The sequence below is a fragment of the Leptodactylus fuscus genome, chromosome 4, assembly GCF_031893055.1.
Source record: "Leptodactylus fuscus isolate aLepFus1 chromosome 4, aLepFus1.hap2, whole genome shotgun sequence".
Lineage (NCBI taxonomy): Eukaryota > Metazoa > Chordata > Amphibia > Anura > Leptodactylidae > Leptodactylus > Leptodactylus fuscus.
In genome coordinates, this window is record NC_134268.1 from 192,611,447 (window position 1) to 193,740,124 (window position 1,128,678).

The following is a 1,128,678-nucleotide window of genomic DNA, read 5'->3' on the forward strand; positions in this document are numbered from 1 at the left end:
CCATTGCATACGCTCACATTGAGGCTGGGGCCCCAGTTTTGCCACAGTAGAAACTCTGCAGTGTTTATCAGCCCATACCAAGTGGATGGGATTCTGGCTAAACCCATCCATGCACTGCAGAAAATAATCTGCAACGGAAATGCTGTAATTTGAAAAACACTTGCAAATCGCAGCAAGTCAATTACACCTACGAAAACGCCGGTGGTTTCCGAATAGGTATAATGGAAGAAGAAAGTCCGCAGAGGAAAACTCTGCTGACTTTCTGTGAAAAGAGCAATGCGTTTCCACCACAGTGCTTTCTGACTGTGCCTGCTATGTGGGGCCTTAGTCTAAGGCAGAGGTTCTCAAACGTATTTCATCTACTGCTCACTTTGAGAATCCATTATGTTCTAGCGCCCCCTAAAATTTTTAACTTTACCACATCTTAAAAATCCCAATCGCAATCATTACTCTAATTATAGCGGCCATATGAGTCTTACCCTGTTTCTGAGTTCAAACTTACATTTTAAATGAGACTGTTCTAATGAGAGCAATAAAACGCAACGTTATAAATAAGATTAAAAAATGTTTTATTCAAATGAAAACAAACATTTCAATTTAAATTTTAAAACTAATCGAATGTGAAGGAGGAATCTGATGATTTTTAACAAGTTTCTTAATATTAGCCTCTAATTTCCTCAAAAACAGCAGTAAGTCACCACATTCAGTAACACGTAGAGATGAGCGACTACTATTCGAAACGGCTACATGTACACGAAAATGGCACATAGATGATTTTCGTGTGCTGTCCATGCCTGCACGGATCCATTCATTTCATTGCTGAGCTTGGGTTGCAAAACGAACAGGAATAGGACCAGCCTGAGTTTTGTCCCAGGGGTCACAGCCCCCTATATTGTCCCGTGATAATATACAGGTGTGTATGGGCCCAAAGAAAATAATGAGTCAGTGGGCTAGCTGCTAAAACATGGCCGGTACACCAAAGAAGCACATTGAACCTGAGATAGATGGGTAAATGGGAAATGATAAGGCAGGGTTCACCTCCCACCCACCCCCCAAAAAAGGACACCTATCATAACAGACACTAACTGATGCTAATGTGTCTGTTTTTTTAGCTAGTCCATTTAATCAATCAATTAAAAAATTGACTTTTTAGCATCATTCCCACCAGCGTCTGCTGTCGGCCCAGGGGTTTCCATCCTAATCTTGGGGAAACTGCATAGGGGACGGCTTGCCGGTGGTCAGTTTTCATTGGAATGGGTTCTTAAAGCAAACCACCGATGTCTGTATGCAGCCCCTGCACTTGTTTTTTTTGCATGGACACAAAGATGGGCATGCAGGACTTTGTGTCCGTCCAAAAAAACGGTTTCCCCGCAGAGAGACTGCATATGGACACTGGTGGTTTTGCTTTAAAACCCATTCAAATGAATAGGTTTTAAAACTGACCGCCGGGAAGCCGTCCCCTATCCAGTTTCTCCAGGGATTATGACAGAATCCCCTGGGCAGACAGCAGACGCTGGTATGAATGCCTCCTTAGTGCCCGTTATGCCCTGTTTACATCTGCTTTTGTATTCTGTCCGGGGAGAGTCCGCATGGAGACCCCACAAACGGAATACAAACGCAATTGCAAGCGCTGTGCTGTAAAGGCTCATGCACCCCATAGACTATAATGGTATCCGTGCTCTTTTACGTCACAGCTCTTGCATTCCGTTCGGGGATCTCCCACTGAAATGAATGGAAATGTTAAGGGATTTCTGACGGTTCAGCTAGCGTCCGTTGCGAAAATGTTATAGCGGACAATATTGACGGTCACCAATGCTAGTGTGAACGCCCCCTAACTATAGTGTAAAAACCATGCACTGTACTCCAGCATTGTTTGCTGTCCCAAGACATTGGCCATTATGGCGCCATGTAATGCCATGCTACCACTGCAGGTGATGGGGGGGTCCCCTTTATACTTGGTCCTCTATGACAAGGTCACCTCACTCCCCTCAGTATACACTGCCACCCCCAGTATATAACTATATACCCCCATGTCACAGCCTCTCCTTCCACCACCACTGCTCTAGACCTTTCCAGAAAATTCTTCTCTTATCACCGGGGGCAACAGCGAGACCGGAAGTGACGTTCTACCAAAACTCGCGTTAGTAACGCACACTTCCGGTGCTGGGTTGTTAACTGCGTCTGAGGCAGCAGACACCGGCGAGCCGAGCGTGAGGTGATCAGTGCGGGCGGAGGTGAGGAGCTGGGCCGGGTGTGGGCTGGATGGCACCGGGGGATAGGTGGGCAGGTGGCCGCTCCGGGGCGCTGTGTTATCACCGTCAGGCCCTGGCTTATACGGAGCCGTCATAGCAGACAGGAGGGGGGCGTCAGAAGAAAGGCGAGGGGGCTGCGCAGAGCAGGCAGTGAGGAGGGGGCTGTGTGCACTCTATACAGGCAGCATAGGACTACAAGGCCCAGCATGCCTAGGGCCTCAGCATGTGATTGTTAGTCTGTAGGCTGCCTGGCTGATGCTGCTTGTACATACTGATATACCTTATACTAATATACTGTATAACAATCTTCTATCTCGTATTGTGCTTTGTTGCTGTGTCCATTGTATGTTATGTCATGTGACCCCTATGGCCAATCGCAGGCGCTGCGCTGGTGCGTTATCTGTAATGTCCTCACGTCTGGACGCTTTGGTCACGGATGGATATTTATTAATCCCTTGTATAGACGCCTTGTCCGTCGCTGGCAGCTGTTATCCTGCGGCCCATGTGATCCACCATTAGAGACTTGTCTGATTTTTATTAATTAATTTAGTATACGTTCCAGTTTTCTGACATACGTGCGTGTGAAATTCTCCTTTATCTGCTTTATCTTGCATAGCTGTGCTGTCTAGAGACAGTCTCGCCTACAGATAAGGCTCTGTTCACATATGTTTGACAGATTACGTTGCAATAACATGACACTGTATGGCACGCTATGTTTCTAGTAACATGGCGGAAAGCAACAGCCCCGTTTTATAAGTCGATGAGGTTTGTTTGCCGTCATTATCATAGTAATGTATCACATGGACTAAACGTGTTGTCGGTGTCATGTGACTTCACGGTATATCTCATGAGTAATACTTTATTTAGGAGCAGAGATTAGTGTCCATCCATATGGGGCAGATAGCTTATGGATTTTTTTTTTTTGTTCCTTTCCATATGTTTCTGTGCTCTATGGAGCAACTAGAGCAGAGTTTTATTCAGGTGATCCTAAGGCGTTGTGCACATAAGCATAGTGTGTTCACTGTCTGCATAGCATCAGTATATCATCTATAATCTAAGGTTCGCAGAGAGACTTGTATGACCCTCCCCAAATGCAGACAAGAATACAACATGCATTGTAGTTTGCAGTCCTGGTATAGGCTACGGACACACAGCTGAAAAATCATGTGTACAGGCCCATCCAATGTTTTTTATTTTTATCTGCCATTGTGGATAAGAAGTCTGGCCATGTGCATGAGGCCTAACCTATCTTTCTGCAGGCTGGGTTGATATAGTGGGTTCTCATGACAGATGGAGAAGTGTGTAGCCAAAATTGACCTGTGACGCAGGGATTGTGCCAACTGTGCAAGCAATCCCCTATTTACAGATTAGGAGAGAACGTGCAGTTTAGGGGGTCCGACCAGTTGGGATAAGGAGAGCCGGGTCTTCTGTTTTGAACAGAATAGTGGTCAGGCAGTCGTGCATCTTCTGTTCATTCCAATGGGAGCACTGGACATGTGCAAGGTATTGTATGTGGGTGGGGGATAACTTGCTGAGATGGCACAGCTCCTTTGAGGCTGAGGCCTCACGTTGCAAAAACCCAGCCTTTTGTTTTGTGTGGATTTTGCTGCGTTTTTTTTTTTTTTAGCCAAAGCCAAGAATGGTTACAATAATGGGGCAACACGGTGGCTCAGTGGTTAGTACTTCAGCCTTGCAGCGCTGAAGTCCTGCGTTCGAATCCTGCCAGGAACAACATCTGCACGGAGTTTGTTTTCCCCATGTTTGCATGGATTTCCTCCCATTCTACAAAGACATACTGATAGGCAAAAAGAGTGGCTACAATAAGAATGGGGAAATATATAAGAAGTTCTTATACTTCTGCTCAATCCAGTCCTGACTTTGGCTCAAAAAACGCAGCAAAATCTACAACAAAACAGTTTTTCTGAAACGTGGGGCCTACAGTCAGTTTGGGCTGCAGATTTATCTCTTTTCAAAAGTGTGAAGTGTGTGTTTTCATAGTGTGAATTGTACTGCAACAAATCTGTCTGTAATTTGTGCAGACTTTGCATGCGATTTGTAGTATAAAACAGCATGGACATAGCTATAAAGTAATAGTATTTGGAGTAGCCTCATGTTTGTCAGTGTATATTGGTCACTGGTGATGGGGCTGTAGCGGTTTTATCGTTGTTATCGTTTGAGCGGTCACTGTAAAAAGACGATACTTCAGAATTCAGACAAAGGCTGGTCTTACACGACTGTATTGAATGTACGGTCTGCAAGCTGCTGATCGGCAACATAGACTCCGCAGATGTCCGTGTCCTGCTGCACTCGCCCTTAGAGTTCTATTGGCGAGTCCGTGCAGTGCCGCAATTCACGGCCATTACGGACTTGTTGGTCTATAAATTGCAGACCACGGTTGCGGCCCGGCCACACCACGGATAAAATATCTGGTGGTGTAAGAGGCCTCATTGAATATAATGTGTCCACAATTGAAAACCCTCAGTTGCGGACTTACATTACGGCCGTGTAAGACCAGTCTTAAAAGTAAGGTGTTGTGGTTGTTCTTGAGTTATAGGTTATCCATGTTCCAATAAAGTCAGGGTAAAATAAATGTTGTCTTTGTAGTCTGGTCATAACATTCTTCTTCCATTGCTTCTTATTGGTTAGCAGGGTAAGGCCTGGTTTCTGCGTTCGGCCTTCTCTTCCCCTCTCTGCAAGAAGAAATTTTCTCTCCGCATTTTTCGTGTGGGAGCCACACAGACTCCATTCAAGTCTATGGGGTCTGCCGGTTTCCTTAAGGTAACAACTTTTTTCTTTTTGTGGATAGGTTTTCATTCGGGGGGTCTCTAAGCGAACTCCTCAAATGGAAACCCGAACACAGATGTGAGCAGGGCCTGAGTATGTGCTCACTATCACACAGCATTGCTGCCAGCTGTTTCTCAGATCTCTGCAATGGATTTGCTACAATCGGATGCAAGCTGATGCCATATGTTTTACATGCAACTTAATCTAGTTAAGCCTGCTGTTTGTAGTGGACAGAGTAGCAATGTCTACCTAGTTTCCTAGTTTTTATGTCTGACAGAAAAGAAATCAATGGATTTTTGTATGTAATCACTGGGTGTGTGCGTTTTCTCAGAAGTGTAGCCTATTGTGCTATTATATCCCTTAAGCTGGAATCACACGTTTAGATTCGTGGTATTTTCCTTGAAGCCTTTTTTTCATTAAGCTGTTTATTTTATTTGTGGCGTCCCTGCAAACCACAGACAAAAGCTGTTGGCCTATATTCACACGAACAGCGTAATCGTATGTGTGATGGCTTATTAAAAAAACTTTTTTCCTCCAGACGTCACAAAGACCCATAGACTAGAAAACGTCTCGGTAGTGGAATAAATGGGCTTGCATCCGGTGTGGGGCTTAAACCGACATCATGTTAGCAGACATGTGAATAAGCACTTAAAGGGATTGTCCGGGCAAAACATGTTTAAATCAGCTGGGGAGGGGCAGTGAAAAAAAATGCATATGCTCTTATCCCTGCTGCCCCAGTGTCCTCCTTTGCCTCCCGTTTCTTCTTCTCCGGTTGGTCTCTTCCAGAGTTGTGCTGAAGCCACTGATTGGCCTCAGACAGAGGACTGGTGATGTCGGAGATAGTGACGTTGGGCCCTTCACTGATTGGCCTTGGATATCATGTGACCGCTGAGACCAGTCATTGACTTCAGCACAACTCTGGATGACACCTGCAGGAGAACACTGGAGCAACGGGACAGGTGAATACGTTGTTTTGTTTTTTGTTTTGTTTTTTTTTTTCTTGCCCGCAGCTGATTTAAACATTAATAGGGTCGTCCATTTTCGCCCGGATAACTTTCCTGATCATTGGAACTAACTTTCATGTACAGAAATTTGTGTAACTAAATCTACTATGTGCACAAATCTGCATTCTTTTGTGTACTGTGATGGTGGGGAAAAAAAGGCTTTCCGTTTCAAAATGTGCTTTATTGTGCAATAGATTTTGTGTGTGTATGGTGGCTACATGGTTTTTGATGTCTTCATCGATAACTTATACCATATGTGTTATTGCTTGTGATCTTTGTTCTGTGCTTAGACCTTGACAGTGACCCACTTACTGCTGCAAAAAAAGTGAAGTTTTCCAAAATGTTTTCTCCAGTAAAGTCAGAAAAAGCATGTGTTTGTGGGTGGAGTACACCCCTCCTATACCAGTCGACTCAAAACTGAGTTGCCTTCATAGTTTGGTCGCTTCTGTTAGCCAAACTACAAATGTGTGACCTCTGCTCTCCATCAGGTCAGAAAAAGTAAACTTGGACTCTGGGACCCCTGTTCTTGTGATTATTGGGGTCACTACAGTTTGACTCTGCATCAGCAGATGCAGGGATGTAGCTGTGATGTGGGGGTAGTGATCCGCGGCAGTAGAATTTACTACTGATCTTTAACCCTAAGGCGCCCGCAGATGGCTCCTATCCTACTGTTCTAAATAGTGCAAGGGGCCCTATTACAGACTTTGCATCGGTGCCTAGGTGCTTCAGGTTTCCCCTTTTGATCAGATGTTTACCTGATGTTCCTGTGATACCCCCTGCCAATTATAATACGGATGGGCAGGGCTTTGTGTGTAGATACTGCATAGAGGAGCTCAGAGAAATAAAGGCTGAAATTCATGAAATCTGTCTGCCAAAAATGAAAGGTCTGCTGTGGTTGGTTGCTAAGGCAGATGCTGTATGCTTATGCTGTAGTTTTTATACACCTCTGCTTGGTTTTCTCCCTTTGGTATGACTTTTTATTTGTACTCTTATAACCTTCCCGGGTAATGGCTGTATTGGATGGCCACAATATTCTGTATATCCACAACAGCACAGCAAGTTGTGCGCTTTATGGCAGTTGAAATGACTGGGAGTGAGTTGACATAGAAATGTCATGGATTATTACAGTCTCCAGTGATGGATTACAGCCCCCTCCACCAGGCACCGGGGTTTGGCAGAGAAGCCGCATTCATTGTGTTGTGTACAGTGTTGCTATCATGACGTGTCTAGGCCGCCAGCAGTACAGTACAAGTGTCACTATTGCAAAGTGTGTGTGTGTATATATATGTATATATATATATATATATATATATATATATATATATATATATATATATATAAATTTTTTTATTATATTTAGCAGAAGGACCCGGCTTCGCACAGGAATATTTCATTTATTTGTGTAGTGGTCCTATAAGACTAGGTTTGTTACTATGGAAACCTGGTGTAAAGCTGTGTGTATGTGAAGACTGAAGAACTTGAAAGTTTCCATTGGTCCGTAAGCATCATGTGTATCTCAGTTTGGATATCGGTGTTAAAACTGCAATCAGTTGTTATGGAAACCTGGAGTAAAGGTGTGTGCATGTGGAGACTAAGCGCCTGCGAGCTTCTATTGGCTGATAAGGGACATGTGACCGTGTGTATGGCATTTAGAATGAGTGAAAGACTTGCAGGCTTGTATTGGCTAATGCAGTTCATTGTTTGGGATTACTGTATTTCAGGAACGGTACGTTCTAGAGAGCTGAGATCTGGTCTAAAACCTTCCCGGTCACTTAATGTACCTGTGTGCCAATTTTGATGATCGGTCCAGTCATTTGGTCACACATAAAGGACAGACAGACTCATAAATATGTATATTCTATTCTACACATACACAAACATTTCCTGTCATGCCTCTGGCTCCTTCAATGGCAAATGTTGGGGAGAAAGAAGGATCAGGCAGGTGGATTTCAATATGCCTGATCTTTTATGCTGATGGGAGATAAGCCACCCCTAGAGTTATTTTCCTCTCCACACCCAGAATACATACTAGCCAAGCAGTGCCCAGAGGGCATTGGTATAAGGGGGTGGTTGGGAGGAATTTGGCTGAATGCTATCTAATGTGCATGGTCAGCCTTCTATTAACCTCCTAGTTAGAATAGCTGCAGACTGGAAACAAAAATGGTGCCTATGGGTGGAAATACCTCTAATAGACTGTGAAGTGTCACATATGGACTGAGGAATGCCTGGTTATGTGGTATTTGGTTTCCTCATGGTATCCTGCTGAGTTTTCCTTCACACTTGGATACTATTAGTCTCATTGTTTAGTTGTCTGGTGCATTTCCAGTATTTCTGTATCTTATTACGTGTGGCCAGTGATGGGCATTCCTTATTTCTCCTTGGCTTCTGTATGTTGTGTGTGGGTTACATGACGGGATCTGTTATTTCCTTGCACCAGAGGAGGGGAGGCTGCAGTCAGCTGTTTCCCTGCATACTCTGCATACAAGTTGGCATAGGGCGCAGTAGGGGACAAGCAGATGGTAAGAAGGGGTTTATAGCATGTTTCCAGATTACCGCTGTCATTGGATTCAGTGATCTGTACCACTTTACTGCTCCATGGAAGATTTTCATTCCTTTCTAGTTTGCAGTGTGTACCGTTTGTAGGTTTACTTTGGGCACACGTGAAGCTATTAGCTGTAATTTATGTATATCATTGCTGACATGCCTGACATAGCGGCAGTGACTATAATCTGTCTTATCACTGCCATCATCATCCACTATCCTGCAGGACGTCTGCTATTGTAGACAATGGAGAAGCTGGCCATGCAGAGTTCTGTCAGCCAAAGTCGCAGGTATCTGATATGAGATATTAATGGAGATGTTCAGTGCAGGCATGTATCACACTGTTTTATTTCAGCACCCTCAGTGCCATAAGCCTATATAGGTGCTCAAAAATGGCTTAGTCCTTTCTCCACATAGAGAACACATGCACCCTCAGCCAAACAGAGTAGTGTCTTGTTGGTGAGGAACCTCCACCAGTCACGAGAACGTTTCCTTGTCCCTATTTGAGTGGATTGGTTGTTGTGTATTTCTATCTACTATTCAGTCTCTAGCAGAGGACAGCACTTGTCCATCTCTGACTGTCCCATTGAGCAACTGTGTGTGTGTAGGGGGGTGTACATGGGACCCCTGTTCTGTGCGGTCGTACTCTTTTTCATCTATATTGTGAATAGTGACCGTACTGGATGTCAAGTTGCTACCTTGAAAACCCTCTTTATGGTGTAAACTACCTTTTTACTTGGTGCTGCTGTGTTTTGGCTGTTGTCAGTTCATTGATGTGGATCAGATCTCGTTCTCTCTTTTTCGATACAAACAATTGTAACGCTGGGAGAAGAGGAAAAGCAACAGCAACCTGCAGATGATGCTGTATGTAATCACACGGGCGCTGACTTATTGGGCCTTCTGTGCCAGTTTTGTGTCATAAGATGTGAAAAGTTGCTGGTTTTGGCACACAGCTCTACTGACGTGGCATATAGTATACTAGTCCTAATGACCTGCCAAGCTTAATAAATCCACTCTCTAGGATATGTATGTCATAGATGGGCGTATATTCCCCCCCCCCCGATTGTTTTGATACTATTACTAGATCCCCAGTGCCCAACACTATCCCTGTGCAATGTCTCCATGTATAACGCCCCAGAGGAGCATAGTGTAGGAGCAGATGAAGCCTCTCACAATGGTTTCCTTGTATATGCTTACTGCTTTGCCTCTTTGAGCAGGCAGAACTCTGTTTGCCTTTCTTTTGTAAGAGTTTGACAGTGTTGCTGTATTATAAGGAACACCTGATCAGGGCTTAAAGGGGTGTCCTGACTGGATTTACTTCTCCCTGGGCCTATAATTCCAGTGGCGCCAGCTCTGTTTGTCCCAGTTGACTTCTACAGCCAATCACAGGTAGCAGTGGTCCCCAAAATAGGTCCAGACGCCAACTCAATCTCCCTTGGGCCAGAAAGTGATACTGAAGTCTCACCATGATGTGTCATGACTTGCTCCAATGGTGCGAATCATGATGGTATCTCAAAAACTCAGGGCGAGGCTTCAGCATCACTTCCTGGACTTTGGAAAGTCTCATATGGTCAACTCTGGTGACACTCCCTTTAAATAGTACATGCATAATAAAAAATAAATAATAAAATAAAAATTATATATTTAATCTGAGGTTTCTGGGAACATTGCTAGACCATGATGTGCTATGGGTTTATTGGTCAGGGGAGACCAACTTTTCAGTCCTCCTTGTCATGGAGGTGCCATGAGATTGGTAACCCTTAGTCTAAGGTCTTTGTCTGACAATAGCTTGTGTTGTGTATGGCGGAGTCCTCAGGAGGGTTGTGTTTATCTCTTCACTTATTGTCTGGTCTCTATGGAACTGCTTGGTATTCTCCTCTTTAATAGAGGGATGGGTGTGTTTTTTTTTTTTTTTTTTTTTTTTTTTTCTTTGTGCGTTTATATCAGGCCACACATTAGATATCTTTTTCAGCTAACTATAAATCTTGAGACCCCTGTACATATGCATACTTGGCCAAACGTGTATGTACTGAATGTGGAGAGGTAGGAAGCTGCTGCCTATACCTTTTTGGCGATGGTTTATCTCTTTGAGAACCAGACATATTAATATTCATCTTCCCGAAACTTTCTCTTAAACAACATCTGCAGTCAGAGGAAAGCCAGAAGACCCCCATATGTATTAGAATGACTATACCTACATGGTGGTCTTTCCCTAAGGAGTGACAATATCCCCTTAACCTGGTTTGAAACCTCTCACCTCTGCCAAGTTAGTCTTCTCATCGCCGGGCTGAAGAGATCCAATAAGATCGAAACAGCTGTCCTCTGCTGAGAGACTGACTTGGTAAAATCCCACATCATTGCAGCAAAGGCCTCTGGGAAGGTTGGGCATGATGTTAAAGGGAGCGCCCCCTAGTAGGCTGCATGACTGAGACAGATTTGCATATTCTTCCCATGATCCCTCACAGTGGAGCGCAAATGACTTGATAAGTCTCCATAAGTCTTAACCTAGCCGTATACATTAGAATTATGTGAACTGGCTTTAGACAATAACCCTTGGTACCAGGTAATGACAAGGTGGCCATAGACATAACCTAAATGTCAGCTGAACCTGATTCCTTTGGCTGGCCTGGCTGACCATGTGATGTTTATGGTGGTGTCAGAGGGTTTTGTTTCCTACAATTCATTTATTTGCCAATTTAGGGCATCTCCTCTCTGAGTAGTGGGTGCCTTCATCTGTCCTCTGCTGGGTTGTGTGGTTTTCTATGAATCTCATACAATGTGTTCTTTTCTCCATGTAGTAGAGGCCTTGTAAATGTTATCTTAGCAATCCGCAGACCATATCTAGATGTGGAGAATTTATAAGCCCATATTAAGGCATTGTAATATCTGACAAGCATGTGAAGGAGCTTGTGTGCACCATACAAATATCAAGTGTGCTCAACTTGCATTTTAGATTAACTTTTGTTAAGTTGTTAATATAAAAAAAAAAAATGCAGTACAGCTTCTGCTGTATCCTCAGTGGAGAAAAATTAGGCGTGATGTAAATTTTACTGTGGATTTTTGAGCCAAAGCCAGGAGTGGATTTAGCAGCAGGTACAAGTGTAGGCTTTCTATATAGTTCCTATTCCATTTGCAACCATTCTTGGCTTTGGCTTATTCCTGCGTTTCCACAATGTGGGTCTTCAGTCTTAAGGGCTTTTCTGGGACCTACATTAGAGTCATTAGAGGATCCACAGATCATCTGTTTGTGTCATGTTCATTGGTTACCATTGTGCTCTGTCAGTACAGAAGAGGCTGCAGCATTTACTCCAATGCAACCTCTTGACCCCCGGGGAGCCATGTGTCTGACCCATGCCGATCTTTAATTGATGACCTATCCTGAAAATAGGCTCAAACAAGTACTCTGTCTGTGTTCAGTGTTGGTCCCCATTCTGCTTGAACACTGCGGAGAGAAGTCCTTTTCTCAGCATTTTTCAGACAGAATCTTGTCGTACCCCATTACACTCTATGGGGTCTGAAGATTTCCATGGGTAACTGTGTTTTAAGCAGATTGGGTTTACGGTTTTCATGTCCCAAGCGGATCCGAAAAACAGAAACCTGAACGCTAGTGTGACGCGTAAGGCTCCACGTTGCAGAGAAGCTGCTTTTCTTGTTGCAGACTTTGCTGTGGTTTTTTGTGTCAAAGCCAAAATTGGCTTTAAGTGTAATGGTAAATAAATAGGAAGCTCTTGTACTTCTTCTTTCGTTCAACCCCCTCCTGGCTTTTCACTTCGAAAATCCCCCTGCAAGGATCTGTGTGATCATGGCCACCGGATCGGTGAATATGGCAGTTCTGTCATTTGGAATAACCCTGTCTGTCCAATCCATCAGATTTGTATTACAAATTGCTTTATCATTCTTGCATCAGTCTGCTTGGGTATGTAAGCTTTTAAGAGCGTCAAGCCTTGTGTATGGTAATGGTAAAGATTACGAGACTGTATCTTGGGGCATTTGCAGATTTCCATCACATTCTTAGCAATGCCCAGAGGATAAGCTGCCTTATGAGTCTTCTCCCTGCTGGTTCCCAGGAAGAGCAGACTCCTATCGTATGTGGACACCACACCTAGAACCCTAGAAATGACTGTACCGGAGTATGACACTTCCTGTGATATAGGGCAGCGTATATATAGTTAGGGCTTCATTGTCTTGCAGGTATATATGACTTCATGATCCTGCAAGCTTTGCTTTCAAACCAGTTCCACGACTTGCATTAATGTTACTGCTGCTATAAAATCTTTGGCACTGTTTAATATGTATCTATTAAACGAACGTATTAATGAGTTCCAGTCCTATATAAGGCGGAGTAGTTACACTATGCACACTTATCAGGTCTGTACGCAGCGCCCCTGTCCTATTCTGGTGTCAGGAGGAAGGGCTGCTTTTTGTCACTTTGTGGAGATTGTGGTAATTTATGACATTTGTCTGTCATCTGACTCCCGTTGTCAGCTTCTAGAAATACACATGACCTCTCGTAGCGTCAATACAAGAAGGAAGTGTCTGCATAATGGTGGAATCCATGTTACTTTTGGGATGGTGTCTCTTCTCCCCCCCCCCCCCATCCTTTTGGTGACCTATCCACAAGTATGTGATCCTGGAGTCTGACAACTGGACATTGCACTTATCTGTTCTAGAATCTTCTGGGTGGCTAATGGATAGGTGGCACATACAGGTGTCAGGAGCAGCGCTGCAGTTCACTGTGACCAACACTATACAGAGGATGGGGCTATTGCGCCACTCCTAATATTTGGATAGGACCAGTGCTGCGTGCGCCATTTTGTTCATTAGCAGTTTTCAGCACCTTGAGCATGCTGGTCTATGCGGGGTCTCTGTGTTTGGATCCCTACAGATTACATACTGATAACCCAGGGGTAGGGAACCTTTGGCTCTCCAGCTGCTGTGAAACTACAACTCCCAACATGCTCCTTTCACTTCCATGGGAGTTCCAAGAACAGCAGAGCAAGTATGCATGCTGGGAGTTGTAGTTTTGCAACAGCTGGAGAGCCGTACGTTCCCTACCCCTGTATAACCTAACCTGAAAATGCGATTTGGGGCTGGAAAACCCTTTTAGGCTAAGCCCCCACTCTACAGAAAAGCTGTTTTTTGTTTTTTTTTCCTGTTGTAGATGGGGAGTGGGGAACAATATTTGGGGCCCCCACTCATCTTTTGTTTGAGTTGCAGCTCACTGTTCACCTGTATGCCATCTACTTGGTAGCAGAAGTCCAGGATATTACTGCTTTGTCCCATTCAAATGAACAGGACCAGGCTACTCCATCCTGTAACACTGCTGGGTAGGTGGGCCGATGTCTGAAGGAGCCGCAGCACTCTGGGAAGTGGGGTCCTGAGACCACCATTGAGCTGGGATTAATTAAGGATTAATAGTCTGGGCTTCTAAACCCCCTTTAAGCCTCTTTCAGTACAATTTACCTGGGTGGGGGGGATCTCTCTAAGTGGATGTGGTTATTGAATCCTCCTTTGATGGGAGAGGAAATCTCTTCATAACCAGGCGCTGCATTTTGCTCTCCCTACTATTCAGAGCAGCGCTCTATATAAATAGCACGTGTGGGTGTGCGGGAGAGCTGGAATTCTCATAACATGACCTTCAGCTCTCCGTGCACATCTCTTGTGCAGCGCGGCGAGTGCACGGCCGCCATATGACTTTCTGCTGTCTGCCTTCACACGTTCTATTCATTATGTTCTCCTGGCTGGGTCTGAGCCGCATGTCTTGTAAGGCTTACCTTTGTCCGCAGCCAGGGATGCAGAGTGTGACTGGCATGTCTTCAGTATGTGCGACCAGCTTATGTACGTGCGGCCAGGATCAGGCCGAGGTCTCTTCTGCATTTTCAGAATGCATTCACTTAGTGGGTTTGACTTGTAATATTCTGCTCCACTTTTTCCAGGCCTTTTGCAGTTCTATTGACGACTGCCCTTACCGTAGTGTCTCCTGCATTATTAGCAAGTGCCCATGTGTACTGTGGACTTCCAACTAACATCTGCTCATAGCATATTTATTTATTTTTTTTTCTTGCTAAAAACCAGAGTGAATCTAACAATTGCCAAATATATAAAGGGAAGGCTAAAACATATTTTTGGTTATAAACTGTGAGTGTGGGAATTAAAGCATTTGTCCAACTCCTAATTTTAATATTTGTCATCGACGCCTGTTGCTCTCTGGGCATCAAAAAAATATTTTGTCCTGGCCATCTAATCTTTCCATTGCCTTGTTCTATGGCCGTGACGTGAACCCTCATACCCTCTTCAATTGTATGTTGGGGTTTCCTGGTGAGTGGGGAAGCCACCTGTCCTGTGCATAGGGAATAAGTATCCATATCAGGATACAAGAGGGAGTTTTATGTCAAGTAGAAATGCAGCCATGTTATTAAATGTCTCAACGTTTCTAACAATGAATTGCCAAAATTTGCCCCAATTTTTTAAGGGCTACTTTACATACTACTTAAGGCTAGGTTCACACCAGCGCTTGAAGTCTGTTCGTGGATTCCGTTCCCCTTTCCGCTTGAAAAATGTGGAGAGGAAAAGCAGAAACCTGGCGGACCCCATTATAGTTTGTGGGTAACTTTAGATTAGTTTTCCATTCGGGAGGGTTTCTTTTTACATCCTAGTGATGCACCTTTTACAAAAACCTTGTGAAATGTCTTCCAGATCTCTGTAAATCCTTTAATTCCCTTCTCTCTGTATTTGGCGTCTCCTGTAGCCTTATCTGATGTCCTCTGGATGTCTATTGGATGCTTCCTTGGTATACTTCATTAGTGAAGGCAAACACTGCTATGTTTGCACCTCTTTCCATAACCTCTATTTAGCAGTGTTAGCGCCCTGTTTTGGTGGGAGTCAGAAGTGACCGATTCTAGTGATAAAAGGTCTTAGTCTTTGGCGGCTTTCAGCACATGTTTATGCCAAATGTTGTGATATTTCAAATTTTTACACCACTCTCTAATTCTTAAGTTGTTAGGAAGGCGGGCATGGTTTGTACTCCAGATTTATCAAGTGAGCCTTCTTATATAGTGAAAAATGTCACAATCCCACTCCAGCTAATGGGCGCAGTAACTTTTCAGGAACCAAGTGTGAGACTTGTAGATGTGCCAAGTTTATCAAACATGGTGCAACAATTGGTGCAAATTCCAGCAATGCAGAGTCAGATTTACTGATACTGTCTAAAAGCTAGAGAGCGCAAATTAAAGGGATTGTCCAGGATAAACTGATAATTAACCCCTAAACCAAACACTCTGCCCCACAGCAGGGAGCCTTCCTGTGGGATGGATCCTCCCTGTCTTCTAGCAGTAAATGGAATAGGTTAGCATGGGAGGCGGGGGTAGTAATGGGCAGGATTGATAGACAGTGAGGGTGGGAGGGGCTTGTAATGGGTAGGATAGACATAGTGAGGATGAGAGGGACTAGGCTTGTGATACAGGCAGTGTGGGAGGGGCTTGTAATGGGTGGGATCTGGACATAGTGAGGGTGGTAGGGGCTAGGCTTAGTGATGCAGGGTGGGTGGAGCTATGCTAGTGAGACGGAGGGTTTTTGTATCTGAGTGAGAGAGGAGCAGGGTGAGCTGAGTGAGTGGGAGTTGATGCAGCAGCTGCACAGCAGAAAGATAAAAGCACATAATCAAAGGGATAGAATGCAGCAGCAACCAGAGACACCAGAAATGACCCTAAATACTGCTAAAGGTATATGGGTGTACTTATTAACCGTTCAATAGCGCTTTCAGATTTTTTTTTTTTTTTAATTAATTCTGCCCGGAAAACTCCTTTAACTTACACTGCACCAGATTTATCAAGGTGGTTGATGCTGTTTGGTCCAAGTTTCCTTTCCAGAGTGGCCACGCCCCTTTAACACAAGGCCATGCAGTCTTCAGCTTACGCAGTAGATAAGATGGCTAAAGACATGGGTGTCAAAGTCCAACCTCTAATCCTAAAGTGTTGATTCTGGGAAAAACAGAATGAGGGGTTAAGTGCCTATGGTCAGAGATGGCTCTGATAGGTGACACTGCTGCTGGGTCTCTTTGGTGTAAGATCTGGCACCGCGTGAATATTGCACCTGCTCACCAACCCCATGTATACCGTATTTTCCGGACTATAAGGCGCACATAAAAACCTACGATTTCCTCAGAAATCGTAAGTGCGCCTTATAGTCCGGTGCGCCTTATATATGGATGGAAGCGGCAGCAAAGTCTGCGTGCCGCTTCCATACATACATAAAAGGCACCGTAAGGGTGCATTCACACTACGGAACGCCGGCGTGTATCACAGCCGTACACGCCGGTGTGACAGCAGGGCTGCCGGACACTTCCCATTCATTTCTATGGGAGCCGGCATGCGAGCGCTCCCCATAGAAATGAATGGACTGCTTTTTTCCATTCATTTCTATGGGGAGCGCTCGCATGCCGGCTCCCATAGAAATGAATGGGAAGTGTCCGGCAGCCCTGCTGTAACGCCGGTGTGTACGGCTGTGATACACGCCGGCGTTCCGTAGTGTGAATGCACCCTTAAAAGTTATATTAAACACCCCCCCCCCCCAAATAAAACCCTGAAACAGAATGTGAAACTTACCGACCGGTGCAGGGTGGGCGGGCGGGCATTCAGGCCTCCTCTTCCTCCGATGTCCTGACCACTTCCTCCGGTGCTCGCTAACTGATAATGGCCTGGGCGCCTGCGCAATATCATAATGCTTCTACTACGGCTACTGCGCATGCGCCCAGGCCATTATCAGTTCGCGAGCGCCGGAGGAGGAGGACGGAACATCGGAGGAAGAGGAGGCCTGAATGCCCGCCCGCCTTGCACCGTTCGGTAAGTTTCACATTCTGTTTCAGGGTTTTATGTTAAAACGGGGGGGTTAGTTTAATGTAACTTTTACGGTTGGGCTCTATCAGCATGATTTTGCTGATAGAGCCCCTTAACTCCTCGCCTGCCGAGCGCTTCCAATAGAAGCGGCTGGCACGCGGGGGGTTAAGCGGCCGCTGGCAAAGTCTGGGTGCCGCCGCTTTCAATAACATATAATGCGCACCGGACTGCGCCTTATAGTCCGGTGCGCCTTATATATGAACCGAGACGGACTATAAGGCGCTCATGGGCAATGCGCCTTATAGTCCAGTGCGCCTTATAGTCTGTAAAATACGGTAAATGAAGTTGCCACGTCCACTGTACATCTAGCAGACATTGGCAACTGCAAGGAAGTCTTATGTAGGAATCCGCACATTCACTATATATATATATATATATATATATATATATATATATATATATATATATATATATAATGTAATATGAAATTTATGTACTAAATGCCAGAATGACTCCATTTTTTTTAAAGGGGGCCCTTGTATTCATTTTCTTGAGGAGATCAGGGCCCTCTGATCTCTTGGATTTAGGCATTTCCTTTGGCGCTCTCTGGCATGTAAACGTAACTGTGTTTCTACTTCTGGCCGGCAGCCGCGTTCTCCTGGTGTTGGTTGGAAGAGATTGGCACATATCGCACACAGCGGGTCACAGGATGACTTAATGAAATCCCTCAGCACTGCTGTGAGCGAGCACTTCTAAAAATACCATTCCTGGACTCTAGCAAGAAGAGTCAGCTGACATTTTTGTTGTTCCTCGGGGCACCCCCCTATGGCTCTCACTTACTCCTTTTGTACACTGTATTTTATTTAATACTAAACTTACATGTTCTCTTTACTGAACGTCTCTTCTTCCTTTCCAGGTATACTACTCCTATGCACCAATGTGTTTGCTCGCTCTTTGTAGTTACTCTTTTTTTGGAATATACAAAGTGTTAACTTATTTTTTTTTTTATTCTGTTCTCAGGCTTATTCCGCGTAAATCATGGTTGACTATTACCAAGTGTTGGGAGTCCACAGGAATGCCTCTCCAGAGGATATTAAAAAAGCGTGAGTAGTTTTCGACAATTTCATTAGCAAACAATGGGACAGATTTATTGACACCTTCTTACATTCAGAGAGCTTAGAACTAGACTAGGTGCACCGTTCTCATCACAGCGGCTTGTGCTGGATAATTGTCGTATCTCTAGATGGTGTCTAATTTTATACCACCTCTATATGGATCACTGTGTTCCACTTTAACTTCTTTAGGCTGCTGACTTGCTGAATGAGGCACAGTACGTGTCTGAAATATTTGATCTAATGACAATATTTATGCTGCTTAATTGCTATATATACAGTATGTGTGTGTGTGTGTGTGTATATATATATATATATATATATATATATATATATATATATATATATAAAAAACTTTTTGTGTATAACATATTGCTAGACAGTTGTTTGCCTTGGCTGCTTACACAGTCTGATACCCTCCCCCGTACAGTTTCACTCATTGTCGTCAGCACATCCTTGTTTACACAGGGCCATGTGTTGCCAACAGTTGAGCATCCTCTATTCGTTTATCTGTAGAGAGAGAGCCTGTTTAGGTGCATGCTGGAAGGAGCAGTGTGTGTGTGTTTGGGATTTTTTTCCCCCCCTCTTTTTGTATGTCATTTATTGATTTTCTACTTGTCATTATCCATGTGATTTTGCAAAAACTGTGTTTCTGGTAACAAGTCTACAAGTGCTAATCAGTAAATATAATTGCAAATGTCGCAGCCCATCCTGGCGTGCAGATGGGGCTGCATAATGTGGCGGCACCCTGGCACAAGCCTATTATCTGGATTGAGGTTTCAGTATTCTTTTTTTTTTTTTTTTTTAAATGTAGATTGTGAGCCCCATATAGAGCTCACAATGTACATTTTCCCCTATCAGTATGTCTTTGGAATATGGGATGGAAATCCATGCAAACACCGGGAGAACATACAAACTCCTTGCAGATGGTTTTCTGCCCTTGGCAGGATTTGAACACCAGGACTCCAGTGCTGCAAGGCTGCAGTGCTAACCACTGAGCCACCGTGTGGCCCCAGGTTTCAGTATTCTTGACCTTTACTCCCTGGACAAGCCATCACCAGATTTGGCTTCCGGTACCATGCTATTTGGTACTTTATGCTGATGACTCCCAATTATACACATCTTCCTGTGACATCACCCTGCACTAATACAGAACACCAGAGACTGTCTCTCTGCTGTCTCAAATATCATGTCCTTGCTCTATCTGAAAGTGAATCTGTCTAAGACAGAACTACTACTGTTTCCACCATCTAATAGATCTGTCCCTGATATATCCATTGCGGTCTCAGGCTTTACTACAAGTCCTCGGGGTTGTGTTTGACTCAGACCTTTCCTTCACTCCTCATATTGAATCACTCGCACGCTCATGTCACCTCCACCTCAAAAACCTCTCCAGAGTACGCCCTTTCCTTACCAGAGATACACTAAAGACACTTGCTGTCTCTGATTCATTCTCGCCTTGACTACTGTAACTCCTTACTAATCGGTCTTCCCCTCACTAAACTCTCCCCTCTACAATCTATTCTGAATGCAGCGGCCAGGCTCATCTATCAGGCTAGACGCTACAGCGAGGCCTCCGGTCTGTGCCAGTCACTACATTGGCTGCCTATTCATTATAGAATAAAATATAAAGTTATTACCCTCATCCACAAGGCTCTCCATAATGCTGCACCTCCATACATTTCCTCCCTCATCTCTGTCTACCGCCCAACCCGTGTACTCCGTTCACTCAATGACCTAACACTTACATCCTCTATTATCAGAACCTCCCACGCTCGTATACAAGACTTCTCCTGAGCTGCACCACTTCTCTGGAATGCTCTACCCCGGACAATCAGATTAACTCCCAATTTCTACAGTTTCAAACGCAAACTAAAGACCCATCTTATCAGACAGGCCTATCACAATGTCTAACGTAAACCCTTCCGTACTGTAATTAGAATCCCTAAAATGAACCCTTCTCTGTTCCCGCTCCCACATTACCCCACACGATGTGATGCAGTTTCAGGCTAACTGTATATGTCCAGGCACCATCTGTACATTAAAGGACACGACTGGTGACTTTCTCATACGGCTTTGTTTGTGTAATGACAATAACCTATATTACAAAATTGTCTGACCTCTGTATGTCGGCGCTATTTAAATAAAATGTAGTATCACCATTAGTGCCCCTAAATGTCTGGTCAGTCTGAGCCTGCATGGTAAGAAAGTCAACTGACAGATGTGGTGTATAGTGAGAGGTATTTGTTTTTTTTTGTTTTTAATGAATTTTCTGATTATGTCTTCACTTCTAGGTATCGTAGATTAGCCCTCAAGTGGCATCCTGATAAAAATCCTGATAATAAAGATGAAGCTGAGAGGAAGTTTAAAGAAGTTGCAGAGGCTTATGAAGTCTTATCAGATGGTAAAGATCTTTATCTATGAGTGCCCATGTATAGCCAGGCTGCTGCGTTATCAATGCTTGTAGACATGTAATAGTCACTATACCTTTTCAGCAAAGTTTCTATAAATCGACAGGTATTAGAAACTTTGTAAATATCTCTTACTAGAGAATAATTGGTTTGATTCACTTATCAGACTTTCTCCCTTTCCTTCTAAAGTGAATTTTATCTGGAAACCACTCCTGACGAAGTATAGGTCATAGAGTGGGGTAAGGGTGGCACATACAGACACTGCTTCCCTATTCCAAGTACTTTTTTATTCCACAGTAATACAAGCAATACTTCTCTGGATATGTCCTATACAAGCCATATCATTTTTTTTTTTTTTTTTTTTTTGTGCATTAAAGATTTTTATTGCATTTTCTCCAATATGTCACAGAAGGCTCCAGGACCTCATTGCACATATTTTAATTTGAGCTTTCGTTCACCTTGTAGTATCAGCAGGCCCATGTACTTTTAGGTTGCTGGACAGCTTACCCTTCTGTGCGGTTCTAGAGCCATGTATGACTACCCCATGATCCACTGTATTGGCACTTATTTCTGGAGCGTTAATTTTATTTTATTTTTTTTTTCCACTGAAGCCAAGAAGAGAGATGTCTATGATAAATTTGGAAAAGAAGGGTTAACAGGAGGAGGTGGGGGTAAGTACAGTGCATTCTCTCTTTTGTGAAATACAGGCTTGAAATTAGTGTTGGGGTAGATTCACACAGATTTAGAAAAAGTGTGTGTGTATGTATATATATATGTATATATATATATATATATATATATATATATATATATATATATATATATATATAATGTATAAATCTATCTATCTATATCTCAGCAAGCAGGAAAAAAAAAAGCCCTAACAGTTACTGCATTATTCTGTACGGTCAGAACCTGACATTGGACCTGTGCTCGACTAATTTCTTGTCTTATTGTTCCTTTAGGTGGAAGTCACTTTGACCATCCATTTGAGTACGGCTTCACGTTCAGAAGCCCCGATGACGTCTTTAGGGAATTCTTTGGAGGAAGAGATCCGTTTTCATTTGACTTTTTTGGTAAGGTCCCTGTTTTGCAGGTTTTGTGTGTTAACCTTGGCTTGTTGCTCTTGGATACACACTAATAGGATAACCTTTGTGTTTTAGAAAGACTCTGTAAGGAAATAAAGCCTTAAGTGTAAAGAATGACATTAAGTCCTCAATGGCAGATTACTGAAATCTCAACATCTATAGCCATAGGCTTGTCTTAGAAGAAGCTGCTGTAACCCTTAACAGTATTGCATCTGCCCATCAGAGCAGCGGCTGATGTTTACAGCACCTCCCTATGATGTCTCATTGAAAGGGGGGTGGGGTGCTTAGGGACACCCCCTCTCCCCCTCCTTATGATCAGTTGAGAGATTACTATTTGACAATTGTGTTAGCTGGTTAATGCACAGATCAAAAAATGAGTAACTTCTCAGGGCAGAGCTGTAGAAGTGTTGATGCTTCATGTTTTACAACAATTCATTTTACTTTTCTCTTCCTCTAGATGACCCTTTTGATGACTTCTTTGGTAACAGAAGAGGCCATAGAGGAAGCCGAAGGCCCGGAGGTTCTTTCTTCTCTGCCTTTGGAGGCTTCCCTAGTTTTGGTGCTGGATTTTCTTCCTTTGATTCAGGTAGTTGACTTGGTTTTTGTTCTTTCCCTTTTATATAATGGATTCAATGACGATCCTTCCGCCTACTTCCTGTTTTTACTCTTACATATAGGAAAAGAGAAGCAACACATGCCTTCATTGTAGTCTGTAACATTTAACCAAGTAGCCTTTCTGTTCAAATAGGTATACATAGAGACTTGTAATTCAACCATATGCTTTGGGACCAGTTTGGATTTGGACTGTCTCTTTTAGACTAGATAGTCTTAGTCTTACCAGATTTATCACACTATCTGATACTGGACGATAGACTAGACAGTATAAAGGGGTGCCAGAATTGAGTTTACACCAGGAAGTTTGAGAGAAGCCTCTGCTCTGTCACTTTCTGTATTCTTTGTTTGAAGGGCAAAGCTTTCTTCTTGCTACTTATCACTGCCCCGACTCATTAACTGATATAGAATGTGAAAGTAAAAAGATTTCATATAGAGAATTAGCTGATGTTGTAAGTTTTGGGGATACACTCAAAGTATGTAAGATTTTAGATGTATTTCTCCAAATATGGTTGACCTCCTCTTAGGCCATATGCATCTTATCCCTACATGTACTTAGTAGAGGCAAACAGGTAGAAGAGTTGCGTTCCTTCTGCTCAATAGTGAGCTGCAAAATCACCCAGGAATCTCCTCAAAATCTTGGGGAAAATTGCAAAACCCGATCCGGTTGATGTACTTTATTTGCGTGAGATGCCTTTAGACTGGGGCTGCATCCAACTGGGCTCGCCGGTCGTGTGATGTATCAGCACAGCAGTAATATCACTGATACTGCACATGGGGCCGCTGCAGCCAGTGACTGTCCATAGTGGTCACAGAAGCGTTGCCACCTCTGTTCTGACTGAGGACATGAAGTCTGAACAGCGTGCCAGGGTAGGAGAGTATGGCAGCTTTATTTTCCACCAGTTGGTATCTGGTTAACCTGGAAGCCCCTCTAAGCATCGGCTATAGCAGCCTAAGATTAATGGCAAATTGATCACGGTTTTCCAGGACAGACAGGAAACTCAGACCTGTAAATGACTACTTTGGTTGTCGTATACATTCAACTGTGCTTCTAAACACTATATGGTAAATAATCTCATACATGCCACCCCTATCATTTCAGCAGTGACCTATTGTCCTTTTCCACACTAAATATTTTGGAGAGAAAAATAAGACATGGGACGCCCATCCTATTATTGTCGTTTGATCTTGCGCTTAAGTAAAATCTACATAATTGAACACTAGGTTCTCACTGTATGTATTGATCACTAGCTACTTCATGGTAATCTCTGTATAGTGGGTCCCTATTCTACTGGCAACCACCAGGGGGAGCGATCCAGCGGCCCAGCAAGCAAGCCCCCTCCCCCATCCAACAGTCACAACACCACAGTAATGGAAAAAAAAATGTTACCTGCATCTTACACGTATAGGCACCTGCATGCATTCTGTCATTGAAGTGTAGCTTTTTCCTTGTTTGTGGTTATGTAAAATATGCAAGTGTCTGTACAGGAAGGAGCCTAGCAAAGTGTCTTCCTTCTGCACGCGCACACAAGGAAGTAGTACTTTTCCATCTAGGTGTTATTTATAAACTGAAATTCTGTTTGTTTTAATATGTTACCATGGTCTAAGTAGATGTGTATATACATAGATACAGTAGATGAGATGTTCTCATTTTATTTATTTTTTTATTTTTTTGTGAAAAAACAGGTTTTACTTCATCCTTTGGGTCTCTTGGCCATGGTGGTTTCACTTCCTTCTCCTCTTCATCGTTTGGCGGTTCTGGAATGGGCAACTTCAAATCTGTATCAACTTCGACCAAAATGATAAATGGCAGGAAAATTACAACTAAGAGGTAGGTTCTGTGAAGTACTGCTGCTTTACTTGCCTGTAACGCTGTCCCACAGTCTCTAAAGTGTCAGACTGTCCACCCTGACGTGCAATGTTTAGGTCATACACACATCGTGCCCATGTGGATGTAATGTCTTGGATCAGCCAGGTGGTCAGTATGAATGTATAGCGACCCTGTCAAGAACTTCTCGAGACAGCTCGACCTGATAGCTGAATTAAACCAAATAAATATCAGCCTGTGACAATAAATTGAACAAGTGTGGCTGTACACAAAAGCAGCTGTCAGAGTCTTGGCGGTGGCTTATCTCCCTTCTGTTGAAATCCTACGGCCTGATCCTTAGACCTCATGCACACAACTATATAAAGGCCAAGGCTTTTCTGTGTGGTGGGGGTCCGGTGTGCTGTATGGTTTTGGTCACTATAGAGCAGGTCGTATTCTCGTCTGACATTGGACTGGAGCAGAATAGAAATCCGCCCCATATGTCATTGGTAGGGTTATATTTTATATATGAGGGTTTTCTAGAATTTCATACTCATAACCTGTCAAGAGTAAGCTGCTATTGGACGGGAAGCCAGAAATCTGGTAACGGATGGGCGGCGAATGCAGCACTTCTTCTATACAAGTAATGGAAGCAGCACTACATTTCACTGAAGCCTGTCCCATCCTCCCAATAACAGCTTCTGGCATCTGGAGACCGCTGGAACAGATGATCTGTGTGGGGTCCTGATGTTGGGCTCTGACAAATCATACTGATGGCTTTTCCTGAGGCTAGGTTGTCTGTGTGAAAATTTGATTTGGGACAGGAAAACCTCTTTAATAACCTCATAACTCACCCGCTGTTATCATTTCCATCAGGTTCCCTACTGGTGTTTCACCACCGCTTAGCCAGTCCTTGGTTGCACCAGACTCCACTACTAGTGTGAGAATGTGTCATCAATAGGGATTATGTCCGAGGGGCTTCTAAACCTCCGTTTACGTTCAGATTTTTGACCCATCAGACTGATCCTACAGATATTGAAATTTGGTCTGAGTTGGCCATTTATACACTAACCTTTGTTGTTGGGTTTAGTCCAATTCCCATCTGTTAGGATCTTCTTAAAACAACACGTTCCTGTTTCCTATAATGGAGTTATCTGTCAGATAACTCTTCAGATGCTGTTTACAGGCGGCATTTGTGATGCGTAGAAAATATTTTATACAGATCATCGCATCACAGGAGTAAAGTGAAGGAACAGTTAGATCAGGGGTGTTGTACATCCTAGTGTGTCGTCACATTGTGACGGGCCTGTTTTTATGGCTTGTACTACTAGTGGCAGTAGGGCGGCCCTTGGAATAAATTCCACTAGCAAAAACTATAACTTCATAGATGAATGTATCCTCAGGGTGCACGATCTACTTCCAGACTCTTAGAACTGTGGAGTAACAAAATGCAAAGAATGGATCAGCATCTCGCTGAGTATATTAAAATATAACTTCTAATCCATATCTCAAAGAATAAAAAAAAAAAAAAAACTAGAAAAAGGGGTGAAAAACAAAAAAACCAACACGTTTCGAGACAATGCATCTTAGTCATAGCGTGCTCTGTTCCATATAGATCATGTGACCCTAGTATAAGAGAAAACGTGTCTTCATTCATACTTTTCCTAAGTAATTTTCATAACTCTCCATTGGCTCTTACTAGTCATGTGACTGCTTCTTTCTAGTACCTTTAACACATACAGTATACACTTATTGGTGGTTTTCTATCACGTGACCATATGCCAATGGACGATGAGGTTCATTCAGTTTTCACTTCAATAGTCTTCATAGTATTTCCTGATTGGCTCTTTTCAGTCACCGAGATGCCGATCCATTCTTTGCATGTTGCAAATGGATGACTCCGCGTGCCGTCCTACTTATTTTGCCCGGCCCCATAGACTTGAACGGATGAGACCAGGACTGTCATGGGTCCGAGTAAATAACGGACAGTACTGAAGTAAACAGTTTCTACCCTTGAGCCTTGTATATATCTTGTGATGTCTGTCTTGCAGGATTGTTGAGAATGGACAGGAACGCGTTGAAGTCGAAGAAGACGGTCAGTTAAAGTCCTTAACAATAAATGGTAAGGAGCAGCTGCTACGCTTGGATAACAAGTAAATTCAACGCACGCATGTATCAGAAATATTAACCTAAACAAGCACCATTTGTGGATTCAGGAGCATTTTTTTGAAGAAATCTAAAGAACTTGTCTGTACGTATTCTAAGACATAACTAAAAGAAGCTCGTGGAGAGTTTCTGGTATTTGTCATAGACTCTCAGTTCAAATTTGGGACCACGTTCATAGGACCATACACTTTCTTTTGTTTTTTTTGTTTTTTTTATTATATATTTTGTTCTTTGTCTTAATATCGTACCTTTCTGTATGCACTTTTAAGCGTTTCCCTTTACATTGCCAGCGGGGGGGGTCATGTTAGCCTAGTTCTTTTATAGACCTTCCCGGTAGCAGAAGGGGTTAAACGAGAAGTGAGCCGTGATATTTCATTAGTGGTTGAACGACTCGTTCACTAACCGCATGACTTGTTTTACTCCATTTTGTTTAAAAATGTGAACCAAGTGTTAGCTGTTCCGACCTGCTATTAATCCAACTTTCCCAGCCAAACATGAATATACTGTACGGACTCCCGTCATCACTTAGAGGATGCCAAATGACGGCGGATATCCAGTTTCTGTATTTCCAGGTTTGTTTTCTATCCGTGCATGAGTGCTGACAGTCCGGCACGTCTTTTTCTCTGAAAAGCTGTCGTGTAAACTTCGCCGAGCAAGAGAAAACACTTTTTTATTTTGTCATTTGCTAAAAGTTGGATTTGAATAAATGCTGATGTTTGTAGTGCATTCTTTTATTCTTGGTGCTTGTAGCATTCTTGTGTCTGTGGGTAATTTTGGTCACGCTTACAACAATTTTATTTTTTATTTTTTTTGCTCCTCGCACAGTCAAGCCAGCACGTCTCCCTCACTTCAGCGTTATCAATAAAATTTCAGGGAATTTTCTTCCGAAACTAAATTCCCAGCTGCACTCTTTACCACTCGCTTTGCTTCTCCTGTGTGAACTTTTTGATACCACACTACTTAGAACCACAAAATGGAAAAATCTTGTTTGCAATGAAACAGGGAGTTCGTTTTTTAATTTTGAGAACAGGAACGTTTGATCCCGTGTCCCCTGTTTTAAATGGAGCATGCATGCTGCTTCAAACTCTATGGGATTGCCGAAAGTGACCTTGAGAGGTGTACTTGGTTATCACCAGCAGTCCCATACAGTCTGAATGTAGTGGCAGTACGCATGCTTGACTGACTCTCTGTTTAGGTGGGGGTGTGGGATCCCTGTGCTTTTGATCAGTAGAGGTCCCCAACTGATCAGACTCGTCACCTATCCACATATGAGATGCAATATTGGAAACACTCCCTTACCTATACCAGGAGTCTGCAACCTTCGGCACTCCAGCTGCTGAGAACCTACATCTCTCAACATGCTCCATTCACTTCCATGGCAGTTCCAAGAACAACAGAGTAAATATGCATGCTGGGAGTTGTAGTTTTACAACAGCTGGAGAGCCGAAGGTTGCCGACCCCTGACCTATACCATGGAAAGAAACTTCAGTGTGTGCATCACAGGTAAGGAAGGCTCTGTTCACATCACTACTACTGTCAAACATGTTCAGCGCACTGCCTCACATATAGACATACGTTGCACATAACTCCCGTTGCAAAGACTATGTATACAGGGAGGTATATGTCTTTAGTGACAGTCTTACTTAGACTACACACTTCTGTACAGCAACATAAAAAAAGGTTACAGGTACTCTGGCCTGCCGGGGGTCTAAATTTTGGAATCCAACGTATATGTTTGCAGTACATACCAGGAGCCTCACATGTGATGTGAACAGAGCTATTGCATACATGTTTCTAAAAAATATGATTGGGGAAGGAGTTTTATCATTTTCGAAAAATTGCAACCAAGATTTTTTTTCCATGTACCCTGCTTGGTTAGACCAACTCTTCTGCATATCACCTCACGTACAGCTGTGCAGTCACGACACTAATACCTAGCTTTAGATGGGACTTTATAAGGAATCCTGCTCAGAGACTCAAGAAACCAGTAATGTGTGAACTAAACAAAAAAATCCCTAATATTTATATATATTATTCACAGTTGTTCAAAAACATCAACTTTGTCAACTAAAAGTGTGTTAAAATAGTTTTACTGGTTTCTTAAGAAATAAGGGTATAGATGTAAAAACTGTTTTAGAGGAACACTAAAGCAAAAAAAAATGTACAAAAATTCTGCTGCACTTCCTCCAATCTTCATTTTTTTTTTTATTTATTTTTTTTTTTTTCCTGACCCTACTTATCTCTGCCATAGTTGAAACTGAGAAATATGTAAAGAAATCTTCTTTATGTACCAAAAGCTTGGCCATACCAACCCCTGTCACACTGTCATGTGACAAGCTGCAAGACAACTGGCTGAATGCTAGACCTTTGGATTCTGGCTAGTGCTGACCCTGATCAGAACCACCACCTGACCTCTGGATTGCTCCTCTTGAGGTTTCACAGGTATGCCTGTGCTATGTGGGCTGATGTAGCTGATATCTGTACTGATATAGTCTACCAGCCCCATATCACAGGTAATGTGAAAACTCGAGGAAGGAGTAGACTGAGTGACTGGAGGTTTGGGTATTAGTTCTGATCAGGCTACCTGGGCCGGGGTCTGGCATCAAAAACCCCCTGGTGCCTAGAAGTAGAATAAAACTCCCTAGACAGCTCCCTTTAAGCAGTTTTCCTTGGCTATACTCTATCGAAAGATGGAGTAGACCAGAAGGAGACTATCCCCCGTCTTCAGATTCTGTTTGTCAGCCTGCAGTCTTTTCTGCATGATCCTTGCATAAACAGCGGGGGCAGCTATATTTTAATTTAGCACATTTTTAGCTTTAGTGTTCCTTTAGCTCTCTGACGACAGTCAGTATCTGCACTTGCATTTTCTGTGTCAGTGTATACTTTCACCATAATGCAGGGTTATAACCCAGCATGTAGTATACAAGTTTCAGCAGACCTCTTAGAAATGCACTGCACTGTTCTTTGGTTCTTATTGCACACGGTTTGCCATATGCATGGTTTATTACATTGGTTTCACACAGAGCACAATGATCACATCTAAGTGATAATATATCAACTTGGCTACATGTGTTGCATATCACATTACAGTATCTTTTAACATGTCCCGCCTCCACTGGTTATATCAATGCCCCTGGAATCTGTGGGAACTGCCTGTGATTTAACACTTAGGGCCCCTTCACATGGAGTTTACTCTCCGTGTATTCTGTACATTTTACACGTGTAAAAATACACGTTAAAATGTAGTTAGCCATTGAGATCAATGGCATGTTCGTATAACGCGTCTTTTTGCATGCGCCATTGAACTCCATGGCTAACTACACGTATTTTTACATGTGTAAAATGAGCGGAGCGTAAACTCCGTGTGAAGGGGCCTTTATGGGTGTTTCTCTAGGATATTCAGGGTACTTGTCTGTGACATCACTGGGGTTCCCTGCTGCCATACTAACCGCTACCACTATGCCTAATATAGGACCAGAAGGGGTGATGCACTAAATGTTGTTATTTAAATATGTTCAACCCATAATACAGTGTAGTGTTTTTTAGGTTGTGTTTTTTGTTAACTTTTTTTTTTTTTTTTTTATGGAGGTAGCTTCACCCATTAGATGGTTCCCCAGCGTGCCATTGAAGGCCAAAATGGGAGCGTTCTTTGCCTTTCAATGAGCTACCGAAGGCCTGGTTCACATCTGCGTTCAGTATTCTGGTCCCCGAACGAAATACCAAACACAAACATGAACCCGGCCTTAGCCAGATAGCTGACACTTAAAAGTCTCCATTTAAAGCACTTCCCACCTTAAGGGATATGTTCACATTGCATACGTTTGGCAATGGGATTGTGTGTGGAAAGTCTGCTGTGAAACCAACATAGTGTGTGGATAAGATATTAATAGCTCTCATTTAATGATGTAAAAATCTACAGCAGAAATTGACCTGTGGTGCGGATTACCTTTACAAATTTCTCGCTTTTCATATGGTGTAATCTGTGTGGATAGGCCCTGAAGGGGGGTTTGCACACTAATGTTTACCCCATATCCATACAGGATCAGTGTCTGACAGCAGGGACCCTAGAGATCTCTAGGACAGGGGGCTTAGACCCCATTGTGTGAATGGAGCGGTGGTGCTCGTGCTAACCCTGCTCCAGTCACTTCTGTTGGTCTAACAGCAGATCTGTGAGTCCTGTGAATATATGCGTACACGGACTGAGGGTCAGGGGTCCAGCGGTCGGCCCCCAGCAATCGGACACACATTCTATATCCCAGTGTAAAGGCTTTATATCACTTTAGTAATAGGCTATTCACGTCTTTGCATGGTTTTGTTGCACACTTTCACTCTGCCCTAAAGCTTCTAACACTGACTTGCCGTGGGTACTGCCATCCTCGTTACTAACCTACAACTTTACTTCTGACTGTTACGAGGGAGCTTTATCAAAGGTTCTGCAAGGGTTAAGTGGAGCAGTTGTCACATTCCTGTTCTTTTTCATCGGCCTCGGACAGCTGCTCTGCTCTTAGCTCATTTTGATAAATCTCACTCAATGCTTTTTTCCTTTTTTTTTTTTTTTTTTTTTTTTTGCTTAAAGCAAATGGTACCAAGCAATGATTAACCCTTCACAGTATATATTTATTCAGCATTCAGTTATTATTGTTGCGGTGCATTTCATACTTGAATTGTTTAATCCATTCTTTTGGTCTGTCATAGGAACAGAAGACCAGATTAAACAAAGACTGATCCGTTCTACGGCCGACAACAACAGATCCCGAGGGAACTCATTGACTGTAATGGTGTCTGTCGGGTTTCTGTTGTTCAGGACTTTTTCATTTACAATTTTAGAAGGACTCATGTAGTTGTAGTCAGACCTCTAGCTTTGTCGCAGGTAATAGGCAGATTTATTTATTTTTGTGCTTCATCCATATATTGGCGACTTGGTTAGGAGCCTCCATTACAGACACTGTTAGGCTAAGGCCCTATGGGCCGTATCCGCAGCACTAAAGCGCTGCGTGATTGCATTGCAGTTCTTTCCGCAGCGCTTTTAAGAGAAAGTTCATGGTTTTCCTTTGCGGACTTTCTCTTAACATTATATGTACGGGAACGCCGCTGGAGTTTCCATAGATATAATTGACATGCTGCGATTTGCAAAGCCGCAATGGCGTTGCAAATCGCAGCGTGTCCGGGCTGCGATCTTTTCCACAAAGTGGGGATGGGATTCGCATGAATTCCATCCACTTTGCCTGCACTGTACAAAGCCGTGATTTTTCCTGCAGCGTCTCCGCTGTGGGCAAATCGCGGCGTTTACGTCCTGTGGGGCCCCGGCTTTAAAAAAAAAAAAAAAAAAAAAAAAAAAAAAGCCCAGTCACAATGGCACAACATGCTGCCAGACCCATTGACTAAAACCATTGAAGCCAGTGCCCAACGGCTGTACATGGGACTGAGTGTTCTGATACTATTGTGTTACATGAGCGTTGATCAGCTTTAGGCTGAGTTCACACTGAGTTTTTTGGTCAGGAAACTGACTCAAATTTCTCCTCCGAAAAACGCCTCACTATACAGTCCTGTGGTGAGACGTTTTTAGGAGGAGGAATTTGAGTAAGTTTCCTGACCAAAAAACTCAGTGTGAACTCAGCCTTAGGGAGCCTTCACACGGAGTAAACGCGTGTGTATTTTTGCAAAATACATGTGTAAAAATAAGACTCCCATTGACTTCAATGACTTTTTACAGGCGTATTTTTACACGTGTAAAAAATATCATTGAAGTCAATGGGAGCCTTATTTTTACACGTGTATTTTGCAAAAATACACGCGTTTACACTCCATGTGAAGGCTCCCTTATACAGCTGATCAGTCGGAGGGCCTGCTCTAAATAGCTTAAGCCCTTGAAATCTCAGACCCGATGGCAAACACACTAGGAGTTTGACTAGCATCTTACCAACTAAAGTGCACCCTGCACCTGTCAGGGACTTTATAAAGTCTTAATAAATTTCCCCCATGGGGAACTGAATTTGGAAGCAGAGAGCACTCCTCTCCCTGTAGTGGCCAGGCCAGGTTACTGCAATGGAGGGGATGCTAAGACTCCTTAGTACAATGATAGTACATCAATATCAGAACTTGGAAAACCCTTTGTTTCAAAGCAGAAAATCAAAAAATTCAGCTTTTAAAGGGATGTTCCAAAACATTTTTTTTAAAAATGTTACACTGCTGGTAGCGGGCCTATAATATAACAAACAAGTACTTCCCGCTCACCTTGCACTAACAGCATATCAGCCAGGGGCCCTGTATACAGAAGACCTGAGCTCCCAGCCCTGGAAACAGGTTTATATTTATAGGCCCATTGTCTCTGAAAACTCCTTTGTCTGTGGAGAGACATTGATGGTATCTTGTTAGAACCTATTCATTTCTAGATTGCCGTCACCCCCATCCCCAGAAGTGACGGCTACACTGAGAGCTCTTATTCCCTTCACGTTCTCCAGAGGCCATTGACTATATGGGAATGATCACACACAAACTACTTTGCAGCGGATTGTCCACAGACAATTCATTGAAAGGGATAGACGTCTGCAGCGTAAATTGAGAGCGTTTCTAATCCGCAATATCTGCTGCACGTTTTACGCAGATGACACCGCTTTAAGCCTTGTCCACTTTGCCTTTATTGTGAACCCTGCAGGTTTTCCACAAGCTGGACAATACGCAGCAGGTTCATCCCATGTGGCATTCCCTAATAGACAGACTATGGGACTAACATGATGTCCGTGTCCTCCCATAACTAGTGCTTTAAGTTTATCTGTCAATAGATGGTTAGTATTTGCTTGTGAACCATTTGCGTGGATTTTGACCCTTTTATCAGCTTATTTTTCTTCTTTCTCTTTCGAATTCTCAAAGATTACCCACTTACTACCCAGACCAAGATATGCTACTATGCAACTAAGCAAAGGCTTGGCACTCCCAGATCAGTGGGTTGTGACCTTTCTCCCATTATACTGCAGACACATCTCCTAACATAACTAAATGGAACTTGTGGCTTTTGGATAGGACTAAATTATTCTTTTTTTTTTTTTCTTTTTTTTTTTAATGACAAAATTAAGGTGCCCCATACACTTTAGATAACTTAGTTGAGTACTTACTCTGTTATTTATTCAGACATTTATTCCTCCTGACTGGGCTAAGTGTCCATGTTTTCCCAGTGGAAGGATGGGAAGAAGCAGCTGTCAGATTCCTTCCCTGTGGAAGTAAAGGATCCAGAACCCACAGTGCCCTAACGTTTCTTCTGACTTCTCCAGTTGTTGTCCCGTTAAAATGAGTAGGATTGACTGACTCACGCCTAATGTGTATGGCCATAATGTGTTGTCCATTTTATAACCAGTCCTTAAAGGGTTTGTCCAGGGATTGCTATTTTGCTTACATGTTCAAGGGCTTTTCTTTTCATGCAGGACCTGGGGTTTTCCGGGCTGGATCCAACCCCAGGTCACAAGATCCAGCACCCGACCCCTGGGTGACTCTCCTCTTCTCCCAGTTTCAGAGGGAGCTACCTGTACTGATGGGGTTGGCAGACAATAGTAAACTAGCTTTCATAGCACATGTAGCGAGTGGTGTAAATGGGAGAGGAGGCAAGAGCCAGAGCAGCCTGGGTGCTGGTTCTGATCACATGACCTGGGATCCAACCCCCAGGTCCTACATAAAAAAACAAGGCAAACCCAAACCATATAAGTAAAATCAAACTCCCCAGACAACAATCCCTTTAAAGAATGTCTTGCTGTCTTTTAGGAAAATCTTAAAGGGAACCCGTCTTTAGCTTTTGGGCGCCTAATGCAGCAGCACATCCTTCTCCTGTTGGAGTTTAGGGTCCCATCCTTGGCTCCATTCAGGAGTCTGATAGCGGAGTGTCTATGAGAGTTGTGAGAAAACGTGCTAATAGTGCTGGGATGTGCTTTGTCCTGTGTTTCTAATGAACGAGTGGTCTTACTTGGTTAGCTGCCACATACTTATAGCGGCAACATTACTAATAAGTGCCGTACCTCAGTGGTATCATTGAAGACATGCAGTGTCCACAGTCCTGCTCAATGTGGGATGTACAGGTAGCTGCAATGTTGTCAAGAGACTTTGAAAACGGAGCAGCGCTCGTATTCAGCAGCACAATATAGAGGTAAGTCATTTTTCTGTTAATATTGAGATGCCCACTGATCCTTATGGGTTAATTCTGCCATCGCTTTCCCACTGTCTTTGCATTGAATGTAAAAACCCATAAAGTCCTCCTACCTTTAGGCTCTGTTCCTGTCTGCATTGTGGTTTCTGTTTGTAATGAGTAAGCATGTAGCTTTGTCATATTTTCCAAAATACGTCATCTCAATTTTAGATACAAGATGTTACAGGGTTAGGTTGGGTTGAACACAATGCTGAGTTCCCAGTGTGGTGGTTTTTTGTGGTCATCAATTGAAGATGTGAGCCCGCTGTGGATCCGATGTGTGAAGCAGTAGTGGCGCTCCACTTTTCGTGGACCAATGATGTCACATTTATCAGTCCTATAGCCCCCTCTCAAGTGAGTCGGGCTGAGCTGCAATACCAAGCACAGCCACTATACAGTTATTATTATTGGTTATTGATATAGCACCAATAATTCCATGGTCCTTTACATTTGGGGGTTACATACGGTACACACAATATACAAATATAATACTATCAATGACTGGCACAGTGGGATAGAGGGCCCTGGCCGCGAGGGCTTACAATCTATCAGCGTTGTGCTTGGTAAGTACTGAAGAGGCTCCAGCACTCGCCCACATGCCGCGGCCTCTTCGGTGGGGGACCCTTAAGGATAGGTCATCAATATGTAAGTCCTAGAAAGCCCCTTTACCACTTACCTAATGGATGTTTTGTTATATATAGTCCAGTCACCTACTAAGGGCCAGGTGTACAATAGCTATATACATTTAGTTTTTATGTAGTATGACATTTCACTGGAAGTGCCTTGTACTTACAGAGCTCTTCATGCTGGATGTAAAGTGTTACAGGACACAGTGCACACTAGGTTAGGGCCTCTCTGTTGCCTTTATTTGGCAATACTAAACGTCCCTCTTGGTCTCTTAAATGTCAGCAATTGCAACACACACTAAGGCATGTAATGTGCACAGCGGCGGTAGAAAACACATGGGCTGTGCATGTTGCCTGTTATAAGCAGAATTTCAGGGTATTAGAGGGAAGGGGGCAGGCGAGGTAGCTTATCGGCCTTGTTATGCAGCTCTCAAGGAGGGGCACATGGAATCTGTAGACCTCTCTAGCCTTACAAGTATAAGCACACGCTGCCAAAATCTGATAGCAACATATGGCTACGGTCAGACACTGTGTGGATTTTGTCCAGGTTTAAGCCTCTTGTTGACGACGGTGTGAAAGGTCAGAATGCTATCTGGATTTCTCCCGGATATCACACTGACCCACTCATTTCTATTGGCCCCATACACATGACCATGAGTTGCATGGTCCTGTTAGCGGGCTGACAGACTGGGCCGCAAAATACAGAACAGGTCCTATTGCTGTCTGATTTTGCAGCCATGTTTCTACAACTACTATTCACTGAATGAATTAGACCACATGGGCGGTACATGGATGTCATCCGTGTGCTCCCCGTGCACTGGCTTTTACGTTCATTCACAGCCAGCAGTAAGGTCGAGTTCAACCAGGCTTAGGGTAAGTTCACACAGTTTTCTGGTCAGGATTTTGAGGCTGTATCCGCCTTACAAAGACGGCTCCCATTAAAATCAATGGGAGACGGTCAATTCCAGCTCCAAAAAGAAGCTAGATGCCCATTCTTTCAGGCGGATTCGCCTCGCAACATCCACCTGAAGTCACTCCCGACTAGGCCCATTCATTTGGGCCTAATCCATATTTTGGATCGGAACCTGAGGCGGCCTCCGCCAAAATAACCCGTGTGAACTTACCCTTAGGGTGAGGATTCCATAACAAAATCTGGAGAGCGCCCCCAGTGATTCTGCTGGCAATATTTTGAGTCCTTGGGCTATGTTCACACAATTGTGGAGAGTAACGTCTGTGAAAACCAGATGAAGTGTTCCGGGTTTTGAATCTTTCTGAGACTCCTTTCACAGAATCTTGATAGACTTCAGTCTGCTGAGGGATGTGTGAAATGTGCTATCAAAAATATGGACTAAGAACAGACACAAATCAAAGGGGGGGATTTATTAACCTATCTTTGTCAGGATTGTGGCATAGACGGGTGTAATTGTGACGCACGTGGCCTTTTCATGTGCCAAAAATGTGCTGCATCATGCTGAGAGAGGGGTGACTCAGCCCGAAATATTTACTGGAACTTGTGCCAGAAAAATGCTATAGACTTCTGGTGCATAGGAGTGCCTCTAAAAAAATTTTAAGAGGTCTGAGCCGGTTAGGGTCTTTAGGAAAGGCCAGTTTTCATAAATTTCCTCGGATGGGTCCTAAAAATTGGCTGTGACCTATTTGATGAAAAATGTTCCAAGTATTCCGCCTGTGGAACTTGCAGCAGAAAACTAAAGGCCGTTTCTTGGGTTATTGCTTTGTGTCTGCAGACTTTTTTTTTTTTTTTTTGGCATGGTCGAGCGTGCATGTCCAGACTCTCCTGATAGGGGAGGGGTCTGGTGCTCTGCTCCGAAGTTCTGTGCTCTGGCAAAGGAACACAACTTCCCATTGAAGTCAATAGGGGACAGGTGATACTTGCACGTCATCCAAGTGACATCTTAGTGCTTTCCACCTTCCCCTTGGCGTGGAACAATGGGTGGAAGACATGACAGTTTTACCATGTCAGAATCAGCATGAAAAATAACACAATGAACATAAAAGGGTTTCCAAGATTAGGGAATCACAGCTGTGTGTTTTTGTTTTTTAAATAAAACTGCGTCACCCCTAGATTTCTCCGATATTACAGCTGAGACCCATTGAAGTGAATAGGGTGGAGCTGCAATAGCAAACATTATAAACTAGGGTCAGGAAACGGCAAACGGTAGGAAGATGGTTCATTCCTTGGAGTGTTTTCCGCAGTAATTATTTCTGATCTCATCAGCTGCAGATTGATCTTATCCGGTATGTCCTTGTATAGAATGAACCTATAAAGGTTGTATTAGTAGATTGTAATGATGTATTCCACACGGCTGTAATTCTCAAAAGGACACTTAAAGGGATTTTTAGGTCTTTTAAATGATCTCACACCCAGACCCCATACAGATCAGCTGTTCTGGAAGCCTCCAGGCAACAAAAGCAAGTGTCAGGGATGGGGAGAGCGTGTAGAAGTAATAAGAGCATCACTGCAGCCCTGTCTGCTGTATAACGGGGGTTCTGGGGAATTGCCTATTACTTGACTGTACTCCCCATCCACTGCGGCAGCATCTGGAGTCTGCCAGAATTTCTGATCTGTCTGTGGTCAGGATATCGACACCCCCACACATTATATACTGAAGATTTCTGGATAGTGAGCAGATCCGATTTGTGTATGGCAAAATAAAAAAAATCAGTGCGTTGTAGCCCCTTTGATCTGGAACTAGTTGCAAGGTCTAACCCAACCCCCAGCACCCTAACCCCCAGCTCCCCTGATAGTGTCCAGCGTCCTAAGGGTTATATGAAGCGGAGCCCGTTGCCTTGTTCCTTAAGCTCTACTAAACTGTGATATTAGCAGAGGAGAACAAACGGAGGAACAGTTTTGTTAAAATGTCCCCGAATAAAAGTTAAGAACATGAAATAATCCTCGGTGTCTAAATCTGTTGTCGTTCAGTCTTTGTGACTCGAAAAAAAAGGTGCAAATGAATATTCTTTTCAGTGTAAGCCCTCGCTGCCTTGTTAATGGAGACTCTTTCATTTACTCGTTCAGTATGTGGGCTGCTTAGAAAAATTAATTGGAAGTTTTGAAAGGTCTCGGCGACTTTTTTTTTTGCAAAATGTAGGCGTTGAAAGAACAAATAGTGTGCTGCTAGCTTAAAAATATCATCCCCCTCTGTATACTGTTTACATTGAGCTTTATGGCTTGTCACTGCACATTCTGAAGGCTTGTGGGGGTCTTGGGTTTTTATTTAAAGAAATAGGACAATCATTTGTAGAGCAGAGAAATTAAACAAAAAAGATTAACGCCGGTAGAATTGTTGTATGATGGACACCAATGGCACCTGACGGATCCTATTGACCATCTATTCTATCCTAAGGATAGATCATCATTTTAGAACCTACCTATTGCATAAGCGGCTTCCCCAGATTTGGTGGAACCAAGATGGATGTTTTTGTTCTTGGCGACATAAGCCACTGCCTTGAGCAGACTTCCCCTGGCTCCTTATTCAGATCACATAGACTGAATGGCACCAAGTAGTGTTTAGTCCAGGGGTCCTCAAACTGCGGTCCGCGGGCCACATGCGGCCTGCCAAGCACTTCTGTCTGGCTCCGCCGACATCGCTGGCAGGCGTGCATTTATAATGAAGCTCCTGGGGAGCTCGGGCCAGGCCATGGAGCGCACTTCACTTTACCTATTGGAGGGCACCGCTCCCGATGTCTGTGCGACCTGCTCTGCCTTCGGCCCACTGTTTAAAAAGTTTGAGGACCCCATTAGTCACTATATCGGATCCTTGTCTTCACCCGTGGTAAGGTTCTCCACTAATAGGTTTCTCTCATTCTCTTACAAACCCTACAGTCCATGGGTGATGCCAGTGATTCCAGCAGACATGACACATTGCACAGTTTGCCTAGTCTGTATTGTCCCTTAATGCCTAGTATTCTGATACAATGGGGCAGACGTATTGTGCTCGGCAGTTGTCCTCCTGTCCTACATTGGCTATACATGGCTTTGCAGACCGCATATTGTCGATCACTGCTTCGCTTACGTTTAACAGAAATGTTTCACTTTCCAGAATGTGACATAAAATGGGGTGACTACATGTAAGTGACCTTTCAGTGATTCCTCGTCCTACATCTGGAATGTTATAAACTTCATGTTGCGACAGTCTCTTTCTCTGCATTCCAAACATTGCTTTTTCATGAGAACAGCTGCTTTTGGCTCAAGCAGATTTTATCAAATATAGAGAAATGTTTTGCAACTGGAAAGCATAAAATGTCCCATTACATCAACAGAAGTAACTCACATTACCAAGTTAAGAATTTGTTTACTAGAGAATTGCCACTTAAGGCCGGGGCCCCACGGGACGTAAACGCCGCGATTTGCCCACAGCAGAGACGCTGCAGGAAAAATCGCGGCGTTGTACGGTGCAGGCAAAGTGGAAGGGATTCATGTGAATCCCATCCCCACTTTGCGGAAAAGATTGCAGAGCGGACACGCTGCGATTTGCAAAGCCGTTGCGGCTTTGCAAATCGCAGCATGTCAATTATATCTACGGAGACGCCAGCGGCTTCCCCGTAGATATACTGTTAAGTCTGTTAAGGAAAACTTTGCCTGCCTAAGAAGCGCTGCCTAAAGAACTGCAATGCGTTCACTCAGCTGTTCTTCCCGCAGTCCATGACTGTGTGCTTTGTCAGTGGGTTAGCCATGTTTATAACAGCTAGTAAACTGACCCATTATTTTCTTATAACCCCATATTCATTCCTATGTATTATAACAGGTCTATGTAGGGGGCCGTGTGCCTGGCTGCAAAACTCAGGACGGGTCCTATACCTACCTGTTTTGGGTGTGTAGAGGACCTGGATGGTACGCAGATAACATCCATGTGCTGTTTACACACAGACCCGTAGAGGAATATGTTCGTGTGCACAGAGCATTGATTTGAGGTTTTCCTCATCGCCCTTTGAGGAGGCCACACTTTTGAGATTTTTTGAGCCCCAAGTCAAGAATTCCTTCGAAAAGAATGGGAAATGTAATGGATGCGCACTGGCACTACATTCATAAGTAGGTTTTAGGGGACTTTGTTCCTTCTTTTTCCTGTGGATGGAGGATAATTGTCCTTAAAGCATAACGAACATTGAAGAACATGCATTTTGTAATGTACTTTAGCAACAAAGTTTGTCTCCTTTCTATGAAATCCTACATCTCTTTATTCTTCCCCTGGTTTCTATATTGAGAGCTGTTCCTGCCTCTTACTGAATGTTACAGTCTATGGAATACGGGGCTGTGTAACATGTACAGAAAACAAGGGGAGGGTCACTTCAAACATGTATATCTCGGACAGTATAAAATGTCCAAATTTGCTTTTGGTGTCATATGGAAGGGGAGATTCTCTACTTTCATATGACACTAAGTAAAATACATTCGGGATTGGGATTTTTATATCATATGTATTATACAGTTGCCTATAAATATCCTTTGCCCAACTTTGTTTTCAACCAGTGATATCTCTGGAGATAATTTAGATAACACTGCAGCCACTTTCTTGTGACATCAAAGCAAGTTTGAGATATACACCTGAGATATATACACTTGAAATGACCCTCCCCTTATTTTCTCTACGTATTACACAGCCCCATACTCCTGTACTCTATACTAAGTTACGTCCAGTGAGAGGCAGGAACAGATCAGAATACTGAAGCAAGTGGAAGGCCGGGTTCAGACGGGGTTTTTTGGGCCGGATTTTGACGCGGAATCCATGCCAGAATACAGCTCAAAAAACCGCCTCCCATTGAAATCAATGGGAACCGTCATTTCCTTGTTCCGCGAGTGGTTTGTTCCAGCTCGCAGAAAAAAGAAGCGACATGCCCTTTCTTCAGGCGGATTCTGCGGCTGATTCCGCCTCGCGACACTCCCTCTCGACTAGGTCCATTCATTTGGGGCTAATCCGGAGCGAAATGCTGCGACTGGATGCCTGAGCACTGTTTGCACTGCACCGGCATCCAGTTGCGGCTAGCCGTTTTTCGGATTGGATTCTGAGTCCGCCACCGTGTCATAATCAGGTCCAAAAAACTCCTGTGTGAACCCGGCCGAACAGTGAAAAAAAAATGTGGGATTTCACAGAAAGAATTTCTTAATAAAATATATTACAAAACTTATTAATGACAGAAATACTGCCAGAAAATCAAAAGTTGTCTGAAAGTTTAGTTACTCTTTAAGGTACAACCCCTTTAATTGCCAACATTAAATAACTTACAGTATGGTCAGCCATTTTATTTTAAAGCTGGAGAGAGTAGCTTTTTTTTTTTCTTTTTTTGTTCCACCTAAAACTGTTCCCTGTTCTGACTCCACCACTGTGGTTATACCTCTTCTGCATTAAACCATGTATGTTACTGTTGACCAACAAAATAGGTCCTGTATTTCCTTGCACGAGCCTGTGCGTATATACGGTAGACCTGCACTATTAAGGCCCTTGCACACGATGTAACGCGGCGACGGTGCTCATTCTGACACGTAAAACACGTGTCAGTCAGCGCTTCAAAACAGAATCCCATTGACTTCAATGGGTTCCATTTAACGCACGCAACTCATTGAAATCAATGGGTTAAAAAGCCTCCTATTGATTTCAATATGTAGCGCGCCTAAGACAGAACCCATTGACGTCAATGGGATTCTGTTTTGAAGCTCTGACTTTAACACGTGTTTTATGTGTCAGAATGAGCGGCGCGTTACATCGTGTGCACGGGCCCTCACGGTTCTTTGTTGAATTAAAATGGCACGTTGGACACACTCAACATCATCGTCCCCCCGTAGAGAGTACCACTTGGCTCCTAGGGAAGGACATGATGGGATTCAGTCTTATTATAAGACTGTTTTGGTGAGTGAGGCCTGGTAACCATTGTACAAACCGTGCAAGGGAATGGTTCTGATTTTCGTGGCCCACCCTATATACAACATAGCTGCAAACTACAACCTTTTCTAATAATCTCTGTACTATTGACTTTTTACCCTACAAGGACAATGTATTCCACATGCCACAGATTCTTCATGTGTCTTCTGTAAGTGGCTGTGACATTACTGTGGGTAAATCTATTGTCATAGTGGTTTTAAGGCTCCCGATAAATCATGCGATTGTTCCTTTTAGCTCTAACATGCAGTTCCCTATATATATTTTGTTTAATGGTTTCCTAGGCAGTGGCCAACATTTTTCCCATACAAAGCTTAGAGGCAAATGGTCTGTTTTATATTCACTATATATTATGATGACATTTACGGAGCAGCGACTCTGTATACTGAGGCTGATGAAAAGAACTTTCACTGAGCGTGAAGGCAAAACGGAGAAATTTGGAGTCTTGGATCCGGAGCACAGTCACAATAAACCTCGCGGAGCCGTGAATTTTTTAAGCTGTGTTTCTATGTCCCCATATCACTCCATTGAATGGGCAGATTTATTAATAACTGTTACATTCGGACAACTTGGAACTACATTAGATGTGTCCGAATGATGGAGGCCGAGGAATCTGGGGCAACTTTAGACACTTTTATCTAACCTTATGCCACCACTCGGTTGGCTTACTTAAAGGGGTTATCTGGTGTCTACTACTGATGGCCTACCCAATGTTAGCTCTGCAAAGGTCCGACACCCAGGACCCCTGCAGATCGGATGTACGGAGTTCAAGTGCTGCTCACTTGCCGTACAAACCGTAGTGGTGGATTTAGGAACTGTACCTCGGAATATATCGACTTCAGCATTACCTAAACCCACTGCTACAGTTTGTATCATGAGTGAGTATTGCGGCTCCCAGAATGTAAACAATACCGGTAGTCGCGGTTTCTCCATACAGCTGATCTGCTGGGTTCCCAGGTGTCGGACCCATGCATATCTAATATTAATGGTCAATCCTAAGGATAATGGAAACAGATAACCCCTATAAGATATGTGCCAACATTTTAATGGTATGTGGCACATCTTAAACCATGTCTCTGCATGACCGCTTACGACGCTCTACTATCCATGTGCAAGGCAACAAGGGGTTGTCTCTGGCCCCTGTATAATATGACTATACTATACTATATATATAGTATGACTGAAGTTCAGCTCCCATTGACGTCAGGCCGTAAAAAAAAAATTCCTGGCCAACCCCTTTAAACATGCCCTTAGTGGGGTGAGGCTTGTGGTTTGGTCTGGCTTCGGGAGACGTTTGTAGGAAAGCAACAGAAAGATTGAAGTTCTCGTTCACTGAAGTTGCAAATTATTTTATAGGAACTGTGTAAACAAATATGGCCGCTCGTAAAAATCATATTGAGGAAACATTCTAGAGGAAATTTTTACATAATACTGTGTCTCATACTGTGCCGCCACTTTTATAACCGTACTATGGGATTTATGAGAACTTTATGACCTCACTAGTAAATTGTAGTTCTCCATATATCTGCCGCATATGAACTGAACTGGTTTGCATGGCCAAGGTGGAGCCGCACGGTTTTCCAGGAAGCTGTTTGTAGTTTTGCATCTAACACTTTTGTATTGCTAGCGCAACATGTCAGAGCTCCTTCAAGGTGCCATATTAACTTGTTCTAGGGCGACCAACCTGAGATCATAATTGTATGTAGAAGTAGTCATTCTGGAACCTCCAAAATGTCTACTGAAAATAAGCAGAAAAGTAAGACTAGGTTCACATTCACCTGAATGAAATAAACCCTATCTGCTTAGAAAGTGGCTACACATGGACACCCACGGACCCCATAGATTATAATGGGGTCCACCAGGACTTTCAGGACTTTTCTCTCCACCGATTTTAAGCGGAACCTGGGACGGAGTCTTGTATGGAGACTTGAACCTAGCTTATGCATTAATGTGGGAAATAGAGATGAGCGGGTACTATTCGAAACGACTGTTTCGAATAGCACGCACCCATAGGAATGAATGGAAGCGGCCGGCACGCCGACTTTGCCGGCAGCCGGCCGCTTAACCCCCTGCGTGCCGGCTGCGTCCATTCATTCCTATGGGTGCGTGCTATTCGAAACGGGAGTTTCGAATAGTACTCGCTCATCTCTAGTGGGAAAGATGTACCGGAGTTCTCTGTCCTTTCCCGTTGTCCAATGGAGTAACTCCTGGCACAACTGGGTACCAGAACTACACTCTGCAAAACCAGGAAAACTATAGACTTCTCCAAAAGAAAGATGGTTCTATGAAGGAATCTATGGTTTGAAGCCTATAGAAAAAAAATTTTAAATCTTAGACCCCTCCATTAAAGAGGTCTCAAAAACCCAATGACATCCATCATCTGATCGGCACTGTTACCCGGAGCATTTTGGTCATTTTTCTCCAAATCTGTTCGGCTATTCCAAAGATATAAGCCCTTTTTAATGTTGACGCAAATTAGGGTACATTGGCCAAGTGGGCAGTAACACTGGATTCTCTCTGTGCTGTATGTAATGCAGCGTTACGGCCCACTTGGCTAGTACACCCTAATTTACATCAATACTAAAAGGGCTTATATCTTTAGAATCGCTGAACAGATTTAGATAAACAGAATACGAAATTGTTCTGGGTGACCGCGCCGATCAGATGATGGATGACATTGTGCTTTTCTGATTCAGTGACAGGTCCTCTAAGCTTTTACATACCTATGGCTGCATTGATAAATCTGCTTTTATAACGTCCCTGTTCTCTTATATATCACATAGTCTTGTCAGAGACTCAGAAGAATTACTGGCATGGGGCCCAGGATAATGCAAAGGAAGAAACAAATCGCCAGTCACCTTCTTCAGATTCCTCAGTGAATAATTCTGCATTGCTCCTTATACATATGCCTGTGCTCAGGACTCCATTGACTTCAGCTTAGACTGGAATATTCAGCCGATGTCCTCGGACACCTGGCTTGCTCTGGTGTTAGTGTATCAGTGTAATGCAGTTATAGCAGGCGGGTACATGCTGTATGAATACTGATCTGGCCGTGTCCCCTCCTAATCAGGGGAACATTGTGTTCTGTGCCATGGATCCACAACTAGTCATCTGTTTAGAAGGTACTAGAAATGGAAAGTGCTCTGAGGACCCCGGGCACAGATCCCTGTATGCCGGCCATGTGCTCTAATCCTCAACACATTAGGCGTCAATACTAAGTGATTATAATGTATTAAGACACATGAAACCATTATACGTTTCAGGTAATATATTAGCCACAATTCCAGGCTTTGGATAGGTCTGAGTATGCGGGGTGCTGTTGTTAACCACGTCATTTGCAACTTAAACCCTGGGCCATTTTCCCTGGTTCATGACGATACACTTTTTTTATTTTTGTTTTTTCTGGTATATCTGGCTCTGAAGGCTATAATAACTTTTTTTTTCATTTGGGTTGGTCAAATTATTTTTGCGTCTTTTTGTGGTGACCCATTGGAATCTGTTCTTACCCCTCGTTCACATCTGCGTTTGGTAATCCGTTCGAGGCGTCCGCATGTGGACCTCCCAAATAGACTACTGAACGCATTGGCAAGCGGTGAGCAGTGAAAGCACACAGACCCCATAGACTGTTATGCATGGTGTCTGCACAGAACATGTGGCCGGAAAATAGATCGTGATCTACTTTCATGTCTGTGTGATTCATGTGGGCAGCGCACGGACCCCATTACAGTCTATGGAGTCCGTGGGCTTTCGCTGCACACCACTTGCCAATGCGTTCAGTAGTCCATTCAGGAGGTCCCCATGGGGACTCTTCGAATGGATTACCAAACTCAGATCTGAACGAGGGGTTACATCATGTGATGTGACAGTCGGCTCCCTGCAACTATATTATCCATACAGCTCCTACCGGTATTTCCTTGTAGATATAGGGCTCATTCACATGGTTCATTTGAGGAAGACTTTCACCTTAATCTTTATGTACTATCATGGTTTCTATCATACACCACTATCATACATGTATCATTATAATAGAAATCATGATCGTAATTAAGGGTTAAATTCCTCTAGTATTCACTATATATATATAATATGTATATATCCTTTTTTTATTATTCCTAAATGGTATGCAGTAGATGTAACTTCAGAAAAATGCCGAACAGGATCCAGAGCAAATATCACAGTCCTCCTCTTAATGCAGACATAGCAAAACATGATCATAGGCATGTGCAGTGTTCACACAAGGATACCGTAGATTTTTATTATTAATTTTAACAATAAGCTTACAAAAAAATCTTTAAAGGACTGTAAGACTGTTTTCATCTTATAAGGAGAGAAGAGGGGCTGCATTGCTGATTCATTGCTTCCACGCCTTCAGTCTTTTCCAGCATGGCAACCACCTGTGCAGGGAAGCGTTAGTATTGCTCCACTTATAGGGGTTTTCCCATCAAAGCGAATTATCCTCTCTCTATAGGATCGGGGATAACATACAGATTGCTGGAGGTCTCAGCAGGTCTGTTCCATAGATGCAGATGGAAGGTGCAGATTGTGTCATAAAGAAACTGAAAAATGTGAGCCTAGCAATATCTGTACAGTACTGTAAGCACTGGTTATATATATACATAAATACAGTTATACATATAAAACATTCATTGTAGTCTCAATTCACTTTTTAACAAACTTTTCATGCAAATAACCCCAATTTAAGGCTTTGTTCACATCTGTATTTCAACTTCTGCTATAAGTTCAAGCAATGTCATAGTGTTCACTTTGTCTTATCGCAGGCACCATCTTTATATATTATAGTCTATGGGGTCCGTGTGCTTTCACTGCACACCGCTTGCAAATGCTTTTGGTAGTCTGTCTTGGGGGGTCCCCATGTGGACTCCCCCGAACGGATTACCGATGCAGATGTGAACAAGGCCTTACATTGTGGTCTGTGGAGCTCTATCATTTCAAACTTTTACCCTGGACATATGTTGTAGTGTTTTCTTATTACAATTGCAGATATACACGATCACTAATATTCAATATAAAAATGCACAGAGGACTAACTAATAAGCTTTAGCAAATTTTCCTGATTAAAACTTTCACTGCTTATCTATCTCATATCTACCAGCCACTCACATGCTAGCTGTCCAGAGTCTGTGCAGGTCAGTTACAGAATTACTATATATCACTTATATCAGATATCAGAGAGGGGAGATATTAGAAGACATGGCTGCAAACAAATGAAAGCAAGTTTAGCAAGGAAACAGTGACTGTAAGGCTGTTTTAAGTAAACTGATGTTTTCAGGTCCCAATACAGTGTGCCCTTGTGAGCCCAGATGGGCCTCAGCAATCTGCCTCGGTTGCTTACACCAACCCTGGATTGGACTCGATACTGATCTGCAAGTTTTTCCTTATCCATAACTTGCTATGAAGCACAAACCCCCCCCCCCCCAAAAAAAAAACATTAGTAGATGGGGCCAGCTGCAGTTCCCTGCACAGCCAGATGGCCAGGGCTGCCGATGTGCTAGGAAGAAAAACTATAAAGGGACTCAGTGCGACACCTTCATTCCAAGAACTGGTTGATGAAAATCGGCCACAAAACACTGAACAAAATACATAGCAATCTGGTTTCATACATAGTGGACGTCTTCATTTTGGAAATGACATGCTGCAGATTTTCCACAGATTTTTACAGCGTAATAAACCTTGTGAAATGGATAGGATTGTATGACATGCGTGTAACACACCCTAATCTTACAGCCAACATGACTAACTGGCCTACTTTCTGTTATATATGACAGTCTGTATGTCGGAGTTAAGCTGGTTACACATGATAGATAAATGATGACAATCCTGCCATTTTCATTGGGACTGGGCAGCCATCTATAGAGTATGGGATCACCTCTACTCTTACCTTATTGCAAATCTTGGGGAGAAAGGGATCAGACACAATTTCAATATGTTTGATCTTTTTTGTTCTCTTCCTGTTTTTTTTCCCTTTTAAAACACATGCACACTTGGCGAAACCAAGCATGTGTATGTGATAGCTGTCAGATATGTTAGCATTCAGTTGACATCTATTTAAAGGGAACTTTTCAGGTCGATTTGGAACAAGTACACGATGGCTTTAATGTGCCCAGGATCCGGCGCATTCGCACTGAAACTGCTCTGTTCTGCTGGGCTTCACTGAAGGACTGTGGAAACCTTGGGAGTATGTGTGTGTGTGTGTGTGTGTGTGTGTGTGTGTGTGTGTTATGGGCAGAACACTAAACCCCCTGTCTAATAGGACTTGTGGTTGCTTTATTGTCGCAAATTGACCTGACAAGTTCCCTTTAGGGTGCATTCACACTACTGATACGCTGCCTGATTCTGAACGTTAAAACACGGTCAGAATCAGCGCGTATAAAGCAGATCCCATTCATTTCAATGGGAGCCGGCATACGAGCGCTCCCCATTGAAATGAATGGGCTGCTTTTTTCACTACGAGCGCTCCCATTGAAGTGAATGGGAAGCGCTCACGTGTACGGCTCGCCGTGTGAAGGGGCCCGGCGCTCGGTTCAGTCCGAGCCGTACACGCGAGCGCTTCCCATTCACTTCAATGGGAGCGCTCGTAGAGTAAAAAGCAGCCCATTCACTTCAATGGGGAGCGCTCGTATGCCGGCTCCCATTGAAATGAATGGGATGTGCTTTATACGTGCTGATTCTGAGCGTGTTTTAACGTTCAGAATCAGGCAGCGTATCAGTAGTGTGAAGGGGCCCATAATGTGTATTGCCAACCTTATAAGAAATGGCTCACTTCAGACATTGATAGACCATGAAATTACCACATTAATTCGGTCATCATCTGAAATCTATGAGGTCTATGGCTGACTTAAGTTCACACGGGATATTTTGGTCAGGATTTAGAGGCCGTATCCACCTCAAAATCCTGACCAAAAAGACGGCTCCCGTTGAAATCAATGGGAGACGGTCAGTTCTTTTTTTCCCGTAGCGGTTTCTTCCGGCTCCCGGAAAAAAAAGAAGTGACGTGCTTATTCTTCAGGTGGCGTGGCCTTGCGATTCCGTCTGAAGACCCTCCCTCCTCCTGACAAGGCCCCTTCATTTGGGCCTAATCCGGAACAGAGTGCGCAACTGGATGCCAGTGCACTGCACAGCCATCCTGTCACAGCTACCTGTTTTTTGGTCCAGAACCTGAAGCGGAGGCCGCCTCAGGTTCCGGACCAAAAAAATCCTACGTGAACTTACCCTACCAGGGCTTCTACAGTCAGGTATCTCCACTTTAGCCCTCAAATATCCTGGACAGGCCATGTTTGCAGGAGTATCTTAATATTAGAGGGGTGTTATCCTCATTGTCGGTGCTTCAAGCATCGTCACAAATGTTCTCTCTATGGCGTATCCTCAGATCCTGACGTGTTATGCGCACTTATGTGAATACATATTGCTAGCTGTAACGTCTATGGAGGATATCCTGAGCCGAGCACGGCGTTGGGTGTTCTGAGCAGTGGGTATCTTATGTTTTTATACTGACTCGATTGCTAAATGTCATGGAGGTCCTATTCATACGCCGCACCACGCTAGAAGAGCATCGTGTTTACTAAAGGTATTATGGGATTATATTTGATAGTGTCAGACGGAAGACTGGATGATAGCGGCGAACAAAATATTTACCAAGCCGACGTGTACAAATAAAGGGGTTAAACGCCAGTGTGGGCGTATCTCCTCATCCTCGCTGCTGGCGCTCGCTGTAATTGTAGAGTCTACCTTTCATGTTTCCATGGCAACTAAGAACCCGAATCCTGAAGGCCTAGACCTAAAGATAGACGTACGTGCAAAGATCAAGAAATTTACTGTAATCATTTACTAAACGGACGACTAATTGGCTGTACGGCGAGCAGGATTTCTGCGGCGTGTCCTGGAGGTCTGTAAGACATTGTGGCGGTATCTGTATGATGAAATCTATAAGGCATCATACTGTATCATAATGACTCTGGGTCTACTCACCTTCAGGTGCTGAGATGTCATTGGGGTTACAAGTCGTCTTACAAGTCGCGTCTCGCACTTACCAGACCGTCCTGTTCTTGATAAGACGATTCCAAGCACAAGTACAGTAACTTCTGCAGACTAATCCCAGTGGACATATATATACTGGTTTATTCACCTGGCATATGCAGCCTGTACAGACAACATAGGGGCTGGTTTATTAAGTCTGGCATTGCATATCCTGGTCTTCTTAAAGGTCCCCGACTGGCGCAAGATTACAACATAAACAGCAATACATTCAGATGACACTCAAAGTCACAATACAGAATTAGAAAGATATTAAATATTTTATTTTTATATCTTGGTCGCTCCTTGGTCTTCTGTTAGAAAAATTGGGGCCATTCGATAAACAAATGTAGCAGAGTTAACCCGAACTTCTGCAATTGGTTAAACTGCTGCAGCGTGATATCTTATCCTAGAAGGCGGCAAAAACAATAAGGAGTCAATAAAAAATGACTTTTCAACGGTTTTTGTTGTTCCCTGTGCAGTCACACGTCAAAGCTTGTTCATAAGTGGAATATTCCCCGATTCTGTTCTGCGATCTGCTTTTCATAACAAGGTTACTACATGTCCATATCGATGCATGTACTGTATATGGTTCAAACCCCGACCTTTCTCAATAGCGTGATACTGACTATTGTGAGAAATGAAACTATTGCAAATCTTTCCCCGGTAGTTTGCAACTTCCTTGACCCCCGGGGCATTGCTTCTTGGATTACCCGTGCTTTGAACACTTTCTAGATGTCATGGGATATTTTATTACATTACAAGGAAATCTTTGACTCAGTGAAACCTGTGATATCTTGCTTGTAGTTTAATAATTCATAGGAATTATATGGAATCTTATATAACGTATGGGACTCAAGTGCAATGACCAGTCTTATAGTAATTGGTTTTATTGCATGTCTTCAGAATCTGTAGCTTCAGCATTAAAGGACGGGTATAGTGTGAAAGCTGTCTCAATGCTACATAAAGCTTCCATACTTGGGTGGATTGGGACTCCTGGGACTTCTCCTTCTCAGCAGGAGCTGGCTGATCTACAGCGCTGATGGACACATCTGACAGATCTGCATTACCGATCATCCATATCTGCCAGTGGACAATAGAATCTGTCATTCGTGAGCGAATGTACGTGCCAAGTTCACCCCCTGACAATGGCATCTTCCATCTTATCCGAATTATCTAGGAAATGACTATTAGGAGGCCATGCAGACTTGTCTACAAGTCAACTCTACAGCTTTATGGCTTCTATGCATAAAACTAATGCCAAGACTCAACCTAAACCTCTGCATTAACGTTAGAAGTGAATTGAGTATGCTGGAAGTTGTAGTTCCACAACAGCTGGAGTGACTAATGTTGCTTAAAGAGGACCTTTCATCAGATTGGGCACAGGTAGTTCTATATATTGCTGGAAAGCTGACAGTGCGCTGAATTCAGTGTACTATCGGCTTTCCCGATCTGTGCCCGGTGTAAAGCGCTATCGGTCCCGGGACCTTCGCGCTTTACAGTCAGAAGGGCGTTTCTGACAGTTAGCCAGGGATGCCCTTCTGCCCAGCAGCGCCTATCGCGCTGTACTGTGGAGCGAGGAGGAACGCCCCCTCCCTCTCCTGCTAATACTCGTCTATGGACAAACACTGTGAGCAGAGGGAGGGGGCGTTCCTCAGGGTCGGACTGGGGTGTCTAGGGCCCACCAGTGGAATTGTTTTTAGGGGCCCATCATCAGGACCCCTGCAGACCAGCGATACCGAGACAGGGCAGCTAAAGGTAATACCATCTCGGGAGCCATGCTGCTCACCTGCCATACAATGTTCAACAACATACTACCTAAACCTACTGCTACACTCTGTATGGAAAGTGATCAGCATGGCTCCTAGAAATGTTACCATTACCTGTAGCCACACTGTCCTGGAAGAGCTGATATGCAGAGGTCCTGGCTGTTGTATCATCACGGATGTAATATTGATGGCCTATCTTAAGGACAGACCATCAATATTATAACAATGGATAAATCCTTTTAAAGATTTGTCCAGGAATTGGATCAACCCATGTGCTGGGCGGGAGGTGTAAAATAAAAAATAAATAAATAGAAAGCGCATTCACCTGTCCCCATTGCTCCATTGTCCGCCGCCAGTGTCCATTTAGTCTCATGCCGGCACCTCCTTGCTGGGAGTCCTGCACCTCATGGGACCACTGACACCAATTAGATACAGGATTTCCAGAAATAAGGCCATGAGACTGAACAGACACAGGCAGGAGGATAATGGGGCGCTGGGGACAAAAGCTCAATGAAAAACACTGCGTCTCACTGTTGTGCCTAATCCGTAAACAGGACCTTTAACCATTTGGGGCACATGAGGTTTAATACACCGCTAGAAAGCCGACAGTGTGCTGAATTCAGTGCAGCTTTCACGTTCTGTGACGTTCTTCTGACAGTGAAGAGTTACAGTACCGGGACCGATAGGTCTTCACCGGGGGCACAGAACAGGAAAGCTGCACTGAATTCAGCGCACTGTCAGCTTTCTAGCGGTATATAAAACCGCAAGTGTCCCAGGAGGTGAGAGCTCCTCTTTAACATCTCAATATACTGTACATCACACTATAAGGATAAGGCCTAACACAGCGTCCCGCAGCAAAAAAGCTCTGCAGGAAAAAACCCCGGCGGCAACGCATCAGTTTTTCCTGCAGCGCTTTTTGCAGAAACTCCACAGAGGTTTCCTTTGAGGACTCTCTGCTTCCATTATACCTATAGGGACACCGCCGGTGTTTCTGTAGGTATAGTGCTGCGATTTCCAAAAACTGCAAGTTACCTACAAATTCATACATTTATATTCATATATAAACACACACACACACACACACATATATATATATAATTAGCATATAGACATTTATATACATTCATATACCATATATACTAACATATATACATACACTCACACATTATTATAGCATACTGTATATACACACACATACCTGTATACAAACATACAGTCCTCACACAGTATACAAGACACATACTTTAACCCTTAAGTACTATCATGGTGTCTATCATAATGATATGTGTATGGTAGTGGTGTATGATAGACACCATGATAGGACTTAAGGGTTAAACAAATGTACACATATACATATTAATTATTACAGTTTACCCCCCAAAAAAGAAAAAAATATACTTTATACTCACGTTTGTGGATTATTGCAGCAGCAGACTCCTCTGTCCCCACACGGTCCGATGTAAGAGATGACTCACTGCTGGGAGGGGGAAGTCCCGGCTTGCAGAGAGAGCACTTCTAAATATTGCAAGAGAGAGAGCTGCTGCCCCTGGTGTGCTCCCGAGTCCCGATGTATACTTTCCCTATATTAATAGGGAACATATACCACTGGCAGGAGGCCCCTCTGTGTAGTAGTGTCGGGGCCCTGGGAAACTGCCGGCAGCCGGCCATCTTTAGTAATTACAACGCTGCCGGCAGCCTGGGGCCCCGAGCTGACTGACAGTCAAGGCTCGGGGGCCGGGGCCCACCGGGGGATTCCCCGGTTCCCCGGCGGGCCAGTCTGACCCTGGCGTTCCTCCCCGCTCACACTATACAGCGCGATAGGCACTGCTGGGCAGAAGGGCGTCTCTGGCTAACTGTCAGAAACGCCCTTCTGACACTAAAGCGCTACGGTCCCGGGACCAATAGTGCTTTATACCGGGCACAGATCGGGAAAGCCGATAGTGCGCTGAATTCAGCGCACTGTCAGCTTTCCAGCAATATATAGAACTGCCTGTGCCCAATCTGATGAAAGGTCCTCTTTAAAGGGATTCTGCTACTGCAGTCTTGTCTATGAGCATGTTATAGAGCAGGAGGAGCTGAGCAGAATGATGTATAACTTTCTGGGTAAATTTCAGTATAGGTTGTAGTCCATTCATTTTAATTGATGCTCTTAGGAGTCCAATGGGCGGTCCTATCAGTGACTGACTGCCTTCTTTGTCCCTTTATATCCTCATCCTGGGCTTAGGAGTCCAATGGGCGGTCCTATAAGTGTCTTACAGCTATCACTGTATGCAGCCTTACACAAGGAAGGTTGGCACTCACTTGTAGGACCACCCAATGGGCTCCTAAGCAGAGGGAGACTAGCAGTTAAAATGAATACAACTTATGGTAAATCTTTTCCCCGCTATGAAACTATATATCAATCTGCTCAGCTCTTCCTGCTCTATAACAACCTCTGACACTACAACCTCCAGCATGCACTGTTCACTTTTGTGCTAGTTTGGAGAACAGCCGAGCAAGTGTTTATACTGGGAGTTGTAGTTTCACAACAGCGGGAGTGCTGTAGGGTGCTGACCCCTGTCCTATATGAGGTTCAGTTGAATAGAGGATGGAGGAAACCTTGGCAGATACTACGAAAGTATCATAAGATTAGATTTCTTTATTGAAGCAGTAAATTACTGTTATATGAACCATTGTTTGTAAAGCTATCCATGGGTGGATTCATTTATGGCGCCACTATTGTGAAGCCGCTGCACGCTCTCGTCTTTACCCTGGGTGGTACTCATTGGAAGGGCATGGTGTCCTAGTGATTCATCAGCAATAATGTGATAGCGCTGCCATATATGACTCTGTTCACATGATTTTTCTTCTCTTTGTTTCAATATATATTGATAATCAGAATTACTGAAAATGAAATGGAATTTAGGCCTTGTTCACATCTGCGTTGGTAATCCATCTGAGGAAGTCCTCATGGTGACCCCTGCCCCCCACCTTCCCCGAACAGACTACCAAACACATTGGCAAGCGGTGAGCAGTGAGAGCACACGGACCCCATAGACTATAATGGGGTTCATGTGCTTTCCGCACGGTCTCCGCATGAGTCATGCAGACAGGAAAGCAGATTGTGAACTACTTTTCTGTCTGCATATTCCATGCGGAAAGCACACGGACCCCATTATAGTCTATGTGCTTTCACTGCACACCGCTTGCCAATGCGTTCGGTAGTCCGTTTGGAGAGGGGTCCACATGCGGACTTCCCCAAATGGATTACCAACGCAAATGTGAATGAATCCTTATGGATGTGAATTTATATGGTCATTGTGCCCCCTCCTCAATACCATATGTGCTAAATGTAATGCAGTTTCCAAGGGAGAGGTCATATTTCGTGTTGTCGCAAGTAAGTATGGGATTGAATGGCACATATACAAACCTGGGACTGGGCCGCCAGTGAATGGGGTTGTCAATACTTTCTTACCTGATATTATATATTATATCAAGATGACCAGGAGATGACATCACCATCTAAATCAGTCTTTGGAGCAGATGACATATAATAGGTCTATCACATATTGGGCCTTTTTCACATTATTTGGCTCTGGTGGGCACAAGATACCCTAACTTGTACAAAACACATGCAGTTGAGTACGTATAGGGTGTGATTTTGTTGAGCCTCTAAATCTTTAGCATTTCTTCTATAGATTTGGTTTAGCTGTTCTTTTATATACTTGATGTTTATATTGTTTTATTATTCTATGATGTGGATCAAATGAGAACCTTTAAAGGGGTTATACGATGAAACGTACTTATCCTCCATCCATAGAATAGAGGGTAAATTGCTGATCTCTGGGGGTCCAACTGCTGAGACTTCCACCAATCCTGAGACTGGTCAAACCCCTGGTGGATGCAATCACTTTTCTCCTCCCATTCACCTCATTGGGAGTTCCAGAAATTGCTGAACCCCTGCATCCTCAAGGGGTGCCTTCACAATTGGGGAAACCACTCCCTGTTCTCAAGGGTCTGACAGCAAAGACTCCAACTGATATATCTCAAGGCATAACCCCTTTAAAGAGATTGCCTCTCAAGAACAACATACCAACAGGAAAAAGTGATGCCTGATTACTAGAGGTCCGACCCTTTGCTCAGATCCCTGTTCTCATGATCGGTGGGGATCCAAGCAGACTCCAATGACCTCCAGCGATCCGACTCACATGTAATACTGGGAGAAGATCCTTCATTGGTTTCCATCTTCCTGCCATTATGACACAACATTTAGATGGGATATAAGCGTTTACCTCTTTCTTTTTTTTGTTGTCTCTCAATAGGTGTGGCAGATGAACTGGCCCTTGCAGAAGAATCTCGACGTCGGGGACAGAACGCTTTGCCGTCAAGCAGTAGGACGACTTCCAGATCTCACCGACCTTCTGCCCTTTCCAGACATGGTCACAACTACATAAGTGATGAGGAGGAGGACGATAGGCTGCGAGGCTCAAACCTTATTGGGGATTCTCACCTTTATTCTTCAGGTGTGAAGCCAGAGAACTGGGAGGGGGCTACACATGATAATGTGAAGATCAGCCAGTCCAGTAAATGCACTACATTGCCAGAGAAAAGGGTCAAACGCTGCTGCATTGTGCTGTAACCAAAATGGCTTTCCATGTCTGCAAATAATAAGGTTAAAGAAGGATTTTGCAGCAGTCATAAATATAGGTTATTATTCAAGTATTCCCATAGAAATAGTCAGAAATATCGTCCCGTTATCTACACTGTCTCCTTATGAACATTTTTAAATTTTTAGTAGTAAATTTGGTCTAAATATAATCGTATTTGGCCAATTACCTGTATACAGTAGGCAGAAACGTGAATGATCATATCCTGACAGCCTGCAGCCACCACTAGAGGGAGCTTACTGTGTCACTGTTGAGTTCTCTTTATAACAGTATATGTAAGGGTCAGTGTACACAGAGTTTTTTGGCGCTGATTTTGACGCTGTATCCGCCTCAAAATAGCGTTCTATTGGGAGGCTTTTTTTGGAGGCTTATTTTTGAGGTGCATTCAGCGTCAAAAAGGGGTTTTTAAGCTTCCTTTAAGTGGTAGTTGTAATAAGTCAGCATGTTCTCCTTCCATCCTATATCCGTGCAGTGCATTTTACACGATTTATGGATCAGTGAAAAAAGTACAAATGGATTTTCTCTGGACCCATATACATGAATGAACAAGCTCAGACCGTAAATCAGAAATTTGACCTGGGTTATGGCTCCCATTCATACCCGTGAAAATCACAATCATGTACATGGGGAAACAGAAATTAAAAAGTCAGTGTGCTAGCCAGAAATATGGTCAAATTCTGCTATAAAAAAACATCAAGAGATCAACAACTGAAAATTTTTAACCCATTTAGATGAAAAAAAAAATCAAAAGTAAAACCGTATTTAAGGTTGCACATTCCCTTTAAAGGGAGCCTGCCAATTGATCATGCAGCCTGTTATAGAGCAGCAGGATCTGAGCACATGAATCTTTGTTACATAATATATTGACTGAAATCCCTGCTTTCTCTGCTAAGGAGTCAGATGGGCGGTCCTTATCCGTGCCAGACAGCCATCTCTGAATGCTCGGTCATATGTAAAGGCTGTCGGCCGTAAAGTGAGACCGCCCACTGGACTCCTAAGAATAGAATGCAGAACTTACAAGCAAGAAGTTAACATTTTGCTGAATCTTTCCCTGCTATAGATCAGTGTGCTCCGCTCCCCCTGCTCTATAAGATGCTGTCTGCTTGTTACATAGTATTAGTGCAGGTTTACATTAGGTATATTACTATACTCATTCACCATAGCACTAATACCACAACACACAAACAACAACACAAAAATGCCAAGCTGTGTTTAGTACAGACTATTGTATTACACTGACTTCCTGCAACATAGTTGTCGGTTCCTTGCATAGTAAAGGCTCCGTTTCTAGATCACACGTTTGTTAAGAAGACTTAAGACTATTAAGTATATCCTGGATTTCTTACCATGACATGCAGCTTCGGAATAGCACAATGTTGCTCCGTCAGTTACAAGTCTTTGGCTTCCTTGTAGCAAAGTGGAATTTGCATGTTCTTCTTCCACTTGGATTTAATATATTCTTTTCTGATAGAAATGATTCCTAAACCCCTTCTTGGAGCCGCACAGTCCAGTGTAATCCTCTCTTTTCGGTTAGGACGGTTCTTCCGATGTAGCTGTAGCAATTGTAAAGTCTACAGGAGCGTGACAGTATAAGACGTTGTATTCTCCGTCACAGCGGCAGGCGATCCTTCAGGCTGCATTGTGCTTAAACTTTTGCCCCCATAGCTCCAGGTGCAGAGGACAGATCTATACATGATAGAGCTGTGAGATCATATAACATGCCTGTCTCCTATAGCCTTGAAGGGCTTTTCCCATGAACACGACTAGATTTATATTTGCGGTCAATGAAGAGTCAGAATTTAAAATGAAATACAATTTTAAAGATTTCCTCTGACAGTCTTAGTGGTGACTGTCTGTTGTCTTGATCAGTTGCCAATGGACACGACCATGAGTGCAGGAACTTTCTATGGTCAGAAACCCAGCCATGATTTCCTTATATCTTCTCATACATGTAGCGTCCCTGGCTGATGACCTGTCCACAATAAGGAGATCACGGCTGGGGTGCTGACAAATACCAGGCCATAGAAAGTTCCTGCATTGATGGGCTTATCCATTGGCATTTAGTTGGAAAGAAAAGACTGTCATTACTAAGATAGTTAGAGAAAATCTGTAAAATTTGTTATATTTGGACAACTTTAATTGCCTGCAAATTTAAAGCTAGTCATGTTCATGGGAGAGCCCCTTTAAGGGGACAGGATGTATATAAGTATGATGCCTGTATATGTATTGCTTGGATATATAATTACATAACAGACATACTAACTGGGTGCCCCCATTACTAGCTGCGGTGCCCCCATTTATCCTAAATACAATAATACCACCTGCATGTCCTACTGTAATCCACTGATGTCTGAAAACACTATGGAAGTGGAAGACTATCATATCCTATATCGTATACCGTCATCCTATACACATGGTAAAGGGGATTATAGTTCCTTTATGTAAATGGAAGCATTTTTCCTTTCCCTCAGCAGTCTTTGATTTATTCTATCTATATTTTTTTGTATTTCTCTCAATCACTTTTGCTCTCCATTCACACTTGTTACTTGTTACCTTGCTGCTAGTGTTCTATATGATATAGAGGGGGGTCTATGACCACCACAATAGTAATGTATAGAATCGCCCATAAAATAGTGGGAAAAAAAGAAGAAGCTTTAAAAAATATATAATTAAAAAAAAAATAAAGTAAATAAAAGTTGTAAATCCCTCCTTTCCCTACAATACATATAAAAGTACAAAATGACTGTGAGACACATACACATTAGGTATCCCTGTGTCTGACAGTGCCCGGTCTACTGAATATAGGGGATCTGCAGTGCTCCTGTTCCATCGGGAAGGGGTTAATAGGAGCACTGCAGATACCCTATATTCAGCCAGACTGAATTCCAAGTGGGGGAAGAAAAACTCAGTCCTCAAGCTCAGGGAAGGGGCAGAGAGACAACCAAAACACCCCCTCCCCTTTCCCAGCAACTACTGCACCCAAAAACTCCGGCCATTTTAATTTTTGAAATTTTCCAGTAGCTGCTGCATTTCTCCCCCTAGGCTTATACTCGAGTCAATAAGTTTTCCCAGTTTTTTGTGCTAAAATTAGGGGGGTCGGCTTATACTTGAGTATATACGGTAAATCCATTGGGTGAGATGTCTTGACTTCTAACGCTAGGTTCACACTAGCATCCCAGATTTCTCCGTCAATTTTAGTATAAAATTGTCAAAAAATCCGGCAGACCCCATAGACTATAATGGGTGTCCACCTGGTTTCTACCAAAAACGGCGTAGAGGAAAGTCCTCCTTGCAGGACTTTTCTCTCTCATGATTTTTAGCAGGATAGGAGACAGAGTCTCGTATGGAGAATTGAACGCTAGTGTGAATGTTCAGGATCCGATAAGAGCCATCAGAAAGCTAGCTGCAGAGGATGAACAGTTGAAAATTTTTAATAGAACCCAATTGCAAAAAACCCCCATGGTCCTAAAGCTGTTCATATCCTATAAATGCAGGTAACATTTTACCCTTTTCGGCATCTTGTGACCTCTTCAAACACTCTTCACAAATGTGGTTTCACATTTAGTTGAATCACAAGTGAAAGGATCTTTTTGAATGGATTTGCAGAACCTTCCCAGTTCAGACTGTAGAGGATTGGTGCCATGGATGTAAGTAAGTTGACGGCAATTTTTAGGTAAATTTTGGTTGAATTAGTGGACGGTAAGGACAAGTAAGATAAACATGTTCATGATAAACCTACCAAAGTTGTTCATAGACCATTTTTTCTCAGGACACAAAGAAGGAAGTAAGAGGAAGAGACAGAAGCACCGAGAGGAGCAAAAGAAAATCAAGACTTCCAAGCCGTACCACTGACGTGGACCCACAAGATCTACATACCGTACACTGAAGAGCACCACCGTTCCATGGCCGCAACATTAACACCTATCTTGTTTTTTGTTTTTTTTTGTATATATATTTTTATTTGAGGCTTTGTCACCTTATTAGACTGAAACAAAAAGAATAGAGACTGCTCCCGCCGCCGCTGAGCCATCTTTCTGCACGCCGTGAACAGTTTCCCTCTGTTGGTACATTTTATCTGCTCAGCCAATGTGAAACAGCTCGGCACAGGGAATCGTCTTCACGGGATGCCGGAGAGATGGCGGGGCCCTTGAGTTTGGTCAATGCTTTTCTTTCCCAGAGATTTATGGGGTTTAAATTATATTGAGGTTGCACTAGAAATTTTTGTCTCAAATTGTTTTTGTTTTTTTAGTGGATAAAGCAGTCGGTACATAAATATGCTTAGTAGTAAGGGATTGCAATTTGGCAGTAGTACAGGTTTGCCAATGCTTGTTAAAATATAAAAACTGTGTACCCTGCCTTGGAAATAAATGTGCCACACTGGTTCATGTGGAATATGGTCTGTGTGTTATTGTGTCTTGTGAGGTGTTGCTGTATTAGTGTCAGAGTGATTGGGGCACTGAACCATCCAGAGGTCCTTACGGATAAGGGGCTTAGTTTCCTAAATCTCCCTATTAGGCCTCGTTCCCACGGAGTAACGCGGCGCTCAATCTGACACGTAAACACGTGTCAGAGTGAGCGCTTCAAAACAGAATCCCATTGACTTCTTCCCCAATCCATAAGGACCTGTAGGTGGTTTAGAGTTCAAAAACACCCTGGCAGGTTCACTTTAAGACATAATTGATTGCCCACTTGGAACATCCTTTGCAGATATTGTCATCACTCACTGTCTCCAGTAGGGCTCACAATCTTAATTTTGTATTACCCACACAAACATGTGGAGAACATACTAACTTGATACAGAAGTCGTCTTTGGCCGGATTTGAACCCCGAACTCTAGCGCTGCAAGACAACAGTGCTAACGCCTGAGCTACCTTGTTACCCGTATGGTCTGCCAACCCTGACATTACAAGAACACCTAAACGCCCCTGGCACCAGTCAGAGATGACTTTTATAGTTGGTGTAAAAACATTATCATTCCCCAAAATGTGCATTAAATATTAAGTTAATATTAAGTATGAGCCTCCTTCTCGTGCATAGACTGAACGTCATCTTCTAAGTGATTGTATGGCAATAGAAAATGCTTCTTTCTGAGAATATCTTGAGAGGAACCAGGCTGATCTTAAATTTGAACAAAGAAAAAATGCTTACTGATAGCGTTATTGTAAAGTTATGTGCTCCCATCCGGAGAACTTGTCACCTCTCTGCTCCACACAATGCCCCAGACTAAGTAGTCTACGCCTAGAAAGTGGTCAAACCTCATGCACACTTAGACAGTGGACAGGACTATAGACAGGATTGGTGCCACCTGTCTGTCAGGTTTACTGTAACTCACACCAGAAAACTGGTGTGAGTTCTATCAGAAATCTAAGTCTTGATGTGATTGGTGTAGATTTCAATTAAGATACAACTACATGCGCAGAGCCAATAGCCTCTTGATCATTTTGGGGGATCCCCCCCTCCCCCAGGGTGTCCTGTATAAAAAAAGAGGCCACACAATGGTTGCAAGTCTCCATCAAGACTCTAATAGACTTGCATTGATGGTTTGAGAATCCTCTTCATACTGGAAACATTGTGCAACAGACAAGCAGAGAAGAGGTGAATGCACCAGAGGGGAGCACATAACTTCTCAATAAAGCTACCAGTAAGTTAGTCAATAACATTATATTAAATACAAGGTTTTTAAAAAAAAAATAAATAAATAAAAATAATTATATATCTCTCTAAGCAATTTGGATTCATTTTGGTAGATGTGGACAAGACCTTCAGTTTTACTGTTTGAAGGCAAAGGGTAAAACTAACTTATGAAATGCAAACCATGGGCTCTAAACACGCAAAATGGAGAGAGATTCATTTTCGTCTCCATACCTGGTAGTTACCACTTCCTTAGTGCTGACTAATACATTACTGACCCCTGCATGCTGCCTGCCTGTATTAGCTGGCTGTACGCCGTATCAGGATGCTACTCGACATTGCCAAGCGCTTACACCAAAGCTTATATCAGTGACTATGTGTTTAGGTAAAATGTATTTGATATTTTGCAGGCTAAGGCTAGCTTTGCATCTGCATCAGAGTCTCTGTAGGAGACACCATGTAAAATCTGCGTAGAGAAAAGACCTGCACCGAAAACCCAACTAACACCCAGCGGGCCCCTTTGATTATAATGCAGGTAACTGCTGTTTTAGCGGTCGGACTCTTTGTCATTTGGGTCCCCTGGAGAGCATGGCGCACGTGTGTACCTAGCCTCAGTCATGGTTATAAAATTTCAACCAACTGTACACTAAATAGGATTAGCCTCTGTTCACACTATGTTTCCTTTAAGCAGATGCCGACTGCCTATATATGTCCAGTCGGTCGTCTATCTCTACCATCAACAGCTGCAGAAGAAGGGAGACAAGGATTCCAGAAAGATCCGCTGGGGGCTGGGAACGACATAAGCTGCTGGGTCTTAGGGTCCATTCACATGGAGGAAAATGGTGAGGAATTTGGTGTGGAATTTCAGCACTGAAAAAAAAAGCCTCCCATTGACTTCAATGGGTTCCTTTTCCTGCTAGCAAAAGCAAATTCCTCACCATTTTCCACCATGTGAATGGACCCTATCACTACTTTCTGTACGCTCTTTTTCCTGCAGGTTTTTTTTTTATGCATGCTTGATTTTATGTGCCTGTTAACCCATTGGGTGCTGAGTGCACGTGTTTTTGTTTCTGTGTTTTTGTTTTTTTGCAAGGTAAATCTGGAATTAATAATGTATAACCAGTTGTCTGTATTTTATAGTGCTACAAAAACACTGTTTTTTTTTGTGTGTTTTTTCAAGAACAATTCTAAAAGACTCTTTCACACTAAGGCCCCACGTAGCATTTGCTACTGGGCCTAGACCCTGAGGGGGCCCCAAAGATCCCAGCCTCAGAGTTGATTTTTCATTTAAAGGGATTGTCCAGAATTAGAAAGATAAGGCTGCTTTCATCCATAAACCGTGCCGTACCTATCCAAGAGTTGTTTCGTGTTTATAAGCGACTGCTACCACAACAACCCCTATACCTACATCCCTTTCCCCTTCCATCTGAACTGCCGTTCTAATTTTAACTGTCTCAAGGTGAACCGCATATCACAAGATTCAGATTACACATGTCTATAGAAGTCTATGGAGAGGGGAGGAGTGAGCAGGAAGTGCAAAAAAATGAGAAGAAAGACAGGTCTAATCTGCTGCTGGAGCTAAATAGGACTTTTCTGCCACAAAGTATTTTATTCACTTATGTACAGTTCTGTACTTCTCTGTATACATCCTGCATGGTCCTGGGCGGATTCTCCTCTATGCACTGCGTGCAGTGTATGGCAGCTACCATCCGACCATCAGCTCAGGGAAAACTGTAAACTATGGTCAGATCCTGCAGAGGGAAAAACAGCTAAGTATTGCAAAATGTAAGACAGGTCACAACTTGAAGTTTAGGTTCACACGTCACAAAATGAAAAGAAATTCCTCCATTTCCCATCTCTGTATTTGGTTGTGGGATTGCTGGGGCAGAATTTTGATGCCGGGCATCAAATGGCTTTCCACTGCTGATTTGGCTCATATGAATGGGCCTAATGGGCAGGGACTCCTGAGCCGCGGAATACATGGAAATATCAAACAGGACTCTGATTTTTCTTTTTCCATGTCCTGCTGTGGTTTCTTCCTCACATTGAAAGCAATGGCAGGAATATTCAGGAATCAGCCACAGCCGCTCCGAAATCCGTGGCAGATTCCGCCCTGTGAACCTAGCCTAACTGGGATAAGCTTGTCACCTATTCTGTGGTTAGGCAATACTTGTTGGTGAATTAGCCCCTTTATAGGTGAAATCTCTAGAGAATTCCTTCCAAGGAACTTTTGGGCTCCTTATAAGTCCTGAACCAATAGGGGAATGTCTTATGTGTGAATGACAGAATAGTTCATGTATTGTACTTTTACTCCTCAGAGACCACACAGATAAATACTAAGTTTACTGACCAATTACTGTAATTCTATGGTCAGTCATACATTAAAAGGGAGTCTGTCATGAGAACCCAGCGCCACAGATAGATAGGTTAGGTTCATCAGATGGGCCAGCGTTTCATAAGGAGAAGACATTGTTTGATTCAGGTGAACCTAAGCCTGGATTCACACTTGCAATGGAGTATCTGTAGGATTCTTGCAAGTTAAGTCTATAGGGTCTTGGATATCTGCTTAAGCAGACAGGGTCTCTGTCTTTCGGAAGCCCAAATGCTAGTGTGAATCTAGCATAACCTATCTATCTGCAGGGCTGGGATCTGGTGACATGTATCTTTGTTATATCCTATTTTGATTAACCAGGTGTATAGGATTAGAAAAACAGGGCTGCTTCTAGAAACAGCACCACACCTGTTCATAGGTTGTGTCTGGTATTACATCTTGGCACCTCTGAAGTGGACAGGACTAAATTGCAATACCACAAACACCCTGTGGACAGGTATGGCAGTGTTTTGGGAACCAAGCAGTCTTTGATAAGAAAGCAGTCAGCCCTATCACCTGTGCCAACTTTCTCTGGCCACATTTCAGAATCACATGACTGCGGTACGTGGTACTAACGGCGCCGAGAAGCTGTTTATTGCTGTATTTAGTGAGAGTAAAGAACATTTATGTTCTATTTAAAACTGTCTCTTTGTATTTCTAAGAACAATGTGCCGGCTGTTCCAGCCCGGAGAACATTGATGTATGAAGCAGTGTGACTAATGTCATTACAATAAAGATCCACGGAAAACAACGTGTGCTTTTTGCCATTTGTGCACCTGCAAAGAAACCCACGGTAATGTCTCGAGTGTGAAAGTTGTGTTGTGTGTGGGTTTTATTATAGGGTGGGCTGCTCAATTCTTCCGTCTATACAGAGGCAGGGATTTGTGTCTCAAGTAAAGCAGTTCTGGGAGATTAGAAACTCATGGCGTCTTTACGAAGAATCAGCCCCATTCTTGTTCATAAGCTGGGTCTGGCATTGCAGTGTAGCCAAAATCATTTGACTGTGACTAGGTTGCAATGCTTGACACAGTCCATGGACAAGAGTGGCGCTGTTTTATATTTTTGTCATCTTAAACTTGAGCAAGTATCTGCTTGGTGGGCACTAGAAAATGTGGCATTTCGGGATTTTAAGTTTCATAAGGGAATTGTTTTTTAGGCTAGAGACACACAATGGGGGATTTTTCATCACACCTAAGGCTAGGTTTGCATCAGTGCTTGCTCTACATTTAGGGATTCTGTTCTGGAATTCGTTTGAAAAATGTGTACCCTCCAAAATGGAAAACTAGACGAATAGGTTTGAGTGATTGTGTTCGGAAAACATCGGATTCTGATCGGCGATCAAGAAAATTTCACAATCGAGATCGGTGATTATTTCCCACAATGCTTTGCTACTGGCCAAGCATTGTGGGAGAAGCTAACAATGTTAGCCTTCACACTGAGCATACGCTCCGCTCATTCTGAGCAGAGTGTATACTCAGTGTGAAGGTTCCGCTGCGGTTCCATAGGAATGAATGGAAGCAACCCCCTGCGTGCTGGCTGTGTCTATTCATTATAATGGGAGACTAGCTAGTAGCTACTTACCTGCAGAGATGGCTGGTCCGGTGCCCGGTGTTCTCGTTCTTCTTTGCCTTGCTGCCCCGCCTCCCAGGTTAGTGTTAAAGAGCTAGGAAGAAGGCGGGGCTTGTGGCTTAGGAGAGTGTGGGTGGGTACGTCTTCCCTCCCAGTAGCCGCCCACACTCTCCTAACCTGGGAGGCAGGGGGCAGCGAGGCGAAGAAGAACGAGAACACTGGGCACCGGACCAGCTATCTCTGCAGGTAAGTGGACACCAGGGGAGACTAAGTAGCCAGAGGATTAAAAAAATCCTCTGGCTACTTAGTGATTTAAAAAAATCACTGCACAGCGTGGATTCTAACAATTAAAGCGTTCAATTGTTAGATTCCATGCTGTATAGTGAATAGGATTGTTTTTAAAATCCGATCTCCGATTAGTAAAAAAAAATCCCATTGACTTGCATTGGGATCGAGATCGGGTTCGAATGAAAAATGATCGGAAATCGGATTTCAAAATCGATCCTGAAAAGTCAAGATCAGCTCAACCCTATAGACGAATAAAAAAAGTGGTGAGCTAAGGAAATTTGCAGACCCCATAGACTATAATGGGGACCGTGAGGTTTCCACACAAAACATGCGGAGAGAAAAGTGCTGCTTATATAGTCTATAGAGTCTGTGGGTTTCTAAGGTAACCGCTTTTTTATGCGTATAGGTTTCTGTTTGGGGGATCCCCAAGTGCTCCCTGAACAGAAACCCGAACGCAGATGTGAACCGGGCCTCAGGTGGAGAGTGGGTCAGATGTGAACCGGGCCTCATGTCAGTTTTCTGGAAAGAGTTATATGGCAATCTACCTGGCATAGCTCTCCATCCTGGCACATGGGCATACGCCTAATTTATTTAGAAGCTGGCGCCTCCTAGTAAATCAGGTGTGCATTGCGCCTACTGGACCATTTATTAAGATTGACATATGAAATGCCAGGCTTTATTATCTGACCCATTATGGAAATCCACTAAGGAAAATGCACCAGAATTCTGATGTAATTTACACCAAAAAAACTGCCACCATGCCCTCCACCACATATATGAAGGGTTTTAGACACTTCTCCGAAACTCGTATGAAAAAAGGATATGGCACATGTGTATGGGCAACAGAAAAATGTGCAAAATGTTATTATATTTTTCTGGCATAAACTAAACCAACTCATAAGTGTAAAAATAGACTAGACGAGGGATTTATCAGAAATCTGGCACAATGTAAGATTGTATAGTCCGGTTACATCATCTAACATTTGGGCTAACGCCCCACATAGTGGCCGCTGTAAAAAACCACAGCAGCAACGCATCATGGTTTTTCCTGCAATGCTTTTCACAGAAAATCCGCAAAGGTTTTCTTTGTGGACTTTCTTCTTCCATTATACCTATAGGAAATTCCTGGTGTTTCCACAGGTATAATTGACATGCTGCGATTTCCAAATCCGTCACGGTTTTTCAAATCTCATCGCGTCTGCTGCACGTATTTTTCCGCAATGTGTGAATTGGAACTATAAAACACTGCTGTTTGTTTCCATCACATGGGGCCCCAACCTTGACCCTTTGAGTTTTTATGCAGCATTTGCCAGCAAAATCTGTACCAAAATTAGCAACAAAAACAATATGGAGAATTTCCTAAGCCATCTATGACAGTTTTCTGGCGTATATGGTCCTAGATGTGGCTCATCTTTGTTCCTTCTGTGCAGTGCCTGCCACTTTTTATGTAAATGGATAGATCAGATGGGAATGACTCAGCCTAAAAACTGGCATAGTTATACTTGACTGGCCTAGATTTCATTTCTGGTGCACCCGATCACATTAGTCTCATCACATAACAGTTGTATCATCAGACACTATGGCATGGATCACATTTGTAGCATCTACTTCATTGAACTTAAAGGGGTATTCCCATGACACTTGTTCACTAACCTGCAGGCTGTTGTGCTCTCTTCACTTCCTGCTTTTCTCGGCACATTGGTTGGCGGGGTTTCACTTGCATGGGATTGGTTGTAAATGAATTACCACAGTGTGAAGCTGATGTAGCAGAGCTGGATTTGAGTCAGTTTGAATTACATACAGAGGTAATGGACTCCCTATCTCAGCCCTTATCAGCCAAATTCAATTAAACCGACTGATAAGAGCTCAGAAATCCTGGAGCTCTCTGAGAAGCTCCTCTACTTATCAGACACAAACAGCTCAGAGCAGCTCCCAGCCCCTCCCTCCCCCTGAGAGCAGGCAGCTACATCACTTGACAAATGAGCAGATAATCCCAAGGGCCATAGAAACGAGTGTAAACAATGAATTGAATAAATTAAGATAGCGGCCAAACAAAGCAGTTTTGATAAAGCAATGTATTTAGGAAATGTCTTAAATCCACATAAACTAGAAGTATAGATAGGATCCTTGTGATGGGACAACCCCTTTAAGTCCAATCTGCACAGTCTCAACACTATCAGGACTCAATTCTTTACATAGGAGCATTTCTGGATGCAGTTTTGACCCATCCTCATGGTCAGCCAGGGACCCTAATAGTAAGGGATGACGACTTGTAGAGCCTTCCATCTGGATGCTAAATAACCTCATTAACAACTCACTTTTCTGCATATACAATGAAACACCAAACTTTCTATAGACTCTTCCTGGAAAGTATCTCTTCCCCATGGCTTTCCCAGGGTGAAATACGCACCTTTATAGTTCCAGTGTGTCCATACCTGTATGATGAAACTGCATGGACTCCACAGACTCGTCACAATGTCCTATTACAGTTCCTGTTGATGATGAGACAGACACCTCTCACACTGTAATAATGGACATGACAGCACATAACCTCTCTTACATTGTGTAGGAGAATGGAGAGAGAGAAGGATAACTGTACTGAAGTTCAGGATAAGTCAGCAGGATCATATCCCAAACCTGGACCCCAAACTGATCAACTGAAGCCATATACGACGTGCACAGCTGAAAGCAGCCCTGGTCCTATTCAAGTAACTGGGAACAGGGCTTCAGTTCCCCGGTGCAACCACTATAGTGTATAAGGCTGCCCGACATCCGGGACTAGTTATAGAGAGTCTGTCAGCAGGAAAGTCAGTATCAGTCTGACAAGATTTGCTTTAACAAGTGTTTGTGAGGCTTGGCTCTCCTGTTCATTTTGGACCCTACATGACTGCTGAGACCCAATTACAGGTCTCATCGGTGATCCTGAGACATGTGACGTCAGCCACAGCACAGAAGAGGATGCCGGGGACTCCCTTACACCAACGAGGATGCCCAGGACTTAACTTATCATACTTTGGGATCTGAGGAGACCCCAGAGTATAATAGTGTTCTCTGAGTAGTGAACCCCAAATGGTTTGCATTCAACTTGAGCCTGAAATTTTTGAGCCATCTGCCTTGTTTAGGATTGAGCTGATCTTGACTTTTCAGGATCGATTTTGAAATCCAATTTCCGATCATTTTTCATTCGAACCCGATCCCAATGCAAGTCAATGGGATTTTTTTTTACTAATCGGAGATTGGATTTTAAAAACAATCCTAGTCACTATACAGCATGGAATCTAACAATTGAACGCTTTAATTGTTAGAATCCACGCTGTGTAGTGATTTTTTTAAATCACTAAGTAGCCAGAGGATTTTTTTTTTTTTTTTTTAATCCTCTGGCTACTTAGTCCCCCCTGGTATCCACTTACCTACAGAGATGGCTGGTCTGGTGCCCGGTGTTCTCGTTCTTCTTCGCCTCGCTGCCCCCTACCTCCCAGGTTAGTAGAGTGTGGGCGGGTTAGGAGAGTGTAGACGGGTACTGGGAGGGGAGACATCACGTCTCTCCCCGCCCTGTACCCGCCCACACTCTCCTAAGCCATAAGCCCCGCCTTCTCCCTAGCTCTTTAACACTAACCTGGGAGGCAGGGGCAGCAAGGCGAAGAAGAACGAGAACACCGGGCACCGGACCAGCCATCTCTGCAGGTAAGTAGCTACTAGAGATGTTAGCTAGTCTCCCATTAGAATGAATTGACATAGCCGGCACGCAAGGGGTTAAGGCTGTGTGCAGGCTTTTTCCATTCATTCCTATGGAACCGCAGCGAAGCCTTCACACTGAGTATATACTCCGCTCAGAATGAGCGGAGCGTATACTCAGTGTGAAGGCTAACATTGTTAGCTTTTCCCACAATGCTTGGCCAGTAGCAAAGCATTGTGGGAAATAATCACCGATCTCGATCTCACCTAAAAAGATCGTGTTCGGAATTCCGATCGCGATCGTGAAATTTTCTCAATCGCCGATCGGAATCCGATCTTTACCGAACACGATCGCTCCAATCTTAGCCTTGTTAATTTCTTTGGGTAGGCTGGCATAGGTGTTCCTGTCTGGCGTTGTTGTAGGTTATGCGAGATTTTGTAATTTAGGCCCAATTATTTCACCGGAGCTGACATGAAATACTATACACAACCCATAGTCAGGTGCGGTGCCGCCTCTGGAGAAGATCCGCCATTTTTTGTCCAATCCTATTTTAGTCAGTAAAGTATAGATACATAACAGAACTGCATTTGAGCTGGTATGATTTATTATTGCACTACATAAAATGGACCACTTGGGGGCACCCTTCACTGCAAAGAAAATTAAAGGCAGCCGTATATATGTGGCAGACAAATAATACTATAACTCCAGCCTAATTATACTATATTAAATACTGTGGGCTTATATGGCGGTAGTTAATAATATAGATTAATGTAGGCTCACACGCTCACTAGGTTAATATCTTCTCCCATTAAGTAAAGTAAAACTAAATAAGAATATGTCAAATAAATATATCCCTAACAATTAAATATATGGGAGGAAAAAAAAAGACAAAAATAAATTCTCGGTCCTTCATGCAATAAATACTTGTTATATAAATTATTATGTCTCTATGGAGAGAAGCGCAAATGCAAAAATCCTATTTACTAATTACTTTAATGGATGAATAATTGCCAACATGGCGTTACCATTCTATATGTCACAGGGGTGCAGCACTATACAGTCCGGCACTGTCAGCACTGATAGGCCACGGTGAGAGTGTGTAGGGATAAGCTCCAACTTATAGGACCGACAGGCGATTTACTCATAATATTCTAATAGGAGAATGGCACAACACTGAATTGTAAGTATAATCTTCCAGAATTGTTATATTAATTGGAAAAGAATTATTTACTAAGGCCTGGTTACATCTGCGTTCGGTATTCCATTCGGGGAGTCTGCTTGGGGACCCCTGAACGGAATACTGAAAACATTGACAAGCGGTGAGCAATGAAAGCACACGGACACCATAGACTATAATGGGATCAGTGTGTTTTCCGCGCGGTGTCCACACGAGTCAGGCGGAGACAAACATGGTTCATGAAGTTCTTTTCCCTCCACATGTTCCGTGCAGAAACTACACGGAAAACACATGGACCCATTATAGTCTATGGGGTCCGTGTGCTTTCATTGCTCACCGCTTGTCAATGCGTTCGGTATTCCGTTCAGGGGGTTCCCAAATGGAATACCAAACGCAGATGTGAACCAGGTGTCAAGAAAGGTGAATTATCTTAAGAGCCAACCGGTAGGATTGAGCTGATCTTGAGATTTCAGGATCGTTTTTAAAATCTGATTTCTGATCATTTTCCATCTGAACCCGATCCCAATTCTGATCCTAATGCAAGTCAATGGGATTTTTTAATGATCGAAGATTGGATTTTAGAAACGATCCTATTCCCAACATAGCATGGAGTCCAAAAATTGAAGGTTTCAATTTTTGGACTCCACACTGTGTAGTGATTAAAAAAATCCCCCGGCTACTTAGTCCCCTCCAGTTACCTGCACAGAATCACTGCCGCTGCCGCTCCCCGTAGTTCTTGGTCCGGTCCTTTCTCATTCACAGGCCTGCAACGCGTCGTGTGCACAGCCGCCTCCCATGATGTGGTTTAGGAGAGTGTGGGCGGGTACGGGGGGGGGGGGGGGGAGATGTGAGTGCATCACTTATGTCTCCCCTCCCAGTACCCACCCACACTCTCCTAAGCCACAAGCCCCGCCTTCTCCCAGCATCATTAACACTAGCCTAGGGAGGCAGCGGTGCGCACAGCGCTCTGAAGGCATGTGAATGAGAGAGGAGAGGACCGAGAAGAATAGGGAGCGGCAGCGGATCTGTGCAGCTAAGTTGAGCGATTAGGATCGGAATTCCGTCCCCGATCTTTTGTAGGCAGGATCAGAACCCGATCGCTATCGTGAAATTTACTCGATCGCTGATCGGGATCCGATCTTTTCCTATCCCGATCGCTCAACCCTACCAACCGGTAAGCCTTGACAGACCATGTTATATAAATCCATCAGGACAGACCATATGGAAAGACTTTTCTACAGGCCTGGGGTATTCTTACGTTTTTTTTAATTTCCATTTGCATGTACCAAACCCTGGACAAACCATCTTGGTTCATTCTGAGCATCTACTGGGCCTTCCTATCACATGACAGAATCAGATTATACAATGTTTGTAGTCTGTTATCATGGCAGCACATAGATCGCCATAATAGCTGTGGATACAAAATCAAATTAGATTTTCCATTAATACTAATTGCAAAGCTACTTAATTTCATTTTAGATCAATTGGAGCTATTAAAAAGTCATCATAGAGTTGGACATAGTCCTTAAATGTGGTCCCCAGGCTAATAGGAAGCCACAAAAGCTGTTGTATGGCAGATGTCCCTGTGACAGTAATAACAGCCATATTCACTGCACTTACAGCCACGTCTTCTTTATAGATGTCAGTGCTGCATCTTGTCTAGTGGTCAGGGAGTGTGTGGCATCCAGGTCAGCTTATAGCATCGGTCACAGATCCCTACATTATTTGTCAATGAGATCTTCATAGGCACACCAACATGCGATCACCCTATGTAACCTGGTGATCTAATATCAGGCTCTGCTGGTATTCACACCCTGGTGTACGGCCATGTAAATGAGACTTTCCGATATCGCAATTCATACGTTGTTGACTTTGACTTTCATGGCATCTATTTAGATTTTCACTCTAAATCCGATAATGTATCTTGTACGTACAGTGTTGATAAAATTGTGAAATTGATCTAGATTTCATCTGAAATGTTCTATAACAATAAGATACAATAGAAGCTTTGAACAACAAAACGTAAAAAAAACACGAAACACTCAGCACCGCTGCCTGCCTGGAATGATATATACACTACAAAAAAAAAATCATTTGCATTGTTAGGATTGCAGGGTTCCATATTGTAAGCGGTAATTGAGTGTCTAATGCTCTGTGCTGCATGTGTCCTATTTCTCTTCAGATTCTCTAGTTATTGTTATTCATGCAAAAAATACTGGGAAGGATTCCCATAGGGATAGATGTGACTAGCATGTCAACGACAGTGTTGCCTGGCCAGCAATGCTATCATGTTTGTATGTACAATATCCTTTGATATATAGCTGGGATGCCAATAACAAGTCTTCATGATCGTAACATAAAAAGAAATAAAATAGTAGAAAAAAAGGGAAAAAAATTTAAAAATCTATCTACGTGACTCATAAACTATTATACCTCAAGTGTGACCAGAGTCTAATTCTGATATATATTTCATAAAATGTTACTAAACTATGCTCACTAAACTATTTGCCCTCCTATCTGTCCACGGCGTGTACGGGAGAAGTATAAACCTTTAGATCTTGCATAGAGTTGATGAGCGTTGGCTGGATCCCCCAATCTTGAGGGATCCCAATGGCAAATGTCGAGGAAGAGAAGAGACTGCCTTATAGTAAGACATGTATCATCCGAAAGATATGGTAAATGTTCAGCTCGGACCTTTACTGGATGGTCAGTGGATCTTTACTAAAAGTAGCTGAGTACTAGAGATGGGCGATCCGACTCATACTGAGCCAGGTTTAGAGATAGGTTCCTAGGAGTCCTGACAGTATTCTACACTATGTTTATAGATAGGATCCCAGGAGCCATGACAGTGTTCTACACTATGTTTTATAGATAGGTTCCTAGGAGCCCTGACAGTGTTCTACACTATGTTTTATAGATAGGTTCCTAGGAGCCCTGACAGTGTTCTACACTATGTTTATAGATAGGTTCCTAGGCGCCCTGACAGTGTTCTACACTATGGTTTATAGATAGGTTCCTAGGAGCCCTGACAGTGTTATACACTATGTTTATAGATAGGTTCCTAGGAGCCCTGACAGTGTTCTGCACTATGGTTTATAGATAGGTTCCTAGGAGTCCTGACAGTGTTCTACACTATAGTTTATAGATAGGTTCCTAGGAGCCCTGACAGTGTCCTACACTATGGTTTATAGATAGGTTCCTAGGCGCCCTGACAGTGTTCTACACTATGGTTTATAGATAGGTTCCTAGGCGCCCTGACAGTGTTCTACACTATGTTTTATAGATAGGTTCCTAGGAGCCCTGACAGTGCTCTACACTATGTTTTATAGATAGGTTCCTAGGAGTCCTGACAGTGTTATACACTATGTTTTATAGATAGGTTCCTAGGAGTCCTGAGAGTGTTCTCCACTTTGTTTTATAGATATGATCCTAGGAGCCCTGACAGTGTTATACATTATGTTTTATAGATAGGTTCCTAGGAGCCCTGAGAGTGTTCTACACTATGTTTTATAGATAGGTTCCTAGGAGCCCTGACAGTATTCTACACTATGTTTTATAGATAGGATCCCAGGAGCCATGACAGTGTTCTACACTATGTTTTATAGATAGGTTCCTAGGAGTCCTGACAGTGTTCTATACTATGTTTTATAGATAGGTTCCTAGGAGCACTGACAGTGTTCTACACTATGTTTATAGATAGGTTCGTAGGAGCCCTGACACTGTTCTACACTATGTTTTATAGATAGGTTCCTAGGAGCCCTGACAGTGTTATACACTATGTTTTATAGATATGTTCCTAGGAGCCCTGACAGTGTTCTACACTATGGTTTATAGATAGGTTCCTAGGCGCCCTGACAGTGTGCTACACTATGGTTTATAGATAGGTTCCTAGGAGCCCTGACAGTGTTATACACTATGTTTTATAGATAGGTTCCTAGGAGCCCTGACAGTGTTCTGCACTATGGTTTATAGATAGGTTCCTAGGAGCCCTGACAGTGTTCTACACTATGGTTTATAGATAGGTTCCTAGGCGCCCTGACAGTGTTCTACACTATGGTTTATAGATAGGTTCCTAGGAGCCCTGACAGTGTTCTACACTATGTTTTATAGATAGGTTCCTAGGAGCCCTGACAGTGTTCTACACTATGTTTTATAGATAGGTTCCTAGGAGCCCTGACAGTGTTCTACACTATGTTTTATAGATAGGTTCCTAGGAGCCCTGACAGTGTTATACACTATGTTTATAGATAGGTTCCTAGGAGCCCTGACAGTGTTCTACACTATGTTTTATAGATGGGTTCCTAGGAGTCCTGACAGTGTTCTACACTATGGTTTATAGATAGGTTCCTAGGCGCCCTGACAGTGTTCTACACTATGGTTTATAGATAGGTTCCTAGGAGCCCTGACAGTGTTCTACACTATGTTTTATAGATAGGTTCCTAGGAGCCCTGACAGTGTTCTACACTATGTTTTATAGATAGGTTCCTAGGAGCCCTGACAGTGTTATACACTATGTTTATAGATAGGTTCCTAGGAGCCCTGACAGTGTTCTACACTATGTTTTATAGATAGGTTCCTAGGAGCCCTGACAGTGTTCTACACTATGTTTTATAGATGGGTTCCTAGGAGTCCTGACAGTGTTCCACACTATGTTTTAAAGAGGACCTTTCACCACTTTTGGGCACATGCAGTTCTATATACTGCCGGAAAGCTGACAGTGTGCTGAGTTCAGTGCACTATCGGCTTTCCCGATCTGTGCCCGGTGTGAAGAGCTTACGGTCCGGTACCGTAGCTCTTCTATGGTCAGAAGGGCGTTTCTGACAGTTAGTCAGAGACGTCCTTCTTCACAGCACAGCCAATCGCGCTGTGCTATGAGAGCCGGGAGGAACGCCCCCTCCCTCTGCTCGCAGTACTCGTCCATAGACAAGCATTATCAGGGAGGGAGGGGGGAGTTCCTCCCCGCTCACACGGTGCAGCGCGATTGGCTGTGCTGTGAAGAAGGACGTCTCTGACTAACTGTCAGAAACGTCCTTCTGACCATAGAAGAGCTACGGTACCGGATCGTAAGCTCTTCACACTGGGCACAGATTGGGAAAGCCGACAGTGTGCTGAACTCAGCGCACTGTCAGCTTTCCGGCAGTATATAGAACTGCCTGTGTGCAAAATGGTGAAAGGTCCTCTTTAAGCTAATTAAAGGTGTGGTTTGTACCAAACCTGTTTGACCCAAAAGGAGTCTGGGACCTAAACTGCAGAACTTGAACACAAAATGAATCTTGAGAGTTTTGCTCTGTATTGAGCTCTATTGCATACGCTTACTATAGAGAGTGCAGCGCTAGCAGTCGTGTCCAGGCTTCTGAAGTGGCCCCTATAAATAGCATTTGCTAAGTGGGGGCCCAGTTACAGACTTTGCACCGCAGCCAGAGTGCTTTACCTTATGCCTTTGTCTACAGTTCTAAGCCAACAATTACAAAAACATACAAATTCTAATTCTATGACTTCATTTCAGTACAGAGAGATACAAATGTGTAACACAACTACACAAATTCTCCCAAATTTAAAGATTTAAAATGAAATATTTAACAAGCAATGTAATTACACTGTAATATTTGACTGGGGAAATGTACATATAAAATAAAGCTATAATAAAAATATAATTACTGGCATGTCAAATGGATATTTTGTGTGTAACTAATGCTGATATAAAAGTGCAGCTGCTGAAACATATTACTAGTAATAATGCCGCCATTTGTCTTCATTAGAAAAAAGACCATAATTGCTACAGCACATACAGAGCAGAATTCTTCACTATAGTTTTTGGAATATTTTGTACTATTTTTTAATGGTAATACTAAATAAAAAGCAAGCACAATAATTTATATGGATACAAATAAAAACGCTATATTATACATTCAGCTTCAGCCACAATTTTACTTTAATCTACATAAAAATGTGACTGTCTTTGTATATACATGTGCCAATCCTGCAATATACTCCAGAGCTGCATTCATAATTCTGCTATGATCAGTTTCGATAAAAGAGATTTCTATTACAGCCTGTTTCCTTCAGTGGTTCCCACAGAAACAAAATTGCCAAGTTAGGCTAAGGCACCATGTAGAAGTCCAAAACTTTTTTGTCTACATTTGAGAACAAATTTGGGTCAATGGGATCCTATAAATACAGACACTGAATGTAGGATTCAGTTCAGTGCCCAAGCCGTGAACCATGGACAAGGCAGACCAGTTTAGAGCCCCCACTAGCACCACATTCCTTGTACAGAGTACTTTGGGCCGCCCCAGTTACCAGGTCCTGACTACGACTACGACTAGAGATGAGCGAGTAGTGTTCGATCGAGTAGGTGTTCGATCGAATACTACGGTATTCGAAATACTCGTACTCGATCGAACACTACTACCCTGTTTCCCCAAAAATAAGACACCCCCCCTTCACTTTCTGGATCACATACAACCGGCAGTCATGCCGGCGCTCCGCTAAGGAAGCATCAGCATGACTGCCGATTGTTCCCCGCTCCAGCCGCTGCATAAGACATCCCCGAAAATAAGAAAGGTCATATATTTCGTTAGATAATTTAATATAAGAAACTGTCTTATTTTCGGGGAAACAGGGTAGCTGTTCGAAGTTTAATGTTCGATGCAGAACCAGCATTGATTGGCAGAATGCTATCCATTCTGCCAATCAACGCTGGTTCTTCTCTTACCTTTCCGAAGTCTTCTCCGCGCTGCGTCCCCGCGTCTTCTTCCGGGTGGAATTCACTCTGCCTAGGCATCCAGCCTAGGCAGAGCCGACTGCGCATGCGTGGGCATGTACGCACATACATGCGCATGCGCAGTCGGCTCTGCTCAGGCGTCGGGCTTGGGCAGAGCCGCACGCGCATGTGCAGTCGGCTCTGCCTAGGCCGGATGCCTAGGCAGAGTGAATTCCACCCTTAAAAGGACGCAGGGACCCTGCGCCGGGAGAAGACTTCAAGCAGAATCCAGCCCGACCGGCACTCGTGGACTTGGTAAGTATGATTTTATCGAATGTTGCCTACCCCTGAAACAAACATTTCCCCCCCATAGACTATAATGGGGTTCGAAATCCATTCGAAGAGTCGAACAGTGTGCGACTGTTCGAATCGGATTTCGAACCTTGGACACTTTAGTGTTCGCTCATCTCTAACTACGACCTGAATACAATAACCTGAGATTCGAAGCTTATATAAAACTCTAGGTATAAAACGCTTCGTTTCCTAGCAGTCAAAACAGGTGTTGTGTTGGGGACTTGTTCTCCGCCTGTCACTGGCCAGTGTGAGATGTGACAACTTATTTCATTTGCAATTGACGGTGACTTTTCATTGTGAAAGCCACAAGTGAGAGCAATTATATGTGATTAAAGGATAGAGGAAAGAGCCAGAGCGGACGGCGTTACATTTATTCTTACACATAATTTCCTGTGTTTATTTTCACCCCTAAGGAATAGTCATGGAAACATTGCCAGACTTCTCTTTTCCAAAATTGCCTGAAGCCTTGTCAGAACACCGATGCCTTTCTACAGAGTGTTCTACCGATATTATCTGTGAATGACAGAGGACACCTAAATGGATGGACGCCAAGGGTCAATGAGGCATCTTCATTTAGAGGACAGCCCTGGTCCATGAAGATGCTGCTTAATATACCCTGACATATATTATAGGGCTTGTCCAGGACACAGACATTTTCTATTTACTCCACCAATGTAATACTGTCGCCATCTGATCCAAATTTTTTATATATTCTTTTTACTGAAATGGTCATGTGACATCACATATACCGCTCGCATAGACCCCATGCACATGATTGGGTGCGCCATCTAAGGAATAGGGTCAAGTTTTCAAGGTGTCAAATTTTCCCATTATAAGTCAGGGCACTAGAGTTACATGTGACCTGTGTGATATTGAACCCTTGGCTGCTCAAGATGGGCTGATAAAGAGAATTGGGCCTGAAGTGGGCCTGTGCAGGATCAGAGAGTGGGGAGTAAGATTTTTGGAATAATACAATAGGCAAAATACAAAAAAGTCACCCACTTTGCCCTGGATAACACTTGGGACAAATATTTGCCAGGACTGCCCATTATATTTACTGCACTGTCTGCATAAAGACCTGTGTATTAGACTGAACCTGTAGTGCTACAGCACCATCTTATGACTGACATCGGTACTGCACCTCAATTGATTGCAACACTATGTCCTACTTCTGTGCTGTCCAGATATAAAAGCTACTACCTTATATGAGCTATAAGAAATACAGAGCATCAAGGTACATACATATACAAATATACCCTAGTTATATACAAGAGAGAACTCATGGGTAGTCCAAAAATTTCAAGCTAGAGGGCGGAGGCGTAATATGAAGCTCCAGGGCACTAATGCACAATCTGTACAAGGCCCTCCAACTATATTGTATTGTTTATAGTGTTTGTTTCCTCTTTTTAGGAAGAGACACTTCATGCCCCCCCCCCCCCCCCCAGGCTTGTAGGCCCAAGTGTGACACTTTAAAGGGGACAGCATCAATTAATCCTAAGGGATGGGTTACACCTTACACATACCTCCCAACTTTTGAAGAACCGAAAGAGGGACAAAATGTTTGGCACGCTTAGCGCGCCGCGGCAAATTTAGCCCCACCCACTTTTGTGTTGACTCTACTCATTAATTTTTCACAGTATAATCCTTCTACAGTCACCCGTAAATTATATGTCCCCCCTCTATCTCTCCCCCAGTTTGATATACACCCTTCATCTGCCCCCGGTTTCATGTTCCCCCTCCATCTCTTCCCCCAGTTTCATGTCCCCTACATCTCTGTCTCCAGATTCATGTCCCCCATCTCTGCTGCCAGATTCATGTCCCCCCCATCTCTGCCCCCAGATTCATGTCCCCCATCTCTGCCCCCAGATTCATGTCCCCCATCTCTGCCCCCAGATTCATGTCTCCCATCTCTGCCCCCAGATTTATGTCCCCCCTCCATCTCTGCCCCCAGTTTCATGTCCCTCCATCTCTGTCCCCAGATTCATGTCCCCCATCTCTGCCCCCAGATTCATGTCCCCCATCTCTGCCCCCAGATTCATGTCCCCCATCTCTGCCCCCAGATTTATGTCCCCCCTCCATCTCTGCCCCCAGTTTCATGTCCCCCCATCTCTGCCCCCAGTTTCATGTCCCCACATCTCTGTCCCCAGATTCATGTCCCCCATCTCTGCCCCCAGATTCATGTCTCCCATCTCTGCCCCCAGATTCATGTCCCCCATCTCTGCCCCCAGATTCATGTCCCCCATCTCTGCCCCCCAGATTCATGTCCCCCCATTTCTGCCCCCAGATTCATGTCCCTCCATCTCTGCCCCCAGATTCATGTCCCCTCCATCTCTGTCCCCAGATTCATGTCCCCCATCTCTGCCCCCAGATTCATGTCCCCTCCATCTCTGTCCCCAGATTCATGTCCCCTCCATCTCTGCCCCAGATTCATGTCCCCCATCTCTGCCCCCATATTCATGCCCCCCATCTCTGCCCCAGATTCATGTCCCCCATCTCTGCCCCCAGATTCATGTCCCTCCATCTCTGCCCCCAGATTCATGTCCCCTCCATCTCTGCCCCCAGATTCATGTCCCCTCCATCTCTGCCCACAGATTCATGTCCCTCTATCTCTGCCCCCAGATTCATGTCCCCTCCATCTCTGCCCCAGATTCATGTCCCCCATCTCTGCCCCCATATTCATGTCCCCTCCATCTCTTCCCCCAGATTCATGCCCCCCCATCTCTGCCCCCATATTCATGCCCCCCATCTCTGCCCCAGATTCATATCCCCCATCTCTGCCCCCAGATTCATGTCCCTCCATCTCTGCCCCCAGATTCATGTCCCCTCCATCTCTGCCCCCAGATTCATGTCCCCTCCATCTCTGCCCACAGATTCATGTCCCTCTATCTCTGCCCCCAGATTCATGTCCCCTCCATCTCTGCCCCCAGTTTCATGTCCCTCCATCTCTGCATCCTCTGGACGCAGATCTGAGTTGAAATTGGGACATACCTCCCTCCAACCGGGACCGCGGGACACGTCACCGAAATTGTGAATCGGAACGGTTGGGAGGTATGCCTTACAGTTATGTGCAGCATTTTTGTATGGATGATCTGCCCAACCATTGCAAACATAAAGTTAAATGGACAAAACCATCTATGGGATAAAATCAACCCTACATATGCAATAGGTACCTGGATGCATGTTTGGCCCAACTGATGTCAGGGGAGAGTAGATCGGACCTCATACATATTAGATAGATGGCCGGACCTGCCTAAAGTGAGTTTTGGCCAACCTGTGAACTTTTCTTAATCACTAATAGTCTCATCTTACAATGTAATTTCCATATAATATTCACCATTTAGGGATAATTCCTTAGAAAGTTGGTAGACATGGGAAGGGTTCCATGGGCTTTGATCATTTCACTGTCAGGAGCCCAGAAAATTCTGATGGTAAATCTACATTTGAATGATACAAAAAACAGAAAGGAAAAAAAAGCTTAACTCTTTTAGAAAGCGTTCCCTTCCGCTAAGCTTCCCTCTACCTAAACTACAATGAAAAGAAAACAAACATCATAAATATACATGGCCCATTTCTGTGGGATGATCTGTTTGTTAAAACCTAATATCAGTAGATAAAGGGATTTTCTATGATAAAATATATACCTGTCATTAGCAGCAGACAGAACAGCCACTCCTCTGCTGAAAATGTACCGAAATACTAAGAAGATTAGAACCGCTCGCTATGTAGAACTGGTGAGTGATATGGCAGATGTTTCTCCTAAATATACCCTATCCAGCGTTCTCCACATCCCTGACCGTCCTAACTTCTCGGCTTTGTCTCTAGCTGTAGGCACAACTATCAGCTTTGTTAACCTGCAGAGACAGGACTGCAATGGCAGATGTTCTCGGAGGGTATACATGTCCCGGGTCACATCTGATGTGTATCGGATGAACCTGCCAATGGTTTTGATGGGTTCGGCCAACCATCTAATGCGGAGATCTGCAAACTTCGACACTTCAACTACATTTCCCAGCATGCACGCTTGCTTGGCTATTCTCGGAAATCCTACGCAAATGTTTGGATCATGTAGTTTCACAATAGCTGGTGCGCCGGAGGTTGCTGATCCCTGATCGTATGCGTATGTAGCTCCCTCAATAGCAAATGTCAGATAGTTGTCAGTTCTCTAAAGTGTATGACTGGCGGATTTGTCAGATTCCTACAAGGGGTAGATGAGCTCCCACTGTTATAGATCTCTGATCCTTATATAAGAAGGACACTACTGATGGCTGTCAGCACTGTGTTATGGGTATTTAGCCTGCATTGACGGTAATATATGGACACTCTGCTCTGCCCCTCCTTGCTTCCATGTAATCTAATGTGAATTGTAGTGTTCGCTCATGACACTAAGTGTCACTGTTACATAATATATAGGGGTTTGCAGCGGGGAATAGGAGGCAGTTTGTAAGGGAAGCTGCCTGATGTCCAGAGGGGCCACCAAGAGTCGCAGAGAGGGAGCCATGCACATTCCCCAACCAGTGATATGTCATAAAGTCAAATGGTATTCACTATGCCTGTGATGGGCGCCATACCTCCAACCATCATGAGCTCATTGGCGCAGTTCTAGATTACAGGTGTGGGAAGTAATGCCAGCTTCAACTCATCTATGTCCGGAGATATACACTCCAGGGGGAAACACTATGTACACCCGCTGCTACATTTTATACTGTGTGCAGGGGCATAATATGAGGAGGTCCAGAGCCTTGGGGGGCCAACAAACACTGACATTACTATTGAGGTCGCAGCTAGCACCTGACCCATGAGCCAAGGGGACCCACAGGTTAGCCGTACCACTCTAAGCCTTCGTTCACATCTGTGTCAGAGTCTCCTACTCCATCGCAGACTCTGCCTACAATTATAGGATAGAACTGTATAGTTTAAACGTCTTTGAACTCTTTCTTCTGATTCTAGAGGGGCTCCAATGGTCCTATAGAGGGTGAAGCAGTTGGCCTTGATCCCTGGGGGGCTTCAATGGACCCTCTGCCACATAAAGTCTACCACTATTCTAAATGGCACAGATCCCAAAGTTTAATAACAGCACTTTTTGTTCAGACTGACATTAAACCAGAGGGCTTTATTGGCATGTCCGAATAAATATTTGGCATTGCCAAAGCTAGTAAAGTGTGTGTGTGTGGGGGGAGGAGTGGTGGGTATGGGGGATCGGTGTGTGGTTGATTTGGGGTATAACAGTCCGTGGAGTCTCATCTTCCTCTTAGTTGGTGACCGTTATATGGGGAGGTGGGGTGGGGTGGGTGGTTTGTGGTATAACAGTCCGTGGAGTCTCATCTTTCTCTTAGTTGGTGACCGTTATATGGGGAGGTGGGGTGGGCTGGGTGGTTTGTGGTATAACAGTCCGTGGAGTCTCATCTTTCTCTTAGTTGGTGACCGTTATATGGGGAGGTGGGGTGGGCTGGGTGGTTTGTGGTATAACAGTCCGTGGAGTCTCATCTTTCTCTTAGTTGGTGACAGCTGTATAGAGGGGGTGATTTGGGATATAACAGTCCGTGGGTTCTCATCTTCCTCTTAGTTGGTGACCGCTATATGGGGAGGTGGGGTGGGGCGGGTGTTTTGGGATAAATATAACAGTCCATGGAGTCTCATCTTCCTCTTATTTGGTGACAGCTGGACACGTATTGGGCAGCGATCTCCACAGTGGCCTCTTTTTCTCCCAGTAGGATGTAGAGTTTCCTCTTCTCGTCTCCAGATATGAAATCTGGGATGTGGGCAGAGAGTCTTTGGTAGTAGACGGCCCTCACAGCTGAGTATTTGGTGCAGTGTAGCAGGAAGTGGGTCTCGTCTTCTAGGGCCTCCTGGTCACAGTGCTGGCACAGTCTGTTCTCCTGTGGCTTGTACGTCTGCCTGTGTCGCCCCGTCTCCATCTCCAGGTTGTGGGCGCTCAGTCTGTACCGGCTCAGGGTCTGTCTGTGTTTGGGGTGGCGTATTCTCTCCAGGTAGGTGGCCACGGTGTAGTCCCTTTGCAATGACTGGTACAAATCTCTAGTCAGGACTTTTCTGTATGTGTCACAATGTTATCGAATTACAAATTGAGTGTCTTGCTTTGGACTATATGTTGACCATATTTCCCAGACTAGATACTGTGCAGGGAACCAGAACTCATCTAAGCTGCTTTCCTGAAGGACTACTGTCCAGTACGGTAGTCACATGCTCAGTACAGAATAGTAGTCCTGTAGGCGGCAGTGACTCTTAGCAGCATGGATGACCATGATGAGTCCCTGCACAGTGTTTGGTCCAGAAAATATGGGCAAAATTTGGTTCATATTTCATGGACTGCATATGGCTGTCTGAGGCTGGCCTTACTGGTCTGTGATGATACAACCTCTTTATAAGTGGACATGCACAGGTAAGGGCACGTTTGCAAACCTGATACTATACCTCTACATCAGGTTCTGGGGATATTATCACTCCCTAAGGAGAGATCACCTTCTCAGGCATATGGAGTCTTACAAAAAGTCTTTTTAGCTCCACTGGGGGGATTATGGGAAAAATATGCAAATCTGTTCCCCAAGATGTAAATAGGAAAACCGTGCCTCTGTTTGCTGCCCTCTATGGGTAGCTCCCTTGAACATTATGCCCAACTTTTTCAACAAGCCTTGCGGGATTTAGCCAATTTGTCTCGATCTGGTTGGATCTCTTTAGCACAGTGTAGGGAAAATTGATTTGGCAAAGATGAGAGACTTGTAGACCAGGTCTAGACCAATTTTCCCTATGCTTGGTTAAATCCTGCATCATGCAACAAAGGCTTGTTGAAAAATTCAGGCATGATGTTCAAGGGCACTACCCATAGAGGGCAGTAAACAGAGTAACGTTTTTCTATTTACATCTTGGGGAACAGATTTGGATATTTTCCCATATACTTCTACATACCTCTAGTTACTCCCTCACTGCCTTCACATACAATGGCACTTGATCATATGACCGTAGCGCTGACAGGGTGTGTAAATGACTAATAATGATAACTGTATAAGTAAGAGATAATGCCAGGAGAACAATACGTCTGACTCGCACATAGAGGAAGAAATATCGCTTTATCCATGTGGCGGAGAAGCCTGAGCGGCAGTAAAGGTCTGTGTCACCACCACTCATCAGTCCACATATCACAGCGCCAATGACCATGTCTGATCTGTTTGTTATGTCTTGCTACGTATTTATGGAGATAATATACAGACTTCAGCGTCGCTTACAATCTCTTTGACCTTTAGAATATAAAAATCACAGCAAAACATTCATGGGCCAAAGCCAGGACAAGGTTAATGTTCTAGAAAACGCTCGGCAAACTTGGTCTTATTGTATTTGCTTGACCTGCTTTTACGTTGATGTTTGTGTCCATTATTCCCTTTGTTACGTCAATGATATTCATGTGTGTTCACCCAAATACCTGGACGCACACAGGTAGATACAGTCAGTGTCTTCATGAAAATACATGGACATAATAAAGCCATATTGTATGCACTTTGGCCATTTTAAAAGGTTCCCAACGGCAACACAAACGCCCCAGGCACCCATACTGTATAATACCCAGAACCCGGTTGTGGTCCAGTTCTTCTCAGGTCTCACCAATCTTTGGTTCCCTTCTCTGTCTTTCTGGTTTTGGGGTTGGCATTGAAGTGTTGTGTGTCATAGCAATGTGAGAGCAGAGATATGGACCACAGGCCTAAGAGCGGTGTGTACGGAGAACTGTACTCACCGCTTACCCTCCAGCCCCCTGGTAAGCAGGGGAACGTCCATCGGTAGTGGTGATGGCCCTCATTGTATCCCCATTAGGAGATTGACTAACCTCTCCAATTGGCTCACGACTCCGCAGAGTTCTTTGCACAACCCCCATGGGAGTCTTAATCCACAATTTGGGAAGCAGTAGATTAAAAGGTTGCCATTTTTGCATCTACAAAGTATTAAGAAACAAAACCTACCAAGAATGTTCGGGAAGATCCCAAAATGAGTGGGGGCCTCCTGGGAGAGCTGGCAAATTCCCAGGGTGACTCCCTATTATTATCTGACAAGGCCGCTATATATGACGGCCATACCACACGTGATGGACTGGCACAAAATGGGGGTGTGATGTTCCCAAAATGGGCATAATCTAGTGGGAAGGGGGTTTATCAACCCCCAACTCTCCCAGACAACTGCAGGCAAATATTGGCAACTCTATGTTAAAGTGCCCTTCACATTGGTATCATTACTTGTAGGGTGGTAGCGTCTCCCTTTAGGGTCAACCAAAATCCTAAATGAACATTAAGCATTTTCGGCTTGTAAGGCATTTGCAGTGCAAGATGTCATAATGAGAAGGGTGTCACAGGCAGGTTAAAGGGAATTTCTCATTCCACCAAATCCATTAATCATTGTCTCCTTGTCACAGACATTGTCCTCTTATCCTTAGACTTGTATGTCATTTATCACAGGATTTAGGGAGAATATTAAAGTGACTCCTTTCTACCTGCGCATTATTTGTGCTCTGCATAATTCTATTTGTCACCAATGGCAAAACCATTTAGCGCAGAATTCGCTTTCCTAGTTGAGTTTGCGTTCCGAGTGTCGAGCACCACTATTAGGATATTCAATGATGATAAATTCTTGCTGTGATTTCAGGTATTACAGAGGATCAAAGGTAACGGAATCAGTGTATTTATATCCTATTTATCTGTTACATGTAGATTCATGAAAAAGTTTGGGTGTTAAGAGTGATGCTAGGGTCTGGTCTTATGAACAGGAAAAATACACAATAAACAAGATTGAAAGATGGGTCTACTAGTCGCTTACAAGAAGGACACTATCTATACATGGATCCCACGGTTACCCATGACCTGTTGCTGTTGACCCTGTTGCAGTGGAAATACCCCCAGGTTTGACACCTCCTTGATGTCTACCGGTGGTTCCCGTCTGCACAATAGAGTTGAAGTGCTGGCATGTGCTGGCTCTATTGCGCAGGCGTGGGCATCGCAGACATGAAGATGAGGAGGAGCCAGCCTCTTAGAAGGAAGTGATGTCCCGTGCCAAGAAGATCTGAACGGGAGGACAGGTAAGTATGATGGGATTGGAGGGTGGTTAGTATAGGTAACGTTTCCAGAAATGGGGAAACGGAACGTCACCGAAAAATCTGAAATGTGCCTGGACCACCACAGTGATCTAGGTAAGTGTACCTTTTTTTTAGGTAAGGTAAGATAAGATAAGATAATCCTTTAATAGTCCCACATTGGGGAAATTTCAGTATGTTACAGCAGCATAGTAATACAGATACAGGATAATACACAGTAATATATTACAGACGTAGGCACACATATGCTGAGAAAAGAAGATATACTAGGAGTCCATAGCAGCTAAGGAAAAACGGAAGAGAAAGAGGAAGACCTCATGGTCATCGTCATAATCATTAGTTTTCTGTGCGGAGTGATCTTCGCTTGGTCTGATGTAGATTACACAGCCTGGTCGCGGTTGGAAGGAAGGACCTGCGATAGCTCCTTCTCACACTTGGGGTGAAGCAGACGGTCACTTACAGTGCTGCCAAGTCCCATCAAGGTCTCATACTTGGGGTGGGATTTGTTCTCCCGCATGGAGGTCACCACGGACAGTATCCGTCTGTCACCCACCACCTGTACTAGGTGGGGGGAGGGTGTTTAGCTTAGAGGAGAAATATCTTTTTATCCTGGACAACCCCTGTAACTAGTTGCAGAAGTTCAGGTTAACTCTGCTACATCTGTATATATTACTGTCAATTTGACAAAACTTTGCCTAGAGAGACCCAGAAATGGGCTAAGATAGGGTCCAAGGAGTTCTGCCATTGATTTACACTAGGCCAAGTTGAACTCTGATTCAGAACAAATTTCTTGGGACAAATCTTGGGACCAAACCAAAGCTAAATTTGAGAGGTCTATGAGGACTATGTATGAGGGAATCTCACCCATAATATTATGTGACTTCTCAGTTCAGTTAAACAAGAATAGAAATTTACAGGTTAAACTATTTCCTCCTCGATCCATTCTTCTGCATTCCCCGCTGCTCCTTCCTAAGCTCGGTGTACAGTTCTTCTGAGCCGCTGGTGGGTTTAGCTGATCAGCATGTGCAAAGGAGCCAAATGTACGTGTATGATCGTGGGCGTCAGAACTCTGTGTGATCAGCCGAGTGCATTCAATGGAGAGGATTATTTCAGGAAACAAAAGTGTGGGGAAATCGCACTTGTTACCTTAAATTGACATTTACATTAAATCAAAAGACATTTTTCTCCAGATTTGTTTGGAACAGGTTATGTTTGCCAATTTTCAGGCGCATTATACACCATTGTGCTTTTTAGCAGAGAATGTATTTTTAGTGATAAATTAATGCATTCACTTGCATTCAACCCAGACCTCATGTTGTGCACAATCCTCTATTATAGCACAAGTGCCTTAAAATTGTGCAGTGTTCCAGAACGGCGGGCCTTGAAAATTGCCGCTGCTAACTATAAACTGAGACCTCAACAGGATCATGAGAACCTGGCATATAGGATGCTTAGAAATGTGGACGGTGCTTTCGCATGGATGTGGGAGCCAAGAGGGGACTCGAGAAATCTGTCTTAGTAATCACAGCGGCCGTCCTCTAAGGCCGCTTTCACATGACAGTATTTGGTGAGGATTTTGCAATAGTATAGGTAAACTAAACTCAAGAGCCCAAAAAGCTAAATAAGTGCAAATCTTGCTATTATATTTTTTCCGGGTTTTATTTAAATCCAGTGTTTGGCTTACTAAAGCAAAATGCGGGCCAATGTGAATGTGGTCTCAGATTGACTGTAGCTGGTTTTAATAAAAGAAAGAAAAGTTTTATTCATGCTATTAAAATACCCATATAACAATTTCACTATTCTGAAGCTCAAGGTTGTATCATTGGCTGTGGTTATATGGACGGGTCTAGCTCAAGGCTAATAGAGAATAGAGTATCCTGCAAAGCTCAGTATGCAGCTATATCTCAGGCATATATGTAAAAGATTATAGGTGTGGTAAGATTTAACACTGGCTCTGGTCTCAAGATGGGTTATAAGTACTTCCCCCATTGTCCAATAAAAATCTAACAAAGACTTCTTAGGGAATTGCTAGGACAGCAATTCCCTGGTAGCTGATGAACCCTGGGACAGAACACAAGAGACAGCTGAGCCCCCAACTGACCCTTCCTATTGCCAGGCCCTATCCTACATAATAGGTGGCAACCACGAAGACAGTCCCTTCCTGGATATGTGAAACACAAAACGGAGACAAGACGGACAACAACAAAGAGAGGTCAGCTAGCCAAGGGTCAGTAACAGACGAGCGATGCAGTGCCAAATCAGAGTCCAAAGAATAGTCGGTGAGGAAAGCCAAAGGTCAAGGATAAGTATGCAAGCAGAATAGGGACAGTAAGGAGCAAGTATGCACACGGCAATAGCAAGCACTGGTGTGAATGAGAGCCAAGGCTAAATAGGGAGGAAGAACCCGCCCCTGGAGTTGACAGGAAGGCAGGCTGTCAATCACAGGCAATACAAAATTAACCACTTAATGGACAGAGGCAACAAGGGCAGAAGATGGGTATGGTGCAAATACAATCACAGAACTAGAGCTGAGTTCACACAGTGCGACCAAAAACTTTAAGCCAAGAACCAAACTGCACACGCCTCCTGAACTGCAGCACGCGAGCAGAGGGTGGTGCAGTGACCCGAACAGGCAGAGATGTTACAAGACTACTTTTGGGTAGTGTACTATTGGTAAGATTGTTGACTGCTAGATATGGTATGATTAGACACTGGATCTTGCCACAAGACAGGTTATAAGTGCTTCTCCCATTGCCCAATATAAAGCTAACAAGGACTACTTTTGGGTAGTGTACTCTTGGTAAGATTGTTGACTACTAGATATTCTTCTGTCATGCACTTCACAACAATTTGCTCAGTTAGCAACTTTGAGAGGAGGTGCCCCATTGGACTTAAAGAAGGCTGGTAACTTTGACAAATTGCTCACCATTTACGCAGTTCGGACCTAGCCGTTAGGAAGTGTTGTGCAGTGGTTTTGTGAGGACATGGTGAATAGGCTCCGGATGGCTCAGAGAGACCACCAGTGTAGATCCACTGACAAGCACTAGCAGATCCCACAGTTTCATTGTCCATCATCCAGACCCAGGTATACGTAAACTAAATGGTGGAGGAGCAATTACCACTGTGATCGTCCCTCTGCCATTTCTACCATTATTACACAGAAGAGTGACTCAGCCGTTCGGCAGACCTATTAGACCAGGATATTATTGGGAACAAGCACTCCTAAGGGCACTCCTTGCTGATAACAGCCCTGAATATTTGCCTGTCTAATAGGGCCCTTAGAAAGCTGCAGATTACATGTGTCCTCTACTAACTATAGGTATCAGTTCACACTAAGGTCTGGGTTACATGATAATCTCTCTTCTTGTTGTATCCAGTATTATAACACATTTAATTAGATGGATGATATGTACAGATCAATGAGGCTGGTGGCCAAGGTGCGTTTGGCAGGAACATACAGGGAATATCACCTGCTGCCACCTGCTCTACAAGCAACAAAATGTCATCGAAACTATCGCTGCCAGTAAAAAACATTCCCTTGTTTTCTTAACTTTTTGCACATTATTAACCCAGGCCAAGAGAGACTGAACCTACAAGCACATCTACTTTATCCATCTATGTGTTAAGCCTATTAGAATTCCAGCGTTTAGTTTGGGCATTTTGAGCCAAATCTCTGTTACAACCGGATGTTTCATAGAAAATGTCGCTAATGGCCCATTGGCTTGAATAATTTAGTTCATCTCTAATTCTGCGAGTCTCTGTCAGAAATCTTTCAGCTTGCTAATTCCACATCAGCAGCATTACCATACATCATCATTGAACTCATTCCAGTGCCCTAAACATTGGGCTGTACAATGATTCAGAGCAGCGGGGAGAAAAATGATTACAATGATTGTATGCATATCTTTAATCAAGCATGATAAACAGAAAGGAATACAAGGCGCACACTCCCCTTGTGATGAATTGGATGTATCTTAGCAATGACAGACGTCAGATGGAAAGCAATGGAAAAGTTTGTGATCACAATCCAAGGAGTGGCCTTTTTAAGTAATGTCATTTTTGAAAGATCTACATCTATCATCTCTATCTATCTATCTATCTATCTATCTATCTATCTATCTATCTATCTATCTATCTACCTATCATCTATCTATCATCTATCTATCTATCTATCTATCTATCTATCTATCTATCCAGGGGTGAGCCTACCCCTTTCGCCGCCCGAGGCGAACTACAGTAAGCCCCCCCCCCCCGAGGAGGGGGCGGAGTGTAGGGGGTGTGGTGGAGCGAAGGGGGCGGGGCATAGCGCCGTTCACGGGCAGAGAGCAGGCACGGCGAAGACCGACTCTCTGCCTCAGGTCGCCTCATGGGAGGTGCGGCCCTGTATCTATCTATCTATCTATCTATCTATCTATCTATCTATCTATCTACTCATCTATCTATCTATCTGCCTATCTATCTATCTATCTATCTATCTATTATCTCTCTCTCTCTCTCTATCATATCTATCTATCTATCTATCTATCTATCTATCTATCTATCTATTACAGATGAGCGAACACCGTTCGATCGAATAGGTATTCGATTGAATATCAGGCCGTTTGAGGTATTCATTCCCAATCGAATACCACGCGGCATACGCAGTAAAAATTTGTATCCCCTCCAACCTTCCCTGGCGCGTTTTTTGCACCAATAACTGTGCAGGGGAGGTGGGACAGGAACTACAACAATGGAGGCAGTTAAAAAAATTGAAAAAACCCATTGGCTGCCGAAAACATGTGACCCCCCCCCCCCCATTTATAAGAACGGCCGCCGCCATATTCGCCAGATTTGCGGTCAGAGATAGGGAGAAAAACATATCTGCTGAGAGCTAGATAGGCATTAGCTTCAGATAGGCAGGGAAGAACTAAAGAAGAAAACCAACAGCTCTTCTCAGAGCTATACACTATAGGGACAGGAGTCCAGCTTTCCATGGACGGTGGAAAACAGGGATACAGAACAGTTACTTGTTGCTATATACATGCACACCAGCTTTGGTTAGGGGTGTCCCCCCCCCAAATTTGCAGGAATACAGAGCAGTTACCTCCTGCTATATATGTGCAATATAGTCCGTCTATGTATGCTCAATCCAGATATCCAGGTTGTGTACCCCTAAAACCTAGGTGGGAGACACCGAAATTCAGTCAGGCTATGTACGCTCAATCCAGTTTTTCACGGTGTGTAACCCCAAAACCTACCTGGGAGACAAAGAAATTCAGTCAGGCTATGTAAGCTGAATCCAATTTTTAAGGGTCTACCCCCCAAAGCTAAGTGGAAGAGAGCCGTTCATTCAGTCAGGCCATGTATGGTCAATCCAATTTTTAAGGGTCTACCCCCCAAAAGCTAAGTGTGATACACAGCAAACAGTCACGCTATATCAGCTCAATCCAATTTTTTGTTCAATCTAGTATTGTTTGCTCTCCATGATGTGAACTATGCCTTTGTCTCTTGAAAAGCAACACAACATGAGGTCAATGTCTGGGTCCTCAGTCCAATCCACTGCATCAATCCAACACAATAAGAGTGATGGTTCTGGAACCACTGTTTTAGGGTCTAAGAATTTTAAAGGGGATAACACTCTGCTGGTGCAAAACTCAACTCACCCAAAGGGCCAAAAACACTGCTGGTGCAAGGCTGAAGTCACCTGAAGGGCCTCAATCTCTGCTGGTAGCTCAGATTAAGAGCCTGTAACTTAATTTGGAAGGGCTCATGTTAAGGGACATAAAAGTGAATTTTGGAAGGTCACACACACATCCACAATGACAGTTCAGGGTGGGTACTGTTGGATTTCCCATTGCCTATTCCATCTGTGGTTGGCATGGGCAACGTGATTTAAAGGGGTGCTTGTTAATGTTTCTTTAGCTTAAATTTGGGTTTCTGTCCATCCATTTGGGGAAGAAAGAAGGTTTCCAGGTATTTTCCCACTTTGATAGAGTTTTTTTTGAGTGTGGAAAGTGTGTAGTTGATAGGCTGTGATGGTGGGGTAAAACTGTGACTTGGGCTTGTTAGATGCCCCCAGGCATGCTTCCCCTGCTGTCCCAGTTGCATTGCAGAGGTGTTGTCATCATTTGCTGAGGTGTCATAGTGGACTTGGTGACCCTCCTGAGTCGAATGGTGGGTTCCCCTGAAACAAAGCATTTTCTCCCATAGACTATAATGGGGTTCGATATTCGATCGAATAGTTGAATATTGAGTGGCTATTCGAAACGAATATCGAATATTTTACTGTTCGCTCATCTCTACTATCTACAGTATATCTCTCTGCCTATCTATCTATCTATCTATCTATCTATTATCTATCTATCTATCTATCTATCTATCTATCTATCTTCTATCTATCTATCTATCTATCTATCTTCTATCTATCTATCTATCTATCTATCTATCTATCTTCTATCTATCTATCTATCTATCTATCTATCTATTATCTATCTATCTATCTATCTATCTATCTATTATCTATCTATCTATCTATCTATCTATCTATCTCCTATCTATCTATCTATCTATCTATCTATCTATCTATCTATCTATTATCTATCTATCTATCTATTATCTATCTATCTATCTATCTATCTATCTATCTATCTATCTATCTAAAAGAACTATCAGATAGAAAAGGGTGCATGTCCAAAGATCTAAACCAAGCACCTATCCACAGTAAAAACCAGTGGCAGTACTCTGCAGGTTGGAAAAAAGGAAATAGACTTTATGTGTGCAAAGATTCACTTCTTTCATAGAGTTTTTTTTTTTTTTTTACAGAGATTCCATCATTAAAACTGCATTTTTTTTCTCGCTAACATGTAGGAATAGCCTTAAGAAAGATTATTCTTCTCCTACCTTTAGATGTCTTCTTCATGTATACATGACCTTAAAGGGTGCAAGTGCAGTGCAAGTGCACTAGGGTCTGGAATAGAACACCAATCCACATAGACTCCAAATTGATGTTGATTTTTTCACCAAGTTGGAGTGCTGTCCCTTTGTTCTTTTGTCTAGATAGGTAGGTAGATAGATAGATAGATAGATAGATAGATAGCTATGGGATAGATAGATAAATAGATAGGAGATAGATAGATAGATAGATAGATAGACAGATAGATAGATAGATAGATAATAGATAGCCCTAAGACACAGGCAGCACTCCAAAAATGGTGAAAAGTTTTCTCAACCTTTTCTTGCTTGAGAAAGGTTTTATAAGAACTGGACTGTTGCACTTGGGGTAAATAAGGTCCTTCCATTTTTCCACCATTTTAGGAGTCAGTTTCCCATCTGCCCAAGGCTATTCTAAGTAGCACATCACTCTGGCTCCTATTTGCACTGTGTTCACATTATAGACCTGTTCTGGGTCCAAGAGAGACCACTCAATTGGCCATCCTATTAATATTATAAATTGTGAGTTTGGATGTTTGTGGGTTTGTGTGTTTGGAGGTTTGTTCCTCAATCACACTCAAACGGCTGAATGGATTTCCTAGAAATTTCACACACACCTACATATTGGCCAGGAAGGGGTAATAGGCTACTTTAAAAGTGTCTCACTCACCCCAAAACGTGGTAGAGGGATGCAAGGCCCAAGGTGATGGGTAGGTGTGGACGTAGGGTCCCAACCCCAAATATGTAATGGAAATGGACCCTCCAAAGTTGTCGCCTGGTCCACTGTCGGCCCGGGCATGACGTCAGCGCAGGTAGTTAGACGCCACTCCTATTGGTGCATGGTGGTGTGTGGGCGGGATAGGGAGCCAGCACAGCGGCCCATAGGTTAGCGCCGAACTGTAGGCGTGGCCAGCGTGCGGGGACTCCTCGCTGAACATGACAGCTGCCCGCAAAGGGAAAAGGGATTGCCGGCTTGCTTAAGGGGGAGAGGGATAGGGGGGGCACGGGTGATCGGTAGGGGCCAGGGGGTGCTGGTTTGGGGGAGGTTCTGGTGGTAGGGGTTACAGAGTGTGCCGGGGGGGTCGGGTTTCACACCAGAGGGCAGAAGGCAAATAGGGGGGAGGGGGGCCGGATTGCACATGTGGAAAGGGGGGGGAGGGTAACCAAGGTCACGGGTGGGTGGTGCTGGGGGGGAAGGGGTAGATGTAGGAGGTGACTGTAACTCTAAAGTGGGAAAGGGGGCCGGGGACGCGAATGGGGGGTAAGGGGAGAGGCGGGACGCAAAGGGGAGGGCCGGAGGTGCAGCAGTGGGGCCGTGGGGTCCCGGCCCACGACGCTGTAGGAGGTGACCGCGCTGGCCGCAAGGAAAGAGCCGTGGGGGCCATGGGCCGCGCTGCAGGTGGATCGCGCAAGGGTGAGAGGACAGCGGACGAAGTCGCGGGTTATAGCTAGAACTTTATATGTAGTGGTTTATTGGGCCCCGCTTTCACCAATTAGGATGAGAGTAGTCATTTTAAAAAGCCCCAATTTCCTTCAGCCTTACACACACCAGCCTCTGATGAAGGCGACACACCGAAACGCACGTCGGGCGGTCGACCTGTGAGTGTCCCGGGCACTCTGCTGAACTGCTCTTATGGGTAAGCAATCTGGCTATGCTGTATAATTTACCTTTACATAGGCTGGGTTTGCCAGCCATGATTGTGGTCTGATGTTTTGGGCTAGGCAGTTATATTTGGTCTTTCAGGCACTTGCTAATTCTATTTGATATTTAGACTTTGACCTGTGTTTGCTTATTTAACAACCAGCCGCATAGACCATTGTCAGTATTTGTTATGAACTACATATGTGCTAATTATTTACCTTGTATTTGCAGTATTTGCTGTTTTATTTACATTGTGGTCCTTTATGGCAACTCTAGTTAATGTTATGACCACTAGGGACAATATCTATACCCATTATTATGCTGTGTATCTCTTGCATAAACTAATATACTACATATACAACATTATTTAGGACTTACTACCCACGGCAGTGTCGACCACTCAATTAGATGCAATATCCACCGATAATGCCGATGTACAAGAACAAATTCTTGAACTAATTAGAATTTACCGAAGAAGTGTTGATCCGACTGCAAGAAATCTGGAATTGATATGCTGAGGATAGTTTCCCATCTTCCCAAGGTACCATTATTGGAGTGCTGCCTGTGTCTTCTTAGAGTTATCTATCTATCTATCTATCTATCTATCTATCTATCTATCTATCTATCTACCTATCTAGACAAAAGAACAAAGGAACAGCACTCCAAATTGGTGACAAAATCAACACCAATTTGGAGTCTATGTGGACTGGGGTTTTATGCCAGACCCCAGTGCACTTGCACCCAGCACCCTTTAAGGTCATGTATACATGGTGCTGCACTTAAACTTCTTTTGGATTGTATCTATCTGTCTATCCATTTATCTAATCTATATTTATAATTGCATTTATTCCAAAAATCAATGTTTTGGTCCAATAAAAATGGAACCTTTTTCAAAGAAAGGTCCCATTTTTAGTTGACCAAAAAGTTTTCTGTAATAAATCTAGCTATTTTTTGATTGATATTCTTTTGGAGGGTTGCCTATTTTATCTATCTATCTATCTATCTATCTATCTATCTATCTATCTATCTATCTGTCTGTCTGTCTGTCTGTCTGTCTGTCTGTCTGTCTGTCTGTCTGTCTGTCTGTCTATCTATCTATCTATCGAAACCAAGCAGCACTTTAAAAGGATTCTAGTGGAAAAGCAGGATACTTTATTCACCCCAGTCCATCTATCTATTGATCGATCCATCAATCCATCCATTCATTCATTCATTCATTCATTTATTCCAGCTCTGCAAAACAACCCTTCACAGGTTCAGATACAAGCCTCAAGGATCAGGCAGTGTAACCTCTTATAGGTAGATACTGAAATGGGTCACACTTCAAAAGAATTTCAATTAAAAATAAGTGGAATTTTTTCGAAAAAGCAACATTTTGGTCCACTTTTTCAATCTTGAGAAAGGTCTAATTTTTAATGGACAAAAATGTAGATTTTTTGGGGGGATTAAATCCTCTTATCACTATCTATCTATCTATCTATCTAATTATCATCTATCTATCTATCTATCTATCTATCTATCTATCTCTCTGCCTATCTATCTATCTGCCTATCTATCTCCTATCTATCTATCTATCTATCTATCTATCTATCTATCTATCTATCTATCTATCTATCTATCTATCTATCTATCCATCCATCCATCCATCCATCCATCTTTCTATCTATCTATCTATCTATCTATCTATCTATCTATCTATCTATCTATCTATCTATCAAACTTACCCGAATAGTTCCAGCCAGAAGGTCTACTCTTAAGAAAGTTTGTCTATAAGAGTAAGTAATGAGATCTTTACCATTGTGTTTGATGGTGCAGGCATTGTGTTGACTCTCTTATTAAAGGAGTGCATTATGGGTTATGCTATTCCTTAGCTTTGGGTGCTCACAATTCGCTGACAGTACTCTTCATTTTCAAAAGTTATAGGTGAAAAGTTAACCAAGTTTCTCCCGTCTGTGTCATGTGTGTACATTTCAATTTGTCTATTTTTGCTCCTGTCTGGAAACAGCCAAATAGGCTGCCCCAATCAACCCTCACAGATAGCTCGGCAGGGTTTGATCTAGGTCGATATACTGTACCTTTGTCAGAGCAAGCCGCGGGAAGAGCATGGAACAAACAGTCTCCTAATTAAGGAGATTTACAGGCTGATAAGAAAGCTTGCGTTTGAACCGTCAGATTTCCACAAAGCCTGTAAAGTTATCAGCTCGGTGACACATTGCTGAATAATGTAAAGTTCCTATAAACCCAACCAGCGGCTCCCGAGAACAGACTTTATAAAAGTATTGCACAAGAAATAGTCCATGTATAACTTGTGTCGATTTGGTTAAATCTGAAAAAATAAAATATTAAAATAACTTTCATATATTTAATCTTAGGGGCTCCTTTTAGAAAGAATCCGCCAGGACTGGCTTGTTCCAAAATAAGAAAAACATTGTGTAAAAGGAATGTGTGAACTATGTTTAAACCAATTTTTAAGGTTGAACATATTTTTTTTTTCTTTTTAATTTTTGATTTATTTTTTTAATTTTCCACGTCGCTATCTATATTTTTAAAAAAGTATTATATCCTCAATTCTCACTCTGGGCACTAAACCTAATAATAGATTGATACTTACCAATTTTGTAAGGTTTTGTCTTTCCAGCAATCACCTGATGTACATCACAGACAAGAGAAGAAGTATTACAATAGAAGATCACACCTCTATAGATAACATAGTGACTAGAGATGAGCCAGTAGTATTCGATCGAGTAGGTATTCGATCAAATACTACGATATTCGAAATACTCGTACTCGATCGAGTACCACTCGCTATTCAAATGGAAAAGTTCGATGCAGAACCAGCATTGATTGGCCGATTGTTATACAGTCGGCCAATCAATGCTGGTTCTTCTCCTACCTTTAGAAGTCTTCTCCGTTCAGCTTCCCCGCGGCGTCTTCCGGCTCTTCATTCACTCTGCCAGACATCGGGCCTGGGCAGAGCCGACTGCGCATGTCCGCTTCTAGAGGATCCAGCCCGACCCTCACTCGTGGACTTGTAAGTATAATTTGATTGAACGTTGCCTACCCCTGAAACGAGCATTTTCCCCCCATAGACTATAATAGGGTTCGATATTCGATTCGAGTAGTCGAATATTGAGGGGCTACTCGAAACGAATATCGAACCTCGAACATTTTACTGTTCACTCATCTCTAATAGTGACCCATCATTTCATCCATTATGGACAAAAGTTGATGTTGCGGCTAGTCTACCGACCCCCCTCCTTGTTCAAAGCTAGTCTAAAAAACTCTTCCATTGACTTCAGTGAGCCAGAGGATTGCAGTAAAGCATAACATTAAGTACTGGTACAAAGCTCAGGCAAGATGGCAGCTCCTATAATCATGTACAGAAAATAGAATAAAAGAATCAGAAATTAAAAACAGATTAGAAAAAGTCATATATTTCAATATCTGTTTTAATAAATAAACTAAAAAATCGGCGATACATTCCCTTTAAGCCAGAAGTGAATTTGCATTCAAAGTCTAATGGTATATGTGACTATGGAGGCTAATTCGGGCCATGGTGGTGACATCAGTGAGGTCAATACATCATAACTGTGACCAGTAGTTGGATGTTGTAGTCATTTGTCCAAAAAACATGTCAAGTCAGAGGTGGAGTATACACGGACAAGTAGGGGAACAAGGCATTCATGGGGTGGGAGCAGAGAGCGCTGATAATGAATAGAGATGAGCGAGTAGTATTCGATCAAGTAGGTATTCGATCGAATACTACGGTATTCGAAATACTCGTACTCGATCGAGTACCATTTGCTATTCGAATGGAAAAGTTTGATGCAGGCCCAGCATTGATTGGCCGAATGCTATACAGTCAGCCAATCAACGCTGGTTCTTCTACCTTTAGAAGTCTTCTCTGTGCAGCTTCCTCACGGCGTCTTCCGGCTCTGAATTCACTCTACCAGGCATCGGGCCTGGGCAGAGCCGACTGCGAATGCCCACTTGTAGTGCGGGCATGCGCAGTCGGCTCTGCCCAGACCCGATGCCTGGCAGAGTGAATTCAGAGCCGGAAGATGCCGCGGGGACGCTGCAAGGAGAAGACTTCTTGGAGGATCCAGCCCGACCCTCACTCGTGGACTTGGTAAGTCCCCCCATAGACTATAATAGGGTTCGATATTCGATTCAAGTAGTCGAATATTGAGGGGCTACTCGAAACGAATATCGAATCTCGAAAATTTTACTGTTCGCTCATCTCTAATAATGAAGTAATTTCCTGATCTCCTCCTAAGCTCTGCCACACATGATCATCAACAATTGTGGTGCTGTTGTTGCTTTAAAGTTACGTTGCCATCCTGCAGTCTTCAGGCCTCTTCTATGCTTATCTAATTAGCAGCTGAGGAGGGATATTTAAACCCTGCTCCTGCTCATCCAGGTGCCTGCTATTTGGTTGTGCCTAGTGATGCTTCCGTATTCTGATCATTTGTGATGGAATTCTCTATATTGACTTTTGGCTTGTTGCTGGAATTCCGCTTCTCTCCTGATTTTGGCTTTTGATGTCACCTCTCAAACTGATTTTTGGCTTGGACATGACTCTCTTGATTCATCCTCCTGGTTTAGCCTTCCTTGTAAGGTTATTGTGGGCTCTGGTTTGACTTGAGTTAGTGGAGCATTTAATTCTTATGGTGATAATTCAGCACGAGTCCATCTGACTCTGCGGCTGGTGCTGATGAAGGCATTCGCGTGTTTGAGAATATCTCTCAGTGCTGTGTAAGATTTAAACAACTAGTTCTACTGCTCTCTGTTGTCAGCCAGATCCTGAAATTTCTGATATTTGCTCTAGAGATACTATCATATATCATACTATCATATGTCAGCCACCTCCTGAGAAGAAGAAAGCAGCCATATTTTTGAAGTCCTACATAACCCCTTTAACGCAAGTTAAAAGTGTTCTCCCATGTTTTCCCATCCAGTCAAATAATGGTTTGTAACTAGTTAATCAGTAAAATCAATATAACACCGCCATATGAAATAAAAAATGCATTTTCAATTCAGCCCCTTTGTTTTTGTTGTTTCGTCCCCAATGAAATTTGTAATAACTCAGATGTCACACGCTACATCACAAATCAAATATCTGTCTTTTCTCCTCTAAGATAATGACAAGATATTCCACTATGCTTTTTAAATTAAATTTAAGAAATAATCTGCTCCTGTCACAACTGAATCAGTTTTTGGAAAGAACTTACAAGATGGTTTACAAATTAGTCACCATTATTTATACCGTAAAATGATACTGTAACTTTAATAGTTTACTTTTTTAATGCTCTGATATTAGATACGGCTGTAGATTTACTTGACTTCTACGATTCAATTAGATACATTGGTTGTTATTTCATGGATGTCAGAAAACAAAGTAATATACACTTACCCTTGGCCAAATACAACCCATGTGAGGGTCTATTCACACGTAGGAATTTGCTGCGGATTTGGGGGTGGATTTCGCCCATGTACTGGAGCAGATTCCTTCCAGAATCTGTCTCCCATTGTTCTCAATTGGGAGGCAGAGATCACAGCAGAAAGCGGAAAAAGAAGTGTCCTGCTCGATTTTGCCGTGGATTTTGCCCGCGTGCTCAAGACTCCCTCCTGATTAAATCCATTCATCCAGGCCTGATCAGGAATCTGGATGAATGGATTTGGAGGAGAGGAAGTGATGAGCCGGCCCCCATGGAGCCCTGATCTCAGCATCATCCAGTCTGTCTGGGATTACATGATGAGACAGAAGTATTGGAGCAAGCCTGTACCCACAGAAGTTCAAATACACTAATATAGAACCGCACTCCAAATGTAGTTCTGCTTCAAACAATCTTTCTTTATTAATGCAATGTTTCATATAGAAGTATAAGAAAAGTGAATCAAATAGTTGTGATAAGGTCCAAACAACAGCTGAGTCCCAGACAGTAAGGCAGAGGAGCCACAGAAGATCTGTATTTAGTTCTCCAAGATGGCGGGAACAACCTCCCTGCCCAGCTCTGCCAAAAACTGCCTGCAAGTACCAAGAAGAACTGATGGAAAGCGAAGGTCACTCCAAATATTGATGAGATTACATTTCCATTTTGTTCACTTACTTTTTTTCGTTATTTGGTAAAAATAAACCATTAATGGTGTGAAAATGACTCTTCATTTTTCACCAACGGCATTTTCGTGCGGGCTAGCCATGACGGGATGCCGATGCAATGCAATTCCGTCGCAGCATTCAACTCCTGATTAGGCCCAGATGAATGGGTCTAATCAGGAGAGAATCTCGAGCTGCGGACCCCGTGGCAGAATCTGCAGCAAGATCGAGTAGGACGCTTCTTTTTTTCCGTGTCCTGCTACGATCTCTGCCTCCCATTGAAAATAAGAAGAGAGGAAAAAGACACCGAGCGCTCTAAGCGTAGTAGATCTGTTAAAATGGTGGTAGACAATATTCATTAATATTAATTCAGACCAGTTGGCCTCTCACCTGAAGGGTTGTGGGATATCACAACCCCAATGTGGATTTAAGTTAGTAAACAATCCAGGTGAGAGTGGCAGCAGAATCCACGATGTACCGGAATCCCGGAGAGAAGACAGTGGAAGGCAAGAACCAGAGGTTCAAGATGAAGTGGAAAAACTGCGCTCCCTGGTTGTTGATAGATAGTGACACAAAGACCAATTGTCCACGTATGGATTTATTGAGAAACAAAAGCACGACGCGTTTCGGACCTTCAAAGGTCCTTCTTCAAGTGCAAGAACAAAGCTTGACACGTCAGGCTAGATGCATAGCTGTCTGGAAAATAATGGGAGGTGGATTCTGAGAGTAATCTGTTCCGGATTTGGGGGGCAAAATCCGTCCACAAATCCATGGAAAATTCCTCTGTGTGAACACAGCCTATGGGCGGGTTCACTCCTGTGCCTAGTCTCAGCTTTCGGGTTTCCGTCTTCTGCTGAGAGAAACTGGACAGGAGACGGAAAACCGGCGGTCAGTTTTCAAACCCATTCACTTGAATGGTTTGCAAAGTGACCGCCTGTGAGCATCTTCTGCCTCTCCACAGTTAAACCGTTTTTTAACTGGACACAAAGTCGGACATGCAGGAATTTGTGTCCAGTTAAAAAGCACTGGTTTTGCAGACCATTTTTTGTGATTATGGACAAGTCCTTTAAGTGTACGGTCTGGATTCATAAAGGTCTGCTATTTTTCCAGAAAGGACATTATTATTTCCGTAGGACAGTGTCTGGTACTACAGTTCAGACCCATTAAAGTGAATACTGTTTGATGTACAGAAGAAGCACATACTTAAGACTTTATAGATGTTTACTTGCAAGCTCTAATGTCTTTTTCCATGTACATTTAGGGACAATGCTTGGAGATGCGTCATGCTCTAGTTTTATCTTTTGAGTCTTACAATGGGGATGATGTAAGTGGGGCCTTTTACATTGAAGTCCATAGTATACCGACTAATGATGTCTGAGTGCTCTTTAGGATTGTAAGAACCTACTTCATCTATACATATATTATAGTATTATATTATATTATACCAATCCATATTTCCATTGTATGTTTAACATTGTTAACCCTTGATACCTGGTGCCCAATGTAATCAATGGCTGTCAATGTAATGCTTGGATGTGTTAGGTCCTCCAGAGAAGGAAACTCTGTGTAGTCACTCTCTACCCATGATCCTTCCTTACTACATGGAATTTCCTAATAATTTATGTGACCATGCCAAGGCCAGACAACCACTAAAGTCATAGTATTCTCCAACCTATATCACAGAGAATAATGTCCTTGTAAGAGGTCCTGTCTCCACCAACACCAACTCTTTGCATCCTCCGATAGACTTCACTCCACTGATTCCAACATGATTGGAAATTTTTCCTCTAGTTTCTGATATTCTTGAGGAGTAATTTCTGTTAATTTCAAAAATGAATATGCTAATTAGGCTCTCTACTGTCAGGTGGGCGGTCTCTCTACTGTTTGCTCCAGCTCATGACCACCCACTCATGACTACCCACCTGGGTGCTGAAATAGATAGCTCAGGAACAGCGAGGGCTAGAGAAAAAATTCCAACAGTACCAGATTCAATGGATCAGCACCTGTCGAAGGACATTAAGACCTGGAGTGGATGGAGATGGTGATCCTAACTTTAAGTGACAAAATGTTTGAAACACTATAAAAATAAACCATAGGACTAAATATCACAAATAAGAAAACCAGCCATATAGCAAATAACAGTATAGTAGGGATGGCTCACAAATGGATCAGGACACTGTACAGCAGGGGTGGCATCTTCATATAATATCCCAAACTTCACACCATGTTGCATAGACAGAATCCAAATCAGTAGCTGGAACTCACCAGGTGAACATACTGTATAGTCATCATTTGCTGAAAACAATAGACCATATGGGGGATTTTCCTAAACAGTCCCTAAGAACAACATGCAACACTGACCCTTAGAACATGGAGCCTGAATTCAGAAGAAAACCATATTTATGTATCCCAAATGTGTTTGGATGGGCCAGTATCATGAGTGGGGCTTCTCAAAGAGTTGGTCCAGAAAACTAGAAGTCAACTCATCCATTAGGACCACCATAGTACAGAGGCTACTCTTTGAATGCACCTTCGCTTATGGTATCGTTCAGTATGTTTTATATATGTAAATGTTGATCATCAAAGCAATGATATAATGATATAAAGCCAATGTTCACATAATAGTTCTATAGTTTATAACTGATCTTATCTCATATAATAATAGTTAGGCTATGGATACAGCACCCACTGCATCTATCCTTAGAGGAAATCTGGTTGAACACTTTGGTTAATGGTGTTGCTCACAACATTCTCGGTGTCTATAACTTGTCACCCACCACCCAATTGACACTAGAATTGGGAGTTGAAACTAACAGCATTGGTTCCGGTAGAATAGAGAAAGACAGACAGCATTGGTATCACTCGAGCCGGGGCTGTGAAGGTTTGTAGCCAGTTTCATCTCTTTGAGGACATGATAGGTCATCTTTAAATGGGTTGCCCAATTTGGACAATCCTTTTTTATTAGAAGGGTCCCTCAACGATAAGGTGTCTCCTCTGTGTCCAGCTGTAATTTATGGATGAGCCTTATAGCAAGTCTTTAGGTTCCCCTGTGGTAATGCTGCTAGGAAATAGTAAATCACACTTGTATTGGAATCAATGGACTGTCTGTGTAATGCATAGTTACTCTCAACTCTGGTAAAAACATGTGGGGAATCTTGAATTTGACCGATTTCCCCCCCCCCCCCCAATAATCCAAAATATATATTAGGTTGCTTGAAAACTGGACAAGTCTTTTAAGTACGTCTCTAGTTTTAGTAAAGGGGAAGGATTTTCCTAACATCTTTCTGAGCATGTGTGTCTATTACAGTGTACAGTATCAAATTCTAACTATCTATCTAAAAACAAAAAAAATCATGCAGAAGTCAGGATGCAAGGTCACATTTTCACACAATATAAAAAAGCAAAAAAACATGTGATCGCTACAACTGGACAAAGTGAAGAAGACGACATGGACACTGTATTCACCTGTATGTGCAACATTCCAGCTCAGCTGCATGGGGTCTTTTCCTATATACAGATGTTTCCTTTATTGCCTTTCATCTTAACTCTTGAGATCAAGCAAGGTGACCAGCCATCTACGTATCTCATTATATAATTTATGCCTTCCTTCCTTCCTTCCTTCCCTCCTTCCCTCTCCTCTCCTCTCCTCTCCTTCCTTCCTTCCTTCCTTCCTTCCTTCCTCCCTCCCTCCCTCCCTTCCTTCCTTCCTTCCCACGGAGAAGGGTTGAAACTTTGTGCAAATTGATAAACAATGGTTTTATCTCTACTTAACTGCTATTTGAAGTGTTTTTGAACAATGTATCAATATCTATCAATCTATCATCAATGTATCTATCTATCTATCTCAATATCTATCTGTATCAATAACTATCTATTTATCTATATTAATATCTATTTATCTATATCAATATCTATCTATCTATCTATCTATCTATCTATCTATCTATATCTATCTATCTATCTATCTATCTATCTATCTCCTATCTATCTATCTATCTATCTATCTATCTATCTATCTATCTTAACGTTAAAAAGATAAAGTGATGGAAAAGCTTTCTTGGAGTCAGCAACAAAAATCCAGTCAAGCTTTTCCATCAAATTTCCAAGATGTGAGAGGAGGAATTTGTATTGGATTTTTAATTATAATTGAAGAGAAGATCAGATGGCTGCCGTGTGTTGAGTAAGGGCTCGTTCACATGGGCGGCGGTGTGGTGGATTTTGGCACTGAGGCTCCCCACATCACTCTCAGGTCAAAACTCGCCTGCCACAACCATCGCGGTCGCGGCTTCCCCCTCTGGAGTCGGCTATCTATCTATCTATCTATCTATCACCTGTATATATTAATATGTATATCTATGTATTAATATCTATCTATCTATTATCTATCATCTATCTATCTATCTATCTATCTATCTATCTATCTATCTATCTATTATCTGTAGATATTAATATCTACACCCATGTATTAATATCTATCTATCTATCTATCTATCTATCTATCTATCTATCTATCTATCTATTATCTGTAGATATTAATATCTACACCCATGTATTAATATCTATCTATCTATCTATCTATCTATCTATCTATCTATCTATCCCATCCATCCATCCATCTATCTTTCCATCTGTAATACGTCTATCTATCTATGTATCTATCAATAAGACTAGATGCCACGACTAGCTCCAGTAGGCAGCCCATGAGACGATGACAGAGGATAACACCTTCTAAGATCACGATTCGCTCACACATTCGCCTCCCCTGATTATCTTGTATCTGTGTCAAGGAGGATGAAAAGATTTCTCCTCTTCCTATAATTGATAGGTATCAAATCCTCATTTTCTCAGTTATTTTCCCTAATCTCAAAACATCAGTTTTACGAAAACAAACCGGCATTAAAAAAAAAAGAAAAAAAAAAAAGGTCGCTCTTGTTTTTCCTCATTTTATTTTGCAAACACTATGTTAATTCTTAGAAAGAAATCTAACAGGAGATTAGTGCAAATTGGGTGCATGTCAGCATTACGAGGTGGCTGACAACATTGGCGAGGCGAGCGTCTACGGCTGGATTGGCGAACTATGTTCAGAGAGCAGGGGAGTGGATTGGTTGGGATTAGCTGCTGTTACTATGGTCCTGTTGCTAGGATCACTCCTGTCTCTAGGCCCTGCAGGAAACATGTAATGAATTATGGATGATTGATTCTCTGAAAGAGGCCTGATCTGTAATGCAGATGAGATCCAAGTTCCCCTCTTTTCTTTTGGGTTCTTTAAAAAAAAAAAAAAAAAAAAAAAAAAAAAAAAAAAAGGTTTTAAATCAGGACCTGCCATTTACAAAGTCCCAGCCGCCATTGCAGCGGTTTGTGAATAGTGATGTCAATTCTTATGTAAAGCAAGGGTCGGAGGTCGCCATCTCTTATTTGTCCAGGAAAAGCTTGTAAGATTTCCAGTGAACTGTGTGACCGTTTTTGAGGTGTTTTATTGTGCGGGCACAAAGCGGGACACTAGCCGCAGAAGTGCCATTTTATAATTATTAAAGGTGGAAAATCTATAGCGGTGTCACAATAAATATCCTGAAGTTAGGATTAGACAACAGTCGTAAAGTATGACCGCACAATGACATTTTGTACTTCTTGGTAAGAGTATTGGTAGACGTCTGAAATGTTGTCTTTAAGGTGTGAATCTGTGTCGCTGTGCAATAATGTCCTGTAACGCAGGAGGTCTGGCGGTCTATGGAGGAAAAGAAAATTAAAGTGTAGGGGGGGGGGGGGGGGGAAATGGAGGCCGGCTGCAAGAGAGAAACCCATCAGAAGCGAAAAATACAATATCTGTACTCAATATCACAATAGTTATCTATTTTCAATTATCTATCTTTCTATCTATCATATATATTATCTATCAATCTATACATCTAGCTACAGTACTAATCATTCTATCTACATATCTATCTACAGAATCTGCTCTATCTATCTAGCTATCTATTTATATCTATCTATCTATCTATCTATCTATCTATCTATCTATCTATCTATCTATCTATCTATCTATCTATCATTATCTATCTATCTACAGTTAGGGCCAGAAATATTTGGACAGTGACACAATTTTCGCGAGTTGGGCTCTGCATGCCACCACATTGGTTTTGAAATGAAACCTCTACAACAGAATTCAAGTGCAGATTGTAACGTTTAATTTGAAGGGTTGAACAAAAATATCTGATAGAAAATGTAGGAATTGTACACATTTCTTTACAAACACTCCACATTTTAGGAGCTCAAAAGTAATTGGACAAATAAACATAACCCAAACAAAATATTTTTATTTTCAATATTTTGTTGCGAATCCTTTGGAGGCAATCACTGCCTTAAGTCTGGAACCCATGGACATCACCAAACGCTAGGTTTCCTCCTTCTTAATGCTTTGCCAGGCCTTTACAGCCGCAGCCTTCAGGTCTTGCTTGTTTGTGGGTCTTTCCGCCTTAAGTCTGGATTTGAGCAAGTGAAATGCATGCTCAATTGGGTTAAGATCTGGTGATTGACTTGGCCATTGCAGAATGTTCCACTTATTTGCACTCATGAACTCCTGGGTAGCTTTGGCTGTATGCTTGGGGTCATTGTCCATCTGTACTATGAAGCGCCGTCCGATCAACTTGGCAGCATTTGGCTGAATCTGGGCTGAAAGTATATCCTGGTACACTTCAGAATTCATCCGGCTACTCTTGTCTGCTGTTATGTCATCAATAAACACAAGTGACCCAGTGCCATTGAAAGCCATGCATGCCCATGTCATCACGTTGCCTCCACCATGTTTTACAGAGGATGTGGTGTGCCTTGGATCATGTGCCGTTCCCTTTCTTCTCCAAACTTTTTTCTTCCCATCATTCTGGTACAGGTTGATCTTTGTCTCATCTGTCCATAGAATACTTTTCCAGAACTGAGCTGGCTTCTTGAGGTGTTTTTCAGCAAATTTAACTCTGGCCTGTCTATTTTTGGAATTGATGAATGGTTTGCATCTAGATGTGAACCCTTTGTATTTACTTTCATGGAGTCTTCTCTTTACTGTTGACTTAGAGACAGATACACCTACTTCACTGAGAGTGTTCTGGACTTCAGTTGATGTTGTGAACGGGTTCTTCTTGACCAAAGAAAGTATGCGGCGATCATCCACCCCTGTTGTCATCCGTGGACGCCCAGGCCTTTTTGAGTTCCCAAGCTCACCAGTCAATTCCTTTTTTCTTAGAATGTACCCGACTGTTTATTTTGCTACTCTAAGCATGTCTGCTATCTCTCTGATGGATTTTTTCTTTTTTTTTTCAGCCTCAGGATGTTCTGCTTCACCTCAATTGAGAGTTCCTTTGACCGCATGTTGTCTGGTCACAGCAACAGCTTCCAAATGCAAAACCACACACCTGGAATCAACCCCAGACCTTTTAACTACTTCATTGATTACAGGTTTACGAGGGAGACGCCTTCAGAGTTAATTGCAGCCCTTAGAGTCCATTGTCCAATTACTTTTGGTCCCTTGAAAAAGAGGAGGCTATGCATTACAGAGCTATGATTCCTAAACCCTTTCTCCGATTTGGATGTGGAAACTCTCATATTGCAGCTGGGAGTGTGCACTTTCAGCCCATATTATATATATAATTGTATTTCTGAACATGTTTTAGTAAACAGCTATAATAACAAAACTTGTGTCACTGTCCAAATATTTCTGGCCCTAACTCTATCTGTCTATCTATCTATCTATCTATCTATCTATCTATATATCTATCTAGTATCTATCTATCTATCTATCTATCTATCTAATAATAAAAGTCCAGAGCAGCATCATATATAGAATAATGGTGGGTGCATAAGGCAGGAAACTGGCAACAAATTCTCCTACAATACATAAAATAGCAGCACTGACATGTGACGTCAATGTGACATAATGACTTTCATTCCATGCAAAAAATCATTGTGCTTCTTCCTTCCTTCCTTCCTTCCTTCCTTCCTTCCTTCCTTCCTTCCTTCCTTCCTTCCTTCCTTCCTTCCTTCCTTCCTTCCTTCCTTCCTTCCTTCCTCCCTCCCTCCCTCCCTCCCTCCCTCCCTTCCTTCCTTCCTTCCTTCCTTCCTTCCTTCCTTCCTTCCTTCCATCTATCACAATATCTATCTATCTATCTATCTATCGAATTGAAAAAAAAAACCCATCCCCAGCAATGTCTTGAGAAGTAGAGGTCCAAAACACAACGTATTGGACCTCACTGGGGGCTTCGTCAAGTGCAGAAAGAGGGCAGGCACATGGTGTTTATTGTTTCTGATATAGAGATTCCATTTATGTCTCAAGATGCTGGAAGAGATGTTTTTTTTGACTTTTTACCTCACACCTGATGGTGAGATTGCCTGTCTTGCATCTTACAGCTGCAAATCCCCTGAGTTGGTGCATTCACAATTGATCACCTCCATATCTATCTATCTATCTATCTATCTATCTATCTATCTATCTATCTATCTATCTATCTATCTATCTATCTATCTATCTATCTATCCACCTATCTGTCTAATCTATCTATCTATCTATCTATCTATCTATCTATCTATCTATCTATCTATCTATCTATCTATCTCTCTAATATCTAAATATTTCCTTGTCATAATTTAGAAATTTGCACACCTAGTCTGACCATGAAGGAGTATTTCACATTCAAAGATCCTTCACTGATCACTTCCACAGAAAGTGGAATCAATTTGTTGTTGTCGGACATTTAACCTAGCTTAGACTTTTGTAATAATGTATAATTTAAGGTTCATTAGGTGGAAAATAAATCACAGGGCCCCTAAATCCTCTCATGTGCCAAAGGGACCAGCTGTTGGGACCCTTAGATCTCAGGGCACAGGCGCATCTTCAAGTTCTGTAGCTCCATTTCTCTAGTTTTCCTGCTGTTCTTACCTCAGTTCTTACAGATTGTAAAGGTGAAGAGTATGACTTGTTAACCTAGGCCTGCTCACCTAGGCCTGATCAAATCATCAGATCTGTGCCTTCGCTGAGGTTGGTACAGGCACAGCTGTGGTGAGGGCAAGGGTTAACTTGTGACATTTTGTGACAGATAATAGTTTCTGTTTGATGCTTTAGAACGAATGTCTTTGTAGACCTCGTCCCCAACAGCCTTATACACAGTCCAGTCACATTAATGTGACCACCTGTCAAAATCCAGAATAACCCCCTTTGGCAGAGCGGACCGCTGCGAGACATGCAGGAAGAGAGGAGATGTTGTGATGATGTCACTGGGATGTTGAGCCATGCCGACTACAGTGCCATGGCCAGCTGCGCTAGGTTACGTGGTTGAGCATCCATGGCGCGAACAACCCGATTGAGGTGGTCCCACAGATTCTCGATTGGGTTGAAGTTCAGGGAATTTGCCACACACTTACACTGCGAGCTTTATGACACGTCGCATTGTCCTGCTGGGAGATGTCATCATCCTGAGGGAAAAAAATTTGCATGTAGGGATGAACATGGTCTGCAAGGATAGATGCATACTTGTGTTGATCCATCGTGCCTTCCACAATGATGAGTGCAACCAGATGGCTGATGACACGTGCCTTCTGTGATTGGTTATTTATCATTGACGTCAAAAGTAGGAGGTGGTCACATTAATATGACTGGACTGTGTATAATACTTGTGGTTGTAGGAAAACATGGGCATCACTATAGAGGAAAGCAGTGGCTGTTACTCTGAGAATGGAGCTGTATCTTATGACAGAGTCTCTAGAGAAAGGATCAGAAATTTCAGGAACTGGCTGACAACAGAGATAAGTAGAAATAGCTGTTTAAACCCTATACAGAGCTGAGGGATAGATCCCAGACACTCAAAAGCTTCACTAGATCCTGCTGCGAAGCCAGATGGACTTGTGCTGAATTTGGCGCCCAAGCTATCACCACAGAATCTGGTACAAGAAATAAACGCTCCACAAACTGAAGCCAAACCAGAACCCAAGATATCTTACAAGGCATATCAGCACCAGGAGAATAAATAATGAGAGTGAATGTCCATACCAAGAGCCAGTCTGTGAGATAAGTCAGAACCAAAATCAAAAGACAAGCAGATTTCCAGTATCAAGCCAAAGGTTAATAGAGAGCAGTAATCCTGCTTTTAGGGCACCCTAGTGGTGCCCTAACAGAAGCCTGAGCTATAGACATAGATACAGAATAATGTAACGGCATACAGCAATACGCTATAAAGATATATATACTGTAGCCCCTTAAAAGAACTAAGAAAAAAACTAATTAAAAACATCTGCAAAAAATGTAGCATAAAATATGTTACAATAACAATCTAAATATATTAAGTATCCTCATGACTGTAATAACCTGTTCAATTCATTCATTCATTCATTCATTCATTCAACAAGGTTCCATTCAGACATGTAAACAATAAATTGAAAAATTACAACTGCTGAAAAGAAAAAAAATTATACGGTCAAATTTTTTTCTGGGCCTGGTCATTGACTTAATAGGCAGGGATATACAAGTGTATTCAGTCTGTGAATTCCAAAATACACTGGACAGAGCTTTCCACTTCTGGCTCCATATTGTGTACAAGACAGGAGCCGGAAGTGGTTCCATACAACTGGACAGTCCGGGGGACACTGGTCCCCCTCATAGCACTATTGGATAATTACTTAGCTGCCTGTTCCACGGTCCTGCCTCTCGCTTCGGACTCACTGTTATTATGTCATATGTGTCCAGAGCAGGAAAGAGCGGGAAGGACCGAAGAGCAGAGAGGTAGGTATTGATGCTTACCCCTTTTCTTACACAGCTTGTAGGCCACAGGCTCTCCCTAGTTTTGCCATCTGGTTGTATCTTTAACAACCGGAGTGGCAGAAGCATGGAGAACTGGCTGCATTCACTTTCCTATATCTTCTCCTGTTTGTGGCCTCCTCTTCCCTCTTCAGCCTTCAATGGGCCCTGTACATCACACAGCACTTCTGCGATTACATTAGGGGCCCCTGTAAGCTTAATGCAAAGACTGTACTGAGCAGGAGTTGTTTGTGTTTTTTTGTGGTACCCCACAGGTCTTATATGTATTTAGTAGACCATGTTTTGGTAGTTTCTATCATAAGCTAAGCAACTGTGTCCAATGTTTTAGGCAATTATACTCAGTATACTCAGCCTGCCTTACATTGGTATTGCTAGGTAATGAGGAGCTTCAATATGCTGGTCATTAAAGGTCAATAGAATCTTTTTCATACATCCAATGCCATTCAGCAATCCTTTTTACAAATGAGAAGACTGTCGGGGGGCAACATGGTGGCTCAGTGGTTAGCACTGCAGCCTTACAACGCTGGAGTCCTGGGTTCGAACAACATCTGCAAGGAGTTTGTATGTTCTCTCTCACTAGTTTGTGTTACTAATTCTTAAAAGATCTGGACTACCGGCTGGTCTTTAATATTGCAATTTTTGCCACATTGCTTATCGTAATACCAAGACTATACAGTGACAAAGTAGTACCAATGGTACTCAAAACTAACATCACATGAAAATAATACCGCCATAAAAAAACAAATAAATGACATAAATCCTTTTATCGGAACCGGTTCAGAATTTTTTTCAAAAAGTGGCTGAAATGAAACGATTGTCCAGTTTTTACCATATTGTAAAGCTTTACCATATCTAATAGGGCTCACCATTTTCAAGATCCCTGCCTCTCGCCTGTGAATTCCTACATCCGAAGGTTGAAAACCCATCCTGACATAGCAGTGTTAGGCGATTTGTTCTCGTATGAAATTCTCAGTGAGATAAATAACAAACAAATATTTCCCTGTCGTGGACTCCAGACTGACAGCACTTACCCCCTGTGATATGCTGGAACAAGCCTGCTAGTTGTGAGACGAGTACGAGGGTCAGGATGGCTTTCCATCCCAGTGGTTATTTACACAAGACTGGACAACCCTTTTAAATCAGTAAAAAAAAAGGTAAAAAAGTAAACCTGCCACTATACTGTAATAAACACAAATGTATGACCAATCACAGGCCTCGGCATTCCCCCCGGGGTCACAGATGTCACCCAGGAGGCCGGAAGAGGTCAAAAGACAAGAATAAATGAGGAGGTAAGTATTAGCTGTTTGTTATTTTTCTTCCCCTTCCCCCGGGGTCCCCAATTATTATACTTTGGGGTCTGAAGAGACCTTAGAGTGTATTAATGATATGCGAGTGGCAAATTCCAAAAATCTCATGTTCCGTCCAGCGGTGAACCTACCTTTTCTGCCACCCGAGGCGGACGACAGAAAGCCGCCCCCCCCCCCCCCGGGAGGAGGGGGCGGAGCGGGTGGGGCGGAGCGAAGGGGGCGTGGTGGAGTGGCGTTAGCAGGCAGAGAGAGGACCTGCTCTCTGCCTGAGTGTGAGGGGAGGCCGCTGGAGCAGCGCTATGTCCACAGGGCCTCCCCAATCCACCGCTCGGTGAGGGTGACGCTAAGCCAGTCCAGGACAGCTTGTCCTGGACTGGCTTAGGTAAGCAAAAATGCCGCCCTCCCCGGGGCCCTGGCATAGCGCCGCCTGAAGTGGCCGCTTCAGGTCGCCTCATGGGAGGTGTGGCGCTGGTTCCGTCGAGCCAAAAGTTTTTGGAAACTTTGCCACAAATCCAGGTTGTTATAAGCCAGAGCTGATCCCTAGTCACTGACCAACGAAGCAGAAGCAGCTCTGACCTCAGCGCTGCTAGTGCTTCAAACAGCTGATCCGTGGGGGTGTCAGGCAACTATAGGGATAGTATAGCACACATAGTCACATTACATATAATCTGGATATACACAGACAGCACTTTAAAGGGAATCTTATATACAACATATCAACCCAGCTACATAGGTTAGGGTCACCTGAATTAAACTGTATTTTCCGCTTGTGATTCGGCGCCTCCAAGATTTCGCCTTTTTTTTGTCAATAAGCAAGTTAGATCCTTTGCCATTGCTCCAAAAATATAAGCAGCAACACCCTTGTTGCTGCAAAGATCTCATTTACATATGAACAAAAATAGCGATATATCAGCAACGGAGGCAATGATTCGCATGGGGAAGGAGCTGTTTAATTCAGGTGACCCTGACCTATAGGGGGCCTTAGCCTCAAAGTAAATGTCCAGTTTTTTGCCAGGGGTTTCATAATATATGTTTATGCAGTTGGGACCATTTTCCGATGTAGATCTCAAAATTCACTGCATGGATGTAGATTTTTGTCCGCCTGTACCGTCCACTGGAGCAAGTTTAGGCCATGTCTGCATACTGTTTATAGATTTAAGACGAAAGCGCCTGTCATGTTTTTTTTACATTAGAGTCATTGGGAACGGATGCAGATGGAGGGGTGTCTTCATCTGTGATCATCTCTCTACCACCGTTCATGTCCGTTGCTTTCATCTTATGATGGGCCTTCATAACGGTAGTGTGACCATCCTCTTATTTGTGTAGGGTGGTGAAAATTTAAGCAAATTATCGGGATCCCTATCAAATCCTTCTTTTTAAAGTCATCTTTTCTACTCTTTATATCTATGCCAGACCTGGGATTTAATAGAAGAAAAACTCTGAAGGCTACAATAAATCACCGTATAACAAACAACTTCTTGACCACAGAGAAACGGTATATAATTAAAAGACTTAAGTCCGCAATTAAGATTTTTTACTGCCCTTCTTAATTTGCGCTCCTCATTCATTCCTTTGCTCCCTGCCTTTGTGCTGAGTGTTAAATGTCTTGTTTTATGTCTCCGTGGCTTGATGTATTCTGCAAATCCCCGCTGCTTGTTCAGTGTATCGTGCCGCCTTAATGAGGCCAAACTGAGCTGCTGAACATCTTTGCTGTCTCCACCAGCCAAAGCCAATGGTCTCACTTCTTTAGCTTTAAACCTACATGAATAAGTCCAACGTGCTTAGTTACAGAGAATCAGAGAATTAACCCCTTCTCTTCCATACATCAACGTACCCTCAAGTGAAAAGTCATAATAAAATAGCTGTGCCCCTTTTATAAATTTGCAGATTTCGGTTATTTTTACCAGCTTGACCAAAAAGTAGCAACAATGTACCTTAGTGTAATACTTGGCGCTAACGCAGATTCTAAAGAGTTAGCAAAAAATGCACATAATGGTAGGGAGATTTATTTTTTTACATAATAGACCCTGGGGGGCGTTTTAATAGTACTTTTTTATTTGATTTTTTTGACTGATTTCCCTCTATCAAGTGGGACTGATACATTTAAGTCCAGTTACAGGAGAGATGTTACATCCTAACCTGTTTAGGGTGATCAGGATCTTCTAGGACCCAGCAGCTTCTACAGTTTCTGGCCCCTTGTGGATCACGAGATCGCCAGGTCAGAAGGGATCTGCATCATGGTGGCTCCCATAGCTGTGTAACCAGCGACTGGGAAGACAGGGATGGTAATAAGCCATCCCTCCCTTCTTTTGAGGATCTACAGCTGTAGTAATAGCCGTCTCCCCATTTCTCCAGCTGCACGATGCGTGCTTGCAGTGTTAAGAGAGGACCAACTGGACATATTTAGTCAACGGGCAGTCCAGGACCTGTTAAAGAGGATCTTTCACCATTTCCACCAACTCCAGTTCTTTACATCCTTTAGAAGGTTCCACTCCATTGTTTCCCACATCGTTGGAATTTTTCCTCTAGCCCCATCCCACACACACCATTCCTGAGCAATCAGTGCAGTTAGTTTTGGTGGCTGACATGCTAATTAGTCTCTCTACTGTCAAGCATGCAAGGGGCGTGATTCTGACCTATCAAACAGTACAGAGCCTAAGTAGCATATCAGGCACCAAAACTGACTGCACTGTTTGCTCAGGAATGATGGCGGCTAGAGAAAAAATTCCAAATGTGTTGGAAGTAATTGAGCAGTTGATGGAAGTTGTAAAACGTCCTCTTTAAAGTAATAGTAAGATGACCAGCAAATAACATAAATTACACATAAAATAATGTTTTCAACCTAACAAGCACAGACACAGCAGGTTTTATGGGTAATATCATGATAATTAAGAGAATGTCTCATCAAGAGACTGGACCCATATCAACATTTTGAATGGCCAGTTGTCTCTAAATGAACACCAAGACTGAAGAAACTTTTTGTTAAGGGCGGGTTCACATCTGCGCCTGATCTCCGCTTTCAGTTTCCATCTTCTGCCCAAGAAACTGGATAGGAGATGGAAACCGGCAGTCAGTTTTCAAACCTATTCATTTGAATGGGTTTGCAAAGTGTTCGCCCCTGAGCGCCCGTGATCGTTTTATGTTGTTTTTTTTAACCGTACACAAAGTCGGACATGCAGGATTTTGTGTCCGGTTAAAAAAAAACGGCTTAGCCGCGGAGACCACAAAACGCTCACGGGCGCTCACAGATGGACACGACCTGATGGGTTTCTGTCTCCTGTCGGCAGAAGATGGAAACTGAAAGCGGAGACTGGGGCGCAGATATGAACCTGCCCTAACCTGTCTTTCTGCAAGGTAATATTCAGTCCATATGGAATGAGTGTTCTACCTTCGAAATAACTGGTGTAATAGATACTAGGACTGGGTTTACCCAGTGATGTAGAATACTTTTCCTATGTCACCTTCTATATTTGAAAAATCCTGAAATCTGTGAAATTCCCACAATAGTCTGGCACTTCCCGTTCTATAGAGATCACTTTCATCAGTCATATTATTATTATGGTTTACAAGGGAAGGTATCATCTATATATACAGTAGATAATACAACTAACAATATATCGCTATACAATATAACACTGTTCCTATCTACTAGTAACAAATGAACAAGTTCTAATATGTCTGCGCCTCCAGCCCCTCAACAGCCGTCCATTACTAAACCATATCAAACAATTACCTCCTACTCAGAGAGATCAGTGGTTGGCGAAGGTTGTGTTACAAAGTATCTGCATAGCTGTGTATCAAAAAAAGATAACGCACATAAAATACAAATAAAACTGATCAAACTGGATATAAGATATATAGTCATATATGTACAGAGCAGAACATAGAATGACTTGTAATTTAGGCAGGTCCTGGTGGACCGGAGGTTGGAGTAAGTGGCTTCTAATTGCTATGGGCATATTCACATGATGAAATTTGGTTTCCAGTGGGCATTTTCCACATGGATTTGAAATCCTTTGAAAAAGTGACTTGTCAGCTATTGAAGTGGATTTTGTGCAGAAACTGCGGCAAGTTGTCAGACATGGATTAGCTGCATTTAATTGGGATAATCTGTAGCATATCAAACTGCAAATCCATGACAAATATCTAAGACAGAAAGATAAAGGCTGGTACACCATAGGGCAGTAGTCCGAATGGATGGGTCGGTTTATTATTCGTTTTGTGCTTGAGTTGTGGTGTTTTTCAGTGGTGCTTGCAACTTTTTTAGAATGTGTACCAAAATTATAAATAACGTGCGCCATTTTTACTGTCTTTTGCAACTGCTTGCTCAGACTTATTATTCATATTCCACACCAAATGATGCTGCAAATCTGTGTCCGCTATGATCTGTTATAGATTTCACTCTAGGCACATGTAACATCTCCCAATGCGCCTTTTTTCAAAGCTGTCTGGTTACGGTTTACATGGCGTGTATGTTTAGCCTGACTTGTGGCGTTTTAAAAAGTCACAGAATTTTTGCGCATGAGTACCTGACTTCTAAATTGGCTTTAAAAAATATACCAAAAATCCATTCTAGAGAATTGTGACAAATTGATGAACCAGCATAAGATAGATGGATAGATAGATAGATGATAGATAGATAGATAGATAGATAGATAGATGATAGATAGATAATAGATAGATAGATAGATATATAGATAGATGATAGATAGATAATAGATAGATAGATAGATAGATAGATAGATAGATAGATAGAAAGATAGATAGATAATAGATAGATAGATAGATAATAGATAGATAGATAGATAGATAGATAGATAGATAGATAGATAATAGATAGATAGATAATAGATAGATAGAAAGATAGATAGATAGATAATAGATAGATAGATAATAGATAGATAGATAGATAGATAGATAGATAGATAGATAGATAATAGATAGATGATAGATAGATAGATAGATAGATAATAGATAGATAGAAAGATAGATAGGTAGATAGATAGATAGATAGATAAATAGATAGATAGATAGATAGATAGGAGATAGATAGATAGGAGATAGATGATAGATAGATAGATAGATAGATAGATAGATAGATAGATAGATAGATAATAGATAGATAGATAGATAGATAGATAGATAGATAGATAGATAGATACATGTAGATAGATAGATAGATATTTGAAAAAAAGTGAGAAAGAAAGCATGCTTACCTACAGACTGATAGATAATACATTTGTAGCCTGATAATTGGAACCATGGTTATTTCCATTCTATATATAGAACGTCCGCAGGTGTCGGCGTCATCCAGTAGGTTACTAGTACCTCTAATGCCTACCCCTGGTAATACTGGTATTGAACATAAGCACAAATAATTGTATTTTATTACAGGATGTAAATCAATTAACAATGAAAGAAACGAGGGAAGCCTTGTGTAATCTCATTCCATAACTATTAGCGAATATCCAGTATTCACTTCATCTGACGATTGTCTATTCTATGTCACCGAAAACCTTATTTTCCCTGGGAAATACTCCATCTAATTATTAAGCAGAAATCCTATGAAAAGGCGGCGAATGTAAGACTTCAAGAAATGCAAAAGTCAATTAAACACTTTTTTGAAAACACTTTTTTTTTTTTTTCATTTTAAGTTTGATTCCAGGCAATCGCTTTTAAGTTTGAGTATTAACATAACAGAGAGATCCATTTAGCAGCTCGCTTTGTAAAGTCAGGCATAGGAGTAGGGGAAATACTGACGGATTTGTATTAATAAAGCTCTAAATAAGAGCAATGTTTAGAATGCAAAACAGCGGCATTGTGTCGGCCAATAGCAATAGATTGTGCACCTGACGGGGCTTAATGCATAAGAAATCTCGAGACACATGCACACAATAAATTTCCATCCTAATCACCAAGTGGTATAATTTCTCCCGTATCAATGTCGGCTGCATAAATTGCTATTTTTGTATGCAAAATGGCATTTTTATTTTTTCACCCGTGAATAATGAAATTGTATGCCCATGCAAATGGTTAAAAAAAAAAAAAAATCTCTTGTGTATTCAACGTCTGCCGCTGTTGATGAATTCACTTACGATGAATGACAGTATAAGATTTCTGGGTCATACCGGTCACCCCAAGGATGACACTGATGAAAATGATAAACTAAATGCCAGACGTGCCCGCAATGCATTATGGGAGAAAACAACTAAAATGTCACCATCCAGCAACAGACTATTAATAAGGAGATATGATTGTGTATAATGAGCGCCGAGCTCTGCCCTGATTGAAGTGTGATTTCTTTTGATCTTCCAGATGTTGTGGCACTGAAATTCATTTTATCCCCTTAATGGTAGAAAAGGAAACTGATCAAACGTTATTATATGAAAAGCTTAGGTCAAGTTGGTGGAGTTTATTTTGTTGATCTGTTTTTTTTTTCTGTTTTATGTATTTTATGCCGTTACCCTTCGCTTTCATTTTCTCTCCTCTGAAGAAGGGGACAATGGAATGTTTTTGAAGTCTTCCAATGTTTTCTTACATAATTGCCTTTTCTCCGTAGGTGTTTCTTAAAGGTCTACTAAAGCAATCCAAAGGACTAAAATAGAGGCAACAACAAAATTCACCGAAGAGCATTTTCTCAATCAGTTAGGGATACGTGATACTATAGCTATATACAGTATGTAGATCATTGTAGAGGAGCTCCAAAGACAAACCTAAATGTATTTATTTCCATCATATTCCGGCTTGCGTGTGTAGGCGTGATGACGTCTTCACATCGCGCCTACACACGCAAGCCGGGCCGCAGCTTTAAAGCAGGAGCTGAGCTCACAGCTCCTGCTTTAATCGCCTATGTGAATGGAGTGAGAGAGCGGAGAGAGGAGCGTCGGAGGAGCGATGGAAGGTGAGTGTAAGTGTTTGTTTTGTATTAAATATTAAGGTGGAATATAATGAAGGGGGCCCATGAAACTGGGGGGCAAATGAAGGGGAGGGGGGGAACGGCGTGACACTGGGGAAGATGAAGGGGGTGGGGAGAGAATGGCATGAAACTGGGGACAGAGATGGAGGGGGCCCAATGAAACTGGGGGGGGCAAATGAAGGGGAGGGGGGGAATGGCATGACACTGGGGCAGATGGGGGAGTGGAACAGCATGACACTGGGGCAGAGACGGGGGTGGAACAGCATGACACTGGGGCAGAGACGAGGGACATGAAACTGTGGGCAGATGAAAGGGGAGAACGTGATGAAACAAAGGACAGAGATGGAGGGGGGGACATGAAACTGGGGCAGAGGAAGGGTGTATATGAAACTGAGGGAGAGATGGAGGGGGGCATATAATTTATGGGTGACTGTAGGAGGATTATATTGTGTGGGAGCACATGATAAATGAATGAGACTGTGCAGAGTCAACATAAAAGTGGGTGGAGCCAAAATTGCTGCGGCGCACATTTTGCCCCTCTTTCTACTCTTTAAAAATTGGGAGGTATGGCGTTGGTGACGCCACACTCCTGTGTGACGTCACTCGCTTCATCTGCGATGCACAGTGTCTCAACTCCCCCGCCTCCTTTACAAGGGAGCCCACTGAGGCTCTGTCGCCCAAGGGCCCATAAAAACCTGGAGCTGGTCCTGACAGGGAGAACATGAACCTAGTACTCCAGCACTACGAGGGTGCATTGATAACTACTAAGCCACCCTATATAGGTAGGCGGAAAATCAATGCACAGATTTCCAACACGATCTGAAAACTTTAAAGGGATTCTATCATTAGAATTCCTTTTTTTTTTTTTAACTAAGTCCACGTAGGAACAGCCTTAAGATAGGCTATTCTTCTCTTACCTTTATTATTCTGACCTGCACCGCCGTTCCTGAGAAATTTCTTCTTTCTTCCATATGTAAATGAGTTTTCAGAGAACACTGGGGGCGTCCCCTGTGCTGTTCGAAAATTCTCCAGTGACGCCTCCATCTTCTTCTCTGGACCGCCTCTTCTCTTGCGTCTCCTTTGGGTATTCATCCAAAAGTGCTGACTGTACATGCCCATCGGCCATTTTCCTGTGGAGATGCCACAGGAAAAAAGGCTGACAGACATGCACAGTTAGCGCTTTTGGATGGAGTTACGAAGGTGACGCCGGAGAAGAAGATGGAGGTGTCGCTGGAGAGTTTTCAGAACATACAGGGAACGCTCTCTGTGCTGTTTGAGATCAGGGGAATGACCACAGTGCTGTCTGAAAACTCATTTATATATGGAAGAAATAAGAAATTTCTCAGGAATGGCGGTGCAGATCAGAATAATAAAGGTAAGAAAAGAATAGGCTTTCCTAAGACTATTCCTAAGTGTGCTTAGTTAAAAAAGGGAATTCTAATGATAGAATCCCTTTAAGAACAATAAAGACAAACAAAAATCAGCACTTATGTAGACTAATATCTTCTACTTTATTCATCCATTTGACAGATCAAAAAGTCAGCAATACGGTTTACCGACAAACAGCATTTTTTCTCCTGGCAAATTTTGGCTCAAGACAAGTCCTTAGTCATATATAGAATCTACAGGTATATGTATTCTTCTTTTGCTTCTTCTTTGGCAACCCTTTAGTACATAACATGGCACAATTGTGTTTTAGCTATAAAGAGACTGACAATAGGGCCAATCACCGCTTCAATATCCATAATTTTCAGCAGTCCCCAAGTAAACACCCAATCCCATCTCCGAATGCCTGTCTGTAATTGACAGGTAACCTTCTCTCAGGATAAATTTACCCTATGAAGTTTCCCTTTCATAACCATGATTGCTAAATTTCCTACCTTAAGGGGGACTTGTCAGGGAGACGAATCCACCCAGAGGTCTGAGTTTAGTGTCCCAGTAAAGTTGTACCCACCCGTATTGAAAAGAAAAAACCTTTTCTACTTACCAAGCCTCTGTACTGCCTGTATCTGAGCAGTTGTTAAGTGAAGAGAGGGAAAATACATCTTGGCTTTAGTGCACATGCGTCAGACCTCAGGCGCATGCGCAGTGAAGCCAAGGTGTACTTCTCTGGCCATTGAACACCTGTGCATGTGTTGGGAGCACCAGAGATGCGTCTGATGGGACTCATCGGACTCATCTCAATGTATGTTTAAAGGTTTTTTTTTCAATAGGGCTATTTGTGACATCAAACCCCAGGTCTTTAAGAACCTGAAGGTGGTTTAGTGTCACCATAAACTTTAGAAAGCTGCAACCCCAGACACCTGCACATTTGGCTCAGGCAAGCATGCATATGTGGAAAGGGGAGAAAGATACTCCGGTGATGGCGTACCTTCCCAGAGGAGTAAAATATTGGGCATGTTACAATCCAACATGCCCAACCCTCCTTCCCCCTAATACAGTCCTATGAAAAAGTTTGGGCACCCCTATTAATCTTAATCATTTTTAGTTCTAAATATTTTGGTGTTTGCAACAGCCATTTCATTTTGATATATCTAATAACTGATGGACACAGTAATATTTCACTTGAAATTGAATTGTTTTGTAAAGAGGAATGGTCCAAAATACCTTCATCCAGGATCCAGGAACTGATTAAAAGCTACAGGAAGCGACTAGAGGCTGTTATCTTTGCAAAAGGAGGATCTACTAAATATTAATGTCACATTTCTGTTGAGGTGCCCATACTTTTGCACCGGTCAAATTTTGGTTTAATGCATATTGCACATTTTCTGTTAGTACAATAAACCTCATTTCAATCCTGAAATATTACTGTGTCCATCAGTTATTAGATATATCAAACTGAAATGGCTGCTGCAAACACCAAAATATTTAGAACTAAAAATGATTAAGATTAATAGGGGTGCCCAAACTTTTTCATAGGACTGTATCTGCCAATGTAGGAATGCCATGATGACTTGAGAAAGTCATCCTGTCCCATCAAAGTCAGGTTGTCCAACATTAATGTAATGAGTATGGCCAACTTCAGAGCCCATCTCTACCACATCCCCGCCATAAGCTGAAGAGTAATATTTCTTTAACAAGAAAGCAATATACTACTTTTTCTAAGTAATAACTAGAGCCAAGTCTGAAGAAAACAGAATGGGAAGACCCACGGATGAATAATTCTCTCCACTTTAAAGACTTTTTTTTAATGTCTGAGAATCTCGACTGTTTTAATGAGAAAGAGACAAGTGAATGAACATTTTGTTCTAAGGATTTTACTCCCAAAAGTATAAGATTCCGGTGCAAATCAGCTAATGAGAATCTATACATTATTTAAAATAGGAGAAAAAAGGACTTGTGTGAATTTATGTGATTTTTTTTTTTGGTTTAGGTTATTTTATTAGAAAAACCAGATTAGGCTCCGTAATTATGAGATACCATAGAAGGTTATTCTAAGAATTGACCATAGAAGAAATCTTATTAACGTTCACCAATAACATAATGGCCACTACAGAGATCTGTCTAACACACTATTGTGCATGCGTACGATTAAGTATGTGACCAGGGACCCAAGCAAGGCGGTAACACTGGTAACAGAGGAAGGACAATGGTATAACAGTATGTAGCAGTATATGTAAGGCGTATTCACAGGATACAATCAATGATTTATATATGCAATATATTAACCGTTTCACAGCATCATAAAGGGGCTAGGAAGGTTTTGTAAAAATTTGATATTAATGACCAATTCTTAGGTTAGATCATAGCTATCAGATCGGTAGGGTCTGGCAGAGTCTCACAGGTTTACTTATGATGGTGACAAGGAGGTCTTCAGTAGGCTCATATGGGCGTCTTCAGTCTTGCATCATGGGGGTGCTGATTGGAGACAAATACAAAGAGATTCCTTAGATGTCATCATGATCATTGATGGCGGCATCTAAGAGGTGTAAAAGGTGTATTCATTGGTCACATCCATTAGAGCAGGATATTACAGTTGACATCCTATCCTGATGGCGTTGGCAGGTCCTTATGTATCTTCATAAAGTATTATCGTGTTACTTTGTAGGAACCTGGCATAGCAGTATGTCATGAGGCGGCAAAAAATTAATATAACGCTTCAAGATACCCCCATTTGCCTAAGGATATGTGCAGAAATTACCTGTCATTTATAGTTTCGTAATCCCTATTTCCTACTCACTGGAACAGAATCCACTTCCTCTACATGCACTGATTTCCTTGTGATCCTGTGATAGACATACACAGCAGCCAATCAGATGAGGCAGAGCTGCAGGAAGGAGCATGAGCCAATGATAACACAGGGGGTGTGTCTCAGACTACCCGAGTCTCCCTGTAGGCATTATAGCTAAGCCGACCTACAGATTACAGCTCTGTCTTACTGTAGAAAAGCTAAAATGCAACCACACAACAGGAAATAAATAGCAGGTAAGTATCCAACACCCCTATTCTTATACATGTGAATACCGTCATTGTGTCCATGTGTGTAGTCTATCCTGTTCCTTTATTGCATTGAGAAAATATAAACTCTCATCTGCTTTGGCTCTCACCATCCCCCATACTGTATAAGATAGCACACTTGTATCTGTCACTGCCATTCCATTTATCTTCACATGGATCAGAGATTGTGGCTTTGAGTTTTTGCCTTTTGGAAATAGTTTCTGTTGTTCTGCTTTCCATATTGTAGAGTCTTTCTTGTGTCCCTGTTTGTTGCATCTGAACATGCCCTAGTTTCCTTCTTGTGCGACTTTGTCTCTGTAGCTATAAGAGCTGTCCCACTGTCACTTTCTGTGGAGTACTGCACAAGTTCTTTTCTTTGCTGCTATTCATCCTGGTCTTTACAAATTCTAGTGTTGGATTAGTCCCAGACCTTGTCTCCCGCACATCGATCAGTGCACTGTATGAGTTGGGTAAACTGAATGGCATTGTGGATGTAGCATTTTCTATCCTCACAGACTGACCTCAGTTGTGCAGCCACCTCCAGAATTACATTGATATGCTCCTTTTCTTCGCTAAGCCTCGTTTTGTACAGTTTTCTTACAAGAAATAACTTGCTTGATCTTTCATGCAGCTTTTGCGTTGCATCCCACATGCTTTTGGCAGTGTTCACATGCTTTATATGTAACAGCTTGTCATCCTTTATTAATAAGTTGATGGGGCTCTTGACTGTTTGGTTTTCTTGCCCCATTTCTGAAAATTCTTTGATGGGGTTGACCAATGCTCTGAGTTTTTGAGATAAGTGTAACTATTAAAGAAATACTTTTTCCAATATATTGTCATGTCTGCAACGTCATGTGATCTTCATCCACTCATCCAGTGGGGTGACCTATAACTTGCCCTTCCATCTGTGATCCATACAGATTGGGCGCGTCTGAGCTGTAGTCTCCATCTATCTCCTCTCTGGGTGACGTCACTACTATGTACATTACATGAGCAATCCATGTATAGCAGTGATGTGCAGAGAGAAGATTGGCGGGGACTGCTGAGAGGTAAATGGAAGTATATGTGACGTCACCAGAAGAGGGCATGAAGATCACGTGATCACTCTCGGGAATACTGATAATGGCACCATTATGGTAATAACACTCTATTGGAAAAAAAATGGTTGTTTTAATATTATAGAACAGTTGTTATAGTTATATAAAAAAAAACTCTGAGCACTGGACAACCCCTTTAATAATATCCTCCTACTAGTAAGCTTTGAATAGTAACATTTCCACTTTAAACTTCCATATCTGGCAATTCTTATTGTTCAGTTTGGCTACATTAAGTAGAAAGTAGGTGTCCATCCTCCCTGATTGTCTTCACATTCGTCACTTTTCTATGTATACTGTCAGGTTCCTTTTCTGCTCCTCATCTGACACCATCTTGATTTTTATGTACTCCCTTTCTCTGTGCTCTGCTATAATGCCTCAGAACAGCATGACTTGGGCAGTTAGAGACAGTACCATCTCTGCCTGCCGGGGGACAGTGCAACTATCCTTCTCTCAATATTCCCTTAAATATTATAAGAGACTTTACGTATACAGCCAGGGAACACGAACTGTCACCTCTTAAGCTGTCCTGCTGCTGAACTTGTTCCTCATGCCATGCCTGTGATTGTTCTGGGATGCCATATAATGAGCTTGTTGTTGGTGTTGATGATCTGCCTGCTCCAGAGTTTCGGCAGCTGTCAAACTGGCCTGCCGCTGAATTCATTCCTAGCGCTGTGCCCGTGATTGTTCCGGCATCTCAGTAGCTCGCTGGGAAGTCATATAATGAACGTGTAGTTGGTGTTGATATTCCGCCTGCTCCGGCATTTTGGCAGCTGTCAAGCTGGCCTGCTGCGAAACTCGTTTCTTGTGCTGGGCTCATGATTTTTCCTGCATCTCAGCAGCTCTCTAGCATGCCATATAATGAGCATGTTGTTGGCGTCGATGATGCGCTTACTCCGGTGTTTTGGCAGCTGTTAAGCTGGCCTGCCGCTGAACTCATTCCTCGCGCTGTGCCCGTGATTGTTCCAGCCTCTCAGCAGCTCGCTGGGACACCATATAATGAGCTTGTTGTTTTTGCCAATGATCCCCCTCAGCTCTGCTTGAGGAGAACTCTGTTGACTTCTGGGTATGTTCATAGCTGTCGTTGTTTTAGAATTTTGCAACAAATTAGATTTTCTTTTTCCTGGCATGTTTAAAAGTAGCAAACTGTGAATTTGGATTAAAGGTGTTTTCCCATACAGTGTGTCAGCATGTTGCCTGGAGCTGATCAGATAATCTGCAAATGCATGTACACAATCCACTGAGGGTTAGCTGAGTGTTTACAAAGAGAGATAATAGACTTGGCTTTATCAGAAGATACTATGCAGCTATTGATGTAGCACCCACACACGGATAATCTGAACAGTGACCTAGCCGGTGGTACCTCCCTTCTCTGTTGGTGTGGCGTTAGGCCAGTATCCTCAGAGTGGTGGGGGCGCATTCCATTGAGCTTACAAATTTGGGTCTTGTTCTTATTTAAATCTGTGGAGTTATTGGTGCAAATCATATATTGGAAAAGGGAGGTAGACAGTGCTTACCTATAGGGTGATTTACTTACAGTGTTGCCACCTCTTTTCCTCACATATTGTCCAATATTTTTCACAGCGGATATTGGTGTGGGACATGTTTTTAGTACTTTTGTTTGTCATGTTTTAAACAGTATTCAATAAAAGTAAAGTTTTATCTATTAATATTCCTATGGTGGATGAGTCAATCCCCCTTCAGTGAATCTAGTTATAAGGAATAATTGTATTTATTCTACAGAGAATCTATATTATCAGAAGATAAGCTACAGCCAAGAGCAGTGTAATTTAGTATGTAAACATAAATTTATAACAGTAGTGAAGTCATGTCATTTACTGGGATAAAAAGTAGCCTATGTTTTAATCGAGGTTACAAACTATCTATGTGCCAAATTTCATTCAAATCCATTCAGCCGTTTTTGCGTGATTGACTAACAAACATCCAAACACACACACAAACTTTCACATTTATTAGTAGGATATCCTACTAACTTGTGTGTTTGGATGTTTGTTCCTCAATCACGCAAAAATGGCTGAACGGATTTGCCTGAAATTTACCACATACATAGATAGGAACCCCGATTAAAACATAGCCTACTTTTTATCCAGGTAAATGACGTCCCTACACGACTGCTATGAAGGAATTTAGGTTCACACAACATTAAAGGACCTGTGATGATGTCATCACAGGTCCTTGAGTCGTTCTTTGATAGGATCAGGCTATGCGGTGGGCGGAGCTACACATTAATTTATGGGCGGACCTATATTGGATGAAGCTGGACAGTGTGAAAGCTGAAGAAAATGGAGTCTCACGGAAGATCAGGAGACTACAGAACATGCAGGCTGTGTCTGGGTAACAGGAGTATATCAAGTATAGAGTTTCAGTGAGTATGACGGGGAATGTGTTGTTCTGCCTCTGATGGGGGAGGGGGGAGAACTATGGCACATTTCAGCAACATCCGTTCAGCCCTTTATAACACAGAAGCTGCTCAAACACTCTCACACAACACAGCCCCTGTAATCCAAATTGCCCGATGTAGCAGAGCTAAGACAGTGCGGTAGTAGTTTGTGTTTTCATAACACGAGGGCATGTGCTGTTTGGGTTCTGCTGGGGGGCAAGGGTGAACTGTGTCAAAGTTCAGCAGCAGCCGTTCAGCCGTGTCTAACACATTCGCTGCTAGGACACTCACACAAGGCAACCCCCCTGATCCAAATTGCCATATGTAGCAGAGCTGAGGCAACGCGGTAGCACAGTTTGCTCTGCTTTCCATAGGGATGTATATACAGCTGGGTCTGCTGCGCATATGCACAGATGTAGCAGAGTCGAAATGTGGACGCAGGTGGATCATCGCCAACCGCATTTCGCTAAATGTAAGTGGCTCATCGCCAACAACAACTCGCAGAAAAAGTTGCGGGCAGAAGCTAGTGTATATATAACATATATATATATATATATATATATATATATATATATACATACACACACACACACGCACAGTCCAGTCATATTAATGTGAACACCACCTACTTTTGATGTCAACGTTAAATAACCAATTGCAGAAGGCACGTGTCATCAGCCATCTGGGTGCACTCATCATTGTGGAAGGCACGATGGATGAACACAAGTATGCATCTATCCTTGCGGACCATGTTCACCCCTACATGCGAATTGTTTTTCCTCAGGATGATGGCATTTACCAGCAGGACAATGCGACGTGTCATAAAGCTCGCAGTGTACATGCGTGGTGCGTGGTTTGAGGAGCACCAGGATGAGTTTGCCGTACTCCCTTGGCCAGCAAATTCCCCCGGATTTTTAATGTGACTGGACTATATATAATAAATTATCCCATTATATAGTACATAATGAAAGAAATTTTTTTTACCCCTCAAAGATTTCTAGAAATAAATGGAGACCACAACAACACAGCTTACAGAGAAAAGCCATTTCTGATCTATGAGCCACAGGGGTAGGGGCTAACAATTAATGGGACAGCAGCTGAACATAGCCTGACATGTCATCCATAGTGACACCAGGTTCTTTCATAGTGATTGGTCACAGAGGTCATGTCACATTTTAGCAACATGAATGCACGCTAGTGCAATGAGAACCCAGGAGACCAGTGATGGAAGAATGGAGGACCATTGGTGAAGAACGTGTATTATACAGTATAACCTCTCCAAACTCCATACAACCAACTCTTTGAGAAGACCACTTCCTTACCCAGACTACAATTTCTTTGACAGTTTTTCAGTTTTCCATACTAGCCATGTTCTTTGAGAAGACCTCTTCTCTAGAAGACAACTTTTTCATGCAGTTTTGGATAGTCGTCACATAAAGGTTTCCTTGTGTAATGTAGTTTCTGATTTTAAGGCCATAAAAATAATTTTTAATATATCATAAAAACCTTCTAATTGATTTGACTCTGTTTAATCTCTGTAGGTACGTTAAGATCGATCTATTGTCAGTTGGGGGTCGAGAAGGTCTTTACAACCTATTCCTGTCTAAATGAATATCCTATGTATTTTGGAACATTCTTATTGTGAATATGAGCAATTCCTAAAATATGGGAGACTTTATCTAATTTCAGAGTTCATCTTAAAGGGGTTGTCTGGGATAAATTGTTCTTTCTAATCTAAGCTAAACACCCTCCTCCAAGCATAACTTCTAAGATACTTAGGTTACCAAAATTCTATATTAACCTAGATTGTTGGGGTGTTGGGTATTTTCCCATTTTGCAGTGTCATTCTATTTCTAGAAGGGAGGAAAAAGGAACGTCGCCTATATTAATGCACTCCCCCACCCCATCATACTTACCTGTCTTCTGGTCTGGATCTTCTGAGCACAGGACATCACTTCTTCTGCCTTTATTGTGTAGACGTTAGCAGCCGGAAGACGTCAAAAAGAGGAGGTGCTAGCCAACCAGAAGAAGTGATGCTATGTACACAGAAGGTCCAGACTGGAAGACAGGTAAGTATGATAGGGTGTGGAGGTTGAGTTAGTTAAGTAGGGCTAGTAGTGGTTGGGCTAGCTAAGGAAACAGCGATGGGAAGGGAGTGGTAGGGAGTGAGAGAGGGAGGTGGTGGGAGATATCTCTGAGTGAAGCCCAAGGGATCATGGTAGTTTTAGGAAAACACAGAACAGGAAGATGCCCATGAGAACAAATGCAGGAGACGGCAGGAGCTCACAGAGAACCTAGAAATCACTCAAAACACTGCTAGAGGTTAGAGATGAATGAACAGTAAACCCCATGTGAACTTATCCTAATAGAAGTAACAAGGCTTCTATCACGAGGGCTTCTTCAGGCACAAATAAACTGACATATAACGATTAGAGATAAGCAAATGGAATGGATATGGATGGATATCTGCGTTAGTCAGGCACGGGTGTAGACTTCCATTATAAATCACAAAGAGTTATAATGAGTATGTCGGGGTGAGCTGTCCTGGCTTCACTCCACGCCTCGTTCAATATGGCAAGCGAGGTGCAGAACGGGGGCTGCGGCGCACGTTTGGTGCAAGAAAGTTGAGCAACGATATCATCCCTGTATGCTAGAAGACTAGTGCAGAGGGATTGATACATTTTCTCCTTTGTTTCTTAAATTATTTAGTATAACTTCTCAAAATCTTTTGCAACTTTAAAGTTGTAGAGTAGAAAGCATACAAGAAGATCTACAAGCTGCGGTGAAATCCAGCGCACAAGCAGAGATATTGAAGGCAGGCAAAGAAATGACTAATGATTGTGAAGAAGAAAATTGCTGCAATCAGGATGGATTGATTGACAATCAGAGGATGGACTGTTATTATAATGACAGTTGTGTCTCCTTCTGTCCTAAGGCAGGAATGATATAAATCAATAGGAAAAAAATACATTGTGCAAGTCTTTGCTGTATTTATTGTGCAGTTATTGCAGTTGGCACCTATACAGTCTGATGGATGAGGTATTTGTGTTATATATAGAGCATGAATTCATTTTTTATTAAATCATTGCCATATACAAATCATTATATATAATATGTCACGACAGAACGCTCCTTTTCAGATCAGATCTGTGGTTCTAGATAATAAATGTTGTTAAAGGGATCCTATCAGTCAGACACAATTTTTTCTAGGTACCACGTCGGAATAGCCTTAAGAAAAGCTATTCTTCTCCTACCTTTCATCGTCTTCTCCGCGCCGCTGTTCGCCTACAATCCCAGTTCTTGTCGATATGCAAATTAGCTGTCTCGCAGCACTGGGGGCGGGCCCCAGCACTCAAACAGCACTGAGGGCGTCCCCAATGCTGCGAGAGAACTCTCTCCTGCGCTGCCTCCATCTTCGTCAGCAGCGTCATCTTCAGCCTCTTCTTCCAGCGTTGGCTTGTAACTTCTAGGCTTCAGGCCTTGAGTAGAGCAGACTGCGCATGCCCACAGGCCACGCTTGCACAGTATTGAAACCAGCTGAAACCAGCTTTATAAAATTTATAAATTTATTAACTCAAGTGGGTCGGTACAGAAATACATATCAGTGGATTACAAGCAAATACAGGTAAAAACATGATACGTTACAAAAAAGGCAATAAAAGAGAAAAAAACCAATAATACCATACCATAACGAATCTGTAATCTGGTTCACTGAGGCCTGACACCTAGGCCCCAGGGCGCTTTCTTCAGTCAGTAACTTAGCATGTGCTCACTTCCTTTCCAGAATCAGAACTCATTCCTTTGTCTGGGGTGAGACCATATACCTATGCTAGTCTACTCCCCAAGTGATGTCACTAAGAGGGGAAACCCCGCCCTCCATCTTGACACGAAATAATTATGAACAGTCACAATTCCTCGTCAGATGACCATAGTGTCAGGCAGAGGGTATGAGGGGGTTTATGCCGAGGCCCTCATCGTGTAGGCACCAAGAATGACACCCTATTCCTCTTTGGGAAATGTGTTGTCTCGAACTTTTCTCTGTTTTAGCAGTACCTTGTGAGGACTTGGAAATTTCGACTCCGCCTTGTGCACCCGAGAAATTTATCAGGGTGACTATAGGATGTTCTCATAGGAAAATATCATCATAAAACCATTTTCTTTTGTTGTTTTGGCTACAACCAAAAAGTCTAGTGTTTGCATACGGGTATACTAATGGGGCTAACAGTCATAGAATCTGGACAGATCAAACATAGTCTGGACAAAACAGACATACCACATTCCTGAAGTCAAAAGGGTTAATTAAACCAAGTAATAATACACCAAAGAAAAATACATGACTGGAAATACATAACTGGGCTCTCATCATCACAAAACTAATAATTCAATTTCTGAAAGTATTCTTATGTCCATTTTTTTTCACCACAACTACCTAAAACTTTGTAGCTCTGTACCCAACTAAATCCCTGGATCCAGTGTTGGACTGGGTTTCCAAGGTGCCACCAGTAATACTCATTCTGGGGTTCACTCTACAACTAGAGGCTCTTAGTATCTGACATCCATTTGTAAATTACTAAAATTGTTTCAATTGTAAAATAACATGGTTGATAAGGTTGGATTAAAACAAAAGTCCATAAGTCAATGGCAGCCTCATTTTTTAGACAGTAATTCTGCATTGGAGGAAGAAACAGACTATATGTCACGTGAGACAGTGTCAGGAGCATGAATGAAAGCCAATGGAAGTGTGGTGCTATATGGTCCTATATATATGGAAATTCATGTTATGTCTAGTACACTGTATCACGTATGATTGATATGCTCTGCAGGTTTATAAGTATACCGTATAGTAGTATTATTTGGGTTCTGCTTTGCAGTATAATATGAGCACTCCATGGCAGTATTACGTGTTATTATTTCAGTCCGGTTTATGTTCTGTGATGATATTACACAGACATTGGGCACTATGGTGGCACAATTGTTTGGACTCTGCAGTGTGGTATAATATGGCTACGTATAGTAGTATTATATTAGCCTTTTATGGTGTTATTATTTCAGCCATGACAAACCTACATTATATATTTCAGAAGGTTTTATTTCAGAACTATTATATAGAACATTTTGCTGAGAATGAACTCTTTACACATTGAAAGTCATTATCAAATTTACCATATGTAGTGCTATTATATGAGCATTATATTGCACTATTATTTCTAAATGATATTCCATACATAGCACAATACAATGAGTAAGATAAATTGGGCGCATGCTATCTCAGTGTCTAGACATGAGCTGTAAATATGATCCTGTCTCTGGGAAGGATTTTAGTTTTGAGAATCAATAGCTAAAAGAATCTTAGAACAAACATCAGTATTCACAATCCAGACCTGGGGAACGGGTTTTCTGTTTGTCAGTCGTAGCATCACTTGAACTTTTCTTTAGTTGTATTGAAAGTTTGAAGTGTGAGCGGAAAGACTATTTGGCTAGACAGATACCCACGTAGTTACTTAGTTACTAAGTTATTAAACAACACCTTTGTAAGACCTAACTATGAAGAAAGCAGAACATCCACCCCTGAGTGAGAGGAGTCAATCTGCGTCTTGGGAGAATAATACTGCCTACAACGAGAAACAGAAGAGATATAAGTAAGTCATCGCTGCTTTCTGCCAGAAACAGCGCCACTCTTGTCTAGGGGCTATGACTGGTATTGCAGTGTAGACACTTAAGACCAGTCTTGATATTCTACTCACATAATATATATATATATATATATATATATATTGTCTTCAATGATAAAGGATTTAAAGGAGTTAACAATGGCAAATTTTTGTTACTTTAACTTTCAAAAACTTTTCTTAAATTTTTAAGACACCCAGTAGTCCAAAGTATTAGACCTACACACACAATCCTGATTGCTCATGAAATATACACTGCAAAGTTTTCTCTAGCCATTGTAACAGCAGCTGTAATGTATAGCTGGCACCCACTGCAGATTGCTGGCCAAGCCTGGCTACAAGACTGCACAGTACATGGTGTCAAGTGCCAGAATCATAAATGTATGAAAAATACAGCCAATGGTTACCCCCTTCCTGTAGTAAATTTTCTATTTGAAAGGTGGAGATGAAATAACAAAAACAAAAAAAAATCATTGTTTTGTTTTTGTTAATTCGTCCCCCACCTTTTTTATTGTCCTATGAAATATATTGCAAAATGATAAAAAGATTATTTGTAGGGTGAAATGAGAAAACAATGCAATTCTGCCATTGGTTGTTTTTATTTCATTCTCAGCTCAGGTCCCTTACTACAGAGTGTGAGAAGGTGGCAGGCATAGTGCTGGAGTCCCGCTATATCAACCCCAGGTTTCTGACCTATATGTGGTCCAGTGCGGATCTGGAGTAGGCCTCAGCCCCAGGTGAGGGACCTGGGCTCATTACTGAGCCATAAAAAGCTGCAGAGCCTGCGCTTCAGGGCAGATCCAGGGAGTGAGAGGAGGCATCTGGGTCTGTCCTGTTACTCTGAGTCTGGTGAAACTGTATCACGCTTATTGGTTTGTTCATGTGGCTGTTAGTAAGCCACACATATAGTTAGTCCATTATTACTGTTTAGTTGCTCAGACGAGCAGGATTTTGTTTCTTGTTGTTTTGTCTGAAGTTAAGGCTGTATTTTATTTTGCTCATTTTATGCTGGAAGTCAAGGTTTATTTATTTTCCTGTTTTTTTCTAAATAAACCTGTTCCCTGCATATTTTGTGTCCCTGTCTCTGACTGGTTGGGTCTGGACCACTGCTTCTACCGACCTACCTTCCCCACCAGTGTGCTATGATATGGTGCCTGTTATTAATATAGAATGGTATGCCCTGAACCGTATAGGGAAAGGGCTCTGGACTTGCTGGCTGGGTTTAGAAGCTGTTTGTAAATATTTTGAAAAGATGACGAATGAATGAAAGGTAGAGGAGGAGTTGTTTTAAGGGTCTATTTAAGAAAGGGGCACGTAGGTGGGTGCTAACCTTCTGCTTAGCCTAGGCTGGTGAGAGGAACACCCACCCACCCTGCCCTTCTGGTTTGGTATTTGACCCGTTTTTGTTTGTCTTGGTTATTTTCTTTTCTAGGATTTTGTTGTCACAGCATGGCGGGTTACCATGCCCAGGAAGCTGACAGAAAGTACTACATGCCTGCTGATAGAGCAGGGCATTCAGGTTAAAGTGATCCGGATTTGAAGATTGGGCATGGTTGGTCTAATTTTGGTTTATTTTGATTTACAATGTTTACTAAATAAATAAAGCTGTGGCCTTCCCACATATACCACGTACTTGATGGTTTAGTGTGTTTCTTTGAAAGGGTTAATATTCTAGTCACCTAATTTCTACGGGGTATATATATACATGCGTCCAGCAAGTCCTATATGGAGCACTGTTTTATAGATTATACTTCAGTTCTATAGCATTCAATTTGGCAATGACATTCTTTTTTTTTGTCAGATTCAAAGGGAAGTGCAGTCTCCTATTAATGTTCATATTTTAATTTTAGTGATGAGTAAACAAACTTACGAATTATGAAGTTTTGAAAAATCTTAGACTGAAACCAAATTTTTTGGGGTTCACCACTTCCGAATTGCTATTAGACCCCAGGGTATAATAACTGAAGGCTCAGTAGAGGTGCGGATATTAAACAGTCATATTAATCTTCCTTCACCGCTCCTGGGCTCCCATGTGAAGTCCAACGCTCGATTGTGGCCATCATTTGTATTCTCCCACCTCTTCCTGCCTCTTTTCTGAAACATCCTTGGCCCTGGGGGAACACTAAAGGCTGTGATTTGGCCCCATTGGCCATATTGGGTTAGTTGACATGACACTTTGACAAAATGAATCTTACGAGGTTTGTCCATCTCTAATGAATATGGCCATGTATATGAACCCTCATTCCAAACTAGTTGCTTTTAATTTACCCATAGCTGTAACCAGGGGTGAACCTGCCTTTTTCGCCGTCCGAGGTGGACGACAGAAAGCTGCCTCCCCCCCGGAGGAAGGGGCATTAGCAGGCAGAGAGCAGGCACGGAGAGGACCTGCTCTCTGTCTGAGCATGAGGGGAGGCCGCTAGAGCAGCGCTGCTCCAGCGGCCTCCCCAATCCACCGCTTGGTGACGCTAAGCCAGTCCAGGACAGCTTGTCCTGGACTGGCTTAGGTAAGCAAAAATGCCGCCCTCCCCGGGGCCCTGGCATAGCGCCGCCTGAAGCGGTCGCCTCATGGGAGGTGCGGCGCTGGCTGTAACACTCCTTTGAACCCACAACGTTTTCTTTCGGATTATCATACCTCTAATCTCTGGACTTGTGTCAAGTAAAAAAACCTATTAACTAATGTACAAAGCGTTTTGTAACAATTCCATATTTCTAGCTACATACCAGTAAGTGCTTTTCTATAACTCTGGGCAGTCGGGTTTCATCCCAGTGTCCATAAAAATACTGGGAAGATAATTGGCTTCCTACTAAACTGATCCTACTGTGTCTACCTATGATAGACAAATGAAATTGTAAGCTCCGCTGAGTCGGAGCTCATTGGAAAGTAATAAATTCTTTCCGTAGTACGATATAATATGTTGATACTATATAAATAAAGCATAATAATATTTTCCCCTTCAGCAATCACACGCATTATACTCCGACCACCGTACACAACAATGCTACACACAGATATTTGATATTTTGCTGAACAAATATATTAAAAAATAATAATGGCAGAAAAGTGTAAGATGAAAGAAAGATGGCTGCAGAGGGATTGGTACCACGGCCGCGCCAAAAGGAGGCAATTAAATGGTGCGTGTGAGTAGTGTAACACTTTAATAACACCAAGTAATTGACTTTCTTATTGTAATTAGATTCAGAAAACAAAGCACATATTAAAAGAACTCCTCTGGAGAAACATTTTCATTTCATGAAAGTCTTACTTGCTTTTCGACAATATTGCATTTCAACAATAATGGTACGGATATGATGTTCCGAGCTAATCTTGCTAGAGATGAAGAGAGGGGGGGGGGGGGGCTGGAATGAGGTACGGTATAGCAGAGAATGGCTGGTAAGTTGTAGTCTGCTACCTGGCCCGAATGCAGTGGAAACCCATCTTATACATTAAAGTTGGCATAATCTAATTATAGACTGCATGCATGTTATATATTAAGAGTGGATTCACATTGGCCAGATGGTAAAAACTTTATACATAAGGCTCACAATGTGTAGTAAAATTTAAAAAACTCACCAATTCCCTACCAGCCTCTTCCATGCTGTCCGGGTACTTTGTTGGGTTGTACGTCTTGGTCCTCTTGATGCACAAGAAACGACCACTTGCCCAATCACCATTGTGTGTGGATGATCGGGCTACATTACCTGTGTGCCCAGAGGAAGGCCATACCCCTAATAAGGCGAGGTGAGGCAGCAGGGTAGGTAAGTAAGTACTTTTTTTTATTTTTTTTTTAATCCACAGCAGGTAGCAGCCTATTTATCTGGACCTATTTATCTCCCTGGACCTTCTCATGGCCGCGTCCCGCTTCCCCTTCTGCTATAGGACACGGGGGGAGCGGCTGTGAGCAGGCCAAGGCCCAGAGCACAAACCTCAACTAACACTATTATTATACTCAGGGGTCTTTTCAGACCCCCGAGTATAATAATCGGATCCCCAGGGGAGGTGAGGGAACATAATAAATAGTGTTACTCACCTCGCCTGGATCCAGTGTTACTCCTAGCAAGCTTCGCGCCTGTATGGCAATGTCCCAGACCACGTGACATCTGAGACATTACCATAAAGGCCCGAAGCCTGTGCTGGAGTCAAAGATGTCTGTGTTGCAAACTTTACAGAGTGAAGTCACAGCTGGAAGAAGTGGTCATGGCGGTCCAAAGGGAAGAGACGGGAAATGTGGGAAGACGTCTCCTGTAAGTAACAAAATATTACTGCATTGTATTCAGTGTAATGTTACCACTAGCACCCCCACGATCAAAGGACGATCAAAGATGCCAGTATTCAATCTGGGGGGGGGCATCTTTTGATTGTCCGCCATAGGCAGCAGAGAGGCTAGGTTCACCACTGGCCAAGAGGGACCTAGAAGTAGAGATAGGTGGGGGACTGGAACATTCATGGGAGAAGCAGGGGACCTGTGAGGTGAGTATTGTTTCTCTTATTTTTTACGCATTCTGAAACTTTTTAAAAAAATTACTTGCTAGATAACTCATTTGATCATTTTAATTACTAAAAAGTCTACCTTTTTTTTTTTTTCAGAGATAGTGCCACTCAGGTCAGAAGAGGACCCAGAGAGAGTTTCAGATGCTGCAAGGTGGCCCAAAAGAGGGGTGGCAAGGTGAATATACCTGTTTGTTATTTGTTTACACCTCTCCTGAGCCTCCACTTAGTATACTCTGGGTTCTGAAGAGACTTGAGAGTATAATAATTAAAATAATAATAATAATTTCACTTACAGTTCATGGGTGATGAATCCTCAAAGTTTTGAGTTTGGGTCAAACCTGAATCTTTTGGAAAATTTTGGTTGAATTTTGTTTGATCCACTATGTTCACTAATCTCAAGTCAACAGTGAGAACTTGAGGGTCTGCAACTTACCCAGCTCTAACTAAGAAACTTGGTTGGCGATTGTCCCCTGACCCTGGTCTATAGTCTCTCACTCTGCCAAATCAGTATCCCTACACTATGCTGAGAATGGCCCAATAGGCCGAAACAGCGCTGTCCATAGCTGGGAATCTGTTCCTTTTGGGACAGAAATACTGATTTAGCAATTAAATCCACATCATGATTAAAAGACTTTATAACTGAGTCGTTCACGATGTTAAGGATGCTGCCCTCTATAGGGTGGTGTACAGAGTGCACTGTTCTCCTAATTCCATCCAGGAGAATAGATTTGCATATTTTTTTACCCAGAATCCCTAGCGGAGCAGGAATGACTTGTAAGTCTCTGGACTGCCTATGTAGGCAAACACTCTGCCTGATGTGTACGATTGTCCCCTGACCCTAAGAAACTTGGCCACTGTGTTTGCTTTATTTCAGAAGCCACGTGTATAACCATTGTAATCAAGATACCAAGAAAGTAGAAGAACAGACAGTGTAAACCAGTATGGTTAAGAATAAATATGAGCTGCTCACCTTTTAAAGAGGCTCTATCACCTGATTTTACCAATATCAGATAAACATATCCCTGAATAGCCTTTAAAAAGGCTATTCAGGTCCCGCTAATCGTTTAATAAAAAACCACTCCGTTATAAAGTTTGACCGTAAAAATGAATATGCAAATGATACTTACCGTGCATGGTGAGCGGTCCATGCACTAGTTCACTAGTGATGACTAGTGCACTAGTCATCCTTCATTGACGTCCTCCTCTCCTTTCTTCTTTGTAACCTGTCCTCCTTCCCCTGTGATGTTCCGCCTCCATCTTCTTTCATTCCGGTGGGTTTTAGCGAAATACCGTGCATGCGCAGTAGCGTTCCCGCCGGAGCGCTACTGTGCACGCGCCTGCGCCATCTTTGTGTACTGAACTGCACGATCGCATGCGCAGTACACTCGCGTAGTTCTCAAGGGAACTACTAGTCAATTAGAGGAAGTAGGGAGGGACGGAGGTTAGCATGGACCAAAGTCCTCATTGCTCCAAAGAACTCAATTGCATATTGACAAAATGGAAATATCCTGCCAACAGAGGCACCAATTCACAAGGGGAAAACACAATTTGACACAGGTGACCCTAACCTATCTATCCGCAGGTTGGGTTTGGCTGACAGACTCCATTTAAAGTATTTGCATTGTGTATATTTTGCTTTTTATATGTAAAGCTACTATAAATTTTCAAAAAGATCAACTTCACCTACCAAAAAATGACATACCGTGTCTGTGAGAATGAGTACAGTACGTTTGTGCTTCTTAAGACAGCCGCTGTCAGGGACTTTTGTACCTATCGCAGAACACAGCAAACTTTCTGAGAGTCGCTTATTTCTAATGCACATTTGTAAAACACTCAAGAGCCTATTCATCATACTCGCACTTGACATGACAATGACAATCTGCATGCACATTTTTTCCCATCCACTACATTAGGTACATTGGTAACTATAGATGTGGAAGATTCATCAAAGTCAGACTTGATTAAAGTGCTGAGAATTCTGAGCCGCGCCATACATTTCCTATTACCTGCTTCTGCTGTGGCAAGGTTTCTTGCAAATGGCGTTGTGTGGATCGGAGGGTCTGTCTGTAAATCTCATCCCATTCATCAACCACAGAGTGAAAAATTATTTTATTGCTGTTTGTTTACTACATATTTTATAGACAAATTACAGAATAGAGAAAAATACTTAATGGATAATATTCAACTATGAAGACAATTAAAGGGGGTTTCCTTTGGATAATAAATATCCTATGTACATGGTACTAGATAAGAGTCTAAGTAGTCACTGCAGAGAGCCCCCAGTAATCACAACAACCTTGATCCCCAGTGTCAATGGAGTCGTAGAGGAAATACCTCCATTCACTTCTGTGCCGAGTTCGACTATCGCAAGTAGTCCTGTAGAATGAAGTGGAATGTTGGTTGATAAACTGCTCCAACTCATAAGAAACTCTGGGAACCCTGTTCTTAAGTGTGGGTTGGGATCCCCAGTGATCAGACCCTTATCTCCTATCCTATGACATATACATATGTGATGCCCTAAATGCCTGATGATATCTCAGGGAACTTCCCATACTTGGTTTGAGCCCATCACCGTAGACTTCTATTTTCATGTTACCGATTGCGTCGTGTAAGCGGTATTTTTTGCAATCTTTATTGACATAATTTTGGAGAACATATGATGTTTTCATCTCTTTTAATTACATTGTGTGCAATAAAAAAATTATATTTTTTGTACTATATTTTTTGTACTATTACCTAAATTAGGAAGAGTTATTATTAAGACTGTATTATGTACATCATTCTTAATGAAGCACCTAACTAGCATAGAGAAGAAGAGGTTTATGAAGAGTGTGGCCTCTTTATAAGACATTTGAATGTCCCAGAACCAGAATGGAAATACTTGTGCAGCAACCCTGCGGAGGGGATCGGAGAGTGTGGAATACGACGACACGGGCTGTGCCGCCTGCTAGGTATGGTGCGCTACTCACACACTCCGAATCCTCCACAAGGCTGTGCAGTGAAAGGGGAATCCTGCAGTTCTTGTATTTCCCTGAGGCACTCCTTGTAGGAAAGGGGAACTCTTCCTACTGAGCCGTGTGGATGAAGGGAGGTGCCCTGATGGTGATGCAGGCAACGACTCAGGAGCCCAGTGGTTGAAGGGTAAACCAAATAACTTTTATTGAACAATGCCAACAGATGCTACAGCAGGTTTGCAAGATGAATACAGCATACAGTTCAGTGCACAAAGTCCAAGGCTTAAGAGTTTAGTCAAGGTAATATAGACACTGAAGTACTTGACATACTTTTCTCCTCTCCTCTACTCGTACCACTCCCTAACTCAGCAGATAGGGGAATGTTAGGGGCTATGAGTCCTGATACGGAACACTCCTGTACGGTACCTTTGTAACTCCTAATGGCACGGACACCATTGTCTCTCGGGAACTCCCAAAGTTCTCTCACTAACTCCGGGGCAGGCTCCGGGCGTATCTTGGAATAAAATGGCTTTTATCTCTAGCTTCTAGGATGAGTTCTCTTGCTGTCTCACTCAGTGAGGTGACTGATGCTACAGCCGAACTTCTGTACTTCTGAACGACTGGACTAACTGCTGGACTGTCCAACCACTGGACTAACTTCACTACAGCTACTGGAGAATATAAACCCTTTCCTAGAACCCTGCCCAGAGGCCTGTGATTGCTCAAGAGGTATATGCATCATACAAACAGCAAGAAGGTGCAAAGATAAGTGCAAATATACAAGGGATAGAGCACACGTTTAGCATTTGACATTAAACATGGAGGAAAAGACAAACAAGACAACCCCGGGGTATATGTAACAAATACAGAACATATAGCAGCATTGTTCTGGGATGCTGCACATGCAAGTTAGGAATCAGCATGAGTTATAATGAATCTGTGAAGCCAAGGTATCCCTGTCCCTGTCCCAGCTGCTCCACTCTCCATTCTGCTCCATCCACATTCACAAAATGTGTCGAACAAGGCGCAGATCGGGGCTTGTGACACAAGGCACTTTCTTGCTCTAAATGTACACCACAATATAATCCCTCTACGCTAGAAAACTGGCAAAATGTGTTTATTTTTTATGGTTTTTTTTAACTTTTACTTTTTTAAAAAAAAATCCTACCCCATGGGCTTGAACATACAGTCACTAGATTGCTTATACCGGGGCAACACGGTGGCTGGAGTCCTGGATTCAAATCCTGCCATGGTCAACATCTTCAAGGAGTTTGTATAGTCTCCCCATGTTTGAGTGGATTTACTCCAAAGACATAGTGATAGGGAAAAATGTACATCTACATTAAAAAATAAAATAAAATAGATAGCTTATACCATACATCAGTAGTACAAGGCTTGGTATTGGCCGACCTAGGAGCTTCCATAAGGCTCCCATCTGCCATAGCAAGGGCCTGACAGTCAAAATATCGGTCATCTGAATAGTTCCCATTTACATGCATTCCATTTTTTGCAGCCATATTTCAAAGCTATATGTCAGTATAGCTTACCTGACTAATACTAATCATACATTTACCTCTGATTTTCCCTCATATGGTCAAAAGACTATGGGAAAGAAATGCAGGTTTCTTTTTGTAATCTTAGTCTATATTTCATGATGATATGCTTTGTATACAATGGCCTATCTAACCTTACTTCGGAACAGGTTTGTTTTTCTGGTGAGTTGACATTTTTCTTTGATTTCTGTAGCATTTTATATGTTTATTGATCCAGCAGAGATATTGTGTGCTTACCCTTAGGGCACAGTGTATCCCCTTCTGATTTCCCCAAGCTATATTGGAATGTGCATACATTTAATATATAAAAAATATTTTTAGCCTGTCATTTTTGCCCACTCATATATTACATTACCAACCACTGATTGTATTGAAAATTAAATGCAACTGAATGTTACTGATGGGATGGCTGTAAGTGTCTTATACTTTGCGGATTCACAATCCTATTTCCTAATTACATCTCTAGATTTGGTGACTCAAAGCAAAATAATGGCATATCAGTAATTTTATAACTAATTTGTGATTCAGCATATCGGGCACCCAGGGATTCTATGGTACCCAGCTTCCTAGCACTCCCATAGAAATGGAAGACCAATCAATCATTTTATATGGGGAGAATTGGAACCCCCTTCTTATGATTGGTGAGAGTCCAACCAATCAGAAATCAGAAACGTATCCTCCATTCTGTGCATAGGGGAGAAGAGTAATTTGTGGTACACCCTTCAATTCTTAGAAGGACTATAAGGCCATTTATTGGAAGTCCAATACTCTACAGTGAGAAAGATTATTCACAAGTGAAAAGGAGTGGAGGTCCCAGCAAATTCACCCATGCAACACTCCGAGAGACTGAAAAAAATGAGAGTTACATCTAAGACTCAGGTTTATGACTGAACAAGTATGGCTTGTATGGAAGGGTTACTGGGACAAAGCCTCTTCCTTGTAAAAAAAACAAAAAAACAAACATACATGGTAGCATGACTTAAGATATCTAAGTTAAGGCATCTGAATAAACCACAAAACGTCTGGAACAATGGGACAGACCTTTTTTTTTTTTTGTCATTAAGGAATGATATTGCCCCTTCTTCCACCAAACGTATACCACAATCCCCATTCCACACTACACTGGCCACTTTGTATGAATGCGGCAAGGCAGGTTAGGGTGGGGACACCAGTTTTCTTCCATGAGTTATAATGGAAATCTACGCCTGCTCCTAACCAGCATAGATTTCCATTCTGGGGGGCCACACGGTGGCTCAGTGGTTAACACTGCAGCCTTGCAGCGCTGGAGTCCTGGTGTTCAAATCCCACCAAGGGCAAAAAACCATCTGCAAGGAGTTTGTATGTTCTCCCCATGTTTGCATGGATTTCCATCCCATATTCCAAAAAAGACATGCTGATAGGGAAAAATGTACATTGTGAGCTCTATGTGGGGCTCACAATCTACAAAAAAAAAAAAAAAAAATTTCCATTCTGGTGCAGGGACCTTTGGCTGATTTATAAGGACAGATATACCAGTCATTACAAATCTTCTCCAGGGTCCTTTGGATAGATAAGACCAAAGTAGAGATTGTTGGATATAATGTACAGCGCCATATTGGCAGGGGTGAGCCTACCTTTTTTGCCGCCCGAGGCAGATGACAGAAAGCCGAATGGGGGCGGGGCAGAGCGAAGGGGGTGTGGCGGAGCAGCGTTAGCAGGCAGAGAGCAGGCAGGGAGAATACATGCTCTCTGCCTGAGCGTGAGGGGAGGCCGCTGGAGCAGCTCTGCGTCCACAGGGCCTCCCCAATCCACCGCTCGCTTCCTGTGCCGGGCTGCCGAGATGGTGACGCTAAGCCAGTCTAGGACAGCTTGTCGTGGACTGGCTTAGGTAAGCAAAAATGCCGCCCCCCCCCTGGGCCCTAGCATAGCGCCGCCTGAAGCGGTCGCTTCAGGTCGCCTCATGGGAGGTGCTGCGCTGCATATTGGATGCAAACCCGAAACAGTCTATAAGTACAAACACCTCATATCAACTGTCAAACATGGTGGTGGAGGGTTGAAGACTTGGACTTGCTCAGCAGCTACATGATCTGAGCACCTAATAGATACTGAATAAAACATAAGAATTCTGGAGTCCAATGTCAGGCCATCTATCTAACAGCGAACTAACTGAGCCCTGCAACAGACGAAGATCCCAAGCACAACTAGCAACTCTATAACAGAATGGCTGTAAAAGGAAAGAGTCAAGGTATTGCAATGGCCTGGTCAGAGTCCAGATCTCAACCCAACTGCTAAATGAAACTAAAGTCGTAAAGGAGAATGGCCAAAATTCCTCCAGAACCCTGTGTGATACTGATGACTTTCTGTATGGCTGCTAAAGATGGTTCCACAAGCTGCTGATTCGTGGGTTTTCCACAGATGGTTTTTCCATTTTGACTTCATCTTGGTGGAATAAGTAATAAATCGGAGGACTCTGTTAAGTGTTGTTCATCCGAGGTTGTAAGACCTTCTAAGGACCAGATGTTTATTACGTCCTAATACATAAAGACATTGGATTCGAGGAGGGCGTACATTGTTTTTCTCATGAATGTATGTATAAGAAATCATACTTAGAAAGATATTTTTGAAGAACTATCATTTCATTGATGCCCAAGGCCTTGCTAAACATAAAACTAAAATGACAAACTTTATTCATGATGTAGCGGTGCAGTAAGTCTTCCATGAGGTATGATCCGAGCGCGCCAGAACTAAGCTCCTCACATAGCAATTACTGAGCTGCTTGCAAACTATAATTTCATTCTAACTGCATCTTCGCCTCGGCTGAACACTACATTGTTTGAGTCTCAGCAGGGGGAGCAAGAAAGCTATTATTTCTGCAGATTCCTCTCCCAGACAAGTGAACATCCTGAGCTCATTTTTTTCCTCTTAAATGCATTCCATTTGTATGGTTTTTGTGAATAAAACACGTTCTCTGAGACCTTACATGGCATTGACATGTGTTACTGAATGTATTAACAATAGGAATAAAATGGCTGCTGCTTGCGTGTCTGGGGTATCAGACTCTGCCGTTCATTTACTTGGCGATGGCTAAAATTGCCATAGATCATGTTATGGCATAGATGTGTTTATTAGGAATTCTATGTTTGTGTGCCATAGGTGTATATGGCAAAATAGCAAATGGTTAAGGTACACATCAGAGACAAGTTGTCCGAACCCTTAGAGGGCAGGGCTCGAGTTTGGGTTAGAGTACTGTAAGTCCAGAGGTCGGTGCAGACAAAGTGTGGGAGACAGAGGAAGAATACTTGTCCGTGATCGTGCCAGGTTGAGTGCAGTCTGTAGGAGAATTTTACATATGTCGACTTACACCTTCTTGGCCCAGCTCGGCTTGCAGCCTAGGCCGTAGCAGATGACAGATGAGAGGACAGAGATGCAACTACCCAGAGAGGGATGCTGCTTCTCACTTAGCCCTTAAGATAGTTCTACCACCAAAAAGCAACTACAATGTTATTAGAGACTCTTCCATAGAGAACAAGTGCACTAATTTAACTGTTGCTGTTACATTTCCAGAGTGTTTAATTCTCAACCTTGTTCACATTTGTCTCTGGTTGAATGGCAATAATTTCAAGCTTCTGAATCTAACACTGGCCTCTGTGTGTGGACTAGACCAGCAAACGTTACCAAGGTGGCCCATCGGAGACTATGTACGAGAGGAGAAGGAGACTTCCCCTCCACAGGTATGTTGCTGAAGACAGGGTCCCTCACCTAATTCACCAAAGGAAATCAAATTGGCCACTTTTTCAAATTTTTCCTGATGACCATGATTGCCAATATTGCCCATATCTTGATGCAACTTAATTGCCTCTCCCTACAAGATGTGAAAATAAACAATACTCATTTACCACTATACACTATACAAGTCCTTCACACTAGGCAAAGATTCAGTTTGTTGGCCTTGTCTTGTATCTCAATACCCTAGTCAAGACAGAGTGGCTGGTTGGACACTATATACTCCTTATATCCAGCAACCAGGACACATAACAGCCTTCCCCTAGCTGTACCCTGTCATGGCTTTAGCAAAGCCTTTGACAGATTTCGACTTCCTTACCACTGGTTTGTGGGGATAACGTCTATCCTTAGGGAGAGACCACCTTCTCAGGTGTGTGGAGACTTATAGCTATAGTTGCTCCACTGCAAAGGAACATGGGAAGAATATGCAAATCTATCTCCCAAGATGTAAACAGGGAGACAGTGCCTCTGTCCGTAGCTGAGAAATTGATTTGGTTATAACCTCGCATCATGCAGTGAAGGCTTCTGGGAAGTCGGGCATGTTGTTCAGGGTGCTTGCTATAGAGGGCAGCATAACAGAGGCACTGTCTCCCTGTTTACATCTTGGGAGACAGATTTGCACATTCTTCCCATGTTACCACTGGTTTGTGAACGTCACAAGTATAAGCTGACATTGAGTACCTTTCCCTCACTTGACATGCACGACCATTTTAAGTGATATGGGCTCAAGTAGTTGTTGTTTAGTAAAAAAAAAAAAAAAAAATGCACAAAGTTAATGCAAATACAAAAATGATAAATGCAACACATTGAATCAAGAGGACTACATTTATAAAGGATATGAAGAGCCATTACAGACGGGCGCATTATGCTGTTATTTAGCCAATAGCTCTATGTCAGCAGATAGTCCTTGGTGATGAATAGTTACATGGTTATCTGCAAGATCCACAGCGCCCCAGTGACTAATACTATTGTAATATCACGAGTCGCACTTATCAAGCATAACTATAAACATTCTTCTCTAACATATTGCTACAAGTGATTATATTGAAATTTATGTCTGGAAACATTTATTATAATAAAAGCTGTGTTCTTGTCTTGCATGTTCCTGCAATATTATTTATGTCTCCCGCAGCTTAAATAAATGTGATGAGCGTTGCGTTCTGTAGGTAGAGGAAGCAGTTTCATATAAAATTTCATATAAATTTATGAAAAGGATACCTCAAAGTATCATTGAACCCTGGATGACCCAGTGCTTTACATGATCAAGTGATTCTTGTGATCAGGGGTTGATCGCCTTGTGTAATCTGGAGGAATTTGAGATTAATATCAACCTTGACGTCATTCTTTGGACTGTATGTTACTTAATATGGTATGTGAGCTATAGTGAAACATTATTTATAGGCAGGGCCGATGCCAGTGCTCAGCCAATCCAAGCAAGTGCCAGGGCCCGGAGATGCCGGGGGGCCCACTGCAATGTGATCTTCCATCAGAACAGATGGAAGTGCTCAATGACTGCTGAAAGTCTGGGAACAAGCAGTGCGACATATCTCAGCAACCTCAAACTGCCCAACCCTTCCTTGCTTTGGCACTCATATGGTGATATGTGGCAGAACCAGAATTCAGAGAGAGGAGTGGGGATTCTGGGGAGCAAAAGCAGTAAGTAATGTGGAAAGCTGTTGCAACGCTCGCTCACCAGGGCTCCATCAGGACCTGGAAACATTATACTGTGTGGATGAAAAGGGGGCCCTTAAACTACAAAAGGGGCCATTATACAGGGTGAGAGGCAATATACTGTGTACAGGGCACAAAGGGACCGTTATACTGTCTGTAGAGGCAAAATAGGCCATTTTCCTGTGTAGGGGGGAAATTGGTGCCATTTTACAGTGTGTGGGGGCAAACGTGGTCTGTTATACTGTGTGGGAGGGCATTACAGGGGCAGTTATGCTGCAGACTCACCATCACCTAACCTGTTGCCATCTACAGTAGACACACTGTATATGCTGTACAGCAGTTTTAATGCCACACCTTGTCAATTACAGTTGCAGGTCACATGTATGTACAGTTTTCAGTCTTTGCAATTTCAAGTGTTTTTTGCAGCTTTTACAGGTGCACATGAGTTACAACTGCTGCAACGGAACCCACAGAGATCCTGTCGCCCAAGGGCCCACATAAGCCTGGTGCTGGCCCTGTTTGTAGGGAACCTGGTACATTGTTCTTATATTTCAATACTGGGGCAGACATACTATTGGTGCAACCTGCATAGCTGCACTGGAGTCCTGTAGGTTAGGAGGGCACTATCACTTTAACAGTAGCATTCTAGCTTCTATTAGATTGTAGGTAAAAGTCCGAGCTCATGAAGGTCATGGCTATTTCTTACTGGTGGAGTCTTAGAGTGACATAAGCAGATGCTCTATGCTGACATATACATATACAAGGGGCCTATAATTATGGTTGCACAGAGGTCCTTAGCTATTTGTGTCTTCCCCAGTTGTATAACTTTTAAAGGAAATGTGTCCCCACAGAATGATTTATTTTTTTTTAAATTAAGTTTTATTTTAAACATATTTTTAACCAATTTTTAGGTAGTTATTCAAACAATAAATAAGATATATATATATATATATATATATATATATATATATATATATATATGTAAATAAGAAACAGAATTCACCAGTCACCATACAGGATTTTACAGTTCATCTCTTCCCCTCTCCGTACAATGATCTCTGCCCAGGTCACACAACAGGCGTAGAAAACGTTCCCATACTGTTGGCTCCAGATCATTATGTCTATGGCCGATGGTCCATCTACAGGAAACAGGAAGTCATAGATTATTTTAGGCTTAGACGAAGGCCGGCAACTCTTCCAAAGGTTCACCTTCGGAAGAGTTGCCGGCCTTCGTCTATTTTTTCTATTTTCTACGTATGAAGACATCCTTTTGTCCGGGATGTGCTGTGCCGTGCACCCTGAAATATGAAACAACGTTTACTGCTAAGATCTTTATAAAGCTGGTGACCTCTGGGAAAAAAAAAATATTTTTCTTATTTTAGACAAACAACAATATAAGGACATCGGAAAAGAAAAAATGCAAGAGGTTAGCTCACCCTGAAATAAACGTCCCAGGTGCACGACCCTGTCTCCTGACTCCTAGGAGCTTCAAAATTCTTTGAAAGACCACATTGCAAGAAGGATCCGCAACATCTTGGGTACGTATAAAATTTAGCCTTTAATCCATAAGTTAAAAATGAGCCCCGATGGGCAGGCAAACAAAGTAACTAATACATAGTAAAGTGCAGAAAAAAGTCAGAAAGGTGAATAAAAAACCGCAACTAACGCGTTTCGGGGTCCTTAAAGCCCCGAAAACGCGTTAGTTGCGGTTTTTTATTCACCTTTCTGACTTTTTTCTGCACTTTACTATGTATTAGTTACTTTGTTTGCCTGCCCATCGGGGCTCATTTTTAACTTATGGATTAAAGGCTAAATTTTATACGTACCCAAGATGTTGCGGATCCTTCTTGCAATGTGGTCTTTCAAACAATAAAAGGAGGTCAGATAGCCAGGGTTCGGTAACAGTTGAGCAATGCATGTCAAAATCAATATCCAAAAGAGTAGTCAATAGAGAAAGCCAGAGGTCAAGAATCAAAATACACGAATAAACAGCAAGAGAAAAAGCCAGCACGCACAAAGCAATAGCAAGCAACAATGTGAATGCGAACCAAGAATAAATAGGGAGGAAGAACCCGCCCTGAACCTGATGGGAAGGCAGGCTGTCAATCACAGGGCAAACCAAAATTAACTCTTAGAGGATCAGAGGGAAATGAAAGTGAAGTAGACAGGTGTGGTGGAAAATCAATTAACAAGGTGAAGAAATAGGACAGTGTTCAGACAATGCAACCAAAAACTCTAAGCAAGTTATCAAACTGCACACGCCTCCTGCGCCGCCGCATGCGAGCAGAGGGTGGCGCAGAGACCAGAACAGGCAGAGGTGTTACATATACGGTTCAGGATATATCTGTATACTCTATGCAGTAAGCAAAATCTTTTATTGATTATTGTCCATTGGTTAATGTCTGTATGGACACATATCAAAATGTTGTCATATTTGTTTAGAACGTCTTTGCAATCCAGTTTAGCCATGACTGTAATGTAAAAAAAACTTTTCCTTTTACAAGGGCAGTTCTTCAGAAGTAAGTTTTATCTGTACTATTAAACACAATATTAGATAAGAACACTTCACAAATCTTTTGTCTACAAATTGATACCAATTATTGAGATTCTTTTGTTCACCCTTCAGCAATATCTCAGAATATTATAACTTGAAAAGCTTAGCCCTGATTCCCTTTGCATTCATTTGTCTCCTTCAAAACTCCCTCGTACTTGTTAAGTAAGGTTTAATTGCGTCCATTTCTGAACCTTGTCATGGTTACGTCTTTGGAAATGTCACTCTGATACAATCCATAGGCTTTCTTCATTGTATTAAAAGAGCTTTAATACATTTATTTTGCATAATCTTTTAATATGTTCTTTAATTCCCATCAATATGTTCTAAGGGGTGATAGGTTGTCTACAGCTTCATTGGATTCTTGGATTTCCATTATTTTTGTATAGTTTTTCCCCAAAAGACTTGAGGAGAGTCGCTATATTGTGTTCATTTTTCCAATATTTCAGTGATTTTACTATGCAAATGAAATTTTTTTACTCTAACATCAAAAATGGTCTCTTAAGTTTTGCTCTTCTGATCACCATTGGGGTTGAGCAATCAGGTTCGGAAAAGATCGGATCCTGATCGGCGATCGAGCAAATTTCACGATCGAAATCAGCTGGAAAAATGATCGGAAATCAGATTTTGAAACCTCAAGATCAGCTCAACCCTAAGGGTGCATTCACACTGAGTAAACGCTAGCTTATTTTGTAGAGTAAAATTACACTTGTAAATTTTGCTATCCCATTGACTTCAATGATATTTTTTTACAAGTGTAAAAATACGCCTGTAAAAAATACGCCTGTAAAAATACGCCTGTAAAAATACGCCTGTAAAATGTCATTGAAGTCAATGGGATAGCAAAATTTACAAGTGTAATTTTACTTTACAAAATAAGCTAGCGTTTACTCAGTGTGAATGCACCCTAAAAGTGACTTTTCCCATAGAGAAGCATTGACTAGGGTTAAGCAATCGGGATCGGGGAAGATCGGCGATCGAGCAAATTTCATGATCGGGATCGGGATTGGCTCGAAAATGATTGGAAATCGGATTTTAAAATCGATCCTGAAGTTTCAAGAGCGGCTCAACCCTAATCACCATCTTGCCATGAGGTTTACCAGTGGTCATGTTTAAGACCCCCCTTTTTTTTTGTGTTGGTGGGGTCGGAGCCCCAAAACTGATCAAGGGGCTGTGATGGGTTTTGCACCACCCTTAGAGACCATTCAGACTGCAGAAAATGAAAAATTGGGTGGACTTCGCTTAACTTCTCATCCCTCCCACTCCACACAGTGGAAAGCCTTATAGTTTTCTTGCAGCAGGATCTAGCGAGATGATTATTTTTTCAGCATCTTGCTTAGATCTCTTCCTCAGAATAGCGGCAGATTTAGGATCCACCTCAAAACCAGCGTCAAATTCCGCTGTATGAATATACCCTTATTGTTTGCATAGGCACAATACCATATAGTTATGGCATTGTAACCACAGTCTTCATCATTCTGATGATTGGTGGACTCACAGTAGAATGACACTTCACTGACTTTGTTGGACCTTATTGGACCTAGGTTGGGCTTTATCCAATCTTATCAACTATAGTATGTGACTATATAAAAGCATAAAACTACAGAAAAATACAATAAATAAAGTATGGTTTTAAACTGGTTTACTGTGACATCATTTTGTAACATCATGTGATCATGTTATTCAATCATGATGTCACGATAAACCATTTTAAAACTATACTCACTTTATTTATTATATTGTTGTGTATTTTTATGCTTATACATAGTCACATACCGTAGTTGATATGTTGGATAAACACACATATAGCCCAACCTATAATCTTACCATGTTGATCCAAAGCTTGGCTAAACCCCTATGAGCAGGCTGCCAGTTGCCCCATATTCAGGGGGAAAAAATCATTCCAGACTTCTACTATAGCAATCAGAATATATCCCTGATTTAGCAATGAATTTTTACTTTCAAGAACATCATCCATGTCCCTCCTGAACTTGTAGAATCTATCAAATATCACAAGATGTTGAGTTGGAGTTCCACAGTCAGCAAACAGTATGATAATGGTGAACCCAGATCTCCTCAAGGTGTAAAGGATGCCCACTTGTCATGGTTACAGAGCTAGGTGTAAAAAGACCTTTCAAAAGATCTCTGTACCCTTCATTCAGATATATATGTACAGAGTAATAAGGTCGCCCATATGTGACTTTTCCCAACCCGAATAACCTCAATTTTGATAACCTGTCTTTGCACTCTAATCCATGACGAATTCATGACGAAGCTAAGGCGAAACGTGCACTGGGGCACGGTCTGACTCCACAGGGTTTTTATTTACCCTCACTACCCAGGTATATATTGTACCTCCTCTTTTGGGTTACTTTATTATGTGCATATTTATCACTTTACTTAACATTATGCTGAGTTACTCCGGGTATACAATGTTTATTATCTGGATTATTTTGGGATGTAACACTATTTTACGTGGTTACTAGAGATGAGCGAACAGTGTTCTATCGAACTCATGTTCGATCGGATATTAGGCTGTTCGGCATGTTCGAATCGAATCGAACACCGCGTGGTAAAGTGCGCCATTACTCGATTCCCCTCCCACCTTCCCTGGCGCCTTTTTTGCTCCAATAACAGCGCAGGGTAGGTGGGACAGGAACTACGACACCGGTGACGTTGAAAAAAGTAGGCAAAACCCATTGGCTGCCGAAAACATGTGACCTCTAATTTAAAAGAACAGCGACGCCCAGCTTCGCGTCATTCTGAGCTTGCAATTCACCGAGGACGGAGGTTTCCGTCCAGCTAGCTAGGGCTTAGATTCTGGGTAGGCAGGGACAGGCTAGGATAGGAAGGAGAAGACAACCAACAGCTCTTGTAAGAGCTAAATTCCAGGGAGAAGCTTGTCAGTGTAACGTGGCACTGACGGGCTCAATCGCCGCAACCCAGCTTTCCCAGGATCCTGAATGGAATACACTGTCAGTGTATTCCCGTATACCCGATATATACCCCGATACCCGTTCCAACGGTGTGCCCCCCCACCTTCACCCCAGAAATACCCTGCAAGTCCCCTAGCAATAGAATTGGGGCTATATACACCCACAATTTTTACTACTGGTATACAGTGCCATTGTCTGACTGGGAATTCAAAGAATATATTGGGAATACAAATACCCTCATTTCTTGCTACTGCCATATAGTGCCAGTTTCTGACTGGTAATTCAAAGAATATATTGGGGTTACGTGCACCCACAATTTTTACTACTGGTATACAGTGCCATTGTCTGACTGGGAATTCAAAGAATATATTGGGAATACAAATACCCTCATTTCTTGCTACTGCCATATAGTGCCAGTGTCTGACTGGGAATTCAAAGAATATATTGGGGTTACGTGCACCCACAATTTTTACTACTGGTATACAGTGCCATTGTCTGACTGGGAATTCAAAGAATATATTGGGAATACAAATACCCTCATTTCTTGCTACTGCCATATAGTGCCAGTGTCTGACTGGGAATTCAAAGAATATATTGGGGTTACGTGCACCCACAATTTTTACTACTGGTATACAGTGCCATTGTCTGACTGGGAATTCAAAGAATATATTGGGAATACAAATACCCTCATTTCTTGCTACTGCCATATAGTGCCAGTTTCTGACTGGGAATTCAAAGAATATATTGGGGTTACATGCACCCACAATTTTTACTACTGGTATACAGTGCCATTGTCTGACTGGGAATTCAAAGAATATATTGGGAATACAAATACCCTCATTTCTTGCTACTGCCATATAGTGCCAGTGTCTGACTGGGAATTCAAAGAATATATTGGGGTTACGTGCACCCACAATTTTTACTACTGGTATACAGTGCCATTGTCTGACTGGGAATTCAAAGAATATATTGGGAATACAAATACCCTCATTTCTTGCTACTGCCATATAGTGCCAGTGTCTGACTGGGAATTCAAAGAATATATTGGGGTTACGTGCACCCACAATTTTTACTACTGGTATACAGTGCCATTGTCTGACTGGGAATTCAAAGAATATATTGGGAATACAAATACCCTCATTTCTTGCTACTGCCATATAGTGCCAGTGTCTGACTGGGAATTCAAAGAATATATTGGGGTTACGTGCACCCACAATTTTTACTACTGGTATACAGTGCCATTGTCTGACTGGGAATTCAAAGAATATATTGGGAATACAAATACCCTCATTTCTTGCTACTGCCATATAGTGCCAGTGTCTGACTGGGAATTCAAAGAATATATTGGGGTTACGTGCACCCACAATTTTTACTACTGGTATACAGTGCCATTGTCTGACTGGGAATTCAAAGAATATATTGGGAATACAAATACCCTCATTTCTTGCTACTGCCATATAGTGCCAGTGTCTGACTGGGAATTCAAAGAATATATTGGGGTTACGTGCACCCACAATTTTTACTACTGGTATACAGTGCCATTGTCTGACTGGGAATTCAAAGAATATATTGGGAATACAAATACCCTCATTTCTTGCTACTGCCATATAGTGCCAGTGTCTGACTGGGAATTCAAAGAATATATTGGGGTTACGTGCACCCACAATTTTTACTACTGGTATACAGTGCCATTGTCTGACTGGGAATTCAAAGAATATATTGGGAATACAAATACCCTCATTTCTTGCTACTGCCATATAGTGCCAGTGTCTGACTGGGAATTCAAAGAATATATTGGGGTTACGTGCACCCACAATTTTTACTACTGGTATACAGTGCCATTGTCTGACTGGGAATTCAAAGAATATATTGGGAATACAAATACCCTCATTTCTTGCTACTGCCATATAGTGCCAGTGTCTGACTGGGAATTCAAAGAATATATTGGGGTTACGTGCACCCACAATTTTTACTACTGGTATACAGTGCCATTGTCTGACTGGGAATTCAAAGAATATATTGGGAATACAAATACCCTCATTTCTTGCTACTGCCATATAGTGCCAGTGTCTGACTGGTAATTCAAAGAATATATTGGGGTTACGTGCACCCACAATTTTTACTACTGGTATACAGTGCCATTGTCTGACTGGGAATTCAAAGAATATATTGGGAATACAAATACCCTCATTTCTTGCTACTGCCATATAGTGCCAGTGTCTGACTGGGAATTCAAAGAATATATTGGGGTTACGTGCACCCACAATTTTTACTACTGGTATACAGTGCCATTGTCTGACTGGGAATTCAAAGAATATATTGGGAATACAAATACCCTCATTTCTTGCTACTGCCATATAGTGCCAGTGTCTGACTGGGAATTCAAAGAATATATTGGGGTTACGTGCACCCACAATTTTTACTACTGGTATACAGTGCCATTGTCTGACTGGGAATTCAAAGAATATATTGGGAATACAAATACCCTCATTTCTTGCTACTGCCATATAGTGCCAGTGTCTGACTGGGAATTCAAAGAATATATTGGGGTTACGTGCACCCACAATTTTTACTACTGGTATACAGTGCCATTGTCTGACTGGGAATTCAAAGAATATATTGGGAATACAAATACCCTCATTTCTTGCTACTGCCATATAGTGCCAGTGTCTGACTGGGAATTCAAAGAATATATTGGGGTTACGTGCACCCACAATTTTTACTACTGGTATACAGTGCCATTGTCTGACTGGGAATTCAAAGAATATATTGGGAATACAAATACCCTCATTTCTTGCTACTGCCATATAGTGCCAGTGTCTGACTGGGAATTCAAAGAATATATTGGGGTTACGTGCACCCACAATTTTTACTACTGGTATACAGTGCCATTGTCTGACTGGGAATTCAAAGAATATATTGGGAATACAAATACCCTCATTTCTTGCTACTGCCATATAGTGCCAGTGTCTGACTGGGAATTCAAAGAATATATTGGGGTTACGTGCACCCACAATTTTTACTACTGGTATACAGTGCCATTGTCTGACTGGGAATTCAAAGAATATATTGGGAATACAAATACCCTCATTTCTTGCTACTGCCATATAGTGCCAGTGTCTGACTGGGAATTCAAAGAATATATTGGGGTTACGTGCACCCACAATTTTTACTACTGGTATACAGTGCCATTGTCTGACTGGGAATTCAAAGAATATATTGGGAATACAAATACCCTCATTTCTTGCTACTGCCATATAGTGCCAGTGTCTGACTGGGAATTCAAAGAATATATTGGGGTTACGTGCACCCACAATTTTTACTACTGGTATACAGTGCCATTGTCTGACTGGGAATTCAAAGAATATATTGGGAATACAAATACCCTCATTTCTTGCTACTGCCATATAGTGCCAGTGTCTGACTGGGAATTCAAAGAATATATTGGGGTTACGTGCACCCACAATTTTTACTACTGGTATACAGTGCCATTGTCTGACTGGGAATTCAAAGAATATATTGGGAATACAAATACCCTCATTTCTTGCTACTGCCATATAGTGCCAGTGTCTGACTGGGAATTCAAAGAATATATTGGGGTTACGTGCACCCACAATTTTTACTACTGGTATACAGTGCCATTGTCTGACTGGGAATTCAAAGAATATATTGGGAATACAAATACCCTCATTTCTTGCTACTGCCATATAGTGCCAGTGTCTGACTGGGAATTCAAAGAATATATTGGGGTTACGTGCACCCACAATTTTTACTACTGGTATACAGTGCCATTGTCTGACTGGGAATTCAAAGAATATATTGGGAATACAAATACCCTCATTTCTTGCTACTGCCATATAGTGCCAGTGTCTGACTGGGAATTCAAAGAATATATTGGGGTTACGTGCACCCACAATTTTTACTACTGGTATACAGTGCCATTGTCTGACTGGGAATTCAAAGAATATATTGGGAATACAAATACCCTCATTTCTTGCTACTGCCATATAGTGCCAGTGTCTGACTGGGAATTCAAAGAATATATTGGGGTTACGTGCACCCACAATTTTTACTACTGGTATACAGTGCCATTGTCTGACTGGGAATTCAAAGAATATATTGGGAATACAAATACCCTCATTTCTTGCTACTGCCATATAGTGCCAGTGTCTGACTGGGAATTCAAAGAATATATTGGGGTTACGTGCACCCACAATTTTTACTACTGGTATACAGTGCCATTGTCTGACTGGGAATTCAAAGAATATATTGGGAATACAAATACCCTCATTTCTTGCTACTGCCATATAGTGCCAGTGTCTGACTGGGAATTCAAAGAATATATTGGGGTTACGTGCACCCACAATTTTTACTACTGGTATACAGTGCCATTGTCTGACTGGGAATTCAAAGAATATATTGGGAATACAAATACCCTCATTTCTTGCTACTGCCATATAGTGCCAGTGTCTGACTGGGAATTCAAAGAATATATTGGGGTTACGTGCACCCACAATTTTTACTACTGGTATACAGTGCCATTGTCTGACTGGGAATTCAAAGAATATATTGGGAATACAAATACCCTCATTTCTTGCTACTGCCATATAGTGCCAGTGTCTGACTGGGAATTCAAAGAATATATTGGGGTTACGTGCACCCACAATTTTTACTACTGGTATACAGTGCCATTGTCTGACTGGGAATTCAAAGAATATATTGGGAATACAAATACCCTCATTTCTTGCTACTGCCATATAGTGCCAGTGTCTGACTGGGAATTCAAAGAATATATTGGGGTTACGTGCACCCACAATTTTTACTACTGGTATACAGTGCCATTGTCTGACTGGGAATTCAAAGAATATATTGGGAATACAAATACCCTCATTTCTTGCTACTGCCATATAGTGCCAGTGTCTGACTGGGAATTCAAAGAATATATTGGGGTTACGTGCACCCACAATTTTTACTACTGGTATACAGTGCCATTGTCTGACTGGGAATTCAAAGAATATATTGGGAATACAAATACCCTCATTTCTTGCTACTGCCATATAGTGCCAGTGTCTGACTGGGAATTCAAAGAATATATTGGGGTTACGTGCACCCACAATTTTTACTACTGGTATACAGTGCCATTGTCTGACTGGGAATTCAAAGAATATATTGGGAATACAAATACCCTCATTTCTTGCTACTGCCATATAGTGCCAGTGTCTGACTGGGAATTCAAAGAATATATTGGGGTTACGTGCACCCACAATTTTTACTACTGGTATACAGTGCCATTGTCTGACTGGGAATTCAAAGAATATATTGGGAATACAAATACCCTCATTTCTTGCTACTGCCATATAGTGCCAGTGTCTGACTGGGAATTCAAAGAATATATTGGGGTTACGTGCACCCACAATTTTTACTACTGGTATACAGTGCCATTGTCTGACTGGGAATTCAAAGAATATATTGGGAATACAAATACCCTCATTTCTTGCTACTGCCATATAGTGCCAGTGTCTGACTGGGAATTCAAAGAATATATTGGGGTTACGTGCACCCACAATTTTTACTACTGGTATACAGTGCCATTGTCTGACTGGGAATTCAAAGAATATATTGGGAATACAAATACCCTCATTTCTTGCTACTGCCATATAGTGCCAGTGTCTGACTGGGAATTCAAAGAATATATTGGGGTTACGTGCACCCACAATTTTTACTACTGGTATACAGTGCCATTGTCTGACTGGGAATTCAAAGAGTATATTGGGAATACAAATACCCTCATTTCTTGCTACTGCCATATAGTGCCAGTGTCTGACTGGGAATTCAAAGAATATATTGGGGTTACGTGCACCCACAATTTTTACTACTGGTATACAGTGCCTATTTCTAACTAGGAATTCAAAATGCGCAAGGCTCCCGGAAAGGGACGTGGACGAGGCCGTGGGCGAGGTCGGGGGAATGGTTCTGGGGAGCAAGGTAGCAGTGAAGCCACAGGGCGTCCCGTGCCTACTCCTGTGGGGCAGCAAGCATTGCGCCACTCCACAGTGCCAGGGTTGCTTGCCACATTAACTAAACTGCAGGGTACAAACCTTAGTAGGCCCGAGAACCAGGAACACGTCTTGCAATGGCTGTCAGAGAACGCTTACAGCACATTGTCCAGCAGCCAGTCAGACTCTGCCTCCTCTCCTCCTATTACCCAACAGTCTTGTCTTCCTTCCTCCCAAAATTCCGAAGCTTTACAGAACAATAACCCAAACTGTCCCTGCTCCCCAGAGCTGTTCTCCGCTCCTTTCATTGTCCCTCAACCTGCCTCTCCACGTCACGATTCCACGAACCTAACAGAGGAGCATCTGTGTCCAGATGCTCAAACACTAGAGTCTCCTCCATCTCCGTTCGATTTGGTGGTGGATGACCAGCAACCCACCCTCATCGACGATGATGTGACGCAGTTGCCGTCAGGGCATCCAGTTGACTGGCGCATTGTGCGGGAGGAGGAGATGAGACAGGAGTTGGAAGAGGAAGTGGTGGATGATGAGGACACTGACCCGACCTGGACAGGGGGGATGTCAAGCGGGGAAAGTAGTGTGGATGTTGAGGCAGGTGCAGCACCAAAAAGGGTAGCTAGAGGCAGAGGCAGAGGTCAGCAGCTTAGGCGAAGCCAGGCCACACCCGGAATCTCCCAAGATGTTCCAGTTCGTACTCAGCCCCGAAAAACTCCCACCTCGAGGGCACGTTTCTCGAAGGTGTGGAGTTTTTTCAAGGAATGCGCCGAGGACAGATATAGTGTTGTCTGCACAATTTGCCTCTCGAAATTGATTAGGGGCTCTGAGAAGAGCAACCTGTCCACCACTTCAATGCGCCGTCATTTGGAATCCAAGCACTGGAATCAGTGGCAGGCAGCAACGGCAGGACAAAGGCCGCCTGCCGTTCACGCCACTGCCACTGCCTCTGCCTCTGCCTCTGCCACTGCCACTGCTGACTGTGCTGGCGATGCACTCCAGAGGACGAGCCAGGACACCACTTCATCTGCCTCCGCCACTTTGTTGACTTCTACCTCATCCTCCCCTGGTCCTGTCTTATCTCCTTCTCCTGCACCATCAAAGGCACCATCAGGCGTTTCTTTACAACAACCCACCATCTCTCAGACATTGGAGCGGCGGCAGAAATACACTGCTAACCACCCACACGCGCAAGCCTTGAACGCCAACATCGCTAAACTGCTGGCCCAGGAGATGTTGGCGTTCCGGCTTGTTGAAACTCCCGCCTTCCTGGACCTGATGGCAACTGCGGCACCTCGCTATGCCGTCCCTAGCCGTCACTACTTCTCCCGGTGTGCCGTCCCCGCCTTGCACCAGCACGTGTCACTCAACATCAGGCGGGCCCTTAGTTCCGCGCTTTGCACAAAGGTCCACTTGACCACCGACGCGTGGACAAGTGCATGCGGACAGGGACGCTACATTTCACTGACGGCACACTGGGTGAATGTAGTTGAGGCTGGGACTGCTTCCCAAACTGGCCCGGTGTACCTCGTCTCCCCGCCTAACATTCCTGGCAGGGACACGAGAAGAACACCCCCCTCCTCCTCCTCCTCTACCGCCTCCTCCTCCGCCACCGCCTCCTCCTCCGCCACCGCCTCCTCCTCCGCTGTTAGATTGACCCCAGCTACGAGTTGGAAACGTTGCAGCACTGGCGTTGGTAGACGTCAGCAGGCTGTGCTGAAGCTGATCAGCTTGGGGGACAGACAGCACACTGCCTCCGAGGTGAGGGATGCCCTCCTCGATGAGACGGCAATATGGTTTGAGCCGCTGCACCTGGGCCCAGGCATGGTCGTTTGTGATAACGGCCGGAACCTGGTAGCAGCTCTGGAGCTTGCCGGACTCCAACATGTTCCATGCCTGGCCCACGTCTTCAACCTAGTGGTGCAACGTTTCCTAAAGAGCTACCCCAATGTTCCAGAGCTACTGGTGAAAGTGCGGCGCATGTGCGCCCACTTTCGCAAGTCGACAGTAGCCGCTGCTAGCTTAAAATCTCTCCAGCAACGCCTGCATGTGCCACAACACCGGCTTTTGTGCGACGTCCCCACACGCTGGAACTCAACGTTTCAGATGTTGAATAGAGTGGTTGAGCAGCAGAGACCTTTGATGGAATACCAGCTACAAAACCCTAGGGTGCCACAAAGTCAGCTGCCTCAGTTTCACATCCATGAGTGGCCATGGATGAGAGACCTTTGTGACATCCTACGGGTCTTTGAGGAGTCCACAAGGAGGGTGAGCTCTGAGGATGCGATGGTGAGCCTTACAATCCCGCTCTTGTGTGTTCTGAGAGAATCCCTGATTGACATCAGGGATAACTCAGATCACACAGAGGAGTTAGGGATAGCATCCGATCCGTCACAGCTGGAGAGTAGGTCCACACATCTGTCCGCTTCACTGCGTTTAATGGAGGAGGAGGAGGAGGAGGAGGAGGAGGAAGAAGAGTTGTCCGATGATGTGATGGTGATACAGGAGGCTTCCGGGCAACTTCGAATCGTCCCATTGTTGCAGCGCGGATGGGTAGACATGGAGGATGAGGAGGAAATGGAGATTGAACTTTCCGGTGGGGCCAGAGGAGTCATGCCAACTAACACTGTGGCAGACATGGCTGAGTTCATGTTGGGGTGCTTTACAACCGACAAGCGTATTGTCAAAATCATGGAGGACAACCAGTACTGGATCTTTGCTATCCTTGACCCCCGGTATAAAAACAACATCTCGTCTTTTATTCCGGTAGAGGGGAGGGCCAATCGCATCAATGCTTGCCACAGGCAATTGGTGCAGAATATGATGGAGATGTTTCCAGCATGTGACAGTGGCGGCAGGGAGGGCAGTTCCTCCAGTAGGCAACCAAGTTCTCACCGGTCCACACAAACGAGGGGCACACTGTCTAAGGTCTGGGACACCTTGATGGCACCCCCTCGCCAAAGTGCCGCCACGGAGGGTCCTAGTGTCACCAGGCGTGAGAAGTATAGGCGCATGTTGCGGGAATACCTTTCCGACCACAGCCCTGTCCTCTCCGACCCCTCTGCGCCCTACACGTATTGGGTGTCGAAGTTGGACCTGTGGCTTGAACTTGCCCTATATGCCTTGGAGGTGCTGTCCTGTCCTGCCGCCAGCGTCCTATCTGAGAGGGTGTTCAGTGCAGCCGGTGGCATCATCACTGACAAGCGCACCCGTCTGTCAGCTGAGAGTGCCGACCGGCTCACTTTGATAAAAATGAACCACCACTGGGTAGAGCCGTCATTTTTGTGCCCACCTGTGTAAAGCACCCCAACATGAAACTCCATGTCTGTACTCAACCTCTCCAATTCCTCCGCATCCTCATACTCATCCACCATAAGCGTTGCACAATTCTGCTAATACTAGGCTCCCTCCAACATGATTTCCCCCAACTCTGCTGGTTAGAGGCTCCCTCCACCCTGATTTCCACCAACTCTGCTGGTTAGAGGCTCCCTCCACCCTGCTTTCCCACAACTCTGCTGGTTAGAGGCTCCTTCCACCATGAATTTGCCCAAACTGGGCTGTTTAGAGGCTCCCTCCACCATGAATTGGTCCAAACTGGGCTGGTTAGAGGCTCCCTCCACCATTAATTGGTCCAAACTGGGCTGGTTAGAGGCTCCCTCCACCATGAATTTCCCAAAACTTGGCTGTTTAGAGGCTCCCTCCACCATTAATTGGTCCAAACTGGGCTGGTTAGAGGCTCCCTCCACCATGAATTGGTCCAAACGGGTTTTTAGAGGCTCCCTTCACCATGAATTGGTCCAAACTTGGCTGTTTAGAGGCTCCCTCCACCATGAATTGGTCCAAACTGGGGTGGTTAGAGGCTCCCTCCACCATTAATTGGTCCAAACTGGGCTGGTTAGAGGCTCCCTCCACCATTAATTGGTCCAAACTGGGCTGGTTAGAGGCTCCCTCCACCATGAATTTGCCCAAACTGGGCTGGTTAGAGGCTCCCTCCACCATGAATTGGTCCAAACTGGGGTGGTTAGAGGCTCCCTCCACCATTAATTGGTCCAAACTGGGCTGGTTAGAGGCTCCCTCCACCATTAATTGGTCCAAACTGGGCTGGTTAGAGGCTCCCTCCACCATTAATTGGTCCAAACTGGGCTGGTTAGAGGCTCCCTCCACCATGAATTTGCCCAAACTGGGCTGGTTAGAGGCTCCCTCCACCATGAATTTGCCCAAACTGGGCTGTTTAGAGGCTCCCTCCACCATGAATTGGTCCAAACTGGGTTTTTTAGAGGCTCCCTCCACCATGAATTGGTCCAAACTGGGCTGGTTAGAGGCTCCCTCCACCATGAATTTCCCAAAACTTGGCTGTTTAGAGGCTCCCTCCACCATGAATTGGTCCAAACTGGGCTGGTTAGAGGCTCCCTCCACCATTAATTGGTCCAAACTGGGCTGGTTAGAGGCTCCCTCCACCATGAATTTGCCCAAACTGGGCTGTTTAGAGGCTCCCTCCACCATGAATTTGCCCAAACTGGGCTGGTTAGAGGCTCCCTCCACCATGAATTGGTCCAAACGGGTTTTTAGAGGCTCCCTTCACCATGAATTGGTCCAAACTTGGCTGTTTAGAGGCTCCCTCCACCATGAATTGGTCCAAACTGGGGTGGTTAGAGGCTCCCTCCACCATTAATTGGTCCAAACTGGGCTGGTTAGAGGCTCCCTCCACCATTAATTGGTCCAAACTGGGCTGGTTAGAGGCTCCCTCCACCATGAATTGGTCCAAACTGGGGTTTTTAGAGGCTCCCTCCACCATGAATTGGTCCAAACTTGGCTGTTTAGAGGCTCCCTCCACCATTAATTGGTCCAAACTGGGCTGGTTAGAGGCTCCCTCCACCATGAATTGGTCCAAACTGGGTTTTTTAGAGGCTCCCTCCACCATGAATTTGCCCAAACTGGGCTGTTTAGAGGCTCCCTCCACCATGAATTGGTCCAAACTGGGTTTTTTAGAGGCTCCCTCCACCATGAATTGGTCCAAACTGGGCTGGTTAGAGGCTCCCTCCACCATGAATTGGTCCAAACTGGGGTGGTTAGAGGCTCCCTCCACCATTAATTGGTCCAAACTGGGCTGGTTAGAGGCTCCCTCCACCATTAATTGGTCCAAACTGGGCTGGTTAGAGGCTCCCTCCACCATGAATTTGCCCAAACTGGGCTGGTTAGAGGCTCCCTCCACCATGAATTGGTCCAAACTGGGGTGGTTAGAGGCTCCCTCCACCATTAATTGGTCCAAACTGGGCTGGTTAGAGGCTCCCTCCACCATTAATTGGTCCAAACTGGGCTGGTTAGAGGCTCCCTCCACCATTAATTGGTCCAAACTGGGCTGGTTAGAGGCTCCCTCCACCATGAATTTGCCCAAACTGGGCTGTTTAGAGGCTCCCTCCACCATGAATTTGCCCAAACTGGGCTGGTTAGAGGCTCCCTCCACCATGAATTGGTCCAAACTGGGGTGGTTAGAGGCTCCCTCCACCATTAATTGGTCCAAACTGGGCTGGTTAGAGGCTCCCTCCACCATTAATTGGTCCAAACTGGGCTGGTTAGAGGCTCCCTCCACCATGAATTTGCCCAAACTGGGCTGTTTAGAGGCTCCCTCCACCATGAATTTGCCCAAACTGGGCTGGTTAGAGGCTCCCTCCACCATGAATTGGTCCAAACTGGGGTTTTTAGAGGCTCCCTCCACCATGAATTGGTCCAAACTGGGGTTTTTAGAGGCTCCCTCCACCATGAATTGGTCCAAACTGGGGTGGTTAGAGGCTCCCTCCACCATTAATTGGTCCAAACTGGGCTGGTTAGAGGCTCCCTCCACCATTAATTGGTCCAAACTGGGCTGGTTAGAGGCTCCCTCCACCATGAATTTGCCCAAACTGGGCTGTTTAGAGGCTCCCTCCACCATGAATTTGCCCAAACTGGGCTGGTTAGAGGCTCCCTCCACCATGAATTGGTCCAAACTGGGGTTTTTAGAGGCTCCCTCCACCATGAATTGGTCCAAACTGGGGTGGTTAGAGGCTCCCTCCACCATTAATTGGTCCAAACTGGGCTGGTTAGAGGCTCCCTCCACCATGAATTGGTCCAAACTGGGGTTTTTAGAGGCTCCCTCCACCATGAATTGGTCCAAACTTGGCTGTTTAGAGGCTCCCTCCACCATTAATTGGTCCAAACTGGGCTGGTTAGAGGCTCCCTCCACCATGAATTGGTCCAAACTGGGTTTTTTAGAGGCTCCCTCCACCATGAATTTGCCCAAACTGGGCTGTTTAGAGGCTCCCTCCACCATGAATTGGTCCAAACTGGGTTTTTTAGAGGCTCCCTCCACCATGAATTGGTCCAAACTTGGCTGTTTAGAGGCTCCCTCCACCATTAATTGGTCCAAACTGGGCTGGTTAGAGGCTCCCTCCACCATGAATTGGTCCAAACTGGGTTTTTTAGAGGCTCCCTCCACCATGAATTTGCCCAAACTGGGCTGTTTAGAGGCTCCCTCCACCATGAATTGGTCCAAACTGGGTTTTTTAGAGGCTCCCTCCACCATGAATTGGTCCAAACTGGGCTGGTTAGAGGCTCCCTCCACCATGAATTGGTCCAAACTGGGGTGGTTAGAGGCTCCCTCCACCATTAATTGGTCCAAACTGGGCTGGTTAGAGGCTCCCTCCACCATTAATTGGTCCAAACTGGGCTGGTTAGAGGCTCCCTCCACCATGAATTTGCCCAAACTGGGCTGGTTAGAGGCTCCCTCCACCATGAATTGGTCCAAACTGGGTTTTTTAGAGGCTCCCTCCACCATGAATTTGCCCAAACTGGGCTGGTTAGAGGCTCCCTCCACCATGAATTGGTCCAAACTGGGGTTTTTAGAGGCTCCCTCCACCATGAATTTGCCCAAACTCTGCTGGTTAGAGGCTCAATCCACCCTGATTTTCAAAACAAATGTTGGTGCCAACCTCAACTTACTACAAGGGCCAAATTCACTGCTGGTGACAAGCTCTCCTCACTGCAAGTGCCAAATACACATGTTTCAAGGTGTTTTCCTACTGTCAGAGAGGTGGTATTGAGTGTGTAAAGTGTGTAGTTGTTAGGCTGTGATGTTGGGGTAATAGAGGGTCTTTGGTGTGTTAGATGCCCCCAGACATGCTTCCCCTGCTGTCCCAGTGTCATTCCAGAGGTGTTGGCATCATTTCCTGGGGTGTCATAGTGGACTTGGTGACCCTCCAGACACGGATTTGGGTTTCCCCCTTAACGAGTATCTGTTCCCCATAGACTATAATGGGGTTCGAAACCCATTCGAACACACGAACATTGAGCGGCTGTTCGAATCGAATTTCGAACCTCGAACATTTTAGTGTTCGCTCATCTCTAGTGGTTACCCATCCATATGTATGTCATTTTTTTTATTATATATATATATATATATATATATATATATATATATATATAAAATATTTATCTTTTATATAATTTTTATATGGGTTTATGGTATATGTTTATGACTGTAGGGTTATAGGTTAGACTGAGTTTTCATCCATCCTCATCTACTATGTTACTATGTATGTTAGCATGGATGTAACAGCATTATCCAGAGTTCTGACGCTACCTGTCTTGGTGCCCCCTAGGCCAGCAGTGGATACACTTAAAGAGGACCTTTCATGGTCCGTGGGAACAGGCAGTTCTATATACTGCTGGAAAGCCAACAGTGCACTGAATTCTTACAGTCAGTCAGGTACGTCCTTCTTCACAGCAGCGCCTTATAGCGCTGTATAGTGTGAGCGGGGAGGAACGCCCCCTCCCCTCCTGATAATACTCTTCTATGGATGAGCACTGTGAGCAGAGGGATGATGTGTTCCTCCCCGCTCCACAGTACATTGCCATAGGCGCTGCTGTGAAGAAGGACGTTCCTGACTGACTGTCAGGAACGCCCTTCTGACTGTAAAGCGCTACAGTACCGGGACCGATAGCGCTTTACCCGGGGCACAGATCGGGAAAGCCGACAGTTCGGTGAATTCAGCGCACTGTCAGCTTTCCAGCAGTATATAGAACTGCCTGTGCCCCAAACCATGAAAGGTCCTCTTTAAGTCTGGGTGAGGCCTCATCATGAATTAGGCACGTCCTCTGGGAGTCTACGCGTCTCAGCTAAAGGAAGGAGATCCCTAGACAGCGGTAAGTGATATACATTCCTCCTCGTACCTCACCACTAGTTAGATTACGGTGTAGGTGGTTCTTTTAGGCTGATTTATCATGTTCATAACTGATGTTCCCATATTCTTTGCCTATAATTTTTCAGGCGAGCTTCTGCCGGTGCTTTTTACAATGGCCTTATGGATTAAGCGCCCAAGCGTTAGTGAACATCAAGCATGGCTTCAAAGGTCAGATTGGAGATGCCCGCTGTCTTTCTGCTATCAGTTCATTATACATATGCTGGAAGCAAAAATATATTTCCTTTGATGTGACCTGCAAGACCCTGCTGGTTTAATCCAAGCAGACGTTTGGCAGCTAATAATGAATGCCTTCTCCCCATTTAACTACTTCAGTGCTGCCTGGCAAACCAATGTACTAACCATATAGTATTTGCTCTTTGAGTAGTTTACAAATGTGCGCGTAGTTCGAATCAGAGCAAGGAAGCCGTAGTCGTAGTCTGCAAGGAGTTTGTATGTTCTCCATGGGTTTGTTTGTGTCAATTTTCTCCCGCACTCCATAGACATACTGATAAGAAAGTTTGACTGTGAGCCCTATAGGGAACAGTAACCATGATGTCCGTAAAGCGCTCCGGAATATGTTGGTGCTATATACATTAGCAAAATAAGTAATTATAAAAGTAAGTAACATTGTATACTATTATTAATCATTTTAAGTCACAGTCTGTAGCTTAGAGAAGACCTTTCACGTCCTCACGATGTGTGGTATATAAGCTGACAGTGCGGTTAATTCAATGCATTGTTGGCTTTCCCAGTATTTGCCCAGGTGCTGGAAATTAGTGGTACCAATATCTCCCCACTGTCAAAAGGGCGGGCCTTACAGCTCAGCATCATTGGTGGGCAGTAAGGAACGCCTCTAACCCTGACAGTACAAGTCTATGGAAGAGTACAGTTAGGGTAAGTTCAGATGGGGTTTTTTGGACCGGAACCTGAGGCGGAGGCCGCCTCAGGTTTTGGTCCAGAAAACGGGTAGCCACGACTGAAAGCTGGTGCAGTGCACTGGCATCCAGCCACGCACTCCGCTCCGGATTAGGCCCAATGAATGGGCCTAGACCGGAGGAGGGAGTGTCTTCAGGCTGATTTGCAAGGCAAAACAGCCTGAAGAATGAGCATCATGCTTGCTTGTTCCGGCTCCTGGAAAACCCCCCTGAGTGGCTCCCATTGATTTCAATGGGAGCCATCTTTTTGGTCAGGATTTTGAGGCCGTATTCGCCTCAAAATCCTGACCAAAAATCCCCGTCTGAACTTACCCTTAGGGGGGGACGTTTCTTACCGCCCATCATTGAGGCTGAGCTATGAGAAATGCCCTTCTAACAGTGGGGAGATATAGTGCATTGAAATTAACGGCACCAATATCTCCATCCCTGGGGCACATACCAGGAAAGCAGTTGGCACGTCAATGAGGACATGACGGGTTCTCCTTAAGTCAGTTTCTACACTGACATAAAGACCAGAGAGACTGTAGAACTCTGCCAGAGGAAGTTTTCTTGGAAAATTCACTAAGGTTTTTTGGCGCGGATTTTGACGCCGGATCTGCCTCAAAATCAGCCTCCAAAAAAGCCTCCCAATTGGGAGGCTTCTTTTGGAGGCTAATTTTGAGATGGATTCAGCGTCAAATCAGCGCCAAAAAACTCTGTGTGCACTGACCCTAAAAGAGTATGTCACCTGGATGACTTTTTTGAGCATAGCAAAATTGCTACAGGTGAAACTCAGTTGTGGGAATCTAGCCTTAGGATATTGATCCAAGGATTTCTTTTGATTGGAATTGGTAATGAATTATGGTGTCTGTGCCGTCCTCTGGACCAATATGGCAGCAAAATAGGCTGAACTCAATAGACAGGTTTTCAGCCTGAACATTTTTAACCATTAGAAATTGCAAAATGATTTAATTTTTTTTATTTTTTCATATTAATATTTGTCCTCATCCTTCCCAGAACTAAACCTAAAGTTTATTTGTGCTTTAATTTACAGGGTTGTTTCACTATTTTCTGGCTCAAACATGGGGCAAATTAGTGTTATATAACCCGTCATGGAAATTTACAGTAAACCTCCATGAACAATATCCTTATAGTCAGCAAATTCTAGTATTGAAAAGTGTCGACCATACAAAGACAAACTGTGCAATATAGGGGACACTTATGTCTCCCTTGGTAGATGTGAGCTGTTACTGACAACTCCTGCTGAGTAGGATGTTCTTTCTGTGCTGACATCTGGATATATATATATATATATATATATATATATATATATATAGACAATCACACAAGTGTTAATGCTATAATCTGTGATTGTATCTTATGTTTTTATGCTGTGCCTATTATATGATAGAATTAAAGAGGTTGTATAATTCAAGCAAAAATAAGGCCTAGTAATTGACACATGAACATATGAGTATACGAGGTAGAGATATTCCCTAAAATGTCCTAGGAGTGGATCAGGTCTGAATTCCGCAAGTAAACTGCTACCTATGATCATGAAATGTGGAGTCTAAGGCACCGTCAATGTTTTCATCAGAGCCCGCTGCAAGGCAGGTTGGACTTAACTGTTTGGACCCAGGTCACAAAACCAAAACAAGTATAAGGCAACAGGTGCACTGGCAGATATAAAGAATGAAATCAGTTACCTTAAGGAGGGTTTCTGTACCCAGTTGAGGGTTTCTGTCCCCTATTCCACTTGAAAGATGCGGAGAGAAAAGTCCTGCAAGCAGGTCTTTTCTCTCCACCTTTTTTGGGTGGAAATCCAGTCTGCCCCATTATATGGACCCTATGGAGTCGCCAAAATGAGTATTAGTGAAGAGTCAAAGTCCAAGCCGAAGACAAATCCAAGAAGTCGCAACAGTATCCAAATCAGAAGCCAAGAGGGTTAACCAGGAGAAAATCTAGAATTCAGAACCAGGCCATCAGTAATAAACAAGTCTTCTGCAGCAAAGAAAGGAAGCCAACTGCACAAGACAATCACAGGCACATGACTGAACTCATTAAGGTGTAAATACAAACCTTAACTCTTAAGTGGAAGATGATGCAGATCTCAGATTGGGTCTGTGCCTTAAACTTCAAAGGGAGTCTTCAACAAATTTTCTCCCAAACCAATAATAATGCCAGATAGGGATTATTAATAATAGAAGAAACATACATTTATGGTCATAAACCAATAAAGCAATATATAGATGATCATAATTTTCTGGATATGCAAATCCATCTTAAAATGCATTGGGGCGGGGTCAGTCATTCAACTGGCTGCAAATCCACAGATGTTCTTGTGTTTCTTTTGTTGTGCCACTCATCCAACTTTGTGCAAAATTTTATAGGATCTTTGAATTCATTACAATTGGCTATTGTAGATATGGAGGTAATATATTAGAGGAAGGTCATTGTATCCACTTCACTAATGTATCCAATACTTTTTTCTGCAGTCTGCGTCAGCTTGTTAGAGGCAAAGTCAACCTTTAACAGATCTTTCTGTTATGAGGGTGTCATATAGATACGGCTGCAGCAGTAACCTGGACCCAAACAAAATGTCACCACTTCAGGTCCAGCAAGGACTGACAATGGTGGGCACTGAGTTGTAATCGAAGACCAGTAGAAACTGAATTAGATTATTTTTTTCAATCCAGACTAGTTCAAGGTCTTCTTCTGGTGAAAAAAACAAAATCCAGTCCCTTGTGCTCCACTGTCTTCCACCAGGAGGCGGTCCTTCTGCTCTAGGGTCTTGTCCTCACTGCAGGGGGAAGGGGTCCTGGCTTCCAATGCTCCATTAGCTCATTTAGTACAATACAGAAGAGACCCAGTAGCTATGATGCCATGAAGCAGAACGGCTGCCATCTTTAAAGACCCAACATCCACCATAATAGTACGGTGGATGTTGAGAAGGCGTTTAGATTTGTGGTAACCATAAACCAATGACGTAATACAGAAATGATCATTTTTATAGATATGCAAATCAGCCTTGCAGTGCATTGGGGGTGGAGCCTTATTTGTCATGCTTGTCTATAGTGCTCCTGCTCTCCTCTTATAGCCACGATTAACATTTTCATTTTCTGCCTGCATAACGGCTGTCTGTAGGAAAACCTGACAAATTAAGCCCCGCCCCTGGTGCACTTGCAGACTGATTTTTATACCTATAGAAAGACGATTATTTCTGCATCGCCTCATTGGTTTGTGGCCACAGAGATATATTTCCGCTCCTATTAAGGACCCCTACACCCTACCCTACCGCCCTGTTATTGGTTTGTATTTTTTGACCTTTAATTCTGTGCTATATTTATACACCAATGTCTACTAGAAATGCGTCAGCTGACACCAAGTCACCAGTGCTAATAAGAATGAATGCAGATACATTATAGATAAAATTCACATATGTCCTTGTGTTTCCTTTATTGTGAACATGCCGTACATCCAATTGTCTGTGAAGTGTTACAGGATCTTTGAATTCATTACAATTGTCTATTGTAGATATGGAGGCGATGTATTAGAGAAAGGTTATTGTAGTCACTAATGTATCCTATACGTTTCCCATCAGCTTTTCAGAGGCAAAGACAACCTTCAGAACTTTTTCTTCTGCCTCTTTTTGCAAGTCTTACACATAAGCGCGGTATTCAGTGGCCCAATGGCTTTTGTTTGTTAGTTATGTAAAATCTGATATTTCGCCGACAATGGAAACTGTATCGGCTTTTGTTGCGATTCTTCTGTTCTCTTTTTTTTTTTTTGGACAGTTTCTTAGGAGGCGCTCTATGGGTTTACAAGTTGGGGTATGGCTTGAATTAAAATGAGGCAAGGTCACAAGAACTCCGTCTGAGCCGAAGTAACATGAGGTTGCGGTAGGACGGGTCAAGGTCGTTGCGCCACCTATCAGGACGGAACAGCTGGAAGTTTTGATTCAAACAGAAGATAAAATTGTTGCTCCCGCTGTGTGTCTTCTATACGAGAAGGAGAAGGGGCTGGCCAGCGTCTGTCAATAAAAAGAAAGAGGAGGACTGCTGGCGTCCTGCTTAGAAAGCTCAATACTGTTCATTGAAGCCGCCCAGCTGTGAAGTGTCCACTACTTTAGGTTTCTGTAGCTGAGAATTGATTTGAAGGTTTTTCTTTTCCAGAAAGGTGAACAAAGTAACCATGAAAGCAATTCTTGTTGTTTGCAATTCCCACAAAACCGCACACTTCAATTTTCATTTATAAAGATTTTTTCTTTACCTTTTTGTATTGAGTTCAGAAAAGCGGGACAATGCAGCTTTGTTTTCCCGGAGTGGAAATACTGTAGCTGCCACTGAAATTGTCTTTTGCCACAAATGGAGAATTGTTAAAGGGCAGCGGCATGCTTCAAAATGCGTCTCTTACAATGATGACGGTTATATTCTTCTCGCATGTCATTCTGGAGATACTTCTCCCATTGTAGAACGATTCGTACCGCATTTGGGTTAATGAAATATTAAGAAAAATGTGTTATGGTACAAGAGGCAGAAGAATAGGAGATTGATTCAGATCTTTATGATATGATTGTAGCATTCAGATAGGGCACTGTGATGTGATGACACTGAGACCCTCAACGCTCACGAGAATGGGGGGCTAGGGATATATTCACATGGGGATTTTTGGCCGGTAGAAAAATCTGCTTCAGGTTTTTCGAAGACCATCTTGATGCTTTTTTTCCTTCTTGCTAATACAGTATAAGGAGCAGGAAAAAAACACAGTGGAAAAACACCTTTAGGGTGCGTTCACACGATGTAAAATGGAGTGTGATCTGGCATGTATACGGCGTTGAGCGCTCAAAAAGATCCCATTGATTTCAATGGGAGTTACGAGCGTATACGCCACATAATTTTGCAGCCGCAAAATTACGGGCGCAAAATAACGCGACGTATACGCTCGTAACGCCCATTGAAATCAATGGGATCTTTTTGAGCGCGCAAACTGCTGAAACGCGTAGACGTGCCAGATCATGCTCCACTTTACATTGTGTGAACGCACCCTTTCATTGCTTTTCTGCTACCCTTTTAATTTTTGCATGTCCATTCTAAGGCTAGGTTCACACCAGCGCTCCGTCTCTGTTCGGGGATTCCGTTCCCCATTCCCCTTGAAAAATGCAGCGAGAAAAGTCCTGCAAGCTGGGCTATTCTATCCGTATTTTTGGGTGGAAAGTGGGCAAAAACTCAGTAGACTCCATTAGTCGGGTTTCCTTGGGTAAGGCCTGGTTCACATCTGCATTTGGTAATCCATTCGGGGAGTCGGCATGGGGACCCCCTGAACGGACTACCAAACACATTGACAAGCGGTGTGCAGTGAAAGCACATGAACCCCATAGACTATAATGGGGTCCATGAGCTTTCCGCGAGGTCTTCGCATGAGTCATGCGGGCAGGAAAGTAGATCGTGAAGTACTTTTCTGTCCGCATGTTCTGTGCAGACACCGCGCGGAAAGCACAGAGACCCCATTATAGTCTATGGGGTCCATGTGCTTTCACTGCACACCACTTATCAATGCGTTTGGTAGTCCTTTGGGGAGATCCCCATGCTGACTCCCCAAACGGATTACCAATTGCAGAACCAGACCTAAGGCTCTTCATGTGGATCGGGTTTCCGCTTTTCGGGTCCTTTTCAGGTCAGCCTGCAGCATTTGTGGATAAGATTAAAGCTAAGGTCCCAAGTAGCGAGCCGCAGTGGAATAACACTGCAGAAAAGACCGCGTCAAAAACACATTTTTTTCTACAGCGTTTTTCCCAGAAAGTCCGCAGAGTTTTCCTCTGCCAACTTTCTGCCTCTATTATACCTATATGGAAAACAGCCAGCATTTCTATAAGTATAAGTGACATGCTGTGGTTTACAAAAACAAAAGAATTTCCGCTACAGATTTTTCTCTGTAATATATGAATGGGATTAACCAGAAGCTATCCATTTTGCACATAATGTAATACACAGCGATTTTTGCCATGGTGTTTCCATTGCAGGGAAAATGGTTTTCATGCACAAAATGTGGAGCCCACGTCAGGTGAAATCTCAATTACTTTGCGGGGACTGTAAAATGCTATAGTTTTTTTCCACTGCTTTTACCTGAGGGGCAGCTGTTTTAATGGATCCTCTATATACTGAAGTGTATGGAGGGATCGGGAAAATGACCAAAAATAGGACATGACCTATATTTTGACAGTCTGTAAGAACGGACCATCAATCTTTCCTCTACTCCTTTTCAATCCACTCTTGGCTTTGGCTCAAAAATCAGAGTTTCAGGCAGAATCCACATGAAGAAAGGCCAGGAGGCCTTAGGGAAAGTTCACGGGGTTTTTTGGACTGGATTCTGACGCGGAATCTGCCTCAGAATCCAGCTCCAAAAAACACCTCCTATTTAGAGATGAGCGAACACTGTTCGGATCAGCCAATCCGAACAGCACGCTCCCATAGAAATGAATGCAAGCACCTGGCACGGCGACCGGCCACCAGCAAAGTGTACGTGCCAGGTGCTTCCATTCATTTCTATGGGAGCGTGCTGTTCGGATCGGCTGATCTGAACAGTGTTCGCTCATCTCTACTCCTATTGACTTCAATGGGAGCCGTTCACTTCTTTTTTTGCTACCGTTTTTATACTACTCGCGGAAAAATGAAGTGACCTGCCCTTTCTTGCTGCAGATTCAGCAGCGGAATCCGCTGCAGCGTCCACGGCGCGACACTCCCTCCCAACTAGGCCCATTCATTTGGGCCTAATCTGGAGTGGAATGCTGCGACTGAATGCTGGTACACTGCACCGGCATCCAGTTGCGGCGAGCCGTTTTTTGGACCAGATTCTGAGGTGGCCTCAGCGTCAAAATCCGGTCCAAAAAAACCAGTGTGAACTTGCCCTAAATGCTACCAGAAATAAATCTGCCACTGCCTGTATGGGAAGCAGATTTCAGGCATTTTCAAAAAAACTGGGTTTGAGGATAGAGAAGTAGTGTACACGCCATTACCCCATCCACTTCTATAGGACTGCAAGTTCTCCTCATTGGAGTAGTGTTTGAGCATGTGCTCCCTTCACATGGAGGACTTGGGGGAAGTCTCCCAATCTCCAGATTACTGGGGGTCCCAGTGGTCAGAACCCTAACAATCAGACACTAAATCCCTGCCCTGTAGGTACGGGATATGTGCCTACTAGGGGAAAAGCCCTCTAAATACAATGACACATGATTCTAATAGGATTATTGTAGCTTGAAAATTCTGCATCTTGACTCCATAACTATAGAACCAATAGTAAACTCCAAGCGAATAAACCTAAACACAGTAATTTTATTGGCTTTGATGGCACACGCCCTGGGGCTTCCAATACCTTAGGGGACCTCTACCACATACCCTTCCGAAGCCTGTTCAGTGATACTTTCCGGTTGAGAATTGATGGATTGTTTCTAACAGCCACTTTGTATCCGTTTGTCCGTTTTTTGATGGCCAGGTGTTTTTTGCTTCCATTTTTAACGCACTGTTAATTTCAATGAATTTTATTGATCTCTTATTTCCCCCAATTAATCCATTTTTAAAAGAACTTGGATATCAATCCATTTTACTGTCTGACCATTGACCAGCTGTTTTTTTTTATGTCGATCAAAAACCAAATATGAATCCACATGATGAGAATTAACATTGTAGCAAGCATGCATTATATGTGGATTTTGCACTGTGGACTTCATCCCTATACATCGTAAGAGCAAAATTTACTGTGAAAATCTGTTACCGAATGATCACACCATGGACTAGAAAATCCGTAGCAGGTCTGTTTTTGGTTCTCAAATTTTGTAGATAAATGTGAATATATTAAATATCTGCAGCCAATTCTCCAAAGAGAAGAAAGTTTAGCTGACTCATCATGGCAGAACTTCAGTAGTACATACATATTGTGGGTCACCTCCCTAGTGTCTCACTATTGGTGGGACAATCCCTATTTTTGACCTAAATCCTTTTGTCCATCTTTGCTCCTTAAATGTCCCTCTTCTTGATATTGATAATTTATGTGCATTAATAAATTCAACTAAATTGCTCCAGAAATTGTTCCCTAACTGTACATTACACCACCAAAACTTATATAATATGTCATCTTTTGGTATATTTCGGACCTTAGAATGTCTATAATGAGATATTGTTTGTGCTGATACTCTAAAACCTATTCAAGCATATAGATATGCAAATAAAGTAGAAACTTTTACCCAGTAAACTTGAAGTGTCCCTCTTTGACAATCCAGAAATTTGGGAAGTATGGTGTTCATGTCAGAAGATTACATACTATGAGGTCTGTGAGCCGGAACTGACCTAGTAAATGACCTGACCCCTTCAATTGTGATCCAAGATTTTCTTAATTTGGAATGGCAGAGCACAAAAAGCTATTGACCAAAATGTTTCGATACCCAAGCATGAAAATCACTGCTTGAATGGCATAGATACTCCAAATGGCAGAAATCTGGTTATTAACCACTTGCTGGACTACGTTTTTCATCCTATGGTGGTTCAAGCTCCACCATAAATCTTTAAATATGTATAGATGGATTCTCAGAATGATATAAAATTGCAAAACCCCCTTTGAGGGCATTGCTTAGACCATTTTCTACATCCACAGAACCCCACTCATCCTAGGAACAGAACATTGAAAATAATGGTAGAATGGGCTCAGTCCCATGAAGTCTTGGTTTTATACACCCCTGACACCCCTATCATAAGGGCGTTTCTGACAGTCTGTGAGGAATGCCCCTCCTGATAGTAGAGTCCATACCACTGTACTATCAGAGGGGGCAGAACTTTTATTTTCCTCATTCTCTGCTTACCTGATAGAGTGGTAAAAGGTACAACTGCTATAAAAGCAATCGACTATAATGTATCCCGATAGTCCTTCAGGCCAGTAGCTTAAACAGTCTCACCCGGTCAGGGCTCCCCTCCAGTCCCAGGGTTAAAAGAAGACTTCATACGGTGGTCTGTTGCTGTACTTAGCACCGTCAGTCTTCTATTGCACATTATTCAAATGGAGTGTGAAATATATAGGAAGCTTTTATACTTCTGCCTCCTGCTGAATCCACATCAAACTTTGGCTAAAAGAAAACAAAAAAAAAACAACCCAAAATCTGCAACAGAAAATGCAGATTTTCCGCAAAGCATGACCTCGACCTACTGACAGGCAGGACTAATAGCAGCCTGCGAAGTCTTCAAGATAAGCGGGGCAGATTTACTATTGGGCCAATAATGCACATTTTTTAGACTGCGTGACTTTATGTTGTATGACTATTAGTAAATGTGCCCCAACGTGCCTGGTCTCCATGGACAGCATACCTCACATGGTAGATCCAACATTGATAAGGCTCGGTTCACACTAGCGCTTGGTCTCCATTCGGGGAGTCCGTTGACCATTCCACTTCAAAAATGCAGAAAGAACAGTCCTGCTTGCTTTTTCGGGTGGAAACCCAGCAGACCTATGGGATCCACAGGTTTCCAAAGGTAACTGATTCTTAAGAGGATTGGGTTTCTGTTTTCCTGGTCCCCAAGCGAACCCAAATGGAACCTAGCGTCCTATTAGTATCATTGGTTTTGTAGCTAAATAAAAGATAATGAGACAATGTTGCAGTATTCACAATACTCCACAGACAACGTAACCTTTATTCACAAATGATTTTTTTTTTACAGAGGTAGAACAAAATACTTTGTATATCTTTTTTATGTACATATAAAGAGTCTAAAATATCTGTCTTAGCGGGTCAGAAAGTAGAGAACGAAGTGATCGGTGACTAGATACAAGAGCATGCACAAATACACAAGTACAGCTTATTGTTTGCTGGTGTAACAATAGGAGTTCAGATTTGTAATTATAAAATTGGAAAGGCTACAGTAAGTATCTGAATCTTCTTCCATGACTGGTGCTATGGATTATTTGACATGTAAAGGAAAATTTAATAAAGCAAATTCTACTTTGTAAGAGGGATGTACTTGGCGGCCTAACCTCAATTCTTCAATGTAGTTATGATGACATGAAGGAAGAATAAGAAGGAACAATAAGTATATAAATGGGAAGTGACTGCTACAATCCAACCATTCTTCGAGTTGAGTCCTGACTGATGGGCTTTGTTTTTGCAACCTTCTATACGGACAGAATGTCTCATTTTCTGATTTGATTCGGGGTACCAAATATAGAAAACAAACATAGTTTTCGGATCCCCTTCTGGCGCAAGATGAATGTCGCTCTCCATCCTATTACATATAGAGAGAAGCCTCAGGCCAGTTCAGGTTCTATGTCCCATGTTTTTTGGGGACTACCACAAGCTCTGTCTTCACTCTTTATAAACCCCACTGGAGATGCAGAGGCTTCCTCCATAGTAGTTACCCCATAGGGAATGAATTCTTACATTTTATTTCATCATTATTTAGTATAACAAAACTTTCTTATTGTCACAGTGACTAGGGATGACAAACTGGTTTGTAGCAAAACAGGTACTGTACAAATTTTCCCCAAAAATCTCTAGGTCATCCAAAAGTGAAATTTTTGGGTTTCACCAGCCACAAATTATTATTATACCCTGGAGTTTCTTCAGTCCCTAGAGCAGGGGTAGGGAACCTTCAGCTCTCCAGCTGTTACAAAACTACAACTCCCATCATGCATACTTACTCTGCTGTTATGGGAACTCACATGGAAGTGAATGGAGCTTGTTGGGAGTTGTATCTTCACAGCCGCTAAGGAGCCAAAGGTTCCCTACCCCTGGTCTAGAGTATAATAGCTGTCCAAACCTTTTACGAGTATTCGTGAAATGAGGTTCACTCACCACTAATAGTGACATGTCAGAATTTAGATCTATGGTGGTCCTGGTGCTGAGACTTCCACCGATGGCCAAAAGAAGTGGCAGAAACACACAACTGAGAGCTGGAACCCTTCAGCTGTAGTCACGAGTGCTGAATGGACTCATAGGCTTTCTGGGGAGCTGCTACACCAATCGGACATAAACAGGCACAGAGCTCTTATACCCACATCTGCCCTTCATTGTAGTGTTTGGTGGGGGTCTCCACCCCGGACCACCACCAATCAAAACATCAGATCTTTCACAATATGTATTTTAAAAAGCCTAAAAAGTTGAACAAGTTTTTAAATAAATTGCATTATTAATTTTTGCACTGGTCCTAAGTTACTGCTTATTATAAATGAGTGCTACATTCACAATTATGCCGGTCACTATTGGAAACAGTCAGCAAGCTTATCAACAGACACATACTTAGCAGCATAGCACATATGATGCAGAGGTACAGTTTGTTTTTCCATACACTCATTGACAAAAAAAATGTTGTAACAGAAAGGAGTTGTAATGGAATGAAACTTTCTGTGTATAGATGCAATGAGGATATTTGGAAGTGGTTACAATATGGAGACGTTTATTGGGGCAAACTGGACAAATAAAAGGAGCCTCTGTTGGACGGCCTCTATCCTAGATACAAGATGAGATAAGATTGGGGATGGAGGCATACAGCTTCCTTATGGTATCCTGTGGCACATTTGCCCATGAGGTTCTTTGGTACCTGCACACTTGTGCTTGAGATGCCAGGAAACAAACTCTTTAAAGGGGCTGTGCAGGACTTCAAAAACATGGTTGCTTTCTTCTTTTTAGGAAGTGAAATCATGTCCCCTGGTCACATGGCCATGCTGCAGTTCAGTCCCATTCTTTTTAATGGGATGGAAATATAGCATTCTCCTGTGACTCGTGGACATGATGTCACTTCCTGAGAAGAAGAAAGCAGCCATGTTTTCGAAATCCTGCACAATCCCTTTAATGCTGAACCATAATGAAGACTGTAACTTTGGAATATGGTAGATAGATGAATTCTATAGGATACCCATAACATGATTGTCAAAGATGGACAATTGAATGGACAATCCCACTATGAATTGCAGGGAGCTTTGTGAAGATGACATTATACAGGTGATAATGTATTCTCCATGTTGTTAATGTGTACAGTATAAAAGTAAATCTTTTTTTTTCATATGAATTCCTAAATGTAAATTTATTGCATGTGTTGCTGCCTAACGCGATTTTTACTACCTGAAGCGTGTCATGGTTAGTAAAGTGAGTTTTCTGCCCACAGCTCCTACCGCTAGGATCTGATCATGTTGGGGATACGTGTATTTCCCTCTGTAAGGTTTCCATATGTACACGCTGGGAGGAATTTATCATCTATGCGATAATGTGTGGCATCTTTGGTGCAAGGCCCTTTCTTATTCTGCGCCTTGTTCCCCACTTTCTGTGCATGTGATCGGGCTATGGGCGCCTTGTCACAATATACTTATATTAACTTGCATCAAGAATTCTACTCCGGTTTCCAACCAGTGTAGACTGTCCTTCTGGCGCATGCGCATGCACCTTATTTATTAAGAGGCCGGAGCTTCATGATAATTCAGGCATGCCTTCTGTTAATCTGGGGGTTTATTAAGACTGGAATACGAAAAGGAGGCCTGAAAATATTTGCCCCAGGGTATCTGATGTTTTGGGGTGGTGTGCTTGTGCTCGCTCCTTTGTCACAACATTCTACTCTTCCTTAAGCGATACGTTTGGTGATCATTTCATAGTAAATATGTGCTTTGATATGAGATCATTTACAAAGTAAGTTAAAATGTTAAAGTTATGTTGTTAGGGTACTGCTTTGATGTAAAAAATCTGTGAAAAACTTAGTATGTTCACGCAAAGTTTTTTGCAAGCGGATTTTGACACGGAATCCGCCTGCAAAAACGTCTCCCATTCATTTCAATTGGAGTCGCTCGCTTTTTTTCCCCACTAGCGATTTTTTTCAGCTAGCGGGAAAAAGAAGCAACATGCCCTATCTTCCCGAGGATTTCGCGGCTGAGTGAGCTGCGGCGTCCAAAGCTCAAGACTCACCCTCGATTAGGCCCATTCCTTTGGACCTAATCAGGAGCAGGATGCCACGACGGGATGCCGGCTAGCCGTACGGAAAAGTCACATGGCGGAAAAGGTTTCCTCCATGTGAATATACCCTTACCGTACCCATGCACTGTCAACAGCTGCATATGCATATTCAGGTTGGCTGAACGTGCAAGTTTTTGCAATGAGTACAGGACATTAAGCTGCAGTCTAATAGTTTTGGTGGTGGATTACCTCCTAGAGGGACAAAAAAATCTGGTATAATTTTTTTTTTATCAAGCATCAGGAGTGCCCATACACAAGAGTCGTCTACCAATATTGGAAGATTTGACCAACTTTTTTCCTATGTGTACGGACACCTTTAGGGCTATCTATACCTATATATCTCTGCTATAAGGATACGATTGGTGTAAGGACTGTACAATGATCTATTGCATATATAGTACATTATTGATCTGATCTTCTTACTGAAATTGCTCCTTTTTGAAGCCAGAGAATTCTTAGAACAAGGTGGTAAGCCTTGAAGAAATATTAATGTCCCCTCCACCATAAATCTGTACGGGGCTGGTGCTCACCGCAATAAGTAACATAATTTTGCAGACTGATGTGTTGCTAGGGGATATTCCACCTATTACTTTGCACAGGTTACATTGGATCTATCCTAAATAAATAAAAATAAGGCATATGCCAGTGCCTTGCAGATTTTAAGGGCAATAAATGAGACAAACTATTCATGGTGAATGTATTTTCGGGATCCATGTAGAACAATAACTCTGCGGCTGTGAAATAAATCAGAATAAATCTGTATGGTGTTCGTTGTGTTCAGCCCTGGCACAGGAGCACATCTTTTTATAGCAAAGACTTGTAAATATTCTGCTCGCTGACAAAAATGTGTATGCTGAAATCCCATAGGATGGGTGTAAAGATGAAATGCTGCGGTAGTTTACAATGAATGTCAGCTCTAATTGGTCCGCAAGAAGTCCCCTAATCCGATTAGTATGACCATAACACAATGTAATGCTTCTGCCGTCTATGAGAAGCAGATTTTAACAGTGGCGTGCATGGGCTGATTTTCAGATGTAATTCCATCACTGGTAATGTACTGTCAAGTCTTGAAGATTTACGGGCAGAGCTCAAGTTACTTAGGTGTTAAGAGTCTCAGGGCTTAACTTTAACATTCACAATGCTACTATTTCCCTGATACAAATGCGTGTGATGACCTCTATGTTAATGGACAGTTCTAAGTGCCGGGACTCGATGAGGAGACATTGTAATAAGAATATATGTTGTATTTATACTGTTACCCCTATTTCCTATCTTCAGACCCAAATACAAGATGGACGGTTGCATCAACATCAATGGTGGTTGATGGCGGTGATGCAGTAGTAACATAGGGTCACATGCTTTACACCCCTAGGAGATTTAATACTCATGTAACTCAACACAATGTCAAACTAGACCAGCAGAGTTTTTTGCAGGTGGATTTTGACACGGAATCCGCCGGTAGAAGATGAACCAAATATATCACAGTGGTGCAGTTTTGGTGCATCTTACTAAACAATTTCCTTACGCCACCTTTTGGTTGGCTTATAGTACTTTGCACTAATATTTTGGTGTCTTTTAAGATTTCTTTAGGTCATGTCCATTTGCTTTTCACAACTAGGGAGAAGCAAAATGTTCCCAAAACACGTAATAACTTAGTTGCCCTGTTGGTGGAGTTATCTTACTCTAGTAAAGTCTACCGTGTACCCATAGTTTTAGTAATTACCGATCCCTAATGTGGAATCTTTAGCATACCCGCCCTCCTGAACTACCACGTGCCATTATTAGTACTGGTATATACGTCAGCATCAGAGAGGCCTGTGGGGCCCCTTAGGCTCTAGAGCCTAGGTGCGACTACTACATCTACAGACCTATAAGGAGAGGCATGGAAAGGAAAAGCTTTCCCTGCATTGGATAAACTTAGTCCTAATATATAAGACAGTCCCCATTGTCCCCCATTCTTAGCTTTGCAGAACGCAGTGTCCTTCCTCTGGCTCCCCTTCTTATACTTCAGTTGGTCCAGCCCTGCTCTACTCTATGTACACGCTGAAGGAGTACAGAGGAAACTGCACTCTACAAACTGATATTAATGGGGAACCTGCATATATATTAGTATATCCATTGATAAGCTTTTTATTTCCCCACATAATCCCTTAATAGTGCTCCATATGGTTATTTAGTTTAGAAAATCCTTGTCCTATACTTTATCGGGAATTTATTAATAAATAGGGCACCGCTCTTTCTCCCCTCTCTGGAGGACCCCAAGTCTGATTACTAAAATGTGACCTGTGTAATACTTCATTTCACCTGTGGTGGCGCTGCAGGGAACTGCTTCTAGTTTCTCCGTAGATTACAACTTGTTGACCCATTTAACCAAAAAAGTGTTGCTCAAATAGGACACCCCCGACCATATTACTTGCTATTTTGTACTTGTGCCACATATTTTTGCATGTATATGTATAGGAGTGTGCTATAACCTATACAAATCACATACATCTTTATTTAAGGTTTATATTCTATAATGAATGTAATGTCAATGAGAATCGGACCTGGAAATGTACAGATGCCCAATGAAATGAGGGGTTTAGCGATCATCTCTATGACATCTAGAATTATATATTACTATTCTGTGTTAATATAGAAAAGTCTCCAAAATAAAAACAGATTTGCTTCATTTCATAGATACTATTAAAAAAATAACAATTATGCTATCAAATAACTTAAAGGGCAACTCCAGCCATTGCTTAGAGCTCAAAAATTTGGATTAAGGTTTCTAGTTCGTGTATACTGGGGAATTGGATCTGATTGGTTGTTATGGACAGTTTCTCCATAGCAACCAGTTTTGATATATCAGGCCCATTGTCTGACAGCTGTTTGATGTGCTGTAAGAAGGAAACCTATAAGGATACAGACCGCCATATTTCTATCTGAGGGTCATCTCCTAACCTAGATCACCCTCGGGCCTAGTCCACTTAGTAGAGTATTGTTACTCCAGGCCACTATCATACATACATTTATGCTGTACAGGGCCAATACTGCTCCCTATCTGCAAAAATATGGCCCATTAGTTTTTTTTAATGCTTGACCGAAGTTGCACTTTAGTATTATGACATTCCTTAAAGGGATATGCCATAAAAAGTATACATAGGAAATATACCTGATCACTGAGACCCCACCAAACCCAGCAAAGGGGGTTGTTTTCCCGTGTTGCAAATTCAGCCTTACCTCAGCCAGGCTGAATATAGACTTGTCGTTTGGTGGACAGCGCCCCATTCACTTCCATGGCCCATTGCTGTACTTGGGCTATTTCTGGCACTTCCATTGAAGAGAATGGGATCGTGGATTCGTCTATCCGAGTGACGCGCCTATATTCAGCTTGGCTGCGGACTGGCTGAAACAGTAATGGGGGTAAACCTGTTCTCTGGAATGGTGTCAGTGGTCAGACCTTTCACAGACATTTCATGACATAACCCCTTTAACCTCTTGCTTGTCATTGCATGAAGCTACATATCTGCACATCAAATATCTTATTTTCTTTTAATGACTCATAAATTGCATTAATCTCAAAGTCAATTTATACATCGGAGAACTGAAATAAAACATGTGATGCGGGAAAATAATGAGTGACTTATTGATCAACAAAGCTTATTTCTATAGGATGACCTGCATGTGGTTCACCAGCTATTGCAAAACTACAACTCATGTAAACTCAGAGTAGGGGAGTATAACCTACCCAAAATGGGACATTTTAAAATATAGCCTTTAAAACTACAACTCCCAGCATTCCTGACCTACCCATTGGTGTCTGGGCATGCTGGGAGTTGTGGTATGAAAACAACCGGAGAACCACAAGTTCATGATGTCTGATATAGGCAACAATGGAATTGGATATGAGACAGCTTGCAATGAATTACGGCACTCTTATTCTACCGGCATGGGCACAAGTAAAGGGAGGCTTTAATAGGAGACAATAAACAATAACAATGGTGATGTTCAAGCAAGACACAAAGGAAAAAGACATTTTATTTTTCTCAAGCGAAAAGAAAAGAAAGAAGCAATTTTCTGACCAGTTGTGTTTCCCTATATACTATCATTGGGCTGCTGAGAGCAAATGGCTCTTCCAGCAGGGGACAAAAATGTGGACGCCTGTCTCTGTGCGGTTACTATACATGACACACACCAGGTCACAATTTCCAACAACGTTTATAGAGATTGATAGGAGAAGAGGGTTGAGGGGAGGATCCCTCGGGTATTCTTTAGATATGTCAAACACTTATTGTGGAAGGGCCTTTAGTATTGCGTTCACTTCCTCCGCCACGGCTGTCAATGCAAACTCAAATTGCTCCTGGAAGAAAAAGAGAAAAGAATAAAAATCAGTAAAATCACATTGTGTCTCCAGTCGTAGCTTCACCAGAAACCAGGAAAGAGAATCCTAATCATCACAATATGTTCTTCAATCAGCAGCGAGACATTGCAGGACGCGCCATGATTGCCAAGGCGCCATTCATTATGCATAAGACAATACATTCCCTACAGAAGTGCCGAGATCTGCACATGATTTGCATTCGTGATAACAACGCAAGACTTATTCATGATGTACTGCCTATTCATGCCCAACTGCTGTATAACTATATTTTCAGAAATACATCAGAATTGTTTAGTTGCCACTCTAAAGTTGGCCATAGCTGACATAGCTATCTCCCCAGGGTTATCTCCTCTTCTGTGCAATAAAGTGAAATCCAAGTTGCTTGATTGGTATTTACTAGGCATGAGCTACCTGTGGTAAAAGGAATAGAACATTTTTGTTGCAACGTTACATATACCCTTCCATTTACAATATGTGCCATCCTCCTTACTGCCTTACTCATCTTGCTGTGCTAACCTACCATAAGAATTTTGTTTGCGTCAATATTTTCTTCAGCTAGATGGTCCAGTTGGTTCATTTCTATTTCCTATTCCCAAAAAGTAGAGCGGAACAATTTCGGTGGAATAGGATGACTTATGTGTATGAGTGTGTTCTGCTTCTCCCCTCCTTGAAGATGACATAAAGGGAAGATGGATTGGGCATATCGAAGTTCATCATGGTTGATCCTTTCTTTTCACGAGATATAAGCCACCGATAGAGGGTAAACAGGGGCTTATTCCCCTCTCCCTACTAAGAACATGTGTGTGCTCGGCTGAACTCAGCATACAAGTTTATGGTGGAGGAAGAAGCTATTAAAGGTGAAGGGAGAGTGGTAGACAAGAAGGTTGAAATGCCTGGGGAGTTGACTATGGAGCATACCGGTAATTGTAATTGCCAGTACAATACACGGTAGGGCAGTTTTATGTATGGAAGAGAAGTATTACAATTGGAATTACTTGAAACATGAAGTCGTTTCTTCATTTAGATTGGCCAGTTGGTGCATTTGTATTTCCGACTCCCAAAAAGAAGACGGGAACAAATTTGGTGGAAGAAGATGACTTACATATCTTATGTGTTTGAGGATGTGCCGACTCACCCGAACAAAGATTATATAGAAGGAAGGATTGGGGTTATTGAATTTCAATATGCTTGATCTTTTTTTTTCATGGCAGATAAGCCACCAATAGCAGGTTTATTCCTCTCTCCCTATTGAGAGCATACACTTACGCAAACGAGCCGAGTGTGAGGAAAAAATGTCGGCTGAAAAAGCTATTGAAGATGTAGGGCGAGCTAAAGAGTAGGAGACAAGATGGGTGATAACCCTGGGGAGTGGACCGTAGAGCGTACTGGTAATGGTAATTGCCAGTACAATATAATAGGTCATTTGTATATATGGAAGAGACGTATTGCCATTGGAATCAGTAGCAACCTTCGGCTGATTGGTACATTTCTGTTCCCTACTCCCAACAAGAAGATGGGGATGATTTTGGTAGAACAGGGTGACTATCTTTTGTGTGAAGGTGTGCTGCCTCACCCTGACAAAGATTATGTAAAAGGAAGGAATGATGAATTTCAACAAGCTTGATCCTTTCTTTTCATGGAATATAAGCCACCAGATGTGTGGCAGTGACTTATTCCCTTCTTCCTATTGAGAACATATGTGTACTTGGCCGAACTTGAGCGTGCATGCGTATGGCAGAGAAACAACTGTCGGCTGAACAAGCTATTGAAGGTTTAGAGAGCGCTAAAGAGTGGGGGACAAGTAGGGTGACAAGCCTAGGGAGTTGACCATGGAACATCCTGGTAACTGTAATTGCCAGTACAATACACAGTAGGCCATTTTTTGCGTATGGAAGAGAAGTATTGCAATTGGAATGGCTTGCAGTCCTTGAAAATAATAACAATAGCTTATGCTAGCTGTGAACATTATGTTATTGGTGTAGTAATTTGGGTGCCTGTTCGCTCGGGGACTTCTTCTAATTGGCATTTCTAACCTGATTTTTAATCCTAAGACTTAAAATAATCAAAAAGCCTACAATTTCTTATTTGTATTCTGCTGGCAAATAGTGCGGTTTGTTTAAATCCATCAAGTCTAATTCTCCTGAGAACACACAGCCCTGGCAAGTAATCAGATACTTAGAATTTACCAGGCATTTCCATGAGAGATTTGGGCATTGTAACTGTCTGGAAACAGAATGGAAATGTGATTACCACGTAGCCCACAACATGACGGCTGCCTGTGGCTTGTTTACAGAATATTTACATTTAATTGGCTTTTTTTGTGTCCTTTTCAAAAAAATTTGTCGTTAATTAACAGAAAAATTCATCATAAAGAAAAGAACAATTTTTGAAATATCATTAACGAAAGGTCAAAAAATGTATTTGGGTCATGTATTATAAATGGGCTGTCATTTCAGGTTTACCGTTCACTTTCATCTTTTGCGTCGGTACAGTGACAAAATCATCAAATCCAACAAATATTTATAGGATGTTAGAAGTTTTCGCTCGGCAGGGGGGCTCTATCTCCATAGCGGCTGTCGGCAGCGTCACTTTTTTAAAAGGGGGTTCCTGGGATCAGGATATTGATGGTCTATCGTATAGAGAGGCTGATGATATCAGATTGGCAGGGATCCAACTTTCCATCCAGTATTGCAGCTGTCCCACTTACTCAACTCAAAGCTGCAACATCCTATACTGCCACGACTATGGTAACGTGTGCAAATTGACAACCGATGTAAACAAAGAAGAGGCTGAACTCATACACCCACTGAGCTGATACTGATGGTTTACCCTAACAATAGGACACCAATATTCTTATCCTAGAGAATCCCTTTAGTGAAAATCAGGGTATATTTTCTACACGGTATACAAAATGCAAGAGTGAAGCATCAATTTAGAGATTACACAATTTACAGGAGCAACGAGGCATCAAATTTTCCTATTCAAGGTGCTTCAGTATGGCAGAACCAAATAGAAGCTTAGCTAAAAGGTGTATTTCAGTAGGCTAGAGGAGTAACCTGATGATCGGTGAGAGCCCGACTGTCTAAATGTTGTAGGTTTACAGAAATAAGCTCAACTTTTTAGGTAGATTGTATATGTAAGATATAAAATTGTAACAAGGGTTGATTGATCGGGAACGGGAAAGATTGGATCCCGATCGGTGATCAAGAAAATTTCACGATCGCGATCGGCTGTCAAATGATCGAAAATGAGATTTTAAAAACTATCCTGAAATCTCAAGATCGGCTCAACCCTACTCATGTCTATATCGTTAATAGGGTTGAGCAATCGGGATCAGGAAAGATCGGATCTCGATCGGCGATCGAGCAAATATCACGATCGGCTGGGAAAATGATTGAAAATCGGATTTTAAAAACGATCCTGAAATCTCAAGATCGGCTCAACCCTAATTGTAACTAAGCACATAAACAATTTCTGTGTAGAGATTTTTTGGATAGATATTTTAGATTGCCGGTATGACAAGCTAGTTTACCCTACAGTCCCTACAGTAGTCCCTATGCTGTTTACACTAAGAAAACCTAACAGTATACTCGGTACTTCTCATAATTATGGGTTGCTCTGCCTTCTCCCTTCTGCCTATTACATGCCTGCACCCTAAAGGTGACCACAGACCTTCACGATCTGTTAATTGCCCAAACATTGTATAGCCAACAGCTATTCCTCCCTGCTCTTCCATGGACATACATGTTTGGCCAAACTTTCCAATGGAGGAGAGTAAACCACTGCTAGAAACCTCTGGCAGTGACTTTTCTTTCAGGGGAACAAAGGATTGGGACTGATAAAATTCTATATACCCCATCCTTCCTTCCTCCGCCATCATATTTTAAGAAGGGATCAGGAGATCCCCAAACATACACAAGATTATTTGCCGGTTCTGCCTAGATTATTGGGTTTGTCCAAATTTTTTCTTTTGTATATAGGAACCTTAAGTCATAGAAGTAGACACAGGAGTGATTTGCACTAAAGATATGCCACGTAAGTGGGGAATGGATTAAGAGTAGTGTTGAAAATGACAGTCTTAATAAATACCTTGCAAAATATTTTGAAAAGATCATCTATATACATATGTTGCCCAACATAGCCACTGGACCTCCATGCTAACTATATGGATCCTAAGCACTGCAAGCAGTGAGCCCATGTGCATGGGTGTAGCTATAAGGGGTGCAGAGGAAGTAACCACTACTGGACCCTGGAGCCGAAGGGGGTCTCTCAACAACACAGGTAAACTAGCATTAAAGTAGGGGCCACATTGCAGATTGGGGGCCAAAAGCTTCAAGTTATATCTCCGCCCATGTGCCTTAGCACTTACCTAAATTTCTACTTTAATAGTAACATTTTACAAGTGCAATTTTTTTTTTTTTTTTTTTTTTTACAGCAAACCATTATTGTAGCATCTCATCCCATAACCGTCCTCATCAAAACCTCAACATTGCCTAATCTAACACATTTCTTTAAATGGAAGCTAATATAACATCCTCCTGAATTCTCATTACTTGTTCTTTGACTCTATACTCACATCCATTTTATTTGGAATTTTCATGAGGACTCTAAAAAAAATTTCTAAAATTACTGAATCATTAAACCAGTCAAATTTGATATTTTTATGGCCACAGGGCCCTTCTAGATTTGTCAATTCTTTCCTCCCCGTGCAGGAAATATTCATAATGGATGAAAAACAGAAATCTGATCCTTAGCTCGCTAAAAGTATATTTAATTAGGATTCACTTGAAGTTGGGAAATTGACTATAATGTCGCGTTTTTTCATTAAGAAACGGGTTGCATGTGCAAATGGAACGGGACGGGGGCAGAGATACCCTGAATTAAAAATAGAACATTGCAATTTCCTCTCTAGCCGAGCGAACATCCTGTATATCAGACCTCGATCTGCGCTCCTGATTACCTCCAAGAAGGTTATTGTTTCCCTTTGTATCTTATTTCATATTAATTGTTATGGATTTTTACCTCGGCCCCTCGGAGACTTTATGTAAACAGAGGAAAGGAGCTTCAGATAAATCTTTAGACCTGCGCACTTAAAATGTATGCAAAGTAAGCCAGCTAGTCATGTGTGTTAAACTAGGTCAGAATCTGCTTTCCCTTTAACATAGAAACAATTACAGAAGAATCTTTAATATACTTTTTATCCCCCCCGATGTTATTGACAGTACCTTTGTCTGCACCATTCCTGGTCGCTGGTCTCTCAAGTGCTCCAGGGTAGCAGCAATATCAATCTCTTTAGCACCTGCAACAAACCACAAATTGGGCTGAGTTCTAAGCACAAGATAATTCAAGCTGCATCTGTCAATCTCTTCCTAGCCAGTTCCCCTCGGACAACAGACCAATTGAAAAATATTAATTCATGCCTCAGTGGACGTGCCAGACAGATGCAATTGTGATGTTCGTACAGAAAAAGAGGAGTATAGCTTTGATTATCATCAACACAGGAAAGAAGGGGGACTCTTGAGAGTGGTCTGCCTATTGTGTGCTGCAGCACTACAATCTCGCACATAAAGACCATTACCGTCTGATGAAAAAGGACACAATTGCTGCAATGTTGCGGGGTTTAAATGTGGATAGGTATCAAGACGCTTTCTCTATATCCAAAAGCATCAAGGATGTTGGATAAAAGAGCGCCGAAAGGAGACAGCAGCGACGTTAAGATATACATGAAAGCCGGAACATACAAAACAGCCATTCAGTAATGGCAGGGTAGCAACCACTATACAAGGCTTGTAGACGAAGAAGGGAAGAAGATGGATGGAAGATCAAAAAAGTCAAATCTAAACATAATCCCCAGTTTCTATAGGGAGTCGAAGCTAAGGTTCTTGTTTCATCTTATTCCATTTAATCCCTGCAAGTCTTAAAGGGGTCTAGGTTTTTATGGCCAAACCTTAGGATAGGGAGTAAATATGTAAAAAGTAGGGGACCAACATCTGGACCCCCGGTACGGAGTGTGTCTTCTGACACTAGTGCTAAACAAAGCATGGAGTTGGAAGTTTAATGTATATTATTTTATCATTACCTGATCTTCAAAGTAAATTTGTAACAAAAATTTGGACCTTGATATAAACATTAATATCTGGACAAGCATAATATTAGTAGCTATGGCATGAAAAAAACACATGGACTGGACAACTCAGGGAGGCCATCAAAATTAGATCATTGGGGGTTCAACTCTTGTCGAACAACAGTTTAAAGGGGCCACCATGCTTGTACAAGGACTGCAGTCTCTTCAATGTTTATTAATGTATATTGGGCAGCACCTTGGCTCAGTGGTTAGCACCGTTGCCTTGCCGTGCTGGAGTCCTGGATTCAAATCCTGCCAAGGACAACATCTGCAAGGAGTTTGTATGTTCTACCCGTGTTTGTGTGGGTTTTCTCTGGGTACTCAGGTTTCCTCCCACATTCCAAAGACACACTGATAGGAAATGTAGATTGTGAGCTCTATATGGGACAGTAAATGACAATGTCTGTAAAGCGCTGCGGAATATGATGGCGCTATAAAAGTAAGCATAATAAATAAATATTTCAGTCTGTCTATGCACTTGTCTCAGTGGTGCAAGATACTGCAGCCTCGTCTAGTTCTCTGGATCAGCAATACCCTGCAGTATCGCTAGCTGTTAGATAGTGTACAAGTAGGGGGGTCTGAGCAAGACTGAAGAAGCCACAGTGATAACAAGAGTGTTCCAGCCACTTCAAGTAGTGGATCATGAGGGTGCCAAGAAATATACTCCCACTAACGAAATCAATATTCTGATTTTGGAGAACCCCATCAACATTATTGCATAATATATTAATTTAGGTGAAAAGTCAATAAAAATAATCAGAGCTTGCATTAGATTAGCCAGAGAAGTTTGACTCCTAATATGCTGCATTATAACACCCCATAAAATTGCCAAATGTGATTGCTACAAAGCGTCCAAATAACTCTACCAGCCAATAACCCAAGACATAACAGTGTATCCTGTTACAGCGGCATCTTCACAGGTCTGGAAAAAGGGTTGCAAGTTCCTGCTGCCCACACCATCAGGGCCAAAGAGAAGCAACATTTTGCACCAGTAAGACAGAATTCAGATAAGATTAGGAGTAATATCGACTACAGGGCCTGATAGGACTTGCTGAAACAAATTTAAGGCTAACACCACATGTTGGGAAAACGCTGCATTTTTGACCTTTGCAGAAATACAACTAGGGCTCGTTCACATCTGGAAACCTGAAAACGTAGACCGGGCGCTGGTGTGAACCCAGCGTAAGAAAAATGCTGTGCTATAGTCCGAGTACAGTGAATGAGATTTTATTTAATCTAACTCCCATAATGCAGAATTAAAGACTGTGCGGAAATTGCAGCATTTTTAAAAAGCCACGTGTGTGCCATGTTAACTTCACTTGTATAAACACTTTATAGGAGGGTCCTAAATGCAAAACACAGCGAAAAAGTAGCAAACATTTCTGCTACATTTTTTTTTTTTGCCTGCGGTTTGCAATGTGGAGCCTCAGCCTAAACATTATATTTAGAAAGGAAACGATTTGTTTGATATAGTAAGCAGAAAATTTAATTTTTTGGTGAATGAAATGTGTCAATAGACAAGAAAAATTGTGTGTACATTATATACATATATATATACATATATATATATATATATATATATATATATATATATAATATATATATTATATACACACACATGTGCATATATATCTATATCTATCTCTGTGTATGGATGTGTGTGCTATAAGTATATATATATATATATATATACACACACACACACATATACAAATATATATATATATATATATATCTATATATATGTATACACATATACATATGCACAAATAAATAGACAGAAACTATATATATATATATATATATATATATATATATATATATATATATATATATATATATATATAATTCTTCCTATACAAGAAGAGAGTCATCTGAGAGATTTTCTCCTTTCCCACTGTAGAGCTATGTTTTTCTGTTTTTCCCACTATCACTTTGATTTTATACACATTATTGTCTCCTTCCAATATACTTAGTAGTAGAACAAGGACACAAATCATTCTGGGCTTTTTTTTTTTATCGTGAAACTCACTTTCAAAGATTGAAGGCCTTAATCCGTAAAGGCTTCTATTTTTTTTCAGCCATACTCATAGATGCAAGTCCTGCAGCTGGGCCCAGATTGAAAATGCACTTACATTTTTATGTGTACAACTGAAGGACTCTGAAGTTAGAGCTCGCACTTAATATAAAAGCTTTGGAAAATAGCATTCTTTGGTACTTGTACAATTCATTCTTTAAGAAAAAGGAAATGGAAAGAAAGATTTCATGTCCAAGGCTTCAAGGCCTTTGATCATTTTGATGAACACTAGATTCTGAACCTGGGCCTCAAACTTCTCAGGCCAGACAAAGAAGACATAGGCCTCACAGACCGGGCCTAGATTCCTGTCAGAACAAAACCTTTGGCTGCCTCACAGTGTGACAGCCTGGGAAAGGCCCACCTCAGCAGGGTTGAAATGCCCGCGTTGCCCTTTGATCTTTCAGTTAAACTACAGCCTAAGCAACAGGTCAGCGGATTGCAAATTGCACACCCCATTGGCAGAGGGGAGTAGGTCAAACACAAAATGGCGGTCACCAATCTGAGAAAGCCCTGTGACTCCATTCTTCGGCCAGTTTCACATGACTTGTCTTCTATTGTGCAAGACTAAGCGCACACTTAAAATGGAATTTGACATTACATGCTAGAATGGAGTCAATAAATGACATTCTTTAGTGTTCATGCAACAAAGTCAACCTAAGTTACTGAAAGACTGAAGCTAGAAAAATCCCACTCATTTACTTTTGTATAGATAGAAATAGTATATATTGTAAGTCATGTCTTTTTTTTCCACCACATCTTGTCACAATGGGGTCTGAAACTAATTTGGCTAATGTATAAAAGATGTTGCAGCGCCCATTGTTGGAGCCTTTACCATCTCTTACAGTCAATAATTGTATTCTCTGGTAATGGACAAGTTTATGCCTTTGTCATGGTTGTGCTATGGAAGGGGCAAACTAAGGAGAATTGTTATTATTCAGGGCTTTATAACGCATAAAAAGCAAGTACAGAAATATCTGAAGTAGAAACAACGGATTGGATGACACGAATATACCGGCAAACAAGCAAAAAATTTAATTTTTTTTTTATAGAATGTATACTTTTCTGCAAATCTATATCTAGGGTGCACTAATGCGGAGTCACCTTCTGATTTAAGTAACCAAGTGCATGTACGGAGATGTCCTTGAAGGTACAAACTATAGGCAAGAGGCACTTAGGCTTATGCACAATATAATACAGACAAAAGACGATCTATGTGCCGTATAATACTTCTGTGAAAGTATAACACAATTTTTCATTTGTAAGTTTTATGACAAAAACACCACTTTAAATTCCTTTGTATAAAAGCAGTATTATAGCGCCCATAGAATTTAGTTAGTGGCGTATTATGTGCTAGAAAGGGGCTGAAACCAAAAATGGAGAGAAGCTTAGAGGAAGGTGTTACTATTTTACCATGATCTTCAAGCCCAAATTCCCTTTTGGCTAGAGCAAAAATGTACACAGCAAATTGGATCGTGAAAAGGGGCCTTAGGGAGGCTTGGATTTAATTGGGGTACACTTAAAGAGAACCTTTCATCACCTCGACCCTTCAACAACTCCACTAATTCGGGCAAAGTTGGAATTTTTTCTCTAGCCCCAACTGCTCAAGAGCAGTCACTGTACTGCGCTCTACAGTGCTGTGCTCTACTGTCAGGTGGGCGGTCCCTGTGTTTCTACTAGGCCCATCTGACAAGAGAGAACATAATTGTGTTGAAACTAACAGCAATGACTGATCTGGAATGGTGAGGGCTAGAGAAAAAAATCCAACTGTGCCAGAACCAGTGAAAGATGTGATGAATTGGTGAAGTGAAGAAAGGTCTTTCTTAAAGAGACCCTGTCATTCAAGAAAGGCCTGGATGCTTTTTTTTTAAAATGTAGATTGTGATTCGCAAATAGGGATCACAATGTACATTTTTAAAATGTTTTTGCAGAATGGGAGGAAATCCACGCAAACATGGGGAGAACATTCAAACTCCTTGCAGATGTAGTTCCTGGCAGGATTTGAACCCAGGACTCCAGCAAGGCTACAGCGCTCACCACTGAGCCACTGTGTTGCCCCGGGCCTGGATGCGTTTATTGAAAGAAAAAAAAAATTACATTTTATGGGTTTTAGACTTTTGTTGAATATAAGTTAATATGATAATCTGATGGCCAGATTTGGAGTCGGGAAGGGAAAAAAAAACAATAGAATTTTTTTTTCCCCCCACTGTCATGGGGCAATTGGCATCAGCCCTATGTTTTTTTGGGGGGGTTGTCATCACATGATCACTGCAGCCAATCTCTGGCCTCAGTGGCAACATGTAAACAAAAGGCATGGGATCGACTGGCCTCAACCAATGCTGAGCCCAGTGGTTGGCTGCAATGGTTGACTAGGTATAATTAGTATACAATTTTTTTTCCAGAGTTCACCTCTAACTCTAACATTTTACAATTTGTTGTCTTCTGTATGCTTACTTGAAGTAACTGACAACTTCAGACAAAAAAGATAACTAGAGGATGGTTAAGGTGCAAAAATCATGTTTTCTTGAGTATAAAATATATAATACATATCAATTCTGGATTGGAGCTTTCATTGGCTACAACACCCTGACACAGGTCCTAATCCTGAGAAAACCAAGTCCATTTTATTTTCAATTAAAGAGCATTTTTTTGCAGTATCAACAAAAACTGTATCTTATGTTACACCAGAGATCGCAGAGCAACACCAGCTCAAGTTTTCACTTCCACATCCGTTACTAAAGTCATAACATTCCCGATTCCTCATCTGGAAGGTCATCTATTTTTTTTTATTTTTTTTTAAATGTAGATTGTGAGCCCCACATAGAGCTCACAATGTACATTTTTCCCTATCAGTATGTCTTTTTTTTGGAATATGGGATGGAAATCCATGCAAACACGGGGAGAACATACAAACTCCTTGCAGATGTTTTTTTGCCCTTGGCGGGATTTGAACACCAGGACTCCAGTGCTGCAAGGCTAACCACTGAGCCACCGTGTGGCCCCTGAAGGTCATCTATTTGACAATGAGGATTGAGGTTTATATTGTTCCAAGAGAACTGGATAAGAAGTTGTCCCGAGATGACTTGTGCAACAATCGGGGTAATAGTACATCCGCCATTTATCCCCGTTTTGCTTCTAAACCACTACACCTTTTTTCTCCTCCCCGACAATTGGGATCAAGTCTTTTCCTTATACTGATTTGAGATCAGGAATTACTATAATTTATATTGCCATGAAATAATGTAATCCTAATCTAAACACATTCACATAATCCAAACTCAAAAACACATCTATAGCAAAGGTCCTATTTTGTATTGAATTTTGTAATATAGCTATGACATACAGGGATATACCATTGCAATAACATTGGAGGCTGATTTATTATGAGGGAATATTTTTGGCCACTTTTCTGAATTGACTTATTTTTTACAAGGTTTTTTTTTTTGCTTTTTTTGACAAATTTTTCATAATGACTCAAGCAGGTTCCTAAATTTGTTGTACATACCCTAACAGCTCTACAATGGAAATATATCACTCCCCATCCAGGACGGAACTCCTCACCCGTATAAAGGATGTTCGCAATCTAGAATACTGAACAACACAATGGAGGCCTTTCACTCAATCTGGTCCCCATGGGATACTTACTGTACCCCTCTCCACCACCACTACCACCCTCTTCCCTGTCCAGCCGCCTTTTCATTTTGCATTACATTACCATACTACTGACTTCTTTCTTGCGCTTATATTTTTTTCTCTGTTATTTTGTAAAATACCAATAAAAATTACAGTTAAAAAAAAAAAGTTTCAATTGTTTTAATGGTAGTATGAACATTTGCTAAGGATTTTTGATGTATTTTTAAGCCAAGCAAAAAGTGCAAAAAATGTTGCAGCTTTGCATCTAGTAAATTAGGCGTACAACGATGCCTCATCTAAGCCGCAACCAAATTACAAGTCCATTTTGGAAAAAAAAAAGGAATATTGTGCAAAAATCTACAGATTTTAAATGATGAAAAAAATAAGAAGGTGCAAAATAGGAAGAATGCACCCGAATTCTGTTGCAAAAGTGATAATAAATGGGCCTCATTGTTTCAAGTCACATATCTTATTACAGTCAGAGCGTAAGTCAATTAATTCACTAACATTCAGTAAAATAAAAGGGAAATCTGCTCATCTGCAGTATAAGGCCCACCGCTGAACGCCGTCTCCTGTCTCCATAGAAACTGCATACATATAATAGAAAGAAGGTGGTAGGCTCTTTGAAGCTCACCTTTAGCCATTTTATTGAGTACCATGTCAATCAGGATATAGGTCCCACTTCTCCCTGCACCATCGCTGTGAACAACAAGAGAATTTTGTTAGCATTTCCACGATGAAAAGCAACAAAGTGAAAGGGGCGTCGCTCCTCTATTAATTTTATTGTTAATAAAGTATGGGTGAAAGTGATTGAAAGGAGGGAGAGAGAGTAAAAAGTAGCAAAAAAAAAAAAAAAGCTAAAAAAGCCTTTAAATCAACCCAAGCTGTTCACTTAGGATTAACTATTGTTCAATGGATCTCGTTGATGTATCGAAAAGAAAGAAAATCATAAAGAGGGCGAGGAATCCGGTTACAATGTAAATAAATAAAACCCTAATGAAAGTGCAGTAAAATACCATTAAAGTTAGAAAAGCCGTCGCAGCGGAGGGGTTTCTATAGGAATTAATTCCTTTCACTTGTGAATCGAGGCACTGTGCTCGGTGTGCGTGCACGCGGGGGGTAAATGCACACTAAATACTAACAAGTTTACAATCGAATACGGTATTTAAAATAAAACTACCAAAATAGGCAAAGTCAAATTCAATAAGAATTGTTGCAATTCTTAAAAATAAACTACCAGACTAATTATTTAGTTTACATTTCCCATTCCTTCTGAATAGAGATGAGCGAACACTGTTCGGATCAGCCGATCCGAACAACACGCTCCCATAGAAATGAATGGAAGCACCTGTGACGCTGACATTGCCGGTGGCCGGCGTCACAGGTGCTTCCAATCATTTCTATGGGAGTGTGCTGTTCGGATCGGCTGATCCGAACAGTGTTCGCTCATCTCTACTTCTGAAGCCACTCTCTGCAACAAAAAGCACCACTTTTCCCGTAACATGTGGCCCAAAAGGTTTGTCTAACCAATACAAAAAGTATTTAAAAAAATCACGTTCATCTTACTTATCCATATTACAATATCATAATACATAATACTCATCTCCCGCTGCTCCTGTCCTACTTGGTCCCCCAATGGTCTCTACTTCCCGATCCTTCGACACACAGACCTACCAGTGAGGCTAAGGTAGGTCACTGCTGCGGCCAATTCCTTTTGTGACCTGGAGGTAGAGACCTTAGAAGAACCTTGAAATCCTTGGAACAGGAGCCCTGCTGTGGTTTTGTATATTTTTTTTAAATAACTTCTATTGGCCAGACAACCCTTTAAGTTTACAATATTCGTGTACAGTATTAGTAACACGATGTAAGAAATAATTGAGTAACAAAAAAAAAAAATCCAGTATGGTGCAATGTCATGGAGAATTTTTAGACAGGCATGAACCCCCCCCACACACACACACAAAGTAAGAATGCTTTCATAAATAAAAGTGTTAATGTTGTCAATTAACAAAATTAAGTGAATGAACAAAATATAAATCTAAAACGTATTAATATTTGGTGTGACCTTTGCCTTTTGCCTTCCATTAGTTCTTCTCGGTACTTGTAGACAATTATTGAAGGAACTCGGCAGGGAGGTTGTTCCCGCCATCTTGGAGAACTAAGCCCAGATCTTCTGTGGATGTAGGCTGACTCCAATCCTTCTGTCTCTTCATGTAATCCCAGACAGACTGGATAGTGTAGAGATCAGGGCTCGGTGGGGGCCAAATCATCACTTCCGGGACTCCTCCAAAGGGCAAAGGTCACACCAAGTATTGATGGGATTTAGATTTGTCTTTTCTTCATTCATTTCATTTAATAATTGAAAAACAAACAATTATAGTTTTGAAAGCATTCTTACATTGCGGCTACCTAAAACTTTTGCACATTACGGTACAGGTAATATTTGAATATACTAAGAGGTTCTATTCCTTTATAGAATTACAGCTGGAGTTTCATGTTAACCTGACAAATTTTACACTTCATGTACATGAAAGTATCATGGCAAGCACAACCTCCGAGTTTTACAATAGAAGTATATGGAGCCCTACTTCACCTCTGTATTCCTCTGAGGTATTCTCACCCAGACGCCATATGGAGGAACGCTATAGCAGCACATGAAGTGCTCATGGTTTGGCAGTACATGGCTGTAGAATGTTGCATGGGCTTCCATGCAAGTTCTGTGCGCGAGAGACCTCAACTTTTTGGAAGCTTGAGAGCAATACTTACCTGCAGTGAACTATTACAGGACAGGAGCGCCCCTTGTAACACTTGTTAACTTTCCTATAATAAAGAAGACGAAACTCGTTAGCCTTTGTAATCTCTATTTGACAACAATCTCAGTACATATCCAATAATGCTGTAGAATACAAAAGGCAGTTACACAGACAAAAACAAAACTTACATTAAATTAAGTCAAAAGAATCCTAACAAATTCATCTTGTCGAGAAAAAATAAAATAATGTGTAAAAATAGTTGTATGCGAAACAATAGGGCACACCGTCATCGGAATACTGCTGAAACGTATCTGCACTTAAAAAAATAAATAAATTAAAAAATATAAAATAAATGGAAATTAATGGATTACACCTACACAAGGCCATTCTTCACGCAGATGTGTGGGAGAACAATCTATGGACTTTTGTTACAGTCACATTTACAGATTTACAAAGTTATACATCTAATTGTTAGAAACATTCAGCTATTTCATTATCACATATTGTATATTTGCCTTTAAGATACCGCAACGTATTATTGGCTGCATATAACAAGGTTTAGCACATTCATTCCTCTCTCCGAAGAACATAATCTCATCATTTTGAAAATTTTTAGCACATTATTCTTTATTTTGCAAACTCTTCATCTCTTAACAGCCACGATAAGCAAGACAAAGGAGATAATAGTAACGGCACAATAAGATAGAAGAAATACTACAACCAAAAATGTTGAGCATGCTAGAATAAGACAAAAGATAACAAAAAATAAAAAGGCAGAGGTAAAATAGGAAAGTAAAAAATGGGCGAAAATTTGAACATGGAAGGAAACAAAAAAAAAAGAGAATTTTTTTTTTTCCAAATGAGGGCAAAATTGCAAGAGGGTTGAGGGCACCATATTAATATATTATTTATAGATATCTATGTATTATTCATGTATTTTTCTTATTTATGTGTCTCTTTGTTACGTGTCTTTTGGTTCTGTATGACAGCAAAAAAAAATCAAAAAAAATCTGAATCGCTGTGTTGTAAGCTGGAAAAAATATCAATAAAAAAAACTGGTAAAGTCAATTGTCGTAAAACAAAATTCTAAAAAAATGTCATTTTATATCAGAATATTGTTTGGCAGCCTAAATCTTTAAGAATTTAATCGGTCTACAATCTTTGTTATAAAAAAAAAAAAAAAAAAAAAGAATAAAAAAAAAGAAGACTAAAATAAAAAATATGTTTCAGTAGAGTTTTCGCTATTGCCCACAAATCAGCTCCCGAGACTTTTCTATTTGTGAGTGAGGGAACTGTAGAAATACTAATTTGGCAACTACAAGAAATAATGGTTTGTGTCTGGTGAATTGCTGAGAAGCCTTGTCTAAGCTCACACAAATAAACCAAAGATTTGGAACACAGAGATCTCGATCTTCTTTATAGTGAAGAGTAAAAAGAAAATAAAATGTGTCTGACTGCTTCATCATTGATATGACAGTGCCGGACGGATTGTTGGGCGAGACCCACTGTGCAGTCACAAGAAATTTAATGAGCAGTTTTATCAGGATATTTTCAATACCATCCAGCGAAGATGAATTCTGTAGTTATTTTATCTAATGTGGCTACACGGACAAGCTGGGAATCATAAATGAAATAATTGTATAGGCTATAGGTAAGATAACACCGCGTTTCTGTCTGGAAGACCTATAGAGGAGTATTGACGGGATATCATAAATTGGAAGCTAGGATGGATGTCTGCTTGTCTAAGGCAGATAATGAATTCAGATGTCTTGGTAAACATGTAGTTTTGGCAAAAGGTGTCGAAAAACAAGAATATTTTGATACATTTAAATGTATTAAAATCAAGTTTTTTTTATAGCTATGGTGATCAATGCCCAATAAAAAGGCGATATTTGTGTTCAACATTATAAAAGAGACATTAGGAGAGGCCAATATTCAGGCTCAACTTAAAATCTGGCAACGCGCTATGTTCATGTATTACATGTATTCATGTATTTTACATGTAGTAAAATTGGACATGGCGCATAGATAGAAATGGAGTCAATGTGTTAAGTGTGGGCCTATAGATTTTATTCCTGGTGCCTAAATACGTAATTTTCATCCGATATATGTTACATATTATACATGTTCCCTGAGCTACGATTTTAGCAGTATGAAGGTTATCAACCCATACTACAAAGGCAACCAGCAACTACTATAGATGTAACGCTTTAGACAGGGATGAATGTCGGCCATGATTTTATAATTTGGGTTTTTTTAAATAAGAAAATATTTAGTAGATTTTCTTTTTTTAGAAACTTTAGTAATACTAAGGCCTGGTTCACATCTGCATTTGGTAATCCATTCGGGGAGTGTGCTTGGAGACCCCCAGAACGGACTACTGAACGCATTGACAAGTGGTGTACAGTGAAATCACGTGAACCCCATAGAGTATAATGGGGTCCGTGTGCTCTATGCACAAGTCATTTGGACAGGAAAGTAGATCATGAACTGCTTTCCTCTCTGCATGACTCATGCGGACACCACACGGAAAACACACGGACCCTATTACAGTCCATGAGGTCCGTGTACTTTCATAAGCTCACCGATTGTCAATGAGTTTGGTAATCCATTCGGGGGGTCCCCATGCAGACTCCCCCAAATGGATTACCAAACGCAGATGTGAACTGGGACTAAGTAGTAGCTGCCTTGATAGATAGACTAATCTAAGCTGCCTATAGACACTAATATATGGAGACCTATAGAGAAATTTAAGGTTTCCCAATATCATATATTAGAAAAGCTGGTCAACTTTTCCGTCAGCTCTGGACATATGTCAAGCTGAGAGGAAAAATAAGGAAGGGCACATTTGTAGGTAATGAAATGTCTAAATCTAAACAATTTTTTATCTTTCCTGTACCTTAAATTCAGATTTTACTATTATTTTATTGTAATTTAGGATTTATAGTAAATCATTAAAACATATAATGTAATAAATAATATAATTAAATCTCTGTAGGGTGTCCCATTGTGATTTCTCATTAGAGTCCTCCATGGGCATGGAACTTGCATCAGCCACCATGATACAACCATTCCACTTGAATGTGCAGGGAAACCTTAGAACGGGATTCATCCCTAAAACATCATTTTGCACCCTTTATTCTTAGGATCAGTGAGGGCCCCAGAAGTTCGACCTTCGCTGATCATAAAGTGATGCCAAATCCTAGTAATATGACATTACATTGTAAGATGGGCAAACTCCTTCTAGTAATACTGACTCCTTCCAATAGTCTAACTTGTACAGTCTATGATGTTTATGAAAAAGGTATTATGTATAAATGTATTATGCTAAATTTGGTGGTAGAATCATCAATGGTTTAGATGATCAATATCAAGCACTTGGAGTAGCCATGGTGATAAAATGTGAAAATTCTGCAATAAATGGGAATCAACTCCACCGACCCAAACATTGTATTTGCAACCATCAATAAAAGGATTCTCCAGGAATAGGCCAAAGAATAAAAAATGTCCGGTTACCGGCCTTGACACCTAGCTACATCCTTCTAAAAAGCAGGATGCAGGAGCTTTTTTTTACCTCTAGGGGCAGGAGTGTGAACAAAATGGCTACCGCTCTTCATCCCTGTGTAAACCATTCTAGATGGTTCCCTGCTCCTTGAGGGAAAGGGGTGGAGCTAGAGGTGGGGCAGGGTGGAGCTAGAGGTGGGGCAGAGTGGGGCTTAAAGGTGTTTTCCAATGAACGTAACCATAATTAAAATTTGTAGACAATGAAACATTAAACATACTGGCAATTAAAAATTTTGAAGTGTGTTAAGGATTTTCTATAACATCTCAGAGTAGGTTTGCACTATCGTTATTAATGTCTGTTGCTATCTCTACATTATAGGATAAGAGTAATGGAGATTAAGTGACCAATGCAAACCGAGCTCCCTCCGCCTGGCGTCCGTCTACATTCACTCGTGTAAATACAAGACGGAAACTTCCTTCCTTGTAATGGACATTGATAGCAGTAATGTGATCATCTCCTTAGTGGTGACAGTTTTGTGTCTTGATCGGTTGCCAATGGATATGGCCAAGATTATAGGACTTGTCTGGGATCTGGCACCAGGTCATGATTTCCTTGTTTCTTACACCAAATCAGGCAGGGACACTACACGCACAAGAAGATAACCTGATCACAATAAGGAAATCATGGCTGGATATAAACAAGTGCCAGACCATGGAAAGCTCCTGTATTCATGGTTGTATCCATTGGCCTGCCCCCAACTCCATCTGATTCCTCTAATCGTGGAAGCCATTTTTTTTTTCTTAAACACATCCTCCTGCATCTTGCTAAGAGGATGCTCTGTGTCAGATCAGGTACCCTGACTTTTTTATATTTATTTATTTTTGGCTTTTTCCCAGGGAACCTCTTAAAGAGGACCTTTCATGGATTTGGGCACATGAGTTGTTATATACCGCTGGAAAGCCGACAGTGCGCTGTGTTCAGTGCACTTTTGGCTTTCCCGGTCTGTGCCCTGGGTGAAGAGCTATCGGTGCTGGTACCGTAGCTCTTCACAGTCAGAAGGGTGTTTCTGAAACTCTGTCAGGAACGTCCTTCTGCACAGCAGCGTCAAGAGCGCTGTATAGTGTGAGCGGGGAGGAACGCCCCCTCCCCTCCAGATAATACTCGTCTATGGACGAGCACTGTGAGCAGAGGGAGGGAGCGTTTCTCCCTGTACATTGTGATAGGCGCTGCTGTGCAGAAGGACGTTCCTGAATGACTGTCAGAAACGCCCTTCTGACTGTGAAGAGCTACAGTACCGGGACCGATAGCTCTTCACCCAGGACACAGATCAGAAAAGCCGACAGTGCACTGAATTCAGCGCACGGTCGGCTTTCCAGCGGTATATAACACCGCATGTGCCCAAACCCATGAAAGGTCCTCTTTAAGTAAAACATACAAACAATGAATATTTGTTATTTTAAGTAAATGCAAAATCATTGAAAATCCTAACAAAATATTTGAACATCCCATACACAACAATATCTAATAAAAAAAATTTTTTTTTTTTGCATAAGAAAAAAAAAAATAAAATCCAATAAATATATTCTGTTACAACACATGAAGATACACTCTCGTAAAATGATCGTTTCAGGCATATACAAAATATACAATGCATACAATAAAATCATGACGTCAAATAACAGATAACACAATACAGTCTTGTTACAAAGAATCATTATTATAATACATATATAAGAATTTATCATTCCTATAATAATATATTGTCATATGTAGAATAATACGTGACGTACAATCACCTTAGCATTCAGTGCGAGCAGGTCGATGCTTTGCCATGAATTCACATATAATTAAGGGTTAATTGTACCAGCCTAAATAAATCTATAACCAAGCATTTCATTCTGTCAGTGCAAAAATGATAACAACAAGCCGGCCGTTCACCGCAGAACATGTATTATTAATGTGTATACACACGAGAGAGGCAGAGAGAAAGGGAGAGAGAATGATTAGTGATACAAACCAAACCCTTGGTTCAATGAATGAAAAGAAACTCGTCATGCAAACCGTCAGCAAGCAAAGGTCAAAGGTCGTTAGAGGCACAGAAAAGGGGCTTCCATATTGTCCCCGCAGCAGAGTGACAGTTTCCAATGATCACTTTTGTGACTATGCAACTGGGCTCATATTACTAGCTGCAACATCACAAAAATGACACTGGCAACTGCGAATTAGCTGGCAAAATAAGAATTTAACCATTTTCAAAAGGAGCGCTTGTTAGTAAATGCCAATGTGTGTACAGCAAGAAAAAATAAAAAGGAGAATTTTTTTAAATAAAAATTAGATTATTTGGTGTTTTATCCTAAGGTGATGCAAGCCATCGGAGCTCTTAGTGTGTTTGGTTTTCGCACACAACGGTAGGGAACGGATTACCAAAGCGGTCAATATTAGCTCTGTTTAAGTGTACAAGGCAGATGCCAAGGTGACCTTTGTTGTGAGGTTTCTATAGAACTTACAATTTTTTTTTCCTTCCCCATCTTCACAGTACAGAATAACACAAGAAATTTACAAAAATTTACATCACAATTTGCATTTTGATTGATTCGCATTAGTAACAATTACATTCAAAAATTTAACAGTCGGAAAAGAAAAACATTTTGTCACTGGAATAAACTAAAAATGTGAATTTAAAATAAGAAAATCAGTAGAAATTTTAAATTTTTTTAAAAAATTACCACCATCTAAGAACAAAGTACAGTCTGGATTGTAATTGTGAGGATTCTGCTTGTTATGTCTCCTGACATGTCTGTTCTCCTACCTCTATATTGTGCTGTTCCTCAGTTATTCCTCCTGCAAATTTATGAGTATGTTGACTGCTGGGTGCACACTATGACATTGTCCAGTCAGTATGGATAAGGTCAGACTGTGTAGAGACACCCCACATTGATAAGATATGGTAGTACCCAGTTATCGATTTATTTGATATATTCATATAGTTCCAATAGGATTTAGGTTAAGTTCACACTGGACCTGGTTTTTTGGACCGGAAGCTGAGGCGGCCTCCAAAATACAGGTAGCTGCGACTGGCTGCCGATGCGCACTCCACTCCGGATTAGGCCCAAATGAATGGGCCTAGTCCGGAGGAGGGAGTGTCTTCAGGTGGATGTCACGAGGTGAATCCACCTGAAAGAATGAACATGTCGCTTCTTTTTCCGGGAGCCGGAACAAATCGGTTCCCGGAAAAAAGAACTGACCGGCTCTCATTGATTTCAATAGGGGCAGTCTTTTTGGTCAGGATTTTGAGGTGGATACGGCCTCAAAATCCTGACCAAAATACCCCGTGTGAACTTAACCTAATAGAGGAACGGTAAAACGCAGAACTCTTGTAAGTGATGATATAGCCTTGTTACTTCATGTAGAATACAAGTATGTATAGACAAGTCAGAAGAGGCTTCAGGTCACCATAAAGCACATGTATCGATTTTACTGAAAAGCAGATGTAGATAATACTGAAGAACAACATATAACCATTGGTAGTTTGTCATATAATGTGCGCCTTTGGGTGTGTTCACATTGATAAAATACTGACCCGCTGAGACTAAGGGAGAGTTCACACGGAGTAACCTGCCGCGTGATGTGGCACGTATACGGCGTGTTAGACTTTGTGGGTCGTATACGCTCCCATTGATTTCAATGGGAGCTGGGATCGTACACGCGGCGCTATTTTGCGGCCGTGATTTTGCGGCGTATACGATCCCAGCTCCCATTGAAATCAATGGGAGCATATACGGCCCGCAAAGTCTCACACGCCATATACGTGCCACATCACGCGGCACGTTACTCTGTGTGAACTCTCCCTAACCCTTGCTTTTCTGCCACAGGACTGCATTTGGAATAGCCTTATGTAATAGGTGTAATTGGTGTGTGGCCGTCTTCAGCAGTGAAACCTCAGCCATATAGGGCCGAATATGTCAAATGGAGCATTGGTTACTAATTCCCATTTAAGGCCGAGGCCCCACGTGATGTAAACGCCGCGCTGGAAACACCATGGAAAAAAATGCAGCATTTTAGAGTCACTGTGAGGTGGATGGGATTCTAGAAAATCCCAACCACACCTTGCTGGAAAATGCGAGCAGTAGACACACTGCGATTTCCAAACGTTGCGGTTTTGGAAATCGCAGCATGTCAATTATACCTACGGAAATTCTGGCAATTTCCCCATAGGCGTAATGGAAGCTCAAATATCAAGCATAACCCCTATATAAATGTACAGCGCTGTCCTTGTACGTACTCGTGGTTTGAGTGAGCGCAGCAGTCTCTTCATCGACCAGGCGGGGGGGGGGGGGGGTGTGACAAAACTATCGCTCTTTAATTGATGTTCTGTGTAAAGGATAGGTCATCAATTAATAAGCCTGGAAAACCCTTTAGGTTAAGGCTCCACGTAGCAAGCCGCAGCTAAAAAACACATTTCATCCTACAACGCATTTCTCTTTCCTTATTAAAGCCATAGGGAAAATGCATTTCTGCAGCTAAAATTGACAAACTGTGTTTTTTATAACGCCCTTTTTTCCTGTAGTGTGTGCATGGGGTTAGCCAGAATCTCAATCACTTTGCTAGTACTGTAAACCGCAGCATTTTGTTTCCGCAGCAGGCAGAAATGTTGTTTTTCCGGAACATAGGGCCTTAGGTCTTAAAATTAATGGGTGGCAGATTTAAGGAATTTGTTTTCCTGCTGATTCTGACACCTTTCTCTGTGGACATACCCTAAGTGTTCTGTTGCTTTCTGGTATCACCCGCATCTATTTTTGCTACTTTTGTAATTTACTTAAAATATCCATGGATTAAAATGAGGACACCCTATACATTGTACAGGGGCAACCATATATACTGCAAATGTAGCCAATATAGGTCATGGAAGAGTCATTCTAGCTATACAGCCTTTAAGCGACTTTTCCATCATTCTTGTAATATCTGGATCTGCTCATACATACTGTATGATAACCCAAATAGATGACAAGTCTATGGGTAACTCTATATAAGCCTCATCTGAGATACAAACCATGTAATATATAATACACAGTCATTACTCCAATACCCTACTCACATATGGCTGCTGTATATTTTATGGTGTGCAGCCAAACAAGAACTAGAGAAGACACAGCCGAGGTCTCGATCATTCTGGATCATCAGTATTGATCCGCTGATATTGCCTGATAAATGGGCGGTTGTCACATGGCCGGTGGGGGTTGGGACGTGTTATATGTGTCGTTATTCATCTATAAAACATGTCCCCTCACTCCTTATTAGAAGCAGTCAATATGAGGACATTTAGGGGACATTTATAAAATGGATCACTTGGATGTTGAAATGCTGATGTAGAATATACAGTATTAGCATCTGAAACACAAATCCATATCTATCTATCTATCTATCTATCTATCTATCTCCTATCTATCTATCTATCTATCTATCTATCTATCTATCTATCATCCATCCCATATCTATCTATCTATCTATCTATCTATCTATCTATCTATCTATCTATTATGTATCTATCTATCTATCTATCTAGCTATCTATCTATCATCTATCCATCTGTCTATCTATCTATCTATCTATCTATCATCCATCCCATATCTATCTATCTATCTATCTATCTATCTATCTATCTATCTATCTATCTATCTATCTATCAATCTATCTATCTATCTATCTATCTATCTATCTATCTATCTATCTATCTATCTATCATCCATTCCATATCTATCTATCTATCTTGTATCTATCTATCTATCTATCTATCTATCTATCTATCTATCTATCATCTATCCATCTGTCTATCTATCTATCTATCTATCTATCTATCTATCTATCTCCTATCTATCTATCTATCTATCTATCTATCTATCTATCTATCATCCATCCCATATCTATCTATCTATCTATCTATCTATCTATCTATCTATCTATCTATCATCCATCCCATATCTATCTATCTATCTATCTATCTATCTATCTATCTATCTATCTATCTATCTATCTATCTATCATCCATCCCATATCTATCTATCTATCTATCATCCATCCCATATCTATCTATCTATCTATCTATCTATCTATCTATCTATCTATCTATCTATCTATCTATCATCCATCCCATATCTATCTATCTATCTATCTATCTATCTATCTATCTATCTATCTATCTATTATGTATCTATCTATCTATCTATCTATCATCTATCCATCTGTCTATCTATCTATCTATCTATCTATCAATCATCACACGTATCTATCTACTTACGCTCTATCATTTTCTATACTTTATGTTTATGATCAATCTTGAAGGTGATATCACTTTTTTTTGACTATTTTCAGCATCTCAATTGCAGAAATGTGACTTCTATGACAATAATACAATCTGGATGACACAGGAGCCCAAAACACATGAGCCCTTTCTGGCCACAGCTGGCTGTCTATCTCATGGCTGCGGTATTAGTGTAACAAATCACAGAATATTAAGTTATCCAGTATGGTCCTCCGAGTGGGGACTGTATGAGCGTGTGCAGATGTAGCAGTGCTGGATCTGTCACTGACACCAGGACATCTGACTGAATAGATCTAATAGGATTATTTGTAAAGCCTTATAGACATGTAATGGTAATGCACTGATGTCAGGTGAAAGACACAGGCAGATTCAGGCTTGCAGTATTGACAGTCTTAGCTCTGCTACATCGTGTACGGTTTTCACACATGTACAAGACCAGATACTTCAGGCTGCTTATATGGTGCTTAAAGGGGTTTCTACACTTTTGCTTAAATTGCATAAATAGGGTCTCCAGGATTCCAATATTAATGGCCTGTCCTTCCTTACGATAAGTCATCAATATGAGAAGGCCTTTACTCCATATATTATGCATGCTGGCCATCTTGTTTAACCACTTCATGCCTGGGTCATTTTTCCTGGTTCACAATTTTAACTTTTTTTCCCCCTTATATATGGTTTTGAGGGCTATAACATGGTTATTCAATGGATTTTTGGGACTCTTTTACTGTGATACATAGGTCTTTATTTTTAGACCAGTTTTACTTTTGCATGTTTTTTTTAATATTTGGAAAAGCGTAAACAAAAACATGTCTGGTTTTTATGGTGTGTGTGCATGTGCGTGCGTGCGTGTGTGCATGTGCGTGCATGTGCATGCGTGTGTGTGCATGTGCGTGTGTGTGTGCATGTGCGTGTGTGTGTGCATGTGTGTGCGTGTGTGTGTGTTGGGGGGTAGTAGCACAAAAGTGGTCCTAAAATAAAAATTTTCATGTAGGATCCAGCCTCCTAATGAGAACTGCAGAGGTGATCTGGCTTCTCTAGGACCCAGCAGCTCCTGCAGTTTTCCGCTTCCCTAGGTTGATGATACGACCATCGGACCTGGAGGAGAACCCCATCCTGGCAATATGGAAGGTAGGGCGGTAATAAAATGTCTCTGCCTTGTCTCTGAGATGACTCCACGTTCCTGCCGCTGCACGTACATAGTCAATGCGCATACAGCATCTGGCTAAGAAGGTCCCCTCTAGAAGAATATTTTTGGAATGTTATATTGGGTGGTCATTTCAATCAGCCTTCACAAAGAGGTGTCCCTACACATTCAGGTCCTGTCCAATCAGATCCAAAGGGTTCGTTTATGCATTGCCAGGAGGAATAACAGAGGAACGGCAGAACGGAGAGTTCTAAGGAATGATTACCCAGCAATGTTTTTAGACTGGGACCCTCTTTAAATAAAATCTGCCGCCACATTGGAGTTTCCGTACTTATTTCGGATTTTGCGCATCCTCCGAAGAGTCCCCAGAAGAACGGATTAATGCTATTGTTATAAGTCAGTGACAGGCAGGCAGATAAATGGATTTGCCCAAGACCACAGTGAGCACCAGTGACAGAGGCAGGAATTGAACCAATGACCTTGCGCATCAAAGAACAGTTCCTTAACCAATATGTCACATCTTCTCAAAAGGCTTTTACAATTCGCGAAAAATGACAAACCCGGAGACATTAAAGGTCAGCACTCTCCCTGCATAACCCCTATTATTTCTGTGATATGATGAGCAGGGGCTGCGCGTAAAAGCCTGGCACAAAGCGATAGCGCCGGCTGATTATGTGTCAAGTGCCGGCTCTACACCATAATTATGTGCTTTTACTGTATGTACCATTTACAAAGTATGTGCACTACATCCAGAATAGTTCACTTCCTCCCCATGTACCTCCTACGAGACACCTTCTAAGCCGTCTAAGGAATCCTTATTATGCCAAATCACTTCCACAATTTTCTCTGTATGATATCAAGTATAATTAAGCCGTACACGCTGAGATACTCGGGTGTATATACAGTCACATTGCTATAAACAATTTGCATTCTCCTTATTTTGTGCTTATAGACGAGTGTAGCAGAGCTGAATTTGTGATTTAAAGGGACTCTATCCCCCTCCCACAAGTATATAAAATTTTCACCACCACATTGCAGTGATATATAACATACCTTTGTTATGTAGGTGACTATTGTAGATTTTGAGAAAATCAACATTGAAACCTTATGTAAAGGTGGTGGCTGGTGCACTGGGGGTGGGTCTTTATCTCTGGGAGCAATGCAAATCTTGGTGCAGAAGTAGAACGGGTGATGCCATAAAAAACAATTACCACTACCAGGATTTTTACAGGCAGGAGATGATAAGGGTCTGAGTGGCCACAACAGTGCTCCAGGGAGCTGAAGGCCCGCCCCCAGTGCACCAAATGCTTTATCTGCATAAAACCTCAAGTTGTTATTCTCTAAATCTACCAAAGAGGCATACATAACAGGGGTATGATGTGTGTCACTGCTCTGTAGCAATAATATTTGGGGAAGGTGGTAGACTCGATTTATATAATATGATTATATAATAAGACCTCCTATTATAAAACATCTTGTCATAAATCAATAGTACAAGCAAAGATAAGAAAGATTGCAATGTATCTTATTACAGAAAAATGCTTCTTTCTTCCCTCCTCCTGCACTGCCACTCCTAAATTCACTGAAAAAATCCATAGATATGAGGCAGAGATGAAGATGGATTTTGAGTTTACTGTGGATGCAGATTACAACTGTTGGCCAAAGAAGTCTATGGAGAGGGGAAGGAAAGACACAAAGCTACACCCCGCTGCTGCTTCTAGTAAGTTTTTTATTCTCTCACTCCAGTGCTGGATTCACAGTTACACCGCTCATTACTGCTATATATTGCCCTCTATGCTGCTCCTGCTGCTGCTTATGTGTGAGAGAAGGTAGATATGGCGTTGTGTATGGTAGAGATTATATCAGTTAGCCCCCTGCTTCTGCCCCTTCCTCTTCCTTCCCTTCCCTCTCTATAGACATCTATGGGGCGGCAGCTGTCTCTTCTCTTCGCCACCATGAAGACGGACTTTACAGATGAATTAATAGTGAGTGATCAGCACAGGTGGCAGGTGGAGGGGAGAAGGCTATCTTCCTGCATATTATTGATTTAAGGAAGTTTGAACACTGAATGTAATAACTGTATGTGTTGTCCCACATAGCGAAATGTATCTAAATAATGTGGCATAAAAATACCAAAGCAGATAAGGTGCAGAAAACAACGACAGCCTTTATCATCACTTTTTGCTGCATTTTCTTTTTTGCCTTCCCCCATTTAAGGCACTGTGCAGTGTACAGGTCAGTGAAAGTAGAACATATGACACACAGATTGTGTATATTATCCCTGTACTGTGACATCACTGCGTGTATTATCCCTGTACTGTGACATCACTGTGTGTATTATCCCTGTACTGTGACATCACTGTGTGTATTATCCCTGTACTATGACATAACTGTGTGTATTATCCCTGTACTGTGACATCACTGTGTGTATTATCCCTACAGTACAGGGATAATACACACAGTGATACACACAGTGATGTAACAGTACAGAGATAATACACACAGTGATGTCACAGTACAGTGTGTATTATCCCTACGCTGTGACATCACTGTGTGTATTATCCCTGTACTGTGACATCACTGTGTGTATTATCCCTGTACTGTGACATCACTGTGTGTATTATCCCTGTACTGTGACATCACTGTGTGTATTATCCCTGTACTGTGACATCACTGTGTGTATTATCCCTACGCTGTGACATCACTGTGTGTATTATCCCTGTACTGTGACATCACTGTGTATATTATCCCTGTACTGTGACATCACTGTGTGTATTATCCCTGTACTGTGACATCACTGTGTGTATTATCCCTGTACTGTGACATCACTGTGTGTATTATCTCTGTACTGTGACATCACTGTGTGTATTATCCCTGTACTGTGACATCACTGTGTATATTATCCCTGTACTGTGACATCACTGTGTGTATTATCCCTATACTGTGACATCACTGTGTGTATTATCCCTGTACTGTGACATCACTGTGTGTATTATCCCTGTACTGTGACATCACTGTGTGTATTATCCCTGTACTGTGACATCACTGTATTATCTCTGTACTGTGACATCACTGTGTGTATTATCCCTATACTGTGACATCACTGTGTGTATTATCTCTGTACTGTGACATCACTGTGTGTATTATCCTGTACTGTGACATCACTGTGTGTATTATCCCTATACTGTGACATCACTGTGTGTATTATCTCTGTACTGTGACATCACTGTGTGTATTATCCCTACGCTGTGACATCACTGTGTGTATTATCCCTGTACTGTGACATCACTGTATTATCTCTGTACTGTGACATCACTGTGTGTATTATCCCTATACTGTGACATCACTGTGTGTATTATCTCTGTACTGTGACATCACTGTGTGTATTATCCTGTACTGTGACATCACTGTGTGTATTATCCCTATACTGTGACATCACTGTGTGTATTATCTCTGTACTGTGACATCACTGTGTGTATTATCCCTACGCTGTGACATCACTGTGTGTATTATCCCTGTACTGTGACATCACTGTGTGTATTATCCTGTACTGTGACATCACTGTGTGTATTATCCCTATACTGTGACATCACTGTGTGTATTATCCCTGTACTGTGACATCACTGTGTGTATTATCCCTACAGTACAGGGATAATACACACAGTGATACACACAGTGATGTAACAGTACAGAGATAATACACACAGTGATGTCACAGTACAGTGTGTATTATCCCTACGCTGTGACATCACTGTGTGTATTATCCCTGTACTGTGACATCACTGTGTGTATTATCCTGTACTGTGACATCACTGTGTGTATTATCCCTGTACTGTGACATCACTGTGTGTATTATCCCTGTACTGTGACATCACTGTGTGTATTATCCCTACGCTGTGACATCACTGTGTGTATTATCCCTGTACTGTGACATCACTGTGTATATTATCCCTGTACTGTGACATCACTGTGTGTATTATCCCTGTACTGTGACATCACTGTGTGTATTATCCCTGTACTGTGACATCACTGTGTGTATTATCTCTGTACTGTGACATCACTGTGTGTATTATCCCTGTACTGTGACATCACTGTGTATATTATCCCTGTACTGTGACATCACTGTGTGTATTATCCCTATACTGTGACATCACTGTGTGTATTATCCCTGTACTGTGACATCACTGTGTGTATTATCCCTGTACTGTGACATCACTGTGTGTATTATCCCTGTACTGTGACATCACTGTATTATCTCTGTACTGTGACATCACTGTGTGTATTATCCCTATACTGTGACATCACTGTGTGTATTATCTCTGTACTGTGACATCACTGTGTGTATTATCTCTGTACTGTGACATCACTGTGTGTATTATCCTGTACTGTGACATCACTGTGTGTATTATCCCTATACTGTGACATCACTGTGTGTATTATCTCTGTACTGTGACATCACTGTGTGTATTATCCCTACGCTGTGACATCACTGTGTGTATTATCCCTGTACTGTGACATCACTGTGTGTATTATCCTGTACTGTGACATCACTGTGTGTATTATCCCTATACTGTGACATCACTGTGTGTATTATCTCTGTACTGTGACATCACTGTGTGTATTATATCTGCACTGTGACATCACTGTGTGTATTATCCCTGTACTGTGACATCACTGTGTCTATTATCCCTGTACTGTGACATCACTGTGTGTATTATCCCTGTACTGTGACATCACTGTGTGTATTATCCCAGTACTGTGACATCACTGTGTACATTATACATATACTGTGACATCACTATGTTTATTACCCCTGTACTTTAACATTACTATGAGAATTATCACACCATTGTGACATCAATATGTCATCCATTCCTGTACTGTGACATCAGTGTGTGCTTTAGCCTGTATGGAAGCTTTACAAAACACTCACACTGCTAGTATGTAGTTACATCTGACTCCCCCAGTTTACAATAAGTAAGCCAGGTCATATTAAATGTGTTATATAATGATACGGCATAGGTATAATAACAAAATCACAGCATGCTTATGCCATTATTGGATACAGGAAGGTGCAAAGAACAAGTCTGTACCTGCGAAAATCTAGCAGTGAGCGTGTTGAAGTTGGTACACCATGGTCATTCCAGTTGAGGAAGTTAAACTGGGTGACTGTGCGGGTTTCATTAGTCTGTAGGTTTTTTAGATAGAAGCTTCTCACAAGGAAATCTTCACACCAGATATGTTCAGAGACAAGGTTTACCTGGATGGGATTGGAGTCATAGGGCACAATTTAAGAACATTGACAAACATCTGCTTCATATTGATTTACAAAGATCTACCTCCTCTAGAGGACTCTACACCTGTCTCATCATCCTGCTCCATATTAATCAGAATGAAGGGCTTTATTTATAGGAGCTGGTAATCCACTACAGGAAAGTGGCTCGTCACAATTCACATTAGCCTGGAGTCTCTTAACATCAACTTGTAATTAAAAGAAAGAAAGCAGGAAAAATATCACCTGGTGTGATAGTATTTTTAATTTTTTTTTATCTAATCTATCTATCTATCTATCTATCTATCATCATATCTATCTATCTATCTATCTATCTATCTATCTATCTATCTATCTATCATTATCTATCTATCCATCTATCATCATATCTATCTATCTATCTATCTATCTATCTATCTATCTATCTATCTATCTATTTCCAGTATCATCTATCTATCTATCTATCTATCTATCTATCTATCTATCTATCTATCTATCTATCTATCATTATCTATCTATCCATCTATCATCATATCTATCTATCTATCTATCTATCTATCTATCTATCTATCTATCTATCTATCTATTTCCAGTATCATCTATCTATCTATCTATCTATCTATCTATCTATCTATCTATCTATCTATCTATCTATCTATATCTATCTATCTATCTATCTATCTATATCTATCTATCTCTTATCTATCTATCTATCTATCTATCTATCTATCTATCTATCTATCTATCTATCTATCTCTTATCTATCTATCTATCTATCTATCTATCAATCATCATATCTATCTATCTATCTATCTATCTATCTATCTATCTATCTATCTATCTATCTATCTATCTATCATATATATCTATCTATCTATCTATCTATCTATCTATCTATCTATCTATCTATCTATCTATTTCCAGTATTATCTATCTATCTATCTATCTATCTATCTATCTATCTATCTATCTATCTATCTATCTATCTATCTATCTATCTATCATTTACTTCCCATCTACAATCACTATTATTCTGACAATGTTCCCCTCTTCTCTTTTCTTACTAACCTATCAACGGGAGCTTGGAATGGACCAAACATTATGCTTGGAAACACATAGCTCTGCCTAGGAGCTGCAGACACCAGTGAAGAGAATACCTTTGTATTATTTTGATGTATAATGTGATCAATAAAGAGGATGATGTATTGGATAGAGCGATAGATACCTCGTAGATGTGGTAGAGGTTAGAGCCTTCGTCGGGCCAGTAGTGGTAACACTGTTTGACTCCATTCTCTGCTAGTGATGTCAACATCACGATTACAACGCAGCCGTTTTCCCAAACCATCTGCAGACAAAAGAGAGACACACCGTGGCCACACTGCGAGCGCTTAATTACCGCGTGACACGTGTAATTACAGCACTCAGACGCACAATCAAAACTCATTCCATTCAGTGCAAATTCACATTTCATTTTCATTAGACACTTCTCCTCTGCAGCTGCTTCCAAATCCCCGAGCACGAGGCAGCATTTAGAAAATATGCCATTTAAATATTTTCTCTTTGTGGAAATTGCCAGCTTGAGCAGAAGGCAAACACCACCGAACTCAGGCCGCGGAGATGGGGCTGGAAACATTAGGAAGAGCAAGGAAACATAGCACAACACGCAACTTTATTTGCTTCTTTTCTCATTTTTTAATATTTTAAAAGGGTTTTGTGGGACTTATAAACTGATGGATAGCTCATCAATATGGGGGGAGGGGGGAAGACCTGAAGCTAGACTGCCCATTACTCACCGCTCTTAGATTCCCGGACTCATTGGCCCTTCTTATTTCTAGCACTCACAGGATTATGTATGACGGTACCAAAGCAGAGAGAATGAGCGAGGAGTATGGGGAACAAGAGCGGTAAGTAATGAGGAAATCTGGACTCATCACTTGCTACCCTGGGCCCCATCGACAACAGAGATGGTGGGCATATGGGGCCATTATACTGTGTGGGATTAAAAGGGTTCCTTTATACTATTTGGAAAATTATAGTTTGTGATTGTATATGGCGGTCATTAATATGTGCGGGGACAAAAAAAGGACCATTACACTGTGTGTAGGGGTAAAAGTGGGCATTAAACGGTGTGTAGGGGTAAAAGTGGGCATCATACAGTGTGTAGGGGTAAAAGTGGGCATCATACAGTGTGTAGGGGTAAAAGTGGGCATTATACGGTGTGTAGGGGTAAAAGTGGGCATCATACAGTGTGTAGGGGTAAAAGTGGGCATTATACGGTGTGTAGGGGTAAAAGTGGGCATCATACAGTGTGTAGGGGTAAAAGTGGGCATTATACGGTGTGTAGGGGTAAAAGTGGGCATTATACGGTGTGTAGGGGTAAAAGTGGGCATTATACGGTGTGTAGGGGTAAGAGGAGGTCATTATATTGTATAGGTATAGGGGGTCATAATACTCTGATTCTGCAGACTTTCCATAAGTGAATCTGCTGCCATATACAGTAGCAGCATTTTAGATGAGATTTCCACATGCTGCAACTAAAACCACAATGCTTTGAATCCCACAACATGTTCAGTATTGCTTTGGGTAGCACTTTCGGGTTTCAACCTTTGTAATACTATAGCTGAAAGCTGGGATTCCTGCAGTGGGGTCAGCAGGGGCTGCCGCAGCAAACCACTCAATGTCACAGGTTTTTGGCTGTGGTGTCTTTTAGGGGAACACTTGCTGTCACATGAGTTACTCCACAAAGAGGCCCTCTGAGGTTCTTTAGCCAGATAATGGAAACAATGCATTTCCAACATTTCCTAACCTGAAATGGAATGTAGCCTACTAAAATGCAGCCCAGTTTAGAGGTTTTTCCCAGGGGTGGTCTGTGGGACAGGACTTAATGGTCCCTCTTTTGGCAACGTAAATGTTGTGCATGCCACATGTATTATCCTCTAAAAAGCTTTGCTTTATGGTAGAATATGGTGCATAGTGAGGCACCCAAGGGCGGACATTGGTACAACCTTTGCGCTGCACATGGAACTTTAGGAACATACAGATAACTTTAAGGCTAGGTTCACACTTGTGCCCAGATTCCGTTAGGAGGAATTTTGGGGGCGGAAATCTGGCAGGTCTTTAACAAGCCGACCCGAAGAACGGAAATCAGAATGCAAGTGTGAATCTAGCGTAAGCTCTTGGGCTACAGTATAAAACTTGTTACAGGGCCCTCACCTATCATGTGTCTTATGTAGCAATGGGGTCCTTTAGGCTCCACTAGGGGCCAATCACTGCATCCCCAAACACCTACACCCTGGTCTAGAGTTTGTTAGGCTATGGTTGGAAGAAACAAATAATTTCAAGGAACTAGAAATCTGCCTTTATTTTATATGATGTATTCCGCAGTGCTATAATACTTAAACTTTTACTTAGGGGAGATATGAGGCTTATATTGCATGATAGACATAAATATGGTCACGTAGCAGTAATCCCATGTAGAGGGAGAAAACATTGCAAACTATTGGCAGCCATAGTTTGTTATTTCTGTACATTATTTATAAGACTTTAAGAAAATCTATAGTTCTTTGGGTGTCTACCAAAATAAGGACAAACTAAACGACTGCAAAATCAACCTCAATATCCGCCCTTGTAGTAATACTACAGCTACTACACCCACATATCCTGCAGTCACTTGTCATATATTATTGCAGTGGTGGGAATATACAAGTTTTATGTCTTCACAAATACAAAAACTTCCAAGGAGTCTATCATCAGTGTGAATAGGGTTGAGCCGATCTTGAGATTTCAGGATTGATTTTAAAATCCGGTTTCTGATCATTTTCCAGCCAATCGCCGATTGGGATCCGATCTTTCCCGATCACTCAACCCTATTAATGATATATATACTTGAATAGGGTTGAGCCGATCTTGAGATAACCTCTGACCTCGATCCTGCTGGAAAAGATCAGGATCGGAATTCTGATCACGATCGTGAAATTTCCTTGATCGACGATCGGAATCTGATCTTTTCGATTCCGATCGCTCAACCCTAATATTGAACCAGTAACACAGCTGCTAAGGCTCACCTGACTATAGCACTTTCTTCTCCATGAAAATTTGTACTTCCAAAATATTCATTTATTTCACAATAAGCAAATGAGCAATCTGGAGCACCGATGGAGGCTGCATTACTCCAATCTGGTACACCCCAAACTGCTCTAATATGCCCTCTTTCGCCCATTTCCTTTTTTGAGTGGCAGGGCCAGGTAATATTGTATCCTGTAATAGTATCCTTAATAAGGACACATTATAAAAATGTGTCAGTGACGCTCCTGTAATAATATCCCTGGTAAAGACACATTATAAGGACGCACCAGTGACGCTCCTGTCTTTTCCCTACACAATGCCACAATGGAAAAAAAAATAAAAAATTATAAATTTCATGAAATAAAAAAAAAAAAACCCTGTACCTGCCAGAAGTCGGCCACTGTGGCGGGGAGTGGTCCTTGAGTTGCGATATAAGCTGGATTTCTTGGATCATGGTCCATCTGCAAAATAAGATTTGAAATCTCAGTTATCATTATGAAAAATTAAATGTGCAATAAATACATGATATACTGTATATGATATATACTTTGTGTAAGGGGGTCCAGCTCACACGGTTGGGGAATGGCAATGACACAGTTCAGACAGGCAGTGGGTTTAAAATCCAGGGGTGTTTTATTAACCCCTCCAAAAAACGTCCAAACAAAAGAAACACCTAAGGCTGTCCGGCTCTAGCTATAGACTTGGCGTGACTCACTAACTTAGTGCAGGTCGAGAAACACGTCAGCAAATGTAGCAGCAAAACGGTACAAGTTGTCTCAGGAGAGCTTTCTCTCACTCTGGCTGCCAAACTGTCAGCCCTCCCTTTCACACGGAGGAAAATGGTGAGGAATTTGGTGTGGAATTTAAAAAAAGGCTCCCACTGATTTCAATGGGTTCTGCTAGCTTTTTTTTCCACTAATGTTAAAAATTCCTCACCATTTTCCTCTGTGTGAACGCACCCTTACTAAGGCCCCACGAGCCGTAATTGCAGCAAAAGAACGGCTGCGTGAACACATTGCGGTTCTTTCCGCAGCGCTTTTAAGAGAAAGTTCACAGAGTTTTCCTCTGTGGACTTTCTCTTAACATTATATCTATGGGAAAGCCGCCGGCGTTTCCATAGATATAATTGACATGCTGCGATTTGCAAAGCCGCAACGGATTTGCAAATCGCAGCGTGTCCACACTGCGTTTTTTTTTTGCAAAGTGGGCATGGGATTCGCATGAATTCCATCCCCTTTGCTTGCACTGTACAATGCCGCGATTTTTCCTGCAGCGTCTCTGCTGCAGGCAAATTGCGGCGTTTACATCCTGTGGGGCCCCGGCCTTACAAGGCTTCCTTCCCCAGTACAATATCAGGAAGTAGTAGTGGACCAGGGGTGTGGACCTGTTCCTCCAGTCTAAAAAATAATCTTACACAAAAGAGCCTTAGCAGACTATGTTCTGCTAAAGAAGGACGCAATCTTCTGGATTTCTTTTATCTCACCTGGCTGAGGAAACCAGGTGAGATACAGTCCTATGAAAAAGTTTGGGCACCCCTATTAATCTTAATCATTTTTAGTTCTAAATATTTTGGTGTTTGAAACAGCCATTTCAGTTTGATATATCTAATAACTGATGGACACAGTAATATTTCAGGATTGAAATGAGGTTTATTGTACTAACAGAAAATGCACAATATGCATTAAACCAAAATTTGACCGGTGCAAAAGTATGGGCACCTCAACAGAAAAGTGACATTAATATTTAGTACATCCTCCTTTTGCAAAGATAACAGCCTCTAGTCGCTTCCTGTAGCTTTTAATCAGTTCCTGGATCCTGGATGAAGGTATTTTGGACCATTTCTTTCTACAAAACAATTCAAGTTCAGTTAAGTTAGATGGTCGCCGAACATGGACAACCCGCTCTCAAATGATCTGAAAACAAAGATTGTTCAACATAGTTGTTCAGGGGAAGGATACAAAACGTTGTCTCAGAGATTTAACCTGTCAGTTTCCACTGTGAGGAACATAGTAAGGAAATGGAAGACCACAGGGACAGTTCTTGTTAAGCCCAGAAGTGGCAGGCCAAGAAAAATATCAGAAAGGCAGAGAAGAAGAATGGTGAGAACAGTCAAGGACAATCCACAGACCACCTCCAAAGAGCTGCAGCATCATCTTGCTGCAGATGGTGTCACTGTGCATCAGTCAGCAATACAGCGCACTTTGCACAAGGAGAAGCTGTATGGGAGAGTGATGAGAAAGAAGCCGTTTCTGCACGTACGCCACAAATAGAGTTGCCTGAGGTATGAAAAAGCACATTTGGACAAGGCAGCTTCATTTTGGAAACAAAGATTGAGTTGTTTGGTTATAAAAAAAAGGCGTTATGCATGGCGTCCAAAAAGAAACAGCATTCCAAGAAAAACACTTGCTACCCACTGTAAAATTTGGTGGAGGTTCCATCATGCTTTGGGGCTGTGTGGCCAATGCCGGCACCGGGAATCTTGTTAAAGTTGAGGGTCGCATGGATTCCACTCAGTATCAGCAGATTCTTGAGAATAATGTTCAAGAATCAGTGACGAAGTTGAAGTTACGCCGGGGATGGATATTTCAGCAAGACAATGATCCAAAACACTGCTCCAAATCCTCAGGCATTCATGCAGAGGAACAATTACAATGTTCTGGAATGGCCATCCCAGTCCCCAGACCTGAATATCATTGAACATCTGTGGGATGATTTGAAGCGGGCTGTCCATGCTCGGCGACCATCAAACTTAACTGAACTTGAATTGTTTGTCCAAAATACCTTTATCCAGGATCCAGGAACTGATTAAAAGCTACAGGAAGCGACTAGAGGCTGTTATCTTTGCAAAAGGGGGATCTACTAAATATTAATGTCACTTTTCTGTTGAGGTGCCCATACTTTTGCACCGGTCAAATTTTGGTTTAATGCATATTGCACATTTTCTGTTAGTACAATAAACCTCATTTCAATCCTGAAATATTACTGTGTCCATCAGTTATTAGATATATCAAACTGAAATGGCTGCTGCAAACACCAAAATATTTAGAACTAAAAATGATTAAGATTAATAGGGGTGCCCAAACTTTTTCATAGGACTGTATACACCCCGTCCACCACTTTACCATACACTTTACCACACTTGTCAGATATAGCGCAGTAAACTGTCTACTGGGAATCATAGTTGAACCTCAATGGTATGAGGATTGTAGGTGCCTATCATTTAGGTGATATGTTCCCATACACTTAAGGTAGCTCTGCACACAGCTATTCCCTCCATATACACGCACCTTTGGCTCAGTTGAGCAGCTGTGTGTTTGTAATAGAGAGAGGCGAATAAGCTGTAACATGAGGGGGTGCAGAGGGTGCAGTCGCATCGGGGCCCAGGAGCCCTAGGGGGCCCACATGCCCTGGCATCAGTATTAAGAATGCAGCTTCCATTTGGCCCATAAGTCAAGGAGGTCTGACCACTATTCTTGACCGATATCTGACCCTGGACATCACCTCTAAGATCTACCATAGAGCTAACCCACGTGGAAGTAATCTCATGATCAAAGACACCCCTTTTCCCTATGAGAACCTGTTCAGGGATTTGTTTCCCTAAAAACATTACAAATTAGGAAAGAAATCTCAAGAGTCACACCTTCCCTTCTATTCTACACGATGGAGGGTAGATCCTACATCCAAACCTATGCTCCTGAGATTGGGAACTGCAGTGGAATCTTTTCCCCAATTTAATTTTTGCTACCATTTTTGCTTCTCACTTCTTATCTTCCTCTCTCCAATTGGAGGACATAACAATGAAGACCAATAATAAGGTCACAGTGCACAATGGATGATTTCATTTCCAAGGAGCCTGGGCGTAGAATACAAGAACCTTTTTTTTCTATTTATTGCTTGTATATTTCCCAGACCTAGAAAACATTTCTAGTTCATATATACTCACATACAGGAAGAAATTCACAAGCTTGAATTACCTCCACAACACATTTGAGTTTCCTGGAGAATTCAATGTATAACCTATCAGATAATAAGTTTTTGCTGCTTGGAAAACATTTTTGATTTATTCTGTAATTGAAATGATATATTGCTATATACTTTACCATGAGCCGCAATTTATGTAGAAACAGAATAATGTTATGGAAAAGTAGAAGAATGATGTCCCTTTTCCAGGGAAACGTACGGCGTATATATTTCATATTGTACATTCACTTTACATTGTCAGTGGTATTTGACTTAAAAAACACCATATCGCCTCCGCGGAATAATGGGCCTCAGTATTATCTCGATGCCGTTGTAGATCATTGACCAAAAACAACTCATTCTAAAAAAAATATGTACCTGTCAACTATGGAAACTACATGTATGGACATCATACGAGCCAACTCTCCTGAAATGTCCAGGAGGCTCTCATAAATAAAAGGGGAACAAACCCATATTCCCATATCAGTGGGTAAATTTCTCAGGCTTGGCGGATCGCTCCCGCATTGTCTAAGCACAGTCTCATTTTGCAGATGACATGGTCAAAAAAGTCACATGGTCAGCACATTGCTTGCCTATATCCCAAAAGAGTCATATGCAAAAAAAGGGTCATGGAAATATGGGATTGGTCAAAAATTTTCACGGAGTACACTGTTCTCTCTGATCTTGCTCTAACCATCCTAGTGGTGACTGTGTGTTGTTGCCGATGGATAAGACTAGAGATGGGTGAACTTTACAAGATTAGTTTTGATGAATTTTCGTGAGGTTGCCTCAACCCTCTGCTTCGCAAACTATTATTATACTCTGGGGTCTGCTCACATGGCTTTGAAGTATCATGACATTGGCAGGCCCAATGTGACTACTAAGGCCCAATCACAGGCATCAGTGATGACTCCGGGATATGTGGTGTCATCCAGAGGCCGGAAGAGGATCATGATGTTGGATCGATGATGAAAGGTGAGTATAAGTGTTTGTAATTTTTACTCACCTCCCCTGGGCCTCCACTTATTATACTCTGGGGTCTGAAGAGACGCCAGAGTATAATATAATTTTGTGGGTGATAAACCTCAAACATTTAGGGTTTAGGTCAAGTCCGAAACGTTTGGAAAATTCTGATTGAATCTGATTTAATCCGTATCAGTTCATTCATCCCTAGATATGACCATGATTATAAGAACTTTATATGGTCTGGAACATGTTAGAAACCCAACCATGAATTCCTTATTGTGACTGGGATATCTTCTCCTACATGTAGTGTCCCTGCCTGATAATCTGTCCACATTAAGGACATCATGGCTGGGTTTCTGACAAATGCCAGACCATAGAAAGTTCCTGCATTCATGGTCATATCCATTGTCATCTGGTCAAGATGAATGACTGTCCACTAGAGATGAGCGAGTACTGTTGGGATCAGCCGATCCGAACAGCACGCACCATAGAAATGAATGGATGAACCTGGTACTTCCGCTTTGACGGCGGCCGGCCGCTTAACCCCCCCGCGTGCTACGTCCATTCATTTCTATGCGAGCGTGCTGTTCGGATCGGCTGATCCGAACAGTACTCGCTCATCTCTACTGTCCACTAATATGGTTAGAAAAAATCGTTAAAACTCTGCAAAATTTAGAATTACTTATATTTGCAAAAATGTCTAACGTGTATCTGCAAATCTCACTATGGCTATATGATGAGTTTACATTAGGTGGAATAGACACACTTTACATTGTAACTATACATTGGAACAACAGTATATATTCTATAACTCTGTATATAGATATTTTATATCCGGGGTGGCTTCCAGTCTATAATTATGCTCATCTAATAAATGTACGGCCATATTGTAGAATGCGCGGCACACACTGTACGTACACTATCGAAGACCCACATTCAGGTTCTTTAGTACAAAGCACATATAAAGAACATATGCTGCCTTGTAGAAGTGTCATTATGCTGTCATTTAAATGCTATAAATGTGAAGAGCGGCTGCGTTACGTAGCGAGCCAGCCATTCATGGTCTGCTAGACAGAAGCAGAGAGAATCAATGCTGATTTGAGCAGGGCTGTCAGGGAGCTCAGCTATCTGTTACATCAGAAACAGGCCATTCGTCGCCTTTTAGCGATAATCAGCTACTGTCAGAAAACTGCTTTCTGGAACGTGGCAAACATAATGATTAAGAACAGGGAAATATGCCATCTGCTTATGAGGACTAAATATAATTACAGCGGAGCCATGAACGTTCTGTAGGATGTGACACAATTAAAGTTCACCTATCGCCTACTAACTTGGAAGTGGAGATCGGCAAGTAGAGTTTTCACGTTCGAGAGCTACAGTTTGCAAATTGCTGTCTAACCCTTTTTCTGTTATTACAGGTCAGGGTCATGCCGTTTATTCGATGTGTTCCTATTCTATAGTATTGTAAAACTGATACAAAAATTACTAACTGTGAACCTAGCGAAATTTGCCATTTGGTAGCCTGCAGTCTAGGAATTTACTTTAATGTACTGTGCTAATATTGGCAATCATGTATAGAGGATAATATAGATATACAGTATTGAACATAAGGTTTAGGCTGGTGTGCACGGAGGACTCTCCCCTGGTTATGGTATAAAACTGGTGGAAACCCAAAATACACCCAATGGACCCCATTATAATATATATAGTGCAGATAAATATTATTGTTCTTCTTCTTCTTCTTAATATTAATATTATTACTACACTATCTACCAATAAGTATTTGGACACCCATGTAAATGAAGATATCTGCGGTCGTGATGTATGTCACGCCTTCCACCATTAAATAGGAAACAGCATTGGCATTAGTCACATGCAAGATGCCACAAAGTGCAGAGTTGTCTGATTTCGAGAAAGGGGTAATTGTGGGGACCACAGAAATGGTCGATCTTTAAGGGACATAGCAAGTAAACTGAATTACCCAAAATCGACAGTGGCTATGAAGTGGAAGGTGAATGGTGATTCTCAGAATGTGCCCTGAGTCGGCAGACCCCCGAAACTGGGAGAAAGAGAGTGACGGGTGCTGGCCAGAGAAACCGCACCCAACCGATGGCTCACATACACCAGGAGTATCACCAGGCATCCGGGAGTATTGTGTCGCTCAATCCCATCTGTAAGGAAGCATCTGCTGGGGTCTATCAACTATTGGATAGGAAGAAATGTTGCTTTTCTATTCTACCACAGGTGTCCTAATACTTATTGGTAGACAGTGTATCGTCTAACGGGTCCATTGGTGTCCACAGGTAACTGGGTTTCTTTAGCAGACGGCTAAAAATGGACCCAAACGGAGAAATGAATGCTAGTGTGAACACTTTCAAAAATAGAAGTGTTAATGGTTTCTTTTTGTTAAAACAAAATGAAGTGAATGAACAAAGAGAAATCTAAATCCCATCAATATGTGGTGTGACCTTTGCCCTTTGGAGGAGAAGTCCTGGGAGTGATGAGCCGGCCCCGGCAAATATAACCCTGATCTCAGCATCATCCAGTCTGTCTGGGATTACACGAAGAGACAGAAGGATTGGAGCAAGTCTACATCCACAGAAGAGCTGTGCTTAGGTCTCCAAGATGGCGGGAACAACCTCCCTGCCGAGTTCCTTCAAAACTTTCTGCAAGTACCGAGAAGAACTGATGGAAGGCAAAGAACAGTCACACTAAATATTGATGGGATTTAGACTTTTCTTTGGTTCATTCACTTCATTTTGTTAACTGATAAAAATAAATTACCGTAACTATTTCTATTCTTGAAAGCATTCTGACTTGGAAGCATATTTCCCTTACCTGCCTGAAAGTTTTGCACAGTATTGTAGTTTTACTGGTTTATGCTGTCTGCTGTAAATATGTTTCTATTTCTGATATGCTGTCACACCGTACAAGAAGGTTACCCACTGCTCTCCCCAGTAGACTACAGTTCCTTAACCTTTTGTAGGTCGTGAGCTGCTTAAACGTATGACAGATGGTGTTGCGCTACATTGAATAATAAGAGGCGGAAATATATTAAGTTATGACCAGGTATTAAACTGTTAGTGAGATTTTGCTGCTTGAACAAACACTTAGTACTGCTATAAAATGTCACTATTGCACAATAGTATCTGCAGAAAATCAGCTGGGGGCTCCGTGTACAAGACCTGACAGCTACATGTTGGTCATGATCCACTTTTTTGGGATACAACGATCAGTGGTTACACCAGTAGACAATAGCCACAACTACTGTACTGTAACATAATTATTAAAGGGCTTGTCCATTTCAGAAAACCTACAAATATATATATATATATATATATATATATATATATATATATATATATATCCTACTAATATTATAAATGTGAAAGTTTGTGTGTTTGGATTGTGTGTTTGGATGTTTGTGGGTTTGGATGTTTGTGGGTTTGGATGTTTGTTCCCAAATCACACCGAAGTGCCCCAACGGATTACAGTGAAATTTGACACATACTTCCAATGGCAGAATGGAAAGAAAGATAGGCACATTAACATCACTGTCGGATGCCGGTTTTTCCAACCGTGAGCCCTGAAAACACGGCCGGCGGAGACTGAAGGACCTGCGATGACGTCATGCGCGCTGTTACCCCATAGGACCATGCCACGGATGGGGCGGTGCTGTGGAGGCACAGGCTGGCTGCCGACCCTTGACGCTAATCTGGGATTGGAGTGGCCAATACAGGGGACAGAGCTATAGCTGCTGACCCGGGGCGCCCCGCGACACGAGCAACATGGTGTCGCATATGCGGGCTTCCGAACATGCCAGGGTCACGGCTGGAAGGCATGGGGAGGGGGAGGCCGCAGTCGCGGTACGAGTCAGGGGGAAAAAGAGGGGGAGACCGGGGTGGCAGGGGGTGAGGAGCATGGGGTTGTGGGTAGAAGTGGGGCAGGGGAAGTGGGAGGGGAGGCTGGGGTGTCGGGGGGGGGGGGGGGAAAGGGGGGAGCCAGGGTTTTGCGGCAGGGGGAGAAAATGGAGGCCTAGCCGCAAACCAATGGGGGAGGGGCCAGAGCTGCGCTGCAGGTGGGTCGCACAAGGAGGGAGGGGGTTGCGGATGAAGTCTCGGGTATTGCATATATATATATATATATATATATATATATATATATATATATATATATACTCTTGGTAGAATGGAGGGTGGTTACAAAGAGCATCTCTCTCTGGAGGACTTGTCCTGGCCTACATTATACAGACAACCCATTCATTTTAATGGAAAAGGTGTAATAATTATTTTCCACCTATGGTGGCGCTGCAGTAAAACCTAACACTTAAGGCCAGGTTTCCCCACAATTTACTGCTGATCACTAGGGGTCCTAGCAGAGGAAAACGTGTCTTCTTTTTTTTTTATCTAGACACCATCTCATATTGGTATCGGAAAATAATAGGCTTTCAGGCAGGAGAAGAGACAGCACATTTACCAGGCAAGCCTTATTACATAGGCTAGATCCATAAACATATGTTATAGTTTCAGGCAATAAATTTACTTAACTTCTGACATTTTTGATGTATGAGGTATTTTACATGAAAATAAATAACTCCGTGCCAAAAATCTAATTTATGAGCCACTCATGGGTAACCAACTGGTAACAAACTAATGAATACGACATTGATTACATTTCAATTTGCATAACGTTATGGCGGCCTTAAGCACCGGTAACCATTACTCATATAGATCTATGTAGATCCCAAATTTGGTAGACAAGATGAATCTGCCTCAGGAGGACTCCATGCTTCCTGGGGTAGAACCAATGACCAGAAAATTATCATCTCAAGTAAACAACAGTGTCTTGGATGGAGATGACCAGATTTAAGAAACGTGTTGTGAAGAACAAAAGTTGTTTTTTTACAAAGCTGTTCATCTTGTGACATTCACGATAGATATCTCGAGTCAAGAGAATGAGTAATAAAGGAAAGACACGTCTATACATCTTTTAGTCCAAGGGACTAACACAGCCATGTACATAAGATCTGTTAGCCAAGCACCCGTTTGGCCAACGCCTCTCCTGGCAACCCCTTACACGTGAATGCTCAATAAGGAGAAGTAAAAAGCTGCTGCTAGAATCCTTTGGTATATATTTTGATAACCTTTCATGCCATACGAGCAGAGAGATTTTCTTTCTACCACCCCCCATTGTGTGACTCTAAGCATTCCTGCAGGACGTGACATTTAGCTTAACTCGAAGCTCTTGGGTCTGATGCAAATTCTGTAACGGAGCTGCCAAGCAACGTGTCATATAAAGTAACGCTGTCCTTGTATGACTTAGTGAGGCTGCTGGGCTTCTTAAAGGGACCATACCAAATCAATAACTGTTGGTTAGTAGCTATTCCTCCTTACTACCCCATACACATAAAGACTTGGTTTGACTGAGTGTGAGTGAATTTTGAGTGGGGAAAAGGGAGCATACTTCTAGACACCTCTGAAGATGGCCTATTTTTCTTGAGAACAAAGGACTGACAAGTTAAACAACACCTCCACCAACTTCAGCTATATTTGCCTTTAATTTGTGCATTCTGGTGCAGTCGGAATTTTTTCTCTAGCCCACCTTTCCTGTGCAATGAGGACAATTAGTTTCAGTCCTTGATATGCTAACTAGACTCTCTAATGTCAAGTGGGTGGTATCAGGCAGGAACAGGCAGAGGGGCATGATTCAGAGGCAGGCAGTGCCAGATCTCCTTGCCTGCTCCTGTCTGACAACGCCCACCTGACAGTATATAGCTTAAACAGTATATCAGGCACCAAAAGTAACTGAACTGATTGCTCAGGAACAGCGGGGGCTAGAGAAAATATTCCAACTGCAATGGAATCGATGGGAAGGAGCCTATTAAGGCTCAAGTTGGTGGAGTTGGTGAAAGGTCCTATTCAAAGGCATTTTCTGAGCAAGCGATACTGGTGTTCTATCCTTCGGATAGGTCATCAATATCATATTGGCAGGGGTCTGACACCCAAGACTCCCCTCGATAAGCTCTCAAAACCTGCTATACAGAGAACAGAGCTGGAAGCAGACAGTGCTATTCTCTGTGTAGCTCAGAACCCATACAAGTGAACAGTATTTCGGTACGGCTATACAGCTTATTACACTTGATAAAGGGCTGTGCTAAGACTGAAACGCGTAGTGTTGTTTTGCCAAATTGAGGCAAATTCATTGTGGTGAAAGTGCAATTCCTGAGACTTGGTTTCCCGGCGGGTCCATGTCTGGTCCTTCTCCTAATACAAGCGAACAGGAATTCAATTACAATACCTCAGCATGGACACTACACAACATATTGTCCACATAGCCTCTGATGATAAAATTGGTTGGGGTTGTCATGGGTGTCGGAATCCCACTGATCTATGGATAGGTCCTCAAGAAACTCCCTTGGATGGTCAACTGGTACAGACAAACTCAACAGGTTCCGCAGACCTTAGGATAATGTGTATAGCCATCTTTAGGCATTGGGTGAATCTGAAACTTACAACTATAGTTATATTTGGCCATAACACTGGTTGTTTCCAATCATATGCTAGAATTATCGCTAGGCATTAATTTGCAATAAAAATCAATAGCAGTCTAGTTAACAAATAACTCGAGACAGAGATCTGAAAGCTCGTCCTTGAAAGTAATGATGAAAAGTCTACATTAATGAGCAAAATCTATTACAATATCCACTTATGAGGAGATCAGACACAGACACAATAAATAAGATTAAATTGGGTTTATAAAAACCCTGAAGAGATAGATGTGTGACTCGAGTGGTTTCCTATAAGCACAGAAAAGCTAAATCAATGTAGGAATCAATGGCAGATCAATAGCGAGATCATCAATAGTTCTTTATGCAGCAGGGGATGATATAAGACTCTAGATCCATCCATTAAGTGCTCCGATTAACTCGCAAATAAATGTCACCCAGCAGTGTATTACAGAGGGACAAGCATGTCTGTATATCGTATATTATACTATTCCCAGTTACACGAGGCCCATATAACACTATAATGTCACCATTCTAATAGCAACCACTTCCCATTTACATCAGCTCACTGCAAATACCTTGAAATGCGACATTAAGTTACAGAGGCGAATCCGCAATTAAAACGTCTTCTCACAAAATAATGATTTTAGTAGATAAGCAGCTGTAAAAAAACTTGGAACACATAGAATTGCTCTGACATTACAAGGCAGTAAGCATCCCAATCTAAACCGCTTCCCCTAAACTAGCCGTACCCCTTCTATAGCTCTAGGCTGACCGCTATTAACCCACATATACAGTGGGGCAAAAAAGTATTTAGTCAGTCACCAATAGTGCAAGTTCCACCACTTAAAAAGATGAGAGGCGTCTGTAATTTACATCATAGGTAGTCCTCAACTATGAGAGACAAAATGAGAAAAAAAATCCAGAAAATCACATTGTCTGATTTCGTAAGAATTTTTTTGCAAATTATGGTGAAAAATAAGTATTTGGTCACCTACAAACAATCAAGATTTCTGGCTCTCACAGACCTGTAACTTCTTCTTTAAGAGTCTCCTCTTTCCTCCACTCATTACTTGTAGTAATGGCACCTGTTTAAACTTGTTATCAGTATAAAAAGACACCTGTGCACACCCTCAAACAGTCAGACTCCAAACTCCACTATGGTGAAGACCAAAGAGCTGTCAAAGGACACCAGAAACAAAATTGTAGCCCTGCACCAGGCTGGGAAGACTGAATCTGCAATAGGCAACAAGCTTGGATTGAAGAAATCAACTGTGGGAGCAATAATTAGAAAATGGAAGACATACAAGACCACTGATAATCTCCCTCGATCTGGGCCTCCACGCAAAATCTCACCCCGTGGGGTCAAAATGATCACAAGAACGGTGAGCAAAAATCCCAGAACCACGCGGGGGGACCTAGTGAATGAACTGCAGAGAGCTGGGACCAATGTAACAAAGCCTACCATCAGTAACACACTACGCCGCCAGGGACTCAGATCCTGCAGTGCCAGACGTGTCCCACTGCTTAAGCCACTACATGTCCGGGCCCGTCTGAAGTTTGCTAGAGAGCATTTGGATGATCCAGAAGAGTATTGGGAGAATGTCCTATGGTCTGATGAAACCAAACTGGAACTGTTTGGTAGAAACACAACTTTTCGTGTTTGGAGGAAAAATAATACTGAGTTGCATCCATCAAACACCATACCTACTGTAAAGCATGGGGGTGGAAACATCATGCTTTGGGGCTGTTTCTCTGCAAAGGGGCCAGGACGACTGATCCAGGTACATGAAAGAATGAATGGGGCCATGTATCGTGAGATTTTGAGTGCAAACCTCCTTCCATCAGCAAGGGCATTGAAGATGAAACGTGGCTGGGTCTTTCAACATGACAATGATCCAAAGCACACCGCCAGGGCAACGAAGGAGTGGCTTTGTAAGAAGCATTTCAAGGTCCTGGAGTGGCCTAGCCAGTCTCCAGATCTCATCCCTATAGAAAACCTTTGGAGGGAGTTGAAAGTCTGTGTTGCCAAGCGACAGCCCCAAAACATCCCTGCTCTAGAGGAGATCTGCATGGAGGAATGGGCCAACATACCAACAACAGTGTGTGCCAACCTTGTGAAGACTTACAGAAAACGTTTGACCTCTGTCATTGCCAACAAAGGATATATAACAAAGTATTGAGATGAAATTTTGTTACTGACCAAATACTTATTTTCCACCATAATTTGCAAATAAATTCTTACAAAATCAGACAATGTGATTTTCTGGATTTGTTTTCTCATTTTGTCTCTCATAGTTGAGGTCTACCTATGATGTAAATTACAGACGCCTCTTATCTTTTTAAGTGGTGGAACTTGCACTATTGGTGACTGACTAAATACTTTTTTGCCCCACTGTATATATATATATATATATATATATATATATACATATATATATATATACATATATATACTTGGTTTAGCCAAGTGTGCATGTGTTTTCAATGAAGAGACTAGACCAATGGTGGTCATAAACTTTTAATAGCACTCAGCCGGACAATAATCATTTAAAGGGATCCTATCATTCAGATGGCATTTTTTGTGTCTAGCATGTAAGAAAGGCTATTTGACTCCTACCTTTAGATGTCTTCTCCGAGCCGCCGTTCAGTAGAAATACTGGTTTTTGACGGTATGCAAATTAGTTCTCTCGCAGCACTGAGGGCAGGCCCCAGCGTTCAAACAGCAATGGGGGCGTCCCCGATGCTGCCAGTGAGCTCTCTAGCACCGCTTCCATCTTCTTCAGGAACGTTGTCTTCCTGTGTCTTCTTCCGGCGGAGGCAGTGAAACTTGTAGGCCTAGGGCAGAGCCTACTGCGCATGCCCGCGGCCACAAGAAATACTGGTGAAAACCGGCATTTGTACCGAACGGCGGTGCGGAGAAGACATCTAAAGGTTATTTCGATGTATTAGGCATAAAAATTGCCATCTGATTGGTAGGATCCCTTTAATTCTCCATTGTACAGAGACTGTTTAACCACTTCCTTCCTCCAGGGTGTTTTTTGGATGGAACTTTGGCTGGCTCTGACTCTGGATCAACATCTGGCACCCTGATCCCTGTTTTCACCTCCTCTTTCCTTCCTTATCTGTCAATACAGGCAGGAGGGTGTCAGGTGCTGGCTATAACCATGTGGTGGGACCAGTTTGGAAAACCCGAGCTTCGGCCAAATAGAACACAGGCGGTGGTGGAACAATGCCTGGATAACCCCTTTAACCTGGCAATAAACCATCAATAGTGGTTGGTTTTTAACCATCTACGGCCATGTCCTTAGATTTGAGCAGATGGAAGTTATGTTGCTATTGTAAAATTGACAGCCCTTGCTTCTACAGTCTGACCATAAACCAAGGAACCTTAGGTTAGGAAACATTGGTGTAGGTGGATCTTATACAGCGTGACATGATATATAGCAGCACATGTCACCACTGGGGGTCAGGTAGTATTAGAACTAGGATCGTCATGTATTGTCTCTGTGTCTAGTAACCAGAGACAGAAAAGAGGAATTTCCCAAAAGGGTCCATGGGAAATTACATTAAGACTAAAAGGATGGACTAATCTTTAAGATGCCAATGTCATAGACATACTTAAGGAAGCCAATATGTGATGAAGTATTTTCAGTAAGAAACTAGGATATTGGTCAATCTCAGATCTAATGCTATTTGCATTTGGAATATAAATGAATTTCTCTGTAACAATACCAGATTTTCTTACACGACTGGAATTTCTTTATTAAGTTCTTTGCGACTTCAAAGTAACAACTGTAGCTAGACTTAAGACTTTCAGTGCTCAGGAAAGCACAATGGGATTAAAGCTGTGGGTGGTCCAAGAGGTTTATCGGGTGACTCTGATCCTAAGACGAATGGCTTCAGTACATGACCATTCCATCCAATGGGCTTTATATAAAGTACTAGGTGACTTGTGCTGTGTCATATCTTAGCAGCCTGTATTTATCATCTACTATAGGGTACAACGTACTGTCCTTATAGGACGCATCAAATGGGAAGATCCTGCAGTTCTAAAACAATTGTCACAAACCGATGCACTTAGTCACATAGGTAGGCTTCAGACACCTAAATAAGTAATCCATACAAGCAGCGCCGCACCTCCCATGAGGCGACCTGAAGCGACCGCTTCAGGCGGCGCTATGCCAGGGCCCCGGGGGGAGGCGGCATTTTTGCTTACCTAAGCCAGTCCAGGACAAGCTGTCACGGCACGGGAAGCAAGTGGTGGATTGGGGCGGCCCTGTGGACGCAGCGCTGCTCCAGCGGCCTCCCCTCACACTCAGGCAGAGAGCAGGTCCTCTCCTTGCCTGCTCTCTGCCTGCTAACGCCGCTCCGCCCCGCCCCCCTGCATACAAGCACTGAGCTTGTCTAGTATTCCCTGCCACCAGACATGCTTCAAGTCTTAAAGGGAGTCTGTCACCTTAACCCAACATACCAATCCAGGCAGATAGATAGGTTACGGGCAACTCAATCAAACAGTGGATTCCCCTTGTGGATCAGAGTCTTCATCACGGATATATCACAGTTTCTGCCAATATGCAAATGAGCTTTTGCAGCATTTAGGGTGTTGGCACTTATTTTTTTGGAGTAATGACCACACTCTTGTTACTCTTAAGAGCTCATTTGCATATTGATAGAAAGAACAATATCTCAGCAACAGAGGCAGCAATTCACGAGGGGGGAACGGCCTAACCTATTTACCTGAGTGGCGGCGTTCTAGTCACCTAAATATTAACACTCGTCTTACTAGATGAGGGTTTCCACCTATATGGATGTCGGATTCCTTTTTTAATTATTGCCTTAGATAATCAATTAAAGATCAGTGGCGGTCCATTGCCCAGAACCGCCGCTGATCAGCTGTTTGAAGAGACTCATGCCAGTGTTGTGAAGTCTTCATTATTTACATGGCACACCATTTGCAGACATGTGATATAATTCACTTCTATTGGACAAGGCTGTAGTTACATCACATGGCTACTATGACACATATGGTGCGTGATGTAACTCCTTGGAGGCGAGCCATGGCTCCTTGAAACAGCTGATCAGTACGGGGCAACACGGTGGCTCAGTAGTTAGCACTGCAGCCTTGCAGTGCTGTAGCCCTGGGTTCGAATCTCTCCAGGAATAACATCTGCAAGGAGTTTGTATGTTCTCCCCGTGTTTGCGTCGATTTCCTCCCATTCTACAAAGATATACTAATAGGAAAAAAATGTACATTGTGATCCCTATATGGGGCTCACAATCTACATTAAAAAAACAAACAAACAGCTGATCAGTGGGGATCCCGACTGATTTTTTATTGATGACCTATGTTGAGAATAAGTCATCCATCAAAAAGAGCTGGAATACATCTTTAAGTAAAGGAAGAAGGTAAAGGATCATCAAACCTGTATCAAATCTGGAGAACTTGTAACTCCACCATAACAAGTAATACCTGGTATTATATCACTTCTCTCATTACAGGGAACACCTAATGAATCAATCTTTGTGTTCATCTACCTCTTATTGTCCCTTGACCACATATACGGAGAATATTTGCCATCAACATCCTTAAAAGATATAGAGTATCCTTGCAAAGATCGAAATTGGCAAGAATTTCTTTAGGTCAATGTTCTCTAGAAAAATGTCTGCAACATATAAGGCCAATCCGTAAGTCAATGTGCAAACCTTTAAAGAGTCTTGAAACACGTCTTAAAATCCATCTTTAGCCTTTCTGTCAGTAATCAGATCGCCATAGACTCGCTCCCAAATTGTATTGCATCTCGTAATTGAGCAATAAGTTGACTTGCTGATAAGCACTTTGGATGTAATTCAGGTTTTTATTGAAGCGTAAAATTAAAAAAAGCGAAGAGGTGAATACTCACGATAGGACTGGCGTTGATGTAGTCAGAGTGGTCGTGGCTATTCTCGCCCTTTAGAATTATTCTATTGTGGTCATCTGTTGAGACAAAGAGAGTAATATAAGTATCTTCGACAGACGGGATCTTTGTGTATTCTCTTTGGTGGAGTGTTTCGGAAGGTGCTTACAATGATACAACCTATATACTTTAGTAGAGAGTCTTTTTGAGCCATATAAGGCATATTTACTGGTGCAACTAAAAATGCCCAAAACCGTGTCCGAAACCTTGACCACTTTACAAATGGTGGAAGCCACAGTGAAAATATTATTATTTTTGGACAGCTTGTAGATGAGATTTGTTTAACTCCTATCCACTTTGCTGCTCCTTTGGCAAGTCCATAGCAGCTAATCCACTGTGTGTGAGCCCCGCATGGACCCATCCTTAAAGGGATTTTCCCTGAACATATACATAGTTTATACATAGACAATTAAAAGTGAAACATTTTGGCAAAGTTAAATAATTCACAATCTGGCTAAACTTTAAAGATTTTTTTCTAACCATTTCACGCTAGATTCATACTAGCATTTGGGTTTCCCTCCTTTGGGTCCGCATGGGGACATGAAAGATGGAGACTCTGTCTGCTTAAAAATGGGTTACACACAAAAACCTGTGGGCCCCATAGACTACAGATTCAGTATAAAACCAGCTGAGAGAAAATTCCTTGTTTCTCCACCGATTTTAGGAGGATTCTATGGCGGAGACTCCTATGATCACTCCAATGCTAGTGTGAATCCAGTCTTAGTGGTGACAGTCTTTTGTTTTGATCCAATACCAATGGATACGACCATGAACGTAGGAACTTACTATGGTCAAAAACCTAGCCATAATTCCCTTATTGTGGACAGGTCATCAGGAAGGAACATTGCATGTACAATAATCTGACCACAATAAGGACATCATGCTTTGGTTTCTGAAAATTCCTCCATTCATGGTCATATCCATTGGCAACCGATCAAGACAAGTCACTGTCACCAAAGAAAAAAATCTTTCAAAATTTTTATTATTTCTATTTGCAAAAATGTTCACCTTTTCATTGTCTACAAATCTAAGTATAGTTATGTTAATAGAAAAAAGCCCCTTTAACCCACCTGCATTGTAACCATACAGAGCGTCACTAAACCATGACAGTCATTATAACTAGGGTTGAGCCGATCTTGAGATTTCAGGATCAATTTTAAAATCCAATTTCCGATCATTTTCCAGCCGATCCCCATCGCGATTGTGAAATTTGCTCGATCGCCGATCGGGATCCGATCTTTCCCAATCCCGATCGCTCAACCCTAGTCAATGCTTCTCTACGGGAAAAGTCACTTTTAGGGTTGAGCCAATCTTGAGATTTCAAAATCCGATTTCCGATCATTTTCCAGCCGATCCCGATCATGAAATTTGCTCGATCGCCGATCGAGATCCGATCTTTTCTGATCCCTATCGCTCAATCCTAATTATAATGGACCGTGAGTAACATGGACATGGATGTCTTTACTGGCCTAAAAATGTAACTTTTCAGGTTACTCTCTGAAATGGGATCTTGATCAGGATAAACAACATGTTAGTATGTAGATATCAGCAAGGTACCCTTGAAAAAGTGAGTTTAGGGTAAGTGATTTCTGTTATGTTCACAATTGTATTAGGGGCTCCAACAGGTTACAGATTTAGTGACATTTGATGGAAGAAAAAGCAGTGATACTTTTTCTAAGAAAACAAAGGACTCCTCCATGGAAGTCCATGGGGCACAGTTGGGGCTGCAACGTATGGAATCATAAGGTAGTACTTGTTGCAACAAAGAATCAATGTTAGTAAAACAAGACTCTACATAAAACCATATGAACCCTAGAGAGGTTGAGGGTTCATGCATTACTAACATTGAAAATTTATATATAATACAAACAATGTGTAGAGGAATAAGAAGAATAATCTCAGAATTTGAGACCATCATGAATTGTAAACAACTTGAGAAATAATGGAGACATGTGATATAAAATACATAAAAACCTCTACCCTAAGTACCAGGTGACTGAAGGACTGTTACTTAAGGTTATATAAGAGTGGTCTATAATGCATGTTATGTACATTTATGATACAGGTCTTGTTTTAAGTGGCTGACTGAGAGTGGGATAATAGAACCCACAGCGGAGACTTAAGGAGCCTGAAGAGCATATTGGTCTCTCTTTTGCATTGTGATGATTGTATAGGAAGCAAGACACTAAAGAAAAATAATCCCTGAATTTCAGATCATGGTAAATTGTGAACAACCTGAGAAGTGATAGAACATGAGCTAAAAAATATACTATATTTAAAATTAACTATATTTAACCAAGTTTTTATGTTAAACGTATTTTTTTTATTTTTTTATTTTCCATGTCATTATTTTGTATTTTAAAAAGTACATCCTGCAATTTTCACTCTGGCCACCATGCCTAATAATTTACATTACATTGCAGCATTTACATCACAGACAAGATGCATAGCATAACAATAGAATCTAACAGCTATTTAATATAATAAATATTACAACAGAGGTTAACGCCCCTACAGATAACTTCCTTAGCCACCCACTACTGACAATAAATATTGTCAAGGATTATCTACATCTATCTCCTCCCGTAGATCTCAATAAATCCACTCCAGATTATAGGTATCTATGGCTATAACTATGCTGTAAAGCATATCACTAAATGCTGTTAACGGAGCAGAGGAGTAGCTCAGGCAAGATGGCCGCCTTCGTTAATAATGTAAAGAAAACAGAATACAAAAATCTACAATCAGAAAATAAAAACAGATTGGAAAAGCGTAATACAGTTTATTATCTGGGTTTAATAAATAAATATGAAAAAATTGGCAACTGATTCTTTTTACGTCACGAAGGAGACTCAAAATTTTTGACCTTTCGTAAAAAAGATAATTAAAAGTTATTACATAATGTGGAATTATCTTAGCTCATATTTTATTGTTATTCCTTTGACCTTACACTTAGTGGCAGTATAACTAATAGCAGCAACTTAATAACATTACATCGAACGACATAAAATGTTGATTGATTTTATTTTTTAAAGAAGTACTCCAGGGATTTCATTGCTACTCCTTTGACCTAATGTCTAACTAATAACGGTAAGACCTAATGCACAGTCATGGCGATGCTCCTCAGAGTACGGGACAGAACACTCATTTCATTTATGGGTTCACCAATTTATGTATTATATCTAGTTAAAGCAAATAAAATGTTTTTAAAGATCTACTCGGGATAATTTTTTTTTTTCCAATCTTTATGTCCCTATTGCCCCAATATACATAATTTGTTCAGTATCACCTATTTTGGTTCTCTAAATATATACCGGAAGAGATTTATTACATCTTCAACCATAAGTTTGCACACAAATTTTCAATCTTTTTTACTTTTTTTTCGTTACACCATCCTCATCCCTTTCCTGATTTGGACTGGGCCATTTTTCTGCCGAATTTATGATCTTTTACACTGGTGTAACTGATGCCTGAAATCTTTCCCAGCTTTGACTGGCCTAGATTTCAGTGCAGGTACGCAGTCCCTTGTGGGGGTGTAACTTGAGGGGGTGCAGTCGCATCGAAGCCCAGGAGCATTAGGGGGCCCATAAGCACTGGCCTCAGTATTGAGATTGCAGCTTCCATCTGGGCCATAAGCCAAGGAGACCCACAGATTACCCCTAACCACACTAAAGTGGATTAAACTCCTTAGCACCTGTAACCATCACTATCAAGAATTCTCTATAGGGGTGAGATAGGGGGCCCCGGACAAAAGATTGCACCGGCGCCCACAAGACTAGTTACGTCACTGGTCCCTTGATTCCTCCTCCAGGTATTGAAAACACCAATTGTCATAATTTTCCTTTGCAACCTCTTAGATTATATAGGACATTATAGAGAGATGGATAATTGCACAGCAGGTACATATAGTACAGTCTCTAGCTGTCCATGTGATGCTGTACTGGTGTGTCATAGGATTGAGAAAGCAAAGAGAAAGAGGAATATTAAAGCCAAGATGGTGGAGCTGGGGAGAAGCTGGAATGTGGGAATATGAGTAACAGACAATCAGATTATGGGGCAGGGATGGTAAAATAGTTTTTGTGGGATTTCTTTTTTAATATAAGGTTACATATACATATGACAGATTGCATTTATTTCAGGGGGTGAAATTAGCAACAAAATCCACAAAAAAAACAGATATGTGGCAGATTTTAGTATGGAAAATTAGTTTTCCATATCACTACCGTAGGATAATCATGACTTCTAGTTGCCAAAAAGTCGAACATTGTTCAACGTTTATGCGGGGGATCCTCTGGTTGCAATGTGACTCCATGAGTAACACAGCAATCTTTGGTCACATGTGGCCCTAGCCTAAAGCTTGTCATGAAGTAGCTGAGCATCAACTTGTAGATCCTGTCTCGAAATGCAAAATTTTTACCGAGTCCCCCTACCCACATAGGTGGTGTCGTGTTAGGTAACAATGGAGCTTCAATGGACCTAATTCCAAGAGCTATTTCTGCACCCCCATTACCTACAGTCCAATATTTTCTCGCCAATCTAGGGCTCGATTCATACAATCTCAAAACTTTGGCTATTTTCAGTAAAAAATAAATCTAAAATTTGGTTTAATGACACTCACATGCGACAACTGCTAGAGATCGGTTCTTGGCGGCATTCTCCTCCTTCTGCGCGATGTTTGTTGCAGTAAGGTCTGCTTGATACGCACATAGAGCTTCCCACTCTTTTTCAAGACGATTCTTATTCTTCAAGTGATCTTCCATATAAGACTAGAATAAAACAAAAAAAACTATTTGAAACTCAAAATTTTATTTCTTACAAAATATTTTTACATCTGAAATTCAACTGTAAAAATCTAATCTCCCCTCTTGAGACACTTTGCGAGCTTGCTGTGTTACACTGTTGTTACTTAAGGGTCTGATCTGTCATACAAGGCATGAGAAATTTCTCTATCAGAGTTTTTAGGAAAAATGTAATTTTATTACCATTTATTTGCAGAAAAATCTTCATCACTATAAACAGTTGGGGAAATTGACTATTCCCTCTACACCGGAAAAGTGGCAGAGATGGAAATATTTGTGAGCATCGTTGGCGCATGGACCTTTTTTGAACCAACGTTGCGCCACTCCCCTATTTCTAAGCCCTATTTGCTTCCTTTTTATCAAAGCGGGTGGAGAAATGGGGAGACCAAGGTGTAATTGGAAAGAGTATCTCGGCCTGACAAATTTACTATAAGACCGGGGCCCTACGTGGTGTAAACAGTCACAGCAAAATTTTACAGTCACAGCAAAGTGAATCCATCCCATTTACGGTAAAATATGCAAAGCGGACATGCTGCGATCCCCAAAACCGTTGCAGTTTTGGAAATTGATTTTAACAGATCCAGATGTTGCTCAACATTTACCAGCAAGACCGAGCGTTACGTGGAGAAGATCCCGCAATCTTCGTGATCTCTTGGTGGATAGCCATTACATCTGTAAACCTACGGGTATTTTTGGCTATAAGGGCCCAAAATGGGGCTTTTATCCGTGCGGTAAGTGTTCTATGTGCCCTTATATGATAAGATCAAGGGAATTTGTTGACTCGACAGGTACTAAATCTTATAAGATTAGGCATAACAACAATTGCAACACATCTGGGGTTGTTTATCATGCCACATGCCCTTGTGGCAAGATTTATGTAGGCATGACAACAAGAGCACTAAAAATACGTGTATCCGAACACGTAAGTAGAATCAAGGCGGCAGCTAATGTGTTGGAATTGGAAAAATTGCAACCAGTTCCAAGACATTTTAAAGAGGCACATGATTGTAACCCTAGAGGTTTTAGGGTCTGTGGCATTGATCATATCCAATTAGGATCGAGGGGTGGAGATCTCAAAAAAACCCTTTTGCAACATGAGACACGGTGGATCACTGTTTTGGATACGGTTTCACCTAACGGCCGTCAACTTTGGTTCTTTTCTCTAATTAGGGTTCCGGTTGTTTTAATTTTAATTTTTGTTTTATGTCCTTCATACAGCAGGTTTATGTTGTTTTGTGTTGTATACTTATTTTTGTTCTCTTATTTTTATGTTTAGGGGTCTATAGAGTATTCGATTTGCTACAATGGCTGATGATATGCGGAGAATTCGGCAGGAGAAAATGAAAATCTGCTTAATTGATACCTACAGAATTATGCATATATCTATAAAGTTGTTAGTCATGATTTTACATGTCTATTCACCTGTTATGTAATTGATTTATTTATTACACTTTTCACTTTTATTGTAATTATACTTACCTTACATTGTTTTTACTTTTTATTAAATTGGCACTGGTCACTTTTTCACGCTTCACTTCTTTGTCACTTTATAATTTTGGTATCACTATTGTGTATAATTATTCACACATATATATAATTTTTTGCATTTCTGTATGTCAGTTGGGGGTTCCTTTGGCTTGTTTTGGCTTGATTTTATTTTATTTTGCTGTAATTTCAACAGCATGATTACATCTATATTATACAGTATATATATATTATTTTGTCAACTTTTACTGTGTCTTTAGGGCATGGTTTTTTTTAGATGCGCCTATATATATACATTGTTGCCAACTCCTGTCACGTTCCCACTGCAATGTTCCATCTATATGCACATATATACAATATTACCATCTTTCTTGGTGTCCTTTCAGAGAGCCGCGCGGCGTGCGTGCGCTGCTCTCGTATGACCCGGTCACGTGCCTCTGTGTCACATGATCGGCACGTCTTTGACTGTGCCGATCGTGTGCGCATGCGCGGCCCGGCTCGTGCGACAGTATCACGCACTCCGGCGCGCTCACACGTCTGATTGGACGCACCATCGGCCTCTGTTCTCTATATATACCCTGCTTGTATGGGGTATGGTTATGCCTCCTGAGGAAGCCGTCTGGCGAAACGCGTTGAGGCGACCCTCCGGGTACCTGCAATTGTGGTGCATCTCTTCAGGGCAGGTGTTGCAGATATGGCTGCAGGTATTTAACCCTTTAGTATTTTGAATCTATGTCTGTTATGCTGGCTTTTTTTGACTAGGCATGTATACTCTTACACCACTTATGGGCATGGCATTCAAAAAGATATAGTGTGTACATGTATTCACTCCTTGTTATTTGGCTTAGATACCATTTGGTATTATTTACTCTTTGTTACTTGTTGTGGATTAAAAATCCTTTGCGATTGAAGGAGTTTGATATATGTCCAGGTGCTTGTCTCTGGAGCTAGCTATATATTCATTTACTAATTATTAGAGATGAGCGAACACTAAAATGTTCGAGGTTCGAAATTCGATTCGAACAGCCGCTCACTGTTCGAGTGTTCGAATGGGTTTCGAACCCCATTATAGTCTATGGGGAACATAAACTCGTTAAGGGGGAAACCCAAATTCGTGTCTGGAGGGTCACCAAGTCCACTATGACACCCCAGGAAATGATACCAACACCCTGGAATGACACTGGGACAGCAGGGGAAGCATGTCTGGGGGCATAAAAGTCACTTTATTTCATGGAAATCCCTGTCAGTTTGCGATTTTCGCAAGCTAACTTTTCCCCATAGAAATGCATTGGCCAGTGCTGATTGGCCAGAGTACGGAACTCGACCAATCAGCGCTGGCTCTGCTGGAGGAGGCGGAGTCTAAGATCGCTCCACACCAGTCTCCATTCAGGTCCGACCTTAGACTCCGCCTCCTCCGGCAGAGCCAGCGCTGATTGGCCGAAGGCTGGCCAATGCATTCCTATGCGAATGCAGACTTAGCAGTGCTGAGTCAGTTTTGCTCAACTACACATCTGATGCACACTCGGCACTGCTACATCAGATGTAGCAATCTGATGTAGCAGAGCCGAGGGTGCACTAGAACCCCTGTGCAAACTCAGTTCACGCTAATAGAATGCATTGGCCAGCGCTGATTGGCCAATGCATTCTATTAGCCCGATGAAGTAGAGCTGAATGTGTGTGCTAAGCACACACATTCAGCACTGCTTCATCAAGCCAATACAATGCATTAGCCAGTGCTGATTGGCCAGAGTACGGAATTCGGCCAATCAGCGCTGGCTCTGCTGGAGGAGGCGGAGTCTAAGATCGCTCCACACCAGTCTCCATTCAGGTCCGACCTTAGACTCCGCCTCCTCCGGCAGAGCCAGCGCTGATTGGCCGAAGGCTGGCCAATGCATTCCTATGCGAATGCAGACTTAGCAGTGCTGAGTCAGTTTTGCTCAACTACACATCTGATGTACACTCGGCACTGCTACATCAGATGTAGCAATCTGATGTAGCAGAGCCGAGGGTGCACTAGAACCCCTGTGCAAACTCAGTTCACGCTAATAGAATGCATTGGCCAGCGCTGATTGGCCAATGCATTCTATTAGCCCGATGAAGTAGAGCTGAATGTGTGTGCTAAGCACACACATTCAGCACTGCTTCATCAAGCCAATACAATGCATTAGCCAGTGCTGATTGGCCAGAGTACGGAATTCGGCCAATCAGCGCTGGCTCTGCTGGAGGAGGCGGAGTCTAAGGTCGGACCTGAATGGAGACTGGTGTGGAGCGATCTTAGACTCCGCCTCCTCCAGCAGAGCCAGCGCTGATTGGCCGAATTCCGTACTCTGGCCAATCAGCACTGGCTAATGCATTGTATTGGCTTGATGAAGCAGTGCTGAATGTGTGTGCTTAGCACACACATTCAGCTCTACTTCATCGGGCTAATAGAATGCATTGGCCAATCAGCGCTGGATGTGTGTGCTGAATGTGTGTTCGATTCGATTCGAACATGGCGAACACCCTGATATCCGATCGAACATGTGTTCGATAGAACACTGTTCGCTCATCTCTACTAATTATCCATTCTACACCCATCTGTCCAGTATTTTACTGGTCGACTTTGTGTGTGTATAGAATTTTTGTACCTGTTATGCCTATCATGTCTGCAAAAATATACATTCTATGATAATTTGTGCATGATATTTATCTATATTTTCACCTGCCTTATATGTTTTTCTAGTGTTGTGTTGTCCGGATCATGTTCTTTACCATCTGCTGTTATTTTATGATATCTGACTAAATAAATATTTTGTATTTTACCTATTACTGTTTAATTATTCATGGCCACACATCTTTGGTTGTTGTGGAGTTTTGGAAATTGAAGCATGTCAATTATACCAACGGAGATACCGATGGTTTCCCTACGGATATCTGCGGTGGAAACCTCTGCAAACTTTTTGTCAAAAGCGTTGCAGAAGAATCACAATGTGTTGCTGCCACGTTCTTCCCATTGCACTTTTTTGCTGCAGGGCACCACGTAGCAATACTGCAAAAAATGCAGCAAAAATACTTTCGTTTTTCACAACTTTTTTTTTGTGTCCCCATATTACATAAGTCTATTTCTGCAGGTAGAGTTAATATATATATATATATATATATATATTAAAGTGTATGTTTTTGAAAGTGCAGTGTTTCCGCAGTGTTTTTTTTAATGCAATTTATGAATAAGCTGAAACAAAGTTTTAGGCATAGTTTACATCTGTGTCGGTAATCCATTTGGGGTTGTCCACATAGGCACCCCCCTAAACGGTCTACTGAATGGATTTGCAAGCGGTGTTCAGCTAAAGTACAGGGATCCCATAGACTATAGTGGGGTCCGTGTGCTTGCCGCGAGATCACCGCACAGAACATATGGACAGGAAAGTACTTCCTAATCTACTTTCCTGTCCACATGTTCCATGCGGAGACAGTACGGAAACCACATGGACCCCATTATAGTCTATGAGGTCCGTGTGCTTTCACTGCACAGCGCTTGCAAATGCGTTCGGTTGTCCATTCAGGAGGGTCCCCATGTGGACTCCCCGAACAGATTACCAAACACAGATGTGAACCAAGGGTCACTCACTTTGTTTCTTGCAACAGCTAAAAACACTGCGTTTCCACAACATGTGACCTAAATCTAATGCACTCCAGAAAATGTGTATGGTTATACCAAAAAGTCCCCCATATAGCGGTCACTAACTAAGAGGAAGATGAGACTCCATGGACTGTTATACCCCAAATCAGCCACAACCCCCCCCCCATACTCTCCCCCTCGACTCCAACTCCCCCCTCCCCCACTTTACTAGCTTTGGCAATGCCAAATATCCATTCGGACGTGCCAATAAAGCCTATGCCAGTCTCTGACTAATATAGATTCTAATTTAATTATTAGGAGGCCCCAGTCTCTTAATAATTCAGAGACATCTAGGACCAGCGGGAGACTAGATTAAGAATAGAGTATGAAACATCAGTCTTAATGCACAGTCTGCTGTGGTTTTTCTACAATTTCGATGTGTTTTTCAGATTCATAAATAAGAATTTTGCAAAAGAGCCGCTCAATCAATTGATCTATCGAGGGCACAAATAATAAAAATTCCTCTAAAAATTCAAACTAATATTTGTCGGTATTTTTTTTTTTATTCATAGCTTTTTTTTGTTCTAAACACAACATGCTCTACGTATGGCATTTGTCAAAATTTAATAAAATTTTGAAAAAAAAGCAAGTCAAAAATTACCCCCCCCCCAAATCACGTGTTTTCAGTTTAAAACAAGTATCAGAGAGAAAATCTGTGTTTTGTCCTGAAGATATAAAGCACCAACCACTGATAAAAGGCTCAACATTATTGATTCTTACAATACTACAATTATAATCGCGCTTGTGGCAATATAGTATAATAGAACAATTTCCAAAAAGTTGCCTTATTTTTTTTTAATTACATAAAATTCTACATTTCTAGCTCATTGCATAAAATATAAGACTTGTCGAGCATGCTATCAGTCACAAAATACTTAGAAAATGCCTAGGGGGCATCATATATTGTAATCAGGGGTAAATGCCAGTTGGCATCTTTTGTATCTCTTGACGAAACCTGCTGGTTGATAATTTGTGTCCACAGCATGACATAGCCCTGGTGGAGGTTGAGTACTGTGCCCTTTCTATTAAGTGAAAGAAGAAATGCCTAATTAGAATATTTGATTGGTAAATAAATTCATAGTGCCCTCAAATGCCACTTACAGAACTGATTTTAATTATGTTTCAATTAGGTTCTTAGACATGCGGAATACTGATGACGGTGACAAGAGCTGGCACTGTCTGGATGAGAGCAGTCACAGATAGCATATGAGACACGTTCTCTACAGTCTCTACATGGTAAGGGGATACTGATCCCATAGCTATTTCTGCGAAAAAATGTTACCCTTTTTTAACAAATAAACCCCCCCCCCCAAAAAAAAAAAAAAACAGATCGACATCTAAAGGATTATTTTATTATTTTAATCATCCATATACAATTATGGGTTTATTTTACTTTATTTCTACTTTTAATTACCAGTATATATTTATATCTATGGGTTTATTTCTAATTATCCCTATGTGATTATAGGTTAATTTAATTATTTTTTGTATATTTTTTGTTTTTACTTTTAACGACCAGTATCTATTTATATCTATGGGTTTATTTCTATTCATTTATATGTACTGTAATTAAGATTTTATTTTATTATTATTTTATTTTTTGTATATTTTGTTTCACTTTTAACTATCCGTATCTATGGGTTTATGTTTAATTTTATTATTATTATTAATTATTATTATTATCATTGTTATTAAGGTTTATTTATATAGCACCATTAATTCCATGGTGCTTTACATTTTTAATTACCAATTCGTATCTCAGTTCATTTTTAATTTTTAATTATCAATTGATATCTAAGGGATTATTTTATATGTTATGTATTGATATCTATAGGTTTACATTTTATTTTCAATTATCTGTTGATATCTATGGGTTTATATTTTGTATCTATTTTTTTTTACTATTATATATTTTTATTTTTTAATTACCAGTATCTACCTACATATATGGCTTTATGTTTTATTTTTAGTTATCAATTGTTATCTAAGGGTTTATTTTTTTATATTATGTATTGATATCTATAGGTTTACGTTTTATTTTTAATCATTTATTCATATTCATTTTTTATCTATTTTTTTTTTTATATTTTATAATTTATTTTTTTTTTTAATTACCAGTATCTACTTACATCTATGTTTTATTGTTATTTATATATTGATATTGATATCGATGGGTTTCTTTTTTATTATCTATTTTTATATTTTTTATTCTCTGTTTTTTAAATTACCATTATCTATTTATATCTATGTTATATTTTTAATTATCTATTAATATCTATGAGTTATTTTTAATTTTTTATTATTTACAGCTTTCCAAGGATTCACTGGATGCCAATTGTATATTTGTTGAATATGTTTTCATTGCGGTCAGTGTTTTTTATGGTCACAGTGATAGTCTTAAAGGATCCATTATTTATGACCATCTCTAGAAAGGCAGTATTATTCCTTAAGTGAATGAAACTGGTGCAAAATCCAGCACAACGATCAGGCATCCGTGTCTGATAAAACATAACTTTTATTCACTTGTGGGTTTCACATTAAAAAGTTCAGGTGCAGCAGTGGGGGTTACAGAAGACTACGCATTTTGGGGTTTCCCCCTTACTCTTGCCAAACCCCGAAATGCACTTCTGTAACCCCCACTGCTGCACATGAACTTTTTAATGTGAAACCCACAAGTGAATAAAAGTTATGTTTTATCAGACACGGATGCCTGATCGTTGTGCTGGATTTTGCACCAGTTTCATTCATTGTTCCTGTCTCTGCCGGGAGAGATTTCCGAGCACCAGTCGCATCGCATCCATCAAGTTACGCTACACCAGCAACAAGAACAAGTGAGTGAGTTTGAATACCAACTTTTCTGATTTTCATTAGTACGGATAAGGGTTGTAGCACAATTCTCTGTTTGGAATTATTCCTTAAGTACACAAGCAATTGCCTTATGATATACAACACAACAAGGAACACTATATACTGCACATATACTGCACACAGTATATGAGCCTTTAAGTTCTGGGTGAGATGTTTCCGTCTTTAGTCCGGGACCTCTAAGGTGTTTTACAGTATCTGCAAAGTGTGTGGGATTCATGCAAATCCCATGCCCACTTTGAAGTTCAAACCGCAGCACGGACACGCTGTGATTTACAAAACTGGCATGGTTCATATAAAAGGCGGATGTAAAAGGACTTTAAAAGAATAACCTTTTTTCAATTTTTTTTATACTTGTTTTTTTCAGTGTTCGTGTGAATGTAGTGATGACGTTCCAAATGCAGTAGGTGACTTTTTTCCACTACAGTCTAACTTTTTTTTTTTTTTAATCCATTTTGGTCAATTTCCATAATCTTTCTCCTGTTTTTGGAAGGTTTCAGGGCCTGTAATAGCATTGATTAAATAGGGATCATCTAGTTGCAATATAATGTTTCCTTTTCTTGTATAATAAATAACATAAAACATACAATTAAGGCTAGGTTCACAACTGCACTGGGATCTCCGTGGTTCATATCCATCGGTGGATCCAAATGGAAGAGAGCCTGTCCGCTAAAACAGTGGTTAGGCCTCGTTCACATCAGCATTGGTAATCCTTTCGGGGAGTCTGCATGGAGACCCCGGAATGGACTACCGAACGCATTGGCAAGTGGTGTGCAGTGAAAGCACATGAACCCCATAGACTATAATGAGGTCCGTGTTCTTTTCGCATGGTCTCCACATGAGTCAAGCGGATAGGAAAGTAGATCGTGAAGTACTTTTCTGTCCGCATGTTATAGTCTATGGGGTTCATGTGCTTTCACTGCACACCCCTTGCCAATGCGTTCGGTAGTCCGTTTGGGGATGTCTCCATGCAGACTCCCCCGAACGGATTGCCGGCGCAGATATGAATGAGGCCTTACCCGTGGGACTTTTCTCCCTGCTGATTCTCAGCGGTGATTCTGACGCAGGTGTGAACCTAGCCATAGAAAATTAAAAAAATTTTACTTAAAAAACCCTGATTGCTAATTTGTGACCGTATATATGCAAATGATACATAAAATTGTCAGGAATTAAAGAATTAATCAATAAACACATACAAAACAACCCAAAAAACAAGACGACATCTGCATGGAATTTGTAGGTTCTCCCCATATTTGTGCGGGTTTTCTCATAGTACTCCGGTTTCCTCCCACTCTCCAAAGACGTAATGATAGGGAATGTAAATTGTGATCCCTATAGAGGACAGTAACAATGTCTATAAAGCGTTGCGGAACATGTTGCCGCTATACAAGTATGGGAACTAATAATATTAACAGTGTGAAGAAGGTCATAACTTGACATTTCTACAGTTAGTCATTGCTATAGAATAGGACATGCAGCTTTGTTATAGTAAGATTCTACTCTTGGACAAACCATGCCAGGATATTCATTAGCGTAGAGGGAATGTAAGGGTTAAACCACATTATACAAGGGCTCTTATGAGACGACTCGGGGGCAGCAGCTTTTAATTACCTCCATGTTACTACACAGATGGCTCAGTCTAAGACTCCACCAGATTAACACATTTTTGGTAACACAGGAATATCCATGAAATCTGGCTTTGTAACAGCTCCGATAGCAAAAGCTGACAAGTGATTATCGCCGAGTACAAACCCACTTTTCCACCCCCTCTGTTATTTTATGTCATTGAGCAAATGGTGCAGCAGCTTCTTTTACAATGTCAGCTGGTAGCTATAGCACTCACATATTTGTGAAGAACTGCGACTTTAAGACTAGAACACAAGTCTATTGTTCTACAGGGATCTAAGTATACTAGATCTTTGGTCATATACAAGATTTAAAGGATTATAACAAGGGTATAAAGTGATGACATAGCACTAGGATGTAGTATAACTTTATGATTGGACACCGACCGATCCTGGAGAGAAGAGGGTGCAGCCCTGGGTGTAGCACCAATGGTGGACATACTAGAGGACCTCTGTGCAGGAACAGTATGGGGGTCACTTCTTATGTCTCTCTTCTAAGGCAAAGACCACTTATGTGAAAAAAAACTATGTAAACGACGTGTTACAGTGCCAGCAAAGTGAATGAGATGTTGTGTGATGTCATCCATGCATTGCAGAAAAAAAAAAAAAATCAGCATTTTCAAAAAGTTGTCTGGAAAAGAGAAGATGAGGATTACCCTGAGTTCTGGTCATGCCAACAGTAAAGCACCCAGGGACTATTCTTCTGTGGGGGCTCAGGGCTCCTTCACATCTGTGCCCGGTCTCCGTTCTGCAGGTTTCCGTTTCCAGCACAAAACAGAGGCAGGAGACGGAAACCTGCAGGACTCTTTCATACCCATTCATTTGAATGGGTTTGAAAGATGTCCGGCCGTGAGCGCTGTTTGCAGAAGACGGAAAGCAGAGAACGGAGACCCGCATGCTAGTGTGAACCTAGCGTCACTCACAATTTGCTTAAGAACATTGCAATGCATAAAGGATGGTATCTAAACATCTAAGACCTAGTTCACATCTGTGCTCAGTATTCCGTTTGGGGACCCCCAAACGGAATACTGAATGGCGAGCGGTGAGCTTATGAAAGCACACGGACCCCATAGACTATAATGGAGTCCATGTGTTGTCCGTGCGGTGTCTGCATGGAACATGCAGAGAGAAAAGTACTTTAACTACTTTCCTCTCTGCATGACTCATTCGGACATCTATGTCTATGTTTATGGGGTCCGTGTGCTTTCATTGCTCATTGCTTGTCAATGCGTTCGGTATTCCGTTTGAGGGTGTCCCCAAGCCGACTCTCCAAACCCAATACCGAACACAGATGTGAACCAGGAATAAGAACAACTTCTCCCAACCATCCAGGAGCACTTTGGTGACTAGCAATGCATTTTCCAGCACAATGAACCACGTCATAAGGCAAAAGTGATAACCAAGTGACTCGGTCAACAAGACATTGACATTTTGAGTCCCCAGATTTCAATCCCATTGAGAGCCTGTGGTTAATCTTCAAAAAATAGATGTACAAAGAAAAACACAGAACTTGTGATAATCTTCAAGCACTAGTTAGGCAAGTATGGGTCACCACTGGTCAGGATTTGGCCCAGAAGTTAATATCCAGTATGTCTGGGTGAATTGTAGAAGTCTTCAGAAATAAGGCTCGGCATTGTAAATACTGGCCTAGATTAATAGTTACTCAGTCTGAAAATGTGCCAGCTTTATCACAGTGTCCGATGCTGGATGATAAATTCTGACATATCTTTACCCTGTCCAGTCTGTTTATACCGTCTTAGAGCCACTTTTGACATACTTTGAGCCAGAATTTGACAACACAATCTCGGTACATGTTTAACACCTTGTGCCACATTTGTACTACTGCCTTGTTTTCCCCTGAAAATTCACACCTATGTATCTAGCAATTCAAAAAAATTTAGCCCAAAAAAGATGCACCAAAGATGCCCCACATTTACACCAGTGTCTACTGTAACCACAATAGTAAATCTGGGCCATCGAGTCTTTGCATAAACTTGATCTATTTGTTAACAAAAGTGTAAAAAGTAAGGAAATGCTTATAATTGTGTTTCACTTGCGCCACGGACTCGGAATCTGCAGCATGTCAATTATTGCTATGGGTTTCAGGCCTGGTTCACATCTGTCTTCCGGTTTCTGTTCAGCGAGTCCAGTTGGGGACCCCCAAATGGAAATCTATATGCATAAAAAAAGCGGTTACCTAAGGAAACCCACAGACCCCCATGACACCGCAAACATGTGGAGAGAAAAGTCCTGCAAGTAACCAATATGCTTTTTTACGCATATATGGTTCTGTTTGAGGGGTCCTCAAGCAGACTCCCCAAATGGAAACCCAAACGCAGATGTAAACCGGGCCTCAGAAAGTCAGGACAGCCACACAAGAAGGTGCATGCCATAACTGTAATAGCAACCAGACAACTGCAGCTGCTTTATGGACGTCCGCTACAGAAATCTTGCACCAGGCCATCTTGTGTGACTTTAACCTAATCTTTGAGACTTTCGGCTTCCAGATGGGTCAGAAAGGGCAATATCCCTCATTAGGGAGAGACTGGAACTGGGCATTAGAAGACCATGCATGCATCTGGGTAAGGAATATGCAATATTCACCTCATTGGTGAAAAAGGGGAATTTTCTCCTAGCGCCCCCTATTGGAAGGAGACTTCCTATAGATTAATTTCTGGTTTTCAACCAAACCTAAAGACATAGTCTAAGAATAATAGCCAAACCAGTAGGAACTATAAAGTCTTGGCTATTATCCCAGATTATACCCTTAGGTTTCGTTGTATTAATCTATAGGGAGCTTCCTTCCAATAGGTGACTCCAAGATGGCAGACTCTATCCCTTAGAGTGACTCCGATTTTGCAGCAGTTATAAATCCTCATGTTATTTTACAGATCCTTCACAAACACTTTTTTGTCTTTCAAAATGGAATTTAGAAGAAAATAAAAGATAAGAATGTTGTTAAGTTTTATTGATTTGTGACTTGGCGAGGCTGCAGACCCCCAGGAGCCGTCATCACTCATTGGATGTTTTTCTGAGAGTTGTCGTTTTTTTGGAATATAACAAAACTGCGTAGAGATGAATAGTCGAGGCTTCATATCTGGCCATACTTGGTCACAATGGAGTGAGTTATGACTACAAGGGGAAGGACACACGCTCAGGATTTTAAATGTATTTTTGAAACGCGATGTGGATCATAAAGAGCTAGAATGTATATAGGACAGATAGTAATTCTCTTTTGTCTTTCAACTCAGAGCCTCTGGGGGCCCCCCAGGCACTTGCCCGCCTCAGCACTTGCCTGTCCCGACTTCAGCTCATCGGCATCCATCGGACGCCGATGAGCTGAATACATAGGCGAGTGGAGTGAGTGAGAACGGAGAGAGCAGCGGGGGAGCGTTGGAAGGTGAGTGTGTTTGTTTTGTGTTAAACATTAAGGTTGAACATAATGAAGGGGGCTCATTAAACTGGGGGCAAATGAAGGGGGGGAGAACGGTATGACACTGGGGAAGATGAAGGGGGGAGAATGGTATGACACTGGGGCAGATGAAGGGGGGGAACGGCATGAGACTGGGGCAGATGAAGGGGAGAGAACGGCATGAAACTGGGAACAGAGATGGAGGGGGGGACATGAAACTGGGGGCATACAATTTACAGGTGACTGTAGGAGGATTATACTGTGTGGGAGCACATGAAAAAATGAATGAGAATGGGCGGAGTAAATATAAAAGTGGGCGGAGCGCCGCACGTTTTGTCCCTCTCTCTACTCTTCAAAAGTTAGGCGGTATAGCATAGGTGACGCTGCGATCCTGCGTGACGTCACTCGCTTCGTCTTCCCAGAGCGGCGCGCAGTGTCCTGACTCCCGCCTCCTCCACAAGGGGTCCACTGAGGCTCTGTCGCCCAAGGGCCCTTAAAAACCTGGAGCCGGCCCTGTTTTCAACCCACTCCTGGTTTTGGCTGCAAAAACTGCAAAAATACTGTATGTTTCCTTACACCAAGAGTGACTACAGCTCTGTAGTATGCAGCTTTAGTACAAAGTGTGCATGAGGCCTAACCTAGCAGAAACCATGTACGTTCTCTGCCGTGAAAACTGGCCATTGTGCATCCATTTTGCATTTTTTTACATGTCGGTTTGTCTATTTTTGATGGTTGATTGTCCTTCGTTTTGTATCCGTTTTTAAAGGACCTTTAAAGCAAATGGATGTGTTGAATTTTTTTTTTTTTTATCCCACCCACCAGGTTTTATTGTCATGTTTTTACCAACCCACTAGGACCTTGACTCAGATTTCAATTCTTTTGGATGACTATTAAAACCTGACCCATTGAACAGACCCAACTGAACCAACCAAAATAATGTCCTATAGGTGGCCGTTCTTCACAGGTTGTGTGAATAAGGATTAAGGCTATATTCACACCACCATGCCTATATGTTTCTGGAAGTAACAATGCATTGAAAGGGAAGAGACACATTTTAAGGCTTGGGACTCACAATGTGATGGGTCTGCGGTGGGATGTCTGTAGCAGATCCGATGCAGCAAAAACCCGACAAAATCCACTGGCTTTCACTGAACTTTGCAGCTGTTGGGCTGGGAAGGCTTACCAAGATTTAAGTTTTGCATTGCAAAGGTTGAAAACTGCAGCCGAATTTGGAGAAATATTTGCTATGCTGTGGGTTCATACCCCGAAGTACCAGATACAATGTACTGTGAGGCCTTTTTAAATCCCATCCACTACCCTGCTACTATTCTTCATAGCAGGATAGCCTCCACCTTATGGAAGTAACATCGGAAATCTACTCAGTTTTAGTTGGATTCGATTTCAAGTTCAGGTGCACAGACTTCTGAAATCCGCCACATTTGTTAAGAGGCCTGTGTTTCCTAATATTTGTGGTCCATCTAATGCCAGTATGATATGAATGAACATCTCCAATTAGCATACATGTCAGAAGGAAAGTTTAAAAAGCTCGAGGATCCCTAGACAAGTATCTTAGGCCACAAGCTGTGGAAATGCAGCAATATGGTCTATATAGAAGTCTTCTATAGAGAAGTGTTTCTTAACCTTTTCAAGACAAGTTTCCTCTTGTGAAAAAAGTTTCAAGCAAAAACCCAAAACGGACACTGCGTTGCCCGTCATGTGAAAGGTCTTGCTCCCAATCTCAAGTGGAGAAAAAAACTGGGATACACAGCGTGCCAAGCACATCCTTTTGCTTGTGAGGGCACCTGTGGTATACATACACTAAAAGTTCTGAGAGTCTTTTGGCTTCCGACCAGCTTGTCTCTTATCACATCATAGATCAGATGTTATCTGTATATTCACCACAGACTACCCACTGCTGTAGAGAAGACCCATCCACTTAACCATCACCCACCGTCTTCTGACGTCTGCTTGTGCTTGGCAGTCACTGTGCCTTAGTATTTGAAAATGGTGGGCCCAGAAGCCCAGAACATGGAGCACTCACTAATTCGTCAAGTGCATTGGTTCTCAGCCATGACACGTCCCCCTGAGACTGTATGGCACAGGTTGAGAACCACTTATCTATAGTGATCTAAGCTAGCCATTTATCTTCTATGGCTCTCAACTTCAATGTTTGGCCAACAATTATTTCTCCTAACCGAGCCATTCACATATAGACACTTAGGGTGTGTTCACACGATGTAACGTGCCGCTAAATAACGGGCACAAAATAACGCGGTGTATACGATCCTAACTCCCTCTGAAATCAATGGGAGCGTTTACGGCGCGCAAACTCTCACGCCGTATACGTGTCACATCACGCGGCACGTTACATCGTGTGAACTTACCCTTAGCTGGCCCAAGTGCATGTACAGGCAAAAGGTAATAGGCTTCTCTCCCATATGAATGAAGGATAGAGAGATGATGTTGTTGAAACTGGTAGGGTATGCCGAAACACTGAAACATACATATTTCCAAAACCACACATGGCCTATCTCTTATAGCACAACATATACAAAAACAGGCAACTTGCTCGTAAACTGGATCTAAATATGTGACAGAGGAATCTACTAGGATGTTTAGTAAAATAAGGCAAAATGACACCAATGGCGTACAGCTTCAAAAATGGTAAAAAACAAAACCCCTATTGAGAATATGGCGGGTGCTCCTATCGATAACACAATTTTTCGATATTTTAAAAATATATAGAATTTTCTATTAAGAACCGACCAAATATAATAGTATAATGACCTGACACATTCTCAGGAGAACCAGGAACCCATCTATGATCTCCAGTGGTGGTAGACAAAAAAAATTGAAACAACTACTCACTACTAAGAATCTAACACTTTATCATTGAGATGGAAAACCAGTTGGCTAAGGTAAAGATTTAGGGAAAAGATATAGTTTTACTTATAATTTATTGAATCTTCTCATCATGGCCTCAGGAGTCCTGTTAGTGGTCCTATGAAATTATTGACAGCCTTCCCTGTATGATTGCCCATCCAGAGATAGTGGCCCTGCCCATTGGACTCCTAACCCCAAATTGAGCAAAGGTTCGAATGAAGAAATTACAAGTTATACTGAATCTTCTCCCATAAACTACATATCTAGGTGATGGATTCCTTTTTTTCTTAAAGGGATTTCTAAGATTTTTATATGGCTTGTCCTTAAGAAAGGCCCTAAATTTCTGATGAGTTGTGGGTTGACAGTCGGCCCCCGCATGAATCAGTTCTTCAGGGTTGTGTCCGGTTGCTGTATTATACAGTGCGCTGAACCAGAAGCAGATAGCTCTGTGCCACGTATAGTGGCTGGGTACAGATACGGCAGCTCAGCTCTCATTGATGTCAATACAGTAATGGCACCCAGCCACTATATAGTGTACGGAGCCGTCTGTTTACATAACAATACACTGCATACTACACAGACCAAATGCATACTCCAACAGCTGGTCTGTGAAGGGGCTGCCTGTAGCTCCTCCTAATCAGATGTTGATGGCTAAGCTTAGACCACAAAAAAATCTTGAAAACTCCTTTAAGGCTAAAGCCCCACGTAGAGAGCCGCAGCTAAAAAGTGCTGTGGGAACGACTGTAGTGGAAACGCATCACGTTTTTTTCTACAGCGCTTTTTAGAGAAAGTATAGTTTTCCGTTGCGGACTCTCTGTCCATATTATACCTATATGGCAACCGCTAGCGTTTCTGTAGGAATAATTGACATGCTGTGAGTTATAAAAACAGCAATGCTTTTTGAAATGGCAATGTATGGAGTTTTTTCTGCAATGTATGTATGGGATTAACTAGGATTGCATCCACTTTGCAGATACTGTAATATGCGGCGTTTCGCAACGTAGGGCCCTGGCCTCATGCTAAAGCCTTACATTGCATAAAAGCTGCAGTTTTTAATGCAGATTTAGCTGTGGTTTTTTTGAGCCAAAGACAGGAGTGAATGTAGGCAAAGTGAGACGTATAAGACCTTCCTATACATTTCCCATTACTATTAAAGCTTCTGTTGACTTTGGTTCAAAAATCTGCTGCAAAATCTGCTGCAAAAAGCAGCCTTTCTGAAATGAGGAGCCTCAGCCTAAACACCTTACATTGTGACTTCACCCTAAACAGTCAGAATTAATATAGAATTTTATATGTAGAATGAAAAGTATAAGTAAAATTATACTTATACCACAAGAAATACCGTATTTTTCGGACTATAAGACGCACCGGACCATAAGACGCACTTAAGGTTTTAGAGGAGGAAAATAGGGAAAAAAAAAATTTTAAGGAAAAAAAATTGGTGAAATATTTAATAACCTAATAATATAATATTTCACCAATGTAAATAGAACCGGGGGCTTTCGGACACAGGGATACCAAATGTGTATGTGTTTCACAGTAATGTTTTTGTTTTATATGTATTGTAGGGCTATGGGGGTGATTTGAACATATCTATCTAATCTATCCTATCTATCTAATCTATCCTATCTATCCTATCTATCTATCTATCTATCTATCTGTCTGTCTGTCTGTCTGTCTGTCTGTCTGTCTGTCTGTCTGTCTATCTATCTATCTAATCTCATCCATGGATGGAAAGAGACACCCTGCAGTGAAGCTATGTAAGAAGAGAAAAAGGGGCGGGCCAGACGGGTGAAGGAGGTGTGGTTTTCTAAGCAAACTTGAAAGCACGCCTCTTTCACCTGTCTGGCTCGTCCCTCCTTCACTGCCTCTCAGATGTCGCTTCTGCAATGAAGCCACACAGGCAGGGAAGTAGGGGCGGGCCAGACGGGTGAAGGAGGCGTGGTTTCAAGCTTGCCGAGAAAACCACGCCTCCTCCTCCCGTTTGGCCCGCCCCTCCTTCCCTGTCTGTGTGGTTTCATTGCCGGAGCCAGATCTGAGACGCAGTGAAGGAGGGGCGGGCCAGACGGGAGAAGGAGGCGTGGTTTTCTCGGCAAGCTTGAAACCACGCTTCCTTCACCTGTCTGGCCCGCCCCTACTTCCCTGCCTCTCAGATCTCGCTCCTGCAAACACGCGACACAGACAGGGAAGGAGGGGCAGAGCAGGCAGGCACCGAGCTGCTCTTCTTTTCATTCGCACAGACGGGACACAGACGCTGCGCACGCTGCATTCGGACTATAAGACGCACACACATTTTCCTCCCATATTGGGAGGAAAAAAAGTGCGTCTTATAGTCCGAAAAATACGGTAGTCCTATTTACAAGGACAACTATAGGGTATCTGAAATTCCATATATAACATATCTATCTACACTGTCTACCAATAAGTATTTGGACACCCATGTAAATGAAGATATCTGCGGTCGTGATGTAGGTCACACCTTCCGCCGTTACATAGGAAACAGCATTGGCATTAGTCGCATGCAAGATGCCACCAAGTGCAGAATTGTCCGAAATTGTCAGAAATTGTCGATTTTAAGGGTCATAGTAAGCGAACTGAATTACCCAAAATCGACAGTGACCTATGTGATTACGAAGTGGAAGGTGAAGGGTGATTGTAGGAATGTGCCCCGAGTCAGCAGACCCCCGAAACTGGGAGATAGAGAACAACAAGTGCTGGCCAGAGAAACCGCACCCAATCGATGGCTCACATACACAAGGAGTATCACCAGGCACCCGGGAGTATTGTGCCGCTCAATGCCATCCGTAAGGAAGCATCTGCTGGGGTCTACCAACTATTGGATAGGAAGAAATGGTGTTTTTCTATTCTACCACAGCTGTCCAAATACTTATTGGTAGACCATGTACAACACAAGCAGTAAAAACGTAAAACATACTAATAACGCAAAACAGCTCAGTTTAGAAATCTATGGAGTATCATCACTTTATATGAATAAAAACCTCTTATTAAAAATTGTCACATCTTAAAAAGCATATATAATGTAAACAGCTTAAAACCCGTCTGCAGATTCCTCGCCAATGAGACATAAAGGATAATAATAGAGTCTTGTTACATGTTTTTCAGGCTTTTCCGACTCTATAATTGCCCGAGAATGATTATGTCGTCCTTCCCTACAGCTGGCAGTCACAAAATGACAGCAAGAGAAATAAAAATATCACAGGTGGATTTCCTTGTTTAGTACAAAACAAAATAGACTTTTTTTGCACATTTTTTTTTCCAGAAATGAATTGCAGTTTTGCTATGCAATGTGGATGTTGTTGTATGGCAGATGTATTAAAGTCAATCTCCAGCCCCATCTCCTGCCGGTCCAGACATCAGTTACCTACAAGGCTGCGGAAGCTAGGGGCCATACCACACCTCTGTATCAAAATCCTGAAAACTCTAAAAAAAAAAAAAAAAAAAAAAAAAAAAAAAAGAGCATCTGGAACGCAAAAGAAGTGTATTACAGTACGGAAGAGAAAGCGTGTATAACAGATCGCCGGGGGTCCCAGCGGGCGGGCGCGTTCTAATCAGCTTATTGTTAAGGAACCCTCCTAACAAGCAGGAACTGTCCAAAGCTCTTAAAATTAGCATTGCATTGTTACCGGGGAATGTAGAATATTTTTGCCCAGAGGGCTCTGCCAACCTTGATCCAAATTTCATAAGATGCAAGACTCGAAACTCACTCTTGGCTACATGGCTATACATGATTATGTGCATGTGAATAGACACTAAAGGGACCCGTTTACGGTCAAGGCTACCCCGCCGCAATGGTTAGAATGGTCCACTGGGTCATAATACGTCCATATTATACAGAACATATGACAGCCACAGATCCCATCCAGGATGCAGGTCTACTGACTCAAACTAGGAGATCGTCATAAGCATCTATGATGGTGTAACTAATGGGTCATTCGACTTGTTGGGATGGGATTTGTAATACGGTCCATATTAGGCTATGTTTACATCCTACAGAAAATCCACTGCAGATTCCAACTAAAGTCGGTGGAGAGAAAAGACCTGTTTAGTATGAATCCGGCTGAAACCCAACGGACACTTGATGCTCCCCATTATAGTCTATGTGGTTTGCGGTGTCGGCGGATAACCCCTGTTTTATCTGATGGTCTTTCCATTGTTTGGGTCCCCTGATGGATCCAAACAATGGAGAGCCCAGTGCAAGTGTGAAGGTAGCCTAATATGTATGAACTATATTACTTGGGGAAAAAAATAAGAGAAAGACTGGCGCCCGTGTGCAGACAAAATAAAAATCTTTCAGTTGCAGCTCCTCCCGGACACCAACCAGATAGGTGGTGGGAATGCACAGAGACTGTAAAATAAATAAAAGACCAGGATATGAGAGAGCACCACTGAATGAAGAGTGAGTCCAAAGATATATTGGTATCGTCACTTTATTGGTTCCAATTGACAGAAGATAAAATGATATAGGATACACGTTTCGACACTGATCTAGCGTCTTCTTCAGGCCAATGCAAAATACACTGTCAGAGCGTGGGAACCTATTGATTTGCCTATAGGTTCCCATGCTCTGACAGAAGAATTTATAATGGCCGGAAAAAAACACTAGACCAGCGTCGAAATGCGTAGCCTATATCAATTTATCTTCTGTCAATTGGAACCAATAAAGTGACGATACCAATATATCTTTGGACTCACTCTTCATTCAGTGGCGCTCTCTCATATCCTGGGCTTTTATTTATTTTACGGTCTCTGTACTATATTACTGATTTCTGAATCAAGCCTTATAAGTATTACAAGAATGAGAGCAAACTCATAGATGGCCAGGGTGGATGTAAAGCAAAAAGAAAGCCCTATCCACCAATCTCCAGCACTCAATTGTACAGTCATGGTCCCTGTTCCCTTTGGACTTGCCAGGCTGGAAGCAGAGAGATTAACATGATCACGAAGACCATTCACTTGCTTCACTAGTCAATGGAGGGGGACCAGTGATGTCACTCATATATGTCACCATTGCCAAGGCCAATATTGCTCTCATTGCTCATGTGAGCCTCTCCACTTCCATCCATGTGCGTCCATGCACAGAAGGGAAGAAGGACTGAAGCTATATAACGGAGCAAAGGGATAAGCGAGACTGCTTTGTTATGTGTCCTTTACACTACCTGATGGGTCTCCCCTCCTTCCTCTTGTGAGCAGGGTCCTCATTATAATGTGAGAATTGGTAATTCTGTGATGCCTAACTTCTTACGTACATCTATGATTTGCAAAGTGCTGCGGACTATGTTAGCGCTAATAAGAATAATATCATAAAAAGCAAAGTGTCCCTGGTATTTATCACACTAGAGGAGTTTGCACAAGTTATTGTGATCGTAATTATTAAAATTTTTCAGGAAATGCTGCTGTCACAAAGTTGAGATATTGCTGATATATTGAGATACATAATACTTATAGTTTTCAAGATTCCTATAAGTTTTGCTACCTTTTTGTTTTGGAGGGCCTCAAGTGCAAATTCTGAATAATTCTTCATTGATCTCTGTTCATTTCAACAGGGACTGACGCTAGGTTAACAATTCTCTGTGCTCTGGTTTCCACTCTATGAGTCCACTTGGGGACCTGAAAACAGAAACACAACCCGCTTGAAAAGAGGTTACCCTTGGAAAGTCGCAGACTCCATAGACTAAAACGGGGTCCGCTGGCTTTCTGCTCCAAAAGCATTTTTCAAGTGGAATGGGGACGGAAGCCCCCAAAGGAAACTGAGCACTGGTGTGAACCCAGCAACTACCCTTTGCAACCTCAATACATGTCTATGCCGAAACCAGACTCAGACAGCCCTAAATACGGCAAAGGGATTGCAAATGCAAACTGTCCATTCTACATTGCTGACCATGACCTGTGCCTGTGACATCACCAGTCCCTTTAAGAGATTCATTGCAATGGATCAAGCAATTCTTACTAACCATGAAACCAAAAATGGCCACCAGAACTTATTATGGAGAATATAGAAGGGGGAAGAGGGCAATTCAACCCTGGCCACCCACTGGTCCATAACCATGATGCAGTCTACTACACCAAGTAATGTTATAGGACGAATACGGAGTTCTTTCATACGCATGTAAGGCTGAGCTCCTTTCTTGTTGAAGACTTTGCTGCAATTTTTTGAGCCAAAATCTGGAGTAAATTTGGCCGAAAGGGGAAATTTTTTGGCCCAAAAAATCGCAGCAAAAACTGCACCAAAATAAGCAGCTTTTCCACACCGTGTCACCTCAGCCTGACGCAGTTTTCTTAGCCGTTAACCTCTTCTACAGTGGTCTGGGCCTCATTCTATGACTACAAAGGACTCGGATGTGAAGTCGGAACAAAAGCGTTGATGGCTCTGAGTATAAAATGTGTTAACAAAATGAAAAATGTTTCCAAGCTAAAACTCTTTATGTGCCAGCTGTTTACAGAAGAGATAAATCTATTTCTTGTAAAGGTCACTGTAGAAGCAGTTGAAAAACAAACCCATTCCAGCGTAAACTAGAAGATAAACATAATGTTTATTTATACGCCAGAGTTTTTCGCTTGCGCTGTGACCGAATCTCTCCGAGCAGATAGGCAGTAAATTACAAGCAATGGATTAAAATAACTAGCTCAAAGGCAATTTGAGAGAGGTTACAAAACAAAGAAATAAATCTCGCAAGTCATGAGGTATAAACAAAAACGCAAAAAATACGTTTGATATGATCCGTGATCAACGTACAAAATCAGCGACGCTTCATTAGGTGATTGACTGTTCAGAACATTCTTTTATCGCATCGATCATTAAGGGCCCATTCGCATATTAGAAAATAAAGAGGAAGAGGCGTTCTTCCGATTCAAATTCTTCTTTACTTCTTGACCCAGCGCTACTCTGGTGTTGAGTCTCAGAAGAACGAGGCAAATTGTTTCACGCGGTGGGTTCTACGGTTAAAGTGACTACAGAATCCACAGCAAGATCGAGCAGAACCCTTACTTTTTTAGCAATCTGCTTTGGTCTCTGAATACAATAGGAGGAAGATTTAAGACGGAATCAGAGCTGATTTCGAAGCATTATCCATCCCAAAATCAGCTCCAAGTTCCTCCGCATCAGTTTACCTTAATGCTGGTTTTATACCAATTTTTTGGAACACAGCAAACAATTCTTTTTTGTAAGGCTCTGATCATACTTTTGCTTGAAGCTCTGTCATATTGTATTTGATGGAAATTATAGTTCAGCATGCAGCACTATTCTTCCTATCAAAATGGCAGAGCCTGATGGACCCTGTAATAAGTCAACGGGAACCGTTGGGTGTGACAGATGTCCATAATATGGTGGATCTGGCAATCCATTCATTAGAAGCTGAACTCCATGATATATAGGTTGATATGATTACAACTAGAATTCCAGGCTTAGGATAGGTCATCATTAGAAGATCATCGGTGGTCTGACACCATGGATCTGCTCTTTGAAGCAACTTTGGTGCTCCTTGAGCACTGCTTCCACTTCACGAGCCATGCCATATCATGTATCAGTCATATAGGGCAGAACTGCAGTACCAGTCATGGCCACTATACTATGTAATGCACTGTGCTTGGATTTCTCTAGCCTACATCCAAATACCGTGATGTCTTCAAACAGCTGATGGGCCGGGATCCTAAATACAGGTCATCAATTGATAAGTATGTAAAGTATGGGACTTAGTCCCTTAAAATAGAGCCCAGAACTGCTTTCGTTTCTTTACCCCTTACCATGCATATTGCATAATGTGTGCATGCAATATACAGAAAGAATCATTCACGAGTAGGTGATATCCACAATGACGTCCACATCTTCTTATAAGATTATTCATTCTCACTATTATTTTATGCAATACACATCTCTTTGTCACCTCTTCTACTATGGAGTACATTACAAAAGACTGAAAATCTAATTTTTTCCATCCATTGTCCTATTAATGAACGACATCAGTTTTGTATACGTGGCTTTTTTATAATAAAAGCATGGGATGATGGATGGAAAGAAAATTATGTCATCCTAAGTCTGTCATTTTATCTGTAGCATCTGTTGTTCCATTGACTTCATTGTTACAAACAGAAGGCAAGATGAAATGATGGATGTTCCCTGCACCAGCAGAAAACAAATAGGCTCTGACCTAGATGTGGCCGGTTGCTATGAGAACACTGGTAGCATACCTTCATAAAAAATATATCAATAACTGAGCTTAAAGGGGTTGTCAATTTAGGATACTAAGGATGCCCATGAAAATAATCTTCAGAGTCTGCAGTGATTCACAGAAATCTGTACTAAAACCTGGTAGAAAGTGTTTCCTATCCCGGTAAGGTCAGCAGACCAGAGGTGTAGTTATAGAAGGTGCAAGGGTAGCTCTCGTTGACCCTGAGGGGCGCCAAATGTTCCCTTTGCTACATAAAATATGACATTATTCTAAATGGCAAAAAACAGATTTTGCATTGGGGCCCGGGGATATTATAGATTTTGCATTGGGGCCTGGGGATATTATAGATTTTGCATTGGGGCCCGGGGATATTATAGATTTTGCATTGGGGCCCGGGGATATTATAGATTTTGCATTGGGACCTGGGGATATTATAGATTTTGCATTGGGGCCCAGGCATATTATAGATTTTGCATTGGGGCCTGAGCATATTATAGATTTTGCATTGGGGCCCAGGGATATTATAGATTTTGCATTGGGGTCCGGGGATATTATAGATTTTGCTTTGGGGCCCGGGGATATTATAGATTTTGCATTGGGGCCCGGGGATATTATAGATTTTGCATTGGGACCTGGGGATATTATAGATTTTGCATTGGGGCCCAGGGATATTATAGATTTTGCATTGGGGCCTGAGCATATTATAGATTTTGCATTGGGGCCCAGGGATGTTATAGATTTTGCATTGGGGCCCAGGGATATTATAGATTTTGCATTGGGGTCCGGGGATATTATAGATTTTGCATTGGGGCCCAGGGATATTATAGATTTTGCATTGGGGCCTGAGCATATTATAGATTTTGCATTGGGGCCCAGGGATGTTATAGATTTTGCATTGGGGCCCAGGGATATTATAGATTTTGCATTGGGGCCTGAGCATATTATAGATTTTGCATTGGGGCCCAGGGATGTTATAGATTTTGCATTGGGGCCCAGGGATATTATAGATTTTGCATTGGGGTCCGGGGATATTATAGATTTTGCATTGGGGCCCGGGGATATTATAGATTTTGCATTGGGGCCCGGGGATATTATAGATTTTGCATTGGGGCCTGAGCATATTATAGATTTTGCATTGGGGCCCAGGGATGTTATAGATTTTGCATTGGGGCCTGGGGATATTATAGATTTTGCATTGGGGCCCGGGGATATTATAGATTTTGCATTGGGGCCCGGGGATATTATAGATTTTGCATTGGGGCCTGAGCATATTATAGATTTTGCATTGGGGCCCAGGGATGTTATAGATTTTGCATTGGGGCCCAGGGATATTATAGATTTTGCATTGGGGTCCGGGGATATTATAGATTTTGCATTGGGGCCCAGGGATATTATAGATTTTGCATTGGGGCCCGGGGATATTATAGATTTTGCATTAGGTCCCAGGGATATTATAGATTTTGCATTGGGGCCCGGGGATATTATAGATTTTGCATTGGGGCCCGGGGATATTATAGATTTTGCATTGGGGCCCGGGGATATTATAGATTTTGCATTGGGGGCCAGGCATATTATAGATTTTGCATTGGGGCCCGGGGATATTATAGATTTTGCATTGGGGCCCGGGGATATTATAGATTTTGCATTGGGGCCCGGGGATATTATAGATTTTGCATTGGGGCCCGGGGATATTATAGATCTTGCATTGGGGCCCGGGGGCTTCAATGATTACACCTCGACAATGAGAAATAGTGTAATGCATAGACTTACTGGGTCCTCCAGCGTAGTAGATACTCATTGTAGCTGCTCTTTACACTGATTAATTGATGGAAATTCCTCTTTTAGTTCTCTATTAAAGGGATAGTTCAATAATCAACTCTAATTTTATATGCACAGACTGTCCGTTTACTGGGTGACACATTGAACATGAATAAAGGAGTACCAAGTCCCCCACTTTAATGGAGAGGAGGTTGCTCTTCCACCCTATTCAACATCTATGGGACTGATGAAAGAAGCAGAACACCATAACCAAAGCTGAACAGCATAGGATGATACTCTTAAATCTCTTTACTAGTCATTCAGATGAATATAAAGGCAGATCCAGTTAAAAATATGCACAAATACATCCAAAGTTACGTACAACAAATGAGCAACGTCCAGGCTTTAAAAAAAAAAGTCCTTCTTCAGGCTTTTTATATTTAAAGAAGTTGTCTCATTGGCTATTGTCCTGGATGATACATCCAGGTCCTCCAGCAAAAAGGCTTATTTTGCCACAGGAATCCAAGGCCAGCCAAGCACTTCTTCTATAGCGGCTGCAGGGACATGTATTATAAGGCGGCCATACAAATGATTTGAATGGTTTTACTATTCACAGTAGTATCCCATAGAAAAATAAACTGGCATTTGGTATCCTAATAATTGTCCTGACTTGCAAAGAATAGTCAACGTTATTTATGTTGCATGTGAATGGCGCCAAAGCATTGACGCAATTGAAGTTTTTTTTTATTCCCTTCCAAAAACAGTCAATAAAAGTTCATCTATAGGATTCCAAAATGGGCCCATTGAAAAATAAAACACATACCGCAAAAAAACAAGACCTCAGCTACATCAGTAGAAAAGAAGAAGGTATTAAAAAAATAAAAAATAAATAAATATATATATATATATATATATATATATATATATATATATTAAGGTCCAAAATAGTGCGGTTGCTAAGGGGTTAAGAACTGAAGCAGAAAATATCTAAGAACTGGTGATATTGCTGATATTTCTCGCTACAGTTTTGCAGTCCTCTCTTGAACTTGGGCACTGTAATATCCACTACGACAACTGTATGTGTGAAAAAAACAATTACCGCACAATAAAAACACCAGCGATCCGGTCATGCAACAAAATCACTCATGTGGAACAAGCCCAAAGGTAATGTAAAAACAGTCTGCAGCTGCCTAATGGGAAAAGACCATTAAATATTCATAGGATTCTATGTATGTTTAAACATAGCCTAAAAGGGATAGCACAATGAAACGGCATTTATTTAGCAAACAGTGGATCTATTATACGGCGGCTGGCGAGTGCGGGTCATCGACTGTTTAATAGCTGTCGTTTAACTATTTATAGGATCCGTTTACTGCACTTCTTCAGGATTTGTCATAAGGCTCTGATGTCTGTAAGGATTGAGTCACTGTCAGAGCACCTCCAATCGGTATTTGATAAGCATCTGCGAAACCTGCCGATTGCAGAATGATTGCCCAAAAATCTAATGTGTATGAGAGTATTTGAAAAATCCCCTGACGGCAGATGTTGGAGAGAGAAGGGCTGAGTTTATTGGGTTTCTTCATGCCCAATCCATAGAGATAAGCCTGTAGTCCTGGTTCCCATTCCCTTTCATGCCAGGCCTTGTTGAGACAAAATTTGGGAGGCTCACATGATTTATGTGAGTGATGTCATTGGTCCCTCTCCAGCCATGGCTGAGGCCACTGATCGGACTCAGCCTTCCTCCTCTGGACTCACAAGCCCTGGCATGTGAGGAAAAGGGGACTGGGACTGCCCAACCGAGCATTAAGAATAAGTAAATATGTCTTTATTTTGTTTAACACCCACCCCAGCTATCCCTTTAAATTAAAAGAGGCGATGGAGAACATGATCTATATACAGCAGACAGAGGGAAGGTCCTCAAAATAACTTTTTTTTTTTTTTTTTTTGAAAGGCCCAAAATTTACTTATATAGTGCCAACATATCCCACAGCAATTACAGAGATGGCTCACAATCTACTGTATATTCCCTATCTGTATTTCTTTGAATGGTGGGAAGAAACTGGAGTAACCGGAAAAACCCACACAGACACCAGGAGGACATACAAACTCCATGCAGATGTTGTCCTTGGCTGGATTCGAACCCAGGACCAATGTTGGCAAGGGTTACAAAATTTAAGACTAAGGCCCCTTGCAGACGACCATGATCATAGACGATCATGGATAGCACACTGACTCATTCTTTTCTATGGGCTTGTACACACGACTGTGAATTTCATGGTCCCATGTATGGGTCAACAGTCTGGGCCGCACAATATAGCTCAGGTCCTATTCCTGTCCTATTATGTGGCCCATGCTTCTGTGGCTCCTATTCATTTAATGAAAGGAGCCATGAAAGTAGGGCGCATGCACGGGCGGCACATGGGGACATCCACGTGTAGTCCGTGCTTTTAATTCATGGCAGTCCAGTTGTAGCACAGTCGTCTGCAACTGGCCTAAATTTGAGAGCCATGAATTTGGGTTCAGCGAAGGAACCGATACACAAGAACCCAAGCTAAAATTTGAGGAACCACTACCAAGAATATTTACAGTTGTACATTATTTCTGCAGACAATGTATGTCTCAATGTGCATAGAAGCTGATATAAGGACACGTGTGAGTCAACAAGCATGGCAGGCAATCTGCAATATCTCAGTTTAGACGCTGAGTTTTTAGTGCTTGTACGCTTCCCTGTCTCAGCACTATACAACTGACAAGTAAAATTAAGTTAATTGATTGAAAGTGGAGAACTCCTTGAAGAAGTTCATCTGCTTTCAACAGAAATGCGAATCCAACAACTAACAATTACAGAAGATAGAATCAATTTCCCAGGATTAAGATCTGGAGCTTATGAATCAATTTACAATTTGCTGCCTATTGCTAGTAGAGTTAAATCGGTATTACAAGTTAAAGTAAAGTTGACCAACTTGACGATTTTGGAAAGGCCTCCAAGGCCGGGGTCCCACGTGGCGTAAATGCTGTGGAAAAAAATGCAACGTTTTACAGTCACAGCAAAGTGGGTGGGATTCTAGAGAACCCCATCCCCACATTGCGGTAAAATGTGTGCAACAGGAACGCTGCAATTTCCAAAACCGTTGCGGACTCTTTGGAGGTTTTGCCTCCACTGACTGGAGAGATTGCGTTGGGAGATTTATCATGTCTTGTATGCCAGTTTTCTAGCATAGGAGCCATAAAAAGGTCACAATTTTCGCACAAATAGGACTTTTGTTCACACAACTTGGATTTTATTCTCTTCTATAAAGGATGCCTGAAATCTAAGCCAGCTATGGACCTCACCATAAATGAAGTCCCTCCATCTGCGGTGCAGAGATTATCATCAAGACCGGCGTACTAAATTCTGGTCTTTATAAATGACCCCCTATGTCCAACTTTGGGAGTATACTTAGTGAAGGTGACCCCATATTCCACATGACTTTGATTCAGTGGTATGGGATCACTTGTAGCATGCTTCACCATTAAAGGCAACTTGTCGTGTTGATCATTGTGTTCAATCTCTAAGAGGATATAAGTAGATTTTGTAGGAAAAATTCTGTATGATGCATCATTTATTGATCTAACTCTCTGCTCACTCCAGTTTTACGAGTCCAGTGTTTGTTCCTATTCAATGGGCAACATATTAGGTAAAAATAAGTCAACAAATCAATCTGCTCAGTTCCTCCAGTTCTATAAGATACTACATACACGGACTACATGTCACTAGAGATGAGCGAGTACTGTTCGGATCAGCCGATCCGAACAGCACGCTCCATAGAAATGAATGGATGCACCTGGTACTTCCGCTTTGACGGCGGCCGGCTGCGTAACCCCCCGCGTGCCGGCTACGTCCATTCATTTCTATGCGAGCGTGCTGTTCGGATCAGCTGATCCGAACAGTACTCGCTCATCTCTACATGTCACGGTTTGCTTTAAGGGGCCTGCTTGGGTTATGGATTCCCATAAATAAAATTCAGGAACACTGCGCAGACTTTATCAACCGATCCCATCCAGCTTTGTGCTATAGATGGATGCTAATATGGCCCATCTTTGCTCCTCATACTGCGTCTTGATCGCGAAAGAGGATGGACGGGAGTGGGGTCGCCCCGGCCCGACAAATTTTTAAATCAACTTCAAATGCAAAAAAGTGACCCATTTTCTAGTAAGTGCTTTATGGTACAGGGACAAATAACATTAAAATGGTCTTGATGAAAAAAGGCTTCCATTTTGTGTATACAGCTCCTATGCAGATTTGTGCATTCCCACTGAAACAACCTATACGTAAACCTTTGATCCCGTAACAATATATTCTTCCCATCTGCCCCCCATTCTTGTTATCCTATAGAGAACAGAGAACTGACTGAAGGATCAGACTACACATAGGATTTGTTTAAATAGATCAGCAGGGGAGTTGTATACAGACATTACTAGGAACTTTTATCAAAAAAACGCATTGAAAAATAATAGTTGTAAAAGTGAATGTATGATAGAACGACTACATGTAATGAATATTAGTCTCCCATATCAAGCAGAATACATCTACGTATGACATGGAATATCTATAGATAATATCCAATCTTTTATAGACTACCATAACCTGGACATAACAGAGATGTAAACAATATTTTAAGATATTTCCTTTACCCTATAATCCTACATTACGGTATTTTTCACGGTAGGCGGTATGTTACATCATTTTCATACTATATACCAAAGCTATATCCAATGACAATTCAATATTGTAAACCTACAATTCATCTCACATCATTTCTAATCCTAATGTCCTATAATAGGACATACAGTAACGCGTCTTCCCCCTCCCCCCATCTATGAATATCCAGGTCTGAGACCCTTCAGGACCACTTATATACACGTATGTGAATGATGAGGTTTAAACGTATGGTTCTCAATGGTGGGAGTACTGGAGCAAAGTCTATCTTGACCCTTGACATTGACTCTTTTGTTGTCTTCTGAGATAGATATGACGCTCTAAGTCAAGTTAAACTTTGCTACCTCTGTAGGATACAATTTGTGAGAATTCTGGAGAAGCAGTAATCCTTACCAGTATCATGTGACCGGTGGAGATGTCCATATTTGACTGCACAGGCTCCTCACTCCAGGACGATGTGCTGCTCCGTGCGGTGGGGCTGGCCATTGGTCCATCACTGAACTGGGATGAGATGCTACTGATGCGAGAACTGTGCAGAGGTTCTGGACGATCTGAAGACTTGACAGCCATCCGCTGACGGCACAGCTCCTACAAGGATGGAGAGAGACACACAATATGAATAATACGGAATTAATGTTGACCCCAAGGGAACTTTTTTGTCAGCTCATGCCAAGAAGCTGTATATTTTTAGTGTGGATTTAAGAGAAAACCTGCCAGTCTTCTGCAGCTGACATGCAAGAACAGCATTCTGCACGTCATGTACTCATCTACGCTTACCCGATTCATACTGCTAGAAACACACAGGAAAAAAAGCGATGTGAGATCTCTGGCACATGTCACTTGCCAGGTCTGGCGGAATTACCTAGCAATTTATCCTGCCAAATTAATTGTTGATAAGTGAAGCGGCAGAATCCATGAACTAAGAAATCCATATAGGACTAGAGATGGAACAGGAGGCTTCATTGTAAGATTAACTATGGTAGATTCTTTACTGTATATATACTGGGACACTCCTGATATATGTACAAGATAGATAGCTAGATATTAGATATACATGAGGTAGGGAGATAGATAGATAGATAGATAGATAGATAGATAGATAGATAGATAGTAGATGATAGATAGATATCATATAGATATACATCCTACAGATAAAGGATAGATACATACAGTAGATATTAGATAGATATACATGATGTAGGGAGATAGATACATAGATAGATGGATAGATACATAGATGATAGCTAGCTAAATAGATGGATAGTAATAGATAAATAGAGATAATATAAGGTAGATAGATATGAAATAGGTAGGTAAGACAGATATTAGATAGATAGATAGATAGATAGATAGATAGATAGATAGATAGATAGATAGGAGATAGATAGATATGAGATACAATAGATAGGAGATAGATATATAGATGAGATACGATAGATAGATAGATAGATAGATAGATAGATAGATAGATAGATAGATAGATAGATAGATAGATAGATAGATAGATATTTTCAACAATTGGAGGGCTGCTTTAGTTTTGATTTATTTTTTTTAAATTGGGGGTCTGGATGCATGCCTGAGGATTTTTTCACCCACATTTTTGGCAGTGCTGGTATCTTTTTGGATTTGACATATAGATAGATAGATAGATAGACATGAACAAGTTAGATAAGCAGGTAGATAGATAGATAGATAGATAGATAGATAGATAGATAGATGTGAGCTCTACATTAACATACAAAGTTCATATACTTCATAGTTTTTCTTAGATGTAATCAATCCTGAGAGCCAAAACTTCAAAGATAAAGTGCAGTGTCCACCACTGAGAAGTATACCGATCACATTTACCATATATATATATATATATATATATATATATATATATATATATATATATATAATGCAGATTATATTAAGTAAAATTACTGGTCTGCCACCCAGACTACCATAAGAGGCCCTTATTTAGCAAGAGTACAAGACCTGTCCTCCATTACTTTTCTAGGGAGGCCTCCAATACAAATTCAATACATGATTGTAACATGACAATCCTCACATCACAAGCACTGTGCGGTAACATAAACCTCACATGACACAATATCATGGTATTCTGCTTTTCCCAAAGCCGGCCTTCTAACTCTTTTGAACTTGGGATATGCTGAGCTCAGAAGAAAGGCCCATCCGTACATTCACATAATGGTGACAATTGCCTTTCTGTTGGTTGTCATCCACCATTATATGAAGTGACATAGAGTCCATGACTGTGCCCCAGCACACAATTGCAAGGACCTCGTGCACTTTTGTATATGTTTTTTCTATTGCTATAACCCATAATTGCTCTCATGAATTGGAACAAAAAGTGATCTAGGAGTCTTTTCTTAGAAAACTTCATCTATAAATTTTTTTTTTTTTTATAATAATTTGTTAAACAGATTATGTCAGGACTCCATCCCTGAGGAGACGGGGAAATGCCAGAAAGGAAGGAATAGCAGTTTGGTAATAAATTACTTTTATCACTTTGTACCATTCTGAGCTGGTTAATATAATTTTTTATTGACTGGACAACCCAACCCAACAACTTCAGTCAGGCGCAGGACAATCATTCTTGGTGCCTAAAGTGGTAGTTTCAGAATGCCCCTTAGACACTGAATTTCAACAAGATAACTTTTGGACAGAATATTGCCTTCTTAAAGGGGTTTTCCATGGCTAAAATATTGATCCAGCCTTCCTTAGAACAGTGGAAATGCAACAACCAGGACCCCACAGATCAGCCATTGGGCATAGCGGTGCTACGGTGCTGCTTCTTCTTTACAGGCCTGTAATATTACGTTCCATGGATTGCATGACCTGTTCACAGCTCAGTCCCATTCAAGTGAATGGGGCTGAGCTGCAATACCAAACACATCCTCTATATAATGTACAGCGTTGTGATTGGTTAGCAGTGAGGAGGCCATAACGCACATCCAAACACTGTGATCTCTTCAAACAGCTGATCGATGCGGGTGCCAGGTGTTGGACCCCCACCATCTGATATTGATGACCTCTCTGATGGATAGGTCATCAATAGTTCTACCATTATGACTAAATGAGAACATTGACAGACTTGACGTGATTTTTATTGACATCACACAGAGAGAGCACTACCTCTAAGTTGGTTGGTACTGGGACAGTTTAATGTGAAAATAAAAAGAGTGGTTAACTCATTGCAACCAGCCTGGGTACCCCTTACCATTTTAGGCCTTGTTCACATCTGCATTGGTAATCCATTTGGGGGAGTCCACATGGGGACCCCTGAATGGACTACCGAACGCATTGAAAAGCGGTGTGCAGTGAAAGCACACAGAGCCCATAGACTATAATGGGGTCCGTGTGCTTTCCGCACGGTCACTGCACGGAACATACGGACAAAAAAGTAGTTTCCGATCTACTTTCCTGTCTGCATGACTCGTGCAGAGATTATGCGGAAAGCACATGGACCCTATTATAATCTATGGGGTCCGTGTGCTTTCGCTTGCCAATGTATTCAGTAGTCCGTTCAGGGGTCCCCATGCAGACTTCCCCAAATACCGACGCAGATGTGAACGAGGCCTTACCTGTCTTTCCATCTGTCTCACAACAGAAATTGGCCATTAATATAAGCCAGAAACAAATGTTATTCCGCGGACGTTCCAGCCACCAGCATGGGCTCCTTCTAAAATAAACTGAATTTGTTTTATATGAAAAATTGCCTTCAAATCCACCATGAGACCTTTCCTTAGATAACACTCTTGACATAAATTTCTTAGACAAGCAAGGTTATTGTCAGATCATTTTAGTGTAAGACACACGGAGGAATGTGACAGGAAAACATGCTAGATTTAAGATACACATCGAGGCCACATCAGGCCCATCTCCTAAATCCTTCCCTTCGCCTTACTTGAACTCTCTGTGTCACTGACTAGTGTGAGAACAGTGACCTACAGCAATACGGACAACACATGCTAATACTAATAAATCTATAAATGTAGGTTATAAAGAATTATTTCACAGCACAGAATAATATAAATCTATCACAGAGATCGGTCTAAAGGGCATGTTCACACAGAGTTTTTTGCAGGCAGATTATGTGGCGGAATCCGGCAAAAATGGCTCCCATTGACTTCAATGGGAGCCGCTCGCTTTTTTTTCCGCTACCTAGTATGAACAGAGATGCCGTATCTTGTTGCAAATTCTGCGGCTGATTCAGTCGGGGCGTCCGCGGCTTGAGACACGCTCCTGTTTAGGCCCATTCATTCGGGCCTAGTCAGGAATTGGATGCCGTGACAGAATGCTGATGCTGCTAGCCGCACGGAAAGTTCACAAGGCGGAAAAGGCGCAAACTAATGCAGAATGCAAGTCATACAATGACCAGAATGGTGTTACTCCTCATACAAGCTGAACATAAAAAGAAAAAGAAAAAATCGTAAAGATGACCAAAAGCTGAATTTCCAGTCTGGAGTTAGGGTATTTGGCCAGGACTACATAAATGCCTTATATAAGGCAATGGACTGAGGGTTTGTTTATCCTTAAAGAAAGTCTTTACAAAATTGCTAACTGCTCCCCCAACTCCTCAGTGCCAACACAGCAATTCCATAAAGAAAACATAGGAAGTGATGAAACTTGGGATCGGAGAGGTGATTATGGCTTCTCTTATTGTGTTATACCTAGGGCTATGGACTTAGCAAGCCAAAACACAGACTCAGAATCTTATTGTTTTACAGCCTGACTTGGATTCCTGTTCCGACTACGACTTCATATATGGTTGAGAGCCTTGATCAGCTGATCCGAACAGCACACTCCATAGAAATGAATGGATGCACCTGGTACTTCCGCTTTGACGTCGGCCGGCCGCTTAACCCCCCGCGTGCCGGCTACGTCCAATCATTTCTATGCGAGCGTGCTGTTCGGATCGGCTGATTTATACAATACTTATGATTGTATCAATTATTAAAAAATAATTCATCATGTTATTTCACAGTCGGTAACTTTTTTCCTCCACCCATAACTGGCCCCTGACTCCGACTCCACATCCTTGGCTATCACATGCTTAGCTGTTGTTCTATGCAATCTCGTGATGACAGCTGTCACTCGATGGTTAAATAAGGAAATCATTATATGCCTGAAGTCCATTAAGAATAGTTTTATTCCACAGGTGAGATAGTACCGAATATTTCTAATATCACGACCATTACATACATACAAGTGCACACGGTATATACAAACGTGATCCTAGAACAAGCCGCATGGATGATCATATACTGTATATAGGTGTCAACGTCTTCCATTCTAGGTGGAAACGTTCATTAAATACTAGAGGTGAGCGAATTAATTTACTAAGTTCAAGAATCCCAATTTGCAGATTGATTTGCACGTCTTTCACCATTACGAGACGTGGGGGAAGTAAGTTGGTGGTTTTGATGGTTTCACCGGCTACATACTTTGAAGTTGTCAAGTCAATTCAGATTACAAATTGAGTATTTGACTGAATCTACGTGAATGAATGTATCACAGTGGAAAACAATGGGGTCATGCAGAAGAAGGCAGAATATACAGGGGAGGAGAGAATGATGCCTTTCATTCTGCCTGTAAAAGTTAGAAAATTTAAGTAAACTTGTCTTATTGAGAATAGAGTGCAACTGTGTTATAGAACAGGACGAGATATATATATATATATATATATATATATATATATATATATATATATATATATATCTCACTTGTTTATAAGTCTGCCTATTCTGGGCTTAGGCATGGGGGGGTCCCACTTAGTGGCTGACAGTGATCCATGCACACACATAAAGGAAGGAGGCCAATGACTCAGTGGCACCACCCACTGGACTCCTAAACCTGGAATGAGTAGAGGTTTAAATGAACAGCTTACAAGTTTAACTGAAAGGGGATTTCCAGGATAAATATATTGCTGACCTAATATCACTAATATTAGATTTGTGGTGGTCTGACACCCACCACCCCCTTCAATTAGCTTATACATAGAGAAGGGAGCAGACAGCTCTGTCCTCTGTGTCGTGGTCCAACTGAGTCACTACAGCTTAGCTATGATTCAAATGAACAAGACGTGATATGCAGTACCTTGTTTGACCACTACACAGAGAACAGAGCTGTCTGCTTCCTGCTCCATTTTCTGTATATCAGCTGCTGAGAATAGTTGATCAGTGGGGGTAAGTGCCAGACCTTAGGACAGATCATCAATAATTTTTGGTCTGCAAACCCCTTTGAATCTTTTCCCCAAACCGTATATCAATCTACTCAACTCCATGCTACCTGCTAAGTGGATGGCAATTTCAACAGAATGGTTTCCTTTTAAAGAAATCAAATTCCCATAAGGAATCAATGTTAGTAGTGTAATACAATAATACATTTGTTTTCTATATATAAATAATAACAGGTGGAAACAAATCAATCAATGAAATAATTACAATGTATCGAATCTATTGCAAATAAAAAGTAGAGGAGTTGCCATAGTAACCAATAAGAAAAGAAGAATTTCTGGTGACTGCTTTGGGCAAGTCATACATTTTTCCTTTGACTGATATGTTATTGTATAATTATTATAGCAACCCAGCATTGCTGAGTAAAGAGGTTTTTCCAGGCTACAAATATTGATGACCTATCCAATAATAGGCCACTAATATCAGATTGGTGACACCCAACATCACTATATGATACACAGATAATGGAGCAGGAAGCAGACAGCGCTGTTCTCTGTGCAGTGGTGGAACTGAGTCACTGCAGAACAGATACCACTCAAGTGAATGAGAGCTGACCTGGCCATTACATAGAGAGCACTGTCTGCTTCCTGCTCCATTCTCTGTATATGAGCAGCTGATCGGTGGGGGTGCTGGGGTCACACCTCCAGATCTGATATTGATGACCTATTCTTAGGAAAGGGCATGAATATTTTTAGCTTGGAAAGCCCTTTTGATATGGAGAAAACTAGCTGACTTGAAATATAGCCTCGTGCATTTTTATCCCCAAAACAAGTAGAGTATTCACTACTATTATACTTGCATTATAGCGTTATCTACAGCTAGAATTCTATTCTGCATTCACCCACGTTCTATTCCACCACCTTCTATACTAGAATAGCTTAGTACAAATGTCTGCTCGGCTTCATATCACTTTGTTTTACGGTTACAACTACTATTCTACACTTTCGAGTTGTATAAATCAATCTGTCCGGGAAGAAAATAAAAAATCATAAAGTAAATGACCTGTCTAGGGATTCCTAGCAGTGCGGACCTGCAGACCTGAGCTATGGTCACCCATCTCCAGGCAATGTCCTGACCATTAAACCATTCCCTGGTCTTGTATATTAGTTGGAAGATGACAAATGTCAATGGCCCCACTCAGCGTGCTGTTTATAGAATGATGGAAATCTCACTTACAACACATCCCATTTCCCCGGGCACGTACACTAAGTGTATGCTTCTGCTGCCGAACACGTTCTGAAATGTCAAGGTCAGGGAAATGCAGGACTTCCAACCCTCGGTGAAATGGAATTTATATTGAGGTTCTTGTTTCACATGTATACGCCTCAGTTCAGTTTGGCAGTCAATTACCCATTTAACTATTTAATATATCTTAGGGGCATGGTGTCCCATATGGAGCCATCACTACTTCTTCTTCCATGACACCATGTTGTAAATTTTTAATTGCTTTGCTTTTCCAACTCCAGTACTCTACAGGGCATTGTTCATCACGAAAAATAAAGGTATCCAACCATCTACATATGTTCCTGACTGCTTATGGATGAAATATTGTAGGTGTAATTGACTTAAAGGAATAGCTTGAAAATCCAGGATCCCGGTAAATGCACGCCTGAAACGTCCTATGCTCTTGTATGATACATACTAAGATGGCTGGCCTTCGGTTTCTTGGTGCCCTTTACGATAGCATCTATTGGCGCTCCCTCTGTATAAATTACCAAATTTCGGAATATCATTACTAGCTTGTTTTGTGTATTAGAGGATCTTCACTGGTTCGGAGTAACCATGGTGGTCGGCCATTTATGAAGGGTTTGGAGTCAGGCTATGAAAATATAGAGGAGTCGGAGTTGGTGGTTTGACCTATCGACTCCATAACCCTACTGTCTAGTCCTGTGAAGAAGCATTTCCATAGGTTTGGCCCTAATGTGTGAGCTTGAGGGTCATGGTCTACGTGTAGCTAGGCCATTATGGTCAGTGGCGCCAGCACAGGTCACATATCCTAAGTTAGGGTAGATATCAGGCAACACATTTAAGGTGGGTTCCTCATTCCCAGTGGGCTAACCACATACCCACAAATTGCCGAAAGTAGAAGAAGAATAGGACACCGCTCCCATCCATGGCTGGACCTCATGGTGCCTGATAAAGGGGCAATACCTGAAACGTTGCATTGGCATTGCATATCCTGCTAAAACCTACGTTCTTTGAGTGGTGTTGTCTCACTTACACTTTTTCGTGATATGTTGGACCTGTCCATTGTAATAAAATACAGAAGAATTGATCAGATTTGGAGTCCTGTCCTATTCTTCTGCTTTATACCCATAAGTTAAGCATTGATATAGTATATATGCTATCTTTTATGATTTTGATGTTTTCTTAAGTGGTGAAAAGTTACATCTACAATCTTCCTATAGGCATTACACTTTGCAGACATATAATAATAATAATAATAATAATAATAATATAATAAAAGTAGATATCCAAATGCAGTATATTGTACGATTAACCAAAGGAATAGCCTGAAACTTTGATGTTTATAATATAGGACATAACATGGCATACCAGTACACCCCCTAAACATGACATGCAATGATGCTTGAATCCACAGTTTGCATTATATCGCAGAAGGGCACAATATATAGATTTCTGGCAATAGATAAAACGCAACGGCCAAGTATTGCCCTGCTGGAAAGACGACATGCAAGACAACACTTGACCGAGTCCACAATTACGGAAAGAGACAACCTTTATATACTTAGATATCAGAAATAATTGTCAAACTACAGCAAGGAATAAGTAAGCTGGGCATTCATGATAAGGCTTTCTGATATAATACTAGTGTCTATTAGGTGACAGGGGGGTCTCTGGGTGCACCATATTCACCAGATGGTTACCACTACCTCTGCAGTCCTTATTTCTATTATGTGTTAGAGGGGTCTTTCGTTGCCCCCAAATCAGCAGAATGTGAATGCTAGCTCTGCATCCCCTATAGAAATCCCCCAATAGTAGTTTTCAATAAGGTTATTCTATGCCAATGTGCTAATTGGATTTTTTCACCATTGTTTTCTTATGGCCTCATAGACATGACTATGTATTATCGTGGATCAGTGAGGGGGGGCCATGAGCCAAAGGGAAAAACACAGGGAAGATGCTATTACTGTCCATTTTGATGTTTTTAAAGTAAAGGTTTGTCTGTGGAGGGCAAAGACATCACACGCGTACCATCCATGTGACTACCACGGATCCATATATGTGCACATTCACAGTGTTTAATTTTGCTCCTTAAAAATCAAAAGGCCATAGGTATTTAATCCATGGGGGTGCAGAGAGTACAGACGCACCCGGGCTCAGGAGCCTGGGGGGCCCGGAAGGAAGGAAAGAAGGAAGGAAGGAAGTAGAAAGTAGGAAGGAAGGAAGGAAGGAAGGAAGAAAGGAGAAAGTAGGGAGGGAGGAAGGGAAGGAGGGAGGGAGAGAAAGGAAGGAAGGAAGGAAGGAAGGAAGGAAGGAAGGAAGGAAGGAAGGAAGGAAGGAAGGAAAGAGAAAGTAGGGAGGGAGGAAGGGAAGGGAAGGAAGGAAGTTAAAGAGAGAGAAAAAGGAAAGAAAAGGAAGGTAGGGAGAGAGAAAGAGAGAGAAAAAAGAAAGAAAGAAAAGGAAAACAGGAAGGAAGGAAGGAAGGAAGGAAGATAGAAAGGAAGGAAGATAGAAAGGAAGGGAAGGAGGGAGAAAGAGAGAAAGATAAAAAGAAAGATACAAGATATTGAGATGATTTATGTGTGATATACCTTTAGTATCATGTATACATTTTTATATTCTACGAGCTACTGCTAATACAAAAGCGGCACTGTCAAAAATATACAGCCCCTCTAAAAACGATAATAGAATGGGGGTTATTTCCTCATTTTTGATACTTTATATCTTTACAACAAATGTACAAATATTTTAAAAATTGCACAAAATTGTAAAAAAAAAAAACATTGTAATTTTTTTCTTATTACCAATTTGTAACCATTTTGCGATAACATCCAATTGGTGTAACATATGATACCATGACTGTTGTGCTATTCCAGGTTGCATGATGGAGTGCTTACTTAAACGCCTCCAGAACACACTGCCTCGGGCACCCTTATAATGTCCGGTAATTATAGTCGCCCATAATTAGATTTTGTTTTCCAATTTCGGCTTGTGCCTTTGGACTTTATGATTGATTCATAGCTGAATATAACTCCACGGCCCTGCAGATTTATGCACAAGAATCAATTACCCTAACATAATAAAATGTGGCTGGGACTCTGCGTGATGCTGCATCCATCTCCTGGGCACCAGTCACTGAGTGCAGCTCTGGAGCAGCGTTTTGATGCACAGTGTGAATCCTACTCCTCCTGCTGTTACAGCTATGTACCAAATGCTAATACCGGCTGTGGATGTCACTACAGGTGGACAGGGGTCTGCATCCTGTGCGCTTCCATTCCAATAAACTTCTTCATGTGACGGCAGATCCATTATGTTTCGAAGCAGATGTATTTTTGTACGCTAGCTGTAGACTTCTATTGCCAAGGCCGAATACAAAGTGTAGACTAGGAAACGCCAGCGTTCTTGTAAAATAATCCGCCTCAAGGAGCGGCCGCTTTATAATTTATGATAAGAAAGTGAAGTTTAAATTTGTGTAAATGCGGAGTTCTCATGTAATTCTAAATAATCAATGAGCTCCCTGCCATGTTCGGCGCATTATGAAGGACATCGTACTGAAAATGTTTTGGAAGCCACCGTGGAGCTCTGTGACATGTCAGAGCGCCGTGCCAGGCCCTGCGCATTTCTATGGTAACACAACTCCCCGGTGGCCTCAAATAGCAAAATCATTTATTAAATCTCTTACAAATCATTCCTTCACTTTTAGGGTTTACGGTTATTCCTTCCTGGACCTGATCCTAAATAGGAGAGCAGTACGTTAGAATAGAACCTATGATAAGAGAAGATACTAGTACATATAATATATATATATATATATATATATATATATATATATATATATATATATATATATATAATAATGCAATATAGTGTCGTATACACCGTACATATACAAAGTAGCAATATATAATGGTATTACATAATTCTTACAAATGCTGTAATAATAATAGTAGTACCTGCACATTATTATACCACACAATAGTGCATGGAACTGGGATAGCTATAGCTATAGAGGTAGCAGTGCACATGGGTACTGTAGTCTAAGCGAGTCCAAAAGCCCCCCCTGCCACGTAGCAAGAATGATAAGTGTGGGCCTTAAAGGGGCTGCCTGACTCTTCTTATTTAATGTTCAGTAAGGCCGCTGAACATTCGTGCATGTAGATATTTCTCCAAGCCACTCTCCGAAATGAAATATTGAATTTCTATTTCTTCTCAGTATAGTCAATAGGATTTTACGGTGCCATACGCCTTCAATAACTATTTAGCTCACAGTTATTCCTCCTCCTCCCTTCATACACATGCACGCTCAGTTTGGCTAAGCAAAACTATTTGGGAGATGCAAAAAAGGTTATTACCAGACACCTTTGGTCGAGGTTGTCACTCATAAGAACAATGGATTGGGCATGTTAAAGAGCATGTTACCACCTCCAACAAGGCCAGTTCTTTGTATCATTTTATAGCTCCCCTGATTCTGACACAGTTGGAATTTTTTCTCTAGTCCCCACCATTCCGGAGCAATCAATCTTGTTGGTTTTGGGGCCTATTTAGTCTCTGTACTGTCAGGTGGCCGGTGTCAGGCAGGAGCAGACAAGGAGTGTGATTCTGAGCTCTGACACTGGCTGCCTCTGATTGGAGCTCTGAACCACACCCCCTGCCTGACACCACCCACTTGACATTACAGAGATTAAATAGCTTCAGGCACCAAAACTAACTGTGCTTGTTAATCAGGAGCGGTGGGGGATACAGAGGAAATTCCAACTGGACTGGAGTTACATCTATTAACAGATAGTAAGAACTTAAATTGATCAAGTTGGTGAAAGGTTCATCATCTGTTGGAAGAAAGCTGACATAACTCCATACAAATAAGATAGTGGTCCACTTTACTCTTAAGTATACGGCACCTTTAGATGGGTCCTTATCAGGTTGTACATAGAGAGCGGGAAGTCTATAGCGAAGATTAAAATGCTATATTCGTACTCTTCATCATCCTCATTCTGGTATCCCTACATACAGTACATGAATATTTGGTTTTGTCTGTAGTACTTTGCCACATCTACACAGTTGCTGGTTGCGTCGGGGCACACTGTTTCCCGTCACCATCTTAGATGCCTGATATTCTGAACATACGGTGAGCTAAATATTACTTGCTTCATAATACTTTCTGTGAAAAGCGCTTTTTTGCCGTGGCCCTCTATGTGGGGCCTTAGACAAGCCCCAAGCACTACAATTCCAGAAAGCTTTACCCCTGCTAACTTTGGGGATTGTATCACTACTTTATTATTTATTACAACCTGATAGTGATATCTGACTTATTTCTAATTGTTTTTTCTTTTCTGACTATAGATTTCTTCATTTTATTTTTTTTGTGCATTATTATAAGGGCGGACATCTTTTATGAGCTTCTCCCTTGCTCTTTTAACAGCATTTAGTGATACTCTTTACAGCACTCTCATTGCCATAGGCGGTAATAGTTTTCTAGACGTGCCCTGTGCAGGGAGCAGGATAGGAAAAGCTGTGAGCTCATCTATCCTCAGTCATGGATGCAATCCAGACTCCATAGTGTTAGCAACAGAGTTGTTATCTTCTATTGTAAAACGGTCTGTGATGTAAATGAGGTAGTTGCTGCAAAGAAAATGCCTGCAGCAATAGCAAGTGTCAGGCTGGGTTTACACCAGCGCTTGTACTACGGTTGGGGATTCCGTCCCTGAAGCCATTTTAAAAAATCAGCATTTTTCGCCTATTTCGGGCGGAAACCGAGCAAATATTCAGCGGATCCCATTATAGTCTGTGGGGTCCACAAGTTTCCGTGGGTAACTGCTTTATTAAGTGGAGTCGACCCCCTGAATGGAAACCTGAACGCAGGTGTGAACCTAGCATCAGGCTATTATTAGGCTTAGTGACCAGAGTGAAAACTGCAGGATTTAGTATTTATCAAATACAAAGTTTCATGGAAAACATTAAAAATTCTTAAGTAATGTTTAACATAAAAAAAGTTATTTTCTGGTGATCTATTTCCTTCAGAGATCCAAGCCACAGATAGAGATCCATATTCATGTAGGTCAACATGTATATGGTAATTTTTTTTAGGTGTACCATAGGAAGAACGGTATATATTGTGCAACCAGATCTCTCAGACTCGTTATTCTAATCACAAAATACAAAGCAAAATAAAATTCTGGGTATATTGTAAAAGGAAGCGAATCCTGTCACATAGTAATACACTGCACATGTGCACATGTACCTGAACCAGTCATAATCCACCCATGGTAAATATGGGAGAGGCTGCCTAACCCCTGTGATACTTGTTATCCACAACATCAGTACAATGTCGCACATTTGGAGGTTGTCTAATTAGAAAGGCTTGGGGTTCAGCGTGACACTGATACATTATAATGGACTCCATACTAACATTGCCAAGAACAATGGAATTCTGGCAAATAGCAAAATTGCACAATCCATAAATCTGTCTATTTACATCATATCACTTTACGATTTTGGAGGTATGTTTGTACATATAATGATATAAGGAAATATACAGCACGTGCAAGAACATCCGTGTAAAAGAGTAAGTAAAGGTGAAAGCAAACAAGAAAAACTACGTAAAACCATCAACCATCCTGACAAGACTCCTAGAAGAGAGTGAGTGTCTTACTTACTCCACACACACATAGTGATTGACAAATACTTTGGCAATGCCAAATACCTATTCGGACGTGCCAATAAAGCATTTTTTTGATTTGATTTGATTTGATTTGACAGCTTTCCCTGTATCAGAACACAGAAGACTGACATTTTCTGTAGGCAAGATAATCAGGACTCTCATTGTCTTCCCGAGGAGTCCTGTCAGGATGGACTCTGCTTTCACTCCGAAATCCTACTCCAAATCATATATACCTATATATCACAGAGCTCAGCTTCTCTCCCTCTATTATATAAACCTATATATCACAGAACTCAGCTTCTCTCCTCTATCATATAACCCTATATATCACAGAGCTCAGCTTCTCTCCTCTATCATATAACCCTATATATAACAGAGCTCAGCTTCTCTCCTCTATCATATAACCTATATATCACAGAGCTCAGCTTCTCTCCTCTATCATATAATCCTATATATCACAGAGCTCAGCTTCTCTCCTCTATCATATAATCCTATATATCACACAGACCAGCTTCTCTCCTCTATCATATAACCCTATATATCACAGAGCTCAGCTTCTCTCCTCTATCATATAACCCTATATATCACAAAGCTCAGCTTCTCTCCTCTATCATATAACCCTATATATCACAGAGCTCAGCTTCTCTCCTCTATCATATAACCCTATATATAACAGAGCTCAGCTTCTCTCCTCTATCATATAACCTATATATCACAGAGCTCAGCTTCTCTCCTCTATCATATAAACCTATATATCACAGATCTCAGCTTCTCTCCTCTATCATATAATCCTATATATCACAGAGCTCAGCTTCTCTCCTCTATCATATAATCCTATATTTCACACAGACCAGCTTCTCTCCTCTATCATATAACCCTATATATCACAGAGCTCAGCTTCTCTCCTCTATCATATAATCCTATATATCACAGAACTCAGCTTCTCTCCTCTCTCATATAACCCTATATATCACAGAGACCAGCTTCTCTCCCTCTATCATATAACCCTATATATCACATAGCTCAGCTTCTCTCCTCTATCATATAAGCCTATATATCACAGAGCTCAGCTTCTCTCCTCTATCATATAACCCTATATATCACAGAGCACAGCTTCTCTCCTCTATCATATAACCTATATATCACAGAGCTCAGCTTCTCTCCTCTATCATATAACCCTATATATCACAGAGCTCAGCTTCTCTCCTCTATCATATAACCCTATATATCACAGAGCTCAGCTTCTCTCCTCTATCATATAACCTATATATCACAGAGCTCAGCTTCTCTCCTCTATCATGTAAACCTATATATCACAGAGCTCAGCTTCTCTCCTCTATCATATAACCCTATATATCACAGACCTCAGTTTCTCTCCTCTATCATATAAACCTATATATCACAGAGCTCAGCTTCTCTCCTCTATCATATAACCTATATTTCACAGAGCTCAGCTTCTCTCCTCTATCATATAACCCTATATATCACAGAGCTCAGCTTCTCTCCTCTACCATATAACCTATATATCACAGAGCTCAGCTTCTCTCCTCTATCATATAACCTATATATCACAGAGCTCAGCCTCTCTCCTCTATCATATAACACTATATGTTATACAATACAGAAAAATTAACCCAATACAGAACAAGATTTTTACTGCAAACTACACAATAAGCAGTCATACTTCTGATATATCTATACAACATTGTATAGTGAGTGTGTGCTTCATTTACTATTGAATTATATATGTATCTTCACATCACATGGTACAGTTACATATACAAGTCTCTCCCTCTCTCTAAATATATTCTATGTGCACATTTGGTGTTATCCTCAGTAAATCTTCCAGCAGACACCCACTACATCAGTTGTGCATCCTCTCTGTGATAGACTGATAGGAAACAGACCATCTGCGCTCATTTCCAAGTCGAATTTTGACCATCACAAGACCCATCTGAATTTCTACATATCCGTTCTCTGTTTTGGGCACATAGCCGTCCCTTGTTAAGCTTATCTGGATGTCAGCAGAAAAACAAGACCAAACTATAGAATCCTACAACCTGACGGCTGATATGTACAAGCCTGGTTTGTGGCCTGTGCTGACCATATCTTACGCATCAATTTTTTTCCCAAAATAATACCAGGTTCCCTTTCAGCTACCCAAGCCCACCATTTCGCCTCTTTCTATTGGTAGGTGTTATCTCTGATTGTAATCCTGTCCATGATGATCATGAGATGAGGACCAAAAAGTGATCTCTACAGAACAGGAAGTGTCAATCTACAAGGAGATTTTTGATAATAGAAACAGAGACGTAAATAATAGGTCAATTTCTGATGATGTATTTCCTGTATTACATACAGTACTTAAGAAATAAACCTTTAAATGGAGTGAATACTTTGTAGCGCATACAGTATGCTCACAATCGAAGTTTCAATGACCCAACAGACTAGAGGTTATTGCGGCATAAAGTTATTATTACGGCTCTCTGTGATTGTTTTGTCTGGAATGACTTCATTTGGAAGCTCTGTGTATTTCGGCTATTTAAAAGACAAAGCGTGCAATATTGATATTAATTAAAATAAATTGTTGCCTGGAGGCCGTCAGCGATGCCAATTATAAACATCAAACATTAGCCGGCGTCTCATTCCTCTAGAACAAAAAAAAAATAATCACATCATTTCTTACTAGAAGTAGCGCAATATTACACTGGTGAGTAATTTCCTATGCTGCGTAATGTTCGCCGGTATTGATGAGCTTCAGCACGAGCGCCGTCCGAAAGCTCAGGTCATGTAGACTGGTAAAAGGACAAGTGGCCCGGTCCTAATAGTGAGCTACGCCAAAGCATTATATATATACATGCAATACAGACAGTAGAGGGGCCCCATGCTAGGACAATATATGGGCCCCTTGGTCTCCAACATAAGGACCTCACTAGGTGTTTCGAACATCCTACTAGTTATTGTTAGCCACAATTACAGAAACTGGGGAGGGATTTGATGATTTTGAGGCCGATTCCATCAAATTGTACCCTGAATACTTACATTGTATTCAATGGAAGGCAAGACCAAAGCAAGACCCTGTGAAAATAAGCATCTTGCTCAATCTTCCCTCTGAGTCCATGGCTGATCAGCACAGGACCTGCAGCACAAGGCACCCTATTGATCAGCACCATTTAGTTGCAGCATAAAGCGGACATTACTCTTCATTTTCTGTCGTGTGAATGGATTCCAAGATCTTATTCACATGACAGTATTTTGCATCAGTATTTCAAAGCCACAACCATGAGTGGTTGTAAAACAGTGCAGAGGTGCAAATATACCCATTATACTTTCTCTCTGACATAAAAACCGAGTAATACTTCATACCCTAATAGATGATAGAGGACCATGAGCCCCATTACCCACAGGGCTCCTATACGGGCTGCACATATAGTATGTCCTACACTCGATTTGATATTGTTATATATATAATATGGATACAGACCATAGAAGGCCTCCAATAACTTATTAGCTCAGTCCCTTACATACAATCTCGTAGACCATAATAAGTTACTTTTAGACGGTTATGGACCTCATATGGTGTGTTCACACTTGTTAATTATAAGGAACATTTACTGCTGGAATTAACAGGTTTAGCCCAAATGTTGCATTGAATATAGCGAACCACTTTGCAATGGACAACACCATTAAAGGAGTTTTTACAGACTAAGATATTTGGATGGCCAATACTTAAGATAGGGCATCAATAACAGATTGGTGGACAGGACCGCACCGATCAGCTGTTTGATGACACCACAGCATTGAAATGAGCACTGTAGTCTCTTCACTACTTACTGCAAATTGTACAGTGGTTGTGTATAGTATGGCGGCTCAGCCCCATTCCCTTGAATGGGACTGAGCTACACATCAGTCATATGACTGGTGAACATGATGTCACTTGGTCTGTGAAGCAGGATTGACACTCACTAAAGGGATTCGATCAGTTGGTCTGCGGGGTGCTGGGGTGTCAGACACCCCCAGATTTAATATTGATGAGAAAAATTAGAACATTCCCTATATGGCTCCCAGAAATGTGATAGATTTTAAGGGTATGGGCTTAGTTTTGTTGGGACAAAAGATTATACAATCCATGAAAAGTTATAAAATTTGACTGAACTAAATGTTTTCTGTGATTTGTCACAGTTTTGCATCTTTCTACATTCCCTTGTCAGGAAAGGTCCTGAAATAATTTCATTTTTACAGAAGATCCAGTTTGGTGCAGGCTCGCCCCAAGGCCTTCGCTTCCTTTCCAATTAGAATTATTGCAGAAAATCCCAATTTCTTGATAATAATGAATTAAATAAGTCGTGTCCTAGGTCTCCGGGTCACTCAAGACCGACTCCAAGAGATAATAGGCTGAAGGTCACATCAGCTACAGATACGCCATTTGTCCTATTGTTCAGATGGCGTCCTCGCACAGGGGGAAAGGAGCCAATGTCAATGGGTGGACAGCAAGTCAATGAGCTCCAGACGGCCAAGACCCTGAGGTGAGGCGGGAAAGTCTATGGGGAACAGAAGCCAAGCTTTGCTCGCACAAGAAATCATTTACATGAGAATTGGGCAATCCTGAATTTGTGGCCAACGTAAGGAAAAACTAAAGAAACCCTGAAAATGTCAATCAGTTGATCTATTTACTAGGTTGTCCTATACAAATAATCCTATACAGACATGAGGGGTGAGAAATTTTCCTTAATAGTATCTCAAAAATGTATCTTTAACCCTTATTTTCTTGGAGAATCTTAGCCCTCATCCATATAACAATGAGGAGAAAGAGGGTTCTTCGAGGAAAAGTCAAGACTCTAACAAGAGAAGGGGTAACTATAGGGGTGTAGTGGTACAAGATACAACAGGGCCACGGTACTTAAAGAGGCTTACCAAATGGCCCACGGTATATAAGGGGGTCTCTTACAGATTTTGCATGGATGCTATTTGTAAAATAGCTCATCAATATCAAATCAAATCAAACAAGCTTTATTGGCACGTCCGAATATATATTTGGCATAATTGGGGGGGGGGGGAGTGATGGGTATGGGGGGTTGGGGTGGTTGATTTGGGGTATAACAGTCCGTGAAGTCTCAATAGCCCGGACTAGTACAGATCTGCTGGTTTAGGGGGCTGCAGAGTTCGCTGAATACCAAGCATAGTGCCACAGTATGGTGGCTGTGCTTGGTATTGCAGCTCATCCCCATTCACTTGGAAGGAATTTAGGGTTGAGCCGATCTTGAAATTTCAAGATCGATTTTAAAACCCAATTTCCGATCATTTTCCAGCCGATCATTGCTCGATCACCGTTCGGGATCCGATCTTTCCAGATCCCTCAACCCTAATTGTATATTATATATACAGTAGGGTTGAGACGATCTTGAGATTTCAAAATCCGATTTCCGATCATTTTCCAGCTGATCCCGATCGCAATCGTGAAATTAGCTCGATCGCTGATCAGGATATGATCTTTCCCGATCCCGATCGCTCAACCCTACTGAGCAGTCAACGGGCCACGTGACTGATAAATGTGATGTGACTAGCCTGTAAAGCAGGAGTAGCTGAATGTCAGACCCCTCACCAGTCACATATCGATGATCCATCCTAAGGACAGGTCATCGATTTGTAACTCTCGAAAATCCGCCTTCATTAGAGTTTCTGTTTCTGAGAAATTTTCCTAATACGACTTATTTTTTGAAGACTGGATTTCGGAGACAAGGATCTTAGAGATTACGTGGTTCAGTTAACGATCTTTACAAGAAAGATAAATCAAACTGTGCAGGACCGCGAGTGGACCGGAGGGTCATTTACCCCACACAATTTCAGCCAATTCAGATGCGTCAGCTGTGCTGTGGTTTAAGCAGGATTGATCCTGTCACATCTTAGCTCTAAAGCCTGTGGAGTGTCTCAGCGGACCGTCCTTAGCCCCTTACCAATCTCTCTTTTAATTAGCAATCCTCTCTCCAGTCTGTATAATCCTATTGTTTATATGCTAAGCTGATTTCACTTTGACTCTCACTTGTAATACACTGCTGAAAGGCGCTTCACTGGAGCCCACAGATTACCATCTACATTTACCCTTCCAGATTTATATAATATTTGGGTTTCGCTATTATGGCGTTACTTTCCGAGACTCAAAGCCGCCGGACGCACCCCGATCCGTAGATAGAAGGGCTGCAGTCCTCTACTGCTTTCTTACTAATAGCAAGTATTCAGTAAAGCCTAGAAGATGTTCCCCCATTGCAATGACAGTGAGAAAAGCGAGGAGATGTTATACCTGCCAGGCATGTGCTATTCTAGGAACAGGACACAGCGCTTCTCACATAGAGAATAGGCTTATCTTATATGGCTTGTATCCTTTATACTCCTACTGAAATGACGATAATGAGTTAAATTTAAAAAAGACTGAAACTTGGCCCATGGGTTCCCTTATAAGAAGATGCACATGGGAAGAAATCCATGCAAACACAGGGAGAACATACAAACTCCTTGCAGATGTTGTTCCTGGGGGGATTTGAACCCAGGACTCCAGCGCTGCAAGGCTAACCACTTAGCCACCGTGTTGCCCCAGGTTTGCTGAATTTTGTCATGTTTGATCCCATATAGATATTCAGTGGTGTCTGGCGATCACTTACTCCCCTCGCCCATAGAAAACACATGCATGCTTAGCCACACTGGGCGTGTAAGTATATATGGGAATGATTGACCAACAACAACTGAAGGTACAGAATATGGGCATCATCCCATGGCAGTGTATGGGAAAACAGTATCCCAGCACAGAAATATGGGATCACCCTTAACATACAACACCATCAATGTATATAGGGGCGTCAAATAGGGGGCCTATCTACCAGTTGCAACAAAGCTTGAGTTGAAAAAACGGAAATTTTAACATTTTTCGTATTGCGTTGTTTTGGAGTTCATGGTAATAAAGTGAAAAAAGACAGCATGTAAAAGGTCTATTACAATGGATAGGACCCTGAAATAATGGTGGTCCCAACAAAAATGAATGCAAATAAAAACCTCCACCTTGGAGACTTTATTGATCCATCTTGAAAGGACGTCACGCACAGAAAATCACTGACGTATTTCGGAGCTCTATCTTTTAACCCCTGTTATTATGGCCCAGCATGGGCTCAGTCCCAGCAGTGATAGCCGCTGATCATCTACGAGTGCTAAGTGATGTATTTTGGGTTGCAAAAAATGCTTTAGAGACGTTACATGGCACACAGCGGACGCCTCTTGACCCACCTGGGACACAAGGTTAATAGACGCTCGGGTAATGCTATGTACTTGCGACGTCTACACAGCGCTCATCCATTATAATGTATCAATCGATAACACTATGTAATCATTATAACAGCCCAGACAGCAGAGCAAAGACGAGTCTATCTGCAGAGATTATCTGGCCATGTGTCTGGGGTTTCCTATCAGACATATCTGCTTTATCCAGCACCAACAAAAACTTACAATAATGTTCTTATGTAAGTAAAGCCGTCCTGGACAAGACTCCCTCCATACACATTAAGACTCAGCCCAGGGTCTATGAGTTTTCAATGGCGGGCGATTTACCCTCAATACAAAAGGATCCAACATGTTGAACTCCACCATCCCTGACCCTTTATCCTTCGGGCATCTGCCATCAGTTGTGATGACCCATCCACATTAGTTGGCCGGCCGATCCCAATGAAATTGTTGGGTTTGGTTGATGTTAATTTAAAGGGGATCATCTTATTTAGCTTCACTTGTTCTTCACAGACCACTGGTATCCCGTCAATTGGTCACATGCTTAGTGCTATTCAAATGGTGCTGAGTTGCAATACCAAGCACAACCACTATACAATGTATGGCGCTATGTTTTGTAAGTAGTGAAATGGCCACAGCAATACATATGATAGCCCCAGATAACCCCTGTAATATGTACAGTAATAGGTAACACTAAACCTCTTAGCTGTATCCTACCACACACATTTATAGCCCATCCACTAAAAATGATAGAAATATCCCACATCCGCACCCAAATATTTCTATCCCATATATGGTTTTTTTATTACAACAATAAAGAACACGTCTGAGTCTAAACTGCTTCCCCGGCTCCATTATATTCATATGCAGCAGACAAAGCTTCTTGCTTCTTCCATATTACAAAACTATATACACCAATTCACCAATACATATCTGTAACCTTAATATCCCTGTACTGTTTATGATGGCTGCCGCTATGATGGCTGCTTTCTTTTATACTGCCTGCATACTTCTCACCGCATCAGCCAGAAAGACTATCTATTGTACATACCCTTATAACCTGAAATACTCCTGTTATTGGCTCATAAACAAGCTGGAAGTATCTTATATCTAGGCTGAAGTTTACCAATGACATCCGGCACCCCCTTTGATCAGCTATTCTCAACAGCTGATACACAGAGAATAGAGCAGGAAGCAGACAGCGCTGTTCTCTGTGTACTGGCTGAACTGAGTCACTGCAGTTTAACTTCCATTCCAGTGAATGGGCTCTTATTGCAGTACCTGGTCTGGCCACTATACAGAGAACAGAGCTAGCTGCTTCCTGCACCATTCACTGTGTATCAGCTGCTGAAAACAACTAACTGATGGGGGTGCTGGGTGTTGGACCCCACTGATCTGATACTGATCATATTTTTAGCCCAGAAAATCCATTTAATGCATAAAAAATGATGTTTATCCAGTAACATGTATGTATTAAGAGTCAGCTTTTAAAGACTAAAGTCATGGGCTGTATTAAGTTGATCATACACAATAGATAAATGTTGGGAGAAGTCACCGATTTTGGAGGGACTGACCAAGAATTGAATTTGTATAGGAGTGTCTCAGCTTTTCCCAACTTCCCTCTGTCTATTGAGAGTATCTGCGTACTCGGCAAGAGTTCATGTGTATACGGAGGATATCAGCCAAACAAGTATACAGCCAACCGTTACCTAAAATGTATCTAAAGCCTCAGGATAGGCTGTTTACAGAGGAACAACGCCATACCCATGGATGTGGCTATGCCAGGTACTACAGCTCAATTCCATTTACTTGATACACTTGATTCAGCTCAATAGCAAAGGTGTTAAAAGTTAGACTATTCCCAAATCCCTAAATCAAATCTCACCAACCTCCTGATATGAAGGCCATCAATATTAAAGTACCAAAAAATCCCTTTAAGGATGATTTAAAGGGGTTTCAACATCTTGGCTGTTTGAAGAGACTGCAGCGTTCAAGTGAGCACGGGTGCCATACATTTGTATAAGTGTTGACTTACATGAGACTAAACTGTGAACAGGATATGTGACTGATCCTTGAGATACCACATGGCCTGTGAAACGGAATCAAGGATCACTGCTCCTGCCTCCATTGGTTGGGTCCCAGGTGTCGGACCCCTGCTGATCTTCAGTTCACGTCCAATCCTATTGGTGTATAGATTATCTAAAAATGTAGCCTGGTATTTCCAAGCATGGGATCATGCCAAGGACAGCTGTTTCGATCTGATTGGATCTCTTCAGCCCGGCGCAGAGAAGACTAACTTGTCAGAGGTGAGAGGCTTCAGACCAGGTTAAGGGGATATTGTCACTCCTTAGGGAGAGACCACCATATAGGTGTGTGGAGACTTATCAAGCCATTTACGGTCCACTGTGAGGGATCATGGGAAAAATATTTGCATATTCTTCCCATGATCCCTCACAGTGGAGCGCAAATGGCTTGTTAAGTCTCCACACACCTATATGGTGGTCTCTCCCTAAGGATTGACAATATTCCCTTAAAAGGTCAGGCTTGACTTATAGGATTGCTGCCTTTCAACAGGTGGCGATAGAGGTACAGCTTTATTTACAGGGAGCAAGAATACTAATTTGCATGACAGTCAAGAGCACACGGTGGGTGGGCAGAGTGGTCAGTGAACAATATCTAAGCCTTACAGCCCCGAGCATGAATGATAGAAGGCTTCTCTCTGTACTCAACTTTTTCAAAGGTAAAAAGTTGGGAGTCGCTGCCGTTGTCCAAAGAGCACAACAATCAAGAATTAAACAACAAGTAATGAATAAGACGAGCTATGATACATGGATTTATATTCCCCCTAGTCAGGTAGCCTTATGCTTCTAAACCTCCAGTAGGTGGTATATAGGATTCCTGGCTTCTATGACCTGCACAAAGGCTTCTTAACCCTGCCCTGAGTCACCTCCAGCAGAGAAAGTTCTCCAGATCTCCTACCAGGAGTATTCATGAATGATTAGTTCACTACATCTGCTACTTATTATTCCACCTGTGAATAGAAAGAATCTGCAAAACATGTCCTGCTGGGGTACATTACAACTGGATTAAGAAGCACTTCTACCGCATACCACCTAGTAGGACCATGTGGGATTAGTAATTAAGATATATGTGTAACAACCTCCGAGCTTTCACCTAGTAATTACAGGACGGGATTGGTTACATGGTCGCAGTACTCTTTAGCATTTCTATTGCAACAATCTACTATTTATTACTGTTCTATTCCAAAATTTGGTACATCCCGTGTACACTGTGTTAAATGGCTAGCTCACTGACCATTACTTTCTATGGCTCCCATACACATGACCATGTATAGTCAGGACTCAGGATAGATCTCAATCAATGGGTAAAGGAAGCATCGGTGACACACGGATATTATCCATGTGCTATCCATGCTGTTTTCCCAAGGACTTGTTGCTGCACATATATATATATATATATATATATATATATATATATATATATATATATATATATATACTGTGCAAGCTGGACCAATGTCTGGATAATAATAACTCTCCCAAATTCATTAATATATTCACTAAGCACTCATTTAGAATACTACTTCCAATGATCCAACCAAGCTGGGGCTACCCAAAAGACCTTATCCTGTACAAAATCAATTATAAAGAAGATATTGCTCAATCTAAGAGGCCATCAATAATATCTTTACCATTTATTTTAATTCTAAGAAACCGAAAATTGCAACAGTGCCACACCTGTCCATGGGTATTGTCTGGCATGGGTTATGCATTGAATGGGGCTGAGCCTAATGGGGCTTAGCCTAAGAGTAAGCTTGGAAGGAGTATATAAGAGTCCATGCACCTGACTGGTTTTATCCTCCAAGTGACTTCTGTTTTGTTAATGGATTGCAGTCGGATAGTATTAGAATCAATGCTTTCCTATGTGCTTATGTACACAGATCACTCTCTGATCTGTTTTTTTAAAGCATGTCCTATTCAGGACTGTTTTCACTGACCTGAGTCATCATATGAAGTCTATGGATGAGTGACATAACAGGTGTTACGCGGATGTCATCCAAGTTTGAGTGACGTGTTTTCTGTCGCATTTTTTTTACACGCGTAAAATAACACGAGTTTAAAAAAAAGATCCCATTAAAGTCAACGGGAGTCTTACTGTATATTCAGCGCGTATTCTTTACACGTGTTATTGTGGCAAAAACAGCACCATAAAACTCCGTGTGACTGCACCCTAAAAAGTTATGCACCAAGGACTTTTCCACCGCCAGTTTCAGTTTAACAACGATAGATTCCTGACGGACCCCATTATAGTCAATGGGGTCCACCAGGTAACCACTATTTTAGCTGTCCCCATCTCTGATGTTCATACCCCCCAATGGTACGAAAAAACAAAGAAGCCATACAAGTATCAAGCTAATGTAAGAAGCACAACACCGAAGCTTGTACCGACTGTATTAATGAGACATTGTATAGCATTATTATTGAGTTTCTTTCTGCATGGTGGCACTTACTTTGTGCATAGTGCTATAGTCAGTGGATATTATCTTTGCAGTATATGGTGGTGGCACTGTATAGCAATGTATAACAATGACTGGATGTAAGTGTTATTTGACCAATATATGGCCCTGTTTTTACAATTACATACCATAAAGGTAGTATAATAAAGCACTGTATGGTATATATATTTGTGCACTGTATGATAGTATGCTAGCAGGACACAAGACACCGATGTAGGGTCAGCTCTGGTATTCAACATATTTATCTACAGTGTTGGCCAAAAGTATTGGCACCCCTGCAATTCTGTCAGATAATACTCGTGTTCTTCCAGAAAATGATTGCAATCACAAATTCTTTGTTATTATTATCTTCATTTAATTTGTCTTCAATGGAAAACCACAAAAAGAATTGTCAAAAAGCAAAATTGGATATAATTCCACACCAAACATAAAAAAGGGGGTGGACAAAAGTATTGGCACTGTTTGAAAAATCATGTGATGCTTCTCTAATTTGTGTAATTAACAGCACCTTTTAATTTACCTGAGGCACCTAACAGGTGGTGGCAATAACTAAATCACACTTGCTGCCAGTTGAAATGGATTAAAGTTGACTCAACCTCTGTCCTGTGTCCTTGTGTGTACCACATTGAGCATGGAGAAAAGAAAGAAGACCAAAGAACTGTATGAGGACTTGAGAAGCAAAATTGTGAGGAAGCATAAGCAATCTCAAGGCTACAAGTCCATCTCCAAAGACCTGAATGCTCCTGTGTCTACCGTGCGCAGTGTCATCAAGAAGTTTAAAGCCCATGGCACTGTGGCTAACCTCCCTAGATGTGGACGGAAAAGAAAAATTGACAAGAGATTTCAATGCAAGATTGTGCGGATGGTGGATAAAGAACCTCGACTAATATCCAAACAAGTTCAAGCTGCCCTGCAGTCCGAGGGTACAACAGTGTCAGCCCGTACTATCCGTCAGCGTCTGAATGAGAAGGGACTGTAGGCTAGGAGACCCAGGAAGACCCCACTTCTTACCCAGAGACAGAAAATAGCCAGGCTGGAGTTTGCGAAAATTTACCTGAGAAAGCCAAAAAGGTTTTGGAAGAATGTTCTCTGGTCAGATGAGACAAAAGTAGGAAAAGGCATCAACATAGAGTTTACAGGGAAAAAAAGAGGCCTTCAAAGAAAAGAACACGGTCCCTACAGTCAGACATGGCGGAGGTTCCCTGATGTTTTGGGGTTGCTTTGCTGCCTCTGGCACTGGACTGCTTGACCGTGTGCATGGCATTATGAAGTCTGAAGACGACCAACACATTGTGCAGCATAATGTAGGGCCCAGTGTGAGAAAGCTGGGTCTCCCTCAGAGGTCAGGGGTCTTCCAGCAGGACAATGACCCAAAACACACTTCAGGTCAGCACTAGAAAATGGTTTGAGAGAAAGCACTGGAGACTTGTAAAGTGGCAGCAATGAGTCCAGACCTGAATCCCATAGAACACCTGTGGGGGAGAGATCTCTTGATGGCAGTTTGGAGAAGGCCCCCTTCACATCTCAGGGGGGACCTGGAGCAGTTTGCCAAAGAAGAATGGTCTAAAATTCCAGCAGAGCCTTGTAAGAAACTCATTGCTGGTTACCGGAAGCGGTTGTGCGCAGTTATTGTGTCTAAAGGTTGTGCTACCAAGTATTAGGCTGAGGGTGCCAATACTTTTGTTCAGCCCATTTTTGGAGTTTTGTGTAAAATGATCAATGATTTGACTTTTTTTTCATTCTCTTTTGTGTTTTTTCATTGCAAGCAAAATAAATGAAGATATTAATACCAAAGCGTTTGTGCTTGCAATCATTTTCTAGAAGAACACGAGTATTATCTGACAGAATTACAGGGGTGCCAATACTTTTGGCCAACACTGTAAATCCTAAATTCTCACTTTCACAATGATGGCTGCCCTAAAATGTCTTGTTGGCATAAATAGCACTTTGCACCGCTGAGCTACAGTAGTTGTACCCAAGTTTATTAAGCTCCAGTATACTCCGAGCCCTCTAACACTAGACGCCATCTGGTCTATAATATTCTGGGGGTTGAGCTCATTGTATGGTTCAGCCACATCCAGACATAAAGGTTCAGGTATCAAGAACCGGAAATGGGAAGATATAGGAAGACGGTCTTTGTTGCCCATAGCACTGTGCTGTGCTTAGTTGCCATGGACAACAAAGACACCTTCTTGTTTACCCCATGTCATGAATCTCCCCCTATGTGAAGGCCATGACCAGCACAGCAATCATTATTAGGCCTCACATAACGAAAGACAGATGAGAAATGCAATGGAAATGAGTTTTTCCTGCAGTTTTTTCTTCCCCTATTAAATATATAAGGAAAATACTTGCGATTCCACAGCTAAAATGAACAGGCTGAGTTTTTTTTTCCACTGTGTTGCTGTAGCACCCAAAACGTTGTGTCTGTAACACATGGCACCTTAGCCTTAAAGGGTTATTCACATCTTGGCAATTCATGGCTGAGACGGGAATCATGGAAGCTGCTCCATAACTCCAACAGAACAGCAGCAATGTTACGTTTCTTCTGTAGCTCCCATTCACCTCTATGGGAGTTGGGGAAATAGAAGACAACAGTATCGTCCTGACCACTAGAAGTCCCATCCTGGTGGTGAGGACATGTGGCCAGATATTCATGTCTCTGCCACGATTTGCTAAGATGGGAATACTCCGAGACTGTCCAGTGTGTGCCAAGGACACATCCACCTGACAGGTATCAAACAGATGTAACTATTTGGAGGAATAAGAGACTGACGTTTCCGAGGTGTAAGGAAAGATCCTCCAGAATTTTAGTTTAATGGGAACTACAGTTATATACTAGAACAGACCTATCAGGACAGAATACAGATCCACAGAATATAAAGCCACTCTCGTCTTGTGAATCGGTGATTCCGATTGCTGTTTTTGCCCATATACAGATGTGCTCTTTGGAGCAATGAAGGTGTTGCTGTTGCTCCAAAGAAGTGACCGGCAACACCCTCATTGTTTGGAAGGGCTCTATTGCACATTGACAAGGCAGTGATATCTCAGGAACGAGACAGCGATTCTCAAGGGGAAACCCTGTTTGATTCTGATGAACCTAACCTATCTATCTGTGTGCGTGGGTTGAAATTCTGGGTTCTATTGACAGTCTCCCTTTAAGGCTATGACCACGTGCAATGCGCTATGAGAAATCCACATGGTAGTAATTGACAGCTTTGGGTTCCAAACCCACATTCCCCCATTTACTTCAATGCTACCGGAATTCGCATTGGGTTAGCCACCAGCAATTTTGCTAATCCACTGAGAACGTGCCACGTTTCCCCAAGCTAAGATGGTTCTGGTCTCCTCACTTCCCTTGAAAGATCTTAGGTGGTCCACAGTTTCCTTAATATTGTATTATATGACTTACATATACAGTAAATGACTTAGCTAGTTCAGCTTATGGTAGACATAGTATATTATAAAGCAGGATTCGATGCAAGTTTCTGAACTTCAGTGCAGTCACTTGAACATAACAGGAGCATACAAGTATACATACAAGTGCACCGAGATCTGTATTTATCAAGCGCGTAATAAAGGTGTGCACATATTTTATGGTAAATATAGTGGCAGCTGCGGGGGAGAACGCTTTTCTGCTCGTGATACAAGGTATGCTGGAATTCCAGAAGGTCTCTGCAGGGTTTCCTCCATTTACTCAAATATACACCTACTCTCGAGAAATATTACCGCCTCCCTATGTAAGTGGAAGTGCAGTAGTGTGTCTGTGGGAAGGATATGGAGATTATGTTTGGAGCCTGCTGGGGACAGACACTAATGTGAGTGCAATGTGTGTGCAGCTTGTGGAATAGGGTGCACACATATTTAGTGAATTTAGAAATCCTTTTCTAGTAGGTTGACTGTTTCACCCTGGCTGCCGAATGCCGCCTTTCGGGTTAATATATAATCACATTTCACCATCACCTACAATATGAAAAGCCTTCTCTGGGTTGATGCCACTCTGCATTGAACGCATGACATGTCTTTACATGGTATACACTGGCAGGCTCCAGAACTGTGACGCCTACAGTGACAGGGTATTCAAGCAAGTCAACCACGGTCAGGATGCTAATGAATGAAAAGTAGACACGTTTGGTCACATGCAACATGCAGGCCGGTTACAAGCTCAGCGTGATAGGCATTGTTTTTCACAAGTGAAACATCAAAATGGAAGAGCTGCACCGAGGGTTCAGATTTGATGCTAACAGGACATAATGTCCTATAGCCGGCTTGCCATTTCTAACGATTTTACCCATCAGGTTTTTTTTTTTAATTTTATGTGGAATTCTTGTATACTATATATCCCATATACCCCAGTGATGACTATTTAATAACATGAGGCATGGTGTATTATAATAATGTGGAGCATGGAATCTTATATAATGTGTATTGCATGGTGCACTATACACTATATACACTATATAGGTGGGTGTAGGCATTACATATGTGGTTCTGGATTATGGAGTGACATGACGCATGAGGCATGGTTTACTAGTACCGTGCGTTTAATAACATAGTAGAATATGCATTACATATTATTTATAGGTGTTCAGCTTGGTTTTGGAATAAATGGATATATACCATATGGAATAATAGGGCACATGGTATATTATGTAATGATGTATTAGACTGTAGTTGGTATATAATATAATATTGTGATATATGGTGCAATACAGTATGTAGTAACATAGTATATAGTCATGTATTATGTAATAACGTAATAGGTGGCGTACTATATACACGGCACATGGTGTCATAGGTAGTGACGTATTATAGCAAGTCAAGTAGTAATGTGGTGTATTATGTAAAAACATCGCTAATAGTGTCGTGTATTACATAATAACAGAAGTTGGTGTATTACATAGTAATGTGGTGTACGGGGTATCATGTAATAACTTAGAAGATGATGCATGGCGACATAAGTAATAATATAACTTAACAGATGTTGTATGGTGTAATATGTAGAAGATGGTACACTATGTAATAATATGGTGCATCGCATATTATACAATATTGTAATAGATGGCGTATTATGTAATACCATATTAGACGGCGTATTATGTAATAACCTAGTAGATCGCGTATTACGTAATAACATAGTATATGGCGCATTATGTAATGCGTGGTGCGTGGGATATTATGTAATAACAGCAAATGGCGCATGACACAATGTGTAATAATATGGCACATGGTGCATTATTTCATGGCATAGTAGATGTTTTGTAGGACATTGGTTGATGTATATTGTGTATTATCTAATAATGAGATTTAGGACATATAAATAATATGATGGTTTATTAGGTCACGGTGATTTGCGCGATGTGTAATAAACCAGACTCTATTGAAACCAATAACTAAATCTTATCCTGTATTAGCTGCAATACGTTAAGAACTATTCTAAGGGGACATTTAAGAAGCTTCTCTTCTAAATTATAGCCAAAATAATAAAAAAAAATCTCATTTCACATATGGACCTATAGGGCTTTAATGGAGTATTTATGGCGCATACATCGCTGTCTTGGGGCTCTTTGGTAAGCAAAAATTTTGACAACAATTTTCAGCAGAGATGTGAACATCAAAGGCTTTCAACAAAGAGCAAGAGAGAAGGGAAGAAGAAGAAGATGGCTTCATACACATAAAAGAATTTTCTCTGCACTGTTCCTCGTCTCCTGACATTTGTAGAATAATGAGGGAGCTCTTTGGAGACCCAACTTTTTACTAAAATATTTCATCTTTTTTTTTTCTTCTTCCATTTCTTTTACCCTTGTGATGAGAGAGAAGAATAAATATATTGGCATTATATGCATTGGGTAAATCTGTTCTCCCACACATAGTACATGGGGAGGAACAATATATGAAGCCCTCTGAGAGGGGAAACAATAAAGAGTGAATGAGAATATGGATGGGACGGGTAGTCTTTTGTGTGACCATCACAAAGGGAGGAAGGGGAGACGTTAGTCAAGGTTCACACCCATTTGACTTTAACGTTAAAAAACAATCCAGCTCCTGAATTCATAATCATGGCTACTGTATAGTGGAGGGAACCTCTGACAGATGACAATACATTATGCTAAGTAACCATTCCCCACCCACTAGGTAAACAGCATTGACTTCCAAAAACACATAAAGACTCACTAGATACCTCTCTCGTTGGGAAAGGAATAGTTGCAAACCATGACAGGTATTTCATTATTCTTAGATAGTCCAGTGACGTCATAGCAGAATATAAAATTAGGCAAAATGTCATCGAAACGGCTTGTATAATAGCGAATACATTACAGGGTGTGACAATAGAAGAGGCAGCATATGCTGAACAGACCAGTAGTCTGAGGGTTACTGACTGTTGGCCTTTCTGGTAACAAAGGCCACTACACCATATGCTGGCCAGCAGTGTATGAAGAGGGAACTTCTGCCTTTCTTGTGTCCTCGCAACGTATAGTCAAAGAAAGGAGACACATGAGCTTTTACAAATCCTAACAAGAGGATGGAAATTTTTGGTTTTTATTCAAAAATGGGGTGATCTACATGTAACACCTCCAACATTGGACATCTTACTCTTCTAGTCTTCTTTACTTAGTATTATAGTGTATATGATGGGGAGGATATTACATTACCTATATGGATGTATGTTTTACTCTGTTCTAGGGTGTATGTTTCACTTTACGACCATAGTGAATATTTCTAAAAAGAGCATTGCCTATCACCTTTTATGTTAACAATGTATCCTATACAACCCATTCTAAGCATCTCTTTTGACACCTCCTACAACATGAATATTTTTTATATTTTTTTTATTGCATTTTTTTAAGTAATGAGTAAAACTAAAAAAAAATTCAAAAAAATCCTTGCACACCACAACCTCATCTCAGGTTCACCGTGCTTCATATTCATGTATCCCATTTTATGAGAGTGATTATTAATAACTTGGGCTTTAGCTACAGTGAGAGTACACGGGTGCATGGTATCTAATGCTGACTGTCACAATGCATTGTGGGGATATGGCAGCAGAACAAAGGGTTTGGAGCAAGGACCTGGAAGCTTTCTTACAAAAATAGAGTGGTAATAGGATTAACAGGTGCAGCTTTCTTTGGAATTTTTAAGGAATTTTTAGTTTATTTTTTATATATATATATATATATATATATATATGTATATATATATATTTTTTTTTAAATTATAATCAGAAAAAAAACGGGGTGATTAATTTTTTTACATTTCCCCCCCCCCCTGCATATAGTAAGAGTCTTTAACCCATACTCATCCCTGATGACAGAGCAGCGGGGGGGGGGGGGGGGGTTACTGAGGTGGCAAGTCAGGTGAGAATGGGTTGAAATGTGCAACCCACGTAGCCAATGTAGCAGCACTAAGCGGTGCTGCTCACCCGGGCAAGTTACACAGGCATTTTTCTAATCACTTTTAATGGGCACAGTGACAAGTACCATGTGTGCTGCTCGGAGCTGGTGTTTACAAGACACTCCCAGAGCTTGTTTATAGCGTCCTAAAATACCGTAACAATAGGGCGAATAAAAGCTGATGGAATAAAACTAATCACGTCTGCTAATAAAAATGGTAATTAAAACGCAACATGCTTCCTGGGTTTGTTTACTAGAGAACCTTACTCCAATGAAAATGGTATTAAATTAACCCACTTATGTTTTCACATTAACAAGCATATAAAAAAATTTTACAAAAACATTTAGTGGCTGTCATTTATAAGAACCTAATCAGAAACATAAAAATTCTGCAAGTAGTGATAAGATAGGTCTCCAAATTTCTTCCGCATTAGAAATTATTTTCTACTACTAGTGGTAAGCATACAATAATTTGTCTGAAAATATATGTATATATAGATATATATATATAATTTCTTTGGAATTTTTTTTGGAATTTTTTTGGCTCACTATAATTTTTGAAGAGTTGCTTAACACTTTTTTGTCACCAGTACCATAAATCCAGTCCAATTTATGTAGTGTGTACTTTCCAGATTATTAAACACACCATTACTCATTATAAAATCAATATCGATTTAACCAATATGCCCCCAGGAGATATATCTAAAAGGTCACATACTACAACTCAAAAATTTCCCTGCTTTGTGATTAATTATGTATATTATTAATTGGAGCTGCCACAGAAAGTTTGGAGTTATTTTTTGAAATTTTCAGTAAAATTCGCAGCTCGTTTTACAAAAAAGACTGGCGATTCTACAGCTAAAATAAGATACAAAAATCATACTGTATCTTGTGATAAATATTTAATTCATGATGGATTGTATCTCTGGATTTATCAGAAAAAAATTCAAAAATTACATCATGATACATTTGGATGGAAAAAAAAATTCAGATATCTAAATTTAGATTTTTTTTCTAGGCAAACTTTTTAATTCAATACAATGGTGTGAATATAAGGAAACAATTTTTTTAAAAAAATCTAACATATAGTGATAATACTAATGACCGCAATGAACAATTGTATTTTTTTTAGCCAATACATATAAGCAGAACTAAAATTTTTGTTAGTACATTTTTACTTAGTACAGCAGAATACCTGTAGGCTATTATAATATCACCCATAATAAATTTTTAATGTATAAAAAGGTACCATATTAATCTATATATGAATCACATACATTATGTTAGCCTTAATAGGATCTAATTTTGTATATTTAAAAAATATATAATATACAATTTTATAATAAAATAAGGTTTCTTCAGTGAATCATTTCGTACTACCCCTTGTCTTCCCAGATTCAATGTGTATCAAGTACATCAAATTACCTAATTCATAAACTATCACATTAATATTGGAAATTTTTTAAAATTTTTTAAAAACAGTGATCCTGAATTTGCATAATTCTATCAATTTCTAAAAAAAATTCAAAAACACTCCATTAAATTATATATAGTAAAAACTGTATTGTTACCTGGTAAGTGCTGGTGGCATCTGGATTGGTGTCAGTACCCAACGCAGAGAGCTTCTCCTTGAGTTTGTGGTGGGACCGGTGACGCAGGCAATAGATGACCCCAGAACCAGCAAGTACCCCGATAATACAGGCAATAGAGATCAGAGTGAGGATAATAAACTTAGTTGAATCTTCTTCTTCCAAGCGATGAGGTAAAAGCTTTAGTTTGCTTTTCTGTAGAAGAGGAGAACACAACAACAAGAAAAAAAGTCACAAAAAGTCCACAGTCAAAAAATTGCAAAGATAAACCAAAACTAACAACAGGGTAAGGTTCATAGTGTCTAGAGAGCTCCATTCGGAGACGCAGAGAATCATTACATACCGTCTAAGCTACAAACTCACAAAAAAAAAAAAGAAGGATGAAGTAAACTTGTACCTGCCGAGAGAGAGGTAAGACCAATCCATGGGCTAGAGTAGAGCACACAGCAACGCATAATCCCCGGACTGCACTCTCCTCGCATCCATGCGTAAAGTTGTCCAATAATTCCCCCTCATTAGCTTCATTATAAAGGTGTATTAGCAACAATTAAAAACCCAACAGGAAAAAAATGTGAAAAGCTTGGGCAGGCAGATTGCTGCGGGGCGCAGTGGGCACCCTTCCCTGCTCACAATTAGCAGAGAAATGAATTGGGGAGCAATGCTGCCTGCTACAAGATGAGGACAATTAGCAAACTCTTTCCAGCACCTCATTTCGCGTGCTAACAAAATGGATTTTTCCCCATGAATGCCTGCCTGGCCTATTCATTATCTCTTGTCTATTAGTAATTTTCTGCTCCGTATTCAGCTGGCCAGCTCTTAATGTCCTCCTGTCTTGCAGTGTACACAGTGCCTCTTATGTTAGGCCCGGTCCATTTTTATCTTGGCACCATAAAGGACACCGAAGCAATTATCGCCAGTCTTGACTGTAAAAGCTTGTCATTAATTAGCCTCTTGCCTTCAGTGCAGTGGATTAGCTATTGCATAGGCTGAGTTAATGGAAATGGACATTCAATAAGACTCCCAAGCTCTTCTCGCCTGGTTTCAGAGGAGGAGGATTGTTAGGTTTGGCAGCCCCAGGAGGTGGATAGAAAAAGAGAAGGAAGGAGGAGGGGAGGGGAGAGATTGAAAACCCCTCTAAGCTGAGCAGAATGGATCTGAGATGCATGTGTGGCTGAGAATACAGCTCATTGTCAGAGGCACTGAACAAGTCTTCCATGGCCCCACCCTGTAGCTCGATCCTCCCCTCTACCCCCAACGCAAAGCTGTACAGCCATGGGTGTGTACCCCCTAAAACACAGCCAGCCCTCTGCTCGATACGAAATTTTAACAAGTCACTGAGGAGACGGGGATCCCTTTCGCTCAAGTACGGAGATCCACCCCTTCCTCACTATTGTCTACCTAGAACTCTATACATGTTATTTCTGCTGGAAAAAAGTCCAATATTCAACGGGTTAACCGAGAAATTAATCTTACTGTACGAGGCTTATGCCAAATAAACGTCACCGCGAGCCCCCACATGAAGACGACGCCAAACAGATAACTTTTCCAGGCTCCAGGCGCGTCTTTTATAACGCGATTCCCATATTCACAAAGATTTATATCAGATTTTATTGTCTACAAGATAATTATTGGCTACATTACATCGATTTATACTGGCAGCTCTGACCTGTTCAGTGTAGCATAACCGGGACCGCCAGTATTACGATACATAACAGGCAGCCAGATGATTCGAGCAAACAGAACGGCGAGAGACTCGCCCATACACAGTATAAAGGACCATACGAACACAACCCTAGATGAGAATTTCCCCTATTTTTATTGCCTGCCCACAGACCCAGCCCCTGCTTGCTTTGGGCTAGCTGACATAACCACATGCTAACTATAGTAACTTGTTAATCTCGGTGATGTATGCTTGGTCGGATTTATTCAATAAATTCCGACTTGCTGGAATTAAATATTTCATTTCTGGCTAAAAAAAAAATGAGCACACCTACACAGCCCTGTCCACCATGTCTTCTTCCTGTCAAGCGGAGTCATTGAAGTGTTACACATCTGCCCAGGGATCTATTCATGTTCTCAATCAGGGGGCGTGGGTGCGTTGGGGTTATATTAGGAATAAAAAAGAATAATTGGCAATTCTTTGAAAAAGGATAAAATAAAAAAGATAGAATGGAATTTCATGCGAATAACCCGTTCACTGCCTTAAATCGTATACTGGCAGAGGCTTAACCAGTATTCAAGACGTTCTCTACACTGACATGGGGTAATAGGATGGATAGTAATATAATATTACAAAAAGAATAACTTTTTGAATTATGTAACACTAAGATGGTTCATGGTGTCTAAATCTGGTGTTTTTTAATGCAATTTTTTGGGCCAAGAAATATGGAAAGGAAGAACATAAACTTCTTCATGTTGGAGGCGCCACTGGCTTTGGTATAAAACATTTCTTGATGTTAAAAAAACAAAAACAAAAAACAAGCTGAGACCACTCTAAGGTGACTAGGACATTAAAAACGGATGAAACTGTCAATTTTTAGGATCCGTTTTCCATCAGTGCGTCATTAGTTTTTGGCCATTTATCAGTTTTTAACCAGTGAAAAAATGGATGAACTTCATTGGTCTATTTTTTTGACCCAACCCACTCATCGTCAGTGAACTGATACATCACCCCAAAAAATGGACGATAAAAACTGAACCCATAGACTTGTATTTGGTCCATCAGGCCAAACAAGGAGACACAAATAGGACATGTCCTATTTTTGACTAACGTTATTGTTAGTTAACCAAAAATCTCATTGACTCCGATTGCTCTGAAAGTGGACATCTAGCAGATGTATAAAAAAGGCCATTACATGTCTGTGTATGGGGCCTAAGGGTATCCAGTGTACCTTTTTGGATAAATCGTGTTTTCTACATATACAAATTATATACCATGCACATTATATATCCGAAAATTTAGAGAATATAGCCCCAAACATTGAGTTTAGGCGGGCTTAAATTTATTTAAATCCCAGCCAAATGTTTAGACCAGAAATTTAAGATTTCCAAAAAATGATAGGAAGCACCACAACTTTTTCACAAAGGTCTACAACTAGACACATGAAACATCAACCTTGTGTGGCAAATTAAAGCAGGAGGCATGGGAGAGGAACCAATTTGGACAAATTGAAGGGAACTAAGAACCAGACAAAAAGACAATCGTAAAAGTCATAAGCTGGAGACAGATTTTTGAGTGACACCACGCGTTTGCTTGCCAGAATGCCAAGTAATAATAGTCATACAAGTCATAATAAAAATATGCTTCTTAAGCAACTGGAAGTTAGTAAGCAGATCCAGATCAAAGGAAGGACCGCCTAAATGTTATATGGCAAGTGAATAAAACTCCAATCAATCATAGTCCAGTATCTCCGCGCACGCTCCCATTGTGACTCAGGCCATGCCTGTTACCGCACCAGTCAGTGTTTTTCCTTCCATAATCCTGAACGTGAAAGGTCATGAGAAATGCTCAAGTATATACAGTGCAAATTTATAGAAAACATATAGAACAGGTGTCCACAGATGTAGCAGAGCTGAGTGTCTGATATAGATTCTCATCTATGGCCTTTCCAAATATCCAGGATGCCGTCTAATCCATAATACTATAACCCCACTACAGTCTCATGATATCAGAGATAGCACAGCAGAAAGCTCTCCCCTTTTCAGTCTACAAGGGATGTATATGCGCAACCCACTGACGTGTAAGGGATTAAGCCCCTATAGAGTTTAACTCCACAGAACCTTTGCCCCAGCAAACACAAGTCAGAGTTCGCTTATTATCCGTCTCCTGAGTTCTGCTGGGAGGGAACAAAACATTAAGGTCAAAGGTTACAATCTGCATTTAAATGGGCAAGATTTTTTTTTTCAGGTTTTTTTTTTTTTTTGGGAGGGGGGGAGGTGTTGGCCCATGACCATGTGTCACAGGTCCAGTCCTATACTGGCCAGCAATCAGATGCATTGAGCACCCCTATAGACACTGTCATCAATGATGTGAACCTGTTAACTCCATCTTTGCTGGAACTCCCTCATTCTTTGCAGTAGCCTGTTAAGTGTTAAATTCTCTTATAGGATAGCCAGAATAATATGTATTGATCTTTCCCAAGACATTTACACAAATCTAAGAACACATAGCAATTTCTAGAAGGAACTGACACTGCTTTACCTTTCTGCGGAAACTACTTATTGATAGGCTGTCTATATAGTGTTAATCTGTGACATTACATTTTCTTGGCATCCACAATTGGAGTTAATATGCTCAGTCTTCTATCCCAGACAAGGTTTTGTTCTATATGGCTGAATCTATTCCATTGCACATCCCACTCTTAATAGGTTTTTATAAGGCCCACCTGCTGTTTAATATAAAATCCTTTTATTTCTTCTCCATCTGAGGACATAAAATGTAACTTCTTATTAATGTATGATAATACTATATATGCTTGTTTAATCACAGCGGCCTCCTCCATCACTACATATACTGGGTGACTGCTCATGTGTCATGGAACAACTGGTACCAGCATGCTATGCCAAGCCTGTGCTCGTCTGGTGGTGCTGGGACATGTAGTGCAACAAGAGATGAAGAGGAACAGGCGGCTCAATGGTCACAGCCATATACAACCCAAGAATATACAACCCAATAACGTCCAGCAACAAAAACTCATTGCAGTCATATAAGTCAGGTATCATTTTCAAGTAATGTATATATAGAATAGAGAGAGAGAGAGAGAGAGAGAGAGAGAGAGAGAGTATGTGTAGGTATATACACACTATAATGAATGCATTTACAATTACATCACTGTCTAAGTATCTATCTATCTATCTATCTATCTATCTATCTATCTAAGTATCTATCTATCTATCTATCTATCTATCTATCTAAGTATCTATCTATCTAAGTATCTATCTATCTATCTATCTATCTATCTATCTATCGTCTAAAATGTTGTATCGTTCTGTCTCCCTTTCTCTATTCATTGAATAATTATTTATATATTCATTTAATATATATCTACTCAATATCTATCTATTCATTGTAGAACTTTATCTATCTATCATCTAAAAATTCATGATGAATCTTTCTTTCTCCTTCACTCTATGTTAATTCTATCTATCTATCTATCTATCTATCTATCTATCTATCTATCTGTCTGTCTGTCTGTCTGTCTGTCTATCTATCTATCTATCCATCCATTAATTAATTCATCTACTACCTATCTACTCAATAATCTGCTGGTCCAATATTATAACTTTATATCACTCTCTAATCTATCTAACTATTCAATGTATATCTGTCTATTTTATAAATCTATCTATCTGTCTATCTATTTATCTATTTATCTATCTATCTATCTATCTATCTATCTATCTATCTATCTATCTATTTATCTATCTATCCATTCTCTATCCTTCTCTATCCATTCATTTATTTAATCTCTCTCTATGAATCTATCTAGCTAGTTAGCTATCATGTCTCTAATACATATCTATCTATCTATCTATCTATCTATCTATCTATCTATCAACATATATCTATCCATATCTATGTATATATGCATATTTCCCTATAAATCCACTTATTTTTTAATTATCTGCCTATTATCTATCTATCTATCTATCTATCTCCTATCTATCTATCTATCTATCTATCTATCTATCTATCTATCTATCTATCTATCTCCTATCTAATATCTATTTGCTATCTATCATCTATCTATCTCCTATCTATCTATCTATCTATCTATCTATCTATCTATCTATCTACCCATCCATCTACCTATGAATCCATCCACCCTCCACCCTAGAGACATATTGCCATTCGTAGACATCCACAAGCTCATTTGTGTTGCCTGTGCTGTTAAATGTTGTGATAAGTGTGGCGCACACATCATTTTTGGCTGTCAGCTCAGTGACTTGCCTCCATTCTCCTCCATGTTGTTGGAGTGTAGTATGGCTGGTGCAGTGAGGACTGTGCTGGGTTAATTAGAGGCGTCCTGTCAGGAATCCGCTCGGAGGGTGAGAGGGCTGCTTAAATATTAATGAACATGACATTTACAGTCAGATGTTTTCTTAAAGTAGAACACTTCTACTCAGCGCTGGGTCAGCTCCTCATACAGCTCTGACTGCAATCTTATCTGTAACATCTTCCGTCCATATCAATATTCTATCTATTCCATTGATATCTGTGGAATATCCCATACACATCCAGCTAGTTTGCCTTCATTGTGGACCAGAGGGCCTCAAACCTGTCTCCTTGTCATCCAATGAGTGAATCAATTGATATGTTCTAAGTGATTTTCCCTCCTAAATTATCTTATATGCAATCACACTAAATTATCTTATATGCACACAATATGACCCGAAAAAACAATCTACAACCACCGAAAAACTTGTATATTTCAGACAACCTGGATTTATACTATGATAAATGTGTTTAAATCACTCATAGTAGCTTCAATCCCAATAAGTATCCAGGATCGAAACCGATCAGACGCCACAGGTGAAAATACACAAACAGAATCTTCCATTTTTAGAATTTGCTAGCAATTGTTTACTTACAAAATTTCAAAAATTCCAACTGATTTTTTTTTTTTGGACAAAGTCTAAGCCCCCCTGCCTCTGTTTACTTCTATGGGGAGCGTGCGGTTCATTACAAGGCTTGCCCCATGTATTAATGACATCATGTCTAATAAATCTCACCCAGCATTACCCATATGGCAGATAGCAGGTGAGGTGTCAGAGCGCTGCTCTGGGGCTTAGTATTCTGCATCCCTATTAGCAGAAGGAGCAGGAGGCAGGGTGAGGCTGTGTACCCCGGGTGTGAAGATCCTTTGTGCTGAGGGAGGCATTGTTCCTCTGTGCAGAACAAATTGTACTTGCAAATCCAGTATTCACATCCCCCCCCCACCCCTCCAAACTCGGGATATTAAGAAATTGGTGGTGGCGGTGGGGGACTTGTGCTGTTTAAAGGATGCACGACTCTTTGTATATATAGCTGATGAATTTATGTGACTGCTAAATGGAGATTTATTTATTTATTTTTACTATAAATTCTATGCAAACTACATCTGACATAGTATTTTTAGATTATAGCTCGACGTCTGACCATATATATATATATATATATATATATATATATATATAAAATTATAATATATATGAGCAATACTGAACAGCAGTTCTGCCATACCTTAGGGCCTGACTACTCACTGACAGGTCATTTTTTAATACAATCTCTTCGAACATCACTTCTTAATCAATTCTTGCCTAAAAACACTTCCCAGAAGCTTCTTTTTGAACTTTTTTTTTTTTTTTTTTTTTAAATATATCCTATTACTTTGAAATATTAAGTGATAATTTCCATCAAAATCTGGCCTAGGTATTAGAGTGTTACATAGATAATTCCTCAATCCTCCATAGATTTCAGGGATTACCAATCCCAGTAGTCTAGTCATTCTACTACTCTAGCACCATCCTACGATATTCACGTGTTATTATTGTTGAATGCTATATAAAATACTTATATATTACATTTACTTAATATCCAAGGGTTGCTTTCTGACATGACTTTGCTGTATCTAGGCCACAAGGATGTAGTCTTATTTTCATATAGGACTAATTTTCTATTAAAAAAAATTAGGCAGCAATTTCCTTCTTTTCGAAAAAAAATGGCAGAATAATAAAAATATATATATGAAAGTATATATCTAAATGAGAAAAAATTATAAAATTTGCAGATGAAAAAATTATAATATGACATTATTATTATGATATATTTACTCTACAGGTTTTTAGTTATTATTTTTGTATTGGATAATTTTAGAATATAAGATATTACATGTTATCTGTAGTTAGCGAGATATTTATTATACATCAGTATATTAATAAGTTAGGAAATGTTATATAGAATTTTATTTTCAAAAATAGTTATGATATTTATTATAGATCAATCTATTACTATATCAGCTTAAATAAGGAAAGGTCAGATCAAATTTTATTAAAAATAATATATTCTAGATTCATGTTCTGTGGCCTGGATCTTCTGGGAAAGAAATGAATTTTACCTGTATATTCCTATTGGATATAGATAACGTTGTGCAAAAATATCAAAAACATTCTAAATTATATTTAACTAATTTATAAAAAAAAATATTACCTATAAACGTGACCTTATTAAAAATCATTAATGATATTATTTGGCATGATAATATATAATATATTTTTTAATTTAGAAATATTTAGACTTCTTGATATTGAAATATATGGATATACCAAGGGTAAAATCCGAATGTAGTGAAATCCGAGCACACATAAGAACCTATACAATATTAATGAGTATTTTAATTAAGCATCTTTAATGCAGACTTCAGAGTTAGAAAGTGTATTACCGACAGGACTAACCCAAAGCCCCCCATCCCCCATCCCATACACCTAATACATCCTACAAGGCTAAAGCTGGATTAACCCTCTACGCAACGTCTTAAACCAAAACCTATCACAGTTTCTCTTACGAACCCTATAGATCACCCATAAAAAAGTCTTATAAAACAGATTTTTTTTTTTTACAAAATTAGCTCAGTTACGAGAGTTGATGCAGAAGTATGGTCGCCATAAAACTTGTGTTATTTACCTGATCCCATTGAAGTGATACTAAAGTCTGAGTAAGACTCCTTCAGGTCGGAAAAGCTGGAAATGTTTGCGAAACAAACAAAAAAAAAAAAGGGGGGGAACTAAATCCTTCTTCTGCATGAAACTTCTGGAGAGCCTGACACTCCACTTGAGTGAAGGAGAGTAAGGGACAGAAAGAAAAGGAGACAGAGGGGAGTAAGAAGGAGTTAGACAAAAGAAACTCACAAGGCAGATCCGGTAAAAGCTGGCGTACGGCAGCTGTTGTCCAGTGGGTCTCAAAGTGATGATCCCTTAATGGGAGATTGTGAAGATAGCCGTTAAGAGCCGCAGTGTGGAGGCGGCAGGTGCCTTCAGCACCACGGAGAGTTCCCCTCTCCACGCCAGACGCCAGACCTGGCCCAGGTGATGGGAGCCGCTTACTATTTAATGTGTAACCTTCTTCTCATTGTCAGGGCTGGTGACAGAAAAGTGCAGGCAGGGCTGAGACCGGTCCTTATATCCGAGCCCCCCGTCTCTAGCACATGGCCTATCCACTCGTTGCTATAGCAATACCTCCACATGTTGCTGACAGCAATTGGCTGTGGAGGCCCTTGCTGTTAATAGACCCGAGCTAGAGTGGCGATGTGAATGGGCTTGTGCTTTGTCACTCATTTGTAAAGCTGTGCGTGGCCATTCTTTTTTCCCTCCTTTCATTCTTTTTATTTAACATTTTGAACCAGTGTGCAAGATGGCAATTTAGGAATTGAATGTAATAGACAACTGGAGGGAAAATAGCCCCCTCCCCCCATCCTCCACCCCCCTGAAAGAAACCTTTAAGGCTGATGTTAAGCTCTCTGCAAGGCCATGAAATTCTTTGCATGAGAATATGCACCATCACTAACATACTCATTACCAAATGACTCAGGTAAGGTCTTATTCTGCCAAGGAGGACGTGTCTGATCTTGGACTATTAACTCCTTGCTTCCCCCCACTCGATAAGATTTTACTGACATCGCGTCTTGAAATGTATTTTATGCATTTCAATTGGGCTTCTCAAAAACATTCAAAAAACATGGGTATAGTGTGATGGAGACTATACAACTTCTATATCTGTCTGATATTCTTCCCGAACTCTCCATTCGCGTGCACGGTCATGTATTCTCACCCTTCTATGGGAACAAAGGACTGGACATGTTAAAATACAGTAGGTCCAATCATTCTTTTCCCAATATCATCTCAGATTTCCAGACTCACAAGATGGCTAGTACAGGCTCTTCCGACTCCGCTCCGACTTAACTCTTCAGCAATGAGGAATGTTCATGGGAATGGGAAATGACTCACATCAGATACTTATCCAGTCCTAGCATCTAATTCACTGTATACAGGACAAGTGTATAAAGGGCAGATGAGATGGACCAAGTGGTCTTTTTCTAATGTCAATATTCTATGTTTCAAGGTTAATCGGATTTCCCAGAGTCTTCAAATTCACATCCCTGTGACCAATGGGTCTCACAATCTTGTCTGCCATTTTTTAGTATACACATGCAAAGGTCTATTTTATGGGAATCTTCTGTATATTGGTTTTCTTCCTCTAAACCATAGTCTTATATTGCTGTTTAGTAGCAAGCTCTTGTATAAAGTGTTGTATGGTAAATCATGTTATATCACAGCGCGCTCTATAACTAATAATAGCCGTACAGGTGATGCTGTTCTATCAACAGTCATATTGCCCAGGCTGTAACCAGGCCCATTGTAGCTCATTGTGGCATGATTGACATCCCATATGTCATTAGAAGCCATGCTATAAAATCCATAATCCATAATCCATAAAAGCCATAAAATCTGTTGAGTCCAAGTTTCAGGGAGTGAAGGCCTCGGCTTTATCTGTCCTCTAGGTGACGCGAGACTGAGTGAAGGAGATATGGCGCATGTACATTGAGCTCAAGCTTGACTCCACCTCGATGACTATTTTGAGGAAATAAACATTCTTGCCAACTTTTATAAATTGAGTTACAGGAGAACCGACACAGGAAATATTAATATGGCCATCCTCCATTTTATTAAAATCAGGGCCCCTTTTTGTGAAATGGACAAGAAATGTTCTGGTCAATCCTCTTTCCGTGATGTGACAGATGTCATGTATGATATGTCCAAGAGCCCAGTGGACATGGGAACCTTCATCCAGGTCAATGATCTGCCCACTTCTGGGATGCAGAGAGGTCATCCCTTTTTTTGTCGGTGTCTCCAGGACGTTTTAGGAGAGTTGGTAAGTAAGGAGAAATATCCATAGCATGCACAGTATTATATTGATAATTTGGTTCATGGGAAGAAAACCAAGTCAGAAGTTTCCTTTAAGCAGCATAAAAAAAGTGAACCCACATAATGCCATACAAACTCTATATGGTCTATGGTCCGAGAGTCTTGAGGATACTTGTCCTGTTCTCCACACTGTACTGTACCGTACATACACAAAACGCCGACGTGGGATAAGGATAAACGTTACACATGGCTGACTGTTTTCGCTAGCGCACTTTGGTGCCTTCTCACTGTACGCTGTATGACATCATCAACGCTAGTCATTCATTTAAAAGCACGAAGACTAAAAAGAGTCAAGTCTAGATTGATAGCTTAGTTCTTGCTTCGATAACCACCATCATTTCCCACCTGTCCTGTATAAATGTGCAGTAATATGTCTCACCAAGACACGGGTAACGTGACGGATCCGTACAGATATAGCTTGATGCCTGCCTCTTACTTGCCCCAAGCGAAAATACCGCCAGCTTACTTCTGCACCAGGCTAAACTATATACTAGTGGTAATGAGTCTGACACTTGAGGACTAACAACCTGTTAAACCACCAGAGTCTAGTATGGGGAGGGGGTGCAGGATTTTGGCTCATCTTCCTTTCTCCCTTTTGCTATGTATCAAGAGCAGACAGATCATTTACGCCACTGAAATGACCCAAGGACCACAGTAAATGTTGCCAATTTAAGGAATCTATCGTGCCTTGATATATGCTGTAATAAGCGAGGAAGGTGGTACGTCAAGTGTCGGCAGGATGGAACGTGCACATCCTATAACTTTACCTAATTGTTAGATTTCATGTAATTCTATTAGCGTTCATGCAATTATTGTATTTCATGTAATTTTATCTATACTATATAATTATTGTATTTCATGTAATTCTGTTTATATCAATTTAAAATCATATTATCACGCTATTTTAGCATTGTGCAGTCAACAGGTGGGTAATGGGGTTAGGCCTCATTTGGACTAACTTTTCTTATCACACTTGCATCATAAAAGTATGTATATAGAGTTTTTCCTCAATAAATAAAAATCCAAGGTCTGAAACCTGGGATCAGATGTTTGAAGGGGAGGCCGGTCACAGCTCAGTCCCAGTTGAAGATGGGCTCAACTCAGTCCAATTCATTGTTACATAATTGCATAGTAGATGAGGTCAGATGAAGACACTGGTCCATCAAGTCCAACCTATAGAGCTGGTCCATAGGAATGTAAAAATCCTCATGAGGCTCATGCCAATTGCCCCATGTCAAAGGAAAAAATGTCTTCCCAATTCCAAACTGACAATCAGTATATAACCCTGGATCAATGTGTCCTTAAAAAAGAATCCATAGCTCGTAATATTTTTCTGTTCCAGAAAGGTGTCCAGGCCCTCTTTGAACTTGAATGAATGAGCTCAATGAATCCGGAGCGGGGGAATGGGCTGAGTGAAGGGGGTGGGGCCGAGCAAAGGGGGCGGGCCGGGGAAGAAGACCTATCCTAAGAATAGGTCATCAATTAACGCCCTTTAAAATAACTAAAATACATTATTTTCTTTCCGCTTCGTTTACACGTGCGTTGATAGCATTAGCGTTTCTAAATGTTTATGGTACCCCATGTTTCCATCTAACCAAGTGATGGCATATCTCTATGATTGGGGGGCATCTGACCTCTTGGACCTCAGTTGATCCTGAGAATGAAGGAGGTCCTTGGCAGTGGTCCTTCCAGTCACCTGACTACAAACGGAAATGTAGTCATCCCACTTCACTTAATGGAAGCTGTGCTGCAGTGGCGTTGGTTGGGTGTTTCGGGAGCCACTGTGCAGGAAAAAATTGTGATGGGGCCATAGCACTGAATTGGCACTGTAACGTCTTCATTTTCAGGATTGGTTGGGGCCAAGAGGTCAGACACAACATGGAAAAAAAATACATTTCATACAAGCATCTTGGCTAACAATCCATGAACACACATCATACTCCGTTATATATACAGTATATATAAGAGATCTATGATGATTCACCAGGATCACTTGCTTCACACACCCTTAAGACTGTCAGGTTTCCACCCAATTGAACATTGCACCATATTACCACTATTTGTGATTGAGAAGAAAAAGCACAAGTGTGAAGGGAGTCTAAGAAAAAACGGATTCTACTGATGTGTAAAACACAATTACCCTAAGCCTGTGGTCACATTTATTGGAAATGCTACAGACTGAGAATTCACGGCCATTTACAGTAGCCAGATAGTGGATTTTAACAAATTTTACCCAGATGCTGTAAAATAAAAAAAAAATATGCACATAAATTGACATTCGGTGTGGTTTTGTAAATCCGGGGCATCTCAATTTTTCTTCGGAATTTAACTCTTTGCTATACACAGTATCTTGTATTGTATTTTGTGCTGCAATACTGTATTTTCTTATGTAACATCTCTTTCCGTTTCCATGAAAAATACAAATAAAAGGACTAATACAGTATTACATCGGGGCCCATTAAGCCCCAATTATGACACTGCTATGTGTCCATTAAGCAAGTCTCACGTACTTAAATAACTTCACTTAATGGCCAGGGCACACAAGTCTTAAATGTTCCTGCCCTATAGTTTCCATTATAAACTAGTTATCTCTGCTGGTACCTAAGTCACTTAATCAGCTTTCTACGCACACATTCGAAAGGCCAAGGGAAACACGGCATCGGAAGGGCCGGGAAGTGTTTCATATTCCTCATTTGTAAGATTACGAATATATCTAAAGACCCTTGTTAACACACGCATGCCTGCAGATAGCCTTGCGTATAGCCAGGCCTTATACCACATTTAATAACGTACCTGGATGTGTTACCGTTTCTTACATTAAATTCTAAAAAGTTCCATTGTGAACCACAACGTAGAGAGGAAATGGGTGAGAAGAGGATTCTAGGGTAAAAAAAAATGGGCAAAAGCAAATACTCTATGGCAGGGATATATGTATATATATATAACAGTGTAAATACAGAGTTGCACGGTAAAGGCTCTAAAATTATAGCTGGGGCCGATGCCAAGGACATCAGAGAATTCTTGGCAAGCTTCAGGGTTAATTATCATGGTCAAGTAGCAAGCACTATAGGACTATATAAAAAGCTCAGTAGTTAACCCCCGCTAGCCCTATTCCATAGAATAACTACTAGTGCTCACGGCTGTATTCATTGTCTATAGGGACAGTGTCGAACTTTGGTTCCTTAGGCCCACCAGATAAATGGATTCTGGGGGCCCCTAGGAATTTCAATTGTAGTGTCATCTTCTGGGTCGTTATTGTGTTAGAACCTGGGACCATTGGAGGATCCTTTGGGAAGATCTCAGGGGAAAACCCAAAGAAGTGTGTCTAATGTGACAAAATGTAGAGGGCACGGATATGGATTACGTTTTTGAGCAATATCCATTTTTTAGCATTTATCCATGTCATGGCATAATAGGTAAGTATGCGAACCATTTTGTAGATCAGTACAATGAGAACACATAATACATCAATGTGCATTAGGCCTAACACTTGTATAGGTCAAAAAACTATAATATCTCAATAGATTCTCAAACTTTCTTGACTTAGCCAATGTGACCTAAAGCAATGGGGTGTAACTAGGCCCCATATCTAAATAAGATGTCCCCCTTTATATAACGACAGCTAAAATACAGCATAAACAGCAATAATTAAAATATAAAAGCGCCACATAGACATGGTGCATAGAAGGCCACAAACTTTACAAACATAGCAAAATTCACCTTGACATATAACATGTTAACTACATTGTGGCACAGAACTGTAAATGGATCCATTGTCAAGTTAATATACATAAGTCTTCCTTCTTTCTTCTGTTCCTTAGCTGCTATGGACTCCTAGTATATCTTCTCTTCTCAGCATATGTGTGTCTATGTATGTAATATATTACTATGTATTATCCGGTATCTGTATTACTATGCTGCTGTAACATACTGAAATTTCCCCACTGTGGGACTATTAAGGGATTATCTTATCTTATTATCTTATCTTATTATCTTATCTTATATTACCTACATAAAGGTACATTGTTCTTGTACTGGCCACCTCAACCTCTGGGCCCCATATGGCTATGTTTATGCCCATGGTCGTATCACCAATACAAATTAATTGAAGACTGTATTACTAATATATGAAAATAGATAAAAGGCCACACATATACCCTAAGGGCTATGTTCGCATGATGGAATTTTCATGTGGATCTCAGTGAGTATTCTTTGCCAAAAACTGCTTGAAATCCACCCACTAACCCAATCCCATTGATTTCAACAGGAATCCTGTGCAACAGATTACACGGTCACACATTTTTCTGCCATGGATCTGCAATCTTGGTTAGAAAAAAAACAAAACAATAAAAAACAGATGCGACCTGTCAATCCCTACTAGGTGGACGATCACTCACATGAATATTAGCCCCACTGACTGTATTCCGCAATGTATACAACTGCAAACCTGTTGTACAATATCAACATACCCGTATTTACCTATAGGGGTCCGCTCTGGTGACAGGCGCCTTATGATGGCGCTCTACATTAATATAACATAGGCTTATTGAGTGTGAAGCGAAGCTCATATTGGAGCCCCAATGTTCATAAAAAGCAATCATTAGCATGTCACTTTACCTTGCAGACCACACAAGTGAATAATGTCTCTGCTATTAATTCATTACCTATATAGAACATTAGCTACAATCCAGATTTTGCTTCAATGTTGGAAGAGGGGACTATTTTGGGAATTGTTTCTTAGACGGAGGGGAGGAGAAAAACAGCTTAATTAGTTCAACCACAATAGACACCTCTTAATAGGGAGAGATTATCTGCAGCCTACAAATAAGCAAGGGTTTGCACAATTCACTGATTGCTCGGAGCTCACAGCTGCAGCTAACCGGAAGGGACAAAAGGGAACTTATCCTGCAATATTTTTATGATGTTAAATAGAAAGCGGCTTTTCCAGTTTTAATTATGTTTGTACGAAAATAACAATTAATAGAAAACATATTTTTCACTACATCGTGGGCTAAAGTAAAATAAAAATAGCAGCGTCGTATCTTGGGTAGTTTTACTTGAGCACTGATATACCATATAATAAAATACGGGGGGGGGGGGGGGGCAGAGGAGGGAGTGGTAGAATTGGAGGTAAATTTGGTTCACGAGAATGGTGTAAAAAAATTGGACGTTTGATTAGAGAAGCCAACTACATGGGGTCAATACACATTGCCAACTTTGGTTTAGTTGGTTTTACATCTTTAAAGGATCATAGGCGTTCTGCCAATTACTACTCCTCTCTAGTAGTGTTGGGTTGAGATTCTTTGGACTCACCAAATAAAACAATTTTGGGGGCCCACCCTTCAACAACACGCAAGAAATAGATCATAGTACCCTTCAAATTTAGTTGTCTTCTTCTGGATTATTATTGTGTTACAGTCTGGGCCCACTGGAGGGTTCCTTGGTACTCTGATGGGCCAATCCTATACTGCTTCCTAATCCTCTCCTATACTTGCATCCTTGGTCAAGCTCAGTTGAAAGTATGGTCGAAAAAACAGACAGTATATCGATCAAATTCAAGCAAGGGGTAGGAAAGGGCATGACATTCAGACATTTCCATAATCATCAATACTATTCTTTTCTAAAAAGGCATCTTATCCTTTTTTTTGAAGCTGTCAGCTGTGACTGCTGTTAGGAGCTTCTGGGGTAGGCTATTCCACAGATTCAAAGTCCATACAACATGCAGGTGTTGTCACCTCAGCTGGCAGGCAAGTGAACCAAGATAGGGCATGATACAATTCAGTATGCCCAACCCTTCCGACCCATAACAGTCCTGTTTGGTGAAAGTAGAGATGGCCCATGCACACATAAGATACTGTAGTTGACTGGTCCTGCAGAAATGGTCAGGTTTGGACAACTATTCTCTATTATGTGGGGGTCTTTAGAGTGTCTCAAATCTGCAGATGGTAAGAAATGACCAGATGGGCTGGACTACGGTAGGAATAGATATAGGATCTGAAACCTTGAGGGTGACTAGAGGGTTCAGAAATCTGGTCTAGTCTAGAACAGGGCTTCTCAATCTTTATCCAAGGACGGTAACCATCCACAATATGACTTCACCAATGGTCAGAGTCCGTTCCAAACTGCAATCTATCTAGAATTTTCCTCCTGAACCTGAGAGCATTAAAAAAGAGAATTCTGCAGCTCAAAAAAAAAAAACCTGCACAACAGAGTCTATCTGCATATGATGACTCCTTTCAAACCTGTCGCCACCTGGGCCTCATGAAGTGCTGGGGGAGGGGGTTTCTCGGCAATGACATCCACATCACAGTTCTAGATGCATTAGTCTTGAGTGAGGAAGATGTCTTGTGATATCATTAAGGCATAATGAGGATATGGCTTGTTCCAGGTTCTTCCTCCATCTACCATTTTATAAAGAACTGGTTAGGCTGGTGAGAGTACTAGTGAGCCTGCCTAGTACCCAGTACACAAATACTAAGTTTTTAGTCCAAAATACAGTATCTATCTATCTATCTATCTATCTTGGCCAAAGTCTAGACAGAAGACAAGTCACTGAGTCATGGTCTGATTTGGCATTGACCCATTAACGTGTAGATCGTTGTTTTTTTGTATTTTTGAGTTTATGTTGTATTAGGCATAGTATTATATATTGTATTAATGCAAATAACTGTAGTCAGGTATCCATTTTTAATAGAGCAGGTAGTCAGGTATGGAAGGAAGAAGAGCATCCGATGCCGCTTGGAATGTGTCTGAGGGAGAACAAATGTCAGCACTCAGAAGCCAGCGGTAAGCCACTTCTACTAATTAGTATCTTCATCTACCGCATATCAGAATATTCCGATTTCATTCAGCTTACTGTATAATATCACATCATTACTGATACCTTCACAAAAGAGCTCGGGATTAATTAAGAAATGGAATTAAATCTGATATATTGTATTTTTGTCTACGAAAAAAAATAAAGAAAAGCAAGACAAATACTATAGGAAATGATAAAAAAAAAAAAGTAAATCACCACCACCTATAGTGATGGGAACAATCCAACCGTACACATACGGGGCCATGGATATTATCAGGGAAATTTTACATTTTCTCCTAATGCCATGAAACTATTTTAACAGGCTATAGAAGACTACTGTAATACGGAGACCAATTTGGAGGATAGTACAAAAAAACAAGTCTAATATTATCTAACAGACTATAGAGCTCTCCGGGAATATTACTTCTCATTTCGGAGATCCAGTTGGTGTAAGGAGTCTTCTTAGGTAACAAATATGCAAATTAGCTCTACAGAAGGAAGGAAACTGTCTATTGCCACCTATAGGTAGCTTCTATGTAGGTCAATGTCTGACCCATTAAAGAGTTGTTGAGCTAGGGATTTCAGCCAAACCAAAGACATAGTACACATGTACAGAGAACCAAACATTAATGAAAGAAATGCACTTGGTTTATTATAGGGGTTTTCTGACCATCATTCAGGAGACGTCTTCCTTCACAAAGCCCTACAAATACCTTTGACTCCATTCTAGCACTCCCCTGACTTTATTGCTGCCTTGTGTTGGCATTTTTTTTACATTCAACACTTTCGACCATGGCTTTTTCCAGTGTGTTATACTACAGACCGCATTCTTCCTTGCACTGGCTTCTCTGTCAGGACAAAGACTGACCCTGTTCTTAAGTCTCCAGTATCCTGTACACCCTTGGTCAGCCACCAACTCAACCCATTTAGTATAGGTCTTTAATGGGTGAGTAGGAAAGAGAAGAAGTAAATATTAGGTGGCCAGAGGTACAGGACCCCTTATATATTATTTGCTGTTTTCAAAACTTCCAGGACACCTTTAGGCCCTTGTGTCCCACTGTTACCTCTGTACACCCTAAAACTATGATCCAAGCAGTAAGGTGTAGGATATTTCTTCCTCTCTTATGGTAAGAAGGTTCTAGTATGGAGTCTATTTTGAATACAGAAGAAGGTATAACAATGTCTTAAAGTTGGTGAGACAAGTTCTGTTATGTGATAACATGCGCTACAGGAGTGTATCGGTAAGACGGCCCCTACCTGATAGGCTCATGGGTAAGCAAATGGGTAGTATGAAGGCACAGAGTTTTATTCCAACTCTAGTAAAATGTAAAATGACTTCATATAACAATAAATGTGTAAGATGAAAGTGTTTATAGCTCTTATACGGCAATACATCATTATCACATATGACAGCGATCAAGTCATTGGTATACAGGTGGTGGGCCCAGGGTTAGACATAGCTATAAACCTAAAGCAACGTATTATTCTTACAGTAGAATAGCTAATGGACAGTACAAAGGAAAACAGGACACTAGAAGATATAGAGTAAAGGAAACATACTGTATAGGTCTTGAAAATGTATTAATATGGAATATGTTGTACCAATCCCATCATCGGATGGGATATTTTTTGCTGTATTTTATTGATGTACTGCCTAGAGAACACTATAGATGTATTTTGAAGTATAAGAAATACTTGGATTATTCTTTTAATGTCATGTAATATAATTGCCTGGTATTGAAGCAGAAAACCATCTGTCTGTCAGCAGCCGCAGGAGAACACTCCAGTATTCAGTCCAAAATGATACATACGCAACAAAAAATAATTACAAAAAGGGCGTGCGGGGCCCTAAGCTTCCCGCTTCTAGGAGGAGACAGAGAATGAGGCTGACTGTAGTCCGGGCTCACAGAGGAAGGGTTGAGAGGTTAGAAGCCTTTGTTCCTTCATGGCTTGGGAAGAGGAGTCTCAAGATTGATCTTGCAAGCTCGAAATATACAATGCAGCTTGTGCTGTTCCATCCACAAACTCCACGGGATCCTCTCCCATCTCTGCCTCCCTGCTGAGACTCTATAAGCCTCTTTCCCTTTTTATGAAGAGAAAGAGATTTGTGTCCAGCATCCTCTGCACAGTGTTAAGGGAAAGAAGAAAATCAATAGGCAGTTCACTTAATTGGATTATTGAATATGTAAATGGTTTAACTATTTTTTGGTCTATTTCAGCAACAGAAGTGGTTATGCCGATAGTACAGAAAATATAAGAGAGCCAAGAGAATATTTATGTGCATGTAAACCTGAAACGACCCACTGATGTCCCCCATTATGTAAGGAATTAATGATCTATATCAATCTATAGTGTAAATTATAAGCCAATTATAAGAGCCTTTTGTCCCATGACGCCCCCATCGACATGTTAAAGATGACCTGTCATGCATTACCTGTAATAGAACAATTCTAGATCACGTTTACTTTATAACGGATTGTTCTTCTGTTATTACATGAATAAATTGACAACTGGGCGTTACCAAATGAGGGTATGGCCCAACACTCAGGTCCCCACAGGGTCAGCACTGGTCTACGTTGCCAACTTTTTCTGGAAGGCCTGTTGTGTGAATGTTTGGGTGACCATGCCCTCTTCATACATGGTGGTCCACTTTGTGTGATGTGGATATGAATGGTGTGGTCTCATCCCTTTTTTGTGACATGACCACCACGAAAAGTGCACATGTTAAGAGAACTGGAGATTTATTAAGTATGGTAGGGACACACCCCTTTTACAAGGAGAATGATACCACCCAGTTGTCAATTTATTAAGAATTCTAAGAAGAATAACAGAGGAACAGAGCAATACAAAGTTCTAAGGGCTCGTTCACATCTGCGCCGGCACTCCGTACTTCAGGTTTCCGTTTCCTGCATAAAACAGAGCAGGAGACGGAAACCTGCAGGAGTCTCTCTCACCCATTCATTTGAATGGGTTAGAAAGCTGTCCGGCCGTGAGCGGCGGTGAGCGTTTTAGGCTCTCCGCCGCAAAACTGGGTTTTATAATACGAACACAGAGTCGGACATGCAGTACTCTGTGTCCGGATTTTAAAAAACGGTTTCGCGGCGGAGAGCCTAAAACGCTCACCGCCGCTCATGTCCGGACCCGGTCTGTGGTTTCCGTCTTCTGGCATGCAGAAGACGGAAACCATAGAATGGAGACCCTGAACGCAGGTGTGAACCTAATGTAAGTAAAATGCTTCAGAATTCAAATTTAATACAGAATACAAGTATTTACAGCACTTCAAGACACAAGAAATACTGATAGGTTCTAAGTGTTGAGGTTTTTTTGGGCAGGTTATGATGTATAATAAGGAGAACAGGGAAATGTTAAACAGAGACAATTCCACTAGTTAGTAGATTCAGAATAGTGTATCTTGAGACCACCAGAGACAACAATTCTGGGCGCCCCCTACCATGATGCAGAACATGTGCATGCATCATAAACTTCTGTCTAAGGACTAATACTGGGCTTCTCATACTGTAATAACATGCTGTGGCCTCAGTTGTTTCTCCTTGTTTTAACCCATTATCGGCCATCCATTAAGGAGAATTATTCTGCAGTCCCATGTTTTGCACTGCTCTCGAATAAGTCCTGCCACCCTCATCTACCAACCAAGATCAGAGGAACCTCGAAGGGGATTCAACCTACTTTGTGATTGGGTCATCAGGGGACTCCTAAAGTTAGTTTTAGCGACCTATAAAGGACTCTCATTCCTGTCTGTACACTAAGTGTGTTGTAAGAGGACATTGTGGGGCAAATTTATTAAAACTCATATATCAAACTCCAGTCTTAATACACGGCCAAACTAAAGCAGCGACCGAGAGATTTATGAAGGGTTGTGGTCTCCTCATAAATCTGTAGAAGGTTCTGGCCCCAGAGTAGAAATCTATGCCAGGCATGAACTAGTGTAGGTTTCCATTCTAATTCACACCAGTTAGCTCGTGTGAGTTTTGATAAATCATCGACGGCTGGTGGTGAGGCCCAGATATAAACATGTCCTAGCTGGTTAGGTCTCCAATAACTAAAGATTGGGAAGCCCGGGATTAATACGTCCTTATCCCAAAAAGCTTATAGATCCTTCAGGGAACGTAGCATAGCTACACCTGGTACAGAGGCAGCAGTCATTGGACCCTGAGGGGGCCCCAAAGGTCTCTGCCCCATAAAATATACCACTATTCTACATGATAAAAGATAGGTAGGGGCACATTACAGATTTTGCACTGGGACCTAGAAGCTTCAAGTTACGCCTCTGCTTTAGAACTGGTGACCTATCTATAGAAAACAGTTTCAATATCAATTATTAACCATTTTATTCTATCCACTAAAACTTAGTGTAATATTCACTAGTTACAACATGTCTGTATACTCTACTTTAGGTCATAACAAGCACATCCTCCAATATGTATAGCATATATACCTGTGTCCAGAATATGATATGATATATAGATGATTGGAAAAATACACAGGTAGATAAATGTCTTACAACTCTGTACCCATCAGCGCCAAACTGAACCAAATAAAGTACATGGAATAATAAATTAGGTATAAGGTGCTAGTCCTGTTTATGACTACTCTAAATATACCCCCTTTTTAAAACATAGGGTACGGATAGGTACAACTGCATACACCAAAGCCTTGGCCTACCATGGTGTCTATCAGCCACACGATTTTGAAGGTCAATTTTATCCACAATATCCATTTATACACAATGTGAATTCTCTCCTCTGCAGGTTGCTAGAAAGTGTGGTCATACCCACAGGGAATCCTGGTACCCACTTCTGTTGCTGTCTTCTTAGGGTAAGTTTACGCTACCATTACTAGTCCATGTCCATTACTCTCACCCATCATGGGAAGATTACAATGGACATTCATGGCAATAGAAAGACTGATTCGAAGGAAGCACCAACCATCTGCATTCACTGTAATATAAAAAAAACATGACAGAAGAAAAGAGACACTAGGTTCACACTAGCGCCATGGTGTCCACCATTTTAAAAGTGAGAAAAGAGAAAGAGTCGACTTGATTTGGCACAGATGTGAACCCAACCTAAAAAAATTATGGAAGAAAGCTTCAGTCGTGTTTTTTACATTAGAGTCAATGGGAACAGACACTAGATGTAAGGGCCTTCATCTGCATACATCACATGAATGTCTCATCCATCATAGGATGAAAGCAACAGACATTTTTAACAGTACTCTTATTTTGGTGTGAACATATCCTTACTTTTATTAAAGTACTAGCTGGTACCCGCGACTTCGTCTGTGGTGATTGTAGCAGTGGGTATATACAGGCGTGGGTAAGGTTTTCGTAGTGTGTATAAGGTATGGGATATGAAATGTAACTTTGTATCTTGTTTTTGCTGTAATTCAGAGAATACATGAGACTTTTGTGTTGAAGTTACTTTGTATTTGAGCTGCTATATATACGGTGTTGTGAGAAACTTTACATAGTGACTTTGGGACAGAAGTATTTGAAGTTAACCCTTTCCCGCCGATGGCATTTTTTGATTTTCGTTTTTGACTCCCCTCCTTCTAAACCCCATAACTTTTTTATTTCTCTGCTCCCAGAGCCATATGAGGTCTTAGTTTTTGCGGGACAAATTTTTCTTCATGATGCCACCATTATTTATTCTATATAATGTACTGGGAAGCAGGGAAAAAATTCAGAATGGGGTGGATTTGACGAAAAAATGCATTTCTGCGACTTTCTTACGGGCTTTGGTTTTACGGCGTTCACTGTGCAACCAAAATGACATGTCCCCTGTATTCTGTGTTTCGTTACGATGCCGGGGATACCAAATTTATATGGTTTTATTTACATTTTGATCCCTTAAAAAAAATCCAAAACTGTGTTAAAAATTTTTTTTTTGAAAAGTCACCATATTCCGACAGCCGTAACTTTTTTATACGTGCGTGTACGGGGATGTATAGGGCGTCTTTTTTTGAGGGACCGGGTGTACTTTGTAGTTTTACCATTTTTGGGAATTGTTATTGCTTTGATCACTTTTTATTCAAATTTTTATCAGAATCAAAACAGTGAAAAAACAGCGGTTTGGCACTTTTGACCATTTTTCCCGCTATGGCATTTACCGAACAGGAAAAATATTTGTATAGCTTTGTAGAGCGGGCGATTTCGGACACAGGGATACCTAACATGTATGTGTTTCACAGTTTTTAACTATTTTTATATGTGTTCTAGGGAAAGGGGGGTGATTTGAATTTTTAATCCTTTTTATTTGTTTTTATTTTTTTTTTAACTTTTTTAAACTTTTTTTTTTGCATTTATTAGACCTCCTAGGGGTATTGACATGGGTGGGCGGTGTCGCGGATTGTCAGAGCGGTGGGGGTCGGCAAACATGGCTGCTCCGGAGCGTTATAGAGCGCCTCCTGGAGTATCGTTAAGGTGAGGGGCAAAGTGGTAAAGTATATGTATATGAGATTGTGTGGGGTTAGGGGCGAGGCTGTAGAGGGCAATATGAATTTTGTGGCTTGCTATGGTCCAAAGTGTGTGAGATTGCAGAGATGGTGGTGTGAGTTTGGGTTTTGTGGGGGTCCTGCCACAAACGTATGTGCGCTATTGTGACGAAAAGTAGCCTATTGCGCAATCGGGTGTATTAACTATGTTTGTGGAAAATTTCAGCCAAATCGGTGGAGCGGGTTTTGCGTGATTGAGGAACAAACATCCAAACTCACAAACCCACAAACTTTCACATTTATAATATTAATAGGATTGACAAATTTTGGATACTGATATTGGCCATTCTAGTGTTTAGGTAAGCATTAGAGATGAGCGAATAATAAAATGTTTTGAGGTTCGATATTCGTTTCGAGTAGCCCCTCAATATTCGACTACTCAAATCGAATATCGAACCCTATTATAGTCTATGGGGGGAAAATGCTCGCTTCAGGGGTAGGCAACGTTCAATCAAATTATACTTACCAAGTCCATGAGTGAGGGTCGGGCTGGATCCTCCGAGAAGTCTTCTCCTTGCAGTGTCCTCACGGCATCTTCCGGCTGTTCATTCACTCTGCCAGGCATCGGGCCTGGGCAGAGCCGACTGCGCATGCCAGCACTACAAGCGGACATGCGCAGTCGGCTCTGCCCAGGCCTGATGCCTGGCAGAGTGAATTCAGAGCTGGAAGACGCCGCGGGGAAGCTGCACAGAGAAGACTTCTAAAGGTAGGAGAAGAACCAGCGTTGATTGGCCGACTGTATAGCATTCGGCCAATCAATGCTGGTTCTGCATCGAACTTTTACATTCGAACAGCGAGTGGTACTCGATCGAGTACGAGTATTTCGAATATCGTAGTATTCGATCCAATACCTACTCGATCGAGTACTACTCGCTCATCTCTAGTAAGCATTTTACCTCTGGGAAACAGGGAACGCTTCAGCTAAATCATAGTTTATCACCTGTTTGGACACTAAGATAGATATATATCTACCACACATGATCAGGATTTACTACGTCAAGGATCATAAAGCAGAAGAGAAATCTCAGTTGTGCTTCTGGGGCTGTAATTCACTGTATGAATCTAAGGTGTTATTTCCAGATTTCCAGATAGTGACATCATCTGTCATAGTAGTCACTGTTCATTGACTACTATTAGATATAATATTAAATACATGAAGAGATAAATCTTGTATATTTATATACTGTAAGATTTATTGTATTTTTGGATCTTATCTATAATTATCAAGCAGTTCAGCATCCTACATCTGGTCACCAGGAGCATTCAGTCCTGCTATGAAGTCCATAACAAGGGGGCGCCCAGTCACAGCTGCCCCATTATTTTTGCTATTGAGGGGTAAGAACCCACTTTATTCAACACGGGGTGAGATATTAATCCAATGGTTTTGAAAAAGAGGTGAAGATGGAAACAAACAGCATTTTTTTTGGTTATGGGTCGCAACTTGGCACCATAATGTACCATATAACGCTATTTGCCACAAAAAGGTAAGTACTATGTAGGTGCTTAAATGAGTTTTCCCACTGTCAGCACTTATCCCATATCCACAAGACCACTGGGAGAATTGGGGTCTGCAAGCTCCCCTATGGGCTCCTTATAAATGGAGTGATGGTGGTAGTTGATATATCTGCACCCCCCTATCGCTACGCCCCTGCTTTTCAATATTATATATATATACAGTCCTATGAAAAAGTTTGGGCACCCCTATTAATCTTAATAATTTTTAGTTCTAAATATTTTGGTATTTGGACACAGTAATATTTCAGGATTGAAATGAGGTTTATTGTACTAACAGAAAATGTGCAATATGCATTAAACCAAAATTTGACCGGTGCAAAAGTATGGGCACCTCAACAGAAAAGTGACATTAATATTTAGTAGATCCTCCTTTTGCAAAGATAACAGCCTCTAGTCGCTTCCTGTAGCTTTTAATCAGTTCCTGGATCCTGGATAAAGGTATTTTGGACAAACAATTCAAGTTCAGTTAAGTTAGATGGTCGCCGAGCATGGACAGCCCGCTTCAAATCATCCCACAGATGTTCAATGATATTCAGGTCTGGGGACTGGGATGGCCATTCCAGAACATTGTAATTGTTCCTCTGCATGAATGCCTGAGGATTTGGAGCGGTGTTTTGGATCATTGTCTTGCTGAAATATCCATCCCCGGCGTAACTTCAACTTCGTCACTGATTCTTGAACATTATTCTCAAGAATCTGCTGATACTGAGTGGAATCCATGCGACTCTCAACTTTAACAAGATTCCCGATGCCGGCATTGGCCACACAGCCCCAAAGCATGATGGAACCTCCACCAAATTTTACAGTGGGTAGCATGTGTTTTTCTTGGAATGCTGTTTCTTTTTGGACGCCATGCATAACGCCTTTTTTTTATAACCAAACAACTCAATTTTTGTTTCCAAAATGAAGCTGCCTTGTCCAAATGTGCTTTTTCATACCTCAGGCAACTCTATTTGTGGCGTACGTGCAGAAACGGCTTCTTTCTCATCACTCTCCCATACAGCTTCTATTTGTACAAAGTGCGCTGTATAGTTGACTGATGCACAGTGACACCATCTGCAGCAAGATGATGCTGCAGCTCTTTGGAGGTGGTCTGTGGATTGTCCTTGACTCTTCTCACCATTCTTCTTCTCTGCCTTTCTGATATTTTTCTTGGCCTGCCACTTCTGGGCTTAACAAGAACTGTCCCTGTGGTCTTCCATTTCCTTACTATGTTCCTCACAGTGGAAACTGACAGGTTAAATCTCTGAGACAACTTTTTGTATCCTTCCCCTGAACAACTATGTTGAACAATCTTTGTTTTCAGATCATTTGAGAGTTGTTTTGAGTAGCCCATGATGCCACTCTTCAGAGGAGATTCAAATAGGAGATCAACTTGCAATTGGCCACCTTAAATACCTTTTCTTATGATTGGATACATCTGGCTATGAAGTTCAAAGCTCAGTGAGGTTACAAAACCAATTTTGTGCTTCAGTAAGTCAGTAAAAAGTAGTTAGTGGAATTCAAATCAATAAAATGATAAGGGTGCCCATACTTTTGCACCGGTCAAATTTTGGTTTAATGCATATTGCACATTTTCTGTTAGTACAATAAACCTCATTTCAATCCTGAAATATTACTGTGTCCATCAGTTATTAGATATATCAAACTGAAATGGCTGTTGCAAACACCAAAATATTTAGAACAAAAAATGATTAAGATTAATAGGGGTGCCCAAACTTTTTCATAGGACTGTATATATATATATATATATATATATATATATTATTTTTTTTTTACAAAGGCTTTATAGTAATTTATAGCTTTATGGTGCTTTAGTATGATATAATGTGCACTACATTTAGGGCTAGTTCACACGTGAACTGCCCGCGCGGGTTTTGACACAGAGAGAGACGCGGCGAGCCGCGTCTCTCTCTTGTCAAAACCCGCCCGCCGCGACCATCGCTGTCGCGGCTTAACCCTCTGCTGTCGGCTCAAATGAATGAGCCGACATAGGAGGGAGCTGCGGGGGGCGGAAGCCGCGCGACTGAGACAGCGCGGCTTCCGCCTGAAGAAAGGACATGTCCTTTCTTTTCTCTGCTAGCAGCAGCTCGCCGCTAGCGGAGAACAGAAGCCCGGCGGTCTCCATAGACCACCATTATAAGGGGAGGTTTTGGACGCGAAATCCGCTGTCAAAAACCTCCCCTTATACTCACGTGTGAACTAGCCCTTACTGTACGTCCCAAGATGCATCTAGTATAGTGAGGATTGATGAGATTAAAGAAAATGGACAGAAAGTAACACTATTAACTGTGTAAATTGTCATGAATGACCAAACTATAAGGGTGAGGACAAAGAATGTGGCCCGTGTATTTTACCGGCTAACATGGTTCAGCCATTGGACACCATAAGTGGTTGGCTCATTGGACTTGAAGGTGAATGGAGCGCTGTCTGTGCAGTATACCAGCGAGACCATGTTCTGGAAAGACTGGAGTAGACCCCAAGACGGCAACTATGCTCCCTCTCTGACTGTGGTTGGGGTGGCAGCTCTGCCTCCTCCAGATCTTTGGGCAGGGCACTGATGGAGATGATGGTGGTGCCCCCTGGGTACACCCTTGTAGTGGCCTCCTGGCTAGTGGACAATATTAAATGCGTGGTTCTTTTTATGTTGAGTTTCATAAAGGGGCAGGAGACCTTAAGGCAGTTAACAGGCAGAACTCAAGGCACTTTTATTTCATGATAGAATAGTTATATCTCCAGTCAACATGTCCGCTTAGTCACTATTTACTTTTGAGGTGAACTCATTTATATGTACTGTTCCAACTCCCTTGGTCCGTCCTATGGTTATTCTGTGGTTCCCAAGCCAGTACCAAGTCAGGACATCTTTGTGGGGGATATTGGTCTTTTCCTGAAATGTGTGTTCTCTGCATACACGTAGAGAGCCCAAAGACGTGGGGCAGCCGGTTGATGTCGGGTACCTCAGCCACTAACTCTCTCTGGCAACTGGTTGGACTGAACTTACCTACCATTACTTTTGGGGAATGGGCTCACTATTTTATAACTTTATATCCAACTACTCTCTAGAAAGAGTGCAGATTCTACTCCTGTGTACAGATATTAAAGAACACTTAATGGCATTATCGTGAATGTCAGTTTAAAGGAGACGTTTTTCTGATTGTCTATTTCCAGTACATGTTCATGGGGGCGGCCATCTTTCTTTCTGCTCAGTTAACATCATTTAGTGATATGCTTTACAACAGTCTCATGACTACTGGCAGCAATAGACTATAGCCAACTTATTGAGAGTTATGGTACAGTTTTCTAGGCATGTTTTATGCAGGAAGATACAAATAAACTGTGACACCATTTATTGTCTATAGTGGATGTGATGATGACTAAGTGTAGGTATCTACAGAGGTGTTACCTTCTATTGTAATCCTGACTGTCTTGTCTGTTATGTGAAAGAGTTTACTGCTGCAAAAAACCCCCACAGAATTGATGTGTCAGTCTAATATTAGGCCTAATGGCCAGAGTAGAAACAGTAGGATTTAGTATTTTTTTTACTAATTATAGGTAGCAACAGAAATTTTAAAAAAATCATCCAAAAAAATTAGTTTACAACGTAAGACATTTTCTGGTGACATATTATCCTTTAAAGGGATTCTACCACTAAAACGCAGTTTTTTGTGCTTTAGACGTCGGAATAGCCTTTAGAAAGGCTATTCGTCTCTTACCTTTAGAAGTGGTCTCCGCCGTGCCGTTCTTTAGAAATACCAGTTTTTATCGGTATGCTAATGAGTTCTCCGCAGCAATGAGGGTGGGCCCCAGCGCTCAAACGGCGATGGGGGCGTCCCCACTGCTGCCTGAGAACCCGCTCCAGCGATGCCTCCTTCTTCAGCTGCATCCTCCCCTTCTCTGTCGCCTTCCTTCTTCGTCAGCTCTAATGCCTGCGCAGTCGGCTCTGCGCAGGCATCAGGCACTAGTAGAGCCGACTGCGCATGTCAGCCGGTGGCCATATTTTTGAGGCCACAAGGAAAGTCTGCGCAGGCATCAGAGCTAACGAAGAAGGAAGACGACAGAGAAGGGGAGGATGCAGATGAAGAAGAAGGCATTGCTGGAGCAGGTTCTCGGGCAGCAGTGGGGACACCCCCATCGTCGTTTGAGCGCTGGGGCCCGCCCTCAATGCTGTGGAGAACTCATTAGCATACCGGTAAAAACCGGTATTTCTAAGGAATGGCGCGGCGGAGACCACGTCTAAAGGTAAGAGATGAATAGCGTTTCTAAAAGCTATTCTGACATCTAAAGCACACAAAACAGCGTTTTAGTGGTAGAATCTCTTTAAGGTCTAATTCACACGGTCACATGACTGTTTTAAAAACAATGAGAGCGAATGAGTGTTTTATGGTGGACACAAAAAACGGTCATTTGGGGCAACACGGTTGCTCAGTGGTTAGCACTGCAGACTTGCAGCGCTGGTTCCTGGGTTCAAATCCCGCCAGGGACAACATCTGCAAGGAGTTTGTATGTTCTCCCCGTGTTTGCATGGATTTCTTCCCATTCTACAAAGACATACTGATAGGAAAATGAATGTACATTGTGATCCCTATATGGGACTCACAATCTACATTAAAAAAAAACAACAAAAAACGTTCATTTAAAAAAAAAAAAAAAAAACGGACATGTTCCATATTTGTCCCTTTTCACAGATACAATGACCCAATACAAATCAATTGACTCTATATTAACAGATTGACGCCTAAGCTACAGCCATTAAAAATGGATCGGGGCGAGATTAAAAAAAAGACCAGTCAAATTCATCCGTTTTTTTTACAATCCACGAATAACAGATGCAAAATGGATGACGCATAACTATCAAAATGGATAAATGGACACAGAGCAGTATCGCAACATCTGTTTTTTTCACGGACATGTGAACATAGCCCAAGGTGTTGACTTTGGTCTCGGTGAATCTCTATGAATCCCTAATAATATTGGTGCGCTAAATTTCTATCAGAGCTATAGTCAATTTGCCTGCAAGAACATTACCCTGGCCATGAGTGAATTACATGACCCAAAAATTCTACGGGCAAATTCTCTCTCTCCAGACTTAGCCAATCCATCTTGACTATGGTCCGAAACATAATGTAGTATTTTGAACAAAAATACAAAAAAAAGACACCCTACGGTGGCATCGAAATGCCCGCGCGGCAGCGTTAACATTATCATCATCAGCGCCAACCGCTATAACATTTCTACTTCCCCTAATATTCTGAAAGCTTTGACATATCGCAGAAAATACAGTTTGAAGCTTTCCCGTCGTCGGAATAATTTATGTACGCGCGGTCACATTATCTGAATAAATTCAACCTTTAAAAAACTTGGCGTCTCATAACAGAAATCACCCTGAGCAGAATAGTGCCCTGCTATAAATTGTAATTGGAATAAACCTGTCATACATGTGACCACAGATGTATGTTACTTTTTATACAGAACTAAAGGTCAATTTAGCCCCCGAGCTGTTTGCGGCGTACGCTTCAATCTACTTCCAATGGTATTCTGTACACAATTGAAGCACCGGAGTCGGAGCCACAAAATGGCTTTAAATATCATGGGGTATTTAAGCTACCGCTGCTTTGCAACCTACTGCGCATTAAAGCCACAAGGATGGGGGATGGACGGTATGTCCATTTTCTACTCACGGTAATAAAAGATGTCAGCCGGTGTCAGTCCTGCTTTTGATGTCTAGCACAAAGCCGGGCCGGGCACAAGGTGTGGGAGATTGATTTATTAGTAGTGAATGTGTGATGCAGAAGAAAGGGTAATGGAAACTGAAGGATAAAAGACATGATTCCACAAATGACTAAATAGAGGTTCATTACGCACCCAGCAGATATACACATACAAATCTATCCACCTTATCTCACTCCACTCCTTAATGGCAGAAAATACCCCCACAAGTAAAGAAACACATGAATATGTTATTTACATCACCGCCAACTGCATTATATAGAAACCATGGAAACAAATGACCTACAAACACACATCTTCCCAGTCTTGCCACATTCGCTACGTAATTATTATTATCGTTTTCTGTACACAACGCTGACATTTTGCGCCGAGATATTTGATGAGGATTGTAGCTTGTTATTACACAAATGACAGGGAGGATATGGCGAAGACACCGAGCAACAAGTCCATCTGTAGTTGGAAAACTTAAAGGGAACTTGTCACAATGAACAGGGCAGCATGTTGTAGAACAGGAGGTGTGGAGAAGATCGATACATCGTTTATGGGAAGGGATTCTTTAGCCAGGTTCACACAAGGTTTTTTGGGGCGGATTTTGACGCGGAATCGGAGTCAGAATCTGGCTTAAAAAACCGCCTCCCATTGAATTCAATGGGTTCCTTTTTGTTCCCACTCGCGGAAAAAAAGAAGCGATATGCCCTTTCTTGAGTCGGAATCTGCTGCAGAGTCCACGGCACTAACACTCCCTCCCTGCTAGTCTAATCCGGATGCACTTTGTGCACTGCACCGGCATCCAGTTGCAGCTAGCCGGTTTTTGGACTGGACTCTGAAGCGACCTCTGTGTCAAAATCCGGTCCAAAAAACTCAGTGTGAACCTGGCCTTAAACTTTTTTTGTTGCAGATTTTGTTGCTTTTTTTTAGCCAAAGTCAGGAGTGGATTGAGCAGAAGGGATAAGTATAAAAACTTCCTATATATTTCCCATTCCTTTTATAGCCACTCCTGACTTTGGTTCAAAAAATCACAACAAAATCGGCCACAAAAAAGCAATTTAGCCTTATGTTTGGTTCACACATCAGTATGCCATCCCTCCGTTTGAATTCAGTTTGAGACTTTAAAACGGACTGATGCACATACTGATTGTATACTGGCATACTTTAATCCCCTTATCTGTCCTCTAGGGGATGGACAGCATTTGCTATCAGCATAAAAAGGTGTCAGTGTCCAATCAGTATGTGCATCAGTCCGTTTTAAAGTCTCAAACTGAATTCAAACGGAGGGATGGCATACTGATGTGTGAACCAAGCATAAGGCTAAACTGCTTTTTTGTCAATCAATGAGTAGGACTATTCAAAAACTGTAGAAAAAATTGGTGGCCCAGTCAAGACCTTTAAAAATTATGAAAAAATGAGTAGGACTGCCTACTGGACTCCTAAGCCTCGAAGAAGCAGAGCTTTCAATACATACAAAGAAATTATATATATCTTTTTTTACCATAATATATAATATATATATCTTAGTCTGAAAATAAGCAACCAGAATTTTTAATGAATAAATTACATTTATGGCATATCCACTGTTCTACGCTGTTTACTTAATTCCGTAATACCAGACTCAGCTCATGGACATGTTTGTTTTCTATTTTACAGTTACTTCTGGCACAATTACTTGCAAAAAAGCCAACATTAGTTTCAATGGATGGGGATGAGGGCAGATGCTCTGTACTGTACACCCCTTGCCTCAAAGTGAAATGCAAGATGTGCTGCAGTCATAGTAGGGCTATAAGCAGCAATAAAAACTGCATAGGAGACCTTTCAAATATTTCAACTTTGAATGAAATGCTATCTTTTACCTTTGCTGAGCTCCTATAATGCAGTTGAAGGACTGGTATTTCTTGTATCAGAGTACAGTACAGTCTCTGATACTTCCCAAAATATTGGAAAAAACAAAAGATCCAGCTCTGCAAAGCCTGTATACTGGGAGATTACAGCTCTGAAGCCTGCAGAAATGAGTAATGCAGTGCAGATATATATTACAGCCTGTAAGGGCTCGTTTACATCTGCGCCCGGTCTCCGTTCTGCAGGTTTCCGTTTCCTGCACAAAACAGAGGCAGGAGACGGAAACCTGCAGGACTCTTTCTCACCCATTCATTTGAATCTCACCGGCCGTGAGCGGCGGTGAGCGTTTTATGCTCTCCGCCGCGAAACCGTTTTTTTAAAATCCGGACACAGAGTCGGACATGCAGTACTCTGTGTCTGGTTTAAAAAAAACAGTTTTGCGGTGGAGAGCATAAAATGCTCACCGCCGCTCACGGCCGGACCCGGTCTGTGGTTTCCGTCTTCTTGCATGCAGAAGACGGAAACCACAGAACGGAGACCCGAACGCAGGTGTAAACCCAGCGTCTTTCAGTACAAGATACATAATGCAATGTGTTTACAACATTGCTTTAACATAGACTAATACTATATGTAAATTGTAAAATGATATTCATAGGTGAACATGCACGTAAGACTTTCCAGACTGTGTTCACACCTATAACATTTTCTTCGAGCCATTATTTAAAGAAACTGTTCTAATGGATTAGCGTTGGGTTGTCATAGCCATTTCCCTGTCACTAGGATCACTCACTATTGATATCATCTTTTAAGCCCTTGACATACTAGTAGAAAAGTTCTCTAACTCCCTTGATGAATGATCCTTGAGGTTAGAGGACTAGGACAGTGAAAGTGAAGAATATTTAAATGTAATTTTAATACTTTACATTCATCCAACCTCATTCAAAACCATGACGCGTTTCGAATAGAAGACGAGGTAACCTTAACATTTCGAAAGTCAACTCTTCTCTGTTTCAGATGCTACGTCCAAACTTTTGAATAGATTCATGAAGTATGTCTCTGCAAAACTTAAGCATAAAGTCGTGACAGACACTTATTTCAGTAGTGTGTTAGTGTACAGTAATTTGTAAGAGCAAGGAAGCTCCCCTTGCCCTCTGACCAACTTCCAGCTACCAATTGACAGATTTATCCCTATTACTGTGCAAAGGGAGAAACCTGTCAATCATCAACCAGAATGTGTGAGGAGCCTAGATATCAAAATACTTCCAATTCTTAGCTTGAAGCACTTGCAGGACACTGCAAGCAATGGGATGTATTGTACATTGACACCTAAGGGGGAGTTCACACGGAGGAAAGTGGAGCGCAATCTGGCACGTATAAACGTGCTGGCAGATGACGCGCTCAAAATGCTCCCATTCATTTCAATGGGAGTTAGGAGCGTATACGCCGCGTTATTTTGCGGCCGTGATTTAGCATCCACAAAATCACAGCCACAAAGTAACGCGGCGTACACGCTCCTAACTCCAATTGAAATGAATGGGAGCATTTTGAGCGCGTCATCTGCCGGCACGTGTGTACGTGCCAGCAGGGGTGAACCTACCCCTTTCGCCACCCGAAGCAAACGACAGAAAGCCGCCCCCCCCCCGGGAGGAGGGGGCGGAGCGGAGGGGCGTGGCTGAACGAAGGGGGTGGGGCGAAATGAGGGGGTGGGGCTTAGCACCGTTCGCAGGCAGAGAGCAGGCACGGAGAGGACCTGCTCTCTGCCTGAGCGTGAGGGGAGGCTGCTGGAGCAGCGCTGCTCCAGTGGCCTCCCCAATCCACCGCTCGGTGCTAAGCCAGTCCAGGACAAGTTGTCCTGGACTCGCTTAGGAAAGGAAAAATGCCGCCCTCCCTGGGGCCCTGACATAGCGCCGCCTGAAGTGGTTGCTTCAGGTCGCCTCATGGGAGGTGCAGCGCTGCGTGCCAGATTGCGCTCCACTTTCCTCCGTGTGAACTCCCCCTAATTGAGAGAACTGCATCTTTTACTACTTTGTGTTCCTTTAATGATAGTAATATCTGCTCATGGGTACAACCCGTTTCCAAAAACCCCTTTCGCTCACCTAAGGAATTATCAGGGAAATCCATAGTCAGTCACACATAATATTATATGTGGTACTACATGATGATCGTTCAAGGAAATGCGTGGTCTACCAGAATTGGTCTTTGTCTACCAGAGGTGGGTATTAAGAAAGAGGCGCCACGGGCATCTTAGGAGTTTATTTGGGAAGAATCCTTTAAAAATGATGGTTTATAATGTTAATGTATCTTGACAATATAAAACTTCCAAACTCAAAAAACAGAGACTTGACAGACTTGTCTATCTTCATCCTAAGGGATAATGGCAAGATGGTTGTGATCCTTTCCTGTGTGGTGCCATACTCTGCACCAATTGACTTCTTCCTGTCAATAGTGAAATAACACACTATCATCTAGTCTTGTTTCCCAACAGATCTAACCATCATATAGATACCTGGGAGAACAGGGAGGCTCCATCCATGATGGAAGTAGGCTTCCATTTCTATAGAGGATGGAGTCATGAGGACATTTTTATGCCACTCTTCTGGCTTAGCTCCTTTTATAAGCGCATGTTTTTTGGGACAGACTTATCAAAATGTCTAATGATGGTTCATAACTTTGTCGCAGTTCTCTGGGGGAAAGGGGGGGCATCAGAGATAACTTTTTTGGCACATTTGTTAAGCTTGGTTAGAATCATTGTGTGCTTGGGCAAAAATTTAGCAACTTTTCAAAAAGTCACATATAGAAAATCAGGGGTACAAGTAAGGTGTGCCATGTAAACCACTCCAACATAACAAGTCACATTTGTAAAAAAAAAAAAAAAAAAAAAAAAAAAAAAAAAAAAAGCAAAAAATTGTGGGAAAATGCAATATTAATTAGGCGTAAAAAAGGCACGAAATATAAAAAAAATCCATCCGAATTCTGGGACAAATATGATAACATATTGGCTCTGATGTGTCTTAAATGGGTTTTCCCATCAAAACAAGTTATCCCCTAGGATAAGGAATAACTTGCATATATGTGGGAGTCCCCAATTGGCCTTTGGGAGCTCTGAGGAGTTATTCCCTACTGATCTGTAAGTTGTCGCCTTATGGGGAAGGATTGGGGGGGGGGAGGAGGGAAATTTTGTGAAGAAATTTGCCTTAATTTTTGTAAAGCCTAAGATGATATGTAGAAAAAGTTACGTAACAATAAATATTACGCTCAGGACTGAATCGGGAATTGTAGTCACATTTCTTCAGTGGTTCTATTAATGGATGAAGATAGGAAAGTAGGACTGATTAAATAAGCCATCGATCTTAAGATCTATTATATGTTAGCAATCCAGGGCACTAGATCAGTTATCCAGTTTAGATTCGGGGTATTTTGATATCTGATACTTTTAAAAAATGAAAAAATAAAAATTATTAAATTGAAAAAAATATTAATTTTTTTTCCAATGTAGATTGTGAGCCCCACATAGGGCTCACAATGTACATTTTTCCCTATCAGTATGTCTTCGGAATATGGGATAAAATAATTAAAAATTTAACATTTCATTTGCTGTTTGACATGTACATGTTAGAGTATTGGGGCCAGGGATAGCATCAAAAACTAAGCAGAGGGGGCCATTCATTTTCACTCTTTCCTTAAAAGATCAGAAAAAGACCACAATTTTTTTTAGAGACTGAGAAGTTGGTTGACATGACCACCAGGACTGACATCGGCAGTGGTAGCGAGACCCTGCTGCTAACTAAGAAGACCTTAGTGTTATAAACCATGCTTGTTCCATAGGAGCCCTGTTGCAAATTTAGCATTGTGGCCCAAGAGCTCCAAATTACACCTGTGTCTTCTATATATATTTCCAGTTCGTTTTTTTTGTTTGTTTGTTTGTTTGTTTTTTTTTGGGGGGGTGCAGTTTTAGTCTTTAAAAAGAACGTATTGCCAATTTTATGAATTTATTTATTAAAACCAGGCTAGGAAATCTATCCTATTTTTCTAATTTGTTATTTTCTGATTGTAAAACTGTTTATTCTATATTCTGTACAAGACTATGAGGGCGGCCATATTGCCTAAGCCTCTCCTCTACTGTGTTAACAGTATTCAGTGATATGCTTTATAGTATAGTCATGGCCATAGGCAGCATAGTCTAGAGGCGATGCATTGAGGTCTAGGCATGGTCTGTGCAGTAGATACGCTGTGACATCGTCTATTTTCAATAGTAATGATGGATCACTATTAGAGATGAGCGAACAGTAAAATATTTGAGATTCGATATTCGTTTCGAGTAGCCCCTAAATATTTGACCACTCGAATCAAATATCGAACCCCATTATAGTCTATGGGGGGAAAATGCTCGTTTCAGGGGTAGGCAACGTTCGATCAAATTATACTTACCAAGTCTACGAGTGAGGGTCGGGCTGGATCCTCCGAGAAGTCTTCTCCGTTCAGCTTCCCTGCGGCATCTTCCGGCTCTGAATTCACTCTGCCAGGCACTGGGCCTGGGCAGAGCTGACTGCGCATGTCCGCACTACAAGCGGACATGCGCAGTCGGCTCTGCGCAGGCCCAATGCCTGGCAGAGTGAATTCAGAGCCGGAAGACGCCGCGGGGACGCTGCACGGAGAAGACTTCTAAAGGTAGGAGAAGAACCAGCGTTGATTGGCCGACTGTATAGCATTCGGCCAATCAATGCTGGTTCTGCATCGAACTTTTCCATTCGAATAGCGAGTGGTACTCGATCGAGTACGAGTATTTCGAATACCATAGTATTCGATCAAATACCTACTCGCTCATCTCTAATCACTATGGTTATCTGTAGAGGTGTGAACTTCTATTGTGATCCTGTCTGTCTTGTTTGTGATTCACATGAGATCACTGGATTAGCACTGGAAAAATAAAAATAAAGTCATCAAAAATTCTTAAAAATTGCGTTTCTCGTAGAAACGTGGTTTAAAAAATAGTCCATTTTGGGTGAGACATTCACGTTAAATGAAGTTTTAATGTAAGAACACCTGGCATAGTTTTCGCTAATAGATGTTAGCGTTCTGCAAGAACACAACTGCGACTTGGCACAGAACTCCCCGGTGGAGCAATTAAATGGCTTTAATAAGTACATGTCAACATTTAGTCATAAATATATCTACACCGTAACATACTCTATTCCCATAAAGTCATTTCAAATTTGCCATCCGTGACCTTGCCTGAAGGTCGTGCAACGTGTGCCTTACAATGCCATCTCGGCTACAAACACGTCCTTGAGAATGACATGCAATTTACAATGTTATAGACAATTTTAAAACTATACATCGCCACCCAAACTGTTCTATCCTTTATCCATTATTTTCCATGGAAGACATAAACTTTGGCGTCTCATTCACACTGTGCTGTGGAATATTGACATTGAGAAGAAGTGAGAGGTACACAACAGCAAATCACACTCTTTAATAGCAGGAAAGAAAACCATTCAGACAGAGATCTTTGAGGCTTTAAATACTTGTCAGAAAAGCAATCTTTTCATCAATAATACACATTACAATTTTTTTTATCCTTTCCCCAGATACAGCATATGTCCAATAATAACACGCAATGCAGGAAGAATATGTGGATAACCCGCCACAAAATTGCTTAGTTTCCAAAAGTGAACCAATTTCTTTTTTGAGATGTAATGATATAGAAGATGCTAGAGATTTCTCGAGTTGAATTTAACAAAAAAAAAAAAAAAATGAAAAAAAAAATAAAAAAAATTAGCCAGTACAAAAATATAACCTTGAACAAAATCATCATAGGGTAAGTAAATATAATTAGATACGTGATGTTCTATCCTTCCATTTACATTCCTGATAAATTGTTTTTCCTTGGCTACGGCTCCATCTCTATTGTGGATAAATCTCACATGATCTTTGCTAATGGATTTGATATAACGGAGGGCAAATTGTAAAGTTTTACAAAAATAAGGGATGAGTAACTAATAGGGAACAGTGAGAACAGGACAAAATGAATAGAATTAGTAGGATGAGGTCTCAAGACAACAAATTCTGGATAAAGAGTAGAAACATAGTGATCTATGAACTAATGATACATAATGTACCATAAAAGTCCCAAGGAAATATTAGAGGAAAAATTAAAGGGGTCTTCTGGCAGCTAAAAATTCAGTTTGTTGTTAACTTCAAAAACCTCCGTTATCAAAGCTCGAGTCAATTCAAAGCCACCCTCTTAATCCAGACAAACACTATATTCTCACAACTCCTTTAGGCTAGGGATCCAGAGAAGGATTGGAGTTTGGGTCCTGGGTCTCGGTGACCTTTGGCCCACACATGAGTCAATCAAGTGGATTAACCAGTGATTGGCTGTATCATTCTCGCTCCATTGGATCCCTGGCAAAATGAAAAGGTATGTAAATAGTTTTGTTAAAAATTTTCTTTAAAATTTGTTATTTTAAGCCTAGTCAGGACTTATAAATATGACCTGTAATGCCCCTTTAAATACAGTTTAGGAACTAACTAGATGATCATAACAATCAAAGCGGCCATTTTCTTGTAGTGCGGACATGCGCAGTCAGCTCTGCCCAGGCCCGATGCCTGGCAGAGTGAATTCAGAGCCGGAAGACGCCGCAGGGGCGTTGCACGGAGAAGACTTCTAAAGGTAGGAGAAGAACCAGCGTTGATTGGCTGACTGTATAGCATTCGGCCAATCAACGCTGGTTCTGCATTGAATTTTTCCATTCGAATAGCAAGTGGTACTCGATCGAGTACGAGTATTTCGAATACCGTAGTATTCAATCGAATACCTACTCGATCGAGTACTACTCGCTCATCTTTAATGAACATGAAATGGATTTGTTCGTAAAAAGGGAGAAATATCTGTATGTACCATTTTGTGGAACCCATTGAGAAGGCCAATTCACATTCCCTACAAAGAAATCTCTAGGGTAGCAGTGTGGCTGACAAAGAGCACCCTAAACCTGACCATATACATAAGTTAGATGTTGATGGACCATGAGACGATGCAGTTTGTCTAGTTGTGTTGCCTTTTGGTACAACCAAATAAAGAACCCGAGCTTACAAAACCTTCAAATGTGCAGTTGTCATCACCAATGTACTATGAAGGTTTTATCAAAAACTGTATTAGAATTCATGAGAATGCAGTCTAGTGGTTCAGAGAGGAGTACACACAGACTTATTGATGGGATGCAACATCACATTGAATCATGGCATATTATTGTAGCCCACGCATTTCTAAATTGTAAGATTTTCCTACGTTCTCCTGCCAAAATGTTTTTTAAAAAGTGTTCCCGCAGTTGCATATAACCATGAGGTAGCATCAGCCTGCAGTTTAGTCAACCAGGTACATTATTTTCTAGATGTTTTATCAGGCGGGAGGAAGGAAGACAATATAAAATAAATGATTTCTAAAAGGAACACTAAAGCTAGGAAGGAATGCTAAAAGCCAACAAGAAATCTATCTACCCAAACTGCTTATCAGTCTGCAGCATGTTCTGAATGTTTGTGACGCAGACAGTCTTATAGATGTCCAAAGGTCTTAAACTTCTGCTGATCTTCTCCATCTGTGGAGAATGAATGAGGAGACAAGGCTTATGCAACAGGCGTTACATAACAATCTTATTGTCATCCTGGAGACAGGGAAATGGGGGGAGGCTCCTGCTGCACTCAGATTAGGTGAATAAAAATAACATAGTAGAGCTCCTTGGACACACACAGTAGAGGGCATCCATTCATGGTGCAGGGCATATGCAGGATTTTCCAATGGTGTGAAGGGCAGAGAGGCATTAGTGTAGGATGTAGAGTGGACCAGGACATGGCAGGTAAGCTCCCCACACACAGTATAATGCTTTCTGAACGTCCTCACTTAATGTCCTCACAAATTTACAAATTATATTACCCCCATGGTATTATGTCCTCTTTAGAGCCCCATGTACAGTATAATGCCATCTTGAGGCACTCATAAAATATAAAGCTTCAGCCCAGCCTCCATACAGTATATTGCCCCCCAGACACCATACAATTTCTGCTTAATGCTCACCACTCAATGCCCCTAAACAGCGCTGCACCTCTAATGAGGCGAGGTGAGGCGCTCGCTTCAGGTGGTGCATATATATAGGGCTTGGGTGCGTGGAGAAGTGAGGAGTCAAAGATGTTTGTGTTTCAAACTTTACAGAGTCAAGTCACAGCTGAAAGAAGTGGCCATGGCGGTCCAAAGGGAAGAGATGGGAAATGTGGGGAGACGTCTCCTGTGAGTATTACTGCATTGTATTTATTGAAATTCCCCCCTGCTGTCTGAGGCGGACGATCAAAAGATGAACAACACCCAATCGGACTCAATGGGGGGGGGAGTCTCAAGCAGCAGAGAGGCTAGGTTCACCATTGCCCCTGAATACTTTACTCTGGTGCTTGTACACACTACCTACATCACATATGCATAACTGTCACCAGCAGAGAAGAATCGAACAGTCTGGCAATGGTGAGTATTGAGAAACCAACAGCTCACTGCTCAACCACGCTTGTAACCAATGAGTGCCAACCAAGGTCTTATTGGGTACCAGCATGGCCACCATTCTGCTGTTGCTACTGATTATCCAATTAGATAGGTGTCTGGACAGGGTCAACAAGGGGACACTTAACTGTTAATATGCCCCCTTGTGTCCACCCTTGATACAGTATATTCATCACTAGGAAAAATGAAAAAAAAAGGAAGGGAGAAGATAAAAGGAGCAAGTGCTATTTTTTTCCCCTGAATGTTCCATGTTTACTGTTCATTTGAAACTATATAACTTGAAATAAGTTCTAGGAATGAAATCGGTTTTCAATCTCCTGTACAAAAAATACCTTTAAATGTACACAATGTGGAATACAATAATGAACAAAAGTTAACGCAGAGACAAGTAATGGCATGCTGAAGAAGATGCGGTGAAATTACCGCCTGGTTACATCTTGAGAAGATGTTATTCCTCAGAATGATTTAAAAAGAAGTTAGTAAAATGTATCTGCCAGCAAGAAGATCCTCAAATGATCTGTGTAAGGAAAAAAAATTACACACAATGAAGTTGCAAATCTGATCCAGTGCAGCCCCAGGCATTTACACTACCTTGATGTATGAAAGAAATGCTGGATCGGTGCCACAGTTCCATCCATGATAGAAGTACAGTACGACATTATACCTATGCAAATACTCTCACTTAACAAATATAATGGCACCCACTGCCTATTCATAGCATAGGAATACATTAACATACTCAGCCACATGATTTATCTGTGGCTTCGAAAAAAACTAGTGCACGGCACAAGGAACAGGAGACATGACGGAACACCAGGTATCTGCTTTTTCCATGTAATTTAACTTATATTTTTGTGTTTCTAATGAGAATTATTTATTTTAGTCATTATAGTTCAGTTCCTGACCTCATTGGGACTCACAATCTAAATTGCAAATTAACCTATAACTACAGACAAAAACACCAAACTAGGACCCAAGTGCGAGGAAATGGTGCTAGCCACTGAGCCACTGGGCATATTTATATAGTTGTCTTTTACTGTTTACAATTTATATTTACTACCTTTAACAGGGTTGTCCAGGATTTCGGTTTTATGACCTATTCCTACACATCAGCTGTACAGGGATCCATACTATACATAACATAAGGCTGGGAGGAGTTGGCTTCATGCCCTGTATAATGTTTGGGTGCCAGCACCGTAGCTCAGCTCTCATTGACTACACAAGGATCAGAGCTATCTGACGAGGCCCCACACAATATAATATGTTCCACAGTGGCCCCCAGATAGTATTATATGCTCGACAGTGGCCCTCACACAGCATTATATACTCCACAGTAGCCCCCATACAGCACTATATGCTCCACACTGCCCCCCCACACACAGTATAATATGCTCCACAGTGGCAGCACACACAATATAATATGCTTCACACAGTGGCCCCACACAGTATTATATGCTCCACACAGTGGCCCCACACAGTATTATATGCTCCCCACAGTGGTCCCCACCCAGTATTATATGCTCCACAGTGGCCCCACACAGTATTATATGCTCCACAGTGGCCCCACACAGTATTATATGCTCCACAGTGACCCTCACACCTTATTATATGGTCCCAACAGCCCCCTCTACGTCGGTGCTATTATTGTACTCTGGGGTCTCCACAGACCCCAAAGTAATCAGAAGCCAGGGAAGTTGATTAAAAACAACAAGCAATCATACTCACCTTTCCAAAACTTTCTTGGACATCCTCACTCTGTTCTGCTGTGTTCTACATCTTAGAGCCCTCTTCAGAAGTCACTGCTGGGTCCTGTGATTGGGCGTCAGCGATCACGTGGGACACATTGGTGCTGGGGCCTAATCACAGACCTCAGTCACATGACGGTAGAGCAGTGAAGAGGGTGCTGAGCCCGGGAGAGGTGAGTATTTGTATTTATTATTTTTAGTCACGTCCCCTGGACTGCTATCTACTGGAAAGGGGCTCGATGGCATGCCACAGTCCCTTTCCAATAACAGTATGTAAGAACATGTAAGAGGATTTGTCCCCAAAGCCACATGGCTCGTGACAGTGAGACCAGCGGTCATTTTAGGTTTCCACCATGTTGCCACCTCCATACTGCTAACCCCAGGATGTTGCATCCATAATATACTTTGTGTCTTTTTCTGCTTATTATCGATATGTAGAAATATTCTCTGTCCTTCCAGTAGAAAATCTCTCTTCTAGTAGTTATGTGACCCACTTACTGGATGTCGATGTGACCAGTGATTTTATAAGATAAGCATATTTTTTATTCCAGTTTTATTACATATTTCTATGACATTTTTTACCGTTGAAACATCCTTTGCCAAGAGAGCAGAATGGTGTTCTTTGAAGAAGTCATTCTAGAAAATGCTCCTAGAACTTCTACTAAGGCAAACTGATTTGCAGGAACATTAAAAACTGCTTTTGCTTCCTAATTGAAAATTTTTGCACCCATTCTATTAATATCAATGAGGAAAACAACAGCACAAATTGGCAAAGGATAAAGTATGCTGCTATTTCAAGAAACACAGCAGGTCCCGAAAATGTGACATTTTAAAACGAAAAGCAGTGTATAAAACGATTTCTACCTCCACATTCATGTAACCTCTGTCCACTAGGCTTTGAGAGGATAAACACGAAGATAAAAATACAGTAACGTTCAGGCAAGACTTGTCTTAGAGAAGACCTTCCACCACCTCGACCAACTCTAACACTTTGCATCCTTTAATATTTGCTACTCCCGTGACTCTGGCACAGTTCGAATTTTTTCTCTAGCCCCCACCATTCCAAAGTACTAGATTCTGTTAGACAATATGGTCTCTATCAAGTGGGTGGTCCCTGTCTGTTTGTTCCTGTCTGCCACTGCCCACCTGACAGTAGAGAGTTAAATTTACATGTCGAGTGCTAAAACTCACAGCACCAATGGCTCAGAAACAGTGGGGACTAAAGAAAAAAAAATTGGATCAGTGGAACGGCAACCATGGAAGGATGTGAAAGGTTGTAGTTGGTGGAGGTGGATATCAGAAACAGATCAGCTCACCACCAGGACAGATTGATTCAGAACCTAGTTGCTGCAACACCATTGATGGTTACCTCTTGTAACACGGGGTATAAGGTGCTCCTACAACAGTTCACAACTGCACTCAGGTTTCCATTCTTCAGGTCTGCTTGGGGACCCAAAAAACTGTAACCCAGTTTTCTTAATAAGCAGTTACCTGCGGAAACCCATAGACCATAATGGGGTTCACTGGGTTTCCACCCAAAAAATGCAGACAGGACTTTTCTCCCCGCATTTTTCAAGCTAAATTGGGGACGGAATCTCAGAATGGAAATCGAGCGCAAGTGTAAATTCAGCCTTATATTTGTCAAAGGGGTGTCTTTATATTTAGACTGTGAATTGAGAAGCTCTCACTGCCCCTCTCCCAGCAGAAAGTCTCAGACACCAGTCAAGAAATAAATAATACACAGCCAAACACTTCCAGGTCTCTAACCACTCTTCCCATTTCTCCATGTGATACATTGTCATTTTAAGATATGAAACCCGGAGTGGAATGCCTCTAAGTAATTGAAATAAGTGAAATCCACAAAATTTAAGAGCCTTCATGTCCTAAAATTTTCACAGGCTTTATCCGCAGCATGTAAAAGCAATTCTGAAAACCTTCCATTGAAAATCGTCTCTTCTTTACAATATTGTAGTAAAGTTCCCCAGGTATCTATATTTTAATGACAAACTAGGTTGGAGGGCATTGGTACAAATTTGCAAGTTTTCTCCTTGGAGTATTTTCTCTGAATGTATAAATTGCGATATTGTATTTAATGTAAATTCCTTCAGGTGCTTGTAGGTACATGCAGCCCATTAGTTACCACTTATATAGGCATTACACCATCATTGGAATACTTACAAATGAATATCCCTGATATTAAACATAAAAGGAAATCGGAATGGACCTCTTTAAATATGGACATCTACAAGACACAACATTGTCAATCACATTTACCAAAAAAAACCTTTAAGACTCAGATCACATATAGCAAATCGCAGTGAGAAAAAACACTGGAGAAATCATTGCAAACATGGCCGGGCCCACAGGCTACAGAAACCCATTTTTTCTCTCTTGTGGAAACATAACCGGAAAATATACAGCATTTTATAGGGTCGGCAAAGTGAATGAAATTTCATCATTTCATCATTTAATCTCATTTAAACATTTTGCAAATTGTTACAGAAAACACTATTTACAAAAAAAGCACATGTTTTTGAAAAATGTGTCAATTTTATCGACAGAAATACTTAGACTTATACAAAGGAGGCAAAAATGAAAAATGCAGCTTGACATATTTCTATTACAGGGGCCTCAGGAACATCAAGAAAATGAGGGCTGGAAATTCCCACGGGGAACTGAGGGTTCAAAGATGATGAAGTGACGGGCCGGGACACTGGACAGATGTAACTGGTGTATAGAACGGTTCCATATCTGTGGCAGATTGGGCAACAATGGTGTTGAACTGGATGCTCCAACTGTAGTGGGAATAGGTCCACCACAGTCTACAGGCCCACCCATAGGGGCTGCAGTATATCAAATGCAATGTGGCCCATTCATTCTGTAGATCATTTGGGTTCCCATTAGTCAGGCCTTCACCAAATTGGGGAGTTATAGCAGATCCTAGAGATAGGCCATTATTTTTTTTTAGTATCAACAATGGTGTTACAGTAACCGTGTTCTCCACAGTAACCCTGTACTAGTGTCATGGTGCTCAAGGGTCATCACACCTATTGTTTACATCATATTTTCAGGTTAAACATAGTTTTTAAAGAATTTTTGGTGATGAGCTTTCATTTCCCAGGTTGTTATCCATTTGTAAAAAAAAAAAAAAATTAGAAATCTTGCAATTCCAACTTGGACCATCTTTGGCTAAAATAGTTTTTTTTTTCCTGTTTCTTGGAGATTACACCATAGACACAATGGTCTGGAAGTGACTTTATTGATTTCCATGGGAGAGTTTTCTAGACATGCTCTATGACTTGTGCAGATATGAAGAATATTTTGGTGCTATATAAAGTTATTATTATTATTATTATTATTATTATTATTAATAATAATAATAAATCCCCTACTGTAACTCTATCCCTTAACTATATAAACATAATACATCAGTGTGCTGATAAGTCAGACGGCTGCTGCAAAGAAATCAACTACAGAAAACGGGAATTGTTAGCATATTATTTGGCTTAGTGGCCAGAGTCAAACCTGCTACTTTTTGATATAGCTAATAACAAACTTTTTTTTTAAAACTTACAAAAATTTCTTACAAAATATATTTAATGTAAAATTTGGGGCCCCACGGGCCGGAAATGCTGCAAATTCATTGCAGGAAAAATCGCAGCGTTTTATAGTAACTGCAAGGTGGATGGGATTCATGCGAATTCCATACCCACTTTGCGTTTATAACCACAATGCGGATATGCTGCGATTTCCAAAACTGTCACAGTTTTGGAAATCGCAGCATGTTAATTATATCTGGCGGCTTTCCTGTAGATATGATGGTAACAGAAAGTCCATGAAGGAAAACACTGTGAACTTTCTGTTCAAAGCGCTGCGTATCGTCCCGGTGGGCCTTAGCCTTAAAAGTATTTTCTAGCGACGCATTCCCTTTATGTAATAAGCAATAGAGATGAGCGAACACTGTTCGGATCAGCCGATCCGAACAGCACGCACCCATAGAAATGAATGGAAGCACCTGTGACGCCGGCCGGCCGCCGGCAAAGTCAGCGCCACAGGTGCTTCCATTCATTTCTATGGGTGCGTGCTGTTCGGATCGGCTGATCCGAACAGTGTTCGCTCATCTCTAATAAGCAAGAAAGATATAGACAAACCACACTTTGGCGTACAACTCTTTCTTCAGGATCTACAGTATCTTTACAATAAGCGACTAATACGAAGATCAGCTTTTTCTGTGTGGTCTATGGCAATACGTACCGTCTCATGGCAGCGACCCCTTTCCATATCTATAGGACAATACGGAAATGATGAATACTAATAGACACATCTGATACCATGTCTTGTACGGTAACCCTACAGAATGTATTGGGTATCTGTAAGGAGAAGTAATGGATTTTTTCGCTGCTGCCCTTTTCTCGTTTCCTACATGTGCGCACTTCTGTCTCCTCTGCCTATCTCTGCTTAACACCTAATGCCTGCTTATTAATGTAATCTGTCTTATTCATGCCACATTGCATTATATGTAATTTATCAATGATGCATCCAAACAAATTTCTCTCATTAAAATTAGTGGAGCATTTATAAAATAAATGCTGATAAGTGCCGAGATTAAAATTTAAACAATCGCGGAGGTGATTCATAATGAATTAGTTTTGTCCTTGGGAATGATAAGTACGTTCAACAAGCAGACGCCCCGCACTATACCAAGGGTTGACTTTAGTACTGAGGTTCAGAGAGGCTGCCAAACCTTAAAGGGGCTTTGTCATTATTTTAAATTGATGTCCTTAGGTTAAGTCCTCAATATTACACCAGTGGGGGTTGCATATCTGGCACCGCTGCTGATCAGCTGCAAGCAAGACTTAGGTTAGCGCCGTGACCTCTTCATTGTAAACCAGCCAAAATTCATAGGATTCTGTCAGTTTTTGTGGGACACACAATTGTGGTATGTCCTACGACGTCAAAGTTTCCATCCATTTTAACCCATTTTTAGAATTAGTTTTTTTGTATCAGTTAAACTTATGAACTGAAGACAGAATTGGTTAGTCAGACTAGGGGCACACGACAACTTTGTCTAGGATTCCTGTCACCCGACCAAAGATCACTGTGTTGCTCTGTCACTTCTTCACTCATGTTAATGAATGGAATTGCCTTGTAACGCAGAGGGTGCTGCAACCGCAACTTCTAGTCATAAAAAAGTCAAACATTTTTCGAATTTTGTTGCAATAGTCGTGACTCCATTCACTAACATAAGTGAAGGAGTCACAGGGAAACACAGCAATCTTTTGGTTGCATGGCCTAAGTCAGGGGCAAAATAGATGTGTGGCCCTAGCCTTAAAGGGTTTGTCCAGGATAAACTAAGAATTAACCCCTAAACTAAACCCCCTCCCCTGCTTAACTTCTAATTTACTTCAAATCTATAATTACTCATATCCCTGAACCAGTCATGTGACCTCCCCAGGGACACTTTCTGATAATCCGATGACTTTCCATTTCACCACTTCCGAAATGGAACATCACCATTACTCTTCCCCCCCCCCTTTCCCCATCAATATTTACCAAGCCTTCCTGTGTCTGGGAATGGCTCCTCCCCTCTTCCTGGCTGCTAGTAGTGGTCGGAATAGGTTAGCAAGGGAGACGGGGAGGGTGGGAGAGTCTAGTAATGGGTGGGATCGCTAGGCTAGGGAGAATGGGGAGGGTGGGAGGAGCTAATAATGGGCATTGATAGGTTAGTGAGACAGGGAAGGGGAGTGTAACAGAGTGATATAGAGGAGGGTGGCTGAGAAGAGTGTAGAAGCTACACAGCAGGAAGCTAATACCAAGTAAACAAATGCAGAGGATGCAGCAGCAACCAGAGACACCCAGAAATCACTATAAGCACAGCTAAAGGTATATGGGTGCACATATTAACCCATTACTAACATTAACAGACCTTTCTAAAAATAAAAAATAAAGATCTTCTGCCCAGAAAACCCCTCTAATCCACCCCACTAACATTTTTAGGATTGACAGGAACAGATTGTAGGGTCATGCCTATTTTAATGGTAACATCAAGTGGTCATAAATATTCAGGGGAATGGGAATCCATGAAGTTATAGGAAAAGGTGTATAAAAATCCTTGCCTAATAGGGATACAAGTCTTTACTAAAAAGACAAGCCAGGAGTGGTGACAAGCACTTTTGAAGAAAAACAAAGGTTCATAAGAGCTCGCATTAACTAAGTTATACTCAAGTCATCAACAACTAGCTGACAGAGCTTGTAGACACCAGGGAAGAGTAAACTTTCAAGTGTCTACTGCCTGTAGACTTGTAAATTGCAGCGTCTGTTCGCAACAATATGAATTTCCAAGGCAATATCCATCTTTGCTCACATCATCGAGTACATCCTTTGAATGTGCCACAGAGGGATTAAACATATTAAAACCCAGTTATAAAAATCTGTATAAATATGTGGCGTGGTGGCCAAGTTATTAATACATTACTCGTTTAACAATCCATGGTTCCCTTAATGTAATTTTAAGTTCAAGGGATGAGAAATAAATGCAAGCATGAGCTGTTCCAATTCTACAAGTAATTCTGCCCAAAATATTCACAGTCCGTATAAAGAACATAAAAAAGATATATGACTTGATTATTTAGCATTAAAATTATGAGGCAGCCATCAAAATGTGTCCGTGGTCTCCGCGCACTTGACAGTTGTAGTGTAATTAGAGGCTAAACAACCATGTTACTAAATATACTCCGGAGTTTCTTGCAAAATCTACTGCCATAAAGACAATTTTATGGGTCAGGCAAATCACACAGCTGAGCTGTTTTATACCTGCTGGATGGTGATTTAGGATGGGAATTGAAATATGCACATTTAAAGGGCTCTCTGTAAAAATGTAATATAAGAAAGTCAGCCCTCAGATACTAATGTGGTCTATTTAAATTTGGATTGTTGAGATTTTATACTGAACATTCTATAAAGTGGATTGAGGATTGTATAGTTGGTCTTTTATTCTCATGCTCAAATGTTTCTATTACTGTTTATGGGGTGACTGTATTTGGCTTGATCATGATAAAAAGAGTCCTTGAAGAAAGTTAAAGGGAGTCTGTCACCAGAACCCAGAATATCAAGCCAGACTAGATGATAACCAAAACCAGAGACACGTTAGGTCGTCAAATCTAATAGGGACTGGGGGAAAACATATACAATTGGGTTCGCGACTGGCTCACTGATAGGAAACAGAGGGTACTTGTTAATGGTAAATATTCAGATTGGGCCACAGTCACCAGTGAGGGGCCACAGGGGTCAGTATTAGGTCCTCTCCTGTTTAATATCTTTATTAATGACCTGGTAGAGGGTTTACAAAGCAGGTTGTCTATATTTGCAGATGATACTAAACTTTGTAAGGTCATCAATAATGAGGAGGATAGTAGAATATTACAAGGGGATCTAAGGAAACTGGAAGCATGGGCGGAGACTTGGCAAATGAAGTTTAATGTTGACAAATGTAAGGTAATGCACTTTGGTCGACGTAATAAAATGTATGACTATGTACTTAATAGTAAATTACTGGGTAAGACTGCCAGTGAAGACTTAGGGATTCTGGTGGACAGCAAGCTTACCTTTAGTGACCAGTGCCAGGCAGCTGCTGCCAAGGCAATACAATTATGGGATGCATCAAAAGAGGTCTAGATTCTCATGACAAGGTCATAGTTATACCGCTATACAAATCACTGGTACGGCCACACTTAGAATATTGTGCACAATTTTGGACCCCGATATATAAGAAAGACATAAGTGAACTTAGGGGAATGGGTGGATTGGAGAACAATGATAGATGAACAAACTTGGGGTTATTCAGCTTAGAGAAAAGACGTCTACGGGGAGATCTAATAACAATGTACAAATACATGAAGGGAAAATACAAAGAACTTTCTAAGGATATTTTTACTCCTAGGCCAGTGACAGTGAGAAGAGGACATCCTCTACGTCTGGAGGAGAGAAAGTGTCACCAGAAACATAGAAGGGGATTCTTCACAGTAAGAACAGCGAGGCTATGGGAGTCTCTGCCCCAGGAAGTGGTGATGGTGGATTCACTGAACAAGTTCAAAGAGGGCCTGGATGCCTTTCTTGAAGAGAACAATATTACGGGTTATGGACTCTAGATTTTAATGACACATTGATCCAGGGTTTTTATACTGACTACCAGATTAGAGTCGGGATGGATTTTTTTTCTATAAAATGAAGCAATTGGCATGAGCCTGCACTGTAGGGGATTGTAGGGTTATAGGTTGGACTTGATGATGGACTGATGTCTTCATTCAACCTCATCTACTATGTAACTATGTAAGATTATAACAATGCTAGTTAGTGTCATCTCTTTTAAGGGAATCTATCAGAAATTACCAGCATATCAATCCCGTAGATATATAGGTTAGGGTGACCTGAATCAAACAGTGTTTTCCTCAGTGGCGCCTCCACTGCCAAGATATTGTTACCATGCAATGAGCTCTTTGAGGCCCAAGGGTGTTGCCACTTACCTCTTTGGAGCAATGACAACACCCTCATTGCTCTAAAGAGCTCATTTGCATATAGACAAAAAGCCTTAGGTCATAAATATCTGATCAGTGTGGGTTCCAACACCCAGAACCCCCATAGATCACATGATCGAAGTGGCAGCCATGCTCTAGTAAGTGCTACTTCTGCTTCACAGGTCAATAATGTCACATTATTCATTATAAGTATACACATCAGTCTTGTAAGACCTCTTTAAAATGGTTATCCAAGAGTATAATATTGATGCCCTATCCTTTGATCATCAATCGCAAATCAGGATGGGAGAGTCCAACTTTTAGCACACGCACAAAGCACCGGTCCCTATGGATCCAGAACATAATTTGCTGAAAATCCATACTAATCCAGCTTTACTGCATCTTAAAGGGGTTTTCCCATCGCAAGGATCCTATCTATACTGCTTGTTAATGTGGATGTAAGTCTTTTCCTAAATACACTGCTTCAGCAAAACTGCTTTGTTTGTCCACTATCTTACTTTATTCAATTCATTGTTGACACATCCCTTGACTTATCTGCTCAAAAGTCAAGTGATGTATCTGCCTGCTCTCAGGGGGGAGGGGCTAAGTGCATGGGAGCGAGCCTGTGTTTCTAGCTATTCCTGTGTCTACACCACGTGACCTAGGTCCTGCACTCAGATAGGGGAGAGGAGCTGCTTTCATTTCTGAACTCGTCTTCTGTTCTCCCAGTTATCAGGCTAGCTAATTCAATTGTGTTCATTATGTCAGAGACAGGCAGTCTCTGTATGTAACACAGAATGGAGTTGCTCCTGCCTGTACTTCATAGTCCAATATTGTGCATATAGTGTTTAAGGACCTTTGATGACATCACAGGCCCTTCAGCCGCTCCATGCTAATTTGGGGCGGAGCTAAATGGCAGGTTGCATGTGAAACCCCGCCCACCAAATGACGCAAGAAACCAGGAAGAAAGAAGATTTTACAGCAGTGAAGACTGGTGAGTATGCGACGTGGGAATACCACTTTAAAATGTGAAAAAGTAACTTTTTTGTACATATCTCATGCTAGTAGTTAATAATGTACATCATCCTTTATCTTTTTCGACGTGACACTACTCGATCAAATGCTCTGTAGAGGTGCAAGCACCCCGCATTCATGACCGGAAAATGTGCGTAAATTTATAGACGGTTCCTAAGTATTATAGAGGAATTTAAGTCAGTATCTGTAATATGTGATGTGTCCAAGGGCCTTGCCTGTGCACATCTGTCATATATAATTTTTTTTATTACTAACCTCAGATCTGTGTACCTAAGGCCTTCACATATATATATATATATATATATATATATATATATATATATATATATATTATATATATATATATATATATATATATATATATATATATGTTTATGGAGGATTACGGCTTGTACCTTTATTACTCAGATCCCAGTGGATGACTGTAGACGCATTCTCTGGATATACTGCTCTCATCTTACCTTGGATAAACCACCTCATATATGTTTGTTCCTCTCTATGTTTCCATGTTATATCTTTGATGCGCTTCTATATATTATACATTATGGACGTATTTGTTGCTGCCGTCATTATACAGATATTATATATTTATCGATATATCGTTATCTGTCAGTTTATTTGTTGCCTGAAGAAGCCCTCGTGATAGAAAGCTTGTTACTACTACGGGTTTTTGGGACCGGAACACGAGGAGAATCCACCTGAAAGAATGAGCATGCCACTTCTTTTTTCCGGAAGCCGCAACAACCGGCTCCCGGAAAAAAGAACTGACCGTCTCCAATTGATTTCAATGGGAACCGTCTTTTTGGTCAGGATCTTGAGGTGGATACGGCCTCAAAAAAACCCTGTGTGAACTTAACCTCAATCTTTCTACTACTAACCTTGCTGCTATTAACTACTAACTTCTTCATAAACCAAAAAGCGAGCCAAAGCAATAATAAAAGGTTACGTCACTGCATGCATGCTACAATGGCCAGATACATTGAGGAGGTATCTGCAGAGGAAAACAAAATATCTGCTTTCAAAACATAGTAGGATCCAGATAGTGACATGTGGTAGAAAACTGCCATTAGAGTTTCCCCATATGGCAGGGACAAACCCAGCCAGCAGAGGGCCCCTGTTATAAAAACACTACATGGGCCCCATGTTCTTGTATAGTTCGGCACATAACACCCCACCTTAAAGGGGTATATCTTTCTTGTACCTATCCATAGAACAGGGGATAACATGCAGATCGGTGGAGGCCTCATTGGTCAGACCCAGTGGCGTAACTAGGAATGGCGGGGCCCTGTGGCGAACTTTTGACATGGGGCCCCCCGACACCGAAGATCTCGACCGAGTCCCTCCTACGCATTCCTGCGCGCTCTATTATGTTCCATAGTGGCTCCTGCACACAGTATTATCCTCCATAGTGGCCCCTGCACACAGTATTATACCCAATAGTGGCCCCTGCACACAGTATTATACCCAATAGTGGCCCCTGCACACAGTATTATCCTCCATAGTGGGCCCCTGCACACAGTATTATACCCAATAGTGGCCCCTGCACACAGTATTATACCCAATAGTGGCCCCTGCACACAGTATTATGTCCCTTAGTGGCCCCTACAGGACTAAATACTGTCACGTCACCCGCTGACCGCTATACCAGGACAAATTGTGGATAAAAAATCTGGTCATGTGCATTACAATTTAGTAACTCCATGTGCCTCATATTAATAGCAGTTAACCCCATCATCTCCCTCACATTAACCCCTGTGTGCCTCACCATAAGAGTTACTGATATGTGAGAGACATGGAGGTAATAATAAAGTATCTTCATTACTATTACCCCCATATGTCTCACATATCAGTAACTCTTATGGTGAGGCACACAGGGGTTAATGTGAGGGAGATGATGGGGTTAACTGCTATTAATATGAGGCACATGGAGTTACTAAAACAAAAGTAATCACCCCATATGCCTGACATTAATAAGTAACCCCAGTACGTACCTGTGTAGCTTTAGTTTCACTTTCCTTCTTTCCTTCTTCCTCCAGTGCAGACGGCAGGAGCTCGGCAGGGATAAGCCCCGCCTCCTCCTCTCATTGGTGGGCAGAGGACAGCAGAGAAAGGGAGGGGGGAGAGAGGGGGAGCGTCCTGAAGCCCTGACAGGAGCCAGACCTGCAGCTCCTGTGTCTCAGCCGTTGCTGCAGCTTCGGGGCCCCTGTTGGTGGAAAGTATTCCACCACAGGGGGCCCCGATCATTATACTCGGGGGTCCGAAAAGACCTCCGAGAATAATGATAGCAGCGGTAGCAGCTGTCACCGGGCACCTAATGTCCCGGGCCCTGTGGCAGCTGCTACCGCTGCTATGGTGGTAGTTACGCCACTGGTCAGACCGTAACAACTGGGAAAATGGGTGAGTTTTGTCCCCTGATGTAAACAAAGTAGGGATCAGACTGGTGTCCACATCGCTTCCTTCATTTCATTGGGAACACTGGAGAGCCGTATATTTTAGTTATCTTCACCACTCACATAGAAAGGAATGGAGCAGTATAACTCCCCTGTTCTCATAATCACTGTGGTTCTGACTGCTCAAGATTCCACCGGTTTGCAAGTGGTACAAACAGGAATATCCCTTTAAGTTTTTCGAACAATAAAGTAATTGTGAGCCATGTATGATTGCATGATTACACGCTAATAGAGAGTAGGAAGCTGCTTTTAGGCTGTATTCACACTGAGTAACGCTGGCGGTTTTTTGTGCTTATTTTTGCACATAGCGCCGCGCTAACGCCACGTAGTGCCGCGTATACGCCGCGTTAACACCGGTCAACGCCACCACAAAATAGCGCAGCGTATATGCGGCGCTACGCGGCGTTAACGCGGCGCTATGTGCAAAAATAAGCACAAAAAACACCAGCGTTACTCAGTGTGAATACAGCCTTAGGGTGCATGCACACTACGTAACGCCGGGCGTGTATGAGAGCCGTACACGCCGGCATTACAGCAGACTGCCGAACACTTCCCATTCACTTCAATGGGAGCGCTCGTAAACGCCGCTGTTACGAGCGCTCCCATTGAAGTGAATGGGAAGTGTTCGGCAGTCTGCCGTAATGCCGGCGTGTACGGCTCTCATACACGCCCGGCGTTACTCAGTGTGCATGCACCCTTAAGGTGGTAGTGACCCCCTTTATCATCAGGGTCCCTGTGTAACTGCACATATGGTATGTTCGCCCTATAAATACAGCTGAGCTTCTAACAAAGGGGGGTGTTCAAAAGCGGAACGTTTCTGTAATGAAAAGACACAGAAACAGTGTGACTGCTAAATAAAGGAATTCAATCTATACACTTCTTATGCATTTCTCCACCAATTAAGAAAATGACGGGGTCTCCCATACCTCAAGACTACAACCTTAGGCTTGTGATTCTCCAAACACCTGGCTGACAAGTATCCGTGCTGGCTTCCTTTGATTCGCTCATTCACTATATCAATTATTTGATAATTTCTTAGACTCTTTAAAGACGAGAGTACTTCACCTTACTCATGAGCATCATCAATGTACACAGATATCCACTGTCTCGCCAAAAAACTTCAGGCTTCCGATCGAATAAGAACTCTACCAGCCAGTCCTCGGAGCGGAGTTACTTTTGATTTCTGCGCTACGCCAGGTAATTCTGACTAATTGACGCTGATTATTGTTTGAAGTTTCCAGTTATTGAAATTTCCTGAAAAGATCTGTCAGACTGGAAAATGTGAAGATGACTCTTAAGTCGTTCTCCTATCTTTAGTGGTTAGCTAGAATGTATCCACAATCTGATTACACGTATTGAACTGATGCCAGCCAATTTCTTCAGATGTTTACACAATTACAGAGAAAACTTCTGACATAGACATCAGAGTCGCTGACATGGTACAAGAGTCTTCAAGGGTTTGGGGGTTGTTTTTGGCTAGGAACTAGAGATGAGCGAACAGTGTTCTATCGAACACATGTTCGATCGGATATCAGGGTGTTCGCCATGTTCGAATCGAATCGAACACCGCGTGGTAAAGTGCGCCAAAATTCGATTCCCCTCCCACCTTCCCTGGCGCCTTTTTTGCACCAATAACAGCGCAGGGGAGGTGGGACAGGAACTACGACACCGGGGGCATTGAAAAAAATTGGAAAAAGTCATTGGCTGCCGAAATCAGATGACCTCCATTTTAGACGAATAGTGGATTTCAAATCCGGGTCATATGAGAATGTGAACTTTGTGACTATGAGACAGGGATAGCTGTACAGGCAGGGATAGCTAGGGATAACCTTTATTTAGGGGGGAATGTTATTAAAAATAACTTTTTGGGGCTCTATCGGGTGTGTAATTGTGATTTTTGTGAGATAAACTTTTTCCCATAGGGATGCATTGGCCAGCGCTGATTGGCCGAATTCCGTACTCTGGCCAATCAGTGCTGGCCAATGCATTCTATTAGCTTGATGAAGCAGAGTGTGCACAAGGGTTCAAGCGCACCCTCGGCTCTGATGTAGCAGAGCCGAGGCTGCACAAGGGTTCAAGCGCACCCTCGGCTCTGATGTAGGAGAGCCGAGGGTGCACTTGAACCCTTGTGCACCCTCGGCTCTGCTACATCAGAGCCGAGGGTGCGCTTGAACCCTTGTGCAGCCTCGGCTCTGCTACATCAGAGCCGAGGGTGCGCTTGAACCCTTGTGCACACTCTGCTTCATCAAGCTAATAGAATGCATTGGCCAGCGCTGATTGGCCAATGCATTCTATTAGCCCGATGAAGTAGAGCTGAATGTGTGTGCTAAGCACACACATTCAGCTCTACTTCATCGGGCTAATAGAATGCATTGGCCAGCGCTGATTGGCCAGAGTACGGAATTCGGCCAATCAGCGCTGGCTCTGCTGGAGGAGGTGGAGTCTAAGATCGCTCCACACCAGTCTCCATTCAGGTCCGACCTTAGACTCCGCCTCCTCCAGCAGAGCCAGTGCTGATTGGCCAAATTCTGTACTCTGGCCAATCAGCACTGGCTAATGCATTGTATTGGCGTGATGAAGCAGTGCTGAATGTGTGTGCTTAGCACACACATTCAGCTCTACTTCATCGGGCTAATAGAATGCATTGGCCAATCAGCGCTGGCCAATGCATTCTATTAGCGTGAACTGAGTTTGCACAGGGGTTCTAGTGCACCCTCGGCTCTGCTACATCAGATTGCTACATCTGATGTAGCAGTGCCGAGTGTGCATCAGATGTGTAGTTGAGCAAAACTGACTCAGCACTGCTAAGTCTCTGCATTCGCATAGGAATGCATTGGCCAGCCTTCGGCCAATCAGCGCTGGCTCTGCCGGAGGAGGCGGAGTCTAAGGTCGGACCTGAATGGAGACTGGTGTGGAGCCATCTTAGACTCCGCCTCCTCCAGCAGAGCCAGCGCTGATTGGTCGAGTTCCGTACTCTGGCCAATCAGCACTAGCCAATGCATTTCTATGGGGAAAAGTTAGCTTGCGAAAATCGCAAACTGACAGGGATTTCCATGAAATAAAGTGACTTTTATGCCCCCAGACATGCTTCCCCTGCTGTCCCAGTGTCATTCCAGGGTGTTGGCATCATTTCCTGGGGTGTCATAGTGGACTTGGTGACCCTCCAGACACGAATTTGGGTTTCCCCCTTAACGAGTTTATGTTCCCCATAGACTATAATGGGGTTCGAAACCCATTCGAACACTCGAACAGTGAGCGGCTGTTCGAATCGAATTTCGAACCTCGAACATTTTAGTGTTCGCTCATCTCTACTAGGAACCAGTTATGTAAATACTCATTTTTGTCTCCTGAGCTCTAAGTTAAAGGATACCTCTAGTTCTAAACAACTTTTAATAAATGAATAGGTTAATATATGAAACTTTGTAATATATCTTATTAAAGAAATATGTATTCTTCTTCACTTTTCAGACTTCCTACATATTAGGCAAAGAAGAGGGGAGGAGGGATAGAAAAGACTCTCAAATAATTACTATTTCTTCACTCTGCTATTCTGAACGTTTTAACACTGCTAGTTTTGTAGATAAGAAACTACAAGTGCACAGAATGAGACAATAAACCAATTAACTAGCCGGCAAGAGAAATGTACTCCATCCTTTCCTGCTCCATAGAGATCTATGTGTGAGGCTTAATATGGAGACATATCATGTAAACAAGAAATCACTGTGAAGATAAAGAGCAGAAAAAAAGCGTAATAAGTTGTGACGCAAACAAATATCCTTAATCTATATATATAAAACTCAAATTCTGTAGTAGTCTGCTCTATACAAATCCACAGTTCTCGCCCGATTTGGGTGGTATTTGGCATGCCCCCTCTCCACCCACAGGAGCAGAATACTGTGCATGTTACATCTCGCTAGCGTCCCCCCTTCATGAGATTGGGAACCCTAAATTTAGGCCCAATAAATATAATGGGGAAATGTGAAAGTGAAAGCGCTGAGGGGAAAACAACAGTTGTGACTGACAGGGACGGATTATAGTGACGGCGCCAAAGAGTCACTGCTAAAGGGGCCGCACCACCACACACAACACACAAACATTTCACAAACACCATATAAACATCACATAGACAGCACACATACACCAAGCCACAAGCACAACACCACACAAATGCCACAACACAAACACCACTCCACAAATACTACACACACACACACGGACCACACATGCACGCAGATGAATGCACACTACACACACGGACGAACAGAGCACATGCGTACTCATACACAACTACCGCACACATGGACACTTGTGCATACAGAAACACATGGATCATACGCGCACACACACACATACATATACATGGACCACACACGTGCATGCACACACGCATACATACACATGGATCACACATGTGCACACACCCACAAATACACACACGCATGTGCACACACACACATACATATACATGGACCACACACGTACATGCACACACGCATACATAAACATGGATCACACGCATGTACATACTCGCATGCACTGATAAAACATGTCTGGTATCCTTAGGTATCTGCGGGTATTCTACTAGTAAGATATATTACAAAATTTCTAATATTATCCTGTACTATTCATTTATGAAAAGTTGGAGGTATCCTTTAAGGAAAAATATTTTGTTATTTTTCCATAATTGAGGGAAACTCTCCAAAACCCACCTTTCCATTCAGATATTACATGTGTCAGTTTCATAATAATACTCGGTACATACCACATACAGCACACTGGAGCCAACGCATGGCAAGAGTTAAGACTTTGGTGACACTTTGTCTCTCCATGAGTCAATGGGAATAAATGTGTGCCACTCCTACAAACCAAAACTTCCTGTATGATGTCATTATATGGACTGTTATATACATGCTCAAATACACAAAGTCATATCACACAAGCACCAGAACTTCCTGTATGATGTCATTATATGGCTTGTTATACACGCACAAATATACAAAGTCATATCACAGTTACTAATAATGATTTGTTTCCTGTCACACAGTTATAGTGTATTGAAGACAATCTCAGTTCAGCCTCCCTGGTTCTGTACTTGATCATAACTAATTTAGGTGTATACTGGAAGAGGTTTCTAAGGACTTGTCTACTGATAACCTATTCTTATGATCAATTATCAATATGTGATCTTGGGGGTCCCACATTTGGTTGCACACTCAGGTAAGCAGTGCAGCCCCTTCCTGAATACCAAGCATAGTACAGTATATATTGTAGGGGTTATACTTGGTATTGCAGCTCAGCCTCATTCAGTTGAACATGACTGAGCTACTGCTGTAACATGAGCAATACATGCGACATCATCAGCACAGGGAAGAGGCCATGGGACTTGTGAGCACCGCAGTCTTGGAACAGTTCATTCCCAGGAGTCGGACCCCCATCAATCACATACTGAAATACCCTAAGGATAGTTCATCAATATATAAGTCCCAGAAAACCTTTAAGGGAAGGTATATCATAGTGTATTCCATAGATAGAACCAACAGTTAGAGACGTTGCTATCTGCTGTCTTGTAGAATCATGAAATTGCTCATATAGCCGTAGCCAGTTTTAGTTTGGATGGTGCCTTGTGTATCGCCTCCTACTACTCAGCAAAACTCCATGACCTGTATTGAGTAATAGCCCATAATTAATCAGTACTGCTATGCTGCACCCTTAAAGGGAGTTTGTCAGCAGAACCCAGCATATAAACCCAGCCATGCAGATAGATAGGTTAGGGTCACCTGAATAAACAGGTGTGAATAGCCGTCTCCATTGCCGAGATATCACCTTTTGTAGTCAATATCCAGATATGTTCTTTGGAGCAACGGAACTATTCCTATGTCCTCATTATTTTAAAGAACTCATCTGCATATTGTCAAAAAGGGCAATATCTCAGCAACGGAGGAAGCAAGAGTGACGCCCCATTTGATTCCAGTAACCTTGGGTGGCCATGTTGGGATTTGGTGACCCCACTCCCTTTATATCTAGCAATAATTAAATTCTTAGTCATCACTGTATTAAAAGCAGACGATCAACATTATTAATGTTTCCTTTCAAAACATTTAAGAATATGTGCAGAAAAATATTAGACATCTTTTCCTTTAAGAAGAGAAGACAGACATCACCCCGATGTCTATACTGTATTGTACTCTGTCATTAGTCAGAAAATATTTGTTGATGGGAATTTATGGTTTTCTGTCCAAGGTTAATAACAAGATGAAGTAATTCACAAGTATACATAGAGGCCAATGTACAGAGAGGTGAGCAGATTTATAGGAGAAAAGTGATAATTATGATTTCCCTCGCATAGCCTTCATTATTACCGAGGGCACATTCTTGTCTTTGTGGCGAAAGGTGACAAGTTCACATCTCAGTAGGGAAACCGGGACACATTCCTACATTGAAAGCGTAAGCGTGCTGTCATGGAGATGACAAATGTTGTGAGATTGCAGTTTATATTGTATGAATAAACAAACCAGTATGTGTAATTATCTCTCTGGAAAAGTCAATTAAGCAGAAGATAGCTTAGGAGACACCAGAGTCACCCACTGTCTGGGCTCTGCTTCTCCTCTGCTGAGCATTGTATATGAGAGCCTCCATGTCTCGTACATTGCACCCTGACTATCAACATACAGAAAGTATTACTTAGTGTGTATATATATATATATATATATATATATATATACACAGAGAGAGAGAGAGAGAGAGAGAGAGAGAGAGAGCACCATCGACTTCTGTACATTCTAACATTCTCTACAAGAGTCTTTCCACAATACATCATGTAGAAGTCTTGACCCTATGAGCTTACAGACTATAAGGAATACACAGAACATATACAGAACTGGCACAATATAGAAATGCTTTAAAAATAAAATGTTAATAATTTATATTGTAATTTCAAAAAAATTAAGTGAAAGAACAAAAGAAAAATCTAAATCCCATCAATAGTTGGGGCGACCTTTGCCCTTTGCCTTCCATCAGTTCTTTTTTGGTACACTTGGACATAATTTTTGTAGGAACTCGGCAGGGAGGTTGTTCCCGCCATCTTGGAGAACTAAGCATAGATCATCTGTGTCTGTAGGCTTGTACAATCCTTCTCTCTCTTCATGTAATCCCAGACAGACTGGATGATGTGGAGATCAGGGCTCTGCGGGGGCCGTATAATCACTTCCAGGACTCCGCCTCCAAAGGGCAAAGGTCACACCAAATACTGATGGGAATTAGATTTCTCTTCTTTTTATTCCAGACAGATTGGATGATGTTGAGATCAGGGCTCTGTGGGGGTCATCACTTCCAGGACTCCTGATGGGATTTCGATGTCTTTTTTTGTTCATTCACTTCTACATGTATACACTTCTAGATTTATTTCAGATAGTATTCATACCTTGCAGCAGTTTTTCCACACCTATCCAAAGTACTATATAAGAGGTCATGGCAGATGTTTTAGTAACGGGGGACTCTTCAGATCAGGTACTAAGGAGGAGTCAGAGTTTACGAAAAAAAATAGAGGAGTCGGAGTTGATGTTCCGGTCTACCATCTCCACAGCCCTGAATGTAACAAACTATTTCCATAACTGGGTTTCCATGTTCATTATTGAAGCAGTTTTTGAAGCCACAACTAGGTGTGGATGATAACAGGAGAGAATATATGAAGGACAGATGGCGCGTCGTCTCTTTTTGTCAATCCCCTCCCATTTTGGCTTCAAAAGAATTAATTTATAAAAACGTGAACATTTTTGCTCAGGATCACTTTAATACCATGGGTGGGAACGGCAGGGCTAAGTTTTCAGAAGAAAATGTAATTAGTCCTAGAATTTAATAGAATAGAACTCCCAGCGGATAATAGGATATATGATTCAGATATTAATTAAGAGCACTTGGTAAATTGTGCAGAACACTCCACTTACGGAGAGGAAATGCTATCTCCCAACCCTCAGGACCAGGTCAGTGGACATTCAAGAGTTTTTATGTTAATATTGACGCCCTTAACTATTAAAGGGGACATCTGTCCTATACTTTTCTTAAAGGCACACAATGCTATAACTTTTTATTTGCAGTCACGCTGATCTCAGGAGTCCCCTGCTCCTCCTATTCCAACATTTCACATCGGTTCCTTGTCCCTTTCGACACATGGTATCCTTCCTTAGTAAGTGATTGGCTAAGCAGAATTTTTTGGGTGTCACGACAGACCAAGTTGCAGGGTCCTGTGTGAGAGGTGGTGAAGTAGGCATCAATGAGTAGAAATTTTGTGAATATTTTTTAAAAATATTATGTCTACCCTTATTATTATTCGGTCTACAACCCCACTGGCTTGTCAATTGTTAGAAATAGAGGTCTACCACAATGTTTCTTCCCTTTGCGTATGGTTTGATCATATTTTTTCTAGATCATGGAACACATATAAATAAAACTGGTAGCAATCGCTGTCTGCTATAGCTACTGTTTCCATATCAACACAAAAAGGAGCAGAGATGAGGTCATGATTGTTGTAACCTGCAGATCAGGCGTATGTCAGGGATACTGCGGAGAGGTTTATAGTCATATAAATAGTGACAAAATATGGATAGAATGGAAGAAAAAAAATACAAAAAAGTGGTAGAATGACGGCTACATGTATTCTTGTTTATACAATTATGATGACATTAACCCTGATTTACCCTATAGATAAAAACCTCACATAATCCAGAACATGATCCCTACAATGATGATGACAAGGCCTGAGAAACCCACATCTATGACAAATGTAAGGAGGCTTGTGATCCATTTGTGGTGTAAAAGGATAAAGAAATTAGTATTACACGATTTGTATCACATTACAGGATCTGGGGCATCAATACAAATAGAATCAAAATAAATAATGTCCTAGTGTATAATTGAATATAGTGAACAGAAAAACACCAGAAGAAATATATATAATCAAAATATAAATGTTATTAATATAAAATTGTACAAACTAAACACAATAAGGAACAATATATGTAGGGGAGCAGGGGCCACACGGTGGCTCAGTGGTTAGCACTGCAGCCTTGCAGCGCTGGAGTCCTGGTATTCAAATCCCGCCATGGGTAAAAAAACCATCTGCAAGGAGTTTGTATGTTCTCCCTGTGTTTGCATGGATTTCCATCCCATATTCCAAAAAAAGACATACTGATAGGGAAAAATGTACATTGTGAGCTCTATGTGGGGCTCACAATCTACATTTAAAAAAAAAAAAAGATATATATATATATATATATATATATATATATATATATATATATATATATGTGTAAGGGAGCAAAATAAACCCAAAAGGAGCGGTAAAGAGGAGGTATATGTGTAGGGTCACATGTGCTCTATCTTACAAGTATACCATAAGCATGCAGGGGAAATGATGCAAGAAGCATGCAAACTCCAATGGAGTCCCCCCCACAAAGAACAACAAGTAAATCATGCACAGAGACCTATGAAAACATTACCTATACCACCCTCCAGGACCGTACCATAACCCGATGCGCGTTTCGCACGACCAGGGCTTTGACAAAGCCTATGGCACTTTGGCTAACCTCCCTAGATGTGGACGGAAAAGAAAAATTGACGAGAGATTTCAACGCAAGATTGTGCGGATGGAGGATAAAGAACCTCGACTAACATCCAAACAAGTACAAGCTGCCCTGCAGTCCGAGGGTACAACAGTGTCAGCCCGTACTATCCGTCGGCGTCTGAATGAAAAGGGACTGTATGGTAGGAGACCCAGGAAGACCCCACTTCTTACCCAGAGACATAAAAAAACCAGGCAGGAGTTTGCCAAAACTTACCTGAGAAAGCCAAAAACGTTTTGGAACAATGTTCTCTGGTCAGATGAGACAAAAGTAGGAAAAGACATCAACATAGAGTTTACAGGGAAAAAAAGAGGCCTTCAAAGAAAAGAACACGGTCCCTACAGTCAGACATGGCGGAGGTCCCTGATGTTTTGGGATTGCTTTGCTGCCTCTGGCACTGGACTGCTTGACCGTGTGCATGGAATTATGAAGTCTGAAGACTACCAACACATTGTGCAGCATAATGTAGGGCCCAGTGTGAGAAAGCTGGGTCTCCCTCAGAGGTCAGGGGTCTTCCAGCAGGGCAATGACCCAAAACACACTTCAGGTCAGCACTAGAAAATGGTTTGAGAGAGAAAGCCCTGGAGACTTGTAAAGTGGCAGCAATGAGTCCAGACCTGAATCCCATAGAACACCTGAGGAGAGATCTCTTGATGGCAGTTTGGAGAAGGCCCCCTTCACATCTCAGGGGGGACCTGGAGCAGTTTGCCAAAGAAGAATGGTCTAAAATTCCAGCAGAGCCTTGTAAGAAACTCATTGCTGGTTACCGGAAGCGGTTGTGCGCAGTTATTGTGTCTAAAGGTTGTGCTACCAAGTATTAGGCTGAGGGAGCCAATACTTTTGTTCAGCCCATTTTTGGAGTTTTGTGTAAAATGATCAATGATTTGACTTTTTTTTCATTCTCTTTTGTGTTTTTTCATTGCAAGCAAAATAAATGAAGATATTAATACCAAAGAGTTTGTGCTTGCAATCATTCTCTGGAAGAACACGAGTATTATCTGACAGAATTGCAGGGGGGCCAATACTTTTGGCCAACACTGTAGGCACGCAGATTCTAGTGTTGTTAGTAAGAGCATGAATTGTGGGAATATAACTCTATATTACTCTGCTATTCTTTATTATACTAGTAAAAGTTAGATGTTATCGAGGGTTAGAGGAAAGTTTTCGTGCCAGAGGTCACACCATGAATGGATAAATATTCAGGAGGAATAACAAGAAGTTCTGAGGGTTGTTATTTTATGGGGAATACAAGTAGTCTATCTCCTAGATATCAGGATTCAGGGTCAGAGAGACAGGTTCCCTTTAAGTAATACTAATGTAAGACCATCTTTCTATGCTGTCTATAGGTAACTCTGATTGGCCGAGCACTAGACAAAAAAGGGGTAAAATTACCACTATTCACCCTCCGGTTGGGGTCTCCGATTGCCACTTATTGTACATTCTGTGGATTTTCCACATACTGTATATGTATAATATGAAAACCTATTATTTTTCAGATCGATGATGGGGTCACTCATAATACAATACCATGCAGGCTCTCACATTGTGCAGACAGCGGTGGCAAACCACGACAGTCTTCAAGATCTTTACATCAATGGACACAAAGAAAATAATAGAATTCCTTTTTCCTTATACTTTAACTCTTTGCATACAATCCCATAAACCAGAACTATCATATGAAAGAAAATCTAATGCCTATAAACTTTCCATAAAGGAGAATTAAACCAGAACCATATTTGGGGTCCATTTACCTTTATGTTTACTGCTTTGTTGTAGGAAGATATATTTTTATATGGGTATAAGGCTAAGTTCACACGTGAATTACGTGTGGTGTAATTTGGTCTGGGAAAAAAAACGCTTCCTAATTAGGAAAAGGTTTTTGGACCTTGAGGCGTTTTTTGGAGTGTTTTCTGGAGTTATTTTTTGTAAAAAAAAAGGCTTCAGAAAACGCCAGGCGGTTTTTCCCTCCCGATCAGTGAATGGACCGTAAAATCCGCATTGCAGATTTTGGTCGTGGTTTTTGTAAACTGTGGCGCGGTTTCCGCCTTCCATTCACTTCTATTGACCTCCTGAGGCAGAATCCGCCTCAAGAAAGGTCATGTCACTTCTTTTTTCCGCTAGCGAAAAAAAGAACGCTAGCGGTCTCCTTAGACCACCATTGTGAGGGAGCGGATTATGATGTGGATTACGACTGTCCACTTGTAGTGCGGGCATGCGCAGTCGGCTCTGCCCAGGCCCGATGCCTGGCAGAGTGAATTCAGAGCCAGAAGACGCAGCGGGGACGCTGCACGAAGAAGACTTCGTCGATCCAGCCCGACCCTCACTCGTGGACTTGGTAAGTATAATTTGATCGAACGTTGCCTACCCCTGAAACGAGCATTTTCCCCCCATAGACTATAATAGGGTTCGATATTCGATTCGAGTAGTCGAATATTGAGGGGCGACTCGAAACGAATATCGAACCTCGAACATTTTACTGTTCGCTCATCTCTATTTAGGACATGTCCATACAGCAGAATTTTTCCTCAACATTCTGCCTCAACTGATTTTGAGGCAGAATGTGGCCAAATTCTGCCATGTAAAAATACTATTGGGATCAGAATTATTACTACTATTATTATTTATTTATATATACATATACCGTATTTTTCGCACTGGACTATAAGACGCACCTAGGTTTTAGAGGAGGAAAATAGGGAAAAAAAATTTTGAAGCAAAAACTGGTAAAATATTTAATATATGGGAGTTGTAGTTTTGCAACAGCTGCAAGGCCACATTGACAGGTGACCCTGCAGCTGTACGGGGATGCATAGAGCGTTTTTTTTGCGGGGCCAGCTGTAATTTTTAGTTATACCATTTTGGGGGATATCTATTGCTTAGATCACCTTGTATTGAAAAAAAAACAGGAGGTGATTTAGAACTTTTATTTATTTCATATTTTTAAAGCTTTTTTTTTTTTTTACTATTTTATTCCCCCCCGGGGGCTTGAACCTGCGGTCACTTGATCGCAAGTCCCATAGACGGCAATACAACTGTATTGCCGTCTATGGGACATTCTGTCTATTAGTATTATGGCTGGTCATAGAGACTAGCCGCAATACTAATATAGCCGTGACAGGCCTCGGAGCCTCATTAGGCTCCCGGCTGTCACCCGAACAGGTCGGCTCCTGCGATATCGCCGCGCAGGAGCCGGCCTGCAACTTTACAGGTACGGGGCCGGTGGGGACCGGCCCCGGGGGAGAAGGGGCCACGGATACTGACCCGGCATCCGCTGTACTAGAGAGGCGGATGCCGGGGAGGGATAGACGCCGGGGCCTGAGACATCGCTACGATCCTCTGCCATGCATGAAGCCAGTGGCGGGGGCACGGAGGAGCCCCTGCCGCTGCTGGCTTCATGCAGGGCAGAGGAGCGCAGCGATGTCTCAGGCCCCGGCACCTGTAATGGCGTCTATCACTTGCCGGCTTCCGCCTCTCTATTACAGCGGATGCCAGGCGCCACCTTCAGACTATAAGACGCACCCTTCTTTTCCCCCAAAATTTTGCGTCTTATAGTCCGAAAAATACGGTATATATATATAGAGAGAGAGAGAGAGAGAGAGAGAGAGAGAGAGAGAGGACATTTAACTACCTCCAAGTCCAGCTCTTTACATCACTTAATAGCTTCTGTTCCATTGATTCCAGCACAGTTTGAATTTTTTCTCTTGTCACCATCATTCCTAAGCAATCAATGCAGTTAGTTTTGGTGCTTGATATGCTATTTAGTCTCTGTACTGTCAGGAGGGCGGAGCCAGGCAGGAGCAGACAAAGGGTGTGATTCTGAGCTCTGACACTGGCTGCCTCTGATTGGCTCTCTTAATCACACCCCCTGCCTGACACTGCCCTTCTGACATTACAGAGCTTAAATAGCACATCAGGCACCAAAACTACCTGCACTTGTTACTCAGGAATGGTGGGGGCTAGAGAGAGAATTCCAACTGTGCTGGAATCAGTGGGGCGGAGCCTATTAACAGATTCTAAGAACTAGAATTGGTGCAGGTGCTGAAAGGTCCTCTTCATATCAATACTGCTCTACATTTGTGAAGGGGTTTAGACTCATAGTGACAATACGAATAACAATAAGCCCAAAACTAACTAGGAATGAGGGCCCTGCCTGCAGGCTTACAATCTATATGATTAAGTATTTGGGGGCGTAACACTAATGAGATTCATAAGAACCAAAAAATACTAAATAGTAAAAATGAACCTGATAATAATACTAGTCCTCTATATGTATATGGCTACAGCTCAGCTGCCACTAGTTATGCAAAACTAAAGTCCCTTTTAGCAAGAATAATTAATTTAAATGGCGGTAGAGACGCTCTGATGGAATGTAATGATTGTAACAAATTGGATATGACACTGGTTTTTAATTATAATAAAATATCAAGTTTACAGACACCATTAGTTTACTCATATGCTAAATGTATTCCCTGATCATCCCCACACTGTGCGGTGCAGCTGTCAAACAAACACTAGACAGCGGCAATTAGTGAGTGGAGTGTCAGCGGTAAGCATTAGGTGTGAATGTCACGTATCTCGTGTGGATCTAGCCGAATATCATCCAGCAGAGACAGTCTGTGATCAGGTACCGTCACTGAGTATACAGCGCCTACTAAGTGCACCCTTACAGACTTATACAGGGAAACAAGACGGTTCAATGTGCAGATTTGCCAGGGTCCCCCGAGTCGGCTCAGTCTTGATGTCTTTATTTTTCTTAGAAACTTTTTTTTTTTCTAATTTTAGATTGAGATTTACAACTGCACATCCATTGACGGTTTAACTCACACTAATTGTTGGCAGAGTCTTAAAGGGAACCTGTCACCAGGTTGGGGCCCCAAAACCAGGCTCAAAAAAGTAACCATGGTTCTCCATAGCAAAACTTGTAACAGGGCCCCATTCTAACCGGCAATTTCTGAACTTAAAGGGATTCTACCATTAAAAAACTTTTTTCTGTGGCTAACACGTCGGAATAGCCTTTAGAAAGGCTATTCGTATCCTACCTTTAGATGGGATCTCCGCCGTGCCGTTCCTTAGTAATACCGTTTTTTACCGGTATGAAAATTAGGTCTCTGGCAGCGATGGGGGCGGGCCCCAGCGCTGAAACTGCGCATGTGCGGCGTAGTTCCGAGGCCGCAATTGCGAGCATGCGCAGTCGGCTCTACTAGTGTAAGAGCCGACAGAGGTGACGCTGCTGAAGAAAGAAGGGGAGGATCCAGCAGAAGACAGAGGCGGCACAGGATCCTGTTCTCGAGCAGCGGTGGGGACGCCCTCATCGAATTTTCAGCGCTGGGGCCCGCCCCCATCACTGCCAGAGAACTAATTTACATACCGGTAAAAACCGGTATTACTAAGGAACGGCGCGGCGGAGATCCCATCTAAAGGTAAGAGACGAATAGCCTTTCTAAAGGCTATTCCGACGTGTTAGCCACAGAAAAAAGTTTTTTAATGGTAGAATCCCTTTAAGGCTACTGTATAGAGAGATGGACAGTGCTCAGTTTTTTACAGGATAGCGCTGTCCTATATCTTGATATTCCATTTCTAGTACATTCTTATATTCCCCATGAAATCACAATTCTGTTACATATTGTCTTATACATATTACTCTGTTATTCATGTTAAAAATTTAAGATTCAATTTACAACTGAGCGTTACCATTCCCTTTGTCAATGTGGCACATCCATACACTAATAGCACTGATTGGACAGTAATAGATGGTACAGGGATACACCCCACCCCTGGTAACACTCATTTGTCTTAAATTTTCAGGAGGAATAACAGAGGGACAGAGTTATAAGAAAAGATCAAAGCTGAGAATGCATGTGCATGGGGGATCAGTGGAGATTGCCAATTGTCATATGTCTTGTATGGCCAAACTCAGTGACAGTATTTGTGCAATGTGCTGAAGGGTCCAGTGTATAAAATTAGCTTGGAATGATATGTTGTCTTGCCATCTGTGATTGACAGATCTCTTTCTATCACGTTTAGTTCTCTGCTCTCCGCCATTCTGCTTCCTGAGACCCCATAGCAAGCTTTTGACTGGGCCTCCCCATGGTATAATGCCCCCTTTACTGGCCCTCATATTTATAATGTCCCTTTTACTGATCCCCCACACACAGCAGATTGTCCCTTTACTGGCCCCCATATGATATACTATCTCCATTACAGGCCCTCATACAATATACTGTCCCCATATACAAGGCCCATACTCCCGTACACAAGCCCCCATATACAGATCCCCACAGACATACTTTAGACCACCACCTACTCAATTACTCCAGTGATTAATGGCCGATTCCATAACCGCCTCCACTTAGGCATCCGGGGGGCCCCCATATAATGTCCTGGATGTTGTATTCTGACCTTGTTAGTAATCCAGTGGGCAATGACCTATTTAAAGAAAAAAAAGTAGCAGCTGGGGGTTGGAGGGGCCCCCACTATGGTTGACGATACTTTCACCTGTCTCCTAAGGTCTTAGAATCTGTCACTTACAAGGAGAGGACACCTCAAAAACGTCCTCAGCATGGGGTGAAGGCACTGGGGTTTGAGTGCTCTGTTATAATATGCAAGTTTATTTCAATGGAGAGAGGGGGACAGATGGGGCCACTGCCAGATTTCTGTCCCAAGGGGATGGATAACTATAATTAATGAATCACCTCTTCTTCCTGACATTTGCCATTGGGGTGGTCAGGATGCTCCTATACAAGAGATCTTCGGCTGATCCTACTGAAGTGTACAGACAATTACTTTCATGTTATCCTCAGATGAACTTAGTGAATGGTTTATTTAAAGGGATTTTACCCAAATAATGCTATGGAGTAACAAACTGAGTAGTGTACCTTACCAATCCTATACCACTCCCATGCCACCGCTTGCTGGATTCCCCAAGGATGACATTAGGATATAGACACGTGACTGCTGCAGCCAGTTATCAGCTGCATCACTACCGAGGTCGCTGCTACAGCCAGTGACTACCTACAGTGGTCACATCTCCATGTTAAAATGCCATCACTGAAGACTAGACCCGAAAAGGTAGCACGGCTACGGCAGGGAATTGCTGAAGTATTACACAGTGTGTTCTTTTCTAGCAGCTTTTGTTTACAAAGAACATTCAAGAGGCCGGACAATCCCTTTAAGCCCCCAGGATTCTGAATGGATGATAAGGTAACCCCAGTCACTAATGTATCAGCGAGGACACATTATCCCCAACATAGCGAGAACACCGGCTTTGTTTCCATGTTGGTTGTAATGTATCACATCCCGCATCCTTATAGAAACACAGCTGTTACACGCAGCCCGCCGGAGCAAGCGTAGAAGGATAAATCTGATGCATAGTAATACGTAGAAATAATTTAGCATGATCAACGAGAAGGCTGGCTGTGAGTGTGCTTGGAATAGCTGCACATTTACAGCACGACTGTTAATAATCAGGTAAAAAACACGCAGCTTCTGTATTGCCGCTGGCACAAGAAACCTCCGCTGGGATTTCATGACTTTAAGTTATTCCATTTTTTTCGCAGTACAGCTGAATAGTAATTACACTGAAACTCCATATATTCCTATGTGGGTTAGTCAAACAGTTTAATATTTTAACTCAATCTAGTGTTATGGGAGCCCGCAAAGTATTATGCAGATCAATGCTGGTTTCTATGGAAGCACAAGGGAATCAGAAGAGGTGAACTAGGATCTCACCGGAAAGGGACGGCTGCAAGGAGAAGAAGCCATTCCAATACAAAACTGTTTGCGGGAACAGAGACTCTGGAAATACACCTTCTGATTTTGTAGGCATCTCTCCTCTTCTGGGAAAAGGACGCTTTCTATTATACAGTGTTTTTACATGACGGGAGACGGGCGGACATGTTTTTGCTTATTGGGAGCTTCGATAAGGACGCGCGGCTTCATAGGATTAGGCAGAGCTTTACTATTTTAGTGATGGATCCACCATGACTTTTAGGAAGGATGGCCGACCAATGAAAGACTGATTACTGGATGTCCCATAGACCACAAGACTTGCTTCTCTGAATATTCACCCTCTTATCTCATATCGGGTCAAACTTGTTCCTGCGTCTCTGCAGACTCCAGAGGACAATAAGTGAAGGCCCAGGGAAGGTGCAGACACTTATATTCACCTTCCCTCACACCGTTTGTGTTTTCTTGAATCATCTAGCACTTACTTGAAGTCCTCTAAGGCCTCCTGGCTGGCGCCATATACCCAGGGGATTGCTGAGGCCTATGGTTGGGCCCACACAGGGAGTACCAACATGACTAGCAAGTGCCAAAACATTGTCGCACCCCTTAGCGGTCTCCCGGTGAACTGTAATGTCAACCAGGAAGCCAAAAAAACTACCAAAGATCCTGAGGGACCCCAGGGGAAGTGATACAAGATAATAAGTGTTTGTTATGTTTCTACGTATACTCTGGGTTATGATGGTGATTCCTGTATAATAAACCCCAAAAGTTTTGGTCAAATCCGGTCTAAACCATTTTTTTCTCATCCCTTTTTTGTACCCCCATCACAGAGAAGGTGAAGCTCATAGGCTCCAATGTCAGACTTGTGACATGGGCCCCACCTACTGAGTGCTCTTTATGATATTGGTTCCTAGCTTTGTACCCCTATAGCTACACCTGGACACTGATCGGCTGTAACTGGTGCAGGAGTTTGATAACATACAGTAGTTGATAATGTTGAAAAAAACACAATCAATCAATTCCAACCTGGAATCCTTCCAGTAATATTAGGCCGGGATTGTGCTTGTAGTAATTTCTGTGCTTGCAGTAACTTTCCTGACCACTACACAGGTTAGGGGACTGTGCAAGCTCTGGCACGCTGCGAGTACTGCAAATATCTGATCAGCAGGGGTGCAGGAGTCAGATCCCATTCCCTACCAGTCTTCTACTGATGCTCTGTCCTAAGGATTGGTCATTGACATTAAATAACCACTTTAGGCTGAGGCCCCATGTTGCAGAAATGCAGCTCTTTTGTTTGAGATCTTGCTGCGTATTTTTGAGTGAAAGATGGGAGTGGATTTAGCAGAAGGATGTATAATATATATATATATATATATATATATATATATATATATATATATATATATATATACACACACACCATTTTATTTTACTACAGGTTTATTTGCAGATTTGCTGCATTGTAAAGGGTAAAATTCATAGTGAAAATCTGCAGCACATAACTGTTTAAGCTAAGTTTTCATGATGATCATGATTTTTAAGAATTTTTATGTTTTTTTTTTTTTTTTTTAAGAAATTTCATGTCACTATCTATATTCTGAAAACCATATCCTATCATTTTCACTCTGACCACTAAGCCTAATAATTGCCTGACACTTGCTAGTTCTGTAGGAGTTTCTTTTGCAGCAGTCAGCGCATCATAGATAGAATTACAAAAGAAGATAATACCTCATAATAACCCATCATTACATCTACTAAATTCTTTTTACAGAACAGCCCCTGTAATCATGTACAGAAAAATAGAATAAAAATAGCTACAATCGGAAAATAAAAATGGATCTAAAAAAATGATATATGACTGACTATGTCAGAGCCCTGGGAAAAATAGAAGAGTTGGAGTTTGAGTCAGTATCAACTCCACAGCCCTGGTAAAAATATTATCTGGTAACTTAGTGACTGTAAAATTACTGCATTCATTTGCAATGTGTGAACTCAGCTCTAGTGTGTAAGATTACAATGAGAGCGGTTGTCTGTAAGTAGGTCTTGTAGTGCGCAGTGGCTGAGATGTATTCCGCACTTGGGACCAGAGCTCTGTACTGAGCTGAGACTAAGTGACGCATTGAACGCTACAAGTGTCGCCGAGTGAGTCGGACAGATTTGTAAGTGTATTAATTTATTTATGTAGCTCGCCTGGTTACTTTACATTCACAAAACACCCCTGCTCAAGTCGCCCGAGATATCCAGACACGTCTCTCCTCCCCCTCCACACACTGAGCACTCTGCAATGTTTGCACTAGAGCTGAGGATTTAATCTGATGTTGGTTAAATGGAAGCAACTTTTTTAGAGCCCGGACTAATGGTTTACCTTGCTGATGTGCAGAGGGTCACCAAACTGTACAAGGAGTCGATTATCGGAAATCATAGCCGGAGTGCAGATATATTCACTACGAACAATGGCCATACTGCAGCGCTCAAGGAACTCCACCTTCTAAGGCTCCTTGCAGATGACCATGGTGTGAGTCAGTCTGCTATCTGGGGATTTCAGGGATAGCACACTGATCCATTATTTTCTATGGGCCTGTACACACAACCGTAAATTTCACAGTCCCATATGTGGCCGACAGTCTGGGCTGCAAAATATAGAATAGGTCCTATACCTGTCCTATTTTGCGGCCCGTGCTTCCATGGCTCCTATTCATTAAATGAAAAGAGCCGCAGAAACACGGTCCACGCAAGGGCGGACACAGGGAACATCCCCGTGTCTCCTGTGTGCCACCCGTGCTTATAATTCAATGCAGGCCAGTTGCAGATACCCTAAATATGAGTGCCCTACACCCATACCTCCCAACGTGCAAAGGACTGAAAGAGACAGTGACAGAATGTGCAATGCACCATGAGTGGCATGGCAAATTTAAGTATGATAAGACCCACCACCATCCCTACCCACTTCCACTTTGGCTTTGCCCATTTCCATCAATGTCTCTTTGTGCCCCCACACAGCATTATATCCTTATAGTGGCCCTGACACTGTATGGCCCACAACATAATGTCCCTCTCCAATTGCCCCCCCCCTGAATATATAGTCCCCTCTGGTGCCCCCACAGTATATATAGTCCCATTCTGCTGCCACACACTATATTTAGTTCCCTTTGGTTCCCCCAAAGTTTATACGGTCCCCTTCTGGTGCCCCCATAGCTGCTGCTCCCATAGCGGCCCCTGCCTCGGGTTCCACAAGCATATAAAAGTAGGGTACAGGTAATAGCGTATCCAAATACAGGGATGGACAAGTGTAAGTAAACCCATACATCGAACTACAGTGAAGTTCCTGAAATTTTGTCTTGACATTTTTAGGCCTATTACAATTCTCCTGCCGTACCCCTTTGACTGAGATGAGCAGTTTGATATTTTAGACATATTAAAGGGGTTTTTGGAGACTGGCAACTAAGGACCAACCCTTATAATAGGCCAATAATAGGAGATTATAAGTGTGGAGGGGTCCAATAGGCAAGCCCCACACCGATTAGATTGGAGCCAAGCACAGTGTACCGAGCAATCTGCTCCCGATTTCATACACTGTGCTAAAAACAGGTTGCGGACCCCCATATCTCCGATAATTACCTATTGCAATTGTTCGTCTCACACATCCCCTTTAGTGTGCCTAAAATAATGGAACATGGAAAGAATATGCAAATCTGTCTCCCAAGATGTAAACAGGGTGACAGTGCCTCTGTTATGCCGCCCTCTATGGGAAGCTCCCTGAACATCATGCCCAACTTTCCCAGAAGACTTTACTGCATAATGCGGGGCTATAAACAAATCAATTTCTCAGCTATGGACGGCACCGTTTCTGTCTGGTTGGACTTCTTCAGCGCAGGCTAGAGAAAATTGATTTGGTAGAAGTGAGAGGCTGAGAGACTAGATTATGGGGATAACGTCCATCCTTAGGGAGAGACCACCTTTTCAGGTATGTGGAGACTTATACAGCTATAGTTGCTCCACTGCAAGGGAACATGGGAAGAATATGCAAATCTGTCTCCCAAGATGTAAACAGGGAGACAATGCCTCGGTTATGCCGCCCTCTATGGGAAGCACCATGTCTCACTGTTTACATCTTGGGAGACAGATTTGCATATTCTTCCCATGTTCCCTTGCAGTGGAGCAACTATGGCTGTATAAGTCTCCACATACCTGAAAAGGTGGTCTCTCCCTAAGGATGGACGTTATCCCCATAATAAAATAATGGAAGAATGGTAATGTGTATTAAAATTCCAAGACAAACGTCCTGTTGTAAAGAGTGTGAGGAGGTGAGTAAAACAAAGGCGGCCATTGGCAATACAGATTTTGCATTTTGGGTGAAGATCTGTGAGGAGCAGAACTTGACGACGGGTGAAGGGTATTACTTTGCCATGGTTAACTAGTATAGGGACTGACATAGAAGAACAGGAACCAGTGCTAGGATAAGCTTGCAGGGTAGGTCATCTAGTGATAGAAACTATTATAGGTCTTTGCTTATTTTGTCGAGGCCATGACATAAAATACAAAAACATATGGAGATTGGAGCTCTGTATGGTGAAAGCTGAGGCCACTATTTTTCATGTCAAGGTGTCACATAAGGAGCGTTCAATGGATGACGAATTACGGCTGTCTCGCTGTAATACTCGCACTTACATGGGACAATTGATCATGGCGAGACATGCTATGGGCGACCTTGATGGTAAATGGAAAATAAAGAACATAACAGCGCAGAGTCTTCTATGTCCATACTTCTGATCCTCATGTTTACTTCTATAAGTTTTAGACTGGTCACTTTCCTCATCCTGATCTTCATGTATTCTTCCTTTACCTCCCTAGGATTTACTGGCACGATCCCTTTTGATCTTATTGGAGATTCCCCATCAAAGGTCAATAATGGATCTTGTTTGGGTTCCAGGATCATCTTGTCTAAGCCTTTGAGGGACCTGGGCTACCCAGAGACTTATGTAACATTACTGATTGATTATAAGCCAATACACAAGTAATAGTCTACAAATACTAGTTCATATAAGCATTGAGACACATTTGTCGATCACAAGCTCACATAAAACACAATATATTCCTATTTGTACTGCAGCTGTAGATTAAGAGTAAAAAAAATATCAGTAAAAATAATAAGCAAATAAGTTTTCCTTTATGGAGAAAGCAAAACTCTAGCACCACCATTTGAAAGATAGATCCTTACAGATCAATGCGAGATTTTCTAGAAAACCAAGAGACATCGTGTGGTATTAAAGTCAAACCAAAACATCTCTTCCAAACGGAGATCTATCCACGGACAGCATGGTCTCTACACATTGTCGGATGGCCTGTGAAGGCAGTTTCGCTAATGAGACATAGTACCCCTTCTGACCTCTGTCTATGACCTCTCACCCTGCAAAATGAGTAACCTCATTTGCACTCATGAGAGGCAATAACCCCGAAACAGCTGTCTGCATAGTGGTATGATTCCCTTTAGGAAGAAATGTTCTGATGCTTACCTATTATCACATTATTTATCTGCGTGTCTGACTATTTATCCATCTATCTGTCTACAATGTCTATTTATCTATTTATCTATCTGTTTTCATATAAATCTATCCATCCATCTACAGTATCTATCTGCATACTATCTATCTGAATTCACATTATCTATCTATCTATCTATCTATCTATCTATCTATCCATCTATCTATCCATCTACAGTATCTATCTGCATACTATCTATCTGAATTAAGATTATCTATCTTTCATATTATCTGTCTATCTATTGTCATATTATCTATCTATCTGAATTCACATTATCTATCTATCTATCTATCTATCTATCTATCTATCTTTCTATCTCCTATCTATCTATCTATCTATCTATCTTTCTATCTCCTATCTATCTATCTATCGATCTATCTATCTATCTCTCTACCTATCTACCTATCTCCTATCTATCTATCTATCTATCTATCTATCTATCTATCTATCTATCTATCTATCTAGCTCCTATCTCTATCTTCTATCTATCTATCTATCTATCTATCTATCTATCTATCTATCTATCTCCTATCTATCTATCTATCTATCTATCTATCTATCTATCTATCTATCTCCTATCTCTATCGCTCTATCTATCTATCTATCTATCTATCTATCTATCTATCTATCTATCTATCTATCTATCTATCTATCTATCTATCTCATCTATCTATCTATCTATCTATCTATCTATCTATCTATCTATCTATCTATCTATCTATCTATCTATCATCTATCTATCTATCTATCTATCTATCTATCTATCTATCTATCTATCTATCCATCTATATTCCGTTCCAGTAGAATTTACCTCTAGATTTTTTTATCCAAACATATATTAACTTAGTAGCACCTGTACTGACTTTTTGTGCTTTTACATTTTGTCTAGTGATTGATCGCTGAAGATTTTTTGGGGAAATCATCCACAATGTGTTATTTGACCTCCCAAATCTAATGTATCAACTTATTAACCCTCACCTGCTGTGGGGATGCCTTTGTGATTCCCCCTGCAGCCGGTCTCTCATTGACAGAGCACAGGAGAATTAATCATACTTACATGGGAGACGGCAGACAAAGAGTATTGAGGTCAGAAAAGCCATTACAAAATGACTGGATGGCCAGACCTTTTAAAGAGCAGATGTTTTAAACGAGAAGTCATTTATAAAGGGAAAAAATTACATTCACTTGCTGATAGTGTTGATGTTCTGAAAGGTCACTATTATTTCTTCATTTTATTATTTAACTATACCGGGGTTATCATTTTAGACTGTAATTTTTGGAATTTTACACCTTCTTTGCTGTCACTGATGTCTCGAAAGTTCTAAAGAAAGCAAAAGTCAAAAGATAAAGAGAATATTAAAATTTCAAGTCCAGAAAACCACATGGATAATGTTTCTTCTTCAAGTCTTGACTTAAGGCTTCTCAATGACGGCATCGTGATTTCTATCGTCGTATTCATTGTATTGTTGAAAATATGACAGCTTCAGGATAAGGCCCCATGTAGCGGGCCACAGTGAAAAAGCGATTTTTACAGAAAGTCCGCAGAGATTTTCTGCTCCCATTATACCTATAGGGAAATCATCAGCATTTCCGTAGGTATAATTGACATGCTGCGACGGATAGGTTTTTGCCGCAACGATTACGCCACAGGGGACCCCTAGGTCTGGTTATTTGTGCTTTAACCATGACTGACGTTACACAACCAAAAATTACTGTTACCCTACAACTCCTTCACTCATGTTAGTGAAGGAGTTACATTGTGAGTCATGGGTGCCCCAACTGTTGCAAAAAGGTATAGTGCTATCCCCCTTTTTTACGACTAGAACACGGTCGCAGCACCCTTGGGATCACAATGGGACTCCATTCACTAGCATGAATTAAATAGTTGTAGGAGAACATGTCAATCTTTGCTCGCACCATGGCAGTCACAGTGAAAGTCGCCGTGTAGTCCTAGCTTTAGACAGTTTGATTTAGGTTTACATGTAGGATCTACACTTCACTGTCCAGACCAAGCGCTGCATGGAAGAAAAATACATTGGCCCTTTACATGATGACCACTTACTTTGGTATCACATTCACACACTTGATGGAAGGTGGAGGCTAAAAGAGTACTCCTACTTTCCAGACAAGTCTATTTTTATTAAACATTTTATTATTTTATTAAAGACATCTGAGTTGTACAATTCTTCTGCTAATTCGTCCTAGAAATTTCTGAATACATTTATGAATACATTAACAACTGGGGATAAGTTGCAAGATACTCTGGAATTGTTAATTTATAGGAAATACAATCAAGTTATGTGCTCTCCTCTGGAGCACAGATCTCCTATCTGCACCTCAGATGCACAAAATGAGGCCAATTAATTCCATTTGCGCCTGAATTGCGATGTGTTTTAGGGGGTTTTGCTATTTTTTTCATTCATTGCGCTAGATTAGGGTTGTGTGCTTTGTTTTATAGGGCTCTGCACCTAATGCACTTTTTAAAAACCTGTCTTGAAGTTTAGATTTGGTTTACACAATCCATAGGTCTAAGCCTAAAGTTTTTAAACAGTTGCTAAATTTTTATATGAGAACACTCCCTTTCTAACTTGCCTTAGAAAATTCACAAAAAAATCCCTGTGAATTCTGGTGTCGTCCATCTACAGAACATCTGCAACAAATTTTTCAAACCAGCATGAGATATTTTGATAAATTTGTCGCAGAAAAGTACAAAATAAACTATGTCGGAGAAGTAGCTTCAAAAACCCTCATGATATATTAGCCCCACCATTGTTTGTATGAGCAGGAGGATAAACTCACAATGCCAGTCTATTGGAGCCTTGTTCATACATGAAACACATCATCAGAGAAGCCGGGCAGTCTTGAATTTTCAAAAACAATCCTGGTAATTTGGGTATAACTCAGTTAGGTCTGGCCTAAAGAAGTGTATGGCTTATGGAAACTCCTTTCAATATGGATGCCCCCCCCCCCCCCCCACACACACACACACATGGTTTTAGGGAACCCAGGGCTGGTTTTTCCTATTGAAATTTTGGTAACTCACCCATTATATCTCATGGCTATCATCATTGCCTAGATAGCAAGTAGAAGAAGAAATGAATCATAGCCTTTAAAAAAAAATGGTGCGGGATCTTGGAGACTCTACTAGTCTCATATTCCGATTTTCATGGCCATCACATGGTAATGGTGGTTTATACATCAAATAAAGAGTCAAGGGATCCTATAAGGTTCCAAACGCTTAACAAACAAAAAATAGTGCCAAAAATATAAAAAAAAATAGGAGAAACATATCTTTGTGTCCACAATCAAACAATGCAAAGATAATCACCTTATCCACCTTTCTATGGATTTGCAAATCAGCCTGTAAGTGCACTAGAGGTGGTCTCAATTTGACAGATTTGCCTACAGACAGCCATATGTGCCCCACCTATCTTCAGAGTTGCCATCCAATGCCGCCACTTTATCTTTTTTTTTAAATGCAGATTATGAGCCCCATATAGGGTCCACAATCTACAGTCCTCTCTATCAGTATATCTTTGGAGTGTGGGAGGAAATCCATGCAAACACGGGGAGAACATACAAACTCCTTGCACGTGTTGTCCTTGACAGGATTCAAACCCAGGACTCCAGCGCTGCAAGGCTAACCACTGAGCTACCCTGCTACTCCTTTATCTGTGTATTACATTTTTAGGCCCTTTTCTCACAGAGTAAACACGTGTCAGAGTGAGCGCTTCTAAACAGAATCCCATTGACTTCAATTGGTTCCATCTTACGCGTGTAACACATTGAAATAAATGGGTTAAATAGCCTCCCATTGATTTCAATGTGTAGCGTGCGTAAGATGGAACCAATTGAAGTCAATGGGATTCTGTTTAGAAGCGCTCACTGTGACAAGTGTTTACGTGTCAGAATGAGCGCCGTGTTACTCCGTGGGAACAGGGCCTCAATCTTGCCTGTATCTGTAGACAAATCTGGTAAATTAAGCCACGCCCCTGGTGCACTTGCAGGATGATTTGCATATCTATAAACTATATAATTATCTCTGCATTGCTTCATCCGTCTGTGGCCACAAATGTAACTTTCTTCACCTATTAAAGGGCCCCTATTATTGGTTTGGGGGTCATTTTGAACCTGACAGATACATTTTCTGTAGCTTTTAGTGCCCCAATTTGTGTGACCTAAATCATAAGTACAATGTAAAGGGAAAACATTTTTGCTAACTCACAAGAGATTTTTGTACACGATTTCCCTTTGTGCTAACAATTACTGATGTAATTTCTGGTATGTTGAAAATTTCGTTACAAAAGTGTCTTCCACTTACATACACATTATTGGGCGCATAGCAATTAACTACTCCGCAGAAGGCCTGTCACTTTTTCCAAGTACACAGTCAGCCCCTTCATGTTATAAATGTTAAATTATATTTGACATTTAATTTAAAGCCCACGCTGCCCTAATTCACAAAAAGAAAATGCTCTGTTCATAGTAAAGAAGCACCGGGGCCCCTCATTACAGAAACAGCAGCCCACCGAGTCATTCTCCGGCTTGTTCATCGAGATTTTCTGCGCTCACAAAGTCTGAATTGATATAAATGCCATATTTTAACACTAAAAATAACACTTTTTCTTGCAGCCAATTTCATTCCTCCTGGTGTAGGCAAGTAAGCACCTTACATGGAGAATAATGGGTAATGCTGACATTAGCAAATAGTGGCGGATAATGTACAGATATAAGATGAGAACATTCAGGAGCCAAATTACTGGATGACTGTAGGAGGAGAGCCAAGATCTCACTAGCATTCTAACACCTTGTAATGGTAGGAAACAATGTCTGGGCAAGAAGTATAGAGGTAGAGGAGGTTCACAATAGTGTATGTATTCTGTCCGGGGAGAGTCCGCATGGTGACCCCCCCCGAACGGAATACAAGTGCAATTGCAAGCGCTGTGATGTAAAAGCGCACAGACCCCACAGACTATAATGGGGTCCGTGTGCTTGCCGGGCATGAATCATGTCCGCATGATTCAAGCGGGCAGTGCGCGGCAAGCACACGGACCCCATTATAGTCTATTGGGTCCGTGCACTTTTACAGCAGAGCGCTTGCAATTGCGTTTGTATTTCGTTCGGGGGGTCTCCATGCGGACTCTCTCTGGACGGACTACATACACTATTGTGAACCAGGGGTAAGATTATAATGAGCCAGGGGCCACACGGTGGCTCAGTGGTTAGCACTGCAGCCTTGAAGCGCTGGAGTCCTGGTGTTCAAATCCCGCCAAGGGCATTAAACCATCTGCAAGGAGTTTGTATGTTCTCCCCGTGTTTGCATGGATTTCCATCCCATATTCCAAAGACATACTGGTAGGGAAAAATGTACATTGTGAGCTCTATGTGGGGCTCACAATCTACATTTAAAAAAAAAAAGATTATAATGAGCCTTAGGGTTTGGTACTGAGAATAGGAGGGATTGATATTTGTATTCCTATATATCATTTTCTACCTAGCTAAGAAAGCAGTTCTTCTGAATAGGGGATCCTTGTAGAAAAGGAATGGGGCAACTACACTGGGCATCCTCTCCAAGGCTAAGGCCCCACGGGACAATCCACAGCGCTAAAGCGCTGCAGGAAAAAATGCGTCGGGAATGCATCTCTCGGTTCTTCCCACAGCACTTTGAACAGAAAGTTCACAGAGTTTTCCTCCACGAACTTTCTGTTGCCATTATATCTACAGGAAAGCTGCCAGTGTTTCCGTAGATATAATTGACATGCTGCGATTTCCAAAACCCCGCGTGTCCACACTGCGATTTTTACTGCAAAGTGGGAATGGGATTTGCATGAATGCTATCCACTTTGCAAGTACTGTAAAACGCTGCGATTTTTCCCCAAGGCGTTTCCGCCAAATCGCAGCGTTTCCAGGCCCATAGGGCCCCGGCCTAAGGGTCGTATATCTGATTCTATGATATATATACTCTTGATAATATATCTCCCTGAGATGATGAACAGTTAGGCTGAGGCCCCACCTTGCAGAAACGCAGCTTTTTTTGTTGCAGATTTTGTTGCGTTTTTTTGAGCCAAAGCCAGGAGTGGACTGAGCAGAAGGTAGTATAAGTATAAGAACTTCCTCTATATTTCCCATTAATAGTGTAGCTGTTCCTAGGTTTGGATAAAAAAAAAACACAGCAAAATCTACAACCAAGGAAGGTGCGTTTCCGCAACGTGGGGCCTCAGTTTAAAGCACCTGGTTAAAATGTGGTTAATGCAAAAATGCTGTCTAATCCCATCCATATATTGCAGAAAAAAATTGCAGCATGTCAATTATACCTGCTAAAACACTGGGTCGGGGGGATATCGTCACTCCATAGGGAGAGACCACCATATAGGTGTGTGGAGTCTTATTAAGCCTTTAGCTCTCCACTGTGCAAGGGATCATGGGAAGAATATGCAAATCTGTCTTCCATGATGTAATTAGGAAGACAGTGCCTCAGTATGTGCACACCAATTGAGGGCGCTAGCTGAGGATGCGCAAGTCTGTCTTCCATGATGTAATTAGGAAGACAGAACCTCAGCCATGCACCCCTATAGGGGGCGCTGCCTTTAACATCATGCCTGACCTTCCAGAGGCCTTGTGTTTGCAATGATGCTGGGATTTTACCAGGTTCAGTATCTCAACTGAGGACGGCCGTTTCGATGTGTTTGCATCTCTTCAGCCCGGTGTAGAGAGTACTGACCTGGTAGAGGTGAGAGGCTATAGACAGGGTCGGGGGGATATCGTCACTCCATAGGGAGAGACCACCTAATTACATCATGGAAGACAGATTTGCATATTCTTCCCATGACCCCTTGCACAGTGGAGAGCTAAAGGCTTATTAAGACTCCACACACCTATATGGTGGTCTCTCCCTATGGAGTGACGATATCCCCCCGACCCTGTCTATAGCCTCTCACCTCTACCAGGTCAGTACTCTCTACACCGGGCTGAAGAGATGCAAACATGCACATCCTCAGCTAGCGCCCTCTATTGGTGTGCACATACTGAGGCACTGTCTTCCTAATTAAATCATGGAAGACAGATCTGCTGAAACACTGTCATTTTCCTTATAGTGTAATAGGGGTAGAAAGTCCACAGAGGAAAACGCTTTTTTCATTAATGTTTTTTCTGTTGTTTTTGTGTCTCGCTGCGTTTCTTAGCCTATAAGGGGTTTTAAGCCCCTCCAGCCTTTTTATTTATACTGATAGGATAGTTCATACAGGATAGGTCAACAGTATCTAATTGGTAGCAATCCAACACCCAGACCCTGCACAGATCAGCTGATCCGGTGATCTCTGGCGTCAGAAACTATAAAGATGGGCAGAGTTGCGATCGACTTTGCTCCCATTCAATTAACGTGCTATTATTGAATAGGAGTAATGCTGCTTCTAGCTCCATCCATCTATATATCTTCTGATACCTGGATCACCATTTTTTTGCTCCATTGTAATGTCACATACTGTCTGTTCATGTGTCTTATGATTTGTAAAGTGCTACGGAATATGTTGGCCCTATATAAATGTATTTAGAATACAGGATCATTTGTAGCACCATTAAGGTTATTTCCCAGGTGCAGGCAGATTCTTGTTCTTTCCATCTTCTTACATTCCTGGTGAAAATTTAAGGACTTGACGTTCGCATGGTGCCGAGATCTACATCCTCCGGTGTGTTCGTCCTCATTCATCCTCTGCTGCCTCCAGTTATCCCAATGCTTTATAGTCAGGCACTAGATGCCGGCACCTGTACTTGTATGTATGTCTGCATTTATTTTTATAGAGCCATTGGGCAGACAAAGCTTTTTCTAGAAAACTTCTCTATATTACATGGAGTATTTCATAGCACAAAATAAATATAGTCTACAACCGCCTAGAAGGCCGCGCTACTAGAGGATAACAATCCATCACCTTCACAGTGAGCATTTTCTCTAAGAAAATGTTGCTCTGTACTATGTTGCTAAGGAGTAACTGAGAGTATTTTAAGTGCAACCTGCAGAAAATCCCCTCTGCAATGTGATTGTATATATTTTACTATTTATCAGCTGAAGTTATTGGATATATGAATGTGTAGAAGCTTTCTTCCACCATGGAAATAAAGAAATTCAACAGAAAAATTCAACAACCATGCAGACTTGGGATTGTCAAGGTTCCAACTATGATAACTGGATGGCTCGTAATTAGAGATGAGCGAGTAGTATTCGATCGAATACCTCCCCTGCATAGTTATTGGTGTACTTGGTCGAATACCACGCGGTAAACGCAGGAAATATTCGATTCCCCTCCAACCTTCCCTGGCACTTTTTTTACACCATTAACTATGCAGGGGAGGTATTCGATCGAATATACTCGCTCATCTCTACTTGTAATAAAAGGTATCAACATTTTGGGTATTTTCTGTAATATGTAAATGGAAGGTGCTTTGACCAACCCTCATTTTGCTGGACAGCCACAAAGTCCTGCCTCGTGCCCAAAGTATTAAGAATGAAGAATAAGACTAATTATTTCTACCTTATAAATAGATGACTCCAATATGAAAATCAAGCTTGACCATGTCCATTACCTTTGTTAAGATCAAGTTACCCAATAAAGTTAAAGGGGTTCCATGAACATAACAATATTTAAATTTGTAGACTATTAAAAGTTGAAAATGTTTGCAAATGTAAATAATTTTCAGCATTTTAAGATTTCCTCTAACCATCTTAGTGGTGACCTCTGTTGTCTTGATCGGTTGCCGTTAGATGTGACCATGAATGCAAGAACTTTCTATGGTGTGGGACTTGTCCAAAACCCTGCCATGACTTCCTTGTTATGGACAGGTTATCAGGCAGGAGCATTACATGTGTAAGAAGATAACCTGGCTACAAGATGGCGCCGCATGAGTGGCAGCCTCAATACAAAGCTCCAACCTGAGAGCGAGCTTTATCTTTCCTTTTTCACTCTTTTTGTTTGTACCTTCAAGAATCCTCTACTCAAGCAAACTAGCACTATGAATTAACTAACTATAAGAATGGAAGAACCTGCAGACTATTTTCTTTGTGTCTATTGTTTGTGCTTGGAAGATACCTGCTCGGCGGGAATTTCCTGTGTGTACATGTGCCTTACCATCCCCTCATGAGCTAAGGAAAGCATGGTCAACATGAGGCAGACAAAGCATGGAGGAGAGATCTGCATGAAATTGTGGACTTCTTCTTTCAAGGAAACATTTTTGGTATCTATTGCTGATGCATGGAAGATGCTTACGGTCGGCTGACTGGTATTTCTTTCTTTTACTGTGGACAAATGGGACAGTCTAGGAACTTACCATCACCCCCCCTCCCATGAGTTAAGGAAGCATGGCAAGAGAGCAGCACCCTGTCTCCCTGGATGGCTTCAGACTTCTTTGGGCGGATAGAACACATAACAGTGGTAAGAAGAAAGGAGGAGGGCTTGCGATGAAGGATGGGGTACTTTTTTGGGACATTTTTGTGGTTAAGGAACAATAGTGCTGATTTAAGATATCGAACATCAGCTGGGCAGGAGACCTCACTACCTACCAAAGGAACTACCACATGTTATCATGATAGCTGCATGTGTCCCCCCTCCTGTTATGTCTACATGCAGGTTCTTTCCATTGTGTCAGGGTACCGCAGCTCCAGTCCTATTATCTGAATAGCAGAAGAGTTGCTTTTGGACCCTTGGCTGTAGCTTCTGTCTCAGAGATGATCAGATCAGCTGATCGGTGTGGGGTCCAGGAATTTGATCACCACTGATCAGATACTGAAGAACAACTGATGGGCCATTAAATCCTTTAATCTAAAGCATATGTTCACCTTTACACATCAGACCTACAGTTTCTACCTCCTTCTCAAGTCCGCAATAGGGGGTAGTGTCAACACCGCAACACCTGGACATAAGATGAATTAATGGCTCTTTAAATTTAGGCTGTGTCTTTGCTATAAACCATATTGTAAATGCAATCTTAGCCACAAGGGTAAAATTATTGTATTGCGCGACTCCGTCCACTACAGTAAAATACGGAACACACATTAAGAAAATTTGTTGTGATTTCTTCATTCATAGTAAATGACTTGTAATGTTATTTTATAGCCACAATAATAACACTGGAAGAATATATAAAAAAGAAAAAAAAAGGTATTTACCGTACGTCTACAAGCCGCAGTCTAAAGGTTAATAATGATGTCGCCTTGCACTGGTAAATTATCATTTAGTGTGAACTTAGAAAAATAACTATTTCTAAATGAGCTTTTAAGGTCTTAATGTAACTAAATATTTCAGTGTTTTTATTACCCAATCATTTAGGGAAGACTGTTAGTAGAGGGCTTTGTGTTCGGCTTACTTTCCCATATTGACATTTCTTCCTGTGTTTGTTTTCTAGAAACAAATTAACTTTCCATCATGAGTTGAAGAAATAAATGGGGAGCCCGGTAATTACTCCGGGAGATTAGAATTGCAGAAGTGTCGCAGAATAAAAAAATTAGAAATAGAAAAAGAAACGCCGCTCTTCACCGAAATAACAAAAGGAGAAAAAAACATTACTTGTCATTTAATCCTTGCAATAAACTTTGTGGCTTTTCGATAGGCTTTTATACGAGCCACTACAGATCCTCTTATTCTACTGTCTCGCTTGTCCACTCAACTATACATAAGTCCTCATGCACACAGTGCAGGCTACAAAGTTGTTACATTTGTTGTCTAATAGAACTCCAATTCATAGATGTATGTACGCTAGCTTCACACTTCCCATCCTTTGGGTATCCATAGGGAAAGGAAAGACGGAGACCCTGTCCGATTAAGGTTAACCCCCATGTTGCAGATGCGCAGCTTTTTTGGTTGCAGGTTTTTTTAAACCAGAGCCGGGAGTGGATGAGCAGAAGGTAGAAATATAAATACTTCTAATCTAGTTGCATTCCTTTTGTAGACAGTCTTGGCTTTGGCTCAAAAAACCGCAACAAAATCTGCAACGTGGAGCTTTAGCCTTAATCGGACAAGAACTTGAACGCTAGTGTGAAGCTAGAGTCTGCCCGGTTTCCAACAATTTTATACTGAAGCTGGTGGAAAGAAAAGTCCTCTTTGCAAGTCTTTTCTCTCCACAGATTTAAAGAGGACCTTTCACCTCCTGGAGCACATGCGGTGTAATACACCGCTAGAAAGCCGACAGTGCACTGAATTCAGCGCACTATTGGCTTTCACGTTCTGTGCCCCCGGTGAATTCAGCGCACTGTAGGTTTTCTAGCAGTGTATAAAACCACATGTGCACCAGGAGGTGAAAGGTCCTCTTTAAAGCAGAATCTTGGCCGGAGTCTCCTACTAGTGTGAACCTAGCGTAATATACTCCTTCTGAAATATAAGGTCTGGCTATTAAATAAAAAAATCTGCCGAAAAACAGTGGAAATATGACTGGCAATGTTGACCACTGATTTTATAAAACCACATCTAGTGGTTACACTCAATGTCCACTGTTAGGTTGGTGCTTCACATATCATGTGTCCACCAAATGGTTAATTCAAAAATTAAGCAATTGAAATTTTTTGAAAAATTTTGCATAACGGCAAATATTTCTTTCCAGATTTTAATGGTGTGTCACATGTACATAGTTTCAGTGGCACAAAATAATTAAGGAAAGTGGAGATTATGTAGAAGATGACACCCATCTAGATAAAAAAAATTAAGGAATTCTGAAAGAAAATTGAGGGGTAATTACAATGTCAGCTATGCCAGAATTGGCAGTTGGCCCTTTTCATGCCTAACATGCGCCTCTATCTTGTTTCTATGTCCAGTTCGCAACTTTTTACAAAAGTGAGTGGAGTAAGATGGGAATCAAGGCAAACTGGGGCGAAGACTTCTTGACTCATCAAATTTACTATATCTCAAGCCGGGACGGGGGTGTAGATTTAATTCTGGCACACAGGGCCTCACAATGTGTAAGGGTTATTAAGAGGTAGAAGCCTCTTGATTTAAGAGCATCTAGCACTTGTAAAGACCTTGGACTCCATATCTGAGTGATAAAAGAAATGGTCAAAAAGGGTAATGAAACTATTAGGCACATTTTGCCCAATGATCTTAACATAACTAAAGTCTGTGCTAAGATTGTTCCAAGACTTCTTTTCCTGGCCAGAAAAATGACTGTGAATGAACTTCAGAACAAATTAAAGGATTTTTATTTTATTTTTATTTTGCAATGAAATCTGTATCTACAGCTCAATCCTTAGACCAAACCTCATTTGGTGAACTATAACACCTCAACTTCTGCAAGGCTGAAGTAAGAACATCATAGCAAGTCTTTCTTGTGTTCATGTATGTCAAATACAAAGGGCTTTATTAGCATAACTGAAAAAAAAAAACTATTGGTATTGCCAAACCAAAGAATGTTTGGGGATGGGTGAGGGGGGTGGGCGTGGGGTGACTGGTTTTTCCTTGGGGCCTCGTTGTTCTTGTTTAGGACATGTGGGTATGGGTGGGCGAAGGGTGGGTGGGTGGCTGATAGCTGGGTGGTAGGTGGTGGTGGGGGTTTAATAGTCTTTGGGGTCTCCTCTTCCTCTTGTTTGGTGGTAGCTGGACACGTATTGGGCAGTGATCTCCACTGAGGACTCCTCTTCTCCCAGTAGGATGTAGAGTTTTCTCTTCTTGATGTCAATAGTTTAGTATTAGAACAATGGGCTCTTAAGGTGATACAGTCAGCCATCATTACTGGACACAGATCCTTAGAACATTGAGGGAAAGGGTGAGTAGGACAAGGTCAAGGTTTTTGGCAAATGGAATCATCTTGCATCAGGTCAATGCAGATCGTTTCTCATGGCCCTGTTTACAGCCATAAAAAACAAAATGTCTACCACAAGCCATTAACATTATTCATGTGACTAGAGCCTAAGGGATTACATAGCTAGAACACCCTCCATACTCTCCAGAGATAGCACCATACAACTTTTTTGTCTTCCCCAATATTAAACCTGTATTCTGTGGAAAGGGTTTTGCATCACCTACCCTGCTAAGAAAGAAAATGTCCTAAAGCTCATAGGACATCTTGTGGAGCATGCTATAAAACACTTTGTGGGATTTTAATGGGTTAAAAGAGGTAGAGTAGGACACCAATGACTTGGCTGTAGTAATGGCACAACATTGGCTGTAGTAATGGCACAACATTGGCTGTAGTAATGGCTGCCATGTAGATTGATAGCCTGTAATCTCACATCTAATGATTCACTGTTCACAGGTTAGTAGCATATAAATCATATAGAAGACGGAAGGGTCACATTATATACAGTAAGTCTTTACAGTAAGATGGGCAGGCTCGTGCGTTCAACCTCTCTCATTTCCCCTTATGAATAATAACAATAGACATAGCAATGGATATAGGCCATAAATTGTGCATGATCCTCATAGGGTTTGATGCACCTTGTCAGAAGTTGAAAGCAAAAAAATCCACATTGAAACTGCAGTACAGAAAATAACTGCATAGATAATAATTCTTTAATGTAATCTCTGCGATCGCTCCCTCTGTCCATAAGTATGTGCTAATAATAACCAATTCCAAATTTCCAATGGGTTCCCTGGAGACCTAGCCGAATACGCTGAATGTTTTAGCCTGTTTTATGGAACCCAGCGATAGAATTCTGCAGAAGAATTATGTATATTATTGGAACGCTGCAAAGCTACAGTAAAGCAAGAGCATGCAATAATAAAACTGAATTGGGGAATTAATATTTAGCGATTCTCTATAATATTTAATACATCAGCTCCAATTGGATAGCCTCGACTATAAAGAGAACACAGAACTTTGTATTGTGTTGCTCCTGGAAACATATTCATGAATTAAAAGCTGGGTAATGCTATTCCACTTGTTAAATGTCAGCTATAGTAGTAGCTATATATCCTACTAATATTATAAATGTGAAAGTTTGTATGTTTGTGTGTTTGTTACAGTCCTATGAAAAAGTTTGGGCACCCCTATTAATCTTAATCATTTTTAGTTCTAAATATTTTGGTGTTTATAACAGCCATTTCAGTTTGATATATCTAATAACTGATGGACACAGTAATATTTCAGGATTGAAATGAGGTTTATTGTACTAACAGAAAATGTGCAATATGCATTAAACCAAAATTTGACCGGTGCAAAAGTATGGGCACCTCAACAGAAAAGTGACATTAATATTTAGTACATCCTCCTTTTGCAAAGATAACAGCCTCTAGTCGCTTCCTGTAGCTTTTAATCAGTTCCTGGATCCTGGATAAAGGTATTTTGGACAAACAATTCAAGTTCAGTTAAGTTAGATGGTCGCCGAGCATGGACAGCCCGCTTCAAATCATCCCACAGATGTTCAATGATATTCAGGTCTGGGGACTGGGATGGCCATTCCAGAACATTGTAATTGTTCCTCTGCATGAATGCCTGAGGATTTGGAGCGGTGTTTTGGATCATTGTCTTGCTGAAATATCCATCCCCGGGGTAACTTCAACTTCGTCACTGATTCTTGAACATTATTCTCAAGAATCTGCTGATACTGAGTGGAATCCATGCGACCCTCAACTTTAACAAGATTCCCGATGCCGGCATTGGCCACACAGCCCCAAAGCATGATGGAACCTCCACCAAATTTTACAGTGGGTAGCATGTGTTTTTCTTGGAATGCTGTTTCTTTTTGGACACCATGCATAACGCCTTTTTTTATAACCAAACAACTCAATTTTTGTTTCCAAAATGAAGCTGCCTTGTCCAAATGTGCTTTTTCATACCTCAGGCAACTCTATTTGTGGCGTACGTGCAGAAACGGCTTCTTTCTCATCACTCTCCCATACAGCTTCTATTTGTGCAAAGTGCGCTGTATAGTTGACCGATGCACAGTGACACCATCTGCAGCAAGATGATGCTGCAGCTCTTTGGAGGTGGTCTGTGGATTGTCCTTGACTGTTCTCACCATTCTTCTTCTCTGCCTTTCTGATATTTTTCATGGCCTGCCACTTCTGGGCTTAACAAGAACTGTCCCTGTGGTCTTCCATTTCCTTACTATGTTCCTCACAGTGGAAACTGACAGGTTAAATCTCTGAGACAACTTTTTGTATCCTTCCCCTGAACAACTATGTTGAACAATCTTTGTTTTCAGATCATTTGAGAGTTGTTTTGAGTAGCCCATGATGCCACTCTTCAGAGGAGATTCAAATAGGAGAACAACTTGCAATTGGCCACCTTAAATACCTTTTCTTATGATTGGATACATCTGGTTATGAAGGTCAAAGCTCACTGAGGTTACAAAACCAATTTTGTGCTTCAGTAAGTCAGTAAAAAGTAGTTAGGGGAATTCAAATCAATAAAATGATAAGGGTGCCCATACTTTCGCACCGGTCAAATTTTGGTTTAATGCATATTGCACATTTTCTGTTAGTACAATAAACCTCATTTCAATCCTGAAATATTACTGTGTCCATCAGTTATTAGATATATCAAACTGAAATGGCTGTTGCAAACACCAAAATATTTAGAACAAAAAATGATTAAGATTAATAGGGGTGCCCAAACTTTTTCATAGGACTGTAATCACGCAAAAACGTCTGAACAGATTTGAATGACATTTGGCACATAGATTATAACCTTGATTAAAATACAGGCTACTTTTTATCCTGCTTCACGACTGTTACGAATTTATGTTCATATACTATATTACACTGCTTTTATCTCAGCTTCTAAGAAGGCCAAGGTTGTTATCTCTCTGTGTAAACACTCAGCTAACCCTAAGTGTACATGTATTCGCATATTATCTGATCTGCTCCAAGCACTGATGACAAACTGACATGGGGAAACACCTTTAATCCAAATTGGCAGTTTGCCAATTTTCAACATGCCTGCAAAAAGAAAATCTAATTTGTTGCAGACAATGAGAGCTATGAAGGTAGCCAGAAGTCACAGAGTCCTCCTCAAGCGGAGCTGAGGGGGATCATCAGCGCCAATAACACACTCATTATACAGTATGGTGTCCAGCGAGCTGCTGAGATACCGGAACACTCACGGGCACAGCTCGAGGAATGAGTTCAGCGGCAGGCCAGCTTGACAGCTGCCAAAACGCTGCAGTAGGTGGATCATCAACACCAATAACATGCTCATTATATGACGTTCCAGCGAGGTGCTGAGATGCTGGAACAATCACAGGCACAGTGCATTAAACAAGTTCAGCGGCAGGCCAGCTTGAGAGTAGCCAAAACGCTGAAGCATGCGGATAATCAACGCCAACAACACGCTCATTATATGGAGTCCCCGCAAGCAGCTTACATAACAGAACAATCAAGGGCAGAGCACGATGACAAGTTCAGCAGCAGGCCAGCTTGACAGCTGTCGAAAGGTCGGAGCAGGCGGATCATCAAAACCAACAACATAGTCATTATATGGCATCCCAGTGGGCTGCTGAGATGCCGGAAGAAACACAGGCATGGTGTGAGGGTCAGCAGCAGAACAGCTTGCGAGCTGCCAAAATGCTGGAGCAGGCAATCCATCGACGGAAGCAATTTGCTGAATATAGGTGGATTATTGTGTGTGAGAGAGAGAGAGAGAGAGAGAGAGAGAGAGAGAAAGCGGATCATCGACGCCAACAACACGCAGACGAAGTCGTGGGCAGAGGCTAGTAGATAGATAAAATGACACTTAGATGGTCATGATTTGTTTTTGGCTATGGATACAGAGGGGTCCTTCCTTACCTTTACACTTGTCTCCACATAGCTTAAGATGTTTTTTTACAAGAAGACCAGTTTAAACAAATATTTAAGTAACACATGATTTTACAATAATCTGTCACGAGATGTCTACCCTATGTGTGATCACCCAGTGGCTGTTTTGTGAACTGCATCCTGTCAAGGGTTTTGTTAGCATTATGCCATATTGCATTGAATTATTTCCATTAGAAATTGGAGCCCTTACATGGATTATCCAATTGACGTCCATAAGATACGATAACAATTTCAGACTGCCAGGACCCCTGCAGATCAACTGTTCCCCCAGGCTGGTTGGGAGTTCTCTCAAGCGTTGTGCAAGTATTAGCTCACATTATCATCGGTTGCAATTTCGTTGCATGATATTGTTATCTTAAGGCTGCGCAACCAAAGTCAACCAGTAACCCTAGCCTTAAAGGGGTTATCCAAGACCATTATACTAAACTCTATTTCCCCTTTTCAGAAAGTAACATCACATCTTGTGGTCACATGGCCATTCTGTATTCAATGTCCCATAGATATGAGCTGCAGCAAAGCCATGTGATGTCACTGCCCGAGAAGAGGAAGTGGAGCTCAGTATCCGAGTCCTGCAAAACCCCTTTATAGTAATATACACAAAATGCTTTAGCGATAGCGTTCAATTCACAATCATATACAGACCCCTGAGAATGTCCCAATCATCCAGTCATTGCTGGGTATATATATATATATATATATATATATATATATATAAATATAAAACATTTCTATATACTTATCACTGGTGTCACCTCTAGTGAGAGCGTTAATAATACACGTACACATCATTACTAAGCTCACGCCACCACCATAAAGTTTTATTACCTTTGACACTATCAATTTCCTAAACGTAAGTGACCCCTGTTTATTCCTGGATTGATAGCTGGAATTAATTCCTCCTAATCTGTTTACAAGTGATTATCTTCCTTCCCGCGGCACGTAAAGCAATGGCCTGCCCTGGAGCAGAAGAAAATGGCTCATGTCATGTGCGCTGACATTTAATGAAGCATGATAATGGAGAACAGAGAATATCATCGAGATATAAAAGAAAGTATCTGGCGCCTGCAAACACCTAACGTACAGTAAGTATGTGGAAGCCACGACAGGCGTAACGTCAGCAGTACTGAGGATTCTCTATAGTCTCACCTATAATCTGCTATTCTGAGCAGAAGCCAAGAGAGGTTCAGAATATTAGGACACCCTGGGGGAGTGGAGTTACTGTTCCCTCTATGGCAGAAACCTGTATTAGATTGACGTGGATGTGGCACATCTTTGGTGCAAAGCCCTTTTAGGTGCTCCTTTTTTTTTTTTCTTCATTCAGAAAACTGGTGTAGCAGAAATCAATGCTATTCCCTGCCTGGTATAAATTTCAATTTCGGTGCATGGGACCTCTCAATGTCTGCCAGAATTACTAGGCTCGCACAGCAAATCACCAGTCTTACAGAGGACATTTTATATCCTCTGATATTGGCGGTAATATATACCGCTAGAAGGCTGACAGTGCACTCAATTCAACACACTGTCAGCTTTGCCAGTATGCGTCTCAGTGCCAGAAATATTGGTTCCTTAAGTTTCAGCACCAATATCCTTCCACTGTCAGAAGGGTAGGTCTTGGGCTATGATGAATGCCCATGAGGGCACAAGGCTATGGAAGAGGGTGCTCACCGGCATAGCTGAAATATATTTTGTTACGTGGTACATGGTCCTATTTCAATTCTGTAACAGAGCCCCCCCCCCGCCAATATATTATATGATATTTTCATGTGATTTTTTGTGACAGAGGGGACCTTATAGTCACCAGGGCCGGGGTGATAATGTTACCTGTACAAACTTTACAATCATCACCTGTTTCAGAAGCACTGAAAAACATTTACCAAAATTTTTTTTTAGAATTCTAAAGGGAAGAAAGCGTAATAATTAAAAAAAAACAAAAAAAAACAACCTACAAACCCTATACCTGTTGAATCCCCTGTTGATGCACTATTGCTTTTCTCCAGTGATCCCTGCTTTTTACGTGCCTTACACGCACATATGACTACTGCTACCAGTCACTGGCATCACTGCTGAGACTAATGACTGGCTGAAGGGGTTACATGTACAAATATGGTCCGTCATCATGTCAGGCTAGTAAGCAGATACTAGTGGAGACCACTTGTGTTCAAGGATTGATGATAGAGATAGTCAAGGTGATAATTCCCTATTCCAAATTGCCAACTGGTTTTCCAAAATAGACACTCATTGAGTCAAAAATGTTAAATGCGACCAGTGCAAGACTAATGCTAAGTTAACACTAGCATTCAGGTTTTCGTCCTTTGGGTCCACTTGGGGACCTGGAAGATGGAAACTCTTTCCTCTTAAAAAGAGCTTACACACAGAAACCGGCAGACCCCATAGACGATAATGGGGTCCACCAGGTTTCTACCGATTTGATACTGAAATGGGCAGAGAGAAAACTCCTCCTTGCTGAATTTTTCTCTGTTAAATATCCAGTATTAGTGTGAAACTTGTGATCACGTGATGAGAGGCCTTACCATGATAGGAAGAGTCAGCTTGTTATAAAAATAGTGTAAAGGTTTATTAATGTCTCCAAGGAGAACGTCCAGAATAACAGAAATATCAGTCAATGTCTCATTAGCTTACATCATCAGAGAAGCTCTTAGTTAGTTGGGTTTCTTCATCTGGATATCTTGTAGAGTTACAGCTGTCCGTTCTGTGGTTTCCGTCTTCTGCATGCCAGGAGACGGAAACCACAGACCGGGTACGGCCGTGAGCGGCGGTGAGCGTTTTATGTTCTCCGCCGCGAAATCATTTTTTTTTTTTTTTATAAAACCCGGTTTCGCGGTGGAGAGCATAAAACGCTCACCGCCGCTCATGGCCGGACATCTTTCTCATCCATTCAAATGACTGGGTGAGAAAGACTCCTGCAGGTTTCCGTCTCCTGCTCTGTTTTATGCAAGAAACGGAAACCTGAAGTACGGAGTGCCGGGCGCAGATGTGAACGAGCCCTGAGTTCATACTTGGTCATCTGGTTGATGGACTCCAGGCTGGTCACGATGTCTTTGTCCAGTATAACAGAGAGAGATAGCAGGGAGACCTGTCATAGATCCCCATGGGTGACCACCACCACCACCCACGATGACCACCCACAATGGCCCAAACATGTGTATCTGTCACTCATTTATGTTCATGAGAGAGGGTGTTGCCCTCCATCTTGTTGCTTTGTAAGGACAATTCTAAAATGATGTACACTTACCGCACCCATGTACTAAAATATAGAAGAGTGGAATCAGTAGAGTATTAACCCTATGTATGCCAGGAATATTGCAATATCATAATATTTAACACTCTCCACCAATTTTAAGCGTAATCTGGGACGGAGTGCCCGAATGTGAACCTAGCGTAAGCCAATATCAAACATGTCTTTTTTACTAACATTTTTTCTCTTCCCTTTGACATCCAAATTCATAGCTTTCTCCATTTTTATTCCCATAAAACCGTTTCACCACTTCCATTTAAACATAGATGAAAAGTATATGAAATTGTTTTATCTACTCTTTGTGATGGCCAGCTCTCCAGATGGAGCCGTGGCTATTTATGAGTGCACAAGGTTACGAGTCTTTGTGGCACGCACCGTACAGCTCTATGAATAAAGCCCCGATCCAAACAAGGCCGTATCATGTTTTTCACACTGGTGAGAAAGTGCGAGAAATTTAATAACGTGTTGCTGCATTGTTATTCTATTAATCTGGGTACAGAATGTTTCCTGCATTAACTGCTCACAGAACTGCTCAGGCACCTATTGTAAGATTAGTCCAATTATATCGCTGTGGACACAGAAGTAATTTATGTGCTTTGTAATATAGACTAATAACTATTCAAGGACAGAGGCAATTATGATAACCAAGGTTCACAACAAATAATTGTTTTTCCGCATTTTCAGTGGAATTTTTCAGAGGCACGATCTTAAATCCAGCGAACTTAATGAGATGTTTATCCATCCAAAAAGTCTGACATCAACTTTATGGGCTTCTTTTTTCTGCATGTTACGCATTAGGAGAGGTATGTATTGCATTAATGCGGAATTCATTGCATTAATATCTGAATATTTACTACAACCATTATATTTTAATATCTCCTCGGCTGCTTCACTGATTCTGACGTGGTTGGAATTTTTCCTCTGGTCTCCGGTGTTCCCTAAAAAGCAGTGGGGATATTTTTGGTGGCTGATGTGGTATTTAGGCTCTCTACTGTCAGGTGGGTGGTGTCAGGCAGGAGCAGACAAGGGGGTGTGATTCTGAACACTCTGGCACTGTCCAATCAGAGATTAGCTTCATGCCTCCTTGTCCGTTTTGGACCACGACCACTGACTTGACAAATAACATATCCGGCATCAAAAGTAACTGCACTGGTTGTTTTACGATGGTGTTGGGCAACTACTATGGAATTAGTGGAGTGCTGCTTATTAAAGGGGGCAGAGAACTGTAGTAGGTGGAGTTGGTGAAAAGTCAAAAAATTCCAACCATGCCAGAGTCATGTGAGCAAACCCTGTAGAAAGATGTATTGATCTTGAGTTGGTAAAGGCGATGAAAGGTTCCCTTAAAAAAAAAAAAACACATGAAAAATGACAAGGACACATTCTATGTCAAGTCCTCTCCAAAAGGTGAAGGGTCCCCAGTGACCTTCCCCAACATCTGATCCAAAAGGCCCAGTATTGTCAGGGATTGCTGAATTCCCTTCCGCATGTGTTGCCACCCTCTGAGTGGCATCACAAGGTCAAAGGGTTGTAGGGGATGAGAAACCATAATGGCCACACAAACAACTGATTGTAGATTGTGCTACTGCCTCTACAGGAGAAGGGGAACATTACACAGTTGTTTCTGAAACCGATGAAAAAGCTTTATAATACAAAGATGTGTTGGGACCTCCAGCTTAAGAAATGCCCCTGTTACTGTCTAGTAGGGTATTTAATAATGGTTTGTTAAAGGCAGATAATCTATATAAAACATTCTCTCATAAAGCCTTGACAAAATAGTATCATTGCAGCCATACCTAACATGGCAGTGCAGGGCCGGGATCAACAACTTGTATGCAAAGCTCCCGCGATATAATATACTTTTCAGTTTCAGACATAACGAGGATCCAGAGTCCACTTGGGCTACAAAGTCTAGACAGGTTGGTTACTTAGGGGGAATACATGTAACTTTGCTATTAATGTCCATTTTTATCCTTTACCTGATATACTTTACAGCACTTTCACTGAAATCGGATGGTCTGGTAAATCTATATGAAAGCTTTGATCCCTAATGTATTTCATCTATTAAATTAATTTCAATCTGGTTAGGTAAAGGGAAGGAAATAGTTTTTAAAAAATTATTTAATGGGTTTTAAGTGCGAGAATGGGCATGAAAAAAGTGCCTTTGAACCCAGTATGGAGCTGAAGATCTGAGAGTGACAAGACTTGCAACACGTAACTTTTTTGCATAGAGTTTGTCTAGAACTCCAGTTCTTTTCTCCAACTGTCTCCTGACCTCAGAGTTACCTATGGTGCCAAGAGGTGCAGGCAGATTGTCATGACCACAAAACTAAAGACAATTCTATAGGAAAACATTGAGATACCAACACCACAAGCACAATGAAGGTCTAGCCTAAACCCCTCTTGCTCCGATTTCTGCCACAACGCAATAAGCAAAAGCAATTTTTTTATATATATCGTAAAACATAATAAAAACTATACAAGTTTTCTGCAATCGGACCAACCCCTACAATATAGGTAAGTGGCCATTTTACTGCAATGAGAATGCCGTAAACAAAAGCCAAAAAACATATTTTTTATCCATTTCAACACCCAAATAAATTTAAAGTTCCATTAAAAATTAGAGCTTGTCCAGAAAAAAAAAACAACACACCCTCAACTATGTGAAGGGGAAGATTAAAAAGTTAGGCTTTTGGAGGGGAGGGAGGGAAAAAACAAAAGTATCAAAAATCTACAGTCGAGATCGTGAGATGGGCATAAGAAGCGAAACAGATCATCAACAAACATCGGGTTAGGTAACCTCCAAAGCAAGAAATTGTGATTATAATGTGTTAACAACTGGATTTCCATCCAAATAGTTAAAAAAAGAACATTCATTTTGCCCTTCTAACATTTGTAAATTGAAGAACATTACCGATATGGCCGCACTTCTTCGTGTAACAGAAAAATGCCAATATCTCTGTATAAAAAGCATACGTATCAAACGCTGACTACAGCTCTAACCTCTGATGTACTAATTAGAGATGAGCAAGTAGTTAATTACTCGATATTCGTTTCGAGTAGCCCCTCAATATTCGACTACTCGAATCGAATATCGAATCCTCGAATACTCTATGGGGAAAAATGCTCGTTTTAGGATTAGGCAACATTCTATCAAATTGAACATACTAAGTCCACGAGTGAGGGTCGGGCTGGATTCTCCAAGAAGTCTTCTCCGTGCAGCGTCCCCATGGTGTCTTCTGGCTCTGAATTCACTCTGCCAGGCATCGGACTTGGCAGAGTCGACTGCGCATGCCCGCACTACAAGAAAATGGCTGCTTACAGTCAAAGATGCTGCGCGGAGAAGTTTTCTAAAGGTAGGAGAAGAACCAACGTTGATTGGCCGACTGTATAGCATTCGGCCAATCAACACTGGTTCTGCATCAAATTTTTCCATTCGAATAGCAAGTGGTACTCGATCGAGTACGAGTATTTCGAATACCGTAGTATTCGATCGAATACCTACTCGATCGAATACTACTCGCTCATCTCTAGTACTAATACATGGCCAATTTTATGTTTTAGGTGGAGATGTAGCCTTTGTGTATTTTTTGAGTTTGGCTTCATTGTAATTTTGGCAATAGCCCACTACTTAGGAAACTCAAAAAATAAAGACTCTTATCTGTTTCTATGAGTTAAAATGTCACACGTGGGGGCCACACGGTGGCTCAGTGGTTAGCACTGCAGCCTTGCAGTGCTGGAGTCCTGGTGTTCAAATCCCGCCAAGGGCATAAAACCATCTGCAAGGAGTTTGTATGTTCTCCCCGTGTTTGCATGGATTTCCATCCCATATTCCAAAAAGACATACTGATAGGGAAAAATGTACATTGTGAGCTCTATGTGGGGTTCACAATCTACATTTAAAGAAAAAAAAAAAAAAATGTCACACGTGAAATGACGGCAATTCCAGAGCTCATGAAATAGTATTGTTTGGAGTTCACGTTTACGAGCCTTGCTACTGTAATTCTCCTAGAATCTCTACATCGAAAAGAATCGGGACAATATTATTATTTCTCCAGACGAAGTAACAGAATCTTTAGGATCTCTAACAAGCAAACAGGGCGTGATCAACAGCCCATCAAACAGTAATCCTGCTGATTTAGGAGACCAGGAACCCACTGCCAACAACCCTTCTTTAATGTATTTTTTGTTGGTTCTCTACGCCCTTGATCTTGCTTGAATAGCCAAGACTAAGAAAGACAAAGTGGCCATATAGCCGTATTTAGTTTAATTGCGGGACCTTATTGTCATCCACAATAAGCAGCGATTAGGGATTTTTTTTCTTCCTCTCTGAGTCTTCCTCCTTCCAAAACCACCCATTGAAAGAACAAATGGCTGCTTATTGGGAGGTAGGGTGCTCCATGCCCAATGTACTGGAGGTCGTTCAGCCTGGTGTTTTATGTCTTTATTTATAAGCTCAAAATTACTGCCAACCATTGTGTCGTGCCATTACACGTAAGGCCCAAGCAAAGATTAAGAAAGTGTTACCATAATTTTTCATTATTATCTTTATTACCCGCAGTTAATGGAAGTTCGTTTGGCTGTCTTCCTGTGACTGTCATGACAACGACTCCGCGGCTTGTCTGCCAAGTGTCCACGAGACAGACAACATTCAATGCCCCTATTATCTGATGCTATCCCTCGGATGCTCTCTCCTCTTACCCATGCCAAGGGTGAGGAGTGATGCACAGGGCTGTTGATTTATCCTTTGTGATTCCTCGTGACAGGCCTGTATGCTGTCTCAACTTCAAGGCAATCGGCCCGATTTCACAGTTTAATTATAGCTAATCTGAGGGAGCGTGGCCAATGCTAATGAGCCAACAGCAATCAAACGGATAATGGCTTAACCCCTTGTTTCTCTGAAAATGCTTTTGTTCTATCCACGAACAAAATTGTCTGTTCAAGTTCTGCCCATACAACACTGACAAAAGGATTTTTTCTCAAAGTGTTACGGGGAACATAAATATTACTTTAGGGGTTTAGCTTCCAAGTGGAAACAGTTGAAACAGATGTCTTGCTGCTAACCCATATTCAGCGCAGAACAATGCTATAGTTTCTTTACTTACTACTAACAATTTACACTCATAGCCAAAAACAATTGTCTTTAGCTGTTTTACATGTCAAAACTAATAGTTATGGTTGACTGGATGGTTGTTTGGGTTCAGGAAACCAGTCATTTCCTTTTTTCTTAGCAATATACATGATATCGAGAAAGCAGAGATAGAACTTGTGCTAATACAATGGAACGACGCAACTCAAAAATGGCTGTAACTTGGAATAATACAAAGAGTTGGCCTGGAGAAAGAAGCATTGTATAGGTGTACCATGTGCTGAAAGCTATTCCTTCACATCATCCCCGTGAGTTTCACCATGTATGCATGTGTACTGAATAAAGAGAGAAGAGTCACAGACAGACACCTAGAACGATATGTCCACTGGGAACAAAAGAATTTAACATGTTAAGTTTGACGCTAGGTTCGGGTTTCTATTCTTCGGGTCTACTTGGGCCCAATCTGCTTAAAAAACAGTTATCCGCAGAAACCCACAGACCCCCCTAGACTATAATGGGGTTTCCACCCCATTTCGACTCGAAAAAAGCAGATAGGTCTTCTCTCCACATTTTTCAAGCAGAATGAGGAACCGAACCTTCAATGGTGATCAACCTAACCTAACATGCCAATTCTTGCTTCCCTGGACATTTCCTTGTAGAGGGAGAGTCCAGGAAATCTCATAGACATCACATAGTCAGATAGCTCATCTATAATTGGCATATTTGAACAATGTTAAAGTGTATGTGCATATTTACAAAGCACTCTAGTAAAAAAAATAATAATAATTTGGCCACCCTCCTGTTTGAAATTGAGCCTGCATGTGGTGTAATATTATTGAATAACTTGCTGGCAACTTAATGTGAAGTTATGTGCTCCATTCCGGAGTACTAACCACCTCTTAGCTCCTCTGATGCACATAATATTTCCTATAAGACATGAGATGAAACTCATAATGTAAATCCATTAGAGCCTCGATCGTACTCCTATAAATTTGCATTGATCTTTTGACCCCCTGTTCATATAGGAATCACTGGTGGGAATTGTCAAGCCCTGCACTTGAGCTTGTTTGCACAAATATTTTGTCACACTTTGCATTTCTATGCCACTCACTTGACTATTAACAAGTAGGTGGGAAAGTGAACATGGTTAGCCCGTGTAGCTATCTGTCCACTTTTGTCAAATGCAACTTTTTAAAAACTCTAAAACCCCCATTCCGATAAGGGTTGTCATAAAAGGTTGTATATTCTCAGGACAGTAGCGATAGACATACACGCAGAGGCACCAGCTAACCAAGCATGTACAATATTTCATAAACCTAGGGAAAAATCACATCCTTATGATATATTCCCCCCACTGTGTGCATCAGAGTAGCAAAGAGGAGGTCAGTGCTCTGGAAGAGAGCACATAAGTTTACAGTGAACCTGTCAGCAAGTTATTCAATAGTATTGAAAAATTTTGGTTAAGTAATCCTGAAAGCATGCAACATTATTCATTTTATTTCAGTCAGCCATTAAAAGGAATCATGGATACAACACTTATTTCTGGCTGACACAATATGAAACTTTTTTTGCCTAAACAGTCTGGAATCTGATGGAAATCTCCATTTGGATTGTAAAAAAAACCAAACACATAAGTGCACAATAGAGTAAAATTACTGCAATCTGACATCCGAAGAGTTATGGAGCTACAATAGATAACAGAAAAGAAAACCTTCTACAGTATATTATTATTGTATCACAAAGTAAAAAATATCAGAAAATAAAATACTAACACTATTTAGAGATGCTCAGAGCAGTTCTGGAGTAGTGAAGTAGTGAAATACAGGGGTATTAGCAAAACAGAGATACATAAACTAAACAGTAGTCTGACTTTTACTATTAGTAGATAGATAGATACAGCGATTGATAAATAGACAGAAGATAGATAGATAGATAGATAGATAGATAGATAGGCGATAGAAAGATACTGCATAGATAGATAGATAGTTAGATAGATAGATAGATAGATAGATAGATAGATAGATAGATAGATAGATATAGATAGAGAGATTGATAACTAGACAGAAGATAGATAGATACAATAGATAGATAGATAGATAGATAGATAGATAGATAGATAGATAGATACAGATAGAGAGATTGATAAATAGACAGAAGATAGATAGATTCAATAGATAGCTAGATAGATACAATAGGTAGATAGACAGACAGATAGATACAATAGATAGATAGATAGATAGATAGATAGATAGATAGATAGATAGATAGATAAAGATTGTGATAGATAGATAGATAGATAGATAGATAGATAGATAGATAGATAGATTTCAACTCTATCTGCATCCTTAGGACACAGATAAAGTTGAATACAATGTTGGAGCACAGAGCTCTCAGCTTCATGCTCTACCATTCAGCCATCGACTGAGGTCAATGAGTGCTGAGGTACAGCTGGCACACGCAGTCAGTTCCATGGGAACTCGGTTAGTTGAGTATAACTTTTACGTAATATATTGAGTAACTGGTCATTTGAGGGAGAGGAAGATTTAAGTGGGGGATACTTTAAGGGACACTATATTATGTGGATCATTTGATGGGACTTTACATTATGTGGGGAGGGGAACACTTATAAAACCTTTGAATGGGGCTGACTAATGTCTTAAAACAGTCCTGCATGTGTGATATGCCATCACTGCAGGACAGAAAAACAAATACCAAGGGGAACCTACGAGCAACTGAGTAGGCTTAAAGGGTAACCTATGCGATCTCATGTGTAGGGTAGTGGTTGTTGATTTGTTCCAGAAAAGAAGTTGTTAAAGTTTTCAGAGGGTGCGGCATAAGACAAATGCTGAATGTAAGGCCTTGTGTGGTTCATGGTTAAGTAGACTGGTATGCACACTGGACAGCAGTGATGGAAAAACCCTGGGTGGTACACTCCTCAATAGCAAGGACACAGATGAAGGGTAAAAGGTACTTTATTTGTGTTTTATAACGTGTTTCGGGGTTTTGGTAATAAGCACGCACTCCTTCATCAGATCTCAGTTTGTAGTAAACACTAGCGTGCAGCAGGTCCCTTTAGGAGGATCCCTGAAATGCACGAGATAATAAAAGGGTGGTGGTTGTTGAATTGTTCCAGAAAGGAAGTTGTTAAAGTTTTCAGAGGGTGAAGCATAAGACAAATGCTGAATGTCAGGCCTTGTGCGGTTCATGGTTAAGTAGGTACCATAATAAACTGCCTACTGTGCGTTTTCATCATATGCCCTAACATTATTCATTCCGATACACAGAAGATAAGTATTCCTGCTAATAGAAGATGTTGGCGTAGAATGGGCACCGAGTCATGGCGTCTATAGAAGTGATAACTCTTTGATAATAAGAAATTAGGAATGGATCTAGACTGACAAGTAATAAGATGTCAGTCAAATACTGCAGCAAGTTAAAATAGAACAAGCAGGAAAAAAATACAAAAGCGCTAAGACTAAAAAGAAGACTGTGAATCATCTGGAAATTTCTATTCTGAAACTTCTATCACCGCTCATCTCTTCTCGCCATCATTCATTAAATGTCATGTCGGATTTCAGGCCTTAGGTATTATTAAAAAAGAACACAAGGCAAATTTGGGGTCAGATACTTTACTTCTCGGGCTATTATTTTCTAGACTTACTGTACATATTAGGGATCATATCTGTAATGAGCACAGTCACATATAAGTAGCCATCAATCACATCAACATAGAAGGTGCAATTCACTTTCTGCAAAAAATGGCAAATACTATTAAAAGTGACAAGACCCGGCAGTCGTCGGATACCCTCCTTGTATCAGAACTTGTAGAGAAAACATTGCTCACTGGGTGGCAGCAGAGAGCACATTGCGTGCCATGAATCATCGGCCCGGGTTATACTAGAATTGCCAGAGACTGAAATATGTGTTAAAGTTTATATCCGGTGTAGAAAATTATAGAAAAGGCTGAAACCACATCAACCGCAGTTGTCTAATAGGACGTCATAAACACATAATTTCCTCTTATCAGCAGGAGCGACCTATGAAGGGTAAGAGTAATTCATGGCAATCTACAGTCTACACATACAATGCAGACTATAGACAGAATAATGTAATGTAACGGAGCCCCTATGCACTATGTACAATTTAGAATAGCAGCAAATATACATATATATGGCAAAGGGAGAATTGGGGATCCTTCAGGTTCAGGCAACTACTATCTCTGCACCTCCTATATCAGGGGACAGCAACTTTCGGCACAACAGCTGCAGTGAAACTACAACTCCCAACATTCTCCATTGACTTCCATGGGTGCTCCAAGAAAAGCAAAGCAAGTATGCATGCTGGGAGTTGTAACTTTACAACAGCTGGAGTGCCAAAGGTTGCCGACCCCTGCCCTATAGCCAGGGGTGAACCTGCCTGTTTCGCCGCCCAAGGCGGACGACAGAAAGCCCCCCACCCCCAGGAGGAGGGGGCGGAGCGAAGGGGGATGGGGCGGAGCGAAGGGGCCACTGCTCCAGTGGCCTCCCCAATCCACCGCTCGGTGACGCTAAGCCAGTCCAGGACAGCTTGTCCTGGACTGGCTTAGGTAAGCAAAAATGCTGCCCTCCCCGGGGCCCTGGCATAGCGCCGCCTGAAGCGGTCGCTTCAGGTCGCCTCATGGGAGGTGCGGCGCTGCCTATAGCTACACCTATGACTATAGACTATCCCAAAGATTTGAACAGCCTGAGAGTAAGCCATGGTAAATTGGTGTGCATGTAGTTTCTTAATATATATAAGTATACACAGTACTGTGTAAAAGCTTTAGTCAGGTGTGGAGCAAATGCTGCAGAGTAAAAAAAAAAAAAAAAGCTTTCATGATAATAGTTTATGTTTGTGTTTTAACAAAACATTGTGAATGAAGAGAAATCTAAATCCCATCAATATTTGCTGTGACCTTTGCCCTTCCATCAGTTCTTCTCGGTACTTGCAGACAGTTTTTGAAGGAACTCGGCAGGGAGGATGTTCCCGCCATCTTGGAACACTAAGCTCAGATCTTCTGTGGATGTAAGCTTGCTCCAGTCCTTCTGTCTCTTCATGTAATCCCAGACAGACTGGATGATGAGATCAGGGCTCTGTGGGGGCCGGCTCATCACTTCCAGGACTCCTCCTCCAAAGAGCAAAGGTCCGAATATTGATGGGCTTTACATTTCTCTTTTGTTATTTGACAAAAAAATAAATAAATCTATTAACACATTTATTTCTTCAAAGCATTTTTACTTTGAAGTATTTTTTTCCCACTGGTCTAAACCTGTACAGTACACTTTATATTTTTAGTTCCCTCTGAGCGGAGAACATCTTGAGACCAAGGCAGCTTCAGAAGAAATGTCAGTGTGTGCCACAGTTTAAGATTTGGAGATGGGGTTAGGAAAGAAGCCTGATAAGTAGAGGAATAGGCTTAGTTTTCTAATAAGATATATTACAAAAATTCCTACACTACTGATTTATACAAATATTCTGATAAGCTATCAACTGTTTTATTAGGATTAATATTCATTAATATCTACTCCTCCAGTTAGTTGTACTTCACTTCACTAGTCATAAGGACTGACTGTCCCCCTATATTGGATCTCCTGACTTTCTAGAAAAATGTACAACTATTTGGCTTGTTTGAGATTGAGGGGGAATTGTATAGTTTACTAGCTCTATATTCTGATCAATATAACAAAGTTTCTCAAAAATCACAGATGAAATGTCTGCTATCAGGCATAATGACGCCATAACGGAATCCACTGGACCCTATTGTTACTATGTGATATGATCAAACAATAGGAGTGAGGGCCCTGCCCGTCAGAGCTTGCAAACATTGGAAGCTCCATATTCGAGTCAATATAAAAAAGTTTGTCAAAAATCACAGATGAATTGTGTGTTCTAAGGCAAAATGATACCATAACAGAAACCACTGGACCCCATTGTTACTATGTAATATGATCAAAGAATAGGAGTGAGGGTCCTGCCCGTCAGAGCTTGCAAACATTGGAAGCTCCATATTCGAGTCAATATAACAAAGTTTGTCACAAATCACAGATGAATTGTGTGTTCTGAGGCAAAATTACGCCATAACAAAATCCACTGGACCCCATTGTTACTATTGTGATATGATCAAACAATAGGAGCGAGAACCCTGCATGTCAGAGCTTATAAACATGTCAATTATTTTTGTGGATTTTCACATGGGATTTCACTTTCAGCAAGGCAAGGATGAAATGTTTACCAAATCTGCAACAAAATCTTCATCTATGGCATAGAGATTTGCAGCAGAATGTGTGGCACAATCCACATAGGAAATATTCTAAAAGTCAATCTTATCCTGATTATTACTCTTCTGCTAGTGATCTTAGTAAACCTGTTCTACTTATATTACATTCATATTAGTGGACTATTCGGCAGCACATGAACTAGTCGAGGCGCCGCTAGCTGCCGATATGCGCCCTCTACTTTGTGATATTAGTTGTTCCTGGAGATTTTCTCTTATTGTATTTTTTAAAGGTCGAATGATTTCCGTAATAAAGTTTTCTATTCCTTTAGTACGTTCGGGAAGTGGGGACGAAAGCTTTACCTTTAATATTTGTAACCTTTTTGAATTTTGCAGACAGAAACAGAATTATTCAGTAAGTGAAATGCTACGGCCGCTGACATAAAAACTACCATCATTAACCCTCTTTTTGATAGGAAGGGTATTGTACGCCCTGTTTCAGATCTTCAGCATTGACAAGTGAATGAAGGCAGCTTGGGCTTTTTAATGAAAGGGAAGACATAAAAAGTCTCACAGTAGGGTCATCACTGATGCTCTTTTAAATGGCGCCAGCTCAGGTGTATGGCTTGAAAAGGTCAAGAGACAAACATAGACAATACCTCGAAGTCAAATGTTGTCTAAAGTTAAAGAGGCCTTTTCTTAATAAGCGTGATATTATCAAACACATCTAGCCTGAACAGAGCAGTAGACACTTTAAAGGGTTTACCACCCCAAAAATTGTTTCCTACAGAGGTGTCCTCGCTTAACTTTCTCCTTGGTTAGATATGTTGAGATATGTGTTTCACGAGATGAGCAGCTTTTCTCAATAAGAATAAGATATATGATATATTATCACACAGTGATATGCTATCAATCCTATATGTTTCTATGCCTAGCTACCCAGTGGTTGAGATGTGGGTGAAAACCTTTCCAGTTTTTATTATTATTATTAATTATTATTATTATTATTATTTTGAATTGATTTAATAAAAACTTGGAATCGATAACCCAAGATAGGTCATCAATTTTAGATTGCAGGATTGTCAAGATCAGATCACCTGCTCCTGGAACGTACAGCTCCTGGCATTGTTCACATGTCTATGGGACAGTATTGTGCAGATTCAACTGCTATATAAGGGGGCATTCACATTTGCGCCTCTGTCTGCCGGCCATGATTTCTTTGAAAAACAGCTAAGGGTGGGTTCACACCTGCACCCAGTCTCCACTTTAGCCAATCTGGCGGGTTTCTGTCTTCTGCTCCGAGAAAATGGATAGGGGATGGAAACCCGGTGGTCAAACCCATTCACTTGAACTTCAATGACATCACAGGGGGCGGACAGCGGCTCAGGTGTGAACACCCCCTACAGGGACAGGCTTATGTCAGTAGGTTAATTCTTAGACTATGACTCGTCACTTCTGATAAGTCACTGCCCAGAGCTGCTAGAACACCTCAATAAGATTCTTAGAAATAAAATACATTTAAAAAATAAAATAAAATTTCGGGTAAAATTTTTAAATAGTTTTTTTTTTTTAACGTAAAGGGATTCCCCGAGATTTAAACTTGTTATTTATCTACAGAATAGTGTAATTGCAGCAGAAGTTCAGCTGTTGACTGCATTCAAACGTGCGAGATAGGACCCGTGTTTCCATGATTGGTGGGAATTCAACGGCCTGACCCCACTGAATTCCGTTGGTTGCTTACAAAAAATTTTGGACTAAAACAAATATTTGCCTGTGCATGTGTCATTGACAGAAAATCTGTTAGGCCATGGCCTAGTAGATAGATGCCTAGGACAGGCGTGAGGGAAGAAACCTACTAGCACCCAAAAAATGCATCAGCTGATGGGCTCACTATACTATAATAAATATATAGTAATTCGTGTGACTTTACTTTTCCCTAGACCATAAAATACACCGTTTTTTTTCAAAAATGAAAATTTTTTAAATTTTTTTACAAACTATTGGATCACGGACATGAACATGATGTTATAATGGTGCCAACGTATAGCTATGCAGAAGAGAATTGAGCTCCAGATATGGGAGATATATAAGAGTACCTGCACAGCCACTGTCTATGACCCTGCGCACGAGAAGCTAATGATACATCCCACTTACCATTCATTTGTAGTGCAGTCTGCAGAGAAACTTTCTTGAAATGTTATTAGATTCCTTTATGAATAATTTATTCAGATTTGTGAATAATGAAAACAACCCAAGAGGATTAAAACCTTTTCACACGTCTTTTAAAAAGTACTGGAAGTATTTGAGAAAATACTGCTCAATAAGATCCACTACCGCAGAATGAAATAGCAGGGATATAGGGAAATAAAACACAATTTATAATAAAAACTACACTCCAAACCGGAATATTGAGAAGTGTCTGGAGATAAATCCAACATCCTTCTCCTTCATCGCGCTCATAAGGTTCCAGAAAGCAGAGAGAGTCTATAGGGTTACGAGTCACCGGTGACCTTATTGTGGACCATAGTCCTACCTCCAGCACAAATTATAGAGAACCCGTCAGGTCGATTGGGGACACTATAGCACCCATAGGTCCTTGGGTGACCATGGCTTTATTGTCCAAACCAACCTGTTTTTAAGCCATCCTTGCCCGCATTTTAAAAAAATAAACCTTACCTAGAGATGAGTCCAATGAAGCTCATCGGACTCATCTCTGGTGCTCCCAGAAGATAAGTATAAAGTTTTTTTTTATTTTTATTGAAGGCATGTATGGACTTACAATAGGGCAATTGGGAAAATTAAGCCCTCAGTCCATAAAGACTTGTAGGTGGATTAGTGTCCCAGTTTGCTCTTATAGGTCCCAGCTGTTCAGCTTCCCATTCACCCCAATGGGCATAGAGTACTGTGGTTAACTGAGGCAACACCTGATCTCCTAGGAATTTAGTTGCTTTAAATTATTCCAAAAACTTGAAATTTACACATTTAACCAACTTTATTTTTATTGATTTGATGCATCTAAAAAGAATTGCACTTAAAGGGGTTGTTCAATTTTAAATAAAAAGTGGCCAGAACCAAGGATAGTGTAATAAAAACAAACTGAGAGGTACTTACCTACTCCCCCATCACTGGGGATTTCTGTTTTCACTTCTCCTACCTGTGTATGTTGACGGAGCTCCAACAATGACATCACATCAACGTCACATCATCGATGCATCCCATCAACGGCCTCAGAATTGTGCTGCAGTTGGTCACATACCATTGATATGTAACATTACCAAGGCAGCCTCATCAACAAATACCAATGGGAAGCAGCGGAGGCAAAACACCAAAGTGCCAGAGGATTCAGAAGAGAAGTAACTCTTAGAGTCAGTTCCCACGGGCTCAGAGGGGGAGGATTATGGTGTGTAATCCATGTCATAATCCGCCCCCTTACAATGGTGGTCTATGTAGACCGAAAGGCTACTTTTTTTTCGTGAGCGCTGCTCATGGAAAAAAGAAGCGAGCTGCCCTTTCTTCAGGCAGATTCTTGGCTCAAGGCGCAGCGTCCGCCTCGCGGCAGCAACCTCCAGGGTCGGCCCATTCATTTGAACCAACTCCGAAGGGGGGAGCTGCGAGTGTCGGAAGTCGCGACAGTCATGGCAGGCGGGTTTTGACCTGAGAGTGACACGACTCCCCGCGTCACTCTTGGTGCCAAAATCCGCCGTACCGCTCCCCGTGTGAACTTACCCTTAGTTTTCCTTTTTAAAACTTCCCAATACCTCTGGCCACGTTTTCCTAAAACCAGACATCATCTAACTTTCCAAAAAGTATCCATTAAAAATGTCATATTACTATGAAAATACACTTTGTATGTAGAACTACTTGTTGTCATGGGAACAGACCACAAACAATTCCTTTGTAGTCTGATCCTGCAGTCAAACGCGTTTCCATCTTTATTCTATCTCCGTATCTCTCCGACCTATACATTTATATATATTTCTATTATAGTTATTACATTTAATATATCTTTTAATATTTAATATCTTTAGAACATTTTGATTGGTATTTATGGTTCATATATTGACATTATATATTCATATTATTACACGGTAGGGATTTTTTTATAGGATATACATGTATATAAATGATGTAACATAGAATCTTTGAATTTTATAGATGGAGATTGTTCTAATATTTTCCGTGAGTCCCTGGATCCACAATTTTAAGAAAACGAACTCTCATGAATGGGTTAACAAAAAAAAGGAGAATGACAAAAGAAACAGATATAAAATTACCAAAATTCAGTGATTTTTGAGAACCGTGTGATGTACTTAAGGCCTAGTGAGATAAGGTTCAATCATATGCATGAAATGGAATATAGTTATCTAGAAGTACTTTTACTTCAAGAAGTGGAGGGAATCGGAGGGGAGAAATTATTCAGACAATGAAACTTTCCTTCAGCACAGGACTTAAATCACTGGAAAGCTAGTAGACCAAATAATAGCCTGCAATGCACAAAATTCCGCAAGCAACTTAACCCCTATGTACCTATGGCAATGGCCTTGTGACAAGTGACATGGCAGATTTTAGGAGAGTCAAAAGGGATTTATTCTGCAAATATCAATCATTATTAGGAGGACTGGGGACATGATGCATATATTCATGTATGCCAAGAATATGGTACAATGTCACCTACTTCCATAGATCTCACAACTTCCAGAGATGGCTTCTGTTCATATTGGATAATAATTTCAGGACCATTTGGTGGCTTACTGGACAAGTCATAATTCCAAACCATCGGATACATAGCTATTTTTGTGTCTTCAAATAATCCTTCTGACAAGCAATGGGGAGGACACTCACTGTGAAGGTCAATTATTCAGCCAGTCGCTGTCAGAGCGGCACCGTCAGTGTGACAATCAGAGATCAGGAATCGGTCAATGAAGGAATATGGAGCAGGTCAGTCATGGGGCAGGTCAGATATGGAGCAGGTCAGATATGGAGTAGGTCAGATATGGAGCAGGTCAGTCATGGAGAAGGTCAGATATGGAGTAGGTCAGATATGGAGCAGGTCAGTCATGGAGAAGGTCAGATATGGAGTAGGTCAGATATGGGACAGGTCAGTCATGGGACAGGTCACGCATAGAACAGATCAAATTATGGGGTGAATATTTGTTGAGCAGACCAGTCATAGGCATAACTACTAGGGTGCCAGACAGAGTAGCTGCTATGGGGTCCAACAACTAAGGGCTCCCATTTCCACTGAGACGTAGGCTGCAATTGGTGATAACTATAGATGAGGAGGAGGATGTGAGAAACAGAATTCAGCTCCATTATTTTACTGGGACATCATAATGTCTTCATGTGACATCATTGCGATTAATGTCAATTCATATGCTGTGATATTACACTGTACACAGTGATCTTTTTTCTATGTGCATTTTTACTGTTTAATGATGTCATAGTGGTCATTATTAGAGATGAGCGAACACTAAAATGTTCGAGGTTCGAAATTCGATTCGAACAGCCGCTCACTGTTCGAGTGTTCGAACGGGTTTCGAACCCCATTATAGTCTATGGGGAACATATACTCGTTAAGGGGGAAACCCAAATCCGTGTCTGGAGGGTCACCAAGTCCACTATGACACCCCAGGAAATGATACCAACACCCTGGAATGACACTGGGACAGCAGGGGAAGCATGTCTGGGGGCATAAAAGTCACTTCATTTCATGGAAATCCCTGTCAGCTTGCGATTTTCGCAAGCTAACTTTTCCCCATAGGAATGCATTGGCCAGCGCTGATTGGCCAGAGTACGGAACTCGACCAATCAGCACTGGCTCTGCTGGAGGAGGCGGAGTCTAAGATCGCTCCACACCAGTCTCCATTCAGGTCCGACCTTAGACTCCGCCTACTCCGGCAGAGCCAGCACTGATTGGCCGAAGGCTGGCCAATGCATTCCTATGGGAATGCAGAGACTTAGCAGTGCTGAGCCAGTTCTGCTCAACTACACCGTGTGCCGTGTGTGCACACTCGGCTCTGCTACATCAGATGGGCTGACCAGCACACGGTGTAGTTGAGCAGAACTGGCTCAGCACTGCTAAGTCTCTGCAGTAGCAGGCTCTGCTACATCAGATGTAGCAGAGCCCAGTGTGCACACTCGGCTCTGCTATATCAGATGGGCTGACCGGCACACGGTGTAGTTGAGCAGAACTAGCTCAGCACTGCTAAGTCTCTGCAGTAGCAGGCTCTGCTACATCAGATGTAGCAGAGCCGAGTGTGCACACTTGGCACACGGTGTAGTTGAGCAGAACTGGCTCAGCACTGCTAAGTCTCTGCATTCCCATAGGAATGCATTGGCCAGCCTTCGGACAAACAGCGCTGGTTCTGCCGGAGGAGGCGGAGTCTAAGGTCGGACCTGAATGGAGACTGGTGTGGAGCGATCTTAGACTCCGCCTCCTCCAGCAGAGCCAGCGCTGATTGGTCGAATTCCGTACTCTGGCCAATCAGCGCTGTCCAATGCATTCCTATGGGAAAAAGTTTATGTCACAAAAATCACAATTACACACCCGATAGAGCCCCAAAAAGTTATTTTTAATAACATTCCTACCTAAATAAAGGTTATCCCTAGCTATCCCTGCCTGTACAGCTATCCCTGTCTCTTAGTCACAAAGTTCACATTCTCATATGATCCGGATTTGAAATCCACTATTCGTCTAAAATGGAGGTCACCTGATTTCGGCAGCCAATGACTTTTTCCGATTTTTTTCGATGCCTTCGGTGTCGTAGTTCCTGTCCCACCTCCCCTGCGCTGTTATTGGTGCAAAAAAAGCGCCAGAGAAGGTGGGAGGGGAATCAAATTATTTGGGAGTTTGCCACGTGATGTTCGATTCGAATCGAACACATCGAACAGCCTGATATCCGATCGAACATGTGTTCGATAGAAAACTGTTCGCTCATCTCTAGTCATTATCCCTATACTGTGACATCACCATGTGCATTACCTTGTACTGTGACATCACCATGTGCATTACCTTGTACTGTGACATCACCATGTGCATTACCTTGTACTGTGACATCACCATGTGCATTACCTTGTACTGTGACATCACCATTTGCATTATCCTGGTATTGTGATATCACTATCTGCATTACCTTTGTACTGTGGCATCACTATGTGCATTATCATGATATTGTGATATCACTATCTGAGTTATCTCTGTACTATGACTTCACATTGTGCATTATCCCGCTATTGTGACATTACTGTGTATATTATCCCTGTCCCATAACATCACAGTGTGCTTTATCTCGGTATTCTAACATTACTATGAGTATTATCGCTGTTCTATAAAATCACAGTGTGCTATATCCTGGTAATGTAACATCACTGTGTGTATTATCCATGTTCTGTGACATCACTGTGTGATTTATCCTAGTATTGTGACATCACTATGTGCAGTATTCCTGTACTGTGACATCACCCTTTGCATTAACCTGGTATGGTGATATCACTATGTGCATTACTCCTGTACTGTTATAGCACTGTGTTTAACCCTTTCACCGCCAAGGGTCTCTGGAAATTTTGCACCTCCAGTAGCCAGAGAATTTTCACAGTTTTGAGATGGACAAATCAAACCTAAATTGCAACATTAAAAAAGCATTCAACCCCCCCATACATTTTCTTAAAGTAGACACCTGCAGCATTGTCTCAATGCCACTTGGTACTGTATACGAACAGGCACCTTCATGCAATTTTGATTTAAAGTGAATGTTTTATGAAAAAATGCAAATAAATGTAAATTAGTTGCTAAAAGCTGAAACCAAACAAAAAATGAAATGCACCAAACCTCCTAAAAATAAGAATTCAACATGTGCAGAGGTCATACATAGCACTATGGCCTGAACCCGCATGCACGTGTCTTCAGAAAATCCCCAGAACTGGAAGGAACAAAAATCTGCTTTGAAGCTGGAAATGTTAAAAAAGTATCATCCTATAAAATGTAGGGATTACAAACCATGAAAAGTAAGTGAACCCCTAAACCCTATATATTTTTTGAAAGTAGACAACCTGAAGATTACAAATGTCTTAATGGGTCATCAATAGCCACATCCGCCTTCATGCAACTTTGTGACAAACACTAATAATTTTTTGAAAAAATACGCTAAAACACATATTTGCACCTAAAACTGATGTTCAATCTCAGATTCATATGCAAAATACATTTAAAATAATAGCTTATGGTGTAGACAATGTATATATATATACTATATGTACTGCAAACATCAACTACAACAAGAGCTCAGACTCCCAAAAACCCTAAAGGCTCGTTCACACGGAGTAAACGTGGCACGCAATGTGCCGCGTTTACGGGACGTTTGCACCGCGATTTTGACGGTACATGTTTGCGGTCGCATTAGTGCCATGTAAACGCACGTTAACGCGACCGCAAACATGCACCGTCAAAATCGCGGCGCAAACGTCCCGTAAACACGGCACATTGCGTGCCGCGTTTACTCCGTGTGAACGAGCCCTATTACAGAAGACAGGCAGGATTTTGCTGTTTTTCACTAATATGTTAAAAATCTATACCGCACCTTGCAAACTGTGACTGTGATACCAAAATCTAACTTTTTTCAGAGTACACAGCATACCGTATTTAAAAACACAATTTAATAGTTCATATATACAACCACCTTCATGCAATGCTGCAGCAAACAGACAAAAATTGTACAAAAATTCAAATTTGCAACTAAAGTGCGGCTCAAACAATCCCTTTCTGCAAACAAAATGTACTTTCCAAAAAACTGCAAGATGTGAGGAGTTCATACATACCATGCATGTATATGTTTACAGGGGTGGGTGTTAAAGAATCGCCAAAATCGCAGAAATGCACCATCCCATTTTGTGCATGCAAATTAAATAGGACTTTACATAAAAATTTTATTTTCCATCCCCTATAAAAATTTTAGCAAGGTATATGTTCATCTCTAGTTATAATCGTTATTACTATTATTTTAGCGTGTAACGGATATCACTAGAGATGTATTTTACTGTAGAAAGCTCAGGTATGGACAGGACAGGGATTGGGTGCAATGGGGGGGGGGCACTCGGTGCAGTGGTCAGCATTGCAGCCTTGCAGCATTGGAGTCCTGGTGTTCAAATCCCGCCAAGAGCAAAAAACCATCTGCAAGGAGTTTGTATGTTCTCCCCGTGTTTGCGTGGATTTCCATCCCATATTCCAAAGACATACTGATAGGGAAAAATGTACATTGTGATCTCTATGCGGGCTCACAATCTACATTTAAAAAAAAAAGGGATTAGGTGAAATGTAAACTTTATTCATGACTTTGTGTATATGTATATTGTGTGTTTGGTGCTGCGACCTGGACAATGGTAAACGTCTGGGTCACAGCGCCAATAAACTTCCTGGTTATGTTTAGAGGGTATTACATAAGAATACCCCACTAGAAAAGCTCAGGGGGAAATTATATTACACCTGTATGTGACAATCAGACAGATTAAGTATAGTATGCTCTATGATTGGCAGGAGCAGGGTTAATAGGGACTGAAGAGTCCCTGCCACCCCCTCCTGGTGTCATATACAAGTTAAGCACTGAGTCAGATTGTTTCTCTGTCTCTGTGCAGCTGCTGGGCTGCTCCTGCCCCCTCCCTTTCCTGTTACAGTTCGCAAATTGCTTGCTTAGACAGGTGGTTGGGGGGGATTTAGAGCCCTATATCTTTGGACTTCATCAACATATCTTGATGCTTTAAAATGCATTTTAAAGAGGAGAATCTCATCTTTAAAAGGATACCAAGATCTTGATGATACAACTTATAGTTTTGGAGCAATTCACTGTTGAAACACTGTTGGGAATCACTCCAAAACTGTAAGTTCTATTATCAAGTTCTTAGTATGATTTTAAAGATGAGATTCTCCTCTTTAAAATGAATTTTAAAGCATCAAGGTATGTTGATGCAGTCAAGATATATCGGCATTAGTAGGGAGGCATAGTAGCTACATCCTCTGCTACTGATGTGCCACCTGGGGTGGATGTAGAGCTACGTGCTTGGCATTGAAAGGGTTAATACCCCTGCATTTTGACATCACTGCATATATTATCCTGGTACTGTGACATCACTGTGTGTATTATCCTTGACTGAATAGTCCCTAATTCCCATCACGTACAGTTCACATATGCATAAGTGAAAAAATAGCTGCTCTGAATAAGCTATAACATTGTCCAACATGGCAGCTGAGGCATTTCTTTCTTACTCGAGCGGAGAATACACTAGAGGTCTGGTTGCACTAAATACAGGTATTGTAGGTGAGATCTCAGACATAAGAATATTTCAGTAAAGCTTTTCACACAGATTTGTGAAGCTTACATAATTGTGTGCTAGCATTAAAAGCAAAGAAATTGTATCAACACGTTACCTTTATAGACAAGTCGTCTCTGGAACAAAAGTTTTAACTCCTGCCTAGGATTTTCTACAGGCTCTTACCATATATTAGAGACATTAATGGATGAAAATGAATGTACAAATGAATAATACCGTAATCCCCTCTTGTACCAGATTACAATTATAGCTCCGTATCCTTCTTCAGCAGGAGATAGAACTATTTTTCATATGAATTATGAGATATTCCCAGAACATACCTAAAAGCTGTGGTGTAAGAAATTCTTATCTTTCTTCTTTTCTCTGTTTCTATAACCTGTCAATCACAAGACATATCTATCCATCGGCTCGTGCCGGTATTCACTGCTATCTCGGGATTTTTATAATCCTTGTACCCAGGTCTAGAGGCTATTATTTGCCATTTTAATCAGAAGCATCAAAGACCTCAGCGCTGCCATCTAAACAAATTCTTCAGCCCGTCTGACCTTTCCGATACACAATTTACAATATTCTGTAGCCAATATCAAACACTATATGCCAACGAATCCTATGAAATATAGTAATAAAGATCACTCAGAATTCATAGAAATTCCATATGTAGTAAAATAATGTGCCATGACGACAAATAAAGTAAAAAAAAAAAAAAAAATAAAATGAATCAACAAAATCATTTGAGCCAAAATGCTTAATTTTGTAAAATAATTGAAAAATTTTAGTCAATTTTGAAGAGAAGTGTATTTAACCCCTTAAAAGAAGTATTATTATACAAGATTATAATTATTATAAAAGCAGGTTTTTTTCCAGTTCATTACTGTAAAATTACCATAATTATGTATAATTTTGTGTGACAGAAAACTGGCATATAAAAGGGAAAAATTTTGATGCAAATCTCATTTGTAAAAAAAAAAAAAGTGTGACTTTTCGATATCTTTTCACCTCTCTAGTTACTATTCAAAAAAGTTGGTGGGGCTTAGGTGGTTGCAAATTTTTTTATCATTTCTAAGAGAAATTGTAGATTAAGTCTGAGCAGACTCATAGCTGGCATAGATCTGATTATACAAGCATAGATTCAGGCAAATATACAACAAATTTATTAAAGAGTCCTTGTATCTTCCTAAATTTGCAGCATCTTACTCCAGCACAGTTCATAGTGTGAAGAGGCCCCGAAGTAAAAAAAAATTCACTTCCAAACCCCCAAAATTTGAGTCGAACAAGAAACTGGGAAAATTCAATTCAAATATGGTTCATTCCAAACTGGTTCGTTCATCTCAAGTCATCAATTAAAGATCAGGAGATGACCAAAATCCGGGCCCCTGGTTGATCAGCTGCTTGAACTGGCTGCAGTATTGGTGTGATCCATTTAACCTCAACCTCTTCACTACTTACCAAGCACAGCACTGTACAATTTACAGAGAATGTGCTTGGCATCGCAGCTCAAGCCCATTCACTTGAAAGGGATTGGCCTGTGATCAGGCCAATGTGGCCGGTAACATGACCTGTAAAGAGGAAGCAGCACTCAAGAAACATCACTTCAACCAGCTGATCCATAGGGGTCCATCCCAGATGTTGGACCTCCACAAATATTCAGTTGTTGATCTAGATGATTCATAGGGGTCCCAGATGTTGGACCCAAACAAATATTCAATTGACCTATCCTAAGTAAAAGTCACCAATTACAACGTTTAAGAAAACCCCTTTAAGTTATGGTTCCCAAGAAATATTGCAACCCATTTTGCGACAACTCCTATTTACCCTTGATGCAAACCATTGATGTAAACCCTGTACTGAAATCTATGTGAATCTATCTAATAAAAATATGGCGGCATTCCCAATTCCAGCAAAATTGACAATTTTACTTAACCTATGTGTAACAGTTCAGTCCCTAAAACTAGGACCGAAACGTCACATATAGGCAACAAACAGTCCACACTTTTTCTGGATTCTGGAATTCTGCCACTTTTTATTCCAATGATGTAGGATTGTTTGGTTAGATTCTGACAGGTTCCTACCCAACCTACTGGTTTTCCTAATGGTGCTGATCTTTTCTTTACATGTAACTGACTGGCTCCAACGTTTATGATCTGTCTCCTCTACTACTCCCAGATTTAATGTGAACCTATAAACCCATGTAGTGTCTGAGAAATAAGGTTAGAAATTCTCAATAGTGCGTTACAGAGATTACAGAATCTATGGCAGAACCATCACAATTCCATCCGAGACACATGAAGGCTGACTGATATTTCTAGCCGATAGACGGCCAAATTCTAGTCAAAATTGTTTATCTTTTCTGTCAATTTTCCTCTAATTTCCTGATCCCTTCATCTCCTTGCTGGCTCTTTCTATCTCGCTCGTTTCACAAACAATTTTTTAATGAAGTCATATTTTAATTAATGCATGAAACTCTATCATTTGTTACAGTTCATTTGCCATTATACAATCCTTCCTTGTCCTTCACACTGTATCACCTATATATACTGTAAGTCATTGGATCATACTCTACAGGTATACGAAGCTGGGAATCTAGCTGGAAATATGGATTTTATAAATTGGAAATATTTATTAATAAATGCAGAATTTCAAAGCAGAATCCATCCGAAGATAGGTCATGTTGAAAAAATCAGCTAGAGGAAAAAAAATTGTAACTGACTCCCATTGAAATAAATGGGAGCCGTGATTTGAGGTGGATTTTGAGGAGTATTCCGCTTCAAAATCAGTCTGCAAAAAACTCTGTATGAACTGCCCTAAGGACCCTTGCGAGTTCAGTGTGCTATCCCATGCATTTCTATTGGCCCGCGAACATGACTGTGTATTACAGAGCTCCATGTGCAGGCCAACAGTCTGGGCCACAAAACTCAGGACAGGCCCTATTCCTGTCCGTTTTCTGGCCATGCTTCAGTTGCCCCATTCATTCTATAGTCGGTGCACGTGGGGTTCAGTCCACGGTTGTCTCCAAGGGGCCTTAAACTGATATGACCAAATAAAATCCCTTTAAGTCGTACACCAATGAAATCTCAACTCTTGTAAGGCCAAGATATTTCCTCCCCCCACACTCCAAACAAATGGTGATAGGGAATGTAGATAGTGGGCGCTATGTGGGACAGTGGCTGACAATAACGTGGAATATGATGGCGTTATATAAGTAAGAAAAATGTGCATGAGTTTTATTATCTGGGATTCCAAATATAAAAGCTGGAAGATACTGGGATATTGGATATTTTTTGGATTTCTAAAAAAACATTATGAAATTCATGTATTTTTCAATTTTTTAATGTTTTTTGTTGTTTTTTTGCTTAGGTTTTGAATGAACATCAGGGAAGCAAAAAGTAACCAAGAAAGAAAGTTGCACTCTACTAGAGATGAGCGAGTAGTATTTGATCAAGTAGGTATTCGATCAAATATTACGGTATTCGAAATACTTGTACTCGATCAAGTACCACTCGCTATTCGAATGGAAAAGTTCAATGCAGAACCAGCATTGATTGGCCGAATGCTATACAGTCGGCCAATCAACGCTGGTTCTTCTCCTACCTTTAGAAGTCTTCTCCGTGCAGCTTCCCCGTGGCATCTTCCGGTTTTGAATTCACTCTGCCAGGCATCGGGCCTGGGCAGAGCCGACTGCGCATGCCCGAACTACATTTTCTTGTAGTGCAGGCATGCGCAGTCGGCTCTGCCCAGGCCCGATGCCTGGCAGAGTGAATTCAGGGCCGGAAGACGCCGCAGGGACGCTGCACGGACAAGACTTCTCGGCGGATCCAGCCCGACCCTCACTCGTGGACTTGGTAAGTGTAATTTGATCAAATGTTACCTACCCCTGAAACGAGTATTTTCTCCCCATAGACTATAATAGGATTCGATATTCGATTCGAGTAGTCGAATATTGAGCGGCTACCCGAAACGAATCTCGAACATTTTACTGTTCGCTCATCTCTACACACTACAGTTTTTTGGCCTTCCCTTACCATTAAAAAACACAAGGTTACTCAATAGGTAAGTATGAAAAGCCTAACATACAAAGGAACAGATTTTTTTTTTATTAAGACTGTCGTATCGTACACCAGTCTTAATAAAGTCCCCAGCTGGTGCAGTGAACAAATGACTCCTCTTCATAAATCACCCACATGTCTCAACGTCAGATTAGAAAGCTACACCAGTTGGGAACTGGTGTAGATTTCCATTATAACATGCCAGAAAACAACACCTTGGCCCACCCTGCCCATACAATGGGGTGAGCGAGGTGCAGAATAGGGACTGTGGCACATTTTTGGTTCATGAAAGGGCCTTGCGCCAAATGGGCACCATAATATATAAGATTTATCAATCTCCCTCCTATATTTCAGCATAGAGGTACAATATTGTAATGTTTTCCAGAAATTTTTAGATATGATAAAGAAGCCTTCATTTCTTCCGATAATTTTAGTAGGTTCCCTTTAACCAATATCCAAATATATGTGAAAGTTCTGCACAGAATAGAATGATTCATGTTATATACTATATATAGTATTCAATACATAAAGTACATTCAATAAAGGAAGAAAGAAAGAAAGTCCCATTTAGTTATTTTTCTACCATTTATTATCGGTGTAAATTGAAATGCTTGTTACATTTTCTGTTGTGTTATGTTCTTATTGTTACTTACCCCAACAAGCTGAGGTTTTCTTTTAATCATTTCTGCCATGGTATATAATAAGTAACTAGAAATAAAAGTAAAACTATTATTCCCTGCAAATAATGAAACCCCATTGTACTCCTTACAACCTGAAGTCTCCATGTCGTCTGGAAATCAATAGTTAGCTCGGCGCAGTTGATTATCACTCATGTATGACAGCGGGGGAAAGGAGACGGATGTATGGGGTGGTCCTACTGACTCCGTATATCACATTATTTGGATTGTTTTATGCAGTTTAAGTTATGTCTGTAACTCTGGTTACTGCAGAAAAATACTGAATAAATACAAAATATATTACCTTAATATTCTGCATTAATATCATACACTAGACAGATAGATGGATAGATAGATAGATAGATAGATAGATAGATAGGAGATAGATAGATAGATAGATAGATAGATAATAGATACATAGATAGATAGATATATAGATAGTAGTATAGATAGATAGATAGGAGATAGATAGATAGATAGATAGATAGATAGATAATAGATAGATAGATAATAGATCGATAGATAATAGATACATAGATAGATAGATAGATAGATAGATAGTAGTATAGATAGATAGTAGTATAGATAGATAGATATTAGATAGATAGATAGATAATAGATACATAGATAGATAGGTAGTAGTATAGATAGATAGATAGATAGATAGTAGTATAGATAGATAGATAAATAGATAGATAATAGAGATAGATAGATAGATAGATAGATAGATAGATAGATAGATAGATAGATAGATAGATAGGAGAGAGATAGAGAGATAGATAGATAGATAGATAGATAGATAGATAGATAGGGTTAGAGATAGATAGATAGATGATAGATCGAATACCACGAGGCAAACGCACTAAAAATTTGTATCCCCTCCCACCTTCTCTGGCGCTTTTTTTGCACCAATAACTGTGCAGGGGAGGTGGGACAGGAACTACGACAACGGAAGCATCGAAATAAAATCGAAAAAAGTAATTGGCTGGCTAAATCAGGTGACCTCCAATTTATATGAATGGTCGATTTCAGATTCGGGTAATATGAGACTGTGAACTCTGTGATTGTGAGACAGGGACAGATGTACAGGCAGGGTTAGCTAGGGATTACCTTTATTTAGGGGGGAATGTTACTCACACAGCTATTTGGGGCTCTATCTGGTCAGGATCCCTGTCAGCTTGCGATATGTGGGAGTTGACTTTTTCCCATAGGAATGCATTGACCAGCATTGATTGGCCGAATGCCATACAGAGTACAGCATTCAGCCAATCAACGCTGGTTCTGCCAGAGGCTCGTCTGTGAGGAGGCGGAGTCTAAGATCGGTCCACAGCAGTCTCCATTGTGATCTGATCTTAGACTCCGCAGAGGTGAAGTAAAAATGCCACTTGAGACTATTTCAATTGAAAAAGCAGTAAAAAGTCCCAAACTCCCAGTTCTTAATAAATTTGTTCCATATTTTTTTTCAAATATTAATGTTTTTTGCCATCTTTTTATGACCCTCAGTATATAATACTAGATTTCCTCCTCCATAGCTCATTTATCAGCTTTGCTTTGTAGACTGGGTCAGAGTCAGCAGTCATCTCAACACTATTAGAGAGTAGGAGATTAATTGACAGATGACAGCTCTATTGTATTGTTGTAGGTCTAGATAAGGCAAAATATAAAAATTAATATAATATTACACATAGATATATCTGTGGAATAGCATACCCAGGAGGTGATGACAGCAGAAAGAGCTGACAGATAAAAAAATGCCTTGGATACTATTGTGCTCAGTGGTGTGGTCTGCTACCTATTTTGTCTTTGAAGCCTACATTCAGTGTTTACCAATGAAAAGGGTTGCCCGCAGAAGATGGCTTCTATCCATATACCTCTTTCTGCCTCATATATTACTATTAAAATATTGCATGTCAGATATTTTCTTCCCTGCTTTCTAGATCTCATTTTGCTATACCTGTCCACAAGCTGATATGAAGCTCCAGCCTAAAGTCAAAATGGTGTAAGGTTGTTTATGTCTTGTTAGGAGGCTACATCCATCCACTTGTGCGAATTGAGGCGTTAACAACACCAAGGAACATTTCATCAATAGCTCCAGCTGACAAATGTTCTCCTGCTTCGTGTTTCTCTCTACGTTCTTTCTACTTTAGTTGAGGAGGAGATATGATTGCATCTGCTGGATGTTCTACTGTAAGAAATGTACTGAGAGCCTGGAGGATTAATTGTGTCTTCTACCAGGTTACCGCACACCCGGAGAAGTGAACACGTCACTAGGGAATATGTCCCTGAGTTCACATTGCTGAGCATTTATGCAAAGCTCTCCTTACTGGCCGTAACAAGGAACACTGTACATTTCACATGATAGATGCTGTTTCCGCTAGAGGTGTTTTCTGTATTTTTTTTTTTTTTTTCAGAAATAATAATACTTTAAAGGGAGTCTATTAGGGTTTAGCGATCGGGATCGGAAAAGATTGGATTCCGATTGGCGATCGAGTAAATTTCACGATCGCGATCGGAATTCCGACCCGATCTTTTCCAGTGGGATCGAGATCGGAGGTTATCTCAAGATCGGCTCAACCCTAGAGTCTATCATTAGAAAATCAACTTTTGAACTAATGGCATGCTGGAATAGCCTTTAAAAAGGCTATTCTACTCCTACCTTCCATTTTCTTCCTCTCCCCACCGTTTCTACAAAAATGTGTTTATTGTGATGTGCAAATTACGCTTACGGAGCACAGATTCCCCCTGTGCTCCAAGCACCCCCGCGTCATCATCTCTCACTGCCCCTTAGTTAATTCATTTCACACCCCTTTTCATCTTCTGATCTTCTGGCATCCAAGGCTGCACTAGATGGTGACTGTGCATGCTCCACTGTCAGTTTACGGTGGTCTGCTACACGAGCATGTAACAGACCACCGCAAAATGGCAGCAGGGCACAGAGCACATGCCACCGTGCTCCGTGAACACAGGATATTTCAACATGCCATTAGTTCAAAAGGTGATTTTCTAATGATAGATTCCCTTTATGAAAACCCAGGGATGCAGATGTAGGGGATACAGAAATATAAGTCAAGTTTAGGGAGGGAGGGAGTAAGTCTATACCTTTTTACAAAATTTCCATTGAACTTCATGATACGTCTCTGAGAACATCAATGATTAGGGTTGAGCGATCTGGATCATAAAGGATCGGATTCCAATCGGCGATTGAGTAAATTTCATGATCGCAATCGGAATTCCGATCCCAATCTTTTCAGCAGGATCAAGGACGGAGGTTATCTCAAAATCGGCTTAACCCTATTCAAATATATATATATCATTATATTTCATGATCGGGATCGGCTGGAAAATGATCGAAAATCGGATTTTAAAAACGATCCTGAAATCTCAAGATCGACTCAACCCTATCAGTGATATAATATGGAGGCCATCTTGGAAGTGAATAATAACATTATAGACAATCATCTTCATTGCCCTTTTTTATGTTGTCATTTATTAAAATTAATTTCACGGTTAAAACTTCTATCAATGTTTCTTTCAAACTTAGAGAAGTTTTCACCATTTCCGTCATCTCCAACTCTTTGCATCCTTTAATAGGAATCCCTCCACTGTTTCCGACACAGTTGGAATTTTTTCTCCAGCCCCTACTATTCCAGAGCAATCATTCTCATTATTCTTAGTGACCAATATGCTAATAAGGCTCTCACCTGTCAAGTAGGTGGTGTCAGACTATCTGCTCTAGTCCACCTGGCAGCATAGTAACTACTTAGAATATTGGGGGCTGAAACTATAAGAAACCATTGCTCTGGAATGGTGGGGACTAGAGAAGAAAAAATTGAAGTTGTTGCAGAATCAGTGGAGGGGCACCTATTAAAGGATTCAAGGAGTCGGAGTTGGAAGTGGTGAGAGGACCTCTTTAAAGGGTTAGCCTGTGAACAATATTATTCACCTATCTATAGGATTAGGGTTATTATCATAGTAGTCCAACCGCTGGTGCCCACACCAGTCACGAGAATGAAGTCCAGGGTTAGAAAGGAGTGATGGTTACCTGTGCACACTTTTGCTCCATCCAAGGTCTTTAGGATGGATGGAGATAGTGGTCTCTGTTTAGAGATTTGTGTGAATAAAGCTATCCTAATATGATTTGGTCCACAGCCTGATTTGCTCATTATCACCTTAATAACTTTTGCAGTTTGTCTCATTAACACATGAACACCCAACGCAAATAATATGTATTCATATGTAAATCAGATCCGTATGCATTAGGGGCCATCAGGTATTCATGGGCTCGGCTTTCCTAAGTATTCACACAAGTCATAATTAGAATAAGAAGAAAGCCATAATAAAACTAGTCAGGAACACTTAGCGTTACGACTGAGGGTTTCTAGATTCTAGATTTTTTGCACATTGCATGGACTAATAATATTATTGAAAAAGTTCTGAAAAACATGGATATTTTGGAATTTAAAGGGGATGATCAATTGCTTACACCAGGTTTTTATTTTAAAATATTTAGAATTATTAGTAGAATTTTATTTTTTAAAAATATGTTAATAACTATATTAAGAAATAATCCTACAATATTGCTGTTTCTTAACACAAACCATTGAGGCTCATGTTGTGTAGACAGGGCTACAGAGGGTACAGTGGACCACAAGCCCAGGAGCATAGCGGGCCCATAAGAGGACTCTTCCTAATATGAGAAGATCCATATTGTAAATAATAAATTAGAACTAGAGGGTGACTGGTACAAATTTTGCATTAGGGCCCATGAACTTCATGTTATGCCTCTGTAGAGATCACTTTTCAGTCGTTATCCTATTACCATTATAGGTAGGGCTATATATAGAAAACACAGGATCTACCTGTATAGCATTCGGCCAATCAATGCTGGTTCTGCATCGAACTTGTCCATTCGAATTGCGAGTGGTACTCGATCGAGTACGAGTATTTCGAATACCGTAGTATTCGATCGAATACCTACTCGATCAAATACTACTCGCTCATCTCTACACAGGACCAAACAATCTCCCAAAAACTCTTCTGAGAATAATGCTGAGACAAGAGAGTTAAGTCTGCCATTGTTACATAAAGCGTAGAAGCCACAAGCTCTGGTTATTAAATGCTTAAATGAATTGTGCTCCTATTTCAATGCAATTACTGCACATTAGCAAAAATAAATTTACTTTCTGATACGGGCAAATAACTCTGCCCCATCATTTCTAATTAAGTGCCACATCTAATATTCCTCTCTGGTTTACTGGCTTTCTACTTCCCGCAAAGTCCATGTCCTTGTAGAGAGACTCACGGGCGACTGCTGAACAAAAATAATCAGCGCATACAATATCTGGGGCTGAGGATTTGGGCAACTATAGTGCAGATTTATTACCCTTTCCATATATACTAATAAATTCCATTTATAGACCATAGTGTGTAGTAAAAGCTAAATTATCAGTGCTTAGGACAACTCTTCCTAGATATTGGCTACGGTAGGGGTCAAATGTTGGAGGAACATTGCCAAAATCAGGACAACTTACTAGTACAAGAAGCTAACTACTATACTATGCTTCTTTATTGGATACAAAAATTGTACTAGGACTGAGGCCATACATTGTGGAAACACAGTTTTTTTTTTTTTGTTTTGCTCCTGTGACGCTGGTTTTACACCAAAGCTCAAGCTCCGTTTTCAGGTTTCTGTCTTCTGCCAACAGAAGACGGAAACCTGGCAGACCGTGTCCGGCTGTGAGCGCTGGTGAGCGTTTTGTGCTCACCAGCGTGCAGCAAAACCATTTTTTTTTAACCGGACACAAAGTCCTACATGTCCGACTTTGTGTCTGGTTAAAAAAAAAAAAAAGTTTTGCCGTAGAGAGCACAAAACGCTCACAGGCGCTCACAGCCGGACACTTTTCAAACCGATTCAAATGAATGGGTTTGAAAAATGACTGCAGGTTTCCATCTCCTGCCCAGTTTCGGGCTGGAAACGAAAACCTGCATAACAGAGGCCAGGGTGCAGAGTATGCAAACCAGTTGTATGCTGTATCCTTCATTGCCATAGACTTTGAATGAGGCCCGGTTCACATCTACGTTCGGATATCCGTTCAGGGAGTCTGCTTGGGGGACCCGCCTGAACGGAAACCTATACGCATTAAAAAGAGGTGACCTATAGAAACCCGCGGACTCCATAGATTATAATGGGGTCCAAGTGGACTCCCCGAACGAAAACCCGAATGCAGAAGTGAACCTGGCCTGAGTGCCAGAACAGACACTGAACCACAACTCCATCCAGACTTCTCGCGGCAACCTTACAACTGGGGTAACAGGAAACCAGCACTTTCTGTTCCGACGTTCCAATGGTCAGAGCTATACCGGTTTATATACTATCCAGTGTATTAGTGATGACAACCTGATGGAATACACTTGTCATAAATGGGGTTCCCAAGATGAACATTTTGCCCACGATCCTTTACCTACAGCTTTGGACATCAGGGTAGCTGGCTGATATCCTTGACAATATTGATATGTGATAGGGAAGTGTCAGAACGTGAGATATTTTCTCAGAAACATGGACCAGTCCAAAAGAAAAAAACACAGCTGTGTGTATGGGGCCATGGCAAATAATGGGTCAGTGTCCTATAGTATATTATATACCGCAGTATTACGAGACAGTCTCTAATTCAGTGTTTTTTATATCTATGTTGTGTGTTTTATATATTAATAGGAATTTATAATTATCGTTGTAATATTATGCTGAAAAGCACACACTATAATAATTACAAAAAACCAAACAATGTGTTTAGTGTGTATTTAATTCCACTTTCGGCTGTGAGATGCGAGTGCACCCTATCAATTTATTTTAAGTATTGCAGCGGCAGAATCCGCACAGTCTCGCCAATTATTTTTCCTTGGCATAGAAATGAGTTTTTTAAACCTCCCCAATAAACAAGTCTCTAAATGATGTCTCTATTTGGTGACTTTTTTCAGGCTGTGCGCTTTTGTTGTTGTTCCCTTTCCTTGCTCTTGCAATGTTGTTTAAAATAAATTATTAGCATTTCTCCCGATTTGCGCGGTATTGCGGTATTTGACATACTGTCTTGCTCGTTGCTTCATTAGGTTTGGCGACAGATAGTTCAATAAGAGATAACAATGGTAGAAGAGTCAGGCAGCATTTTTACGCGTTTGTTTTAAGAGTTACTTACAAAGCCAAAAAAAAATGAATTTTGTGATATCAAAGTACCCAGGACTAAGCTCTGTTATTGCAATGCGAAATAATTGCAATTTAAAAGACATATATGCATTATGGATACAGTAGGTGACATAGACCAACCAGCCATACAATGGCACCTGTTATGGGGTGGTATATTAGGGAACAATTAGTTGTTGAGGTTAATGCTCCATTGAAGTCCCACTCTGGTGGTGGTGGGGGGTTCTTATGTAGGGGGTGAGCCCCATATAGGGCTCGCAATGTACAATTTTTCCTATCAGTATGTCTTTGGAGTATGAGAGGAAATCCACGCAAACACAGAGAACATACTGTACAAACTCCTTGCAGATGTTGTCCTTGGCAGGATTTGATCCCAAGACTCCAGTGCTGCAAAGCTGCAGTGCTAACCACTGAGCCACCATGTTGCCCCATTTGTTTTAGTTTTTTTAAGTACAGGGCATACAGAGGTATAATGAAGGGTGCGGTCACTCCCCTGGTACACCCTTCCTTTTTAGCTTCTAAATAGGTGATTCACCGGCCATTTAATCGGCAGACTGACCCATCATTCACACACCAGCCAGATGACACTTTTCCTGTGCATTATATTGTCATACATTTGCATACAAACCAGTGACTTACATCTGGTATATGAATCAGTAGGTAATACAGTAGAGATGAGCGAACAGTAAAAAATTTGAGATTCGATATTCGTTTCGAGTAGCCCCTCAATATTTGACTACTCGAATCGAATATCGAACCCTATTATAGTCTATGGGGGGAAAATGCTCGTTTCAGGGGTAGGCAACGTTCGATCAAATTATACTTACCAAGTCCACGAGTGAGGGTCGGACTGGATCCTCCAAGCAGTCTTCTCCTTGCAGCGTCCCCGCGGCGTCTTCCGGCTCTTCATTCACTCTGCCAGGCATCGGGCCTGGGCAGAGCCGACTGCGCATGCCCACACTACAAGCGGACATGCGCAGTCGGCTCTGCCCAGGCCCGATGCCTGGCAGAGTGAATTCAGAGCCGGAAGACGCCGCGGGGAATCTGCACGGAGAAGACTTCTAAAGGTAGGAGAAGAACCAGCGTTGATTGGCCGACTGTATAGCATTCAGCCAATCAATGCTGGTTCTGCATCGAACTTTTCCATTCGGATAACGAATGGTACTCGATCGAGTACGAGTATTTCGAATACCGTAGTATTCGATCGAATACCTACTCGATCGAGTACTACTCGCTCATCTCTAGTAGGTAAGTCTACTACTCACATAACCAACTGAGAAACCAGTAGCTAAACAAAAAGAAGGACAGGTTGGGTGGGTGAACTAAATCACTATAGTGGGACTTTAATGATCATTTAAGGTTAACCTGAGCAACTTTGCCAAGATCATATTGTGATGGCTAGATGGATGGGACAGAAGACCTCCAAAATGACAGGTTCTGTGAGGTGTTATTGGTGTGCCCTGGTTAGTATTGTGCAAGACTTGCAGCCCTCATGCCTATTTTGGGGGCACATGGAGGACCTTTTAACGCTATGGCGATCATTGGGGTCCCACCAATCAGACTCTCACAAATCTGCATTCTATAGATGGCGGGTACGTTACATTCATGAGCAAACCGCTTTAATTAATACAAGTTATACTTGATCTTTTCCCATGACGCAGTATATCAATGCGCTCTGCACCTACTGTTCTATAACATGCTGTACATAGACTGGCTAGCATTTTTTAGGGGTAATTTCCCCCTAAATAAAGCCCCAATAAATAACAGATATATTTTTTTCATCTTTTGTGAAATTGATTATTCCATGTGATCCTACCCCATTCCAATTCAAGATTTCACACATTTACTGTATGTGCAAAAGATAAACCATTCCAAACATGCTTCGTTGTATTAAAGAAGCTTATAGTTTACTCCCCGGTATATTCCTCCGTAGGTTCCACAATGAGAACGCAATACGTGATGAGAATATGTAAGAGATAATATAAAATAAACATTTACTTTCTAGTAACAGGAATGCCACCCCGCATAACTGGCATCTCCCCGGGTCCGCGGCACGCGTTCTGGCGAGGATTAATAAACAGGGAGTTACACAGGGAAGACAAAGGGACACGGGCTCTATGCTAATTTCCTTGATGGAAGACAGTGTTGCTATCAATCTTGGAATTCATTTTGCAGTTTAGTATCTGGCGTTTGTTGTGGCAATGCTGTCAGCTCCTTAATCTTGATTAGTTTCTTATGTCAAACCATTTAGTCACACCGCCCACTGTGAAGTGACAGGGCCCATACTTAGAAGATCTGGACATCAAGGCAGTGAAAACAATGGTGTTCAGCTAAATATTTGTTTTACAGTAGATAAATAATCAGGCAAAAGGGATTTTCAGGTTTTTTTTCACAACGTATAAGACTGGGCAGAAATATCGGCATTAGCCTTAGGAAGACTAAACCTATAAATCAATGATTTGCTTCCACTCTTTCTGAAACATTGGGAGCGCATTGGATTGCCTTTGACATTTTTTTTATTTTGTCCATTTACAGGTAGATTGGGTTTAGACAAAAAAGTGTGGCTTAAAGGGATTTTTCAGACTAAGGGCAAGTTCAAACCAAAAATCAATGGGAGCCGTTCAGGTCTTTTTTCTGGGAGCCGTTTCTTCTGGCTCCTGGAAAAAAGAAGAAAGATGCTGATTCTTCAGGCCGAGTCACCTCGCGATTCGGCCTGAAAACACACCTTCCTCTGGACTAGGCCCATTCATTGGGCCTAATCCAAAGCCGAGTGTGTGGCTGGATGCCGTTGCAGTGCACCGACTTTCAGTCGCGGCTAGAGTTGAGCGATTGGGATCGGAAAAGATCGGATCGAGATTGGTGATCGAGTAAATTTCATGATCGCAATTGGCTTCCGATCCCGCCTAAAAAAAAAAAAAAAATCGGGAACGGAATTCCGATCCCGATCGCTCAACTTACCTGCACAGAAGTGCTGCCGCTGTCGCTCCCCGTTCTTCTCGCCCCTCCTCTTTCTCCTTCACATGCCTTCAGAGCGCCCTGTGTGCCCCCACCTCCCTAGACTAGTGTTAGAGATGCTGGGAGAAGGCGAGGCTTGTGGGTTAGGAGAGTGTGGGCGGGTACTGGGAGGGGAGACGTGAGTGATGCACTCATGTCTCCCTGCCCACACTCTCCTAAGCCACAACAAGCGCCGCCTACTCCCATCATCTCTAACACTAGCCTAGGGAGGTGGGGGCATGCACGGCGCTCTGAAGGCATGTTGATAAGAGAGGACCGGACCGAGAATAACGGGGAGCGGCAGTGGCAGCAGATCTGTGCAGGTAAACGGACACCAGGGGGGCTAAGAAGCTGGCGGATTTTTTGAAGCAATTTTTGGACTCCATGCTGTGTAGTGAATAGAATCGTTTTTAAAATCAGATCTTCGATAATTTAAAGAAATCGCATTGACTTGCATTAGGATTGGAATTGGGATCGCGTTCAGATGGAAAATGATTGGAAATCAGATTTTAATATCTCAGGTTCTCAGGTTTTTAATATCTCAGGTTCCGATCCAAAAACCGGGTAGCCGCGACTAGGTTGAGCCGATCTTGAAATTTCAAGATCGGCTCAACCTAGTCGCGGCTACCCGGTTTTTGGATCGGAACCTGAGTCTTGGAGAATTCCTTAAACAGCTAAGTCATTTTAAAGCATTTCCTTGACAACCCCTTTAAATAATTCACCTTATTTCTTCCCTATAGTGCCCAGGGATTTGCTCAGTTTATGCCTGATCCTCCCCATCCTTTTCATGCTGCAGTGTACAGTACAGGACATCGATATTGTACTACTCCTATATTGTCAGTGCCACTGCCCTGTTACAAATGTTCCACATACCTTAAAAACTGGCCTTGCCGTCACATTGTCTCTACTTCTTGTCCACCTACCAAATATAGGGTAATAAGAAATAGGAGCTGGAAGGGAGTATGACTGCAGGTTCTGACTACATGATATTGATTGTAGTCTGTTACCATACAGACACATAGATCTCCATAGCAGCTGTAGACATGTTTCATTTGTTTCAAACTACTTGCATCATTTTAATTCCAGTCACACTGAAACAATGGAACAATAGTCCAGAAGAAGTAAGATTAGAATTCGATGTCATCTGATAGAAGACAAGATGTAATGGCGTATTGTATTATACGGTATTCATACATTGAAGTACATTGTGATTCATCATTCTACACAATTCTATATCATCAGACTCTACATTTTAAATATATTTTATGTTGCTACCTTTGTTATTATGGAAAGTCCTGAAAACCTTGAACACCCCTTTAATCTGTGAGATAAAAGCCCTAATAGGTGCTATTAAATTCCACTTTTGCTTCCTGCACAGGTAAGGGAGCAGAATATCAGAAAATAGAACGCGTTTTACTTATTTATTGGCTCCCTTTTCTCTCTAAACTTCACTTTTCAATCCACTGGAACGATTCTGTGCTCTTGAAACACCTTTGAAAAGCAAAGCAGGCAGCGTGAGAGACAGGCTGATGTTCTCAATAATGGGCAGGAGCTTCAAACAGCACAAACGCAGTGTAAATGTCAGATTTCCATTATAAGCTGTGAGGGGCCATTTCAGCTGAGCTCTTTCCAGTGAGGTTGTACATGACTATTTGCTGCAATTATGGCTAAGAGTCTGGCCATCATGCCAGAAACATGTTTAGACCTCGACGGCACACGGTCTGAAAGAACCTTGTCAGCGTTAGAGGTCAGATGGACAACATATGCCGGATTGTGTTCCTCTTATAGGGTACTATATTGCATTGCAGGCACTTGTCTAACTTTTATGGTATGTTGTCTATTTGACAATATTGGATCAGTGATGGTCCGGAAAGAGGGTAATCACAGGCCTCGTCTAATGGGGTTTCTGTTATGACAAGTGTACACAGCGCTTGAGAACTGGGTTTAATGTACAGTATATGCCGGGCAAAAATGATAAAAATATCCCATTCTCCTAAAAGAGGCCAAAAGAGTGTCAGATCTGTATTCTGTTACTATACATATTTCTAGAAAAATAAAAATAATAATAATAATTAATAATTATTATTATATGATTGCAATAAATAATAGCAAAAATAATAACAATAAAGAATAAATAATAGTAAATACAATGAATTATAATAATTAATGACAGTATTACTAAATAAGCATAGCAATAATGACAATAAATAATAATAAAATTAATAATGACAATAAATAATAATAGCAATAATAATTAATGACAATAACAACAAATAATAATAAAAATGACAATAATAATAATAATAATAATAATAATATTGAAATTTTGAAATAATATACTTCGTTTTCCTACACAGACGGTCAACACACAAAAAAAACCTAAAATGTTTCCTCCTATCTAAGGGCCCGTGCACATCATTGTGCACCATGTGCTGCGGTTTAGGGGGTTATTATACTACTGAAAGTGCTGTAAGGGTCCGTGCACACGATGTAAAGTGGGGTTGATTCTGACTAGTAAACTCGTGTCGGAATCATTGCTTCAAAACAGAATCCCATCGACTTCAATGGGTTCCGTCTTACACGCGCTACACATTGAAATCAATGGGAGGCTTTTTAACCCATTGATTTCAATTGATTGTTACGCACGTTAAACGGAACCCATTGAAGTCATTGGGATTCTGTTTTGAAGCGCTGATTCTGACACGAGTTTACGTGTCAGAATCAACCCCGCGTTACATCATGTGCACAGGCCCTTACAGCACTTTCTGTAGTATAATAACCCCCTAAACCGCAGCACATGGTGCACAATGATTGGCTGCATTGATTGAGAATACCTAGGAAAGTTATCCCAGGTTACCCTGTTGCAGAGATCCCAATAAATAAGCAATACAATGGAAGACAGCCAACAGCGACTGCTCATTTCCTATGCAATCCTATTGCAAAAAATAATGTAGCATTCCATTGTTTCCATTGAAATTAATGGGCTATACAAGAAACTTTGGTCCTCTACTCTTAAAATAGGGTAAGTGAAAAAATATAAAATCTTGGATAAGGTGCTCCGGCATATGATGGCGCTATATAAGTAAGCTGAATAATATTAATATCACAAGTGCTTTCCGTAGACCTCCATGCAGCAACTCTTTTCTTGCATAAAACTTGCTATCTGTGATCATAATAACCTTGAGCTCGTGTGTATAAAATGTAGACATGCATTTATCTTCACAATGTGGAAGAAACCTTCCCCTTATAAAGCACACCAGGATGATATAGTAGTACTGGGAAACTTGTACCAGGACAAAGTAAAAGAACAGTGTACAGTGGCAATGCCATGGGTCACATTGAAATAACAAGGGTGATGGATAACAATATGCACTAATTAGAAAGAGCTGACTATAGGATTTAATACCTGGTGCCATTACTATATCACTAGGAGCGCACAGTAAGATGAATACTAATGCATCTTCTACTATTATTTGCCTTCTCTATTCCGTAAAATATAGTTTAGCGTCTTGGACAATTTACCATTTAATAATAACAATACTTTACAACAATGTATCATTATATACTATGGTCTGCACAGAAATAGACAAGGATACTATCAATTAGCAAATAAGCTCCATAGCTCCTCCTAGTGGTGGCTGCAGAAGTCAGAATTTATACATTTAACGGGAGTCTACCTGTTAAAGTGAGGGCTGGAGCCTCCACTGCAATGCCTGAAGACTTCTGGCCCACTCTGCTTCACGCACCTTGTCCGGCACTTCTGGTCCCTGGAGGAGGAGGGCCGGAACCTCCGCAATAGTCTGCAGGGGATTCTGGTCTCCTCCTTGCACTAGAACCGATGCTTCTGGGGTCAGGGGGGGGCAGCAGTGGGCCAGAGGCTATTTAGGTCTCATTCTGGCTCCGGCCTGCCGCTGGTTATTCAGTTTCCTCTAGGATCAGGTCACCCCGCACCTCTGTCCATTCCTGTCCTGCTTCTCCTAACTCCTACTGTGTTCCTGTGTTTTGGACTCTGTGTATGACCCTGCTTGCCTCCTAGACCACCTCTCCTTGATCTGTTATTTGGATACCTCGTGTCCTCCAGTGTATGACCCAGCTCTTCTGATTACTCTTCTGCTGCACCCTCTGTTATCTTATCCTCCTGTGTACTGACCCGGCTTGTTTGACCATGCCCAGACTACCCCTGTATTCTGCGTGACCTCCTGTGTACTGACCCGACCTGTATGACTTTCCTGCGGTGCTTCCGCCATCCCATGGCGATCATCCATACTGCAATCAACTCTTCTGAACAGCTTCTCTTGTTTCTCCACCCACTTAGGTGAGTGGTTTTGGGTTTTCTGGTTCCACTGCAACTTGGGGTGCGCTATGTGTGTGACGCTTTCTGGGCGGCTGCGGTTCTGGGTCCAAGAATTGACCAAGCCCAACTCCACCATCAGGAGCTCTGTTGAAGACTTCTGGGGCCTGGTTCCATTCCTGTTTGGAAAGCGTTGGACACTCAGTGCTGTTTTGCATCGGTGTGTGGGAGATTCTGGTTGCCCTGGACAAACTGTCCATTGTTATTGTACTAGGTTCCTAACACTACCATCATGATTATGCTATTTTGGACATATTTCGATCGCAAAAACAAAGTAGCCTTCAAAGTTGGACATCCCACTGATAAAGTGACAATATAAGAAAGTGCTGAATCCATTATGGTCAACTCCATATTTAGATTTTACTTTATTCTGTGATATTTCTGAAAAATAAGTCAACTTTAGTCCAAGATAATCAATCTGCCTTAATTCTGTACCTTGCACTTTAAGACATGACTGATGGCAGACCCAGCTATACGATAGCGTTCATGAATGATCCCTCTCTAGAGATACGGTAGTAAATTTCGTGTCATTTGTGTATGGCTTAAGAGGATGGATGATCTTATGAGACGTATGTTCTTCCGAGCAGGCACACTTGATCCACATAGGAGGACACAATCTATCTGATTACATATTTCCACCAAATAATAGAAGTCTGAATGTAAAGTGCCGTAAATCTCCTCAGTTCAGGGAACAATGAGCGCCAAAGACAAGGCTTATGTATTATTTGCACAAGTTTGTGCAGATGTTCTCATTTACATGTCTTTTGATCTATCAAAGACGTTTCAGCTGAAAAAACCTATTGAGAGGAGTAGATTAGTGTGCGGTTGAGGCGGCTAAAGCTCGATGCACACTTTTCATATAAAAACCTATGGGAGAATCAAAGAGGCCTTTTCAGGGCAATACGCATTTGTTGTTCATGCCAGCATTATATCACGACAAGTTGGGCACAAGGGAGATGTCAGATGTACATATAGAATGGGGCCACTTATAATTGTATCTACACAACCAATCATAAGCTTCGGGGCTTTTATGTCTTGAGTTGGAAGGGTGAAAGGTTAACAAGCCATCTGAAAGCTGCAGAAATAGTGTAAGAAATCTTGGGACCAGACCGGGGCTCTCTAAGCCAGTCTGACTAGCTTTGTCATGAATTTAATAAACAAGATAAAGAGGTTTTCCGGGACTTATTAATTAATAACCTATTATTAGGAGTCCGACACCCTTGGCATGCCCTTGGCTGATCAGAGGCTGCCACATTTGGCGTCTTTTTCATAACCCACAATTGTTGATCAAAGTACAAATATATGAATTCCTATGGGCCCATATATCATGGCAGGACCTATACAATACTAATCTGTAATCTGTGTGTCCTCCATGCCGCTTTTACTGACCCGAACACTACACAGTTATGTGCCGGAGGCCTAAGTGCTTTAACGTTAGACTAGACAGTCTAACAATATATCAATCAGCATTAGACACTTTGATAAGTTTAAGATTGTCTAGTCTAAAACTAAGACAATGTTAGTAAATCTGCCATAACATATAACACTAAATATGCAGAACCCGACATATTGTAGAGCAGGAGGATCTGAGCTCTGGAAAGGTTCAGTATAACTTGTCCTTTGATCAAACTCCCTACTCCTTCTATGCTTAGGAATCCAGTGGGGGGTCTAAATTATTGGCAGCCTTCCTTTTGTGAGCAAGTATACATATTTGCATATCTTGGCACATGTCATATGAACACCAGCTATCATAAAGATATAAAAAATAGATGTCATTAAGTAATAGTATATCTTATGCTCCGCTACATTTGGACATACTCCATATAGCAATCTTGAGGCTACGGCTACTCTACTACCACTAATATAAGTGAATAGAGTCGCACTATGACCCCATGGGTGTTATGTCGCCAACTTCTACTTAAAAAAAAAAAATCCAGCAGTGCTCAACATTTTTGAGACTAGTATTTGCAGTCGCGGTGCACTCAAGGTTGCAACAAGAGTCCATTCCTTTACATTAGTGAAGTAGACACAGCCGAAGTCACCATGTGGCCCTACCATACACTAACAGCTAACAAGTGGCCATGTAGCCCTAGCCTTACACCAATCTCCTAGCATTGTAGCTGGACCAGAAATACAATGAATCACACAAGCTATAGAGCAACAATTTTAAGTCAAGCATCAAAATATTACCGAATCCAAAGACATTTCCATATTTCTAATACATTAAATATACAGATCGCAGTCAATTGTTGCAGCTACACAACAAATCTTTATACCGCCTGAGGTTGAGCTCAGCCATATATACGTCAATACACGTGTACTATAAGAGCTTTTCTAAACCTATTCGTAAGATCCTGACTTTGTAAACTACTGAGATAGAAACAGTGAATGGAATTTATCAAGCTGCTTGTGCACTTTTGCCTTATTTTGCACCTGGTTGAGGTGGTTTAAAGGGGTAGTGGTGGACTTCAAAAACATGGCTGCTTTCTTCTTCTTAGGCTTCTTCTTCTTCCTAAGAAGAAGAAAGCAGCCATGTTTTTGAAGTCCACCACTACCCCTTTAAATCACCTCAACCAGGTGACTTCATATCCGTTGGTCACATGGCCATGCTGCAGCTCAGTCCCATTCATGGTAAGGAAATGGGGCATTGCTGTGCCACCAATGGATGGAGGTCAGCCATGTTTTTGAAGTCCTGACCATTTTACGTGTTTGTGAGGTTGCTTTTTGGTGAAAAGGAGAAGGATCTAAATTAAATATTTCTGTAAAATAAAAAATTTTAAATGACAAAAGATTAAAGATTACAATACAAAATGGACATTATGTATAAGTCAGACCGTAAATATGTAAGACCTGTCTGTACTATTTCATGCAGATTATAGGAAATGTTTTGCTCAAAATTTCTAAAATGTAAGCCTTTTTGAAAAAAAATTCCAGCACGATATTTTAAAAAAAGGTGCCCACGGAATTGATTTTTCCTTTTTTTTTTATGTTTACAGCTGGTGATATCCCTAGACATCCGGTATGAGGTCACCAGCTTAAAAAAATCACAACACAACAGTGTAATGCAGAAGTTTTTATTCTTCAAAATCTCACACCACTTACCTTGGGATATCTGGAGCCGGATGAAATATCTTTAATCTCTATCATTGAGTTTTCATTTTTCTATATAAGATTTTCTTAACAGAATTGTGTAAGTTGGATCTGGTTCTTGTTTTTTTTTAGAATTCTCTTTTTTTAAAGGGGTAAAATTATTAAAATATCCAGCCTATTATAACAACTATCAACCATTTTGTAGGTGACCCATTCACTACCGCAAATGACCCCACTATGTATACAAGTGACCTTTATTTCTAATCTGGCCTTTGAATGATTACATCTGAGTGCTTACACTTAGGATACAGATGCATACTCAATTACCTTACCTCTCATTGGGTTCAGAACTCATCATCACATCAATTTATTAGAGAACACTAGCAAAAGTCTGGACAGCTACTGTGTACAGAGTGTAAGCTGATGGCTGGTCAGGTAATGGAGGGGGTGTATATCTAGCCCAGATTACTCAGGTGGGTGAGATGAGAAAACTCCAGAAGGAATGTTTGTTCTCAGAAGATAACTATTGTCTGCTGAGGGTTATTTCAGAGTTCTGTTTACTGGGCTGGATTTTTAGGAATGACATGTAGGTTGGTAGTGGGACCTGTCATTCCACCTCCCTCCAGTCCACACTTTGGGGATGTTCCTGCAGCAACTCAGCTGTTGAGAGTCTCCTCGTCAAGGAGGCTTAAGAAGTTGCTCCAGCAGCAGACAGGGAGTGACAGAGCTTGGCTGGAGAGCTGACAAAGAGGTCATATTTTTGGAGCTGTGTCCTGAATGATTCTACTGGCTTTTGGATTTCTGTTATTCTAGGTGAGGTAACCTATTCTATGTTTAGTTAGAGCCTAGCTGGGCAGGTTTTTTTTTTTTTTGTATGGTTTCCTTTTGTTGCTGCACTACATTTTTGAGTGAAAATAAACTCTACCTTTGTTTTGGACTAAAGAAACTGGACTTTTGTGTCTATGCCACCCCACCTAGCAACCCCAGACCCTGACAATAGATACATATAGGATAGATAGCATATCAGTTTGTGACAGCATATCGCAGAAAGCTTCTCTTCTCGTGACCAGGGGAATACAGGGTGCTTTGAAAAGAATCTTGTTAACTGTGTCTAGATTCTCATCAGTTGAGCGGTGGCATGGACCCACTTCCAATCCCCCTCTACTACTGCTCTTCCCCTTCACAATCTCTGCCAACACTCTCCTGAAGTCCTACTTGATGCAGTAGACCAGTTGCCTTGGTCTTCTACAAGCACTGTCATTCTTCTACATTGGGGAGGGCATAAAAGGTTCTGCAGCCACGTAAGGTGAACCCATCTCTCGAAAATTCTGGGTTTAGTCCTACTTGTGACACATGGTTCTGGGCATGTTGGGAAGTAAATCTAAGAACTGTACTGAATCTTTACAGATCTGTTGCAAAGTTTCTTCAAATGAAAACGCATACTATATCAGAATGGGGTTATTTCGGCAGCATTAATTTAAAAAAATAAATAAATAAACAACTTTAATTTTTGTACAGTCCTACAAAAATCAGCAATAAACTGATGGGAATGACTATACCATGCAAGGGGTTAAATATCCCCAAGTGGATGACCTATTTTGACCACAGGATAGGTCATCAGAATGTGATATGTATTGGTTTGACATCCAGACCCCACATAGATCAGCTGTTTCGGCAGCTTTCAGGTCCCAGAAGCTGCTGAGATGGATGGGGAGCATTTATGCGCTGCTCCTATTTAAGTGAAAGGAATAGAGCTATAGCGCCATCCGCTGTATAGTGGAGGTTCTGGGGAACTGCAGTGCACAGATCATATGCTGAATGAAAATGCTGTATGAATGCTGAACTACTATAGAAAAATTATATTTGGGGGCTGGAAAACCCATTTAAATGTTACATAGTTGTGTCTGATATTGCAACTTAGTCCCATTATGTTCAACAGTGGACGGAGCCCATAGACAATAGTTAAACCAATGTAGACAGTATGTTATATGGAGCCAAACACTTGCCCCATTCAGTCTCAGGTCCCCCCCCCCCCCCCCGTCATGTGCATAAGGTATTATATCATATCATATACTACACCTACATCATCTTATGAACATTAAGAGGAGACATTTTCTATTACACCTCTGGGATTTCGCTCAGTAGTAAAACGACTCGCTACTTCTCTATCGTAGCCAACAAAATGTCTTCCTGTATGTCATAATAAGTGACAGCTGCATTTTTTAAGTTATTGAAAAATCAATCTACTATAGGTCTACCAGCCATCAATAAACCAAAATAAGCTATGTATGCACCAGCCATAAACCTGCGGAGTAATACTGACATTTCCCGGGATGGAAATAGTTAAGTCGCTACAGCAATCTCTTCAAAGCACTTGGTCAGCTGCCAGTTACTTGTTGGAGAGCTGCAGGCGGCTCCCAGAATGGAATTAACAGTTTATAATGAGAACAACACAGTATGTGCAAGACATTTTAAAAGGACGCCTGACAACCGGGAGCCTCCGAAAGTAGAATATGTTGATTCTGTCCTTACGTGTTCTTCCATTTATGCCTTTGCAAGTGCAATCAAAGATAAAACCTCGTAGATAGATCGACAGATAGATAGATAGATAGATAGATAGATAGATAGATAGATAGATAGATAGAGAAATGTCATCATTAAAAGCAGTAAATAACATTACACCACGGCAGTTTATTAAACTGATAATACAGACTTCCAATGAGTGGGATGTGTAGAAACCCCCTGCTAGGTGAGAAATTAAGAAATGTGTCCCATAAAATCTAATGGTATTCATGAAACACAGAAAAAGTTTAATTGGTAATCACAAGAAATCATAAAACTAATCACGCAATTAATGTCTTACACTGGCAGCATAATAGGTAAGTATAATTGCGAGAAGGAAATGCTGGTATTTTCTGGAGACACTTAATTAGGATTTCTGATAGATTTCTTGATAATCAGACTTTTTTTGTTTACAGCCTATTCATATACGGCAGGGATGTTTGGTCGTGCAAATTTTAGCAAAAATTCATTCATATTCGTCAGATCGTTATATTAAAGAAACGTCCCCTATGTTAGTTATTGTAAATATATTAAATACCCATATAGAAAATATTTTTATTAAAATTTTACCCACTGTAGAACATAGTTACCTAAAAGTTTTATAATGAAAAAGTTTTTGTATTTTTATGTAGATTGTGAGCCCCACATAGAGCTCACAATGTACAATTTTCCCTATCGGTATGTCTTTGGAATATGGGATGGAAATCCATGCAAACACAGGGAGAACATACAACCTCCTTGCAGATGGTTTTTTTGCCCTTGGCAGGATTTGAACACCAGGGCTCCAACGCTGCAAGGCTGCAGTGCTAACCACTGAGCCACCGTGTGGCCCCATGAAAAAGGTTTTACACGTCAACTATTCACCCAATTTACAGTCGGTTGGATCATAGCGTATCCTGTTTGCCTATACATTTATATATTGTAGAGGGACATGGTGATTTTTTTTTTCTCATACATTCATATGTAAACTATAAGAAAAGACTTTGTGTAAAACTGACTGTACCAATACAATTGTGGCAGCTGTAACACATCATACACGAGTATTTGGAGGAGTTCTACAATCTTTAAAAATTGTGTGCAATTTAAGTAAATCCAGCTTGGTTACTAATGCCGTAGCAGTAGCTGTGACGGCTCTGTAAGCCACTATGACTTACAATCAATCACATGATGAAACTTCTGGTGTGTAACATCCTGCACACTGACCACATGGTTACTTTATACTTTTCTTCGTATAGTCCAGTGTGTCACAGATCCCGTCTTCCTTTCTACCCCCTATCTCTATTGTTCCATGTCTTTTCCCATGTATCCCTCTCTATGTTAGGATTGTGTTTCACGTGCTAGGCAGCACAATTTGCAATCTCAGTCAATATCAGAGCAATGTCTTGGTGGTAAAGCATATGTTTTCTGTGAGAACACTAAGTAATTACAGAATACATGAGGCTGTAAATACATGCACTGTCTTTGAAGGAATTATAAGAACTATAGTCGTAACAATGGTCAACAGCAAGCCCCAGTGGCATTAAAACAACTGTGCTACAGTGAACTGCATAATTATATTAAAAATAGAACTATAAAACATATATTAGGAGTGCTACTGCACTTCTATAGTTAGAAAATAAGTACATTATGAAGGGTCTTTATCCTTTTGTTGGGTACTTTGATACATTCTCTTCTGCTTTTGTGCAGGGGAAACTTTTTTATTATTAAAGGTTTAAAACCTATAGAAATGTAAACTTGCTTTGAGCTTCCAACAGAGAGAGTTATTTTAGGATGCATTACATTGTGTACTCTACTCCAGAAATGCACCCACATACGGAGACAGTATTTATGAAACTCCAATTAATCTTCTAAAATATAATCTTTCTAAAGCAGCAGTTTACACGTAAAACACAAACACCAAAAACACCAATTATTTCATCATTACCGTGGTCATCAAATTAATAGCAAGATAGACCTGAATGGCTAAGTGTTTGATGTGTCATAATCAGAACCAAAGCTTCAAAACTGAATGATTTGTTAATAAGATAGGAGAAGATATGGAAGAGGATGGAGGAGGAATGTGGAGTTGATAAGGAATTGTAAATGATTCTCCGACAACTAATTTTCCAATTCTAGATTTTGGAAGTCTTTTGATCTGCTCCACAACTTTCTCTTACACAACAAAGGATAGACATTTCCTTTTTAAAAGTTGATAGACAAGATTGAGAGTGGGTTCTAATATACTGGGGTAAACCTTTACACTTACAAACCAGAGTGGACAAAAACATGACGCTCAATGACACTTGTTTTGGTTGATCGAGAAAAGATATTTTTTATTAAAACATGAGTGTGCAAATTAGATACTGTATATATGAAATACAGAGACAGATAAATAGTTATAGAGCAGTTGTTCTTAACCTTGTTTGAGGTACTGAACCCACCAGTTTCATATGCACATTCACCAAACCCTTCTTTAGTGATAAATCAAATATGATTTATTTCGAAATTCAAGACATAGATATATGTTTTTTTTTACTGGTACACAAAATGAACCGTGCATAGGGCCTAGGGTTCGATCAAACCCCGGTTAAGAACCACTGCTATAGAGACAGATAGATAGATATGGGATAGATAGATAGATAGATAGATAGATAGATAGATAGATAGATAGAATACACAGTGTTTGTGACTCTGGTACTGATAATATAAGTAAGTAATGTAAGTCTAGTATTCTATCCAGGTACTAAGCATACATTATTTTGTGCATTCCTGTACCAGTGTGTTGTTTAGGCAGATGTAAGCCGATGGCTGGTCAGGTAATGGAGGGGGTGTACATCTCACCAAGACTACTCAGGTGGGTGAGATGAGAAAACTCCAGAAATGTTTGTTCACAGCAGACAACTTTCGTCTGCTGAGCATTTTGGTAAATGCTCAGTACGGGGCTGGATTTTTAGGAATGACAGGTAGATTGGTAGTGGGACCTGTCATTCCACCCCCCTCCAGCCCACATTTTGGGGATGTTCCGGCAGGCTTTAGAAGTTGCTCCAGCAGCAACACTTTGGCAGAGCTTGGCTGGAGAGTGAAAGAGAGAGGTTATATTTTTGGAGCTGTGTCCTGAATGACTCAACTGGCTTTTGATTTCTGTTATTCTAGGTGAGGTAACTTATTCTATGTTTAGTTAGAGCCTAGCTGGGCAGGTGTTTCCTTTTGTTGCTGCACACCTTTTTGAGTGGAAATAAACTCCTACCTTTGTTTTGGACTAAAGAAACTGGACTTTTGTGTCTATGCCACCCCACCTAGCAACCCCAGACCCTGACACAGAACATAGCTAGTCCTCCAAATGAGCTATATGTTAAGCCTTGCTCCCAAACTATGCCACGAGGATGTGACCAGAGCCACCATAAGGGGCAGTACTATGATCAGGGGCCTTGTCACAGCTCAATGGAAAGTGGAGCTCAGTGGCAGAGGCCCCTTTTTCCCATTTCCCATTTCATAAGTATTCAAAGCCCTGTGACGTCAGCTCAATGTAACACATACTACTGAATAAGGCTGTCAAGATGCTCGTATTCCACACTTAAATTTTTGAGAAATATTTAATATTTCGCTTGAATTACAGGGTCTGCCCTAGGTCTCAAGCCCAGGACTTTCCCTTTTGGGAGACAGAAACCCTAACAGTTAAGCCACAGATTTAACCAATCCTTAAACAGAATATTTTCTCTGACTAGGAGACTCAATATTATTTAAGAATATATAACCATGTGAAGAGCTCTTCCAGATTGGTTGGGGGATGGGGGTATAACATTTTCCTGTTTGGAGGGCAACACGGTGGCTCAGTGGTTAGCACTGCAGCCTTGCAGTGCTGGGGTCCTGGGTTCGAATCCTGCCAGGAACAACATCTGCAAGGAGTTTGTATGTTCTCCCCGTGTTTGCGTGGATTTTTTCCCTTTCTACAAAGACATACTGATAGGGAAAAAAAAATGTACATTGTGATCCCTATATGGGGCTCACAATCTACATTAAAAAAAAAAAAGTGCTTGCTTGGGGCCTCAAAACTGCCGATGACAGCCCTGGATGAGCCTGAATGATGCATCAGCAACAAAGTTTGGTCAACAGGGTCATTTCACTACAAACTCCTTGAACAAAACTCCAGGGGATCCGTCACAATTTTAAGATAATTTTTAAAACAATAAATGTGAGAAACAAATTGTTGGACAACCCCTTTAATTCTTATGTATTTTAATTTTTATTGTAGCCTCAAAGTGACAGAGAACCTTTTGTATAGTTATTTTCTTGGAAAAACGTGTCCTTGCATTTCCATAGACTTCTTCTACTCCTGTAATTGGCATCTGGAAAACTTTGTCATTTGCGATGAGAAGAAGGTATTGCCAGGATCTTTTCTCCCACAGCCAAACTAATCAATGGCTTCTGGATGGTTGCCCAAAAATGTCCAGGCCACCAGATATTTTGGTCCTACGCCTTAAATTACAAGCCTCATTAAAATGTTAATGCAGATGGATCCCAGTGGACAAATGGGGCTTCCTGGATGAAGTCCCAAAATGAACAAGTGGCAAAACAATTGAATTTAGAATTCCGTCACACTGAGTGCTCCGAAGAACAAAACTGCAGGATCCACATAGAAAGCTAAAAACAGGAATGCATTTATTCCTTCATTATGAAGAAAATGCAACAACAAAAGAAAAACACAACGATTTGTCGTAGATCTATTATTCTGGAGATTTTTTTCTGGAAGTGACGCTATGTTCTACTATTGTGTTCAGTATGTAATTGACATCTTCGGAACATGGATACACCGACTGTCTGGTCTCTTACAGCACTAGGAGTTGAAAACTTTTTTTGCAATGAGTGTTGATTAAAGAGGGGCGAACACCACAAAATTAGTTTTGTCCTGTGTTTGGATGAAGCAAATCCCCGATTCGGTTCCGACCAAACTTCTTTGAATAGAATCGGAAGGAAAATTATTATATCCTGCAGTCTCTTCGGATCCCTAGAGAACAATAAGTGGAGGCCCAGGGGAGGTCAGAAAAAAAACAAAAAAAAACATTTATGCTCACTTTCCATTACCTCTTACCGATTCATGAAATTATTTAACAGTGGCCATTTTAGTTAATTAAAAAACAAGCAATTTGGACTATTTGGGATTGTTAACGTTGATTTGCCTATCTCTAGTGTTGATCAGAACAAAATGTGCCAAACAACGCTCGATCTGTGACACAAGCCAATGCAGAGGACATGTAGAAGGAAGGTTCGCTATAGTCTGGGGCATAACTTGAGGGGGTGCAGAGGGTGCAGTCGCACTGGGGTGAGGGGCCTTAGAGGGCTCATAAGCACTGGCATCAGTATTGAGATTGCAGCTTCCATCTGGCCCATAAACCAAGGAGACCCACAGATTACCCCTAACCACACTAAGGTGGAATAAACTCCTTAACATCCATAACCATCACTATCAAGAATTCGCTTTAGGGATGAGGTAGGGGCCCTGGACAAGAGATTGGGGGAGAAGTTGGTCTGGGGGGAGTCCCATGTCAAAAGTCTGTCAGGGGGCACTGACATTCCTAGGTATGCCTCTGCCTGCAGGGTTTCTTCAGAGTGGCTTACTACGTAGAGCCTTAAACTAAAAGATTTGAGTTAATATTCTGAGTCACATAGTTGTTAACGCGTTACGAGTAGAGATGAGCGAGTACTATTCGAAACTCCCATTTCGAATAGCACGCTCCCATAGGAATGAATGGACGCAGCCGACACACAGGGGGTTAAGCAGCCAGACAACGGCAAAGTCTGCGTGCCGGCCGCTTCCGTTCATTCCTATGGGTGCGTGCTATTCAAAACGGGAGTTTCGAATAGTACTCTATCATCTCTAGTTATGAGTCATGTTAACAGTTGCTAGATCTGTATGTGTATGCAATGTACAATACTTTTGATGTATGTAAAATGAAATTATATATATGTGCAGTATTAGAAACATTGCCCCACCTTTTCATGAGTTGCGCTTTATATTACATCTCGGTTTCATTATGTCTGAGGACAGGAGAAATTCCGATTTTGGAAAATAAGCAGCCATGTTTTTCTAATCCCTTTTTGGCGACTGTACAAAGTCCTGTTGTCAATCTCTAATCCGTTAAAACAGGGAGGTCCTTTCCCAGCAGTAAAACAATGTAAAGTGCCATCTCCAGTTGTTTTATTACATTTTTAATTGTTGTATCTGCTAAATGGTGATAGAAAAGGTGTTGATGAAAATCTTTATTATTATTCTCACTGGAGATCCCCAGACAGCTTGATTCGGAGAACAGGAGAACAAGACGCTGACAAATACAAGAGAAGTCTACAAAAAGCTGTAAATATTCAACTTAATTTAACAAAAAATAAAAATTAAAAATTGTTAGAATTTTTTTACTCAGATGTATCCAGGTATTAATAATACTTAGGACTTAAAGAGCTAAAGAGGTCTACTGGAAAATAACTTTAACACATTCATGTCTTTAGGTTCACACTAGCGTTCAGCTTACCATTCTTCGGGTCCACTGGGGGACCCAAAAAACAGATTTCTAATCTGCTTAAAAAGCGGTTACCCACGATAACCTACAGACCCCATAGACTGTAATGGGGTCCACCGGGTTTCTGCTCAAAAAATGCAGAGAGAAAAGTACTTGCTTGCTTGTAAGACTTTTCTCTCTGCATTTTTCAAGTGGATTCGGGACAGTATCCCTGACCGGAGTGCAAACACTGGTTTGAGTCCAACCTAATGGTGACCAAAAAAAATCAGAGGGAGGCTAAAAACAAAAGGATACATGAGACTATACTATTATCATAGGTTTAATGATTACAAGAGGTGACCCATTTATTCTACCCATCAGTTAGGGTCCGAGCTGCACCACCTGAAACGTATCTCCAGGATAAGTCATTTTGGGCCACTGGAATGAGGGTCCGTTATTCCACAGTGTGAATGGAGTTGTGTACATCATGGTTATGTTATGACGCCATTCACTTCTATAAGAATAAGGCTGGATTCACTCTCTGTTCGGGGATTCCATCCCCGAATTCCCTTGAAAAATTTTCGGGTGGAAACCCAGCAGTTCCCATTATAGTCTATGAGGCCTGTGGGTTTCTGTGGGTAACCGTTTTTAAGTGGATTAGGTTTACATTTTTTGGTTCACCAATCAGACCCAAAGAATAGAAAGTTGAACGCTAGTGTAAACCTAGCATAACAGAGATGTATGCAAACTACCGCTTCATTCACACAAGGGGCCCCTCCTTCTCGAATCTACTGGAGTCAAAAATTGCAAAATAAAAACTTCTAGAAAATACTGTTACGTTTAAGGGAGCAGCTTCTTTCTCACACAGGTAATATGGGTATTGGATAACTTTCTGCCTTAAATGCAAACACCAACTCCAACTCTTTGAATCCTGCAATAATTGCTGCTCCACTTATTCCAGTACAGTTGGATTTTTTTTCTCTAGCCCCCACTGTTCCTAACAATCATTGCTGTTACTTACTGCACAATTATGCTCTCGGTTGTCAAGTGGGCAGTTTTATGTCTGTCTGTTCCAGTCCTGGACCGCCCACTTGGCAGTAGAGAGTATGACTGGGCTAAAGTTAACAGAAATGATTCCTCAGGCATGGTCAGGGCTAGAGAAAAAATTCCAACTGTGCCAGAATCAGACGAGCATTGCCTATTGAAGGATGCAACGAATTAGAGTTGGTGTGAAATGTCCGCTTTAAGGTCTTAAGTATATGACAAAACTGAGTGCATGGACCTTATACATCAGCAAAAAGAATTCTTATGGGTCCTTGCTAAGAACGTGCCGCCAAGTTTATACTCTCAAATTCTAGTAGATACAATCCTCTGCATGTCAATGTATAAAACGTGTTCTATAAAACTGACTTGTGACAGATTTGCAGTTTATATACAAAGAAATCTTTTTCTTCCCAGTTATACCAATAGAGAAACTGACATGTTTCAATTTCCAGTAACATATCCTGCTAATAAACATACTTACTAAAACGTGTTAGTAAAACTGACAAGGATGTTTTGTGTCAAGTGCTGAATGTTTTTGAATATTTTATGTACCGTACATACATCGAGTCCTTAAAAATCTCCACACTGCATATATCACCATAACCGGTGCAGAGATGTACAAAATGTATATACTGTAATTGTTAGACCATATACAGTGAACACAGTATAAAGTAAAGTTAGTCTATGGACAGAAGAGACTATAGAAGCACACTCTTAGGGACTGTACACACGGTGGAATTTGTATTCCGCGTGTGAATATTACACGTGGCTAGCTGAATGGGCCTAACCAGGAGGGAGCCTCGCGCGCGGACACCGTGGTTGATTCAGCTGCGGAATCTGCAGCAAGGAGGGTCATCTCGTTTCTTTTTTCCACTACTAGCTAGCTATTTGACTTCAATGGGAGCCGGTTTTGGCAGTGGATTTTGAGGCAGACTCCACGTCAAAATCCTCTGCCAAAATTCTGTTTGAACGAGCTCTTAAACTTGGAGGTGTATTAGAATTTTACATTAGCTTCCCATCAACCATAGTGTCCATCAGCTCCAGGCTATGCTTTATGGGATATATATTGTTATGATAACTGTTACAGTCGAAAATACTGAAAAATTAGGTTAGCCAAGCTATTGACACTGGTTCCAGGGATACAGAGATTTGTGCACTTTGATATACTCCAAATTATGAAAGTCAGTACACTATGAAGTCAGGATATGTCCAATTCCTTTCGGTAGATGTCAAACTAACCTATATAAAGTGCTGACCTCCATATAAGCAAATACCTCCTCTATTTTGTAGTTATTAAAAATTAAAAAAAAACAAAAAAAAACAAAACTGCTCCCTGGCTCTCCCTATTCCTCCCATTCTCCCAAGGAATCATGTTTCTCATGCTGGGCAACAGATTGAGTTAGCAGAATGTACTACCTTACACATAGAGAGGTGTTCTGTAATGAGCCAAAAGAAATCATAGTACCTATAGTCCTTTGCATGATAATCAAATCCAATAAGCCCTGGCAGCCTCAAAACAAAGGTTCAGCACAGAGCTGGGGAAGATATTGAAAATGAAAAATAACTACTTCTCCGTTATAATGGCCCCACCTGTCAAGCTTTTACATAAATGCTGGTACTTCTATGGGATTTTCATAAGCTTGGAAGACCCTATAAGTTTATAGCAATATACTGTATACTGAAAGGACAATGAGGCAGATTCACTAGGTGGGGTGTTAGTGGGGCCACTTTTGTGGCATAAAGGATAGCAGAAAGCCATGCCAGCAAGGAGATTTATATGAAGTGCCCTCATCCCGGAGGATGTGCTACTTTATGATGAAGTATGCGTCACATCATGAATTAAGCGTACCCTTTGCTAGCACTAGGGACATCAAGAGTGCCACACAATATGCCAGCATTGACGAATCCCCCCCATTGTGCATATAACAATTGTGTGCAGAGAATGTCACGCCTTTGCAGAGCATTGTAATAATAATTCTGCAGCCTCAACAGGAATTCTTGTTAAAGTATCACCCACAGAAATTCTGATTTTCAAAAGGCAACTTCGTTGCGAGGTTATAATTATGCAGTATAGTGTTTGGAAATATAATCCTTTGTTCTTAAGCTCATAATTTCTGAACACATTGAACAAAAAAATGTACAGTTTTATGGCTTAACCAGATGTAGCAGAGGACACTTACTAATGTTATCAGAATACAGAGCAAGTTCAGCTCAGCTTGCATTGCGTTTCAAACGCAAACTAAAGACACATCTTTTCAGACAGGCCTATCACAATTCCTAATGTAAACCCTTCCGTACCATAATTAGAATCCCCAAAATGTAACCCTCCTCTGTCCCAGTACTACTGCTACTGGCGTCAGGGGCCCGGCCAAATTGAAAAATGGGGGGGGGGGGCCCGGTTTTGGCCCGCCACCGTGTGCCGGCCCCCTGGCGCCCATAGCAGTCATTGTATGTCCTATTTCAACTCAGATCTGCATCCAGAGGACGCAGATCTGAGTTGAAGACATACGCGGCTGAAGCAAGGAGCTGACACAGCTCAGCTCCTCGCTTCGCCGCTGCCGCCTCTCTCGCTGACACATATGCGGCTGAAGCCAGGAGCTGACCTGTGTCAGCTCCTCGCTTCACCGCCACTACTGGCTTGTAGACGCGATGTGATCATATCGCTTCTACAAGCCAGTAGCGGGCAGCAGTGGTGAAGCGAGGAGCTGACACAGGTCAGCTTCTCGCTTCAGCCATCGCATCTACAAGCCAGTAGCCGGCGGCAGCGGTGAAGCGAGGAGCTGACACAGGCCCCCCTTTTTTTTAATGGCCAGTTCTTCGTGCAGGGATAAGTTGACAGCTGATTCTGACTGGTTTACAACGTATCCCGGCAAGGGAGGCCAAAAACGCAATGTGAATAAGCCCTGAGGATTTATTAGGAGGGCTCTTATAGATGGTGTTGGCTCTCTGTAGGCGCTGTCACACGGAGCAGATTTTACCTGCAAATAGAATCTGATTAAGCCTTGTAATGCTGCGAAATAAAGGGAAATGTAATACAGAATTGGTATGTCGCAAAATAAAGTAGTTTTAAAATGGTGGTGGAGGGGGGCCAGACACTTAGGCTGTATGGGGCCCCAAAATTCCTGATGGCGGCCCTGGTCCCCGCTCCCACATTGCCCCACATGATATGATGCAATTTCAGGCTAACTTTACATGTCCAAGCTCCATCCACATGGTAAAGGACACGACTGGTGACGGCTCAGTTTTATGTTTGTGTAATGACAGTAACCTCTATTACAAAAGTGTCTGACCTCTGTATAAGCATAAGTATTACCAGGTCCCCAGTTATCAGGAGGACAGGGGACCAAAAATCCCAATAATGCCACTTGTGCTCGCGTGACTGGCACTCCATTCACCTCTAAGGAGCTGCTGGCATTGTAATCTCCAGCAGCATCTGCAGCCCCATAGAAGTCAATGGAGCATTGGCCATATAAGCGCACTGGTCCTCCACTTACAAGAAAACTTTATGGGGACTTTTGTTCCCCTTTTCCTTATCACTGGTGGACCCGGAACTCCAACTCTTATTCCCTGTTCTGTAGATAGGGGTTAAGTGTCCTTAATGGACAACCCTTTAAAGGGATCCTATCATTAGAATCCCTTTTTTTTTTTTTTTTTTTTTAACTAATACGTAGGAATAGCCTTAAGAAAGACTATTCTTCTTCTACCATTAGATGTCTTCTCTGGGCTGCCTTTCAGTAGATATTCCGTTTTCCATCTTTATGCAAATGAGTTCTCTCGTAGCACTGGGGGCGTCCCCAGTGCTGCGAGAGAACTCTCCAGCACAGCCTCCATCTTCTTCAGGAACCGGCCTCTACGCATCTTCCGGCCTGGCTTTCAATCTTCTACGCAAGTGCAATCGGCTCTGCCAGCGGGCAGAGCCAAATGCACTGCACGAAGCCATTTTTTTGTGGCCGCTTACTACAAGAGCTCGCACAAGCAGCCACAAAAAAATGGCCATGCGCAGGTGCAATAGGCTCTGCCTGCTGGCAGAGCCGATTGCGCATGCGTAGAATATTGAAAGATCACTGGGGATGCTGTTTGAGCGCTGGGGCCCGCCCCCAGCACTTCGACAGAACCCATTTGCATACAGACAGAAAACGGAATATCTACTGAACGGCGGTGGTGGAGAAGACATCTAAAGTTAGGAGAAGAATAGCCTTTCTTACGGCTATTCCTACGTGTTAGTTAGAAAAAAGGTATTCTAATGATAGGATCCCTTTAAATACAGATACAATATGTCCATTAGTCCATAAAAGTTACACAAATCACTTACAAAAATGTCACATTATTCTGTGTAGAGTTTAAGTGTATAAAATATATTGCTATACAAAGAGAATAATGCAAAAATAATAACAGTAAAGATAATCCTGTGTGGAATAGCACTAAAAAGACCAAAAAATACAAGTCCTTTCTAAACTGACCATTGAGGCACAAAACAATCTCCTCTTATTACTTTGGCTTTTATTCCATTTACAACAGTGTCAACCAACAGCAGCATTTAATATACTGGACACTTGCACTGTTATCCCAGCATGCTCGTGGCCTGAAGGACTTGGAGAGAGACAAATTTCCATATCAAACCCAATTTAGATGAAACGCCTTGCTTAAAAAAAGAGAGAAAGAGAGAGGGAGAGAGGGAGAGAGAGAGAGACAGGGTAGCGAGTGCATCAATCGCCCCTTGATTAGATTTCCATCTCCTGAGCAGACAAATATGAATATTTATTACCATGAATGCAGATTTCTCTTCGTCCTATTACTCTGATCTTGAATTCTATCCACTGCATTTTTTTTTTTTTTTATGAAAATTTGGACAACACTCTGTTTTGCTATAAACTGACAGTTCTCGAGATAATCCTGTTATTGTTTGGTAGAAAATGACAGTATCTGCTTATTCATGTGTTAACTAGGTATTCAATGTTTTCTTTTTCATCGCTATCGTCTTCGATGGAATGAAAATTAATACGTGGACATGTTGTGCCAAGCTCGGCAAACCCGACGGTGTTTCAATCATTTGGTAAATTAGCGGTCTGACAGCGGTGGCTTTTAATATATGGATCACTTCATAGGTTGGGGGTGTTTGCTCATTCACTGAAATAATCATTCTGGAGTATGATAATGAATCCTCCTTGTTATATCCCTCTCACCTTGACATGCTCTATTATCGGCAGAAGAGGCAAGAATATTTTTGTCTATTTTTGCAAATGTAATCTGCACATAAGATTCTAATTCCGATCATGGCTGTTCATTATTATGTGTTCTCCGATCCATGTTTAGATGACTAGTTTATAGGGTTGGGCGATTATGACAAATCGGAATCACGATCATTCGGGGATTTTACCTTGATTATGGTTAATGGTGAATCACACCCCATTTTTAGTATGTGTTGTGTATACGTTGTATCATTTTCGATCGGGCTGAACATGAAACTGCTATTATACTCTTAGGGCTAGTTCACACAGGGCCAAAGGGGCGAATTTTGACAGCGGAATCCACGTCATAATCCGCCCCTTTACAATGGTGGTCTATGGAGACCACTAGCGGATAGCGGAAAAAAAGAAGCGAGCTGCCCTTTCTTCAGGCGGATTCGTGGCTCGCCGAGCCGCGGCTTCTGCCTGGCAGAAGCAACCTCCGGCATCGACCCATTCATTTGAGCCGACTCCAGGGTGGGAGAAGCCGCGACCGCGACATCGTGGCAGGCGGGTTTTGACCATAATTTGACTTGGCTCCCAGAGTAAAAATCCGCCCCCCCCCCCCCATGTGAACGAGCCCTTAGGGTCCTTGACATCAATCTCTGATGTCGTTCAGAAGTGCCAAAGACAGCAGGGAGTCATGACGGAACCCAGGAGAAATGAGTAAGGCTAAAGTCCCATGTTGCAGAAATACAGCAGTTTTTTGTTGCAGATTTTGCTGAGTTTTTTTGAGCCAAATTCAGGAGTGGATTTAACAGAAAGGAAACATGTAAGAACTTCCTTTATAGTTTCCATTCCTTTTGTAGCCTCTCTTGACTTTGGCTAAAAAAAAAAAAAATGCTGAAAAATGTGCAATAAAAACGTTGGATTTAGCCTAAGGCTGAACCCCCACGTTGCAGAAACACAGCTTTTTTGGTGCAGATTTTGTTTTGGTTTTTTGAGCCAAAGCCAAGAGTGGCTACAAAAGGAATGGGGAATATATAGAAAGTTCTTATACTTCTACCTTCTGCTCAATTCACTCCTGACTTTGGCACAAAAAACTGCAACAAAATCTGCAACAAAAAAAAGCTGTGTTTCCGCAATGTGGGGCCTCAGCCTAAGGGTGTATTCACACAGAGGAAAATGGTGCTGAATATGGTGTGGAATCTGCGTCAGAGTCAGCGCTGAAAAAACGCCTCCCATTGACTTCAATGGGTTCCTTTTCCTGCTAGCTTTTCTCCCTCTGTCATGTCCTGCCCTAAGGGAGGGCTGCAGAAATCACCTGATAGGTTCACTTTAAATGCTTAGGATACCACATGAGTTTCAACACAGAAATATATTTAAGGGAAAAACTTAACTTTTTGCTAGAATTTTGGCAAATGTGTGACCAATAAGTGAATTAGTCATGGTGACTGGAAATCCAAACAAAGGAACCAAATGCTGAAGCCAACATTATGAAAACACAGTGTTTTTACAGCGTCGGAAACGCTATAATTAAAAAAAAAAAAAAACCTCCAACTAGGGTTGAGGATCGGGATTGGGAAAGATCGGATCCCAATCGGCGATTGAGCAAATTTCACGATCGAATCGGCAGGAAAATGATCGGAAATCGGATTTTAAAATCAATCATGAAATCTCAAGATCGGCCCAACCCTACCTGCAACATATCCATTGTTGCAGATTTTCACCATGCTAATGGAAATGGTGACATCTATTCCAAAGCTCTGAAAAATCAGCCAAACAGATTTACAGATTTTGTGCAAAATCTGTGCTGGAACATTTCCCCTGCATCAGAATGAACCCTAAGATTTCAGTTTTGCAGGCATATTCACTTATTAAATATGTCATCTTGCAGATACACTTATACTTGACGCTTGTCATTCCATATAAAATATCCACAAGGATATTCATACCAGTAAAATCTGGCAGTCACTGCTAACCAACAGTGAGTTTGATTGGTGACAAACCTTCAGAAGCCGTCTACAGACCTCAACATGATAACTTACTCAGAGACAAGCAAACTTTCTTGCATTTAACTAACATTACAGCAACCAGACACGGAAATAGTAAAAGTAAATACATGAAGGCATAGACGCAACGCAGCAGATTTCTTGCAAAAAGTTCTAGGAAAATGAATTTCATTTTTTTAGATTTGGGTTATACTTGCAGAAAACGCACAGATCCATTCAGGTGCACAGGACAGTTACAGAAATTTTGGCAAAAAATAAAAAAAATCTGGCACTACAATAACCCACAAAATATGACCTTTATAGGGAACCTGTAAAATAGTTTTGGACCACTAAACCTCCTACATATTGTTGAACATAGTTAATGGAGCCAAACCTCTGTAATGCCTGTTTCACATCTGCATTTGGTAATCTGTTCGAGGAGTCCACAAGGGGACCCCCCCCGAATGGAATACTAAATGCATTGGCAAGCGGAGAGCTTATAGAAGCACACAAACCCCATAGACTATAATGGGGTCTGTGTGCTTTCCTTGCGGTGCGAAACATGTGGACAGAAAAGTAGTTTGTGATCTACCTTCATGTCCGCATGACTATAGTCTATGGAGTCCGTTTGCTTTCAATGCTCACCGTAATGCAAAATGACTTTGTTTTGATTTAAGATAGTCTTTAATGTGTAGCAAATTTCAGGGTTGGACTGACCTAGACAAAAAGTCCTAGAATACTAAAGCTGACCCTATACATCAGATGAACGTCAGCCGACTCCACCAATTTTATTGGGGCCAGCCAACCGCCTAATTTTTATCGGGGTGTCCTAACTTTTTCCCAGTGACAGATATCAAGGGAAATGAATGTCAACTTGCCTGATCTTTTTTAGTCTACATTGTGATCAAGGTGTATAAGCTCACTAGCCACTTCAAGGTGAACTCCAGATATTGGCCATATGGTAACTGCTGCCACCACCACCGCACAGTGCCCTCAAGGAGAGCGAATCAGCAGCCTGACAGTACCATGGCTACCAGGCTAAGACCCAAGGCTCTGGGCCATATCACAGCAAAGGCACAGCACCACAACAATGGCAGACACCATATAGCACCACACCAAATAGAACAGATCTCAACTTACTATATGGCCTTAGTCAAAGGATTGTGAGCTAGTACGTAGCTCCCTTATGCATTCCCCTTATAAAATATATATATATATATATATATATATATATATATATATATATATATTTTCTTAGCTCTTTAGCTTCTTTCATCGGAATAAATCACGAGGCCTATTTACATCTATAAACATATATAAGTTGACTTCTAATTGTATTATAAATTTTATTAAGAGCGTCAAAAAATATATTTGTCAATTAACCCGTAAGTGTAATTTATGCACAAGATGGCATCTACAATATGTAATAAACTTCAGATGAACATCTCATAAAATAATTGTGTTCGGCTGATATATAATCTTGTCTAAAACTTCCTTCAGTGCAAAGAAGGGTCCACAAATATAAAACATATAAGCCATGAAAATGCCTGCAGGGCTGTATTTAATGCCATGTTACCCGGGACGTGATGAGAGGTTACGTAGGGAAATTCTGCGCTGAATCACCTTAGGGAGCCATTGATTTGCTCTTTTATTTCTTAAGCAGAATACAGTGATATTCACAAGTCTGAAAAATTGTTAAATCTAGCAAAAATAACAGAGAATAATGTGAAATGTCTAATTATTAAGGTAAAATTTCAGGTTATAAAAATTAAGGTAAAATCGTGTAGGGATCCCCAACAAATGACAATGTCTATGACATGGAAGAAAAATGGGTTACATCACTAGGAAATTAAAATTCACAATCAATCTTGGCGCGAGTTCTGATAACTTGCCTGCCCCAATGCTCCCATATTAGCAAAAAATTGTCACATGAGGTGTTAAAAGGGGATTGTGGTGCGTCTTTGGTACTTGGTTTTTGCACCAAGGATCTACCAAATGAATACCTTAGGCACTAAACTGGCAAAGATGGGTTGATAAATCTCACAATGTATTGGGAAAGGGGCAAATTACTTCCATCCTTTATCATATCCATCAGTGCCTCCACATCCAGGTGTTGGCAGAGACTCAATGCCCTTTGTGACACATAACTTGAAAATAAAAGACAGACACCGAGCAACAATATGGTGTAGTATGATAGGAAGATTCTTGTTGGAAAAATAGCAACAATTGACCAGAATGGCCTCTCACCTTATATGGTTGTGAAAAGCCGTTCACAACCACGTACAGTTTGCTGAATAAAGAATTTGTTGTGTTTACCCATTGACCTGTGAGCGCTATAACTACTGTGACTGCTACCACTTTCTTCCCTTTGTGCACATAAGATGATACCAGTATTTTCATGGATGGATGGATTTTAATGGACCAACAATTGACAATGTTGGAGGTGCTTTCTTTGCAGCAGTCACCTCATTTCCATCACAGACAGGATTACAACGTAAGTTAACACTTCTATAGATAACATCAGTGAACCATCAGTGAATCTACTACTGATAACAGATAAAGTCATGGCTTATCTTCTCCGCTTCATGTTCCCACAGACCTCAATGAGCTGAGTCCATGATCATGACAACCATGTGCATATTAATAGAGAAGAGAATAAGCTCAGGCAAGGTGGCAGTTCTCACAATCACATACAGAAAACTGAATTAAAGGGGCTCCATCAGCAAAGTTATGCTGAATGAGCCCCACATATGCCTGAATATTAAGGCATAATACATAATATTAAGGCATAAGGCTATTCAGGCATCGCTAATGTTATTTTAACCCCCCCCCCCCCCGTTGTAAAATGAAACTATAAAAACACATATGTAAATCATCATACCTATCATGCATGGTGGGCAGTGATGCATGATCCGATGTCATCCTCTGGCACGCCTTCCTCTTCTTTCTTCTTCTTTCGGCGACGCCCTCCGGTCCTGGCTCTTCCCCGGCTTCATCGTCGTCTTCTTCCGGTGGTTCAAATCCGATTGGTTCAAATTCGGCGCATGCGCACTGCCAATTGAGAGCAATGGCAATGTATCTCCGGACGGAGCGCTACTGCGCACGCGCCGGATTTCAACCAATCGGATTTGAACCGCCAAAGAAAATGACGATGAAGCCTGGGAAGAGCCAGGACCGGAGGGCGTCGCCAAAAGAAGAAGAAAGAAGAGGAAGGCGTGCCAGAAGATGACGTCGGATTGTGCATCACCGCTCACTGTGAATGATAGGTCTGATTTACACATATGTTTTTATAGTTTTATCTTAAAATGGGACAGGGGTTAAAATAACATTTACGGTGCCTGAATAGCCTTATTAAAGGCTATTCACGCATATGTGGGGCTCATACAGCATACTTTTGCTGATAGAGCCCCTTTAAAATACCGTGATATATATCACTGTCTGGTTTTAAAAATAAATAAAAAAAACGGTGACACATTCTTTTTAAAAACTGTTACTATATCTGTACATTTCAATTTCGCAATCTGAAATTATACAATAACAAAACAACTTCAACCTGTTTCTGTTTTCTTAAGGATCATTACAAAAAATAAGAAAAACAATATAAATTTTCTATTTGTTTGGATGAAAATGTTTTTGGAAAAAAAAGTGAAAATGCTTCTCTTCGCGCTGCAGAAATTACACAAGCGAATAAAGTACCGCAATCATAGTGGTAAAACCTAATGCAATACAATTATAGTCAGGTATTCACTTGATCAGGAGGTGCAGGAATATGACTGCTCCCACTGCTGTATATACAATACACAGAATTTTTGACAAAACACCCACGTTACTTAATAATAAAGATTTTTGAGATTTGACAGAATGGTCAATAAAATATTTCACTTCTTAATACGTAAATTTCATGGCAAGAGAGAATGATGAATTCCCCCAATGTGCTAAAAAATTCTGTATATGGCATGTGTCACATTTATAATGTAGCTAAGAGATGTAACATGTAACAAATTTATTGATGTGCACTGCTACAAACTAGTAATATCTTTAGCTTTCTTGAGATTCCATAACCAGTTTTCTAAGGATATACAGTCATTTGAATTGGCTACCCCACATTGAGCTTTACATATTCACAATTCAAATGAGTACGGAATTTCCTTAGTGACAGCTCAGTTCCAAGGTTGTAGGGAGAATGTTACAGCCTGTTTTCTAATAAAAAGGAAGTTAGATAGGATAATAACATATATTACAAATATTGTCACCAAGTTGTTCTCGACTCAATAAAACGATAAAAAATGGGAGTTACGCTTTAAGTCATTCCTAGGAAAACATGACCCATCTTTGTGATGACACACCCCCTTTCAAGCCATTTGGAAGAATTTCATCTAAAACTAAATGCGCCAACATTCACCACTTTATAGTGAATTGTACACCATGGTCAAGTTGGAACCACAACAGCAAATTTACCACAATGTGCACCATGTCTTAATACAATGTGTCCAATGTGTTATTATACTATAATGAGAGTTTCTACTACTACTAGAAGACACCCCCAGGAAAATATTACATGGTACAAGCCAGATGCTAATAAATATAGTAACACAGGCTAAAAAAAAAACATAAATCCATCCAGTTCAGCCTATTATCCAGCAATGTTGATCCAGATGATAAAGACCCCATGAGGCAAAAAAAAATTGAAAAATTCAAATATGGCGACCTGGTCAAAAATTTTTTGAGCATGGCCTACAGCATTACCGCCTACTTGTCTATTAGACTATAATTTGCATTTTAATACCTGCTGGTAGGTGCTGTTTAAGGCTTCTTTCACACAACAGCGCCATTTTTCACATACTAATGTCCACGGACGCCTGTTATTTATATTGTAGTGAACAATGGCCATGCAATAGACGTTTTTGAAACAGCCGTAACATGGCCATTACACAACTCATGATTTTCAATGGGTCTATTCACTTGCCACTATCTATGACCTTTAGACAGTACATGCCGGGTTTAGTTGACGCCCATGAAAAACGGACTCTCAAAACAACAGATCGTGAATTCAATGTTACTAAAATGGCCGTCACATCTGTTTTTAACGGTGGTGTGAATAAGCCCTTAGAATGCATTCACATGATAGTGAAAGCTGGCCGTGTGATGTCCGTTTTTTTAATGAAGGTCTTGTGGCATCGTTCTTTTTACAGTGACTGAGGGCTATTCTCATGATCATTATTTTGATGGTCTATTCTTACAGACAAAATATAGGTTCTATTTTTGTCCGTTTTCACAGATTGCTCCATACCCTGAAATATATGGGGGATCCGTGAAAACACACTGGTTTCAAGACGCTCTGAAAAATGGATGGTTTTGACTGTGATTTTGCATCGCAGTCGTGTGCATATACAGTCCTATGAAAAAGTTTGGGCACCCCTATTAATCTTCATCATTTTGACTGTTCTCATCATCCTTCTTCTCTGCCTTTCTGATATTTTTCTTGGCCTGCCACTTCTGGGCTTAACAAGAACTGTCCCTGTGGTCTTCCATCCCCTTACTATGTTCCTCACAGTGGAAACTGACAGGTTAAATCTCTGAGACAACTTTTTGTATCCTTCCTCTGAACAACTATGCAAAACAATATTTGTTCTCAGATCATTTGAGAGTTGTTTTGAGTAGCCCATGATGCCACTCTTCAGAGGAGATTCAACTAGGAGAACAACTTGCAAATGGCCACCTTAAATACCTTTTCTCATGATTGGATACATCTGGCTATGAAGTTCAAAGCTCACTGAGGTTACAAAACCAATGCGGTGCTTCAGTAAGTCAGTAAAAAGTAGTTAGGGGAATTCAAATCAATAAAATGATAAGGGTACCAAAATTTTTGCACCGGTCAAATTTTGGTTTAATGCATAGTGCACATTTTCTGTTAGTACAATAAACCTCATTTCAATCCTGAAATATTACTGTGTCCATCAGTTATTAGATATATCAGACTGAAATGGCTGCTGCAAACACCAAAATATTTAGAACGAAAAATGATTAAGATTAATAGGGGTGCCCAAACTTTTTCATAGGACTGTAGCCTTCGTCTATAGTCATTTGTCCATGGGGAGAGAAGTTTATAAAGTTTCCGCCTTTTTTGGTCACATGTTCACATCTATGTTACTTATTTTTTATTTTTCTGATAGATTACTGGACCAAGAAAGGTAAATTCCATTATTCTTAAGTCTATAAAGACCATAACACCAATAAACTTAAAAATGGATTTTTTAGATTTGCCATGTTTTAGATTTCGCAACCAATCCAAAAACTGGGAAGAACGGGAACAAGGCAGATGTGAACATAGCCTTATTATTAAAGTTATTTTTACTCTTGATTTTTCTCTTTTTACATAGTTTCCAACCAATAGAATTCTAGTTTGACCCTAAGAACATTTATATTGAATAAATAACTTCTATTTGTCATATAAACACACAGACAAAAAAGAAAGTACAAGGTCCTACCTCAGCAACCCCTGTTTGCAGGATTCGTAGTCCTGTGGATTTTTGAAGCTTCTCTTTATTGGCAGCTATTAGGAGAAAAAGAGGAAAAAAAAGCAGAAAAAGCAAAATGTTAGCTGAATGTAGAAGTCTAAGAACTATAATTCACCGAATGTCTGCATGTCTTCTGCTAGCATGTACTCTATCAGTACCGATCAGCAGACTGCGGATCACAATGAATGACGACTATCCTAATTATATTCCATTCTTATGGCGACCATTGACATGGCAAAGTATTATTTTACTAGGGACTTAAGACAAAGCATGACTATGATAGCCAGCCATTGTGATTAGCATGTCAGGCAGAATATGTATCCATTCTAAAGCTATTATTGTCATAACACCTACGTGGCAGCCGTGTCAGGCCATTAGCGCCCTTCGTAAAACTGCATAATGCCAAGCAACTTTACACTGATGGAACAGCAGAAGCGACAGGCATTTGTTTCCTAGCATCTCCAATCTGCAATATAACAAGTGGAAGCACTCCAATATGAACATGGGTGGGATACAGACCCCAAAATTGCCCTACAGAAGCCATCAGGAGAACTCTATTTATGCCAATAACTTTCTTGACAATGTCTTAAAGAAGACATTTCACCACCTTCACCATCTCCAACTCTTTGGATCCTTCAATACGCCCAGCCCCTGCGATTCTTTAGCCCCCACAATTCTTTTGCATTTGGTGTAGTTATTTTCAGCCCCCGATATGCTGATTAAGTTCTCTACTGTCAGGTTTGCAGGTAGCCTGCGACCACCCCTATGCCTAATGAACACATTAGGAAGAACAACGAACACCATCAATTACTCAGGAATGGTGGGACTACAGAAAAAATTCCAACTGTGGCAGAATTACTAGAGTGACACGTATTGAAGAATGCAAAGAGTTGGTAGAAGTGGTGAAAGGTCCTGTTTAATTGCAGTCAATAACCTTAGGAAAAGCCCTGAGTATTTCTAGAAAAGACAACATTAACTCTTTAACACTGCAAGTGGCCGTATGGACAAAGCTGCCCTGAAGGTAGGTCCTTGCAAGAGGCCAGTAGTTACTAAAATGGTAAGTTTTTATGTCATGTTTTATTATAGTAGAGGTTTTTTTATATTCTTTTCCACATTAGGAGAGGCCATTTGTGCTACAGTATTTCTGATAACATTTATTTATACAAAGAAGAAAAGTTCCTTATATCTCAGGCTGCTACTGTGTCTCCTATCAGTAGGGGATGAGATTTCTAGTGACTGATTAACACACCACCTTGGAAAGAGAACAATTACATAGTGATTTTACAGTACAGGGATAATACACACAGTGATGTCACAGTACAGGGATAATACACACAGTGATGTCACAGTACAGGGATAATACACACAGTGATGTCACAGTACAGGGATAATACACAGTGATGTCAGAGTACAGGGATAATACACACAGTGATGTCACAGTACAGGGATAATACACACAGTGATGTCACAGTACAGGGATAATACACACAGTGATGTCACAGTACAGAGATAATACACATAGTGATGTCACAGTACAGGGATAATACACACAGTGATGTCACAGTACAGAAATAATACACACAGTGATGTCACAGTACAGGGATAATACACATAGTGATGTCACAGTACAGGGATAATACACATAGTGATGTCACAGTACAGGGATAATACACACAGTGATGTCATAGTACAGGGATAATACACACAGTGATGTCACAGTACAGAAATAATACACACAGTGATGTCACAGTACAGGGATAATACACAGTGATGTCACAGTACAGGGATAATACACATAGTGATGTCACAGTACAGGGATAATACACATAGTGATGTCACAGTACAGGGATAATACACACAGTGATGTCACAGTACAGGGATAATACACATAGTGATGTCACAGTACAGGGATAATGTGCACACAAAAAAGATTACTGTTTATACTGTGTCATCATAAATATATTGATGTCACACACAGACAATATGACTTTCCAGTAAAGTAACAGAGGTGTATTCAGTTGCCCATCTCCCCTCCTTATCCATAATTATCACTAAATACACCCCCGATTTCAGTGTAAATGTGCCGCTCTGTTGTTCTTGTTGATAGGTACCATAGCGGCTGCCATGTCTGCTGTCCTGGTAGTTATTCCAGGGGAAGATGCTGCGGCCCTGGCACTTTCATACATAACATGGACGCTCTTTTTATTGCATGGACTGCCATATAGTACTACATTTCCATGAATTATTATCCAGCACTATGCTGTTTTTTTTCCCCGAGCCTCTATTTATAAATCACCTGCCTCCTTATATCTGTATTCTAAAATAATACCGCCTTTCTTCTAAGCAAGCTATCAATAAAAGCAGAATCCAACTTTTACACTTACAAAAAAAAATCCTTATTTTTTCATTCTCAAGGATTAAGCAGAAGCCGAAAATGTCTGAAAATCTCATTATTTTTAAATCAAATCTTTCCCTTTTCATATTACAGTTCTACAATTTATCCTGAATAGAAAAGGACACATTTTAGAATTTAATTTCTTTTTCCTAATAAAAGTAGAACTCATTTGGAACATTCAAAGCAATGGGCAACATAAGACCTCGTTTTGTATTTGTGTGAAACAAAGGGTTCTGAAATACAAAAATGAAGCCCTTCAAAATTAAATTCATAGATGAAGGATATGCAAATTACCTGAAGAAGCGGAACCCTATAATGTTCTCAAAATTCTGCAACAGCCTGTTTAATTAGTATTTTAATTTATCAGAATAATTCCTTACACTTGACAATTTATTCAGTAATCCATATAATTAAGCACGTTTCTACACTGAAATAATTTAGTCAGCACCCTGAATTATAACCTCGGGGAATTTCGGGAAGCGTTTTCTATCAACGGAATATAGCCTTTGCCCTCTCTGCCATGTCTAGTGGTTCCAGTATTGAGGGGTCAAGAGGACTGGCAAAATGATACACGGGGTGATCAAACTGAAATGTATAGCTTATGATAAAGATGAGGACAGGGCACATATATAAAGTCAGAAACAAGAAATATTAATTGAGAAATGATATCAATCTGGAATTTGATAATCCAAAAAGTTGGAATTTTTTGATTCTGGTAATCTGGCAGTTTCCAACACATGGAATGATCAATCTGTAGCTACCAGATTTATAGAGTAGGAGCCTATAAAAACACAATGGGGGAGATTACCTAATCTTGTATAATAGTGAGACCTCTTTGAGACAATCGCCCAAAATTGAATTAAAAAAGTGGTCTGTGGTCTTCTCAAAGAAGATGGCGAATATGGAGAACTGAAAGTCCATGCCATAAAATGTGGTCTTCTCAAAGAGGTGGTCTTTTGGAGAGGTTTCATTGTATTTAGACAGTGTAACCTTAGGCCCATTGGTTGTGAATTGGTCAAACCAGTTGGTTTCTATGGGTTTGGCTCACCATCTAATGTGTAGGGGGCCTCAGGACTCTCTCCAAGAGGAGATTTCAACTTCAACTGCCCAAATCTTTTGTCCTCAGATAAGCAGCTGGATGCAGCTTTTTTTCCCTCTACCAATTCAGTACCCATGCATAACTTCGCTGAGCTGAACGTGCAGGTGTATTGCAGGGTCAGGCCGATTCCTCTCTAAAGTGTATGTGGAGCATTAGATTAGGCAGTCTATAGATGCGCCGTATTTATCACCATGTCTCACATTGTAGGATCAGATGCAACTTTAGCGCCTTTTCTCTAACTTTCGACCACTTATTGGTTGACTTACTTTGTTCCATGTTTTTGGTCTTGGTGGCTCCCATTCAAGTGAATATTTTTGAGCAAAGATTTGCAACTTTTTGCTCTTTTAGGTTGTGCTTACTAGTTGGTGGAGTATGATCAGGGCTTAGCGGCGGGCACAGCCTCTTGCAATGTGCACCAGAAACTGGATTATATATTGCCTAACAAGTCCATTGTAATTGCATTTTTACAACTATCCAATCATTCAAAATATTTGATAATCTGGCACATTCATGATCCTGTAATAGTACAGTGCAGGTCCCCTGAGGTCTCCTGTCTGTGCTGTACCATTACATCACAGATGTCAAGGGGTTTTATTTGGCAATGGCTTAAAATATCTTAATACTACATGGCACCATGAAACCACATGACACAAACAATGTTATAATATACTTGATATGACGTAAACTGTTGGACAAGTTCAATACGTTTCTTCTAATGCTCTGGCTATACAGGTACTGTATATTGTATTTACTTTATATCACTATCGAATCATCCAGAATAGTTGATAACCTGGCAGCCTTCGGGTACGTCCACATAGTATGGATTTTTCACATTTCATCTACCAGAATCTGAAAGTGACTAAACTGTCCAAAATAGAAGTTGCTGCAGACTTGCCAAATATTTGACGAGGGTAAAATGTTGAGAGAAAATGAGCCAAATAAACTGACATGGTAAAATCCATCCAACGGGTCAATTTCTACTGTCGATTCAGTGCGGATTATTACTATTGTTACTGGGGTTGAGCCAATCTTGAGATTTCAAGATCGATTTTAAAATCCAATTTCCGATCATTTTCCAGCCGATCTCGATCCCGATCTTGATAGTGAAATTTGCTCAATCGCCGATCGGGATCTGATCCCGATCGCTCAACCCTAGTCAATGCTTCTCTATGGGAAAAGTCACTTTTAGGGTGGAGTCGATCTTGAGATAACCTCCGATCTTGATCCCGCTGGAAAAGATCTTGTTGGAATTCCGATCTCAATCATGAAATTTACTCGATCGCCAATCGGAATCCGATCTTTTCCGATCCCGATCGCTCAAACCTAATTGTTACCTTTGGTACAAGCTATTTCTATGATTATGCAATATTCACACTAGTGTTCAGATTTCCATCCCCAAGCGGACAAGAAAAATGCAACCCTAATCCGCTTAAGGCCGCACACACATCTGTAGGTGCTTGAGACTTGTGTCCATGTTTTTGAATGTATGTAACGTCACTTTGCTACAGTATTTTCTTGCACCAAGTATTTACATTGTAAAATAATGTTACCTTTGCAAAAAGTAATAAAAAAATAATGCTTAATAAGAAAAAATTCTCATCCATTTTCTTGCAGTGGTTTCTCCCCCTACGGAAAATGTACCCTGGATCCATCTCATGCCAACATACCCCGTCCACACTAGACTAAAGAAATTTGCTATAGTAACTGTAGGAAATACATAGTTTCAGATCAATGCCTATAGGTTAGGAAACTGCAGCTATGTAATTTATTAGCCTATGACTTCTCATCTGCAGATACATTTAGGGATGAAGACCCATCAGTCAACCACTAATAGATTTTATAGCTTCTGAAGACCTTTCCACTAGAGAAATATTACAATTGTATTTCTGATGTGCGGGGCATACAGAACATACATGAGCCAATAACTAGGCGCACAGCTCAATATGATTCCGCTGGAAACCATCTGGCCTGCAACAAAGCATATTGTTAAATCATATTGCTTTTACAATAAGGGGAAAAATGTCCACGTTCTCATCTAGTCCTTCAAATATCTTCTCCTACAAGCTGGCCATGAACACGGTAATCATTGGGTTATGAAGTCAAAAGGCTGCGTGTGCTATTTTCATAGAGCCCAAGAGGCTATATATAAAGCTCGAAGCAGAATTTCTATATAAGGAGCAGAAGTCAGCAGGGGTTCTCATTGTGAAGGAGCCCCGGGCTCTATACGCTGCACTCTGACCACTCTTTCTGAGCGGAGAGATTCTTACATCGTAAAGACCTGCTGGAATTTCTACATAAAAACTACATAGGGAATTATCGATTATCTCAGTGTCATGTTCTTGTTTTTGAAATACCGAGAGGCTTTCGGTATAGTCTGTATGTGAAGGGATTATTAACATGACCAGTGCAAACTCTACCCCGGAGATAAGAGATTATCTTGTAACTGTATTTGCACTTTGCTGAAATTTCTATAAAATATGTAAAGAAAAGTTTGAAAAGAAACTCAGTTAAGGCTGTAAGAGGTTAACGTCTCAAGTTGTAGAAGGGGTTTATCTGGGAATCTTGGCCACGTTGATACATTATGTAACTTTATAGGTTTTAGATTGTTAGGACTTGAAGGGTTTTTCTAGACTGTTTAATGGATGACCTATCCTAAGGATAGGTCATCATTTGAAGATCCTTGGGAGCCCGTCACTGAGCACCGCTATTGATCACGCTCCCTGACGTCATATACATCAATCACATACATCAATCACAGCAGCCCCTATTTAAATGTGCTAGGTTTGGTAAGTAGTAAAGGGTTATCATTGAGTTTTTGCTGGAAAGGTATAGCCAATAGCAGCTGCATAGACACAGAACTGTCAGGAGAAACATTGTAAGTTATTTTATACTTGTATAGCATCAACATATTCCGGAGAGGTTTACAGACATTCACTCGATCATTGTCTAATATAGGGTTCACAATCTAAATTCCCTATCAGTATCTGTTTGGAGTGTGGGAGGAAACCAGAGTTCTTTGGATTTGAACCTGGGCCACAGGCTACAGTGATAACCTTTGAGCCACCATGCTGTAACAGGCTAGTCCTGAGTCACCACCAGTGAGAGGCAGTACAGAACCGAACCAACTATAGTACCAGAGCCGATAGGAGAACCATCTATAGTGCCAGAACTGCTAGGAGAACCATGTATAACACCAGAGCTGCTAGTAGAACCATATGTAGCACCAGAGCAGCTAGGAGAACCATGTATAGCACCAGATCTGCTAGAACTATGTATAGCATCAGAACTGCTAGGAGAACCATGTATAGCACCAGATCTGCTAGGAGAACCATGTATAGCACCAGAACTGCTAGGAGAACTATGAATAGAACCAGAGCTGCTAGGAGAACCATGTATAGAACCAGAGCTGCTAGGAGAACCATGTATAGAACCAGAGCTGCTAGGAGAACCATGTATAGAACCAGAGCTGCTAGGAGAACCATGTATAGAACCAGAGCTGCTAGGAGAACCATGTATAGAACCAGAGCTGCTAGGAGAACCATGAATAGAACTAAAGCTGCTAGGAGAACCATGTATAGAACCAGAGCTGCTAGGAGAACCATGTATAGAACCGGAGCTGCTAGGAGAACCATGTATAGCACCAGAGCTTCTAGGAGAACCATGTATAGAATCAGAGCTACTAGGAGAACCATGTATAGAACCAGAGCTACTAGGAGAACCATGTATAGAACCAGAGCTGCTAGGAGAACCATGTATAGCACCAGAGCTGCTAGGAGAACCATGTATAGCACCAGAGCTTCTAGGAGAACCATGTATAGCACCAGAGCTGCTAGGACAGGACCTCTGTGGGATGGAGGTGTCAGTGTAGGATGGTAAAACATACATTTGTAAAGAAACGTGATCCTGAATTGTCACTTCATGGAGAATACACATATTTACTAAAACAAAGATCCCAGGAGAGCCAACAGAAAGAATTGGGGTATGCTTGTTTGTCTACCATCTAATTTACATGATCCTTAGATACATTTCCCTGCATCCTTGTATGTATGGCATGTTTAGAAGGAAAACTTTCACAAGTCTTTACCAACCATTAAAAGGGAACGTAGCTGATCTGGTTTTGTGGCCCCTCTCTCATGGAGCCCTACAGGCCAAGTGATCTGTTTAAATGGTATAACCTTCAGTGTGGTTGGAAAAATGATATACGGCCTTCAAGTTGAACCGGGGTATATGGAACAATTAGAGTGGGTTGTAATAAATCTGACTATAGGTAGTAATGTGATAATTGTAAGTAATTCAAAGATCATTAAAAGTACATTTAATAGTACGAATAATTATCAAATGTCAGTCTTTACAAAATAATAGCATAGTTACATGTAAAACGTTATTTATCTATATACAGGGAGAGACATGCATTGTCTTAGAATGGTGGAAGATGGAAGAAAAAATAAAGCTCTGTATACTTGGCTTTAATAAAAAGTCCTTAAATAAAACATAGACAGCTGTATCCATGAATTGGCCCTTGTAAGTCCACGGGGAAATCTGTTCAAGCCTTCCCAAGAAAATATTTGGTCAGTAAAAGTAAATATAACATATAGAACGTGAACAACAGTAGAGTTTAAGTAAAGCGGACATTTTCACAAATATACTTTGTCTACAATACGACTGTTACAAGGACTTTCCAAATACAGATAATATCACTGTAGGATTATTGGGCTCCGTTGGCCCTGGAGGGTTTTGAGATGTTTAACTAGACTAGAAGTTCTCAAGGAGAGACTTTTATAGAAAATATACAGTAAAACCTCAAGCAAAACCAAAAATATTCTTAGCTATATCTCTTGGTTTGTAAAATTTGCCCTATCAGAACAGCCGCTTCACCAAAGTAGAACCTGTTATATATGACAAGGAGCACATAAACAACATATAGATATTTCTACAAAAGAATATCTATAGCTGTGAGAAAAATTAGGAAAGCAAAAGAAATAAATTTATAGATTTATAAGTGGCTATGTGACTAATATCCGCATGCTACGAAAACCTTGTCTTCATGTGGTAACCAATGGACGCACAAATACACGTAAGCATGCACCCTTAATGATTAAAGGGGTATTCCCACGTTGCATACTCACCAGTCTTCACTACTGTAAAATCTTCTTTCTTCCTGGTTTCTTGCATCATTTGGTAGGTGGGGTTTCACATGCACCCTGCCGTTTAGCTCCACCCCCAAATTAGTGTGTAGCTACGCCCACCACATAGCGTGATCCTATGGGGCGGCTGAAGGGCCTGTGATGTCATCAAAGGTCCTTAAACACTTAATGCACAATATTGAACTATGACGTACAGGCAGGAGCAACTCCATTCTGTGTTACATACAGAGACTGCCTGTCTCTGCCATAATGAACACAATTGAATTAGCTAGCCTGATAACTGGGAGAACAGAAGATGAGTCCAGAAATGCAAACAGCTCCTCTCCCCTATCTGAGTGCAGGACCTAGGTAATGTGGTGCAGACACAGGAATAGCTAGAAACACAGGCTCACTCCTGTGCACTTAGCCCTCTCCCCTGAGAGCAGCAGATACATCACTTGACTTTTGAGCAGATAAGTCAAGGGCTGTGTCAACAATGAATGGAATAAAGTAAGATAGTGGACAAACAAAGCAGTTTTGCTGAAGCAGTGTATTTAGGAAAAGTCTTAAATCCACATTAACAAGCAGTATAGATAGGATCCTTGTGATGGGACAACCCCTTTAAGCAAGGTCTCAGGCATTTTCTTGATCTATATAAATAGAATGGGGCAGATATATCCTGCCTTGAGGGCAAATTTTCTGGTCTACAAGGCATGAAAAAGCAATTTGTGTCAAACATGACTTTTTTTTTTATGAAAAAATTGAAACTTTTTCCAATTTGTGCCCCCACTCACTACTTTAAAAAAAAAAAAAAATAAAATGGGCAGAGTGGGGCAGGAATCTAAGCAGGTAGGGAATGCCTCTGATTTACTGTAACTCCAGAAAACGTGTGTGAATCTGCATCACTTAAAGGTCAGAGTCACGAAATAAATCTGGCGCATCTTAGACCGACATACAACAGTGGTTCAGACAGGTGCAAAATAAATGAGCCCCATTAATATCTCACCTTCTGGAAAAATTTATGGTTTACATATTGTTAAACAGACATCATTTTAGAATTCCCACCCTAAATGGAAAAACTGCCAGTAGAAGAAAATTTGACAAAATTTGGTAATTATATTAATGATCATCCTTGAAGTATCAATGTACTACACAGACATGTCTGACATCTACTTATTAAAAATTAATGATGACCAACTAGGCTGCATATGCTTTAGTCACTTAAAAAAATTCCCCAAAAAGAAAACCTAAAATTGAATTTATTATCAAATTTTAACATGAATTGTAATAGATAGAATTGGTCAACTGAGGACGATCAGTATTATTTATAGCACTCAATGTGTTAAAAAAATCAGGACTCACATTTTCTCCATCTCGAGCTATAAGTGTAGGAGGACGGCTGTCAATCAAAGGCGATCTCCTATGAATCATCATGCATTGCTGCTCTACCTAAGTATTCACTATGTAGTTCACATCTGTCATGGATCGACAAGTACTTGATGACCATGATGTATTTAGCTCAGACTAGGAAGAAGTTAATGGCCCTCCTGTAATGCTTAGGTTTCTGTTTAGTGCTGTGTAGTAAAAACGTGGAGTCTTCCGACATATGCACATGGCAGAGGTGGAGTTGTCCAGTACAGCATGGTCTATTTTGGTATGTATGGCAAGGAACATGGACTTGGAGAGAACCGTCCATATCCTCTATGACCACAAAAACCTACCTCAAGATAGAAAATTATTACCATCCTATTCAGATGATTTTCTATGTAAACCGGGCCTTGGGGGTTTTCTTAGAACACCTACCTATCATGTTTACAACCTGGGACCATACAGCCATACATGGAGTTGAAAATAATTTTTTGGTGATATACCTTCCTCTGAAAGAACACTGCTGGATTAAAGGTTGACCTAGACCTGGGCTAGGAAAATGCAAACGACCTCATTGGTGGAAAAAAGGAACTTGCTCCTGGTGCCACCTTTGTTGAAGGTAGCTCCATATAGACTAATACATGTTTTTTCAAACAGGTCTAATCTGGTAAGGAATAATAGCCAAGCCAGAATAATGCCTTCAAAATGAAGAGGATCCCATCTACAGACAGCTGTTACGAGGTTGTTGCTTCTCATCAGTGCAAAGCAAGTACTGGCTGGCTGTGCGAGAGGTCTCGATGTGGGTCAGAAGGGGTAATGTGTGTCATAAGGAAGAGACGGTACAGGGACATATAAAACCATGTTTGCCCTGCTAAGAATTCTGGGTAAGGAATATGGAAATAAGACCTCATTGGTGGAGAAGAAGAACTTGCTCTTAGCGCCAACTTTTGGACAGTAGCTTCGCCATTGATTTAAAAGTTGCATAATCTCAGAATAATAGCCAAGCTAGAATAAGGGGGAAGGGGGGGGGGGTCTAAAAATTATAAAACACATTTTAAAAAAATATCAAATCAAAAATAACAAAAATATAAAATTTCCCAAATCACTATCCTTTCCCAAGATCAGAAATGTACTTCAAACATATAAAAATATTTTCCCCATACAATACATTTCACCACCCCCAAAAAATGTAATAAAAAAAGCGATTAAAATATTAGATAATCTCCAAAACAGTATCAACAAAAATTGACAACTTTCTCTGCAATTAAAGATGCCTTACACAGCACTGTACATGGAAACATTAAAAAGTTATGGGCGTAAGACTATACCAACTCCAAAGTTTTTGATTTTTCAAAAAGTATCAAAAACTCTATAAATTTGGTATCACTGTGTTTGTACCGACCTGTGGATTATAGGTAACCTGTCATTCTGGCTCTACTTTGTAAAAAATAAAACCCATAAGAACATAAAGCATTTTTTTTTTTTTTTTTAATTTCAACACATTTTCAATTTTTTTCCAGCTTCTCAGTACATTGTACAATTTATTAAATGAAACCACTAGAGATGAGCGAGTACTCTTCGGATCAGCCGATCCGAACAGCACGCTCCATAGAAATGAATGGATGCACCTGGTACTTCCGCTTTGACGGCAGCTGGCCACTTAGCCCCCCGTGTGCCGGCTACGTCCATTCATTTCTATGCGAGCGTGCTGTTCGGATCGGCTGATCCGAACAGTACTCGCTCATCTCTAGAAACCACTATAAAGTACAGTCTGTACCACAAAAAATAAGCCCCAATACAGATTTTTTTTTTTTTAAGTAGATTGTGAGCCCCATATAGGGATCACAATGTACAATTTTTTTTTCTCCTATCAGTATGTCTTTTTTGTAGAAAGGGAGGAAATCCACGCAAACACGGGGAGAACATACAAACTCATTGCAGATGTTGTTCCTGGCGGGATTTGAACCTGCTGCAGTGCTAACCACTGAGCCACCGTGTTGCCCTCCCCCCCCATATAGATCTGTGAATAGAAAAATAACAAAGTAATGAATGTTTGAATTAAATAAAAAAAATCAAAAATTCAAAAATTTTTAAAGGGCTGTTACAATAGAGGGTTAATAAAGATCGTTGCAGTTTAGTGGACTGTTGAACTAGAACACATGCCTACTAGAGATGAGCGAACAGTAAAATGTTTGAGGTTCGATATTCGTTTCGAGTAGCCCCTCAATATTCGACTACTCGAATCGAATATCGAACCCTATTATAGTCTATGGGGGGAAAATGCTCGTTTTAGGGGTAGGCAACGTTCGATCAAATTATACTTACCAAGTCCACGAGTGGGGGTCGGGCTGGATCCTCCGAGAAGTCTTCTCCTTGCAGCGTCCCCGCGGCGTCTTCTGGCTCTTCATTCCCTCTGCCAGGCATCGGGCGTGGGCAGAGCCGACTGCGTATGCCGGCACTACAAGCGGACATGCGCAGTCGGCTCTACCCAGGCCCGATGCCTGTCAGAGTGAATTCAGAGCCGGAAGACGCCGCGGGGACGCTGCAAGGAGAAGACTTCTAAAGGTAGGAGAAGAACCAGCGTTGATTGGCTGACTGTATAGTATTCAGCCAATCAATGCTGGTTCTGCATCGAACTTTTACATTCGAACAGCGAGTGGTACTCGATCGAGTACGAGTATTTCGAATACCGTAATATTCGATGGAATACCTACTCGATCGAGTACTACTCGCTCATCTCTAGTGCCTGCATGTCAACCTTACTGTACAGTACAGTATATACATAAAAACAAGAAAACCTTGATAAATAAAGTCAAATTGAGACTTTAGATTTCCGTTTTGTTTTATATCATGAAACAACATGTTACAAACACAAGTCATAAGGGGGTTATAAGAGGAACTTTTAAGGATCCTTCTTTGTTGTCTTGACTATTTTTGATCCAGACAATGGTTAACTCAAATCTGTTATTTGTTTATCTCCTTGTGTGCGCTTAATAATTCCCTCCAGAACATTGTGCTTTCTTACCTCGAAAACATCAATATTATTTTACTTAATCCGTCCGTGCTTGTCACTAACCCTTTAGAATTCCGCGCCCGGCTCTATAGTATTGTTACCATTACATGGCTTTATTAGGGGCAATTATTGCTTACATTGTTTGCCTGTATGGTATAATCTTCCTTTTGTCTATGTTTAATATAAGCCTTTTATTGTTCGGCTCAAGGCCGGTGTTTAAGATCCTTTCTTGTTCTTTGTCCCCACACTTTTGTGCTATTTCAATTTCGAGTCAATTATCAACCATTCCCGTTTCAACATAATTAATGTACGTATTGAAAATCAAAGGTGCGGAGTGTATACCTATCTCGTGGCTCTTGGGCGAAATTATCAAAGCAAATTACGAAAATACATTTAAGGATTTTAATTTCACTTAAAGTTTTTATGCCTTTTAACCTAAATAGTTTGTGGAAAGCAATATGCCACGGCAAACACTTAAGGAAAAAAAAGCTAAATTTTTTTCAATTTTAAAAAAAAAACATTTTTTAACTTTTATTCAGGATATGAACGGCAACTGTTCAAAGCGAAGTGCCTCCTTTGGTGTAGAACAAAATGTACTTGGAATGGGAGAGTGGTTTTCATCAAAGGAAAGCTGGCCATTTATTATTACAAAATGCTAGCTTCGATTTTCTCTTTATTTTGAGGACTCTTTTAACCCCCAACATGTAAAATGTTTTAATTTTTCATTGCAACAAAACTACAAAGAGGAAAATCTCTTGTTGTTAGAGTATAATGGAAGTTATTTTGTCGAATATGTTAACACCCTAGTACGGTACTTTTCTACGCCGCCGGACAATGCGTATTGTGCCGATTTTGCATTGGCTAGCACAATACCCAAGCTTTGGAATAACAACTCCGTGTATTAGGACCGGCTTACTAACTTTTACAGGACATTTAGAAAACAAGAAAGCGATTTGTTGTAAAAGTAAATCCCGGATAAAGATAAGTAGAACATGTTATAATAAATGGGGTAAACATGAGTTTTGGATGGATTTGGTAATTCTGTACAGGACAATGGTAGTAAAAAATACTGAGGGAACCGATTACCAACGTTAAGAATGGTCATGGAAAAATGACTGGTTGAACTCTATACAAAGTTGTTCGATAAACTAAATAGCACAATACCGGGTTTCTACGAAAATAAGACAGGGTCTCATATTATTGTTTTCTCCGAAAAAAGGTCTAGGGATTATTTTCGGAGTAAGTCTTATTTTTTAGGCACAATGAATCTGGTAAAATGGTTAAGATTGGTAATAGAGATGAGCGAACACTGTTCGGATCAGCCGATCCGAACAGCACACTCCCATAGAAATGAATGGAAGCACTTGTGACACTGACTTTGACAAGGTCTTTGTGTCCGGCCCCCCAAAAAAATGGTTTCCCTGCAGAGAGGCTGCTGGCAGACACCGGAGGTCACCTTTAAAACCCCATCCGAATGAATGGATTTTAAAGTTGACTGCCATGAAGCCGTCCCCTGTCCAGTTTCGCAGGGGCTGAGGATGGAAACCCGGCGGAATGACACAGGGTGGTTACGGGCGCAAGTGTGAACACCCCCTAACTTACATTTACAATTGGTGGTGCAGAGTCAGTTAGTCCTAAATAAAGTTAGCTAGAATTTCTTTCACTCAGCTGGTACTGTATAACACAGCATTTCCGTAGCTGCCAAAAACACTGAGTTTCGGCAATGTGGAGCCTTGGACTAAAGAGGACTTTTCACCAACTCTGCTCCAACTCTTTGAATCCTTCAATAGACACTAATTCCACTTCAGTAAGAATTTTTTCTCTAACCCCCTCCCATTCCTGAGTGACCAGTGCTGGTAGTTTGAGCCTCAAATATGACAATTAGTCCATCTACTGAGAAGTGAGCAGTCCTGGGCTGGAGTAAACATTCAAAGCCTGCCCACTTGACTATAGAGAGTCTAGTCACTATATTTGGTTCTAAAACTAACAGCACAGATTGCTCAGGAATGGTGGGGGCTACAAAAAAATATTCCAACTGTTCTGAATTCAGTGAAGCAACACCTATCCACTGATGCAAGGTCTCATGGTTCTTCCCTGAGTACACAAGTCATCAGGATATCGCAACATAGTTCATTAAAGAGCCCTCTAGTAACATTTCCCTGATTATCCTTCTGCTATACAGCAACATCAAAAGTGATACAACACACAGGCCTCAGTTCAAGGATGGGTTTGATAGCCATCATCATACTGTTACATATATAGGATGGTATACAGCAATATGTACAACCAGCCCGGATCTTATAATGAGCGACACTGCAGAAGCATGAATATCAAGCAGTGTCATCTGCTGGTGGTGGAACTGGTTGCCAAGCAGCTGTCCAAATGTATCAGGGCACTGCCTAACATGCACAGTACATGGAGACACAGCACATTAAGGACCTGTCACCACTATGGATATGTCTGTGTTAGTAAATACTAGATATGGAGATAGGTGTGAATCCCAAAGGTGGGTCCTGCATCTATCCAAAATGTATTCCTATGCTGAGATGTAGCAGTACTGGCCGTGTGCTCAGCTCGGCTACACCGGAGAACCGCTGAACCCTGCTGCACACTCAGCTCTGCTGCATCAGAGATGTAGCAGAGCTGAGTGTGCAGCAGGGTTCAGCGCACACTTAGCTCTGCTAAATCTCTGATGCAGCAGAATTGAGTGTGCAGCAGGGTTCAGCGGTTCTCCGGTGTAGCAGTGCTGGCCGTGCGCTTAGCTCGGCTGCATCTCCAGTGTAGCCGAGCTGAGCGCACGGCCAGTACTGCTACATCTTGGCATAGGAATGCATTGACCAGCGTTGATTGGCCGAATGCCATACAGAGTACAGCATTCGGCCAATCAACGCTGGTTCTGCCAGAGGAGGCGGAGTCTAAGATCCGTCCACAGCAGTTTCTATTCTGATCCGATCTTAGACTCTGCCTCCTCACAGACGAGCCTCCGGTAGAACCAGCGTTGATTGGCCAAATGCTGTACTCTGTATGGCATTCGGCCAATCAACGCTGGTCAATGCATTCCTATGGGAAAAAGTCAGCTCCCACATATCACAAGCTGACAGGGATCCTGACCAGATACAGCCCCAAAGAGCTGTGTGAGTGACATTCCCACCTAAATGAAGGTAATCCCTAGCTAACCCTGCCTGTAGATTTGTCCCTGTCTCACAGTAACATAGTTCACAGTCTCAAATTAACCGAATGTTAAATCCACCATTCGTATAAATTGGAGGTCACCTTATTTAGCCAGCCAATTACTTTTTCCGATTTTTTTTTATGTCTCCGTTGTCGTAGTTCCTCTCACACCTCCCCTGCACAGTTATTGGTGCAAACAAAGCACCAGAGAAGATGGGAGGGGATACAAATTTTTTGTGCGTTTGCCTCGTAGTATTCGATTGCAATCAAATACCTCTAACGGCCTGATATTCTATCGAATATGTATTCGATCGAACAGTGACACTTTCCCTGTGGAGTTAAAGTTATACTAGTAAAAGAAAACATGATTTTTTTTTCTTTAACACCTTCCGCCATGCTCGGGGCTGCTGACAGCTGGACTTAGGAGATGTCTATTAGTGTCTTGTGTGGGTAACTACTAGATATTGTTCTTTCTATCATTAAGCAAAGACATGGTTACCCACAAGGAACCTCTAGGGCAACATTTTATCACTGTAATTCAGGCGTCGTTCATTAAGTTTATTACCAGAGATGAATTAAACGTGGCTAAAAACAAATTACTTCTTTATTTGTACTTTATAGCTCAACGTAGAAATTGGGAGTGGAAATTGGTGCGGGTGCCATGATTAGAAAGGTGACTTACCATATAGGGCCATGGATTATGCTCAGTGACACCTCCCCTAAGTGGATAAGTTTTTCTAGATTGAGATATTGGTTGTTTTATGACATTACAATTTGTCTGCTGGAGGTAAAACTAAACTATGATGTAAGGTTCATATATTTTGTCAAGTCACATTATGTCCTAGATAACTGTACAACCTTATACTAATTGCTACTTTAAGTGCAGGACCTGAGGTGCTCAGAGGGTGGTCCTGCACTTCGAATCCAGCCAAGGACAACACATGCAAGGAGTCTGTATGTTGGCGAGGGTTTCTTCCAGGTACTCTGATATCTCATACACTCCAAACGTATACTGATAGGGAATTTATATTGTGCGCCCTACTTGGGACAATGTAGATAATGTCTCCGTGAAGTGCTATGGAATATGATGGCGCTATATATAGGGAACAAGCAACAACAAACAAATTGAGGGATGGGCAACCAAGATAATAGGAGGAGTGGGTGGATTGGAGGACAGAGACGGATTAATACATTTTGGGTTATTCAGTTCAGAAAAAGACGTCTATGGGGGGACCTAATAACAAAGTACAAATATAATGTACAATACATAGGTTCAAGTATGTTCCAGCCATGACACAAGATTTCATTCTGCAATTTAATCGGAGAAAATGCATTATTTGATATTTCCTGAATTCTTACATCGCTGCCTTTAGTTTGCTGAGCACTACCATTTTCTAGCCTGAGGGTGTTATTTCAGTCGCTACTATGAACAGTACATGCAGGATTTAGATTAGAGAATTATTATACCCAAACCACAGAGTGCGATGGCCAAATGACAATACAATAATATCCGTACACATAGAGAGAAAGGATGTTGAATCAGTATATTACGACAGGCCTTCCGCTCTCAATATCGAACAAATGCAAGATACTTAGTATTCTGCTAACAATACAGAAAAAGCAGCTACAGGAATTTGAATTCCCTACAGCTTTTCTCTTCTGTTACCCCAACTCTTACTTTAAAGGGGTAGTAAAAAAGTTTTTTTTAAAAGGGATTCTATTATTCTAAGCTAAACCCATGTCGGAATAGACTTACGAAAGATTGTTCTTCTCCTACCTTTAGATGTCTTCTCCGCGCCGCTGTTCCTTAGATATCCCGGTTTTAGTCCATATGCTAATTCGTTTTCTTGCAGCACTTGGGGCGGTCCCCTGTGCTAAAATAGCATTGGGGGCGTCCCCTGTGCTGCAAGAAAACTATCCAGTGCTGCCTTCTTCTGTTCATCGCATCCGCCTCTTCTTCCTTGTCCCATCATGTCTTCTTCAAAAAGCACCAACTGCGCAGGTCCATCACCGTGGTTGCAGTCGGCCATTTTCCAGTGGCCGAACAGGAAAGAAAAGGTGCAGGCGGTGAACAAAAAGAAGGCGGCGCTGGATAGTTCTCGCAGCACAGGGGACACCCCCAGTGCTGTATGAGAGCTGAGGATGCCCCCAGTACTGCGAGAAAACCGACAAAACTAGATTATATACCGAACGGTATGTAATCCATATGCATTAGCAAAACCAAGATATCTAAAGAATGGTGGCGTGGAGAAGACATCTAAAGGTAGAGGAAGAATAGCCTCTCGTAAGGCCATTCCGACGTGGGTTTAGCTTAATACTGTATTCTAATGATAGAATCCCTTTAATGTACATTAGAAATATGATAATCTTGTGGGAAATTTGGGCACAACAGACTCCCTTTAAAAAGGATGTTTGGGAATTACCATTGGAGTCTCATGCTCTGGATATACAGTATATATGTGGGTGTTTATACGTTTGCTTAAATCTGACATGGTATTAGATAAGAATGAAAGGAAGATATAGGCAAGTAAGAAAGGAGTAAGGTGAATTTCCATGGTAGTATACCCCAAAAATGTTATGTAATCCTCAACTTACTTTACCTTACTTTGCAAAAATTATATATACTGTAGAAAAAACATATAATATATAATATATAAGATGTGAAATATGAATTAATTTGATTTCCTCCTTTCTCTTTAATGTGTATAGTTGGGCAGGAGACGAAGAAAGAAATTGTAAGTAAAAATAAGCTTTTACATTGACATTGTTGGTATTGTAAAAAGTAAAAGGTTCTCCTATTGTGCAGGGCTTCTATGGTTCAATGCAGTATACAAAGGCAGCCAGAATGAATAGTGTATAGAGAAGCAATCCAATCTATAAGGCTCAGGTCTGCTTGCAGTTGTATCCTCTATTATCTTGCCATTTCATCTCAGTGTACAAAAAATATTACGGCCCAAACAGCTGCTTTACATTTTAATACATGACATAAATAGAGGTAAAGTTGTGGCAGAACATCCCTGTATGTCATAGAACATAAAAACAGATAGAAGAATAAAAGGGGCTTTTGTCACTTTATAAAGGAACTACATTTTACAACGTTAAAGGAAGACTATGAAGCATATTCATCTGCTATCAAAACATTGCAGTCATAAAGAACATACCTTGGTTATTATAGGTCACTTGTAGATTTGGAGAAAAACAACTTTGAATTGATATGAAAATGAGGTAGTTGGTGCACTGGGGGCGGGCCTTCAGTCCTGGGTGCACTGCTATTAAGTAGGATAGGGCATGTCATAGCCAGGGGCAAAACTGCTAGGGTAGTAACAGTAACGGCTGTCACAGGGTCTGGGACATTAGGGGGCCCGGTAGCAGCCGCTACCGTTTTGGTTTTTAAATAGGCCTTTACCTGCTGGAGTACCCCACAAACACTATCATTATACTCAGACCCCCAAGTATAATAATCAGAGGGTTAGGAGAGGTGAGGGAACATAAAAAACACCGTTACTTACCTCTCCTGCGCTCTTACGGAACTACTTGGAGACGTCCCAGATGTCACACGCTTGCGTCCTTATGCATTGTGAAGCAAGCCCAGCTCACGTGATGTCAGGTCCATCATTGAAGATGGATGACATCAATGGGGAGTGCGTCGGAGCCAGGGAGAGGTAAGTAAGAGTGTACATGTTTGTATCCTTCCCTGGGTCCCGGATTATTATACTCTGGGGTCTGAAAAGACCCCAGAGTATAATAATTGTTCATGGGTGGTCCACATTGGGGCATAATAGTGTGTGGACAGGCCACTATGGGGCATCATATTGTGTGCAGGGGCCACTATGGGGCATCATATTGTGTGCAGGGGCCACAATGGGGCATCATATTCTGTGCAGGGGCCACTATGGGGCATCATACTGTGTGCAAGAGCCACTATGGGAAATAATACGGTGTGCAGGGGTCACTATAGGGCATAATACTGTGTGCAGGAATGCAGGGGGGATGTCAGTCGGGGTCTTCGGGGGGCTGGGGCATGTCAAAAGTTCTCCATGGGGCCTCACAATTCCTATTTACGCCACTGGTCATAGCATTAGGAGAAATAACTCTCACTGTATAGGGAGGTATAGGCAAAAGATGGTAGGGATCTCAGTAGCAGTGCCCAAGGCCCGCCCCCAGTGCACAGCCTCCTCATTTACATAAGACTTCAAGGCTGTTTTTCTCCAAATCTACAAAAGTGACCTACATACCAAAGGTACGTTGTCAATCACTGTAATGTGCTCTGTAACAGGGTGGTAACAGTTGAATATATGCTTGGTGGAGGTGATAGACTCCCTTTAAGAACAGATACATACAAAATCAATGGACCTCACAGGTTACAATATGGTCCTTAGAGGATAATAATATTTAGCCTGCTAACTCCACTCGCTATTTGCTGCTTTCTCTGAAAGTGACTGGATGGAGCTCACTGCTACGTGAAATTGTGACGGTTTGCGATTTGGACATGTACAAATCTCTCTCGTAAAACAATTTCCCCAGTCCAGCTTATGAGAAAACCGAAAACCACTTTACTCCAAAATCATACAAAATAGGATGTGAAATGAGTTTTCTTCTGAATCGTCCGGAGGAATCATTTTAAAAGGACGGTAAATATGTTTTAATGCAGAACATTTGTCATGTCTTCTGTCTGAAGGCGGACAAGACTCTATTGTATGTAAAGAGTTTTGATGATGTGGTCAAAGTCTCTTGTCCCTAATTTCCTTCCAAGAAGTTACAGTGAACAGTAGCGGTTTTCTTGTGACTACCAATCCTTCTTTCAGAATAGTGTTGTTACTTAGTCACAGCAAAACAATGCCGGAACTTGGGACTATGATGGGACTATGATGGACTTCTAAGTGTCTGAAGCTCTTTATGTGATGCCACTATCAAAAAGCCGGGTCATGGAGTCTAAAAAGGACTTTTGTGACCTCGTAGACTAGTTACTGTTAGTATAGAAAATGGGTGGAATTGCTATTCCATCTACGCCACATCCCCCATTTTGCCACTCCAGTTGCTATCTTCTGCGAATGTAGGTGGAGAACCTCAAACAGACACACTTATTACTCATGTGGGTTTATCCGAAATCGACAACAGTGCCTCATGAACATACAGTCCTATGAAAAAGTTTGGGCACCCCTATTAATCTTAATCATTTTTAGTTCTAAATATTTTGGTGTTTATAACAGCCATTTCAGTTTGATATATCTAATAACTGATGGACACAGTAATATTTCAGGATTGAAATGAGGTTTATTGTACTAACAGAAAATGTGCAATATGCATTAAACCAAAATTTGACTGGTGCAAAAGTATGGGCACCTCAACAGAAAAGTGACATTAATATTTAGTAGATCCTCCTTTTGCAAAGATAACAGCCTCTAGTCGCTTCCTGTAGCTTTTAATCAGTTCCTGGATCCTGGATAAAGGTATTTTGGACAAACAATTCAAGTTCAGTTAAGTTAGATGGTCGCCGAGCATGGACAGCCCGCTTCAAATCATCCCACAGATGTTCAATGATATTCAGGTCTGGGGACTGGGATGGCCATTCCAGAACATTGTAATTGTTCCTCTGCATGAATGCCTGAGGATTTGGAGCGGTGTTTTGGATCATTGTCTTGCTGAAATATCCATCCCCGGCGTAACTTCAACTTCGTCACTGATTCTTGAACATTATTCTCAAGAATCTGCTGATACTGAGTGGAATCCATGCGACTCTCAACTTTAACAAGATTCCCGATGCTGGCATTGGCCACACAGCCCCAAAGCATGATGGAACCTCCACCAAATTTTACAGTGGGTAGCATGTGTTTTTCTTGGAATGCTGTTTCTTTTTGGACGCCATGCATAACGCCTTTTTTTATAACCAAACAACTCAATTTTTGTTTCCAAAATGAAGCTGCCTTGTCCAAATGTGCTTTTTCATACCTCAGGCAACTCTATTTGTGGCGTACGTGCAGAAACGGCTTCTTTCTCATCACTCTCCCATACAGCTTCTATTTGTGCAAAGTGCGCTGTATAGTTGACTGATGCACAGTGACACCATCTGCAGCAAGATGATGCTGCAGCTCTTTGGAGGTGGTCTGTGGATTGTCCTTGACTGTTCTCACCATTCTTCTTCTCTGCCTTTCTGATATTTTTCTTGGCCTGCCACTTCTGGGCTTAACAAGAACTGTCCCTGTGGTCTTCCATTTCCTCACTATGTTCCTCACAGTGGAAACTGACAGGTTAAATCTCTGAGACAACTTTTTGTATCCTTCCCCTGAACAACTATGTTGAACAATCTTTGTTTTCAGATCATTTGAGAGTTGTTTTGAGTAGCCCATGATGCCACTCTTCAGAGGAGATTCAAATAGGAGATCAACTTGCAATTGGCCACCTTAAATACCTTTTCTTATGATTGGATACATCTGGCTATGAAGTTCAAAGCTCAGTGAGGTTACAAAACCAATTTTGTGCTTCAGTAAGTCAGTAAAAAGTAGTTAGGGGAATTCAAATCAATAAAATGATAAGGGTGCCCATACTTTTGCACCGGTCAAATTTTGGTTTAGTGCATATTGCACATTTTCTGTTAGTACAATAAACCTCATTTCAATCCTGAAATATTACTGTGTCCATCAGTTATTAGATATATCAAACTGAAATGGCTGTTGCAAACACCAAAATATTTAGAACAAAAAATGATTAAGATTAATAGGGGTGCCCAAACTTTTTCATAGGACTGTAGATCTCTACCAATAGTGTTTCATTCAGGACGTGTGCCTGATTTATTGACCAAGCAGAGACTCTTGAAAATTCAGCCATGTCTTGCGCCTGTTGGGTCGGTTATTAAGAATGATGCACAAACCAAATCTGCTCCAAAGACAAATGAGTAAGACAAAGGTTAGAGAAGAACAAACTAATTCAGTAGAAAATTTTCAAAAATTTTGGGTTCAAAATAAAGCAGAACTTTTTGTATTTTCATGTATCTGAACTGTCTAAAATAGTGGTCAAAATGTGAAAGAGGATGCTGAGGAGTAGTGTCACATGAGCCTAGGGATCAGGCAGACTTTCCCATAATCCCTTTCAAGCAGCCCTCATGGCAGGGGACTGAGGACATCGGTGATTCATAGGCATCTTTAAAAGCCTTGTGAGAAAGAGAAGGTGTCCATGTTGTGGAACATCTCAGGATGCCAGAATACTAGATGTAGATCCAAAAGTGGCTTAGACATTACCATTATGAAGAACAATTTGTCCTGAATACATTAACCTTCATACGGCTTTGTAAATGGAAAAATAAAAAAAAAGGGGTTTGGAAGGAAGAGAGTAAAAAACAAAAATCAAAAAATGTCACTAGCGGGAAGGGGCTATCTATTTTTTCCTCTAATGGTACAGAACGTGCGGTCCCCAGGTTTACTTACCCATACAGTAAGTGTCTTTACGTTTGAGTGATTTTGGGTTCCCGAAGAAAAAACGGACACACACAACTAAGGGCTTGTTCACATCTGCGCCCGGGAGTCCATTCTGCAGGTTTCCGTTTCCTGTACAAAACAGGGCAGGAGACGGAAACCTGCCAGGATCTTTCAAACCCATTCATTTGAATGGGTTTGAAAAGTGTCCGTCCGTGAGCACCGGTGAGCATTTTATGCTCTCCGCGGCAAAACCGTTTTTTTTAAACTGGACACAGAGTCGGACATGCAGTACTCTGTGGCTGGTTTTTAAAAACCGGTTTCGTCGCGGAGAGCATAAAACGCTCACCGGCGCTCACGGCCAGACTCAGCATGACAGGTTTCCATCTTCTGCATGCAGAAGACGGAAACCTGAGAACGGAGTGCCGAATGCTGGTGTGAACCCAGCATTATCCGTATTCAGTTTATTAATGTTCTATAGAACTGCTATTGACAAGGTAACCTCTACTATACAGTCAGGCATCATGGGACACGGTAACTGGCTGAACTCCGAATATAAGCATTAAGTGTCAGCTTACACATTATTCTGGAAAGACGTCTTGGTCATGAACGTCTCCTAGCTGTCCACTTCCATCACCTACACTGTTAGGAATGTAACATAGCATGCCTGGTTCGTCTTCATCTTTAATTCTTGTTTATTAGTGTCCAGGCTATAATGATACATTGTATATATAGTATTAACCAGTAAGTCATCTCTCATACTGCAGTACTATTCCATCCAAATGTAACAAGTAAATTAATGATGGGGGTTGTGATTCTCCTGCTGCGTTTCATTGTGGCTACACAATAGCAAATGTCAAATGCTATGAAAAAAAAAGGCCTGTCACCAGGCGCGGATCATGGCATAAATTGCTGTCAAGAACGATCATCATATAATACCTGAATCCTGACATAACCCATCCACCGATTCCATTACCGAAGCATTTACAAGCCAATGTAAACTGTCTGATTGCTTTTTCTTAAGGAATAATCCTGTCTATTCAGTTGGAATAAGAGATGATTGAACCTTTAACCTCATCAATTTCTTATTACTAGAACTTCCATAGTGGAATGACCACAGTAACTTTTATGTTCATGATGAGACTTCTGCTGCCTGTATGAATGTCTAACACTGAGGTGAGAAATTCATAAGAAATCTGCGCTTTGATCAACTCCTTTATATTACCCAGTCATATTGATAGTCATTCTGTATTCTTAGTTATCAAATATTTTCAGTTTAATCTTTGCCTTGAACTGACCTTCAAGCACCTTACATAGCCATCTTAGCATATAACCGCCTAATATTATGCTCACTGGTTATTTATACTTTATGCTTACCTTAAAGGGTTGTCTCTTAGCTTAAAGGGTTGTGTTTTTAAGTCTGATGATAATCGGAGTAACTTGTTTTTGGGACCTCCCAGCAATCAGATATAATTTGCAAACTTCTCAACTGGGTTTAAAGGGGTTTTCCGGACCCTAATGCATATTGTATGTTAATAAAATATCCATTGGATAGGTCACAGGTATCTGATTTTTAGGGGTAATGATGTCAGCACTATTCACATGACTGTTGAGGCCCAATCGCAGGCCCCAGTCCCCTCAGTTGCCAGGCAGAAGACGACTGAGAAGATGCTAACATTTGCTGCTAACTATCGACCCGTCTCTAACCTCCCCTTCATCTCTAAACTCTTGGAACACAGTTGTGGGTATTATAGTTATATCCATTTCAGGTATCTGATATACCGCTGCAGTAACCGTAACCATCACTATCAAAAATTTGCTGAAGGGAAAGAATAGGGGTTCCTGGACAAAAGTTTGATCCAGAGCCCAGAGACTTTAGTTATGTCACTGCCTTTCATGGCTTTTGTTAGCATGTTTTGACATTGATTTCAAGACCCATTTAAATCTTTAACCAAGCTGGAGATCCAATGAGTGTGGATGCATCCATAAAAATCAATGCAGGCTACATATACATACCCATAGCAGTAAGATGTACCAAAACAATCAAAAATTGTGGTACATATATCCCAAATAGTCTGGAATGGGTTACTTGGTTAGACTACTATACTGCATGTTTGCCTGCTGGCAAATTGAATTCCTGCAATTCTAATGAATGTAGGAGCCATCCAGCAATTCAGATGAATAGATGGGACGTTCACTGGGAAATTGCCCAATATTAAATGTAATTACAATTTATATAAAAAAAATGTATTTTTGTCTGGAAAAGCTTTGTAACAATAACTAAAAGTTACTCTCATACATGTTTACAACACAACATAATAAATTGGTATATGAGCGCGTCCAGGATCATGTTATTATTAGCCGCATTTGCTTTTAAATATTTGTCCTTGACTACTTTTGAACTGGCCAAAATTCTATGAAACTCTTTGATCTTGAAAGCCAAGTCACTCTTGAAGTCCACGAGGAGTCTTGAATGAAAATATCACATTTATTTGTGCAGCGAGGACATTTCTACAAAGAGTGGAGGAGAGGAAGCAATGCACCAGTAGAAAGACAGATATTCTATTTTATGTGCTTTTGAAGTTCCTGTTTATAAAACATTAACACATGATCTTTACAAGACACGTCCTATGGTTCTCAGCTGACTGTGGCTCTCGGTAATCAAGATGAGAAATACGAGGACTGGTTCATCTTAAATGTCACCTACGTTCATTTGCACTAACTTTGAACTGTAATGATCCAGCATCCATCTAGAATGGTACGGTACATGCAAACATAGCGAAAGCTGCAGAAATTTCATTTACTTTGTTTTTACTGTATAAATTCATCCTAATTTTTCGCCATAAATATATTTTTTACTTTATATAAAACAAGCGCATTGATATTGACTTAGGAACAAATGCAAATTAAAACTCAATCAGGCCTCATAATAGAAACCACTTACTTGGTTGGAATTTATTTATATGTAAATACATGTTTAATTATTAATAGAAATTTACACAGTATTATACTATATATATTATATATAGTGATATAGTGTGTGGGCCACTGTGGAGCATATTGTACTGTATGGAGACCACAGTGGAACATATTATACTGTGCTGGAGCCACTGTGGAGCATACATTACTGTGTGGGGGCAACTGTGGAGCATATTATACTGTATGGTGACCACTGTAGAACATATACTGTATGGTAACCATAGTGGAACATATTATACTGTGCTGGAGCCACTGTGGAGCATATATTACTGTGTGGGGGCAACTGTGGAGCATATTATACTGTATGGTGACCACTGTAGAACATATACTGTATGGTAACCATAGTGGAACATATTATACAGTGTTGGAGCCACTGTGCAGCATATAGTACTGTGTGTGGGCAACTGTGGAGCATATTATACTGTATGGTGACCACTGTAGAACATATACTGTATGGTAACCATAGTGGAACATATTATACTGTGTTGGAGCCACTGTGCAGCATATAGTACTGTGTAGGGGCAACTGTGGAGCATATTATACTGTATGGTGACCACTGTGGAACATATTATACTGTTTTGGAGCCACTGTGGAGCGTATATTACTGTGTGAGGGCAACTGTGGACCATATTATACTGTGTGGGAACCCTTCACTATTCACATCACATGCCATCTGTTTTATAGCAGCTGTGCACAATTATTACAGGCTGTGACAACATTGCATGGCAATTATAAAACAGATACTGTGCAATGTAAATTTACACTAACTTTGAACTGTAATAATCCAACAGTCATCTAGAATGGTACGGTGCACGCAAACATAGCGGAAGCAGCAGAAATTTAATTTACTCTTGTTTTTACTGTATAAATTCAACCTAATTTTTTTGCCATAAATATATTTTTTATTTTATACAAAACAAGCGTATTGATATCGACTTAGGAAGAAATGCAAATGAAGTCTCAATCCTGCCTCATATAATAGAAACCACTTACTTGGCTGGAATTTATTTATATGTAAATACATGTTTAATTATTAATAGAAATTTCCACTGTACTCTAGAGAAAAATGGTAAACTCATGTAATACTGGAGAGAATTGGACTCAGTGCTCTATTAGGTCTTATGACATTTGCTGGCAGCATTGGAAATACATGAATATTCTGTACAGCCTACTGTTTTGTTGGTTTTTTTTAAAAAAAATCAGGTCATTGCTATCCACGGTGGGTTATGGTTGTTATTTATGTCACTTTTTTTATCTGATGAACTTTGCTTTTGATGCATAACAAAGCAGTGGTACGTATCATGGTGTTATGGGGTTTATTTAGCTTTATAGACAGCTACTTTTATTTTCGGCACAGTCACAGCAGAGGAACAGTGGGAGTGACAATTGGTCTAAGCATATTTCTGTCTCCGTAAAGTAGTTGTCACTTTTTTAAGTCCCTTTGGATATAAGCCTAACATGCTAAGCTTAACTAGGCACTGAACTTTCAACAAACTGTGCCTAAATCAATAGGATAAGAAAAATATTAACTTTTTAACACGTCTTATTAAAGAAATTTTTAGATGAACGTTCAGCTCAGTGAAGGATCAGGATATCAGCTTCTTATGTAGAATGGAGGAGGAAGGGAGTGAAGAAGGGAGCTAATGGAGGAAGCCAGAAACAAACACACCGAGATGTGGCTGCAGCTTCAAGTGAGTGGCGTTTTTCACCTCAGTGCTGGATTCACTAGTCCCGTGGTAGCAAACCTATGGAATGGGTGCCAGAGGTGGCACTCAGAGCCCTCTCTGCGGGCACCCATCTGTGGAACAGATTATACTGTGTGGGAGCCACTGTGGAGCATATTGCACTATGTGGGGATCACTATGGAGCAGATTGTACTGTGTTGGGATAACTATGGAGCTCACTGTACAGCATGGGGGTCACTGTGGGACAGATTGTACTCGGGGGAACCTTATCTATTTGTATCACACATTATCTGTGTTATAGCATACAAGTGATATTATTACAGCTGTAATTGTCACTATAAAACAGATTTGTAAACGTGCAAATAGTCAAATAGTGAATCTTAATTCTACAAAATTTTGCCAAATGCAGTACAAAGTTGTTTGTATTATGAAAGCTCTGTAACCCCCTTCCCATGACTGTATTTTGCAGGTCCATAACTGTTCACACTGTATTAAGGTTAAATTCCCGAGTTGGCACTTTATGTTAAATTAGTGGGGTTTTGGTTGTAGTTTTTCAGCACTCAGTTTATAAAAGGTTCACCATCACTGCACTAGTCAGTACTGCTGTATAATGTCATCTATGCTGCTACTTCATTTGTGTTGTGAGACAGGGAAGACGGCTGTTCTCTTTTCTGATTGCAGAGTATAGCAGATTTTGTAGTAGCTATTCCCCTTACAAGCTCAGGAACAACTGAGAATTAGAGATAGAGCCTACAGAGGGGAAACTGGTAAAAATGATATATACAAGTGATAGAAATAGGGCTACTACCCATTTAAACACACACAACAGCTTATTCTTAAAAGTCACCTTAATCAACAGTTAAGCTTGGATAACTTTTCAGCACTGTTTAAGGCTTCATGCATACGACCGTCAAACAGTACACTGACTCTTTCATCTCTATGCCCCCCCCCCACACACACACACACACACAACCATATATTATTACAAATATATGGGGCTGGGGAAGTCCTATTCCTGTCCATTTGAGGACCATGCTTACTGTGGCCAAAGAAGCACAGCCGATGCACAGCCGGCACACAGAAGATTTCCCACCAGTGCTATTAAGTCAGGTGACACGCACTCCGCCATGTACATCTTGTCTAAAGCCTAATTTTAACAGGCATGTAGAAAAAAAAACTCTGTCTGAGTCCGTATCAGCAAAATGTAATTCGGTGACCTGATTGCCCAGGACTACAATTGTAGAACTCAGTCACCCTCCCCTCCAAAGAGCAGTGAGTCATGTCATCCATGCTGAGATCAAATCCCAGGCCAGGGGCCTAGGAAATGTAGTTTAAACAATGGGAAGAATAATTTCACATAGCAGGTTAATGAAGCAGCATTTCCAAAGCACTGCATTTAGGAAAACTCTTCCATTTACATAACCTATCAGTTTAAATAGGATCCTTAAGATGGGAATACCCCTTTAAGTGCCTACAATCAGAGATGTTTTGGATCACAGACATTGCTGCCGAGTCTCTCTTCTGTATACACCTGATATCTGCCGTACTATCATGACGGATGTCAGGAAGGAGTTAAGGGACTCCACTTAACAACCTCTATTTTATAGAAAAAAGTTTCTAGTAAGGTGCAAACATGTCTAAAATGAATTACCAATCTGGTGCAGAGCACATGCATCTACTTTCTGGTAAAACGGAGCTGAAATTGCACCCCATATTTCTAAACTGGAACTACATGAAGGATACAGTTTATGGGTCTTTTTCTGTCCTATATAATAAAACCCTACCATGTTTAACTCACGAGTATCCTCCAGCTATGAACTAGCCGACATATTTAAAGGACAAAATATACCTCTTCCGATTTTTGAAAAATAATATTAGATAGAAATTCGACATTATGTATGCTACATATCCTTCCATGTCTGAATATTTTATTTTTGGAAGCCTTAAAAATCTTTAAGTTAACAGAAGGGCAAGTGATAATAGACAGGAGAAAATTAAAAAAGCAGACACAGAGACCTTTAAGTTCTCCCAATGTGAAATGCTATGAACCGTACAATTTCAATTTCCAATCTTCTGCTTTAGTATTCACTCCTATTTCTTAGAGTTTGGTGTGCAGACACTTGACAGTCTTATTGCGCCTGTATTACCTTCTTCTGCTAAGCTATGTATTTTATATGTAATCGCTATTTTAATGTACGGAGATATGAATACGCTCAAACCGTAGACCTAAGGTTAGCATCCACACCATGTCCTGATGTCATAAACTGAATAAGATTTTGGATTTCTTATGTGATATATTTTATAGTAACAGAATAAGATAAATAAGCGCAAAAAATTCTGAAAAAGCAAAGACGGGTCCATTCATGAGTCGTGGATTCAATTCGCTACAGGCCGTCCTGGCTATTTGGTTCTCGGGATGATTAGCAGTTCTGGGGTTAGTGGCTCCATTAACCTCTCATTTCTTCTATCATCAGAAAATATTTGGACGAAAAGTTTTGTAGGAGTCTTTCTAATGTAAATTTGTAGAGTTTGCTTTATGCTTTACTAGAAATGGGCAAATCGATTTAGTAAGTTTGAGATTCTCAGTCCGCAAATCAGATCTCAAATAGGTGCAAATTGATTTGCCAATTTCCAGGCTCCATTCGCCATCTTCAAGCTTCAAAGTAGGCAAAATCAATTCACCTATATCCAGTAATGGATAAACATTCACAGATTGATTTGCAGCTTATGAATCCTAAAGCTAACAAATCGTTTTACTGATGTCTATTGTAAATTTACTTCTAGCGCGGAGGCAAATGTTACATATGTTTTTGCTGTAGGGAAACTTCATGTATACTTTATGATATCAGGTGTTCTGTAATATTTAGTGCAATCTACGACTCATTGACTAACGAAATCCAAAAGTAGAGGAATAGAAGTTCTGTAAGAGGAGCCTAAATGCCCCAATTTTTTGAGATATAAATATTGACAAATATGCTTTAGTAGAGTCATGTGTCACAAAAGCATATAGTAATTCCTCAAAGACCAAAGCTTCCCTTGTTGGTTAGCTATGGACAGGCTAAACCGTTCTACCATCAGTTGACTCAAGGCTATCCCTTTTTTCTTTTACATTGATGGTTCACACAAGTAAACACTGAGAAGTGTAAATTTTCCACACCCTATGATTTCTAAACTGTTTGAGGGTCCCCCATGATGCCGGCCTGGCTTTGTTTTATAATAGGAAGGTAGCTTTCTAATACAGATAAGAGATGAGTCAAGGACAGGAAAGTTATAACATTGCCTCAAAAATATAGCCATTTATATAAATATGCTCATTGCAACTTTTTGTAAATATATTCTGGATTTGCTAAATATTTTCTTTACTAAATTTTTTCTTTTTTTTTTAAATGTAGATTGTGAGCTCCACAGTACACATCGATAGGCGGTGCTGGGCAGAAGGGCGTCCCTGGCTAAGTGTCAGAAACGCCCTTCTGACTATAAAGCGCTACGGTACCGGGACCGATAGCGCTTTACCCGGGACCGATAGTGCTAACCACTGAGCCACCGTGTTGCCCCTTTCATTCCTAAGTTTAACCAGTCCAGTGTCTCCTAATCCATTTCTCAAGAAACCCCAATAGGTCAAGTCTTGAGAATTCACTAAATAGATATTTCCTGCTAATTATTCATGGAAGAGCGACTTAAAATCATGTATCACATAAAACAGGTGTCCTATGTGTTGGGCCCCTTGGTTTGATACAGTAGACCCTTTACTACCCAACCTCTTAGACGATTGTATAGCAAGTTTGCCTATGAATACTTCAAACACATGCAAGAAGGGTCCTAAAAAAGACATTTATGGTATATCCCTGCCATGGCATCCTCTGGTGTTCTTGACCTCTTCTGGAGCCATCCGCCATTTTAATTAGGTCATTTGTCCCCCCCCCCCCCATCATTGAAAGTTATGTAATGCTTTACTTTTTTTTTTTTTTTTTTTAAATACCTTTCCAGATCAGAAAATATCTGACTGCCATATGGCTGATTTTCTGTGAATCGAACCAGCTAAAAAATACTTTTTTTTTTTTTTTTTAGGGAAGTTCGTTACAGTTAGCTCATCTTTTCTTCTGTAAGTTAAGCTCAGGACAACTCTCCAGGCATATTAGTAAAAACAGCAACTACCACCGGCCTTCTCCATTCTCCTTCATCCACAATGGTATTGGAGATACTTGTCGGGAACAGTGAAGGATCTTACTTGGTGCTGCTATGTGATGAGAAACTCTAAATGGACTGGAGCTAACATTAAATTACTTTTATTATAACTAAAGGGGTGGAATCAAGGCAATACAAGATAAAAGGTGTTGGCCGCTTTCATGCTCGGTCCATAGTCATGTGATGGACACACAGATACACATGTTATAGTCATAGCACAGTAATCAGACATCTGCCTGGTAATCAGTTGTGCACCTGTGTGTCCATCACTTGACCATGGATTATATATCACATGACCATGGACTATATATCACATGACCATGGACTGTACATCACATGACCATGGAGTATATATCACATGACCATGGACTGTACATCACATGACTATGGACTGTATATCACATGACCATGGTCAGAGTTTTATCCACTTGAAGTAACAGAATGAATGACAGCAAGCAGAGATCTAGAAAACCGTGAGGAATTGATACAGAAAGTATATTGGAAAACTGTACAACTTTCTATTATATGAAGAATAACATTTGTCTCTCAATATTGGTCTGAAAGTGGACAACCCCTTTAAGCTGCTCTCCTCCTCACGTCAATACCTAGCATGGCCTACCAATGAAAAACAAAATGGTGCAACTGAGAAAAGTACGGTAAGAAAGTTAACTAGGTCTCGTGGGCATTGTATAACTGAGCACAAGTAGGAACTATCTTCCCAAGCATTCAGGGACGTGTGCCATGAACAATAAAGGCCTGTTTTATCTCCTATAATATAAAGCGTACTAAATAATAGCAAGTGCTAGACTCTCGCTCTATACACACAAGGTAAAGTCAAGTGAGAAGATGATAACGTGGCTGGGAGATAAGAAGCAGCTTTATCTGCCATTATATACGGTGTATGTATGACCATACATTTATATTCTTTGAAAAATCATTTTATCTGATTTGTAAATTCTATTATTGCTCTCCTCCACGAGAGCCCTCGCCATCACTCCTTCCATGTTAATAGCCTTCATTTCCACTCTACACTTTTGTGTAATTATTTTGCTGTCCTTCTGAACACATTATCATCCTTCACAATGTCACTATGTCTTCTTTTCTGGATATACATTTTTTAATCATATCTTACCTACAAATGCGATAATTACGCTCCATGGTTTACCTCCATTATACACCGATCTTATACTCCTACTCGCTGAGAAGCATACATCACAGATGTTGATAACACAATCTTGCACGCAGATTACAATGGTCTTTTTTTCCCCGAGCATAAAGACATTTATCTACAATACTGCTTTTGAACTGCGTGTCCTTCGTTACAATTTTTTCCCCTAGTTTCCATGTGAATATGAATATGTTAGGCGATTTTCTAAAGCTAGAACAGCTTGGCGTAGCAAACACGTAGATTAACGCATACAGTAATTCCTTGAAGGCCAAAACTTGTTGGTTAGCTATGGAAAGACGGAGTAATAGAACCATCAGTTCACTCAATGGTTGGATAGGTTAAAGAGTAACACCACCAATTGGTCAGCACTTACATCATATTTTTCTACTTTTTGTTAGGTATTCAGGGTGTTCAGAACGTAAGTACACAAAATGAAAGGTTGGACTTTAGCCGGTATATGAAGAAATTTTTTTTATTAATGAACATGTGACTGGAAATGCCCCGTGGCGGCGCTGCAGGTAGACTGACACAGTGCACTTCTGGATGATTTGCCGGTGTCACTCAAAGACATGCCTTTGAACATGAGGGCAGGGATGTGGCTCTAGCAGGATGGAACACCTCCCCATTTTGACCACATCGTCCGTGAACACATCAACAACCGATGGCCGAAACAGTGTATCGGACGCGGCGGACCTGTGCTGTGGTCCCCTCGCTCACTGGATTTGATCCCACTTGATTTTTTCTTGTGGAGACGTCAAGTCTGTTGTGTACGCAACGCCTGTGCCAACCTGCAAAGAGCTCATGAACCGCATGCAGGATTGCTAGGAGTCGGTGAACGGGTGCCTCAGTCCATCTCCCGGCGTTGCGCTGCTTGCATCGAGGTAGGCGGCCAGCACTTCCAGCAATTCTTGTAATAAGTAATAGTGATTAAACTGATTTTCCATTATAGCCCTTTCTCTTTTTAATTTCTCCTTTCACATGGCGCATCGAGGGATAGGAAACCGACATCTTGCTCTACCTACAGCGCCACAATGGTGTATTTCCGGTCACATGTTCATTAATAAAAACGCTTCATATACCAGCTAAAGTCCACCCTTTCATGTTGTGTACTTACTTTCTGGACACCCTGTATGTTCTGCTGCTTCTTATGTATTTGTAAATGCTAAATTTTGGTAGGCCAATCTTGAGAACCGAAATACATAGGTAGAGAGCATAATAGAAGTAGGGATTAAATGTCCCAATTCGGGGGATTAAAATATTGATAAGAATAATAGAAGAAAACCTGAGAAGAATGGTAGCCGGCAGTCAAGTGTCACACAAGTATACAGTAATTATTCAAGGATCAAAACCTCATGTATCAGTTAGCTATAGACACACTGAATAATGGAACCATCAGTTGACTCAATGGTTGAACAGGTTAAAGGGCAATGCCATTCTTTTTGGTTTTACATTGATGAATCGCATATGTAAAGATTGAGAAGTGTAAATTACAATTTACTACGATTTCTAAACTCTGTGAGGGTCCTCCATTGGAATGGCCGGGCTATATCATACAAAAGGTTCCTGTAAGGCAGTGAACTGTGGGCTGTAGTCGCAGCTTTGGCCCAATGGACTAAAGAGAAATCTATATCCCATCAATATTTGGTGTGACCTTTGCCCTTTGGAGGAGGAGTCCTGGAGGTGATGTTACGGCTCCCGCAGAGCCCTGATCTCAACATCGTCCAGTCTGTCTCAGATTACATGACGAGACAGAAGGATTGGAGCAAACCTACATCCACAGAAGATCTGCGCTTAGTTCTCCAAGATGGCGGGAAAAACCTACGTGCCGAGTTCCTTCAAAAAAATCTGAGTGCAAGAAGAACCGATGAAAGGCAAAGGTCGCACCAAATATTTAATTTTTTTTTTACTTCTGCTTAAGTATTTTACACAGTACTCGATACATAGATAGATAGATGGATAGATAGGAGATAGATAGATAGATAGATAGATAGATGCTATCTATCAATCATTTTATACAGTACTCCACATATATGTAGGAGAAAGCAGAGAAAAGGATACAATGGAGGACACTTCTCGCCCCTCTTTTCCACTTCTCCCAGTTGATGAGATGCAATCATTTTTGTTGTGAAAGCAGTGTCATATAAAAAAGCAATAGAAAAGGTAGGAGATGTACAATAGCTGAACACAGCGGGATCTTAATGTGGGAAAACCTATTGAACTGAGGAAGTGATTCAACACCCAACTCTCTTGTCAGCGGCTAAACAGCAGCCACAGCGTGTAGCAAGTTCCTGAATCCTGACTAACACTAGAACTTTTAGACATTCCCAGAATGCCTTGCAGCTTAACTATTTCCATCCCTCACTTCAAAGGTGAAGTCGTTTCAGAGGATTCATAGTAGCTATTAATACCTATAAAGAATACAGATGACATATCCTATATGTAAACTCCCTATTGTTATCAATATGTAACAGTCCTAAACATCTATTGGTAGATCAATGTATACTATATTTCTACATACAATATATTCATATCTCCGCACCAAGTATAACAAGCACCGCGGCCTGGTCTATAGTCTAGTATATAAGGGCAACTGCTGGCTTCCAGATTAGTATTAGGTTCCATGTATATATATGCTGCTTGCATGCTACTGTGAGTTCTCAGTGGGTACTTTGGTTTGTTGCCAAATACACAAAAACCGAACAAAATACAAAAATCACAACAAGATTCTCGAGAGCAAATCTATGAAACTGACCCTAGAGACTCAAGTCAGGTACAGTACTGTGTGTAATGTGTATACAGTGCTATGTACTATGTCATGGGGCTAAAATTCTGGTGAAACAAAAGGGAGGAGAGGACCTAGGCCCAAACAGGCCTCACTTGAGTACCGAGCAATGTCTCGAGAGGGGCCTTGCATTTGTTTGTCTCTCCTTTCATTTTTGCGGGAACAGACAAGGCCCCTTTCTCGAGACAGAATATATTTTTAATAGGGTTGAGCGATCGTGTTCGGAAAAGATCGGATTCTGATCGGCGATCGAGAAAATTTCACGATCGGAATTCCGAACACGATCTTTCACAGTGGGATCGAGATCGGTACTATTTCCCACAATGCTTTGCTTAGCCTTCACACTGAGTATATAGTGTATACTCAGTATGAAGGCTCCGCTGCGGTTCCATAGGAATAAATGGAAGCAGCTGGCGCACAGCCTTAACCCCCTGCGCGCCGGCTGCCTCTATTCATTCTAATGGGAGACTAAACATCTAAAGTAGCTACTTACCTCCAGAGATGGCTGCTCCGCTGCTCCGGTGTTCTTCTTGCCTCGCTGCCGCTCCACGCTGCAGTCTTCTCGCCTCGCTGCCCCGCCTCCCAGGTTAGTGTTTAAAGAGCAAGGAAGGCGGGGCTTGTGGCTTAGGAGAGTGTGGGCGGGGAGACATGATGTCTCCCCTCCCAGTACCCGCCCACACTCTCCTAACCCGCCCACACACCCCTAACCTGGGAGGCGGGGGGCAGCGAGGCAATAAGAGCAGCGTGGAGCGGCAGCGAGGCAAAGAACAACACCGGAGCAGCCATCTCTGCAGGTAAGTGGACACCAGGGGGGACTAAGTAGCCAGAGGATTAAAAAAAATCCTCTGGCTACTTAGTGATTCCCTACACAGCGTGGATTCTAACAATTAAAGCGTTCAATTGTTAGATTCCATGCTGTATAGTGAATAGGATTGCTTTTAAAATCCGATCTCCGATTAATAAAAAAAATCCCATTGACTTGCATTGGGATCGGAATTGGGATCGAGATCGGGTTCGAATGAAAAATGATTGGAAATCGGATTTTAAAATTGATCCTGAAAAGTCAAGATCAGCTCAACCCTAATTTTTAACCAAATTCATTGTTGGGTACATGAGTCTAGAGAAACAGGTTCAGTGTTTGCACTTGTCTTGACTGTAAGAGGTTTTGGTAATTATACAGAGAGATATTCGAAGAGGAAGCGTTAGAGAACATATTTTATACTAAAATTCCACAATTAGTCTGGCATATATAATTACTACAGTGAAACGAGGTTTGGAGGCGGCGGAGATATTTGCTTTGCTCACAGTCAGATGTTAATTGTATAACAAAAATAGGTTCTAGGCAAACGTTTAGCTAAAATAAAGTTTGTCAAATGGCTCGGAGTTGGTGGAAGAAACAGGTATCTGTGATCAAGATAACCATTTTCCCATAGAATAAGCGAACCGATTCGCTACAAATTGAACAGCTCACAAATTTTCCAAATTTACAACATTTTTGAACTTCAACAAAACAAAAACTTTTAGGGGTTATCCAGAATGAAGCGCTCAAAATGGCGTTCACCATTTAACAGAGACAGCGAAGAAAAATAACATCATAACTTAAACCATTAAAAAAAAAAATCCGACAGTGTAGATCCAACCGGGTGGTGTGTTTTTATACAGGCTGTGTGCTGTCACCAGTTACCATCCATTTAACCATTGCTATACAGCATATGTGTGCCTACATCTGTAATATATTACTGTGTATTATCCTGTATCTGTATTACTATGCTGCTGTAACATGCTGAAATTTCCCCACTGTGGGACTATTAAATGATTATCTTATCTTATAACAATATAATGATTATCTATATCTTATCTTATTAACCCAACATTTGTGCAAATGGCATAAAACACCTCTGGCTCTGGCTTATCTTCCCAGGGACATCTGCTGCTGGGAAGAGCCATATTAGATGCACATTAGATGGTCAACTAGTCCCACTGAAAGTACCAACAATCATCTAATGTGTGGGGCCATATTAAAGGTTTATCTCCATGTCTGCAAATCTCTTCTGGGATGCAAATAACTGCTCCCAAGTCCCTACTCCTATACTGGAGTATACTATACGCCATATACTTTACTAGCCAAATCCCAGTATAGGTATAGAGGTAGGGACAAGAACAGCATAGCACATTTATCTAAACAGTTTATGTCATACGGAAGCTGCAAAAACAGTGTAGCTCAGTTGTGCTACACTGTTTCCGCAGCTCCCATTCTCCTCTATAGGAGTGACGGGGTAAGCACTGTTCAACCATTGGGGTCAAGACAGGGAGCAGTCATTCCAAACTCTACAGCGATTTGCCCAGATGGGAATAAGGGTACATTTACACTTGTGTTGTTTCATCCATTCTTTTCTTCTGTTGTAGGAAATTACAGCTGGATCGGTTTCATAATGGACAACAATGGGTCCTGAGATCCCTATATGGCTTGCACAACTTTTCCATCCACGATCTGCGTCAGAATCTCCATTTGTACCTAATCCTTTGAGAGTACTTCTTACAAGTGAGATTTTTTATTTTTTTATTTATGACGGTAAAATATAAGCTTAGCAGACTCAAAAACTACATTTTTGACTCCGTTTTAGAGCAGGGTAATAAAACAGGACTAGACAAGACGGACTTAGCAAACAAATGTCCATTGCTCAGCTTCGTAGCCCCCTGTGAGTTTGACGGAAAGGGAATGAAGTAAGGGGGTTAAACCAATTACCTTTACTCTATGATCTGCTCATCCTGTACTAGATTTTAGCATTTCAAAGTGTTGACTTACTACCCCTGATATTGACTATACGACAGGCCGGCCGCTGCCTCAATCATCCCGACTTCTCTACAGATAAAACAATACAACTCTTCCTTACGGCCCAGTAGTCCAACTGGTCTTTAACTGGCATCAATATCATATTAGAACAAAGTGGCTTTAGTCACAATGGAAATCATTTGCTGAGTTATTTTCTAACACCCCCCCCACTCTATTACTGTAGGGTCCACCCTACCGCTCTCTTGTACCATTTCTGATGAGTAAGCTAATATACATTGATCAGATACAAATTATTTCACAGCCTGAAAAGCTACGAGAGAACTTTCATTGAAAATTCCTTGATCATTATTTCTGTAAAGCTCCGATATATGTATAAATTGGCCCCAGCGAGACAATTAATTCAGAGACTTGGGAACTACCCTGGTCACGGCTGCCAAAGTTCATTGTTAAGCCCGAGGATATTTTTGCAGACTGATATTGTTTGATATTTCCAAAGGAAAAAATCCCAAGAATTCAGGTAAGCTCTAATACATTTCAGGAGGCAAAAAAGATAAAGGTGTTCAGAAAATCTAATGCATATAAAGGATCTATTTCCCGAGGGACCTGTCAGACCAAGATAATCAGACGTGTAAAGTCTTCAGTGAAAAGAGATGATGCTGATTGAATCACCGTGGTGCGTTCAATGACAAAACCCCAGCGCTATGAAGCATTTTCCCTCTTCAACATGTTACAAAAAGCTGAAAGGGGCCACATCTTATTACATTCAGTAGGAAAATACCGCTAATAACGTTCGCGGAGAGCACAAAAATGTTGAGAGAAAATACTGATTCAACAAAAGTTTCTCAAATTGTTCAAAAAAAAGGCTTGTTAGGAGACACCATAACCCTCAAATAATGCGCCTTTGCTCGGTAACACGGTGTGTAATCGTAGAGAGGCTTCTTTTCCTGCGATGCAACTGTGAAGGTACAAAAATATTCTAGCTGCAAGGCTTCGGCAGTCAGTCCACTATTCACGACTGCTCCCATTAATTGTCTTTTCTTCCAGATGTTCATTTCATCTCCTCTTCAGTATCCCGTCACTCTTATGGAGTAGCTTTAATATATAAATACTTGTTGGCATAGTCGGTATGGGATATATCACACAGGTATACTTGTAGGGTAGTGTAGCTTAGAGAGTCGCACAAAGGGAGACAAAGTCTTATATAGGAGAAGAATCGGTGATATTGTACAAAGCAAAATTTTCATAACAATAGTCTATATGTATTTCTATAACTTAATATCCCTAACATTTTTCATTTTTTTGCTGAGTTTTCATAAAAAAGTTGCTGACTGTCTTCATACATGGTGCCCTATTGGTTTTTCTGTTGTAATAGCCCCATTATGGCTTCAGCATGTTTTGCATTTATTTTTGAGGCAGGGTGTACATACAATACAGAGCGATCTAAACCCCTGTTCATTATTACTAGTACTGGTTTCTTTGCATGTAAATCTGCCAGGAAAAGCCCCTGTGATCATACTATAGATCTAGGGACAACAAACTGCAAATACAGATTATGATACAGCTAAAAAGATCCCTGACATAAAAAGAGAGAAACCTTTCCTGCTGTTGGCAGCTAACTCTTTAAAGGGATTCTACCATTAAAAAACTATTTTTTCTAGGTAACACGTCAGAATAGCTTTTAAAAAGGCTATTAGTCTCCTACCTTTGGAAGTGCTCTCCGCCACGCCGTTCGTTCGAAATACTGGTTTGTACCGGTATGCTAATTAGTTCTCTCGCAAACCAACTGCAGCGCCGCCTGTATGTTCCTCTGTATCCTCCCCTTCCTTTTTCGGCTTGATGTAGGATGCCTGGCAGTACGCTCTGTTCGGCGAACTTGGCTGAACGTACTGCGCATGCCCGCGGCCATAGTGCCGACACCGCAATTTCGCACATGCGCAGTACGTTCCTCGAAGTCTTCGCCGAACAGAGCGTACTGCGCAGGTGTCCGACATCAAGCTGAAGAAGGAAGGGGAGGATACAGAAGAACATAAAGGCGGCGCTGCAGTCGGTTTTCAAGCAGCAATGGGAACACCCCCATCGCTGCGAGAGAACTAATTAGCATACCGGTGCAAACCGGTATTTCGAACGAACAGCGCGGCGGAGAGCACTTCCAAAGGTAGGAGACGAATAGCCTTTCTAAAGGCTATTCCGACGTGTTACCTAGAAAAAATTGTTTTTTAATGGTAGAATCCCTTTAAACCCATGCAAATGATTAAATACTGACTCTCTGACCAAAGCAGGATGGGTTGAAAATGTGAATTAGATCGCTCAATTTGAAGAGCTTTCTAGCTGGAAGACCAAATCTCACACTCTTTAAGACCAGGTGGTCAGCACGGAGAAGTTTGAAGTTATAAGCAAAGAGAGTACAGCCGAAGAAACAACTATCCAGATGAGTCTACTAGTGAAGCAGATGTTGGACTGAGAGAAGAGTTAACGCTTCAAAATATCCTGAGCAAGAGAAGGGCTACTTCAAGTTTTCCTCCACCATTTACTGATATGTGTCATACCGAGGAACTGTGGACTGTGGCACAAATGTCTATAGTGAGAAAACCACTTTAGACTAAGGCCCCACTGGACGTCCCACATCTATAAAGCGATGGGGGAAAAACCGGTGCTGGAACACATTGCGGTTCTTCCCGCAGCATCTTAAACAGAAAGTTTGCTGGGTTTTCCTCCACGGAATTTCTGTTATAATTATATCTACGGGGAAGCCACTGGCGTTACCAAAACCACGCCTTTTTTACCGTAAAGTGGGTATGGGATTCACAAGAATCCTGTCCACTTTGCAGTTACTGTAAAACGCCACTATTTTTCCTGTGGTGTTTCCGGTGTAGCAAACTGCGGCCTTTCTGGCCCATGGGGCCCCTGCCTCAAAGGGAGTCTGTTACCCGGAAACTTGATACAGCATCAACCCAAAGACAGTTCATTGTGGGGGACATTATACTGATCCTAATTATACCTTTAGTGATGATGCACCATTTCCTTAAAAAGGCCATTTTTTTAAATACATATGTTACAGGGAGGCTCAAGTGCAACGGGGCATGCCAGAACCTCCAGGGGTTCTTAGTTCAGGTTTAAAATATTGCCCCATTGCACTTGAACATCATTTGCATATTTATAAAAATGTATTATTTAAGTAATGGATGTCTAATCTAAAGGTATACTGGAATTAAAAGGTGGAAACTCAGTAGTTCTGGGAAAATAAAAAAGTTTTTGTTCTGTTTCGTGAATTTTTAGAGCATTAGTAGAATATGAAATTCCCCAAAGTCCGGCGTCTCCACCTCCTCTGAACAATGATAACTAGAGATGAGCGAGTAGTACTCGATCGAGTAGGTGTTCGATCGAATACTACGGTATTCGAAATACTCATATTCGATCGAGTACCACTCGCTGTTCGAATGTAAAAGTTCGATGCAGAACCAGCAATGATTGGCTGAATGCTATACAGTCGGCCAATCAATGCAGGTTCTTCTCCTACCTTTAGAAGTCTTCTCCGTGCAGCTTCCCCACGGCATCTTCCGGCTCTTCATTCACTCTGTCAGGCATCGGGCCTGGGCAGAGCCGACTGCGCATGTCCGCTTGTAGTGCGGGCATGCGCAGTCGCCTCTGCCCAGGCCCGATGCCTGGCAGAGTGAATGAAGAGCCGGAAGACGCCGCGGGGACCCTGCAAGGAGAAGACTTCTCAGAGGATCCAGCCCGACCCTCACTCATGGACTTGGTAAGTATAATTTGATCGAACGTTGCCTACCCCTGAAACGAGCATTTTTCCCCCCATAGACTATAATAGGGTTCGATATTCGATTCCAGTAGTCGAATATTGAGGGGCTACTCGAAACGAATATCGAACCTCGAACATTTTACTGTTCGCTCATCTCTAATGATAACAGTACATTATGGAGTTGCCATAAAAACACTTCCAAAAATGTAACTGTTCTCTGAAGAAATAAGAATCTAAAATTTCAACCCGTTAAAAAACAAAAACAAAAAAACCCTCCAGCCCAGCCTGGTAAAAAGGTATAGTCTTCACATGGAAGAGTTTTATGAACACCACCAACACTGCGGAGAAATCAATAGCCGGGGGATAGGAATGAACATGAAAGGAATATAAAGTGTAGACCAAAGTGTATGATGGAGAAAGCTATTTTACTGCAAGTCATAGCACAGGGAGAAGATTAAACTAGAAAAGAGGGGAAAGACAGTCGAGTTCACAGAAATGGTCAAGTGAAAAAAGTAAAATCATCTGTGACCAGACGAGCTGAATGTGCAGGACAAAGATATAAAGTGCACAGTAAAGTTATACAAGCCAAAACAAAAAATAAAGTGTCTGGAGGAAGCCATTACGTGACCTACAAGAATTCTTAAGCTTTTATCTGAACCCAACTCTTGCAACTCCACCGCACAACTAGTGTGCGCAACGCACTTTAACAAGGTATTTGTCTCAAAAATAACCATTGCAGAAAAAACGTTCTGAGATTCGCTTTCCAGATAGCGGGCCGGAACGCATCATAAGACAGACTTTTAATTTCATGGACTCTTTGCCACCAATTAAACTTGGTTACACCTAAACTATCTGATTACATTTCTTATCTCTCTACTTCACGTCTTCATACTCAAGTGAGTATCTAAAGTGAAGAGTTTCCATTACAGAAAACAGAACTGTACTTTTATGACGAAGTACGACTGAAGAAAAAGGAAAATAAATCCTGCGATAAGGTTCGTGGGGCCCTGTCAAAGGCAGCGAGGATTGTATCTGGTGAAGGCAAAAAGAAAGATGTAGCAAGAGAAGCTATTTAATGGCTGATCATTTACTTAAGACAAATCTTATTGATATGTCAAGGAGTAAATCTAAATAGGACATTTACGCAAATTCACCAACTTCAGCTCCTTCGATCATTCTGTAGATGCGGCACCACTGTTTGAGGCACATATATAAATTGTTCTCTAGCCCCCGCCGATCCTGAGCAATAAGTGCTGTTACTTTAAGTGCTTTTACTTTGAGGGCCACTGTGGAGTATATAAAACTGTGTGGGGGCCACTATGGGGAGCATATTATACTGTATGGAGGGCCATCGTGGAGCATATTATACTGTGGGAGGGCCACTGTGGAGCACATTATACTGTGTGGGGGCCACTATAGGGAGCATATTACACTGTATGGAGGCCCACCGTGGAGCATATTATACTATGGGAGGACCACTGTGGAGCATATTATACTGTGGGGGGGGGGGGCACAGTGGAGCATATTATATTGTGTGGTGCCCTGTACCCATCACTATTAATAATTTGCTGTAGGGAGGGGGTAGGAGGCTATGGACAAAAGTTTGCATCAGGGCCCACAAGTCTTTAGTTATGCCATTGCCCACTGCATTGCCCCCAGTACTACACTTCCATGTTGCTTGTCCACCCTTCAAGCATCACCTCATGACAAGGGGCATTATTCTTACTGGTCAGAAAACCCTTAGATGCCTTTATGGGAGAAAAATAATTTACTATGTCATTCCACATTTTTTATTTTCGAGTCTCCTGCGCATTCCCCCAAAAAATTCATTGTGAGTTATGTTCACTGTTTATTAGGTGACAGCTAAAGAAATAACAAATTTCCATAAGCAATATAGATAGACAGAGGGTGAAATTAATTCTGCAGAGCTAAGACTTTCAGGCATGCTCAGACTAGTACTAGGCAAATGAAAGAGACTCTACAAGGATACTTTATTATTAGTGTTATTATAAAAGAAGTCTTAAAGAGTCTCCATGAATGGAACGTGTAGTAGATGCAATCGCAGGCACAAAATGTACAGTGTGTTATCTGAAACCCAACTGAAGGTCCTTTAGTCAGCTGATCAGTGGAGGTGCTGGGAGTTAGTAAGTAAGGATGGGCCATTAGGTAAGGATGGAAGTGTGGGGAGTTAGATCTCCATCTGAGAATCAATATTATAGTCCGGGGACGTATAATAGTTAGTTACATCATTATTCCCCACTGGAATCTCTACAGACATGACATGAATGACTACGGCCCAGTGTTTGGCTGCTCCCCCATGTATGGGGCCATTGACATCATCACTGAACCTTGAAAAAAAACACTCCCTATTGCTGACTTAAAGTCTACTGACTTGGACACTTCCTGTATGACAATAGAACAAATGTCCGACTTGTACAGCAAGAAGAAAAAAGTTGCGCCTGAGATCTTATTGTCCGGGACTATGTACAGTATTTCATTCACACTGCTTGCCGCCAATCGTAAAGATCTAGAAGAAGATGGAGCAGATCAAATTGCGAAATGTCACAGAAGTAATATTGTCTACTTAATTCTGGCATAAAATTGACTTGACATATAGACGGTTTCATTTGCATCCACAAAAAATATGTGAACCTTCTGCAGAACTTGTAAATCTCACTTACATTATTAGTCGCAGAATGTGTGACTGCTGTAGAGTATTTTCTGGGAATTATGCTACGGCTCACGGCAGCCAGGATGTGGTTCTGTTTGAGTGACGGCCTTTGAATAGGTTTTAGAACAAACAGTACTATCTGGAATGGGAGCAATAACATTTTACTTCAGTCTCCACATATAATAAGCAGAGCGGGTTAAGTCAGATAGGAAATGGCATGGCGTGTCTATAAATGATATTGGGAAAGGAATATGCACATAAGTCCTCTCTGGTGGACAAGGGGAACTTGCTCCAGGACAAGAGAGGTGGCTCCACGTAGATCAAGGTCTTGTTAAAATGTTAATGTATAAAATTATATATTCTATAGATGGCGTGTCAGAATTTTACGAATTTTTTGGTTCATTGGTTGGTTAGGTTAGGTAGGACCATATGTGTTCATCCCAACAGTGAGAAACGAATATGCACATAAGTCCTCTCTGGTGGAAAAGGGAAACTTGCTCCAGGACAAGAGAGGTGGCTCCACGTAGATCAATGTCTTGTTAAAATGTTGATGTATAAAATTATATATTCTATATATGGCGTGTGAAAATTTTATGAATTTTTTGGTTCATTGGTTGGTTAGGTAGGACCAGATGTGTTCATCCCAACAGTGAGAACATTCAATGGACTAGGATCACCACTGGTACCAAACTAAATGAGACATCTAAGAATATTCAAGACATCTAAGAGGCCGGTGTTCTCAACAGTTGCCCGTGAGAATCTGTTAACGCATGAGAGTGATGTCACTAGTCCCTCACCAGTGATTATGGGCTAGTTCACATGTGAACAAAGGGGCGGATTTTGACAGCGGATTTCGCTTCAAAGTCCGCCCCTTTACAATGGTGGTCTATGTAGACCACCGGGCTTTTTTTTTCCACTAGCGGTGGGCTGCCGCTAGCGGAGAAAAGAAAGGACATGCTTCCGCCCCCGGCAGCTCCCTCCTATGTCGGCTCATTCATTTGAGCCGACAGCGGAGGGGAAAGCCGCGACCGCAATGGTCACGGCAGGCGGGTTTTGACAAGAGAGAGACGCGGCTCACTGCGTCTCTCTCGGTGTCAAGACCCGCGCGGGCAGTTCACGTGTGAACTGACCCTAAGTGGGGCCAATGATTAGCCTTGATCGTAACGTGAACCTTCTTCTTTCAGTCCAACCAGTCCCACCACCAGTGAGAACAGAGACTGGGGCTGTACAACGGAGTACCGGGATTAGGTTAGTATGACTTTGTTAATTTTACACCCTGGGATTCAACTTTTTTCCTGGAACAGACCAAAAATAGACATAATACTGAGTAGGAACCTGTAGCCTACTGAACAGACTTCATTTACTGCATCCAGATAAAAATGTATTAAAATAGTAATCATAAAAAGCGAGTCAATAAATAAACATTAAACCTAAATGAGCATCACATGACCGCGAAAAGGCTGAGGTGCATTTACGGATCATGGTAATAAATATTTAATCCCATAATCTCTCCCGTAATGAGTATAACCATTTGTCATATACATGGGAGGGCGTTTACTTTTCTTGGTAACAATAAGTAGAATGGCTTGGACCTAATTAGATCTGCCCGACCAGTCTTGTGTGGCTAGGAAGGAAACGCGTGAATGTAAAATACATCTCAGGCTCTTGTTTTTTCCTCTTAATCTGCTTAGATTCACTGCTGATTAGAGCGCTGCCCAGAAATTACATAGGACTGTGTGTAGAGCGGACGGTCTGATCTCTGTAGGTAATCTGGTTCCTGGCAGCTCATCAGCTATATAATATATTTAAAAATCAGCTGAGGAATTTTGCCTCAGTATCAGAATCAGTAAAATATATTAACGTAATCACACTATGGCAGGAGCGCTGTGATGGTTTTTTTTTATTTTGTATATGTTTTGTATGCCGTATATGCCAGTTTTCTGCCATTCAAGGCACAAAAAAAATCACAATTTTTGGCATACACCATTTTTGCCCCCAAAATTTGCAACTTGTTCGTCATTTTCTGTCACATTCTGCACTTTTGGAAAAAGTTGGCAAAATGGGGTAGGGATCAAGACAGGATGGAGTAGGGATGCCTCAGGCTAAAATATTTGCAATAACTCTAGCTAAAAAACTTAAACAGGGGGGCAACACGGTGGCTCAGTGGTTAGCACTGCAGCCTTGCAGTGCTGGAGTCCTGGGTTCGAATCATGCCAGGAACAACATCTGCAAGGAGTTTGTATGTTCTCCCCGTGTTTCTGTGGATTTCCTCCCATTCTACAAAGACATACTGATAGGATATAGAATCAAAGAGTTGGAGTCAGAGCTGGGACCAATTTTCGGTCAAAAAAGGTGGGGGTTACAGACTTGAATGATTAATTATTTTTAATTATAGTATGCAATTAGTATCCCTTTAATGGCATTTGCGTGGTAATACGGTGGATGTTGGGTCTTTGAAGATAGTGGACCGGTGGGTCTCAGCTGAATTACATCACCCTTCCATCTTTGCACCATTCCAGGCGCATGACTCATTTTCCTTAGGGTCAGGGGATAATCATACACATTAGAGAGAGTGTGTGCCTACATAGTTGTAAGGAGACTTACAAGTCATTCCTGCTCCGCTAGGGATTCTGGGTAAAAAATATGCAAATCTATTCTCCAGGATGTAATTAAGAGAACAGTGCCTCTGTATGCTGCCCTCTAGACTTGTAAGTCTCCGTACGCCTATGTAGGCATACACTCTCCCTAATGTGTATGATTATCCCCTGACCCTGGTCTATAGTCTCTCACTCCGCCAAATCAGTATCCCTGCGCTATGCTGAAGAGGTCCAAAAGACCGAAACAGCGCTGTCCATAGCTGGGAATCTGTTCCTTTTGGAATAGAAATACTAATTTGGCAATTAAATCTGCATCATGTCAGTAAGATTATTAACTGAGTCATGCATGATGTTAAGGAGGCTGCCCTCTAAAGGCCAACATACAGAGGCACTGTTCTCCTAATTACATCCTGGAGAATAGCTTTGCATATTTTTTACTTATTTTCCTTAGACATCTGAATACTCGTAAGACGGTTGTTATTTTATTATTATTGGTATACATATTTGTTTGTTATGTGTATTTGTGTTGAGACCTTACTAGGGCGTTTTAAGATGTATTTAATAAAAGTTATGCTTTAAAGTTTTGGCCCTTTGCTGCAGTACTTTATTTATAGAGGATCTTCTGGGGAAACTTTTATAATGACCACCTCTATTTGTCAATCTTTCCCAGATGAGATATAAAAATGAATAAGTAATGTAAAACACATTAGGTATCCCTGGCTCTGAAAATGCCCACTCTACAAAATTATAAAAATATTTTCCCATACGGAGAAAAATTCACCAATTTAAAAATTTTAATAAAAAATGATCATAACATCAGACATTCCTCAAAATTCTATAAATTAAAGGTACATCTTCCTTATGCAGCCGTGTATACAAAAATTTTAAAAAGTTAAGGCTGTCAAATTGAAGTGACTCCAAGAAAAATATATATTTTGTAAGTTCTGGATTTTCTTTAAGGGGTGAATGGTACCAAAAACTATATAGATTCAGCATTGTCGTCATGGAGCCAATCCACAGAATTCAGGTAATGTGTCGTTTTGGCTGCAGAATAAATGCCATGAAAATGAAGCACAAAAGAAAGTTGTGAAGACACAGTTTTTGTCTGATTTTACCCCATTATGATTTTTTTCCAGCTTCCCAGCAAATTGTATGGAATCTTAAATGGTACCAAAACAAACTACAATTTGTCCTGCAAAAATTAAGCCCTAAAATGGTTCTAAGAATGGAAAAATGGAAACATTAAGGCTTTTGGAACGAAAATTAAAAAAAATAGGTCTGGGAAGGAGTAAATATTATATAATGAATTAGATGAATAGTTTGTTACATAATTTCTTTCATGGTACTTCAATCACTGACTTTTTAATGAATTTGAGAATTTTTATTGCTTCTGACTGACCATGGCTGTCCGCCATTTATGGAGAAGTTGGAGTTAGAGCCGAAGTTGGAGTCAGGCTGTGCAAAACTACATGAGTTGGAGTTGGTGGTTCGGCCTATTAACTCTGGGATTGATTTATTCAGACCCCTGTTTTTTAAGTAACCAGACAAGTACCATGTACAGTACTGGTGAGGGGCGAGAACCTTGAAATAGCTGTCTATGTGTGATTTTCTAATCTGAATAATGGGGGGACATTTATTATGTCTTGAATACCCGTTTTCTGGTGTCCATAAATCAGTCCTATTGTCTATGAGACTGATAGAAACAGTCCATCATTGTACTGCGTTGTGTTCCACATAAACACTGCAGGGGAACCCTTTTATTCCGTTTCATCCATTGTTTCTCACTATGGGCATTATTATAATATCTCCATCTTTCAACCCCATTATTGCATCTTTCTTTGTTAGTCGTGGGGTGACTTTCACATGGTGTATATGTAGATAGAACATCAAATACTGACTCCAATTGTCTATTACATGAGGAGCAATGTATCATTATACATAAATAATAAAAGTGTAGATTGGGCAATAATTATGTACAGTAGATAGATAGAGACAAAGATAGATAGATAGATAGATAGATAGATAGATAGATAGATAGGAGATAGATAGATAGATAGATAGATAGATAGGAGATAGATAGATAGGAGATAGATAGATAGATAGATAGATAGATAGATACAGAGATAGAGGGGCCACACGGTGGCTCAGTGGTTAGCACTGCAGCCTTGCAGCGCTGGAGTCCTCGGTTCAAATCCTGCCAAGGGCAGAAAACCATCTGCAAGGAGTTTGTATGTTCTCCCCGTGTTTGCGTGGATTTCCATCCCATACTCCAAAAAGACATACTGATAGGGAAAAATGTAAATTGTGAGCCCTATGTGGGGCTCACAATCTACATAAAAAAAAAAAAAGAGATAGATAGATAGATAATAGTTAGATAGATAGATAGATAGATAGATAGATAGGAGATAGATAGATAGATAGATAATTAGATGGATAGATACAGTAGATAGATAGACAGATAGATAGATAGATAGATAGATAGATAGATAGATAGATAGATAGATAGATAGATAGATAGATAGATAGATAGATAGATACAGAGATAGATAGATACAGCAGATGATTGATACATAGATGATAGATAGATAGATACAGTAGATAGATAGATAGATAGATAGATAGATAGATAGATAGATAGATAGATAGATAGGAGCATTTTAATTTCACACTTTTTAAGAAGACAAGGTAATATCCGATTTTCATTTTACAAGTCATTTTCGGACCTACGGTAAAACCAGTTTGGTGAAGACAATCAGAATGCTGCAGGTTCTAACATGTCCTTTCCTTCATCTTTCCCAGAAAAGCGTAGGAAGTTATTCCAGGCACGGGGCCCGCTTTCACAAATAATTTCTATGGAAAACAGCAGTCAAAGGCGTAATACAGGACCAAGGTGACCTCATTACTGAAATTTGTTCTAGCTGTCATTAGACATATCACACTGTGCCATTCAAAAGAGAGAAGAAAAAAGATACTGACACCAAGTACCAGTGATTAGAGATGAAAAATACTATTGCACCATGAGAATCCTTTTGTGGAAAATGAATATGTACCGTGCAAGAGTACAACCATCTACTGAACTGTCAACACCACCTTCTTGGCTCATCTTTTAGAACTTATTAATTTTTTTTACTTTTTATTTTTTTTACAAATGGATTATCACCTCTATGGAACCATCCAATTTGTCTAAGTCATAGTTTAGAATCTATACGACTTTATTTGTGCTAAACTTATCTTACAAAGCCCAGTAGGGTACATGAATATTACTCAGTCATTTTTGTTGGCATCCTCACGGAAGGTGTTCTTATATTGAGAAATATAAATGTGATATTTGCTCTTGAGATAAAGTCAGCTCAAAATTCAACTTTGAACTCCAAGTAAATTGACAATATTTAATGCCATTTGTATGATATTTATAGCAGGGTTTTAATTGAACGATTTATCATAAAGACTTTTTTCTTCCTTTACAAAAAATAAAAATTTTAAATTGCGGAAACTTATATAGTTACATAGATACATAGTTACATAGTAGATGAGGTTGAATGAAGACACCAGTCCATCATGTCCAACCTATAACCCTACAATCCCTACAGTGTTGATCCAGAGTAAGGCAAAAATCCCCATGAGGCTCAGGCCAATTGCCTCATTCCAGGGGAAAAAATTCCTTCCCGACTCCAATCTGGCAGTCAGTATAAAAACCCTGGATCAACGTGTCCTTAAAATCTAGAATCGATAACAAAAAAATTTGAAAAATGTTTGGTTTTAATTTTGATAGATGCCAGATGGATTCCCAACAGAGGAACATTCATTGGTACCAAGGTAAATGAAAAATCTAAAAACATTTATGAAAGATTTTGTAAAAATAATGGTTTACAATGTGGCTATATCCATATGAAAATAATAAGTTATGATCACACATTTCCAGTGCTAGTAAAGAAATGGAGTTTGTGATCGATGAATGGTTCAACGAGTCTACAAATGTAACGGTGCACATTGAAAAACTTTTTGAAATTGGAATAAATTTAATTTCAGTTTTAGACACATTGGGATCAATGGCATGGCTGAGAGCAAATTATGGACTTGTAATACTTTAAAGCTTACTAAGGCATAATTTAATTCACTAAAAATTAACATATTCTTACCATGTGTCCCTGATGCAATGGGCACAAAAAGTTGTGGCTGACAACAAAACAATCAATGGTCTCCAAAATGGCTATGGCTGCAAGTTCCTAAGAGGTTTTCCAAGAATATGCCTTTTTTACTATGTAATGAAGTAGGCCATAAAGTAAGAAATCCTATTATTGGCTGAAGAGGAGGATGAACATGTGCTTTTCCATAATGATCAATGGAAGCCATCCCCTTTGACTTTGGAGCAACTTGGTTGTGTACAGTAATCCAGGTAAAATCTTAGTAACCTATCTTCCTTTTTTGATTCAAAATTGGTTGCTTTGGGATCAACATTTAAAGGGCTTGTCCAGTGCTAAAATATTGACTACCGATCCTTAGAATAAGTCATCCATATTAGATAGACTGGGGTCAAACATCTAGAACCCTGACTAAGCATGTATTTGAGAGTGTGTGCTGCAGCCTCATCCTTGTGCCAATAACGTCACATGCATCTATCACATGGTACAGCTGCATCCAGCCCCATTGCTCCCAAGCATTGTATGGTGCCATGCTTGATATTCAGAGCAGAGGTTGCAGCACTCAACTGAACACCAGTGGTACAAGTTGTTGGCACCAGTGGTCCAAGGTGTTGTACTCGGTGGGAGTACAACACCTTGGACCTCCACAGATCAGCTGCTTGAAGAAACTGCTCTTCAAGCAGCTGATCTGTGGAGGTCCAAGGTGTTGTACTCCCACTGACCATATATTAATGACCTACCCTATGGCTATGTCATTGATCGTTAACGTTCAGAAAATACCTTTAAGTCATCTCCCTGAAAGTGCATGTCTAATATAGACAAAGCTATAGAAATGTAAGAGAAAATGTATGCCTGTTGGTACAAAAATATCTGCCCGCCAGACCTGCCATCGCGGCCAAGAATAAAATAGAGCCAGTTAAATCTATTTTGTATGTCGCCACATTGACTGTGCATTTATCTCTCCCTGTTAAATTACTCAGGAAATGTTCTTTGTTTTACTGTCTTGATCATTTTTAATTCAACATTTTAAAATTCCACTTTTCGGCTCACATCTCATTTTTATTCATTGATATTTTAAATCAGCCCCGGCAAAGAGAACCAATCTGGAGATGTCTGAAGTTATAACAATATTGTGAACTTCATAACATCAGTGAGAATGCTCTAATGCGATTCTGAAGCACAATTACACTGCGGGGACAGACTCCGACTTAGCAAATGAATTAGCATTTTTGACTATGGCAGCAGTCTGCGCCCAAGCTCGACTATCGGAGTTAAAATTGATGGAGAGTGTTTTTTGAAAAATGTGAAGAAACTGTCTGTGTTAATCAAGGTACATAAATCTTTGTATATGGCTCTGAAAAAGGCAAACCATTTCTCAAAAGAATGCAAATGGATTCTGCCAGTCCATACCTGCCGTAAGAATGCTTAACTAATGATTATGTAGCCTATTCAAGAGATAGGCAATCCATCTAACTTCCACTCTACTCTCCGAGGAGGGGAGAAATATGTCAAATTAACTTGTCTATCAAAACAGTAAGGTTCTTCTTCTATAGCCACCATTATTTTTAAAGTGAATCTTCACATTTGAGAAGTTGCAGATCATAACATCAATAACCTCCATGAGCTACGACGTGATCGCGTTACGAAACAGCGACTCTACTATCGAGGGCTCACGCAGCGGTAACTAGACATCCTATCGTCTGGAGGAGGAGATATAACTTAGTGTCACCTGATATTCATACCGTACGATGGTGAAAGACCGTTTTTTGCAACAATGAACATGAATGGGTATATTCACACGTCCATGAAAGAAGTCGGTTAATAAAATGGACATGCTTTATCTCTGCCTGTTTTGACGTAAACGCAGACCCAACAGAAAACAACGGATCTATTTCTAACTAATGTAAAACAAGATTGACTTCCGAGTTACATCCAATAAAAAAAAAACAATGGTTTGGATAAAAAATAAAGGTTAATAAAAAAAATCACAGACCAATGAAAACGGATGGAAAATGGAGGACACCCAACCATCAATGACAGACAATGGGACATGGAAAGGATGTACAAGGCCCATGAAACACTAACTTATACATCCATATTTCACAGACATTGGGTCCATCATAAATGCAATGAATAAGGCCCAAGACTAATAGTGGCTTGTTGGCACCCCCCATGCCACATGCCATGCCCTCCCCCAATGCATGGAGTGATTTTTTTCAGAACTGAAGTACTGTTTTGCCATGAATTTTCTGCATTTCCCCCGCTGGTATTACATTTTTCTAAAATTCTAGGAACATTTCTTATATTTGCTAGAAGTGAACAGCCTCTGATTGTGGAAACCTGTATGTAAGGCCACAAAATGCATGTTTGTGTGATTATATTGGAGGAATTCTATACTAGAAGCAATAACTTTGTATGATGGACCACGGCACTTTATCCTCATGGATTCCATATAACGTTGGCATAACTGAGTAGAGTCTAAGTCCATGGATTCATGTACAGGTGCCATACTACCATTCAGCACTTATATAAAGTTGTACTATAGTCGTGTAGATTTGAAAAGCATTTCTATGTTAAAGAGATAAAAGTTAGACAGTATTAGTTTAATGGTCTGTGTCTCACCAGCATTATATAGTAAAATTTGGGTAAGGCTGATAAACCCAAAAACTTCAATCCTACCATGTTTATCCAAAGGAAGGCAAAAAAAAAATACCCCATGCATCCAATTTTGGAATTTTAGTGGGAACAAATTCCCTCAGCTGAATACCCCATCTCCATAAATCTATTACCTAATCTTATTCTATTACTTTTAATAAAGGCATCTAGGCTCCTTTTTCACTTGTACAATTAATCGATCATCACAAGTTCTTGAGACATCGAGTTCCATAGTCTCACTTCCTTTACAGTATAGGATCTTTGTATATAGAATCCTTAGCAGGGGAGTAACTTGAGGGGGTGCACACAGTATAGTCGCACTGGGGCCCAGGAGCCTTAGGGTATGTTCACATGGTGTGTGAACATCCCGTTGCGGCATTCTGCTCTGGATTAGATCCAAATGATGGGCCTAATAGGGATGGAGCCTTGCACCGCGTACGCCGTGGCTGAATCTGTGGCAAGATAGGGCAACTCGCTTCTTTTTTTCGCTACTAGCAGAAAAAAGAAGCGAGCAGCTCCCATTAAAGTCAATGGGAGCTATTTGTGGCAGTGGATTTTGAGGCGGATTTTGTGAGCAGACCCTTAGGGGGGCCCATAAGCACTGGCATCAGTATTGAGATTGCAGCTTCCATCTGGCCCATAAACCAAGGAGACGCACAGATTACCCCTAACCACACTAAGGGTGAATAAACTCCTTATCACCCGTAACCATCACTATCAAGAATTCACTGTAGGAATGAGGTAGGGGGCCCTGGACAAAAGATTGCATCGGGGCTCACAAGACTTTAGTTACGCCACTGATCCAATGTAATTGGCTATCTTTTTTACCCCAGGTATGAGAACCAATCTTAGTACTCCAATCCACCATTTCCTTTAACTACTTTGGTCACTTTGCTTGTTTTTGAAGTTTTTTCCAAGTACCCTTTAAATAAAGCTTAATTTTTTTTTGTTCCTTTCCCATTTTCCAGTTGTTACACATTCTCCCATTACATAATATAGAGTATAAAGTTAATGTCAGTAAGGTTCTATAAAGCTGTCAGTAAAAAAATCTTCAAAGGCAGTCAATACTTCTGGTGTACACTGCGTAGAATACTTTGTAGACTTATCATGAATTTGCAGGAAAAAGGAATGTAATTCCCTGTGATTAAAGCTTATTTTTGATCATGAATGCTGAAGTTGTTCTCAGGGAGAAATAGATTTTTTTCGGAGGCTATTCAGCGGAGCGACATGAGTGCTCTTCATTTATGGGAGAGCCTGTGAAAGTCCTTTTCAAGCGTGTATACTACAAACTACTTTCTTTACATCCTAATGCTGCAATTGGTTGTGGTATGCACTTGTCAAGCCTCCTATATGCGGCCACAAAAATACACTGTAGTAAATTGTTCCTAGAAAGAAAGATTATGTCATGCCGAACGACGGGCCATTCTTCTAAATTCACTTTTTCCCATTCAGTATAGTAAGACCCTGGTTAATGCACAGTTAACAACAAATTCTGTCCTATTCAATTCGCAACATGTTGAATACAACCCCTAGGGGCCTTATACATTAAACTGTGAGAACCGCAATAAAGAATAATGTGTTCAGAAGCAAAACTCATATGAATTAAATATGGTATTTTTCTACAAACTTAAAACAGAATTTGGGCTATGGTAGGATTGGTTTTGTTTGTAGGCTTTTGAATGTAAATAGATATTTGGGTATTGTACAAACGCAGATACAAAAAACGTACATATATATTTATCTGCAATCAACTTGTCACAAGGTAAAATTTATTGTAAAAGTTAAAAAAAAATTAAAATGTATTACAGTTGACTCTAAATTGACAAATAATTTTGGGTAGTTTTGGGGCCATGGACTTCTTGTAATAAGAGGAGGAAATGGCAATTGATAAAATTAAAACATTTTCCAAAAATACTCTTCGTTAATGATTATAGATGAGCGAACAGTAAAATATCTGAGGTTCGAAATTCGTTTCGAGTAGCCGCTCAATATTCGACTACTCGAATCGAATATCGAACCCTATTATAGTCTATGGGGGGAAAATGCTCGTTTCGGGGTAGGCAACGTTCGATCAAATTATACTTACCAAGTCCACGAGTGAGGGTCGGGCTGGATCCTCCGAGCAGTCTTCTCCGTGCAGCGTCCCCTCGGCATCTTCCGGCTTTTCATTCACTCTGCCAGGCATCGGGCCTGGGCCGAGCAGACTGCGCATGTCCACACTACAAGCGGACATGCGCAGTCGGCTCTGCCCAGGCCCGGTGCCTGGCAGAGTGAATGAAGAGCCGGAAGACGCCGCGGGGAAGCTGCAAGGAGAAGACTTCTAAAGGTAGGAGAAGAACCAGCGTTGATTGGCCGACTGTATAGCATTCGGCCAATCAATGCTGGTTCTGCATCAAAGTTTTCCATTCGAACAGCGAGTGGTAGTCGATCAAGTACGAGTATTTTGAATACCGTAATAGTCGATCGAATACCTACTCGATCGAGTACTACTCGCTCATCTCTATTAATGATCCATCTTTATTATGGGCATCCCATTAACAGTCCCATCCATTGGACCATTCTCAATCTAGCCAAAATCCTCAAATGTTGAGAAAGACCCAACTGTTCCAATAGGTCAAAATGTTGCCGCCACTCCGTATTCTTGCCAAGCCACAATACATACGGATCAGGTGTTGTCTAAAAAAAATTGCCTATATGTGTCGCTTCTTTTTTAAAGGAAATATATCACTATTTTTTATTTTATTTATTAAAACCTGATGAAATATATAATTGTTTTAATCAGTTTTTATTTTCTAATTGTAGATTTTTTGAAATTTAATTTTCTATTTAAAGGTGGCATCCATCTTGCCTGAGCTGCCCCTCTCCTCTGTAAACAGTATTTAGTGATACTGTACAGCAGTCGCATGGCCATAGGCAGCAACTGATGCACTGAGGTCTATAGGAGGGTTTTCTAGTCATGCTCTGTTCAGGGAGGGGACGTAGGTAAAATTTGACTTTGCCACCAAAGGATGCAATGATGGTGGTTATCTACACAGGTATTGCCTTCTATTGTAATCCTGTCTGTCTTATATGTCATGTAAGTGAGATGACTGCTGCAAAGACATGCCCTACAGAATTGATAAGTGAATGTTTATTATTAGGCTTAGTGGCCCAAGTGAAAGTTTTGAGATGTATTATTTATTTTGAAATGGAATTTTTTTAAAAAAATCTTAAAAATATAACATAAAAGCTTGGTTTACAAAATAATTTTGTTGTGACTCATTCCTTTTAAAGGGCTTTTCCCATCTTAGTGTTTCAGCAGCTTTTCCTGCAGTCTACTCTTCTCACTTACTGTATTCCCTCCCCCACTGAATGGGACACATAATACTTATGCAGATCAGATAATATGCAGATGTTTGTACAGAATGGACTCATTGTTATCTGTGTGTTTACATAGAGAGATAACAGACTCTGCTTTATCAGTAAACTGCAGTTAGCTGAACGATTGTCCTGCTGGCAGGATCAGTGAGTGAGTGACGTCACTTGTCCTATCTCACAGGTCTGTGGTTATAGCAATGCTGTGTAAACAATGGGAGGAATAAGTTCACGTAGCAGGCAAACAAAGCAGCATTTCTAAAGCAATATATTTAAGAAAAATCTTCAATTTATATAAGCTACCAGTATAGATGGGACAACCTCTTCAAGTAAGAATAAGGCTTGTACACAGAATTTTCTTAAAGGGGATCTGCCAAACAACCTCCGGCCCACCAACCCAGTTGCTGTTGATCTGTCAAGTGACCTCCCTGTTGCCGCCCATTGCTACTCTACTAATCTTCCCACTCCCCGTTTCATATATAGGCCCCTATTCCCCTGCTGTACCAGATTGTGATTATCATCATCATCATCATGAAAGCTCCGGCACAACCAGATAGCGGTATTTTTAGGTGAGCGGGAATGGCTGGATGATCAGTGCACTCTACACTTAAGGTGCAATGATCATCGTCTTGTTCCCTTCCTGATCTCCAGCTGCTCCAGGACTTTGTAGGAGATCTGCAGCCTAAAGAGAACAGCAAAAGAGATGTATTACCCGTATATACGCCCTTTGTATATAGCTCTGGGCTTATCTGCATCAGCATAGAAGCTGAATTAGTGTTACCCACCTCAAGTTTGCAGTGAAATTGCAGTATAAGACAGAAGCTAGAAGTGTATTCACATGACTTCCATCTAGGAGATACCATTCACCATTGAGATAATTATAAGATAACATGCATACAGTGTAACAGTCTCCAGCTACAACCCACTTGCTTATTTCATGTGAGGTCTTTCTGCAGCAATTAAAACCATTGGGACTTCATGCAAACCATCTCATTTACATTTGGCCTTGAGCTGTGTATACCTTCTGCACCGTGAGCATTCCCAGTTGTGTTCAACATGCTGACAGACTAAACAAATCCCAATCTCTGGGGAATCGATAGCTAAAAGATACTTTAACAACCTAATAAGAGGTGAAGCTGACATTTTATATAACAGTAGCGGAACAAATATTACAGCATAATGAGCTCATCGATGGCTCTGCCTATTGCACCAGTCTGAAGGCGAATGTCATTCTTATCATAGAAGCAGACGAGACAGCGTGAATACATTGATATATTTATTTTGACAGAGCTTAAGCTAACTACATTAAAGTATTAAAGGCAGAGAAAAATTTACATTCTAGGTGCCCGAAGTCACAACATTGCACAACCCCCCACTCATGTTCTACCCTAAAGCGTCTGATGGAAAAAATTACAGAAGATAAATGGATGGCTGTATCCAAAGGTCCAGCCAAAATAAACCAGCCATAGAAACAAGGGACATTTTTTTTTTTTTTCTGTTATTATTTTTGCTGATATGTTTGTAGTATTATTATTATTATTATTATTATTATTATTATTACTATTTTTCTGTTATTATATTGCTGATTTTTTTACTATTATTATTATTATTATTATTATTATTTTTGTTGTTATTATTATTGGCATTATTAACATTTCATTAAATATATTCATGAATTTGAGCACCCACTTTCATCTTTGGTGCAATCTAATCTCTAAAAAATTCATCCTAATCTGAACAAAGCTATCTTCCATCAGTGGTCACTCTCATGTTACCTCATTATTGAAAATGACTTGGCCTTCTCTTGAGTTTCTGATTTCCATACAGTACCAAAGTCTTGTTCCCTGTAGACCTCATCATCAGATTTAGGACAACCTTCCAATGGCCATCTCATTCTTTGGCCCTCTATCAATTTAATACTTTCTGATTAGGTCCAATGAGCTCTCATGTGTCTTTGATCTAGGCTAGGTTGATGACCATGTTGGGATCTGAATTTGGCCTTCTCTTGTCTAGCCTATGGTTCCTCAAGTTCCAGTTACCTATAGGTGGAAATAAATTTCTCTCAAGATAGTACAGTGTCACTTCCAAGTTACATTCCCAGTCCAAACGACTATCTTTTATCAGTGGTCTCTCTCATGCCACCCACTTTATTCTAAGCCACGTATGAATTTCTCTTGAGTTTCAGAATTTCATACAGTAGCAATTTTATGCTGAATTCAACCCACTGAGTCGTCATGGGTCTTTGATCTAGGCCATGTTGGTGGCCATGTTGGGTTTTGAATTTGACCTTCTCTGATATTGACTAGTTCATGTTTTCTCCATTTCCAGCCACCTTCAGATAGATATAAATTTTTCTCAAAATATTTCAGAGCCCCTAGCAAATGCGTTGCCTTAAAGCCCAAATGTTACATCTTCTGGGCTTCTCTAGTCCTTTAGTCCTCTCTTTCTTTCAAGGGGATGTATAAGGAATCGCTTCCACTACTCAAATCATCTCTCCCCCATCCCCACAGTTTTCTCCCACTTTCGTTTACCATTACCCCCCATGGACTCTATATCAGAACCACCTGAATAGAGTCCTAGCACAGCAGAGAAACTTAACCCCTTCCGAGGCCAAGACACACTAGCAATGGTCAGCAGTGCAGCTCATAGCACAATCCATGCCAGAGTGCAACCGCTGATACTGCATGCCCAGTGTGAACACTTCCCTACTGCGCATTGGACAGTTCACGTGCAGAATGCCGTTCCGACACTCCACACCTAAACCTAACAGGCTGAGATAGTGAAGACCGGGTCCTGAGCTCTATCCGGTATTGCAACTCAACTGTATTCAAGTAAGTGGAGCTAAGTTGGAATACCCGACACTGTTCCTGAGGAAGAGCGCTCTGGAAAAAGCAGTCATGGCTTTCTAAGCTCATAGAACCTTGTTAATGACATTGTACAGCTTAGTCGTAGCTGAGAATGGTCCATAGATTTCCAATAGTTTTTATCCGGATGTTGCCTTCCACTTCATAAACTAAAAAGCTTGTGATTAATTTTGCCTCTATCCTGTCCTACACATTTTCCCATCCTTTCCTTGGTCTCCAGTGCGATTTCCATCGCCTCTTCTATTCTTTCCTCCTATCATTCACATTGATCCCTAACTCCATCGATTTGGGCCCCCCATGGTTTTTGGGCCCCAGGGCAGCTGCTGGTTTACTCCCATTTGCATGTACGATTCCGGTCACAAAAACAGCAAATAAAAGGTTATGTCTTTAGAAGAGAAAGATGTTTTTTGCTGGTATTAAATCGAGATCAATCCTTGGGAAATCATGTAAGATCCTTGTTTGACCTGGCAAAACTGTTGATCTCAGTACGCTGGACATAAAACTGAAAGTATGTGACAAGAGTTAGCAGGAGGTCTCATTAGAAATGCAGACAAAACTTCACTGACAATCCAAGTCTCGCTTAGAGCTGGAAGAAAGAAGCATTGCTATTTCCTGGTGAAGTCAGGCAGCAAAAAAATTCACGGCAGGACCACAGGTCTCCATTCAATGCCAAGTGCACCAGACAAGCAGCGACGAGAGGACATAGCTATTTTGGCTTTCTATATAAGTGATGCTCAGCTTGACCTGTTGTACTGGCTTCTATGTTTTAACGAGACAATTATGTCTATGGTTTATTTTGGTTTTATGTATAATCTGCTGTGAATTAAGGGTTACATGAGACCCGTACTGTTCAGAAAGCTCAACCCCCTCCTTCCTTCACATCAAAAATGCTTGTGACTGTATAATGTCCTATAGTGGCTCCTCCACACAGTATAATGTCCCGTAGTGGCCACTCCACACAGCATTATGTCCCATAGTGGCTGCCATACAATATAATGTCCCATAGATTCCCTCCACATAGTATAATATCCCATAGTGGCCCCATCACACAGTATAATATCCCATATTGGCTCTTCCACATAGAATAATCTTCCATAGCGGCCTCTCCACATAGTATAAAGTCCCATAGTGGCCCCTACACACAGTATAATGTCATATAGTGGCTCTTCCACATAGCTTAATGTCCCATAGCAGCCCCATTACACAGTATAAAGTCTCATAGTGGCCCCTGCAAACAGTATAATTTCTCATAATGGCTCTTCCACACAGTATAATGTCCCATAGTGGCTCCTCTACACAGTATAAGGTCTCATAGTGGCCCCTCCACACAGTATAATGTCATGAAGTGGCCCCTACACACAGGATAATGTCATGTAGTGGCCCCTCCACACAGTATAATGTCCCATAGTGGCTCCTGCACACAGTATAATGTCATGTAGTGGCCCCTCCACACATTATAATGTCCCATAGTAACCCCTCCAAACAGTATAATGTCCAAATTTTGGGGATTCACTACCCGTGAACTACTCGCCACCCACAAAATACTTAGACGCCAGAGTATTATAAGTGGGAGCCCAGAGGAAATGAGCAAACTTAACAAGCACAAGCCATGTTCCTGATGTCCTTCAGGAAACCAGGTGAGGCCTGAAGAAAAAACACCAGAGCCCAAGGGCTGTGAGTAGAACAGTTTTTTATGTTTGCGCACCTCCCCTGGGTGCACTGCTGCCATATTGTGCCTCCTTTGCCTTCATGAGGACCTCTCATGCCTCCTGACATTGGCGGTGTTATATACCGCTAGAAAGCTCACAGAGTGCTTACGTCAGCTTTGCCAGTATTACCCTGGTGCCATAGATATTGGTGCCATTAGGTGCCGTGAGGAAGGCCCCCGGACGATACAAGTCTGGGAGTTCCTCAGTGCCCAGTGATGTTGCAAGGCCATGAAGTACAGGGATATCACTGCTGACGGCACCAATATCTCTAGTACCAAGGCGCATACTGGCAAAGCTGACAGTACATTGAATGAAATATAACATACTAATGTCAGAAGACATGTAAAATCGTCTATAAGGCAAAGAAATTGGTGTTACCACCTTACAGAGACACCATATGGCAGCACACAGCGTGACTGGTGTCTGTAGTGATCTTCATTAGCATTAGAACATATTAACATATTCCTACCTATAACATCCCCCTTATAATTTTTTAGGCTGCCTCCACAGGTAGAGCCGAGCAGATCTCTCCAGGAGCGTCACGCTCAGCAGATTCCTCTATAAATGTGTATACATCTTTAATAATTCCCATAAACTACATGATCAATTTAAAACAACATTACAAAACCCATCCTAGAGCAATGTCACAGATTGTAGTTACATGAATGCTGAAGCCAGACGTCTCCCCAGCATACTGAACAGGGCTTAAAAATGACATTACAATCATCAAGTGAAAATAATAGGTTGGATTCGGCTGAACCCTGCTGTCCTTGGAAATAAGCAGGAAAAGTATTCCTTTCTGTTTGTCTGCCGCACCAAAAAATAAAATCTTTCAGCACTGATGATAACTGCTGAGCTCCACAATGGCGCGCCTTGGCAAGTCGCTAGGAAATTGATAATTATGTGAAGTATTTTGTTATAATGGACAAACATTTAAAGGTATTGGAGAAATAAGTAAGTGAACCTCCTGGACTCTTCCTCTTTACTGCATCCTGAAAATAGAGGATAATTTTAGGCTGAAGCCCCACGTTGCGGAAATGCAGCTTATTTGTTGCAGATTTTGCTGTGGTTTTTGATTCAAAGCCAGGAGTGGATTGAGCAGAAGGTGGAAGTATAAGAACTTATTATATATTTCTCAATACTTTTGTAGCCAGTCTTGACTTTGGATCAAAAAATCTCAGCAAAATCTGCAATAAAAAAGCTGCTTTTCCTCAACATGGGTAAGGCCCCTTGGGATGTCCAGCAGCAAAGAAGTGCTGCGGGAGAAAAACGTGGCAGCAATGCATCGTGGTTCTTCCTGCAGCACTTTAAAGGGACCCTATCATTGGATACCCTTTTTTTCTGACTAACAGATCGGAATAACCTTAAGAAAGGCTATTCTTCTCCTACCTTTAGATGTCTTCTCCGCGCCGCCGTTTGGTAGAAATCCTGGTTTTCTTCGGAATGCAAATAAGTTCTCTCGCAGCAGTGGGGGCGGTCCCCAGGGCTCAAACAGCACTGGGGTTGTCCCCAATACTGCCAGAGAACTCTCCAGCGCCGCCTCAATCTTCTTCTGGAACGCCCTCTCCCTGTGTCTTCTTCCGTCCTGGGTTTCAATCTTCTAGGCAAGCGCAGTTGGCTCTTCCACCGGGCCTCGGCCAAGAAAATGACCGCTTACACCAGCTTACTGTGTAAGCGGCCATTTTCTTGTGGCCGCGGGCATGCACAGTCGACTCTGCCTGAGGAACCCAATGGAAGGCGGTTTTTGAGCCGGAATTGACGCGGATTGCGCGTCGAAATCCGTCCCAAAAAACCCCGTGTGAACCCAGCCTAAGGAAACCTGCCGTCATTTCTGTAGGTATAATTGACGATGGTTTTGGAGATCGTAGCATGTGCGCTGCATGTATTTTCCCACAAAGTGGGGATAGAATTTGCTGGAATCCCATCCACTGTGCTGCGACTGTAGAATGCTGCATTTTATTTTTCCACAGCACAGAATTTTGGATCTGTTTAGATAAAAAGATAAATTGTCCAAGGATGGACATTGAGGTGGCGTCACTCCTCAGGCTTGAGTACATGCCAACTTTGGCCATTACACATATCATGCAGTCAAGGATCTCTGCATTGATAGCAAAAGCCGCCTCATTCCAACTCGCAGGTTTCCACAATTGACACATGATGGTTGGGGGAAAAAAGTCAAACCTGATGGAAGTGAGAAAAGCGCAGGTACTTTATTAAGCGCTATCGATCAATATCAGCCTATTCCTTCATTCTTTAAATAAATGGCCGGTTATCTTCACATCTAATCAGCATTAGGCTTATTACTGTAGCATCGAGTTCTGAGCTCCTAAAGTTGTCAGAGGATTTCTTCAGTTTAATTGGTTTGAGCTGAGAGTAAGCACAGGTAGACACAGACAAGTAAACCGCATTGATTCGATAATATTTTTCACTCTCACTTTCTCCCAGGGTCTAATCTCATATGCAGTGTTTGTCTTGCCCTCGGACGGTCACCACGTTCGCTACTCAATAGGCTTGCTTATTGTCAGCCCACGCTGAATGAACTGCTAAGGAATGTCTGATCCTGAAAATGACTTGGACTGTGTTTACACTACGCCTTCCCTTTACTTTTTTTTTTTTTTTTTTTTTTTTTTTTTTTTAACTAAGAACTGGATGCTTTTTCAATTGCAATAATATATAGAACATTTTGCTATGGATTTGAGCTGTTAACCAATGGCTATTAAAGGGGTTGTCCAGAGCTTACTTTTTTTATGAACCCACATACCAATTAGCTGTACGGAGTCACTTCTGACACCCATACAGTGGTGAAACTAAAGTCTTGTGGGCCCTGATGCAATCTTTTGTCCGGCGCCCCTACCTCATCCCTACAGCGAATTCTTGATAGTGATGGTTACGGGTGATAAGGAGTTTAATCCACCTTAGTGTGGTTAGCGTCATCTGAGGGTCTCCTTGGCTTATGGGCCAGATGGAAGCTGTAATCTCAGTACTGAGGCCAGTGCTTATGGGCCCCCTAAGGCTCTTGGGCCCCAGTGCAACTGAACCCTCTGCATCCCCTTGAGTTGCACCCCAGCACCCATACTATACACAACACAGGGCTGGAAATAGTTGGCTCCGGTTCCTGTGTAGTGGTCGGGCAATGGAACTACAGCTCAGCTCCCAACTGGGGCTAAACTGCTGTACAGCCGCCCGCCCACTACAGAGGGCAACTTCTTGCAATATAATCTAACAGATTGCAAAGTATTCAGGCCATTATTATGGTTCTCAAAAAGTTACATGGTTTTTGAAACTTTTCCTTGCACAAAATTTTGTTATTTTTCTACTTCTATGCCACCTACTGGTGTGCGCCCCAGTTATCAAATACAAGATGCAAAAATTGTTGTAATCCCACTATAGTAGAAGGAGTGGCATGAAGAGGGGGGTAGCAGTCTAGTACAGAAGCTTTGAAGGGTATTTGAGTTTTCAAAAGTTGAAATATCTGCAGGATCTTGCTGGACAGTCTGTTATCTGGCTGTGTAAGGTTTTGTGGTATCATATCGTTTTTTTCTGCTGCAAATAGCCTAATTATGCATCATTTACATTTGTCTCTGAGGAAGAGGGCATATACACTATAAAGAAGTCTGCCCTCCATTCCACCTAATCCATTATTACTACTACTGGTTTCTTAACATGTAATCCTGCCAGAAGCAACTGTAAACAGCAAACGAATAGTCGAGAAAAACTCAAGTGACCAAAACAAAGAAGCTTCAAGAGCTTTGGATTTCAAATCCAGGTTATGATGCAGCTAAAAAGATCCCTGAGACAGTAAATATTTGTACTTTACACACAGCATCAAAGCTGTTTGTAAACATGCAAAGACTGTGACGACAGACCTGCCTTGCCCATGTCCTGTGTTCTGTCTTGAGCATCCTAGTCTCTAAAGACAGACCTTCCCTAGTAAGGGGAAGTCAACAGTAAATTAGGGAGGAAGGAGACACCTACTAGTAAGAACTTTATAGAGGTTTTCAGGCAGAAAACAGCAACATTTTCAATAAAGTACATTACATTTTGATATTAAATTAAACTAAGTGCAGTGGATAGTTAAAGACTAGAGATGAGTGAGTAGTATTCGATCAAATACCTCCCCTGCATAGTTATTGGTATAAAAAAAAAAGCGCCAGGGAAGGTGAGAGGGGCATCAAATGTTTTCTGCGTTTACCGTGTGGTATTCGACCGAGTACACCAATAACTATGCAGGGGAGGTTTTTCTCAAATACTACTATTCGATCAAATACTACTTGCTCATCTCTATTAGAGACTATTTAAGCCTCCAGTACACAGCCAAATATGATCCAAAAATCTGCACCATAAATTGTCCACATTCTACAGACTGAATGTGGTTTGGATACCCAGATTCCCTGTATCATGTACAGTATGGAACAATGGAGAAGAGGAGAGGCAGGGAGTCTGGATATCCAGACCAGATATATATGTATATATATATTGTGGACCATAAGCTTGTTTATGTGCAGGAGTCCTTACACCTAAATATGTAGCAAATTTATCAAATCTCCCTTATGATAAATCTCCTCAATTGGTTACTTTCATCCCCGATTTTATATTTGCTATTGCTCCTGCATTAACTGGACATTTACAGCCAAAGACAAGGTTGCAGTTGTGTTAGGAATACTTTCCCTCAATCCAGCTCTGCTAAGAACAGCAATGCATAGCAGTAATAAGCAATGGTCCTAATGTAATGGATATTCCACGCTTGGGTGCACCCGAGTATTCTCCACAGTGCTGTATTCATTCACAGGGGCAATACATGGGATTATTAGTATTCATTACATATGACCCTATGTAGACCAGTCAGAAATGAACAATTATTAAGAATTAAAACAGATAAAGAGCAGCTATACCAAAATCATGTTTATACTTGTTAGGGATCATGTAGATTGGCGCGGTGCCTAGGAGTCCCCTCTAGTATCAAGCGAACTGCTTGGGTACAGTGACAGAGCCCACTTAATAGATTCTACTGCATACATCAAAGCTCTGGTGCTTTTGGGGTTAATCTAATAAATGTTATATTTTGCGAGCAGTCTCGACTGGCCCATCAGTGTGAGGGAGGATCTTCCGGTGGGCTCTAACATAATAATGGAACAGCAGAAGACACACAAATTTGAAAGGTACTATGGTTTATTTCCTAGGGTGGGCCCCCCGGAATGCTTTGCATCCAATAATGTGAGTTTTTTGATTTCTGATGTATTCTGGTCTTGCTGTTTAGCACATGTTCTATTATACCATACTGATGTAAGGGAATTGCAAGAGTGGCAATTCCCCAGTAGCTGCTGGTGAACCATGGGGGGAGGGGCATAATAGACAGTGAGCCCTAAGCTGAATTCCCCCCCACTGTCCCTTCCTGCTTGCCAGACCTATCCTAAGCAATAGGCGGCAACTGGTCGACAGGCATATAAGTGATAACACAGAATGAAGACAAGACATACAACAACAACAAAGGGAGGTCAGCTAGCCAAGGGTCAAGTACCAGTCGAGCAATGCGGTACAGAATCAAAATTCAAGAGAGTAGTCAAAGGGTAAGCCAGAGGTCAGCAATACAATGGTAGAAGAAGAGGAGCTTAGCAGAGACAAAGTCACAATAGCCAGTAAGTGCCGATCTCCTGTATATAGAAAGCCCAAGACTCGTGCTAGGCTTGATGGGAAGTCAGTCTGTCAATCACACAGCCAAGATCAGAATTAACCATTTCATGAACAAAGGGAAAAAAGACGCAGGAGATGGGTGTAGTGGAAATTCAATTACTAACCTAGAGCAGTGTCCACACTGTGCAACAAAAAACACTAAGCAACAAATTAAACTGAACACGCTTCCCGTGCTGCTGCGTGTGAGCGGAGGGTGGCGCAGAGACCCGAACAGGCATAGACGATACAACTGAGTTGTAGGTACAGCACTACTATAGTATCACCATAAAAACTGACTCAAATCTTAATCTCTAAGAAACCCAAGAAAAAAATTGGTAGATAGAAGATTTATGTATTGGGGCACCCGAATTGAAGCAACTACACCCAACCTGACGCCACTACGGCAAACACAACCCAACGCATTTTGTGGACCAGTATCTTTTACTACTATAAGCCCATTTTAAGCCAAAAAATCATAAATATAAATATATGTGATTCCACTGTATACATTTTTAATAGGGAACATGCAGCTGTGTTTAGATGTCATTTTCTTTGCAATTTCCTCGGCAACAAAACATAGTCGGGCTTAGAACAAATTCCACAAATCCACTAATCCAAATAGGATAGTGAAATGCTAATATCATAAAGCAGGTAATAGGGAAATGAACGCTACACACGCCTAGATGTTTCTTAAGGTCAGCTGAGCCTATTAGAATGAATTTGGAAAGGTTACTATTGTCTTTTGTTGATCTCCAATCAAAATTGCAGTGGAGAAAAAAGGTCGCCAAGCAGAATGAATCAGCGGGGCTGGAATGTTCTAATCTATCAAAGCACAAAAAAAAAACTATTTATTCACGACACATTCTTTAAAATGCTCAGATGCATTAAATCCGGAGTAATGGCAGGAGGGATTGTTTGCACCCTTCAATTTGAGGTTTTCAACATTTCTTCAAAGGCCGGTCTATGATATTTGCGTCAATACCTTTACTATTCATTAGAATGTGCTTTAAAAATGGCATTTTTTTTTTTCTGGATGTGCTATCTTTCTTTTCTGTTTTGTTGCAAATATACATAATGAAAGATAACACTTCTCAGCAATCCATTCAGTACATTTGTGCCGTGCGTGCCTTTGGCGTCTCTCGGCGCTTTGATGTGAATATGAAGGATTGCTGCCTCCTCGGGGAATCTGGACAGTAAGGCACGTAGAGGGGAAAAAAAAAACTGGAATGATGAGACTTTTTTATTTATTTCTCAGCAGATGATTAGGAAAATAAAAGAGCTTTGGTTTATTTTTTTATTTGGCACAAAGAGACTAATAAAAAATTATATTGGGGTTACTACGGTCTTAGGAATATAGAAATCACCCTGGAATAAGGAAAGATATGGATTTCAATTAAGATCTGGGGCAGACATGTTCTATTTTTTTTTTTTTTTTTAGCCTAACCTGACATTCACTCTTAGAGTTGGGATACGTACTGGGAGTCGCTGAACTCTGACCAGACGTTTAGATGTGTCATCTCTTTCCTTTCCTCTTGGTTGAACATGTCCAGATTTGTGAGCCAAGAGATGAGCAGCTTTTCACGATATGATATCACAGAGAGATATGCTACCTAATACGTGTCTATGTGTGGCCACCCAGTGGCTGTCTTGTGAACTGCAGCCTGTCAATTGTTCTTATGAGATGGAGTCTGCAGCTAAATTAGAGCTATGGAAAGGCATATTAGGGCTAGTTCAGACAGAGTTTTTTTGCAGGCAGATTTTGACGCAGTCATGGCGTCCGCAGCGCGAGACTACCTCCTGATTAGTCCCATTTATTTGAGCCTAATCAGGAGCGAATGAATGTCGGCGCACTGCATTGGCATCCCATTGTGGCTAGCCGCGCGGAAAGTTCACATGCAGGATTTGGTTTCCGCCATGTGAACATACCCTTATTTTATGAACCATCTTAGAATAGTATACCGAAGAAGAAGACCACATGATCCATCTAATGTGCCCTAATATTATTTCCATTTTATCTAGGATAGGATGGGATCTAGGATGTGTTATTCCCAGGCATGGTTACATTCATTTACTGTAGATTTAGGTATTTACTGGAGTTTAGGTATATACATGTCACGTGCCCATGGTGAAAATGTCCCATATTGATGTTTTGTGACATGATGACATCCGGATATTTTTTAGATAATATATTTAGAATACCCTACTGGTGACAAATAATGGTTACAATAAGCATCTCTTGCCTTGCTTATTGAGTTTAATGGGAGTGTAATGCTTATGGTCTCCTGTGGGGGAGCTGCAGCGAAATTAAACACCTTTATTTTACACGTTTAAATGGGTTTCCTTTACATGTTTCCTTTAAAAAAGCTTCCAACATGTTGAAAAAAAAAGTCGAAAGAAAATATATAATAAACTTATGGGTTAATTTTCTGTGTATGCGCATCTGCCTATCGGATGTGACACCATTAGGGTTATTTTATTGTATATTCACTCAGATTTTTTCCTATATATAGTGCATTACCTTCAACAGAAGCATCTGATGCTTACCGCTATATAAGCATACAGTGCCATCCATTACACAAAGGCTGACATAAGAAAAGTAGATGTTGTGATACATTGTACATTTCTTTCTGCAAAAAGTTTCTGAAATAGCATAGTCGACTATCCCACTATATACAGGTCGAGGATTTTTGCAGGATTTTTATATTGATGACCTGTGTCCCATGTTGGAATGAAGTAATGGTTGCGATGTGCGCTGCCACTATATTTAGTTATCTTCATCAGTTCCAAAGACTTTGAATGGAGTGACAGTGAACAACCAATGTCCCATTCGATTGAGGCACACGGGATCCTATACCTCATGCCACCAAACAACCCCCAGTGATCAGACCCCTTCACCCCCTCCTCTAGATAAGTGGAGCACACAATCTGGAAACAATTTTTTTGCTGATTCTGTTGACTACTGCATTGCGCACAATGTATATAAAGCAAATCACGAAAGAAAAAACAATTCTAGGAAAAAAGCCGACATATGAAGATAATTTCCATTGTGGCTTTATGAGTCAGGATTGACTCTTTAAGCTGCTGATCCAAGAAAAGAACAAAACCTAATAGTCATATGAATTAAATATATTGGCTTATGTGCCCGTTATTGGAACCGTAGTTAGAAAATTCCAAGCGAACGCCTTGTGTTTGCTCATTTTCAACCACATTTCGAGATGAAAGAGAGCAAGCTGGGAGCAATCTGATCACTCAGACCAAATGTTTAGTGTCTCGGTCTTGTCCAACTATCACCCCTCTGTGTGAACTGTGGAATACAATTATGTTCACTTATGAAACAATTGGCACATCTTCTGAAATGTTCTGTGTGAGAGGCCTGGCTAAGTGTGCGGTGCCAAAATCCTTGTCCTACTGAGACCACTGATGTAAATCTGGCCCTCTATGTGCTGGACCATTGCTAAAGCTGTTTGTCCATTTATCACAGATGTAACAGCAGCCATGTATTAAATCTTTAACATGCAACCTTTTACAAAGTTTTTAACTTATTTATTAAAACCAGATACTTTTTTTTAAAACCAGCTCCCAGTGTCCATTTCAAGATTCGGTCCCCCATCCCGCAGAGAGACAAGTCCTGCATTTTTTGGGCAGAGACCCCAGGGACCATAATATAGTCTATGGGGTCCATGGGTTTCCGTGGATAAAAACTTTTAAGCGTTTGGGTTTTAGCTTTTAAGGTTTTGTTTTTTGGGTCCAAACAGAAACCCAAGTGCAGGTGTGAACCCAGAGTCAATCTGTTTTTATTTTCTGATTGTAGAATTTTATTTAATTCTATTTACTGTATATGGTACAAGGGCGGCCATCTTGCCTCGGCTTCTCTTCTGCTCTGTTAACAGCATTTAGTGATATGCTTTACATAGTCAGGAGCCAGCTCATTGAGGTCTATGGGAGGGACATGTCCTATGTAGGAGAAAAGCTCTGACGTCATCTACTGAGTCGGGGGGATATCGTCACTCCATAGGGAGAGACCATGTAGGTGTGTGGAGTCTTATTAAGCCTTTAGCTCTCCACTGTGCAAGGGATCATGGGAAGAATATGCAAATCTGTCTTCCATGATGTAATTAGGAAGACAGTGCCTCAGTATGTGGACACCAGTAGAGGGCGCTAGCTGAGGATGTGCAAGTCTGTCTTCCATGATGTAAGTAGGAAGGCAGAACCTCAGCCATGCACCCCTATAGGGGCTGCTCCCTTTAACATCATGCCTGGCCTTCCAGAGGCCTTATGTTTGCAATGATGTTGGGATTTTACCAGGTTCAGTATCTCAACTGAGGACGGCCGTTTCGATGTGTTTGCATCATCTACTGACTTAGAGATGAGCGAGTAGTATTCGATCGAATACCTCTCCTGCATAGTTACTGGTGTAAAAAAAAGCGCCAGGGAAGATGGAAGGGGAAATCAAATTTTTCCTGCGTGGTATTCGACTGAGTACACCAATAACTATGCAGGGGAGGTATTCGAATACTACTCGCTCATCTCTAAGTCAGTAGATGACGTCAGAGCTTTTCTCCTACATAGGACATGTCCCTCCCATAGACCTCAATGAGCTGGCTCCTGACTATGATTAAGCTACTATTCGCTCATCTCTATGGATGCAATCGTGGGTGTAATGTCATGTTAATCTATTGAGGTGTTATCTTCCATTGTAATCTATATGTGTTATCTTCACTTGCTATGCTATTGGTCTTGTCTGTGATGTAAATGAGGGAACTGCTGCAAAAGAATTGGTAATTTGGTAGCACACATTGGTAAATTGCTAACACCCTGTATTTCCACATGGAGAGACTATTAAAGGAATATCTTATCTTAATTGTCAGCCTATGATTAGGCTTAGAGGTCATTGAAAATGGCTATTTCTTTTTAAAATACAGATTATAATAAGTATATTTATATTCAATATATTTGACAACCTCTTAAAAAACATGTTTAACATAGAAATTTGTTTAAAATAAAATAGGTCAATTCCCTTTAAATGACCACCTCCATTATTATAGTCAAAGGTTACATCTTAACAACATGCGATCTCCTTCTCAAGAGCCTATGGTATATCTGAGCCCTGCATGTTATTTACTCATTGCCGTCCTCCGTCGCTCTAGTTAGATCTGATAACATTGGGCGCAAGTCTGAATTTTTAAACTCCTCGCTGACCCACGAGTTAGGAGTAAATCGGGTGCAGTCAAGGAGAACACATCTGTCTTCTACAAATGATGTACAGGAATAGCTTGGCTGCCTGATGCACTTTGATGAAAAAGTAGCTTTCCCTTTCTATTCTGTCCACAAAGCTTTATCTCTGTCTTCTCATTCCGGTAAATAATTGCATCGACTCTGTTTTTTTGGCGTAGTCCTTTTACACACGTGCAAGATAAAGCGTGCATAGATAGGGTACAATATCACACTCGATATTCTCATTACAAAGTGTGAACTGAAATGTCAGGACAATTTTTTCAAGTGGATGACTGCTATCACAAGTAGGTTATTCTCCCCACATTTTTTAATTCTTTCGGGATTCTGAAGACCTGCTGGGAGGTCTCTTAAAATGTTATGTACCAACTCAGATTAACCATCTAGTGTCTGCGGGATCAGTAAGGCGATGGCGTTATCTGAGCAGAGTCTCCGTTAGAGTCTCTGTTAGAGTCTCTGGCGTAGAGTCTGTCATAAATCCCAAATGAAAAAGTCCAACTTTTTCTGTAACAACGTCTGTAAAAAAAACAAAACAAAAAACCCCCAACATATAAAAGATCCGGCACGTATAGGGAACGAAGCAGGAGTTAATCTGTAATCCATAATGTTAAACAAATCACTAGACATGGCGTCCATCTTTCTTGCACATTTCGAGCTCATCCCAGCTCTTAATCTTAGCTCTTTTGTTGCTTCTGTACAAAATAATGGATACCCGATGGACCCCATTATAGCCAAAAGAGTCCCTCGAGTTCTACTGCTGTCTGTCATTAGATGGACCAATTTCTGTTCTTCTGGACTTGTGACAGACAAGAAGAACAGACAAAACGATAAAGGTGTGAATGTAGCCTAAGGAGTAACTACCTTGCCCATGTTCCGATTCAGCAGGCACTAGAGGACAATATATTGTAGCCCAATAAAAGGAGGAAACTTGACTAATAGAGATGAGCGAACACTAAAATGTTCGGGGTTCGAAATTCGGTTCGAACAGCCGCACACTGTTCGACTGTTTGAACGGGTTTCGAACCCCATTATAGTCTATGGGGGAAAATGCTCGTTTCAGGGGTACGCAACATTCGATCAAATTCTACTTACCAAGTCCATGAGTGAGGGTCGGGCTGGATTCTTCTCCCTGCGCAGCGTCCCCGCGTTCTCTTCCGGCCTTGAATTCACTCTGCTAGGCATTGGGCCTGGGCAGAGCCGACTGCGCATGCTCGCACTACAAGCGGACATGCGCAGTCGGCTCTGCCCAGGTCCGATGCCTGGCAGAGTGAATTCAGAGCCGGAAGAGGATGTGGGGACGCTGCGCAGGGAGAAGACTTCTAAAGGTAAGAGAAGAACCAGCGTTGATTGGCCGACTGTATAGCATTCTGCCAATCAACGCTGGTTCTGTATCGAATCTTAACTTCGAACAGCTAGTAGTACTCGATCGAGTACGAGTATTTTGAATACCGTAGTATTCGATCGAATACCTACTCGATCGAGTATTACTCGCTCATCTCTATTGACTAACACAATAATTGTATGAATATATATCGTAATCCCCTCATGCCATTTCTGTTTTAGTAAATACTTATATTTCCCACAATATAACCATTCTGGAGCATCTATTGTAAGAACTCTGTGCTTGTCTGTTCCTATTAGAAGTTTATGAATAAATTGTCAAGTGGGTGTCACCACTTGGGTGTGTGTACCTGCACAATCTGACACTGTCCAATCAGGCTTGAGAATCTCAGACTCTGTAGGGACACACCCCTTTGATAAGATCGACAGAACTAAGAATGGTAAGGAAAGCTGCTGCTAGGCAGATAGGAGTGTTTACCCTCCTATATATCATGATGCTATACAGTAATATACATATATACAGTTATACATAGGCTGTACTGTATCTGGGCCTGGGTTTATTATTATTATCAGTTACGATGTTATAGTTTTTTATGTCATAGGCTAGAAAGGGTTAATTAGAGTCTTGCAACCTGTAAGCACGGAAGTGTCTTCACAAATCTCAGCATCTTCGAGATGTATTAGATATATCTCCATGAATGAGCGCATCTGCTGGATGTTCTAACAATAGTCAGCTATTGACTGCTACTTCACCCATTGAATGGCCAGGAGCCTTGCAGTAAGGGCTGTAAGAATGCATATTATAACATGCCTGTCTTATAAACGTATTTATGTATTCATACTTCAGCAATACTCCAAACATGGACCGTGGTAATTAAAGAGCACCTGTAACAAGTACTGAAGAGTACGATGACATCATCAGCCGCCGCAATGAGAATTTTGTTTTTGTATATACAAATCTGTTCAGCCATTCTGCAGATATAAGCTTTGATTGTTGATTCAAATTAGGATATACTAGCCAAGTGGGTGGCAACATTGCATGAAATACAGCACACAAAGATGTTGCCCTTATAGAAACCACAATGCTATCATCCACTTGGCACCCCTCTATAAAGTGGTTCACCAAGACTACATGTTGATAACCTATCTTAGGCTATCAATACGAGATCAATCTGAAACCCATCACCCGCACTGATCAGCTGATATCTGCACAGTGCAAGTAGCTAGAAGTAGAAGGTTTCAGTCACAGGGTATCGGCCATGACATACTATTACAGCTTATCCTTGGTTCATATCTGCGTTTGGTAATCCATTTGGGGAGTCTGCATGGGAACCCCCCGAATGCACTACCGAACACATTTGCAAGTGGTGTGCAGTGAAAGCACACTAGCCCCATAGACTATAATGGGGTCCGTGTGTTTGCCGCGCGCTGCCCGCTAGACTCATTCGGACAGGAAAGTAGATTGTGAAGTAGTTTCCTGTCCACATGTTCCCTGCGGAGATCTCGCAGCAAGCACACAGACCCCATTATATGCAAATGCATTCAATAGTCCGTTCAGGGGAGTCCCCATGCGGACTCCCCCGAATGGATTAACAACACAGATGTGAACGAGGCCTTAGCTTCTATGACGTGAATGGGACTTGATCTGCAGTAATCCAGCACAGTCTTTACATGGGGCCAGTTTAGTTCACTATATAATTTCCATGCTTTGGTTGTTGGGTTCAGCTGATCAGTGGGGTTGTTGTACCATCCCCAATGTGATATTTATAATCTATCAATACCAAAAGCCCAGAATATCCCTTTAACTGTGTGGTCAATTTGTCATATTGAACATGTATTCTTATCCACAGGTAGCATGTTATAGAGCAGGAGGAGCTGAGAAGACTCACATATAGTTTTATGGGAAAGATTCAGTATAAGTTAGAGGGATTGTCCAGTGAGTTTCAATGAACTTACCTGATCTGTTGGGTGATGATGACGGATCTGGGGGACTCACCCTCATTATGACCCCAGTGACGTGAGATTGTAAGCAGCTGTCTGACCTCAGCGTCACTCCACCCTCCAAGAGTGTGTGTTTCATTAGTCAGAATAAAGCTACGTGCTTAATCGAAAATTTGGGAGTAAGCGCGGTGCCTTTCTTCTTGGTCTGGAACTCGTCACGCTCCAAACTCCAAATTACTACAACCCCTCCATTCCCAAATAAAAGCAGTCTCCATAGCATAGATAATCATCTGTGAGATCGGGAATGAGCAGGTACAGTGACTCGGAGTAACGAAAATATCAGGGGGTTGGAACGTTGTTTGCAATCATGTAACCCTGGGGTTGTAACAAACCCAGAACCCAGGGGTCCATCACGATCTTTTACAGTATCAGGTAAGTGAGTTTAAATTCCTTGGACAACCCCTTTAAGTGCTTTATATACATATACGGGGGGTACTATTAGCGATTGACAGGTATATCTGTATGAGTAGGATCGTCCCCACAATTAAAAAAAAAAATTGAATCTGTTTCCACAAAACTATATATAACTCTGCCTAGGTCTTCCGTCTCTATAACATACCGCCTACAGGATAGCCCTGCCTTTTAGGACTGTTCTTACAGAGATAACTGTCAATCACGCAATATGACCCGCCCACTGGACTCTCAAACATAGAAAGGTAAATGACAAGTTACATTGAATCTTTTCTCATAAAACTCCATATCAATCTGTTCAGCTCCTCCTGCTCTATAACATACTACCAGCATATCAGAAACCAGAGCTGACTTGAGCACTATTGTGACTTTCTTAAGGCAAGGTATGACTCTTCCTCTCATTAGGTAATTAGAAAAAGTATATCATTCCACTTAAAATTTGCATTCGATTTTCTGCAGGAACATTGGACCTAGAAGCTATTATTTTTGTTTACCACCTAAGGCACGCAAGTCACATTGGTAAAAAAAAAAATAAATAAGGTTGCGACTTAATGAACTAAATTCAATGTTGTCAAATACCCAACATTCCGAAAACTTTCACCGAGAAGAAAAAAAAAAATCGTAAGATTGCAGAGGTGAAGAAAAGATCACTTAGCTGCTGACTGTGAGCGCACTGTTGAAATGTTGCTGTCTTACTGGGATAGACTGTGAAGGTCATTAGTACCTTGTATACTAATAAACACACACACTCCGCCATCAGATTAGAAGACAAAATGGTTCCCATGGTAACAGCTGGACATGAGAGCGCCCGGCTTCGGCATTAATTTAAAAAAAAATTTTTTTTTTCTTTACACCGAGTCTCCTTGGAGTCAGTACTGTGAAACACAAGTGCTTGCAAGCTCTCTGTAATCTGCGGCTCCCTTTGAAAACCCATCCACTGTGTGTTGAAGCTGAGCCAATTAACGTTACGAGAATTGGGTGAATGGCAAAGAATCTGGCAAGGATATGTTTACCAATTAGCTAGTTTTTTATGATGCAAATGTTACACACCAGGCAGCGGGAGGAGAGAGAGGGAGACGGGGGGGGGGGAAAAGTCAGCGACGCTAAATATGAAACTGTTAATTGCATTTTCCGAGACACGGCTACAAGGTGAAACGAATCATACAAATGATAACTGAGTTCTGCCACCTACAGAGCTTTGGTTTAATACTTCCGCTAATCTGTTTGTTTTTAAAATACCCCATAAATCTTTTCAGCGAAGGCAAATGCTAAGCCCCGCCGTACTTTCCCTGATACAGTTTCTCAAATAAAGCGGATCATTTAAAGGGACACAGTCACAACATCAATTTCATTCTTTAGGTAGGGCTTTGGATTTAGACCAAGAAAGCTAGTGGCATTATAAAAATGTCACGTTCCCCAAGCAAAACTAGGGCTCTGTGTAAAACAGGGCTTCCCAAACTTTTGCAATTTGAGCTTTGTGGTAGTATTAGTTTACTAATATTACCACATTAAATAAATACCGCAGTACAAAAATCCTCCCCAGAGGAACAAATATCAATGTGCATTACAAAATCCCTCCCCTGAAGAACAAATACCAATGTGCAGTACAAAATCCCTCCCCTGAAGAACAAATACCAATGTGCAGTACAAAATCCCTCCCCTGAAGAACAAATACCAATTTACAGTACAAAATCCCTCCCCTGAAGAACAAATACCAATGTGCAGTACAAAAATCTTCCCCAGAGGAACAAATATCAATGTGCATTACAAAATCCCTCCCCTGAAGAACAAATACCAATGCAACGCACAGTACAAAACCCCTCCTCTGAAGAACAAATACCAATGTGCAGTACAAAATCCCTCCCCTGAAGAACAAATACCAATTTACAGTACAAAATCCCTCCCCTGAAGAACAAATACCAATGTGCAGTACAAAAATCTTCCCCAGAGGAACAAATATCAATGTGCATTACAAAATCCCTCCCCAGAGGAACAAATACCAATGTGCAGTACAAAATCCCTCATCTGAAGAACAAATACCAATGTGCAGTACAAAATCCCTCCCCTGAAGAACAAAGACCAATGTACAGTACAAAATCCCTCCCCTGAAGAACAAATACCAATGTGCAGTACAAAAATCTTCCCCAGAGGAACAAATATCAATGTGCATTACAAAATCCCTCCCCAGAGGAACAAATACCAATGTGCAGTACAAAATCCCTCATCTGAAGAACAAATACCAATGTGCATTACAAAATCCCTCCCCTGAAGAACAAAGACCAATGTACAGTACAAAATCCCTCCCCTGAAGAACAAATACCAATGTGCAGTACAAAAATCCTCCCCAGAGGAACAAATACCAATGTGCATTACAAAATCCCTCCTCTGAAGAACAAATACCAATGTGCAGTACAAAATCCCTCCCCTGAAGAACAAATACCAATGTGCATTACAAAATCCCTCCCCTGAAGAACAAATACCAATGCAACGCACAGTACAAAATCGCTCCTCTGAAGAACAAATACCAATGTGCCGTACAAAATCCCTCCCCTGAAGAACAAATACCAATGTGCAGTACAAAATCCCTCCCGTGAAGAACCAAACAATTACAAGTGCCGCAATACTGGCAACAGCTTTAAACTACTTCCCACTCCTCCTGCAACACTAGCAGCAACATTGTCCCTTTACCACTCCTTCCTCACCGAAATCAATATAACCCCTTCTAATCTCCTTCTCTCCATGTCTTTAACTCTGGCAGCAGCATTCATTCATCCATTCACCCCCTATGGCAGCAGAATCAGATTTTGATCCAACTTTACCCCTCTTGTAGTAACATTCAATCCCTTTCCCCCTCTTTCTTCACTGGCAGGATCATTCTCACTCAAACCTCTTTTCCCCACTTTGATTAACACTTTCCCCATTCCCAACCTGACTGACTTGGAGGTAGTGTGTCACGACCGCTCTCCAGGCTCCTCTTATCTTCTCTGTAGTCTGCAGACTTCCTGGGTGCAGGACCTGTACATGTTCATGGTCATGTACGGCAGGTCCTTCACCCCTTGTAGCCATCGAAAGTGCACTCATAATATAGGGTGACGTTATCAGCACTGTTTCTGCTTTTCTGTTCCTGCTTTGCACTGAGGCTTGGCAAAGATGAGAACCTGGTTGCAGGAATTGTGCATTCATGGTCATGTGAGGCAGGTCCTTCACCCCTTGTAGCCATTGAAAGTGCACTGATAAGGTAGGGTGACATTATCAGCATTATCTGTTTTGCACTGAATTTTGGAACAGATGAGAACTGCTGCCTTACCAGTCTGTGAGCTGCATCTCACGCTTTGAGAAATGCTGTTGTAGAGTAAAATTATAAGTTTATTTCCATCTTGAGAAAGATCTAACTCATTTAAACGGTGATATTATATTATAAAATATATTAGGAATGTGTTAAAATTCTTTTCTGTTAGTAAACTTCTCCATGTTTAAAGAGGTAAGGGATTTTGAATAACTGAGTTATAGTCATTGGTAGATCGTAGAGATGAGCGAACACTAAAATGTCTGAGGTTCGAAATTCGATTCGAACAGCCGTACACTGTTCGACTGTTCGAACGGATTTCGAAACCCATTATAGTCTATGGGGAGAAATGCTTGTTTCAGGGGTAGGCAACATTCAATAAAATTATACTTACCAAGTCCACGAGTGATGGTCGGGCTGGATTCTCCTTGAAGTCTTCTCCCGGGGCAGCGCCCCCGTGGCGTCTTCCGGCTGGAATTCACTCTGCCTAGGCATCGGGGCCTAGGCAGAGCCGGCTGCGCATGCGCGGTTGGCTCTGCCCGGCCCGACGCCTGAGCAGAGCCGACTGTACATGCGAGGGCATGCCCGCGCATGCGCATTCGGCTCTGCCTAGGCCGGATGCCTAGGCAGAGTGAATTCCAGCCGGAAGACGCCGCGGGGACGCTGCACGGAGAAGACTTCTAAAGGTAAGAGAAGAACCAGCGTTGATTGTGCCAATCAACGCTGGTTCTGCATTGAACCTTAAACTTCGAACAGCTAGAAGTGTTCGATCGAGTACGAGTATTTCGAATACCGTAGTATTCGATCGAACACCTACTTGATCGAATATTACTCGCTCATCTCTAGTAGATCGTACTTAAAGGAATGTCCGAATTGATTTATTTTTTTAATTACATGGTTTGGGGACAAAGGGGCCATAAAATACATATGGTCCTATAGTTACCTGCATCCTCCACTACATTTCAGCAGTTCATTGTCACTTTTTAAGAAAACTTAATAGGGACAATTGGATGAGTTCCCTGAATGAAAGAAAAATTGTCTCTCTGTTCCTGTACAGTATAACGCTCAAGAACCTCAATCATGAGAAAAATATCTATCCTTTTTATTACGAAGTTGTTTTATCTCTTACAACACATTGCGATCAAGTATACTAGAATTTGAGAATCCTCATCTATATTTATAATAGACGTGCCTTATCTCCATATTGTTGTCTTGATCAAGGTATTGAGATATAGGGCTAGGAAAGGGTTAACCAAGCTTTAAAGCATAACTAAACTTATATTTTTCAGAAATCTATCGTGAAGATAAAAATTTTGTAATATACTTTCTTAAAAAAAAATGCCACTTATTCGCCTCCTTCTGCCACTGATCCAATCTGTGCAATAAAAGTCTATGGAGATGGGAGGGGAAGGAAAAGGATCGAAGAGAAACATGCACTATAGAGAGACACTTTTCCTTCACAACACATAAGGAATTACCCAACCTTCACCTGGAAGGAGGGACTCATTTAATAGCCCTGTATTTCCTTCTCCTCCTCCCTCTCAATAGACCTCTTTGTAAACTGATCTACTTGTCTACAGTTTGAATCCAGTTATTTTTTATTTTGCTTACTTTTATAGCGCCAACAAATTTCACAAGCTTTTTACCCTATGGGTTAAGAAGAAAAGGAAGGAATGATAGTGTTAGGATTGGGTCCCGCAGGCTTCCCGTCCAGTGCATGGCACAACCTGTGGGCCAATCCAAACCTCGCCCTCGGCGTTGTGCAGTGAGGTGTCTGGGGTCTAAGTCCAGCTTTCAGCCCACTGAGCATGCTCAGACATTTTGGAGCTGCTCAGAGGCTAAGTGCCATTCTCTCCCTACTGAGCATGCTCAGACATTTTGGGTCCGCTCAGAGGCTAAGTCCCATTTTGGCCATAATGAGCATGATCGGTGACGTCATGCCACCGCCTTTAAATAGTGTGAGCCGACGCCCGCCTAGTGCTCACACTTTGACTAAAATTGAGACAGGAAGTTAGGGCCAGGTTCCTGTGAATGTCAGGTTGTCAGGTCAGGGATCTAAACTAGGACTCCTTGGCTCTGCCAGTAGGAATCCCCCTAAACCTATTGGAACTGTCCAATCATATTGTTGCTCCCAAGCTGTTTAGGGGCCCTTTGTGTTACTGACCAGGGGTGACGTTTAACCCCTGGCAGCCTTTCCTGTGTAGCAGGCTGAAGCGTGTACTAGTGCCTATCCCTCTGCTGTGATTTAGCAGAGGTTTTGTGCAAGGCTTCATTTAGCTTCACCAAGCGGCTTTGCACAGGTGTACTCTCCCAGTGAGGTTAACTGGTGAGAGTGTGTTTGCAGTCTGTTCACATTGTAACCGCACTAACACCACTGCCAGTGCAGTTAACTGGTGGTTAGCCTTTCAGGCACACGGCCTCCCCTTCCCCCTGGGGCTTGTGGACCTCACTGCAGTGTCTGCAGTCCAGCGGTTCTGTCATTGTTAAAATATTATTTTCATATATATAGACAGAACCGTAACAGATAGTTAGAGACACAGGTACTTTCCTTTAGTGAAGTATATCGCAAAGTTTCTTCCCTTCGCCTGCACAATTGATTTATGAAAAAATAAGTAAAAGTTGACTTATTCTTTAAGGTTTTAGGAAGGAGAAACTTAAACCAGGTAATGGAAATCCTTTGACTCCGCACATTACGAAAAACATAGCGGTTAGTTCTCCAACTAGGGAGACCAAAACTGCCAGAGGCCGAACAACTTTTTCCCCATGAGTTTGACCAGTACACCCGTCATTGGGTGCCCTATTATAAGCTCCAGTACTCGGACCCCTTGCGATCAGCTCAGAGTTGGAGACGTTGCAATATCTAAGCAGGTTGTCGTGATCTGACTATTCCTTTAAGGCCGGGGTTTGTGTAACGCACACCATGAGATGATAAACTATAGTAATAATTCTACAGCCTAGCTCAATAGCAAACCACATTATCCTGGGCTGAATGGATCGTCTTGGAACAGGCAGCATAAATATGAAGTACTTGGCTTTGTTGTACAATGAAGTTTATAAAATATCAAGAGTAGAATAAAAAGTTTCATTACTTTGCACCAACATCTTCAAAGTAATAATTCATATGTGCAAAGAAATGTATTTCTCCTACCAATTAAAGATAAAAACCTGAGCATCTGAAACTCGCTATTTTCCTGCAAAATGCTTGTCAAGCAGCCAGGGGTAAGAAATCTGAAAACACTATATACACTTCTAAGAATAATTAATGAACATCAGTTGTGCTGGCAGAAACCAAGGTAGCTCCAGTTTCCTTCAGATAGATCAGTAATTTACATCCTTTTATATTTGTTTCCGATAAATGCTTTTACAGGTAAGGTAGCATTGCCTTGTAGTCGCGCTGACCCCAGCTTCATTTATCAGGGGCTCTTAGTGGGATTGTACGTCTTCCGCGGCCGATGAGGCTTTTAACTGATATCAGTGTTTAGTTTGTAAAGAGGAGAAGTAATATCGGAGGATGGGTTTGATGATGGTTTTGACATTGGCCTGTTCACACCCCATCATTTGCTTCACTTTAGGGCGGTAAATGGCGTCTACAATAATAAGTTATCAAGCATTGCACTTTTGTAGGGCCTATAAATGACTCCGATGAACTACAGCATTTACAATCCAGATGGTAAAGAACCTGCATGGAGCCATACTTGCCAGTACAACACAGAGGGCCCTTGAAAAGAGCAGACCCATCCATGGGTGGTTCAGTAGGGACTAGGGTTGAGCGATCGTGTTCGGAAAAGATCGGATTCTGATTGGCGATTGGGAAAATTTCACGATCGCGATCGGAATTCAGAACACAATCTTTTTAGGTGGGATCGAGATCGGTGATTATTTCCCACAATGCTTTGCTACTGGCCAAGCATTGTGGGAAAAGCTAACAATGTTAGCCTTCACACTGAGTATACGCTCTTCTCATTCTGAGCAGAGCGTATACTCAGTGTGAAGGCTCTGCTGCGGTTCCATAGGAATGAATGGAAGCAGCCTGCACACAGCCTTAACCCCCTGCACGCCAGCTGCATCCATTCATTCTAATGGGAGACTAGCTAACATCTCTACTAGCTACTTACCTGCAGAGATGGCTGATCCGGTGCCCGGTGTTCTCGTTCTTCTTTGCCTCGCTGCCCCCGCCTCCCAGGTTAGTGTTTAAAGAGCTAGGAAGAAGGCGGGGCTTGTGGCTTAGGAGAAGTCTCCCCTCCCAGTACCCACCCACAGTCTCCTAACCCGCCCACACTCTCCTAACCTGGGAGGCAGGGGGTAGTGAGGCGAAGAAGAACGAGAACACCGGGCACCGGACCAGCCATATCTGCAGGTAAGTGGAAACCAGGGGGGACTAAGTAGCCATAGGATTAAAAAAAAATCCTCTGGCTACTTAGTGGTTAAAAAAAAATCACTACACAGCGTGGATTCTAACAATTAAAGCGTTCAATTGTTAAATTCCATGCTGTATAGTGAATAGGATTGTTTTTAAAATCCGATCTCCGATTATTAAAAAAAATCCCATTGACTTGCATTGGGATCGGAATTGGGATCGAGATCGGGTTCGAATGAAAAATGATCGGAAATCGGATCAACCCTAGTAGGGACCCATGGCACACTATGATTATCACCAATAGGGCTTAGCTTACCATATTTCATCCTACCCAGAGTCAGGGCAGTTGGATTTTCTACTACCAGATGATGTTCGGCACAAAGTCAATGTTAGTTGCTCGGTGATAAAAATCACCATTAGCAGTCCACACAACAAGAACAAAATGCATGAGAACAATGGTCCCATGATACACACGGGGACTGCCCAATTCCAGAATTGCAGTACATGGACAGAACACCGGACCAGTAGCAATGGGGATCTGGATGGAAGATCTAGAGATATAGGAAAACTTACTTTTATATGAGAGTCTTTCAGCCTAATGTGACTACAGGGCATCAGGACATTGAAGACTGTATGCGGAGACGTGCCAAAGGTCCTACCTGCTCTAATATCTAAAAATCCTCCCTGCTCCATAGCCAATGGGCGCAACCAGGTTTTGCCAATTTGGAGAATCATACGCCACCTTCTTTCCAGAAGACACCAGACCAAGGTAGATGAGATGACAGCAAACACACTAAAGTGACATCATACTGTGCAATAAATCATTAGCATATTCAATAAAATACATGCCACAGAGTACTCGATAAGGCCCACAAAGTACAGGTAACTACACACAACAGTTATACAGGCCAATCCTAGCTAAGAGGATTTGGACCAGCCGCCTAAACAAAGCCATTTTTGGAGGGTGATGGCTCCTGCCACCTTATAGTGCCATATATTATGGGAAGAGCTGGTATAACATCTTCAGGGGTATTGCACTACAAAAGGCTAAAGGGGAAAGAAGCACAAAATCCTTCAATTGGTAAAATCCTGCAACATAATGGGGGCCAATTTCGATCTTTTCTACAAGGCTCTGTCTTTCTTTATAATACTCCTTTCCTTCTTCCTCGAAAAGAGTGACTAAACTACTTAGGCCATCAATGTCAGAAATCAGATAACCCCTTTAACTATTTCTGTACAACCCCTTTTCTAACCATACCTAACAAAACACTGCATCGACATCTATCTCTATAATAATGCTGCTTTTATTGCATGTGGCTATCAGCTAGTTAAAGGGAATGACTTGTTTGAATATAGTTTTTATACCATTTTCTATGTAAAAAGGATCCTGAACCTTGTAGTCTTCACACTGGTCACGGAGCGTCATAATAACCTGACTGTTAAGGAATTCCCCAGTAGATGCTGGAAACCCTGGAACGGGCACAAGAGACAGTGAGCCCTAAGCTGAAACCCCCCACTGTCCCTTCCTGCTTGCCTAGTCCTATCCTATGTAATAGGCGGCAACTTGGAGACGATCCCTTCCTATATACGTGAAACACAAAACGCAGACAAGACAAACAACAACAAAGGGAGGTCAGCTAGCCAGGGTTCGGTAACAGTCGAGCAATGCAGTGCCAAATTGAAGTCCAAAAGAATAGTCAATAGGGAAAGCCAGAGGTCAGTAATCAGAATACAAGTAATAACAGCAAGAGAAAGCCAGCACGCACAAGGCAATAACAGGCACCAGTGTGAATGTGAGCCAAGACTAAATAGGGGAGGATAAACCCACCCTGGACCTGACAGGAAGGCAGGCTGTCAATCACAGGGCAAGACCAAATTTAACCACTTCATGGACAGAGGCAGACAAGGGCAGAAGACGGGTGTGGTGCAAATACAATCACAGAACTAGAGCCATGTTCACACAGTGCAACCAAAAACTCTAAGCAAGGAACTAAACTGCACACGCCTCCTGCACCGCCGCATGCGAGCAGAGGGTGGCGCAGTGACCTGAACAGGTAGAGATGTTACACTGACACTTCCTGTTCTGTACAGAGCCCACTTTTTGTAGCTTTCTCATTATCATCACAATTGCAACGAGCAATATATAAATAACACAAGATCTACCATTGATAATAGATGGTCACAGCTAACACCCCTCCCCCATTCCTGCAGAATGACCTCTGCACAGGTCATAGATGATGCCCCCCGCCCTCTCCAATTAAAGTGAATGCGTTATCTCCAGACTACACATTTGTATGTCCCATGTGGCTTCTTAAATGCATATCTCTATGTTTAGCCGTCACTCCGGCAAGATGGCTGTCTGAATATTCATCTACGGTAATCGGAACTTAAAAAACCCTACAACCACATAATAAAAATACATTACAAAAATGTTTCAGTATTTGGTTTAAATAGGTAAAAAATGGAGGTGATGATTCTCTTTAAGATTACTCTCTAGATCTTTACGCTTTTTACGCTCTTTCCTTTATGTTACGGGAATATTTTATATTTATAGCTGGAATTTTTCTGTATTTCTATCTTCAGTGTACTAATCCCTTTGTACTTACCTATTATTGTAATGTTTAGATTGCTGTTTAGGTTCATTGCTTTATAGGATTTTATCGCATTAAAATATTTCGCTGCCTTAATTTCAATGGTCGCTGGAGCCGCAAAGAGAAAAAAAATCCCGGTAACTCCATCAGCTCAGTCTACTTTATGTGGGAAATAACCTCAAATACCGTTAAAATGTCAATGACTATAAGGAAAAAATACAGACATTGCTTTCATTCCTGAACTACCGTGTTAATCAAAGCTTTCTGTGCTAGGGAAGAGAGGGAGAAAATAGACATTTTGATCCTATCAGTTGACAGACAGCACTTAACCCAGATTTAAATAGCGCTGAGACAGGCAGGGGAAATGGCGAACTCGACAAGGTAGTTTTCTGTAATAAAAAAGGATATGATCGCATTCACCAAAAAGGAAGATGTTCTACCAGCGCAACAATTTTCTACTACCCTGTCAAACCGAGAACACAAGGGAAAGGACAGATGGAAATATTGTCCTTCCATTTTCCAAGTGTTGTTTTCTTGTAACGTTAAAATAGAACCAAAACAAACGCGAGCAAATGGTGATGGGAAAACCTGGCGCAATGATTCTGCGTTATAATAGGTAGGACTCGGTTCACATCATGTTTCTGATGTATGTTTAGCATGTATGCCGGAGAAGCTCTCAATGTACAGATGAAAGCCGCTGTGTCTTATAGTCTCCCGTCTGCAAGTATGTGCAATAACATAGTCAATGGCGCTAGTCTTAACACTTACCGAAGTCCTAATAGGTAAAACCTAATATATTTCTTACAATTAGACCCTATTGATGATGCAGCAATACTGTTTAGAATCAGGTCCCACGTTGCGGAAACACAGATTTTTTTTGTTGCAGTTTCTTAATGCATTTTTTTTTTAGCCAAAGCCAGGAGTGGATTGAGCAGAAAGTAGAAGTATAAGAACTGCCTAGATATTCCTATTAGAGGTGAGCGAACAGTAAAATGTTTGAGATTCGATATTTGTTTCAAGTAGCCCCTCAATATTCGACTTCTCGAATTGAATATCGAACCCTATAAGGGAGCATTCACACGGCGTAACGTGCCGTGAGATTTGGCACGTGTACGCCGCGTGACCCTTTGCGTGCCGTACACGCTCCCATTCATTTCAATGGGAGCGGGGAGCGTATGCGCCGCGCTAGTTTGCGGCCGTGAATAAATGCACGGCCGCAAACTAGCGCGGCGCATACGCTCCCCGCTCCCATTGAAATGAATGGGAGCGTGTACGGCACGCAAAGGGTCACGCGGCGTACACGTGCCAAATCTCGCGGCACGTTACGCCGTGTGAATGCTCCCTTATAGTCTATGGGGGGAAATGCTCATTTCAGGGGTAGGCAACATTCGATCAAATTATACTTACCAAGTCCACGAGTGAGGGTCGGGCTGGATCCTCCGAGAAGTCTTCTCCTTGCAGCTTCCCCACAGCATCTTCCGGCTCTGAATTCACTCTGCCAGGCATCGGGCCTGGGCAGAGCCGACTGCGCATGTCCGCTTGTAGTGTCCGATGCCTGGCAGAGTGAATTCAGAGCCGGAAGACGCTGTGGGGAAGCTGCAAGGAGAAGACTTCTAAAGGTAGGAGAAGAACCAGCGTTGATTGGCCGACTGTATAGAATTCAGCCAATCAATGCTGGTTCTGCATCGAACTTTTCCATTTGAATAGCAAGTGGTACTCGATCGAGTATGAGTATTTCGAATACCGTAGTATTCGATCGAATACCTACTTGATCGAGTACTACTCGCTCATTTCTAATTCCTATATATCGGTCTCTTATAGTGATTTGTTCTCTTTAAGGAATGATGTCTCATGGTGACATGTTGTCTTTAAGGATCGGTATCTCTTATTGACATGTTCTCTTTAAGGATCGTTCTCTCTTAGTGACACATTCTCTTTAAGGATTGGTCTGTCTTAGTGACATGTTCCCTTTAAGGATCGGTTTCTCTTAGTGATCTTCTCTTTAAGATAAGATAAGATAAGATAATCCTTTAATAGTCCCACATTGGGAAAATTTCAACATGTTACAGCAGCATAGTAATACAGATACAGGATAATACACAGTAATATAATACAGCATAGGCACGCATATGCTGAGAAGAGAAGATATACTAGGAGTCCATAGCAGCTAAGGAACAGAAGAAGAAAGAAGGAAGACTTCATGATCATCGTCATAATCATTAGTTCTCTGTGCGGAGTGATCTTCTCTTGGTCTGATGTAGATTATACAGCCTGGTCGTGGTTGGAAGGAAGGACCTGCGATAGCTCCTTCTCACACTTGGGGTGAAGCAGACGGTCACTTACAGTGCTGCCAAGTTCCATCAGGGTCCCATACATGGGGTGGGATTTGTTCTCCCGCATGGAGGTCGTCACGGACAGTATCCTTCTGTCACCCACCACCTGTACTGGGTCCAAGGGGCTCCCCAGGACAGAGCTGGCCCTTCTAACCAGCCTGTCAAGTCTATTTCTGTCCCTGGTTGATATACTGCTTCCCCAGCAGGCCACACCAAAAAAGATGGCTGAAGCAACCACAGAGTTGAAGAAGGCCCTAAGAAGTGGCCCCTGGACTCTGAAGGCCCTCAGCCTCCTGAGCAGGTAGCATCTGCTGTGTCCCTTTCTGTGCAGCGCCTCCAGGTGATCAGCCCAGTCTAGTTTATTATTGAGGAGCACGCCCCGATACTTAAAGGTCCTGACTATCTCAATACATGTCCCTTGGATCTCCACTGGGTTCGGAGCACCTCTCCGTTTACTAAAGTCCACCATCATCTCCTTGGTCTCCTTGGTTTAAGGATCGGTCTTTCATACTGACATGTTCTCTTTAAGGATCGATCTCCAATAGTGACACATTGTCTTTAAGGATCAGTCTCTCTTAGTGACACGTTCTCTTTAAGGATCAGTCTCTGGGAAAAAAAAGCCTCCCATTGACTTCAATGGGTTTTCTGCTAGCAGAAAAAGGAACCCATTGAAGTCAATGGGAGGCTTTTTTCAGCACTGAAATTCCACACTATTTTCCTCCGTGTAAATGGACCCTTAGTGACACTTTCTCTTAAAGGATCATTCTCTCATAGTGACAAGTTCTGTTTAAGGATCGGTCTCTCATAGTGACATGTTCTCTTTAAGTATCGGTCCCTCTTAGCGACACGTTCTCTATGTATAAACCTCTTTAGATTTACAGAATAAACAAATATATCAAAATATCCTCAATTATTTCCACGATAAAAGAACCCTACTATATAATAATACTAATAGCTGCTAGTATAATATGTGGCAATACATCAGACTGTCCTATCATGGCGTCTGAGGGTAAGGTATTAATTTTGTTATTCGGAAACTGCATTAAGCCGCGTGCACTTGTCAGAGCAGTTTTCTGAAAAATCGGACTTAATTGATTTGCAATACAATATTTGCTTTGTTATGAAAGATTCCTTTGTACCGGAAAGTGACAAAATGCAGCTTTGCTACAAATCTGACAGCATTGGGTAGTTATTGAGCAAGGTGTAAATTGAGTTTTCAGAATGTCGGTTGATGTGAAAATTGCCACACAACATCCTGACATTTTACAGATGGATAATGCTTTAACATGCTTCTTTGTATTCCGAATTGTAATATTTAGATGGCGTTCATTATTTGTTTTATCTTTTTTTTTTCTAAATTTTTTTTTTTTTTGGTGACTCTTCTTAGGAAACAATGACACAATTAATGTAAGATTTCGTATGCCGGTACTTAGGAATGTGTAAAGCTGCAAAACTTTCTGCATTAATACTGAATTATTCAGGGTACGCAGTACTAAAGATAGGCTATGCCTTGAGGCCTGTGCCTATAGACAGCTGAGCTTGAGAGGCATCTCGTATCATTCATGTCACTGTTATTTTCTTTCATTGGCATAGCTTAATACGCAGGTTGTAGGTTTGATGTGCGGCTCCCCGTTGGGATACATTTCACCTGTGTACGGTAATTCGCTTTTACATGATCGTACGTGAAAATATGCTGTTTATAATTTCTAGTGATAAGACTGGCTTAGCCTCGGCGTAGGATCATCTCAAAGGACTTAAAGAAGACCCTTCACCACCGCCAGCAACTCCAACTCTTTGGATCCTTTAACTTCAATAGGCGCCGCTCCACTGGTTCCGGTACAATTGGAATTTTTTTCTCTAGCCTCCACCATTTCTCCACCATATCCTTAGCAGGGACTTTCATTCTTGCACTGACCTGACACTTTTTATTTATGGTTTATAGGTTTGTGTTTTGTGTTGTCCCCATCTTTATATTGCTGCACTTGTTGTAGAATTTATTTGCTATACATAATAATTAGAAATGGACGAATTTTTCAAAAATTCAATTCAGCCGATTCAACAAATTTTCCGTAATAATTTGATATGAATTTTCATTGCATTACGCCTGCGCACTCCAATCACAGGCCTGGGGAGCAGGACCTCAGTCACCAGCTGGAACAGCTCCGGAGTGGATGCTGAGCACAGGAGAGGTGAGTATCAGTATTTTTTTATTTTTAATCACCGCGGGGGAGGGGGGGTACTGAGGGGGACATGTAGCATAGTGGAACCCCTTGGATGTTGCGGTCATGTTTGACCATGACATCTAAGGTGTTAAAACCCCGATCAGAGCTGTGCAATATGTTATTATGACATGTGAGGAAATCTAGATTCGATGAGAATCGAATATTTCCTGAAGTTTGGATCGAATTCCACTTTGTCAGCTGTGATTGGCTCATCTCTAATAATAATAGCTACAATTTATTGTGGCTTTATAGGATTATACTGTAGGTATGATTGGTGATATGATATACAGATATGTATTTTTAGGTGGAACTAGAGATACAGCCTTCTGATGGGAAAAACTACTACCATATAAACATATATAAAAGTCATATAATGGCCATAAATACAGTACAAGCCCTGTGTCATTGGTTTATGCAAAATTAGTTGAAAGGTTAAAGAGGACCTTGGGCATATGTGGTTTTATATACCACTAGAAAGCCAACAGTGTGCTGAATTCAAGTAAATATCGGCGCTCTTACCAATAGCTCTTCACTGTCAGAAGGGCGTTCCTGACAATCTAGTTGGGAACGCCCCTCCAGGCAGTAACTCTCAGCATCATGGCTGTGCATAAGGAACGCTAGCGCTAGGAGCGCTATGGACTCTACTGTCAGGAAGGGCGTTCACAGCTAGACTGTCAGGAACGCCCTTCTGACAGTGAAGCGCTATCGGTAAGGGCGCCGATATCGCTTCCCCCGCAGCAAATAATGGGAAAGTGGACAGTGTGCTGAATTCAGCGCACTGTTGGCTTTCTAGCGGTATATAAAACCGCATGTGCCCGAGAACATGAGAGGTCCTCTTTAAGAACTCTTCTCTTCTTACAGAACTAAAAAATTTAGATAAACACAGAAATTCTCACTTGCATACGAGAAGGGTGTTTATCATGGTGAATCTCGCATTTCTGGATGTTTGAAGCTTATGCCCCCAAAATCCTGAATACTTTTACTATGAACGATATCTGGATATCCAACACAGCATGCGGCGAACACAGGACAAAAAGCATGAATATTTTGTCAATCAGTAAAATATGAGCCTGAGTCCTTCACAAGTGGTTACCTCTAAGCTACTTTACATAATGTTATATTATGTAAATACAGACGCAGCTACTCCAGCAGGTCGCCATCTGTATGCCCTAAACCATCCGTCAGTGGAATGGAATATAATGAACAATTAGGAAGGCAATTTTATTTGCAATACAGTACGTACAAAAGTTTTAGCTAGCTGTGGAAAAATGCTGCAAAGTAAGAACGCTTTCAGAAATGAAGTGAATGAACAAAAGAGGAATCTAAATCCCATCAATATTTGGTGTGACCTTTTCCCTTTGCCTTCCATCAGTTCTTCTCAGTACTTGTAGGGAGGATGTTCCCGCCATCTTGGAAAACTAAGCCCAGATCTTGTGTGGATGTAGGCTTGGTCCAATCCGTCTGTCTCTTCATGTAATCCCAGACAGACTGGATGATGTTGAGATCAGGGCTCTGTGGGGGCCATATCATCACTTCCAGGACTCCTCCTCCAAAGGGCAACAGTCACACCAAATATTGATGGGATTCAGATTCTGCTTTTGTTCATTGATTTAAAGGGTTTTTCCATTCCCTGATCTGCCATCTGACACCCAGACCCCTCATAGCTCGACTGTTCCTACAGTGTCCAGGAGTTGGTAGTTGCTGCAAATGGAGTGGAAACAGCTATGTTCAAGTAACAGGAGCAGAGTTGTAGCCTCATCCACTGTTTAGCACCACAAAACTGCAGCACCTTTTCTATTACTTATATAGGATCAGAGCTGTTTCTGCTCCTGGAAGTAGCTTGTATCCACTGCAGCAGCTCCTGGTGCTCTGAATCTGCCGGATCAGGTGAGCTATGAGGGGTCTGGGTGTCGGACCCTTGCAGATCAGATGGTATAAAACCTGCATTAGGGGTCACAAAACACTTTTACTTTTATTGTGCTGTTTAACTATTTTTGAAAGCATTCTTACTCTGCAACATTTTGATCACATCTGCCTAAAACTTGTAATACACCACTATCTATTATATAAAGATTTTGATCAACTGTTCAGATGCCCTAACCCCTCGTTCACATCTGCATTTGGTAATCCATTCAGGGAGTAAGCATGAGGACCCCTGAATGGACTACTGAACGCATTGGCAAGTGGTGAGCAGTGAAAGCCCACAGACCCTATAGACTATAATTGGGTCCATGTGCTCTCGGTATTTTGTGATCTACTTTCATGTCAACATAATTCGCAGTGTGCACACACACCTCATTACAGTCTATGGGGTATGTGTACTTTCACGGCACACTGCTTGCCAATGTGTTTGCTATTCCATTTGGGGAGGTCCCCATGCAGACTCCCCGAACAGAGTACCAAATGCAGATGTGAACGAGAGGTAACATGGAAAGAAGAAAATGTTTTTGACTAGTTACCGGTCCTCATTGGTCACAGTACCTACAGTGTTAATCCGTACCCATCCTCTAGACCGGGCATGTCTAGATATAGTATGTGTATCACAAACAGCTAGATATTTCTACACAAAGAGATATGCTGTCCTGGGGTAGCAGGGTATAAAATTTTAAGGTTTTTGTTATAATGTCATGATACTATATTGGATCGGTTTTGCAATAAATTACACCCTTAACCAAACCGAAGAGGAGTTAAGTGTAGACACCTCTGCAAATATAAAGTTAACCTTTTTAACAGTTCACTATGTCCAGACGCTATCTAGAACAGACCTTGTCAGATGACCACCGGAGATATCCAACCAAAGACTCCGATATTGTGGAATTACTTAAGACAAACGCCTTGTTCTGATGTCAAACTGATGTAAAGCACCATGACAGGCGTTCCATCTCACTGCGCTTCTGAAAGAAATACTTTCCACCAGTATAGAGCTAAAACCATCCATAAGGCTGCCTAAAAATAGCTGCAATAATTTAAGGGACCCGAGTGAATAAACCTGGAGATCCACGGACCGTTTCCAACAATACAGTATAATATATATATATATATATATATATATATATATATATATATATATAAATATATATATATATATATTATAGTATGTCTCTGCAAGGGAAGAAGAACCCTTTTCTCCTTCGTTTAGATGAAGTTCACCTTTCCCCTACGTCCTAGGTTTATACCTCCTTCCAGGCAATGTATATCTTGGACCCTACTGATTTCTGTCTATCCGACACCTTATCGAGTGACATTTACCAACCTCACCAAGAGTGTTTTGCAAGACATTTGTATCCCATAGGAACAAGGCATTGTCTTCCCTACAGTCAATGTTTTAAAGCCAAAAATAATAATTACTTTCCTTTTCATGTTTTTTTTTTTTTTTTAATCTGGACCAAATGATTGACAAGTTCAGGACTCGGGGTTATCCTCACTATCTTTTCAAAACACGGCGCCGACAAATTAACCTGATCCCTCGAGATCTTCTTATGCTACATAAAAAGCAAAAAGAAAGGTTGAATTGAATTTCTTGCACCTCTTATTCCGGCAATTAACCTGCTTTTTTGCACGGATAGACGGGATCACAGAAGTGCACCTGTTTCCTTGCAGTAATGTAATTTTTTGCTGAGTTGAATGTGCAGTCATATAATCGAACAACAGTTTTCGGGGGATTTGTAAGGAATTGTGTTTCTTATATAGTAAGTGACATAACAGTGTAATGAATGGTACACGATGGCGGTAAATGCAGTTACGATACCGACCAATGTTCTTATCTATGGCTTTATTTACACGGCGTTGTCATCTAAGAACACAGCAGAATCTTGTGTGAAAATATCTCTAATATCACGTAGTCAGAAACATGCAGGAAATCTGCAAAGTCTAAGCAACATTCTATATATTCCATATTCTACGTCGGGCGCTCGGAAGGTTAGCCTGGGAGCAATGAGACAAGTCCTACAAACTGGCATAAAGTTGGTCCCAAGTAACTGCACCCACGTCACAAGCGATGCCATGTTCATGCTCTTTGGCTATCACAACTTTTTTTTATCTTCTCCATGCTTTTGATCTTTCTTGTCGGCTCATATATTGTATACAATTTTATACTTATTTCTGTATAAAATTGTAATTTTTCAAAACTTTAATAAAAATTATAATTATGATATATTCAGGAGATAGGTCATCCATTGCTCACAGTCATCAAGCTCTGACTACCGGGACGCGCAGCCTGCAGAGATCAGTTGAGCTATATGGCCCCTTAAATATATGTCACCCCACCTTGGCAAGATGTTTGACCACTGAGAAAACGCAGAAGGAGTATTGACCCAGGAACATGTGACTAAAGGCAGGAAAAAGCACAATCTATGATATATACATGGATGTACTATTTGTCTTAGTACAGAACGAGGATTGGGGAATTTCTGGCAGTTTCAGGTGGAAATAGAAATGGTGCCCCAAATGTAGATAAGGGCCCCTTCACACGGAGGATACACTGGCTGATTCTGAACGTGTAAACGTTCCGAATCAGCAGCGTTTAAAACAGGTCCCATTGCTTTCTATGGGAGCCAGCATATGCGCGCTCCCCATAGAAATGAATGGGAAAAAGCAGCCCCCCTCCATGTGAATCAATCCTACAGAAGTAGCAAATTCTAAAGGGGTTTTCTGTGCTAAAAATATTGATGACTTAGTCAAAGGACAGGTCAAAAAAATCATATTAGTGGTTGTCCGACACCCGGCACCCCACCGATCAGCAACTCACAGCACCTGATGCTGAGAGAATAGGGCAGGAAGCAGACAGTGCTGTTCTCTGTGTAGTGGTCAGACCTTGCACTGCAGATTGGCTACATATATGAATAGGAGCTAAGCTAAAGTGAGTCAGCCACTACACAGAGAACAGCGCTGCCTCCTTCCCGCTCCATTCTCTGTGTATCAGTAGTTCTGAGTGTCTGACCCCGCAAGTCTGATATTAGTGACCTATCTTTAGCATAGATCAGTATTTTATCATTGAAAAAAAATCTGAAAAATCTCTGTGCCACAGGGTAGTTAACATGACAATGAGGTATACTGGCCCCCCAGTTTATCACAGGATAGGTCATCAGTATACGATTGGTAGGGGTCTAACCCCAAAGCACCCAGACCCCAAAGCAATCATCTGATCTGTTTCCCTCCAAGCATTGGAAGGTATCGCAATGGAAGGAGCCAAATGCAGCTTTGTTCCTGTTCAAGTAATTGGACCAGAGCAATAATCTGGCACGACTACACTGTACAGTGGATAGAGTCTGTAGCTCAGTGCCATTTACCTGTATATAGACAGTGCTGATTTCACTTCCACCCAATGCTATAATGTCGGGGCCAAGAGCCAACCAGATCAGCTTATCAGCGCGGACCCCCACTGATCAGATAATGATGGCCTAATCTGTGGAGTAGGTAATAGTCAGCCATGTAAGGGGGCGTTCACACTACCGTTGGTGTCCGTTATGAAGGTGTCTGTTTAAAAGAAAAAAAACGGACACCTATCATAGCGGACATTAACGGACACTAACTGATGCTAACTGATGTTAATGTGTCCGTTTTTTTAACTGATCCATTTAATGGCTCAGTTAAAAAAAAAAAAACGGACACATTAGTATCAGTTAGCATCAGTTAGTGTCCGTTTTTTATACTGTCCGTTTTTTTCTTTTTTCTGTTTATGCTTTCTGAGCATGTGCAGAAAATAAACGGACAGAAAATAACGGACTGTAACTGATAGCCATCAGTTACTGTCCGTTATATGTCCGTTGCCCATAGACCTCAATGTTAAATAAAAAACGGACACTTTCTGTCCGTTTTTTCAAACGGACAAAAAAATCCTGCATGTGTGATTTCTTTGTCCGCTTGAAAAAACGGACATGGTTGTTAACGGACCCTTAAGGACACAAACTGACAACAGATGAAATCCCATTGAAATGAATGGAAATTGTAACGGACACAGCTAGTGTCCGTTGCTTAAATCTTGAACGGACAGTAGCAACGGACACTGCAGTTCGACACCAACGGTAGTGTGAACGCCCCCTAAGTGTTAAACTGACAGCTATCTCATGTGTACGGCCAGTTTTGGTCCAGGGATGAATAACATTATTGCCACAATGCTGCGCCCCGCGGTCAGGGATAGGCACTGCCGGAGGTCTAGTGATCCCCCTAGCTTTAAGATGCTGCATCTTGGATTGATGAAGATCTCTTACATTTACTGTTTATCACAAAAAGTCTCACTTATTTCTGAGTCACCTCTTTACTAATGTTCTGCTGTCATCAATTATTCTATGGTCGGATATTTCTGGAAGCAGTGGGAAGCAGTTTCATGCGCTGATACGTACAAGAACAATTCCATCACAAGGTTTTATACGTTTTTATTATATTTTGATGTAATTACTAAAGTTTTTCCCAAGACTTAATGAATATTCAGGTGTTGCTCTATCTTGACATTTTTTGCAGAGATGTATGGTCCGTGCTTGTTGTTTCTGCTATGGGTTTCTGAAGATGGACCTTTGGTGGTCAATTGAGTATTGGGCTAGCTTCAATAGAAAAAGGGGTGAGATGAAACAACCCCAGTAACCCCGGTATAGTACCTATCCAAAAATATAGGTCAGCTCTCCCAAAAACAGATATGGATATATACCTAGGAATGATAATAGAATAGAACATGCAGAACAGATTTCTTTATGATGGTATTTTTCTACTTTTCCAGCCTTTATGGTCATGTCCTCATGAAGATAGGAGCGGTGCTTAAATTGGGCTGGAACTCAGTTCCGGCATAAAGACAAACTGTCTTTCAGCGTTCTGGTATAAAGAACCCCACAAACAACACTATCAATGTACCCGGGAGTCTTTTTAGACCCACAAGTATAATGATCGGAGGGCAAGGAGAGGTGAAGGAACATTAAAAACACTGTTACTTACCTCTCCTGGCTCCAGAAGGCTTCGGGCCTACTTGATGATGTCAAAGATGTCACGTGGGCCCTGCTTGTGTCCTTATGAGTCGTGGCAAAAGGCAGCTCAAGTGACGTCTCTTCCATCTTTGAAAATGTCCGACAACAGTTGGGAGTGCTACGGAGCCCAGGAGAGGTAAGTAACATTGTTTTTATGTTTCTATCATCCTCTGGGTCTCTGATTATTATACTCTTGTGTCTGAAAAGGGGTTAACTATTTCAGAGTTCCCTAATTTTTTTTCCCCCCAATTTAAGCACTGGACAGGACCCATCAAAGACTGACACTCAGAGCATCCCTGCATTTAAGGAACTCAAGGAGTATTTCCTACTTAGATTTTAAGAAAAGACATGGCTTAAGAAGAGCTACCTTCACCATCAGAGGTAACACATAGACAGAGAAGAGGTCAAGAACAGGAGCAACAACACAGAAGAACCATGAGATGCTCTATCAACAACTAAGGCTCCATTTACATCATGACTTCAGTTGTACAGGACTCAAAGGATACAACAAATCCATCATGATATGTTAAGATATATTTGACAAATCTACTAGAACCAAGCCTGCAGACAGTTAGGTTAGGGTCACTTGAGACAAACAATTTTCCACTTTTGAATTGGTGCTTCGGTTGCCAAGATGCGGCCATTTTGTCAATATGAAATGAGCCCTTTGGAGCACTGAAGAAATTGTCATTGCTCCAAAGATGTAAGTAGCATTGCCCTTGTTGCTCCGAAGAGCATATTGACACAAAAGGTGAATGCATAGATACACAAGAGAAGGACACCATTGGATTCAGGTGACCCTAACCTACCTATTCCCAGGGCTGGGTTCCTATGGCAGACTCCATTTAACCCTTTATTTTTTTATGTAGATTGTGAGCCCCATATAGGAATCACAATTTACATTTTTTTTCCTATCGGTATGTCTTTTCAGAATGGGAGGAAATCCACGCAAACATGGGGAGAACATACAAACTCCTTACAGATGTTGTTCCTGGCGGGATTCGAACCCAGGACTCCAGCGCTGCTAGGCTTCAGTGCTAACCACTGAGCCACCATTTTGCCCATACCTTTAGCCCTCTTTGACCTATAAAAGCCATTAGTCAGGTTTACGTTTTTATTTTACAGAACACTTCTCCATTTCTTACCATCCAGTAATGATGGGAAAATGATAGAATTTCTATCCAATAAAGATAATTGTGTGAAACCTGACGGACTCATTAAAAATCAATCGGGTAAAGAAAATGGATCGATCGGATCTGTAAAAATACAAACCTTGACTCCAGTGTGAACAAAGCATTAATAATTCATCTCCGCAGAACAGACTGAAAGCTGAGATTTGACGTCGTGAAGCCGAGGACAGATACAGTCAATGGGAGGTGGAGCAGAACTACACGATGTCTTCTCCGTTATCATCTTTTCTGACTAAATATCAGGAAATTACTTTACGAAACAAAAAGCTTCTGTTTTGCAAGAATTGACCCGTATTATGAAAGGTCGATCTGTATAAAACAAAAAAAATCTAAAAAAATAATTTAAAACAACAAAATCAATGTAAAAAACCCCCCAGAAAACAAAGATGTTGTTCTCGGCCATAATATTTAAAACATATTAATTATACCGAGCCTAGAACTACAAAAGCGCGGCGGTCTTTGAAGCCGGAATGCTGTGAATACTGCAGAACTCTTTGAAGTTTCTCATTTCTCAAGTTCTGTACTCATAATACATAAGGGCACTATGGAGGAGATTAGCTCTGACTTTCAAGGGACCTTTCCTTTATGTTGCGACACCCTGACTATTTGTCACCAAAAAGCATCCGTGTGTTGGCGACATTTTTAAATGTGCAATCCCTTCGCAACAATACGCCGAACCCCCCCCCCCCTTACCCCGGCCTATTATTTCCATTTATTCTAATTGATATTTTAATGTATTGTAAATGAAATTGAGATGTGTCTGTGATTCTGAGGCTGCACAATGTGTCTTAGCTCTTAGCCGCAAAAATACTAATGAATCTTTTTGTCCTTAATTACATTTTCACAAAGGAAATTAATAGTGTTACGGAACAAAAAGTACCATTCAGAGACGTAGGATGGAATTGTCTGGTTGACCTATTGGTAATATGTTTAGAATCATTACATTTATTATAGGAGTAATTGAATAGGAACATTTAGAATAATGTCAGAATTTATGGAAATACATTTGCTTGCCCACTAGGGTAACCTCTGATAGCCAACGTGGCACTCCATGGAAAGTGTGGTATTACCCGCCAGGTATTGAAACGGCCTTTAACCCTAGAAGCGCAGCTCTTAGCACTGTGGGGAATCGCTCAGGTAGACGCTCGGTAGCAGTGCAGGAAACAGGGACACACACACTGGGCTGCTCACGAGTTCAGGCTTTATTCATATGTAGTGCATTCACTGCCTTTGCAAAGGCACAAATAACCAAAACAAAAACCTTCTCGGCTGAGAACTCACTAAACACAGACAAACTTTTCCCTGACTATACAGGAGACTGGCTACCAGACTTCCGCCTTAGCAACAGCAACGGGTGGCACAGTACCTGCTTTGTAGGTTCGGTCTGGACAGGTCAGCTCTGTCAGTGTGGTGCCGTACTCCTAGTCCTCACACACAGACTATATCAGGCCTTGATTACACAGCTAACCTCCCTGGTGTGAGTCTTTACCAAACACCCTTCATTTCAAATTTCATTTCTCACATTCTATGTAGGAAGGGTTTGCAGCTCAGCTTTTATAGAAGGTGGCTGGAGGTGTGTACAGGGGGCTGTTCTAAGCAGTTTTAACACTAACTCCTCCTATGGTACAGTTTTCATGCCTGTGACATCAGGTGATCTTATGCGACATTAGGTGATCTTATGTGACATTAGGTGATCTTATGTGACATTAGGTGATCTTATGCGACATTAGGTGATCTTATGATCTTAGGTGATCTTCGTTTTTTTAACCAGACACAAAGTCTGACATTCAGGACTTTGTGTCTAGTTAAAAAAAAAAAACAAAAAACAAAAAAACAGTTTCTCTGCAGAGACCATAAAATGCTCGAGGACGATTACAGGTGGACACGGTCTGCCGGGTTTCCATCTTCTGTCGGCAGAAGACGGAAACTGAAAGCGGAGACCGGGATGCAGATGTGAACCCGCCCTTACATTCTGCAAGTTTTCTGCTCTGTATGATGTATCTAGAAAGTGCCGTCCTCTCTGAGCTGGTGGCTGCAGACTCACTGCCATGCACTACACACTAGGTATATGAGAAGCTGCTGCATAACAGTCCGTCTCAGACACAGCCCCAGCACCATGCAGGACATATATAGAGAAGTACTGACCTGTACTGATGTGAATATAGTACTTTGGTTGTAATACACTCACTAGTATTCGGGTCCACATGTAAACTCTGTCAGCTTAAAACATGGTTACCTGCAGAATCCTGCTGACCACATAGAATATAATGGAGTCCACCGAATTTCCGCTGGTTTTATACTGAATCCAGCGGAGAGAAAATCCCTCCTTGCAGAATCTGAGAAGCAGAATTTATGGTGGAGTCTCTTATGGAGACTGCTATACAGATGTGAACTTAATCTTAAAGAAACTTGTGTTCAGTTTGTTCTTCTCTTATCTCCTGCACTTCCTGCTCACTTCTTCCCACCATAGCCATGTATAGTGTCCTGCAATCCATCTCCAGACAGTCAGAGCAGTAGTTAAAGGGGTTGTCCAGAATAAGAAGACCCAACACCCAAACCCACACTGATCAGCTGATGTGGCTGCCAGGTGCCATATACTAAGTACTCGTACAATCAAGTGAATGGGAGCAGAGCTGCAGTTCTCAGTGTCACCACTACATTGTATGGCGCTTCTATTCTGTACGGTGTAGTAATGGTGATTGGAACTCTTATATAAGAGCAGGGGTGCGTCCAGCCGTATACCTCGTATATAGCATCTGGTGGTGGAAACAGATGTTTGGGAAGGGGTCTGGGTGTCGGACCCTGACCAAACTGATACTGATGATTTTTTTTTTACAAGAGCCCTTAACACATACAGGTTTTGGCCATATTTTCAATATTTGTATACCTGTTATCCACATATACATTAGATAGGAAGTGTCCGGCTATAGCCAGTGACATTGAACGGCGGATATAAGTTTTCTAAGTTATGGGCACAGTAACGGGAGCTGATGATCTCATGTGATACCTTCTCACGAGGCGATGTATGTATCATCCCTATAAAAAGATTCTATCTGATAAGGCTCCTTCCGCACATGGCTGGAATAATAGTTTCAGGAACGTACCGAACATCAGCGCGGATGTGACAAAAGCTGTCACTCTCCGTAGTGCCTTGTGAGCGGAGTGCCTGCAGCTCATCACTGCACTTTTCTTAATGTACTTTGCATTTAATCATCTGATGATTTTATTCCCTGAGGATGGGAGGGGTTTTATTTATTTTAAAAGCGTACCAATTTCTCATAAGCGCAGAATTGCTTTCACTAATATTCTCTAAGGATAAACATTACAAAATAACAATAGTACATCAAAGTCCAGAAAGCCCTGGAATGTAAATTACCCTCCTGTGTGCACCGCAGAGCCAATATACTATCTCCCCCTGGTGGTGATTAGCGGAACTGGCAAAATGGAACTATTTCCAAGGCAGTGAAATTTCTTAACTGTGTCATTACTGTAATTACAGAGGAATACAATAGTCAAAAAATCAAATCATTGACCAGAGCTTAATAAATAAAGTCGTGCACGGTAACAGCAGCTCTGTATAATGGCCAAAACGGAACCGAGATTGCATTCTATTGAGCCAGGATTGAAAGGTAATTTCATTAAAAATGCACAAATGAAGGGAGTGAGAATGAGATGCATGCTAGGGAAAGGGTTTGGAAGTGCTATAGTTTGTAGTATTACTTTGAAAAGGGATTTTGCAGGGTTTACATATTGATAACCTATCCTTAGGAGCTGAGCTGTGGGATCTGACACCAGGGACCCACACAGATCAGAGGATGAGGTGTTTGGCTGTGCACTGCAGCCTCCCCACTGAATACCTAGCACCACTTAAATAGGGACCATGCATGGTATTGCAGCTCAGCCCCATTCACTTGAATGGGACTAAGCTGCAAATAGGTAACATGATGAATGAACGTGATGTAATTTGCCAATGAAGCAGAAACTGCACCCATTACCAATATAACCAGCTGATCTGTGGGAGTCCTGGGTGTCAAACCCCCATCAATCAGATACTTGTTACTTATTCTACATCTAGGTCTTGGAATCCCTGTAAGTATGTTTCTGCCCATCATTGGATGGGTTCCATCCATATAAACTAGCTTTCAGAATACCAACGTATAATGATAACTCACCATAATATGGCCCCAGGAGCCTTGGGGGTTTTTTTGGTAGTCATGGGGCCATCTATCATATCTATCCAATGAATACATGTTCAGCCTACAGATATCCCTCCTGACGCTAGGTTCACACTAGCGCCCGGAGTCCGTTCTCAGCTTTCCGTCTTCTGCATGCAGAAGATGGAAACCTGTCAGACCGGGTCCAGTCGTGAGTGTTTTATGCTCTCCGCCGCGAAACCGGTTTTTTAAAATCGGACACAAAGTACTGCATGTCCGACTCTGTGTCCGATTTTAAAAAAACGGTTTTGTGGCGGAGAGCATAAAACGCTCACTGGCGCTCACGGCCGGATATCTTTCAAACCCATTCAAATGAATGGGTATGAAAGAGTCCTGCAGGTTTCCGTCTCCTGCCCAGTTTTGTGCAGGAAACGGAAACCTGCATGAACGGAGACTGGGCGCAGATGTGAACGAGCCCTGACCCACGTGCACACTCAGCCTGAGTTGTAAAGGGAGCCTGCCTTATATTGTACAGTTTATTAAAGGGAAGATTTAGCCATAGTGCCAAGGTACATTTTCAGCAGGCCCTATGGTAGTGGGGGCCCTTTGGGACAGGACAGTCCTGCATGTACAGCACTGTGTCACTGCTCTGAGCTGCCCCGCACTGTCATGACTCCAACTCAACTGCATCTTCCAGGCACAGATGAGTTGAGTAAAATGGTTTTACCATTTGGACATTGTCCCAGCTCCCGGTGTCCTGGGAGCAGTAGGTGCTTTGTACTGACGTTACTTGCATTGTGTCTATGACTCCCTGAAGCTGGTGGCAGCAGAGACAACAGGGGAGCCAGGAAAGGTTAGTATTTATTTTTTTTATTTAAACTGTGAGGGAAACCGGAGAGGATCATTACAATATAATGTCTGAGGGCCCACTGGGGTGGGAAAGGATAAGGTCTAAAAAGCCACTAAGGGAAACAGGTTAATGTGCGATGCCACAGCAGGGACATTATATTGTATGGGACCACTAAGAAGGTATTATATCCACTATGCCAAGTCTCGTGTTGGAAAATCGAAAAACTGCTTAAAGCTGAGGTGACATGCAAAAAAAGCTACTTTTTGTTGCAGATTGTGCTGCATTTTTTTGCGTCAAAAGGAATAGGAAATAAAAAGTGCATTTACTTCTCCCTTCTGCTAAATCCACTTCCACTATGGATAATCTTACAAATCTCTGCGTGGTAGCTTTGAGGGATTGCCTCTTTGAACATATGTCCCTTTCCAGAGATAATATAGAGGGATCTTCTGACTTGGAAGCCTCTGTAGATTTTCTTAGCTAGACAAGAGAGATGAACATGGCCAGGTAAGACGATTTCTTCTGGATCATTGCTGCAGGGGAGACAATTATTTGGTGCATGGTGCAAGGTTCCCCATAAATTATATGGAATTTCACCATTGTGACCAAATAATGGCCGGGAAATCCTGCCAGCAAGAAGAGTTGCCCAAAGTGGTTAATCCCTTTAAGTGACATATCAATGATTTTGACAGTTTTCGGACTACAGTAATATTATACTACATGGAAAAGACCCTTAGAAATCGTTTTAATCCCTTACATTCACTACTAAGGTAGAAGGTTCCAGCTCCAATACAGTCCAGTACACGGGACTCACACCCAGTGCTGGCGATCCAACAAATAGCAAAGATATAAATTGCGGTAAATGGAAAAATATGGAGACTGTGTTCAAAATATAAAAGCGACCATCAGTAGGGTGATCTTATTTGTTTCGGATACAACAAGCGTCTTTAGTCATATAGCAGGCAATGCCAAGGAAGAGATATATCGCCATTTATAACACTTGCACTCTCGCCCAAGGTAAGCATGCATGTGCGTGGAGGAGGAAGGAATAGCTAATGTGTATGCTCAGCTGTACTCCATATTCTCCAGGTATTACTCAGTATGTATTCACAAAGCATGTCATTTCACAATGTAGCAGACAGAGAATTTTTGAACTCTAGATTAGATTTTGAGATATGTAATGAAATTCTAATATTTTAGCTTAAAGCTGAAGTCTGACTTACTACACAGCCCAAATATTCCCAATTAGCAAGGTTACATTAGTGCCGTGTTTTGGCACCGTGCTGCATGACGTTTTGACATGAGGAGACACTGTGAAATCTCTTTGACAATTACTAGTACGGTATATTTTTGGTATTCCATCTTTGCCTTCTCTGCAATTTTCCCCCTGCTCTACAGAGACAGACAGAAGCCCATCATTTACTGAAACAGGCGCGTTACACTTCATGTGCTATAAATACATATGGCTATGCCGCCCCAATACAAATGTCTGCATCTGAATGGATATGCTTCCAGAGAAAACAAAATGAAACACGTTGGATGTATGAACTCTGTTATGTAGAGATGCTATTACAATCCCGGAGACAGCTGCTTCCTCTGTCTGTGGCTACAGAGTCACCTAAGGTCAGAATATTTCAGATACTATTTATATAGTAGATAATCTGCAGCCACATTGAGTACAGTCAGATACCGGACCACTGGTACAAAGCAACAGCCTAGTATCATATGTCAGTATAAATGTAGATAAAATATAGTCTTATACCAGGCTAGACTGGGGATTGATCCTATGGCAGAAGCGCTGGTATCATAGGGGTTAATCTGGGTGGTCAAGTCTATGTGAAATTGGTTTAAGTGTAATCAATGTTCAATGAATGTTCTCATATAGGTCACTTAGACTACTAATAAATCTATATAATTCACAAAAAAATTGTATGACCTCAATGTAGTCCAGGCACTACTTAAAAGATCACTTAAGACAGATAATGTCTCAAAAAATGCAAAAAAAAAAAAAACAAAATTAAAAAAAAATCCACACACTTCCTCTCTTCATCTCCTTCCATATTACAATTAAAACCTAGAAATATATAAAGAAATTTTGGGTGTCCCCTCCTCCTAACAGCGCTATGTTTGACTGTAACTGGCTGCAGCAGGAGCTTCCCCCCACTGTCCTGTCTGCAGTAGATAAAGATCACTAAGCTCCACCCCTTATCTAGACCAAGCCACTGTAGCTGGCTGCAGCAGGAGCTTCCCCCCACTGTCCTGTCTGCAGTAGATAAAGATCACTAACTTCCACCCCTTATCTAGACCAAGCCACTGTAGCTGGCTAGCAGCAAGGCTATAGTAGATCAGCAATAGATTAACCCTCTATGTTCCCTGCAGAAATTCTACAAAACGGTTTATCGCAGGATTAGGTAAAAACATTCTAGGTTTAGCGCTTATTGAAAATGAAGTTAACAATTTTTTATAGGTCATAGGTATATGTGAGATCACATTAGTGAAGTCAACCTGGATCACCAGTAATTTCCAGAACGTTAAAGATCAACAGAGTGCTCAAACCCATTTCGCAATGCACAAAGCTTTGTTGACTCGAAGTTGCGAGATCAATGGGGTTTTGCTGAATCTCCAGTAACATGAATCTGGATTTCTTCTGTAAAGTCTAAATTCACTGTGAGTATTCCATTTACCTACTGAATCTGGGCTTTATAGTACCATACCTAGGTAGGTTGTGGCACATGATGTTCTAGACTACTGTAATACGCTATAGTTTTAACTCTACGTATGTTTGCTTATTGTGCTAGTATGCTATTTAGACTGTCATTTTGTGCCTGTGGTATGTATTATATCCCATTCACAGTTAATTATGGGTTCTGAACATTGCTGTCTGCTGGTTCCACTGCAAAGAGTTTAGTCTTGGGAAATCGGAATTCATCTCGCCTGCCATGAACGATTATCTAAGCTGGTCATGATACTGAGCATCTCATTTGGCTGCCTGATCAAGTGGGATCGCATGGCTGCATTCATGGCACATGGACACTCAAAATGCATAGAAGGTATTTTCACAACACACCAAATAGTGGTTTGAGGAGAGCTTAGTAAGTGGAAGAGAACTCTCTGTAATGGGAGTTAAAGGATACTTGAGTTTTCATCAAACATTCAAATACCTGTAGGGTCTTGCTAGGTAATCCATTCTCTGGCTGTATACATCTTCATATGTGTTGCCCTATCAGTTTTTCTGCTTGCTAATAGCCCCTTTATGGCTACAGCACATTTTCCATTCCTCTTTGAGGTAGTGGTATGTACAATACAGAACAGTCTGCCCCCTCAACTCTTATTACTATTACTAGTTTCTTTGAAAATATTTTGCCAGGAGTGACTGTAAAATAGCAAATCATTGAGAAAAGTCCAAGTGAACAGAATATAAGAGATCCAAGGACACGACTGCAAGTCCAGTTTTTGATACAGCTAAAAAGATCCCTGAAACTAAAAGAGAGAGATCTGAGCACGATTGGGAAAGCTGCTTGCCATCTATGATTAATATCCCATCAAACCTGAACATGGAAATACACCTTAAATGTTCATCAGTCTTATGGCTGTATTCTATCCAAGAAATACATTTGTGTGCTGGCCATATTTCCTGGACTATACATAGCTGTGTGAGTGAACACACTGCAGCTTAGTGATGTACAATGGAAGGAGCTCCCGATCATCTGGACAGCTACTGTACCAAATATGAGCCTTGAGACTCATACAATAGTGATCTGGCTATTTGGGAGCTCACTGCACCATAACTTACAATGATGCAGCGAATTCCATTCACAGAGTTGTTGTCAGAGCGGGAAATGCAGCTGACACATGATCCGTGTTTCTGGCATGTGTGAAAACACCCTAGTATAAAACAGTGTCCACTGCCTCGTGACCACCATAAGCTCTTACGCTCAATCCAGTTCATTGGTAGTAATGTATTTTGTCCCCAACACTGTGAGACCATTAGGAGCTCCCTCGCACTCGGGGAAGGGCTCCGCTATGTTTGGTCATTTCAATTGATCTTCTAACAATCCCCTGAGGAGCATCCGTGTTTTGAATGCAAAATATGTCAGGACAGAAGGAGATATTCACAGAGTAATTTTAGGGTCAGCATTGGAACCGCTCTTGTAAGGGTAAGAGTTAATATGCTTGGGTGACAGGGTTATCCAGGGTTAATCTCCTGCACCCATCCTTGCTTCCCTTTGCATTTGGATAATTTGCGGCCCTAAAGGTCAGCTATGACACCCTTCATCTGGAATGGGTAAGAGCGTTCCAGTTATTTTCCGATTTTTTTACCATCCAATCATTGGGGTTAATTATATTTTAGATGATTATTAAATGTAAAGTTTTATTTGTCATATAATGATGGATCTTTCCTTGCTTGTATTATGAATTTTTGATCCATGAGAAATGAAGAACCATTTTTCTCATTTGTGCTATTGTATATAGGTATAAGAAAAATTTATCTTTGTATCGTATTAGCCAGTGGATATGAAAGGTGAAGATTGAGAGTCCTCAGTAGTTGATACCTTTTTTAATGGCTAACAAAAAATGTTGACAGATTGCAAGCTTCCAGACTACTCAGGTCTCTTTATCAGGCTGGTATCAGCAAATGGTATCAGCCTGGTATCGGCCCGATGAAGAGACCTGAGTAGTCTGGAAGCTTGCAATCTGTCAACATTTTTTGTTAGCCATTAAAAAAGGTATCAACTACCGAGGACTCTCAATCTGTATATAGGTAGTAATGTCTTTATTGAAAACCTTTCATTGCTTTAGTAGTATACAGATGTAGCAAAGGTTAACATGACTCATAACCACTTACCAACACTGCGGTACAGAAAGTCAACTCAAGTCTTTCAATGCGTTTTCAATGGCTTTGGTTGTTGTCCGAGATGGGATATCATGGCACAGAAAGTTACCACGCTGTAGGGGCCACACGGTGGCTCAGTGGTTAGCACTGCAGCCTTGCAGCACTGGAGTCCTGGTGTTCAAATCCCGCCAAGAGCATAAAACCACCTGCAAGGAGTTTGTATGTTCTCCCCGTGTTTGCATGGATTTCCATCCCATATTCCAAAAGACATACTGATAGGGGAAAATGTACATTGTGAGCTGTATGTGGGGCTCACAATCTACATTTAAAAAAAAAAAAAAAAAAAAAAGTTACCACGCTGCAGAAAGTCAAGTTAAGTAGTAGAGATGAGCGAGTAGTATTCAATCAAGTAGGTATTCGATCGAATACTACGGTATTCGAAATACTCGTACTCGATCGAGTACCACTCGCTGTTCGAATGTAAAAGTTTGATGCAGAACCAGCATTGATTGGCCGAATGCTATACAGTCGGCCAATCAACGCTGGTTCTTCTCCTACCTTTAGAAGTCTTCTCCATGCAGCTTCCCCGCGGCGTCTTCCGGCTCTGAATTCACTCTGCCAGGCATCGGGCCTGAGCAGAGCCGACTGCGCATGTCCGCTTGTAGTGCAGGCATGCACAGTCGGCTCTGCCCAGGCCCGATGCCTGGCAGAGTGAATGAAGAGCTGGAAGAGCCGGAAGACGCCGCGGGGACGCTGCAAGGAGAAGACTGCATGGAGGATCCAGCCCGACCCTCAATCGTGGACTTGGTAAGTATAATTTGATCGAACGTTGCCTACCCCTGAAACGAGCATTTTCCCCCCATAGACTATAATGGGGTTCGATATTCAATTCGAGTAGTTGAATATTGAGGGGCTACTCGAAACGAATATCGAACCTCGGACATTTTACTGTTCGCTCATCTCTATTAAGCAGTGCTACATCAGTATTTATTTGCAGTTACCATCACGGCTTTGTTTTACTCCTTTTTTATCTTTTTTGATAAAATGATGCAAGTGTAAGGTAAGGGTGAAGAAACAAGTAGGTGGAGGCAGACTGCCAGAACTCCAGATTTATCATGCTAACTATAGGCAAGGAAACTCGTACATTACGCCAGGGCTCTGGAAGTCGGTTCTGTCTTCTTCTAATCTAACATTTTCTTCTTCTAAGACAATCTTCTATTCTCCTGCATTAAGTTTCCTCCTATTTGTAATATATGTGTTGCTTTCCTTCCGCTTCTGCATTTTGATGGCACATATTAGTAATTACCAAGTGCCTCAGCTGGTAATAAGCTCCGTTCATTATATTTCCAAAATGCCGCTCTCTGTCTAGCTTCATAGATGAATACAATTAGCATATCAGTGCGACTGATTAAATATTCTGCATGGAAATTTGCATGTCACAATAGGTTCTACTCTTAAACAAATAGACAGAGTTGCCACCGTTAAGCCTTCTGTGAAGCCCCGTGCATTCATTACCCCACAGACAATCACAAATGGCTATATTTAAATACAGTGAACCTACCTGAATGGAGACGGAAGGTAACTCTACTCATGCATGAAGAGACACAATGAATATAGACATTTGCCTTTATAGAAAGAATTATTGACAAGAGATTCCAAATCTGCATATGAGGCTGTCACGTCAGATTATCTCATCAAATAATGGAAATTTGGCCCTTGATCCAGACAAAAAGCCCCAATACATCAAGAATCAAAACTGTTTCAAAGAGATTGTATTATCGTAGACAGCAGGGTCTTGGTCAGATGGGAACCTCATCTATAGGAAACGCGGTCTATTAAAGACTGGCTAGTTCCTATTGTGTTCTATATTATATCTGATATTTGTTAAAACTGAATATTTTGCATTAAAACATATCAACTTCTACTAAATAGGAAATGATGGACATAAAACTGGAAAGTAGTCTATATATAATCAGCTATACCTTCTAAGGATAACCTTGTAGCGATCAGCTGTAATCTGGAGGGAATCAGCTATCCTGTGTTCAATTTACCTGCAGAGCCCCCGCAGGAGAAATTAAGTATTACAAGTTCTCACTGAAATCAACAGGACTCTGGTTATTCGCAGGATACTTACCTATTACCCAGATTAGAGGTTACTAAGACTGCTTCTCACCCTGGAGGACCTCTCTTCTGTTGAACACATATTCAATGGACTTAAATTAGCACCGTGTAATGCCTCATTTTCCCTCAGGGGGCACTGCCAAGAAATTGAGCATCTCCTGATAGGTTTTCGCATAGATAACAGCTGATAAACTAGGGGTGGGGGAGCAAGTTGGCAATTTGTGGTCAGCTCATTGTCTAAGAATCCTTTTAACAAGTATAGATTGTCCATAGCAGCTAATATCACATTAATGCTCAAAAAATGTTTAAAAAGCTTCCTTAACAGTCACCAGGGTGAAGCATATTAAACCAGCCACATACATAGGTCAGGCTCACCTGAAGAGAGCACTTTTTTCCCCATGAAAATTCATACCTCCACTACAGAGACATTTATTTCAGAATATGCAAATGAGAAATCCGAAGTACTGATAGTGACTCCCTTGCTCCAAAATGGTATGCCCCAAGGACACAATCCTTTCCACCCTCTTCCAGGAGTGACAGGGTCAGGGAGCTAAGCTAAGCTTGGATATGTGACGCAAAGTAGTGAGGTGGTATGAGAAAAAAGCGTGACAAAACTATCCATGAAAGTCAATGGATGTTCACAGGCAGCTTGAGAGTGCATAAAACTGTAGATTTAGGTCATCTTGTAACATAAAACCTAAATTTATTATTTTTAGACAAAGAACTGTAGATGTCAGATGGGTTTTAGCAATTTTTCACAAAATACTTGTAAAATATTGCTATAAATGGCTGTCATCAGTTGAAAAATGGAAGATATATGTATGGTGTTTCAACCAATATACCGGACCTGGAATTTTTGGATCGGCAATATCAACTGCTTTTTTGTGAATTATAGGAAATTTATACAGAAATGTCATTTATAATAATATTTTCCACTCAGCAAGTGTTTGGTGAAAAATTGGTAAAACACATTTGACACTTCACAGTAAAAATAATACATAAAAATCTATTATCTGTCTATCATCTATATCTATCTATCTATCTATCTATCTAAATATCTATAATCTATCAATCTATCTATCTAAATATCTATAATCTATCAAATCTATCTATCTAAATATCTATAATCTATCAAATCTATCTATCTAAATATCTATTATCTATCTATCTATCTATCTATAGCTACCCATCTCCTATCTAGCTATCGTCTATCTATCTATCTATCTATCTGTCTGTCTGTCTGTCTGTCTGTCTGTCTGTCTGTCTGTCTATCATCTGTATATTCCAGCCCTATAGCAATACACATAATCATACATTTATTATTAAGAATCTATTAATCTATTAATTCTATTAAGATTAGAATTATACATCTATTATTTGTCACGCCACACTCTGCCGTTAAAGTTCTAAATCAGATTTTTGACTTCCTCTGGATCGACAAAGTTGGATTTTAGGACTTGATGGACTTACCCAAGCTTATCAGCTATGTAAGTAATACTATGTTTTATAGTGATTTTCATTCTACATCTTTCCTATTAGGTCATATGGACATCGGATCCCCGGCTTGGCACCATTCTCTATGAGCTTGAGCATTGAGCCACTTACTGAAAGGGTACTTTCCATTGACAAACCTGACCTGTCCAGACTGTAGAAATGTATGAGCCTGTGTAGCTTCCCCTGCTGATAACATCTGAATCCCTGGAGGTTACTGAGCTTAGTTTTATTATGCTGTGCATTTTTTATTATACTGCTGTTTGTAACGCACCACATACCAATATAATATTCCATGCAGAATTCATATATTTAATGTATACGACAGGATTCTATCCTATTTTGATAGAATACTTAACTCTTTCCAAATTTTATTTTGGGAAAGGCCATACTTATCCCAAAGAACAGATTCTGATCTGGTCATTAGCACTATATTTACAGCTTATGCAAGAAGCCATATCACACCTGTGCGTGTGCGCCCTTACTCTGTCTTGGAGATACAATCGAGTTCCCTTATATATGATTATACCTGAAAAGACCAAAATTATTATGCTGTACATTTTATAGAATTACTTTAAACTGATGATGTCATCTGTTCCTAAAGGTGCTCATAGAAATGTAATACATGCCGGACGAACTCTTGCTCCACCAACACATATTCCTCCATAATCTCCCATAAACATACATCATAAGTTTGACAAGTATGTATTTTCACTATAGAGAGTGGAGTAAGCCACAACCACACCCTCTCAGAGAACCAAAGGACTGGATGTTAAAATTTAACAAATACAATCCTACCCATCATCGGTCAGGGAAGAGTTAAAGCATTGGGGTCCCTGCACATGGACAGGTCCAATCCGAAAAATATCATCTGTATATTGGCCGTATTTCCAGGACTGGACTGTGTCTGCAGACCTCAGTCAGTCAAATCCTCACCATGGGATTGGTGTTCAGTACTGTATTCATGAAAGGACAGTATAACCATGGTGAGACAGTAGACACATGGTGAGATAGTAGACCCATGGTGAGACAGGAGACCCATGCTGAGACTGTAGACCCATGGTGAGACAGTAGACCCATAGTGAGATAGTAGACCCATGGTGAGGCTGTAGACCCATGGTGCGACAGTAGACCCATGGTGAGATAGTAGACCCATGGTGAGGCAGTACATCCATGCTGAGACTGTTGAGCCATGCTGAGACTGTAGACCCATGGAGAGACAGTAGACCCATGGAGAGACAGTAGACCCATGCTGAGACAGTAGACCCATGCTGAGACAGTAGACCCATGCTGAGACAGTAGACCCATGCTGAGACAGTAGACCCATGCTGAGACAGTAGACCCATGCTGAGACAGTAGACCCATGCTGAGACAGTAGACCCATGCTGAGACAGTAGACCCATGATGAGACAGTAGACCCATGATGAGACAGTAGACCCATGATGAGACAGACCCATAGTGAGACTGTAGACCCATGGGTCTCGTGACTTAGTTCATTTTGAAAATAAGACTGATGTACAGACTGAATTTTTCAGGCCAGAACTGTCTAAAAAGGATCCCTCAAACACTTTCGATAGCCAATCTTGCCAAAATCATCAGCTTTGGCTGACTTTTCTCTAATGCCTATAGAGTCCTTAAAATTCTTCTCCCATACTGATCAATCCACTATATCACTAAAATTCTGAATGGCTAACCAAACTACAAAGAAAATCTTTTTTTTTTTTTTTCCAATTTCCTTCCAAGTCCATAATCTAACATTCTGCAGACAAAGTTCCAAAGTGCAGTCAATCAATTTGCCAGCGGTTGACTTTGACCACCAAAGGCAAGGGAAACAAGTCTGGCGGACTCACATAGACTTTGCTTTCATAAATAAACAAACCTGATATTTCTTTCAAGGTTTTTTTTTTTTTTTTTTTTTTTTTTTAAGAGAAACCCTTTCAGCAGTGCGGTTTATTTTGATTTCCATTTAATGAATGTCCTGAGAGCATAAGAGAAAGGAAGCAGACAGGTGCAGTGATGGTTATAGGTCTGTGCAGGTAATGAGATATACTCAAGCTGTCTGCTACTCTACAGTAGCCCATCCATCACCATCAAATGTCTAATTTACCCAGACACTGAAGGTTAAATCATTTTGTTACTTTCATAGCAGTTAACACCAAACGGCAAATATCATTTGATTACTTGTCAGATTAAAAGGTTTTTCTAACTAGCGCAACTTTAAAACACTTCCCAGGTTTTTGAAGGGGATGTGAAGGAAGGGGGGGGGGCATTGATTTGTAATATACTTGCACACAGTAAACCGAGTATGTACAAGCCAATATGATATAGACTGCACTTCTTGGCTTAAAGCACTCCAAAAAAATTGTACCCCCCTCCCTCCCCACACACACTATTGACAAAGAACCTGTGTGTAGCATCATGTCATTGAACAACTTACTTGCAAGGTGGTGATACCCGCTCCATTCTTAAAGGGTGGCCTTAAAGTGTGATTAAACTTTCAACTTTTGATTTTCTGGCGGGATTTGTGTCATTAATACATATTGTAATATACTTTATTGACAAATCTTGGTTCCTTTCTGTGAAATCTTGAATTTTTTCACTCTTCCCTTGCTTGTGTATTGAGAGCTGTTCCTGCCTCTCACTGAATGTTACTGTGTATGGAATACGGGCTGTGTAATATGCAGAGAAAATGAGGGGAGAGATCACTTGAGACAGTATCTTGGGTGTTCTAAAAGTGTTATCTATATTACTTCAAGCGATATCACTGGTTGAAAACACAGTCGGATTGGGATTTTTATAATATATATTTATTGTGGGGGAGGTAGCTCGGTAGCAGCAAAGGTGCGGACTCAAACAAAGATATGGACACGGAATATGCAGCAAACCGGTTTATTAAGGAAAAACAAGAAAATAAATAAACTTTGACTTCAGGCACAAAAAGAGCAACATAACATATAGCCTTAACTTCAGGCAAAAACAAAACAAATCCTGCTCGTCTGAGCGACTAACTAAACAGAAACGATAACCTAACTATAAGTGGGGCTTACTACCATAATATATGTATATAATGCAGCTGCATATAAATATCCTAATCTCAACTGTTTTCAACCAGAATCTCCTCTTTCATATGACACCACAGCAAGTTTGTACATTTTATAGCACCTGATATATACCTATATGTAATGACCGTCCTCTACATGTTACATACCCCTGTCACCAGGGGTGAACCATGGCTTTCTGCCGCCTGAAGCAGACGTCAGAAAGCCATGGAGGAGGGGCCGGGGCCGAGCGGAAGGGGGCGGGGCCAGCAGAGGGGCGGGGTCAAGCGGAGCGAGCATCTTTAGCAGGCAGAGAGCAGGCACGGAGAGGGCCTGAGCGTGAGGTGCTGCTGCTCCAGTGGCCTCCCCAATCCACTGCTCAGTGATGGTGACCCTAAGCCAGTCCAGGACAGCTTGTCCTGGACTGGCTTAGGTCAGCAAAAATGCCGCCCTCCCCGTGGCCCTGGCATAGCGCCGCCTGAAGCGGTCGCTTCAAGTCGCCTCATGGGAGGTGCGGCGCTGCCCATCACACACCTCCATACACAGTTACTCAGAGACAGGACCAGCTTAGTACTGAAGCAAGAGGAAGAATAAAGATTTCACAGATAGAAGATAAAAATTTGAAAATTAGAAAATAAACAAAAATAATGGGGGGAAAAAAGACAAAATAAAGGTAAATACAAAATGCATTAACGACACAAATACTGCCAAAAAATGTAAAGTTGCCCGGAAGTTTAGACAATTCTGAAGGATTTGTGGACACTGAGGGTTTTGTAACTCCAATTGTTGTGACTTCATTGTGAGTCCGCGGTGGGGTAATTTGCAACTTCAACAACCACAAGTAGAGTACCCGATGAACAAAAACCCTGCAAGAGTATTTGGCCACATTTCACTAGGGTAAGTGGGGTACTGGTTGCCTTGATCTACATCACTGCTTTAGGTGGCATGACAAGGAGCACTGCTGCAGTTCCTCATTGCATATGGAAGATTTATTGTGAAGTTATGTGCTCCTCAGCAGAGCACATATAAGCTCTTTAGAACAACAAGGGCATTCCCATTTCTCCAAGATGTAAGCAACAGTGCCCTCATTGCTCCAAAGAGTTCATTTTCAATGAGATGACCCTAACCTATCTATCTGTAGAGCTGGATTGATTTTCTGGGTTATGGTGACCCCCTTTAATCGCTATAGTAGCTACATAAAAAGTCAACCAAACACTATCAATTGAATGATACCATGTAACATACATAAATACTAATTTTGGAATTGCTTGAATTGTAGATTTATAACCATTTTATGATATATTTGTCCCCATTCACTCTCGTTCAGAAGAGGTCCCCGTCCTATAACTCAACATTACATATTACCGGACCTCACCTCAGTAGACCTCAAGATTCTTTGTAAGACTCTGTTTAGATGATGTGAGTTCTCCGACCGCTGACTAGTGACTGTCAGCTTGAGAGATAACCCTAGAAGTATATGGATTGCGTAAGTTGTTCCACCACGAGGAGCCTTGTCACAACGCTACTAGTGCATTCATTGTCAGACAAGCGGTCTGTTAGATTGTTAGATGAAGCCTGTAATTGCCTTGCATCGCTTGGAGGTGATCACAAGTATTGATCAAAGTATTGAGTTTTCTGTTGTGCTAATGGATGTGTTTTTGTATCAGTGGCTTCTGTTAAATTGTACAGTATTTCTATTTGGAGCTGATGGCCGTGAATGATATTGATTGTCTTATCTCCATCCTGTGTCACCTGCGACACTAATTTTCTATTCATCATTTTTTAACTATTCTGGCAGGTTGTTACTAATTGGATTTCACTGGATTATGGAATCGGTTTAAAGGGATCATAAAAATCTACCCCAACATAATGGGGCATTATATTAAAATATTAGCCTGAAATTTGACACTGTATACAGCTAGGCAGGCCATATTATAAACCAAAAAATGCATAAAAAATAGTATTTTTTACGTAGTTTTTTGGGGGGCCCTTTGGTGCGTAACAAAATTAAAATAAATATATTAAAATAAAATTCGGGGCAAGTGAGCTTTAAGGCAGAATAATTTTTTTTGTGACATGTCTAATGGTTCTCAGCAATGGATGCAAAAATGTGTAAAAAAATTAATGAATGCCCACCATAATTTAAATTACGTCAATTTAGAGCTTGGGGCTAAATGACTTATACGCAGAGATATAAATTATCTATTTTACACAGTTATAATGAACGTATATACTGTACATAAGGTGTCTCAACTGCTAATTTTGGTGGATCAGGCAACTATCTTATGTGTACGGGATCCTTCTAATAGATGAAGCTTGGAAGAAGGAATGACTGCCATCTTGAATTTTATCATGCTTGATCCATTGTTCACCCAACAGATAAGGTAATGGCAAAGGAGTCTGGCTTCTGTCCCCACTGAAACTACATCCACACTCAGGTAAGTGTTCGTGAATATGGGAAAATTGGAAGAAACAGCTGTCAGTTGAAGGAGTGTTCACATAATAGCTATTGAAGGAGTATGGGGACACTACGATTAATATTACATGTCCATCACATCCAAGGTGTAGGCTTATGTCCCACAGTAAATGATATTGCGTTGTATGGTAGCCTTTTGGGTAGAACCCACTGCCGCCACGAACGGACCGCGTGACCCCTTGGACTCCAGGGGCATACTGCATACCTCAACTGGGGACTCCAACATAGGAAGGAATCTGTGATTCCAAAAGGCTACCATACAACGCAATGTCATTTACTGTGGGACATAAGTCTACACCTTCTCCCACATAAGCCCCACAGGCCACACACACAGCCCTCGGGAGGACTCTGACACCTTCCAACTGGAAACATACCAGCTAAGAGCTCGATAAAGGCCGACTAGGCCGAAACGTTGCTCGATACTCTGTATACCCATGTGTAGCACAATGCCCTTTGCAATTCAATAAAAACAACAAATTTTATTTATCTATTGGGATCCCTTTATTTACTTGACATGGTTGTAGGACTAGGTGTAAAGAGACAATTCTAAAGTTCTCTGTATTGCCAATTCATCTACTGGGTCATTGGTTCTAGGCTGTCTCTCATTTTTTTTTCCCAGAAATTAGATAACCTGCCATGATACTACAATCCACCTATTCCTCTAGTCACCTTGATGCTTGCCATTTCATCCAAAGAAGGGGGAGGCAATTCAGTTCCTGCCCCTTCTAACCACAGGGCCTATAGTAGAGATCCATAGGTCTTATAGAAGATATGCCACTGGTCAGGTGGCTTTGACACATGACCATATCCATTAATAAATATAGTCAATAACAGTTTTTTTTATAATGAGACGCTAGGTTCACACCTGTGTTTGGGTTTCGTTTAAAAAGAGGTTAGCCATAACCTGCGGACCCCATAGATTACAATGGAGTCTGACGGGTTTCCGCTCAAACAATGCGGAGCAGAAAGTCATTTTTTCTCTCCCATTTTCTAAGCAGATTTGGGGACAGAATCCACGAACAGGGAACAAACACTGGTGTGAACCTAGTCTAAGAGGGCGTTCACACTACCGTTGGTGTCTGCTCAGCAGCGTCCGTGGCTATTATCCATACAAGATTTTATCAACGGACACTAGCTGGTCTGTTTGCAATTTCCATTCATTTCAACGGGATATTATCTTGTGTCCTTTAGTGTCCGTCTACAACCATGTTCGTTTTTTCAAGCGGACAAAAAAAAATCCTACATGCAGGACTTTTCTATCAGTTTGAAAAAATGGACAGTAAGTGTCCATTTTTTTTGTAACATTGAGGTCTATGGGCAACGGACATATAACGGACAGTAACTGATAGCCATCAGTTACTGTCCGTTATGATAGGTGTTGGTTTTTTTTAACGGACACCTTCTGAGCAGTCACCAACAGTAGTGTGAATCCTGCCTAAGAGAAGAAGTTGTCTAAAATAGAAAATGGGAAGAATACGCAAATCTGACTTCCATGATGTAATTAGGATGCCAGTGCCTCAAGTATGCACACCAATAGAGGGCGCTGACTGGAAGTGCAAGTCTATGTTCCATGATGTAATTAGGAAGACAGAGTCTCAGTCAAACAACCCTACAGAGGGCGCTCCCTTTAACATCATGCCGACCTTCTCAGAGGCCTTTGTTTGCAATGATGTTGGGATTACACCAGATACAGTCTTCTCAGCCAAGGACAGCCGTTTCGATGTATTTGCATCTCATCAGTTTGGCGCAGAGAGGACTGATCTGGCAGAGGTGAGAGGCTTAGACAGGGTTGAGGGGATATCGTCACTCCATAAGGAGATACATCATGGAAGTCAGATTTGCATATTCTTCCCATGTTCCTTTGCACAGTGGAGCGCTCATGGCTTAATAAGACTCCACACACCTTAATGGCGGTTCTCTCCTTATGGAGTGACGATATCCCCTAAAATAGAAAAAGAATCCAATTCACATTTTATTTTCTTTAACTTATAATATTTATGGCGTAATTTAGCTTTTTTTTTTTTTTTTTTTGCCATGAGAAAAGCAACTGATCATACATATAAGATGTAAATAAACTCTATACATCAGCGGCGAACAAACATTAATTTTCAAATGCATATTAAATCCTGTTGCCTGCATTTATTCTTATTATTTTACAGTTTTCTTCTTAATGTAGCGTATTAAAATTATAAATGCTGTACACTTACAAACAGAAAAAAATAAAAGGCAAGCGTAAAATGATTAGTCCAATTAAAAAGAATAGCAAAAATGAATTATAAATTAGAATATTAAAATATGGCACTGCAAGGAACCTTAACATAATTCACTTTTGCAATAATTAAGTAAAAAAAAAAATCCACCAGGAGCTTCGCAGAATAGCAACTTGTGGATTTAATTAAAGATAAAAACCAAACTGATTTTCATGCCTATGCGAAAAATTATTCATTAGAAAGAAAATATTTGAATATGACAATGTGAGCCCCAGATACAAGGTCAGATGTTAAACCGGGCCACAATACACACACGCTGGAAAAGGCTTCTTGTTTTCACCATTTTAATATTGCTAAATCAAAATTAATGTCATTTTTTGTGCCAGGAAGAAACTGCTTAAAGACTGTTTGTAAAGGTGCATTCATTGTGAGCCAATTAGCATTGGTTCAGGTTTATCGCTTATTATGATTATTTAGGATCCAGTCTTATTTTTTTTATTTATTGCATTTAGATAGAAAACTCATTTATAGAGTGTATCATTGTGTACTGTAAGTTAGAATTATGCAAGGGAGTTCTCCTTGATGGAAATGGGAAAACGTGCTCTAGCGCCACCTTTCGGATGACAGCTGCCTATAGATCAGACCTGGGCAAAGCACGGCCCGCGGACTATATCCAGCCCTCTGACTGATTCAGACCGGCCCACATAGCTTGACACGGTAGGCATGTCTAGGGAGGCGTGTCTTAGTGCCGGCAGGACAGTGCAAGAAGATGGAGACATGTGGTGTGTGTCATAAGGTCCTGAGAGGGGAATGTGAGATGCAGGGGGAAGTGTGTGTGTGTGTGTCTCAATAACCTAGGGGCAGAGATGGAAGGGAAATGTTATAATAGGGCAGAGAAGATAGCAGATGAAGGGGGGGACATGAAACTGGGGACAGATGGAGGGGGGGACATGAAACTGGGTGAGAGATGGAGGGGGTACATGAAATGGGGCAGATGAAGGGGGATATGAAACCGAGGGAGAAATGGAGGGGGGGCATGAAACTGGGGGTAGATGAAGGGAGCACTAAAACTGGGGGGGGCATTAAACTGGGGACAACTGGAGGGGGCATTAAACCGTGGAGGTAGCTAGAGGGGGACCTGTCTGCCTCTAGTTGCCCACAGTTTAATGTCACCCTCCAGCTACCCCTACGGTTTAATGTCTGCTTCCAGCTGCCCGATTTTAATGTCCCCCTCTATTTGCCCCCAGTTTCATATCCCGCTCCAGCTGTCATTAATTTATTGCCCTCTTCCAACTACCCCCACTGTTTAACGTCCCCCTCCAGCTGCCCCAGTTTCATGTCCCCTCTAGTTTCCCCCAGTTTAAACTGGGGCACCAGGAGAGGGACCTAATACTGTGGGGCAGTTAGAAGGGAACATTATAATGTGGGGACATATAATGTACGGGTGACTGTAGGAAGATTATACTGTGTGGGGGCACATGGAAAGATGATTGGGAATGGGCGGAGTCAACGTAGAAGTGGGTGGAGCTAAATTTGCCACGGCGCGGCCCTCTAGCATAATTTCAATTTCTTATGTGGCCCCATGGGAAAATGAATTGCCCACCCCCGCTATAGATCAATGCTTGGAAATCTAGTGACATTGACTGGGATCAAAGTCAAACGAGAACATCTCCTCCAAAAAGAAAAAAGATCTATCTGCAGACAACTGTTTCAAAGTTATTACCCTTCAAAAGTATGAAGAAGGGTACTGCTCTATTTGCTGTAGGACAGACCGCCTCTTTATATTTGTTTAAAGGGAATGTATCACCATTTTTTATGTATTACATTTAGCTAGAAAACTCATTTATAGAGTTCATCATTGTGTAATGTTGGTTAAAATTATGAATGGCAGTTCTCCTTGATGGATACGGGAAAACTTACTCTAGCGGAACCTTTTGGAGGGTAGCTGTCTATAAATCAATGCCTGGAATCCTAAGACACCTAGTGACATTAACTGGGATCAAAGCCAAACCAGAACATCTCCTCCAAAATGAAGAAAGACCCATCTTGTTCTAAGGTTATTGCCCCTCAACAGTGTGAAGGAGGGAACTGCTCTAGACGCCTTTTTATACATCATAGACTTGTTTTATTCTCTTTTATTTTTTAATTCTGGGGCAGACAAATTGCCTAAGTGTCTTCTCTGTTCTCTTAAAAGTTGTCTGCCAAGTCCAAAACACCTCCCAAACCAGTAATAGTGCTGTAAAGGGGCCTTTCAATAGCAATAGACACATACCTTTGTGGTCAGAAACTGATGGAGCAATGCAAAGATAATAATTTTTGTGGTTATTCAAATCAAAAATGGAAATGCACCAGGGGCAGGTAACAGATTTGTCTACAGACAATTGTAATTGCTCCGGATATTTGGAATTGTAGCCCCTTTAGATATGACATTTATAGCCTGGTTCTCCATTGCAACTTTCTGTAGGCGAAATCTGGCAAATTGGGCCCCTTAATCCCTTCCAAGCTAATTTGCATATCCATAAAAATATAATGGCCCATACACAACACTATTACTAGCCCGAGAGGCATTTTGGACCTGAACGTAGAGATCACAAGACTGTAGCTAACTTGCTGATGTCTATGGGACGGTTTTCTAGAAACGCTCAGCGCAGGGAGGGGAGTAGATGGGCTGTGACATCATTTATTGTCAGTATTTGATACAATGATGGCTCAGCAGTGTTCTCTATAGAGGCGTGATTGTTTATTGTAATCCTGTCTGTAATGTAAAAGAAGCAACCGCTGTAAAGAAAACCCCCATGGAATTGGCAAGTGTCAGTATATTAAGTGATAGATGATAAAGTACTTGTATTAAAAAAAAAAAAAAAAATTCTCTAAAATGATGTTTGTTTTCTCACCTAGGCAAAAAATGAAGCTGAAAAAGTTTTACCAAACAATCAAGATATAGACAAAAAATAATGGAGCGTGCAGGAGGCACTGAAAATGGAAATGGATTTTTTTTTTTACTTTATACTATCTCACATGTATTGATATTTGTTAATTTCGAGCTGCTGAATATTCTAAATTAGAACGTGTTATTGTAACATCTCTCCTCTCTCTGCTGATAAGCAGCTGAGAATCTTCACAATCAATGTAAACGGTAAGATATAACACAGATCAGTCAGCCAAACTATGGCAAGCTGTGGCCCGGCTCGCTACACCGCCTCGCAGGAAATTTAAGCTCAGTCAAGTTAAACCAAATCATAATATCAGCTCTTAAGATTTTACTGAAAAAATTTACACAGAAATGTTTTTGTGCTCAGACAAATACCAACCTCAACAACTTCTGACAAATATCCATTTAGAATTGCGTTAATGACTTGTTAGAATCACAATTCTTATGATAAGTTAGAGTCAATCCTTTATAATCCTCTGTGTCCTGGGTGAAGAGCTATCGTTGCTGGTATTGCAGCTCTTCACCGTCAGAAGGGTGTTTCTGACAGTCAGTCAGGAACGCCCTTCTTCACAGTAGCGCCTATAGCGCTGTACTGTGAGAGCGGGGAGGAACGCCCCCTCCCCTCCTGATAGTGCTCGTCCATAGACAAGTACTTGGGAGGCGTTCCTCACGCTCTCAAAGTAGAGCACTATAGGCGCTACTGTGAGAAAGGGCGTTCCTGACTGACTCTCAGAAACGCCTTTCTGATGGTGAAGAGCTACGGTACCAGCATAAAACCGCATGTGCGCCAAGTGGTGAAAGGTCCTTTTTAAAGCAGCTTAACACAGTGTAGAATACTCTTAGGACTCCTAGGAACCCATCTAATTTCTATTTCTAAGGCAAATACAGCTGAAGTTATGTCAAAGTGAAAGTGTCATTATTATATACTGGATTTTTTCATGTGGTGGTGGAGGCCCAGGGTAGGTGACAAAAAAAACAAAACAAAAACAATCACTACTACTCCACCTCCTCAATGATGTGATTCCCCTGGGGTCAATGCTGAGACCTGTGATTCCACGTCATGACATCAAGAGGCTTGGTGTGCCCATATGATTACTGGTGGCCCAATCACAGGCCTCAGCTGCAAACCCAGGCACGTGACATCACCAGGAGAGGCATAAAGGTGGTAAAGGGTGAGTATGAATGTTTTAGGTTTTTTTGGTCACTTTTCCTGGACTTCCACCTATAATACTGGAATATTTGGGTTGAACCCAGCTATGTCGGTTCTTTCATCTCTGCAAGTAGTCAACACTTCATGAGCCATAAATTAATTTCTACAGGCATGTAATCTTGATTACAAGTGATCATTCTGAAGATGGTTCCATAGTGGCACTCTTAGAAGCTTTTATTTTTCCAAAGTATTGGTTAATCGAGTTTGTTCCAATGTGGTTCCGGCCAACTGGTGCTCTCATTGAGAAGTGGAAGGGTCTATGGTCAACAACATCTCAGCAGTGAGTGCTGAAACATATGGTATGTAAAACCTGCTCTTGATTCACAGACTCACTGTCGAATTCCAAGGCACCTCTGGAAGAAATGTCATCTCAAGAAGTCCTAGCAGTTTCACAGATTTTATTTCCATTCCACGCCAGCTTGAGACCACCATGGACAATTCCAAGTGCCATATGGAGTGGTGTAATACGCATTGCTATTGAACTCTAGAGCAGTGGAAAAGTGTTCTTGAATTAGTCTTCACCATCTGGCAGTGTGTGAATGAATTCATTAGATATATTACCAAATAATAATGTCTCCTGTTAGAGAAATAACTGAACAATGACAATGGGGTAGAGGAACAAATGCAAAAGAGTACAGCAGGCAATGGCCTAAGAGATCCTAAGAGTCCTTAAGAGTGCATGAAGAGCATAGTATGATATGACCCTAAAGCCTCGTGTACACAAATCTCTCCAAATGGGTAATATAACCATAGGATCCATACAAGTACCATAAACATGCCTATGTATTTTTACTGCACTTTAAAATCCACCAGCAATAACGACAATTTAGGAAGAAAAAAAATGTAGGAAGAAAAAAAATTGATACTTGGACAATATTCATACACAGTTTTTTATGAGCCTCCCTATACCCAGAGCCAATTGTTAAATTTACCTTAATTTCTTGGGGGCACTTAATACACACAACACCCTATGGAGGATTGTATACTCTCTCATCGTATACTTGTGGTCTCTTAGGGGACGTTCACACTACCGTTGGTGTCCAACAAGTGTCCATAGCTACTGTCCGTTCAAGATTTTAGCAATGGACACTAGCTATGTCCATTACAATTTCCATTCATCTCAATGGGATTTTATTTGTTGTCCTTTAGTGTCCATTTGTGTCCTTAAAGGGATTCTACCATTAAAACCGAAAATTTTCTCGCTAACACGTAGGAATAGCCTTAAGAAAGGCTATTCATCTCCTACCTTTAGATGTCTTCTCCACACTGCCGTTCCATAGAAATCCCGGTTTTTGCCAGTATGCAAATGAGTTTTCTCGCAGCACTGGGGGCGGGCCCCAGCACTGAAGCAGCATTGAGGGCGTCCCCAATGCTGCGAGAAAACTCTCCAGTGCCGCCACCATCTTCTTCAGGAATGGGTTCTTCACATGGCTTCTTCCGGGGGTTGGCTTCAAACTTCTAGGCCTAGGGAAAAGCCGACTGTGCATGCCCACGGCCACAAAAAAAATGGCCGCAATATTCACATTTTCTCCAAGCAGGCAGAGAGGGTACTGTCTCCTGTTGCCCAAGTGGTACTGGGATGGAGAAAGGGACGACATTTAAGATTGTATCTGTTAATTTCAGTGCCCAATATGCTTGCCCATGTCCATGTCTTTCGGCTCCAACTCAGGACTACCTACCTGACCAGTAGGGAGCGTATGGTAGCATTTTGGGGGCTGAAGCTTCCAACTGCACCAAATTTAACAAAGCAGCAGCTATTGATTCCTATAGATGCAAAGAGTTGGAGTTGGTGGAGGTGGTGAAAGATCCTCTTTCAGAAATAGTCCATCATGTACGATTTAGAATATATATTTTATATTCATTCAAAAATAGTGATTTTAACCCCTTCAGGCCGATGGCACTTTTTGACTTCCTGGCCAAGCTCAATTTTTCAAAACTGACATGTGTGATTTTATGTGGCAATAACTTTGGAATGCTTTAACTTACCAAAGTGATTTTGAGACTGTTTTTTCGTAACACATTATACTTCATGTTAGTAGTGAATTTTGGTTGATACGTTTTGTGTTTAATTATGAAAAAATAGGAAATTTGGTGGAAATTTAGAAAAATATGCATTTTTTAAAGTGTGAAATGATGCGCATTGCATACAGATAGTCAGACCACCAAAATTATATCATAAATCTCATGTCCCAGATCTCTGCTTTATGTCGGCATCAAACTTTAGTCACCCTTTTATTTTTTACAGACATTATAAGGTTTACAAGTGAAACAACAATATTCAAAATTTTCAAGAAATTTCCAAAACCCATTTTTTAAGGGACTAATCCAGTTATGAAGGGGTTTTGAAAGACCCTTGTATTAAAGCCCCCCATAAATCACCCTATTTTCAAAACTGCACCCCTTAAATAAACCAAGTCAACATATACCTAGTAATTTAACCCTATAAGTGCTTAACAGGAATTAATACAAAATGGAGGTGAAATTTTCAAATTTGATTTTATTTTACTATTTTCGTTTAGCCCTAGAATTTGCACATTCACAAGGGGTCAAAGGAGAAAACGCATCCCACAATTTGTTATGCAAGTTCTCTGGACTACCATAGTACCCCACGTGTGGGTGTAAACTGATATATGGGCGCACCGCAAGACGCAGAAGGGAAGGCGCGCCAAGGAGCTTTTAGAGGGCAGATCTGGCTGTGATCAGTTTCAGGAACCATGTCGCATTTACAAAGCCCTTCAGGTGTCAAAACAGTGGAAACCTCTAGAAAGTGACCCCATTTTGAAAACCGCACCTCTAAAAGAATTTATCAAGAGATGTAGTGAGCATTAGTAACCCCGAAGTGAATATGTAAGCTGTGCGGAGTAAATTGGGTACAGCAAATCCCATTCTATTTTCCCACTAGCTAATATGACATGGACGGGGAGGAGGGGCATTCTGGGGATCAGCGCTGGTGTCTTCTCTCTCATAAGCTCTAAATATGGGGGTCCCCTGAAAACGCTCGCACCGCTTACACATTTCCTTCTAGTCGCAGCCACTTATGTCCTAATGATTTGGCGACTTTTGGGGTTTTTGTCTTCACATTGTACAAGCTAGATTTTTATTTTTTGGCAATGTGGCCATATGAGGGCTTGGTGTTTGCGGTATTAGATGTATTTTTCAATGCCACCATTTTGGGGTTTGTAACTTATTGACTACATTTTATTAACTCTTTCTGGGTGGGATGTAAAAGGAAACATCAATTCTGGCATTGCTTTTAGCATTTTTTTTTCCGTGCAGCGTACAGCATAAGTAACATGATACCTTTATTCTGCGGGTCGGTACGGTTACGGCGATACCTCATTTATATTATTTTTTAATGCGTTGCTATTTGTGCTATTTTAGGAAGAAAAATCAATTATTTTTGCATCATCTTCTGAAAGACATAACATCTTTATTTTTCACTATACAGAGCTGGTTGAGGGCTTATTTTTTGCGGGATGACATCTGCTTTTTATTGGTACCATTTTGTTTTTCATCTGACCATTTGATTACTTTTTATTGAACATTTTGTAAGGGAAAGGAGGTGAATAATCATTATTTTGTGCGGTTTTCTCCTTTTTTTTTTTTTTTTTTTTTTTTATGATGTTCGGGTTAAATAATGTTTTAATTTTATTGGTAAAAAATATGCAAATCTATTCTCCTGGATGGAATTAGGAGAACAGAGTGCACTCTGTACACCACCCTATAGAAGGCAGCATCCTTAACATCATGAACGACTCAGTTATAAAGTCTTTTAATCATAATGTGGATTTAATTGCCAAATCAATATTTCTGTCCCAAAAGGAACAGATTCCCAGCTATGGACAGCGCTGTTTCGGCCTATTGGGCCATCCTCAGCATAGCGTAGGGATACTGATTTGGCAGAGTGAGAGACTATAGACCAGGGTCAGGGGACACTCGTCCACATCAGGGAGAGTGTGTGCCTACATAGGCAGTACGGAGACTTACAAGTCATTCCTGCTCCGCTAGGGATTATGGGTAAAAAATATGCATAATCCCTAGCGGAGCAGGAATGACTTGTAAGTCTCCGTACTGCCTATGTAGGCACACACTCTCCCTGATGTGGACGAGTGTCCCCTGACCTTAATTTTATTGTTCAGATTATTACAGACGCGGTGATACCAAATATGTAATGGTTTTTTTTCTATTTTACATAATAAAACATTTTATAAGGTGAAATGGAATTTTGGGGGCTTTATTTACTTCTAATTTATTTTAAACTTAAACTTTTTTATTTTTACTTTTTTATAACTTTTTTTTTCTGTCCCCATGGGGGATTGAAGCAGTGATATGCTGATCTCTGCTTCACTTGATGTACGCTGCAATACACGTGTTACACGTGTATTGCAGTGTAGAGGAAGCTGTCAGCCTGTGTAGATGCACGGGGCTGACAGCTTCCTTTTTGGCAGGATCAACCAAGTACGTGGAGGGGATGGCATGGGGCAGACCCAGGGTCACTGATCAGACCCTGGGTTTCCCATTACCAACACCGACACCCCCCAAAACCGTCGCGGGGGGTGCCGATCAGCACCATAATATACCGAAACCCCTGAGATGCTGGCGGTCATGTTTGACCGCCGGCATCTCAGGGGTTAACACCTGCGATCGGACCCGATTCCAAACGCGGGTGTTACAGGGCATTGTCAGCCGTAACATACGGCTGACACTCACAGGGCATGGCAAAATCTGGTGTGCACACAGGTTCTGTGTGTGCGCAGCATGCAGCCGCCTTAGTTCTACGGCGGTTTGCGGGAGGTCCTTCCCGGCAGCACCATACTATTACGGCGGATGTTGGGAAGGGGTTAAAGAATAATCCCATACCGATAATAAAACAGCTATCCCTATAAAATAGTCTGTCTTAGTGTTGGATCATTGGCACAGAACTCAGAATACAGCGGCCTAACTTTCCCGCCGAGCCTATTTACTAATGAACAAGACCGAAACCTTCTTCTGACAACTGTTTATTTCCAATCAGGCCCAGGAAGGGTTATATTCCATGACACAATGGAAAACCTACAAGTCTTGCAAAGTTATGTAAAAGACTTTAATTACCGCAAGAGACTAGTCAGATTGAAGTCACCTTTTTGTACTTTGCCATCATAATGAGACAAGGTGTTGATAGACTGCAAAACGACCCGCAGATGCAAAAAGTGCAATTATGAGATCCTCATTTAATCAGTGTTAAGGCTTTCTACAAAGTGAGCTCTTTTCTCTGCCTGCTCACTGGCGCGTTAACTGTGCAGTGCGGCTGAGCCTATAGAATGATCCCACCAACCTTGGGTTGCGCGGCTTTCAGAGCTGGGAACATGTTTGGCATTCTGATGAACTGACTTTTGTGCTTGCAGAGTGTATTGCAATGTCAGAATTGTCTTCATTAATGTGCAATGAGCATAGAAAAATTCTACCGAGTTTAGGAACAAAAATATAGTTTACGCTCTCAAAATCTCCTACGTTCGTTCTGAATTGCACATAACATATAAATCATAGATTAGCCCTTATGGCTGAGAAATATTTACGTCAATGTAGCAGAGCTGTATTTGTCATTTGTATTAATGGTGACAGTTAAATTAAGTTTCCAGGATTTTCTGTTAATGGTCCATTCCCAGGGGATCACAACCTGGGGCGCAGGGGTCAAATGTGGTCTGTGATGCTTTACTATCAGGACATAGACATGCTAGATTCTAATGATACTCCAGCAATAGGTATCTGTCAAAAGACATCTGTATCCTACTGCCCTGCTCTCATTATAGATATTGGTGCAGGTCTCAGAAGATGCCTATTGCTGACACAGTTATGGAGGACAGTTTGGCTGGCACTGCCATGAGACATAGTATATCTGACATCTTCTGATATCTTCCCATCTCTAACAACTCCATATATTTGGAGAACGGTTGACCCCTTCCCTACTTTTAGCCCTAAAGAGTGGAATATATGAGTTGGAGAAGTGTTGATACATGGAACTTATAGAATCAAACGAAACTCCTCTTATTACACATCGTAGCCTTTTTTTAAACAAATGTCTTAGGCTGGTCATAAACATGGTTTAGATAGTCCCCATGTGCCCATCCAAAAATATTGGTGTCTTGAGCAGGGTGAGCCACCAACATCTTCATACTACTGATCAGAGCGATCCTTGGGATGGGACTACCTCTATTCATATATAATGACGTATCTTCGAGGGGTTGTCCAGCGTCAGATAAATAGTGTTATCGTTAGCATAATGAAAAGTTAAAATTTTGCAATATCAATTCCTCCAGTTTTCTAGATTTCTGCTTGCTGCCATTCATTTTTTACTTAAAGTAGATAAAACGAGTCCATGGTCTTGTGATGGACAGTCCATGGTCTTGTGATGGACAGTCCATGGTCTTATGATAGACAGTCCATGGTCTTATGATAGACAGTCCATAGTCATGTGATGTATAGTTCATGGTCATGCGATGGACACAGGTGCACAGCTCGATATAGTTTCAGCACAGTAATCAGACATCACATAACCATGGACTGTATATCACATGACCATAGACAATCCATCACATGACCACGGACAATCCATCACATGACCACGGACAATCCATCACATGACCACGGACAATCCATCACATGACCACGGACAATCCATCACATGACCACGGACAATCCATCACATGACCACGGACAATCCATCACATGACCACGGACAATCCATCACATGACCACGGACAATCCATCACATGACCACGGACAATCCATCACATGACCACGGACAATCCATCACATGACCACGGACAATCCATCACATGACCACGGACAATCCATCACATGACCACGGACAGATTTTTATCTATTGGAAGCAACCAATGAAGTCTAGAAAACCATGAGGAATTGATACAGAAAATACATTAGAAAATTGTCTAACTTTTTATTATACAGAAAAATATTTGTCTGAAAATGCACAATCCCTTTAAGACAGGTCATCATATGTGATTATTTTCAGTCTATTGCCAGTGATCCCACCGATCAGCAGAACAAAGAAGTTGTTGGTACATGTCCACCCTGCTCGAAATACCAATATTTGGCATGATCGGTTCTTTAAGATGATGTTACCATTTACCTTCCTTAAGGAGTTGTACCAAATGTCCAAAACAGTTCTACAACTCTGTGTTTAATATATATATTCTGCAGTGTTTTTCAGTGACTTTCTTCTAACACATGGCTAGGTTTCTAAGTCACCCTGACACCGTGGCCAGTATATTTTATTATTTATTACCATTAATAATATCAGTAATTACCTTTAGGATCGGAAAGAACATCATAGGTTTTTATGAGAAAAGGGCAGCCAGAGCGCTAATAACGCGGAGTACTGAATGAACTCAAAAGATTTTGCTACCAATACCCATCCAAACATCTCCCGTCGCTTAAGGAGGAAATTTCTGCATGGTTTAAAAGGTCAATATACATCATTTATTAAGATGAAATAAATTATGAACCGCAAAATGGTGAAATCTTGCTGCTTGTGTTTTGTCTACCTGGATCTAATTAGCAGCGATCATCAGATTAAGCAATTCAAGAAAAATTAGATTTACTATGAATATCAATCGTAAAATCGGCAAAAAGTATTACAGTGTAGTGAGAAAATTGTAAGAAATGAGGATCCTAATTGCAACCTTAATAAACTTATCAAAGTATGGAGAGACTCGGATAAAGTAGAAAAACTTGGCAAACAAAAAGTTACAGAGTTGCCCCTTAGCAGCCAATCAGATCACTTCAATTTTTAACCTTATCCTTACAAAAAGTAGGTAGTCTACTAGTTAAGGGAGCATTCACATCTAGATTCCTTTCTTTTGGTCTATGTATGAAGCAAAGAACATAATAAACAGTAAAGGTTAGGGTTGAGCCGATCTTGAGATTTCAGGATCAATTTTAAAATCCGATTTCCGATCATTTTCCAGCCGATCCTGATTGTGGAATTTACTCGATCACCAATTGGGATCCGATATTTCCTGATCGCTCAACCCTAGTCAATTCTTCTCTATGGGAAAAGTCACTTTTATGGTTGATCCGATCTTGAGATTTCAAAATGCAATTTCTGATCATTTTCCAGCCCATCCCGATCGTGAAATTTGCTCGATTTGCCGACCGGGATCCAATCTTTCCTGATATTGATTGCTCAGCCCTAGTAAAGATGGATCCGACTAACGTCGGACAATATTGGGGGTCCATCAAGTATCTGCTGTTTTCTTCCCGAAGTGGTCGGATGAGAAAGTCAGCCTTCCAAGACGTTTTTATCTACAATTCTAGATGACCATACCAGGAGACTCCAATGCAGATGTGAACATAGCCTAACACAAATCATAATACTCATACACATGGCTGTATTCTGGATCTTTCTTGTATGGATCTGTAATATGACTTAGAGACCTATACTGCCTCATGGGCATAAAGAATTTATCTTTTTCTCAATTTATTAGAGCAGAATTTGTGAAGAAAAAAAAGTGGTATGCCCTGCTTCTAGGTGTGAATACAGTAGCTCATGAAAGTACTATATGGTGCCAAATAGCATGCCTATGGATCCTTAAAGGGGATTTCCCCTATCTAAACTGCTATCTTATGTACTTTCAAGAGTTTTCCTAAATATATTGCTTTAGAAATGCTGCTTCATTTACCTGCTTTGTGAAATTATTCTCCCCTTTGCCTAGGTCCCTGGCCTGGTATCTTATCTCAGGATAGGTGATGTGACTCACTGCTTCTGTAGAAGAGGGAGGCCTAGTTCTTGGCTTCACACTTACTCTGAGCTGTTATCTCCTGCTCTAAGGTCTTGAGAAATCAGATGAGCTAACTGCATGTTAATGATAAGGGCTCAGATAATGAGCTTGCTGTCCGTCCTGACAGCATGTAGGTTTTTTCACTCTAAACCTGTGTAATGTAACATACATTTACTTTGCATATTATTTGATCTGCTTTTATATTAGATTTCTGGTAATGATAATAAATAATGATGGTAAAGGCAATGCCTGTATTTACTGAGGTACTTCATACTGTCCTGTCCATCAAACAGTCAAAGCCAGCCAACCAGCTTGCTGAAGAATGCAGGAAGCCAGAAGTAAAGAGAGGAGGCTAACTACTAGTAACATTTCTGTTTTCCTACATATTGGTATGTCTAATAAAATAATTTTTGAGCACTGTTACTTAGAAGTCTACATTATGTATTTCCTCTTTCTACAATGTTATACATGTCCGCAAAGCCCACCAGTCTTTCTTAGCATTGGCCTTGTGTGAGGCTATTTGAAGTGATACAGACTCATAAAAAAGATGGGTCATCCAAGTCTACAAATTGATAAACTTATCCTCAGTATAGGTCATATGAGGTCAGTGGGGAACCATGACCTGGCACCACACCCATCAGCTTATATCTACACTGCATACAATGCCAGAATAACTCTGTATACTGTGTAATGGCTTATATTCAATATGTAGTCTTGGATAGCCTTGCTAAAGGGGTTAAAGGCTTACTCTTAGGATAGGTCATCAATTGAGAATCTGCAGATTTCTGAAATCCAGAACCCTGCCGATTGATTCTTTGTGAATACCACAAGGTGCATATTTGTACGGTGGCTTTGGTGGCTGAGTTGTGAATGGTCATATGACCCATTGTCATATGACCCATATGGTCCCATTGTCTGTTGCTACAAACAGCTGATCTGCATGGGTCCTAGCTGTCGAACCCTAACAGATCTTTAGCTGACTTATCCTAAGTATTGGTCCTCAATTAATAAGTTCCATAAACGCTTCTGCACCACAGAATCTTATCAAGAAAAAATAACTTATGGAGGGGAAAACGTAAATTTCAGCAAATCACAGCTAATGTTAATTAAAAATAAAATGCCTGCCATGACTTGTCCTATTAGCGGATACCTAAAGTGCTAACTAGGCATAAGATGACGTGAATGAGAGACGAGAGCCCCTTGGATATGGGTGACCTTGCTCTGACCATCAGAGACCACTCATTAATTATAATATACTTATGGATTCCATATCAAGCCGTGTGCCGCGGACCAGCCAATTTGGTAGCCGCTCGCTCCTCTCCAGCTGCTTACTAAGTGGCACATGTCAATCTAAACACTTTTTAACTGGACTTGTCGATATAACTCGGTGACCGCTGAGTGCAGCCTGAAGGCTTTTCTGAAGGGATATGGAGTTATTTTAGGCAGAGGGCTACAGAGATCTCCGTCCTGTTTTACCTGTGACAGTGACTGACATTTTAAGGCTACAAAGTATTGATAACGCTCTGTATATAAAAGACGTCAATTTTCGGAGTTATTTCGGGAAATTTTATCCAAATGCCTGATTACTATTGATCAGGATGAGTGACAAGCCTTGTTTTATGTACGGCCCCCCCACCCACTGAATTATTATTTCTGTCTTCTCCTTCTCCCAATTATGATCCTGCAATATTGTCTTCCTGTATTGTGTCTCACTGAGCAGATTAGCATAGATTCCTTATACTGACAGCTGTGACCTTTTTTTTCCCAAGAAAACACTTGTCAGAAAGTTAAAAGTTATTACCTGGCTGCTGAGGAACGGCGCTCTATCCATATCCTTTTCCGCTTCTATTAATAACAGTTCCTAATGTTCCCAATATTTTCTACACAATATGTCAGATTTGTAATATATGCAAAAAAAGGTAATAGAAAATTCAAGAAGTAAATCACTATTCTACCAGAAACTCACAATTTAGACACCCTAGATACAAAGTTCCCTACCCAAGGCCAGCAGTAACAAAACCTGGGAGCCCTGGAGTCTCTGATAAGTTTCCCTCTCTGACACTTTGGAGGACATTTATAGAAATTGGTGCAGTCAATTTATTGGGGGGAAACTGGTGCTTGTTTGGGCGCCAATTTTAGCAGCAATTTTGCACGTCCTCAAGACCAATATTTCTATACTGGGGATGTGATTTATTTATTAAGTACCTGTACCATTTTCCATAGTGGCATGCCAGCATTGACTAAATGAAAATAATTTGCAATATTTTAAAAAAAAATTCTGGAGGTATCATAGTTGAAAATACCGTCGCATATTTATAAGTAGCTGCAAATGATCCCAATCTCAACTGCGTTTTCAACTGGTGAAACCTCTGGAAATAATAAAAGTAGAACTAAAAAATTTCTGTTTCATATGACACCAGAATCATTGTTCTACATTATATAATGCCCAAAATAGAACTGTTTCAAATTATATTATTATTATTGCTGTCCATTCCATTTTAATTTTTAAAAAATTCTTTAAAATTAATTTCATTTTTTTATACCGCTGACTAAGCAAAGTCAAACAAATTCTTATATATGAGAGCTTTCCATTTTTGGGATCTGCTTGTACTGACAGCTAGAGATGAGCGAACACTAAAATGTTCGGGGTTCGAAATCCAATTCGAACAGCTGCACACTGTTCGACTGTTCGAACGGGTTTAGAACCCCATTATAGTCTATGGGGGGAAATGCTCGTTTCAGGGGTAGGCAACATTCAATCAAATTCTACTTACCAAGTCCATGAGTGAGGGTTGGGCTGGATTCTTCTCCCTGCGCAGTGTCCCCGCATCCTCTTCCGGCTCTGAATTCACTCTGCTAGGCATCGGGCCTGGGCAGAGCCGACTGCGCATGCCCGCACTACAAGTGGACATGCGCAGTCGGCTCTGCCCAGGCCTGATGCCTGGCAGAGTAAATGCAGAGCCGGAAGAGGACGCGGGGACGCTGCACGGAGAAGACTTCTAAAGGTAGGAGAAGAACCAGCGTTGATTGGCAATGTATAGCATTCGGCCAATCAACGCTGGTTCTGCATCGAATCCTAACTTCGAACAGCGAGTGGTACTCGATCGAGTACGAGTATTTCGAATACCGTAGTATTTGATCGAATACCTACTCGAACGAGTATTACTCGCTCATCTCTAGTGACAGCCCCCAAAGAAGTAACAGAGTAGAATTTATGGATACTGTAAAGGAAGTGATTCTGATTGAATTGATTAAAAAAATAACTATTTTTGCATTTCTTAGGCCAGTTTCAGTATCCATTTTACATCACATTCTCTAGAGATCTAAACCGGGTTCCAAGGTGTGTGGATCTAGTGTTAGCCCAGATGAACATGTGTTGAGAAGATTGCCATGTACTAAATTATTCTTGTAATGACAAGTCTGTATTATTGATCTCCTGGACAGCAGACGGACTGGATTAATTGACCTATTTGTCTCCTGCCTATCCTGTTACCAAAGATCAATTTTCAGGTTTTCCAAATTAAGATCACATAGAAAATGGAATAGTATAATAAAATTACTGCTTCACTTTAGGCAATGTGCTATAGGTAATGAGGCCACGGAAATGTAAATCAATCAAGAGTAAATGGCAACCATGGTCAATGATAGAAAGGATAACCTTTGATGAAACCATACACAGGCAATTTGCATATTGTATGTGTCTAGCAACAAGTATATACTTAACATATGGGATTTTCTGACAATTTCAACAAGCTTTTATATTTCCAAGATACAATCTAAATGGTACAAGTATATTGTATTTAAAGGAAGTCTGTCACCAGAACCAAGCATATCAACCCAGCCTTGCAGACAGATAGATTAGTGTCACCAGAACCAGTATATCACCCCAGTCCTGCAGATAGATAGGTTAGTGTCACCAGTACCAGCATATCACCCCAGCCCTGCAGATAGATAGGTTAGTGTCACCAGTACCAGAATATCATCCCAGTGCTGCAGATAGATAGGTTAGGGTCATCAGAACCAGAATATCATCCCAGCCCTGCAGATAGATAGGTTAGTGTCACCAGAACCAGCATATCACCCCAGCCCTGCAGATAGATAGGTTAGTGTCACCAGAACCAGAATATCATCCCAGCCCTGCAGATAGATAGGTTAGTGTCACCAGTACCAGAATATCATCCCAGCCCTGCAGATAGATAGGTTAGTGTCACCAGAACCATGGTATCACCCCAGCCCTGCAGATAGATAGGTTAGGGTCACCAGAACCAACATATCACCCCAGCCCTGCAGATAGATAGGTTAGGGTCACCAGAACCAGTATATCAGCCCAGCACTGCAGATAGATAGATTATTGTCACCAGAACCAGTATATCAGCCCAGCACTGCAGATAGATAGATTATTGTCACCAGAACCAACATATCAACTCAGCCTTGCAGATAGATAGGTTAGTGTCACCAGAATAAGCATATCATCCCAGACCAGTAAATAGGATTGATAGCAATTCTGGAGCAAATGTTCTCAAAACTTTCCCTTCTTCTATTCCTCTGTTATTCTCTCGGGCAACATATAAATGAACAGATAATTGGACATTACCTTTTACTTGTCAATAGGGTCCATTGGCAACAAAATATTCATTTCCAAGGTGCAATGTTACAAATTTATTGCATTTAAAGGGAGTCTGTCACCAGACCCAAGTATATCAACCCAAAAAAATCGGAAGGGATAAACTGCTTTATGTTTAATTCATTGGACGTTGCATATATTTGCGATTTCCAACCTATCAGTTAAAATAAACATAAAGTGACAAAACCCCTTTAAGGCGTTCACGAGTCAATGTGAACAGTGCTAGAACCACAGACTGGGTAAAATGTATGCTCTTACTAAAAAGAGTCACAAACCACAATAACAACAAAAATAATATCATAATAAGATCCATCGCCGGCATGCTTCCGGACAGCATTGAGTCATAAAGAAATAAGTGAACATTGGGTCATAAATGAATACTAACTAAATCCTAGATCTGACCATTATCGGACACTCAGCTGCAAAGCTAACAACCGCCAAAATCAGATTCGGTCTTCCTAACTCTTTAATGAATTTTTTATTGACCTCGGTTGCTATGAAGCTGCCAAAATATGCCAAGGCCATTGCTTACCAACAAACACCATCACTAGAATGTGACAACAGTGGATTACAATGGCCCTCTAGAGATGTGGAGTGTCACTCACTATAGTAGTGAACGACTTGTGCCGCATACTGATAAGGATGTCAACTCCACTAAGGATAGGAGCAAATACGACCTGTACATAGTGATTGGCTTGTGCTATATTAATAAAGGAAATAAATACTAATTTGCATGGAAACACAATGAATTCCTTGGCATTGACATGGAAATTAGCCATACAGTGGATGCTCCGGCATCTGCACCGCTAGTGGTTTCTAAGGAGCTACCAAAGAATTTATAAAAGTAAAGGAAATCTTCTTGAAAGTGAAGCTGAGATGACACTGCTCTACACATAATGCACAATAGGCATTTTGGCAAGACAAGTCTGTCAAGCTGTCATTCACTGTCTCTACTTTCTTAGACATTGTGATGTGCTGTGGAAGAGAAAAAGCTACCAAAGCAGTCGTATACATCTAAAGTGTGACCAAGTACCTTATCAGCTCAGTAATACACAGCCTTTCCGCTATATATCTGTATATTAGTATAGTCATTCTATATGTTCTGCAGCACTGCACTTCATCACAGTACTTTACCAAGGATACTTCATGATACATTACTTTACAAGCCATTAATAGTATAGAAGGGTGTAACAATATATGATTATACTTTAAATGTAGAAAAAATATAACTTCTTGGTGCATTCCAGATCTTTTGTTAGTGTTGGGTTCATAGCATACAAATTAATATAACTATAAATAACTAAATATAAATGAACAACATTAAGTGAAAGAACAAAAGAGAAATCTGATTCCCATCAATATCTGGTGTGAGTGCTCTTTGGAGGAGGAGTCCTAGAAGTGATGATCCGGCCCCCGCAGAGCCCTGATCTCAACATCATCCAGTCTGTCTGGGATTACATGAAAAGACACAAGGATTGTAGGAAACTTACATCCACAGAAGATTTGTGCTTAGTCCTCCAAGATGGCGGGAACAACCTCCCTGCCGAGGTACTTCAAAAACTGCCTTCAAGTACCAAGAAGAACTGATGCAAAGGGCAAAGGTCACACCAAATATTGATGGGATTTACATTTCTCTTTCACTTCATTTTGTTAACTGTCATAAGCTATTAACACTTCTAATTTTTAAAGCATGTGTACTTAGGCCATAGCTTCATTCTGTAGAATGGAGTTGATCATGTGACCAAGAGTTGAAGCGACTGCAGGCGGGACCGAGAAATAAGCTGCTGCCCTCTACTGGGGACCGGTTTATACTTTAGTAATAAAGCTCATCCACTGCAGGGATTGCACTAGTAACCTTTACTACTCACTGGATAACCCCTTTAAGGAGTCCTGTTAAAGTATTTTTATTGGGACAGAGACCTTCAAGTTACCCACTTTGTACTATTCATTGCCTATCCTTAGGATAGGTCATCATTATGAGATCTACAACAGTCCAACACCCAGCACCCCTCCAGATAAGCTGCTCTGGGACTGTATATTTACTATTAAAGTTTGCATGCTGGGAGCCATAATGCTCGCTCGCTTCAAAGTGTAACAATGGCAGGTACTGGGGAAATCCTCTATAGACTTCAGTGTCGGACCCCTGCAAATCTAATAATGATGCTAAAAAGAGACTATCAATATTGAAAAGTGGATAACCCCGTTACGTGTGCTGACAACTGAAGGTCAAAAAAAACGTGTCGACAACCTGCAGAGCCTACACATCAGATTACTGTAAACCGTGATCAGTCAGATTCATCCACAAGGAAAGTCTTCCTATTAATGGTGGGCAGTGCATACAGACAATCTACACCCATGATGGCGATGAATTACATAACATATAGAGGTCAGCGTACCTGCTGCATGCGCCACATCTTCTATCGTCATATTCTGGACATTGGCGTGGACCTGGAACACCACGGCTGATCCTGAAACACTGCAGACATTAAAAAGCAAAGGATGAAGTAAAATATCCAGAAATTACATGCAGAACTTTCTTATTTTATTGCTTATTTTTTTTAGACTTTTTCCCTGTATTTGATGCCATGTTTGACCCGGGATATTACGGCACATTTGTATACGTTCCCGTCTTTCTGCGCACACTTGGCTAGAATAATGAAATAAACAGAATAATACAAAATGTAGGAGCGCACACACCTATGTTGCTATGGCAACAACATTCGGGTTAGGATTTGTCATGATGGCTGTAGCCGCACAAAATCAGATATTCACAGGAGAAGGAGGTCCGTGCGGCGAGATGAGGAGAAATCAAAGGAGATTGAAAGAAAGGCCGTGTGATCACAAACTAAACCACAAAACGCCACATCAAGTCAGACAGCATTGTAAAGAATGGCGGCGGCAAGATAGGCTTTGATATCAATTAATAGAGAATTGTGTGAAAGATTTTCCCTAAATGGAGTAAGTTCAAAAGAAGTTATTGAGAGTATTATGTAAAGAACATTATAGTCTACGCCATGCGTCCCCAAATGAGAGGCTCCGATATCCTGACCTAGTGAAGGTGTCAGCCAAGAATGGACTATTACAATTACAGACACGGTCTGAATGATCCTGTTCGAGCAAAATGATCAACAATAAAGGAGAAACATATAGTACACCATGGCTGCAAGGGACTGATTTCCGTAAAAATTTGTAATCCCAATGATGTATGGAAGGTCATCATTCAAAATCTAAGTCTATACAGTAGGTACAATAGTGATAAGAACCCACGGAGAAGAGAAAATATTGTTCCCTCTGCTCTTCCGTTTCAATATGAGCTGGTGTGCAATGTTATTGAATACATTACAGCTTTGTTGTGAAGTTATGTGCTCCCTCTGGGGTACTGTCCTTCTCTCTGCCTTCTGATGGACATAGTGTTTCCTGTATGAACAGGAAGTGTCAATGAAGGTCTATTAGAGATGTGATCTGACTCCATAGATAGTTTGAAACCTTGATTAACACATAGGCTACTTTTTATCCTGGTTAATAATATGGCTTCATGACTGTTATGAATTTATGTTCACATACTATATTAAACAGCTCTTGTAGCAGCTAATATCAGGTTCTGATAAAGCCAGGTCTGTTATCTCTATGTGTAAACAGAGTTAAGCCTGAGTCCATTATGTACCTACATTTGCATATTATCTGACACACTGGATGGGAAAACACCTTTAATCCAAAATGGCAGTTTGCTAATTTTAAAAATGCTGGGAAAAAAAATCTAATTTGTCACAAAATTCTAAAACAATGACAGCTATGAAGGTAGCCAGAAGTCACAGAGTTCTCCTCAGGAGGAGCTGATGTGGATCATCGACGCCAACATCACACTCATTGTATGGCGTCCCAGTGAGCTACTGAGATGCCGGAACAATCACAGGCACGGTGTGAAGAACAAGTCCAGCGGCAGGCCAGCTTGAGAGCTGCCAAAACGCCGAAAGAGGCAAACCATCGACGGCAGCAATTTTCTAAATATAGGCAGATCATCAACGCCAACAACACACAGATGAAGTTGTGGGCAGAGGCTAGTAATATATATATATATATATATATATATATATATATATATATATATATATATATATATAGTAATAGGGTAATACAGTAGGGCACCAGCCTCCAGGTCTACAAATTATAGTTCCAACAATAGTCCATTTTCAAAATGAGTGAGAAAAGTGAGTACTTATGCACCCAAAAACAGATGTTTTCACTTATTTTGGAGTGCTGCACAGTTAATGTTTGGATTAGATAGATAGACCCTTGTTCTGAATGTGGGGGCGGTCAGTCAACATTTGCACCACTCCATTCAAATGAATGGGAATGCAGGAAATAGTAAAAGTACAGCATTCGGCTATTTCCTTCACTCCCATTGAAATAAATGGGCACTGCTCAACCTCTGCTCCATTATCCCATTCAGTGGGGGTCTAATCTGCAAGTTATCCTCTCCTCATAGGATAGGGGATAAGTCGCTTTGGTGGGAAAGAAACCCCTTTAAGAAGAAATGGGGCATAGTTTTGCCAAACCCTGCCCAAAATATACTGTCCAAACTGATTATGGAAAGTCCAGCACTATTTCTGGACTGAAATATTGGTAAGTATGTCCAATACATGTAGGACTTTTTCTTTGGCCAATTTCTGGTGGACACTGAGACTGAGTCTCCTATGCAGATGTGACTGTAGTCTGATTTTGTTACGGGTGCAGAACGCATTACACTTCAAAGAAAATCTAAGGAAATGGCATCAGGTACGGATAGAAAAATCCTACAATTTCCTCCAAAACCTTGACTGATACTGGGTTGAAATTTCTTTGACAAGAGGGAACTTGGCTTAGAGAACTTGACAAATACTAATAGAAAGCATGTAGTTATAGTGAAATGTTTCAATGTCAAACCTGAGAATACCGGAGGCTTTATATCAGTTCTAGGAATTGCGGTTTGGGGTGGAAGGATAAAAGGACACATTCTGAGGTCATGCACTGTATACCTATTATCAAGGCGCAATGTTGTGCGGTACACCGTGAGCCGGTTTGGCATGCTGACTGCACAACAGTACCTAGTATTAATATAAAATGCCAGTCTCTGCTTGGAAAATAGAATCGCTCTGCAACAACTCGTCATTTTCTCGGCAAGTGGCATAATCATTCTACAGCGTTACATAAAAGAAAGTGAAATGACTATTTATAGCAGAATAAGGAACACACGATGACTTTATAACTTAAAATCTTGCATGCCAAATTATTGTGATCACAAACATACATCAATTTCTAGAGATTTCTATCAATAGGCAGATAAACTGTCTTTTTTGTACAAAGTGTTCCTTCTGAAAATCATGGGTATTTCTAGGATATAACGCGTGCTTGGCATTACCTTTTCCTTATTTGTATGAATAGGAAAATATTCTGCTAGGCGCTTGAATGTTATAAATCAGAAAGTCCATTAAAACATGGTCATGACTTCTAATATAAAGGTCTGAATTATAGGTATAATCCCAAATATTACGGCCAAAACGTGACAAGGATGGCTAAGTCTGGAGTTCTGCTACCATCAAGTGGTTTTCACATCTACTTGGCACTGATTTCGAGCAAATGCTACCTCAAAAGTAGCACCAAATTCTGCCACCCGAATCTGCCTCTAATGGGAGTCAGAGATCAAAGCAAGATGCCGAAAAAATAAGTGTTTTGCTTGATCTTGGCACAGAACTTGCCACTCTGCTGATAAGCCCATTCTTCGGAGCCTAAACAATGCTACGGCTTTCACCTGGTCTCCTCTCCCATCCCATCCAATACCTTGTTTGGGGTTGGGCCAAGCCTATGTGATGTACAGACCAGGGCGGTGGTCTACACACTGTTATTTCTAGATTTACATGTAGAGAAAACAGACGCACTGATCAAGTCTACTGTTCTAGCCAATATCAGGGCTCAGCAGCTACGTACACTTTGCAGAGATGGCAGATAGCTCTATTAGATGTCAAGAGAAGACAGCAGAGATGGGAAGGAACAGGGACTGACATCACCAGCCCAGCCACTGCTACTAGATAGAAGAGATGGTCTGAAGCCTAGGCAACAATTTGCAAATACTGCGGAGACATAACCAGCAGTATCCGAGTAAAATGGATAACGCAATGTATTGAGTAACATGCTTCAGTTAGCTTAAGCTACAAGTTTGATTATGATCCTGGAGATGGATATACCGCTGCAAAGATTGGCATCTCTTCAATATAGCAGACAGGAAATGCTGGTAGAGCGGGCATTTCCTGATTCGTCGGAAATTTCAGTGAGGAACACGGTATCGGCAAAAACAGAGTTGGTCAGGGATCAGTGAGGGTATCACGTTTCTTCTTTTACATCACAACCGGTAGTCTATTATATATATATATATATATATATATATATGGTTATACATATAGAATGCTATATTCTCGCCGTACTGCATGGTAATTAATTAGTCCGCTTTGTAGCATATCTCTATCACTTTGGAGGAAGCTGCACTGTTGTAGTTTATTAAAAATTAAAATCCTGCGCACAGTAAGGTTTGTTATCAGCAAAGGGCAGGCGGGTTCAGGCTCTAATTGTTCTATGTTTAAGTTGCTTACATTCCGGTGTAATCTCTGTAAATTGTGATAGCTTGCCAAGAAAATCTTTTAAACACCAAGTAAACCGCCTATTAGACATTAATATATATATACAAGGCTGGGTATCACTAAACTCAATTACATATCCAAAATAACAGGAGTGTTTACACTTGGTTAACGATGCCAAGCTAGAGATCTTGCCACTCTGTGGTGGGAATCCAACTTTTTAGACTTTCCACACCTATGAGAAGCTATGTATTAAAGGGGTAGTTCCATCTTGTAATAGTATGGCATGAGAAATTCAATTCGATGGGTGGTGTTCCTGACCACTGATCGGTGGTAGATATGGGTGAACCTCTGAAGATTCGGTTCATGTTCAGGTGGCTTGGCCAAAAGATTCCCTCAACTCTTCTTGGCCTCATCACTGTGTTAACGCTCTCTGTGGGTAATTTTTGGTCAAGTGTAATGATGTTATGACATTTATGTGCCCAATATGACCACTAATGGCCAATCACAGGCCTCAGTGGTGACCCCGGGGTGCATCACATCACCCAGAAGGCGGAAAAGGACCCAAAGAGTGCCGAACACTGCGAGGAACCCCAGAAGAATTGAGGCAAGGCGAGTACAACTGTTTATTATTTTTTTACACCTTCCATGTGAATCCTAACTGCTTCACTTATCTTTAATCGGTGGGGGTTTGTTGGCTGGAGAAAACGTCTGTTCCTGAGAACACATGGAACAAGTACTGCAGCACTCCAAGTCACTGAATTATGGAGGTTCAACACTTGGGTCACACTGACCCTGAAAATAAAGGGATCAGGATTCTGATGGCAATTCTCTTGTACAACAGCACCAGTAAGACTACCATGGGCTCTGAGATGAAGATGTGGGCCCCGCACCACCATGCTAAAGTTTTCAGGGCCCTTTAAATGGGCTGATGCATATGCATTCTCTGTTGATGCCCAGTGTTAGTTTGGGTATATATACTGTGCATGCAATGTGCTCAAACATGCACCTGGGATGATGTCAAACCCAGGGGTCAGATGACTGTAGCTGAAAGCAATTTAATTTTTAATGGCCATGGGATACAGAAAGGAGGACTTCACTATAAAAGAGTAGCAGGCTCCCTCACTATGTCAGGAGTAGTCACACACCGCCCACACTATGATGCTGCTCTCTTGCTTATGGGAAAACTAGTACCAGGTGTGCATGTATTTACAACTACAAGTAAAAACTTACTGCCACCACAGTTCGTGTCTAAGCGGTATACAATTGTTAAAGTTATTGAGAAATTTGGGCAAACCTGCTACAATGTTGCAATATACACACAAGGGCAATAATTGCAGAAAACCAAAGCAAGTTAATTGGGATGGTGGCGACGGTAATAAACCGTCCTTGTCTTCTCTATGGATAGCCCAGCTGTAGAAACCCCACATTACAGTTGCACAATTTTGTGCAGCAACATAGCCTTGCAAGGTCATACAGGTTTATCTTTGCAAGATTAGGATGGGACCATCCAGACATACTATATATATAACCAATGGGCCATCTGTAACTAGTTAAAGGGGTTGACAGTTGAGTTTAGCACTCAATTATCAGTCCCATAGGCACTGAATGGAGAAGTAGCACACATATACAACTATTGCTCCATTCCCGCAAAGGACCTTTTCTTCTTGTGATCTATGATGTTGGTGGTCCCACTGGTCTTACCCCGTTTACAGCCTAGTCTGACCTATACATTGTGTCCTTTCTGTTCACAATCCTAGAGGTGAAAGTTAATATAACTTAGATCCATAATAAACATTCCTCTACCATTTCCATTCCCGATGTTGATATGTTTATGCCCCCCATTATATCCGGGCATGTACAATTATTATCTATTTATGGCACAATCTTTCAGCAGAACCACAATAATGTTTATGTGCAGCTTTTTTAATATTAGCTTTTAATAAAGTAATGAAGATGTATCAGGATATAAACTGATCAAGGTACGAACTAATATCCGAAGCTCGTGATCAATATCCCATCACTGGTAGAGCATCGGCAACATTCATTTCCTTTATACAACTAGATTTTACAATAGAAGTAAATTATTATTCATTCCTCTCTGCCTTAAATGATCCCTGGTGAGCAATGTTTTCATTACGCTATGTGAAGACGTATTTGTTAGGTTGATTATACCCTCTAGTGGAAAAAGGAAGTCTAGAATCTGAGCTGTCAATAGGCACATCCGTTTATCTACCAGTAGAAAAGTATATAGAGAAAGCTGGCATTCAGAGTCAAAATGTAGCATATGATAGAACATATCACAGCTAGACATGGAGGGTATATGACCTTCTTGGACTCTTATGTTTGAACTTATGAAAATGAGTCACAAAGGACTCATTGTGCTCGAATGATTGCTAGCACCACTGCGGGAAGAATAATTGGGCACTAGGCTGGCCACAAATGCGTTTTGAAGGTTCCAAAGAACCGTAGACCCAAGTGGTGCAGTTGCAAGAGCCTTAGTGGGCCCATAAGGTGTCTCTTACCCTTATGAGGAGACCGGTACTATAGAATTATAGTTGGGGCAGGCTTCTACACATTTCCTACAGGGACCCAGGGGCTTCATGTGACTCCTCTACATCAGTCTCGCTGCGGTCCCAGAGGTTGGATCCCAACCAGTAATCAGAAAATTATATTTTCTAGTGATCTATCAAAACAATACAAGATGGGAAAGTCTTTTTTAAAGGGATTGTACAGTATTAGAAAACAGGGCTTTATCTGGTCTGCACCTTGTACTTATTCAAGTCAACTGGGACGTGGTAGCCCAGACCATACCAAAGTAGAGAGGCTCTACTTCTGGAAAAGTGCAGATCGTTTTTTAATAGTGTTGTCCAGGACGACTAACAACATAATTTAAAAAATTACATTTTGAAGAAGTCTCCACTCCAGTACTGCAGATCTGGTGGGGCCCGCTGGCCTTTGTTTACTATGCTGTGGCAGTCACGTGGCCACTGCAGTTAATCACTGACATCAAAGGTTTTATGAGGTATTTGCAGGCAACACAGTTGAGGCCAGTCGATGGCTATCGGGGTTGTGTGGGATGATGTACAGCATGTGAGACCTGCAGGAACCTAAACAAAACTGGATCTGGATACCTGATGGTGATGGTAGTGTTTTGCTGAGGAATGTCTTAGTTGTGTTTAGCCTGAACCTGATGGAAGTCGGAGTGCCTATGATGGCTGTGCAGAAATAACACTCACAACACATTAGGATTGCAGGAACAGGATATCTTGCAACTTTTACTAGCAGTCATTCAATGTAGGAGGTACAATACTGTAAGATGGTACCATCATGTTTCCCTTGTCATGGTAGTCTCTACTTTACTTTGTGCGCCACTCTCTCAGAAAAGTCTCAGGTTCCCACCACAGGGTGTAGATCAGCAGTGTGCCCTGTGGTGCAGGCAGGGTCGTGGCTCTAACAAGTATTAACATTGTGGGGTGATCCCAGTTGGATGCTACACTGGTAATGTTTGTTTGACCAGACAAAAGAACATGTTGCACAGCTCTATCTATCCATCGTGAGAAATGCCAAGAATACTGCAAGCGCACAGTAAATTGGAACCGGAAAGGGGTGCCTAGGCCTGAACAGATTTTTTATGTCAAGTGGTCCTTCAACAATCTTGAGGTCCTTTTACAGGGTCAGGGGACAATCATACACATCAGGGAGAGTGTGTGCCTACATAGGCAGTACGGAGACTTACAAGTCATTTATTTATTTCTCCTGTTTGTCTTCCCGTTCTATGTAAATGTTTTGTAATATGTTTTGGATATTTATCAATAAATTATAATTATTTTTTAGTATACTTTCTAAGCTCTTGTTTTTTTGGTTGACTTACAAGTCATTCCTGCTCCACTAGGGATTCTGGGTAAAAAATATGCAAATCTATTCTCCAGGATGTAATTAGGAGAACAGTGCACTCTGAACGCTGCCCTCTAGAGGGCAGCATCCTTAACATCATGCATGACTCAGTTAAAAAGTCTAATATCATGATGCGGATTTAATTGCCAAATTAGTATTTCTATTCCAAAAGCTGGGAATCTGTTCCTTTTGGAATAGAAATACTAAGTTGGCAATTAAATCCGCATCATGGCATTAGACTTTTTAACTGAGTCATGCATGATGTTAAGGATGCTGCCCTCTAGAAGGCGGCGTACAGAGTGCACTGTCCTTTTACAGTTTAGTCTTATTCAAGTGAAAGAGAGTCACTAGAGCAGTGGTTCTTAACCGGGGTTCGATCGAACCCTAGGCCCTAGGCCAGTAAAAAAACATATACCTATGTCTTGAATTTGGAAAAAAATCATATTTGATGTATCACTAAAGAAGGGTTCGGTGAATGTGCATATGAAACTGGTGGGTTCAGTATCTCAAACAAGGTTAAGAACCACTGACCTAGAGGATGTAAAGCATTTCCCAGCACCGCAGCTCTTTCAGTCAGCCAAGTAGTGGGGGAAGAGGCATAGCTAGTGGGAAGGAGGCGTTGGCAGCCCGAGCCCACTGACTTTGTGGGGCCCACTCCGGGGCCTCTACTAGTACACACAAAAATTTCAACTGTATCAGCATATACAGGACACTGATGCAGTTGAAATACATGGTAGAGCAGAAAGCTTTTAGCTTCCTGTTCTACCATCTTATACCCTGAACTTACAGAGCAGTGATGAGGTGAGTAGTATTTCTTCCTGCACAGCCTGTGCGCTTCTTCTAGTTTTTAGCCATTGGTACCATAGAATAGGGGGACAAGTTTCCAGGAGGAAAGCAAAGGATGCACACAGACTTTTTGCAGGAGGAGATCTCTCCCGGAACATTGACTCCTATTCTATGTTTCCAGTACGAAGGAAATAGAAGATGCGCACAGGCTGTGCAGTGTTAGATATTCTGTATTACGGTAAAACTTGGAGGCCCCGCCCACCCATCACTGCTCTGTAAGTACAGTATAACTATACAGGGCAACAGAATATGGAATGGTATATGGGGGAGGGGGACTATAGCGTGTGGGGGTGCAGTTAGCTCACTATTACAGTAATAGTGCCCCCCACACAGATAATAGAATTACTTATGTGGGGGGGGGGGGGGCTATTACATTTGAAGGTGGGAAATTATTACTGTAATAGTGCTCCCCATAAGTAATAGCATTACTTATGTGGAGGAGGGAACTATTACCTGTGTGGGTTGCTATTAGAGCACTATTACAGTAATACACTCACCGGCCACTTTATTAGGTACACCTGTCCAACTGCTCGTTAACACTTAATTTCTAATCAGCCAATCACATGGCGGCAACTCAGTGCATTTAGGCATGTAGACATGGTCAAGACAATCTCCTGCAGTTCAAACCGAGCATCAGTATGGGGAAGAAAGGTGATTTGAGTGCCTTTGAACGTGGCATGGTTGTTGGTGCCAGAAGGGCTGGTCTGAGTATTTCAGAAACTGCTGATCTACTGGGATTTTCACGCACAACCATATCTAGGGTTTACAGAGAATGGCCCGAAAAAGAAAAAACATCCAGTGAGCTGCAGTTCTGTGGGCGGAAATGCGTTGTTGATGCCAGAGGTCAGAGGAGAATGGCCAGACTGGTTCCAGCTGATAGAAAGGCAACAGTGACTCAAATAGCCACCCGTTACAACCAAGGTAGCCAGAAGAGCATCTCTGAACGCACAGTACATCGAACTTTGAGGCAGATGGGCTACAGCAGCAGAAGACCACACCGGGTGCCACTCCTTTCAGCTAAGAACAGGAAACTGAGGCTACAATTTGCACAAGCTCATCGAAATTGGACAATTAAAGATTGGAAAAACGTTGCCTGGTCTGATGAGTCTCGATTTCTGCTGCGACATTCGGATGGTAGGGTCAGAATTTGGCGTCAACAACGTGAAAGCATGGATCCATCCTGCCTTGTATCAACGGTTCAGGCTGGTGGTGGTGGTGTCATGGTGTGGGGAATATTTTCTTGGCACTCTTTGGGCCCCTTGGTAACAATTGAGCATCGTTGCAACGCCAAAGCCTACCTGAGTATTGTTGCTGACCATGTCCATCCCTTTATGACCACAATGTACCCAACATCTGATGGCTACTTTCAGCAGGATAATGCAATGCCATGTCATAAAGCTGGAATCATCTCAGACTGGTTTCTTGAACATGACAATGAGTTCACTGTACTCCAATGGCCTCCACAGTCACCAGATCTCAATCCAATAGAGCATCTTTGGGATGTGGTGGAACGGGAGATTCGCATCATGGATGTGCAGCCGACAAATCTGCGGCAACTGTGTGATGCCATCATGTCAATATGGACCAAAATCTCTGAGGAATGCTTCCAGCACCTTGTTGAATCTATGCCACGAAGAATTGAGGCAGTTCTGAAGGCAAAAGGGGGTCCAACCCGTTACTAGCATGGTGTACCTAATAAAGTGGCCGGTGAGTGTAGTGCCCCCCACAGGTAACAGCATTACTTATGTGGAAGATATTACTAATGGAAGGAGAGCACTATTACATGTGGGGTGGGCCTGTAGTCCAAATTCTGCCCCCAGCCAGCAAATCAGTGGTCACAGAAAAGGACCTGGGATGTGACCAGTGACGTATGCGAATGATGTCCCGGGTCCTTTCCTGTGACCACTGAGGCCATGTGCAGCAAGGACACAGGTGAGTATGTTTTTCTTTTTGTGTGTGTTTCTCCTTATCCAGTTCTGTATTTCCTGGACAACCCCTTTAAGGGAGTATACAAAATTATTAATTAGGGTGCATTATTAGTTGAGGCATTATTGATTTAAAGGGGTTGTCCAGGCAAAATTGGACATCCACTTTAACTTTTAAATCAGCAGGGGGCAGTAAAAAAAAATAAACAAATGCATACTCACCTGTTCCCGGTGTTCCAGTGTCCTCCTGTGCGTTCTGACAGCTTCTCTCGGGTCCCTTCAGGAGTTCCACTAAAGCCGCTGATTGGGCTCAGTGGTCATATGACCGGTGACCACTTAGGCCAATCAGAGGCTTCAGCAGAACTCCAGAAGAGACCCATTCAGCAGAAGGACTGGAACGTGTCGGAAGGGTGCCAGGGAATCGGGGAGTGGTGCGTATGCATTTTTAAAAAATTTTTCAATGCCCGTGCCCGAGTCAAATGTTAAAAGGGTTGTCCATTTTTGCCTGGACCACCCCTTTAAGCAGGAATGCAGGAGTATTATTAGGGGAGACATGGGGCATTATTGAGTTGAAGAGACATACAGGAGTGCTATTATTGAGGACACAGGGGGCAGTATTAATTGAGGATCACTATTAATTTAAAGAGGACCTTTCATCAGATCGGGCAGTTTTATATACTGCTGGAAAGCTGACAGTGCGCTGAATTCAGTGCACTATCGGCTTTCCCGATCTGTGCCCCGGGTAAAGCGCTATTCGTCCCGGTACGTAGCGCTTTACAGTCAGAAGGGGGTTTCTGACAGTTAGCCAGGGACGCCCTTCTGCCCAGCAGCGCCTATCGCGCTGTGCTGTGGAGCGGGGAGTAACTCCCCCCTCCCGCTAATACTCGTCTATGGACGAGCTGTGTGAGCAGAGGGAGGGGGCATTCCTCCCCGCTCCACAGTACAGCGCGATAGGCGCCGCGAGGCAGAAGGGCGTCCCTGGCTAACTGTCAGAAACGCCCTTCTGACACTAAAGCGCTACGGTACCGGGACCGATAGCGCTTTACACCGGGCACAGATCGGGAAAGCAGACGTGTGCTGAATTCAGCGCACTGTCAGCTTTCCAGCAGTATATAGAACTGCATGTGCCCAATCTGATGAAAGGTCCTCTTTAAAGGATTGTACTATCATAAATTTTAAAGCAAGCGAGCGTTATAATGTACAATCTCCCCTGTACCTGTGCTGGGCTGTCACCTTTGCTTGTATACAGAGAGGCTGCAGTAAGATGTCACAACAGCAGAACCGCGGGAGCCCAACACTATATACTGCTGTACTGTAGTGAGCGGTGATCGGCTGCAGTGCCCCAACATTATATACTGCTGTACTGTAGAGAGCGGTGATCGGCTGCAGGGCCCCAACACTATATATTGCTGTACTGTAGAGAGCGGTGATCGGCTGCAGCGCCCCAATACTATATACATACCTCCCAACCATCACGATTTCCGCAGGACATTCACGATTTGGGTAACGTGTCCCGCGGTCCCGGTTGGTGGGAGGTATGTCCCGATTTCAACTCAGATCTGCGTCCTCCAGATGCAGATCTGAGTTGAATACATACGAGGCTAAAGCAAGGAGCTGTCGCAGTTCAGCTCCTTGCTTTTCCACGTCCCTCCGGCGACTGGCTGTGTAGACGTGATGTGATGACATCACATCGCGCCTACAACTGTGTTAGCGAGACTGCGGAGAGAGCGGCGGGGGAGCGAGGAAAAGGTAAGTGTAAGTGTTTTTTGTGTGTAGACAGTGAGCTGGAACATGAAACTGGGGGCAGATGAGGGAGGAGACGGCATGACACTGGGGGCAGATGAAAGAGGGGACGGCATGACACTGGGCGCAGAGATGGTGGGACATGAATCTGGGGGCAGAGATGGGGGGGGACAAGAATCTGGGGGCAGAGATGGAGAGGACATGAATCTGGGGGCAGAGATGGGGGGACATGAATCTGGGGGAAGAGATGGGGGACATGAATCTGAGGGCAGAGATGGGGGGACATGAATCTGGGGGAAGAGATGGGGGACATGAATCTGAGGGCAGAGATGGAGGGGACATGAATCTGGGGGCAGAGATGGGGGGACATGAATCTGGGGGCAGAGATGGGGGGACATGAATCTGGGGGCAGAGATGGGGGGACATGAATCTGGGGGCAGAGATGGGGGGACATGAATCTGGGGGCAGAGATGGGGGGACATGAATCTGGGGACAGAGATGGGGGGACATGAAACTGGGGGCAGAGATGGGGGGACATGAATCTGGGGGCAGAGATGGGGGGACATGAATCTGGGGGCAGAGATGGGGGGACATGAATCTGGGGACAGAGATGGGGGGACATGAAACTGGGGGCAGAGATAGGTGGCATGAATATGGGGGTAGAGATGGGGGACATGACACTGGGGGCAGAGATGGGGGACATGAATCTGGGACAGATGAAGGGGACATGAAACTGGGGGAGAGATAGAGGGGGGACATATAATTTACGGGTGACTGTAGGAGGATTATACTGTGTGGGAGCACATGAAAAATGACTGAGAATGGGCGGAGTCAACATAAAAGTGGGTGGAGCTAAATTTCCCTCTTTCAGTTCTTCGAAAGTTGGGAGGTATGTGTATACTGCTGTACTGTAGAGAGCGGTGATTGGCTGCAGCGGTCTCATCACTTTGACATCAGTGCTGCAATCACACCGTATACAAATATTCAGTGAAAGTGATGGTAGGCCCAGGGCAGGATCAGAGGAGGGGGAGGGGATGCAGGTAAGTGTCAGTGCATTTTTATTTATAACCCTGGCCGGCTGCCTGCATTAATATTTTTGATCCTGAACAATCCTACAGGAGGTATTACTTAAGGGGCGCAAAAGGGCATTGTTAATTTAAGATACTTAAGGGGGTAGCATTAGTTTTCAAGGGATTTTTATATAATGTATTTTATAACTGGGGGTAGCAGCAGGATGGGGACTTTGTATAAGCAAGTAAAAAGTGGGTCAGGTGTCTGGAAAGTCAGGAGCCAAAGATGTCTGTGCTGCAAACTTTAGACAAGTCACAGCTGGAAGAAGTGGTTATGGCGATCCAGACGGAAGAAATGAGAAATGAACGATTAGTCAGAGACGTCACCTGTAAGTCATAACATTGCCCTGTACTGTATTTATTTATTTATTTAAATGGCTCTCTTGTGGCCGCAGGAATGCGCAGTCGGCTCTGTCCATGGCCCGATGGACAGAGATGGAGGCAGCGTTGGAGAGTTCTATTGCAGCATTGGGGACGCCCCCAGTGCTGTTTGAGCGCTGAGGACCGACCCCTGTGCTGCAAGAGAACTAATTTGCTTAACAAAGAAAATCCGGATTTTTACCGAACAGCGGCGAAGAGAAGACATCAAAAGGTAGGAGAAGAATAGCCTTTCTTAAGGCTATTCCTACGTGTTAGTCAGAAAAAAAGGATATCCAATGATAGGATCCTTTTAAACTGTATTCAGAGCCTTGTGTACAGCCAGTAAATCACTATATAGTCACCACATAGTCATAATATCAGTATACCCAGGTAGGGGGCCACTTGGATATGCCCCCCCCCCCCCCCCGTGCCAAACTCCTAGCTACGCCACTGAGTGGGAGTCACTGGCGGCAGATCTCCACCAGTCTGATACTGATGACTTATCCAAATGGTGATCAATATAAAAAATCTCAGAAAAACACAATACGTGGTTTTGAGTCCTGGACAACCTATTGGTTTCACTTATGCATTATGAAAAGTACAAGAAAACCTTCTACAAACACAATTCACCATAAAGGATAAGATGTTCCAAAGGGAAGAACAAAGGTATGGAGAACAATGCTTGTAGGGCAAGATGGGAGCTCGAAATCCAAGTGTGGATTTCCAGCCACTCCATAGTATCTCTCCTGGTCAAGAATAAGCAGATGATTGCTAAGGTGTCGGGTAATATATTTATTATGTATTTATGTATGAAGTGATCAATGGGATTCCTAGAGATTGGGGAATTGACATTGGTGTCAGCACCTCTGGGATGTGCCGCTGTGACCTCCTGCTGCCGTGCCTGCGCCTGCTGTGTGAGGCTCAGAGAATAATCACTTCAAGGAAATTCTTAAAGAATGGCAGGAGGAACAGTACAGAATATAAAGAAGGGGGTTATATAGAGAAGAGCCGCACTGTATAAGAGCGGAGACAAAGGGACATCAAAAAGTGCATAGCATAAAACTTTCTTCTGAACATTTCACTCACGATGATAAAAATACATATACTATATATTCTGTAGTTCTGCTGCTACGGAGTCTATGATGGCCTGCACCGGGATAAGACAAGGGCCAAGAGTCTTACTCCTCGCCTGCACATTCTCACATAAAATATGTAACTCAAAATATTAGTAAAAAATTATACTTTTGAAGATTCATTAAAAATGTCTAAGAGGCGCGGGTGTTACACATCTCCCAATCACAATACAGAGCCCATAGGGGCCACACACAGCTTGTATTTAAAGGGATTTTTCCACAAACAAACATTTAAATTTTTAGATAACTCAAAAAAATTTCAGAGTTTTAAAGATTTTCTCTAGCCATTCCTGTAATGACAGTCTTCTCCTTCTGATCGGATGCCAATGGTTTTAACCATGATTAAAGGAACTTGCTATGGTCTGGCACTTGTCAGGAACCCAACCATTATTTCCTTATAGGTTATCCAGCAGGGACACTACACTCACCGGCCACTTTATTAGGTACACCTGTCCAACTGCTCGTTAACACTTAATTTCTAATCAGCCAATCACATGGCGGTAACTCAGTGCATTTAGGCATGTAGACATGGTCAAGACAATCTCCTGCAGTTCAAACCGAGCATCAGTATGGGGAAGAAAGGTGATTTGAGTGCCTTTGAACGTGGCATGGTTGTTGGTGCCAGAAGGGCTGGTCTGAGTATTTCAGAAACTGCTGATCTACTGCGATTTTCACGCACAACCATCTCTAGGGTTTACAGAGAATGGTCCGAAAAAGAAAAAACATCCAGTGAGCGGCAGTTCTGTGGGCGGAAATGCGTTGTTGATGCCAGAGGTCAGAGGAGAATGGCCAGACTGGTTCCAGCTGATAGAAAGGCAACAGTGACTCAAATAGCCACCCATTACAACCAAGGTAGCCAGAAGAGCATCTCTGAACGCACAGTACCTCGAACTTTGAGGCAGATGGGCTACAGCAGCAGAAGACCACACCGGGTGCCACTCCTTTCAGCTAAGAACAGGAAACTGAGGCTACAATTTGCACAAGCTCATCGAAATTGGACAATTGAAGATTGGAAAAACGTTGCCTGGTCTGATGAGTCTCGATTTCTGCTGCGACATTCGGATGGTAGGGTCAGAATTTGGCGTCAACAACGTGAAAGCATGGATCCATCCTGCCTTGTATCAACGGTTCAGGCTGGTGGTGGTGGTGTCATGGTGTGGGGAATATTTTCTTGGCATTCTTTGGGCCCCTTGGTACCAATTGAGCATCGTTGCAACGCCAAAGCCTACCTGAGTATTGTTGCTGACCATGTCCATCCCTTTATGACCACAATGTACCCAACATCTGATGGCTACTTTCAGCAGGATAATGCAATGCCATGTCATAAAGCTGGAATCATCTCAGACTGGTTTCTTGAACATGACAATGAGTTCACTGTACTCCAATGGCCTCCACAGTCGCCAGATCTCAATCCAATAGAGCATCTTTGGGATGTGGTGGAACGGGAGATTTGCATCATGGATGCGCAGCCGACAAATCTGCGGCAACTGTGTGATGCCATCATGTCAATATGGACCAAAATCTCTGAGGAATGCTTCCAGCACCTTGTTGTATCTATGCCACGAAGAATTGAGGCAGTTCTGAAGGCAAAAGGGGGTCCAACCCGTTACTAGCATGGTGTACCTAATAAAGTGGCCGGTGAGTGTACATGTATGAGAAGATAACCTGGCCACAATATGGAGATCAGAGAAAGTGCCTTTGGTCACATGGCTATGCTATAGTTCAGACCCATTCAGATGATTAGAGGAGAGGTAGTGCTCTTCACACCAGCCATGTTATCTAATCCTAGATAACCCCTTTAATGGAAAACTACACTTGTGCACTACATATGTACAATACTTCAACATATAACCAGGCCATGGCAACTACCCTGTGCACAGTATTATACCCCATAGTGTCCCCTGCACACAGTATTATACCCCATAGTGGCCCCTGCACACACTATTATGCCCCATAGTGGCCCCTGCACACAGTATTATGCCCCATAGTGGCCCCTGCAAACAGTATTATGCCCCATAGTGGCCCCTGCACACAGTATTATGCTCCATTGTGGACACCCATGAACAATTATTATACTCAGGGTCTTTTCAGACTCCTGAGTATAATAATTGGAGACCCAGGGGAAGATACAAACATAAAAAATACTGTTACTTACCTCTTCTGGGTTCCAGCCCACTCCGCCAATATCGGCCATCTTCAATGATGGAAGAGACGGCACTTGGGCTGGGGTGTCCGTTGTGACGTACAAGGGTGCAAGCCCCAGCCCACATGACGTGTGTGACATCAAAAAGTAAGCCTGAAGCCTTCTGGAGTCAGGAGAGGTAAGTAGCAGTGTTTTTCATGTTCCTTCTCCAGGGCCTCTGATCATTATATTCGAGTATAATGATAGTATAATGATAGTGTTTGTGGGGTTCGCAGGCCTGCAAGTATTGGTCATTGGTCATTGTGAGTATGGACAGTGTTGAGATGGGACTATTTGGGTCACTAAGTCACGACCTGACAAGTTAGTGCCCAAAAACTCCTGACAAGTTCACTTTAAATGAAAGGTAACTCCATCCCCAAGGACATAAAGAAACGCGTCCATAGAAAAAGACGTAACTCTACTATAAGAGGATCCTTCAGTGCATTTTCCTATATTTAGAGTGGGAGCACTCCGCCTACTGAAGTAGATTAAATACTTATTTAGGCTGTAGCTATTGAAGGCTAAATTTGTTTGAACTCCTTAAGATGGGGCGAAGTGAAACATTTTCTATAGTGAGCCCAGACTTCATGCACCATAGAGCAGCTTCTTGATGTCGGATTGAATAAAAGTTAAGAATAGGTGTCTGTAGTTATCTAGATTGTGGGAGAGTATCAACACATATATAAAGCTGCCAGCCAGTTTGAGTTATCCCTATGGCTTCCAATCACTCCTTCATGTGTTCACATTTATTACAGCACCGGGGGATGTCATAATCAATCAGCATGATGAAGTGGAAAGACGGAAGACTGGTTTAGCGTTTAGGTTGAGTGCATTTAATCCACTGGCTGATTAGCTATTTGAGGTGTGAGAGGGTAAACACTGCGAGCGCGCTAGAGAAACCGGAACGCCGCGATCTGACATGTTGACTTATAACGCAACCCACATGGGTATCAGTGACCTATGACAAGTTTATCCATTCTGCAGGATATTGTATCGTACAACTAAGTGGAATAAATACACCAGATATTTATAGTGACACCTCTCTACATCTCACTGGCTTTCTGATGTTCTTCCCCATCTTAAAAATTATGCAGATGGAATGTATTTACGCTTATTACTGATGACACGATACCGCAGAAATACGGAGGAGAAAATAAATTATTGCTCAAATTTATGAATGTAGTTTTTAGAGAAATGGAAACGGATTTTTCAAGTAAAAAAATAAGTAAAATAAATCTGCAAAAAAAAAAACTACTTTAGGTTGAGTGAACTCTAATTAATAATGGAAAAACTAGGAGAGTCTATTTTTTTCTCATATGCAGGATTGCTACACCAACACATGTTTTATTCTTTTGCTTACTTATGCCTGAAACTTCTGAGAGTTTGTAACCTCTTATTATAGCGAAAATGGAATAAAAAATATTGGAAGAGCCTGTATACATGTTATAGGATGGCCACACTGGGCAATGATCTATAATATGGCACTGGACTAGTGCTACATCTGTCTGGATCAAAAGGATTTGCCCATAAGGATATCAAAAAAAAAATTTACACATAAGAAACCTGATAACAACAACTCAATAAGGGGCGGGTTCAAATCTGCGCCCGTGTCCGCTTTAGCCAATCCTGCCTGTCTTCTGCCCTGAGAAACTGGACAGGAGATGGAAACCGGGCGCTCAGTTTTCAAACTCATTCAAGGGAATGGGTTTGCAAAGTGACCGCCCATGCACGTTTTGTGTCTCTCCGCGGCGAAACCATTTTTTTAAGCCGGACACAAAGTCTGACATGCAGGGCTGTGTGTCCGGTAAGGGTTTGTTCACACTAGCGCTTGTATTCTGTCCGCCAGGAGTCCGCATGGAGACCCCCCCCAAACGGAATACCAACGCTAATGCAAGCGCTGTGCAGTTAAGCACATGGAGCCCATAGACTATAATGGGCTCCGTGTGCTTGCCGCGCACAGCCTGCACAATTGATTCGTGCGGGCAGTGTGCGGCAAGCACATGGAGCCCATTATAGTCTATGGGCTCCATGTGCTTTGCAAGCACATCACTTGCAATTGCGATTGCATTCCGTCCAGGGGGGGTCTCCATGCGGACTCCTTGCGGACGGAATACAAGCGCTAGTGTGAACCAACCCTTTAAAAGAAATGGTTTCGCCGCGGAGAGACACAAAATGCTCTCGGGCGTTCACTTTGCAAACCCATTCTCTTGAATGGGTTTGAAAACTGACCACCGGGTTTCCATCTCCTGTCCAGTTTCTCAGGCAGAAGACGGAAACCTGCAAAGTAGAGACCGGGTGGAGGTGTGAACCCGCCTTAACAAGTAGTCCTTAGACTAGTAACCACGTATGACTGTGGTTGTAATGTCAAAGTACAAATTACCATTTCACAAAATAAAGTTTGTTTGTTTGTTTTTTAATATAATGGTTTCTGCATTGGCACTTGCCGTCTGCAAGTCTCAAAAAATCTCTACGGTTTTCTTTACATTGATATTTTTATCTATAATGTCTTGTATATTGTACACGGCAGCAGAAATGGACAGGCCTAAAAGAGTACTAGAAGATCCTCTGTGAGCCCTATGACTATAGCAGCCCAGCAGAAGACAGAGCTGTCCCACGCTGCCTTAGTACCAGTCATTTTGGGGGGAATCAGAAATCTTACAAACTGGTCTTCTTGGCTTAACATATTCAGAGATGTATGATATGAAATGACCAACATGATTATTTTGATACTTTGTCACAAGATATCTATCTTATATTTTTCCATGTATGGTCACCTGGTGGTTGTATTGTGAATTACAGCCTGCCAAGTGTTTTGCTAGCATGTTTCTATATTTTATTGATCTTTTTTTTTTTTTTTTGAGAAATTAAAGAGATTTAATTTCTCAAAAAAAGATTTAATTTCTCAAAAAAAACCAACAAAAAACAAAAAAAAACAACAATAAAATATCGAAACATGCTAGCAAAACACTTGGCAGGCTGTAATTCACAATACAACCACCGGGTGACCATACATGGAAAAATATAAGAGATATCTTGTGACAAAGTATCAAAATAATCATGTTTTTTTAAACAGTTGGTCATTTCATATCATACATCTCAGAATATGTTCAGCCAAGAAGAAAAAGAAGAACACATCTGTATGTTTGAAGATGACTATTATTATGAGAAAAAAAAATATTTCAAATGTGCACTATGAATGCAGTGTTAAGGTTGGATTCACACCAGCGATCGCTGTACCCATTCTGCTGGAAAAATGTGGAGAGAAAAGTCCTGTAAATAGGATTTTCAGGCTTAAACCAGGCAGACTCCATTATAGTCTATAAGGTCCGCAGGTTTGGGCAGGTAACTGAGTTTAAAGCGGATGAGGTTTCCGTTTTTCGGATCGATGAAAGAAAACCCGAGCGCAGGTTTTACACATTAAGTAAACAATTGCTAAGGACTTGAACTCAACTTTTTTCCATTCCTTTCAATGACTTTTGTTGTGAGTTATCAGATACAAGTTGTAATCGGCAAAATCTGTATATAGACATAAGGAAATGATACTTTAAAAGTCATTTCTATTTGTCGGATTCTTCCATTTTCCCTCCCACGGGGGTAATGTAATGATCAACCAAGGTAAAAAACAAACAGGAGTGATTGAGAGCGCCCATATTCAATAGACAATGGGCAAAAATTCAATAAAACAAATGGAAGAACCAGTCGATTCCTAAAGATAGATCCAGTGTATTATAAGCGGCCTTGTCTTCCAGCTCTAGAATAGCTTATTTGTGCCTGGTGAGGACAGATGCAGGACGTCAATTTCAATCAATCACCGCAAACGGAATTTAAGTCCATGATTACGTTTATAGGCAGCGCTTTATCATCCTGAAAAGATCCCATCCAAAATTTATACAAGACAAATCACCATTTAATTCCTTTGCACTATGGCGCATTTATGGGTATTACAACTTTGGTGAAGGGAATTAATTTAATTGGGATTTAAAGGCCGTTTGTCGCGTCCACAAAATCCTAAGACGTCACGAATGCTTACGAGGATAGATTTTGTTTTAATGGTCATGCATAGTAGTTGCCGATACCTCCACTCCTCCGGTTCTCGCCCACCATCAATCACCGCGGGTTACACCATGGCCCGTAATTAGATGATCAAATCATAAGCGCGCTCGTTTTAAGTCTGCTCGCATAATTACATGAGCATGCTAATGTCATTTTAATGGTCTTTAATGATGTAATAAGGAATAATGGATATTATTTGACAGCTACATAGCCATTAACAAAACATATTAAGAAGAAGTAGTATTTCTATCATATACAAAGCGTATATTTTAATCAATTCAGCTGCGATTTGCAATAACATGTTACAGAGATGCTAAGTGTTGGCTCTAAGTGAATGTAATTCTAACGTTCTCAGCAGAGGATATTATTTGCAATCCCATGATTTTTGCTGAAATTGTTAAGTAAAATCAAAATGATGGAAATTTAAAACTAGTAAGAAATGATCAAAATCAAAAATTTGTGTGCATTTGTGTTTTACCCTAAAGTAACTCAAATTTGGTTAAAGAGTCCAAAATTTACTTAAAAATTCTAATCAAAATTTAATACAATATCACGACTAGGGGGGAGTGAGAGGGTTCGTAATGAACTGGATTCATTATGAGTTTTTCAAAAATGTATGAACTGCAAATTTTTAGATTTTGCCACCCTTAAATCACCAATATGTTCTGGGGTCTCTTCAGACACCAGAGTATAAACAGAATCCCAGGGGAGGTTAGTAATATAGAATAGTAGATGGCCATCAGCAAGTCAACACATGGTTGATAAAGTGGTTCCATGTGGATCCTCCAACGACCTCCTTCTCCGCTCACACAACCGCCTCCAAGATTTCTCCCGTGCATCCCCCATACTCTGGAACTGCCTACCAAGACACATAAGACTGATCCCCACAATCACAGGCTTCATGAAGGCCCTGAAGACTCACCTATTCAGGAAGGCCTACAACCTCCAATAACACTATCACCACACCACCATCTGAACAGTCTCCCCCTCTACTTCTGTCTCTACCCCCCTTCCCTCATAGATTGTAAGCCCTCGCGGGCAGGGCCCTCTACCCCACTGTGCCAGTCAGTCATTGTTAGTATTATATCTACCTGTATATTCTGTGTATTGTATATAACCCCCAAATGTAAAGTACCATGGAATTAATGGTGCTATATAAATAAACAATAATAATAATAATAATAATAATAAATGTTTTTGCAATATAACATCATTACATATACTATATGGCAATATATATTTCTCTTACATAGATGTATAAAACAAATTGTGTCATGTTATATGAAAAAAGTGATGCTTATGTCCTCATATAAGGTTAGTGACATTGCAATGAGCATGAGCTGCTAATTGTATAGGTTACTTGACAGTGGAAAATGTGACACATCCACAACAACATGGACATCCCAAGAACTGAAAAAATACCAACTGGACCCCTTATAGCAGCGGTGCTCACACTTTTTCAGCGTGTGAGCTACTTTATTAGCTGACCAAGGCAAAAGATCTACTAGGATGGGGCCGCGGGCGGGCCTGTGGGCGGGACCGGGCGGGCTTGTGGGTGGGGTGGCCATGTCTGTGGGCGTGGCCGGGCATGTGGGCAGGGCCGGGCGGATCGTGAGAGCAGGAGACAGTGGCGTTCTGTGGTCGCCCAGGGATCCCCGGTGTCTGTTTGTTTACAGCGCAGGCTGAGTTATCTCTGGACACTGGCAGGCTGGGGCTGCGGCAGCCCCGCCTGCCAGTGTGTGGAGATGACTCTCAGCCTGCACTGTGAACAAGCAGACACCGGGGATCCCTGCATCCCGCGATCGACCCATACGTCCTTTGCGATCTACCAGTAGATCGCGATCGACGTATTGGGCACCCCTGCCTTATAGAAGTCACTTGGAAATTGGCGGTTTGCAATGAAGCCAATTTTTGTCAGTAATCGGGGTCACTGTTCTATAGTGTAATGAGACCGGTAAAGGAGGTTTCTGAGACTATGTTGATTAACTATCCTTACAATAGATCATTAATATATAATTAGTGGCAGTCTAACACCTGTGACCCCACCAATCAGCTCTATGAAGAGGCTCACATTCATTGGTCAAGATAATGGGGTTACAATATCAAGCACAGCCCCAACGATACTTACAGTGTTGTATTTGGTCTTCGGTAAAGACGTTGCAGTGCTCACCCAAACACTACAGCCTCTTCAACCAACTGATCTATGGGGATCCCAGTGTTGAACCCCCACCATACTCATATTGATGACCTATTTTAAGGAAAGATCATCAATATATTACTCCCAGGAAACCCCTTTAAGCAGAAAACTTATAAAAAGTCCAGAATCGTTGGCTATAGGTTCCACCAGAATATCAAAAATTTGCCAGAAGAGTGCGAAGGAGCCCTGTTCGTATTGGAGCATGCCAACTGCACGTCCTTCATAGGCAATATAGCGCCAGCAATATTATAAGGATTTTTCTTTTCCGATACAGGTCAAGTATCCACTTTCAGTACGTTCCTCCGATCGTACATACACAATTTCTTTCACATCGTGCATGTAGAGGCAGACAATTGTTTCGTGGAGGCCTAGCCCTTTGGCGTGATATCTTCCACCGCGCACTATTTCTCATTTTGCAATATTACATCATTAATTTTATCTTTCCTGCCTTCTGGATGAGGGTAAGTTTTCAAGCCGTGTTATTAGAGAGATGCGGTGACAGTGCTAGTCTATGTTTAGCCATAGGCAAAAAACTATTAACCATTGGTTTGGGCAGATTATTAGAGCTGTAAACAAGATTATGGCGTATAATATAATTTGTGATGCAATAATAAAAGAAAATCAGTCTCATATGAATGTACAGCTTGCCATTTTTTATACTTATATAGGTCCCCTAATATCTCCTACTAACATCAAGTGCTGTTTGAAGTAGCAAATATGTCATGAAAATGGAATTTTCAACATTTGCGGATTATTCGGTCATGTTTCTTGGGCTTCAATGGTTGCTTAGAACATATGTACTAATTTTATTACAGAATTTTTTATTTTTTTTTTTACAGATGTGTGACATATAAAGTACTATATAAATAATTATGTATAAATTATCTAAAATTTCTCAAAATATTGTGAAAATTTTGAACAGAATGGTGTGTCCACTAGGGGTTAATAACCCATTTTGCCAAAATAATGAACCAAAAAAATAACCAAACAGAACAAACTAATGAAAATCCTAAAAAGACAAAAAAACAACAATTTATTAATTCCATTAAAACTTATATTTTTAATTTCCATGGGTCATCATGGACCTTATATCACGCTGACTTTCATCAGGGCACAGGTTAAAGAGGAGCTTTCATGGGTTTGGGCACAGGCGGTGTTATATATCGCTGGAAAGTCGACAGTGCGCTGAATTCAGATTTCCAGTGGTATACAACACCGCATGTGCCCACACCCATGAAAGGTCCTCTTTAATAGGAGAAAAGAGTGTGGTTGATATTATCTGGCACTGACCTCCTATCCAGATTTTTTCCTATCTGCTATGGGTCATAAGGGGAAATGTGACTTATTAGACCATGCAGGCCCTTCTAAGAATATAAATAAGACATTATTGGTGGAAAAGAGGAATGAGCTCTAGCATCACCTTTTAAAAGGATGCTCCCTATTAGTCAATGCATGGATTTCAAAAGAATCCTAAGAGCATAATCTATGAATGATAGCCAAGCCAGAAAGACTCCTCTATAAGGTAGAGGGTCCCATCCATAGAAAGCGGTTTTGAGGTTGTTGCTTCGCATCAGTGAATCAGGTAATGGCAGGCTGTATGAGGGGTCTAGATGTGAGTCAGAAGAGGTAATGTGTCATTAGGGAGAGACTGTACAAGGACTTATTAGACCATGCATGCTCTGCTAAGTATTCTTGGGTAAGGAATATGTAAATAAGACCTCATTAGAGGAGTGAGCTCTAGTGCCACCTTTTGGACAGGAACTCCCTACAGATTAATACCTGGTTTTCATAGAAACAGCATACTTTGGGAATAATATCTGCTATGTGTAGATGCTAAACTGGCCAATCCCTGTTAATGATAATATCAATCACACTCCTTTCTCTTAGCAGAGCACAAGTCAATAGAAGTTTGATATATGAGGCTTATGATGACCCATAAAAATTAACAATATCATTTTTAATGGGATTCATAACTTATAGTTCTAATTGTCCTTTCAGACTTATTTTTCAGGCTATTAATATCAATTTTGTCAATATCATGGTACTTATTATGAGACAATTCACTCATAGACAGCAGTGCAGCCTAAGCTCAACGTTAGGCTAGGTTAACATCCGGCTCTCCATTACATTACAGAGAATCCAAAAGTAGTTACCTGCAGACACTATTGTTATACTGAAACTGTGGGAGAGAAGAGTCCTATATGCAGGATTTTTCACTCCGCCAATTTCTTGCGGTTTCCGCAGAAATCTCCAATGGAGATTCTGGTACAGATGTCAACTTGGTCTAAGTGTTTCTGCCTACTACAGTATACGACTTGGTGCAGAATAAGAGGTAAATCCCTAAATCACAGTATTCACACTCTCCCCCATGAGGTAATGGATACGATTCAAGAACAGAGAGGTGACTTGTTTAGGTGCAAAAACTGTCCCATGTAGGATGTAAACTGGGCCCCGATAGTGCTGGCTAGCTCGGAGTAAGGCTCTGTGCAGATCACATTATGAGTAAGATGTGTGGCTGAATGTATAGTGAGATAATCTCATATGGAAAATGTAGTTAACCTAAGTATTCTGGCTATATAACTATATCTAAAGGAGATTGGCAGATGTTTGGTAATTAAGTCTATGGGCACATCTACAAATATTGTACATGGAAATGTGTCCCTAATATACATTGTCTACCAATAAGTATTTGGACACCCATGGAAATGAAGATATCTGCGGTCGTGATGTAGGTCACGCCTTCTGCCGTTAAATGGGAAACAGCATTGGCATTAGTCGCAGGCAAGATGCCACCAAGTGCAGAGTTGTCCAATTTCAAGAAAGGGGTAATTGTGGGGTACCACAGAAATGGTCGATCCTTAAGGGACATAGCAAGCGAACTGAATGACCCAAAATCGACAGTGGCCTATGTGATTACGAAGTGAAAGGTGAACGGTGATTGTTGGAATGTGCCCCGAGTCGGCAGACCCCGAAACTGGGAGATAGAGAGCGACGAGTGCTGGCCAGAGAAACCGCACCCAACCGATGGCTCACATACACAAGGAGTGTCACCAGGTGTCCGGAAGTATTGTGTCCATCAATATCATCTGTAAGGAAGCATCTGCTGGGGTCTATCAACGATTGGATAGGAAGAAATGTTGTTTTTCTATTCTACCACAGGTGACCAAATACTTATTGGAAAGACACATCACACATGATGTAAATAAAGCCTAAAAGCAAGCCATGACAGATCCGTTATGATTGATTTTTCTACCGATCCTAACAGTCTCTAACGGATCCCGCTGATTAATAATGGGTTGGTCATGTTTCTATTAATACTGTGCTAGTGACACAATGGAAACAAAATAGTCCCAGTATGAACACAGTGTAATGAAATTGCACCTTTAGCCATTTTAATAGCCATCAGCTTAATGTGAAAATTTGACCCCCTCCACCAACTCAACCTCTGTGCCAATGGGTGCTGCTCCACTGATTCTGCTGCAGTTGGAATTTCATCTCTAGCCCCCACCTTTCCTGAGCAATCATTGCTGTTAGCTGCAGCACCCAATATGTTAATTAGGTTCTTAGCTGTCACTGAGCTGCCTGCTCCAGTCCAGGAACGCCCACTTGACAGCAGAGGGTCTAATTAGTATATTGTGTGCTGAAACTAACAGAAATGATTGCTCAGGAATGGCGGGGGCTAAAGAAAAAAATCTCCAGAAATAGGAATTAATGGAATGGCACTTATTGACGGATGCAGAACAGTGGAAGTGGTGCAACCTAAGCTCACTATAGTATTACAAACTTGCCAATACATATCCATTGATGTATAAGAAAGCCCGATTGTTACTTCCTAACTAGAAAGTCATCTTATTTCTGACGGATTTGTATCTTATTAATACATTTCTAAAGCCGCTATTTTGCATGCTAACCCTTTCCATATTCCTGCGGATGTGTAGAAACGTCAGAAAATTCTCCAAGTTTCCTCTGTAATCGTAAAATGACACAGCATTATTCATCAAATAGAATATTCCCGCTATATCTTCAACAACATGACTTTCCCAACTAAAGTTTACTTAAAATACTGCCTGATTTTTTTTTCTTTAAATCTAGAAAACGCCCTAAATACACCATGGACGCTTCTCAACCGGGGCAGTAGAATTTGGTTAATAATAGGATTGTGAACAGCAACAGAAATCATCAGCCACAATAGGGAATAAAATATGGACGCGGGGAGATAATGAAACCTACCTGACATCGCTAAACACATTCATCTGCTGTTTCAGGAGCACGGCCACCTCTCTTAATAATTCCAGACCCTTCTCCACAGTCAGGGCGCTGTTAGGAGTGAGCAGAGAAAAAGCATTAGCAAAAAAATGGAACTCATCAATAGGCGAAAAGCTTAAGTCCCAAAAGAGTTATCACCTTGGCCTTTCAAGATATAAAAGCCATAGCTTGCTATATTCCTGTCACATTGAGAGCGTGATATCTGGGGAATAGGGATCAGGTGCTTTGGAGAACATGATGAATCACCTGAATTTTCCAGCAATAGGACAAACAATATAGTGTAAATGAAATCCTTAGGAAGTGTGATATGTCCCCAATCCATCCAGATATGAACTGTCATATATGTCTGTAAATATATATATATATATATATATATATATATATATATATATATATATATATATAAACATACACATATATATATATATCTGAGACGGGTAATAGATAGATGGATAGATAGATAGATAGATATTTTGCTGACATTACACCTAAAATCTACAAATAAGTGAATCCCACAGATTATCTCAAATACAAGTATACTTAATACTATATGGATAGATAGATAGATAGATAGATAGATAGATAGATAGATAGATAGATAGATGATACATAGATTGATCGGCAGGGGTCCCACACTTGGTAAGAAGTGAAGAAATTGAATTGATCATCTGAACGATGTAGCCTCTACAGGTTTTAGCCAATCGGTGGTGGTGTGTGTTGGCGTACCACCACTGATCTGATATCGTTTACCTATCCTATGGATAGGACAACAGTGTTACAGTCTTAGAAAATCCCTTTACGGGTGCATTCACACTACGGAACACCAGCGTGTATCAGAGCCGTACACGCCGGCGTTACAGCAGGGCTGCCGGACACTTCCCATTCATTTCTATGGGAGCCGGCATGTGAGCGCTCCCCATAGAAATGAATGGACTGCTTTTTTTCCATTCATTTCTATGGGGAGCGCTCGCATGCCGGCTCCCATAGAAATGAATGGGAAGTGTCCGGCAGCCCTGCTGTAACGCCGGCGTGTACGGCTGTTATACACGCTGGCGTTCCGTAGTGTGAATGCACCCTAAGAAGATAATAAATGTCATAAGGTGCATGGTCAGTCAGATTGGTGGCTTGTAAGGAAGTTACTCCAGGTTAAATTGTTACTGAAGGCGCTGCATCCTAAGAAGAGTGACGCTAGGTTCACACCAGGGTTCGGGTTCACTTGGGGACCCAAAAATGGAAAATCTGCTTAAAAAGTGGTTACCTGCGGAAACTCATGGAACCAATAAACTATAATGGGTCTGCGGGGTTTACATCCAGGATTTTTCTCTCCACATTTTTCAAGCAGAATGGGGGATGGAATCCCTGAACAAAGATGGAACGCTGGTGTGAACCTAGCCTTAGGCGGAGTTGGGTTTGAATGGAACAAGGGGAGCAATAAACCGAAAAACCCAGAGGGCAATAAGGGCAAGAGACTGAATGGACCTTGTCTTTCATTAGCTCAGCATAGAAAATCCCTCTATGATTCTCTAAGAAACTAAACCATTCATTAGCCATTACCTGTAGTCTACTAGAGAGCAGAAAACTGTTGTTTGGAGATAGGAACCCTGACCTATTGGGCTCTTGTGCAGTTACACAGGATACACCAATGGTATATACAGCATATACACATACATAGATGCATACCATACTTCCTTACTCGTGACATGAGGAAAAGCCCAATAAACACATTTAGGACGGGTTCACATCTGCGCCCTGGTCTCTGCTTTCAGGTTTCCGTCTTCTGCCGACAGGAGATGGAAGCCCGGCAGACAGTCTTTTTTAACCGGACACAAAGTCAGACATAGATAACCACAATAAAGAAATCCATCCAGCTCACCCGATATTCACACGACTATTTCCACTTATGTATTCAGGAAGCACGGAAGCCTTTTGAACTTCAAGGCAACATGGTAATTCTTGAGAAATAAAATTCCAGCTTCAACCGAATCACGAAAATCCAATCCAATGTGGTATAAAAGACTCCAATTTTATTGATCCAAAGTTAAAAAATGGTCATATTCCAGCTGATGACAAAGGCTACGCGTTTCGGGATATTATCCCTTCCTCATGGCATACCCAACAATGAAATACTGACTCCTTAAAAACACTCTCAAAAAGCTGGCTCCACCCCTAATTAATTTAACTCTCTATTGACCAGGACAATTATTATAACTACATTACATATCTATACATAATTAACATTTTACATCGTATTACCAACATTTATTCTCAACATTCTACTACCACATTGATATAATTCGTACTGAATTGCAGTATGTACTACCCTATTTTATTTACTCGTCAAACCACACATAATGCGAACAATGATCATATTCCAATGGAAGTTATAAAAAGAAAATATATATTGATCCAGAATCACTTACCTCTCCATATAAGTGTATAGCAGTACTCTCTGGCTACAACACATCCCTAGACCCATATTCAGACAATATTCTTTACGCAGTATATGATTACTTCCTGTTAGACACGATAACATCCGTATCACATGACTATCACGTGACTTAGTTTTACCCGGCAGCTGACCTATCATACCACATGACTATTACATTGCTACTGTGCAGTAAAACAAAAAGAGAAAAGACCAATTGTAATGAACTTTATCTGTCTCGAACCAAAATATTATTATTATTCAATAAATATATGAGAGGTCTGAGCGTATATTGAGCCCCATTGGATATCTAGTTTTTAACTCCAAGATCCAATATGCTTCTCTTAACAACACCTGCTTACGCCAATCCCCTCCCCTCTTAGGTTTTTTTTATTTTCTCTATAGCATAAAATTTTAAGTTAGAGACGTCGCCTCCATGAACTTGAAAAAAATGTTTAGACACATTTGATGATCCTTCACCCTCTTTTGTACTACCTTGTATGTGCTCTGATATTCGGACTTTCACACTCCGAATAGAGCACCCTACATACATCAGATCACATTGCACACATATTACCACGTATACAATGTGATCCGTATCACAATTCAAAAAACCATTTATTTCATACTGTCGAGTATGTTTAGAGTCATGAAAATATTTAGTTTTTTTCACGTAAGGGCACATAGTGCACCTGGTTTGTCCACAATTGAAAAAACCATTCAACTGCAGCCACGTTGTACTAACATTTTTTTCTCGAATATACATGCTTGGAGAAACCGCATTCCCTATCGTGTGTGCACGACGGGCAACACATTGTACACCCTCACTGAGTATTGATCTGGTTAAAGGGTCCGAGGTAAGAATTGGCAAATTTTGATGGATTATTTTCCTAATCTGAGAGAATTGTCTACTATATGGCGTGGAGAATATGATCTTATTATGATTTTCGTGATTCGGTTGAAGCTGGAATTTTATTTCTCAAGAATTACAAAGTCAGACATGCAGGACTTTGTGTCCGGTTAAAAAGAAAAAAAAAAAAAAAACGGTTTTGCCGCGGAGACTACAAAACACTTGTATTTTTGAGAGCATTCTACCTTGTTTCAGTATTCCCCATTTGCACATAACTGTATCTCAATAAATGGACCAATGAACTATACTGTAGGTGCACAACATTCACTGTGGCTATGCCCAATATCAAGCACATAATATACATACAAAGGAAACAGAATCTCTGTAACCAAAAAAACTAAATAAAATATCATTACCAGTATTAAAAGTAGAATGCCCAGGGTGACAAGCTCAGGGATGATACACCATGAGGTATGGCAATGTTATAATAAATCAAGCAATATTGTAACTAGATTGTAACGAGCATCAAATCCAGAAAAATATTATAACATACGGTAGGAGGCAGTAATGCACATTACAGCTAGTAAACTATGCAAAAATTATCTTGTTGTAACCCTTTGTATTTTTGAAAAATGTTTAATAAAAATATTATAAAAAAAAAAAAAAAAAAAAAAAAAAAAAAAAGAGCTAGTAATACTGACAGGGACACGGGTATAACAGAGGTTACATAGAAATATTGCACAGTCAGTAACTTTGGAGCCCCTGAACAAGCAGCACATTGTCCTTAGTCCCATATGTTACACCATTTGTTGTTGTTTTTAAAGTTATCTGCTGGAGATAAATCCTGGACTCTTCTTTGGTGGCACAAATGACTTTTAAGCCAAAAAGAGTATACCTTGCTACATTGCACATGGCCCAATCCAGTAATTTCCAGCAGATTACTGGGACAGCGTGACGTATGGGACTAAGGTCCTAAATCACAGTCACCTAAGGACTGATATTTGACATACTGGTTTAGGAGACCCAAACTTGCTAATAGGTTCCTTTAATACTGTATATTTTACCCATCGAAGAATGAAGTATATGTTTTATCACATTACATCAAGTGGCAACATTACAATTGTAGATTATGGATATTGCCTTTGTTGAGTACCATGCTAGTTCACTATTGCTCTGTAGGGCTAATGTCCCGTGTCTGAAAGCAAGGGCAAGCAAGTATATTTCCCTTATATTTGTAAGATGGGGATACTCTGTTCACTCCACACACTGAAACAATATACAGATTCTTAGGCACAGAAAATGAAGAGGAATTGAGGTGACAGAGAAGGATGGGGGTAATCAGCTGAATATCTGACTCCATGAAACAAATCCAGATCCGCAGTGAGGTTGAGAAGGAGCTGCCTCCTCCACAGTCCATCTTTTAACAGTAGTAGAGTCAGCAATTGCTGCCTTTACTACTGCACCCAAGCAGGGGCTGCCTGCTGTCCAGGCCCCTGCGGCCCCTGCTGCCTCCCGGCACTTGCATAGTGACCACAGGCAGGAGAAACTTCTATCTCCTGCCCACTGTCCCCAGGCCCTGTGCTGGCATCTATACTAGTAGATTGAAGGACCTGAGACATGACGTCATCAAAGGTCCTTTAATCTACTAACATAGACTCCGTGTCTTTTGTGGGCGGAGCTACCCGGATTGTACAGGTCAGTGTACAATGGGGGAATGGCTTATAGGCTGTGAGAAAGAGGGGTACATGGGTGTGCAGGCTGTGTGTAAGAAAGGCTGCACCCCCATTCCTTCCTTTCTCACATACAGCCTGCACACCTATGTACCCCTCCTACTCACATTCTGCACCCCCCATTCTGCCCTATGTGAGCAAAAGGAGGGAATGGGTGGTGTAGGCTGTGTGTGAGTAAGAGGGGTACATGGGCGTGCAGGCTGTGTGTGAGCAAAGAGGGTGACCTGGGGGCGCAGGCTGTGTGTGAGCAAAGAGGGTAACCTGGGGGCGCAGGTTGTGTGTGAGAAAGAAGGGGGAATGGGGGTGCAGGCTGTGGATGAGCAAGAGTGTGGTGGAATGGGGGGGTTCCCCCTCCAGATCACCCTCTTGCTTGCACGTAGCTTGCACCCCCATTTCCCCTCTTGCTTATACACACCCTGCACCCCATGTCATCCTCTTATTCACAAACAGCCTGCACGCCCATGTACCCCTCTTGGAGGGGGCCCGATGTCAAAAGTTTGCCACGGGGCCCCACCATTCCTAGTTATGCCACTGAATCTCAGTGTAGTTTACCGTGCCAACCTGTGAAGCTTCTTGTCACGGTTGTGCAAATGCCCGAGCAACCGTATACTGAATGCTGCTTGCACCTCTATGGAACAGGGGTAGGAAAACTTTCCCTGGCGCTACGATGGCTGACTAGGCCCTGCCTGAGGGTGTTGGTCAGCTGTACCCAAGCTAAGCTTGGCCCCGACAACTTCTGGCTCTCTAAACGTGGAGACCTAACAGACAGATGGGGAGAGAGCTGAAAGAGGCTAGGGACTGGGATACTAAAGGCGGTCACATCTAACGAAGAACAGGTGCAGCTGTAAACAGAAACAACTAGGGCGGGATGTGCTGGAAAACAAATACGCAGCACAACATAAACACACAATAGGAGATTGAGGAGAGGAAAAGTGGAGTAGTGAGGAAAAGGTAACATAGGACAGGGGTAAAATAAACCTGAAGCCCTAAGCAAAAACTCACTAATACCAAAAAAGTGACAGGCAACCAGAGAATGCAGGACAGGGGTTAAGAAGAAATGCTGAGGGTTAAACAGACTCTCACACAGAACAAACTCACACTGCTTCCAGATTAGCTTCCTGAGACCAACAACTATCACAAATCCCTCCTCCTACTGAGCCAAGAATCCTGGTTGGTAACAACGAAAACTGACCTGGAGTGAACAGACAGCTCGCCTTAAATAGAACCTAGCAACACCTGAATGGATAATGCAAATGAACACACCTGGGACCTCCAAACTCCAGCAGACAATCAAGACGCACATGCAACAGAAAGACAGACACCAAACACAAACAGGCAAATAGTCATGAGGCAGAGAATCAACCAGGAGAACCACAAGACCCCGGTTCAAATCCTGACACTTCTGCAGTTTTCAGGCCTCTCCTATGTTGACCCAATTAGCAGCTGAGGAGAGAAATTTAAACCTTGTTTCTTCTTCTCCAGGTGCCTGCTATTTGGTTGTACTTAGTGTGGCTTCTTCTTCTCCTGGTGCCTACTATTTGGTTGTACCTAGTGTGGCCTCCATATCCTGATCATTTGTTCTGGACTGATCTATATCGACCTTTGGATTGTTATTGTAAATCTGCTTGTCTTCTTATTTTGTCTCTGACGTTATCTCTTGGACTGACTTTTAGCTTAGACATTCACTCTCCTGATTCATGCTCTTGGTTGTGATCTGCATTGTAAGGTATTGGTTATAAGGTATAGGTTTTGATTTGACTTCATTTATTTCTTGTACCACATTCCATGATGAGAACGCGTCCTCCTGGTTCATGGCTGGTGCTAGTGAAGGTATTTCGGTATCTGGGATCAATCTCTCATCAGTGTATAAAATTTAAAGAGTTAGTTCTACTTCTCTCTGTTGTCAGGCAGTTCCTGAAACTTCTGATATTTGCTCTACAGACTCTACCTTGTGAACACATTCTTATGCCCCAGTATTTGAGATAGTTAAATTAGATAGGTGGCCTGTTCATGATGACATTCTGTACAGCACTGCATAATATGTTGGTGTTATGTAAGTAACAAAAATTAAAAGATAATACATTGTGACAATTGGAGGTAGTTTAGCATCAAAGGTAAGTGGTTTTCCTGGATTTACAGAGGTGTTGGTGGCGCTGGGTGCCAAATAAACAGCAGATCAGGTGATGTAAACCAAAATAAGTGGCTTTATTCAGCTTATAACAGAACAAAAACAACAAACAGCCCACTCACACAGGGCAACACCTCACTACTTGAACCCTCACTAATCTACTGGGGCAAGATACTCTGAGGTTTCTTCTCACCAGTCTGGCTCAAAGTTCTTTCTGGAACCCAGTCCTCTTGAGACAGACCTCCTGCCTGACTCTAACTGGTGCACCTTCCACCTGTTCCTGCAGGGCACCAGCAGCACTCCCTCTCTGGAGTTGGGCTCCTTTTGGATACCAGTCTTCTTGGGACAGACCTCCTACCTGTCTCCAACTGGTCCACAGCGCACCTGCTCCTGCAGGTGACTAACAACACTCCCTCTCTGGAGTTGGGCTCCTTCTGGAATCCATCCTTCTTGGGACAGACCTCCTGCCTGTCTCCCACTGGTCCAGTCCACCTTCTCCTGCAGGTCACCAGTAGCACGTTCCTGCTGTGTGCACTCCCTCTGGAGTTGAGCCCCTTTCTCTCTGGTATGGGTGTGGTCAGAGTCCTTTATAACCCTGTTTTTGGTTGCTCTACAGCGCCCTCTAGGTTCACACCCTTACAACATATGGGACAATATCCTACATGCCTGTGTATAAAGTACATGTCACTTTAGTGTGGTAGGGTATAATAGAACAATTGAAAACATTCATTTTACCCCTTTGCTCCATATCTAACAACTTTATTAGGTATCTTACAGTGAACCCTTGGCATATGTTTTCTGTATCCTCTATAGTATTGTATATGAGTGATCTGACATGATATCATATACTTATTATCTATAGTATAGTCTATTATCTGTTCTTCTCTAAGTCACCCCATACCCATGTGATACATTTGCTCTGCTACATCTATACATCCTCTTTAATGTGCGTCGCATTACTCATCCTGTAACACCAGATAACACATGTTCCGCCCTCCAATGAATTTATTTTTATATTTTTTGTATTTTTTTTTTATTTCTTTGCTTTCATGTTAATTAAAGCTTTTCTTCTCGCTCTGTTATTGTGTCACCGGCTCCTGCCTGGCATTTCCCCATTAGACCATTATTGTTCCACCAACTCCCAGCGTGGCCTGGCATTGACAAGACAAGAATACGTTAAAGTAGGAGTGTAGAGCAGCTGCAGCCTCTTAGTGCTCATTTGCGTCCTCTTCCAGCCTTCACGGAGTTAAAAAAAAAAAAAAAAGCGCCATTAAAAGCCCGGCTTCTAAAATGGAGGGAATATTGTATTTATTATGTTGTTCTAGCCGAAATAAGGGGTTTATTTTTACACACAGTGGGTGAGGAAGTGATTGCTAAGCGGCACACAGCAGTGGAGGGTCAAATCCCAGCGGTTTACGCAAAAGGAACTTGAAAAGGCATTCACTGCTTGCGGATTGACGTCACGCGTTATCTGTATGGAATAGATGTATGGAATTAGCGAAAAATAAAATACAGTCTATTCATCTCCAGCCTGGGTGGCCTTACGTCTAGAAATAGCGACTTTTCTGACCTACGCCGCGATCTTCGGGACTGCATGCTCGCTAAGTAGCTGCCCGCAGGTAATTACTGTGTAAACAACAGCTCATCGCGAGCTTGAAACAAGCGGCCGCCATTGCTTGATGTTCCAGTACTTTCTATCTCAATTGTCAGACTAAATATTATTTCTAAATTGAACGGCGAAGAGCTAACGGGCAATTTATAGGAGACAAATTATGTCATTTTCAGCCGCTATCCTTTCCTCTAACAAGCATTTCCCAGAGACCATTTTGTGCTGCCACGAAGAAACACTAGAGACTAAATTGAACAAATGTAGATGTGTCTTTCCTTATAACAATACTTATCCAAAGTGTGGGGGGGGGGAAACGATATTATCTCCGTTGAAAAAGTTCAGCTTAGGTCATGTAATATAGCAGTCTGAATTCACACAAAATGATACCATGTTCACTGTCAGGTCTACTATATATTCCTTAGCAATGGTTAGAGGGGTTACAGTTGTGCTGAATTCACGGAAACGCCACCGATAAGAATATTACTTAGAAAGAAGGAAATTAAACGTAATCCAGTATATGTAAAACAATGTGTTAAGGCTCATTCAGATCAGGTTTTCTTCCAGGATGACCGATATCTTTTCATATACAACAACTATAAAAATGTATCTATCGGCAGATCTATAGGTTCTAATGTCAAAAACTTCTCTCCGTTTTTCAACATTGTAAGTATAATGGAAGCAAACAGAAGTATGTCCATTTGTATCTAATTTTACTTAACTTTTTTTATTAAATTCATTTTATAAAGTGCTGTGGAATAGGTTGGCCCTATAGAAATAATAATAATAATAATAATAATAATTAATCACAAAAAATAAACAGATCCACTAAATGGACTGGACACATCTGATCTGAATGGGCCCTTAAATGCACACAGAGAATATAATATGGCTAATGATAAGCAACCTGTCACTCCTCTTACAGGGCCATGTCCAATATCCCATCATCACTACCATTAGGTAGCTATACGCAGCTGAAAAATGCTGCACAAAAAAATGCAGCAAAAACATGTTGAGGGCGGGTTCACAGCTGCGCCCGGTCTCCGCTTTCAGGTTTCCATTGTCTGCCCAAGAAACTGGACAGAAGATGGAAACCGGCATACATCCCCATAGTGCGGTAAACTCTGCACTGCAGACACGTGGCAAATTTGGGAAATCGCAGCATGTCAATTATACCTACAGAAACACCAGAGTTTCCCCTATAGATGTAATTGAGGCAGAAAGTCCGTGAACTTTCTGTGCAAAGTGCTGTAGGAAGAACCGCAATTTGTGGCCACCACGTGGGGTCTTGGCCTAAAGGGGTTTTCAGAAATAAATTTAAAAAGTCCCTGGGTGTACTGGGAAGCGTAAAATAATTTTTTAAAAATTAATGAAAAAAAAGATGATACTCACTTATCCCCTGGCCCTCCATTCAAGCGTCATGTACATCATATGTGTCACATGACAGTGCCATGATAGGCTGGTCTATTGTAAATTATCTAAATATACTATACTGTACTATACTATACTGTACTATCTTGAAAAAGGCCCTGACATAATTCCTTCAATAAAACAGGGCGGGTTCACACCAGCGCCCAATCTCCGTTTTGAGGTTTCCATCTTCTGCCGACAGGAGACGGAAATCCAACATTCAGTGTCCGCTGGTGAGCGCCCGTGATTGTCTTCTGCTCTCCGCGGTGAAACCATTTTTTTTAACCGGACACAAAGTCCTGCATGTCCGACTTTGTGTCTGGTTAAAAAAAAAATGGTTTCGCCACGGAGAGCAGAAGACGCTCACGGGTGCTCACTTTGCAAACCTATTGAAATAAATGGGTTTGAAAACTGCCTGCCGGTTTCCGTCTCCTGTCCAGTTTCTTGGGCAGGAAACGGAAACCTGCAAAACCGAGATCGGGCGCAGGTATGAAGCCGCTCTAAGGCTAAGGCCACACAGGACAATACGCAGTGCTAAAGTGCTGCAGGAAGAACCACAGCCTTTTTTGGACCCAATTATACCTATATGGAACACACCAGGGTTTCTGCAGGTATATTACTTTTTTTTTTTTTTTTAAATGTATTTTTGAACTTGCAGAATATCCACTGCAGATTTTTTTTCTGCAATGTGTGACTGGAACTAGCCAGAATGCCATCCACTTTACAGGTGTTGCGGCCAAATTGCGGAATTTCCTTCTATATGACCACACATCAATCAAAAATTGTATAGATTAGGAATAGCCATTAACTCAGTCACTCAAATGAAACAGAAATTTTACATTTATGCCATGTTATCTATTTGTGGCTGTTTATGTGAAAAGGGCCCACATTGTCGATATGGAGTTCTTGGTATCATTGTAACGGTTATGGTGTAACATTGTCCGAAACAGCAAAAAAAAATTTATTGAAAGCACAATTGACATATTTTTAAATAAAATTTTTGCATAAAACAAAATTGTGATTTTTTTTACCCAAATATGTTTTGGACTATTTTCTCTATAATTAGTATCGACGATCTGGGCCCTTTTCACGTAAACAGCCACATTTAGCGGTTGGAACTTCCAGCACAATGACACATCTTTCTGACAGATTTCCATTTGGCGTCTCAATGTGACATTGTACAGTCCAGCTAACCAGCAGGAAGAGGCAGAAAAAGCTTTTTCGATTTTTCGATATTTACAGGTTGTCAGGGGTTTCGTGCTCCCAGTTGCTGCTCATTGTCCCTTGGTGGGCGTGATGAATACTTGTCCTAACCCTGCACAGATACAAGTCTGAACCAATTACAACTCAGGTGACGGTTTGTAAAAATCAATTTCAGGTAGTCACCTGCGAAGGTCAGCGTAGATTACTAAAATTTAGAAAGGCCCCCTTAATGTAGTAATAGAGCCGAATGGATGAGAATTAACTCTCCAGGGCTATTAGAGGAGAGAAGATCTAGATGTGTCATATGGAATTCACATCAAAATACGCCACTATTTCCTTGTCTGCGGCACAGACTTGGCAAGAAATAGGAGGTGACAGGCTAAACTGATCCAGGTTACATGATACTTTCATACAAATTAGATATCGGATTAGCCAATGTGCACAAACAGTGCAGAGTCATAACAAGCAAGAACGCGGCTCGCAACATTGAGATGTATTATATCGTACACATTCGAAATGAGTGGAAATGGTTACCAAGAAGACGAGATTTTATTAGAATCTACGAGAAAATCCAAGCAGACAACTCTAATTAAACAGGATATTCTGTATAGAATTCGTTATTTTTGCAACTGTAATGTTTCAACATAAAAATGATCATGGCATCAGGTATACAGTATAAAATAGAGTAACCTGCTATACACTCTTTTTATGAAAATATAAATTTTTAATAAATAAATTTTGTGGCCGCAAAATCACGGCCGCAAAATAGCGCCGCGTATACGATCCCGGCTCCCATTGAAATCAATCGGAGCGTATACGGCCCGCAAAACCTCACGCGGCGTCTACGTGCCACATCACACGGCACGTTACTCAGTGTGAACTCTTCCTAACCCTTCCATTCGTGGCTGTATCTTCAGTGGAGACTGTACAGCCTTGCTGAGGTTGGGGTAGAGGGTAGGCTTGCACGGTCTTACTGGTAGGGAATGGGTGGGAGTCACACACAGGAATACATGCAAAGGCGGTGTGTAGGTGAGAACATGTCTATGACTTCAACAGCCAATACATTTTTACAACATTGAGGACATTTATTGGTTCTTGTTACTCATCCACGCCTCCCTGTATTGGGCCCTCTGGGAGCAGTAGTCAAGGTGGTATTCCTTCATAACCACCGGTGTCCATATGCTGTTGTCCATGGGTTGATTATAATTGACCCACCATCAAATTGAGCTACATTTCCCAGAGGGGCAATGTGATGTCTGTATAGTACTCCATGTCCTGGATAGATGTCAGCCACCACTAGCACTGGTGTATGGGCAGGGAACAGGAATGAGAGAAGCAAAATATGGAAAGAATTCAGTGCTTAAAATAAGAATAAGACGCTGAATACAATGGAATAGGAGTCAGAATACAGAGTCAGAATATAGAATACAATGGAATAGGAGTCAGAATATAGAATACAATGGAATAGGAGTCAGAATACAGAGTCAGAATTTAGAATACAATGGAATAGGAGTCAGAATATAGAATACAATGGAATAGGAGTCAGAATACAGAGTCAGAATTTAGAATACAATGGAATACAATGGAATAAGAGCCCGAATTATTTTCATGCATGGTGGCTGCCATTCCATCCATCTCTGTGGGATTTCTAAGAGAACCTTAGTACAGTATTTGGATCTTGAGAATTCCAGGTATTATAAGTCTCCCAAATACACAGGATAGGTAATAACGGTCTGGTCATAAGAAAGAGAGTCTCATGTGCCCCAAATAAATGGAGTGGCAGGACACACATGGTGTTTCTCCAAGCATCTCTATAGCACTATTGGAGATAATGTAGGTTCTTTTCATCCATCCAATAGAGATGAATCAATGGCACCAAGCATGGGTTACCTGATGCTCAATTCAACCCCCATCAATTAGACTTGTAATAAACAGAATACCCTTTCAGCTCGGCTTGGAAGTATTTCTAGATCAAAGTCAGTTCTTATAATGAAAGTACATCTTAGATTACATATAGACTGGGACAGGATTCATCTGGAAAATGTCTTAAAGAGGTTGTCTAGGATAGGCCATATATATCTTATTGTGCTGATGGCTTGCCTCCATATAGATCAGATGATCGAGGATGGCTCAGGTCTGTGCACTATACAGTGTACAGAGCCAGGAGGAGTGCCCTATAAAGTGGCTGAACACAGTAACTGCGCTCAGCGACCATTAAAGTGAACTGAAGTCAAAGGGAGTTGAGCTGGAGTAACAGCACATGGCCACTATACAGTGCAGAAGGCTTTCTGCTTTTGGCTCTTTGCACTGTATAGTACGTGGACCAGACTTACCTCTGAATAGCTGATCCATTAAGGGGTCATCTGCTGGACCACCACCGATAAGATATTTATGGCTTATCCTAAGAGTAGGCCATAAATAAATTCCTGGACAACCCCTTTAAAGCCTTAACATAGTTAAAGAAAGATAAAGGGAAAGTATCAGCCGATGGCCCATCTTCGGTTCTCCGCATGTGGCCATATACTACTCTAAATGTAGACTTAGTGTGTAATACACAGGCAGCATTCAGTGCTCTCCGCCTTGGGTCTAGTTCAGGGAGTTTACCTATATAGAGAGTTGAATATAATTATTCTCCAGCTAAGAACATTTCAGCAAATAGTACACGGCCCTATTAGAGTTTTTATGGTCCGTTATTTTTACATTCCAGTTACCAGATTTAATTATTTAAGATGTTTTAATGCTCAAATACAAGAAAAACACAATTATGAACCTTTTTCAATCAATTTCATGTACCTTTTGCTTTTACTGTGTTATTTGCAAATAAAATTCTCCTTATGACTCGATAACTGCTTTGTGTTTACCTAACGGATTTAGTATTGAGGTTACTTCTCGACCCTGGTGTACAATGCACCAACATGCGCTATACTCTAACACATATTGGTGCAGCTAGTTTGAGATCAAATCTTTCCAGCTCACTCGAATGACATAACTTCAATGAAAGGGTCAAAAATATGTCAAAATTTGGGTGTGAAATTCTGGCCAAAGTAAGTCATTTTCAAACTTTCTGCCTAAATTAACACTATGTAAATATTAGTAAAAATATTTTAGGTAAAAAATTATTATTGGCACACCCAAGGGCTGATTAAGGGTACTTTGGGCCCTGGGCTATTCAGAAAGCGTGCCCCCCCCCCCCCATTCACGACAAAGATCTCTGTGTCCGAATAATGTCCCATAGCAGCTGTCGATGCAGAATAATGTCCCATAGTGGCCCCTCCACACAGAATAATGTTCCATAGTAGCCGTACCTCACAGTATAATGTCCCATAGAGGTCCTTTGACACAGCATAATGTCCCATAATGGCCTCTATACACAGTATAATGTCACACATTGGCCCCTTCACACAATATATTGTCCCACAATGGCCCAATCACACAGTGTAATGTCACATATTGGCCCCTCCACACAGTGTAATGTCGCATAGTGGCCTCTTCACACAGTGTAATGTCACATATTGGCCCCTCCACACAGTATAATGTCACACATTGGCCCCTTCACACAGTATATTGTCTCACAATGGCCCCTTCACACAGTGTAATGTCGCATAGTGGCCTCTTCACACAAAATAATGTCTAACAATAGCCCTATCTACAGTATAATGTCCCAGAGTGGCCCATGAACTACTATTATATTTTAGGGTCTCTTCAGACCCCAGAGTATAATTGGCGGAGTCCAAAGGAAGTGAGTAAACATAACAAACATTGTTACTCACCTCCCCTGGGGTCTGCAGGTTCCTGTCCTCTTTGGACCTCTTGAATACTGCAAGATTCACTCAACAAATACTCACCTCTAGTAGACTTCTGCTTGGATTATAATGGGGAAATATGGGCAATTTCTTGCCACTGGGCCCCCTTGCAGTCTCGCACCCCAGGTAAACATACTTTTGTGCTTATTATAATCCAGCCCTGGACACACTTTATAAACAGTGCGCTAGTCTCTCCTTTGAAGTAAGAAAATACAGCAAATAGAAAACCTTTCTCCATAATCGATTTCCGTATTGTTTCTTCATATGACCTATAAACACAACTGTCTCTATATGAATTACACTACAGCACAATGTCATTTTCCCATGAAGTATACAATCAAAGTTGATTTTCTCAAGATTATACCCCTTCTTCTTCTCTACCACCACATCCTTGTTTCAATCCCCTAGGTATGATTAGCAGGCCGTGGTGTATGGTGAACAATAGAAATGAGTGAGTACTATTCGAAACAGCCGTTTCGAATGGCACGCACCCATAAGAATGCAGCAGAGCTGAGTGTGCAGCAGGGTTCACATCTCTGGTGTAGCAGTGCTAGCCGTGCGCTCAGCTCGGTTTCATTTCCGCTGCAGCCGAGCTGAGCGCACGGCCATCACTGCTACATCTCGGCATAGGAATGCATTGACCAGCGTTGATTGGCCGAATGCTATACAGAGTACAGCATTCGGCCAATCAACGCTGGGTCTACCGGAGGAGGTGGAGTCTAAGATCGAACCACAGCAGTCTCCATTCTGGTCCGATATTAGACTCCGCCTCCTCACAGACGAGCCTCCGGCAGAACCAGCCTTGATTGACCGAATGCTTTACTCTGTATGGCATTCGGCCAATCAACGCTGGTCAATGCATTCCTATGGGAAAAAGTCAGCACGCGCATATCGCAAGCTGACAGGGATCCCGACGTAATACAGTGACTTGGACATGTTAGATGCCCCCCGGCAAGCTTCCCCTGCTGTCCCAGTTGCATTCCAGGGTGTTGGCATCATTTCCTGGGGTGTCATAGTGGACTTGGTGACCCTCCTGAGTCGAATGGTGATTTCCCCCTAAACAAGTATTTATTCCCCATTGACTATAATGGGGTTCAATGTTCTATCAAACAGTCGAGTATTGAGCAGCTACTCGAATCGAACTTCGAACATTTCACTGTTTGCTCATCTCTAATTATATGTATTTAACTATTTACCAATGTAGCATCCCACTCCTATCTCCAGCCTCTTTTCTCGAGCTGCACTGGTGCTCTGGAAAGCTCTACACTGGACAATCAGCTTAATACCAAACTATGCCAGCTTCAAACATGCCAAAAAACTCATCTGCTTAGGCAGGCTATCACATGAATGTTCATATTGTTCTACATCTCACATTAAGCTAACATTTCTTATCCTAAGCTATCCTTCTTACTCTATTCCTCAGAACCTGAGACCTCCCATTAAAGACGTTACTCTGCACTCCATGCACTTAGTATGTGTACTGTATATTCCCAGATACCGGTTGGTGATGGCTCATACAGCTTTAGTTATACGACCTTATTTATAAAAAGATGGCTGAATTTTAATTCTGTCAAAAAAGTGAAAAACATCAAGCTTTTAACATGAACGTGAATAATGACTGACACCAGGCGGAGGGTGCCTTGCCCGCATTCTACAATTAATGTTGGTCTCATCCTATCTAACCTTGTTCAAAATTTGGGACACTGTAATGTCTGATCATGTCCCCTCCAATTTGTAAACTGTTTGGAATATGTTGCCACTATATAATTATTATCAAATGTGGCCTTTTAATGTTTCCTTTTATACTCCACATCGAACCAAGTAACAAAATATTCACAAACCTACAAAAAAATACATTTTATATTTGAAAGAAATCTAGGACTAAGATGACCAGTTCTATTTTATGTTCCTTATTTTTTTTTTTTATACATTTTCGTATTGAAATCTGTAGCGTACAGAGTGCAAGAATCAATTTGACTCTCAGTGGTGGAATCAAGAGCCATCTATTTCGAGGGTTCAGAAAGCACTAAAATAACTCAAAATGGCAAATCACCCCAACGAATACCAAGCTTAGTCCCCTGATTATTTTACCAGCTGAAGATGAAGAGTCATTAAATTATTTTAGGCCAAGATGCAGGGAAACGGTGCTAAAATTACCTGGTGAAATTGCTGTACCCCTTTCAAGTGTTGTGAGGTCAATTTAAACATTACAGCTCGAGATACATCCCTGATAGAAATTCTTACCTCTGACTGAATGGAAAAATGGCTCATTTCATTTAACCTGGGGAAGCTTGGCAGAGAGAAGCCGACATTGCAGCACCATAGACTATAATAATGGATTTCAATCCCACGTCTCTTGGGTGTGATCAATCCGTCTAGTGAATAATAAACTTTCAACATTGCTTTATATGCAGCTGGCTGGAAAGTCACTTTTGAAACAAAAGTCGGGACAAAAACACATACGGTTTTTGTTTTTTTCCTGTTAGTTTTAACAGAGATGTGTCATCCACCAATGACAAACTACCACGGCGCAGATGAATTAACATCGGGGAACGAATGCCGTAAATGATGTTCACAAATCTACTCTATGATCCGAATGGGGGCCTCATAATGAAAATAAAAGGCACATACCCAGCCACATATCTGGCCCATCAGGTTTCCTGAAGAGGACACATACATTTCAATTTTCCTAGACATCACAGTCCATTATCCAGCCATCCAGCCTTTAAAATGCTCCACGTAACCCTTTAAGAACCAGAGCCTCTTAGAGCTTAAAGGGAATGGGTCACCAGAAAGTGACTTATTTTTTTAAATCAAGTTTTTAAGTTCAACATTTTTTTCAGGATTTTTTTTGTTTAATTTTCCATCTGTATTTTAAGTAAAGTACTATATCCTGCAATTTTTACTGTGGTCAATAAGCCTAAGAATAGGCTGACATTTACCAATTCTTCTTTAATCACTTATTTATTTTTTAATGTAGATCCCATATTGGGATCACAATGTACATTTTTTTCTGTCAGTATGTCTTTGTAGAATGGGAGGCGAACATACAAACTTCTTGCAGATGTTGTTCCGGCCGGGATTCGAACCCAGGAATCCAGTGCTGCAAGGCTACAGTGCTAACCACTGAGCCACCGTGTTGCCCTCAACTCTTCTTTATTGTAGACACAGCACAACGTATTTCGGACCCAATATGGTCCTTTCTCAAGTGCAAAATTACTAGTCCAGATGGCTGAATTTGAACAAATTCAGCTTTCTGGGCTAGTAACTTTGCATTTGAGAAAGGACCATATTGGTTTCAAAACGCGTTGTGCTGTGCAGGGGTGAACCTGCCTGTTTCGCCGCCCGAGGCGACAACAGAAAGGTGCCCCCGGAGGGGGCGGGGCCGAGCAGAGGGGGCGGGGCCGAGCAGAGGGGATGGGGCCGAGCGGCGTTAGCAGGCACGGAGAGGACCTGCTCTCTGCCTGAGCGTGAGGGGAGGCCGCTGGAGCAGCGTTGCTCCAGCGGCCTCCCCAATCCACCGCTCTGTGACGCTAAGCCAGCCCAGGACAGCTTGTCCTGGACTGGCTTAGGTAAGCAAAAATGCCGCCTTCCCCGGGGCCCTGGCATAGCTCCACCTGAAGCGGTCGCTTTAGGTCGTCTCATGGGAGGTGCGGCGCTGGTGCTGTGTCTACAATGAAGATGGTCTACTTTATCCTCGCCTGGTGTACGCTAATTCTTTTGCCTGATCTAAGATCAGGTTGGTCTGTGTCCGCTTCTTTATTACGTCCCTATGAAGAATCAGCATCAGCCGCCCCTCCCGGGGTTTATCCACTTCCTGGAATTTGTTATTTGATGCTTATGGGTTGTTGTGACATCATCACAATCCACCAAGGTGAGCAGATATTTGTCTCTAATTTGCTGTGTACCTTGAGGTAATACACGAGGATGGACTGGGCGTTCTCTTTGGTTTTCCATTTACCAATTCTGTAAGGCAGTGTTAGACTGGAGTCCCTAGGGCCCCCTAGTATAAAATCATTTTGGGGGCCCGATATACAGTCACATGCAATTATTACCTGTCTTTCAATGGCAAATTACTAAAACTGCATGGACACCCATTTTTTGGGAATTAGCCTGCTATCTAGTAGCTTGCTAATACACTGTTACGTTAGACTAGGACCCCTTTAACATTATTACCAAGGGGTTGGCGGATTGTGTCAACTCCTTTGTTTCCGATTCTAAATAAAATCCTTTTAGGGCCCCTTCACATGGCATAAGCGTGCCCCTCATTTAGACACGTATACACGTGTCCGAGCGCGGCGCTTCAAAACAGAGCCCATTAATTTCAATGGGAAGCGCGCGTATATTGGCATATACGCGCGCTTCCCATTGAAATCAATGGGCTCTGTTTTGAAGCGCGCGCTCGGACACGTGTATATGTGTCTGAATGAGCAGCGCTCTTACGCCGTGTGAAGGGGCCCTTACACAAACACAACAATGGCAATGGGGAGCAAACCTGGCTATGAGTATATGGCTTTACTCAATAATATTGTGTACCTTGTAGAAAAAAATGTGTTGCCGCCAACATATATAGCGTGTGTGTGACTGGAACAACCATGCTATAGGTGTAGGCATAATGGAATCATCACTGGATTTAGCTTTTGACATCTTCTCCTTCCAATCCAATAATCTGGACCTTTTGTATTTTACCATGTATTTTTATAGGTTATTTTATCTTGGTATACCTCACAGTTGTGTTCCTGAACTACACGTACAGAGACTCGCTGTCCCGTTACATTAATCCATTTGTGCTATATTATTCACAATCCGATTTGTGGAAATCTGTTAATCCTGTTGTTGCATTGAAATTTTGCGTAGATGTAAATCTAATATTTATATGGTACATTTTTGTGACCGGTTTCCTGTCCCATACCAGGGACATCATGGACGTATTAAGGAAACGCAAAGACCAAGAGATTTAGCCAGAATCCTAAGAGGTGAAATATAGGCGAAAGCCTTATATTCATTCACTAATGAGGGGAACCGACTATAACACCAGCTATGTGTTGTTTTTCAGTCTGTTGTACTAATCTGTCATAGGATCAGAACAACGGACTAAAAAACTAATGGAAGGTGCAGCTTCCATTTACATTAGTCACAATTCACCCTAATGTTAAAAAGGAGGAAGCTTTCTTCTGTCTTGTTCTAGTTTTAAATGGAATAAAAAAAGTCAGTGCACAGAACTTGATTTTCTGTTTTTCGGATCAGAAACTGCAAAGAGCTGGTGAATCTGTGTACCCCAGTACATGCAAATTTGACTCTCAGCTTGAAAAAAGAAGACACTTGTCTTTCTCCTGGAACTTTATCCACATTACAACGACATTAACAAACATTTGTAAATCTGGGTCGGACCCAAGACGCCAGTGCTGCAAAGCGACAGTGCTAACCACTGAGCCACCGTGCAAGGCAACCTTCTGACAAGTAGACATTGTCCCAAGAGGAGAAACCTCCAAGACCTGTCTAGTGACCTAAAGATACAGGCTATGCTTTCCTGGGTGTGCACATCTCAGAAGATACAGGAGGACATTCAGAACATTAACATATAGAAAGCTGATTTACACTTTAGTAGTATAGGAGCCAAGTCCAATAAGAGCTTTGAATGATTCGATACAACACGCTTACCTGTCTTGTGTTACAATGTAGCCATACTTGTCACTGGTGGACGATTTCACTTGAAGTTCTACTTCTTGCCCTACTTTCTTCGGTTCTTCCTCGAATGATCTGTCATCCTGGGCATAACTTTCCTGTATCCAGCGCTGAAGCTCTATCTCTTCCTTGGAATTGGAGTTATCTTCGGCAGACTTCTTCTGAGCCGTCAGCTCTCTAGTGTACGTCTCACTTTTCACATTCTCAAACCCAACTTTCTTTTCATCATCATCGTCATCATCATCAGAGTTGTAGTGGAAATCTCCAAACCTTTTAAATCCTTTTTCATAAGGTTCGGACATGAACTCGTGTGACATGGAGCTAACGGTGTAATCGGGAGGATTTTCTTTCTTTGTGGTTATTTCTCTTTCCTAAAAAAAACACACCATGAGTAACTTTAATTTGTACAGTTTGTACTGTAGATAAGTAACATCACACAAATCAACCTATCTGGACAGAGAAGCTAACAGTCCCCGATGACATGGTCTAGTAGATTGGTTTCCTGTCTAGATTTAGTCCAATGAAAGAAGTTTGCCAATCTTGTCAATGAAGTTACCATAGTGCACATTACACCACACACTGCTATGTTGTGTATGAGGCCTCCCAGATCATCCTCAATGGCAAATGAGTCTATTGGATTTTACCATACCAAATTCTTGGGTGTCTAGGAGCGGCTTTCCTCTCCCCATTCAGAACACATCTATCCTCGGCTGAGTAGAGCATGCAAGTGTATGAAGGGTCAGGACAAGAATGCAGCTAACAGAAATCTAAAGTGAATGGCCTATTTAAGCCTACTTAACCTTTAAATAAATGTTGCATGTGTAACACTACATAACACTATTTCTGGCCACTACATATCTTGTATTCTGAAATTTTCAGCGATTTTCCTCCTTGTAGGCTCACATTCCACTATGAGCTGGTAGGTAGAAACTAGCTGCCATAGACTGCACACAGTATGTAGAGGAAAATCCGCTCTATATCTGTATCTCTCTCATTGAAAACAACCCCTGGGTCTATATACACTCACCGGCCACTTTATTAGGTACACCTGTCCAACTGCTCGTTAACAGTTCTAATCAGCCAATCACATGGCGGCAACTCAGTGCATTTAGGCATGTAGACATGGTCAAGACAATCTCCTGCAGTTCAAACCGAGCATCAGTATGGGGAAGAAAGGTGATTTGAGTGCCTTTGAACGTGGCATGGTTGTTGGTGCCAGAAGGGCTGGTCTGAGTATTTCAGAAACTGCTGATCTACTGGGATTTTCACGCACAACCATCTCTAGGGTTTACAGAGAATGGTCCGAAAAAGAAAAAACATCCAGTGAGCGGCAGTTCTGTGGGCGGAAATGCGTTGTTGATGCCAGAGGTCAGAGGAGAATGGCCAGACTGGTTCCAGCTGATAGAAAGGCAACAGTGACTCAAATAGCCACCCGTTACAACCAAGGTAGCCAGAAGAGCATCTCTGAACGCACAGTACGTCGAACTTTGAGGCAGATGGGCTACAGCAGCAGAAGACCACACCGGGTGCCACTCCTTTCAGCTAAGAACAGGAAACTGAGGCTACAATTTGCACAAGCTCATCGAAATTGGACAATTGAAGATTGGAAAAACGTTGCCTGGTCTGATGAGTCTCGATTTCTGCTGCGACATTCGGATGGTAGGGTCAGAATTTGGCGTCAACAACATGAAAGCATGGATCCATCCTGCCTTGTATCAACGGTTCAGGCTGGTGGTGGTGGTGTCATGGTGTGGGGAATATTTTCTTGGCACTCTTTGGGGCCCTTGGTACCAATTGAGCATCGTTGCAACGCCAAAGCCTACCTGAGTATTGTTGCTGACCATGTCCATCCCTTTATGACCACAATGTACCCAACATCTGATGGCTACTTTCAGCAGGATAATGCAATGCCATGTCATAAAGCTGGAATCATCTCAGACTGGTTTCTTGAACATGACAATGAGTTCACTGTACTCCAATGGCCTCCACAGTCACCAGATCTCAATCCAATAGAGCATCTTTGGCATGTGGTGGAACGGGAGATTCGCATCATGGATGTGCAGCCGACAAATCTGCGGCAACTGTGTGATGCCATCAGGTCAATATGGACCAAAATCTCTGAGGAATGCTTCCAGCACCTTGTTGAATCTATGCCACGAAGAATTGAGGCAGTTCTGAAGGCAAAAGGGGGTCCAACCCGTTACTAGCATGGTGTACCTAATAAAGTGGCCGGTGAGTGTACAATAGTACTGACCTATACTGGCCTGAGTAAAGTGCTTTGGTTGTGATAGAAAGCTCCTATTTAGCGCCAGCATCACACTTATCTGTGTTTATCTCCCTCTTCTCTCTCCTTCCGCTCCCCTCTCCATAGACAGCTAAAGACCAACTTGCAGTACCGCTTGAGATGTGTATATATATATATATATATATATATATGTATATATATATATATATATATATATATATATATATATATATATATATATACATATATATAAAGTTTGCTGAAAAGTTAGTGACCATTTAAGTAAGGAAACACTATGCCCCCTGGAGCCACAGTTCCCAAAATCCAGATTTGCTAACCATATTCTACATTAATATTAGAGCAGATGAAAGCATGGAATATTATTAATCCAGTTGAACTGTAGTAATGTCATAGATTCAGCAAACAGTATGCAAGGATAATGCAGGACACTTGGTTAAATCCTATGCCAATAAAATATAGATGTAGCCATCTTCAACTTGAATCTGATAACTTGCTGCACAGGTGATAACTCACTACTCGTGCCATTGATAGCAATGGAAAAAAGTTGATTTGCAATGATTACTTAATGTATTAAAAGTCATGTTCAACTTGGCCACATCTGTATTTAATACATTAATGATTATATTTATATGTAAATCAAAATAGACACAGCTAATGATCTGTACCTTTGTTTCATACTGTGGCTGTTTCTTGTTTGTTTCCTGACCTACAAGAGAATATCAAGATTAATAATTAATAAAGATAAGAAATAAGATTAATAAATATGTCCAATCACTTGGTTAAAATGAATAATCATTTGGAAAATTATTTCAATTTGTATTAGTAACATTACAGGTGTATTCTTATCTTGGAATGTATAGCATATAATGCATTTGGGTTTCCGTTCTTCGTGTCCGTTCTTGGACTATTATGGATTCCGCCTGGTTTCTGCCCAAAAATGCTGAGAAAAAAGTCCTGCAATTTTCAAGTGGAATGGTTGATGGAGTCCCTGAGCACAGTTGTGACCATAGCCATAGTGTAGTCTTCCCCAATTTCCAGGCAAACCTGTTCTCGCCATGGCTATGCTGCAGCTCTGTTATGTGAACTGGACCATGGCAGCATAGCCATGAGGCCAACAGACATGATATTAGCGCCCCTTGTGGATTGAATCCTGAATCCTTTAATAACTAAGCTCTTCTCTAGTCTGGTCTATCCCATATTACTTATAAAATAATCAAAAAAAATAAAAAAGTCTTCTGTATGCGTATGGATCATGCGGTCATTGATTTTTGCCTGGCCCTCTATCGTACAGACCTAAAACCAAATTCTAGTTTGGTGTAGCAGACTCCTTCACTGCTGAGCCAAACTTTTTCAAGGGGCTGTACCCGATCAGAAAAATCTATCAACTCAACTTCTCATTCGAAATTCATATTACAAAAAATAAAAATCTAAAATACATGTTACGGGTTTTATTTTTATTTATTTTTTTGAACTACGGATGTCTTTCCATGTCCTACATAACAGGAATTAAATGTATATCTATTTCCTATTCTAAAGCACAAATATATTGAAATATGCACCCCATAAATTACGCTGCCTGTAGCCGCAGCTTATTGACTCTGTTGCTACACAAGTTACTTGAGAAAATCAATACATCGATCTTGTAGAAAGAGATTATGTAAATATTCTTTCTGCTTCATATGAAACAGAAGACGCGGTTTGTGCAAATTTAGTGCTTAACAACAAGTTTTCAAGGTTAGTTTCGTAGACTTTACAGCGGGAGGCTATCGACTACGGGTCACAGGTGTTATTTATGTACGGGGAGGAAGATATAAGTGGACGTGTTTGTAAGATAAGTGCTTCAATGGTTTTCAATGTTCTGGAAAGCGGTTTTCTTTAAGGTGGATACGGGATCAGAATACATTTACATAGTGAGCAGGTAATGTATATAATAACATATTCCATATACTACACATTCTTTAAATCCCAGAAATATTTTGCACCTCAATAGGACTGATTTACTATGGAAAATGCAATAGAATTCTGGTGCCATAAAGAAAGAGCGGAAATTCTGTGTGCAACATTTATTCTGTGTTATAGATAGAGATGAGCGAGTAGTATTTGATTGAGTAGGTATTCGATCGAATACTACGGTATTCGAAATAATTGTACTCGATTGAGTACCACTCGCTATTGGAATGGAAAAGTTCGATGCAGAACCAGCATTGATTGGCCGAATGCTATACAGTCGGCCAATCAACGCTGGTTCTTCTCCTACCTTTAGAAGTCTTCTCCGTGCAGCTTCCCCGCGGCGTCTTCCGGCTCTTCATTCACTCTGCCAGGCATCGGGCCTGGGCAGAGCTGACTGCGCATGTCTGCTTGTAGTGTGGACATGCGCAGTCGGCTCTGCCCAGGCCCGATGCCTGGCAGAGTGAATGAAGAGCTGGAAGATGCCGCAGGGACGCTGCACGGAGAAGACTGCTCGGAGGATCCAGCCCGACCCTCACTCGTGGACTTGTAAGTATAATTTGATTGAACGTTGCCTACCCCTGAAACGAGTATTTTCCCCCCATAGACTATAATAAGGTTCGATATTCGATTCGAGTAGTCGAATATTGAGGGGCTACTCGAAACGAATCTCGAATCTCGAACATTTTCTAGTTATAGACTCTTTATCCTGTAAGGGATTATGCCTTATTGGAAGGAGGGTGTGACTTTGCAGAAAAGGAGCACAGCTTAAGGGTAAGTTCAAATGGAGTTTTTTGGACTGGAACTTGAGTCCCAAATGAATGGGCCTAGTCAAGAGGGAGTGTCTTCAGGTGGATGTCGCAAGACGAATCCGCCTGAAAGAATGAGCATGTCGCTTCTTTTTTCTGGGAGCCGTTTCTCCCGGAAAAAAGAACTGACTGGCTCCCATTGATGGGAGACGTCTTTTTGGTTAGGATTTTGAGGCTGATACGGCCTCAAAATCATGACCAAAAAACCCAGTGTGAACTTATCCTAACGGGGTTTTCCAGAATTTAATCTAAAAGATAGTCTGGCCCCTGCACAGATCAGCTGTACAGGATCGCTTCTGAAGCCTGTATTATACACAGAGCGAGATGGAAGCTAAGCTGTAGTATACAAGGTGCTAAGCCAACTGCTTCCATCTCCATGCTATGTATAGTACGGATAATGAGATGATCTGCTGATCTTTGAGGGTCTGGATGTCGGCCACCACTGACTAAATATTATATATCTTAGATAAACTCTTTTAAGTCATGACTCTTACACAGTATTGCTAAATCTACCCCATTATCAGTAGGTTTATTGGCCATACCTTTTTGGCTGTTTGGCGTTATCAGTAATATTTATATATTTTTTCAACATGATAAAGTTTCACTATTCTTAAGGTATTAGAATTACATAAGATTTTCATGATATCTTGTTAAGTAAAGTTTTCACTCCCATTGACCCCAGTACTCCATGTTCTATTATGTACTATTCATAGTGGTCAAGGAAGCTAAGGTGCAGTTGTGGTGGTCCTCAGACTGTAGAGTCAATTTAGTACCCTTAAACCCACAAGGGGCAAACAAGGGGACTACAGTGGTAAGTTTTTCATCTTGACCAAAATAATAGCCCTTATGGTGGTTTTTCAAGACTCCCAAAAATTAGCTAAAGGCACAGATTGTAATACAATAAATCAAAGAGCTTCTACTAACCAGTACAATCCCATTCCCCTCCATTAGACCCTTCATTGATGTTTCCGCGGTCTCCTAGAGAGGTCATTGGATGATGTAGGAGAATACTGGAGACATCAATCAATGGCTTTGGGAGGGTTTTCTGCTGAGAACCCAGGATCCTTCTATGATGAAGGAATACCCAAAATATACTTGAATACTCATTTGGCATGGGGAAAAATCAAAAGATCCGTTAGGCTGTAAGATAAGTTTGGGGCATCCGCACCCATCTCTAAAATGGGAAACCCCAAGATTAGCGTAGCTGTAGAATTGTAATGAGCAGTGGCCAAGCACATCAATGTTAATACCAGAACACCTCGAACTACAGCCGGGTCTGAAGTTTCACCTCTCTATGTTTTCCTACCTTGAGACGTCTGATTAATCTCTTTGCTCTCCTCACGTTCCTCAGACTCATAGGGCTCCACTCTTTTCACTTCTTCTTCTCCTCTTTCAGTCTCAATTTTACGAGGCTCGACTTGATCTCCATCAACAATCTGAAGAGTATCAGCTATAACATCTGCCAGTTCATCCAGCTCTTTAGGGCTGAGATTATCAAAGTTAAATTTATGTTTGCCGAGCTCCTTCACAACGTTCTGGATAAACGTTTCTGAGTGAAAGATAAGAAACACATCAGTGTTAATGTCAGATATATGAGACTGCTTCAAGAGCATCTGTCATCAAAATGCTGGTTTTCTGGGTCTTTGGAACAGTTTCAGACTAATAGACATTTTACAGTATGCAAGGCCTATTTTCCCTAGTTAACTAATGACAGATAGATAGATAGATAGATAGATAGATAGATAGATAGATAATAGATGATAGATAGATAGATAGATAGATAGATAGATAGATAGATAGATATATGATAGATAGATATATGATAGATAGATACATAGATAGATAGATAGATAGATAGATAGATAGATAGATAGATAGATGACAGATAGATGACAGACAGACAGACAGATAGATAGATGATAGATAGGAGATAGATAGATAGATAGATAGATAGATAGATAGATAGATAGATAGATAGATAATAGATAGATAGATGATAGATAGGAGATAGATAGATAGATAGATAGATAGATAGATAGATAGATAGATAGATAGATAGATAGATATGAGACTGGTAGAAGCAGACAGATCAATAAATAGATATAGATATCTTTTTAGAGTTCTGTGATGCCTTGGATATTCCATACTGAGGGCGGGTTCACACCTGCGCCCGGTCTCCGCTTTGTGGGTTTCCGTCTTCTGCTGACAGGAGACGGAATCCCAGCAGTCAGTGTCCGCCCATGAGCGCCTTCTGATCTCTGCGACAAAACTGTTTTTTTTTAACCGGACACAAAGTCCTGCATGTCCGACTTTGTGTCTGGTTAAAAAACAAGTTTCGCCACGGTAAGACAGAAGACGCTCATGGGCAGACACTTTGCAAAGCCATTCAAGTGAATGGGTTTGAAAACTGACTGTTTTGTTTCCGTCTCCTTTCCAGTTTCTCGGGCAGAAGATGGGAACCTGAAAGCGGAACGTTGGCGCTGGGGTGAACCCACCCTGAGGTGGTCCTCTGACTGAGGTTTACTTCACAGGTACCTTCTTAAAGGGAGTCTGTCACCCATCATATCAATCCTTCCCCGCAGAAAGGTTACGGTCACCTGAAGCAAAGGGTGCTTTCTGCTTGTGAGTCGGTGCCTCCATTGTCAAGATTTTGCTGTTTTATTCAATATGCAAATAGACTACAACATTCTCATTGGTCTGAAGAGTTTGTTTGCATCTCGACAAAAACAGGAATATCTTGGCAACAGAGGAACCAATTCACAATGGGAAACCCCCCAAAAGGTATCTATCTGCAGGGTGACATGTTAGGTTCTGGGTATAGGCTCCCTTTAAAGGCATTTTCCCATAAAGAACATTTATCACTTCAATGATAAATATTTGATCTCTATGGGTCCTATTGGAGGAACACCAGCCAAGTAGTTGGACCCCTTGAAATAATACCTGAATCACCTATCCTGAGGACATGCAATGAATACTGTTTATGGGAATACTCCCTTATAAGCGCTGCCTTCCTCTTGCATTTTGATTGAAAAAGTTAGACAAAATGTCAAATAATCATTAAAAAGATACATTTTCAGATATTTTTCTCAATAAAAACACACACGGAACAAATTGGCAATCATTACATAACGATTTTCTCAAAAAACACACACGATTGCCAATAACATCCAATCCAATAGATCTAAAGAACAAAGTTTCTTTTCTATTAAAAGTTGCCCAGTGTGCTATAAGTTTAACAAACGCCTGAAATAAACATGTATTACCATCCACAACACTCAGCGGGTCCTTTGGGTCTTCCTGGCGAGAAGTGGATTTATAAATCAGTGCTCCAAGATTTGGCCTTGACAAGATTCGAGCTCTTGGTCTCGGAAGAAAAGATTTTATCGGATAACTATCCTCTTCATCATCTTTAGGAAGCCCTCCGTCAAGTTGACTAAGTTGTGGAACACGGTATTTATTGGAATATATCGAAGAAAATGATGCTTTCCCATTCGGTTTTAGGTTATCCGGATTTTGAGACAACGATTTTTGGGCCAGGTAGGTTTTCAAAGCTGCCAGTAACGTCTTTTTCTCGAGATCGGCTTCTGACTCTTGCGGAGGCTTCTCAACCAGAGGCTTAGGTAGGACATTTGAAGGTATCTCAAGGACTTTCTGATGGGAGGGTGGAGCGAATAACAGGCCAGATGTTCCCTTTGATTTCTGAAACAATCAGTCGACAAAGTTTAATGTTCTCAAGCGGAAACGAGGAACAAAAAAGAAAACATTAAGAGCAAAATAATTGTCAACATTCCTATCACAGGCAAATAGTGGAGGCAAACTCTCAATTACGGAAGATAAATAAAGCGGCAGAAATAAATAAAAGCCAATCGGCATTCCTGCAAATAATCTTTAATTAACAATTTTCTTCCTGGATCCCCGAAGAAGCATTTGTTTATTTGTGAGAAACTTGATTTCCTGAGAGTGGAATAACGTTAAAAATGGCAATCTCCTAAATTAAAGAACTTTGTTTATGAAACTTCTAAAAATTTCATTTCGGCACACATAAAAAACATGTAACGGTCCTTATATCAAAGACTGCAGACTAAAAGGAAATATCTCTATGAGTGAAGCCTTGGCATCAGACAGCGGTGTCTGCAATTGATTTTGCAAGTGCATACCTGTCCAAGTGCTTCTTCTTAAAGGGATATTCTGGTTTTAGCAAATAGACAAAGTTTATTTGTTGCATGTTGTAAAAGTTAGACAATGTTCCAGTATAGCTTGTGCTAGTTCACCACAAGAGACTTTGTTGTATACGTCTCTGTCCTAGTCATGTTGTGGCACATGTGACCTTCAGGCACGTCACGACTCTGATCACAGCGCTGTGCTGAACTGTAGTGGCAATAAACGGTGTACAGAGATGTCTGCTATAAGCTCAATACACTGTCCACCAAACCAGTAATTGGTGGGGGTGCAGGATAGGCCATCAATACCAACATTTGGAAGACCCCTTTAATCATTGGGAGTTTCTTCAGATGAATAATCGTTCATGTGATCACCACACAGCTTGCATTAGTCAGCAGGATATTCCCTAACACACTAGTCTCAAACTGTGGGTCGCAGGTCATAATTACATTGTGCAGTGCTGTGGCGATAGATTTCAGTGGCTATAGCACAGTCCGAGCACAAGTGATTATTTGTCGCTGCTTCACTGATTCCAGCACACTTGGAATTTTCTCTCTAGGCCCCACTGTTCCTGAGTAACAAGAGTAATTAGTGTTGGTGCTTGCTATTTAAAGGGGTATTCCCACGTCGCATACTCACCAGTCTTCACTGCTGTAAAATCTTCTTTCTTCCTGGTTTCTTGCATCATTTGGTGGGCGGGGTTTCACATGCAACCTGCCGTTTAGCTCCGCCCCACAAATTCACATGGTGCTCCGCCCACCCATATTGGACTATGAAGTACAGGCAGGAGCAACTCCATTCTGTGTTACATACAGAGACTGCCTGTCTCTGCCATAATGAACACAATTGAATTAGCTAGCCTGATAACTGGGAGAACAGAAGAAATGAAAGCAGCTCCTCTCCCCTATCTGATAGCAGGAAGCTAGGTCACGTGGTGTAGACACAGGAATAGCTAGAAACACAGGCTCGCTCCCTGCACTTAGCCTCTCCTCCCTCCCCCCTGAGAGCAGCAGATACATCACTTGACTTTTGAGCAGATAAGTCAGGGCTGAATTGAATAAAGTAAGATAGTGGACAAACAAAGCAGTTTTGCTGAATCAATGTATTTAGGAAAAGTCTTACATCCACATTAACAAGCAGTATAGATAGGATCCTTGTGATGGGACAACCCCTTTAAGCTCTGTAATGTCAGAAGGGCGGTGTCAGGCAGGGGGTGTGATTCAGAGCTCCAATCAGAGGCAACCAGTGTCAGAGCTCAGAATCACACCCCTTGTCTGTTCCTCCTAACAGTACAGAGTCTAAATAGTGTATCGGGAACCAAAACTAACAGCATTGATTGTTCAGGAATGGTGGGGGCCAACTGTACCAGAATCAGAGCTGGACTTGGAGGCGGTGAAAGGTCCTCTTTAGGCACATGCCAACATTTCTGTTTCAAAAACCTAAACTTTTCCATTTGTGTAAATCGCATGGCCTTACAAGGGCTTGTTTTTTGCATGACAAGTTGAATATGCAGACGGCACCTTTTTGGTACACGTTTTATTTAGCTTTTACTAATGTTTTTGAGGGGACCCTATGAAAAAAAACCCTCCTTACTCTATGATAAAATGACATTAATGAGTTAAAATGAATGTTACTGTTATCTATGAATTCAGCTTGCGTACACAAAAATGTACTTATTTCTTTATGATTTTAATATCATCCAATAATATATTGGACTTGTATCGCTGGAAAAAAAATATAATCGCTGCACCCACAATAATCTTAATCACTTTCATTCTTTCCCGATGTTTTAGACATAATGGATATTTAGCACGGATTTCATTTAATATTGTTTTAGCTTTGAAAAATTCTATTGTTGGTCCCAAAATGAAGCCCCAGCGGGTTACTTGTCTTATTCTAATTAAGTATAATTGTGAACAATCTTTACATTTTAGCTAAATGAGACATTTTCTGGAGATGCTTTCGCGCAGTTGGAACTCAAGTCAACAAACGGAAAAAGCACAGAGTCCATATAAATCATGTACATATAAATCGTATACATAGCAATGTATTCGCATGAAAGACTTGTGCATTGGTTAGGATTTTGCAGCATTAGATTTGACCTTTAGAACTTTTTTTTCCTGTATTACCAGGCCGAGTAACTTTTCAGCACAGATCAATAATATATAAAGGGTAAATAGACAGCGGCGTTCTAACCAGACCTGGGAATGGGGGCAGATTGACAGGAGCCAAAAAGCCCACATTTACTGAGGGTTTTTTTTCACATCAGTCCCTCTTTTACTTTTTTGAAGACTGCCCTCGGAAAGGTCAGATAAAGAAAATTCTTTTTTATTCTTTTTTTATTTATATTTTTATTTTTTTCTAATAATATGACAATCAATATGTTTGTGTCCTGCCAAACATGAAAGTGAAATGTTTTCCGTTTAACCCATTATTAGGGTTTATGAATAGGGCAGAGTTGTGGGCTTGAAGCCTGTACTGTCAGGGTTTCGTATAGAGCTGTTGACCGGGATATGGTGCAGCTCAGGGCCGCTTTAAGCATAGGGTCAACAGTACGGCCGCGCCGGGCCTTATGATTGCGAGGGCCCACCTAGCCGCCACGGATCGAGCAGGACAGTCCCATATTTCGGGTGCTGTCCCACTGTTCCAGGTGGCCATCAGTGATTTCAACTCTGTGTCCTTAGGACATAGACAGAGATTGAATACAATAGTAGAGCACAGAGCTATCAGCCATCGGCGGCGGCAGGGAAGGGCAATGAGCGCCAGGCCACAGACCTCATTACAGCCTGTGGGTCAGTGGAAACTAGGTTCAGTGAATATTCTTTGTTTCTTGTTTTTCAGCATTAATGGTTGGGGAGCAGGGAAATTAAATTGTGGAGGGCGGCCCACTTTCAAAAACTGCACGGGCCCCCTAATGCGCGATAACGGCCCTGGTGTAGCTGTACTGCATATTATGGAGCCACACAACAGACATCAAAAATGGATAACATTGACCGTTGGCTGTTTTAATGGTTTGTTGGCCAAAGACTGGGTGACTAGTGATGCTGTATGAACTTTTAGGCTGGTCTTACACGACCGTAGTGGTTTTGTGGTTCACAATTTGCTGATCAGTAACACTAAATTTCACTCCAAAAAGTCATTCTGCAGACATCCATGTCCATCGCCCCGTAGAGTTCTATGAGACAGTCCGTGCCATGCCATCAATTGACGGCCTTTGTGGACATGCGGTATTCAGTGCGGACCCCGGTCACGGCACGACACACCACGAATAAAATATCCAGTTGCGTAAGAGGCCGCACTGAATACAATGTGTCCACAAATGGTCCGTAATTGAAAACCCACAATTGCGGACCATTTGTGGACTAAACTTACTGTCGTGTAAGACCAGCCTCAGTTGCAAAGTATACGTACTTGTACAGTGGGTGGTATACTACCCAGAAATACCCCCAAAATAAAATGCCACCAGCAGATGACTCCAATACTAGGTCAGCCACAGGTGCCACCAAAATACTATGCCAGGCACAATACCCCTAAACTAGTAAGCTGGCCACAGATGCTCTCAGATAACTCTAATTCCCAATTTCTTCAATAACGCAGACAGTATTTGTCACCTTATTGTCATGCAGAATTGCTGAAGACATTATTAATAATTTCTAAGGTTTATTACCGTAATCACCGGCTTCTCACTCTTCGTCCTTGGGTAGAAGCTTGGAGCTACAGGCCGTGGCAGAATCCCAAGATACTGAAGATACTGATGAAAAGATTTGGCAAAATTCTTATTAGCTTCAGATTCATAATCTCTGTTGCTTTCAGAATTTATTGTTGAAACCCTGGAAGTAAGAAGGAGGTAATATTATAGGAAAATAATTAATTTTTAATTGGAAAAATCCATTCTTCGCAGCCATCACCTTGCGACGCACGCCTCCGCCAGTGATTTCTTGTCTCCCCTTGCATGGTTCATCAGTTACATTGCTGTGAATAGTATTTGCCCCTTTCCCAATTTCTTCTATTTTTGCATATTTTCACCCATGGATGTTTCAGATCATGAAATTACTTTTAATATCAGATAAATATCACTCAATGGAGGCCATCTGCAAAACCGCCATTTTGGATTCAACTTTAATTTTTTCAATGGAGAATTGAAAAAAAACAATAGCGAATTGCACAAGAAAAGCAATGGTGTGCTCATTTTTAACATAGCTTTATTTATTATCGAGTTATTGACACATTTGTGACATGGAGCAACGACAGTAACCCACTAAAGAATGGGCTCAGGGTATCCCACATCCTGGATCTTCACGGAGTACACCATAGCCTTCAAATGGTCCCAGAGATAGAAGTCCAAGGGAGTGAGGTCCAGAGACCTTGGGTGTATCCGTATCTGGGTGTATCCATACTTATGCCCCACTTGGGGGTATCACTACTATGGCCCACCCCGTAGTATCCAAATACACAATGTGTTTTGGGTTCAAACCCCAGTGTACAAGTGGATCAACATCACTGAAAGGTTGTTTTTTTTCATAGAATAGGGAATAACTTGCAGATCAGTGGGTGTCTAACTGCTCAGACCCCAACAGGAGAAGGGTGGTTAGGCACCAATCCCTACATTTCAATGGGAGCACCGGAGATAGTCGAGCATGTACCTCAGCTATCTCTAGGGCTCCTATCGAGATGAATGGAGCAGTGCACATACAGTCACACCACCACTCCATTCAGAATGGGGAACCCAGTTTTCTTGATCAGTGAGGGTCCAAACAGACAGACCCCTACTGATCTGCAAGTTATCTATGCTATGGATAGGGGATAACTTGCTCTCCGGGAATATTAAGTGACTCTCCGTGAAGTGACTGACTGATAGATCAAGAAAGGTACCATATATACTCGAGTATAAGCCAACCCGAATATAAGCCGAAGCCCCTAATTTTACCACAAAAAAACTGGGAAAACTTATTGACTCAAGTATAAGCCGAGGGGGGGAAATGCAGCAGCTACTGGAAAATTTCAAAAATTAAAATGGTCAGAGATTTTGGGTGCAGTAGTTGCTGGGTGCTAGGGAAGGGGAGGGGGTGTTTTGGTTGTCTGTCTGCCCCTTCCCTGAGCTTGAGGACTGTTTTTCTTTTTCCCCCACTTGGAATTGAGCCTGGCTGAATATAGGGTATCTGCAGTGCTCCTATTAACCCCTTCCCGACAGAACTGGAGCACTGCAGATACCCTATATCCAGTAGACCGGGCACTTTCAGACACAGGGATACCTAATGTGTATGTGTGTCACAGTCATTTTCTACTTTTATATGTATTCTAGGGAAAGGAGGGATTTACAACTTTTATTTTTTTTATTTTTTTAAAGCTTCTTTTCTTTTCCACTATTTTATGGGAGATTCTATATATTGATATTGCGGCTGGTCATAGATCCCCCTAAATAAATAAATACATTTTTTTTGCCGACTTGAGTATAAGCCGAGGGCGGCTTTTTCAGCACAAAAACTGCTGAAAAATTTGGCTTATACTCGAGTTTAACTCCCTGGACAACGCCTTTAATGACAGCTTCATAGTCAATTCATTCCTTTACTTTCATATTTATTACATTAACATCTGAGGCAACCTTTAACAACACTGCCTGAAAGAAAATGAACAGAACACATTCACCTCAAACATCCATTATTGGTACAGTCCAATGTAGTTATATAGTTTGATATCCGATTAATTCCTGAGGCTTTTAATGTTTTCTGGATGAATAATCGTCTTTGTTAAGAATAAAATCCCATTGGCAATAGGACATTGACACATATAAAACACTTTACAATCTGTTTGTATAGCCATTTCTATAGGCGTACAACAGTCAGCCTTGAAGCAGAGCCGTACCTGGTATATTTCATTTCCTTTACAAATGTTAACTCCATACTTGTAGGTATAGAGATGGTTAGATAGTCTAACACATGGTAACTGAGAAATTCAGGGTTCCGTCACGTAGACAATTTCTGTTGGAAGAGCGATCACTCATTGGCCGGAAGAGTTATCATTCATTATTTAAAGGGGTTTTCCAGCCCCAAATTGAAATTTTATACTGATGACCTATCCACAGGAGAAGTATAGATTGTATTTGATCTGTCAGAAGATGTTCGTAGACCAGTGGTGCGTTGTCTAGGTTTTGGACCACCTCTGCAAACTAGCAGTAGTGGTCCAGCCAATGATGTTTGTCGTTGCTCCCGAGCACTGCACTTTATTGGGTACCAGAAGCTACTAGTGGATGGGGGACGTGTCCAGCAAATAATAGGAGCGGTGCTACAGTTCAAGGGAACTGAACTAGACCAGAGATCCTGGCAGTAACCTTTTCTATGCTATAGAAAGTCAACCACTGACCAACTACCAGCTCCATTATTTTAGGTGCAATATATATTTGAGATCTTTTGTATTTATCGAATGGACTGGAACATAATTTAGCACCAAGCTTCTTACCTAGAATTGCTGGAAGAAACTGATGGAAGAGAATCGGGTTGTCTGCTGTAGACTTTGCGGATATTTGCTAATTCATTTGCAATGATATGTTGGGTATAATCGTCTTTCCAGGTTAAACCTAAAGGAACACAAAGAAGATTTTACGCAAGAATAGACATGATTAAATAGGCATTTAAAAAAGTAATAATGGTGTATGGTTTTAAAGGAAATCTATCCCCAACCATAATCTGCTATAACACTAGCGTCTAGGTTTCCATTCTTTGGGTACGCTTGGAGACCAGAAAAATGGAAACCCTATAAGCTTAAAAAGCAGTTACCCATGTAAACACATAGACCCCATAAACTATAATGGAGTCCACCTGGGTTCCACCTGAAATTGCTGGAGAGAATAGTTCTGCTTTTGTAGGACTTTTCTCTCTGCATATTTTAAGCAGAGAGGGGGATGAAATCCCTGACTGGTCACTGAACGCCGGGGGCAACAGTTTGGCATTTAATTCCTAACAAAAGGAAATTAAAGGGGTTATCTGCACGGAATACGGAATATAGCTCACCAGTGCATTCCTGCTTTATTGCTAATATAAACCCCAGTCCTTCAAAACCAAAAAGTTACCTTTTTTGAGGACAGATGGGGTAGCCAGAACTCTGGTTCCTCTGCCTCCACCTCCTTCACCCCACTGGTGATACCACTCTCAGTCATATGACTGGCTCCATACTACTCAAAGGACCTGCACCCCAAGAAGTAGGGAGTCAGAGGGAGCGGCTCCACGGAACGGTGTGTATATTAGTAATAAAGCCTATCCAGTGCAATGAATGGAATGACAAACTTTATTACCCCCCTGACAACCCCTTTAGACAGAAAACATACAATGATGATCATTTGGTCTGTGGACAGCATCGAAGGGGTTAAAGAACATAAATCAGAAGGTTATACAATCTCCTTAGAAACTAATAGTAAATTTCTATGTACTGAGTAGAGTTCTAGCGAGATACAAGGCACTGGGGGCCATTGAGTCCTGAATAGCTTAGTGTGTATGACGTCCCTCGTTACACCGCTACCCTGGTTAAGTACAAGGCTGTTTCATTGTTCGCTACGATGTTGTTTGCTATACATTATGTACTCTTACTAATATGTAACATCGGTACAATTATTACATCTGTGCCGGTCAGAGTTTTAATTGTTCACACAAGAAATGGTTTTGTTTTTTAATACAACATTTTATAAATTTGACTTAATGTAATGCACGTAAAATAAGAGACAGAAAAATATGTGCAGAACAGTACAAAACAATTACGGCGGAGTCGCAGTTATATTTCTACGAAAAAGGTTTATTAAGGATTATTTTTTATATTTTAGTATAATCCAAATGTTCTTTTCTACGATCGTTCTGTTTTCTATTTTTTGCTCCTAATTTATCTTCATTTCTTGTTTTCCAAGTTGTTGTTGTTCTTAATTTTTCTAGAAATTTATGAAAAATTCACTTCTCGGGCTACATTTACATCTTTACTGTAGTCACTAGAGATGAGCGAGTAGCATTCAATCGAATACGACTATTCGATCGAATACTCGTATCGGTCGAATACCACGCGGGAACAATCCATTGAATTCAATGCAAAAACCTCCTCGTGCTCCTCATCCTGCTACTTCCGGAACTTGGAGGATCCAAGGTGTCGAACTTTTGTTTTCGTGGAAACTGGAACAACATTCCCGTTTTTTCCCATAGACTATAATAGGATTCAATATTCGAACGAATACTACTCGCTCATCTCTAGTAGTCTCCATTGAGAGAGATCTGTCGAGCACCACGTGTCCACTATTATCGTGGGTCATTTGTGCGTGGTTCTGGCCATGTGATGGCGTTATACAGTATAGACAAAGTGGATGGGATTCATGTGAACCTCATGCCTACTTTGCGGTTAAAACAGCAGCGTGGACACAATGCAATTTCCAGAACCAGCGCGGTTTTGGAAATTGCAGCATGTCAATTATATCTACGGAAACACTGGTGGCTTTCCCATAGATATAATTGTAACAGAAAGACCGCAGAGGAAAACTCTGTGAACTTTCTGTTTAAGGTGCTGTGGGAAGAACCACGCTACGTTCTCATCGCGGTTTTTCCAGCAAAGCGCTTTTTTTCTGCGTTTTTCAAACACTTGAACCTTTTTCGGAAACAAAAATTTTTTTCCCCTGTTATATGTGGATGAAATTACATGAAATCTTCACTTAGCCTGGATTGTAGAACGCAGAGGTATTTTTTCTCTCGTTTTCCGTAAAACATTGTGCTTCTGCCATGTGTGGCTTTCGCCTTAAGACGTCTTAATTGAAGACAATAATGTGTGGCAATAATGGAGATGAATCACTGCTACATGAACCAGAAAAATACATTTGCAAATGGTCAAATGTTGTGAACCAAATAGTCACTTTTCCCTGCCAAACGTTATATTCTCATGTTGTCATTCCCAATGAATTGTGTTCACATCCCGGGTTTAAAGAAAAGGAGAGGACAAGACGTCTTGCATTATGACAATAACATCAGAAATGAATCTTGAGTAGTAATGTATGGTAATTTCCTGTGTTCTTTGTCTGCATTACTACACCTAGCCGCGGCTCTTGGCTCCCCACCCAATTATAATAATTTCCTTTCCCTGGATGCACAGGATCACAGTGACTCTCTTTTGAGCACATTAATTCCATGTCACTACCATAGAAGGGTACGGTGGGACACCCAGCCACCGATTAACCATCTCTGCGGGAGACCTGTCAACATTGCGTATACTCAAGCCCCGAATTCCCACAAAGGACAATAAGTGCCACACACTTCATCTGGTTTATGTATGAGGATAACAAATTGTTAGACGTGCTCAGCTGACATGTTGTAAAAAGTTACTGTCCGCCTCATTACATTTATGTCTCCAATATGATGAACCTTCCCATCCCTATAATCCATACTGTCCATTCATCGCAATTTAACAATATTTCACAAATTAGATTGTAACAATGAAACAAGCATGGAGGCTGAGAACCTGGGACAGTGTGGGGCTGCAACAGTTAATATACTAGTAGTTAATATACTAGCCTTCTTAGGCCCGGGTCATATATACGCATGGGTTTCCATTCAGGGAGTCCGCTTGGGAAACAAAAACCTAATCCGCATAAAAAAAATTTTTTAAAAAATTGGTTAACTTAGGACTCCATACACTATAATGGGGTCCGAGTGGTTACCGCTCAGTTTCTGTACGAAAAATGTGAAGAGAAAAGTGCTGCTTGCACATTTTTCAAGTGGAAAGGGCAAAGGATTGACCCTAAGGGTAAGTTCACATGGAGATTTTTGGTCAGGATTTTGAGGCTGTATCTGCCTAAAAATCCTGACCAAAAAGACAGATCCCATTGAAATCAATGGGAGTCGCTCAGGAGTTTTTTCCGGGAGCTGGCTTGTTCTGGCTTCCAGAAAAAGAAGTGAGATGCTCATTCTTCACCATCTTGCCTCGCGATTCAGCCAGAAGACACTCCCTCCTCCGGACTAGGCTCATTCATTGGGCCTAATCCGAAGCGGAGTGCGTGGCTGGATGCCGATGCAGTGCACCAGCTTTCAGTCGCAGCTACCCGGTTTTTGGACCAGAACCTGAGGTGACCTCCAGCTCAGGTTCCGGTCCCAAAAACTCCATCTGAACTTACCCTAACACAGATGTGAACGGGCATAAGTCAGTTCACTTTGTATCCAACATGAAAAGTGAATGACTATGTAATGTACGTCCACCTTAAAGGGGCCTGTCAGATCCAAAATGCCTCCCGAAGCAATAAGAGTGCTATGTAGGAGCAGAAACATACCTTTGTGGCCATAAAGCGATGAAGCAATGCAAAAATATTAATCTTATGGAAACACAGGTACATCGGGAGGAGCTTGATTTGCCAAATTTGCCTATAGGCAGTGGGAAATGCTCCAACTCTCTTCTGGAAATGATGCATTTTTTTTTAGGTAACATGCACACCACTAAATGTATGTCAGCGGTCATGATTAAATGGTGTGGATAGCACATGTATGAGATCCGTGTGCAGCCTGTGACTCCACAGCTCTATTAACTGAGGTCAGGGAGCATGGGCCATGAGACAGAAAGGACTATGAAAACACATACTCCCATGTAAGAGGCCATAGAACTCATGGGTCTGCCATCCAAGTGGGGGGGTAACACTGTGGCCCACTTGGCTAGTATAACCTAATTTACATCAACATTAAAAGGTCCTATATCTTTGGAATGGCTGAACGGATCTGGTTAAAAATGAAAACCAAAATGCTCAGGGTGACGGCGCCTTTCCAGGGTGATGTAGGTCATCGTGTAGGGCCTCTTCAAGTTATGTATTTATCACATTACAAGGCACCGATTCCTCACCTGTTACCTTGCACTTGTTGCAAAACTAAAACTCTTTGCATGCTGGAACTTGCAGTTTTGTGACATCTGGAAGGCCACAGTTCGGAGAACATTCTACAGTCTGGTCACAGCTCCCTCTCCGCAATGAGACAACCTGCCATGTTTGCTGTGATTTCAGGCCATTTGATATAGTTGCAATCAATGGCCAGTGACAGATCGGCCTAACGGCAATTTAGTTTTTTTCCAGTTAATTTGCCATAAGAGTAAATTATCTAATTCCATCAATTTTGCAATTATAACCCAAAGAGATAGAGAACTCCACTGGAAAACAATATAGTACGCAGACAGGAGGTTCGGAGATTGATGCAGCAGAGTCGGGCCATTATATAGTGTAGGGTCGTGGGCCTCAACTTGAAATTTGGAATATCTCTATGCAGTTTTTATGCTTTTTCCTCCTGCCTTCCAAAATATCCTCTGTTCAGTGAAACCTCTCCAAAAGATCACCATAAGCTTTCACCCTTTGTTCACATCTGCGTTCGATATTCCGTTCAGGGAGTCCGCATGGGGACCCCCCGAACAGAACACCGAGCGCAACTGCAAACGGTGTGCAGTGAAAGCACACGGAACCCCATAAACTATAATGGGGTTTGTGTGCTTTCCGTGTGCTGCCCGCACTAATCATGCGGGTAGGAAAGTAGAATGTGAAGTACTTTTCTGTCCGCATGTTCCTTGCAGAGATCTGGCGGCAAGCACACGGACCCCATTATAGTCTATGGGGTCTGTGTGCTTTCACTGGGACACTGCTTGCAGTTGCGTTCGGTATTCTGTTCGGGGGGGGGGGGGGGGGAGGGTCCTCATGCAGACTCTCCTGGATGGAATAACAACACAGATGTGAACGAGGTTCTATCTTCTTTGAGATGACCACTCCCCTGGTAGAATACTTTTTTATGCAATTTTGGGTGGTGGTCTCTTCCACTTATCAGGCTGGTTTACTTTGTATATAGACGTCTAATGAGAGAGAGGGTGAGGTGTAGGGTGCTAGAAACGACACACAAATAATTGCTGCTATACTGTGAGTGAGGGAGAGCTCTTCTGACACTGCTTTATCTTCAAGATAGGACTCTAGGACTGTACAACATTATAAAATCAATCAATAAACAGTCTCTTCCACTGGTCCTCTTTCCATAGACTTCTGTGACATAGAGCTGGAGATAAACAAACTGAGTAAAGATGATAAGGAAGAGAGCAGCCTGAGAAGTGGATAAGGAAACAGATTTCTTTAATAAGATATATTACAAATGATATTCAAATGGACTATTCATTTAGGAAAAGTTGTTTTGTAAGCGGAGATCCATTTAAATTTTGTATGTAACCTGCAAAACTATTGAGAAATCTCCATTTTGTAAAACGTTACAACCAGCTTGGAGAAGAACCAGTTGGCAATGAGACTTTTTCTCTAGGTGCCTAACTTTTTGGATTTTTCTCAAAGAGGTTGTCTTACCAGGCCCAGGATGTCAACTGAGCCCAACTCTAACTATGTAAAACAAATAATACCGTATAGTAATACTAACGTTATAGAGTATCCGATACAATACATTGTAATATCAAAAAGGTGAATATAATTGGTGCAAAAATGTAAAAGGCAACAGCTTGTACCCTGCCTGACAACAACCTACAGAAGGGGAAGCATCTGTTACACTGTACTCTCACCTTGCCCCTTAGCTTCTATGTAACATATTGTAATGGCTGGGAACATGTTACATCTGCCGCTACAATTAGTTAGACATTGACACAGATTTCTTTATTTTCCCTAGAGTTGGGCACTGACTATGAAATTGACTACTCCAATCTACGTACATAATTCTATACATACAAACATCAAAACACTGGATATTAGTTTAGTATTAAATGCCATTAAATATTCCATGCTCAAATAAAAAAGAAGAAAAACACCAGGGCTGAGCCAATCTTGACTTTTCAGGATCGATTTTGAAATCTGATTTCCGATCATTTTTCATTCAAACCTGATCTCGATCCCAATGCAAGTCAATGGGATTTTTTTACTAATCGGAGATCGGATTTTAAAAGCAATCCTATTCACTATACAGCATGGAATTTAACAATTGAACGCTTTAATTGTTAGAGTCCATGCTGTGTAGTGATTAAAAAATCCCCTGGCTACCTAAGTCCCCCCTGTTGTCTACTTACCGGGTGCCGCTACCGATCTGCGCTGTTCTCGCTCCTCTTCTTTCTACTGCGCATGTCTTCTGAGCACCGTATGTGCCCCCACCTCCCAGGCTAGTGTTAATGATGCTGGGAGTAGGCGGGGCTTGTTGTTGCTTAGGAGAGTGTGGGCGGCCCATCCGTGTGTACCCACCCACACTTTCCTAAGCCACAAGCCCCGCCTTCTTCCTACGTCTGTAACAGTAACCTGGGAGATAGGGGCGTGCACAGACCGAGAAAAGGCAAGGAGAGAACAGACGGGGAGTGGCAGCGGTAAATGGACTTGTCTATCGACTCTTTATTGTATACTCAGCTCTGCTACATCTGAGATGTAGATCTCAGATGTAGCAGAGCTGATGAGTATAGGAATGAATGGATGCCGCCGGCACACAGCTTGTGCCGGCGTCCGGCCACTTAACCCCCTGCGTGCTGGCTGCGTCCGTTCATTCCTACAGAATAGCAGGGAGGAAACAGAAGAGTAGATACCATCTACTCTTCTGTTTCCTCCCTGCTATGCCGTAGGAATGAATGGACGCAGCCAGCACGCAGGGGGTTAAGCGCCGGACACCGGCACAAGCTGTGTGCCAGCGGCATCCATTCATTCCTAACATTGCTCGCTTTTCCCACAATGCTTGGCCAGTAGCAAAGCATTGTGGGAAATAACCTCCGACCTTGATCCTGCCTAAAACGATTGGGATCGGAATTCTGATCTCGATCATGAAATTTACTCGATCGCCGATTGGAATCCGATCTTTTCCGATCCAAATCGCTCAACCCTCCAAGTGGCCCATAGCATAATTTGGTAGGATAATAACTATGGTAAGAATGGAGATAAGAATGACTCTCACCTTGAGGGGCTGTGAAGGTGGTCACAACTCCTCACTGCAGACTGAGACCAATTTGGTCAGAGGGTCCCTTTCTCTGGGCGGGGTAGAGCTGCAGCACTCCTCACACCACTTGGATGTACATGGAATGAGCAGAATGGACCAGTACACAGATTTGAACATCAATCTGGTTTCAAGGAACTGCGCTCCCACCAAAGAAGTAGATTAAACAACTTTTATTGGCAGCAAAACTTAAACACAACGTGTTTCGGGCATACAAATTTCCCTTCCTCAGGTGCAATAGCTCTGCAGCAGTGGAGCTGCACTAGGGTGAGTCTGCCAAAATATACTTCTTTGGTGGGAGCACAGTTCCTTGAAACCAAATTGGCGTTCGAATCTGCGTACTGGTCCATTCTGCTCATTAAATATTCCATAGACTGAAATATGAAAGTATCTAATAAAAAACAGTACAGCTTATAAAATCTTCAAAAAGCGGGTTTAAAGGGGAGCGTAACAATTTATTTTTCCAGAAAAAGCACTATGCTTGTCATTTGACCGTGTTTCTCTTTTCTCAAGATCAATAAGACTATGGAGGAATTTGGGGAGGAGTATAAGATGACATGGCCGTCCCTGGGTCAGTGGGGCCCTTGGGTAACAGACCTTCAATGGGCCCCTTTTCGACACAACTCTGAATCACTGAATCAACCCTGAGAAACAGGGCAAGATCAAGCAGGACATGTGTTTCTTTGGCGCACTGAAAGAAGAAAGAAGGAGGCCGATTCTGACTGGTTTATGGAACAGATTTTGAAGGGGAATCCTCCTCAAAATCAGATCAAAGGTGTGAATCTGCTCCAAGGGTTCGGTGATAAAGAGGTTTACCCCAATGTACGAATGTTTGCAATCATACCAAACTACCAACGTGGTCAAGCTTGTCCTCTGTTCCCTTAAAAATCTCTGTACAAGATGGATACAGCCGATCGCTCAACCATAACCCTATTCAGACTCTTGTACACTGCAGTCACATGGAACTACTCTAAGGGTCAATGGGGCCAGTTGCAAAAAAGAGGGCCAAAAAAAGTTCTTTATGGCTCTTTCATTCCTAAGCACGAGGCCCTTATTCTGCCCGGAAGGAGTTAAGGTAATAAGACGTATTTGGATTCTTAATGAGTGTTCTGAGGAGGACATAACAAATGACTTGTCCAGTCTGAAGAGAGATTGTTTTCTGCAAAACAGATGCTTTCCACTAAAGGCTGCACCCAAATACCAGGCGTGATATAATGACCACTGCACCTGAATCCCAAAGGAAATCACTCATTTTGGGACTCGTTTATCAAAATCCCTGCAGGAAAAAAATTATTCTAATTTACGTTTTTAATCAAATCGCTTAAAAGACTGGAAATCCGTTCCGTCCCTGCCGAGTTTATTACATGATGTCGCTTCTTTTAGTTATTCTATTCTTTATAAAGTTCCATTCCATGTACTGTATAGGATCATTCTGCAAAATTACTCTGTTAAAAGGTTGGCCAGAATTTTTAGTTTTTGGCCAACCAGGATCAAGCCACTATACAGGGACCAGAGACATCTGCTTCTAGATCATTGGAACTGGTCCGCCAATGATCAAAGAGGAATGTCCTATCCTAACGATAGGCTATATAAAAAAAAATTGATAATGGCATAACCCCTTTAAGGCTGGGCCCGATGTGGTGTAAACGCAACGGTTTGGCCACTGTGGAAACATCGTCATGCAAAGTGAATGGGATTCTAGCAAATCCCATCCAGACATTATGAAAAAATATACACATCAGATACGCTGCTTTTTTCAAAACGTTTGCGGTTTTGGAAGCTGTGGCATGTCCGTTACACCTTCAGAAACCATTGGTCTCCCTATAGGTATAATGGAAGCCAAAAGTCCACAGAAGAAACCTCTGTGAACTTTGCGTGAAAAGGGCTGTGGGAAAAAACGATAATGTGTTGCTGCTGCGTTTTTTCCTGCAGCGCTTTTTTTGCCGCCGCCCGCTGTGAGGGGCCTTAGCCTAAAGCAGGGGCCCAATGTTGCGAAATCGCTGCATTTTACATTACCTGCAAAGTAAATGAGATTCTGGGAGATCCCATCCACACACAGCAAAAAGAATTTTAAAAATCTGCTTTCAAAAATGCTCAAGTTTTTGAAAATTGCAGCATGTAAATTATACCTGACTTTTTCCATATTGTTTTATAATAACACTGGGTTCACACGGGGTTTTTTGGGCCGGATTTTGACACAGAATCATCAGGATCCGGCTCCAAAAACGCCTCCCATTGACTTCAATGGCAGCCGTTCACTTCTTTTTTCCACTAGAAGTTTTGCGGAATAAAGAAGCGACCTGCCCTTTCTTGTGGCGGAATCCGCCGCAGCGTTTGCGGCGCAAACACTCCCTCCCGACTAGGTCCATTCATTTGGGCCTAATCTAGAGCGGAATGCCGTGACTAAATGCCGATGCACTGCACTGGCATCCAGTCGCGGCTAGCCATTTTTTGGACCGGATTCTAAGGCGGCTCCCGTGTCAAAATCCGGCCCAAAAATCCCTGCATAAACTTACTCTTAGGATAGAAAGTCCAGAGAGGAAAACTCTGTGGAAATGCAGTGAAAACCACTGCAGAAAGAACACGTCAGGAAGGCATTGGGTTTTTTTTTTGCTGCGTTATTTGGGGCCTTTGCCTAAATGAGCTTTCCAGTTATATAATATGTCAGGTGGCTGCAGATGGCTGAACGTACACTCATAATAGTTGAAAAATTACAGCGCCAGCCATAACTGGTCTCCATTTTTTTTTAGCAGTGGTACTTCCCCCCCTCCTTGCTTTCAGTCTATTCTCACCTATCCCTCTTAAGTTCCATATATTATTAATTCTTCCAGCCAACCTTTATTAGCCGCCATGTTCTGCCAGTTAATGTGTAAATGAGATGTTCGGCGTCAGCCCCGTAATTGCTATAATAAAACATGTTTCATTAAAGAAGACTACAAGGACACAATTCTTGACTCTTATTCCAATTCATTAGGGAAATAATAGAAAATATTTTAAAATCTCTTATTTCGCACGGCAAATTATATTAATGTGAGAAGCAACGAGATCTGTGGCTGGTGGGGTCACTGATATCTGCAAAATACCAGGAATTAATAGGAACGTAGATACTCTCTACTGCTGACTCCTACTAACAACAAGGGTGTTATGGAGGAAATCATGCCCATTCATTTAAAGAATTTTCTTTTCTTTTTTTTTTTTTTTTTTTTTTTTTTTAAATCTTCAAAATTACAAATAATGCAAATGGGAAAAATGGCTGACTCCAGCAGGCAGTGAAAAGCATGGCAACAACTGGTAAAGACAAGGGTAAAGAGATGAACTATGGCAGACAATTGTCTGGCATCTTAGATTCCACCCATCAAGTGAGCCACACCTTATGTATGGTGTACAAGGAATGCCTTAAAGGGATTGTCACACAACCCTCACAAGATAGGGATAAGTGTCTGATCACTCAGGGTCTGACTTTTGGGACCCCATTGATCAGTAAACATTGAAAATCAGCATGCGCAGTCCTTATTTCCCCTTAAGGTAAATTGGAGCATTCCCATAATTGAATTACGCAGAACAATCCCAAATTTTTGGAAAAAAACAGGGCAATTTCCTTGCCTAAAAAAGGGCATCACTTAAAAAAAACTTCACCTAAAGTGGTCGGTCCTTTCCAGTCTGAGGTGGGACCTAAATGTCCCTTTATTTTACCATCTTAGTAGGTATGCATCCCATACACATTATATAGTTATTAAGTTCTACTGAAATTAGCATGTTCAGCTGACGGTCATGTAACATGTGTGGGTGCGGGTGAAGAGTAAAGTAGGTTGTTTGATCAGTTATGTGAATAACTAATATGTGGTAGGAAGTTTTTTAAGATTAAAGTAATTTTCCAGCTAGTGTAAGGAATGAGATATTGGCCCCATGTACCCCATGGCAGTCATTCCCAGTATACTCTCTGTAATTGCAAACAGACACATTCATTTCTGATGCAATGCAGGGATGGTTTTTGTTGGATACAAATCTGTTTCTGCAGATAGTAAAATCCACTACGGCCATGCGCATGTAGAATACATTTACTCAGGGCTGCTTTAATCATAGCGCCAACTTGCACTGGGCCCTATGTTAGCGGGGGCCCGCTTTGGACTGCGGGACAGTCCTGTGTTTGAGAGGTTTTATACTATGTGGGGTCCATCGAGCCGGCATTATAATTTGTGCAGGTCAGGTATTTCTAGGTGGTGGTGATGGGGGGGGGGGGCACTTATGAAACCCATCAATGTATTAAAACAGCCCTGCATTTACTGATGGGATTCCAAACATACTTAAAGTGAGGGCTCTGATACTCCTATTCCTGGCTACCAATGCTACTGGTATCACTATCACTGTGCAGGGAACTACAACACAACCTCATTGACTTGAACAGAGTGGGTAGCTAGAATCCCTGTTGTGCTAGAGAAATGCCAAAGGTACGGTCCTTCATCCTATTGATCAACAGGGTTTCGAAGGGGTGTAACAACACCAGTCATATTTTTGTTTTTATAGAATTGGATATTTATTGGAATTTATCAAAAACATATAAAAACATCAACAAGGTGGTAACTAGAGATGAGCGAGTAGTATTTGATCGAGTAGGTATTCAATCGAATACTACAGTATTCGAAATATTCATACTCGATCGAATACTACTAGCTATTCGCAGTAAATATGTGATTCAGAGCCAGCGTTGATTGGCCGAATTCTATACAGTGTACAGCATTCGGCCAATGAACGCTGGTTCTGCTGGAGGCTCGTCTGTGAGGAGGCGGGGTCTAAGATCGGATCACAGCAGTCTCCACTGTGGTCCGATTTTAGACTCCACCTCCTCACAGACCAGCCTCTGGCAGGACCAGCGTTGATTGGCGGAATGCTGTACACTGGCCAATCAACGCTGGTCAATTCATTCCTATGAGAAAAAGTAAGCCCGCTCGTAACAGCAAGCTGCCAGCTCTCCTGACTAGCAAGGATGAGCCTGCAGCAAATCAACGCTGGTTCTGCAGCAGGCTCATCCTTGCTACTCAGGAGAGCTGGCAGCTTGCTGTTATGAGGGAGCTTACTTTTTATCAGCGCAACTGCAAGCGCTGTGCAGTTAAAGCACACGGTCCCCATAGACTATAATGGGGTCCGTGCGCTTCTCCTAAACACTCTCCTCCTGCTATTCGTGGACTTGGTGACTCTCCTTTAGTTGAATAGTGGTCTGCCCTGAAATGAGCATTTTTTCCCATAGACTATAATGGGATTCGATATTCGATTGAGTAATCGAATATTGAGGCTCCACTCTAAATGATTATCGAATATCGAATATTTCACTGTTCGCTCATCTCTAGTGGTAACAATAAGTAATGCGCATGAAGTAACTAGTGCGGAAGTGCTATGCCAGTGGAAGGCTCTATATAGTATATCCTAGTGCTGTCCTGTAGGACTATTCCTATAAGGGACCTTAATAATATTATGCAATAATAATCTAGAATCTATATTGCGTGTGGATTTCTAGATTTTGCATGTTTACTACTATGTTTTGTTTTATTACATTGTTTCCTATTTCAGGACTAAACGGCTTTATAAATAAAAATACATTGACAGATATGACCAGATAGGGGATATCTGCTATACCGAGCACCGAACATCAATGCAGTTTGCTCTGTTGTCAGTAGATGTCACTATGGGTAAAGCACAACACAAAAAATCCTTCCACCTACATTGTATTTATAGCGTTGCAGCCAGAACACCAATAAAAATACAGAATAAATCAGCATTAAAAAACATTCCAAAATCTAGAGCCCTGGCTATGACTGTATCCATTTACTATAGATTTCAGGAGCCATGTAACACCCATATTGTAGGTGCAAAAAAGCAGAATGGGTCAGTGGCGAATATCTACACGAACTATTAGGATGGGTCATGGTGGTGAAGAAGATACAGGAAATTTATATTCAGGAAACACCAATGTTTAACAAGGAATGGCTAATAACTAGAGATGAGCGAACCGTGAAATATTCGAGATTCGTTTCGAGTAGAGCCTCAATATTCGACTAATCGATCGAATATTGATTCTAATTATAGTCTATGGGAAAAAATGCTCGTTTCAGGGGAAACCACTATTCGACTAAAGGAAAGTCACCAAGTCCACGAATAGCAGGAGGAGAGTGTTTATGAGGAGTGAAGTGCAGTTAAAGCGCACGGACCCCATTATAGTCTATGGGGTCCGTGCACTTTAACTGCACAGCGCTTTCAGATGCGCTGATAAAAAGTAAGCTCCCTCATAACAGCAAAGATGAGCCTGCGGCAAATCAACGCTGGTTCTGCATCAGGCTCGTTCTTGCTAGTCAGGACTGCTGGCAGCTTGCTGTTACGAGGGAGCTGACTCTCTTTCTCATAGGAATGAATTGACCAGCGTTGATTGGCCAGTGTACAGCATTCGACCAATCAACGCTGGTTCTGCCGGAGGCTCGTCTGTGAGGAGGCGGAGTCTAAGATCGGACCACAGTGGACCAAAGAAGAGCCCTTGCAGCCACTTACAAATGATCTAGTCACATTACAGTTCACAGAAGGTAATAACACAAACCAAAAGAAGTAAAGATACGCATGGTGAGGATAGTGGAAGGGACAGACACTGAGCTTATCAGAGCACAGATGACTTTATTAGTTTAGTAAATCTAAGTTATTCATTGTGTTATAAAAAGTTATACACTTACCGATTACACACTATCAAGGGTTAATACTGAGGGAGAGCCCTTGTGTAAGAACTATATGTGGACCCCCAATGGGTCACAGTATGGGATCACTGAAAGTCACACACTTAAGGTTGGCCTTTAGGACCAATTCACACTTTGGAATTTACCACTGATTCTGAAACAGATTCCACCCCCAAATCAGCAGCAGATTCCGGTCTGATTCTGCCCCCATTGTACTGAATGAGAGATAGAGATCAGAGCAAAGAGCTGAAAAACTAAGCGTCCTGCTTGTAGACTTCAGTGCTGATTTAGCTGCGGTCTACACCTCAATGAAGAGGAATCCAGGGTGAATGTCCACCTCAAATCCAACATGTGAATGGGGCCTTACCCTTTTACAATCATATAATGCTCTTGCTCTACAGTCACATGCTTTCATCATTGTACTGTAATGTGCTCTATCCGGAGTGATCATGACATTGTTCAATACTATCATCTATCTATCTATCTATCTATCTATCTATCTATCTATCTATCATCTATCTATGTACCTATCTGTTATCTATCTATCTATCTATCTATGTATTGATTATCTATCTATCTATCTCCTATCTATCTATCTATCTATCTATCTATCTATCTATCTCCTATCTATCATCTATCTATCTCCTATCTATCTATCTATCTACCTCCGATCTATCTATCTATCTATCTACCTCCGATCTATCTATCTATCTATCTATCTATCTATCTATCTATCTATCTATCTATCTATCTATCATCTATCTCCTATCTATCTCCTATTTATCTATCTATCTATCTCCTATCTATCTATCTATCTATCTATCTATCTATCTATCATCTATCTCCTATTTATCTATCTATCTCCTATCTATCTAATCTATCTATCTATCTATCTATCTATCTATCTATCTATCTATCTCCTATCTATCTCTCTATGATTTGAAATATATCCATCACAGCCACCATGGGTCTTTATGAACAGAAGCTGTGATGCCAGTGTGAACAGAGCCTAAATCTCTACTCTGTAAAGTAGTAACTAACTTCTGTATTGTCAGCCGTAGAAGAATATACAATATGCGGGATGTTGGAACAAGATAAATACCTAACACATCCACAGTAATTTATCTCTTGTATCCTTGGAGCGATATGTCACTACATCTGGCGGTACATTATATGACACAATGCCCATCTCTCCAAGTAATCAAACACTGAGCGATCCTTTGCCCTTGGACAAAAGAATAAAAAATTAGGAGTATCATATCCATTGTGGAATAACAATAGGCCTGCGTCTAAAGTCTGTGCCGCACCTAGAAATATCCTGTACAGCATGGAGAGACATAATGGAGGAAATAAAAGTCTGTAGGTAGAAGATAAAATAAAATTGGCTGTTGTACACCGTCTATGCGGCTGTCAACATTTTATCTTTATAGGGGTTTGGATTGAAGGAAATAGCTGGATAATCTGAGGAAGACAGACAAGAAGATATAAGAGATGCTTGCGAGGAAACTGTGTCCGACGGAGGAACTGAGGCCCACCAAGGGTGATGATTTTCAGGGCTCATACTCCATCTTTACCTGGTATGTATGATGTATTATTATAAAGATCTCCGAATTTATAATATTGGTGAACTATCCCACAAGGAAAAGCTCCTCCATAAGGCTTATCTTCATTTCAGAACCTGAACCCACTGGAGGATCTTCTGGTTCTCTAGTGATCTCGGCCAACCCTGCCCTGAAGTGTATTTTAGGCTATGTCCATGCAAGTGTTAAAGAGATTTTCCAGGATTAGATGTTGATGACCTATCCGGCTTTAGGGGTTAATGGGTAGCGTCTCCTGCCAAGATTTCTTTCAAGTCTTTGTTTCATATATTGTCTGTGACAAAATGAGTATGGGCTGTCATTGGAACAGACTGTGGTCACCGAGATAAACTGGGGCAATGTATGTATTACTTTATCTGAGCAGTACATGGTACAACAAAAATGGGAGCATGTCTATTATCTCTGTACTGTGACATCACTGTGTATATTATTCCTGTACTGTGACATCACTGTGTATTATCCCTGTACTGTGACATCACTGTGTATTATCCCTGTACTGTGACATCACTGTGTATATTATCCCTGTACTGTGACATCACTGTGTGTATTATCCCTGTACTGTGACATCACTGTGTGTATTATTCCTGTACTGTGACATCACTGTGTATTATCCCTGTACTGTGACATCACTGTGTATATTATCCCTGTACTGTGACATCACTGTGTATATTATTCCTGTACTGTGACATCACTGTGTATTATCCCTGTACTGTGACATCACTGTGTATTATCCCTGTACTGTGACATCACTGTGTATATTATCCCTGTACTGTGACATCACTGTGTGTATTATCCCTGTACTGTGACATCACTGTGTGTATTATCTCTGTACTGTGACATCACTGTGTGTATTATCCCTGTACTGTGACATCACTGTGTATTATCCCTGTACTGTGACATCACTGTGTATATTATCCCTGTACTGTGACATCACTGTGTGTATTATCCCTGTACTGTGACATCACTGTGTATTATCCCTGTACTGTGACATCACTGTGTGTATTATCTCTGTACTGTGACATCACTGTGTGTATTATCTCTGTACTGTGACATCAGTGTGTGTATTATCTCTGTACTGTGACATCATTGTGTATATTATTCCTGTACTGTGACATCACTGTGTGTATTATCCCTGTACTGTGACATCACTGTGTGTATTATCTCTGTACTGTGACATCACTGTGTATATTATCCCTGTACTGTGACATCACTGTGTGTATTATCCCTGTACTGTGACATCACTGTGTATTATCCCTCTACGGTGACATCACTGTGTGTATATTATCCCTGTACTGTGACATCACTGTGTATATTATCCCTGTACAGTGACATCACTGTGTGTATTATCCCTGTACTGTGACATCACTGTGTGTATTATCCCTGTACTGTGACATCACTGTGTATTATCCCTCTACTGTGACATCACTGTGTGTATATTATCCCTGTACTGTGACATCACTGTGTATATTATTCCTGTACTGTGACATCACTGTGTATTATCCCTGTACTGTGACATCACTGTGTGTATTATCCCTGTACAGTGACATCACTGTGTATATTATTCCTGTACTGTGACATCATTATGTGTTATCCCTGTACTGTGACATCACTGTGTATTATTCCTGTACTGTGACATCACTGTGTATTATCCCTGTACTGTGACATCACTGTGTGTATTATCCCTGTACTGTGACATCACTGTGTGTATTATCCCTGTACTGTGACATCACTGTGTGTATTATCCCTACACTGTGACATCACTGTGTATATTATCCCTGTACTGTGACATCACTGTGTGTATTATCCCTACACTGTGACATCACTGTGTGTATTATCCTGTACTGTGACATCACTGTGTGTATTATCTCTGTACTGTAACATCACTGTGTATTATCCCTGTACTGTGACATCACTGTGTGTATTATCTCTGTACTGTGACATCACTGTGTGTATTATCTCTGTACTGTGACATCACTGTGTGTATTATCCCTGTACTGTGACATCACTGTGTGTATTATCCCTACACTGTGACATCACTGTGTGTATTATCCTGTACTGTGACATCACTGTGTGTATTATCTCTATACTGTGACATCACTGTATGTATTATCCCTGTACTGTGACATCACTGTGTGTATAATCCCTGTACTGTGACATCACTGTGTATATTATCTCTGTACTGTGACATCACTATGTGTATTATCCCTGTACTGTGACATCACTGTGTGTATTATCCTGTACTGTGACATCACTGTGTGTATTATCCTGTACTGTGACATCACTGTATGTATTATCCCTGTACTGTGACATCACTGTGTGTATAATCCCTGTACTGTGACATCACTATGTGTATTATCCCTGTACTGTGACATCACTGTGTGTATTATCCTTCTACTGTGACATCACTGTGTATTATCCCTGTACTGTGACATCACTGTGTGTATTATCCCTGTACTCTGACATCACTGTGTGTATTATCCTGTACTGTGACATCACTGTGTGTATTATTCCTGTACTGTGACATCACTGTGTGTATAATCCCTGTACTGTGACATCACTATGTATATTATCTCTGTACTGTGACATCACTATGTGTATTATCTCTGTACTGTGACATCACTGTGTGTATAATCCCTGTACTGTGACATCACTATGTATATTATCTCTGTACTGTGACATCACTATGTATATTATCTCTGTACTGTGACATCACTGTGTGTATTATCTCTGTACTGTGACATCACTGTGTGTATTATCCCTACACTGTGACATCACTGTGTGTATTATCCCTGTACTGTGACATCACTGTGTGTATTATCCCTGTACTGTGACATCACTATGTGCATTATCAGACCAAAATAATTGTATCCTTTTCAAGTTCTGAACCTCACGCCTAACACGTTTTGCTATAGGGCCCCATGGTTACTTTTTACACCCCTGCCCTCATCTATCACTGTAGACATCACAGTACCATGTTCTAGTAACACTAGATATTATCTGATGGTGTTAATGGGTGCAGTAGACATACTATATACAGATAGACCATAGTCTCATCATTAGCTAACTAGAATCTCATCTCTTTAACATTTCTTCAATAAATACATGGTGTTATTCGAGGCCACGCTTGTTATTATCGCTGCTAAGTAAAGAATATTTAACATTCTGTTTCAGTAAAATTGACTTGCCTATTTCACAGTAAAAGATTCATTATAATGCAGGATAAGAATTATAGAAATACATTCGCCCGAGCCGAGCTGACATTATTTAACTGTCTTTGTTAATAACAGACCAGTGATATCCTGATGGTGAGAACATTCATTTTCTACATCTTTCACATGTCAAGGCCGCCTCACTAGCTAACCTCGGATAACATATTGTATTGTGATGTGGCTGTACATATCACCATTATAGCAGGGTGGAATGTAGAAAATTATCTGCCGACCCCATCACTGATACAATATACGTGACATGATGCTGTACAAAATCAAACATATATACAAGATATTCAGTAGATCTCTTTATCAGGGCTTGTGTATCCATGCATATGCAACATCCCAGAGTGAAGATGCTTTAAAGTCTTGTGTTTATGTTCTTATTTTATGGTTATTTGTATATTATTTTGTGAATGTATGTTCTACAGCTTCCCTTATGGTTTACCCAACTTATGGTCACCCCTCTAGTTGGTAAGGCTCGGCTCAGTCCTGGCCAAAGGCCATTGGGTGGCCTCTAGAGAACTGTTAGAGCAGTGAGTGTTTTACTGTGACATTGTGCCCTGAAGTTCTAACAGCCCCTGAGGGAGAGGAGATATACAGCCCAATGCTAGAGACAACCCTGGGACAGGAATCATCTTTCTGTCTGCTGTACAGATCTTGTGCCAGGAGGAGAGATGGAGACCCATTTGCCAGGAACTGTATTCCAGCTCCCATCTCATAAGGTATCTGGGCCCAAGGGCTGCCTTCAAAACCACCTACTAGCTGAGGCTAGGCATGCTATAGCATATATCCCAACAGTGCCAGATTCAGCAGGACATTCCCAGATTCTGGGTTGTGTCCTACCGTTCCAGTCGGCGGGAGATATGTCCCGGTTTCAACTGATAGGCATACACCTGATGAATACACTGGGGAGTGAAGTAGGAGCTGTTACAGCTCATCTCCTACTTCACCGCAGTCCTCCGGCGCCTGAAGCTGTAGGCACAATGTGTTGACGTCATTCACATCGCACCTACAGCTCCATGACTAAGACTGCAGACAGAGTGGCGGGGGAAGGAGGAAAGGTGAGTATCCGTGTTTTATAAGTTAAACCTTGAGGGCAAATTGAGGGGGAACAACACAATGAAGGGGGCACCTGAAACTAAGGTCAGATGAAGGGGGGGGGAGAGACATGAAACTGGAGCCAGAGATGGAGGGGGACATGAAACTGGGGCCGGAGATGGAGGGGGACATGAAACTGGGGACAGAGATGGAGGTGGGACATGAAACTGGAGGCAGAAATGGAGGGGGGGCATGAAATTGGGGGCAGAGATGGAGGGGGGGCACTAGTCAGTCCTCAACAGCTTTCCCTGACTGTGTATATCTGTCTGTCATTGAGTAATACTGTCCACAGGACTCCTATAATCCGCAATAAGGAAAACCAGGGCACAAACATAAATACTACACAACCCAAACTGAATAAAACATAATTTAGTAAGGACCAGAAACACACGGATCCAAGACTCTGTACAGATAAACAATGACATGGCCCATAATACAGTATGACACTGCCGAGAACAGTCCTAATAAGTAACATCACAGCTAGAATGGAGAATAAAAGAGGAAAACTAATTCTCACGTCAAATATAAAGTGCAAAAAAGAGCAAAGAATACCAATAAGGAGGCATCCAAAAATCACTGGGTGAAAAAAGGAAATAAAAGAGAGATGAATAGCAAGAGGGCAGCGAGCACAACTAGACTTTCTGCTTGGCTCATAATATTCTTCAGTAAGGTCAGGGTCACATTAATGTTTTTAAGATCACGTGTCATACAATGAACATTTTAGAAAACACGTGCAGTACCAAGTGCAGCCCAATGTGAACTGGGGCTGAACACTTCAAAGGGTGACCCTTGTCCACAACAGACAGCGCATGCTGAGATTTTCTTCCATCAGCCTAAAACTTTTGCACAGCCCTGTATGTTTTTGCTCTGTTGGTAATTACAGATGTCTGGAGGGCGATCCTACGATACGTCTCACCCCCATAGTAGTTAATAAGTAAGCTTAGGCTAAACTGGAAATATATGACAGCAGCCTCTTACAAGCACTAATAGCAATAGTTGTATCATTCATCTTCCAATGTATTACCTGAGTACAGGATGAAGCCGCAGGCTATAATATGACATTCTGCCGGTAACCAGAGTAGGACATATCCTGCCTACAGGGCGTCCAGCCACAATTCTGGATCAGTGGCATTTGTCATTAGTAAGTCATGACGCCCTTTCTAGAGACCATATTTACAGTGAGAAAAGCAGAAACTCATTAGCAGATGTCATGGACTGTCAATGTATGATTTTCTTAAGCTGTATTTATTTCAGATGCCCATTTAGGAGAGAGGAGGAGTGAGCAGGAAGAGAAGAAAGATGCTGAACAGAAGGTTTCTTTCACAACCAAAACACTTCAAGTCAGTACTTCTCCTTATATGTCCTGCATGGGGATGTTTCTGAGTGACAGCTATAGAGCAGATTCTCCTCTACTTTCTGTGAGCACTCAACAGCTCAAGGACCACACATTCCAGCTATACCATATAGAGAAAATGATAAAACCTGTGGAATATAAGTCATATCATGGCCATTAATAGTATTACTCCTCCTGTATACACATAGAACAGCTTGTTCTTTCAGCCACCTGAAATGACAGATATTCTTTAGCCTGGCATCTTCTGATATGAATCTATGGATTGAAGCATACCTAAGTATAATTCTGCCTACAGCGCATCCATATTAGTGTGAGGAGCAGCACTTTTTGTGTAGTGGCCAGTGTTGGGCATTATACTACATGGGAACCACTATGGGATATTATTCTGTGACAAAGATCTTTGTCATGAATGGGGGGGGGCTTTCTTAACAACCTGAGGCCCATAGTGCCCTTAATCTGCCCTGGCGGTAAGTCATGAAGGCAGCTTGCCATTACTGAGTGTGGGGGCCATTATATATGTGGGGGCACTATGGCTCCTAAACTAAGCCTTATTTTATTAACATTTATAAGGGGGGATATTTGGTTGGGACATTTTCTTACTAGAGGATACTTCGCTTGAAAAGTTTAGGAACCACTGCCCTATATTATTGGTGCGTGCTATCTGCGGTGACATGGATTGTTCCCCATATGTGACTGTGCCTGTCGCCTCTGTGTGTGTTCTCTAAGTAGTTCACAATCTACTTTCTTGTCCACATGACTCGTGCAGAGAGCACACAGACCCCATTATAGTTTATGGGGTCCATCTGCTTTCACTGCACACTGCTTGCCAATGCGTTCAGTAGTCCCATGCAGACCCCCCAATGTGAACGATGCCTAAGGGTCTATGCACACAACCGAGTGTGCATTTGGGTTGGGGCTGAGTTTATCATGGACAGTTACATCCAAGTGTCATCCGAATGCATTCAGTGATGTCTTCATGTCTATTGGGTTTCCTGACCCATTCCATTCCGATAACACAGAGCAGAATAGGCCCTGCTCTATACTCATCCATGTTATTGGCAAGGAATGGATCCGGAAGCCCCATAGACGTGAATGCATCACAGAATGCACGCCAATGTCATCCAACTGCATCCCATGAAAAAACTTGGCCCCCCAACTCAGATACACTTGGTCATGTCATGTACCTAATAGACATTGTACAGGTGGCATTGGAAATGCAAAGGGAAGAGGAAAATAACATTTATGTGCTTGTTCAGAGGGTGAACAGTGAACATAACATTAGCTATGTTTTATTACCTGACAGTTGGATCTGCCCTAAGGGATTCGACCAAAGGCATTATGGAATCCTTGAGGGGGGAGATGGCAAATATGTGGGCAAGTCATGATATTAGCCTGTCAAGAGCCAGAAGACTGGTCCTCAGTAATGATGGAAGTGTCATCACTTCGGACACTTTGCTTGCCAGTGCTGTGTAGCCAGGACAGCCTGTGTGCAGCAACAACTATTATTTTCTTCTTTAACTACCAGTCAGCCAATGGAGATTACCAGTGCTATGGCTCCTAGTACTAGTGTGCGTGTGTGCGTATGTGCATGTGTATGTGTGTGCGTGTGTGTGTGTTTTTCTCACCCTCAAAAGTGTCACAGAGGAAACATCAGCCGGGCCCCACCATGCAAATACTAAATCAAAACATCATCGCTGACCTTTTTACTTTGCAGGGTACTTTCCATGCTTGCCTAAAACTTTTGCACAGTATTGGGTATTAAATTTTACTATATGTAATGTTCTAATATACAGTCATTTTTTTATATTGTGTTTTATCACCTATTAAAGAGCACTCGTTATTTTATTTATTTGATTAATTATTGTATATTATTTATTTTTAATATTTAATATTATAAATTGTTTATATTAATATTTATTATTTATTAGATACAAATTGCATATTTATTGAATAGGTTTTGAATAATGAAACATGTTTATTATTATCTGTATGTTGTGGGAGGGAACAGAAAAAGAGCATGATAAGTGGAGAAAAGAGCATTTTTCTCTGATAATCTATATTATAAAGTTTGGTATAGTCACCTGAACTACTGATTTATGCAAAGTTTGCTAAATACTCAGTGACCTTTTCAAAAAATGTTGTGTTAGGTGTATTTAATGGGAGACAATAAAAATCTCGTATTTCTTTTTTTTTCTTTTGACATTATAATTTTATTTTACATGTAATATATATATATATATATATATATATATATATATATACACACACACACGCCGATATACATATATATATATATATATATATAGTATATGTATATTGTAAGCCGATGGCTGGTCAGGTAATGGAGGGGGTGTACATCTCGCCCAGACTACTCAGGTGGCTGAGATGAGAAAACTCCAGGAATGTTTGTTCTCAGCAGACAACTTTCGTCTACTGAGCATTTTGGTAAATGCTCGGTATTGGGCTGGATTTTTAGGAATGGCAGGTAGGTTGGTAGTGGGACCTGTCATTCCACCTCCCTCCAGTCCACACTTTGGGGATGTTCTGGCAGCGACTCAGCTGTAGAGAGTCTCCTCGTCAAGGAGGCTTAAGAAGTTGCTCCAGCAGCAACACCTTGGCAGAGCTTGGCTGGAGAGCTGACAGAGAGGTCATATTTTCGGAGCTGTGTCCTGAGTGATTCTACTGGCTTTTGGATTTCTGTTATTCTAGGTGAGGTCACCTATTCTATGTTTAGTTAGAGCCTAGCCGGACAGGTATTTATTTTTGTATTGTTTCCTTTGTTGCTGCACTATATTTTGTGAAAATAAAACTCTACTTTTGTTTTGGACTAAAAAAACTGGACTTGTGTGTCTATGCCACCCCACCTAATATATATATATATATATATATATATATATATATATATATATATATATATATATATATATATAATAAATCTATTTAAAAAAGCAAAACGTTTAAAAAAATTATGCAAAAAAAATAAAAATCCTGTACTTCAAAGCCTGTGGGCAGTGTATGGGAGGGCAGTATATGGTGCTTTTATGTTCTGTTTGATTTTCAGCCACAAAAAGCCTTCCATGGAAATAGCAGCCAAGCAAAGCAGACCTTTCAGTACCATTCACACTCCAATAGTTAAAAAGGGAAAGTTCACTAGATTTATCTCTTTTTTTTTTTTTTTTTTCTCTATGCAACAGGCCTTGAATCTGCACCTAGAATGAATCTTTAAAGACAGTGCACATGTCATATCATCCTCCATGACTGTCAGTGCAGGCTTTAATAAATGCCGTATATGTGTCAGTGCTTAGTAAAATGCATAGCAACCCATACTTGTACATTAAAGTCAATCTGAGCGTGCTACGCTGCAAATGCGCTCATATCTCTCCTTTCTCACTATCACTTTGTTACTTTGATGAATGTGATGATCTGTCTCATCATGGAATTAATTATACTTCACCATCTGCTGGAAAACATCCATTTCCTTTTGCTCTTTGATTATTCCCAGGGTTGTTGAGTTTGTTTGATGTTGTTTTTGCTATAAAAGGTTGCACTTGTCAAACTGGGACATGTTACTGGCGTGCATGAATATTTTGGTTGCTTGGAGAGTTACAAAGTTAAGACTTTTTGGCAACTTACTGCAGTCTCTGAAGATGTTTATGCAGAGGGAGCATTTATAGGTGCACAGAACTTGGGTTTGTCTTTTACCAATGGTGCAAAAACAGCTACGGTGCAACTACAACACCCAGCATGTTCAGATAGACTCCAGGGTGTCAGGGCCGGCTGACAGCTTCTGAAGAGTGGGAGATTTTCATGTTGAGCTATTATGTACAATTGGTATTAGAGATGAGCAAACACTGTTCGGATCAGCCGATCTGAACAGCACGCTCCCATAGAAATGAATGGAAGCACCTGTGACGCTGACTTTGCCGGCGGCCGGCCGGCGTCACAGGTGCTTCCATTCATTTCTATGGGAGCGTGCTGTTCGGATCGGCTGATCCGAACAGTGTTCGCTCATCTCTAATTGGTATCGGTACTGTATAGAAGAGAAGAAAAAGAATTCCAAAATTTCAAAAATAGCATGGAATTCTTCCAGAGGATTCAGATTGTGTATATGTTACACCATGGGAAAAAAAATAATAAAAATTTAAGCCCACATTATAGAAATGCTGATTTATTTTTTTTTAACTGCAGATTTTGCTAAGGTTTCTTGAGCCAGGAGCGGCTACAAAAGGAATAAGAAATATATATTGGAAATACTTATAGTTCTCCCATCTGCTCAATACTCTCTTGGCTTTGGAAAAAATTGTAACAAGGAAAGCTGTGTTTTTGCAATGTGGGGCCTTAGCCATAAAGGGAGTCTGTCAGCAGTATATCGGTAATAAACCTAATCCTAGTAGTAGGGGTGATTCCACAGTTCCCAAATGTGTCTATGTTATTCAGCTTCGGAGCCCCATTTTCCTGCTATTCATTTGCAAATGGTTGGAAAAGTACTTTGCCCAGGAATCTAGTGTGTTTTGGGAGCATACCTTAGCTTGCCTGGGTTTGGTCCCTGGCAAAGCACTTTTTCCATCAAAATGTGATTCATTTTCACATGAAAATGGGGCTCCAAAGTTGAATGACAGAGACATATTTGGAAATGGTAGAGTCATCTCTATAAAATACTGGGATTAGGATTACAACTGATTTACTACTGACAGACTCCCTACCACATGGACTGGATCCCTCTGTCCTTCATCAGAGATGTAACAACTGAAGCAATGGCCATTAAAAAGTCCCCATAAAAAGGATTCAGGGTTCATCTATGCAGTGTTCACTGGATGTCACAAAGGGTGGTAGACTAACATGTCATGAAGATTGGAAAACCCCTTTATATGCGTCATAGCCTTATCTCAGGTAAATGTAAAGCACAACAGGAGAGACACCGAGCAGCAAAGTGAGCACAAATCCAACTGGAATCTTTCTCGAAAATTCTTCAGCAGCTTTATTATGAAACAACACTACGCGTTTCGGGCTAGGAACTCAGCGGATAGGCTACCAGCCAGTTTTAATTGCACTTGAGAAAGGAGCCAGCCCAGTACCCTGAAGGTTCTTTGCATTGCTATCTCAGGTAATGACTATGGACCTTTTCTCCAAATGTGAAAAAAAAAAAAATCATTCATACTTCAGTTTTTCTCAAGGACTGAGAGACACAGAGTAAAATGATGTGGCATGCACTATATTTTGTGCACTTATATTTACTTATTTCACGTCATCAGACCAAGCAAGGATCACTCCGCACACAGAACTAAGTGACCCTGAAGTCTTCCTTCTTTCTTCTTCTGTTCCTTAGCTGCTATGGACTCCTAGTATATCTTCTCTTCTCAGTATATGTGTGTCTACTTCTGTATTATATTACTGTGTATTATCCTGTATCTGTATTACTATGCTGCTGTAACACACTGACATTTCCCCACTGTGGGACTATTAAAGGATTATCTTATCTTATCTGTGTGCTGTCTGTGTTACATATGTTTTTCACAGATTCATTGCTAGGTGATGCTGAGAAATAAGACATTGTGTAGGTCATAAATATCTGATAAGTGGGGGCCAACAGGCGGTTCCTGTATGGATCAGGTGTATGGCTTATGACACCTGAGCTATACAGTGTACAGAGCTGGAAGCAGATGGCTGTGTGCCCTGTATAGTGGCCGGGTGCCATCACTGCAACTCAACTCAGTGGGAGCCCGATCCCTATGCAGAACAGCTTCTGACTGTATGGTGACTCTGAATTTCCCCCATATAGCTCACCTGTCCATTGGACCCCTGTGATCTCCATGATGAGATATTTATGGCCTATCCTAAGGAAAACATATTCTTGGCCAAATGCCTTCATGACTACACACATAACCAATATGGTGTAACAAATAGGGGCTCATTTGGGATCAAGATCACCTGTGCTAAAGCAACCATCTTTGTCTGTACATTTTCATTGAAAAGTTTACTAAAAATTTTACGTGTAAATTTTTTATATCAACGTACAGAACAAACCCACTAGCCCAAGAATACAACCAAAATAATGTGAGAACTAGGGTTGAGCGATCGGGATTAGAAAAGATCGGATCCTGATCGGCGATCGAACAAATTTCACGATCGGGATCGGCTGGAAAATGATCGAAAAATGGATTTTGAAATCTCAAGATCGGCTCAACCCTACTGTATATATAATATACAATTAGGGTTGATTGATCGGGAAATATCGGATCCCGATCGGCGATGGAGCAAATTTCATGATCGGGATCGGCTGGAAAATGATCAGAAATCGGATTTTAAAATCGATCCTGAAATCTCAAGATCGGCTCAACCCTAGTGAGAAGCATAAAGTCAGACATAAATGGGAGCGCCCATTTTCAATGAGGCTTAAAGACAACGGGTTACCTCTATGCGAGAGCTTCTGTAGTACGGTCCTAAGACGTTGGATAACAGGGGGCGAAACGTCATACTTGAACACGTCTATCGCCGGTAGTCGTTGACATCTCCCAAACACGCCATCTTTTAAGAGAAAATAAAAGCCATATTATAAAACTTCTGAGAAGTCAGTCCTATATCATCGTAGGCGACGTTTCAGGACTCGGAGCGGCAGATAAACAGTACTTAGAATGCAAAGAGGGAAAACAAAAATTACGTGATTGATGATTTTTTTCTGTCGAAGTAACATATAAAATAAAGAGTGGCAATAAATCTTGTATAAAAGCAGACATTAACATTCCGCCAGCGTAGAAATCTCCATCTCCTGAGTGTGTATGACGAAGATATACAGTATCTAGCAGCGCTGATAATGTAGCCGCGGATTTTAATTGGTGTTTGTCTAGTCTGTTGATTGCTGAAAATGTGACAAGAAATGTATTATTTTCCATATCTGAATTCTGCTTTCTGTTGCAGGCATCGAATAGGAAATGAGTGATAGTAAAAAATAATGAATGATAATGAATGGGAAATGAGTTATATATTCTTTCTATAGAAGTGGAAATAAGATTAGATAGCATACTGATAAAAACACAACAACCGTGAACTTCAACTTTTTACTGTTACACTTTCCTTAAAGGAACACACCTGAAGAAACAGTGTTATGTCTACTGCGAGACCGGACGGGGCCTTGTCTGACCCAAGGGTTCTTCACTGTCTCATACACCACCCCCTAAAGGAAACAAATGTACTAGACCACAATTGTATATACATTACCTGTGCCTACTGTCACAAACAGAAACTCAGATTTTTGGGTTTGTGGCCGACCCCCCCCCCCCCCCCCACGTGGTATAAACACTGCAGTTTAAACAGTGGTGTTTTATGGTCCCTAGAAAGCAGATTCTAGCAAATATCATCCACACATTGCAAAAAATATGCACAGCAAATGCGGTTTTGGAAATGGCAGCATGTCAATTACACCTATGGAAACACCGGCGGTTACCCTATAGGTATAAGGGAGGCACAAAGTCCACAGAGGAAGCCTCTCCAGACATTTTGTAAAGGGTACTGCTGGAAAAAACGCAATGCGGTTTTGCTGCAGTTTTTCCAGTAGTGTTCTTAGCCTTATGGTTTACATTTATAATTCTGCCTTATATAGCTAGGCCGGGTTCACACTGGGTTTTTTGGGCCAGAACTTGACGCGGAGGCCGCCTCAGATTCCAGTACAAATACAGATAACAGCGACTAGATGCCGGTGCAGTGCACCAGCATCCAATCGAGGCATTGCGCTCCGGATTAGGCCCAAATGAATGGGCCTAGTTGGGAGGGAGGTGTCGTCAGGCAGTCGTGGAATCCGCCTAAAGAAAGGGCAGGTTGCTTCTTTTTTCAATGGGAGGCGATTTTTTGAGCCGTATTCTGACGTGGATTCCGCGTCATAATCCGGCCCAAAAAACCCTGTGTGAACCCGGCCTTACGCTAGGTTCACACCTGCGTTCGGTCTCCGTTCTGTGGTTTCCGTCTTCTGCATGCAAGAAGACGGAAAGTACAGACTGGGTCCGGCCGTGAGCGGCGGTGAACATTATATGCTTTCCGCCACAAAACCGTTTTTTTTATAATCCGGACACAGAGTACTGCATGTCTGACTCTAAGTCCGGATTAAAAAACCCGGTTTCGCGGCGGAGAGCGTAAAACACTCACTGCCGCTCACGGCCGGACATCTTTCTCACCCATTCAGATGAATGGGTGAGAAAGAGTCCTGCAGGTTTCCATCTCCTGCCTCTGTTTTGTGCAGGAAATGGAAACTTGCAAAACGGAGACCGGGGCGCAGATGAGGGGTTCTACGGGCCTTTCAGGTGAAGATCAGCAGGGGTCGGACCCGCTATTTGAAGCAACAGTGCTGCTTAAGAGGCTATGTGACATCATGTTCATCAATAAGGTGACCTGGTAGCATCTCAGTCCCGTTCAAATGATTAGGGTTGAGCTGCAATACCAAGCACAGCCACTACATAAAGTATGGCACTGTGTTTTGTTTTCAGGACTCGCCTGAATGCTGCAACCCCATGATATAGCTGATGCAAAGTGCCGAACCCTTGTTGAATTTTGATTGATTATCAGAAGGCAAAAACGCAGCTAGAAAAGTGGCGGTTTTGAAAATCTCTGCATGAATTCTTCCACAATGTGTGGATGGGACTGTAATACACTGTATTTTTTTTCTGGCCTCAAGGCAAATCCACATGTCACATTTCTGATGCTTTAATTTTTTTGCTACATTAACATATATTTAATCACAAATGCAAAATAAACTGCATAAGCAAGGATAAATCAGAATTTTTTTTTCACTATTAGTCGTTGCACTTATGCACATTAGTAAAAACATGCGAATATCAGAAGGATTCCTACATTTATATGACAACCCAAAATACATAACAAGCAATGTTGTCTATGTGCTTAAAAGCAGGCGCACTAAACAGCATAATGTGTCAAATTAGCTGGAGTGTATTCTCTAATATAAAAAGGGAAAGAAAACTCGGAGGAAAATGGCGTAATGACGAAGCCTCATTTATTTAGTTATATGCCATCAGAACAACATGACAGCCTCCTCATCAGCAGATTCTAGAGTATACCTACTAATTATCCCCTAATTAGTCTTTATTTGGAGCATCGTTCATTAAGCAGCTTCCTGTGGGGGAGGGGACCCAATTCAGATTGCTCCTCCATCTCACATACAAAAGGCTAATGTAATTCAATGACTGGCTTATTCTCTCTTATTCCCTGCATGGATGTTCATGTACAGTACAAGATACACTAATAGAATGGAATATATGAATTGGAATTAACACTTACTGCAATCATTGAATTCATTTTTTTCTCATACTAAACTTTTTCTTTATCTGTAAGATACAAAGAGAAATCTCTCTATAGGCCAGTACATTGTACACTTAGAAAATCTATTTTTAAGTATACAATGTACTGGCAGATAGAGATCTCTCTATATACATTACATTATATAGAGCAGTGCAATACTATTGCAGCTTGGTATACGAAAAAAATTGAAAAAAAACTTGTATCGAAACTAATAGAGCTTGTGGCTCAGTCAGTAACAGCTTTGTATGCTTTGTCTCTTGGGTTCCTGAAAAAAACAACAAGAGAAAATGAAAAAAACTGAGGTGAAGTGGGTGAGGGGAACTGAAAAGCGGGAGACTAGATTTACCAGCCTGCACCTTATACTGAAGCAGGACTCCAAGCATTGTAGTTATCTTTAATGCTTGGAGTCCCTTCCCCTATACTATAATCACTACAGGACAGTATGTGGTGAGAGGCAGGGACTACTAACATCGTAAATAACTATACTCGGTCATGCGAATGCAAGATCAGGGTGTCGGCACACAATGAGGGTGCCAGAAGTTGGTAGACAACTGCTCAGCAAATCGGTTTGTGGAAAACATGTGGCCTTGCACAAATCACCACCCCGTGAAAGAAAAAGAAAGGTTATCAATCAAGTCCGACTTGTCTCCCTGGACTATTATGAGGACCAGGATTTACAAGTACTGGTACCATGTCTTTGTTCTGACTATCATTGTCTTCATTGGCCTCATGGTGGCCATCCTACCCGAAGCCTTGTTGCCACTGACCACTGAGCCACTGTGCTGCCTCCATTCACGTTTTGAGCATCCCAGCAGGAGGTGGCCTTAGTCACCACCCTCTTGATTCAGTAGACAAATTAGGAAGCTTATTTGGACCTACACCCTGCAGTCCTGGTATTGTAGGTAATTTGTAAAAGAAAGAGCTCACTTTGCTGACCCAGGGAAAACATCTCTAAATCTTTGCCTAAGCCTATCGGTTTCAAAAACTGAACTTCCATTTTACGGACAACTGTCTGCACATAGCTCAAGATATTTGATGTCAATTGCTAAATTACAGTTATTTGCCACATTAACTACCGTTACCTGGCTCATTTAATCTTGCACCTCATCATCAATGGTGCTCCAAACACCAGCAAACAGGAGGCATTACGCCAGGGTGTGCCCCAGGGAATACTACTATCATAGACATCCACACTGTGGGCCTCCCCTTTATTGCACCAGCTCTGAGGAGTGCAAGATGTTTTGCTAGAGACCACCCCAGCCATCGTGAACCTAACTGTACTGACTACTACCCCCATCCCCTTGCTGCATGTGCATGATCAAATCATCCATTTCAGGAAAACCAAGATATCTCCAAATATAATTCAAATAGCTCAGGCATTTATATGCAGTCTAATAGACAGTAGGAAGCTGCTTTAGGGTGATAGTGGGTTCCTTCAGTTCCTGGGCCCCTGCACAGGTTGCAAGAATGGTATGTCCATCCCTGATTTTAATGCAAAGTGAGTGAGTCGTGTGTTATGAATATAGTGCAGACATTATATTAACAGCATAGCCATGGGAGTCTGTCCCCAGAACCCAGCACATCAACCCAACCCTGAAGATAGATGGCTTTGGGTCACCTGCATCAAACAGTGCTTTCCCCTTGAGTATCGATGCCTTTATTGCTGAGGTATTGCCATTTTGCAATGTGCAAATGAGCTCTTTGGAGCAAATGACAACGCTCCGGTTGCACCAAAGAGCTCATTGTATAGTGACAAAAAAAGAGCAATAGCTCAGCAAAGGAGACAACAATACATAAGGAAATAACACAGTTTAAGTCAGGTGACCCTAAGTTATCTATATGCGGGGCTAGGTTGATATGTCGGGGTATGGTGACAGATTCCCTGTAACATAAATGAACAAACCTGTGGGTCATGGGTTATGGGTTTGTGGTGACCTAATCTTCGACCACCACTGGTATACTTTTTCAGTAGACTAGAGAAGACCACAATAGGCCAGACTGGTCATACTCTATTGGACAATAAATGTCTCAGGACCTTTCGTACACTTGCTAAATAGAACGATTTTTGGTTGCATAGAATCAAAAAGTTTTGCACTGACAATAATACATGATGTCGAGCGCCTTGGTCTGGAATACAGAATGTTACTGATATTAGGAACATGTCCATTACCTCACTGCTTGTAGGTCTGCTCTAAGCATGAAGCAATATGAACTTGCCATGTAACAATTTTAATACCATATTTTTTTTCAATCAAATAAACCAAATTCCAATTAATATAGCGCTACATTTATCCTCATTAATAGAGATGTAGCAGGTGCCAGATTGTCTGCTGACATCTAATTAGAAATGTGTTAATTGTCTTCTAATGCGCTTTATTGCTTTGCAATGCAGAGCTAATAGAAAATGAATGTTTTTTCACATTGAACACATTGCTTTCCCTATAGCTGTTACCAAGGCGCAGCACGTCGTCTATGTGTCGCCAACACAAACGGTATCGGCTGATAGGGAGGCAAATGCTATTTGTGCAGCTAAATGTGATGGTAAGTGATGGGATATCGTGACCACGTGTATTATAGATGGAACTTCTATGGGGAAAATCTGCAAATGACGCCCAAGTATCAAAAACACTGGAAAAGAAAAGAGTAATTGGCTTGGGCAAGGCTCACATCTGTCAGGCACAGGTCCATTATATATTACTGACCTGTTTTATGTCTGGTTATTTCAGTTTAAGAACAAAAAGGCATCTGATGGACACTAGGGTTGAGCGATGGTGTTCGGAAAAAATCGGTTTCCGATCGGCGATCGAGAAAATTTCGCGATCGGAATTCCGAACACGATCTGTTTATGTAGGATCGAGATCGGTGATCTTTTCCCACAATGCCTTCACACTGAGTATATAGTGTATACTCAGTGTGAAGGCTCCACTGCGGTTCCATAGGAATGAATGGAAGCAGCCGGCACACAGCCTTAACCCCCTGCGCGCCGGCTGCCTCCATTCATTCTAATGGGAGACTAAAGCTACTTACCTCCAGAAATGGCTGGTCCGCTGCTCTTCGCTTCGCTGCTGGTCCAGCTGCCGTCTTCTTCTACTCGCTGCCCCCTCCCTGCCAGGTTAGGAGAGTGTGTGCGGGTACAGGATGGGGAGACGTGACGTCTTCCCTCCCAGTACCCGCCCACACTCTCCTAACCCGCCCACACTCTCCTAACCAGGCAGGGTAAAAACAAAAGGGGAGAGACACCGAGCGCTCTGAGTGTAGTATTATATAGGACTTAGTACATGAAGTAATGATAAAGAAGCATAAAACCAGTTGGCAGGGAGGGGGCAGCGAGGCGGAGAAGACGGCAGCTGGACCGGAAGCGAAGCGAAGAGCAGCGGACCAGCCATGTCTGGAGGTAAGTGGACACCAGGGGGGACTAAGTAGCCAGAGGATTTTAAAAAAAAATCCTCTGGCTACTTAGTGATTCACTACACAGCATGGATTCTAACAATTGTTAGATTCCATGCTGTATAGTGAATAGGATTGCTTTTAAAATCCGATCTCCGATTAATAAAAAAATCCCATTGACTTGCATTGGGATCGGAATTGGGATCGAGATCGGGTTCGAATGAAAAATTGATCGGAAATCGGATTTTAAAATTGATCCTGAAAAGTCAGGATCGGCTCAACCCTAATGGACACCCAATGGACTCCATTATAGTCAATGGGACCGTTCAGACTCCATTTGTGTCTACTATTTTTGCGGTCTGTCACAGAGCGCCTTTGGTTATCTACCACAAGTAAAAGTGTATATATTCTACAGTATATCCTGACTCCAAGCCACGACATAGGAAAGTGAGTGAGGGTCTAATATTTTCAGCGCCATTTTATTGAGGGTTTATGCTTGGAGTCCTTTTCTTAACAATATTGGAAACAATGTATACCAAAAGAAAGAGTAAATACTGCAAAAAGGAATACATACCAAAAGAAAAAGTATATAGTAGAAGAATGGACGGCATATTGTAGATTTATTACTAAGAGGCACAAAAGTTCACAGGATGACCATATAGGAGTTTGTAGGGGAAGTATACAGCAGTCTGTTTCGCATCATGTACAAAGTTCTCTTTCACTGTATACAATTGTTTTGATATTTTTGCAGTTATTCTGAATATCAGTCGCTTGGAGAATCCATCTGGTGTATTGTGGATGATGGACCCCAGATGCCTAAATGGATTATATAACAGGCCACCTTGTAAATTGTATTTCCTCTTCTAATGCCAGTACTAGTAACAGCACCTGGCACGTAGCGGTATACCAGCGTCCTACAAATACATCTCACTAGGCATGAACCAAATCTTATTCATCTCAGGCTCAGGATACATAGGATTCAGTGGTTACCATTAGTGGGGCCATTAAACGTTGCCATTCATGATAGTATAATGTGTGATATCCTTTATACATACCGTATACAGCTGCACTGAAATAAAAAAGGTACACTAAACCATCCACAGGTCTTTACGCACCAGGGATTTAGTGTCTGAAATAGCCCAGTTGTGTAGCTGTCCGTCCCCATATTGAAACCGGTTCCCTTTATCTTCGCTTTCTAATATAACTAGGGCTGCCATTGAAATTTGCTGAAAATGTTACTATACAATTTGTGGCAGAACTTGCATGTAACCATTTGCTCAGAAAATGCTACATCTACATAATTGAGAAATTCCTTAAATTTGCTAGATAATTTTGAATTTTCAGTCACAATCTTCCAGTTCAGGTTTGTCCCATCCCTGAAAAGTACAGTACATTTGCCAAAATACTGCCCCCTAAAGTTAGAGAAGGGTACAGCTTTTGTTGTAGCTTTCTGAACCAATGCCAGAAGTATTACGGCTTTCTTCATATTTCCCCTGCGTTTTTTAGAATTTGATTTCGGTTTTCGGTCAAAAAAATCTGCATCCTTCTACTCCGAGGATGGGTCATCAATATTAGATTGTTGGTGGTCTGGCTGAAAGCACCCCAGGCGATCAGCTGTAAACTGTTGCCACAGTGTGAGACTTAAAGAGGTGGTCTCATCCCTTCTTTCCACAGGATCGGTCATGTAGAAGATAGTCAGCTTTTGAAGGGGCCATGGAACTGATCCTAGTAAGCCATGACTGTTTACAGTGCTTGCCATTTGTTTCATAGCAGTCGTGCCATGTTATTACAACCTTGTCCCACTTACTTGTTACAGCTCCTTCTCTGGGCGCCATACAGTGTGCACAGCTCTACAGTTCCAGTATACTGCAGCTGATCAGCAGGGGCGCCAGGAGTAAGAAGCCCTAGCCAATGTGATATTGATGACCTATCCTAAAATCCAGAACAACCCCTTTACAGATTTATATACTGTACATACAGCACTGGATGGAGTCTGTACAGTAGCACAATATAGTAGCAATAGTGTTATACCCACAGAGCACTCACAGTAGTAATAATAATAATAAGATTTTATGTAATCCAATAGCCAACAATAGTGAAAACAAATAGTGCACAGAGAGGGGAAACAACATCCAATGTCACATAAGAGAATGCTGAGACTATAGATATAATCATCCCCAATGGAATAAAGATATATATAGGGAAGGAGAGGCTGTCAATAAATATCAGGGTAGGTTATAAATACGTATAGCCATAGGCAGCAGAGACCTAAACCCAGTTCTAAATGTAAACCATAGCAATGGAGGACACAAAGAGAAAGATGTCTACAGACCAGGCACACCGGGCTTATATGTGCCCTTGTATCTGTAAATTCAGTAGCACTCGGGAGCCACACAGCTCTGGAGCCATACAGCTCTGTATACTGCCATACAGACTCTGTACACACAGCTCTACCACATACCTCCCAACCGTCCCGATTTCCGCGGGACAGTCACGATTTGGGTGACATGTCCCGCGGTCCCGGTTGGAGGGAGGTATGTCCCGATTTCAACTCAGATCTGCGTCCAGAGGACGCAGATCTGAGTTGAACACATATGCGGCTGAAGCAAGGAGCTGACACAGGTCAGCTCTTTGCTTCGCTGCTGCCCGCCTCTCTCCCTGACACACGCGGCTGAAGCTGCTCACGTGCGTGTGTCAAGGAGAGAGGCGGGCAGCAGCGAAGCGAGGAGCTGACCTGTGTCAGCTCCTTGCTTCAGCCGCATGTGTCAGCGAGAGAGGCGGGCAGAGAGCGGCGAGGGAGCGGGGGAGAAGGTAAGTTTAATGTGGAGGTGGAACGTGAATCTGGGGGCAGATGAAGGAGAGGACGGCATGACACTGGGGGCAGAGATGTGGGGACATGAATCTGGGGGCAGAGATGGGGGACAGGAATCTGAGAGCAGAGATGGAGGGGACATGAATATGGGGGCAGATATGGAGGGACATGAATCTGGGGGCAGAGATGGAGTGGACATGAAACTGGGGGCAGAGATGGAGGGGACATGAATCTGGGGGCAGAGATGGAGGGACATGAATCTGGGGGCAGAGATGGAGGGGACATGAATCTGGGGGCAGAGATGTGGGGACATGAATCTGGGGGCAGAGATGTGGGACATGAATCTGGGAGCAGAGATGGAGGGGACATGAATCTGGGGGCAGATATGGAGGGACATGAATCTGGGGGCAGAGATGGAGTGGACATGAAACTGGGGGCAGAGATGGAGGGGACATGAATCTGGGGGCAGAGATGGAGGGACATGAATCTGAGGGCAGAGATGGAGGGACATGAATCTGAGGGCAGAGATGGGGGACATGAATCTGGGGGCAGAGATGGGAGACATGAATCTGGGGGCAGAGATGGAGAGGACATGAATCTGGGGGCAGAGATGGAGAGGACATGAATCTGGGGGCAGAGATGGAGGGACATGAATCTGGGGGCAGAGATGGAGGGACATGAATCTGGGGGCAGAGATGTGGGGACATGAATCTGGGGGCAGAGATGGAGAGGACATGAATCTGGGGGCAGAGATGGAAGAGGGACATGAAACTGGGGCAGATGAAGGGTGTATATGAAACTGGGGGAGAGATAGAGGGGGGACATATAATTTACGGGTGACTATAGGAGGATTATACTGTGTGCGGGCACATGAAAAATTAATGAGTGGGCGGGGTCAACACAAAAGTGGGCGGGGTTAAATTTTCCGCGGCGCACTATGCGCGCCGCACATTTTGTCCCTCTTTCAGTTCTTCAAAAGTTGGGAGGTATGCTACCATGTGCACCTTAGGGTGGTCCATCAAGTATAACCTACAGCATTAATCCAGAGGAAGACAAAAAACCCTAGGAGGAAAAATGCCAAACTGCACAGATACATTAACTCACAGCAATCTTTTCTGTAAAATTGTCAATTTACCTGATTGTAAATACAGCAATCCTAATAAATCATAATCCTAATAAATCAGTGATTCGATGAATTCTCCAAAAATCTAATTCTCCTCTTGTAAGATTAATAATAACCCTCATGGCAATCATCATTCGATAGATATCTATCCCTTTTTAAAGGCTGACATCGTATGTCATTGTATCTGCTGTTCCTACCTCCTAGTTTAGTGTGTACCATAGTTTTATTACAGTAACTATAAAGAATCCTTTCCCATACAGATGGCTATATTGCCTTTCCTCCATCTGTAGATAACGTCCCTTGCAGTGGCGTAACTAGGTTTGGGGGGCCCCGTGGCAAACTTTTAACATGGGGCCCCCCCGACCGACACTGTCATTTTTTCAGACCCCAGAGTATAATAATCGGAGACCCAGGGGGGATAAAAAAAAAAATAAAAAAAAACACTGTTACTCACCTATCTCCCAGCTCTCTGCAGTCCTCTGCTGTCGACCTCTGCTGTAGTCCATCTTCTATGACGTCAGACGTCACATGACCTGGGACGCAGGCCGGGGTCATGTGATGTCAGAGACATCAGACGACTAGGCTTGAAGCCTGCCCCGATCATGGAGAGGTAAGTAACAGTGTTTTTTATGTTTCTTACCTATCCCTGGCCTCCAATCATTATACTCGGGGGTCTGAAAAGACCCCCGAGTATAATGATAGTGTTTGTGGGGCCCGCAGCGTCACTTTCCGATCTCGGCCCTGTTGCTCTATATGCAATCCCTGCATTGCATGTAACTTTTAGAAAAAGCTCGTAGGTAAATCAGTTCTGAAATAAGTAAATGATGTCAGCTGCAAAGTTATTCATCCAATTTTCTCCTAACAACACTTACAAAATATTGAATAAACTCTTATCATAAATAAAACAAAAAAAAAGGCGCTGCTTTAAATTGTAATAGATTTTACATCCTATTTGTCTGGAGGGACTGTAGCGTGAAGACATTTATTAGTGTTTCAATAATGTGCAGCCACTCATCTATGCTTTCAATATAATTACTAAAGATGTGTTTAATGGCTTCTGAAGCTAAAAAGAGGAACATCAAACAGCCAGTGGGAGAAAAGCGGAATAATAAATAAAGGAGGGATCGGGGCCATGGTATACGCAAAGACTGAGGATATATAGATGGGAGTAATGCATGGATGACAGCACGACTGCTAATACTGAGATACAAAGGTTAGGGTTAGCTTTGGACGGACCTCGTGAGATTAGTTTTGTGAATATTTGTGAGGCTTTGATTGGGCGAAATAAAGCTCCATCCTAAGTGGCCGATCCCAGGTGGCGGAGACAATGTGTCAAGACAGAGATTGCATCTGCCCTAGTGGAAGTGGCAGCACTGTGGTATGAGGGTCAGTAAAGAGTCGCCCATATCAGCAAACGGTTCCAAGTTTAAGACAAACTGCTCCTTCTTGTACACTGTCTACCAATAAGTATTAGGACACCAGTGGTAGAATAGAAAAACAACATTTCTTCCTATCCAATAGTTGGTAGACCCCAGCAGACGCTTCCTTACAGATGGGATTGAGCGACACAATACTCCCGGATGCCTGGTGACACTCCTGGTGTATGTGAGCCATCAGTTGGGTGCGGTTTCTCTGGCCAGCACTCGTCGCTCTCTATCTCCCAGTTTCGGGGGTCTGCTGACTCGGGGCACATTCCAACAATCACTGTTCACCTTCCACTTCGTAGTCACATAGGCCACTGTCGATTTTGGGTAATTTAGTTTGCTTGTTATGTCCCTTAAAAATAGACCATTTCTGTGGTCTCCACAATTACCCCTTTCTCGAAATCGGACAACTCTGCACTTCGTGGCATCTTGCATGTGACTAATGCCAATGCTGTTTCCTATTTAACGGTGGAAGGCGTGACGTACATCATGACCGCAGATATCTTCATTTACATGGGTGTCCAAATACTTACTGGTAGACAGTGTAAGACTTTTTTGAATCCGTCATGCTTGTTGCCTCATCGGAGAATACTGTAACCACCTGCCTGTGAGTACAATTTTACAGATTTCCAGTTACATCTGTGTCCACCATTTATGAGTGGATATACACACCGACACCAAAGGCCACCGGATCGTATCTTCAAAAGGGGCACACCATCCCAAATCAGTTATTCCAGCCCTATTACAAACTGGCATATACACCATAGGGCTGATTTATCTAGACCAGACTTTCTCACATCAATATTTACCATCCCTGCCCCGCCAGAGTTTTCATCTAATTTATGATGAGGTGCATGCGTTCTCAAAAATTAGGTGCAGCTTCCAAAATTTGTAGGGCACATTTATGAAGTCTGTTGTTATTACACTTGGCACATATGATGATATGTCTGCCTGCCGTAGCCATGTTTCTGTTTTGGGGAGTTGTCGAAAACCGTACAGAATTTTAAAAAGTTGCAATTTTTTGCTCAAAATACTAATTTTCAGCAGAAATTGCAACTTTTTATGCCTCCTACAACAGAAAACAGGCATACCAGGCATAATAAACCTGTCGTTGTGCCTACACAGAAATCTACACCACACAGAAAACTGGTGTTAGGTTGGGGCCCCACACTGCGAAAGCACTGTGTTTTACAGTACCTGCAAAGTGGATGGGATTCTGTCTAATCCCATCCACACATTGCAGAAAAATATCCGCAGCAGAAAAGTTCAGAAAGTCTGCGGAGAAAAACTCAGTGAACTTTCTGTTCAAAGCGCTGCGGAAAGAACCGTAATGCATTCACGCCGTGGTTGTTCCCACAGTGCTTTAGCGCGGCGGCTCCAGCCCGTGGGGCCTTAGCCAAAAGCCCCACAATGCGGAAATGCAGCTTTTTTTGCTGCAGATTTTGCTGCAGTTTTTTGAGCCAAAACCAGGAGTGGATTGAGCAAAAGAGAGAAATATAAGATTCCTATACATACCCCATTTCTTTTGTAGCCATCCTTGGTTTTGGCTCCAAAAAAAGCAACAAAGTCTGCAACAACAAAAAAAGCTCCGTTTCCGTAATGTGGGGCCTTAGCCTAAAAGTTGCAATTCTGACAAAAATTCTGACTAGTGCAAAAAATTGCAACATATTGTATTTCAAAGACCTGAACCCAATTTTCTTCCAGCCCCTATATTTTGCTCATAATACACTATGATTTTGCTGATGATCTATTAGGAATCTTCTCCCCATGCAGTCACCTAATAGGGTGCCTAAAGTGACGCTAAAGAAGCCCTTCGGTTTATTATAAGACGTTCTTAAGCACAAATTACCATTTTGTTGCTTGTCACTTCTTTTGCATAAATACCGTATATACTGCAGTATAAGCCGACCCGAATATAAGCCGAGGCCCCTAATTTTACCACTAAAAACTGGGAAAACTTATTGACTCGAGTATAAGCCTAGGAGGGAAATGCAGCAGCTACTGGAAAATTTCAAAAATTAAAATGGTCAAAGGTTTTGGGTGCAGTAGTTGCTGGGAAAGGGGAGGGGGTGTTTTGGTTGTCTGTCTGCCCCTTCCCTGAGCTTGAGGACTGAGTTTTTTCCCCCCACTTGGAATTCAGCCTGGCTGAATATAGGGTATCTGAGGTGCTCCTATTAACCCCTTCCCGACGGAACAGGAGCACTGCAGATACCCTATATTCAGTAGACCGGGCACTGTCAGACACAGGGATACCTAATGTGTATGTGTGTCACAGTCATTTTCTACTTTTATATGTATTCTAGGGAAAGGAGGGATTTAGAACTTTTTATTTTTTTATTGTTTTTTCCACTATTTTATGGGAGATTCTATACATTGATATTGCTGCTGTTCATAGACATCCCCCCCTAAAAAGAAAAAAAAAAAAAAAAAATATTTTTTTTGCTGACTCGAGTATAAGCCGAGGGGGGCTTTTTCAGCACAAAAACTGTACTGAAAAATTCGGCTTATACTCGAGTATATACGGTTGGCCATAATGAAACAAGAAAATGTTAACAGTGACACCCTACAACGGTCGGTCATGTAAAATAATTTCAGGGTAAAAAAATAAATAAAATGTTTAATCCCTTTTAATCACAGCACAAAAACCGCGACAAGTTAAAAAGCTGGTCTTGGTGGAGGAGAGGCGGCACATTAATGAGCGGTAAAGCACACATGGTATTGTAAATGAAGGGATAATGAAAGCAATTTATGGGAAAATTAAAATATGATTAAGAATGGCAGATTATACCGAGGTCCAGATGCATAAAGAAAGCAACCAACACGTAACCAGACTCTCATTAATTTGGAAACCTTATGAAATTGGTTTCCTTTCTCTGACAGGTTTTAATATAACGTATCTAAACTAATAGACAGCGTATGTAGTCCAAATGCAGAGAAACCCTCTGAGAAATATAGAAGCGGAATATAATACTGGAACACGTCCATATGCAGACTCAGGTAATGTGAAATCAGCTCGTGCCAGCTATGACATATTGTTACACCGACTTCTCAAGCAGATTCAATGCCGAAATCGGAAATGATAATATGATATATGGCTGAAGATCCCAATATTTAATAGTTACTAAACACTCCCCGACGTGAGACGCTTCATCTTATTCATCTGCTCTTTGATATTAAAGGGGAATGGTGAAATCAGCAAATAAAATGTATTTATCTTATTGGAAAAAATGTATCAATTTTCTTCTCCATAATTTTTTATTTCATTTTTTTTTTTTAACTCCCTCTCCACCACAGGCATTTTTTGATTTCCGTTTTTGAATCCCCGTCGTCCAAAAGCCATAACGTTTTTTGTATAAGGGCTTAATTTTTGTAGGACAAATTGTTCTTGGTAGTGGTGCCATTTAATATTCTGAAGGATGCACTGGGAAGCTGGAAAAAATTATGAACGAGGTGGAATTGGAGAAAAACTGCATTTGTGTGACTTTCTTATGGGCTTTGTTTTTATGATGTTCGCCATGTAGCCAAAATGACACGTCACTTGTATTCTATGGGTCAGTATAAGTCTGACGAAACCAAATTCATATAGTTTTTAACCTTTTAACAAATCCAAAAATTTGCAAAAATAAATAAATTCTTGGAGTCGCCATGTTCTGATACCCATAACTTCTTATAGCTAGATGTTCTTTTTATTCATATCAATGTGCCGAATGTATATTGGCGAAACATCAAAAAAACAACAGTTCGGCTTTCAAGTCATTCACTGTATGGGAAAATATATTTTAAAAAATTGCAGACTGGCATCCAGCTTGCCATGGCAACTCGATCCACCCTAAATTGGCCATGTCTATGCATCCAGTCGCAGCTACCCGTATTTTGGTCCAGAATCTGAGGCGGCCTCTGCCTCAGGATCCAGACCAAAAAACCCTGTGTGAACAGAAGCAGAGAGATTATCAGGGTAAGTTCACATAGGACAGGCTTGTGGCAAATATTTCCAAAGTCAGTGGTATAGGTTAAAAGGATTTCCCCAAATATACTTTCATTACATATCACAGGAGAATATCTCACATACAGTGGTGCTTGTGAACCCTCCAGATTTTTCTAGTTTTCTTTATATTTTTGTCCTAACACTACATCAGATTTTCCCAAAAAATGTAAAAGTAGATAAATAGAGAAAAAAATCAAACAAATGAGTCAAAAATATTAGACGCCAATATGTGAACTTTTAGGATTAGCAAATAATTTGAAGGTGAAATTAGTCGGGTGTGAAATTAGTCAATGGGGTGAAAATCAGGTATGGATGGGTGACTTTTTTTTTATTTAAAGAACAGGGACCTATCAAAGTCTGATCTTCACAACACACATTTGTAGAAGTGTATCACTTCACCAAAGGAGACGTCTGAGGACCTCAAAAGAAGAATTATTGATGTCCATCCGGTTGGAAAAAGTTACTAAACTTTCTCTATAGAGTTTGGACATGTCTGTATCAACTCACGTGTCAAAAAAAAATGTTTTCTTTTGTAAGAAGTCTCTGTATGGAATAGCACAGCTGCCACAATGGATACCAAGGCATAGCAATATCCCACAGGCAATGTTACAGCTCAGTGCCAGCCTTTGTCAAGCACACTAAAGAATAAAAAAGTTACGGCTCTTGCAATGTAATGACCCAAAAAATGACTTACGTATTTAAAATGTGTTTTTGGAATATGAACGTAATTAAATGTATATAAAAAAACTAGACATTTAATATTTCCATATGGGTATTGACGTATAAATGATGTGAAGACTGGTGCTACCAATGGTGTAAATAAAGTCTTGTGGGCCCCAGTGCCATCTTTTGTCCGGGGCCCCCTACCTCATCCCTATAGGGATGATAGATACGGGTGATAAGGAGTTTAATCCCCCGTAGTGTAGTTAGGGGTAATCTATGGGTCTCCTCGGCTTTTGGGTCAGATGGAAGTTGCAATCTCAATATTGATGCCAGTGCTTATGGGCCCCATAAGGCTCCTGGTTCCCGATGCGATTGCACCATCTGAACCCCCTTAAGTTTTGCCCTGGGTGTCACAGTCTTTTTGCATCAGTTTCTTGCAAAGCCAGAAGTGTATATAGCAGGAAGAAGAATCCTTTCCTTATATTTTCCAATCCTGTTGAATCTACTTATGTCTGACTCAAAAACGGCAAAATAGCTGCACCAAAAACACCCGAATGACGCAAGTATGAACCTCGCCTCATATTTATGACTTACTATTTATATGTTAACTAAACTGCTAAAATTGTGCCACCGAAAAATGTGACAATGTAAAAACTGTTCAATAGGCACAAACTAGGCCAGCATTAAAGGGGTTTGCCCATCTCAGTGTTTCAGCAACTTTTGCCTGCAGTCTCTTCTTCTCACTTCCTGTATTTCTCCTCTTCCCTCCTCCCTCTTGCTGAACGGCATTGAGAAGTCTCACAACACTTATACAGATCAGATAATATGCAGATGCTTGTACAGAATGGACTCAGTGTTATCTGTGCATTTACATAGAGAGATAACAGACTTGCTTTATGAGCAAACTGCAATTAGTTGAACAATTGTCCTGCTGGCAAGAGCACTGAGTAAGTGATGTCACTTGTCCTATAGGTCCATGGTTATAGCAACGCTGTGTAAACAATGGGAGGAATAAGGTCATATAGCAGGCAGACAAAGCAGAATGTCTAAAGCAATATATTTAGGAAAAGTCTTCAATTTACATAGGCTACTAGTATTGATAGGATCCTTGAGATGGGACAACCCCTTTAAGAAGTTAAAACTGATACAGCTCTTAGAGTATATTAAGTAACCTTGCAAGTAAAGTCTGTTGTTTTTCTGTCTACAGCTACTATGCAGATCTATGTGTCACCAATCTTACAGACTACAAACAAACCCTGTTATCTGTTCCTCACTTTGTATTAACCTATCCAAAGTCATTGTCCTAAGACCATGCCCATCCTAAACTAACAAATGTTCCTGTAATCGGTTCGGTATATTGCTTCACGTGCTTGCCTATGTAACGAAAAATATCATCTTGGACAATTTTTCTATCAGTAAATTTTTATACATATCTGCGTAAAAACTAGAGCAGGTGGTAAAGTAGAAGTCTAGGCCCCAAGTAAGAAGTGTATCCACCCATAAGCATATGGTATCCTATAAATACCAGCAGCCATATTTCTTCAAGGAAAAAATAAAAGTCCGGCCTTACCTTTCATCATGTCCCCAGGAGTGATTAACAGTAGGATGGAAAAGAGGGGAAATGTTTGAGATGCATTTTTGGCAGTCAGTCTTGGCTGTATCGTGTCATTTGTTGGTTCACGGACACAGAACTGCCAACAGATATGTCAAATCAGTGCCAACATTTTCACATCATGATCTTTGCCAGCTGCTTGAGCGGAAATGTTGTCTGCTGCCTCTCCACTGATTCTCACCAACGCTACATAGTAATTAAACTACATAAGGACCAAACATTTTGGAGTGCCATCATTTTGCTCTACACAATGATACCGGGTCTTGGACCCAGCAACGAGGGATTTTCTCATTTTAATTTTGGCAACAATGTCAGCAGTGATATGCAAGTATTGATACATTTGGCCTCTACTGTTAGTCAGTGGTGTGACCTACTTTAAATTTTTGCTCAAATGCGGGAGACCAAAATATGGAATACCTGGTGTGGATTATTTTATTTAGAAAACAGACATTCCACGTGTGAACATTCCATGCAGCATTCCGCTCCGGATTAGGCCCAAATAAATGGGCCTAATTGGGAGGGAGCCACACGCCGCAGACGGCGCAGCTGAGTCATCTGCAGAAACCACGGAAAGAAGGGTCATTTCACTTCTCTTTTCCACTACTAGCTATAATGGGGTCAGTGTGGTTTCAGCTCAGTTTCTGCAGGAAACATGCGGAGATAAAGTTCTGCAAGCAGCACTTTTCTCTCTGCATGTTTCATGCAGAAACCACAGGGACCCAATATAGTCTGCTGGGTCTTATGCAGATTAGGTTTCCATTCAGGGCAGACCCCACAAATGGAAACCCATGCACAGATGCGAACCAGGCCTAAGAACTCAACAAGAACGCGGTCGCATCATGTGAACACACGTGCGTATAGCTGCTCCGTTCCTTCTCCATGAGGACTGGCGGAGATTGTTTCGGTGACACAACACCTTTAAGTAAATGTAAAACAAATCTGTAATTCCTCGCCATTACTTAACAGTTACCTTAAAACCTTATTTAAAACGTGTAGCGTGCCGGCCAAGAAACTGGAGAATTAATGAATTTATATTCAGATACTGCAGTATGGCGCTGCCTTCAAACTCTCAGGAAGAGTAATAACAAATTACTGAACCATTTTTATGTCTGAATTCATCTTCTTGCTAAATGGGAGAGGCCGCGAGGTCAAGCCGTCAATTTGCTTTTCCAATTTCCATAATGTTATTGTGGAGTGTATTAACAGCAGCTCTGTAGTTGCATTCAGCTCGCTATTAGTTTTGCAAATGGGGAGATTAATGCTCCTTTTTATACAAATAAAGAGGCTGTAATTAATTTTTCACAAGATTTTTTTGATATGAAAAGTTGCTGGTTGAGTTCTGCAAAAGCTGCTGATTCTGTTTACCAGGCTGGAGTTGACTCGCAGTATTTTTTTTCCCTCTTTTTCTATGATCTACCTTTGCCTGGCATCGAGCCCATTCTTAATTGAAGCCTGGCACCGCACTTGAGCAGATGTACCGGGTGCATGGTAGGAAAAAAAAGAAATGTAATTGAAAACAGTGAAGTTCAAAGAAACACAAAAGTTTTGCAGACGATGAAAATAAAAAAGTTTTTGTTCTTTTAGGTTTTTATTCTAAAACTGCATTACTGTTAAAATGAAAGAGGACGTTGAAAACATTGCTGCAGAGCCAGAGTATAAAGGCGATAACATGTAAAAGGGGAAAATCTATGGGCAATGGGATAGAGAAGAATACATAACAGGGCAGATAGATATTTATAGGCAGATCTATCTATCTTTTTTTTTTTTTTTTTTTTTCTTATGGTAGAGTTGGAAGGGACCTCAAGGGCCATCGGGTCCAACCCCCTGCGAGTGCAGGTCTTCCTAAATCATCCCAGCTATATGTTTATCCAGATTCCGCTTGAAGATTTCCATTGATGGAGCGCCCACCACCTCCCGTGGCAGCCTATTCCACTCTCTCACTACCCTCACTGTCAGAAAGTTTTTCCTAATGTCTAATCTGTATCTCTTTCCCTTTAGTTTCATCCCATTGCTTCTTGTACTTCCTTGTGCTAATGAGAATAGGGGAGATCCCTCTGCACTGTGACTACCTTTCAGATATTTGTAGACTGCTATTAAATCTCCCCTCAGCCTTCTCTTCTGCAAACTAAACAATCCCAGTTCTTTTAGCTGCTCCTCATAGGACATGGTTTGCAGACCTTCCACCATTTTGGTTGCTCTTCTCTGGACTTGCTCCAATATATCGATGTCTTTCTTGAATTGAGGCGCCCAGAACTGTACACAGTATTCCAGGTGTGGTCTGACCAGGGAAGAGTACAGCGGAATAATGACCTCTCTTGATCTAGATTCAATGCTTGTCTTAATACATCCCAGAATTTTATTAGCCTTTTTTGCAGCAGCACCGCACTGTTGGCTCATGTTGAATTTGTGATCTACTATTATGCCCAAGTCCTTTTCCCCTATGCTATCACTTAGTTCTATTCCTCCCATACTATATATGTTTTTTACATTTCTGTTACCCAGATGTAGAACTTTGCATTTGTCCCTGTTAAATACCATTTTGTTCGCCTCAGCCCATTGTTCCAGTGTGTCTAAGTCCTTTTGAATACACTCTCTCTCCTCTCTAGTGTTGGCTATTCCTCCTATCTTCGTATCATCTGCAAATTTTATGAGTTCCCCAATAATTCCATCGTCCAGATCATTTATAAAGATATTAAAAAGTACTGGGCCCAGAACAGTGCCCTGCGGCACCCCGCTTTTGACTTTCTTCCAGTTCGATGTGTAGCCATTTAGTATTACTCGTTGTGCCCGATCATTAAGCCAGTTGTGAATCCATCTAACTGATTTTTTGTCAAAGCCATACTTAATCATTTTTTCAATAAGAAGGTTATGTGATACTTTATCAAATGCCTTACTGAAGTCAAGATATACTATGTCCACGGCATTCCCTTGGTCCAACCATTCAGTGATTTTGTTGTAGAAGGAAATCAGGTTAGTCTGACAAGATTTATTGGTCCTAAAGCCGTGCTGGCTCTGGTTAATTAATGCCTTCCCATCCAGGTACCGAAGTAAATGTTCCTTGACAATTTGCTCAAAGATTTTTCCTGCTATCGAGGTCAGACTTACCGGCCTGTAATTTCCTGGATCGTCCCTTTTCCCCTTTTTGTAGATGGGGACAACATTTGCCCTTTTCCAATCTAAAGGGACCACTCCTGTTTCCCATGACTTACCGAAGATTATAGCAAGGGGTTCTGTTATTTCCTCTGCTATCTCTTTCAGGACTCTAGGGTGTAAATCATCTGGTCCTGGGGACTTGGTTTCCTGTAACTTGGCTAAGTGCTCTCTTACCAGACCTTTGCTTATAGTCAGCTTGGAGTCCTCCTTCCCCTCATCTCCATCACCATTAATGTCGATATTTCCATTAGTTTCTTGGGAGAAGACGGATACAAAATATGAATTTAGTAGCTCCACCTGCTGTTCCACCATGTTAACTGTTTCTCCTTTGTCATTCTTCAGGACTCCAATGGTCTCCTTCACTTTTCTTTTGCTTTTAACATATCCCCAAAATCCTTTTACCTTACTCTTTGCCTCTTTTGCAAGCTTCAATTCGTGTTCAGCCTTAGCTCCTTTGATGCTTGTCTTGCAGAGTCTGCAGACTGCTGTGTACTCTTCCTTAGGTATAGTTCCCATCTTCCACTTTTTGTATGTTTCCTTTTTCCTTTTTAGCAGGTTATGTAATTTTTTGGTCATCCATCCTGATATTTTTAGGTGCTTCCCATTTTTCTTCCTTCTAGGTATTGTTAGTTCCTGTGCTTTAATGATTTCCCTACGGAAGATTTCCCACCCTTCATGTGCATTTTTGTGCTTAAGAATTTTGCACCATGGAATTCTGCTAACCCTTGCCTTCAGGCTCTTGAAGTCTGCCCTGCTAAAGTCAAGCCTTGACGTCTGTGTCTTCTCAGGTCTTCTTCTTCTTGCAACCCCAAACTCAAGTATAGCATGATCGCTGAATCCCAGTGTCCCTGCTACCCGTAGTCCCTTAACCATGTGCTCTTTGTTGGTTAGGACTAGGTCCAAAATGGATGTTCCTCTCGTGTTTTCTTCTACTAGCTGGGCAATGAAGTTGTCTGCTAGAGAGGATAAAAATTTGATGGAGCCTTTACTCTTGGCTGTGTGGGTTTCCCAATGAATGTCAGGGTAATTGAAGTCTCCCATGATCACTATTTCATGTTTCTTTGAGAGCGTGGTCATTTGCTGTGAAAAAATCTCATCCATGTCTTCTGTCTGTCCTGGTGGTCTGTAATAAACGCCTAGTATGATGTCCTTATCATTGTTTTTCCCTTGAATTACTACCCAAATAATTTCCAGTAGATTATCATTCTGTAAAACTGTAATTTCTGTGGAGATGTGTTCTTTTTTAACATACAATGCAACTCCACCCCCTCTTTTATTAGTTCTATTCTTTTTGAATAAGTTGTATCCTTCCATCTGTATGTTCCAATCATGCATGTCGTTCCACCAGGTTTCTGTGATGCCGATGACGTCATAGTTTTCCTTGTGTATCATCAGCTCTAGTTCTCCTTGTTTGTTTCCCATGCTTTGTGCGTTTGTGTAAAAACATTTCAGATTGTGCTCTGTTGTATACTTTTTCGTAATTTCCTTCTGAGTATCCTGTGTTGGGTCCTCTTTACCACATCTAGTAACCTTGTTATCTATCTATCTATCTATCTATCTATCTATCTATCTATCTATCTGTCTATCATCTATCTATCTACCCTCCTATCTATCTATGACTATCTATCTTCTAATATATACATGGTTATATCGTTAATAGGTTCAGTCAAGAACACAGGTACTACCTATAGCTCTACAATGTTGATCCAGAGAAAGTAAAAAATCCCCACAAGGTAGGTGCCAATTACACCCCATTACATGGAAAATTTATTCTCGACTTTCAATTTAGCAATGAGAATGAAATCCTGGAATTTACAATTTGTTACATGAGATCTGTTTCGAATAAGTGGGTAGTGTTTAAGAGAAATTCACAATCTATCTACTCATCTATCTACAAATTCCAAGTACAGAGCAGCACCAAAAAATAGCACGACTCTGCTGGTGGGTGCAAATCCTAAAGATCTGGCATATGACCCCAGGTAGGTGATGGAAATAACAGACAGCACTGCTAAAATGTGACTCAAATGGGTAAAGATTTATTCCAATGCAACGTTTCAGTCCTACGGCTACAGGACCTTTCTCAAGTGTGGACCTTAGGACCGAAACGTTGCATTGGAATAAATCCTCACCTATTTGATTCACATTTTTGGAGTGTTGTCCATTGTTTGCTCTATCTATCTATCTATCTATCTATCTATCTATCTATCTGAATATCTACCTACCTATCATATTATACAGTACATAGACCCTGAATGACTCTACAGCAGGGGTGCCCAATACGTTGATCGTGATCTACTGGTAGATCGCAAAGGACGTATGGGTCGATTGCGGGATGCTGGGATCCCCGGTGTCTGCTTCTTCACAGTGCAGGCTGAGAATCATCTCCGGACACTGGCAGGCTGGGGCTGCGGCAGCCCCGCCTGCCAGTGTCTGTAGATGACTCTCAGCCTGTGCTGTGAAGAAGCAGACAGCGGGGATCCCTAGGCAGCCACAGAACGCCGCTGCCTTGCTCTCGCGATCCGCCCGGCCACGCCCACATGCCCGACCCCGTCCACAGACATGCCCGCTCCGCCCACAAGACCGCCCGGCCCTGCCCACAGGCCCGCCCTGGCCCCGCCCTAGTAGATCTTTTGCCTTGGTTAGCTAAAAAGTAGCTCACACACTGAAAAAGTGTGAGCACCCTGCTTTACAGTCTTCTTCCTTCTGGAGGGGAGCTAACGTACATACTTTCCACAGATGACACTGCCTTTTCAACACCCTACACCTACGTGCGGTCTCCACAAGGATAAAAAGTCACATCAAAGGTTTCTCAGCCCACCAACCATCACCCTGCTCTATACTGATGAGGGGCAAAAGTGTATAACACCTGTATACAAGTGGGTGTATTTTACTTTGGAGGAGACTTTGGGCTAAAGTTCTTTTCTTTAATGACTTTGATAATGACTTCTAGTGCACCTACCTACAGTGTAGATACCTTCTGGACAACACCTAATGTGTATACCCATGCATATTGTAATATCATTTGCAGGGGATATATAAGGCATACCAAAAGTTGGTACCATATAGGCAAAAAACAAAGTTTACTCAAATAGATATTTAACTCATGACTGTACTAGTCTTCTACATTACCAGAAAACCTTTAGTACTTTCTACAGACTAAAAAAAAAAAACACCAGAAAGCAAAACTTTTTGTCCTCTACACTAGGCCATGTCATTTAAATGACTAGTAGGTCGGGAATATCCCAGTCTGACCCTAAGACTAAATTCTCCGACAAAAGGTCCAGTAGAAGACAAGTCCATTTGGAACTGACTTTTGATCCCCTCACTTTACTCTAGGGCAGGGGTCCTCAAACTTTTTAATCAGTGGGCCGGAGGCAGAGCAGGTCGCACAGACATCGGGAGCGGTGCCCTTCAATAGGTAAAGTGAAGTGCGCTCCATGGCCAGGCCCGAGCTCCCCAGGAGCTTCATTATAAATGCATGCCTGCCGGCGTTGTTGGCGGGGCCAGACAGAAGTGCTTGGCGGGCCGCATGTGGCCCTCGGGCCGCAGTTTGAGGACCCCTGCTTTAGGGTTTGTTTTGGAGGGTACTGTTGTGACTCGGTCTCAGCCTGTTCGGTTCAGGCGTGGAGAGTCTGAACGGCATTTGGCGCATGCATCACCTGACGCGCTGCAGAGGAATGTTCACTCTGGGCATGCTATTTCTGCGGTAGCACTCATGTACGGACCACGTGATGTGTTGCATTGTGGGTAAGTGCCTTAGTGTGTCTTTGCCTCTGAAGGGTTTGAGTCCTCTGCAGTGCTGAGAGCTCATTACAGGCTGTGGGCAGTTCTGAATGCGGCTTCCAATCCCCTCTCTAGTTGCTCCTGCTCTTTACTATTTAATTCCGCTTTGCATGCTGTCAGATGCTGGTTTTAAACTTCGGTTCAACTGCATACATACACTATGTGATCAAAAGTATCCGGACACCTGGCTGAAAATGACTTACAAGTTGGTGGCGCCCTCCATCGGTAATGCTGGAATTCAATATGGTGTTGGCCCACCCTTAGCCTTGATGACAGCTTCCACTTTCACAGGCAGACGTTCAATCAGGTGCTGGAAGGTTTCTTGGGGAATGGCAGTCCATTCTTCACGGAGTGCTGCACTGAGGAGAGGTATCGATGTAGGTCGGTGAGGCCTGGCACGAAGTCGGCGTTCCAAAACATCCCAAAGGTGGTCTATAGGATTCAAGTCAGGACTCTGTGCAGGCCAGTCCATTACAGAGATGTTATTGTGGTGTAACCACTCCGCCACAGGCCGTGCAGTATGAACAGTTGCTTGATCGTGTTGAAAGATGCAATCGCCACCCCCGAATTGCTCTTCAACAGTGGGAAGCAAGAAGGTGTTTAAAACATCAATGTAGGCCTGTGCTGTGATAGTGCCACGCAAAACAACAAGGGGTGCAAGCCCCCTCCATTACCGATGGAGGGCGCCACGGACTTGTAAGTCATTTTCAGCCAGGTGTCTGGATACTTTTGATCACATAGTGTACATCTGTGTCTGAGTCCTGGCACATTCAGCTTACCTTGCTTCCTGTTCATACCATCTGGATTTCTGATAAGAATTGAGCACATATTTCCAAGCATAGTTGTTCCGGGTGCAGTGAACCCTAGACTTTTTCTCTGTTTGGACGCTTGGATCTTTTGTAGGGTTTTTTGTGTGTGATACTAGTTCTGTTTTTCCTATCCCTTTGCATAGTGTCAGTATTTCTGCATTTGACATTTATTTTCTGCTCTATACCTTGTGTTTCCTCACCATTAGTCCAGTCGGACACCTGGGCGGAGCTTTTCTGTATCTGCCTCTCCTTCATAAATGTGAAACAAGCCAGGTTTCCTGTTTCTCTTGTAGGATAGTCATTTCTCAGGCTGTGTCCGCGCCCACTCAGGCAAGTTAGTCGGGCCCACGGTTACTTGTAGTGTGCAAGGCAGGGTGTAGGAGTATCACACACGACATATTCCAAATTGCTCATTACTCTTGTTTTTCTTTTGTGTTTTCCCTTACACTTGGCTGAGAGGTTATCAGTCAGGGACCAGTCCATGGTCAAAGATCCCCAGACCATAACAGGACCTCCCTGAACACTATATATGTCATATCTCCCTGCAGCCTCCTCTGATGGCAAAGCAGGAGTTACAGTGATCAAAGACTAAAGTGAAACGTAACGTGTTAGATTTTGTATTTTATATGGATAAAAAAAAAAAAATTGTGCTGTACTGTAGGAGGTTTAATTAAAATGACTGGTGGGTCCAGAATATCCCAGCCTGACACCGAGACTCCGATAAATATAAATATATAATGGCGGGATGAGTTATGAATGTCATTTATCAAGCCGTGGCTCGCACCAAGCAAACAATGAAAAGGAAACACTCTTAATGGCATTTTTTTGTCTCTGCCTTAACAGACGTAACGCTCTTCTATTTTCCATGGTCATATCAAGAACTCGGTGCCTCAATAAAACTTAATTAAAAACCACATTAAACATGTCTGAGGACTCCTCTTTTCAGAGATAAAGCCCCATGGAAATGTCTTTTTTATCCTATAATACTAAAAGTGCTATAATGAAACATTCCAACAATAATAGCTGAAAAAGAAAATTAGATTTGAAGTTTGCGGAATGAGAAATTGCGCTGCAAGTCAAATAAATGCAGAAAGTTGACTTAGCTAAAATGAGCAAAGAGCATTTTATTGGAAAACATCTTGGTAGACATTGTTAGGAGGGACGGTCTCTATTTGTTTAAACACATCCATTACACTTGAGGGTTAGATGGGCTCTCCACGGATATATATAATAAAGCTGGGTATACACATTAGATACATATCAGCCCAGCCCACCAATGGTGGCACGTCCGGCTGATGTGGATGGGGGCCTTCTGGAGATAAGGATGGGGGGGGGGGGTTTACCGCCCCATTCTTTAGTTCTCAGGAAGATAAGCCACTATCAGAAAAACTTGGCACCAACTTTCTCTATTCTCCCACATGCACCAATTGACCACACCAAGCCAAGGGTACATGTGTATGAACGAGTCAGGTGAGATAGCTGTTGACTGAACCAAGTATGGTCTGGCTAACTAGGACTTATCTGACATCGTGATAATCTTGGGAATTAGAATTGTGGGTCATAAGGAAGAAGTTTTTGAATTATACATGTGATATGTACTCCAACTCTGCAACTCCAAATCCACATCCCTGAATGCAAGTCAATCCAACGTAATAAGTTAGTACTTCATGGACCTACATTGAGGTGACATTTTTTTCAAAGGTCCCCTACTTATCACTTGAATCCAGTCCCAATCAACGCTCAGTCTCCACTGCTACCTCTGTGTCGATGGGCTGCAGTGGAGATGTCAGGTGGACGAGACGTGAAGGTTGCAGCCAAATACTGGCCTCCACTGTTAGGCCTGCAGTACTCATGTACAGTTGATGTGACATCGCCGTTGAGGTGGCTTCAAAGCTGAAATGACCAGTCAGTGGCAACAAGCAACACCAGAGTACAAGAGGATTCGGGAGGTAGGTTGTGCTCCATTTGTTAGTTTTTTTGCACATCCCCTGCCCATTGGCAACACTGGCGCCCATGACTAGTTGCCAGTTTTTGGGTTGTCCCTCCTGAGGCCACTTTTGGTTGGTCCAACCACTGCATACTAGTAACACCCCAGAAGATGTAAAATTTAGATAGATCCCCGAGTGCGCAGATTGGGTCGGTTCTGTGGTCTGACCATGCTCCGGTGTTCCTTTCTCTCGCAATTCCGGGCCTCTCATCGCGTCCCTTTAATTGGCGTCTTAATGATAGTGTCCTTAAAGATGCGACGTGTTGTTCCACGATCTCAGATGCTATCCGTAACTTTGAAGCTGATCACGCTCAGGATCTGACTCCTCTCCCGATTCGGTGGGAAGCTCTCAAGTGCGTTCTCCGCGGCGTCTTCATACAACACGGTTCGCGTCTCAAAAAAGTGCGGTCGAATGGGATAGCTACCCGACTGGCCCGCATCCATTCTTTGGAATCTGAACATAAGCGGACCTTGGCGTCCTCTACTTTTAATGAACTCCTCAATGCTCGGGAGGACCTTCGTTCCTTTCTTGCAGAAATTTCTATCCGTCAGCGGGATCGGTTGCGGAGGCATTTCTATGAGCATGCGGATAAGTGTAGCCGCCCCCTTGCTCGGCGCCTTCACCCTCGCCTTTCGACGACCTACATTCCGTGCGTTCGGGACCGTACGGCGCGGTTGGTGCATGACCCTCCCTCTATAGCGGGGGCCTTTCGTGAGTTTTTCCAGGATTTGTATAACCTGAAGGGGCATTATGCCGACCTGGACCCGGAGATTGCTCTGGCTAAGATAAGGGATTATGTGGCTTCCACCGCTCTCCCTACTTTGGATGCGGAGGATAGGTCCGCCCTTGACTCTCCTTTTACTGAGGAGGAACTGTCGGAGGCCATTCGGTTGACCCCCTTGGGCAAATCTCCGGGCCCTGACGGTTTTACCCCTCGTTTTTTTAAAACCTGTAAAGCTCAGGTGGCCCCTCTCCTTCTTCGCGTGTTTAATAGTCTGGATGCGGATACCCCCTTTGCGAGCCAGTCCCTTTCTGAATCGGTAGTGGTTCTTCCTAAACCGGGTAAGGATCCCCATAGTTGCGCGAGTTACCGCCCAATTTCTCTTCTCAACATTGACATTAAGCTCTACGCGAAATTATTGGCAAATCGCCTTTCCCCCTTGATGCCCCGGCTGGTCCATACTGATCAGGTGGGGTTTATCCCGGGTCGCGAAGCAAGGGACAACATTTGTAAGACCCTCTTAGTTACGGGGGAGGCGCGCTCCAGAGGTACCCCCCTATGTCTCCTATCTATCGACGCTGAGAAAGCATTCGATCGCGTCCATTGGGGCTTTTTACGAGCCACCTTGGAACAAGTGAATATTGGCCCTGGCTTTTTGCATAAAGTTCTGTCCCTGTATGGCGACGCCTCGGCGCGGGTTCGTGCTAACGGCCTACTGTCTGATCCCTTCCCCGTGCGCAATGGTACGAGACAGGGCTGCCCCTTATCTCCTTTGCTTTATGCCCTCGTAATGGAACACCTGGCAGTCGCTCTTCGATCCCGCGCGGTTATCTCGGGCTTCTCACTGGGTCGGTCTCAGATCCGTTTAGCTCTCTACGCTGACGATCTTTTACTATATGTTGCTCGGCCGCGCGAGTCGTTCCCTGCAATCCTTGAAGAATTTTGGCGCTATAGTAATGCCTCTAATTTTAGGGTTAACCTCTCCAAGAGCGAGGCCCTTAATATCTCCCTCACTCAGTCGGAGGTCTTGCAGTTGTCCGCCAGTTTCCCTTTTAAGTGGCAACCCAACTCTATTAAATATCTGGGCGTTCAGATTCCTACCAACCCCGCTGATCTGGTTACGCTGAACTACCTTCCCCTACTCGAGAGAACTGTTGCCGATTTGCGGGCGTACGGGTCCCTTGGATTATCTTGGTTTGGTCGTATCAATGCATTAAAGATGGATGTAGTGCCCAGATTCCTTTACCTCTTTCAGGCTCTCCCGGTCCCCGTGCCCAGGCGATTTTTTAGGACTCTGCAATCGATGTTCGGTAAATTCGTTTGGGGCTCTTCTCGTAGTAGGATTAAATTCCGGACCCTTACTCGACGCAAGAATAACAGGGGGACGGGGCTCCCCGACCCCTTTTTGTACTACCGCTCGGCGGTGTTGCTACGACTTTTTGACTGGCGTTTTCGGGCCTCGGATAAACAATGGGTTTCCATTGAAGCAGAGCTTCTTTCTGCTCATCTTGCCTCTCTCCCGTGGATCCCTTCTCATTTTCGGCCGGCCCTGCCGCGCGCCTCTCTTCTTTCTTCTCACTTCCTAACTACCTGGGACTCGGTCCGCACTTCTCTTTCCTTGGCCGCGGTCCCGGGCTGTTTAACTCCGCTATTCCGGAATAACATGTTTCCCCCTGGTCGCACTGCCCGTCGATTCCTCTGTTGGTCTGTTGGCGACGATGTCCGGCTTGGGTCTATTGTTAGCTCCTCTTTTCTACCCCCTCTGAGTCTACTACAGGCTTCTTATCCGGACCTCTCTCTCTCATGGCTTGAGTATAATCAGCTCGTCGCGTTCCTTCAACGGTTTTCTTTGCAGCCCATTCTCTCCACTGCCCCGACCGCCCTGGAGAAAGAGTTTCTTCGGCCCGTGGTACCGACTCGGGCTCTCTCCATCTTATATGATATTCTCCTAATGGCCTCTGCCCCGGGTCTCCCTCCATTTACCAGGGCATGGGACTCTGACCTGTGCTCCCGTTTATCTGCTGCTGATTGGGAACGCTCCTTTATCTTGACCCACAAACTTCCTATGCCCTGTAGTGCGCAAGAGAAGAATTATAAGATTTTGTCTCGCTGGTACCGTTGTCCAACCCTTTTGCACCGCATTTTTCCTTCTGTGCCGGAGGAGTGTTGGCGCTGTGGATCCGCGGTGGGATCCCTCCTTCATATTTGGTGGGACTGCGGAAAGATTCAGGAGTTTTGGTCGTCTATCTTCTCCCTGTATTCTCAGGTTAGTGGTCGCAGTGTGTCCCCCTCCTCCCAATTGGCCCTCCTCTCTCTTATTCCTGGAAAGATTTCCAGGGTAAAGGGCGACTTGCTGCGCCACTTTCTTACTGCTGCCCGAACGGTCATTCCATGCCATTGGCGCAGCGCAGTAGTTCCCTACTTATCAGAGTGGCTTCACGAATTTCTCCTCATTAGGAGGATGGAGGCTATAGTTGCGGAGGACCTAGTGGACTCGTCTAAATTTGAGTCCCTCTGGCGGCCGTGGATCATATTTCAGGATTCTTCGGAGTTTTCTTCTCTTTTCCCCTAACTTTTCTGGTTTCTTCCTTCTTGGGGTCTCTCTTGGTGTCTTCTTGCTCTTCTTGCTTCTATGTCATTTGCTGTTTTCTTTCTCCCCCTGTGTTTCCGTCCTTGTGGTGTTTTGTCCCTCTTTGGTTGTGTGTTTTGTTGGTCCTGCCCTTGGGGCCGTGTTGTGCCTGTGGTAGCGCCTTCTGTGTGGTTTGGTGTTGTATGCTCATGGTGCATGTTTGTCTTTTTTTGGCCCATTTTGGGCGTTGTGTGGTTGTTTTTGCGCTATTAGACCTGCCCATGGTTGGTCCTCATTTTGCGTTATTGCTATACATTGTGGTTTTACATGTTTGTTCCTTTTATTTTGTTGTAAAATTTTCAATAAAATACAGTTTACACATAAAATTTAGATAGACCTCCAATTTGACCCTTGTGACTCAGATCCTTAGGTTTGTCCATTTGTTCTTGCTTCCAAGACATCACCTTCAAGCACTGACTGTTCACTTGCTACCTAATATATCCCACCCCTAGACCGGTGCTATAGACATGAGATGACAATGTTATCCACTTCTCCAGTTTTTACGTGATGGCTGATCAGCATACTTTTTTAACCCTAGAATGTATCTAATTGATCCTAAAATTCTAGAATATTTTTGGTTAAGAAACACGAAAAGAAAAGTGTTCTGGCCTGAGATTATGTTGTGCTGAATAAAGATGTCATCGATATCCTTCCTTGGCGGTGTGATGACAAGTGTCAGGCTGACTTCACTATTGTCTTCTCTCCTGGTACACATCAGGTTAATAAGCACTGACATTTTCTTGCTTAATTTTTTTTGGTGTTAGGTAGACAGTCGCTTCGCAGCCATGTACATTCAGAGCAGATCACGTGCCAATCTTAGCCGGCGTACAAGTCTCGCACATCGCGCCCAGAGCTGTTTGTTCATCAGGTGCTGTGACAATTTTCAAATGGCATTATACATCAAAGGATGGAAGATATGGCGGAGCTCTGATGATGGATTTACACCGTGCCATTCACAGATACATCACATCGGCATCGTGCCAATTATGGACGAGGTCTAGCGTCTTTGTAGGTGGCAAGGTCGCTCACACACAAACAGCCTTTCACAATTTGCCAGCGGATCATCCACCAATTTGATGGCTAATGCACGTCTTGCGGAAACAGATGATGATGCAAATGGCTCTTTCTGCGCCATCGTTCCTTTGTTTTTCTGCCTTTGTTTTATAATCAGCCTTGTCGGGATTTTTGCACATAGTTTGTACACAAGGAAATGTAAATCGGTCCGACGTAGAAGTAAGAACAATGTTATTAAAGTAAGATGATGCAATAATGTGGTATAATTATTATTATGATATATTAGGTTATTGTGATTTAAAGGGGCTGTCCATGATTTTAAAAACACAGTCGGTATCTGGTACTGCAATATTTTTTTCTATATTTAGTAACTTTTAAAGATCAGACATTGATATGGTGATTTTTGTTTGTGCAAGCAGCAATAAAACTACGGAGTATAATACTTAAAATTGACTTGTTAATCCAAATGGAAACATTCAAGGGGTATTCCCATTTCAGAGATTTCTATAATTTTCCTTCAGTTCTATAGGCGTTATGGATACATTGTAGCGCAGTCAACTGAGAAATTTCCATAATCCCAGACACATCTGGCTGCTTCCAACAAGTGGGATGGGTTCAAGGAATCCCAACGTAGAGCTAGGTCTATGCAGCCATATTCTTACCAATATTGTTATTGCCAGAACATGATAATTTAAGGCCCATCCCAGGACCATCCTAAATGGGTCTGAATTAGGGCAATTTAATGGTTAATACCAAAATGTCATTAACTTTATTTACAAATCTTGCCATTTTACACCCAAAAAATCTCTCTGAAATTCCTGCCACTAGGTGTCTCCCTCTTTCCTAATTTGCTAATTCACTAAATGCAACTAGGGAAGTACCGTCTTTAGAATCAAAAAGGCTGAAGATAGGAACACAAGAAGTAAGGCCTGGTTCACATCTGCGTTCGAAATCCCCCCCCCCCCAATGGAATACTGGATGCATTAATAAGCTATTAGCAGAGAGACCACACAGACCCCATAGTTTATAATGAGGTCAGTGTGGTTTCTGCACTAAACATGTGGAGAGAAAAGTGTGCTTGCAGTACTTCTCGCTCCACCTGTGCTCATGTGGACACTGCACAGTAAAGGCACGGACCCCATGGTAGTCCATGGGGTCCATGTGGTTTCTCTGCTAACTGCTTTTTAATGCGTTCAGTATTCCGATTGGGAGGGGTCCCCAAACGGAATACCGAATGCAGGCCTAAAGGAAGAAGGGCAGGTCTCTCTTCTCAGCCTCTGCAGGTTTATACACAGCTTTCCCTGACTGTACACTGCCCAGAAAGATGTCTACAGCTTCTCACACCTCCCAGTGAGTGTACGGAGAGTCTATCTATACCTGACTAGCTGTTTGTTTTATTGCTGATAGGATGCTAGTCATACACAGCAGCTTTCCTAAGCTCAGATTTCTCTTTTTCTATGTCAGATATCTTTTTAGCTGCATCATAACCTGGATTTTGAGTCCAGTGTCTCTGAAATTACCATTTTATAGTCACTCAGGCTTTCTGATGCTATAGGTTTGTTATTTTACAGTTATTCCTGGCAAAAGTACATATAAAGAAAGTAGCAGTAGTAATATTGGATAGGGGAGGGGCAGACTGCTCTGTACTGTACACGTGCCCTGCCTTAGAGAGAAGTGCAACATGTGGTGCAGCCATAATGGTGCTACAGTATTAGCTGTCCTAAACTATTAGGACACCATAAATTAAGGCTCATTGGGCAAGAGATCCATATTGTCAATTAACCTTTTGATGAAAAATGAGGTACCCTTTAAGGGACCTTCCTAAATGGTTGATTAAACCCCAACACATTTTAGGTTAGGACAAGTCAAATATCCTGGGATTGCTTTTATAAAGTAGGGCCTGTAAGAAATCTGTAGAATCCATAATTCTCATCTGTATCACGTGTAGATCTAAATCTAGATAAGACATACAACACAATATGGAAGAAGCAGCACTTCGGTTTTTGTATTGTATTTAATTTTATGAGACATGAATTACTATATTCCATTTTTCTCATATAATACAGAATATGACTTAATATCCACCTCTAATACTTCTGACCCAGCACAGAGAGAAACGCGACGACCTTTTAGCGCGACTCTGACTCAATATCAATTATCGGGTAACAATGATAATGTAATGTCATATCCGCCATTTGTATCCGTGATTTCATCGTCATTGTCAGAGAATCTTCTATACTTATCACATTAGACAGATGACTTCTGTACTATGCCGCGAAGATTTCATTGCCTCTCATTCTAAAAGCCTCCTATATGTGCAAACACATTACTATTTGTGGACGGAGTAAGAAACCTATCTGAAGGTAAGGGGCCGAAGAAGAAAAACCTTTTAGGCCATTCGTGCTATTTATCAGAGAGAAAATGGCGAACAAAAGACGAGTCATTAAGAAGAATAAGGAACGTTCGAGGAGCATTACGGTAATTCCGTAAGTAGTATCCATAATGTACCGAGAAAAGGAGGAAAAACTTTAAGAGGCATTTAAATACTTAGAAAACTCCGAACGCTCCTTTCTCATTCAAACCGAGAAAAAGAAAAAAAAAACCTTGCGTAAGATATGAAGGTTACGTGATTGATTCTAATTCTGATGTGAATTATATGATGAGCAGTGTTTCCTGTTAATGAAATCCTGCCTGATAACAGCGCTCTCAGATGAAAGTCAGAACACAATGCCTAAGAAGAAGCTGCAGCCCATTGCTAATTTACTGCAAGTCCATTAGCTCCCAGAACAGGATATTTAAAACCTTTGTGAGCGGCTTGGAAATGGAATTAGGATTTGCATTTCATTTTGGTTGCATTAATAACAAAAAAAAAAGATGGAATGTGTAACTTGAGGCTTACGGGCGGAATTCTCAATTTAATTTAATTTCTATTTTTCTTATCAAAGAAAGTTTGTGGTGGAGGGAAAGAGATAAAATAGTCTGATATTGGGACTGGCAATCCTAATCACAATCTGGCAGGGCTGTGGATGGTATATAGCAATAGGTAGGAGTGCAGGGACTCAAACTACAAGTATGTGCTGCACTTCCTTTGGCTATCAATAGCCATACTTCCCAACTGATAGGCGCAATATCTCTAACCAAGTGCGTGCCGCCTCTGGATCCACCCAATACCACCTAGTTCCTTTGTGTCCCCACACAGTAATAGGCTCCTTTAGTGGCCTCTTAATGCCTACATTCTGTATTATGACCTCTTGTGCTCCACACAGTATAACATCCTGCCTGTGGCCATCATACAATATAATGCTCCCTCATCATAACCCTTACACACTATAATTCTCCCTCATCATGGCCCTTACACAGTATAATGCTCCCTCATCAAGGCCCTTACACAGTATAATGCTCCCTCATCATGACCCTTACACAGTATAATTCTCCCTCATCATGGCCCTTACACAGTATAACGTTCCCTCACTATGGACCTTACACAGTATAATGCTCCCTCATCAAGGCCCTTGCACAGTATAATTCTCCCTCATCAAGGCCCTTACACAGTATAATGCTCCATCATCAAGGCCCTTACACAATATAATGCTCCCTCATCATGGCCCTTACACAGTATAATGATCCCTCTTCATTGCTCTTACACAGTATAATTCTCCCTCATCATGGCCCTTACACAGTATAACGTTCCCTCACTATGGACCTTACACAGTATAATGCTCCCTCATCAAGGCCCTTGCACAGTATAATGCTCCATCATCAAGGCCCTTACACAATATAATGCTCCCTCATCATGGCCCTTACACAGTATAATGCTCCCTCTTCATTGCCCTTACACAGTATAACTCTCCCTCATCAAGGCCCTTACACAGTACAATGCTCCCTCGTCGAGGCCCTTAAACAGTATAATGCTCCCTCATCAAGGCCCTTATACAGTATAATTCTCCCTCATCAAGGCCCTTACACAGTATAATGCTCCCTCTTCATTGCCCTTACACATTATAATTCTCCCTTATCAAGGCCCTTACACAGTATAATGCTCCCTCATCAAGCCCCTTACACAGTACAATGCTCCCTTATCATGGCCCTTGCACAGTATAATGCTCCGCTATCACGGCCCTTACTTACTGACAGTTATCCGATTAGAGGGGATTTCACATCTGCGCTCACTGTCCACTTTATGCATTCCGCTGGGTTTCCGATTTCAGCCCCGGCGAAACTGGACAGGAGACGGAAACCCGGCGGTCAGTTTTAAAACCCATTCACTTGAATAGATTTGCAAAGGTGACCGCCTGTGTGTGCCTTCTGCCTGTCCGCAGGGAAAATGTTTTTTTAACCCGGAGACAAAGTTGGACATGTAGGACTTTGTGTCCAGCTAAAAAAAAAACAAAAAACAAAAAACGTTTCCCTGCGGACAGACAGAAGACGCACACAGGTGGTCACCTTTGCAAACCTATTCAAGTGAATGGGTTTTAAAACTGACTGCTGGGTTTCTGCCTCCTGTCCAGTTTCACCGGGGCTGAAAACAGAAACCCGGCGGAATGCACAAACTGGACAACGACCGCAAGTATGGAAGGGGCATTACATAGACAACAAAGTTAAAAAAAAAAAAAAAAAAAAAACACAACAGATCCAATTCTGTCCATTTACTTGGATTGGACACAAATGCATGGTATACTACGTTTTTGTGTCCTTTAAAAATAAATGTAAAAAACAGATGTAAAAAACGTGATCTGAATAGAGCCTTACACTAGTAATATCCCTGTTATATCCAGTCTCGATACTGACTGTATGTCGCGTGACTTGTCTTTATAGAAGTCTATACAGAGAAAGGGGAGGAACTGTGCAGGAGACAAGAGATCAATCCCAGGCTTACGTTAGGTTCACACTAGCTTTCGGGTTTCCGTCTTTCCTTGTCCACTTAAAAAGCAGTTGCACGTGGAAACTCACAGACCCTATTTACTAGTCCTCAGCTGATTTTAAGCAGAATCTGAGACAGAGTGTGTGAGCCTAGCATTAGTCTAATTTTTCAGATGATTAGTAATATCCTATCACTACCTAAGCACTTTACGCACATGAGTACAGTTCAGTATTTCTCTATATATGTCCTGCATTGTTTTGGGGCTATTTCTGAAATGAGAGACAGTTGTACAGCAGATTCTGCTTTGCTTACTGTCTGTAATGTATAGCAGCTAGTCTTCATCTATTATCTCACAGAGGAATGAAAGCTATGGATCCAACATGCCCTGGGGAAACTGCTAAAAAACTGCAAAATATTGTCAAATGGACAGGTATTGTGCTACTTCTCATGTGTACACATATCACAGCGTATCCTACAAAGTCACAAAGCAGCATTTCTAAAGCAATGTATTTAAGAAAGCTAGCAGTATAGATGAGATCCTTGAGATGGAATACTCCTTTAACTCTCCAATTACTATTTTCTTTGTGCTTTCAAACATTTTTCCCTTTGCTCTCTTTCCTGCCCTTCCCTGACATGTTTTTATAATAAATTTTTATTTGACACCTCAGAAAGCAGTACAGCTAATAGACAATAATATCCAAGCACAGCAAGTCACTATTACAATTTGTGTCAATTATATTAATACAGAATAGCAAAATTACAGTAAGCAATAAAGCGAACAAAAGAAAAACAACTATATAAAATCCAATTTTCCTTTTCACTGAGGATCTCATCTATCCTAATTGATGTCCCTGACAATCCCATCACTCCTATGTCTCCCTTTTGCTTGATTCTTCAGCTCTTCTCAGTCTACCTATGGCACTCTCCTTGAAACTCTCCTTTAAATACCATTACATCTGCACCCAGTCAGAACAGTTGGTCATCAATATATCTTTAGGATAGGTCATCAATATCAGTTTGATTGGGGTCCGACCCCTACCGATCAGCTGTACTACACAGTGTACAGAGCTGTAATGAGAATGCTTGCAGTAACTTTCTCAGTCACTACACAGTATACAGATCTGTAATGAAAACACTTGCAGTAACTTTCTCAGCCGCTACGCAGTGTACAGATCTGTAATGAGAATGCTTGCAATAACTTTCTCAGCTACTACACAGTGTACAAATCTGTAATGAAAACACTTGCAGTAACTTTCTCAGCCGCTACACAGTATACAGAGCTCTAATGAGAATGCTTGCAGTAACTTTCTCAGCTACTAAACAGTGTACAGAGCTGTAATGAAAACACTTGCAGTAACTTTCTCAGCCACTACACAGTGTACAGAGCTGTAATGAAAACACTTGCAGTAACTTTCTCAGCCACTACACAGTGTACAGATCTGTAATGAGAATGCTTGCAATAACTATCTCAGCTACTACACAGTGTACAAATCTGTAATGAAAACACTTGCAGTAACTTTCTCAGCCGCTACGCAGTATACAGAGCTCTAATGAGAATGCTTGCAGTAACTTTCTCAGCTACTAAACAGTGTACAGAGCTGTAATGAAAACACTTGCAGTAACTTTCTCAGCCACTACACAGTGTACAGAGCTGTAATGAATATGCTTGCAGTAACTTTCCCAGCCACTATGCAGTATACAGAATAGAGATGAGCGAACAGTAAAATATTTGATAGTCGATATTCGTTTCGAATAGCCCCTCAATATTCGACTATTCGAACGAATATCGAACCCCATTATAGTCTATGGGGAAAAAAATGCTCATTTCAGGGGATCCCATTCAGGAGAGTCACCAAGTCCACTATGACACCCCAGGAAATGATGCCAAAACCCTGGAATACAACTGGGACAGCAGGGGAAGCATGTCTGGGGGCATATAGCATGCCCAAGTCACTGTATTACATTGGGATCCCTGTCAGCTTGCGATATGCGCAAGTTGACTTTTTCCCATAGTAATGCATTGACCAGCATTGATTGGCTGAATGCCATACAGAGTACAGCATTCGGCCAATCAATCTCCGGTGTAGGTGAGCTGAGCGCACGGCCAGCACTGCTACATCTCGGCATAGGAATGCATTGACAAGCGTTGATTGGCCGAATGCCATACAGAGTACAGCATTTGGCCAACCAACACTAGTTCTGCCGGAGGAGGCGGAGCCTAAGATCGGTCCACAGCAGTCTCCATTTTGGTCCGATATTAGACTCCGCCTCCTCACAGACGAGCCTCCAGCAGAACCAGCATTAATTGGCCGATTGCAGTGCTCTCTATGGCATTCGGCCAATCAACGCTGGTCAATGCATTCCTATGGGAAAAAGTCAGCTCGCGCATATCACAAGCTGACAGGGATCCCAACAAGATAGAGCCCCAAAGAGCTGTGTGAGTAACATTCCCACCTAAATAAAGGTAATCCCTAGCTAACCCTGCCAGTACATCTATCTCTGTCTCACAGTCACATAGTTCACAGTCTCAAATTAACCGAATGTTAAATCCACCATTCGTATAAATTGGAGGTCACCTGATTTAGCCAGCCAATTACTTTTTCCAATTTTTTTTTTCGATGCCTCCGTTGTCGTAGTTCCTGTCCCACCTCCCCTGCACAGTGATTGGTACAAAAAAAGCGCCAGGGAAGGTGGGAGGGGATACAAATTTTTAGTGCGTTTGCCTCGTGGTATTCGATTGGAATCGAATACCTCGAACGGCCTGATATTCAATCGAACAGTGTTCGCTCATCTCTAGTACAGAACTATAATGAGAATACTGGCAATACCCTTCTCAGCCACTATGCATTGTATGGAGTTGTAGGGTTGAAAATGGTGAAAGGTCCTCTGTAACACCCACACCTCACTCCAAATGCCAAAAACCTGCTCTGGCTTCTATGGGATATGCTGGAAAAACAAGCCTGATCCATGGAGACCACAACCAACAACTTCCAGGATTAGCTAGATACCAGATACCAAAGGTCACCTTCAAGTCTTGTAGAGTCTATGTCTTGACAGGTCAGAGGGATTTTGGTCCCATGAGGAGAACCTACACAATATTAGCCAAGTAGTTATATTATAGCCAAATAATGTCAGAATTACTTATAATAGACAACACCATGGAAGACAATGTCACTACAGAACTACTAACTATCCAGCCATGTCGATCTCGCGCAGTGTTGACATTGACACGTTTTGGTGACTCCAGGTGCCCATTGTCTATACAATCCCTTCCAATCTACCTGTCTCTGACTGACACAATAAGAAATATTCTGGGCTCTTTTCCGAGCTCCCATTCCCCAAACATATTGCATGAAAGGCCAGGAAAATATTTCTGATGATTCTTAGGAGGTTTCTTAAGAGTTTCCCTTAGGAAGCAAAGCTGTCATACTCTGGAAGGCAGACACGGCTTATTTCAGAAGTTCTTGTCGCTGAGCTCAATATCTAAAATCTGCTAGAAAATGATATTTCTGATAAAAAAAAAACAACCACATTGGCTTTCACTATATTAAAATATCAATCTGGTTGGTTATTTGGTTGGTAGAGTTGGGTTCACATCTGCAATAGAGTCTCCATTTGGAGATTTGGTCGCAGTGCGCATTGAAAATAACCAGATGAAAAAGAGCGAATGGTGGTTTCATTTATAAGAACGGACACCCAATGGATCCCATTATAGTCAATGAGGTCCTTCAGGGTCCGCATGTGTCTGCTGTTTCAGTGGTCTGTCTGTACACTGGATATTTCTTTTTATTTCATTTCATTACTTATATTTTGACTATGCTATGAACATTTCCTTAAAGAGGATCTTTCATGTCCTCATAGATGTGCGGTAATATATACCACTAGAAAGCCAACAGGCCTGCACATTCCAGTGAGCGCCCTCTATTGGTTTGCAACACTGAGGCACCTGACTTCCTAATTACATCATGGAAGACAGATTTGCATATTCTTCCCATGGTCCCTTGCGAAGTGGAGTGCTAAAGGTTTAATAAGTCTCCACACACCTATATGGTGGTCTCTCAACAAGGAGTAACGATATCCCCCTAACCCTGTCTAAGCCTCTCACCTCTACCAGGTTAGTCTTCTCTACACTGGGCTGACGAGATGCAATAACATCGAAACGGCCGTCCTCAGTTGAGAGACTATACCTGGTAATAATCCCAGCATCATTGCAAAACAAAGGCCTCTTGGAAGGTCGAGCATGATGTTAAAGGGAGCAAACCTTTATTGGGTTATTTCACTGAAATTCTGTCTTCCTAACTACATCAGGGAAGACAGGCTTGCACATTCCAGTGAGCGCCCTCTATTGGTTTGCAACACTGAGGCACCTGACTTCCTATTTACAAGTCAGATTTGCATATTCTTCCCATGGTGCCTTGCAAAGTGGAGTGCTAAAGGCTTAATAAGTCTCCACACACCTATATGGTGGTCTCTCCCCGAGGAGTGACGATATTCCATATATATATATAATGGAGCAATTTGCAGAAACTTTGTTGTCCATTTCAAAGATTCCAAGATATTATATAGGGTGTGGTTTGCGCATGTATAGCACACTGACATGAACTTTGTGTGTGTGTGTATATATATATATATATATATATATATATATATATATATATATATATAGTTATTAATGGATAACATATATACACGTTATGAGCGTTATAACAGGGTTGTCTTGTCTAACACAAGAAATATATTCATATTTAAGAATTACGTAAATGGTCATGTGATATCCAGTTAATTTTTATTTTTTATGCTGTACTTGAAAGCCACCACAAGATGGCAGTAACCATAGGAAAAAAACAAAGATTTTTTTACCTTTATTATAATCTCTCATCATGAAGATACATTTATTTGTAGAGTGCGGCGTCTAGTCTCATTGTCCTATAGTGAGCAAGTATAGGCACAAAACCCTCCTGAAGTACGCAAAGCAAGATGTCCACCATACTATAAGAGATAACGTCATAGCACGGTGTATTTAACATTTCTATCTATCGATCGATCTATCTATATGAACACGCACAGAACTGTACACCTATAGGCTAGTGTTAAAAATATTGAGAAGTAAGAATGTTTTCAGAAATAGAAATGTAAATATTTTATTAAGTTTAGAAAAGAGAAACCTAAATCCCATCCATATTTGGTGTGACCTTTGCCCTTTTCTTTTCATCAGTTCTTCTCAGTACTTGCAGACCGTTTTTGGCAGAACTCGGCAGGGAGTTTGTTCCCACCATCTTGGAGAACTAAGCACAGATCTTGTATAGATGTCGGCTTCCTCCAATCCTTCTGTCTCTTCATGTCATCCCAGACAGACTGGATGATGCTGAGATCAGGGCTCTGCAGGGGCCATATCATCACTTCCAGGAATCCTCCTTCAAAGGGAAAAGGTCACACCAAATATTGATGGAATATAGATTTCTCTTCATTCACTTTGCATTTTATTAAATAAACTACTAACACTTCTATTTCTGGAAACATTCTTCCTTTGCAGCATATATTCACAGCCATCTAAAATGTTTGCATAGTACTACAATATATGTATTGTAAGCCGATGGCTGGTCAGATAATGAGAAAACTCCAGAAGGAATGTTTGTTCTCAGCAGACAACTTTCATCTGCTGAGCATTTTGGTAAATGCTCAGTACTGGGCTGGATTTTTAGGAATGGCAGGTAGGTTGGTAGTGGGACCTGTCATTCCACCCCCCCTCCAGTCCACACTTTGGGGATGTTCCTGTAGCGACTCAGCTGCAGAGAGTCTGCTCATCAAGGAGGCTTAAGAAGTTGCTCCAGCAGCAACACCTTGGCAGAGCTTAGCTGGAGAGCAAACAGAGAGGTCATATTTTTGGAGCGGTGTCCTGAATGATTCTACTGGCTTTTGATTTCTGTTATCCTAGGTGAGGTCACCTATTCTATGTTTAGTTAGAGCCTAGCCGGGCAGGGATTTATTTTTGTATTGTTTCCTTTTGTTGCTGCACTATATTTTTGAGGGAAAATAAACTCTACCTTTGTTTTGGACTAAAAGAAACTGGACTTGTGTGTCTATGCCACCCTACCTAGCAGCCCCAGACCCTGACAGTATGTATGTATATATATATATATATATATATATATATATATATATATATATATATATGTCACCTGACATGTCATCCCTATAGGCGACAATGGTAATGTTCTGTTATTGTATACATTTATACAATTTGACATGTGTTGTATGGAAGAACATTCCGATATCTGCGTCTGCTCCTGCTCGTGTCCAGTCTCTGCACCTTTGGCCGCTGTGACTTATGACGTGAGCGGGTCCTTTGATTGTGTATGGCTCTGCTTGTGAAGATGCCGCTGTTTTGCACTTATTTCCCTACACTGTAGCTGAGATAAAAAGCCTTAATGCATTTACGGTACAATCAATAGACAGCCCGGTGCTGCGTGCTGAACGCGGCTCTTTGTTTGAATAGCAGCCAGAGAGCTCTTTAATTTTCTCCTGTGTAACACTGAGTACCTGTAATAGCTTTCAGACTGTCAGGAAAACAGCTGGCGTCTTTTTTGCTTCTTTGCCAGAAGGTTTGTTACGTAAGTAGTTTTTATAACAGCGACTGTATCTCTCACGTTTCCCTTTTCTCTTATGGAGCATTTACAGGTTTAATGTAACAACACAGACTATGGAAGTGACGGATCTGGGACATGGCGCGTAGCGATGTGCAGTGACAAAACATCATCATCTCTATTAGTGCACAATCTCACATGGATTCTGGTTATAAATATAATGTATAAATGGCAAGCGCAACTAACAGTGAAAGCTAAAGCTCCACGTTGCGGAAATGCAACTTTTTTGTTGCAGTTTTTTGAGCCAAACCTAGTAGTGGGTTGAGCAGAAGAGAGACATATTAGAACTTTCTATATACAGGTAGTCCTCGGGTTCCGACGGTCTCGGGTTACGACGTTTCGCGGTTACGACAGCTCCCTTGTAACAGAAAACTGCCAGCACTCCCAGCTAGCAAGGACTAGCCTGCGGAAAATCAATGCTGGCAGCTTGCTGTTACAAGTGAGCTTGTAAAATAAAACCCTGAAACAGAATGTGAAACTTACCGTACGGTGCAGGGTGGGCGGGCGGGCATTCAGGCCTCCTCTTTCTCCGATGTTCCGTCCTCCTCCGGCGCTCGCAAGCTGATAATGGCCAGGGCACATGCGCAGTATCATGATGCTTCTATTACGGCTACTGCGCATGCGCCCAGGCCATTATCAGCTTGCGAGCGCCGGAGGAGGACGCAACATCGGAGGAAGAGGAGGCCTGAATGCCCGCCCGCCCACCCTGCACCGTACGGTAAGTTTCACATTCTGTTTCAGGGTTTTATTTTAAAGGGGGGGGGGGTTGATCCGTTCCTACGCGGCGTCGGTATGGTAGGTTTCTGACTTATGTCGAAATTCGGTTTACGACGCCGCGCAAGCATCAGATCATAAGTGGTCGAGGACTGGTAAAAGTAGCAATACTCATTTCAATCTCCTTCCCCTCCACCCATTTAAGGCTAAGGCCCCACGTTGCGAAAACGCAGCTTTTTTTTTTTGCAGTTTTTTGAGCCAAAGACAAGGATGGGTAATATATAGGAAGTTCTCTTACTTCTCCCTTTTGCTCAATCCACTCCTGGCTTTGGCTCAAAAAAAGCAACAAAATCTGCAACAACAAAAAAACGGCGTTTCCGCAACACAGATAGGTTAAGGTCACCTGAGTCAAAGTGCTTTCTTATTGTGAATTGGTGCCTCCATTGCCAAGATATCGCTGTGTTGTCAATATGCAACAGGAGCAACGAGGGCATTGCCATGAGACCATAGAGGTAAGCGCCAACACCCTCATTGCGCCAAAGAACTAATCACTAATATCTCTGCATTGGAGGCAACGATCTACGGAGAGAAAACTCCATTTGATTCAGGTGACCCTAACCTATCAGGGAAGTTGGGCTGATATACTGGGATCTGGTGACAGATTCCTTTTAAGGTTGGGGCCCTACATGGCATAAATGCCCTGGTTTACCCACAACAGAAAGGCCACAGAAAAAAACACAATATTTTACAGTAACAGCATAGTGGATGGGATTCTAGCGAATGGATATACAGTGTTGGCCAAAAGTATTTGGCACCCCTGCAATTCTGTCAGATAATACTCAGTTTCTTCCAGACAATGATTGCAAGCACAAACTCTTTGGTATTAATATCTTCATTTAATTTGTCTTCAATGGAAAACCACAAAAAGAATTGTCAAAAAGCCAAATTGGATATAATTCCACAGCAAACATAAAAAAGGGGGTGGACAAAAGTATTGGCACTGTTTGAAAAATCATGTGATGCTTCTCTAATTTGTGTAATTAACAGCACCTGTTACTTACCTGAGGCACCTAACAAGTGGTGGCAATAACTAAATCCCACTTGCAGCCAGTTGAAATAGATTAAAGTTGACTCAACCTCTGTCCTGTGTCCTTGTGTGTACCACATTGAGCATGGAGAAAAGAAAGAAGACCAAAGAACTGTCTGAGGACTTGGGAAGCAAAATTGTGAGGAAGCATGAGCAATCTCAAGGCTACAAGTCCATCTCCAAAGACCTGAATGCTCCTGTGTCTACCGTGCGCAGTGTCATCAAGAAGTTTAAAGCCCATGGCACTGTGACTAACCTCCCTAGATGTGGACGGAAAAGAAAAATTGACGAGAGAGTTCAACGCAAGATTGTGCGGATGGTGGATAAAGAACCTCGACTAACATCCAAACAAGTTCAAGCTGCCCTGCAGTCCGAGGGTACAACAGTGTCACCCCGTACTATCCGTCAGCGTCTGAATGAGAAGGGACTGTATGGTAGGAGACCCAGGAAGACCCCACTTCTTACCCAGAGACATAAAAAAGCCAGGCTGGAGTTTGCCAAAACTTACCTGAGAAAGCCAAAAACGTTTTTGAAGAATGTTCTCTGGTCAGATGAGACAAAAGTAGGAAAAGGCATCAACATAGAGTTTACAGGGAAAAAAAGAGGCCTTCAAAGAAAAGAACACGGTCCCTACAGTCAGACATGGCGGAGGTTCCCTGATGTTTTGGGGTTGCTTTGCTGCCTCTGGCACTGGACTGCTTGACCGTGTGCATGGCATTATGAAGTCTGAAGACGACCAACACATTGTGCAGCATAATGTAGGGCCCAGTGTGAGAAAGCTGGGTCTCCCTCAGAGGTCATGGGTCTTCCAGCAGGACAATGACCCAAAACACACTTCAGGTCAGCACTAGAAAATGGTTTGAGAGAAAGCCCTGGAGACTTGTAAAGTGGCAGCAATGAGTCCAGCCCTGAATCCCATAGAACACCTGTGGGGGAGAGATCTCTTGATGGCAGTTTGGAGAAGGCCCCCTTCACATCTCAGGGGGGACCTGGAGCAGTTTGCCAAAGAAGAATGGTCTAAAATTCCAGCAGAGCCTTGTAAGAAACTCATTGCTGGTTACCGGAAGCGGTTGTGCGCAGTTATTGTGTCTAAAGGTTGTGCTACCAAGTATTAGGCTGAGGGGGCCAATACTTTTGTACGGCCCATTTTTGGAGTTTTGTGTAAAATGATCAATGATTTGACTTTTTTTTCATTCTCTTTTGTGTTTTTTCATTGCAAGCAAAATAAATGAAGATATTAATACCAAAGAGTTTGTGTTTGTAATCATTTTCTAGAAGAAACCGAGTATTATCTGACAGAATTGCAGGGGTGCCAATACTTTTGGTCAACACTGTAAACTACAAATAAACCCTCTGTAGATTTATAGGACTGATCCTGCAGTCATAGAGCCTCCTATCTGCCCCCTTCATATATATATATATATATATATATGTGCATAGGTGACAGGGTACAGATGGAACATTTGAACACATGAATATAGAATCAGCCAGTTTGTGTGGATATAAGGAAGTATATCTCTACCTAGGAACTGCAGATATAAAACACTAGTATATTACTACCGTGGACTTGTAGCAAATGAGGTTTTTTTATAGCAAGACTTGACAAATCATACCTTGCAGAAGGAAAAATCTCAGTAAAATAAGAATGACATGGCCCGAAGGCGCAAAAAGATGTCATTCGGAGGTTTCAACAGTGTATTTTACTTACGGAATAAATGTAATTATCACACATAGACGGGAAGTATATCATGACAGGTCTTCAATACTTGTCACAATAACACATAACAGGGCTACTAACCACTGATATTAGCCTCTGCCTTCACTCAGAAAATATACTATATATACAGAGAGGGATAGATATATTGCAAAAAACAATGAAAGGAACTTCCTCTATATAATATGGGTTGGAGCTTACTGTATAGATAACAAATGTCAAAGACATATCTCCATCATGCTAATGTTATTTCCGTCCTGCTTCAAGGATATCAAAGTGGACACAACATGGATGGGAATGTCAGGCGCTTCTTATACACTTACCAAGTGAAACAAAAGAAGCGAGATACGTTCTCCTGACATATCAGTTTTAGTTAATACATGTATTCCCCATGAAATAACAGTCTCAAAGCATTTTGTCTTAGACCACTGCATTGGAACACTGCCATCCCTCTATTACTCCTCCTGGAAATGCATTAATAAATAAAGCAGATGGTATCATTCCCATCAGCACTGTATATACTGTATTCTACATATCCAGGAGGATTGACAAAGTCACTGCACAATGTAGATGCTTCAATATCATTATTTTATATCAATGTCAGGAGAGCCGACAAATACTCTTTGAAAGCAAATCTCTTGCAATATGATAAATTTAGGTAAATACATTCTAAATGAACAAATAATAATAACACCCAATAATATAAACACCCAGGTCATGTCTTTAGGTTGCAAAAGACCCCTGTGAACTATGACTGATCTGTAGTCAAACAGGATACAGCACATTTTGACAGGGAACATCGGGTGGGCGAAAAAAGGTAAAAAAAAAAAAAAGTGCTGCAGACTGCGCTATTCTGGCTGTCAAAATACCAGAGAGATCTTGGATGCAAGCGTGGACACAAACTAAGGCTAAGGATAGAAATTCATTCCATGGCATGCCAGATGGATCATGGCCAAATTGTATTTTGCTAGGGTATCCCATATTGAGGGGGGACACGTATAATACTGCACAACTGTGCCACTCATGGCTTAATCTAGAAAAACCACCTGCAGCATGCTATGTTGGGGGTCGCATCTCAAAGCCATCTGACATCTCTTCATATTCTGGCCCCTCTCAGTTTCCAATGACATCCAGCATTGGCCTCTCTTTACATGTAACGGGCCAGTACTTATTCTGTGCAGCTTTGAGGACTCTTCCGTGATACAGATAGGAAGACGCAAGATGTTTTGTGATTATTGAGAATACATGGTGAATATAGAGGGCTCAGAGGAGGTAATGGAGCTACATGGAACAGAGGTATGGAGTTCAGAGTAATGGCATGGGGGAAATTGTCACCCCCAAACAGGGATCAGCAAGCTCTGGGCCTCCAGCTATTGTGAAACTACATTTCCCAGCATGCATGTTGGCTTGGCTGGTCTCGAAATTCCCAAGGAAGTGACTGGAGCATGTTGAGAGTTGTAGTTTCCCAACAGCTAGAGATGCAGAGGTTGCTTATCCCTGAAGTATACCATCTTATAGTTTGTAAATAAATGTGTGCCGCTACACCCTATGATAATAAGGACACATGAGTCAATTGGCTCAGCATAAACCACACCCCCTCCAATTTGACTGACCACTGTCCTCAATGCCTACTTGAGTACAAACCCTGCGCATGTGCAGAGAGTGTATGTGACAGGTGCATGTGCAGCATTCTATCCATGCAGTGATGTAACTAAAGTCTTGTGGGCCCTGGTGCAATCTCTTGTCCGGGGCCCCTACCTCATCCCTACAGCAAATTCTTGATAGTGATGGTTACGGGTGCTAAGGAGTTTAATCCACCTTAGTGTGGTTAGGGTCATCTGTAGCCTATGGCCCAGATGGATGCTGCGATCTCAATACTGATGCCAGTGCTTATGGGCCCCCTAAGGCTCCTGGGCCCCAATGAAACTGTACCCTCAAGTTACGCCCCTGTATCCATGATTTGCTGCTGATCTCAGCACTCTACTCTGCACATAACAGCAGTAGAACAAGGAGTCCAGAGGAGACTTGTAGATACAGGGCCGGGTTGTACACTTACACCGTACGTGGGATATGCAGCAAGGTTTGCAAGACCATGGTGGGTCGGGGGTCCTGTCAGTGAATACAGATAGTGTTACAGCAAGAAGAAAAAAAAAACATCCTGGTAATGGAGAGCAGATTTGTGCAAAGGGCTAAAGATGTGAAGTGTAACCCCAATTATAAAACCACTTTTCAGAAAGGAATAGTGCAGGTGAATATAAGAAACATTGTAATATACTTATTAAGGGAATCAGTTTACTTCTGCACTTTTCAGGTTGCTCTCACTCTCCTTATCTTCATTCACACTGTTTGTTTGCACAGAGTTGGCATCCCTATTTACCTCACACACAGCAGTCTATGGAGAAGAGAGGGGGAGAAGACTATTCTGATGTATTTTCTCATGCTGTGCACTAGTAGCCTCAGCGTAGCAGAGTGTAGCAGCTGTAGCTATTAGTAGGTCTTTTCCAGTTGCTTAATCCTCCCCTTCCCCTCTCAATAGACTAATATGTATAAAGTAAGGGGGCGTTCACACTTGCACCCTGTGTCACTCCATTGGGTTTCCATTCACAAAGTCATGCATGTCCGACATTGAGTCCGGCCAAAAGAAAAAACTGTTATTACACAGAGAGGCCGCAGGCACACACCGGAGGATTGCTTTTAAAACCCATTAGAGCGCATAGGGGCGCAAGTGTGAACGCCCCATAACTCAGCTTGATAAGTTGTAAAGGAAAGATATTTATTAACCCCTTAAGGACCCGGCCATTTTTTGGTTTCGCATTTTCGTTTTTCCCTCCTCACATTTCAAGAGCCATAACTTTTTCATTTTTCAGTTCACAGAGTCACATGATGGCTTATTGTTTGCGGGACAAATTGTACTTTGTAATGGCATCATTCAATATGCTGTGCAATGTACTGGGAAGCTGGAAAAAAATTCAGAATGAGGTGCAATTGGAGAAAAAATGCATTTGCGCCATTTTCTTATGGGTTTAATTTTTACAGCGTTCACTGTTTGGTACAAATGACATGTTACCTGTGTTCTACGTGTCAGTACGAACGCGGTGATACCAAATTTATATAGTATTTGAAATGTTTTGATACTTTTAAAAAAATGATAAACTTTGCAAAATAGAAAAAAAAATTTGTGTCATCATGTTCTAACACCTGTAACTTTTTCATATTTCCATGTATGGAGCTGGTTGTGGTGTCTTTTTATGCGGGACAAGATGACGTTTCTATTGATACCATTTGGGGAAAGATCTGATGGTTTGATCACTTTTTATTCAATTTTTTATAGGAGGCAAAGTGTTGAAAAAAACACTTTTTGGCGGTTTTTATTTTTTTTTGCCGCTACGCCGTTCGCAGTACGGGATAAATGTTTTAATATTCTAATAGTTCGGGCATTTTGGAGCGCGGGGATACCTAATATGTTTATGTTTAATGTTCTTTAATTACTTTTATAGCTAATCTAGGGAAAGGGGGGTGATTTGAACTTTTATATTTTTTAATTTTTTTAATACTTTTAAAAACTTTTTTTTTTCTTCTGTTACATTTATGATCAGACCCCTTAGGTACCTTGAAACCTAGGGAGTCTGATCGCTCATACTATTCACTGCAATACTACAGTACTGCAGTGAATAGGAAAATCGCAGCACTTCTATTAGACGATGCCTCTGGCATCGTCTAATAGATCTCGGGCAGAGACAAGCCTGGAAGCCTTCAATAGGCTTCCGGCTGTCATAGCAACCGATCACCGCCCTCTTGTGACGTTCAGGAGGGCGGCGATCGGGGAAACATGGCGGCGCCCATGCCGCCTGCGCTGTTTACACACTGCGGTCACGTTTGACCGCAGTGTGTAAAGGGTTAACAGCAGCGATCGGCTCGGGCACCGACCGCTGCTGTTAGTGGCAGGTCCTGGCTGTATGATACAGCCGGCATCTGCCGTGTATGGAGCGAGCTCAGCGTGTGAGCTCGCTCCATACATCCCCATGCGACCCATGACGTACAGTTACGTCAAGGGTCGCTAAGGGGTTCAATAAGATAGATTACAAATAAAGATGAGCGAACAGTGAAATATTTGAGATTCAAGATTCGTTTCAAATAGCCCCTCAATATTCGACTATTCGAACGAATAGTCTATGGGGAATAATGCTTTGTTTCAAGGGAAGCCACACTCCGAATCAGGAGGGTCACCAAGTCCACTATGACACCCCAGAAAATGATGCCAACACCCTGGAATGCAACTGGAACAGCAGTGGAAGCATGTCTGGGGGCATCTAACATGCCCAAGTACCTGTATTATGCCGCTATCTCGCCGGGATCCCTGTCAGCTTGCGATATGCGGGAGCTGACTTTTTCCCATAGCATTGACCAGCGTTGATTGGCCGATCGCCATGCAGAGTACAGCATTCGGCCAATCAACACTGGTTCTGTCGGAAGAGGCGGAGTCTAAGATCGGTCCACAGCAGTCTCCATTGTGGTTTGTTCTCAGAAGTAGCAGTGTTGAGCGCACAGCCTGCTACACCGGAGATGTAGCAGAGCTGACTGTGCGCTGAGCTCTGCTACATCCAGAGATGTAGCAGAGCTGAGTGTGAGCTGAGCTTGGCTACACCAGAGATGTAGCAGAGCTGAGTGTCGGAGGAGGCGGAGTCTAAGATCGGTCCACAGTCCGATCTCAGATGTAGCAGTGTTGAGCGTACAGCTCTGCTACACCTGAAATGTAGCAGAGCTGGCCATGCGCTGAGCCCTGCTACAGCGCACGGCCAGCTCTGCTACATCTCAGATGTAGCAGAGCTGTGCGATCAACACTGCTACATCTGAGATCGGACTGTGAACCGATCTTAGACTCCGCATCCTCCGGCACTCAGCCCTGCTACATCTGTGGTTTAGCTGAGCTCAGCGCACACTCAGCCCTGCTAAATCTCTGGTGTAGCTGAGCTCAGCGCACACTCAGTTCTGCTACATCTCTGTATGTAGTAGAGCTCAGCGCACACTCAGCTCTGCTACATCTCGGGTGTAGCAGAGCTCAGCCCACGGCAAGCTCTGCTACATCTCCAGTGTAGCAAAGCTGTGCGCTCAACATTACTACATCTGAGATCGGACCACAATGGAGACTGCTGTGGACGGATCTTAGATTCCGCCTCCTCCAGCAGAACCAGTGTTGATTGGCCGAATGCTATACTCTGTATGGCATTCGGCCAATCAACGCTGGTCAATGCATTCCTATGGGTAAAAGTCTGCTCCCGCATATTGCAAGCTGACAGGGATCCCGACCAGATAGAGCCCCAAAGAGCTGGGTGAGTAACATTCCCACCTAAATAAAGGTTATCCCTAGCTATCCCTGCCTGTACATCTGTCCCTGTCTCACAGTCACATAGTTCACAGTCTCATATTACCCGAATCTTAAATACACTATTCATATAAATTGGAGGTCACCTGATTTAGCCAGCCAATTCCTTTTTCCGATTTTTTTTCGATGCCTCCATTGTCGTAGTACCTGTCCCACTTCCCCTGCAGCTATAGGTACAAAAAAAGTGCCAGGGAAGGTGGGAGGGGATACGAATTTTTAGTGCGTTTGCCTCGTGGTATTCGATTGGAATTGAATACCTCGAACGGCCTGATATTCGATCGAACGCCGTTCGCTCATCTCTAATTACAAAGTTTCTTCTATTCCCCTGTAATATGTATTTATTTTATATTTGGAGGTACGCTTTAAGTAAACAGTTGCAAGAAACTTGTTCGTGTTTTTTTCAATGACTTTTGTGACTGCAACAAGTTATCAAATACAAGTTAAAGATGGCTACCTCTGTATATCAGCGATTTTACAATTATTCTTAACTAGGTAGAACAACTGCTAATAGTGGGAAATGATAGGTGACAGGTCCCTTTTACGGAATTGGAGGAGCTGGCACTTCTAAAAACCTTCCACATTGGCACGGAGCTGGAGTTGTGGATCGGTAATGGTTAAATATCAACCAGGATGATAGAGGTCCCATATGGCATCATTATTGCCATCTATAAGAAATACTATAGTAACAAGGATTTTCAGGTCATCCATATATAATAGAAGAGTCATATTATCAGTGAATTATTATCTTTTTATTGCTGTATTGATCCTTTGGGTTGCCATAAAAATGATTTGTTCTTGTTTTAATCTGTGTCGCCACCTGTAGTACTATATACCCTGCTGTACTAGAAGAGACTGAGGGCGCTCACACCTCAATATGAAGCCATTACATAGACATTAGGAGAGGAGAAGATGGAGCGTGCGGCTGATGCCTCCATTATCAGTAATACGACAGACGTCCATATCTCCCTGCTTGTCACATTATGGATTATTTCACCATGCGAGGTGCCAGGTGCAAGGCCGTGTCTGACTTTCCTTAAAACTATGGAGCAGAATAACTAATCCTACCTGATAGTCAGTGAAAACCGAGACCAGACAGTAAAAAATACTGCAGATTAGAAGGGAGTCGAGTTGAGCAAACCTGTCAAAGTTCAGATTCGACAAGTTCGACCACACTTTGCCCAAAAAGTTTAGTTCAGGTACCCAAACCTGAACCTGAACCCAATTGAAATCAATAGGGACCCAGACTTGGTGACCCAAAAATGTCTGTAAAATAGGAATAGTAAGGGGTGGGCTGCAAAATGGTGGTGATAACAGGGCAAGTGTCCTGCAAAAAATGGTGTAGGGAAAGTACTTAAAGTAATAACATAAAATTAGAAAATAAAGAAATTAAAAACAAATTTAAAACAAATATAATAATAATTCTGAAACAGGTGGTAGTGGTCCAGGGGGAGGAGGTGGGGGTGAGTGTGGCAGTGGCAGTGAATAATGCAGGGTTGAAGTTCAGCTCAGATGAGCAAGAGTTGGTCTGGGAAATGCAACCATCACATAGACCTTGTTTCTTGACCCGACCAGGAACATGTGAATTGGTCCTTATAGGGGTTGTCCAGATATTTTTTTTTATTGATCACCTATCCTCAGGAGTGGAGTGCGACACCTTGGACCGCCGCTGATCAGCTGTTTGAAGTGGGTTCAGAACTCATGTAAGAACTCGTTCACATCTGCTTGGTATTTCGTCCGGGGGAGTCCGCATGAAAACCCTGCGATCGGAATACTAAACGCAACTGCAAGAGCTGTGTAGTAAAAGCACACGGACCTCATGAACAATAATGGGCTCCGTGTGCTTGCCGACAGATCTCCGCAGGGATCATGCGGTTAGGAAAGTTCACAATCTACTTTCCTGCCCGCATGATTTGTGCGGGCAGTACGCGGCAAGGACACCTACCCCATTATAGTCTGTGGGGTCCGTGTGCTTTCACTGCACAGCACTTGCAGTTGCATTCGGTAGTCCGTTCAGGGGTCCCCATGCGGACTCCCCGAACAGAATACCAAACGCAGATGTGAACGAAGGGTAAGAGCCATGACCCCCTTACTGTTTACATTACATGATGTCTGTTTCATAGAGACCGTAGAATGTAACTACAACCTCATCCCATTCACTTCTACAAGGCTGTAATTACATTTCACTGCCTCTGTGTAACAAAATATGTGTGATGTCAACAGTGAAGGGGTCACGGCAATCCCAGGAGCACCAATGGTCCTTTCAAATAGCTGATTATCAGAGGTCAGTAAAAATGAACTGGACAACCCCTTTAAGCCTTGAGGTGCCCATACATTTTGCATAGCTGTCGGCCAGGAACCATTGCTGCCGACTCTTCTATACACATTATAAGTAAGTGTAGAGCATTTAACGTGCACCGGACCTCTATGTCCCACCATGACGTACTGTTAGCCCAGGGCAGATAAAGCGGGCTGTGCTTTGCCGTTACAATGGCTGAAACACCTTTTTTGCCATCAGATAAAATTGCATTCAGTGTTAAACGTCTCCTATTTTACAGTGTAGATTTTATACAGCAAATCCCAAGGCTCAGTCCACTTCATTACAATCAAGACTATGTTATTTCTGAGGACTCGACCAACATAAGGAATATTGAAGTTAATGTCTGAAAATAACAGGTGTTGAGTTAAAACTGTAGCAGAAATTAAAGTCCCGGCGCTTGTTGGATCACACTGCCATCTGGTGGCGGATGCTAAGATTTTCAAGGATTTTTCAACCCAGTATGATTCATATAAAATTGCCCACTTTGGTATAATTCTGTACATGAGTACAGTATCCACTTATTTTTATTGAGAATTACAGACTATTTTGGTCTAATTGTCATCATTGTTCATTTTCATGTGTCTGCAGATTGCTGCCCTGTATTCCTTCTATAGAAAATATGCAAGAATGCAAGGAGGTCTTTAGTCTAAAGGGGTATTCTAGTTAGACCAAGTTACAGGGGTAATTTGTTGAAAGGTGGTTTCTATCCTAATGATATGTCTATGGTAGTGGTGTATGATACACAGCATGATAGTACTTAAGGGTTACTGCTGGGAGACCAAGGAGATGGTGGTGGACTTTAGTAAGCGGAGATATGCTCTGAAACCAGTGGACATCCAGGGGACGGGCACTGAGCTAGTCAGGACCTAGAAGTACTGGGTGGGCTGCTCAATAATAAATTGGACTGGTCTGATCCCCTGGGTGCACAGAAAGGGCCACAGCAGACTCTACCTGCTCAGGAGGCTGAGGGCCTTCAGAGTCCAGGGGACACTTCTTAGAGGCTTTTTCATCTCTGTAATCAGCCATCTTCTTCGGTGTGGCCTGCTGGGGGAGCAGTATATCAACCAGGGACAGGAATAGACGACAGGCTGATCAGAAGGGCCATCTCTGTCCTGGGGAGCCCCCTGTACCCAGTACAGGTGGGGGGTGACAGAAGGATACTGTCCGTGGTGACCTCCATGCGGGAGAATAAATCCCACCCCATGTATGGGACCTTGATGGGACTTGGCAGCACTGTAAGTGAGCGTCTGCTTCACCCCAAGTGTGAGAAGGAGCTATCGCAGGTCCTTCCTTCCAACCGCGACCAGGCTGTATAATCTACATCAGTCCAAGCGAAGATCACTCCGCACAGAGAACTGAAAGATTCTTAAGTTGTGATATCCCTTCTACTATTTATTGCCTTTATCTTTTTATCTGTACCTACTGTCACTGTAATATGTCTACCGTGGAGCTTTTGTATTTGTATTTTGTTTTATTATTGTATTTTCTATGCAGCTGTAACACACTGAATCTCACTATTAAAGGATTATCTTATTTTATCTTATCTATGAACTCTGCTCTGCTATACACAATTCTGAATTCTGCTCTGCTATTCACATATAGAACTCAGCTGAGCTATACACAACTATGAACTCAGCTAAGCTATACACATCTACACAGTCCAGCCATATTAATGTGACCACCTCCCACTTTTGACGTCACGTGTCATCAGCCATCTGGGTGCACTCATCATTGTGGAAGGCACGATAGATCAACACAAGTATGCATCTATCCTTGTGGACCATGTTCACCCCTACATGCGAAATGTTTTTCCGCAGGATGATGGCATCTACCAGCAGGACAATGCGACGTGTCATAAAGCTCGCAGTGTACATGGGTGGTTCAAGGAGCACCAGGATGAGTTTACCGTACTCCCTTGGTCAGCAAATTCCCCGGACTTGAACCCAATCGAGAATCTGCGGGACCACCTCAATCAGGTTGTTCACACCGTGGATGCTTAACCACGTAACCTAGCACAGCTGGACACGACACTGGAGTTGGCATGGCTCAACATCCCAGTGATCATCATCACAACATCCCCTCTCTTCCTGCACGTCTCGCAGCGTCCGCTCTGCCAAAGGTGGTTATTCTGGATTTTGACAGGTGGTCACATTAAACCTGACATCCATCCCTTAACCTCTTGCCTGATGACAATTTACTCTTCCCCATACAAGCAGGACAAATATTACAGCATAGGGACACTCTTTTGGCAGCCATTTGGCTAATGTTCTTCTATCTGCATGTTAGACTGGTGTATACATCAAACGTAGTGCCCACAGCAGTGTGAATTGTGACACATGGGTATTATAATAGCAAAAAAAGACCAAATAAATACTAAACACAATCATGCAGGGCTACATAAATACTTTCAGATGATTTATTATGTCCATGTATACCTAACAATTACTAATATTTCGGACTCTTTGCCCATGAAGTGTGCTCAGATCTCATCCAGCGCCTCTTCTGATTTCAGGGCTGTCTCCAGTTCCAGTAATGAAATATCATTTTAGAATCACTGCTGTTGGCGCGAGGCCGCAATACAAAGCAATAAACTTTAATGATGCTATTTCATAAACCTTCTGTTCTAAAGTATTCCCAGTATAGCGGCGGGGCGGTCAGTGACCACAGGTGACACATCAATAGAGACTGACAGGAGGGACCAAGTCACAGACAATTATTACTTTATTACTACATAAGCCCTAAGGTGGAGATAACAAGTTTTCTTTTGTCTATGGCGGCCTGCGCTGCCCGACACTGTATGTAGGGCTGGTACTGCCAGGTGGATCAGTAAGTGCACAAAGAAGCTAATCTGCATAAAGATAAAAGTGCAATTGTATTATATATGATAGATGGCTGGGGAACAAAGGAAGGAAATGGCAGTAAAGCTTATACAGGACCACTGCAATGATGTTGTTTTCATGGAGCTTTATAGTTCTCCTCTCTCTAATACACATGTCATACACAGGATAGGTCATCAGTATCTGATCTCTGGGTGTCCAACGTCAGGACCCCACACAGATCAGCTGTTCTGGCACATCCAGGCGCCACAAGCTACTGTAGGATGGGGAGCCGATGTAGTGTGGGCTGTCCCATCTGACTAAAGCTATGTTCAGAGCGCCCAGTGTGCTGGTAAATTCCCCGCCATAGGTGTCAAGTCCACAATAGAGGGGTTGCAGTGCAGAAGTCTCCTCTCTATGTTATTGTATGCCATGATATACAGTACATACATAAAGAAGGGGTGTCATTTAACGAGGACCTATACACCCCATGCAGGGTCGGACTAGAATGCCTACCAGTAGAATTCATTCTGGGGGCCTACTATACAGCTACATGCAAACATTACCTGACACTTGTTCTCAAGTTCCTAAAATGTCACAAAAATGTTTTTTGTTTCCTTGCCCTTACATCTGACTCTGTTTCTTTACTGGGGTCCTGTTAGTATTCTGCTGCCTGGCTCTTGCCATAGCTACGTTCCTCTTCCCCCACATAGTAGCAGGCCTCAAGCAGAAACGACGCTGCCAAATGATCGGGTTCCTTACATTGTGATTTAGAAGATGGGGCCTAGGGAAGAGGAATACTGGCTGGTCTTTTCGACAAAAATTTGGTGATTAACAATGCCCTTTCCAGCATGATGGGGCTCCCTGTCCCTAGGAAAAAGTAATAACTGAGTGGTTCCTTCAACAGAACATTAAAATTTTGGGTCCATGGAAACTCCCCAGAGAGCAATCCCATTGAGAACCTGTTGTCAATCTTTAAAAATAGGGTGGACAAACAAAAACACAGAAATGGTGATACACTCCAAGCCTGTTGGGGCCAGTTGCAGAAGTCTTGTAGGATCAAGTGTTGCAGTTTGGGGTGCTATACCACGGTTCTGGACGGCAGGTCACAGGTTCAGTTCCATTTGCACCCTGAGGACCCAGATAAAGTTGGAGCACAGAGCTGATGATGTCTATGGATGGGAGGTGCAATGAGTGCCGAGATGCAGACAGAACTACAACCGGTTCCTGTATACAACTCTTTTATTGCTTGAACGGTCACTAAGAAGGCAGGGGTCAATAAGTGAGTGTCACTGGAGGGAATATTATATTGAGGGTACAATAAATTGTTATGGGGGGCCACATATGAAACAATTGCACTGGGCTCACCAACTATACTGAGATCCACAAAAAAGACGACCTTCCAATCTCAGCTAAAATCCGATGACTTCATTTGCGGTCTCCGATAACGCCGACATACCAGGCACACACTAACCCTATACCCTTCTGCCTAGCGGTCCAGTAGTTGCCTACGGTTCTTAAAATACATATAAATCATTTGGCTTTCTCGCAACTGATTAAAAAAAGATACATTTAGTGAGGAGCTGAAGTGAATTTATCTGAAAACCCCTATCTGAATAAACATCTGAAGGCAGGAACGAAATTTCATAATCCGTAATTGCATCTGCGGGAGAAAGAACTTGCAGGAAATCAGGAACTTGACAATCTCAAATGTAATACATCAAATTCACCTACTGAGATTTTCCATTAGCGACTCAGTAAGAGAGGACTAACCTGAAATGCATGCCAAAAATAAGAGAAACCCAACAACAACACAAAGCCTTTCACTTTACAATTCTACATTCCCAAATTCATGGACAATTGTGACATCAGGGTTGACATTAGAATAGGACGTCTCTCCATGGCGAATGGAAACAAGTCACACGCCGAACGCTTTCCTGAAAGTAAAATATCGAACGTGATCCATCAATTTAATTTAATAAAACAACTTATAGGGCGGAAGATATTATTATCTACCTACTGAAAATAGCGACCGTATCACCGCCACTGACAACATAACACGTGAAAAATAAATGGACCCGGCCTTAAATAAGGTTATCGAGCGGCTGCTGAGTACTTTAATAATATAGACCATTTCTAGGCTGAGAAATAGCTCACTTATCTTAAAAAGCAGACTGTGGAAAGTCGACCAATTTCCATAATACTCTACAAATAGGGGTTCATTAAAGATACATTTTCAGATATTCAGCACATGGGCAAAAGGCTAAATGCAACTGGCAGATTTTAATTGAAGAGCAAAACCGAGTCAGAACGAGAATTCGAGACATGAGTTGCATTACGGATATTATTTATGGTGTCCAATATATATATATATATTTCAAATGGGAGCCTGGTATACTGAAATAAAGCAAAATGGCAATAATTTACTAGATTACCAAATATTGTAAATTACTGGATGAACGTGGTCTTTGCAATTTATTATTTGCAAATGATTGGGAACAGTGGGGGCTCGAGAAAAAATTCCACCTGTGCCAGAATCATTGGAGTGTGTGACTAGTGGAAGATGCAAAGAATTGGAATTGGAAATGATGAAAGGTCCTCTTTAAAGGGGTTTGCTAGGCAAAAAATGTTTCTTTAAAAAAGGTCTGTTAGTTCAATTAAATGGTTAATAAATGTACCCATATACCTTTAGTAGTGCTTTGAGTGGTTTCTGGGTGTCTCTGGGAGCTCCTGGTATCTTCTGCATTTGTTTACTTGGTTCAGCTTCCTGCTATGTAATTTCCACATTAGCTCCAGCTCACCTCCCTCCCTTACACCCCCTCCCGTTCTCTCTAGCTATCCTGCCCACTACTAGCCGTTCCCAACTAACTCAGCCAACCCCCCCGAAGCCATTATACTTACCTCTCTTCCTTCAAGACTTTCTCCTGTGAGACGGCTCCTCCCTTTTTTCTGACTGCCAGTATGCACAATAGTCGGGTGCTGTTCTGTGCTCTGCAGCCGGCCATCCACCGCTACTGCGCAGGCGTGGGAGGCTACTGTTCCTGCTCACTAGAGGAAGATTGTCAACTGCAGCGCACAGAAAAGTGCCCGGACTATTGTGCGCGCTGGCAGTCAGAAAAGAGGAGGAGCCATCTGTCAGGAGGAAGTCTGGAAGGAAGAGAGGTAAGTATGATGGGTGGAGGGGGGAGGTTGTATTGACGTTCCATTTACGGAAACGTGGAAACAGAACATCACCGGTAACCAGGAAATGTCCCTGAGGCGATCACATGACAGCCGCAGGGATATGGGTAAATATATATTTTTCAGAAATTATGTAATTTCGAAAGTAGGTGGGGTAGGGTATTTAGATTACATTAGGAATTAACTTTTATCCTGGACAACCCCTTTAATGAAGTTCTATACTTTTATAAACTATGCCATACTAGTAGTTTCGGGTCTAGAAAACCCATTTTTAAATGCACTATTGGGGAGTTCAAAGCTACCATACTAAAGATGAGTCTTATAAGGAGGACCCTCACCTTTTTCTAAGAACAGTAAGTGGTTATAAAGAGCTTTCGATAATGTTTTAGTCAATGTCCTGAAGTAGCTACCAATTTTATAGTCAGAGACCATGTCTGACAGTATTTGCCCTTCGATGTATTTGACTCATCCTTGCTGAGTCTTGTAACCAAATTCATACATGGTTCTGCACTAGTTCACACCGCCCTCCAGGGAAATATGCCCTTCTGTACCTGAAAGTGGTCATTAATGCTTCAAGAACAGACTATGACCTCTCTTGGCAACCTTGGATAACAAATACAGGTTCACAAGAGTGACGTCATAGCTTTTTTACTTAAAGGAGTATTCACCTCTTAAGAACAATTGCGGAAAAATATGTGCAGCAGACACGCTGCGATTTCCGAAACTGTTGCCGTTTTGGAAATTGTAGCATGTCAATTATATCTACGGAAGTGCTGGTGGTTTCCCAATAAGTATCATGGAAGCAGAAAGTCCAAAGAGGAAACCTTGGTGAGTTTTCTGTGATATGCATTGCGGGCAAAGATAAGATGTGTTGCAGTTTTACCCACAGCCCTTTTTTTGCTTCTGGGCGCTATGTGAGGCCTTAGGGGGAATTCACACGGAGTAAACTGGCGCGCGATCTGGCACGTATATGGCGTGTCAGAGTTTGCGCGCTCAAAAAAGATCCCATTGATTTCAATGGGGGTTCCGATCGTATACGACGCATAATTTTGCGCCCGTAATTTTACGGCCGCATAATTACGGGCGCAAAATTACGCGCCGTGTACGATCGTAGCTCCCATTGAAATCTATGGGATCTTTTTGAGCGCGCAAACTGCTGACACACGTATACGTGCCATATTGCGCGCCACTTTACACCGTGTGAACTCCCCCACAGTCTACGAGTCTTAGGGGGCATTCACACGGAGTAACGCCGGGCATGTATCACAGCCGTACACGCCAGCGTTATGGCAGACTGCCGAACACTTCCCATTCACTTCAATGGGAGCGCTCGTAACAGCGGCGTTTACAAGCTCTCCCATTGAAGTGAATGGGAAGTGTTCGGCAGTCTGCCATAACGCCGGCGTGTACGGCTGTGATACACGCCCGGCGTTACTCCGTGTGAATGCCCCCTTAGGGAGCCTTTACACGGAGTAAACGCGTGCTCATTTTGGCAAAATACACATGTAAAAAATACACGTGTAAAAATAAGACTCCCATTGACTTCAATGACATTTTACACGTGTATTTTGCCAAAATGAGCGCGCGTTTACTCCGCGTGAAGGCTCCCTTACTTAGTCTCGTAATACAACTCTTGTGAAACTACTTTTCTCTATATACCTTACACTTCAGAAGTAATACCAGTGAAGTAGGAGGCACACAATATACCTTCATAAGGACCGTATATGTTGTGTTAGGCACTGTAGACACAGACGTGTATCCGAAGAGATGGGCTGAATAAAATGTAAAAAATTAGAATGAATTGTCAGCCAGCCATAGACGGAAACTATGCAAGGTGTTTTATAAATTATAAATCACAGCCAGTTCTTATTAAAATTCACTTTTCTCAGTTGCAATTCATATAAGGAAATGTCGCTTAGAATAATCTAATGCTTGCCGCACCGCAGAGGCAGCTGTGAAAGCAACAATGGCTATTTAGAAGGATGCTTCAAGCAGATCCACAATTACAATGGTGTGAGATGAAATAAGAGATTAGAAAAACATGGATGAGAACTCGACGAAATGACTTCTGTAATACGGAACGCGCTCATTTCTGCCGTACTTATGAATATTGAAATGCTAAAAACTTTCTAGCATTGGAATGTAAAGTATCTCGGTGCAAAAACAAGAAGAGGAAGTGGAAGCAATCATCTTATCTAAACTGGATGATTAAGTGATCGGCTTCTGCGGCTCCAGTCACGTGTTTGGGGGCGCCTTGCACGTTTTATGAGGGGAATGTTAAAGAAGTCTTAAAGGAACACTACCTATACAAATGAATGGTTAGATTGAAACTAGTGCATGGTATTTGTCACCTGAGGGTGTTGTCTAAGGGGTCCCCTGGTTTTTACCCATTTAAGAGGTTGCCAAGTACTGGCTACTATCCATAGCATAGGTCATCAGTATCTGATCAGTTGGGGTCCAGCGCCTTTAAGTGCAGGAGCTTGTATACATCTGGAAGCCACTCTGCTCTATATTCTATTGAATAAGAGTGGACCTGTAGTTTTGCAGCACCCCCACTACAGTGTACAGAGCTTCATACCATTACATTTTGCTGCTTTTTGCTTGAATAGAAGCAGGGCTGTATACTACCAGGTATACAGCTTCTGGCACCGGGAGGCAGCCGGATCAGCTGATGGGTGCCGGGTCCAGGTATTGGACCACCTACAATCAGATACTTATGATCAATCCTGTGAATTGTTCATTAGTATCTAATACCCATGGGTCTTGAACAACCACTATTACCCCTATACAGAAAACCATCCGATCATTACCTCTAGCAATAGTCCTGGTGCTACCATAGTCATAGATGAGGGACACCAGTGTGTAGCAGTGAACAAACAGTCAGGAGGGAAATCTAAGGTACAAGCCAGGGTCAGGGTTGGCAGAGTTCATGTGTAAATGGAAACCCAGGTGAGAGGTCAGGACAGGTAGCACAGGAACACAGGTCAAGTAAAAAGCCAGGCTCAGACACATGTAAGCAGATGAACACAGGTCTGGTAGGGCAGGAACAAAGTCAGGTAACAAGTTGGGTTGAAATACAGGTAGTAACTAAAAAAACAGGATAGGAACCACTTTGCACAAACCAGACAAAACGAGGAACCTGTAGGGTAAGGTGGTTTATGAACCAGGATTCACAAGGGATTGTAGGGGGGTAGGTATATATTCCTTTAAGAGAGCACAAGGGAGTGTTTATGTGTTGTACAATCACCTGATCAGGAGAGGAAGAAGGACTTGAGGTTCAAGGAGCATGAGAAAGTGACCATGGGAGACGAGAATGCCGGAGGTAACAGAGAGGCAGTGTTAGGCTCTATTCACACAGAGTAATGCCAGGCGTCATTTGTGTGTAATTTGTGTGTCTTTTACGGCTGTCATAAAACGTTTACATAGAGTTCTATAGTAAAAGACGTCCGTACAATGACGGCCGTAAATGATGGCCGTAAATTACGGACCTCTTTTCCTATAGAACTCTATGTAAACGTTTTATGACGGCCGTAAAAGACACACAAATTACACACAAATGACGCCTGGCGTTACTCTGTGTGAATAGAGCCTTAGGCTGAGTTCACACTGAGTTTTTTGGCAAGGATTTTGGATAGGAAAAAATCCGCTTCAGGAATTAGGAAATAGTTTTTTTCCTCCAGCACAGTGTATGGACCTTGCAAAAATCGCATCAAAAACCGCTAGTGGTTTTTCCGCCTCCCATGGACTCCCATTGGTTTTTTCAGGTGGAATCTGCCTGAAGAATAGACATGTCGATTCTTTTTTCCACTAGCGGAAAACAATTACAAGCGGATTACATAGGACTGTATGGTGAGGTGTTTTTTGGAGGAGGATTTTGAAGTGGATTCTGCCCCAAAATCCTGACCAAAAAACTTTGTGTGAACTTAGTCTTACATGCATGAACAATGAGAAACTAATACATATACAGAATCACATTGTAAAAGGACATATGGAAAATATTAGATTATTAGAATAGTAGGGTGCCCAAACATGCACCACATATTTCATCTGTGCAATCCAATCCAATTCTGATTGCTCCGAGACTAGATTGTCTTTTATTTTGTTGCACATCTTATCTAATAGGTAGGAATCAGATTGTTATACTTTGCTCTGTTTACAATTTATTTTTTATCGAGTACAATCCACTCACCCAAGAAACTTAAAAAAAAAACTTTCTAGCCCCAAATTTCGCCCAAATCGAATTTTCATTCTGATGGCCTATCTGCATAACTCATGATCGGATGACCGGACCCCGCACAGGTCATCTGTTCTAACAGCCCCCGGGTATGGGAAACGGAGCAGTGGACAGGCAGGGCATGTCATTCAAGTAATAGTAGTGGCGGTGCAGTTCACCGAAGCCACCGCAGAGGACTGGGCTGCTACTATTATTTGAATAGGAGTGGTGCTCCTTGCACCGTCCATCCAAAGACGTCTAGAACAGATGACCTGTGCGGGTCTGGGTGTCACATACTGAAGATCTGTCTGTGTATGGGTCAACAGTATGAAAATACAATTCGGGACTGTAACACAAAACTGGTTCTTGGAGGGCGCAGCACGCTAGCGCAATGTGTACTGGCACCTTAAGATGTTAATACTCTTAAAAAGGGAAGGGATAATGAAGGAGACTGATCTCTAGGCTGTCATAAAAGAGCGCAAATATGCCGAACAAATAATAAGCAAATAGTACTTATGTTATTAAACAATGTGATAATCTTCAGTGTGAAGGAACATTAATTACAATATTTCCTTCTCTTTTTTAATGACTGATCAATGCTATAAAATATGCTTTAATGCCCAATGTGCTTTTCTTACGGATTATTTAATTAGCAGCAGGCGGTGAGAAAAAATCGGAGGTAAATGTAATTAGCAGTCTGTTCTACGGCTAGACAGATCCACAAAGCCGGGACAGAACAGCTGCTGGTATTAATCTCTCTATAAATTACACATTAGTTATTTAGAATTATTCTTCTATATTCTACTTATTGATTTACATTTACCTAAGGAAGAAAGATTGATTGTCCTGTAATGATCGCATATATCTGATCCAGTTGGCCATGTTCAAGGGGTTATCCAGGAAGCGGACAAACTATGAAGGAGGATGAGGAAGGTGTAACAAAAAAAAAAACCAAGGGGCAACACGGTGGCTCAGTGGTTAGCACTGCAGCCTTGAATTGCTGGAGTCCTGGGTTCGAATCCTGCCAGGAACAACATCTGCGAGGAGTTTGTATGTTCTCCCTGTGATTTCCTCCCATTCTACAAAAACATACTGACAGGAAAAAAATGTAAATTGTGATCCCTATATGGGGCTCACAATCTACATTGAAAAAAAAACAAAACACCACACTCACCTGACCTCCACTGTCCACCAACATTGTCAGTTCAGTGTCGCACCGTGCTCTCATTAGCTGCACCCCAAATGACCAATGAGACCAATCAATGGAATCTGTGGATGTTGGAAAGGAACAGGTGATGTGTGTGAATGAGGTGATCACCAATCCCTTTCCAGCGACTGCCACTGTTTGGTCTTGGCGGTCACCTGAGTGGAGTGCAGAGCAATGAGTGCAATGAGGACATGGAGCAAGACAACAAAGAGAAAGGGACAGGTGAGTAGGATTTTTTTATTTTTTTTTTTATATGCAACAGGCGTGTCAAACTATTTTTTGCTGACAATCACATCAGCCTTATGGTTACCTTCAAAAGGGCCATTAGTAATTCTATGACTGTATAAACGTAGCTCTGCCAGTTAGGAGTAGTTACAGTTATAGCCCATTGAAGGCAGCCATAAGGCTGATATCAACATATTGTTAATGCACATACGTAATAGTGTCCTAACTATCTCCCCACTACATGTAATAGTTCCCTCATAGGAAATACGTCTCCCCACACATAGCTAATAGTGTCACACTTGTCCCCCCCCCCCCATCATGTTATAGCCCCCCACAGATAATAGTGTCCTAATTATTTCTCCCCTACAGTTAACAGTCCCCCATGGGTAATAGTGCCCTAATTGTCCCCCCACATAGAGGTTGGTGACACCCAAAGGTAATAGCTCTCCTCACCAAAAATTATATCAAATAAAGTCCAGGCCACATAACTCTGGTGAATTTCATACTTACGCTAGGTTCACACCAGCGTTCAATCTCCGTTCTGTGGTTTATGTCTTCTGCATGCAGAGGACGGAAACCTGTCAAGCGGGTCCGGCCGTGAGCGCCGGTGAGCGTTTTATGCTCTCCGCTGCGAAACCGTTTTTTTTAAATCAGACACAGAGTACTGCATGTCCGACTCTGTGTCCAATTTTTAAAAAACGGTTTCGCGGCGGAGAGCATAAAACGCTCACCACCGCTAACGGCCGGACATCTTTCTCACCCATTCAAATGAATGGGTATGAAAGAGTCCTGCAGGTTTCCGTCTCCTGCCTCTGTTTTGTGCAGGAAACGGAAACCTGCAGAACGGAGACCAGGCGCAGATGTGAACGAGCCCTTACCTCTTCTTTGTACAAAGCACTGATATAGTGCCCAGCTACCCTCCTCTTCTATAATCCTCCCAGCCACCCTGTCACCTGAACTATCATAATGCAATCACATAGAACAGGAGGCAGCATGGCTGGAAGGATATTAGAAGAGGTAAGTATTCCATTCCCTACACCTGGATACAGTAGTGTGTTGAGGGGGTCTATGAGGCCCCCTGGTTTAGGGTCCAGTTAGTCTGTTACCCCCTTTTTCTTGGCCTCAACACAGTATTTCAAACCTTTTTTTCTTGGCCATCCACACAGCATGAGGCTCGAAATAGTGATATGTTAGGCTGCAAGCTATTGAATCATTATTATAATAATGGTAATATAGTCAGTGAATAATAAAATAGGTAGCGACTGATAAATTTACTCACCCATCAACCAACTCTCCAATTCTGCCGCCACCAGGGCGCGCTGCAGTAGACACAGAAGAGCGCCAGAACGTAACGTCCACTGCCACCGCCCCACCATCTGAACAGCTTCTACCCTCTTCTCTTGTAGATTGTAAGCCTTATCCCACTGTACCAATTGGTCATTAAAGAGGATCTGGTAAAAAATGCTAAATAAAATCCTTGCCGTTCCCCTGATCAAATATGGCCCCTGGAAGATTATATGCAAACTATTCCAAGTGGGCGAGAACCTTATGCTTTTTTGTCTTCAAAATTCTATATGTGTCTTATTTCACATTATTTTATTAGATTTCTAGTTCCAAACAACAATTACAAAATTACACATTCTAAAAGATTTATTTATTGTCTTACAGACTGTAATATCTTAAAGAATCTTCCTCAAAAAAACAGTATGATATAACAAATTTTATTCTAACACCTCACAAAATTGCAACGTCTGCAGCCAGCGCTATGTTTAGTATTGACTGTAGTTAGAATAATCAAAATGGCTGCCAAATAACAGTTGGAGCCAGCGATATCTATCAGTGGCCCAGATTCTCATAACCATGTGGAATATTAAGAATGACATCCTGGCAAATCCTAAATATAATTATTGTATTTCAGTCAAAATGGATTCCCAGTGTTAAAAAGGACAGCTGCGATAATTTACACCAGATCGCAGTGCCAATATAGCTACACAGCTAATTAACTGGATGATTGCAACGTAATAATCAAATATCACACTAATTATCATCTGGTTACTAATCTGATTTATAGTTTATGTGAAGATAGAAATGGACTGTGACATGGGGTGTGTCACATTGTGGTACTCAAAGCACTGGATCGTAAAAATAAAAAAACATGGTCTTCTAGCAAAGTCCCAAAAAAGTCAAATTGAATTCCCCATTATAATCACTTTTTTGCAGAGTCCTTAAAGAGGACCTTTCACCACCTCCTCCAAATCCAGCTCTTTACATTAATTGTCGCTGCTCCACTGATTCCGGCATAGTTGGATTTTTTTTCTCTAGCTCCCACCATCCCTGAGCAATCAATGCTGTTAGCTTTGGTGCCGGATATACTATGTAGACTCTGTACTGTCAAGAGGGCGGTGTCAGGCAGGAGCAGACAAGGGGTGCGATTCTGAGATCTAACAGTGGCTGCCTTTAATTGGAGATCTGAATCACATCTCCTGTCTGACACCGCCCTTTTGGCATTATAGAGATTGAATAGCACATCAGGCACCAAAACTAACTGCCCTTGTTTCTCAGGAATGGTGAGGGCTAGAGAGAATATTCAAAAGGTGCTGGAATCAGTGAAGCGGTGTCTATTAACAGACGCTAAGAACTTGAATTGCTGGTGAAAGGTCCCCTTTAAAAATGTTTACTCAAGGAATAATAACACTCACCAGTACATTCTCTGCTGTTTTACTAATATACATCCTTGGAGCATTGAAGTTATGAAGGTTATAACCATGTAACAAATTAAAAACATGGTTATACTTAAAAGCTAAATACTAGATATAGTTGCTTATGCTTGAAACCAGTATAATGTTATATGATAAGATGGCGCCTGCATCCAGGATGGGTGCAAGAAAAACAAGTGTGTAATATCTCTGCCTGTTCGGGTCACTGTAGAACCCTCTGCTCGCGTGCTGCGGCGCAGGAGGCGTGTGCAGTTTGGTTCTTGGCTTAAAGTTTTTGGTCGCTCTGTGTGAACTCGGCTCTAGTTCTGTGATTGAATATGCACCATACCCGTCTTCTGCCCTTGTTGCATCTGTCTATTAAGTGTTTAATTCTGTCTTGCCTGTGATTGACAGCCTGCCTTCCTGTCAACTCCAGGGGCGGGTTCTTCCTCACCTATTTAGCCTTGGCTCTCATTCACACCAGTGCTTGCTATTGCCGTGTGCATACTTGCTCCGTACTGTCACTATTTTGCTTGCATTTATTATCCTTGACCTTTGGCTTTCCCTACTGACTATTCTTCGGACTCCGATTTGGCAATGCATCGCTCGACTGTTACTGACCCTTGGCTAGCTGACCTCTCTTTTTTGTTGTCTGTCTTGTCTGTGTTTTGTGTCTCACCTATACAGGAAGGGACGGTCTTCGTGGTTGCCGCCTATTACGTAGGATAGGGCCTGTTGGGGGAAAGTTGGGGGCTTCAACTTAGGGCTCACTGTCTCTTGTGCCCCGTCCCAGGGTTCAAACAGTTACTGGGGAATTGTGGTCCTAGCAATTTCCTTACAAAGTGCTTGGCTTTCAGCCAGAAGACAGCTCCCTAAGGTTACCATGCAGGATCGGGAGTAGCTAGCAATATATGGAACTGCTTAAACTTTTTCTGTTTGAGTGAGATATATCATACCGATCAGGAATGAATATGAAAACTTACGTTGTTATCTCTCTTCCTTTCTCTGCTATTATTTAACCCCACATTGTTTTAATAAAAGTCCGTCAGCACACTTTCCTCAGCTAAGAGAGGAACTAATACCAACATATAAAGTGGTGAGACTTCTTCACCGCCTGGCACTCAGCCTAATTAATTAGGACGATGACAGTTACCCAGGATTGTTGGTCAATTAGTCATAAACATGGCTTTAACCTTATCAAAGTTACCTATGCAGAAATAGGTGCAAGTCAATATGTGGTAGGACAGGATGCCTATGGCTTCCTGCTCTACCAGGGATTCAAGGTCAGACCGAGACACCTCTTCTCCCTGAACCAGCTGAATCCTACCCTGGCATGTGTCCCCATTGGCATTACTTCAAATCTGTGTTGCTTGGGGTTGAATTGGGACAGAACCAAGCTCCTTTCCCCTCTGGCAGCTGACAATAAAGTCCCATCTCAATTCACATGTAGAAGGAGATTTTTCAGTTATACCGCCACACTACTATGGAGGCTCTGGTCCTTGATAAGAATGGCAAAAATCCATAGTATTTTTTTTTTTCAATTGTAATTTTTATAAAATGTTGAATTTATTTAAAAAAAAAAAAAACAACACAAAATTGTACATATGGGTACATGAGAAAAAAAATAAAGTAATTATTTGGTAAAAAACAAGCACAAACAGTGTCTATGCACAGGTACATAAAGGGCCAACAGACAAGTATGAAGAAAACAAAAAGGGGAGCACAGGACCGGACACAGAAGGGGGCAGCACAGGGGGAAAAGAGTAACATAAGACAATCTAGTATCTCCATTAATTAAGGGGGGCTCAAAAGGCAGGAGGCGCCCAGGGATTAAAGGTACAATACGTCTACAGAGAAGGATCATGACTGAGAGCTGGGCGAGGGTGACTGAGCATGCCAGTCCAACAACACTCAGCTGATTAAGTGGACGTGGACATTACTATAGACTTTGAACACCAGATGGCGCCATTCTATGTAAGCAAATGCCAAAACTTTTCACTGGGTTCTTTTTTTTTTTCATGGAGGTTAAATAAAAAGTTTGTTTATAATTTGGAGCTTTATTTTAATGAACATAATATTCTACATGGCATAACCCGTTTAATCTCTCCTTATAACATTTTAATAAACCAGCAAATTAGAGAAGTCAGAACATTCCATGTGAAGAATGAAGGTCTATTCAGAATGTTTTGAACTCTTGGAAAAACTGTGGTTCTCGCTTTGCCATTAGATACAGTTAGCCATGCATGCAATGCTATAATTAGGAGCTTTACAAAGAATAAAAAGTCAATAGGCAGCTTTGCTGAAATTATTCTGCACTTTGCTCCTGGAGTGAATTTCACCACTTTAAGATCCAAATTAACGTGACCTTTCCTTACAAAAAGCCCCATACATCTATCTTGTTAAATCAACTAAGAAGCTGCAAAAACTGGAAAGCAGAGCTAATGCGAATAAAATAGGAAAACGGAATAAAGAAGAGACGTCCCAGGTGAACCCCTGAATCTTTCTATGACGTTTCCCTCTTGACACTTTAACTGGACAGTCATGGAAATATCTTAGATTATAACACTCTAAAGTATCAGATGGTTAACCTAAAAATGTGGATAACTTTGCTTTGATTACCGTATATACTCGAGTATAAGCCGACCTGAATATAAGCCGAGGCCCCTAATTTTACCACAAAAAAACTGGGAAAACTTATTGACTCGAGTATAAGCCGAGGGGGGAAATGCAGCAGCTACTGGAAAATTTCAAAAATTTAAATGGTCGGAGTTTTTGGGTGCAGTAGTTGCTGGGTGCTGGGGAGGGGGTGTTTTGGTTGTCTGTCTGCCCCTTCCCTGAGCTTGAGGATTGGGTTTTTTTTTTCCCCACTTGGAATTCAGCCTGGCTGACTATAGGGAAACTGCAGTGCTCCTATTAACCCCTTCCCGATGGAACAGGAGCACTGCAGATCCCCTATATTCAGTAGACCGGGCACTGTCAGACACAGGGACACCTAATGTGTTTGTGTTTCACAGAAATTTTCTACTTTTGTATGTATTCTAGGGAAAGGAGGGATTTAGAACTTTTATTTTTTTATTTGCACTATTTTATGGGAAATTCTATACATTGACATTGTGACTGGTCATAGACCCCCCCCCCCCCAAACCCCCCCTCCCCTAATAATTTTTTTTTTTTTTTTGCTGACTCGAGTATAGGCCGAGGGGGGCTTTTTCAGCACAAAAACTGTGCTGAAAAATTCGGCTTATACTCGAGTATATATGGTAAATTAGAACCCATTGTATCTGGCAGTTGCGGGGTGTCATGGGCTGGTAAAAAGTTGCAAGATCTAAAACACCTACAGTCAGGGCTATGGAGTCGGAGTCGTGGAGTTGGGGCTACTTTTGTTAAAAAAGTTACCGACTCCAAAATAAAAAAGATTAATTATTTTTAAATATCTTATACAATTATTGATATTGTAGAATTAATTAGATGTATAGTTTACTTTGTTACAAATTTTTTTCATAAGTTAAAAGAGCTTTGTGGTTCCTGTCTGACCACGACTACCAACCATTTATAAAGTTGGAGTCAGAGGTTTGGGCTACTGAGTCCGCAGCCTTGACTACCATATGTAACATAGTTTGTAAGACTGGAAAAGGACATACTGTATGTCCATCTAGTTTGGCCTAAAGGCATCCACACCCTTGTCAAACTTTTTAAGTGATACCCCATGACAACTTTCTCTGCAGAGCGTTCCATAGTCTCACTGCAATTAGGGTAAGTTCACACAGGGGTTTTTGGGCTGGATTTTGACACGGAATCCTTGTCAGAATCCAGTTCCAAAAAAATGCCTCCCATTGACTTTAATGGGAGCCGTTCACTTCTTTTTTCCCGCTAGAAGTTTTTAGCCGCTCGAAGAAAAAAAAGAAGTGAGCTTCCCTTTCTTGCCGCGAATTCCATAACGGAATCTGCCACAGCATCCGAGGCGCATCACTCCTTCCAACTAGGCTCATTCATTTGGGCCTAATCCAGATCAGAATACCGCAACTGGATTCCAGCGCACTAGGTGCTAGCCATTTATGGACCGGATTCTAAGGAGGCCTCCACATCAAAGGATACGGCAGATCTTCTTTATTTTAATTTCTTCATAACAAATTGGACATTTTCACGTCTAGGCCTAAATCCTAAATCCTGAGTGTGATATTCCTCAGTCACTACATGTATATTAGACAGAACAGTGGCCAGGCTTCTTCTAGACACATCTATCCAATTGTCTCTGGCTTTTTTCCCCGCAAGCTACTGTACTGTTTGTTTTGGCTAGATGTGTTTCTATAGCTACTCTGCGGTCTAGTCGATGTGTATAGTAAATGTACGGAATAGGAGGTGAGGGGGCGCTCTTGTCAGCATGATCATGTTATACAAGCTGTTTGCATGTTTTCATCTGCACCTGTCTGCTCACAACACCTACATGGGCAGCGAGTAAATCACATTACAGCTTCCTCCACCTGTCTCCTTGTATTTTACAGGTGCCGATCAATGGAATAACAGCAGAGAAGAGGAATTGCACATCGTCTGAAGTATATAGAACGCACGCAGCCCTGTACCGGTCTGTGTAACCCCATACTCTTCTTGTATTAAAGCCTTAGTTATTGCCATGACTTTCAAGGTTGCCAATATTACAAGATAATATCTAGCAGTTTTAAGGCTGGGGCCCCATGGGGTGGAAACACCATGGGAAAAATCGAGGCGTTTTACAGTCAGGGTAAAGTGTATGGTATTCTAGCAAATCCCATGCCCACTTTGCGGTGCGGACATGCTGTGATATGCAAAACAACACCAGTTTTGGAAATCAATTATACCTACGGAAACTCCAGCAGTTTTCCCATAGGTATAATTGAAACAGAAAATCCACCTCTACAAACTTTGTGTCTACAGCACTCTGAGAAGAACCATGATGCGTTGCCGCTGCGGTTTTTCTGTAGAGCTTTTTTGCCGCAGAACACCCCGTGGGGTCTTGGAAGTTTTCCCATCTGGACTGCTCAGCCCCTCGCCACTCATGAGGATGAAGGATTTCTGTTGTCCATTCGGAAGAGAGTGATGGTCAGATGTTGGTCGGACGTTACACACCCCTGCCCAACCACGATTTTCCAATCTGGGAATGTTACCCCCTATCCACAGGATAACTTGTAGCTCTGTGGGGATCTGACCTCTCAGACCCTTACCAATCAGATGAATTTGGAATTTTGTCCTCCATTCTGAAGGGCGTGGTGGTGGCTGGTGGTCAGGCCGTACGCACCATTACCCTCATTTTCAGCAATCTATGGCACTCCCATTGAAATGATTGGAGCAGTATGCGACAACCATTCCATTCAGAACAAAAATCCTCCTTCCTCCTGATGATCATTCTCTTTCTACTGGGGGTCTGAAGGCTCCTGTGGAAAGCAGATAACTTTCCCAAATGTGAAAACCCCTTTACAGAACATTGTGACTACTGATGACACCTGTGACCCCAACAGATCAATTTCTCAAAACCAATGATATCATGTTCATTGGTCATATGGCCGAATTGACGCTCAGTCTCATTCATGAAAATTATCAAGTACTGTCATTCTACAAGGCTTGGTACTCACAAACAGAAGTTGAGGACCTATGCTTAAGATAAATCGTCAGTATATAAGTTCTAGAAAACTGCCCTTAAACTATCCATCTTCAGAATTATTTTAGCCTAGGGTGATACATCACACAGAGTCATGTGCATGGAGCCTGACAATATGGCCCCGTTCACACGGGCAAGAGGGGGCGGATTGTGGCGCTAAATCCATGTCATAGTCCGCCCCCTATGTAGACCGCCAGTTTACTTTTTTCCGTGAGCGGCATGTTGCCGCTCACGGAAAAAAAGAAACGAGCTGCCTTTTCTTCAAGCGGACTCAGCGGCTGGTTCAGCCCCGGCGTCCGCCTTGCGGCAGCACCCTCTGGACTAGGCCCATGCATTTGAGCCTACTCCAGAGGGGGAAGCCGCGAAAGTCGGAAGTCATGGCAGGCGCACTTTGACCCGAAAGTGATGCGGCTTCCCGTGTCACTCTTGGGGCCAAAATCTAGCAATCTGCTCCCCATGTGAACGGGGCCTATCGGAGAAGCAGAGGTAAAGATAAAGATAAGCAGTTAAAATGGAGGAAGCACTTGTGCCATACGGATCTCATTGGCGTTATTTGCATCTTTGTCTCACTGGCAAAAGATTTTGGATTCATCAGAAATATATACAATAAGGCTGGATTCACACTAGTGTTGGAGTCTCCATAGGAGAATCAGCCTAAAAACGGCCAAGAGAAAAGTCCTGCAAGTAGGATTCAGTCTATGGGGTCTGCGTCTTTCGGGCATCCCATGTGGACCCAACAGACAAAAACCCGAGCACTAGCATAGAAAGTTTTTCTAAGCAGAATAACTTGCTCCAAATTCTCATAAAAATTGTAATTTTTTTTAAATCCAAAAAGTTGAGAAAGTTCCATTTTTTTTAAAAAAAATTGTCCCCATTGTTAGTTAGTATTACATTTCACATGACTCTTTCTTTGTAGCTCGCACCTTCTGCTAAGGACGGGGGTATGTAAATGGATCCTGCGCTGGGTTAAATCATCTATTGATTATTCATTTCTATTTGCTCAATCTGGGTATAAATATTTATTGGCAGCCGCTCCGACGTTCGAGCTGTCAGTGCGGAGATTCCAGATGAAGGACTCTGGAGGTTTGGAATGGAAAGACAGATGAAGGTACATATGTACACTATTAATAATTCACTCCTTAACAGTCCTCGGTGTAGCAGTCTCACCGGCTCAAGGTTCCAAATTGTCATTTAGCCTTCTGCGAGAGGAAATATAAATACAGTCCATGGTTTAGGGCACAGCATGCTCAGCATTTCTATATAACCACAGAAGTCAGTTAACTCTTCGATATAGTGCACTAGATATACTGTAGATAGAAAGTACTGGGATAATGGGAACTGCGTAGGCTGATGATAAACAAGCGCCATTACTAGATCTGTTTCAGACAGCTTTATATTTTATAAAACTAGTCTGGGAACTTGTCATAGCATCTGTTACTATCAAATAATATTAGGATATCTTGTTTAGTTTACATAAAAAGTACTTTTGTGATAGCTACCAATGTTACTTAGGTTCTGGTTAATGGTGTATGTCAGTAAGGTTATTAATATCATGTTATCGCCTATGCACTGCATCGCTGGGGGTCCGACCACTGATGCTAATCCATCCAATGATTGTAAAGATAATGTAAAATGGGACCACCTAGCAATGTGCATGTCCACCTATTGAGCGGAGTGCTGGTGGACACACATGCTCAGTTAGGCTCCATTCCCACGGAGTAACGCGCCGCGCATTCAGACACGCATACACGTGTCAGAGTGTGAGCGCTCAAAACAGATCCCATTCACTTCAATGTGTGCCGGCTCACGCGCGCTACACATTGAAATCAATGGGTTAAAAAGCCTCCCATTGATTTCAATATGTAGCGCCCGTAATCCGGCACACATTGAAGTGAATGGGATTTGTTTTGAGCGCTCACACTCTGACACGTATATGCGTGTCTGAATGCGCGGCGCGTTACTCCGTGGGTCAGAGCCTTACTCTTCCCACAACTAGGTCCCTGCACACCAATCCTCATTGCAGAACAGGCCTTAGGTGACATATACACGAACATATGTGTGTAGCCATGCCGTGATTGAACGGTGCGGATGGATTATACTGTAGATAGATGATATCCACATGTTGCCCATACCTTCACAACCCCATTCACTGAGGTCAATGAGCATGGACCACAAAGTGGACAGGTATTGGACCTTTCCCAAAGTTTTGGCCCAATATATGGTACGGTAAAAATACATAGTTGTGTGTATGGGGCCATTGGAATGATTGGGTCAGTTTGCTAGCTGTGAAAAACACAACTAGCATGGTGACAATGAACTCAGTCATGTACACGAATTACACGAAGCCTTAAGCCCGGTTCACATCTGCATTCGGTATTCCATCTGGGAAGACCACTTAGGACCCCCCCCCCCCCCCAATGGAATACCAAATGCATTAAAGAAGCACTTCAAGCACTACTTTTCTCTCCACATGATTCATGCGGACACTGCGCGCAAAACACACAGACCCCGTTACAGTCTATGGGGTCTGTATGCTTTCATTGCTCACCACTTTTTAACGCGTTTGGTATTCTGTTTGGGGTGGGGGTCCCCCTGAATGGAATACCAAACGCAGATGTGAGCCAGGTCTTAGAAAGAGCTTCCTGTTTTCTACGGGTGGAGAAGAGACCATATTGTACAAAGGAAAATAAAACGAGCAAACAATTAATTCTGGGAAGGTTTACAATAACCTATCTATGCATTGTTTTAGTATCTTTAATTTTTTAAAAAAAGTGCTATTTTTGTCCCTTTTTTGGCTTCATGTACATCACCCATAGACTTATATACCGTAGATCCCTATCATACCTCCATTGGTGTAACTTGAAGCTCCTTGGCCCCTATCAAAAATTTGTAATGAGGCCTGACTTTACCATATCTAATAGTGATGTCTTCTCATGTTATAGGGAGACCATGAACCCTTGAGGCTCCAGAGCCCAGTAGCAATTACTACCTCTGCACCTCCTATATCTATGTCTCTTTGAACCTCCAACTTTATATGACGACATATTCAATTTTTGTCTGCTGGAGCCCCCAAAATCCAGACTCCATCTATGTAATATAGTCTTCCGCAAAGATACCATAAAGAGCTGCAGGGGCTCCTTACGCCTCCATACAGGGCCCTATACACATGACATAAGGACTCACTATATACACCCACCTGCTCTATTTTTACAAAAAGTCCTCCGTACCAGCCTGGGTTAATGGTAATAAGATAATTATGAAGTTACTGAAGTGGGAAAGAAAAAAAAAAAAAACTCAGTTCAGAACTTTCTTTTCCGTGGTGAAATGTCAGCCGAGGATTAGTCAATAGTTCAGCCCGTCAATCACGGCGGTTCTGGCTCCGGCCTTCCAAATGACAAACGTTTGTTTTGTTTGTCATCTGAGCATTAGTAGCGTTAATGTGCGGCTCCACAATGCAGGCCTGTGTTTATATGCACGTAGCGTTGAAAAGCTGTAAATAATTAAAGCAATTAGCGGTGAGGTTTCCAGCGGTAAGACCAGTTGGTATTAAATGCCGGGTAAGCATCTGTCAGCTGTGTAGGTTATTTTCCACTGCCTGAAAAATAAAAATCTCATTTCCTTACTTGACATGGTTAAGTGAAATTCTTCTCGGCCTACTACAGAAAAGCTGGCGTTATGGTGACGGTCTATTTGTGCCCATTACATGAGCTGATACTGACCTGGTAAGACGATGGGGGTCTCCAATCATTGGCATTTTATTACCTCCAAAAATGTCTAATAGTTTATTCAATCCATATCGTAAATTTGTAAGAAATTTTCCTTATTTTGCTGATGATGTAAATCTCACTGGTATTTTACCACAAGATCCATACCAAACCTTGACATAGATATCTGACATGGATAGGTCGTATGAAGGGCCGCAGATTTTTCATGTGGAAACCTCATGTAATTATCTTTAGGTCCATTCACACGGAGGAAAATGGTGAGGAATTTGGTGTGGAATTTCAGCGCTGAAAAAGAAGCCTCCCATTGACTCCAATGGGTTCCTTTTTCTAAAGGAACCCACTGAAGTCAATGGGAGGCTTTTTTTTCAACACTGAAATTCCACACCAAATTCCTCACCATTTTCCTCCGTGTGAATGGACCCTTAGGGTCCATTCACACAGAGTTTTTTGGCGAGGATTTTGGCACTGAAAATCCATGTGAAAAAAAAAAAGCCTCCCATTGTCTTCAATGGGTGGAAAAAGGAACCCATTGAAGTCAATGGGAGGCTTTTTTTCCACGTGGATTTTCAGCACCAAAATCTTCGCCTCCTAAGGCCGGGGCCTCACGTGGTCTAAGTGCCGCAGCATTTGACAATCCCTACAAAGTGGATGAGATTCTTGCGAATCCCATCCACACATTGCAGAAAAATACAGGCAGCAGAAATGCTGTGATTTCCAAAACCTTTGCGGTTTTGGAAATCACAGGATGTCAATTATACCTACGTAAATGTTGGTGGTTTCCCTATAGGTATAATGGGAAAAACGCTGCAGGAAAAACTGCAATGCATTTCCGCTATGGTCTTTCCTGCAACGCTTTTTCGCTACAGCCTGCTACATGGGGCTTTAGCCTGAGCAAAATTTCTGTGGGGTTTGTGGGCATTCCATTCATCTGTAAGGATTTTTTGGCTTAGGTTTTATAGATTTTTATTGTTTTTTTGTCATAAACAATACAGAACCTTAGGGGGAAAGAGGGTAACGTACAACATAGAGGTAAAGTGAGAACAAGGCAGCAAAGTCTATCCAGGCAGGTAGACCTCCACAATAAGACAGCAAGGTGACTCCAAGAGGTTAAGCAGAGGTAAAATGGTCATCAATATTTTTAACCCATAATACCCCTTTTATTTTATCAGGACAACCCCTGTCCACATGCCCCTATTATGCCCCTAGCTGAAAAACAAGGAAGTACGATAAGCAGAAGCTTACAGAATGACAGACAGGTATAGAAGTTATGATGGCCCTGCCCATGAGGAGTTGCAATCTACAGTCTTAAAGGCTAAGAAAAAAGCTTCTAAAAATGCTAATCCATTATCCCATGTTTTCAATAATCGAAAATCTATGTATGGAGATTATGTGGCCTAAAGGTATATTTTAGAAGAAAATTAATTAATTATATTTTGGAAAATATGAAAATCTGTTTTCCAGGATGTAATTAGGAAAACAATGCCTCGGTTCGCTGCCACTAGGACAGCCCCTTTAATCATCATGCATGACTTTTTCAATAAGCCTAATACCATGATGCGGGGTTATTGCCAGACTAGTATATCTATCCCAAAAGGAACAGACTCCCAGCTGTGGACAGCGCTGTTTCGATCTGTTTGGATCTCATCAGCACAGCGTAAGGAAACTAGTCTGGCAATAACCCCGATTCATGGTATCAGGCTTACTGAAAAAGTCATGGTGATGTTTAAAGGGGCCGTCCTAGTGGCAGCGAACAGAGGCATTGTTTTCCTAATTACATCCCCGAAAACAAATTTGCATATTCCCCAGAATCCTCCAGTGGAGCACAAATGGCTTGTAAGTCTGCATATGCCTGCAAAGGTGGCCTGAAAAGGCACTCTCCTTAATGAGTTTTCTTATATTTTGGAGTAATATATTATTAAGGTTTCATGGATGAAGGTGGATTGAGATATATGGTAATTTATCAAACAAAAGCACAGGATTTCCAAATAACATACTGTATAACATGTATTGGATTTATTAGCTGCTTACAGTATATTGCCCTATATACACGCAGCCAATATGTTTTTGTCAGAATATTCATTCAATAGGCTAGGACTGAGCCCGAGGCAAAACAGGAAAGGATGGACTGTGAAGCCACATCTTAAGTGGCATGTGTCAGTCTTACATTTTCTCAAGATGAATGATTAGATAGAGAGGTTAGTACTAGGTCAATTTATCACCAGATATTCCTATGGACGATTAATATTTAATTGAGAATGTTGGTCTATTTCTATTACAAAAAAGTGAAGCTTAAAATAAGCTAAAAACCTTGAATTAAAAAAAAAAAATCATAAATAGAAAAAAGTTCCCTAATACCCTGCTGTACACTGCCAGGTCCAAAATGGAATACTCACAAGCTGGGGCATTTATTTTCTAAAATGTTATATATCCAAATTAGACTCAGGCTCCACGTTGTGGAAATGCAGCTTTTTTTTTTTTGTTGCAGAATTTACATGCTTCTTTTTTAATCCAAACCCAGTCGTGGCTACAAAAGGAATGGAGAATATATTGGAAGCTCTTATACCTCTGTCTTCTGCTCAATCCACCCCTGGCTTTGGCTAAAAAAAAAAAAAAAAAAAAGCAGAATCATCAACAATAAATGCTACATTTCTTTAACGTGGGGCCTTATATACCGTATATACTCGAGTATAAGCCGACCCGAATATAAGTCGAGGCCCCTAATTTTACCACAAAAAACTGGGAAAACTTATTGACTCGAGTATAAGCCGAGGGGGGGGAAATGCAGCAGCTACTGGAAAATTTCAAAAATTAAAATGGTCGGAGTTTTGGGTGCAGTAGATGCTGGGTGCTGGGGAAAGGGGAGGGGGTGTTTTGGTTGTCTGTCTGCCCCTTCCCTGAGCTTGAGGACTGAGTTTTTTTCCTGTGTTAGCGTTATTTAAACGCACTCACGTTATAATTTTTTTCTTCTGTCACGTTTTTCTATTTGTGTGGAAGCTGTATTTTTTTAATGAAGTAAACTAAAAGGTGAAATTTTATACCTGAAGAGTGTTGCAAGCCATCTCTTTCTACTTACTTCATGGTGGCCTCATGTTGAATACATAAATCATGCATTTTCTGTGGAGCAATACATTGCCCCAACTGATGGGGAGCCATTACATATCACAGTTGGCCACCCCTACTAGTGATATGTAGAAGACATCCTATCACCACAAGTGTTACTTCTCATGGCAGGGCTTCCAACTGGTATTTTCCAGCAGGATAATGCTAGCCCACAGACAGCAAGGTGAAGGTCTCCATCAGATGCAACACTTTCTTCACCAGATTTATCACTGATTGAGCTTTTAGGGGACCAGCTGGGATGCCAACCTCAGCAACCATCGAGTCTGTGGGATCTACAGGCTCAACTGCAAAAGTGCCACAGAATACCCTAAGGAACCTGTATGCCTCCATGTCCAACCATATATCACCTTGTATCTAGGCTAGAAGCAGTCCAACGGGATACTAGAGCCTCCATTCACTTGTAGAGTTTTCTCCACTAAACTTCTCCTTTTGCTCTAATATCGTCATTACATATATCATCATTACATTCACACATAGAAAGTTTCATTGCACTCCAACCACTCCTTGATGTGTAATAATTGTGTCAGTGAGCGGTAAGTAATACATTACATTTCTCATAGTACTGTGGTATTGTCTTGATGGCAATCAATGAGTATGAGAATGACTTGAATGAAAGGAATATATTTTCTTTCATAGACAGAATGGATGTTGAGTTCATTGAACTAGTCGCTATCTATGACACCCACTCTAGTGTGCACATCTATTGATTCTTAAAGTCCTTCAAAATCCTTTAAGAGAAAGCTCACATCTCAGACTAGAGGACTGTAAAGTTCACTCCATTGACACTGGCTGCTAATGCAGGCTGTGCCAGTCAATTGCCCGAGACAGTAATTTTTAGCAAGGATTGATCACAGATATTCAACTTGTCTGAGCGACACCACGAAACGTCGCTTTAGCGACACAAGCAGCACATTGTCCTTCCGTAACAGCGATGAGGTTCCATCTACATATAAGTAATATCACTTATATTGCTATTTTAATTTATACTGACAATATCTATTTATAGGGTTTTTTCCAGACTAAAAATATTGATGATGTATTCTTAGGACAGGTCATCAATATCAGATTGGAAGAGGTCTACTCAAGGGATCGATCAGATCTGCCACTACATAGAGAACTGACATCTGTTGTTTTGCTCCTAGTCGCTTCTGGAATAGCTGATAGAATAGGTCATGAAGATTAAATGCCTCCGAAAAACACCTTTAATGTCTACCCCCAATGAGACATAAAAATTTCACAGTGCTTTTAGAGCGTATGTACATTACCTTTGAAAACTTTTTCTTTTTGACGTTCTGTTATTTGTATTACAGATCTATTCCTACTAATAGGAAGTGACTTTTTCTATGCAATCCTATATATACAGTGCAGTTGCATCCTGGTCATGATCCCTATGTCTACAATCCTGATAGCTCACATTATGCTTGCCAGTCCTCCTCTCTACCCTTTAACACAGCAGGCACCGCTCACTTAAAATGTGCCAATGCTGCTGTGATCACAGGACTTTATTAGCAGGTAAGTTCCCACTATAAAAAGCCTGTATCATTTTCGGTTTGGGTTAGATAGTAAAATGATATGATATCTGTAAATGACGTGCTATCTAACTTACCCCTCGTTCAAATCTGCGTTTGCTAATCTGTTCGGGGAGTCAAACAGAATACCAAACGCACTGGCAGGCGGTGTGCAGTGAAAGCACACAGACACCATAGACTATAATGTGGTCCATCTGCTCTCCGCACGGTGTCATGTGGACAGAAAAGTAGATCATGATCTACTTTCATGTCTGCATGATTCATGCAGGCAATGGGCGGAAAGCACACGGACCAAATTACAGTCTACGGGGTCCATGTGCTTTCACTGCACACCACTTGCCAGTGCGTCCGGTAGTCCACTCGGGGGGTCCCCATGCAGACTCCCCAAACGGATTACCAAGCGCAGATGTGAACGAGGGGTTGCATGTGTCTATGTGTGGCTACAGAGTGGCTGCATCGTAATTCAGTTGAAGGTTTTGCTGGAGATATTGTATTTAAATAAGATAAGATAAGATAAGATAATCCTTTAATAGTCCCACCTTGGGGAAATTTCAGCGTGTTACAGCAGCATAGTAATACAGATACAGGATAATACAGAGTAATATGTTACAGACGTAGACACAGATAAGCTGAGAAGAGAAGATATACTAGGAGTCCATGGCAGCTAAGGAAAAACAGAAGAGAAAGAGGAAGACCTCATGGTCATCTTCATAATCATTAGTTCTCTGTGCGGAGAGCTCTTCGTTTGGTCTGATGTAGATTATACAGCCTGGTCGCGGTTGGAAGGAAGGACCTGCGATAGCGCTCCTTCTCACACTTGGGGTGAAGCAGACGGTCGCTTACAGTGCTGCCAAGTCCCATCAGGGTCCCATACATGGGGTGGGATTTGTTCTCCCGCATGGAGGTCACCACAGACAGTATCCTTCTGTCACCCACCACCTGTACTGGGTCCAAGGGGCTCCCCAGGACAGAGCTGGCCCTCCTGATCAGCCTGTCAAGTCTATTTCTGTCCCTGGTTGATATACTGCTTCCCCAGCAGGCCACACCGAAAAAGATGGCTGAGGCAACCACAGAGTTGAAGAAGGCCCTAAGAAGTGTCCCCTGGACTCCGAAGGCCCTCAGCCTCCTGAGCAGGTAGAGTCTGCTGTAGCCCTTTCTGTGCAGCGCCTCCAGGTGATCAGCCCAGTCTAGTTTATTATTGAGGAGCACGCCCAGGTACTTATAGGTCCTGACTATCTCAATACATGTTCCTTGGATCTCCACCGGGGTCGGAGCACCTCTCCGTTTACTAAAGTCCACCACCATCTCCTTGGTCTTCCCAGCATTAATCCTGAGCTGGTTCTGCTGGCACCATTCAACAAAATCCCGGTTTAAGTCTCTGTATTCCCTATCATCGCCATCAGTGATAAGGCCGACTATAGCAGAGTCATCGGAGTACTTCTGTAAGTAACAGCTGGATGAGTTGTGCCTGAAGTCAGCAGTGTACAGTGTGAAGAGGAATGGGGCAAGAACTGTACCTTGAGGTGCCCCCGTACTACAGGGTTCCATAACAAACTGGAGTCCTTAAAGGGGCGTTCCAGTTCATATTTGTAATGCATAGCTATGGTTAAAATAACATATACTATATACTTACCTATCCTTTTGGATGGGGACTCAGCAAAGTCCGACCTTTGTTTACTTTCTGCCTACACATGAACTGGGTGCTCCTGTATGGGATAAGGTCAAGAAGACTGAGAACCCAAACAGAGACTCTCCATTAGCTCCTCTGTATAACAGACAGGTAGGTAAGTATATGTTATTTGTTATTTTAAACCAGGCTATGAATTAAAAAATACAACCTGGACCCCCCTTTAACCAAATTACAGCTAAGTTATGGAAGGAAACATCTGTATCTACCCATCTATCTATGAATCTGTCTGCAAGGAGGAAGTAAAGATCTACAGTTAGTCAACTCTTCTCCAACTTTCTCCCATATTGAAATGGAGCATACAAGTAAATGAAGCTAATGGCTGTATTTTCCTAGAGGTTCCAAGGTGGACGACTGGAGGTGCAAATCATTTGGACTAGTTTAGTATTCTGTAAAAACTCTATATACCTGCATATCTCGATACACGAACAGGTCTGTATAATCAGTACCAACCAACAATCATTCACACAGCTAAACAAGTCCCCTGCCAACCTGGTTTATCCTTCACAACACTAATGAGATCGGAGCACTGCTTTATTTGCTCAGTAATCACATAACACCTGTCTCTGTCAGCCATACGACTGGAAAAGCTAGCAAACCGTTTCATTGTAGCTAAGGTGCTTCAAGCATAGGAAACCTCTGTTTGCAAAAAAGTTAATATGTAACCAGATATGTGAGAACGTTTTGTACTTATTAGTCATTTCTAATTTGAGAACAATCACAATGACATCTGGATGCTAAGAAAGCGGATTCAGCAGTGTGCCAGTAAGAGGGCTGTAAAGGCCGCAGATAGCACAGCCGTCAAACACACTTTCAGAACTCTTTACTGGGGCCCCACATTGCAGAAATGCAGATTTTTTTGTTGCAGATTTGGTGCAGTTTTTTGAGCCAAAGCTAAGAATGGCTACAAAAGAAATCAGAAATTTATAGGAAGTTCTTGTAATAATTAGAGATGAGCGAGTAGTATTCGATCGAGTAGGTATTTGATAGAATACTACGGTATTCAAAATATTCGCACTCGATTGAATACTATCGCTATTGACAGTAAAGATTCGATTCAGAACCAGCGTTGATTGGTCGAATGCTATACAGTGTGGCAAGAACACAGAGCCCATTATATGCTATGGGGTCCGTGTGCTTAACTGTCCAGCGCTTGCAGTTGCGCTGATATTCCGTTTGTGGGGGACCTCCTGCAGACTCCTTCCAGATAGGAGGCAAGCACTAATGTGAACCGGCCCATAGTCTATGGGGTCCGTGCGCTTTAACTCCACAATGGAGACTGCTGTGGTCTGATATTGGACTCCGCCTCCTCACAGATGAGCCTCCGGCAGAACCAATGTTGATTGGCCTAATGCTGTACACTGTATAGCATTCGGCCAATCAACGCTGGTCAATGCATTCCTATGAGAAAAAGTCAGCTCCCGCATAAACGCAAGCTGCCAGCTCTCCCGATTAGCAAAGACGAGCCTGCTGTAGAACCAGCTTTGATTTGCTGAATGCTATACAGTGTATAGCATTCGGCCAATCAACGCTGGTTCTGCAGAACGAGTAAGGGCCGGTTCACATTAGCGCTTGCCTCCCGTCCGGAAGGAGTCCGCAGGAGGACCCCCTCGAATGGAATATCAGCGCAACTGCAAGCGCTGTGCAGTCAAAGCACACGGATCCCATAGACTATAATGGGGTCCGTGCGCTTTAACTGCACAGCGCTCCTCCGAAACACTCTCCTCCTGCTACTCGTAGACTTGGTGAGTCTCCTTTAGTCGAATAGTGGTTTCCCCTGAAACGAGCATTTTTTCCCATAGACTATAATGGGATTCGATATTCGATCGAGTAGTCGAATATTGAGGCTCTACTCGAAACAAATATCGAATCTCGAATATTTCACTACTCGCTCATCTCTAACCATTACACTACAATAGTATTGATGCAAACCCAGTAGACCTCCTTGAGATCAGAGCTACCACGATAAATCGAGTACTTGTTAATACATCCATATTATAACTCTCATAACTTCCAATATATCCCATTTTAGGACTTGCTGACATATGTATTACTTTGACAAATGAAACATCCAGAATATAAATTAGGTTCGGAGTGAAACAAATCTTACTTCCTTAGGATTAAGACAGTTAAATTTGTCCTTGTGGATTTCTAATGAGAGAGAATCTGTTTCCATTACTTACGATCAGAGTAGATAGAATTTAACGTAGTAGAGGTAATACACAATATCACATTGTTCTACATTTTAGCAAGATTTTTCATTGATTTGGCCAATATATATATATATATATATATATATATATATATATATATATATATATCTCAATGTTTGCTTATTTTGCAAAAATTATAAATCTGCTTTCATCTCGTCCAAGAAATTATATTATGTGGACAGGAGTGGTAGGATTTGTCTTCTGGCTTTGGTGGTTGCCAAGTAAACATAATGGATTACAGATGGCGATTTCTTACAAGGGTTGCTGTAAAGAAGGAGACATTCATTCATGTCACATTCAGCACTGCTTTCTTGCTGAGCATGAACTAGAGACGTGAAACATTTACAGAAATATATTTAGGTGGGTTGTCAAACAAAAAGAAAATTACAGTCAACAAAAGTAATTAGAATGAATTGCAAAAACGCTACAGCAAAAATATTCAATCGATCCTAATCGGGCAAATTCTGCTATTGGCTACTAACAAAATAACACTGAAAACAATGTTGGTGTTAAAGGCTAACAAAGACAAAGTGAGAAACTTCATGAAAGTAAGTATATTAGTATGACACAATGATGGGTGATAAATGGAAATGCATTGTCCAGAAGAATTATTAGGAATAATATTATAATATATTTTTATAAGAAATTAGCGAATTGATTCAGAATAAAATGAATTCAAAATTTCCACCAAAGTTTGGCAACTCTTAAACTTTTTTGGATTTGTCTGACACAAAATGGCGTAAGGCTATGTCACTAGTATCTCTCAGTCACGGACCTGCTTTCAATGACAGAGTGACCTCAACCACAGTCATTGGTTGACGTGGTCCAAGTTACTCACGATCATTGTAAACAAGGCAATGACTGCGAGTTACTATTGGAATGTTTTGGACCAATGACATGGTAAAATACCATACCAAAAAAGTCCAGTAGTAACTCACAGTCATGGACCTACTATTAATGGCCAAGAGTCACTTAATTGTAAGATGGCCAATGAGACTCTTCAGCGGTCTTGGTTACTCTCCGTCATTGAAAAGAGGGCAAAGACCGAGTGTTACTACTCTACCAAAAAATTCCAATAAGCAATAGGAGAAATTTTGATTCAGACCAAATTTATTCCGACTGAATCAAATCCGACGGCTGGATTTCAGTGAACAACATTCACTCATCTCGAATCCATTTCTTCTCCAGCTATGGGTTGTATAGTAAATTAGTTGCAAACATTTACATGAAAAAATAATAGAAACTGTACAAAAATAGACTTACCATTCAAGCACATCTCATATTGTTTGCAAAGGTCGTCTTCAAACAAGCATCCTAAAAAATAAAAGAAATTTTTTTTTTATTGGCAACAAAGTAGTAACTGCACATCCACAAGTAGTAAGCGTAGATACAGTTAGGGCCAGAAATATTTGGACAGTGACACAAGTTTTGTTATTTTAGCTGTTTACTAAAACATGTTCAGAAATACAATTATATATATAATATGGGCTGAAAGTGCACACTCCCAGCTGCAATATGAGAGTTTCCACATCCAAATCGGAGAAAGGGTTTAGGAATCATAGCTCTGTAATGCATAGCCTCCTCTTTTTCAAGGGACCAAAAGTAATTGGACAATGGATTCTAAGGGCTGCAATTAACTCTGAAGGCGTCTCCCTCGTAAACCTGTAATCAATTAAGTAGTTAAAAGGTCTGGGGTTGATTCCAGTTGTGTGGTTTTGCATTTGGAAGCTGTTGCTGTGACCAGACAACATGCGGTCAAAGGAACTCTCAATTGAGGTGAAGCAGGACATCCTGAGGCTGAAAAAAAAGAAAAAATCCATCAGAGAGATAGCAGACATGCTTGGAGTAGCAAAATCAACAGTCGGGTACATTCTAAGAAAAAAGGAATTGACTGGTGAGCTTGGGAACTCAAAAAGGCCTGGGCGTCCACGGATGACAACAGTGGTGGATGATCACCGCATACTTTCTTTGGTCAAGAAGAACCCGTTCACAACATCAACTGAAGTCCAGAACACTCTCAGTGAAGTAGGTGTATCTGTCTCTAAGTCAACAGTAAAGAGAAGACTCCATGAAAGTAAATACAAAGGGTTCACATCTAGATGCAAACCATTCATCAATTCCAAAAATAGACAGGCCAGAGTTAAATTTGCTGAAAAACACCTCAAGAAGCCAGCTCAGTTCTGGAAAAGTATTCTATGGACAGATGAGACAAAGATCAACCTGTACCAGAATGATGGGAAGAAAAAAGTTTGGAGAAGAAAGGGAACGGCACATGATCCAAGGCATACCACATCCTCTGTAAAACATGGTGGAGGCAACGTGATGGCATGGGCATGCATGGCTTTCAATGGCACTGGGTCACTTGTGTTTATTGATGACATAACAGCAGACAAGAGTAGCTGGATGAATTCTGAAGTGTACCGGGATATACTTTCAGCCCAGATTCAGCCAAATGCTGCCAAGTTGATCGGACGGCGCTTCATAGTACAGATGGACAATGACCCCAAGCATACAGCCAAAGCTACCCAGGAGTTCATGAGTGCAAAAAAGTGGAACATTCTGCAATGGCCGTCAATCACCAGATCTTAACCCAATTGAGCATGCATTTCACTTGCTCAAATCCAGACTTAAGGCGGAAAGACCCACAAACAAGCAAGACCTGAAGGCTGCGGCTGTAAAGGCCTGGCAAAGCATTAAGAAGGAGGAAACCCAGCGTTTGGTGATGTCCATGGGTTCCAGACTTAAGGCAGTGATTGCCTCCAAAGGATTCGCAACAAAATATTGAAAATAAAAATATTTTGTTTGGGTTATGTTTATTTGTCCAATTACTTTTGAGCTCCTAAAATGTGGAGTGTTTGTAAAGAAATGTGTACAATTCCTACATTTTCTATCAGATATTTTTGTTCAACCCTTCAAATTAAACGTTACAATCTGCACTTGAATTCTGTTGTAGAGGTTTCATTTCAAAACCAATGTGGTGGCAGGCAGAGCCCAACTCGCGAAAATTGTGTCACTGTCCAAATATTTCTGGCCCTAACTGTAAGTTATAACACAGGTCATATCTTAAACCATATTCAGGCAACATGCAGTTGGGTATTATCATTACAAGGCTTGCTTGGATTTGCTTGGGTCCACTAGTTGGTATCCTTATAATTGGGTTATATTTGGGAGACTCTTCTAACAAAAATGGATAGCCTAATGTAGAGACTCTCTTTAAGATCTCCTGAAAGTGAAGTTCTGCACTTTGTAAGCCATATGGACTAAATGGACTTGAGCTGAATGTATGGACTTGACTAGATCAATTTAAATAACTGTGTCCCTTTGGTTGTAACATGGCCATACCACTTCGTCTGTCGAGCCAGTTGGTGTCCTGTTATGTATTGGTAAGGTCTTTTTAGGGTAAAATAAGCTTATTTCATTATATTGTTCTATTTTGAAGGCTGTTCCACTAGTCTGATAATAAAGCTCATCGTAAAGTGAAGGTCACCAAGACCTTCAATGGTGAGAAAAGTAAATTCAACACATCATGCAATACATTTCACCCAAATAAAAATGTGGTTTTTCTTACACTATACTGGAGCCCTGTATTGTCATACCAGGGTTTTATGGAGACCATCACAATAATTGAAAGAGTTGGAGTGAGAAGAACCGACACAGACTTCTCTGGGTTTAGTTAGCTGTGTGTGGTAGTGCATATCAGTTCTATTAAATGAGAGAGTGCTAGACACTGATAGGGGGAAATTCCACTGAACTATTGGATTTGGCTCTTCTGGGGGGTATTTTTTGCTCAGCTTGGGACTGGCCCACTAGAGGACTGGAGAATCCTCCAGTGGGCCCCAGTCCCAGAACTAACTTTTATGAGGTCATCATCATCATGATAGGCCCCTTAGTACAGGAATAGGCCTCATCTTCTGTATTCCCCTTGTTGGGTCTGCTGGAGGCTCCTTACTGCTCTCTATTCTGGATAACCTAAAGAGTAGTTCCGGCTCTCTGGTGGGCCAGTCCAATGATGGACACAGTCAGAGGCGTATCTTGAATCTCCCGGACTCCAATACAATATCTGTAATGGGCAACCACTTACCATATGCTATCTAATTCTTATATTGTACAACGCCTTTTGGTACCCTCATGGTCCAGTTCCCAGTTGCAACTGCTACCTCCGCACCCCCTATGGCTAGACTCCTGAGCACAGGTAATTGGTGCTGCCGGAGAGGTATTTTGTGCTGAAATGTGGTGTTTGGTGATACTACGGGTATTATATGCGCTGCTCTGTGGTCTTTGGTTGTCACTGTTGAAGGTATTATGTGTAGGCCACTGTGGCATTTGTTTGGCACACAAGCGTAAGACACTAGTGAAAAAAAATTGAGAAGCCCAGGAAAACCCCAGACAAGATGGCAGCCCCAATAACCATGTACAGGTAAATAAATTTAAAAAATTAGTGACTTTTAAGCCCAGTATACTAAAGCAATTGAAGATTTAATATTCCTTACAAATATATATTCCAGAATGTATTGTTTAAGTAGAAAATGTCCAAAAGTGCATGACAAAACTGGACCAGAATCCACAAGGTGAGTCACTGGCATTGCCCAATGTATTTTTACCATGCTATTAAACCTACAGGAAATCCCTCTACATTCTGATTTGATCATGCAAGAAAACACATGGCGCCGACACCACAGCCTTAATTACAATAATGAGGCTTATGCATATGGAAATTCACTAAAGGTGGGAGTGTAATGGATTTATAATGTGCTGAGAAGACTCTCGACATCAGTTTTATAAATAGACCTACCTGGTGTTCATCAACATTATCGCTAAATCATGTACTCTAGGCGTCTAATCATGAATGCCCTTCGCTCATTTCAGTGACTGGTTAAGTTCATGCAGAAAGAACTTAACTCGACAGTCTTGAAGAATATTCAATTAATGGAGGACGTTCATTCTCCATCCCATTCCTCAAGGAACCCCAATAGGTCATGTTTTGAGGATTTTCCAAATATTACACAAGATTACCCGCTCTAACAGATATTTCCTCTATTGGAAATGCTCTAAAACTGGCCATACACATATGATAGTTGTAAGCCAAAAACTTTTTTGACTGACCGTTATCTCTTCCAACATCCCAACACACACAAAAAAGCTTCTCCAAGACACCGCTGATGGTATCTTATCTCGTTGATGCTAGGTTCACACTAGCATTTGTCTCTCCATCATTCAAGTCCACCCCGGGACAAGAGAGTCTGTCCATTAAAAAAGTGTTCATCCATGGACACCAGCAAACCCCATTCAGATCAGGTCAGTTTTGTCCTGACTCGCGGGACAACACAGTCAAAGTAGAGAATGCTATCCATTACACTGAGACCTATCAGGCTTCTACTCACTGCTGGTTTCCACACCTCCTGGCCACAAACCTGCTTTCTTGACCAAGTTGGAAGTGGACTTGAAATTTGTCTTGTCAGACTCGCAATGTTCCAGAATTCTGGAGTTTGCTCATAATGGATCCATTGCGGGAAAATACCAAGATGCGGGATACTAACTGTTAACCAGATGGTACCATGTGTGGTCTAAACTCCACAAAATTCTTCCGTCTGCCTCTTCGAGATGTTGCCGCATTGGCACAGGGAAGCAAACACGCTTACACATTTTTTGGGAACTGGGTGCTGGTTAGGTGGACTTTTAGGATGGGGTTCACCGAGTGTATTCAAGACCAGCCTCCCTCAGACACTAGCCTTCGGTTTCCTCCACCTCTCTAATCACTCCCTCACTCCTTCAGCTGAATAAATGGTATACCGAAATCTCCTACTAGCTTTATTGCAAGCAGAAGTCACTTGCACAATTTACAAGTTGCAAATACAACCAGCAAATCTATTTTTTGTACTTATTTGGCTGTCTTTGTTGTTGTAGTCTGGACACTTAGTTTCAACCTAATTTATTACAGTCACTTTAAGCAGAGGTGTGACTTTTTGGGCTGGGGTGTAACTTAATTGTACATTTGTGCCCTCTCAAAAATTTACTCAAAAATAGTTTTCAATAATGAGCAAAAAATCTTATAAAAATTATATAATCTTATAACACTTAAAAGTGTTTTCCAGGACTTTTTAATTGATAGGATAAGTCATCAATTGAAGACCTATGCGGGTTTGACACTTTGGACCCCTGCAGGTCAACACATCCATTAGTCACATGGCTATATCTGTATGTAATAGTTATGGACTTCAAAATGACATAGATTGGTCTATGCAGTAAAATGGCCCCCAACAGAGTAAAATTGCCTTCACCAGTGGCTTCATATGGTAAAATGGCCCCCACTATTTATCCACCAAACTGTCTCCCCAAGACAGTGTCCAGGCCTACCAGATGGGGCACCTCTTCTGCAATCAGGCCGCATTTTTAACAACCATATCAGCAGAACCGGGAAAAACTGGTTGCATCCCAACTCTGGCTGTGCTTGAATTCCCTGCCGTAAGATCACTTGCATATAACTGCTACATCCTATATAGACATTGCAAGATAGTGCAGGTTTCCACGCCTACATAAAATATGTATATTCATTGGATTAATAATCCTGAATTTGGAGCAACAGAACAGACTTGCCACTCTCATTATAAAGGTCACACCACTTGTCTTACATAAAATTCCAAGAAAGCTTTGTGTTCAGGAACCATATGGCAAGCAAAGGCTGCTGTCATTTCCATGGATTATTCTAACTTGCTTTAAACACATGAAAAAACATTTGCAAATTCAGTCTCCAAATGAATAATTTATGACAGCGACGGCCTCCCTGTTATACCAACAAAGTAATTAAAATCTAACGTTCACTGAAGCTCCAGGCTGGGAAATTGACTTCACATCTTGCAACACTAGAGACAAGTCGTGGAAAGAGATAAAAAGTTGTGAACACAAACCTTTGCTGTGTTCACTCTCCTCCTTGTCTGCGTTCACATGTAGGGGGGCTTTGTTGGGTTTTGGCCCCTGGAGTTACACGTTATATTCTAGTGAAGAGAATTAAAGCAGTCGTTCGGGACTAAAATATTGATGGCTTATCCTTAAACTAGGCCATGAATATGAGAACAGTGGGGTCTGACTACTGACATTGATGTCAGCAGAATGGTGAGGCCTCAAACTCCAGCAAACCCCATGCCCCCTTCATTGATTTTCTGGTACCGTTCCAAACTTTTGGCAATTTATTTTATTTTTATATATTTACTGTATATACTCGAGTATAAGCCGACCCGAAAATAAGCCGAGGCCCCTAATTTTAAAACAAAAAACTGGGAAAACTTATTGACTCGAGTATAAGCCTAGGGGGAGAAATGCAGCAGCTACTGGAAAATTTCAAAAATTAAAATGGTCGGCGTTTTTGGGTGCAGTAGTAGCTGGGTGCTGGGGAAGGGAAGGGGGTGTTTTGGTTGTCTGTCTGCCCCTTCCCTGAGCTTGAGGACTGTTTTTTTTCCCCCACTTAGAATTCAGCCTGGCTGAATATAGGGAATCTGCAGTGCTCCTATTAACCCCTTCCCGATGGAACAGGAGCATTGCAGATCCCCTATATTCAGTAGACCGGGCACTGTCAGACACAGGGATACTTAATGTGTATGTGTTTCACAGTAATTTTCTACTTTTGTATGTATTCTAGGGAAAGGAGGGATTTAGAACTCTTATTTATTTTTTATTTTTTTTGCACTATTTCATGGGAGATTCTATACATTGATATTGTGGCTGGTCATAGACCCCCCCCCCTAAAAAAAAAAAACTCAGAACACAACCAGGTAAATTCACTGAGGTTTTTTTTTAGTAAAACACCACAACGCGTTTTGGGCTATAGACAGCCTTTTCTCACGTGCAAATAGCTTTCATTACCATGGATGCTGTGAGCAGAGGAGTCTACTGTTCAAGTACAGGTTAAAATCTAAGTCTCACTATAATTCAATATTTCCTTCCCTCCTCCTCCTGTTCTCCTCACTGTAGTCTGCCATATACTACTAGAAAAGTTGACTTCTCTGCTCACAGCAACCATGGAAATGAAAGTTATTTGCACTTGAGAAAGAGCTGTCTATAACCAGAAACGCGTTGTGCTATTTGACTAATCAAAAACCTGAGTGAATTTACCCGGTTGTGTTCCGACTTTGGACCAGGGAGCGCCTTTTTTTTGCTCCAAGACTTGAGGCCTTCCATCCTACTGTTATTGCCCAGTTTGCCGGTGTTTGCTGGTGATTTCTGCAGCCACCATTGCCTTTGGATTTTCCACATATGTAGTTGTAGGTGTTGTGACTTATTCACAAAATCCAAAAGGTGAGAGGCCAACTGGACGGATTTACATCTCTCTATATATATAATTCTCCCATTATCATTACCTAACGGTTCAACACTAAGTACGCTCGGTGTCTGTTTTCCATTTTGTTACTTGAAAGTAAAAACATCACAAGTTATGGGAACTAGATTTTTTGGATGGGATGTTGATCCACCGATTTATTCTGATTGCCATATTGGGAGTCTGGAAGAATTTTTTTCCCTATTATGGTGCAACTGGAATCCAACCAATGGGTTTTTTTTGTCTTTCTCTGGACCAACAAGGTAGAATTGTAGGTTGGGCTTGATGGACCTGTTTCTTTATTCAACCTTATCAACTACTTTACTATGGATGTGTGAGAGGTAGGTCGAATAAGCAGTCATCTAAGGGTCCATTCACACGGAGAAAGCTGGCACTGAAACTCGTGTCAGAATCAGCGCTGAAAAATAAGCCTCCCAGTGACTTCAATGGGTTCCGTTTTCCACGTGGAACCCATTGAAATCAATGGGAAATAAAGCCTCCCATTGATTTCAATGGGTTCCGCGTGGAAAACGGATCCCATTGAAGTCAATGGGAGTCTTTTTTTTCAGTGCTGATTCTGATGCGGATTCTGCACCAGAATCCCTCCGTGTGAATGGACCCTAAGGTGTCATTAAAGGGTGTACCATACATGGGTTAAACCAAACAACCTACGTATGTTTAGACTTTACCAATATATTTTTTACCAGCATTGTTCTATATAAGTAGGAGGGGAAGGTGCAACCGGAGACAATTAAAGCAAGGCTGATGGACTGGCACTAGGAGTTTTTGAGTAGCTCTACTGAAAAAACGAAGTCTATGGAAGTGTACCACTAGAACTTTTTTATATCGTCTTTTTTTCTTTTACGAAGAGGTTTGATGAACACGTATAGTATCACGTTACAAAGTCCTTAAAATCGAACGTAAGTGTTCGATCAATTTAAGACGTGGAACGTGGACATGGCATGTATCAGAACAGGAGACTTTGTGATGTTGAAAGGGATCCAGTTGTGAATGGGAATCTGAACCTTTTGAGCTTAACACCATCTGACAGATAAGGTAGGACAAAAAGAATATTTAGCGATGAAGAATTTAAAGGCTGACTGCTGCTATGGAAACTAGAAGAGACCCCGGGAACCTTTACCAAACCCTCCATCATTTTACAGTTCATGAAAACACAAGCTCGATAAATTATTTTGAGGGTTATAAGCTGAGGGTAGCAATTACTGCAATTTTCAGGACTGCTGCCTTGTTCATGATATTTTCTTTTATAAATCCATAATAAGCATTGGATTTGGCAGATACTTTTCTTTCATCACTCTACAATCTACAGAGTCACTGTGAAAAACCCAACAAAAATGAATACATTTATATAGAAACTTCGTTTTAGAGGCTTTTATTCACATACATAAAAGGCTAAAGGGATATTTTATAATGATGGATGGTGGTTGCTTAATTTCGGCTAGATGCAGACTGCCGGCTTGATAGATCTTAAAATGCTATGCCAAAATACACAAAGTCGGAATGGAAGGAAGTTAAAATACGGCAATAAAGGGCCGAGAGCTTTTCAACTAGATTATCCAGGCACGTAAAAGTTTCCAAAAATATTGGAAAAGTGCCTAGATACAATGAAAGGTAAAAAGGGGATCTTTAAGTAGTAAAAATAAGGGATTGTAAAGGTTGGAGGGGTGGTGGTGAACGGGACAGTCAAACTTCTCAGATGTTATGGCACAACTCTACCTGATTAGATAGGTAAACCTCAGAGAAGGTCGTTCCCATATTTCCACATCACCTCAATATACTGTAAGTCAACAATTTGGTTTTCTACAGCTCAGACACCCACTAGATCCAACTAATAGGTTACTGAAATTATTAGGAATCTTAGAACCCTGGCTTCTCTGCAGCCAATCATAGCGTTGAGATGCCGAGCTAATTAGAGTTCTGCATTGTTGTCCAATCCTGAGTTGAGGTGGGGTATTTAACTCTGCATTGAGATTCCTCGGATTATTCGTATTAGGCTTATTCTCAAATGTAACTGGTTATGTCATGCATCCCTGGTTACGAATTTTGGCTTGTTTTCTTGGTTATCCAATTCCTTATTGATTACTAGCTTCTGCCTGCAATTTCACCTGCATGGACTTCAGAATTGGGTCCAGAGTAGAGATGAGCGAGTAGTACTCGATCGAGTAGGTATTCGATCGAATACTACGGTATTCGAAATACTCGTACTCGATCGAGTACCACTCGCTGTTTGAATGTAAAAGTTCGATGCAGAACCAGCATTGATTGGCCGAATGCTATACAGTCGGCCAATCAACATTGGTTCTTCTCCTACCTTTAGAAGTCTTCTCCGTGCAGCTTCCCCGCGGCATCTTCCGGCTCTTCATTCACTCTGCCAGGCATCGGGCCTGGGCAGAGTCGACTGCACATGTCTGCTTGTAGTGCCTGATGCCTGTCAGAGTGAATGAAGAGCCGGAAGATGCCGCAGGGACACTGCACGGAGAAGACTTCTCGGAGGATCCAGCCCGACCCTCACTCGTGGACTTGGTACGTATAATTTGATCGAACGTTGCCTACCCCTGTAACGAGCATTTTCCCCCCATAGAGTATAATAGGGTTCGATATTCGATTCGAGTAGTTGAATATTGAGGGGCAATTCGAAACAAATATCGAACCTCGAACATTTTACTGTTCGCTCATCTCTAGTCCAGAGGGAAATGAAAAATGTGTTAGTAATAAAAAAAAAAAAATTGCCTTCTCCTCTTCAGCTGACCTACCGCTGAACTTGTTCCTCGCGCTGTGCCTGTGATTGTTCCAGCATCTCAGCAGCTCGCTGGGACACCATATAATGAGCGTGTTTTTGGCATCAATAATCCGCCTGCTCTGGTGTTTCGGCTGCTCTAAGAGCTGCTTCACGCCTAGCTTGCTCAATCCTCCACAGTTCTGCTTGAGGAGAAGTCTGTTGACTTCTGGATACCTTCATAGCTCTAGTTTTTTAAGAATTTTGCAACATATTACATTTTCGTTTTCCCAGCATGTTTAAAGTTGGGAAACTGCCAATTTGGATTAAAGGGGTTTTCCCATCTCCGTATATCAGCAGGCTGACTGGAGTGTTTGCTTCTCACTTCCTGTATTTCTCCCTCTCCCTCCTTCCCGCTTAACAGGACACAGAACACTTATGCAGATCAGATAATATGCAGATGCTTGTACAGAATGGACTCAGTGTTATCTGTGTTTTTACATAGAGCGTTAACAGACCAGGATATATCGGCAAAGTGCATTTAGCTGAATTGTCCTGCAGTTTAACGTAATATAGTAACATAACTTCAAAACAGTCGTGAAGCCATGTTATTTACTGGGATAAAAAGTAGCCTGTGTGTTAATCCAGGTTACAAACTATGTGCCAAATTTCATCCAAAGCTGTTTTTGCGTGATTGAGTAACATCCAACCACACAAACTTTCACATTTATAATATTAGTAGGATATCTGTGAACTCTTGGACCCAACCTTGGCTTGGAAGCTGCAATTCTTTGGCTGTGATTTTGGATACTCCTGTGCTCTCCTGGTTGACATGGCTTTTATGTTACACTCTGTCTGTCTGGTCTTCACTCTGAAAGTACACCTATTTTCTGTCCCCAGATTCAGTGTATTAACCTGGGCCCCTGTTTGTCAAAGCCCAACCTTTCTTAAGGCACAATTTGGGCACCTCAGGGGTGCCTTAGACTTTACTCGCCAGAAGGATGTTTGGTTATAGGTAGCTTATTTTGCTTGCTAACTTTTGTACACTGTATTTGGAAATTGGAAGACACAGATTGCCAGATGCCATGTTGAGGCTCAAAATTGATGAGGGAAGGTGAATATAATTTACACCTCACTTGGACCTACACTTATTATACTGTGGTCTGAAGATACCCTAGGATATAATAATTTAGTTAAAATCATGGCGTGGCAGCAGTTTTGATGTAAAATGAACAATTTGGTTTATTCGAGTCAAATCTGGTTCACTGCAAACTGATTCACCCAACACTAGAGAGGACTCCAACCCCCGCAGTCATGGACAGAGCAGAGCTGTATATTACAGACCAGCCCAAATTGCCGATTTCATGGGTGTACTGGCAATGCCTGCAAGGCTATCACTATGAAAATTTATGGCATGTTTCAGCATTGGGCATTAATAGGTTAAGAATATGCAATTTTTTACTTCTCTGTGTAAATGCCATTTCTTAAAATCCCATACAATATAAAACCTTTAAAACATCACCAAAAATATATTCAAAATGTTAAGTGACCCCAGGGCGATGCATTTTACTTTTTATTCAAATGTGTCCGAATAATAAGAGAAGAGGATCATCTCCATATTTACCATGCCGATGCCCTTTCTCATATGACAAAACTGGTTAAATGTTAGAGGGCTGGCTCTGCATATCAAAGGGAGCGATCTATTCAGCAGGGAGGCCGAGTATGAATGATTCACGTGGACTAGTGTATTATTCCAAAAATGACTCTGCACTGGGCTATCTACTGGGAATTTAGGGTAAATGTTACTGAAGAAAAAGATTTCAGCTTTTTCTCATACTCTAGATTTCTTCTAGCTTACCCTTTTTCTATGTGAATTATTGGAATAAGTCTGCAAGTTTATCCTTTAACACCGGAGACACGTAGGGAAGGGATCGCAGCAGGTTAGTCACCAAAACTCACTGGTGGCTAACCCGCTGCAATGCGATATATACAAGACTGTGACCCAATCCTGCTTGCACTGTGGGTGTTAAACCACCACAGGATTCCATGTATTGTTGCTATGCCTATTACTATTTCTGCTTATCATTGCAACTGCCTATTTTTTTAAATGTTTTTATTAGTTTAGCTGGATCCTTCAACCTTTACAATGCAAAGGTTCAAAACGGCAGGAGACCTATAGAAACTCCTACTGGTAAGACTCAGCAGATAACACTCATTTCAGATGATTTTCCCTGCCAGAAATTCAGCAGCTAGAGATGAGCAAACTAAAAAGTAATGCCAATGAATTTTCCAAAAATCTCGGGATTGGTCAAACCTATGATTTTTGGACACCACCAATTCATTATTATACTCTGGAGACTGAAAAGATAAAGTGTAGGAAACAGACACCCAGTCCACAGACACTAAGCCAGTCCAGGACAGCTTGTCCCCCCACCCCGGGGGCCCTGGCATAGCACCGCCTGAAGCAGTCGCTTCAGGTCGCCTCATGAGAGGTGCAGCGCTGGCGCCGGTGAGCGTTTTATGCTCTCCGTAACTAAACCGTTTTTTTTAAACCGGTCACAAAGTCCTGCATGTCCGACTCTGTGTCCAGTAAAAAAAAAAAAAACGGTTTCGCTGCGGAGAGCATAAAACGCTCACCGGCGCTCAAGGCCGGACACTTTTCAAACCCATTCAAGTGAATGGGTTTGAAAAATGACTGCAGGTTTCCGTCTCCTGCCCAGTTTCGGGCAGGAAACAGAAACCTGCAGAACGGAGATCGGGCACAGATGTGAACAAGCCCTTAGGTAGAGGAGGTGTATGAGGAGAAAAGCCCTTTAATAGGGTTATCTCCCCCCTTCATTCCAAAATAGTGACAAGCAATACATGGGTTTTCTAGACTTTTGAAATTGATGACCTTTTCTTAGGATAGGTCACCAGTATCAGACTGGTGGGCAGAGGAGTAACATGAGGCTTCCGGGCCCCAATACAAAATCTGTTCCAGACCCATCACCTATAATGTCATGTTTAGTACTGGTTTCATCACATTAGGAAGAGACATATGGGCCCATATGGTCTAGATGTGATCGCCCTTTCCAGTAAGGCAGACGCTCTGTCCACTGTGTAGTGACCATGGCAGAGTTACTAAGCTCAGCAACATCACTGCAGGAACTTTAACTTTATAATCGCCTTACCTTTTGGGTCATGTTTATGTAATGTCCTGGTACTGCTTGTCCCATTCCCTTTAATAGTCCTTGCAGACCAAGATGGTATGGACATTTGCATATAAGGTAAAGAGATTCCTCCCCCTTCATTCCTTCTATATATTTCTATTCTACCAGAGCCAGCACACAGGGGATCTATTAATGTGCCATCTTGTGGATGTTTTTGTGAACTACACCTGCCTATACTTTGCCATTGTAATTTGAGTTGACAGTGTAAAGGAATGTCCAGTATGATCAGGTGACCTTCAGGATCAATCAAGCTCCCTTGACTGGCCTGGAGGAGGAGGAGTTACAGCCCCCTCTAGGGGGGTTGGGGACCTTTTGTCTTGGTTCCTTTGTGTGGAGCTAGCTGTAGAGACAGACATGTGAAGCTGAAAATGGCGACCAAGGCTCAGATCACTCCAAACAGAGATGTCTTTTCCTCTGTACTCAAGATTCTCCTCAGAGAGTGTTTTCCTCTGAAGCTCCAAGCCTACAAGCACTAAAGTTGACGGACCTGTTTTATCCACACATCTGGGACGTCTACACGTATCTCTCTATTCAAGTAAGTCTTTGGGACAAATCTATATTTAAGAAGCCCATAGCTAGTCTGGCAGAAATTGAGGGTCTCCCACTGCTGAAACATTGTATTTGCTCTTCTACATACGTGTACCCAGTTTGTTGAGGATTAACCCCCTGGATACAGGTCATCTTTACAAGTATATACAAGTTTAACTACCCAAGCAACTACTAATTAAACTATCCAAAGCATTCCTGCTCCAAACTCCATCACCTGCTCAATTGGGCACTACCTACAAAGATCGCTGTATTGTATGTGAAGAATTACTCCATATGTACATTTGTATTACCTCGTCCTGCTAGTAAAAGAGCAACGGCTATCCCCGAGACCTGGTTGTCTGTTGTCATTGTCAGATATCACGTGGGGGTGGGTAGTCGGGGACATCAAAAAGGAGATTTTGTGCACATTTGGGACCTAGGGACCCCCTGAAAGCTGGCCACATCTGATATATTACCCGTGATACCAGCCCTGGCCCTCCTGAGTGTTACATTTACCCTTCGTGTGAAGCTGGTCATGTAACGCTGGGTGACCATATTTTTAGTGAAAGGGATAACACTGTGTTACAGGCTCAGGGTAACGCTGCCTTCTGAGTTATTAACAGAATCCAGACAGAAAGGACCTTACATCTTTATTTTAACACTTAAGGATGAATCAGAACAACGGACAATCTGTTAGTGTAAAAATAACCTAATATTCACTGGTAGGATTGTAGAAAATTTCAGGATTCTAATAAAGTACACTTATGTTCCACCATGTTTCTATTGGTACTTACCAGGGTTACCAGTCGACTGTAAATTAATTGGAAGTCTATAAAAATAGTATTGTTATTTTTTTTATTATTATTACTTATGCATGTGTGTTTTTGAATCTGGAATTGCTGGAGATACATGATTTTGGGTAAATTGTCCAGCAAAATTTAAAAAATAAAAATAAAAATTAGATTTGAACCCTGATACTCGTATGGTCCTCATCTTCTACTTTTACTATGTTTGATAACAGCCATAGGACACTTTCATGTCATCTATTTGAGTAAAGGGGGACGTGGCAGAGAGACATGGCTCTACAACACTTATACATTGGCTAAGTGTAAATCAGGCAAAAATATTTGAAAAATAATATAAAAGTAAAAAAAGAACATACATAACACCTAGTAACCATTCGTATCATTTGATCGCAGCGCTAAAAGGGTCTTCAGCAGAAGCCCACCTGTTGTTCACCCTGTTGCCACAAGATGTCACTAATTCCCCACATAAACACATCTTCTATAGCATTTCTGATAAATCAAACGAATGTATATACAAAATATCTTGTGGCCGTCCATCCTTACAACAAAACTATTACCTCTTACCTGGAGGAAGTCCACCTTAGGTATGAGAGCCGGCTACACAGGACTTGTAGTCAATCCATTGTTATTGATGTCATCAGACATCGATAGAAAACAATTAAGCACCAAATGCAAAATTGTAGATACATTGGATACCTGGATCTTTGGATCTGCCCATCCCCAATATCTTTAGAATATTTGGGACCTGCACAAACCGCATATAAAGGTGCAGTCAAGTTGGGGCATGGCTGGGGCCATTTTTCATTCTTTTCTTTTGAGATCCAAAATGCAACCTGGTACCAAACATGATCATAAGGCGAAAACTATATCAATAAAACAGTATGGAGCCAGCTGATAAGTTGGCAGAAAAAACAGACAGGATTGGGGTTCGTATGGCATCTATACTCACATAGACATGTCTCTAAGGTACCTACTTGTTTCCTATCAGTTATCCTTATGCTAATAGTCCAAATATGTCTAGCACATTTTGTAATTCTGTTAAGTCAGGGGGCTTGTACAATACAGAGCAGCCTGCGCCCCTCCCAGCCATCGTTACTACACTGTCTACCAATAAGTATGTGGACCCCTGCGGTAGAATAGAAAAAACACATTTCTTCCTATCCAATAGTTGGTAGACCCCAGCAGATGCTTCCTTACGGATGGTATTGATGGACACAATACTCCCGGACGCCTGGTGATACTCCTGGTGTATGTGAGCCATCGGCTGGGTGCGGTTTCTCTGGCCAGCACTTGTTGTTCTCTATCTCCCAGTTTCGGGGGTCTGCCGATTCGGGGCACATTCTGACAATCACCGTTCACCTTCCACTTCGTAATCACATAGGCCACTGTCGATTTTGGGTAATTCAGTTTGCTTGCTATGTCCCTTAAGGATCGACCATTTCTGTGGTCCCCACAATTACCCCTGTCTCAAAATTGGACAACTCTGCCCTTCGTGGCCTCTTGGATGTGACTAATGCCAATGCTGTTTCCTATGTAACGGTGGAAGCCATGACTTACATCATGACCGCAGATATGACCACAGATATCTTCAAATACTTATTTGTAGACAGTGGACTACTGGTAGTAACTGGTTTCTTTACGTGTAACATGTAGAAGTAACTGATAGATAGCAAACAAATAGGAATTCAAGGTAATGATGTAGCAGGTATCTATGGATGGCGCATTCCCTCGTAACAGCAAATTAACTTAGAAAGGAGACACCTAGTGGCAGAAAATTTAGAGAGGTTTTCAGGCAGAAAACAGCAACATTTTAAATTAAGGCTAGGTTCACATCTGAGCCTGTAGTCTGTTCAGGGTTTCCCTCCCCGAATCTGCTTGAAAAATGCGGAGAGAAAAGTCCTGGACTATTCTCTCTGCATTTTTGCACATTTTTCAGGCGGACCCCATTATAGTCTATGGTGTCCACGGGTTTCCGGAGGTAACCGCTTTTTAAGTGGATTCGTTTTCAGTTCTTCGAGTTCCCAAGTGGAGGTGTGAGCCTAGCGTCAAGTGTATTACATTTGGGTCAAAAAACACATGCTCTATTAAATGAGACTAAGGCTAGTGTCGCACTAGCACCATGCTTTCCATCATTCGAAAGAACCTGTCCTCTAAAATGGTTGCCGGGTTTTCACCATTGTTTTTTTACTGAAACAGACAGTGAGAAAAGTCCTCCGTGTAGGACTTTTCTCTCCACCTAATTTTGGCGGGATCTGCAAAGGAGTCTCCTATAAAGACAGAAGTGATTGCCTAAGTTGTTTGACCATTTAATGTGACCTCCTTTTCAGTTCTTCCTCCAAGTCCCTTCTATATTTATTTACAATGGCGGCCAGATTCTCCAACTACCCTATGCACAGTAGTTCTTCAGTAGTTCGGGACACTTCCCCCTTCTCTTAGATTGACCAGTGCTGCTGATCATGTCATGGCAAACTTTTCTGGGGAGTCGCTATAATCTTTGCCCAAAAAGCTCCGTATAGCTGTATACCGTATAGTAGACAAAAGCAGACACCTAGTAAAATTGACTCATTACTTGGAAATTGGAATTTCCATCATTTTCCATTCACTGTAGTCATACAATGGCTAAATATAATTCCTTCCACTCCATAAACCATGTAAATTCTAAAGTTTTATCAAATCAATTATCTGCATAACAAGAACGGCAAAAGTGTGAACTACAGAAGTTGGGAAAGATCTAACCCTGTTAATCCAGACTCGTAATTGTAGGTTTATTCGTGATTGTACGTTCTGATCTGTATACATGAAATAATGAAGCTATTCCAATGATGTATCCATACAATGGGCTATCAGTGTTTGCTCTGGCAGTGGTGCTCCAGGGCCCTTCACTGTGTACCGGCTGTACATGCTACAGTACCAGGTACGGTGCCTCAGGCCCTGGGCGCTACCGTCTGATAATCGTGGTTCTGGAATCCTGGAATTAAACAGGTTTGCGAGGCCAGAAATATTTATGACCTAGAGTAAGAATAGGTCACCAATATCAGATCGGTGAGGGTCTGACACTCCACATCTCCACGAATCAGCTGTTTTTTAGCAACTGATATACAAAGCAGTGGTGTAACTACCGCCATAGCAGCAGAGGCAGCTGCCACAGGGCCTGGAACATTAGGGGGGCGGTGACAGCCGCTACCGCTGCGATCATTATACTCGGGGGTCTTTTCGGACCCCCGAGTATAATGATTGGTGGACCGGGAGAGGTAAGAAACATAAAAAACACTGTTACTTACCTCTCCACGATCCTGCCAGGCCTCCTTCTTAGTTGTCTGACATCTCTGACGTCACATGAACCCGGCCTGCGTCCCGGGTCATATGACACATTGAAGAAGGACGGCAGCGGAGGCCGACAGCGTAGGAGGCGGGGGACAGGAAAGAAACAGTAGTTTTTTATGTTTTTATTCCCCCGAGTCTCCGATTATGTTGTTTATGGGTGTCCACAGTGGGACATAATACTGGGTGCAGGGGCCGCTGTTGGGGATAATACTGTGTGCAGGAGCAACTATGGGGGATAATACTGTGTGCAGGGTCCACTAAGGGACATAATACTGTGTGCAGGGGCCACTTTGGGGGATAATACTGTGTGCAGGGGCCACTATGGGGGAAAATACTGTGTGAAGGGGCCACTATGGGGGATAATACTGTGTGTAGGGGCCACTATGGGGTATAATAGAACGCGCAGGAATGCGTAGGAAGGGGACGGTCGAGGTCTTCGGCGTTGGTGTCGGTCAGGTCAAAAGTTCGCCATGGGGTCCCGCCATTCCTAGTTACGCCACTGATACAAAGAATGGGGAACAGGAAAATAACAATAGCTTCATTCTCTGTGCAGGGGCCAAAAAAAGTTATTGCAGATCAGCACCCATTCGCTTAAATCCAACAGCAAATCTGTATCAAAATCTGCAAGAAAGACATGCAGATTTTGCGGTTGATTTTTCTGTCCTTAATAACTTTGGTATGGATGAAGTTAAAATAAAAGACATAAAAAATGATATTAAAGATATAGCAAACAGACAACATGCAATGGGCTTGAGCGTTACATATGACTCCTATGCCACTGGTTGGCTAACACCACCCCATATGCTGCATCACTGAATTTTAAAGTGATCGGTTCCAATAAAAAGAATATTTCAGGAAATTGATGGGCTTGCAGTTTCTAAGTATTTTGAGTATCGGATCTCATAGGTGAAAATGCTCTGCAGTCACAGTGTTTTCTGATCAGATGCAGTATTAAGATTTAAGAACCTCTCAGGCTCTGACTACATAAATCTGTTCTCTACGGTGACAGTCTCTGTAATAATCTTTGGCAAGCAGCAAAATGACTAATTGTTGAACTGATTGAAAGCAAAGTTAATGTACGCAGTGTGTACTGACATTGAGTTTGGCAGGAAGAAGGTCATTTGTCTTCTAAGATAATAATGTTTCTGATGATAAAATTTAGTACAATGTTGTGGATTCAGTTCACGTATGTAATAGCAAGTTATATCCATTCATAAAAAGCCATATGATCCAAGGCAAGTTTCATATTTGGGACATGATGCTTCATAAAACTTATGAGATGCTCCAGAGTAAAGTTTTCATGCTCTAAGATAAGTACAATAGCTCTCCTACTTAAAGTGGTTTTCCTATCTCAGGGTTTCTCCTGCTCTCTTGTCTCCTCTCCCCTCTACTTCCTGTTTTTCTGCTTAGGCCATCAGCGTACTGCTGAAATGAACTGTTTGCTTGTTGTAAATAGCAATTAATCTCTGGATTTACAGAGATAACAGAAGCAATGATCACACACTGTTCTAACTCTTATCAGGGCTCAGCAGCTCAAAGAACTTTGCAGGGGAAGAGAAAGAGTAGATAATATAGGTGGCCAGGAACAGGGACTGAACTATCATCCAACTCTAAAGCTAGATAACAGAGGTGGACTAAAATATAAGCAACTAGCTGTAAATGTCAAGGAGACATATTTAGTTATATCTGATTTTTTTATTTTTTTTTTAAAAAAGCATGAATGAATGAAGCAATGTATTCAGTAAAAGACTTATGTTAGTTTAAGCATTAACTTTAAATATGACCCTGCAAGGAAGAAAACCGTCTCGTAGATGTCACCTATAGATGTCTACACTGTAACCAATGTCCAACCCTTGGAACTTTTCAACTTCATAATGTACATGTATGTACTGGGATGTATATGAAACAAAAGAGAAATCTAAATTCCAATCATCTTTGGTGGAGTCCTGGAAGTGTTGATATGGCTCCCACAGAGCCCTGGTTTCATGATCATCCAGTATGTCTTGGATTACATGAAGACACAGAAGGATTGGAGCAAGCCTATATCCTGAGAAGATCTGTAGTTGGTTCTCTGAGATGGCGGGTACAATCTATCTACCGAGTTCCTTCAAAAACTGTCTGTAAGTGCAGAATTTCTCCACTGCCTAAAAATCTTGCATTGTGCTTTAAATTAAAACTTTTCATGCATATGCTAGATGGTGTCCTCATATAGAGCAACATATCTTCTCTCTTGGTTCGAGATGTCCCAAGATTGATGAGCAACTTAGGGGAAAAAAGGTTTGCATTATTCCAAAAGTTTTCTCAATGTTCTTCACCTGGTGCTGTTCATTCCGTAATATCTTAAGCCAAGAGGACAGGTAAGGATGGACACAGCTCTATGCCTTAGGGTAAGTTCACACTGTGTTTTTTGGATCGCAACCTGAGGCGGAGGCTGCCTCAGGTTCCAATCCAAAAACTGGGTAGCCACCACTGAAAGCCGATGCACTGCATCAGCATCCAGCCGCACACTCTCCTCTGGATTAGGCCCAATGAATGGGGCTAGTCCGGAGGAGGGTGTGTCTTCAGGTAGAATTGCGAGGCGACTCGGCCTGAAGAATGAACATCTCGCTTCTTTTTTCCAGGAGCCAGAAAAAAACGGCTCCCGGAAAAAAGACATGAGCGGCTCCCATTGATTTCAATGGGAGCCATCTTTTTGTTTAGGGTTTTGAGGTGAATACGGCCTTAATATCCTGACCAAAAAAACCTGTGTGAACTTACCCTTAGATACAGTCTTGTATATTTTGTCTGAACTTTCTATTCCGGGCTACAGACAAGCGTCTACAACATTCGGCATCTCTCTCGCGCTGTTAATCATTTCTAAGATAAACTCACGAACTGTTAATCATTGGTAAGATAAGACGAGGTGTTATACAACATGTTGTGTCTGCTATCCATATAACATTTGGACTTTTTCTCAGATGAACCATTCCCCTTTTGACAATTTGCTAAATTTCTTCTTCCAATTTACACCAAATAAGATCCACGTAAACGTCAGATGCCTTAAGGAATAAGTAGCATCTGCATCTCTCGGAGGTTTTAAAGGGGCCTATTTCTATTACAGTGCTGAGCTGTGAGTTTTACGTTGGCAATTAAGAACATAGCAGATGCTTGTCTTCATAGAAAACTAGACCGTCATTTCCATAAACGCGCACTGCCTCCAGTTATTCTTTACAACCGCTAAGTAGCTCCCTGGGCAGCAGCTTTACTCTTATTCACTATGACATAAAAGCCAATTGGTCATTTGGAGGTGATTAAGTGAAGAACGGCCCGCAGTTAAGTAAACCCAGATCTCTTTCTGCTTTGCTGGCAAGTCTGCGGTGTTAATACGTAATATCCTATTACTGATTTTATATAACGGGGAATAATTTGATATTAGCCCATGTCAGTGTCTATAGCACATGGGGTATGTTTTACATTGGGCACTTGTGTAATGTACAAAATGCACACTTTGACACTTAAAAGTGTCTCCTTAAGGAGATGTTACCTTTATTAGGCCATCTTTCAGTGTACAGGGACTTATTAGACCATATATGCTCTGCTAAGGATTCTGGGAGACTAATATGCAAATACTTCCTTTTTTTGTGGGAAAAATTGAGCTTTCTCTAGTGTCACCTTTTGGAAGATAGCTCTCTATGGATCAACACCTGGTTTCCTACGAAATCTAGTGACATAATCTATGAAAAAAGCCAAGCCAAAATAAATTCTCCAAAAGGAAGGGAAATTTTGAAAACCAAGCATTGATCTATAAGGAGCTACCTTTTGAAAGGTGGCGCTAGAGCAAATTCCTCATTTATTTTTAATAAATTCTTTATTTATAGTATACAAATAAAACAAACAAACAATACAAAAACAGGAAGGCCAAAACAACACAGACTTGTAAACACAGCAGGTAACAGGGTACACCTGCAATGCAGTAAGCCAAAAACACTACAGGTAAAGCAAATCCCAATAACTATGGCAATGCCGAGAAGAAGGAGAAGAAGGACAGGAGAAAGAAAAAAGGGGAAGAGAGAGAAAAGGAGGGGGGGGGAAGCAATGTGAAAGCAGGCAGCCCCGGCCCCCATCTACAGCCCCCATCTACGGGCCCGTGGCCTGATCTTCCAAGTCTCTGGATGTGTGAGTGCCTTGGAAGATAATCCATGGAGTCCAAACATCCATGAAAGACTAAGGCACATCTCGAAGAGAAGTGGTGAGATCCTCCATTCCCTGAATATCCTTCTAAATTCCTCTTTTTCCACCAATGAGGACTTATTTGCATATTCTGTTCTTTCAAAGTATCTATAAACAATTGTATATTGTATTAAACTAACCACAACCAACCATATTTACTGAAATAAACTGGAACTTTTGCCGTAAACTCTTTACCCAACAGCTGTATCTCTATTCCCCATACACATTCGAGCTCAGTTTAGTTGAGCATACAAATGTTCTCAACAGAGGGAAGATAGTAAGACTCTTCTAGACACCTCTGCCATTCAACATGTTCGAGTTTGTTTTCCCTGAAATCTTCTGTCCAAACAAAGTTTGGGACATCCATATACATATGAGATAGTCAACCTGTTGAAATGGGGGACTTCACCTGACTTTGCTCTTGTAAATATGGGCTCCTTAATATTGACACTCACTAACCATGGATATTACTACGATCTGTGAGAGTGATCTCCAGGGTATTTATAGAAGTGCCACCTGATATTTGTGAACCTAGTCTAAGTGCTTATTCAGATGGCAAGGTTGTTCGGCCATGTGCTAGTCATTGTATTAATGGCCTGCACAAAGGATCATACAAATAAAACAATCAATACAAAAAAAAGGAAGTTAGAACTGTAAAGTAAGACTTGCCTCTCCCCTTTCACTTAATATGTTTCCACTTTGTGCTTGTTGGTTACTAAAGACAGACTTTCCCTAGTATCAGGAAGTGAACTGCAAATTAGAAAATGCTAAGTTTCATACATACATTCATACAACTGTTCTATTAACAGCCTTTCTTTCCGATCCATTAAATAGTAGAAATTGCCCATTTTCACGGATCCGTCAATAGATTCATATCTATGAGGGATCCCTGAAAATGGATTACCATCAGGTGTACTTTTTTCATGGCTGAGTGCACGGCAGAGTTCTACAATAGATGCCTTAAATGGGTACTCCTGTCTCAGCATTGGATGAGAATATAATAGACATGTCTGTAGTGGTTTGAGGTAGGCCAATCCAGGGTTTCCCTAACATGGTGCAATAATCTACTGAATTTGTATAATTCGATATTAGAGTCAAATTTAGGTAAGGGGGCAGAGTTTTGAAGAATTCTGTTCTTTATGTCTGATTCTTCTGCCCAACAGTGAAAAAAACACATACAAAACCAAATTTTGACTTCTCGAATGGAGTCTGCCAGCTCTAAAATGTCTCCCATACCAATAATATTGCTGTGTAAGGATCTTAGTTAGGAACAAGAACATACTCTTGTGGCTACAAACCACTGAAACAATTCAGAGATCGTAATTTTATGGATCTGCAAATGAGACTGCTAGTACACAGGGGATGAGCCTAAATTACCTACAAACGGTAACAGGTGTCCTCTAAAATTGTCACTCAACATGGCCCCTTTAGCAGTGAATGACATTCTCTCTATCTCTCTGCCACAGAGCCGCAGCTGTCTGTAGACAAATTTGGCAAACTGGGGCCTGTCCCCGTTGTACTTGCAGGGCGATTTGCATAGTAATAAAAATATTATCTCCATTGCTTCACCGGTTTTTGGCAACAAAAATAAGTTTCTGCTCCTATTAAAGTCCATTACATGTCACTGTTATTGGTGTGGGAGGCATTGTGGACATGAAAGACTTACTTTAAGTACGCAGTCCTACGTTATGTTTTGGTTAATTCCATCCACACATTGCAGCATTTCCACAGTGGATTATATTTCTGAAATTTCAAAACTGCTATGTGGCCTTAGCCCAAAGGGTATGTCAGCACAAACATCAGAAGAAACTTAGCATATTCTAATTTGCAGTTCACTTCCTGATACTAGGGAAAGTCTGTCTTTAGCAACCAACAAGCTAACAGTGGGAACATATTAAGTGAAGGGGGAGAGGCAAGTATTACTTTACAGTTCTAACTGTTATCAAACAGCTTTCCCTACCTGCAAACTTCACAGAGAGGAACTGCAGTTTCTCATGGCTCATAGTACATATAAAGATAGGATCTACTTCTGACTAGCTGTGTGTGTTATTGCTGATGGGATGCTAGTCAGAAATAGGAAGCAGCTTTCCTGACTGTTCTCAGATTTCTCTTTTTCTGTGTTAGGGATTTTTTTTTTTTCTAACTCCATTATAACATGGATTTGGAATCTAATGTCCCTGGATCTCCTTTTCTCTTCAGCTTTTCTCAGCTATTTTACAGTTACTAATGGCAAAATTTACATTTAAAGAAACCAGTAGTAGTAATAATGGACGGGATCAGACAACTCTGTACTGTACTCACCCCCTGCCGAAGAGAGAAATTCTAAATTATTTTATTTAATGGCTGGTAAACAATACGGGGCCAGAAGCAGAAAGTTCTGCCCTCTGTCTAGCTAGTTTGTCCATCCACCTGGATGATGGCCAACTACTGATCATATAATTATGACCATCGTGAGGATAGGCGATAAAAAAAATAAGCCCGGACAAGCCCTTTAACATTTTTGTACTAAAAATACATGTACAAGGAGACTTCACAAACCAAACACCTGACGGTTATAAAATAATAGATCTACATAAAGCACTTCTCTACTAACCTCGGAGATATGCAACACAAGCAAATGTTTGTATTGTGCCCGCACCTATGCTGGTGCAGAGAGGAGGTTGGTAGATTATTCGCTTCTCAATGTAAAGCACTTAGTTATGGGTGTCAGGATTAATTAATCCCTTTAATGCGCGAGACACTTTTACTCCGTCTCCTCCATTTCTACCTCCTACACTATTATCGAAGCAATTATTCCATCTTTTATTACATACCAATATGTTTAGTACATTCATACAAGTGTGTTAAGAAAGCCGAGCTCCACATCAACAATGATCAGATGCTGTGTTACGTAAAAGCTGCGACCTCCTCCGAATAAGATGTGACAGGAAAATGGTGGCGGGAAAATTACACTCTCACAATTATACACTGCCATAACATTAAAACCACTGACAGGTGAAGTGAATAACATCAAACCGATGTGCCAAAAGCAAGAAAAATGGGTAAGCGGATTGTGGTGGCTAGATGACTACGTTAGGCTGAGTTCACACAGGATTTTTTGGGCCAGAGTTTGACGCGGAATCCGCCTCAGAATCCGGCTCAAAAAAAAGCTTCCCATTGTCTTCAATGGAACCCATTCACTTCTTTTTTCCGCTAGTGGTTTCTTGCCGCTCGCGGACAAAAGAAACAACCTGCCCTTTCTTGCCGCAGGCTCCGCAGCGGAACCCGCGGCACAAACACTCCCTCCCGACTAGACCCAATCATTTGGGCCTAATCCGAAGCAAAATGCCGCAACTGGATGCCGAAGTACTGCACCGGCATCCAGTCGCGGCTAGTCGGTTTTTGGACTGGATTCTGAGGTGGCCTCGGCACACAGATGTGTCAGATCTTAAAGGGGTTGTCCAGGGTTTGTGGTGGCCAGGATGGGTGTACAAGAGAAAAAAAATTATATTTTCACCTGTTCCCAGCACTCTGTTGTCCATCCCCGTTCTTCTTGCTGGCTCGTGGCACTGGAAGCCATGAGGTTCACATGATCATTGGGACCAATCACTGAATCTTTAGAAGTCGCTGGTAGGGACATATCTGAGGGACATCACCGGCCCTTTCCCAGCAATTACTGACGCCACGGATTGATCTCAGTTGTCACATGAACCGCATGGCTTCTGGCCCTGTGGGCACCAACATGGGAGTGGACAATGAAGCACTAGGGACACTCCCCATCCCATATGTTCCTCCAAAAACTGATTTTTTTTTTTAATTTCCCATGTCACCATCTATATTTAAATAAAGTATTACATCCTACAATTTTCACTCTGGTCACTAAGCCTAATAATAGACAGAGACTTGCCAATTCTGTAGGTGTTTTCTTTGCGGCAGCCATCTCATTTACATCACAGACATATTACAATAGAAGATAACACACGTACATAAAACACCACTGCCCTATCATTGCAGCCACTACAATAGATAGTGTCATAGCTTATCTAATTTCTGTCTACTCACAGAACTTGCCTGAAAACTCTCCATAGACCTTAAAGGGTTATCTCCAGACTACTGTAAAGTGAATCACTAAATGCTGTTAACAGCAGAGGAGAAGCTCAGGCAAAATGGCCGCCCTCGTAATCATAGACAGACACTAAAACCAAAAAAAAAACTACAAACAGAAGAAAAAAATAGAAAAAAGTGATATATTTCAATATCTAGTATTGATAAATTCATAAAAAAAATTTCAAAGCATTCCTTCAAGTCATGAGAATTTTCAACATGAAACACTAAAATTAACTTTTCCCATTTTTACTCATTGGTGACAATAATTGGACTATATTCGTACAGGACATAGTGGAAATAGTTTCATCTGCTCCAGACCACAGTCCCACATGGACGCTATTATATACGCGTAATGGTGCTCAAATAAGCCATAAAGCTATATCTACTTTAAGTAATATCTTACAAAACTGCATATGCAGAGCACATATTACAGCAACAACAAGTAGTGTCAAGACAATGGTTCCTTAAGGAGCAGTTTATACGCTAACCAACTGTTCCCATAATCCCCTACATGTGTCTACCATGCTGGTTGGCAGACGACACCGGACTCTACACTTTGTCTCAATGCTGCTAGCGGAAACAATTGGATTAGCTGTAACTGAGCACAAGATGATTTTTTCTTCATCTGAGTGGAAGGATCCTTTGAAATTCACACCGGTTGTATTGTTACAATTATTATGTTCACTATTTGGTCAAAAGACTCCAGGAGGGGGAGTGTTGACACATATCATTGGTGAGAATTCACCCTAGGACTGGCAATTAGTTGAAAAGTAACCGAAGCAGAACATCAACCCTGATAACCAATCTGATATTGTACAATATTTGCGCACTTCTACCTGAAGTTTCATTCAGATCGAACACATCCGAACCAGGACCACTATTATTATATTATACTGCTATTATACTGCACATCTGAACCAGGACTACTATTGTTATATTATACTTCTATAACTCTGCACGTTTGAACCAGGGCTACTATTATTATATAATACTGATATTATACTGCAAATCCATACCGGACTACTATTATTATATAATATTAGCATATGCCCGCGACTTCGTCTGCAAGTTGGTGTTGGCGCTGAGCCACTTATAGTTAGACAATTTCTGTTGTGGATGATTCACCTGCTCCCGCATCTCGGCTTTGCTACATCGCAGCATATGCGCAGCACACTCAGTTGTATGTACATCTCTGCATATGGAGAGCGTACTGAGCTGTGCTACAGCGCTGCATAAGCTCTGCTACATCTGGCCAATTGGATTGTAGGGGTGTTGTTATGTCAGTGTGTGAGCAGCTTCTGTGTTACAAAGGGCTGAATGGATATTGCTGAAATGTGACAAAGTTCAATCAGCCTGCTCCCTCGTCTTGGCTCTGCTACATCGCTGCATATGCGTAGGATACCCATTTGTATGTACATGTTTGCATATGGAGAGCCTACAGAGGTATGCTACAGCGCTGCGTAAGCTCTGCTACATCAGGCAATTGTGATGACAGGGGTTTTGTTATGTGACTGTCTGAGCAACTTCTGTGTTACAAAGGGCTGAACGGATGTTGCTGAAATGTGCCAAAGTTCTCCCCCCTCCCCCATCAGAGGCACAACAACACATTCCCCGTCGTACTCACCGAAATTCTACACCCGATATACTCTTGCCCACACACATCCTGCATGTTCTGTAATCTCCTGATCTTCCTTGAGATTCCATTTTCATCAGCTTTCACACTGTCCAGCTTTATCCTATATAGCCCCGCCCACAAAATAGTGTGTAGCTCCACCCACTGCCTAGCATGATCCTATCCTAGAATGGCTCAAGGACCTGTGATGATGTCATCACAGATCCTTTAGTGTTGTGTGAACCTACATTCCTTCACTGCGGTCGTGTAATGATGTCATTTACCGGGATAAAAAGTAGCCTATGTTTTAATCGGGGTTCCGATCTATGTATGTAGCAAATTTCATGCAAATCCGTTCAGCTGTTTTTAAGTGATTGAGGAACAAACATAAACCCACAAACATTTAGGATAGGATAGGAAATAGGAAATATTAGTAGGATAGGATTGCTATTATACTACACGTCCGAGCCAGATTACTATTATTATATAATACTGCTATTAAACTGCATGTCCAAACCGGAACTACTAATTTAATCTTATGATGAACATCAATGTCAAAATCCTGAAAAACCCCTTTAATATACAATATTTCACGGTTTTCTGGCAGGATAAACATATAGAGCAGAGTAGCGGCTCATCAATCCCCTACTGCTGCTGTTCTTACACTTTCTGTGTCCCTGCTGGTCTCTACTTCTTGATCCCATGTCAAAATATTGGCTTTCCTCTCTTCTTCCACTTAGATGCAGGAAGGGTTTGATTGGGTAAAATGGTCTATGTAATTTTGGTTTGATTTTTTTTTTAATCTATTTTGAATAATATAAATAATAAAAAATAAGTTGAGAAAAATACCCACCGAGCGGCCCACATAAGTGGCTGCAGAAACAACCCACCTTGGTCAGTGATTGGCTGTGTGGACATTTTCAGGCACTTCCTGTATGTCATGGTAGGTCCAGGAAGTACAGACAGGCGAGGACCACGGAAGGGAATGGGCGAGGAAGGGGCAGAAAACCTATTTACATTTTTTAACTCATTCTTTCACTTTGTTATAAAATATTATCTCGCCGGAAAACTCCTTAATTTTTATTTAATTCTAGAATCCCGCTCACCATGGGCAATACCTCAAGAAGTGATGTGTGATATTCTCATATGAGATGAGTCATTAGAAGTGGAAGTGGTTTTATTGTTCTATAAATATGCCATCTATCTATGAGTCATATATCGCTAGTGGACTCGCTAAGAATACCCTGCGTGCCTTCACCAAGCACACAATCCTGGCATCGGAAATTATGAATGAAGACCAACTAATATTACAATGGAGGATACAGGCAAGCCATTCCCACAAATTGTTCCATTCCAATATACAAAAATAAAATAAAAATTAAAAAATTAAAAAAAAGCAAGTAGTCATTTCTAATAGCCCATTTATTGATGAGCTTTTATTAACTCTTTCAGGGAAGGCATGATTAAGAATCAGCCATTCCACCACAGTTTTTTGTGGTATAAGTTTCATTATAAATTGTTCATTGCGCATCATAATAATATATATTTAGGTTTTTAGGTTTTAATACTCTGGACGTAATTTTTTTTGTCTGACAAAGGAGTTAGGTGCGGGATTGTGGTTTTTTTTCCTTATACATTCACTATTGTGAGTTAAATAATGTGATAAGTTAAATAAAAAAAAAAACTTCAACTATTAAAGTTATCACTGATAACTTTAATAGTTGAAGTTTTTATTTATTTATTTATTTTTTTATTATTATTTTTTATGTAGATGGTGAGCCCCATATTGGGATCACAATGTACATTTTTTCCCCTATCATTATGTCTTTTTAGAATGGGAGAACATACAAACTTCTTGCAGATGTTGTTCCTGAAGGAATTCGAGCCCAGGACTCCAGCGATGCAAGGCTACAGTGCTAACCACTGAGCCACCATGTTGCTCCCCACTTGAAGTTGTTACTGTCATGATGCTACCCTTATAAAAATTAAAAAAATAATAATTTATATTTTCAATTTTTATTTTAGTCCCATACAACTGGCTGATTATTGATATGATACATGGCAATACTTCTGTATTGAAGAATATTGCATGTTATCTGACAGAATGCCTAGCCTTTAGCTTGGCATAATACGTGTACATAGATGACAGTTCCTATAGCTATTGTTAGGCCCCAGCTGCCATAAGCACTCATTTCACATTCACATATAGCCTAATAGACTCAGCCTTCAGTAAGGTTTTATAAACTCCCAATATGATAGACATACCAGTACCATCAGCAATCTGCAACTCCATTGTGAGCGGCTGATAGGGGTGACAGTGCATATGGTAAACCTCTTAGGCCTCGTTCACATCTGCATTGGTATTCTGTCCGGGGGAGTCCACATGAGGACCCCCTCTAATGGAGTACTGAATGCAACTGCAAGCGGTGAGCAAGTGAAAGCACACGGATCCCATTGACTATAATGGGGTCCGTGTGAGATCTCTGCAGGGAACATGCGGACAGGAAAGTAGCTCACAATTTACTTTCCGGCCTGCATGATTCGTGCAGGCAGCGCACAGCAAGCACACAGACCCCATTATAGTCTAGGGCAGGGGTAGGGTACGTACGGCTCTCCAGCTGTTGCAAAACTACAATTCCCAGCATGCATACTGGCTCTGCTGTTCTTGGAACTTCCATGGAAGTGAATTGAGCATGATGGGAGTTGTAGTTTCACAGCATCTGGAGAGCCGAAGGTTCCCTATCCCTGCTCTAGGGGGTCCGTGAGCTTTTACTGCACAGCGCTTGCAATTGCATTTGGTATTCCGTTTGGGGGTCCCCATGCGGACTCCCCCGGAAGGAATACCAACGCAGATATGAACCAAGCATTAGATGCTGTGGCAATTATAGATGCAGCATCTAAGAGGTTAACGCCACAGACTGTCCTCTCCTCCCTTGATACCCACTGTTGTGTCTGTACCTGCAATAAGAAATTAGCATGGGCGAGAGGAAAAGCCCTTGTATTGGAAGAGTCAATTAGGATGTAAAAAGGCAGTGGAAGGGGAAGTGAGATCATGTATCCAATTCACTAAAAAGATCATGGAGAAGTTCTAGTTCAGACCTAGTTCAGATACTCTGTCCATCTAAGGCTCTGTACAGATCTGCATTATGGTTTCCACTTACAATGAAATCTATTATCAATGTCTTGCCGCCCCCGATGCAATCTTATGTCCGGGGCCCCCTACCTCATCCCTACAGTGAATTCTTGATAGTGATGGTTACGGGTGATAAGGAGTTTAATCCCCCTTAGTGTGGTTAGGGTAATCTGTGGGTCTCCTTGGCTTATGGCCCGGATGGAAGCTGCAATCTCAATACTGATGCCAGTGCTTATGGGCCCCCTAAGGCTCCTGGGCCTCGGCGTGACTGCACCCCCTCCGGTTACACCCCTGTCTATTACTCTATACAAGATCTGTTGCCAAGGGTTCTGCCAAGGTGTCTGATGTTCTGATTAAATAAATAACCCCAATAAGAAGACGGCCATCCATATTCTGGATCCTTGTTATAAGGATCACCTATAGGGTCACACACAATTCCTCTATTCCTAGACTTTGCTAAAAGAACAACAACAACAACTTTAGAAGCATCAGGTGTGAACCCTGCCTTAAAAGTTCAGCTTTGTTTTCCACAACCGTATTCCATTTACCATTTAGGTAGAAAAATAACCCTGGCCTGGGTACATAACCTTGCATTTATCGGCATTACATTTCAGCTGCCATTGTATTCCCTTGCCGTCAACTTGTTTTTCCGTAATATGTCACATCAGTTTGTGCTATGCAAAATGGCAACGTCGCCTTCATCTAAAAAAAGTTGACTTTTTTTTAATTCTATCAGCCACCAATTGACAACCATTATTCCATTTGACTATGTGTAACAAAAAGAGTGTCAACATAATCCAATCCACTATTAGCATCATCCAATATCTTCCATGCCTCGGTCCTGTTCGGACAACGGTAGGAAGCGATGAGCATCGATTTAATTGGACTCGGTAGCCATCATACAGTCGGACGTGACACTAATCATCTGTGATGTTCATTAAGTAATTGTAGGCAAAACACCTGTAGATATAGTAATGGAGGAAAAGTGAGAGGTGAAGGGCCGGAGAACACAGCGAGCCCCGGAAACCCATTGACTGTGTGACAGTAATTGCCTTCAGCACAATTCTCCAGGAAGATGCGTGCCCTCCTCACCTCTAAGAATGAAATAAGAATGACGAAGGAGATAATGGATCCAGAATGCTATTATTCGAGAAAGACTACAGGAAAAAAGCGAGAGGAAAATAAATACGTCTACCTGCGGACCCTTCATTATTATGTTCAATGAAGACTGAATATTATGTCTGCTTGGCATTTTTATATCCTAAGTATAGAGCGGCTTTCACATCCCAAGGGTTTCATTAGAAGACCGCAAAGAAGTATCTTTAGAAAGAAAGATGTGATCCGTCAACTCAGCGAGCAATGGAAGGAAGTCACAACCCCTAATTCTCAAATATTAAAAAATTATAGTCTGTAACAATGGATGTAGATTCCTGATGGAGACGTAGAAAAATATGAAGATGGACTCTCCATTCTAACAAGTGGGTGACAATATGGGGTTGCACCCACTAGAAAGCCCAGATCAATGTAAAGGGATTCTACCATTAAAGCAAATTTTTTTCTAATTACCACGTTGGAATAGCCTTAAGAAAGGCAATTCGTCTCCTACCTTTAGATGTGGTCTCCGTCGCGCCGTTTCTTAGAAATACCGGTACTTACCGGTATGCTAATGAAGTCTCGGCAGCAATGGGGGCGTCCTTCTTCTTCATCTGCCTCCTCCCCTTGTCTGTTGTCTTCTTTCTTCATCATGTCTGACGCCTGCGCAGTTGGCTGCAATTGCGCGCATGCGCAGTACGCTCCTCACATCTTTGCCGAACAGAGTGTACTGCGCATGCTCAGTAAGGTCCGTACAGCCCTCCGACGTGCGAGTGAAATCATCCAGGCGTCGGAGGGCTGTACGGACCTTACTCAGCATGCACAGTACACTCTGTTCGGCGAAGATGTGAGGAGCATACTGCGCATGCGCGCAATTGCAGCCGACTGCGCAGGCATCAGACATGACAAAGAAAGAAGACGACAGACAAGGGAGGAGGCAGATGAAGAAGAAGGACGCCCTCATCGCTGCCGAGATCATTAGCATACCGGTAAGTACCGGTATTTCTAAGGAACGGCACGACGGAGACCACATCTAAAGGTAGAAGACGAATAGCCTTTCTTAAGGCTATTCCGACGTGGTAATTAGAAAAAAACGTTGCTTTAATGGTAGAATCCCTTTAAATAGGCTGTGGCCACCGATCAAAAGAATGAGGGTCCCATGTCCCCCGTCGAAACAGAGTGCCAACTGTCCAAGAATGCTGCCACTCTATTCTAAGGAAACATGCCACCAAAAATTATATATTTTTTTGGCAAAGGTTTCTTGTTGAATATGTTTTTTTGAATGTCACTTTTTTATGCATCTTAATCTCATTTAATATAGCATGTGATTCTGGACCAAAATGTAATGCACTTTACTTAAAAATATTGCTGTTTTCTGTATGAAAAACCTCTCCAAATTTGCTGCCACTAGGTGTCTCCCTTCTGGCTAATTTGCTGTTCACTACCAGTTACTAGGAAAACTTCACTCTTAGTTACCTTCAAAATCAAGTGGGTTCAAGTCTTTTTACACAGTGAAAGGAGAGGGGAAGGGCCGGTTCTCCTCACAGTCTGTACATGCCTGCACTCAGCTTTTTCTGTACACTGCACTGAGAGGAGTCTGCAGCATCTCACAGCATACAATGTAAGAAAAGTCTATTATGTACTTATATCTACTTCTGTATGTTTGTCTTATTACTGATGGAATATTACATGTAGATAGTAAGCAGCTTTCCTGATTTTAGTCCGATTTCTCTTTTTTGCATCAGGGATGTTATTTAGAGATGAGCGAACAGTGTTCTATCGAACTCATGTTCGATCGGATATTAGGCTGTTCGGCATGTTCGAATCGAATCGAACACCGCGTGGTAAAGTGCGCCATTACTCGATTCCCCTCCCACCTTCCCTGGCGCCTTTTTTGCTCCAATAACAGCGCAGGGTAGGTGGGACAGGAACTACGACACCGGTGACGTTGAAAAAAGTAGGCAAAACCCATTGGCTGCCGAAAACATGTGACCTCTAATTTAAAAGAACAGCGACGCCCAGCTTCGCGTCATTCTGAGCTTGCAATTCACCGGGGACGGAGGTTTCCGTCCAGTTAGCTAGGGGTTAGATTCTGGGTAGGCAGGGACAGGCTAGGATAGGAAGGAGAAGACAACCAACAGCTCTTATAAGAGCTAAATTCCAGGGAGAAGCTTGTCAGTGTAACGTGGCACTGACGGGCTCAATCGCCGCAACCCAGCTTTCCCAGGATCCTGAATGGAATACACTGTCAGTGTATTCCCGTATACCCGATATATACCCCCGATACCCGTTCCAACGGTGTGCCCCCCCACCTTCACCCCAGAAATACCCTGCAAGTCCCCTAGAAATAGAATTGGGGCTATATACACCCACTATTTTTGCTACTGCCATATAGTGCCATTGTCTCACTGGGAATTCAAAGAATATATTGGGCTTACATATAACTTCAATTCCAGGGAGAAGCTTGTCAGTGTAACGTGGCACTGACGGGCTCAATCGCCGCAACCCAGCTTTCCCAGGATCCTGAATGGAACACACTGACAGTGTATTCCCGTATACCACATATATACACCCCAAATCCCCGTTCCAACGGTGTGCCCCCCCACCTTCACCCCAGAAATACCCTGCAAGTCCCCTAGCAATAGAATTGGGGCTATATACACCCACTATTTTTGCTACTGGTATATAGTGCCATTGTCTGACTGGGAATTCAAAGAATATATTGGGGTTACGTGCACCCACAATTTTTGCTACTGGTATATAGTGCCATTGTCTCACTGGGAATTCAAAGAATATATTGGGGTTACGTGCACCCACAATTTTTGCTACTGGTATATAGTGCCATTGTCTCACTGGGAATTCAAAGAATATATTGGGGTTACGTGCACCCACAATTTTTGCTACTGGTATATAGTGCCATTGTCTCACTGGGAATTCAAAGAATATATTGGGGTTATGTGCACCCACAATTTTTGCTACTGCTATATAGTGCCAGTTTCTGACTGGTAATTCAAAGAATATATTGGGGTTACGTGCACCCACAATTTTTGCTACTGGTATATAGTGCCAGTTTCTGACTGGGAATTCAAAGAATATATGGGGGTTACGTGCACCCACAATTTTTGCTACTTGTATATAGTGCCATTGTCTCACTGGGAATTCAAAGAATATATTGGGCTTACATATAACTTCAATTCCAGGGAGAAGCTTGTCAGTGTAACGTGGCACTGACGGGCTCAATCGCCGCAACCCAGCTTTCCCAGGATCCTGAATGGAACACACTGACAGTGTATTCCCGTATACCCCATATATACACCCCAAATCCCCGTTCCAACGGTGTGCCCCCCCACCTTCACCTCAGAAATACCCTGCAAGTCCCCTAGCAATAGAATTGGGGCTATATACACCCACTATTTTTGCTACTGGTATATAGTGCCATTGTCTGACTGGGAATTCAAAGAATATATTGGGGTTACAAATACCCTCATTTCTTGCTACTGCCATATAGTGCCAGTTTCTGACTGGTAATTCAAAGAATATATTGGGGTTACGTGCACCCACAATTTTTGCTACTGGTATATAGTGCTATTGTCTGACTGGGAATTCAAAGAATATATTGGGGTTACAAATACCCTCATTTCTTGCTACTGGTATATAGTGCCATTGTCTGACTGGGAATTCAAAGAATATATTGGGGTTACGTGCACCCACAATTTTTGCTACTGGTATATAGTGCCATTGTCTCACTGGGAATTCAAAGAATATATTGGGGTTATGTGCACCCACAATTTTTGCTACTGCTATATAGTGCCAGTTTCTGACTGGTAATTCAAAGAATATATTGGGGTTACGTGCACCCACAATTTTTGCTACTGGTATATAGTGCCAATGTCTGACTGGGAATTCAAAGAATATATGGGGGTTATGTGCACCCACAATTTTTGCTACTGCTATACAGTGCCATTGTCTCACTGGGAATTCAAAGAATATATTGGGGTTACGTGCACCCACAATTTTTGCTACTGGTATATAGTGCCATTGTCTGACTGGGAATTCAAAGAATATATGGGGGTTACGTGCACCCACAATTTTTGCTACTGCTATACAGTGCCATTGTCTCACTGGGAATTCAAAGAATATATTGGGGTTACGTGCACCCACAATTTTTGCTACTGGTATATAGTGCCATTGTCTGACTGGGAATTCAAAGAATATATGGGGGTTACGTGCACCCACAATTTTTGCTACTGCTATACAGTGCCATTGTCTCACTGGGAATTCAAAGAATATATTGGGGTTATGTGCACCCACAATTTTTGCTACTGCTATATAGTGCCAGTTTCTGACTGGTAATTCAAAGAATATATTGGGGTTACATGCACCCACAATTTTTGCTACTGGTATATAGTGCCATTGTCTGACTGGGAATTCAAAGAATATATGGGGGTTACGTGCACCCACAATTTTTGCTACTGCTATACAGTGCCATTGTCTCACTGGGAATTCAAAGAATATATTGGGGTTACGTGCACCCACAATTTTTGCTACTGCTATACAGTGCCATTGTCTCACTGGGAATTCAAAGAATATATTGGGGTTACGTGCACCCACAATTTTTGCTACTGGTAGATAGTGCCATTGTCTCACTGGGAATTCCACAAATAATTTGGGGATTCATTCACCCTACATCTCAGGCTCTTGCCATATTCACCCAGGTTGTCAGTGCTGCACCAGCTCGTTCCCAGACAGCTCGGCCCGAAAAACACGTTACCTATATAGAGGATTTGGACAATGAAGACAACATGTTCTAAATCTAATGTCTGCACCTTCTCCAGAATTAAAATAAAGGCAGCGTTTAACTTTCAAATAGCACTGCACAAAGGAAGAGCTTATCAGCTTGTCTCATGACATGCTACTGAAAAGTGTCATTTGTGTATCTTAATGTAAATATAGTTGTATAAGCTTTTTGGGTTTTAGGCACTGCCAAGTTATTTATTACCACCCGCTCCCTTATAATGATGATGACGCCAAAGTCACTGTGGGTGTTCAGAGCTCACAGCTTTGGTTGACATTTGTCTTGCTCTCTGTCGGTACCAGCTGTCTTTTTGGATACCGTAAAGTTATGTTGACTTTATTAACAGCTATAGAAGCTTTAGCCAGGTTGTGACGGTGTGTAACCCTAACAACACTAAGTGGGATGCACATTAATAGTCAGTCTATGTACGCTAAATGTATCACTGAAGTAATTTTTTTTCCCTCTCCCCTAATATAAGAAAGGAACAGACATTAGACCTAGACCGGGGTTCGAGGCTTGTAAAAATCCAGTATTATTTGTTCTTCATGATGTGAAATATGTGTTGAAAAGCAACCCAAGATGAAGTCAGCCATGTGTGCCAGTGTGTTACTTGGCATGCCTTTGCTGGCCCCAACTGTAAGGGTCACTCTCCATTTCCTCCATTTTCCACTCCCCTTCACACCATTTGTGGTGAAGCAATGGGATGCACTGAAGTGCACCCTCTAGCCTCGTGTGGGACAGGGACATCAGATGCCACTCCAACCCCCTCGTCTTCCTCCGCCAGCCAACGGTGCGAAGATGAGAGGAGTGTGCTCTGAATGTTTTCTGCCTAGCAGAGGCTAGTTCTCACTTACGAAAATGGCCCCACTTTGACCTGTATATCAGGCACAATGGTGTAGGTTTCAAAGAAACATGGCACCAACAAGTTGAAAAACGTGGGCCATGCGTGGACCGTGTTTGAGTCTGGCAAGCTCCAGATCTGCTACCAGGTTCCAGCCATTATCACAGGCGCAAAAATGCCAGGCCCCAGGTGTAGCAGGGAAAAAAAAATGCCATCTCAGCCAGGATGGCATCCCTGACCTCGGAGGCACTGTGCTGTCTGTCCCCCAAGCTGATCAGTTTCAGCACGGCCTGCTGACATCTCCCCATGCCAGTGTTACAGTGTTTTCCGCTAGTAGCTGGGGTGGAGGTTGCAGCATCGTAGGGTTTCAGTCTACTCCTGCCATGAATTTTGGCCTGGGAGAGGAGATAGGCCACCCCAGTTTGCACCCGGGGAACAGACTCCACCACATTCACCCTGCCTGTCATTAAAGATAAGCACTGCAGCATCCCTGACCACAGGCGCTTGTCCATGTGTCGGTGGTCAAGTGGACCTTGCAGCAAAGCGCAGAGCTCTGGGCCCGACTGATGTTATGGGACACATGCAGGCGCAAGGCAGGGACAGCACACCAAGAGAAGTAGTAACGGCTAGGCCCAGCATAGGGAGGTGCCCCAGCTGCCATCTGCTGACGGAAGGCCTGGGTCTCCAGAAGCATAAACAAACACCAACATCTCCAGGGCCAGCAGTTTATCGATGAGGCTGTTAAAGGCTTGGGCATGGGGGTGGGTTGTGTTGTACTTCTGCCTGCAATGAAAAGCTTGGGAAATGTGGAGTGGCTGGGAAGAGGCGCATGATGGTGCAGGCCAAAAGAGCGCATGAGGGTGAACTCCCCAATGTGTCAGAGATAGGTGTGTAGGTGTCCTTGCATCATATACTTGCACCATATTTGGCTTTGGAAGTTAATTTTGTGCCAAAAAGTGGTTAAGACAGCGATCCCTCAGCTACTCACGTTACACTGTCTAGTGAAATTACCATCTTTGGAAGTGGACCACCACTTGTAAGATCCCAAAGGAAGCAGGCAAGAGATGTGCAGTTCAGAAAAAAAGATGAGAAAATAAGTGTAGGCTATAGAGCACAGAGGGATCGGAGAGGACAGAGCTGGTGTCGGCCAGGTATTCCCACAACATGCGCCTATACTTGTCCCTCCTGGTGACACTAGGCCCCTGAGTGGCATTAATTTGTCCAGGGGGGCCATTAACGTGTTCCAGACCTAGGAATAAGTCTTCCAACAGGGTAGAGTTTTGCATGCCTTTGCTTCTACCCACTGTTTTTGCTGCTTAGCTTCCCTCCACATCTACACTGCTTTCACCCCTAAACATCACCCCAGTTTATGCCTTTGTTTCTACCCTGTTTTTTTTGTTGAATTAGCTTCCCTCCACATCTACACTGCTTTCACCCCTAAACATCACCCCAGTTTATGCCTTTGTTTCTACCCTGTTTTTTTTGTTGAATTAGCTTCCCTCCACATCTACACTGCTTTAGCCCCTAAACATCACCCCAGTTTATGCCTTTGCTTCTACCCTGTTTTTTTTTGTTGAATTAGCTTCCCTCTACATCTACACTGCTTTAGCCCCTAGACATCACCCCTGTCCATGTGGGGTCGGTGGCCTCGTCATCCACCAACTCCTCTTCCAATTGCGCACTGGCCCCTTACTGCAAACCGCACATGACCACAGCTTGCCCTGCTGGCAACTATGTCTTATGATCCCCACTTAGGTCCAGACAAGTCGGTGGCGGGTCCAAAACCCCAAAATTGGAAGGAAATGGCGGATGCTGCAGTATTTCTAACACCTGTTCCTGGTGCTCGGGCCTGGTCTGTGTTGTACCCTGCACCCTGCTTAACGCAGCTGCCATATCCGAAGTTGTGCTGAGCGCATGCTAATGTTTCGTGTCCAGTGCAATGGATGGGATGGGATTTCACATAAGTCTGCCACCCATGGCCACTCATGGTTGAGCAACTGAGGGAGTTGACTTTGACGAACCCGAGGGTTTTGGAGTTGGAACTACATCAAAGGTCTGTGCTGCTCACACACTCTGCTCAACACATGATATGTTTAGTGCCAGCAGTGTGGAGACGTCACACAACAGCCGTTGTTCCAGCAGGTACAGGCGTTGTAGGAGTGCATAGAGGCTAGCAGCGGCAACTATAGACTTTAAAAACTATCCGCACAAGCGCCACACTTTCACCAGTAGCTCAGGAACATTGGGGTACCTTTTTAAAATGATTAGCAGCAATGAGTTAAAAACGTGGCCCAGGCATGGAATATGTTGCAGGCTGCCAAGCTACAGAGCCAATCCCAGGTTACGGCCATTATCACACATGACAACATGCCTGGGCCCAGGTGCAGTGGCAAAAACCACATTGCCGTCTCATCGAGGATGGCATGACTCACTTTGTAGGCAGTGTGCTGTCTGGCCCCCAAGCTGATGAGCTTCAGCACGGCCCGCTGACGTCTCCCCACACCAGTGTTGCAGCGTTTCCAGCTCGTAGCTGGGGTCAATTTAACAGCGGAGGAGGGTGGTGTTTCAGCCCTCCTCCCAGGAATGTTGTGTGGGGAGACAAGTCAGGCCACCACATTTTGCGACCCGGTCCACGCCTCAACTACCTTCAACCACTGTGCCCAAATTGAAAGGTAGCGTCCCTGTCCGCATGCACTTGTCCATTCGTAACTGGTCACATGGAACTTTAGGGCTAAGCGCTGAATTTAGGGACCGCCTCATGTTTGGGGGAAAGTGCTGGTGTGGACGGCACAGTGCGGTGGCGCAGTAGACACTCTGCCCAAAAAGGGCAGAGTGTCCCCCAGCCGGGATTCCAACATCTCCTGGGCCAGATTTCTTGAGATGAGGCCGTTGAAGCCTTGGGCATGTGGGTGGGTTGCGCTGTACTTTAGCATGAAATGAAAGGCTTGGGAGATGGGGAGTTGCTGGGAAGAGGCGCATGATGGCGCGGGCAAAAGGAGAAATGGCAGGAAAAGGTGAGGATAAGGGTGAACTCCCCAAAGTGTCAGAGGCAGATGTGGAGGTGTCCTGGCTGCTGGTCTGGACTGCAGCGCCAGCCCTGTCAACAGTGGGAGAGGCAGTGGCCGCCAGGCCAAACGACGATTATCCTGCGCTTGCTCTCACCCACTGAGCCCAGGGCTTGCCTTCCAAATGATGGCACCCGCAAGAGGTGGTGAGATTCCTCTCCGCAGATCTCAAACCCATCTTGGACTTGCAAATTGCACTAAATTTGTCATGTAACTGACATGTATATGATGAGTCTATCCATTGTCTGTTCATTTTGGTGAAAGTCAGCCTGTCAGCTGACAGACAGCTGTGCTCGTCAGTGATGATGCCACCGGCTGCTTGTACCCCCAGTTTTTGCTGCTTAGCTTGCCTCCACATCCACACTGCTTTTGCCCCTACACATCACCCCTATCCATGCCTGTGCCTCTAGCCATAAGTCTGCCACCCATGGAAACTCATGGTGCAGAAAGTGAGGGAGCTGACTCTGAGGAACCCTTGGGTTTTGTAGCTGGTACTCCATCAAAGGTCTCTGCTGCTCACACACCCTGCTGAACATACGGTATCTAGGGTTAGAGCGTGTGGTGACCTCGCACAACAGTAGGTGCTTCAGGCAGATGTAGGCCTTGCTGGAGTGTATTGCGGCTAGCTCCAGGTACTGTAGACTTGGGAAAGTGGGTGTCCAAGTGCCGCACTTTCACCCTTAGCTCAGCTAATTTGGGGTATGTTTTTAAAAATCATTGCACCACTACATTGAACACGTGGGCCAGGCATGGAACGTGTTGGAGGCTGGCAAGCTCCAGAGCCCTCCAACAAGACAAAAAAGCCTGGCCCCAGGGGCAGCGGGGATAAACAAATTGCCATCTCATCCAGGATGGCATCCCTGACCTCAGAGGCAGTGTGCTGTCCGTCTCCCAAGCTGATGAGCTTCAGCCCAGCCTGCTGACGTCTCCCCACACCAGTGTTGCAGCGTTTTCAGCTCGTAGCTGGGGTCAATCTAACAGCGGAGGAGGAGGAGGGTGGTGTTTCAGCCCTCCTCCCAGGAATGTTTTGTGGGGAGACAAGTCAGGAAAATTCTTGAAACAGGGGAGAGTTTTGCATCTTTGCCCTTGCTGCCTATGGACATCCCTTTGCCTCTAGCCACCATTTTCCCTGCTTTGCTTGCCTCCACATCCACACTGCTTTTGCCCCTAGACATCACCCCAGTCCATGCCTTAGCTTTTACCCCCAGTTTTTCCTGCTTAGCTTGCCTCCACATCCACACTGCTTTTGCCCCTAGACATCACCCCAGTCCATGCCTTAGCTTGTACCCCCAGTTTTTCCTGCTTAGCTTGCCTCCACATCCACACTGCTTTTGCCCCTAGACATCACCCCAGTCCATGCCTTAGCTTGTACCCCCAGTTTTTCCTGCTTAGCTTGCCTCCACATCCACACTGCTTTTGCCCCTAGACATCACCCCAGTCCATGCCTTAGCTTGTACCCCCAGTTTTTCCTGCTTAGCTTGCCTCCACATCCACACTGCTTTTGCCCCTAGACATCATCCCTATCCATGCCTCTGCCCCTAGCCATAACTCTGCCACCCCTGGAAACTCATGGTGCAGAAACTTTGGGAGCTGACTTTGAGGAACCCTTGGGTTTTGTAGATGGAACTCCATCAAAGGTCTGTGCAGCTCACACACCCTGCTCAAGATATGGTATTGTAGGGTTTCAGCGTGTGTGAATGATGGACAACAGCCTGTGTTTGGACAGATGTAGGCCTTGCTAGAGTGTTTTTAGGCTAGCAGCGACTCCTGTGCACTTGCAAAAGTGGGCGCACAAGCGCCGCATTTTCAACAGTAGCTTCGGTACATTTGGGTATGTTTTCAAAAAACTTTGCACCACTAGGTTAGACGTGGGCCAAACATGGAACGTGTTGGAGGCTGGCAAGCTCCAGAGCCGCTACCAGGTTCCAGCCATTATCACAGGCGTAAAAATGCCAGGCCCCAGGTGTAGCAGGGGAAAAAAAATGCCATCTCAGCCAGGATGGCATCCCTGACCTCGGAGGCACTGTGCTGTCTGTCCCCCAAGCTGATGAGCTTCAGCACCGCCTGCTGACGTCTCCCCACACCAGTGTTTTAGCGTTTGCCGCTAGTAGCTGTGGTGGAGGTTGCAGCGTCGTAGGGTTTCAGTCTACTCCTGCCATGAATTTTGGCCTGGGAGAGGAGATAGGGTACCTCAGTTTGCACCCCGGGACCAGACTCCACCACATTCACCCTGCCTGTCCTTAAAGATAAGCAGCATCCCTGACCACAGGCGCTTGTCCAAGTGTCGGTGGTCAAGTGGACCTTGCAGCAAAGCGCGGAACTAAGGGCCCACCTGATGTTGAGTGACAGGCGGGGACGCCACACCGGGAGAAGTTGAGACGGCTAGGGACGGCATAGTGAGGTGCCACAGTTGCCATCAGGTCCGGGAAGGCGGGAGTTTCAACAAGCCGGAACGCCAACCTCTCCTGGGCCAGCAGTTTAGCGATGTTGGCGTTCTAGGCTTGCGTGGGTGGGTGGTTAGCGGTGTATTTCTGCCGGCGCTCCAATGTCTGAGAGATGGTGGGTTGTTGTAAAGAAGCGCCTGATGGTGCCTTTGATGGTGCAGGAGAAGGAGATAAGACAGAAACAGGGGAGGATGAGGGAGAAGTCAACAAAGTGGCGGAGGCAGATGAAGTGATGTCCTGGCTCGTCCTCTGGAGTGCATCGCCAGCACTGTGAGCAGAGGCAGTGGCATGAACGGCGGGCGACGTTTGTCCTGCCGTTGCTGCCTGCCACTGATTCCATTGCTTGGATTCCAAATGACGGTGCATTGAAGTGGTGGACAGGTTGCTCTTCTCAGGGCCCCTACTCGATTTCGAGAGGCAAATTGTGTAGACGACACTATATCTGTCCTCGGCGCATTCCTTGAAAAAACTCTACACCTTCAAGAAACGTGCCCTCGATGGGGGAGTTTTTCTGGGCTGGGTACAAAAGGGAACATCTTCGGACATTCCGGGTCTGGCCTGGCTTCGGCAAAGCAGCTGACCTCTGCCTCTGGACATGTCTCTGCCTCTAGCTACCCTTTTTGGTGCTGCACCTGCCTCAACATCCACACTACTTTCCCAGCTTGACATCCGCCTTGTCCAGGTGGGGTCGGTGTCCTCGTCGTCCACCACCTCCTCTTCCAACTCCTGTCTCGCCTCCTCCTCCTGCACAATGCGCATGTCAACTGGCTTCCCTGACAGCAACTGCGTCTCATCGTCGTCGATGAGGGTGGGTTGCTGGTCATCCGCCACCAAATCGACCGGAGATGGAATGGAGGAGACTCTAGTGTTTGAGCATCTGTACACAGATACTCGTCTGTTAGGTCCGTGGAATCGCGAAATGGAGGGGCAGGTTGCGGTACAGTCAAAGGAAGGGAGAACAGCTCTGGGGAGCAGGGACAGTTGGGGTTATTGTTCTGGGAAGATTGGGAATTTTGGGTGGAAGGAGGACAAGACTGTTGGGTAAGAGGAGGTAGAGGCTGACTGGCTGGTGGACAATGTGCTTTAAGCGTTATCCGACAGCCATTGCAAGACCTGTTCCTGGTTCTCGGGCCTACTAATCTTTGTACCATTCAGCCTAGTTAATGTGGAACTTTTGTGCAAAGCGCAGAACTTAGGGCCCGCCTGATGTTAAGGGACACACGCTGGTACAAGGCTCAACTCACCCTAAGTGCCAAAAACACTGCTGGTGCAAGGCTCTACTCATGCCAAGGGCCTCAATCTCTGCTGGTAGCTCAGCTTAAGGTCATGTAACTTTGTTTGGAAGGGCTCATGTTAAGGGCTAGAAAAGTGAATTTTGGAAGGTCTTACCACATCACACACACACACACACACACACACACACTCAAAATGACAGTTAAGGGTGAGGGCTTTTGGAATTCCCATTGCCTATTCCATTTGTGGTTGTCATGGGGAACGTGATTTAAAGGGGTGGTTGTTACTGTTTGTTGAGCTTAAATTGGGGTTTGTGTCCATCCATTTGGGGAGTAAAGAAGGTTTCCAGGTATTTTCCCACTTTGATAGAGGTTTTTTTGAATGTGGAAAGTGTGTAGTTGTTAGGCAGTGATGTTGGGGTAATAGAGGGTCTTTGGTGTGTTAGATGCCCCCAGACATGCTTCCCCTGCTGTCCCAGTGTCATTCCAGAGGTGTTGGCATCATTTCCTGGAGTGTCATAGTGGACTTGGTGACCCTCCAGACACGGATTTGGGTTTCCCCCTTAACGAGTATCTGTTCCCCATAGACTATAATGGGGTTCGAAACCCGTTCGAACACACGAACATTGAGCGGCTGTTCGAATCGAATTTCGAACCTCGAACATTTTAGTGTTCGCTCATCTCTAATGTTATTAGCTATATCATAACCTGGCTTTGCAGTCCTGTGTCTCTGGATATTCAATAATATGTTTACTTTGGTTTTTTTGAGCTATTTGTTTGCTATTTAACAGTCCTCCTAGGCGAATTACATGTCCAGAAACCAGCAATAATAAAACTGGATAGGGTAGGGGGCAGACTGCTACTTGTACATGTCACCTGCCTCAGAGTGAAAAGTAACATCTGCTGCAGCCATAATGGGACTATTAGTAGCAGAAAAACTAATAGGACACCATGTATGAAGGCTTAGTTCACACAACTGTTATTATAGTTTGTTGCTCTCATCCGTCCTAAGTAGTAGAGTAATGGACAGAGACAGAACTCCGTACATCTGTATCTGTTTCCACTGACTATAATGTAAAAATCATGACGGATACTTTCTTCCATTATGTTTGTTGACTTTTGTAATGGAAGAAAAAGTCCTGAATACAGACAAACACCAGACGGAGGGGGCACCATCTGCATCTGTTATTTATTGTTCATTGTTCTTGTCCTGTCATTGGTTGAGAGCCACAGACATTAAATAATGGTAGTGTTAACTCACCCTTTAATTGTCAGAAATCAGGTTGCCCAGCAAGACCCTGCAATTATTTCAATTTTTCATTAAAACTCAGGTCCCCTTTAAGAATTTTAGATTCCATGTCACTATATTTTAAAAAATTACTATATTCTGCAATTTTTACTCTGGCCACTAAACCTAATGATAGACTATATGGAGGGTACGATGCCCCGAACCATGTACAGATCACCTGTTCCTGCAGCCTCCAGCAGCCAGAAGCCGAATTAATGGACAGGGAACATGTGCAGCCTGCTCCTATTCAAAGATCGCAGTATTGTAGGAAAAAAGTAGAAGGATACGGTACTTTGCGCTTCCTAATGGAACTTCTTTGTGTTTTCTGGGATGTGTTTGGAGGTCTCAAATTATGGACTTGGTCTTATGTGGTTTTTATGAAATGGATCCAATATGAGCATATGCTTTTTATGGACATGAATTCGTTTTTTGGGCACATTGAACTATGAATTTATGATTTAGGATTCCTAGTATGTGTAATAGAAGGCAGATACTGTGCCATAATAATATGTTTATTCCATCCACATTCTGTCAGAATATTGTATTGAGCCTATCTATATGGAAAAAACTTTTTACGTTGCTCATACGTGCATTTTATTACTTTTTATTGATTTTAGTTTTTTGTTCTGTTTCTAAATAATTATTTAAACTACATCTGATGAAGAGGTTGTATCCAATTTGGAGCACAAAAAGCCTCGAAACGTGTAATCAATAAATACTATCCTTTTCACCCATTTTCTGAAGACTTTGTGAGCACCATCGGATATTTTTCTTTGGGGTTCCTATCCATTGGTCCCCAATCCATCTTCAGTACCTATTCAAAGATTGGTGGTTCCAAGGAATTCCAGTTCCATTCTTATTACTAGAGTAGAAGCAGCCTGTACACACTCTCTGTCTGCTGTGCCAGCTTCTGATGCCAAAAGGCTGCAAGAACATCTGATCTGTAAAGGGGCTGGGTGTTGGACCCAACAGATCACCTACAGAAGACCTATGCCATGTTGGGGAACACTTCAATAGAGGCAACACGGAGTGTTGACTATATACACTACACAGAAGACAGTGCCTTCTGTATCTAGCGCCATTCATTGTATAGGTTTCAGCATCCGCTGATCTGTGCGGGTTCCGGATGTGAAACCATCAGTGATCGGATACTGATAGCCTATCGTGAAAATAAGTTGTCAGGCCTGGTTCACATTTGCGTTCGGGTTTCCATTTGGGAGTCTGCTTGGGGACCCCCTGAACAGCATTCAAAAAGCAGTTACCTAAGGAAACCTGAGGACCCCATAATGGGTCCGTATGGTTTCCGCACGAAAAATGTGGAAAGGACTTTTCTCTTTACATATTTCATGCAGATTGGCGAACGGAATGGCTCGAACACAGTTGTGAGCCTCAGTGTTAATATTGCCTGGGAGTCCGGAAAACTCAAATACATAACTTTACAGAGTCCGCTATGTGCATCCAATTTGCTGTGAAAACAATTTACTAGAAGCCATTGCCCACTTGGGGCACCCAGCGCCTCAAGCCTCAGTAATGCCACTATTTTTTATCGAAGTCAAAAATATTGTGTTGGTGCACAAACAACCCACGCGTTTCCCAATAAGAATGAGTACGAATGAGATAATATGGACGGCAAGCAAAGTATATGAAACACACCATAGAGGGGGTAGATTGAGCTAATGCATTATAAGCCAGATTTGCTATAAATTGCTACTTTGCAAGTGTTTAAAGAATCTATTTCCGCCTTGCAAGCTGGTACTGACTTCGCGGGCATGAATACGCTATTTATAAATGTACACATTTGCACATTTCACATCTCTGCATTTTAATCAGAGATATTTCATTGTGACCGCCATGTGTTCATGAATGTATTTATATTCCAGTCCGCTTGTCACATTAATACGCGATTGCTGTCCTGGCGTCATGTGACAGCCAGGCATGTATCTTGTGTTCTGGCTCCATGGCAGTCATTAGGGAATTAAAGCCCCATAGAAATAGAATGGGTAAGATGCCGGATTACAGTGCGTGCGCACCAGGCGAGGGCACAGCTTGGATTCTAAGCACGACCCAGTTAGATGGGAATGTATTATATTACGTTCTGCTGACATTTATTAATTCTGAGGACAGTCGAGAGATGACTGTAGAGACGACAGCCGGGAGTCTCGTGTACTACACACCAAGCAGCAGACAAATAAATGTCTATGTAGGAAATACTGACACGACATAATACATTAATGCTGAGATCTGCCTTACATAATAGTATAATAGACCAATCCATTATTAATACACGGCGGGGACCCGGCTCCATTTCCACTTCTCAGTCTCATTATTTTTCCAAGTGTACAATTTAGTAAATTTAGAGTGTCTGCAAAAATCTTTGTGTCGTGAACTAAGAGCAGAACTGTCTATAAAAGTCATTTATAAATGTGTATTTCATTCCATGTATTAGCAACAAATGATAGTAAAAGCAAGCAAGAAACTGATTGATGAAGTAAAATAAAGCACAGAGAATCATTTCCTCATTTATAACAGAGTGCTACCATAACAGTGCCTGAGTGTCTCTATCACAATAGCGGAGTGCTACCATAACAGTGCTAGAGTGTCTGTATCATAATACCAGAGTGCTACCATAACAGTGCCTGAGTGCTATAATACTAGAGTGCTATAATAACAGTGCTAGAGTGTCTGTATCATAATACCAGAGTGCTGCCATAACAGTGCCTGAGTGCTATAATACCAGAGTGCTGCCATAACAGTGCTAGAGTGTCTCTAACATAATACCAGAGTGCTGCCATAACAGTGCTAGAGTGTCTCTAACATAATACCAGAGTGCTGCCATAACAGTGCTAGAGTGTCTCTAACATAATACCAGAGTGCTGCCATAACAGTGCTAGAGTGCCATAATACCAGAGTGCTGCCATAACAGTGCCTGAGTGCTATAATACCAGAGTGCTGCCATAACAGTGCTAGAGTGTCTCTAACATAATACCAGAGTGCTGCCATAACAGTGCTAGAGTGTCATAATACCAGAGTGCTGCCATAAGAGTGTCTGAGTGCTATAATACCAGAGTGCTGCCATAACAGTGCTAGAGTGTCTCTAACATAATACCAGAGTGCTGCCATAACAGTGCTAGAGTGCCATAATACCAGAGTGCTGCCATAACAGTGCCTGAGTGCTATAATACCAGAGTGCTGCCATAACAGTGCTAGAGTGTCTCTAACATAATACCAGAGTGCTGCCATAACAGTGCTAGAGTGCCATAATACCAGAGTGCTGCCATAACAGTGCCTGAGTGCTATAATACCAGAGTGCTGCCATAACAGTGCTAGAGTGTCTCTAACATAATACCAGAGTGCTGCCATAACAGTGCTAGAGTGTCATAATACCAGAGTGCTGCCATAACAGTGCCTGAGTGCTATAATACCCGAGTGCTGCCATAACAGTGCTAGAGTGTCTCTAACATAATACCAGAGTGCTGCCATAACAGTGCTAGAGTGTCTCTAACATAATACCAGAGTGCTGCCATAACAGTGCTAGAGTGTCTCTAACATAATACCAGAGTGCTGCCATAACAGTGCCTGAGTGCTATAATACCCGAGTGCTGCCATAACAGTGCTAGAGTGTCTCTAACATAATACCAGAGTGCTGCCATAACAGTGCTAGAGTGTCTCTAACATAATACCAGAGTGCTGCCATAACAGTGCTAGAGTGTCTCTAACATAATACCAGAGTGCTGCCATAACAGTGCCTGAGTGCTATAATACCCGAGTGCTGCCATAACAGTGCTAGAGTGTCTCTAACATAATACCAGAGTGCTGCCATAACAGTGCTAGAGTGTCTCTAACATAATACCAGAGTGCTGCCATAACAGTGCTAGAGTGTCTCTAACATAATACCAGAGTGCTGCCATAACAGTGCCTGAGTGCTATAATACCCGAGTGCTGCCATAACAGTGCTAGAGTGTCTCTAACATAATACCAGAGTGCTGCCATAACAGTGCTAGAGTGTCTCTAACATAATACCAGAGTGCTGCCATAACAGTGCTAGAGTGCCATAATACCAGAGTGCTGCCATAACAGTGCCTGAGTGCTATAATACCAGAGTGCTGCCATAACAGTGCTAGAGTGTCTCTAACATAATACCAGAGTGCTACCATAACAGTGCTAGAGTGTCTCATTCATACTGCCAGAGTGCTGGTATAGACATAAGTTTCTCTATAACAACTCCATAGTGCTCCCATAAGTGGTAAATTCTGCCATATGAATGGGATCTTAGGCCTCGTTCACTTCTGCGTTGCTATTCCGTTCGGGGGAGTCCGCATGGGGACCCCCCTGAATAGACTACCAAGTCATGCAGACAGGAAAGTAGATTGTGAACTACTTTTCTGACTGCATGTTCCTTGCGGAGACAGTGTGGAAAGCACACAGACCCCATCATAGTCTGTGGGGTCCATGAGCTTCCACTGCACACCGCTTGCCAATGTGTTTGGTAGTCCATTTGGGGGGGGGTCCCCATGCGTATTTCCCAGAACAGATTACTGATGTAGATGTGAACCAGGCCTTAGGGGACATGGTAATGGTGCAAGCTGATTGTTACGCCATGTCTATAAATCACATGGTTCTGCAGCTCAGTCCCATTCAAGTGAAATTAACTGAGCCGCAATACCAGGCAAATAAACTATACCATATACAGTGCTGTGTATGGTATATAGTGAAGAGTTTGCTTCTGGCACCTCCATGATCAGCTGATTGAAGGGGTCATGGCGCTCAGGCGATGCAGAGTCCCAATGACTCGGATATTTATGAGCCATCACATTAATAGTGCCAAAGAGGACATGCTCAGTGTTGCTTCCCTCTCTGCTCCTATGCGTATGCTAGAATACCTGGTGGGCTGAGCCGGCTGCTTCCAGGATCTGCAGCATCTTCTCTACTTGTCCGAACAGATAATAAGCAAGTACAATTGCAGTCACCCTATAACCCTCTCTTATTACTCGCCCGGCATCTTCTCTGACAAGCAGGGAAGACAGTGCAACCTCCGAACCAGCCTGCTCCAGTGTATCACAGAGAAAAGCAAGACTGAGCATGTGTGTCCACCTCTGCACATTTACCAAGGTGGACACAGATAGGCTATTCAATAGAAACACCAGGTGGCGCTATTCTAACACCATTCTTGGAATATGGGGGATATAAACTGTAAATATAAAAATATTGACTGACTGTAACCAATATTCTTTGCGGAATAACACTATTACCTAATAGATCCACCCCGGTTATGTATCACAACGACGTGGAAGGAGATGGAAAGTAATGATGTTATCTGAACCGACAGGCAATGTTTTCCACATAGCCAACAGGCTGAGGTTGAAATCTCATAAAATATAGAGAAGACATCAGCATAAAGAGGAAAAAAAAAGAAAATATCATTTCACAAGTTCTTATGTCACACGCTATTATGCTTTTAGGCACCAGAGAAGACAATCATTGTAATCTCATTGATGCTTCACCGCTGGTAACTCTATATGTGTATGTCAAGAAGTGCTGGAAGTCTTAATACGATGTGTACGGTATTATTGAAGGTGGCAATTTAACCGAAAAGTGACTGGAGATTATTTTATACAACAATAATTTGCCAGGACAAGAGCTATACAAGACAGATGCAGATAAATGCCCCCATACTGTATAATGCACCCTTTACTGGCCCCCACACAGTATAATGTACCCTTCCCTGGCCCCCACACAGTAAAATGCACCCTTAACTGGCCCCCACACAGTAAAATGCACCCTTAACTGGCCCCCACACAGTATAATGTACCCTTCCCTGGTCCCCACACAGTATAATGTACCCTTCCCTGGCCCCCACACAGTATAATGTACCCTTCCCTGGCCCCCACACAGTATAATGTACCCTTCCCTGGCCCCCACACAGTATAATGTACCCTTCCCTGGCCCCCACACAGTATAATGTACCCTTCCCTGGCCCCCACACAGTAAAATGCACCCTTTACTGGCCTCTACACAGTATAAGTAGCCCTTTACTGACCCCCACATATAGTATAATGCTCCCTTTAGTGGCCCCCACATTATAATGATCAGTTTACTGGCCTCCACACAATGAAAACAGGCCACTACCTATTGAATTATTTTAATAGTAAATGGCCTCTGACCCCCTATCCTGCACAGGGCCCCCTATTGTTTGGCTTGCATATTACATACATCTGGGCGCTGAACAACCACAGGACATGGTACCCTGATGAAATGTATGGTGTTGCCTGAACCCATACATTAAGAATAGGAGCTGGGCCTGTACGGGATAGGGGATCAATGAGTTAAATATTAGCCATTTGCTATCGGAATAATCTAGTAGGTAATGGTCAACTACAAAAACAAAAATGCCTCCCATGTATTCCAGGATAGTACATGGGGTAAATATTTGCTGGAACTGATCGGAAAATGGTGTGTTTTGCAGTCGATTGGCCACTTCTATACTGCAAATATATTAATTGTTATTAGGACAAGTGCTTATAGTATAAGGCAGGGGTAGGGGACGTACGGCTCTCCAGCTGTTGCAAAACTACAACTCCCAGCATGCATACTGGCTCTGCTGTTCTTGGAACTCCCATGGAAGTGAATGGAACATGTTGGGAGTTGTAGTTTCACAGCAGCTGGAGAGCCAAAGGTTCCCTACCCCTGGTATAAGGGGTGCCAAAGAGGGAAATGATATAGGGAGGTCCCCAATTATGGACCTTTTCGGGAAAATCACAATGCCGTCAATGCTGTTAGGGGTCTCAGACTGTCCCAATGTATACACTGATGGAACCCTGCAGATCCCCCATGGCAGTCATGCAGTTACCCCTGCCCAGACCGGTGCTGGGGTACCACGAGCACCCAGCGGCCAGACAACAACAGCCGACACTCTGGTAGAATCAGGAACCCAAGCGGTGCTGCTGGTTGAGGCCAGAGTCATCTGGCATGTGATTCCTGTACCTTGTCCTTGGTAGGTTCAAGGTTTAGGGGAGACAGAATTTAGGCAGTGGCAGTGGATTGGGCAATACAAGGGGTTGCCACCATTATTTGTCCGGTATCTCAGCCACACACTACTTTTTCTATTTTAATAAGAGCCTTAATAAAGGTTATGCTTTATATGATTTATATATTAACTCCTTAGTGCCTGCATTTTCCCTTTCCATACTCTTTTTCACTATTTTAATAGAGATGTATGCTTTTAAAAACGAGGGCGTTCCTGGCAAATTCGGGACTCTTGGCAACTAAGATATTTTACATTGCGTACTTATAATTCACATCTGAATAGCATTTGGTCACGAACATAGCTGTGCGTTTTATCATCTAAATGCAGAATTGTAATATCTGTCCTTAGTAACTGAACTGAAAGACACCGCAATATCAACTGCTATAAATTAGGGACGCCGGCAGACTGAGCCAATATTAGTTTTGGAAGCACACTTTCAGCGAGAACACATTTTTTATTAGGACAGACACTAGAGGACAGCAGCTCCACCGTACAGAGGATTTACAGGAGACAGATGGAGTTAGACAGACAAAAACATGTTGAAACAGAGACCCAAAGCTAATGATCACTAATAAATTCTAATTAGGATTGTGAAGCTCATCTGTCGCCTCTCATCAGGACTCTACGGAGGATCTTATATCTCCCTCACTTTCCTTTTCTTACTTGGTCATGCAATGTGACCTACGGATGATGAAGTAGCATTTGGATGAATGTATTTGTAAAATATGCACAAAGTATTCATGGAATAGTGGAGTAGAGACAGCGGTCAGCCATAATGGCAAAGGGAGTGTGTGACTGAACCGCAGCATATCAACCCAGCCCCGCAGGTAGATAGGTTAGGGTCACCGGAATCACACGGTGTATTCCCTTTGTGAATCAGATTTGGTACTGTTAGTCTCTCTGGTTTGCTGCCTCAGTGTTGTTTTGTCTTGTCCTGTTCTGCGTAACACTTATCCAGAGAAGGGACTGTCACCCAGTTGGCCGCTACCACCTAGGGTAGTTGAGGCAAGTAGGCCAGGACAAGGGCTGGGTCAAGTTTAGAACTCACTGTCTCTGTCATCCTTTTCCTTCCAAGTTTCAGCAGCCAGTGGGGAATTGCTCAACAGGCAATTGCTTAACAAGTGTCCTGGCATCCATGTGGGTGTTACTTTCACAGCATTATTCCCTAATGGCGATGGCTGTGACAACGTGTAACAACGCAAGCTGAACACAAGATGGTAGATCTGGACTTAACCAACTGTTACCTTTTTTTGCAATTACTAAGTGTCTCCCCGTACCAAATCACGCAATCATTCAATAAACAAGAAATAGCTTATGAAGCACATACAGTATACAACACTAACAGGAAGCAAAGATGCACAAAGATAACTGCAGCAGAATGGTAATAAAAATTATCAACTGAATTATATAGATATATGGAACACATATGAACAAAAATAACAAATACGGAACAAACATGAGATTAAAGACGCATACAATATTGATTCTATCTCTTAAAGAGGACATTTCACCACCTCAACCATCTCCAATTCTTTGCCTGCTTCCATAGATGCCACTCCATTGATTTCGGTGCCCTATTTGTTCTCTATCCCTCACCATTTCTGAGCAATGATATTATAACTTTCAGAAACCAATATTCAAATCAGGCTTTCTACTGTTAGATACGAGTTCCTGAGATGAAACAGACAGTCTGGGACCACCCAAATGACAGGTAAGGGCCCGATTATCATAATGGATGCTGAAACTAGCAGCAATGATTTCTCAGGAATGGTGGGGGCTAGAAAAAGATTGCAACTGCGCCCAAATAAGTGCAGCAACACCTACTGAAGGATGCGAAAAGTTAGTGGAGGTGGTGAAAGCTCCTCTTTAAAGCTGTTGGTGATAGCAGACACCGTTGACCCTGAAAGCTCCTGATGATATCCCTAATGGATACCCTAATCTCAATACTGAACTTATACAAGATGAAAAATTCAATTTTTGAAGCCAAATTTGAGGATGAAGTTTTCTGCTTGCTCAAAAACATCACAGAATTTGGAAACTCTGCACCAAAAGGAATCTACCTGAAGATCAAGCATGGAACTTATGTTTTCTGCTAGCTGAAAGATTTTGAGTGGATTATTCAGCTCCAAATTCATTCATGTGAATATACCCTAACTCAAACAACAGGAGAGCACAAGGACCCAGAGATAACACCACCAAACTAAGGCCTCGTTCGCATGTGCGTCGGTAATCCGTTCGGGGAAGTCCGCATGGAGACCCCTCGAACGGACTACCGAATGCATTTGCAAGCGGTGTGCAGTGAACGCACACAGATCCCCTTAGATTCTAATGAGGTCTGTGTGCTTGCCGCGAGATCTCCATAGGAAACATGTGAACAGGGAAGTACTTTCCTGTCCGTATGATTCGTGTGGGCAGCTCGCAGCAAGCACACGGACCTCATTATAGTCTATAGGGAGTCCGAATGGACTGCCGGGCGCATTTGCAAGCGGTGTGCAGTGAAAGCACATGGACCCCATTATAGTCTATGGGTTCGTGTGCTTTCACTGCACACCGTTTGCTAATGCGGACTCCCCAAATGGATTACCAAATACAGATGTGAACCAAGGGTAAGCAGACCTGAACAGATTCTTACATTGAAAAAAACAACACAAACTAGATCTAGAACAAACCCCTAGCTTTAGACCAAGAGGCCGGAAGCATATGGAGAATTACTGGAATGGACACCAGCAAACACCAGCACCAAACCGGAAGTTTTCGATGAGAAATGACTATTGCACCAACCAAATCCTCTTCGGAGATGTTTGCAGTAAGTTCCCCTGCGATACTTGTACACCTAATGTACCATGCACATGATAATTAAAGACCTGTCACCTTTCTGGCACCCAATGCTGTATTTATTATGTGCATATTTATATTGTCAGCTATGTCTATGCAATGAGGAGGTTTCCAACCCAAATTCGTTACATTTTACGACTGTTTCATAACTGATGTAACATAACCTGCTCTCTATTTTATTAAATGTCCTTTCTGTCCTGGACGCTTGTATAATGGGACAATATTTTATGGTAACTAGAGCATTGTAAAAGCAATTGGAGAGCAGTATAAAGATATGTATCACATAACATTCATTTCCTACCAGTGTTTTGTGCATTTGTGACTGGCAAACCCACTTTGCCATCTGTTCCCAACTTCAATCCACAGCAAAAAAAAAAAAAAAAACGGTTGCCAGGTCCGTCCATGTAACGCGCAATACTTAATCTGCTGCTTCACTATGCAAATCCTCATAAACAGATTCCCATTGCTGCTAGATGGAAACTCAAAAACATCCATCTGACAGAAGTCGCTGTTTGATCGAGGGCTTCAATGTAACTCCCAGACATTAGAACAGAAAGTCTGAACGCTCATTGTTTCCAATACATTTTTGGCTGGTGCAGGTGTGCAGGGAGATATTGTTTATTGACGGTCAAAGCTGGCCCAAGAAATCTATTATAACAGTCAGAAGTGGGCCCTGGAGACTGAGGGGGCCCCTCAATGATCACTAATTTTAACTGAAGAAACTCTTTAGTATATGTTATCAGGATCAGGCTTTTTTCCGCCTCTTCCTCTTCATATAGAACAGAGTATTGCCCTGAAATTTCTGCTGAATCAGTCTTGGCAGAATAAAACCGGGAGGTGTCATTTTATAGCTCACAACAGAAGTCTATGGAGAGGGTAGGGGGAGGAGTCAGCAAGAATCGAGTTAGAGAGGGAACACAGAGGCATAGAGAGACTGCAAGTAGCTATATAGGAAGTTTTCTATCTCATCACAAGTGCTTTATTGATATTAATACAGGTCACTAATTTTCTATAAAGTCCTATACAATCCTGCTGCAGATTCAGAGTGTTATATAACAGATTTCCCTCTACCTTTTGCATATTGTCTACAAGAGACAGCAAAGAAGCACTGTGGTTAGCACTGTGTTCCTGCAGCAGTGGTGTAACTAGGAATGGTGGGGCCCCGTGGCGAACTTTTGACATGCCCCCCTCTCCGACTGACGCCGAAGACCTCGACCGACCGAGTATAAGACACCCGACTACAATAATAGTGTTTGTGGGGCCCATGGCATCAATTACCGATCCCGGCCCCTGCCAGGATCGGTAAGTAAATAGGGCCTGTTACCGACTGGAGTAACTCCAGCCGATAACGGCCTATTAAGAAAAAAAAATGCAGCGGTAGCAGCTGTCGCCGGGCCCCCTAATGTCCCGGGCCCTGTGGTAGCTGCTACCCCTGCCACCCCGGTAGTTACGCCACTGTCTTGCAGCACTGGTCCAAACCCAACCAAGGACAACACCTGCAAGGAGTTTATATACTATATGTTGTTCCCCGTATGTGCATGGGATTGTGTAGATTGTGAACCCTATATGGGACTGTTGGTGCTATATACAAAAGCAAAATAAATAAATGTAATAAAACAGCTAGTTAGCTGCTAGCTCAGGACAAGGTCAAAGCTATAGGGAACCTGCAAAGTGGGAGTTGATCTTTCCATTGCGGACATCACCCATCCTACTAGAACAGGACTCACAGCCCGCCCCCATTGCACTTACTGCCTCATTTGCAAAAAACATCAAAGTTGTTTATCTCTAAACAATAGTGAGATACATAAAAAGGTAAGGTGTTTATCATGGTAATGATCTCTGTAACTCACCGGTAGGGATTCGGTAGGCTTGGGGGAGGTGGTAGACTCCCTTTAACACTCATTTTTGGATGACACATTCCCATTAAATGTAACGCCGTGCATCACTGTGACCTCAATGCTGTATTTACTAACCGTATTACAGTATATACAGTAATAATGATACATAGAAGACTACGCCATGTAATGAATGTCTAACTACATTATAGTGAATGAAGGGTATACAGAGCAGTGCCATGTTATAGTAATTACTGCAAACCATTACTCACTATTTACTACCGCCCTGTCCAGACGTCTCTACTTAACAGGCAGTGTCTTGAATTTCAGATTGGCTGCAATATTTTCTTAAGAGCCTCAGACAAGAAATCAATTTTACAATTTTCACTCTGTGGGCAAATAAAGGAGTACGGAACGTATTACCATGTCTCAAAGTAACAAGAGAACTGACCAAAGGAGAGAATGCAATGCAGTTCAATGGTTTGTTATACATACTTTAACCTGCTGAAGATAACCGGCTATGGGTAGATTCCTCCACTTCACATACTATCTACAATGAACGCTTTCACTTGCCCAGTTTTGAAAGCAGTAGCCCAAATGTTTATGGGTAGTCATGGAGAAACAAATGCCAGATGGATATGTCACTTATACACAAGAAAGACTGGTATTGCACCATTAGGGTGCATGCACACTACGTAACGCCAGGCGTGTATGAGAGCCGTACACGCCGGCGTTACAGCAGGGCTGCCGAACACTTCCCATTCACTTCAATGGGAGCGCTCGTAAACGCCGCTGTTACGAGCGCTCCCATTGAAGTGAATGGGAAGTGTTCGGCAGCCCTGCTGTAACGCCGGCGTGTACGGCTCTCATACACGCCCGGCGTTACGTAGTGTGCATGCACCCTTAGAAGGTCTGAATATTGGCTGTTCAAATAGGAAAATGGCTTCTGGTCCCCAACAATGGACTGGAGTGGGACAAGGGATATACTGTCTTCTAGATCAGTGTTTATCAACCTTTTCAACTGAAGTACCCCCTTGTGAGAATACATCCCGGTAGTGATCACCTATAGATGTTAAGAAAATGACTGGAGCCTTCGCGAAAAATTACATCTCATGGAGGAGGTCACTAGGTCCCAAGATGGTGAATGTCCCAGGTCTAGAAGTCTAGAGATCCTATGGAGAAACCTAAAATATCAACTCACTTAAAGAAGACCTTTCAACATCTTCACCAACTCCAGTGCTTCAATCAATGCGAATGGTTGGAGGATCCAATATGCTAATTAGGATCTCTACTATTACGTGGGTGGTCCTTGGCTGGGGTAAACAACTTGGGAATGTCCATACTATTGAAGGATGTATACCGTTAGAATTGGTGGAAGTGATAAAGGGTCCTCTTTAACCACTTCAGTACCAGGCCAATTTGTGGTCCATTACCAGACACATTTTAGTTTTATTTTGTATGTGCGGTTTTGAGGGCTGTAACATTTTTCCCGTTTGTCTCAGTCAACTAATTTTTGCAGCATTTTTCGGGGACACATAGGGCTTTATTTTTATGTTGTTTTTATTTTCAAATGTTTTTTAATTTTTTTTTATATCCGGGAAAATATAAACAAAATAGGAGGGAAATTGTGTCTGGTTTTCAATTTATTATAAATTTTTTTATTTAATAATACAAAGTGTCACCGAAAAACTTTAAATAGTTTTTCAACTCCGTTACAGTAATTTGTATTTTGTATGGTGTCGTCGGGGGTGGGGCTATAACCTTTAATAACGGTGTTTTATTAGCGTATTTTTTTTTTATTATTATTATTATTATTATTATTATTATTATTTTATTTACTTTTTTTAAAAACTTTTTTATAATATTTTTATTTTATTTATTTTTTTCAGATTGTGTCCCCATAAGGTGATAAGAGACCTTTGGGGACATCTGATCACCTTTTTTTTTTTTGTACTGGAGTTTGATTAATCCTATAACTGGGGCTGCTATATTTAACCCCAGATGCAGGAGGAATCCTGCATCTGCCTCCTGCACGCTGTATACACAGTATACAGAGCTGATCTAGGTCCTGTAGGACCAGGCAGCTCTGGTAAGACGCTGCGCCCAGCGGATCACGTGACCGCCGGGTCGGAGGGCAGCTGAATTATGGCAGCGTCCATAGCCGTGTATACAGCGCTCATTGAGCGCTGTATACACAGCGATCGAGAAGGCAGGGGAGGTAATAAATCTTCCCTGCCATCTCTCTGGGAGCTCCGCCTGAAGTTACAGCCGCCTCCCAGCTTCAGTAGCTGCACGATCTCCGTGCAGCTATTGTGTTCTGACTGGACGTACCGGTACGTCCTGTCAGAACTAGGCAACCACTATCCGGACGTATATACTCTATGGGCGGTCCAGAAGTGGTTAAGGTGGCCATACACGTTAGATGAATGTTGGACAGGCCCTCAATTACAGTAACTCCAGCTGATTATACATAGTTACATAGTAGATGAGGTTGGATAAAGTATTCTGTGTCTGGGAGCCTAATAACTCTCCCACACTGGTAAACATCATAGGAAGAACAATTGGGAATGTTAAACATGCCCAATCATTTAGTCCTCACTAGAGATAGCGCACCTCCAATGGTGTCTACTAAGAAGACACAGACTCTGAGCTGAGCATGTATTGGGCGGTTGGAAGGAACAGTTGTCAGATGAATGAGTATTCAGCCAAAGGCTATCTAAACTATATGGGCAGCCTTAGTGAGGACAATGCATATATAGCGAAGACCCCAGGGCACATGTTCCCTGTGCTTTCCCACTTATCTGACCACGTGTGTTTAATATAAATATATATATATATATATATATATATATATATATATATATATTAGCATATGTAAAGAATAGAGATGAGCGAACAGTGTTCTATCGAACACATGTTCGATCGGATATCAGGGTGTTCGCCATGTTCGAATCGAATCGAACACCACGTGGTAAAGTGCGCCAAAATTCGATTCCCCTCCCACCTTCCCTGGCGCCTTTTTTGCACCAATAACAGCGCAGGGGAGGTGGGACAGGAACTACGACACTGGGGGCATTGAAAAAAATTGGAAAAAGTCATTGGCTGCCGAAATCAGGTGACCTCCATTTTAGACGAATAGTGGATTTCAAATCCGGGTCATATGAGAATGTGAACTTTGTGACTATGAGACAGGGATAGCTGTACAGGCAGGGATAGCTAGGGATAACCTTTATTTAGGGGGGAATGTTATTAAAAATAACTTTTTGGGGCTCTATCGGGTGTGTAATTGTGATTTTTGTGAGATAAACTTTTTCCCATAGGGATGCATTGGCCAGCGCTGATTGGCCGAATTCCGTACTCTGGCCAATCAGTGCTGGCCAATGCATTCTATTAGCTTGATGAAGCAGAGTGTGCACAAGGGTTCAAGCGCACCCTCGGCTCTGATGTAGCAGAGCCGAGGCTGCACAAGGGTTCAAGCGCACCCTCGGCTCTGATGTAGGAGAGCCGAGGGTGCACTTGAACCCTTGTGCACCCTCAGCTCTGCTACATCAGAGCCGAGGGTGCGCTTGAACCCTTGTGCACACTCTGCTTCATCAAGCTAATAGAATGCATTGGCCAGCGCTGATTGGCCAGAGTACGGAACTCGACCAATCAGCGCTGGCTCTGCTGGAGGAGGCGGAGTCTAAGATCGCTCCACACCAGTCTCCATTCAGGTCCGACCTTAGACTCCGCCTCCTCCGGCAGAGCCAGCGCTGATTGGCCGAAGGCTGGCCAATGCATTCCTATGCGAATGCAGAGACTTAGCAGTGCTGAGTCAGTTTTGCTCAACTACACATCTGATGCACACTCGGCACTGCTACATCAGATGTAGCAATCTGATGTAGCAGAGCCGAGGGTGCACTAGAACCCCTGTGCAAACTCAGTTCACGCTAATAGAATGCATTGGCCAGCGCTGATTGGCCAATGCATTCTATTAGCCCGATGAAGTAGAGCTGAATGTGTGTGCTAAGCACACACATTCAGCACTGCTTCATCACGCCAATACAATGCATTAGCCAGTGCTGATTGGCCAGAGTACGGAATTCGGCCAATCAGCGCTGGCTCTGCTGGAGGAGGCGGAGTCTAAGGTCGGACCTGAATAGAGACTGGTGTGGAGCGATCTTAGACTCCGCCTCCTCCAGCAGAGCCAGCGCTGATTGGTCGAGTTCCGTACTCTGGCCAATCAGCGCTGGCCAATGCATTCTATTAGCCCGATGAAGTAGAGCTGAATGTGTGTGCTTAGCACACACATTCAGCTCTACTTCATCAGGCTAATAGAATACATTGGCCAATCAGCGCTGGCCAATGCATTCTATTAGCTTGATGAAGCAGAGTGTGCACAAGGGTTCAAGCGCACCCTCGGCTCTGATGTAGCAGAGCTGAGGGTGCACAAGGGTTCAAGTGCACCCTCGGCTCTCCTACATCAGAGCCGAGGGTGCGCTTGAACCCTTGTGCAGCCTCGGCTCTGCTACATCAGAGCCGAGGGTGCGCTTGAACCCTTGTGCACACTCTGCTTCATCAAGCTAATAGAATGCATTGGCCAGCACTGATTGGCCAGAGTACGGAATTCGGCCAATCAGCGCTGGCCAATGCATTCTATTAGCCCGATGAAGTAGAGCTGAATGTGTGTGCTAAGCACACACATTCAGCACTGCTTCATCACGCCAATACAATGCATTAGCCAGTGCTGATTGGCCAGAGTACGGAATTCGGCCAATCAGCGCTGGCTCTGCTGGAGGAGGCGGAGTCTAAGATCGCTCCACACCAGTCTCCATTCAGGTCCGACCTTAGACTCCGCCTCCTCCAACAGAGCCAGCGCTGATTGGCCGAATTCCGTACTCTGGCCAATCAGCACTGGCTAATGCATTGTATTGGCTTGATGAAGCAGTGCTGAATGTGTGTGCTTAGCACACACATTCAGCTCTACTTCATCGGGCTAATAGAATGCATTGGCCAGCGCTGATTGGCCGAATTCCGTACTCTGGCCAATCAGCACTGGCTAATGCATTGTATTGGCGTGATGAAGCAGTGCTGAATGTGTGTGCTTAGCACACACATTCAGCTCTACTTCATCGGGCTGATAGAATGCATTGGCCAATCAGCGCTGGCCAATGCATTCTATTAGCGTGAACTGAGTTTGCACAGGGGTTCTAGTGCACCCTCGGCTCTGCTACATCAGATTGCTACATCTGATGTAGCAGTGCCGAGTGTGCATCAGATGTGTAGTTGAGCAAAACTGACTCAGCACTGCTAAGTCTGCATTCGCATAGGAATGCATTGGCCAGCCTTCGGCCAATCAGCGCTGGCTCTGCCGGAGGAGGCGGAGTCTAAGGTCGGACCTGAATGGAGACTGGTGTGGAGCGATCTTAGACTCCGCCTCCTCCAGCAGAGCCAGCGCTGATTGGCCGAATTCCGTACTCTGGCCAATCAGCACTGGCTAATGCATTGTATTGGCTTGATGAAGCAGTGCTGAATGTGTGTGCTTAGCACACACATTCAGCTCTACTTCATCGGGCTAATAGAATGCATTGGCCAATCAGCGCTGGCCAATGCATTCTATTAGCGTGAACTGAGTTTGCACAGGGGTTCTAGTGCACCCTCGGCTCTGCTACATCAGATTGCTACATCTGATGTAGCAGTGCCGAGTGTGCATCAGATGTGTAGTTGAGCAAAACTGACTCAGCACTGCTAAGTCTGCATTCGCATAGGAATGCATTGGCCAGCCTTCGGCCAATCAGCGCTGGCTCTGCCGGAGGAGGCGGAGTCTAAGGTCGGACCTGAATGGAGACTGGTGTGGAGCGATCTTAGACTCCGCCTCCTCCAGCAGAGCCAGCGCTGATTGGCCGAATTCCGTACTCTGGCCAATCAGCACTGGCTAATGCATTGTATTGGCTTGATGAAGCAGTGCTGAATGTGTGTGCTTAGCACACACATTCAGCTCTACTTCATCGGGCTAATAGAATGCATTGGCCAGCGCTGATTGGCCGAATTCCGTACTCTGGCCAATCAGCACTGGCTAATGCATTGTATTGGCTTGATGAAGCAGTGCTGAATGTGTGTGCTTAGCACACACATTCAGCTCTACTTCATCGGGCTAATAGAATGCATTGGCCAATCAGCGCTGGCCAATGCATTCTATTAGCGTGAACTGAGTTTGCACAGGGGTTCTAGTGCACCCTCGGCTCTGCTACATCAGATTGCTACATCTGATGTAGCAGTGCCGAGTGTGCATCAGATGTGTAGTTGAGCAAAACTGACTCAGCACTGCTAAGTCTGCATTCGCATAGGAATGCATTGGCCAGCCTTCGGCCAATCAGCGCTGGCTCTGCCGGAGGAGGCGGAGTCTAAGGTCGGACCTGAATGGAGACTGGTGTGGAGCGATCTTAGACTCCGCCTCCTCCAGCAGAGCCAGCGCTGATTGGCCGAATTCCGTACTCTGGCCAATCAGCACTGGCTAATGCATTGTATTGGCTTGATGAAGCAGTGCTGAATGTGTGTGCTTAGCACACACATTCAGCTCTACTTCATCGGGCTAATAGAATGCATTGGCCAATCAGCGCTGGCCAATGCATTCTATTAGCGTGAACTGAGTTTGCACAGGGGTTCTAGTGCACCCTCGGCTCTGCTACATCAGATTGCTACATCTGATGTAGCAGTGCCGAGTGTGCATCAGATGTGTAGTTGAGCAAAACTGACTCAGCACTGCTAAGTCTGCATTCGCATAGGAATGCATTGGCCAGCCTTCGGCCAATCAGCGCTGGCTCTGCCGGAGGAGGCGGAGTCTAAGGTCGGACCTGAATGGAGACTGGTGTGGAGCGATCTTAGACTCCGCCTCCTCCAGCAGAGCCAGCGCTGATTGGTCGAGTTCCGTACTCTGGCCAATCAGCACTGGCCAATGCATTTCTATGGGGAAAAGTTAGCTTGCGAAAATCGCAAACTGACAGGGATTTCCATGAAATAAAGTGACTTTTATGCCCCCAGACATGCTTCCCCTGCTGTCCCAGTGTCATTCCAGGGTGTTGGTATCATTTCCTGGGGTGTCATAGTGGACTTGGTGACCCTCCAGACACGAATTTGGGTTTCCCCCTTAACGAGTTTATGTTCCCCATAGACTATAATGGGGTTCGAAACCCATTCGAACACTCGAACAGTGAGCGGCTGTTCGAATCGAATTTCGAACCTCGAACATTTTAGTGTTCGCTCATCTCTAGTAAAGAACAAGCCTCACTGCAGCTACATCTACAAGGTCAGAGCTTGGAAGCCACCATAGAGTACAGCATTCTAGCAATTTTGGGCAATACACATACCTTGATATTTAATCCATTTTTAGATAAACCACAGAAACCCTTTAACTACCCACGGCATTATATTATTCACTCAACATAACCAAAATCTACTTAAGAATACATCTGTAAATAGCGAATGCCGCTATGTAGTAATACAGTCTGACATCTTGGTTGTTGGAACCGATAAACAATTTGATTATTTTTCTGTATTTTGCACGGCTCTCGCATACTAATGAGAACATTTTTGTACAATCCCATTCCTCTTCATTGTGAAGAGACATCTTTTATTGGCTTGGTTGCTGGAGATGTGAAAACACTGCATTGTGAAGCTGGAGGGGATTCTTATTCTTCTATTACGTGAATTTAAAGGCATTCACTATGGATATTAGAGATGGACCATTATTGTTCAGGATGTTTATTTCACACTTCTATGATAATATAAGCTAGATGTTTGCTTATTATTGCCTTCTGTGTTGGTATTAGAAGTTTTATCAGATCTTGATTTGCATTGTCATTAACTAGGCTACATTAGGGGATTGCTGATAAAATAAAACAGGTTTTTATCCACTGCCAGCAAGCAGAATAATTGACAGCAAGCAGAGATCTAGAAAACTATGAGGACCTAGCTGGTACCCGCGACTTTGTCTGCGGTGATTGTAGAAGTGATGTGAATTTGGGTTTTGTGGGGGTCCTAGGAAAAACGTATGTGCGCTATTGTGACGAAAAGTAGCCTATTGCGCAATCCAGTGTAGTGACTATGTTTGTGGAAACTTTGAGCCAAATCGGTGTAGCGGGTTTTGCGTGATTGAGGAACAAACATCCAAACACACAAACCCACAAACATCCAAACTCAGAAACTTTCACCTTTATAATATTAATAGGATTGATACACAAATTATACAACTAATTATACAAACATTAACATTTATTTCCTCAAACTGGAAAACCACTTTAATAAAACTTTTTTTCTGTAGAAACGTCAGACAAGAATAGTTTTGAAACAAGATGGGGGGTTGGTTATATTCAGATATATTTATTTTGCCTATTTTTATAATCCCAACATATTCTGAAGTGCTGTACAGATATATTGTAATCACGCACTGTCCCAAGTATCAGTATGTCTTCGGAGAGTGAGAGGAAACCCACGGAAACATGGGAAGAACATATAAACTACATGCATATATCTTGTTTGGATTCATATCCACAACTCCACTGATGGAAGTCAACAGTGCTAACCACTAAGCCACCAGAATGCCTGTGTAGCTCATTAACCTGTGTCCCTGATGTGTCCCTTTAGGGCCCCTTCACACGGAGTTTACACTTCGTGTATTCTGTACATTTTACACATGTAATAATACACACGTAAAATGTAGTTAGCCATTGAGTTCAATGGCATGTTCGTATAACGCGCATTATACGAACATGCCATTGAACTCAATGGCTAACTACATTTTACACGTGTATATTTACACGTGTAAAATGTACAGAATACACCGAGCGCATACAGAATACACGGGCGTAAACTCCGTGTGAAAGAGCCCTAAGTGAGGTAAAAAAAAAAAAATTGTTTTATCTCACTATATCTGTGGGCACTATCAGGTTTTTCCTATAGGGTGGCCATAGTTATAGGGTGAGGTTCCGGTCAGACCAATATTCACTAGGGTATTGGTTCTGAGTTAGGCCTATAGGGATCTGACAGCAATACCCACTGTCTAGTATTCCCTCCTACTATATCATATACCTCCCTCTAACTCTGACCTATATACTGTATAGCCTTGGTTTATTGGGTCAAACCTTGTTGAGTGGTCCAGTCCATTTACAGGCGACCTCCATAACTTCTTACATCATCAGACGGGTGAATTGAAACGGTTTAATTTATTGGAGGCCGCCGCGCCTGTGCAATATCTTTATTATATACTGGTCCACTTGTTTCCCTTTATATTGGTATTTTAACTTATATTTAGTAAAAGTTATGTTTTATATTCTTTTGATATCTATTCCAATTGGTGGTTTGTCTTGAATAGTGTGAATAGTACTTGAGTGACCAGGTACCTTGGTATCTATTGGATTTCATTCCCTTTAGTGAGGTTCACAAACTTTTTACCCTAGTTTAGAAACCTAGACCGAAGTCATAGCGAGCCCAGTAGAGTGGCAAGGCGAGAAGTACTCATGCTTAATGGGGTTGTCCAGGATTTAGGTTTTTATAGCCTCTCCTTGGGCCATAAACATCTGGTTGGGGAGGGGGAGAGCAGCTTCCAGTGCCTGTGGGAGGTTTGAGGCTTTGGTCGAGCCTTAAAGTTTTGGAAAATTTGGGAAGAATCTGGTTTGATCCAAACCGATTCACTTATCTCTAAATCTCTGAATTAACGTTAGTTATAAAGCACAGCAAAAAGTGCAAGATTGAAATGGTTAAATGGATGGTGACATTGCTACCTAATACAGTACTGGTACATAAAGGGTTTAATCCCCAGCTGCATCTGTCACCATGGTAACTGCAGCCACCAACAACCAATAGGATTGCAGGATGTGAATTTGAAAATGACAGTTGCCTGCAGCCAGTGATGGAGGAGGAGGAGGTGGAGGAGGTGGAGGTGGTGGAGGTGGAGGTGGAGGTGGAGGAGGTGGAGGTGGAGGTGGTGGAGGAGGAGGTGGAGGTGGAGGAGGTGGAGGTGGTGGAGGTGGAGGTGGTGGAGGTGGTGGAGGAGGAGGAGGTGGAGGAGGTGGAGGTGGAGGAGGTGGAGGAGGAGGTGGAGGAGGTGGAGGAGGTGGAGGAGGTGGAGGTGGAGGTGGTGGAGGTGGAGGAGGTGGAGGTGGTGGAGGTGGTGGAGGTGGAGGAGGTGGAGGTGGTGGAGGTGGAGGAGGTGGAGGAGGTGGAGGTGGAGGAGGTGGAGGAGGTGGAGGAGGTGGAGGTGGAGGTGGAGGTGGAGGAGGTGGAGGAGGTGGAGGTGGTGGAGGTGGAGGAGGTGGAGGAGGTGGAGGTGGAGGAGGTGGAGGTGGAGGAGGTGGAGGTGGAGGAGGTGGAGGTGGAGGTGGTGGAGGTGGAGGTGGTGGAGGTGGAGGTGGTGGAGGTGGAGGTGGTGGAGGTGGAGGTGGTGGAGGTGGAGGTGGTGGAGGTGGAGGTGGTGGAGGTGGAGGTGGTGGAGGTGGAGGTGGACGCGCTCGGCTCTGCTCACTGCACCCATCACTCTGTGGTGACGACGTCTCCGGTAAGATCTAATCCTAATACATGAGACAGAACATACTACAGAGAACAGCTAGGGGGCGCCTGCTAGTCCATGTCCAGTATTAGCCTCCGCTCACATGAGCCTCACTGATATCTCCTGACGTGTCTATAAAGGGTCAGAAGATACAAAACTGTTCAGTCCCGTCTGTATGTCCACTGTGACTTCTATCAGATACCTTGTGGGTATAGGACTTACACTGACCATTGCTCTTATCCATGTTTCTACATACCACAAAGAAAGCATCAGAGGTATCGAGGAGGGCGCTATGTGTGTTATACCGGGGGTCATGTATTTATATATATATATATATTATGTCCAACTGTCATGTATTCACATGCATGCTATGTCCGAGCGTCTTGTAGTTACATGTATGTTATGTCCAACTGTCATGTATTCACATGTATGCTATGTCCAAGCGTCTTGTAGTTACATATATTTTACGTCCAAATGTCATGTATTCACTTGTACAGTATGTTGCATCCAACTGTCATGTATTCACATGCATGCTATGTCCGAGTGTCTTGTAGTTACATGTATGTTATGTCCAACTGTCATGTATTCACTTGTATGTTATATCCGTGTGTTATCTATTCACATGTATGCTATGTCCAAGTGTCTTGTATTTACAGATATGTTATGTCCAAATGTCACGTATTCACATGTATGTTATGTCCAAGTAATAATAATAATAAATTTTATTTATATAGCGCCAACATATTCCGCAGCGCTGTACAATTTATAGGGTTCAGATACAGACATACATAACAAAGAACGTCATTTCACACAATGGGACTGAGGGCCCTGCTCAAAAGAGCTTACAATCTATGAGGTAGAGGGGGTGACACAAGAGGTAGCAGGGGCGGCATTGCTTATACAGTGTTCAGACAATTTCGTGCATTAGGAATTGTGATAGGCTTGTCTGAAAAGATGTGTCTTTAGTTTGCGTTTGAAACTGTAGAAGTTGGGAGTTAATCTTATTGTTCGGGGTAGAGCATTCCAAAGAAGTGGTGCAGCTCGGGAGAAGTCTTGTATACGAGCATGGGAGGTTCTGATAATAGAGGATGTACAGTAAGTGTTAGGTCATTGAGTGAGCGGAGAGCACGGGTTGGGCGGTAGACAGAGATGAGGGAGGAAATGTATGGAGGTGCGGCATTATGGAGAGCCTTGTGGATGAGAGTAATAACTTTATATTTTATTCTATAATGAATAGGCAGCCAATGTAGTGACTGGCACAGACCGGAGGCCTCGCTATAGCGTCTAGCCTGATAGATGAGCCTGGCCGCTGCATTCAGTATAGATTGTAGAGGGGAGAGTTTAGTGAGGGGGAGACCGATTAGTAAGGAGTTACAGTAGTCAAGGCGAGAATGAATCAGAGAGACAATAAGTGTCTTTAGTGTATCTCTGGTAAGGAAAGGGCGTATTCTGGAGATGTTTTTGAGGTGGAGGTGACATGAACGTGCGAGTGATTCAATACAAGTATCTTGTAGTTACATGTATGTTACATCCAACTGTCATCTATTCACATGTATGCTATGTCCAAGCGTCTTGTATTTATATACATATATATATATATATATATATATATATATATATATATATATATATATATATATGTTATGTCCAGCTGTCATGTATTTACATGTATGTTACATCCAATTGTCATGTATTCACATGTATGCTAAGTCTGAGTATCTTGTATTTTTATGTATGTTACGTTCAACTGTCATGTATTCACATGCACGCTATGTCCATGTGTTATGTATTCACATGTATGTTATGTCCGAGTGTCTTGTATTTACTTATATGTTATGTCCAACTATCATGTATTCACATGTATGTTATGTCCAACTGTTATGCATTCCCTTGCATGTTATGTCCAAGTGTCATGTATTCACATGTATGCTATGTCCGAGTGTCATGTATATACATGTGTTATGCCCTTTGTCTGTGCATATCTTTATATGTATGTAATGCACAATATATATTTATTTTGTTAGACATGTTCACAATAAGTAACCACTTCTTAAGTATGTACATATCTCTATATACTGAATATAAAGGCTCTGTATGTGCTATATATATATATATATATATATATATATATATACACACACACCGTATATATATATATACCGTATATATATATATATATATATATATGTGAATGAGAGATTATACCTATTAGATAGATATATAGATAGATAGATATGAGATACAATAGATAGAGAGAGTCATGACTGTTACTACTGTTGTGTAATACGTATTTCTATATACAGTATACATAAGGTGTTGGTAGTACTATTTATACTTTGGAAAAACATTTTTAATGATTTTTCATAGTTTTTTGTTGTCCTCTGCAATAAGATATCTCGCTGCAGTAATTTAACCAACTGCAGAAGTTCAGTTACCTCTGCTACTTCTGTATATAGACAATACATAGGGGTAGCACATGATAACTTGACTAGGTTTACACTAGCTATTGGGCTTCCAACCTTCGGGTCCGCTCAAATCCTTGTGTGAACCTGGTGTAAGAAAATGTTACAGGGAATATATGTTTTTTTAAAATTGGTCTATCCTTCAATGATGGCATCCCGCTGCAGTACCCATAACCTACTAAGAGTATGGTAAGTGAGCAGTGCCTTGGCCAGCATGTAAAAATGATGTGAGCTGTGCTCTCCAGGACACGGCTGATCTGCGGGGCTCACGACATTCAGACCCCACACACACACACACACACACACACACACACACACACACACACACACACCAAATGAAATCTAATGGCGTATCAAGTATAGTATAGAGCAAGTTTCAAAGCTTGATAACCCTTCAATTTCACAGTTACTGTGTTATGTGCCATTTAAATCCATGTTCTGTGGATAAATCATCAGTATCAGATCAGTCAGGGTCTGACATCCAGACCCCATCCCCTGACCAGGTGTTTCAGCCACTGTAAGCCATATGCTATTCTCTGCTCCCATTCAAATGAATGGGAGAGGAGCTGCAGATCCAGGCGCCACCTTTACAGTGTACTGAGCCCCATACACTATACACCTGGAACTGCAGCTCCTCCCGAATTCACCTGGAATTTGCTATGGAAAAGTACTGTCTCTCTCTAGGATGCAAGGCCCATCCTTCTGAAAGTGGAGAGATATCTGTGCCGAAAGTAACGGCACCAATATCTCTGGGGCACCGGGGCACATACAGGGAAAACCAACAGTGGTCAGCTTTCTAGTGGTATGTAATACAGGTGATCTGTGAGGACATGAAAGGTCCTCTAACTTATCAGTATCTTTGTATACTGCAGGTATAAGGTATGTGCATTTTATGTATAGATTTATTTAATTACATATATAATAAGGCTGCAGTGTGTGTAGGAAATGAATTCCAAGTCTACCTGCTGATACCAGAAACTGCGGATAGTAGCAAACGCTATTCCACATAGTGAATGGAGCTCAAAGCAGACACCTCTGTGTACTGTGCAATGGCCGATCTGCACTATTGCAGATGCAACTACTATATACTGTACCTGTGTACTGAGCCATCTGCTTCTGGCTCCTTACGCTGTTTAGAGTGAACCTAGGGTTTGTGCCGCCTGAGGCGGACGTCAGAAGCCCCCCCCCCCCCCCGGAGGAGGGGGCGGAGCCGTCGTTAGCAGGCAGGGAGAGGACCTGCTCTCTGCTAAGCGTGAGGGGCGGCCGCTGGAGCAGCGCTGCGTCCACAGGGCCGCCCCAATCCACCGCTCACTTTCTGTGCCGGGCTACCGAGACGGTGACGCTAACCCAGTCCAGGACAGCTTCTAATGGACTGGCTTAGGTCAGAAAAAATGCCGCCCTCCCCCGGGGCCCCGGCATAGCGCCGCCTGAAGCGGTCGCTTCAGGTCGCCTCATGGGAGGTGCGGCGCTGTCTTGGACAACCCCCCCGCCACTAAATGTGATTAATGAAAACGCAGACAGTGGCGACTTATTGTATATACCGCATTCATTTAGACATGTCTGTAAGTATACGGTGTGGGGGCACAGAGAATTAAATGGGAATGGGCAGAGGCAAAGTAGAAATGGGTGGGGAATGATATTGTGTTATAATATATTAGGATATGCCATAACTTGCTGATAAGAGGGGGTAAGACTTCTGGCGCCCCCACTTGTCACCATAATGAAGGAGCTGCGGCCCAGGTGAAGCACAGCTGTAGATTTTCCTCTTGCGCTCCCAATCTGACATAATTTGTAGTTCCTGCACCTACGTCTTTATTCACATGAATGGGGATGCAGCTCTCTGTACAATGTCTGGATGACAGCAGCAATCATTGCCAATGTGTACAAAATGCCAGAGGGACCATAATGGGGTAGTTTAGTTGTTACTGTTGAGCTGTTCGTATGAACAATCCCATCACAGATCGGACAACCACATAATGGTAGTCCAATATCTAATGTATATGCTCAGATTAAGAATGTACTGGGGTCATCAAGTTTCTAATATTGATGGCCTCTCCTTAGGAGAATTGCTCCAGCACAGCGCTTATAATGCTTACATGCCGCTCACTCGCCATAAGTGTAGTGGTGGTTTTAGGTACTGCAGTGCTGCCCCACTGAAGTATATGGGACAGCGAGTGAGCAGCACGTCCCCAATATGGAAATATTAGTTGGAGCCATACTGCCCTGATACAGATGATCCACAGGGGTACTGGGTGTTGGATAGGCCATCAATATTAGAAACTGGATAACCCCTTTAATGTACAAGTAGACTTTCTAGAACAGGGGCATACAATTTATACATGTGGACTACAAAGCTGTTATAGTGGTTGGCCCAGTTCACATTTGCGCATGGGTTTCCATTTGGTGAGTCCGCTTGGGGACCCCCCCAAACGGAAATGTAATCAACATAAAAAAGTGGTTACCTAAGGAAACCCGTGGACCCCATAGACTATGATGGGGTCAGTGTGGTTTTCACACGAAAAATGCTTGCAGGACTTGTCTCTCCACATTTCTCATGTGGAGAGGGGAACGAAATGGCCCGAACGCAGATGTGATCTAGGCCTGATATTATTATGCTGGACATTGTGGAATTGGCGCTACTAGACATACACTGTCAATATACCAGGAAGGCTCAAAATGGGAATATCCCTGAATGTTTTATTACGTTGCAACATGGCAATATAGCCCTCAGACCAGAAAAGGTTGTATGCCCCGTTCTAGAATAATTTCTGAATAGTCAATAGTTGATATTAATATATAGGCAAGATTTAAAATATATATATATATATATATATATATATATATATATATTAATTAGCATCTGCCCGTGACTTCGTCTGCGGGTTGGCGTGGGCGCTGAGCCGCTGTTATTTAGCCAAGTCTTATTAGTGAGGATCCGCCGTACGGCCCCGCAGTCTGCCTTGCGCGCCCCTGCCTCCCTCGCTATGTAGCGGCTGGTCCTGGCTTCCCCCCTCCCACCCGCGCACCTGCCCCCTTGTCCGCTGCGCCCATGCCCCTGCTCCCCTGGCGCCTCCGGCCCCCCCTTCTTCCTGAGGCACCGCCCTATGCACTTGGCACCTTCCTCCCCCGGCCCCGCCATGCAAAGGTCCCCCCCTTCCTCCCCATGCCACGGGCCCCCACCCCACTTTCCTGCGGCCCATCCCCCCTATGCCACGGCCCTCCAGGGCCACACTCCCCGGCCCTCCCTTCTGGGGCACCCATCCTTCCCCAACCCCCCCCCCCCCGGCCGGTACCCCCACGCACACGCCCCTGCCTTGTGGCTCCGCAACTCACGCGGCCTCGGTTGCTGAGCTGAAGCAGCCAGCGTACTTACCCACCCTCTGGCCAGGCGGAACAGTGTAGTGTCCTTGAGCGGTGGCGCTGTGCTCGGCCGCATGTCCGGCTCGGTCCCGAGGTGTGAAGTAAATGGAAAGGCAGCAAGTGAGGGGCGCCGACTGTGTGCAGCCGCTGCAGTTTTCGTGTTGTTCAAAGTTGAGGAGGACCAGCCCGCGGAGTCCTGGAGCTGCGAACAGCCGGCATGCAGTGCGACTTGCAAACTCTCCGGCGGCCACGCCCACTGAAGGCACCTAACGTATGGTGGAGGGCAGTTCAGCCATGGGGACGCCCCTACACTGGCATGCACCTATCAGAGCACAGGGGACAGAGCGTGCATGACCTCCTCCCAGCTCCTGCAGCGGAGTCGGGGACAGACTTTGGCCGTTACCGGGCATGCTTTCGGGGGATGGAGCCAGATGAAAAGTACCCTATCCTTCCTTCCTGGGGAATAGCTAGGTATGTGGCAAATCTCAGCCAAAATACGTGCCACCGTTTGGCTGTGATTGAGGAACAAACATCCAAACACACAAACCAACAAACATCCAAACACACATACTTTCACTATTAGTAGGATAAAAGTACATTTAGAAGAAAATAGTGATAAATTATAGTCTTCTGCTTGTTACTGTAGGTGTATATATAGCATAGTACATAGTATTATTGTACATGATGGCAATGTCCTGTAATATGTGCCAGATCTGCTAGCACTTCTATTGGTTTCCCACTAACTCATAGGTGCAGATTTGTGAAGACTGCTCTGGTGGAGGGCATGTCTGTTTTATAATGTCTGGTGGGACCAGCGAATCTAACCATGTCACAACCTTCACCATGTCCCTTTCAGAAAACAAAAAGTCACAATTTTTTGTGCAAAAACCTAACTTGCTCAAAAAATTGCAACTTTTTCATGCCTGGCGTTCAAAATATTATAAATGCCCCATGGAGTGGGTTTCCAAGATAATTCCCCATACTAGTAGAAATCTGCAAAAAACAGTGGAATAAAAATGTGTAATATATTTTTAGTAAAACTTCTGAGCTTTGTGTGTCTTCTCCCATAGATCCTGTATATAACTAGTCCTCAGTGATGTTTTACCCATAGTGGTGTTATATCACATTATGTTACATAACATTTGTGATCCCATCAACCACTTTAGTGGCCTTATTCTGATGGGTCCCTACACTAACACTTTATATATAGGGCAGGAGATTACCTTCTTATATACTCACTGTTATAGTGCGGTCTCTAAGAACTTGATCTTTGGGGGTCTTGTCTATAGAAGGAGTAAAGTCTTAGTGTAGGGACCCATCTGAATGAGGTCGCCGTGATGTGGCAGATGGGCTCGCACAATTGACCAAACTGTGCGCTAAGAACCTCACATTTATATCTGTAGCCAGTGATGCAGGAAAGCGTAGTCGGAGAACTGTATCACTTAAAGGATAAACTCACTTGTCAGAATTGGGTCTAGTCTGTGTCTCCTATAACAATTTAGTTTTTACTTTCACTTAAAGGGTTATTCCAGGAAGAAACATTTATAAACTATCCACTTTGCAGATGGGAAATATTCGATAGGTTGAAGTCCAAGTCGGATTACCATAAGCCTAGTCAAACACTAGACCAGCCGGTATTACTAACTAGAGGTTGGTACCAGTATTTCATTTCTACCAGCCATATTAAGGGGTTATCAAGTTTCTAGTATTGACGGCCTGTTCTTAGGATTGGCAACCAATATTAGATCTGCAAGGCTCCAATGACCAAGACCCCTGCAGATCTGCTTGCTCGGGACATCTCAACTCCCAGTATTGTGTACATGACGTCGTACAATTTGCATCTGCATTGCTAATTCTCCATGTAAACTGTAGTGGTGGCTTTTACGGTGGGTTCACATCAGCACCCGGTCTCCGTTTTGCAGGTTTCTATTTCCTGCCCGAGAAACTGGACAGGAGACGGAAACCGGCAGGCAGTTTTCAAACCCATTCATTTGAATGCAGGACTTTGTGCCCAGTTAAAAAAAAAAAGTTTAGCCGAGGAGAGCAGAAGACGGTCATGGGCGCTCACTGGCGGACACTGAATGACGGTTTCTGTCTTCTGCCGACAGAAAACGTAAACCTGCATAAGGCTCTGTTCCCACAGAGTAACGCTGCGCTCATTCTGACACGTAAACACGTGTCAGAGTGAGCACTTCAAAACAGAATCTCATTGAGTTTAATGGGTTTCGTTTTACGCGCGCTACACAGTGAAATCAATGGGAGGCTTTTTAACCCATTGATTTCAATGTGTTACATGCGTTAAACGGAACCCATTGAACTCAAACTCGTGTTTACGTGTCAGAATGAGTGTCGCGTTACTCCGTGGGAACAGGCCTAACGGAGATCAGGCGCTAGTGTGAACCCACCCTAAGTAATGCAATGCTGTCCCACTGAACATTACCAGGAGTTGCATGGTCCCAGAGAAGACAATGTGCGAGGGTCTCGGGACCTTCCTAGATCAAATATTCGGCATCAACATTAGAAAGAGGATAACCGCTTTTACATTTTTATTTCGGAGCCAGAGTTGGAGTCAGCAAGTTTCTAGTCCCCAGCTCCATGACTATTGTTGGGCGCGCTGGTCACAATAGTAGTAGGGTCTATTTTAAGACCTTGAATGTAGTCTGCTCTTTCCAAAGCCTTGCAAATATCTCTAAAAATCTCTGTCCATCCATTAATATAAGAAGCATGGCTGAAAGAACAAATCTTAAGAAACATTGCCTTAAATGAAGACGCTTTACCTCCAGCTTTCCAGAGTCAGGACGCATTATCTTTCCACAGTATATTACAAACCTGAGCAGCTGAAATTACACATCTCCCGGTCTATGATTTCCGAACATGCGTCATAAAAGGTAAAAAGCATTTTTCTCCAATATTGATCGCACCGCTCAGCTCTGAGGATAACGCTGTAGTGTTTCTTGTCCTGAATTAATTTTCCGCACATTAAAGTTGGGACACATACGGTGAGGGAAGAACAATTCAATAAGTAATAACTGTATTCATATGAACAAGGGTCTAGAGAGCTGTGTATTTATGGAGAGCTATAATCTTCAGACAAATATAATATAAGCTACTAAAAAAATAAACCACTACAATTTCAGGAGTAATACAAAGGAATAAACTTATAAGAACCTACCATATAAAAGCTTGTTATTTCTTCCTATTAAATCACAATATTAAATACCATTTTTATTGTGTCTGTTTAGTACGTTATACAAGAAAATCTCTGTAAGAAGTCAGATAGCTTATTACTAGAGATGAGCGAGTAGCATTCGATCGAGTAGATGTTCGATCGAACACTATACGGTATTCGAGATACTCGTACTCGATCGAACACTTCTAGCTGTTCGAAGTTTAAGGTTCGATGCAGAACCAGCACTGATTGGCCGAATGCTATACAGTCGGCCAATCAACGCTGGTTCTTCTCTTACCTTTAGAAGTCTCCGTGCAGTGTCCCCGCGGCGTCTTCCGGTTGGAATTCACTCTACCTAGGCATCCGATGCCTAGGCAGAGTGAATTCCAGCCGGAAGACATCGCGGGGGCGCTGCGCCGTGAGAAGACTTCAAGGAGAATCCAGCCCGACCATCCTTCGTGGACTTGGTAAGTATAATTTTATCGAATTTTGCATACCCCTGAAACGAGCATTTCCTCCCATAGACTATAATGGGATTCGAAATCCGTTCGAACAGTGTGCGGCTGTTCGAATCGGATTTCAAACCTCGGACATTTTAGTGTTCGCTCATCTCTACTTATTGCCAAAAATGACGGCATGCTCTATCAGAGGTCATATGTATAGCTGAGAACCCATGTTCCGCATGTAGAAAGTCGCAGTCAAAAAGCCCTACAGAAATGAGCACAGCAGAAAAGCATCGCAGCGTTTTTCACATAAAATTCGCAAAGTTTTCCTCTGCAGACTTTCCGCTTCTATTATACCTATACGAGCATTTCTGTAGCTATAGTTGACATGCTTCAATTTACAAAAATTCGCCTTTAAGGTCTCGATTCACACTACCTTAACCCAACCTCCGTCATAATAGTATGGCAGAAGCCAGGACTTTAAAAATGGAGTCCTCTTAGTAGCTGAGCAGGCACCTTAGCTGCAGAGACCCAGCAACATTCTCTGCACTCAGAGACATCTGCAGGTCCTTAATCCCTCAGTTGCCCCCCTCCTCCCCGAATGGCCTTCTGATTGTTCCCTAATCCGCCATAGCAATATAATTATTGAAGTCTTTTGCAGGCATCAATAGTTATACAGGGATTTTACCATAGACTGCAATACAGGAACATTCCATTCAATGCTACAAACGATTTAACGATTACGGTTTCAAGTTGCTGAGGGTGTGTAAAAAAAACCCAAAAATATATATATATATATTTTATATATATATTTAAATATACAAAAATATTTTTTAAAAAATCCTTCCTTAGAATATGTTCACATGGCAGAAAATGGATTCCACGTGTGAACATACCGCATGGCTATCCGCGATGTAATGCTGATGCAGTGCACCGGCATCCCGCTCTGGATTAGGCCCAAATGAATGGGCCTAACCGGGAGGGAGTCTGACCTCAATAGTTTGCTACAGATAACCACTCTTGTTGTAGGTTGTAGGAGAGACGCATGCTAACCCAGCCATCCCTGGCACAGGGCAGGTGGGTACCACCTGTTATAAATTTTGGGGCCTCAATCTGCAAGTGACACATCTACGCTAACCAATCATTTATTCTTTCATGTCTTTTTTTCTTCCCGACTAGATACATGTCAAATGACTGAGAAACACTGCTGCCACATAGACTACTCAGCATTACTCCTGTCCTTCCCAGTTTATAGAGGGCTTTTCTGGGTCTTCGTTCTCTTTCCATCTTCATTCAACTGGATTTTCTGGACCCAAATAAAATTCACTGTACAATGCGGTTCCAAATAAACTGGACCATGCCAAGAGGCCAAATTCAAACAACTCCAAGTTAACCCTCTGTAGCAACGCAAAGGAGGAAGGCAGAGAGGATGGGAGTAGTCGTTGGTCATGGTTGGGCTTATAATGGCTGTAGTCGGCTCTACTAGACCTCCAGTACTCAATAACTCAGGCTGGTGCAATGGTGATGGGGTGGGTCTGTGATGAGTACAGTGGTGGTAGACGTTTCCCCCTGGGGCACTCCCTGTAGTAAGTCTTATACCTGTTTATGGTTGGGGTGCCCTTGATGGTGATGCAGTTTTGAGGACTCTGAGGCAATGAGGAATGGTGCAAAAACTTGCAGTTTTACTAAAGTAAAGCAGGTGAACAATGATCGACGAGCCTGAATATCACTTAGATCAAACTGAGATTTTGTGATGGTTCTCTTTAGGGTCAGTCAGTATCTCTCTGGGTCTAGTTGGTCTCCTCAAATGTGCACTTTTTTCTTCCAAAAAAAAAAAAAGAAGCAAATATGCTTGCAGGTGCTTCAACTGTTGGATGCAGCCAGTTCCTAAAGGTTACTGGGCTTGGCCTCTGAGGCTCATAGGTCGCAGTTCTGTCCAAAAAATTCCCCTGATGGTCTCGGTCACACACACTGCTTCCAGAATGTGAGCAGCACAACATCTGGTTCATCCAATCCATCCTGGTTCTTGTCTGTGACATTGACCCCTGTCCTGACTTGTAACTGACAGACTGGGCCAGACACTCCAGCAAACACCTCCACTCCATAGCTGGGGAGGAATTGTACTGACTGTTTCCACCTGAGGAGGAACAAGACTGACTGTCACCTCACTAGAATCATGAAAGGTCAAGGAATATACTGTCCTCGAGGTGCATATCACGGTGCAAGAACTCAGCAAAACCCTCAATAGGTCTTTTAGCAGTGATTTCTCCCACTGGGACATTACATGTCTTCATAACAATTCCCGCTTTATAGCTCGAGATCGGGAGCCCTACTGGAGGTCCGTACTGTTCCAGAGAAGCTTCATGATACGTCTTGTCAATAGTGATACCAGAGACCGCACCGTCTAGAAGGCTAATTCCCACTTGTCATCCATTCATAGAACTGATAATTGAGGTCCTTTAATAATCCTTAAATTTCGGATGCATTGTTTCCAATTTTTTGCCTCCGCTCTTCACCCTTTCCATCAGCAATTCTAATTTTGTTTTCTGTGCTGTTGCCTGGCAACCTATTGAGAGTCACATATTGCTTTTATTAAGACACAAATCCTTAAAAATGATGTTTGCTCCCCAGTGTCATGCACTAACATGCCTGTGGCTTTCTCATATAATGAAGCAGCGGGTACAGGATATTGTCTGTATAGATCTGCAGCTGAGCAATATAACACACAGCTCAAAATATATTTCCTAGATGTACGCTAATGCAGTGTGCAATCTCCTCCGTCAGCCTTGCCAGGAAATGCCCCCTTTTATGCAATTTACTTTATTTTTTAATTATTCCTATTTTACACCTATGGGGTCTTCAGTAAGAATATCATGCTATTTTGATGGGTCTGTGTGAATTTTTTTTTACAATTTTGATAAAATTGTAGTCAAAGCCACCAAGCAGAAATGACAATAGTAAGAAGTATTTCCCAGCTGGTGATGGGTCGGTCGCTGTGTTGCCATGATATTATATCATGATGGAGTCGTTTCCTGATATCTGGCACCGCCATTTAGTCTCCTCTCATCCACAATTAATACTGATTATCTATCCTAAGGATAAGTCATCAATAGCAGATCGGTCAGGGTCCAACACCTGGCACTCGTACTGATCAGCTGTTCTCAGCCACTGGTACACAGAGAATGGACCAGGAGGCAGACAGCTCTCTTCTCAGTGTTAGGCCGGGTTCACACTGGACTTTTTGGTGCGGAAGCTGAGGAAGAGGCCGCCTCAGTTTTCAAACCAAAAAATGGGCGCACTCCGCTCCGGATTAGGCCCAATGAGTCTAGTCGGGAGGAGGGAGTGTGTTCAGTCGGATTCGCGAGCCAAATCCACCTGAAAAATGAACATGGAACAAACAGCTCGCAGAAAAAAGAACTGACCGGCTACCATTTTTAGTCAGAATTTGAGGCGAATTGCCAGAACAGGTTACTGCAGATTTACTTGATTCGGATCTAAGCAGTGACTCTGCTCCACAACTACACAGAGAACTCACCTGTCTGCTTCCGGTTCCATTCTCTTTGTATTAGATGCTGAGAGCAGCTGGTTAGTGTGGGTGCCAGATGTCAATCCCTCTGTGAGAAATTCAGATGCAGATCCAGGGTGCAGGGTGATCAGAATAGAGAGAAGCAGAAGGGGCAACATGGTGGCTCAGTGGTTAGCACTGCAGCCTTGCAGCGCTGGAGTTCTGGGTTCGAATCCCACCAGAAACAACATATGCAAGGAGTTTGTATGTTCTTCCAGTGTTTGCTTGGATTTCCTCCCATTTTACAAAGACATACTGATAGGATAAAAAAGGACATTGTGATCCCTATATGGGGCTGACAATCTACATTCAAAATTTAAAAAAAAAAAAAAAAAAAGAGAGAGAGAAGCAGAAGAACTTCTCCTAATAACCGCTATCGGAAAAACCGTAATCAAACTGCTACACACCCAGTATGAGCCAAAGCCAATCTCAGGACGGTTTCACCAGAGTGCCTAGTGGTGGAGATGGCAGAATCTTAGATCAGAGTTGACAACACAGAGGAAAGTGGCACAAATTCAATAACTGCAAGCAGAAGCCAGGGAGCAGAACCGCAAGCAACTCACCAGACACAGAGTAAATGACAGAGCAGGGTCGGCAGCGGAGATAGCAGCGAAGTACAGGAGCAAGCGACGGTAGGAAAGTTTGAGGTACGTAGCCAGAGTCAAATGCCAGAGTGAGTAAGTTCAGCAGTCCCAATCCAAAGAGAAGTCCAGGTACACAGTCCAATGTCAGAGCCAGAGAAACACAAACAGCAATCAGGAACAGGAAGCAACAGGGAAGAGAGCCAAAACCAGAATGAAACCAATAGCCGGCATGGAAGAGAGAAAAGGAGGGGATTATAAAGACCTGGACCGGCACATATACTGTATTAAAGCAGTGTTTCTTAAAGGGGAATTCATCTCCCGGCAGAATTAAAGGGGCCACACCACCTATAATGAGGCGAGGTGAGGAGCCCACCTCGGGCGGCGCACCAGAGGAGGATGGCAGCCCAGGCGATTTTTTTTTTTTTTTTAGTTTTTTTTTTTCTTTGAACCAGCACAGGAGAGCACTGGTTCAGACATCTACGTATCAGCGTAGGCGGCGCCGCCGCCTACGCTGATACGCAGACGTCCGCCGGGAGAAGAGGATGCGGTGGTGGCAGCAGCAGCATTGAGGTCGGTAAGTATAATTTCTTTTTTTTTTGTTTTATAATAGGCTGCTACCTGCTAGAGCAGGGATAGGGAACCTTTGGCTCTCCAGCTGCTGTGAAACTACAACTCCCAGCATGCTCCATTCACTTCCATGGGAGTTCCCAGAACAGCAGAGCCAGTATACATGCTGGGAGTTGTAGTTTTGCAACAGCTGGAGAGCCGTACGTTCCCTACCCCTGTGCTAGAGTATCCCCAGCATAGCGGCCTATTTACCAACCTCCCCAGACCTGTTCACTGCCACACCTGCTTCCTCTTGTACTATAGGCCGCGGAGGGTGGTAGTGAATAGGCCCGGGCCAGGCCGCGATCCTACTACTGCTATTATTATACTTGGGGGTCTTTTCAGACCCCCGAGTATAATAATCGGAGCCCCAGGGGAGGTGAGAGAACATAATAAACAGTGTTACTCACCTCTCCGGGATCTGATGTTAATCCTAGCAGGCTTCGGGTCTATATGGTAATGTGTCAGACGTCATGTGGTCTGGGATATTACCGTATAGGCCAAAGCCTGTGCTAGCAGTAATATATAGGCTTGAAGCCTGTGCTAGTAGTTATAGCCTGTTACTGCTATCACAGGCTTTGGGCCTATATGGTAATATCCCAGACCACGTGACGTTTGGGCATTACCATATTGGCCCGAAGCCTGCTAGGATTAACATCGGATCCCGGATAGGTGAGTAACAGTGTTTATTATGTTCCCTCATCTCCCCTGGGGCTCCGATTATTATACTCGTAGTCTGAAAAGACCCCCGAGTATAATAATAGTTCATTGGTGCGCAACTGTGGGGCATTATAGAGCTTGAAGGGTCCACTGTGGCCCCTGTAACCTCTATTATGCCCCACAGTCTATTGTGCCACTGTGGAAGTCACACAGTGACAAGTCACAGCTGGAAGAAGTGGCCATGGCGGTCCAAAGGGAAGAGACGGGAAATGTGAGAAGACGTCCCCTGTGAGTAATACTGCATTGTATCTATTGTAATGTTACCACTAGCACCCCCAAACACCCCCCCCCCCTACCCCGCTGTCTGAGGCGAACGATTGAGAGATCAACGACAAACACCCCCCCACCCCCCCACCCCCCCCGACTCAATACGGGGAGGGGGGGGGGGGGTCTTTTGATCTTCCGCCTCAGGCAGAAGAGAGCCTAGGTTCACCACTGGGGCCACAACAGATGTCCCAACCCTAACACCCTCATCAATCCGATATTGATAGGATAAGTCATCGATATTTTTAGCCCAGGCCCCCCCTTAAACTAAGACCTCAAGATCAAAACCAGGACCAATGAACTTTCTACAGCTGCATAAATCCAAATTATTAAATAATACAGGCAATGAGCTGGACAGTATAAAAAATAAAGTCAAAGATTAGAAAGAAGGCCAATGTAAATAGAGTAAGAGCATGAAAATAAAAAGAGATTAAACATCCATGTTGAAGGTCTTGCTCATTGGATGATCAGCAACTATGATAGCTCCAGTGTATTTTGCAAAACTAAGAGCAACTTAGAAGGCCCAGTATATATATATATATATATATATATATATATATATATATATTCCCTCTCCCAGTGAGCGTTCAGTGGTCTGTGTGAAGACTATAATATTTTAGGATTTCTTCCCACAGAAAGGGAGCCTTCACATGGAGTTTACGCTCGCTCATTCTGACACGTAAACTCGTTCAGAGTGAGCGGCGTTAAAACAGATCCCATTGATTTCGCCGTCTTACGCGCGCTCCCCATTGAAATCAATGGGAGGCTTTTTTACCTATTGCTTTCAATGTGATACGCGTGTAAAAAAGCCTCCCATTGATTTCAAAGGGGAGCGCGCGTATGACGGCACCCATAGAAATCAATGGGATCTGTTTTAACGCCGCTCACTCTGAACGAGTTTACGTTCAGAACGTGCGGAGCGTTTACTCCGTGTGAAGGCTCCCAAAAAAAGGGTTGCCATGCAAAATAAAAGAAAACATCACCAAACTTTATAGAAGAAGTAATAAGAAAAGATTACCATAAAAAGTTTCTGACTACAGATTCTCTTTAACATCTTTTGGCTGTGACAACAGAAAACACATTAAATGTGAACATAAGACTTGGACATCTTCCAGTTCTTTTCTGACGGTACCTTCCTATGAAAATCTAGAGATAAAGCTGCAACAAAGAGAACAAAACAAACTCATTCCGAATCCTCTGGCGAGAAATCAGACTTTAAATGATTGCCTTAAAATGGTCAAACTCCAGAAAATAAGAAGTCACATGACTGAAGTAAGAAAGTGCTACTGAAATGGAAGAAAGCAATAAGAGGAAAGTGTCCGGACCACGCTGACTAATGGCCGCCCTGTGTAATATAAAGCACTACTGCACGTACTGTAGATATTTTATAGGGGTATGCTGGACTCCGAATTCTGCAGGGCTAGCGGAAAGTAACAAAGATGAAGTGGGACGGATCGTAAACAATCACTATACAATTGTACACAAACTACTTTAATTGCAATAAAGCACAGGCAGGGGCGTCACCTTGAGGTGGTCATACCTAGGCCCAGGAGCCTTAGGGAACCCCTAAAATGTCTCTTCCCAATAGGAGGAGACCAATACTATAAACAATATATCATAGATGGGTGGTCTGGTGGTCACTGGAGCCCAGCAGGGGCCTAACTAGAAAATACCAGACGCCATAGCAAGCTTTTGGCTGGGCGCCCCTGACCCCCACATGGTATAATGCCCCCTTCACTAGCCCCCACATGGTATAGCACAACCTTTGTTGATACCCCCCCCCCACACTCAGCATACTGCTCCTTTACTGGCCATACACCATACACTACACAGTATAATGCCCCCTTTACTGACCTCCCTTATAATATAATGCCCCCTTTACTGGCCCCCATACAGTTAGTGCCGCTTTACTGGCCTCCACACAGTATATTGACCCCCATACTGGTCTACTCACTTATGCATCCTTGTTACTACCCAGGGACAGCTTTGGCTACCCAGGGACTCCTTTGGCTAACAGTTTTTCCGAGCATGCTCTGTTTTGTGTGTTAGGCTAGAACCACATGGCAATGAGCTGCTCACCTGTGTGTCCATCACATGACCATTCACTGATTTTATTCACTTGATGCAAACAAAGAATAACAGCATGCAGAGATCTAGAAAACCATGAAGAATTGATATAGAAAGTATGCTTCACCTAGAGTCCAGTGTCTCCAGACATATCAGACCCATGCAAAAAAACAAAAGGAAGGCATAAATATCTCAGATCTTTGAATAAGTGGTGATTCTATGACAAATATACTTCCCGATAAAGATACAAACTAAGATACTTAGTATAACTGGTTACAATAGTGTTATTGTATGGCAGATTTCTGCCAGGAAGAACAACATAGGAATGGCGCAGGACAGAATTTGAAAAAAAAAAAAAAAAAAAAGCTGCTCCAGAATTGTTATATTGCAGTCAATGCAAGTGCTTACTATAACAGATGTGTCAGGCGAGCTAAAGGGTTATCTTTAGGCTCCGTTCTCACACGTGTCAGAGCGCACCACTTCAAAACAGATCCCATAGACTTCAATGTGTGCCGTCTTATGCGCACTACACATTGAAATCAATGGGTTTAAAAGCCTCCCAATGAGTTCAATGTGTAGCGCGTGCAAGACCAGCTATGGGATCTGTTTTGAAGCGCCACGCTCTGACACGTGTTTACGTGTCTAAATGAAGTTTAGTGAAAAGATACATCTTGAGTGTAGCAGAGCTCAGCGCACACTCAGCTCTGCTACATCTCTGGTGTAGCAGAGCTCAGCGCACACTCAGCTCTGCTACATCTCGGGTGTAGCAGAGCTCAGCGCACACTCAGCTCTGCTACACCTGTGCGCTCAACACTGCTACATCCGAGATCGGACCAGAATGGAGACTGCTGTGGACCGATCTTAGACCGCCTCCTCCAGCAGAACCAGCGTTGATTGGCCGAATGCTGTACTCTGTATGGCATTCGGCCAATCAACGCTGGTCAATGCATTCCTATGGGAAAAAGTCATCTCCCGCATATCGCAAGCTGACAGGGATCCTGACCAGATAGCGCCCCAAAGAGCTGTTTCAGTAACATTCCCACCTAAATAAAAGTAATCCCTAGCTAACCCTGCCAGTGCATCTATCCCTGTCTCACAGTCACATAGTTCACAGTCTCATATGACCTGAATCTGAAATCGACCATTCATATAAAGTGGAGGTCACCTGATTTAGCCAGCCAATTACTTTTTCCGATTTTTTTTCGATGCCTCCATTGTCGTAGTACCTGTCCCACTTCCCCTGCAGTTATTGGTGCAAAAAAAGCACCAGGGAAGGTGGGAGGGGATATGAATTTTTAATACGTTTGCCTTGTGGCAATCAATTGTAATCGAATACCTCAAACGGCCTGATATTCGATCGAATATCAATTCGATCGCACGCCGTTCGCTCATCTCTAATTTTAAAGAGTTTTAAGAAATTTGGGCTCCTGGTGCAGTACTGCATTTTTGCATAGTAGATAAATTCCTGTCCTTTGGTTAAAAGTAATAGCCCCATGGTGGCAGACAATGATCTAGGATGATAGCTATACCTATGTCCTAACTAGAACCGTCATTTGAACTATTGCTTGACATAACCTCTAGACAGAGCAGATGGTTTTATTCTACCCTGTCACAATGTCAATGGGCACGTATGCCTTTCTCTCTGCCCACTCCCTATTATTAACATAACATACATTTACTCCTGACAGCTTGTCTCAGTTCCCACATTTCGCTCTTTCAAAGCTGACTACTGTAAAGAAAATCGTTCATTTGTCACAGGTATATAGAAATGAATCATTCGCTGCTGTTTTCACCAACTTTTAATTACACAGAAATTACCGTCTTACCTGTTACCTTAGCAAAAATGTCAACTACAAATCCTGACTAATAAAATACAGGAATCACAACTATACATGGTAGAACTAAAGATAAAGATGTGTGACTAAAGATGCGTGATCTCCATCAATTTGCTTCAATGATTGTCCTTCCTTACCTTTCCTCTTGGGTGGACATGTCCAGATACATGTGTCATGAGATAACTAGCTTTTCAGCACAATATGGTTTTGCAATATTGTGCCATAAAGTGATATCCTGTTGTTGTCTCTATGCTGCCACCCGGTGCTTCTGTTGTGAATTTCAGTATATAAAGGGTTCTGTTAGCTTATGGTGATATTATATTAAATTGGCTTAATGAGGAATGAAATCTTAACTAATCTGAGCCAAGCTACACTTCAAAGTATTGGGGATGGCTGAATGACCATGTTTCTGATGACAGACTCAATAGTGAATAGCCAACATGATGAAATAGGGACATTTTTGGATGGGTAAAGCTCTAATAAATTCTGTCCCTTCCTAAATTTCTTCTCCAACTTACAGATGTTACTCCGCACTTTGGCAATGAAGGAGTAGTTCAGGCAAGATGACAGCCTCCATTATTATATACAGACAATAGATTACAGAAAATGTAAAATAAGAAAATAAAAACTGAATAGAAAGTGCAATGTATCTGGTTTTCATAAAATAAAAAACTTGGAGACACATACCCCTTTAAAATATTATACGATACGATGACTATTTTTGTTGGCTTGAAATTTAACATGCCCGATACTTCCTTTCTCCAGTGAACGTCACTATTCACACTAGACTACTTGGCCAGTCTTACCAAAATTGCATTGTCAATTGTCATGACCTGGAACTACATCCTGACATTTCCTGACACTATATCACTAATGTAATGAAATATGAACAAATTACACACATATATATCCTATTAATATTATAAATGTGAAAGTTTGTGAGTTTGGATGTTCGGATGTTTGTTAGTCAATCACGCAAAACCCGCTTGACCGATTTGGCTGAAATTTTCCACAAACATAGTTAATACACCCCATTGCGCAATAGGCTACTTTTCGTCACAATAGCGCACATACGTTTTTCCCAGGACCCCCACAAACCCCAAACTCACATCACTATCTCTGCAATCTCACACACTTTGGACCCCGATTTGGCTGAAATTTTCCACAAACATAGTCCCTACACTCGATTGCGCAATAGGCTACTTTTCGTCACAATAGCGCACATACGTTTTTCCCAGGACCCTTTGGATGTTCAGATGTTTGGCGGTCAATCACGCAAAAACCGCTCCACCGATTTGGCTGAAATTTTCCACAAACATAGTCCCTACACTCGATTGCGCAATAGGCTACTTTTCGTCACAATAGCACACATACGTTTTTCCCAGGACCCTTTGGATGTTCGGATCTTTGGCGGTCAATCACGCAAAAACCGCTCCACCGATTTGGCTGAAATTTTCCACAAACATAGTCCCTACACTCGATTGCGCAATAGGCTACTTTTCGTCACAATAGCGCACATACGTTTTTCCCAGGACCCCACAAAACCCAAACTCACATCACTATCTCTGCAATCTCACACACTTTGGACCATAGCAAGCCACAAAATTCATATTACCCCCTACAGCAGAGGTCAGCAACCCCTGGCACACATGCCAAGAGTGGCACTCCTGCCATATTTCACTGGCATGCCAGCAGCACAGGACCTGCAAGAGTTAAATAAAGTCTCTGCTAGAGCTCAGGCATAAGGACACTCCCCTTTGAGAGGGGTCCAGGAAACCCAGGGGGTGGAGCTTAATCGCTCAGGTCTCTGCCTGCTATAGTGATGGCTCCTGCCGAAGCTGCTAGCAAACTGAAAGTAAGAAACACACAGCTCCCTTCCTTTACTTCCTATTCTCATTAATGTCAGGCATGGGGTTATTAGTTTAGTGTTAGTAACTCCATGTACCTCACATTAATAGGAATAAACCCCATCATGTCCCTCATATTAACCCCTGTGTGCCCCATATAAAGGTTACTAATATGTGAGACATATGGAGGGACTAATAAAAGACCTCAGTAATGAAGATACTTAATTATTACCTCCAAGTCTCTCACATATCAGTAACTAGAGATGAGCGAGTACTGTTGGGATCAGCCGATCTGAACAGCACGCTCCATAGAAATGAATGGATGCACCTGGTACTTCCGCTTGGACGTAGCCAGCGCGCTTAACCCCCCGCGTGCCGGCTACGTCCATTCATTTCTATGCGAGCGTGCTGTTCGGATCGGCTGATCCCAACAGTACTCGCTCATCTCTATCAGTAACTCTTACACTGGGGTTAATGTGAGGGACATGATGGGGTTAATTGCTATTAATAAGAGGCACATGGAGTTACTAAACTGTCATGCACAGGGCCAGACTTTATGTTGCTTACTCAAGAGTATCCTGTGCCCAAAACTTACATGTACTGGCGGAAAATAACAAATCATACAATGTCGTATATCGAAGTATATTAACCTGAAATACCTCTGTCCCAAAGACACTATGTACAGTTTATACCAACACCGTATAGCAGCTGAAATACAAATTACATTCAACACAAAAGTCTCATGTGCTCTCAGAATTACAGAAACAACAAGATACACAGTTACATTTTATATCCCATACCTTATACACAGTACGAAAACCTTACCCGCGCCTGTATATACCCACTTCTACAATCACCGCAGACGAAGTCACGGGTACCAGCTAGTATATATCATGCATACAGTGACGTAACTAGGAATGGCGGGGCCCCGTGGCGAACTTTTGACATGCACCCCCCCCCCCCCCGACACCTCGACCGACCTCCTCCTCTGTACTCTATTATGTCCCTTAGTAAGCCCTGCACACAGTATTATCCTCCATAGCGGGCCCTGCACACAGTATTATGTCCCATAGTGGCCCCTGCACACAGTATTATGTCCCACTTTGAACACCCATAAACAATTAAAATACTGTTTCTTACTTGTCCCCGGCTCCTACGCTGTCTTCTCCGCTGCTGTCCTTGTTCTATGACGTCGGACGTCACATGACCCGGGAAGCAGGCCGGGTTCATGTGACGTCAGAGACGTCAGACAAGAAGAAAGGAGGCCTGGCAGGATCGTGGAGAGGTAAGTAACAGTGTTTATTACGTTACCTTACCTCTCCCGGTCAGCCGATCATTATACTCGGGGCTCTGCACAGACCCCCGAGTATAATGATTGCGGATAGCGGCTGTCACCAGGCCCCTAATGTCCCGGGCCCTGTGGCAGCTGTCTCCGCTGCTATGGCGGTAGTTATGCCCCTGTGTGTGTGTATATATATATATATATATATATATATATATATATATATATATATATATATAAAATTTTAATAATAAATTCAAAATAATAAACTTTCGTCGCTTGAAATCTATAGCGTACATTTCTAGAATACATACCATGTACATACTAGCCTAAAAACAAAAGGTCCAAATTAGGTATATATACATATATATATTATTTTATTTTTTTCTTCTTAAATCTACTATATCCAGAAGTAAGGCAGTGAATACACATAGGTAACAAAACCAGCCACTTGCCAAACAGCAAAAATATTAGCACCGTATCGTATGCCTAGATTAGATAGAAGCCCATAGTTCTTTGTCATTCTACATCTTCAGGGGCTTCCTTAAACCCAAGTCACCAAAACATTAACATAAATCATAATCTAAGTCAGATAAGGATCAGGAACAGGCAGCAAGCTACACGCGCTGTAACTTGATAACATTGGGCACATCACACTCAGCTCTAATATGTACCTCGGGGTCTGGCCGCTCTTTTGCAAATTACGCAATTCGATCACATGTAAAGTTACTTGAGATGCTGAGTGATTCATTATATTTTCACAGTACAGTGCTCTTAGAAGATATGGAGCAGAGGCGACGTTCTACCTCTGCCGTACAGTATCCTCCAGGCGCAGCAGACCGAGAGACGATTCCACTGGAGCCTTTGTAGGCCATAACCTTCTCCTATTTATCCACAATGGAGCACTTTACAGTATGGCCTTATTCACACGTCAGCATTTGCAGGCAAGTGAGATACGTGATAACCAGGGACAGCACTCCACCCGGTTCATTTGCAGGCGGTGTGTGTCCGTGGTTTTTCACGTCTGTGAAAGATGCCTACTTTTTTTTTTTTAACAGTCCCCATGCATTTCTATGTCTCCGAGTTGGATGGCACATGGTGATGATCTACCAGTAATAATGAAAAAAAGCAAACATGCCGTTGTTTTCTATTCATCGATTCATTTCACGTGAAATGCGGACATGTGAATAAAGCTGGCCATACACATTTGATTTTAGACCTTCTACTGCTTGTTGTCTGTCGTAGGTGTATGTACGATTAATCATCAATTAGGTAGAGCCGATTTTGAGATTTCATGATCAATTTTAAAATCCAATTTCCGATCATTTTCCAGCCGATCACGATCGTGAAATTTGCTCGATCGCCGATCGCAATCCGATCTTTTCCGATCCCGATCGCTCAACCCTAACCATCAACCTAAATCTATTGTGTTGGATTTTTTTCTGCCGTGATCTGTTGTGTATGGACTAGACTAACAGACTTGGTGGAGATTTTTGTATTATGGACCTGTGTTTGTACTACAAATACACCCACAAAGTGTCCATCATTTTATGTTTTCAGCATTTCCTTATAATGAATGACTTTCATCTGTAAAAGGGGTTGTCCCATCACAAGGATCCTATCTATACTGTTTGTTAATGTGGATGTAAGACTTTTCCTAAATACATTGCTTCAGCAAAACTGCTTTGTTTGTCCACTATATTACTTTATTCATTTTTTTGGGACACATCCCTTGACTTATCTGGTCATAAGTCAAGTGATGTATCTGCTGCTCTGAGGGAGGGGGGGCTAAGTGCACAGGAGCGAGCCTGGAGGGGGGGTTAGTTTACCCTTTGGGGGGATGGGGCCGCCAATACAGATCCGGCATCCACTGTAATAGAGAGGAAGATGCCGGGGAGGGTTACACGCCGGCACAGATGCCTGCAACATCACTATGTTCCCGCCCTGCATGAAGCCAGCAGCGGCAGGAGCGATGCTGCTATTCCGAGGGGGGGGGGGGGGGGGTTGGCATTGGAGCGGAGTAACAGCATCGCTTCTGCCGCTGCTGGCTTCATGCAGGGCAGGAGTGTAGCGATGTTGCAGGCATCTGTGCCGGCGTGTAACCCTCCCCGGCATCTTCCTCTCTATTACAGCGGATGCCGGGTCTGTATTCACATTGTGAAGGCTAGACTGGTCTCACCATCTATGAGTGTGCACGCAGGACCAGCAGCATCTCGCCGCTGGCTTTGCATATGTAACCCCGCCCACCAATGACGCAATAAAGCAGGAAGACAGAAGATTTTACAGCAACAAAGACTGGTGAGTATGCGACGTGGGAATACCCCTTTAAGTTTCCAAGTGTCTGGGTTAGGCAAACACTCATTGGATTGTTGTTCATGTGTTTTGGACAGTGGACCATACGACCAACCACAGTTCATTTCACATGAGTGAAGCCCATCTAAATTCTAATGTGTATAGCCAGTTTACAGCCTAATCCTTGTTCCTTGTCTGCTTCCACAGGTTAAGGTTCATGGGAACTAAGTTTGTTTTCCTGGTGTTACAGCCAGTTTGGAAGATACTTCTGGTAAATGCCAGGTTCAGTGTCTTTGTCATGTACTTCTCTACCTAACTGGGCCCAATGTAAACACACTGGTCCCTCAAGTTACAATAGCCTCAGCATACTATAATTTCCAACATACAATTGTGTTTTTTTGACCATGGTATCTTGAAACCAGACCCAACATACAGTGCTTGGCTGGAGGTCCCAAAAAGTCATCATGGTCATTTCATTGGTAACCCCCTTGTATTCAACATTCATTGACTAGAAGCGTCTCTATACAGTATAGTGTAGTACTAAATGTTCTGAAATGTAATGAAAAAAAACACATTCCATATGATCCTGAGAAATATTTGACTCAGCCCAATCGTGTGAATTCAGCTTTAAAGTAAAGAGCCAATGTATATAAGATATATGGATATGGCAAGTCTACTTGTTGATAGGAGATCTTTTACTGCACTGCTACGAGCTTTGGTTGGGTGTCCATATAGTTATTAAGATATTTCCATCTTGACGTCATTAGGATTTGCCATCAATCTTTTAAGAAGTTGTCATCATAGACAACCCTTTTCCTTCTCTCTGAACCCCCAAAAGACAGCTGTAAGCTAGAAGCAGGCATCTCCATTGCATTTGAAGGGGGCCCAAGCCAGGAATTCCCTCTATAACGTATTTGCCGTAAGAGCCACATATAATTTTTCACATATAGCCTTCAATTTACCAGGGGTGTAATAGAACATAGTTATGTTCATCGATATATGACTATCAAAAGATTAATTTTATGTTGTTTTTCATCCCTGCCCCCCTTGATCAGTCTCACAGACGTGTCAGCTATTCATACCGCTTATCATAAGGGACTTGAGAGTCGCTTTTTCATTCACACTTCAACTCCACACGTCAACGCTTTCCTCCAGATAGAATATATTAAGAATTCCCTCGACAGGTTAAAATGAGCATAAACACATCCCACACTTTTAGCACCAGCGCACCAGCTTTACACCATGAAATTTATAAAAGATGCATCTACATATTGTAGTATGATTTGTTACATAAGAGAGGCTACGATTTCCACATTCACGAGAAATTCCATTCACAGAAAGTTAAATTAAAAGGGTTTTCCTGGACTGCAACTGTGATGGCCGGTCCTTAAGATGGACCATCCATATCAGATCAGTGGTGGTCTGATTCCCAGTATCGGTCTGTTTCAACTGATTTCTGAAGCCGCGCCATTCCACCGGGTACCACGTCCTTCATTATTTGCAAAACACTCTTGAATGAACCATGCCACCATTTTTCTTACAGAATACAGCAAAAGAAACTCTGGTTGGCTCCATATTAACTAGAAGCCCCACGTCTTATTATACATTATACACAGCCGTAATTCCACTTACAAGAAAATCACTACATATTGGTATCGCCATGGTACAGAACCCTGGACTGGCTATTTTATAGGAAGCTCACCAATAACAACAAAGGCTGGAGGTGGCAGAATCACGTGGGTCCTTACCCCCAGCTATGGTGGGCTCGCCCAATTATCCAACTCTTCTGGTCCCGTGTACAAGACCGTATACGCAAGGTCACCAACTCCATTATTGTTTTAACCCCTGCCATGATCGTACACGGAATACAGACCTTCCCGAGATTTACTAAACATTCATCTTGTCGTAGCAGCTAAATCCACAGTTCTGGCTTCAAACCATGGTGTAATAGTCTAGGTCTGGTTTGGAGTCTTTTATTACAAACATTTGGTGTAATTGCTAGGAAGATAACATAGTCAGGAGGAAGCTAATGGTCGATACACCGAATGAGCGTCAGTATTAGAGGAGAAGGCAAAAACCGTAGTCAAGAGGAAGCCAATGGTCAAAACACAGGATGAGCAACTGGGCAAGAGAGACTAGCTAGATTGCAGGCAGAGCACAATAATCTCACAAAGCAGGAAGTGCAAGGCCGGGTTTAAATAGGACGTTCAATCAGAAAATAGGGTGGAGCAGACTAAAGAGGCGGGAACTGAAATTAGAGGCTCCGGGAATCAGGCTTCAGATCAGCACAGGAGCTCTCTAGGAAGTAGAATATCCCATTTGGAATAGCTGCAGCCAGACAGCAAAGTCCCTGGGTTCAAGTCCTGACAAACGGCTCCTCCTGTGCAATTCTGCGAGACTAAAGTTCATCACATTACCCTCTTTGAGGAACTAATGACCTGGAAATCCAAATCCCACGCTGGTCTACCTGGTTGGATCTTTCATGTTGCACTAGTCCCTAGATCTCACCTCACCTGGAACTCTCTAGCTGTGCTGGTTCCTCAACCTCTTCTTCGGAGCCATTTATTCTTCTCCTTTTCTTATCACTTCCTCTCCCTACTTTATGCATATCTTATTCTCCCTTTGGCTGTACTCTTCTTCATCTCCTCTTTATCTATCCCATCCACCCCCATTCTCCCTTCCTCTTTGCTCTTGTCTTTCCTTTACTAACACCCGCCATTGGGGCCTAGGATTTTCAAGTTGCAGATAAACTGTTTGAAGAAACTACAGCATTTGGGTCAGTGATGTGACTTCCTCCCTGAACACCAAGGTCAACGCTGTACACTGTGCCGGGGCTGTGGTGGGTATGGCATGGGTCAAGCTGGAAACAAGTCATGTGACAAAGTCACTGGCCTTTGAGCTGGTAGAGGCACTCACTCGGGCACTCACAGATCCGACACTGATGATCTACTCTAAGAATTGGTTATCTTTTAAAATATATGAAAAGTTGGGCAACAAAAAAAAAAAAAGTAGTCAGTCAGCATTATTCAAGCAAGAAGGAGAGTAATGTGAGAAAGGGTTTACACTGCTGCTTTTGGCTTAAAAATGCCTGAAATTACCCCCCATTGATTTCAGTGGGAGACAGCTAGCCTCTTAAAAAGTCAGAAAACCAAAATTAGAAATGAGAAAGTTGTAGATTTGGAATAACATTTGTGGAAATTTTCTAGCTTTTGTATTAATAAATCTCTAAAATTTTGGGCCATAATCCCCTCTGGTAAGCCACAAATATTTCTTAAATTTTCCGCGGTGGGGCAACACGGTGGCTCAGTGGTTAGCACTGCAGCCTTGCAGCACTGGAGTCCTGGGTTCAAATCCCACCAGGAACAACATCTGCAAGGAATTTGTAGGTTCTCCCCGTGATTGCGTGGATTTCCTCCCATTCTACAAAAGACATACTGATAGGAAAAGAGAAAAGTACATTATATGGGGCTCACAATCTACATAAAATTTTTTTTAAAAATCCAGGGAGCGTGCTGAAAAGAGTGAAATGTAGCACAATTTGTAATTTTTGGCAATAAATTTATGATCAAAAACTGTTGTACACTGATTAATACGCTTTCTGTACAGGATACAAAAGCAAAGAACCCAGATACATCCATTAATACTATATTTCTCAATAGTACATGTCTGCTAGAGAGTGACAAGCTTCTTAGTATTCTGACCTCATGTATTTTCAAGTACCCCTCTTAGGAATATCTTAGAATTTGTGAAATGACTGGAGCAATCTGTTCTGTACAAAGAGATTGCAAAGAGGAATCTGGACACACAGAATGAAGAGATATCAACTTTATAAGTATGCCAAGCTCCTGATAAGAGACGCCGTGCTGCATTACTATGAAAGCAGACTCCAGCTGTTCTTGTGGTATCAGAGTCCTTGGCCATTTGTCACCATTTCTCACCTCTTTACATTCATTATTTGGTTCCAGGTATTAAGTAACAGCAGGAGAGTCTTTCACCTGTGACCAAAGGAGGCACCACCGAAGTTTAGTTTACTATTAGAGATGGGCCAAACTTTGAAGATTTGTTTTAGGTTCAGTTGGTTTCGATGCAAAGATTCATTTTTGGCCAATTTGTTTGTCACAAATATGTCTCCTCAGAACCTAGAGTATGATAAGTAGAAGTACGGAGACATAATAAACAGTTGTACTCACCTCTCCTTGTCATCCTTACCATGTCCGGCGCTTCCTTATGGTCCTCTTGCAATGTTATGGGTGACATCACTTACTCCAAGAGACCACTGAGGCCCTTGAGTAGGCCTCAGTGGTCACATATGGCATGCTGATGTCTATGTACCCCATGTGACTGCTTCTGCAATCTCCTGAGGTGCGTGACGTCACCCAGTAAGCCCAAAGAAGACCCCGAGAGAGCACTGGAGGCCACAGGAATGCTCATGAGAGATGCCAGAAGGTGAATATAACTCTTTACTATATTTCCAAACCTCCCCTGGGTCTCTACTTAATATACTAAAGAGCCCCTAGAGTATAACAATGGTTTCTGGGTGATGAACTCCAGGTTTGGGAAAAAATTTTGAAACTTTGCGTCAAATCTGGCTGGACCCAAATTTGTTTGCTCATCTCTACATGAGGTTACAAGTACCATTTCTATTTAGAGTACAAGATTTCTCACCTGGCCATGTTAAATAAAGCTGACTTGAATGTTAAGAAATTATCCAGAAATGATAGCTAAAAGAACAGGGGATTGTAAGCCACTAAGCCAAGGGTGCGGAGTTTAATGATTCTCTTCTCCTGCCACAGACAGGGCACAGCAGGGAGGCTCCTGTAGCAGCCATGTGCATTACAGCCTGTCACTTGACAGCGAGGAGGAGGGGGACATGTGCATTTTCTGGATTTAGTGTCCCTTTAAAGGTCAGATTGATGATAAGCAGCAAGTACTTTACAAAACACACACAAACACTGACATTTGCGCATAATAAAAGCATTTCCATCTAACGCCTAGACCTTCTAAGTAAGTCCAAGACCTTAAAGGGGTTGGCCACCTTCAGACCAATATTGACAAACAAATTTACAATAAAAAGATATACAATTTTCCAATATACTTTCTGCATCAATTCCTCACGGTTTTCTAGATTTCGGCTTGCTACCATTCATTCTGTTACTTCTAGAGGATAAAACTCTGACCATGGTCATGTGATTTACGGTCCATGGTCATGTGATTTACGGTCCATGGTCATGTGATGAGCACACAGGTGCCACTCGTTATAGTCACAGCACAATAATCAGACATCTGCCTGATAATCAGCTGTGCACCTGTGTGCTCATCACATGACCATGGACCGTAAATCACATGACCATGGTCAGAGTTTTATCCTTTAGAAGTAACAGAGTGAGTGACAGTAAGCAGAGATCTAGAAAACTGTGAGGAATTCATACAGAAAGTATATTGGGAAATTGTATATCTTTTTATTGTACATTTGTCAATATTGGTCTGAAAGTGGCCAAACCCTTTAGGGCTAGTTCACACGTGAACTGCCCGCACGGGTTTTGACACCAAGAGAGACGCGGCGAGCCGCGTCTCTCTCTGGTCAAAACCCGCCTGCCACGACCATCGCGGTCGTGGCTTTCCCCTCCGCTGTCGGCTCAAATGAATGAGCCGACATAGGAGGGAGCTGCCGGGGGCGGAAGCCGCGCAGCTCAGCCCGCGCGGCTTCCGCCTGAAGAAAGGACATGTCGCTTCTTTTCTCCGCTAGCAGCAGCCCGCCGCTAGTGGAGAAAAGAAGCCTGGCGGTTTGCATAGACCACCATTGTAAAGGGGAGGTTTTTGACGCGAAATCCGCTGTCAAAAACCTCCCCTTTGCTTACGTGTGAACTAGCCCTTAAGATCCTTTTTTAAATCAGTAAAGGATTCACACCACAACAGACACATCCAATGTAAAACCCACATATCTTACCTGTAAAGACTGTGGATTATGTCCTTTATAAGCAGGATCCATGCACAGTGTAATTTTGCTTCACAGATGTTTTATATGTACTTTTTTATTGTGAGTTTTTATGCCGATTTCCCATGTAACTGCGGCAGATTTTGCCCATGAAACAATTCCGCAGCAAATCTGCACTGAAACTCACATGGAATACTTAATAATGATAATAATAATAATAAGAAGAAGAAGAAGAAGAATTTACATAAGAATCCAGCCTTTGGATGCATTCATATGGATGAAAATGGCTCTGAATTTGGTGTGGAATCCGCATCAGATTCAGTGCCATAAAAAAAGCCTCCCATTGACTTCTACAAGCAGAAAAAGGAACCCATTGAAGTCAATGGGAGGTTTTTTTTTCAGCGCTGAAATTCTACACCAAATTCCTCATCATTTTCCTCCATGTGAATGCACCCTTAGGAGTCATTCACACGATGTAACGAGGCGTTTGCACTTATGCCACTAAATAACATGGTAGTTTTGTGGGTGTAAGGGGGCATTTACACGATGTAACACGGCGTTGCTTCTGACACGTAAACTGGTGTCAGAATCATCGCTGCAAAACAGAATCCCATCGACTTCAATGGATTCCGTTTAGCGCACGTAACACATTGAAATCAATGGGTTAATAAGCCTCCCATTGATTTCAATGTGTTACGCGCGCTAAACAGAATCCATTGAAGTCGATGGGATTATGTTTTGCAGCGCTGATTCTGACACCAGTTTACGTGTCAGAAGCAACGCCGTGTTACATCGTGTGAATGCCCCCTTACACCCACAAAACTACCATGGTATTTAGTGGCATAAGTGCAAAAAGTGTCAGGGTTTTCTAGAACAACCATTCAGATGCCAACTTTAATTTTTATGCAACATGAAATTATAGTATGAAATGATTGTGAGACTACACGTCCAAGCATTCAGTGTCACATATGATGAGGTAGGACAGTACATTGTGGAAGGTTCAGAGGGATTGCTGGAGCACCTGCCATGTTAAAGATCACTTGTTGGAAACGTACAAGCTCATTGGCATATAATCACAAAAGAACATTACCACTTATGTTACTCAGTGCTGTAACTGGTTTATTAAAGGGGTTGTCCAGTTTCAGCAAATAAATATTATTATTTGCACAATTTTCCAATATACTTTTTGTATCAATTTCTCACGGTTTTCTAGATCTCTCCTTCTTATCATTCTTTCTTTTCTTTCAATCCATGGTCAGATGATGAGCACACAGGTACACGGCTCGTTATAATCACAGCACAGTAATCAGAGCTCTATCCTGTAACGAGCCGTGCAGTTGTGTGTTCATCACATGACCATGGACCGTATATCACATGACCATGGACTGTACATCACATGACCATGGACCGTATATCACATGACCATGGACTGATTTTTTTTCCACTGAATGTAAGCAATGAGTGACAGCAAGCAGAGATCTAGAAAACCGTGAGGAATTGATACAATAAATATATTGGAAAATTGTACCACTTTTTATTGTACAAACAATAACATTTCTTTATCAAAACTGGACATCCCCTTTAAGCATAATTTATCTCAGGGTAAGTTCACACGTAGTTTTTTGGTCAGGATTTTATCCGCCTCAAAATCCTGACCAAAAAGACGGTTCCCATTGAAATCAATGGGAGCCACTCAGGAGTTTTTTCTGGGAGCCGTTTCTTCCATCTCCCGGAAAAAAGAAGCGCCATGCTCATTCTTCAGGCCGAGTCGCCTCACGATTCAGCCTGAAGACACTCCCATTCATTGGGCCTAATCCGGAGCGCAGTGCGCGGCTGGATATTGGTGCAGTGCTCCGGCTTTCAGTCGCAGCTACCCAGCTTCAGATTCCAGTCCAAAAAACCCGGTGTGAACTTACTCTGACAGACCCTCTTCAACATAAGTGATCAGTCTTTAGGACATGAACCTATTACCTGATACCTATTGGACCCCTTTCAGCCATTCCAAAAAAACCAGAAGGTGTATTATAACATATTCATCATGGTTCCCTATTTACACACAACAATACGCTGCCACTCCATAACAGTCCATATTGTAAGTCCTCACATTTCTATACCCTCCCCACATTACAGAGACTTGCAATATGGCTGCCTAGTGACGTGATACGATTTTAGTTAATATTCATGGCATACCCTCACCCCCCAGTACAAATCGCATTGCCTCCCCGCGTCTTACTCCATTCACTCCAATTGTTCCATCTTTGATTGATGAGGTCATTAAATATTGAAGTGATTCTTGGGAATAGCGCAGCTGCCTTATTGTTACATTCACATTGTCAGCATAGATTTGGACTTATTTGATTTTGTAAAAGAAGCAAATATACAAGAGACACAAAACCAATGTACAATACACAACGGGGATTTATAAGAAATAGAATAAGGAAATAGCAAGAAAGTGTCTCTATGGAAGATGTTATTGGCAACATGCTTAATAAACATCCAAGCAATACAATGGATTAGGTATCAATACTCTATTAAGTCTACACCTCATGTATACGGCTCTGTAAGGTTGTATGGAGGTACCCCATGTCCCTATGGCTCCATACTGCACAGCTATAAGAACTCTGCAGCCATATGGTGCATCTGTATGTCGCGGTATTATGGAGATGTTCTCCCTCTGGAGGAATGTTTCTAGGACATAAAAGATCCGGAATATGGATATAAATGTATGATATATTAGGTACCAAAGAACTCTACGGACACATTATGTCAGAAACTTAGAATTTGGAGGTTTACAGAGCCAAAATTCACACATAAGGCTGCGTTCACATCTGTGTCAGTCTCTGTCAGTGACTGACGGAAATCGGTGGATAAAAAAGTCCAACTTTTTCATCCAGCAATTTTAGTTTAAACAATGGACACTAGGCGGACTCCATTACAGTTACTGGGGTACATCGAGCACCGTTGTCGTCCGCTGTTTTAGCCGTCCGTATGTCCATTATATCATGGTCCTCTGACAGACCAGAGCAACGGTCACCCGGGGATAGATGTGAACATAGGCCAAAAACAGAGTACAGGTTCTACTTAGAGATTGTCACAGTCACATGGTTTTTGTAGTAACTATTATTATTATTAATAATAATAATAATAATAATTAATTATTTCCTTCACCGTATAGTTTTGTGTGAAAATATTCAGCAGAACTTGTATTTAATTCATTTAAGCCTCTGCTCTTCCTACACTTAGGAGTCCAGTAGGCGGGACTATTCCATGATTGACAGCCTTCCCTATGCTTCAGACCAAAGATCTCATAGGAATGGTCTGGAAGTCCTGACTTCTGGGTCACTGATGTACATTGTGTGAATAACCAGCTCATAGAGGACATGTAAGACAATGGTGATCTGATTGGGAGCCGATATCTACAGAAAAAAACTGTATTGTAAATATTTTTTACATGCATCATACTATTGAAACACACATTTAGAAATGAAGGGTAGGGCAATAAAATTCGATAGAGTGTTTCTATAGGCCGGAGCCTAGAGAAGCAAATCCCATCTACAGCAGGAAAATATGCGCGGCAGGGCAACACGGTGGCTCAGTGGTTAGCACTGCAGCCTTGCAGCGCTGGAGTCCTGGGTTCGAATCTTGCCAGAAACAACATCTACAAGGAGTTTGTATGTTCTCCCCGTGTTTGCGTGGATTTCCTCCCATTCTACAAAGACATACTGATAGGGAAAATGTACATCGTGATCCCTATATGTGGCTCACAATCTACATTAAAAAAATAAATACATTTGTGCAGCAGACAGGCTATGATTTTCCAAAACCATTGTGGTTTTGGAAATTGCAGCATGTCAATTAGCGCTCATTCACAAAGGGCAAGATGGGTCCGATTCTGACGCCAAATCCACCCCCTCACAATGGAGGTCTATGTAGACTGCTGGCTTTCTTTTTCCGTGAGCGGTATGTTACAGCTCACGGAAAAAAGAAACGAGCTATTCTTTTTTCAGGTGGATTCCGCAGCTGAATCAGCCTCGGCGTCTGGCTGGCGACAGCACCCTCTGGACTAGGCCCATTCATTTGAGCCTACTCCGGAGGGGGAAGTCGCGACTGTCGGAAGTCGCGACAGTTGTGACAGGCGCATTTTGATCCAATTCTGATGCGGCATCAGAATGAAGGTAGCCAGAAGTCACAGACTTCTCCTCAAACGGAGCCAACAACATGCTCATTATATCGCGTCCCAGCGAGCTGCTGAGATGCCCGAACAATCACAGGCACGGTGCGAGGAACAAGTTCAGCAGCAGGGCAGCTTAAGAGCTGCAAAACGCCAGAGCAGGCAAACCATCAACGGCAGCAATTTGCTGAATATAGGCGGATCATCCACTACAACAAGAGGCTAGTGAAGCCATAAATCTATTTTTTCTCCACATGAAATGTATTCGATCCCCCATAGGTAGCATATAGCCTACGTCAAGGCTCTGGATTGAGTCACTTGGTAGGTGAGGTCTCCATGTAGAGCCGGCCGACAGCTCACACTACCAATGACAAATATATTTTCCATGCACTTAACGCCAATATTTAAATATCAATACAATTCAGGCCCACAACGCGCAGAAACCTTATCCGTCCGTCTGCCACAGATTTGTCTGTTCCCTTTCCATGACAAACTCCTGGGAGAAGAGATAAGGCCACCTTTTGTTGCTCAAGCTGCTTATCAATAGTGCTATATTTAGACTCCATTTCCATATTAGAGAACATTTTCTAATGCCGAAAAAGCATTCAGCTCGCCAGAAATAATCCGTAAACTGTAAAATCTCTGGAGAATCCACCATTACATAAATAAAAACACCTGAACGGTATCTTTAAAGGGGTTGTGTCACCAATGACACTATAGGATAAGGGTCAGATGGCTCTTCTATTCGGCAATGACTACTATTTCCGTCAGTCCCAAAGAAGGGACACCATGCAGGTTAACCATATTAAGGGTAACTTCCAGGTCCCTGTATTCCTGGTCACTGGGGTCCGAAAGCTGCGAGTCTGACCCGTGGATAGGGGATAAGTGTTATTTATGGCACAGTTCCTTGAACATTTATTCTAGAATGCGGGTGGTCTATAGAAATTGATGGAATAGAGGAAAAGTTCCTTTTATGTTTTATTCATTCTGGCTCACGCTTCTAGCGAATCCCATCGACACATTGTGGAATAATACATGTAGGGGACACGCAACATGTCAGTTATACCTACCGAAACGCCGGTGGTTTTCCTATAGGTGTAATTGAAGCAGAAAGGAGGCATTTATCAGCACATGCATGCCAGTTTTTGGATAATGTATCACCCATTTGGCACAAGACCCTTTCTTGCGGCTAATGTGTAACACATTCCCTACTCTACGCAATATTCACCACTTTCCGTGAATGCAGTTGAAGCAGTTATATAGGGACAACCCCTTTAAAGAGGTTCTCCGATTTTTAGAATTATGGCCTATCTATTGAATTCTATGGGGCAGTTCTGCAGTACTTACACTTGGCACTGCAGTTTATATGGAGAGTAAGTATATGTATATACAGTATATTACTGAGAGCAACACTACCTCGGTGCAGGTGATCTGCAGGGGTTATAGGTTTCAGACCCCCCAAACCGTGATTAAAGATGAGCAAACACTGTTCGGAACAGCCGTTCCGAACAGCACGCTCACAGCACGCTCCCATAGAAATGAATGCGGCCGGCACGTGGGGGGTTAAGCGGCCGGCCGCCGGCAAAGTCTGCGTGCCAGGTGCTTCCATTCATTTCTATGGGAGCGTGCTGTTCGGATCGGCTGATCCGAACAGTGTTAGCTCATCTCTAATCACGGTTCTTCTCGCAGCGCTTTAGCCAGAAAGTTCTCCGAATTTTCCTCTGTGTAATTTATGTTACAATTATCCCTATGGGGAAGCCGCCAGCATTTCCATAGGTGTAATTGACATGCTGCGATTTCCAAAACCGCACCGGTTTTGGAAATTGCAGCATGTCCGTGCCACGGTTTTTACCGCACAGTGGATATAGGATTCGCTAGAATCCCATCCACTTTGCCATTACTGTAAAATGCCTCGATTTTTCCTGCGGTGTTTCCGCCATGAGCAAATCGCGGCATTTCCGTCCCATGGGACCCCCGGCCTAACTGAAGTGTAAACTAGTAAAGAGTATGTGGTACACCGAACACTACTGAAACTGTTTGCGACATAATCCAAAAGTTTCTTGGATATGACATTCCTAATAGAAAAAAGAATCAAATACATTTTTCTCAGAAGATATCTGAAAATGACATAAGATGTGAAGTTGTGTATTACTGAAAGAAAAAAACATCACGACTCGTAATGGGGTTACATAATGTGCATTATTACCTTCCGCCCTCTCCCACACCTGCTCAGGGTTTTCTGCTTCAAGTAATTAGCCTAAGACAAAGCGTCCCTCAACGAAGACATCTCCATAGTGACAGCAGCTGACCAGGAACACGGGAAGACGCCGAGAACTCACAAAGTATTACGTGAAGTCATAGCGCAAACTTTCATCCAAAATCAGGATACAAAAATAGGACAAGAATATATTTTCTTTTTATACTTTTCTGAGTTTTAACTTAAAAACAGGTCAAGGAGGTTCTGAACAAGATCTAGACGTCTCTAACAACCAGATACTATAAGGAGATCCATCCATCGCTGATCCTGAACTGTTCAGCAGGAGGGTGAGGACACCTGGAGAAAGAAACGTTTTTGATCTGTTCGGATGGCTCAGGTGCTAGACAGTCTTCTTTATCGCTATCGTGTTGTGCCCGTGGACGAGGTCAAACAGAGCAAAGAAGCCTTACCCTGGCAGGGGTTGTAGGGTCACTCCTCAGGAGTGTTGGTAGACTTTATGGCTGAGACCCAACGTTGCGGAAACGCAGTTTGTTTGGTGCAGATTTTGTTGCATTTTTTTTAGCCAAAATCAGGAGTGGATTGAGCAAAAGGGAAACGTATAAGTACTTTATACACCTCTCCCATTCCTTTTGTAGCCATTCTTAGGGCCCCTTCACAAGGCATAAGCGCGCCGCTCATTTAGACACCATACACGTGTCCGAGCACGGCGCTTTAAAACAGAGCCCATTGATTTCAATGGGAAGCGCGCGTATATCGGCATATACGCGCGCTTCTCATTGAAATCAATTGGCTCTATTTTGAAGCCCCATGCTTGGACAAGTGTATACGTGTCTAAATGAGCGGCGCGCTTACGCCGTGTGAAGGGGCCCTTAGGGGGCATTCACACAGAGGAAAATGGGGAGGAATGGGGAGGAAAATTCCACTAGTGAAAAAAAAAAGATAGCAGAACCCATTGCAATCAATGGGAGATTTTATTTTCAGCGTGGAAAATTCCACACCAAATTCCTCATTTTCCTCCGTGTGAATGGACCCTTAGCCTATAGATATCTGGCACAAGCAGAAGGAATGATATAAGCAATTGGAGACCTTGTGATTTATCCTTGGTGCCAGGTGCACTGTTGCTCCCCATGCAGGTCACTGTGTCCTCCAGCACCTAATATTAAAGCAAGTCTCCAGTTCCACAAAATTAGCATCAGGACTGTGGAGTTGGAGTCGTGGACTTAAGGCAGGATTGATTTACAGTCACCGACTCCAGCTACATCTTTAAAATAAAATAATTAATTCATTTTAATTATATTATATAGTTATTAATATTGTATCATTAATTAGATGTTTAGCTTCTTACATATTTACTTTCATAGGAATACAACAACAGACCTCTTAAAGAGATCCTATCTTTCAAACACTTTTTTTTCTGAGTAACACGTAGGAATAGCCTTAAGAAAGGCTATTCTTCTCCTAACTTTCGTTGTCTTCTCCGCCCCGCCGCTTGCCTAAAATTCCAGTTCTTGTCGGTATGTAAATGAATTCTCTCGCAGCACTGGGGGCGGGCCCCAGTGCTCAAACAGCACTGGGGGAATCCTCAATGCTGCGAAAGAACTCTCTCCAACGCCACCTCCATTTTTGTCAGCAACGTCCTCTTCATTCGGTGCAGGTTTCAGACTTCTAGGCCTCGGTAGAGCAGACTGCACATGCCCACAGGCCACAAGAAAATGGCTGCTTACACAATACTGTAAGCGGCCATTTTCTCATGGCCTGTGGGCATGCGCAGTCTGCTCTGCCCGAGGCCTAGAAGTCTGAAACCTGCGCCGGATGAAGAGGACGTTGCTGAAGAAGATGGAGGCGGTGCTGGAGAGAGTTCTCTTGCAGCATTGGGGACGCCCCCAGTGCTGTTTGAGTGCTGGAGCCCGCCCCCAGTGCTGCGAGAGAACTCATTTGCCTACCGACAAGAACCTGGATTTTAGGCAAACGGCGGGGCAGAGAAGACAACGAAAGTTAGGAGAAGAATAGCTTTTCTAAAGGCTATTCCGATGTGTTACTTAGAAAAAAAAGTGTTTGAAAGATAGGATCCCTTTAATAAATTAGAAAATCTTTACTGCTTCTGACTGACTGTGGCTGTTAAGCCGGGTTCAGATGGGGTTTTTTGGTCAGGATTTTGATGTGGAATCAGCGTCAAAATCCGTCTCAAAAAACCACCTCCCATTGAATTCAATGGGTTCCTTTTTCTGCGAGTGACATACCCTTTCTTCAGGCAGATTCCGAGGCTGAATCAGCCGTGGACGTCTGTGGCGAGACACTCCCTCCTGACTAGGCCCATTCATTTGGGACTAATCCGGAGTGGAATGTCGCGACTGGATGCCAGTGCACTGTATGCACTGCACCGGCATCCAGATGAGGCTAGAAATTTTTTGGACCGGATTCTGAGGCAGCCTCCGTGTCAAAATCCGGTCCAAATAAACCCCGTGTGAACCTGGCTTTAGCCTTTTATGGAGTATTCAGTTCAGTAGTCAGAGTCGGTCTATGGGAGGAGGAGTTGGAGTTAGTGGTTTGGTCTGCTGACTCCACAACCAAGGTTACCGTTATGTGCCACGTGGTCTTATCGGGATTGAGTAAAAAATGGATTTAAAAAAAAAAAAAAAAAGACATACTCCCCCCAGTCAAATCCCAGATACCACATTTATAGAGTACTAGCTGGTACCCGCGACTTCGTCTGTGGTGATTGTAGCAGTGGGTATATACAGGTGCGGGTAAGGTTTTCGTACTGTGTATAAGGTATGGGATATGAAATGTAACTTTGTATCTTTTTGTTGCTGTAATTCAGAGAATACGTGAGACTTTTGTGTTGCAGTTACTTTGTATTTGAGCTGCTATACGGTGTTGGTATAAACTTTACATAGTGACTTTGGGACAGAGGTATTTGAAGTTAACCCTTTCCCGCCGATGGCATTTTTTGATTTTCGTTTTTGACTCCCCTCCTTCTAAACCCCATAACTTTTTTATTTCTCCACTCCCAGAGCCATATGAGGTCTTAATTTTTCTTGGGACAAATTTTTCTTCATGATGCCGCCATTATTTATTCTATATAATGTACTGGGAAGCAGGGAAACAATTCAGAATGGGGTGGATTTGAAGAAAAAATGCATTTCTGCGACTTTCTTAGGGGCTTTGGTTTTACGGCGTTCACTGTGCAACCAAAATGACATGTCCCCTGTATTCTGTGTTTCGTTACGATTCCGAGGATACCAAATTTATATGGTTTTATTTACATTTTGACCCCTTAAAAAAATCCAAAACTGTGTTAAAAAATTATTTTTTGAAAAGTCGCCATATTCCGACAGCCGTAACTTTTTTATACGTGCGTGTACGGGGATGTATAGGGCGTCTTTTTTTGCGGGACCGGGTCTACTTTGTAGTTCTACCATTTTTGGGAAATGTTATTGCTTTGATCACTTTTTATTCAAATTTTTATCAAAATTAAAACAGTGAAAAAATGGCGGTTTGGCACTTTTGACCATTTTTCCCGCTACGGCGTTTACCGAACAGGAAAAATATTTGTATAACTTTGTAGAGCGGGCGATTTCGGACGTGGGGATACCTAACATGTACGTGTTTCACAGTTTTTAACTACTTTTATATGTGTTCTAGGGAAAGGGGGGTGATTTGAATTTTTAATGCTTTTTATTTGTTTTTTAATATTTTTTTTACTTTTTTTAAACTTTTTTTTTTTTGCATTTATTAGACCGCCTAGGGGTATTGACATGGGTGGGCGGTGTCGCGGATTGTCAGAGCGGTGGGGGTCGGCAAACATGGCTGCTCTGGAGCGTTAAAAAGAGCCTCCTGGAGAATCGTTAAGGGGAGGCGCAAAGTGGTAAAGTATATGTATATGTGATTGTGTGGGGTTAGGGGCGAGGCTGTAGAGGGCAATATGAATTTTGTGGCTTGCTATGGTCCAAAGTGTGTGAGATTGCAGAGATGGTGGTGTGAGTTTGGGTTTTGTGGGGGTCCTGGGAAAAACGTATGTGCGCCATTGTGACAAAAAGTAGCCTATTGTTTAATGGGTGTATTAACTATGTTTGTGGAAACTTTCAGCCAAATCGGTGGAGCGGTTTTTCCGTGGTTGAGGAACAAACATCCGAACATACAAACACACAAACACACAAACTTTCACATTTATAATATTAATAGGATGTGCAATTGATATAGAATATAGACAATGCTGCCAAGAAAATAATACGAAACTCAGAGCTTGTATTTATTTGATAAGAAAACTGTCAGACACTTGTACTAGGTCTGTGGTGTTGGAGTCAGGGCCAGTTTTGGTTGCAGTTGGTGTCTGATTCCAGCTTCTAATTATTTAATCATTTTTAATTATACGATCCAATTATCAATATTATATAGTTTATTAAATTCCTGGTGTGTTAGCAATACAATCATTCTATTTTTTTGTGAATTAGGGGATCTTTACTGCCTCTGTCTGACCATGGCTATCAACCATTTATGATGTCGGAACCATACCAGGAGTCAGGCCCTGCTCTTTAGGACTTGTCGGACAAGGGGTCTTACTGGGAAAGTCAGTATGTCCTAACAGGAAAGAGGGGTTGTATGCCAAAATTTTACCAATTTTTCGGGAGGGGGCGGGTAAAAAAAACAACTAAGAAATAGAGGGTGTAAAGTTACAGAAGTTATTCTAAAAGCACAGCAGATTTATCATCCAGCAACTTTGCTTACTAAGTCTGCCCTATAATGTTCTAGCTTTGTTAAAGAAGTACTCTAATTTGGGCCCCAAAGCATCCATCTGTGACACATCATTGGAAGATGAAATGTGTGTGTGTGTGTGTGTGTTGGGGGGGGGTTGTCTTACATTTCAATGTTTCCAAAAACACCAGAAAAGAAGTAACATTGAAATTCTCCCCTGGTCCTTTCCCTTTACCTGGCACTGACCCCTGGGAGAACTGTGTATACAAGCTTGTGTAATGCCGCACCATATGGCCACGCCATCTAAGGGCTCGTTCACATCTGCGGCCCGGTCTCCGTACATAGGTTTCCGTTTCCTGCCTAAAACACAGGCAGGAGACGGAAACCTGCAGGAGACTTTCTCACCCATTCATTTGAATGGGTGAGAGAGATGTCCGGCCGTGCGCGGCAGTGAGCGTTTTATGCTCTCCGCCGCGAAACCGGGTTTTATAATCCGGACACAGAGTCGGACATGCAGTACTCTGTGTCCGGATAAAAAAATCCGGTTTCGCGGCGGAGAGCCTAAAACGTTCACCGCCGCGCACGGCCGGACCCGGTCTATGGTTTCCGTCTTCTGGGATGCAGAAGACGGAAACCATAGAACGGAGACCCCAAACGCAGGTGTGAACCCAGCGTCACACAATCATATCTTATAATATTATCACAGACGTGTCACTACAGATTAATGTATACATTGTCCCAGTGGGGTCCACAGTGAGATTGGAATTATGTTATGAATTTCTATAACTATATTTTCCCAGCCCTCCCCTTTATACGCCATCTTTAATCACACTACTGGATAGAAAGAAATGACTACATGTAGTGGTCAGGGTTGAGCGATCGGGTAAGATCGGATCCCGATCAAGCAAATTTCACGATCGCGATTGGCTGGAAAATTATCGGAAATCAGATTTTAAAATCGATCCTGAAATCTCAAGATCGGCTCAACCCTAGTATTGGTATACTGGTGGTCACCTTGGTGGGGCTCAGCAGATCTCACAGAAAGTCAGCGTGCTCCACTGGGTGCCATTGACATCTGTTATGTAACAGGTAAGGGACTGTGTCATGGCTTCTATAATAAATGCAAACCACTATGCAGATGTGAACTGGAATTGAGCACAACTGACCTAACAAATTTTCAAAAAGTTTTAAAAACTTCTAAGAGGTCAACGATCATTTGCCTGGTACATGACGATGAGATTTTATGTACTAGAAACGTGGTAACCATCGCTGTGGAGTCAGAAGGCCAAAGCCCTTACTCAGATTTTATTTTTTCACAACCTGATTCCAACTCCGACTCCTGCTTCAACTCCGACTCCTTCAGAAATGGATGCCAACCATGGTCAGCCAGGAGCTGCCAAGCTCCTCTAATTAAGGGTATTTGGGTATTACTTAGGCAGATGTCAGGGTTCTCACCCTGCATGGAGCCGGGTCATCTGTATATATAACGTCTACTCTGCTGGATCCTGTAATATCCATTATACAGAGGTCAGGGCAGTCTATGACATTGCTATACACAAGGGAGATCATGATCTGCAGGACGCAGGCCCAGAAAACCTCTAACCCTAGGGAAATGATGTCCTCAACCTGATATTTTGTTACAATTTTGAAGGAATCATTGAGAAAAATAAAGTGCTTCTAGAGAAAAGTGTAACAGGTAAAGATCATGTGATACATATTAACCCCTAGGACTCTGGTAATAATGCGTATGACTATGTGCTAAAAAACACAACACACAAAGCTTGTAGCGTCTCACATAGTACGTAATGATATCATAGCCAAGTAATCCCTTCTTAATTCAGACCTAGTCTTAAAACATAAACATGGCCTTAAATCCTATTTCTAGAATACGATTATCACGGAAATAAGCCCGGATATGCGTATCGCCATTAGCATCACAGCTCTGTCCAGGAACGCCAGCGCCAAGACGGCACAGGTCTCCTTACCATGAGAATCTCAAAGGAATTATTCCCCAAGATACTCAGGAGAGCTTATAGGATCACTGGAGGCAATGACAGGAACTAGGAATATTTAGGGAAAAGCAAGAGGCTTGTATATAACAGAGAGGAGATGCTGCAGAACCTCTTGCCAAATGCAACCGTCAGTCAAGTTCTTGGATGGCTATAACAGGATCTTCTCATAAAGGTTATACCTGAGCAGCAAAAGTTCTTGTGAGGCCAAAATTTTCATTATTCAACTACACCAGACTGTATATGCCCGGCTAACTACAATCAATGGAAGACGAGAACAAGCGCAGGGCGCCCGGGTGTTATCACTCATTGTATAGCCCTTAAAGGGACAGTCACACAATAACATGTAAGTCAGTGGGCCGTCACTGACATGGCAAGTAAGTGGGCACCGCTGTCAGTAGAAAGATGCATAACCAGATAAGTAACAGCAACAATGTGACCCTGTGACCTTTCTGATTGATGTGCGATAAAACGACATATATGATATAATACAACGATATGTAACAGGAGAGGGCATAAGCTGCAAGCAAAACAGTCTGCGACTACTGTGCGCCCATATGAGCACGTCCAAGCACCTGTACCATTGTGCCACTCTTTCTAAAAGGGCACAGGTACCCCTACTAAAGTGGTGCAGCCAATGACTAGTTAATAATGTGGCATATTTATCCTAATGCTCTGCCATGGTTATGTAAAAGGGACAAGCTCTTTGCGCACCACACAGTGTCACAGCATGCGCCATGGTCTGTTGTGTGACATTTCGAGGAATACAACGTACAGATCTGTAACCAGTTATAAACAATGTGGGTACATGTGCCCCCCGCATCTGGCCAGGAAATGGGCACCTATTGTTTACACTGTGCGGCTGGTAGTGCAGGGGCACATGTGTGTGTATATTAGTGCATGTGGTGTGTGCATGTACTTGTACCTGTAACCCCTCAATGTCAGCACCCTGCCCCCCTCCTTCATGCCCCCCACAACCCCCAGGAGCTCCTCCTATCCTCCAACCTGGATGGTAAGAAGGTAGAAGGGTGGCGGGGGGTTACTGGTGCTGATGCCCGGGCAGCCAGTCCACACAATGCAGCGGGCAGAGTACAGGGCACTCACCGAATCTGGTGTCAGCACTTGCAGGCTGGTGGTAAGAAGAAGCCGAGAGGAGGAGGAGGGTGAGGAGGAGGTGAGCGGCGTGCAGGGAGACCATCATGCCGAGCAGGAATAATCCATCAGTCAGTCAGTCAGAAGAGCGGGCATGGGGGCAGCAGGGAGCAGGACGGCCGGCACAGTCCACAGCCTCGGCAGCTCCAACACCCTGGACAGCGACCAGCACCGGCCCGCCCACCCACAAGACACGCCCCCCCCCCCCCAAAGTCTAGGCACGTGACCGGAGCCCGGCCTCTGGAGGAGATGAATGGGCGCGAGCTGTCAGGATGAATGGAGGAGGAGGATGGGGGTGCGGGGCTACTGCTCCAACTACTGATCTACATATATATAGTGTGTGTGTGTGTGTGTGTGTGTGATTATATATATATAGTGTATGTGTGATTATATAGTGTGTGTGTGATTATATATAGTGTGTGTGATTATATATAGTGTGTGATTTTATATATATATATATATATATATATATATATATAGTCTGTGTGTGATTATATATAGTGTATGTGTGATTATATATATATAGTGTGTGTGTGATTATATATATATAGTGTGTGTGATTATATATAGTGTGTGTGATTATATATCGTGTGTGTGTGATTATATATAGTGTATGTGTGATTATATATAGTGTATGTGTGATTATATAGTGTGTGTGATTATATATAGTGTATGTGATTATATATATAGTGTATGTGTGATTATATATAGTGTATGTGATTATATATATAGTGTATGTGTGATTATATATAGTGTATGTGTGATTATATAGTGTGTGTGATTATATATATATATAGTGTGTGTGTGATTAAATATAGTGTGTGTGATTAAATATAGTGTGTGTGATTATATATATATATAGTGTGTGTGATTATATATAGTGTGTGTGTGATTATATATAATGTATGTGTGATTATATATATAGTGTGTGTGTGATTATATATAGTGTATGTGTGATTATATAGTGTGTGTGTGATTATATATAGTGTATGTGTGATTATATAGTGTGTGTGTGATTATATATAGTGTGTGTGTGATTATATATATATAGTGTATGTGTGATTATATATAGTGTATGTGTGATTATATATATAGTGTATGTGTGATTATATATAGTGTATGTGTGATTATATATAGTGTATGTGTGATTATATAGTGTGTGTGATTATATATAGTGTGTGTGATTATATATATATATAGTGTGTGTGATTAAATATAGTGTGTGTGTGATTAAATATAGTGTGTGTGATTATATATAGTGTGTGTGATTATATATATAGTGTGTGTGTGATTATATATATATAGTGTGTGTGATTATATATAGTGTGTGTGATTATATATAGTGTGTGTGATTATATATATAGTGTGTGATTATATATAGTGTATGTGTGATTATATATAGTGTATGTGTGATTATATATAGTGTATGTGTGATATTATATATAGTGTATGTGTGATTATATATAGTGTATGTGTGATTATATAGTGTGTGTGATTATATATATATATATATATATATATATAGTGTGTGTGTGATTAAATATAGTGTGTGTGTGATTAAATATAGTGTGTGTGATTATATATATATATAGTGTGTGTGATTATATATAGTGTGTGTGTGATTATATATAATGTATGTGTGATTATATATATAGTGTGTGTGTGATTATATATAGTGTATGTGTGATTATATATATAGTGTGTGTGTGATTATATATAGTGTATGTGTGATTATATAGTGTGTGTGTGATTATATATATAGTGTATGTGTGATTATATATAGTGTATGTGTGATTATATATAGTGTATGTGTGATTATATATAGTGTATGTGTGATTATATATAGTGTATGTGTGATTATATAGTGTGTGTGATTATATATAGTGTGTGTGATTATATATATAGTGTGTGATTATATATAGTGTATGTGTGATTATATATAGTGTATGTGTGATTATATATATAGTGTATGTGTGATTATATAGTGTGTGTGACTATATATAGTGTATGTGTGATTATATATGTGATTATATATAGTGTATGTGTGATTATATATATATAGTGTATGTGTGATTATATATATATATATATAGTGTATGTGTGATTATATATACAGTGTGTATGTGTGATTATATATACAGTATAGTGTATGTGTGATTATATATATAGTGTATGTGTGATTATATATATAGTGTGTGTGTGATTATATAGTGTATGTGTGATTATATATATATAGGATTCGGGGGATATTGTCACTCCTTAGGGAGAGACCACCATATAGGTGTGTGGAGACTTGTTAAGCCTTTAGCACTCCACTTTGCAAGGAACTATGGGAAGAATATGCAAATCCACCTTCCATGATGTAATTAGGAAGACAGTTGCTGCCTCATTGTTGCAAACCAATAGAGGGCGCTCACTGGAATGTGCAAGCCTGTCTTAAGACAGGATTCCAGTGAAATAACCCAATAATGGCTGCTCCCTTTAGCCTCATGCCCGACCTTCCAAGAGGCCTTTGTTTAGCAATGACGCTGGGATTATTACCAGGTTATAGTCTCTCAATCGAGGACAGCTGTTTCGATCTGGTTGGATCTCATCAGCCCGATGTAGAGAGGACTATAACCTGGTAGAGGTGAGAGGCTTAGACAGGGTTCGGGGGATATTGTCACTCCTTAGGGAGAGACCACCATATAGGTGTGTGGAGACTTGTTAAGCCTTTAGCACTCCACTTTGCAAGGAACTATGGGAAGAATATGCAAATCCGCCTTCCATGATGTAATTAGGAAGACAGTTGCTGCCTCATTTTATTTCACTGGAATCCTGTCTTAAGACAGGCTTGCACATTCCAGTGAGCGCCCTCTATTGGTTTGCAACAATGAGGCAGCAACTGTCTTCCTAATTACATCATGGAAGGCGGATTTGCATATTCTTCCCATATATATATATATATAGTGTGTGATTATATATATAGTGTGTGTGATTATATATATAGTGTATGTGTGATTATATATATATAGTGTGTGTGTGATTTTATATATAGTGTATGTGTGATTATTAGAGATGAGCGAACAGTGTTCTATCGAACACATGTTCGATCGGATATCAGGGTGTTCGCCATGTTCGAATCGAATCGAACACCACGTGGTAAAGTGCGCCAAAATTCGATTCCCCTCCCACCTTCCCTGGCGCCTTTTTTGCACCAATAACAGCGCAGGGGAGGTGGGACAGGAACTACGACACTGGGGGCATTGAAAAAAATTGGAAAAAGTCATTGGCTGCCGAAATCAGGTGACCTCCATTTTAGACGAATAGTGGATTTCAAATCCGGGTCATATGAGAATGTGAACTTTGTGACTATGAGACAGGGATAGCTGTACAGGCAGGGATAGCTAGGGATAACCTTTATTTAGGGGGGAATGTTATTAAAAATAACTTTTTGGGGCTCTATCGGGTGTGTAATTGTGATTTTTGTGAGATAAACTTTTTCCCATAGGGATGCATTGGCCAGCGCTGATTGGCCGAATTCCGTACTCTGGCCAATCAGTGCTGGCCAATGCATTCTATTAGCTTGATGAAGCAGAGTGTGCACAAGGGTTCAAGCGCACCCTCGGCTCTGATGTAGCAGAGCCGAGGCTGCACAAGGGTTCAAGCGCACCCTCGGCTCTGATGTAGGAGAGCCGAGGGTGCACTTGAACCCTTGTGCACCCTCAGCTCTGCTACATCAGAGCCGAGGGTGCGCTTGAACCCTTGTGCACACTCTGCTTCATCAAGCTAATAGAATGCATTGGCCAGCGCTGATTGGCCAGAGTACGGAACTCGACCAATCAGCGCTGGCTCTGCTGGAGGAGGCGGAGTCTAAGATCGCTCCACACCAGTCTCCATTCAGGTCCGACCTTAGACTCCGCCTCCTCCGGCAGAGCCAGCGCTGATTGGCCGAAGGCTGGCCAATGCATTCCTATGCGAATGCAGAGACTTAGCAGTGCTGAGTCAGTTTTGCTCAACTACACATCTGATGCACACTCGGCACTGCTACATCAGATGTAGCAATCTGATGTAGCAGAGCCGAGGGTGCACTAGAACCCCTGTGCAAACTCAGTTCACGCTAATAGAATGCATTGGCCAGCGCTGATTGGCCAATGCATTCTATTAGCCCGATGAAGTAGAGCTGAATGTGTGTGCTAAGCACACACATTCAGCACTGCTTCATCACGCCAATACAATGCATTAGCCAGTGCTGATTGGCCAGAGTACGGAATTCGGCCAATCAGCGCTGGCTCTGCTGGAGGAGGCGGAGTCTAAGGTCGGACCTGAATAGAGACTGGTGTGGAGCGATCTTAGACTCCGCCTCCTCCAGCAGAGCCAGCGCTGATTGGTCGAGTTCCGTACTCTGGCCAATCAGCGCTGGCCAATGCATTCTATTAGCCCGATGAAGTAGAGCTGAATGTGTGTGCTTAGCACACACATTCAGCTCTACTTCATCAGGCTAATAGAATACATTGGCCAATCAGCGCTGGCCAATGCATTCTATTAGCTTGATGAAGCAGAGTGTGCACAAGGGTTCAAGCGCACCCTCGGCTCTGATGTAGCAGAGCTGAGGGTGCACAAGGGTTCAAGTGCACCCTCGGCTCTCCTACATCAGAGCCGAGGGTGCGCTTGAACCCTTGTGCAGCCTCGGCTCTGCTACATCAGAGCCGAGGGTGCGCTTGAACCCTTGTGCACACTCTGCTTCATCAAGCTAATAGAATGCATTGGCCAGCACTGATTGGCCAGAGTACGGAATTCGGCCAATCAGCGCTGGCCAATGCATTCTATTAGCCCGATGAAGTAGAGCTGAATGTGTGTGCTAAGCACACACATTCAGCACTGCTTCATCACGCCAATACAATGCATTAGCCAGTGCTGATTGGCCAGAGTACGGAATTCGGCCAATCAGCGCTGGCTCTGCTGGAGGAGGCGGAGTCTAAGATCGCTCCACACCAGTCTCCATTCAGGTCCGACCTTAGACTCCGCCTCCTCCAACAGAGCCAGCGCTGATTGGCCGAATTCCGTACTCTGGCCAATCAGCACTGGCTAATGCATTGTATTGGCTTGATGAAGCAGTGCTGAATGTGTGTGCTTAGCACACACATTCAGCTCTACTTCATCGGGCTAATAGAATGCATTGGCCAGCGCTGATTGGCCGAATTCCGTACTCTGGCCAATCAGCACTGGCTAATGCATTGTATTGGCTTGATGAAGCAGTGCTGAATGTGTGTGCTTAGCACACACATTCAGCTCTACTTCATCGGGCTAATAGAATGCATTGGCCAGCGCTGATTGGCCGAATTCCGTACTCTGGCCAATCAGCACTGGCTAATGCATTGTATTGGCTTGATGAAGCAGTGCTGAATGTGTGTGCTTAGCACACACATTCAGCTCTACTTCATCGGGCTAATAGAATGCATTGGCCAATCAGCGCTGGCCAATGCATTCTATTAGCGTGAACTGAGTTTGCACAGGGGTTCTAGTGCACCCTCGGCTCTGCTACATCAGATTGCTACATCTGATGTAGCAGTGCCGAGTGTGCATCAGATGTGTAGTTGAGCAAAACTGACTCAGCACTGCTAAGTCTGCATTCGCATAGGAATGCATTGGCCAGCCTTCGGCCAATCAGCGCTGGCTCTGCCGGAGGAGGCGGAGTCTAAGGTCGGACCTGAATGGAGACTGGTGTGGAGCTATCTTAGACTCCGCCTCCTCCAGCAGAGCCAGCGCTGATTGGTCGAGTTCCGTACTCTGGCCAATCAGCACTGGCCAATGCATTTCTATGGGGAAAAGTTAGCTTGCGAAAATCGCAAACTGACAGGGATTTCCATGAAATAAAGTGACTTTTATGCCCCCAGACATGCTTCCCCTGCTGTCCCAGTGTCATTCCAGGGTGTTGGTATCATTTCCTGGGGTGTCATAGTGGACTTGGTGACCCTCCAGACACGAATTTGGGTTTCCCCCTTAACGAGTTTATGTTCCCCATAGACTATAATGGGGTTCGAAACCCATTCGAACACTCGAACAGTGAGCGGCTGTTCGAATCGAATTTCGAACCTCGAACATTTTAGTGTTCGCTCATCTCTAGTGATTATATATATATAGTGTATGTGTGATTATATATATAGTGTGTGTGTGTGTGATTATATATATATAGTGTGTGTGTGATTATATATATAGTGTGTGTGATTATATATAGTGTATGTGTAATTATATATAGTGTATGTGTAATTATATAGTGTGTGTGTGATTATATATATATAGTGTGTGTGATTAAATATAGTGTGTGTGATTATATATATATATATATAGTGTGTGTGTGATTATATATAGTGTATGTGTGATTATATATATATAGTGTGTGTGATTATATATAGTGTGTGTGGTTATATATAGTGTATGTGTGATTATATATATGTAGTGTATGTGTGATTATATATATATAGTGTATGTGTGATTATATATATAGTGTATGTGTGATTATATATATAGTGTATGTGTGATTATATATATATAGTGTGTGGTTATATATAGTGTATGCGTGATTATATATAGTGTATGCGTGATTATATATAGTGTATGTGTGATTATATATATAGTGTATGTGTGATTATATATATAGTGTATGTGTGATTATATATACTGTATAGTGTATGTGTGATTATATAATGTATGTGTGATTATATATATAGTGTATGTGTGATTATATATATAGTGTATGTGTGATTATATATATATAGTGTATGTGTGATTATATATATAGTGTATGTGTGATTATATATAGTGTATGTGTGATTATATATAGTGTATGTGTGATTATATATATATATATATATAGTGTATGTGTGATTGGGGTGGGTGGTTTGGGGTATAACAGTCCATGGAGTCTCATCTTCCTCTTCGTTGGTGACCGTTATATGGGAAGGTGGGGCGGGGCGGTTGGTTTGGGGTATAACAGTCCATGGAGTCTCAACTTCCTCTTCGTTGGTGACTGCTATATGGGGGGGTGGGGTGGGGCCGGTGTTTTGGGATAAATATAACAGTCCGTGGAGTCTCATCTTCCTCTTATTTGGTGACAGCTGGACACGTATTGGGCAGTGATCTCCACAGTGGCCTCTTCTTCTCCCAGTAGGATGTAGAGTTTCGTCTTCTTGTCTGCAGATATGAAGTCTGGGATGTGGGCAGAGAGTCTTTGTATGTGTGATTATATATATAGTGTATGTGTGATTATAGCTATATAGTGTATGTGTGATTATAGCTATATAGTGTATGTGTGATTATATATATATATAAGTATGATTTAGTTATTGCCAGCACCTGCTAGGTGCCTCAGGTAAGTAACAGGTGCTGTTAATTACACAAATTAGAGAAGCATCACATGATTTTTCAAACAGTGCCAATACTTTTGTCCACCCCTTTTTTATGTTTGGTGTGGAATTATGTCCAATTTGGCTTTTTGACAATTCTTTTTGTGGTTCTCCATTGAAGACCAATTAAATGAAGATAATAATACCAAAAAATTTGTGATTGCAATCATTTTCTGGAAGAAAACGAGTATTATCTGACAGAATTGCAGGGGTGCCAATACTTTTGGCCAACACTGTATATATATATATATATATATATATATATATATATATATATATATATATATAGTGTATGTATGACTGGTTATATAGTGTATATGTGACTAGATATATAGTGTATCATGTATGACTGGCTATATAGTGTATGTGTGACTGGAGATATATATATATATATATATATATAGTGTTCAAGGTTTTATAGCTACTGTATGTGAGTGTGTATGACTGTATATATGGAGCATACAAGTGGGTGTATGACCATATACATAGTGTACAGTATATAGTGTGTGACTGGATATATAGAGAGTGTGTGTGTGTGTATCACTGTATATCTAGTCTATGTATGCCTGTATATAGTGTGTATAACTGTATAGATAGTAAGTGTATGTATATCTATAGTGTATGTAATACTGTATAGATAGTGTATGTATGACTATATATAGTGTGTGCATGTGATTTACTGTATAGAGTACATGAATGTGTGAATAACTGCATATATAGTATCTGTCAGCGTCTGACTGTATAGATAGTGTAAGTATGACTATATATAGTGTTAGTGTGTGACTGTGTTGGTATGTGTGTATATGAGTGTGTTTGTATGACTGGATACATGTTTCTCTACTTTCTCAGACCCCGGGGACCGCTACCAAATAATTTTTACTAAAAGTAACTATTGTAGTTTTGATACAATTTTAACTCATCGTGTGAGGGCACCTTTACAACTACATCATCATATACTTCCACCCCAGTAAATTTAAAAATTCCCCTTTTACTACCCCCATGCACCCTTGGTGGCCCCCATGTAGTATCATGTTCCCCAGTGGCCTAACACACAGTATATAACTTTGCAGTGACCCAACACAGTAGAATTCTCTCCAGTGTCCCCCACTTTATAATGCTCCTCATTTGCCCCAGACATCTAGTAATGCATCATGTAAGAGGCAGATGTCTGCTTACTGCGCTGTGACTGTAACAAGCCATGCATCTGTGCGTCCATCACATGACCATGGACTGTATATCACATGACCATGGACTGTATATCACATGACCTGAGCGCAATATCACGGCCGCAAAATAACGCGCCGTATACGATCCAGGCTCCCATTGAAATCAATGGGAGCTTTTATGGTGCTCAAAATCTCACACGCCATATACGTGGCAGGTCACGCGGCACGTTACTCCATGTGAATGGACCCTTGCATACACTTGAGTTGCTTTCATGATATGTTTTGAGCCATACTCCATCTGTACTGTGACGCTCCATCCTATCAGGTTTGCAACATTTGACTTAATCTGAGCAAAGTATATAGCTGTATACAGTACTATACTCCTCGCCAGCACGGGACGGTGACAATATGGCTGCTCTGCTTGAGCTGGCAGAACACTTTCTCCACGGCCAACGCGATGCTGTGCCTTTTTTCTATTACACATAGAGAGCCCATGTGCCATACACAGCAATACAGAAATATTGCAGTATATAATACAGAGGAACAAGGGATGCCAGATTCTCTTTTGGGACAGTAAAAAAAATTATATATAATAGCTATGTTGGCGGAAAGATAATGAAGTTATAAATTTTGGAAGAGGGAGATGAAAAATTTGAATATTGTCACCAAGCTTTAATGCCCTTAAAAGATTAATGGGATTTTGTAGGGGGACCAACCCTGCTTCATTGCTGCGTGTCCTGGAAGTACAGCAGGTTCAGTCACATGACAAAGAGATGGAGAGTCATCAGGGAGCCATCTTAGAATCAGGGCAAAAGGGGAGCGGCATGTTCTCTCATTGGCAAAATAACGTTCCCACATAAAAATGTTGGATTGCTACAAAACTCGTAGGTAGTTATGTCTCAGGCAGATACCGTATGTAAATGATTACATGAAAGTATTTCCCCACTGTCTTATACAAAAAGAATTTCAGAGGCTACTTTTGGGTAGTGTACCTCCTGATGAGAGATCGCTGACTGCTAGACTTGCCTCTACAACGTTGTTAAGGACATCTTGCCCACTTGAGAGACTTTGATAAGGGGTGTATCATCGAAATATGATGGTCATGCCAACCATCTAGGACAGGGGTGCCTAATACATCGATCGCGATCTACTGGTCGATCGCAATGGACGTATGGGTCGATCGCGGGATGCAGCCAGGGATTCCCGGTGTCTGCTTGTTCACAGTGCAGGCTGAGAGTCGACAGCCTGCGCTGTGAACAAGCACTCCGGACACTTGCAGGCCGCTCTTAGGAATGGAGGGGTCCGGGGTGCTGCTTGTTCACAGCGCAGGCTGAGAGTCATCTCCGGACACTGGCAGGCGCAGCTGCTGCAGCCCCAGCCTGCCAGTGTCCGGAGATGACTCTAAGCCTGCGCTGTGAACAAGCAGACACCGGGGATCCCTGGGCGGCCACAGAACACCGCTGTCTCCTGCTCCGTCCGGCCCTGCCCACATGCCTGGCCCCGCCCACAGACACCCCACCCACAGGCCCGCCTCGGCCCTGCCCACAGACCGACCCCACCCTCAAGAAGTGGGTAGTAGATCTTTCAACTTGGTCATGTTATAAAGTAGCTCACATGCTGACAAAGTGTGAGTACCCCTGGTCTACGACATTCAGGCCTAGTTGTTAGGAGGTGTTGGAAGAATTAGGTTATATGAGAGCACACTTATGCAGCAAACAGGCTGGACACACCAACAGTAAAGAGGATTGCTTAATATGCCAACAAGCAGCCCCCACAGTTTCCTTGTCCACTATCCAGACACGGGGCAATTAGTCTCCCAATTGAGAATTATTTGGACCAATTGGGAGACCAGCTACTATTGAGCAGTATATACAGGCCTGGCTGCAGCAAATGTGCTACAGGATACCATATGGGACATGTACGCCTCCATGCCCATCTGTATTTCAGCTTGTATCTAGGCTAGAGGCTGTTTAATAGGGTTTTCAATTTAATAGGGTTTCAGTTGTACAGTTTTCCCAATAAACTTCATCCGCACTAATATTGTAACCACTTCCATATACCATAATTACATTTACACATAGAAAGTAGCGGCGGGTGAGCGTGAATGTTTATTTTTTACACCTTCCCTGAATCTCCATCTATTAACGTCACTTTGACTTTGATATAACTTTGATTTGTTTTCCTTAGAGAACTAGAAATTGGATAGATAGGTTCCTAGGAACCCTAATAATGTGGTGCATACCAAACTTCAATGAATCTTGGTTCCGAACCCAGAAGGAAGCGAATCTTGAGAAGTTCACCCACCTCTAATGAGTATATATTAGTACATGTGCTTATTCACTGCAGAGAGTACACTCCTAGAACTTTCTGGGCCCCCACTCAATGCCATTAATACAGTGTCACCTCACCAAAAGAACATCACTAAGTATCCATCCAGACCTCTCAAAGTTTCACTGGCATCATATATGGTTGTGTGTTTGGATGTTTGTTCCACTATCACGCCGCAACGGCCGAACGGATTTCAATGAAATTTCGCACATACCTAGACTGTCACCTGGAAAAGAACATAGGCGCCTCAGAATCCACGTATATTGCCGGGTTTGCCGACAGCAGGCACCAAATTCGCGGTCCGTGTAGGCTGAAGGACATCACATGACGTCACCAGGCACGGGGCTCCGATTGGACTAGGCCACTGTGGGGGCGGAGCTATACAGCCACAAGCCGGCCGCACACTGACATGAACAACATGGTGTTGTGCATGCCAGCAGCCGAGAGCCACACATGCCGGCATCGCTGGAGCCCGGCATGAACTGGTGAGTCTGCCGGGGGTCAGCAGGGGTAGACAGAAGAGTGGGGAGGGTGTGTACACGTAGGAACAGAGTGGCAGAGGTGGTGTGGGAAGGGGCCCAGAGTTGCAGGTTCGGGAGGAAGGCAGGAGCAAGTGAATGGGAGAGTGGGTAGGGAAAAAAGTGGAGAGTCCGGGGGCGAGAGGAGCGGTAGTGGGCCAGCGGGGAGCAAGGTCGAGGTCCATCGGCGCACTGGTGTTGCACGGGCCTGCTGTGCCCACACGGGAAATGCGGGGGGTCCGGGGAGGCACTGCAGATGGGGCAGACAGTCAGGGGCCGCGAATGAAGTCGCGGGTATTTCTAGTTTCCAATAAAACTGTATCACTACTCATTTTCACTCTTTTCTGATTGTGAGAATAAAATGTATGATAGCTCAACAGATTCGGAGAGCAGCGGACATAGTGAAGAGGAAAGAAGCTGTAATATAGTCTCCCATATCCCGCCCAGCTCCAGTGCAAACTGGTTGAGTTACAGCGTTCACAGTAAACCTTGACATTTCTGCCTTAATCCCAATTGATTTACTTCCCAGGGATTCCACCGTAAAATATGATGGGAAACAACTGAAGACAAAAGGACCTAATCCTGATAATCTGGTAACACACTTTAATCAGCATGTTACAACGCCACCAAAAACCACGAAAAGAACAGTCTGATGAGAGAACGACGAGCGACTATTGCTGAGCAGAAAATCTCGACATCTCCCTTAGCAAAGCAAGCAACACGTGATTGGCTTCAATAAACAAAATCCAAAAATAGCACAAGTGATATGTGCACTGCTCACAGCTTCACCGGGGTTTTATCTGCATCCAGAACATTCTCTAGGGCACCTCCATCCAGACGTCACCTGTCATACAGGAAAGGGTGTCACATGAAGAGTGAAGACCTGAGGTACGGAGATGCAGAAAGAAAGAAATTGTTATATGTTTTGACATTCTGCCATTGGGACAAACTGCAAAAATTCTGGATACATACGTATAATTTTTAGATTATTGTTTTATATTGAAGATGTTTTGAAAAGATCTGAGGCCATGTAAAAAATAAAAAAAAATCTTAGAATTTTGACTTTTTTTGAAATTTATTTATTTTTTTTATTTATTCCATCCTATTCCAGAAGTTGATTTCACATAAAACCCTTTTTATGTTAACCGGTTAAAGCCTAGTTTGGACACCATATAGAAAGGAACAATGTAAGGGCTTGATTTTTACATGGTGAGCTACACAGTCCAGTCATGTTAATGTGACCACCGCCTACTTTTGATGTCAACGTTCAATAACCAATCGCAGAAGGCACGTGTCATCAGCCATCATTGCGGAAGGCACGATGGATCAACACAAGTATGCATCTATCCTTGCAGACCATGTTCACCCCTACATGTGAATTGTTTTTCTTCAGGATGATGGCATCTACCAGCGGAACAATGCGACGTGTCATAAAGCTCGCAGTGTACATGGGTGGTTCGAGGAGCACCAGGATGAGTTTACCGTACTGCCTTGGCTAGCAAATTCCTTGGACTTGAACCCAATCGAGAATCTGGGACCACCTCGATCGGGTTATTCACGCCATGGATGCTCAACCGCGTAACCTAGTGCAGCTGGCCACGGCACTGGAGTCGGCATGGCTCAACATCCCAGTGATCATCATCACAACATCCCCTCTCTTCCTGCACGTCTCACAGCGGTCCGCTCTGCCAAAGGGGGTTATTCTGGATTTTGACAGGGGTCACATTACGTGGCTGGACTGTGTATGTCCCCTCACATGGTGCATTGGCCTATTTTATGGCACCCACATTAGGCCATTACCTTTTAGATTACAGGTAACACTGATATTCACTCATCCTGTTTGAACACTTTGATCGTCAGGATGTGATGTCCAAACATTCTTCAGCAGTCATACATAGCATGCAGTGCCCCCTAGAGGCTGAAGTGGAGAAGGTATGAACAGAAGCAAGAATGGGTAAGTAAAATAGTAGTAGTAGTGGCTGCTACCTGTTGCAATAATAATGCAATAGGTAGTGACCAATATTTTTTTTTTTAAAGGCCATAACACAACCCAGTGGCGTAACTAGGAATGGCGGGGCCCCGTGGCGAACTTTTGACATGGGGCCCCCCTTCCTGACCAACCCCCTGCCGCATTCCTGCGTGCTCTATTATGCCCCATAGTGGCCCCTGCGCACAGTATTATGCCCCATAGTGGCCCCTGCACAAAGTATTATGCCCCATAGTGGCCCCTGCACAAAGTATTATGCCCCATAGTGGCCCCTGCACAAAGTATTATGCCCCATAGTGGCCCCTGCACAAAGTATTGTGCCCCATAGTGGCCCTGGCACACGGTATTATGCCCCATAGTGGCCCCTGTACACAGAATTATGCCCCATAATGAACAGCCATGAACAATTATTATACACTGGGGGCTTTTCAGATCCCAGAGTTTAATAATCGGAGACCCGGGGGGATACAAACATAAAAAAAAACACTGTTACTTACTTAGCTCCGGCTCCGCTGCAGTCTTCAGTGGTGTTGGCCATCTTTAATGACATACGGACATCACATGACCCGGGACGCAAGTCCTGGTCAAGTGACGTCAGGGTCATCAGACAACTAGGCCTGATGCCTGTACGGAGTGTGGAGAGGTAAGTAACAGTTTGTTATGTTCGCTTACCTCTCCCAGGCCTCCAATCATTATATCCGAGGGTCTGAAAAGACCCCCTCACCACCACCACCAAGTATAATAGTGTTTTTGTGTGGCCCATGGGTCTCCTGAAGGTTACAGCATTTTAATGCGTATAGGTTTCTGTTTGGGGGGTCCCAAGCAGACTCCCCGAACAGAAACCTGAATGCAGATGTGAACCGGGCCTAAACATCGCATTATAAAATGCAATTCTAGTATGTATAATGGTAGACATGTATAGAAGCAAAGATAGATAGACAGACATTGATATGCTGTACATACCTACACATATACACATCTATTCACACACATACAACTTATGTACACACCTATCTACACACATACAGGACTCACACAGTATATAAAACACATACACATCTATACATATTTTACCCCAAAATATACTTACATGTGGCTGAATGGCTGGGTGCCCAGGACATGGAGGAAACTTCTGTGCAGCTCTGTCTGGCAGTGAAGAGAGCAGCTACATTGACTTCTCCCCTCACACTGGAAATTTTACAAGAAGCGATCGGCAGCGCCTGCATCTGCCAGTGATTTCTCTGCTGCCGATCTTGTCCTTATGGTAGGGAAGGTATGCGGGCCCTGGGCAATTGCCCAGTTTTCCCCCCTCCCCCCCCCCCCCCAACGCTGTCCCTGGGGCCTATTAAGGAAAAAAAACCTGCAGGGGTAGGGAAAGTATGGGGCTCCTGGGCAAATGCTCAGTTTGCCTTCCCCCCTAACACCGGCCCTGAGGCCTTTTAAGGAAAAAAAAAATCTGCAGGGGTAGCGGCTGTCGCTGGGCCCCTAATGTCCCGGGCCCTGTGGCAGCCGCTACCCCTGCTACCCCGGTAGTCACGCCACTGACACAACCCACTTCTGAGGACACCCCCCCCCCACCCCCCCGCGTTAGGGCCAAATCTTTCCCTGGATGTAATAGTACAGAGCTGAGCATTAAAGGAACATTGTTACTGTAGCTGTACGTGTGTTGATTTTTGCATGATTTCAATGAAACCCTTCTGGGTATATCTGTTAGTGATTCATTTATATTAGTTACTATGGGGGGGGGGTCACAATAGTCAATATACAGTCCTATGAAAAAGTTTGGGCACCCCTATTAATCTTAATCATTTTTAGTTCTAAATATTTTGGTGTTGGCAACAGCCATTTCAGTTTGATATATCTAATAACTGATGGACACAGTAATATTTCAGGATTGAAATGAGGTTTATTGTACTAACAGAAAATGTGCAATATGCATTCAACCAAAATTTGACCGGTGCAAAAGTATGGGCACCTCAACAGAAAAGTGACATTAATATTTAGTACATCCTCCTTTTGCAAAGATAACAGCCTCTAGTCGCTTCCTGTAGCTTTTAATCAGTTCCTGGATCCTGGATGAAGGGATTTTGGACCATTCCTCTTTACAAAACAATTCAAGTTCAGTTAAGTTAGATGGTCGCCGAGCATGGACAGCCCGCTTCAAATCATCCCACAGATGTTCAATGATATTCAGGTCTGGGGACTGGGATGGCCATTCCAGAACATTGTAATTGTTCCTCTGCATGAATGCCTGAGTCGATTTGGAGCGGTGTTTTGGATCATTGTCTTGCTGAAATATCCATCCCCGGCGTAACTTCAACTTCATCACTGATTCTTGAACATTATTCTCAAGAATCTGCTGATACTGAGTGGAATCCATGCGACCCTCAACTTTAACAAGATTCCCGGTGCCGGCATTGGGCACACAGCCCCAAAGCATGATGGAACCTCCACCAAATTTTACAGTGGGTAGCAAGTGTTTTTCTTGTAATGCTGTTTTTTTTTGGACGCCATGCATAAAGCCTTTTTGTATGACCAAACAACTCAATCTTTGTTTCATCAGTCCACAGGACCTTCTTCCAAAATGAACTGGCTTGTCCAAATGTGCTTTTGCATACCTCAGGTGACTCTGTTTGTGGCGTGCTTGCAGAAACGGCTTCTTTCTCATCACTCTCCCATACAGCTTCTCCTTGTGCAAAGTGCGCTGTATTGCTGACTGATGCACAGTGACACCATCTGCAGCAAGATGATGCTGCAGCTCTTTGGAGGTGGTCTATGGATAGTCCTTGACTGTTCTCACCATTCTTCTTCTCTGCCTTTCTGATATTTTCCTTGGCCTGCCACTTCTGGGCTTAACAAGAACTGTCCCTGTGGTCTTCCATTTCCTTACTATGTTCCTCACAGTGGAAACTGACAGGTTAAATCTCTGAGACAACGTTTTGTATCCTTCCCCTGAACAACTATGTTGAACAATCTTTGTTTTCAGACCATTTGAGAGCGGGCTGTCCATGTTCGGCGACCATCAAACTTAACTGAACTTGAATTGTTTTGTAAAGAGGAATGGTCCAAAATACCTTCATCCAGGATCCAGGAACTGATTAAAAGCTACAGGAAGCGACTAGAGGCAAAAGGAGGATCTACTAAATATTAATGTCACTTTTCTGTTGAGGTGCCCATACTTTTGCACCGGTCAAATTTTGGTTTAATGCATATTGCACATTTTCTGTTAGTACAATAAACCTCATTTCAATCCTGAAATATTACTGTGCCCATCAGTTATTAGATATATCAAACTGAAATGGCTGCTGCAAACACCAAAATATTTAGAACTAAAAATGATTAAGATTAATAGAGGTGCCCAAACTTATTCATAGGACTGTAACTAATGTGTAGCCTTTGTTGTACAGGTTTGTGAGGTATGAAACGCCAATCGTGTGTGTTTTAGGTTTATTTTTAAACCTTGTTTTTAAAGTTGTGAATGGAGGATTTTGACATTTTGACCTTTTTTCTATCACGATATGCAGTATGCTCTCAGTAGGAAAAGTTATTTAAGGCAATGAAGTTTCTGCCTCACTATACTGTTAATGCCCTGAAATTAAAAATTCTGGCAATGACAGATAAAGACCGATTCTAGCAAATCTCATCCACACATTGCGAAAAAATACACGAAGCGTTGCAGTTGTGGAAATAGCAGCATGTCAATTATGAGTACGGAAACGCTGGCGGGTTCCCTATAGGTATAATGGAAGCAGTTAGGAAACCTCTGTGGACTACCTGTCAAAAGTGCTGCAGGAAAAACCGCACTGCATTTATGGTTGGAAATGTTCTCCGCATCAAAATCTGCTGTCAAAAAACTCTGTGTGAACTAGCTCTTAGACTGAGGCCCAATGTTGTGGAAACGCAGCTTTTTTTCTGCAGATTTTGTTGCAGTTTTTTGAGCCAAAGCCAAGAATGGTTACAGAAGGAATGGGAACTCTACATAAAGTTCTTATACTTTTTCTTCTGCTCATCCACTTCTGGCTTTGGCTGAAAAAAAAAAAAAAACACAACAAAATCTGCAGGGAAAAAAAAAAAAAAAAAAATCTGTGTTTCTGTATCGTGGGGCCTTAACCTAAGGCTGAAACCCCACGATCCGGAAACACTGCTTTTTTTGTTGCAGATTTTGTTTGAGAGATGGTACAAGTATAATAGCTTCATATATATTTCCATTCCTTTTGTAGCCACTCCTAGGTTTGACTCAAAAAAACGCAGCAAAATCTGCAACAATCTGCGTTTCCACAACGCATTGTGGTTCTTCCCGCAGCGCTTTGAACAGAAAGTTCACGGAGTTTTCCTCTGGACTTTCTGTTACAATTATATCTAGGAGAAAGCCACCGGTGTTTCTGTAGATATAACTGACATGCTGCGATTTTCAAAACTGCAACAGTTTTGGAAATCACAGCGTGTCTGCGCTGCAATTTTTTTCTGCAAAGTGGGCATGAGATTCGCATGAATCCCATCCACTTTGCAAGTGGGATGTATTAAGACAAGCATTGAATCTAGATGAAGAGAGGTCATTATTCCGCTGTACTCTTCCCTGGTCAGACCACACCTGGAATACTGTGTACAGTTCTGGGCGCCTCAATTCAAGAAAGACATCGATATATTGGAGCAAGTCCAGAGAAGAGCAACCAAAATGGTGGAAGGTCTGCAAACCATGTCCTATGAGGAGCGGCTAAAAGAACTGGGATTGTTTAGTTTGCAGAAGAGAAGGCTGAGGGGAGATTTAATAGCAGTCTACAAATATCTGAAAGGTAGTCACAGTGCAGAGGGATCTACCCTATTCTCATTAGCACAAGGAAGTACAAGAAGCAATGGGATGAAACTAAAGGGAAAGAGATACAGATTAGACATTAGGAAAAACTTTCTGACAGTGAGGGTAGTGAGAGAGTGGAATAGGCTGCCACGGGAGGTGGTGGGCGCTCCATCAATGGAAATCTTCAAGCGGAATCTGGATAAACATATAGCTGGGATGATTTAGGAAAACCTGCACTCGCAGGGGGTTGGACCCGATGGCCCTTGAGGTCCCTTCCAACTCTACCAAAAAGAAAAAAAAAAGAAAAAAGTACTGTACAACGCCGCGATTTTTCCCGCAGTGTTTCCGCCACGGCCAAATCGCGGCAGTTCCAGCCCGTGGGGCCTTAGACTAAGGGCTAGTTCACACGTTGGGGGCGCGCACGGGTTTTGACACAGAGAGAGACGCGTCTCTCTGGTCAAAACCCGCCGGCCACGACCATCGCGGTCGCGGCTTTCCCCTCCATAGCTGGCTCAAATGAATGAGCCGACACAGGAGGGTGCTGCCGCTAGGCGGAAGCCGCGGTCCAGCACGCCACGGTTTCTGCCTGAAGAAAGGACATGTCGCTTCTTTTCTCCGCTAGCAGCAGCCCGCCGCTAGTGGAAAAAAGAAGCCCGGCGGTCTGCATTGACCACCATTGTAAAGGGACGGTTTTTGAAGCTAAATCTGCTGTCAAAATCCACCCTTTTGTTCACGTGTGAACGCGCCCTTAGAGAGGTTTTTGAATCTGTGTTTTTTTTTTGTCTATTGGCTTTATTTGGTATTGCATCTCAGCCCTATTAAAGCGGTCTAGCCTACAATACCAGACACAACCTATGGACAACACTTAGGGCTAGGAGGTGGCTTTTGACAGTGGATTTCACCTCAAAATCCACCTCCATACAATGGTTGTCTATGGAGACCACTAGCGTTCTTTTTCCGCTGGCGGCGAGTTGCCGATAGCAGAAAAAAAGAAGCGAGCTGCCCTTTCCTCAGACGGATTCCGCAGCTCGCTGAGCCACAGCTTCCGCCTGACAGCAGCAACCTCAGGAGTCGGCCCCCAAATCCGGAGGGGGAAGCCGCAACTGCGACAGTCATGGCAGGCGGGTTTTGACCCGAGAGTGACGTGGCTTCCCGCATCACTCTCGGTGCCAAAGTCTGCCCCTCCGCCCCCCGTGTAAACGAGCCCTATGGCCGACTAAATATATCTCCTATAATTTTTTCCTACAAGTGTGAATTAGTATGATGATGACTATTATTATTCTAAGTACAGAGCTGCAGGTTCCTTGCCTTTAGAGATTATCCTTCATTAAGATTTTTTGTAATTTCTACATTTTTTTATTTTTATACACCGTAATTCTGAGCCATTCAGACCTTTGTGAATGTACCGTGATTACATGTTGCTGGATTCATTATGTTTTTTCTGCCATCCCTTCTGTGATAATTCCCCCTGTAAGCCATTATAAAATAATTGCAGGTCAGATCCGGGTTTGTTTCCTGAGCCTCCTTCTTACTGGTGTGGATTATAGTGATTAGCTTGTCTCCTGAGTGACGGCGTCTCTATCTCTGGGTGTCATTGGAACAGGTCTGAACCAACTTTTACTTACAGATTGTTAAATATGTCATTATGTTTCCTGTCTGTAACTAATGTGTGACATGATGGATAGCCCACATCAGGGCAATATTGTCAGGGTCATCATGATGGGTCCATGCAGTGTGATAGAAGTGGGGGCATTCATTTGAAATCAGTGGGGATCGGACACCCAACAAATGAGTAGGGTAGAATTTTGGCTCAAAGAAGCAGTTGCCCCATTTTCTTACAAGATTAGTTTTTACAACATTCACTAAGGGGTGCAAATGACAATGGGGGGAATCGGTTAATCTTCGGTGCACAACCCTTTCCTTCACCGAAACCATTTTTCACTCAGCGCCTTACAGGCCATAATTTGCCCCAGTGAACAGAGCAGAGAGTGGGCCTGTCTGGGGACAAGTCACCCCAACAAATTTATTATGACTCATGCCAGAAAATAACATAGGTTATGTAGAAAATCCCACCAGTTCTTGACTAGTGTAGATTTCCATGGAAATACACGTCACTTGTGTTCAGTGTTCAAGTAGGTTTCCACCCCGTACAGACAATATTAGAAACTTGGCGCTCCAGGGGTTCAGCTTCAAATAAATTGAGTTTTATCGTGTTGTGAAATCCATATACATTACACTGACTCCTATAATACACCTACAATCCATCTAACAAAGGTTGCGGATGTCAATTGAAACGTTACTCTACTATATACAGATTGTACTACTCAATAAAATTCAATCTATTTGCGCCAGAACCCCTGGAGTGCCAAGTTCTTGCTATTTTAATCTATGGAGCTGTGTTAGGGCTCCTTTTTGCTGGACAAGCTATTATTTTTAATGGTACCATCATGGGGTACACACAACTTCTTAATCACATTCTATTCAATTTTATTGAGGGAGGGGGTGACCAAAAATGTTGATTTGTTTATTTACATTTTTCTTAAATACTTTTATCCTACTAATATTATGTTTGTTCCTCAATCACGCCTAAACGGCCAAACGGATTGGCCTGAAATTTCTCACATACCTACCTTGACTCCCGGATTGAAACATAGGCTACTTACCATCCCCGTAGACCAACTGACTTCACGGGCGCTATCGCCAATGTTCGCTACGGTGTCCGCTCAAGGTCCTGAGATGACATCATCCCAGGCCCTTAAGCTGCTCCCCGATTGGCTGGCATGACTGTGTGGGCGGTGCTATCATCCGCCCTGCAGGCAGAATAACATGGCGTTGCTCAAACCTCCAGAGCGTCCCGACGAAGCAGCCGTGGTGTTGAGCCGTGAGAAGTTCATTGGCTGTCCCGGCGGTGTGCGCATGCTGGCGGACTGAACTGTTCCGCGTCCACAGGTTTGGTGAGTTCGCCGGCTGCAACCCGCTGACGAAGTCGCGGGCAGATACTAGTACTTTAATAATTTGGGCATTTTCAAATATCTTTAATGTTTCCCCTTTCGTATTTGTAAAATGGGAAAGGGGGAGATTTGAGTTTGTATGATTTTTCTTTTTTACTTTGTTTTTTTATTTGTATTTTTAGGGAGTTTGATTCTTCATACAATACACTGCAATTCTTCTGTATTGCCATGTATTGTCCTTAGGCCATACTTCTATTACACACAATTGACCTTAGCAATCAGTGTTGGCACCATCTGTGGCTGTGACTGGCTGGTACCAGTGTGTGCCAGATTGGTGAGGTCCAACTGCTAAGACCCCCACTGATCGAGAGTTCTGCATGGAGTGGTGGTTAGGCGATGTGTCTGATTTATGGTGCTTGAAATGAATGAAGCAGTGCGTGCACCGGACCAACCAGCACTCTATTCCACACAGAGGACAAAACTCCCTCATTCTTCTGATTGGTGGGGGTCTGAGTGTTCGGACCTTCACCAATATACAATTAATGCTCTATCCTATAGATAGGGGATAACTTGTTAAGATAAGAATACTGGTTTAATACTAGGCCACTAACCGTATCTGACCTTAGGCTCCACTTGAGAAATTTTTCTGTGACCCTAGGGTGGGCTTTTTTGCCTTTCCAATTACATAATGAGTGACTGACGCCTGATCACAAACAAACACTCTGAGCCTTCTATAGAGCACATTTATTATGCAGAGTTTTGACTATTTGTGCCTATGTTGTCAGGATTTATTAATAACAATTAGTTTATTAATTATCTTTCCTAGTTTTTTTTTTTTACCAAACATTTCAGTTATTTTCCTACTTATGTCAACATTTGGATATTTAATGTTCTTTTAGGCCTGACCTACATGTCCCTCGCTATGTGCCACAGCTCGGCAGGAGGTCTTGTACAATGTCACAGCACATTCAGCCGAGTCGTTGTCCTGTTACGTGCCAGTATTTCAGTGGCAACGGACTGACTCTGCTTTTGTCATTGACAAATCCCGTGTAATTGATTGTTTCTGGTTTTTGTTTCGATACGTATGATGCATATTTGTGAATTGCCTTCAAACTTCTGTCTCTGCGCCTTTATCCTACTGCTATTTTTTAGCTGTTTTCTAGCTATATTGTGTTCTTATTAGTTTCTGGTTTTTCAGATTTTTTTTCAGATTGATTGCAATGTCTACACATAAATATAATTTATGAGAATTTTCAGAGGCAGTGATGTCACTTACCTGTGTGGGTGAGTTCAGTATATTGTGCTCCTGTATATTGTTCTACTGTTGTAGGGGTATTATGACTGTTAGGGCTCGTTCACACGGGGGCGGTGGGGCAGATTTTGACTCGGGGAGCCAAGTCAAAATATGGTCAAAACCTGCCTGCCACAATGTCGCGGTTTCCCCCACCCCGTAGTCAGCTCAAATGAATGGGCTGACGACAGAGGTTGCGGCTGCCAGGCGGAAGCCGTGGCTCAGCGAGTCGCAGAATCCGCCTGAAGAAAGAGCAGCTCGCTTCTTTTTTTCTGCTATCGGCAATTGCCGATTGCGGAAAAAAGAATGCTAGTGGTCTCCATAGACCACCAGCGGATTATGACGTGGATTCCGCTGCCAAAATCCACCCCTTTGGCCCCGTGTGAACTAGCCCTTAGGGTATGTTCACATGGTGGAAAGGAAGAGGAATATGAGACGTGTTTGGCTTTCTGCGGGTGGTTTCACTCACTATTTAGGCATGAATTAAAGGGGTTGACCAGGCTAAACTGATAATTAACCCCCAAACTAACCTCGCTCCCCCCGCCTAACTTCTAATTTACTTCACTTAAGAAAAATCTATAATTACCCATATCCCTGGAGCGCTCATGTAACCGCCCCAGGGACCTGTCTGATAATTCGGTGATGTTCCCTTTCACTGCTTCCAAAACAGAACGTCACCATCACTCTTCCCCCTCCACTATCCCCATTAATATTTACCAAGCCTTCCTGTGTCCGGGGATGGCTCCTCCCAGTCTCCCAGTCTCCCAGCAGTGGACGGACTAGGTTATATGGTCTAGCGGTTAGGATTCCTGGTGTTCACCCAGGCGGCCTGGGTTTGACTCCCGGTATGGGAAGTGTTTCTGTTGTATTGTATGTAAACCCCCAAATGTAAAGCACCATGGAATTAATGGTGCTACATAAATGAACAATAATAATAATCCAGGGAGATGGTGGGAGGGGCTAGTAATGGGTGTGATTGTTAGACATAGTGAGGTGCTAGTAATGGGTGGGATCGTTAGTGAGTGGGAGGGGCTAGGCTTAGTAAGACGGAGGGTTTTGTAACGGAGTGAGAAAGGGGGTGTCTGGGTAAGAGGGAGTTAGCGTATCAACTACACAGCAGGAAGCTAACACCACAAAATAAAGGTAGAGAATGCAGCAGCAACTAGAGACACCCAGAAATCACTCCAATAACTGCTAAAGGTATATGGATATACTTATTAACCCATCACTAGCACTAACAGACCTTTCTAAAAAAGAAAAAAAAAAAGTTTTTCTGCCCGGAAAACCCCTTTAAGGATAATCAACAAAATGTCTCAACATCACGGGTTCTGCAGCTGAATTAGCTCTGGAATCCATGGCAAGATCAAGTAGGACACTTATTTTTTCAGCTCTCTGCCTTCCATTGAATACAGACAGATTCAGAGTGAAATGTGGTGCTGATTTTTGAGGAGGAATCTGCCTCAGGCTAGGGTCCCACTTTGCAGAAACAAAGCTTTTTTTGTTGCAGATTTTGTTGCGGTTTTTTGAGCCAAAGCCAGGAACGGCTACAAAAATGGATGGGAAATATAGAGGAAGTTCTTGTACTCCTATCTGCTCAATCCACTTCTGGCTTTGGCTCAAAAAAACCCAACAAAATCTGCTACAAAAAAGTGCTGCATTTCCGCAATGTTGGGCTTTAGTCTTAAAATCATGGCCAAATTCCAGACAGTGAACATATCCTTATCCTGTATTCAAAAGAATATGGTACAAATGGCTGTGAAAAATGGATATTCCTCATGGCCAGTTTGCACCCCAGGGGCACCCATTTTCACAGGTTGCTGATACACTTGAGTGTATTGAGGGATCCGTGAAAATGGGTAAAAATAGGACGTTACCTAGTTTATTTGAGCTTGCGCGGATTCTTATTGCCAATAGCAGGAATCATTCCACTGCTTTTGTAGACGTGGTCCAGATCTAGGGACTGAGCTAGTGAGTATATACGACCCATAAGTGTGAACCAAAAAGGGGTGTCATAACAAGTATGTAATGCAAAATACGCAGAAACAGAAGAATTTTTTTAAAAAAATTTCCAATAAAAAAAAAAAAACTTGCTTTCATTTCTTTTATGGGGGCAACATAGTGACTCAGTGGTTAGCACTGCAGCCAATGCTGGAGTTCTGGGTTCGAATCCAGTCAGGAACAACATTTGCAAGGAGTTTGTATGTTCTCTCCATGTTTGCGTGGATTCTACAAAGACATACGGATAGGAAAAAAAAACAAAAAACTTGCTTTCTTTTGTCTGATCTAACAGAGCAAACTATTTATTTTTAGGAGAACTCCATTACATAAGGAAAATGTGCTCCCCTTCTCTGTACCCTGGAAATGACCCAACTAGAGATGAGCGAGTACTGTTGGGATCAGCCGATCCGAACAGCACGCTCGCATAGAAATGAATGGACGTAGCCGGCACGCGGGGGGGTTAAACGGCCGGCCGCCGTCAAAGCGGAAGTACCAGGTGCATCCATTCACTTCTATGGAGCGTGCTGTTCGGATCGGCTGATCCGAACAGTACTCGCTCATCTCTAGACCCAACCCTAAATGGCCATCAGTAGGACAATCACTCACTCGACAACCATCACACAGGATTATGGACATTTGGCTCAGTTTCACATACATGTTATAAAAAAAAATTCAATGGTAAAGGATTTTTTTTTGTATTTTTCCAATATATTTCTCATTTTGTTGATTTGCTTATCTGGGACACAGGTGGCATTTGGATTCATTTTCAATGGGATCAAGTCTGTTGATTCCATATAGAAGAAAAGAGAATAATTTACTGCTGCGCCTGAATGACAAGGTTATAGAGCTCATGATTTCCCTGGAGTACTATTACTCCATACAGACAGACAGTCATATTTGCCTATAGCTACATTTTGCATTCGGTAACTGGGTAACTTGAAAGATGAATTCTTTGTGTATAAAATAAATTTAAGTTGCCAGTTAAATGGGTTTTTTGGACCCCAGAAACTATTGATTAGGCGACTTCTCAAAGCTATTATTCCAGAATATAAGAAGTTGTGCAAAAGTTTAATTACGATTTGACATTGGGGTCAGGCCTAGTTTCAATGCTTAAAGGGATCCTATCATTAAAATGCTATTTTTTCTGACTAACATATAGGAATAGCCTTAAGAAAGGCTATTCTTCTCCTACCTTTAGATGTCTTCTCCGCGCCGCCGTTCGGTAGAAATCCCGGTTTTCTTCGGTATGCAAATGAGTTCTCTCGCAGTACTGGAGGTGCTCCCCAGCACTCAAACAGCACTGGGGCGTCCCCAATGCTGTGAAAGAAATCTCCAGCGTTGCCTCCATCTTCGTATGGAACAGCCTCTCCCCACGTCTTTTTCCGGCGCTGGGGTCAAACTTCTACACATGCGCAGTCGGCTCTGCCATCGGGCTGAGCTGACTGCACATGCCTGCGGCCATTTTTTTGTGGCCGCGTACACAAGTGTACTGCGCATGCTCCGGATTCGGGGCTCTCTATCACACATAAGACCTAAATCTAATATATAAAATATCACTGCAGCAAACGTCAGTCTATGCATCAAGAAAGCTTCTTTTGCCAGGAGCGGATTTGACATTTCTGGGCCCCCTAACTAAAATACCTCTCTTTACCAGTAACACCCCCTTAGTTCTCCTATACAGTATAATGCCCTCCTAGCAACTCATTTTAGGTTCAGATACAGAACAAGTCTCAGGAAGTCATATGTCATGTCAAGGCCATTAAAGGGGCATTATATTGTGTGGGGGCACAAAGGAACTGGGTGGGACTGAGTGAGTCCAAAGGGGCAATGGTAGGGTTAAAGGCTTAGTTTATTATTCATTTTGCAGATTTTGTCCCTCTTTCAGTCCTGTGAAAGTTGGAAGGTTTGGTGTTAATGTGAGCTTTGTAGATGATATAGACAGTGTGCTGATAACATGTTTCTCTGTGCTTCATAATACACTTTCTATGGCTTAAAACACTTTACGTCACCTGCACCAGTAAGAGAAAGGTGATGAAAGCATGTCTATCTCCAGTATGCTATAGCAAACAGCTGTCAAAGAAGATAGCCCTCATATCTGCTGCAGAAAATCTATATATAGAAACTCAATAGATGGCTTCAATACATAATGTAGGGAATGCTTTCATCATGGAATATGTCAACAGTTAATCTACCGTATCTATCTATCTATCTATCTATCTATCTATCTATCTATCATATAGCTATAAACATGCATATAGATATATAGAAAATAGGTAGATGCATAAGTAGATCGATAATAAATAGATAGGTTTAGCCTTCCTTCCAGCATAGTTTTGTATATGCGCTGTTGTATATTTGGTATACATATCATCCTTTACAAAAAAATGTTATGGCATTTTTGAAATCCCTACCGTTTTATATATGTGCATATTTCCTGGTGTTTTACATGTCTTATTAAGAAGTTTCCATCCACTGCACAGTAAAAATGACATGACTTATTCTGTGTGTCAGTAGGATCACGACAATACCAAATTTACATTTACAGACAGGGGATATCTGAAGTGTCTATGTATATTTTTTTTATTATTATTTTTATATGTGTTCTAGGGAAAGCGATTTTTGATGTTTTCATGTTTTTAATAACTTTAAAAAAATTTTTTTTTTAAGTCTCCATTGTAGGCTTGAACCTGTGATCAGCTGATCAATTATACCATGGACTGCAATACTGATATATTGTAGTCTATTGCAAAATTCCTGCACAAAGACATACCACTATAGTTACATTACTAAGGCAGACCTGGGATCCTTCAGAAGGGAACATCTCCTGCAATCTTCCTGTGGGATATACACCCTGGTGTGTGACAGGTTAATAATAGGGATAGACGATCCAATTCGCTTAGAACCTGAATTAACGTGAAATTTCCAAAAGTTTTGTACAATTATAAAACTTTTGAGATTTGTCACCCATGAAACACTATTATAATCAGAACCCAGTTTATAATAGGTGGAAGCCCAGGAGAGGTGAGGGAAAATAACAATCACTCATACTCACCTCGCCTCCCCTCTCCTGAGCGTCCAGTGGTCCCTTGGCATCCTCTTTAGGCCTCTTCCGGTCTCCGGTTGATGTCACTCAGCCTATGGTCTCCACTGATGCTCGTCAGAGGCCATGTGGGTTGTGGCAACATCATCTTACCATTGGGATATTGCCGCACTACAAGTGACCCTGGGCACATGATGTCAACCGGAAGCTGGAAGAGACCTAAAGAGGACGCTGGAGACCATCAGATACCACAAAGATGTCCAGGAGTGGTGGAGTAAGGGGAGTGTGTTTGTTATTCTCCCACACCTTCCCTGAGCCTCCACTTATTATAAAATAAGTAGAATAGAAAACTTCTGGTTCTATCCAATCAAGTTCTGAAACAGATCTGATGAGGTTCAGATTCCTGGACATGTATGTAATATATATATATATATATATATATATATATATATACACACACACATATACCGTATATAAATACACACACATCTGTGACCTAATTTGTGCCCATTTAGCGTCTGGACTGTATCCAACAAATGATTGACTTCCGAATTCACCTTTCCCCATATGAAGAACTTATGTTATTCCATTTGGCAGAATAGCTTCTGCAGTTTTCTATGTGCGTCCATAAATTTGCAGTACATTAAGCAGCGGAGCTAATTGTGGTTGTTTCCCGGCAGGGACATGCAGCTGCCTCTGCGCAATTTCATTATTAGATGCTGTAATGTTATTACCATTCTCCATTAGAGAGAGATAGATCTGTGTACTCTGCTCTGTCTTATACAATATTACCATATTGTCATCTGTATTATGTGGCGGTAACATATACGACTGCCTGACAGCAGGAGATGGTTGTTTACAGGGTGAGTGGTAAGAGAAGAAATATCATGTTATATTCCAGATGTTCTTAGTAAGACCCAGCAGAGGTTATGATATCTTCGGTGGTCATCATGTAATGTCCTTCATATTATTGCAGTGCGTCCTTGCAGATGTTATTACAGGAATAGTCTGTCATCCCTACACGGCCGTCCTCATTCTAGAAGGTTGCATTGTTGTATGGAATATGTCAGGATGCATTATTATTGTTCCAAGTTTCCTTTATGCCGAGCCATATTCATACTGTATATTTGCTGCCTACGTATTCAACCTTTGCCACAACTATAGTTTACAGTGAGAGCTGATGTCTCATAGTGACTATAGAGAATGCTATATTATTTAACCCCTTCTCATCACAGCCATTTAAAAAAAAATAAATTTTTTTTACTCCCCTCCAAAAGCCATAACTTTTTGACATTTATGTTCACAGAGCCATAGGGCTTATTCATTGGCAAACTGTAATTCGTAAAGGTACCATTTAATATTCCATGTGATGTAATGGGATGCTTGGAAAAAAATTCAGAATGAGGTGAAATTAGAGAAAAACTTCATTTGCACCACAGTTTTGTTTTTACGGCTTTCACTTTACAGCTAAGGAAGGGTTCACACCTGCGCCCGGTCTCTGCTTTCGGGTTTCTGTCTTCTGCCGAGAGAAACTGGACAGGAGACGGAAACCCGGCGGTCAGTTTTCAAACCCATTCAAATGAATGGGTTTGCAAAGTGATCACCCGTGAGCGTCTTCTAAAAAAAAAAAAAAAAAAAAAAAAAAAAAGACTTTGTGCCCAGTTAAAAACATCCTGTTTCACCATCGAGGGGCAGAAGACGCTCACGGGCAGTCACTTTGCAAACCCATTCAAATGAATGAGCTTGAAAACTGACCGCCGGGTTTCTGTCTCCTGTCCAGTTTCTCTCGGCAGAAGACGGAAATTCAAAAGCAGAGACGGGGCACAGGTGTGAACCCACCCTAAAAGGACAAGTCACTTATATTCTGAGTGTGGACACGATTACAGTAGTAACAAATGTCTATAGATTTGGTTATGGTTTAGCACCTTAAAAAAAAAAATCTAAAATTAAAAAACAAAACAAAAACATTTATTGGAGCTGCAATATCCTGATATCTTTTTAATATTTTCATATATGGGGCTGCATAAGGGAATAAAGAGTTCTTGTCTCCTATCCTGACATGCCTGTTTAGTGAATATTGTATTTCCCATATCATAATTCTGAAGTATGATTTCTTATAACGCTGTGTTATGCTGTTCCATTAGAAATGTATGAATAAATTGACAGCTGGGTGTTACCAGTAGGGGGTGTACGCCCACACACTGTGACACTGTCCAATCAAACCTGACTGTGTCAGTCTGTGTAGGGACACCCCTGCAGCCGGTAACACCTTATTGTCAAATGTATTCTTAAATTTCCAGGTGGAATAACAGAGGAACGGCACAACTCACATGTATAGAAAAATATACTCTGGAATTATTTAATGGGAATTGCAAGTATTTAGTGAAAATAAACAGGAGAGGTGACAGATCCTTCTTAGGGTAAGTCCACTTTTCCACGTGGCTAACCGCAATGGGATGCCGATGCGACATCCGACTCCTGATTAGGCCCGAATGAATGGGCCTAATCAGAAGTGAGTCTAGAGCCGCGGATTCTGCAATTGAGTCAGCTGCGGAATCTGCGTGAACCTAGGGCAAGTTGCTTCTTTTTCCAGCTAGCTGAAAACAATCACTAGCAGGTAAAAAAAAAGCAAGTGACTCCCATTGAAACGAATGAGAGACGTTCTTGCAGGCGGATTCCACATCAAATTCACCTGCAAAGTACTCCGTGGGAACATACCCTTTAAGGGAGCCCAGCATGTCAACTCAGAATATCTTTGTATTAACATAACATAATCTAAAAAGCCAACATTTTCTGCAGATAGGTAGATTATTTGGCAATATGTAAATGATCTCATTGAAGCCACAAGGGTACAGCCATTGCTCCAAAGAGGTAAACAGCAATGTTGTCATTGCTCCAAAGAGCTCATTTGCCTATAGTTAATATCTCAGCAACAGAGACACCAATTCTGCAGGGCTGGGTTGTGATGCTGGGTTCTGGTGGCAGACTCAGGCTAAGTTCACACTTGTGATGGGTTCTCCGTCATTCGGGTCCACCAGGGGATCTGAACCACAAAGAGCCTGTCCGCTAAGACAGCAGTCACCCGCGAACCCCGTAGACTATGATGGGGTCTATTGAGTATCCATTGGGTTTGATTTCAGAATAGAAACGGTACAGTTTATATGTGAAAGAGTACAAGATGGCTGCCAAAATACAAAGATGGAGGACTTAACTCTAACACTACCGATTTTCGGTGCGTTTCTGCGGTGGAGACTCCTACACAGAGATAAACCTAACCTTACTTTAAACCATATTGCATGACAACAAATGACTTTAGAGCATGGTAAAGCTAAAAAGGAAGTTTTGTGCACAGTATGGCAGTATACAGAGAGTAATCGATGCTTTGCAGACGTCCCGTGGCGGTTTCTTCCATAGTAACAGAGAAAATATTTATCATTTGTAATGAATTCAGTTTGCGGGTAAGAGCTATGGAGAACCGTCCAGGACCGGCGGCATGTAGCGGGAGATATATTGTGGCTGAGTAGATAGGGAGAGTGATGTGACTATCCTCGCAGTATACTTACATGTACGGATGGATCCTTGTAACCTTCCTGTAGTGTTATCCAAGGACATCGGATTAAGCAGTGATATATATTAAGACATTCAGGACAATTTGGGACGGCAATTAGGAAAAAGTACATAAGCTGTAAGATGAAAATGGAGATTTAGGCAAAAAACTGTTTTCAGATGCGTTTCATTATCCCATGCAATAAAAATGGTAAGTAGCTCAGAGAAAGTGCTTATTCTTATCAGAATGGGTTTCATGAATAATTCTAAGGAAACACGGACACTTAGTCAGATTCGGAAAACCATCTGGCACTTTTAGTAACTTTATATCAAATCCATAAAGAGTTCTAGGACACATCATCACAGAAATATATATATATATATATATATATATATATATATATATATATATATATATATATATATATATATATATATACATATATACACATACACACAGTTACCTACAGAGGTAGATGTACATGTTGTGATAAAGGGGTTAGCCAAGACCAAAAATCAATGGAGTTGGGGGTCTGACAACTATTCGAACTGTGTGAGTAAATTCTTGTTTTCCACGTGTGTTGACAAGGCTGGAACACCTTTTTCTAGAAGGTTGTCCTGCAGTGTTCCTCTGTTACTCCTCCTAGAAATGTATACATAGGATTTCAGTAGGAGCTGAGCTGCAGTATCAGTATAAGGGAGTCATTGGCTTCCAGCCCTGTGTTGTGTATACACTGTCTACCAATAAGTATTGGCACCCCGGTGGTAGAATAGGAAAACAACACTTATTCCTATACAATAGTTGGTAGACCCCAGCAGACGCTTCCTTACAGATGATATTGAGCGACACAATACTCCCGGACGCCTGGTGACACTCCTGGTGTATGTCAGCCATCGGTTGGGTGCGGTTTCTCTGGCCAGCACTCGTCGCTCTCTATCTCCCAGTTTCGGGGTTCTGCCGACTCGGGGCACATTCCGACAATCTCCGTTCACCTTCCACTTTGTAATCACATAGGTCACTGTCGATTTTGGGTAATTCAGTTTGCTTGCTATGTCCCTTAAGGATGGACAATTACCCCTTTCTTGAAATCGGACAACTCTGCACTTTGTGGCGTCTTGCATGCGACTAATGCCAATGCTGTTTCCTTTGTAACGGCGGATGGCACAACGTACATGACAACCGCAGATATCTTCATTTGTATGGTGTCCAAATACTTATTGGTAGACAGTCTATTACCTGTAGGATTCAGCAACATCTATGGGGGGGACAATTAGGGCACTATTACCCATGGGGGACTGTTACCTGTAGGGAGAAATAATTATGACACTATTATCTGTGGGGGCTATTACATGATTGGGGTGACAAGTAGGACACTATTACGTATGTGTGGGGGGGGTCAATGCTGTTTCCTATTTACCGGTGGAAGGCGTGACATACATCATGACCGCAGATATCTTCATTTGCATGGATGTCCAAATACTTATTTGTAGACAGTGTAATATACTGTAGGTGTTGGAAGTGACCCTATACAACTGATCCATGCACAGCCACCTGTCTACTCCCCACTGATCAGATTATTATGGCCTATCCTAAAAGGAGGATCCTTTTAAGTATTACGAATTATTAAAACCTAGGTGCACTATCATATATAGCCTGTGATCAGATGTGGCATTGTTTACAGATGAAAACAGCCATGTTCTTCACAACCCCTTTCTGAAGAGTGCCTATAAGTAGCAGAGGTAAGGGGGTGATTTTAGAATTTAATATTGATAGGTCATCGGTGGGGGTTTGACTCTTGGCACTCCTGTCGATCATCTGGCTAGAGGGAGCACAGTGGTCTATAGCCTCTTCATCACTGTGATGTCTCGTCCTTTAGTCACATGGCCTTGGTGCACCATAGTCCTATTCAGGGGTTTTTCCAGGGTTAAGAATAAAATTCTAAAAAATACCTAAGAATAGATCATTAACATCAAAAGAGCTGGAGTCGACACCGAAGACCCCCACTGATCAACTGTTTTTAACAGCTAATACACAGAGACTAGAGCAGGAAGCAGACAGCTAAGTTCTCTATATAGAGGTCAGACCAGACAGAATTAAGTAAAAGGGACTGTCAGGGGTTAAAAAAAGACCTTTCACCACCTTCATCAATTCGACCTCTTTTCATTATTTAATAGACTCCTCTCCACCCATTCTGGCAGAGTTGGATTATTTTCTCTAGCCCCCACCATTCCTGAATCAGTGCAGTTAATTTTGGCTCCTGATTTCCTAAATAGACTCACTAATGTCATGTGGTCTGTTTTTGAGTGGTGCTCTGAGTTATGCCCCCTGTCTGCTCCTGTCTGACACCACCCATTTGACAGTACAGGGTGTAACTAGCATATAAGGAACCAAACTGTACTGATTTCTCAGGAATGGTGGGGGATAGAGAAAACAATTCGAACAGGTTTTTTTTTTTTTTTTTTTTTTTGGGGGGGGGGGTAACCTTTTCGCTGCCAAGGGTCTCTGGAAATTTTGCACCTCCAGTAGCCAGAGCAATTTTCACAGTTTTGAGATGGACAAATCAAACCTAAATTGCAACATTAAAAAAGCATCCACCCCCCCCCCCCCCATACCTATATATTTTCTTAAAGTAGACACCTGCAGCATTGTCAGAATGCCACTTGGTACTGTATACGAACAGGCACCTTCATGCAATTTTGATTTAAAGTCAATGTTTTATGAAAAAATGCAAATAAATGTATATTAGTTGTTAAAAGCGGAAACCAAACAAAAAATTAAATGCACTAAACCTCCTAAAAATAAGAGTTCAACATGTGCAGAGTTCATACATATCACTATGGCCTGAACCCGCATGCACGTGTCTTCAGAAAATCGCTAGAACTGGAAGGAACAAAAATCTGCTTTGAAGCTGGAAATGTTAAAAAAGTATCATCCTATAAAATGTAGGGATTACACACCATGAAAAGTAAGTGAACCCCCTAAACCCTATATATTTTTTGAAAGTAGACAACCTGAAGATTACAAATGTCTTAATGGGTCATCGATAGCCACATTCACCTTCATGCAACTTTGCGACCAACACAAATAATTTTTTGAAAAAATACGCTAAAACACATATTTGCACCTAAAACTCATGTTCAATCTCACATTCATATACAAAATACTTTTAAAATAATAGCTTATGGTGTATACAACGTGTATATATACTATATGTACCGCAAACATCAACTACAACAAGAGCTCGGACTCCCAAAAACACGAATACAGAAGACAAGCAGGATTTTGCTGTTGTTCACTAATATGTTAAAAAGCTATACTGCACCTACCAAACTGTGACTGTGATACCAAAATCTAACTTTTTTCAGAGTACACAGCATACCGTATCTAAAAACACAATTTAATAGTTTATATATACAAGCACCTTCATTTAACTTTGCGGCAAACAAAGATTGCTAGCAAAAATTGCGCAAAAATTCAAATTTGCCACTAAAGTGCGGCTCAAGAAATCCCTTTCTGCAAACATAATGTACTGTCCATAAAACTGCAATATGTGAGGAGTTCATACATACCACACATGTATATATTTACAAGGGCGGGTGTTAAAGAATCGCCAAAATCGCAGAAATGTGCCATCCCATTTTGTGCATGCAAATTAAATAGGACTTTACATAAAAATGTTATTTTCCATCCCCCTATAATAATTTTAGCAATCTATACGTTCATCTCTAGTGATAATCGTTATTACTATTATTTTAGTGTGTAACGGACATCACTAGAGACGTATTTTACTGTAGAAAGCTCAGGTATAGACAGGACAGGGATTGGGTGAAATGTAAACTTTATTTGCGACTTTATGTATATGTTGTGTAAGTGTTTGGTGCGACTTTTTTTTTTGGCTCTGCGACCTGGACAATGGTAAACGTCTGGGTCACAGCGCCAATAAACTTCCTGGTTATGTTCAAGGGGTATAACAGAAGAATACCCCACTAGTAAAGCTCAGGGGGGAATTACATTATACCTGTATGTGACAATCAGAGACAAATGTATAGTATACGCTCTGATTGGCAGGAGAAGGGTTAATAGGGACAATAGAGTCCCTGCCACACTTTGGAGCTCTATATCTTTGGACTGCATCAACATATCTTGATGCTTTCAATTGCATTTTAAAGAGGAGAATCCCATCTTTAAAATGGTATCAAGAACTCGATGATTGGATGTACAGTTTTGGAGCGATTCACTGTTGAAACGCTGTCGGGAATTGAGATCTGCAGTTGGATCTCAATGCCAAATAGTGTTTTCAACAGTGAACCACTTCAAAACTGTAAGTAAAATCATCAAGTTCCTGGTATCATTTTAAAGATGAGAGTCTCTTCTTTAAAATGCATTTTAAAGCATCAAGATATGTTGATGCAGTCCAGAGATATCGGCATTAGTAGGGAGGACGTAGTAACTACGTCCTCCGCTACTGAAGTGCCACCTTGGGAGCACGTATAGCTACGTGCCTGGCGATTAAAGGGTTAAGCCATTGACATGACAGGATATGACTTCCTGAGACTTGTTCAGTATCTGAACCTACAGTGCTGGCCAAAAATATTGGCACCCCTGCAATTCTGTCAGATAATACTCAGTTTCTTCCAGAAAATGATTGCAATCACAAATTCTTTGGTAATATTATCTTCATTTAATTTGTCTTCAATGGAAAACCACAAAAAGCCAAATTGGATATAATTCCACACCAAACATAAAAAGGGGGTGGACAAAAGTATTGGCACGGTTTGAAAAATCATGTGATGCTTCTCTAATTTGTGTAATTAACAGCACCTGTTATTTACCTGAGGTACCTAACAGGTGGTGGCAATAACTAAATCACACTTGCAGCCAGTTGAAATAGATTAAAGTTGACAACCTCTGTCCTGTGTCCTTGTGTGTACCACATTGAGCATGGAGAAAAGATGATTAGATGTACAGTTTTGGAGCGATTCACTGTTGAAACGCTGTCAGGAATTGAGATCTGCAGTTGGATCTCAATGCCAAATAGTGTTTTCAACAGTGAATCACTACAAAACTAAGTAAAATTATCAAGTTCCTGGTATCATTTTAAAGATGAGAGTCTCTTCTTTAAAATGCATTTTAAAGCATCAAGATATGTTGATGCAGTCCAGAGATATCGGTATTAGTAGGGAGGACGTAGTAACTACGTCCTCCGCTACTGAAGTGCCACCTTGGGAGCACGTATAGCATACGTGCCTGGCGATGAAAGGGTTAAAACTAAAAAAAAACAAAAAAAAAAAAAAAAACACAATATTGGATTAAAACACCATATAACAAGCTTCATCCAAAAAGTGCTGTAGAAAAAACAGCAGCACTTTTCACGGAAAGTCCTGAATCCCATTCACTTTGCAGGTGCTGTAAAATACAGCGTTTTTTGCAGCAATGATTTCACAGACGTGGAACATGGGGCACATGCCTAAATTTGGTATGCTTATAATTGTACCAACCCATAGAATACAGGTGACATGTTATTTTGGATGCACAGTGAACACTATATAAATTAAGTTGTAATAAAAACAAGTCGCACAAACGCAGTTTTTCTCCAATTCCACCCCATTCTGAATTTCTTTCCAGCTTCCCAGTACATCGTAGAGAATATTAAAGCTGAGTTCACATTGAGTTTTTTGGTCAGGATTTTGGCTTAGTTAAATCCGGTCCGGAAAAAGCGTGACGCGTTTCCTGAGGCGTTTTTGGCATTGAGGCATTTTCTGAGCCGGTTTCTGCCATTTCCGCTTCAGGATCCACTTCCGGACCAGAAAAACGCCAGCCGGAATTACCGGCTCACATTGAAGTTGTGAGCCGGCAAACGCCTGCAGAATGGACATGTCGCTTCTTTTTTGCCGTTAGTAGGAAAACCGCTAGCGGCAAATACTCAGAAGCGGTTTACATAGGGATGAATGGTGAGGCGTTTTTTGGATCAGGTTTTGGAGGTGGATTCGTGACCAAAATCCTGACCAAAAAACTCTTTGAACTCAGCCTAAATGGTACCAATACAAATTACAATTTGTCCCGCAAACACTAAGCCCTCCTATGGCTCTCTGAATGGAAAAATAAAGTTATGGGGTTTGGAAGGCGGGAGGTCAAAAAACGGAAAATGCCACCTGCAGGAAGGGGTTAATACAAACATAATGGCCTACCTTTGTGTCTGGTTCTGTTTGCCAGGTATTGCAATTTAGCCCCAATCTCTACCATCAAGTTCAGCTGTAATACCTATACCAAAACCCATAGGCCGGTAGACGGGTGCGGTGCTATTATTTGGCAATACAGCCATGTTTCTCTACTCCATACAGCTCTCATCATCTTATTTAGATCTCCATTTTTCTTTGTGTTTCCAGTGTTTACCTCCCATTTTTTTACCCTCAGCAGAGACAAGAACATTTGCATGATGTGTCATTTTCTCATTAAGGTTTATGACATATTGCGGTATTACACATGCTTTGTCACATATGAAGATAATGGGGAGTTATTGAAGTGAGGCCTAATCTGCCGTTATTAGTTTATCAGCCTATAATTTAATTCCATTAAGTGCTCGCACCATTTCTGTTTTATGAAAAGTAAAATGTCACAAAGTTTATTAAAGCTGAGTCATCCATTCATCTGTGAAATTACGGGATTATTTGACCAGAATAGTATTTCTAGACAAGTACCGTCCTGTAGTACTCCATATATGACGATAATCAGAGCAGCGCTAATTGTAAGTGACGGTAATCAAGCGATAAAAGCTTTTTTTATTATGGAGTACGGCCTGTCCACCTTCTGTTGTGTCTTTTATTTCTATCACATTTCACAATTCAGCATCCATTATCCAATCCGCTCATCAGGACAGTTACTGTGCATCACAATAAATGACTTTCTTTGAAACCTTCTGTAGGCCGAGGCCGCACCTTACCAAAAAGCTGATTTTTTTTTTTTTTTTGCTACAGATTTTGCCAAACCCAAAAGTGGCTACAAAAGAAAAGGGAAAATGCAAAGGGAACACTTATAACTTTTCCCTTCTACTCAGTCCACTCCTGGCTTTAGCTCAAAAAAACCGCAGCAAAATCTGCTACCAAAAAAAAGCACGTTTTCTGCAACATGGGGCCTTAGGCTAAAGCCCCACATTGCAGAAATGCAGCTTTTTTTGTTGCAGTTTTTTGAGCCAAAGCCAGGAGTGGATTGAGCAGAAGGTAGAAGTATAAGGTCTTCCTATATATTTTCCATTCCTTTTGTAGCCAGTCTTGGCTTTGGCTCAAAAAACCGCAACAAAATCTACAACAAAAAAAGCTGCGTTTCCGCAATGTGGGTCCTCAGCCTTAAAGGGATTCTATCATTACAATCCTTTTTTTTTCACACCTACCACGTTGGAATAGCCGTAAGAAGGGTTATTCTTCCCCTACCTTTAGATGTCTTCTGTGTGTCGCCATTCTGGTGATATTTGTGGTTTTCACCGTATGCAAATGAGTTATCCAGACAGTTCTGGGAGTGCTCCCCTGTGTTGCCTGCAGACTCTCCAGCAACACCCCCCCCCCATCTTCTCGTGACCACTTCTTCAACCGAAAGCGCCGACTGTGCATGTGCAACGGCCATTTTCCTGTGGTCGAACGGACAATCACACAGGAGGTCAAAGGAAAAATGGCCACCACACATGTGCAGTCTGTGCTTTCGGTCTGCACAAAAGCTCCTTGATCAATGACACACAGGCCTCTCCCATCTAGGTACCAGGACTAGTAGGAACAGGTAGTTGACCAGTTGGGATCCAGTTGTTTGTGTTTTCAATCAATGTTCAATTTTTTTTAATTTTTTTAGTGTTCCAGCAGTTTTTTAAAATCATAATTGTGATTTATCATTAGTGGATTGACTATCCAGATCCAGGACATCATCCGGAATACCCTATGTGTAGATCACTGTCATTATTGCTGTATGTGAGTCATTTCTAATGGGGTTTGTATGGCTGTGACTCTTATTATGGCTCTGTGGGACCTGCTGCTATAAGGACTATTATGGCTGTCACTGTTTCCAGGGATTCTACTGTAATGAGCACTGTTAATGTCACATTGAGCCCCCTAGTTATGGTCATGGTTTTTCTAGCTTATTGTGTGAAACTAGTAATGTGTACACTCAGATGGGGGCGTCTTTCTATTATTCGCCTCGGGCAGCAGAGATGCTAGGTTCTGTCCTGAAGATACTCACAGGTATTACCAACCAACCAATCCATGAAGGTAAGAGGAGCTATAAATGTACATAGATATCTTCTAAGCTTGCTTTAGGTAAATGTTCACATTTCTGACTGAGCTGCATCGTAAATGATCAAAACCTTTTTCCCGGTGACTGATCATGGATTGGACCGCAGCTCCTGACCTGGACTTTGATGTCTCAATAGCGTCTGTGCTTTTGATATGAGACATCTCGTTCTCCATAATTACCTTTCCTTTTTATTTCCTCTCTGTAGTGTTTTATTGTCGACAAAGAATACAAACCCAGCGCATATCCTATAAATGTGTCCTCAACAGAAAAGTCAATTTTTTTTTTTTTATCTAAAGTTTCCTTCTCCTTTGAAAACCGACGTTGTCCTAAATATTTTACAAGAGACTTTGATTTAGAGATGAAGAATTATTCCCTGTGTGGCAGTAAAGCAAAGCAGAATAGCCTGGACATAACAACCATATCCAATTGTGGTGACTCAACCTTCATATATCCTATATTATAATATACTATACCGTATATATACCTTATCAGACACATTAGACCGATTTATGGATTATGTGGGGTTGGCCACAAACGGTCATTATCTCCTAACTTCCAGGACATCCTCTTCCTGAATGCCACCACTGGGTGATAGTGGGCATGTGGGACCATATTCCATAAATTGGGCATGGTCTCCCACCAAGCTGTGACCTCTGTAATAAGAGAAACCACCAGCAAACGTAGCCAACCATCAGAGTATGAAAATCCCCAAGGGACAGAGTGGGTGGGTGCGAATGCCGGCCGGCATCCATTTTTTGGGAGGCCGCTCCTGCATTGAACTACAAGAGCAAGAGCAGCCTCCCAAAAATAGCCGCCGGCCGGAATGCGCAGTCGGCTCTACTAGTGTCTCACTGGCAGAGCCAACTGCGCAGGCGTCGGAGGTGACACAGGAGGAAGACGACAGAGAAGGGGAGGATCCAGCCGAAGATAGAGGCGTTGCAGGATCGTGTTCTTGAGCAGCAGTGGGGACGTCACCATCGCATTTTCAGCGCTAGGGCCAACCCCCATCGCTACCAGAGAACTAATTTATATACCGGTAAAAATTGGTATTTCTAAGGAAAGGCGCGGCGGAGATCACATCTAAAGTTTAGAGACGAATAGCCTTTCTAAAGGCTATTCCAACGTCTTATCCACACAAAAAAAAAGGTTTTAATGGTAGAATCCCTTTAATGCCTCATTCTGTGCAATGGTAGCCTCTTATCTACAACCTAACAGTGTTAAAATAGTATAGCAGTAGCAATTCTTTGTCTTTTCTATCCTCCCACCCCCCAGCCTCCTCTTTCCCCTCCCCTCTTTATAGACGAATATGCAGAAAGTAATTCTGCCAAAAAAGTAGAGAAGAAAACATATTTCTTTCCTAAGTTATATTGAAAAATTTCTTATATTTGCCTGTACTATTCATTCATGAGAAGTTCTGTATAACTGGAGGTAGGTGTTAAATAAAAACTTTTCTATAGGACAGAAAAATAGGATATATCACACTTGTGTGTCCTAAAAAAGCAGACAGAAGCTGATCCATTTTTATGTAACCCTGACTCTTTGTAAGTGAATGGTCATCAGTTTCTATGTCTTCATCCATTTTAGCTGTAGTTTTTTTAATCTGTAAAATTGATCAGTTAAACTGATGATCAAAACATGATGCAAACGATCCTTTATAGGTATTGTAACCTGTACGGCAATATGGTAAGTCATTGGTATGCCATATGGCACGTTAGAAATGAAGCTTCAGTGGTATATGTCCAGTGTGTTAATGGTTCATATACATAGATGTGAATTTGCCATGAGGCGAGAGGAGTATCTCGCCTCAAGAGATAGCTTGACGAGTCCCAGAGTATAATGAACAGAAACCAAGGAGAGGGGTTAAACATAGCAAAAAGACGTCGCAGGTCCCCCTTGTCTTCAGGCCTGTCCCAGCCTTCTCAATGTTATCAGAGATCACTGACACTTGTGAAGCTGGTGTCATGACACATCTAGGAGGCCCAAAGACCCATGTCAGAATTTCAGAGCCCAGGTAGGGTGAGTAACACTGTTTGTTATGTTTGATTATCTCCCCTGGGCCTCTGTTCATTGTATATTATCTTTTCAGACCCCAGAGTATAATAATGGTTTGTGGGTGGTGAACTACAAAAACTTCAGGTTTGGCTGAAGCCAAAATTTTGGGAAAATTTGTAACCAAAAACATAGGGATCACTATATGGGAGGCTATACAGTCTGGAGGGGATTCTATGGGTCATTATACTGTGAGGAGAGATGATATGGGACATTATACTGCATGAGGGCCACTATGCAACATTATACTGTGTGAAGGGGACTCTATGGGACATTATACTGTGTGCAGTATGGGACATTATTCTTAAAAGGAAATGGACTCACTCGGGAGGGGTCCAGGGCAGGTGTAACAAAGAAAAAACTGCTTGTGTCCAGTGTGTTGGTGGTTCATGTGTACCATGTGTCCAGTGTGTTGGTGGTTCATGTGTACCATGTGTCCAGTGTGTTGGTGGTTCATGTGTACCATGTGTCCAGTGTGTTGGTGGTTCATGTGTACCATGTGTCCAGTGTGTTGGTGGTTCATGTGTACCATGTGTCCAGTGTGTTGGTGGTTCATGTGTACCATGTGTCCAGTGTGTTGGTGGTTCATGTGTACCATGTGTCCAGTGTGTTGGTGGTTCATGTGTACCATGTGTCCAGTGTGTTGGTGGTTCATGTGTACCATGTGTCCAGTGTGTTGGTGGTTCATGTGTACCATGTGTCCAGTGTGTTGGTGGTTCATGTGTACCATGTGTCCAGTGTGTTGGTGGTTCATGTGTACCATGTGTCCAGTGTGTTGGTGGTTCATGTGTACCATGTGTCCAGTGTGTTGGTGGTTCATGTGTACCATGTGTCAGTGTGTTGGTGGTTCATGTGTCCAGTGTGTTGGTGGTTCATGTGTACCATGTGTCCAGTGTGTTAGTGTAACAATGCTAGTTATCAGATCTGGAGTCCAAATGGTGAGGCAAATGGTACAGTACTTAAATAGTAATAAATGCAGGATAAGTACCTCAGAGGTAGAAGAATCCGTGGTCAGACATTTGCAGAGCTCAGTAAACAGGAGCAGTATATCAGCCGTAGTCAGGCGTTTGAAAAGTTCGATACACAGGAGCAGCATAGTGGTGAGGATCAGGGCAACAAGGAACAGACAGCCAGAATAATCAGGCACAGGATGGAGTAAGCTGTGAGTTTATATAGGACGGGTTAAACTGTGATTGGCCACAGAACAGGTGATCTCCATAAACCAATTACTCCAATAGAAGAGACCAGACCAGGCAAGGCACAGAACAAACAGGATTCCAAATAGTATAATGGGCAAGGCTGCAGAACATAGCCAGGAAGTCATGGCTTCAAGACCCAGTGAATTCAGTTTGTGACAGTTAATGGTTTATGTGCAGCTTGTGTCTAGTGTGTTAGTGGCTCATATACAGCATTTATCCAGTGTGTTAGTGGCTCATATACAGCATTTATCCAGTGTGTTAGTGGCTCATGGAGCTGCCTTTATCCAGTGTGTTAGTGGTTCGTGTATCATCTATCCACTGTTTCATGGCATATGTCCAGTGTGTTAGTGGTTCATGTGTACCATGTATCCTGTGTGTTAGGGTGCATTCACACTTGCGCCCGTGTTGCCCTGTGTCAATCCATAAATGGGTTTTTAAAAGTGACCTCTGGTGTCCGCCTGCAGTCTCTCCACGAGGAAACCGTTTTTTTTGGCCGGACAAAAAGTTGTACATGTAGGACTTTGTGTCCGGACAAAGAAACGGTTTCCTGCAGAGAGGCTGCATATGGACACCAGCCATATGACCAAATGAATGTGTATTAAAGCTGACCGCCGGGAAGCCGTCCCCTGTCCAGTTTCACCGGGGCTGAGGATGAAAATCTGGCTGAATGACACAGGGCGGACCCGGGCACAAATGTGAACGTCCCCTCACTGGTGTTTTTGTGGCTTGTATCCAAACTGGTAGTTGTATGTGAAGAGCCCACATACTTGTTGCTCAAGTTCCCTCTGCCGTCAATATCCGCCTGTACACAACAATTGTTTCTACCTGTTGGAACAAGAGTACAATTTGTTCAGAAATTTTCCAGCTGAGACTAATCCACCATAGCATTCAGTGAGCTTTCAAATAAGGAGAAAATTTGTACATCAATCGAGCAATTTTCCATGTGGAAACTCTAATGGTCTATCAGTGCTCGCCCCTTTAATGACTTGTGTCTTATATCAAGACAATTCTCACATTTTAGATAAGATCAGGTCTAAATCCTCCATCTATTACTGCGATATTGTCTCACAAAGGATAGAGGAGTCATGGTTGGATAAATTTGTAAGGTTAAGCTAAAGCTCGCTCTAAAAGACCCAAATACTGTAAAGGGGAACGAGCATTCCCTAATGATATAAACTGTATTTACATAGGAGCTGTCGGATTGAAGGTCTCTCCGGGGACTGTTGTGTTCAGGGCTGCCTCTGAAGAGTGTCATCCACTACTAGTTCTCTCTCATCCTGTCCTTGCTCTTCTGGGCATTATGTCAAGTAACAACATCTGCTGCGGAGTCTCTTGAACAAACCATAAAGCATCTACTGGCTGCCTCCTCCATTGGGATCTGAGGTTGCTCTATTGGGAGCCACTACAAATACCCAAACTGAAATATTCCAGGATCATTGAATACATAAAACCCATAAAGACCTCTAATAAGTCACACACGACTGTTTCCCGCCTCTATGTACAAGCATTGCATAACAATACGTTACTGACTACCCTTGACTGTGTGTATTGTATCCACTGGGAGTCAGAAAACAATGTTATATATTCTATGTACAAAGTGAGACAAAACAGCTCGGGTAAAGCCATGGCAATGGTATCAGATCTGTGAAAGAGTCCAATTTCAAAATCCATATGTTTAAAGGGACATTCCACCCAAAACCAATTCACGTATTATGAACTGTACCACACAAGCTTCCCATAGAAAAAGGGGGCAGAAACTCCTAACACAGTTACTGCTGATGAGGAGACGGCTCCTGCCGTACAGTGATGGTGAAGGAGTTCAGCCTGCCTGACTGTATGCTGATAGTCTCAGATTATTTAGAAGAAGATAGAGGACTGTCCTCCTAGCAGGCAGGGATAGCTCTCGCTGCTTATATTATGAAGAATCATGGGATTGATAATGTAGAGGGTTGTAGGCCAACCTCTGAAGTTAGTAACCATAAAGAGGACCTTTCACATCCTCTGTTACTGGCGGAGATATTGGTGCTGTTAGCTTCTGCAAGGATATCCCATCACTGTCAGAAGGGCGAGCCTTACTGCTCTACATCATCGCTGGGCCCCTTCCCCCCCAACAGTACAAAGCTATTGAAGTGTTCTGTCAGGGGGGCGTTCCTTGCCGTCCAGCTATGATGCTAGGCTGCAAGGCCTGCCCTTCTGAAAGTGGAGGGATATCAGTGCCAAAACTAGCAGCACCAATACCTCCAGCACCCAGGTGCATACCGGTGCACTCAATTCAGTGCATATAATGTATCTGTTGTCATGGATGTGTCAATGCCCGGGCAACTGTGATACCGAATGCTGCTAGCACCTCTATGGAAATGGGGTAGGAATGCTGTCCCTGGCGCTACGATGGCTGACTTGGCCCTGCCTGAAAGTATTGGTCAGCTGTACCCAAGCTAAGCTTGGCCCCGACAACTACTAGCTCTCTAAATTCGGAGACCTAACAGACAAATGGGGTGAGAGCTGAAAGAGGCTAGGGACTGGGATACTAGAGATGGTCACCTCTAATGAAAGAGTGGATGCAGCTACAAACGGTAACAACTAGGATGGGACATGCTGGAGAACTAACAGGCGCAGCACAACCATAAACACACAACAGGAGATTGAGGAGAGGAAAAGTGGAGTAGTGAGGGGAAGAAAAAATAGTCCTCAGGCTCAGGGAAGGGGCAGACAGACAAACAAAACACCCCCTCGCCTTCCCCAGCACCCAGCAACTACCACACCTAAAAACTCCAACCATTATAATTTTTGAAATTTTTCAGTAGCTGCTGCATTTCCCCCCCCCCCCGCCACCCCCCCCAATGGGAAGCGCGCGTATATGCCGATATATGCGCGCTTCCCATTGAAATTAAAGGGGCCTTTAGTCTGCGACTGCATGAGGGAGCATTGCCTGCCAACACCTGCCACCTTGGTGGAGCTCCAGGTGACTACTGAAGATATTTGTGAAGTTCTGGTTCCGGTATAAGAGCGTCTGGTGGTTCTTTCTGTCCTGACCACACTTCACAACAACTCTGTGCCAGGATATGGTAGGCAGGATTGCAGTATATGTTGTGAGAAGGTAACAGGCAGGGTTCTGAAATCTCACTATATCTCCCCAAGGTTTTTAACTTATGTGTGGTCCAGTACAGGTCTTGAGTAGGCCTCAGCCCTAGGTGCGAGTCCTTGGCTCATTAGTGGGCCAGAAAAAACCTGCAGATCCAGGGAGTCAGAGGAGCCATCTGGGTCTGTCCTGTAACCTTGAGTCCGGTGAGAAAATATAGTGCTTGTTTTGTCTATGCGGCTGATAGTAAATGAAGAAGATAAAGAGAACCAGGGGGATGGAACCCAGAGTCAGCAGCCACCTCAACGTCGGTACCGCCGCAACTTTAACTACAGACGCAGACGCCCAGAAAACCCTAAACCACAAGATGGTAAAGAGACCAAGGCAGCCGAAACATCAGCAGAAAACACGTCCGCTCCCGAGCCTGAGCAGGGCGGGGCTGAGTAAATACTGGCTTACCATCTCTACCACCATCCGGTTTTGTCATCAAAAAAGTCAAGATTGAAATTCCAGCAATAAGAAATTGAACAAAGAATTGGAACTGAAGACCTTAAGTGCTTGCTTTTTGCTGTTGACCAGATAATGTCGTCCTGCATGGTTTCTTGCAGCTATGTTTTTATTTTTTATCTAAGATCTTCTTTTGGGAATGACAAGTTTTTTAAAAACATATTTTTTCGCAATCTTACCTGCAAAGGTTTTTAAATTGTTTCTTATCTGGTAAAAGCAAGATTTTTAAGAACCTCATTTTTAATCTGTAATAAACGTACACCTGATTTTTTTCAAACAGTCAACAAATTGCAAGCATCTATTAATAAAGGTCTCAAAGTATCATTAAAAAAAAGTAGATGAACCTACTGTTTAGCTAGTGGCTCAGACGAGAAGGTTTTTATTTTATTTTTGCCTGAAGTTAAAGGGGTATTCCCATGATGCTTGTTCACTAACCTGCAGGCTGTTGTGCTCTCATCACTTCCTGCTTTTCTCGGCACATAGGTGGGCGGGGTTTCACTTGCACGGGATTGGTTGTAAATGAATTACCACAGTGTGAAGCTGATGTAGCAGAGCTGGATTTGAGTCAGTTTGCATTACATACAGAGGTAACGGACACCCCATCTCAGCCCTTATCAGACAAATTCAATTAACCCGACTGATAAGAGCTCAGAAATCCCGAAGCTCTCACCTCCCCTATCTGAGAAGCTCCGCTACTTAAAAGACACAATCAGCTCAGAGCTGCTCCCAGCCCCTCCCTCCCCCCTGAGAGCAGGCAGCTACATCACTTGACAAATGAGCAGATAAACCCAAGGGCCATAGAAACGCAGTGTAAACAATAAAGTGAATAAATTAAGATAGCGGCCAAACAAAGCAGTTTTGATAAAGCAATGCATTTAGGAAAAGTCTTAAATCCACATAAACTAGCAGTAAGTATAGATAGGATCCTTGTGATGGGACAACCCCTTTAAGGCTGTATTTTGTTTTGCTCATCTTGTCCCTACAATCAAAGTTTATTTATTCTCCTGGGTTTTTTTCCTAAATAAACCAGTTTGCTGCATATTTTGTGTCTCTTTCTTTGACTAGTTGGGTCCGCACCACTGCTTCTACCAAGCTACCTTCCCCACTATATATATATATATATCAATAGCATAACAAAGATGGAGACAAAGAAGGGGAAATCTATCAATCATGATGGAGTCTCATTAAAAGCAATGAAGAGACTTCCCTATAAGAAGTAAGCATAGTATACAGTCCTATGAAAAAGTTTGGGCACCCCTATTAATCTTAATCATTTTTAATTCTAAATATTTTGGTGTTTGCAACAGCCATTTCAGTTTGATATATCTAATAACTGATGGACACAGTAATATTTCAGGATTGAAATGAGGTTTATTGTACTAACAGAAAATGTGCAATATGCATTAAACCAAAATTTGACCGGTGCAAAAGTATGGGCACCCTTATCATTTTATTGATTTGAATACTCCTAACTACTTTTTACTGACTTACTGAAGCACAAAATTGGTTTTGTAACCTCACTGAGCTTTGAATTTCATAGCCAGGTGTATCCAATCATGAGAAAAGGTATTTAAGGTGGCCATTTGCAAGTTGTTCTCCTATTTGAATCTCCTCTGAAGAGTGGCATCATGGGCTACTCAAAACAACTCTCAAATGATCTGAAAACAAAGATTGTTCCACATAGTTGTTCAGGGGAAGGATACAAAAAGTTGTCTCAGAGATTTAACCTGTTAGTTTCCACTGTGAGGAACATAGTAAGGAAATGGAAGACCACAGAGACAGCCCAGAAGTGGCAGGCCAAGAAAAATATCAGAAAGGCAGAGAAGTAGAATGGTGAGAACAGTCAAGGACAATCCACAGACCACCTCCAAAGAGCTGCAGCATCATCTTGCTGCAGATGGTGTCACTGTGCATCAGACAACAATACAGCGCACTTTGCACAAGGAGAAGCTGTATGGGAGAGTGATGAGAAAGAAGCCGTTTCTGCAAGCACGCCACAAACAGAGTCACCTGAGGTTTGCAAAAGCACATTTGGACAAGCCAGCTTCATTTTGGAAGAAGGTCCTGTGGACTGATGAAACAAAGATTGAGTTGTTTGGTCATACAAAAAGGCGTTATGCATGGTGTCCAAAAAAAAACAGCATTCCAAGAAAAACACATGCTACCCACTGTAAAATTTGGTGGAGGTTCCATCATGCTTTGGGGCTGTGTGGCCAATGCTGGCAACGGGAATCTTGTTAAAGTTGAGGGTCACATGGATTCCACTCAGTATCAGCAGATTCTTGAGAATAATGTTCAAGAATCAGTGACGAAGTTGAAGTTATGCCGGGGATGGATATTTCAGCAAGACAATGATCCAAAACACTGCTCCAAATCGACTCAGGCATTCATGCAGAGGAACAATCACAATGTTCTGGAATGGCCATCCCAGTCCCCAGACCTGAATATCATTGAACATCTGTGGGATGATTAGAAGCGGGCTGTCCATGCTCGGCGACCATCAAACTTAACTGAACTTGAATTGTTTTGTAAAGAGGAATGGTCCAAAATCCCTTCATCCAGGAACTGATTAAAAGCTACAGGAAGTGACTAGAGACTGTTATCTTTGCAAAAGGAGGATCTACCAAATATTAATGTCACTTTTCTGTTGAGGTGTCCATACTTTTGCACCGGTCAAATTTTGGTTTAATGCATATTGCACATTTTCTGTTAGTACAATAAACCTCATTTCAATCCTGAAATATTACTGTGTCCATCAGTTATTAGATATATCAAACTGAAATGGCTGTTGCAAACACCAAAATATTTAGAACTAAAAATGATTAAGATTTATAGGGGTGCCCAAACTTTTTCAGAGGACTGTATATAAAGGAAGTGCAGAGAGTGATGGACAGTGACGCGGAGGCGCAGCCCTGGAAAGCTGAAGGTTCTTCTTTCATTTTAGCATTTCCCTGGCTATGAGGCTTACAATGGGGTTTGTCTGGTTTCTGATATTTTTGACAAGAAGAATAATACCTACTGAGCTGCTGTAATATAATGGGAACCCAGCCTGGCGGACTCAGGAACGCCAACATTTTGTTGATCTCCTGTTTGGGGATATCGGCACCTGTTTTCTGTTCCCACATAAAGTAAAACTTTCAGTGAGAAGTTGTCTCTATATTGGAATTTGTACTCAACCATATATGACAAATGTTCCTGTTCAGGCCGTGTAAACTAAATGTAATAAAATTACAGAAAGTTTCTTGTGTACTCCAATATTCATCTCTCGATCTCAGAATCAAATAGGTGACAAAATGCGGTTAGTGGAATCGACTGTCTCTAGTCGATACTTTTGAGAGGTGACAGCAGGCAAAGCTTGACAAGTGTGACATATAATAGCTCATGAAAGGTGTATAGTTTATTCTCCTGTATATGTCCCCATTAGAGATGAGCGAACAGTGTTCTATCGAACACATGTTCGATCGGATATCAGGGTGTTCGCCATGTTCGAATCGAATCGAACACCGCGTGGTAAAGTGCGCCAAAATTCGATTCCCCTCCCACCTTCCCTGGCGCCTTTTTTGCACCAATAACAGCGCAGGGGAGGTGGGACAGGAACTACGACACCGGGGGCATTGAAAAAAATTGGAAAAAGTCATTGGCTGCCGAAATCAGGTGACCTCCATTTTAGACGAATAGTGGATTTCAAATCCGGGTCATATGAGAATGTGAACTTTGTGACTATGAGACAGGGATAGCTGTACAGGCAGGGATAGCTAGGGAGAACCTTTATTTAGGGGGGAATGTTATTAAAAATAACTTTTTGGGGCTCTATCGGGTGTGTAATTGTGATTTTTGTGAGATAAACTTTTTCCCATAGGGATGCATTGGCCAGCGCTGATTGGCCGAATTCCGTACTCTGGCCAATCAGTGCTGGCCAATGCATTCTATTAGCTTGATGAAGCAGAGTGTGCACAAGGGTTCAAGCGCACCCTCGGCTCTGATGTAGCAGAGCCGAGGCTGCACAAGGGTTCAAGCGCACCCTCGGCTCTGATGTAGGAGAGCCGAGGGTGCACTTGAACCCTCACTCTGCTTCATCAAGCTAATAGAATGCATTGGCCAGCGCTGATTGGCCAGAGTACGGAACTCGACCAATCAGCGCTGGCTCTGCTGGAGGAGGCGGAGTCTAAGATCGCTCCACACCAGTCTCCATTCAGGTCCGACCTTAGACTCCGCCTCCTCCGGCAGAGCCAGCGCTGATTGGCCGAAGGCTGGCCAATGCATTCCTATGCGAATGCAGAGACTTAGCAGTGCTGAGTCAGTTTTGCTCAACTACACATCTGATGCACACTCGGCACTGCTACATCAGATGTAGCAATCTGATGTAGCAGAGCCGAGGGTGCACTAGAACCCCTGTGCAAACTCAGTTCACGCTAATAGAATGCATTGGCCAGCGCTGATTGGCCAATGCATTCTATTAGCCCGATGAAGTAGAGCTGAATGTGTGTGCTAAGCACACACATTCAGCACTGCTTCATCACGCCAATACAATGCATTAGCCAGTGCTGATTGGCCAGAGTACGGAATTCGGCCAATCAGCGCTGGCTCTGCTGGAGGAGGCGGAGTCTAAGGTCGGACCTGAATGGAGACTGGTGTGGAGCGATCTTAGACTCCGCCTCCTCCAGCAGAGCCAGCGCTGATTGGTCGAGTTCCGTACTCTGGCCAATCAGCACTGGCTAATGCATTGTATTGGCGTGATGAAGCAGTGCTGAATGTGTGTGTGCTTAGCACACACATTCAGCTCTACTTCATCGGGCTAATAGAATGCATTGGCCAGCGCTGATTGGCCGAATTCCGTACTCTGGCCAATCAGCACTGGCTAATGCATTGTATTGGCGTGATGAAGCAGTGCTGAATGTGTGTGCTTAGCACACACATTCAGCTCTACTTCATCGGGCTAATAGAATGCATTGGCCAGCGCTGATTGGCCAGAGTACGGAATTCGGCCAATCAGCGCTGGCTCTGCTGGAGGAGGCGGAGTCTAAGGTCGGACCTGAATGGAGACTGGTGTGGAGCGATCTTAGACTCCGCCTCCTCCAGCAGAGCCAGCGCTGATTGGTCGAGTTCCGTACTCTGGCCAATCAGCACTGGCTAATGCATTGTATTGGCGTGATGAAGCAGTGCTGAATGTGTGTGCTTAGCACACACATTCAGCTCTACTTCATCGGGCTAATAGAATGCATTGGCCAGCGCTGATTGGCCAGAGTACGGAATTCGGCCAATCAGCGCTGGCTCTGCTGGAGGAGGCGGAGTCTAAGATCGCTCCACACCAGTCTCCATTCAGGTCCGACCTTAGACTCCGCCTCCTCCAGCAGAGCCAGCGCTGATTGGCCGAATTCCGTACTCTGGCCAATCAGCACTGGCTAATGCATTGTATTGGCGTGATGAAGCAGTGCTGAATGAGTGTGCTTAGCACACACATTCAGCTCTACTTCATCGGGCTAATAGAATGCATTGGCCAATCAGCGCTGGCCAATGCATTCTATTAGCGTGAACTGAGTTTGCACAGGGGTTCTAGTGCACCCTTGGCTCTGCTACATCAGATTGCTACATCTGATGTAGCAGTGCCGAGTGTGCATCAGATGTGTAGTTGAGCAAAACTGACTCAGCACTGCTAAGTCTCTGCATTCGCATAGGAATGCATTGGCCAGCCTTCGGCCAATCAGCGCTGGCTCTGCCGGAGGAGGCGGAGTCTAAGGTCGGACCTGAATGGAGACTGGTGTGGAGCGATCTTAGACTTCGCCTCCTCCAGCAGAGCCAGCGCTGATTGGTCGAGTTCCGTACTCTGGCCAATCAGCACTGGCCAATGCATTTCTATGGGGAAAAGTTAGCTTGCGAAAATCGCAAACTGACAGGGATTTCCATGAAATAAAGTGACTTTTATGCCCCCAGACATGCTTCCCCTGCTGTCCCAGTGTCATTCCAGGGTGTTGGTATCATTTCCTGGGGTGTCATAGTGGACTTGGTGACCCTCCAGACACGAATTTGGGTTTCCCCCTTAACGAGTTTATGTTCCCCATAGACTATAATGGGGTTCGAAACCCATTCGAACACTCGAACAGTGAGCGGCTGTTCGAATCGAATTTCGAACCTCGAACATTTTAGTGTTCGCTCATCTCTAGTCCCCATATCATCCCCTAAATGAATATAGACCCCCCCCCCCATATAAAACAGACCTCAAATCAGACCCATAAATGAAAACAAAGTTGGAAACTTGGTCCCCTAAATAAAACGAGCTCAGACTCAATGGGGCAGAATTATTAAAGGGATTACCATTAAAAACTTTTTTTTTCTAGTTGACACGTTGGAATAGCCTTAAGAAAGGCTATTCTTCTCCTACCTTTAGATGTCTTCTTCGCCCCGCCGTTCGGTATGCAAATGAGTTCTCTCGCAGCACTGGGGGCGGGCCCCAGCGCTCAAACAGCACTGGGGGTGTCCCCAATGCTGCAAGAGAACTCTCTCCAGCGCCACCTCCATCTTCTTCCTCCAGGGCTGGGGTCACACTTGTACGCCTGCACATTCGGCTCTGCCATAAAGCTGCAGGCAGAGCCGAGTACACATGCCGGCGGCCATTTTTTTGTGTGGTCGCTTACGTGAGCATGCGCAGTACACTCTGTACTCCACAGAACTACAGGAGTGTACTGCGCATGCTTGCGTAAGCGGCCACAAAAAAAATAATAAAAAAAAGTTGTCTTTTGGAAGGCTGGGAGTGAAAAAACCAAATTGAAAAATGGCTGCAGCAATAAGGGGTTAAAACACAATCATACTGCCCCCTTGTATGTTTTTTTTATTTGAATAAGAATTTTAAGGTCATGGCCAGATACATGATATTCGGAGAACATCGTTTCACTTTCTCCCACCAGGTTTTTATTTTACTCTTCGGTAAGGTGGTGAATGTTGCCCTCTTCCACAAAGTTAGCCTTTGGTGGGCGACTAATGTTACGTCCTCTTTCAGGATGGGCTTGTGTATATTATGTGCATATGTCTGGAGTAGCAAATCCCACGTGTGCAGCATGGTGGCTCAGTGGTTAGCTCTGTAGGCTTACAGCACTGAAATCCTGGTCTCAAATCCAGCAAAGGACATCTGTATTATTATTATTTATATAGCACCATTAATTCCATGGTGCTTTACATTTGGGGGTTACATACAATTCACAAAATATACAGGTACATATCATACTAACAGTGATCGGCTGGCACAGTGGGGTAGAGGGCCCTGCCCGCGAGGGCTTACAATCTATGAGGGAAGGGGGGTAGAGACAGAAGCAGAGGGGGAGACTGTACAGATGGTGGTGCGGTGATAGTGTTATTGGAGGTTGTAGGCCTTCCTGAATAGGGGAGTCTTCAGGGCCTTCTTGAATCCTGTGATTGTGGGGGTCAGTCTTATGTGTTGTGGTAAGGAGTTCCAGAGTATGGGGGATGCACGGGAGAAGTCTTGGAGACGGTTGTGTGAGGAGCGGATGAGGGCAGAGCGGAGTAGGAGGTCGTTGGAGGATCTGAGGTTACGTGTGGGCAGGTAGCGGGAGATGAGGTCAGAGATATATGGAGGGGACAGGTTGTGGATGGCTTTGTATGTTAGCGTTAGTAGCTTGAACTCAATTCGCTGGGCTATGGGTAACCAGTGGAGGGACTGGCAGAGGGGAGCAGCCGATGAAGATCGGGGGGTGAGGTGGATTAAGCGAGCAGCACAGTTTAAGGTGGACTGGAGGGGGGCGAGGGTGTTTGCCGGGAGTCCATGCAGAAGGGTGTTGCAGTAGTCTAAGCGGGAGATTATGAGGGCCTGGACGAGCATCTTGGTAGTTTCTGGGGTGAGGAAGGAGCGGATTCGGTGGATGTTCTTGAGCTGGAGGCGACAAGAGGTGTTGAGGGTTTGAATATGTGGTTTGAAGGATAGGTCAGAGTCCAGGGTAACCCCAAGGCATCGGGCCTGTGGGACAGGGGTAAGTGGGGTTCCATTAACTTTGATAGATGGGTCAGGTGGAGGGGCCATACAGGATGGGCTGAAGATGATAAACTCTGTTTTCTCCATGTTGAGTTTGAGAAAGCGGGAGGAGAGGAAGGAGGCTACGGCCGCTAGACAATCTGGAACTCTGGCCAGCAGGGAGGTAATGTCTGGTCCAGAGATGTATATTTGGGTGTCGTCGGCATAGCAGTGGTACTGAAAGCCATGAGATTCTATGAGTTGGCCCAGGCCAAGGGTGTAGATGGAGAACAGGAGGGGTCCTAGGACGGAGCCTTGGGGGACACCTACAGAGAGAGGGCGTGGTGAGGAGGTGGTGTGCGAAGGGAGACGCTGAATGTGCGGTCAGAGAGGTATGAGGAGATCCAGGAATGGGCCAGGTCTGAGATACCAAGGGATGAGAGAATTTCTAACAGGAGGGAGTGGTCAACCGTGTCAAAGGCAGAGGAGAGGTCGAGGAGGAGGAGGACAGAGTAATGGCGCTTGGCTTTGGCGGTTAGCAGGTCGTTAGTGACTTTTGTTAGGGCAGTTTCAGTGGAGTGCCGGGGTCTGAAGCCTGACTGAAGTCTGTCAAAGAGCAGGTTGGACGAGAGATAGGAGGAGAGTTCTGAGTGGACGTGTTGCTCGAGAAGTTTTGAGGCGTACGGGAGCAGTGAGATGGGACGATAGTTGGCAGGAGAGGACGGGTCCAGGGATGGTTTCTTAAGTATAGGAGTGACAGTGGCGTGTTTGAAGGCTGAGGGGAAGGATCCATTGGTTAGGGATAGATTGAAGAGATGGGTTAGGGCTGGAGTAATGACTTCAGTGAGCTTGGGGATGAGATGTGATTGAATCGGGTCGAGCGCACAGGAGGTGAGGTGGGATTTGGAGATTAGGGAGGAGAGTTTTTCATCAGTGATGGAGGAGAAACAGGTCAGGGATGGGGAGCAGCGAGTAGTTGGGTGGATGGATTGTCGGGGGAGTAGGGTGAGACTGTCTCTGATGGTGTCAATTTTAGTTTTGAAGTAGGAGGCGAAGTCGTCAGCTGAGATAAGTGATGTCGGAGGGGGGGCGGGAGGACGGAGTAGGGAGTTGAAGGTGGAGAATAGTTGTTTGGGGTTGCGAGAGAGTGCGGATATGAGTGTGGTGAAGTAGACCTGCTTGGCGGCGGTGAGTGCGTTCTTAAATGTGAGAACTGCCTCTTTGTACCTGAGGAAGTCCTCCTGGGAGTGGCTTTTTTTCCAGAGGCGCTCTGCAACCCGCGAGGCACGTCTCAGTTTTTTAGTCTGGTCAGTGTGCCAGGGTTGTCTATTGGTTGGTCGGGCTCTGGAGTTTGTGTAGGGGGCTACAGAATCAAGGGCTGAGGTAATGGTGGTATTATAGAAGGCAGCAGTGGCATCTGTGTCCTGGATTGAGGATATGTCAGCGAGTGGTAGGAGAGAGTCTGAGAGGGTGCAGGTGTCAAGGCGGTTGAGGTTCCTGCGGGGGCATGGTGGTTTAGAGAGTGGGGGGTCCGTTGGAGAAGAGAGGGCAGAGAACGTTAGCAGGTTGTGGTCAGAGAGTGTGGATGGAGAGTTAGAGAGGTTGCATATGGAGCAGAGGCGGGTGAATATTAGGTCTAGTGTGCCCCCCTTTGTGTGGGTGGCAGAAGAGGACCAGAGGGAGAGACCAAAGGAGGTGGTGAGGGACAAGAGACTGGAGGCGGAAGGGTGGTCTGTGTTAATGGGGATGTTAAATCCCCCATGATGATGGTGGGGGTGTCTGTAGATAGGAAGTGTGTGAGCCAGGTGGTGAAGTGGTCGATAAAGGCAGCGGTAGGTCCTGGCGGTTGATATATGACGGCCAGTCGGAGGTTGGCGGGTGAGTAGATACGAACAGAATGCACTTCAAAGGAGGGGGGGTTAAGGGCAGGTAGCGCCTGGATAGGGGCAAATGAACACTTGTCTGACAGGAGGATGCCTACGCCTCCGCCAGGTTTGCTGTTGGGGCGGGGAGTATGTGAGAATTGCAGACCTCCATAGGCGAGTGCAGCGGGGGAGGCTGTGTCTGAGGGGGTCAGCCATGTTTCAGTGAGACCAAGAAATGTAAAATCATTGAGAATGAAAAGGTCGTGGATGTAGGTAAGTTTATTACATACGGAGCGGGCATTCCACAGTGCACCGGGGAGGGCAGGGGGAGGGGTAGGAGTGAGTGAGATTGGTCTGTATGGAGTTTGTATGTTCTCGCCATGTTTGCATGGGTTTCCTCCCAAAGTCATACCGATAGGGAATATAGATTGTGTGTGCTACTTGTGACAGCAATGTCTATAAAGTGCTGTGGGATACGCCTGTGTCCAACACAATACCCATTTTGAAAGCCGTAGTCTTGGAACCAAGTAAATTTTTTTCAGCCGCCCTAGTGTCTCCATATGTTTGGACCACCCTGTATTGTGGGTATTCCCTTGACACCACTGCACCAGAAAACCCCCTTATAGTAGATTCACACTCCTGTCGTATCTCTGTTGTTTGGTTCTGTTGGGGGACCTGAACAATGGAGAGGTGGTCTGCTATAACAGATGGAGTCCAGGGGTCTTGACCCTCCCCAATCCCAATTTGCACAATGTGGTGGGCAAGGCGCAGATAGGGGCTCCAGGAGCATGTTTGGAATAAGAAAGGACCTTGCTACAAATGTGCGCCTCGATATCATTCATGTACACTAGTTTTCTGGCGTACAGGGAATGATGACTTTTCTCTACCGTGTCACCAAACCACTTTGGACCACTGCTAATGGTGTTGTGTGAGCAGCCTCCCAGGTCTTCACCCTTTAACCCGTACACAGGGATCTGGACTTCGGTGCAGAGGATCTACCAGGTTGCGAACTCCTGATATGGGCTTAGAATTGGTTACAGCTGGCCCCGGGCCAAGAAACACAGGTGCAAAGTATTGCAATGAATGGAGAATACGAGCATCAGGCACTTATCCTTTATAAGCCAATATGTTTATTTATAGGTTCTAAGTCTACATCTGTTCCCTCGTATCAGCCAGAACTTAGGAGAATAAAGTTAATAGACCCTTTCATCCCTCATGTCTTCCTTGTGTTTCTCCAGAAGAACATGTGTTCAGGGGGAAGCAGAGATACTAGGTCCCTGAAATATTCCATTTTCTAGCTCCATCTACACAAGAAATGGCAGAGGATTGCTATTGTAGAATTGCATTTTGTCAGCTCACCATATGGATCGCAAATCTGAGCTGCGCTTCTATATCAGATCATTTCCGCACAACTCCTTCCCTACTTATAAATATCCTCTACAAGCCAGCATATCATTACCGAAAACTCTATGTACAGTGCCGCTCTAAAAAAGTTTTTTTTGTTTTTTTAAAGAAGTTTTCAACCCCAAATGCATTTTTTACACAATTCTGTGGATAGGTCATCAGTATCTGATCTGTGGAGATCTGACACCCCCGGACCACGAACGGATCTGATCTGAAGCTACAGCAGTGGATGGGGACAAGAAGCCGCCCTCCTATTTAAGTAATAGGCACAGAGCTGCAGCGGTAGCCATTTATAGGAATTACCATACAGGTAATAGATAGACAACCTTGTGCTGGTGTGTTAGGGCCTCTCTGCCCTGGTTCATACTGTAGATACACAGTCCAGTCACATTAATGTGACCACCTGTCAAAATCCAGAACAACCACCTTTGGCAGAGCGGACCTCTGCGAGACGTGCAGGAAGAGAGGGGATGTTGTGATGATGTCACTGGGATGTTGAGCCATGCCGACTCCAGTGTCATGGCCAGCTGCGTTAGGTTACGCGGTTGAGCATTCATGGCGCGAACAACCCGATCGAGGTGGTCACATAGATTCTCGATTGGGTTCAAGTTCGGGGATTTGCTGACCAAGGGAGTACGGTAAACTCATCCTGGTGCTCCTCGAACCACGCATGTACACTGCGAGCTTTATGACACGTCGCATTGTCCTGCTGGTAGATGCCATCATCCTGAGGAAAAACATTTCGCACGTAGGGGTGAACATGGTGCGCAAGGATAGATGCATACTTGTGTTAATCCATCGTGCCTTCCACAATGATGAGTGCACCCAGATGGCTGATGACACGCGCCTTCTGTGATTGGTTATTTAACGTTGACGTCAAAAGTAGGTGGAGGTCACAATAATATGACTGGACTGTGTAGTAGGGCACCCCCATAATGACAGCTGTGTACCCCAACAGGGCATTTGCAACTTTGTCAAGATGACACAAGCTCTTTAAATTTCTTAGGCTAATTCACATGGATGAATTTGATTCCAATTTTGATGCAAATTCTCCTGCTTTCTTGCAGCGACATTCACAAGGTGGGAAAGGGGAGAGGAATCTGAGGCAGAACTTTCCAACGTGTAAAAGGGCCCTTAGTGCGGTGAAGGGTGAAAACAGCAGCATCTCTACATCATGTCCTACATGCAGATTTGTCTATAGCACAGAATGATGTCACATGTGAGTCCCCATCTAGTAAATACATAAACACAAAGCCTCTGACACAGATGTGAACAGAGACCAACAGCCGCATTCTCTGTTCTTGTTCAGCTACAATTTCTCAGAAAACAGCCTAGGAAAATAAAATTATTTATTGTCTCTTACTTCAGGTTCTCCCCTGGATTCCTGGATGTTAAAGGTGTAATTAAGACTATCCAGAGAACGATCCATCACCGTAATGGGGTTGTCTGTTTGTGCATCTTACAAGATATATACCATCCTCTACCTTATTCCATGTATATTGATTGTCCTCATAATTCATGTAGAACGCCCGGCCTTATCGCGGGGTGAAGTTTACCGTGCGCTTGTCAAACACAATTTCACAAGGTATATTTCAGGATCATTCCTCTGTACATTGCTGTACAATACAATTATACATGTCGGACATTAGTTATATATGACAAGCAAACAAGTCGCACGACAGGAAAACATTGAAAATAGTTTTAATGAAACTAACTCCATCATGAAGGTGTACGCAGAGCTCAGCATGGGCGTGTATTACAATGGGAATAAAGGACCAAACACAAGATCATCGGTGGGGTCACAGCCAGCTTATTTGTATGGACCGCTGTACTACCTTCCTTCTTAGAAGAAGGCTTTGAAGGAGTTTTCCCCTATCCATCTGTTATACTGAGTGTGAAACCTCTCACTATTCCCCTATACTCCTACCCAGACCACTGGAGCTGACAGTACAATACATGACATTGTATTACCCAAAGCAATAAGATCATTCCCGTTTTCACCGCATCTTTTTCTCATAGCTATGCATTGTCCTGATCCTCCTAGTAGAGATGAATGAACTGACAAGTGGGCGTTACCAGTAGTGGGTCTGTCCGTCTCACGCTCTCCGGTCACTATCAGACTGGGCAGGGACACACTTCCTGTGACAAGACGAAAGGTAGCAGACAGTTCTTACAAGATGTTTCAATGATCATGTATTCAGATATGTTAGGAGACCACACCAGTCCTCAGTGGTTAGGTCTATAGTCTTGCAGCACTGGGGTCCTGGGTCTGAATCCAGCCAAGGACGACATCTACATGGAGTTTGTATGTTCCACCCGTGTTTGTTTGGGTTTCCTCCAGAATTTAGATTGTGATTCCAACTTGATGGCAATATCTGTAAGGTGCTGCGGAATATGTTGGCACCAGGAAGGGGCCCCATTACAGACTTTGCATTGGGAAATAGGAAGTTCAGGTTACGCCTCTGTTTTAAAGAAGTAATCCAACTTTCTAACATTGACAGCCTATCCTTATAGTAGATTGATTAACGTGTGTTTGACATTTACGTCCCCCTGCAGATCAGCTGTACTAGCTCCCAGTAATACTCACATGCCGGACGCCACACTACTCAGTCATCGGACAAAGTTTAGGGACTGCAGCCAGTCCTATAGACTGCAATGGAAAACCTAAAACTACCACTACACATTGTACGATGCGTGAGCAGCGCAGCTCCTGGCATGTGAACATTATTGCGAGCCGCAGGGTCCTTGAACAGCTGATCTGCGGGGTTTCTAGCTGTTGGATCCTCAAAGATCTAATATTGATGGTCTGTTCAAAGGATAGCCCATAACTATTACAATGGTGGATAACCCCTTTAATATACATTTTGAACAAAGGGGAGGGGGGTTGGGGTCCATAACAACATTATTGGAAACCACCAGACTATTATTATTTACAAGTATTATAATAAGGATATCACATATAAGATGATGCCAATGTTGATGGGTGAAAATCTTTCTGTCCATCTCCACTGGCAACACTGGGTGCATGTGACCCCACTTTCTAACATGATTTTGGGATACACAGTGGTAGTGAATGGCTGAGCCCAACCCGTGGTGACTGATAGTGGATACAGGTTGTCCATGGCCGTGGTATGCCAATAATAGCGTTCATCTGTGACAAGGCACTATATACAATATCATCAGGACTTACAACATTATATTTTAATAATATATTTTATATATACATCGCTGAATAACAAAAATTCATTGTACATTACAAAAAATTGCCCCCCCCCCCTTCCCATAACGTCCATACATAACAAACTGTACATTGCCTTAGTAATGCAGCACATGATCTATTCTCCGGTGCTGATATTACGGCATTAGGAGCTGATCTAAAGTCCTCACTGATGATTCATATATGGCCCTGAAAAGATAAAAGACATTTACATTATTATATGTCAGTCTAGCCCGAGGCTGATTCAGCTCAGATAAGATCATACGCGGATCCTTCCTCTTACGTCAATGCAAAAACGTAACAAAAATCATTGTATTATGATAACTGCTGATGAACAGATGGACGGGGTCGTATTCACAACAAGCAAATACGCCTCATCCTAAAGAGTCCTGACAATGTCACGTCACTGGGTGAGCAGGAATAACTTGCCACCTAACATCTTGTGAATCCTTACAATGCTGGAAACGCTACTTATTTTAGGATGAGGTGCAAGACTTGCAATATATTAGGTGCACCGAAACAGAAATCCATGCCAGCTACTTCCCGACCTAGATCGCCTCCAGCTAATGTTTGCCAAAATTTTTAGCATTTTCCCACCAGTTGCTCCACTTTTGAACAGCAGGCATGGTTCTCCCCTCTAGTTGTCCTGAAACCAGATTTATCAACTGTGGCCTTTTAATAAGTCACATAAATTGTCACAATGAGAGATGAGCGAACACTGCCGTTTCGAATAGCACACTCCCATAGGAATGAATGGAAGCAGCCGGCACGCAGACTTTGCTGGCGGCTGCCCGCTTAACCCTCTGCGTGCTGGCTGCGTCCATTCATTCCTATGGATGCGTGCTATTCGAAACGGTAGTGTTCGCTCATCTCTAGTCACAATCTCACTCCGTTGAGTGGGCGACGTAGAAACTTCTCAGAATAGAAGTGTTAGACTTGTAGAGGTACCACAATGATCACACATTTGACTTCTTGAGGAGATAAGCGGAGGCTTGTAGTGTGACATAGCTCTCACCCTAGACAGAATGGCGTTGTCTCTGATACATAGTAGTTGGCTGAACAAATGTATGGCTGACCTCTGTCTAATATGTATGAGCAGCCTTATTGCAGTCTGTACAAGAGGTAACAAACTTTCCAGTCTAAAGATTATACAGAGATAGGCAGTTTGCCTGAAGTCATAGTCACTCAATGTACTCCACTGTTCGGTGCTCTATATGGCGCCATATTAAGGGGGTTGTACTGGGAGTCTATTTTTAATTATTTTTATACTTACATGAATCATGAGTTTTTTAGATGCCGGACCTAGGGCTTCTGGGTTGGCTCCTACTCAGTTCCATATGATTGGGGCCAGCACCGATGCCCGGATGGCTCCGCCTCCTCCCTTCTCTCCCGTTTTCACTACTAGTTATCTGTGCTATGGGAGACTTTACTCTAGTCAGCTGGCTCCCATATTACATGTAACTGCCTGTGAGCAAGGGTGCGAAGACAGAAGGCAGAGCGACCCAGGAGCTGGTTCACGTAACTAGTAATGGAGCCAGCAGCTAAAAGCCCCGGGAGCAAGTAAGTTAAAAAAAGACTCCCTGGCCAATCCCTTTAAGTAGTTTTTTATCTACTAGACACAATACATTCTGCATGAAATCTAAGGCATATGGGAGTTCTGCAGAGCCCCATAAAACTCTGTGGGTGCTGTAATAATTATTTATATACACCATATATACTTGAGTATATACGAGATATATATATATATACATATATATATATATGAAATTAGTGTAGATTTATGAAGTCTGCTCTTCAATTAACCCTCTAATAGTCTTGATTTACCTTTCTATATTTTCATCATCTTCCATTGTGATTTCTCTATAAGACTTGAGTTTCTGATGAATTGTTGAAGCAATGTTTTTGGCGGCAGCGGACAAAGTTTTACCTTTTCAAAAAAAATAAAAATGTTATAGAATGTATGAATACAAAATAACGTTGCACTCTAAAAGGAAACCTTCTGTACAATCCTACTGATCTTAGCTATTTTGCTGCTGCACATGGCACATGAAGCTCAGGCCCCAGGTTCTTCCTCTTTACTGATGACGGCAGCGTAGGCCATTAAGCTCTGCATGTGAATTGACATGTCTGTGCACATGTAGTGGTCATTTAACCTGTTATCTTATACCATGTGGGCATTATGGGGTTAACATACAATGGGATTCAATATACACTTAGAACTGTACCTTTGGCGCTGGCCATAATGATATGTAAGGACGCAGTCAGACTCAGGATCCCTTCAATGTCTCCCATGGAGATGAACTCAGACAACTCCCCTAAAAATGAACTGGAAAAGATAAAAATAAAGAAATGTAAATGTCGACATCAGATGCCGAGAGTCAGCGATTGTTACAATCCAGTCTGACTGTGAGAGGTAAAGTTGGACATGGAGGACAACTTTTCGCCACCCTCATGTGCTCCAACCACAGAAACAGCTAGACCAACTGGGAATGTGACATGAACCATGACACCACAGCGTGACAGACCGAGACAAGATACAGAAGTTATGAGAAATGAATGTCGTTCCAGGACTGTACATGGCCGTACACTCACCTCAGTACACTGGGAGTCTTTATAACAATGGACATTAGACACCGGGACAGCGGAGGGAGATCCGATACAGACGCTGGGGTGGTGATCTCACTTGGATCTGCAATCTAAAATGAATGCAGGTTAGATATGAGACTCATTCAGTCTTATCTATCATGGTGGCAGAAAGCTCATCGTAGTGAACGTCATACAAGAAGAGATTTCACTTTACTAGGGGCTTATTCCATTTCTGCACTTTTTGAAGTGTTCTCCATCAACAGGTCGCTCTGAAAAAGCTAGTTATTGTGTCTATCTATCTATCTATCTATCTATATATCTATCATCTATCTATCTATATCTACCATTATCTATCTATCTATCTATCTATCTATCTATCTATCTATCTATCTATCTATCTATCTATCGGCAGGCTGATCTCAGTAGAGCAGGAAGTATTGTATACTTGATTTCACAAGACAGGCACCTCCGAGGTTATTGTATTGGGCATGCCCAGCCTTTGTCCCTATAGCTGGGTGTCTTGTCCTTCACCTATCACTCACTTTCCTCTTTTCTTTCTCCATTTTCTCACTCTCATTTGCCTATTTCTTTGTTTCTATTGAACACAGAGCAGTTTTTGTTATTTCCTCCTACACATTGCTTTGTAACATTCAGAGTCGTGCATCGGCAGGATTTCCATTGGTACAATATACTTTCCTATACTGTAAGAACACGAGCTCTGCACTTTCCCAGCACATGCCAAAACGGTAATGTATGTATGTAATGCATGTGGACCTATGGATGCAGGTTAAGAAAAGTAAGTGAACCCTTTGGTATTACCGGATCTCTTCAATGATTACTAATAAAATGATCTCAATGTCCCAATTACGGACAATTATAATCTAACTATACTAATAACATATGTGAAGTTCTACAGTGCAGGGAGGAAAAGTAAGTGAACCCCTGTGCTCATATCTTCTCCAAAAGCTAACTGGCAAGAAAAGTTTTTTGATAAAGGATTTGTCCAAAATAAACACCAATGCCCCTGTGATACTCAAAGTGATACTCGCCTATCCCAAGTCCTCAGTTCGGACAGCATAGTCCCTTGCATGGTGACCATTGCCATCAATCATTGGCCTCAGCAGTCACATGTTAGGTGATGTATTGGCAGTAGTCAGGATGTGACCGCTGAGTCCAGTGTTTGATGGCAGCCATCACCTTGTCTTCACTGGGTCATCTGTGAATGATAGGAAAAGGGGGATGTGCTGTTGGTCCCTGCAAGGGAACAAGGGACACACTGCCTGAACTTGGCCCTGGGGGTAAGTGAGTATCATTTTTGTTTTATTTGACACCACCCCTAGTCCCTAGTGAAGTTTGGTTTTATCCCAGACATCACTTTGAAGCAGTGGAGATTGCTAGTGTGGGGTTCACAGATGCTCTGACCATTAAATAAAGGCACACAAAGCCTGGTTACTGGCCAATCTGTTCTTCTCAAGAATGAATTGTATGAACCCTGCCTTGAGGCCAACAACATTTAGGAAACCTTTTAAGATGTCTTATACAAAAGGAAAAGGCTGCTTAAAGCATTAAGACTGAGCGTACACAAATCCAGGTAGCCAAGTTTTCTATAAATGGAGAAAATTCAGGAGAGCTGCTACTCTCCCTAGGAGTGGGTGTCCTGTTAAAATGATTCTGTTTGCTGGATATTCCTGAAGACTCCACAAAATTTCTGTTAATGTATCCACTATTAGAAAAAGAATGGAATTCATGGAAAGACTTCATTATGGAAGCCCCTGTCATCTACAAAAACATAGCGCCCTATCTAAGGTGTGACCACGACCACCAGACTGAACGTAAAATTTCCGGCAATACGTACTTTACGTAAAGAATGGCTTATTTCAGCAACAGCAGCGGCTAGGAGGGTGGAGAGCATGCCTCGGTGGACCTCAGGAGATGCCGTATGCCAGCACTGCACGGTGTGTATGAACTGGCTCAGGGGGCTTTGCATGGACTGAAGGAGCTACAAGTAAAAAGAAATAGAAATCTTGAGCAATAGATGAAAATACAATGATAGAAGTGTACCGAAAAGACTGGCAAATGCAATAGATTAAAAAGAAGAGTCCTTAAATGGTCATTAACTTTTCAGAAAATGTAGTCTAATGTCATAGAACATGTGAGCAAAATATAATACTAAGGAGAATATTGTCCGAAACGCGTCAGCTTCCTTTCCCTGACTGTTTCCAATTTTTAATCTCTGTCAAAGACTTTGATGATCCAATAAAAGTAAAATTTTAGAGAGAAAACACAAGAAGCAGAGTCCTGGATATATTTTATTACTACTTTTAAGACATATCGTTTCAACCGAGGAAACTTAGGGTCAGTTCACACGTGAACTGCCCGCGCGGGTTTTGACACCGAGAGAGCCGCGTCGAGCCGCGTCTCTCTCTTGTCAAAACCCGCCTGCCACGACCATCGCTGTCGCGGCTTTCCCCTCCGCTGTCGGCTCAAATGAATGAGCCGACATAGGAGGGAGCTGCCGGGGGCAGGTCGCTGAAGATAGGGCAGGTCGTTTCTTTTCAACGCTAGCGGCAGCCCGCCGCTAGCGAGGAAAAAAAGCCCGGCGGTCTACATAGACCACCATTGTAAAGGGGCGGATTTTGAAGCGAAATACGCTGTCAAAATCCGCCCCTTTGCCCACGTGTGAACTAGCCCTTATATCTTTGTGTACCTGCCATCATGTCTCCTTAGGATTAGTTCACACGTTTTCCGCGTGTACACATTCTATCGCGTCATTCCGCTCCAGATTAGGCCCAAATGAATGGGCTGGAGACACCGTGACTGATTCTGCTGCGGACTCCACGGCAAGATAGGGCAGCTCACTTCTTTTTTCCGCTACTAGCTAGCCGAGCAGCTTCCATTGAAGTCAATGGGAGCCATTTTTGGCAGCGGATTTTGAGGTGGATTCAAAATCCGCTGCCAAAAAACTCAGTGTGAACTAGCCCTTATACAGCAAGAGATTGGCAGCTGACAGTGTTATAACATTTATTTATTAAGCTGGGCTGTTTGCATGTTCTGATTATCTTCAAACTATAATACACTGTATCTAAAAATATGGCTAGTAATCAGATTATGGCTGAAATGCTTAGGTTGTGGGTGTGTAAAATAAGGAGCAGTCTGTGTGAAAAACCTTTCTAAAGGTCAGCTTAAATTCATCTCAGTGAGGGTAGGGGGCTGTCCTATTCTCCACCAATGATTGGAGGGAGGGGTTGGTTCTGCTCACAGCCTGCACAGACATGTCTGCAAATTGTTGCTGTGTGCAAAAGACTGAGGATTCTGCAAATCTCATCACTTATAGTGTTAGAATAGTACTTTCTGTACTTCTATCTACGTCTTGCTGCTTGTGTGGTTACAGATGGGATATTATTCTCAGACAGCAGTAGTTTTACTGACTTTGCTCATAGATTAGTTTGTTTTCCTTGTGTTTTATCGGCTTGGTTGCTTGTATTTGCAGCCCACTGTTCCTGGACTTCAGGTCACTTGGGCTTTGTTTGCAATCATATAGTTACTCTTGGCCGAATGGCAGACCGCTCCTTATTTTACACACCCACAACCTAAAGCAGAGATTCAAAATGTAAAATGTGTTTCATCCATAATCTGATTACTAGCAGCAGAAAAAACTTGATAAGAACTGCTAACTAATGGGACCTATGCCCGTACTCACTGTGTTTAATCACCACAAAATGTCAGCTCATGTCTAGACCACCTTCATTATATAAAATGCCCTTTCCTTACAGTTCTATGTAAGTATATTAGTAACAGAAACCCTCTCAGCAGTGCTCAAAGTTTTCTTATGATTTTTGCGGGTTCCAGTGCTGGGGCCCTTATCAATCAGATATTCCCCTTCTTCCAGCGCAGGCGGTCAAACTTGTAGGCCTTGGGCAGAGCCAACTGCGCATGCCCGCGGCCACAAGAAAAATGCCCGCTTACACAGTAAGTAAGCGGCCATTTTCTTGTGGCCTATGGGCATGCACAGTCGGCTCTGCCCGAAGAAGACGTGTGAAGAGGACGTTCCTGAAGAAGATGGAGGCGTCGCTGGAGAGTTCTCTGGCAGCATTGGGGACGCTCCCAGTGCTGCGAGAGAACTCATTTTCATACAGAAGAAAAACGGGATTTCTGCGGAACAGCGGCGCAGAGAAGACATCTAAAGGTAGGAGAAGAATAGCCTTTCTTAAGGCTATTCCTACATGTGCTCGAGAAAAAAATTGTCTTTTAATGATAGGATTCCTTTAAAACCCTTTCATTCTAAAAATGAGTCCTTTAACAAAGAGTTTACTAATGCTTTTGATCTTTTTGCAAGGATCTATACTGGTTTACCCGTCAAATATTTAGTTGCTCATAGCAGTTCCTCCGAGGAAGTAATCTTACTAGATTACAAGACCAATCCAGTTATGTCTTGTATACCTGCAGTGCTTCTTCTTGCTGCTTCCTCAGTCTACGAGCTGAAGTCTCTAGTGCTTTGTGGAAGATGCTCTGAATTGCATCAAGGTGCTTTTCCAGGTCAGTACAGGCATTGCTCATCTTCTCAGCCAGACAGACTTCGGTTATCTCTTTCAGTACAGAAATCAGCATTGGCAGGCAGTTATAGGACTTCTCTGTAAAAAGGAAATCATACAGCAAATGTAGCATTGAAGATTTAAGGCTGTGTCCGTTCAGCTGAGCTGCCTTCGGGCCAATAAATCCAGCTGATACCTGGACTTAGTTTCCCGGCCATGTGAAACAGCCCTTACTTATAAAATTCTTAGCTTGAACTCACAAACCTATATCACTTCATCTGACGTTTCTCCTTATTTTTACCACCTGTCCTCCCAGATTATGCAATGCATTGTGCTAATTCATTTTCATGTTTAAAGTGATGTTCCCATCCTACAGGGATATTAATAAGATAAGATAATCCTTTAATAGTCTCACCTAGAGAAATTCAGTGTGTCTTATGTTATCTTATCAATTAGGTAAAACCTGCACCTATCAGGATTAGAGATGAACGAGTACTATTCGAAACTACCGTTTCGAATAGCACGCTCCCATAGGAATGAATGGGAGCGGCCGGCGCGCAGGGGGTTAAGCGGCAGGACGCCGGCCCAGGCTGCGTCCACTCATTCCTAAACGGTAGTTTTGAATAGTTCTCGCTCATCTCTAATCAGGATCATTCAATAACTCTATGGGAGAAAAAAGTAAGCATGCAGTACCTTCTGCCACCAGATGAAGGCACCCACATCTATTAGGCATTAATGACATACACAATGGCATAATGCTCCTGGTTGTTAAGCAATGTTTGCTATTCCTATGTGTGACAGGCCATGCTACTTACCATTCTGTATTGTTGAGATAACAATTTGAAGAACCTGTGCTTGAAATTCAGAGTCACCGAGGCCGACCATGACGACATCCTTACACACAGTCAGGTATGTCTAAAACCACAGACACAAATAACACATGAGAATCATTATTAACTATTTGTTATAAAATGACAGCATACACATCACTACATATAATGTACAGCCTCTATCCTCACCTACTGTCTATCCCTCTTCCCGAATAGACTGTAAGCCCTTGTAGGCAGGGCCCTCTACCCCACTGTGCCACTGGGTCACTGTTGGGTATTGTACAGTATGTAAATCCTCAAATGTACAGCACCATGGAATTAATATGATAATGTCCAGCACGCTGAGTGTGGAAGCTACACGGGAAGCTGCACAGCAGGAAGCTAACACCACTTAAAGGCAGAGGATGACAGCAGCCACCAAAGACACCCAGAAATCACTCCAAACACTGCTAAAGTTTTAATTGCACCTGAAGAAGGGCATTTTAGCCCGAAACGCGTCGTGCTGTGTTTTGTATTTATTAAAATTTTGGAAGATCCCTAACTTGACTACTGGATTTGTGCGCACTCATCCCCAACCTCCACGGTCCTTTTGAGGTCAAGATCTTGAAGGACATTATTGTCTTGCTAACCTGTGTACCTTGGTCCACATGAGGGGAAGCAGTTGCTGCCGCCACGTTTCCAATTTGGTTGATATATCATGACACTCATAACGTGAGAAGGTAAGAGGCCATTTGGTTGGTCTACTATACCATTACCATCCACGTGTGAGATTACTACACTATATTTGGCGCTCGGTGTCTCCTCTTGTTTTCTTTTTAATATAATAATGTACAGCACCATGGAATTAATATAATAATGTATAGCACCATGGAATTAATATAATAATGTACAGCACCCATGGAATTAATATAATAATGCACAGCACCAAGTAATTAATATAATAATGCCCAGCACCATGGAATTAATATAATCATGTCCAACACAATGGAATTAATATAATAATGTACAGCGCTATGGAATTAATATAATAATGTACAGCATTATAGAATTAATATAATAATGTCCAGTACCATGGAATTAATATAATAATGTACAGCACTATGGAATTAATATAATAATGTCCAGCAGCATGGAATTAATATAATAATGTACAGCATTATAGAATTAATATAATAATGTCCAGTACCATGGAATTAATATAATAATGCACAGCACCAAGTAATTAATATAATAATGCCCAGCACCATGGAATTAATATAATCATGTCCAACACAATGGAATTAATATAATAATGTACAGCGCTATGGAATTAATATAATAATATACAACACCATGGAATTAATATAATAATGTCCAGCACCATGTAATTAATATAATAATGTCCAGCACCATGGAATTAATATAATAATGTACAGCACCATGTAATTAATATAGTAATGTCCAGCACCATAGAATTAATATAATAATGTCCAGCACCATGGAATTAATATAATAATGTACAGCACCATGGAATTAATATAATAATGTACAGCATTATAGAATTAATATAATAATGTACAGGACCATGAAATTAATGGTGCTGTATAACAAAAATAAATAATAAAAGTTCTGTCACTTTAAAGTAACAATTTCCTCACCACAAGTGTGAAATAAATCTCAAGACTCAAGAATGTACTAGTCAAGCACAACCTATTATTATACAGCAGGAGAAGAGAGGGTTCATGGCCAAAATATCTACAGGCAAACATTCTTGGTTACTAAGGCTCTGTTCATATGCATTGTCGCTCTGCTATGATCTGCTGATATATTTTGTTTTTACACTACAAATGGTGCTACAAATTTGCAATGGAGACTCTACACAGATCCGCTCATGCACATGTAAACAGAGCCTTAGGGGTTTTCCAGTGAACAAAAACTTTTACCATTGTATAAAGATCAATAGAAGGTCCCACATACTAATAGGTTTGTTGCATCCCCATTACGGTGATTCTGATCTTTCTAAACAACTGCTGGGAACCCTGATGCCTTTCAGTTCTTCCTCGCCTGAAGCACTGACTCTTGAGCATGTCGCCAACCCTGCTGTGCTCCTCCTGCTTGTCCTTCATCACATGATCAAGAGTCAGTGCTTGAAGAGGGACAAAGAACCGAAAGACTTCAGTTCCCTGGCAGTAGCCCAGAATAGGGATGCAGGATGTATTTTAGTACAATATATCCCGCTGCAGTTAATTCAGCAGCAGAAGTTTTTGTTCCCAGGATAACCTTTTTCACTTGGCTATAAGTTTTAGATAGTCAGCTAAGTCTCTGAACTCCACCACATACACACGCATGCTCAACTCTGCAGAGTGCCCATGTGTTCTCAACCATCACCATGACACCTATGGCAGAAGCTTATCTCTCATAAGAGCAAAGAATTGGGCATGTTCAAATCCAACGTCCCTGAACATCTGCTGTTCAGGGAGATTCTGAAGGACCCCGTACACTTCAGCTTTAATGTGTATCACCACTCTTAAAGGGATTTTCTGGCCCCAAATCGAGTTTTCATACCTATGGCCTATGTACAGTATAGGTTATCAGTATGTGATCTCTCCGAGACCCTCCAGGTACTGGAAGCTGCTAGTGGATGGCTGTGCTATTACTTGAATAAAAGGGGTACTGCAAGTGCTGCCCGCCCACTAGAACCTTATGGCAACTGGTGGCTGCTACTGTAGCTGATCTGTGCAGGGCCTGGGTGTCGGACCCCAATAGATCACATAATGATGACCTATCCTGTGGATATTAGTAGGAAAACTTGGCTTGGGTCTGGAAAATCCCTTTAATTGTAAAACTTATTTGATTACACCCCTAAGTAACAGGCTAATTAAATGTCCTAAAGATCTTACCTTAAGTATTCCTTGAGACAAATCACTTTGCTGCTCTGAAATGACATCATCAGACGCAAGAAATGCAAGAACTTCATTTTCAATCCAAGACCCCGTGTCCTCCAAGACTGACAGATATGTTCTTCCATCTGAGCTGAACTATATATCAAAAACAGAAATGACGCTCATCAGCGAGACCCAACACAACGTATGCATTGTGAGTGATGGCCCTCCAGACTTCTAATCACTTTACCTTGTATTGGAGGTGGATACTGAGCCTGCAATAAAGGCTGAAAGCCCTCAGGGCAGTTTCCTGAGTGATCTTGTGAGATATATCTTTCGTTGGCTTCATAAATGAGCAGAGCACCTCCTAAAATAAAAATAATCCCTTCGTCAGCTTAAAATCAATTGAATCCACAATAGGAGTTAATATGCGGGAGTGACGTCCAAAAGCCAGACACATCCCCCATCAACAAAACTTTGTTTGTACTGCCTTATGGATGCTTGGGATGGACACGCAGCAGATGTAGTGGAAAAATCAACAGTAAATGGATTAAAGGGTTATCCCTGTACCTGCAATATTCATTCTGCGTTTTATTTTATTTTTTATAATCGGCTCTCTGATATAAAATTATTTCCAGGGTAAAAAAATGTGATGAACACACTTCTGTATAGGTCATTATGAGACAGCCCTTATAACAACACAGTCACTGTCACAAACCAGGCACCCCCATCCACACCAATGCAGTAGGAGATACTGTACAACTTACTTTTACAAGCCCCAGAACCTTTAAAAGACTATTTAACTTCTTAGTTTGCACAGACAGAAGGCATTCTCGATTCATGGTGTGGGTCATAATGTAGTCCATATAATCTAGTGCAAGCTCCGGCTTACTCTCCATTGTATCCTGAATGCGGACTTGTCGTCCAGAACCAGAATCCTTTCGGGTCTATTAGAGGGGGAGAAAAAAAAACTAATTACATTTTTCATGATTATCTCTTTGCTATAGATGCTACAGATCGAGCCCACCACCAACTGATAAGTGGATATACCTGAATCAATTGAAGGCATTCCTATCTTAAAATATCTTTTGTGGGAAGAGATAACTTTCTTCCAGTGCATTCACTTCTTTGGATTAACACCCTTACTACAGTAGAGGGTCCCCTGACGTCCCAATTACTTGATTTGCAGAGTTCAGCAGGGGGTGCCAGTAATCTTGTCCTCTGACTGCCCTCCTGATGCTCCAACTCTCACACGACCAACTCCACTCTACATAAATTTAACTTGAGCAGAGTCGGTGAAATCACAGACAGCTGGGAAGGCTGAGCACAGAGACTTGGGTCATCCCTCCGGGTTCTGTAAGGGCTAGTTCACATGAGGCAAGTTGATAGCAGATTTTGACGCAGAATCCGCCTCAAAATCCGCTGCTCCCATTGACTTCAATGGGAGCCGCTCGCTTCATTTTTCCACTAGCTGGTAGCGGAAAAAAAGAAGCAAGCTGCCCTATCTTTCCATGGATTCCGCAGCTGAATCGGCCTTGGCACGAAGCTCTGGCCCATTCATTTGGGCCTGATCCATCACGGAACGCCACGACAGGATGCCAGTGCACGGCAGCCGTGACAGAATGTGTACACACGGAACCCCGAGTGAACTAGCCCTGAAATCTAACATTCAGGGCCCTCAGAGGGTAAATGTCCTGTGACCCCCCCCCCCCCCCCCCATATAACCTCTTCAATAAGGCTTGAGGGGGTAGGGGCATCAATTAGAAAATCAGACTGTGTTCATATTACACAGATGTTACTAAGTATCCTGTTTTATCACCAAATCTGGGCTTTAGCCTGTTTTACCTTCTTCTCGGGGAAGCTCTCAGACATCCAGTCATTTATAAGCTCCAGTATGTGGCCCACTTGCCCCCAGCGACACAGGCAGTCTATGAGCGTAGCGTACTTGTTTTCTTCAGCATCCTTAGGTAGGTTTCTCAGCTTAGAGAGTACAGAGCAGCTAGAGGATAATGGGGATAGAAATGCATAGATAAGTGAAAGGTGTAACAATAAGCACAGATAACGCCAAACCATCCGAGTAATGCCTACCTGAATGTTGGAACAGCAGATGGAGGCATAAAGGAAGCCAAGATTATTAATGCTACAGTGCAGCGCTCATCCTGCGGGTGAAATAGGGAATGCACACTATGTTAGTATAGCAAATATATACTAGATGAAATCATGAAAAATGTTCTAGAAGACAACATAAAAGAGGAGACATTCATGGTTCAGAAATGTAATTTGTGGCAAACCCCACTTTATCAGCATGGAAAATTACTGCAAAAGCACAACGGTCCCCCCAGAGCTTCAATGGTCCATAACTTTTCAGACAATTGGGTTTTATCTCATAAAGCATATGATTCTGGATCAAAATGTAATGCTTTATGACAGCTTTCTCCTTGAAGAACCTCTGTAAAGTTGTGGCCATTAAGTGTCTTCCTCCTTTGTAATTTGCCGTTCACTCCCTGTTACTAGAGAAATTCCGTCTTTAGAAACCAGCAGGTTCAAGACAAGAACACAGTAAGTTGACGGGCAGGTCTATCGCCTCCTAGTGAATGGAGGTGGAAGGAGGGGAGTGGCAAGTTTCTCTTTACAGCCTCTACTGCTCTGTGCTTCCCGCCTGTACAATGCTTAGAGGAGTCTGCATCTTCTCACAGCCCCAGCAGCTCTACAGAAATAGCTGTAAGGAGAATCTATCTACTTCTTACTGCTTGTGTTATTCCTGATGGGATGTTACTCATAGATAGTGAGTGTATGGTGGTCAGATTTCTTATTTTCTGCGTCAGGGATCTTTTTTAAGCATTATAACCTGGATTTGGAGTCCAATGCCCCTGGATCTCCCAGATTATATTCACTTGGACATTTCTCAGTTATTTGTTTGCTATTTTACAGTGACTCCTGTCACAATTATATAAAAACATTAATAGAAAAAATGGACGGGGGAGGGGGTACGCAGCCTGCTTTCTATAGTACACACCCCCTGCCTTTCAGAAAGATGCAAAATGTGCTGCAGCCATAACACGGCTATTATCAGCAGTAAAATTGATAGGACACTCTGTATGAAGGCTTATACAACCACGCCACAGATTGTCCAGCAAGACCGTGCACCTATTTCAAAATTACATAAAAATTCAGCTACCAACAGGAAAATTAATTGAGTTCACCTTTACCTCCTTCTGTTATGTAGGACTCATTTGCACACTTACCTTAAACACTCTGAAGTAGTCGGGGAGCACAGAAGCAAATTTACTTATGGTGTACTTCTTGGCTTCTTCATTTTGATCGAGAGCTTTTTTGATACTTCGCCACAGAATGACCACAATTTCCAGCAAACTGGCCATAGATGCCGCATCTTCGGTAGACAACACATTTTCCAATACCTGAAAGCCAACAAAAATAGAATTATTCTGCAACATATACTAGAAAGACTCAACATTTAGGAAAAACTCAGAATGGGCCGAAAGAGATACTCATGGTTTGTGACATAGTTGTAGAGGTGGCAGACGATAATGTAGAGGCATTGCTGCACCCTTATTGCCCCTTGTGAATGTTCCATAAAGAGTCCGCTACAGTTAGCAATATCTACTAGTAAACAAGATGTCTATTGAAGTTGTCTCTCACTCTGCAGCGGTTTTCTCTGATCCTGATACAAACGGCCCAGTAGAAATCCTGCTCAATAAAGGCCAAAAAGTTGCAAAACTCCATTATGCAACTTTTTGATGTCAGAATTCTGGAGTACATCCTCTATAGGACCTTGCACCAAGGCTGTTGCCAAAGTTGCAAAATGGCTCTATCAGACTATGCTTGTGTCGCCAGCGTGGTTGTAGGCTCTTAGCAAATCAATAATATTCTCAGATCTTGGCAGTGCTAATTCACTGAAAACCTGTAACCAGAAAATTGGTCCCCTGTGTTACAAATACTGCAAAAAAACTATGAAGATAAAACAAAGCCTTTGCTGCAGAACAAGTTTCCACGTACGCTCTTATTACTTTTCTTTTGACTCTCTTCCTCATTTCCATCATCATTCTCCTCATCTTCATCCCGAATGGCTTTCTGCAAGCAGGCATTCAAACAGCGCCTTATAGTAAGCATGAGTTTGGCTGAAAGAGTAAAAGTGATTCAGTTAGACAATGTAGATGGATTAAAGGGTTTCCAAACCCAAAAGGATTTTTCATACTGATGATCTATCTACAGCAGACCTGGGCAAAGCCCGGCCCCCGGGCCACATCCGGCCCTCTGACTGATTCAGTCCGGCCCGCACAGCTTGACTAGGGAGGCGTGTCTAGGGGGCGTGTCTTATTGCCGGCAGGACAGGGAAAGAAGATGGAGACGTGTGGTGTGTGTCATAAGGTACTGAGAGATGCAGGGGGGAGAGAGAGAGTGTGTGTGTGTGTGTATATGTGTCTGTCTATCTGTGTCTGTCTATCTGTGTGTGTCTATATGTGTGTCTGTATGTGTGTGTCTGTCTATATGTGTGTGTGTGTATATATGTATATGTGTCTGTCTATCTGTGTGTGTCTATATGTGTGTGTGTGTCTGTATGTGTGTGTCTGTCTATATGTGTGTGTGTGTCTATGTATGTATATGTGTCTGTCTATCTGTGTCTGTCTATATGTGTCTGTCTATATGTGTGTGTGTGTCTGTATGTGTGTGTCTGTCTATATGTGTGTGTATGTGTGTGTCTATATGTGTGTGTCTGTCAGTAACCTAGGGGCAGAGATGGAAGGGGAATGTTATACTAGGGCAGAGATGGCAGATGGAGGGGGGGACATGAAACTGGGGGGGGGGAACGACATGAAATGGGGCAAATATAGGAGGATATGAAAGTGAGGGAGAAATGGAGGGGGGGACATGAAACTGGGGGTAGATGAAGAGGGCACCTAGACTGGGGGGGACATTAAACCTGTGGAGGAAGCTGTGGGGGGACCTGTCTGCCTCTAGTTGCCCCCAGTTTAATGTCACCCTCCAGCTACTCCTACGGTTTAATGTCTGCTTCCAGCTTCCCGATTTTAATGTCCCCCTCTAGTTGCCCCCAGTTTCATGTCCCGCTCTGTCAATTTATTGCCCCCCTCAAACTACCCCTACTGTTTAATGTCCCCCTCCAGCTGCTCCAGTTTCGTGTCCCCTCTAGTTTCTACCAGTTTATACTGGGGCACCAGGAGAGGGACCTAATACTGTGGGGCAGTTGGAAGGGAACATTATAATGTGGGGGCATATAATGTACAGGTGACTATAGGAGGATAATACTTTGTGGGGGAACTTGGAAAGATGATTGGGAATGGGCGGAGTCAACATAGAAGTGGGTGGAGCTAAATTTGCCATGGCGCGGCCCTCTAGCATAGTTTCAATTTCTTATTCGGCCCCATGGGAAAATTAATTGCCCACCCCTGATCTACAGGATAGGCCATTAGTATGTGCATTTTGGTGGTCCGACACCCAACCCCACACAGATCAGCTGTTCCAGCAACCTCTAGGTGCCAAAAGTTATAAAAGTGGACGGGAAGTGTGTGCAGCTGATTCTAATAAGTATTAGGATCGGATCTGCAATCCCCCAAACTACACAGTGAACAGGGCTGCAGTCCCTCTCCTATGACATGAATAAGAGCAGCCTGCATGTGCTACCCGTCCTCTATAACTTTTAGCGCCCGGAGACTGCTGGAAAAGCTGATCTGCACAGGATCTGGGTGTCTGAGCTGCACAGATCATATATATATATATATATATATATATATATATATACACACAGCAATGTGCTGCATTTACCTATATTGGTGGGAGCGGTGTGTTCAAAGGTGTACTGATAAAACTTGCGCGCGGCTCCGGGGTTCATTTGTATAAGTGCTACACATCGCTCACACCACGTCTCCTCTGGTTGATTGACAGGTAAGAAAGAGTTAAACATAAGGTTGACAATACGGCGACAAACTGGTCGTGAATCGATTTCAAGGCGGGCTAAGAGGTGTTCCATGGGGCAAATTTTCCAGAACTGAAAGAGAAAAAAACAAACAAACAAAAAAAAAAAAAACATAAATCAAGTAAGGCCGGGCACTAGTCATGGGGTCTCTCCAACTCCGTTATTGTCAGTCACAGCAAGGAACCAATTGTGTCTGTTTCTCTGTTCTACTCGTGCTCCAATGGACCAAACGGACATCCAAATGCAGGTGTGATCCTAGCCTAAGCTACAGTAAAACATTACATATGTGCCAAGTTTGCTAAATTTGGAATCTTATTAAAAGGGGGATTCCAGACCCTAATTCATGCTTGATACTGATACCTACTGGATAGGGAATCAGTATCTGATCTGTGGGAATCTGACAGCCAGATCTTGCACGGATCAGTTGTTCCTTCAGCCTCCAGGCACGAGAAGATGCAATGTATGGAGACCGCATCTGGACTGTTCCTATTCAAATAACAGGAGCAGAGCTGCAGTTCTCCAGAAACACCAATATACAGTGAACAGGGCTGCTGTGCGGTCCACTACTCCACTCACATAGACTTCTGTGTACACACAGATTCAGGGAGAGCTGTTGATCAATGTGTATGGGTGGAGATCTCAGGACTCTTACTGTCTCTCCTAGGAGTCCTGTCAGGATTTTGTCTGCTTTTTAATTTAAAATCCTGCACCAAATCTTATATACTTGCAAATCGCAGTGCTCAGCTTCTCTCCCTGTATCATAATCTGCTCTCAGATAGGGTAGCAGTAATAACCTGACAGGAGCAGGTGAAGTTTTTTTGTCAACGACCTGTGTGTTATATGTATACATATAGAACACTTCTGTTAGTAGATAAACCACTTAAAGGGGTTTTCCGGGCACAAAAATATTTGCTTGTTTAGTTTTTTTGTTTTAAAACATGTTTGTTAGTGCTATTAATGGGTTAATAAATGCACCCATATACCTTTAGCATATTTTGAGTGATTTCTGGGTGTCTCCTAGTACCTCCTGCTTTTGTTTATGTGCTTCTGCTTCCTGCTATGTATCTTCCTCACTAACCCCTCTCACCTCACTCCCCCATCCATCCTTACTCCCCCCCATATACCCCCTCCCTGTCTCTCTAGCTATCCCGCCCTTACCTACCGGCTCAGCCCAACCCCTGACCCATATTATATACTTACCCTCCACGCTTCTTCCAGCGAGATGACTCCACCTGCCAGACGGATTCTGCCTATGTGCGCTCTTCTCCTCCAGCGATGATCTACCTCTACTGTGCATGTGTGGATGCGCGGAAGAGATGAATTACCGGCATCACAGCACTTGGAGAAGAGTGCGCACCCTTCAGAATCAATACAGAAGGAGCAGCCATCTCGCCGGAAAAAGTGTGGAGGGTAAGAATAATGGGGTGGATGAGGGGAGAAGTAGTAGTAACGATCCGTTTCAAGAAATGGGGAAATGGATCATCACCGGATACTCAGAAAATGTTACATGACCACTCCAGGGATATCAGTAACTATACATATTTGATTAATAATCTTATTTAGAAAGTAGGCAGGGGGAGGGTGTTTAGATTAGTATAGGGATTTCCAGTTATCCCGGACAAGCCCTATAAGTACATTAAAGAACCACCTATAATCACAATGATGCGATACCTTAGCAGCTCGGACAGCCTTTATCTTCAGCAGCATGTCAACAAAAGCCACGCGGACCTTCTCAGAGTTATCGTGGAGACTGTTCTTCAGTGCTGGCAGCATCTGTTCTAGTAAAGGATGACTCAACTTGTTGTCCAAAAGAATGGTCAGGCACTGGGTGTAAGAGACAAAAAATATTCACATAAAGAACTGAAAAAACCCCAAAGCAAAACCGAGGCTTCATCTTTACAGTCCCGTATACTGAGAAATGTGCAATACCTCTCCCTATGCAGTCTGCACTTTGGATGTTTGTATATTCGATATGCTTCCCTCCTTTTTAAAGGAGGTATTAACTCTCAAGACAGTATAAAACTACACATCTTTGGCTTATAACAGCTTAAAGGGGTTTTCCGCATAAAATTTATTTTTACAAAAAGGTCTGTTAGTGCTAATAATACCGTTAGCAGATATTTTAGTGATTTCTGGGTTTCTTTGTAAGCTGCTGGCATTCTCTGCATTTGTTTACATGAGTAGCGTCCTGTCTGGGTTTCCTACAACTACCATGATGCCTCACACCACTCCCTCCTATACTCACTCACACCTCCTCCCTGTTCACCCACTACACCCTCAGCAGTCATCTTTAGACTTCTAGTTCTAACCTTCTCTTTTGGCTGTAATATTGTAATCATCTCTGTATATCATCATTACAAAAAAAAAAACAACTTGATAGTCTTCAGTAGTTGATACCTTTTTAAAGGGGCTCTATCAGCAAAATCATGCTGATAGAGCCCCACATATGCGTGAATAGCCTTTAAAAAGGCTATTCAGGCACCGTAAATGTTATATTAAACTACCCCCCAGTTTTAAAATAATACCCTAAAAAAGAATGTGATCTACTTACCGAACGTGCACGCTGGGTGGGAATTCAGGGTGCGCCGTCTTCTTCCTCCGATGTACTCCGGTCCCGTCTTCCTCTGGCGCTCGCGAACGGACTTTGATAAAAAAAAAAAAAAAATGACCTGGGCACATGCGCAGTAGCCGTAGTAAAAAACGCATGCTACTGCGCATGCGCCAGGCCATTTTTTTTAATCAAAGTAGGTTCACGAGCGCCGGAGGAAGACGGGACCAGAGGACATTGGAAGAAGAGGAGGCGGGGATGAAGATGAAGACACACCCTGAATGCACGCCCAGTGTGCACGTTCGGTAAGTAGATCACATTCTTTTTTAGGGTATTATTTTAAAATGGGGGGGAGGGAGTAGTTTAATATAACATTTACGGTGCCTGAATAGCCTTTTTAAAGGCTATTCACGCATATGTGGGGCTCTATCAGCATGATTTTGCTGATAGAGCCCCTTTAAAGGCTAACTAATAATGAATAAAATAAATTTACTTGAGAAAGGAGCCGAGAGTTCCGAAACGTTGTAATCTGTCATCATTATTAGTTAGCCATTAAAAAGGTATCAACTACTGAAGACTATCAAGTTTTTTTTTTATTATTATTATATTTCCTACCCACTGGCTAACACGGTACGAGAACAAACACTTTCCTTATCATCATTACAGTCACTCACAGAAAGCTTAATCAATTCTTGATGCTTTTTTTGGCATTTGGTATAATACATGCTGTATATATGCATGCAAACATACATAAACAGTATAACTGAACCACAGTGACCCTCACAAAGTATAATGCTCCCTAGTGGTCACTGCACAGTATAATGCACTCCACAGAGGCCCCTACACTGTATAATGAGTTCCACAGTGGCCTTAGCACGGTATAATGCACTCCACAGTGGCCTCTGCACTGTATAATGCGCTCCACAGTGGCCCCTACACTGTATAATGAGCTCCACAGTGGCCTTAGCACGGCATAATGCGCTCCACAGTGGCCCCTACACTGTATAATGAGCTCCACAGTGGCCCCTACACTGTATAATGAGCTCCACAGTGGCCTTAGCACGGTATAATGCACTCCACAGTGGCCCCTACACTGTATAATGAGCTCCACAGTGGCCTTAGCACGGCATAATGCGCTCCACAGTGGCCCCTACACTGTATAATGAGCTCCACAGTGGCCCCTACACTGTATAATGAGCTCCACAGTGGCCTTAGCACGGTATAATGCACTCCACAGTGGCCTCTGCACTGTATAATGCGTTCCACAGTGGCCTCTGCATGGTATAATATGGATTACGCATGCACACTCCGTGTTATACGGTACTACAAAGATTCCCCACCGAACATTAGTATGAACCTAGTGTCACTGAAGATCCAATATCCCACACAAGCCAAAGCAGGACATTTTATTGCTTTGACATGTAGCATAAGGAAAGTTACCTTAAAAACAGAGCAGCGCACATCAGCCGAGCTAACATCAGCAGCCAGATCGCCAAGGATTTTTTTCATAAAATCTGCCAAGATTAACGGTGGAATCATCTCCCAGTACTTAGCAGAAATTTTACAGACCCCCAAAACTCCAGTAGATCGCACAATAGGCTGTGGATCTTCTAAAAGGTTCTGTAAAGGGTAAAATAAAAACACACATAAATATATATTTTATATCAGTACTTTTATTTATGTCTTAAAATAAACTGTAAAAAAAAATAATAAAATAAAATAGAAAAAACTTACAAAAAGTTCTTCAAACTGCTTTTGGATTTCATTGTCCATGTCCTCATGATTCATATTGGGATCCCGCAAGGGAAAGGCTTCGACAAATAACAAAGCAGCATTGGATCGAACCTCTGAATTTCTCGCCTATTTTCAAAATGTAACAAATTTTGTTATTAATTCATGATAGAAGATAAAGTAAAATATGCAAAGTCACAATATTACAATCTACATATTTTATACACGGAAATGTGCATTAACTGAAATGAAACCTCCTAATGTAAAGTAAGTGAACATTTTGCTGCATAGGTATTAAAAGGAAAATGTCCATTAAGCTCAATGTATTGGTAGTCATAAATATTTTTAATGTTCCGTTGTCTGGCAATGTCACCTAATTGGGTAATTCGTACAGAAGACGGATGCCTACACAGGGCTCCAACCAGAATTTGCAAATGGTTTCAAAACTTCTCAGTCTTGGTGCATTTATGACGATCCCGCTGCCTCTTTAAGAAATAAAAATACTGTCTTGTTCATTGGTTGTCTGCTAAGGAACAACCTGCCTCAGTGATTGCCAACACTGTCTGTTCAGGCATGTGCCCTGCCTTTGCTGGTGGAGGTCCTGCACCATATGTGCCATGCCTGCGGTAAATGAGTGGCCTCGGCATCCCCAGGAATACACCTGGTGACATATGTACGTGATGTCATTGGGTTCTTTCAAGCCACTGTTGGCCTCATTGTTCGTATGTTGCGCCGAATTTGAACATGAAGACACGGTGTGCGGACAAAAGCGGTGGACACCGGAGTGCCGGGGACAGGGGAGTATGATCTCTTTTTTACGTTACACGTTCCCCGGCCTTTAGGATTCGCCCAATTCCTGGACAACGCCATTAGTGAAGTAGTCACAAGGCGACACAACAATCTTTGGTCATGCAACAGTTATAGTAGTCAAAGTAGCCATCTGGCATTACCCTAGTGGAGTATGGTGGGTAGGAACAGAGAGGTGGAGTGTAATTATTGGCATAGAATAAACGCGCGTGTATTTTTGCAAAATACACGTGTAAAAATACACATGTAAAAATAAGACTCCCATTGACTTCAATGACATTTTACAGGCGTATTTTTACACGTGTAAAAAATATCACTGAAGTCAATGGGAGTCTTATTTTTACATGTGTATTTTGCAAAAATACCCGCACGTTTACTCCGTGTGAAGGCTCCCTAATAATAGAAATCTACAGACTACATCAGACTGAAATGCAGATCCAGTCATAGAACTGATGCTGGGATCTGCACCGGGTTCTGCTGACCCCTGTCCCTCTTAGTGAACACAGTTGTTTCCAAGCCTCCCATAAAATTTCATCTCCCATAAAAGTGACTGGAGAGAATGGACATGATGGACCTCCTCTCCATTCAATCTCCATCTGGATGCAAAAGCATGGGTAAAGGGGTGACCCATATTCTGGGGATAACTGTGAGTGTCAGAGTTTGGTATGCACAATGATAAAAACCCACACCCAAACCGGAGCCATGGAGAAGGATGCCGTGCAGGTTTTAGAAAGTCCCAATAGTGTTCTAGCATTTATACCAGTGGTAATTTGCGCAGTTGTACTCTCCTGTATATTACTTCCACTGCAGACATATGGACCATACAAAACAAAAGAAAACAGAAACGTCACCTTGAGTCCTCTCCAGATAATGGGCTGGTACAGTCTGTACAACATCCCTTCCACCCCCTGACGCAGGTTTTGCTGGTGAAAGTAGCTCAGCACCTGTAGAAATAGATAGAACCATTCAGAAAGGTCTACTGCATTATAGAAACAGTCAGGCCATGTTCACATCTCACATCAGTGGGGATTTCTGAGTTTCATTATAAGAACAGAAAAACGGAAATGTCCATCATATGAAAACTGAACACTGACTGTCTATTTATCCCACAGATACAAAATGATCGTTGGGGGTCCAGACAAGGGAGCACTTTGTGACCTGCTTTTTGCGTGCTAAGCTTCTGGAAAGTAGCACAATGAAGTCTTATGAGAAAAGCCATAAAGTTCAATGCCTACCTCTCTCACTTTGGGGTGCACTGGGGAATTCCTGGGTAAATGGACACCATGGTGCATGAGGTCCTGGATGCACGCATGTTCAATTGTCTTTTTGGGAGGAAATCGGGACAAAACAGATTATTAAAACACAGAAATTTGCTAGAGCCAAATCGCAATGGCAACTAAACAATCTCAATCTGATAATGTTAGTGCCATGTAAATTCACAAAATGACGGCATCTTCAGTAACTATGGTAAGATACAAAGTGAATATAGGTTACCGTCAAAATGTCGCCAGACGCTTTTTTCCAGGCTCTGAAATAAATATCTGCAATGTGGTTCATCAATGACCTAGCATCAAACAGAAATGAAATAAATGATTATTACAAATATAATAAGATTTTAGAAACATATGCCTGCTTAAGTGCACTTAAGATGAAGAGCAATGTACTGCCCCAGTCAACAACCATCCGACCCTGAATATGGAGTTCTATAAGAGTATACTGCCATTATTACAAACAATTCTCCTTCATCTGAATGGTACTGAATCAACCTCATTCAGAAGACTGGAACAAATTGTAAGTTTCAGAAATTCTTCCATGTCTTACATACTCTTCCATATGCCCTGAGGAATTAAAAGGTTTTTTTGGGAGTTGAATATTAATGACCAATTCTTACCCAGGACCCCTCACAGACTGCTGTTTGAAGAGATCACACAGCTCATGTGAGCTGTACCTAGTATTACAGCTCAGCCCCATTCACTTAAATGGGACTGAGCTGCAAATTGGATGCATGATGGATTAACGTGAAGTGTTGCTGATCTGTTGGGTGTCAGACCACCATTGACCAGATAGATCATAAATATAGAACTCCTAGAAAGCCCCTCCTTTAAAAACATTTCATTTTCATATTCTCTAAATAGAGAAGGTCTTTTATCTGATTTGCAAAGTGTCTCAGAGAACTCGGCATATTACATGGAAAGGCATTGCCCACCCCTGTTACATTCAGAGCAGGGAAAGAAAGACCCCCATTCTCCTGATCCAGACCTAGGCCGGAGCGTTCGGATCTGCAAGCTAATCCCTATCCTATGAATAGGGGATAACTAGTATCATGGAAAAACCCCTTTAAGTGCAGATTCCCACACGTCAGATAGCCTTACTTTGGAAAACACTGCAGTTGATTTTTGATGGTTCCGTGGATCATCTTAATAAAGTTGACGTCCCAGTTGAACAGAAAGCTGAGAAATCTTCGTCCCTATGAACAAAAGCGAAATTAGCTCAACGCAAATAACAAAATCCCCCCACAAAAACAGTCTGTACATTATTCGCATAATATTTATCTGTTAAGAACAATCCTCATCTAAAGCAGCGGTGCAAACGGAATTAGTTAGGGAGCGTTCACACTACCGTCGGTGTCCGACATGTAGTGTCCGCTCCTAGTGTCTGCTCAAAATCTGTCACGGACACTAGGAGCGGACACTAGATGTGTCCGTGACACCTGTCATTTATTTCAATGGGCATCGGGTGCGTTCTTTTGCACTCCGTGCCCGTCCTTTCCTGTTCGCAAGTGAAAATGTCCGACTTCTCAAGCGGACAGAGGAACCCTGCATGCAGGGTTTTTCCGTCCGCTTGAGAAGTCGGACATCTTCACTTGCGAACAGGAAAGGACGGGCACGGAGTGCAAAAGAACGCACCCGATGCCCATTGAAATAAATGACAGGTGTCACGGACACAGTTAGTGTCCGCGACCGATTTTGACCGGACACTAGGAGCGGACACTACATGTCGGACACCGACGGTAGTGTGAACGCCCCCTTAGCAGCAATGGAGTGGTCACCAATGGTCCAGAAATAAAGGGATCTCATGTTCAAAGGCTTATACCTCTGTCCACAGAGATCTCACTTGTTTCAACAAAATTCTAGAACAAAAACAGGGGTAACACGGTGGCTCAGTGGTTAGCACTACAGCCTTGCAGCGCTAGAGTTCTGGATTCGAATCCCATCAGGAACAACATCTGCAAGGAGTTTGTATGTTCTCCCCGTGTTTGCGTGGATTTCCTCCCATTCTACAAAGATATACTGATAGGAAAATAAATGTACATTTTGATCCCTATATGGGACTCACAATCTACATTAAAAAAAAAATAAAATTGTAGTACAAAAACAGTATAGTTTCACAAAATGGCCATGAGCATTAAAAGGCACAGAATATTTGTTACTATGAGTCCAAGATGATGATTTCAGGGTTAGATTATCAGTTTAGCCTATTATAAAAGAAAATGAAGGTTCTGTCACACTCCAGTTGTCTTCATCCGTTCTACTATTCCTTCATGGGAATGAAGAAAGGGTTAAACATTAAAACAGAGTCCATGAATTACTGATAACAGCGGATCCCAAAGGACCACATTGACTATAATGGGGTCTCTTGCCTCTTCATACATTTTGGTGATTCAATTGTACTTGCAGGACTCTTTCGTTTGCAGTTTTAGGCGGGTTCTGCACCTGAGGCTCCTAAGCCTGTGTCACAGTTGGATCATTTTGCATGTAATTGGCAAACAATGTTCATTTTTTTAATGATATATACAATGATTTATTGGAGGGACAATCCCTTTAATCTCCTTTACCATAGATTGAGAAACTGATACAGTTGTGAGAATAAACTTAAAGCGATCCTATCATTAAAACACAATTTTTTCTGCCTACCACATAGGAATAGCCTTAAGAAAGGCTATTCTTCTCCTACCTTTAGATGTCTTCTCCACGCTGCCGTTCCATAGAAATCCTGGATTTCTTCGGTATGCAAATGAGTTCCCTCACAACACCGACGGCAAACCCCAGCGCTCAAACTGCACTGGGGGAGTCCCCAATGCTACAAGAGAACTCTCCAGCGCTGCCTCCATCTTCTTCAGAAATGGGTTCTTCACACGTCTTCTTCCGGCACTGGGTTCAAACTTCTAGGCATCGGGCAGAGTAGACTATGCGTGCCCGCAGGGCGACAAGAAAAATGGCCACTTACACAGTAAGTAAGCAGGTATTTTCTTGTGGCCTGTGGGCACGTGCAGTCGGCTCTGCCTGAGGCCTAGAAGTTTGACCCCAGCGCTGGAAGAAGACGCGCAGAGAGGCCGTTCCTGAAGAAGATGGAGGCGGCGCTGGAGAGTTCTCTCGTAGCATAGGGGACACCCCCATTTTTCAAATGAGTTCTCTCGCAGCACTGGGGGCGTCCCCTATGCTACGAGAGATCTCTCCAGCGCCGCCTCCATCTTCTTCAGGAACGGCCTCTCTCCGCGTCTTCTTCCAGCGCTGGGGGTCAAACTTCTAGGCCTCAGGCAGAGCCGACTACACGTGCCCACAGGCCACAAGAAAATACCTGCTTACTTTCTGTGTAAGTGGCCATTTTTCTTGTCGCCGCAGGCATTCACAGTCTACTCTGCCCGAGGCCTAGAAGTTTGAACCCAGTGCCGGAAGAAGACGTGTGAAGAGCCCATTTTTGAAGAAGATGGAGGCGGCACTGGAGAGTTCCCTCGCAGCACTGGGGACGCCACCAGTGCAGTTTGAGTGCTGGGGTCCGCCCTTGGTGTTGTGAGAGAACTCATTTGCATACTGACAAAAACTGGGATTTCTACGGAACGGCAGCGTGGAGAAGACATCTAAAGGTAGAAGAATAGTCTTTCTTGAGGCAACACGGTGGCTCAGTAGTTAGCACTGCAGCCTTGCAGTGCTTGAGTCCTGGGTTCAACATCTGCAAGGAGTTTGTATGTTCTTCCCGATTTTGCGTGGATTTCCTCCCATTCTACAAAGACTTACTAATAGGATAAAAAAAAAAAAGTACATTGTGATCCCTATATGGAGCTTACAATCTAAAAAAAAAAAAAAAGAATAGCCTTTCTTAAGGCTTTTCATACGTGTAAGGGAGAAAAAAAATGTGTTTTAATGATAGGATCCCTTTAAAGTCCACTTAAATTGGCACTAAAGGTAAAAATCTTCCTTCTGGTGAGCAGGATTACCTCTTCCCTTTTAATGTGGCTGATACTCATAAAGCACTGAAGTAACAAATCCTTCACTTCACTGCTCTCAGCCGAGTTGTAATCAAAGCACAGAAGAGATGAATGCAGTTGCCACAAGCGAGCGATGTCCGCGACCTGTGAAGAGGAGGCATTTCTAAAGTTAGAAAACTCATTTTATATTCTGGTTCAATATCACAAGGTCAAGAGTAGAAATGTGAATTGTTTGAAACGCAGACTGATCTAACCTATCCAAAAACAGGTCTGCAATGAAGCTATTGGTATTGGCCCAGACAAAACTAAACAGAGCAGGTTACTCAACATGTATACTCACATGTAGGAACTGCCAGCGCCAAAATTTACCCTGTCTAGCTCCCATTGTATTCAATGGGAAAAAATCAAATCAAAGCAGGATGCTGAAAACAAATAATAAGCACCCTGTTTAATCTCGCCACCAATTCCATTGCTGATTCGGCCACAGAACCCGCTCAGTTGATAAGCTCCATTCATGTGACGCTAATCTGCAAGTAAAAGCCATCACAAAAGCCGGAGAGCCTGAAATTCCTGATCACTTTCTGAAATGTGAACATACCCTAAGGAATCCAAAAGCTACACATATCACTCACTGTAAGGGACCGTGCGACAGAAGACATCTAGACACTAGATAAATAGCAGACCGCTACTTACCACACCCTTTGCATCGAGCGACTTTGCCAGCAGCAAAACAAAAGCCATTTTTCCAAACTCTTCCTTCTGTTCTAGCCCCTTTTCCCACCAGGCTTCACAGAGACGCTGGATAGCAATCCGTACCCTGGACTCTGATCTTGGCAAAGCTTCCAAAAGTTCTAAAAAGAAGCAAAATACTAGTCTGAGGATGAAGAAGGAATGGTGAATATGATTTAAAGGGGCCATCCACCAAATAAATATTCATTAACTCTGTTAGATCAGGCAAAGCAAAGCATACATTTGTAATTGGAATCATAAAACTGTACATGGTAGGGGGTCTCCTAGTGTTATTTTTATCTGGTCTCACAACTTCCCCGTAATGTATCCAGTGCCCATGATCACACATGAACTCAGTGTCATTGTCTCGTGTAGAAGTGATAGATGCAAGGATCGATACATACTTGTATTGATCCATTGTGCTGGCCGGCCAGTAAGAATCTGTGTGTGTCTATATACACAGTCCAGTGACATTAATGTGACCACCTGTCAGAATCCAGAATAACCACCTTTGGCAGAGCGGACCGCTGCGAGACGTGCAGGAAGAGAGGGGATGTTGTGATGATGTCACTGTGATGTTGAGCCATGCCGACTCCAGTGCCTTGTCCAGCTGCGCTAGGTTACGTGGTTGAGCATCCATGGCGTGAACAACCCGATTGAGGTGGTCCCACAGATTCTCGATTGGGTTCAAGTCTGGGGAATTTGCTGGCCAAGGGAGTACGGTAAACTCATCCTGGTGCTTCTCAAACCACGCACGTACACTGCGAGCTTTATGATACATCGCGTAGATACCATCATCCTGAGGAAAAACATTTTGCATGTAGGGGTGAACATGGTCCACAAGGATAGATACATACTTGTGTTGGTCCATCGCGCCTTCCCTTCCACAATGATGAGTGCACCCAGATGGCTGATGACACGTGCCTTCTGTGATTGGTTATTTAATGTTGACGTCAAAAGTAGGCGGTGGTGACATTAATATGACTGGACTGTGTATATGTATTGGCCATATTGGAGTTGTATACTTGTGCAACCAGTGATAACAGCTGACTGCCCCAGCAGATTATAGTCAGATAACCCTACCTTTGAGAATAGTAGCACACTCCAGGAGCGCGGTGTAGGTTATGTCACCATCTATTACAGACACAGAAACTGTGGCAACAGTCGTCACTCCTTGTATAACCTTCATTGTGTGTTTCTAGGAAGAGCAGAAACAGATTATTGGAGTATTTCAGTATGCAGATCCCCTAATGTATTATCCTTAGCTATGCTCAGACTGCAGGGTAAAGACAACACTGTTTTGTCCAAGGACAGTTGGGGCTGTAGTATTAAAATCATAAACTTGCAAATATCACCCACCTAAACAAGAAATAAGTATACTCGCTCTCAGACTGTCAGGCCTTTCTCCTCTAAACCCGCCTCTATGCTCCCCTGGCTGCCCTTGCACCATCGTCCTGCCTCGGTTTGCTTCACATTTCTTGTCGGTCTGGGATAATCTTTGTAAATCGGTCGCTTTAGCTAGGGTCCCAGGTCCCTTAAGCCCTCTATTTGGAAACCCCATGTTTCCACCAGGTGTATCTGCCCGTCGCTTCCTGGGTTGGTCCGCCTCTTATGACGTCCGCCTGGATTCGCTCTCCAGCCCCTCTTCCTCCTTTCTATCAATGGCAGGCTGCCTGCCAAGATTCCCGCTCTCTTGGCTGGAGTATCATCAGTTAACCGCCTTCTCTATGCAGTCTCTGCTTTTCCGTGCTTCACCGACTTTAGAGAGCTTGCTGGGGCTCCTCCTCAAGCCCTCTCCCTTCTTTGATGTCTTATTGAAAACTGCCACTCAGGGCCCTCCTCCCTTTGTCTGATCCTGGGAGTCCGACTCGGGAGCTCGCCTTTCGGCTGCTGATTGGGATCGCTGCTTCCTCCTTTTGCACAAGCTGCCCTTACCCTGTAGTGCTCAGGAGAAAAATTTTAAAATTCTCTCCCGATGGTACCGCTGCCCGACCCTCCTTCATAAATTTTATCCTACGGACTCCGACCTGTGTTGGCGCTGTGTCTCCGCGGAGGGTAATCTTCTCCACGATTGGTGGGACTGCGGGGACATTCAACCCTTCTGGTTAGCTGTGTTCTCCCTGTACGGAAAGGTTACTGGTCGCTCTGTGACTCCATCCCCGCAGGTGGCTCTTCTTTCCCTTCTCCCTGGTAAACTTTCAAAGGTGAAGGGCGATCTTCTGCGCCACTTCCTCACAGCCGCCAGGACGGTTATCCCTTGCCACTGGTGTAGTTCCACTCCTCCCTCTCTTCTGGAATGGCTGCAGGAGTTTCTCCTTATTTGTAGAATGGAGAGCCTTGTGGTGGGGGGGACACGCCTGATCCTTCCAAGTTTGAGACCCTCTGGCGACCGTGGGTGGTGTTCCAGGAGTCATCGGGGTTCTCCTCCTTGTTGACTGATTTTCCTCCTCCGATGATCAAGGACCCCTAGGGCCGCCCAACCTTTTTCTATTTGGCCTTGTTTGCGACCTCTTTCCCCCTCTCCTGTAGTTGTCGTTTGTCCTGTCTTCCCTCCCCCCTTTTGTCCCCCCCTTTTTCAACGTCTGTCCAGGGCTATGCCCCTGTGTTCTTTATTGAGTTTTTGTTTCAGTTCTTAGTACACCCCCTACTAGACCAGGGGTTTCCCTTGGACATTTGACTTGTATTGTGGCCCTGCGAGGCCTCCACATTAGAGATGAGCGAGTACTATTCGAAACGGCAGTTTCGAATAGCACGCACCCATAGCAATGAATGGAGCCGGCCGGCTGCATCCATTCATTCCTATGGATGCGTGCTATTCGAAACTGCCGTTTCGAATAGTACTCGCTCATCTCTACTCCACATCTGTTCCTGGGGGTGTATTATCCTCTCCTCTGTTGTTTTGCATTTGTTCTTGTATGTTAATTCCTTTTTTTGAAAATTTTCCAATAAAAATTGATTACACCTAAACCGCCTAAGTAAGCCATTTATTGACTCCATACCATCCAACCCTTCAGATATCACAGTCAGTGTGGTTTACAAATCATATTTATATACCCTATTAGTTATTTAATAAGGGGGAGGGGGTAGATTGGTACTTCATTCATAACCTCCAACTATTAGCCACAGTGGAAATTGATGACCTAAAGACTCTCCCCCCACGTCCATGCAGATTACAGATGACTGCTTAGGGTTTCAGGAAGAGGCCCTGCTAACATAAAGGGATGACATCTTCAAGAATTAAGCAATGCTTCATTTAAGGGGTTGTGTAACACTCACAACTTATCACCTTTTCCCAGTATAGTTAACAAGCATCTGAGTGATGAGGTTCCCTCTTCTGAGACCCCCACTCATCACGAGAATAAGGGACTATTTGTTTCTGTATACTGTCACTCCATTCTAAATATATGAGAACTTATCATCCATACCTAATGGCTGGGGGTCCTACCTCTAGTCATCACAAGAACAGGGGTCCTGTGTCCCCCATTTGAAAAAGAAAGCTGAACGTGTATGCGGCTTATCCATTCAATGTCTATGGGACTGATAAACGCTATACACAGACTGAATGGAGGCACATCTATGACAGTCGCTCCATTCGTACGAGGGTTATGGGACATTGCTCTTGTAGCTACAGATTGTAAGGGAGTGAATAACAGGAAAGTGATGTTGTGTACAGCTTAGTAACTATCTACAATAATACACAATATGATATAATAGATGTTAGACTGATCTATATAAGTGCATTACCACATCTGAAGCTCCTTCCACTTCCATGTCGTCATCGCTGTCATCATCTAGTCTGTTCCAGGATTCCACCGGATTCGCCACTAAAGTGTCCGTCAGCAAAGTGTTCAGCTTCTGCCATAGTTCCTCTTTCTGTTTCCTTGGAAACTCTTGCAGTAATTCGTTCAGATCAAAAGGATCAGACGCATCTTTCTGTGAAATGTTTCATATGTCATTATCCATAAAGAGAGTCTGAAAGGCTTTTAATAACAATTCTAAGAACCAGCCAACATGGATGGTTATATAAGGATGTATACATACGGTTATATATCCTGATTATATAAGGGAATACATAGGACAATGGACAGAGATCTTCACACTCAGCTGCCACATAAATGGACACTATGCAGCGCTGCAGGGAAACTGAAGACTTATAGCCAGGTCTGACCACAGTATATAGAAGACTGTTGTAGGGAAAGACTTTGCGATCAGCTTATTGACAAGGGACCCCACTTACAAGAAGGGAGAGCAGAGAACCTCTTATCTATCACTATCAGGGTACTTACATCTAGCTCAATGAAGTTTAGGAACTGCTCTACCGTCTCCTTTCCTGTGGCCTTTAGAAATGCTTCGCGCTTGGACATGGTCACCTGTTGGCATCACATAAAGCACAGTTAGGATTTATCCAGACATTTCACATCCAGCAGTTTGTGTCAATCGTGTCACATTATCAGGTATCAGTATGGCTGAAATATCCTAAAAGCATGTGATACAAAGTGTCCTAACGGAATGAAGCAGGGCTGTGCAATCGAGAACCAATTTTGGACAGAATAAAGATACTGACCCCAACCTCAGAATAAAATAACTTATTTACTTATAATGTACATTTATTAATATTGTATAATTAATCCAATGTATAGTTTGTTTCATATTTACTTTCTTTTTTTTTTTTAATGTAGATTGTGAGCCCCACATAGAGCTCACAATGTACATTTTTCCTATCAGTGTGTCTTTGGAATATGGGATGGAAATCCATGCAAACACGGGGAGAACATACAAACTCCTTGCAGATGGTTTTATGCCCTTGGTGGGATTTGAACACCAGGACCCAGTGCTGCAAGGCTGCAGTGCTAACCACTGAGCCACTGTGTGGCCCCTGTTTCATATTTACTTTCATAGGAATTCAGTCTTTACTGCTTCTGACTGACCAGAGCTGTCAGAGGATTGGTCTCCCGAGTCTTCAGCCCAGGTCTCATGTTATTGGCCTTGTAAGCACATGTGTGTGTTAGGACGGGTCGGGGCCACCACTGTGCTGCGCGGAGGGGGGAAGGGGGGGGGGAATAGCGGCAGACCTGAGGCTATTTAGGCTTCATTCTGGTCCTGGTCCGCCGCTGGTTATTCGTTTCCCTGTGGAATCAGTTCCCCTCTCTCCAGTTCCCTGTCCTGCTACCTCCTGCCTCTTTCCCTGTACCTGGACTCTTTGGATGTGTATGACCCGGCTTGCTTTACAGACCTCTCCTCCGTGATCCTGATTTGGCACCTTCCTGACCTCCTGTGTTTGACCTTTGGCTTCCACCTGACTTTCCTTTTGGATCCTGATTTGGCTACTCCGCTAACCTCCTGTGTATGACCCGGCTTCTGCTACTACGTGACCTCCAGTTATAGACTCGGCTTGCTTGACCACAAATCTGTTCCTTGGGTATCTGTGCGACTTCCCTGGATTACCCTCCTGCTCATCTGCAACTCCAGACCATCCTACTCTATGGGACTGGTTCCGCTCTGGTTAGGGGAGCGTAGCACACCCAGGACTGTTTTTGCCTCAGTGCTTGGGGATTCTAGTCGCCCAGGACTTACAGAGTTATTTGTTGCATCAGGTTCCTAACAGTGTGTAGTAAGGAGGTCCAACCTCCCTAATGTCACTTAGGCTTCATATACATGACCAAGTGTTCAGCCTGGTGTGTTCCAATGTTCTGATCCATTCTGATAGTTTTAAAGCAAGCCCTATAAAATATCAAAATAGATCTCTGAGCTGAACACTTGGTCCTGTGCATGTAGTCTCATTCCCTATCTGCAGGATAGGAGATTACTGCAGGATCACTGGGGGTCTGACCGATGGGCCAGCATTCTGTTCACTTCTATGTGGATGCCAGGATGGAAAAGGAGTGAATGGAGCAGTGACCACAGATCCATTCATAGGGAACATTCAGCCGGTGTGTTCCCGATCACTGAGGCTCCCAGTAGTCGGCCCCTTAGCGGTCAGACACTCCTCCTGTGGATTTTGCCTTACAGAATCCACATTACAGTGCATACCAGGAAAAATCTGAACGAGGCCCTATATATGTTGGCAGACTGCCCATACATGTCAGACGTCCAACTATGTGCGTGTTCTGCTCTGCTGGGAGAAAGGAGTCTACATATGAGCAGCTACAATGTCCTGGTTTACAGCAAAGTCTGTACACAATCCAACGAAACATATACTCACAGCCCTACAGTATGTGCTCGATTCCAAGCTTTCTTCCTACATATTGCACCGCTAGATCATGACTAACACAATCCTCTGCCTTCACATTCGCTTTGCCATAGAAAGAGCAAAATGTTTGAAAACAATGTTTGTGGGTGAGAGATTATATCCTGCAACATGACTAACACTGTGTGCACATGTACCAGCACCAGCCCGGTATTACTGTATAGGCTGCGGATAATGTTCCCTCCTCGGTTTAACCCCTTATGGTCGCAGGGCAGTTTGGGTGCTAATGTTCGGCAACTTTTCTTATTTACCAACCTAGCCTTCAAGAACTCATAACTCCTATTTTTATGTCCACAAGCACATTTTTGTTCGCCGGGTCATTGGTGATATCATATTTATATCGGGTTTATTATCCTTTTTGCCTGGGGTAGGTTGTAGTTTAGATTTGACTATGCTGTTCTGGTTTTGATAACTTTTTATTGCTTTTTTTCCCATGAGGTGGGGGGGCACTAGGTGACCAAAACACATAAACAGGCACTCTGGAGCGTTTTATTTTAACGGAGTTCACCATGCGGGATAAATAACTTTATCTTTGGAGCGTGTGGACGTATACGCACACGGTGATACTTAACGGTAATTACATTTATTTTACTGTGTATGAAGAAGTCTCAGCTCCCGAGCCCTCTCCATACAGCCCTTCACTCCTTTGAGAGACTGCAGCTTTGGGATGATCACTGTGGCCTCTTCACTGTATACCAAGCACAGTGTACATTGTGTAGGAGCTGTACTTGATATTGGAGCTTAAAGAGGACCTTTAACCATATCTGGGCACATGCAGTTCTATATACTGCCGGAAAGCTTTCCCTGTCGGCTTTCCCGATCTGGGCCCGGTGTGAAGAGCTTACGGTCCGGTACCGTAGCTCTTCTATGGTCAGAAGGGCGTTTCTGACAGTTAGCCAGAGACGTCCTTCTGCCTCGCGGCGCCTATCACGCTGTGTTGTGGAGTGGGGAGGAACGCCCCCTCCCTCTCCTGATAATACTCGTCTATGGACGAGCACTGCGAGCAGAGGGAGGGGGCGTTCCTCCCCGCTCCAAAGCAAAGCGTGATAGGAGCCGCGAGGCAGAAGGACGTTCCTGGCTAACTGTCAGAAACGCCCTTCTGACCATAGAAGAGCTACGGTACCGGACCGTAAGCTCTTCACACCGGGCACAGATCGGGAAAGCCGATAGTGTGCTGAACTCAGCGCACTGTCAGCTTTCCGGCAGTATATAACACTGCCTGTGCCCGGATATGGTGAAAGGTCCTCTTTAAAGAGGAACTTTCATGATTTTGGGCACAGGCAGTTCTATATACTGCTGGAAAGCCGATGGGTAAAGAACCCCTGCTAAAGAGCTATCGGTCCCGGTACCGTAGCTCTTTACAGTCAGTCAGGAACGTCCTTCTCCACAGCAGCGCCTATCGCGCAGTACAGTGTGAGCGGGGAGGAACGCCCCCCTCCCCTACTGATAATACTAGTCTATGGACGAGCACTGTGAGCAGAGGGAGGGGGGCAGACAGACTGAGGCCTGACAGACTGTCAGGAACACCCTTCTGACTGTAAAGAGATACGGTACCGGGACCGATAGCTCTTTACCTGGGGCACAGATCGGGAAAACTGACGGTGCGCTGAATTCCAGCAGTATATAGAACTGCCTGAGCCCTCTTTAACCCATTCACATTTATAAAATGGGGGGAAGGGGGGGCAACACCCTGGCTCAGTGGTTAGCACTGCAGCCTTGCAGCGCTGGAGTCCTGGGTTTCGAATCCCACCAGGAATGACATCTGCAAGGAGTTTGTATGTTCTTCCTGTGTTTGCATGGATTTCCTCCCATTCTACAAAGACATACTGATAGGGGAAAAATTAAAAAATAAATAGCTAAATGTACATTGTGATCCCTATATGGAGCTCACGATCTACATAAAAATAAAAAAAAACATTTATGAAATGGGTTTATTGGAAGTTACATACTGCACTCAGCCAAACACAGCGGTCTCTTCAAACAGCTGATCGGGGTGTTCCAGGGTGTCGGACTTTATATTGATTACTTATCCTAAGGATAGGTCATCAACATATAACTTCTGCAAAAAATCATTTTCCCAGTGCAACTCACTGTGAAGTTTAGTAGCAGTGTAGTAGATGCGATGTAAACAAATCCCATCCATACACTGCAATGCAAAGGTTGAAAGTTGAATTCAGCGCACTGTTAGCTTTGCCAGTATGTGCCCTGCTCAGTTTCATCGCTCCCCCTCACAGTACAAGGCTATAGAGCTAGAGAAGAGTACTGTCAGAGGGTGGGGAGGGGTCGTTCCTCACAGCCCAGCAATGACACTATGCTGTAAGGCCTGCCCTTCTAACAATGGAGGTATATTGGCGCCGAAACAGCACTGACATCTCCTGCACAGGGGCGCATATCGGCAAAGCTGACAGTCCGTACCAGCAGCTTTCTTGCAGTATATAATACCGCACATCTCCAAGCACAAACTAGGCCAAATAATAAAAGATGGAAACTTACACTACACAGTTTAAAGATACAACAGGATTATCAGCCAGCATCAACCACTGTGAGGGTCCATTCACACGGAGGAATTTGGTGTGGAATTTCAGCACTGAAAAAAAAAAGCCTCCCATTGACTTCAATGGCTAGCAGATAAAAAGAAACCATTAAAGTCAATGGGAGGCTTTTTTTTTTTTCAGCGCTGAAATTCCACACGAAATTCCTCCATGTGAATGGACCCTGGTAACACAATTTAAGACTGTCTGGTCACGTCTATGCTGTCTATTAGACCGTACAACTGTCCCACTGTGAACGCATCCTAAAGTGCCATGTATGAGGGATCTTCAAAAAGTGTCCGTACTTACTCCAATGGGAGCGGAGGGCATAGTATTTGGTCGTGTCTGAGAATGTCATGTGACTAGTCAGTCTGGCAAGAAAAGGAATTTGATTTGTTTTTGAAATTCTCAATAAATACAGAAAAAAAAGCACCTGTTCCGAGCTTTGACCAACTTCCGGCTTTGGCACACAAAATACTGCCATGTAAATAAAGCCGTGAAATAAGCCGCGTATCCGCTAATAAGCTGAGCAGTTCTGGCTGTGTGTCCATGTATGTGAATTTCTGATATGTTCTAGACACATTGAACAGGGTGCCATCAGGACATTCCATTAAAGAGATTGTCTGGGCTAAAATTTTATTTTTTAATTAGGTGGGGAATTTAAAAAAAAAAAAAAACAAATAAGAAAAACAAAGATACTGATGTGTTCCTAATACTCCGATGTCTCCCAGCGTGGTCCCCGCTGCAAGTGATTGGCCTCAGCGGCCTAAGGAAGGGACCTGGGGATGTCAGTACCTTGTAATTTGTTTTCCATTCAAGCTGGTTGTCATCTAAGTGATAACCAATCAGCTGACACTTAGCAAGCGGAATCTCCTACGCAATTGTGACCCTATGTGACTTTTCCGTGTGGCTAGCTGCAACTGCACCTCACTTCTGATTAGGCAGGAGGGTGTCTCAAGCCACGGACGCCATGGCTGACTCAGCAGTTGGAAGAAAGGACATGTCGCTTCTTTTTCCCACTAGCTGAAAACAATCACTAGCCGGCAAAAACAAGCACGTGACTCCCACTGAAATAAATGGGAGATGTTTTTGCAGGCAGATTTTGAGGCAGAATCCACCTGCAAAAAACTGTGTTAACATACCCTTATGTACCTAAAGCAGGTTATTAAAAGTACTGAGACAAGAGTCTCACTGGTGCTATTCTGCAGTGGAAAAACCCAAAAGTGAGGGGGGCTGCGGTGATACAGTACTATACAGCGGAAATGGGGTTTGGGGTACAGGCTGTGGACATGTCCTGTCAGAAGATGAGATACATAGTCAATAATGGAATATTCATCTGTTTCTATGTAGATTGTGAGCCCCATATAGGGATCACAATGTACATTTTTTTTTCCCTATCAGTATGTCTTTGTAGAATGGGAGGAAATCCATGCAAACACGGGGAGAACATACAAACTCCTTGCAGATGTTGTCCTTGGCAGGATTCGAACCCAGGACTCCAGCACTTGCAAGGCTGCAGTACTAACCACTGAGCCACCGTGTTGCCCCCGGAATATTCATCTGTTAAAGGGAGTCTGTGCCCAGGAACATTGTATTCAGGTACATCTCGTACCAGTCAGGGAATTCATTAGAGGGGTTACTGGGCTTCTAGGATTGATGGCCTTAGGATAGGTCAGAAGTATTAAATCTGAGGGGGATCAACAGCCTGAACACCCCCCCCCCCCCCGTAAATCATTGGTATTGAGGCAGTGCAGGAAACCCAAACTGTGGTGGTGCTGCAGAGCTGCCTCGGTACAGGTGATCTACAACGGTTCCAGCTGTTGGACCCCCGCAGATCTAATATTGATGACCTATCCTAAGGGAAAAAAAATAAAAAAATAAAGGCCATGCATCAAAAATACACAACATTCACACCCATCTACATAAAAAGTGGTGTAAATGGGCTAATAAATTCCCCCGATGGGTCTAATCTTTGCGATTTCCATCTGTAAGGATTTCAGTAGTAATAATCCTTCTATAAGACTTCCATTGTATGTGGACAGGCTGGGGTGCAGATCATTGCCCTAGTTCCCCCTATCCTGTAGTGGGTGCCCCACTAATCTCGGGAGGTGCGATGTTTTACACCCCAGTTTTGAATGAAGCAGCACCGACTACCTTCCACCTTATTCCAGTGAATGAAGCAGCGCACAGACCAACAGCTGGGGGGGCAATACACCTCATTCCTCTGGATAGGTGGGGGTCCCCCTTATCTTGCTGTGGCGGGATGGCCCCTTTATTGTAGATTCCAGCACAAGACCCATGCTATTGTCTGTGTCATATCTAACTAGTGTGAATACATCCTAAAAATAAGTCCTCCATGAAGACTGCAGCACAACACAACAACCCCACATTCTATACACGGACTTTATTTCCTCCTATACAGCACATAGGGGGCGGTATAAGAGCCTGGTACATGTGACCCAATACAGAACTCTACGGTCAGGCTCTTATCGCAACAAAGACGCACTGATTGGCCCTGCGTTTACATGATGTGGTTCCCATGAGACGCAACTGGAAAGTGTGAACCGGGCACTGACAGCAGCGATCTGATAACACACTGGTCCTGGGACTTGTAGCTCATATATATGTCAGCGGCAGATACAGTATAGAAGTCCGCTAGCAGCAGGACAGCCGCATAGTACAGACATGTAGGGTGTAACACCCGAATAACCCCGCACACCCGCCACCTACCTTCTTATAGACAGCGCCGTCCTCCTCATCCAATTCCCGCTCGGTACTCAATTCAAATTCCCATAGCCCGCCTGCCAGCGAGCCGGAAGTGCGTCATTACGCTAGACGAGACGTCCGCCAGCACTTCCTGTTTTGGTCCGGGAACCATGGAAACTACAAAGTGATCAATGTCAATAAAGCTGGGGCTGACTTATTAAAAACAGAGAAGTGTGTGTGTGTTTGTGTCTGTACGTGTGTGTACACACACATACAGACACACACATATGTGTGTGTGTGTGTATATATATATGTGTGTGTATATATATATGTGTGTGTGTGTGTGTGTATATATATATGTGTGTGTGTGTGTGTATATATATATGTGTGTGTGTGTATATATATATGTGTGTGTGTGTGTGTGTGTATATATATGTGTGTGTGTATATATATACATGACAAAGAGAAGCTTCACAGAAACTGGTGTCCAACCAAACGTGTTTTATTAGTAGAGTTCAAGTGAACGTTTTCGGTCCTTCTGGACCTTCGTCAGACTCTACATAAATATCAGAAAAATAAATCAATAAACTTTTGGTGGTTAACAAACAATCGGTGTGACACTTTGTGATACAGAACACAAATATGTACAGAGTATACACAATATATACAAACAAGCCATACAAGAGCCAGGAGTGAGGTTTGCCAATAACAAGGGAAACATAGCAGTTGTCTATAGGACGTACTTAGTCAAGGCAAATAATGTGTCATAATCAAATGTAATAAACTAGTTCCAAAATTGAACAAAAAGAAGAAAAAGAATATCACCTGTCTTGCAGTAGAAACAACAATGAGATCAATGTTTGAGATAATGGAGGCTCACAAGTACCTGCAAGTAGCACAATGCATGGATCTTAAAGCCAGTGCAATCGGGTAATGTAATAACCTAGTTGCTCGTTCTCGTTCATTTTTGCGCAGTACAACACTATCCACAGCGGGCTTGGTCAGGTTCCAGCGGAGGTAAGGTCCCCTAGAGAACGAGCAACTAGGTTATTACATTACCCGATTGCACTGGTTTTAAGATCCATGCATTGTGCTACTTGCAGGTACTTGTGAGCCTCCATTATCTCAAACATTGATCTCATTGTTGTTTCTACTGCAAGACAGGTGATATTCTTTTTCTTCTTTTTGTTCAATTTTGGAACTAGTTTATTACATTTGATTATGACACATTATTTGCCTTGACTAAGTACGTCCTATAGACAACTGCTATGTTTCCCTTGTTATTGGCAAACCTCACTCCTGGCTCTTGTATGGCTTGTTTGTATATATTGTGTATACTCTGTACATATTTGTGTTCTGTATCACAAAGTGTCACACCGATTGTTTGTTAACCACCAAAAGTTTATTGATTTATTTTTCTGATATTTATGTAGAGTCTGACAAAGGTCCAGAAGGACCGAAAACGTTCACTTGAACTCTACTAATAAAACACGTTTGGTTGGACACCAGTTTCTGTGAAGCTTCTCTTTGTCATGCTGTGACGGGGTGGGACCCTAGCTTCACTACATAAGGTCTAAGCCTGTATCCCTTTGAATACTGTATATATATACACACACACACACACACACACACACACACACACTCTCAGGGGCTTCAATACAAATACTAATTGGCTATAGGGTGCATTCACACCCTGCACTTTAAAAGTGTGGGAGAATCATTATATTAGCCTTATTCACTAGTAAAATGAAAAGCTGCATTAAAACTGTGTGCAGTTTTTTCTGATGACATTTTGCAACTGCACCCTTAAGGGTGTATTCACACAGCGGATTTTGTAGCAGGACTCACCGTACAAAATCTGCACGGTGATTTTCTGCTCTTATTCTCTTTAATTTGGGCAGAATCTGCCAGAAGATCGAGCTGGATACTTTTTTTTTCTTCCTGCTACATGTTATTTTTTTTTTATCTAGCTGGTGTCTGCCTCCCATGATAATAAATAGGAGGTGGAATTTTTGGGATGAATTCTGCTACAAAAATTCCACTGCGAGACCCTTCCCTTAGACACCATGTACATGACCTAGTGTGATTCCAATATGGGGTCAAGTTTGCAGTCAGATGACACTCTGTCTGACATCCAAGTGCATTTCAGATGCGTTCAAGTCTATGGTGGCTTCCGATCCATTGCCGTCCAATCACACAGAGCAGGATAGGACCTGCTCTATAATCATCCTGGTCTTGAAACAGATCGGAAGCCCCCTGTAGACATCAATACTTCGAGTGCATTCCGCAGCAAGCTCAGAAGCACACTCAGTCGTGTGCATGGGCTCTTATAGTAAGTTAACATGGCAAAAAATTTTAAGTAGAAATTGCTGCAAAATACTACCTCCCATTTCACTAGGAGGCAGATACTTCATTCAGGAGGCGTTAACACTACCATTGGTGTCCACTCAGCAGTGTCCATGGCTACTGTCCGTACAAGATTTTAGCAACGGATACTAGCTGGTCTGTTTGCAATTTCCATTCATTTCAGTGTTGTTTTTGTAATTTTTTTATACCAATTCTTTATTTATAAACACAAGGTTACAAAACAGGTCAGCAAAGTATAAACAGACAAGTATGACACAATAAAAGGTAGCGAAAATCTAATTAAAAAATGTGGAAGAAAAGCTAGAGGATGAAGGGGAGACGAACAGAAGGAGAAAGGGAAGGAACAAAGGAGAGAAAGAGGGGGAAAGAGAAGAAGATAGAAGGAAAAAAATAAGGGAAGAAAACACCCCCCACAGGAAACAGGTGATCCCCAGCGCCAACCACTGGTGAGGTCGTTCATGACTCTGATATCCTCCACTTTATGAATCCAATAGCAGAGGTAAGGGGGGGGCTAGTGGACTTCCACAGCCCCGGGACACAAGCCCTGGCAGCAATGATCACATGATGGAGGGAAGACTTACGGTAAAAAACGAAGTGGGAGGTTCTAAAGGTGAAGCAAGAAGAAGGCAGGTGAGTCAGGAAGAGAAACTGGAAAAAGTTGACTGGTCACCCTATGGACACTTTCACTAAGCCTAGCACACTTCCAAAAAACATTTGAGACCGTTCGTGTTAATAGAGGTGAAGACAATGGAGTCCATGGCCGGAGGGGAGAAAGGAAAAAAAAAAGGAGGGGGGGGGGTGAGGTTGGGGAGGAAGCAGGCAAAACTGGCCCTACAGAAATTAGCTATCACAGAACATCCAACATCATATGGGCGCTTGCAAGTAGACATCCTGCAAGGGAGCCTCTGCCCGCTGCTACAGCAGGTGAAGATCAGGCAGATCCAGGAACTAACAGAGACGCTTGATCAGGGGAGTGGGGGGTAAACGCTGCCCTATTGCAGCGAATCTGGAGATGAAAAAAATCTCCCCAGCAGTAAGTGGCTCCAGAGTCCAGGATCACCTGTAAGATCACTTTAAGGATGCATCTCACATGGCTAGTGTGTGACGGGAGACATTGGGAAGTAGATGTATCAGGTTATCCAGAAATGATACCGGTCCGTGCGGTTAAATGTGCGTTGGGTGACCAGAGACTGCACCGTAGCCAAGCGAAGCTCAATGGAAGCTGTAGCCTGCTATTGAGCGGTGATTTGCGTCGACAAGGATTGAAGCTCAGATTTAAATTCCGACATGAACTTATCCTGCCGTTCCTGAACTCTACGGACCATGGTCTTCAAGTCCATTTTAGTAGGCATAGTATGAAGAAGCTGCCATGTGTCCGCCAGTTTAAGACGTTTGGAGCGGTGGGACTGTGAAGAGGCCTCTCCCTGCAAAGAATCAGAGGAATCAGAAGAGTGAGGGGTACGCAGGGCTGCCGGGGTAGAAGAGAATCCATGGCTGGGGCCACAGGTGCAGCAACAGCAGAGGTGGAGATATCATGGGGGGAGTACAGTGCCAAATAGAAAAAATATATATATTAATGTCTCAGAGCCATTAAACACATATATTGCATTGAGAAATCATGTATAACTAGCTTTTACCCGCGACTTCGTCTGCGATGAGTTGAGTATTGGGCGGACACAGACGTGTGAAACTGTAAAAGTGCTTTAAAAAGTTTGGTGGGCTAGCAAATGTGATTTGATGTGTTATATTGTGTATGTTGTGATACAGACAATGTGATGTGTTATACAGCCTGTGTACAGGAGTATATATGTATCAGGTACTGTATATAGCAGTGATAGGAGATACATGTAATTATATAGTATATACAGTCTGTGTACAGGAGTATATATGTATCAGGCACTGTATATAGCAGTGATAGGAGATACATGTAATTATATAGTATATACAGCCTGTGTACAGGAGTATATATGTATCAGGTACTGTATATAGCAGTGATAGGAGATACATGTAATTATATAGTATATACAGTCTGTGTACAGGAGTATATATGTATCAGGCACTGTATATAGCAGTGATAGGAGATACATGTAATTATATAGTATATACAGCCTGTGTACAGGAGTATATATGTATCAGGTACTGTATATAGCAGTGATAGGAGATACATGTAATATATAGTATATACAGCCTGTGTACAGGAGTATATATGTATCAGGTACTGTATATAGCAGTGATAGGAGATACATGTAATTATATAGTATATACAGCCTGTGTACAGGAGTATATATGTATCAGGCACTGTATATAGCAGTGATAGGAGATACATGTAATTATATAATATATACAGTCTGTGTACAGGGGTATATATGTATCAGGTACTGTATATAGCAGTGATAGGAGATACATGTAATTATATAGTATATACAGTCTGTGTACAGGAGTATATATGTATCAGGCACTGTATATAGCAGTGATAGGAGATACATGCAATTATATAGTATATACAGTCTGTGTACAGGGGTATATATGTATCAGGTACTGTATATAGCAGTGATAGGAGATACATGTAATTATATAGTATATACAGCCTGTGTACAGGAGTATATATGTATCAGGCACTGTATATAGCAGTGATAGGTAATACATGTAATTATATAGTATATACAGCCTGTGTACAGGGGTATATATGTATCAGGCACTGTATATAGCATTGATAGGTAATACATGGAATTATATAGTATATACAGCCTGTGTACAGGAGTATATATGTATCAGGTACTGTATATAGCAGTGATAGGTGATACATGTAATTATATAGTATATACAGCCTGTGTACAGGAGTATATATGTATCAGGCACTGTATATAGCAGTGATAGGTAATACATGTAATTATATAGTATATACAGCCTGTGTACAGGAGTATATATGTATCAGGTACTGTATATAGCAGTGATAGGAGATACATGTAATTATATAGTATATACAGCCTGTGTACAGGAGTATATATGTATCAGGCACTGTATATAGCAGTGATAGGTAATACATGTAATTATATAGTATATACAGCCTGTGTACAGGAGTATATATGTATCAGGTACTGTATATAGCAGTGATAGGAGATACATGTAATTACAATGTGATGTGTTGTATTGTGCATGTATAGTGGAAAGCTATATGTAAATGTGAGTGAGTAGAGTGAGGGCTACTCCTGAGGTGACAGTAAGGAGTGTGCAGGCAGGTTGAGGCAGGAAATGCCAGGCAGTGTGTGTGAGTCTATAGCTGGGGCTAGGAGTCCTGCTTTTGTGAGTCTCCTGCTAGGAAGTCATGTTGTTTAGTGGCACCAAAAGTAGCCTGTGACTCAATCCTAAGGGAAAACTATGTTTGTGGAAAATTGCACGCAAATCTGTCCAGGCGTTTTAGCGTGATTGAGGAACAAACATCCAAACTCACAAACATCCAAACACACAAACTTTCACATTTATAATATTAGTAGGATTACCTCCAGACACCGCTAGCAGATTAACACTGCAACCTCCACCTTGAGCCCCAAAGTAAGTTTCGCACCCTTATTCGCCAGGGGACTACAACATGGAGGTCAGCAGCTCATAATTTTATAGTAATATGGCCTGTGGCCTACAAGTTGAAGCAGAGCTGTGGCTCCCTGATCTACCAGCAGCCTTTCCGGGTCAGGACTCCACTTCTCCACAGATCTACAATCCAGTTGTTTTCTTAACAACAGGATTGGCAGAACCGAGGAGAACCGGCAGCATCCCACCCCTGTGCTCTATTTATATAAGTCTAAAAATAGTGCCACTTGTATGTATTATAAATACCTCGAGATCTATCTATCTATCTATCTATCTATCTATCTATCTATCTCCTATCTATCTATCTATCTATCTATCTATCTATCTATCTAGGTGTGTGTTTATATAAGGTGTACATATACACACATATATAGAGAGAGAAGTAGGGCCACTGTGTGTAGGTTGTAAGCTCTTTGCATTTAGTGCTGCTTATGCAATAGTTGTATAGAAATAGTATTTGTACATGTGATGGGTCTTAGTAACTACAGCCTGATCCAAGGTTGTAGGTTCTCGAAGTAAATGCATGACGACCATTGCCTGAATGGATTCAGTCTGTGTATGGAGGATAGTCAGGTGATTAAGTATTGTGGCTATATGGCCAGTGAACAGCTAGCCCAGGCTGACTGCTGCGCCCAAGGTGGGGCCCACAAAATGTGCCAGTATGAAGCCTAGATTCTTAATAACGCTCAGGCTTCCTCTCATTTGGGGTGAGTACATTTTCTAACTTATGAAGGAGTTTTCAGATAAATTATATTAATGGTCTATCCTTGTGGCCCCCACAAAGAATAACAATAATTTATATAATGCTATCATATACCGCAACACTTTACAAGTCAGAGGGTTCATGAGCAGACAATTCTTTTTCACATTGTAATGTCAAATACTAAAGTATCAAACAACAGCAGTGAGAACAAGAGCTTACAATCTATGACGAAATAGGGAGACACAAGAGGTCAGAGGGCTTGTTAATTGCAATGGTCCAGCCATCTCTTAGTAAATAAGGTTTAGGATAAGAAATGTTAGTTTAGGTGTAGGACAATGTTAACTAGGGAATGTATGAAGCTGCTTTAGTTGGGTGTTAATCTAATTGTCCAGGGTAAAAGCGTTCCAGAGCACCGATGCAGCTTGAGAAAAGTCTTGGAGATGGGAGTGGGATGTTCGGATAACAGGGGATACAAGTCTATTGGCCGAACAGAGAGGGGTAAACCATGACGAGGGAGGAGATGTAGGGAGGTGCAGCACTATGGACGGATTTACGGGTGAGTGTGATGGTTTTATATTGGATTCTGTTATGGACAGATAACAAGTGCAGTGACTGGCAAGTCTAGATGCATATGTGTACCAGTTTGGCAGAAAGATGAGTCTGGGGGCTGCATTCAGGACAGATTGTAGAGGGGACAGTATAGTAATAGTATTGCAATAGTCACGACGAGAGAGAATCAGAGCGACAATGGGAGGTTTTTTTTCTGTTTTTGTTTCCACAGAGAGAAAAAGGGCAAGAGATGTTTTTGAGGTGTAGGTGACAAGAGTGTGTGTCTGAATATTTGGGGTGAAGGTGAGATCCGAGTCAAATACAACCCCCCCCTCCCCCTCCCCAAGTCTAACAGACTGTAGACAGAAATGGCGATAGAGTTAGGTCAGTTAGTCAATGGAGGGAACACAAGAGAATAATGCTGCCTATGTGAGGCCACCACACATTACAGTCATGGCCAAAAGTTTTGAGAATGATACAAATATTAATTTTTACAAAGTCTACTGCTTCAGTTGTTCTAATGGCAATTTGCATATACTCCAGAATGTTATAAAGAGTGATTAGCTTAACAGCAATTACTTGCAAAGTCAATATTTGCCTAGAAAATGAACTTTATCCCCCAAAACACATTTCAACATCATTGCAGCCCTGCCTTAAAAGGACCAGCTAACATCGTTTCAGTGATTGCTTCATTAACATAGGTGTGGGTGTTGATGAGGACAGGGTTGGAGATCAATCTGTCATGATTAAGTAAGAATGACACCACTGGACACTTTAAAAGGAGGCTGGTGCTTGGCATCATTGTTTCTCTTCTGTTAACCATGGTTATCTCTAAAGAAACACGTGCAGTCATCATTGCACTGCACAAAAATGGCCTAACAGGGAAGAGTATCGCAGCTAGAAAGATTGCACCTCAGTCAACAATCTATCACATCATCAAGAACTTCAAGGAGAGAGGTTCCATTGTTGGCAAAAAGGCTCCAGGGCGCCCAAGAAAGACCAGCAAGACCATCTCTTAAAAGTGTTTCAGCTGCAGGATCGGGCTATCAGCAGTGCAGAGCTTGCTCAGGAATGGCAGCAGGCAGGTGTGTGTGCATCTGCACGCACTGTGAGGCGGAGACTCTTGGAGCAAGGCCTGGTCTCAAGGAGGGCAGCAAAGAAGCCACTTCTCTCCAGAAAAACCATCAGGGACAGACTGATATTCTGCAAAAGGTACAGGGAGTGGACTGCTGAGGACTGGGGTAAAGTCATTTTCTCTGATAAATCCCCTTTTCGATTAGGACATCTGGAAAACAGCTTATTCAAAGAAGACAAGGTGAGCGCTACCACCAGTCTTGTCTCATGCCAACTGTAAAGCATCCTGAAACCATTCATGTGTGGGGTTGCTTCTCAGCCAAGGGTATCAGCTCTCTCACAGTCTTGCCTAAAAACACAGCCATGAATAAAGACTGGTACCAGAATGTCCTCCAAGATCAACTTCTCCCAACCGTCCAAGAGCAGTTTGGCGATCAACAATGCCTTTTCCAGCATGATGGAGCACCTTGCCATAAAGCAAAGGTGATAACTGAATGGCTCAGGGAACAAAACATAGAGATTTTGGGTCCATGGCCTGGAAACGCCCCAGATCTTAATCCCATTGAGAACTTGTGGTCAATCATCAAGAGACGGGTGGACAAACAAAAACCTACAAATTCTGACAAAATGCAAGCATTGATTGTGCAAGAATGGACTGCTATCAGTCAGGATTTGGTCCAGAAGTTGATTGAGAGCATGCCAGGGAGAATTGCAGAGGTCCTGAAGAAGAAGGTCAACACTGCAAATATTAACTTGCTACATTAACTCATTCTAATTGTCAATATAAGCTTTTGTTACTCATAATATGATTGCAATTATATTTCTGTATGTGATAAAAACATCTGACAAACACACATAAAAACCAGAGGGAGCAGATCATGTGAAAATAGAAGATTTGTGTCATTCTCAAAACTTTTGGCCATGACTGTATAATATACATGTGGCCCTGAAAACTATAATGTCCCCACACTCTCAGGAGCTTGACCTCACTACACAGCGCCTATGTCCAATACGTCAGTAGCAGTGTCAGGGGTTGAGGGTGCAGCAAATTCAATGATATAGGTCATTCATTCTACAACTAATGGGATTTTGACTGATCAATGAACAATATACCATCATTTTCTGTGATGGAAACCCTTTTAGTAGTGGGATTGGTACCTACAAAAAGAAAGCGGGCTAGAGGATGATCATTAAATATATAACGTTCTGAGGACTGAAGATACTATACTATATCCCACAAGCCGTGGACAGTGTATTGAATGACACTGCCGCAGAGCAGACGGAGCTGGGTACAATATACAGATGGCAGTGGGGCGCAGCGGGCACAAGGAGAGCCAATGCTTGTGTGTATGTGACTCAAACACCAGGAGTCCTGGTATTTAATATCCTTCCAATACACGATGCAGGGATATGGAGCAGCCTCTTGCATTGTTTTTATTGCTGATATGAGGCGAGTAAATCTGGGTAACAGCAGATTATATCTCTAAGACTTTTTTTTTTATCACTGTAACAAGTACAGATGATGGCACAGATGGAGCAGAAATAATTGGCATGAGATCCCGCGGTAGAAGAAATGTAGACAGAAATCCCAGTAACAACAAGTGATAGAAAATGTTACCGAAAAATAATCCATTTTTCTTATATACAGAATATATGTGTTATAACACATAGCCGATATATAGCAGGCAGGCCAAATACAGGGAAGCGATAACCATAGACCTTCTCAGCACATGGACCTGCACTGCTGTGCCAAAGGCTATATACTGTATGTAAAGGGATATACACCCCTAAAATGCCTGTCTGAGGTCTATATATCCTTTACCGTATAACCACTTCTATTCAGTATTCATTTTGTACCTCTATACGTAACTTTCATGTCCTTTCCATACATTATTGCCAGTAGTACCTATACGTATACATATGTGCGTGAATATACACAGGGTTCCTTCTTCTCTACTTCAGTTTTGCACATTGTCCATTCATGGTCTATTTCCTATTTTTAGTTACTCGCTTCTGTGTAAATAGGACATGTCTGCCATCTAGTGGGCAACACGGACATTACCATCAGGAAGAAAATGGCTTTCACAATAAATCTTCTATTATGGCTATTTTGTATAAGGGAGATAAGGGATGACCATAAGAGTTGTATAAAAACAACCCCAATGTCAAAATTGTAGAGATGATTATACAGGTTCCAAATAGGTCTCTCTTATTCAGCTTTGCAGACCCATTTTCATGTAAATTGTGGCGTCATTCATATGTAAAGGAGGGAAATACTGCTTAAAGGGGTTTGTCTAGGAATATCAGATCTCAGGGAGGAATCGGATAAAGGTGAAATAAGATGGGGCTGCAAAGCTAAATAATGGGTATAATTTCAAAACTACCACCTACTACATGCCATTTATAATATTGGTGCTCTTACATGTGGCAGAGGGGCATTTGGGCATGGTCAGACATCTGGGCTCAGTTGTGACTGCTATATGCATGCCACTGCCAAGGTATCATCTGTCAGTGCTTCATTCATCATCCTACTGACCCCAAGGAAACCAATGAGTTTTCACCGCAGCGTTCACTTGCGCACTCACGTGGCTGTCCATGTAATGAAATGTGTGTCAGAACCTGCAGCAGTAACTGACATGTTGCAGGTTCAAAACATGCAGCGAAAGACAATTTGTGCTTTACAAATTTTAAAATTTGTGTTTTACAGCAGGGTGTGGATGGCATTTGTTTTAAAACCTCCCCCACTACATACTTTGCATCAGGTCAACCACCACCCATTTGACAGGAGCTAACTCTTTGCGAGTATCCTCTGCGCCATAAAGGGAGTCTTTTAGCATTAAATCGGTTATAAACCTAATCCCAGAACCTTGGAGAGGGGATTATACAGTTTCCAAATATGTCTCAGTTATTCAGCTTTGGAGCCCCATTTTCATGTAAATCAACATTTTATTCTTATGCAAGTGCAGGAAAAGTGTTTTGGAATCTAGAGCGGAGGCCAGAGCACTTTTCCCCCTCAACTGCAAGTGATTTTATATGAAATGGGTCTCCAAAGCTAAATAACAGGGATGTATTTGTAAACTGTAGGATCACTCCTATACTGGGATTAGATTCCTAACCACTTTACTGCTGACAGTCTGCAGAATAGCAATGAAAACCGAAAAAATGGTGCCAAATTCCTATGGTAGACATCCTTTTCGGCACATACACACCCAGAGGCCTACAGATATAGGATAAGTATCTTTGGTTGGAATACCCCTTTAATAATGATTTAGAATAAAACAATGTGGCAACATTTAGCAATTCTAAATCAGTGACTAGCACTTCAGTATTATATCCTTTACTTATATATCTCACTAGCCTCTGCCCGCGACTTCATCTGCAGGTTGTTGGAGTGGATGATCCGCCTATATTCAGCAAATTGCTGCCGTCGATGGTTCGCCTGCTAAGGTGTTTCGGCAGCTCTTAAGCTGTTCTGCTGCTGAACTTGTTCCTCGCGCCTTGCCTGTGATTGTTCCAGCATCTCAGCAGCGACCCATATAATGAGTGTGTTGTTGGAGTCGGTGATCCTCCTGCTCCGGCGTTTCGGCAGCTGTCAAGCCAGCCTGCCGCTGAACTTGTTCTTCGCACCATACCTGCTCCGCTTGAGAACTCTGTGACTTCTGGCTACCTTCATAGCTCTCATTGTTTTAGAATTTTGCGACAAATTAGATTTTCTTTTTCCCAGCCTGTTTAAAAATAGCAAACTGCCATTTTGTATTAAAAGGGCTCTATCAGCAAAATCATGCTGCTAGAGCCCCACATATGCGTGCATAGCCTTTAAAAAGGCTATTCAGGCATCGGTAATGTTATATTAAACTACCTCCCAGTTTTAAAAAAATAACCTAAAAAAGAATGTGCTCTACTTACGGATTGATGTCCTCCGGTCCCGTCTTCTTCCAGCGCTCGCGGACACTGATATGAATAAACGGCCTGGGCGCATGCGCAGTAGCATGCGGCTTCTACTACGGCTACTGCGCATACGCCCCGGCTATCACTGGCCGTTCGCGAGCGCTGGAGGAAGACGGTAATGGAGGACATCGGAGGAAGAAGAGGTGTGGATGAAGATGAAGACACACCCTGAATGCCCGCCCAGGGTGCACGTTCGGTAAGTAGAGCACATTCTTTTTTAGGTTATTTTTAAACGGGGGGGGGGGGGGGGGTGTAGTTTAATATAACATTACCGATGCCTGAATAGCCTTTTTAAAGGCTATGCACGCATATGTGGGGCTCTAGCAGCATGATTTTGCTGATAGAGCCCTTTTAATACAAAATGGCAGTTTGCTATTTTTGAACAGGCTGGGAAAAAGAAAATCTAATTTGTCGCAAAATTCTAAAACAATGAGAGCTATGAAGGTAGCCAAATACAAAATAAATGTACAAATACATGTACACAATCCACTGAAGGTTAGCTGAGTGTTTATATAGAGAGATAACAGACCTGGCTTTATGAGAAGCTGAGATAATCTGCTGGCAAGAGCAGTGTAATATAGTATGTGAACATAAATTCATAACAGTTATGAAGCCATGTAATTTACTGGGATAAAAAGTAGCCTGTGTGTTAATCCAGGTTACAATCTATGTGCCAAATTTCATTCAAATCCATTCAGCCATTTTTGTGTGATTGAGTAACAAACATACAAATTTTCACATTTATAATATTAGTAGGATATCTAAATTATACACTGGTTACATTCCACGGAAACCATTCAGATAGTATATTGGACCATGTAGGACGTGCTGTGTATTGCTGTATGATATTCACGTGAATGAAAAGTCAAACAAATACAATGTATAATTCTTTAATCCAAATCCAAGTGATACACTGATTCATATCTGGATTTCATGCTCCTTTTATATGGCTAATCTGCTCATGGCCTTGGGGCGGCACTTACAGTATATACACAAAAATATCCATGTTGCTTCAGTACAGTAAACATTGTATTTTAGGAGATACATTTACATGTAGTAATTTAAGGCACAATATAAAAATATATCACAACATATCAAAGACTCCTGTAGTCAGGTGTAGTCAGAGAGCTCATCTCATAAGACGAAGAAAGAAGCAGCGCAAGAGTCTTCTTCAGATACTAACGTTTTTGGGATAGCTTGTACGTATCGCCTTATATCTTCCATAGTAAAAACTCCTTATTCCATCACCTTTAAGAAAAACTGATGGAAGGGTAAACTATCCAGCACATAACATTCAATTTATAGAAGGTAGTAGAGTCTGAAGATAAAGGGTTACCTGGTAATGGAAAAACAGCGCCACTCTTGTCCCTAGGTTGTGCCTGGTAATGCATCTCAGCCTAATGAAGTGAATAGGACCGAGTTGCAGTACAATACATCACCCGTGGCACTGTCTTTGGAAGAAAGCAGCCATGTTTTTCTAACCCTGGACAACCCCTTTAAAACGGCTCCAAACATGCATACACAATAGGGCGTGTTAAAGACATAACTCATAGCTTAGTATAAAAAAATAAAATCATGTTTTACGCTAAAAACAAGTCGCATCTTCCATCTTTTTAACACCATAAACAAAACTTATAACAAGAAACTGATGCAAATACAGGAAATCTATTATGTAAAGTATGAAACATTGAATTGAAAAAAAGATTTAGAAATTGATGAATCGATTGTAACAGAGGTCGTATCTACATACCCTGAAGATAACGTATATACCTTATACCATCAATGTATAGAATGGGAAGGCCCCTTTAAACTAGATATCCTATATAAAATAATTTTTACCAGGAGAGAATAAGACCAAGTTCAGACATGGCTGAAAATCTATTCACATTTATTGTATTGTAAATATTTGTAGATTTGTAGGGTGAAATCTGCAGCAATTCTGCCATGTTTGGATCCGGCCTAATATGCGTGTAGCGCTCCCTACTGGGCAGCTAGCTACTTCTATTACAGAGAAACAGGAGTGTCCTGGGATATGACATGGTGTAAGAGGCACCATAGCCCCCAATCCAAAATTTGGGCACTGCAGTGACTATAATAGTTTGCTTGACCCCAGGTGCACACTTCTCTGCATGTCTCTCCCTATGTCAAAAGAGGTCTACAGAATCCTCAACGTTGTATGAATGGCCGATTTTTTAAAACTGGATGACAAAGGAACTTTTGGATCATCTCTCTGTGTTTTGCCGTTCTTCTGTTATTCCTCCTGGAAACATATAACTTACCATGCAGGAGGTGTTTCCCTACACAGTCCAATCAGAGACAGATTATGTAGGGACACACCCCTTTGACAAGAGGAATGGTAACACCAAATTATCAAGTGATTCTAAACATTTTCAGTGGAATAACATGCGCAGCGCACCCCCAATGGGCCCCTTAATAAAGACATAAAATAACGTCCAAATCCCCATAGCAATCTATAAGAAAGCGCTGCAAACATTACACAACGGAAACTGAGGCAAACAACCATTCACACATCCCGACCCTTGCTGCAGTGCAAAACTATAAAAATCACTGGTGGAGATATATGAAGAGGCGAGTCTGTTTTTGGAGTTTGCCCTGGCATAACGTGTACCAAATTGATCAAACATTGCATTGTTTTTCTAAATTTGCCACATCCAACAGCGCAGTTTTTATCTCGAATGGACTAAACGTTAAAACGGATCTGTTTCATGATGGACCGATGGAACCCACTGACTATAATGGGGGAGACGTTGTTTTGGACCATTCCATTGCTGGACAAAAATAGTACATGCAGAGCATTTTGTCCTTGATTTTAGACCGACTCTCCAACGCAGATGTAAACATGTTGTTCAGCTTTTTATGCCATCCCCATTCTGGAATGTGATGGCGACAGTTTTTGTGATTTTGATGACATTGGATCAATCTTGGTGTCAAGACCATGACTACTTTTCCCACCCTTTGTTGAAAGTGGAATGATCGGCATAAGGCCGAGGCCCACGTTGTGGAAACGCAGCTTTTTTTGTTGCAGATTTTTGAGCCAAAGCCAAGAACGGCTACCAAAGGAATGTGAAATATATAGAAAGTTCTTAGTTAAGGCCCCACGGGCCGGAACTGCCGCGGTTCTTCCCGCAGCTTTGAACAGAAAGTTCACAGAGTTTTCCTCCGCAGACTTTCTGTTACAATTATATCTATGGGAAAGCCGCCGGCATTTTCGGCGATATAATTGACATGCTGCGATTTTCAAAACCGTGACGGTTTTGGAAGTCGCAGTGTGTCTGCGCTGCAATTTTTTTCGCAAAGTGGGCTTGGGATTCGCATGAATGCCATCCACTTTGCAAGCACTGTAAAACGCTGCGATTTCTCCTGCGGCATTTCCACCGTAGCCAAATCGCGGCGTTTCTGGCCTGTGGGGCCCCGGCCTTAAACTTCTAACCTTCTGCTCAATCGACTCCTGTCTTTGGCTCAAAAAAATGCAGCAAAATCTGCAACACTAAAAAAATAAAATTTCCCCCTTGTGGAGCCTTAGCCAAAAATGTAAAAATTTTGCCCAAATAAGCCCCTAAACTCACATAACCCTATTTTGTGACTTTTTGATGGCAGCATTGTGGAGCGCAGGGCTTGATAAACTCCCCGTATCCCCTCTTACACGTCACTTTGGTTAATATATATATAGACAGCGAAGCTTCTGATCTATTTAGATCCGCTGCCATTATCTCCCCTGTATATACGTATATGCTCTAGAGTTTATTATAAAAATCTCTGTAGATTTTCTGCCTGTAAATCTCTGACTCCCTCTAACTAGAAGTCTGCTTGTGTGTTCGAGGAGATAATTCATGGCTTCCCAGCAATCCTTTTTCTCGACAGCTTGGTAACATATTGCAAACTAGGTCACTGCATCTGTGCGCTTGTCAAAGTCTGGAGTCTCCTTAATAAGCTCACATAATATTTTTCTACAGTAACAGATACTAGTATATTGCCCTATGGTAGGATTATTATGGAGAGTCTACACAGGACATGGACTCCTCGGCCCCGGCACACATCAGATGTCATCTCTGTTCATGGGTTTCTGTAGCCCTGGAAGGGGTCAGAACACAACTATAGTATCAAAATTCTGTATATGGCGCTGAGATCAATGGATTTTGCTATTTGCTATTTGGCTCTGTGTTGGTAATTTCAGATTGGGATAAGGACACACGTTCAGGTTTTTGATGCAGTTGTACAAACCCATACCAAGAGTGAACTGAAAAAATGAGAAGTAGCATCAGTTCTTGTCAAAGAGATGGACAAATCACAGGGGAGGACGGGGAAGGGGTGACATAAAAAAAATAAAAAAATGTATATTTACCCCCCCCCCCCCCCCCCAATGCCACCACTGTCTGTTCAGACGGCCACCGAAAGTCCTGTGTCCCATGTGACCGCCGAGCCAATCAGTGCCCCCAAGAAAGTACCCAGTAATGTATGCAAGTGACATCATTAGGTCCTTTCCATTCAGCGCTGACACCATCCTCATCTGCAATTTGTCCAACTCCTGAAGAACCCCTGTAAGGGTGCATTCAGATGGTGCAGTAGGGTGCAATTAATGTGGTTTTCCAGGGGATATCAGTGACCTATTGGTGGGTGGTGGACTGATACCCCCTCACTCCCCAAAGCTTAGCAGATTGAAGCGGCAGTCGGGTGAGCGCCTATTCTATTTCACCGTAATGTCATATTCGTCATGTGCCAGGTTTGCAACTCAGTCCCACTCAAGTGAATAAGGCTAAACTGCGATACCATGCACAACCACTATACAACATATGGCGCTATGCTATGCTTGTATTCAGCTGAAGAAGCCATAGCATTAATCCAAACGCTATAGTCTGTTCACTCAGCTGATCTGTAGGGGGTCTCCTGTGTTGACCCACCACTACTAAGACATTGATGACCCATCCCATCTATATAGAAGTTCTTAAAAACCCCTTTAAATCCTTATCAGGAAAGAAACCACATGCATTTTTTGGTGCTGTTGCATTTTTTATTTTATTTTTTTTTTACAGGTGAAATATATTTAGTTACCATGCTCTGCCTGTAAAATAAAAATGCATTATAACTGCTTTATAGGTTCTCATCCTTATGATCCAGACCTGGTTTTTGCAAACTGCATGGAAAAACCTGAACGCGTCTCCTTACCCTATGGACCCTAGCACTGCAATGATTACTGGGTACCAGCTTCAGTCAGGAGAGATATGGGGTACAGGATCCCCCCCATCAATTTCAATATAGTTATGTAAATTTTAATATATTCAGTATATAATAATAAAATAGAAGTAGAGCTCCCCTTTAAGGTGCAGATTTCTGTTTGCATAGTACAATGATTACACTTACTTCACTAATACCTGAATCTTCTAACATTGCTTTACCTGACCATAACATTCATTCGTTTTCAGCAGCTTCAATGTATCCCAGCCTTAACTTACACGAAACACAATGATGGCGCTGAGAGATCCCCAGCGGACGTACGTACAAGCCAAATGTCTAACACCTAGTGTGAATGCGGCACAAGCACATCACTACTTACATTTACTAACCAGCCCTCACTATGTATAGGAGGTCTACTGACAGGACATGGGTGACATTATCAATTTATAGTACATTTTTCTCAGTTTATGTGACTCAAACAATACAGAGGTCACTGACTGGACATGCCTCTGGGGGGGCGCTGTTTCTCCTTGTGGAGATACCATGTGGTGTATGGAGTGTAAAGTCCCTAGTCATGTTTCAAGACTTTTAGGCTTCGTTCACACGGGGGACAGGACCGCGTATTTTGGTTCTGATTCTGAAGCATGAAGCCGTGTCAGAATAGGACCAAAATGAGCCTGCCGCGGCTTCCAATAGTCGCAGCTTCCAATAGTCGTGGCTTCCAGCGCCGGAGTAGGCCCAAATGAATGGGCCTAGTCCGGAGGGTGGGGTTGCAAGGTGGACGCCGGGGCTGACTCAGCCGCGGAATCCGCCTGAAGAAAGGACAGCTTGCTTCTTTTTTCTGTGAGCTGGAACATACCGCTCATGGAAAAAAGGAAGCTAGCGGTCTATATAGACCTCTATTGTGAGGGGGCGGATTCTGAGGTGGGTTCGGCATCAGAATCCGCCCCCTCTTGCCCCGTGTGAACGACCTCTTAAAGGGGTTGTCCAGAAAATCTATTTTGACTTCCATCCCGCCCCCCCAAGGGGCTTTTATATACTGTCTCTAGGGGTTGCAGGCTGGTTCTGACCCCGGATCATGTTATTGGAGCCAGTACTTTGCCCGCCTTCCTTTCCGGTGATCACAACTGTGCCATTGGTGACAGCTTTTCTATAGTCTGCCATCCGCCACAGCACAGGTAACTAAGTGGTGAACACGGGAGAGGAGGGAAGAGGTGGACAGTGTTGGTTCCGGTTACATGACCTGGTGTCGGAACCTGCACTTGGAACTCCTAGGTACATTAGCTAAAATAGACTTCCTGGACCATCCCTTTAATAGGTCAGACAGTGACTTACAGGGTATCTACCCCATAGGTGGCACTAGATAAACAGTAGACATAGATATCTAAGGGACCTACTGTACCTCTGACATGTACATTTGGTTCAGTACTGGGGCTAATGATTATTTAGGGAAGAATAAGCAGGAAAACATGAAGCCTTTGCAAGAACAGAATTCTTACTTCGGTCCTAAAACCAGGTTTCAGTATTCATTCATATAATTTCATAAAACTCTTGCCGTGTCGGGGTAACATGTGAAATGTTGTGACGGGCCGAGGTGTCTGGGTGCTGTAACCTGAAACAAAATGGCAGAAGCGCCCCAGACTGCACTCACATGATCATAGTTGAGTCTCTGCCTCACCGCCAGACTACTCTCCTGTCGTGATCACAGTAGGGGGCAGTAGTCCGGTGGTGAGGTAGTCAGTGACTTGTGATACCGTGAGTAGAGTCCCCAGTGTCCACGAGAAATACAACTGATAGTCAGACAGTAAAACCTGGGCAGATTCCTTTATATTCCTATGTAATATGTTTGACGGTATATATTATACTCAGAAGCCATGACATCCTGTATCACTCATATCTCCCAGCTATCACATTAGGGTCACATCTAAATTTGCCCTAATCTAAACACATAGGGTTCCTATAAAAATACAATAAGTGCACATATAGATTGACTTTAAATATTCTATATGGCCTGATCCTATCATCAACACATACTACATAATATACTCTGCTGTACAATATACAGAGTGCAATAGGAAGCGGCTCTATTTAGGGATCCCATGGGTTTAATGTACATTACCAGAAAATGCAAAATCGGTCATACTATTAAATCTGGGTATTCTGTCCATCCGGGGTAAACACTTCCCTCTCGACGCCAACGCAACTTTTAAGACACTTATTTCTTCTATTTACGGCCCCCCGTACGAACATCTGATTAAAGTAAGATCCTCGGAAAACACGGGATCAATTATCTTAACATGGAAACAGCAGAACAAACAACGTACCACAATCGTAATCCCTACGGCTAAAAGGATCAGCGATTCGGAGCAATGAAGAGTTTACGCTAATCCGTAAGCTTGAGGAGATGCCGCTGCTAGACCCCAGGAAACTGAATGTCAGTATAACCAAAAACTCAAATGAATGCTGAACCGACAACGAAAAATAATATAAAATATAATAATAGTACATATTTACATGGTGCACATAGGCAAAGTACAAAACTCCACCTGCCATAAGCAAAAAACAAAAAAACATGTTTCCCGGGTTTACAAAAGGATGAAACATACTTTATATTTTAATGCGGTTAAAACACCCTATTGCACATTATTAGACAAAAAGCTAAAGAAGCTCGAGACCAGGATTTACCAAAGTCTGCAAAATAATGTAAAAAGGAGTTAAAAATGAGCGTGAAGTCGGGTAATGAAATAAATGGTTCTATAAAAAAAAATAGATAAATCCCGTGAGCACAATGCAGCCGTCGTATGTAGTAGCAGATAAAAGGTGCTTTGTGACGCGTTTCTGGGGTCAGTTGGAGACCGACGTCCTTGTACCATCTTCAGTCAAATCATACCTGAAAGAAAACAGAATATTCACAAATCGGTAATATGGGAAATGGGCAGATTATATTCCAAAATTTATGTATTTTTATAAATATTTTACATGATTAATTTGGAATATATTCTGCCAATTTATTTTAAAAAGGTTTAAAATAAATTGGCAGAATATATTCCAAATTAATCATTTAAAATATTTATAAAAATACATTAATTTTGTAACTGTTTATTGTTGGTATTTTTGTTCCACTATCAGATATAAAGACCGCCTCTCCCTGCACCAATCCTGTGCTGTTTTGGACTGCTGCCAGGTTTAGTATTATACAGTAGTAAGCATGTATACATACATAGTGCATGGAGCCAGAAGCAGATGGCTCTGTACACTGTATACGTGTCATTACTGCAGCTCTGCTCCCACTGAAGTAAATGGAAGCCGAGCTTTACGGTTTTTGTCCTGGCTATAAATGGTTTGAAGCCATGGGGGGGGGGGGGAGAGTAATACAGTTTCACTTTCCTCTTCCACCCCTAAGAAAAAAACATCTCAAATTTGCTAAAATAAAAACAAATTTCAGTGACAAATACTGAGAACTCTGCAACTAATCCTATCCTTAAAGGGGGCAAAGTCAATTTCACACGTACCTTTTGTATGTAAATCGCCTCAGTAGTTTTTGAATGAGACAGTTTTTTTTTTTTTAGTCATATGCTAATTAGGTTCCAGCGAGCACCAGAAGTTCTCAGGGAGCACAGTCTCTCTGCTGTGTATGAAAGCAGGGAGAGGAGTCATCATCATCAGCAGCCTGTGCTGTACACACATAGGAGAGAATAGTCCGTGCACAATGAGACTTCTGGGTGCACTAAGAGGCTAATTAGCATATGAATAAAAACGGGGTCATTCAAAAATTACTGAGGCGATTTACATACAAAAGGTACATGTGGAATAGCCTTTCTAAAAGCTATGCAAGTATGTGCCAAGTTAAAAATGACTTTTCCCAATGATAGAGCCCCTTTATATGGCCCTCTTTTGATACTGGAAATAGATGTGTATAATCTATATAGTTAAAGAATACATCTGCCTAGTCCCTACCTGTATATTAGACACTACACTTGTATAATCTTTCACAATGTGATGCATTTTAACAAAACAACCTATTCAAACATATACATGTGCAAAGGAGTTTTACACTTTCACCCAGTGAACTGTAGTCCAATAAGTTGTGACGTATGACCATATTACAACTTTACTGTATAAAGGGAGGAAAGCATGTGTTTTATAATGCGCTGCACAACTTCTTTATAATGAGACTGGGGACACGTCATGTCAGTACTTCCATCATTTATTAACATAGGAGAAGGTGCTGAAAAAAGCCATAGCGCCTTCTGTAGGAGGAGATGTGCAGCACAGTCTAGGTATGATCAGTGTGTATTATTTACAGACACACAATGGTCTGTAGATATGCGTTATAAGGGTGTGATAGTTTCCTTCTTACCATTGCGTCCATCCTTTGGCAATTTCATCTGAATTTAGATCGAGTAATAACTGAAAAGTGAGAAGAAAAAAAAAATTCACTATAAACACAATGAACTGAACACTTATTATATAAGTTCTTACATCTGTTAATAGACGATGTTCCGCTGATTGCGGCACATTTGGAATTTTTTCTCTAGTCTTCATCATTCCTGAGTAACAAGTGCAGTTAGTTTTGGTGCCTGATGTGCTATGTAAGCTCTGTAATGTCAGGTGGGCGGTGTCAGTCAGGGGGTGTGATTCAGAGCTCCAATCAGAGACAGCCAGTTTCACAGCTCAGAATCACATCCCTTGTCTGCTCCTGCCAGACACTGCTCTACTGACAGTACAGAGACTAAATAGTATATCAGGCACCAAAACTAACAGGATTTGGTGCTCATGAATGGTGGGGGCTACAGAAAAAATTCCAACTGTGCCAGAAACAGCAGAGCAGCAGCTATTAAATCACGTAAAGATCCAGACTTGGGGTTATGCCACAGACTACTTATTCTCTGTTGACAAAATGGAGGTATATTATCTGACCACTGAGATCTCTGCTGATGGGGTATAAGAGGGTGTCTTCGGTAATGTAAAAATGATTTATTAAAGGGGTTTTCCTATTGAAGGAAGTTATCTTGCAGATCAGTAGAGCCCGAATGCTCAGACCCGCTCTGGTCAGGATACATTTATTCCCTGTTTTTAATGGAGTGCTGGTGGGCCAGTGTGCACAGGACTTCATTCATTTCAATGGGAGTTCTGGACATAGCGGTGTGCTGTACTTCGGCTATCTTTAGTGCTCCCATTGAAATGAATGAAGCGGCTCACGCTCAGTCTGACCACTGCTGCATTCTATTTGTCCCCCTGTTCTCTAGATCAGTGGGAGTGAATAGAGAATAACTTGCTTATGTGTAATGAACATGACCTCAAGGCCTCTCTGCAATGAAAAATGTGAACGATTTCCAAGTCCACAAGTAGTGCTCTGACACAAGAGGGGAACACAAGTGAACTCACCTTTCCAAGAAGACCTTTGTCTCTAGATAGGAATCCTCCGCTATTCTTTACAGCAACGTCTAGTGTTCTCCGCTGCAGATCGGGCAGTGACACATTAAACTCAAACCTGGAAAGAAAAGCTTTAGGTTAAGGACATTGCTTTGTGATTAAAAAAAAAATAATTAAGCTCTGTTCACACTGCAGGAAAGAGAACATGGATGTAAACTCATTTTCTCCAACAACTGGGACATAAAAAACCCATAACAAGGATTAGCCCCACTGAGCTAACTAGTGTGTTAACCTGTGGTAGAAACAGCCTGCAAACTGCAGCAGAATCCCAAGGCTCGGCCTCAGAATTCTGCTGCAGGCTTCTAGGCAAAAAAACACACATCAGGTTTTCCAAACATGCAGTTTTTCCCATGTGAACATACTCTAAGCTTACTCTGCGCTGCTAAGTTTTGCTGAATTGTATTTTAGCTTTTGGATACAATACGGTATGATGAGAGGATTGTCCTCTAGGTTATGGTTGTTTGATAGGTTTCTTGTAGGCTAAGGCCTCATGTTAAAGGGGTTGTCCCATCACAAGGATCCTATCTATACTGCTAGTTTATGTGGATTTAAGGCTTTTCCTAAATGCATTGCTTTATCAAAACTGATTTGTTTGGCCGCTATCTTAATTTATTCACTTCATTGTTTACACTCCGTTTCTATGGCCCTTGGGATTATCTTCTCATTTGTCAAGTGATGTAGCTGCCTGCTCTGGGGGAGGGAGGGAGGGTCTGGGAGCAGCTCTGAGCTGTTTGTGTCTGATAAGAAGCGGAGCTTCTCAGAGAGCTCCAGGATTTCTGAGCTCTTATCAGTCGGTTTAATTGAATTTAGCTGATAAGGGCTGAGACAGGGAGTCCGTTACCTCTGTATGTAATGCAAACTGACTCAAATCCAGCTCTGCTACATCCGCTTCACACTGTGGTAATTCATTTACAATCAAACCTGTGCAAGTGAAACCCCGCCCACCTATGTGCTGAGAAAAGCAGGAAGTGAAGAGAGCACAACAGCCTGCAGGTTAGTGAACAAGCGTCATGGGAATACCCCTTTAAGGAAAAACAGCTCTTTTTGTTGCAAATTTGCTGTGTTTTTTTGAGCCAAACCTAGGAATGGGAAATATAAAGAAAGCATTTATAATTCTCCTTTATGCTCAATCCAGTCCTGGCCTTGGCTCAAAAACAGCAGCAAAACCTGAAACAAAAAAGCTGCTTTACTGCAATGTGGGGCCTTAGCCGAACATTGGTATAAATACTAGAGATGAGCAAGTATATTCGATTCAACACCTCGGCCATACAGCTCCCGATGCAAAAACACTTCCGGCACATCAAATTTTTACTGCCCCTCCCACCTTCCCTGGTGCCGGGAGATATGCGGCCGAGGTATTCAATCGAATATACTCGCTCATCTCTAACAAATACCATAATGGAAAGGCTTCATTTTCTAAGAGTTCCCTGTGACTCCTCGTGTGTCTGTCAAGTTTCTGCTGCACAATATGGTTACAAAGCACAACAGAAAACTAAAAAAATTCAGCAAGTGTGAACACAAACTTAATAAGTTGCTACAATAGTGTATACAAATATTTGTTAACATTACAACCAAACACAGACACATTTGGTGGAAGATAAAATATGCTCTATAAATGTGTCGTAGAACTGAAATATGAAGAAGAAATATCATACGTTTGATCAAAGACGGGATTTAACGTCTTCTTATACACGTGAGTTTTTCTTCTTCCTGATCTCCGCTTGTCTGGTAATAAATACATTCTTACATAGGGGTCAGATCCGTCTTCAGAGAATGCTATGAGGTTTCTAAAAAAAGAAAAAAAAAAATGTATACAAAACCTACATTATAACTTCAGCACGACAGTAGCTATACACATATACGCTTAGGCTACGTTCATATCTGTGTCAAAGACTCTATTGCAGTGGGGTCTGCTGAGCTCTGTTATTTTAGCAGTCCATGTGTCCTCCGACAGACCAGAACAATAGACATCCCAGCAAAGGTGTGAACAAGACTTATCTAGCTTCTAAAAACTGATAGCATAGCCTTAGGCCAGGCTTGGTGGTGGGTCGGACTCTCACTCAGATGATGGACGGTCCCATGGCGCTCAGGAGAGTCCTTGGTTACATTGGTTCCAAACACTGAGAGACGAGGGTTATTAAGACCGGCACATTGTGCGCTGATCCTGAGATTGTGAGCTCTGTCCGCAGATGCTCCAGAATGATTTCCAGAACACCAAGGATGTTTCATTGCTCCAGAAATGAAATAAATTTAAGGTGTAAATCACACCAGTTCTCAGGCATGAATTATAGTAAATCTGAAGGGCTGACTTACAAACACCGTGGGCTTCAATTATCTGACCAGCAAGGGTGGCAAATGTCAGTACCCTATCATACTAATATTAATGGCTTATCACAGGGGTCGGCAACCTCCTGCACTCCAGCTGTTGTAAAACTACAACTCCCAGCATGCATACTTGACCTGCTGTACTTGGACCTCCCATGGAAGTGAGTGGAGCATGTTGGGAGTTGTAGTTTCACAGCAGCTGGAGTGGCTGAATAACCCCTTTGTGTACTATGAGCAATGCTCAGGACCTTTCCTTACCATGCATGTGCTATATGGCCCTTACCTGCAGGAATGTACCACAACCATCAGCTTATTTCTGTGAGAGCTGAATCGAAGCGTTAACTGGATCTGTCCTAGAGGGGATTGTCCCAAGGATGTCCCACTGTGAAAAGAAAATGTTATTACAGTTAAGTAGCTATTACACGCGCCATATTTATACCATGCTTACAACAAGATGTCACTCTTAAGGTTCCCTAGTTGGCACTTAGAGGGGTATTGAATAGGTGCAAATACTTTTGTAATGATTATATAATCTATTTAATAATAATAATATATTTTGGCCCTGATTTAGACGCAGGAAGCCGTGTCAGAATAGGACCAAAATGCGCCTGCCGCGGCTTCCAACAGTCACGGCTTCCCGCTCCGGAGTAGGCCCATGTGAATGGACCTAGTCTGGAGGGTTTGGCCGTAAGGCGGATGCCGCGGCTGAATCAGCCACAGAATCCGTGTGCAGATCAGAATTGGACCAGAAGGAAACACAAATGTATCTCCTGCCTCACGTGGCATCTTAGGGCTGTGTGAAGGAGGAAGGAGCAGAGCTGCAGACTGCAGAGACAAAGAGAAATCATCATTGTCTGTGCATCACCTGTTTGTGACCCAAGGGGGAGGGTAGCAGGGAATTCTGTCCATGTTATCCCTTCTCCTACCATAGAGCATACTATACCCCTAATCACAGGGGTATTCTTATGTAATACCCCTCTGAACATAAGCAGGAAGTTTACTGGTGCTGTGACCCAGACGTTTACCATTGTCCAGGTTGCAGAGCTAAAAGATTCGCACTAAACACTTACACAACACATGCACAAAGTCATCAATAAAGTTTACATTTTTACGCTGTCCCTGTCCTGTCCATACCTGATCTTTATAGAGTAAAATACGCAACCCCCCTATCTAGTAATATCCATTGCACGCTAAAATAATAGCAATAACGATTATCAGTACAGATGAACGTATAAAAACATTTCTGACAGGCGGAAAGTTCCATCAGTCAGATAACACATTGTCATCCATTGAATGTCACCATATGGAATCTAAGTTTTTGGCAGCTTTCAGATGGGTATAATAGCAAGTGTTGATGGGGTGGGCCCACTTATGAAACCTTTGCATTGAACCCACCAATGTCTTAAAACGGCCCCGCAGCCACCCAGGAGAGGTGAGCATAACTTACTTTGTATCAGAACTTTGTACCAAATTTCAATACACACTTCTATTTTTTAAGCCATACCCTTTTTGGTAAGCCTCTGCCATTTGCCAATGCTTATACAGGAATTACTAGAATTATGTTACTGATGACCTATCCTTAGGACAAGTAACATCAGAACTGTAGGGGTTGGCAGCCCAACTCCCCATTAGTCAGCGGATATCAGCAGCAGCGGACTATACAGTGTACACAACCAGAAGCTGACTGCTCTGTACACTGTAAAGTGGCCTTGCTGGGATACTACGGCTCTGCTTTCAATCAAGTGAATGGGAATTTGAGCTGCAATAATCCAGTACAACGCCATAGTGTATGGAGCTGTCTGTTTCCAGCACTGTGCAGTTATGGTGGCCGCTGATCGGTGGGGGTGCCAGGTGACAGGCACATTTTGATTAGTAAATCACCCCTTATGGAAGCTGCATACATGAATATGGTTGTCAGACGCAAACGTGACTTACTTCTGAAGCTGCCGCAATCGCTGCCGGAGCTCCTGTGTGGCAATGGGCAAGGATATATCTGAGGCGATGCTTGGTGTGGGTTCTTTCATAGACAGGTGTGACGGAGAATATGTAAAACTGGAACCTGAGAGGCTGGAGGAGCTTTTGTGTAATTCGGTTGGTCTTTGGGGACTTGCATTTTGTGGACTCTCCTTCTCCCCATTTTCAATCTTTTTGTTAGCATCTACTTTGGGTGTTGGTGGAGACTTCTGTGCTTCTGGTACAGCTGACGGTGTGGCCGGCGGAGGTGGATTGGCTTTCCCCTTGAATATTGATGGTCTCTTGACTTGTGACGAATGCTGTTCATCGGGAGACCGCACCGGTCTATCCACATGGAGGATCTAATGAAGAGAACACAACCAAATTCTGGTATTCTACATTTTTAGGAAATATGTCTCCTAACTCCCCCTTAAGAAAAAAGGGCATGTTATTAACCCCGTGATATCACATTTTAATTTAAAAAAAAATTATAGAAAGTAGGAAATTGTGTAAAATAAGGAAGAAAAAGTATGAAGTGATGATGTGACCAATCTTTGGTTTTGGCATCAGCCATCACATCACTCACACACCTCACACTTAACTCCATTGACTGGCTGCAGTGGCAATGTGTCCATAAATGGGGTCATTACATCACTATTCCTTTGGAAAGATGAGTGAGTACTGTTCGGATCAGCAGATCCGAACAGCACGCACCATAGAAATGAATGGATGCACCTGGTACTTCTGCTTTGACGGCGGCCGGCTGCTTAACCCCCCGCGTGCCGGCTACGTCCATTCATTTCTATGCGAGCGTGCTGTTCGGATCGGCTGATCCGAACAGTACTCGCTCATCTCTATTCCTTTGGGTTCACCAAGAACCTGAAGATGGTAAGAGATATTCACCAACTCTTTCGGAAGCTTCGTAAAGCTCCAGAAAAAAGTGGCGACCTCTGTGACTCCGGGCAGAGCCCAGTGGGATGATCCTGGATCTGCGGAGGATATTGTACGATACTGAACACGGAGGATGTACAATTTACGCCTACAGTATATCAGTAAGGCTACATACACACCACTGTGGCATTTTTTAGAGTCTGCAAAATGGATCCATATTCCACAAAGAAAAACCCACATATCTAAATTGCTTCCGTTTGTTATCCACAATCACGGGTCTACAAAAAGACTTGTATGACTCTATAATGGGTCTGTGCTGTAAATACAGACAGGAATAGGATCTGCTCCATAATTTACTGTGTTTAAGGTCTGGGACACTCATCTGTAAAAACTAAGGGCGGGTTTATGGGTCCGTATACTATCTGCTGTTACCGATCAGTAAATGTGGACATTATATAGAAAACAACTATGGTTGTGTGCATGGGACAGAAGCAGTACTATAAGGGGACACATTTCTCCATGCCTGACACATACACTGGTGCAACCGCAAGTGTTAAAGCAATTTTATAGAATGATACAAGGACCTAAAATATCTTCATACCCTTAGTGCAACCTTCATGTTTATGACGCTGCTAGGACCAGAGTTACTCAGCTGAAACCTCTGGTTGATGGTCAGGTTGTCACTGGTCAGCAGCTGACTCAATGGGATCTTCAGGTTTCCCATAGAACTTTGATGATATTCATCCTTTACCTGTAAGAAGTAAAGTAAAATATGACTCAAAAAAAAAGAGAAAGTCCAAATTGTGGCCCAGGAGTGCTGTGCTCTGCTCAGCACTATCATTATTGACGCCACAGGCACACATACCCTGTTTCCCCGAAAATAAGACAGTGTCTTATATTAAATTCTCTTCGAAAATATATGACCTGTCTTATTTTCGGGGGATGTCTTATGGAGCGGTGGACAATCGGCAGTCATGCCGGCGCTTCCTTATCGGAGTGCCGGCATGACTGCCAGTTGTAGGTGGTGCAAGAGGTGGTGGTGGGGAGGTATGCTAGTTACCTTCCCCATCTTCATAGCAGCGCTGGTGCTGCTGTTGGTCACGGTGGTGGAAGTGGTTGGCAGGGCTTAGCAGAGATTAGCGAGGCTTCCGGCGGTTGTGCCGGAGAGCCTCACTTAGTGGGAATTGCAGCCGGCTGAACGCTGTGCTCCGTGTGCACAGGGAAGCTGGCTGCCTCCTCTGCTGTGATACCACTTTTCCGGCTGCTGTGGGATGAGCTGGGAGAGTGGATTCCCCGCAGCATACGATGCTTTCCCAGCTCATCTTACCGCAGCAGGAACAGTGGTATAACAGCAGAGGCAGCAGCCGGCATACCTGTGCACAAACGTGCACAGTGTTCTGCCGGCTGCAGTGTTTTTGGGGATGTCTTATTTTCGGGGGGTGCCTTATATTAGGCAATTTAACAAAACCTCCCCCCATGCCTTACTTTTGGGGGGTGTCTTATTTTTGGGGAAACAGGGTAGTTACATATTAGATAGTATACAACCCCTATTTATTACTTGCGGGCGAGGCCGAAGTTCCTCATTCCTAGGTCTCCCCTGCAGCTGCTCAGATTCTCAGTCTCAGTCCAAATCTATTGAGGCTACGGCCCAAGTCACTGGGGAACTGGAGACGTCACAGAGCCGAAACAGCTGCAGGGGAGACCGAGGACAAAAAGTTCTGCCCCCCCAGTAATAAACAGGGCTCCAAGAGACCAGGGTGTAGAATAGTAATAAGGCTCCTGGAACTATTGCAGATGTGAACTGTGCCTTAGCATATGCTACTGGTACGTTACACCTCAAGCAGCAAGACTGTATAACAGAAAATGACTAGGAGTTTCCAATTAGAACATAGTCTTTTAACAAAAATAATCATTTTTTGGGCACACTTGATTACATAATTGGAAACCACACTGCCAAAACTGGTTTGGAGGCTGGCACTCCCTTCCCATCACTGAGGTTAACCTTGTACAGAAGGCGTACTTTACTTATAATGAAACGGAAGCTGACAAAAGAGCAACACCGCTGGAAAGTGAGTAGTTAAATAAACAGATGGTACAAGCAAAAAGACACATGGAAGGAGGTGCGCACGGCCCACGCTTGTTTATGTATTGTCTTCTGCTGGCAAGACAACAAAGTGATCATCGGATCTGTGTGCCCGCGTCATTAAGTCCTAGGTAGGGGATGCCCAACGGGGTATGCATCGTGCCAAATGACTTACCTCCACTTCAAGGGTTTGTCTTTTAGGATTGTGGACAAAGAAAGTGAAGGTCTGTTCCCACACTGGCTCGATGGTCTTGTATTTTACCTGATGATGCAAATATATAGGTGTATAGGATTTAGAATTACGGGTCTGTGCGACAGTTGTTATTTTTTACAAACAGACGTGACATCGAGATGGGTTAGTTTAGGGACACGCCGATTCCAGCCACGTGTCATAGACGTTTACAGTGATGTGGGTTATGTGATCCGCACTATTGTGTATCAGAGGAGCAAAGAAATAATATGATAAGAAATCTTACAAAATTTCTTATATCCGCTTGTACTATTCATTTGTTGCAACAACAGTGCCCATTTAAGGTTATATTCACATAAGACAGGTTTGTAGCACAAAACCTTTGTCACAGAATCCCATTAGAATAGGGTTGTCCCTACAGCGCACATTGTCCCCCATCAGATAAATGGGACCGGTGCTAAAATGTGTGGCTATATCACTCATGTTCCAATTCGTAGGTTCAAACTAATGTGAGCCTGATTGACTTGAGCTATATTTCTTCATGGGCATCTAAAATGTTTTAATTTTGTAGAAACGCTAACAATCCAATGCACAGCTCCCAATAAACCAGAGATCGGGTCCTGTACAGCCATGTCTGCCACCCTACTGTAGTGCAAGTGGTACAGGTGGACGCGGATAATAGTTACCGCCATATACCTAACATTGATGGACCTGTCTGTTCCCCAAGTATCCCAGAACTGTTGCCCTAGCCTCTGCTCAGGCTTAGGTCAACTTATAGGTTTCTGGTTTTATGACATGTCCCCCACTACGACCATCAACAAGGCATGCATTGTACTCCGTGACATCATCCACAATCCAATCTTACCTTGCTTTCTTGTACGTTATGCCCCAGAGAAAACAGCACATAGGGATTAGGAGCGCTGCCCATTTTCTTTCCCGACTGGAACGGAACCAAAAAGCAAATGTTACATAACTTGCCGTGTCACTGAGACAATAAGCAGATTAATACGCTGTGTACACATTAGATCCAGGTTATTGTACAAAGCAAAACTGAGCATTACATCTGATTAAATGAGGTTGGTCAAAAGGAACACAGATGTAACTGCCATAAAGAAAAAAAATAAAATAAAAAACAGCAAGCCCGTGCAGGTTAGCATTGGGAGAGACACCAGTGGAGAACGTAAGCAGGGATGTAAATGTACAAAGCTTCCAAGCTGCACAATTGTACATTTGTTTAAAAGAAATAGCGTAAATGGGGGGAGAAGGGGAGAATGTGAGTATGTCAGGAAGCTCCTGCGCTTGCTTACACTGTTCCGTCCTGGTGAGAACTCTTGGTCGTGGGTTAGGATCATCTATGGTAAAGTAAACCTGTCAACTACACATAGCTGAGACAGCCAACCATTGTCAGTGCCATCTATACAAGGATTGTGATACTTATATTACATGAGGCAGAGTCATTTTTGTGGGGGGTACCGGGCTATACCCAATTACTCAATGCCGTTACCAAGCCGTGGAGATTACCAAGTGGTGCGGTGATAAACAAGCTTACGAAACGGTGTTTTAAAGGAGAAATTCAACAAGAAATCCTATACATTAATAGAGGTCTACAGCTCAGACCACCACCAATTTGCAAAATCAGAGACCTGCCACCCTCTATAGAAGTGCTCACAAATTTATGTTACTGGAGATCCGACACAACATACTAAAGCTCTGTTCACACCTGTGCTATGATCTTCATATATAGCATGCTGCACTTTCTCGGCATCAAAAACCTTGACGAAACTGAACAGAGCCCAAGAAAACCCGACCAGATATGTTTAGCTTTTTATGTTGAAAGTTAAGTGTCGGATGTCCAGTGAAATTCATGAGCAGCTCCCATGGGGCTCTTTAGACGTCTTGAGATCGGTGGAGGTCTGAGATTTCTATCACCAATGTGAATTTTTTTGACAGGTCCGTATTTTTGGAGGTTTTACCCTTTATGGGTATTATAAATTAATCCTCAGCCGCCCGCACTGTGATCTGTGCCGTGTTACAACAGTTCACATTGACATATGTGCTGTTATTACCGGATTACTCCTGCAGCCTATGAAGAGTACCTCCAACATGGCGGCAACACTACCAAAATAGCAGAAAATTTCCTTATGTTCAATAGCCTTACATCCTGACATTGCCTGAAATGGCCCTAAACATATAGGGGATCTCTGGGTCCAAAATAACTTCCAAATCAGTTACAATGCTGTAGCCACAAACCACTAAAGCAATAGAGAGATAATCTTTTTGTCGATATGTAAATCAGCCTCAAGTGCATCCGAGGCAGGACCTAGTTTTCCAGACTTTTCTTACAAAATTCCCCAGCTCTCCCCTGGAATCTGAACTTTCCCATTTCCCTTAGCAAGGTGTCAGATGTGTAGGCAAATCTGGTAAATCAGGCCCTGCCCATAAAGCATTTGCAGGCTAATATGTATATCCATAAAAAGAGGATTATCTCTGCACCGCTTCATTCAGTTTGTGGCCACAGGTATGTTTGTGCTCCTATTTAATACGTCCACGTAATATTGGCTTGGGGGTCATGTTGGACCTGATATTCCCTTTTTAAGGGAGTCTATCACTACTCCCAGCTACTTTAAACTACTCCCATAGTGCTGTAGATGCTGTTAGCAGAAAGAAATGATACCTTTCTTATGTTTCAGAGCCCCAGGGATGCTTAGAAAAAGCACTTTTATTCTTTCTTCAAATGCTCCAGGATCTTGGAGCACATGGGGAGTTTTCTTCTGTTACTGAGCACTGCTGCATCATCACTAAACACGTCCATCCTGCATTCAGCTCATCCTCCTGGGTAGTGGGAGGATAAACTCACACTGAACTGAATGCAGGATACGCGCATTTACTGATGACGCAGCAGTGCTCAGTAATAGAAGCAAACTCCCCCTATGCTCCAGGATCCCGGAGCATTTGAATAACAAATAAAATTGCATTTTCTATGCACCCCTGGGGCTCTGAAATATATGAAAGGTATTGTTTTTAACCTGCACTATGGGAGGGGTTTAAAGTAGCTGGGGCCAGTGATAGACTCCTTTTAAGGAAGCAGCATGGAGTTCAAATCCCTGCAGCCCCTTATCAGGCCACAGGTTGCAGTGAACTGGACACTAAGGGATCAGAGTGCAAGTGTCCAAACTCCAGGACTTTCTGCTCCAGATCTCACTTGCTTACACGACTAATGCAACCAATGACTATATATCTTGATCTGTAATATTATAACCAACAAACCCTTTAGTCGGCAGGTTGATAATTCTTACTATTGACTTGACCAAGGGCCTATTTACTTTGTTATATGGGTACACCCATATCTACCTTTAATCCTGTAGCTGTACCCACTGTATGCAGAATATCTGATGCATGCCCTTTATGATAAGCACTGTCCATGCATGGGGGGTAACATTTAGTATCCCATATATGTGATGAGATGTATAAAAGGAAGGCATTGCTTCCCCCGTAACTCTGTTATTACCTTTATGGGCAAAGCTCTAAGCAGGTTAATAACATAGCATCAGGATCCTATCACCAACCCATAGAGGTGGCAGCTGTCCAACCAATCCATTCCGAGGCAACTGAATCCTATTCCTTGTGACTCTTCATACACATGCATGCTGGGCTCACCCAAGCAGGTGGCTTATGTTCCGTGTGATCAAAAGGTTTGAATATGTTGAAATCCATTCATCATTCTTTACCCTGCACATACGTCAATTCTGCCAAAATCGGCACCTTTAATGAGATTTGGTTTGGTGGCTTACCCACTGTGGGTGGGCGATGGGCTATTTGGAATACTCATGCCGACTGCCTGTTACCTTATGGGAACTACTATGCAGGTTTTATACATATTGTCATTAAACATATGCTAGTTTTGATTTAATCCTATAAGGTTAAAGGGTTTAACAGGATTGTTTTACCTTTTTAGCTTTGTCAACAGCAGACTTCTTCATGCCATCGTGGTTAAGCTCTAATGGATTATTCTTATAACATGGAAAAATGAACACACTCAGGGTTAATAAACCAAGCTATGGAGGATGCTCTAGCAGGTTAACCACAGGACGATAGGGAACGATACAAAAAACAAACCGAATTAAAGAAGGTACATGTTGACACAAGACAATACACGACAACAGGAAAGAGCAAACTAAAGACACAATCGTATGTCTGTCCAGGGCACTGTAGGGTGCAACAGAAAAACGGTTAATGTTTCACATGGTAAAAAGTGGTGACATTTCCATTGTGTAAGACTACACAGGAGCTCTAAAATCAGAAACTCAACCTGAACTATTGGCCACGTAAGGAGCCGATACACCTTCAATAGCTGTCAGCTGAACTCTTTTGCATCCGACAGCTATTCCTACCAACTTCTCCAAGCACAGGCCAGGTTTGGCCAAGTGTGTCAGTCACCTCCGGCAGCAACCCGAGAGTGAAAGGACCGAATTTCAACAAGCCCGAACCTTCTTTCCCCTGACAACAAGGCAGGGAAAAGTCAGTAAAAGCCATCAGTCATAATGTAGGATAGTCAAGCGGTTTCGCCAGTTTGGCTCATATAGGGCATTTAGATTTAGGGTTCATTTATGGGAGTAACAAGGAGTCTATTGCAAAATCCTACTTACTCCTATTCCATAATATGACGTTCACCTCTCCAATGATAATACTTGGATTATCAGGGCCACACGGTGGCTCAGTGGTTAGCACTACAGCCTTGCAGCGCTGGGTCCTGGTGTTCAAATCCTGCCGAGGGCAAAAACCATCTGCAAGGAGTTTGTATGTTCTCCCCATATTTGCATGGATTTCCATCCCATATTCCAAAAAAGACATACTGATAGGAAAAAATGTACATTGTGAGCTCTATGTGGGGCTCACAAACTACATTTAAAAAAAAATACTTGGATTATCATATTTTGCAGTGTTTTGCAGACATTGTCAGGGCACTATCCCATATAGGGCTCACAATCTAAAATTTGAGCGTGGGAGGAAACCCATACAACTCCTTCAGATGTTGTCCTTGGCCGGATTCAAACCAAGGACCCCAGCACTACAAGGCATCATTACTACCCGCTATATTAATACCTGGTTTTCAAAGAAACCGAAAGGAATAACCTGGAGATAATAGCCAAGTCAGTATAACAGAAATCAGCTGTGACTGCTCCATTTACTTCGATGGTGGCTACATCTTATTACAAGTGTTATAAAGCAATGTTATGTAAAGTAATACTGCAGTGGAATATAAGAAACTTTGTAACATAGCTTATCAAACGTATCAGGCTGCTCTCCTCCTCCATATCTTTACTCAGACTGTTTATCTGCATAGAATCAGTCTCACACACAGAAGTCTATGGAGAGGGGAAGGAGGCGGACCATAATTGATTTGTTTTGTACACTGGTATATTCTTATCTTAAAGATACAGCAGTATCACAAGAGTTCTCTCACTCCCAGGGTAGCAGAGTTTAGCAGCTGCAGTTATTTGTGTCTTTTTCAGCCACCACCCTTGTTCCCTCATTACTTCTATGTAAAAAGTAAGTCGGCCTGATAAGCGGAGAAGGAAACATTTTTCTTTAATAAGATATACTGTAAAGTTCCTTATATTCATCTGCCCTATTCATTTATGAAAAGTAGTTTTATAATTTGGAGGTATGCTTTAAGTACCCATCCATTTTGCAACTCAAGGGAGCCTAGATTGTCACAGTGTAGAACCGCTGTTCTACTAGAGAAGTGTCTGGTCTGAATTAAAGTGGCTCCAAGGTTCCTGAAAAAGAGCCATACAGCTAGGCCTTGCGTGTACATGTTAGACAAAGGTTGGCCAACCAGGGACATAGCCAGAAGGGGTACAGCAATAGCAGTCACTACAAGGACCTGGACCCTGACCTCCAAAAGGCCCCTCCGCTGCATAAAATATACCAATATTCTAAATAGCACAAGGGAAGTAGGGGCCACATTACAGATTTTGCATTGAGGCCCGCGAGCTTCAAGTTACGCCTCTGCGCCAACTATTTAATGTGTATAGGGGCCGCTGACTTTTCCCCAACAGATACTGCTGGGGAAGGAAGGATTGGGCATGTTGAATTCCACCATCCAGCCCCTGAAGATAAGCTACCTCCAGAGGTGCCTGTCTCCTTACTGAAAGCACATGCACACTCAGTCTCACCGAGAGTGTATGTGTGTATAGCAGAGTCAGGAAGAACAGCTGTCGGCCAGAACAGCATCAAACCAACGCAAAATGAAGGAATCAGGGCACCTTAACCCTTTACCATTTGCTTATGGCAGATAGCCACCTAGAAATTCTTAAATTTGCAGAACATACAACATATATGGACGATTGCTTAGTCTCATTCATGTTTAACATTAATTTATCACATTGAGGACATGCTGAAAAACATGCACTGTAGAGACCCATGCATGTCTATTGCAGCACTCCGCAGCCGCCACCAGGAGACTCACAAATAATGTTCTATACAGGGAGGAGGTGTTTTCACAAAAGATCAGTCCAGAAGCCTTCCTCTCTTTTAAGTAGCCACACCCCAAATTCCCCTCGTAGATGCTCTTGGAAGATGAGAATGAAGCAAGGAAGCAGAAAATGACCAAAGCGAAGCAAAACATAATAATAATAATAATAATGATACAATCAGCATATGAGCCGACAATGAAGGAAGCAGAACAGGAACACATAATACAGTACTGAAGCTGTGAATGGTATCGAATGGTTAATAATTAATTAAAGATAAGGAATTAAATGTGATGATTGAAGGTTTATGACACGGAAAAGTGAAGCGTCACGGAAAATCAAACATAATTGGAATGATCGTCTCATTCTTCACGCCCTCCGCGGTTGTCTGGGCACAGCTATACAAGACTCTGGACAGGCTCCTGCCGCACAATACTGTATCCAACACATCTAAGTGTCACTCACCAGCTTGGCATAATGATTAGGATTGTCAGCTCCTGGGTGACATCTGATCCATAAAGAGGACATAACCTACTGACACTTGTTATTCTACAAGACTGATTCTGGGCGGCGACATCTTATTAACAGGCCGTCTATTGTAATCTTGACAAGTGCTCTTATAGGCCGCATGCACATGGGCTCCATTGCTCTAACAGTGATGATCTATTCTGTTCCTCTCTTGGGGGTCCAATACCTGGCCCCCTCCTGTTCAGCTATTTGAAGAGTTCGAGTTTCTCTGGCGAGCGTGCTGCTGCATCCTCTTTCAGATGGCATGTTTGCAACTCAGTTCGTGATGGTGTTGGGTGTCAGACCCGCACCAATCTGATATAGGTCACTACTATCAGAGTCCTAGAAAACTCCTTTAAGGCTTTGTACAACCAGAGTTGTATGAAGCAGTAACATCGTGCCCATGGATCTCTAAGGGGTCTAACTATACTCACGCACATGATTCTGTATAAATATGGCAAAAAAATTGCACCATTTTGTATGGTATATATATATATATATATATATATATATATATATATATATATATGCACCACATAATGTACTATGGAAGTATTCTCCTGAAAAATTACTACTTGTAGGAGAGAATAACTTCTTAACAAGGTGCAACTTGGCGGTATCATATAGCGGCACACAAAGTACACACAGTTGTCTAGATCAGGGCCTCAGGGACCGTGTGCCGCCAAACAGCTTCCTGAACACACAAGGCGTTCTTGTGCTTTTGTGATTAAAGCCGTAGCTGGAACATAATAATCCTTGTATGTGTCACTTCTGCCAAGCTGTATACTGCCATTTTTACAATTATACCCAAGGCTAGGTTATATATAACAGTTCTTGTCATTACATTATGATCACAAGTAGTTAATATTTGGTCAGTATACTACATAGTATAATACAGTATACTACATAGCATAATACTAACAGGATTATAATCTGTCCTGAAATTGTACACAGGATTATAATCCGTCCCGAAATTGTATACTGGGTCTAAGACCGCCTAACCATGTTATGGTGTGTCAGAAGGGGTGACGTCACTCATTAGGGAGAGACTGTACTGATTAGACTATGCATGCCCCGCTAAGAACTCTGGGTAAGGAAGAGGTCTTATTTCTATTCCTTACCCATGTTATAGTGTCTAAACTCAAGTACCATGTAGTATAATTTCTAAGCACCCCTCCTTAAATATCATCTACTTTGTATAGTAAGCATAGTGTTCTACTGTCCTATGTATTAAGGCGGAATACATGTGTAATGATTTCTTCTAACACTGTCCTGATGAATCCCTGTGATGTATCAACACCTAACCCTAAAACCAATACCTATGGACAAGTAATACTTACGGGCAAGTTTCTGGCTGAATCCAGGTACAGTATAAGCAGAGCTGCAGAAAGGCCATCGTCTGCCTGATCCTTGTCAGCTTTGATGCTGGTCAGTACCTACATGATAAATAAAAAGCTTATCATTAGATAATAAGATTACATAATAATCTTTCATCAACTTTATACAAGGCAGTAAATTGGTGCTCCTGATAAAGAGAATTAAAGGGGTATTCCCACGTCGCATACTCACCAGTCTTCACTGCTGTAAAATCTTCTTTCTTCCTGGTTTGTTGCATCATTTTGTGGGCGGGGTTTCACAGGCAACCTGCCATTTAGCTCCACCCCCAAATTTGTGTGTAGCTCCGCCCACCCATATTGGACTATGAAGTACAGGCAGGAGCAACTCCATTCTGTGTTACATACAGAGACTGCCTGTCTCTGCCATAATGAACACAAATGAATTAGCTAGCCTGATAACTAGGAGAACAGAAGAAATGAAAGCAGCTCCTCTCCCCTATCTAAAAGCAGGAAGCTAGGTCACGTGGTGTAGACACAGGAATAGCTAGATACACAGGCTCGCTCCCCTGCACTTAGCCCCTCCTCCCTCCCCCCTGAGAGTAGCAGATACATCACTTGACTTTTGAGCAGATAAGTCAGGACTGACGTCCTATTCTTAGGATAGGTCATCAGTAATGGATTAGTGGGAAAACCTACAGACCAGATCTTTTGCACAGTGTCTGAAGTTGGAGACAGATGGCTCAATATATGGATTTCAGCTTAGCTACCATTCAAGAAAATGGGAGCTGAGCTGCAACATTGCAGAATACCTAGTAAACAGTGTACAGAGCCATCTGCTTCCAGCTCTAGATACTGTGCTCAGTATAGAGGATCAATAGGGGTGCTGGACTCCCACCAATCCAAAACTGATGACCTATACTTACCCTATACAGTAAGATGACTAAAAATAAAAATCATTTTTAATATCACCATAAACTACATTTAGGTTTACATACCTGGTCCAGGTTCTCTGTGGTCGACTTTGGAGAAAGCCACTCAAGCTTTAAATGGAGTTTTCCAGTTGTCGCTTCATCAAGAGTAAACCACTAGGAAGAGGGAAAGCCATAGATTTACACTTCTGTGAATTATATTAGCATTACAGATCTCACCATTTACTATTACATGGCTGACTGCAGGCATTATTGACAAAAAAAAAAAAAGTACCATCAAGATCAGTGCAAAGTGCCCTATGGGGGGGAAAGGAATTTATCAGCCCATCTATGCTTATTTTCTGGCCTAGATAGGTGATAATATAACACATCTTTAGTGCATGTCCCTTTCTGTGAGCGTTGGTAGAGTAGGCCCAGTCAGGGATGTCAAGGCCCGACAGATTTATCTACTCATGCCAGGAAACTGCCATGAGTTATATAGGAACTCAATGCTAGTTCCTATTCTAGGTTTCCCCATGTATGGACCTGATTTATTAGTAGGCCGGAGCCTCTTGATAATAAATTCCCCAACTAGCTTTTCCTCCCCCCAGTATATTTAGTTTATACCCAATGATATTGCCGACAGACTCCCCTTAATACAGAAAAATGCACACTAGAAATACCAAGGGTCAGTCAAGGCTGTGACATGTGAGTCGATGGTCAGTGAGACATCAATTCATCTGGAGACCACTGTGCGCTGCTATAATTTATAATTATAATTTATAATAATAATTATTATTTTTATAATTAATTATATATTAAAATGATTTTATTAGAAAGCTACTTTACTAGGAGAAGGGTCTTTACTAAAATGTAGAATCATTTATAGAAATAGAGGGAATAACTTGCCCGACAGAAAAAAACCCCATAAGGCTAAGACTTCAATAATGGGGAAAGGTAGAAATGGGCGCAAAAGGGAAGAAAAATATAATGTATATTAGAGACCGGAAAACTGAACCAATCCAGTTATCAGAGTGCAGCAACAGAGCCAAAAAGGAACCTGCTATGAAAAGAGTGGGACCAGGATGATTTTCATTAAGAATTAACATAAGGTTAAGGCTAGTTCTCTATAGGAGACTGCGCCACAGATTCCACCTAAAATCGGCTGAGAAAAGTCCTGCATGGAGGATTTTTCTCTCCGCCAGTTTCAGTATAAAACCGGCAAAAATGGGACAGGCCCTATTATAGTCTATGGGGTCCGCAGGTAACCGCTTTTTAAGCGGACAGGCTCTGCACCTTCCAGGTCCCCATTTGGACCCCAACGACAGAGAGATGAAGGCTAGTGCAAAGAAATATAGCTTAATGAATATATAGGTATATAAGTCTACACCATTTGGGCACTTACCTCATCCACAACCCTCTCCTTCTCCACTTCGGCCAGATCAATCAAAAGGCTACAAGAAAATGGAAGGGTTAAATCTTTTGACTGAAAACAATTTCCTTCTATGCCTCGTCACCTTACAGTGATATCTAGATGGCTGGATGGATGGATAAATTAGACAGATAGATAGATAGATAGATAGATAGATAGATAGATAGATAGAGATCTTTTCCACACACTAGACCAATTTTTGCTGCAATATTATATTATCCATACTATGTCGGCTGAATAAATGTTCCCATAAAATAATATAACCTTGCCAATTGTGGAGATGCGTCCATCACCTCATCCACGTGGTCACAGGTCACCGTTGACACCATTACATGGTTACTGAAAAACGCACTACCTTGTGACGGGAAACCATTCAGAAATTCCCATAAATCAGTCCTCATATATCATCCCCCCACAACTTGATACCCCTTTTCATAGCACTACTTTACCCTTCCTAGGGACTGTCCTGTTTGCCCTTGTCCTGAACCCCTTCCCTTTTGTCATTAGTATATTGCTCATATGTTTGGTTTACTCCTACATCACAACAATGACTCTATTTTGGCCCTGAAGTCTCTGATGTGACTGGTCCTGGACTTTATTTCACTTACTTCTCAATAATTTGTGATTAATGCTAAGATAGTAGGATTAAAGGTGTTGTCCCCATCCCCTGTCTGTGTCCTGGCCTACAATAATGACATTTAGACGTGGAGAATGACTGCTATAGCCAATAACTGGACACTGGTGAGGTCACTGCTACAGCCAGAAATCATCTACCATCACTGGAGGCCAAGATACAGAGCCCGGCGGTGACCTGGGAAGTTGTGACATACGAGCTGTGAATGATTGAAAGGTCAGTATTGCTCAGACTGGGTTCACATCTGTTCCGAAGAATCCATTTTGCTGGACAAAATTTTACAAGTGCGACTTTTTTTGTCCGGTGGTTTCAGTTTAAAACAACAACGGACACCCGTTGGTCCCTATGATGGTCAATGGAGTCTGCCATCCACCATTGGTATTTCTACGATGGACCAGAACAACAAACATTAGGTCGCCGATGTGAACATAGCACAAAGTTGCTCAATTATATATCAACTGAGAAGTGACTGGAATATTTTTATTTCCAAGGGCTAATCTTCCTCTCTAAATCCACTTTTTTTAAATACTACCATTGTTCTATAAGAAGAATATATAGCAAACATAAGGAATAGAGATGAGCGAATATACGCGATCCAATACCTACGCCGCATAGCTCCTGGTTCAAAAACACTTCCAGGGCATTGGATTTTTCCACCTTCCGAGGCGCCAGGAGCAATGTGGCGGAGGTATTCGATCAAGTATATTGGCTCATCTCTAATAAGGAAGTGACTGACACTTACTTGCCCAAGAAATCATCTTTATCGGTATCTTCATCAAAGAGTTCTATCTCCAGTTCCTGGCCCGGATGTTCATATATTAAAGCCTATAAACCAGAAATAAAGAGGAAATAAAAACAGACGTAACCAGGAAAAAAGTGCAAAATCAAACTACATACAACATTCTAAAAAGTTCACCCCGCAATGTTAAAGCAATCTAACTCGTGACACAGTATGCTCCGAAAATAACTCCTACATGGCAGATAAGTTGTGTTTTTGTAGACGATGAAGTCATCTTACATCATATCACAGGTATAAAACAGAACTATCTAATCCCCAGGGGTCATGGAAACAGCTTGTGGTGCAGAATCTCTGAAAACCTGTGAATGTGATCTTACAGAGATTCACTTGTGAGAACAAAGTTACTCCTCTAAGGGTTCCCACAGGAATGAAACGTTGCAGAATTTCCAAGCAGAAAACGTGCAACATTATAAAGTCTTTCTTATAGACACACACTGCAGTACGAGGCAGAATTATTTTTTCACTGTCCACGGCAGTTTTCCAAAAAGGGGGCATAATAAATGTATACTGGGGTGGAGCCAATTTACTGCAGAAAACTGGCATCAATGATGTTAGAAATTCATGCCAACCATGAGCTGGTATAGAGTTCACTACAGGCGCACGGCCCGGCAGAGGGTGCGATTCATTTATGAGGAGGCGTGCACCTTGTCCTGTATGATTTAACCCCCTGCGGGTTCAGGGGTTATTAAGCTTGGCATAAAAAAACAACAGTCTCATAAAGCTCCCCCAATGTGCCGAAAATGACTTTTGGTGCAGAAGTCAATTATATGGTACCCCAATGCTCTTCTGGTTTTGTGCACCAGTTTTCTGGAGTACAAAGAATAAAAAAGTTGTAATGTTTTTGTGCAAGTCAGATTTTTGATCCAGGCCCATCAGATTTATCATCACCACCACCAGGTTGGTTAAAATCTACGCTGGTATGATGCAATGTATATTTCATTGCATGGGCACAGCCCTGCTGGAGGACAGGCTTGACTTATGATAAGACGGGCGTCTTCTTATAAATCAGGCGCTTTCTCCAGCGGCACAGAAGATAAGTCGACCTGCGTTGCATATAAGGGTCTTCATAAGTCTTCCCTACTGAGGCGTTACAGTGACTCAGCCATTATAACAGTTCACAGAGTTACTGATCATTGCAGAATACAAGTATAGCCAGACTCGTTCTCGCTTCTTCTTACCATGTCTTACTCCCATAGTCACAACCCTGCGCTCTGTTGGGTTAGCGTACAAGAGAAGGCACTACCATCCTGCGGCAGAAGCTCCACATTACAGCCAGTGAGCACCATTAAAGCTAGCGATGGAAGACACATCTAAGGGTATCCGTTCCTTTCAATAAAAGGCACGGCCTGAGAGAAGCTAGCTGTACCGGTACGGGAAGATTTCGTGTCCTGGCCATGCATCCTGAGGCACAACTTTGCTGTAACTTTACATCAAATATCCGTCAATACTCTCTAAGCCTCAATCGATATACAGCAACGCTTTGAACACCATCTTTTTACCCAGCTAGGCCATATGTTTACCCATCAAAAGCACAAGATGAAACAAGCAAATCCATCCGCGCAGCTTTTATGGGCTTAAAGGGCACTTTACAGAAGCAGTCGCCCCCTGCGGCTCTTACCTCGTACACCTCATTCCACTTGGGGTTCAGGTTCTCTTTGATAACTTTGCTCTGGAACACCTGGTTGCCAATCCTGATAACGCCATATGGGTCCGACTTCCCCTTCACCAGCCCTTTCATGTATGTGTCCTTCCACATCAAATCCTGAGCTTCAGTAAAATGTATCCTCAAAACTCCCTGTGAAGCATCAATCACATAAAGATGGCGGTAAATGTAAAGAGGTCACTCGTTTGGATGATCTGAAGCATTCAGGTATTTTTTAAACAAAATTATTCCCTCTGTCTCCATGTATAGGAAACGTAAGTGCCCACATTTACTAATACACAGTGCAAACTTAGTCTTACAACACACCAGATTTGTAAAAATTAGCGACACATTCCCTTTAAAGAGACCACAGTATTCAGACAATTATTCCTGTCTCTTCACTACTAAGTAAGCACAGCACCGTACATTGTATGGTGGCTGTGCTTGGTATTGCAGCTCAGCCCTATTCACTTAAATGGGACTGAGCTGTAAACTAGCCACATGACAAATGGACATGGTATATAAAGTAGTGCAGATTGAACCGGTGACTGGGTTGAGCCGATCTTGAGATTTCAGGATCGTTTTTAAAATCCGATTTCCGATCATTTTCCATTCGAACCCGATCCTGATCCCAATTCCGATCCCAGTCAATGGGATTTTTTTTTAATAATCGAAGATCGGATTTTTAAAACGATCCTATTCACTACACAGCATGGAATCTAAAAATTGAACACTTTAATTGTTAGACTCCACGCTGTGTAGTGATTAAAAAAAAATCCTCTGGTTACTTAGTCCCCCCTAGTCTCCACTTACCTGCACAGAAGCGCTGCCACTCCCCGGTGTTCTCGCTCCTCTTCTCGCCTCACTGCCCCTGCCTCCCAGGTTAGTGTTAGAGCCCTAGGAAGAAGGCGAGGCTTGTGGCTTAGGAGAGTGTGGGCGGGTACAGGGCGGGGAGACGTGAGTGCTCCCCTCCCAGTACCCACCCACACTCTCCTAAGCCACAAGCCCCGCCTTCTTCCTAGGTCTGTAACACTAACCTGGGAGGCTGGGGGCAGTGAAGCGAGAAGAGGAGCGAGAACAGCAGGGACCGGACCAGCGGCAGCGCTTCTGTGCAGGTAAGTGTTAGCTACTAGAGATGTTAGCTAGTCTCCCATTAGAATGAATGGACACAGCCGACGTGCAGGGGGTTAAATGGCTGGACGCCGGCACAGGCTGTGTGCTGGCTGCATCCATTCATTCCTATGGGACCTAGCTAACATTGTTAGCTTTTCCCACAATGCTTGGCCAGTAGCCAAGCATTGTGGGAAATAACCTCTGACCTCGATCCCGCCCAAAAAGATCGGGATCAGAATTCCGATTGCGATCGTGAAATTTACTCAATTGCCAATCGCTCAAACCTACCGATGACCAATGTGTGTTCTGGGTGTCAGACCCACAATGATCTGATACTGATGACCGATCCTGTTGATAGCTCATCAATACTTTAGTCATGGAAAACCCCTTTAATACGTAGCAGATCCCTACTTTAAGATGTCTATCCTTTAGCTATAAAAAGTCTGAATCTGGAGTACCTGTCCTACCACGCATTACTGTAGAAGGGTCTAACTTAAGTAATATTATATTATAAAAACACAAAGGAATTTTTCTTTACTCACCTTGGGAATAGGGAAACGCAGTTGTGCGATCTGCAAGTCACTTACAAGCGGGACAGTGATGCGATTTGGAAGAACCAAGTAGTTGGAGATAATATCCAAAATTATAGTATCAGAAACCCCACTGTTAAAAAAAAAAAGAAAAAAAAAAGAAAATAGTATAGTAAGTTGACTGAGTTTTGGAGTTTTATAAAATATCAATTAATTATGAAGGTAAAGACAGTACAGAAGCAAGTAGACTAGAGGGGAAACAGAAAGGTTTCGATTCACTGAAAGGAAGCACATTACATATATATATATATATATATATATATATATGTATATATATATATATATATATATATATATATATATAATGAGAGACTAGATATATACATTATAGATTTATATCTTTTTATATATTATTTAAAGCTTTTCTCTATACAAAGATCTGGCTCACTTTACATCAATCCTATAAACATGTATAAGACCTGAGTGTATGAATATATTGCTAATAGAAAATTAATATAAGAGCTCATTTACATCACATTATTGCTGTCCATTTTTTTTTTTAATTTTATAATTCCTTCAGTTCATATTTGTAACATCTAAAAATATATATATATATATATATATATATATATATATATATATATATATATATATATCGATAGATAGATATTTTTCATAATTTATTATGTTCTAATTGCAAAACAACATGAAAAATAAGCATTAAAGAGGCTACCCAATTTTGTTTTGGTCGGGGGGTTAAGGTCTATGACAGCTTAGGTCGGTCCTTGAAAGCCACCAATATAAAAATATATATTGGGCCATACACCTGTTTAGGCTTTGTACACATGACCGTAGGCAATGTACGGGTCCATAAAAACAGAATGGACATTAGCCCGTTGTCTTTCATGTTTTTCAGAGTCATACACTGGAATAAATGAAATAATGAAGTGAGTTGCAAAAACGGACCGGTATAGGACCAGTTCCATATTTTATGGCTCATGTCTTTGGCCAGGACACTGATCTGTGAAAACCTCTGATGTGTATGGGGTCATAGAAATGGATGGTCCCCTATACTACCGGTTTACACTGATCTGTAAAAAAAACAATAGTATGAGGAACAAAACTACGGTCATCTGCATAAAATCTTAGACATGTCTATTATGTAATGTTACACAGTAAAGTTACAGTGACCAATGGTGACACTAGTCAATGTATGAGCTGGGTCATTAGCTGTTAAGCCTTGTCATGACTTACGACACTTCGTACATTCACACTGCATGGTGATTAACAGGTTAATTGTCTAAACATATAACAATGAGGAAAATATCACCATGCATTCTTCGGGGGAATCTATCACTGTGTATGTATCACTATTGCAACACTGACTTGTTATTTCCACTAGGTGGCAGTATAAAGGTTATAATGAGTTTGCCATATTTGGGTACTTTTTGTAAATGAGATTAGCAAACTACTGTGTGTACAGACGAGCTATAATAGGTTAATGACACTAATTAGATATCATAGAATTAATCATTTAACCCTATTTATGACCCGTGTCTGTATTATTAACCGTGGCACAGCATTAAATGATCCTATTAATGACTTTCTAGATCAACATGCACCTTACACTTTCACTTACTTCAGACCTGGAATATCCAACATGTTTGTAAGTCCTGTCCAGTTGATATCTAGGAGCTGAAATAGAAGAAATATGTATATATAAGCAAATAAATGTCCAAAAACCAGAACTCTAAAGACACACAAACACGTACATACATACATTGCATTCAGTACATCTGTACATAGTAAATTATCAACCCCAAGACAACTTTAACACACTGAGCAGAGTACAGAGACTTTCTACATGTACATATTATGTAAACTGCTGCCATGCATGTGACAGCCCCAAACAACCAGGGAATAAAAGCAGATACAAGGCGCAGATGAAACCCAATGGGAAAAGTGAATCGTTTTTTGCAAATTTTGCAGGTAGCCATGTATGAGACTAACAGGACCAAGAGTATCATCATAAGGTTCTGTTCACACAGGCATTGCAGTTTTCCTTTGATATAGGTATGAAGAATTTGTTTTGTAAAGGATCCCATAATAGACTCCCTTTAAATAACGTGGCCCCTGGCCTTGTCTAAAAAGACTCCTTCATGAACCATTGCATTGAGAACCTATTGAGTATCTTTCCCTTTAATGACAGATCGGCTCTGCTATATCTGTAGAGAACTTTATTTCAGCTCAAAACGATGGGTTAAAAAAATAATGTAAAAATAGCAAAGTAAAAATTCAGATCACGAACATGCGGCTGGAGAAAAACTGCACGTTTCTACCGTTATGATTTTTTTTTCCCCCATCCTGACTAATGACAGGAAATGCCAAACCACTAAGTCAACAGACACCCTTATAGAGGGACTGGAAAGAAACTGGCAGCCTCATAGACCTGCCCCATACACTCACACAGTCTGCAGCAGCCTTGACATCTGCAAGATCCAATACTCTCAAAGTAAGGCATACTGGGAATTGTAGTCCTACAGCAAGCAATATTAGATGACATCCCGGTTATAACTTACACTCTGGTACAACCAGTGAGCCCTGGCTGTACATGCTAAAGGGGCTCTATCACTGGGAAAAGTCAACTAATCACATCTTTGCATAGCCTTTAGAAAGGCTATTCCACACCTACCTTTAGTATATAGATTGCCTCAGTGGTTTCTGAATAAGTCCTTTTTTATTCATATGCTAATTTGACTGGTGCACAATGCATCGTACACTCCTCTCCTATTGTTTCCTATGGTGTATACAGCACAGGCTGCTGATGCTGATGACTCAGCTTCCTGTTTGCACACACATAGGAGATAATAGCAGAGACGAGTGCTGCTGGGAACTTCCTGTGCTGGCTGGAAGCTCATTAGCATATGAATAACTTATTCATATGCTAATTCAGACTAATTCGGAAACCACTGAGGCAATCTACATACTAAAGGTAAGTGTGGAATAGCATTTCTAAAGCCTATGCAAGGATATGATTAGTTAAAAATGACTTTTCACAGTGATCGAGCCCCTTAAACATGTCCATAGGGTTATATTTGCCAGACAGAGGTAAAAAAAAAGTGAATTTTTGGCTCCTGCCTATACACACACCATCTATAAACCCCCTGACGTAAGAGCATATACATATACGTTAAACTTATACTTTTTTAGAATGGGACATTATGGGGGAGAAGCTATAGGTTACTGGATTCTGCTTCGTGCACCATATGTGCTCCATTCACTGCTATGGGATGTCTGGACTGTAATCTCCGATGAGGCGTGCAGCCCCATAGAAGTGAATGGAGTGCTATTGCACAAGCGCACGAATGCTGCATTTACAAGGAGACTTTAGGGTGACTTTTGGTCCCCTGTCACTGGGGAATCGGCGATCGGACACTTATCCCCTGTTCTATGGCTAGGAGTGGTGCCCATAAAGTTTCCCATTGAGAAGTAATAGGACTCAGATTGCAAGAATTTTCTTTACGCAGATTCCAATACAGAAACCATGTCGGAATCCATGTGAGAATTCAACTGTGCGAAAATGCCCTAAAATTTGCATCATAAAAGCAAAGTTATTGGGTCAGTACTACAATAAGATGTAATGTTTACAGCCCATAAAAAGAAAAAGCATGAAAAACACGTAACGGTTCATTGAATATGGATTCCTCCTATAATCGCGGTTTATTTTCGGTGCTGAACTGTCTACACAAGGCTGTTTGTGGACAAGCGGGCACGCTGCCTAGAAACCATCAAGTTTTAGGAAATATCTGTGGTTGGCAGTAAGAGATATGACTACAACACGTGTCACTCACAGGACCAGTGTGAGACCAGACACCGCACAAGACGCTGCCGTCTGAAGAGCACTACATGGCGGCGTTGATTATCTCCTGCATATACCGTAGAGAACACAAAGAGTGCCGCACACTTCTGTCCTAGAGTACAACCACATAGAGATGCGCAACAAAATAAATACCACCGCTATACCACACAAGTAATGGCGTAACCATTGGAAGAGTAATATGAAATATTACTATTAATATGATGTGCTGTTCCTCTGTTACTCCTCCGGAATATTTATGAATAAATTGTCGTCATTCCCCTTGTGACAATGGCGTGTCCCTACGCAGTCAGCACGGAATGGACACATCACAGTGTTACCCCGTACTGGTAACACCCCATTGTCAATGTAGTCATAAATTTCCAGGAGGAATAACAGAGGAACATCATAACACAGAGTTATAAGACAAAATGATCCAGAATTGTGACATCGAGGGACATGTCAGGCGAGGTGACAGGCGCTCTACAGTCGGGTGCACAAGGCGATTTAGCTGGCCGTCCTTTCCGCAGACTCCTCTCCATACAAAGACATCTCTTTCCAGAGAAATTAAGCTCTTAATCTACTGCAAATGACTCCCGCGTTCTCTCCAGCAGCTCCATAAGGTTATAAATCTCAGTGCCAAGTGTATCTTAGCATATGAGACAACATTTCCAAACAAGAAGTCACATGGCCCGCGCCCAGGCATTTGATAAGAATGTACATAATTATTAAATTGGACAAGATTGCCTTATAAGGGGAGAGAAGTCCTGCAAACACTCCGGGGACAACAAGGGGATCCCTGCCAATGGTGTCGGCCTGGAAAATGTGAGAGGGACAAAAACTCTGTCTTACGGATACAGCCAGGGAATTCGTGACAAGGAAACGGAGCAAATATCCATTCCATCATATATTACATAGAGGACATACATTACCGTGTGTATATAGGAGCCGATATAAAGTACTTGAGAAACCGCAGGACTCGTCTAAGGAAGGTGAAAAATTCCAGTTTCCGTCGGAGGATTATATTGAAATCTCTTGTCACTAACATATGCAGAGAATATTAAGCGTAACGGGACACCGCTCCGAGTCCGCACGCTTGGCTATTTGTAAAGTGGAAAATATAGCGAAATCCAGGGCTTGTAATATCTGCTGTGGTAACGCTTACACGGATATCAATGTAAGGGTTTGGTCACACGTTGGGTGGAAAAACCTGACGCCTCATCTGCAGCAGGAATATGAGGCTGACACGGAGTTACAGTTTCATATGTCATGGATCCGCACCTGGATTTGGATGGAACCTGGATAGGGGATTACATGTGCAATTCACTTCTGTAAGTAAGAGGTCACCAAGGATGGCATTTTATACAAGGAACTTGACGCATAGTACCACTTTATTTTGTATTCATTGGGCAGCTCCAAATTCTGCATTCAATTCTGAAAAGCTACCGTCTCCCACTGAAATGAATTAAAGGGGCAGCGTTTGAGGCAGGTTCTGCATCAAAGTCCTACTTGTGAAAGCCCCTAAGGGTTTCGACCACATGCACCCTTCGGGGGTGGTTCACACGTAGGAATTTGTTGCTAAATTTGAGAATGCACCTCAAAATCCATCTGAAATCTGCCTCCACTTCATTTCAGTGGGAGACAGTAGCAGAGTATAAAGCCCTGTTCATACTTCAGGCAGATTCTGCTGAAGAACGCCCAATGATATAAATGAGAGGCGGGGGGGGGGGAATTACACGGAAATTGTCAAAATTGGCTTGCAGAATTAGAAATTTGGCCATGCCCAATAAAGGCAAAATAGACAAAATACAATGGTACTCTTCTCCAAATTCCAATCCAAATTCAGTGTCAAAATCTGTGTCCATTTTTGTCAAGAAGAAAAAATCTGCCTCAAATTCCTGAAGCAGAAATTTTCTAGTTGACAAATTCAGCGTGAACACCCCCTTACGGTAGGTTCACACTAGCATACGGGTTCCGTTTTTTTCAGGTCTCCAAGTGAACCCAATCCGCTTAAACATCCCTAGTCCGTTCACCCAAGTATGCATGTGTTTCAAAAGTGAGAAGGGAATAAACTGCTGCCACTCAAATCTGATCTCCCCTGAGAAAATAAAAAGGGTTGGGAATTGAATTCAGCCTGCCAAATGGATATGACAAGGCAAAGAGATGTAAAACCTCAGTATTTACTTAGAAGAAGCTGGCCTACTTTGAACCCTTACTCATGGAACTTGAAGTATTTGCTCCTTCTTGATCCCTCGCATTTTATTTATCACAGGTGGGGCAGCCAGTTATTTAGCAGCCAGGTAATACCTTACATGGGTGGGATCGGTGACTTGTATACTTGCATACTGTACATTGTTTTGTGAGATTACTCAAGGATTCTTTGTCTGATCTCAGGACTGTTTACAGAGCACAAACCACCCTGTAACATGCATGCGATAATCTAAACCATCTGGGAGGGCTGGGAATAGCGAAACTTCTACACGAGGCGGTCTGGGCTGCTTTGCCTTCAGCAAGAAGAAACTTCCTCCCATCAACCATCATGGCGTACTCTGAGTCTAAAGGGGTATTACCATTGCGGGATTTAAGGAAATGTCCAGAGGTATGCCATAAATGTACTAGAAGTCCCATCTATAGGACCCTGTTCAAAGGTGGAAGGGAACCAGAGGGCTGCACATATATTCGTCTCCATTCACATGTACAGGACTTCCAAAAATGGCTAAATCTAATTAGGATATTAATAAAAGCGGGCTCACTCAAAACTACTGAGGCGACTTACATATAAAAGGTAGTTGTGGAAGAGCCTTTCTAAAAGCTATGTAAATATGTGCTAACAATGACTTTTCCCAGTGATAGAGCCCCTTTAAGGTACTTACATGTGTATACAGTATACGTGTGTAGTGTATAGATGTGTGATGTCTATTAGTATGTTTAATGTGTATGGATTTGAGTGTATTTAAGTGTGTTGTGTATATATTTGAGTCGAACGTGAGTGACTATGTGTGTTTATTATATATGTGTATGGTGTATGATGCACCGTGCATGTGGTATAGCAGCACAATGTATGTGTAAGCCATGTTAAGTTCGTCATATAGCACCACTATGTATGTATTATTGGATTACAAGCAAACTAAATAGTCCGGCCCCTGGAGGGTTAAACTGAATAATCGTCACGGGTCAAGAATAATCTAGATCTAGTTCCGTTTCAGTCTCCTGTCCAATGTAACCAATCACAGAGACAACCCCATTCACAGATCTGCAGAACTGAATATACCCCCTGAGGCTGCAGAGTTCAGGGCTGTGTTCTGTCTATAACTATAGAGCAAAGTGTTGCGAACAAAAATAAAGTGGGCGCCAATGCAAGATACCATAAACAGAAATCTATATGCATTTAACGTACATTTTCATCAGTGGTTTACACCATGAGTCTCCAGCAGTTGAGTAACCTAGAGCCCCAGCATGCCATAAAGCTACCTAGTGTCATTGAATGATGCAACTTGTTTTTTACACAACAGCTGGAGAGCCACAGGTCGGACCCATCTATAAAGTAAGCTCATAAACATTTAAATACGTGAAAAGTGCATAAATAATGCAAAGAGCATTGAGCAATACACATGAAATAATACTATATAGGCCATGCTGGCTCGCGCATGAAACACCCAGGAACAAGGCAAGCTTAGGAGAGGCCAACAATATCAGATTGGTAGGGTGTCTGATAATCAGCACCCCTGCTGATCAGCTGATATCCACACAGTGTACAGAGGCAGAAGTAGATGGCTCCTTACACTGTGTAGTGGCCATATTGCACTATGGGGGCTGAGCTGGAATAGTGCGGCATGGCCACTAAACGGTATAAGGAACTGCCTGCTTCTGGCTCTGTACACTGTGCAGATATCAGCTGATCAATGTAAGCGCCGGGTAGTGGACTTCCCCCTCCAATCTGATATTCATATCCTATCCTAACAATAGGCCATTGATCCGTTATCCTTGACAATCCCTTTAAAGGATATTCCATCTGCGGTAATTGATCTCATACTGCTAGCAATTTCCTACATTTACAGAATTACCGTATACCACAATCACATGGACACTAAGAGGTTACTGTCTGCCAACATTTCCTCCACGAGGATCAGGTTTTCAGCACAATAATGATCGCCATCCAATGGCTACCAGGCAGAGATGTAATGACAAGCAGTATTTCTACTCTTGTGCATGCCTTACATTAATAGGAAAAGACAAGAGCAATAATGAATGGCTCCCACTCACCGGCTTCTTCAGGAAAAACAAAGAAAGTGCTCCAATGATTGGTATGTCTCCAAGCAAAGGCTCCAGAATAACCCTTACTGTACCGTGGAGCTGCAATAGAAGAGCATATATGGTTTTATACTTCAGAGACTACATTCAGGTTCACAGGTTTACATATTCATAAAAAGGGGAAAATGTTATAAAAGCAATACTCACCTCTCTGGTCTCCTGACAATCAAGCACAGAGGCTACTCAAGCCGCTGGCATGGTAATGTCTCAGATGGGAGTCACTTACCGGGTGGTCTGCCAGGGTAAGTGTGCTGGATCGACAGGGGATCGGAGAGGGGAATATAGGTTTTATAATATTTGCTGCTGTTCTAATAACCCATGGATGAGGGCATTCTGCACCAGTGGTCATACATTACACAGTCATCCATTTATAATGGGTACTAGCAGACTCAGCACAGTAAGGCATCACTTGGTCAAGAGTGTCTATTGGGCATCCTGCACTAGTGGACTGAGCCCCACGCAGGATTACGTGGTGACCCATTCATATTGGGTATCTGCGACGAATGGACCCGGCCCAGCAGTGCAATGCATTGCCACCCATTCATATTGGGCATCCTGCACTAATGGACTCAGCCCATGCAGTATTACATGGTGACCCATTCATATTAGGTAACCTGCACTAGCAGACTCAACCCAACGACACACTACATGAAAACCCATTCCAAATCATACTTGACTTTCCACACAGTAGGGGAACTGTAGTATCAGTCAGATTCTGCACTCGCATCTTAATCTCTGCCCATCTGGGGAACAAACGGATGTTAATATGACTGCAGTATCAGGGTACATGGAGTTTGTTTCCTATTATCATGGAAAACCTATTGGTCTGCATAGTAGCTGTAGATACAAAACAATAGGACATTTTCAATTACGATGTCTGCAAAGTTGCATTATAACAGCAACCAAAAAAATGGCTGAGAAGAAAACGCTGGACTTATCCTTTAAGAAAGAAATCCCAAATGCTCTTCTAAATCATATCAGCAGATGCCAAGCACTCCCAGTTAAGGGTGCCAATTTAAAGAATGCCATGATCGTGACCACTCAGCCAACAGACACCTTCCTTTGCATATAATACTATATGTCAGTGCCCTGCTCAGAAGTTCGGGGTGCCATTATTGAGTATCCTCATATAACCGTGTAGTGCACTTTGCATATACAAATTCATTTACCTGGATACTTTTCACACCAGCACGGCAGAAATATCTTTTAATCTCCAAATCAATTTCTGTGTTTCCTACAAAACTGAGAAGGGGAAACAAAGAACAAAAAGGTCATTGAGACCCAATGCAATGTACGCCTATAGCGAGGTAACTACAAACATACGATACCCATTAGCTGCTAACACCAAGGATGATGCTAGATTTCAGCAGCACAGTCTGTGTATTATACTACTATTATATGGCCTTGTATTTACCCAGAATTACATATAGGGAGGCTATTTCTATTTATACAGTGCCATGGGTGGAAATACAGCCGTCATATACAAAGGAGCTACTCGTGGACCAGAGGCAGAGGGGATCGCTATATATGACTATTATGTGGGATGTACTTTGTGTTGAGGATTTCCCATATCTTTTGTATGACGTAATAGCAGTCATGTTACTGAGCGTGCATTTCCGAACTTGAGGCCCCTAAATTTAAGTTATACCCTTGGAAAGCAAAATCCTTATAGTAGGCAGTGATTAATGTAATCAATGGGGGTACGACAGTTGGGACCCACACCAAAATTCTAAGAAGTGGGGTCTGTTTCCCCCTGTGCTCCAAGCACACCAGCGACATTCCCTGCTCACCACCCCATAGTGCCGGAATAGCCTTTATAAAGGCTATTCTTACGTGCCTTTAAAGGCATTGTCCCGGAATTTACATGATAGGTAATAAGTGCCTAATTGCTGAGGGTCCCACCAATGGGGCCACCATAGAGCAACACTTAGGTCCTATGTCGTCCAATTAAATGGAGCCACAGTCAGACATGTGCACTGCCGATCCACTCAAAGCCTATGTGACTAATGGAGACAGTCGAGTATGGCTCTCCGCTATTGTAGCCAGTCCCATAGACTTTGATTGGAGTGGCAGCCCATATACATATATGACTGCTACTCCACTCTAATGGGAGACACAGATGTATGGATGCTCAATTGCACTCCAGTTTGTAACTATAACCATTACTGTATATAATCTGGTGCAGAATATGGCGTTACATTTGCAGGTATACTTGCCAATATGCAATAAAGTGACATAGGGCTATACAGTGATATCTTCATTTCTGAAAGCCTTACCTTATCTGCAGATCCAGTATGATCTGTCTCTTGTCCACGTTCTCGGTGTACACTTTCACACCATTCACCCTAAGTGGCTGTCAGAAAAAGCAGAAGAGGACATGGTCATTGTAAACTTTTTAGGCACTTTAAGGAATTGGGTTTGTCGTGTAGCTCTAAAAGGGGTAACTCGAGGTTGAACGATCGGGTGAGAGTTCAGAAATCTGTAATATAATACTGATTACCCCGTGATCTATCACCACGAAACAGAAGCCAAAACACAGAAACTGAAGAAAGAGGAAGGGAAAAAACCAAACACAATAGTAACAAAGAAATAGCGCAATAAACCGTATGCCAAAATCTATAAAAGGTTAAAGGTCATCTGAAACAAAACAAAAAAAGTTCAAACTGTTTATTTCATGAGGATTTCAATATGTATTCTGTGCTGAAATCTACATTAAAACTACAGAAAATTTGTATCCTATTAACTGCAGTGGGAAATTGCACATGGCTGCAGAGTTTCCACTATGGAATAAAGATAGCAGTTCTTGATGCAGATTCTACACTGACACCACATGGGGCCGGGGCATGCGGAAAGGCAACCTGAAGATCTGCGACAGAATTACAAAGCCCAGACTCCGAATGCTGCTGTGGATTCCTTGGCTGTGTACCCTTAGGCCTCAGGCCTTGGCTGTGTACCCTTAAGCCTCAGGCCTTAGCTGTGTACCCTTAAGGGCTAGTTCACACGTGAACTGCCCGCGCGGGTTTTGACACAGAGAGAGACGCGGCGAGACGCGTCTCTCTCTTGTCAAAACCCGCCCGCCGCGACCATCGCTGTCGCGGCTTAACCCTCTGATGTCGGCTCAAATGAATGAGCCGACATAGGAGGGAGCTGCCGGGGGCGGAAGCCGCGCGGCTGAGCCTGCGCGGCTTCCGCCTGAAGAAAGGACATGTCCTTTCTTTTCTCCGCTAGCAGCAGCTCGCCGCTAGCGGAGAACAGAAGCCCGGCGGTCTCCATAGACCACCATTATAAGGGGAGGTTTTGGACGCGAAATCCGCTGTCAAAAACCTCCCCTTATACTCACGTGTGAACTAGCCCTAAGCCTCAGGCTTTGGCTGTGTTACCCTTAGGCCTTGGCTGTGTACCCTTAGGCCTCAGGCCTTGGCTGTGTACCCTTAGGCCTCAGGCCTTGGCTGTGTACCCTTAAGCCTCAGGCCTTAGCTGTGTACCCTTAAGCCTCAGGACTTGGCTGTGCGCCCTTAAGCCTCAGGCCTTGGCTGTGCACCCTTAGGCCTCAGGCCTTGGCTGTGCACCCTTAGGCCTCAGGCCTTGGCTGTGCACCCTTAGGCCTCAGGCCTTGGCTGTGCACCCTTAGGCCTCAGGCCTTGGCTGTGTACCCTTAGGCCTCAGGCCTTGGCTGTGTACCCTTAGGCCTCAGACATAGCTTGCTGTGCACGCCAAGTGATAATATGCAAGGAAAAAGAGACTTAGGGAGCTGTTCACATCACGTTTTCAACTCATCAGGTGATCGAGGCTTGTGGACGGGCCACAACATGTCCTTAACATATGGATCAAGATTTTAATAAAGAAGCTAAAGAAAGAATGTGAGCGCAGAGATGTCTTGTAGGTTTCTTTATGACTGGTTTCTGGTCATTTTTGTGTGTTCTTTTTTTACCTTAAGTTAGGCTCACATCTGTGCACAAGTCTCAATCAGCTGGGGGACCTGAAGAACGTACACCCGGACCACTAAAACAATGGTTACCCACGGACACTGGCAATCCCCATATAATAACATATGTACAATGGGGGTCCTCCGTTTTTATACCGAAACCAGCAGAGAGAAGAGTCCTACGTGCAGGATTTTTCTCTCCACCAATTTCAGGAGAGTCTCCAAAGGCACATATGTGAACTTAGCCCTAGCTGGCCTTTATGAACAGTTAGTTTGCTTACGCTAGGTCTACACCTGTGCTCGGGTTTCCGTTTGTTGGGGCCACTTGGGGACCGCACGAACAGAAACCTAATCCACTTAAGGCGCTTATATGAGACAACCCGCAGACCCTATAGCCCAGGGGTAAGGAACCTTTGGCTCTCCAGCTGCTGTGAAACTACAACTCCCAGCATGCTCCATTCACTTCCATGGGAGTTCCCAGAACAGCAGAGCCAGTATGCATGCTAGGAGTTGTAGTTTTGCAACAGCTGGAGAGCCGTACGTTCCCTACCCCTGGTGTAGTCTATACTTATGCATACACAAACCACTTCTGTAGTCCATGGTTACTTTTATTATTTATCGCAATAGATGCAATAAATTATTATTGGTGTAGACCCAGATGAGTTGTATGGCATATAAGAATTTGGCTATACAGCGAGTGTATGTTTGGAGGAGGTAAATTAACTGGTGACAAGAATACCATGTAAAACCTATAAAATCTATATATTCAGGAAGTATATACTAGAGTATAAGCCTAATTTTTCAGCCCATTTTTTGTGCTGAAAAAGCCCCCCTCAGCTTATACTCGAATCAGTAAAAAATAAAAATAAAAAAATTATTTAAAAAATGATTTAAAAAAAAAAAAAGTTGTAAATCCCTCCTTTCCCTAAAATACATACAAAAGTAGAAAATGACTGTGAAACACATATACATTAGGTATCCCTGTGTCTGACAGTGCCCGGTCTACTGAATATAGGGGATCTGCAGTGCTCCTGTTCCGTCGGGAAGGGGTTAATAGGAGAACTGCAGATCCCCTATATTCAGCCAGACTGAATTTCAAGTGGGGGGAAAAAAAACAGTCGTCAAGCTCAGGGAAGGGGCAGACAGACAACCAAAACACCCCCTCCTCCCCTTCCCCAGCACCCAGAAACTACTGCACCCAAAAACTGTGACCATTTTAATTTTTGAAATTTTCCAGTAGCTGCTGCATTTTCCCCCTCGGCTTATAATCGAGTCAATAAGTTTTCCCAGTTTTTTTGTGGTAAAATTAGGGGCCTCGGCTTATATTCGGGTCGGCTTATACTCTAGTATATGCGGTATGTCATATTCTCTACTTAGCTATGATATGAAAAGCAGAAATAGCTTCTACAAGTGTAGTGATGATGTGTATTACATTTGATGATGTTGTCAGCCTTCTCATCACTAGGTATCTCACTGCAGCCACATATTATACATGTAAGTGACAAGAATGAAATAAATATCTATATATTCAGGACATAGGGATGCAATAACTTGTCTTTAGAGAGCAGCAGTAGCTGTGATGTGTATTACGTTTGATGAGGTCATCAGGGTTCACATCACTAGGTATCTTAGAGAATGAACCCACTGCCCCTTATAATTGACAAGAATGACATATAAAATACATAAAAATCTACATATTCAGGATGCAGAGAAGCAAGATCTTCTCCTTGGAGAGTTGTAATGTAAAAACACACATAGCCAATATAGGTATAGCGATGATGTGTATTACATTTGATGATGTCATCAGGTTTCTCAGAGAATAAACCCCACAGACACCTACCTGAGTGCCCATGTCAATCTTGGTAAAACAGAATGTGCTCAGATGGGCATTGGCTCCTCTGACCGCCGGCTCTATGGTCTCTCTGAACAACTTTTCTATGAACTGGCAGATGAAGGGCCACATGTGTTTCACGGTCTAGAAATTGAAAATACATCACATTAAAGTGTTTCTGTGACATTTTTTCCCTTCACTTTACTGCGGTCAAACTACATCTAACATATTTAGATACAAGAGGAGCGAATGGCGTCACAGAAACTAGACAATTGTATTCCAAATACGCGTCGGGCCCTTCTTTTGCATCACTGTTGTTAAGACTGTCCCCATGGTGCCATCTCAACGTGTCAAGAAAACATGTGCCACACGCTTGTAGGGAAGAGTTGAGGAGTGAATTAGGATGCATTAGTTCACATGTCTAAAATAAAGAGCTAAAAATACATAAGGCCATGCTAAAAATAGGCGTCAACAACGGAGGGTTCCTCAACTAAATAATACTGTAGAGTGGTAGAAGGATGGGCACCAGGTTATAGATATAGGGGGCACTGATAGCAGTGGCTATGGAGCCCTGGGCCTCTGACACATAAAATATACCCCTATAGTAAATGACACAAGGTAGGTAGGGGCCTCATTACACATTGGATCCCTGGAGCTTTAAAGATACGCCTCTGGATGGCAATATATGTATACAGATACTGCTGGTGTGACCAATAAGAGGCTATGCAATATACGTGACAAAGTTTCGTAAGCCATAGACAACATGGAATATATGGAGGATTTAATGTATGTGGCAGCTGCCAGAAAATTGGTCGCAAAGGAATATTTTGGTTTCATAACGGTCTTTTTTTTTTTTTTTTAATGTAGATTGTGAGCCCCAATGTAAATTTTTTTCCCTATCAGTATGTCTTTGGAGTATGGAAGGAAATCCATGCAAACACGGGGAGAACATACAAACTCCTTGCAGATGTTATTCCTGGCAGGATTTGAACCCAGGACTCCAGCGCTGCAAGGCTAACCACTGAGCCAGCGTGTTGGCCTTCATTGCGGTAATATTCTTTCCCTACCCTGAACAAAGCGTATACAGCCACAAATGTACCCTGCCTGCACAAACTGTATACAGCCACCCCTCTATAGAGTGAAGCATGTACAAAAAAGCTACGATAAAACAACAACTTAAGGTATGTGTTTAGGTAAGGCCTCAATTCTTATGGGCAGAGGTCACACTACATTTTTTCCGGAAGAGTAAAAATATTCTTATTTTTGAGGAGTGTTTTTAGTCTTGGAGGAGTAAAGAAGATCAGCAGGAAAATCCAGATCAAAAAAATGTAGGACGGCTTCTACACTTTCCAAACATGTCTCTCTTGTTCTGCATTGCAGCTCCATTTTCATGACAATAAAAGAAGAAATTTTACTCTTATGCACACTCGCTGTAAAACACTTAAGGGGTGTTTCTTCTTCTGCTGGAGCTTCATACCGTGTTTCCCCGAAAATAAAACAGTGTCTTATATTAAATTTTGGTCCTAAAGATATGCTATGTCTTATTTTCAGGGGATATCTTAGTTTATTTTTGTGTGCTGCTGCTGCCACCACTGCGCTACGCTGAGATGTGCTTGCTGTGCAAAGACATTATGAAGAAAAACTTTGCAGCCGGCTGAACGCTGTGCGCTGCCGCTGCTGTGATACCGTACGTTGTATTCACTGTTCCTGCTGCTGTGGGATGAGCTGGGAGAGTGGACCCCACACCGCATACGATGCTTACTGTATGCACAACGGGCATCTCCCAGCTCATCCTACAGCAGCAGGAACAAGGGGATACAAGGTATCGCAGCGGCGTAGCAGCCGGCATACCTGTGCACACGGAACATCGCGCACAATGTTCAGCCAGCTGCAATGTTTTTCTTCATACAATCTTTATGCAGAAAGATTATTATTATTGGGGGAGGTCTTTCTTTCAGGGGGTGTCTTATATTAGGGAATTCAACAAAACCTCTGCTATGTCTTACTTTTAGGGGATGACTTATTTTTGGGGAAACAGGGTAGATAGTCACTCTTATCTGCCAACCAGCTCCACCCCATTGCCTGAGTGACATCTCCCACTTCGGCTGCCCCTCACTGAAGCCTCCTGCTCTTCTGGGTGTAGCCCGACGTCAGACATGTGCAGTACGGTTAGTACAGCTGCTGCTGGATGTGGCCCAGATGATAAACATAGGGGGGGGGATGTTACTAAAGCAATGGTAGATGGAATATCCTACATGGTACTGTCATTAGCTTGATACTGATATCCCTACTGACAGACTCCCCTTAAGTAAAGTTCAATTCATCTTGCTACAGAAATGGTAACCGACATACCTTGTTCAGCCATTCTGCCCTTTCAATATCAGGAAAATGAACCTGCAAAAGAAAACAATACGTGATGAGGATGAAGAGGTACAAACATTACAAAAGACAAAACCGTATGTAATACAGAAAATATAATAGAAGCAGCTTCATGTGATATTTTACATTGATCATCTCCACGCAGGAACACTTGGATTTTAATTGGCGGCCACATGGTCGACCGGACACAAAAGTAGGACAGAACTTTGCTCTAGGGATCGGTGAGGATCGCAGTGATCGGGTTTATAGTAGATTTATCGTTATGTCATCAGTAGCCGACACAACATTTAACTATTCAGCTGCTGGTATTTTCTCAATTGTGTCCTTTATCTATATAACATATCAAATATTCACCAAAAGATACCCACAACTGAATACATTACACACAAAAACTATAATACAACCCCTTTCCATATATCATGTAATGTCTCCCAGTATATTCAGCACTACTGCAAAATAAATCCATTTTTGGAATTACTGAAATCAATGGAACTTTGCTTAGGACACCATATTGGATATTTCCTGGAGATGGTGCCAAAAAAGACTTGCAGACGGTACATGAAGATATGTAGGCCACTTCCTTTTGGAAAGAGAAGAAGCTGAAAGCGTTTTGATTTTCTGGCAGTATTCATGTCATTAATATATTTTGTAATATACGTTAATAACATATTTTGGCTCCTTTCTGTGAAATCCTGCATTTTTTTCACCCTTCCCTTGCTTGTGTATTGAGAGCTGCTCCTGCCTCTCACTGAATGTTACTTTGTATGGAGTACGGGGCTGTGTAATATGCAGAGAAAATGAGGGGAGGGGGTTACTTCAAACAAAGTGATATCTCTGGAAATAATTCAGCTAGGACTATAGCCTATGGCCCCTTGCAGACGACCGTGGCTAGCTCAGTGTGCAATCCGGGCTGCAAAACTCAGCAGAGGTCCTATTTCTGTCTAGTTTTGCAGCTGTACTTCCATGGCTCCAAATCATTGCATGAATGGGGCTGTGGAAGCATGGCTGGTACAAAGATGACATCCACATGCCGCACGTGCCTTTAATCACAGCCTGTGGCTAAGATACGGTCGTGTGCAACCAGCCTTAGGCCTGATTCACATCTGTGTTCAGGTCATTCCGTTCCCCTCTCTGCATAAAAAAAGTTGAGACAAAATCGCTGCAAGCAGCACTTTTTTCTCTGCATTTTTCGTCTATGCGGTCCACAGGTTTTCTAAGGTAACTTTTTTTTTTAAAATATAGATTGTGAGCCCCATATAGGAATCACAATTTACATTTTCCCCCCACCCTTATCAGTGTGTCTTTGTAGAATGGGAGGAAATCCACGGAAACACGGGGAGAACATACAAACATCTTGCAGATGTTGTTCCTGGCTGGATTCGAACCCAGGACTCCAGCGCTGCAAGGCTGCAGTGCTAACCACTGAGCCACCGTAACCACTTTTTATGCAGATTAAGTTGCCGTTTGGAGCGTCCCCAACCCATGCACAGTGTGAACCGGGCCTAAGTGTCACACAAAAGAAGAGAATCGTTGGGCAGTTTAGTTGTTAAAGGTTGATGCAATCTATTGTTCCCTGTACGAAGCCCCTTCAAGCTGCAGGGACAAGATGGACTGACTATAGGGTCAGATCGTTGTTCTGCGCCTCGCTCGCCACTGTCTGTGACATACAGAAAACTGGCATATGTTATACAAGAAACCTTTTATAGCCTTATATAAGATTCTTGTAGGTAATATGCAGACTTAATGCCAGGAATCCAGTCCTAAAATAATGGCGGAAACACACCGCCCTGGCCTCCATTAACGCCAGTCACCTATGGTGCGCCCCCTCACTAATGAATGGAGAGAACATATAATAGGCAGGTTGCTTTTCTGTAACTCTAGGTGAAGCTGAAGCCCGGCCTTCCATACCCGTGCGTGTCGGTGGTCGCACTATATATAGCAGTTGTTGACTTTGCTGCTGATCTAGACATCCAGCGAATGACTCCAATCTGCTTATTATGGCACATGTTTAATTATTTAACATACTGAGCTAGAACATTGGTTTCTCAGGATCAACACGGTGACATGATCCGCCGCTACTCAGCTGCTAGAATGAAAGGCCGCTCGTATCTGCGGACGGACAGTTTGTTAATACAAGAAAAGTCACATCACGCAGGGTTGTAAAGACCAGGGTGACATTTACTAGGAGCCAAATTCAATTACAGTCAATCACAAGGCAGAATGGAAAACTCAGTTTTGGCTGCAGATTTTACATCCCCCCTTCCCCTCCTCCTTACCTTTCCATATGAAGGGGGGGGATTTGGAAAACGGTGCTAGTAGCCAGCTTCGTCTGTGGTGTCTAGGATGTGGGCCACAAGTATCTGGCAATGTAGGGAGTACTTTGTGCGACATGGAGCACAGATCAGGCAACATACACTACAAGTTCTTGCTCCCTATTCGTGCCTGAAATATGGGACAAATTTAAAGTGAACATGGGCTTATGCTATGTACACTTCTGCGCCTATATCTGTCTAAAAAAAAACCCAAAAAACCCCAAAAAACAATATCAAAGAATAAAACATTACACAACACGTAGAATTTAAGGATCCATCAATGGTTATCTAGCAAAACACTGTCCGTTTGTTTCGCTTTTGATGGATCTGTTGTTTTTTTTCATTCTGAGCATGTGCAGAAAAGAAAAACGGATTGCAAAACGCAAATAGCATTTGTGTCTGCCTTCCATAGAACTCACTGTTAAAGAAAAGTGGATTTGTTGCTGTCCATCGTTTATCCTCACCCTTGATTCACATCTGCGTTTAGTAATTCGTTCGGGGAGTCTGCATGGGGACCCCCCGGAACAGACTACCGAACGCATTTGCAAGCAGTGTGCAGTAAAAGCACACGGACCCCATACACTATAATGGGGTTCATGTGCTTGCCACGAGATCTCCGCACGAATCATACAGACAGGAAAGTAGACTGTGAAGTACTTTCCTGTCTGCATGTTCTGAGTGGAGATCTCGCAGCAAGCACACGGACACCATTATAGTCTATGGGGTCCGTGTGCTTTTACTGCACACCGCTTGCAAATGCATTTGGTAGTCTGTTCGGGGGTCCCCTGTGGACTAACCCAAACAGATTACAGACGCAGATGTGAACGAGGCCTTATTTTGTGAATGGAGACAAAGCACCAGATACATGGCGGAAATGCTCCAAACGCACACCTGAGGATGATCTTAAAAACCCATTAAAATTAGAGATGAGCGAACAGTGTTCTATCGAACACATGTTCGATCAGATATCAGGGTGTTCGTCATGTTCGAATCGAATCGAACACCGCGTGGTAAAGTGCGCCAAAATTCGATTCCTCTCCCACCTTCCCTGGCGCCTTTTTTGCACCAATAACAGCGCAGGGGAGGTGGGACAGGAACTACGACACCGGGGGCATTGAAAAAAATTGGAAAAAGTCATTGGCTGCCGAAATCAGGTGACCTCCATTTTAGACGAATAGTGGATTTCAAATCCGGGTCATATGAGAATGTGAACTTTGTGACTATGAGACAGGGATAGCTGTACAGGCAGGGATAGCTAGGGATAACCTTTATTTAGGGGGGAATGTTATAAAAAATAACTTTTTGGGGCTCTATCAGGTGTGTAATTGTGATTTTTGTGAGATAAACTTTTTCCCATAGGGATGCATTGGCCAGCGCTGATTGGCCGAATTCCGTACTTTGGCCAATCAGCGCTGGCTCTGCTGGAGGAGGCGGAGTCTAAGATCGCTCCACACCAGTCTCCATTCTGGTCCGACCTTAGACTCCGCCTCCTCCAGCAGAGCCAGCGCTGATTGGCCGAATTCCGTACTCTGGCCAATCAGTGCTGACCAATGCATTCTATTGGTGTGATGAAGCAGAGCTGAATCTGTGTGCTTAGCTCAACTACTCCACCAGTGTAGTTGAGCTAAACACACACATTCAGCACTGCTTCATCACGCCAATAGAATGCATTGGCCAGCACTGATTGGCCAGAGTACGGAATTCGGCCAATCAGCGCTGGCTCTGCTGGAGGAGGCGGAGTCTAAGGTCGGACCTGAATGGAGACTGGTGTGAAGCGATCTTAGACTCTGCCTCCTCCAGCAGAGCCAGCGCTGATTGGTCGAGTTCCGTACTCTGGCTAATCAGCACTGGCCAATGCATTTCTATGGGGAAAAGTTAGCTTGCGAAAATCGCAAACTGACAGGGATTTCCATGAAATAAAGTGACTTTTATGCCCCAGACATGCTTCCCCTGCTGTCCCAGTGTCATTCCAGGGTGTTGGTATCATTTCCTGGGGTGTCATAGTGGACTTGGTGACCCTCCAGACACGGATTTGGGTTTCCCCCTTAACAAGTATATGTTCCCCATAGACTATAATGGGGTTCGAAACCCATTCGAACACTCGAACAGTGAGCGGCTGTTCGAATCGAATTTCAAACCTCGAACATTTTAGTGTTCGCTCATCTCTAATTAAAATCAATGGGTTTTATAAATGACCCATTCTACTCAGAAAGTGATCAGGCGCGGAGACAACAATGCAGATGTGAACCCACTCTAAGGCTGTATTGACGTGCTATGCGGGGCAGGAAACCACAGCAAAAGCACAAAGTCGAACAGTTGCAAAAAGAAACTTAAAAAACCTGTAGTGTCTGCGCCGATTCTGCCCGCCATAGTGGAAAACGTTCTAGAAAATGTGGTGATTTCAGAAAAACCTGACCCAAAACCCTAAGGACGTGTTTTTACTATATTGTGTAAATGGGACCTGATCAAATCCTATTCACTACAGTGAGACTTATGCCGCTTGTGAATAACGCCTTGGGCAACCTTGCGTGCAAATGCTGGGACCACTTGGTGACTTTCAGGAAGAACATCAGCTCAGCTTTCCCACGTAAGGCTAAGGGTGCATTCACACTGAGTAAACGCTAGCTTATTTTGTAGAGTAAAATTACACTTGTAAATTTTGCTATCCCATTGACTTCAATTACATTTTACAGGCGTATTTTTACAGGCGTATTTTTTACAGGCGTATTTTTTACAGGCGTATTTTTACACTTGTAAAAAAATATCATTAAAGTCAATGGGATAGCAAAATTTACAAGTGTAATTTTACTCTACAAAATAAGCTAGCGTTTACTCAGTGTGAATGCACCCTAAGACTACTTCTTTGGAATAGCTGAATAGATTTGGATAGAGTATCAAGTAGACTGCTCCGGGTGACAACCCCTCTCAGATGATACAGGTCAGTGGTCTTTTCAGACCCGGTGGCCGCTCCTCTGGGAATTTGTTCAAGCCAAAATGCCTCCTAAATCAATAACATCAATGTCTAGGGGTCTTTAAAAGGAGCAGAAACATACCTTTGTGGCCACAAACCAACGCAGCAATGTAGAGAAAACTATATTTTTATGGATATGCAAATGCTGTTACAAGTGCACTGGGGGTGGAGCCTGATTTGTCAGATTGCAAATCAGGGACCCGAACGACAGAGAGCCTATACGCTAAAAAAGCAGTTCTCCACAGACTTCAAACCATAATGGGGTTAGCCGGGTGTCCGACATTTTAGTATGGAAACTGGCGGAGAGAAGGGTCCTCCGGGTATAACTTTTCTCTCCACCAGTTTTTTTTTTTTTTTTTTCTTTTTAGATCGTGAGTCCCATATAGAGCTCACAATGTACATTTTTTCCCTATCAGTAAGTCTTTGGAACATGGGAGGAAATCCACGCAAACACGGGGAGAACATACAAACTCCATGCAGATGTTGTTCCTGGCGGGATTCGAGCCCAGGACTCCAGCGTTGCAAGGTTGCCGTGCTAGCCACTGAGCCACCGTCTTGCCCTCACTCTCCACCAGTTTTCGGCGTTTTTTGTGGCATAGTCTCTGACGGAGATGTGAACCTAGCCTTCTACTCCTATTATAGGCCCCGACGTTGGATTGGGAGAGATTGTGGACCCAATAGACCCCCTTTAATCCTTACATTATTCCCAATACACTGCAATGACAGGTTGATGAACAAGGTCTAATTAGTCCTGGCAGGTAATAAAGGTATAGAGTTCATAGCGCCATAACACACAATACATGTAATCCTATTATAAATGTGCACTATTATACAGCAGTAAGTGGCTTAGAGAAGCAGCAGCAGCGACTCCTGGAGCTCCAGGTTCAGCCCCCCGAGCGCTCATGTTCACTATGTAAGCACTGCAGTGTATGAGCTTCTCTGCTGACACAATACTATGAATCATGAAGTGTAATCGAAAAACCAAGGGCCCCACCCAAACAGCTCGCAAAGCCAGTCTGTTTCCTTTCTGAGTCATACCATTGCTGCAGCCTGGCAAGTTCCACCAAGTCAGGTCTCCAGGCACACGGCGACTATAAACAGAGCAATAAGCTGGGGCTTGTAGTACCCACTGCTATGTATTCCTCCAAACGGATAGAACTCAGGAATAGAAACCTAGAAGAGAGGTGACCGCAGACAAAGATGTTCTGCAGATACTGCCAGCACACCACACAGGTCCCACCATGGGCCATACTAATGCAGCCTACTAGGCCAGACTGAAGACGTGCCAAACTTATTTTATCACATTGGCACATCTTGTCTGACACTTTTTACAGGGAGTCTTGAGTCACCGCAACAGTAAAAACAGCATTGTTTCCAGGCACATTTTCTTTTTCCCCAATATTTCTTTTTAGGGAAATTTCCATTTTAATTTTTTGTGCAAAGGAGTTTCTTGGTAGCCATGTATGCGGTCAAGAGTAAAGCACGGGGTTCAGATTTATTATGCCTTGTCTATCAGTTTTCTTCACCACTTTCCCTTTCTTTCCTTCGCCACTTTCCAAAAAATCTTCTTCCCCCCTATATAAGATGTATACTCCGCCGGCTGCAGGGCTATGAAGATGGGCATAAGTTACTCTAGCCTTCATAAATCTTCCCCACAGTCCTTGCTTTATTTATTTTTATTTTTTTAATGTAGATTGTGAGCCCCACATAGAGCTCACAATGTACTTTTTTTTTTTCCTATCAGTATGTCTTTTTGGAATATGGGATGGAAATCCATGCAAACACGGGGAGAACATACAACCTCCATGCAGATGGTTTTTTGCCCTTGGCGGGATTTGAACACCAGGACTCCAGCGCTGCAAGGCTGCAGTGCTAACCACTGAGCCACTGTGTGGCCCCTACACAGTCCTTGCTTTAGGCACAAATGCATAATAAAATGGTACAAAAAAAAAAAAGATGGCAGCAAATGACATTCTGGGGGAAGTCATTAAGACCGGTGGTACATCATGCTCCTATCACTTGATTGGGACTGAGGTGTGTCCCGGCCATGTGACCCATGATAACAATATTGCATTTAGATTTTTCTTCAGTCACTTCATTTTAATTGGCAAAAATAAACGATTAACACTTCTATAATTGGAAGCATTGGAAAACTGAAGCCACTGCTTTTCTTGGTGCCTCGCCATTGATCTCAATGTATGTTCCAATTGTCTCCTAAACCCAATATCACACGTGGCGTCAATTCTGCAGCCAAACGCCTGCACATCAAATATTCCCCAATACCAAAACAGGCTCCCTAGCTGCGCCTCCTCAACATCTAAGGACTACCGCAGTTTGGGAAGTGCTGTTGCATAGCAAAAACATCCAATTTACACTGTAATTCTGCTAAATATACTTTATGTAACGGAGGGTGACATCAGAGACTCGGGACGCAGATGGGCATTTTGCCCAGTAAGAAAGAAATTCTTATCGCCTGGAACAAAATGAAGAGTTTTAATATTTGTTTTGCAGCAATTGTCATTCTGTTTGAGGGCGTTGAGAATACGGTTGATAATGTCCGTTGCTGTCTTCCGTCATGGGATGACAGCAACGGACATTAAACTGTCAAAAACTGATTCTATGTAAACCACATGATGGAAGCCATCTTCTGTCACATTTGTTTACTTTTGTAACAGAACATGAAGTCCTGCATGTACAACTTGATGCCGCAGCCTCATACGCAATGGATCAGAGCACTCCTGCAAATAGACAGACCCCATACCGACAATCAATCCTAAACCCGAGGACTTGTGTCCCTCTGAAGTGTTGCGTGTTGTAATGATCACCTGCCGATTATCCTTTCTTTTATTGTATTTGCTACACGTATCACTCTGTTTTGTAATTATCGCTCACAATGGGGGCCGGGCCCAGAGACGCCCCCGGGTGCTTGTTAGGTTGTTCCTACACTGTATTGTTCTGGTAACTGATATTCTCTTCCTGTTCGCAAAGACTGATCCAACTTCAATTTCTTAATCTCAATTTCTCCAAATCATTTATAGTGAGGAATTGAAGACAAGACGAGAAAATGACCTCTAGTGACCTCCAAAGGACTTCTTTTTTTTTTTTTTTTTTAAAGGGTTTTTATCAGTTTTCCCAAACAGGTATATGAGTAACCAGGGTCAGGCTGGGGTGCGGAGGGCCCACCAATGGGATTCATTTTGGGGTCCCCACTATACTGCTGAATGCAATTTCCTACAACTCCACTAGCACAATTCTTTCAGTATTATGCTAGGTTCACACCAGCGTTGCATTCCTGTTGGTGGGGTCTGTTGTGGGACCCAGAGATCCCGGGAAGTTTCAGTCACAATTTTACATGGAGCCAAGGGTAACGAATGGCAAACCTACAAAGTAATATGTGGGCAAGGGAGAGGGGATCCTAAACTTGGTCATAAATCCATAATAACACTAGAGGGTATGACCCAGGAATGGAGTTTATACTCTTGATTAGCTCCCCCCCCATATAGGTTCCCAAAAATCTTTAATGGTCACCTGTGCTGGATTCTGATCTCTAGGAAGAAATTCAACATGTCTGAACCTACTTTCACTGATATCTGGACAGTCGGCACACTTCAACGTACCGAAATTCCACTGAATTTATCATCATGTTTCCCAGACTTTGCTGTTGTATTGTAAGGACACCTTAAAGGGAGTCTGTCCCCAGAACCTAGCCCAGGCCAGCCTTGCAGATAATAGGTTAGGGTCACCTGAAATGAGCGCCGTTTTCTCCTTTGGTGCATCTGTTGCAGAGTTATTGCCTTTTTGTCAATATGGAAATTGCTCATTTCTCCAAAGAACTAATTTGCGTATATGCACAAAACAGAGATAGCAAATTACAAGCGGAAAACACTGTTTGATGCAGGTGACCCTAACCTATCTAGGTATTGTAGGTTGTGAGATAGGGTTATAGTGACAGTGTCCCTTTAAGAGCTGAAACTTACTTTAACCCTATCAGCAGTGCATCAAATGTGTTGTATGGCTGACTTCTCATATAGATCACAATACACAATAATGCTGTTCGGCACTGGACGCTCAATGACTGTGCATAGCTATATTTACCACGCGTTCTACTTCACTTTGTTTGCTTGGTCCTTCACTAAGCACTCTTTGCTATGAAGTGAAGAACAAGAAGAAGATGATCTGCCAGGAAGAAATTCCTCAGTAAGGTGAGGCTGAGGAACAAAGCAAAGTGAGCTTGTCTATGCAGTGTCCCCATATGGTGAGCCTCAGGAGGTGACACAGACGCAGCAGAGCTGAATTTGTCATTTATTACAAGGTAATCTTAAGAGAATACGGTATAAGGCTCTGTTCACACATGTTCTGAGGTTCGGACACTGTAGGGGCCTCTGTCGCAGATTCTGTCAAAATCCGGAAATATGCAGAACACCATAACAGAAAATAAAACAACCTTATTAAATTCAATGGGATCCCTCGGGCACCGGTGGTGTCATTCACATCTGTTATTTTAGTTAATAATAGAAATATCCAAAGCAATGTGAACAGAGTCATAGCTGTGATTTTACATAGGACTGCAAGTAAACTCAAATAACGTATGATGTTACACAATGTAACCCCCAAACACAACGTTACATTTTTTCCAGTTTATATAACTATATGAAACATTAAGCGACTTTGTAAATCTACTGCATTACTTGTACTGATCCTGAGTTACAGTTTGTATTGTAAATCACAGCTACATTCTGTAAGCTTCAGAGCTGAAATCTCCCAGTAAGTCATATTGGCTTATTGTCAGCCTAGAGCTTGGTGACGGGAAAGGAACACTTTCCACCAGGCGGTGGGTAATAATTTAAAGGGGGTTGTCCCATTACAGACATGTACCCTTTATTCATAGGAATGGGGATAAGTGTGACCACGCTGGAGGTCTGACCACTAGGTCCTCCAGCGATCAGGAGAATGGGGAAGTGAAAGTCCTGTGACTGGAGCACCGAAGCAGTTTCGTGACTGATCCTTCATTCCATTCTATGAGGATGCTTGAGATTACAGTCCCGGCAGCCCCATAGAAGTAAATGGACAAGCGGGCCTCAGTCCACCACAGTGGCACCCCCAGCGTCTATTCTGTGGATAGGGGTAAGTGTCTTTAATGGGACAACTACTTAAAATGGGTTTTACTAACCCCAAATGGATTTGACCTACCCACAGTATAAGTCATCATTACTAAATGATGTCCACTAGAAGCTTCCTACACCCAGACGCTGCTGGAACGGCTAATCTGTGCAGGGTCTGACTGTTGGACCGCCAAGGATCACATACTCATGGCGTGTCCTATGGATAGGACATCTGTATGAGAAACCCCTTTACTGCCTTGTCCAACTTCCATATAGAAGCTCAGCTGATCAAGTTTGTACAACAGCAAGCTTATTGCTAGTTTCCAAAACAACCAGCAGAATTGTGAACGCAGCTCTGGAGTATAACACAGGATCATTAGAAGATAACTAATCCAATGTGTGTATAATTTGCAGTACTTAGCTTTGTATGTAGATTATATCTATCCATAAACTAAAGGATGGCAACGTCACCCCTGCTACTTCATATATATATATATATATATATATATATATATATATATATATATAAATAAAATGATATAATATATATATATAAAATAAAATGATATAATATATATATATATATAAAAAATATATATATATATATATATATATATATATATATATATATATAATGATAATAATAATAATAATAATAATAATAATAAATATATATATTTTCTCAGAACATGGCTAGAGGAGAGATCATGAAAACTATAAGGAACGGATGGATAAAACCAGAAGCCACTGTAATTTGGCTATATAATTATGGTTCCTTATCCCAGGCTGGCTGGGGTATAAATGTAATAGGATCCTGTATGTACGGTCAGTGCCTGTCAGCAGTAGTTAGTACAACCCTGAGCTTCATCACTATTCATTAAGGAGGCAGCAAATCTTACAAAGCTCTATTTATGACAAGGTGCTAATCCCTGTGACCTGCTAGTCACCCGTCTTTCAGCTTTATGTTAGCATATGTTCACAATCTTGCGATGTGACAGTAATAAATACATGAAATATGGTGACATATTCAGTTCAATAAAACCTGATGACAATAAGCGATGATCACATTTGCGCCTGGTATCTGCCTGTTGCAAGTCCGTTTAAAAAAATCCCAATGGATTTGTCACAAAAACAGACAAAACCGTTACACGACGTATACCATAGTCCGACGTTTTTGAAGGATCAGCCAATGGGTATCTATCAAAAAAGTGATGGATCAGTCTCCCCTCCTCATTGTTCATCCTGAGAGTATGCAAAGAAGAATGAAGAGTGGATTGCTTTTGGTGATCCGTTTGTGACTGCCTTTTATAGACCTCAAAGAAAAAAAAAATCACAACAACATAAAAAAAAAACAAAAAAACACAGATTTGTTGCGTATCATTTTTTGGACAGAGCAAAAGTGTTGCAAGTCCAACTTTTGCCCAAAAGAGCGGATACATGATGGAAATGCTCTAAGCGCACACCGGCGGATGGTTTTAAAGACCTATTGGAATCAATGGATTTTTATAAACGACCCGTTCTAATCAGTTTTATGACTTTTGACGGATCACAGAAGCTGATTTCACGCGGAGACACCAACACAGATGTGAACCCAGCCATACATGTCACGGTATAGGAATTTATTGAGTCACTATTTATATTATATATAAGATCATTATGTATAGAAAGTGCTTTTTGTTCCAGGACGAGTTCTACAGCCAGCACTGAGGGTCCTCTATAGGTGCCATAGTGGCCCCCTCCTCCGTATGCCAATAATTTATTGTGGAGTTGGAGGAGTCATTTGTGCCCCCCCTAGCCAGCTGCTCCAACAGCATTGTATTTTTTGGCTAGGGTACATAGATGACGTTTTTGCTGTATGGTCACATGACATGACATCATTACATAAGCATTCTCGAGATCTTCATACTTACTGTAAAGTAGTAAAGTTCACAATGACACGCTTAGGACAGGCAGACATGTTAGTACATGTATTTGATAGTAAGCTACTCACCAATAGCATGAGAGATTTAGGACATAGCATGAAGGATATAGGAGGTAGAGATTGGAGCAGGATGCCAAAAAAAAGATAATCGCCCGTCTCCATTTTGCTACATATTCCATGCCTGATTCGGGTGCAGAGTCGCCTATGAGAGACTCACCGATGCTTGGGCCCATTCATCTGGGTGGGAAGCCGAACTGAAGAGGAATCCGAGACAGATGTGCTCCCTAAATTCAACTTCATTTTCCACCAATTTACCCTTATCCCAAAAACTACAATCCCCCAACGTGTAAAAAACTCTCTGTGAAGATAGGCTTAGGGCTACAAGATGAAGAGGTGCAGCAGTCAACACTCGTAGACCCCAAATAACAAAAATTTCTAACAATTCTAATTGCCCATTAGGGGCCTACGTGGGGGCCACAACTATGACAATTCATATATATACCTTTTGCCGTATACATTTATTACTTGTCTCGTTATCCTAGGCCATTACTATGAACCTCGCTTCAATTGTGACATTAAAACAATGACATAACCAGCGCGCTTACCAGTCACAGTCATACAGAGATGGTTTCAATGACTAATATAACACGTTACGCCATGTCCTATGAATCTGCTGGAGATGAAGGCTCCTGCTGTTTTCTTACAATCATCAATGACGTAAACTTTGCAGGTCTCACAGAAACCACAATGTGTGCGAGACCTCAATGCCCACGGTGCCAGTGTGAAGGGGAACGGAGGATCTTAGCGAGCGCCATATAACAGACTGTATAATAACATTTTACGCCACAAACACGATAAGAAGTCTATTTCGCATTTGTAATAAAATGAACCAAATGTGACACATGGAAGCAGAAGACAAGTGTTAGGGACACACATAATCCAGGACAAGGGATTAACTCCATCATGCCTAGAAATCTCCAGCGATGGCACTTTATCATCTGCAGAATATATAGAGGACAACACAAAATGATAAACCTAAAAATACCGCTCAAATCTGGGGCTATACTATGTGCCCCGCACATAACTATTAGGGAGCCTTCACACGATGTAACGCTGCGCTCATTCTGATCGTAAAAACACGTTCAGAATGAGCGTGTAAAAAGCAGCTCCCATTGACTTGAATGGGAGCCGGTATACGTGCGCTCCACATTGAAATCAATGGGAGGCTTTTTTCCCCATTGCTTTCAATGTATTACATCGTGTGAAGGCTCCCTTACATGGCGAGACCCTCCTCTATTGGCCAATGCCAAATGGGGGCATAGAATACTAAATCTATGGATGACCACAGCTCCCCCCAGTGCTGTCATCATTTTTAATATTTTCATGTTCTCTAGCATTTTCAGATTTGTATATGGCAAATTCGCGCAGTGATATACCCCCGCCATCCCTATAGCGCTATAGAACTAGGTAGATTTTCTGTTCGAAACTCATATTGAGAAGGGAACCCTTGATCTGAGGAACAGTCTTTAAAGAGTGGCGTTAGGGTACGTTTACATGGAACTTTTTGGTCGCCTCAGGTTCCGGACCAAAATACGAGTAGCTACGACTGGCCTCCAGTTGCGCACTCCACTCCAGATTAGGCCCAAATAAATGGGCCTAGTCGGGAGGGAGTGTATTCAGGCGGATGTGAGGTGACTCCCCCTGAAAGAATGAACATGTCGCTTCTTTTTCCCGAGAGCCGGAACAAACGGCTCCCGGGAAAAAGAACTGACCGGCTCCCATTGATTTCAATGGGAACTGTCTTTTTGGTCAAAATCCTGACCATAAAACGCAGTGTGAACTTAGCCTTACTGGGGTTATCCCACGATTCACAGGATAGGCAACACACGTAAGACCAACAGGGGTCTAGCCACTGAAACGGGACCTGTGGTTGTTCAGGCCCTGGACTACAAACATTTATATAGTCCTGATGTTCGGGGTCAGACTGCTAGGACCCACAACAGAGGTCCCAAGTGACGATTTACAACTATTTTATGTGGCCTAACTATAGTGATAAGTTCCCCCTGTATAACTTCCACACCACCCACTCGTATCATGCAGACTGCCTGCAAAACTAACCAGTTCTCCCCACTTCATCCTCTATACAGCATCTTCAAATACAAGGAAAGATAAATAAACTTATGAGAAAAGGATTTACTTGTATGAATGCTTTGAACGAAGGAAAGCATGAACTAGAGGATATAAATAATCGGCCCCACCGGGTGGGAGATGTAATGTTATTTTGGTGACACAATGTCTTCTATACCTTCCTAATTATGCAAACGGCAGATCTACAAGACGTCTTCTGGCATAAGATACACATAATGGATGGATGCTCCGCAGCCTGATGACAGGCACGGCGTCCTATTTATACATTGGCCCGGGAATCTAATACAACAATATTTCATATCTAATGGATCTCTGGCCATTTCCAGGAAGCCGATCTGTTTTTTTAATGTAGGATTGTCTTCTATGCATTTAGAGAAATATACTTTTAGGGCTGAAGAGGTTTTCATGAGAACCAGAAATACCAGAACAGGAACATAAGGGTTCATTCACACGGGGCAAGAGGGGGACGGATTCTGACACCGAATCCACCTCAGAATCAGCCCCCTCACAATGGAGGTCTATGTAGACCGCTAGCTTACTTTTTTCTGTAAGCGGTATGTTCCCACTCACGGAAAAAAGAAGCAAGGTGCCCTTTCCTCAGACGGACTCCGTGGCTGATGCAGCCCCGGCGTCCGCCTTGCGGCAGCACCCTTCGCACTAAGCCCATTCATTTGACTCCGGAGGGGGAAGCCGCGACAGTTGTGGCAGTTGCATTTTGGTCCAATTGTGATGCGGCTTCCCGCATCAGAATCAGGACCAAAATGTGTGGCTCTTATCCCTGTGTGAACTAGCCCTAATATTTGTGGCTGTATCCACCCGTGCATGATCAACTTCCTCCATTCACTTTATGGGAGTTCCTAAAGCAGCCATGTACTCCTCTTAGGAAGCAAGATGCAGTGATGGTCCTCTCCTCTCATCTACCAGACATTTATGGTTGTCCCATGAAGATGAAAATACTCCTTTTATAGTCCACATCCACTCTTTATGTCACATCTGGGCAGTCTCACGCTGGGTTCCCACCAGCGCTTGTACTGTGTTTGGGGATTCCGTTTCCCTCGCTGCATTTTTCACCCTTTTCAGGCGGAAACTGAGCAGAAACCACATGGTCCTCATTATAGTCTATCGGGTCATTTTCATTTTTGCCATTTCTATAACAGAACAGAAAACTGCAGCATATGTGAACGTAGCTTCAGTTGTGACCATTTAGGAGACTGAATGGGTCAGTTCCCATGAATGGATTACTAGTCAGACTACGGTAAGCGATCACAGATTTATGTGACTGCATATCAGAAATCAATAACCCATATAAATAGATAAAAAGCAAATTCTACTGAGAGAAAGGGAAGTACTCCTAACCACTGTGCATACCCTGCAAAGCCAATACAGCTGTCAAACCCTTATGACTGATGCCTCTGCATTCCCTCTCATAACAAGCAATTACTGTCAGCGTGCAGCAAGTGCTTGGATACCGCCGGCCTCTCGCTGCCAGCTTTCCCTAGTGTCAGATTGTTATCTCGGTTCCTGAACTGTAATATAATGGACAGAGACGTGAAGTGTTCCTATGGACTGTAGAAAGGCGTGCAAGCTTGGTGCAGGAAAAACAGGGTTTACACCACCCTCATAGGCCTCCGGCACACAACCGTGTGCAGTCTACGGGTCAATAAAAACCACATGGCATTGGTATCAATGTGTCATCCATGGTTTTATTGAAATTGAATTGAAAGAGACACAAATACGGACCAGTATAGTATCTCTGGTACCCAACTCTTTGCTCAACCCAGAGTCTACAGAAACACTACAGCGAGCCCTCGTGCCTGCACAACTTCTCCTCACAACCATATGACATATCTTCATTTTAGCAGAATTTAGAGTACATTTCCCTTTCCTCCTCTACCTGGGACCAGAACACCAAGAAGACCTTTTCAGAACACTTCTGTGCACACAGCCTTTCCATCACTCCAATGACGTGTCAGTACCCCCATGGACCATAATTGTACCCCCTTATGTGCCATGGCTGTCCTCATAGAATTCCCCCTTGACTTTATACTGCTGACCATCTGCTATTTTTTGCCATTGAAAGGATAACTTTCTCCTGTTTGTAAGTGGAAGGCTGTGTATCATAAATCTTCTTCATGGGTCCCAATCCAGGGAATGAAAATGCAGGGTTAAAAAAAAAAAAGTACAATGCACAGACCGCTATCAAAGGAAGTCAGAAGGGAGATTAAGGCTGGGACCCCACGGGCCGGAAACGCCGCAATTTGGGAAAAATCGCGGTGTTATATAGTATCAGCAAAGTGGATGGGAGTCATGCGAATCCCATGCCCACTTTGCATTAAAAACCGCTGCGATTTCCAAAACAGCATATTAATTATATCTACGGAAACATCGGCGGCTTTCCCGTAGATATAATTGTAAAAGAAAGTCTGCAAAGGAAAACTTAGTCAACTTTCTGTTCAAAGCGCTGCAGGAAGAACCGTGCGTTCCCACCGCAGTTGTTCCCGCAGCGCTTTAGCGCTGCGTTTCAGGCCCGTGGGGTCTTAGCCTAAAACAGTCTTTGTGTGGTGAGGGTCACTTGTGACCTTGAAGCTGTAGAAATTGGTTGTTAATCTGATTGTCTGGGGTAGAGCATTCCAGAGAATTGGTGCAACTCAGGAAAAGTCTCGGAGATGGGAGTGGGAGGTTCTCATAAGAGAGGATGTTCGTTTTAGGTCATTGAGTGAACACAGAACACAGGTTGAGTGATAAATGATGGAGGAAATGTAGGGAAGTTCAGCATTATGGACAGCCTTATGGATGAGGTGGATAAATTTTTGTACTATACTTTTTTCACATCATGCGTTACAGTGCCGTGGAACCAAATGTCCTAAAAAAAAATGACTATAATACTTGCACACAATACATCATTACCTTGTACTGGTGTGAGGAAGGTGAATAGTGGCCATTGTACTTGGCCAACCCCCTCTGTGCAGCAAAAAAAGGAACAACGTGCCCGGGCAGTTAAAGTCTTGTGACACACACATCATCCCATTGTGTCACATATCTGCTACAAAAACAGCATATAAAAATAAAACCTACGTGACAGAATGGACCTATTATATAGGCAAAATCTGTCACAGAGCCTGCCATTATTGCAAAAAGTACAAAAAGCTGCGAACAGAACTGAAGGTCAAATTTCTCCTATAGCTCCAGGGTTAAGTGAATGAGCATAAAGAATAAAGAAAATCAATTTTTAGAACTCAATCCCATGGACCATTAGTTCAGAGCTATACCTTAGATTTACTACGAGCACTTAAGAGTTTGGATTATCTCCTCAATACAAAGTATTCCATCACGCTGACCATTGCTGATGCCACAAAATATCAGAGTCCGTTTTCTAAAAAGTTTCGGATGACAAGGACAATGGCAAACTGCGTGCAAACGGTCTGATACTGATCTGCCACCTCTCCTCACATGTCTGACAAGTAAATACTTGCATTTCCCCAAAAATACCAATCTTGGAGCATCTAAACACTACAGCACATGTGCCAAGGATGGGCAAGCCCTTGCTCTGTTGGTCTTCATCTCCTGTGGACAGAAATCCAATCCGTAATATGGTGGCAGTGGAAGACCTAATGATACACGTCACTCAGCCACCTCCATAACTTGTGCAATGGAGTAGGCCGAGTGACACGTATGGTCAGATGAACCTCTACCCGCCACCATCTTTGGGACAGAAGAACTGTCCACAGGAGACAGATGTCAGCAGAACAGGGGTGGGGTAAGCATGACAGTAAGTGGAGGGGCATTATACTATGTGGAGGGCACTAATGGGGCATTATATTGTACTAGCCTCTGCCCGCGACTTCGTCTGCGGGTTCTTGGCGTCAATCTGCCTATATTCAGCAAATTTCTGCTGTTGGATGGTTTGCTTGCTCCGGCAGCTGTTAAGCTGGTTAGTCGCTAAACTCATTCCTCGTGCTGTGCCCGTGATTGTTCCAGCATCTCAGCAGCTCGCTGGGACGCCATATAATGAGAGTGTTGTTGGCGTTGATGATCCACCTGCCCGGTGTTTCGGCAGCTGTCAAGCTGGCCTGCCGCTGAACTCATTCCTCGCACTATGCCCGTGATTGTTCCAGCATCTTAGCAGCTTACAGGGACGCCATATAATGAGCGTGTTGTTGCCTTATCTTTAATTTATTTTTTTCTCTAAAATGGAAAGCTGTATAAAAAAAAAAAAAGTTGTCTATGGTTGCAATTTCCTTTTTATTCCTCTTGAAAATGTTGACAACTGGGTGTTACCATTTCTCTTGTCAAAGGGGTGTATCCCCACTGAGTTAGCACTGACTGGATAGTATCAGAAAGTGCAGAGACACCGGACAAGACAAGACTATCGATTTTTACATAGGAGAATTAAAGAGTAAAAGACGCGCCAGAATTATTATATTATGGGGAATGAAAGGCAAAAATTATACTTGTCAGCAAGAATGACAGGTCTTTTATAAAGAAACAGATTTTCTACAGAAACAGGAGCAGAACAATTTTAATAAAATCTAAGCACAGTTTTCTTCTATTATTTTTTTTTTTTTTTCAGTATATCTAAAAAAAAAATTGAGCAGCTTTGGCTACAAGTCTTTGTTAAAAGTTCCTATTGTTTTGTGTGTACAGCTTCTATGCAGAACAATATGTTTGCAAGGTAACAGACTACACAGACTCTGCGATGCCCAATGGTGCAATTATATTGGATCCATAGGTTTCTTATATCTAGCCAAACTAGCGAATGTAAGTTGGCTGTTTATTAAGAGCATTCGGTCTTCATCTCTGGCCTGTGTAAATATGGCCACAGTGAGAAAATGCGTGGTTGTCCACTGATCACATCTCTACTACAGGCCTAAAATTCACGGTTGTCTGCAGCACGTGTCCCCAGGTAAACCGGACATATGTTGCCAACCATATGCAAAACATATGGGGATGAAGGATTGTATTAACAAGATTTTGTCTCCATACAGTTTGCATAAGGCTATGTAAAGGGGTATCTCAGTGGCGTAACTACCGCGGAAGCAGCTGCCACAGGGCCTAGGACATTAGGGGGCCTGGTGACAGCCGCTACCGCCGCGTTTTTCCTTTTTTCTTAATAGGCTGTTACCGGCTGGAGTTATTCCAGCTGGTAACGGGTCCTATTTACTTAACGATCCTGGTTGGATAAGTGACACCGCAGGCCCCACAAAGACTATTATACTCTGGGGTCTTTGCAGACCCCCGAGTATAATGATCGGAAGCCCGGGAGACATAAGAAACATAAAAAACTGTGTTACTTACCTCTCCAGGCTCCGGGCAGGCTTCGGCCTAGTTGTCTGACGTCTCATGAACCCGGCCTGCGTCCCGGGTCATGTGATGTCCGACGTCATTGAAGAAGGCCGACAGCGGAGGACTGCAGCGGAGTCGGGGGATAGGTAACAGTGTTTTTTATGTTTTTATTCCCCTGAGTCTCCGATTATTATACTCTGGAGTCTGAAAAGACCCCAGAGTATAATAATTGTTTATGGGTGTCCACAGTGGGACATAATACTGTGTGCAGGGGCCACTGAGAGACATAGTTCTCTCACAGCACTGGGGGTGGTCTCCAATGCTGCGAGAGAACTCTCCAGCACCGCCTCCATCATCATCATCTTCTTCTTCTTCATCATCTTCTTCTTCCCTCTCCCTGCATCTTCCTCCGGCGCTGAGGGTCAAACTTCTACGCATGCGCAGCCGGATCTCGGGCAGAGCCGACTGCACATGCGTGCAGCCATTTTCTTGTGGCTGCTTACCCCAGCTTACTGTGCAAGCGGCCACAAGAAAATAGATGCTTACACCAGGCAGGCATGCACAGTCGTCTCTGCCCGAGGCCTGAATGTGCATGCCTAGAAGTTTGAAGCCAGCACTGGAAGAAGACACAGGGAGAGGCCGTTCCAGAAGAAGATAGAGGCATCGCTGGAGAGCTCTCTCGCAGCATTGGGGACGCCCCCAGTGCTGTTTGAGAGCTGGGGCCCGCCCCCAGTGCTGCGAGAGAACTCATTTGCATACCAAAGAAAACCGGGGTTTCTACCGAACGGCGGCGCAGAGAAGACATCTAAAGGTAGGAGAAGAATAGCCTCTTAAGGCTATTCCTATGTCGAGAAAAATTGTCGTTTTAATGATAGGATCCCTTTAAATTCCTTGAGAATGTGAACATGGCTTTTACTGACTTCTCAGGAAGGATATGGTACGGTGTATGTACTATAATACCGCCTGTTCAGCAATGTTTCCTTCGCACCTAGTCTCTCTCACATGACTCGGCTGAAATATAGATTAGGACTGTGCTGAGAAGGTAAAAATAAGCCTAGTAACATTAAGGCCACGGGCTTCCAGTACCAAAAGGGTCTTCCAAAATGAGCGCCTCATCAGTGGTGGTCTATAACAAGTGATCCCATAAATAGGTGGCCACTTTCTGAAAAAAAAGTGTTACCATTTCAGATTTAATCCCCCTTCCCCAATCAATTCCTTATGGTATGCCCTACTGAAATATTCAGAACCATAAGCAGAACCTAAACCCTTTGAATTGTAATCCACGTTATTTCCAATGGAACATACATAGAGTATTTTATTGATGTATGCTAGTAAATTATAATGGATGCATCGTATAGAGATTTATTACTCCGGCGGGCACTCGCTCCCCAGACATGAAGCTTTCTGGAAACGGCGTCTAAGTCTTCCAAGCAGCGGCTGCAACTTTACGCCAGACAAATGATCATCTATAATAGTGCAGATTGATTTTAAGACGTCAGCTCTTCCCGGGAACGTGATGGTCACTCCATTCTAACCATACTGATAAAAACAGAACAACAGCAGTAAAATTGTCACCATGTCTAATAAAGTGACATAACAGCATTGTCTGAATTTGCTGATTGACTGACAAATACGTACTTTATTAACCTTAAAAAGGACCTGTCACGTCTCCCGACATGTCCGATTTTAGAAAATACTTGGATTATCCAGAGTAACAGGTAGCAATAGTTAAGTTATTATGGTTTGTTTTTGGGATTCATCATATTGTAGGTTGCCTTTAATACCAAAGAGCATTAAAGAGGACCTTCCTCCACTTCCAACAAGTCCAGCTCTTTAAATGCTACTGCTCCACCGATTCTGGCACAGTTGGAGTTTTTTCTCTCGTCCCCACCATTCCTGAGCAATCTAATACTGTTAGTTTTGGTGCCTGATATACTATTTAGTCTCTGTACTGTCAGGCAGGAGCAGACAAGGGGTGTGATTCAGAGCTCTGACACTGGCTGCCTCTGATTGGAGCTCTGAGTCACGCCTCCTGCCTGACACCGCCCTCCTGACATTACAGAAGCGAAATAGCACATCAATAACCAAAATTAAGTACTCTTGTTGCTCAGGAACGGTGGGGGCTAGAGGAAGAATTCCAACTTTGCTGGAATCAGTGCCTATTAACAGATGCTAAGAGCTAGAATCGGTGGAGGTGCTGAAAGATCCTACTTAAAAGGGTTCCCCAGGGAGGGTTTCTATACTTCCTTCTACTACAGACAAATCATGGGTTTCTAGATTGTATCTAAACCCATATCACCTATTCGGAACCAGCCCCTGAGTCTCCACGCCTCCTCAGGTGCTCGCTTTACTATTATAATGATATATTCAGCTAGTCCTCAGAGTACAGGTAACTAGCAGGGAACATTGAAGAGAGACATCATTTACTGGGTTGTCCACTTCGGTATTAAAGACAATCTTCAAAGATATGATGAATATGAAAAAATTCCTCAATCTCTCTGCAGCAAATTTTTGGATGGTGAAAGGACAACGCAAGATCTTAAGATGGGTGTCCATTAAGTGATCACTATAAGCAGAAAATAAATCTAGCTTCAGCCTTTTTCCCCATTTCATGTATGAGTTAGGGAAGTGTATCGGGAGTCCACACGTTAACAATTACAGCAGCTGTCGTCACAGGATGTATGACTGCCATAAATACATGTCCTCCAGCCTACAACACAAGAAGAGGATCATCTTCACCAAGGAAAACCACGCGCCTCAAATGATCTAGATTACTGCAACCTAATTTGGAAGCAGAGCCCTCCATTCATCAAGCACAGAGTCATGCCAGCGCCTCGGCTAACCAAATCCTGCACGTCAGGTTTTGAGTCACGGACCGAGTCTCATCGCAGATTCCCCTGCAGATTTAAAGCGACAGAACCAACATTAGGAAAATACAAAATAAAACTAGGAATCGTGAGGCAGATAAAAGAAATTCTAAATTAAAAAATAAAAAAAAAGGCTCAAAAAAACGGGGAACAAAATCATAAATAAATCAGCAGCAGTGATAGACTGAGCGGCACATCTCTATCTCCTATGTGCTGAAAGATACCAGGAAACAGAGACTGGTATGTGTACCGTATATATGTATTAGATGGTTCTGGTTCTGTCCTTGCTCTAGTGCCAGTAGCTGATCAGTGTGGGTGCCAGGTGTCCATTTAAAGTACACATATATATCATGTTTGGGTTTTTTTACTAAAAGAGGACCAGGCTGCTCACTCAGCATCTTTGCCTTAGTAAACTCTTGTATAGCAGGATCAGCAGGACAACTACAATTCTAAGTTGGCTACTCCTCCTTGTAAAAAAATTTTCCAGTATAACTTTCCTCAATTTAAAGGGTTCTCTACCATTGCCGGCTTGCTGCTTCTGCCATTGTGCCTTCGTCAGGTGTCCATCTATAGCAGTGACGGTTATAGACAGAGTGCCCAAACTGCAACCCAAAACCCACTAATTTATCACAAAATGCCAATGCGGCAATTTAACCTTAATACTGTGCGGATCTACAATTGTGGACGGTCTGTAATAATATCATTTGTCTGCTATAAAACAGATACAGTGTGATAAAAATAGTGAAGGACCCCCACACATTACAATCTGCTCCACAGTGGCTTATACACAATACAATTTGCTCCACAGTGGACCCCACACAGTGCAATCTGCTGCAAAGTGGCCCCCACACAGTATAATCTGTTCCACAGATGGGTGCCCACAGAGAGGGCTCTGAGTGCCACTTCTGGCTCGGGTGCCATAGGATCGCCATCACGGAACTATAGGGAATATCCATGTTCTAGCTATGTGGTGCTCAATGAAGTAACATTGAAAAACCCTTTATAAAATTATATTTAAAAAAATAAATAAAAATCTACACCAGGCCGAAATGTATCCACCGTTGTTTTGATCATTCCAAGTCTTTTTGCCTTTTCCTGAGACATGTTCCAAGATATCATAATCGTTAAATGGCACATTGTAGGGTAGGCCCACCCAATAAAACCAAATGCACAGACCCTGTATAACAGCTCTGTAATCTCTGTATTATAGATGACCTCCATATGGTGCCACCATGACATTACTTCAATAACACAACATCTATACTACCACAAAAATGTGTGTTTTCATAGAAAAATCACAATCGCACGTACAATATGGACTCAAAGCCGTCATTATATGGACATCATAATACCTACAGATCTGAGCAACAATTTCCTAATGGATCCTCAAAGCTTCATGATATTTTCTTAAAAACGGAATCACATTCTCCAAACCTTTTCATTTTCCTGCATCTAAATGTCAGAGAAAGATTTAAGAGGCTGAAACCTCCCGGCTCACCGGAATTTTATGAGCCAATAACATGAAAACTTAATCTAGATAATCGGCAATTACGGTCAATAATATAGATGGTAATTATAGATTATATAATAATACTATATGAGATGAAACAAACGCTTCCTTAAAGGTATTGTCGGCAAAGCCAACTGCGCATGCTCGCGGCCACAAGAAAAATGGCCACTTACATAGTATTGTAAGTGGCCATCTTCTCGTGGCCGGCGGGCATGCACAGTCGGCTTTGCCCTAGGCTCGAGTTCTAAAAGTTAGAAGCCACCACCGGAAGAAGACGCATCAAGACCCCATTCCAGAAGAAGATGGAGGCGGCGCTGGAGAGTTCTCTGGCAACACTACGGACACCCCCAGTGCTGCTTGAGCGCTGGAGCCCGCCCCCAGTGCTGCGATAGAACTCATTTGCATACAGGTGAAAACCGTGATTTCTATGGAACGGCAGCGCGGAGAAGACAACGAAAGGTAGGAGAAGAATAGCCTTTCTTAAGGCTATTCCGACGTGTTAATGATATAAAAAGTGACTGAATGATAGGATCCCTTTAATGAATGGACAGAGCTTCAAAAAACAGATAGGAAATCCAAATTTTTGTGACTCTTTTCTATAGCCAACACACACATCTGTAGGAACTATGGCCATAGAAGTGAATGGGTCCATATATTACCATTACTATGGATAATGTATGGTTATGGTCATGGGCCTTAGTGGTTGTTTGTGGTTAATTTACAATATGTGACCATTTTCATATGTGTTAGCAGAATACAGTGCTGTGAACGCAGCCCTTAGATCACCGAATTGCAAAATTTCTAATACCTGTAGAGTCAGTGCACCTGGCCGCAAACAATCGCTGCAGCAGATATGATGTCCTATGGACTCTGATCACAGGGACATATGTAATATAAGCTGCAGGCGGGGGAATTTGTACTACGCTGCCCTTGACTGACTGATCACGGATCTAAGGCATTTATCAGATAAGCAGCAGATTTACAGGAATTCAGAGAAAGGAAATATTCTATCCTGTGGACTTAGCACAACACAATTTCCTCTGGGGTATGTTATTCTGTCTTATCTCTGTACCAACATGTGCCATGGGTACCATTCATGATAAGAGCAAACGTTCGTTTACTTCATTTACACAGACCGACAATTATATTTAGGAATATGGGCAGTTTTGGGTCCCATTTTTAATATACAAAAAGGAGCAATTTTCACAAAGTCTCCATCAGTTATACACAATACTATATGTATCTATGGTTACAGACTACAAAAACCCTGTGCGTAGTCTGATCCTGGAAGCAACTGTTACTCCACTCAACATACAGTACCCCATCCTACTGTTCTCATAGAAGATTAGAGATGTCTGAAAGTGGCTTATTAGACTCTCCCCATTGAGAACACATGTATGCTTGGCTGAGCAGAGAGTACAAGTTTATCGGAAGGGCCGGGAAGAATAGCTTTCATCTAATATGTATGCCCAGCCTAATATATGACCCCAGAATTAGGCGACATATCGGAGATATATATATATATATATATATATATATATATATATATATATACACACACACTCACCGGCCACTTTATTAGGTACACCATGCTAGTAATGGGTTGGACCCCCTTTTGCCTTCAGAACTGCCTCAATTCTTCGTGGCATAGATTCAACGAGGTGCTGGAAGCATTCCTCAGAGATTTTGGTCCATATTGACATGATGGCATCACACAGTTGCCGCAGATTTGTCGGCTGCGCATCCATGATGCGAATCTCCCGTTCCACCACATCCCAAAGATGCTCTATTGGATTGAGATCTGGTGACTGTGGAGGCCATTGGAGTACAGTGAACTCATTGTCATGTTCAAGAAACCAGTCTGAGATGATTCCAGCTTTATGACATGGCATTGCATTATCCTGCTGAAAGTAGCCATCAGATGTTGGGTACATTGTGGTCATAAAGGGATGGACATGGTCAGCAACAATACTCAGGTAGGCTTTGGCGTTGCAACGATGCTCAATTGGTACCAAGGGGCCCAAAGAGTGCCAAGAAAATATTCCCCACACCATGACACCACCACCACCAGCCTGAACCGTTGATACAAGGCAGGATGGATCCATGCTTTCATGTTGTTGACGCCAAATTCTGACCCTACCATCCGAATGTCGCAGCAGAAATCGAGACTCATCAGACCAGGCAACGTTTTTCCAATCTTCAATTGTCCAATTTCGATGAGCTTGTGCAAATTGTAGCCTCAGTTTCCTGTTCTTAGCTGAAAGGAGTGGCACCCGGTGTGGTCTTCTGCTGCTGTAGCCCATCTGCCTCAAAGTTCGACGTACTGTGCGTTCAGAGATGCTCTTCTGGCTACCTTGGTTGTAACGGGTGGCTATTTGAGTCACTGTTGCCTTTCTATCAGCTGGAACCAGTCTGGCCATTCTCCTCTGACCTCTGGCATCAACAACGCATTTCCGCCCACAGAACTGCTGCTCACTGGATGTTTTTTCTTTTTCGGACCATTCTCTGTAAACCCTAGAGATGGTTGTGCGTGAAAATCCCAGTAGATCAGCAGTTTCTGAAATACTCAGACCAGCCCTTCTGGCACCAACAACCATGCCACGTTCAAAGGCACTCAAATCACCTTTCTTCCCCATACTGATGCTCGGTTTGAACTGCAGGAGATTGTCTTGACCATGTCTACATGCCTAAATGCACTGAGTTACCGCCATGTGATTGGCTGATTAGAAATTAAGTGTTAACGAGCAGTTGGACAGGTGTACCTAATAAAGTGGCCGGTGAGTGTGTATATATATATATATATATATATATATATATATATATATATATATATATACACACACCCACACACTCTCTACATATTATACATATACACATACATACACGCATGTGTACACTGTCTACCAATAAGTATTTGGACACCATGTAAATGAAGATATCTGCGGTCGTGATGTAGGTCACGCCTTCCGCCGTTAAATAGGAAACAGCATTGGCATTAGTCGCATGCAAGATGTCACCAAGTGCAGAGCTGTCCGATTTCAAGAAAGGGGTAATTGTGGGGACCACAGAAATGGTCAATCCTTAAAGGACATAGCAAGCAAACTGAATGACCCAAAAATCGACAGTGGCCTATGTGACTACGAAGTGGAAGGTGATTGTTGGAATGTGCCCTGAGTCAGAAGATCCCCAAAACTGGGAGATAGAGACCGACGAGAGCTGGCCAGAGAAACCGCACCCAACCGATGGCTCACATACACCAGGAGTGTCACCAGGCATCCCGGAGTATTGTGTCCATCAATCCCATCTGTAAGGAAGCGTCTGCTGGGGTCTACCAACTATTCAATAGGAAGAAATGTTGTTTTCTATTTTTCTATTCTACCACCGGTGTCCTAATACTTATTGGTAGACAAAGTATTACTGTAGAGATACTGTATAACATCTATAATATAATAAATATATACCCAAATCCCAAGCATAAACGTGTAGATTCCACGAGCTGTGCACATAATATAGTATGCCATGTATACTTTATATATTCTATATATCTATGACATTTACCCCTATCCCTAGCATATAAGAGCACATCCACCAAGCCGAGCACATACCTTATTATAAACCAGCGGTTGGCCGACACGCAGCTCGCCATTCAATCTCATTGTGAATTTCTATTAATAGTCATTCCCCACCGAGAGTAATTTTATGAAACTACTGATCAATACCAACTTATTAGCTGGGGAATTACATGGCGTGACTGCCGTCATGTTACTTCTTCTACGTTTGTGGTGTCAGCACAGTGCCAGTCCGGCTCTCAGCGCAACAGCAGTCATTACTGACAATTGGTTGCTAAGGAAATACTGCCAAACAACCACATTATTTTTGTTGTTTTACAAGGCTGTCAGTAAATATTTCTCGTATCTCAGCTTTAAGAACAGACACTATACTAAGCAATGCATCATCTTGGCAGGACGCAAGTTACACCATTATCTTTTACTGACAGACCAAAATATATATGATGTCATAGAACCGGTCATCATTGTGTTATATATATACAGAATTCTTGATCATTTTGGTACAATACGTTTCTGCCCTTTTTAATAACACACCACCCACATTACACATTAGTTTTCATTAAACCATATCAAGTTAAAGGGGTATTCCCACCTTAGATATTTATGGCACAGTCACAGGATATGTCATAAATATAAGATAGAGAGTCCTAACTATATAACCCTCACCTAATTCCAGAACCCCTACACAATATTGTAAGCGGCCATTTTCTTGTGGCCTGCGGGCATGCAAAGTCGGCTTTGCCCTAGGCCTAGAAGTTTGAAGCCTGTGCCAGAAGAAGACGCGTGAAGAGGACATTCCTGAAGAAGATGGAGGCGGCACTGGAGAGGTCTCTCGCAGCATTGGGGACGCCCCCAGTGCTGCGAGAGAATTCATTTGCATACAGACGAAAACCGGGATTTCTACCAAACAGTGGCGTGGAGAAGACATCTAAAGGTTGGAGAAGAATAGCCTTTCTTAAGGCTATTCCAACGTGTTAGTGAGTTTTAATGACAGGATCCCTTTAAGAACTATGGACAGATTGTGAGATGAAGTGTCGTTTTCATGTCACTAACTTCACACGTACCAGCTGTACTCTTTATTCTACATGTGCTAAACATACCAAACGTGTCAATTTTCATGGATCCCTCCATACACTGTAATGTTTGGGGATTTTCACGGTGATCAGTGGGTATTCAGGGTGTCAGATCCCAACCAATCTGATACGGATACTGATAGGCCATCATTAAGCAATCTTAGACAATTTCTTTAAGCTAAGCAAGGCCGACAGGAGTCAAAGGGGCTCCGTAATAACTACTAAATCACCCGTGATCCAATCTTTAGCCCCATCTCTATAACTTGTTAGAAGATAGAAGTCTGTTCGCAAAAATGAACATTTATTTTAAAGGGGTTCTCTGTGATTGTCAAAAAATTAAGAATGTATGACTCTATTCTTCTGTTACTCCAGATCCAGCGCTCCGGTTGGCTACAGCGGTCATGTCAATGATGTAGGAAGTAAACAGGAACCTACGAAGGGCCAGAGAATAAGAATTTTTTTTATTTTTATTCCTTTCCATGTATGAGAAAACTTCCATTACAAGCACCAATGTTTCTGACATCCTTATGTAACAATCATGTAATAAAGTTGGGCACGAAATGTAATAAAATAATTTGTGGAAAGATTTTCTGATTACAAATCACGTCCTTTCCAAATTTCCACTGCGTTACGTCATTGTACATACAGATAAACACTTGGTTACCGCCGTGCCGTGATAACACTGGCCCAGAGCAAATAGCTATAAAATTATTGCAAAACAGGGAATTCCCTTAGACACGGCATAAGGCCGGCCTGTAGATGGTCAGTAAGAAAATCTGGATTTACTGCTGAGCCATGTACACACACAATAACAGCCTGTACAGCACACAGACACCCACTGATAACAGACAAGAGGGTTCTCTGCTTGTCAGAAGGCGATGTAGGGCAGCCGAGTATCTAAGCTTAGGAGTGAATACGTTGTCACATGTAGAAACCTACAAGAGCCCTGACTCAGAGCGCAGGAATGTCTGCATGAAAACCATTACAACTGTCAATGTACATTCTTCTCTGCCGTGTCATGGAGAGTTTCCTGCCAAACGTACCCAAAATGTATATAGAGGAGCCCCAAGCTCCCTTCTAAGGAAATGTGGCCATGTGTCAAGTATGTAGTATCAACAGAGAACAAAACGTAAGGTTTTCAAAATTTATCAAAAACCAAAAATCTCCACAGCTCAAAAAACTATTGAAGAAAAACGGCTTCACTACAAGTGCACGAAGAGACACCCCAGGGCAAGAAACAATCCAAAACGTCATAAAAAGTCCTCCAGCACAAGGGTATTCAAAATTCAAAATTAGCTTTTATTAATAGAGGCATTAAAAGATAAACACCAGATACAGAAAAAAACGTTTAGAAAAAACTTACAACATTGGTCTCATAAGAGCGTGTGCATACAGCATACAGGTAAGGGCTCGTTCACATCTGCGCCCGATCTCTCGTTCATACAGGTTTCCGTTTCCTGCACAAAACAGAGCGGGAGACGGAAAGCTGCAGGACTCTTTCAAACACATTCATTTGTATGGGTTTGAAAGATGTCCGGCCGTGAGCGCCAGTGAGTGTTTCATGCTCTCCACCGCGAAACCGTTTTTTTGTTTTTCTTTAAACCAGACACAGAGTCGGACATGCAGTACTCTGTGTCCGGTTTAATATTTAATTTTGAATACCCTTGTGCTGGAGGACTTTTTATGACATTTTCAAAATTTATAAAGAGTTCACATGTAAAGAAGCATTAAACAAAGATCTATGTAAATACTCCAATTCCAACTGATGCAATGAAGCAAATGTATCACCTAAATGTTTAACAATATATAACAATGTGTATATGATAGACTTAAAGGCATTCTACCATTAAACTACTTTTTTTCTAATGAACACGTCGGAATAGCCTTAAGAAAGGCTATTCGTCTCCTACCTTTAGACGTGGTCTCCGCCGCGCCATTCCGTAGAAATACCGGTTTTAACCGGTATGCAAATGAGCATGAAAGGCCGATGAGCGCATCCCCATTGCTGCCCGAGAGCTCTTTCCTGCGCCACCTCCTTCTTCTGCAGCAACTCCGCCTCTTCTGGCTTCTCTTGCTCTTGTAGTTCTATACAGGAGCATAGAGAGGCCACCCCAAAATGGCCGCCGGCCGGCTCCAGTATTGAACTGCAAGAGCGGCTACCCAAAAATGGCCGCCGGCCGGCTCCAGTATTGAACTGCAAGAGCGGCTGCCCAAAAATGGCCGGCGGCCATTTTTGGGTAGCCGCTCTTGCAGTTCAATACAGGAGCCGGCTGGCGGCCATTTTGGGGTGGCCTCTCTATGCTCCTGTATAGAACTACAAGAGCAAGAGAAGCCAGAAGAGGCGGAGTTGCTGCAGAAGAAGGAGGCGGCGCAGGAAAGAGCTCTCGGGCAGCAATGGGGATGCGCTCATCGGCCTTTCAGCGCTGGGGCCCACCCTCATTGCTGCGGAGAGCTCATTTGCATACCGGTTAAAACCTGTATTTCTATGGAACGGCGCGGCGGAGACCACGTCTAAAGGTAGGAGATGAATAGCCTTTCTTAAGGCTATTCCGACGTGGTAATTAGAAAAAAAAAGTAGTCTAATGGTAGAATCCCTTTAAAGGGATCCTATCATTAAAACACAATTTTTTGTCCCTAACACGTAGGAATAGCCTTAAGAAAGGCTATTGTTCTCCTACCTTTAGATGTCTTCTCTGCACCGCCGTTCTATATAAATCCCGGTTTTCGTCGGTATGCAAAGAGTTGGCATGGGCGTCCCCAATGCTGTGTGAGAACTCTCCAGCGCCGCTTCTATCTTCTTCAGGAATGGTCTCTCTTCCCGTCTTCTTCCGGCGGTGGCTTTAAACTTTTAGGCCTCGGGCAGCTGACTGCACATGCCTGCCATGCACAAGAAAATGGCCGCATACTATACTGTGTAAGCGGCCGTTTATTAATGGCCGGTGGGCATGCGCAGTCGGCTTTGCCCTTAGGCCTAGAAGTTTGAACCCAGCACTGGAAGAAGACGCGTGAAGAGGCCATTCCTGAAGAAGATGCAGGAGGCGCTGGAGAGTTATCTCGCAGCATTGGGGACGTCCCCAGTGCTGCGAGAGAACACATTTGCATACCGACAAAAATCAGATTATATACTGAACGGCAACCCGGAGAACACATCTAAAGGTAGGAGAAGAATAGCCTTTCTTAAGGCTATTCCTACGCGTTAGGGACAAAAAATTGAGTTTTAATGATAGGATCCCTTTAAGCTAGATTCACAATCTACGTTTGGGGGACTCCCCAAACAGAAATGTAATCCGCATAAAAAAGTGGTTACCTTAAGAAACCCGTAGACACCATAGACTAAAATGTGGTTTCCTCTCGAAAAATGTGGAGAGAAAAGTGCTGCTTGCACGAACACAGATGTGAACCGAGTCTTACAGGCGACACGTTAACCACATGCCGCCTGTGCACCAGCCATCCTTCCACTATTCACTGGGGCCAATGAGCACGGTCGCAAAACTGCACAGAAATAGAACTGTGATAATACATGGTTGTGTGTATGAGGCCATAGCAATGAATGGGTCATGCAAAACACAGCTAGCACACTGTCGTGTGCAAGAGGCCTAACAAAACAAAAATATCCATGATATGCCACAAATCCACAATAGAAAATCTGATCTGTGCCATGGATTATCCAGGGAATCCACACAAGTGATTTAGAATAAGGCCGGGGCCACACAGGCCGGAAACGCCGCGATTTGCCCGCAGCAGAAACGCCACGAGAAAAATCGCGGCGTTTTACAGTAACTGCAATGTGGATGAGATTTATGTGAAACCCATGCCCACTTTGCAGTAAAAACTGCAGCGCGGACATGCTGTGATTTCCAAAACCAGTGCGGTTTTGGAAATCGCAGCATGTCAATTATATCTACGGAAACGATGGCGGTTTTCCCGTAGATATAATAGTTACAGAAATTCCGGAGGAAAACTCCGCAAACTTTCTGTTTAAAACACTGAGGGAAGAACCGTGATGCGTTCCAGCAGCAATTAGCATAGAGAATTGTCCCATGGGGCCTCAACATAAAGGGGTTATTCCACAAAGGTCCACACTAGAGATGAGCGAACACTGTTCGGATCAGCCGTTCCGAACAGCACGCTCCCACAGAAATGAATGGTGCTTCCATTCAGTTCTATGGGAGCGTGCTGTTTGGAACGGCTGATCCGAACAGTGTTCGCTCATCTCTAGTCCATACCCATTCTCGCTTTGTGGATTTCTGACCAAACTGAGGGATAGGTAGTCGCTTACTCTCTCCAATTTACAGAGGACCTGTCGCCGGCTCTGAAAAGCCCAATCATTTAATAGGCGCCATCTCCGCTTATCTAAATCTGTTCAGCTATTCCAAAGATATAAACCCTTTTAGAGTTGATGCAAATGAGTGTATACTAGCCAGGTGGTTGGTAACATAGTACTTTGTAAGTGTGGGCAAGGTATGTGTGCTATATGCCATAAAGTATTACCGCCCACTTGGCTAATATACTTTAATCTGCATCAACATTAAAAGTCCTTGTATCTTTGGAATAGCTAAACGGACACGGATAACAAAAGTGGGGGTGGGCAAACTGATCCTTTTTTTTCCTAATCCTGGACAATCCCTTTAAATGGAACATACTTCAGCAGTGATTTTCTCCTGCACATTCCTCTGCATGACTAAAGTGATCAGGCCATACTTGGTATATTTGTAGATGCTATACTGGACCGCTTGTGTCTTATAACTTTGCCTCAGCTTGGAATGCTTTCTGATCCATAAACAAAATGTTCCTTTCTCTTCAATAAAAGTAATTTCTTGATTTTGTGCCTTTTTCTGCTTATATTTTCGGTCACGCACTGCGGCGGCCTTTCCATTTATTTACCACCAAACAACAAGAAAAGCAGATGATAAACCCAAAGGACTCCAGTAGCAGCTGTTCAATGGATTGTCAATGCGTGGCAACTCAAAGTTATGCTGACCGCATACGCCATGAAATTAGTTTACCTCAGCTCCAAGGAAACTGCGAAAGGGAGTCAGATCAATGATGTACCAAAGTGTGAAAAAGACAATATGGGAGTCTTCCCATTGGCATTTGGAAGTTATATGTGTGCATACAGATGTGTAGGTAACATCATTTTATATGCTCTACTAGATTGTAAAAAAGAAAACACCACTAACAAATATAACCAAGATGGATACAGTCATATACCCAACTTGTTGATGGGTTCCTATACAGAGGATTTAACCAGTGGCGTAACTACCGCTGTAGCAGCAGAGGCAGCTGCGACAGGGCCCAGGACATTAGGGGCCCGGTGACAGCCGCTACGTTTTTTTTTCTTAATAGGCCGTAACCAGCTGGAGTTACTCCAGCCGGTAACAGGCCCTATTTACTTACCAATCCTGGCAGGGACGGGATCGGTAAGTGACACCACGGGCCCCACAAACACTATCATTATACTCGGGGGGTCTTTTCAGACCCCTAAGTATAGTGATCGGAGGCCCGGGAGAGGTAAGAAACATAAAAAATATTGTTACTTTACCTCTCCACGGTTCGGACAGGCTTCAGGCCTAGTCGTCTGATATCTCATGATCCCGGCCTGCGTCCCGGGTCATGTGACGTCTGACGTAATTGAAGATGGACTACAGCGGAGGCCGACAGCAGAGGACTGTAGCTGAGCCGGGAGATAGGTGAATAAAAGTGTTTTTTTTATGTTTTTCTCCCCCTGGGTCTCCACAGTGGGGCATAATACTGTGTGAAGGGGCCACTAAGGGACATAATACTGTGTGCAGGGGCCACTATGGGGCATATTACTGTATGCAGGGGCCACTAAGGGACATAATACTGTGTGCAGGAGCCACTATGGGGCATATTACTGTGTGCAGGGGCCACTAAGGGACATAATACTGTGTGCAGGAGCCACTATGGGGCATAATACTGTGTGCAGGGGCCACTATGGGACATAATACTGTGTGAAGGGGCCACTAAGGGACATAATACTGTGTGCAGGGGCCACTAAGGGACATAACACTGTGTGCAAGGGCCACTAAGGGACATAACACTGTGTGCAGGGGTCTCTATGGGGCATAATACTGTGTGCAGGGGCCATTAGGGGGCATAATACTGTGTACAGGGGCCACTATGGGGCATAATACTGTGTGTAGGGGCCATTAGGGGGCATAATACTGTGTACAGGGGCCACTATGGGGCATAATACTATGTGCAGGGGCCACTAAGGGACATAATACTGTGTGAAAGGGCCACTAAGGGACATAATACTGTGTGCAAGGGCCACTAAGGAACATAACACTGTGTGCAGGGGTCTCTACGGGGCATAATACTGTGTGCAGGGGCCATTAGGGGACATAATACTGTGTACAGGGGCCACTATGGGGCATAATACTGTGTGTAGGGGCCATTAGGGGGCATAATACTGTGTACAGGGGCCACTATGGGGCATAATACTATGTGCAGGGGCCACTATGGGGCATAATACTGTGTGCAGGGTCCACTATGGGGTATAATACTGTGTCTAGGGGCCATTAAGGGGCATAATACTGTGTACAGGGGCCACTATGGGGCATAATACTATGTGCAGGGGCCACTATGGGGCATAATACTGTGTGCAGGGGACACTATGGGGCATAATACTATGTGCAGGGGCCACTATGGGGCATAATACTATGTGCAGGGGCCACTATGGGGCATAATACTGTGTGCAGGGTCCACTATGGGGTATAATACTGTGTCTAGGGGCCATTAGGGGGCATAATACTGTGTGTAGGGGCCATTAGGGGGCATAATACTGTGTACAGGGGCCACTATGGGGCATAATACTATGTGCAGGGGCCACTATGGGGCATAATACTGTGTGCAGGGGACACTATGGGGCATAATACTGTGTGCAGGGTCCACTATGGGGTATAATACTGTGTGGTGTGCAGGGGCCACTGTGGGGCATAATAGAGCGCGCAGGAATTTGTTAGGGGGGGGGGGGGTCGGTTGAGGTCTTCAAAATTTTGCCACAGGGCCCCACCATTCCTAGTTATGCCACTAGATTTAACAGTTTTCCCTGACATGTCCTCCCAATAATATGATAATTGTGGAGCATCTTTAATATCATGCGGTTTCCGTTATTCCTTCTACAATTTATGAATAAATTGACAACTAGGTGAAACCAATTGGTGGTTCCCCACACAATCCAACAATTGCCAAACAGTGCTGCCACGGTAAGAACATGGATGGACACACCCCTTTGACAATATGAATGGGAAAACCCAGTATCCAAAGTATTTATAAATTTCTAGGAATTACAGAGGAAGTCGCATTCACCCATCCCATCCATTGTACAAATCCGGTCTCTTTTCTCCCTGCTACCCCAGGTCGGGCCAGAAATATAGAGGCTCATGTGACTGCTGCAACCAATCTCACCCAGTTGCTAGCGAGGGACCGGTGACATATCAATGTGACATCACCAGGCCCTACCAACATGTATGCAAGAACAAAGTGAGGGACAGATGAGGAGTATGACAAAAAAATAAAAGTCAGACTACATAGGTTTTGTTTGTAGTCTGTAACCACAAAGACGCACAAGTTTGTATAGAAGCTGTAGACGCAAACCGATAGGGGATTTGAGTCAGCTTTACTGATTATTTTACACATATTAAATTGATACAAAAAATGGTGGTAATCTAAAACTCCAATTTTTTAATAGAGAAAGTATTTGAGAACAGTGTAGATAAGGCTCAGGGACAGACTGTAAATCCAGCTATAATGGGAGGTCCTGGTCGCTGGCAGTGACATAATGAAAGGACAAGATGGCACGGTTAGTCTGGCACATTGTAAACAGCATTTCCACTTGCGTATATTTAGACATCAGTTTCACAGCTATCAATTACGGCCATCATTTGATTTTGCAAGTACACATGGAGCAAAGCTCACAACAGCGACCAATCTGCAGGAAGAAAATGAAACATCAGGTTTTTATTAGGACTTTGTGTTTTCCATTGGATTCACACAGGGTATTTATGGTCGCTTACCACAGGATTGCTTTTTTTCCCCACAGTGGTACAATGTGGGAAATTTTCATTTGCAGACTAAGTTATTTTGCTGTATTTTTGCCAAGGATTGGCGATTATGATCTAAGTCAAAATTGCGATTAATCGGGCAATTTAGCTTTACAATTAATGGTGATTATTATTCATTTTCGTTTGAACTGAACGTATCGGCACAAAAACTGCTGCTATACTTTAGGGTGTCTTCAGACCCCAGAGTACAATAAATAGAGGTCATCCTGGGCTCCGGCATGACTCCCTGTCCTCTATGGGCCTACTGCCTATACGGCATGTAGACACTAGCATTGCAACACTGCATGGCCTGTGACTGGGCCTCAGCGGTTCCTGTCATCAGTCAGACGACCAGAAGACAAGAGGGAGTAATGCCTAAAGCACAGGAGAGGTGAGTAACACTGTTTGTTATGTTTGATCATCTCCCCCGGGCCTCTGCTTATTATACAGTACTCTGGGGTATGAAAAGTCCCCCTAAATATATAGCACTTTTAGTTTGGACCTGTTTGGCCTGAACATAACTGCAGGTGGAACTTCGCAAATATTGTAATAACCGATGTGAATGTGAACAAAATCACGTAGGTTATCCGGGTTGACATTCGGTTTTGGTTATTTTTGGATTTTGCCTAGACTTAATTTTTGCAGAGTTCTAGTAGTTGTATAAGCCAAACGAAAAATGTGGTTTTTATAACAAATCTCTAAGACTGCTTCTTAAAATACATCCTCAAAATGTCACCAGAAACCACACACATTTATGCCGAGGTTTCTTCATACCATCACATGGCAGCTCACCAAACCATCTTATAGATCCAGGGCTATTCTAACCAGAAGGGATATAACGTATTTCAGTGTTAGCTCACAGCCATGTAATGTGATTGGGCCCCTCTTGATTGTTCCCCACTTGTCGGGGGAGAGAAAGTTGGATTGCAACATGTCTGAAATTTTTATTCTTGTGGGGGTAAGCTGTCAACTAAGGTGTCTGGAAACTGCTTTCTCCCCTCTCCCCATTCCGAGCACAGGCACGCTCAGCCTCAGGTGTTACTTATGGACAGGGATGTGGATTGGTTAGGCAAAAGCACCAAGTCCACATCCTTCATTGTTCCAGAACCTGACTGCCATGGCCAGACAGAAGACACAAAACTCATCTAAAGCTAGGTTCAATCTAGCGATCCAAGTCTCCATCACAGACTCCATCCAAAGCCGAGTTCACACAGAATATTCTGGCTCGTCATTTGGTACGTAGACGCCGCGGGAGGATTTGCGGGCTGTATATGCTCCCATTGTTTTCAATGGGAGCCGGTACTGTACACGCGCCGCTATTTTGCAGCCGTGATTTTGTGGCGGCTGCAAAATAGCGGCGCGTGTACGGTACCAGCTCCCATTGAAAACAATGGGAGCGTATACGGCCCACAAATCCTCCCGCGGTGTCTACGTATCAAATGACGAGCCAGAATACTCCGTGTGAACTCGACCCAAGATGCCAATTAAAATCGGCAAGTCCTACAATGAGGAATTCTCTCTACCGGTTTCACTATTTAAAAAAAAAAAAAAAACAAGGCGGATTCCATTATAGTCTATATAACACTTTACAGTTTCTGCAGGCACCTACTTTTCTCTCCACATGATTTGTGAGGACACTGCGCAGAAAATACATCGACCCCATTATATAGGTCTATGGGGTCCGTGTGGTTTCTTTGCTAACCACTTTTTAATGTGTTCGGTATTTCATTCGGGGTCCCCAAGCACACTCCCCGAACACAATACCAAGCCTAATTTTACGGCAATTGTATAATATAATCAAAATAAAAGGATTAGTTATTTTTAAAACAGGAGTCGATGGTGGTAACTTTTCAAAACTAGCCGCCCTTACCCACTCATATGTGTATAGCCAGCCTTAGTCCGCAGAAAAGTCTCATCAAAACAAGCCAAAATAAGCAATTTAACAAGAATGAATGGAATTTACCATTGTCCACTCTGTGACACTTTACTTTGACGTGTGTATGGAGTAGTCACCCAGCACGGACTTCACATAAGCCTAGTGAACAACCCCTTAAGTTATGTTCACATGGAGGAATTTGCAGCTGATTTTGAGGTAGATTCATTCCAAATCCTGTCTGCCATTATTTTATTAGGGATACAGATGCAGACAATTCTTGAAGAGGATTTTGAGGTGTAAAGCCAGGTTCACACTGGGGTTGTTTGGACTAGATTTTGAGACGGAGGCTGCCTCAGAATCTGGTCCAAAAAATGGCTAGACGGGACTAGCATTCTACTCCGGATTAGGCCCAAATGATGGACCTAGTTGGGAGAGAGTGTTCGCGCCGCGGACGCTGTGGCAGATTCTGCCACAGAATCTGCGGAAAGAAATGGCAGGACGCTTCTTTTTTCCGCAAGCGGCACAAACCCGCTAGCGGAAAAAAGAAGTTAACAGCTCCCAATGAAGTCAATAGGAGGCGTTTTTTGGAGCCGGATCCTGACACAGAGTCTGTGTCAAAATCCAGCCCAAAAAATCTGTGTGAACTTACCCTAAGACTGCCTCAAATTCCTTTCCAAATTATGCCGTGTGAACATACTCTTATAGAAAAAAGTTCCACAATGCAAACCCAGAGACATTTACATCTCATCTGATCTCCACAATGCATACCTAATACAACAGGCCAGAATAGACCCTGGCATCATAATGTACATACGGGCACGTATATACAGAGTACGTACTCTTTTTTTTTTTTTTAACTCATAGATGGCCCCCAGACAATAGTCCCAAGGTCAGCCCTAGTGGTAATGGAGGAGGACACTTACAGAGCTTGTGAATACTGTAATAGTAGAAGGAAGGACACAGTATAGCATCCATATAAATAGCACGGCTGTCCGTCATGGAGTCAGAAATACCATTAACACTTAGGAGAAAGGACAACAAGTAGGCTATAAGAGATCGCCCTTGAACTAATGACATCCATCTAAAGACCTACCAGATTTATTATCTTATACATCAGTCTTCTGGTGTAAACAGACATCTATGCCAGAAAGGAACAAGATTTGAGTACAGGTGCAGGCTGCACCAGATAAATCCAGCGTAACCCCCCCACCAGATTATATAGTCAGGGAACCGCTAGTCATGAATCCCACCATGCAGAAGCTAAATCCATTTACTTACTTGCAAAGATCTTAAAACCAAATCAGAGACCATTTTAAGTTAGGTCCTGGCTAATAAATTTGATATTTATTTTTAAGTACTAAATCCTGCAACTTTCACTCTAACCAGTAAGCCTAATAATAGCACTATACCTGTCAATTCTGTATGGGGTTTCTTTGCAGCAATCACCTCTACAATAGAAGATAACACCACTGAACAATCATTGCATCCACTACTGGAAATACATGACGTCGCAGCTTAGAAAACTCTCCCATAGATCTCAAGGAGTTGGCTCCAGTCTACTGCTACCTATGGCTATGACTATGCTGTAAAGCATATCACTAACCGCTGTTAACAGAGCAGAGGAAAAGCTCAGGCAAGATGGCCGCCCCCATAATCCTGTACAGAAAATAGAAATAAATTAATATAGATTAGAAAAAAAGTAATATCTGGTTTTAATTTAAAAAAACCCAAAACATTGGCGAGACGTTCCCTTGATACATATATAAAAAAAATGGTGTCTGCCGCCTCGCCGGCTCGTAACCTAGCAACAACTCACATGGACGACACTTTTATACATGTGTACATTCACGTATAAGGCAAAGGAAAGGCATAAAGGGAATTATATCCCTGCATACAATGCTTACTTAGTATTATTAATTATTATTATTACACCTTTAATGTGACAACTCAGTACAATGCTTGGGAATTTGCAAGCTCCTGTATCACGAGAAAATGTATTCATCTAAGTCAGGATAAAGCCGCCAGATCCCGAATATAAAATATACCCCAAAACAAGCGCTGACAGATTAGATTTCTGGCGTCATTAAAAATGGATTGACTTCAATTATTAGAAGTTGGGAAGCGCACGGCGGGTAAGCAGGTCAACACAAAGATGACGGAGAGGAGCTTTGTAAGCAGAAAAGGAGGAAGGCTCAGCACTACAGGAGCTCCGCTACACCGCACTTATATCAGGCATGCTGCAATATCCTGCTACAGCACCAAATGGAAATCTTGTTCCCTTTCCAACAGGCTACAAATATGTCATGACAGTGATGAAAAAGTGCTCTTATAGGCGGTAAAGGCCGGCAGCTCTGATCTTGCAACGTGTAAATAATTCCTTTAAATCGGTGTGAACTGCACCCAATAAATGCCAGAGTGTGAAAAAATAGAATAGCATTTCAATAGCATAGAATTGCAAGATAAGGCTACATTCACACTACTGTCCGTTGCTGTTATCCGTCGTAGGATGAGAGCAACAGACATTAACCCCTCCTCCTGTGTCCGTTCCTGTCGACTCTAATGTAAAACAACATGACGGATGATATGTTTTCTTTATACACTCCAGCCACCAATCACGTCAGTATTAACAAGTCACAAGTACGTTGCAGCATAAACAAACAACTTCGTTCACAGGTTTTACCAAGCAATATTAGTAACCCTGCACAATGACTCAAGCTAGATACAGATGGAGAGTATGGTTGTCACAGGATAGGCCATCAGCTTGTCTTCTGTGGGGATCCAGACCCAGCACAGATCATCTATTTGGCAATATCTGACAGCTGGAAGCTATGACAGTGGATAGGAAGCATGTGCAGGCTCTCTTATTCAGGAATAGGAGCATTGCCGTAATTTCCTAGAACCACCGCTATGCAGTGGACGGGGCTCCTATTACTTGAATTCAGCCTTACACACAGATCTATGGAGAAGGGAGGCCTGGACAACCTTTCCACTGACAGCTGGTTAATTGATTTATTGCCTCATTCTGTGTACTCATACCCTCTTATCTACAACCTAGCAGTGTTAAAAGCATGCAGATTAGCAACAGCAATTATTTGAGTGTCTTTTCAACCCCCCTCCTCTCTTACAGACTAACATGTAGAAAGTTACTGCCTGAAAAGTGGAGAAAACATATTTATTTAATAAAATATATTGCAATGTTTCATATATTAACCTGTACTATTCCTTTATAAAAAGTTGTTTTAAGTGGCTGTATGCTTAAAGAAATCAGTCTTGTATGCAAGTGACTGCACTCAGTGTATACTATTGCAGCATAGAAAAAGGCTTTAATTTGCCATTTCGTATCACTTTTCAGGATAGGATTTTATATATGTACATGAGTAGCAGTATTATACCTGCCCACTATACCACATATCTCCCTCTGTAGACTCTCTTTAATTGGGATACCGGATGGAGATTATCTGCACACAGAGAAGAGGAGATTCTGTCATTATATATTATACAGCAAAACTGAGCCGGCTTTGGAGTGAGATACAACACTCACTAGAGGCTGCATCCATGTCTGTGGTTCCTTGCTTCTGTCTGCCTCCTGCAGCTACTCCTCAACTCCATAGACTGCTATGGGCAACACGTAACCTGTTCCGTTAATGACCCATGTCATCTATGTCATCCTTGACATCTATCAATACAGATTTAGCAGTGACATCATAGTGAGTGAGCAGTTTAAGAAGCAGAGGGAAGGAGTTGGAAAGGAGCCAAAGAAGCATTTGTTTCTGATAAGATATCTAATAAACCTTCATATACTGGCTTGTACTATTGTTGTATGCGGTTGGGTGGAATAATGAGGTTTATTTCATTCCAGTCTTCTGGTTCCACTTTCCTTACTGTCCCCGTATACCACACTTTGTAAGGCAGGGATACAGCATATTATCAGGGGTTACAGAACTCCATTCTCTTCAAATAGACCGACAAGACTACAAGATAAAGCAGTGCTAGCAGTCATAGATAACCATCTACAGAACATCACAAGCATACCTGGGCAGCTGCCAAACAGGAACTCCTCACTCTGCTGCCAATGGAGTCCTCTCATATACCGGGTCACACCCCCATCATACAAATAGTAAGCCCGCAGCCCCATCGCAGACCACTAAAATGCAATATATGAACAGAGTCTAAGGCTATGCAGAATGAGTCACTTTGTCCTATGGCTGCAGATATATAGAGAAATTCCCTACAGTTACTTCTATTATTGGAATCACTCCCTTAGCAAACAGGAGCGGGCCAATAATAGATCAGGGCAGGAGCGGGGAAATCATACTCCTCATGGCTTCACCGGGGTAAGCTGTTTTATGACAGCCTGAGTCTGCAGGTTCGGTGGCTGAATATAGGCTCCTATATAGCAGTCTGCAATCTGTTCTCTAAACTGCCAGGCAGCGCTGGGGAGTTTGACATCCCCGCAGATGTTCTATACATTTCTAAATTACTTGCCCTTAGGCCTTATTCACACGTCAACCGATTGAATCTGATGCATGCACGGCTCTTTTCAGATCATGTTTTTTACATCCTTTTATGGGATGCAAACTGATCTGATTCTGTCTGTTTTTTCGGACGGATGCAAAAATATGGTATACTACGTTTTTTGTGTCTTCGAAACAAATGAACACACAAACGGAAATGGAGCCTTAATAAGGTTTTGACAATCCCGATCAAATGGATTTTGAGAGAGCGGCAGAAACAAATCTGTCATACAAAAAAGTAGCATCGTACTCGTTTTGCACAAAAATCCCCACTGAGTGACGTCTGCAGCCCATCATCCCTTCCACAAAAACGTATGGCAAATTTTAACGACAAATTGTGACCGCAGAAGTGAACTCACATTTGTCAGATTTGTCGCACAAATTTTTGTGATTGTCCCATTTAGCTGAATGGGGTTTGCATGTGACGGAAAAAAACAAACAAAAACCTTTCGTATGTAATAAAGCCAAGGCCCAACGTTGCGAAAACTCTATGAGTTTTACATTACCTGCAAAGTGGAGGGATTCTGGCTAACCCCATCCACACATTGCAAAGCATGCACCACAAGGTATTTCCGCCACAGCGATTCGCTGCATAGGGCCTTAGAGTCCATTCACACGGAGGAAAATGGTGCTGAATTTGGTGTGGAATCCGCGTCAGATTCAGAGCTGAAAAAAAAGCCTCCTATTAACGTCAATGGGTTCCTCTGACGCGGATTCCACACCAAATTCAGCACCATTTTCCTCCGTGTGAATAAGATAAGATAATCCTTCAATAGTCCCACAGTGGGGAAATTTCAGTATGTTACAGCAGCATAGTAATACAGATACAGGATAATACACAGTAATATAATACAGAAGGAGACACACATATACTGAGAAGAGAAGATATACTAGGAGTCCATAGCAGCTAAGGAACAGAAGAAGAAAGAAGGAAGACTTCATACTCATTTAGTTTTCTGTGCGGAGTGACCCTTCAGGGTCCCATACATGGGGTGGGATTTGTTCTCCTGCATGGAGGTTACCACAGACAGTATCCTTCTGTCACCCACCACCTGTACTGGGTCCAGGGGGCTCCCCAGGACAGAGCTGGCCCTTCTGATCAGCCTGTCAAGTCTATTTCTGTCCCTGGCTGGTAAGCTACTCCCCCAGCAGGCCACACCGAAAAAGATGGCTGAAGCAACCACAGAGTTGAAGAAGGCCCTAAGAAGTGTCCCCTGGACTCCGAAGGCCCTCAGCCTCCTGAGCAGGTAGAGCCTGCTGTGGCCCTTTCTGTGCAGCGTCTCCAGGTGATCAGCCCAGTCTAATTTATTATTGAGGACCACACCCAGGTACTTATAGGTCCTGACTATCTCAATACAAGTCCCTTGGATCTCCACCGGTTGGAGCACTTCTCCATTTACTAAAGTCCACCACCATCTCCTTGGTCTTCCCAGCATTAATCCTGAGCTGGTTCTGCTGGCACCATTCAACAAAATCCCGGTTTAAGTCTCTGTATTCCCTATCGTCGCCATCAGTGATAAGGCCGACTATAGCAGAGTCATCGGAGTACTTCTGTAAGTAACAGGTGGATGAGTTGTGCCTAAAGTCAGCAGTGTACCCTTGCACACTTAAATGGAATTTTAGTCGCATAACACCAACCTATCAGCATTATTCTTTGCAGCATTACCCTGTAATGGGGTAACAAATAGATCTGTTATTAGTATGTGATCGGTGGGATTCTAACTGACGAGAATCGGGGTGTCCAAACTTCGCTCCCCATGGTGCAGTCTCCATATTGTAGTCAGTAAATAACACGTGAGTAAAAATGGGCATAAATCCCACAATTTACAGTAACCCTGACTAATGCTTTGTGTATTTCTGAAATCCTACTCCCTCCGCATTATCAGGGCAGACTTTGATGTGTGAGAGTGTCGGGCGTTCAGTGGACGGACTTTGTCTGGTGAGAGCTCGGATGGTATCGCAGTCATTTCTGCAACTCCCACACTTTACACTACAGTAAATGTATCTGCAGGTACATGACTGGCAATTATTAGCGAGAAATAACTCCATTGAAGTTGAAAGTTATTAATGAATTTTCTTACGGAGAATTTTAGTCGTTTGATATGATTATGTTCCGTATGTGTGAACGCAGCCTTAGCAGGGTTTTGTTTTTTATCTCAGCCCTTTATGGTTTGTCTATGGAATAGGCCATAAATGTTATACAGATGTAGAGCCCACATCTGGGGGCCACACCTATCTCAAGAACGGAGGTCAGGGACCCTTGTCTTGTGGCTGATGGCAATGGTAAGTAGGTCGGACGTGTCATTTCTATGGGAGAAGAGCGCCATACCTTGTTCTGGATTGTCCGAGGCTAAGGCCTCGTGCACATGACTGTATGCTCGGTCCGTGTGCTACGTGTTTTTCATGACTAGCACACTAACCTATTCACTTGTACAGCCCCATACACACACACACACACTTGTATTATGACGGCCAAGAGCCTGAAGCAAAACTCGGAACAGGTCCTTTTCCTGGCTCAGGCTCACGGAGAGTAGTTGATTGGGTCCATAGATACACGGGCAGCATACAAATGTCACCCATGTGCCATCCATGGACCGGGCTCATACACACGGTAGACATGTTCCATAGCCAAAAATGGAGAGAAGCAATGAAAACCCAAGTACGTAGAATTTTCTGCTACGTGTGTCCTTAGTCTGAGATGGGGAAAGCTCTTAACCTGACATCAGGATCACACAGCCAGCCATAGGCAGGTCAAAGGACGCAGAGGACATGTCAACACTGCCCGTCCATTCTGTAGATGGCCGACGGTCCCCTGTAGGAAGCCCCTCAGTCTTAGAAATAAGACTGTCATACTGTCCGTGACGGACGTCCACACATCCCTACACTGAAGGAATTATTTAGCCTTGGGGTATGTTCACACACCAAGGCTAAATCAGTTCCATACCCCATTTAGATGGAAATTTTGGCAACAATTCTGTTCAATGTAAACATACCCTTACATTAAAGGAAGTTACTTAACCTCAGGCACATGCTCTGACCCTCCCCAAAACTCAGACCTGTGGAACTAGTTTAAAGTTTCTAAGGTCAGAGGTCATTTTGGGCTGTCAAAGAGGAAAGAGAAATGTCAGCTGAACTGCTGCAGAACCTCCTGTGTCAACAAGGTGCTAGTTATACCTATGGCATAGGATACAAGAAGCATGATGCAACTTTGTGCCCTTTGAGATGTGAATTTTTCTTCTTCCCATAAAAGCCAATAGAAATATAGACATATGGAGTTTAACGTGTGTGAAAGAAGGGGGTGGGGGCTAGGGTTAGTAATTCCTAGAAGCCAAGGTAGCCAATACACATAGAAATCTTGTACTGGTAACTTTCAGCTTGTTGTCAGGCTATCTGTACATGTAAAAGAGTTGGGGATTTTGTCGCAGATTTCACCCCTTTAATTGAAATGGTGAAATTCACGACTTGTGCGCGTTCTCTTAAAGCTGGTATTCTCAGGACCTGGCACCATATGGCAGCAGCCGCATTGCTAATGCATGTTACTAGGGACCCCAACATTGCATGGCATAGGAATACCTACAATCTCTCAGTCCTCCTGCAGAAAACATTCACCCTGTCCTTAAAGGGGTCCTCCGGCCCCAATATCTGCTTTTATACTGATAACCTATATACAGGAAAGTCCATCAGTATGTGACTGGTGGGTCCAACACTCAGACCCCGCACTGATCAGCTGATTCGAGAGTTCTTCTCCTATTCAAGTAATAGGCTGCAGCCCATACTCTCTAGCAAAGGTAGTGGGATCAGCTGATCGGTGCAGGATCTGTGAGACCCCCAGTGATCAGAGACTTGTTGCTCCAAAGAGCCCATTTTCATATAGACAAAAAAAAAAAGCAATATCTTAGCAAAGGGCACCGATTCACAAGGGGAAAACACCATTGGATTCAGGTGACCCTAACCCATATGTGGGACTGGGATGATGGGTTTCCCTTTACGAGGTATGTATGGGCTACATCTTTATTTTAGAAGATTTCGGGACAACTCTTTTATAAATACTTTCCACACATGATAAGAGAACTAGTAGAAGAACATAGCAACACCCACACCAGCGTCCTAGTTGGCACTAGATCAATCTTAACCAACAGGTAAGACGTTGTATGCCAAGTATACAAGAGTGGCATTACCGTACACACTACCACATGGTGCACAGTTGCAGGACACTTATCATATATACAAAAACATATGATGCCATTTCCAAGGACGCCTATAGCCGGTGTTGCCAAATTTTTGACATCTATATTTAGCAAGAGGTGTGGCACCATAGTCCCAATTTCCAAGTGCCACCCTGTATGACATAAGTTGTTGACGGGCACTTACCCAGGCGGGTAGGTCTGTAGTGCTGATGCTGTGTTTCACCGCCTTCTCCTCGTTCTCCAGGAATGCCAGCGCCCGGTGCAGTCTGGAACTTTTATTCCCTTTATTTTTCTTAAACCACATAAGACAGACCAGAGCAATGAGCAGCCAGCTGAAGCTCAGCCCGAAGTATCCCAGCACATAGACAGGGAAGATCAGCACAAAAGTCTTGGCAAACTGGTAGAAGAGTCCTGCAAAATCCACACTGATCATGCCAGGCTCGTCGGGGGGCGCTGCAGGGGGCACAGTCCCCTCCTGGGTGCCCTCGTCCTGGGTCATCCTGCTTACACGGAGAACGTCACTAGTGTTTGGGTTTCAGAGGAACTCGTGGAAATAGCTGCCCTCCTCCTCAACATCAAGGGCTGCCCACCCTGCGCCCTCCACTGGCTTCCTCTGCTGAGCCGACCCCGACTACTGCCATGCACATCCACTGCAGACCTGGCTGCCACTGCCCCGGTGTCACTCACTGCCTGCCCGTCCTGCTCAGCCCCGCCCACTGGCCAGCCACAGCTACACACTGTACAGGATGTGTGCAAGGAGAGGCAGCCCGCAGCTTGCTTTTTTTTTTTTTCTCCTTTTTTTTTCTTTTCAATAAGCTTTATTTAAACCGATAGATTAACAGTGGGAAAGCAAAGTTTATACAGTGACTTCAATGAAGTCCTGTGTATACAGACTAGACATGATGATCATGTTATAGAATAATCAGAATATTATTAGCATCCCGTGTTTTCTCAAGAGTCTAAGGTATTATACCTTAAAGGGATTCTACCGTAGGAAAGGCTATTCTTCTCCTACCTTTAGATGTCTTCTCCGCGCCGCCGTTCGGTAGAAATGAGTCGGTATGCAAATGAGTTCTCTCGCGGCACTGGGGGCGGTCCCCAGCGCTCAAACAGCACTGGGGGCGTCCCCAATACTGCAAGAGAACTCTCCAGCGCTGCCTCCATCTTCTTCAGGAACACCCTCTTCACACGTCTTCTGGCGCTGGGGTCAAACTTCTAGACTCGGGCAGAGCCAACTGCACATGCCTGCAGCCACAAGAAAAGTGGCCGCTTACACAGTTCTAACGAACGGCGGCATGGAGAAGACATCTAAAGGTAGGAAAAGAATAGCCTTTCTTACGGCTATTCCTACTTGTGATCAACAAAAAAATTTGATTTTAATGGTAGAATCCCTTTATGAGATTCTATGCTCACAGTTTGCTACACAATATCTTTTGTGTTTATGACTATTGCTACTGTTGTCTTAAAAACCTAAAAATATTCAATTAAAATGTGACTTGCGCAAAATAATCTTATACAGTAGGTTCACACTAGCCTTCAGGTTTACGTTCTTAGGGTCCACTTGGGGATCTGAAAAACGGAAACCTTATCCGCTTAATAAAAAAAGGTTGCGCGCGGAAACCTGCAGACCCCATGGACTATAACAGGGTCTGTCTGTTTTACGCCAAAAAGGGCCTACTTGCAGGACTTCTCTCCCCGCATATTTTAAAGATGACCTTTCATGTCCTCAGGCACCTGAAATATACCGCATTTATATACCACTAGAAAGCCAACAGTGCGCTGAATTCCAATTACATGGCCTGGGGCTGGCGATATAGTTGCCATTACTGATGTCTGCCCACCATCAGAAGGGCATTCCTGACAGTCTAGCTGGGCTGTGAGAAACGCTCTCCCCTCCTTCCCCGAGTGTACTCCTGTGCTCCTCATAGCTCAACATCATCGCTGGGTGATAAGGAACGCCTCTCCTGACAGTACAAGTCTATGGTTGAATACACTGGGGGGGGGGGGGCATATTTCTAGCGTAAAGGATAGTAAGACTCCATGTCAACTTTCACCTCACCCAGTTTTCTGGAAAATAATGAAGACAGAGGAGGATTTATTAAAAAAAAAAAAAAAAAAATTGTGTGCAAAAAAATTGTGACCTTTGTATGCCTTTCACACCAGAAAACTGGCGTACCAAGCATTAAAAAATCTGGGCTTTTTGCAGCATTTTTCATTGACTTTTTGCGAGATTTATCTGTGTTTTTATAAGATGGGTCCTTAGCCATAGGAAAGATCTTCAATATCTGTCTCCCATTCATTTCCATTTCAGATGCTCCTTTTCTATCATGCTTTATAAACAAAGCATCCTGCCCAACCTTTCTATGGTTTCCAGGGCTGTAGAGTCAAAGTCGAGTCAAAACCAGTATTGGTACCACATTTTGGAAGGTAGCTCCCTATAAATCAATGCCTGGCTTTCCTACAAATCTAGTAACCTATTATGGGGAACTTGAATGACAGAAAGACTGGTGTAGATGTGAACCTAGCCTAATAACGTCCAATTTTTGAAGGGGCTCTATCACAAGATTTACGTGTTATGAGCTAAAGATATGCCTGAATAGCTATTAGTTTGTAAAAAGACCCCCCATTTTTGTTTCTTACCATGGAAATTGATATGCAAACTAGCTCAACCGTGCACGGTGGGCGTTTCGTGTACCCCTTAGAGTCATAGCTTCTGGACGTCCTCCGCTCTTCCTTGTGCCTCCAAGCTCCCCTCCTCCTGCTTATTCACCACCTCCATCATCGGCGGTTTCTATTGAAATCACACGCGTGCGCAGTAGCGCTCCCTCCAACGCGTTACTGTGCATGCTCCAGCGTCAGCTCGCAATGTTCTCTACAGGAAAATGGTGCTGGAGCGTGAGCAGTAGCGCGCCGGAGGGAGCGCTACTGCGCACACGTGTGATCTCAATAGAAACCATCGACAATGGAGGCAGTGAATAAGCAGGAGGAGGGGGGCTTGGAGGCAGCGATGGGAGTCCAGAAGCTATGACGCTAAGGGGTGCACGGAACGCCCACCATGCACAATCAAGCTCATTTGCATATTGATTTCCACGTTAGGAAACAAAAACGAGGGGGGAGTCTTTTCACAAACTAATAGCAGCACATGAACAGACTTTTTAAAGGCTATTCAGGCATATCTTTAGCTCATAACACGTAAATCTAGTGATAGAGCCCCTTTAAACAGACGTCATACAGTAGCATTGAATTCAATGCAAGTAAATGGGGGCTATTCATATGACTATGTCATGGTCCAATGTAATGGACCATGAAGATGCAGGTCATGTTCTAATTTTATGATGAGGAAAAATGGAAAAATACTCAGCCATTTGTAGTCATGTTCTAATTTTGTCCATTTTTACGGATCCTCTGTATACTCAATAATATGGAGGATCTGTAAAAACTAGCACCACTCTGGTGCAAGACAGCCATAAAAATTTTACATTTTGCATCTTGTCCGTGTGAATGTAGCCTAACAGTGCAGTTAGTGGCAGCTCCTGCACAACAGTTTTCACATGTCCAAGACACATTTTGACCAAAATCCCCAACTCATTTGTAAAAGAGGACCTGTTATATTCTCAAGCATATGTGGTTTTATATACCGCTAGAAATCCGACTGTGCGCTGAATTCAGCGCAATGTCGGCATTCCCGTTATGTGCCCTGGGGTTGGAGAAATTAACGGCACCGATCTCTCCCCACTGTCAGAAGGTCGTTCCTGACAAGCTAGCTGGGCTTTGAGGAGCGCCCCCACCTGATAGTACTGTAACATAGCCTTGTACTGTAAGAGGGGGTGTTCCTTACTGCCGAGCTGTGAGGAATGCCCCAGTACAAGTCTATGGAGAGTGTTCTTTAAAGAGGACCTTTCACCGATTTGGGCACATGCGGTGTTATCTGGAACGCCCCCTCCCTCTGCTCACAGTGCTCGTCCATAGACGAGTATTATCAGGAGAGGAGGGGGCGTTCCTCCCCAGTCTCACAGTACAGCGCTATTGGCGCTGCTGTGCAGAAGGACGTTCCTGACAGAGTGTCAGAAACGCCCTTCTGACTGTGAAGAGTTACAGTACCAGCACCGCTAGCTCTTCACTGGGGCACCGATCGGGAAAGCCGACAGTGCGCTGCATTCAGCGCACTGTCGGCTTTCCAGCGGTATATAACACCGCATGTGCCCTAAGTGATGAAAGGTCCTCTTTAACTCATTGTTGCTTATTAACCCTTAATTCATTTGCAAAATATGGCAGCCTTGAGCTTTTTGGCACATTTGCTAGCAATCACATGACCACCACTATGTGGGATATCAGTCTAACTACTGAGCTAGAAAGTAAAATGCATAATAAAAAAAAAAAAAATTCACAAATATATTAACCACCTGGAAAGATGTTCTGTTACATGGATTTCTGATGAGTAACAGAGAAATGGAGCCCAGAGAGGAAAGAAGGATTAAGGAATGCAGGTATCCATAGGATCGCAGGCGCCACAAACAAAAGCAATGGAAATAAAACCATAAAGAATAAATAAAAAGGAGTTTTATGACGTGTCTGAAAGAAATAATGCAGCCCCACATTGCAAAGCACAGATTTTTTGTTGCAGATTTTGCTGAATTTTTTTTTCTGGAGCCAAAGCCAAGAATGGCTACAAAAGGATTGGGGAATATATAGTAAGCTCTTATACTTCTAATATCTGCTCAGTCCACTCCTGGTTTTGGCTCGAAAAAACTGTAGCAAAATCTCCAATAAAAAAAAAAGCTGCGTTTTCGCAACATGGGGCCTCAGTCTAATATGGATACTAATGGTCAGCGTCTTTTACTATGGGGCTACAAAACCATAGCTTTTGCAAAATGCATTATGAAAGTTTGCAGAATATTCAGAAGTCATAGATTTTGCAGAAAATCTGCTGCAAAATTTACATGCATATTTCACCCTGTTTGTCACAAAAAAAATAAAAATACACAAATCCATAGAGAAATGTGCAAAACAACAGGCTTTTTGTAAAACCCATTTACTAGACACCCCCAATTATCATCTGGATCGCAAACCAATGATCAACTCTCAGGTAAAAGCCACTTCCGCTTCACAATATGTTTCTCAGTGACATGGCCTGCATATACAGTGTCGGACTGAGACTTCTTGGGTTCACCAGATAAAATAATTTTGGGGATCCACTCGCCAAGAAACCCTAGGAAACAGACCATAGCAACCTTCAAATTTGGCTCTTACGCTAGACCGTTATTGTTTTAGAGCCTGGGCCCACTGGAGGATCCCCTGGCACTCTGGTAGGTAGTCTGACACTGTGATTACAGCTCAGTCCCACTTGAGTGAATAAGGCTGAGCCGGCTAGCGTTCCTGTAGGTATAATTGCTATACTGTATAATATCTCCTTAGTGGCTTCCATACAGTACAATGCCCCTTAGTATCTTATATACAATATAATGCCCCCTTAGTGCCTCAAACAGTATAGTGACCACTTATTGGTCCGTATACAGTATAATATTCTCTTAATGTCCCCCCAACAATAAAATTCCTCTTTAGTGGATCCTCACAGTAGGATGCCGCCTCAGATGTCCCCACAAAGATTAATGCCCCCTTAGTGACCACCATACATTATAATACCTTTTATTGTTACAAACTCAGTATAGCGCCTTCTTGTGGCTGCCACTCAATATAACCCCCACCCCCATGGCTCCCCACAGTACAGTGCCCCCTAAGGAACATATATTCTCTGCTGTCAATGGCTTGGAGCGGCCATCATCACATCACTACATCACACCTGCCTATGTACAAGCTCTCAGCAGAAGTGACAAAGGGTGAATGATAGAGCAGGGAGTTGACAATTCTATCTGCATCCAAAGTAATATTAGGATAGAGCTCAGTATAGTTAGGCACCTGGGATATTTGACAACTTTTCCAGGAACTTCTCCCTATTTTTTGGAAACCTCCAGGAAAATTAAACATTTATAGTGGAGGCCCATGTATTGGGGGGAGAGTGCCAAAGGACCCTCTGCTTTAGCTAGTGGCGTAACTAGGAATGGGGGGGCCCCGTGGCGAACTTTTGACATAGGGCCCACCCCAACCGACACCGACGACCTCGACCGATCCCCTCCTCCGCGCTCTATTATGTTCCTTAGTGGCCCCTGCACACAGTATTATGTCCCTTAGTGGCCCCTGCACACAGTATTATGTCCCTTAGTGGCCCCTGCACACAGTATTATGTCCCTTAGTGGCCCCTGCACACAGTATTATGCCCCTTAGTGGCCCCTGCACACAGTACTATGTCCCTTAGTGGCCCCTGCACACAGTATTATGTCCCTTAGTGGCCCCTGCACACAGTATTATACCCCATAGTGGCCCCTGCACACAGTATTATGTCCCTTACTGGCCCCTGCACACAGTATTATGTCCCTTAGTCGCCCCTGCACACACTATTATGCCCCATAGTGGCCCCTGCACACACTATTATGCCCCATAGTGGCCCCTGCACACAGTATTATGTCCCTTAGTGGCCCCTGCACACAGTATTATACCCCATAGTGGCCCCTGCACACAGTATTATGTCCCTTACTGGCCCCTGCACACAGTATTATGTCCCTTAGTCGCCCCTGCACACACTATTATGCCCCATAGTGGCCCCTGCACACACTATTATGCCCCATAGTGGCCCCTGCACACAGTATTATGTCCCTTAGTGGCCCCTGCACACAGTATTATGTCCCTTGGTGGCCCCTGCACACAGTATTATGCCCCTTAGTGGCCCCTGCACACAGTACTATGTCCCTTAGTGGCCCCTGCACACAGTACTATGTCCCTTAGTGGCCCCTGCACACAGTATTATGTCCCTTAGTGGCCCCTGCACACAGTATTATCCCTCATAGTGGCCCATGCACACAGTGTTATACCCCATAGTGGCCCCTGCACACAGTATTATGTCCCTTAGTGGCCCCTGCACACAGTATTATACCCCATAGTGGCCCCTGCACACAGTATTATGTCCCTTACTGGCCCCTGCACACAGTATTATGTCCCTTAGTGGCCCCTGCACACAGTATTATCCCCCATAGTGGCCCATGCACACAGTGTTATGTCCCTTAGTGGCCCCTGCACACACTATTATGTCCCATAGCCGCCCCTGCACACACTATTATGTCCCACTGTGGACACCCATAAACAATTATTATACTCTTGGGGGTTTTCAGACCCCAGAGTATAATAATCAGAAACCTGAGGGAATAAAAACATAAAAAACTACTGTTTCTTACCTGTCTCCCGGCTCCTACACTGTCGGCCTCCGCTGCCGTCCTTCTTCAATGACGTCGGACGTCACATGACCCGGGACGCAGGCCAGGTTCATGTGACATCAGGCAACTAGGAAGGAGGCCTGGCAGGATCGTGGAGAGGTAAGTAACAGTGTTTCTTATGTTTCTTACCTCTCCCGGGCCTCCGATCACTATACTTAGGGGTCTGAAAAGACCCCCCGAGTATAATGATAGTGTTTGTGGGGCCCGCGGTGTCACTTACCGATCCCGGCCCAGCCAGGATTGGTAAGTAAATAGGGCCCGTGACGGCCTATTAAAAAAAAAAATCAAAGAACGCAGCGGTAGCGGCTGTCACCGGGCCCCCTAATGTCCCGGGCTCCGTGGCAGCTGCCTCTGCTGCTATGGCGGTAGTTACGCCACTGGCTTTAGCTCTAATAAGTGTTCCTGTTTTTAAAGGTTTTATTGTGTCTGATAGCAATATGATAATAATGCACTGCTTTACTAGGTGAAAGAGGAAGGTTATGAACTGCAATAAACTCCTTTAGAGGAAAAGCAGACATTCAGATCAGGCTGAAGATATTTTTTGCATTTGAGCTTGTCAGAAGTTGGACATTACATTAGCGTTCTCTATGGAAGTCACTTAGCTTTCTAGTGGCTGACGCTACTACACAGAAAATGAGAAGTCATGATTCAGATGGTTATGATAGACCAAAGCATGACTATTGTGTTAGATGTTTTTTTTTATTTAATGTATAAAAGTGTATAAAATTTGCAAATAAAAAACAGCAACATTAGTACTGTAGAAGTATTTGGTGGGTGGTGTGCCCTATAGATGGTTTCCCTATTAACAACATTTATCCCCCTATACACAAAATAGGGGAAAATTGTCTGAACACTGGTAGCAAGACTACGCGGACACCTAGTGATCTCTAGAGAACAGGGGTCACTCTAGATAGAAGAAATGGACCAGCCTCCAAGGAGATAGGCAAAAACCAGCGCTCACCCATTTGGGCAAGTACAAAAGGCAATTTTATTGAGCACGACGTGTTCCGGGATCCACAGCCCTTTCTCAAGTGCAAGACAATCTCTTTTGACGGCTTCATCATATGTAAGAAACCCAATCCGGGACTCTTTGGCCCCCATGATGACTGCGATGGCGAGGATAACACACACAGCTCTCTCACTCCATGGCTGCAAGCCTAACTGCAGGGAAAAACCGTGACCGAAACGCATTGTGTTTTTTCCTGCAGCACTTTTCATAGAAAGTTTGTAGACTTTCTCTTTCAATTATACCTACGCGGAAACTGCCAGCACTTCCATAGGTATAATTGACATGCTGCAATTTCCAAAACGCAACAGTTTCAAAAAGGCTATTTCTGCTGCGTGTATTTTTCTGCAATGTATGGATCCAACCCACTTCGGAGGGATTGTAAAACACTGCGTTATTTGTTGCAGCATTTCCCCGGCACCCAAACTGCAGTGTTTGCGTGACGTCCTTAGGCTAGGGCCTATTGCAGCGAATTGATACATAAAAAAGGTTGCGGAAAAAGCGGAGACAGATAACTTTTTGTTCCACTACAGTTTTTCACGGTTTTCCTTTTTGCCTCTATTTTCTATACAGAACACCAGCATTTCTATACGTATAATTTACATGCGGCTGCTAGATATTTTCCAATACTTTTGTAAAATATAGCAAAATCTACCACGAAAAAAAGCTGCATTTTTGTAACATGGAGCCTCAGCCTAAAAAACCGCTAGGGATTTTTGATGTGG

The 1,128,678-nt window shown here is 42.1% G+C and overlaps 4 protein-coding genes across 8 annotated transcripts; 1 reads left to right on the top strand and 3 right to left on the bottom strand.

The window, feature by feature from the left end:
- The first annotated feature begins 2,143 nt into the window (after window positions 1-2,143).
- Window positions 2,144-61,138, top strand: DNAJB6 (DnaJ heat shock protein family (Hsp40) member B6). 2 transcript variants are annotated; one of them, XM_075271547.1, is made up of 10 exons: window positions 2,144-2,234; window positions 18,436-18,518; window positions 20,822-20,931; window positions 21,550-21,609; window positions 21,904-22,014; window positions 22,484-22,612; window positions 24,325-24,469; window positions 26,497-26,567; window positions 56,402-56,602; window positions 60,516-61,138. In XM_075271547.1, the coding sequence occupies exons 2-10, from the start codon at window positions 18,454-18,456 to the stop codon at window positions 60,596-60,598; spliced, it is 975 nt and encodes a 324-aa protein (XP_075127648.1). In that variant the 5' UTR covers window positions 2,144-2,234; window positions 18,436-18,453; the 3' UTR covers window positions 60,599-61,138. The 2 variants fall into 2 exon arrangements, with proteins under 2 accessions (XP_075127648.1, XP_075127649.1); XM_075271548.1 differs by lacking the exon at window positions 2,144-2,234 and adding an exon at window positions 18,177-18,331.
- Window positions 61,139-186,673: 125,535 nt separating this feature from the next.
- PTPRN2 (protein tyrosine phosphatase receptor type N2) lies at window positions 186,674-910,587 on the bottom strand. Its single transcript, XM_075271520.1, has 23 exons — window positions 910,369-910,587; window positions 798,079-798,129; window positions 709,858-709,971; window positions 681,997-682,114; window positions 679,208-679,370; window positions 674,643-675,078; window positions 672,686-672,928; window positions 669,289-669,329; window positions 666,334-666,728; window positions 645,482-645,568; window positions 617,634-617,713; window positions 475,984-476,048; window positions 309,758-309,970; window positions 275,298-275,492; window positions 244,153-244,300; window positions 239,481-239,554; window positions 222,530-222,607; window positions 219,307-219,426; window positions 217,903-218,069; window positions 201,855-201,908; window positions 199,723-199,787; window positions 192,483-192,556; window positions 186,674-187,236 (listed from the first exon to the last, which is right to left on the bottom strand). The coding sequence occupies exons 1-23, from the start codon at window positions 910,463-910,465 to the stop codon at window positions 187,165-187,167; spliced, it is 3,150 nt and encodes a 1,049-aa protein (XP_075127621.1). The 5' UTR covers window positions 910,466-910,587; the 3' UTR covers window positions 186,674-187,164.
- A 60,447-nt stretch (window positions 910,588-971,034) lies between these two features.
- On the bottom strand, window positions 971,035-1,010,305 carry NCAPG2 (non-SMC condensin II complex subunit G2). The gene is made up of 28 exons (XM_075271553.1): window positions 1,010,268-1,010,305; window positions 1,003,046-1,003,129; window positions 1,002,504-1,002,692; window positions 999,843-999,957; window positions 998,724-998,881; window positions 998,040-998,174; window positions 995,197-995,291; window positions 994,319-994,388; window positions 994,060-994,146; window positions 993,676-993,768; window positions 992,021-992,146; window positions 991,727-991,906; window positions 989,410-989,562; window positions 987,588-987,810; window positions 985,803-985,924; window positions 985,031-985,204; window positions 983,874-983,944; window positions 983,631-983,784; window positions 982,553-982,732; window positions 982,031-982,152; window positions 981,804-981,936; window positions 978,910-979,009; window positions 978,003-978,193; window positions 975,418-975,561; window positions 973,569-973,672; window positions 973,202-973,302; window positions 972,801-972,903; window positions 971,035-971,165 (listed from the first exon to the last, which is right to left on the bottom strand). The coding sequence occupies exons 2-28, from the start codon at window positions 1,003,121-1,003,123 to the stop codon at window positions 971,114-971,116; spliced, it is 3,453 nt and encodes a 1,150-aa protein (XP_075127654.1). The 5' UTR covers window positions 1,003,124-1,003,129; window positions 1,010,268-1,010,305; the 3' UTR covers window positions 971,035-971,113.
- A 13,041-nt stretch (window positions 1,010,306-1,023,346) lies between these two features.
- ESYT2 (extended synaptotagmin 2) lies at window positions 1,023,347-1,120,340 on the bottom strand. 4 transcript variants are annotated; one of them, XM_075271522.1, is made up of 24 exons: window positions 1,119,807-1,120,340; window positions 1,072,197-1,072,238; window positions 1,069,854-1,069,988; window positions 1,066,365-1,066,441; window positions 1,065,258-1,065,330; window positions 1,064,041-1,064,130; window positions 1,057,561-1,057,616; window positions 1,055,934-1,056,054; window positions 1,054,255-1,054,431; window positions 1,052,580-1,052,662; window positions 1,051,177-1,051,225; window positions 1,049,859-1,049,948; window positions 1,048,867-1,048,962; window positions 1,044,491-1,044,553; window positions 1,041,851-1,041,895; window positions 1,041,409-1,041,483; window positions 1,040,529-1,040,615; window positions 1,038,872-1,039,021; window positions 1,037,362-1,037,741; window positions 1,035,710-1,035,808; window positions 1,034,757-1,034,888; window positions 1,033,054-1,033,159; window positions 1,032,026-1,032,075; window positions 1,023,347-1,030,555 (listed from the first exon to the last, which is right to left on the bottom strand). In XM_075271522.1, exons 1-24 carry the CDS (start codon window positions 1,120,119-1,120,121, stop codon window positions 1,030,510-1,030,512), a joined length of 2,637 nt encoding a protein of 878 aa, XP_075127623.1. In that variant the 5' UTR covers window positions 1,120,122-1,120,340; the 3' UTR covers window positions 1,023,347-1,030,509. The 4 variants fall into 4 exon arrangements, with proteins under 4 accessions (XP_075127623.1, XP_075127625.1, XP_075127624.1 ...); XM_075271524.1 differs by lacking the exon at window positions 1,041,851-1,041,895; XM_075271523.1 differs by lacking the exons at window positions 1,041,851-1,041,895; window positions 1,044,491-1,044,553 and adding an exon at window positions 1,047,016-1,047,117.
- Window positions 1,120,341-1,128,678: the final 8,338 nt, after the last annotated feature.

What these genes read in the sequence shown, in the direction of transcription:
- DNAJB6 (XM_075271547.1), top strand. Translation starts at nt 18,454, where the DNA reads ATGGTTGACTATTACCAAGTGTTGGGAGTCCACAGGAATGCCTCTCCA. An exon ending in CCAGAGGATATTAAAAAAGC is followed by an intron (nt 18,519 to 20,821) that starts GTGAGTAGTTTT and finishes CTTCACTTCTAG; the next exon opens with GTATCGTAGATTAGCCCTCA. An exon ending in AGGAAAATTACAACTAAGAG is followed by an intron (nt 24,470 to 26,496) that starts GTAGGTTCTGTG and finishes TCTGTCTTGCAG; the next exon opens with GATTGTTGAGAATGGACAGG.
- ESYT2 (XM_075271522.1), bottom strand. Translation starts at nt 1,120,121, where the DNA reads ATGACCCAGGACGAGGGCACCCAGGAGGGGACTGTGCCCCCTGCAGCG. An exon ending in AAAGATGATTTCTTGGGCAA is followed by an intron (nt 1,051,226 to 1,052,579) that starts GTAAGTGTCAGT and finishes ATTTTCTTGTAG; the next exon opens with CCTTTTGATTGATCTGGCCG. An exon ending in TCTCACCAGGACGGAACAGT is followed by an intron (nt 1,041,484 to 1,041,850) that starts GTAAGCAAGCGC and finishes GTTCCGTTCCAG; the next exon opens with TCGGGAAAGAAAATGGGCAG.
- PTPRN2 (XM_075271520.1), bottom strand. Translation starts at nt 910,465, where the DNA reads ATGATGGTCTCCCTGCACGCCGCTCACCTCCTCCTCACCCTCCTCCTC. An exon ending in ATGCCACCAGCACTTACCAG is followed by an intron (nt 275,493 to 309,757) that starts GTAACAATACAG and finishes CCATCCTTGTAG; the next exon opens with GAGCTGTGCCGTCAGCGGAT. An exon ending in ACATCAACGCCAGTCCTATC is followed by an intron (nt 222,608 to 239,480) that starts GTGAGTATTCAC and finishes CTTATTTTGCAG; the next exon opens with ATGGACCATGATCCAAGAAA.
- NCAPG2 (XM_075271553.1), bottom strand. Translation starts at nt 1,003,123, where the DNA reads ATGTCCAAGCGCGAAGCATTTCTAAAGGCCACAGGAAAGGAGACGGTA. An exon ending in TGGAAGGAGCTTCAGATGTG is followed by an intron (nt 999,958 to 1,002,503) that starts GTAATGCACTTA and finishes TGCTCTTCCTAG; the next exon opens with AAACACACAATGAAGGTTAT. An exon ending in TGTCTCAAGGAATACTTAAG is followed by an intron (nt 979,010 to 981,803) that starts GTAAGATCTTTA and finishes CTGTGGTTTTAG; the next exon opens with ACATACCTGACTGTGTGTAA.